Source organism: Trachypithecus francoisi, unplaced genomic scaffold, assembly GCF_009764315.1.
Source record: "Trachypithecus francoisi isolate TF-2019V2 unplaced genomic scaffold, Tfra_2.0 Lachesis_group0, whole genome shotgun sequence".
NCBI classification, from domain to species: domain Eukaryota; kingdom Metazoa; phylum Chordata; class Mammalia; order Primates; family Cercopithecidae; genus Trachypithecus; species Trachypithecus francoisi.
Genome location: NW_022681453.1, coordinates 161,837,746 through 162,747,403, shown reverse-complemented (window position 1 = coordinate 162,747,403; position 909,658 = coordinate 161,837,746). Strand labels below are relative to the sequence as shown.

At 39.2% G+C, this 909,658-nt stretch overlaps 2 protein-coding genes, 1 long non-coding RNA gene, 3 other non-coding genes and 1 pseudogene across 9 annotated transcripts; 1 reads left to right on the top strand and 6 right to left on the bottom strand.

The window, feature by feature from the left end:
• Positions 1 to 64,135: 64,135 nt before the first annotated feature.
• Positions 64,136 to 104,946, bottom strand: MRPL3 (mitochondrial ribosomal protein L3). 2 transcript variants are annotated; one of them, XM_033212673.1, is made up of 10 exons: positions 104,667 to 104,946; positions 103,477 to 103,661; positions 102,068 to 102,159; positions 99,850 to 99,948; positions 91,718 to 91,817; positions 89,440 to 89,500; positions 73,031 to 73,139; positions 71,574 to 71,651; positions 69,975 to 70,052; positions 64,136 to 64,464 (listed from the first exon to the last, which is right to left on the bottom strand). In XM_033212673.1, exons 1-10 carry the CDS (start codon positions 104,756 to 104,758, stop codon positions 64,312 to 64,314), a joined length of 1,047 nt encoding a protein of 348 aa, XP_033068564.1. In that variant the 5' UTR covers positions 104,759 to 104,946; the 3' UTR covers positions 64,136 to 64,311. The 2 variants fall into 2 exon arrangements, with proteins under 2 accessions (XP_033068564.1, XP_033068565.1); XM_033212674.1 differs by having other exon boundaries at positions 104,732 to 104,938.
• Positions 80,982 to 81,118, bottom strand: LOC117084699. The gene has a single exon (XR_004437604.1). It is a non-coding gene; the product is annotated as a small nucleolar RNA SNORA58 (small nucleolar RNA).
• Positions 104,947 to 143,110: 38,164 nt separating the features above from the next.
• On the bottom strand, positions 143,111 to 669,843 carry CPNE4 (copine 4). The gene is made up of 16 exons (XM_033212672.1): positions 669,330 to 669,843; positions 543,531 to 543,711; positions 346,504 to 346,683; positions 317,136 to 317,207; positions 314,071 to 314,145; positions 303,409 to 303,492; positions 295,713 to 295,802; positions 211,384 to 211,482; positions 205,515 to 205,601; positions 195,083 to 195,142; positions 177,622 to 177,755; positions 168,906 to 168,960; positions 165,660 to 165,711; positions 163,147 to 163,280; positions 150,964 to 151,200; positions 143,111 to 143,719 (listed from the first exon to the last, which is right to left on the bottom strand). The coding sequence occupies exons 2-16, from the start codon at positions 543,708 to 543,710 to the stop codon at positions 143,585 to 143,587; spliced, it is 1,674 nt and encodes a 557-aa protein (XP_033068563.1). The 5' UTR covers position 543,711; positions 669,330 to 669,843; the 3' UTR covers positions 143,111 to 143,584.
• A 4,492-nt stretch (positions 669,844 to 674,335) lies between these two features.
• LOC117084187 lies at positions 674,336 to 859,175 on the bottom strand. Of its 3 annotated transcripts, none has more exons than XR_004437337.1 (4): positions 858,652 to 859,175; positions 803,305 to 803,417; positions 792,186 to 792,343; positions 674,336 to 675,051 (listed from the first exon to the last, which is right to left on the bottom strand). It is a non-coding gene; the product is annotated as an uncharacterized LOC117084187 (long non-coding RNA). The 3 variants fall into 3 exon arrangements; XR_004437336.1 differs by lacking the exon at positions 858,652 to 859,175 and adding an exon at positions 803,676 to 803,718; XR_004437338.1 differs by lacking the exon at positions 858,652 to 859,175 and adding an exon at positions 803,496 to 803,550.
• On the bottom strand, positions 789,676 to 789,737 carry LOC117084652. Its single transcript, XR_004437566.1, has one exon. It is a non-coding gene; the product is annotated as a U7 small nuclear RNA (small nuclear RNA).
• On the top strand, positions 804,064 to 805,598 carry LOC117084186 (annotated as a pseudogene).
• A 591-nt stretch (positions 859,176 to 859,766) lies between the features above and the next one.
• TRNAC-GCA lies at positions 859,767 to 859,838 on the bottom strand. Its single transcript has one exon. It is a non-coding gene; the product is annotated as a tRNA-Cys (tRNA).
• Between the last annotated feature and the right edge of the window lie 49,820 nt (positions 859,839 to 909,658).

The following is a 909,658-nucleotide window of genomic DNA, read 5'->3' as shown; positions in this document are numbered from 1 at the left end:
TAATGCAAATAAATACTTCTCCTCACCTCATCCAATCAAAACACTTAATAATTCTTAATTCATAGGATATAGTTTAACAAAGTAAACTTATAAGGCTGCTTGGAAGTATCTCAGCAACTTATTACCATCCTAGCAACTTACTACCATTACACTCAAATGACGGGTATAGAACAGATAAATTTACCGAAGGTACATGTTGAAGTTTGGAACTTAAGGCCATTCATATCGATTACCATGTAATAGGGTTTTATCGGTTCCTAGAGACATTCCTCTGACCCTCTCCCACCTATTGGCTGACACCTGAAATTTTATCTTCTCAGTGTGAAGATCTTTCTATCTTTAAAAAAACCATAGAATATTTATAATTTTTTCAATAGTACTCAATACTAGAATAAATATCTTTATGTATTAGCTACATGGAGCTTTTAAAGATAACATTGGTGAGTTGAGAAGTAATATTGTTCCTGTTTCATGATACTATATATATATATATAATGTATATTTACTATCTCTATATGAATGTGTATCTGTGTGTGTGTATATGTTTGTGTGTGTGTGTGTATGTACACACACATACAGAGAGAGAGAGAGAGAGAGAGAGAGAGAGAGAGAGAGAGAAAGGGTCTCACTCTGTCACCCAGGCTGGAGTACAGTGGTGCAATCACAGCTCACTGCAGCCTTGATCTCCCTGGGTTCAGGTGACCCTTCCACCTCAGCCCCCACAAGTAGCTACAGGTGTCTGCCACCACACCTGGCTAATTTTTTATATGTATATACACACATATTTTTTTTGGTAGAGACAGGATTTTGCCACGTTGCCCAGGCTGGTCTTGAATTCCTGGGCTCAAGTCATTCACCTGCTTCAGCCTCCCAAAGTGTTGAGATTATAGGCATGAGCCACCACACTTGGCCCATTATAACATTTTAAGGGAATTAAATTAGTAAATCGTTACTGTAGATCTGCTGTATGACAGCTGGTGGCAATTTGTTATACGTTGGTTGTAGTGGGCAGGTTAAGCCTGCAAGTTCATATGTTATAGCCGATGATATAACAAGTCTTTGCTAAAAATCATAGGCAGGCCACATTTTCCTTGGAGCTCTGTATTGGATGTCAAGGTATTAAGTTAGTATCACTCGTTTATATCAATGCATGAAGAAAGGTCTGGAAGTGCACTCTTTAAGTGGGAAAAAACCACAAAGTTTCAAGGATAAAAAATGGAGCAACAGAGGCATTACTAAAATGGAAACAAACTTATGTTCAGAAGGCGGCATGGGGCATCCTGGATTTCATTAAATAACAATTAATTGACATTCCATTAATTAACAATTACCAATGCTCTATAACAACCACACAATCTCAGCAGTGAGTAACATAATCATCTATCTAGCTTGTGTGCCTGCAGCCCTCCAGCTGGCCTGGAGTTAGCTGTTCTGGGTTGGGCTTAGCTGAGACTGACTCTGCTCCATGTGTTTCTCATCCTCCTCCTGGGACCAACGGGCTAGATCAAGATGTTCATCTCTTGGTTACAGCAGTGAAGCAAGGAACAATTACACAAGTCCTTTTCCAGCCATTAGTGATAACACACCCACTAACATTCCATCGGTAAAAGCAAGTCACATGGCTGAATCCAAAGTTAAGAGGCAGGGAAATATATTCTGCCTCTTGGTAAGAGGAACTTCAAAGTCAAATGGTAACAGGTAGGAATAGATACAAGGAGAGGCAGAGAATTCAAACCATTCATGTGGCCGGGCCTGGTGGCTCACGCCTGTTATCCCAGCACTTTGGGAGACCAAGGCAGGTGGATCACTTGAGATCAGGAGTTCAAAACCAGCCTGACCAACATGGTCAAACCCCGACTCCACTAAAAATACAGAATTACCCAGGCATGGTGGCGCACTCCTGTAATCCCAGCTACGTGGGAGGCTGAGGCCAGAGAATCACTTGAACCCAGGAGGCAGAGGTTGCAGTGAGCTGAGATCATGCCATTGCACTCCAGCCTGGTCAATAAGAGTGACACTCTGTCTCAAAAAACAAACAAACCAACAAAACACTATTCATGCAATTTACCCCATATACTAAGATGTAAATTATTTACTGCAGGCGTTATTTCCAGTAAACCAAGCCCATTGGAAGAATAGTGGATTTTTCAGGTATCATTAAATTTGGCTGAAAACCTCCCAGCTCTGCCTGTAATCTGCAATCTTGTCATTCCCAATTAGAACATTCTGGGCTGTGAAAAAACAGAACATTAAAAACTAGTAGAACTATCCAATTGTTCCCTATCTTTTTATTTATTTTTAATTGAGATGTGGGCACCTGGGTGGTTTTGACTGAATTTCTTACTAGAACAGGAAAACTATGTCATAGCTTTATGTCAGGAACATGTATAAATAAATGCTGCTTACTAATTATGGAAGATCAAACAAAATGGACAGGAAGAAAAGGGTGGGTAAGTTCACTAATAAACTTCATTTCAAACTTCCTTAAACAAACCCATCTGCCCTTCCTTGTTGACAAAGCAAGCTAGAAAACTGACCTTTTGAAGTTAACCCTGTAGAAGTATTGGCACTGACCCTTAGTTCCTACTGACCTATTCATTGGCTAATGGATGTTAAGGTGTTTTGCCTGTCTGGTTGCCTCATTGATGTTGGACCTATCAGGTGGGTGCCAGATCTAATTCTGATTCTGCATGACTTTTTGAGTTGTAACTGCTTAATCACTACTCATGGAGGCAGCCATAATGACTGGAACTCCATAGCTCAAATTCAGTGCTCACATACAAACAAGTTGCAAATTCAGGACTCAAACTCTACTTCCGATGTGAAGAAAAATCATTTTGCTTAAGTAAGCCTATCTCCCTTTATTATACATGCCAATACGGGAAGTTGTGTGCTGAGCCCCCTGTCATGGAATGTAGGAAGTCAAATATAGTTTTGGAAATGCAAATACATTTTCATTTGCTGATGGACATGAATTATTTATGAAGTCATTAGCTGTAAGTAATAGAAAATTCAATTTAAACCTTTTTGGTTCATGTACTGGAAAATCTCAGAGGTATATGGGTTTCAGGGGAATTTGATCCAGGGACTTGATAATTCAGTTTTTCTCTCTCACTAGACTCTAATATGTATAGTGAGGGCTCCATCGTGAGGCTGGTTCCCCTTATTTGAATCTAAGGGAGAGTCCTTACATTTGCAATGATTGGTCTGCCCTGAACCAATCCCTGTGGTCAGAGGAAGGGACTGAGCTGATTGACTGAGACCTAGGCAACCTAAAGCGGGCTCACTGTGCCAAGACGGATAGGATCAAATTTCATGACTACCATTCAATGAGGAGAAGAAGAGAACCACGATGTCCAAATAATGCTGTCATGGAAGGCGGAACTCTATCTCCAAATTAAGTACATGATTATTTTTGTCAACTGAAGTATAAAAGGTTAACAAATGAAACTTGTATTTTCTGCCCGATTTCAAACAATTCCCTGGAATTGAAGGATTTATATGAAATTGTTGGTTCTCCTTGATAGCCTACCCACTTCCACCCCATATTTAATAAGAGACCAAAGTCAGAAATGGATAGTGCAGTTTATATACCATGGTAACTAAAATCATAGCCCATCTGTGTCCATAGCTTGTGTTGTTTAGAAAGCTTGGGCAGAGATAAAAGGGTCAAATGGCCTCTCATCTATCTGGCATAACTGTTCTACTTTAAGTCAAAGTTGAATATTCAAGCCTCAGCAGCAATATCTCAAATGGTCAATTTAAGAAAAAACTTCAATTTCAAATTAGCTTGTTCTTCAAAGGGTGTTTGAAAACATTTGTTTGCTTAAGCAACTACAAACTTAGTCATATGGTTGGGACTCAAAGTAATGGGCTGGTGCAGCCTTGTAAGTTTATAAGCTCCACTTGCCCACATGTTTTTTGCATTAATTTGTGTCATCCTTAAAGCCAATAAGTTATTGAGCCTTTTACAACCGACAAAGTAGCATACGTCTTCCTCTTGGGGATATGAAAGCACGTTATAAACACTATTACCCTAGAATCCCTTGAGATTGTGTATGTGCATGTGTGTGTATGTGTGTGTGTGTGTGTATGCATATGTATGTACCATATGTACCTCCTTATGAACAGATAATTGAGTGTCTACTATGTACAAGATATGTAATGCAAATCACCTTATTTAATTTGCAGAATCACCATATTTAATATAAGTCCTATTGTACAGATGATAAAACTGAGTCTTGGAGAGGCTAAATGATTTTCCCAGTAGTCACAGAGCTGCCAAGTAGCAAAGCCTGAGTTGAACTCAACTCTGCCTGTGGTCACAGCTCATGATCTGATTTTCTAAAATTTCACTGCCTCATTCCCTCTCTAGGACTTGAATTAAGTCACATTTCTCATTTTGCTTTTTAGCTTTGCCTCCTTCCCTGCCCACCTCGTCTGCTGAATTCCATAGTCATTGACTCACTAAATATTGATGGAGTACCTCTTATATGCCAGACACTGTTTTAGGTGCTAGAGATGCAGCATGAACAACCTAGACAAAAATCCCTGCCCTCGTGGAGCTTACAATTTTAGTTGGAATGGTTCAGTCAACTGTGCCTTGATCTCCCAGATTTCCATCGTAAATACCTTTTTCTTCTGATCATCCAATAAACTCAAGGCCTCTCCTCAAAATGTTGTCCTGAAATATAACTCCATATGTCAAATTCCTAAGGATGGTGGCAATTTTCCTTCATTCTTCTGATCCAAGACACTCTTTGCTGCCCCATTGCTTCAGTTTCAGAGAAGGTGGCCAATCTCTGCATTGACTGCTTGCCCAGTGGCACCTGGATATATGGGCACTGAGGCATCTAGTGGGTTAAGAGATGGGAGTCACAGGTCCAGTTTCCAGGAGAGCAGCTTCTGAGCCTGAGATGTGCAGGTAAGGAGTTTGTTGATAAGTGCTCTCAGGCACATACTGGGCAGAGAGAAATGTTGAACTGCTATGCACCCACCACAGAGGTCAATTCTACAGGGAGGCCTGGGGCTAGAATGGCCTTCGGAGACGTACCCAACTGGTGTGAGAGGTTGATGCCTTTGTACTCCCACTTCAATCAGTTGTTAGATATAGGCTGCCCTGGGAAGAGACTGACTTTGGGGGAGGTAGCTCTCTCTAGCCATGGCAAATTTCCAGATAGGGTCTCACCTGAGTGTTGGACTTCAACACACCTAGAAGCTAGAGGAATGAATGCTTCAGTCCTGGAGGGGAGGTTCCAGGAAACACACCACAGTCTCCACTGCAAAGGGCTTCTTCACGTGTAAGCAGAGAGTGGCATCTCCTCCCTGCCTTCCCTAGCTAGAATGTTCTCGTGGGCTCCTCAACTCTAGATATTACTTCAGCAAGGTTTTGAAGAAAATCAGAAGTCTCAAAAACATGGAACACAAACTTCAGTACCCTTAGACTCACCAACACTACGGGAAAACTGGGCAGAAAGCCTCTAAGGCAAAGCTGTAAGTTGAGCTACCATTGATCAAATCTGCTACTTACCTATAACTGGCTTTTCCATGTTGGTAACATCAGAAACATTTATTTGACTGGCTTTTGTTATTATTTAGTTCCTTTTGCTCTTAAGCACTATGATATTGTTTTGTTTAGTTATAGTTAACACTTATTGGGCCAAACTAGGCTTTGAACCTAAAGTTACACAGATTATCTCATTTAATCCTCAAAATAATCCAATGAAATAGGTATCACTATTATCTCCGCTTAACAGATGAGGATATTGTGAGGCACAGTGAGGTTAGGGAGCTTCCACATGGTCACGTTACTAAGTGACAGAGCTGATATGAGAACCCAAGTCTACCTGACATTGCTTGAGCTCTTACCCCTGTACTTCCCTGCTTCTCTCCCTTTCACAGGGTTGTCCTGGGTTTCCTTTAAATTACGCATAAAGACATACTCTTGGATCCTCCATGTCCCATTGACTTATTGAGTCATTAAGCAAACATACCATATTCTAGATAGTATCCAAGGCACTGGAGCTGTGATACACAAGACAGGGACATTTATTGCTCTCAAACATTCTCACAGGATGGTGTGAGGCATCAGAGAAGTAAACAGGCACTCACAAGATAGAGGGATACATGATAAGCTATGTGTCTTAATCCATTTGTGTTGCTATAAAGGAACACTTGAGGCTGGGTAACTTATAAAGAAAAGAGGTTTATTTGACTCACAGTTCTGCAGGCTGTACAAGAAGCATGGTGCCAGTATCTGCTGTTGGCAGAAGCCTCAGGCTACTTCCACTCATGGCAGAAGGCAAAGAGGAGCCAGTGTGTCACACTGTGAGAGAGGGAGCAACAGAGAGGGAAGGGAGGTGCCAGGCTTTTTTCAACAATGAGTTCTGATTGGAACAAAGAATGAGGACTCGTTCCCAGTGAGGATGGCATCAGATAGTCATTCATAAGGGGTCTACCCCCATGACCCAAACACCTCCTACCAGGCTCCACCTCCAACAGTGGGAATCAAATTTCAACATGAGACTGTGGAGTCAAATAAACTACACCCAAGTTGTAGCAATATGGGAAGCCCAGAGTACTGTAGGTGCACATAGGAGGGACTCCACCCAGTCGTGGGGGTGGGAGAGATGGTCAGTGAGAGTTTCATGGAAAGGATATCTAAGCAGAATCCTAAAGCAATTATCCAGGTAAATGTGTATATGTATGTGTAGGGGTAGAGCATGGGAAAAATGTTCTAACAAGCAATAGAATGCAAATGCTTGGAGGCAGACCCAAGAATTGAAAGAAATTGAGATATCTGGGTCTCCTATTTGAGAGTTTGGGTATGGAAAGGACATATTGAGTCCAGATCATGCAAGCTTTCCAAGCCACATTCTAAAGATTGCATTTTATCCTAAGATAATTGGGAAACCATTGAAGAGTGTTAAATAGGGTGACATTGTCAGATTTGCATTTTATTTTGTGAATAAGTGGTTAGTTTTCTTTTTAACAGCTTCATTGTGGTATACTTTGCAAAAAATAAACTGCATATAGTTAAAGTGTACAATTTGATAAATTTTCACATATGTATATACCTGAAACATTCTTTTCCTGCTTCAGATTGCTAACACATTCTCACTTTAAGTTATACTTGTTATGTTTATTTAAGCTCTTGCTCTATAAGTTCCAGTCAACGTTTGTTGTCTTTAGGAGACAGTTATTTTGTCCTGGGAAAACATGTTTCTGTTTTAATCTACCCTGCCTGGTAATGTGTTTTAAGCAGGAGCTGAATCCCTCCATGTGAGTTTAAGAACAGAGAAGGAATAAATCCAGAGCTGGATGCTCCAGATACCACAGAATTCGATAGGCTACTATTTTTGGTACCACTCTGCTAGGCAACTCCTGCAGGCAATAGTCGCCTAGATTAAAATCTGCCATCCCAGGGAGTTTGATGTGGAAGAGGTGGATGAGTGGATGTTAAATATCAGCTGGCCAGTCCCATTTTCATCAACCCTCATCCCAGTAGGGGTTTTTGCAGTACTTTTATGTATCCTGACAACACTAGCAGACTGCATTGATGCTGCCGGTTTCAATGGCAAAGGGACCAGCAAGGATTCATTTAAAGCCAGGCAGTGAAGAGGAATGGGCAGAACCCAAAGGCCTTCCTCCACTATCCCCTCTGCCTGCTGCACATACCCAGCTGTCTGCCCCAGCCTGCCACCTCTCATTCCTCACACTCCTACTCTAGATGGCCTTCTGTCTCTCTAGGGCATTCTCACCCTTTTGGGTGTCACTGATAATATCCTCAGAGTTTTGATTGCATCTGCTTCTGGAGCTATCTGCAGTAAATTTTGGGGGAGGGAACCAGCAGCCCATGCTAGTATACCACCTTAACAGAAAGAGGAAGAGGCCTGAACACTTTCCTTATAGACACAAAGCACCTTTGAGTCTACCTCCCCCATAAGAAGAGTGGTAGGGAGGGCCGCCCACGGAGGCCTGGTCAAGAACTAGCACTTCTTAAAGGAGAAGAAAAGATATTAAATGCTAGCCTTCTATTTTCCTCTCAAAGTAAACCTAAGTTAAATCTTTAAGGTAATGACTCAGAAACTCTGAAAAGCGTTTAATAATAGCTCTTGATGATTCATATGAATATTTTACTCTAAAGATGCTTGTCTTGGAGGAATGTTGGTGTGAAACTTTTGCTCCTAGGAAGTAGAAGTGAAAGTCTGAGTACTTACTGCTTTGTGAAGTGGTTATGATAATAGTAATTAATAACTTTGTTTCTCTATGCACTGCCAAAGAATTGGGCATTGCAGAAACACTCTAGAATAAAGCGATAAATAGATGGAGTAGCTAAAGACATTAATTAAGCTGCTTAAAATAAAGTACTGTTTCGTTCCTTTTTAACCCCAGTGTCTACAAACTTTACAAAAGAATCACTGAACTAATTGGTTGGGTAGATCCCAAGATTATAATTTGCAGAACTCTATTATTAGATAAAAATTAAACTCCAAGATTCTAAAATGCATTTGATATCAATGCTTAAGTTTGAGGCCAAACCTCTTCTAACTGATAGAACTGAGAGGGTTCTTCACCTGGTAATCTCCGCCTGGCCTGCCGCCAAGTGGCTGTGTGACCTAGGCCAAGTCACTTACCTCTCTGGGCCCCAGTTTCCTCATCTATTTTAGTTCACCAAAATAGATCTCTAGGCTAGTCCACCATTCTCTTCACTTCCATGAAATCTATCCTTTCTGATATACTGCATGCTTTAGCAGACCCATCCCTGGAAAACTGTATGTAAAAACTGCTTTGGTATATCAAACCTAATTTTTCGCATGGGCTTAGGCCAGAGCTTTCTGAGGAGTGCCTCGTACACTGGTGAACCAGGAAAGTGATACAGATGGTAGCATCACTGATGCCCTCAGTTTTCAGGGTGGCTAGGCTGGAGTCCCCAAGACAACTCAGGATCTGAAGTAACCTCACATACTGTACAAATATAATTTTTATGAGTGCTTGGATGTGAAAAATTTTGGAAAGCCCTGTCTTCAGTTTATGAAGTAAGAGAAACATCCCCCACAGGAAGAAAAATTAAGATGCCATGGAATGACACTTAAGATTTCAGCAAAACTTAAACAAACATGTGCATACAAGCAGTACATTTCAATAAAAACTTTCAGATGAAATAGGGATAGTCCTAAATATACATTATGGTAATTCAGAAGAAAAGCCTGTAAGAACCCTAGTAACTTTCACAGCAGATGTGGGAGAGCTAGACAGGAGTTTTCCCCCTTACCTCTGACTATGGCTGACATGGAAAAACCTATCACTCTCCAAAAAACTTTTACAGAAACCAAGTTTACCTTTTTTTGTCCCTTTTATCACCTCGTGGCACCTCTTTCTCTCCCTTTTAAAAATAGTCTGGTCCATTTCAGAGAGCACAAGATGACTGGCTTTGGCATCTGGAAAGAGAAGGTCTTCTCTCAATTCCAATAACCAACAGTATAATACTGACAAGTTACTTTAAAGGAAGAAATACAAATTCCTGTACAAATGTTTACCTTGTCCATTTCTAAATACTAAATTCCAGGGTGACTTAAGATAAAAATAATCATTTTTTCAGCATAAGTATGGGATCTTCTTGTTTCTTTGTTTCAAGTCATGCCAAACACAGAGATGATCTGAGAATGTGACACTTCACAGCCATCAACATCCAGAGAGTTCATCTGATTCAACACTTTGATTTCAGATATAAAAACAAGGTTTCAGAGGGCTAGCTACCTCTAAAAAGTATTTAATGAGTCCAGAATCCAAGTCTACTTAAAAATTTTATATTCGTTTCCCTTTCTTCCCAGCCTTTCCCTAGTTTAAATGGCATTTATTATATATTTTAAAAATATTTTGGTTTTGGCTGCCCAGCACATGAAGTTCTTTTTTCTTTGCAGGGAGCTCCCAACTTTTGGTTACCTTCCCAACAGAAGCTGAAAGTGTTAGAAGAGGGCTTGCTTACCTAGACTCCCTTGCAGCTAGGGCACAGACATGTGATCTATGCTCTGCCAATCTGATGTACCAGCAAAGACTTTTACTCTGGAATAGAAGGGAAGCAATTGCTCTCAGACAACATTAGCACAGTGGCTTCCTCACCAGAACCAGTAATGAGATATCATTTGGGATCTGCCCTTTGGCCTTGAACTTGGTCCTCCAGACACATCAACATTTTTGTGAGCTCACCAGTATCTATTCAGTAAATTCTTTGGCCAGAATCTTCTATTCCTTGCAACTAAGACCCTTGACAAGTACAACTAATAATATTTCTATTTGTAAATCTTATCAAACACTTGCCATGTTCTAGGTATTGTTCTAAGCACTTACAAGTATACATTCATTTAATCTTCATGATAACTCCATGATATAGGTATCATGATTATGTCCATTTTACTGGTGAGAAAACTGAGGCACAGTGAGGGAAATAATTTCAGATTCAGAAATTTTCTCAAAATTTTAAACAATGAAAAAGGAGGGTTAGGATTTGAACCAGGCTGTTTGGATCTAACTCTGAGCTCTTAATCACTACACATACTACTTCTGCCTAATTTTTTCTGATTACATAATTAATAACTATAGAAATATTTAAACACTATAGAAGAGTAGAAGGAAGAAAATACAAATAAACCACAACTCTACTGCTTATCAAAAACTATTGTCTACAATAGTTAAACTATTTAAGTTTAGCCAGTACAGTACAATTTACTTCCTTGGTCACACTAACTATATTCCAAGTGCTCAGCAGCTCAGGAGCCTCATGGCTACTGTGCAGATGTAGCACATTTCTGTCATCTTAGAAAGTGTTAGTGGATGATGCTGGAGAGTCTGCTGGCATCCTCTCTTCATAGCCCTCTGTGGCTATGTACACACACACATAATTTTACATAAATGGTAAAAAGCTGTAGATGAAAGAGAATAAAGAAGAGCCCCACAATAAAAAACAGCTTTTACGATATTATTTTCTCTTCCTTTGACCTTTCCCCTCCCTTCTCTCTAATAAACCAAGAGTGTATGACTTCTTCGGTTCATAAATGTTTTTCTCTAGGCTCTTACAACCATATAAAGTCACATATTCACATGTATAAGGCCTTATTGTTGTTGATAAACACTTTTAGCCCACTTTCTTTTTTCACTTAATAAAACATTATGAAAATCATTTTAAGTTGGCCAGTGCAAATCTAATTTATTAGTGGCTGTGTGGAATTCCATGGTTCAGACATTTGACAATATTTCCAATCTTCCCTCATTGATGTGCTTCTTTCCATTTTTTTCTATCACAAGCAATGCCCAATAAACATTACTGGCCATAGATCCTTATAAACTAAGACTTCTATTTCTACAGGATTGATTCCCAGGAGTAGGACTGTTGGATTAAAGGGAATGTTTACATTTAATTTTAAGAGCTACTGCCAAATTCTATACCAAGGGCTAGAATGATCCCCATCTCCTCCAGCAATGCATTAGTCTACTGTAATCTGCCCTCTCTTTTCCTCTTCTGTCTCCCCCTACTCTAGACACCCCCATCCTGGCCAGCACTGCATGCTATCATATCTTTTAATGACTCTCAGAATTATTAATGAATGTATTGTCTGTCAACATTAGCATACCAAGGGTGGAACGGTGGCAGTAGCTGCCCAAAGTATAAACAATAAAACGTCACACTGTATGTAGAGGATACAAAAACAGTAATAAAACTGACTAAAAGTTGGTTTGCTTTTTATTATCACCAGACATTGGCCATGCTAAACAGTGTTATTGGTAACATACCCCTCCCCTCAAAAATCTTTCATTGGCCTAAATTCTAGGCAATTTCTGTGGTTACTGTTGAGTCTTAAGAATAGATAGAATAGATATGTAAAGCTTCAAATCCCAGTTACGCACTTGGCCTCAAACACACATGGACTCAGCTACACATGTTTGTTTCAAGAGTAAATTTATGAAGTTCTCAAAAATTCTCTCTAACTTCAGGTGTGGTTTATGTATGCAGCCATTGTGGTACCACACATTTTTGTGCTTAAACAGGAGATTTAAAATAAACCATGATAGCTGAATGCAATTTTTCTTTTTTGAGATTAAAAAAAAAAACACGAAAATATTTCCAAACAGTTAGAATCAGTTTTGAAAAATGTACTCTGAAGATACATTACCACCAGGCTTTAAAATTTTTCTTGAAGTTTGGTGCACAGAAATTGTGGAGAAGCCCATGAACAATGCAATAACCATAAAAAATAAGGAAATAAATAATTCCATAGAAAACATAATCAAATGTTGAAGAAGAGTGCCAGGAAAAATGATAAAATGTGCCGGTCTTACAGTGCCAAGAAATCACAAGGGCAATATTTGAACACCTTGATCATTTTCACCAAGAACTAGACATTTACTCTACAGCAGTGGATCAAATCAGTGTTCACTATTCAATCATTTGTTAAGTTTTAGTAGAAGATGTAATAGAAACTTACAATGAGTTTTCTGGCAAAAATATTTTAGTGGAAGTGTTTCAACTGCAGAGACATTTAAAATCTACTGAGGTCAATCCTGAAGAAACAAAGATGTGAACAATGGTACAATTTCTGGAATTTCTTGTGAAATGTGATTTTTATTAATCTCTATCTAATTTATCTTTATGCTTAAGACTTTTCTTAAAAATTTATTGGTTGCTTCGTGTTAAAGAAACTTTCAAAATTAAAATTAATAATGGGTTTTTAATGAACTGTGAGTGAAGATAGGTGGACAAATCTGGCTGTTTGTTTAACATGGATATACAAATGTTGACAAAATAACTGACATTTGCAGAAGTTAAAGCTCAAAATCAAGAAATACAATGTTTTCAGAGGAAAATGGTGGATAGGACGCAGGACTAATTTGCAGCTCTCACTCGGATAGACAGACCAGCATGTGGAGACCCATATCGTGTACCTTTGCTCTAAGAACCATCACAGGAATATACCAGGAAGGCCAATAGAATTCGCAGACCCTTTGAAGGAGGTGGATTGCTGCTGCAGGCTCCGTGGGACAGCCAACGAACTCTGAGGACAAAGGACATAATCTCTTGGGAGCTCTATGGCCCAGCACACCACCTGACCAAGGGCAAACTTGTATCCTTCCTATCCTACTGCAGCTGATACACTCTTGAAAGCACCATCTCCTGGCTGGAGACCAACTAACACGAGACCAGTGCATTTAACAAAAATACAACCAAGGACCCTCAGAGTCCACTTCACTACCCTGCCACCTCCACCAGAGCAGGTGCTGGTATCCACGGCTGACAGACTAGAAGACGAGTCACATCAAAAAACTCCTTGTGGACACTCTCCAGTACCAGCCTGGAGCCTGGTAGTTCTGCTGAGTGGCTAGATCCAGAAGAGAAATAATAATCACTGCAGTTTGGCTCTCAGGAAGCCCCATCCCTAGGGGAAGGTGGAGAGGACCACATCAAGGGAGCACCCCTGTGGGGCAAAAGAACAGCAACCCTTGATTCTCAGATCTTCCCTCTGACACAGTCTACCCAAATGAGAAGAAACCAGGAAAACAATTCTAGTAATATGATAAAACAAGGTTCTTTAATACCATCAAAAGATCACACTAGCTCACCAGCACTGGATCCAAACCAAGATGAAATCTCTGAATTGCTGGAGAAAAACTGCCAGGAAAAGAATTCAGAAGGTCAATTATCAAGCTAATAAAGGAGGCACCAGAGAAAGGTGAAGTCTGACTTAAAGAAATTTTAAAAAAAGATGCAGGATATAAATGGAAAAGTCTCCAGTGAAATAGATAGGATAAATAAAAAACAATCACAACTTCTGAAGATGAAGGACACATTTAGAGAAATGCAAAATGCACTGGAAAGTCTCAGCAATAGAATCAAACAAGTAGAAGGCTTTCAAATTAACCCAGTCCAACAAAGACAAAAAAAAAAAAAAAGTTTAAAAAAATGTAGAAAGCCTCCAAGAAGTTTGTAATCCCTCCAACAAGGGATTACATTAAATTACCAAACCCAAGAATAATTGGTGTTCCCCAGGAAGAAGAGAAATCTAAAAGTTTGGAAAGTATATCTGAGGGAATAACTGAGGAAAACATCTCTGGCCTTGCTAGAGATTTAGACATTCAAATCCAAGATGCTCAAAGAACACCTGGGAAATTCATCACAAAAAAAAAAAATCACCACCTCAGAACATAGTCATCAGATTGTCTAAAGTCAAGACAAAGAAAAGAACCTTGAGAGCTGTGAGGCAAAAGTATCAGGTAACTTATAAAGGAAAATCTATCAGATTATCTAGAAGATCTCTTTAGCAGAATCCCTACAAGCTAGAAGGGATTGGGGTCTTATCTTTAGCCTCTTTAAACAAAACAATTATCAGTCAATAATTTTGTCTCCAGTGAAACTAAGCTTCATAAATGAAGGAAAGCTACAGTCTTTTTCAGACAAGCAAGTGCTGAGAGAATTCACCACTACCAAGCCAGCACTGCAAGAACTGCTAAAAGGAGCTCTAACAAATCCTCAAAGTACACCAAAATATAATCTCCTTAAAGCATAATTCTGACAGGACCTATATAATAATAACATGATAAAAAAAACCACAAGATATTCAGGCAACAAATCACACAACGAACAGAATAGTACCTCACATCTCAATACTAAGGTGAATGTAAATGGCCTAAATGCTGCACTTAAAAGATACAGAATGGCAGAAAGAATTCACCAACCAAGTTATCTGCTGTTTTCCAGAGACTCACCTGACACAGAAGGACTCACATAAACTTAAGGTAAAGGGGTGGAAAAAGATATTCCATGCAAATGGAAACCAAAAGTGAGCAGGAGTAGCTATTCTAATATCAGATAAAACAAACTTTAAAGCAACAGTAGTTAAAAAAAGACAAAGGGGGACATTATATAATGATAAAAGGACTAGTCCAACAGGAAAATACCACAATCCTATATATATATATATGCACCTAACATTGAAGCTCCCAAATTTATAAAACAATCAGTCCTAGACCTAAGAAATTAGATAAACAGCAACACAATAATAGTAAGGGACTTCAGTACTCCACTGACAGCACTAGACACAGGTCATCAGGATAGAATATCAACAAAGAAACAATGGACTTGAACTATACCCTAGAACAAATGAATTTAACAGATATTTACAGAATATTCTACCCAACAACTGCAAAATATGCATTCTATTCATCAGCACATGGAACATTCTCCAAGATAGTCCATATGATAGGCCACAAAACAAGTCTCAACAAATTTAAGAAAATCGAAATTATATCAAGTACTCTCTCAGACCACAGGGGAATAAAATTGGAAATCAACTCCAAACGGAACCCTCAAAATTATGCAAATACATGGAAATCAAATAACCTACTACTGAATAATTGTTGGGTCAGCAATGAAATAAAGATAGAAATTTAAAAATTATTTGAACTGAACAATAATAGTGACACAACCTATCAAAACCCCTGGGATACAGCAAAAGCAGTGCTAAGAGGAAAGTTCATAGCATTAAATGCCTATGTCAAAATGTCTGAAAAAGCACAAATAGAAAATTGAAGGTCACATCTCAAGAAACTACAGAAACAAGAACAAATCAGACACAAACCCAGCAGAAGGAAAGAAATAGCAAAGATCAGAGCATAACTAAATGAAATTGAAACAAAAAAATTACAAAAGATCAATGAAACAAAAAGCTGGTTCTTTGAAAAGATAAATAAAATTGATAGACCATTCATGAGACTAAACAAAACAAAACAAAACAGAAACAAGAGAGCAGATCCAAATAAGCTCAATTAGAAATGAAATGGGAGATATTACAACTGACACCACACAAATACAAAAGATCACTCAAGGCTACTATAAGCACCTTTACGTGCATAAACTAGAAAACCTAGGGGAGATGGATAAATTCCTGGAAATATACAACCCTCCTAGATTAAACCAGGAAGAAATAGAAACTCTGAACAGACAAATAACAAGCAGTGAGATTGAAATGGTAATTTAAAAACTGCCAACAAAAAAAAGTCCAGGACCAGATGGATTCACAACTGAATTCTATTCAAAGAAGAATTAGTACCAATCCTATTGACACTATTCCAAAAGATAGAGAAAGAGGGAATCCTCCCTAAATCATTCTATGAAGCCAGTATCACCCTAATGCCAAAACCAGGAAAGGACATAACAAAAAAAGAAAACCACAGACCAACATCCCTGATGAACATACATGCAAAAATCCTCAACAAAATACTAGCTAAGAGAATCCAACAATATAGCAAAAAGATAATCCACCATGATCAAGTGGATTTCATACCAAGAATGCAGGGATGGTTTAACATATGCAACTCAATAAATGTGATACATCACATAAACAGCATTAAAAACAAAAACCTCATGATCATCTCAATAGATGCAGAAAAAGCATTTGACAAAATCCAGCATCACTTTATGATTAAAGCCCTCAGCAAAATCAGCATACAAGGACTTACCTCAATGTAATAAAACCATCTATGACAAGCCCACAGCCAACATCATACAGAATAGGGAAAGGCTGAAGGCGTTCCGCCCTGAGAACTGAAACAAGACAAAGATGCCCACTCTCACCACTTCTATTCAACATGGTATTGGAAGTCCTAGCCAGAGCCATCAGACAAGATAAACAGAAAAAGGGCATCCAAATAGGTAAAGAGGAAGTCAAACAGTCATGTTTGCTGATGATATGACTGTAGACCAAGAAAACCCTAAAGACTCATCCAGAAATCTCCTTGAACTGGTAATGACTTCAGCAATGTTTCAGGATATAAAATTAATATGCACAAATCAGTAGCTCTGCTATACACCAAAAGTGACCAGGCTGAGAATCTGACCCCTTGAATTCAACCTTTTTTACAATAGCTGCAAAAAAATTAAAATACTTTGGAATATACTTAATCAAGGAAGTAAAATACCTCTACAAGAAAAACCACAAAACTACTGAAAGAAATAACAGATGATACAAACAAATGGAAATCTATCCCATGCTCATGGACCGGTAGAATCAATATTGTACAAATGACCAGATTGCCAAAAGCAATCTACAAATTCAGTGTAATTTTCATTAAAATATCACCATCATTCTTCACAAAACTACAAAAAAAAGTCCTAAAATTCATATGCAACCAAAAAAGAGCCCACATAGCCAAAGCAAGCCTAAGCAAAAAGAACAAATCTGGAGGCATCACATTACATGATTTCAAGCTATACTATAAGGCTATGGTCATGGTTAATACCGAGTGTCAACTTGATTGGACTGAAGGATGCAAAATATTCATCCTGGTTGTGTTTGTGGTAGTGTTGCCAAAGGAGATTAACATTTGAGTCAGTGGGCTGGGAAAGGCAAACCCACCCTTAATCTGGGTGGACACCATCTAATCAGTTGCCAGCAGAGCTAGAATATAAAGCAGGCAGAAAAACATGAAAAGACTAGGCAGGCCTAGCCTCCCAGCCTAAATCTTCCTCCCGTGCTGGAGTCTTCCTGCCCTCAAACATCGGACTCCAAGTGCTTCAGTTTTGGAACAGGGACTGGCTTTTCTTGCTCCTCAGCTTGCAGACGGCCTATTGTGGGACCTTGTGATCATGCGAGTTAACACTTAAAAAACTCCCCAACTCCCCTTCAATCATCCTATGAGTTCTGTCCCTCTAGAGAACTCTGACTAATACAGTCACCAAAACAGCATGGTATTGATATAAAAATAGGCATATAGACCAATGGAACATAATAGAGAATCCAGAAATAAAGCCAAATACTTACTGCTAACTGATCTTCGACAAAGCAAACAAAAACATAAAGTGGGGAAAGGACACCCTATTCAACAAACAGTGCTGGGATAACTGGCCAGCCACATATAAAAGAATGAAACTGGATCCTCATCTCTCACCTTATATAAAAATCAACTCAAGATGGATCAGAGACTTAAATCTAAGAACTGAAACCATTAAAATTTTAGAAGATAACTTTGGAGAGACCTTCTAGCCATTGGCTTAGACAAAGACATCATGACCAACAACCCAAAAGCAAATGCAACAAAAACAAAGATAAATAGATGGGACTTAATTAAACTGAAAAGCTTCTGCACAGCAAAAGAAATAATCAGCAGAGTTAACAGATAGCTTTTTCTCTCACATAGAGTGGGAGTAAAGCTTTGCAATCTATACATCTGACAAAGGACAAATATTCAGAATCTACAAGGACCTCAAACAAATTAGCAGGAAGAAAACAAACAATCCCATCAAAAAGTGGGCCAAGGACATGAATAGACAATTCTCAAAAGAAGATACACCAATGGCCAACAAGTATGAAAAAATGCTCAACATCACTAATTATTATGAAAATGCAAATCAAAACTACAATGTGATATCATCTTACTCCTGCAAGAATGACCATAATCAAAAAATAAAAAAAAAAAAATAGATGTTGGTGTGGATGTGGTGAAAAGGGAATACTTGTACACTGTTGGTAGGAATGTAAACTAGTACAACCACTATGGAAAACAGTGTGTAGATTCCTTAAAGAACTAAAAGTAGATCTATGGTTTGATCCAGCAATGCCACCACTGTGTATCTACCCAGAGGAAAAGAAGTCATTATATGAAAAAGATACTTCCACACAGATGTTTATAGCAGCACAATTTGCAATTGCCAAAATATGGAACCAGCCCAAATTCCCATCAATCAAGGAGTGGATAAAGAAAATGTGGTATATATACATACATATATTATACATATACTATATATAGTATAAATATGCACTATATATACATGTATGTATATATATTAAACAAATTGTATATATGTAGTATGTATACACATATTTATATGTATATATTATATATACACATATTTATATGTATATATTATATATACATGTATATGTGTATATATGTGTGTGTATGTGTGTGTGTGTGTGTGTATATATACACACACACACACACACATCGTGGATACTACTCAGCCATAAAAAGGAATGAAATAATGGCATTTGCAGCAACCTGGATGGAACTGGAGACCATTTTTCTAAGTGAAGTAACTCAGCAATGGAAAACCAAACATCGTATGTTTTCACTCTTATGTGGGAGCTAAGCTATGAGGACACAAAGACATAAGAATGATACATAGACTTTGGGGACTCGGGGAAAGCATGGGAGGAGGGTGAGGGATAAAAGACTTCACACTGGGTTCAGTGTACACTGCTTGGATAATGAGTGCCAAATCTCAGAAATCACCACTAAAGAACTTATACATGTAACCAAACACCACCTGTTTCCCAAAAATCAATTGAAATATAAAAATATTTTAAAAACAGAAATATAATGTTTTCATTACTGAGATAAAGTAGGTAATTTTTTTCTTTTTTTCAAAAATCAGACTGATATAATTTTAAAACATTAATAATTATTTTTCCTTATTGTAATATAATATTTAATTTTTAATTTTTTGGCATAATTATACACATATAATACAATAATAGAAACATTCTCAGTCTGCATTTCTTTTCTTACCTTCATTATGATTAGTTTCACTCCATGATTATTACTGAAAATTTTTTTGCAGTATAGAGGAGGACAGGGTGTTATAAAACCATTAAAAAGACACCCAGTTGGTTTTAAACAGCTAGAATTGGCCTTGAACAGTGTAATCTGAAGCACTGAGCTTTAAAATTGTTCCTTGAAGGTTGGTGCACAGAAATTGTGACACCATTGGGCACATGTCAGCATGTATCAGGTCTAGAACTACCGCAGACATCCCAGAAAGAGAAAAGTGAGTGACCAAAGGAACCATAACTGATTTAATGAGCCATTCGCAGTTTCACTGTACCGGCCGTGCGTACTTAGACATGCATGGCTTAATCTTTCTGACAAGCTCATTTCTTTCATTTACATTTCCCTGACTACAGGATAGCCGAGCAGCTTTTCATGTTTTTGGACATCTGACTACCTGCTAGAATTCATTCAGTCCTCTCTGGGATGGTGACACCCAGCCTGCTTGGGTCGGGAATCTCTTTGAAAATATAATGAAGCCTATGGATTTCTTTCTGAGCAAACGGCCCACAGTTTCATTGGTATAGACCCTCGCACCCAAGTTTAGGGGACTCAGAAACTACCCCTTCCTCATTCTACAGATACAGAAACTCAGGCCTATGATCTTGGACGAAAATAGAGAAGCCCCAGGCCATTTGAGACTTGTTTTTCTCATCTGCAGAACAGAACAATCACACTTAACCTCATAGGATGAATGTAAGGATTAAATGAGTTCATGTCTGAGCAATGAACAGTCTGGAAAACAGAGGTTTCTTAAAGTTTGAGTTGATTTCCAATATTTAAAAACGAAGAGATCTCACGCTTTTTGAAAAATCCACATTTTTTGGCCTCTCTTAGAAAGGTAGAAACCAGCAATCCTGTGCTCACCTTGTCATGAGCTAGCAATGGGCTGGGCTGGGAAAACTGCTGTTTCCAGACGCAGGCTTGATTTGCAGATCGCCACTGTTCTCAGCACTCCTCATGTTGCCTGGCAACAGTGCTGACCACTGTTTCTCTTTTCCAAGTAAACGGGCTTTTACTTTATCTGCCAGGCCAGGAGGGCTTTTGGGCTGGGACTCCTGTGCATGTGTCAGTGTCAAGTCAGTCACACAAAGGTGATAAGGCCAGAAAAGGATTGAGATGGTGCTATCCTTCTCTGAGAGACTTGCATTCTATCACTAAGGGAAGGGCCTTCCCATAATCCTGTCACCCTGATCATGAAAAATCCTAGTAATTATTTGAGAACTCTTTGCAATCTAGTCAAAAGACTAAAGGTGAAATTGCAGTTGCCTTTACCTCCAAACTGTTTGGCAATTGAGTTGATTTCTCTGTCTCCACTGTCACAACCCTAGTTCAAGCCACCATCACCTGCCCAGATTCTCATGAGACCAAGAAAAGCATTCAAATACCTTTTTGTGTCTTCATGTCCTTTAGATCACACTTGTTTTTAATAAACTCTCAAATTTTAGAGGTAATAAAGTCACAATTGCTGATTATTTCTCTGTTGCCTCTTTTTCATTTCAGGAATGCAAGGGGCATGAAGACAAATCATTGTACAGAAGATGAGGGGTGAGGGTTTGGCTGAGCTACAGTGATATTTGTCAACAAATTAGTAACCTGAAGTCAAATATTGTGGGCACTAACTTCTCAGAGGAAAGGTTTGTATGAGCAGCAAGGAGAATAGGAAGAGGAGCTTGGACAGGGATTTCCCAAAGTTTGGAGTTGATACTCTCCAAACACCACTCTTGGGAATTATGAACTTGCAGTTTTGAAATTCAGCTACTGAAAAGCCAGCTTAAACACCATGAACAGAAAAGAAACTATGCAAAGCCGGCTGTCTTGGGAGCACACACATGGTTAGCAGGCTGACAGAGTCCTCCGCCTTCTGTGCCTGCAAGGTAGCACATTCCTCTCCATGCATTTTCTTCTATTTAATCAGGTACCATATGGCCTTGGTAAAATCCCACAGGTATCCCTTTCTCTTTTTTCTTTCTTTTTTTTTTTTTCTTTTGAGATGGAGTCCTGCTCTGTTGCCCAGGCTGGAGTGCAGTGGTGCAATCTCGGTTCACTGCAAGCTCCACCTCCCGGGTTCACACCATTCTCCTGCCTCAGCCTCCCGAGCAGCTGGGACTACAGGAGCCCGCCACCACGTCTGGCTAATTTTTTTTTTTTTTTTTTTTGTATTTTTAGTAGAGATGGGGTTTCACCGTGTTAGCCAGGATGGTCTCGATCTCCTGACCTCGTGATCTGCCCGCCTTGGCCTCCCAAAGTGCTGGGATTACAGGCGTGAGCCACTGAGCCTGGCCACAGGTATCCCTTTCTGAGGCAAACTTCTGCAATGCCCAAGTCTTGTTTAGTGTCACTGGATGCTTAGCAACACTTTGAGAGAGAGGGGTGTTCTAGTACTTCTTCAAGTGGGGTTCATATGTATGACAGCATGCCCTGGTGTCCTGGCTAAGTCTCAGGCCAGGTCTCCTAAATCAGAGTCTCCAAGAGTAGGTTTGGGGACCCTGTATTTTAAATCAATCAGATCCTGTATCCTTTGCACTTAAAATCCTCCAATCACTTCCCATTGTTTTTAGAAAACAACAACCCAATCTCTATATGTTTCCATGTCCTATGAGGTCCTACATGGTCTAGACCCTGCCTGTTTATCTCCCATGAGGCTGCCCTCCACCTCTGAGCTCATAACCCAAATGGCCTCTTGTCTGTCCATCATGGCAAGCTCTCTCCTTCCACAGGACCTTTGTACATGCACTTACCCCTGCCTGAAATTATTTTTTCTTTCCATTTCACCTGGCTAACAACAAATCATCATTTAGTTAAGTCTCAACTCAGAAGTCTCCTGCTGGGTCATATCTCTCATTACTGCTTCTCATAATATTTGTCCCCTATTCACTGGCATGAATAAATTCCTGTAGCGAGATCTCAAAACTGCAATTAAAAAAAATGTATCATGGCAGGAACACTTAACATGAGATCCACCCTCTTAACAAATGCTTCTAAAATGTACAATACAGTACTATTAATTCATACTATACACTTCTCAATGGTGGGCCAGTGTCGACGTCTTCTTCCACTAAATCCATAAAGCTTAAATAATGCCTGGCACATAGTAAGTGCTCAATTCATACTGAGTAAAAGAAATGGTGTTTCCCAATGTGATATCATCCAGTGTCATGACTTTAAGGCCCATCTACTAGATGGTGACTCCTAAATTTACACCTTCAACCTCAAAATGTCTAAAATTAAACTCTTGATCCAATGTTCACCATCTTGGAAAATGGTTTCATCATTCACCCAGTTGCTTAGGGTCCAAAACTTTGTGTCATCCTTAACCTTTCTCTCACCAAATATTTGATCCATCAGCAACTCCTACAGCTTCCTTACAAAATATGTTCAGAAACCTTCCAGTTCTCACCTGCTCCCCTGCTACTAGGTGCAAATCATTACCACCTCTCAACAAAACTTACTTCTGTAGTCCTTTTTAGGGGGAAACCCTTGGGTTTGTGGAAATAAATGAAGACAGCTCTAATGCAAATAAACAGAAACTATGTATTCAGAGTTGGCTATAGCAAGAGAGTCAGCCTCCATTCCTTTTGGTTGGCACAGACTCAAAGGCAAGCAGTGCAGTGTGAATGATTTATAGTGTGAAAAGGGAAGGCTTCATGTTTGCTAGATTGGAAGTTGTTGGTATGGGGAAGTAGGAAATGGGCTAACTAGAAGCAAGGCATCCTATGTGATTGGGTTGGGGAGCATATTTGGTTTTCTCTCGTTGGTCCTGAGTTGGAAGCTGACTAAGTTGTGACCATTTTAGACCAATTGCTGCAGAGGTGGTTTGGCTTTCTGGACTGGTTGCTGCTGAGTTTGTGGATCAGAGTTCTATTTTTAAATGGTGTGGCCACCCTCTGTTTGTTTATTCCATCTCTCAGGTTGATGGGATATTCTATGGCCCCTTGTACTGTCTAGCTGGCCCCAACCCTTAATCTAGTTGTAGGGAAACGATGGTAGGTCTAGTGTTCAAAAGAACTGCTTTGCTTCAGGAAACTCCCTCAGAATCACAGAATTGGTCCAGCTAGTCATTGTCTTCCCCAAGAAGGGGCAGGTTTTACAAGTAGAAGAGTGTAGACTTGGAAAAACCAGCTTCTCCTGGTGCACAGAGTAAGGGCTCTTACCTCCAGGGCATGCTTGAACCTGTGCTGGACTCCGAAGAGGCAGACCAACAAAGCCCCACTCTGCCTGAGGATTTCCCAGCCTTCTATGAGGAGTGTGGCTCCTTGCTTGGTCCCTGCAGACTTCACTTTGGCCTCTTCTTTCCTCAAGGCTCACGGACTTCCTTGGGAAGGGAGGCCCCTGTCTATTTCCTTGGGTTCTAATTTCATCCATTCTCTGTGTGAGGAATCTCTGGTGGTTTCAAAGCATGTCTGCAAATTCTTTGACACTCCTTTCTGTAAGAGGTGGACTTTAGTTTCCCTCCCCTTGCATACAGGCCAACCTTAATGATTCATTTTTAATGAATAGAATGTAGCAAAAGTGATGCTGTGTGATTTCCAAGTTTAGGTCATGAAAAGTGATAGAGCTTCTGCCTGGATCTCTCTTTGGAACATGCACCTTTGGTTCTCTCAGCTGTCATGCAAGAAATAGGTCCACTGTGAAGCTGCTGTACTGGGGATCAGATGCAGAGCCCATGTCGAGAGCAGAGAGATGTCTGAGCAGCCCCAGCTGTTCCAGCTCCCAGCTGCTTGAGTCTGCCTAACCCAGGCATCAGACATGTGGATGAAGAAGCTTTTGAGATGACCCCAGCCCCAGCCACCATCTGCATACAAACAAATGCATGAGAGATCCCAAGTAAGAACCACCTAGCTGAGCTTAGTCAGACCTCAGACCTGTGAAAGATCTAATAATAGATGGCAGTTGTTGTTTACACTACTAAGTTTGGGCTACTTTGTTACACAGCAATAGATAACTGCTACAGAATCCTTGAACACTGCTGAGATAAGGAAGGAACAGGCGAGAGGAGCGATGGAGATTGGCCACCATCTGTGTGGTACCTCACTGCCAGTCGTATCTGCAGCCTTGCTGAGGGGCAGGTCACTCCACTGCCACTGACCTGGGAGGATCAGCCTGGGATTCTTCAAATGTAAATGTCATCAAAATATAATACTAAACTCATAATTAATACAAGAATACCCTTCAAATTATACCTCCTAGGGAGGGAGAAATTTAAATGACATTTGGTTATATGTGGTTAAAATTCTAATTCAGTCAAAAACACTAGGTTTAGAGATAATTTTTGTTTTCCCTCCCCATGGAAACTATCTCATCTTTTCTTTCCTTGTGAATACAAGATTTTTCTGGAATTTCTACTAATTACAAAAATAAGCCATGGTAAATTATTGGACCTTCAAGATTATTTAGTTACACTCTCATTCTTACCGATAAGGAAACTGAGTCGCAGAGAAGTGAAGAAATGTCCCTGAGTTAATAGATGGCAAGCAGTGGCTAGAGTTTAGGATTTTAGACTTCCAGTCCATTGTGCATTTCAAGTCATGAATGCTTGTTTTATATATGTAACAAACCCTTATACAAGCACTTATGGGCCAACACTAAGTGCTGCACAAGTATTAACATATTTAATTTTCATGATGACCCTAGGAGGTAAGTGCTATTTTTATTTGCCATTTATAGTGAAAAGAAACAACTGAGTACAGAGAGGTTAAGTAACTGGCCCAAAGTCAGTACCTCCTTTAGACCTGGACAACAGGAACCCTGGGGCTTTAGAAGGCCCCATTCTGGTCTCCTCTTGCCTATCCCTGTGGGATGAGGAATTAGTGGGGCCAAGATGCTTGCTTAGCTGGAGGCTCTGTTCTACCTTCTAGAACACAACCATGTACCCTAGAATTCCCTGCCCAAACAGCCCTGAGAACACTTCCAGGTCCTGTGCAGGCATTTTCCTCCAGGGCCGGCCTCTGGAGGTGGACCTCCCCTCACATGTGTGTACCCTTGAGCCAGAGGGATGGTCAAGGAGCAGCTGTTTTGATTGTGAGGTTTGGGGGCAGCTTGAGTGTGTAGGATGGGGAGTTCTCACATGGTGAGGGATGGAGCTGGGGGCAGAGTAGAAGGAGAGGGAAAATAGGGAGGCTGGCTCTTCCCTCACTGCCACCTAACACAAAACTCTGAAGAGCATTAGAATTCTAAGTTTAAAAATGGCACTCCAGAGCCAAGTGCAATGGTGTGCACCTGTGGTCCCAGCTACCTGGGAAGCCTGAGACAGGAGGAACCATTGAGTGCAGCAATTCCAGTACAGCTGGGCAACATAGTGACTCCGTCTCAAAAAAAAAAAAAAAAAAAAAAACAAGAGGTACTCCAGGTCATTATGAAGATATATTTGCCAAGGTAGAAGATAGAATAATTCTATGTGACAGTTTGCTAGAATAACCTATAACTTTTATATATTTGGATGTATACATGTGAGTCTTTATACTGTTATTCTGAGCCCCATAAATGTTAGCACTGAGCAGTGGTGTGCTGGTAGATGTTTAACAACCAGCTCTGGGGGTGGAGATAGTGTGGAGGAAGCCCTGATTTGTAGATTTCCATGATGTGAACACACCTACTATGGCTGATTTCAATCCACCAACAGAATATCACCGAGCAGGGAGCTGGGAAAGGACATGCACAATCAGTTCTCAGGAACCAGACAAGCCAGCTCCAGCACATAATTCAGGGCTAGCCAATGCCACACAGCTAGCAAGCGGCAGAGGCAAAATTTGAACAAAGGCAGTTTGATTTCAGAATCTGGACTTCTAATCACTACGTTGTTTCCTAGCCCTCTCTTTCCTAGACCCACATTATTAGACCCTGTAAAGTATTGAGGATTGTTGTACTAATCTGTACTTTGAGTCCTGGACTCTAGATGGCCATGTCCTAGTCATCAACTGATGCCAATATAACCACAGACATAGAGAAGACTTTCTACCAGAAGCAAGGTGACCATATCTCCCCTCATTTTCAAAATCTCGTCTATGCTGTGTTGTTCTTGACTTCTGAGTTTATTCCAGCTTCTGGGAACTCCTGCTTCCTGGCTGCTGGCTGCTTGCCTCGCCTTACCACCTCAACTTGATCACTTTTACTCATTTGTCCCTGTGGCCTGCCTGACCATGACCCACTGGGCATCTAACTGCTAAGCCTGGACTGTAGTTCCAAGCTGGGGACATTAGGTGTTGGGTTTTTTAAAGGGTCAGTTATCTTTCTACTTAATAGGTACTCACATGGGGAAAGGAACATATAAAATATTTTGACCAGCCAGGCACGGTAGCTTGTAATCCCAGCACTTTGGGAGGCTGAGGTGGGCAGATCACGAGGTCAGGAGTTCGAGACCAGCCTGACCAATATGGTGAAACCCCGGCTCTACTAAAAATACAAAAATTAGCTGGGCATGGAGGTGCGCGCCTATAGTCCCAACTGCTTGGGAGGCTGAGGCAGGAGAATCACTTGTACCCAGGAGATGGAGGTTGCAGTGAGCCAAGATCATGCCACTGTACTCCAACCTGGGTGACAAAGCGAGACTGCATCTTAGCAACAACAACAAAAATATTTGACCATATAAAGGAATTCTACTTTTGAAAAAATTGAGAACTACTCCTTTTTCTTGACCACTCAGACTTTCTGACTATTCTATGAGAAAATAAAATTCTAATGCCTAAAGCATCCATTAAGTATAATGAATTTGGATATTGGATGCCGGGCTCTAATTTCCAAAGGTGCTACTTGTTTTTTTCCAGTTGTGACCGAAAGAGGGTCCTTGAAGTAATAACATTAATTGAAAGGATTTATGGCCAGCACAGTGGCTCATACCTGTAATTCCAGCACTTTGGGAGGCCAAGGCAGGTGGATCGCGTGAACACAGGAGTTTGAGACTAACCTGGGCAACATGGCAAAACTTTGTCTCTACAAAAAAACAAAAATTAGCTGGGTGTGGTGGTGCACGTCTGCAGTCCCAACTACTTGGGAGGCTGAGGTGGGAGGACTGCTTGAGCCTGAGAGATGGAGTCTACAGTGAGCCATGATCATGCCACTGCAGTCCAGCCTGAGTGACACAGTGAGACCATGTCTCAAAAAATAAAATAAAATAAAAAAGAAAAGAAAGGATCAGGGAACCAGAGTGACACAACTCTTTAGCTAGAAGACCCCAGTACCAAATTCCATTAAATTCAACTGGTTCATGGTCCATGATAATCTCTAGATTTGATTCCTGGGATGTATACTCTTTTTTCCCCTTAACGTAGAGCAGTCATACTTATACCAGATAGCTATTTGGCTTTTTGGGAGTGAAAGATTTAATGAAAAGAATGCATCTGGGGTCTCAAGTAAAATCCACAAGCTTTTAGGAGAAACGAAATGTAGACCATTGTGGATAGGATAATTTTTGAGGTCTTTCTGATGCAAATCACAAAATTCAGAGACCCAGCATGGTATGTTCTGATAGTTTCAGCCCAAAGCTGAGCTGACTGACATGCATGGGTTTTTGGAATATGTGCTATATTTTCACCAGTTCTGTAAAGACTGAGCAGATGTTTGGTGGCCCTAAAGGTCTGTCTCCAATTGCTACTCTTTCTAGAGCAGTAGTTTTCAAAATATGATCTTTGGAAACTTGTTACAGTTGTAAATTCACCCCAGATCTGCTGAACTGGAAATTCTGGAGTATATTCCAGTAATCTGTGTTTTAACAAGTCTGCTAGGTGACGCTGATATGGCTGAAGTTTGAGAACCACTGTTCCTGAGTATAACTACAAGTTTGAATGTGCCTCTAAGAACACCGGAAACATGGAGAGATAAGAAGCATGCTGGAGATGGGGGAGGGAGAGGAAGGGAAGTGGTAGAGGACTAGCAGCTTGGTGCATAAATTAATGGCCTGTAGCATTTCTCCAGGTGTAATTATCCCCTCTGAACTGACAATCAGCCTTCTACTAGTAGAGCAGCATATTGGTGGTTAAATTTTGTCTCCACTTAAAATGTCTCATGACCCATTGGGTTCCCAAATCTGTGTTCCATTCTGGTTTCCATTCCAGAGGTGATCAGATGGCTTCCTGTGATTGCTTTTCAAGCACCCCTTGGAGAGGCACATGAACCTCCCTCCTCTCTTTCCTTATTTGCATGGAAAATATCTTTTTAACAAGGATGATTCAAATTTCTGGCATTTGGCCTTTCTTCCTCCCTGTGCTTCCCAGCACAGTAAACAGCATGCTAAACAGAGCTCAGAGGGAGTACATTAAATGCATAGAGAAGTAATACTATAAAGGCAAGCAGAAGTCTCAACCAGCCACATCTTGCTTATAATTGATACATTATACAACCTTTTTTTAAATTTTATTTTCTTTTCTTTTTGAGGCAGAGTCTCGCTCTGTCGCCCAGGCTGGAGTGCAGTGACGCGATCTCAGCTCACAGCAAGCTCCGCCTCCCGGGTTCACGCCATGTTCCTGCCTCAGCGTCCCGAGTAGCTGGGACTACATGCACCCGCCACCACACCTGGCTAATTTCTTTTGTATTTTTAGTAGAGACGCAGTTTCAGTGTGTTAGCTAGGATGGTTTCGATCTCCTGACCTCGTGATCCGCCCACCTCGGCCTCCCAAAGTGCTAGGATTACAGACGTAAGCCACCATGCCCGGCCACATTATACAATCTTAAAAAGAAAATGCAGAAGTCTAGTTTCCTTTATGGCCAAACATTAATGAGTCCTGACTCCTGAGAGCCTTCAATATATTCCAAAACCATAATGCTAAATCTAGGACTGTCATGCAACCCTGCAGTGTCAGAGTATAATCAGAAAAAAAAGTCATCTTTGGACACACAGAGAGACGGTGGGAGAATGGGACTTGTCTTTTCTCTTTAGCTGGAGGACATACATGGAGTTGCTTGGCTGGGAGCTTCTCCAGTATTATAGCACAAGCTGCAGGTGTCTCGCCCGCATTCCCTCGGGACACTGATAATTGCATGCTGCAAACACCATTGACTCTCAGCTTGAGGGTTTTTGTCCGGCCAAGGGAGTATGCTTGGTCTGTGTGCAGGGTGAGCCAGAAGTTTCAGGAGATAATATCCCTAGAAGCAACACTCACCCAACTGGTAGATAAATATTCCCTCAGAGTCCTCACCTCTTGGTTGGGACAGCACTGAAGAGGGTCTTGCACAGCCCCCTAAATCACCCCAATAGGACTTAGCTCCTGTTGCTCACAATGGGAATTGGCTTAATAACATATCCTTTATTGCCTCTTTCTTTTCCTTGACTCACTCTCCTACTCCTTTGCTGGTATTTTCTTGGATAACCTCTTAAATAAACTACTTGTACTTGAATCCTTGTTTTCTGAGGTAAGTCACATTAAGACAAGGATGACAAAAAAATATGTAAGGTGACACATACAATAAGGGTAAGAAATAGCTCTCATTCTTAAAAACAAAAAGCAAGCCATTACATTTAGGTAAATGGTACAATGAATTAATTAATTTGTTCATTCATTCATTTGTTATCAACATTTATTGGGTACCTACTGTATGCATAATACTGGGCTAGACACTGTCCTCAAAGAATTTAGTGTTTAAATCTAGTTTTGACTATAAGACCAACATGAAATGTGATTGAAGGATATTCAAATCAAAGGACTGTGGGAATAGAGAAGAAAGAACATCTGCTGATGGTCAGGGGGTATTTGATAAAAACTTTGCAAGGTAGACGGAAGAAGATTTAACCAGAAGACATTCTATGCAGAGAAAACAAGAGTAATTGTGAGGAGGTGAGAGAGTAAAAGGTATCTGGGGAGGTGAAGAATTCTGTGTGCCTGGAGCCCAGGGTAGATGTAGAGAGGCTGGGGTATGATGGTAAGAGAACTTGAATACTACCCATCTTAAATCCAGAGGAAGGGGCTATTGTGTTTTGAGCAAGGGAGTGATATAGTCACAGCTGGACACTGGGAAGTTTAATCTGGTTGTATAGTATAACCTGGGTGGGAAGATTGGGCTATGGAGGCACATTACAAAAGTGCTGGAATATTTATAGTGTAGGTGTTAAAAAATACTTTTCAAAACGTCACATACATGGCTTTCAAACAAGTATAAAATGAATATGTCAAAGATTAGGAATCTCAAATTGAACTTGGAAAAGTTTCTATTTTCTTTCCTACCCCAAAGCTTGGAAACAAAGACCAATAAACTCTTTCCACCATATTTGTCCTGGAGAACCTGTAAATTTGGTGAGTTCCTATCGTCTTGAAATCTACCCAGTTTTCTAAAGTTCCTGGCCTGCCAGGAAGTGACCTTTCTTAACACCTATGAGGCTGATAACTCATTAGCAAGGTAGCAGGCTAGTTTCCTAGGAGAGTTTTGTAGGCATTGGCTCATATATAAATTCAAACCCTTAATACAGGGTTTGTTGTATGTGACTGGGCACAGAAATGGTTTCCAAGTATACTGATGTGATCATTCTTGTGCACTAAGCAATCAGCATACCTAGAAGCCATTTTTACACCCACTCACAGAAAACATACCTCAAAATCTTCCAGTGCATATGTGAAAGGAACTGGATAATTTGTTAATTCGACCACAATTCTGAAATCCTACATAGCTTCACTAATAAGGAGCACTAAAGATCAAAGAAACTTTTCAGAGCTATCAATAATGATAGCAGGTTAGGCACAGTGGCTCATGCCTGTATTCCCAGCACTTTGGGAGGCCAAGGCAAAAGAATTGGTTGAGCTCAGGAGTTTGAAATCCGCATGGGCAACATAGAAAGACCTTGTCTCTACAAAAAATAAAAATAAAAAATTAGCCTGATGTGGTGGCACACATCTTTAGTTCCAGCTACTCAGGAGGCTCTTTAGCCTGGGAGATCAAGGCTGCAGTGAGCTATTATCATGCCACTGCACTGCAGCCTGGGCAACTGAGCAAGACCTTGTCTCAAAAAAAAAAATAATAATAATAATAATTAAATAATGTTAACAGAAGCAAGATGGCCAAATACAACCCTCCAGTGATCATTCCCCCCACAGGAATAACACACTGACCGACTAACCACACAAGAAAGCACCTCCATAAGAACCCCAAATCAGATAAGTGATCAAAATACTTGGTTTTAACATAATATCAAAAAAACAGGCACTGAAGAGGGTAGGAAAGACAGTCCTGAATTGCCAGCACCACCCCTCCTCCATTCCCTGGCAGTGGCCACGTGATGTGGAGGGGAAAATCTGTGTACTTGGGGGAGGGACAGGGCAGTGATTGTGGAACTTGCCTTGATACTCAGTAGTGCCCTATAATAGCGGAAAGCAACATAGGGCAGAACTCAGCTGGCACCCATGGAAGGAACATTTAGATCAGCCTTAGCCAGAGGGGAATCATCTCTTCCAGCAATTGGAACCTGAGTCCCAACTGATCTCATCACCATGGGCTAAAGCATTCTGGGGTTCTAAATAAACTTGAAAGGTATTCTAGACCACAAGGACTGCATATCCTAATCAAGTCCTGGTGTTACTGGGCTTTGAATCCAGTGGACTTGGGGTATACATGCCCTAGTGAGACACCAGATGGAGCAGCCAAGGAAGTGCTTGCAGCATCCCTCCCCTAATCCCCCAACCCCAGGCAGCATAGCTCAGAGCTCTGGGACAGACTCCTTCCTTCCACTTAAGGAGAGAAGAGGGGAGAGTAAGGAGGATGTTGTCTTGCAATGTGGATAACAGCAAGCCAGGCCCTAGCTCCTGAAAGACATTTCTAGGTACACCCTGGGCCAGAAGGGAACCCATTGTCTTGAAGAGAAGAACCCAGTCTTGGCAGGATTCATCACCTGCTGACTAAAGAACTCTGGACCTTGAATAAACACCAGTGGGAGCCGAGTAGTACTCTCTGTGGGCCTTAGGTGAGACCCAGTGCTGTGCTGGTTTCAGAGGAGACCCAATATATTCTGACCTATGGTGGCCATAAGGAGAGACTTCTTCTGTTTGAGAAAAGGAGAAGGAAAAATAAGGGATCTTTGTCTTGCAGCTTAGATATCAGCTCGGCCCACAGTGCGGTAAGCACAAAACTGGCTCCTGAGGTACCCAATTCCAGGCCTTGGCTCTTGGACAACATTTCTGAACTTGTCCTAGGCCAGAGGGGGGCCCGTTTCCCTGAGAATGGAGAGACCTAGGCCTTGTAGCATTCACCACAAGCTTATTGAAAAGCCTTTGTGCCTCGAGTAAACACCAGTGGTAGCCAAGCAGTACTCGCCATAGACCTGAGGTGGTGGTGGCTATGAAGAAAGATGCCTTCAGTTTGAGGAAATGAGAGAGAAGAGTGAGAAGGACTTGTCTTGCAGCGTTGGTGCCAACTTAGCCACAGTAGAATAGAGCAGATTTCTAAGGTTCCTAACTCCAGGCCCTGGCTCCTGAACAGCATTTCTGGACCAGTCTTGGGCTGGTAGGGAGCTTGTCACCCTGAAGGGAAAGACACAAACATCGCTGGATTTGCCACCTGCTGACTGAAGAGCTCGGGGCCTTGAGTGAACATCAGCAGTAGCCAGGCAGAGGTCACTGTGGGCTTTGGGTGAGACCCAGTGCTGCACTGGCTTTAGGTCTGACCCACTGCAGTCCCATTGGTGGGGTCCACAGGGGCACTTGTGTCACCCCTCCTCTAGTTCCAGGCAGTGCAACACAGATTGAGACTCTGGGGGAAAGTAAGAGAAGAGAACAAGAGTCTCTGCCTGGTAATCCAGGGAATTCTCTTGAATCTTACCCCAGGCCACAAAGGCAGTACCTATACAAGTACGCAATAGTCACAACATTACTGGGCTTGGAGTGTCTCCTAATGCAGATACAGCTACAGTGACAAAAGACTTAGATCACAGTGCTCAAATGCTTATGAATACTCGGAGACTTCTCAAGAAGGATGGGAACAAACAAGCCCAGACTGCAAAGACTACAATAAATTAACTCTTCAATGCCCAAACATCAAAGACTTCTCAAGAAGGACAGGTACAAACAAGACCAGACTGCAAAGACTACAATAAATAACTAACTCTTCAATGCCCAGTCATCAATGAACATCCACAAGCATTGACCATCCAGAAAAACATGACCTCACCAACATACTACATAAGGCACCAGTGACCAATCCTAGAGTGACACAGATATGTGACTTTTCAGATAGAAAATTCAAAATAGCTGTTTTTTTTTTTTTTTTTTTTGAGACGGAGTCTCGCTCTGCTGCCCAGGCTGGAGTGCTGTGGCCGGATCTCAGCTCACTGCAAGCTCCGCCTCCCGGGTTCACGCCATTCTCCTGCCTCAGCCTCCTGAGTAGCTGGGACTACAGGCGCCCACCACCTCGCCCGGCTAATTTTTTTGTATTTTTTTTTAGTAGAGACGGGGTTTCACCGTGTTAGCCAGGATGGTCTCGATCTCCTGACCTCGTGAGGAAGCTCAACGAAATTCAAGATAACACAGAGAAACATTCCAGAATCCTATCAGATAAATTTAACAAAGAGAGCGAAATAATTTTTAAAAAATCAGGCAGAAATTGCAGAGCTGACAAATACAACTGACATACTGAAGAATGCATCAGTCTCTCAACAGCAGAATTGATCAAGTGAAAGAAAGGATTAGTGAGCTTGAAGACAGGCTATTTGAAAATACACAGTGAAAGAAGACAAAAGAAAAAAGAATAAAAAAGAATGAAGCATGACCAGAGGAAATAGAAAATAGCCTCAAAAGGGAAAAATCTAAGAGTTACTGAAACTAGAGGATATAGAAAATAGCCTCAAAATCTAAGAGTTATTGGTCTTAAAGATGAGGTAAAGAGAGAGATCAGGGTAGAAAGTTTATTCAGACAGATAATAACAAATAAACTTTCCAAACCTAGAGAAAGTATTAATATTAATAAAATCCAAGAAGTTTATAGAACACCAAGCAGATTTAAGTGAAATAAGACTACCTCAAAGCACTTAATAATCAAAGTCCCAAAGATCAAAGATAAAGAAAAAACCCTAAAGGCAGCAAGAGAAAAGAAATAAATAACATACAAAGGAGCTCCAATACATCTGGCAGTAGAATTCTCAGTGGAAACCTTACAGTCCAGGAGAAAGTGGCATTTAAGGAGCTGAAGGAAACAAACTTTTATTCTAGAATATTATACTCAGTGAAAATATCATTTAAACATGAAGAAGAAATAAAAACTAACCCAGGCAAACAAAAGCTGATGGATTTCATCAACACCTGGCCTAGCCCACAAGAACTGATAAAGGCAGTTCTTCAATCTAAAATAAAATAATGTTAATGAGCAATACAAAATCATCTGAATGTACAAAAGTCACTCATAATAGTAAGTACACAGAAAAACATAGAATATTATAACACTGTAATTGTAGTGTGTAAGCTATTCATATGTTGTGTAGAAAGATTAAAAGTTGAACCTCTCAAAAATATTAACTACAGCAACTTTTCAAGACATAGACAGTACAATAAAACATAAATAGAAACAAAAAGTTAAAAAACAGGGGGAATGAAGTTAAAATGTAGAGTTTTTATTAATTTTCTCTCTGTTTCTTCATTAATTTGTTTCTGCAGTCAGTGGTAAGTTGTCATCAGTTTAAAATAGTGGGTTATAAGATGTTATTTTTAAGCCTTGTGGTAACCTTAAATCAAGAAAACGATAACAGATGCAAAAAAAACCACTAAAAATAAAAAGCAAGAAATTAAAACCTACTGCCAGAGAAAATCACCTTCACAAAAAAGGAAAGGAGACAAGGAAAGAAGAAAGGACAGAGGGAGGGAAGGAAGGAAGGAAGGAGGGAGGGAGGGAAGGAGGGAGGGGAGGAAGGAAGGAAAGAATGAAAGAAGGAAGGAAGGATGGGAAGAGTAGGCCACAAAACAACCAGAAAACAAATAACCAAATGGCTGTATTAAGTCTTTATCTATTACTAATAACATTGAATGTAAATGGGTTAAACTCTCCAATCAAAAGACACAGGGCATGGGCTAGGCACAGTGGCTCATGCCTACAATCTCAGTATTTTGGGAGGCTGAGGTGGGAGAATTGCTTGAGCCCAGGAGTTTAAGATCAGCCTGGGCAACATAGTGAGACCTCATCTCTACAAAAAATAAAATTAGCCAGGTGTGGTGGTGCACACTTGTAGTACCAGCTACTCAGGAAACTAAGGTGGGAGGATTGCTTGAACCCAGCAGTTTGAGGTTACAGTGAGTTATAATTGTGCACCACTGCATGCCTGCCTAGGCAACAGAGTCAGTCCCAGTCTCTAAAAACAAACAAACAAATGACAACAACAACAAAAACAGAGTGGCTAAACTGATTAAAAAATAAGACCCCTTTGGGAGGCCGAGGTGGGTGGATCACGAGGTCAGGAGATCAAGACTATCCTGGCTAACACGGTGAAATCCCATCTCTACTAAAAATACAAAAAAAATTAGCTGGGAGTGGTGGCGGGCACCTGTGGTCCCAGCTACTCGGGAGGCTGAGGCAGGAGAATGCCATGAACCCAGGAGACAGAGCTTGCAGTGAGCCGAGATCGCGCCACTGCACTCCAGCCCGGGTAAGAGCAAGACTTCGTCTCAAAAAAATAAAATAAAATAAGACCCAACAATCTGTTGCCTACAAGAAACATGCTACACCTATAAAGACACAAACAGACTAAAAATAAAGGGATAGAAAAAGATGTTCCATGAAAATGGAGGCCAAAAAGGAGTAGGAGTAGCTATACTTACACCAGACAAAATAAATTTCAAAATGAAAACTATAATAAGGACAAAGAAGATCATTATATGACAATAAAGGAGTCAATTCAGTAAGAGGATATTGTAAACATATATGCACCCAACACTAAGGCACCCAGATATAATATAAAGCAAATACTATTAGAGCTAATTAGAGAGAGAGAGACCCCAATATAATAATAGCTGGAGACTTTAGCACCCCCACTTTCAGCATTGGACAGATCTTCCAGACAGAATATCAACAAAGAAACATTGGGCTTAATCTGCATTATAGATCAAATAGATCTAACAGATTAGATACTTGTAAAACATTTCAGCCAACAGCTGCAGAATATACATTATTTTCCTCAGCACATGGATCATTCTCAAGGATAGGCCATATGTTAGGCTACAAAACAAGTCTTAATTTTTTTAATGGAAATTATATCAAGTATCTTCTCTAACCACAAATAAATACAACTAGAAACTAATAACAAGAGGAAATTTGGAAACTATATTAACACATGGAAATTAAACAATATGCTCCTGAATGACCAGTGGATCAATGAAGAGATTAAGAAGGAAATTTTAAAATGTCCTGAAACAAACAAAAATGAAAACAGAACATATCAAAACATGGGATTCAGTGAAAGCAGTACTAAGAGGAAAATTCATAGCAAAATTACCTACATCAAAAATGTAGGAAAACTTCAAATAAACAACCCAACAATGCATCTTAAAGAACTAGAAAAGCAAGAGCAAAGCAAACTCAAAATTAGTAGATGAAAACAAATAATAAATATCAAGCAGAAATAAATGAAACTGAAACAAAAAATAAAACAGAACAACAAAATGAAAAATTGATTTTTTTGAAATGATAAAATTGACAAATCTTTAGGCTGACCAAGAAAAAAAGATAGAAAACTCAAATAAAATCAGAGATGAAAAAGGAGACATTACAACTGATACTGCAAAAATTTACAGGATCATTAGAGACTACTATGAGCAACTAAATGCCAGCAAACTGGAAACCTAGAAGAAATGGATAAATTCTTAGATACATACAACCTACAAATATTGAACCATGAAAAAATCCAAAAGACCAATAACAAGTAATGAGATCACAGCCATAATAAAAAGTCTCCCGGCAAAGAAAAGCTTAAACCTGATGGCTTCACTGCTGAATTCTACTAAATATTTAAAGAAGAATGAAAACCAATTCTCAAACTCAAAAAATAAGTGGAGGAAGGAATACTTCCACACTCATTCTATAAGGCTAGTATTACCCTGATACCAAAACCAGACTAAGATATATTAAAAAAAAAAAAAAACTACAGGCCAGTATCCCTCATGAATATTGATACAAAAATCTTCAACAAAATACTCTAGCAAACCAAAATTAACAACATATTAAAAAGATCATTCACCATGACCAAGTGAGATTTATCCCTTGGATGCAAAGACAATTCAACACACACAAATCAATCAATGTGATACATCGTATCAACAGAATAAAGGATAAAAACTATATGATCATTTCAATTGATGCTGAAAAAGCATTTAATAAAATTCAAAATTTCTTCATGATAAAAACCATCAAAAAACTGGGTCTAGAATGAACATACCTCAACACAATAAAAGCAATGTATGGCAGACTCACAGCTAGTATCATACTGAATGGAGAGAAATGGAAAGTTTTTCCTTTAAGATGTGGAACACAACAAGGATGCCCACTGTCAGCATTCTTATTCAACATAATAGTGGAAGTCCTAGAGCAATTAGGCAAAGATTTCTTGAGTAATATTCCACAAGAATAGGCAACTAAAGCAAAAATGGACAAATGGGATCACATCAAATTGAAAAACCTCTGTGCAGTAAAGGATACGGTCAACAAAGTGAAGAGACAACCCACAGAATGGGAGAAAATATTTGCAAACTATCCATCTGACACAGAATTAATAACCAGAATAAGGAGTTCAAACACCTGTATAGGAAAAAATATGAGAAAATTTAAAAATGGGCAAAAGATCTGAATGGACATTTTTCAAAAGAAGACATACAAGTGGCAAACGGTTATATGAAAAAGTGCTCAACATCATTGATCATCAGAAAAATGCAAATCAAAACTACAATGAGATATTATCCCACTGCAGTAAAAATGGCTTTTATGCAAAAGATAGGCAATAACAAATGCTGGCAAGGATGTGGAGAAAACAAAACCCTCACACGTTGTTAGTGAGCATGTAAGTTAGTACAGCCAGTATGGAAAACAGTTTGGAGGTTCCTCAAAAACCTAAGACAGAAGTATCATATGATCCAGCAATTTTCTTGTCAGGTATATATCCCAAACAAAGGAATCAGCATATCGAAGAGATATCTGCACTTGCACTCCTATGTTTATTGCAGCACTATTCACAATAGTCAAGATTTAGAAGCAACCTAAGTGTCTATCAACAGACAAATGGATAATGAAAAAGTAGTACATATACACAGTGGAGTATTCAGCCATAAAAAAGAATCAGATTCTTTCATTTGCAACAACATGCATGGAATTAGAGGACATTATGTTGAGTGAAATAAGCCAGGTACAGAAAGTCATATTTCATATATTCTCACTCATGTATGGAAGCTAAAATTTAAAACAAGTGAATTCATGGAGGTAGAAAGTATTAATAGAATGATGGTTACCAGAAGCTGGAAAAGGTAGTAGGGGTGGGAAAAAGTGGGGTTGGTTAATGGGTACAAAAGTATAGTTAGAATGAATAAGATCTACATGGGAGGCCAAGGCAGGCAGATCACTTGGGGTCAGGAGTTCAAGACCAACCTGGCCAACATGGTGAAACTCTGTCTCTACTAAAAATAGAAAAATTAGCCAGGCATCATGGCACATGCCTGTAATCCCAGCTACTTGGGAGACTGAGGCAGGAGGATCTCTTGAACCCGGGAAGCAGACGTTGCAGTGAGCCAAAATCCTGCCACTGCATTCCAGCCTGGGCAACAGAGCAAGACACTGTCTCAAAAAAAAAAAAAAAAAAAAAAAAAGATCTGGTATTTGATAGCACAACAGCGTGGCTACAGACAACAGTAATTTATTGTACATTTATAAATAACTAAAAGAGTATAATTCAATCATTTTTAACACAAAGAAAAGATGAATGCTTGAAGTGATGGATACCTCATTTATCCTGATGTGATTATTGTATGCCAGTTTGGGACTTGAGGAGAGAGGGTTGTGGAAATCTACGAATTGATTTCTCAGTAAATGATCCTGCTGCATGAGTTAATATGATTGCTCGAATTGTTTTAACAGTCCTATTAATGTCTATCTTCAACAAGTAGATGACATTTATATAAAAATTAAGTAATACCATAAAGCATATCTTGAGTCAGTTGAGGGGAAAGAATGGTCCTCTAGAGTTGCAGAGCGACCCCAGCAGTTGCACATATGAGACATTCTAGTTTTTGCTATAAAATCGGAGGAAACAACCAGAACTTCAGCAAGTTCTGGGGCTTCTCTCACATCACTGCCATATGCTCCCAGATGGAAACATAAATAAGCAATGAAAAGGGAGTGTTGAAATGAGAGATCTAATAACAGGTCATTTGAAAAGACAGAGCAAAGACTTGTAGCCATTTTCTAGCAATTTCACAACTACTACTGAAATCAGCATAACATTTGCAACCTGGCCTACGTCAGAAAAAAAAAAAAGGTGTGTAATATACTATCAACGGAATTGTGGTTTGAATTCTCTCTGAATGTGCGTTTATTTCTCTTTTATCCCAGCTGCATCTGTACCTACCTTGCTGTGAAACAGCATAATTAACCAGTAGGTTGCAGGGAGAGGTGATAATTTTCAGTGTATTCTAGGTCATTTTCAGTCAAAATTTTAGCTTGAAAATGCTTTTCCTTTTCACTTTGGCAGCAGCTTTCAGAAGTGGATTTTGCTGAAGCCTTCTATTTTCATCACTCTGATTGCTTTATTTATGCAGCAAATCACTGATTTGGTGTTTAGGAAATTGTCATGTTTGGGCAGCAAAGCTTTTTAGTTAATGGATTGAGGAGTTCTAAACTTGTTTATAAAATACATGTATTTTTTAAAAGGCCCATAAAGTTCCAACTCATCATTCATTATATTCAAGGTAGTGATTAACAGTAAGTTCTTTTACCATTTACTTCAACTCTTCCTGTCAAATCAACACTGAAGAACATATTTATCTAAACTTAAGAATATCTTGGTACTTGTCTTAATAACTAGGTTGGATAAATCAGTCTTTTCTTTCAACAACACTCTTAGTACTTTCTTCCCTGAATATCTAATCTCGTTGAATACTTTCTACTTTCAGGAAAGTAGAAAGATAGCCTGGAAAGATAGTCTCGCTATGACACTTCCCGTCTGGAAAACGATTAGGAACACTTCTGTTGAAATGACAACAGTGAACGATAGAGAGTAATAGATGCACAGGCCATAGATTTTGGAATTAAGTAGAAATCAAGGTTATGTGCTAGTCTTGGCTCTGCCATGACTTGGTTATGTCACTGTCTTGACCTTTCATGACCTTAATCAATGAATTAAGTAAATTGGATTAGACTGTTACTTTACAATTTTTTGTTTTTGTTTTGTTTTAAGCAAGAGCTTTTCAAATGAAAATTTACTTGAAATTCAGATACATAATGCAATATGTTGGTTTTCTATTGCTGTGTAACAAATCTCCCTAAAACTTAGTACCTTAAAGCAAAGGTAGTAATTTATTAATCTCTCACAGTTCCGTGGGTTAGGAAACTGAGATTGATTTGGCTGTGTTACCAAACTGAACTTGCGTCTACTTGCCAAATACTAATATTAAGATTTGCAGCAAAAGAAATTATTGCATTTATTGGAGGGTGCCAAGCAAGGAGAATCAGGCAGCTAATGCTTAAGATCTGAACTGTCTGATGGCTTACAAGCAAGGGTTCTGAAAGGCAGAGATATATTTTAAGAAAGCAGAAGTTACAGGTAAAATCATAGGTGAATACATGGAAGTTATATATTGGTGTGGCCCAAAAAGGTAGGATATCTTGAAGTGGGAGCTTATAAGTCATAGTTGGATTCGGAGATTCTTTGATTTTGTAACTGGTCAAGGAAGCAAGGCTTTTGCTAAAAACTTGGGGTCAGCAGAAAGAAATGTTAAGGTCTGGTCTGTGGGCATGACCTTTTCCAGGCCCCTCAGGAAGAAATTTAGAACAAAGAACAATGGTCAGAATGTAGTCCTCAGTTCCTTCTTAACTGACGTCTACTTGTTGGTGGTCAATGTTTTCCATCTGTTGGGAAAAAGTAACTAAGAACATATGTCAAGATGTCATATTTTGCTTTTGTAGGGAGCCAATATCTTATGAGTCTAATTTACTTGGGTCTCACTAGTTGATAGCTGTTAATGTCCCCCTTGTTTTTCTCCCTCCAGGTGGCTTCTCTTCAGTGATTTCCATTAGCTTGCAAAACTTAACCTTATTAAGTATTGATATTAGAGGCATTTATTTTTACTGTGGTTAGAGGAGTGAAAATGTTAGGTCTTTGCAGGACCCATTCATATGCATGACTCCCTGCAGCCCTCAGCAACCCTTTCTGAGGTTCTCCCTTCTTCAGGATCTCAAAGGCACTGGAGAACTGTGAGAGCAGGAGCCTAAGGGGAGACCAAGGAAGTGCCAGCCCCAGTCTTAGAAAACCATCCTCCCTGTCCCCTACATGCTTCTAGGTAACCTGGGGTGGGACAGCATCTCTCTCTCTCCCCCTGCCCCCAATAGTATCCTTTAAAAAGGGCTTGGTGGGAACATCCTAGGCCCTGAATCTGCCAGTGCAGGTGCAGTAGACACCAGGTGGAAGCCACCCAACTGGCTTTTAATCAGTCTGACTTAGCACCACTGGACTGTCTGAAGTCCTCCAGAATCCTGGCCTCCCCTATATTTAGGGGGATTCTTGAAGGCACATGTTTCTTGTAGTTATTGCTTGCTCTGACTTCCTGTTTCTGTAGATTGCCGTCCCTTACAGCCACTTCCTTCTTTCTGCCTTGCATCCACCCAAACATTGGATCCAACTTTCTCTCCCTGCCTTCTCCAAATATACCTCACACTCCTGTGGAGCCTTTGCTACTGACTCTCTGGGGGAAACCATAGTTCTGAGGTTGGGAGTCCCTGTGGGTAAACACAGCAGGTCAGTTAATATCAGATATCAGGGATCCCTGTTTTCAGAAGTTTCTCAGCCAGCCCTCCCACCTGTACCTTGTACTCACTGTCTCTTACTGAGTCTCGCTTTCCTGCCTTCTTGCTTGGTCTCCACTCAGCTTCTCTTGGTTTCAACCCCTTCATTTCCTCACACTGTGGGGAGCTCCCACAGAGCTCAATATTCTTCCATCTTTACAGGTGGAGCAATTTTATGCTTCACTCATGTTCCTAGTTTGATCCAGGGCATGTGTTAAGGGCTATCTTTCCACACACAAAAAAATTTTTTTTAAATACAAATATAAATGCATATAAGTAAATATTTTTATATCTATTCTCCCTGAGATTTTCCAATGCCTAATATTAAACTAACAATCATTATTTTAGCTCCCACTACCCGTGTAAGGGTTTCATGGTGGGGAATGAGCCACAGGACAGAAGGGTGTGTAGCAAAATAGTTATGCCTTTAACTTCCAGACACAGAGAGACCTAGATATGAATCTTGGCTACAATACTTATTTGCTCTGTGACCTTGGGCAAGTTACTCAACTTCTCTGAGCTTCAACTTCCTCACCTGTAAAATGGAGGTATCAACAACTACTACCTTATAGGATTCCCATGAACATTAAATGAGAAAATACATATAAATCCCAGTGTTTGCTGCTAAATGAGCATTTGGTATGTAGCTCTTTTATGTAGGTCACTGTATGAAGCAGAGAAGACAACAAGGTTTTGCCAGAAGAATAGTTATAATAATGTTATTAGCAAATACCATTATATACGCCAGGCGTTTTACATGTATTAGTTCATTTTATTTTATCTTTTAACTTTTTAAACTTTAATTTTTTGTAAGAGACACCCAGGCTGGAGTACAGTGGCATGATCATGGCTCACTGCAGCCTCTAATTTCTGAGCTCAAGTGATCCTCCTGCCTCAGCCTCCCAAACAGGTAGGACTACAAGTGTGCACTACCATGTCTGGCTAATTTTTAGAGATAGGGTGTTGCTGTGTTGCCCAGGCTGGCCTTGAACTCCTGGCCTCAAGTAATCCTCCCACTTCAGCCTCCAAAAGCACTGGGATTACAGGGATGAACCACTGTGCCTGGCACATTAACTTTTTTTTGAGACAGTCTTACTTTGTCACCCAGGCTAGAGTGCAATGGAGCGATCTTAGCTCACTGCAACCTTTGCCTCCCAGGTTCAAGCAATTCTCTTGCCTCAGCCTCCCAAGTAGCTGGGACTACAGGCGTGTGCTACCACACCCAGCTAATTTTTCTATTTTTAGTAGAGATGGAGTTTTGCCATGTTGGCCAAGCTGGTCTCAAACCCCTGACCTCAAGTGATCCACCCACCTTGGCCTCCCAAAGTGCTGGGATTACAGGTGTGAGCCACCATGCCTGGTCTTAACTCATTTTAATTCACATAATAAATCTCTAAAGGACAGAATATTATCTGTCTCTCAAAGATGTGAAAACTCCAATCATTACTTCAAGATCACATGGCTAGGAAGCACAGGATTTAAACCAGACTTGCCCATGTCCTTGCTCTCTGCACTATTGTTCTCCCTCTTTATTTCCACACTGACCATTAGAACTAGATATACCCTAGCAAGCACAAATCACAGAGTGTATATATGGTTAGATCTCCTGAAGCAGAGGCTGAGATGGAGTTTGGGGCACAGGATGATTTTTAGAAATCCATACCTGTAGAAGAGGTAGGGAGCAAGAAGCATGAGGCAGTGGAAGGTGAACCCTGATACGGGGAGTGACAAACCTTTGACCAACCCCACAGGGCACTCCAGAACACAGATAACTCATCAAAATAGTTTTAGGAAGTGAAGCAGTTTTTGGTGTAGCAAAACTGAACTCATGGTAAGTATTCAAGGGAGGTCAGTTATTAGGGATGTTATCAGTTAGCAACTGTATTCAGCTCACATTGGAGATAATTTCCCTCAAAACAAATTAGGGATTGGACTTTTCTTTCACATAAAAGAAACCTGGATATCAGCAGTATGAAGTTTCTATACTATCCTCCATGATATCAGCAGACATACTTAAACTCTTTTTTTTTTTTTAAGCAGCAGCAAGATTTATCGTGAAGAGCGAAAGGACCAAGCTTCCACAGCGTGGAAGGGGACCCCAGCGGGTTTCCCTCTTAAACTCTTTCTTAGCTCTGATAAAGACTCCCTCCTTGACCAAACTTTAGCTGAGCTCCACTGAGCTCTCTTCTCAACTAGGTCTAAGCAAATTAATGCAGGAACAGAAAAGCAAATACTGGATATTCTCACTTATAAGTGAGAGCTAAATATTGGGTACACTTTTAAGTGAGAGCTAAACATTGCAATGGGAACACTGGAATTGTGTGAACTGAGCGATCATTTCAGAAAATAAAAGGGTTTTCTGTCAAGGTTTCAGCCCCTGGTGTTTCCAGCCGCTTCTACACAAACAGCAATAGTGTCAACTTACCTGGCCTTCCTCTGCCGCCAGCCCCAGGCTGTTATGTTTGCCTAACTGAACACTGGAAGTTTTGCTTTCTCCATCACACCTTCAGTTCCATCTCAAACTTCTCTTCCCTTCCCCGGATTTTAACACTGCTCAACATTACCACCAGGAAAATATCCTGCACCATCTGTCCTACAAGCCCCACAATATGTGTGAGCAGTCTGATACTACCCAAGTTCATGAACCTAAAGCGTTGTGACTTTTCTGCAGCAATGTTCAGCTGCTGAGGCCAGGCCTGGAGAAGACGAAAAGCCAGGCTTTGCTTTCAATAAGATCAGTGCATGTGAGACAAGGCAGATGAGCTAGAACAGAAGATAAGTGGTCAGAGAAAGGAGTGTATGAAATCAAGAATTTGGAGTTTTATACCACAATTCTATCGTGAGTGGCCACTATGTGCCAGGAGAATTCTATGATTAAGTTCCTTTGTAAATCTTGTCTAGAAGGAGGAAAGAATAGACCAAGGCTAAAGTTGGAAGTGTCAAAGAAGTAGAAGTCACTCACATTAGCTAGAATGTGGGATGTTTGGTCATTTTTGTGATTTGGACAATGTTCATGCTTCGTGTTCAGACATGATTACAGAGTGGTCTTGTTTTGTTTGGATCCATCAGGGTCACTGAGTGGCCTTCTCTGATGTTGTTTTTCTGTGAAAGTGTTGTGTTTGACAGGAGAACACCAACGCCCAGCTTATAGTACCAGGCCAGCTTCCAGGTGTCAAGGACTGCTTTTCTCTTTTGTCACCCCTTAGAACTAACCACACATTAAAAGAAAGAAAATTCCAGTTTTAAATAAACTGGCTTTACTAGTCTGACATTCAGGAGAAACACAAAAGGCAGGGTTAACATGTTCCTCAAGCTCCCAACAGTAGAATGCTTTTGAAGACAAATTAAAATTCGAATTAAAAAATAATAAAATTTGCATTCAAACTATTGGAATGCAAGAGCAATGAAAACATTAGAGTTTTACTTATTATAGACACAGTCTAGAAACACATAGTCTCAGAGTCTGACCTACTTTAAAACTGTGATAATCTTTGGGGGATTAGCTCATGGACACGAAATAATTTACTTTTAAATTCCATTATAGTTGCTGTGGTTTTAAAATAACAAATACTTTGTATTTTCATAACCTGTATATTGGTTTTCCTTCCTCCCCCAACACCATTCCTGCTAATTTAGCAAACAAATGCATCTAGAAACAACATATGATTCCCCAAATCATACTATTCAGGGGAAAAATGCAATAAAAAGTGAATGCTAGAAGGAAGGTACCAGGATCCCAACCATCGTCACAGTCACCAAGCTAGAGTAGAAGCACAAAAAGCTGATCCTAGGTTGCTGGAATCCTTGCTTTAGTTGGACAGTCTGATACGTGGGTGGGCAGAGACATTTTCTGTCTAGTAACTGTTGGATTTCCACTGCCTAGGATGTTGCTGGATAAATTATAAGGTCTCAATAAATGAATACATAAAAATTTTTGATAAACAAAGCGCTTTTCTTTTTTTTTTTTTTGAGATGGAGTTTGGCTCTTGTTGCCCAGGTTGGAGTGCAATGGCGCGATCTCAGCTCACTGAAACCTCCACTTCCTGGGTTCATGCGATTCTCCTGCCTCAGCCTTCCTGAGTAGCTGGGATTACAGGCACCTGCCACCATGCCCGGCTAATTTTTGTATTGTTAGTAGAGACGGGGTTTCTCCATGTTGGTCAGGCTGGTCTCGAACTCCTGACCTCAGGTGATCCACCTGCTTGGCCTCCCAAAGTGCTAGGATTATAGGCGTAAGCCACCGCCCCTGGCAAACAAAACACTTTTCTAGAAAGTCAGTGATTTGGAGTTGTAAGGTACTTTAGACCTTGTTATCGAAAATATGCTCTGTTGGCCAGCAGCACCAGCATCACCTGCTAAATTGTTAGAAAAGTGGAATCTCAGGCTCCACCCAAAATTACTGAATCTGAATCCGCATTTTATTTAACCAGTTTTCAAGTGATAAATAGGGAGGTGAAAGTTTGAGAGGTACTGCTATAGACATCATCTATGTTTTCTAATCTTGGCTGCATATCACTGTAAGGAGCTTTTAAAAGATATGAATACCTTTGCCCTATCCCAAAGAATTTAATGTTCAGTCAGGATTGAGGACCACTGTTTGTAGCCAAATATCCTGTGTAACTGAGTTACTTAACCTTTCTGTGCCTGTTTTCTTATGTGTTAAAAGGAGCTACCAATATCCTCTAGCCAAAGACCATAAGGAATATACTGTAATTAAACAGTTCCTTCAGTGGCTTGCTGCAGTAAGGAAAATACCACACCAAAAGAGGCCATGAGTCATTTCAGAAACAATGTGTTAGGGTAAGGTTGTTTACAGGATATGAACTTGTGTTAGGTCATGTGGGAGAGAATTCAAAGTGTTGTTTTGCTCTGAATTGAGTGCTGTCTAGAAGTGGGAGCAATTCTATTATGCCTTAATAATTTTTATATAGGAGATGAGAGGAATAAAGCAAATTAAAGGCTGTAATTTGTAAACAAGTAGTCACTCATATTAGCTAAATGAGGGGGATACTAGGCCGGGCGCGGTGGCTCAAGCCTGTAATCCCAGCACTTTGGGAGGCCGAGATGGGCGGATCACGAGGTCAGGAGATGGAGACCATCCTGGTTAACATGGTGAAACCCCGTCTCTACTAAAAAAAAAAAAAAAAAATACAAAAAACTAACCGGGCGCAGTGGTGGGCGCCTGTAGTCCCAGCTACTTGGGAGGCTGAGGCAGGAGAATGGCGTAAACCCGGGAGGCGGAGCTTGCAGTGAGCGGAGATGGCGCCACTGCACTCCAGCCTGGGCGACAGAGCAAGACTCTGTCTCAAAAAAAAAAAAAAAAAAAAATAGGGGGATATTTGGTCATTTTTAATGGGTTGAATTGTTCTTGTTTTCTCTGTGGTTGGACACAACTTTAGAGAGACCTTGTTTTTGTCTTGCTACATCATGGTCAGAGTAGCCTAGTCTGCTGCTGGTGTACATGAAATTGTCTGTGTCCAACATGTAATAATTATAAAAGCTGTTGATAAAATATTTCATTTTTTTTTTTTTTTTAAAGGAACAGGGTCTAACTGTGTTGCTCAGGCTGGAGTATGGTGATGTGATCATAGCTCACTGTAACCTTGAACTCTTGGGCTTAAGTGATCCTTCCACTTCAGCTTCCCAAGAAGCTAGGACTACAGGTGCATGCCACCATGACCAGCTAATTTTTTTTTTTTTTTGGTAGAGATGGGGGTCTTGCTATGTTGCTCATGCTGGTCCCAAACTCCTGGGCTCAGTTATCTTCCCACTTTGGCCTCCAAAAGTACTGGAATTACAGGCATGAGCCATTGCACCCAGCCCATTTTTTTCTTTGTATTATTATTTAGCGTTCCTGTTTATCTCTACTAACAGTTTTTGCTTAAATTTCACATAGTCTGATGTCAATGTTGCTACAATCAGCTTTCTTTTTGTTAATATTTTCTTGGTACACACAGTTTTCCTTTCAAAATACTTTAAACCTTCCTTTGTGGTTTTAGGAGATCTCTCATTAATGACATCCAGCTGGTATTTCTTTAATCTCACAATCTCTATATTTTATAGGTAAATTTAATCCATTTACATTTATTATAGTTTGTATGACTGTCTCAGTACTATCTTTTTTAATTCTCCTTTTAGTCATCTAAAGTTTGTATTAGATATTGAGTTTTTTCATTTCTAGCATTTTAAATTCTTCATAGAAATCCATTCTTGTTTCCTATCTGCCTATTTTTATTTTGTAATTTCTTGCTATGTTGAATAAAATTTACTTTTATTTATCTTCTTGAGCATCTGTTTTAGTTCACTCCTACTGCTATAAAAATATCTAAGACTGGGTAATTTATAAAGAACAGAAATTTATTTTTATTCACAGTTCTGCAGGCTGAACAGTTAAAAATCAAGGTGTTGGCAGATTTGGTGTCTGGTGAGGGCTGCTCTCTGCTTCCAAGATATCACTTCTTTCTGTGTCTTCACATGGAAAAATGGGCAACCAGCTCCCTGGAACCTCTTTTATAAGGGTGCTGATCTTGTTCACGAGGGCTTGTCCTCATCATTTAATCACTTCCTAAAGGTACCACCTCTTATTATTATCACATCGGCAGTTAAGTTTTAACATATTAATTTTAGGAAGACATATTTAGACCATAGCAGCATCCCAAACATATTAAGATTTTTGTTGAACTCTTGCATAAATTAATTTTATATGGAAGACATTTGTTCTGTTGATCATACTGGCTTTTTTTTTTCTTTTTGAGACACAGTCTTGCTCTGTCAGTGCAATGGCGCGATCTTGACTCACTGCAACATCTGCCTCCTGGGTTCAAGTTATTCTCCTGCTTCAACCTCCTGAGTAGCTGAGATTATAGGTGCCCTCCACCATGCCCAGCTAATTTTTGTATTTTTAGTAGAAACAGGGTTTCACCGTTTTGGCCAGGCTGGTCTCGAGCTCCTGACCTCAAGTGATCCACCTGCCTTGGCCTCCCAAAGTGCTGGGATTATAGGCATGAGCCACCGCTCCTGGCCCATATTGGCTCTTTGCATTGATTTTTTATGTTTTAGAATTTGGATTTTGAATGGGAGAGATTTTATTTCCTCTTAAAAAATGTATTTTCTGGGCTGGGCACGGTGGCTCATGCCTGTAATCCCAGCACTTTGGGCGGCCAAGGCAGGTGGATCACGAGGTCAGGAGATCGAGACTATCCTGGCTAAAATGGTGAAACCCCATCTCTACTAAAAAAAAAACACAAATTAGCCAGGCATGGTGGCATGCGTCTGTAGTCCCAGCTACTCAGGAGGCTGAGGCAGGAGCTTTGCTTGAACCCAGGAGGTGGAGGTTGCAGTGGGCCAAAATCGTGCCACTGTATTCCAGCCTGGGTGATAGAGCGAGATTCCGTCTCAAAAAAAAAAAAAAAAAAAGGCAGTATTTTCTATTTGTCTTTATATTTCAATGCTTGTCTGTCCTATTTGATGTTTGCATAGTTGCTTCCATCTAGCTTCTGAGCCGTCGCAGTACAAAATGGCCTCAAGGAATCTTGATCTTTGATAATACTGAAGACTTTGCAATTCCTGTTACTGAGCCAATGAAAACTTAGTTTATCTCTTAGGGGTCATAAAATTTCAAAGGTGATCTCCCACATCCCCAGGCAAGCAAATGCCATAGGCAACAGTACAGTTTTTCTTTTTTGTCTTCATTTGATGCAGATATTGGAGTGATTAAATTCTTTCTGGACCTCTGGCTTCATGCAACAAGTTTGGCTTTGGTCTCTCCTCTTGGGTGAAGCATTTTGGTCCCCTTAAATCCCACTGGTACCATTTTTCTTCTTACCTATGCCTTAAGAGTCTTGTGCTTCAGTTTATTCTCTGCTTTATGTTTTTTTTTTTTCCTTGTATGGTTTATCTTGTTGTGAAACATGGCTATGTCTATTTTTATACCTAATTTATCACTGCTATGTTTTGAAGCAGAGGAGGTGCAAAAAAACATGATCTCATTTCACTTTGTTTACCAGAAGTCCCAACTTGCCATTCTTAGTATTATTCTGTTACATAATCCTAAGAGTATATAAGCTCCTGGAGGGCAGGGGCTATGAGCTCCACATCACGATCTCCCCAGAGTTATTATAATGTCCAGGACATGGGAGAGGGTCCTCCATAAATGCTGATTTGAGTATGTTGACTTGGTAGGTGCCAGCCTTATCTCGAAGCCTCATGTTTTGAGAATCTATCACTACAGTCCTTTTTAGAAGTCTCTTCTCAGAGAGAGATGTTCATTCATTTCTTTATCTTATAGGTGTAATTTTTTAGTTCTATATTCGTGCATTAAAAAGAAGACCAAACTAGTCTCAAACGAAGTCCTCATAAACCTAAAAGCTTACATAAATGGTCAAAGAAGATAAATTTGGAAGAAGTATGTTGTATATTTCCCTTTCCCTCCAACTTCTAAACTTCCTTTCAAATCCTAGCTCAAGTCTCCTGGATATCTTTCCTAACCAACTCTTCTGACAATCCTTCTCTGACTTAGAATCCCTTCAGCAATGGTGGGTAAAGGTATGTTATTATTATTCTATTGTGCATGGTTCTATGGTACTTTAAAATAGTTGCTTCATTTATAAAGTTCTGAGGCAAATTTTGAAGTTTTTCTTTGGCACCATTCTATTACTTACTTTGAGCCCATCTGACAGCCCTTCATTGTAACTCTCACTTTCCATTTCCACCCTTCCATACACGACTTGCTCTTAACAGAGAATTAATAAAAAATATTTTAAATTCATTTTGAATTGAGGTATAGCATATATAAGTGCGTAAGTTTTAAGTGAACACAATAAAATTTTACATATAAACATATACACTCATGTAGTCATTACCCAGATAGAGAGATACAGAGCATTTCCAACATCACAGATGGCTCCTGTGAGCTCCTTCCCAGTCAATATCCTCTCTTCTGTGGAAGTAACTTGCCAATTTCAATTCTGATCTCTAGTATTACATATTAGTTTTGCCCATTCTTGAACTTCATATATAATATTAGTTTTGCCTATTCTTGAACTTCATATAAATGGAACCATAACTGTATGTATTCCTAAACTTTAGAAATAATTTCAAACTTACACACAAGTTGCAATCATAGTACAGTGCATTCATATGCCCTTTGCCCAGATTTATGTACTGGTAATATTTTGCCTCTATTTGCTTTATTATTTACTTCACTAACTACCTTTATATCTCTATCATCTACCTAAATATTTTTTTCTGAGCCTCTTCTTGAACATTTGAGAGTAACTAAGTTGTACATGCCATAGCTATTTACCTCTATATACCTTCAGTGTGCATTTTCTAAAAATAAGAGTTTCTCTTATATAACCACAGTAGGGTTATCAAGTAAACATTGATAACATATTTTTATCTAAAGTACATATTCTGGATTTACCAATTGATCCAATACAGGATTCGGTCTAGCATCTGGTATTACATTTAGTTGTCATGGCTCTCTAATCTCTTTTAATCTGGTATATATATAGTCTTTTATTTGGTCTTTTATGACATTTAACATTTTTTGAAGAAATTCTCTTTTTTTCTTTTGGTGGGATTTGCCTGATACTTCTTAATGATTAGATCTGGGTTATGCATTCCCAGCTGGGATATTACATAAGTGATGTTATGTCTTTGGTGTCTCACATCTGGTAACACATGATGTTCATATGTCCCTCATTTGACATATTAATTTTGTTCACTTAGTAATCATTGTAATACTTAGAATTTTCATCTTTCAACTAATAAGCAAGCTGTGGGGAGACACTTTAAGACCATACACATATCCTGCTCCCCAACAAAATCTATCCCTCCCTAATCCTAGGTTTAGTATCCATTGATGATTCTTATCTGAACCAATCTTTCTCATGATGGTTGCAAAATAATAAAGTTAATAATAAGGTTAGATTTTCCAACTCTAACACCCCTACTATATTTATTAGTTGGTACTCAACATTCTACTGTAATCGACAGTCCTCCTTTTTCTCTTGTTTATTATTATTTACATGAACTCTGGATTCTGTTTTCCAAGTTTAAAATTAGTAAGCTGACCTTTCAAAGTATTTTTCTGTACTTGTTCTATTTTAAAAATCTACTTATTGTTGTGCCAGTACCACATGCACTTTGTTCATTCTTAAGACAGAGTCTGTGGTTTAGATAAATCTTGCCCCTATTACGTATTATTCTGGGTGAATTTTAGAACCACTTTAACAAAATTATACCCCCCACGCCTTTTCTACTCATGGCTCTCCTCAATGCTGGTGGAAGATGGCAATGTGCTGAACCTACAAATTAACTTAGAAATAACAGGGAATTTTGTGGTATGCAGTCGCTTCATCAGCAACAGGTCTGCTCTCCATTTATTAAAGTTTTAATCTGACCAACATTTCTAATGGGCATATCTTCTGTAATACGTATAGGGTACATGGATGTGCCATTGGCTTGTAAGATTCTAGAATGATCTTAAACTTTTACAAGAATATCACTATGGTGTTGAAGTCAACCAAGAGAAAATCAAACAAAATAATCAAAGAAATAAAAAGATGAAGAGGAAGAAGATTCTATGTTCATTTCATCCATTTACCAAATAAACCTTCTGGAAGTTCTAGATTTCATTTGCCAGGCACTGTACTAGACATGGAGATGCAGAAGGGAAACCAGACCAGAAAAAGCAAATAGAATAATTAGGTGGATTAAATAATAATAGGAAGCCCTGCTTAACACAGCAGGTAGTAAAGTGCTTGTTGGAAAATTATTAGTAGTTTGATGAGATTTAATGTTGTATGATTAATTCATAATTTGCTAATTTACAGTCTAGGAAAACTGTACACAAAAAGGAAATGCCAGTATATCATATATTTAAAAAAATTCTCTTGAGAAAAATATAATTTAAAATCTGGAGACTTTTCCTCAGAGTTCCACTCTCTATATTCTGCCCCATAAGACAGAACTACCTGGAAAAGGCAGGGACTTCCATGGCATCAATTGAAAGCATGCAGACCTTGGCTTTCTGTGTTCTGCAATAAACAATTAAGATTATCAGACACCAGTGAAAATTACAATGAATGGGTTCAACGTGCATGCTGCTCCTTCTTTAGCCTTTAACAGCTTCTTAACATCTCTCAGGAGTCTGTCATCTCTGTTTAGAAGCATCGGTTTGTGTTACTAGAAGCACTGGCAGAATCAGAGACCCTGGGATGTGGCCTAGATCACTTGTCTATCAGATTAGGCTTGAACCCTCAGATGTAAGCATCATTCATAGCAGGGAGAAATGGAGGGCATAACTGCTCTGCAGTGCTAATTCTAGCTCTAGGCTCTATCTGTAGTTTAAAGAGATGTTCCCAGGCCATAATTTATTTCTCCTTCTTTTCTTCATCCTTCCTTCCCACAAGGAAGTATTGGGAAACATGACCTCAAGTATTTTCCTATCTTCCTGAAGTTAAATCTTTGGTAAACAAGAATTCAATGCACATTTGTCATGTCCAACTCCTTCTGGATAAATGGGAGGGAAAAAATTTAAGTAAACTAAAGTGGAACCTAAGACAGTTTCAAATCAGCCAGTCGCAAAAGCCTCCAGTTGATCTCCCTTTCTTCCTTCCCGTCTTTTTTTTTTTTCTTTGAGAGAGGGACAAAGGCACGCCCTGATTTGCCATAAAAGACACACATTTGACCTTCTGAGGAATACATCCTCTTCTCTATTGTTTTTGAACTCACAAGGAGGGGTCAAGGTCAGGGGGTGGGTGAACCCTGGGGATGTGTACATGCGAGGCCACCAAGGAGTGTGGAGAAATACATTTTTTTTCTTTCGGCAGAATTTAATATTTCTCAATGATTAGATCCAGGTTTTGCATTCTCAGCTGGGAAATTACATAAGTAATGTTATGCTTTAAGGGCAACACGACATTCAGACACTTTCTGCTTAATGGTAAGAGAAAAGGATCACTAGAGGATTTCTTAAAGTTGGTCAGATCAACCTAATCAGGTTGATTATGTCAACCTAATTTATCAAGAGGAGAAATGAGTCATCCATGGATATTCTTCCTAGGTCTGCCTGTCCACGAAGAGACATGCAGAAGTCAAGAGTGCCTCTCTGTCCTGTCCAATGTACCTTACCACTTTGTTAGGTGAAGAGAAAATTGGAACATCATCCTGAAAAAGCTGCAAGAACTCTCTTTAATTAAATTTTGAATCAATCCTTAGATGACTCAGCAGTTGTGGCTTATATGACTTCTTTGATATTCCAGAAACTAAGAATTTGCCTTCTTAAAGAAAGTTTCGAGAAGGCCATGTGAAAACAGAGGCAGCCACAAGCCAAGGAAAGACTGGAGTCCCCACAAAGCTGAAAGAGGCAAAAAGAATCCTCCCCTAGAGCCTTCAGACGTAGCTCAGTAGTACTAATAAGGAAAAATTTCCGAGATTAAAAAAACAAACAAAAAAGTTTCATATGTTTTGCTGCTCAGAGCTATTTCCAGGTCTAATCAATAACTGTTAGGTCCAGGACTCTTGCTCAAGTCTAATTTTGGAGTTGGTTGAGAGGGTACATATGACCATCTTGACCAGCAACCTGGAGTGAATGGGCAAATGTTTTCCTTATTTTTAATTTATCCTCAACAGCACTCAACCCCTCCAATACATACTCAACCCTTTTCCCCTTTGAGGATGGTGAAGACAGCCCTGAAAAATACGCAATTTCACTCAAATATAAATAGGAATAGCATCACCCAGAGTTCTGCAGTCCAGTAGGTGAATTGGCCCACCCTCATTCAAGCTCTGGTAATCTTCTTTCAACTCTCTTCCTGGCTCAGGTAATGGGAGAAGAGGGAGGTGGAGAACTTAAAGGACACAATGCACACTTTCTTTTCTTTTGGATACATGGGAGAAACTGCCTCCCAGAAAATGTGTCTATGCCATGTCTTTGGGTATGACATGGGGGAGGGGATTCATCTCTACCCAAAGCTTAAGAGAGGGCTTATGCAGCAGCATTCACCAGAATGGCTAGGAAACTTGGGTGACTAGAAGCTGGGGCTCTTCCCAGAACGAATGACTTGAAGTGCAGAGGCAACCTTTAGCTCTTAGTCTTAGTTAGTCACTCACTAGATATTTGATTCAGAAAAGTCACATAATCTCTGAGTCTCAATGTTCTTCATCTATGAAGCAAAGATAACAACTACCTGGCAGGGTGGTTGAGGATTAAATGAGAGACCATGTATAAAACATCTGACAGTGGATGTTCAATAAATGCCATGTAGTTTTGATTCAAAACTTCAAATATTAAGGGAGAGGGGCCCTGATGAGGCCTGGGAAGAAGGATCCATTGATTACTAAGTCAACCATTAGGAATCTGCTGGTGCAATGTCATCCTATACTCAAGATTATCCATCTCCACACCAGTTTATCTGGAGTTGTACCAAAACATTCAGCCATAAAAAGAAAATAACAATCTCAATCTATCCCAGTTTATAAAAACAGAAACTAAGTTAATGGATAAAATTTTCTTCATTCTCAATTTTCCCTCTCAGTACTCTTTCTTAAACCTTTGATACTTGATGCAGATGCAGGACAACCCTAACTTAAAAACTTTAGACAAGATTGACAGCTTGTTTCACTTGTGATTATATTATTGATTTGAGATACCAAAGTAACACGTTCCAAAAGCAACCTAAAAGAATTCATTATTTCTGTGTGAGGCCAATCACAGTTCATAACAGACAAAAATACGGTCAACATTTTACAGCATTCTTCAAAGGAAATCATGATTCCCAGGATAGAAGAATATACGAAAGTGTCCAGTGCCCCAATTTTAGGCTCTGCCAGTCACTTCTTTAGTGAGACTCCAAATAAGTCCTACACTTGCACTCAGCTTGTTTTCTCAATTATAATACTGGGTTGATGACATCTAACATTTGCACAGTTTTACAAGATGCTAAGCATTTTCCTGAGAGCACCTTCACATGAACATAAAAACCTCAAAATATAAAATACTATACACATATAAAACATCACTATTATTACATTTGTACAGAATTTTCTCCAATTTGAATTGTTTTAGGGAGACGGCCAATTAACTGGCCTGAGTTCCACAAATGATTTGCCTGTCTATACATCATGTTGTTTTAGGTCAGTAGTTCTTAATCTCGGCCCATCTGCCCCTCTTCAAACAGGGGAGTTAAATATTTAACTGGGGAGCTTTAAAAACCACTGATGACTGGGTCTCCTACTCTCTCCTGCCCTCCAAATTCCGAGAATATTGGACTGGGAATTTTAAAAGCTCTTCTGTAGGGATCTAACATGCAGCCAGTGTGGAGAACTCCTGTGTTAGGTGAGGGTAAGACTTGCCTTTGTAAGCCACTGTGAAAATTCCCTGTGCCTGACATGCCCCCTTCTTGTGTCCCCTTGTGTGTGGGTGGACCTTGTCATAAATACTTATCTCAACGACTCTGGGCCACAGAACCTTTGGGCCTCTCTTTATGGCTAAGTGGTGTCTAAAAATGGGCTTTGGATCATTAAATCACAAAATCACACATTCTTCCCATGGCAGGCGTCCTTGGGAAGGACCAGCTAAATAAAATTACCCTGCAAGCAGGGAGATGCTGCCTGTCCCAATATTATAGATCTTTCCTTTATTTGCTTTCTATCAGTACTTTTTTTTTTTTGCCTACTTACTAAGCTTTATGTTTTCCTAAATATCCATTTCTTCTGTTCTGTCACTGATGATATTTTAGCAGTAGGCTGGCTGTTATTAGCAATGTGCCAAACTGTTTGAAGAGGGGGAGATAAGCACACCATTACCCCACAAGGTAGGGCATCAGATTCAGTGCTTTTGCAGTTAACAGAAAAAAAGGGACAGTCGGCCAACAGCTCCGATGCCATCTTTGCTTCATCATTTAAACAAACCACTATTTTAGATAAGGAAATTTATGTTGGATTCTCAGTACAGCCATGTATTATTATTCATTCTGACACAGTCTCGTTAATATAGCCATCTGTGCATCTTTGTCAGGACTTCTGTGATGAAGTGTTTAGTTAGTTCCTTTTGAAATAAAGCAGATTTGGTGCAGTGTCAAATATTGATGTCTTATCTTCATCTGTTCAAACAACAAACTTTCTAAATGACCTAAAATATACTTGGTGCTCATAGAGTCTGCTTTTGGAGAATCAAAATCACAACTCTCACTCTCCAGTCAAATTCAAAAAGCAACAATCATGCACCTACTGTGCCAAGACTTTGTCCAGTTAAAATCATTTGTTTGCTTTTGTGGTGCTAAGGACTACATTCACTGAGATTAATATGGCCTGTCTAACTTGAACAGGCCACCTCATTAATCTAAAAAGAATAAAACATGTGACATGGACTGCGGTTGTTTGCAAACATTTAAAAGCAGAAAAGCAAATGATGAAATTGAGGCTGGCAACCCTGCACGCTCAGGACTGGCTGTTTTCTGGAGGGGATAATGACACTGAGTCCTCTCATTCCAGGGAATCCTAGGTAATTGCTGGAGGCAAAGTCTGAATGGCAGTCTTCATTTGTCTGGTAGGGCATGCTTTGAGAGACCACTATCATTTATGGGGCCAAGCTGGTGGATGAGGTGTTCTAGCAGAAATAGCAATAAAACTCAAAACTGAAGAAATGTCTGTTGTTACAGTAAAGTCAACTTTAAGGAAAGTTCCTGAAGAGAGAAGCTTTATCTATCACTAGTAAAATAAACTCTCATGTGAAGAACTTCTTCCCGTTTAGAAAACAGGTAGCCATGAAGTAACACATGATTATAAAGCTACTGAAGGCCAGGCTTGGTGGCTTAATCCTTTAATCCCAACACTTTGGGATGCTAAGGTGGGCAGATCACCTGAGGTCAGGAGTTCCAGACCAGCCTGACCAACATGGAGAAACCCCCTCTCTACTAAAAATAGAAAAAATTAGCCGGACATGGTGGCGCATGCCTGTAATCCCAGCTACTTGGGAGGCTGAGGCAGGAGAATTGCTTGAACCCGGGAGGTGGAGGTTGTGGTGAGCTGAGATGATGCCCTTGCACTCCAGCCTGGGCAACAAGAGCAAAACTCTGCCTCAATAAATAAATAAATAAATAAAAATAAAAATAAAGCTATTGAAGATGTTTGCCCAAGGTGGCCTCATAGCATAGTGACTTGCTTCTGTCTGCCTGTCTTCACTCTCTTGGTTCAGCAGTTCAGTAAAAGTTATCAGCAACATGCCCTGCCTCATCACGAAACGGCTCCACTATAAAACTGTTCATAAAAGCAGGATAAGCAGTATCATGGTAAGTACCATAATAGAAACATAACATTCTTCTTGCCATAGTTCCTGCAAAAGTGGGGGAAACTTCCCAAGTGGTGACCTTCAGGCAAAACCGGCAGTAAAAGGCATTTTTAGAATCACACACATCCTACCAAGGGAAAAGAATCAGCCATAGAAAAATAATGTAGCTAGGAGAAGCACATCACACTCCAGGCTAGAAAACAATTTTGCAAGACTCAATGCCACAGGAAGCCCACACTGTGTTTCTATTCTGACAAAAATGAGGAATAACACAACCATTTGAAGGTATTCATCCCAGAGGTCCAAATAACAGGTTCAGAGTCAGCAATCTGAATGCTGCTCTTTTCCCATGATGGGTTTTCACTGTGACACAGCCAACAGTGTCTCTCTCTCTCTCTCTGGGCAATGATTTAGGGCGTAGGTTCAATCTTGCTGGAATCAGGAGAGACTTCACTCTGACACATTCTTTCTCAAAGAGGGTTTGTTTATTATTATTAGTAGTGGTAGTAGTAAAACAAAATAAGCAACTGGATGTAAGGCAAGTCAGCCTACAGATTAGCAGAATTCATTCTGCATATGAGGAACCCTAAGTACGAATTCAACTTCCGTGTGTGTGACTGTGTTCTAATACTCTTTACACTAGAAAAACACGCCATAGTTCTATACACATTTCTCTATATGTGCTGAAACATGGTCAGGTCCCATCTGCAAATTTACCTTTGTAAATCAGCTGTAAAAGCCATCCTTATATTCCACCCCTTGAGGAAAGTTGAAAAGCAGATTTGTACCTCACCATTAAAGACTGCGAAAGCACTACTGACTCTGAAATGCTTAATACTCTTGTAAAGTATATCCTTATACTTGCTGTAAGAAATACTTTCATTTATAGCTTAATGTTTGTGACAGCTGGCATCATCCAATTACCCATGCCAGGGGCCACTGTGGAAATAGGACTAATTAACATTTGCATTTCAGCTTCGGCTACCCTAGCAGGTAGGATAAAGGTCTTGGAGAGTAGGGATGACCAGTAGTGTAACTCTTAAAGTATCCCTTAATCTGTAGGCCTCTCTAAGGCTTACAGAATTATACAAAGTTCAGTATTTCCATATTTTATTCCAAATAGCTAGTACCAAGGATGCTGGAACAAATGTCTAATTTGAATGAAGTTTAATTACAAAAAGGTTCTCCATTTCAAGACAAAATCTAAAACAGTAAATCAAACTCAAGCTCAACTCAGGCCCAGGATGGCTCCACTGCTGAGAACTGAATTGCCATCATATCTGTCCAGTGGTCAGCACTGCTCAAGAGCAGGCTTCTAGTACTGCCTGGGATGCACAGAGTTGAGCAGGAGAGCACTGGGACCATGTACTCCCTATCTACAGTAGGCAGATTTCCATTTCTGAGCTGAACATTTGAGGACAGCTGCTGAGGCAAAATGCCTGTGCTGTAGCCAGAAATGGTAACCCTAAAGTTCTTGGGAAATCACATTTAGTAGTGTTGGACTAGGCAGACTGGTTTAGGTATTCCACAACTGGAGAGAAGAATCCAGTTCATCTGGGCCACTCAGTTTGTCAGAATGGAGTCCAGATCCTCTTCAAAGGATATGCATCTGTAGAAGCTGCTGGCAGTGGGGACTGGTTGGGGTTGGCGGGTGAGACTGAAAGTTTTGTTCCCTTATTCTAGAAGACATGGATCATATCTGTAATCCCAGAAGGTGATCAAAAATGTTACTTTAAAACTCAAAAACAGATCTACAGACCACCAACTATAGTGAAAGAAGGTGGTAAGTTTGGGGCAGGCTCTTTAAGTGCAGAAGGTTCCCTGCCTTCGTCGAAACATCTTATGTCTGGGCAACTGGCTATTTTCATATACTGATTCATTTCTCACAAATAATGCAGGAAAAAGATTTTATGTTCTCCCAGAAATAATTGTCCATTTGTCTCACAAGATAACAGCTCACTGACAATGCACCTAAGTTAGTCAAGATGAAGATTTACAAGAATAATGTTTCCATGCCTAACACATCTATTCTGTAGTCCATGCATAAACGTGTAATTGTGACTTTCAAACTCTAATCATTTAAGAAACATGTTTTGTAAGGTTACAGTAGACATAGTCCTTAATATATAAAGTTGCTATAATCCATCAGGACAGGATTTGCCATTTTAGATGCCATTAAGAACATTCACGATTCACGGGAGAAAGTAAAAATATCAACATTAACAGGTGTTTGGAAGTTGATTCCAACTCTCAAGAGTGGCTCTGAGGGGTTCAAGGCTCCAGTGGAGGAATGAACTGCAGAAGTGGAGCCTGAAGATGTGACTGAATTGCTGTAATCTCATGCTAAAACTTGAACAGATAAGGAGGTGCTTTTTATGGATGAGTAAAGAAAGTGGTTTCTTCTAATGCATGACTAAAGAAAGTGGCTTCCTGAGATGGGATCTGCTTATGGTGAAGATGCTGTGAATGCTGTTGAAATGACAACAAAGGATTTAGAAAATTCCACAAATTTAGTTGTGAAGCAGCAGCAGGGTATGAGGATTTACTCAAACTTTGAACAAAGTTCTACTGCGGGCAAAATGCTACCAAGCAGCACTCCATGCTACAGGGAAATCTTTTGTGAAAGGAAGAGTCAATCAAGTGGCAAAGTCCATTGCCTTATGCTAAGAAACTGCCACACTCACCCAACCTTCCAGAAACTACCACCCTGATCAGTCAGCATCAACTTTGAGGCAAGACCCTCTACCACTAAAAAGATTACAACTTGCTAAGGGCTCAGAAGATCTTTGGCATTTTCTGACATTTCAAAATTAAGGTATGTATATTTTTAAAGATACAATGCTATTGAAACACATTATAGACTTCAGTATAACTTATATATGCATCAGGAAACTAAAAATTTTGTGATTTCCTTTATTGTGGTATTTGCTTTATTGCTGTGGTCTGAAACCAAACCCACAATATCTCTAAGGTATGTCTGTATAAGTTCCTAAGCATAGTATGGGGGCATATCTAACTAATGTGTAACATTTGACGTAGTGGCTATTCTTGAATTTACACTTTCACGTGAATTTTAGAATCAGTTTGACTAGCTCTAAGTCCTGTTGAGAGTTTTAAAACAGGATTGAAATGAATTATTTACAACATAACCTTCCCATTCATGGCCATGATATTTTTCTCCATTACTGAAGTTTTCTTATCTTTCAAAAAAGGATGTAAGACCCTAGCATATTTCTTGTTAGGCTTTTCCTAGGTGATTTTTTAATTGCTATTATAAATAATATCCATTTTCCCATAAAATATTGCTATATGTTTGTATATTAATCTTGTACTGTTACCTTTTTCAACTCTATTGGTTCTGATAGCTTGTCAGTTGTCTACCTTTCATCTTCTAGGTAAATATTTCTTACAAATAATAAGATTTGCTCCTACTTTCCAATTTATCTCATTAGCTTTACTTGTCTTACTGCACTGGCTAGGGCACCCAAGAATACTATGGAATAGAAGTTGTAGAGGGTATCCTTGTTTGATCCCTGAAAAGAATTCTTCTAGCATTTTACCCTTGTATATGATGATTACTAGAGATAACTTTTAACAAGTCAACAAATTTCTAGTTTGATATATTTTTTTAACCAAATATGGTGTGGTGGTTTTAAATGTAATCTACTCCAGTTAAAAGACTATGACAGTCTATTATCACTATTCAAACTCATGAATAATGAACAGTATGTAACAAATAATGTTTTACTTTAGCACCCAGGAAGCTCAAAACCAAACGATCTGAATATAACAACTCTGCACAGCATAGCCTGCTCATCTATATGACATTGACGCTATTCCTTCCCTAAAATACCGCCTATTCTAACTTACATTATCTTAAATATTTTTCTCTTATTTTTCTATTTTATTGAGTGGATTTCATATCAATTGCCATGTTTTTAATGAAATAAGATAAAGTATAAATAAAAACTTTTTAAAAATGTGGCTATCTTTGGATTTAAAGTGAAAAATGTGATACAACCAGGATAGTATATCACATGGAGATCTAACACTATGACTAACAAACCTATGGGGTGATGTCAATTAAGAATTTGGTTCAGAGGAAATCAAGTATTTAAGCTGAGGTCTGCTTATACACATGGTTAAGCTTATTTGTCATGAGTAGCCATTAGTAAATACATGTTAATTTCATACAATTAAAAAGAAACCCACAAACCATGAGCATTTTGATTAATAAATGATTAATAAAAGTCTGAACATACAATCTTAGATCACTATAAATTCTTTTTGAAACGTAGGCTGGGTGCAGTGGCTCATACCTGTAATCCTAACAAATTGGGAGGCCATGGAAGGTAAAAAGCTTGAACTCAGAAGTTCAAGACCACCCTAGGCAACATAGTGGGACCCCATCTTTACCAAAAATTACAAATATTAGCCAGGGATGGTGGTGGGCACCTATAGTCCCAGCTACTTGGGAGGCTGGGGTGGAAGGATCACTTGAGATCACAAAGTCGTGGCTGCAGTGAGCCAAGATCACTCCAGCCTGGGCAACACAGCAAAATCCTTTCTAAAAAACAAACAAACAAAACAACAACACTGATCTTATAATCGAGTGATAAAACTACAAAGTAATCACCTCTCCTAACAAAAATGTAAACAGGACCCATAATTTATGATTTTGCTGTCTTTCCTTTGACCAGGCTTTAACATATATGTTTCTGTAATTTAAATAAAAATCTATTTACTTTCTCCATTTTAGCAAATGGTTTCTTTACCCAAATATGTTGCACCATAGTCCCCATTTGGTTTTCTACTGTTCCACAACCACTATTTCACAAAGATTGACAAAACTTTAACAAAAGTTAAATTTATAGACATCTTAACTTGGGAAATATGCAGTAAGAAAGAATCGAGTTGACAAATTACAAATATTTTACCAATACGCCAAACACCAATTTCAGCAAATCCAGCAAATCCCATCTACTTAACTGATATGTTTAATGTGGCAAATTTTCTTCTTTTTTTTTTTTGAGACGGAGTCTTGCTCTGTTGCCCAGGCTGGAGTGCAGTGGCGCAATCTCGGCTCACTGTAAGCTCCATCTCCCGGGTTCACGCCTCAGCCTCCCGAGTAGCTGGGACTACAGGCGCCCGCCACCACGCCCGGCTAATTTTTTTTGTATTTTGGTAGAGATGGGGTTTCACCGTGTTAGCCAGGATGGTCTCGATCTCCTGACCTTGTGATCCGTCTGTCTCGGCCTCCCAAAGTGCTGGGATTACAGGCGTGAGCCACCGCGCCTGGCCTTAATGTGGCAAATTTTCTAACAAAATTTAATGGGCGTACGAATGATATATTTATGCCCCTGACAAAGATGACATGTTTTTGTTCTGACTAAGAAAGGAGAATATGATTTCTGGTGGTGATTATATCACTCTGGCTCATCGAAGCTCACAGAATATGTAAGGTTCTGCCCTATTCAAAGATGTTAGGCAAATGTAATAGAAGGTGCACCAGGCTGACACACGTTTTCATCATACAAATCTTCTGGCAGTTCCTCTTCATCTCCATCAGGAAAATATGTAGGGAATGGTAGATTTTTACCAAGATCCTTATATGCAGGCAGTTTAGAATCTCTGACCTGAGAGAAGGCAAAAATCTTAGTAAGTGATACCAATTAAGTTCTTTAAAGGTAGCCTTTTCAGCGATTATTCATAATCAAAGAAATACCCGCTACTACATTTTCTAATGTGAGTAACACTACTGTTACGTATATAGAGCAAAAAGAACTCAGTCAATGCTTTCCTTTAATTCTAAAAAACCTGACTAACCCAGTAACAGAAACTCAAGCTATAAGGATAAAATCACCAATTATTACTTTATATCTTAACTTATAAGAATCTCTAGGACTGTCCCACAGGATAAAATCACACTCTAAAATTACTACTTGAATTTCATTTATATGGATTCATTTTCAAATATAATGACCTGACAAACTAGCATTTTTGTTAGTCTTAACTCTAAGAGCACATAATTAAAAATATCACCTCTTATTAAGGAAATTAGCTTACATTTTTCTTCCCCTACCAAAAGAGTCATTTCTCCAGCAAATAAAACAAATAAACAAGATTGTATTTCTGTGTCACATGGTCAAAAAAAAAAAAAAAAAGTCCTGTATTGATGGAAGATTTAAAGATAATTCTTCAGCATTTTCAAATTTGGGTGAGGGCCTTTAAGTTGAGATTATTTTATATATCAAGTTGAAACTATTTTATATCATCCTTGATTTAGTACTGAATATTCCCAAGGCCTTAGTGCATTTTCTGCTTATAGGTGTGAGCAACAAGAACCAATCCTATCTTCATATACAATAAATGCGGCATGATGTATGTCAGAGCATACATTCTTATTGAGAAGTTAAAGACAGAATAATATTTAACAAAAACAATAACAGACCTATGAATCTCTATAAGAGTTCTGTTAACTCTATATATTCTCAAAAATTCTAATTATATCTGTGAATTCATAGACTGAACAATTTTAATATAGGTACTGATGTGATCTAAAACGTTGAGCTTTATTTTTGGAAAATATTGGATTATTCAGAACTTCTGACTCATTCTACAGCCTTCATTCATAAGTAAACTTAAAAAAATTTAGCCGGGCGCGGTGGCTCAAGCCTGTAATCCCAGCACTTTGGGAGGCCGAGACAGGCGGATCACGAGGTCAGGAGATCGAGACCATCCTGGCTAACACGGTGAAACCCCGTCTCTACTAAAAAAATACAAAAAACTAGCCAGGCGAGGGGTGGCAGGCGCCTGTAGTCCCAGCCACTCGGGAGGCTGAGGCAGGAGAATGGCGTAAACCTGGGAGGCGGAGCTTGCAGTGAGCTGAGGTCCAGCCACTGCACTCCAGCCTGGGTGACAGAGCGAGACTCCGTCTCAAAAGAAAAAAAAAAAAAAAAAAATTTACATGTAATTGTATACACAGAGTAAAATGAGGCATAATTACTTTAGCAATAAGAAATGAATAATTTGGTTGAAATAAGGTACACAGCTGCTAGGAACAGCTTGGTACAGAAAAACAGATCTACTTTAATCCCTCATATTAAAATTGTTTCAAGAAATTATGAGTAAATTACCCAGAAGAAAGTAAACTTGCTTAGTTTTGTCCCTCAATCCATTAATCTTGGGTTGAACTTTAAGAAGGGAAAAAAGTCATATTCTTACCAATTTAAATTTGCTCAGTATTTAGGATTGAAAATAAATCCCAAGCAAAAAATCCAATAAAACCAATTACAACAAAACTTTCTGTGCTAATTTGAGAAATAAAAATTGTCATCAATGACCCAAAGAGATAACTCTCAGTTGCTTTCACACTTTTATAGAACTATTACACCTGATAAATATTTTAGATAATAGAAGCACTGTTTATAAAATCTAAGTATTATAATTCATGGATCTGAAACGTAAATGACATCTCATCTCAACCATTTTTGTCTCGGTGGTGCAAAAGTTGAGGGCCAAAGGTCTGCAGTCCATATGTATTTTTGTGTATTTGATCTTACCCCAGGTTTACTATTTCCCTGCCTGCACCAGGACTCCCTCAATTATCTACCTCATTCTTTTTATGTCTATCAGCAAACCAGTCTAAATCTTCTAAGAAAATATGGGGGAAGGACAGACAAAAACCAGGCAAATCTGAAAATAAATTATATATAGGACATAGGAATGAACACGAATGAACAGTATTTTATAACATACATTTATACTTATTATGCTGTAAACAATAGTTCTCTAGCCTTCATTAATACATTTAGTGAATCCGAACAGCAAAACAAAAAGCTCAAGACAATTAAACAGCTTGGTCATCTCTAAGACTATCTTTACTAACTTTAGAATCTTAAAAAAAAAAGTTATTGGTAACCCTGTACTCTGAGGAAACAAAAGCTCCCAAGAGGTGAGTGGATGTTAATGAAGTTGGCTGCCCACTAGGAAATGGCTCAAAACCCATGGGCAAGGAAGGACCAATTTACCTGCTATGGAGTCATTGGAAGAAGGGAAATAATGGAGTGAAAGGACATAGCAAGTTTTACCACTTAAAACACAAACCTACAACATGTTCCCCAAATTCATACTTTAATTAATGCCTGGGCAGATACTTTAAGGTTACAAAAGAAAGTTATTTAAGCACCATATTTCAAAGATTTTTTTAAAGAATGAGTTCTTTTATTATACAAATATACTTGCTGAAAATATATTCACTAGTGTGTTAATAGTTCAAAGGGGACTGGACATTGTTCTGATGCCACAGTTTCTCAAAATGTATTTAGACTCCTCTTTCAGAACTCTGTGGTGTATATTCTGAGTATCTTCAGTGATGGCAAACTATTATCAATTATGAGAGTGAATGGAGTTTTTGGAAGCAACCTTTTATCGAAGTAGGCGACAAATCTGAGTACTAAATGTTACTGGTTATCAACTATTTATACAACTACATCAGAATTTCATTGTATGTACTATAGTTTTTCACGATAATTGACCATTCATCTCTGCTGGTGGCAGGGATATTGCAGAAGTACTTGAGAAGATATTGTGGTAGTACTTGAGAAGTCACAGCAATCAATGGTAAGGTTCGGCTAGAAAACCCGGCTAGAATCATGTATGTAGAAAAATGGGCAGAAAAGGAGGATTTGACATTTAAAAATTAATCTGGTATCCAGTATACTTTTATTACAAAAAATAATCCTTCTCCTTTATTAGACTGTGCTATTTATAACCTGTGATCTGAAATGTGGGGCCAGGGATATGAAGATATGTCTTCATATCATGATGAAGACAAAATACTATGGGAAGTACAATGACAATCCTCTGGCTTCAACTACCTGTCATTGTAAGTATGACTGCCTTACTTGGGGACTAGAAATCTACTTAAACTTAAAAACCCACAAACTTAAGGAAAAAACAAAACTTACAAAAATTCATCAAATGCATTTTTCTTTTCTTTTTTTTTTTAAAGAAGCGAGGTCCCACTCTGTTGCCCAGGCTAGAAAGCAGTGGTGTGATCATAGCTCACTGCAGCCTCCAATTCCAGAGGCCACGTTATCCTATCCTCCCCCTTCAGCCTCCTGAGTAGCTGGAATTACAGATGCAAGCCACCAGGCCTGGCTTAAATGCATTTTTTTCTTTAAGAAAAATGAGAATAATCCAGTCAGTAAAGTGAAGTGTCCCAGAAAGGTAATTTTAAAAAGCAAAACTCTTATTCCTTGTAAGATTTCAAAAAATTATTTCTTATGCTAGTAATGGAACCTAGAAATGAAACAAATATATAAGGAAACACTGAGTTTAAAAAGTCAGAAGTTTAAGTTTCACTATTTCTTTGCTGCTATCATTGGAAAATCAATGAAGGATATACTCTGGAGAACAGCTGACATCACATCTAATACAAACATCTTCAGCACGGAAGATTCAAAACTCAGAGGTAAGAAAATTTGTATTATGTTGGAATAAACCCCACACAGAATATTTATTTTGTATTTTATGGAAGTAAGTCTCTGAGAACTTAAAAGAGTTTTTCTTAAAATGTATCTATCTGTACAAATTTTTTACTTTTTTTTTTTTTTTAAAGAAAAACACTTAAAGATGTAATCAGAGCATGGTGCTAGTAATGATAAAAAAGCTCCTCCTCAAATGGCTACCTTTAACCACTTTTGATGATTCTAATTTTTACCTCATGTATTTCTGGTTTGTCAAAGTAACTCTTTCAAAAGCCAAAAAACATTTTTGGGGGGAGTGGGGGCAGGGTTTACTTATAATTGACATATAATTGTACATATATATAGGATACGGTGTGATGTCTCAATACATATATACATTGTATAATGATCAAATCAGGATAACTAGCAAATCCATTACTGTAAACATGTATCATTTCTTTGTGGTGATAACATTCAAAATCCTGTCTTCTAGCTATATTGAAATATACATTACTATTAGCTATAGTCAGTCACCTTACTATGTAACAGAACACCAGAATGTATTCTTCGTCACTAACTGCTTGTAGACCACCTCCCCCAGCTCTCCTCCCCACTATTTTCCCCCAGCCTCTGGTAAAACCATTCTGCTCTCTACTTCGATGAAATCAACTTTTTCAGATTCCACATAAAAGTGAGATCATACAATATTTGTCTTTCTGTGCCTAGCTTATTCTACTTAACATAATGTCCTCCAGGTTTATCCGCATCACCACAAACAAAAGCAATTTATTCTGTTTTATGGCTGAAGAATATTTTAGTGTGTGTATGCATTCTCTACAATATTCTTCAGCCATACACACACACACACACACACACACTTTATCCATTCATTTGTAGATGGGGCACTTTAAAAAAGCTAACATGTTCCTTTTGGAAGGATAAAGATATACTGCTATTTTGGCAATAGTTATCCAAATATCTTTCTCATACTCCTGAAGATCTTTCTGCTCACTGGCCTGATATGGTTTGGATTTTTGTCTCCGCCCAAATCTCATGTCAAACTGTAATCCCCAGTTGGAAGAGGGGCCTGGTGGGAAGCGACTGGATCATGGGGGCAGACTTCCCCCTTACTGTTCTCGTGACAGTGAGTTCTCACAAGATCTTGTTTAAAAATGTGTAGCACCTCCCCCTTCCCTCTCTTCCTCCTACTCCAGCCATGTAAGACATGTCTGTCTCTCCTTCCCCTTTTGCCATGATTGTAAGTTTCCTGAAGCCTCCCTAGCCATGCTTCCTGTACAGCCTGTGGAACCACGAGCCAATTAAACCTCTTTTATTTATACATTACCCAATCTCAGGTATTTCTTTATAGGAGTCCATCCATTCTATTAGGATGAACTAATACACAGCTTTACCCTTTTTACAGGTTCTTGGTTTTACAGAAATAGAATATAGGTTATGTTGTGCATTTTTTTCACTCAGGTGCTACTAAAAAGCAGAAAGATTCAGTAGAGAACACGTGAAAAAACAGCCATTTATCTATAAGCCACATATATGAGTCAAAGGAGACTTTATGGCAAATATCCACACACATAAACAATAGAACATAAAGACAGTAACTTGTCAGCTTGCGAGTAAGAAACAAAAAAAAGGAAAAAAAAGAAGACATTTATACTTACCTTTACTAAGCAATTTTTATGTCCAGGTACAGAGCCATTTACATAGATTATGTTGTGCTTTGTGTTTATTCTCCACACCTAAAGCATGAAATAAAACCAAAAATTTTAGGATATAGTTGTATTAAAACAAACAATGTCATTAAAAGCTAAGGATGTAAGTTGCTTGCAAAGTAATAATCTTATCAGTACTTCAGAATGTTGAATAAGAACTGAAAAACTTCAAGTCCTATGGATGACTGGTAATAGAAGACCACAGCAGATATATCTTATGGAAGTAGTAGAAAACTCTCATTTTAAATAGAGATCTCTGTGACTGAATGATCAAGACTATTTGGATATCTCAAAGGACTCTGTTGGCACCATTAACAATAACAAGTGGAAATTTAATTAAATTTTATTTTTAGTTAATACTAGCTTGCTGTAACTACAGGCTGGAGAAGCTGCAACCTCACTGATTCTAATTTCTAAAGTAAGGAGGCTGAGTAGATGGTCCTCAAAAGATCTTCATGTGGAGAAAAAGCTTAATAAATGGGAAAGAATGATTGGTCAAAAAATGGTACTGAGAAAATAAAATATTTGGAGAAGAAATCAAGTTTGACCCATGGCTCCTATCTAATAATGAATAAATATTAAATATTACAGAAATTGAAATCACACACACGAAGAAAATATAGCATATAGATGGTCTCTGATGAGTATAATTGTAATAGAAGGGGTAAAAAAAACTTAGGTTTAATTATATAAAATTTGAAAACTTCTCCTGGTCAAAATTTATATATAAAACGTATAGAGAATAGAGACTGGGAGGATATGCACCAAAATGTTTCCAGTGATTGCCTTTGGGTACTGTTCTTATGGGTGGCTTATTTTCTTCTTTGTACTTTCTACACTTTAAAACATATATGCAAACAAACATAAACATTAGTTGCTTAACAGAAATACAGTTATATAGCATCCGTCATAGTATAACTCAGTTTTACTTAGATACATTTCTCATTGGTAGAGATTGAATCCAACTTCTCTTAAATACACATAAATATTTTTTATAACAACGGATGTATATCACAATCCTTTTGTAGTGCTATTGTTTTCTTCTATTTTGATTGTCTCCCACTCTCCTTCTCCTTACCTACATCCACTTCCACACACACATATCTGATATATAATCCAAGAACCTGGTATATACCCTTCCACTCTTCTGTGATTATATCGTGGCACAGCAACATACATATGTAGAGAGCTTTTGTTCAATCTTTTACTCAATAAAGAGTATTATAGTGAATTAGTGAATGCTCTGAAACTTATTTTTTTCATGCAACAATATCTTGTAAAAATCTTCCAGGTCCAAAAGAAGACTACTAATTTTGTCTCTTTAATGATTGCACTTTTCATGGCTTGAAATATACACTACCATTACTGCCACTATGACTACAACTAGAGTGTACACACACACACACACAATCCATGTATCCTCTTTTCCTCAATAATTTTAAAGCCTATTAGAACAATGGTACATAGACACAGATTGAATACATATTCTGCTGCCTTTGCATTTAGACAATTTAGCTGTTCCTAAAAAGAACCACTTGTAAAACTTACTTTCAGTCCATACGCTGTCCTATATCTGTTTCCCATTTTTCCAGGCATTTTAGTTCCAGGCCAGACTCTGCCAATATCCTAAATGAGAAAACTAAAGTTAACACTTTTAAGTACTATCAATTTTAAACAGAACTGATCAAACCACAATGCAAACTAAAAATATATATTATTAAAATGTTTTATTTTTCCCCTATTCGGCTAGGTCCCAGTAAGGAACTAAATATGGATTTAGACATATTTACTCCTAGAGAATTTCCTTTCTAAATGAGACTAGACTGATAAAATAAATACAGACTAAGAAACAGATTTAGGAGAAAAACTCAGTAACAACTGACCTAATACTGGGTAAGAATTAAAAAAGGACAAGGGCATACAGACACACCGACACATCATTCAAAGAAAAAAATGGACTGCCAGGCCTGTTTTGAACTCATCTTTTGCATTAACTGACCTAATGGACTTCATCCATATCACTGGTGCTGGGATGGTTCTACTCCTTGCATTAGATGTTACTTTCCTTGACCAAAATATTAAAGGACAGAATTTGTTATCAGAATACTCAGTTTGTCTAGCCCTAGTTTTCTCTGATTTACATAAATCTAACAGCTTCACACAGTCTCTGATTTTGGCTCTGATAATGGATGACAGTTCTGTATCTAAAGAAGTAAATCTGAATTACGACTAAAATGGAACAGCTTCTTACAACACATGAATTCTCAGAATATAAACACTTTTCCATCAGCTGCTCTCAAAATAACAGGTGAAACTTCATCATGGCATTAGATATGTTTAATATGTAACCAATAGGCTTAAAAGACGATTCTGAGTATTACAGACTAAGTATCACTCTTATTCATTCTACAAATATATTCCATAATACATGACTACAATGACAGAACTAAGACATATATACACACACACATCCCTCTATTTCTCCATGTTACATTTTTCCTTGTGTGCATGCATGCATTCCCCTCCCCCACCAAGCAGTATATGCATACTTATAGTTTGAATTCAACACTATAGGGTTCATTTTAATTTTCCCATTTTCAAACTTTAATGCCCTTTTCCAACAGTGAGAAACCTAGCTCCATTATCAATGTATTTACTTATCTGCTAAATCCTACAATTCACAGAAAATTATTTCAGAATTGCTAACTGATACTAATTCAAAAGACAAACTGAATTCAACATTTCCACAAAGTACCTTTTAAATTTAGACTCAGGGTATATACAGCCAAACTACAGATGCTCAGCTAACCTTGTGGAATATAACGAATTCTAGTCTGGCTCCGGGAAATGAGTGAGGGGCAAGGATCCATAAAAGTGTGACAAGTACTTGGAGCCCCCTGGTGTCAGACTAAAATTATGTGACTTCATATCAAGGACGGACTGAGGACTACATGTGCAGAAGTTGAATATTTAGCATTAAAAAGAGCTTCACTAGTTATACTCACACCAGTTGAAATAGCTCCAGGTCTCCTGTGGGTTTTCGTTTGACCATGCGTAGCAGGTTGGCCTTTAAATCCCCATCTTTTCATGACTCCTTGAAAACCTTTACCAATACTGAACAAAACAAACGTTAGAATTTACATAATGAAAAGAGCATAGACTATTCCCAATTGTACACTTTCTAGTACCAACTGTACACTTTGTTAGAGTTTTAACAAAGCTTCTTATCTAAATAACTAGAAAAGGCTATACAAGTAAAACTGCAAATAAACATTCCTTCATCTCTGTCCTGGTCTGCACCCCTTCCTGGAGTCTAATTCTATATAAAATGATTAATTCAAGATTGTGAGACACCAGCAAGCTAAGCATAGGGAATTTTATCTGAACAGGAGTTTTATCATCCTAATCCTGTGAAGATGACACAGTAAAAATGGAAAAGCTCTAGAAGTTTCAAAATACTTATAACAGATATGGCAAGCAGCCATTAAGATGGAACCCAAAGATCACCACCTCCTGGTACTCATGCTCTTGCTTAATTCCCTCCCCTTGAGTTTGGGTGAATCTAGTCCCTTGCTTCTAATAAATAAAATACGGCAAAAGTGATGAGATGTCACTTCTGAGATTTGGTTACAAAGAGACTATAGCTTCCATCTTGGTACTCTCTTGCTTGCCAGGCTCTGAAGGAAGCCAACTTCCACAGTTAGTGTAAACTGTCCTATGGAGAGACAAGGTGCAAGGATGTCTCCAGCTATTAATGAAGGAGCTGAGGTCCACCAATGGCCTATTAGTGGGTATGAAGATAGATTCTCCCCAATTAGAACCCTGACATGACTACAGCCCTGGCTGATGCTTGACTGCAGCCTTGGAAGAGACCCCAAGTCAGAGGCATCCAGCTAAGTTTAATGGGAATGCTGAGCACAGAAGACTGAGATAATAAATGTTTTTTACTTTAAGCTATTAAGTTTTAGGATAATGTGTTAGGCAGTAAAAGGTACTAGTATAATAGAGGACTAAATAGAAAAAAATCGTGCTCTAAATGCTGAACAAATTTTATTTTAGAAGATATCAGAAAGATCTTCATCTCAGGGTTGAGAAGAAGCAAATGGAGAAATAAAATCAGAGAGTAACAATTTCTTACTATCTAAAATCTCCTTTTAAAATGAAATCACTCTATTTTCAAATTCTGTTAACTTAGAAGAACACCCCATGATCCAGGTAGAAAGCAAACAAAACTAAAGCTCAAGCACTATTAAAGTTTGTTTCTGAAATGCTCAATATATTAGGTATAGAAGGTATGTAGCTTGAAACAACAAAGGCCATATATGACAAACATACTGATGTTAGGCTTTCAGCTGTTCCCCTAAGATCAGGAACAAGACAAATATGCCCACTTTCACCACTTCCAGTCAACACTGCTAGAAGTCTTAGAGCAATTAGGCAAGATAAAGAAATAAAAGGTATCCAAATTGTAAAGGAGGAAGTAAAGTTGTCCCATTTGCAGATGGTATATATAGGAAATCCTAGACTCCACCAAAAAAGTGTTAGAATAAATTCAGTAAAGTTGCAGGATATAAAATTAATGTATAAAAATTGGTAGTGTTTCTATATACTAATAGTGAACTATTTGAAAAAAAAAATCAAGAAAACAATTCCATTTCCAATAGCTACGAAAAAATAAATAACCAGGAATAAACTTAATAATGGAAGTGAAAGATTTCTGCACTGAAAATGATAAAACATTGATGAAAGAAACTGCAGAGGATGTGGGTAAATGGAAAGATATCCCCTGTTCATGAACTGGAAGAATTGCTAAAATGGCCATACTACAGAAAGTGGTCCACAGATTTAATGCAACCTCTATCAAAAATACCAATGACACTCTTCATGGAAATAGAAAAAATAATCCTAGAATTCATATGGAACCACAAAAGACACTGAATAGCCAAAGCAATCCTGAGTAAGAATAAAAAAGCTGGAGACATCACACTACTTGACTTCAAAACATACTACACAAAGCTATAGGAGCCCAAAGAGCATGCTACTGGCATAAAAACAGACACACAGAACAACAGAATAGAACAGAGAACCCAGAAATAAATTCACACATCATGGTCAATTGATTTTTGACAAAGGTGGCAATACCACGCATTGGGGAAAGACGGTCTCTTCTATAAATGGTGCTGGAAAACTTGAATACCCACATGTAATGAGGTTAGACCCCTCTCTCTCACCATATGCAAAAATCAATTCAAAATGGATTAAAGACTTAATGAAAAAAAAGTATGAAACTACTAGAAGAAAATATAGGGGAAATGCTTCACAATACTGGGCTGGGCAAGTATTTTTAAATGAGACCTCAAAGCACAGGCAGCAAAAGAAAAGACACATTACATCAAACTCAGAAGTTTTTTGCACAGCAAAAGAAACAAAGCAAAGAGACAACCTACAGAATGGGAGAAAACATCTGCAAACTACATCTGACAAGAGATATCTAAAATACATACTAAAAGAACTGAAAAAAAAAAAAAACTAAAAAACTAAAATAACTGCAAAGGAACTCAACTAAAAAAACCCAAATAACCCAATTAAAAAATGAGCAAAATATCTTAATACATTTCTCAAAAGGAGACAAAAAAATGGCCAACAGGTATATGAAAAATGTTCAAAACCACTAATTATCAGGGAAATGCAAATCAAAACCACAATGAGATACCATCTTATTCCAGTTAGAATGGCTACTGTCAAAAAGACAAAAGAAAACGAAGCATTGGTAAGAATGTGGACAAGAGAACACATACACTGTTAGTGGGGATATAAATTAGTATAGCCACTACGGAAAACAGTACGGAAGCATCCCTCAAAACATTAAAAATATGACGACCATATGATTGAGCAATCCCACTACGGGGTAGATATCCAAAGGACATGAAATCAGCATTTTGAAGAAATATATTTATTGAGCACCAATCACAATAGCCAAGATACAGAATCAATCTAAGTGTCCAACAAGAGACAAATGGATAAAGAAAATGTGGCACACATACACAATGGAATATGATTCTGCCATAAAAAATAAAATCCTGCCATTGCAACAACGTTAATGAAACTGGAGGACATTATATTAAGTGAAATATACCAGACACAGAAAGACAAACAATTGATCTCACTCACATGTGGACTCTAAAAAATGTTGCTATCATAGAAATAGAGAGTTTAACAGTGATTACCCAGAGACTGGGGAGAGGATGAGGATGGGAATGAGGAGGATGGGGAAAGGTTGGTTAATAGGTACCAAGCTACAATTAGAAGGAATAAGTTCTGGTGTTCTATGGTACACTAGGGTATCTATGGTTAACAGTAAATTATTATATATTACAAAATAGCCAGGAAGGTTTTTGAATGTTCTCACCACAAAAAAATGATAAATGCATGAAGTAACAGGTACCATAACTATCCTAACTTGATCATTATACAATATACACACATATTAAAACATCAACTTGTACCCCATAAATACAACTGCAATGTGTCAATTAATTTGAATATATCAGTACAAAGGACACAATGAAAAGACTGGAAAAAATTGTAAGACCATACTAGACTTTAAAATTTTTTTTTTTTTTTTAAAGAGAGGGTCTTACTCTGCCAACCAGGCTGGAGTGCAGTGGTAACAGTGATAACTCGCTGCAGTCTTAAACTCCTGGGCTCAAGCAATCCTCCTGTCTCAGCCTTGTGAGTGGCTAGGACTAGAGACTACAGGTGCATGCCAGCACACTCAACTAATTTTTAATTTTTTTGGTAGATAGAGGGGTCTTGCTTTGTTGCTTAGGCTGGTCTCGAACTTCTAGTCTTGAGTGATCCTCCCACCTGGGCTTCTCAAAGTATTGGGATTACAAGTGTGAGCCACCATGCCAGGCATGTGATATACTTTTATATACTCTTAAAATGAAGATTTTTTTCACCTTTCACTAGATAAAACATCAACATATTTTTAACAGAGTATTCCCTAACTCCACCAATGTTAGCTATTATTATATAGTGTACTGTTCAGGCCATTTACAAAGAGGACAAAGAGAAAAAGATTATAAAAACAAACTTATTTCCACAAGGACTTTGCTATGCATTTAACAAACAATTATCAGAGAGCAATGGATTGAAGAAAGCCTACATGAATAATACAGTTGGTTTTCGATACATCAAAAATCCACTCTAAAAATAAGGATAAGGCTGGGTGTGGTGGCACACACCTGTAATCCCAGCACTTTGGGAAGCTGAGGTGTGAGGGCTGCTTGAGGTCAGGGGAGGCCAGCCTGGTTAACATAGTGAGACCTCAAACTTAAAAAAAAATGATGCATTATATGTACAACTTAACAGGTAAATGCTATCAAATCATAGGTCAAAAGTTACTTTTATAAGAATAATTTAAAAGTAGCTTACACCACATTCTTCACATTAAGCCCGTGAATAGTGTGTATATAATTTTTTTGATGTGAAAACTCAAAATAATGTGTATGTCTGATCAAAGAGCTAAAACATAACACATATTCAATAAAAACCCATTATTTAGTTATGTAAACTGACTGACATCTAAGAAGAGAATAATCAAATATTTAACTGAAATTATGCTTCAGAAATTTAACACGTTTCCATTTAACATTGAATTTTAGAATATAATTGAAAAGTACAGTGCTTGGCAATTTAAAAATGAAAAGGAAATACCTAAAGAGTAATTTGAACTTACCATATCATTTGGCAAACAACACTTCAAAGAAAAAAGGAGAGAGAGACTGGCAACACTAATCTAAATGAACATGTTACATTGGCCATTCTTGGTAGAAAGGTTACTGGTACTTTCGTGTTCTTAAACGGATGACCTCTTACTTAAAAAGAGTGTGAAGGCATGCACCAATAGAACACATGCCAGGTGAACTACCGAAGATAATTTAGCTCATTTTACGAGTAAATAATTATAAGATAAAAGTGGTATCCTGAAAGGGCTAATTATCTGTTGGCTAATTACAGATTGCTTTTCAATCCAGCTCTAGAATACATCATGTGGTTATACTGTGTACAATGAGAACTTCTTCAGTAACTTTTAAACAAAAGAATAGAACACAAATAACATGACAAATTATTGGCTGAATTCAGATTAGGGAGAACAGAGTGTACCTGTTGATCCATGGGAGGTACAGGTATTTATATTACTCTCAGTTGTCACTCAACTTGAGAACAAAAATAAAACAAAAGCAAGAAATGAATTAATCTATCCTTAGCATAGCCAGATACATTTCAAATATAAGGTTTTCAAGGTCATACAAAATAAAATCTTAATTTTACTAAAAATAATATACAACATACTTTATGTTTTATATCCCTTACCCCTTTTCTGCTGTAGTTTTAAATTAATGATAGCAGAAAAAAACAAATAAAGGAAAGCTTACAGTGGAAAGAACATAGAGATCCCAATTTTAGTGAGATATATTTGAAAATTAAGAAGACACAAAAGATGTATTTTATTTAGAGTATCTATACTAAAACACAGAAATTCAGATGTATCATTTAATCCAGGAAACATTATTGTCCTTGCTTCTCAGTCCATTTCCCCTTGGTACACTTTCAGTACATGAAGGGTAGAAACTGTGTATTATTTAGCCCTAGTGCCCTGTCTAGAGATGTCAGAGTAAAATTTGTTACTGGCTATAGCTGTGTCCTGGGAAGACAGGGGATTAAGTCTCCTTTCTTATGTCCTGTAGTTTCTGATTATTGTATAATGGGCATGACTTTTAGTTCGAAAAAATGATTTGAAGAAAAGAGGAGAAGCTTAAACCTATGGCTAATAATCCTGCAGAAGGGAATGTACAATTTAATGTTTCCCATTGAATTCCGTAAATCTCTATAGAGATTCTTACTATGAAAATTGCATTCCCTTGCTATACTGTGACAAATGCCCAAACGTCTACCAGCAGACACACAGGTTTTAATATAAATCTGTCATGTATTTCTTTACTTTGTGGGAAACTGCCTTTCCTTGCATGATTCTAGATATACTTGTCTATGGGGATAAAATGAAATGTCCATAAGGTAAACAGTGACCATATACCTGCTTTTAAACCCATCCATTCTGTGTTCTCTGAGAACTTCCTCTAAAATTCCCATCCCCTGAGTCTTTCCCTTGAGAAGCCACTGGATTCTCCTACCTTCTTTTCCTTTCATATCCCTCCTCCTCTTCACTGGAACACAAACTGCTTCTCCTTCTCTCATCTACCATTCACTCTCTGCAATCCATCTTTCTCTCCAATTACTCTTTGGAATTCACTCTGAGGTTAATCCCCAAATCCCAAATCCAAGTCTTACTAAAACAGCTTTTTATTTTGGAAGTTTTAAGGAATATTCAGGAGCAGAGAGATTAACTCAATAAATCCCTATGTATCCATCACCCAGTGTCAAACAGTTATTGACTCAAGGCCTATTTTTTTTTTTCATCTGTTTCTCTCTCCTGACAACTCCAATAGATTATTGTGAGGCAAACTCCAGATACCCTATCATTTCATTCACAAATATTTCAGTACAAATCTCTAAAAGATAAGAATACTTTTAAAGAACAAAACCACAATACCATTATCATGACCTAAAAAATTTAGTAATTTCTTAACATCAGTGTTTAGATTTCCACAGGCTCTTTTAAAATAGACTCTCTCCACAGGGTTTTTCTCTACCCCTTAACGTCCCATCCCTTTCCATTGTCATCATTTCTTCCCTATTTTCCTGCTTCCATAATATTCTTTGAGAAATTTCGTTTCTCTTGCTGCCTCTGATTCTCTTCTCACTAAGGTTTAAAAAGAGGGATTGGCAAACTGGCCTGTGCTGGCTGTATGTTTTCATAAATAAAGTTTTATTGGGATAGAGTCATGCACACTAATTTACGTATTGCCTATCTCTAATTTAGAGCTGCAATGGCAGAATAAGTTAGTTCTCTCACGGGCAAGAGAGAACATAATGTCTGCAAACCTAAGATATTTACTTCCCATTCTTTGAGAAAAAATTTGTTGACCCCTGAAGCTATTAGTAATAAGCGGGAGCTCCACAACCTTGCACTCTGGCAAGAATTCTGCTACGATCCCATCTACAGATGTACCAACCACATCCAATTGGAAGTACCTCAGCTATTGACTTACAGTGTTTCAATACAAAACAAACATTCCTCTTCCTTCAAGTTATCCTTCACAGCCACCAGAGCAAAATTCCCAAGGTGGTAATCTAAGCAAATAAATTTGTACTCTGCTTTAAGAAACAAAAACAAGCAAACAAACTTAGATGGTTCCCCAGTACTATTTTTAGCTTAGAATATATAAGGCTTTTTATAACTGGATCCAACCTGACTTCCAAACACTGAAAAATCTTAGTCATAGCAGATTACTCCATAAGTCCCTAAATAAGCCACTCTTTCATGCCTTTGTTCATTTTGTTCCCTCTGCCTCAAATACCCTTTATACTATGTTGTCCATCTTTCCACTATTGTCATGAAAAAACAACCAAGTATTTATTATCAAGTTGCATCACCTGTAAAATACTCGATTTTTTTTTTTGAGACAGACTCTCGCTCTGTTTACCAGGCTGGAGTACAGTGGTGTGATCTCGGCTCACTGCAACCCCCGCCTCCCAGGTTCAAGCAATTCTCATGTCTCAACCTCCCAAGCAGCACCTGCCACCACGGCCAATTTTTTGTCTTTTTAGTAGAGACGAAGTTTCGCTATGTTGGTCAGGCTGGTCTCAAACTCCTGGCCTCGAGTGATCTGTCCACTCTGGCTTCCCAAAGTGCTGAGATTACAGGTGTAAGCCACTATGCTCAGCCCCAAATATCTGATTTTTATTTTTTAAAAATCAAAATCCATCCTCTAAGGAGAGATTTTTCAATTAGAACCATTTCCAAATTAAGTTTTCTTTTTTTCTTCAGGGAAATGTTTAGAGTCCTGCAATTTATCCAGCCACTGATGAAGCTGGTTAGAGCTGGCAGGAACTCCAAATTGTTCTTGCATACACTGTCCCCCCTGCCTGGCCATGAGCACAGTCAGGCAAGGTCTACTAGTATGCCCTCGAAATTAATTTTTAACTTTCTCTCTTTATGCTGTAAGATGTTTAAGTGACTTGTACATATATCACTCAAAACACCAGTAACTGTGTAACAAATGGAAAAAGGACACTTCTTTAAGAATACACCAAAATCAGGCTACATTTTTAAAATTTAATAAATAGAAGTGGGGGTGGGAAGGTGAAGAAATTACTGGTTTAAAAATCAGCTTCTCTGTTATGGTAAAATGGAGATTCACAGGAAAATGGAGATTCACCTGCGTTTCTAGCTAAAATCAAGACTGAGCTGAAATGAACCACTAACACAGATCAGATGAAATCTTTTAACTGTGATACAGTATTACTGAATATAAAAGCAAAATGTCTAAATCAACATCAAAAGAAATTCTGGTAGGATATAATACTTTACTATGCTTTAGATTCAAACGATCCAAATGTTCTTAGTTTTAAAACAAACAAAAAATTCCAATAAACAAAAAAACAATTTTTGCCAAAATATATTACATGTATATAAAAGGCTTATTAGCTAGTTGACAATCTCCCTCAGGATTAGCTTTTAATTCATGATGAACTAATATGGCACAAACATATTAATCTTTTACTATAGCTTCTCCTCATTTCAATAAATTCCCCCAGATGTTTCCTACTTACTTGCATTTCCACATAGCATCTTTACTGAAGATCCCTGTAAAGTGTGGGAGTCAATTTCTACCCAATTCAGTGTTGCTGTCTAAACCTACTTGATTAGTGATGAACAGCTGCTGAGCCCACAAGTCAGTTCCAGTTGCTTTGTGTTCCATTCACACATAGTTAGAAAGTGGCATGGAATATCGGTACAGCTGTAACTCTTTAGGACAAATTTGTGACAGCATAACCTGAAACGCAGGTATATGATTCCTGTCTAAAAACCATAAACCTCCCATCAATATCTGGAAACATTTTTATCAACAAGAGTGAGAGGAGTGCACTGCTTATGGCTTTTCTGACATCAAATCTAGCTCATTTAATAGTACAAACAGCCAAATGTGCAGTGATTCCTTCAATTTCCCAACTGCACTAAATAAACCCAGAACACCACATTTGCTGTTCTGCGCATCTTTGTTCTTCTCCTAAAAGAAAACACAAATAAACAATTCTACAATATCATGAAAGGACATATATTTTCTGAAGGTCTTCAGCCATATAATGTTCTTCAACAGATTAGAAAGCCATATTGTCATGAGCTATGAATCTGCTGTCGTGTATTACTTCTTTATCAGTACAGATAAGGGTGAGTTATGCCACTTAGAAAACTGAGGAATTATTTTTTGGAAACAGATTTTTAGAATTGAAAGAAACCTTAGAAACCATTTAGCCTCAGACCCTCAGGTTAAAGACAACAAAATCAAAATCCCCACAAGTTAAGCCACTTGTCCAAAATCAAATTGCTGGTAAATGGAAGCATCCAGCCACGCTTTCAACGCAGGTCATAGTGCCTCTCAAGAAACAGATCAGAAGAAAAACATTGCTGGGCGCGGTGGCTCAAGCCTGTAATCCCAGCACTTTGGGAGGATGAGACGGGCGGATCACAAGGTCAGGAGATCGAGACCATCCTGGCTAACATGGTGAAACCCCGTCTCTACTAAAAAATACAAAAACACTAGCCGGGCGAGGTGGCGGGCGCCTGTAGTCCCAGCTACTCGGGAGGCTGAGGCGGGAGAATGGCGTGAACCCGGGAGGCAGAGCTTGCAGTGAGCTGAGATCCAGACACTGCACTCCAGCCTGGGCGACAGGGTGAGACTCCGTCTAAAAAAAGAAAAATATTAAAATATTCCAGCAAATCAGAGAAATGGCATGAAGCCATTTCAAGGGCATCCTCATTACTCTGTAAATTCCAGATACAACGGATAATATGTGATCTTAAAATTACCTAGCGTGTTTTGTAAAGCTACTACTTCGTTACATAAAATATAAAGTAAGGCAAAATTTAATGTATTAGAAAACACAAGAACTGAATTCCTAATAATGTCATGTTTTCTATTCATTTCGAAAGATATTTTCTATTCAGGAAAACACAGATCTTTCTTTTAAAAATTGAAACAAATTACAAAGCAGCAACATTAATAATAGTGATAGTAGCTAATACTTCTGGGCATTTACTTATTATGTGCCAGGCCTTGATCTAAGAGCTTTCTATGCACTGTCATTCAATCTTTGTAATATGGCTATGAAGTACATTTACAATTATTCTTGTGTTAAAAATGAAGCAGCAAAGAGATTAAGAAAGTTATCTAGGTCACAGAGCTACTGAATGGCCCACGCTTTTAGCCACCACCCTAGATTGCCTCTTATTAGGCCTTAATTTTGCTGAGCTCGAGTAAAAATGTGCTGCTTTGTAAATAGGGAGGCAATTATAGGTGACCACTAATAAAATTTTTAACCCAACAAAACAACTAAATAAAACCCCAACACACCACTCTCCAACCACACATTCATTCTGACTGATTTAAGAGGGATTAATTTTTACAAAGATTATTTCTCTCTATAGTTTAATCACTCATCTTGAAAATTGTTTCACTAATACATTAAAAACATACTGCTTTGAATAACTTGTACATACTTGTTAAAAATGAAATAAAATTGAAAATATACAGGACAGCACAGCAACTGTATCCTGAAGGCAGCACATACCTTGCTTTCTCCTTCCACAGTTTACAACCAACATCTACCAGTTGGAACAATGAGTTTGTGGGCAGAGTTTCTGACAGTGTGTAGACACTCTTCACTCAGTGTACTGGGCTAGGTATAGAGCCCATAAAGTCCTTACTCTTTTAAGAACCCATGTTGACAGTTTAAACACTTTTAAGACTTTGATAGGCCAACATACTTCTTTACACATTTTGGTATTTGAATGAAAGAATCCAAACTAACCGAATCTCAGTAAATGTGCCAAGGTGCTCCAATATCTAATCTCCTCCACCCCAATCCCCTTAATTTTTATTACTGGCCAGGTGCGGTGGCTCACACCTGTAATCCCAGCACTCTGGGAGGCTGAGGCAAGCGGATCACGAGGTCAGGAGATCGAGACCATCCTGTCTAAAACAGTGAAACTCCATCTCTACTAAAAATACAAAAAATTAGCCAGGGGTGGTGGCGGGCGCCTGTAGTCCCAGTTCCTCGGGAGGCTGAGGCAGGAGAATGGCGTGAACCCGGGAGGCGGAGCTTGCAGTGAGCCGAGATCACGCCACTGCACTCCAGCCTGGGCAACAGAACAAGACTCTGTCTCAAGAAAAAAAAAAAAAAAAAAACAAAATTTATTACTAATGATAACATTATCAAGTAGTTATTTTTCTGTTTTGAGACCAAAAGGTAATAAGAATTTAAAAGGGCACTGACAACTTTAAAGTAGTAAGATTATTCCTGAAAATATGAGTTGTTTTAATCAGCCCAGACTTGTAGACAAGATTTTTAAATTATCCTTTCAGAAAGAAAAAGGTATTTTAAGTACCTGAAGTCTTCTGACTTCAAATTTTAAGTAAATAATTACAGATAACCAGAAGAAAAATTACTTCAGGTATGCACTGTAATGAATTCAAAGATCAATAAGACACCTAGCAGGAAGTGTCTCTCCATGCTGTTATGACTACATCACTACCATCTCTGTCCTTTAAGTCCTTTCAGGCAGATACTAACACTGCTCCCTAAACACAGCAGAATGCATCTTTAGTTTTCTTTTTACTTGTTCTTTGTTTCATTCTTCTCTCATTTCTCCTTTTTTTTTTTTTTACAAGTTATAATAAGCACCACTAGAATTCAACAGAAAAAAAATGGGCTAAACATCCTATGCTGAGGGTAGCATTAACAGTTATACCTCAGCTTACTCACTATCTATACATTATCTATACTTGTTCCCTCTTCAAAATTGAGACTGAAAGAATGGGAAAATGTTAGACTCTAAACCATCATCTATTAAAAGTTACAATGGAATATAATTGCTACTATAGAACAAGAACATAAACTTTAAAAATGTACCCAGGGTAGGGGCAGGGAGAAAAGTCATCATGATACATGCTCTTTTAAAGATTTTATTTGGAATGAATTACATAAACTGCCATATTTCAAAGACTGGGCTTCATTATATATTGATAGTATAATAAAACTATGTAAAAATGTTCTACTAGGCAGTTTTATTTATTAGATATAAAAATCTTCCTCATACAATCTAAATAAATTTGTCTTCTACCATCCTTTTGATGAAGAACTACTTCTGGTATTAAAAGTAAAAATTAAAATGAATTCTGGTAAATTATATATTCACCTCACACCCTAATGTGACACTGGTAAATTTACCTATTTATCTAGAGAATTATAACCAACATCAGTACAGGTAAACACAATGTTTCTTTCAAGTAAGCAAGTTTCCTAATGCAATTTTATTTTAAAAGGAACACTTAAAAATTGTAAGTATATCTTCAAGAAGCTGTTACTGTTGGTTACTGGCCACTTTTTAGAAAACTGTCTGCAGACAATTTCATTCCTGAGGTAGACAGATTCTACTAACACTATTTTCTTGAAATGTAGATAGTGTTTGTTCCTTTAAAAAATTTTCTTCGTTTATTTCTAAAGTACATTTAACTCAGCAATTAAAGTTGAAGGTATAAGGTAAAAAACATTGAAATCTAGTACTAAAAATATAAGTGAAGATTAGTAATTAAAATATAATTAATTATTACAACATGAGAAACATTAAAAAATTAGGGATTGAGATTTTTCTCTTTTCTAATGAAAAGGTAATGAAGCTAATTACTAAACAGACTAGTTTTCAGTTTTATGCTAACTAAAATGTAATAAACAGGCCCACTTTTATTGGCAATGTTATTTTAATTACATTAAACTAGCTTGCTTTTAAACAGATTTTTATATGTTATAATTCAAGCAGAATTAAGGAAAGAAAGGCATTCTGAATTCTGTGCTAGGTAGAGGAGTGAGGAGGAAAAGTGGTTTAACTGATGAGCTTCTATTTTCTAGTCCAGTGGTTCTCAATGTGTGTTCCTGGACCAGCAGCATCTACATCACCTGGAAACTTGGTAGAAATGCAAATTCTCAGGTATTAACCCCAGACCTACAGAATCAGAAGCTCCATGGGTAGGGTCCATCAATCTGTGCTCAACTAAACCTCCAGGAGATTATAAAGCCCACTCAAGCATCAGAACCACTGCTCCAGCCTATAAATCCATGTCCTTTCATCACTCCCTTAACCATGGCACTGCACAGATTTTCCCCTAGTGTTCACACTTGTAACAGGATTAATATCCAGAAGATAGTGCTCAAAAGTTCCAAAATGCATTAAAGAAAGAAGATAGAGGAGTTTAAAAAGGAAAAAAAAAGTTAAGCAAATGCATGCACATGCATGTGTACATGTACACACATATAACACCGGGAAGTCAGTGGCAGAGAGAAGAGAGAAGAGGCAACAGCAACTAGGGCTGTATGCAGCTGGGAATACAACGCTGCACTCAAAGGAAATTCAAAACAGTTTCAGATGAGAAGGACAACGAATCCTATAAATTTACAAGCATTTAAAATTAAAAGCACCTTACAGCAATAACAACATGTCAGCTACAAGAGCTATAGTTATTGGTAACATTAAGCAAAAGGTCAAATAAAGTCCAATTCATTCTCATGTAAGTAATAAACACCTCATGAAGGTATGCACACACCCATGCGAGGAAAACCCTGCCCCACTGTTAATACAGTAAAAGTTAAACTTTTTTGTACTGTAGCCCATATAATAGTGGTGATCTTCTCAAATGGAGGTCCTCACTTCTCCAGAGCTGACTGTCCCTACTTTAAATTCCAGGGCTGGTTATTCCCCCAACTCTTATAAGCTATTTAATCCTGAAGCTGGTGCATGGCTATACACAATCTTGTTTTCTACGAAAATGATCTTATGAAAAACAAAAATAAAGTTTTCCTCTTTTACTTTATGCTTACAAGAAGGCAGCTAAAGTTTTAAAAATCACTTTAAAGAAGCCAAGGAAACCAAACAGAAGCATATGAGATGAAAGCATTTACTGAAGATAGGCATTTGAAAAGCCAGGCTCTAATCCAAGTTAGTCACAAGTCCAGCCACAAGGCAAATGTTAACAAAGGCCTCTGACTTTGCATGGTTTCTTAGAATATTCCATATATTGTATAAAATACGTAATGGAATTCACACAACATTAACCATGTATAAATTAACAAAAGTACTATGTGGCATTTTATATGCAATAATTCAAAAATTAACAAGCAAAATAATCTGATTTACAACACAGATATTTCTCTAAGTAACCAAATCAAAGCTTTTAAAGCTCTAATATTTTGAGTTCTTGCCAAAGGAAAGCAAACAGAGTTACCAAGGAAACAGCGATTTCAGGGGTTCTTGTAACTAGGAACAAGTTCATGATAATCAGGAAGCAGGAAAAAAAAAGGAGGACAGGTTTACAATCTCTCTAAAAAGAAGACTCACCTTGCTACCAATCTATCCCACATTTCATTTCTAAATAGCAAAATGAAGGTTATTAAAGCAGCCAGTAGCTTTTGCAATGGCCTATATTTGAAACTAGGAAGACTGCATCTTAACTGTGTGAAGGAAAGTGGTATTAGCTCTTGTCCAGTTTCTTTTGATAAAAGGTGCTCTGGTTCAGTCTGTGTGATTACAAACTTATCCCAGAGCACCTGTAAACAATGGCATATTTTTCAGAGGGTTCCTAGTCAGAATAATCCCTGCAGAATTATCACGCAACAAAAAGGAGAAAACTGAGGCATCAAAAGAAATGAAATTATCATTTATGTTGAAGAAACAAACATTTGATCTTTGACAAACCTGACAAAAACAAGAAATGGGGAAAGGATTCCCTATTTAATAAATGGTGCTGCGAAAACTGGCTAGCCATATGTAGAAAGCTGAAACTGGATCCCTTCCTTACACTTTATACAAAAATTAATTCAAGATGGATTAAAGACTTAAATGTTGGACCTAAAACCATAAAAATCCTAGAAGAAAACCTAGGCGATACCATTCAGGACATAGGCATGGGCAAGGACTTCATGACTAAGCAACAAAAGCCAAAAGAGACAAATGGGATCTAATTAAAGAGCTTCGGCATGGCAAAAGAAACTACCATCAGAGTGAACACGCAACCTACAGAATGGGAGAAAATTTTTGCAATCTACCCATCTGACAAAGGGCTAATATCCAGAATCTACAAAGAACTCAAATAAATTTACAAGAGAAACACAACCCCATCAAAAAGTGGGCAAAGGATATGAACAGACACTTCTCAAAAGAAGACATTTATGCAGCCAACAGACACATGAAAAAATGCTCATCATCACTGGTCATCAGAGAAATGCAAATCAAAACCACAATGAGATACCATCTCGCACCAGTTAGAATGGCGATCATTAAAAAGTCAGGATGCTGACAGATGCTGGAGAGGATGTGGAGAAATGGGAACACTTTTACACTATTGGTAGGAGTGTAAACTAGTTCAACCATTGTAGAAGACAGTGTGGTGATTCCTCAAGGATCTAGAACTAGAAATACCATTTGACCCAGCAATCCCATTTCTGGATATATATCCAAAGGATTATAAATGATGCTACTATAAAGATACATGCACACATATGCTTACTGCGGCACTATTCACAATAGCAAAGATGTGCAACCAACCCAAATTTCCATCAATGATAGACTGCATTAAGAAAATGTGGTACATATACAGCATGGAATACTATGCAGCAGCCATAAAAAAGGATGAGTTCATGTCCTTTGCAGGGACATGGAAGCTGGAAACCATCATTCTCAGCAAACTATCACAAGGACAGAAAACCAAACACCGCATGTTCTCACTCATAGGTGGGAACTGAACAATGAGAACACTTGGATACAGGGCGGGGAACATCACACACCACACCCTGTTAGGGGTGGGGGGTTGGGGGAGGGATAGCATTAGGAGAAACACCTAATGTAAATGATGAGTTGGTGGGTGCAGCAAACCAACATGGCACATGTATACCTATGTATCAAACCTGCATGTTGTGCACATGTACCCTAGAACTTAAAGTATAATAAAAAAATAAATAAATAAAAAGCTATAACCTGATATGAACAGTTTATATACAATTAATTTGGCACAATTTAAAAACCAGTATCGTAGGTAGCATTAAAGATTTGAATTCAGAATGAGAAACATATTTATCCTTTATTCACTGACTTGAAAGACTGCACTTCTTTCACTTACTCTGCTCTCTTTTAATAGATGAAAACAAAAGGAAAAGAGAACTTGCTATGAGGACCTACGTTTTCGCTGTGACATCCACATACTGTCCTGGACGAAAGTGAGCAGCATAAAGAGGAGTGCCTTTATGAAAAGAAAATGAAAAATCAGTATGAAATTTGACAGCACAGAAACAACTTTATGCAACATAAACTATATCCAGGAAGGCTTCGAGCTATCTGATTTCAAAATGGTAAAAGATTCTCTTCTGCAATTAGAAACATCCAAACAATGAAATTATTCAACAAACATGTCTTTTGACTGACTTCACAGAGACCAAAAGTGGTGCTGTTTGAAATGAGTGATTCCCATGACAACCAGTGTTCTTGCTGTCAAACACATAAATTTGATGATTCTTGGTTGTTTTAGTGAATAACTGTATATTAAATTAAGATATATTTCTTGTTTTCACATTGGGAAAACAAAAACAAGAATAACTAAAAATTGTTGGGGCTTCATTAAATACCTTGTACCCACTGGACAAACAGGAAACAATTACTTGAACCCAAGTCCCTCACATGGTGAGTATGTATGACATCTATATAAAGCCTCTACGTATCAGATTTTGGGTGAACTCCTCATTGTATCAATAAAACACAGTTCTCCAGTTCATGCTTAGATATTTAGAATAGCAAAAAATTGCCTTTATAGATACTCTTAATTTTATATAGAAATGTTTACAAAACCAGTTGTATGTAAATAAAGTCTTACTTTAAATGTACTTCGGAAATGTTATTTAAAAAGTTTTAAAATTTTGTGATGAATCAAAGCCCTTCATAATATTGTTTACATAAACTTGAAACTAACATTTACGAGAACTATTTGGCAATTAATTAGCAAACATTTACAGGGCACTTACAAATATGTGCAGCTAGAAATTCAAGAATGTAAGACACGGCCCCTGACAGCAAGACATTTATTATCTTGGTAAAGAATAAACATTAACATCATCAAGTAAGATACACTTTTTTAAATGGCAGAAACCACTGTAGTAGAGAATGTGACTGAAAGTTGATTATAGTTATAGTTTATTTAATACAAGCAGCAAAGTGCTGTAGGATTTTGGGGGGGACCTCCTTTAAGTTACAACCCAACCTGGATTTATATAGGCAGAGAAAAATGTTGAATGAAGAAAACAGATTTAATCATTCCACACTGTCTACGTATTATCAAAACATCACACTGCACCCCATAAATGTATATAATTATGATGTCAATGAAAATAGTATTAATTTTTTAAAAAGAAATTAAAAGTGACCTTTTATGAGGTTGAACTGCTGATTTTTGACCATTTTGGACGCCAAAAAACGATTTTATATGATTTGAGCTACAGCAAAAGTTAATGTGGGCTTAATTTTATCTTTATCATAAACATAGAGTTTAAGAAAGTTAGATGTGTTAATACCAAAGAGAATATTAAAAAGTGCTTCGGAACTGTCTATACAACAAATATTTTAGAACTATCCCTTTATATTTAAAGTAGTTCCATTATAAACCATTCTAATACACAATGACCCAAGTACCTCTATTAATTTTTATATTTAATTCCATTTACCTTGTCTTAAAATTGCAAAATTTTAACTTCAAAGAATACTTTTAATTCTACCTTATATCAAGGCTGACCATGTCACACCAATAAAAGCCCGTTGCAACTGTATTTTACTTAAAGCAGTTTAGTTCAGATATTAAATACCAAATCTTAAAACAGCATTCTACTGTCTTCTTGTCAGAACTCAAGTTCAGAGATCAGGGAGCTTTTCTGAAGTTCAGACATCAAAATGCTGTATTTTGCTAACCATATGAGCCAATATAATCATATGCCAAATCTTTACTTTTTGACATTTCATGGATTAGGCAAAATATCTTGGAATTTTTAAGTAAGAATCTTTACACTGAGGTGCTATGGTCAGTCCCTTCTGTTGTTATATTTTCTCCAGTTCTTCTATCTAAGCAAGAGCCTGGCTATTTTTCATGAACGCCAGCCTATGACCAATGATCTTTGAATTTCAAAAGTTACTGTATTTCTTTGAGGTGGCTTTTTCAAATGTTAAACTCTCTCTACATTAAAAACAAAAGTGTTCCTCCCTCTCTCACGGAAAGCAAACAGTTCTCTACAGGTTTTTCCACTTAAAAAAAAACAAAACGGCTTATTTGTTCCTAGTGATTAAATCAGATACAGTTTTGTATTTAAAAGTAAGTGAGACTTCGCATTTTAGATGTAGCTTTACTGAAAGGGCTGACATTAAACAAATAGCATATTTGGGTATTTTTACCTCCCTCCTCTCCCTGACCTGAAATTACCTGGTTTAATTGCAGCATTATCTGTTATATTAAAGATTTTAACTGTCTGTTTTGGCGGCAATCCAAGTTCTCGGTAAAATTCCAATACGGATGTAGCTTTCTAGAGGAAAAACAGCACATATAAGTAATACATTGAATACTCAAAGTGGAATTGAATGCATAGAGATCTAAACCAAGTTATTAGCATCCCAGAAAATAAATCAAAGCATACCTTATTCCTTAATGAACAAAGGGCACCCAATACCCCTTATTTAAGGGAGGTGAGATTTATAGCTATATTTTATCACATCTCTGTGAATAATCTTACTACTTAGATTCCAACCATGTACACAGTGTTCACATATAGTACACTGGGAAAGACCTCTGTTCTGCAGGAAAATAAAGAGCTGTGCTCATTTTTAAATTCTGACCAGAGACTGTCTGAATTAAGAACCCAAACCCCGAAAAATCAACTCTCTGCCTATTTTGCACTTATTCTGAACTGGAAGAAAACACGGTATGTTACATTTAAATGTTATGACCACAAACTTCAGAATCTCAAATGTGGCCAGGTTGTATCTACAGATACGTAAATATCTCTGGTTCAATCATTTTCACACTCTATAAGGAAACTAAGTCACATCCTTTTCTGAAATCCTCACCACTGTTTCCTCTTCCTCCCTTTGAGCTGATCAAATAAAAGAATTAAGAGAACTTCTCCATGCTCTTACCAAATCAAATTGTCTATACCAGTACTTGTATATTAACAGTACTATGCTCCCACCCCACTCTAGGTTACACATGAGATGCACATGGGGGGCTTCTAGAAAATGCCAATGGCAAGGGTCCTCTGCTTAGAGATTGTAACTTCACTGTCTAGTGTGGGGTCTAGGCATTGCTAATTTTCAAGCACCTCACATGATTTCTATGTCAAATTGGGGCTGGAAATCATGCTGATAGATAAGCTGTCCATATTTTTATTAAAAGCACTAATTCCCACCCCTTCACACCTATTCAATAGTTCCCTCCTGAAACTGTCCCCACTCTCTTCTAAGAAATCTTCATTTTTCTCCTCTTTCTACTGGAACTTCCTATCACTATATACAACATGTCACAATAATTCACATATTAAAACAAACTTTTCCTTGACCACATATTCTTTAGCTAATTTTTCTGTTCCCTCTTACAGCAAAGCTCCTGGAAGGACTTGCCAAGTCTACTTTCTCTCCTCCCATTCTGTGAACCCAGTTTACTTAGGCGTTTTCAGCCCCTAGCACTCAATGGAAAGTGCTTGTCATTCACCAAGGATCTCCAGTCAACGACACTGGTTGATACTCATTTTACTGAATCTACCAGCAATGCTTAACACAGGTGACCACTCTCTCCACAAAAGACTTTCTCTTGGCTTCCAGTTACTACTCCCTCGATTCTCATATATGTGAATGACTGCACATTTCTAACTTCAATTCCAAATTCTACTCTGAACTATAAATTCCTATGTCCAACTGTCAAGCCATTATCTCCACTTCAATGTCATATAGAAACTTAAGCTTAACGTGTCTAAAACTGAACTCCCTTAACCAAGCCTGCCCTTCCCTGGCCTTCGTCCAAATCTCAATAAACAAGGTAACTCCCACAATGCTGCTGTTTAGGCCAAAAATCTTATAGTCACCTTTGATTCTTTTCTTCTTCACATTTCACGTCCCATTCATCAGCAATTCCTCCAGACTATTTAAAAATACAGCCCACACCAACCACTTACCACCCCATCCCAACGTCAACCTCATCCACTATCTTCTGCCTGGATTATTTCAATAGCCTCCTAACTGGTCTCCAACCTTCCACACTCCTGACTCTCTAGTCTGTTCTCAATTCACAGGCTGGCATTATCATTTTAAAACTCAAGCCATATCATATAACTACAGTGGCTCCTACTTCTTGCAGAATCCAGTCCTAAGTCCTTACCATGGTTTAAAAGGTTCTACACAATCTGACCTCATCTTTTACTCTCCTCCTGACTCACCCTGCTTCAGAAAAAAATGCACTCCCTTATTGGCCCAAGAACACATTACACACTGGCCTCAAGACCTTTGCACATCCTATTGCCTGTCTAGAATGCTTTTCTGCCATATTTTTGCATGACTGGCTCCCTTACTTATTCAGGTATCGATCAGAATATCAACTTACCTTGTCTAATTACTCAATCTGAAATAGCACCATTTTTTGTCACTTATCAACTCTTCAGCCTACTTTTATTTTATTAAAGTATATTATTTTTATTAATACCAGTTATTTAAGCATACCAGGAAGCTTCCGAGAAAAATCCTTTACATTTTTAGTATTATCCTTCAAAGCATTTATCTCCATGTGTCATGATACACATTTTTTACTGTTTCTATGTCTTCTATGATAGCAGTACCTAACCTTTTCGGTACCAGGGACTGGTTTCACAGAAGACCATTTTTCCACAGACCAGTGGAGGCAGCAGGAGGGACGGTTTCAGAATGATAACTGTTCCACCTCAGATTATCAGGCATTAGAGTCTCATAAGGAGCATGCAACCTAGATCCCTCACATGCACAGCTCACAAGAGGGTTCGTGCTTCTGTAAGAATCTAATGCTGCCACTGATCTGACTGACAGGAGGTAGAGCTCAGGTGGTAACTAATGCTCACTCACCTGCTGTTCACCTCCTGCTGTGCAGTCCAGTTCCTAACAGGCCACAGAGCAGTCCACAGTCTGGGGGTTGGGAATCCCTGTTCTATGTAAGGGCCTCTCCATTTCACCCCCAAACCTACCCAAATGTAAGCTTCCTGAAAGCAGAGACTTGCTTTAGTTGTTGCTGTATCCCCAGCTCCTGGTAGATCCTGTTGTCTGCTCTCCACTCCTGCCTTCTGTCCTGCCATTGTAAACATCACTACAACCAGTGTCATTAAAAACAAAACCTATGGACATCTTATTTTCTTATAATTCCTGGGTCTTCCCCCCAACCTTAATTCTTAAGACTCGATATAGATTGCTATAGGACTTGACAATTTCCTGATGTGAAGAGGGCCTCTTTCATCACAATATATAACATAGTACATCTATTTTCCTGTTGTTCCCTCTCCCTCAACTTTCTAACCATACCCTGAAGGCCCCCAATAGCTATTGTACTCTATGTATGCTTACCTGTATCTGTCTGCACCACTCTCTTCAGCTGTGATCTCCTCCCTACCCTGCTTAAAGCTTCAAAGCTGAGGAAGAGGGAACACCAGGCAGATGTATCCATGTTGGTTTTATTCTGGTGAAAAGAGGCACCCTTCACACTAGGAAATATAAGTAAATGTCTCCAGTACTAAATTCAGTTATATTTCCTATCCAGATCCCTCTCTGAGCAGCCTTACCAGAGCACATTGCTCCTTTGTCTATACCAACACTAGACACTGGAATATATCTCAATTATTGTCCATATCACCATACACTTATCTACTCAAATGTTGGTCAGCATGCTGACCTGTGAGCACCTGGATGGTAAACGCTGTTTTTTATTCATCTGTGTCTCTAACTTTACAGCTAAGAACAGTGGCAGGTTAGACAATAAAGAAGTGGGCTAAATGAACAATGAAAAGAAACAGAAGATAAAGGACAGGCATCCATCTGGGTATAAAGTTTGTCTAACTCCTCCTACTTTTCTACTCTTCTGCTGCATCAGTTCTTGGAACACAATGTTACTGTGTTTGTGGCCTCAATCTTCAGGTCTAGTTACTGTAAAAGTACAGGCCTAAAAGATACATCATGACTTGCTCTAAGGATGAACAAATCGGCAAGAAACTACTATAAAACCAAACCAATAGTAACTTATAATTTAAAAAATAAGAATAGCAGCAACTGAAAAACCCTAATCAACTCAAGATAACACTGATAATAACAAAGTATCCTTCCCCGAAATTCCAGTGAAGTGCCTGCATAGTCAGACTTGTTTGTAGAATATGTGAATACTCAGCAAACTTTAGTTACCTGTTCAGTTTAAAATGTAAACCGTTAGTACCCCTTTATAACTTACTCAGTTGCCTATAGTTGACATGAAATTGGGTGGCACTGGCTTGTAAGCACAGAAGTTTAATTTTTGGATCAGTCTACAACTTACCAGGAATCTCCCTGGGGCTCTCCAGTGGAGCCATACAACAAATGCTGAGAAGCTCTACTCTGATGTCCACTGAAGACTGTTTGACACCTCATAGAGTTCTCTCAAGAAGCTATCCTTTCCTCCACAAGAGTGATACCACAAATTCATTCCAATCATTCTCTATTATTTTATTTCCTACATGCTGAAATTAACACTAACGCCCAACACCACTATTATCAAGTACCCTGCTTTTCATCTTCAATCATACTCACTTCTGCAACAAGTACAAACACAAAATTTTCATTTAACAGTATGGCTCCCCGAAATTATTTTCCTGATGTATAAAATTCAGATTTATTAAATTTTAGAATCAAGTTTATTTTTGACATTCACATATTCCACATGATTTTAAAAGCATATTATTTTGTTAATGTCAGCTTTTTAAGCATATCTGGAAGTTTCTGAGGAAAATCCTTTACTATTTTAGTAATACAAAACAGACCATATAAACATCTCAACCTAAGTAACTTTTTAGACTAAACCATAAATAGAACCAAGGTAAAACATACTTATCATCTAATTTCACTAATAAACACTTTTTTATTTTAAAATAAAAAATCAAAATATTGTAAAATTAGGTCTCAGTCAGGAGGAAAACCAAATGCTCAAGTGGACTTAAAACCAGAAGCAGTGTGAAAGACTTTTTTTTTTCAAACTTCTAAATAAGTAAATGATTTCAAAAGGCAATTTAAAAGACTGACAGTATTGTCACACTTGGATAATCCCATCTATGCGGTTGCATTCTTTTCCCCCACTTCACAGTTCTCTGCAATTATCCTTCCCACAATGAAAATACCTCTCCTCCTAAGATGAATTGATTTAATCAATGTTGAAGGCCATTTAACTTCCTCATTCAAAAACACTATGTACCACATCAGTTTTTATTTATAATAAGGTACAAAATAAAAAGGCAATGTAGTCTAATTTCTTGGAGTCATAAATTCTTTACAGATGAAAAGAAAACAGTTCTAACACTATTATAAATAAAAGTGATTTAATTAATTTCCAAATGTTTAGATATATGAAATTCTATATTCATAGGTCTTCGTTTTTTAAAAAATCCTCTATAATCAATCTATTTGCAATTTTTCTTGAGAGCTATAATATGAAGTCTGTATACCTTTAGCTTCAAAAATCTGTTTTCCAACAAAAATGTTGTATTTACAAATAATTCTAAAACTTCATTTTCACATTTCATTTTGAAGAAAGGTCAGTTTATAGACAAAGCTTTTTTTTGATATTGTAATAAATGTCATCTGGACTTAGAAATTTTGTATCTTGAAGAAAGAAGGGCCTTTGCAGTACTTTCTATGCTAGAGAAGTGAAGTTTTCAAAGTTTATGTAAATTAAGTGGGTCAAAATCCAGAACATTAGAACATAACATCCAAATCACCCTGCTGTGCTATGCAACCACTGAAGAGAATAAAGCTATCAGAATAAGCTAAAGAGAAAAAAATGTGTGAACAGCCTCAACTATGAAATGCAGTACCTATCATTTCTGTAATATTTTTAATTATTAGTACTGTTACAGTAATACTATTAGTATTACTTTCATAAAATTTTGATTATAACACATCTTCATCACTAAGTAAAATAGAATAAATTGAGCTCCCACTTTTTTTCTCCAAACTTTTTTTTTCTTGAGAACTAAAATATTCAGAGAACCAATGTGAGACTTTCAGAACTGGAAGAGAATTTAGAGACCATCAAGTACTATTCCTTGTTTTTACGGGTAAGAAAACAGATGTTCAAAAGGTGAGTAAGGGGGACCTAAAGGTAGAAATCAGGATTAGAACTCAACTCTTCTGATCCCACATCACTTATTCTCTCACCACCTCGTATTTCAGGGGAAGCAACCTTCACAGACCTGCTGGGGCAGAAGGGATTACCCTAGCATGCTTGATTTACAAACATCAAGGCCATGAAGTCATCAATTTACAAAACTGGTAATGAAAATGAAGATGATGATGCTAGTCATTACAAAAACCCAGAAGTACAATCAAGTAGGAAACAGTGGCATCTATCAAACCAAAGAATTACTCATATAAAGGCTGGTACATATTAATACACTTTTAAAAAGTCAAACACTTGATTTTTTTAAAAAGTTCCCATAAATATCTCATTGTACGTTATAATTACTATGGAGTTATTTGAAGCCCGAGCTTGTTAGTCAATAAATTGTTAAGAATAGCAGGAGAGATATTATTACAAAGTTGTAAAGAAAAATAAATGGTCTATGCTACCATAATACTCAAAAATAGCTAACTTCTCTAACACGAAACAAAATAAACCATGTCACAGATTTCAATGATATCCACCACTTACCAACTATCAGTATTTCTCACCATTTATAGAACTATGATTTTGTGAACATCTCAAACATCGCTTTCCTCCAAAGCTTCCCTTTTCCTTGTTCCTATTCCAGAGTATGTCATCAGCACTGACCTGTGTCCTTCCACCCAGTCCTTTCCAATCCCTGCTTCTTCCAATCTCAGTGCAACTGCCTTGCTTATAAAGGCTCTTATCAACTCTCCCCTGATCTCTTAAAACAGTCTCCTAAAGTCTTTCCTCTTGCTAGATTTTTAAAATCTTAGGTAACTAATTTAACAATTTGAACAAGTTACCTAAAGAATTCAGAAAGCACCTCAAAGTTTATAGGATGAAGTCTAAACCTCACACTACCTTGATAGCTACAACTTCACCACCCTCCCAACACTGGCCCGGCCTGCACACTAAGATGCAGCCACATTACACTTCTCTTCCCAAGAACACATGCTCTTCCATGTTGTCTCTGCTTCTACAGAGGCCATTCTTTCTGGAATGCCTCTAACAGCCATTTTCCTTTCTGTTCTCCTCCTTGTGAAACCTCCTGGGATTTTCCCTGGCAGAATTGGCTGTCTCTGGTTCTGTGCTCCTTAGATTTATAATATTGTACTGGGATGGCTGGTTTATTTGTGTAACTTCCTCACTAGCTTATGAGCTCCCAGGGGGTAGATATCAAGACACACTTAAATAAGGCTCTGGAGTCTGTCACTCTACTTCTTACCAGTGGGTGACTTTGAATGAGTTAGTTAACTGCGTTAGCCTCAGAGGCTGAAAAGTATACATAAAGCAACAAATGAAAAAGGCGTAATGCTTATGCATGTGGCATGTAATAAATGTTCAATAAAAGTTAACTAGGATAAGAAAATAGAGGAGTTAGTAGGCACACAATAAACAACTGATAGTTTTGAGAGTCAGAGAGTATAGGTTGTATCCTAACTTCTGCCTTGTTCATTTCATAAACAATTTACAACGGAAAAAAGGTTGTCTTAGAGATAAGCAATGTGTTCTAGTAAACCTAAACATGTTTAGTGAAAGCCATCACCATTTTGAGAAAGGTTTTCTGGTTTTAGTTATTCAATACAGGATACTCAGTAGGCAGCTTTTCCAAACTACACACTCAGTACTCTACTTTAAAAAAAAAATGCTTTATTAAAAAAATGTGATTTGGGTTCTTATATAGCTTTCTCCTAAACACTGAAAGCTCCTTCTAGAATACACAAAATTAATTTCCACGTGCTCTTGGTGTCAAGTGTTAAGACAACTTTCCATAGGAAGAAAGTGAAATGGAACATAAAACAATAACAACCAAATCTACTGAGTGTCTGTTATATTCTAGGCACATTTGAAAAACCTAATTTAATCCATGTGATAAACCTATTAGGTAAGTAGTATTTTTATTCCCATTATACAGATATACAAACACTACAGCTTACAGAGGTAAAAGTACTTGTTCCAGATACAGGGGGAGGTATTAGAACAAACTCAAGAGTCTCCAAGACTCCCGGGCAAAATGGCTGTGCCAGACTGCCTCCCCCAAATACACAATTTTCCTCACAAACAAATGCAAGTTTGTGGCTGTGGAACAATCTCAAAACATAAACTCATCCACATTTGAAACGGATGAAAAATGCGGTATTCTAGCTATGAAAATACATCCTTACACGAAAACGTGATACAGTTTTTCCCCCTACAGACAGGGCTGCCGTTTTTCCATTATGGTTTTCCTTTGAAGTATACTTTAGGACATGGCAGTCTCGTACCTAAAAAAACAAACATAAAAAACTAAGCATGTGCCAATACATATTTTAACATTGCAAACCAGCCACATTGAGACCTTAGGACAAACAGGAATTCCCTACAGTTACTTACCTCATCTTTCCTCTAACACCAACCACAATCTTAAAAACATAAATTTTTTTTAAAAAAATGATTAAATACACACTTTGGGAGGCCGAGGTGGGTGGATCACGAGGTCAGGAGATCAAGACCATCCTGGCTAACACAGTGAAACCCCATCTCTACTAAAATACAAAAAATTAGCCAGGCGTGGTGGTGGGCGCCTGTAGTCCCAGCAACTCGGGAGGCTACGGCAGGAGAATGGCGAGAACCCGGGAGGCGGAGCTTGCAGTAAACCAAGATCGCACCACTGCACTCCAGCCTGGGCACCAGAGCGAGACTCCATCTCAAAAAAATAAAAGATAAAATGAGTATAAACAAAATATACATGCAACCACTACCCAGCTCAAAAGTAAAATCCCAAAAGCCCGTGTGTGTCTCTTCCCAATCACCTCCTCATCTTTTTACCCTAGAGCAGGAGTACTCAAAAGTATGGTGACCAGCCAAGCAGTGTCAGGATCCCCTGGGAACTTAAAGATGCAGATTCTCAGGCCTCAATCCAGACCCACTGAAACAGAATCTTGGTGTTTTATAAGACCTCTAAGTGATTCTGAGGTTCACTAAAATTTGAGAAGCACTGCCCTAGAAATAACTGTTGACATTTATGGTAACCATTTACTTTTCTTTGTAATTACTATTTTAGAAAGTATTGCTTAATAATGTATTTAGATTTGCCTGCTTTAAACTTTATATAAATGGAATCAGATTTTAGGTACTCTTCCATGTCTTAATTCACTTATTTGTAAGGTTCATCTATATTGTGTGTAGCTCTATTCTGTTCACTTTCATTGCTGTACAACACTTCATTATGTGAAAATAACATGATCTGTTTACCTGTTCTACTGTGGACAGAGACTTGGGTTATTTCTAGTTTGCTGGGATTAAGTGTGATGCTGCTGCTCAAGTTTTCTAGTAATACTTGGAAGCGGAATTGCTAGACTACAAGGCTTACCCGTCTTAATTTTGCCATATAATACTAAAGTGTTTTCCAAAATGGTTTTGTACCAATTTATAATCCCACCAGCCATTCCTGAAAGTCCCCTGCCCCCACCAGTTTCCTCAGAGTTCACAAAACTACTGTCTTATACTTGATCATTCAGAGCCAATAATAATGAGAAAGGGATCTATAGACTCTTTGTGCCTTATTAGCACTTCAAGCACTTAGGTGCATGAGCTCGTACTTTACATCACCTGTATCATTACTTGCCTAAGACTAAGCCACAAGGATCAACTGAGTTGTTCAAAGTGATTTGGGGAGTGATGATCTCCTACCAGTATCTTTCTATAATAACAATAATAACAACAACAACAATAATAATGATAAAGACAATAGTAGCTAATATATAGTGGACACGTAACATTGTTTCAAGTGCCTGACATTTATCATCTTGTGCAACCTACACAATAACCTTTTGAGGTAGGTCACAATTATTTCTTTTACAGAATAGAGCATCTTTTACAGATGAGGCACAGTGCTCCAAGGAACACACTAGTAAGTGGCAGAATCAGGACTGCAACTCAGGTATTCTGGTCTCAGGACCCACATTCTTACCCATTAGACTACAGCTTATCTTAGTGAACAAAATGCAGCCTCGCCAGACAAGAGTATTATATTCTGTTAGCAAAAAGATCAAAACTGTAATGTGGAGTTGAAAGAATTCCATAAAAGAAAACAAAATGGGACTGAGATGTTTTTCCAATTATGAAGTAAACAAGGGGATCTGTAAAAGGATAGGTTATACTTAAAAAAAAAAATTCATTGCTCCGGTTGTCCAAATACCAGTATCAGAAGGCCATTGCTCAGGCAAGGGTGAGGGCATTCCTGAAATCACCATAAGTTCTTTAATACTATTTATGTTCAACATTACCCCTTTCTTCACCATACAGTTCCATGTTTCAGGATACAAACAGTTCTTGTTAAGGTTTGCACAAACAGATCTTGAGACACATAGATATCTCTTACATCTTCTGTTTCTTTCTTACCTGAAGTAATGTGACCACGTGCTTTTGACCATCCTTGGTCCATAAAGGCATCATGCCCAGTTTCAAGGCAATAAGGCCAACTCTAAAGGAACCTGGCAATTAAAACCAAAGCAATGTGAACTAAAGCTTTTGCAACACTCGCCAATATGATGAAATCGTTTTTCCCAAAACCAGGTTTCAGTATGAGGAGCAGGCACAAAAGAAATATGCCAATATATTCAGAGTAAAATAGGAGTGTTCTTTACAGACATAAGTGCCTTCAACCATGCCTGGCATGACATATTGGTGCTCAATAAATATTTGTAAAATGAACAAACATAAATAGATGAAATAAAGAAAATACATAAGTTAGATATATTCTGGTTTTAAAATAATGGCATTCATACAGGGCATGATAAATCCATCATTTTGCTTTCCTAGTATCAATTCTTACCCAACTTTATTCATTAGAAAACATCTATTACTCAGACTCTGAGAAGATAGCTGAGGCTATAGAGATGTCACAACTGGTCATATATTGCTAAAATATGTACGTCTACAACAAGACACTTAGATTCTTTGCATATACTGGTAAAGTTGCCTCATTAAGAAGTTTTGACAACCAATTCAACTGTCACAATAAACCCTAACCAGGAACCACACACTTAATAGAAAAGGCCTTATTCCTCTTGGTCTGGCTACACATGGGTTTAGCATCTTTCTAGACACCAAGAGCTGATTCAGGAGTTATGCTTCCCAAATCTACAGTGCTACAACATCCCAACTGAACATCCATGCAACACATTACAATTTACATCACACTCTTGCAGCCTTTCTTTCCTGACTTATATTCTTTTTAGCTGAAGTAAACAAGAGAATGTATGCAGAATGACTCTCCCTTCACCTATAAAACAGCTTCTCAAGGAGGTCTTTTTTTTTTTTTTTTGAGACGGAGTCTCGCTCTGCCGCCCAGGCTGGAGTGCAGTGGCCGGATCTCAGCTCACTGTAAGCTCCGCCTCCCGGGTTCACGCCATTCTCCTGCCTCAGCCTCCCGAGTGACTGGGACTACAGGCGCCCGCCACGTCGCCCGGCTAGGTTTTTGTATTTTTTAGTAGAGACGGGGTTTCACCGTGTTAGCCAGGATGGTCTTGACCTCCTGACCTCGTGATCCGCCCGTCTCGGCCTCCCAAAGTGCTGGGATTACAGGCTTGAGCCACCGCGCCCGGCCGAAGGTCTTTATTATCATCAGGCATTCACTAAAACTAGACTAGGAGGTTGGATATAAACTTGCAAAACAAACCACAATAGAACAGACACAGCACATGAAAAATAAATTAATGATAAATTTATCAAGCAGTCACTAGGATTTTAAATGTGTCCAGCCACACGGTAATTAGGAAAAGAGAGCTCATCAAATACAAAATAATCACCTGGTTCCCAAGGATGTATAGGCCATGGTTCATCTTTCAGAGGACATAGTTTACTTGCTAATTGGGCTTTATCTTCATCAGAGACCAACTGCTTAATGAATGGGACATTTTCTTCAGAAAGATGCTCATCCCACCATGTACCACTCTTCCCATGAATACTTCTAACAAAAAGCCAGATGTGTGTTCTATAAAAAGAAAAAATAAAACCAAACCACAATTTTAAAACTTCCTCCATTTAATATAGAAAAGGGAAGTCACAAATTGGAAAGTGCAGTCAGGGCCTTAGGAAAGGGCTTAGATTCTGTATACTTTTTTTTCATGTCTCCAACCTTTTCTTCACCCCCACATTCCTTCGGATAAGGCTGACATTTAAACTGTTAGTCGTTACCCTGGAGAAAAAAAATTCATTTTCTCCTCGCAGATAAACAGATTCCCAAAAAAACAGTCCTACCTATAGACATGAGAAGTCACTAACCCATTTGGACGTGTACCTTAATAGTTACACATTCAGTGGAGGTGGCAGAAGGTGGCATGCTGTTTGTCTAATAAGCTCACCTCCTCCCTGCAATGACATGGCCTGGGTTCAGAGAAGTAAAGAAACTGGGTGTGCAAAGTTAAAAGATCCACAAAAGGCATGATCTCTGAACGATCTCTGAACAGGTGAGCGTACCCTTAGTGGGTGGAGGTCAGGAAGAAGGGGTGTAATTCTTGCATGGAGGGTCAGAACGGAAGTAAAGCTTTCTGCAGTCTACTCTCCTTTTGTAGTCAGGTAAATTCAGGTTAGATTCCCAATTTTCTACTTATTAGTTGAGTGACTTTGGGCAAATTAACTCACCTCTCTAGCCTTCAGTTTTAACTGTAATCTTTATGATAGTAGTTTGCTCCCGTGAGGCTACATAAGGCACCTCATACACTTAGCAGAGCGCTCAGTACCTGGCAAACGCTCACTAATTGTAAGATATGACTGCTGTTAATAGCCTTCGCTGCTAGGGGCTGGCTCATAAGCGTTTTTTAAAAATCACCACTTCAATCCCCTTACAACGTGCTTCCTTAGGTTAACGGCCCTTACTCTTCTGTGTCCCACGTCTGAACAGAGCCCCTTCCTTCTGCACCCACAGTAGGCCCAACTGCACCAGGCCATTCCACTGCTCCAGGACGCGGCTGTGCAGGACACCCTCACACCTTCCTACCTGTTCCCCGGGCCAACGGCAGCACCCAGGCCTTCCCTGACTCGACCCAGCACCTGGGCGCCGACCTGGGACAGCAGCCTCCAACCCGGCATGGATTAGCCTGGGAAGACTCGACTCACGACTTCCGGGCGCCCCGCCGCTCTGCTTTCAGAGCGTCCCCACGCCACCGCCACGTGGACTCAGCAGCCGTGGGGAAGTCGCCGCAAGGGTAGCCGGAATGGTCTCCGAACGTTGCCCTCCGCGACGGAAAGAAACGCCGGACCCACTTCCGGTGCGTTTTACAATGAATTCCGGGCACTGGAATCGCTCTCCGGAAACTATAGTTCCGCTTCCACCGTTGTCCTGCTTTGGATCTGAGTTGGAGTTGGTACGGATGGGTGGGGACAGACTCGCCTCTCCAGGGGTAAAATAAAGGGGGATGTTCAGAGTTTAAACTTTAGAATAATAAGGACAGACTTCCTAAGGACGCTAAGGAAAATGAAAACACTTCTATATAGTGCCCGTTGTGGGGCAACTCATTATGCTAAGCAGCGCTTGATAATCTTGTATTTGTTAATCATAAAAATCGGTCCTGAAAGGAAGTAGTTATTTTTGAATTATAAATGAGGAAACTGACTCAGAATTTAAGTGCTAGCCCAAAACAACACATCTGGCAGAGGAGCAGAGTTGGCACTGAAACAGGGTTGGCATGTGTTAGCAAGAGACTACAGCCATAGAAATGATGTATGACTGCCAGGGCTGGATCATAAAATATATTGTTACTTCAGTTTTTGTCTCTTGGATTGCTCCCTATGGAGAAAGCTAGCCGTCATTTCCTGCATACACTCAAACAGCTCTGCAGGGAGAAACATATGAAGAGGAATCAACTAGCCAGTCATGTCTGAGCCACCTAGGAAGTGGATCCACCAGCCCTAGGCTGCAACTCGTGAAGACATTAAGCCTGAATCACCCAGCCAGGCAACTCAAGAATTCCTGACCAGAAGAAATTGCCATAGAAAATAAATGATTACTGTTTTTTGGAGTCATTAAGCTTTAGGGTAATTTGTGACGCAGCAATAGATAGCTAATGCACCTTCTCTACAAACAATCCCCTGTCCTGGGTTCCAGATCCAGCCTAATCACCATCTATGTGACTAGGACTTTTATTCTTCTACTAATTCCCTTATTTGTCAGATTACTGTTTGTAGAAATTTGGAAATAAGAACTTTAAAGTGTAGCTATTTCAACCTTCTCTTTTTACTAGAGATCTGGCTATCCTGGCTTAACAGGTCCAGACAATGGTCAATTTCTAGCCACTACTTGGACTTTAGTGGGCTAAAAAATCTTTGCTATGCTTTGCTTGTCCATTCATTCCACTCATTGCTGTTGCAGTTACCTTAGACACTTTTCAATACTATTTTGAACCTTGAAGGAAAAACTACATCTCTTCATTCTAGCCATGCTGCCTGGCTTCCCAGATACTTAAGGATGGCTCTTCATTGAGCAAACATGTTTTGAGGTGTGCTACATGCAAGAAGTTGAGAATAAGAAGACTTCTATACTACTGCCAATAACTAACATTTCTTATCCATCTAATGTGCTAGAGTATGTGCTCAGCATTGTGGAAGCCCATCAACCAACACTACTAGGAGAAAACAAGAACTCATACAAAGTTGAGTTTAATTAGCTTGATGCAGCAAAAGACAGCATATGTCTGAGGATGTTTCCAAAAGAGTGACCTGTGAGGGGCTTGAAATGAAATTTGGACTTAAGGCTGAGTGATTTTAAGGTGGCATCAGAGAAGCAGGAGCTTGTTTTGGAATGGATGCTGTCAAGAAGAAAGGACAGTTCAGAATTGGATATCTTGATAATCTTTGTTCTAGAGACAGGAAGAACAGAGAGGAAGTGGGCATAATGTTTGTAAGAAAGCAGCAATCACTCAGAATAAGGAACTGTTAGTCATTTTGCAGCAGTGGTGTGATCCACAGTATGGGCTATTAGAAATACTGTAATGATGGGCTGGGCATGGTGGCTCACACCTGTAATCCCAGCACATTGGGAGGCCAAGGCAGTCGGATCACAAGGTCAGGAGATCGAGACCATCCTGGCTAACACAGGGAAACCTCGTCTCTACTAAAAATACAAAAAAAAAAACTAGCTGGGCATGGTGGCGGGCACCTGTAGTCCCAGCTACTCGGGAGGCTGAGGCAGGAGAATGGTGTGAACCCAGGAGGTGGAGCTTGCAGTGAGCTGAGATTGCACCGCTGCACTCCAGCCTGGGCGACAGAGCAAGACTCCATCTCAAAAAAAAAAAAAGAAATATTGTATTGATGTTCTGCTATAAACACTGCAGTCTGGTTACTAACAGTATTCAATTTTACTCTCAGTATATTTTCTCACTTAAATGTTATAACAATCCACTGTGACAATAGTATAATTATCTGGATTTTACAGTTAAGAAAATAGGCATACAGAGATTACATAACTTAAATAAAATCACCCAGCTATTAACTGATAGAGCCAAAGACTGTGACTGTAGATAGAGCTTATGCTTTTAGACATTTTGTTTCTTTGGCTCTCTATGACAAACATGTCACTACCCTTGCCTTGGAATTTCTTTAAGGCTAAAGAGGAAAATCAGTAAGTAAACATATCACACACAGTGGTCAGTGAGGATTGAAGAGGTAGCCATTTGGTCTAACCTTTTCCCATAGTACCAAATATCTCCTAGTCCATAAGGAGGACCTTGACAGAAGGCACCACTGCTGAACTGAATCAAGGTAAAACATGGTTTGTCTGCTGTCGTGAAAAATGTGTCTCCTGATTGCCAGCCAGGGCTGAGTGGTGTCATACTTGATTTAGTCACTGCAATATGCTGCTAATTGACAGTTACCAGGCCCAGTTGTCAAGGGACCCAGCCTAAGCTTTTCTAGGGCAGTCAGGCAGTGACCTAGAGCTTCCTGTTATTTCTGATGTCATCCTTCAGAAACTGCCTTAGACCCTGAAATTGTAATGCCATTTTGCCTCTCTAAGATTTTAGTTCCTCATTGAAATAAAGATAACTTGCACCATCTCTTTTTAGTGCTACAATTCTATAACTCTTACTCCACTAATTCAGACCAACAGATTATTTCATAAATCTTCTCTTATTAAATAAAACATTAGGAATAGATTCATTTTTGAATTGCTAAAACTATGTTCAATACAAGAGAATTGTCATAGAAGGAGTAGATTTCAAACCAAGAATTCACTGGAAATAATCTTTTTTATGTGTTCCTACCATTAGCTCTTACAATGTTTGTGATATATCCTGTATAGTTGGATTACTGCAGGCTGGTAAATTTTTTGTTGGGTAATTTCCATTTTAGTATTCATTTATGCTGTCTCTTAGTTTATAACATACCTTATATTTGAAATTGGAAATATTTTAAATAATGAGTTTGGATTTACTAAGTTATCCTTGACCTTCCTCCATTTTTCTAAAGTTGTGAGAATCTAGCATATTTTAAAATCAGTAAAGATGTTATGAAGGTGAGTCAAGCATCCAATGGGGGTGTAGATAAAATGAACTTTAAGAGATTTTTGAACTTTAAGATTCCATTGCTGGCTGAAATAGAAAATTTGAAACGATGTATTGCAAACTCCACAGATACTCATTCAATAAGAGAATGAATTCTGCTTCAATGTCCCTCAGTAAGGTCAAATCACAATTTGTAACTTTAAAATATTGCTTTTAAAACATAATTTTTATTTGTAAATTCCCAAGTAAGCCCACAGTCTTTAAGGTTCTAAGAGATGATCAGAATTAAAATTCATTTGGCTTGAAGAAAGCCTAAAAAATAGAAAAAACAGTATGGCCATGTAGTAATCTGGGTTTAAAGTTTTAAAACTTACTGTAATTATACCAATGGGCATTTTTTAAAGTTCTTTGATTACTTAGAAAAAACATTAGCAACAGACAATGTAGCATCACATGCCAGGGAACTAATGCTTTTCAAAAGGACATCTCTTCCTCCCTGGTCTTCCTCCCAATGCCTTGATGGCTAGAGTATAGCTCTAGACCAGTGGATACTCTGGTTACCTAGGATGATAATCAGAGCCTCTGACCCTTGCAGATACAGAATCTGGAGAAATTCTAGAGACCAAGTTCATTTAGGATTTTGATTCCACTTGGAGGAGGCCTGGGGGTTCCCAGAAAAATGGTAAATAACTACCATTTGCATTGCTTTTGCTTAGTGGCAGACACTGATCTATGTGCTTTCCATATATTTATTAACTTATTTAATCCTCACCTGTGAAGTAGGTACTGTTAGTTTCATCCCCATTTTACAAATATGGAAACTGAGGCACAGAAAAGATGAGCAGGTCATTCAAGCGCACAAACTTTACATTTGTTAAAGTGGAGTCAGGAGTTGAGGCCAGGCAGGCTGTCTACAGAGTCCAAGGGCTTAACTGATCTGCTGTACTGCCTCTTTCCTTAGAAGAGAAAGCTGCATAGCACTTTATTGGAACAGTCAGCTCAGCATCCAGAGAATGCCCCAGACCAGCAAAGATTGATGATGATAGTGCTAAGCCTGCATCTTTAGGTGTCTGATCAGTCTAGATCAGAATCAGTAGGTCTCAAGAGAGAGTGATGAGGCTGAACTGCTTGAGACAGTCACCCATTCAATTCCTATGCAACCTCCCTGGAGGCTTTTCAGAGCCCACGTGATGTCGTAAGCTAGTGATTCTCAACCCTGAATGTGTACGAGATTTACCTGGGAATCTTGCTAAAATGCGGAACCTGATTCATTCGGTCTAAGGTGGGATCTGAGAGTCTGCATTTCTAACAAGCTCAAGATGATGTCAGTGCTGACCACATATTGGGTAGCAGCATTCTAAAAAGGGCTGTGAACTCAGAACCAAGAGACTTGGATTCAATCTCAGCTCTAAACTTAATTAGCAGTGCGACACAGAGTAAATCACTTCACCTCTCTACTTGTTCATCTGTGAGATGGCAGAAAGCAGGGTTTGTCCAGCTGAGGCCTTCTAGTCTTCTAAGTGAAAGTCCTTCTGGAAGGTAGAAAATAATAGTCATATTCTTCTTCTTCTTTTTTTTTTTTTAAGACAGAGTCTTGCTCTGTCACCAGGCTGGAGTGCAGAGTCTCACTCTGTCACCAGGTTGGGGTACAGTGGCATGATCTTGGCTCACTGCAGCCTCCACCTCCTGGGTTCACACCATTCTCCTGCCTCAGCCTCCCGAGTAGCTGGGTTTACAGGTGCCCGCCACCACATCCGGCTAATTTTTGTATTTTTTTTTTTTTTTTGAAGTAGAGACAGGTTTCACCATTTTGGCCAGGATGCTCTTGATCTCTTGACCTCGTGATCCACCTGCCTTAGCCTCCTAAAGTGCTGGGATTATAGGCGTGAGCCACCGTGCCAACCACAATAGTCACATTATTCTAAATGTTTATGTCCTAATTCTTGAAATCTGTAAATGTGCTTTATTACATGACAAAAGGGACTTTGCAGATGTAATCAGGGTTTTGAACCTTGAGATGTGGAGATTATACTAGATTATCTGGGTGGACCCAATGTAATTACATGAGTTCTTAAAATCTGAGAACATTTCTGGCTGTGGTGAGAAATGTAACAATGGAGGAAGGGTAAGATAAATGCAATGTAAAAAGAATCAACCTAACAGTGTTTGCCTGGAAGATGGAAGAAGGGGTCCACAAGCCGAGGAATACAGTGACCTCTAGAAGCTAGAAAAGGCAAGGGAATATATTATCCCGTAGGGCCTCCAGAATAGAATGCAACTCTGCAGACACCTTCATAGTAACCCAGTGAGACTCATGTCAAACTTTTGACCCCTGGAATTGTAAGATAACAAATTTGTGTTGTTTAAGCTGTTTAGCTTTGGGTACTTTGTTATAGCAGAAATGGAAAACTATTATAGACCACTAAGCCCAAAGTTCAAAATACTGGTAACTCATAGAGCAAACAGAATTTTATTTTGGAATATTTTGAGATATAGCATCAAGATTTTAAAAGAAACGATTCTATTTTCTTTATTTATTTTTTACTTTTTTAATTTTTAGAGGTGTGATGGTCTTGCTCTGTCACCTAGGCTGGAGTGCAGTGGCATGATATGGCTCACTGCAGCCTCAAACTTGTGGGCTCAAGTGATCCTCCTGCCTGCCTTCTGAGTAGCTAGGACTGCAGGTGAGTGCCACCATGCCTGGCTAAATTTTTCATTTTTTTGTAGACAGGGTCTTGCTGTGTTGTCCAGGCTGGACTCAAACTCCTGGCCTCATGCAATCCTCCTGCTTTAGCCTCCCAAAGTGCTAGGATTACAGGCATGTGCCACCACACCCAGCCAGCATTCTATTTTTTAGTTTCCTTTTGAGGTCTAAAATCATTATTAGTATGAGTAAGACCCCAAAAGCAAATACAATAAAAATAAATAAATAGGACCTAATTTAACTAAAAAAATTCTGTACAGCAAAAGAAATCATCATCAGAGTAAATAGACTGTCACGCATGTCTGTGTGAAGACAGTCCACCAAACAGGCTTTGTTTGAGCAAAAAGGCTGTTTATTTCACCTGGGTGCAGGTGGGCTGAGTCCGAAAAAGGAGTCAGCAAAAGGTGGTGGGATTATCATTAGTTCTTATAGGTTTGGGATAGGCATACAAAGTACATTCTTAAGGGCAGGGGAGAATATTACAAAGTACCTTCTTAACAGCGTGGTGGGGAGGCTATATCGTTATCAGGGTGAGACAGGAGCAAATCACAATGGTGGAATGTCATCAGTTAAGGCTATTTTCACTATTTTCACTTCTTTTGTGGATCTCCAGTTGCTTCAGGCCATCTGGATGTATATGTGCAGGTCACAGGGGATATGATGGCTTCACTTGGGCTCAGAGGCCTGATGTTCCTGTCTTCTTATATTAATAAGAAAAGCAAAATAGTGGTGAAGTGTTGGGGCAGTGAAAATTTTTGGGGGTGGTATGGAGAGATAATGGGTGATGTTTCTCAGGGCTGCTTTGAGCAGGATCAGGGGCAGTGTGGGAACCTAGAGTGGAAGAGATTAAACTGAAGAAAGATTTTGGGGTAAGGGGTGATATTGTGGGGTTGTTAGAAGGAGCATTTATCGTATAGAATGACTGGTGATGGACTGGATGCATCTTTTTATGAATTGAGAAACTAAACGGAAGACACAAGGTCTGAATAAAAGCAGTAGAAAAACAGGTATTAAAGGACTAAGAATTGGGAGAACCCAGGACATCCAGTTAGAGAGTGCCCAAGGGGATTCAGCATAATTATTTGCTTGGTTGGCGAGTTTTTGGGCTCTATCCTTGAGTTTTTTTATGTTGTCATATACCAGGTCAGACTGACTTAGGTAAAAAAACAAAACAAAACAAAATAAAAACACTCTTCATTTAAAAATGTATAGGGTCCTCCTTTTTCAGTGGTGAGTAAATCAAGGCCTTGGCAATTTTGGAGGAAAGAGAAAAGCAAAACCAGCAATTATTTGTTAAAGAAGGATTAGAAACAGCTAGGAGAGAATGAGTGAGATTGATAGTGTGGTGGAGATAGCTGGGGAGAGGTAGAGGGAGACATAAGAATGGTAACGAGGATGACAGTGAGTATAAAAGTAAAGAATAGGACTTCATCAGGGTGAAAGTATTGGAGAGTGTCCTGTCAGCAAAGTTCATCTATCTACTCCAAGAGGGAGTCAAGAGTGGCAGACTGGGGATAGATTTTCATGATGGAAAGGAAATGAGAGGTTTTAAGTGATGACAGAATACAATGGGCCTGTGAGGCTGAAAGGAGATTTTTTTTTTTTTTTTTTTTTTGGTCTAAGAACCATCTGCCTTGAGTGGAGAGGGATTGATAGGTGGAAACTTCATTTGGAGAGTAAATAGGAGTGACCAATGAGGAGGAGAAAAACTGGCTGTGAGGGACAGAAGTTGGAAGCTAGCTGCTTCTTTAGCTACCTTATCAGCATAAGCATTGCCCTGAGCAATGCAATCTGATGCCCTTTGATGGCCCTTGCAGTGAATGAGTCCAGCTTCCTTTGGAAGTAAAGCAGCTTTGAGAAGAGTTTTTATTAAAGAGGCATTAATGATGGAGGACCCTTGTGTAGTGAGGAAATCTCTTTCAGCCCATATAACAGCATGGTGGTGCAGACTATGGAAGGCATATTTAGAGTCAGTGTAAATATTGATGCCTAGTCCCTTTGCAAGAGTGAGGGCCTGAGTTAAGGCAATGAGTTCCGCTTGCTAAGAGGTAGTGGAGGGGGGCAGAGCAGTAGCCTCAATGATAGATGTGGAAGATACTATAGCATAGCCTGCCTTTGCTGGTGAGTGGCAATTAAACCTGGTGGAACTGCCATTAATAAACCAAGTGTGATCAGGGTGAGGAACAGGAAAGAAGGAAATATGGGGAAATGGAGTGAATGCCAGGTGGATCAGAGAGATAGTCATGGGGGTCAGGTGTGGTATCAGGAATAATGTGGGGGCCAGTCTAAAACAGTAAGGTCAAGTTGTTTGGACAGAAAGGCTATAGGGCATGATCCCAGCTCTTGTGTAAGAATTCCAACCACACAGTCCTGCGCTTCGGCTGTGTGTAATGAAAAAGGATTGGGATGAGTTAGGGAGAGCTAATATGGGAGCAGCTTTTAGGGCTGTTTTTAAGGAATGGAAAGAGGGGTGAAGAAAGGATTTAGGATTTATGGGATCAGCTAGGTTTCCCTTTGTGAGTTTATATAATGGTTTTGTTAGGATGGCAAAACCAGGTATCCAAAGGCGAAAGTGTCCAACCATGCCCAGGAAGGAAAGGAGTTGTTGTTTTGTAGAAGGGATTGGGGTTCGAGAGATTGGTCAGACATTATCAGCAGGGAGAGCACATGTGTTTTTGTGAAGAATTATGTTGAGATAGGTAATGGATGAGGAAGAAATTTGGGGGGGATATGCTATATCCCTTTGAAAATAGATGTTGGAGAAGCAGGAGTGTCCTGTTGATAAGATTTGTGGGGAGGGGATATAAAGTAGAAGGTCATCAAAATATTGAATAAGGTGAGAAGCAGATGAATGGAAAGAAAGTAAATCATGAGAAAGGGCTTGACTGAAGTAATGGGGGCTGTCCCTGAAGCCTTGATGCAGTACAGCCCAGGTAAGTTGCTGAGGCTGATGGGTGTTAGGATCAGTCCAAGTGAAAGCAAAGAGAGGCTGGGATGAAGGTTGCAAAGGAATAGTAAATAAAGCATCTTGGAGATCCAGAACAGAATAATGGGTTATGGAGGGAGGTATTGAGGATAGGAGAGTATATGGGTTTGGCACTATAGGATGGATGGGAAGGACAATTTGATAAGGTGAAGATCCTGAACCAACTTTTAAGACTTGTCTGGTTTTTGGACAGGTAGGATAGGGGTGTTTTAAGAGGTTTACAAGCCTGGCCATCAATACCTGCAACGGTTATGGAGGCAAGGGAAACAAGCCCTTGAAAAGAAGGTAATGTGGAGTGGGTAGCCTCCATATTGATTAAGAAGGGGACGGACTTACCCTCCACTGTAAGAGTTACCCAAAGCGGGGGCGGAGCAAGATGGCCGAATAGGAACAGCTCCAGTCTCCAACTCCCAGCGTGAGCGACACAGAAGACCGGTGATTTGTGCATTTTCAACTGAGGTACTGGGGTCATCTCACTGGAGAGTGCCGGACAATCGGTGCTGGTCAGCTGCTGCAGCCCGACCAGCGAGAGCTGAAGCAGGGTGAGGCACTGCCTCACCTGGGAAGTGCAAGGGGGAAGGGAATCCCTTTTCCTAGCCAGGGGAACTGAGACACACAACACCTGGAAAATCGGATAACTCCCACCCCAATACTGTGCTTTAAGCAAACGGGCACACCAGGAGAATATATCCCACACCTGGCTGGGAGGGTCCCACGCCCACAGAGCCTCCCTCATTGCTAGCACAGCAGTCTGCGATCTAACCGCAAGGCAGCAGTGAGGCTGGGGGAGGGGCGCCCGCCATTGCTGAGGCTTAAGTAGGTAAACAAAGCTGCTGGGAAGCTCGAACTGGGTGGAGCTCACAGCAGCTCAAGGAAACCTGCCTGTCTCTGTAGACTCCACCTCTGCACAGCTAAAATACAACAACAAAAAAGCAGCAGAACCTCTGCAGATGCAAACGACTCTGTCTGACAGCTTTGAAGAGAGCAGTGGATCTCCCAACACGGAGGTTGAGATCTGAGAACAGACAGACTGCCTGCTCAAGTGGGTCCCTGACCCCTGAGTAGCCTAACTGGGAGACATCCCCCACTAGGGGCAGTCTGACACCCCACACCTCAGAGGGTGGAGTACACCCCTGAGAGGAAGCTTCCAAAGTAAGAATCAGACAGGTACACTCGCTGTTCAGCAATATTCTATCTTCTGCAACCTCTGCTGCTGATACCCAGGCAAACAGGGTCTGGAGTGGACCTCAAGCAATCTCCAACAGACCTACAGCTGAGGGTCCTGACTGTCAGAAGGAAAACTATCAAACAGGAAGAACACCTATACCAAAACCCCATCAGTACGTCACCATCATCAAAGACCAGAGACAGATAAAACCACAAAGATGGGGGAAAAAGCAGGGCAGAAAAGCTGGAAATTCAAAAAATAAGAGCGCATCTCCCCCTGCAATGAAGTGCAGCCCATCGCCAGCAACGGATCAAAGCTGGTCAGAGAATGACTTTGACGAGATGAGAGAAGAAGGCTTCAGTCCATCAAAATTCTCAGAGCTAAAGGAGGAATTACATACCCAGAGCAAAGAAACTAAAAATCTTGAAAAAAGAGTGGAAGAATTGACAGCTAGACTAACTAATGCAGAGAAGGTCATAAACGAAATGACAGAGATGAAAACCATGACACGAGAAATACGTGACAAATGCACAAGCTTCAGTAACCGACTTGATCAACTGGAAGAAAGAGTATCAGTGATTGAGGATCAAATGAATGAAATGAGGCGAGAAGAGAAACCAAAAGAAAAAAGAAGAAAAAGAAATGAACAAAGCCTGCAAGAAGTATGGGATTATGTAAAAAGACCAAATCTACGTCTGATTGGGGTGCCTGAAAGTGAGGGGAAAAATGGAACCAACTTGGAAAACACTCTTCAGGATATCATCCAGGAGAACTTCCCCAACCTAGTAGGGCAGGCCAACATTCAAATTCAGGAAATACAGAGAACACCACAAAGACACTCCTCCAGAAGAGCAACTCCAAGACACATAATTGCCAGATTCACCAAAGTTGAAATGAAGGAAAAAATCTTAAGGGCAGCCAGAGAGAAAGGTCGGGTTACCCACAAAGGGAAGCCCACCAGACTAACAGCAGACCTCTCAGCAAAAACTCTACAAGCCAGAAGAGAGTGGGGGCCAATATTCAACGTTCTTAAAGAAAACAATTTTCAACCCAGAATTTCATATCCAGCCAAACTAAGTTTCATCAGTGAAGGAGAAATAAAATCCTTTATAGATAAGCAAATGCTTAGACATTTTGTCACCACCAGGCCTGCCTTACAAGAGACCCTGAAGGAAGCCCTAAACATGGAAAGGAACAACTGCTACCAGCCATTGCAAAAACATGCCAAAATGTAAAGACCATCGAGGCTAGGAAGAAACTGCATCAACTAACGAGCAAAATATCAGTTAATATCATAATGGCAGGATCAAGTTCACACATAACCATATTAACCTTAAATGTTAATGGACTAAATGCTCCAATTAAAAGACACAGACTGGCAAACTGGATAAAGAGTCAAGACCCATCAGTCTGCTGTATTCAGGAGACCCATCTCACATGCAGAGACATACATAGGCTCAAAATAAAGGATGGAGGAAGATCTATCAAGCAAATGGAGAACAAAAAAGAGCAGGGGTTGCAATCCTAGTCTCTGATAAAATAGACTTTAAACCATCAAAGATCAAAAGAGACAAAGAAGGCCATTACATAATGGTAAAGGGATCAATTCAACAGGAAGAGCTAACTATCCTAAATATATATGCACCCAATACAGGAGCACCCAAATTCATAAAGCAAGTCCTTAGAGACTTACAAATAGACTTAGACTCCCATACAATAATAATGGGAGACTTCAACACTCCACTGTCAACATTAGACAGATCAACGAGACAGAAAGTTAACAAGGATATCCAGGAATTGAACTCATCTCTGCACCAAGCGGACCTAATAGACATCTATAGAACTCTCCACCCCAAATCAACAGAATATACATTCTTCTCAGCACCACATCGCACTTATTCCAAAATTGACCACATAATTGGAAGTAAAGCACTCCTCAGCAAATGTACAAGAACAGAAATTATAACAAACTGTCTCTCAGACCACAGTGCAATCAAACTAGAACTCAGGACTAAGAAACTCAATCAAAACTGCTCAATACATGGAAACTGAACAACCTGCTCCTGAATGACTACTGGGTACATAACGAAATGAAGGCAGAAATAAAGATGTTCTTTGAAACCAATGAGAACAAAGATACAACATACCAGAATCTCTGGGACACATTTAAAGCAGTGTGTAGAGGGAAATTTATAGCACTAAATGCCCACAAGAGAAAGCTGGAAAGATCTAAAATTGACACTCTAACATCACAATTAAAAGAACTAGAGAACCAAGAGCAAACACATTCAAAAGCTAGCAGAAGGCAAGAAATAACTAAGATCAGAGCAGAACTGAAGGAGATAGAGACACAAAAAACCCTCCAAAAAATCAATGAAGCCAGGAGTTGGTTTTTTGAAAAAATCAACAAAATTGACAGACCGCTAACAAGACTAATAAAGAAGAAAAGAGAGAAGAATCAAATAGACGCAATAAAAAATGATAAAGGGGATATCACCACGGACCCCACAGAAATACAAACTATCATCAGAGAATACTATAAACACCTCTATGCAAATCAACTAGAAAATCTAGAAGAAATGGATAATTTCCTGGACACTTACACTCTCCCAAGACTAAACCAGGAAGAAGTTGAATCCCTGAATAGACCAATAGCAGGCTCTGAAATTGAGGCAATAATTAATAGCCTACCAACCAAAAAAGGTCCAGGACCAGATGGAGTCACAGCTGAATTCTACCAGAGGTACAAGGAAGAGCTGGTACCATTCCTTCTGAAACTCTTCCAATCAATAGAAAAAGAGGGAATCCTCCCTAACTCATTTTATGAGGCCAACATCATCCTGATACCAAAGCCTGGCAGAGACACAACAAAAAAAGAGAATTTTAGACCAATATCCCTGATGAACATCGATGCAAAATCCTCAATAAAATACTGGCAAACCGGATTCAGCAGCACATCCAAAAGCTTATCCACCATGATCAAGTGGGCTTCATCCCTGGGATGCAAGGCTGGTTCAACATTCGCAAATCAATAAACGTGATCCAGCATATAACAGAACCAAAGACAAGAACCACATGATTATCTCAATAGATGCAGAAAAGGCTTTTGACAAAATTCAACAGCCCTTCATGCTAAAAACGCTCAATAAATTCGGTATTGATGGAACGTACCTCAAAATAATAAGAGCTATTTATGACAAACCCACAGCCAATATCATACTGAATGGGCAAAAACTGGAAAAATTCCCTTTGAAAACTGGCACAAGACAGGGATGCCCTCTCTCACCACTCCTATTCAACATAGTGTTGGAAGTTCTGGCCAGGGCAATCAGGCAAGAGAAAGAAATCAAGGGTATTCAGTTAGGAAAAGAAGAAGTCAAATTGTCCCTGTTTGCAGATGACATGATTGTATATTTAGAAAACCCCATTGTCTCAGCCCAAAACCTCCTTAAGCTGATAAGCAACTTCAGCAAAGTCTCAGGATACAAAATCAATGTGCAAAAATCGCAAGCATTCTTATACACCAGTAACAGACAAACAGAGAGCCAAATCAGGAATGAACTTCCATTCACAATTGCTTCAAAGAGAATAAAATACCTAGGAATCCAACTTACAAGGGATGTCAAGGACCTCTTCAAGGAGAACTACAAACCACTGCTCAGTGAAATAAAAGAGGACACAAACAAATGGAAGAACATACCATGCTCATGGATAGGAAGAATCAATATCGTGAAAATGGCCATACTGCCCAAGGTTATGTATAGATTCAATGCCATCCCATCAAGCTACCAATGAGTTTCTTCACAGAACTGGAAAAAACGGCTTTAAAGTTCATATGGAACCAAAAAAGAGCCCGCATTGCCAAGACAATTCTAAGTCAAAAGAACAAAGCTGGAGGCATCATGCTACCTGACTTCAAACTATACTACAAGGCTACAGTAACCAAAACAGCATGGTACTGGTACCAAAACAGAGATATAGACCAATGGAACAGAACAGAGTCCTCAGAAATAATACCACACATCTACAGCCATCTGATCTTTGACAAACCTGAGAGAAACAAGAAATGGGGAAAGGATTCCCTATTTAATAAATGGTGCTGGGAAAATTGGCTAGCCATAAGTAGAAAGCTGAAACTGAATCCTTTCCTTACCCCTTATATGAAAATTAATTCAAGATGGATTAGAGACTTAAATGTTAGACCTAATACCACAAAAACCCTAGAAGAAAACCTAGGTAGTACCATTCAGGACATAGGCATGGGCAAGGACTTCATGTCTAAAACACCAAAAGCAACGGCAGCAAAAGCCAAAATTGACAAATGGGATCTAATTAAACTAAAGAGCTTCTGCATAGCAAAAGAAACTACCACCAGAGTGAACAGGCAACCTACAGAATGGGAGAAAATTTTTGCAATCTACTCATCTGACAAAGGGCTAATATTCAGAATCTACAAAGAACTCAAACAAATATACAAGAAAAAAACAACCCCATCAAAAAGTGGGCAAAGGATATGAACAGACATTTCTCAAAAGAAGACATTCATACAGCCAACAGACACATGAAAAAATGCTCATCATCACTGGCCATCAGAGAAATGCAAATCAAAACCACAATGAGATACCATCTCACACCAGTTAGAATGACAATCATTAAAAAGTCAGGAAACAACAGGTGTTGGAGAGGATGTGGAGAAATAGGAACACTTTTACACTGTTGGTGGGATTGTAAACTAGTTCAACCATTATGGAAAACAGTATGGCGATTCCTCAAGGATCTAGAACTAGATGTACCATATGACCCAGCCATCCCACTACTGGGTATATACCCAAAGGATTATAACTCATGCTGCTATAAAGACACATGCACACGTATGTTTATTGCGACACTATTCACAATAGCAAAGACTTGGAATCAACCCAAATGTCCATCTGTGACAGACTGGATTAAGAAAATGTGGCACATATACACCATGGAATATTATGCAGCCATAAAAAAGGATGAGTTTGCGTCCTTTGTAGGGACATGGATGCAGCTGGAAACCATCATTCTTAGCAAACTATCACAAGAACAGAAAACCAAACACCGCATGTTCTCACTCATAGGTGGGAACTGAACAGTGAGATCACTTGGAGTCGGGAAGGGGAACATCACACACCGGGGCCTATCATGGGGAGGGGGGAGAGGGGAGGGATTGCATTGGGAGTTATACCTGATATAAATGATGAATTGATGGGTGCTGACGAGTTGATGGGTGCAGCACACCAACATGGCACAAGTATACATATGTAACAAACCTGCACGTTATGCACATGTACCCTAGAACTTAAAGTATAATAATAAAAAAAAAAAAAACTTAAAAAAAAAAAAGAGTTACCCAAAGCATCTGTGATGGTCCAGGAGGCTTCCAAGGCGATTGGGCAGTATCAGTCTTCAGCCATTAAGCCAAGTAGATCCGGGAAGGAGTCAGTCAGAAAGCCTTGGGCCAGAGTTTCAGGGGTTCTGGGAGTGGCTGCCAGGTGAGTTGGACAGTCGAATTTCCAGTGGGGTCCTGCACAGATGGGACATGGCTTAGGAGGAATCCCGGGCTGCAGGCATTCCTTGGCCCAGTGGCCAGATTTCTGGCACTTAAACCAAGATCCCGGGGAAAGAAGTCCTGAAGGAATGCCTGACCGCTGTGGCTTAGGCGTTTTGAAGTTCTTGTGTGCTGGAGATGTGACTGGGGTTTCTCTCACAGCAGAGACAAGTAATTGCAACTCTTCTTTGTTATTGTACACCTTGCAGGTGAGGTTAATTGAGTCCTGTTATGGGGTTTGGCGGCCAAAATCTAATTTTTGGAGCTTTATTTAATGTCGGGAGTGGATTGGGTAATAAAATGCATATTGAGAATAAGAAGGCCTTCTGACCTTTTAGGGTCTAGGCTGTAAAGCATCTCAGGGTTGCTGCCAAATGAGTCATGAACTGGGCTGGGTTTTTATATTTGACCAAAAAGAGCCTAAATGCTAACTGATTTGGGAGAGGTTGGATATAGAAAAAGGAGCATTAACCTTGACTATGCCTTTAGCTCCAGCCACTTTTTTAAGAGGAAATTTTTGGGCAGGTGGGTAAGGGCTAGTCATGGAACGAAACTGCAAGCCAGAACAGGTGTGAGGAGGGGAGGTGATAGAAGGATAATAGGGTGTGGGAGTGGAGGCTGAGGAAGAATTAGATCCTGATTCAGCCTTACGGGGAGTGACCTGAGGAGGAGCAGTCTGGAGAGGAGGGAAGAGTTCAAAGGGGTGAATAGAAAAGGAAGATAGAAAAGACTCAGTGATGCTTGAGGTTGGGACTGACAGGACAGGCGAGACGGAAAGAAGGAGGATTTGGGATGAGTCACATTGGGATCAGAGAATAGGGAGGGAACGACGTGTGAAAAATGCCTGGATGTAAGGCACCTCAGACCATTTGCCCATTTTTCAACAAAAATTATCTAGGTCTTGTAGGATGGAGAAATTGAAAGTGTCATTTTCTGGTCATTTAGAGCCGTTATCAAGTTTGTACTGGGGCCAAGTGGTGTTGCAGAAGAAAATAAGGTGTTTAGGTTTTAGGTCAGTTGTGAGTTGAAGAGGTCTTAAGTTTTTGAGAACATAGGCTAAGGGAGAAGAGGGAGGAATGGAGGGTGGAGGGTTGCCCATAGTGAAGGAGGCAAGCCCAGAGAATAGAGGGTAGAGAAACGGAGAGAAGCGGTGGGGGGTGCCTGCCCCCCAAGAAAGTGGTGCTTGCCACTAAGGGTGAAGGATCGGGGAGGCATCCCTGCGGTGATCAGACACCTCTGAAATGTGGGTGAATAATCAAGCAGGCATCCCCGCAGTGATTAAACACCAAGGAAAGACTGTCTTCCCAAGTCCATGACCGGCGCCAGAGTTTTGGGTTCAAGGATAAAACACGTCTTCTCTGTCTCCACCAGAAAAGGAATGGAATTGAAATTAAGAGAAGGGAGAGACTGAAGGATGGCACCAAGATTGAAAGGAGAAAGAGGTTGAGGGATAGTGTGAGAGGTTGGATAATAGAGTAAAAAGAGGCCTCTTACCCGATTTAAAATTGGTGAGATGTTCCTTGGGCTGGTTGGTCTGAGGACCTGAGGTTGTAGGTGGATCTTTCTCACGGAGCAAAGAGCAGGAGGACAGGGGATTGATTTCCCAAGGGAGGTCCCCCGATCTGAGTCATGGCACCAAATGTCACAGGGGATATGGTGGCTTAGCTTGGGCTCAGAGGCCTGACACAGACAGATGGAAGAAAATATCTGCAAATTATGTATCCAATAAAGGGCTAATATGCAGAATCTACAAGAAAATAAATCATCAAGAAAAATCAACAACAGATAATCCCATCAAAAAGTGGGCAAATGACATGAAGAGACATGTATCAAAACAAGATATACAAATGGCCAAAAAATATGAGAATATGTTTAACATCACTAATCATCAGATAAATGCAAATGAAAACCACAATGAGATATCTCCATACCCCAGCCAGAGTGACCATTATTAAAAAGTCAAAAAACAGTACATATTGGCATGGATATGGTGAAAAGTGAATATTTATACACTACTGGTGGGAATGTAAACTAGTAGAACTTCTATGGAAAACAGTATGGAGAATTCTTAAAGAACTAAAAATAGATTTACCATTCAATCCAGCAATCCCACTACTGGGTATCTACCCAAGAGAAGCCATTATATCAAGGAGACACCTGCATGCATATGTTTATTGTGGCACAATTCACAATCACAATTATTGACCAATGAATGGATTAAAAAGAATTTGGTATATATGCACCATGGAATACTACTCAGACATTTAAAAAAAGAATTTAATAATGTCTTTTGCAGAAACTTGGATGGAGCTGTAGGTCATAACTCTAAGTGAAGTAGCCCAGGGGTGGAAAACCAAATACTGTACGTTCTTACGTATAAGTGGGAACTAAGCTATGGGTACATAAAGGCAGACAGAAGGTATAATGGACTTTGGGGGCTCCGAAGGGAGAGGGTGAGTTGGCAGTGAATGGTTAAAAAAACTACACATTGGTTACAATGGACTCTACTCAGGGGAAGGATGCACTAAAATATCAGACTTCACCACTATACAGTTCATCTGTGTAACCATAAACCATTAGTACCCCAAAAGCTGTTGAAATTTAAAAAGTAATTTTTGGTAAGAAGGCTTGTTTCCTTTAAAAATCCAAATTAATGATCACTTGCATTATTTTGTACATCCATATATTAAAAATACTTGATTGAATATCAACTGTGAAATATACAGTTTTTAGTAGTAGGTGCTTGACAAATATTGTTTAAATAATCAAATGAATTTGAATCACACTTCATTCAATGTAGAAGATAAAATAACAATAATACCTGTTATTTATTGGGCATTTTTTATGTCAGGTAATTGGCTTGGAATAGACGCCATCAGTTTTTCCTGACAATAATGATAGATATGTTCACTATTTTACATATGTGAGTGCATGTCAGTTAAAGAGTAAGTAACTTGGCTGGGTGCGGTGGCTCACGCCTGTAATCCTAGCACTTTGGGAGGCCAAGGTGGGTGGATCACCTGAGGTCAGGAGTTTGAGACCAGCCTGACCAATATAGGGAAAACTGTCTCTACTAAAAATACAAAATTAGCCGGGTGTGGTGGTGCATGCCTGTAATTCCAGCTACTTGGGAGACTGAGGCAGGGGAATTGCCTGAGCCTGGGAGGTGGAGGTTGCAGTGAGCCAAGATCGTGCCATTGCACTCCAGCCTAGGCAATAAGAATGAAATTCCATCTCAAAAAAAAAAAAAAAAAAAAGGTAAGCAACTTGCACACTTAGCTAATAGGTAGCACAGTGGAAATTCGAAACTAGGTTTGTCTGGCTCTAAAACCTCTAATCACTCTCCCATTTTTCTTTTACTCTAGAGCATCAAGACAAAAAAACCCTCAGTCTTCGAGGAACTCACAGTGTGGCAGAAAAGACAAAGGAGATAAACAGGAGGAGGTAAGTGCCAAAGCAGAGATGTATGTACAAAGTACCTGGACTGGAAGCGCATAAAGGAGTTAACATCTCAATTATTTCTTAAGGGAAGAGTAAGATTGCCCAGGAATACAGAAAGCATTAAAAAAAAAGGAACATAATTTTAGCAACTATTGCTAGGTAACAAACTGCCCCAAACTTTTTGATATCGAGAAACAGTCACTTTACTATTTATATGGCTTCTCTTAACTAGGAATTCAGAAAGGACATGGCAAGGATAGCTGTCTCTGACTCATGACATCTGAGGCTTCAGCTGCGATGACTTATAGACTGGGAGTGATGTCAGCTGGGGGCTGAAACCACCTGCAGCCTCATTTACTCCATGCCTGCTAGTAGATGCTGGCTATGAAGTGGGATCTCAACTGGGCAGTAAACTGGAATAACTATATGCTTGAGCTTCCTCAAAATTTGGTAGTTGGGTTCCCAGGGCAAACATGCCAAGAGAACCAGATTATCTTTTTTTTTTTTTTTTTTATACTTTAAGTTCTAGGGTACATGTGCATAATGTGCAGGTTTCTTACATATGTATACTTGTGCCATGTTGGTGTGCTGCACCCATCAACTCATCAGCACCCATCAATTCATCATTTATATCAAGTATAACTCCCAATGCAATCCCTCCCCCCTCCCCCCTCCCCATGATAGGCCCCAGTGTGTGATGTTCCCCTTCCCAAGTCCAAGTGATCTCATTGTTCAGTTCCCACCTATGAGTGAGAACATGCAGTGTTTGGTTTTCTGTTCTTGTGATAGTTTGCTAAGAATGATGGTTTCCAGCTGCATCCATGTCCCTACAAAGGACGCAAACTCATCCTTTTTTATGGCTGCATAATATTCCATGGTGTATATGTGCCACATTTTCTTAATCCAGTCTGTCACAGATGGACATTTGGGTTGATTCCAAGTCTTTGCTGTTGTGAATAGTGCCGCAATAAACATACGTGTGCATGTGTCTTTGTAGTAGAATAATTTATAATCCTTTGGGTATATACCCAGTAATGGGATGGCTGGGTCATATGGTACATCTAGTTCTAGATCCTTGAGGAATCGCCATACTGTTTTCCATAATGGTTGAACTAGTTTGCAATCCCACCAACAGTGTAAAAGTGGAGAACCGATTATCTTTTGTGTGACCTAGCCCTGAAAGTCACAGAGTATCACTTGACTTCAGTCACAAGCTGGCCCATATTTAAGGGGAAGAAACACAGACCCACCCCTGAATGTGAACATGGCAAAGCCACATTGTAAGAAGAACACGTGGATGGAAGATATTGTTGCAGCCATCTGTAGAATCACAAGCACCATGCGTATGTCCATGTGAAATAATGAAGTTGCATCTAGGTAGTTGCAGGGATTGACCAATTCTGACTATTAAGAGTTTAACACTTGAACCATTTAGCCTGACAGTTCCTTGCATCTGATGTCCCTCCTTGCTCACACCACCTCTCCAACACTCCCTCATCTGCAAAGCCTGCCTCAGGTATGCCCCTTCCATGAGGACTTTCTCACAATCAATAGCCCTGGCTGTTAGCTCCCTGCTTTCTTAGCAATTATTGTGTGGGGTGTTTTTACCTTGGGAAAAAGCTTCAGGTTATGTCTGGCTGGCTTACAGGAGAAAAAATAAGCTTTATTCCATATTTTCTTGTACTACCTAGTGTAGCTTTTACATAAAAACCTAGTGTCTCCTCCCTTCAAAGGCCGGGCTTGAAGAATTGTGGATGCCCAAAAGGATATGGGGGCTTTACTATGATCGAGTGTCAATAGCACAGTCTGGGACAGAAGGGGAGGTTTGCCATCAAGCAGGGTGAGCCGCTGACATTAAGCTCCCTTTCCACTGTGTCTGTGACCCCCAGTGGCAAGGACTGGGCGGCTGAGGTGGGTCCAGTAGGAGGAATGGCCAAGCTGCAAGGGGCAGAAAGGACACTGCTAGCTTTCAGGGGTCATGCGGTGACAGTGATCCCACGATTTGTGGTATTAGACTCCAACCAGGCCTTTCAGGATCGTCATGGCAACTTACCCATCTGTGCCGCCGAGCTGAGATGAGACAGGATTCCCTTAGTAACCAAGGAACCCGGGAGATGATGCTTAAAATAATTCTTTGTGCCCAGGCAGAAATAAATGCCTTTGCAGTTTTAGTAACATGAAGCATCATGGGGCATGGCTTTCACTGTCCCTTTATTTCAAAATGGAACAAAATGGCTTTTTAAAGTGGGAATTTCCAACCCAGGTCCAAATGTATCCTTGCTTCACAAAGCACACATCCCGCTGAAGCCAATGAGCATCACACCTGAGCTTCTGAGACGAGCTTCTGGTCACGATTATATAAATTACCTTGAAATAGACCAGGCTCTCTCTGACTGAAATCACTGTGCTTCATCTAATCTCTTTTTTATTTCCTATTGAAATCTCAACCAGTCTCTCAGTAGGGCAAACAGTTAATGCTTGGCAAGAGTTTAATACTTTAACCATTTAGCCTGATAATTCCTTGCATCCGATGTCCCTCCTTGCTCACACCACCTCTCCAATTCTCCCTCATCTGCAAGGCCTGCCTTAGGCTTGCCCCTTCCATGAGGACTTTCTCATAATCTATAGCCCTGGCTGTTAGCTCCCCCATTTTCTTAGCAATTACTGTGTGGGGTGTATATCGTATGTGTGTGTATAATGTATGTATTTATGTTCTTGCATGGTATCATTCTCTTTTATTATAAGTAGTGAGAAGCCTCAAGCTTCTAAATCATGGCTTCTCAATTAAATTGCAAACTCTTTAAGGGCAGAGTTGTAGGATATGGTTGCTTGGCCCTTCCAGGAACCCCATATTTATAATAAGAGCTCCAGAAACACTTGGAAATCTTAGAAGTGATGGTTACAGATGCGTGTACTTTGTGCATGTACTAACAACTGAACTGTTCATGTTGAAAGGGGGACTTTCATGGTCTATGAATTACACTTCAATAAGAAAAAACCCAAAACTATGTGGAAATCTGGTATGAAATACTGAGAGAGTAGCCAGAATTATACCAGCAGGAGTAGAGGCAACCACAGAACTATGGCTTGGGTGAAAAGGCCTGAACTTTGATTACCAAACATCTAGCAAAAGGAAAAGTTTCTGTCTTGCCCATCGGCATGCTTCTGCCTCCTCCACCAGGAACATTAGCAGAAGCAGAGGGCTTAATATTGATATACTCATAGTAGACAAGAGCTTTTTTTTTTTTTTTTTAAACTCAGACAGGTCTGGGTTCAAATCCTATTTTGTCACTATTTCTATGCATCTAGGTGAATCGCTTAGTTTCTCTGCACTTCATCATCTTTAAAGTATGATAAAAAAAAACTTCACAAGGTAACAGTACAGATTAAAGGAAACAATGTATATAAAGTGTTCAACACAGTACCTGGCACATAGTAAGAATTAAAATAATGCTGACTACAATTATTAATAGTAATATTTATATTCACTTTCTTTTAGGTATTATAATCATTATAAAAAATCTCTCAAAAGAAGACATTCATACAGCCAACAGACACATGAAAAAATGCTCATCATCACTCGCCATCAGAGAAATTCAAATCAAAACCACAATGAGATACCATCTCACACCAGTTAGAATGGCAATCATTAAAAAATCAGGAAACAACAGGTGCTGGAGAGGATGTGGAGAAATAGGAACACTTTTACACTTTGCTGGGACTGTAAACTAGTTCAACTATTGTGGAAAACAGTGTGGCAATTCCTCAAGGATCTAGAACCAGAAATACCATTTGACCCAGCCATCCCATTACTGGGGATATACCCAAAGGATTATAAGTCATGCTACTATAAAGACACATGCACACATATGTTTATTGAGGCACTATTCACAATAGCAAAGACTTGGAATCAACCCAAATGTCCATCAGTGACAGACTGGAATAAGAAAATGTGGCACATATACACCATGGAATACTATGCAGCCATAAAAAAGGATGAGTTTGTGTCCTTTGTAGGGACATGGATGCAGCTGGAAACCATCATTCTCAGCAAACTGTCGCAAGAACAGAAAACAAAATACCGCATGTTCTCACTCATAGGTGGGAATTGAACAGTGAGATCACTTGGACACAGGAAGGGGAACATCACACACCGGGTCCTATTGTGGGGAGGGGGGAGGGGGGAAGGATAGCATTAGGAGATATACCTAATGTAAATGACGAGTTAGTGGGTGCAGCACACCAACATGGCACATGTATACATATGTAACAAACCTGCACATTGTGCACATGTACCCTAGAACTTAAAGTATAATAATAATAAAAAAAGTAAAAAAAAAAAAATCTCAATTCATCCTTTTCTAACTTTCTCGCTGGTGTTTTTAGCATGAATAATTCATCTTAATGTAATCATGCAAGACTCCTAAGAAGATGTTAGGAGACCCTGTTTTCATTCTTTTGGCCTCTAGTGTCCTTTATCTTCACATTTGCCAGCTTCCTTTTACTACTATGGAAATACAACATATGCAAAAGTAATGTTTTCACTGTTTAAAAACGTCATCAGCAGCATCATCGTCATTAGCTGCACCAGGAAGCCATGACTCCTTTCTGGACAAGATGCACTTGCTTCTCTTCCTTCCATTTCTTTCTTGCTCCTTCAAGTTCAGAATCCCTAGTCCAGGAGCACTGCAGAGAATGCCAGGCATGAGTCTGCAGACTTTACTTTAAAAGAAAACAAGTTCCTTCAAGTGAGTTCATCATGATGGGAATGATAATCCATTTAAGAGAATGTGTGTTCTTTGGCAAAGGAACTACTGTTACACCATAACAGTGGTAATAGTAATAATAAAAATACCAATAATAAATTTATTTTTGAATTTACTTACGTAGTGTCTGGTGTTATGCTAAATGTTTTGCAAATATTATTTCATTTCACTCCCACAACAATCTATGAGGAAAGTACTGTGGCTGGAGAGGTTAGGTAAATTGTCCAAGACAACATATCTAGAAACATCCCTCGTGAAGCCATTTACCTAGTACAACCTGGTTTAGACCCAGGGTCTCCTAATTCACATTCTTATTATTTCCACTACATGTGATACTTGGCCTTTGAGCTTGCTGTTTTGGGAGACTGAAAGCAGAATTGTTCATAAAATGTCTCCTTGCTTAAGTTATGGCCAGAAAGGAAGGGGAAAATAATTTTAAAAATGAAACATCAATTAGATTGGAAATGTTCACATGTAAAATGTCATTATGAGCAGACAAGTCCTTTGCAAAAAGAAGCCTGTGACTTGGTCAGAGAAGAAAATAAGATATATCAACATTGATTCTTAGGGAAATAGACTTCGTCATCTAACCTGGACACTTTCTCCCATGAGCATAGGCGAATGTCCCAACAATGGGCACACGGGAGGTCTCAAGTAGAAAAAAGGTGCTGATCACAATGGATACTTTCTTGGACTTTAAAGCACAGTGGTCTTCTGAGGAGGAAAATGAAGCCAGCATGGGGGACAAGAAGCCATTCTCCCTCAAACCCTCAGTTTCCCCCATCAAACTTCCAGCAAATTTAGAAAACACCATAATCACTGTGACCTTCCTGCTTCCAGGAATATGAGATTTTATTTTACTCTACCCATGGTATTATGCATATAAGTGTGAATAATCTTATTCCAAATCCTGAAATAAAAAATGTAAGGAGCCATCATATAATGCACACCAGGGAAGTAGTAAAGAGCGGTCAGTAGCAAATACTGGGAAGGCACAGGGTGGATTTCCCAGAGATGGAGGAGAGGAGGACACTCTAACGGTCTGTCCTTTTGCCTTTTCTCTGCAGTGGCAACTCAAATGATTTGATCTAGGGTACAGCAAATTGAATCGCCTCTGTCTCTTTCCCTCTTTTCTATCTCATGTAAGAAAGTGAAGTACAGGTTGGTGATTGGGCAATGTTTTTGTCTTCTTCAACAAATATCCAAACACCTTCTGTGTTCCAAATCCTATGTGCATCTGCTCTCTACACGCTATCTGCTAGCTATGTGCTTAGTCCCACGGGGAAATCAAAGATGAACCTGTTCTCCAAGGTTCTAGGGCAGAATACTTATAATAAAATATTAGATTAGCAATATCATCATATTAATTTAGACACTTCGTTTTGCCATAGCGGTTCGAGGACCGGAAAGCAAGTCACGGGAATGAGTTCCCTTTGTGGCTGCTGGTGGAGAGGAGGAGTGGCCGTGCAGCACTGCCTCTGTCTACCTCTGCCCCACCATATTTCTCTCTGCCAAAAGCCAAGTTATATTAATCAGAAATCTTTATTTATTTATTTATTTATTTATTTATTTATTTATTTATTTTTGAGACGGAGTCTCACTCTGTTGCCCAGGCTGGAGTGCAGTAGCGCAATCTCGGTTCACTGCAAGCTTACGCCGTTCACCTGCCTCAGCCTCCCGTGTAGCTGGGACTACAGGGGCCCACCACCACGGCCGGCTAATGTTTTTTATTTTTAGTAGAGATGGGGTTTCACCATGTTAGCCAGAATGGTCTCGAGCTCCTGACCTCGTGATCTGTCCGTCTCGGCCTCCCAAAGTACTGGGATTACAGGCCTGAGCCACCGCGCCCGGCCGGAAATCTTTAATTGCAAGCAACAAAAGTCCAACTTCAACTGAATTAGACAAAAAGAAAATTCATAGGCGTTTGTGGCTGAAAATTTCAATGGTAGATCTCACTTTAGGCAATGCTGGATCCAGAGCCCGACTGAGGCCATCAGGATGCTATCTTATTCTTTTCCCAATTTTATCTATTACGTTCTGCTCTCTTCTGTTTTGGCCTCATTTCCATGAGGTGGCAGGATGGTCTCCTGCATGCGCAGATTCCTACTCTCACAGTGTAGTAACCCCCAAGGAGTTCTATCTCCTAAGAGCTCCAGCAAAATAATCCAAGCCCAAAAGTCCTGGGTTTGAATTATTTGGCCTGGCTCAGGTCAAATATTTATCAATGAGCTAGTCACTGTATTGAGGGCCATGAAATGCTATAGGTTTTTGCTTTTTTTTTTTTGCTGTATTTATTTATGTATTGCCAACCTTTTGCCTCTAGGCTGTACAACTTGCCCATTATGCTATAAATAACGACTTATAGACACTTTACGATATGCCATATACATTGATATAACACTTTGAAGATATTATGTTCTTAAGTACTCAGAAGAACTCTAAGAGGTAGATAATATTGTCTTCGTTTTACAAATAAGAAACCTGAAGGTCAGAGAGGTTAACTAAATTTACACATTCTCTGGGGAACCTGTTTCTGCCTGACACCAAAACTCTTGGTCATAGTCATAATGATTCTGCCTTCTTTTGGAGGATCAGATCGGCTTGTTATCCATTCTTGCTAGAATAGACAAATGTACTTTCTAGGATGGGCTGAGATCTGCAGGAAAAAAATAAAGACTAAATCCCACGGGTGGGGAAGCTCAGGTAAGCTCATTTTGATCCTAAAGATACTAAAAACAAAACATAGAATAGGATGGTAATTTCTCAGCTGTGGCTATAATTTAATGATATTTTTAGTCACTTTCAATTATTTTGCTTAATATTAAATTCTAAATGAATTAGTTTAGATTATGAAATTATTTTCTCAGTCTAATTCAGTTCCTGTGCGTGTACATATTTTTAATATCCCACACTCCATTCCATCTGGGTTTGACATTTGGGGCTCTGATTGCTTTCCATGATGCAAGGATTGCAACCCCAGTGGATCCCAGCGTTGCCAAGGATTACCTCTGGGTTGTTAATGAATGCAGACAAGTCCTTTTTAGCATTTTTTTTTTTTTTTTTTTTTTTTTGAGACGGAGTCTCGCTCTGTCGCCCAGGCTGGAGTGCAGTGGCCAGATCTCAGCTCACTGCAAGCTCCGCCTCCCAGGTTTACGCCATTCTCCTGCCTCAGCCTCCCGAGTAGTTGGGACTACAGGCGCCCGCCACCTTGCCCGGCTAGTTTTTTGTATTTTTTTAGTAGAGACAGGGTTGCACCGTGTTAGCCAGGGTGGTCTCGATCTCCTGACCTCATGATCCACCCGTCTCGGCCTCCCAAAGTGCTGGGATTACAGGCTTGAGCCACCGCGCCCGGCCCTTTTTAGCATTTTTATGTGACTTGGAAAAATAATTCAATATGCAAGAATGAAGAAAAAAAATCTTTCTCTTGAAATATAACAAAAATGTTAATCACCAGTAAAAGAAATTCTTGTCTTAGAAACTACTCTGGTGATCAGGATGGGAACATTAATGGGGAAGTGGTGTCTGCCCACCTTGAGTAAGCCCTGCCAAACTCAGGCATGCTTTCAAATTTTGTAAAAGTGAAGGCTAATATATATATATGCATGTGTGTTCTATATACCTAAAAGAACACTGTGTACTGTAAGATACCATTATATTTTTGAATCTATTTTTTCCTTCATAGATTCCTGGGCAACATTAGAGAAATTATTTCAGAGCTTGAAGCCATGTTTACTTTTTAGGAAAAAGCATTTTTTGCTTCATCAACAAGGCTGGAGTTTTAGAATCCTGCTATGTTCTCAGGAGTCACAAATAGGAATGGAATGGCAGCCTAGTGCACGTTTATGAACTTACACTGGGTTTCAAAATTAGAAAACACTATAAGTTTAATAAAATAAGAAATGCCTACAAAACTTCAGTGTTTCTAAGTAAGATTCATTATTGTATTATACATACTAAAGACCCAAAAAGGTCAGGATCCCACACACAGTTAAGAATACCAACATTTCTTTGTGATGCTCTGTATGACTGCAAATGGCAGAACAACCTTTAAATTAACAATATGAAGAAGACTTAGATGCATTTTGGCACTGAAGAAAAAAGGATAATGGAATTGCAGGGATAAATTTGTCTTATTATTGGCAACTATGAAATTTTTTAAATGAAACCTTTGTAAATGTTTAATGAGATTTTTTCTTTTTCTCCTGAGTTATCACATTAACAATATATTTTATAGCCCATGACTTCTTACAGCAAACATAGGATTCAGTTTTATGTTTATCTCTTTTGCATCATAATTTCCTTTGTTCACTCCAAGTTTTCAGGAAAGCTTTGTTAAACACTACTTTCTGTTCTTGGTTGCCCTTTGGGGGATTAAGCAAGGAAAATGTGTCCATGGTGGTGTCAGGGGTGGTGGGTGTAGGGTATGATTTAAAGAAAAATGCAGCCACCTGGAAATCTGTTAATGTGATACAAGGGCAGGAGATAATTAGCAGAGGAACCTGGAACCACATCCAAAGTGAGAAGTGAGGATGGGTTGGGAGGCAATCCAGGTGAGTGATTGGGTGGCATGCTCATCTAATAAATTGGGATATTAGAACATTTTATTGTGTTATTTTAGTTGATGTGAAATTCACATAACATAACCTATATAACATAAAATTGGTCATTTTAAAGTGGAAAATTTAGTGATATTTAGTACTCTCAAAATGTTGTGAGCCACCACCTCTATCTAGCTCCAGCAAAATACCCCAATAGGGTGATAACATTCGTGTCGGGGTATTTTGTTGGAAGGCTGGAGTAACTTGGGGGCCATCTGAATTACATAATTGCATTACATAAACCTTGGGAAACTGGTCACATTCTCTTGTATTACAATTTTGTTGTACTTAATAATGTTTGCCTGAAAATCTTGGTGCTAAACTGAGAATTTTGGTGTAATACCAGAATTTGATTTGTGCTTGCCAGCTATATTGCTTTTTTTTCTTTTTCTTTTTCTTTTCTTTTCTTTTCTTTTCTTTTTTTTTTTTTTTTTGACTGAGTCTCACTCTGTTGCCAGGCTGGAGTGCAGTGGCGTGATCTCGGCTCACTGCAATCTCTGCCTCCCAGTTTCAAGTGATTCTCCTGCCTCACCCTCCCAAGTAGCTGGGACTACAGGCACCCTCCACCACGTCCAGCTAATTTTTGTGTTTTTAGTAGAGATGGGATTTCACCATGTTGCCAGTATGGTCTCGATCTCTTGACCTCGTGATCTGCCCACCTTGGCCTCCCAAAGTGCTGGGCCAGCTATATTTCTTAAAAGACTGCACTGAGAGTCTGTCGTAAGTGGTTCCCCTCCCACCAGAAGGACAACTTCTCTTACAGATTTATTTCTGCATGCTCTAATCATGTATTGGGCACTAAATAGGGTCTCAATTTAAAGGTAAGACAGGGCTCTGCTCTCTGGGAGAAACTAAGGTACGAGGTGGGGAGAAAGGTTCTGACAGGTATGCACAGGTAAAAAGGGAACCCACAAGATAAATATTTGGTCCAATCTAGGGTGGGGAAGGGAGGTCTAGGAGGGCTTTTTTTCTTTTTTCTTTTTTTTCTGAGACGGAGTCTCGCTCTGTCACCCAGCCTGGAGTACAGTGGCACGATCTTGGCTCACTGCAACCTCTGCCTCCCAAGTTCAAGGGATTCTCCCACCTCAGCCTCCTGAGTAGCTAGGATCACAGGTGTGCACTACCATGCCCAGGTAATTTTTGTATTTTTAGTAGAAATGGGGTTTCAACATGTTGGCCAGGTTGGTCTCGAACTCCTGACCTCAGGTGATCTGCCCACCTTGGCCTCCCAAGGTGCTGGGATTATAAGCATGAGCCACCGTGCCAGGGCTAGGAGGGCTTCTGAGAGGAGTTGACATGTGAGCTGAGTGTCCCAACATAAGTAGACATTAACTGGGTGAAGGGGTGGGATGGGGGAAGTTTCAACAAACCAATGTGAAGAGTTTGTTAGCAGTGTAGGGTGGGGTGGGGTGGCTAGAAGAGGGCAGAGAAAGTGTGCAAGGATCATGATGAAAATCAGATGCATATTATGTTCAAGGTCATATTCAAAAATAATGATTTCATTCTGAAGTTTGTGGGGAGCCACTGAAGTATTTTAGGCAGGGCAATGAGATGCTCAGATTTATTTCATAACTACCACTGTGGCAGCAGTATGGAGAGCAGATTGGATGACGGTAATACAGATTACAGAAACCAGTTAGGAAAATCTTTTATTTCCTAGACAAGAGGGGATAGGGTTAGAATAAGTCAGGAGCAGTGGCTATACAAAGAAGTGTAAAAATGATGACAAATAATAATAGCAAATGTCACAATATACTGAGTACTGTGGCAAATGCGAGGTGTCATAGATGTTGTGCTTTGCAACCCAGATCTCCCCATTCAGGCTTGAGAATTTATTCTTCCAGTTGCTGAGACCCAGAGTCTCAACTTTTCTTAGTTGAGAAGAGATGCTTTGACCAAAACTAACCCTTCTTTTGAGGTATCTGCTGGCTTATCTGTGATGGGGTATGAAGGCCAGGCCCCTTTTCCCCAACTTGGGATCACGTCAAATGACTGCCCCCTTCAAAGCTTCTTATGGGATCAGAGTGCCACTTCCTTTTCTTTCCTTCCGCAGTTCATGATCCTGGTAATACTCCCTTAATAGTCTATCTGCATTCTAATCTTGATCTTAGAGTTTGCTTTTCAGGGAATACAACCTCCAGATATTGTTTTAAGGTGCTTGCATACATTGTCTGAAATTGTAGCAATTTGTCAAAGTAGAAATCATTCTCCCTGTTCTACAGATGGGAAAGTTGAGGCTCAGAGATACCATCCCACTCTTAAATAGCAGAGATTGGATTTGAATTCATGTTGCTTTGGCTTGAAAACACCAGGTATTTTCACGTACCATGCTCAAGAGGAAGGCACTGAGTCGAGACAGAATTAAAGGTAGAATTTTTTAAGGAGGGATTTGATTGTCTATTTCATGTGGAAGGCAAAGCAGGGGATGATGATAAAAATGGTTGACTGGCTTGATTGTTCTTCTCACCTGTGTCCTTACCTCGCTTCCTATACCACTACTCTACTTTCAATGTTTGAGAACATCTTCATGAGAAAGTCCTCAAGTAGTAAATGTCTTAAGTGTTAAGGTGTATATCATATCTCTAATGGGATCCCAAAGTCCTAGAGTCAGAGGGCAGCTCTAGGCTGTGAGCTCCTCCGGGAGCAGGGACCAAACATTTTTATCTCTGCTTCTCTCACTTTAACTCCCATTCCCATTCTCACCCCTCAACCTAGTGCAAGGTTGGTGCTTATTAAGTGCTGGGTAGACTAAAAAAAGGGAGGTATTCAAGCAGATTTAGAATAAGCTCTCCTGGGCAAAGTCTAGAATCAGCAGGTATTTTTAACACCACTCCTTGACTTGGTCTATGTTTTCCTTCTATTACCATGGGAAGGCTTTTTACAATTCTTGAACAACCCACATTTACTCTAAGAATCATCTAGTAATATTTTGCATTTCTTTTGTGGTAGGCAGAATGGCCCCCCAAATAAGTCCAAGCCCTAGTCCCTGGAACCCATAAACATGATCTGTTTATGGGTTTATGACTTGGATGATGTAATTATGGTTACAGAGCTTAGGATCTTGGATTGTCTGGGTGGGTCAATGTAATCATAATCCCTTAAAAGCAGAAAACTTCTTTGGCTGGAGTCAGTGAAATACAGCAGAAAAATAAGTTAGATTTAATGTTTGAGAAGGACACACCAGTGCTGGAGGGGGCCACATGGAGAGCGTGAGAGGGAATGTGAGAAACCCTTCAGAGTACAGATTGTGTCTGCCCCCACCCCACCATCCCTGACACTGCCCTCCTCTGTCCTTTCTTGCCCAGCTCATAGCCAGCAAGAAAACGGGGACTTCAGTTCTACAACTGCAACCAACAACCTGAGTGAGCTTGGAAGCAGATTCTTTCCAGAGCGTCTAGTAAGGAACACAGCCCTACTGACACCTTGATTTCAGCCTTATGAGACTTTAAGCAGAGGATGCACCTGAGTCTTCTTGGATTTCTGACCTATAGAAACAATGTGATCATCAAGGTGTATTGTTTTACACCCTAAGTTTGTAGCTGTGTTATGCAGAAATAGCAAACAAATACAACTTTGTCAAGTAGGCTATAAAAGCAGTTCTCAGAGGGAGGTCCCTGAGACCCTTTCAGGGGGTATCTGAGGTAAAAATTATTTTCATAAAAACATTAAAATGTTGCTCACATTTTTCACTATATTCACAACATTGGCATCAATAGTGCAAAAGCGATGGTAGGTAAAACTGTTGGGGCTTTAGCTCACATCAAGAAAGTGGCACCACACCATACTAGTGTTCCCTGTATTTTTCACCATCACACACTTGCAGAAAAAACATACAGTTTCACTTAACACCATTCCTGATGCAGTAGGAAAATTGTTATCTTTATTAAATCTTGACCCATGAGTTCATGTCTTTTTCAAATGCTGGGAGACAAACTGCAAAGCACCAGAAAGTGCTTTTACTGCATTTTAACCTAAAATGGTTGCTACAAAAGGAAAAGCATACATGCCATTGTGTTTGGAGCTGATCTAGCTGTTTTTTTCCCACAGAACATCATTTTTACTTGTAAAATGACTGACAGATAAGGCAGAGCTATTCAGACTTGGGAGATATTTTCTTAAAAATGATTGAAGTGAGCCTGTCACTTCAAGAAAAACAACTGACAGTGTTTGTTGGCAATTATAACGTTTGAGCTTCCTAACAAAGATTAGAGTTTTGGAAAGCCTGAACCTGCCACCATAATTTGACAAATTCTCTGTACTTAAAGACTGTCTGGTGAAATCAGCAGTGATATTGTACAGCAATAGAAAATGCAGGGTTTTTTGATATTATAAAATAAACTGTGCAAGCATTTGGAACATCTAAATAGCTGAGTGGATCAATTTTCTGAATGACCAGTGCGTGATGCTACAAAATCGTGCATGGGTGAAAGAACCATTGAAAATGCTAGGGCAATTTTATTGATATGATTTCATATTCTGCATTGCAACTAACCTTTGAAATTTAAAAGACTACCACTTGTTGAGTTTGGATGTGGTAAAAAGAAGGACAATTATCTGAAAAAGCTAAAAGTAGCTCTCTCCTTTCCAATGACATGTCCACGTAAGGTCAGGTTTTCAACATTGTACTTCAACCAAAACATCATTTCACAACACATTGAATACAGAAGCAGATATAAGAATCTTGCAATCTTTTATTAAACAAGACACTAAAGATTTGAAAAATTATAAAACAATGCTGCATTTCTCACTGACTATTTTTTGGTGTTGAAAATAGTTTGTTATGAAAGTGTTTTATTTATGTTATCATGTAATGGGTCTATTATTGCTGTTTAAATAAATTAATAAATATATTCCATTTCCAGTTTCAATTCCTAATATAGCAAATATTAATAAATATAAGCCACAAAAATAAAGCCTCTTTAGGATCTTCAAGAATTTTAAAGTGTATATATTATCTATTGAGACCCAGTGGAGAGCAGGCCATACACAGATATAACTCAGTGGTTCCAAATTTTCACACAGAGCCAACATAAGCCCAGAGGTAGTTTTCATTGGACTTGCACAGATTGGTTCTTGCAGTTTTTTTGTTTATTTGTTTTAGACTGAGTCTTGCCCTGTCACCCAAGCTGGAGTGCAGTAGCGTGATCTTGGTTCACTGCAACCTCCGCCTCAGGTTCCAGCGATTCTCCTGCCTCAGCCCCTTGGGGAGCTGGTATTACAGGCGTGCACCACCACACCCGGCTAACTTTTGTATTTTAGTAGAGATGGGGTTTCACCATGTTGGCCAGGCTGGTCTCGAACTCCTGACCTCAGGTGATCCGCCTACCTCAGCCTCCCAAAGTGCTGGGATTACAGGCGTGAACCACCATGCCCAGCCGGCTCTTGTCGTCTTTTAAAACAGTTACTGAATTTTAAATGAGCTTTTAATATTTATAGATCAGTAGGTTTTATGTGAAATACCAGGTTTTTCAGTTTTCTTGAAAAACTGGATGAGCTGGCTGCATTGGGTTCACATTCTTGCATGGTGCCTGGACCTGGGTAGCAGCTGCCTTCTTCTGGACACACACGTTCCAGTTTCCCTCCATTCTTCTTACTTTACTCTTTATGTCCCTCTGTTAAAACCTGTTTTTTCTTAGTTATTCTTATGGCTTGTGCAGCTCTTGGAAGCATCTGTATTTGTAATGTCCAACCTAAATGGTCTCCTTGATGGCAAGAAGTTGGGGAGAACTGGTTGTGGCTTGAGAATTTTCTATTGCTTTCGGGGGGGATGTTGTACATAACGAGACACTAAGTGCCCAAAACAGTAATCTGAGATCATCAGATGAGATGGATCTTTCTGAATTTGGGAGCAAAGAATATTTTAAGACGAATTTCTCTCAAATTTCCTAATAATCTGCTACTTGATATGTCAAGTGAATGAGTGTAGTACAAGAAGGATAGCCGAAATGAGGATTACACAGTGAGTTTGGGTTTAGGAGCCAGAGTATCCATATTTAAATCCTGGCTCTGAACTTTCATAGCTGTGCAGTCCTGGCAAGCTACCTAATCTCTCTGTATCTCAGTTTCCTCATCTGCAAAGTAAGGCTATTAATACTACCGATCTCACAAGGATGTTGGGAGGATTAAATGAGATAGTACATTACAAGCACTTAGAACAGCGCCTGGCACACAGTAACCTTTTGTTATGAATTGAATATTAGTGTCTCTCCAAAATTCATATATGAAGCCCTACCCCTCAATGTGATGGTATGAAGAGGTGGGGACTTTGGAGAGAATTAGGCTTAGATGAGGTCATGAGGGTGGGATCGTTGTGACGAGAAGAGTACCCTTATAAGAAGAGACCAGAAAGCTAGCTCACTCTCCCTATCATGATAGGACATAGTAAGAAGATGGCTGTTTGCAAGCCAGAAGTGAGCCCTCACCAGGAGCCAAATTGACTTGTACTTTGATCTTCGACTTTCCAGACTTCAGAACTGCGAGAAGTAAATTTCTGTTGTTTAAGCTACCTAGTTTGTGGTATTTTGTTATAGCAACTTGAACTGACTAAGACACTCTTCAATAATTCATAGATATTATTTTTATTGTTCTTTTGAGATGAACTTGAGTCTGACTGTGAAAAGGAAAGTAAACTGCCTTAAGGTTCTGCCAGGCCAACTGCACTCTGTCCTCTCTGCCCCATCTCACAGACTCCAGGAATCCTGACATAAGTGTAGAGATCCCAACAGATCTTTGTGAATGACAGGGTGCATCATTTAATTGATAGACACAAACACTTAATCTACCTGTTAAAGCTACAGTGGATTAAAGATTGATCATAAGGAATATTAACAAGTCTATTCATTCATTTACTTATTTTATTAATCATCTCTGTATTTATTAAATGTCTGTTGAGTGTTTACTATGTTCCAGGTACATAGATATGAAAGTTCATGTCTTGGTTTGGGGTTAGAAATAATCACCAGATATTTCCATAATATTGTATCTAAATATTTTAATTCCTTGTTTATTAGAAGCAGTGATCCATGTTTCCATTGTACTATGAAAGAGCTACTTCTAATCTGAGGCCACATTGCATACATGAAATAAATTACTGTTAGGAAATTGCCTTGAAAAGAGAAACAAGACCACAACTCTTAGAAGAATTCTGTAAGTACCCAATTTATTAATAAAACAATATAGCTTAAATAGTTACGAGTTTTTCAGTTATACAATTTTACCATCCTTCCCAAAATGTTGTGCATTTGGTTGACATGTATTTGCAAGATTAGGATCTATAATTGTAACTCTGGAAATCATACAAGGCATTTTATTTGCTTGTTAATACTGCTCTCCCCTTCAAACAAACAACAAATTTTGCCTTGTGATTTACTTCTTCATCTCTCTGACCAAAAATAAACTCCACTTTGTGCCTTTTATGCTTGCAAAAACACTTGCCTGTTTCTCTGCAAGAAGATTATACAAGTTAAACATTCATCCTTTTGGTTCCAGACTGGCCAGCTTATATTGAAACAAACACCTCCTCCCCAAACAATCATTCCAGGCATTTCTGCTTATAGAGTTTGCTCTCAGAAGTGATAGAAAGGAGGCAAGAAGTTCCCACACTAAGCTCAAGGGTCAACTTAGTGGACCAGATATTGGGAGCTGTGCTGCATGGCCATGTGCCATGCGTAAGTTTCTGTTGTTGTGGTTCCAATGAAGACTCTTTGAGGTCACTTCTAGGGATTGACACCATCCATGCAGTGGTGTGTGATGCCACTTTTAAGAGGGCACGGACTGGCCAGGAGGAGCACTTTCTAGTCTTGTGTAAGGAAGAGGTGTGAGTATAAAGCAGGGAGACTGATTTGAGGTGTGCAGCTTCTGGACTCAGTCTCATTACTTTCTACTGTTGCCCCTGAGACAGGCAGGACTTTTATGCTACTGTCAGAAAGAGGTGCCATTCTCAAGCAGACTAGAAGCTGCCCTGTATTTGATGGTCTCCATCATGACATCCTTAAGTCTAGAGTCTCACTCCTCTTGATACAGTTCAGGGACTGCATTAGCATCACCTGGAGCCTTGTTAAAGATGCAGAATCTTGGGTCCCACATGGACCTATGTATCACAATCTAAATTTTAATAAGAGATATAGACCAATGGAACAGAACAGAGTCCTCAGAAATAATACCACACATCTACAGCCATCTGATCTTTGACAAACCTGAGAGAAACAAGAAATGGGGAAAGGATTCCCTATTTAATAAATGGTGCTGGGAAAATTGGCTAGCCATAAGTAGAAAGCTGAAACTGGATCCTTTCCTTACCCCTTATACGAAGATTAATTCAAGGCGGATTAGAGACTTAAATGTTAGACCTAATACCATAAAAACCCTAGAAGAAAACCTAGGTAGTACCATTCAGGACATAGGCACGGGCAAGGACTTCATGTCTAAAACACCAAAAGCAACGGCAGCAAAAGCCAAAATTGACAAATGGGATCTAATTAAACTAAAGAGCTTCTGCACAGCAAAAGAAACTACCACCAGAGTGAACAGGCAACCTACAGAATGGGAGAAAATTTTTGCCATCTACTCATCTGACAAAGGGCTAATATCCAGAATCTACAAAGAACTCAAACAAATATACAAGAAAAAAACAAACAACCCCATCAAAAAGTGGGCAAAGGATATGAACAGACATTTCTCAAAAGAAGACATTCATGCAGCCAACAGACACATGAAAAAAGGTTCATCATCACTGGCCATCAGAGAAATGCAAATCAAAACCACAATGAGATACCATCTCACACCAGTTAGAATGGCAATCATTAAGAAGTCAGGAAACAACAGGTGTTGGAGAGGATGTGGAGAAATAGGAACACTTTTACACTGTTGGTGGGATTGTAAACTAGTTCAACCATTATGGAAAACAGTATGGCGATTCCTCAAGGATCTAGAACTAGATGTACCATATGACCCAGCCATCCCATTACTGGGTATATACCCAAAGGATTATAAATTATTCTACTACAAAGACACATGCACACGTATGTTTATTGCGGCACTATTCACAATAGCAAAGACTTGGAATCAACCCAAATGTCCATCTGTGACAGACTGGATTAAGAAAATGTGGCACATATACACCATGGAATACTATGCAGCCATCAAAAAGGATGAGTTTGCGTCCTTTGTAGGGACATGGATGCAGCTGGAAACCATCATTCTTAGCAAACTATCACAAGAACAGAAAACCAAACACCGCATGTTCTCACTCACAGGTGGGAACTGAACAGTGAGATCACTTGGACTCGGGAGGGGGAACATCACACACTGGGGCCTATCATGGGGAGGGGGGAGGGGGGAGGGATTGCATTGGGAGTTATACATGATATAAATGATGAATTGATGGGTGCTGACGAATTGATGGGTGCAGCACACCAACATGGCACAGGTATACATATGTAACAAACCTGCACGTTATGCACGTGTACCCTAGAACTTAAAGTATAATAAAAAAAAAAAAAAAAGAAGGGAGGCGATAAAAAAAAAAACAAAAAAGACTTGCAGGTGATTTGTGTACACAGTAAAAAGTATGAGAGGTGCTGGGCTAGATGACCCAGACCTACCTCAAAAAGACTCACCTCAAAAAGAAGAAGTGAATAAACCTCTTCTTTAGTAGAGAGACCATTCTCAGCAGGGAGGAATTAGAGATGACAACTGCAAAAACCGTGTGGGTTTTTCTCTTTTTATTTTAAACATGCAAAATACAGTCCATGCATCTGCCATTTTAAAAAGTCTCTCATCCTATAGCAGATAAAACCAAGTATATTTTGGCTATCAACGTTCAGTAAATGTTTCAAAATGCTTTAGAGTGTAAAGATAAGAAATTTAGCAAAATTTCAACAAACCTGTATAAAAAACGGATACAGATACCATTTTATTTCAAGGCGACATGCTGTAATGTAAATAGTAAGTTATTATTATCTGTGTTTCTTTGTAAAAAGTTAACAATACAAGGGTTTAACAGATCCAGGCCTCAGGGCTACACATGCAAAAAAAATTATCAGATAGTTAAAAATCACCAAAACGTGCTATTTTTAAATGTGTATGTGTTGTTTTTTTAAAGTACAGGAGTAGTAGAAGTATTAAATATGAAATATTAGCAGGAGTAGTATTTCAGAACTCTGTAAAACTGTGTGGGGAGTTCATGGTGCTAGTGTTCTGGAAGATTCATACATTTCTGACGAACATTTTGGTTTAATTCCTTTGCCATTGTAATAGTCCACAACTTGGTTTGGGACTTCAGCCAACACGCTCTTTGCCAGGGCAGCTGGAGATGCCTGCAGGGAAGAAGAAATCATCATGACATTGGCTTCTGGTCAAAGGAACCAGACTCAACCTAAAAGACTTGAGTCCTGCTCTGGGCAGCTAAGTTTCATTCACTTTCATTTATTCATTATTTGTCAAGGGTCTACTTCAAGCAAGAGTTGTCAGATTGTTGGAAAATGGGCCTTTAATTTCATTATTATATATTTTTATGCCTGTCTCAAACTGTAAAACTATTTACATCTGAAGATGAGTAAAAGTTGGATGGGAGAATGAATTGTTCTGCAGTTTTATTTCTAATTTTCACACAACTTTAGACACTTATTTATGTTCCAGGTGCCACACTAGGGTTTAAGGGTCTACAGTTCTTGCCTCAGGAAGGCTGTAATCACATGAGGGGAGCTAGGCATGGCCAATATTAACCCCACTATGAGGCAGAATATGATACATGCTATAGAGCAGCAGTGTCACGTCACATGGGAGCTTATTAGCAATGTAGACTCTCAGACCCAGCTCAGAGCTACTGAATCACAATCTGCCTTTTAACTTGATGTGCTAGTGATTCATATGCATATTAAAATTTGAGAAGCACTTCTCTAGAGAATCACAAACAGTGAGGCCAGGGCATAAAAAACATGGAGACCAACTTATCTTGGAGGCTTCTAAGAGGAGGTGGCTTTTAAATTGGGCATATTTTAATACATAGAGAAGGGGTAGGGGAATGGCATTTGACCATCCTAGGGACAGTGAGTCACCTGATGGAGCTGAAGGAAGTGTGTATGGCAGGTGGGGGATGAGGGGGTTTAGGGGTAGATGTAGGATTGATTGGGCATTTGGTTGGAAAATTGGCTTGAGACCAGGTGATGGAGAGTCTTGAATGCCACACTAATTCATTTAGCCTTTATTCTATCAGCCTTGTGGATCTACTGCATGATTTCGGGGCAGGGGCACAGGAGGACCATGTGATTTATAGTGATGATTCTGCAGCAGAGAAAGGTTGAGGCTGATATCATACATGGACTCTGGAGTCATTCATGCAGGCCTGGGCTTTACTCCTGGCTCTGGCATTTAGTACTAACTGTGCAACCCCCGGACAAGCAACTTCAGTGGCCTGAGCCTCATTATTAGCTATTATTGAAGAGATTAAAAACTTGAGGCAGACTTAACAAGTGTTTGAGATTCCAAAAGAAAGAGGGCTGGACTGAATACCATGTGACCTGGTTTTCAGTTCTTTCTTTTCTATGTGGCTTGCCACTTGGCCATTTAACTTTACTAAGCCTCGCTGTTCTTAGAGGCAAAAGAGAAAAGAAAAGAATTCACTCTATCTCACAGAGTCTCAAAATAAGAGACATGTATCTTTTAAGCAATCTGAAAACACTGTAAAGACTTTTTCTAAAGTGGTCTTTCACATTTTGAAGATGTCATAGCATGATGGACATTTGTGATCTACAGATGTCCCTTTATTTTATAAATAACCGCTCAGGGTTGTGTGTTATATCATGGTCCATGTGTATAGCGGGGCAGATACAAAAGTCATTTATACCTTTTTCTCCCTGGCTATTTCTCATTCGAAGGTTAGAAAGTCAAATCCTTGATTGTCTGGCTTCCTTTACATCTAGGGATGACAATATGACCCAATTCCGTCCTTTGAGATAGAAGTGAAAATTTCCTAGGGGAGGTTTTTTGGAAAGCTTTTCTCTCCTGGTTAAAAGTTAAAAGACTTTTTCCTTGTGAAAAATCTTTAAAGATACAAGAGTTTAACAGATTCTGGACTCAGGGCTACACATGCAAAAAAAAATTGTCAGATAGTTAAAAATTACCAAAATGTCCTATTTTTAAAGGTGTATGTATTTTTTTTTTAAGTACAGGAGTAGTAAAAGTATTAAATATGAAATATGGCAGGAGTAGTATTTTGGAACTCTGTAAAAGTGTGTGGAGGTCATAGTGCTAGTGTTCTGGAAAACTTGTACATTTCTTTCTTTTTTTTTTTTTTTGAGACGGCGTCTCACTCTGTCACCCAGGCTGGAGTGTAGTGGCGCGATCTCAGCTCACTGTAACCTCTGCCTCCCGGGTTCAAGCAATTCTCCTGTTTCAGCCCCAGAGTAGTTGAGATTACAGGCGCCCTCCACCACACCCAGCTAATTTTATATTTTTAGTAGACACGAGGTGTCACCATACTGGCCAGCCTGGTCTCGAACTCCTGACCTCAGGTGATCCACCCACCTCAGCCTCTCAAAGTCCTGAGATTACAGGCATGAGCCACCACTCCCGGCCTCAAAGACTTGTACATTTCTGATGAACATTTTGGTTTAATCCCTTTGCCATTGTAATAGTCCAGGACTTAGTTTGGAACTTCAGCCAACACGTTCTAGACACAGTTGGCCCTATATCCCTTTCCTCTTCCTTTCTATCGTGAAATAGAATGTGATTACTGGAGCTGTAGCAACCATTTTATCATTATGTAGGAAGAGCAAAGGGAATCACAAAGTGCTGGCTCTGACACTATTGAATCACTGATCCAGCAGCAATGAGCCCCTCACTTCTAGCTATATGAGAAAAAATATGTTCTATTTGTATAATCCAGGGTTTCTCAATCCTGACACTATTGACATTTGGGTCAGAATTAGCTGAATAATTCTTTGTGTGTGGGACTGTCCAGTGCATTGTAGGAAGTTTAGCAGCATCCTTAGCCTCTACCCACTAGATATGAATAGAAGCCCTGTATTTGTTACCATCAAAAATGTCAGATATTCCAAATGTTTCCTGGGGCATAATGTTACCCTTGGTCAAGAACCATTTATGTAATCCCTGTAAGATGGATTTACTGTTGCTTGCAGCAAAAAATATTCCTAAACCAGTCTGTCAAGTAGATCTTCCTCTGATGATGGTAATATTCTATTTCTGTGCTGTCCAATATGGGAGTTCTTAGTCTCACGCAACTATTGAGTCCTTGAAATAAGGCAAGTCTGACTGAGGAACTGAGTTTGAAATTTTATTTTCTTTTAATGAATTTAAATATAAATAGCTACATGTGGTTAGTGGCTACCATATTGGACAGCATTGTTCCCAAAGGATCCCCCCATCCCCTTGCATCTCTGTGCTGGCAAGCAAATAAGGCTTTGGGGACATGTATTGGGTGGGAAAGGGTCAAGAATATGAATGAAACTGGTAATAACTGTAATAAAAGCTTTATTTATTAACCACCTACATGGACCAGGCACTGTCTTAAGCTTTATATAGACAACACCTTATCTTTGCAATGCGTGTATCAGTGACCTCATTTTATAGATGAAAGTCTGCAGCATGGAGAGGTTAAATAACTTGCCCAGAGTCACATAGCTTAAAGCATACGATAATTTGAGTGTGTCTCCTAAATTAATGTGCTGGAAACTTTATCAATGCAACAGGGTTGGGAAGTGGGGTCTCATAAGAGGTCAGTATCATGGGAGCAGGTTAGTTATCATGAGAGTGGATTGTTATAAAAGAGAGTCTGCCCCTTGTGCTTTCCTTCTCTCTGTCTTACATGTTTGCTTATGCCTTCCGTAGCTCTGCCATGAGATGACCCTTGGAGTTGCTGGTGCTATGCTCTTGGACTTCCCAGACTGCAAAACCATGAGCCAAATAAACTTCTGTTCTTTATAAATTATCCAGTCTGTGATATCCTGTTATACGAGCAGGAAAAAAGACCATCACATAACTTGTGCCCTGTAAACTCTAAAGCTCTGAGTTATCATGCAGAGCAGAAAAAGAGAGGCAATTCATGGGCTAATGGCTTACATAAAATGATTTAAGCTGCTACCTTCCCTTTTATTTATGGCTTATTGAAATCAAAGTAGATTAGTTTGGATAATGAAATGGCTTTCAAAATCTAATTTGAAATCTATGAAGATAAGATGGGTGAGTATGCTCCTGGTGTTCTTCCTTGGTCATTCACAGAGCAGCCAGAGACTTTGTGTAGCACAGAGACTATGAGTAGCACCCTAGCATTCCTTGCTCTGCCCCTAGCATTCCTCTTGTTGCCAATGTCCCTGAAATTCCCGGCTCTCCAAGGTTATCTTTCCTCAAATACTTAACTTAAGCTGTAAGCCTTTTCCCATGGCTAATCCTGTCTGCTTTGAGGTCCGGTAGCAACATTTTAATTCTTCTCAACCACCCACAGGTTGCTTAGCATGTGATTTTTCTGCTGGTACCTTTCTCCCAGTTATGCAATTCTCCAGTAAATGTCTTGAGGCCTGGATCCGTGGTTGTATCATTTCATTGTGGTCCTAGTGACTAGCATGTGCCTTGCACAGAACAAGCATTCTGTAAGTGTTTTGGGGAAGAGGAGGAGGCTTGAGGGTAGAGGTTAGAACCTTTCATAGCTCAGTGGCATTGTGTTAGCACACAAGTGTGTTGTGGGGGGAGGGGAGGAGGTGGGGGATGCAGAGGGGAGAAAGGGTGATTTGGGGAAGTTAATGAATCTCCTAGACAGTGAACTCTTTGATCCTGTTTCACTATGCAAAGCTATCACTGGTATTCAGTGACGTGGCTACCTATTTTGTCTGGCTGAAAAGAATACAGTATTAAAATCAGGAAAAACACCCTTTCCTCCATCTTAGACACCTTGGGAGAAACTAGCTTCATTAATGAACATAATTGCAACAAATTTGACCTGCTCTACCTCATCCCTCTGTAAAGAATACTACTTCTTTTTAACTCTACTCCTTGCTGTCCATAGGCGGACAACTTGAGGGCTTAGTGCATCTCTTTCATTAATGAGTACCTTTATTTGGAAATCTCTTCCTAGGGAAACTTGAGGATGGGATATAACAACCCAATTACCCCTCATCCGCATGCATAGCCCTGGGAGCTTGTGGGAAGATTGACTGCTGCTGCTGTTACTTGGAAACTCTCTCTGTACTCAACTCTGTAGCCAGGGATTGATTTTCTGCTCCTTCAGTGATTTTAATTACACTGCAGCCCTCCTTAAAAGTAGAGTAGTAATTGTGTGGCAGTACAGTTATGAACAGTACCTCATCATCCAAGGAGCCTTGGGATGTGCAGTTACTTCCCTATGAAGTCTGGGTAGGTCAGGAAATGTAGGGTTCAGCTGAGGCAGCTGAGCTGGTGATTTATCTGAATTCTCATTTTAAAGCCTGTCCAAAGAAGGTGGCAGAACAAACAGCAATTTCTGAAGAGCATATGCTAAAGGCTCTCACATTAGGACTGGTACCAGGATTACAGTCAAGTATGCATGGGGGTGGGAGGATGGGTGGATCATTGTTTGGATGATCCATTTAGCTTTCCACCTCTCATCTTTAATTTCCTTACACAGTGTAGGTGAGATTCCAGTGTGAACCCAAATTGGGAGTCAGATGTGTCTGGATATATCTGATAAACTCACTATGAAGAATGTCAGCGATTCATTTGAATGAGTTTTTGACTGGAGGAGAAAGGCTTTACCAAATAAGCTTGAAGTGGAGGGGATGGCATCCTGCCTGACCCAAATAACTGATTTGAGCCCTATGAAGGGAGGGACTGCCATGGAAGTTAATGAAGATGCTTTCCAGCAGGGATCTTTGACATATCTCACTGCATTAATGGCTCAGGTGACAGAGGGGACTCTGTAGCATGGAAAGGAGAGGACTCTCTTATTTTCCAAGGAGACCGCAGATAAGCTTCAGGGTACTGAAGATTCTGAAGATTCCCTGTTGCCAGGGCAGCTCAAGTTTAGTCACCAGCCCTGGGGAGTGGTATAGTTGGCATCTGCAGCAGTGCAGAGGGCAAGGCCTCAGTAGAAAGCAGGGGCTGGGCATATGCTCTGCTCTTGGGTGTCTTTCACAAGAAGCACAAAACAAAAAAACACAAAGCTATCCAGGAATACCCGTTACCCCCACAGAAGCCAAGATACAACTAGGATACTCTAGAGGGGTCTTCAGGACTACCATTAGCCCCGAGGGAGCTTTTATGAATTCAAGATGTCCTTCTGGGTGGTTATAGCTCAATAGGTGCAGGGATTTGTGAAAATTTAAAAAATGCTCCTTCCTCCATGAACACAATATATCAAAACCTGGGAATGTGGAAAATTGTTACCAAGCATTTTTTCAATGTCATACTAGAGCATTGTCTAATGGTTCTCCCTCAAGGCCCTTGGGGAATGCAATGCTGCTTGACTGACTTACTATTTCTTATTGGTAAGAGCCCAAGACTGTAAAGTTAGGTATTAATTTGTAGAAAACTGATAGCATGCAAGTGATTTCTGTCCCATAGAGAGGGCAATTCAAAGATTACTTTTTTTGTTGTCGTTGTTGTTTTTATCCTCTTGGCCATTAATCAGTTTTCAATCTACCTTAGCAAACTTATTCAGCATTTTTTTCCCACTGACTTTAACTGTCTTATTTATTTATTTATTTATTTATTTAGAGACCAAGTCTCACTCTCATCACCCAGGCAGGAGTGCAGTAATGCCATCTCGGCTCACAGCAACCTTCACCTCCCAGGTTCAAGTGATTCTCCTGCCTCAGCCTCCCGAGTAGCTGGGATTACAGGCGCCCACCAGCATGCCCAGCTAATTTTTGTAGAGACAGAGTTTTTAGTAGAGACAGAGTTTTACCATGTTGGCCAGGCTGGTCTCAGACTCTTGAGTTCAGGCGATCCACCCACCTTGGCCTCCCAAAGTGCTGGGATTACAGGGGTGAGCCACTGCACCCAGCCTTATATACTCTTTTGAACTAATTTTATCATCTTGTTTTGAAGGAGTTAAGTAAATCTTTGATGCTACTTACTATATTTTTATAGAGGATTTAGGTTTCTATCATTTTGGAAATATACTTCTGCCAGGGCACATGCCTTGACAAGCAAAACATAGGCTGCATTTCAGTTTCTCCTTGGTACTTTAGGCAGGCACCTTTGGGCAGGGAACAAGCTGCCCAGGTGTAGGCAGTCCTAGATGCACTAGAGATCCTAAATTATATGAATTATAGGGCAAGAATCAGTGACATTTTGCCTACAATAGTTAGCATGACTCCTGATCTATAACTCAATTTATAATTTTTTTTCTCCAAAGAGTCGTGCTGTACATATCCTTGTTGTGGGAGGTGACGTGGCCCAGGAAGGGATAGCTAAACCAGGTCATCTCCCACAGCAAGGGGATGTAGAGCATAGCTGGTGTTGCTTCAAGAATGGTGGACCACTATAAACACTGGTGGACAAATGTGGGAGGTGAGCATGCTTTGGTTCTGCTCTTCCATGGGAAGTGCCCCAGTGTGTATATGCATACGTGTTTGAAGTTCCTGAAGGGCACGAACTGGACGATGTCTCGAAGAACAGGCTCTCCCTTGGGTGACCTCAGAATCCCATCGTCACCATCCAGCATCTGCATGTCACTGAAGTCAGCATTCCCTACTCCCACGATGATGACTGACATGGGGAGGTGGGACGCATGAACAATGGCCTCCCGGGTGTCGGCCATGTCTGTGATGACACCGTCTGTCAGGATCAGCAGGATGAAGTATTGCTGCAATCAGATGCCCGATGATGACAGGGGGTGAAGAGGTGAGGGAGACAAGGACAATACCAGTTAGACACCCAGGTGGACTCACTTTACATTGACCAAAGCAACAGTGATGACAGACATTTTTTGAGTGTCTGTGCTGATAGTCCTAAAGGCTTAGAGTTCTGATGCATGGAGCTTAAAGGTAGGCATGGCAATTATAGCTTAATTATAATAACTACCTCGCTGACAGTTACAAAGAAAGAGCAACAGACCAAGAGTTAGGAGGACTGGCTTCAACGCCTCATTCTGTGAGACCCTGGGACGATCCCTTAACTCCTCTGTGTCTGAGCTTCTTCATTTCTCAAATAATTTATATGATCTTCTTTGCTTGAAGATATTTAAAAATCTAAAGCTATGACGTCCAATACAAAGATGACTAGCCCCAGGAGACTACTCAGCCCTTGAAATGTGGCTAGAGCAAGCGATGAACTGAATTTTATATTTTGTTTAATTGTAATGAATTTAAATTTAATGTTAAAATTGGATAACCAATTCAGTTATTAGAAACATTTTAAGTATGTTTGGAACAACTTCAGTACATCAATTTACTTTTTCAACTATCTATAAAATCTAAACAAAGATAAAGTATTTATGATGACAACTTAGTATCCAAAATGACATGCTGTAAGTATTATGTACATGTGGATTTTGAAGACTTAGCACACAAAATAGAAAACAAATTATTTCATTAATAGTTTTTTTTATATGGAATACATGCTAAAATGACAATATGTTGTCTATGTTGGGTTAAATAAAATATATAATTAAAATGGATTTCTCTGTTTCTTTTTACTTTTTAAAATACAGTTACTGAAAAATTTAAAATTGTGTACATAACTCATGTTATATTTCCACTGGATGGCACTAGTCTAAAGTCCTGCTATGAGAGGGTCAGGGTTGCAGTCTCTCCCTCTGAAGGCCATGTGCCACAAAGGTGGCAGCTCTTCTCTAGGCACACTTGCAGAAGGTTGCAGTGCTCCCATGACTTCCTGCTTTAAATCCTGACTTCTGGCTTGCAGCCCGCCTGGCCCCTTTCCATCTGGGGAGTTGGAAGATGACTCAGCTGAGATGGGAATTGGAGGAAAGGTGCTGTACTCAGCAGCACAGGAAAGCCTTGGGAAGTGCTTTGGGGGCTGGAGAAGGATGACCCATTGGAGGTCATCACTGTTTTTAGTCAACATGAGAGGCACCATGATGGCCTTTACTGCTAAGAGGAAAGAGAAGCAGATTAGTCAGATACAGCTCAGGCTAAACAGAAAATAACTTTCAATATAATCCTGCAAGGTGCCCAACATTTATAGGGAGTAAGTGTGAAATTAAGCCATTCCACATTGCCATACTTCAAAGGAGAAAGATTGGATAGAAGAGTGATGTTTTGAAAACATCTGGTTTTGAGAATAGTGTACTTAAGGTTGCAAATAGTTTGGTAGTGCTGAAGAGTTTCATTTTTTTTTTTCTGTGAGCCTGAAAAAAATGTTTTAAATGAAAAATGTGAGCTAGAGATAGGTGAACTTCACACTATAAGGAAGACAGCCACATGTTCTGAATGCTTTTCATATAGCCTAATGTAAAGGCTAATTCTATTCCATGTCCATTAACTAACCACTCACCCCAGTCCTAGCTGAATTCCCGTTCCCAGGAATTCCCAATCTGAAATCCTGGTTTTCAGATTCATTCAAGTTGTATATTTCCATCTATGTCTATATTTTCTGAGTTACATATGTTCACAAGGAAGTTGGCTTGAGAGTTTAGAGAAGGATTTCAGTAGGATGAAGTGATGGAGGAGGTAGGGAGGTGCAGAGAGAAGTGGCAGAAAGAGGCAATATTGGTGGTTTGGGGATGGAGGGAAGGAGTATAGAATATACCAGAATCATAAGTCACCCTCTCTAGAGTGCACCTGGAAGACCAGGGCAGATGGCACACCCTAAAGGAGACTACTTCTGATTCATGAGCAGGTGGGTCCTTGAGTGAATCACACTTCTGTGTCTCCTTCCTTTATCCTCTGCCTTCCCCTAACTCCTGTCTGATCTGATCTTAGAGTTCAGGGGATGAATCTTCCCTACCTGATAAATGCCTTAAGAAATAAAACAACCTGGGGCAGACGCGCCCAAGATGGCCGAATAGGAACAGCTCCAGCCTCCAGCTCCCAGTGTGAGTGACACAGAAGACAGGTGATTTCTGCATTTTCAACAGAGGTACTGGATTCATCTCACTGGGGAGTGCTGGACAATTGGTGCTGGTCAGCTGGTGCAGCCCGACCAGTGAGAGCTGAAGCACGGCGAGGCATCGCCTCACCTGGGAAGCACAAGGGGGAAGGGAATCCCTTTTCCTAGCCAGGGGAACTGAGACACACAACACCTGGAAAATCAGGTAACTCCCATCCTAATACTGCACTTTACCAAGGGACTTAGGAAACAGCACACCAGGAGATTATATCCCACACCTGGCCCAGAGGGTGCCATGCCCATGGAGCCTCCCTCATTGCTAGCACAGCAGTCTGAGATCTAACTGCAAGGCGGCAGTGATGCTGGGGGAGGGGCGCCTGCCATTGCTGAAGCTTAAGTGGGTAAACAAAGCCACCAGAAAGCTCAAATTGGGTGGAGCCCACCACAGCTCAAGGAGGCCGGCCTGCCTCTGTAGACTCCTCCTCTGAGGACAGGGCATAGCTAAACAAAAAGCAGCAGAAGCCTCAGCAGATGTAAATGCCCCTGTCTGATAGCTTTGAAGACAGCAGTGGATCTCCCAACACGGAGGTTGAGATCTGAGAAGAGACAGACTGCCTGCTCAAGTGGGTCCCTGACCCCTGAGTAGCCTAACTGGGAGACATCCCCCACTAGATGCAGACCGACACTTCACACCTCACACGGCAGGGTACACCCCTGAGACGAAGCTTCCAGAGCGAGAATCAGACAGCAACACTCACTGTTCAGCAATATTCTATCTTCTGCAGCCTCTGCTCCTGATACCTAGGCAAACAGGGTCTGGAGTGAACCTCAAGCAAACTCCAACAGACCTACAGCTGAGAGTCCTGACTGTTAGAAGGAAAACCAACAAATAGAAAGGACACCCACACCAAAACCCCATCAGTACGTCACCATCATCAAAGACCAAAGGCAGATAAAACCACAAAGATGGGGAAAAAGCAGTGCAGAAAAGCTGGAAATTCAAAAAATCAGAGTGCATCTGACCCCTCCAAAGGAACGCAGCTCATCACCAGCAACAGAACAAAGCTGGATGGAGAATGACTTTGACGAGTTGAGAGAAGGCTTCAGTCGATCAAACTTCTCAGAGCTAAAGGAGGAACTACGTGACTAGCGCAAAGAAACTCAAAACCTTGAAAAAAGAATGGATGAATGGATAACTAGAATAATCAATGCAGAGAAGGCCTTAAAAGAACTGATAGAGATGAAAACCATAACACGAGAAATACGTGACAAATGCACAAGCTTCAGTAACCGACTCGATCAACTGGAAGAAAGAGTATCAGCAATTGAAGATCAAATGAATGAAATGAAGTGAGAAGAGAAGTGTGGAGAAAAAAGAGTAAAAAGAAATGAACAAAGCCTCCAAGAAGTATGGGATTATGTGAAAAGACCAAATCTACGTCTGATTGGTGTGCCTGAAAGTGACGGGGAAAATGGAACCAAGTTGGAAAACACTCTGCAGGATATCATCCAGGAGAATTTCCCCAACCTAGTAAGGCAGGCCAACATTCAAATTCAGGAAATACAGAGAACGCCACAAAGATACTCCTAGAGAAGAGCAACTCCAAGACAAATAATTGTCAGATTCATCAAAGTTGAAATGAAGGAAAAAAATGATAAGGGCAGCCAGGGAGAAAGGTCGGGTTACCCACAAAGGGAAGCCCATCAGACTAACAGTGGATCTCTTGACAGAAACTCTCCAAGCCAGAAGAGAGTGGAGGCCAATATTCAACATTCTTAAAGAAAAGAATTTTCAACCCAGAATTTCATATCCAGCCAAACTAAGTTTCATAAGTGAAGGAGAAATAAAATCCTTTACAGACAAGAAATTGTCACTTGTCACTTGGAGGTACAAGGAGGAGTTGGTACCATTCCTTCTGAAACTATTTGAATCAATAGAAAATTTTAGAAAAATATCCCTGATGAACATCAATGCAAAAATCCTCAACAAAATACTGGTAAACCAAATCCAGCAGCACATCAAAAAGCTTATCCACCATGATAAGTGGGCTTCATCCCTGGGATGCAAGGCTGGTTCAACATACACAAATCAATAAACGTAATACAGCATATAAACAGAATCAAAGACAAAAACCACATGATTATCTCAATAGATGCAGAAAAGGCCTTTGACAAAATTCAACAGTCCTTCATGCTAAAATCTCTCAATAAATTCGGTATTGATGGAATGTATCTCAAAATAATAAGAGCTATTTATGACAAACCCACAGCCAATATCATACTGAATGGGCAAAAACTGGAAGCATTCCCTTTGAAAACTGGCACGACCGGGATGCGCTCTCTCACCACTCCTATTCAACATAGTATTGGAAGTTCTGGCTAGGGCAATCAGGCAAGAGAAAGAAATAAAGGGTATCCAGTTAGGAAAAGAAGAAGTCAAATTGTCCCTGTTTACAGATGATATGATTGTATATTTAGAAAACCCCATTGTCTCAGCTCAAAATCCCCTTAAGCTGATAAGTAACTTCAGCAAAGTCTCAGGATACAAAATCAATGTGCAAAAATCACCAGCATTCTTATACACCAGTAACAGACAAACAGAGAGCCAAATCATGAATGAACTCCCATTCACAACAGCTTCAAAGAGAATAAAATACCTAGGAATCCAACCTACAAGGGATGTAAAGGACCTCTTCAAGGAGAACTACAAACCACTGCTCAGTGAAATAAAAGAGGACACAAACAAATGGAAGAACATTCCATGCTCATGGATAGGAAGAATCAATATCGTGAAAATGGCCATACTGCCCAAGGTAATTTATAGATTCAATGCCATCCCATTAAGCTACCAATGAGTTTCTTCACAGAATTGGAAAAAACGGCTTTAAAGTTTATGTGGAACCAAAAAAGATCCCACATTGCCAAGACAATTCTAAGTCAAAAGAACAAAGCTGGAGGCATCACGCTACCTGACTTCAAACTATACTACAAGGCTACAGTAACCAAAACAGCATGGTACTGGTACCAAAACAGAGATATAGACCAATGGAACAGAACAGAGCCCTCAGAAATAATACCACACATCTACAGCCATCTGATCTTTGACAAACCTGAGAGAAACAAGAAATGGGGAAAGGATTCCCTATTTAATAAATGGTCCTGGGAAAATTGGCTAGCCATAAAGAGAAAGCTGAAACTGGATCCTTTCCTTATTCCTTATACGAAAATTAATTCAAGATGGACTAGAGACTTAAATGTTAGACCTAAAACCATAAAAACCCTAGAAGAAAACCTAGGTAATACCATTCAGGACATAGGCATGGGCAAGGACTTCATGCCTAAAACACCAAAAGCAAAGGCATCAAAAGCCAAAATCGACAAATGGGAACTAATTAAACTAAAGAGCTTCTGCACAGCAAAATAAACTACCATCAGAGTGAACAGGCAACCTACAGAATGGGAGAAAAGTTTTGCAATCTACTCATCTGACAAAGGGCTTATATCCAGCACATATAAAGAACTCAATCAAATTTACAAGAAAAAAACAAACAACCCCATCAAAAAGTGGGCAAAGGATATTAATAGACACTTCTCAAAAGAAGACATGCATACAGCCAACAGACACATGAAAAAATGCTCATCATCACTTGCTATCAGAGAAAAGCAAATCAAAACCACAATGAGATACCATCTCACACCAGTTAGAATGGCAATCATTAAAAAATCAGGAAACAACAGGTGTTGGAGAGGATGTGGAGAAATAGGAACACTTTTACACTGTTGCTGGGACTGTAAACTAGTTCAACCATTGTAGAAAACAGTGTGGTGATTCCTCAAGGATCTAGAACTAGAAATACCATTTGACCCAGCCATCCCATTACTGGGGATATACACAAAGGATTTTAAGTCATGCTGCTATAAAGACACATGCACACATATGTTTATTGCAGCACTATTCACAATAGCAAAGACTTGGAATCAACCCAAATGTCCATCAGTGACAGACTAGATTAAGAAAATGTGGCACATATACACCATGGAATACTATGCAGCCATAAAAAAGGATGAGTTTGTGTCCTTTGTAAGGACATGGATGCAGCTGGAAACCATCATTCTTAGCAAACTATCGCAAGAACTGAAAACCAAATACCACATGTTCTCACTCATAGGTGGGAATTGAACAATGAGATCACTTGGACACAGGAAGGGGAGTATCACACACCGGGACCTATTGTAGGGAGGGGGTAGGGGGTATGGATAGCATTAAGAGATATACCTAATGTAAATGATGAGTTAATGAGTGCAGCACACCAACATGGCACAAGTATACATATGTAAAAAACCTGCACGTTGTGCACATGTACCCTAGAACTTAAAGTATATTAAAAAAAAAAAAAAAGAAATAAAACAACCTGATGGTCATACTACCACATTGAGAAACCTTACAGTCATAATGCAGATGTCAGGAAACTATTTTCCGTCAAGGGACATTAATAAGTATTTTAGGCTTTGTAGACCACAATGATCTCTGTCACAACTACCTAACACTGCCACTGTAGTGTGAAAACAGCCATAGACAATATTTAAAATGAATGGGAGAGGCTGTGTTCCAATAATGTTTTATTTATGGACACTGATTTTTAATGTCACAAGATTTTCATATGTCATGATATATAAATATTATTCTACTTTGATATTTTTCAACAATTAAAAAATCTAAAAACCATTCTCAGCTTGCAAGCCATTGAAAAACAGTTTAGTTTAGTTATAGTTTATTGAGTGCTGATCTAAACTAGTGGTTCTTAACCTGTCTCTGTGGATTACTGCAAGATTTCAGGCAGTCTGTAAACTTGAAGTAAATTACATTTTTATTTTCACTAATCTCTAATAAAATTTATCATTTTTTCACTATAAGTATAATCAACAAATCAAATTAATATCAGTTCTACTTGTGGCTCAGTTATTAATTAAAAACAGATATTTTCCTGTTATATTACAGTACCTGCATCTATTTCAATGTATCATTTATGTTTAACACAACTTAGAAATTACAGAATTATTAGACTAACTACTGGCTCTCATAATATATAAATAAAGAAGCATTTTATTACTATATTTATGATGTCTCCATCTTCCTTTTAAAAAATATTTTGCTAACCGCATTTCAATATAATTGGTTTATTTTATAATATGGGTCTTATGTTGTACATTTAAAAACACTTCTGGCCAGGTACGGTGGCTCATACCTGTAATCCCAGCACTTTGAGAGGCTGAGGTGGGCGGATCACGAGGTCAGGAGATCAAGACCATCTTGGCCAACATGGTGAAACCCAGTCTCTACTAAAAATACAAAAATTAGCTGGGCGTGGTGGCGCGTGCCTGTACTCCCAGCTACTCGGGAGGCTGAGGCAGGAGAATTGCTTGAACTAGGGAGTTGGAGGTTACAGTGAGCTGAGATCCCGCCACTGCACTCCAGCCTGGCAACAGAGCAAGACTCTGCCTCAAAAAACAAAACAAAACAAAACAAAACACACACACACACACACACACACACACCCCACAAAAAAACACTTCTGAGAAGGGATCTATGCACTTTACCAGCTGCTAAAGGGGTTTGTGGAACAAAAAGTTTAAGAACTGCTGGCCTGCAGAGATTGTCAGGATTCTGGAATCTGATCCTGCCAGGTTTAATCTAGCTGAAGGCACCAGGCTGTAGACTGCAGGATCAAAACCTGATGGAAATTTCTGATAAAGCAAATAATAACAATTCCTTCTAAAGACACACTGGGAAAATGCTCATGGATGCAATATTATAGTCTTTGAATCTACTTGAGGTCCTGTTTAGATAAAGAGGGGCATTTTTTTACCTAGAAGAGTTCCACAAAATCAAGTGGAAAATCCTATAGCAACAGACTCCCTGGCACAGCTTGCCGAAGATGTTCAAGTTTATGACCCTTAGAGATAACAAGGGACTCTGGACCATAGACTTTTCAAAGAACAGGAGAAACCTCTGGGGAAAAGCATACGTTCTTGATCTATAGGGGTAATTTATATGGGGATATGTGGGTTGGATGCTTCTTACATTTGGTCCCATTTAATGACCTGTCTTTTCATTGCAGACCCAGCTATCCCTGAGGGAGTGAGTGATGGCCAAAAACTCACGCTGTTCTATATCAGCCTGAAATCCAGACCTACATTAGTTCTGTTCTCATTTTAGCCATATGAGTCCTGGTACCCCAGAGGGGATGAGATGATCCAATTTTTAACCTGGGCCCCGGGGAGCCCTTAGGGATGCCTTGGATGCTCTTGAGGATAAAGGAGTTAAAGAGAATGGACAAGTTTCTGACTCTACTCCTTAGATCAAATTTGGCAAGAATAGTGTATTTTTTAAAGTCTATTTTATATGTTAGGTTTCTAAGCAAGCTATCATTTGAAGAATTGGTTCTGGTGCTGAAAAAAGAGGTCAAAAAATAAAATAAAATACTGGTCACATCCAAACCTTATTTCTAAATCTTGCATCTATGAAGGTTCAAATTTGCTCCAAGACCTCTGTGGAGGGAAAGAGATGCATTAGGGGAAGCCTTGCAGGGTCCATGCACTGGTGGAGATGTTGGTCTATAATCCTGAAAAGTGTTGATGGTTAACCAGGTGCAACGGCTCACACGTGTAACCCCAGAACATTGGGAGGCTAAAGAAGGAGGATTATTTGAGCCCAAGAGTTTGAGACCAGCCTGGGCAACATAGCAAAAACCCCATCTCTACAAAAAATACAAAAATTAGCTGGGCGTGGTGGCACATGCCTTTAGTCCCAGCTATTTGGGAGGCTGGGGCCAGAGGGTTGCTTGAGCCCAGAAGGTTCAAAGCTGCAGTGAGCCATGATTGTGCCACTGCACTTCAGCTTGGGTGATAGAGCAAAACCCTGTCTCAAAAAAAAAAAAATTAATAGTGTTAATGGTTTCTGAAAAGAAGAGGAAAGATGAGCAGAGAGGAGTCAGGATTTTCTTAGCTTTCACACCTGGAAAAGACTTGGCTTGGATTAAATCCTCAGCATCTCTGCTGGACAAGATCTCAGCTTACAGAGTGTCTCTGCCCAGCATAAAGGCTAATATAACCACAGTTGTACGTATTCACTATTCTAAAGTAATTATTTGAAGTAACACACTCTTAGCTCCCCAGGGTCTCCAGTCCTTTTCATAGTCACATCACTGGTTAGTGACTTCAAGAACATGATGTAGTGAACAGAGGAGATGAGAGAACATGCAGCACAGATCAGACCCATTTGTTTCTTATGAATAGCTATGGGTTAACTGATGGATGTTGGGTAGGAGATTGGAACTGTGGTCAACTATGTAAATAAAAGGACATGGAAAAATTACTAGTCTAAAACAAAAATTTTGCTTCAAACGATTCCTATTCCCTTGTAGGAACTGCTCATGTCACTCGATGACCCAAGCCCGGAGTAGCTGAAGATGATAATGAGATGTAGGGAAGGGCCAGTGGACTGAACCAAAGGCATGCAGTGACTGTTGTTCTCTCTAGGGACCTTGGGAATTCAGATCTTTTCAAGTAGGAGAGACTTCAAATTATAATGAAAACCAGAACACTATATTTTCTGGCATATAAGATGTGCAATATTTAAGATACACACCAATTTTACAAAAGAAAATGTAAAGTACTTTTCAACATATACATATGAAAAATAGAGTGGTTTTACATGCATTCTTTAAATAAGTATATATCAAGCATGTACTGTGTGCAGGCATTGTTTTGTGTCCTAGAGATACTAGTGAACAAGTCTTATTGTAGAGCTTCCGTATGAAAGTAGAGAGACATAAAATAGACAAGTTAGTAGATGTACCTAAAGTATTTCAGATGGTGATGAGTACTAAGAAGAAAAGTAAAGCTGAGACATGGTGTGGGTGGGTGGGTTGGCTATTTTAGATAAGGTAACCAGGGGGAACTTTCAGAGGGGTTGAGAGTTGAGCAGAGATGTTAACACAGTCAGAGAATGGATCATATGGAGGTTTGAGTGAGAGAAACCCTGGCAGGGGAACAGTAAGTGAAAAGGCCTGGAGGTGGGAATATATTTGGTGTGTTTGTGGAACAGCAAGAAGGTCAGTGTGGCTGAAATTTAGGGAGCAAAAGAGATAGTGATAAGAATTAAGATCAGAGAGGTAGGCAGAGATTAGATCCTATAGTGTCTTCTAAGCCACATCAGGGAATTTAGATTTTACTCCAAGTATCATGAAAAGTATTAGAGAATTTAGAACAAAGGAATGATGTAATACTATATATATATACACACACACACACACACACATATATATATATACACACACATATATATATATATATATATTTTTTTTTTTTTTTTGAGATGGAGTCTCTGTCGCCCAGGCTGGAGTGCGCGAACTCGGCTCACTGCAAGCTCCGCCTCCCAGGTTCACTCCAGTCTCTTGTCTCAGCCTCCCGAGTAACTCGGACTACAGGCGCCCTCCACAACGCCTAATTTTCATATTTTTAGTAGAGACGGGGTTTCACCATGTTAGCCAGGATGGTCTCGATCTGACCTCGTGATCCGCCCACCTCGGCCTCCCAAAGTGCTGGGATTACAGGCGTGAGCCACTGCACCTGGCCAATACTAATTATATTTTTAAAGGATCAATCTGGTTTCTGCATGGAGCGTAGATTGTAAGTGGGAAAAAGTTAAGGACAGTAGCTGAGGGGTAAAGCGGAGTCAAGGGGGAGATTTTAATTTAACGCAGGAGATGTTATTGAATGAGCACTTGTTAATGAGAATAAGTCTTCAGTATAATGGGAAGTAGAAAGGAAAACAATAGATGATAGGAGAAAGAGTGAGAATATAACCACAGAGTCAAAGTTCCTGGATAATTCAGAGGAGATGTGCTCAAGTACACAAAAGAAGATGTTGACATGAGTTAGGAGCATGGTTCTCCACCCATTCTAACACAAAGGAAGGCTGAGAATATGCAGACAGTGCAAGAAGGTTAGATGAATTGATGTAAGACGATAAAGGAGTAGTATTTTTTAAAATAAAAACTCAGTACCCAGGATAAAATTACAGAGCAAACTTCAGACATTGGTAATATTCTACTAAATCTGGAAAAAAATCATAAAGCTAAAAAGACAGGTATTAATGTTATTATTAAAATAAATACGTAAGGTATTATGGTAATGTATTTACTTCTAAAATATTAGGGGCAAAACTCAAACTGTATTCTTGGTTTGCATTTTTCTTAAGAAAACCAACAGAATGTGAAATCAATTTTTGCTGTGATCTTTAGCGCTGCGCCGCTTTACCACCAGGAGGCAAAATCATCCATTGTTTTACTTCTGTGGTGCTTTACTTCCATCGTAATATGGGTACCTTGAAAAGCAAGCTTATTTTTAAACTTTTCTTTTTTCTTTTCAAGAGCAGGAGGTGGATATGACGTACTTTAGTGAATATAGTAGCTTCCATTGTTGAGTCTCTCCTATGTTCAGACAATGTGGTAGACATTTGACATGTGTCATCTCTTAGCCTCACAACCCAGCAAAGATGGGGTGGATTATCCCCATGTTTCAGATGTCAAGACTGAGGATAGGAGGAGGTTAAGTCACTTGTCCAAATTCACACAGGTAGAAATGTTGGAATTAATTTTCAGAGTGAGATGGGTCTTACGGCCAATATCCAGGTAAGGAAGAGTAAGCTCCCCTTAAGAGGCAAATACCCCCTCCTTACCGATGCCTCCTTGGTGTTAGTTTCCTCTGACGCTGACTTGGCAACCTTCTGGATGATGGGGGCAATGTTGGTGGGACCATAAAGTTGGAGCTTAGGAAGACAGCTCTGATAGGCTTCCACAACTCCTTGAATTCCTGAGGTGAAATTGGCAAAGATCAACAGTTCCAGAGTCACTCCAACTATATTTATAGCCAAACACACGTAAAAGTGGAGCATTAAATTTCCCAGACAGTCCTTATCAACATCACATTTATGTTCTTAAGATAAAAAGGAATACCACATTGCTAGTGTTGCTTCCTCTTTCCCCACTGAAATCATTCTCCTCTTTAAAAACTGAAGTCAAAAGCAACCATTTTCACAAAATTTCCCCTAATATCCTACTTTATACATAAGATTTCATTCACACCTCATAGCATAATGAAATAGATGCTATACCCATTTTATAGGTGAAGAAACACAGGCTTAGAGATGTTCAATGATCTGCCCTAGGTCACATAGCAAGCGTGTTCAAGACTCAGGATTTAAACTTGGGTCTGCCTGGCTCTAAGCACTGTGTTCTTAGCTACTAGCAAGCCAGCTTCAATGCTGTACTTGTTTCCACACAATCTTGTTGACTCTAGTAGATACTACCTATGCCCTCTATAAGAATCAGGAGTTCCCATGACCTTCTCTCCATATATTATACTCTTTGTGGGCAGGAATCATGATTTACTTATTTTTTGTATTTCCCCAAAGAGCTTAAGGCAGTAATAAGCAAATGTAATGCTCACCAAGTGTGTGATGAATGAGCCAAGTGGCTGATATACTCATCTTCTGGGTGCTGAGTACAGATAAGTGATGGTTATCATCACGGACAACCCTTCATTTAAAGGGGGGCTTCCATCCTGAGGCTATATGAGCCCAGGAAATAGAAAAGGATGGGACTCTGCCAAGAGAGGCAGTCCTATCTATGCAGCTTCTCCTAGCACTTGATACATCTTGACTGCACATTTCATGTTATCATTCTGATCCCACAGCAATAATCTCATTACAAATGATTTTTATTCAAATGGCTCCTCTTGTTGTCTGTGCCTGTGTTGTCACTTGCCTTTCCCTATTTCTGCTCATCCTTCTATACCTTTCTATTCTGAAACAGCACATTGGTCCTGTTTTTGGCCAGAGGGATCCACACAATGCCCTCCTGAGATTGTTCTCGATAACCACCATGCACTGCAAAATAGCTCTTGGGTATTTCAGATGAGCAAGTTCTGTTCTATTCTGCCCTACATACATGCTCCCAACCTCATTGACAATCCTGCACCACTTGGCCCTGCCCCAAAGGCTATCACTCTAAAGACAGATGCCAAGTCATTTGGCAGTCTGGTTCTGAAGTTAAGTGATGCTGAATAGAAGCTCCTTATCTTTTTTTGGTTCTTGAGTTTTCGCCTAAGATAAGCAAGTTCAAGTTCCTCTTGAAAAGTATCAGGCAGATGAATTCTAAGAGTATAAAACAGGTGAATACAAGGGTTTATATTTCATTCTACTGTGGGGGAAACCATTCTTATGGTTTCAGAATGGGGGTGGCTGGGGATGAGGAAAGTCTAAACCACAGAAAACTGAGGGTGAAGAACACATTAGTGGAAAAAATGGCAGAATGGAGATTGGGTCTTGGAGGTTACTATGTTCAGACTCAATGGTATTGATAACATATTCTTGGCCATTAACTGCTAGATGCCTTACACACTCTACTGGATCTGAATCCTGATTTAGCCCCCTTCCTCCTTGACAAGAAGGAAGAGAGAGATATGGACATTTCTAGTGCAAAAATGTCTTATGATCTTCATAGCAACATATGTACTTGGCTCTGTTACTTAGAAAACAGAAAAATATCATTGTAGAACAAAATTTATTATAATTATCATCGTGGTTTCAGTATCATTATTTTGTGAAATCATGTTGGAGAATTCTGGCTGGAAACGATGGAACATGAACCAGAACCTTTGAGCAGGCTTTCTCTGGCACAAAGCCATGATGCCGCTTGTTCAAACTCACTGAGGCCATGTCCTTGACCGATATGCCAAAAAGTGGGAAATTATTTCCATGTTTCCCCATCTCCTTATATCGGAACAGAGATGAAGTTGTAAAAAAAAAAAAAAAAAAAAAAAAAAAACAAAAAACAAAAAAAACACTTGATGAAAACTTGGAAAACAGGGATATTGTATCACTGCCTACCAGGTGAAGTTTCCTTTATTGTTATTATTATTTTGGCCCGAGGAATCCCAGACTGGGATCAACATTATTACTATAAACTCAAGACCTCTTCTGCATCTGTCTTTTCCAGTTCTTATTTTCCTGCTCTGTTATCATGGCTTTCTCTTACCTGTGGAGTAGCATGGTTTATGAGGATACAGAAAGCCTGCTTCTCTGCTGTGGACAATCGTAACTAATATGCTACACCAGCGGAGAGAAACTAAAATGGGAAAGGTGCGAAGGGAAGGACTGTGATTCTGGCTTTCTTTCACATTGTGCTTTACCTGCACATTCTGGATTGTCTTCATTAAAGTTGATTGCAAAGTCATGAGAGACCTAGATGCCAATTAAAATTTAAGAAACAAGAAGAAAGGAGAATTACAACTTTAATCCAGTAAGAAGGCACTGGGGTTTAGAGTTTGCAAACAAATGCCCATTACATTCATTATGTGTTAAGCAGCAGGAACCATTTCAAGTCTTTACACAGTCTGAGATGGAGGGTGAATTCTAAGCTCCCTGTGGAGTTGAGGTGACAGGAAGATTTTCTAGAATCAGATAAATGCTGTCAGGAGGGGAGAATAAGGCTTATAAAAAATCCAAGAAAAGATTTCAGAAAGAGAACTTCAAATAGCTGCTAGATAGAACTGGCCACAGACTGGAGGCTTAGATTTGGCTGAGCTCCATTTGGACCCAGTGATTAAACAAAAACAAAAACAAAAACAAAAAAACTCAATAACCCAAGCTTTCTGCTCAGGATGGTGATGGTTATAAAGGCTTCAGCTAAACAGCTGACACTTAAGAATCATTAATGTGATATGCAGAACTACAGGGCAGGAGGATTTTCACATACCTACAGGTAAAACAGACTGCATTCTACTTTTGGAAACATAATAAAGTAATATACTTTGTAATCTTTCAACCCAAATTCCTTTACCTGGCAGAACCTATGCACAAGGTCAAATAACGTATTGTTTACTTTTTTCTTTCTGAAAACCTGATAAAATAAGATGGATGTTCTGGCATCTGGACATTTTTGTTGAATCATTTGGTATTTTATGGATAATTTCATTTCAAAGGATATTTCCAAGCTCTGACTCTTGGGTATCTATAAAATAGGTCACTTAAGACACCTCCTTTCTTAGTGGGAGGTGATTGGTGATGCTCTCGGCGCTTATCTCGTATTCCCTTGCTCTCAGCACTTCTGGGCAAGCCAGTTGACTTCCAGTCATCTTATTTGCTTTGTTTACCTTAAGTTTTTTCCGGGCCTCCAGGGCCTGTCTTGCTTGCCCAAACAACAGGCTAAAAGTGACCCTTGGGAGTAATCAGTAATTAACAGGAGATGATGTATACACACCCCAGCTCCCTTATCCCTTGGGGTCCGTGTGTGCTGTACATTGCCCCCTGGGGTTCTTCAGCAGAGTTAAGCACCAGTTGCCAACAGCGGTAACTGACTTGATGATATACTCTGTGCTGACTTCCACTTCCCAACCTCTACTGTGGTTTCCTCCGCCTTTCAAATAAACTACTTGCATCCAAATCCTTTTCTCAAGATCTGTTTCTGAGAAGGTGGAAACTAAGGCACAGGTGCTTGTGTTTCCGTTTCAATGCTTACTCTGAGATTTTGTCCTAAGAAGCAAATTGTGGCAACCTTGTAAACTCTCCGGGGGGCACCTGAGCTACTCAAATCATCAGTGCTTGTCTGAGGAATGGCAGAAATTAGGCATGGAAAAGGGGTATTGGGGACCAGAAATGGGGAAATGTGAGAGATGCCTGTTGAAACAGGAAGAACCAGGGGATTTTGCTGACAGGAAGGATGGAGTTAGGGGATCAAGTGAACAAGAGGACTTCAGAAAAGAGCAAGAAGGATTAGTTACTCCAGGAAGGGAACCAGAAAGATGTCATTTGTGAGAAAAAGGTATGGTGCATAGCTCTGTCCTCAGCCATGTTGGGCCAACCTGAGGCTGGGAGAACACGTGGTGGGGATGTGGTGAAAACTCAAGAATCACTGGGTAGTTGGGCTGATGGCTATTGAGCTATTCAGCAGCTCTATGAAGAAAGTAGGCATTCACCTGTTTACATTCCAGATTTGAAGGGGCCTATATCTCCTCAGCTCCAGCTTATTCTTGTATAGGTCATCTTTTAATCTTAGTGTTGCCAGACCTTTCAGGTTTTCAAGAGAAGTCAGAATCTGACATTTTATATGCAATTGCTGAATTCGTGTTTTAAAAGTGTGTCAAATATACACATTTGTGGCCTGAATAATGTCTACAGGCCACCAGTCGATAACTCTTGTTCTATATTCTTTCTCTCCACAAGCTCTATTTCTAATAAATGCTTCTAGAATTATGTAGCTATGCCCAGCAGGAAGGCCAGTGTGGAATACAAGGCAAAAAAGAAGGAGAACAAGTCAGGGAGACATGCCATTCCACCCACTGTTCACTCCAGGATCAACAGGGAGATTGATTTCCTCTTACAAAAAGGATACGTTAGAGGAAAGTCCTTTATGTGATGGCTCTAGTGAGGGAGCAAATGTCAGCATCTACCTCCTGACCTGTGGCTCAGACACAGCCAGTAAAAGAGAAATTGAGGATTGGGCAATGTTGTTTGTACTTAGCTCAGACCTCAGAGGCACTGGTAAGGTGGAAGCTGGGGCAGGTACTTTGCTGTCTGTCCAAGACCCTGCCACCTAGTGGGCATGAGTTCCCTGTGGAGAATGTTCTACAGGAGCATCTAGAATATCACAGTAGTGTCTCAGCCTTATCACAGTGCAAATTTATCTACACACAATCTTTGCCTTTTATCAGTCGTGAGAAATCATAAAAACTGAATAGGATTCCAATGTCTTCATAAGAACATTTCAACTTTCCAATTCTGTAAGTAATAATTGTTCTTTCTTCACAACTTCTCTGTGTCTCCCATACAAGACTTGGACTTGGAGACTTGGGATAAGGAAGCTTGTAGACTCCATTGTCATGGACTTTCCCAGTTGGCATTGCCAATAGAATTCTATTTCCTAGGGGATATATGAATGGATAGGTTCTGAGCCCCTGGAGATCAACATCGTCAGTGTTTTCTCAGACTCTGACCACATTTGTAAGAAACTAAACAATGAAACTCTTCATCTGGACCTCTGAGAAGACCCATCCAAAATACCAGGAGATAGGGTTTCTATTTGTGAGAAAGTGCAGACTAAGGCACAGGTGCTTGTGTTTCAGTTTCAATGCCTACTCTGAGATTTTGTCCTAAGAAGTAAATTGTGGCAACCTTGTAAACTCTCCGGGGGGCACCTGAGCTACTCAAATCATCAGTGCTTGTCTGAGGAATAGGAGAAATTAGGCATGGAAAAGGGGTATTGAAATATATTTAACCCTGGGAAGTTAATCTCACTGATTCTGAAGACCATTTCTGACTCTTTAGGCCCTACTGACATAGTTATGTCAGAGTCAAGAGAGTGAGACTGCTGTGAAAAAAACCCAAGTTATCCTTTGACCACAGCGAAGTGGAAGAAGATCCCATCTCCACTCACTCACCGTGTACTCTGGAGGTATCCTGGCACCAAACCCAAAGGCAGGGAACATTTTGTCACTGAAATCAAAATGAAAAAAAGAAAAAAAGAAGTTGCTTCATTTATTCATTTAATGAGGAAGAAAAACATGAACCTGCATTTTACCAGGTTGCTAGGCCATGTTGCTATGCTAGTGCTGGCTCATGCTTCTTGATTATCTGTGGTGATGGGGGTAGCAATAGCATGGATAATTAAAATCAAGAAATAACCCCTTAAGTTCATTACAGTCATTAGTCTACAACTTCCTCCCTTAATTTTTTTTTTTTTTTTACTAGATTCTGTTCTAAGAAATAAAATGGCCCTACCCTTTCACCAATGGCCTCCACTTTACCTTTCAACTTTGTTTCCTTTGAAAAGTGACCATGAACTAGGTAACTCTTATGGTTGACTGTGTTAGAACCTTTTGTATGTATTAACTTTTAAAATACTTACAGGGAGAGATTGTTATTCCCCTTCTGCAGGTGGGGAAATGCCTTGAGAGGTAAAGTGTCTTGCTCAAGATCATGCTGCTAATTAGAGCTAGAGTTACAATACAGACAAGACTGAATCCAAGTGGATATTAAAAAGCAATGGGGCCAGGTGCAGTGGCTCACTCCTGTAATCCCAGAACTTTGGGAGGCTGAGGTTGGTAGATCACTTGAGGCCAGGAGTTCAAGATCAGTCTGGCCAACATGGAGAAACCCCGTCTCTACTAAAAATACAAAAATTAGTCGGGCATGGTGGTGCACTCCTGTAATCTCAGCTACTCGGGAGGCTGAGGCATATGAATTGCTTGAACCCCGAGGCGGAGGTTGCAGTGAGCTGAGATTGCACCATTGCACTCCAGACTGGGTAATAGAGCAAGACTCCATCTCAAAACAAAAGCAAAAAATAAGCAGTGGAAAGCTTGTAAGTTTGACTAATTTGACAGAGCTTGGTTCCCTCTACATGACTCATTGTACCCACCACCTTATCACATACAAGTGGTGATAAGTTGTTTACATGTCTTTTCTTGTTTTTTGAACTCAAAGAGACACTGTCTTTGGTATTAAAATCTTGATAACTACACTGTCCTCTGCCTCAACTGCCCCCTGCCCCACCATTTATTATAGTATTTGTCATAGAATGTGTGCTCAATAAATAGTTAATGAGTATATAATCCATGAATTTTAATTATTAAAATGTGGCTATGAAAAGAAGGGAGGATTCTTGTGAAAACCTGAGAGAGTCACTTACATATCTTTTGGTTTGAGTTATCTTATGCACACTGGAGTTTCTCTCTTAGTTATTCATTCACATATATTGGATCTTAACTCTAACTTTACTGTACTAAAGTTGATAGGATGGGGAAGAGAATAATTAACATTTATTGATGCATACAATGTACCAGGCCCCTGCTAGATGATGTACCTATTTATTAAGTTCTCACACAATCCTGGAAGCTTCACCTACTTATTATTCCCATTTTACAGGTAAATAGAGCCTCAGAAAGGCTAAGTGGCCTATGGTGATTACCAAGGAGAATTGTGTGATTCTAAAGCCCATGTCTTTTCTGTTATACCATTATAATTTAATGATTATGTATAGTATTAAATGTGATTTTCTACTGGTACTTCCAGTAATCTAACCCCCTGTCTAGACAAATAAGACCCTCTTTAATCGAATATTGTGCTGTTGGGTGGCTGTCGCCATAGGGCTCTTGGCAAGGACATGTCCTTCTCATGTCATCTACCTTTTATTTCTTCTCCCATTAAGAATTTAACTGAGATTTGTTCTTTGGAACAATTTCTACATTTCTCTGTTCTTGGTATATTCAGTCAATTCAGGTCAGGGCTCACTGTCGTAAACATCTGTAAGGAAAAAGGGATGAGCCCCACCAATACCAGGCTGACAGAAAAGTCAAAGTAGCAACGCTATATTCTCCTTTATCACCACCTGACTGATTAAGAGCTCATTACTAGCCAATGATGGTTTTGACAAAACTTTACCAAAACATAGCCAACTATCGAATTTGGGATTAGGGATTGGGAGATACAAGGAAGCTTGAATTATTTGAAATCAAAGTTTAAATTCTCTGGAAAATCACCAACTCCCACTTCTCCTCACTGTTGGATCAATCCAGGCTTTGTGGTGCATTGCATCTAGCAGGTATTAGATAAGGTATTAATGTGGGTAAACAGACACTCACAACAGCTTATGAAAGATTAGCTATAGATAGGAGAAAATATACTTCTGGTCCTTGGACATACTGAAATACTTTGCCTCAGCAATTCCTCCTTAAACAAAACAAGCATGGGCGGGTGTGAGAAGAGATCTGTGAGGAGGATTTTAGGGTACATTCTAGTTAAGTATGAAATCACGCTTCTCTGGGTGGAGGATGGATCCTGGTCCTTCACACTCGAAGATGACCCAGAAGTCAAAATAGAGAAACTGGGAGTCTCCACACCCTTATTTTCTTTTTTGATGAGTTTAGGAGGGGTAAGCTCTAACATTCCATCCATTTCTAATCCCTATGGTGTTCTGGCGTTAATGGTATTCTTTTTATACTTTCTAAGCCACCCTTGGGGATTCAACGTTTGCTGACCATGATGCACTGTTATGTAATTGAGTTTCAAGAGTAGGAAGATAGGGAAAATGCCTCACCTACAAGGGGAATAATTAATGAGCCAGGAGGGATAAATTCTCTGAACTTAGCCACCAGAAAGCCTCTAACTAATAAACACACTAAAGAAAAAGTTTTAAGACTAAGCACAATGGATTTAAACATCCATTATTTCTGTTTTAAAATAAAACTAGGCAGAGAAGAGTCTTATTATACAAGAAGTAAAAGAAGGCAAGTTGAGCACAAAAGAAAGCATTGGTATACTAACACTTTAAGAACTCAAGATTGGATCCACTCAGCACCCACCAAAGGGCCATTTAGCAACTGTTGGGAAAATGAATGACAAAGACGGACAATCTGGAAAATTCAGGGCTATATTACCACATGGGTAAAGGCAATAGTTCTTATAACCAGAATAAATAGTATAAAATACAATTAAAAAAAAAAAAAGACCTACATACTTCAATGGTAATGAATAAGCTGTCCTGACCTTCTTAGGGAATGACTATTGTCAAATGACCTCCAGATGGAAGATTTATTTTTAACCACCGTTTTCCCCTGTTAAGGAAGATTTTGAGATAAATCAAAACGTTAATAAACGTAAAGAAAAATTACTGTATACATAAGGAGATGAAGCTCAGAGCAATATGGCATCTCAGGGCACGTAGACATTTAACAAAAACTGTTCTCTAAAGCAGAGGTCTTAAAACTGGGGTATCTGGAAATGCAAAGCACTTCTGGGGATATGAGAACATGGCTTTTTTTTTTTTAAAAAAGGGAAATCAGTATTCAGTTCCTCTACATCCATATGTATTTTTTGCTGAAATTGATCTTCTGGGAATGCCTGTGATGGAGAGACCTGTTCTCCATTCATACCTTCCCTTTCACTTATCCTTCTCTTTTACCTATTCTGAATCTTAACTGTCATAGTCCATTGCTCCGGAGTGTAAAAACTCTGTAGCATCATATACAAGAATAATTCTAAACATGAATGATTCACTAGGAAAAAAAATCCTTTTGCAAGTCAGGTAGTTGCCAAGTTTTGCTTTAAATAAATTTTGGCAAGTGCTGATGTCAGCTGGTAGATCATTGAAGAAAACATTTTGATGATTGGCCATTATGTAATTTTTTTGGTGTATAACTTAAACTGGAAAGAATTGAGTAATACTGCTAGTCAAGTTATTTATTTCCATATACTTATTCATAAGAACAGGTTTTCTTAGTATTTACATTGATAAGAGCAAAAAACTGAGTTAGAATTGATGCTCGACTCTCTCACTTTAGTAATAGGTACCACTCATCCACAGGTCTATAAACTAATTGGAAAAACATCCCATTATCTGTTTCAGTAAGAGCTGATTTCTGATAGATTTTTTATAGGCAAAAATTGTACTGAAATTTCTAGTACATTTATGTCCTTTTGATCAATTATGAACTAGGAATAATTGCAATAAAAACTCAGATTTTAAAATATACTTTGAATTTTAGAAATTTTTAGAAACTAAAAAATTTTTAATTTATATTTTTATTACAGAAATGTATAGTGATCTAACAGAATTTCAAACCAATTTTATTAAGACACATTAGGATAAAATTTGGGGGAAAGATAATGGAAATATAAGTTGATGAAAAGGAAGAAACAATTACAATTCTCAACTCGCATTGAAGAGCTTGCTCATTTTTTACAAAATGGATAATGGTGGATATCAAATAGTTATGGTGTTTAGATTCTGCTTCACACAGTCACAAGAGTTATGTAAAAGTTTTATTATAAAATGTCCAAATTTACAATACATTAGAATTTTCATTCTTTGTCACTACATAAACTCATGATGAAAAATGTCAGATTTCAGTGAAAAAATGTGACAGCTATATATTTTAATATATTTTTTAAAAGTATATAAGCAAAAATATTTTCAAGATCATTGGTCCAAAATGAACTTCAGAACTGACACTATAGTTCTGTCTCCCTTTGTGTTCAGATCATTTTTAAAACATAAATCTAGGGTATTAAAGATAATAGCCTCTGCCATTTATTGAGTATTTATAACAGGTAGAACCTGTGTTAGCTAGCTGCTTTATATCTAATCCTTATAACTGCTCTGCAAGGGAAGTGAGATACATCCTCTATTTACAATGAAGAAAACTAAGGCCCATAGAATGCACATCTTATGGCAACAGAGGTAGCAGAGCTGCGGTTTGAACCTAGGTCTACCTGTCACCACTTCCCCATGCTTTCTCTATCATCCCTGTTGACTCTGTCCTCATAGAAGACTTGTCTGGTCTAATGATTCAGAAAAAGGAGAACAAATCCACCCACATTCTAATAACAACAAAGCTGAAGGCCAAATTCTGATAAGTCCAGAAATTATGATCCCCAGGACTCCCTCCTTGACCACCACTCTTCACACAAAGGATAGAGTTAGCCCTTCCCTCTTGTATACACTACCCATCCTGACACAGGGCAACATCTCCCTGGCCATGCTGGGCTCTAATTTATTTACACGTGTTTCTCCCCCATGAGATTGTGGGCTACTTGGGAGAAAATTGTGCTTCATTAATTTTTCTGTCTTTACAGCTCCCCATGAGGCGTTTGGGGCTTAAGTAGATGCTGCACAGGACCTCAGCCATTGCATCTGAGCCAGCTCTCATGATTTAGCACTGGGTCTCAACCCTGGATACCTAGCAGGATGAAGAATTCTAATTTCCAGGATGCACACCAGACAATTAAATCAGAGATTCTGGGGTGGTGTGCAGGCACCATCACATTTTAAGTCTTTTCAAATGGCCTCAATGTACAGCCAAGGCTGAGAACCACTGACTAATGTAGCGTGGAAAAGGTAGCACTGTGATTTGAACTGTCTTCTTATCACTAAGCAACTGCTCTACACTTGCAAATACCTGTCAGAATTGGTTTCAGTTCTAACTTTGTCTTCTCGTACCATAACTAGCACACCATGGAGAAACCATGCCTTGGTTTCTGATATCTGTCTCATTCTGGGGTAGATACTTCTGTAAAATGACAATCCATATTTCCAAGAAATGTACATATTCAGTTTCTGTACTGTCTTGATAGCAGATAGACCATGCTTTTCATTAGAAAACATTGCAGGTTTTCAGAGACCCATATCCCTGCTGGCCCCAAGGAAAAGATGCCATCTTGGCTTTGAGCAGACTAGGGAGACCAGGATACAGGAGCTGGAGAAGTGCTACAACTTGAGCTTGTGTGGGCCTGTGTGTGTGTGTGCACATACACGCATGTGTGTTTTTGTGTGTGTGTACAAGTAGTTGTGCTGGGGTGGGTGGTCAAAGGCAGAGGAAATGAGCAGCATCATCTCTTTCAGAGGCTGAAGGACAGAACAGGCAGGCTTGAGGATGAGCTGTCTGTGGGAAGCTTTCCTTTAAGGCCATCCTGAGAAGAGTTTTATGCATCTCTCAAGCTGTTCTACCTCATGGATCACCTCATAATGACCTGGTAGCAATGACTGTACAAGGCAAAAAGAAAACTCTTGGCTGCCAGAGGCTGGGAGGAATTTCTAAGGCTCATGGGGATTAGAAACCTCTGTGTCACTGCAGGAGGGGGAACAATGCCTTCTGTCAGTTTTTATTCAAGTGTTTCTTTTTGAGCACCAACCACACTGACTTTGATGTGAGAATAAATTAATTCCAGAGCCCCGACTTGAAATTTCCTGACTCTGCCTGTCTATTGTCTATCCACCCACACAAAAGAGGAACAGCAGAACCTTGTCAGTTTTCAAGTGAGCAGCTTGCAATACACATTCTTTTAGGGAGCTTTCTTAAAGGAGCATTGGAATTTTTCAATCCTCCTTTTTCTTCCTTAAGTATTTGCCCATTTTAATGTTGAGCTGTTTTCTTTATATGGAAAAAAGAATTGCTCCACTGAGCTGTAGAAACTTGATTTTCTTGGTCAGTTGGGGATGATAACTTCAATCTTACTCTATTAAAATTTTTAAACAATCATTTATGATGATTCTTCATGTAACTCCTAAGGTCTCATATCTTATTTTTATATTGAATCTGCATTTGTGAGGGAAGAAAACATGCCCCCAAGACTTTGTCTGGCTCACAAAGGGATAAAAGCTTTACAAGGTATACATGCCACTCTGACTATACTCTCTGCATTTTGCGTGTGAGGCAATCAGGAAATGGAGACGTTCAGCACCTTCTTCCAGATCATCCACTAAATCTACTGCACAACTACAATAAGGGCTCTGAGGCTTAGTATCTTAATTTCTGGAAAACCCATCAGTCTTCTCTTTGTAATTTATTATTAGACTGCCTTCTTCCCTGCAGATTCAGAGTTAACTTTTTAATTAAGCATCTACTGTTTGACATTTGTGTTAAGTGCATTTACCTACTTTATCTTTTGAAAGCATTTCAAGATTGAAAAGTTGAGAATCCTGAAGATACTCTCCCCCTTCTTGTCTCTCAACATGTGCACACATTATTATACTAGATTACTAATGTGTGTGTGTGCATCTGTGTGTGTGATATAAAGAAGGAAGAAAATTCTTGTTTTTGTGTCTTGGGGAGGTTTGGAGAAGTTTCCAATGTAGTGGATGCAATTGGCCAGTCTTTTCTCTCACTGGTGGAAATCTTCGTATGACATAAACCTCTCTAGGAACCCCCTGTCCCACCGCCTGCATTGGGGCTTGAAGAAATCAGTGTTGAAATTCAAGTTATCTTCATAGTCAATACCTCAAGATTAAGTATAAGAGGTGTTTTTCCAACAAGATAATTTAAAATAACTATTGACTTATTTCCTAGATGTACAGGAGAGGAAGTGTCAGCAAGGGCCTGAGTGTTTAAAGCTCTTTGATTTTACTGGGCCTGTTCATTCATTCCCCAGCTGCCTTTGTACTACATGAGAGTTACTGGTGATGACCAAGCTGAATCCAGAGACATAGGCAGGCAGGGGACTGACTGCACCTTTCCCATTACCCTGTCCTATTAGTTTCTCTGTACAGTCTAGTCATTAGAATGTGTCATTTCTTATGGTGTGGAGGATAACAGGTTTTTAATATGATTATCACCAATTATGACACTAGAAATAACAGAAATCATGCTATCTTACACAATTCCTCTAAAACCTAAAGGATAGAGTTGTTTTCTTTATTTTCCTGGTTTGAAAGGTCAGTTTGTCGCTGCTCATTACTAACTAGCCTTGGTTTGCAATCACACCAGGGAGTTAACAGATATTTACACATGTTTATATTTACGTTGGTTTCACTTCAAAAAGCTTTGCTTAAGCAAGCACCTAAATTCCTTTACTTCATTCTAAAACTACTGGAAAGGCAGAATACATTCAGTTTAACGTAATTTATGTGAGATACTCCCTACAGGGAATTTTCTTGGTAGGAAAGGTCAATATTTATCATCAAGCAAGAGTAAATAGAATATTGATTTGATCTTAAAGTCATATTTTCTACATCACACATGCAAACATACACACACAGCTGGCTACATACATGTGCCACACCCTCTGCTGAAGTTACCAATAGCTTTTGAGGTCAGTGAAGCATAGTGATTATAGGCTAAGCTGTGGAGTGGGTAGACCTGGGTTCAAGTCCTGCCTCTGGCTATGTAATAGTGTACAAATTACTTAACCTTCTGTACAGTATTCACTTCTTTTAATGAATACATACTATATAAGGGTTAATGTGAGGATCAGATGTAATAATGTCTAATAGATCTGCGCTTCTACAACTCTAAAGTATATACAAATCATCTGGGGATCTTGTTAAATGCAGATTCAAATTCAGTAGGTTTAGAATGCTGCTAGCGCATAAGCAATTTTGAGTAGCAAGGCACATGCTAAGACTTCACAAAATGGAAACCAAAATTGCTATCTAATCATCTTGCAAGCCAGTTAAGAGAAGAAGGCTGAGAAAGGATTTTGTTTGGTGACCAATGCGAGCAGGGTACAAACTTAGTTTTTCTATACAGAGGGGATGAAACTTTTAAGGCACTACATAAGGAGCTACTAGACTTAATTTCCACTTTCTGCCCAGGATCAGCCAAATACCATCTGAACCCGCATGAGAGATGATAAGGCTCCAAATGTCCTGAAGCCTCTTACCTGTCATAGTCTTGACAAATCTCCCCGACAGCTACCAAAGCTTTCAGATACTCATTGGGTTGGTAAGGGTGGATGTAGTGCAAGGAACAGCTGTTCCTGGGGTCCCCGTTTGAGGCAGTGAAATCTATAGCTACCTAAAAGAGAAAAAATACAAGCAAAGGTAAATTTAAAGTGGATACATCTCCTAGGAATTGTGATCAGCCATGAGAGAGATCTGGCCTCGGATGAAAAACAGTAGCACATTACATACCCTGCCAATAAAGAAAGAGAATAAATTAATTTGCTTGAAAAACTAGTTATTAATTTGGTTGAGGCCATTTCTGCAGTCTTCAATCTCCCTCCCCACCAGTGCCCACTCTTCTCCCTGTTTAAATAGGAACTTGAGATCGACATAGATCAGAAAGCCCAGATGCTGTTGATTCATCTCACCAGGCAGCAAGAGTAAGGATAGACTATCTGCCCTCCAATTTCACAGTTCACTCAGAAAAGACTTCTATGCTCCCTGGGCAGAACAATTCTATCTACGGGGTATAAGTAAGATCCCTTAAAACCAAATTCTGTGTTAAAGATACAGTCTTCACAGCAAAGCCATTGTCATATTTTCATGAGTGGCCAGATGCAGAGAGATGTGTTAGAGTGGTTATAACAAATTTTCTGCAAGGAGCAGCTCCGTGTAAGGCATTCAACATTTTGGTTCCCATTCATGTAAGAACTCCTGCCTACAACAAAGAGGATGCCTGAATGTTATCGCATTGTAATTGGGAAGTGGAGATGGGAAACCTGTCTTGCCACTAACTAGTCATTTATCCTTCAACTTCTCAAATTTCTTCTGGCCCCCAGTATCATAATCATGTAAGTCAAAGTTGACTCACTGAACACTTCCTAATAACAAAAGAAAGAACCCAAAATGCTTAAACCAGAGGGTGTTAAAATGAGAAGAAACATTTCTTCTAATTTCCAACATCACTTCCATCTAAATAAAAGTTAACCCAGCAAAAATCTCTTTAAAAATGCCACTTAAGCTTCGAGGGAAGAAGGTTAAAATTAAAAGCCATACACAAAGAAAGAAATGTTTATGTTGCATAATTCCATTTCCTTCTGGAGTACAGTAGAATGCATTCATTGGCTTACTATGGCCGAAAGGCTCTATTTTCTCCTATGATCTTGGGAATCATAATGGGAAATGTCATTTGTGTTATATTTGGTAAATTCCATTATAACAAATAACTGGAATGCCCCATTGGATCTATGAAGGTGGGACATTATTTCTGAAAGGACAGAGAAAACATGTCATGTGTTTGTTTGTACTTCTTAAGGTATAAGTTGATGGGGAGAAAAATGTTAGTCACATCTGATATTGTACCCTGCAATCAAGTCAAAGTGACTAGGAAAAGAAAAGCAATAGGCTAAGAGTAATTCATTTATAGCCTTTTTTCTTTTCTTTCATGAAATTATACTTTCATCTCTGTTTTTTTTTTCTTTTTCTTCCTTGCCACTCCACAGAACTATGTCAAAAATAAAGTTAGGTAGGATTCAAACTCTGTTTTCAGAATTATCCAGATTTCTCTTAAAATCAGGGGATGCCTACTGATAAATGCTAGTATTAAGAGTATGTTAAAAAAATAAAGAAAGAAAGAAAAAGGTTATGTGAAGAAAACTTACAGTTCTTCCCTGACCCTTAGATGCCCTTACTTTGGACAAAAAAGGAAAAAAGACAGAAATAATCTCTGTGTCAGGCACTGTGCTAACTGTGTGTAACACAGAAGGCATGATATTACTTCATGTATATGCATGATATTACTCCATTTTCATGTGACATAGGATAAGAGGGTTTGGAGTTGGGTTTAAATCCAAGTCTATATGGTTCCTTTCTACCTTTCTCCATTATGCCATCATACATCCAGGAAAACATGCATGTCTATGACCAAAACACCAAGACTTCTCATGGGTATAACTATGCCAACAAAAAATGGAGGAGATTTGGCCTGGAGGTAGGGATTCTTGCAGGAGGCAATCATGGTAATTTGAGGAAGCATTGCCTTGAATAAACTCTTTGTGACCAAAATGGTTGTGAAAGTTAAGACAAGGAAAATTGAAATATGTGTGTATGTATGTCTGTACACACAATAGTGAGAGGATTGTTACTGAGGATGACTGGAGGTAACCCAGGGACACCAATAAAGTCCAGTGTCTTCTGAGATGGGTTTATCCTGAAGGTGAGAGCCAACCCACCGGGAAAAAAAAGGAAGACCATAGGTGAAGCCCTTTTAATCAAGGACTATGATGAAAAGCTGGTGGGATGGAGGAACCTACATACATTTTCTGAACGAGAAGGAGGTGAAAAGCACCCCAGGATCCACCCATGAGGCCTCAACAAGATAGAGATCCAAACACATGCAGATAATTCCAGGAAAATTTCTGAGAGGAGCACTCCAGAGATGTTTGGGAGACAATGTTTGAGAAAACCATACCTTTGGGGGCCTCCTGGGTTTACCAAGCTCAACTCACAGACGCCATTCTCAGCCTTTTACTCCTATTGGGACATGTTTAAGGAATAATGGCACCTTGCATAGGTGTACATAGTGTTTAAAAGCTAAAAGTAATGCTGAGAAGGGCAGATGTAAAGCCACCCCTTTCTCTTCCACCAAGGAAGGCATGTTAGTACTCCAGGGAATTCTAGAGAGTGTGAAGAGGTTATGGAGATTACCTTGATTCTGCTTTAATTTATCTAAAAAGTGAATCGTTGGCAGGTGTTGATACTTTATTATTAATAACAAGCACCTTGTGGCCCACCTCACTTCTATTCATGATGCCTTTCATCATGGATCAACACCTCCTTACCTCTGAAGGCATCATGCTTCTGCCTGTTGATACTGAAGTTAACAATCTGTCCCATGTGCTGGTTGCCTGACTGAGACTCTTGAAGTGTTAAGGGTGTTCTGTGATGACAAAAACATGCTGGTGTTTTGATATAAAACTAGAAAATGAAATCAGGTTATATAGGCCAGAGGAAAAAATTCCATAAAGAAAAATGGCTGCTCAAGAAACATTCCTAGGCTTTGGCAAAATTCTCCAAGCATGCAGGCACCTAGTGGCAGCATCCGAGCCCCAGTATATCACCCGCACGAATATGTTATATCTAGATAAGTGTGCATAATGTCTGGACAAGCATACATAGTTTGTGGCAACAATATATTTTAAAGTAATAGAAAAAAAAAGCATATAATGGAGCTGGGGATGGGGTGAGACAAAAAGAAGTGCCTAGTTTGTAAAACCCAAGGAGGCATTCACTCTCAGCAGACCCCACACTTGTAAAATCCACAGAGTGAGAGTCTCCTTAAATTTTGCACCCCAGGTACGTCTCTTGCTTTACCTCCAATAATACTGGCTCTACTGTGTCATTTTCATTCCTATCCACTCTTCGTCATCAGACTTGGAATAATTTTCTTATGCTTAACCAAGGTGCAGCAAAGATGATGGTGAGAAGGAAAGAGTGACTGAAGAAAGTAAGGGTAGAAAATGAATAGGATTTTTTGACCCATTGAATGTGGAGTTGGATGTCAGTTAGGGGAAGAGAATGGCCAGGTTTTGGGGGGACAGAAGAGGATGATATATTTTGAAGATAATGAAACAAGGTACAGGCTAATGTTAGAAGGTTAGTATTGGGCTGCCTGTTCTTGGTGCTACTATATAAACATCAAACATGCCTGGTGGAAATTTTACTATTTCTTTTCAGGCAGGCTCTAGGGTTTCCACTTTTCCTATGGCAATGGCCCCTATGTCTATGACAACGAGAAAGGCCACTTCATCTCAGGAGATCATCATATAGACCTGGGGAGGGTATGAACTTAAAAAATTAACTGATGAAAAAGGAAATAGGCTTATGATTCTTACCATATAGCCCATTTTATAGTTCTCATGGCTTAAAACAAAAATATTTTATCATGTGAATAGACAGCAACGGACTGTCTTAAGTACAAGTCAGCTAAAATATTTTCATTTTTCTTTTCTGGAAAGTGGTGGTTCCTAAAACCTCCTTTTTGAAGCTGGAGAAAAAAATATCTATCTTCAGGGGGTGGTCTTCCACCAAGAATTCTCTGTGCTCTTTAAAGTTAGCATTAGTAGAAAGAGAGCAGAGTGAAAGGTTAGGTTTATTTTAGAAAGCAACAGGGAGGCTGTGAAAGATGGGGTTAAGTTGAGAAATAAAAGCAACAAAATGACTGAAAAATGCCAGTGTGTGGAGGTGGCTACTGACGCCTGGTTTTCTGAATACCCAGTGAGCTCGCAGAGCCCCCACGTTTTCATTTCCTGATAGGAAGCATTTATGGAAACTTGTGGTTCTGGTATGTGCTCCAATCTTCCCTGCAGGCAGCGCAAGAACAGGCGGCCAGTGCTTTTTCCTTCTGCCCAGGAAGCCACTGCTCATTATTAATCAGAGCTGTGCAGCAGCTTTGCAAAGCCTTGTAAAGTAAGAATGCAAAATGCCCCCTCCGTGACACCAAGTCCTGAGTGCATGGAGCTGTTCCTGGGAAAAGGCTGGTTGCAAATGATGAGCATCTCTCTTTGGGCATTTTTAGATTCTTACATGAAACAACTCTGCTACTCAGATCCCTTCCCTTCATCTGCCAAACAGGTCATTTGTGAACCTTCTCGATGTTTTCTAAGGGAAGCTGCTGTGTAACAACCTCTGGTTAGTTGTATCTGCAGTCTACCTTTGAGATCATATTCTTGGGCAGCTTTCTTTCTTTTCTTTATAAATATCTGTGTACAATTTGGACCTATACAATGAATCTTGTAGGTGGAGATACAGATTGGTCTGGACCATTTCTTAAATAATAGATTACATTTTTATTCTTTTCTGTTTTCCAAAAACTTTCTAAGAGGACAGTTAAATAGGAAAATAGGGAAAGACGCCTAAGCTTACTTGGTTCATTTTCTGGAAATGGCAAAGTATTTGCCTCTTTAACTCATTATACCCTGACTTTGCATAGAAATTCAGTCAGCAGGGCTCACTAAGCAGTAAGCAGACTCAAAGGTCTACACCAGAGTAGGTCAGTGTTCAATCTGGGATGTAAAATAAAGATTTAAAAATGTAAACTGGGCCACAGTGTGGACATTGGATGCCCTAAATGTTTTAGGGTTAGAAAAGATTTCCTGAGACTGGGCGTGGTGGCTCACACTTATAATTCAGTGCTTTGGGAGGCTGAGATGAAAGGATAACTTGAGGCCAGGAGATTGAGACCAGCCTGGGCAACATAGCTAGACCCTGCCTCTAGCTATGTTGTTTTAAAATTTGTTTTAAATTTGTTTTAAATTTAAATTTGTTTTAAAAAGTAGCCATTGTGGTAGCACATGCTTGTAGTCCCAGCTACTCAGGAGGCTGAGGCAAGAGCATCACTTGAGCTCAGGAGTTTAAGGTTACAGTGAGCTTCCAGTGTGCCACTGCACTGCACTCTGGGCAACAGATTGAGACCCTGTTTAAAAAAAAAAAAAGGAAGAAAGAAGAAAGAAAGAAAGAGAGAGAGGGGGGAGAGAGAGAGAGAGAGACAGAGAGAGAGAGAGAGAAAGAAGAAAGAAAGAAAGAAAGAAAGAAAGAAAGAAAGAAAGAAAGAAAGAGAAAGGCGGAGCAAGATGGCCGAATAGGAAGAGCTCCAGTCTCCAACTCCCAGCGTGAGCGACACAGAAGACCGGTGATTTGTGCATTTTCAACTGAGGTACTGGGGTCATCTCACTGGGGAGTGCTGGACAATCGGTGCTGGTCAGCTGCTGCAGCCCAACCAGCAAGAGCTGAAGCAGGGCGAGGCATTGCCTTACCTGGGAAGCGCAAGGGGGAAGGGAATCCCTTTTCCTAGCCAGGGGAACTGAGACACACAACACCTGGAAAATCGGGTAATTCCCACCCCAATACTGCGCTTTAAGCAAACGGGCACACCAGGAGAGTATACCCACCCCTGGCCGGGAGGGTCCCACGCCCACGGAGCCTCCCTCATTGCTAGCACAGCAGTCTGCGATCTAACCGCAAGGCAGCAGCAAGGCTGGGGGAGGGGCACCCGCCATTGCTGAGGCTTAAGTAGGTAAACAAAGCCGCTGGGAAGCTCAAACTGGGTGGAGCTCACAGCAGCTCAAGGAAACCTGCCTGTCTCTGTAGACTCCACCTCTGGGGACAGGGCACAGCTAAACAACAAAAGGGGAAGCAGCAGAGCCCTGTGCAGACGCGAACGACTCTGTCTGACAGCTTTGAAGAGAGCAGTGGATCTCCCAACACGGAGGTTGAGATCTGAGAACGGACAGACTGCCTGCTAAAGTGGGTCCCTGACCCCTGAGTAGCCTAACTGGGAGACTTCCCCCACTAGGGACACTCTGACACCCCACACCTAACAGGGTGGAGTACGCCCCTGAGAGGAAGCTTCCAAAGTAAGAATCAGACAGGTACACTCGCTGTTCAGCAATATTCTATCTTCTGCAACCTCTGCTGCTGATACCCAGGCAAACAGGGTCTGGAGTGGACCTCAAGGAATCTCCAACAGACCTACAGCTGAGGGTCCTGACTATTAGAAGGAAAACTATCAAACAGGAAGAACACCTATACCAAAACCCCATCAGTACGTCACCATCATCAAAGACCAGAGGCAGATAAAACCACGAAGATGGGGAAGAAGCAGGGCAGAAAAGCTGGAAATTCAAGAAATAAGAGTGCATCTCCCCCTGCAAAGGAGCGCAGCTCATCGCCAGCAATGGATCAAAGCTGGTCAGAGAATGACTTTGACGAGATGAGAGAAGAAGCCTTCAGTCCATCAAACTTCTCAGAACTAAAGGAGGAATTATGTACCCAGAGCAAAGAAACTAAAAATCTTGAAAAAAGAGTGGAAGAACTGATAGCTAGAATAATTAATGCAGAGAAGATCATAAATGAAATGACAGAGATGAAAACCATGACACGAGAAATACGTGACAAATGCACAAGCTTCAGTAACCGACTCGATCAACTGGAAGAAAGAGTATCAGCGATTGAAGATCAAATGAATGAAACGAAGTGAGAAGAGAAACCAAAAGAAAAAAGAAGAAAAAGAAATGAACAAAGCCTGCAAGAAGTGTGGGATTATGTAAAAAGACCAAATCCATGTCTGATTGGGGTGCCTGAAAATGAGGGGGAAAATGGAACCAAGTTGGAAAACACTCTTCAGGATATCATCCAGGAGAACTTCCCCAACCTAGTAGGGCAGACCAACATTCAAATTCAGGAAATACAGAGAACACCACAAAGATACTCCTCCAGAAGAGCAACTCCAAGACACATAATTGCCAGATTCACCAAAGTTGAAATGAAGGAAAAAATCTTAAGGGCAGCCAGAGAGAAAGGTCGGGTTACCCACAAAGAGAAGCCCATCAGACTAACAGCAGACCTCTCGGCAGAAACTCTACAAGCCAGAAGAGAGTGGGGGCCAATATTCAACGTTCTTTTTTTTTTTTTTTTTTGAGACGGAGTCTGGCTGTGTTGCCCAGGCTGGAGTGCAGTGGCGCGATCTCGGCTCACGGCAAGCTCCGCCTCCCGGGTTCACACCATTCTCCTGCCTCAGCATCCGAGTAGCTGGGACTACAGGCGCCTGCCACCACGCCCGACTAATTTTTTGTATTTTTAGTAGAGACGGGGTTTCACCGTGTTAGCCAAGATGGTCTGGATCTCCTGACCTCTTGATCCTCCCGCCTCGGCCTCCCAAAGTGCTGGGATTACAGGCTTGAGCCACTGTGCCCGGCCATATTCAACGTTCTTAAAGAAAACAATTTTCAACCCAGAATTTCATATCCAGCCAAACTAAGTTTCATAAGTAAAGGAGAAATAAAATCCTTTACAGATAAGCAAATGCTTAGAATTTTGTCACCACCAGGCCTGCCTTACAAGAGACCCTGAAGGAAGCCCTAAACATGGAAAGGAACAACCGCTACCAGCCATTGCAAAAACATGCCAAAATGTAAAGACCATCGAGGCTAGGAAGAAACTGCATCAACTAACGAGCAAAAAAACCAGTTAATATCATAATGGCAGGATCAAGTTCACACATAACCATATTAACCTTAAATGTTAATGGACTAAATGCTCCAATTAAAAGACACAGACTGGCAAACTGGATAAAGAGTCAAGACCCATCAGTCTGCTGTATTCAGGAGACCCATCTCACATGCAGAGACATACATAGGCTCAAAATAAAGGGATGGAGGAAGATCTACCAAGCAAATGGAGAACAAAAAAAAGCAGGGGTTGCAATCCTAGTCTCTGATAAAATAGACTTTAAACTATCAAAGGTCAAAAGAGACAAAGAAGGCCATTACATAATGGTAAAGGGATCAATTCAACAGGAAGAGCTAACTCTCCTAAATATATATGCACCCAATACAGGAGCACCCAGATTCATAAAGCAAGTCCTTAGAGACTTACAAAGACTTAGACTCCCATACAATAATAATGGGAGACTTCAACACTCCACTGTCAACATTAGACAGATCAACGAGACAGAAAGTTAACAAGGATATCCAGGAACTGAACTCATCTCTGCACCAAGCAGACCTAATAGACATCTATAGAACTCTCCACCCCAAATCAACAGAATATACATTCTTCTCAGCACCACATCGCACTTATTCCAAAATTGACCACATAATTGGAAGTAAAGCACTCCTCAGCAAATGTACAAGAACAGAAATTATAACAAACTGTCTCTCAGACCACAGTGCAATCAAACTAGAACTCAGGACTAAGAAACTCAATCAAAACCGCTCAACTACATGGAAACTGAACAACCTGCTCCTGAATGACTACTGGGTACATAACGAAATGAAGGCAGAAATAAAGATGTTCTTTGAAACCAGTGAGAACAAAGATACAACATACCAGAATCTCTGGGACACATTTAAAGCAGTGTGTAGGGGGAAATTTATAGCACTAAATGCCCACAAGAGAAAGCTGGAAAGATCTAGAATTGACACTCTAACATCACAATTAAAAGAACTGGAGAAGCAAGAGCAAACACATTCAAAAGCTAGCAGAAGGCAAGAAATAACTAAGATCAGAGCAGAACTGAAGGAGATAGAGACACAAAAAACCCTCCAAAAAATCAATGAATCCAGGAGTTGGTTTTTTGAAAAGATCAACAAAATTGACAGACTGCTAGCAAGACTAATAAGGAAGAAAAGAGAGAAGAATCAAATAGACGCAATAAAAAATGATAAAGGGGATATCACCACTGACCCCACAGAAATACAAACTACCATCAGAGAATACTATAAACACCTCTATGCAAATCAACTAGAAAATCTAGAAGAAATGGATAATTTCCTGGACACTTGCACTCTTCCAAGACTAAACCAGGAAGAAGTTGAATCCCTGAATAGACCAATAGCAGGCTCTGAAATTGAGGCAATAATTAATAGCCTACCAACCAAAAAAGGTCCAGGACCAGATGGATTCACAGCTGAATTCTACCAGAGGTACAAGGAAGAGCTGGTACCATTCCTTCTGAAACTCTTCCAATCAATAGAAAAAGAGGGAATCCTCCCTAACTCATTTTATGAGGCCAACATCATCCTGATACCAAAGCCTGGCAGAGACACAACAAAAAAAGAGAATTTTAGACCAATATCCCTGATGAACATCGATGCCAAAATCCTCAATAAAATACTGGCAAACCGGATTCAGCAGCACATCCAAAAGCTTATCCACCATGATCAAGTGGGCTTCATCCCTGGGATGCAAGGCTGGTTCAACATTCGCAAATCAATAAACGTGATCCAGCATATAAACAGAACCAAAGACAAGAACCACATGATTATCTCAATAGATGCAGAAAAGGCTTTTGACAAAATTCAACAGCCCTTCATGCTAAAAACGCTCAACAAATTCGGTATTGATGGAACGTACCTCAAAATAATAAGAGCTATTTATGACAAACCCACAGCCAATATCATACTGAATGGGCAAAAACTGGAAAAATTCCCTTTGAAAACTGGCACAAGACAGGGATGCCCTCTCTCACCACTCCTATTCAACATAGTGTTACAAGTTCTGGCCAGGGCAATCAGGCAAGAGAAAGAAATCAAGGGTATTCAGTTAGGAAAAGAAGAAGTCAAATTGTCCCTGTTTGCAGATGACATGATTGTATATTTAGAAAACCCCATTGTCTCAGCCCAAAATCTCCTTAAGCTGATAAGCAACTTCAGCAAAGTCTCAGGATACAAAATTAATGTGCAAAAATCACAAGCATTCTTATACACCAGTAACAGACAAACAGAGAGCCAAATCATGAATGAACTTCCATTCACAATTGCTTCAAAGAGAATAAAATACCTAGGAATCCAACTTACAAGGAATGTGAAGGACCTCTTCAAGGAGAACTACAAACCACTGCTCAGTGAAATCAAAGAGGACACAAACAAATGGAAGAACATACCATGCTCATGGATAGGAAGAATCAATATCGTGAAAATGGCCATACTGCCCAAGGTTATTGATAGATTCAATGCCATCCCCATCAAGCTACCAATGAGTTTCTTCACAGAATTGGAAAAAACGGCTTTAAACTTCATATGGAACCAAAAAAGAGCCCGCATTGCCAAGACAATCCTAAGTGATAAGAACAAAGCTGGAGGCATCACGCTACCTGACTTCAAACTATACTACAAGGCTACAGTAACCAAAACAGCATGGTACTGGTACCAAAACAGAGATATAGACCAATGAAACAGAACAGAGTCCTCAGAAATAATACCACACATCTACAGCCATCTGATCTTTGACAAACCTGAGAGGAACAAGAAATGGGGAAAGGATTCCCTATTTAATAAATGGTGCTGGGAAAATTGGCTAGCCATAAGTAGAAAGCTGAAACTGGATCCTTTCCTTACTCCTTATACGAAGATTAATTCAAGATGGATTAGAGACTTAAATGTTAGACCTAATACTATAAAAACCCTAGAAGAAAACCTAGGTAGTACCATTCAGGACATAGGCATGGGCAAGGACTTCATGTCTAAAACACCAAAAGCAACGGCAGCAAAAGCCAAAATTGACAAATGGGATCTAATTAAACTAAAGGGATTCTGCACAGCAAAGGAACTACCATCAGAGTGAACAGGCAACCTACAGAATGGGAGAAAATTTTTGCAATCTACTCATCTGACAAAGGGCTAATATCCAGAATCTACAAAGAACTCAAACAAATATACAAGAAAAAAACAAACAACCCCATCAAAAAGTGGGCAAAGGATATGAACAGACATTTCTCAAAAGAAGACATTCATACAGCCAACAGACACATGAAAAAATGCTCATCATCACTGGCCATCAGAGACATGCAAATCAAAACCACAATGAGATACCGTCTCACACCAGTTAGAATGGCAATCATTAAAAAGTCAGGAAACAACAGGTGTTGGAGAGGATGTGGAGAAATAGGAACACTTTTACACTGTTGGTGGGACTGTAAACTAGTTCAACCATTATGGAAAACAGTATGGCAATTCCTCAAGGATCTAGAACTAGATGTACCATATGACCCAGCCATCCCACTACTGGGTATATACCCAAAGGATTATAAATCATGCTGCTATAAAGACACATGCACACGTATGTTTATTGTGGCACTATTCACAATAGCAAAGACTTGGAATCAACCCAAATGTCCATCTGTGACAGACTGGATTAAGAAAATATGGCACATACACACCATGGAATATTATGCAGCCATAAAAGGATGAGTTTGCGTCCTTTGTAGGGACATGGATGCAGCTGGAAACCATCATTCTTAGCAAACTATCACAAGAACAGAAAACCAAACACCGCATGTTCTCACTCATAGGTGGGAACTGAACAATGAGATCACTTGGACTCGGGAAGGGGAACATCACACACCGGGGCCTATCATGGGGAGGGGGGAGGGAGGAGGGATTGCATTGGGAGTTATACCTGATATAAATGACGAATTGATGGGTGCTGATGAGTTGATGGGTGCAGCACACCAACATGGCACAAGTATACATATGTAACAAACCTGCACGTTATGCACATGTACCCTAGAACTTATAGTATAATAAAAATAAAAAAAATAAAAAATAAAAAAAAGTTAGAAAAAAAAGGGTTTGTGAGCATCACACTAGGGAAAACTGGTTAATTTGATCAATTCAGTGATGTAATTCTGGTTTTTTTAATCAACCAAGTTGAGTATTTGAAGTTAAATAGTCGAAAATAAAATTTTAATGAGTAAAAAAAAAAAAAAGAAAAGAAAAGAAAGAAAGAAAGAGAGAGATTTCCTGAGAGAATCTTTAATAAGTTATCTAAACGTTTAGGTTTGAAGGTCAGTCTGGGAGAAGTTGCTTTCAGCTTATTATATTATATTATTAAAATGTAAACTATAGTCAGAGGTAAGAAAAAGCAATATTATCTTCAATTTTTAAAAATGACACAAAAGAAATGTCCATTTAAAATTAATAAGAAAAAATATCACTCGCCGTGCTACTAGGCTGGTAAGTCATATTTTATTTTTCTTTCTCTCTAGGTATTTTATATATATAGTTGTAATCATAGAGTAACTCTGCTTTACATTTTTATAACACTATGTCATAAACATTACCTCCTGTTATTATCTAAACCTTATAATTATAATTAAATAAGCTATATCATAGTCAATACTAAATACTATGATACTAAATATCATAATATTTAAAGGAACACTGTAATTCACATAGCCATTACCTTATTGTTAGACATTTAGGTTGCTGACAGCTTGTCTGTGTTAAAATCTATGTTATAATGAGCATTTCTGAGCATATGAAAAAGCAGTAACTTTCAAAAAAAACCCTTTGATTTTTCTCCCATTTTTTCTTTTCAAATACCTTACAGCATCTGTCTGTGTTGTGCTATCTATAACTTTGTATTTTGTGTGTGAAATTCTAGTATCTGGTTTTATTTTTAGCTGCTCTACCATGTGCCAAACCCAATCTCTCACCCTGTGGTCTCTGTTTCACCTCCACCCACCTCCTCAAAGACGGAGATGGTGCAGTTGCTTTAGAGTTCTTATGACTCAAGGATTCATGTGAGGTACAAGAACTGTCTTCAGGAGTGCCCTTGACCTCCCAATTTGCATGCAAAATTGGATGTGTGCACTTCCCAGTAAGAGGCTATAGATCATGTATCAGATTCTCAAGTGTTCAGGTGACCAAAAAAGAATAATCATTGACTGTCTAGGGCTCTTTTTAGCATCATTTATCTCTTTCCTTCCACTGGGCTGTTGACTCTGCTTATAGTCTGATTCTAGCTTAAAATCTCTTCTCTTTTAATCTTTAAATTGCCATCCTCCTTGTACCTCTTGCCTTCCCTTCACTGTTAACTTTCTTGAATGAATACTTAATACTTGCTGTGTTCATTTCCTTACCTTCTGTTTACACTCTAACTCCTGGGTCTCACCTATCTCCTTCTGCTCAAGTTGCTCTTTTGAAGATGATATATGCCTACTCATCATGTTGTTCTTCACCCTCTGACTTCTCTTTAGCATGCAAGATTATTGCCCTTGATCTTAACCTTAGCTTTTTCCTCCTGGGCATCTGAGTTACTGCCTCCCCTTGGGCCTTCTGCTCTGGCATTTCTTTTCTTAACTGTTTGCCCCTCTTTCCTCTGCTGCCAGATAGAGGTCCTCTACAATTTCTTGTCATCAGGCCCTTTTCCTTCTATACTCTTCTCTTAGGACATCTCATCCAGAGCCACATACAGGTAGCTCCTGACTCTCCCCTGAAACCTAGGCCCATATTTATAAGTACCATCCCCACTGGGAGGTACTGAAAGTACCTCCAATGTGTCCAAAGCCAAATTCGTCATCTTGCCTGCAGCTGCTCATGTCTTGCATAGTTCCCTGACCGGGTCCGCCACGCTCTGTCAGTCAGGCACAAAAGCTTTGATTACTTTCAGTCTTCTCATTGTATCCTAGGCAGAGGCTTAGTGCTTCTCTTTCCACAGTACCTCTCCTGCTGCTGCCACCCTTGTTTAGCTTCTTTTCACCTGGCACCAGGCCTGTGGCAGTGGGTTTCCATCTCTTCTTGCTTCATCTCTCGTTGCCCCTTCACTACCGTCAAACACTCCCATCTTTACTCGTCTAAAGCATGTGCCTATTGCTTCAAGGCCCTCCTCATTATCCTTTTGAATATGCATTATCCACCAAATGACCTCAAAATTCAAAGCCCTTCAAGTTCTGACCCCAAACTGCTTCCCCAATACTCCCCTAAATACATCCTGTTCATTCATTTTCCTAATTAAGGTTTTTAGTATTTATAATTAGAATATAGTGGTGCATAAATACTTAAGTTTATGGGGGATGCTTTTTAAAGCAAAACCCCAATATCATATTTATTTATCCAATTTGTTCTTTTTTCTAAATCTTACCTCCCTTTGAAGTTTTACGGTTCAATTTATTATAATTCAGCAAAAGTATTTGGAACAGCTTAGCAACTGGGGAGAAAGATGCCCCCATCTTTAACACTCTTAAGATTGAACCAGAAGCACCAGCATCTATGGAAGATACAAAGGCTTTCTCCTAGCCCCTGCTTATATGTTGGATTGGTCAGAGCCACTACAGGAAACAAAAAGTCCACCCAAAAGGTGATTGAGGAAGTTTAATGAAGGGACAATTCACAAACATGTGGAAAAGGTTAATGGAAACTGACCAGAAAAGAGTAGGAGGGAGCAGTTGCCAGAATTCAGTAAGAGGGGTGTCTTCAGGACAGGGCACCTGACAGGAACTGTGACCTTCTGTCAGGAAGAAGGTTGCTGCCAAACCACAGCCTGGCAGGCAGGCAGCTAGAGAAATAAATATTCCAAGTTCTCTCGCCTCCTATTCTTTGATCTCTGATGGGTGCTTCTCACTGGCCAAACCCAACTAAAAGCTAAAAGCTGGAGAGCTTGGATAGTGCATCCGAGGAGGTTGGCTTCCTGGGGTACAGAAGTGAGAGTGGAGAAGGATGGAAAGTGACTCTAGGGGAGGAAATGGAGAACATCCAGAACTTTATGTCTCCTCTGGTGCTTGAAGTATTTTCTCCAGGGAGACAAAAAGTTCGTGTTGGCTAAAGCTCCCTGGTTGCTCAGGAGCCAAGGGTCACATAATGTGCCAGTGGAGGTTTTTGCCTCTGAAAGCCTCCGAGGTATAATTACTGCAATGAAACATTCCTTTTCTCTCTCTCGTCTGCCCATCTCTATGCCAGGAAACCTTCCTCTTTTCCCTTCTCATCTCTCTGCCACTGCCTTTTCATGTTGCCAGATGGTTTCAGTAAAATAACCAGGCAGATAATAAACACTTACAGACCAAATTAAATAAGACATGATACTGTTTCTTAACGATTTGCATTACAGCTTATAATTTAAATTAAGTTGCACTACTTGAGCAATAAAAAATTTATAATGAGAAAGCTGACTTAATTTTGGAAGAAAATGACAGAGAAGTGACTGGTATGTTTCTTTTAGTAGAACACTGGGAATAGAATACCTAGCAATTCTCTTCTGAGTCCCCAACCTGAAACCCTATAGGAGGAAGGGCTTTGTGGAGGAACTGTTGTTGGCTGCCCCCTTCTCCGCAGCACTCATCTGTACATTCTCCTCTTCTCATTCCTTGCTCCAGACTGCTCTCCTCAGTCACACCTCCCACAGGTCTTTCAGTTGACACTGGAGTGCATGGGAAGCTGCAACTGGGGTGTTGCCGGAGACAAACACTGAAGCAGTACTCCCAGTGGGGGAAGGTCAGCAGACTGAGAAAGGAGGGGAGAACAAGGCAGGACACAGGGATATCTGAAAGTCAGGATGTGGAGCTGGGAACCCTTTCAGTTGGGGCTCAGCTCCTGATCTTTGTTGGGGCTGATTCTTTGCAGGACACCTTGAAGGGCAGAGCAAGCCCCTGAAGGTTGAATACAGAGTTGTTCAAGAGCATGGGATTTACAAAATCTAAACCAGACTGAAATCAATAGAGCTTTCCCTTGAAAACCTATAAATAGTTTCCTGAAATCACATTTTTGCCTAAGATCTTGTGAAACTATTTCCAGCAGCTCTGCTTTATGACATTGCTTGCTTCCATACTTCCATTTGGGTATGCTCAGAGCAGCAATGAGCCCCCAGGACAGCTAGAGTTAGACGTGCATCCTCAGTGAACATGCTTGCTACCTTCTGTATGTGACAGTATGAATGTAGGAAGGCTTGCTGGCTGTGCATTATAGAATCTTAGACTTTAAAGAGGTGACCAAACTCTAAAATTAGCTCCTTTAAGTATTCAGAGATAAATGCACAATATCCCAAGTTTAGGCAGGACATAGATAGACCTCCTTGAGATTAGGGCAGAGGATACTTCCCTAGCTAAGGAGAAGCTGGTTTAGTAAACGGCCATTTGCCCCATCCCTTTGAGACTCCTTTTAGTCCTTTGAGCACCACCATCCCTGGTTCCAGGAATATATTGGTCCTGTCTACTCTCTTGGGCCCAAAGCTTGACTAAAAAATTAAACCCATTTTCTTTCCTTTTTCATATGACTGAGCCAGTCAGGGAGCTGAACAGGGCTGAGCTTCATTAGTACATTTCTGTAAGATGAGAAATCTTACAGAAATGAGTACAAGTTGTATTTCTCTTGCTTACATCCACATTGCTTTCCAAAGGGTTCTAGCACATCTGTCTTTTGCTATCTGGGGATTCTCTTTCTGGAAGTCACATCTGACCAAACCTAGGAGGATTTTGAATATTAAGTCAGTGAAAGTCACTTGTTTCAGTGCAGATGGACTCACAACCTTGACCTACTTAGCCACTTTAAAAAGACTCAGCCTACCTAGTCAAATATACATCAGGGGTGTATAAATCCCAAGGGCACACAAATTGCATACAGGGGATGATCCTTGATCCACTCACTGAGTCTTGACACCCACTCTACTTCTCAACCTTGACTTTGGCCTGGTTCTCCGATCTTTGGAATTCATCTTTTCATTGCCTATTGAACTGTTTGTATGACTTACTCTTGGTCCTGACCACTGGGTATGACATTGGTGCTGTAGTCTAGTCACATGAATACAACCATGGCATCTGCCTTGGCTCAGTGGAACTTACTTGCATGGCTTACTTCCTTTCAATTTTTCTCACCAGGTGATGGAATCTGACAGGCTACACTGCTTCATGCCTCACATAGTTACTGAAGAAATGGGAAGCATTAGGAGGATTCCCCAGACCACCTGAGGTTGAGTGGCATAAATTTCCTGATATGATGCTGAAAACTATACTTATTAAAGAAAACAGAAGTGTGAACACATTTCAAAAACATGACTCCATATGTTTCAGCAATGAGACTTGAACAAACCTGACCGAAGGTTTAAATAAGCTTTTGTCTGCTTATCCCCCAAACCCAGTGCCACTCCTCATCTCTTGCTTCCTGAATAAGAACAAACATGGAAACAACTTACTGTAAACTGGATTTGGCAGCCACCCATGATGTAGTCCAAGAAAGAGTGCATCTTGTGAATCTGCATAGGAGGGGAGAGGAAACTGGGTTAGTAACAGCACAGTCTATTTCCTGATATAGTGGAGGCCTAAAGGTTGGTGACTGATAAGCTGCTAAGCCAGAGGAAAGGGCAGACAGACATTGTTGATAAAAGATGGGTCAGTTATGTTTGTTCTGTTAAAGGAGAGAAGGAAGGCAATATCAATACAGATGGGCCTTTGAGGGCTGCCAATATCTATCCCCTGCTCCCCTCTATTATGGTTTATGCAAATTTTAACCAGCTTATGCCTCTGAGGTGAGACTAAAACTATATTTTCGAGTGTCACTACTGTTTTAAAATGAATGATGTCTCACACATGACTTCAGTCTTGCCTCCCTGTATCTAAGTCCCAGTCCTGGTGACATTCTTAATATGCAGGTAATTTAGATAGGCAGTTTTAAGATACCATTAGCTGAGAAGGTAATTTGCTGACAATTTCCAGTTAGTTAAATGCCTCCCCTGCCATGAACAACAACGACTAACATTTATTGGGCATTACTGAATGCCAGGTACTTAACATCTTTTACCTCATTTAATTCTCAGAACAACCCTATGAAGGCGGTACAACTATTATTTTTGTACCTTGTTTGTAGATAAGGAAATTAAGGTCAAGATCACAATGCTAATAAATGGTAGAGTTGAGACTCAAATGATGCAAGTCTGGGAGAGTCTATCCTTTTGACCTCTATGCTGGAAGCCAGTATGGTTGTTGGGTTATGCAAACTGCCATCATCTGTATACTCAAGTACCTTAGGGATTTCTGGTCTTAATTTACATTTCTTTGTGATATTGCTGCTTGGCTTGGCTCTTGGTGATATTCGTGTATTCGTTTATTCAACAATTATTTATTGAACACTCACTATGCACTATATTCTAGGACTACAATGATTAGAGAAACAGATACAGTACTTGTAGCCATGGAGCTTACAGTCTGGATCCTATCTGGAGAGTCAGTAACTGTAATTTTTGACTGTTACTTCTCAGATTCCATCTAATGCTCAGGAAGCCTCTTAGAGACTGACTGAAAAAATCAGTGTTCGTCTCTCTAGATATCACCTCCAGGTGGCACACATCTATTGGCATACTTTTCTTTCTTTTTTTTTTTATTATTATACTTTAAGTTCTAGGGTACATGTGCATAACGTGCAGGTTTGTTACATATGTATACTTGTGCCATGTTGGTGTGCTGCACCCATCAACTCGTCAGCACCCCTCAATTCATCATTTATACCAGGTATAACTCCCAATGCAATCCCTCCTCCCTCCCCCCTCCCCATGATAGGCCCTGGTGTGTGATGTTCCCCTTTCCGAGTCCAAGTGATCTCATTGTTCAGTTTCCACCTATGAGTGATAACATGCGGTGTTTGGTTTTTCTGTTCTTGTGATAGTTTGCTAAGAATGATGGTTTCCAGCTGCATCCATGTCCCTACAAAGGACGCAAACTCATCCTTTTTTATGGCTGCATAGTATTCCATGGTGTATATGTGCCACATTTTCTTAATCCAGTCTGTCACAGATGGACATTGGGTTGATTCCAAGTCTTTGCTATTGTGAATAGTGCCACAATAAACATACGTGTGCATGTGTCTTTATAGCAGCATGATTTATAATCCTTTGGGTATATACCCAGTAGTGGGATGGCTGGGTCATATGGTACATCTAGTTCTAGATCCTTGAGGAATTGCCATACTGTTTTCCATAATGGTTGAACTAGTTTACAGTCCCACCAACAGTGTAAAAGTGTTCCTATTTCTCCACATCCTCTCCAACACCTGTTGTTTCCTGACTTTTTTTTTTTTTTTTTTTTTGACGCGGAGTCTTGCTCTGTCGCCCGGACTGGAGTGCAGTGGCCAGATCTCAGCTCACTGCAAGCTCCGCCTCCCGGGTTTATGCCATTCTCCTGCCTCAGCCTCCCGAGTAGCTGGGACTACAGGCGCCCGCCACCTCACCCGGCTAGTTTTTGTATTTTTAGTAGAGACGGGGTTTCACCGTGTTAGCCAGGATGGTCTCGATCTCCTGACCTCGTGATCCGTCCATCTCGGCCTCCCAAAGTGCTGGGATTGCAGGCTTGAGCAACCGCGCCCGGCCGTTTCCTGACTTTTTAATGATTGCCATTCTAACTGGTGTGAGATGGTATCCCATTGTGGTTTTGATTTGCATCTCTCTGATGGCCAGTGATGATGAGCATTTTTTCATGTGTCTGTTGGCTGTATGGATGTCATCTTTTGAGAAATGTCTGTTCATATCCTTTGCCCACTTTTTGATGGGGTTGTTTGTTTTTTTCTTGTATATTTGTTTGAGTTCTTTGTAGATTCTGGATATTAGCCCTTTGTCAGATGAGTAGATTGCAAAAATTTTCTCCCATTCTGTAGGTTGCCTGTTCACTCCGATGGTAGTTTCTTTTGCTGTGCAGAAGCTCTTTAGTTTAATTAGATCCCATTTGTCAATTTTGGCTTTTGCTGCCGTTGCTTTTGGTGTTTTAGACATGAAGTCCTTGCCCATGCCTATGTCCTGAATGGTACTACCTAGGTTTTCTTCTAGGGTTTTTATGGTATTAGGTCTAACATTTAAGTCTCTAATCCATCTTGAATTAATCTTCGTATAAGGAGTAAGGAAAGGATCCTGTTTCAGCTTTCTACTTATGGCTAGCCAATTTTCCCAGCACCATTTATTAAATAGGGAATCCTTTCCCATTTCTTGTTTCTCTCAGGTTTGTCAAAGATCAGATGGCTGTAGATGTGTGGTATTATTTCTGAAGACTCTGTTCTGTTTCATTGGTCTATATCTCTGTTTTGGTACCAGTACCATGCTGTTTTGGTTACTGTAGCCTTGTAGTATAGTTTGAAGTCAGGTAGCATGACGCCTCCAGCTTTGTCCTTTTGACTTAGGATTGTCTTGGCAATGCGGGCTCTTTTTTGGTTCCATATGAAGTTTAAAGCCGTTTTTTCCAATTCTGTGAAGAAACTCATTGGTAGCTTGATGGGGATGGCATTGAATCTATCAATAACCTTGGGCAGTATGGCCATTTTCACGATATTGATTCTTCCTATCCATGAGCATGGTACGTTCTTCCATTTGTTTGTGACCTCTTTTATTTCACGGAGCAGTGGTTTGTAGTTCTCCTTGAAGAGGTCCTTTACATCCCTTGTAAGTTGGATTCCTAGGTATTTTATTCTCTTTGAAGCAATTGTCAATGGACATTACATAATGGTAAAGGGATCAATTCAACAGGAAGAGCTAACTATCCTAAATATATATGCACCCAATACAGGAGCACCCAAATTCATAAAGCAAGTCCTTAGAGACTTACAAAGAGACTTAGACTCTCATACAATAATAATGGGAGACTTCAACACTCCACTGTCAACATTAGACAGATCAACGAGACAGAAAGTTAACAAGGATATCCAGGAATTGAACTCATCTCTGCACCAAGCAGACCTAATAGACATCTCCACCCCAAATCAACAGAATATACATTCTTCTCAGCACCACATCACACTTATTCCAAAATTGACCACATAATTGGAAGTAAAGCACTCCTCAGCAAATGTACAAGAACAGAAATTATAACAAACTGTCTCTCAGACCACAGTGCAATCAAACTAGAACTCAGGACTAAGAAACTCAATCAAAACCGCTCAACTACATGGAAACTGAACAACCTGCTCCTGAATGACTACTGGGTACATCATGAAATGAAAGCAGAAATAAAGATGTTCTTTGAAACCAGTGAGAACAAAGATACAACATACCAGAATCTCTGGGACACATTTAAAGCAGTGTGTAGAGGGAATTTATAGCACTAAATGCCCACAAGAGAAAGCTGGAAAGATCTAAAATTGACACCCTAACATCACAATTAAAAGAACTAGAATGGCAAGCGCAAACACATTCAAAAGCTAGCAGAAGGCAAGAAATGACTAAGATCAGAGCAGAACTGAAGGAGATAGAGACACAAAAAACCCTCCAAAAAATCAATGAATCCAGGAGTTGGTTTTTTGAAAAGATCAACAAAATTGACAGACCGCTAGCAAGACTAATAAAGAAGAAAAGAGAGAGGAATCAAATAGACACAATAAAAAATGATAAAGGGGATATCACCACTGACCCCACAGAAATACAAACTACCATCAGAGAATACTATAAACACCTCTACGCAAATCAACTAGAAAATCTAGAAGAAATGGATAATTTCCTGGACACTTACACTCTTCCAAGACTAAACCAGGAAGAAGTTGAATCCCTGAATAGACCAATAGCAGGCTCTGAAATTGAGGCAATAATTAATAGCCTACCAACCAAAAAAGGTCCAGGACCAGATGGATTCACAGCTGAATTCTACCAGAGGTACAAGGAAGAGCTGGTACCATTCCTTCTGAAACTCTTCCAATCAATTGAAAAAGAGGGAATCCTCCCTAACTCATTTTATGAGGCCAGCATCATCCTGATACCAAAGCCTGGCAGAGACACAACAAAAAAAGAGAATTTTAGACCAATATCCCTGATGAACATCGATGCCAAAATCCTCAATAAAATACTGGCAAACCGGATTCAGCAGCACATCAAAAAGCTTATCCACCATGATCAAGTGGGCTTCATCCCTGGGATGCAAGGCTGGTTCAACATTCGCAAATCAATAAACGTGATCCAGCATATAAACAGAACCAAAGACAAGAACCACATGATTATCTCAATAGATGCAGAAAAGGCTTTTGACAAAATTCAACAGCCCTTCATGCTAAAAACGCTCAACAAATTCGGTATTGATGGAACGTACCTCAAAATAATAAGAGCTATTTATGACAAACCCACAGCCAATATCATACTGAATGGGCAAAAACTGGAAAAATTCCCTTTGAAAACTGGCACAAGACAGGGATGCCCTCTCTCACCACTCCTATTCAACATAGTGTTACAAGTTCTGGCCAGGGCAATCAGGCAAGAGAAAGAAATCAAGGGTATTCAGTTAGGAAAAGAAGAAGTCAAATTGTCCCTGTTTGCAGATGACATGATTGTATATTTAGAAAACCCCATTGTCTCAGCCCAAAATCTCCTTAAGCTGATAAGCAACTTCAGTGAAGTCTCAGGATACAAAATTAATGTGCAAAAATCACAAGCATTCTTATACACCAGTAACAGACAAACAGAGAGCCAAATCATGTATTGGTATACTTTTCTTAGAATTGATGTTCACTTGGTCTCTAAATAGTGCTTACTTTTGGTGTCCTGATGGCAGTGCTTTGCCTGATAGCTGGGACTCTGTGCTACTGTGTCTGTATATCAAAGAAATAAGAACTTGAAAATGAGCAAAATAACAGTGCTTCTGAGCACTGAACTGTAAGAGCAACTCATGGAAGAAAAAAAAATTGTGTGTACACAGTCACCTTAAGGAGGAAAATAACCATTGAATCTTGATCTTTTCTCCTGCTTCTTTGGGCACAGGGGTAGTCACGTAACTGTTTAGAATGCATCCAGGATAGGTCAGGAAGCAAAAGCAATGACGGGAAAGCAGGCAAATCATTTATTTATTTATTTATTTATTTATCCATAGGAAGGAGTGGGTGAGGCAGGGTAAGCAGCTAAGCAGGCCTAGGATTGGATAGTTTGAATAATTTCAGCAGGTTTTGAAATCTGTCAAAACTATAGGAGTAGTTTCTAGTTATCTGATACCTGACCCTCGGGTCATATAAGGTGGGAGAACATTGGCTTGGTGTGTGAGAGTTTCGTAAGGGAGGTGATTGGGGGTTTGAACTAAAAAATGATTGGTTTGCATGTCAAAGGCATGCTAGAAGGCAGGTTGTTTGCTGTCTGTAGGAATTAGCTAACATTGGGAGGGTAGTCCCTCTTAGGTTCACAAGGCCCAAAGTTGTCAAAGCATCATAAAATATTGAAAGAAAAGATTAATACAATGACCCCAGATGGCCAGTCATAAGACATTATCCCCTAGTCTCAGTGATTGGTGTAAAGGTTAGGGATATGACCCAAAGCAGATAAGTTATTCTTTTCCCTCACTATCTTGTTAGGTAAGGATACGATCCTGTATATAGACATATTAGGTTCCTTCTAATATATTAGGAAACATATATCTATGTATGTATACACACACATAAACACACACATACACACACGTATACATATATACAATCATGTGTCATTTAATGATGGAAATACATTCTGAGAAATACATTGTTAGGTGATTTTATCATTCCCTGAACATCATAGAGTATACTTACACAAACCTAGATGGTATATCCCACTGTACACCTAGGCTGTATGGTATAGCCTATTGTTCCTAGGCCACAAGCCTGTACATCATGTTATTGTACTGAATATTGTAAGCAACTGTAACACAACTGTAAGTCTTTGTGTATCTAAACACATCTAAACATAAAAAGGCACAGTAAAAATATGGTATAAAATATAATAAATGGCACACCTGTATGGGGAACTTACCATGAACGGAGCCTGCGGGACTAGAAGTTGCTCTGAGTGAGTCAGTGAGTGACAGGTGAGTGAATGTGAAGGCCTAGACTGTTACTGTACACTACCATAGACCTTATAACACTTAAGCTACACTAAATTTATTTAAAAAATAATTATATTATAATGGCTACAAGTCACTAGGTGATAGAAATTTTTCACCTCCATTATAATCTTATGGGAGTACTGTCATATCTGTGGTCCATCATTGACAAAATGTTATTATGCAGAGCATGACTGTATACATACATATATACATGTATGTACAGCTGCTCCCGGACTTACAATGGGGTTACATGCTAATAAGCCCTTCATAAGGTCAAAAAATTATGAGTTGAGTTGTCGTAAATTGGGGACCATCTGTGTGTGTGTATACACATACATACACACACATATATATAGATGTATCTTCTTTTATTGTACCTCACTTTATTGAGCTTTATATTTTTTACAGATTGAAGGTTTCTGACAACCATAGAGCAAGACTATTGGTGCCATTTTCCCAACAGCATGTGCTCGTTTTGTGTCTGTGTCACATTTTGGTAATTGTTGTAATATTTCCAAATTTTTCATTATTATTGTATCTATTACAGTGATCTGTGATCACTTATTTTTGATGTTACTATTGTAATTATTTTGGGGTGCTATGAACCAAGCCCACATAAAATGGTGAACTTCATTGATAAGTGTTGAATGTGTTCTCACTGCTCCACCAACTGGCCATTCCTTCATGTCTCTCCCTCTCCTTGGGTCTCCCTATCCCCTGAGACACTACTCTATTGAAATGAGGCCAGCTTAATAACCCTACAACGGCCTCTAAGTGTTCAAGTGAAAGGAAGAGTCACACATCTCTTACTTAAAATTAAAAGCTAGAAATGATTAAACTTAGGGAGGAAGGCATGTCAGTAGCTGAGGTGGGCCAAAAGTTAGGCCTCTTGCACCGAACAGCCAAGTTGTGAATGCAAAGTAAAAGCTCTTGAAATTAAAACAGTGAATATACAAATGATAAGAAAGTGAAATAGGCTTATTGCTTATGTGAAGAAAGTTTCAGTGGTTTGGATAAAAGATCAAACCAGATACATCATTCCCTTAAGCTAAAACCTAATCTCGAGCAAAGCCCTAACTCTCTTCAATTCTATGAAGGCTGAGAGAGGTGAGGAAGATGCAGAAGAAAAGTTTGAAGCTAGCAGGGGAGGTTGGTTCATGAGGTTTAAGGAAAGAAGTTGTCTCTGTAACATAAAAGTGTAAGATAAAGCAGCAAATGCTGATGGAAAAGCTGCCAAAATTTATCCAGAAGATCCAGCTAAAATCATTTGTAAAGGTGACTACACTAAACAACAGATTTTCATTGTAGATGAAACAGCCTTATATTGGAAGAAGATGCCATCAGGACTTTCCTGGCTAGAGAGGAGAAGTCACTGCCTGGGTTCAAATCTACAAAAGGCAGGATTATTCTCTTGTTAGGGGCCATTGCAGCTGGTGACTTTTAGTGGAAGCCAATGCTCATTTACCATTTCAAAAATTCTAGAGCTCTTAACAATCATGCAAAATCTACTCTGCCCGTGCTCTATAAATGGAATAGCAAAGCCTGGATGACATCACATCTGTTTACAGCATGATTTACTGAATATTTTGAGTCTACTGTTGAGACCTACTGCTCAGAAAAAAAGATTCCCTTCAAAATGTTGTAGTTCATCAACAATAGAACTAGTCACCCAAAAGCTCTGATGGAGATGTGCAAGGAGTTTTATTGTTGTTTCCATGACTGCTAACACAATATCCTATTCTGCACCCCATGAATCTAGGGGTAATTTTGACTTTCAAGTCTTCTTATTTAAGAAATACATTTCATAAGGTTATAACTATCATTACGGTAGCTTTTTTGATAGACCTGAGAAAAGTAAATTGAAAATTTTCTGGAAAAGATTCCTGATTCTAGATGCCGTTAAGAATATTCATGATTCATGAGAGGAGGTCGAAATATCAACATTAATAGGAGTTTGGAAGAAGTAGATTTTAACCCTCTAGGATGACCTTGAGGAGTTAAAAACTTCAGTGGTGGGAGAGACTGGAGATGTGGTAGAAATAGCAAGGGAAGTGGAATTATAAGTGGAGCCTGAAGATGTGGCTGAATTGCTGCAGCTGATAAAATCTGAATGGATGAGGAGTTACTTCTCGTGGATAAACAAAGAAAGTGGTTTCTTGAATCTGCTCCTGGTGAAGATGCTGTGAACACTGTTGAAATCACAACAAAGAATTTAGAATATTCCCTAAATTTAGTTGATAAAGCAGTGGCAGGGTTTGAGAGGATTAACTCCAATTTTGAAAGAAGTTCTGCTGTGGGCAAAATGCTATCAGACAGCATCACATGCTACAGAGAAATCTTTCATGAAAGAGGAGTCAATTGATGAGGAACTCCATTGTTGTCTTATTTTTAAAAGTTATCTCAGCCACCCCAACTTTCAGCAATTACCACCATGGTCAGTCAGCAACCATCAATATCCCCAGATAAGACCCTCCCCCAGCAAAAAGATTAGGACTTACTCAAGGCTCATATGACTGTTGCAGTTTTAGCAATAAGGTATTTTTAAACTAAAGTATGTATGTTTTTAGACATAATGCTATTGTATACTTAACAGACTACAGTATAGTGTAAACGTAACTTTTATATGCACTGGGAAATGAAAGAATGTGTATGACTTGCTTTATTGCATTGGTTTGGAATAGAACCCAAAAATAGCCCTGATATAGGCCTATATACATATACATATACATATACGTATGCCTGTATACATACATACACACATAACATACACACACATCAATCATCTGGATAGCAATTGAGTCCTGTATGGTGGAGTCAGAGACACATGGGTTAAAATCTCAGCTCTTAAATTTACTACTTGTGTGACTCTGAGCTAGGTACATAAACTCAGTTGAAAGTAGACATCTCAGGGTTGTGGTAAGAGTTAAACAGAGTTTATTGTAGTTATTTTTGCATAGTAAGTACTCAACTAGTGGCAGCATCACTCCCAGGTTTGAGTTAAGAAGTTTAATTATTAGTACATGTGATTCTCTGCAAAGTTGTAGCCCCTCTGGAAGGAATTCCTAAGTCCTTTAATCTTCTGTTGTCTTGTTTTTATGGTACGCTTTCAGTATGAGTAAGGTATCACATATAAAACACCGGACAGGCAGGGTGTGGTGGCTCATGCCTGTAATTCCAGCACTTTGGGAGGCCGAGGCAGGCAGATTACGAGGTCGGGAGATTGAGACCATCCTGGCTAACATGGTGAAACCCCATTTCTACTAAAAATACAAAAAATTAGCTGGGCGTGGTGGCACGCACATGTAGTCCCAGCTACTTGGGAGGCTGAGGCAGGAGAATTGCTTGAACCCGGGAGGCAGAGGTTGCAGTGAGCCGACATTACACCACTGCACTGTAGCCTGGGTGACAGAGCGAGACTCCGTCTCAAAACAAAGCAAACAAAACCAAAATAAAACAAACAAATAAAAAAAACACTGGACACTGTGAAGGGCATATAGTAGGTGTTCTAGAAATGTTGGCTTCCCCATTTGGAGATCTCCCTCTAGCCCTGCTCTGGGCAGAGAAGATCCTAACCTATCAGCAGAACTCTCCTATCTTTGGGGCAGGGGTGTACCTGGGGAGAGGACAGTGACACTGGACTGCCACAGCTCCACGACCACCTATGCTTACATTTCTCATTTTATGTTCTTTAATACGTGACATTTTTATTTTTATTTTGAAATATCACACCTTTTTTATACTTTTTTCCTCTCACCACACCACCTGAACTCTTCCTCTCAGATAGCCCTAACTTCCTACTCCTGGAAGAGAGGGTTGCATACATACCTTGCACAGATTCAGAATCACGGTGCCTGAGTTCTTGTAATTCTTCTTCTTGGCTTTGTACTTGGGATTGATACACTCCCACTGCACCTGAAAGAAGGGTCATCACATGAGAATCTGTTCAGGAAAAAGCCGAGTCATTCCATAAGGCCAAACTCCTAGGTGCTGCTGAGGACAAACTGAACTGGAGGGCTGACAAATAGTCTCTACGTGGTAACTCTTGCATCTAGAGGAGCAATAAGGGGGAGTGGTTGAGAGTGAGACTCTGCTGCCAGACTTCTAGGTTAGAATCCCAGCAATGCCACTTCCCTGCTATGTGACTTTTGGTGAGTTACTTGATTGTTCTATGTCTTGGATATCTTCTCTCCAAAATGAAGCTTATAATTATACTCTATCTCATAGGATTATTGTGAGGACTGATTAATCCATGTAATAAATTTAGAACAGGGCCTGGCACATGTCAATGCTTACTATTAATATGGTCAAATCAAACAGTACAGGGAAGAAGAAATCTGCAGGAATACAGTTGAGTGATGACCAAGTACTGAGTCTTACTGCCTGAGAATTGACTCAAAAGGTTAGGAATAGTGAATAGTGAATAGTCAGGCTAGAGAAATTTAGTAGGGACAATAATAAATTTACATAGAACTTCACAGAGAGCTAAAATAACGGATTGACATGTGTCTCAACAGTGACACAGTAGATCTCCAAAGGGGTCTTTTTGAGGGATAAGATCAGAGCTAAGGAATGGCTGGGAATTGAGGACTCAGCTGGGAACTAAGGGGAATAGGTCTCCAGCCTATAGAAGATTTGATGGGACAAAATCAATTGTGAGTCAAATATCCAAGAGTCATTGAATGTTCCTGCCCACCAGCCTATGAAAGCTGAATCTCTGGATTTCTACTCGAGAGAAAATTTCACTACCTGAGAATTAGAAGTGTCTGAAGATGAAGTAGTTTCTGAGGCAGATGCAAATGGACAGGCTGACATAGCAGTGGCCTCCGATCATCGATTCCTCTCAGTGTCCATGCATTTATGTAGCTCCCTCCCGCAATGATGAGGCATTTAGTCACATGACTCATTTTGGCCAATGGGACACTAGCAAATGTGATATAAACACCAGCTTGAAAAGTGCCTGTGTACTGGGACTGGCTCCTCTCTTGCTTCTGGGAAGTTTTCAGGGCCATATTAAAAAGCTTACAATGGTCTCTGGAAGGATAAAAGTACACCTGGAGAAATATCCTGGCCATCCTTGCTGCTGAGGCACAAATGCATGAGTGAGTTCTGTTGGCACCACATGGAGCACTATGTGAAGCAGATAATTCAGCCAAAATTGCCAACCCAGAGAATGTTGAGTACATAGTGATTGTTGTTTTCAGCCTGGAAGTTTTGGGCTAATTTTTCACTCAGCAACAGGTAAGTGATACTGTAGTTTCTCATCACTGGAAGGTGCCAGCAGGACTGGCCAACTATATAGGATTTAGAAGAGGGAGATCTTATACCAATGAAGCGTCCTCCATGACTCCTTCAAAATGTGGAATTCTTGGGTGAAAGAAAGAAAGAAGAAAACATGCAAAGCAGAATCTTAAAATCAGACCTCTAGCCTTGTTTTTGTCATTTAAAGGCCTAATCTCCTAATCTGTCCATAATGAATGTTGTCTTTCTTTCCTCCCTCAGATTTTCTTCTCATTTACTCTCCAGGTGGCTGGAACTTGATAAACAAGAATTATAGTCCATCTCAAAGTCGATTTAGTATTTCTAGACAAAAGAGCCCAAGTTCCTCCCGAACCAGTCAAAACTGATATTGTCTTTTGCCCCAAAGCTTCCTCTAATATTTTAGTAAAACAGGTGGCTTAGGGATTTACCTAACAGTTGGAAAGAAAAGACACTAAAATTAGCTGTGCCATTTTTTGTCATTCTCAATGATTTATATTAATCTCAATTTCTTCCATCAAGCAGGATATACTGAGTTAAAGATTTCAAATTCTATTAAAAATTGTAGTGATCATTCATGAAAAGTCTACTCACTTCCTTCTCAGGGTAAGATGAGCAAGTATGGGTTAGGCAGGAGAGGGCTCCCAGGAAGTTGAATCAAACCTGTAGATACTTGGGGTCCTTGTGCTTTTGAGGTGGGTAGGGGGTCCTGATGGACCAGATCTAAATAGTTTGCATCTGTCTTGGGATGAAGTTGGCATATAACTACGGGCTACACACTTTACTTTCCCAATCCCATTTAACTCTCCCCACAGCCCGCTTTGACAGATGGAAGATGAGGCTCAGAGAAGAGAAGGGACTTTCCCAGGTCGTACAGGTGGTAACTGGTAGACCTGGGATTCATATCCACATCAGTTTCATTCCAAAGCCTGGACTATTAACCACAATGCCTTCTTCCTTCTTCTAGAAGGTTTTGGAGTAGCTCTTCTATTCTTGCAAGTATCCCCTTTGGCCACCCCAAACTAAGGATGCTTATAAATGTTATTCAAGAATTAATCAAAGTTACTTAAGAATTTACCCTGTACCTATAGAATCATAACTCCCACAGGAAAAGGAAAGTTGAAAGATGCTGTCTCCTGTTTTTCTCTCTGATGCTACATAATGACATTCCTCAGGGTTCAAGCCTCCTATAACCTCTCTTCAATCCCCTCTCCCTAGGTGTACTCATCCATTCTCTTGATTTTAAATGTCCTCTCTTAGTTGATGGCTCCTAAAATATATTTACAGTAAACGTCTCCTCTGAGTACCAGTTTTTGAAACCAAATCTTGAAAACTTCCTCATAACCTGGACCTCCCTACCACAATTCTTCCTCACCTCAGGAAATGGCACCATTTAATCATTTATCCTTGAGTCAACCATTTCCTCCTTCCCTTACTCCCTATATCCAAGCCTTCAACAAACCTTGTAGCTCTTATCTCCAAAATATGTCTTAAGTCTCTCCAACTTATCTCTATGACTATTTCCTTAACCCAAGTCATTATCACCTCTTATCTATAGTAGTAGCCTCCTAACAGATCTCCCTTTTCTCTCTTTAATTATCTACACAGTAGCAAAAGTAATATTTTAAAAAATTGAAACCAATCATGTAATTCTCTAGCTAGAACCCTTTGCAGCACTGTCCAGTAGAATTTTCTCAATAATTGGAATATTCTGAATCTGCACTATCCAATATGGAAGCCACTAGCCACATGAGACTATTGAGCATTTGAAATGTGGCTAGCATGACTGAGGAACTTAATTTGTTATTTAATTTTATTTTAATTAATTTAAATTTAAATAGCCACATGTAGCTAGTGGCTACTGTATAGGAAAGCACAACTTGCTCATGCTCTTGTCACGTTTAGAAGAATCTGCTTTTCCTGGCCTCTGCCTCTATCTCTGACTACATCCTACGAATGGCTCTTTCACTCTCTGCTTCAGATACACTGGTCTCTTTCCAGGTCCTCAATCACACCAAGCTCATCCCTGCCTCTGTATTTTGCACTACTATTCCTTTTGCTTCAAATGCTTTTCTCTCACTCATTACGTGTTGGCTTCTTTTTAATCCTTAAGGGGCCTCAACTTAAATGTCAGATTATCTTTTCTATATGCACACTTTTATAATGAAACTGGTTCCGTTTTGTAATAGCATTTGTCACAAATTGTAGCTGCATTTTAACTTTTTTTATGTGTGTTTCTATTCCATCCTGACGCTCACCACTCTGTAAGCTTCAGGAGGGCAGGGACCATGTCAGCACTGTTAGTCATGGCACATTTAGAGCCTGGCAGAGTGCTTGGAATTTACTACGTGCTACTCGATAAATATTGTAGAATCAATAAATCAGAGAATATTTCCCACTGTATAAATACACCAAAACGGTGGCTGGGTAGTTAAACTAAAGTTTTTCTGGTATCTCAGTGATACAGAAAAGCATATTAGCATATGGTCCATTTCCTCAATGGAACTTAAAAGATCTGTTTGAAAGCATTATGTTTTGGTATATTTCATTTATGATATGTGTTACATTCTTACTTTTAATATTTAATTAATAAGATGAAATATTTCCCCTATTTACTGCTTGGACTATTTCTATTCATAGAAGTAGATAAGGCAAAACTTTATAAAACTCTTTAGAAGTCTAGCAGGTGGTATGAATGCTGTCATTGATTTAGTAGCTAAATAGGACTAGTTCTGCATATTCAATAGAGCAATATTCTCTAGCTATATTCCTTGTTATCTTGGGAACGACTTTCCTTATAATTTATTGTTGGTTTTAACTGTGCCTCTGAAACTCTGCATCCTGGCTTGTGGGTGATGGTCTCTGTGTGTTTGACAAGTTTCTTGTAACGCTGAGTACCTAATAGAGCATTTACAGCAGGTTTTGCAGGAACTAAGGGAAAAGCTGTCACTGTTTCCATTGAGTTTCCAGACCAAAGGTATGTGTTCAACAAATAGTCTGATTCAGATTAAGTTTCTGAATCTAAAAAAAGTTAGTTCATTTCCATGCAGTCTGGCTGTATCCTGACCTTACATATGAGAGAGTTGAAAAATGAGTTGGGGCATCTCTAATTAGCACTTCTGATCAGAACAGGCACAGAGTATTATCTCTAAAGAAAAAGACTTTCTCAAAAGCACTGGACCCTCTGCTTTCACTCCTTTCTGCTCCACGAGGACAGTGAACTCCGGAGTAAGAATAGCAGGTGTCTTGGGTTGAGTTCCCCAAGAAGCAAACTTTGAGGCAAGAATATAAATGCAAGTAGGCCATCTGGGAGGTGATACCAGGAAGCATGAATAGAGGAATGGGAAATTAGATAGAAGAAGCATCCCAGAAATGGTGCATTATCAAGTCAGTTACCACTGTGGACAACTAGGGCCTGCTGGGGAACTCTGGGAAACTGTATAGAGCACACACCTCAGAATTTTGCCAACTGAAGGGCAAGGGGGCTGGGGTATTTATACCCCAACTTCCATTAGTTATTTGTTGAGGGCTACCTCCCATTATATCTTCTTCCACACTTCTAGCTTGCTTTGGGCATGGATAAAACAGGCTCCAGCAGATAGAGAAAGCCCCCAAGCAAACAGGTATTTCAGCTGGAAACTGGGCAAGTGAACAATAAACAGGTAACAGAAGAAGTTGCATGATTTGGGCCCAGATGACTATCTATCTATCTATCTATCTATCTATCTATCTATCCATCTAGATATTATATGATATGAAAGTGTGTGTGTCTGAGGGAAGTTTAGGTTTCTGTGTGGGGCAATGTGTCTTAGTGGTATGTGGTAGTGTTTGTGTACAGGTCTTGGCATCAAGTGTGTAAGAGTAAAATGACAGAACTAGAAGAAAACCTGGTACTCATATGAAAATTTGGAGGATTCAAATAATTTCTCCAAAGCATGAAATTATTATTAATGTCACCAAATCACAGAAATATAGACCTAGAAAGAATACTACTGTTAATAGCAGATATTTTGGAAATGCTAGCTATGTGCTGGGTGCTCTGCTAGCACCTTGGATTGTCTCATTTAATCTTCACAAAATTCTATGAGGTAGGTACAATTATCACTCTTACATTTTTAAGAGAGCAAAATGAGGCATGGAGAGATTAAGTCACGTTTTCAAGGCTACACAGCTAAAGGAAGTTAGAAATACTCTCATCTAACCTTTCCATTTTACTAATGGAGAAACTAACATTTGGGGTCAGTGTCTTGTCCAAGGACACACAATTGCTTTGGATTGGGCTAGTTCTAGAATCTAGGTACTCACATCCTACCATGTTCCCTTCTTATCACACTTAATCATGCATTGATGTTTTGCTTCTCACTGTTTCATTTGTAGCTGGGTTCTAAGGATGCATCGTAGAGACTTGAGGCAAAACCGAAAATGGTTGACCATGTACCTGTTTCCCTTCCATTGCTCCTCTCATCTCCTTGAATGTCGAGGTGAATTCTCCAATGAAGTCATGCTTGCCATTGGAGTCCCAGTCCCATACTATGCACTGTAAAAGAAAGCAATTATTTTTCTTAAAAAATTAAGAATGTAGCCACAGCAGCTGAAGGCAATGTGAACTTTATGAGAAGGAGTAGATGAAAGATGTTTGGTCTGGAACCAAAGCCTGGGAGTCTAAGATTGGAACATGTGGGATGTAATTCTGGTTTCTCTAGCCCTTTACTTGGACTTTTTGCCATAATCTGCAAATGGCCCTGTGATGCAGCAGTGACTACAATGATTTGCCCATTTTTTAGATAAGGCCAGTAAGACCCAAAGGAGATAAGTGACTTGCCAAAGGGACCTTCTCGTGAATGAAAACCTGGGACTTGAATGCAGGTGCCCTGCTTCCAATTCCAGTACTCTTTTATGCTAGCAGATAGCCTCCCTGGTTTACATTGGCATTAGATGCGTGAGTCCCTGTATATAGCTTCCACATGGCAGCTCCTGCTTCATGATTTGAGTGGGGCCATATTAATCACATTTTTCTTTTTCTATTTTTTTTCTGAAGGCAAAATAGCAATGACAACAAAAATTATTAGGAAGGCAAAAAATCTTTAAATGTACCTACGTGAAAAATGGTTGGAAAATAGTGCACAGACAATACCAGATATTTACCACACTGGTAAATATTTTGCACCCATCACACACAAGATGCAACCATTCACTTCTAACAAAAGGGCTAAATCCTCAGCTCCCGAGTGATACTTTTTAAAGTGACTAGACTGAATCAGCAGCAATCCCTCTGCTTGGTCACACATCTAAATGAAGAGGAAGGTCTCCATGTATTCCAAGGGTGGAGGCTAGACTGGAGTCTTAAGCACTTTAGATATCATTTCTACATCTTAAGCCAAAGATTTGCAGGAAAGAATATCAGACCTCAAATAAGAACAAGGCAGCAAAGGGGGCCTTTTGCTCAGAGGTTTTCCTTGGAATATTGGGGCTCTAAGAGGCAGCTTAGTTCTTCTTCAGGGTGCAGATCCCACTGGCCAGTCTTGCCTGAAAAATCTGACTTGGTAATCTGTTCCCAGATCCTGCAGGATGCCTCACAGATCTACAATATGATCTGTCTAGAATGAAACATCGTTTCCCCCTAAATTTATTCCCACTCATTTATTTTCTGTCACAGTGAATTGCATCAACACTCATCCAGTTCCTGCAAACAGAAAACTGGGCATCATTCCTGATATTCCTCTCTCCACTCACCCTCCCACATCAGGTCCTCTCCATTCTGTCTCCTAACTATGGCTTGACTCCAGCACTTCTCTCTATTCCTACTGCTCCTTCTCATCTGCATTACTGCAACAGTCTCCCAGCTTGTCTCCTTGTCTCACTTGTACTCCCATGCCCCTTAGAACCCACTAATTATGTTAATTCCCTGCTTAAAATCAAAATGTATATAGGCTAGCAGGTCTTCCAAGGTCTTTCATGTTCTGACTCCCTCAGTACTCCCAAATTCACCCTTTATGATCCATGCTTACTGTATTAGTCAGGGTTCTCCAGAGGGACAGAACTAATATGATGTGTGTATATATGAAAGGATGTTTACTGGGGAGAATTGGCTCACACAATTACAAGGCAAAGTCCTGTCATGTTAGGCCATCTACAAGCTGGGAAGAGAGAAGCCAGTAGTGACTCAGTTCAAATTTGAAAGTCTCAAAACCAGGGACACTGACGGTGCAGCCTTCAGTCTGTGGCTGAAGGTCTGAGAGCTCCCAGGAAGCCACTGACGCAAGTCCCAGAGTCCAAAGGCCAAAGAACCTGGATTCTGATGTCCAAGGGCAGGAAGAGTGGAAGGAAGCATCTGGCATGGGAAAAAGAAGGAAATCAGAAGACTCGGCAGGCAAGCAAGGTTATACCACCTTCTTCCACCTGGTTTGTTCTAGCCATGCTAGTAGCCGATTGGATAGTGACCACCCATATTGAGGGTGATCTTCCTCTCTCAGTCCACTGACTCAAATGGCAGTTTCCTCTGGCAATACCCTCACAGGCATACCCAGAAACAAGACTTTTCCAGCCACCTAGGTATCCTTCAATCCAATCAGGTTGACCCCTAATATTAACCCTCACACTTACAGTCTTTGAAAGTTTCTCTAAAATGGGGTTGGTAGGAAAGAAAAACATTTGCAATGACCTTTTTAAGACATCAAGAAAAACTAATTTCTCAGCTTCTGCTATCTCTTTAAATATGGAGGATTTGGCAGATAATTATTTTGCCTAAGAAATATTAAGAAGCCCTTTGGTTAGGAAGGAGAGTGCATTAGAATAAATAAGAATGGAAGAGATTAAGACAAAAGGAGCTAAATTTCTCTGCTGAAAAAAGTAATGGTCAAGTTGAATTTTCTCTTTGATAACAACTGGAGACACAGAGGTGGGACCAAGACATGAGAACTGAGAAGAAATTAGGGTGGGTTTCCTCAGTGGGCTGAAGATGGACCCGAGTTTGGGGTGGGAGGAGGGGAGAGACAGGTAAGGAATTTTTGAAACTGTGATGTCTAATTTTCAAGGTGAGATTATTTATATATGTCTCCCCTCCATTCCCCCTCTCCCAACTTGCCCTTCTTCCATTAACCCCAACACTCTAGCAGACCTGCTACCCATAACATCATTATGCTGATGGTGAGTTGGAGAATAAAGGAGAGGGGCTGTGTCCATATTGTGGGGACAAAGCAGACCAGAGTGCAGTGTGAGATGGCCCACTGCAATGACTGAGAACTGAATGGTGAGCAGGACTGTGGAGAGACAGCTTGACAGGTAAATCTAGGGGTGGAACTTTACAGAAATACTGTGGAGTGGTGGAGCTCAACAGAAATACCGTGGCTATTCTGCCAACCTGAGTCCCTAAGTGAGGGTAGTGTAGAATTCTCAGATGACCTATGTGTAGGTAAGAAATAAAACTTTCAGCCACTGAGATTACTGCAACATAACATCCACATACTTAAAGTACTGTCGTAGGAATAGGTATTATAATTTATTTTTTTCTGATTCCAAAAGTAGAAAAAACAGAATTTTAAGAGGTTACAAAGAAATAACAAAGGAAGAATTTTCCAATAAACCTGTACCAAACGAAAGAACCCGTTTGTTAAAAAGTGTTTTATTGTTGGAAATGTTCAAGCAGAAACTGCAGGACCACATGCAAAACACACAGTAGAGAAAGTCAAGCAGACAGTTAGAGAAAATTTGGTGGGATGTTTTTGAACTTTCTTCTAATTCAGAGATGCTAAGATTAGTTCTATTTGCATAGGATACAAAACGAAGTCAATGAAAGGCTTAGCTCATTCTGCTTGAAATGCTATGCAATGCAATGTAGCTTTGATAGGAGTGATAGGACCCCTTTAATTCAAGGTAGGATGACGTTCTACCTCATTTTTCAATGAACAGTGGAACAAGTAAATGATTCAGTCATTTGGAAAATTGCTCAGGATGTGCACTGTGATCATCACATTGTAGAACACTGAACTGATCTGCTGTTACAATCAGGTGCTTTTCTGTCTGTGTGCCAGCCCCTCCTTATTGACTCTGGCACTCACACACTCCTTACCTGGAGAAAGGAGTAGAAGAAAGCTTGCTGCGTTTAGACATAGAAAGAGGAAGAAGAGTGGTTCCTGGGACCTTGTATTTGAGGCTCATAACATTGCCTGATAGTAAGTACAGCCCACTAAATGCCTGCATTTGACATCAGACACTTACTCTTTTACCTTTGGAAGGAGCAAATAAAAAGGCTAAGGAGGCAGAAGCCAATAGAAGAAAAGAAGTGGGAGCAACCTTTTTAACACTCTCCTGAAATGGGAAAGAGGAGGAGTTCCCTTCTTTAGGGGACAGGGCACACATCCCATTCACCCCTTCTTTGCTCTCCGTTAGATTTCCCATCATGCTTTGGTGAATTACCGTTCCCCCTTAAACTGCCAACTTCAAGCCTTTAAGATGTTTGCAATGTGCTCTCTGGCTGGGGCAGAAAGGTAGTGACCACCAGGCCTCCCTGAGCTGGAGGATGAGTCAGGCTTGACAGAGCTCCATCGGGGGCCTCTCGGCAGCAGGCAGTGCTGCTTACAGGGGCCTGTTTCTTCAATCAGCTAGCATTCCTCATCAGGGCAGTTGCAGAATTTTATTTTGACATTCCTGAGACGGGATCCCAAAGGAAGAAAGATACAGTGAAGCAGACAAATAAAAACACTGTCTTTCCTTCTCTCCCTGGCGTGAAGCAGGCTCATGACAGCTCTGATGCAACTGACAGAGGAACGCATCTTGGTGAAAAGTCAACAGATCAACCACCATGCAGAAAAACTGAGACAGAGGCAGAGTCCTTGGTGTGAATCAATAAGAAGGCCTTGACACATCTGTGAGAGCACAGCACCTCAAAACTATCTACAAGCCAGAAAACCTTCTCAGGTTCTTACATCTCACAGAGCAGTTTAGGTATAAAATCTTTTAAAATGCATAAGCCTGACAGATGGTCTAATTAACCCCCTCCTTTTACAGAAAAGAAAATTGATGACAGATAAGTGACTTCTGCCAGTTCACCCAGTACAGGTTGGACTAAAATCTGGTTTTCATACCTCATTGATTTCATCACTACCACACAAACACAAATTATAATAGTTAAAAAGTATATAGTGTGTACTATGTGCCACACATTGTTCAGAGCACTTCATACATATTAACTCACTTAATCCACAGAACAACTTATTGTATGCTTATTTTACAGATGAGGAAACTGAGGCACAGAAAGATGAAGGAACTTTCCTGAAACTACACAACTAACACTAGGTAATCCTTGAACTATAGGAAGTTAAGCATCATAGCTTGTTTTTTACAAGCATCTTTTGCAAACCCAGGCCATTTGTTTTTATGGTCTTTAATTCTTTGCAATAACCATGACATGACAATATTATTACCATTTACAGGTTAACTGCCATTCACAGATGCCATTTACAGGCTGGGAGAGGCAATGTGACTTGACTAGACACCTGGTAAGTGACAAAGGTGGATCTGAACCCAGGTGTCTAATGTCATAGCTGATACACACACACACACACACACACACACGCATACACACACATGTATATGTTGTTGTTGTTGTTATGCTATGCTACCTCTTAATAGAAGCAGGAACTTAGAATCAAGGTCTCATGAGTCTGCTCTGTGTAAAATCTCCATTCTTTGAAACTGTAAACTACTAGAATCCTCTAAGGTTTAGTGGGTACACCAAACAATACAGAGAAAGAACCTGCTCACTGTTTCCACACAAAAGGATGCAAAGGCAAGTAGTCTGTGCATTGTCCCTGGGGTCCTCAGCTCTGTCTGTAGAATGCATGGATAAGTGGGTCTGAGGTATTGGGTTACTCCCTTCTACTCTTGTTTTATGATTGCCTTGAACCCATTAAAAGAAATGTGCTATGCCAACTTATTGTACACTAGCTTTTGTGATGGTCAGCTTCATGTGTCAACAAGGTTAACTTGCTAACAGTTCCCAGTTATTCAATCAAATAATAATCTATTTTATATATGTGGTTACACAGTTTATAATCAGTTTACTTTAAAGTAAAGAAGGTTTTGTGGTTCTATATGAATTTTAGGGTTGCTTTTTCCATTTCTGTAAAAAATGCCTTTGAGATTTTTATTGGAGATATTATTACCATTGGTAAGTTATTGGAGATAACTTCAAATCTATAGATTACTTTTGTAGTACAGACATTTGAACATTAAGTCTTTCAATTCATGAACATGAAAGGTCTTTCCATTTATTTGTGTATTCTTTGATTTCTTTAATCAATATTGTGTAGTTTTCAGTGTGGAAGTCCTTCAACTCTTTGGTTAAGTTTATCCCTATTTTATTTTTCTTAATGCTATTATAAAAGGAAGTATTTTCTTAATTCCCTTTTCAGATGGTTCATTTTAAATATATAGAAAGGTTACTAATTCTTGTATGTTGATTTTGTATCCTGTAACTTTATTTTATCCTGAATTCCTTTATTAGATTTAACAGTTTATTTTCATGAAGCCTTTAGGGTTTAGTATATGTAGGATTATATCACTTGTAAACAGAGATAACTTTACCTCTTCTTTCTGATTTGTTTGCCTTTTATTTCATCTATCCTAATTGCTCTGGCTAGAATTTTCAGGACCATGGTTTTTTTTTTTTGGACGGAGTCCTGCTCTCTCGCCAGGCTGGAGTGCAGTGGAATGATCTCAGCTCATTGCAACCTCTGCCTCCTGGGTTCAAGTGATTCTCCTGCTTCAGCCTCCCGAGTAGCTGGGACTACAGGCACACACCACCATGCCCAGCTAATTCTTGTTTTTTTTTTTTTGTTTTTTGTTTTTGTTTTTTGTTTTTAGTAGAGATGAGGTTTCACCATGTTGGCCAGGATGGTCTCGATCTCTCGACTTCGTGATCTGCCTGCCTCTGCCTCCTAAAGTGCTAGGATTACAGGCGTTAGCCACTGTGCTGGCCTGGTCTTCCAGGACTATGTTAAATGGAAACGATGAGAGTGGGTATACTTGTCTTCTTCCTGATCTTAGCGGAAAAGCTTTTAATTTTTTTACTATTGAGTATGATGTTAGCTGTGAGCTTGTCATAGATGGTCTTTATTATATTAAGGTACATTTCTTCTATACCTAGTTTGTTGAGTGATTTTATCATGAAAATATATTAATTTTTTTCAACCCAGAATAGCCAAAATGATCTTGAGAAAGAAGAACAAATCTGGTGACATCACATTTCCTGATTTTAAAATACATTACAAAGCTACAATAATTAAAAGTGTTTATTGGCATAAAGATAGGCAAATAGACCAATAGAACAGAATAGAGAGGCCAAAATAAAAAGTATGCATATATATTCAACTGAACTTTGAGAAGGGAGTCAATAATACACAATGGGGAAATGATAGCTCTTCAACAAATTGTGTTTGGAAAACTGGATATTCACATAAAAAATGAAATTAGACCTATACCTTATATCATATACAAAAATCAGCTCAAAATGGTTTAAAGACTGAAACATAAAACACGAAACCATAAAGTTCCTAGAAGAATGCATAAGGATAAAGTCTTGACATTGGTTTTGGCAATTATTTCTTGGATATAATGATAAAAGCACAGGTAATAAAAGCAAAAATAGACAGGTAGGACTACATCAAACTAAAGGCTCCTGCACAACAAAGGAAATAATCAACAGAATTAGTGGACAAACTACGGAATGGCATAAAATATTTCCAAACCATGTAGCTCATAAAGGGTTAATTTTCTAAATAAATGAGAAACTCCTACAACTCAATAGCAAAACAAACAAATAACTCAATTAAAAAATTGATATAAAGCTTGGATAGGCATTTCTAACAGAAGATATACAAACGGCCAACAGGTGTATACAAAGGTGCTTGGCATCATTAATTATTAGGAAAATGCAAATCAAACTCCAATGAAATACCACCTTACACCCGCTAGGGTGGCTAATATTTTTAAAAATGCACACACACAAAAGATAACAAGTATTGGTGAGGATGTGGAGAAATTGGAACCTTGGTACATTGTTTTTGGGAATATAAAATGGTGCAGCAGCTATGGAAAACAATATGGAGGTTCTTCAAAAAATTTGAAATAGAATTACTGTATGATTCAGCAATCCCACATCAGGGTAGATAGACAAAAGAAGTGAAATCAGCATCTTGAACAGGATGTCTGCACTCTCAGGTTCATTGCAGCATTGTTCATAATAGTGAAGATAGGGTAATAGCCTAAATGTTCATTGATGAGTGAACGGATAAAGAAAATGTGGCACATATACATACAATGGAATATTATTCAGCCTTAAAAAAGAAGGAAATCTTGCCATTTCTGACAACAGGGACTGTGTTAGTCTGTTCTTACACCACTATAAAAGAATGCTTGAGGCTGGGTAATTTTCAAAGAAAAGAGGTTTAGGTTGGCTCGTGGTTCTGCAAGCTATACAGAAAGCATGGTGCTGCCATCTGCTTCTGGTGAGGGTCTCAGGAAGCTTGCAGTCATGGGGCAAGGTGAAAGGGAGCCAGCAAGTAACATGGTGACAGCAGGAACATGAGAGAGTGAGGGAGGAGCCAGGCTCTTTAACAACGAGCTCTTGTGTGAACTCAAAGCAAGAACTCACTCATTACAGCAAGAAGGGCACAAAGCTATTCAGGAAGACCCCACCCCTATGACCCAAACACCCCCCACCAAGCCCCATCTCCAACATTGGGAATCACATTTCAACACGAGATTTGGAAAGGACGAATATCCAAACCATATCAGGGGTGAGCGTGGAGAACACTATGTTAAGTGAACTAAACCAGTCACAGAAGGACAAATACTGCGTGTTTCCACTTATGTGAAGCACATATAATAGTCAAACTGATAGAAGCAGAGAATAGTGGTTGCCAGGGGCTGGAAGGTGGGGAATTGGGGAGTTGTCATTCAATAAGTACAAAGTTTTAGTCATGTTAGATGAATAAGTTCTAGAGAGGTAATATACAACATAGTGCTTATAGTGAACAGTATAGTATTGCGCACTTCACAATTTGTTAAGTGAGTAGATCTCACGTTAAGTGTTCTAACAAACAAACAAACAAATAAGTAAATTGATACAAGGAAACTTTTGGAGGTGTTGGATATGTCAATTAGCTTGTGATGGTATCACATGTGCTTGCATGTCAAAAGTCATCAAATTATGCACATTAAGTATGTGCAATTCTTTGTATACCAATTATATTTTAAAATAGCTAGTAAAAATTAAGTAAAGCAAATTTTTTTCAATAATCTGGATGGGCCTGATACAATTAATTGATAAGCCTTAAAAGCAACACTGAGGCTTTTCTGAAAGATAAATTCTACCTGTGGACAGGATCTTTAGCTCCTGCCCTAGAATTTCCAGTCTGCCCTTTCTGATGGCCTCATATACAGACTTTAGACTTGCCTAGCCAGCACCCACAATTACATTAGCCAATTCCTTGTAATAAATATCTTAATATATGTACATCCTCATGGTTCTGTTTCTTGGGAGAAACTCTGACTGATACAACCTTCTTCACCTCTTCCCTAGTTTTCATGTAGTAACATTCTGAAATGAGTTTTCAGTGACACACAATTGGTCCTCTCATACTAAAATGCCAACATTTATTGAACACTCACTTTGTCCCAGGTGTTGTTGTAACCATTTGTCATGCTCTGATTCATTTAATCTTCACAGTAATCCTCTCAGTGAGACATTATTATTATCATCCCTACTGAATAGATGAGGAAACTAAGAAACAGAGGGATTAACCAACTACTGTTGCTATAGAATATCCAAGATCAGAAAACCAAACACTGCGTGTTCTCACTCATAAGTAGGAGTTGAACAATGAGAACACATGGACACAGGGAGGGTAACATCACACACCAGGGCCTGTCGGGGGGTGGGGGGGTGCTAGGAGAGGGATAACATTGGGAGAAATACCTAATATAGGTGACGGGTTGATGGGTGCAGCAAACCACCATGGCACGTGTATACCCATGTAACAAAACTGCATGTTCTGCACATGTAACCCAGAACTTAAAGTATAATAATACTAACAAAAAGAATATCCAGGGTGTTGAAAATGTGACTGACTTTGACATCAGAGTTCAAAGGATCTGAATCTGATTCAGTTCCTGGTGGGCAGAAACCAGCTGTCCAAACTGTGATCATCAAATAACGTAACTGCTGCTCATCAGTGTACAATTCTCATAGTTAAAGGAAATATGTTCTTTTTCTCTTGGCTTTAAAATTTTTATTTTTTTAATGTCACAACTTGTCATTTTTTTCAGGTAAAGCAGAAATATCTGTCAAATTTCTCCTGGCTCCTTAGTCATACCATACTCTAAGCTTCCATGTAATCCATTTATATTTGCTTTAACATATTGCTGATTACGTGGTAATCATTGGCTTGTGAGTATATCCACCACTTGAAGGACTTCTGATCACTGAGATTTTTATCAAGGTTAGCATAGTTTTGGGGCACAAGTAAGAACTCAGATAAATGTTTGATGAGTAAACAAAAAAGGCTTTTCTCCCTGAGTTGAGTCTATGACAATTCTCTGAGTGTTTGGCCCTGTCTCTGCACTGCAAAGGGAAGGAAAGGTATTGTAATAAACTGGTTAATTATTATTTAAAGAAGGCAATCAAACTGAATAATATGCTTTAATGGTTGTCGACATGAGTTGTAGGCACAGGATCGAAGAGATGGGATTCTAGAAACAGTTTTAGGGATTGTAGAGGTTGCTGGGAGCTAGAGAGCAGGAGACACGAGTTCTATTCCAAGCTCTGAGGATAATGCTGTGAGACCTTGGGCAAGCTTCTCACCTCCTCCGTGCCTCAGTTTCCTACTCTATAAAATATGTGTCTGGGAATGAGAATTGGAATGAATGCTCTCTGAGGTCCTGTCCAAAATCCTCTGGTTACATGGCATTGCATCTTTATCTTTTTTTCAATCTTTGTTCCAAAGCCTGGGATAATTATATTAAAGCAATAAAATTGTTAAATATCAATACCTGATAAATAATACTCCCTTTGTTTTCTTTTGTTAGGTACCATTATGTCTCTTTGACAATGAAAAGTCACATGTTTATTGTCTCATGGTGATCCTCACCAGAGGTCCATGAGACGGGAGAGTCCATTTTTTATAGGTGATGATCCTGAAATGCAATAAAGCAACTGAAGGTGATTTATTCCAAAACACAGAGCTAGTAAGAATTGAATTAGGCTGTGAATCTGGCTTTATTTCTTCATATCCTGGGCCCTTTTCACTATACCTCATATCTTCATAGTTTACTTCTGCTACATACCTTTCCAATGGCACTTTTTCCTTTTTCCTTCTTCTCTTTTTAACCAACTAATTCAAGGATGTCTGACCATACGGTATAAATACACATGTTTTAAAATTTCTCTTTGATAGTAGATACCCTTTAAAATTGCCCCCCCCAAAAGAAATTACCCAAAGTGGTCAATTGAGGAGGAGCCTCACTGGGTTTATTTACAAAATGAATTTTAAATCCAGACCATCAAAATGAAAGGCTAATTGGGTCAGAAATATAAAAAGCAAACCGTGTTCTCATATCACTCACTCTAGAACAGTCTTCTAACTGTAGCTTTAGGAAGTCAAGCAATACTCTATCATTTTATGGAGCTTTTAGGCAAATACATATAATCACAATTAGGTCCACCAATTATTAGGGGTTTATGAGAATTTGATCCTTAATTTAGTATTTGGAATGATGTATTTCTTTAAAAATTCAGTGACAACGTTTGACACAAATTAGTTTAATGGTTTGTACAGGACTGTAAACATCTATGAGAATAATATCAAATATATATATCAGCTTGTTTGGAGGTTGTGACTTGATTAGGGGCAGATTTTGGCCAGTTGTATACATGGGAAGAGGGGTCAAGTTCCCTTGATTATTGTCCCTTAACTTTATTGTTTTTTCTCACTGTAGACTTGACAACACCCTCTGACATCAACCTAGCTGCTAGGATGGGACTTAAAAGAAACTCTTTCATTTACAACATGAACACTCTGATTTGGACTTCCGAATTTGGCAGTGCAGAATGCCAAGTGGAATGAAATAGAACTCTTCCTAGGAGAGAGCAGACCCTATAAGATGGCCATACGTAGGACCTAAATGAAGGAGAGAGTTTCTCAAATCAAAATTACATAGATACAATTCCAGAAGTGGTGATCTGGCCTGGGGCCTCAGTCATGTTCATCCCTGGAATTCACCTTGGCTAGACTGGTGGGCAGTACTAGTGGAAATCTGTCTGTACAAGGGCCTGAATATCTTCTGATGGACTCAACCTCAGGTGGGGAGAAAGTATTCTGGCAAGATGGGTCCAGGAAAAAAGGACTGGATGCTGGAGGGATGGGGCAAAGCTGAGCAAAGTCTAGTGACAATCACTCAGGTTTGTCCCCAGGCTCTGTCACCATGGACTCATGTCTCAGTTCTAGGGAGGTGGCTATAAATAAAAAGACAGCTTTAAAGAGTGTTTTTTTTCCCCAAAACAGTAAGGAATATAATGACATGTGTCAAGAGAACAGTGGAAGTGATTTTGATGAAACAGGAGCCCCAGGAATCCAGTTTAGGGCATCCTGAGGGTTGATCTTTATCTCTATGCAGTTGGGTTGTTTCTTGGGGGCTGAGGGTTAAAGGATGGTACAAGTATGAGCATTTGGGATGTCCAGCAGCCATAGATGGCATTGATATTCACACACTAAGGTATCCATGCACCAAGGCAACAGCAAAGAGAGGAAATGGTGCTGGAATTTTTGGGATCCATGTAACATGACTCCTCTCCCTGGTTTATGGGTTAATGCTTCCTGTGAGCTTCTAATACAATGAAAGTAAAGAAGGGCCCTTAGCTGTTATTAGCTTCAAGGGTAGTGTAAACAGGAGATGATGCATAGGAGAAGGGTATGGCGTGATCCATGCCATGAAGTAGCCAAGTGACCTGTAGATGAACATATCCAAAGACCTGTTTGAAATTTGCAAGGAAATGATCGAAGGGTTAACTTTAAAGGGGGAGGGGCATCAGAAGTCTGCTTTACTTGATGGAGCAAGACCAAGTAAAATGCAGGTCTTTCCACTAGCCTTTGTTTTAAGATCTATTCTTAATATTGGGCACACTACCAGGTACAGGCCTCGTAAATGAGTTTGTGCACAGTCATCCACCACTCCTGTTCTCTGCCTAGCCTGTTCTCCCACTCTGACCCCAGCCGCAAGAGGAAACATGGAGCATCTAGGGCATAAAATCTGCGTGGGGTGCTCTGTGCTGTCTTGCAGTTATACCACCTTCCTTGTTAGCACCATGTGTCCAGACTAATGAGGCTTCCTCTAATCTTGAAATTCAGACCATACATTTAGTAGAAGGGGCTTCTCAAAGCATAAACTTCTTTTACAGACCCTGTCGCACCATTTACCTCTATGTGCTCCTTATATCTTGCTCTGTATCTGATTTTAGACTCTCTGGCTGTGGACTTTGCTACTTTTTCTTTTTCTTCTAAATCTGTTCTCAGTTTACATTTTGCATTTGTCTCACTACATTTTCATTAATGGGGCAAAACTTCCTTTTCCAAAATCAGAGAATTGGTTAAAGAAGTCAATACTTGCAGGAGAGAGAACACTTTGATGGTGAAAGGGAACTTGGTAGTGCTCTGGTATGGTGGAAACAGTAGCATTCTCGGGGTCATTCAGAATTCAATTCGAATCTCCTCTGTTTCACTGGACAACTATGTAATCATCCTCGTATCACTTTGCCTTTGGCTACTCAGTTCATTCACCTCTATGGTGGGAATTACTTTTTGTCTATTTGCCAGGTTGTTGCAAGGATGTATTATATGCACAAACACACACGTACACACACACATTTTTTTAAATCAACTATAATAGACTAGGAATTGAGTTGGCAATGAGAATATAAAAATGAAAGACAGCTTCATCCCTCAAGATGCTGATGTTATAGTGCTGGTGATGGGCATGCAAATAAATAATAGTGATGCAGTGGAGGTGGCAAAAACGGAGGCTTGCACCAAGGGTTGTCTGGGAGTGTTCAATGCAGATAGAGAAGGCTTCCAAGAGCAAATAAACCTGATAGTTTATTTGCTGATAAGTAAATACTAGTACCTGATAAACAACATATGCAAGTATAACATTTCTTTATCTTATTTATACAGAAGAACAAATTAGTAATATCAGACCCTCTCCTAAGCATAAGGTAAGGACAGGTAGAGCAGGAAAATATGCTGGGAGCCTGAAGGGACAACCGGATGGTGCAGAGATACTTTCTCTACTCTCTTGTTTATATGAGAGCCTGCACAGAATTGGAATGTAATCTGTCCAGTTAAGGATCTCCTCTTCCCTCAGATTACATGCCCCAGAGATGGTGCAAGTATCTCAAAGGACTTCTCTCTAGGACTTGTGCTATGCTTTGGTGAATGCCCTAGGAGATGTGGAGGATGTTGTAGAGAATCAAGGACAGGCCTGGGAAGGCACAGACTTGGGTCCAAGTGTGGTCTTTGATGTTAACCAGCTGTGAGACATTGGGCAGATCATTCTATTCTTCTGGGCCTCAGTCCTCATCTGTTAAAATGCTAATTTGCATTGGAGGAATCACAATAAAAAGTTTTTATGCCTAAGAATTTAGTATACCTAAGAAGAGTTGTTAAATTTCAGATTTCCAGGCCTTACCTCCAGAGATTCTGATTAACTTGTCTGGAGTGGGTTACAAGAATCTGCCTCTGAAGCAAGCAACTTGCCAATTTGGATGCATGTGGTCTCTGGACATACTCAGAAACACTACGCAAAATACCCAGGAGTCTGTGGTTTGTGACTATGGTGGCAATTATATCCTGGCTCACACTGTATTCTTCAATTCAACAACAACAACAACAACAACAGAAAACCCATCCATAGACAGAAAACAACAATAAGGGCCATCCTGTTTCCTTAAGATAATTCAATGCAGTATTGCTGTAAGTAGGCAAATACAGTCCTAAAATGTTACTACACTCACATAAGCCAGACTAGGAAATGCCAGGAGGGGATAGACGGGCAATGGGTTTGTTGGCTTTATCTTGTCAGTTCACACATCTCTACCCTTCTGGATTGCAGCCAAGCTAGGGGACATTCCACAAGAAGTATGTCACTCTTGGAAGCTTTCACTGGAGATTTAAGGCCTTGGGAGGCTTGGTTAGCTCAGATAAGCCTCAGAGGCTCCAAATGCTTGTCCAAACCTTTTTAACTTCACACCTCACTACTCTTTAGGAGGACTGAAACTCCTATGGTTGTGTGGGCAGAGTAAAGAGAAGGCTTTGACAGTAATTCATGCCCCAGGCTTTCAGTGAGAACTCTATCTTCATTATCAGAGTCATTCTGCACTGGTTCAACCTGTACCACTCTCTTCTACCAAATTTACAAGTGTAATATCTATGTGAGAACCAGTTATTTTATTTGGGGACTGAGACGGGTGGTTGGATTCAGTAAACTTTATTATGTGAATTGCATATATGAACACAATTCCTAGTCAATGCATAGCTACTCAATAATACAGGATGGACCAGTTGGCTATTGAGGCATGATGCATGCTACTTTTAACATCTGATGAAGCACTACTATAAAAAGTTCTGAAATTATAAGGGTCTCTCCTTTACAATTTTTTTGGTTTTTGGACTCTCTGTCTCTATGACTTCTATATCCACCTGTCTCTATTTCCTAGACCTACTTTGAATGACTTGGATTTGTTTCATAGCAGGAAGCAATCCTATTTGATGGTTTATTTTCATTCATTATCAAGTCTTTATTGAGTACCTACACTGTGTTGGGAAATGATATAGGTGCAGTATATAGAAGAACAACAAAAAAAGATACCTAAGTACAATTTAAACAGCAATAAAGACGGGAAGGTAAATGGACTAATCTCTACCTATATAAATCTTACAGTCTAGTGGTAAAAACAGACATTAATTATATGTGGAAAAAATGAAAAATTAAAGTGGGCACCTATAATTAAATAATATTAAAAATATATATTTTTATATTAACATTATTATATAATATATTATATTTTTTATGTATTTATATATAATATATTATATAATATATATAATTTTTATATAAAATAAATAAATATAATAATTAAATATATAAAATATATAATATTTATATATTATATATAATACATAAAATAAAATTAAAAATATATTAAAAATTTTAATATATTTATTTATATATTTAAAATTTTTTTAATATAAAAAATTTATATAATATAAAAATTAAAGTGGGCACCTAATATAGGGATTCAGTAAGTGTTGCTTGGATGAATGAATGAGTGAACAAAAGCAAAATGTGAGGGATTTTTTATGCAAGAATCTTGGAGCACTTTTCACAAATGCTAAGGAAGTAATACATCTCTTCAAAAGTTTTAGAGTATCAGTAGGAACTGATATAGAAATGCATATTTTATTTAGAATTTAGGTTAGGTACATAATTGGTAACTTCATAACCTTACAGCCTCAGGGTTATAAGACAGAAAGGCTGTGCTAGTTTCAGAGCTCAAGAGGCTGAGACACAGTATCCACCATATGTGCTGTGAAACAAAACAGAAATCCGTCCACATCTCACATTGGAGAGACATCTTGAGGAGACAGGCATTTTGGAGAAATAGTCTCAGCATTCTGAAAAGATTTGCCTTTCAAATCCAATCAAGATTTACAAAAACAATTATTCTGCATAGTCCTCAGTGGAAGAAGCATTGGTCAGAGAATGGCTATTACCTTTTTAAGATAGGATTCTTTATTTTCCAGGGGCTAAAGCCTATCTTACCTGGAGAAAGAACTGGACTCAATATTCCTTAAATTCTTGTCCTATTCTTAAAATGATTTAGAAATCTAAGGATTTCCCTTTTCTTTACTGGTGTCATTCCATCCATCAGTGGGATAATACTTGATCTACTTTGGAAGAATAATCGCATCATATTTCTTATTAATAGAGTCCCACACTTCCACATTTCTGTTCTATGTCACTGGATCCATTCTAGATGGTAATGGCTCACCAAAGACAATTCTAATGGAAAGCGATTTTAGAAGGCAAACTCTAAACTCCGATAGATGTTGATCTTTCCACTGGAACATCAAACTAAACTTTTAAAATCGCAAAATCCTCATTTCTTATGGGGGAAAGATTTCCTAACCTTATTAAAAAACATGAATTCCAGTTGCATGATGAGCCCTGAGTAAATGCCTTTTGACTGACTGATTAGGGGTTGTGATGGTTAATACTGAGTGTCAACTTGATTGGATTGAAGGATACAAAGTATTAATCCTGGGTGTGTCTGTGCGGGTGGTGCTAAAGGAGATTAACATTTGAGTCAGTGGGCTGGGAAAGGCAGATCCACCCTTAGTCTGAGTGGGTGCCATCTAATCAGCTGCCAGCAAATATAAAGCAGGCAGAAAAACATGAGAAGAGAGATTGGCCTAGCCTCCCAGCCTCCATCTTTCTCCCATGCTGGATGCTTCCTGCCCTCGAACATTGGACTCCAAGTTCTTCCGTTTTGGAACTCGGACTGGCTCTCCTTGCTCCTCAGCCTGCAGACGGCCTATTGTGGGACCTTGTGGTTGTGTGAGTTAATACTTAATAAACTCCCCTTTATACACACACACACACACACACACACACACACACACACACACATATATATATATAGTCCATTAGTTCTGTCCCTCTAGAGAACCCTGATTAATACAGGAGTGATGTATGTGATGTGGGTTCCAAGTCTTGGCGGTCAGAGGTCACAACTTCCCAATTTCCTTGTAAAGTACCCTGTATAAGTGATGCCTAAAAAGTACATACCTTTTGTCACGTTAACCTATTTGCTGCAATACAGACTGCATTTAAATTATTTCTGTGTGCCAAAAAGTCAATGGCTAACTCCTCTAAGTACATCTCATTTAATCCTACCAGTGTTGGTAACCACATTTGGAAGGACACAGAAGCCAGGAATGCTAGCTAACTTTATTGAGATTATTAAGCAAGAAAGGGATGAAGTTAGAATTTAAATCTTACTCTCTTGCATGGCCCATTTATTCTTCTTTGAATGAATAGTTTTTGAGTGTCTCCTATGTTTTATGTAACTTTCTGTGCATTGACTTTATGAAAGCTGAGACAGAATGCTATTTTATTTATTTATTTTTAATAATTTCAACTTTTATTTTAGGTGCAGCTTTGTTACATGGGGTATGAATGATTCTGTCACCCAGGTAGTGAGCATTGCACCTAATAAGTAGTTTTTCAGCCCTTACCCTCTTCCTTCTCTCTCTCTAGTAGTCTCCAGTGTCTATAGTTCCCATCTTGTAATCTATGTATTTCACTATTTTTATAAAGTCAATCCACCTCAGTATTTACTAAGCCCTAGAGCATTCCATAGAATTCTTTGGTCAGAGTAACTCTCTGCAGGCAATTCAGTGTGAAATGTTTTAAACAGTGAAATGACATGATCAGAGTAGCAATTTAGAAATATCACTCAGGCTGTTAAGTAGAGAATGAATGAAGTGAGGAGGGAAATAGAAGTCCAATGAGAGTTTCAGGTAAATCTGTGACATTGGAAAGATTATAAAGATATTAAGGAAGTAAAAACTATAAGTTTCAATATCTATGTAGATGTTGGAGTTGAGGGAGAAGAAAAGGAGGAAGAAGAAATTAAAGATTACTCCTCAAACTTTTGGTTTGCGTCATCGAGCGTACCATTCACCTACATGTTAATCACAGCAAGAACAGGGTTGAGGGCCAAGGAATAGTTTAATATTTGGCCACGAAAAGTCTCACATTCTTTGACTTCTAATAAGTACCATAATCCTCTGAACCCATGAGAGGTAATCATTGTTTCTTCTAGCAAAATGCCTGTGTCTCTGTTTCTAAATGAGCCATGCTACTTATGGTCGTTTATTGATTGCTGTAATTTGATGCCTGGAGGCAACCTTCTGTTGGATCCCTGAGGAGGGAAAGGAGCTTGAAGACCAGAAAAGAACAGATGATGCCATTTGTATGGCTTAATCAGTCTGGAAACCACAAATGGGCAATGTGGGATTTACTGACAGACAGGAGGAAGTCTTGGCACAGCCAGGCAACTTAATTACTATGTATTTCTAACTGATTTACTTGCTTCTCTTGTTTAATTATTGCCTATTGCAACCATCATAGGTGTTCAGGACTTGAAATTTTGTTTTAGAATAAGAGAACAATACAGATCCCAAAAGCATGGAGAAATTAGCTACTCCTAACCCATCATACATGAATGATCCACACAAAACAGTTTTGCTACTGCTGTGTCCAAGCCAATTCTGGGTGTTTACAATAGATTGGACTGACCACCCTTAGACAATGAAAAGACACTCAGACATCTAGCCAGATTCACACACATGGTTCCGTACCCTCCGTTTTATCACTACCATTGGTCTTGATCCCTGCTCTGGTCTAGCGTCCACAACATTTCTTTGGGTTACTTGGGCTAAATGTCTAGCTTATCCTTGAGCACAAAATCATCAGGACATTTTAGGGCCTTGCCAATCCTTGGAATTCTCTCACTCTTGGCTCCACTGGGCAACCATCACATCTGACCTGGGTCTGGATCCTGGCTTCTCCTCACTCCAGAATTGGCTGCTGGCTGGAACCTTATGTAGACTTACTCTAGCCACCCTCTAAATATCTAGAAACCAAGTTTAAGATAATATAATATTTCTCTTTTTCCCTGAAATTTTGTTTAGTTATTTGTGATGTTATTTCTTTTGGTCCCCAGAAGCTTATTTTCTACATCACTTAGCCTTTCTGCATAGATTCAGCCATTCCTGGCCAATCTTTTCCTCATTGAGTTATGATGCTTAATTATTTAGTGTGAGAAAAACAGTTTGGAAGCTCCTTGGTGAAACGAGAAAATCAAAAATTTGTACTAAGCTGTTAGCCTAACATTGCTACCACTGAAACTCTGTTTGTCAAAGAGAATCAATTTTCTTCTTCTAAACAATAATAATTATAGACTTTTGGGTAGATCACTTTTCTGGGAGATAAAATGACTTGGTTCTTTGAGTCAGCCAGGAAGACATCCTATTCTTTCCACCGAGATGGAGTCAGGTACACATTTGCAAGATGGACAAGCAGAGAGCTGAGATTTTGACAGTGTTAAGCAGGGCCACTGACCTATCCTATCAGGCTTATTTCCCAAGTAATTGAACTTTTCTTCTCATTTCATCCCACCATTGGAAAGACCAATAGCTTTATTTGTCTTTGGAGAGATAAAACAGATCTTCTTTACCTGGAAGTGTAAACCCATTCACTCACTGATGGAATGGCCCTCCTTTTAAAGTGGTCTCATCTATAACTACTTTGAGAGGCCAGCAACATTTTTGGAACCTAATTAGAAATTTCTTCTGGCTGTCATAACATTCAATGTATTTTCAAAGGTAGTTTTTGATAAATGAACCCAAGTTTCTATCCAAATTCCATTTTCTACATAAAGGTTATCATTTCTGAAAAAGCAGACATCAAAATGTATTTATCCACATAGTGGCAAAGCATTTTAAAAGTTCATTTCAAAGAGCATCAGTACTATGGGAGGTTAATATGTATTAATGAAAAATTAAAAAGGGCTGGATCCTCAAATACATTTGGATTATCCTGAGATAACAGAAGTTAAACCCTATTTGATATTGCAGAAACTTTCAGAGCCTTTGAAATGCCAATGTGCAATGCCTATTACTAGGGGGAGGTAAACCAGCCACCAAGGATACGCAATTTAAGAAAGCAGTCATTCTCAGGGCATTCTAAGTGCAGGGTTGGCGCTTGCATTAAGCTGACAGCAGCTGCTTCCTTAAATTTTGTATTCTATACATCTACTACATTGTCAATAATAGTTAAGATTATGCATAATATACAATCTTCCCCAACTTATTTGGTCAAGAAAGTAACTTGTTTATGTATTTGGATTTAGGTAAAACTCGTAGCGAGATTAGTGTCTTGGGAAAGAAGTTTGATAATTTTTTTTCATTCAATTAATACTATCTTTTGAGTGCCTACTATGTATAAAATAATGGCAAGACACCAGTAATATGAAAATGAAAATTAAAACTATCCCTTTCTTTAAAAACTTGGAACACAGTAGGGAAAGTCAGTTCAAATAAACCAACTACACAATTTAATAAGTGCTATGCTCCTGGTGCCTTTAATGTGAAGTACGGTGGGTTTGGAGTGGATGCATCCGACTGAGTCAGGAGTTTGAGGAAAGCCAGTGAAGGATTTGCAGTAGAACTGAGTGGGGAAGCTGAGTTGTGAAGGATGAATGCAATTAAGCCTGAAGTATGACAGGATATGAGTCTTCTAGGTACAAGGAACAGCAAGTGTGTGCTAAGTGTACTGAGGTACGAGAACCCATAGTGTGCCTGGTGCACTGCACAGTGTTGGTTATGCCTACTGAAATGGAGCCATGGTGAGGAAGACAACTTTCATTGAAATCCACTGGCCTTAAAGAAAGGATACTCTAGGAATTTGATAACAGTGGAGAACTGAGAGGAAGGACAAGAACAGTGAAGGTTTGTATGAATATATGTATATAAACAACCTTCATAAACCAAAGTATGACTAGAAGGGTATAGTAAACACACAGTAAGAATCAACAGAATTAGGAAGAAGTCTAAAATCCCTACCATAGCTTGTAGAGCCCTGAAGGTCTCTGCCTACTTCTCTAGCCTCATTCTACAACACTCCCCCATCCCCCCGACATCCCCTACTTTCCCTCTCACTGTCAGGCTTCAACCACACAGGCATTCTTTCCTACTCGTGTCAGGGCCTTGGCACATGCTCCTCCTTCTGCCTGGAATGTTTTTCTCTCCAACTTTTCTAGATATTCCTCCTCAAATTTCAGATATCAAGCCAAATATTCCTTCTTCAGGTACTCAGGCTAGATCCAGCTTGTTATAAACTTTATTCTATCCCTGTACTTTTCCTTCATTGCACATTTGGGATCATATGTTTTCATGATTACTTGATTAATGTATATTTACCCCCAAAACTGTAAGCTAGTTCTGTGGGGCTGCAACCACTTCTGTTTAACTAACCATTTTATTCCCAACAGCTAACAAGGAACTTTGTGTATTTTAGGTGCTTTACAAGTAATTGTTGAATGACCGATATGGTTAGCTATCCACCAAATATCTGTGCTTTCCACAGTGTCGGGTTGTTGATGGATGGGTACATTTCCTAGCCATTTCACTAGACACCATCAAGGGATGTGACATGTTTCACCACTGGACTCAAGTAGTTAAGAATGAGGTGTGCTTTCTCCATTCTCTTTTCCTATCCACCAGTTGGAGGTATGAGACTTTAGGCTTTCGAAGAAGGTGGGATGATACAGCCACAGGTGTTTAAAACCAGGATGCCTGAATCACTGTATGAAGGCTGCCCAAGAAAAACTTGATTAGATTTTTTTTTTTTTTTTTTTTTTTACTGAGAAACACATCTTCATTTTACTAAGCCACTGAGAATTCAGTTTTTAAAAAAATACATGTTAAGTGATACATGTAAGGGAATAATGAAAGATTAAAACACAATCTAGATGTGATTGGAATGGAGCTGGTTCTCTAGCCCATATTAGCTAAGAATTTTCAGGAACATTTAATAAAAACAAGCTGGGAATTAATATAAACATTATTGTTGCCATATTTGTGTTTGTTCAGGTTGACCATATAGTAAAATGATTATAGCTTTCATTCCAGACCAGGAATTTTATTATTCTCCCCTCATCTAGTTGATATAAGAGCTTCTACTGGACTGTTACAAATGAACTCTTGGGCTGCATGCACAATATCCAACTTTTGGAGCCAAGATTTTCATGCTCAGAATGAGTAAAGTAGGTTTGCATAATTCCTTTAAGAATGTTTTACCAAGATTCGTTTTTGTTTGAGTGTGTAATATATTACACTAGTATAATACTTCCACCAAACCATCTTCCCCCTCTCCTTTCCTTTTTCCCTCTTTTCACAAATATTTTTTGAATACTAACCATGGGCCAGGTACTGTGCTAGTCACTGTAGATAAAATGATGAACAAGGCAGCCATTCCTTTTGCCATCACAAAGCCTATAATCTAGCAAGAAAGACAGGTAAGTAACTAAGCAATTACAATGCAGCATGGTAAATGCTATCTTAGAGAGTCTTCAGGGTACTACAGGAACACTTTGCAGGGCCAGTGTAGCAGATACTATCAGTATGTCCTACTCATGTCACATTGAATTCCTTTACCATTTTGAGGCACACCAGAGTTCCTGATGTCTTTTCTCTCTCAACACTCAGCACTTCAGCCTCTTTGTTGGAGGGCTGTCCTGAAGCTGCTAGATTGTTCTCCTTGAGTGTGCAGTCCTGGAAGTGCTTGGAGAAATCCTTACCAGTGACTGAGACACATCAAGGTTTAAATGTTGTTGTTGATTGAGACAACTCTGAGATGTGACTACACTGTTTTTAGATATCCCTGGCAGGATTGATCCAAAATTCTCCTGAGATTTTGCTTTATATCTTACTTTTGCTTGCCTCCTTCTCCTCTCTGGTCCTAATTTTCCACTCTCCTATCAGTTATTTCTGGAAACACTTTCACATGAATCTTTATTTCAGGGTTGCCTCTGGAGGGCCTTACCTAAGATTGGCATCTTACTCAGTCCAGAAGGTCAGGGAAGACTTCTTGGAAGACATGCCATCTAAAACGATGACTGATGGAGGAATGGAGTCATCCAAGTATACGGGGAGTGGATGGAAGACAAGAGCGTTCTAGGCAAGTGAACAGGACAATTCAAAGGCTCCTCCTGGAGAGGCCACAGTTGGGTGCAGGTTACCTCTTCAGAATCCATCTTAATTTTCCATGTCAGCAACTTTTATGGTGAGCTCACATTTTCTTTAACCTTTATGTCTGTGATATAAAATTCTTGTTTTCTTATAATCAGCATTTATCAGGAGCCTTTTTTTTTAAAAAACACAAAACAAAATATATTTGTTCCTCATTTACTAATAGATTCATTTCCTGTAACAGTGTGAATAATGTGTTGGCCAAAGGAGAATGAGATAGCCCATTACACTTATTGATATAAATTATCCTTGATGAAGAAGGTCCATGTTCATCAATACTGATATGACTGTGCCATCAATTTAATAGCTGAATGCTAAGGACCATTACATTTATCACTATTTGCTATCAGCAGTTCATGACTGATTGATAAAGTAAACTGCAGGGTAATCAATCATATTGTATAAATGCTTGTCATTGGGCTACATGTGGAACATGGAGGTTGACTTGTGATGTTTCAGCACGTCCCTGTCTTGATTGTTGCTCTTGGCTGTTTAGATCTAAAGTCCCTATAAGTGTTGGACTTACTTATTTAAATAAGCTGGTTGCTACACCTTGAGATTCAGTCCAATCTTGCTATCTAGCATGATCCTTAACCAATGTCCTTTGTGTGGGCATATGGAGGACTTCTTCATTCCTCTTGATCTGGAATGTCTTTCTTTTTTTTAGGTCTTCCCCATTCATAATTGTTTTCCTTTGTATATCAGCCCCTGCTTTCACTTAGTCTTTCTTCTGACATTTGTATTTAAAACTAGCATTTTGCACTCTCCTGCAATAGTTTCCCCTTACTGAAGTTCTTTTGTAACTCTTTCTCCTCTCTCAGCTTGTCAGAAATGAGAAATGCCTATAAACTTCACCATAAGCAATGGTAAATGAGCCCAAGTCAGGTTTTCTCTCCAAGTACAGACTGTTTGGCAAAGCTTACAGTGACCCAGAAGGGTCAGCTTCTTTGCCTGTGATAGCTATTTGTAACTTCAGAAACTCCAGGCTTTGTGTGGCCAAAAGGAAGACTAAGATAACTGTCACAATTCATTCCAGGAAGAAAAATGGGCTGGGTGTGGTGGCTTATGCCTGTAATCTCAGCATTTTGGGAGGCCGAGGCAGGCAGATCACTTGAGGTCAGGAGTTCAAGACCAACATGGTGAAACCCCATCTCTACTAGAAATATGAAAATTAGCCAGGCGTGGTAGCGGGCCCCCGTAATCCTAGCTACTCAGGAGGCTGAGGCAGAAGAATCACTTGAACCCGGGAGGTGGAGGTTGCAGTGAGCTGAGACTGAGCCACTGCACTTCAGCCTTGGCAACAGAGTGAGACTGTGTGTCAAAAAAAGAAAAAAAAAGAAAAAAAGAAGAAAAGTAAAATGGCTAATGGAAAGATATGACATCCCTACTTGTGTTTCTTTTGTGTGAATATTGAAGCTACTATGTATAGTCTAACATGGTTGCACATGGAAATTGGACCCCTGTGGTTAGGTAAGGTTTTCTCTGAAGTGAGGAGGCCTTAATTCACATATTTGTCATGGAAGAGGAATCAGATCCATGGAGTGGTGAAAGACAGGATCCTGTACCTCTCTCTCTTGACATCTCTCTCTTAGATCTAGACTAGGATGGCAAATACCGGCCCAGGCATTATCATTCATCCCTCGATTACTCCCTCTTTATCCTCTTATCTTCATCCATGTAAAACGTCACTAATCCATCATATAATTTCCTCACTGAGTTGAGATAAAACCTACCTTAGACTCCTCCTCAGTCCAGCATGGCAGTTAGTTATTGTCTATTGATCACAGCTGAAAAATAAAATTAAAACCTATTTCCTATTGTTGGTCCCCAGTCTGCTGAGTCAGGAGGCATGTATGTCTAGAACACACTGATGGTAGGATGTGTGCAAGGAGGAAAAGAACCACCTGAACGTCATCACCTTAGTCACTGGTGCAGAACTACAAGCCCTGAAGCGGAAGTCATATCTTGTAAGTAAGATCATTCTAGTTTCATACAACTCCAAGATTTATTTTCTCTTTGTTTTCTCCTGTCTTTCAGTGGCATTCAGTTTGAATGATCTGGTCTTGTCACAGCTTGGCCACAGAGTACCCAGAGGAGTCCATGGTTGGGTCAGAGTTAAGTGGGAAGTTGAGTTACCTTGAAAACAGAGTACATCTGAGGCTGCTAATTAGTGAATAGTTTTAGCAATTCTAGGTCCTATAGTTCAGCTGCTTTTTCTTACCAGAGGTTCTTCCTCCTGCTGACAATCTTAGTGAGCCTAAGTGAGATTACCAGCCCATCTCTCTTTTTCACAAAGCCATACGTTTTTCATCATGGCAAGTCCTTCTAGTTTCTTGTGGCTTCACTAAAGCCCCAAGATCAGGTAGCAGGTACCAAAGTCTTCTGATGACTCAAGACCCCAACATCCTATGGATAAAATGGTGATGATTTTCTCAGAATGAGTTGCCAAGAGAACCACAGGAATCTTGTCTTCTTCTCTTTCTGTCTTTACCTAGAAGTTTAATTTTTATAATGCTCTCTGCAGCTTTGATCTATAAAGAGGAGCAAATTGGCAAATATAAGCCTTGCAAAATGTTGTTCATATTTGCAAATAGCCGCCTTGGCAGGCAGGTATGTGCTCTGTAAACATAAGTATTGCTTTGGCATGTGAGTCAAAAGGGAATTTGTAAGCAACCTTTAGGCAGCTGCTCTTGGAGAATACAGCTTGGCATGTAATCAAGTTCAGCTGAAAAATTTGGACACCTCATCACTGCCAAACAGACCATCACTCCCCTTTGTGTCTTTCTGGTCATGTACAGGTCATTTATTTGTCAGGTTCTTTCTAATTCCACTAATTGATGGCATCCAATTCGTCTTTGGCCCTGAGTCAGGATTCTACAAGATATTTTTTTAAGCCCAAACATCATTCCAACAAAAAAAGGGGATACCAAAGAACAGTATTTAAGATTTATTTTTAAACTTAATTAAGAGTTTGGTGGATTGTCATTTGGCCCAGTGGCTAGCCTGGCACTGTTTGGATTCTTCAACATCCCAGCATAGAGAAACATGAATCCACTTTTAGGCAAATGAGTTGTCTTGAGGATTTTTTTGGTTTATAGCCCAAGGCAGTGGGTAAGGGGTAGATAAAAAGGCAGAGAAATAAAAGACAGTGAGACTTAGTGTGAAGGTATAGAATCCATTCTGCACATGTCTATACTATTGTTTTGTGATCTAATTCATTAAACCCAACAACATGTCCCCAGCATGTGCTCAGTAGGCTATTAGGAAACATACTATGTACAAATGAGTTTAAAATTATGGTCACTGCCCTCAAGAAACTTGTCATCCAGCAGGGAGGACAAATATATGCTAGAAGAAGGTGAAAACCGAAGTGAAATTACGTGATAACTTACTAGGAAGTGCAGAGAAGGGTTTGAGTGAAAGCAAAGGAGAGGGGTGATTTGTTGTGCGTCCTTATTGGACATGAGAACAGTGTTTGATACTCATTTGTCTCTGTAACTTGTGCCAGGAAAAAAAGTAGTTGTTTAATAAATGCTTAAGGGATGTAATTGAGAGAAAATATACACCGTTTCCTGTAGGGAGTCATTTTTGAGGTAGGTTTGAAAGGAAATGTGAACTTTGGGTTGACAGAAGAAGTAGGAGAAAAATTCTATGTAGGAAACTGAAGGAGATTACACATGAGGTGGGGTGGGGGGCAGCCTGCTGAAGCAGAAGGGAAGGACAGAGAATGGTGAAAGAGAACCAATGTATATGGCATTCATCCTTAGGTAGGCTTCCTCCCAGATTTGACCCTCGCTCAGAACTAACTAGAGATACAATAGTTACCTTGTTCTTAATACTTGTTCTTAATATCTTAATACCCTGTTTAAGATATCTTAATATCTTGTTTTTAATACTCTTGTTCTTAGCCAAGTTATGGGTACACTGCATTGTTCTCAGGGGAAATAGAGTCTCCCAGGGGTCTTAGGAAGGTCACACAAGTATCTTAGATCACTATTCTTAAACTTTAGTATGCACATAAATTACCTGGGGGGCTTACTAAAACACAGATTTCTGGACCCACCCACAAAGGTTGTGATTCAGTAAGTTTGGGGTAAGGCCCGAGGATCTGCATTTTGAACAATCTCAGATGATGATATGCTATTCCTAGGACCATGGTTTGAGAGTTTGAGAACCACTGTCTTAGACGAATACACAATTTCCTTTCCCTCATATCTGCACTATTTACTAAGACACGGAGAGAATCAAATGCCGTAAGATGGCTGTGATGAGCAGAGCCTTTAAAAATGTTTGCTGAAGGCAGCTGATTCAAAGGTGCTGGTGTCAGGTGATATGAGAAGATTTGTGGAGTAAAACTGCGTTAATTTTCAATATTTAAACAGTTATACTGTGGATGTTCCCATAGTAAACTGGGTGTTTTAAATTTGGAACATTATTTTCCTCAGAGAAGTGACACCATTGTAAATAGAATTTAGGTCTCCAGCTCGCAGAAGAGCCCTCGTCTCATGGAATGTGTCTAAAGCACTCAGTTCTGCAACAGATTATCACAGAAAATAATACCATAGAAATACCACTAGTTAAATAAAATGCAACCTTGAACATGTGTACTTCATTCTACCAGATGATGCTTAGAAGTTATGCGACCACTACATTTTGATCAAGTAAATTGTATTTTAACACATTAGGAACCTCACTAATTGAAGAACCCTTAGTCAATGAATAATAGAGTGGTATAGAATGAATTGTGAAATAATAACATGGTGCATAAAAGCGTTCTTAAAACCTTGGTTTATTTGCTTTTTGAGTTGGAAACTATTTTTATATATCATAGGCTTTTTATAGGAAGAGAAGTTTAGTTTATATAGGCATCTCAGGCTCTATTACGACGCTGACTTTGAACACTTTACTGGGCAGTCTAGGCTTTAGAACATCTGCACGCCTGTAGTCCCAGCTATTTGGGAGGCTGAGGCAGGAGAATCACCTGAACCTGGGAGGTGGAGGTTGCAGTGAGCTGAGATGGCGCCACTGCACTCCAGCCTGGGCAACAAGAGCAAAATCCCGTCTCACAAAAAAAAAAAGAACATTTGCTACCCCTGCCCCCCCATATCCCCCTTCTGAGGGGTTCTCTCCATGTAACTTGCTATAATGATGTCTCATGCCCATGTTCCCCTGGCCACAGATGAAAGACAAGAAATGGGTACCTTGTTTAAGGACAGCCAACCTGTACATTGACCAGAGCCTATGAGGTGACTTGCTGTAGAAGTTTTACTCATCATAAACAATGGAGACCAACTGAACCAATCAGAACTTGAGACAGAGAAAAGAATAAAGCAGTTAGCTGTGGGAGTAGGAACTAGAGAATAGTGAAAACAATGTGATAGCTGAGTTGCCATAATGGTATAGCATGAGCATAAATGTGAACCTCTGCTGCCTAGGAGGTTAACCGGATGACCCAGTTGTTAGGGCTGCTCTGAATTCTGAAAGATTTTCTGAGTTTGAGCTATTTAATAAGGCTTATGAGCCCTGACTGTGCAGCTCTTCCTGAAATCCTGGGAGTGTGGCCAGATTTCCTGTCTTTCCAATTTTTTCAGGTGAATTCTTATAAAATCTTCCCAAACTAGAGGTAACCCAAATTCCTTTGGATAAAAATAGCCTAACCAACATAAACTCCTATGAAAAGTCCCTAGTGACAGATTTGGCACATAGATGATGCTTCTTGGTCCCATTACCCTCAAACCTTCATTTCAGGTCTCTGAGCTCAAGTTTTCTATGTGCTGAATGGGTATAGTATTTCTCTCCTCCTCTTGTTGATCACTCCCAACTGATGAATCAGTATGGCAAAATCTGTACAGCTTTGAATTAATCAGAACTGAAAGCACATAAAAATGCAAGAACAGACAGAACATAAAAGAAAAAGGTATAGAGGGAGAGTCAAGGAGATCAGCTCTCACCACAAAGGAATGCTCAAAGCCTTTGATGAACTGTACCTATAAATAACTATTAGGTCTGGCAATCCCTGTAAGGCTTTGGCCAAATGGTCCAGGTCCATCAGGGATAATGAGGGCTAGGGACATGCTGCTAACAAGCACAGCTGTAGCATAGGCTAGAGAACAATGTGTTTCCGATTGTCACTTGTATGATGTAGATTTATAGGACCTGAACTCTGTTCTGATGAATGTCCCAAGGAAGCTGGTCTTCTTTGATTCATTAAATGGGAACTTACCTTGCCTTTTCTCCATTTGGTCTTAGGAATGATATCTTAGATTCAGTGGTAATTTAGGGATCATTCTACTCTTACCCTCTAATTTTAAGGATCAGAAGACTGAGGTTGTGGAAGGGGAGATTACTTAACCCACACCACACAATTTATTCATGATAGTATTGCTTTTAAAGCCTTGCTCTGCCTGCTCCTAGCTCAGAGGCAGTAAAAATTTCATCTTACTGACCTATTCAATCACTTATTTTGTGGGGTTGTTTCTAATAGCTCTAATGCCGTCACATCTCTTCCTTATTTGATCCTCCCAACAACCCAGGCAGATGGGTAGAGATATCATCATTTTACAGGTGAAGAAGCTAAAGTTCAGAGGTGAGGCCCCTTTTTTGGAAATGCAGATACTCTGACTTCTAATGCAGATGCCTTTTCAATAAATAATGTATTTGAAAACAATGGGTAGACTAAAATTTACAATAGAAATGCTGATCTTTATCATAACTCTCACTTTCATCCCATGACACACTCCCTGTGCTATAGCAGAGGCCCATCCTTAAGGACAAAGTCTTTTTTGTATCTTCAGTTTTCTGCACAACATGTTGCTATTACAGGAATTCTCTTCAAATTAAGTCATAATTTCCATTGGGTTATATATGGGGTCCATTTGGATGGTGGTAACTTTCTTTATTTCCAACAAACCATTTTCTCTATGGGGTGAAAGACTTTAATTCTGAGTCTTTGCTTGGTCACTGTGACCATTTTCTTCAGAAGGTTCTGTTTGACATTACCATTAACTCACCACCAGTCAAGTCATTCATTCATTCATTAATTCCTTCATTCCTACATACTCCATTTCCAGGGCAGATGTGTGACAGATACTGTGTTAAATGCTGAAGACACACAGATAACAAGACGTGGTACCTGTTTTCCAGAAACTTACAATTTAGTGTGTATGGGGAGGTGAGGTTAGGGTATGGGAGACATCACTTTGGAATTGGGTACAAGATAACTACTGGAGATGTAGGGAATGTCTCAAGGGATTCCTAGTGGGAGACTTTGGCTGACTACCCAGGGTGTGGGGGAGTGAATGCTGGGGTAGTTTGGGAGGCAGAGGCAGCTCTAAAAGCATAGAAAGGGATGCTTAACTCATTTTAAATGTATTTTTAATTGACAAATAATAATTGTGTACATTTATGAGGTATATTGTGATAGTTTGATCTATGCATACATTGTAGAAAGACTCAATCAAGTTAAGCAACATATTCATCACCTCACCAACTTACAACTTTTTTTGTGGTGAGCATGCTACAAATCTATTCTTTTACCAGTTTTGAAGTATACAATACATTATTATTATTAACTGTGAACACAACTCATTTTCTTGCTTACTATCCTGTGGGCTACTGGAAATTGTATTAGTCCTTCAGTTTTCTACCCATATGTTCCATAGTATCGGGGCTTTCTTGCAGCATTTCTAGGATATTTGTGGAAAGAAAGTACAGTTTAAGGTAGACTGTTTTCTCTGCATTTGCTCTGAACTTCCAAAAACCTCTTCCATTACCACTCAAGATTAGGTGTTCAAGCCTGAAGTATTTGTTAGAGAAGGCATTTTATAGTGCCTGGCATATCGATCAGAGCCATGTGTGTTCATAGAGCATACACTGTTGAAGTGGGAAAAGCAGAAGTCCCTTTTCCCAAGGAGAGAGACAGCATTGGCCCATGACTACCAGCTGACTGAGCAACATAGCGTGGTTCATATTTAAGGGCTTGTGTGTAACCCAAGGTTTAAGGACAATCTATATTCATGGGGTGTCAGTCTGGGGATATTGTGGAAGCTTTTATGGAAAGCAATATGATGTCAGCTTTGAAGAACAGTGTGGCAGGTGAACAGGTAGAAAACATTGTGAACAAAGTTGTAAAGTCATTGCCCATAGAGTAGGAGGAAAATGACCTGGTCAAACCGAGAGTGCTTGCAAGGGAGCAATTGTTGGGGAAGGGGATATGATTGTAGGTAAAATAGGGAGACAGATAAGGATATCTAGTTTGAAGACCTTAGGAATGGACAATCACAGAGGACTGGAAAGATCCTAAGTCCCCATGATGGTGTACAAGGTCTCACATTATTAAGCCCACCATAAATTAGCCAACAACATCACCTACCATCCTCCTCCTCATTCATTCTGTCCTATATATGGTGGCCTTCTTACTCTTCCTCAAATTTGTCTGGAATGTGCCCAAGTCAGAGACTTTGTATTTGCATTTGCTCTTCCCCAAATGCTTTTTCCACAGATTTTGGCCTGGTTTTCTCCCTTCTTTCCTTTTGGGTTGTGCTAATATGTCACCTTCTTAAGAAGTCTTCCTTAACCATCCTGTTGAAAATTGCATTCCTCTCTGTTTTATTTCTTTATCTTGTCCACTTTATTTTTCTTATCACCATCTGACAAGCCATGTATCTGCTTAATTATTTGTTTCTGTCTGTCTCTCTTACTAGGATTCAAGAACTATGAGGGAGGAGGGATTTTTGTCTGTTTTATTAACTGCTGTATTCCTAGTGTTTATAAAATGACTGACCTTAGTATGTTTCAAAAAAAAATTGCTGATCAAAAGAAGAAAGGAGGAAAGAAAGAAAGAAAGAAAGAAAGAAAGAAAGAAAGAAAGAAAAAAAGGCAAGCTCACTTTCACATGGTAAGAGAGATTGACAAGGGAAATTCATGGGTAGGCATCTCTATGATAGAGGTTAATATGTTAATTGCTGGCAAAAAGCTACAAAGGTGAAAATAGTGATGGAGTGCCAGGAGACACAGCAATGGAGAGAAGAAGGAGGGAAAGAACATGAGGTATTCTGGGAAGAGTAATAGACATAATTTCTGACTTTCAGTTGAAGCTCTACCACTTACCAGCTGTGTGACTTTAAACAAGTCACTTCATTTCTCTGGGCTCTCAATCTCCTCAACTATAAAATGAAGCCATTGTGGCCCACGTCAGTTGAGGCTTTTATGGAGTACTTATGCTGATACTTTCTCTTTTATAAGCTTCATAATGTGTATCAACAATCTTTCATGGAGCCTTTACTCATTAAACTTGGACATGACTTACAATACTGCTCAACATTAGTCAGCTATTAACAGCTAGTTCTACTATTAATGGCTCACAACTCTCACAATTGAGATGACATCACTGCTAGCCTTGGCTTAGGTGATCTCTCAGGTGACTTCCAGTTTATTGAGTTTATTATAATTCAAAGTTTGAGAGAAGAAGTAAGGAGAATGACATAGTTACTTGATGTTCATGGGGACAGGGAGAAAAAAATAAGAAGGAAAAGAGAATTAAAATGAAGTAAGTTGGCATAGAGGATTTCTAAGCACTATATAGTTAGATCAGCAGTATTCTAAGCTATTAAAACTTGAATAATGGTGAGGTTGCTTTTAGGAGACAGTTCATAGAAAAAATGAGTATAATGCAATAAATCTCAAACTGAATCAACTAAGCTTTTAAAATGCAGATTTCCAGGCCTCAGTATGTCTTGGGTGTGGCCCAAGAATTTGCATCTCTTACAAGTGTTCAGTTGATACTGTTGGTCTGGGAACCACACTTTGACACTTTGTCAGAAGTGGGGGATATAGAAAAAAAAAAGATCACAACAGTTTGGGCAAAAATTGTCTCTAACAATCTCTAGTAAAGAACCTAATTGTTGTTCTCAACCCACTGTCATCACCTGAAGGAGGAAAAGATGGTTGGGACAAATAGTAAAGAAAAAGGAGGATAAAATAGAGCATGAGTCACAATATACTCCCAAGATTCTTTGAAGCCACTAAAAAATAGAATTGCTTCCCAGTTTATGTTGAGCCTAAAACTGCCAAAAGGAAAATGGAGATGTCTTTAAAATATAGCTAGTCCCACAGCAGGTGCCAAATATGTGTTTTACAGTAGCATGCAGCGTGTGGCATGTGACATGCATTTCTGTGGTTGCTCTGCTGCAGGGAGACCTTGAAAATGTTTACAGGAACTCTCTGGCTAGCAGGACCCATGTCCAAGATCCATTTGTAATCTCAACCTTCTGGGTAGTAAAATTATCAAGCTTTTTTTTCCCTTGCAGAAAAAAGTCAGTCACTTACGGGAGACATTTCCTAGAACAACAGTTGACACAGCTGTGGGAGGTGATTAGCTTTTTTTGTGCAATTGGGTGCTCTGAAGAAAGGGGACATTTTCTTGTGAATGAGAGGGAGCTGTGTAGCAGGGAGAGCTCTGAAAGCCTGTGTAATTACATGATGAAGTTGACAACTGGACAAATAGGGAAAGTCCTGGCAGAGGACTTAGACAAGTGTGTCTGGTTGTCTTTCTGTGACATTTGCAGAGTCAGTCAGCATCCCTCAGCTGTGAAAACTATAATATGACAGGTATTATAATATAGGGAGAGACATGAAGGGTGGTAAGAGAAGATAATTCACAATTATTGAACTCTGGGCTTTGTGTGTGGTGAAATGCACACATGATTCCATTCAACTCTCCAAACAACCAGTGAACTCTTCATTGTACAGGATCAGAGTAGCTAAGTAACTTTTCCAAGTTCATTGGCTGGAAAAATGTTCAAACAAAGGCGTGCCTGATTTCTAAGCCTGTCCTATTTCGTCATGTCAGTTTTGCCCATCTTAGCCTAATACTAAGAGTCACTTTGGCGTATTTATTACATATTTAGATTCCAAAGCCCTTGCCAAGACTTAGAATAATAATTTTAAGTGAAGTGCCTAGGAATCAGCACGTTTAATATACACCCTAGATGGTTAATAGGATCAAGTCATTTTGGGGAATCCCTGCAATGTGTCACACTTCCTTGAGAAAAGGCATGAGGTTGGAGAGGAAAGAGAGGAGGGATGGAAAGAGATTAAGGAGGTAGAATTTACAGGACTTGACTGTGATTGCAGGAGAAGTGAAGTCTTCAGTCTCTTATTAGCATTTATGTCTAAAGTTTTGTAGGTGTAAACCCCTGCCTTGCAACAAAATCCTCCTCTAATTAGGGCAAAAGTAGTGAGTGGCCATTCTGCCATGCTCTCTTGGGTGTGAGCATCCCAGGAGAGTTTTAGCCAGGACACAGCAGCATGCAAGTGTGCTGCAATGGTTGCATATGTTGGAGATGATTTTCATAATACTCATAGGTAAAAAGAAATGTAAAAAGTTTCTGGGAGAGAACCCAACTATCATGTTCCTGTTTTCAGAACACAAAAATTGCTATAATTGTTTGGTTAATTTAAAAAATAATGATGATGTATTGCAAAAAAATGACTTAAGGAGAGAGTTTCTTGAAGCAAGAAGTGATGTTAAGTATTTAAGTTTTTAAACTGACAAACTAGGCTACAGTAAATCTTTTTACTTTTGCAACAGTGAGCCATTTTCCTTGAGCTCATTGGGTCCTAAGTTACTCACCATGTTCAGCATAGATAAATGCTAACTTTTTGTCCTTCAGTGAAGACACTGCTGATGGTAGGCAGAATAATGGTTCCTCAAATGTGTCCATACCCTTATCCCTGGGACCTGTGGATATGTTCCTTTAAATAGCAAAAAGAACTTAACAAATGTAATTAAGTATTTTGAGACAAGAAGAGAATCCCAGATTATCCAGGTGGGCCCAATATAATTACAAGAGTCCTTATAATAGAGGGCAGGTGAGTAAGAATCAAAGCAAGAGATACAATAATGGAAGCAGAGGTCAGGGTGCTGTGATTGCTAGAAGGGGGTCACAGGCTAAGAAATGCAGGTAGCCGCTAGCAGCTAGAAAAGTCACAGCAATGGATTCTTTCCTAGAATCTCCAGAGGAATGCAGCTCTGCTGACACCTATTTTAGCCTAGAGAGACTAATTTTGGGTTTCTAATCTCCAGACTCTAAGATAATAAATTTTCATTGCTTTAAGCCACATTTTTTGTGGTAATTTTGTTACAGTAGCAGTAGGAAATTCATACACCATCATCAGGTGGCTTTTGTCTGTTATTTCCATGATGAGTAGGAAGGCTCTCGTATCCAAAAAAAGCAAAAACCAGCATGGAGGAAAAATTAAGACCCAAGTTCAAAGTTGATTGGGTTGACCTTGACTTAGAACCATTACTGGGTAAATACGCCCTCATTTCTTCCTTTGACTCTGAGACCCGTGGAGTTCTTGTTCCTTATAACTGCTAGTGACAAGGTTCCACCTCACTGTGCCTTTCCTTTGGTCATTTACTCTTTTTCAATTCTTTTTTAGACAGGGTCTGTTACTGTCATCCAGGCTGAAGTACAGTGTCACAGTCATGGCTCACTGCAGCCTCAAACTCCTGGGCTCAAGTGATCCTCTTGGCTCAGCCTGTGGAGTAACTAGGACTACAGATGTGCATTACCACACCTGGCTAATTAAAACTTTTTTTTGTAGAAACAGGACCTTGCTATATTGCCCAGGCTGGTCTTGAACTCCTGGCCTCAAGCAATCCTTCTGCCTAAGTCTCCCAAAGCACTGGGATTACAAGCATGAGCCACCATGCCCAGCCCTCTCTTACTTCTGTTAATGCTGCCATGTCAGATATCCTTTGGGCCATTATCCCTCAGATATTGCAGCTTTTAGGGCCCGCTTCAGAGAATCTTCTACACAACACTTATAGTCCATAAATCATATTCTGAGGAAATTGCAATGTTTCCTAAAAATTATCCCATTAAATGGAATGTAGGCCAGGCACAGTGGCTCACATCTGTAATCTCAGCACTTTAGGAGGTCATGGTGGGAAGATTGCTTGAGCTCAGGAGTTCGAGACCAGCCTGGGCAATGTGGCAAAACCCCATTTCTACAAAAAAATACAAAAAAAAAAAAAAAATGAACTGGGCATGGTGATGCATGCCTGTAGTTCCAGCTACTCAGAAGGTTGAGGTGAAAGAATGGCTTGAGCCCCAGAGGTGGAGATTGCAGTTGCAGGGAGCCAAGATTGTGTCACTGCACTCCAGCCTGGGCAACAAAGCCAGACCCTGTCTCCAAAAAAAAAAAAAAGAAAATAAAAAAGAAAAAGGAATGTTCTTAGCTGTCACATTCCAATGTATCTTTCCCTAATTATAATCAATCAGTTTCTTAAGCCCATGTCTCCTGAGTCTCTGTAGCTCAGAGATGGTTTATTATTTGTAAGCATCGGCCTCATATAAGGACAGATCACTGGCTGTGGTCTGTTGTCTGGTTCATCACTCTCAGGAACCTCCTTTTACGTCACTTATTTGCTCCCAATTTTGATTTTAGGAAATGGAGTTAATCCCCTGCTGTAAACATAGTTTCATTTACTATACTACACCAGGAAGAATGGCAACTTAAGTTTGCTCAGTTGCAATAAATTAGAATGCTGATTACTCACACATGACCTTAAGATTGTTATACTATGAAACATATTGTGGATCCTATCCTAACGTATACCTCATTTAAAAGTCTTCAAGGCCATCCCCTAGACTTATAAACATGAACAGATGTAGGTTGACAGCCAGTAGCTGAGAGACATACTGAAGCAGAACAGGCATTCAATGTGAAACAGTCTAGGAGCTACAGATACATCATGGAAAACTTGTTTAATATATGGATGCCTAATTCTAAGAATATATATGCAACACCTGCCTGTGGGGGAAAAATGTCTATGTTGGCTTGTATGTATATGCACAGTAGGGAACAGTCCTATAATATAGGGAAGGGGGAAATAACTGACAGGAGAAGGTGGACAGTTAGAGCTGGTCAAAAATGGTTGTCCTCTGCACAGTCGCAAGAGGGAGATAGCTGCAAGGCCCATACTGAAATCAAAGAGATCTGCCTCCACAGGAGTTTGCCGCTGTCCACGGTTCTGAAAGTACTGCCCTAGAACACAGAAGTTTATCATAGCTCAAGTTGGGTTGCATCACTTTTTGTTGTTGTTGTTCTGTTGTTTGGTAGCCACATCAATAGGTGTCTAGAAGAGACAGAAGCATGATGCAAATTTTCCTTAAATGGAGACCAAATGCTATAGTTCATAGAGGACAGTAAGTACAAGGACAGAGGAGGGGCCAGGTATTTAATTGAAGACTACAAAGAGTTAATATGATAATTCTGTCTGCAATGTCTATAAAGTCCCCATTTCTACCTTTTGCTACACCATCAATTCTATTTTTATATCATCTTTTTATGTCACTAAACTCTACTGTAGTGACATACTTAACTGAAAAAAAAAAAAAAACCCTGAACTTTTATTTTTATGCGACAAGACAGATGGATTGTGCTGAAATGAAATCCATCATTGGGTGATGATTTTTGTTCAGGTTATGAAGACTTGTGATGGCTCTTGTGAGTGAACAATTTTAAATATTCCATCTCCCCTCCCTCCTCAAAAACAAAAAAATCCTGATGTGCAATTCTGGGCTACCCAGGTCTCCTCTTGCTGGGCTAGGAGCTGTCAGCAGTCACAAGAGAATTTCTCAAATCACTGCTCTCAAGAACTGTCATTCTTGGCTAGACTTCACTTCCTTACTCCCGGCAGGTGCTTTATTTCTACTTGCACTCCTCCCTCCTGAAATTGATTTATGCTTTAACAAAAAGCTAGTTCAAGCTTCTGTGTTAAGGCTCTTGTTATTCAAATCCTGGGGTGGATCAGTGTGATCTGTGGATCAGCAGCATAGCAGTCACAACTGTGTTAAATGCATATTCCCAGGTCCCATCCCAGACTTATAGAATCAAAATCTGCATTTAAACAAAACCCCCAGGTGCTTTTATGCATGTTAAAATTTAAGAAGCACTGATTTAGGTGATAGCTAAACCAGTTCAGTTGGCTGAAATAGGAAGACCTGTTTCCAATGCTCTATATCAGCTTGTTGGGCCTATTTATTCATCCAATAGATAATGGGTATCTACTCTGTATTAGGCACTACCCAAGGTTCTATAGGTAAAACATAAAGAGAGTATAGCTCCTTTTCTCCTTACTTGTCATGGCAGTTGTTTACCATCTTGTCCTGCCCTTTGGCTCTGGAAGGTCTGACCCTTCTCACCATCCTCCTTAGTTTTGGATGCCTCCCCTTGCTTTACTTTCTGCTATTGGTGTTTTTCTGAGTTTTGTCTGTGAATTTAGATTTTATTTCCTTTTGTTCTGCCATGACTCCACCTGGGTTTTCTGAGTCTGACTTGGCCATCTTTCTGACCATTGCTTATCTCACACACCAAGTTCACTGAGGCTGCTCAGACCCTGGCTCTCTTCCTTGTGACTGTATCCCATTGCTACGTATGCCCTTAGACCACAGCTTTCTCATTTTAACCATGGGATACACATTTTCCTAATTGCTGATACATGGGTCCAGGTTTCTAGGGATTGTGGCTTTCACCAGAAATTGCCAGGGTCATATCTTGGGGAGAACTAACCTGTCCTTGCACCAGAAAACACATAGCTTTATTTTCTTACCATGAAAAGTATACCCTTTTCCCCAGAGCCTTTTATTTCCCTTCCTAAATTTAACCATTTTTTTATATAGCAGAACAATGAACCATAATAACAAATGGCTGTATTTTCTAGAAAGCCTATTAACTCTCCATATTCTTTTCATTCTCTTTTATCACTAATAGAAGTTACTATACATTGAGTTACAACCCCAAATCCAAGTAGATTCAATGAATTTGAGAGATCTAGAACCTATAAATCTTAACGTGGAGTAATTTTTTGGGAGGCAAACATTGCCTGTCCTTTCTAGTTTCTTCAGTGGAATAACGTTTCTCCTTAGACTGGTTCTATTTAAAACATGCTCTTTCCCTATACTCACATAGCACTTTACCAGGTGACTATTATCTGATTGGATGCTACAAAAACTGTGACGTCTCATAGGGATGTATCATTGTTGCCTTGACCCCAGAGCTGCACTTCTCATGCACAGAAGCTCATAGAGATATTTTCAAAATGGTGTTTTTAGCTTTTGGTCCTTACCCTACGCAAACAGAGCCCTAGTCTAGTTCATAAACAGGCCATGGCAGGTGCTATTCCATCCATCTATGTTTGCCATCTCTTTCCTGCCAGAACTCTGACTGATACATCAATTATTAAGCCTTTCTCTCTCTTTGCACCTTGCCAGGGTCTCATATATACCTTATCCAATTCCTCATTTTCTCATCTAAACAAAAGTTAACAGAACAATTAACCACACTCCTCCCCTCAAACATGTATGGAGTCAAGGAACTACTATTTTAAGAAATATCCAAACTCTATTGCCCAATTAGCCTTTCATCCCTTCTCCATTCTCTTTAAACAAACATTTATTAAGCCTCTATTATGTATCAGAAATTATATTACCATATTTTATTGACTTGAAGTCATTATTGATTCAGGGAAATACCATTATTTCAGGTCCTACTGTAAAATTAAAAGCATCTGAAATTAGGAATTTAACAGGAGACTTCTACCTAATTCTGGGATGTTATAGATTTACCCTTTGAGGGTAAGAGTAAATGAGAAAAAAGAGCTCATTATGCAGCAAGAGAGAGAAAGAAAATGTACATATATCAACTTTGGTATTGGCTAGAGATAGGAAAAAAATCTCTTCTAAAAATTTGAACCAAAGCTGGTACAGTAGTGCCCATTTATCCATGAAGTATACGTTCTAAGATTTCCAGTGAATGCCTGAAGTCATGGATAGAACTAAACCCTATATAACTGGCTATTCCCCATCTCCCTCCCTCTCCTTCGGCCTTCCTGTTTCCTTAGCTGCAACAATATTGAAATTAGGTCAATATTGTTAATAACCCTAAAGTGGCCTCTAAATGTTCAAGAAAGGAAGAGTCGCATGTCTGTCACTTTAAATCAAAAGCTATTAAGCTTGTCGGGGAAGGCATGTCAAAAGCCTAAGGAGGCCAATAGCTAGGTGTTTTGCAACAAATGCTTAGTCAAGTTGTGAATACAATAAATACATTCTTGAAGAAAATTAAAGGTGCCACTCTAGTGAACACATGAATGGTAAGAAAGCAAAGAAGACTTTTTGCTGATATGGAGAAAGTATTAGTGGTTTGGATAAAAAATCAAACCAGTCACAACATTCCGTTAAGCCAAAGTCCAATCCAGAGTAAGTTCCTAATTCTCTTCAATTCTGTGAAGGCTGAGAGAGGTGAAGAAGCTGCATAAGAAAAGTTTGAAGCCAGCAGAATTTGGTTCATGAGGTTTAAGGAAAGAAGCTGTCTCCATAACATAAAAGTATAAAGTGAAGCAGCAAGTGCTAATGGAGAAGTTAAAGCATGTAACCCAGAATGTCCAGCTATGATCATTGATGAAGATGGCTATGCTAAACAACAAATTTTCAATGTAGACAAAACAGCCTTATATTAAAAGAAGATGCCATCTAGGACTTTCTTAGCTAGAGAGGAGAAGTCAATACCTGGCTTCAGGTCTTTGAAGGACAGGCTGACTCACCTGGTGACTCTAAGTTGAAATCCATGCTCATTGGCCACGCTGAAAATCTTAGGTCCCTTAAAAATTATGCTACATTGCTGGGCATGGTGGCTCATACCTGTAATGCCATCACTTTGGGAGGCTGAGGTGGGCGGATCTCGAGGTCAGGAGTTCGAGACCAGTCTGACCAATATGATGAAACCTTGTCTCTACTAAAAACATAAAAATTAGTGGGGTGTGGTGGTGAGTGCCCATAATCTCAGCTACTCAGGAGACTGAGGCAGGAGAACTGCTTGAACCCAGGAGGCAGAGGTTGCAGTGAGCTGCAATCTGTGCTACTGCACTCCAGCCTGGGTAACAGAGTGAGACTCCATCTCAAAAAGAAAGCAAGAAAGAAAGCAAGAAAGCAAGAGAGAGAGAGAGAGAGAGAAAGAAAGAATTATGCTAAATCTACTCTACCTGTGCTCTATAAATGGAAGAAAAAAGCCTGAATGGCATCATATCTGTTTATAGCGTGGCTTTTTGAATGTTTAAAGTCAACCGTGAGACCTATTGCTTGGAAGTAGAGTCCTTTCATAATATTATTGCTCATTGAAAATACATCTAGTCACCCAAAAGCTCTGAAGAAGATGTACAAGGAGATTCATTGTTGTTTTTGTGTCTGCTAACAGAACATCCATTCTGCAGCCCACGGATCAAGTTATAATTTTGACTTTCCAGTCTTCTTATTTAAGGAATACATTTTGTAAGGCTATCCCTGCTGTAGATGGTGATTCCTCTGATGGATCTGGGCAAAGTAAATTGAAAATAGTTTGGAAAGGATTCATGACTTTAGATGCCTTAAGAACTTTCATGATTCATGGGAGGAGATCAAACTACAGGCATGAATAGAAGTTTGGAAGTTGATTTTAATGCTCAGGGATGACTTTGAGGAATTCAAGACTTCAGTGGAGGAAGAAGCTGCAGATGTGGTAGAAATAGCAAGAGAACTAGAATTAAAAGTAGAGCTTGAAGATGTGATTGAATTGCTGCAATTTCATGATAAAACTAATGGATGAGGAGTTGTTTCTTATGAATGATCAAAGAAAGTAGTTTCTTGAGATGAAATCTATTCCTGGTGAAGATTCCATAAATATTGTTGAAATGACAACAAGGAATTTAGATTGTTATATAAAATTAGTTGATAAAGCAGTGACAGGGTTTGAGAGGATTAACTCCAATTTTGAAAGAAATTTAACCATGGGTAAAATGCTGTCAAACAGCATCACATGGTACAAATAAACTCACATGGTACAAATAAATCTTTCAAGAAAGAAAGAGTCAATGGGGCAAACTTAATTGTTATCTTATTTTAAGAAATTGCCACAGCCACCCCAATCTTAAGCAATCACCATCCTGGTCAGTCAGCAGTCATCAACATTGAGATAACATCCCAACACTCTCTGTATTAGTCCACATTCGCACTGCTGATAAAGGCATACCCAAGACTGGGAAGAAAAGAGGTTTAGGGCCGGGCGTGGTGGCTCAAGCCTGTAATCCCAGCACTTTGGGAGGCCAAGACGGGCGGATCACGAGGTCAGGAGATCGAGACCATCCTGGCTAATACGGTGAAACCCCGTCTCTACTAAAAAATACAAAAAACTAGCCGGTCGAGGTGGCGGGCGCCTGTAGCCCCAGCTACTCGGGAGGCTGAGGCAGGAGAATGGCGGGAACCCAGGAGGCGGAGCTTGCAGTGAGCTGAGATCCGGCCACTGCACTCCAGCCTGGGCGACAGAGCGAGACTCCGTCTCAAAAAAAAAAAAAAAAAAAAAAGAAGAGAGGTTTAATTGGACTTACAGTTCCACATGGCTGGGGAGGCCTCAGAATCATGGCGAGAGTGAAAGGTACTTCTTACATGGTGGCAACAGGAGAAAATGAGAGGGAAGCAAAAGCAGAAACCCCTGATAAACCCATCAGACCTCATGAGACTTATTCACTATCACGAGAATAGCACGGGAAAGACTGGCCTCCATGATTCAATTACTTCCCCTTGGGTCCCTTCCACAACACGTGGAAGCTCTGGGAGATACAATTCAAGTTTAAATTTGGGAGGGGACACAGTCAAACCATATCACCCTCTACCAGCAAAAAGATTATGACTCACTGAAGGCTCAGATGATTAATGGCACTTTTTAGCAAGAGTATTTTTAAATTAAGGTATGTACTTTTTTTTGTAGATATAATGCTATTGCACACTTAATAAAGAACAGGACAGTGTAACATAACTGTCTTTTTTTTTTTTTTTTTTGACACAGAGTCTCACTCTGTTGCCTAGGCTGGAGTGCAGTGGTGTGATCTTGGCTCAATGTAGCCTCCGTCTCCCAGGTTCAAGCAATTCTCATACTTCAGTCTCTCAAGTAGCTGGGATTACAGGCATGTGCCGCCACGCTTGGCTAGTTTTTGTATTTTTAGTAGAGACAGGGTTTTACCATGTTGGCCAGGCTGGTCTCAAACTCCTGGCCTCAAGTCATCTGCCTACCTTGGCATCTCAAAGTGTTAGGATTACAGGTGTGAGCCACCGTGCCTGGTCAATAGTGTACGCATAACTTTTACATGCACTGGAAACCCCCCAAATCTGTGTGACTCTCCTTATTGTGATATTCACTTTATTGCAGTAGTTTGGAACCCAACCCACAACATCTCTGAAGTATGTCTGTAATAGGCATTTGTGAATGTGCTCTCTCTCTCTCTCTCTCTCTCCTTCTCTCTCTCCCTCTCCCCCACCTCTCAAAATATCTTATTGTACTGTACTCATCCTTCTTCTTGTGATGATATGACATGATAAAATTGCTATATGATGAGATGAAGTGAGGTGAATGATGTAGGCATTGTGATGTAAATGAAAATGCCAGAAAAAAAGCAGTTTGTAAGTTTTAAATTGCATGTGTTCTGAGTAGTATGATGAAATCTCACACTGCCCTGCTATGTTCTACCCAGGATACGAATCATTCCCTTTGTTCAGGGTATCCTGTCTACTCTACCTGCCGGCTAGTCCCTTAGTGGCCATCTTGATGATCAGATCTACTGTCACAGTATCACGCTGTTTTTGTACAAGTAACTGTTATTTTACTTAATCATAGCCCCAAAGGGCAAGAGTAGTAATGTAATATTTTCAGACTGTGGCTGACCAGTGGCAACTGGCACTCTGGAAAGAGAAACCACAGATAAGGGGGTACTACTGTACTCAGGGCCTCAGTCTGAACTCACTACTGGTGCAGTGAAAAATCCTCAAACAGAAAATTTAATTTAAAGGAGTCTCAAGTTGGTCATTTCTCAAGTGAGTGGAAGAAACAAAGTTGAATCCTTCCTGTAAGAATTTGACTTGCACCTGTGATGTCCATTAGGCCCACCACTAGACACATGTGGCTATTTAAATTTTAAACGATGAAAATAAAATAAAATTAAAAATTGACCGCTTTCGTTGCACCAGCCATATTTCAAGTGCTCAGGAGGACATATGTGGCTAGAGGTGACCATATTGAGTGGAACAGATATAGAACATTTCCACCACACAAAGTGTTCTTCTGGACAGACTGACCAACAGCAATAGATTATAAGATGAAACCTGATTTCCAAGACATAAGAAGAATATGAATAAAATGTGTGTCTTAGACTCAATGAAATATAGAAGATGTAGAGATAGGGAGATAAAAACCTCTCTTTGGGGACTCAGCAGATAGGAGAATCAGGCTGCTGCTTAGGTCTAAATCAGGGTACCCAGAAGTTCTAAATCATGGAGAATTCCTCTCCAGCCACCTCAGCTTCGAGAGAAGTCTGAGGCCACTTGGACTGTGAGCTCACTGTGTGTGACTAACTGGGGAATTAGCATGAAATCTCATTACTTGGATGACCTCGCAGGCCTTTACTTCCGTGGAAATTGCAATTGCATGCAGAATGACATATTTTCAGATACCTTTTTTCTCAGAATATGGCTACCCTTGACCTTTTAAAATTAAATCCATTTTTTATAAAGTCACCATAAAATCATTAGAGTTAATATAATCATTTTCTGAATCCCAAGAGAAGACAAAACCAGTTGAAATTCCAGAGTAAAATATTTTAAAGAGCAATTTTCTACCTCTTTAGCTTTCCTCAATCCCCATTCTTCGACATGTCTCTCTGGGGATTTTTATTTTGATTGAGAGTTTAGTGTATGGCAGTTTTATGTGGGAAAGATAAAGGGAACTTCAGTAGGCCTAGAAAATGGAGCTCCTAGTTTGGGTTTGCACAGTTTCAAACTGAAAAAAGACTTAATAAACAATTCAATTCAATAATGAAATATTTAATTTAATGAGAAATTACTTTGTGATTCTATATTTTTAAATTGCTACCTGGTTTTCTCCCAGTTCAATGTATCTCCTTATACAGAAAACCTGAAATCATTAACATTTTTCTTTTTCTTCAGTTAATAATAAGGGATCACTGAAATATGGTACCCATCATAAAGTGTATTTTAATGGGCGAATTGCCTCCTGTAATACCAAATAGTCCCTGGAACATGATAAAACATCAAAGTAGTAGTTTTTGTGTGGGGGAAATGTAGGAGGGGTTGCAGGAGGAGAGAAACTGGAGATGAATGGAAGAGTTGTGGAAGGAGAATTTAGATGTTTTGAGGGCCTACTATGTGCCAATTCTGTGATGGGTACTTAACGCGTTATTCCGCCCCCTCTCTTTTTTTTTTTTTTTTTTTTTGAGACAGAGTCTCACTCTGTCGCCCAGGCTGGAGTGCAATGGCACGATCTCGGCTCGCTGCAGGCTCCGCCTCTTGGGTGCAAGTGATTCTCCTGCCTCAGCCTTCTGAGTAGCTGGGATTATAGGCGTGCACCACCATGCCTGGCTAATTTTTGTATTTTTAGTAGAGACGAGGTTTCACCATGTTGGCCAGGCTGGTCTCGAACTCCTGACCTCGGGGATCCGCCCACCTTGGCCTCCTAAAGTGCTGGGAATATAGGCATGAGTCACTGTGCTTTGCCTCATTATTCCCATTATCTCATGCAACCCTATGAAGTAGATTATTACCTTCATCTTATAAGGGAGGAAACTAAAACTCAGGCTAAGTACCTTGCCCTAAGTCACTCAGTCAGTAAGTAACAGAGTAAGACTTTTGCCAACACCACTCTGTTGAAATTACTCTTGTTAATATAGGGTCTTTTCAATTACCCCACAATGGTAAATTCAATGAGCAATTTTCAGTCTTCATCTTTGTTGACCTATCAACAGCATTTGACAAGGCTGATGAATTCCTCCTCTTTAATATACTCTAAATATTTGCCTTTCAAGACATAAGACTATCCTGTTTTTTCCCCAGTATTACTAGACACACACCTTAGAATTATTTGATAGATACTTCTTATCTCTTTGAATTCCTAGTAAGGCATGTCCCAAAGCTGAGTCCTTGAGCACCTTTTCTTCTCTTATGCTCAGGCCTTAGGTGAGGTTTTCTCAGTCTTGGCACTGTTAACATTTAGATCCTATAATTCTTTATGGTAAAGGGATTGTCCTGAGCATTACAGGGTGTTTAGAAGCACCACTGGTGTCTGCCCACTAGATGCCCAAAGCACTTGCCTCAAGCACCCCAGTGGAGAACCATTGACCTAGATGATCCCACATGTCTCCAGTCCAGACCTTTCCCTGAACTGCTGTCTACTCTAACTCTCCATTTCTGGTGCCTAACATTTGGGTCTTCTACCCCAAACTTGATCCACCTGCAGTCCTCCCCATCTCAGCTAATAGTATCTCTACCTTCCAGTTTCTCAGGCTAAGATTTCTCTCTCTTGTACTCCACATCCAATGTTTTGAGAAATCTTGTTGGTTTTACCTTCAAAATATATCCAGAATCTAACTCAATCTCAACATTTTCACCACTACCTCCCTAGTCCATTCCACCATCATTTCTTGCCTGAATAATTGCAATTAGCTTTCTATCTGGTCTCTTTGCTTCCATCATTGCCTCTCTAAAATTTCACTCACCTCCTTACCCCACCCTCATTCCTACTACACTATAGGTACCCATTGTAAGGTAGAGGTACCTATTCTTCTCAAATACACAGAAATCTTTATAAAAGTTGACCTCTGGTTAGGACTAGACGAAAAAGCCAGTCTTAAAAGTCAAAAAAGCATATGAGGCAGACCATGTTCTGTGACTATTACTACTAAATAAAAACATAGATTTTTAAAAACAACTGAATCTCCATTTAACTAAAAATTTTTTGAAAGTCTGTTATCTAAATAACTCATAAGTGAAGACATAATTACTAATAATGGAAACCAAAAATTACTTGGAACTAAATGACAATAAAGATAAATATTAGAATTTGTGTGATATGGCTAAAAGTGAGCAATCAATGAAAATTTAAAGTCTAAAACACTTGTATTAGTTATGAAGAAAGGCTAAAAATTGATAAGCCAAATGTTCAATGTAACATTGTTTTTTTAAAGAACAGAATAAACCCAAAGAAAGGAGAAGGAAGGAAAAAAATTAGCAGATGATTTTGGTTCACTCTCCTTTCCCTTCTTTATTTAGAATCATTGTTTTGTAATATTATTTGTAAAGGCTGAAGAGGATTACATTATTTAGATTGTTCCACTGTTGTTGTTACTACTCACCTATGTTGGCCATTTCATTTAAAAATATGAACATATATAATTATTCCCATAGAACAAATTTTTAAGAATAGAATTGTAGAGCTAAAAAAATGCACATGCGTAAGGCCTTTGATATATTTGGGGATTGGGATGGTTAGCCATATTGACCTCAATTAATTTTGGAGGTTATACTGCAACCCTTCATACATTTAACAAAAATATACTCTTATTCTTTATCTTACTATTTGTGTGATATAAAAATGTATCCTCACTCCCAACATGCATATTTATCCTCCAGGTATTGGAAACACATGTAATAGTCATATAAACTTTGCATATGTTGAGCATCCATTCACTGACTTAAAAAGTTGATAATATATAAGTCCAAGATTAGCAAATATTTTGCCAAAGCTTTATCCATAGGAAATCTAGATTAGAAATAATACTTCACTTTGAATAATTTCTTCAGGTATAGCTGTCAGAGTTAATGAAGAAAGTAAGTAATCAAACTCATTTATCATCACAATCCAATTTTGCAGAACGTCAGCCAGCAAAACAATTTTAGAGACAATTAAACCTAGGTCTCCAGTTTAGAGGCCAGTAATATCCAGTAACTTCATAGTCTGTTCTTATTTTCTTGCCTCCATTCTTGAAATGAATATTTTAGATTGGGTAAACATGATTACTTCCACCTTGAACCTAACCAGACCTTCAATATTGTCATTCTTGAGTCTGACAATATCTCATAACTGGAAAGGAGATGAGAGGATAAGAAGGTAAAAACTGAAGCAATGTTCTTTCAGAATTCATGTGAGAAACTATAAAGCTTAAGAAAGCTTTAGCTATGTTTTAAGAGAGACTATCCTAGGTCTTATGTCATTACTTCATAAGCTGAAATCATCCTAAGTGGAAAATGGGGGGATTCAATGTCTTTCCTTTTGGTCAAGGAAATTACCAAACACTTAAAAATATCTGAAAAAATAAATTAATAACACATAAAATGGTACTCGGATGCAGTCACATATGATCTTTTAAAGTTCAAATTATTTTATTTATAGCTTGTCCCTCTGAAAAACTTGATTATGACAGATCTTTGATCAGTGACTTATTGCTCAATCATAAGGATCAAAAATAAATTTTGATTTTTAGAATGCTTTTGCATGATTTCTGTAGAACAGCATTTGTACTTTCCATGATTTTTCTCAAATTTGGGTTCAGTAACCTCTTCCCATTTAAAATAGATTTCCAAGAGCTGAAGTTATAAAAAGTCTCAGAAAATCTGCTGGTCATAGAATGACTTAATACCCATCATAAACAGAAGGCTCCTAACTTGGTCACACTGTTCTAATAAATGATTTAGACATAATCACTTTTGGAGTGGTCCTAAAAGTACCCTACTAATTTTTAAAAAGACTATTCTAGGTTATCAATTTGTAAGTTTTCTAAATACTATTCAAAAGCATAGAATTACCTTTCTACTTAATCAACTATTGTGTAAGATATTAGATCAATATATCCATTCCTGTGCTGTCTAATAGGGTAGCCACTAGCCACATGCAGCTGTTTAAATGTAAATTCATTAAGATTAAATAAAATTTAAAACTCAATTCCTCTGCTTCCACTAGCCATATTTCAAGTACTCAATAGCAACACATGTCTCATGGATAGCCCTATTGAACTGTGCCAATATTGAACACTTTGTTGAATGCAGAATAGGACATCACAAAAGTCCTACTACACAGTGTTATCTGAGACACATCAATCTAATATCCTGCATAAAGACTAAACAGGGGGAGAGGGATTAAGATGGTGGATAGGAGGCAAGACTAAATCGCAGCTCCTGCTTGGATGGACAGCACAGTGTATGGAGACTCATATTGTGAACTTTTGCTCCAAGAACTACTGCAGGAACATACCAGTAAAGTCAAGAGAATCCACAGACCCTTTGAAGGAACTGGATCACTGCTGCAGGCTCCCTGAGATGCCAAAAAACTGTGACTCTGCTTGCTTATTGGCAGGGAGGCTCATGGTCTGGTGCAAGTTCTCAGCCCTGGTCACTGAATTCCTGGAAATAGACTTGGTTTGTTGAGCAGGGGTGCTTGGTAAGTGTGACGGGCCTTTAGGATTGCAGGCTCCATGGAAGCAGGGTGAGGCCTGTGACTGCTGTCTTTCCCCTATTTTCGTGGTGACCTGTATGACTCAGCAGATGCAGCCATAATCCCCCTAGGAATATCGCTCCAATGAACTGGGAACCACACCCCCATCACCTATAGCAGCTGCAGCAAGCCCTGCCCAAAGAGAGGCTGAGCTCAGACACTCCTATCCCTGCCGCCACCTAGTGGTCATTCTCTACCTTCTGTGGTAGCGGAAGACAAAGGTCATAGTCTCTTGGAAGCTCTGTGGCCCTGCACACCACCTGAGAAACCTAAATACTTGACCAGGTGTCCCTAGGGCAAGTTTGCATCTTCCCTATAGGACCTCAACTGATGCACTCTTGAAAGCACGACCTCCTGGCTGGAGGCCAATCAACAAAACCAGTACACTAAACAAAAACACAATTAAGGACCCTCATAAGGTCCACTTCTCTGCCCTGCTACCTCCACCAGAGCAGGTGCTAGTATCCATAGCTGCAAGACCTGAAGATGAATCACATCACAGGGCTCTTTGCAGACACTTCCCAGTACCAGCAAAGAGCCTGGTAGCTCTGCTGGGTGACTAGACCCAGAAAAGCAAAAACAATCACTGCAGTTCAGCTCTCAGGAAGCTCCATTCCTAGGGGAAAGGGGAGAACAACACATCAAGGGAGCACCCAGTGGGATAAAAGAATCTGAACGGTAGCCTTGAATCCCAGATCTTCCCTCTGACATAGTCTACCCAAATGAGAAGGAACCAGAAAACAATGCTGGTAATATGACAAAACAAGGTTCTTTAACATCCCCAAAAGATCATACTAGTTCGCCAGCAATAGATCCAAACCAAGGCAAAATCTCTGAATTGCCAGATAAAGAATTCATAAGGTTGGCCGGGCGCGGTGGCTCAAGCCTGTAATCCCAGCACTTTGGGAGGCTGAGACGGGCGGATCACGAGGTCAAGAGATCGAGACCATCCTGGCTAACATGGTGAAACCCCGTCTCTACTAAAAAAAATACAAAAAACTAGCCAGGCGAGGTGGCGGGCGCCTGTAGTCCCAGCTACTCAGGAGGCTGAGGCAGGAGAATGGCGTAAACCCGGGAGGCGGAGCTTGCAGTGAGCTGAGATCTGGCCACTGCACTCCAGCCTGGGTGACAGAGCGAGACTCAGTCTCAAAAAAAAAGAAAAAAAAAAAAAGAATTCATAAGGTTGATTATCAACCTAATCAAGGAGACACAAGAGAAAGGTAAAGTTGAACTTAAATAAAAACATGATACAGGATATGAAAGGAAAATTCTTCAGGGAAATAGATAGCATAAATAGAAAACAACCACAACTTCTGGAAATCAATGAAATACTTAGAGCAATGCAAAATGCACTGGTAAGTCTCAGCATCAAATGGACAGAAGAAAAAATTTCAGAGCTCAAACTCAAGGCTTTCAAATTAACTGAATCCAACAAAGACAAAGAAAAAAAAATTTGTTAATGAACAAAGTCTCCAAGAAGTTTGGGACTGTGTTAAATGTCCAAACCTAAGAATAACTGGTATTCCCACAGAAGAAGAGAAATATAAAAGTTTGGAAAACATATCTGAGGGAATAATTGAGAAAAATTTTCCCAGCTTTGCTAGAGATCTATACATCCAAATACAAGAAACTCAAAGAACACCTGGAAAATTCATCACAAAAAGATCATCACCTAGGTACAGTCATCCAGTTATCTAAAGTCAAGATGAAGGAAAGATTCTTAAGAGCTGTGAGGCAAAAGCACCAGGTAACCTATAAAGGAAAGCCTAGCAGATTCAGAGCAGATTTCTCAGCAGAAGCCCTACAAGCTAGAAGGGATTGGGGTCCTATTCTTAGCCTCCTTAAAGAAAACAATTATCAGCCAATAATTTTGTATCCAATGAAACTAAGCTTAACAAATGGAGGAAAGATATAGACTTTTCCAGACAAACAAATGCTGAGCTAATTTGGCACTACCAAGCCAGCACTACAAGAACTACTAAGGGAGTTCTAAATCTTGAAGCAAATCCTCGAAATACACCAAAATATAACCTCCTTAAAGCATAAATCTCACAGGACCTATATAACAATAACACAATGAAAAAAATCACAAGGTATTCAGGCAACAAATAGCATGATGAATAGAATAGTACCTCACATCTCAATACTAATATTGAAAAAAATGACCTAAATGTTCCACTTAAAAGATACAGAATGACAGAATGGGTAAGAATTCACCAACCAAGTTTCTGCTGTCTTCAGGAGACTCACCTAACACAGAAGGACTTACATAAGCTTAAGGTAAAGGGGTGGAAAAAGATATTCCATGCAAATAGACACCAAAAGTGAGCAGGAGTAGCTAAACTTGAAAGCAGCAGCAGTTACAAAAGACAAAGAGGTGCATTGTATAATGATAAAAGGACTAGTCCAACAGGCAAATCACAATCCTAAATATACACGCACCTAACATTGGAGTTCCCACAGTTACAAAACAATTACTCATACTAGACCTAAGAAATGAGACAGATGGGCCGGGCGCGGTGGCTCAAGCCTGTAATCCCAGCACTTCGGGAGGCCGAGGCGGGCGGATCACAAGGTCAGGAGATTGAGACCATCCTGGAGAACACGGTGAAACCCCGTCTCTACTAAAAAAATACAAAAAACTAGCCGGGCGAGGTGGCGGGCGCCTGTAGTCCCAGCTACTCGGAGGCTGAGGCAGGAGAATGGTGTAAACCCGGGAGGCGGAGCTTGCAGTGAGCTGAGATCCGGCCACTGCACTCCAGCCCGGGAGACAGAGCAAGACTCCGTCTCCCCACAAAAAAAAAAAAAAAAAAAAAAATGAGACAGATGGCAACATATAATGGGGGACTTTAATACTGCACTGACAGCGCTAGACAGTTCATCAAGACAGAAAGTCAACAAAGTCAACAAAGAAACAATGGACTTAACTATACCCTAAAACAAGTGTACTTAACAGATATTTACAGAACATTCTACCCAACAACTGCAGAATATACATGCTATTCATCAGCACATGGAACATTCTCCAAGATAGACCATATGATAGGCCCCAAAACAAGTCTCAATAAATTTAATAAAATCAAAATTATATCAAGTACTCTCTCAGGCCACAATGGAATAAAATTGGAACTCAACTCCAAAAGGAACTCTCAAAACCATGAAAATACGTGGAAATTAAATAGCCTGCTTCTGAATGATTAACAATGAAATCAAGATCGAAATTTAAAAATTCCTTGAACTGAACAATAATAGTGACACAAACTATCAAAACCTCTGGGATACAGCAAAAGCAGTGCTAAGACGCAAGTTCATAGCATTAAATGCCTACATCAAAAAGGTTGAAAGAGGACACATAGACAATCTAAGGTCATATCATATGGAACTGGAGAAACAAGAACAATCCAAATCCAAACCCAGCAGAAGATAAAAAATAAGGAAGATCAGAGCACAACTAAATAAAACTAAAACAAACAAAAAATACAAAAGATAAAAGAAATAAAAAGATGTTTCTTTGAAAAGATAAATAAAACTGATGAAACATTAGCAAGATTAACCTAGAAAAGAAGAAAAAACATCCAAATAAGCTCAATTAGAAACCAATTGGTAGATATTACAACTGATACCACAGAAATACAAAAGATTATTCAAGGCTACTATGAACATCTTTACATGCATAAACTAGTAAAACTAGAGGAGGCTGATAAATTCCTGGAAATATACAACCCTCCTAGATTAAACCAGGATGACATAGAATCTCTGAACAGACCCATTGCAAGCACTGAGATTGAAATGGTAATAAAAGTTGTCAACAAAGAAGTCCAGGACCAGATGGATTTGGAGCTGAATTCTATCAGACATCCGAAGAAGAATTGTTACCAATTCTATTGTCAGTATTCCAAAAGACAGAGAAAGAGGGAATCCTCCCTAAATTGTTCTATGAAGCCAGTATCACCCTAATACCAAAACCAGGGAAGGACACAACAAAAAAGTACAACTACAGACCAATATCCCTGATGAACATAGATACAAAAATCTTCAATAAAATACTAGTGAACCAAATCCAGCAGCATATCAAAAAAAGATAATTCACCATTATCAAGTGGGTTTCATACCAGGGATACAGAGACGGTTTAACATACGTTAAGTCAATAAATGTAATACACCATATGAATAGAATTAAAAACAAAAATTACATGATTATTTCAATAGATGCAGGAAAAGCACTTGACAAAATCCAGCATCCCTTTGTGATTAAAACCCTCAGCAAAAATCAGCATAGAAGGGACATACCTTAAGGTAATAAAAGCCATTTATGACAAATACACAGCCAACATTATACTGAATGGGAAAAAGTTGAAAGCATTCCCCTGGGAACTGGAACAAGACAAGGATGTCCACTTTCACCACTTTTATTCAACATAGTACTGGAAGTCTTACCCAGAGCAACCAGAAAAGAGAAGGAAATAAAGGGCACCCAAATCAGTAAAGAAGTCAAACTGTCAGTTTGCAGATGATATGATGGTATACCTAGAAAACCCTATAGATGCATCCAAAAAGCTCCTAGAACTGGTAAATGAATTTGGTAAAGTTTCAGAATACAAAATTAATGTATACAAATCAGTAGCTCTGCTATACAACAGCAGTGACCAAGCTGAGAATCAAATAAAGAACTCAACCCCTTTCACAATAACTGAAAAAATAAAATGCTTAGGAATATACCTAACCAAGATGTGAAAGACCTCTCCAAGGGAAACTACAAAACACAGCTGAAGTAAACCATAGATGACACAAACAAATGGAAACACATCCAATGCTCATGGATGGGTAGAATCAATATTGTGAAAATGACCATACTTCCAAAAGCAGTCTACAAATTCAATGCAATTCCCATGAAAATACCATCATCATTCTTCACAGAACTAGAAAAAAACAATCCTAAAATTCATGTAGAACCAAAAAGAAGCCTGAATAGCCAAAACAAGACTAATCAAAAAGAACAAATCTGGAGGCATCATATTACCCAAGTTCAAAGTATACTATAAGGCCATAGTCACCAAAAAAGCATGGTACCGGTATAAAAATAGGCACATAGACCCATGAAATAGAATAGAGAACCCAGAAATAAAGCCAAATGTTTATAGCTAACTGACTTTTGACAAAGCAAACAAAAACATAAAGTGGGGAAAGGACACTTCATTGAACAAATGGTGCTGGGATAATTGGTAAGCCACATGTAGAAGAATGAAATTGGATCCTCATCTCTCACCTTATACAAAAATCAACTCAAGATGGATCAGAGACTTTAAGACCTGAAACCTTGAGGATTATAGAAGATAACATTGGAAAGACCCTTCTAGACATTGGCTTAGGCAAAGACCTCATGACCAAGAACCCAAGAGCAAATGCAACAAAAACAAAGATAAATAGATGGGACTTAATTAAACTAAAAAGCTACTGCACAGCAAAAGAAATAATCAGCAGAGTTACAAGCCAGCTACAGAGTGGGAGAAAAATCTTCACAATCTATACATCTGACAAAGGACTAATATCCAAAATCTACAAAGTACTCGAACAAATCAGCAAGAAAACAAACAAACAATCCCATCAAAAAGTAGGCTAAGGACAGGAATAGACAATTCTCAAAAGAAGATACACAAATGGCTCACAAGCAAGTGGAAAAATGCTCAACATCATTAAGTATCAGGGAAATGCTATCAAAACAATGCAATGCAATACCACCTCACTTGTGCAAAAATGGCCACGATAAAAAAATAAAAATTAATTGATGTTGGCATGGATGCAGTGAAAACAGAACACTTTTACACTTTTGGTAGGAATGTAAACCAGCACAATCACTCTGGAAAATGGTGTGGAGATACCTTAAAGAACTAAAAGTAGATCTACCTTTTGATCTAGCAACTCTACCACTAGGTATTTACCTAGAAGAAAAGAAGTCATTACATGAAAAAGATACCTGTACATGCATGTTTATAGCAGCACAATTTGCAATTGCAAAAATATTGAACCAGCCCAAATACCCATCAGTCAACGAGTAGATAAATTGGGGTATTTATATACACCATGGAATACTACTTAGCCATAACAAGGAACAAAATATTGGCATTTTCAGCAACGTGGGTGGAATTGGAGGGTATCATTTGAAGTGAAATAACTCAGGAATGGAAAACCAAACATCCTATGTTCTCATTCGTATGTGGGAGCTAAGCTATGAGGGCACTAAGGCGTACAATAATACATTGGACTTTGGGGACTTTGGGGAAAGGGTGGAGGTGGCAAGGAATAAAAGACTACACATTGGTTATAGTGTACACTGCTCGAGTGATGGGTGCACCAAAATCTCAGAAATCACCACTAAAGAATTTATTCATGTAACCAAATGCCAGCTGTTCTCCCAAAATTTATTGAAATTAAAAAATAAGAAAAAATTTAAAAAGACTAAATAGTGTTTAGAATATTCAAATATCTCCAGAGACCAGGAAGGTAATGTATATGTGCAAAACAACATGGTGTAAGACTATAGAGAAATTTGATGTCAGCTGAATTGGACAGTAAAGAGTATATGTTCCATTAAGAGGAATACCTGCCTGCCTCTGGCAGTGTCTCAACTTTGTGTTCTTTTTTTCAGCCAGGCCCTGCAAAGCCCTAAGAACACTTTTGCTAATTTAGGTAAAACCTTGGACCTTGAAAAGTATTATTTCAACTTGTCTTCCAGGTAAAATAATAGACTTAAAATTAAAATCTACTTCTGAAATTCTAACACAATTTCATGCATTAGTGGCTGATATGGTTTGGCAGTTTCCCCACTCAAATCTTATCTTGAATTGTAGTTCCCCTAATCCCCACATGTCACGGGAAGGACCCAGTTGGAGGTAATTGAATCATAGGGGCAGTTACCCCCAGGCTGCTGTTCTCATAATAGTAAATTCTTATGATGTCCGATGGTTTTATAAGGGACTTTTCCCCCTTTGCTTGGCACTTCCCTTTGCGGCTGTGTGAAGAAGGACATGCTTGCTTCCCTTTCTGCCATAATTGTAAATTTCCTGAGGCCTCTCCAGCCCTGCAGAACTGTGAGTCAATTAAACCTCTTTCCTTTATAAATAACCCAGTCTAGGGTATTTCTTCATAACATTATGAGAATGGACTAATACAGTAAATTGGTACTACAGAGAGTGGGGTTATGCTATAAAGATACCCCAAAATGTGGAAGCAACTTTGGAACTGAGTAAAATGGGCAGAGATTGGAACAGTTTTGAGGGCTCAGAAGAAGACAGGAAGATGTGGGAAAGTTTGAAACTTCCTAGTGACTTGTTGAATGACTTTGACCAAAATGCTGATAGGGATATGGACAATGAATTCAAGGCTGAGGTGGTCTCCAATGGAGATGAGGAACTTGTTGGGAACTGGAATAACGGTGATTTCTGCTATGCTTTAGCAAAGAGTCTGGTGGCATTTTGCCCCTGCCCTAGAGATCTGGGGAACTTCAAATTTGAGAGAGATAATTTAGGGTATCTGTTGGAAGGTATCTGGATGTGAGTCATGCAGTGAAAGGGGACCATTTTGGAACTTTAAGGTTTAATAACCGCCCTTTAGGATTTTGAACTTGCATGGGGCTGGTAGCCCCTCTGTTTCGGCCAATTTCTCCCATTTGAACTGGGTGTATTTACCTCATTGAATCTAGGAAGTAACTAACTTGCTTTTGGTTTTATAGACTCATAGGCAGAAGGGATCAGATGAGACTTTGGACTTGGATTTTGGGTTAATGCTGGAATGAGCTAAGATGTTGGGGGACTGTTGGAAAGGCATAATTGTGTTTTGAAATGTGAGGACATGAGATTTGGAAGGGGCCAGTGGTGGAATGATATGGTTTGGCTGTGTTGCCACCCAAATCTCATTTTGAATTGTAGTTCCCATAATCCCCATGTGTCATGGGAGGGACCTGGTGGGAGGTAATTGAATCATGGGGACTGTTACCTCCATGCTGCTGTTCTCATGATGCTGAGCGAGTTCTCATGAGATCTGATGGTTTTATGAGGGGCTTTTCTCCCTTTGCTTGGCATTTCTCCTTGCTGCCACCATGTGAAGAAGCACATATTTGCTTCCCATTCTGCCATGATTGTAAGTTTTCTGAGGCCTCCCCAGCCCTGCAGAACTGTGAGTCAATTAAACCTCTTTCCATATAAATCACCCAGTCTTGGTATTTCTTCATAGCAGCGTGAGAATGAACTAATACAGTGTCCATTTAATAGCCTTTTGTAATTAAGGTACACGCTTTTGACACAGTCTGTACCATTGGTTCTCAAGCTTTAGCATGCATCACCCAGACGGCTTGAATTTCTGCTTTGGTAGGTCTTAGGTGGAGCTTGATTGAGAATTTACATTTTTTCTTTTTTTTTTTTTTTTTTGGAGACAGAGTCTTGCTCTGTCACCCAGGCTGGAGTGCAGTGACGTGATCTTGGCTCACTGCAAGCTCTGCCTCCCAGGTACACACCATTCTCCTGCCTCAGCCTCCTGAGTATCTGTTAGCCAGGATGGTCTCAATCTCCATGTTTTCTTAATCACCATCCTAATCACCATGCTAACCAGGATGGTCTCAATCTCCTGACCTGGTGATCCGCCTGCCTTGGTCTCCCAAAGTGCCGGGATTACAGGTGTGAGCCACCATGCCCAGCTGAGAATTTACATTTCTAACAAGCACCCATGTGATGCTGACACTGCTGGTTAGGGGGATTACGTTTTGAAAAATACTACTTTATGTTCTTGCTAACAGTTCTTTTCAGCTTAGTCCATTTTCCATGTCCAGATTTTAGATGTGAATCACATTTATGCTTATACAAGAAGAGGTCATACATGCAAGAAGTGAAAAGATCACAGAATTAGGAATGAGAAGATCTTGCCTCTTATCTAAAGCAACTGATTGATTCTGTGACCTCAGGCAAGTCAGTGTCATCCTCTGGGACTTACAGGAATGGAAAAGGTCTAAGAAATCTCTTGACATTAGATAAAATTAACAGGTACATAAGAGGAGCATAATCAAGGAAGGTGAAGGAAAGCTGGTCAAACCATCTAAAGTCCAAATGGCTTTCCAGTAGTGGTCAGAAGCAAAGAAACAGCGAGCAATTGTTCCAACTGTAGATAATTTAATTGCAGGTCAATACAATTTACAGATAAGAAAGAGGAGACCAAGAGTAATGTCACACAAGCAAAAAGCCTCTGATGAACTGGAAGTAGGAATTTACCGCCAACAGAGATGCTGGAGGTTCCAAACCATTGCTGCCCAAAAGTGAAAAATGGGAAAAACTTGGAAGACTGAAATGGTTCTGCAAATGGAAAGAATACAGGATGTCTTGAATTACATTTCTGTTATTGCCACTATCCATCTGTGATGTCCAGACTAACATTGTACCTACCTTGAAATGGGACTCATCCTTTAGAACAAAGAGCTGGAGTTATTTATTTTGAAGACCTCATTATAACTAGTTACAGATAATATCTCCACATATTTTATGTTTGGCCATTTTTTTTTTTCTTGGAAACACTGACTCTCTGTAGGAGGGGCTGGTGCCTCAGAGAACACAAGTATGTTTCATTTCATTTGATGTATGACCAACAAAATATCTTAATTATCTATCATAACAACTAATACAGGACACTTTGGCCATGCATTTTGACTATTTATTATATGCTAAGTGTGTTGTTTCATTTCCTTCTTTAATTCTTACAACACCTCTATGAGACAGGCACTGTTTTATGCCCATTTTATTAATGATGGAGGTTCAGAGAAGTAAAGTATCTTAACTAGAGTCACATAAATTTTAAAAGATCCAAAGTTTCAAATACAGAGTTTTGATAAAGTAAGCAATTCATTGATTTTTTTTATTCTTTGAAGTCTCAGGAGCCTTTGTGGCAAATATCTGACTGCCCTGATTATGTGGCCCTGACTCCAGTAGTGCATTTCTAAAATAACAGGTCCCTTAAAGGGATCCAAAGTCTTTTTTAGACTTTCTTACTTCCTCAAAAAAGGTCATTGAGAAGCGGCTGGGGGCAGGCATTACCATCTTTGTAGGTAATGCAGTGTAAGCACAGGAAGGTTATTTGTCTAAAGTCACAAAGAGGAGTTTCAGAACTGTGAGTGGAACTCTCACCTTGACCTTGGAGAAAGGCTCAGGAGGGTCAAGAACCTACTACGCATGAAAGGCCTTGCTTTTCAACTGTTGCATGGTATCCAATTTCTAATGCAGGGGTTACTTTGTTCAGAAAGTGCTTAGGATCCTACTCTGTGATTCACTAAGGACACAAACTGCTGGAAAAAAAGCGACAAACTATACACAAATAGAAGGGAAATAATAGAAAATCTGTATTTCATAGCAGTCTCGGATACTGAAGAGTTCTAGTCACATTTCTTTTAAAACATAGAATGTACCAAGAATTAAGAGTTAGGCCAAAGGGTTATTTTCCCCCTTCCACAGCAACATACTTTTTTCTTCCTTTTCTGTAAAATGAATCAATACAAAAATATAATTTCCTTTTTTCATAGCTTTCATTGAAATGACCTACTCTGTGAAACAAAGGAAATCCTTTCCCCTACATATAGGGAAAATACTCACATACATATAGCAGAAAACTATATAGTTTTCTGACCATAGTGAGGAAAAGCTCACTATATATAGCAGAAAAACACAAGGTTGAATTCTGTCCTCCGAAACCTCCTCAAAAAAAAACTCCCCCCATGTTTTTAAGGTTCAACACATGTTGCAGGGCTAAATTCAGAAAGAGAGAGTCCTGCTGAGGACAGTTACAGCGGACATTCTAAAATAACTTAAAGAGTGTAATTGGATTGTTTGTAACTCAAAGGGTAAATGGTTGAGGGGATGGATACCCCATTCTCCATGATATGCTTATATTACATTGCATGCCTGCATCAAAATATCTCATGGACCCCCTAAATATTTACACCTACTATATACCCAGAAAAACTTAAAAATAAAACAATGCTAGAAAACAAACAAGCTGGTTGAAGAAAAAGAGATACATAAGCACGTCAGGATGAGGAAAAGCTCTGAAAAGCTCTAGGCATCCCGTGAGTGCAGGTAGGTGCCATCTCCGGGCTCTGTTGCTGCTAGGGAACATCTTTGCTACCTTGGAAATCATTGTGGATCATGCAGAGCATTTACTCACAGATGGTACCATTCTGTCATCTGAACCACCAGCCTCTAGTCTTAGGGAGCAGAGCAGAGATAGGGGAAGTGGGGCATTCTACTGTGCCCACAGCTGTCTTATAGTTGTTGTACAGATTCAGAGGTAACTCTGAGGGGTAAAATAGCTCCTATCCACTGTCAAGATACTGCTTTGGCCAGGCAGAAGGTTCTATATTGCAAATCAGAGCCGAAGTGAAAGACGGAGCCTGAGAAATGCTAGTAATCAAGCAGTGAACTGGAGCTTCCTGATTGTCATCTTTTAAGCCTTTCATTTTAGAATACATCAGATATATCTCAATACCTGGAGATGCTGTGAGCCATCCCAGTAAATCTGACTGCCAAGGGTTACTACAGAAACTGCTTTTGTTGATTTCTACAGACAGGACCAAGTTACCAGGTGAACCCCAAGAACTGTGTACCAGCTAGTGGAGAAGAGCATTGGCAAAGGACTGTAGGAGGTGGAAGGAAGAGAAGCCTGGTTATCAGATTCCACCCTTTGCCTTCCCTCCACCCTGTCTAATCTTGCCATTTCCTTTCTTTACCTTTGCCCCATCTAATTGTCCAGGGAACAGATTTTTGGATCTAAGAATGGGGTACATTGTCAGATTCATATGAAGATTCTAGAGGAGGTTTGATTTTTAGTGAAAAGCATGGACTTTGGAGTTAGTTGGCCTAGGTTTGAATCTTGGTCCTGATCTTTCTAGTTACTTGATCTTGACATTCTCTGAGTCTAATGGCGATAACAAACCTACCCTGCATGGCTGATGGGAAAAAATACTCAAAATAGAAACTGAAGAGGAATTTTGATTCCCTACTTTCCCTTTCCCACCTGATCTCTGGGCAATAACATTTCCTACCAAATTTATTGCTAAAATAAGTCTCCAAATGACTCCTTTGCTCTTTTATTCTCAATGTGACTGCATTTCAGGCCTCTTCATCTCTTGTCTGAACCACAGTAGCACTCTGTTTTTCTTCTCTTCTTCAAGTCCATGGAACCAGATTAACTGACAATATCATTTTCTTCCCCATCCCAGGATAGGTGCTCTAAGGATTTTTCATTCCCTATCATTTCTTCACTTAAAAATTAAAATAAGTCTGTGTGGCTGGGCATAGTGGTTTATGCCTGGAATCACAGCATTTTCAGAGGCAGAGGAGGAAAGACTGCTTGAGCCCAGAGTTCAAGGCCAGCCTGAGAAACATAGTGAAATCCCATCTCTACAAAAATACAAAAATTAACCAGGTGTTGTGGCTTGCATCTGTAGTCCCAGCTACTCGGGAGGCTGAAAGTGGGAGGGCTGCTTGAGCCTAGGAAGCCAAGGCTGCAGTGAGCTGTGGTTGTGCCACTGCACTTCAGTCTGGGCAACAGAGCAAGACCCTGTCTCAAAATTAAATACATAAATAAATAATAAAAACCTATCTGCTTATTCATGGACATTGGCCTTACCCATTACACTTTGAATGTCCTGATGATAGAGATATACATCTCCAGAGCCTAAGAACCTAGCATGGTGCTTCACAGAGAATAGGTCTTGAAAGAAGATTTATATATGACTGAAAGAATGACTACATATTTAATGTAATTAAAACAGATGGTACTTAAAAGATATTCAGCAATTACTTATAATTTTTAAAGAATAAATAGTTTAAATATTTGAAATTGACATGATTCTGAAAATTCCATTTCTGCTCCTTGATTATAAATTTTTTCATGTGGCTGTCTTGGAATACAGTAGGCAATCTAAGATTTGTAGAATGAATGAGTGAATAAGTGAATGAACCAACCCTATGAAATAAGGGCAGGTACTATTATCTCCATTTGATTAATAAAGAAAATGAGGCCCAGGGAGGGTGTGCCTAAGCTCTGGACCGTGCCCACAGAAGCCCAATTCCTGTAAGTAGGTAGAAGAGCCAGAAGCAAGTGCTCCCTGTGTGCCTGTCATTCCAGTTCAGCAGAAGTCTTTCTCATTAGAGGAAAATGGCCTCCAGTGAGGCAAGCATGGAAACCAAGCATTTTCCTCCTTAACTCTATGTCCCTGGGTTTGGTTAGTAATGGGTTTGCAAGACCTGAGACCTGGAAACACATGAACACAAGTACTAGAATAGCTGTGCCCAGGTGAAAAATTTATTTGTGAAAAGCAGCAGCTTTTGGTATTTGTTCCACTGTAGAATGAAAGGAAAGTCATATCGAATTGCTTCTCAGAACGACAAGCTCCATTAATAATGAACCAGTCAACTGTTTGAACTTTATAGTCAGGTACCTTTACAGCCCTGATAGATGGTTCTCACACAGATTCTTCTCATGTGTAAGTAACAATGAAACACAGAAGCCACTGTTGTCACTGAAGAGCTACAGGTCCTACAATGCATCAGTGCTGAAGTAGAAGAATTCAGGAGAGTAAATTAGCAGAAACCCAGGAGAAAAAGCTAGTTCCCATTATGGGATGCACCAGCAGGGGAGGGGGGCCATGTGGAATTAGTTTTATTTTGTGGTACACTATAGGGCCAGTTGGATGCAACAATCACAACAATAACAACAAAAGGAAGCTAGAAGAACTGTCTTTATTCTTTCTAATCTCCAGGCTGATGTTCAAGTCTCTTGCCTTTCACTTCTGATTGTCAGACCTGACGCAAGTCACTTAAGCCCACTGACTCTGTCACTTCACTCCCAAAGTGGGTACAGAAATATCAATTCTTACAGGGTTTGGAGGAAGATGAAATGAGATCTTGTGGGTAAAGAGCTGAAAGAGTGCATAAGGTATACAAAACCTAACGCATACAAAATACCATCTATTGGTCTATTAGTTTTATATTGTTGTGTAATAATTTACTATGCAATAGTGGCCTGAAAGAAGGCCCATTTGTTATCTCACAATTTCTGTGGGTCAGGAGTTCAGTTATACTGCGGCTGGGTTGTGTGCTCAGGATCTCACAAGGCTGAAATCTAGGTGTCAGGTAGGCTGCATTTTCATCTGAATGCTTGACTGGGAAAGGATCTGATTTCGAGCTCCCTCAGGTTATTGGCAGAATTTGTGACTCTACTATTCATGATGGCTTGTTTCTTAGAAGATAGACACTGAGAGACAGAGTCTCTGTTGCTTGGAGTTTCTGACTTCAGGGAAAGCCTAGACCATCTTTTAAAGGGCATATCTAATCAGGTAAGGCCCGCTAGTATAACTGCCCTTTAATTGGGTACAATTCAAATGATTAGGGATATTAGTTACATCTTCACCTCTTCCATACAACCATATATGATATAAAAAATAATCACAAGAAAGATACCCATCACCTTTGCCTTATCTATTGCTTAGAGAGTTACAGATCCTGCCCACACTCAAGGAGAGGGAATTACACAAAAACATGACTACTAGAGGGTGAGAGTTATAGGGGCCATCCTAGGGTGTGAGCATCACAATTGAGGTGAAGGAAGAAAATATAAACACTTTCATTTATATTATTTTTTAACCATATCCTTTAAAAAGTTTATTATTGCATAAAATTTTAAATATATATACTATATTAGCATAATAGTAAGTGCCTATAATTAATAAAATGTGCCTACCTTGAAAGGTGCTTTTATTGATAGAAATGCATAGTAAAAAAGTTGTAAACCATTTCAAAGAACATCTCTTTTTCCCCACTTACTCTTCCCACCTTTGCTAGTTATCCATGATATCCTGTGTCAATTACTTAATCTATGTCTCACTTTCTTCATCTGTAAAATGAGAATATTAATTCCTGTGCTATTTCCTAGGTGAGACTCTGAAGAGAAAATGTTGGGAGGCATTAGAAAATAGATACAGTATATACAAAGTAGGCAGAAAGGCAAAAGAGAGTTTTTATTACTTCTGATTTCAGACTCAGAAAATCATGGAAGAATCATTCAAAGGGCCTTCTCCTTCCTTCCCATGCATAATTTCTCCCACGTATATGCAGGGTTCTCCTGAGATATTTTAAACACTATAGGGCTCTCTGAGCTTTTATTAAAAGCTTAAGAAAACCCTTGAGACCTCTTTTTCCTGATTGTCCACACCTAAGGCACTTCACCTGAAATGTGTTGGGTGATATTAAATCTCAGGAAAGTCGTTGGTATTTCTCTTCTTCCTTTTTCCTTTAATCACTGAAGATCATAGATAAACACATCTATTATTTTGTTCTCCTGCCTTAGGAGATCAATTGAACCTGTTTCCTCATTTAGTCTACACATCAGAATGGTAGTTTTGAGGAAGTTAATGTGGCCTAATAGAAGAAACACAAGGCTTTAGGAAGCCTTAGGAGAAAGGACTTTAGAGTCAACCAGACCTGGGCTTCAGGATCCTCCCTCAAGAGGTCTGCGAATTATTTAGGAACTTACTCAACTCTCTGATTTTCAGTTTCCTTCTTTGTTAACCTTGCAATTTTGTTCTATGGCCAGAGGGGATGGAATGTGGGGGTAGTACCTGGCACAGTTCCTGGCATACAATAGGTCCACAATACTGTCTTAATGCTCTTTTCCCTTCTGTAAGTCCAGATTCAACTTTTAGTCTGGCTTCTAATGAGCTGTGTGGTCCTGGGGGAGTAATTTTTCCTCTCTGGTTCTCAGTTTTTTTCACTGGGATGATACAGTGGTTGGAATACCTTGAGGTCTCTATCACTTGATTCTAAGGAGTCCTAGGCTTCAAATCCCAACACTGGTGTACCTAGTTCTACACAATCCAGAACTTACATAGGCTTCTCCCATGTTCTCTTCCTCACTCCGATTGAGGATTGCTATAATCATTTTTAGCTTACTTGTTTTAATGAACAGCTGATGAAATCATTGGCCAGATGCCTTCCAAAGAAATTAGGTGCGGTTGCTAAGTCTCAAATATATACTTAATTACTGTGTAGTGTAGGTTGTCGTTGCAGAATGAACAACAGAGCAAGGCAGTGTATGATAAACTCATTTTAGAAAGCTAATAAAAATATAGAAGGACAGCAGCCTTCTCTATTAGTTTAGTTCATATCACCAAGTGATTGTCCTATTGCCAGGTTACTTTAAGCCTAAGTAGATACTGGAATTTAGGAGATTGTCACCAGGTACTAACCAAATTGGTCTGTAGTCTATTTCCTAATGTTGCCTAATGTCACTATACAAAAATAGAATACATTTGCCCATCACCGGGAAACTCTCTGGGACTTTTAAAAATAATTATTTCCATTTTGAATTTTTAAATAGGAACTAGAAAGGTCTCAGTAAATATAACAAATTGGCATGCATATTAAAAATGTGTGTGTGAATTTTAAACTAGCATTTTATTTTTCCTTGTTGCAATATAATACATTACTAAGTTAGAAAATTAAAAGCCAATTTTAAAAAATAAATAGCTTCATGTTTTTACCACTGAGAAGAACATACTGTTATTAATCTGGTGTTTTTCCTTCTAGTCACACACACATGAGCGCTTACATGCATGCACACATGCACACTTGCCATATATTTACTGACAACTCATATTTATGTCCCAGCTGAGCTCTCTCCTGTGAGAATCAAACTTATGTAGGCAACTGCCATGTTGTCCAACTGTCCTGGTTTACCCAGGACTAAGTGATTTCCTGGGATGTGGGACTTCCAATGCTAAATTTGATACAATCCTGGGCCAACTGCCCACCATGTGGTCTATAGACACCTTAGACTCAGCAAGTACAAAACTGAATTCATCTTTCTCATCCCAAACCTTTTGCTCCTTCAGTGGTCTGATCTTAAGGTATTGAACCATTTTTCATCCATATGACCAATCCAAGAACCAGGATTAAGTCTTTCCTCTTCCTCTCTTTATATCCAAAGGTGATCTGGTACCAAGTTCTGGTGATCCCTGTTTAGCAATTAACTCACATGGATTACTGATATGACTCTTTTTTTTTTTTTTTTTTTGAGATTGAGTCTCACTTTGTCACCCAGGCAGAGTGCAGTCGCGATCTTGGTTCACTGCAAGTTCCCCCTCCCGGGTTCACGCCATTCTCCTGCCTCAACCTCCCGAGTAGCTGGGACTACAGGCACTTGCCACCACGCCTGGCTAATTTTTTTGTATTTTTAAAGTAGAGATGGGGTTTCACCATGTTAGCCAGGATGGTCTTGATCTCCTGACCTTGTGATGTGCCTGCTCGGCCTCCCAAAGTGCTGGGATTACAGGCGTGAGCCACTGTGCCCAGCCACTGATAGGACTTCTAACCAGACCTCTTGCTTCCAGCCTTGCCCTCAAACAATCCAAATTCTACAAAATAGACAGAGTCCTAACCTCAGAAATTCAAATATGACCACATCACTCATTCTGCATAGAGGCCATCAGTGCCTCCCATTGTTCTCAGGATAGAAATTGAAACTCCTTAACATGATCCAAATGTTCTGTTTACCTCACGAGCCTTGCCATCTTTAATCTTGCCCTAGGCTCTCCTCCCCAACATGTTAAATGCTGCAGCATTGAGCCTGTTAATCACAAACTTCCAGGTCTTTGCACGTGCATTTGAGGTCCTGGCTTAGACACTATGTTCTCCCAGGAAGCCTACTCTGAAGCCTATAAATATTTCATGGCTTTTCTATTATGTTTATGTAACTTACACATCAGCAGAATTTTGTAACGGAAAAAGTCTTAAGAAGCACTGAGAGATCTTGTATCAGACCAGGGGCTGTCTCCTTAATACCCTAAAGAAAAATCTAACAAGGGATTTAATGTTCTCAATCTATTAAGTTAAACAGTGGTTCTTTACTTTGACTTCACATTATAATCACCTTGGCTGTTTTTTAAAATTTCTAATGTTTTGGCCTTTATACTCAGAAATTCTATTTAATTGGTCTGAGGTGGGGTCTAGGAACCAGTGGTTTTTAAAGCTCCTAAGGTAATTCTAATATGAATCCAAGGTTGAGATCCACTGCCTTAGTTTTGCCACTGCAATCCCACCTGGTATTTGTACATTTATTTTTTTCCCTACCTAAGATTAGCTATGGGCTTCCTCACCTAATTTTTTCTTTTTTTCAATCTTTTATTTTAGGTTCAGGGGTATAGGTGTGTTGTTTTATAGGCAAACTTGTGTCATGGGGATTTTTGTATAGATTATTTTGTCACCCAGATACTAAGCCTAGTACCAAAGAGTTTTTTATTTTTTTAAAATTTTTTTCTACTCCTCTACCCTCTACCCTCAGGTAGGCCCCAGTGTCTGTTGTTCCCCTCTTTGTGTCCACGTGTTCTCATCATTTAGCTTCCACTTATAAGTGAGAACATACAGTATTTGGTTTTCTGTTCCTGTGTTAGTTTAAAGCCAGAGTTCATTCACCTATTGTTAATCACAATCCAAACATCTCCCAGGAGAGGCATTCCTACCTGTGCACTAGGGCCAGCTTTAGCAACAGTGAAATTATATACTGATAGCCACGTCTTCAAGTTCTGTTTTTGTTTCTCAACTGGCCCAAACTCAGGAAGGCATGCGATGAATTTTCACCCTTAAATCCCAACAAAGAGGGAGAGAGTAAAGATGCAATTGACTAGAGTAGTGGTTCTCAACAAGGGTGATTTGGCAGCTTCTGGAGACATTTTTTATTATAACCACTGAGGGGGGCAGTGCCACTTGCAACTAGTTGGTAGAGACTCGCTAACCATCCTACAGTACCTAGTTCAGTCCCGCACTGCATAGAATTATCCAATTCCAAATATCAGTAGTGTTAATTTAAGAAGCAACAATTGAGAGATGACTCCAAATCTTCCTTCTAGCTTTAAAACACTCTGGAAAAGAGTCTTTGAGTAATCGATGAATTGGAGTGAAGTGGGCAGATAAACTTGCTTTCGTAAAAAAGAAACAGTGGATGTAGATATAGAGAAATTTTAAGGTGGAGATGGGTGAATTGAGGGAACTGTATTGTTGAGACTGTCTCTTGACTATTTCTTCTATATGAATCATTCTCTATGCGTGAACTCTGAACCAGCAGCATCAACATCATCTGGGAACTTGTTAGAAATGCAAATCTTGGGCCCCACCCCAGACTTACTGAATCAGAGACTCTGGGGTTAGGACCCAACGATGTAAGTTTCAACAAGCCTTCCTGGAGATTCTGATGTTGCTAAAGTTTGACAGTATTATTCTAGATTATATGCTGACCTTGTCTTAAGGTCTGTTGTGGTTCGTTACATCATATGCCTTCAAGAGTCAGTTTGATTATTGGGAGTAGCAGGGGTGATTGCATCGTAAGAGAGTTTATGAAGAAGGCCAGCTGGTCTGCAGGGGAGATGAGTTAGAGGTAATGCTTTCTGACAAGTCCATTTAGTGATTTTACTCTTTCATGGGAGAGCTGTCATGAAATGTTTTAAATACCAGTGCAATAAGGCATGCTGGGTGGTCAACACAATGTTTGAGTAAAGGTTTAATTGCCACGGGAAATGAAACTGAAGTTGCGGGACAGTGGGGTGGAGACAAGTAGTTTGTAGAAAAAGTTCTGAGGATCAGAATCCAAAGGGTGCTCTTTCTTTTCTCACCCATTTTAAGACTTAATTGAATCCTCTTTGTCTCACTCACCCCACATCCCTCTTCTGATTTATTCCATTAAAAATCTCATTGCTTAAAGGTAAACCAGGATTCATCATTGTTAGTACTAGACTTGGTCCTTGCTGTTCTGGAAACTGTTCAAAGAAGCAAAGTACTAAACCATAAAATATGCCAGTGAAATAAAAAGGACCTGACATTTAGAAAATCCACAAGGCTACCTTTTTTTTTTTACTATTCCTTTTCTAAGATTTTAGGCCTTTTTCCCCTCCAAAAGCTATGCTGTGAGAACCGGATGTGGCCACAATACTGTTTCTTTTTTTTTTTTTTTTTTTTTTGTGACTTGCATTCTAGCCCCTCATTCCTGAGGGAGTGCTTTTCTCTGTTGGTTGCTCCATCCTCCAGACTCTTCCCTTCCTTTTTTTCCTTCTTCTAATTCCCTATGGCTGGTGGAGGGAAAGGTATGTTTGAATTTAAGGGAAAAAAATGTTAGGAGAAAATATGGTGATAAATGAGTAGCAATGGGATGTTCTCCGAGATGTGACAATGAGGAAAGAAAGCTTCCATGATGAATTTAGACTTGTCTTAAATTAAAGGAAGTGTCCCAGGTCATAACTGATGTGATGGAAACATGAACCTCATTAACCTAATCACTAGCATTGATATATGTGGAGATAAGAATGAGTAGATAAGAGGGATGTTTTTCTAGGGGTCTTTAAAAGATGAGACCAAATAGCAAAAAATCTGGTATAGTGTCATCAATGGTATCGAGCTAATGTAACTATGGGCTTGTGTATATATCCATCCATCTATCCATCCATCCATCCATCCATCCATTCATCTATCCATCCATCCATCCATCCATTCATCCATCCATCCATCCATCCATCCATCCATCCATCCATCCATCCATCCATCTATTCATTCTTTAAGCATGTATTTATTAAAAATCTACTATATGCCAAGCACTGTTTTAGGGGCCGAGGATATAGAGGTGAATTACATAGGCCAGTTCCTTTCCCACAGACCTTGGCACTTACATTTCAGTAGAGGACCCAAACTATAAACATGTAAACAAATAAACAACATAATCACAGATGGTGGTAAGTGCTGTGAGGGAGATTACTATGGTGATGAGATGAAGGGTAACTGGAGGAATGTATGTATGAACAACGAAGTCTGGGAAGGCATCTGTGAGTGCTTCAGTTTTGAGTTGACACCTGAATGTTAAGAACATGCCAACTATTCAGAAATGGGAAGGCAATGAAGAGGGACAGATGGGAATTTCAGGTATATATCAGGATCTTCTAGAAATGTGAACTCAGGAACTACTTGAATCTGTTAAGAAACATTATCCACAACCTGAAGACAAGTCCAAGAGTGTGACTGTAAGCCCTTTCAATGCCATACTTAATCATTATTTAATAGGCCCATCCAGGGATGATATAGTTTCCTATAAGAATTTACCATTATTTGTTTCTGCTATTTACTATTTATTACTAATACCTGAGGGCTCAGACTCTGTAAAGTGATACATGTTAAACTTGTATATGATGCAATGATTTCCTTCTGGTGTAAAGATTACCCTGAAGTTTATGGTTTATTGCCCCTAAAGACATTAATTAGTTTTGTATCTAGAAATCTTAGTCCTGTTTAAATAAAAGGACTATGTAAATCAAATTCCCCAAAATGCTCTTGGAGAAGTTTTATCTTCTTAGTGGTTACCTCATTAATTAATGAGTTGAATAAAATTTTGATACATATTCATTTGATAGTTCAATGAGAGTCATACTTTTAACTTTTTGAAAATTATACATTGACAAGATATATCACGGCTTACCTCAGGAATTGGGAGTCAGTTAGAAATCAGCTTTAATGAGTACATGAAAGCCTAGAATTATCTGTATTTATTTATTTATTTATTTATTTTGAGAGGGAGTCTCACTCTGTAACCTGGCTGGAGTGCAGTGGTGTGATCTCGACTCACTGCAACCTCCGACTCCCTGGTTCAACAGATTCTCCTGCCTCAGCCTCCTGAGTAGCTGGGATTACAGGCATGTGCCACCACATCCAGCTAATTTTATTTATTTTTTTTTTTGTAGTTTTAGTAGAGACAGGGTTTCACCATGTTGGCTAGGATTGTCTTAATCTCCTGACCTCGTGATCTGCCCCACGCGGCCTTCCAAAATGCTGGGATTACAGGTGTGAGTTACTGCACCCGGCTGAATTATCTGTATGTTTAAGATCAAGCACCGTATTAACTTAATCAGATGCTCCAGACTCTTGAGTCTTTCAGTCACAACTGCTGACCAGAGTTGACTCTCTCTAGACTCCTCATGTGCCGTTGCCTTGATTTTTCTATGTTCACCAAATAACATACTTTGGTTGCTAATTCTTCTTCAAAAGTATTCAGGTATCAGGAAATAGGTTCCCTGTATGGAGCTTGATAATTATAGTTCTTGCCAAATTTATTTATTTACATTTAATTAATTAATTTTTTTATTTTGTAAATTATTATGTTGGCCTCCTGACTTATGCATCTGTCTTTTGCATGAGTCAGTTCTTCCAGGTCCCACCAAGTCTGAGTGATTGGACACAGCTGAGTTTCTGTACCAGCAAAGAAGCTGGAGACGAGACCCGGTGAGACGGGGATCCTGACTGGAGCCATGCAGCATGAGTGGCCTCTGTAGGCAACATGAGGAGGCATCTCTTCATCTCTATCTGGTTTCTCTCTAAATTGCATGGGGTGGATGTGGGGATGATGATCATTCTAACTTCCTTCTATTCATTGGAATTGTCCAAAAGCATTTATGCTCATTTTCAACGAGTTCAGGGTCCCAGGAAGAAACAATTCACACACTCTCAGAGAGAAAATAATTCATTTCTTATGAGGTCAGCCAATTTGCTCTTTCTTGATATTTGTTTTGTGTGCTCCACACAAACAAAGTCCTCCTGGCTTTCCTTAATCTTTGTGGGAAGTATAAACACTGCAGACAGGTGGGATCTTACAAGCACCATAATTTTGAGGAGATGCTGATACCTCCTCCAGCTCCTGGGAAGGAGGGCCTATGGGACTGTTCTGCCAAGCATCTAAGAAAGGGTCATTTCCCTTTGCTTCAAGGACTCTTTCTTTATGAAAGCTGACCTTCTTCCTAAGAGACAGGTCTCTCCACGTTTTATTTGATGATTCTACCGACAATACTTTCCAGAAAAAAAGCCCAGGATGGCTGCAGATTGTGATATTTTCTTCTTTTTTAAACAACATTCAGGTTTAATGTGTAAAATGTGGGAGAGAAGCTGAATGCCCTGCAGAAGCTGACTCAATGAAAAGGCCTATTGGGATGTCAACCCAGTTTGTGAAAACCTTCCTATTGACAAGGCTAGGTTAAAAACATTTCCAAATGTGCAAAAATAAAATTGAGATCTTGAGGTAATTTTTTCAGTTTCTGTGTGAACAAAGTAGTGCAATAAACTATAGAGTAACTCACATTAAGGCCGGGCGCGGTGGCTCAAGCCTGTAATCCCAGCACTTTGGGAGGCCGAGACGGGCGGATCACGAGGTCAGGAGATCGAGACCATCCTGGCTAACACGGTGAAACCTCGTCTCTACTAAAAAATACAAAAAACTAGCCGGGCGAGGTGGCGGGCGCCTATGGTCCCAGCTACTCGGGAGGCTGAGGCAGGAGAATGGCGTAAACCCGGGAGGCGGAGCTTGCAGTGAGCTGAGATCCGGCCACTGCACTCCAGCCTGGGCGACAGAGCGAGACTCCGTCTCAAAAAAAAAAAAAAAAAAAGAGTAACTCACATTAAAAATATTTTAAACTAAATAAACAAACAATCAACTAAGAGCAACCAGCATAATCAGTGTTACCGGAACACAGCATTATTTAAACAGAGCAGTGAGTCCTATCAGTTTGAATTATGACACAAAATTGCATTGAGGGATTCTCAGAATTTCTACTCAGAAGAATCCTTCCCTCCATCATTAAGCAACTTTATCCAGGTCCCAGTTTTCCCCAAGTATCTTCCCAGTAGATGGTTAGCTATCCATTTTCACTGTAGAAGGGGATGCAGGTGGATTAATAATGTGAGGAAACTACTTCTAGTTGCAGCAATTGCAATTTATTTAGATGGACATTCTCTCTAGTAGGGAAATGTCCACCCAGATAATAAGAGGGCTACTTCCTTACTTTCAACTAGAGACCTCATCAGGGCACTGAATAGCATTCATTTGATACTTTTAGTTCAGACTTGCAAAGTATTTTCCAAAGATGACTTTTTCAAACACATTTTTAAAAAAATCAAAGACAGAGCACGACCATGGACAATTTTTTCAATAAAACGGGTTGGCCAGGTTTTACCACCTCTTTTAGCCTCTTCCCTCATAATGATTGAGCAAGGAAGGACCTTACCCATTGCCTGCAAGGGTTTCCAAAAGGAAGGAATTTAGGAGTCAGAAAGAGTCACTTAGGAGCTGCCATACCCTCATCCCAGATTGCTGAGAGAACAAGAGCCATTATAGGTAAGGTATGCCAGCTTTAGGCAGGAGTTAAACATGCTGTAGTACAATAATGTCAGGCAGTTGTTTCACAAGGAGCAGGTTCAAAGTCATGTTAACAGGAAGAAGTCTTTTTCTAAATTTAATTTTTATTGTGGTAAAAGATACATAACATAAAATTTGCCATTTATTTTTAATTGACAACTCTGTGGCATTAAGTATATTCATATTGTATTGCAACGATTACCAACATCTTTGTCTAGAACTTTTCTGTTTTCCCCACTGAAACACTAACTCCCAAGGTTCTTTTTTATGTAAGATCAGTTTATATGGTTTCTTGGAAAAAACAAACAAACAAACAAACTAGCACTTGCTTTGGAAAGATAGGCTCTCTTTTTAGACAGTGAGGAAATCAGATCTAATTTTCACTAATGAAAAAGTTATTTTGACATTGAAGCATCTAGTGTTGACCCCCCTTTGTAGAAGAGCCCATTTCTTCCAATTTGGAGTCACTAAAGACTGGACAGAGGAGAGGTGCCATTAGTGGCAGAGGCTTGACACATGAAGGGGCAGAATTTTCTCCTTGGTGGATGGGAAGGATGATGTTTTTTGAAGAAAAGGGAATGGGATATCAGAATGGGTGGACTGAAAATAAGAAGGAGGCTTGAAGAGAAAGGAGAGGTTGGGAAAGAATTGCTTTGGTCACATGTGGGTAGTGGCTACTCTTTTGAACAGTGCAGATACAGAATATTTCCATCATTACAGAAGGTTTTATTGGACTTTAGGTTCTGATATGGAGTTTAGGTTCCAGAGTCATAAAGACTGATCCTTTCAATGCCACTGACTAGCTCTGTGAATTTAGGTTGGTTATTTAATCTTTATTAGTCTCAGTTTTCCCATTTGCAAAATGAGGATAATGAGAGTGTCTCCCTGTGGAAGAGCCAGCCAATTCACCAAAATCTGTTTCCTTCTATTTCTAGGCATCCTACTAGGCCACATTTCCTGGTTTCTCTTGCCATTTACTGTGGCTATGTGACTGAGTTCTACTCATTGGAATATAGGCAGCAATGCTAGATGTTGTTTTCAGCTAAAACTTTTAGAGAGAGGCTTCTTCACATTTTTTCCCCTTTTGCCTGTTGGATGCAAACAAAAATAAGTTCCTAAGATATGGATGAGCTATAAGATAGAAACAACCTGAGTTACTGAATTACTTCATGAAGGAGAGGTAAACATTGATATGAAAGTTTTACCTTTGATTGTTATGTGAGCAAGAAATCAACTTCTACTACACAGGGTCTCTTTGTTAGTGCGGCTTTGCTTAACCTAGAATAATTACAGAGTTCAACGAGAAAATTTAATTAAGGTGCCCATCATAGCATCTGGTACCTGGTAAGTGCTCAGTAAATATTAACTGTTTTTTAAATAGTGAAGAGCAGAGATTATAGAGCAGGAGAGACCCAGGTTTAAACTAAAGCTGTACAAATTAAGCTCTGTAATTATAAGCAATTTGCTAAAACACAGATTCTTAATTTCCTCATCTGTAATATAAGATGATAATATTAATGAAAAGAAAGAATTATTAAAGTTGAGAGAATATGTAATTTTTCTCTCAATTCAGAAATCTCCTTGATTCCTGCATGATTTAACACTATTTGAGCTGGCTACTGCTTTTTCATGCTGCAGTATTGATTTCCGATTTCAGTAGAGGCAGCCTGCTGTACTCAGGGGTGCCATTTAGTTAAGTGGACTCAAGAATTCCTGTGCTACGGTTGATCCAATATAGAGACACCTCCATGAGTCTGCAATCAGGTGAATTCCAGGACATTTAGAAGAATGAACTATTGACAGGCACAAAACCAGCAGCTCTTGAGTCCAGAAGGCCATAAAGAAAGCACTTGAATCTGACCAGATCTCAAGAAAACTCAAGAGGACTATGAGCCATCCAAGGATGTTTTTCCCATTATAAATATAAGGCACATAGAGAGGAAGGTGAAATTGCTTTCAATTGCCTAAAAATGCCAGGTTCTTTGTTGCAGGTGTTTCCAACTATACTGAACATAGCAGTGGACTCCTCAATTCCAACTGCCTGTGTTTTGCACCAATAATCATGAAATATTTATGTAGTTTGTATGTAGTGATTAAAGCCATTTGGGGGAATTAATGGGGCTGAACTGGGGCCAATGCCAAGGATTCAGATCTGGGGGTTGGAACTTGTCCTTTCCTTTCCAAGCAGTAAGAACTAGAAGGTTTGCTAGAAAAAAATCAGCATGAAACAGAAAGAAAACAAACATGCAATTAATTATAAAAGATCAGAGGCAAAATAAGAGGCAAGTAGGGACCCAGGGGTTAAGAGTCACATGAGGCTGGGAATAAAGGGAGAAGTTCCAAGGCAAAGTCTGTGAATGAACTCAAATCCATTTGGCAGTAGTGTGTCAGTCTGACTCAGAGAAGCCGAAGCAAAGGCAGTGAATTTGTGGAGAAAATACAATTTCAATTGAAGTTGGCCTGGTCACACATGAAATGAGAAAGATATGAATAGTTGGATGTAATCAAAAGACAGCTGTTAAGGATTTCTTATAGGAGGAAGAACAGAATGTACCCATACATATACACATATACATAAACACTCAGCCTCTCACTAAGGCATCAGAAACAGTGCTGAACTACATTAGGGTGGTACCTGTAGTGAGTCAGCTAGGTTTGGAGGATCAGTAGAAAGACAGTATTTCTCTTTTTGCAATCTATTCATCTGACAAAGATCTAATATCTGGAACCTATAAGGAACTTAAACAAATTTACAAGAAAAAAACAATCCCATCAAAAAGTGGGTGAAGGATATGAACAGACACTTCTCCAAAGAAGGCATTTAAGCAGCCACGAAACACATGAAAAAAAAGCTCATCATCACTGGTCATTAGAGAAATGCAAATCAAAACCACGATGAGGTACCATCTCACACCAGTTAGAATGTTGATTATTAAAAAGTCAGGAAACAACAGATGCTGGTGAGGCTTGGAGAACTAGGAACACTTTTACTCTGTTGGTGGGAGTGTAAATTAGTTCAACCATTGTGGAAGATAGTGTAGTATTTCCTCAAGGATCTAGAACCAGAAACACCATTTGACTCAGCAATCCCATTACAGGTATATACCCAAAGGGTTACAAATCATTCTACTATAAAGACACATGCACATGTAAATTTATCACAGCACTATTTACAATAGCAAAGACACAGACCCAACCCAAATGCTCATCAGTGATAGACTGGGTAAAGAAAATGGGGCATGTATACACCGTGGAATACTATGCAGTCATAAAGAAGAATGAGTTCATGTCCTTTACAGGGACATGGATGAAGTTGGAAGCCATCATTCTCAGCAAACTAACACAGGAACAGAAAACCAAACACCACATGTTCTCACTCATAAGTGGGAGTGGAACAATGAGAAGACATGGACACAAGGAGGGGAACATCATACACTGGGACCTGTCAGGGGGTGGGAGTCAAGGGGAGGGAGAGCATCAGGACAAATACCTAATGCATACGGGGCTTAAAACCTAGATGACAGGTTGATAAATGCAGCAAACTACCATGGCCCATGTATACCTATGTAACAAACCTACACGTTTTGCACATGTCTCCTAGAACTTAAAGTAAAAAAACTCAAAAAACTTAAAGTAAAAAAAAAAAAAAGACAGTATTTCTCAATGTGTGCTTGGCAAATGGCCTGAACCAGCATTTTTTATGTAAATTGTGAAAATGAAGTCTCCAGGACCACTGAGTGTGGGATTCTGATTTAACAGAGCACTTTCCTGATTGGCCAGGAATCCAACTTTGGGGGTGTCAGAAGGCAACTCAAGAACATGGCTCTTTTAAATCAGCCAGGCATGGCAGCCTAAGACAGGGGGCGCAAAAAACAAGCGAGGTGAATTGTGGGTGAAATGTCATTGTTGCTTTAGACTTGTATTTGGGCCTCCTTTCACCCCTTAGTGGGTTCCTGGGTCTTACTCACTTCTACTTTGACTTTGGCTACCTGCTTCTCCTCCTCTTCTGCCATTTCCTTTACTGTACCATGGGCTCAGCCTATCTCCTACATAAGGCATGGGGGCAAAGTGATCCAGAACAAGTGATGCTATCACCTTAGTTTTCCCTTCAAGGCAAATAGCTCTTATCAACCATACTCTGAGCATGCCTGATGAATTTTGTATAGGGGAAAGTATCCATATTACTTGTGTGGTTTGGAAATTAGAGAAAGAGATAGAAAATAGCCCTAGAATGCGTGTGATTAAATGGCCTCAGGGTGCTTATATGGTGTTTGTCAAGACTGTTCTGGCATGACAGTTTTCCACAGTGCTAGGCATAATTGGGTTATGAGTAAATACTTGCTGACAGTGCCCTCTCACCCTTTTCTTCTCTAAGAACACCCTCTGGAAGAATCTGTTCTGAACATCAGCATTGCCTCCTAAAGAATATGTTCTGGGTATTAACAATATGTTGATCAAATCAAAGAAAATGGTTAATGCCATAGTTCCTAGAATCTAAGAGGTACATATTTTCTTATAAATCATACATTATTAAGTAACATTGTGTTATAGTTTTATTGAAAGACTTTCCTTTAGTGTCTCAGACTTTATGAAATGTTACATAAAGACAAATCTTACTTCTGTTAAATATTAGAATAATGGTAAACAAATCATTCTGGTTGAAAAGGTCAAGAAATATGCTTATCAGGATGATTTATTTTCTAATAAATATAACACAATAAAATAGAGGCAGTGCAATCTGATCAAAACAACATTGAATTTGACATTTAACAGCATGGGTTTTTGAGTCTGTTTCCTCATCTGTAAAATGAAGAAAATGGAACCTACCTCACAATGTGGTTGGAAGTAAATGAAATTAGGATTTTGATAAGGGCTTTATAAACTCTAATATGCTGTAGAAATAATGTATATTGAGTCCTCCTATCCTAGAATATGGTATGTCTAGGATGCCATAGAAAGTAGTAGTGTAATGCCTTTTATACAGTTCAGAAGACATTTTAGCATGTTGTGGTGTTATCTCTTGGGTTATGATAACCGGTAAAAACATTATCTGATTATTTAAGGTATTTAATTGTATTGAATATCATAGGTATTTAGGGCTCAGTAGACATGACTGAGAAAGCACTGAGTGTCTGATACCTTCAGAGTTACATGGAAAAATGAATCCCAGCCAGATGCATTGGCTCCCACATGTAATCCCAGCACTTTAGGAGGCTGAGGGAGAGGGCTGCTTGAGCCCAGGAGTTTGAGACCAGCCTGGGCAACATAGCAAGACTGTCTCTACAAAAAAATTAATCTCTGCCAGAATTGATGGGGAAACACTATAGAATTTTCTACTATGTTCATGAATAAGACAAGGAGGCCCTCTACCTCCACTGCCATCTATCACATTGAGGGTATTAGAAGAAAAAAAGGGGTAAGGATAAAAACTATCTCTATTTTCAAGTAGTATGATTATATATATTTGGGAAAAAACAGGCTAGGCATGGTGGTTCACGCCTGTAATCCCAGCACTTTGGGAGACCAAGGTGGGCAGATCACTTACGGTCAGGTGTTTGAGACCAACCTGGCCAACATGGTGAAACCCCATCTCTACTAAAAATATAAAAATTAGCTGGGTGTGGTGGCACACGCCTGTAATCATAGCTACTCAGGAGGCCATGGCAGGGAAATCACTTGAAGCTGGGAGGCAGAGGTTGTAGCAAGCCTAGATCATGCCACTGCACTCCAGCCTGGGTAACAGAGCAAGACTCCGTCTCAAAAAGAAAGGAAAGGAAAGGAAAGGAAAGGAAAAAAGCAAAATTAATGGGAAAATTACTATAAACAATAAGAGAACAAATTTAAGTTATCTTAAACAAATAAACTAGTTTAAGAAAAAATTCGATGACCTTCATATATGCAAACAATAGTCAGTGGTTCTAAGAGGTACATAGAAAATAAGAGAAAAAACATTAAGCACTCCTGCAAAACACAAAAGGAGACTTGAATAAATGAAAACACATGCCATATTCTAGGATAGGAAAACTCAATATTATAAAGAGAAAATTCTGCCTAATTCACAAGTTAAATGCAATCTCAATAAAATATTATCAAGTTTTGGGTTTTCTTCGGGTATTAGATAAGTTGTTTATAAAGCTCAAGGGAAAAAACTGGTAAAATATCCAGAAAAACCCTTAAGAAGGCAAGAAATACAGAATTGGATATGGTTAACTCTACCAGGTATTAAAATATGCTATAAAACGCAGTATACAAAAATATGCTACAAAATGAAGGTAAAAGGTAGAAGAGACAGGAATGGAAGTTAATCTTTTCTGAATATACCCTGTTCTGCAGTTTTGACTTTGGAACCATGTGAACATTTAATACAATTATAAGGCAAAATTAAATTTGAAAAAATATCTAAAAATTGAAAACAAAGTGAAACAAATGAACCTGACTGTTCTATGTGCTATAGGTCTAACTATGGAGAGGGATGATTTCAAGAGACATTAAAATATGGCTCTGCATCCATAGAAATACATACATACATATATATATATATATATATATATATATATATAAAATGAAGAAAAGGAATTATAAAATTTCAAAATTAATTTAGTTCAAAAATTCATTCCAGAAAGCAAGGATGTTATTAAGCATTACTAAGTTTATATCAAAAGAATTCAAGAGCCAACTTGAAGAAGTTTTTATTGGCCAAATATGGGACAACTTAAGATTTCAAAGGAATTATAATAACTGAAATAGATGGAAACACTGAAATACATCAAAAATCCATAAATTCTTAATAATACCGGGGCATTCTTACCAGAAAACAGACCCTGAAATCTGACCAAGTTCCAAATATGCATTTATAGGAAACACAGAACGTGAGAAATGCTATGGGACAAACCAGCCTGGTTTCTTCACTAAGTAAATTACAAGGGGGAAAAAAAGGGGAGTGAGAACGAACTGATTAAAGGAGGCTTCAGAGACATCTCAGTCAAATGCAGTGCTTAGGCCTTGTTTAAATCTTCACTTAAAAACAAACAAATAGAAACAATTGTTTAATAAATGAGAGACTCTGGCAAAAATAAACAATGACAGAATATTTGGTGGCATTATGGAAGTATAGTTAGTATTCTTAAGAGTAATGTTTTGGGCCCGGCGCGGTGGCTCAAGCCTGTAATCCCAGCTCTTTGGGAGGCTGAGATGGGCGGATCACGAGGTCAGGAGATCGAGACCATCCTGGCTAACATGGTGAAACCCCATCTCTACTAAAAAATACAAAAAACTAGCCAGGCGAGGTGGCGGGCGCCTGTAGTCCCAGCTACTTGGGAGGCTGAGGCAGGAGAATGGCATGAACCCGGGAGGCGGAGCTTGCAGTGAGCTGAGATCTGGCCACTGCACTCCAGCCTGGGTGACAGAGCGAGACTCCGTCTCAAAAAAAAAAAAGAAAAAAAAAAGAGTAATGTTTTGTAGTTTTATTAATGGAAAGATTTATTATCTGTTAGCAGTACATACTGAAGTATTTTCTGATGAGATGATATGATGTTTGAGATAGGAACACAGTGTGACTTGTGACTTTCATTGACCCTAGGCACTTTTGCCTTTATGGGCCCCTCTTAACACAATAGATTTTCATGAACCCTAAAAAGTTGGTTGCTTTCTGATGCAAGAAAAAAAAAATAGAATATTTTAGTTAATCTTACATGTTGATTCTCTTCTTCTGATTTTAAAAGAAATTAAAACATTTTCATAGGTTCTTGAGGATTTTTAACAAGGCTCCCAGGTGACTCTAATGTATAATATGTTTGATGTACTATACCAGTGGTACTTATCTGGAAGTGATTTTACCCTCTAGAGAACATTTGGCAATGTCTGAATACACTTTTGATTGTCAGACTGACACAGGAAGCAAGGTGTGTGAGTGTGTATATGACAGAGGGTGGAATACTACTGGCATCTACTAGCTAAGGTTGCTGTTAAGGATCCTACAGGCACAGGACAGCTCCCCGCAGCAAAATCCAAACATCAATAGTGCACGTGTGGAAAAACCCTGATCCTTCTCTCCCCACTCCCTTCCTTTCTCCTTCCTTTCTTCTTTTTTTCCTTCTTTTCCTCTATTTTTCCTTCTCACATTCTTTCTTCCTCTCTTTCCTCTATCATCTATCTATCATCTATCAATCAATCAGTCATCTATTTCCTTAGCTCCCACTTATTTCTCTACAGGCAGCAGAGCACTCACAAAGTGACAAAGTGTTCCTTTTCTGCATTTTTAAAATTCAATTACAGATGACCCTCTCCTTTTATCCATTTAATGACTCCTCATAAAAAGCTGATATATGGCTAAAAGAGGTATTATTTTATTTCTGGCCAAAGAGGGTCATTTACCTCTCTGGGAATAGGAGGGTGCTACTCAAAGTGTAAGTGATAACTGCCATCCTATGCCTGAAGTCACAGCTCTTGACCATTCTGCATAGGAACTTCCACATGAAGGACCAAATAGCCAGGAATCCTGATTTTGAATTGAAGGTTTCCAGTGGGGTTGAGGCTTGAATATCTCGGTTCTTACAGAGATATCAGGTGCAACTCTGAGTTGCTCCTCAAGAACATGGAAGTGAACATGTCTGCTAAGAGTTCAACTGCAAAGCTCATACAGAATGGATTTAAGCAAAGAATATAAAGCCACCTTAAAGAACTTGGAATTAACCAATCAGATGGGATTCTAACCTGACTGAGCACATCGATGAATCAAAAAATTGTATCTGTCAGAAGGTTTGTAGGGCAAAAGTAATGAGGAAAATGTAAAGCTACTAAGGCAAACATCCTCAGTGCCCAGCTAACACTTTCCAGGGGATTAGTTCCCCTGAAAAGTCAACATGAATGTTTACTCTGCCTGATGGACAGTGGAGGTAGGCACTCCTGGTTTTCAGCAAATGAAGCCATTAACTGTCTCAGTTACCCAGTTCTGATTTCAGGCAATCACAGCAACATTCTGATGATTGTCTTCTCCATGGTTTGCCCACAAGAAAATGCCCTTGAGAAGCTGATATGACTGCCGGGTCTGGTTGATGGTTGTGTTTTTCACTGAACATTAATCAATTGGCCTTTTAGTTTATAGGCACAAGTCTCCAGTAAATTTGCTTAGTTATCCTTAATTGGTTGAATCAACTCTGGGCCATTGACAACAAGGAACTTCTAGACTTTCACAGTAGAAGAAAGGCCAGAGCATGGACTATAAAAAACATCTCCTGAAATCTGCTTCTGACATTCAGCCTAGGGTCTTCCTTTGGTGATTCTGAATGCATATTTTCTTCCAACTTTTACATTCCCAAGGTGCTCAGAAAGCCTTTGTGATAGATTGAAAAAGTGGCCACAATACTTTGGAGCTTCTCCCACCAAGAGATGTAGTCTATCTCCTCACCCTTTAAGTCTGTATTGACCAGGTGACTTGCTTTGACCTAGACTGTGCAGAAAGTGACCTGTGTGAGTTCTGAGCCTAGGCCCTAAAGAGGTCTTATGGGGTTCTGTTCTTGCATTCTTAGAACCCTAAGTTCACTGTGTGTGTTAGTCCAAGCTGGCCTGGGGATGATGAGGCCCTAAAGAGGTCTTATAGGGTTCTGTTCTTGCATTCTTAGAACCCTAAGTTCACTGTGTGTGTTAGTCCAAGCTGGCCTGGGGATGATGAGAGCCATATGGCCCCACTCCTCCTCTCATTCCAGACGACAGCCAGCCAACCCCCAGAAGCAGAACCACCCTCCTCTTGGGTAGCTGATCACAAATGCCTGAGAAAGTCCAGGCAAGACCAACAGAAGAGCCACCTAGATTAGTTCAGCCCAACTTGCCAGTACCCAGAATCGTAAGCTAAATAAATGCTTCTTGTTCTAAGCTACTAAATTTTGCATTATTCTGTTATGTAACAGTAGATAATTGATATGACACCATTTTCATTTTAATAACTCTCATTTATACCCTGAATTTATTGTCATGGTTTTGTCTTTCAGAAGACGTGGGTTTTGCCTCTTGATATAACACAATTGGAATTTATTTTGGGCTTTCACATGAGCTTCAATGGCCCTTGCAGAAGAAATAGCCCTTGTTTCTTCCATTAAGATGCTAAAAGATGAGAGGGTTGGGTACATTGTAAAGAAAATTTGGGGTTTGCCAATACTATTTTGAAAAGAGAAGGATTAAATACATTTTTTTAACAAATCACATTTCTTGGACACAGATTTCTGACCTTCAGCCGGCGGTCTGGGTCTCCGCTGCATAGAGAATTTACGGATACTTTGAATGATTTCCAGGCTGGGCTTAAGTTATTCATCACAACCTGGGAAAAGAAAGAGAGGAGTGGTGAGTGGGGGAGAAATGCTTGACATTTTTGCATTTCCACATTAAAACTACTTGAGAAACCATTGTGATGCATATGAAAAGAGCAATAGCCTGGAAGAGGTGCCTTAATAAAAACTTGATGTAGTAAATCTTTTAAGGGTACCCACTAAGTAGGTCATTATGAGCAGACCTCCTGTGGTCACCGTCCTGGCTGTTGTTTCATGAATAATGCCAATAATATTTCCCAGCATGTGGATGCTGAGAATGATCCCTTCTATATCAAAAGGGGTTGAAATTAAGGATAGGGCTGTCTCTGCCCATTGATAAAGAATTCTCAGTTCTGTAGGACTGTCAGTCTTGTGGTATAAATTCTCTTCTCTTAGGGTCAGCAAAGGTAAAGACTTTTAGCGGGGTGAAGGATATAGCAAGACAATTCTGCTGCTAAATAATTGGATGGTCTGGTAATCTGTGACCTTGAGTGACATCAGATTGCAAGTCAGAAGAGAAGTTTCTAGAAGAAAAATCCCAGGACCATACTTAAACTAGCTTATCACCAACTCAATTAGAATATCCTGGAAAGGCACGACAAGGCAGATCTTAAGATTATAAACTATGTCTATAACATAGGAAAACCCTTTTTTATTTATTATTATTATACTTTAAGTTCTAGGGTACATGTGCATAACGTGCAGGTTTGTTACATATGTATACTTATGCCATGTTGGTGTGCTGCACCCATCAACTCGTCAGCACCCATCAATTCATCATTTATATCATGTATAACTCCCCAATGCCACTTTACTAATCACAAACTTGGCTAATCCTGGCCTAAGAATCTATATGAGTCAAATCATATCTTGCCATCACTATGGTTCTGATAATTCAATTTGGTTCAGAATGTACGAGTAGCTGCTCTGTGCCTAGCATTGTACTGTGTACTCGAGGGCAGGGGTTCCCAAAGTGTGGTTCCTGCATCATCTGGAAACTTCTTAAAAACAGAAATTTCTAGTCCTCACCCAGAACTACTGACAGACACTCTAGAGGTGGGTCTTCTAGGTGATTCTGAGGTATAAAGTTTCAGAACCACTGCTCTAGGTGATATACAAATAAAGTTAAATGGAATTCTGTCATATTGATTTTTCTACCTAGGAAGTCTTTAGTTAGTGGAAGTCTTAGTTTTTTTTTTTTTTTTTTTTTTTTTGAGATGGAGTTTTGCTCTTATTGCCCAGGCTGTAGTGCAATGGTACTATCTCGGCTCACTGCAACCTCTGCCTCCTGGGTTCAAGTGATTTTCCTGCCTCAGCCTCCCAAGTAGCTGGGATTACAGGCATGCCCCACCACACCCAGCTAATTTTGTATTTTAGTAGAGAAGGGGTTTCTCCATGTTGGTCAGGCTGGTCTTGAACTCCCGACCTCAGATGATCCGCCCACGTCGGCCTCCCAAAGTGCTGGGATTACAGGCGTGAGCCACAGCACCTGGCCTAGAATTTTTTTTTAAATTAATTATCTATCCAAATAACATAATTATTTTATACATGATTCCCTCTTCTACCAGATTCCTTAATATAACTATAGACTCATTGTTAAATTTCTTCTAATGCATTGAAGTGGAGAAATAATGCTTCTGTGTGACTTTGTCATGTGTCCTAGTACCCTTAAGATGATTAAAGCGATAGCAAGAAGAAGAATTAGGTAAAAAATTATTTGGGTTAATATAAATTTCCCAACTTTATATGGATTTATAATTTATTAATATTGTCTGTGAGGTGTTAAAGTCTCCCACTATTATTGTGTGGGGGCCTAAGTCTCTTTGAAGGTCTGTAAAAACTTGCTATATTAATCTAGGTGCATACATATTTAGAACAGTTAGCTCTTCTTGCTGAATTACACTTTTTACCATTATGTAATGGCTTCCTTTGCCTTTTTTGATCTTTGTTGGTTTAAAGTCTGTTTTGTTGGAAACTAGGATTGCAACCCCTGCTTTTTTTGTTTTGTTTTGTTTTCCATTTGCTTGGTAAATTTTCCTCCATCCCTTTATTTTGAGCCTATATGTGTCAGGAGACCTTGGGTGTGAGATATCTGGATCTCTTGAAGATTGCATACCAAAACCCATTAATTTAAACTGACAACAACTCAACACTGATTGCATAAAGAAACAGACAAACTAACAAACAAAGAAAAAATTAATAAAAACTCTATCCTTTAACTTTGTCCCCCAGCTTTTTAACTTTTTGTTGTTTATATATTATTTTAATGACTATGTCTTGAAAAGTTGTTGTAGTTAATTTTTTAAAATTTTCTTTCATAGAAAGAAAATAAATAGAAAAATAAAAGTATTTCATTATACTTTCTTTCTAAGGGATTGTTATATCTTCTTTTCCCCACAGAAATGCATTTTATTTTTTAATTTTTTTATTTCTATAGGTTTTTGAGGGTAGGTGCTATTTGGTTACATGAGTAAGTCCTTCAGTGGTGATTTGTGAGATTTTGGTGCACTCATCAACTGAGCAGTATACGCTGCACTCAGTTTGCAGTCTTTTCTCACTCAACCCCCTCCCATCCTTTTCCCTGGGTCCGCAAAGTCCATGGATCATTCTTATTCCTTTGTATCTTAGCTTAGCTACCACTTATAAGAAGTGAGAACATAAAATGTTTGGTTTTCCATTCCTGAGTTACTTTGCTTAGAATAATAATCTCCAATTCCATCCAGGTTGCTATGAATGCCATTATTTCATTCCTTTTTATGGCTAAGTAGTATTCCATGGTATACAAATACCACAATTTCTTTATCCACTCATTGATTGATAGACATTTGGGCTGGTTCCATATTTTTGCAATTGCAAATTGTGCTGCTATAAACATGTGACCAGTTTATCTTTCACCCTATCTACTCAAAATGTTGGTAGTTTACACACCACAATTACAGCATTATAATATTCTGTGTTTTTCTGTGTATTTGCTATTACCAGTGAGTTGATGATTTCTTATTGCTCATTAATGTAGTGTTGTTTCAGATTGAAGAACTCCCTTTACAGTTCTGGTGTTAATGAAATCCCTCAGATTTTGTTTTTCTAGGGAAGTCTTTATTTCTTCTTCATAACTGAAGAATATTTTTGCTGAATATGCTATTCTAGGATACAAGTTTTTTCCTTCAGCACTTTAAATATGTTACACCACTCTCCCCTGGTCTTTAAGGTTTCTACTGAGAATTCTGCTGTCAGATGTATTACAGCTGTATTGTACGTAATTTGTTTTTCTTTTCTCATATTCCTTTTAGGATATTTTCTTTAGAGCTTTGGGGGTTTGATTATTAACTATCTTGAAGTCATCTTATTTTGGTTATATCTATTTGGTGTTCTATAACCTTGTGCTTGAATGTTGATATCTTTCTCTAAGTTTGGTAAGTTCTCTCTTATCCCTTTGAATAAACTTTCTACCCTTATCTCTTTTTCTCCTTATTCTTTATGGCCAAGAACTCTTAGATTTTCCCTTTTGAGGCTATTTTCTTGATCGTGTAGGCATGCTTCATTTTAAAAAATTCTTTTTTCTCTTATCTCTTCTGATTGTGTATTTTCAAATAGCCTCTCTTCAAGCTCACCAATTCTTTCTTCTGCTTGATCAATTCTGCTGTTAAGAGACTCTGATGCCTTATATAGTATGTCACTTGCATTTTTCAACTCCAGAATTTCTGCTTGATTTCTTACAATTATTTCAATGTCTTCGTTAAATTTATTGGATAGGCTTCTGAATTCCTTCTCTGTGTTATCTTAAATTTCATCAAGTTTCCTCAAAATAGCTATTTTGAATTCTCTATCTGAAAGGTCATATAACTCTTTTGTTTCAGGATTGGTCTCTGGTGCCTTATTTAGTTTGTTTCTTGAGGGCATGTTTTTGTGGATGATCTTGATGCTTGTAGATGTTCACTAGTATATCTGGATATTGAAGATTTATATATTTATTGTAGTCTTTGCAGTCTGGGCTTGTTCGTACTCATCCTTCTTGGGAAGGCTTTTCAGGTATTCAAAGGGATTTGGGTGTCATGGTCTCTTTTTGTCACTGTGACTGTATCTGCATTAGGGGATCCCAGCATCCCAAGCTCAGTGATGCTGGGCTTTTTCAGACTTGTAGAGGTACAGTGGTGGTCTTGGATAAGATCTGGAAGAATTCCCTGGATTGCCAGGTGGAAACCCTTCTCCTCTTCCTTTACTTTCTCCCAAACAAATGGAGTCTCTCTGTAATGAGCTGCCTGGAGTTGAAGGTGAGGTGACACGAGCACCCCTGTGGCTGCCACCACTGGACTGCACTGGGTCAGATGTGAAGCCAGCATAGTACTGACTCTCACCCAAGGCCTGGGGTCACCACTGCTGGGCTACCACCTATGTTCACACCAGGCTCTAGTACTCTACAATCAGATGGCAAAGTCAGCCAGGCTGTGTCCTTTCCCTCAGGACAGTGAGTTGCTCCCAGTCCCAGGCAAGTCCAGAAATGTCATATGGGAGCCAGGGCTTGGAGTTGGAAACCTTAGGACTCCACCACGTGCTCTATTCTACTGTGTTTGAGCTAATACCCAAGCCATAAGACAAAATTTTTCCCACTCTTCCCTCCCCTTTCCACAAGCAGAGGAGCCTCTCCTTGGCCACCACCAAGCTAGGACCACAGCAAGTACTGCCTGCCTACCACCAACATTCACTCAAGGCCCAAGTATTCATTAGTCAGCTTGTGGTGAATGCTGCCAGTCCTAGGACTCTCTCTTCAGGGAAGTGGACTGTCTTACCCAAAGCAGGTCCAGAAATGCTATCCAAGAGCCAAAGCCTTTCATCGGGGACCCCCAAGAGCCCAATTGCTGCTCTACCTCACTGTGGCTGAGCCGGTACCTAAGTTGCAAAACGAAGTCCCCTTTCCTTGTCACTTCCTCTGCTCAAGCAGAAAGAATCTCCCCCAATAGCCACCATAGCTGGGAATGCACTGCATCACATCTAAAGCCACCATGTCTCTGTGTTTCATCCAAGGCCCCATGGCGAGTACAGCCCGGCTACAAGTGCTGATTATTCGGGACCCAAGAGATTTTTAGTCAGAAGGTAATGAATCCTGCTTCCCTTCAAGGCAGTAAGCTTCCTTCTGGCCTGGGGTTTGTCTAGAAATGTCAGCTGGGAGCTAGGGCCTGGAATGGGGACCTCAGGACTCTGCCTGGTGCCCTATTCTATTGTGGCTGAGGTGGTATCCAAGTTGCGAGACAAAGTTCTATTTACACTTTCCTCTCCTCTCCTCGAGTGGGAGGAAGGAATGTCTCCTGGAGCTGTGTGCTGCACTGCCTAGGGTGTGGGGCACACATTCCTTGGTGATGCATGCACCTGAGGGGTGGTGCAGGTATTCCCTTGGTGACTTTGGCTGGTGTCTCACTAGGTTGCATGCCCCCTAAGCCCACTGGCTATGAGTCCAGCAGAGCACCAGTACTTGCCCAGAAATTGCAGTATTTGTGGCTTAGACTCCCTTTCAAGTTTATTTAGGACCCCAGAGCCCTTCAGCCTGCAGTGGCAAGGCTTGCCAAAACTCAGGTTTCCACTCCTGGGATGAGTGATTCCCTCTGGCTAGGACTGGTTTAAATTCTTCTTCCATGGGCACAGGATGAGTTATGCCCAGTATTGCTTTCTGCTGTGACGGAGCAGCTCTAAGTTCCAGTGCAAGCTCCCATAATCACTGCACTCTCTTCCCCAAGCACACAGTTGCTCTATCTGCACCACGCAGCCACTGCCAAGGGGATGAGGGAGGAGTGGTATCAGCAATTCAAGACTGTCTTTCCTACCCTCTTCAGTGTCTCTTTCAATGATATGATGTTAAAACCAAGTACTGTGGTCATTCACCTGATGTTTGGTTCTTATGAAGGTGCTTTGTGTGTATGTGTGGAGAGTTGTTTAATTTGGTCTTCCTGTGGGAAGGATGATTAGAGGATGATTAGTGGAGGCTTCTATTTGGCCATCTTGCTCCACTTCCCTCAAAAGAAGTTTGTTTCACCTAAGGAAACTTAATGGGTGAAAGACCTCTTTTGGTGGTGGTGATGAGATGCCACTCAGGGCAACTGTGCTAGCTGTACCTCAATTTATTCTTCAGGGATTAAGTTCCAAAGAATTACATTGTTCTATAGCATTCAATAGACATACTATTTATATTTAACAGCATTTATATGTTTATTCTTTTATTAAACACATTTTATTAGATATCAACTTTGTATCAGATGATATCCACAACTAGCCCATCCAAGACTATTTAATTTTTGTCTGCCATAGCAATGTCATGAAACATTCTCCTAACAACACCTGCAACTCTGTCTCTTCAGGAAACTGGATTTCCAAAGTGATGTTGTGGGGACATAGCAACCACACCATCACCTTATGAAAGTCATGGAGGTTTCTTCTTTTTTTTACCCTGCAACTGCTATGCAAGCATAAGTGGGTCTTCTCTCAGCTCCAAGTCATTCAGCATAAGTATATCACTCCCTTCTTATCAATGTACTTCACTCCTACAAAATCCCTCTTGAACTGGCTTACAAGTAAAATAAAATGAAAAATGGAGATCGTGGTTAGTTGTTGAATGTGTATGTGGTAGTGGGTAGTAGGGGGTAGGGCAATAAGAGATAAAGTTGGGGTCACTTGGAGAAAGAAGAGGAAGAGTGAGAAGGAGATACAGCTAGACTAAGTGACTGCTAGGAAAGGTCAGGTGTTCATGTGGTAGGACTGATATCTGTCCAATGTATGTACTTTCCCTGGAGAGGAAGATTGACTTCCCAAATTACCATGAAGCTCAGAGTCAACCTCAATTGAAACCTCAGGTGCTAGGTGTTAGATCTAGGTAAGTGACTTAACCTTCTTAAAGTTCAGTTTCTTCAACTGTAAAATGGGGGTCATCATCATCATCATCATCATCTGTAAGGAATTTTTATGAGAAATAAAATTATGCATGTAAATAACAGTCTAATTCTTGGCACCTAGACATCCAAACAACCTCATTAAATGTTAGCTAGTATTTATACTTTTATTATGAATAAGTTGCTAATTGTCTGTTTTGAAAGTTAACAATAGAAATTGGGGTTAGAGAGGTTCTTTTGACAACTAAATTAAGGATTAAAAGTGAAAAAAGAAGCTGAAAATGGCAGAATCTTCTTGAGGACATTGAAGATTTCAGGTCTGAGTGTATATCTACAGACATTAAGAAATAAAAGGAGGCCAGGTGCGGTGGCTCACGCCTGTAATCCCAGCACTTTGGGAGGCTGAGGAGGGTGGATCACGAGGTCAGGAGTTCAAGACCAGCCTGGCCAAGATGCTGAAACCTTGTCTCTACTAAAAATACAAAAATTAGCTGGGCATGGTGGCAGGTACCTGTAATCCCAGCTACTCAGGAGGCTGAGGCGGAGAACTGTTTGAAGCCGGGAGGCGGAGGTTGCAGTGAGCTGAGATTGCGCCACTGCACTCCAGCCTGGGTGACACAGTGAGACTCCATCTCAAAAAAAAAAAAAAAAAAAAAAAAAAAAAAGAAAAGGAATTTCTCAAAACAGGTCAATTTATCATCTTAAGAGATAAGATAGTGTAGCTGAAGATGACTCTTCTTACCTCAGTTCGGTGCACCAGCTGCTGAGTTGCATCATCATTCATACGAAAAATTTCCAGAAATGGGTCAGATTTACTGAAGAAATCCTAAAATAGATAAACATCAATGAGTTGTTGTTTTTCCTCCTGCATTTGATCTAGTCCTGATCAATCAGGAATATTTAATCAATATTAATAGGAAAACCCTCTTGATTTTCTATTGTTTATATATGGAAGGGAGGCCATGCTTGTCCTCTCTTCCTGCTCAATTCTACCCAAACTCTCTTCTCTTTACCTGTGATGATGTGCCTCACCCTTTCTTCCTTTGTTCCTCATCCCCGTGATCCACCCTTGGCTAGAATGAATTGCATCCAAAAACTAAGTTCTTTGTAAAGTCAGTACTTGGTTAGTTGAAATTCAAGGTATTCTTCAAACATCAATTCAAATTCCAGTTCTTTGAAAATCACTGTATCTGTTGTCTTAAACAGGTTCATTATAGTTATTTTAATGCCTATGTAATGACTACGTCTGGATCACCTATAGGTCTGTTTTTATTGTCTCTTTCTTGGTTCCACCTCTTGGTATGCTTGTTAAGTTTTTATTAAATAGTAGACAATGTGTAATGAAGATTATGAAGGTTTTTACATGAGTCTTTAGCTTCTAGCAAGTGATTATAATGGGAGAACTCTCCTGAATCCAATTAGGATTAAGCTATTTAGAGGCTGAGTTTCTTCAAATGTCTTTAAGGCCCCAATCTATTTCTGATTCCCTTTACTCCTTCAGTATAGTCCTCAAAAGACTCTAACTGAAAATCTGTGTTCACAAGGGGTGTTCTTCCTTGACAAGCCTTCAATGCCAATTTTTATCTGTGAGAGCCTCAAATGCTGTTTATTTTCATAATTTCTTAGCTCTAGGTTTTTGTTCAGTTTCTCTCTATGCTGCTTCTGCTATTTAGTGAATGCCTTGAGATGATAAGCCACTCAGACTGTTGGACTACTTCTCTTCTCTGATGCATCTATGAGTCTTTATCCCTTGCTCTCTCAATAGCCCTGAACTTCAGTTTTTCTCCCCAGTCCCATGAGACCACCAAAAGCTCTGCTCAGTTTCTGTTTCTTAGTAGCTATTTTTTTAAAACTAGGCTTCCCAGCCTTTCTATCCACACTATTTTAGGAATCAGCCTTGAGGAATTCCCTTGAGTGGAAAATCTGCACAGAATGTCTTAAGCACCTCCCTGGGTTTCTCTTCTGTCCAGTTTCTTGGCCCCTCAAATCTACACGGCCTCAGGACTCTCAAATACATGTCTCTTGTGTCTTTTCTAGTGTTTATATTTGTTTTTAGTGAGAGAATGATGTAAAATAAATAAATGCTTCATTGTTGGAAATGGAACCTATCTCTATCTCTTTCAAAAACTTGATTTTTACCCCCAGTAGATTATAAATTCTCAAAGAGGAGAAGCTTTATTTTCCTTCACATTTCTACTATTTCCTCAGCATTTTCCATAGTGTCTAGATTTTAGTAGTACATATTGTTTATTGAATGAATGAATACATATATAAATAAGTGAATGGATACCTGGTATAGAATAGGAGGCTGTCTGAGCAAAAACCTTATTCATCACCATCACACTTTTACTATGAATTTCACCAGGTAATTTTTTTCCAGAAATCTAGACTTTAGCAAAGTAGAATTAAGTCCATATTTGCCTTAAAAGTCATTTATTATTCCTAAAAGTTGAGCAAGTCAGAGTCAAACACATTATTTTCCTTCATTTGGTCTCTACTTCTAAATTTTTCCTTATTATCAGTGTCTTTACCAGTCATCCTAGTCTTCAGCTCAGCAAAACATTTGTAGGACATATACTGATCACGGAGCTTTTGTGCTTGATGTTGAGATATAAAGACAGATAGAATCTGATCTCCGTCTTCCAAAGTACCATCTAGATTGCTGGTAAGAAAAGTATATAAATAAATATAACCCAGGGCTAGGTATAAATGAGTAAATGAGCGAATGAATTAATGAATGAAGGTACAAGGAGTATTGAGGGAAGAGAGGGAAGTTGATGAATTTTTAACAGACATAGAGGAGGATACCCCAAGTAATTTAATGAGACGATAGCCTAAGAAAGCATAGGGGAGGAATTGGAGACAATGCTGGCAAAGTTGGCCCCATGAAGTGAAGGGCTTTAAATGCTCATGTGAAGTCTTTGCACTGGCCTGGAGAGGCAGCAGGAATTATTGAAGGATTTTGAGTGGAAAAGTAATATAGTTGGCTCTGCAGTGAAGAACGTCAGTCTAGAAACTTTGTAGGATATCTTAGAAAGAGGAGATGAGAAGTGCAAATAACTATCTTCCCCTATGTTTTCCTTCCCATGCAGCCAGGAACCAAACACCATGCTCCACAACACCCAGAGTCTGGAACATCCCCTACTACTCTATTTCTGAAGGTATCAGATTACCACAGCCTTCATCTTGTCAAAATGGTGGTTTTTGTCATAATCTTGCCCTTCAAACATTGCCTCTCCCCCAAAATGGCCCATTTCTCTCTCAGACGCACTTCTAGCTGATTCCCACCTCTATGCATTTACTCAAGACATTTGCCCCTTAGGCTGGTTTCTGTTTCTACATGCATCTTAAAAAATCAAAACCTCCCTCCCTTCTCCCTCTCCCTATGGATGTGGGCTACAGTAGCTTGTTCCTATGTGCCCTTGGGCTCCTCTTGTAACTTCATGCTTTGCCTCTTTAAATAGATCGTTGGTCCCTCGGGGGAAGTTTTTATGATTCATACTTAAAAACTGCTAACCACAATGTAAGAACTTTCTTATTTTTCCCTCTTTATTGTTAATTTAAAACTTTTGTTACCATCATTTTTATTTAAAAATGAAAAATATAGAAAACAGATGACAAAAATAAAAAGAAGGAAGAAAGAACCCATAATTGAATCCATAATTCCATAACCATCAATAGAATTTTGGTAAATCTGTTTCTAGACTCTTCATAGACTTTTCTTTCTTTTAAAAAAATTTGTAAGCATGATCTATATACAACTTAGTACCCTATTTATTTTGCTTGTTGTATGTTTATTTTACATGTTATATATTACAATGCTTTTTCTATTGTATTTCACATTCTTTTTAAATACCATGAATGATTAAGGCATGAAGTTATTGTCAGGAGGGCATACTAAAAAGTCAATGAAAGAAGGTCAGGTATGGCCTCTGTCTTCAGGTAGCTGAAAATCTATATGCAGCATACTGGCTTTAGCACTGCTTTCAAATCTCAACTCTACCACATATAATCTGAATAACTGTGGACAAAATATTTAATTTCTCCAAGGCTTAGTTTGCCATTCATAATGGAAGGAGTATCACCCTTTGTCTGATAGTGACATAGGAGAATTAGAGGAGCTGGTGCATGGGAAGTGTTGAGTCCAGTGCCTGTTACATGGTGAGGACTGAAAAAATGTTAGCTGCAAAAATTCCCAACAAAATAGTAGCAACCCAAATCCGGTGGCACAACAAAATTTAAGCCATTACAATCAAGTATGCCTTATTCCTGGGAAGCAAACAACATACACATATCAAAAACCACATGATCATCTCAATAGATGTAGAAAAAAGGTTTTGAGAAAATCCAAATCCCTTCAGGATAAAAACCCTCAACAAACTAGGCAGTGAAGGAACATACCTGAAAATAATAAGAGCCATCTATGACAAACCCACAGCCAACATCATACTGAATGGGCAAAAGCTGGAAGCATTCTGCTTAAGAGCAGAAACAAGACAAGCATGTCGACTCCCCCCATTCCTGTTCAATATAGTACTAAAAGTCCTCACCAGAGCACTCAGGCATGAGAAAGAAGTAAAAGATATCCAAATAGGAAAAGAAGTCAAACTGTCTCTCTTTGTTGATGATATAATTCTATATCTAGAAACCCATAAAGAGTATGGCGAAAGACTCCTAGAACTGATATTCAGCAAAGTTTCAGAATACAAAGTAAATGTGCAAAAATCAGTAGCATTTCTATGCAAGGGGAGAGCTCCATCAAGAACACAATCCCATTTATAATAGCTAGAAAAAAATGAAATGCCTAGGAATACATCTAACCAAAGAGGTAAAAGATCTCTACAAGGAGAACTACAAAACACTGGTGAAAGAAATCATAGATGACACAAACAAATGGAAAAACATTCCATGCTTATGAATCGGAAGAATCAATATTGTTAAAATGGCCATACTGCCAAAAGCAATCTACAGATTCAATGCTACTTTTATCAAACTATAAACATAGTTTTTCACAGAATTAGAAAAAGCTATTGTAAAATTCATATAGAACAAGAAAGAGCCTGAATCATCAAAGTATTCCTAAGCAAAAAGAACAGCCAGAGGCATCACATTACCCAACTTCAAACTATACTATAAGGCTACAATAACCAAAGAAGCATGGTTCTGGGACAAAAGCAGACACATAAGACCAGTGGAACAGGATAGAGAATCCAGAAATAAAGCCACATACCTACAGCCATCTCTTCTTTGACAAAGTTGACAAAAATAAGAAATGAAGAAAGGACTCCCTATTCAATAAATAATGCTGGGATAACTGGCTAGCAATATGCAGAAGAATGAAACTGGACCCTTACATTTCACCATATACAAAAATTAATTCAAGATTGAATAAAGCTTTAAATGTAAGACCTCAAATTATAGAAATCCTAGAAGACAACATATGAAATATCATTCTGGATGTTGGCCTTGGCAAAGAATTTATGTAAGTCCTCAAAAGCAACAACAACAACAAAAATTGCAACAAAAAATATTGACAAGTGGGACCTAATTAAACTAAAGAGCTTCTGCACAGTTAGAAAAAAAACTATTAACAGAGTAACAATTGGTAGATAGAGTGGGAGAAAATATTATCAAACTATTTCTCTGGCAAAGATCTAATATTCAGAATCTATAAGGAATTTATACAATTCAATAAGCAAAAATAAACAAATAAAGAACCCTGTTAAAAACTGGGCAAAGGACATGAGCAGACACTTCTCAAAAGACAACCTGCAAGTGGTCAACATACATATGAAAAAATGCCCAATGTCACTGATTGTGAGAGAAATGCCAATCAAAACCACAATGAGATACTATCTCACACCAGTCAGAATACCTATTACTAAAACGTTAAAAAATAACAGATGTTGGTGAGGCTATGGGGAAAAGGAAACACTTATATACTGTTTGTGGGAATGTAAATTAGTTCAGCCACTGTGGAAAGCAGTTTGGAGATTTCTTAAAGAACTTAAAACAGAACTACCATTCAACCCAGCCATCCTATTACTGGTATATACTCAAAGGAAAAGAAATCATTTTGCCAAAAAGACACATGCACTCGTATGTTCATCAAAGCACTATTCATAATAGCAAAGGCATATAATCAATCTAGGTGCCAATCAACAGTGAATTGAATAAAGAAAATTTGGCACTTATATACCATAGAATACTACACAGCCAAAAAAAAATAATAATAATAATGTTTTCTGTAACACACTGGATGCAGCTGAAGGCCATTATCCTAAGGGAATTAGCACAGCAACAGAAAATCAAATACCACATGTTCTCACTTCTGAGAGCTAAACATTGGGTACACATGGACATAAAGATGGGAACAGTGGACAACGGTGACTACTGGAGCAGTGAGAGAGGGAGGAGAGCAAGGGCTGAAAAACTACCTATTGGGTCCTATGCTTACTACCTGGGTAATGAGATCAATTGTACACCAAACCACAGTGTCATGCAATATACTCATGTAACAAACCTGCACCTGTAACCCCTGAATCTGAAATGAAAGTTGAAATATTTAAAAAAAGTTGGCTGCTATGATGATTATCAATAGAAGAAAAAAATTCATGAAGGCATTTTGTAAAAAACTATACAAATATCAGAGATGATTACTATTAAGAAGGCATCTGATTCATGGAAATGAAATAATTCACACGCTCCTCAAAATCTCAAGTGTACATTCAGAAATTCACAGCTTCAAAACAACAACTCTGGGTCTAATTGTGTGGTCACTTTAATTTGGAATTTTCAGCTTTTTAAACTTGATTATTAGCACTAAGATGGCCACTGGGACAGTTCAGTTCAATAAAGATGAATGCATTGACTGTTTTACTGACGTTGTGCTGTGGTAAAATTCTTTAATAACACAGAGACCATATTATTCTGCTTTTTTAGTTCAATATAAAAGAAATTTAGCTAAGTGAGAGGGTGATAGGCAATTAGGAAGCAGTGCATATCCATGACAGTGATCTTGAAAATGAAATACTGGACCTAGAATAAATTATCTGAAAGATGCAGGCATATCCAGGCTGTATAGCTTACTAATTTTGTGACTCTGGGAAATGTCTGATCTGAGTATGCTTTATCTGTAAAATGGAAATAAATATACTAACTTTTGGGAATACGCTTATGAGTTTTGGGGATAATGTAAGTTAGACATCTGATACTTGGTGCATAATAGATGCTCAATAATTATAATTTTCTATCATTAATGTAGACCAGATTACAGTTTCAAGCAGGCATACTTAAACATAGTAAAATCACATCACAGCAGGTAGAGATTTTACATTGTTTTAGAGTAGGGGTCAGCAAACTATGGCACATGAGCCAAATCTGGCTGTTTGTTTTTGTGAATAAAGTTTTATTGGAACACTGCCACACTCATTCATTTTTGTATTGTCGATGGTTGTTTTCATGCTTCAAAGGCAGAGCTGAGTAGTGGGGACAGAGATCATGCATCCTGCGAAACCTAAAATATTTATCATCTAGTCCTTTATTAAAAAGTCTGCCAACCTCTACTTTAGAGACAGATTTGTTTACTTATATTGCACTCCATCAAACTAGCATCATGGGAACACTGAAAATGCAGTCTATAATGATTACTACCACATATGTGGAGACCACCAGTGTGGGAATTAGTTCCAATGCACCAATGTGAGTACTTTCTCGAGAACGGGAAGAGAACGAATCCTTTGTCAGCTGGAATGTTCTAAAGTGATTATTACATTTCTGCCTCTACTTACTTGTTAGATTAGGAATGTTCTAAAGTGATTATTACATTTCTGCCTCTACTTACTTGTTAGATTAATTGCCAACTAGTTGCTAATGTAACAAATGTGCTTTACGAGTAAGAAAGTCCCTTTCTCTACTAAGTGAATTGCATTAACATTAGATAAATAAGTTATTTATCACAAACCTAAGCTATTTTATGTACTCACTCTCATTGAAGAGTGGGGAGGTGATTGCTAGTCTGCTGAAAGACAAATTAAAAATGGCTATTTCTGTCAAAAAGAATGGTGCATTTCTCTGTCACTGTGGTTTGCAAAAGTACTTAGTGCTTTTCCATATACCCTATAACAGGGGTTCTCAAACTTCTGGTCTTAAGACCCCTTTACATTCTTAAAGATTATTGGGGATCCCAAAGAGCTTTTGTTTTGTTGTATGTATTAATATTTGCCATATTATAAAGCTGTTAAATTGTTAAAATATTTGTTACATTGTTTAAAAAATAAGAAAATAAACCTACTACATCATAACAAAAACAGTATTTTAATGGAAATAATTATTATAATTATGTTTTCCAAACTTAAAAAATAGTGAGAATGGTATTAGTTTACATTTTTGCAAACCAATTTAATGATTAGCTTAATAGAATGCAGCAGAATCCTCATATTTATGCTGTATTCAATCTGTTGTGATATTAGGCATCATGTAGCCTCTGGAAAACTCCACTTTACATGTGTGAGAGAATGAGAGTGAATAAATAAAATTATGTCTTAGCATTATTATGAAAATGGCATTGACTTCATGGGTTCCCCTGCAAAGGTATTGGGACCATGCATCTCACTTGGAGGACTGCTGCCTGACCTTCCCTCTTACCTCCCCTCTTCCTGGCTTCCTACTTCCCTGAAACATACGAAAACATTTCCAAGTCTTCCATATTCTGAGACCAATCACCTATTATTCATTAACTCTCTGCTCCAAAAAACTTAGATTTTGTTGGGCAATCTGATTGAGTCCCTCTCTTGCACTGATTTTTGTGTGTATGTGCCTATGTGGCTTTCAGTAAGTCATATCACATCTCTGAACCTCAAACTTTTCACCTATAAAATAAGGCAGTTGGATTAGACAGTGGCTTTCTACCTAAAGTATATAGACTCCTAGGGGCTACCAGAGTTACGGCCAAGAGACTGGAGATCCAGGCATCCTACAACCACTGTCTGAATTGGATATAGCATATTTTTCATATATATTCATACTTCAATTTTTTAAATGTATGTAAAACTAGTTACTTTCATGATATTCATTAACACAATAAAAAATTAGGGGCATTATTTATTTTATAGTGACTTTTAGTCATACAATAAGTTTAACTAGATAACAGTAAGTTTTAACTGCTAACATGTAGGTAGTTATAAAATTGTTTAATGCTAAAAGCTAGTAAAGGATCCTCCTTGAGAGCATCTGGGAACTATTTTTCCAGCTGTGACATGAAATAATTGTATTATTTTATTCTATTTCTATCATAAAAATTTTGTGACAGATTGCATTTTATAAACATGACCACTGCAAGTTCATAGTCCACATACTTTTTCTACAGTATGATTTTGCCACTGCCCTAACACGATGTGGAATCCTAGAATCTGGATTGGCCTCATGACTCACTTGCAACCAAAAGAATGCAGCAGAAGTGAATGACGCATGACTTCCAAGGTCAGGAAGGGGTAAGAAAAGGCTATGGAGTGTCTCCCTTATTCTCTTGAGATGCTCTTTCTGGGAGAAGCCAGATACTCTAAAAGAAGTGTGACTACTCCAGGACCACCGTGTGGGCACTCTGGTAGACTGTTCCAGCTAAGCCCAGCCATTCAGCCATCTCATGTGCCAGGCACATGAGTAAAGCTAGTGTAGACCCTCCAGACAAGCTCATCCACCAGCTGAGTACCACTGAGTGGCTTGCATCAACATCACAGACAGCAGAACTGCTCAAAATTGAATCCTGATTGAATTTCTGACCCTCAAAATCATTAGCTATAGTGGAATAGTTCTTCATTTAGGTTGTTAGATTTGAGGTGGTTTACCATGCAGCAGTAGAAAACCAGAGCAGTAGTATTGTGTCTTTGGATAAATCATCATACCTTGCTGAGCCCTCATTTCCTGAAGAGGTTGTGTGAAATGATCTTTGTGGTATCATCTTACTCCTCCATTTTACAACTTTGCCTTCTTTCCATCTGAGACGACCATTTACCTTGAGTCCAAACTGGAGCAAAGGCCTCTGATTTGTTCTCTGAATTACTAAGGATCTGGACAAGATACAGCCACATTATGAAGGAACTGGGGTCTCCAGCACCGGGGCAATGAGGCTCAGCAATGACCAGGGCCCTATCAGTACGGCCAATGGTGGGAATAGCCATTTAGAACCATTTTAAGTGCTGCGGGTGGCTCTTTCAGTTCTATGAGCAAGTGTTCATTTGACTAAAGGGAAACTGCTCAAACACTTCAAACCCAACTGGTCCAACAAACCTCCAAACCCCCTTTTACTGTAACATAAATCAGACGACAAATTAGAGGTACTCAAGAGCCTACTAAATGTAGAGAAACCATTATGAGCCATTAAGCAAGTAACTTAAAACTGCTATACACTGACCCAGTGGCTTATAATGGCACCAGGGAAGATACTACAAAGTTTTGTGAGTTCTTCTGAAATCTGGGGAGATGATGAAGGAGAAGGAGCATAACAGTTGTGAAAAGGTGAAGTTAAAAGCTTGCTCCCAACTGACATCAATGCACACTGCAGTTCCCAGCACCTAGTTCACGCTAATGTTAAAAATGTAGCAGTCTGTGATGGTTTCACATAATCTACTCAAGATACTTTTAAAATCCAAATATAATTAGTTTATAAGGATAAAGTATTTCCTGATGTCCCCAGGTAGAATAAGTTGGCCTTACCAGGACACACTATTACATATCACTTATCACATTCTATTATGGATATAGTATTACTATACCATTTGTTTTTTAGATGTATGTTTTACTTCAGTGATGAATTCCAGGTTGCAGATGTGAGAGTGGAATGCCTATTTTTGATATATCTTTTTTTTCCACCACCTCATGCATAACAAGCACGCAACAAAGGTTAGAAAAATGAATGATGAATGAGTGAACAAATTAACAAATAAAAGAGTGAACAAGTGAATGCATAAATGGGCTGAGTATTAATACCCAATAAATAGGAATTATACTAATGAATAAATGTGATATCACATGAAAAGCTCTTAAACCTGTACTTGGCAAACATAGGTGCTTAATAAATGTCATTTTTCTTCCCTTTTGCATCTTCTCCTCTCCCTTAGAATGTCCCTGGAAATGGGGTTAAATCATATTTACCTGTGTACATCTCACCTGTGGCATTTGGAAAGTCTTAGTGTCATAGAATTGTCCTGTTTTAATTATAGTCCCTTCCCCTTCTCATAAATCGCTTCTTAATGTGAGGGAAACCTTACTTTGTAGACCTCTCTGAATTTTTGGATCTGTTTAATAATGTGGGTGGAAAGGGAAAAATAGCTGCAGGGAGAAATCTGATTAAACTGTGTGCTAGCTTTATTACTTCCTTCAATAAGGTTAATGCCAAACACTTTACCTTGTCATCCAATTTCCGTGCATTGAATGCAAGCTCAACGTAGTCGTCATTGCCAGATAATTCTTCAGCAATCACCTAAAGGAAAAAAGCACACATCAGCTGCAGTCGAGGGTGAACTCCTTAGCTCCAGAACCCATGAGCAAATTTAGTTCCTGTTTGGTTCAACACTCAACAAAGACAAATGTTGGGCAAGGAGTTTTTCCACAACCCTAGTGACTATAGCACAGCAATTCTAGGCATTCAAGGGAACTCCCTCGAATAGACAATGGTGAATAACTAGACATCATTTATGCTAAGCATGAGAATGTAAGAGGTGGGACCCAAGCTGGAGGAAGAAATAGAAGAGCAGTTTGGAAGAGCTTCTTTCTTTGAAGCTCACATGGTATTGGATAGTATTTCTATAACTAACTACAATGTATCCTTTTGGTAAATTATAGAGAAGGATAAACAGCAATATTTCTTTACTGTTTTGAGTGAGACCAACAAGAAATGGTAGAATAAACTAGTTTCCATGTCAACTTTTTCTAATTCCTATTTTTCAGAAGACCGTCCCTGGGTTTTCTGAGATGAAGATGTGTGTATATGTAAGGATCTAAGCCCTAACACCCAAGTACAGACCATTCCTGACAAAGATTTTTGCATAGGTGAAGAAATTATTGTCCAAAAGGCTTTCTCACACAGGTCATTTTCCAATACTTAATAGTTAGTGACTCTCAACAAAGCCTTGGAGCAGAAATCGGTGGAGTAAGTCAGGAGAAAAATAATGACAACAAAAGCAACAAAAATCTAGAAGCCAGTCAAGTTGCAGATAAGTTAAAACCTTTATAAATAATGCTAGGATTTACCATGTATTCTGTGGCCACAGCACATGGATACACTTATCAAATTGCTTATGTCAAGATACTGTTACTTCAATTTTACCTCTTTTCTATCTGGGCTCAACAATTCCATTATGAGTTGGGTCCATATGCTCTCAATAGGCACTGGTAGTATTCCAAATATTTTGGAAAATTTAAGTTATTTACACTTAATCTTAAAGCTAAGATGGCTGTCTTAAGACAGATAGACCCAAAAATGTATGAACAACTGAGAGTAGAGAACGTGAGTCCAGGTATATAGAAAAAATTCCAGAACTGGTTGATAACCCAAGAACTATCATATTTGTATTTTTCATTTGGTCCTCTTTTGTCCCTTACCACCTTAATGCCTCTTATACTTCATTTGATTACTGACCCTTAAGTATTTTGTGGTCACAGACACCTTTGGAGATGTGAGGAAAGTTGTGATTTTCCCCAACCGCATAGACCTAGAAAATTTAATGTACCTTTTCAAGTGTTTTCTAGAAGCTACTAAAGCCAATGTTTTGATCTAAAGACCCAAAGTTGAGGAGTATTTAAATACTTAAAATTAAGAAAAAGATCAAACTTTTCTGGGATGTGTGGGGAAAGAAAATCTCAGGATATCTCAGAGAAAATATGGCAAGATGAGATTTTGTTCTTTTGAGAAAGAACCATAGCAAATTCATACCTGGATCTACTGGGTTTGTGGGCTTTGGGAGTGAACCTGTGGGTCCACAGCTTTTCAGAGCACCATCAGTGTCTTCAAAGAACACTTTGAATCATGATTGAAGATGGCAGTCAAGAAAAAGCTTTAACATGACAGTGTCATTTAAAATATTCAAGCAATAAACTCAGGTAAGTTCTTGTGAGAATGGCCATGACTTTCACTGATAGCTCTTTTGAACTTTTTCTTGTGCTTAAAAAAAAAAAAAAAAAATCAGGGCTGGGTGTGGTGGCTCATACCTGTAATCCCAGCACTTTGGGAAGCCAAGGCAGGTGGATCACAAAGTCAGGAGCTGGAGATCAGCCTGGCCAACATAGTGAAACCCCATGTCTACTAAAACTACAAAACTTAGCTGGGTGTGGTGGCAGGTGCCTGTAATCCCAGCTATTCGGGAGGCTGAGGCAGGAGAATCATTTGAACCTGGGAGGTGGAGGTTGTAGTGAGCCAAGATTGTGCCATTGCACTCCAGCCTGGGTGACAGGGAGAGACACCATCTCAAAAAAAATAAAAATAAATAAATAAATAAATAAATCAGTTTCTCTCTAGTTAAAAAGGAATATTCAAAAGAACTCAAGAGGTTTGCTTCCTGGCCATTTGCCTCTCTAGCAATTCAGAATTTCCTTGTAATTTTTTCTACCTTGTTTCTTTTGCTTGTCTTTTTTTGTTTGTTTGTTTGCTTGTGTTTTGCTCCATACATCCAAATGGTTGGACCACATTCGCTACCTTTTTCAAGGTCTCTAACAGACGATGTCAAAGTTTCCAATACCAGGCATTCCATTTGAAAATGTAAGTTCTTATTTAGAAATACTTCTCGCATTACCCAATAGAACATTCTGCAATTATAGAAATGTTTTATAATCTACACTGTCCCATGTGGTAGCTGCTAACCACTTGTAACTATTGAGTACTAGATATGTGGCCAGTGTGAGTAAGGAACTGAATATTTACTTTAATTTTAAATAGTTTTATTAAAATTTAAATAACCACATGTGGCTAGTGGCTACTGAATCACACAGTAAACCTCCAAACTATTATATCAAAGAGGAGTGTTAAATGCTGAGCTCTTTGTTTCTTAGGCAACAAACCACACCTTAAAGAAAATGTTATCGAAGCAAAATTTGAATTCTCAAAAGAAATGAGAGACAAGGACAGCTTCGACAGCGTGAAAATGCTAAACAATTCCATAATCTCACTCTGCTCAACAACTACATCTTTCTCCTCCACTAAAATCTATCTTGCAAATGCAGAAGTGCTTACTAGAATTAAATAACCTTACTTTCAAATGCCTTTCCTTATTTATTTTTCCTAGAGTTAGAAGGATCAAAATTGTATTGTCAGAAAACAGAAAGAAAGAAAAATAAGGGAGTGATTTCAATAGTTCAGTAGTTGTGGCACCAACTCCCAATGTCAGAAAGTCTGCTTCCCAAGTGTCCGGTTTTGGCTGGCCAGTCCGCCCAGGCTCTCCACTCGGGCAGACAGCTGCTTAGGGAGGGCTTGCTTACCGTGATGGACGATTTCCCTGCTGTGTTCCCATGCTTCAGCAAGGATTTGGATAGCTTTCTCTGGGAAACAATCTGCACAAACGGAAACAAAAGGTAGAGATACTAGTCATTTAACTGCAGATCTATTTAAATTTTTTTTTTTTTTTTTTTTTACAAAACTCTACATTCACATTCGTGTCAATTTATATTTCAAGGTTTGTCAGTGAGCCTCTCCTAATATAGGTTATTCCCTTTTCTCTTTCTTCTTATGGTGTGTGATATGAGAGAGTTAGTGAGTGAAGAATAATTACAGATAATGCAGTCAATTGGGAGGTGGCTTAATTGTTGATGAAGGATTTATATTAAAATTAGACAATTTTGAACATGTATGTTGAGACAAAGCAGATGAAGTTTCAAAATGATCTCAAATATATCATTAAGCCTCCGGGCAAAGTGGGAGATGGGGTGCAGGCAGGGAAAGGAACTAAAGGGCTAAGTATAACCTCTAGAGTTCCAGTTTTAATATATTCATTAGGAAGCCATAAAGTAAGTCATCAGAAAACTGATGCTCAGACAAGCCAATAGGAGTAATTGGGGTTCTCTTCATGATTCAAGGCCAATGCACCTGTGCAATGACAACTAAAATCATCGTCATATTGAAAGTTATTCCTAGCAGAACTTGCCCCATTCTGTTTTTCCTCTTTCTTCCTTTTTTGAAAGAGAAGTTTGATAAGGCATGATTAGTTGGCAACCCATGATTCTCAAAGAAGAAAAGGGTTAAAAGAACCAAGTTAAAGCTACACTTATGCTTACAGGGAACAACATCATCTATTGTGGCTGGAAGCTTCTATTTAACATGGTCCACAATGATCCTAGCTTTGTAATATTCATGGTATTGTGTAATATTCTCTCCTCAAGTGTGGGATGGACCCAGTGGACTTGCTTCTAAAATATAGAATAATACAAAAGTGATGGGATATCGCTTCTGAGAAGAGGTTACAAAATGACTGTGACTTCTTATCTCTTATCACTATCTTATATCTTATATGAGATGATATCTTATATCTTACCACTATCTCTCATTCTTTCTCTCTCTCAGAGCCTTACTCTGGAGGAAGCTAGCTGACAGATTGTGAGTAGTCCTATAGGCAGACCCATGTAGCAAGAAACTGAAGTTTCTGGCTAAGAGCCAGGAGCATAAACCTGCAAGAAGATTCTCCTCTAAATTGAGCCTTGAGATAACTGCACCTTGATTGCAGCTTCATGAGAGACCCTTGCATTTGGCACTAGTAGAGACTTGGTGTTTTCATTGCTGTAACACAGAGACAAAAATATATGAAGAGGACCCAGAAAAGCTGTACTCTGATCCCTGACATACAGCAACTGAGATAATAAATGTTTGGTTTTTTAAGCTCTCAAGTTTTGAAGTAATATTTTATTAGCAGAGCAATGATACTGTACATATATTATTCACAGAAAGACAGGAAAGGAGATCACCATGAAAGGCCAGGAGGTAAACTCATTCTTTGAAATCTTCATATATTTTTGTCTCTGTGTTACAGCAATGAAAATACCAAGTCTCTACTAGTGCCAAATGCAAGAAGTCCAGAGAACTTCCCTAGGACAAGCAGATTTAAGGATCTTGATGTTCAGTCTGCTATAATCTCAAGAGAAAATATTTCTGTAAAAATGTCACCTGGTGATGACGATGATCATGATCATGATTGCAATGATGACAATGATAGCAATGTAGCAATGGAAACTCCCACTTATGGAGTACATATTGTGTTGCAGATGCTTTATTCATTCTACAAATATTTATTTGGCCCCCACTGTATGCTAGACTTGGTGGTAGGCACTAAGAATAGAGTGGTAAGTAAAATCGGATGCAATGTCTCACCTCATGGAGTTTAGTTTCTCTGCAGGTTTTTTTCCAGCAAGGGAAGTGGGGAAAACACATGAGTAGATGACAAAACAAGGGTCATCTGTAAGCAGTAGCCAGGTCAACATCTGACTAAAGAAAGGCAACATATCCCATTTCCCAAATAAATCTGGTCTCAGAAATACTAATGTCCACTGTCATTGTGTTTCATCCACATTGGTCACCTACTCCCCTGATGTCAGGAGACCCCAACAACCATCTCGGCACTATAATAGCCCACTCATTGCATTAGCAGGTGTGGGTAGACCATTTTTTACAGGCAGTATCTTACAAGATTCACATTATCTTTATTCAAGGAAGAGTAAAGGAAACTTATCCCAAGAGAACCTGGATGGCCACAGTTCTCTCTCCTCACTCTTAACTTATCTAGAAATACCAATGTTTCCATTTGCAGGGAATGAAGAAAATGCTACTATATGCCAGCTTTTGCCTTTTGCAAATGCTAGGAAGATAAGCAATTTCCCAGGAAATATCCCTTCTTAGGAAATGGGCATTTGGGTATAACAAGTGGTTAACTGAAAAAGAAAAAAAAGAAAAAGAACTTGTTTTACAGCCTCGAGGTTTCTGTCTCAGCTCCAAGGAATGAGTAATAATCAGGGTTTCAAATTTTTCATTGGAATAATGATGGTCAAGCAATGAGTTTCCATTGATGTTACCATTCTCAGGACAGTTGGGCAAAAATAGCAGGGAAGCCCAGCTGCAGCAGTGATCTGTAGAGGAAAGCCTATTTGTTGCAAATCCCACTTTTCATGTATACTTTGTTACAGCTGTAGCAACTGCACCCAGCTCAAAACGCTTTAGGTCTTGACAGAAGATGAGAAAGTCAGAGTCACAAGGACTCTCACCCTGGCTTCAGCTGACATTTGAGGCCAACAAATAGCAAATTGTGCCTGACATCAAGGTTAAAAGGGATGCATCTGTCAAAAGTTCCCTAATTTGATTCTTTACATCCTATGATGGGGTCACAGCTGCAAACCTTGGTATTCAACAAAGGGTGAAGTGTAGAGGGAGGAAATCAAAGTTGAAATACTCCTTTTAGCAAGGTTGGACCAGAGAGACCTTAGTACCATTAGGCTTCTTATCTGCATCCACACACGGATCGGGGAAGAAGTGCTTCTTCTCTAGTAGAGTGGACAGTGGCTTCTAACAGGATGGGTCTTCAATTTTAGAAAAATGCACAGTTTCATTAAGTGAATGGGAACAAAGCGAGGAGAATAAAAAACTGGTCAGTATTTCAACAAGTTTATATTCAGCTGAACTTTATTCCAAAGTCTTTCAAAACAGTCATTTTGGAAACTAGATGGTCATTTTTCATGAGGCTGCTTTTATTGAAAATATTTTCAGAATTATTTTTTGATATTCTTTAAAATAGTTACAATGACAAATATTTATTGAATACTTTCTAGGTAGCAGTTACTGTTCATAGGCTACAATGGTGAATAGAAACAGATTAAAAACATCTTACAATGTAGTGAAATCTCTACTAGTCTTAATTTGATAGCCCCAAAACATGCATTACATAACTTTTATTCCTTAAAAGGTAAATACATATTATATGAAAAAGTGTTTGTGTAAATAAGTTTGGAAATTATAGGATTATACAAAGTTGAACATTTCAACTACAGGACTTCAGCAGAGCTTTAGTTGTGAATCCCATGAAACAAGCATTCTTACACTTGTTTGGCCCTAGAATTCTTTGGTACAGGAGTCTCTCTAGTGTTTTGCAAACTACTAGTACAATTACTAGGACCAATCACTACAGAGAACTAAGGTTTCCTGGTCTCTCACTGTATAGCAGGCAAGGTAAACCTGCCCAGAACTGCCCAGGCCTCCCTCTTGCAGAGCTTGAAGGACTTCCAACAGCCAATTCAGGCATCTCTTTGCCTGAAAGTTTCCTCTGGTATCCATGGCTACCATCCACAAGCACAGCAAGATGGAAGTGGGGAGGTAGGCAACCCTTGGGAGCAGATCTCAACCAGCGACTGATGGTTCATTGGTACATAAATATCTCAGCTCTTTTCCCTCAGTAGTGAGGGCTGACACTGGGTGTTTGTTCAACATGAGTGCCTGACTTGTCCCAGTGAAATGAAGCTCCAGTTTTCCCAGTGGTGATTTGTTAGCTAATGCACCCTTTGTTTTATTGGCTGTTTTCTCTTTGCTATCTCATTTCTCTTTTTCTCTCCTGCCGTTTCCTTCACCTCACAAATAATCTACTTAGCCTCCAATGCTTGACTATGTCTGGAAGAACACAACCAAGACACTTATTCTGTGACAGATGATATGTGGAACACTTAATGCTAATTAGATGAATTCATTTCTTGTCATTTAATGATCAAACTCTTTCTTGTCTCTAAGCAATTGGGATGAAGGAATCAAGTCTTAGAGAAATCAAGGAGTTCATCTAAGGTCAGTTAGTGTTATGGATGAAATTGCGTATCCCATATTGAAGCTGTAACCCCCAGAGTCACTGTATTTGGAGATAAAACCTTTAATGAGATAATTAAGGTCAAATGAGGTCATAAGGATAGGGCCCCAATCTGATAGGACTGGTGTCCTTAGAAGAGACACCGGATCATGTGCATACATGAACTCACACACATTCTCTCCCTCCCTCCCTCCCTCCCCTCCTCCCTTCCCACCCACTTTCCCCTTCTTCCTCCACTCTTCCTCCTCACTTTCTCTTCTCTCCCTTCAATCGAAAATTTTTATTCATTTTTCAAGCTCTACATGAGAAGTTTGGAATCATTGCTGTGGTAGGAGGCAAGCGAAGTCACTTGTGGAACCAAGAAGGACTTTATCCTTGCTACTCACATTGTGTACCACTCCCCCATCCTGTCCCCTCCAACAGCAGCAGCAAGGCTGGGGAGCTTGTTAGGAATGCAGAATCTCAGCCCCACCCCAGACCCACTGAATCCAAATCTGCATTTTAAGGAGACCCTCAGGTGCTCTGCAGGCACACTGATGTTGAGAAGCACTGAGCTAGAAAGGGAGAATTGCATGTAGAAAAACAGTTTGAATATAAAATGCTCAGATTTTTAAATATCTTTGGAAGGGCTTTTAAATTAATCTGTTCTGCTGATTTGGACTTCCATTAATAGGTAAAAGTTGTAGAAACTGAGGAAGGCACAATACTGATGCTTTCTTGGTCACTCTGGGGAAAGAAAGGGTGATGTGCATGTGTGTCTACATTTTATGCAAATTCAGTACAGTCTTCAGCTCCCCAGTGGAGACCTACAAAAGCACCACCCTAGGCAGGCTGAGTCAGAATAACAAGAGCAATAGGTATTCTATTAGTTTGGGCTTCCCATCCTAAGCTTTCTATTTCACAACGTTCTAATTACTTCAAGTGTAATTACAGGCTTTTACCCTGTCTCTGACTTCATTAGCAAGGGAAGGAATGGAGGAAGGGTTTCAGAGAGAGATTAAGGACTGCTTGTGTATTAATTATACACCTTTGCTTCATCTCTTGGGTAATGCCTTGTCATCATTACAAATGACCCAGCTCAGTTATTAGTCAGAGGCCATCTGCCCCTCACTTCACCCCCACCTCCACTTCTCATCTCCCTCCCCCAGCCACACCAGGTGGCAGCCAGGAGAAAGAGAAAAGGACCCACATCCCCTAGCACCTAATGTCCCGGCCAGAGCATTTTGTCGGGTCAAGGGCACATGGTATCTTTTCAATCACTGCCTTTGGTGGGTTGTAAGTTGTCTTCAGTGAGGCTTGACACCTGAATGTTAGCAGTTCATAGGACAGAAGAAGCTTGAAGGAATTCTTTGATCATTTTTAAGTGAAGGAAGCAAACTCCCATTTTGAGATACTATAGTTAGGCTAAGCATTTTTGTTATTACTTGTTCACAGGGAAAAAGACCACAGGCTCAAAAATAACTAAAGTTACACAGCTATTAAAGGGTCATAATAAACACTACTTTGAAATCACCGATTATGTGACAGCTACTGCTGTAAAGTGCCTTATGTATATTGATTCACTTAATTCTCTTGACAGCTCTGCAAGGTAAGTATTATAAGCTTACATATAGATGAGAAAATTGAGGTATACAGAATTGTAAACCAAAAAATGAAATTCTAAGCCCCCCTGACCATCTGAATGGATTCCTCCTCTTGGTCAAGGGTATTCCAAACTTAACCTGAGAAAACTAGTTTAGGAAGGGGGAGTCAGACATGCCTCATTATACCCTCCTCCCTTTTGGAATTCAGGCCCAGCTGACCAGCATTAACATCAACACAGACTTTAAGACTCTTTAAGTCTGATAAGAAACATGTGTCATCTTTTCTTTGCAGCCTGCTACCTGGACGCTTCATCTGCATGATAAAACCTTGGCCTCACCAACCCCGTATCTTAATCCAGGCATTCTTTTCTATTTATTCCAAGTCTTTAGACAATAACTGTTTCAACCCATTGCCAACCAGAAAGTTTTTGAATCTATCTATGACCTGAATGCCCCCTACCCCACTTCCAGTTGCCTCGTCTTTCCAGACTGAACCGATAAGGTAAGATGTATATCTTACATGTATTGATTAATGTCTTATGTCTCCCTAAAATGCTGTAGCCTGACCACCTTGGGCTCATGTTCTCAGGTTTTCCTGAAGGATGTGTCATGGGCCATTGGTCACTCATGTTTGGCTCAGAATAAATCCCTTCAAATATTTTACAGAGTTTGACTCTTTTCATTGACCAAATATATTCATTTGCTAGGGCCTCCATAACAAATGACCATAAACTTTGTGATTTAAAGCAACAGAAATGTGCTCATGGCTCTGGAGGGAAAAAGTTTGAAATCAAGGTATTAGCAGAGCCACACTCTCTCCAGTGGCTTTAGGGGAGATTCTGCTTCTTGTCTCTTCTAGCGTCTGGTGGCTGCTGCAGCTCCTCAGCTTGCGGCTGCCTCACTCTATCTCCTTCTTCACGTGGCCCTTTTCTCTTCTGTCTCTCCTCTGTGTCACTAGAATTGTGGCCCACCTGGTTAATCCAGGATGACCTTCTCATCCTGAGATCCTTTACTTAATTAGATCTGCAAAGGCTCTTTCAAATAAATTCACATGCACAGGATTTAGGACTCAGGGCATGGACATATCTTTTTGGGGGCCACTGTTTAGCCCACTACAAAGAGAGTAAGTAGCTTGCTCAAGGTTCCATAGCCAGTAATTAGCAGAGCTGGGGTTTGAATCCAGACAGTCCAGTTCCAGAGTTCATTCCCTTAACTGCTAAACTCTCCTGTCTCTGATAAATGACAGAGGCAGGACTTGATCAGGCCCTAAGCTAAACCCTATGAGACACACAAAGTGATTCATGCTCACTCTTTATCCTCAAGGAGCTTACCATTGAGGAGAGTTCCCTCTTACTCAAACCACTACAAGGGCCACTGAACCAGCCCCCCCAGCTTCACTCTTGCTATATAATGGTAGAGCAAGCATCACACATAAGGCTCCAAATACTCTCCCTGGTGTGGAATCTTGGGCAGATTAACCTCTCTGAGCCTCAGTTTCCTCATCTGTGAAATGGTAATATTTTCTACTCCATGGGTTTATTGTATATCTAATGAGCATTAACAAGATCCCAGTATCAGGCATATACAAATGTTTTGGAAATGCTATTTTCCTCTTCTTTTCTCTCCCATTCAATAAATCCCCACATAGAGATAATTATAGTCACCTATTGGCTTGGACTGGGGTCCTGGTCATGGAAGGGGTGAAAAGGGGTAGATAGTAGAGATATTTGAGACACTGAATTGATGGGCCTTCATGACTGATTGATGGGCTGTGGGGTAGAGAATGAGTGAGAGGCATGAGGGAAAGACCCTAGGCTCTGGACCTCTGACTCCTGGGAGTAAGAAGGAGCTACTGAGTGAGCAGGACACATTAGAGGAAGGGGAAGACGGCAAGGGGTGTGGAGAGGGCAAGAGGAGATGAAGAGTTTGGTTTTGGGCTGCTGAGTTTGAGATGTCTGTGAGTCATAAAAGTGGAATTAATATCTAGAGAATGCTGAATACATGAGTCTGGGCTCAAACAGGAGTCCTGAGCTAAGAGTCTCCAAGTATAGATGATAACTGGAAGGGCAGGAGCTGATGGAGGAATATATAAAGAAATAAAAGGGTGTGAGAGTGAGGCAGTCTTCCAAGCTGAGAACCACAGTGATGTCTCCTGTCTTCAGTGTACCCTCAGCCTCTAAATAAACCCTCTGAGGGGACCAGCCCCCAAGGCCAAGGGGGAGCTGAGGGATGACACACTCTCCTCTCTGTCTTCTTTGCTCAGGCTGGGGCTAGCGAAGGCTCTGTGGGGGGACATTCAACTAGGACAGGGGCTGTATCCTTGTTTTTGTGGTGATAGAAGCTTCAAAAGGAAGGAAGTGAAAAGTTGGAGGTATTACTGAGAATGCAGGAGAAAAGGCACTTTTGTGCACTGAAAGGGGCAGTGTAAGTAATGCTACACTTTTTCTTTGGGGATATTTGGCAGTTTATAGCAAGGACCTTAAAATGAATGCTCAAATATTGCACTGTTACTAATTCGTTCTAAAAAATCAGTGTCTGAGGGCATAAAGATTTATATATATATATATATATATATATATACACACACACACACATACATATAACATAATACTCATAAAAATGTTGTAATTCTAAAAAACTGGAAACAGCCTTAACATCCATGGTAAAGGGACACATTACATGAATTCTGATATCAGGATGTTTAGTAGTTATCTCTTAATGGTAGGCTTTTTATTAGTTATCTCTCAGTGGTGGTGATTTTATTTTTTCTATTTCTAAATAGTTTTTGCAATAAGCCTGTATTATCTTTGCATACAGAAAAACAATAAAGCCATTTCCTACAAATAATGCAATAGAGGGATGGAAAATTCTTGCTTGGCTTAAACTGATGTCATGTGGGAGAATTTCTTGGGTGTCTGCAGGAAGAGCCTGGGATGCTGGTCCCACAGCCTCTAACAAAGCTGAAGGAGAGTCATAGGAGCAAGAGACTCCAGCAGTTATTAGAGTGCAGTATCTGGTGCACCTGGGGACCCGACCATTTAAACGCCCTATCCCTGTGGACCCGTTGGTGATGCAGGCTTTGCAGCTGTTGTTTCTCAGCAATCAGCCGTTCTCTAAACCTTGTGTTAAAAGTGCTGGCAAGGAGGTTGTTGCAGACTGACCAAGGCATGGAACTATTTAGTAGCTGAGATGGGGATATTATTTCAGAGCCAGAAGGCTGAGTTTAACTTATGCCTCCCTCATTAGAAAACCGGGTGCTCCTAAGCAAGTTACTTCAAGGTTCAAATGCTTAGCAGCAAAATGAGGAAATAATGACACTTACCCTCGGGGGGTTTGTGAGGATTAAATGAGATAATTGGCACAAAGCTTTCAGCATAGGGTCTGGCAGAATAGAAGAAGTCTTGCTCTTTCCTCTGCCTGGAACACTTTTCTAGATGTCTTTGCAAGATTCATGCTCACACTTTTACACTTTATTCTGGACTCTGCTCAGAAAGGGCTTCCCTGACATTCCTACCTAAATTAGCACCCACTCCCTTCCCACCACCCTCTATTTCTTATCCTATGTGTGCTTTCTTTCATGAGATCATTATTATCTGTTACTGAATCATGTAGGAATAGGTAGGCTCCATGAGGCAGGGCTTTGCCCCCTTTGTTCACCGCATAATCTGCAGTGCCTAGAAGAGTGTGTGGCACATAGTAAGTGCCAATAAGTGGATGAAAGAATCCATACATATTTATTTGAATAAGTGAATACATGTATATTAGCTTATTATTGATAGCATTAGATAGATGCATTATACATTGAATAAATGAATACATGTCAGTTATTTTCAGATTATTGTTACCCTTAACTGCCATATAAACAATAGATTCATGTCAAGGGAAAGATGGGGTCTAAGAGTATTGTGGTCCAAGAGTATTTCGGTGGAGTGTCCATTTGCAGATAGATGTTACAGGTCTGCCTAAGCTGGGAAAAATAGACTTTTTAGATATAGGAGTCAATTTATCAACTTGTGGGGAAGGACATTTTACCCTTACTCTGTGGGCAGTTTTACAGTGACAGCATTTGGGAAGAATTGCTACTCTACCTTTTCAAATTTACACCGGCTTGTAGAAATTAAAAGTGGTTTAGTAGGCAAGGTGGTATAATGAGAAGGCAGGTATTGAAATCAGAACAACTTAGGTTTGAAAATTTGCTCTGCAACTTACTGTCAGTGTACTCTTTGGTGAATCATTGAGCTCCCAGAGCCTAATTCACAATTTATCAAGCGGAGTTGACTGGTCTCACATAACATAATACCTGAGATATAACAAGAACCCCTGAAAATCAGTTTCTTCCCTTCAACTGACAACCAAGCAGGAAGTCAGTGGGAAGACCTGGGGCATTCATAAAGGGATAAGAATCTTTTTCTCATTAAGTTTATAAAAGAAAAGCTCAGAAGTAATGTAGCTTAAAGGCAAGGGAAAAGTAGTTTAGTACTCTGACTGAATCCAAATGTCAGGTGTTAAGCCCTTCCTTTGCCACTTAAGGAGACATGTAATCTTGGCCTAGTGATGATAATAATGATGATGATAGTGTTGATAGCACCAAGCTCATGATTGCCTGGCATGTGATCAGCTCTTAGTAAATACTAGCTATGCAAATGATTTATTATCATCAAGTGGTCATAAAATATATTATCCAAACTGGGACACTTTTGAAAGTGAGAGGGGACAGTGTTAATAATTAAACTATGATAGTAAATGTAAACTGGAGAGGCAGGGGCAAACTGAGTTGTAAGTTACCCTATCATTCTCACAATACCTGATATGTAAAAGTGAATTCCTCCTTAAAGAGTATTTAAGCATTGTCCAGGAGCACCAGAGAGCAGGACAGAGATGCCTGCCCTGGCTGGCTAAACTCAGCACTGCTTTTGTCTTCTCAATTTTAAGCTTTTCTGATTCAGTCTTGCTGACTGGTGCCCTGTCAGCACATTTACTGTAATACCAGTTTTCCTGGTTTGAATCTCAGTGGGGAGAGAGAAGTTTGGGGGATATGTGCTTCTTTGTTTCTGATAACTGGCTTGAAAATGTGTGCTGGCCTGAGCCTCCTGATGAGCAGATGCTGAGGAAGAGTGAGGGAAGCATGAGTAATCAGCCCACCCTGGCCTTATCTGGAGATGAGGCCCAGGAGCATGCACCCTTGCTGACCTGTGCTCACATGGGAAGGACTCTCAATGGCTCATGTTCCATGCAAAACAAAGCTAATTAATTCATACCCTGCCTCATTTTATCCTTGAATCTGAAACCAAGACTCGTGGGAATGCTTTTGTAAACCAAGCAGTTATTGTTTTCCTCCCTCTCAACTTTATTAGGTTAATTTAAAGTAAAACTATCCTCTTTCCCAAATAAAGCTTGAAATGAAGAGTCTAGACTTCAGAGCCTCGTTTTCAGTTCCAGAGATGTTCCTTAACTTATTTGTTGTTCGTGCCCCAAGCCCTCCTGGGTCTCTTCTGTAATCAAAAATAGTATTTCAAAAGATCAGAATCAAATTAGCCCAGCCAACTCTCCTCCCTGTGGACAAAGGGGTAGGGACTAACATCTGCAAATCGATCTCTCAAAAACCTCACAGAAAGCGCAGCTTCAGCACGTACCTCCCCAAAAAGGATTTCCCATAAATTTCCCAAGTTAGAATTCTTTACAAGTTTTAAAGTTCTTCCACATTTGTTTAAAAATCTACACAATGTTTATGTGTCTTCCTCTTCCACTTGAGTGTCAGTTCTTTGAAGTCAGCATACAGGTCTTATTATGGTGTTTTTGCCTAACATTTATTGTAATATTTTTCTGCTCATAGATGTGATATAGTTTCCTTTTAGAAATACAAAAGCACAGATGTAATTTCCTATATCATCTATAATCCCACCACCTAGATGTCATCACTGTTAACATTTAAAAATACATCCTCCCAGTCCCTTGGCCTGTGAAGAAATGGTCACTTTAACAGTTAGCACCATATTTTTAATCCTCTGTTGGGACAGGTTAGCTTTTTAATGGCTACAGTTGATATTCAGAAACATTTATGATAATAACTAAATTTCATAAGCAGTCTAAACCAACAAATATTCCAGAAATCTTCACAACTTCTAAAATAATTGTAGTAAACGTTATAAATAGTTCAAGAAATCTAGTTTTTAGTAAATAAAAGTAATTAGAAGAGAGTTGATTTGGGGGTTAATGTATTATTTAGTGAATTGGCTTTTTGGTTATTGGACTTCAACAAACTGGCCATTTGTCATACTATGAATTCAGTTTATGGTGTTGGACTGTTTCATGCTTTAGGTCTGGGATAAGGACACACATTTTTATTTAAAGCAGCCAGGATACTGATAACTGAGAAGGTGCAGCATGGCACCATTTGTAGGGGAAACACAAGGGCTGAATGATGGGAAGAGTATGGGCAAATGCCATGGAGATAGCGATCTAAATTAGATTTACAGCCAGTACTTCTGAGGTGGTGGAAATGGGATTGGAATGAAAGCTAGTTGGAAACAACAAAAGTGGCAGCTGTGGGAGAGGTCCTGGGAAACTGCCTTATGCCACCTGCCAATCCAGGTGGCATAAGTTGCTCCCTGGATGAGTAGGTAGGCCCAGGGCACACTGATAGGGTGGTCTGCGGTCTGCAGTCTGGGTGCCCTGCACCAGCCTGGCTTAAAGGATTAGGATTAGGACAAGCACCAGTAGCTGCTTTTTAGCATTGATACACTAGTCCTTGCAAATTGTCATATAGCTCCAAAGCTCTTGCCCTCCTTCTCTGCACCAATATTGAGCTTGTAGAAGTATCATACTAATGAATGTGAGTGTATATGGAAAAGGGCCTGTGTTAACTGTCACTAAATATGTCTTTTTAAAACTGTCTTTGAAATTGTTTTCCTGGGGGCTACCAGGTAGGTAGAATGATACCATCTATGACTGAATGACATCTATGACTTTGCAGGAGGTAAATACTTCATGCTGAGAGGAGATGAGACGAGACGAGACGAGATGAGACGAGATGAGATGAGAAAGAGTAGTGGAAGGAGGAGAGAGTATCTTGAAAAGAAATGAGAATGTTGGGAGAGATGTTGAATTTCAAAAACAAGAAAAGGAAAGAGATGAATGAGAATCACTTTAGAACTGGAAGGAACTTAGAGATGAATCAATGCAAAACCTTTGTTCTATAGATGAAGTCACCATATCACAGAGAAGTTAAGCAAACTGCCCAAGGCCATACAGAGAGTTGATGGCAGATCAAGACATAGGACTCATGACCTCAGTCCAGGACACTGAGGAGATTTAAAAGTATAAAAGGAGGACTCCAGAGAAAGTAGAGGGATGCTTCTAGGATCCAAAGTTATGATTCCTTGCCTGTTAAGTTAGAAGAAAAGAGCAAGAATTAATTATATTCTCCCTGTAGAAATGGGGGCCTTCTCACCCACAACCACCCTACTTAAATCCCAGCTGCCTATGAGCTGAACAGACAGCAGTAAAAAAACAGAACTGCTTCCCAGGATTTCTTAGCTAGTCCATGGGAGCTGAGATGATGTGATTACTTATGACATCATTCATCACTCACATGGCTTCTGCTTGTAGTAATTCTGCAAAGTAAGGGCAAGCTTTACATGTGAGAAGTAGAAGGAAAATGACTTCTCTGCTGTAATGTGTAAATTTGACCTCCTTGGGTCATCAACTTTATACCATGAGGATATTAGATGTTATCAACAAAATGCTAGCCTGTGCAATCTTGCTGTGTGTATTACATTGAGTTTGGATAGCACCCTCAGCATCATCATAACACCCAGGGTTCAGCAATCAGGCTCATCCCGACACTAAACCTAATACCCATTGATCAACAGCTTGTGGTCTCCCCACTCTTTCAGGGGACACTGTGGCTGACATAATCCTAACATTCACTTATGTCAGGAAGGAGACCAATGGATAATAGGTCCATTTAACTGCATTTAATGAATGGGAGAAAAAACTTTGGCACTCAAAATCTATACCAAGAGCATAAACTGAAAGCTGTGTACATTGGCCTTTTTAGTACTGTAAACTTTATAAAGCATTTTTTTTTCTGTTCACCAGATGTTTTCTTTGTCCTTTTTAATTTCTCCAGATAATTACCCAAAACATTAGTTCCTTTCTTAATTGAAACTAGTAATATAGTGTCCAAGACTCATTATCATCCTCTTACATGAGACGTTGGGGCAGGGCTTCTCAAAGTTTGATGTCTGGACCTGCAGACTAAGCATCACCTGGGAGCTTAGAAAATGCAGATTATTGAATCTCTCTGTAGATCTTTTGAATCATAACTCTGGGGGTGAGGCCTAGCAATTTGTATATTAATATGCCTCCAGGTGATTCTGCCATATGCTCAAGTTTGAGAACCACTGTCCTGAGGGAAGATAGTATATAATCTCTCTGTCATGAATAAGGGTCAGAGGATTCCTGACAGCCCAGAACTTCTTCAAGGTGTCGCAAATTTCCCAGACCCCCTTATGATGACAGAAAGCAGAAAGTTCTTGGCTTTGACAGGTGTCCTCTGAACTTTTTGGGAAGAAATACACTGAAGAACAGCTACACAACAATGAAGAGAAGATGACTTCACACAGTCATAACTGTCCTCCAAGCAACTGAGAAGAGAAAATGCCTGCAAGAAAAGCAATGATGAAACCATTGCTTTTCAGGTGCAACCACTGAATTTTGATAAGGGATTTTTCATCATGGTTGAAGGTGAAAGGAAGGCCAGAGCAATGCACCTTCTGGGTGCTGAGTTTGTAAGATTCTGGTTTTCAGACGTTGACACACTGACATTTTTTAAGAAGCCATATTATATTTAAAGTAAATTCAGTAGAGAAGCCCAGAGGGAAGATGATCAAGCCTGTTTTTCTGCAAAAGGATTCCTAGTCTGTCTCTATCAGCTCATGCAAGACAAATAAGAAGAAACAAGACACCAAAAACTAGCCAGGTCAATTCCAATTTTGCTTTGCATTCATAGATCCTACTTGATCATTTATACTAGCTAGCGGCAAGCTATTAGAATAGATGGAAAAAATCATAAAGGGCTTTGGAGCTAAAGAGATGGACAACTTGCTGTGTGACCTTGGATAACTTACCTAGCTTTATTCAGTCTCGGTTTCCTCAGCTGTAAAATGGTAATAATGGTAGTGCCTACTTCCAAGGGATGTTGTGCTGATTAAATGAAGTGCAGTATAGCAATGGCTTCACCCAGTGCCTACTAAATAAAAGTGCCTGGAGTTTAAAAATTTCTTTAATTATTTTTCTTATTTATGACTCAGTTCCACTGTCTTTGGTGGATGAATAAGTGGGAAAATATGAGGATGAATGAATGAGTTAATAAGCAGTGAAAGAAAAAATAAAGGCATCACATTAAAGAAGGTCAACTTGCTGTTCTAGGCAGTGAAGTATCACGTCTCTCTTTGGCATACCCACCATTGTATGTAGCAGAGGAGGGGCTTAGCTCCTTGATTTCTTTTGGGCAACAGAAATCTAAGGAAGGTCTCCAAACTTGCCCAGAGGAAGGCAGCTTCCGAGCACCCTATGTTCTTGTGATGCATCCCCCTCATCCATCTGTCAAGAATGGTCAATTCTGCCTTGAGTTTCCCCGAGGACCTGAGCTTTCTCTGCTTTATTTGGCATTTTTGCTCAGTGTGAAGTCACTTGCTGTGCTTGTACTCAGCTTTATGACCAATGCCAGTGTCTAGCATGCTTAAGGCTGCTATTTTCCTTTCCTAAAGGCCAAGAGTCCTGCTGTTTCACAAGGCAGAGTGAGCATGTGGCAAACTCAGCCAGAGAGAGCAAGTACTACAGCAGCCTTCAGGAGGCGGACTCTGAATGTGTGACTTCCTGCATGGCTTTGGGGAAGTCACTTTCTGTCTCCTTTAGGGCCTTCACTGTGGCAATCCCTGTCTTGCCACAGTTAAGGCCCAAATTAAAATAATTGCCGCAACTTATTTCAGAGACCTGATTTAAAACAATTTTTACTTAAAAATAGTATTGGAAGAATAAACACACGTGTAGGTGTGTGCACACACATAATATTTAAAATCCAACTAAGTAAAATACTTGACAAACCCAAGGCAATGCAAGTTCAGTTTTTCTATGATACTTACCCAGGACGTAGGTGCTCTCTCACAATGTTTTCAGCCTTCGTGTTTCCCGCTTTGTTCTGAAAACATGTTGGTCTCTACAAGCATTGCCTTTTCTCACCATTTCCTAGACTCTTGCCACAGTAGTAACAGCTTCCCCATCCTGAGTGCTCCCTCCATGCCAGGGATTCTGTTAAGCATTTTATGTGCATTATTCTACTTGATCGTTGCAATATTTCATGAAGTCAGCACTATTATTATTTCCTTTTTTCAAATGAAGAAACTGAGGCTTAAGTGGCTGCAGGAATTTGCCTCTGGACAAACAAGTTGAGAGCAGCTGAGCTGGGATTTGACCCCAGACCATCAGGCCCCACACTATGTGCACATGAGCACTGTGAAACAGTGCCTGAGACTCTGACCCTGCCGGGCCTGGGGGTGCCCAACATCTGCATCTAGCCATTCCCTGCCTATCCAGGCAGAACACAGGAAAAAGGATCTTCTTTTTACTTTGGAGTTTTAAAGAAGGAGAATATTGATGTTTTTTCTTTTTGCTTGATCGTACTGGAGAGGAGCAATTTAGAGAAAAGAGCAAAACCCCCATTCACGCCAAAGTGTCAAAACCTGTGAAACCACAAAGGGTAAAAAGTTCTGTTCTGCCTGTCCTTCACAAGGCTTTTAGTACAGATGCATTTGTCTGGCATATTACTCCACAGGTAAAAACACTCAAGAAAGATTTTTTCTTTTTTAAAGACAACATCAAGTTCACACTTTTATCTGAAAGATAATGGAAAGAGATGTCCTTACATATGCCTTGATTTTTTAATTCTTTATTGTTTGTTCACATATGGCATGTTCAAAAAATTTCCTTTCAAAAGTAAAGATAAAACAGCCTCTTCGAAGAATCTCATCCACTCTAATGTTAGCAGCTGTCATCTACAGGGATTAAGCTCCCAAATCTATATAGTCTATTCTATATCCATGTCAGCTGCCAGTTGTCAACCTCCTCTGAATTCTCCACAGACATCTGCACTGAACAGGCCAGCATCATGTTATATTCCTCACCCCCATGATGGGCATGATTGATTTCCTCTTAAAGACAGCCAAATCACTCCCCCAGTTAGCTAAGCCAGACACCTGCAAACTCTTCCTCCCCACCTCATCTCCAAGGCTTGTTGATTCTGCTCTTGGACAGGCTCGTTTCTGGGCCCCTCTTTTCAGTTTACATAACTACTACCATCCGCATTTCCTTCCTGTTATTACACAAGTATCCTAATTGGTTTCCCTGCCACCCACCGTTTATGGGGAATGCCAAAGTGATTGATTCTTTCTTTCTTTCTCTCTTTCTCTCTTTCTCTTCTCTCTTTCTTTCTCTCTTCCTTCCTTCCCTTTCTTCCTTCCTTCCCTTTCTTTCTTTCTTCTTTCTTTCTTCCTTCCTTCCTTTCTTCCTTCTTCTTTCTCTCCCTCTCTCACTTTCTTTCTCTCTTTCTCTCTCTCTCTCTCTCTCCTCCCTCTCTCTCCTTTCTTTCCTTCCTTCCCTCCCTCTCTCCCTCCCTCCTTCCTTCCTTTCTTTTTTTTTTTTTTTGAGACAGAGTATCGCACTGTTGCCTGGGTTGGAGTGCAATGGCATGATCTCGGCTCACTGCAACATCTGCCTTCTGGGTTCAAGCAATTCTCCTGCCTCAGCCTCCCAAGTAGCTGGGATTACAGGTGCCTGCCACCACATCTGGCTAATTTTTTTGTATTTTCAGTAGAGATAGGTTTCACTATGTTGTCCAGGCTGGTCTCAAACTCCTGACCTCATAATCCGCCCGCCTCAGCCTCCCAAAGTGCTGGGATTACAGGCATGAGCCACCACGCGTGGCCAAAGTGATCTTTCTAATATACACATCCAATCTTGTCCTTTCCCTAGTTATTAGGACCTCAGTGCATCAAATCCAGGCTCTCCAAAGTTCAGAGAAAAACACTTAAAAGCATCAGGACCAGGCTCTTTCTTTTTTGTCTGGCATCCTCTAGCCTTTTCACATCCTCACTTGACTGCTCAGCCACACTAAGTCACTTAAGAGTTCTCTGCCATTGCCTTCATGCTGCTGTGTCTTTGTGTGTACCAGTCATTTTATCCCAAGAGTCCTTATTTCTTTTCTCTGTTGGTGAATTCCTACTTATCCTTAGGGATTCAGGTCCAGAGATACCTTTCTTGTGAGACTCCCCTGCTTCACTTTAGGTAGAGATCTTTCCCCTACAGCCCTTGGAACACATTTCTATTGCAGTGGTTAGTAATATGCATTTTGAGTATTTATTTACCAGTCTGTGTTTCTTGGATAATTATAAGCTTTTCTGAGGCAGGGCCTCTGTCTTCCTTTTTCATCTTTGTGTCTCCCGAACTTAGCGCAGATATACTTGGCATATCCAGGGTACTTGCTAAATGTTTGTTATGAAAGCTTGGCATGCAATTGCTATGTCATTAAAAGAAGAAATAAATGAATGAATGAAACTTATAGTGTTAAAAGAGTCACCATGTCTTTCCTTGAACCAGTCACTGTGGCCACACAAATGTAATATTCTGATTCATTTAAGCCAATTTGTGCCTACCCCAAAAGTGTGGGAAAGGCCAACCCCACCAATTGCATGGCTGATAATAGGAGAGGGCAGTTGCCAACGAACATGCAAGATATCCAGAGAGGCCAGCATGTCATCTCAAAGTGGATCGGTACAGCTTGGGAAACATGGTTTAGAGACACACTGAACAAGTCACTTGCTGCTCATTTGCTTCATCTAGGCCATGATCTTGAAGGAGTTCTCAGAACAGATGGCCTCCTCTCATCCTTCCCTAGGTCATGACAGAAGAAAGCTCTGGATTAAGAATCAAAAGCTCCTGACTTCTGGTTTGGGCCCTGCCAAGACATTAAATCTTTCTGATCTTCAGTTTCCTCAGCTATAAAATGTAGATAGACTCCTGTCCTTCCCACGCTGTCAAGAGGGTCAAATGAAATGATCAGTAGGTAAGTTCTTTCAAAAGTACCAAAAACAAATCTTGAAAGGGCTATTTGTAATCTCATTCTCAGTGCTCACTTCTACACATTCCTTCGTTTGAGAGGTTAAGAAAATTAATACAACACGACCGCCTAGTTGCCCTTTGTTCACACCACGCCAGTCAGCCTGGCCCTCTTTTTAGTTCCTCATATGTGCTATATCCATCATGACACTTTTAATTCAAGGAATAAAAATTCCCATCTCAAACAGCTTCGATGACAGGACATTTTATTCTCCCATAATAAGGCATCCATAGATAGAGTGGGTCCCAGGTAAAGAATGTTAGGCCCATGCCTCCACATCTTTTGGCTCTGACCTCCCCTAAGGGTCGCTCTCATCCTCAGCCTTGCTGCAAGGTGGCTGTAGTGGTTTCAGGAATCACAGGCAAAGAGGAACTGTTTCTTCATGTGTGTCTCTTGTTTTAGGCTAGGAAACCTTTCCAAGAAAAATCCACATGTCTTACAGGACACATGCCAACCTCTAAACCAAACTCTTGCAAGTGGGGGATGAGATTCATGTGATTAGCTGAGATCACTCAGGATTCACTCTTGAGCTAGGGATAGGGCTCTTTTCTACATAGCCACATGGTATAAAATGATCAGAAAGTGATCAGGGTCAACAGCTAAAAGAGTGGGTGATTGGGTATGAAACAGGCAATCCACAGATGCTGTCAGCACCCCACTCATATTTCCAGGCCCTATGACTTGAGTGCCTATTGTAGGGAGACCCCTTGAAACTATTGCTACAGAATAAAAGATGAAATGCTCCTGATTATTGTAAATACAAAGTCGCATGCAGGATTGTGTAAAGACAATGCCAGGTTGGACTGCCAGAATGAGCCAACAGCGAGTGGTGTGCTTCCCCCTGCAGAGAGCCTATGAATGGACGTGCAGTCAGGGAGGTTTCACATCACCAAGATTCCCATCCCAGAAAAGCAGATGTTCCTAGCTCTGGGAATGGAATGCAACCTTCATGGAAAGTCTATAAACGGATGCATGGGGGGGGCGCCTGTCCATATGGATAAGATAGGGCTATAAATGCCCTCATTTTGCTGCAGCTCTTCTAGGCCTCTTTAGGGTTAAGGCATACTCCCTTCTGAGAATTTCTGGTCTAACCAGTTGTCTAACTTCACGTACTGTTTCTGTGAATTGTTTGGAACCAGCTTTTGCTGTAACTGTTACTGCTGTTCCTGTTTCAAGGCTCTGTTAGAAATTACTGATGCACACACTATATTGTCAGTTCTTATCTCTGTATACTGTACTTCTGCATACAGATGTTATGTTAAAGAATTACTTCATCCCCATGTGACCATCTCACCTCATAATCAAATGACCCTAAATCCTTCACTAACCTACCCCCGCCCTCACTAAACTCAATAATAAATGCTGGCATATCCAGTGCATTGTTGGCACCGTGGGACCAGAAGGCGTTGATCCCCCGGACCCAGCTTTCACTACCTTGTGTGTGTCTATTATTTCTCCACCTGCCGATCTGCCTGGAAGCAAAGAGAGAGCCCTGTTGCATTGCGGACTGCTGGCCAGATCCCGCAATATCTGTCGCCCAATGTGGCCTTCTTTGTTCCTCGGCTCAGTGCACTCCAAGTGCGGGTTCGTAACGACTAGTCTTCAGTCTCGACGGTAAGGTCTCCCAGTACGCTTTTTCTGACTCTCCCCTTTTTGAGTTTGTTGACTAGTAATATTCCAGGGTTATTATGGGAGAATCGCAGTTTAAACACCAGGCTTATCTGTCTTTTATTAAATTTCTTCTTAAACAGGGTGGCATCAAGGCTGTTTCCAATAACTTTATTCTCTTATTTCAGACTATTGAAAAATATTGTCCTTGGTTCCCTGACAACGGCTCTATGGACCCGTTACACGGGGATAGAGTTGGTGCCACTCTCCACCAACTCATGAGAGATGGTGTTTTACTTCCTATTTCTGTCTATACTGACTGGGCTCTTATTTGTGTTGCTTTACTTCCTTTTCAGTCTGGTGATCCTCTTCAACTGCCAGAAGTTAATGCGGATGGTGAACCGCTCCCTTTACTTCAGGTAGCTGACTCCCCCTACTAGCCCTCCTCCTGATGATGAGGAAGAATTCGATCTCCTTGTTTTCTCCCCAAGAGGAGAAACCTGGTGATGATCCCCTCCCTTCGCCTCCTATCTTGGAACCTGTATATGTTAACTCTTCTTCTCCTAAGCCATTGCCCCGTCTGCCAGAGGAAGACGTGTGGCATTCATCTGAATGGCCTGTTTCTCGTTCCTCTCGTCCTTTTGGACCTCTCCCCTCTTCTAAGCCTACTGTTTCTTTTCATACTCCGGGACCCCTTCTTTCAGAGGCTTGGAATCCTACTTTCCCTAAGTCCGCATCCCGGTGCCCTCACTCTCCTTCTCTTCCTCTGCCCCTACACAATGGATGTGTGAGTCACCTCCATTGTGGGTAGAGCAGTGGCCACTTTCCAAACACAAGTTGGAGGCTTTAGCTTGCTCCATTAAGCCCCAAAAAGTCCAACTTCGTCCTGACAATTTAAATACCTTAAATGATTTTCAAAAATTACTAGGTGACATCAATTATCTCAGACCAACCCTAGGCATTCCTACTTATGCATTGTCTCATCTATTTGCCACTTTATCAGGAGATACAGATTTAAACAGTCCTCGCTCTCTATCTGAACCAGCAAAACAAGAGTTGTCTTTTGTAGAACAATGAGTGAGAGAGGCACAAGTCTCTCGTATTGACGCAAATTTACCTTTACAATTTTTGGTTTTTCCTTCCATCCACTCTCCTAGGGGACTTATAGTACAAAATTATTCTCTAGTTGAATGAGTATTTCTTCCTAATTCAGCCTCTAAAACTCTTTCAATATATCTTGATCAAATAGCCACTTTGATTAGGTTAGGACATCAATGTATCCCTAAAATTTCTGGCTTTGATCCAAACATTATTGTGGTCCCTTCATCAAAAAATGAAGTTAAAAATGCCTTTTCTACATCTTTGTGCTGGCAGACTAATCTAGTCTAGTTTGACTTCATTGGCACTATTGATAATCATTTGCCTAAGTCAAAATTCTTTCAATTTCTATGAAATACTTCCTGGATTCTACCAAAACTTACTCGTTCATCACCACTAGAGACAGCTGTTACCATTTTTACTGATGGATCCAGCAATGGAAAGGCAGGGTATGTATGACCAAAAGATAAAGTCATTTCTACTCCATATACTTCTGCTCAAAAAGTCACATTGTTTGCTGTTATCTCTGCATTACAGGATTTTTATCAGCCTCTTAATATTGTCTCTGACTCAGCTTATGTAGTCCATGCCACTCAGGCAATAGAAACAGCTACCATCAAAAATATTGCTGTTTTCCTTGTTCTCTTTGTTACAAAAAAACTGTCAGAAACCGAAAGCATCCTTTTTTCATCACTCACATTCATTCTCATACTAACTTACCTGGACTTTTATCCAGTGGTAATCATAAAGTTGATACCTCTAGTTGCTCTAGCCATTACAGATGCAGAAAAATTTCATCAACTCACTCATACTAATGCCTCAGGTCTTAAACATAAATATTCTCTCAGTTGGAAACAAGCTAAACAAATTGTATAACACTGTTCTCAATGCCAGGTTCTTGTCTCCCACACAATCTCCTGGAGTTAATCCCCGAGGCCTTTCTCCTAATGTTATCTGGCAAATGGATGTTACTCATGTTCCTTCTTTTGGAAAATTAGCTTATGTTCATGTCACAGTTGACACCTTTTCCAATTTCATCTGGGCTACCTGTCAAACCGAGAAGCCACTTCTCATGTTAAAAAACTATATTTTCATGTTTTGCAGTTACGGGAATTCCTAGTGAGCTCAAAACAGACAATGGTCCAGCCTATTGCAGTAAAGCTTTTAAAAATTTTCTTGATCAGTGGCATATTAAACATATTACTGGTATTCTTTATAACCCACAAGGCCAAGCTATTGCAGAAAGAAGTAACAGAACTTTAAAATTGCAATTACTTAAACAAAAAGAGGGGGATAAGTTGTTGACCCCTCACATACAACTAAACTTGGCATTGCTCACATTAAATTTTCTCAATATTCCTAAGTCTAGTTCTGTTACAGCTGCCGAAAAGCATTTCTCTGGTAACCGTCCTATGGTAAACCAAGGAAGGGAAGTGTGGTGGAAAGATGTTCAATGTAATATATGGTCAAAAGGTTCTATTTTAACGTGGGGAAGAGGCTATGTTTGTGTTTCCCCAGGTAAACATCAATCTCCTGTTTGGATTCCTGCTAGACACGTGAAATGGTGTCCTGAAGATGCATGCAACAACGAGACACAGAAATTTGCTGAAAAAGCACCACAACAGGAAACAACTAACACCTCCAATCATCAAAAAGAAGAAAATGACCATGCTAACTCCTTTACAACAGACAATCCAGTCAGCTACCCTGAACAACTGTCTCCAGCAATCCAGGTCTGGCTCAACCTCTGCCTCCTCCTGATGATACTGATCCTTCTACCCTCTGTCACCCAACAGACTGTTAAAAACTATACATATTGGGCCTATATTCCTTTTCCTCCTCTTATTCGAGCCATGACATGGATGGACGCTCCTATCGAGGTTATGTTAATGATAGTATTTGGATGCCTGGTTCTGTAGATGATCGTTGTCCTGCCCAACCTTCAGAAGAAGGAACCCCTTTCAATATTGCTTTAGGTTTTAGGTATCCACCTTTGTGCCAGGGACCCACTAATGGATGTCTCTCATTAGATATTCAAACTTGGGCAGTCACACTACCATCTGGTCACTCTGTCCCTCCTTTAGGACGCTTGATATCAGGGCTTTCATTAAAACCTTTAAGGCAGATCAAAACAGGAATCACTGACTATATTCACACATCCCAATATAAGCCTTTAGGATCTGCGTGTCCTCTCAACTTGTCTTCAAATGCTGACAAATTAATATGGAAGGATTGTGTTAGTTCAGAAGAACAGTGTTATTTAATTCTTCTCACTACACCATTGCTGAGTGGGCTCCCAAAGGTCATATGACTAATGATTGCTCTCAAGGTCACAGAGATTGTCAACATTTTCTCTGTGATAATACTTATCAAAAAAGTAGTGACAGCCCTTCCCCTATTATATCATACATTTAACTCATTTTTTCCTTTTAAGTGGAAAGGGGCAGGGGTTGCCCCTCCAAAGCCAAGGCTCATTGTTCCCCACTTAGGACCTGAACATTCAGAATTATGGAGATTAACCATAGCTATGACTGGTATGAGAGTTTGGGCTGGAGAAAGCGTTATAAGTGAATCCACCTTGTCACCTCAAAAACTAAGACAATAGATTGATTTACACGACTATTTCCACACAGCCAAAAATATCACTATGGCAATCATCAAAAGGTCAATTCAAAGGTGGGACAGTAAAGATTATGAGGACTTATACCCCCCGTTGCTACTGTCCCCCCACCATCTCTCATACAACCTATTCCCACCACCCCACATTCACAAAAAAGAATATCACCCCAAAATATATATACCATCTATATGGAGTCCAACAAAACTGTACCACTTAAAGTTGTGTTAAACCACCTATATGTTGTTAGTAGGAAAGATGCATATTAGTTCAAAAACCAACATAATTACCTGTGTTAATTGTTACTTGTATACTTGTATTGACTCATCCTTTAATCGATATCATAGTATTTTAATAGTCAGAGCCAGAGAAGGTATTTGGCTCCCTGTAGCCTTACATAGGCCTTGGGAATCTTCCCCTTCTATCCATGTTATTAACAATATTTTACAAAAAATTCTTAAAAGGAGTAAACGATTTTTACATTAATTGCAGTAATAATGGGCTTGATTGCTGTTACTGCGACTGCTGCTACTGCTGGAGTTGCATTACATCAATCTATTCAAACTGCTCATTTTGTGGATAAATGGCAAAAAAAATTCTACTCAGATGTGGAATTCTCAGTCAGATATTGATCAAAAATTGGTCAATCAAATTAATGATCTAAGACAAACCGTTACATGGATGGGAGATAGAATTATGAGTTTAGAACATAGATTGCAAATGCCATGTGATTAGAATACTTCTGATTTTTGTATAACTCCGTTTCAATATAATGAGTCTGTTCACAATTGGGAATTAGTAAAATGCCATTTACAAGGAAGTAAAGATAATTTAAGTTTAGACATAAGCAAGCTAAAAGAACAGATTTTTGAGGCCTCTCAAGCACACTTAACTGCTTTACCTGGTGCTGAAGTTTTAGATGGTGTCTCTAAGGGGTTATCTAATCTCAACCCCATTCAAAGGGTAAAATCTTTGGGAGGATCCACTGTTGCTAATTTTGTTCTATGTAAAATTTGTGCTATTGGTTTATTGTTCATGTGTAAAACTGGAAAAAATATTCTTCAATCCAATCGTGATCAGCGCCAAGCTATGATTGCTATGGTTCATTTAAATCAGAGAAAAGGGGGAGATGTAGGGAGACCCCCTGAAACCATTGCTACAGAATAAAAGATGAAATGCTCCTGATTATTGTAAATACAAAGTTGCATGCAGGATTGTGTAAAGACAATGCCAGGTTGGACTGCCAGAATGAGCCAACAGCACGTGGTGTGCTTCCCCCTGCAGAGAGCCTATGAATGGACGTGCAGTCAGGGAGGTTTCATATCACCAAGATTCCTATCCCAGAAAAGCAGATGTTCACAGCTCTGGGAATGGAACGCGACCCTTGTGGAAAGCCTATAAACGGATGCATGGGGGGGCGCCTGTCCATATGGATAAGATAGGGCTATAAACGCCCTCATCTTGCTGCAGCTCTTCTAGGCCTCTTTAGGGTTAAGGCATACTCCCTTCTGAGAATTTCTGGTCTAACCGGTTGTCTAACTTCACGTCCTGTTTCTGTGAATTGTTTGGAACCAGCTTTTGCTGTAACTGTTACTGCTGTTCCTGTTTCAAGGCTCTGTTAGAAATTACTGATGCACACACTATATTGTCAGTTCTTATCTCTGTATACTGTACTTCTGCATACAGATGTTATGTTAAAGAATTACTTCATCTGACTTCATGTGACCGTCTCACCTCATAATCAAATGACCCTAAATCCTTCACTAACCTACCCCCGCCCTCACTAAACTCAATAATAAATGCTGGCATATCCAGTGCATTGTTGGCACCGTGGGACAGAAGGTGGTGACCCCCCTGGACCCAGCTTTCATTATCTTGTGTGTGTGTCTATTATTTCTCGACCTGCCAATCCACCTGGGAGCAAAGAGAGTGCCCTGTTGCATTGTGGACTGCTGGCCAGATCCTGCAATAGCCCATCACTGACTTTGACCACCAGCATCTGTATTTCTTTGCTTGCAAACTCTTTGTGATATCTGGAGTTTGCTACCTGCACATTAGGCCAGAAATGTCAGAGGATTGATGTTCTCACCTCATGAATGGTTCTTTTTTTTTTTTTTTTTTTTGAGATGGAGTCTCACTCTGTCACCCAAGCTGGAGTGCAGTGGTGTGATCTCGGCTCACTGCAACCTCTGCCTCCCGGGTTCAAGTGATTCTCCTGCCTCAGCCTCCCAAGTAGCTGGGACTACAGGCATGCGCCACCACACTCAGCTAATTTTTTGCATTTTTAGTAGAGAAGGGGTTTCCCCATGTTTAGCCAGGATAGTCTCCATCTCCTGACCTCGTGATCTGCCTGCCTCAGCCTCCCAAAGTGCTGGGATTACAGGCATGAGCCACTGTGCCCGGCCAGGAATGGTTCTTAATGATTGATGTGAGTATATATACTCGAAATGTATAAATATCCAAGTTCCCTCATCCCTAGGATGAAATATCTCTAATGTTTGCTTTACACTGCTCTCAGAATTTCCCCAGCAGGATTAAGCTTCAGTTACCTACGGTGGTAGCTACTTGACCACTTTCTCTTGTAGGTTCCTTACCTGTCTCATTTTTCCTCTCCACTGTGGCATTTCCTTCACCTCCTTTGACTTCCTACCTCAGAGTTGGCTTCTTAAAAAACCAAACGGAGATGCTCTGCACCATATGCCAAACTCTTTCCTGAATGCAGAGGCTTTGTGTCTAATGTTCCCATCTGCTTAGGATGTGTTTCCTCTTTCTTCTCACCTGATGCACTCTCACTCTCCCTCCTAAATGTCACTTCTCTTAGAAAGCCTTCTTTGATCCCTCTCCACCTGATGCCAGTCTCCCAATGCTCATTCTCTTATTCTGTGCTTCTCTGTAACAAAGATTATGATGATTGCCATTTAATTAATTGTTGTGTGATTATTTTCATTCCATCTTTAGCCCCAACTAAACTGCTGCTTGAAGGCAAGGATTATGTTTTTGGCTCACCACCGTGTCACTGGCACCTAGTACAATGCCTGTCTTACTTGCAAGGTTAAGGACTTACTGGCTTTTGGAAAGATGAGCCTTGTGAGGGACTAAAGATGTAAGTTTGAGGGTCAAACAGACAAAATTATCAAAGCTTTAGACCAAAAAAAAAAAAAAAAATCTTTAGCCCACATGATTTCCACATTGATCTATCTTTATTTCTTGTGACAAAATATAAAATTTATGCATAGGAGGGATGCCCATTGTTTAAGGGAGAATCTTGTTATGGCTCACATATCTATAAAAGATGCCATTTTAATCATTTTAAAATAGAAACAGGATTTCATCTCAAATCCACAATGCATTTATTCATTTATTACCTACTTACTGGACATTGTACCTGGTAAGATCCTTGAATTATCTGCCATCAACTCTTCAAAAGTCATTAGAGAACATATATTAATGGAGAATATTTCAGATTCTCTTTCTGTCTCCCCTCAACTATATTTCAATATTGGACTTTTGATCTTCATTAAAGGAATAAGAAATTATTCACTATATTTGCTGGAAAAGGGTAACTCAGGACACTGTCTATTTTGTCTCTTAGCACTCTCTGTGAGAAATTTCTTTTAGTGATAAGTGGCATGAAGCAAGGATAGCACAAATGAACAAGCAAATATATATGCTTGCCATCTCTTTGTCAGGTAGACTGTTCCTGACAAATCCTTAAACCTGACCCTTACCTTGACAAGAGGTGAACCCAGGTTTTGTGGGTCTTAAGACATATAATTTGGAATTTATCTTTGAGAAAAAGAGTACAAAATAAAAATGTGACACAGAGCCACGGAAGGGGCCCACACGAGAGAGGGGATCTGAAATTAAAGCTTCATCAATTTCACACTAAATCAGCATCTTGATTCAGTCAGGGAAAGTGGTCTCTTCCCACCCCACACCCCTTCACATTTTTTCTGACCCCTAAGAGTTGCTTACATTGCTTTCTTACTTCAAAGGCCCCCCTCCTCTTTCTTCTGCAATCGTAGACCATGGTTTTTCAGATTTTGGTCCCACAATGCCTTCTTTGACTCTACCCAGTAGAAAAAAGCTCTCTCTTCCTTCAAGGCCCATGACCTTGTATAGAGAGCCCAGGGTATTTTGTAATGAACTACTCTATTTTAAGTGCATATTACTATGCCTTCTCCAGTAAGATTATCCACTATCTGGGCACAGGGACTGTTTTTTACTTTTAGACTCACTTACCACATTTCTGGGTACAACAGAAAGGAAAGGAAAAAAGGAAAGGTATTATAGAAGCAAAATGATGAAGTTTGGAGTCAGGGAGGCCTAGTAGAGTCCTAACACTGTCACTTATTAGAGTGGAAACTTCATCAGATCACTTAACCTCTCTGAGTCTCACTTTTCCCACTGACAAAATGGATGTAATATTGATATTTATTTCACATTATTGTTGGGAGAATTAAGAGCTTTTATTTATTCATTGAGTATCTATTTAGCCCCTGTCTTGGGCTATTTTTGGTACCAGAGATGTCGAGTAAATGTGAGTGAGAAATACTTGCTGCATGGCAGTTCTCACAGCTGAGTTGGAGATGGAAATTTATAATGGAACAGGATAAGGCTATAACAGACATGTGAACAGAGCATAGAGCCAGACACATAAGTGCTCAATAATAGTTGTTGAATAAATGAGTGACACAATGGGGGAATTCAGAAGAGAAAGTTCTGAATTTTTCAAAATAAGAAATCGTACAGACTTGCAGAACCATCTCTACATAAACATAATGGATATGACACCACCTGGGAAGTTGTAAACGCTACACGTTAAAGAAAATGCAATCAATAGGAAAAAGCAAGGATTAGATAAGGGAAGAAAGGAAAAGGGGGCAGGAAGAAAGGCCCTAGGATGGCAAGGAGGAGGAAGGGATGTCTGTTGACCCACCTGGCCAAGTGTGCACTCCATGCCACCAAGGAAATCGGCCTCCTTCAGTCCATTGTGGTTGCTGCTTATGTCATGGACTTCAAACCGCAGGCGCTGAACCTCCTCAAAGTAAAAGTCCACAGTAAACAGTTTTGAGTACACTGGGTTTATGCAGGTGCGAATCACCTCAGTCCTGTCAACCTGCAAGGAGAGAGAAAGAGAAAACCTATCAGAGATTAGGACTATTTTTATTATTACCTTTCAAGCAAATTCATCTCAGGGCACTTCCCTTCTTCCCAACCATAAATGTTCCCCACCAAGTCATCGGGGTGGGCAGTCCGAAAGTACAAAGTACAGGCAATACCTTCAGAGAATGAGATGAGTTTTAGGGAAGAAAATAATGTTAGACATGTAAATAACTTGAAGATTTAGAGCTCATTGTATGAGTTTGCATTATATAAAATTGTATCATTACATCATTGTGTCATTTTGTTGATGAGAAAATTGAGGTCCAGGGAATGGAAATGAGTGGGTGAGCATTATGCACAGTAAAAGCTTTTGAGTACACTGGGTTTATGCAGGTGCATAAATGATTGATTGATGCATTTCATGATTGATTCAACCTTGTCCTGCCTAATGTGCCTGAGGTCACATCTAGGCTCAGAAGGAAAGAAATCTGTAATTGATTAGTGATGTCTGATGGGCACAGTAATGGAGAAACTGCTATGTAGATGTCTCATTGTAGCCAACTCTACTCTGAGCTTCCTAATCCATGATTTCCAGTATAATGAAGTAGAAAAACCATGAGAATAGATAAGATGATAACTGCCTTTAGTCTCGAGTATGCCCTTTATTCAGTGTATAATAATGACCCATTCATTTCAATGCCCTGGGCCTCAGTTTTCTCATCAACAAAATGAAAATTAGATTAGAGGGTGAAAAGTTCCTTTCTGCTGTAACATTCCATGAGCTATGATTTCCTTTGTCTAAATAATCTGATTTCCTTTTGTCTTTTGTGATACTAGTTTTTCAGTTGTCCCCCTCTCTCAGATATTAACACATCTCTGCCACTTTCTGCACTATCCTGTGACATAGGAGGCTGATGTCTATGGATTGATTTTCCTGGCACCCTTTGACCTCTGGGTTCTGGCTAGAGTCAGCCAAATGGAGGACTTGGCAGAAGATCAGAGAATGGAAGAAGAGAGAGGTGCAGGCATGCCTCTATACACACACATTCTGCTAGCAGACTTCCTTCCGCACAGGGAGCTTTTGCTGGGATTTGGTAACATAGCACCTCTCTCTTGTCCCTTCACATTGAGGGGCAGTAATGGCTTCCTGTTGTTGCTATCTCCGATGTCTTGGATGCCTCACTTTCTTTGTTGGCTCTTTTAACCCTGCCCATTTCCCTGTAAAGAGTTTAGTCCTTTAGGTTAAACTGTCTGGGTATGCCATCTGTTTTCTGCTAGGATCCTTATTGCTAAGATTCTTTTCCTACATACTTGTCACAAGTGAAAATACACAAAACCATTTATATTTTGGGAAACTTTTAAAGACTAAGTTGTAGATAACCCAAGATTCTATAGCATCCCTGTACTGGAGATACCCATCCTTCCTATTTTACAAATCAACTGGAGCCTCTATGTACTGTCAGCTTTCAAACAGAAACATGGTTTATTGGATATTTTCTGACATTTGTTAGCATAAACTACGAAAAGCATTTATCTCACTTTCATATGAGTAAAGGAAAATAGTCTCTCAATAAAGGGAAAGCGGTTCTTAACTATATTATGCATGTCCATGTTGCCTAGCAAAGAAAATCTGATATTTGTTCTAGCCACCCCTGACATTCTTCAGTTCGGTGCTTTGTCTCCAGCCCTAGCCCTTCCTATGCAGGGATATATGTGAGAGAAAATTGTCCTTTAAGGAACACTACCTGCCATTATTGGTTGGATGTACAATCCGGGTTGCAAGGGGAAGAGTGTCATTCTCATTATGTCCCCATTCAATAAATAGGCACACAGAAAACCAATCTCCAGCCCATTGCTGATTAGAATTTTACAAGTTATTTTTCTGACCAAAGGTTATCTGACTGTTCCAGCTTCCCACGGAAGACCCAGCTTTATTTGGGCTAAATTATATATTCCTATATAATGTTCATTCAGAGGGTGATGGGACTGATTATACCACTGGCCAATTGTGCAGGTACAAGAATTTACTATATCAGCATAATTTTTTTTGTTATTGAGGGATAATAGTTTTGAATAATAGCAATTAGAGATCATAAACTGGTAGTCTGCAGGCATAAGCTGACTTGAAGGTATTTTATTTGTCCTACTTAAAGTATTTTACCTTCATTTTCCCACTTACTAAGGTGGCTGTTTTTACTACACTTCCTTTAGAAAAAAATTGGAATATCTGGCAACCTTGGGCCACATTTCTTCATGGCAACAATTAGAGACTGTCCCATTCAGACAAAGCATTTACTCTTTGCTTCTCACAGCAACTTTCAGGCCTTTCTCCCTCGTTGAACTTCTCTTCCTGGCCTCTAGAGGCATTTTTGCAATATCTGGTCCAAATTCATGGAATAATGAGCCATAGAAGATATTTAATTATATTTATGTTGTATCTTTTGATAGAGGATTTGGAAATAACCCCCAAGAAGTATGTTGTGGGTGGATTTGACATCCTCAAGACACAGAAAGGGCACCTTCTCTCCTTGTTGTTGGAAGAGAGTGCTGAGTAGGTTTAGATGATAGAAGACAGGTGATGGGAACTCAACCTTTGTTATTTTCATTTAACTGCCCCAAAGGGCACAAATAAATGATGTTCACCAATCCTGGTACTTTTCTTCTAACTGTTGATTGTCCAATGGCATGCCCTTATATATATAAAGTTCATGTTGGCATCAAGCCACACACCTCAGACACACTATACAAGGTAAGTTGCCAGCACTGAGTGGCTTGGTTTTTTGAGGGAAATGACAAGATGGAAAGACATGAAATGATAAACATTTGCATTAGCAAGACAGACAATTTCCAAGGATAATCAGAAAGCCAGTAAGAATCCTGAATATAACTGCTCAGGAAAAGCAGGAAAACGACAATAAGGGAAGTGCTTGCAATAATAAATGCATATTTGAAAGATGTTTTAAAATATTTTGCATTTCCACTTGTTATGGAAGATGCATTATTTTTTTCTGGTGGCTAAATCCAGGTTTCACAGGAGCAACAGGGCCTAGGATTGTTCGTTTCTCATTGAGAGGCATCAGGGTCAAAGCCATTGTTTCCAAAAGATCATTCACTTACTGGTGCTACCAGCTACATCCTAATCAACTGGTGGGGGTAGGGGGATGGAGGCTTTCTTTAAACTCAGATTCCCGTTCCCTAATCCCTAACGTCATTCTGATGTAGTGAGTATAGGATAGGACCCAGAAATCTCTATTTTTAAAAAAAGTGTTCTAGAGAGAATTCTGGTGTGTGAGCATCACTCTAGGGGAAATGAGGAGATGTAGGGTCTATCTCATGCTCTTGTGTGAGGTCAAGTTTTATTTTAATGTTGCTTACCCTCTGTTATCCAGTCTGCAAAAATGTGAGTGCTTATCTTCTCTCTTCCCTAGTCGTGATGACTGATATATTCACACTGCTTTATAGTTTACAGAACATGCTCACATCCATTTTTAAAATTTGATTCTTATAGCAATCATGTGATGTAGATGTATACTATTGTACAAATGAGAAAAGTCAAGGTTAAATATCAGCACAAGGTATTGAATGTCAGAGTGGGCACCTGAACTCATGCCTTCTGACCTCAAAGTCTGGACTACTTTCCTCAATTCATGAGCATCCTTACAAAGGAAAAAGGCAGCTAGATTATGGTGTGATGGTGAGAGACTCAACCATTGAATATTACATCTCATGAGAAGCTTTTAAAAATATCTAAAACATTTTTCAGTCTAACAATAAAGTCAGTAACAACTAACACTTTTGGATGGCCTGCTATCATGGTGCTCATTTAAAAAAAAAAAAACAGCATTATTGAGGCATAATTGGCATATAATAAACCACATCTATTTAAAGTATACAATTCAGTATGTTCTGACATGTGTATACTTGGAAAACATCACCGCAATCAAGAGAGTGAGCATATCCTGCACCCAAACTTTCCTCATACCCCTATGTATCCTCATCCTCTCAACCTTCCTTTCTTCCACTCCCAGGAAACTACCGATCTGCTTTCTGAGACCAATAGTCTAGTTTGTATTCTTCATAATATTATATAAATATATATTATAATATACAATCTGTGGTCTTTTTATGTCTTTATTCTTTCACATAATATAATTGAGATTTATTCATATGGTCCTATCAGTGGTTTATCCTTTTACTGCCCCCAGTCAATTACAGATGGTCATTTGAATTGTTTACAGTTTTTGGCTATTACATATAAAACTGCATGACATATTCATATACAAGCCTTTGTATGGGCATGTATTTCCTCTTCTTTTGAGTAAATATGTAGGAGTGAAAGAGACTTTTGTTTAACTTTTTAAGTTCTAGTAGGTGTGGAGTGGTCCCTCATTGTGGTTTTAATTTTCATTTTCCTAAAACTAATGATGTTGAGACTCTTTTCGCATGCTTACTTGCCACCTGTGTATCTTCTTTGATGAAGTAGCTTTTCAAATCTTTTGACAAGCACTCTCTTTTCATTCTTTTTTTTTTGAGACGGAGTCTCGCTCTGTCGCCCAGGCTGGAGTGCAGTGGCCGGATCTCAGCTCACTGCAAGCTCCGCCTCCCGGGTTTACGCCATTCTCCTGCCTCAGCCTCCCTAGTAGCTGGGACTACAGGCGCCCGCCACCACGCCCGGCTAGTTTTTTGTATTTTTTTTTAGTAGAGACGGGGTTTCACCGTGTTAGCCAGGATGGTCTCGATCTCCTGACCTCGTGATCCGCCCGTCTCGGCCTCCCAAAGTGCTGGGATTACAGGCTTGAGCCACCGCGCCCAGCCTCTTTTCATTCTTATAACACTTAGGTACTATTATTATCCCCTCTTACTGGGAGATAGAGAGACCCCCATAACTTTTCCAATTTTGCACAACTTGTAGGTAGCAGAGGCGGGATGTGAACCTATGTAGTTAAGCTCCAGAGCCTGTGTATTTAACCTCTATGCTATATAGTCAAGCAAATTTGAAGCATTTTTTTTCATAAACCTTGTTGTTCAAAGTAATGCATCAGCCAGACAACAAACATAAAATGTGGAACTGATAGGGAAAGTCAAAGATTGAGGCTGCAGTTGTGTCTCTGGAGATCTGATTTATCTACTGGACATATTTGAGATACAGTGGGAGCCCTGAACACTGCCCACAGAAATTGGATTGTGTGGCTGGGCGCAGTGGCTCACGCCTATAATTCCAGCACTTTGGGAGGTTGAGGCGGGCGGATCACGAGGTCAGGAGATGGAGACCATCTTCGCTAACATGGTGAAAACCTGTCTCTACTAAAAATACAAAAAAAAAAAAAAAAAAATTAGCTGGTCGTGGTGGTGGGTGCCCATAGTCCCAGCTACTCAGGAGGCTGAGGAAGGAGAATGGGGTGAACCCGGAAGGCAGAGCTTGCAGTGAGGCGAGATCACTCCATTACACTCCAGCCTGGGAAACAGAGCGACACTCCGTCTCAAAAGAAAAAAAAAAAAAAGATTGTGTGGGGGACAGTGTGTTATCAACAAACAGTTCAAGACTGTTTGTACAATGGCCATCTATTCTCTGGGACTTCCAAGGGCTGGAACTGCCACAGGCAAAGTTGCGGGAGAGGTGAGAGCTAAATCGTGTGATGCTATCAGCGCGAAGGAGGTGAAGGCAAAAGCCAAAATTATTGTCAGTCACTGAATGCTCTAAGGTTTCCTGGAGAAATTCAGGCCCTTATCATCCCAGGGGTAATAGGTCTTGGTAAAGAATGACATCATAGGCCAGAGAGAGACAAGAGGCCCTCAGGGCAGGCTTATAATTAGGTATTCCTTCAAACTGATATTCTTTAAATATTTTCGCAATATTTATTTAGTGAGGGTAGGGAGAAACTAATTTTCTCTGAATAAAGAATGGCTAATTTTCTTTATGTTTAAAAATAAAGGATTTATTACAGGCAATTTTTCAAACCACATAACTTCCAAGGAGACATATTAAACCACATAAAAGTTAGATAATAAAATGAATCACCAAGCCACCAGAAATAGCATTATTCAATTTCAGGATTTCAGCTGCTTGTGACTGCCGATTTTAAGTGACTGGCCTCAGAGTTAGTGACTTGCCCTGTAGCTGCAACAAACAGGTTGCAGGTCTCAAAATCACTCAACAGAGAGAGAGGTTGGTACTGATGAGAGACGGTTTTAATTTTTAATTTAAATGGATTTTCTACTTTGATAGGATTAAAACTCTAACAGTTTGCTGGTTGTGTAAAGAGTCTCATGTGGAAACTTGAATTGACTTGTGCCATTTCTTTGTGATATGTCTACATACTGAGGTTGCATCATTTCTGGCTGTCTGGCTGATCTGCCACACAGACTAGGGGTTCCTGCTCACTAGTTCCTAGGACTAAAAAAATGCCTGAGTCTTTGACAGGCTTTGTTTCTCCTTAACTCAACAACTTGGGTGGAAGTTGACTCCTGCCTAGTAAATTATTAAATTCCTTCTTGAAATGGATGGCAAATTAGGTATTAACCGACAGTGATGGGAACTTTTCTGCTCAGGCAGAAGGCACTTACATGTTATCTTCTTCAAGTTTTACCCTCATCAACTTTAAAACATACTTTTGTTTCACAGTTTGATATATTTGAAATTGGTGTGCATGTTTTAATTAATTACATGCCATTGTTTAATTGGAATATCTTTGAAATTGGAATGCTTGTTATAATTAATGATATACCGTTATTTAATTGGAATATCTCTGAAATTGGGATGCATGTTATAATTGATGATACACCATTGTTTAATTGGAATATCTTTGAAATTGGGATGCATATTATAATTGATCATATGTCATTGTATAATTGGAAACAATTTTTTTCTTTCCTAGGGATACATAAAAATAATGGTTCATTTTAACACCGATTTATCATTTTACAAATGATCCTATTAAATATATCATTCTAACTTTGCAAATGATAAAATAAAACTGTGCATCAGAAAAGTAGTGGCAAAAGTAAGACTCAAATCCAGTCTTTCTCACTCTAGAATATATGCTCTTTTTACTATATCATTTGTTGTAGGTTGAGTTTTGTCCCTCAAAATTCACATACCAGTATCTCAGATTGTGACTTCCTATGGAGATTGGATTATGGTAGAAGTAATTAACTTAGGATAAGGTCATACTGGAGTATGGTGGGCTCCTGATTTGATATGACAAATGTCCTCATAAAAATGGGAGATTTTGACACAGACATGAACACAGGGAGAATGCCATATGAACACAAAGGAAGAGAGCAGAGTGGTGCAATCTCATGTCCCTTGTCACAAGCCAAGAAATGCCAAAGATTTCCAGCAAAACTACCAAAAACCAGGAGAGGGGCATTAAGCAATTTCTTCCTGGTAACCCCAGAGAGAACCAGCTCTGTTGACATCCTGACATCTTGATCTTGGACTTCTACCCCCCAGAACTGTGAAGGAATACATTTCTGTTGTTTAAACCACCCAGTTTGTGTTACTTTGCTATGACAACCCTAGCAAACAAATATGCCATTCTATCTCTCTTAAGAAACATCCAGACTGGCAGCACCACTTAATGGATATATCTCCAAAAAAGCACTCTTTACCTATCAAGCAATAAAACTTTCAAACTCTCTAGATTAAATTGAACAAGTGATCTAGCATGACAAGTGTCTTTTTCTGACTCTTAATCCATTGAACCCTCCCTTCATTCTCCTGCCATGCACTTAACCTGGTTCTCAAGTAACAGGGCCTCTGGTGCATGCTGGGTTCCGTTTATGGATCCCCTGGGATGAACATGCTGGAGAACCTGGAGCTAGACATTCCTTTCACCAGTAGACACAGCCTGGTACTTATACTATTCAAAGCAGACAGCAGGGTTGCACCACCTTGCTCAGGAATGTGGCTCAGAAGTAAATGAAATGAGAATCCCCCTGTAGGCACCATCAGAGAGGTCTCAAGTGCTAATGTGTTCTGAGTCTTCCTCTTCCTTCGCTGGCCTCCTCAGTGCCTTCAAGCTGCTGGCTCCATCCACACAGAGCCTGAGCCAATCCTGCCTGGTTTGCCACACAAGCATAGATCTCAGCAGATACATCTTCCAGTGCCAAATGCCACATGTCCTCCCCAGCTGTTCTTTTTCCCCAGTGTGAGTGTCCAGTTTGTGAGGCTGTTTTCTGACTTCTCAGTTTGTATGCCTCATTGTCTTTTGCCCCAGTCCACTCAGCTTGAGGGACTTGTCACTGTCCTAGTGCTGTGTGATAGAACTTTCCATGATATTCTTCATGGTCCAAACTAGCCGCATGTAGGTATTCACCACTTGAAATGTGGCTAGTGGGACTGAAGAATGGAATTTTAAATTTAAATTTATTTTGTTTAAATTTAAATAGCCACATGTGGATAGCACCACACTAGCCTGTGCCAGCTCTATCTCCCTGTAGATTAGTGAAATCCTGTATAATATGCACACATTTAACTGGCCTGGAGATTCCCAGGTGATGTCAACATATATACTAGTAATTCTCAAACTTTTCAAGCATTGAAACCACTTGGGGATCTCCAAACCAATTAATTTGGAAACTGTGTGAGGCTGGCAGGGAACCAATACATCAGCAATTTAAAAATCTACCCAGGTGATTCCAATGCACTGTTAAGTTTTAGAACAAATAATACTATATTCCAACTGTTATGGCTCAGCTCCATAGTGGATGACAACCAGGAACCAGGGCTATTGTGTGATCTACTCTGAATACCACACCCCAACCTCTGGATCAGACTTTGTATGCTAATACTTTCCTGCTTCTTTGGAAGCTGCCATTTTGACTGCTGCTTATGTCACTACAGGACATAAGGACTGAATGAAAGAAATAACCACATTATGGGCAAAGTTGGTTTATTTGGATGTTTTATCCAATCAAGCACTCCATTAACTGGTACACTCCCTATTTGTGAAACAAGAGCTAGTGAATATGGTACCCATTCTCCTTTACATCTTACTTTACCAAGTGTTTCTGCTCTGCTATGTACCAGGAGACCAGCCCATATGTGGATTGTTTCATTCAGGTTTCTTGGCCCAGCTCACCTTCTTTCAGCCAATGGGAAGCACCAGTAGTAGACTAGAAGACAGAAGGAACCCATGGTGTACCCTTTGCCTACAGGCCCTCCTAGCTGCCCTTCCTGCAAATCTCCAGCTCTCCCTGGGTTCCAGTAACACTGCCACCTCTGCCTGCCCACCAAGTCCCTCTAATAGTAGCTTCTGACTATTGCTAGTCCCAGGACATCTCAGAGTCTCTTGCTGGTTCGTTTAACCTTGCCCACATACCTTGAAGCAGTCCCTTCATGAACATCTCTTTTTTTGCTGGAACTTTGATTGGTTCCTTAATGCTCTTAAAAATGTTTCAAGATATTACAGAACCCGGAAGAACTTCTAAATCTCAAGGGCAGGTGAAATTGTGTCCATTCTGATGGTTCCTTATTAATGAATTATGGGCTTTTAAAACTTTGAAAACTGGTAATCCATATGTGATTCTTGTGGTAATTTCCTGTTAGTGACAACACCATATTTCCCAACGTTATTCAACAATGGATCATAAGGAGCATTTACTGAGCAGTGGGTATGCACCAAGAATTATTTAAACCACTTTACATACCTTATTCCACTTAATCATCCCAACAACCATACATTATGACTTATTGTTTTACACATGAGGAAACCTAGAATCAAAAAGGTTAACTTGCCTAAGGTCACCCAGCTGTCGAGTGATGGAACTACTTGAGATTTCCCTTAAAGCTGTGTCCCGTGACATAGCACCTCTCTTGAAGAAGACAAATATATTCAGGTACCATCTGACCATAGCAATTTTTCAGTAGGGCCATTCTGAATGCTCAGTGCTCCAAACACCATCATATGGGCAACAAACCCTGAAAAGTCTCTTCAGTGTGACTGTTGAGTGTCCAGCACAGAGTTTTCTAATCTTCAAACTTTTTCTTCCTCCTCTTGTTATATTTTGCTCAAGTTACTTCCACTTAGCTAAAGCCCCTCTAGAATATCTCAGGAGAAATAAAAATGTTCCAGGCCAGAGGACAAGATATGATTCTATAACATAAAAGATGTTTTTCAGTCCTAAATCAACCGCCGTATATCCCCCTACTCCAGCTGTAAGCTGGCACATAAATATCAAGCAATCAGAAACTGCCTCACAAAATTCATGCCTGCCTGCTAAAAGCAGGCAGAGCCTGCCAAGATTGGGAGCAGGAAGGTGTTGGATTGCAGTCACTCGAAGTTGCAGTGACTGTCAGATCCTCAGTTTATAGAAGCTTGGAGTCTAATGCCACACAGGTGTAAAGCAATTTTCACTTCACTCAGATGTTGGTTATTAACAGGATGTTCCCACCATCTCATTTCTCTGTCACAGCTGTGGAGTCCTCCAGAGAGGTCATCCGAGGATGGAGAGACTTGGTTTTCTTATTAATTGATGTTTGAAAATAGTGAAGAGGGACTCATCTGCGGGATGCTGCATATGCCCCCCAGGTCTGACACGCTCAGAAGCCAGCAGATTGGGAAGGCGGTCTTGCTGAGGCCTGCCTCAACCCTCCTCACGATAGGTATTCCAAGGAAGGGTAAAGTGATGGGGGTTGCCCTGAAGCTTGGGATCAGCTTCCTTGGGTTCCAACTCCCCCTCCTTCACTAAGTCCTTTAGAATCATACATGTTTGTCCTGCTTATTAGTCAATTCCCAATTGACCAAATTGTGAATTAGTCCACTGATCCAAGTGGACCTTCTCCAAATGCCACTGGTTAGGGAGGAGCCCTTCACCCTTTGTCCACTGCTCTTTCCCATGGCACTCTGTTGTAAATCAGGAGGCGCTCACCCCTCCCTAACACTTTGCTCTTACCATGAAAAAGGTAGGATTGTAGATGTATGTTCTTGATAGCAGTAACCTTGGATCTTAAATTCTTAGAGTTCATTAAGGATAGGAATGGCAGTGGGTTTCATCCTGTCTCTCAATTCTGAGGGATTGGTGGAAATGTGGTGTTGGGAACGTATCTGAAGCTGTCTCTGAATTTAGTGAGAAGAATGATCACTTAGCAATGCCCGCCTTGAATATAGGAGGAGTAGGAGTATCTTCTGTGTCACGTGTATGTCATTCCTCATCTATTCCTGTGGTTTAATTTTTAGTACACGAAACTGAGGTCCATAGATATTAAAATGACACTCTCAGGTCAGGTGCAGTGGCTCACATCTGTAATCCCAGCACTTTGGGAGGCCGAGGCAGGCAGATCCCTTGAGCCCAGGAGTTCAAGACCAGCCTAGACAAATAGCAAGACCTTGTCTCTACTAGAAACACAATACAAAAAATTAGCCAGGCATAGTGGCACACTCTTGTAGTCCCTGCTACTCAGGAGACTGAGGTGGGAGAATCACCTGAGTCCAGGGAGTTGAGGCTGCAATGAGCCATGAACGCACTGTGGCACTCCAGCCTGGGCAACAGGAGTGAAACCCTGTCCCTCCCCTGTCCCTTTCCCTCAAATTGAGAGTGAAATTTGAGACACTTTCAAATTTCTGTAACTACTCTGGCAGTTGAGCTATGAATCCAGCCACATCACCTGACTCCTGGTACAGTTCTCATCTCACCACACCAAACTGCTTATTTTACAGCTTCCTGCACAGGGTGACTACAAGGTCTAGGGCCCAGTGCTTCAGCATCAAGGTTTAAACATAAACATACACATACACACATTCAGCCTTTCATTGTGGTTTTGTCACTAAGGCCTTAACCTCACAAATCTGAAACAAAATTCTAAAGAAACAGGTTCCTAAAAAAGCAACCCTGTGGAACTAGGCCGTGTCAGGAAATGAGTTAGCCCAGGAACGCTACTGCACAATCAGTCAGAGAGGACCTCACACCTCTCCAGACTGAGAGGGTGGGCTCACACAGCAGAGCATCATCATTAGACGTTACTGAATGTCCTCTCAATGGGATGATTAATACTTTAAAGCAGCATTTCCTGAAGTGTGTTTCATGAACACTAGCTCTACAGGTGGTTCCAGAAAATAAATTTTTCTGCAGTCAAATAAGGTTTGAGAACCCTTCCCACTGTACCCTTCCCTTAGAAACTCATCAAGCAGAACATATTTTAAAGGGTCTCAACGAGTTCTGTAGCAAATACATGTGTTAGGTTTCCTAATATTTTCCAAACGTATTTAGCCTTCTCTTTCTCTGTCATGAAATACATAAATATCCAACCAAAGATATTTTAAGAAGTTTGCATAGAAGTGTTAAGAAAATAGACATCTCTATTATATGTTTTAGAGGCATTTTCTCTGAGAGCAAAGAAATGAAAACACAAGTGGAACAAATTGACTTCATACTCCATACCTGGCAAAGTGCCAACAACATATTGCTTGTTCAGTGTTTATTACTATATTAAATTAATAAACAAATGAGACACCTATGAATGCATTTGGTATTTTGCACAATTTCCATAGGCCCTGCCTCTATTTTTCCCTGATATCTCTCTTGATCAACTTGTCTCCTCTACCTCCTCCTAAAATGTTAAGTTTCTATCTGAAGCCAAATCTAAATTACTACAAATTCTTATCACCATGAAACTAGCTCAGAATTTAGAGTGGCAGAGATAGCTGAGTTTCTTCACAGCCTGTGGCAGAGTTCAGTATGTGCCACACAGTATGTCCTCCTGCCTTCTCTCCACGGTTAAGTAAGGTCACACAGTTTTGTTCAGGCATGAGTCTCAGGTCCTGCCCAGTGACAAATCCAGGGTAGTGCCCATGTGGCAGAAACTAACTTCATACCTGGAATTGTTTTCCACAGTGGCCCAGTAACTGGCATCCACTCCTTCTGCCTCATTTTCATATATATCACTTTTTGTTTTACTAGTTTCTAAAAGACTTCCTCTTGAAACCAAAAAGTTTGCAACATTTTACTACAGTTGTTAATGTAAAAGTTGAAGCTGCTGACCCCATCTCTACTAAAAATACAAAACTTAGCTGGGCATGGTAGCCCACGCCTGTAGTCCCAGCTACTCGGGAGGCTGAGGCAGGAGAATGGCTTGAATCTGGGAGGTGGAGATTGAGCCGAGATCAAACCACTGCACTACAGGCTGGCTATAGAGCAAGGCTCCGTCTCAAAAAAAAAAAAAAAAAAGTTGAAGCTGCTTACACAAGGGTTGAGAGAAAGCATGGTGGGGTGGACACCCAGAGTTTAGGGATCACATTCTTTTACTTGAATCCTGACTGTCTGGGCCTTGTCTCTACCCTGCAATAGGCTGAGAACTAGAATGTTCTAGACTATCACAGATTATATCAACTCTTTTTCTACCCTAGAAGATTCAAGCTACTCCACACACCACAAAGCTCTCCAAATGCAGGTTTTTTTCTCCTATTTCTGTTTCTGACACATAAACAGGACTGGTAATCAGAAAACTAATCTCAATGAATCTTCAATTCGCTACCAACCACTTGGGTTGAATGAATCATTATGAAAATTACCCTAAGACCGTCATAAGATAATTTCTGTATTAGAAGAGCTAACAATCCTCCTCCTCTTCCTTTTTCTCCTTCCCATTCTAAAACTTCTACTTCCCCTGTCTTTAAGTATATTGAATGCCTCTTTTTATGAAGTATCGTGTCTTTTTTTTTTTTTTTTTTTTGAGAGGGAATCTCGCACTGTCACCTAGGCTGGAGTGCAGTGGCACGATCTCAGCTCATTGCAACCTCCACCTCCCAGATTCAAGTGATTCTCCTGCCTCAGCTCCTCGAGTAGCTGGGCTACAGGCGTGTGCCACCATGCCCGGCTAATTTTCGTATTTTTAGTAGAGATGGGGTTTCACCATGTTGGTCAGGATGATCTTGAGTGTCATGTCTCTTTTAGAGGCGTCTCCCACTAATACTCTGGCATCACTCTTACTCGCTTGTCATTAATTATGTTGATATAATGAAGGGGTGACATTGCTGGATCCTTCATAAGGTGAAAGAACTATTAGTGGTGGGGTCAAATCTTAAGTGGTGAAATTTCCCATCACATTACCATCATTAAAATGGTCAAGTGATTGATGTTTATTGCATGCCTACATTTTACAAGCACAGGGCTGGGCACTCTCAGGACCATAAGGAAGCAGCAAATCAACAATTGGTAGAGGGCTTCAAGAGTTTATCATGAGCTCTGTGCTAAGCCCCCGGTGTTCATTCTCTTTTTGAAGCTACGTAATAGCCCTTCTATGCTGGCCCCTTGCTCAACAGGTTAGAGGGCTCAGGAAATATAACCCAAGGTATATTGTTTTCTTGTGACAACATCAATTATTTCAGTGCTTAAACTTAGCCTCCTAGAGGACTTTAAAAAAAAATAGCAACCAAAACCTTCTTTTTAAAATGTCTTATTCATCTGAAGTAAATTGTTCCAAAATGATTCCAATTAGCAATTTTTACTGATTTCCGTGCATTTACTCATTTACCCAAGGAAGATTGAATGAGTGCATATGATTTTTTCAGCACTGGGCCCTAGGGATTCAGCATTAAGCTAGATACATCTCCATCTATCCTAAAGCATAGAGTCCAGTTTATAATAGATGTGTTACTCAAGGTATCATTCATTCTGCTGAGATCGTTGAGTGCACAGGATAGATATTCTGTGTGGCAGTGTTTATTGGCCACACTCTGTGGTGCCTTGTGGTGGAGACATTCCTGCCCCAGCTCAAAGAAAGACAGAAAATAAATTATCATAAGTAGAATCTTCATATATACAGTACGTGTGACAAATACAAGTGGCTCTTCATTGTGATAGTAAGAGTAGTTCTGCAATCCCATTATACACATCTTATCTGATCTGGCAGTTGTGCTGGGAGCTGAGCTGAATGTTTTTTGTATTTGTACAGCGAGACTTCAGGCTTTCAAGAATTAACAAGCGGGTGACCAAATGAAGTAAATTTTGGCTCCATAAAGGAATACTTTTCACATCATCAGAAAAACCCAAAGACACCAGGTAATGGGCATGAAGATGAAATTTAAGCAACAGATAGGGGAAGGGAGGGGGAATGAACTGATTTTTAAGATTTCTTCCAACCCTGAAATTCTAATTCTATACCTGGTTCTAAATATGCGGTTTTTGGTTTTGTGGGTTTTTTTGTTTGTTTGTTTTTTTCTGGCTTTGACAGCCAGAGACTGGATAGTTTTTAATTACCTAGGGGATATGTTTAGTGGTTATGGATTATCTATGGTTCATTTGCAATTCCTTGATTTTGCTTTATCAAATGTGAGGTCATTTTTCTTGATTCAATGCAAATGCATGAACACAAACAAAACACAATGTGTACATATTCATTGTGTATTTTTCTTTCTTTTTCTTCCTCTTCTTTTTTTTTTTTTTTCTTAAGATGGAGTTTTGCTCTCGTCACCCAGGCTAGAGTGCAGTGGCTCGATCTCAGTTCACTTCAAACTCCTCCCTGCGGGTTCAAGCGATTCTCCTGCCTCAGCCTCCCAAGTAGCTGGGATTACAGGTGCCCGCCACCACACCAGGCTAATTTTTGCATTTTTAGTAGAGACACGGTTTCACCATGTTAGCCAGGCTGCTTTTTATTTTCTGTATTTTTATACTTCAAAATCATGGAAACTTGCTGACCCTGGAGGGATCAGTCCTCTCAAGCCTAGCTAATTCTTGGAGATAGTAAAAGCTCACTTGCAGAGCCTTTTGTACACAAGCAAACCAGTCCAGAGCCCCTGCCTTTAACCACCTTTTTTAATTCAGTTTTTATACTCTGGGCCATTCCCCTGCCTTAATCACCAGGTACAGCTAGAGACAGTTCTTCTGCCTCAGAGGCTACTGAAATTAAACTGCCAATCCTACACCTGCCTACCCTCCCTTGCCACTTCTTGCTCACAGAGAAAAGGCTCTTGTGTACATTTTCCCCTTGCTCCCTCTGCCTTCTGACCAATGCCGCTGCTTCCCCCTGTGGCTGTGCCTCCTGTTTCTAAGGAACTGTGAGTATAAACATCTTTCAGGACAGTCATTTCTGTGTCTGCATGTCTTACCATACCTGATTAAAACAAATCCTGGGTAAACTTAAAACAATGTGACTATAGGAAAGAAGACAGTTTGGTAGAAAAGAAACAACTGACATGGAAATTTAAGGATTATTTTGTGGATTTAAATGACTTTTCCATGACCACTATGGCCAGTAAAGGAAAGAAGATGACATTTCTTGAACATCTACTATGTGCTATTGTACTTATACGCCACAAGCATCGCAAGGTAGATATAATCAGTATCTTTATAGTCGAGGAAACTGACACTTGAGGAAGTTTAGTAACTTGTCCAAGATCACACATTTTCCTCTTGGCAGTGCTAAACACAAAGCCAGGTTTTCTGCTCCAGGTTTTTATTTGTTTTATTTTATTTGCTCCCTCCACCCCATCATATCCCAGTTACCTCTCTCTATACCATATATGAATGTCAAAGCAACTTGCCCTAATTCTTTTTCAAGGCTAGTAAGCACAGAATGGGAAGAGATGCTTCCTATCTTTTACCCCCAGAACCAATTGGCTTCTTGAGACAATACATACACTAGACCTCATGGATGAAAGAAGCAAGTTTATAAAGGTAATATGGGTATGGGATATGGGATATCAGGCACTAAGGCTCAAACTATCACTGTGCCTTCACATGGAGCTGGCCTGTGACTGATAGAACTGGGTATTTCTTGGTCTTGTCTCAAGCAGGAACTTCTCACCTATGCATAAGGAAATGTCTGTGCTCAGCTGTCTTTATTGGCATGATCAAAGGCTTAATTCTCTAGACTGGCTCCCTAGGTCATCTTATACAATCTCATGCTTTTATATAAAATATATGAATGGATATCTCAGGCTCAGATGTCTCCCCTGAACATCTTTTGAGGCAGCTCAGACTTTACATGCCTACAGTGTTCCTAATAACTACCTCCCTCCTATGCCATTCTTCTAGATGCTCAAGCAAAAACCTTAGGGTCATACATACCAAATGCATCCTTTTCTCACATTTCCGTATCCAACCCACCACCAAATCCTGTTGTCTTACCTTTAAAATAGGTACCGAATCTCATTGCTTCTCACCTTCGCCACTGCTGCCACTTTATGCCAAGTCACTATTCTCTCTTCTCTTGGATTATTAGGATACTGTCTTAGCTAGTACTCCTTCTTCACCTCCCCTGTCCCCTTTAATCTAGTCTCAATGAAGAAGCTAGAGTAATCGTGTTAAAATTCAAGTTAGATGATACAATTTCTCTGCTTAAAACCTTCCAACAACTCCCCATTTCACTCAAACTTTTCATTGTAATCTTTAAAGTCTGATTCCCTGTCCACAAACACTCCTTTATTACCATTCTGATCTCATATACTACTACTCTACCCTTCACTCTGGCCTCTCTGCTATTCCTTTGAACATCCTAGGCATACTCTTATGTCAGGGCCTTTGCTTTTGCTGTCATCTCTGCCAGAATGCTCTTCCTGTAAATATCCTTTACAGGCTGAAACATGGCTGTTTCTCTTATTTCCTTCAGATCTGTACTTAAATGTCTTCTCATTGAAGCTTTTCCTTGTACCCTATCTATAACATTAATACCTCCCTCTAACACTTCATATTTCCATTTGCTGCTTTAATTTTTCTCTTTAGTATTTATTACTGTCTAACATAATGTAAATTCTACTGTTTTTCTGGTTCGCTGTTTGTTTATCCCAGCATAATGTAAAGTACATGACAATAGTATTTAAAATATTTAACAACTGATTCAGTAAAGGCATCATCCAAGCAGAGCAAATGCAGGCCTAGTCAGAATGGATGATTGTTGTAAACAACCAACATAGGTATACCAGTGTGAACTGACTACATATCAGGTCCACATTTATACCTAATGAGATAAAGCTAGTCAGTCTGAGAAGGTGCTGGGAAGGGACTCTAGAATAGAAGGGCCAATATGTTAATGGAATTCTCATAACAGTCTAGAATTAAAAATAATAAGCCATCTCGGAAAAACCTACTGATGGAATGGAATAGGGTGGGGTGAGGGTTGGGGGCAAGGTATTTCGAAGTTCTCATATGAGGTAAAAAGCAAAAGTCAGGGAAATAAGTTTTCTGAAAAATCTTGTGTTACTGAAACGGGACACAGAAAGCACCTTGGCACAGGGGAGAGTTGTTCTTTAATTATAATTATAATACTAGAGAAAGATTTGTCTGGCTAAGAAAGCAGGAAAGAGGTTTGGGGGACAATTTTGCCAAAACAGTTGTGGCAGATACAACTGTTCTCTCATTCTTCTTACTAGTGAGCCAGCTCCTACTGTAGAGGCTGAAAATGCCAGACGCTCACTATCTTGGCCTCCCCTGTAGCCAGAGCCTGCTCATGTAACCCCATTCCCATCCTGGCCAATGGAATTGGAGACTTCTGGAAACATATGTGTTCTTCCCCCATAAAAAGATATGTACACGAATGAACATATATGTATAAAATCAGAAGGAATAAGTAAATTTAGGAGGTGCTTCTTTAAAAAATGAAATAAAACAGACCAACAGGTAGCAGTCTGATTGTAGACAAAAGAGAAAGAATAATGACAGATTCAGGAAGGATTAAAATAATATCATATGTATTTCTTTTCCAATGGGAAATAATTTTTTAGCAAAATATAAATGACTCAAAGTTATCTAACAGGCAGTGGAAAACTTAAATAGACCAACAACTGTAGACTAGCCTGTGAAGGTGATTAGATCTACCATTGAAAAGAGCACTAGGACCAGATGGGTTCACAGCTGAGATTTATCTAACCTTTACAAAATAGGTAATTATGATGTAACTTCAACTGCTCCAGGCCACACAGAAAGCTAGACAGCTCACCAATTAAATTCATGGTACAAGCATACATTTAATACCAAAACCCAGTAAAGTAGAAAAATAGAAAAGTACAGACCAACCTCATTTAAGAACGTAAATGTGAAAATTCTAAATAAAACATTCTAAATAAAAGAACCCAGTCGTGCACACAAAAATACACTATGATCAAATAGTTTATTCCAGTGATGCAAAGAGAGTTAAATATCAGGAAATTCATCAATATAATGAATCACATTGATACATTAAAAGAGGGAAACACATGATCATATTTATAGTTGCTAAAAACAATACTATAAAATAGGAAGGGTTGGAAACCATTTAAAGTAACTATAAGCAAATAAAATCAAAATATAATAAATAAAACAATAAAAGCATTATCACTAAAATCAGTAATTAGACAAAAATTTCCATTATTGTTATCCTTTAATATCATTTGAAAGGTTGTTTGAATGTAATATAATAAAAATGTAAAAACTTGCAGATGTATTTTTAAAAATAGCTAAAATGATTTTTATTTTTGCTAGTTATATGACTGCATATTTATAAAGAACCAAGACATTCAAATAAAGCCTGTCAGTATTAATAAGAGGATTTGGTAAGATGCCTGAAAACAAAATAAAGAATATAGAAATTTATTAAAAAGTGATTGGCTTTTCTCTATTTTAGTAGGAAGTACCCAGAAATAGAGGGGAAACTGTCTACTTATAACAGTGATAAAATACTTTTTAAAATCTTGCAACTAAATGTACTTTTTAGCGAAACTTTTTATTTTGTGTCAATTTTAGATTCGCATTCAATTGTAAGAAATAATACAGAGACCCCCTTGGACCCTTTACTCAGTTTCCTGCAATGGTAACATCCTACAAACGCTATAGCACAATATCATACCAAGATACTGACACTGATACAGAATATTTCCATCCCCACAAGGATCCCTCATGTTGCCCTTCTGTAGTGACAATCACTTCTCTCTATGCCTTCACCTACTTCTAAACTGCTGGCATCCATTAATGTGTTCTCTATTTCTATCATTTTGTCAATTCAAGAATATTATTTAAATGGACTCATATAGTATGTAAGCTCTTGAGATTGGCTTTTATTACTCAACATAATTCTCCGAAGATTCATCCAGGTTGTTGTGTGTATCAGTAATTTGTTCCTCTTTACTGCTAAGTACAATTCCATGATAGAGATGTACCACAGTTTGTTTAAGCACTCACCTGTTGAAGAACATTTGTTTCCAGTTTTGGGCTATTGCAGATGGGGCTGTTATAAACATTTGTGTACAGACTTTCTTGTGATCACAAACCTTAATTTCTTTGGGATAAATCGCCCAAGTATGCAATTGCTGAGTCGTATGGTAGTTGCGTGTTAATTTTTAAAGAAACTGACAAGCTGTTTTGAAGAATGGCTATGCCAATTTACATTCCCATTAGCAAGGCATGAGTGATTCAATTTCTCCAAATATCCTACAGCATTTGCTGTATCATTATTATTTCAGCCATTCTAATAGGTATGTAATAGGTATCTTGTTGTTTTAATTTTAATTTTCATAGTAGCCTAATGATGTCAAACAACTTTTCATGTACCTATTTGCTGTCTTATGTCCTCTTTGATGAAACGTCTCTTCATGTCTTTTGCACATTGGATTGCTTGTTTATTGTTGAGTTTTAAGTTTTTTAAATATATTCAAGACACTAGTACTGTTACATATATGGTCTGTAAATATTTTCTCATAGGCTTTAGTTTGTCTTTTCATCCTTGTAAAAGGGTCTTTTGCAGACCAAAGTTTTAAATTTTGAGAAATTTTTATTTATCAATTTTTGCCTTTGTGTATTATGCTATAGCTGTCAAGTCGAAGAACTTTTTGCCTAACCCTAGAGCCCCAAAATTTTCTCCTATTTTTTTCTGAAAGTTTTATAGTTTAATGCTTTACATTTAAGTCTGTGATTCATTTTGGGTTATTTTTCCTAATAATGTATGAGACTTAAATCAAGATTTTTCTTTGTCTATAAATATCCAACTGCTTCAGTACCAATTTTGGATTGCTTTTGTACCTTTGTCAAAAATCAATTTGGTGTAATTCTGTGGGTATATTTCTGGTTTCTCTGTTGTTCTGTTACATTGGTCTATGGGTATACACCTCTGCCAATTCCACACAGTCTTGATTACTGTTGCTATATGGTAAGTCTTGAAATAGAGCAGACTAATTCCTTCCACTTTAGTCTTCTTTTACAAAGCTGTTTTAGCTATTCTACTTCTTTTGTTATTTAGAACAATCTTGTCTATATCTAAAAAATATCTTGCTGGTATTTTGATAGAAATTGTGTTAAACCTGTTTATAAATTTGGGGAGAATTGACATCTGTATTATTTTCAGTCTTTTAATCCACAAACATGGCATGTGTCCCTATTTACTTAGATCTTCCATTTCTTTCATTCACATTATGTAGTTTTCAGCATTCAAGTTCTGTACATGTTTTGTTAGATTTATACCTTAGTATTTCAGGTTTTAAAAAATTTATGATCAACAGATAATCGTATATATTCATGGGGTACAAATGATGTTTAGATACACATATATAGTGTGATAATTAAACCATGGTAATTAGCATGTCCACCATCTTAAAGATTTATAATTTCCCTGTAATTAGAACATTAAAATCTCTCTCTCTTACGTATTTTGAAATATGCAATACATCATTGTCAACTCTAGTCATTCTATGTACATTCTAGTCATTCTACTGTACAATAAAACAGCAGAACTTATTTCTTCTATCTGTAACTTTGTACTTGCTGACCAATCTCTCTCCAAGGCCTTCTCTCCCCTCTTCTCCCCATCCTCTGGTAGCTACAATTCTACTCTCTACCTCCGTGAGAATAACTTATTAGATTTCACATATGAGTGAGATAATGTGGTATCTGTCTTTCTGTGCCGGACTTATTTCACATAACATAGTGTCTTCCAGTTCTATCCGTGTTGTCACAAATGACAGAAATTCATTCTTTTTATGGCTGAATAGTATTACATTGTGTATATATAGCACGTTTTCTTTATCCATTCATCTGTTGACGGACATTAAGGTTTATTCTATATCTTGGCTACTGTGAATAAGTGCAGTTATCTCTTTGACATTCTGATTTTATTCCCTTTGGTTATATGCCCAGCAATGGGATTGTTGGATTATGTTGTAGTTCTATTTTTAATTTTTAAGAAACCTCTAAACTATTTCCCATAATGGCTATATTAACTTACATTCTCACCAGCAGTGTGTAAGTGTTTCCTTCCCCCCACATCCTCACAAACACGCATTTTCTCTTGATTTTTTGGTAGAGTCATTCTAACTGGAATGAGTAGATAACTTAGTTTAGATTTGCATTTCCCTGATGATTAGTGATGTAGAATATTTTTTCATATATCTGTTGGCCATTTGTATGTTTTCTTTTGAGAAACGTCTATTTAGGTTTTTTGCCTCTGTTTTAAAATCATGTTATTTGTTTTTCTGTTGTTGTCGAGTTGTTTGAGTTCTTTATACATTTTGGATATAAACCCCTTATCAGATGTATAGTTTGCAACTATTTTCTCCCATTCTATAGGTTGTCTCTTTGTTCTGTTGATTGATTCCTTTGCTGTGCAGAAGCTTTTTAGTTTGATATAATCCTATTTGTCTATCTTTGCTTTTGTTGTCTGTGCTTTTGAGGTTTTATTCAAAAATTCTTTCCTAGACTGATGCAATGGAGTTTTTCCTTGATGATTTCCTCTAGTAGTTTTGTAGTTTGGGGTCTTACATTTAAGTCTTTAATCCATTTTGAGTTGATTTTTGTATATGATAAGAATGTTTTGTTGTTTGTTTTTTGTTTCTTTAGCAATTGTAAATGTTGCTTTTCACTATAGTACTTTAAAATTTGGTTTCCACTTAAAAAAAAATTGAGACAGGGTCTCACTACGTTTCCCAGGCTGATCTCAAACTCCTGTGCTCAAGTGATTCTCCTGCCTTAGCCTGCCAAGTAGCTGGGATTGCAGGCATGTACCACATGCCCAGCTGGTTTCTACATGTTAATCGTTGGTGTATAGAAATGCAACTGACTTTGCTGAAACTCACTTACTCATTCTAGAATTTTTTTGGTAGATTGCTTGGAATTTTCTATATAGACATTCATTTCATATGTAAATAGGAACAGTTTTATTTCTTACTTTCCTATTTTTATGCTTATTTCCTTTTCTTACCTTATTGCCCTGGCTAGATACTCTAGCACAATATTAAAAAAGAGTAGGTAAAAGAAGTTGTGGGGGCGGAGCAAGATGGCCGAATAGGAACAGCTCCAGTCTCCAACTCCCAGCGCGAGTAACACAGAAGACCGGTGATTTCTGCATTTTCAACTGAGGTACTGGGGTCATCTCTCTAGGGAGTGCCGGACAATCGGTGCTGGTCAGCTGCTGCAGCCTGACCAGCGTGAGCTGAAGCAGGGTGAGGCATCGCCTCACCTGGAAGCGCAAGGGGGAAGGATATCCGTTTTCCTAGCCAGGGGAACTGAGACACATAACACCTGGAAAATCGCGTAACTCCCACCCCAATACTGCGCTTTAAGGAAACAGGCACACCAGGAGAATATATCCCACACCTGGCCGGGAGGGTCCCACGCCCACGGAGCCTCCCTCACTGCTAACACAGCAGTCTGCGGTGATCTATCCTCAAGGCAGCAGCGAGGCTGGGGGAGGGGCGCCCGCCATTGCTGAGGCTTAAGTAGGTAAACAAAGCCGCTGGGAAGCTCCAACTGGGTGGAGCTCACAGCAGCTCAAGGAAACCTGCCTGTCTCTGTAGACTCCACCTCTGGGGACAGCCCACAGCTGAGGTCCAATAGGGAAGCAGCGGGGGCGGTGCAGAGGCGAACGACTCTGTCTGACAGCTTTGGGGAGAGCCGTGGATCTCCCAACGCGGAGGTTGAGATCCGAGAACGGACAGACTGCCTGCTCAGGTGGGTCCCTGACCCCTGAGTAGCCTAGCTGGGAGACATCCCCCACTAGGGGCAGTCTGACACCCCACACCTCACAGGGTGGAGTCCCTGAGAGGGAACTTCCAAAGGAAGAATCAGACAGGTACACTCGCTGCTCAGCAATATTCTATCTTTGGCAACCTCTGCTGCTGATACCCAGGCAAACAGGGTCTGGAGTGGACCTCAAGCAATCTCCAACAGACCAACAGACAGTCCTTCTGACTGTCAGACGGAAAACTATCAAACAGGAAGACACCTATACCAAAACCCCATCAGTACGTCACCATCATCAAAGACCAGAGACAGATAAAACCACAAAGATGGGGAAAAAGCAGGGCAGAAAAGCTGGAAATTCAAAAAATAAGAGCGCATCTCCCCCTGCAAAGGAGCGCAGCCCATCGCCAGCAACGGATCAAAGCTGGTCAGAGAATGACTTTGACGAGATGAGAGAAGAAGGCTTCAGTCCATCAAACTTCTCAGAGCTAAAGGAGGAATTACGTACCCAGCGCAAAGAAACTAAAAATCTTGAAAAAAAGTGGAAGAATTGACAGCTAGACTAATAATGCAGAGAAGATCATAAACGAAATGACAGAGATGAAACCATGACACGAGAAATACGTGACAAATGCACAAGCTTCAGTAACCGACTCGATCAACTGGAAGAAAGAGTATCAGCGATTGAGGATCAAATGAATGAAATGAAGCGAGAAGAGAAACCAAAAGAAAAAAGAAGAAAAAGAAATGAACAAAGCCTGCAAGAAGTATGGGATTATGTAAAAAGACCAAATCTACGTCTGATTGGGGTGCCTGAAAGTGAGGGGGAAAATGGAACCAAGTTGGAACACTCTTCAGGATATCATCCAGGAGAACTTCCCCAACCTAGTAGGGCAGGCCAACATTCAAATTCAGGAAATACAGAGAACGCCACAAAGATACTCCTCCAGAAGAGCAACTCCAAGACACATCATTGCCAGATTCACCAAAGTTGAAATGAAGGAAAAAATCTTAAGGGCAGCCAGAGAGAAAGGTCGGGTTACCCACAAAGGGAAGCCCATCAGACTAACAGCAGATCTCTCGGCAGAAACTCTACAAGCCAGAAGAGAGTGGGGGCCAATATTCAACGTTCTTAAAGAAAAGAATTTTCAACCCAGAATTCATATCCAGCCAAACTAAGTTTCATCAGTGAAGGAGAAATAAAATCCTTTACAGATAAGCAAATGCTTAGAGATTTTGTCACCACCAGGCCTGCCTTACAAGAGACCCTGAAGGAAGCCCTAAACATGGAAAGGAACAACCGGTACCAGCCATTGCAAAAACATGCCAAAATGTAAAGACCATCGAGGCTAGGAAGAAACTGCATCAACTAATGAGCAAAATAACCAGTTAATATCATAATGACAGGATCAAGTTCACACATAACAATATTAACCTTAAATGTAAATGGACTAAATGCTCCAATGAAAAGACACAGACTGGCAAACTGGATAAAGAGTCAAGACCCATCACTCTGCTGTATTCAGGAGACCCATCTCACATGCAGAGACATACATAGGCTCAAAATAAAGGGATGGAGAAAGATCTACCAAGCAAATGGAGAACAAAAAAAGCAGGGGTTGCAATCCTAGTCTCTGATAAAACAGACTTTAAACCATCAAAGATCAAAAGAGACAAAGAAGGCCATTACATCATGGTAAAGGGATCAATTCAACAGGAAGAGCTAACTCTCCTAAATATATATGCACCCAATACAGGAGCACCCAGATTCATAAAGCAAGTCCTTAGAGACCTACAAAGAGACTTAGACTCCCATACAATAATAATGGGAGATTTCAACACTCCACTGTCAACATTAGACAGATCAACGAGACAGAAAGTTAACAAGGATATCCAGGAATTGAACTCATCTCTGCACCAAGCGGACCTAATAGACATCTATAGAACTCTCCACCCCAAATCAACAGAATATACATTCTTCTCAGCACCACATCGCACTTATTCCAAAATGACCACATAATGGAAGAAGTAAAGCACTCCTCAGCAAATGTACAAGAACAGAAATTATAACAAACTGTCTCTCAGACCACAGTGCAATCAAACTAGAACTCAGGACTAAGAAACTCAATCAAAACCGCTCAACTACATGGAAACTGAATAACCTGCTCCTGAATGACTACTGGGTACATAACGAAATGAAAGCAGAATAAAGATGTTCTTTGAAACCAATGAGAACAAAGATACAACATACCAGAATCTCTGGGACACATTTAAAGCAGTGTGTAGAGGGAAATTTATAGCACTAAATGCCCACAAGAGAAAGCAGGAAAGATCTAAATTGACACTTTAACATCACAATTAAAAGAACTAGAGAGGCAAGAGCAAACACATTCAAAAGCTAGCAGAAGGCAAGAAATAACTAAGATCAGAGCAGAACTGAAGGAGATAGAGTCACACAAAAACCCTCCAAAAAATCAATGAATCCAGGAGTTGGTTTTTTGAAAAGATCAACAAATTGACAGACCGCTAGCAAGACTAATAAAGAAGAAAAGAGAGAGAATCAAATAGACGCAATAAAAATGATAAAGGGGATATCACCACCGACCCCACAGAAATACAAACAACCATCAGAGAATACTATAAATGCCTCTACGCAAATCGACTAGAAAATCTAGAAGAAATGGATAATTTCCTGGACACTTACACTCTCCCAAGACTGAACCAGGAAGAAGTTGAATCCCTGAATAGACCAATAACAGGCTCTGAAATTGAGGCAACAATTAATAGCCTACCCACGAAAAAAAGTCCAGGACCAGATGGATTCACAGCTGAATTCTACCAGAGGTACAAGGAGGAGCTGGTACCATTCCTTCTGAAACTATTCCAATCAATAGAAAAAGAGGGAATCCTCCCTAACTCATTTTATGAGGCCAACATCATCCTGATACCAAAGCCTGGCAGAGACACAACAAAAAAAGAGAATTTTAGACCAATATCCTGATGAACATCGATGCAAAAATTCTCAATAAAATACTGGCAAACCGGATTCAGCAGCACATCAAAAAGCTTATCACCATGATCAAGTGGGCTTCATCCCTGGGATGCAAGGCTGGTTCAACATTCGCAAATCAATAAACGTAATCCAGCATATAAACAGAACCAAAGACAAGAACCACATGATTATCTCAATAGATGCAGAAAAGGCTTTTGACAAAATTCAACAGCCCTTTATGCTAAAAACGCTCAATAAATTCGGTATTGATGGAACGTACCTCAAAATAATAAGAGCTATTTACGACAAACCCACAGCTAATATCATACTGAATGGGCAAAAACTGGAAAAATTCCCTTTGAAAACTGGCACAAGACAGGGATGCCCTCTCTCACCACTCCTATTCAACATAGTGTTGGAAGTTCTGGCTAGGGCAATCAGGCAAGAGAAAGAAATCAAGGGTATCCAGTTAGGAAAAGAAGAAGTCAAATTGTCCCTGTTTGCAGATGACATGATTGTATATTTAGAAAACCCCATCGTCTCAGCCCAAAATCTCCTTAAGCTGATAAGCAACTTCAGCAAAGTCTCAGGATACAAAATTAATGTGCAAAAATCCAAGCATTCTTATACACCAGTAACAGACAAGCAGAGAGCCAAATCAGGAATGAACTTCCATTCACAATTGCTTCAAAGAGAATAAAATACCTAGGAATCCAGCTTACAAGGGATGTAAAGGACCTCTTCAAGGAGAACTACAAACCACTGCTCAGTGAAATCAAGAGGACACAAACAAATGGAAGAACATACCATGCTCATGGATAGGAAGAATCAATATCGTGAAAATGGCCATACTGCCCAAGGTGATTTATAGATTCAATGCCATCCCCATCAAGCTACCAATGAGTTTCTTCACAGAATTGGAAAAAACTGCTTTAAAGTTCATATGGAACCAAAAAAGAGCCCACATTGCCAAGACAATCCTAGGTCAAAAGGACAAAGCTGGAGGCGTCACGCTACCTGACTTCAAACTATACTACAAGGCTACAGTAACCAAAACAGCATGGTACTGGTACACAACAGAGAAATAGACCAGTGGAACAGAACAGAGTCCTCAGAAATAATACCACACATCTACAGCCATCTGATCTTTGACAAACCTGACAAAAACAAGAAATGGGGAAAGGATTCCCTATTTAATAAATGGTGCTGGGAAAATTGGCTAGCCACAAGTAGAAAGCTGAAACTGGATCCTTTCCTTACCCCTTATACGAAAATTAATTCAAGATGGATTAGAGACTTAAATGTTAGACCTAATACCATAAAAACCTAGAAGAAAATCTAGGTAGTACCATTCAGGACATAGGCATGGGCAAGGACTTCATGTCTAAAACACCAAAAGCAACGGCAGCAAAAGCCAAAATTGACAAATGGGATCTCATTAAACTAAAGAGCTTTTGCACAGCAAAAGAAACTACCATCAGAGTGAACAGGCAACCTACAGAATGGGAGAAAATTTTGCAACCTACTCATCTGACAAAGGGCTAATATCCAGAATCTACAAAGAACTCAAACAAATACAAGAAAAAAACAAAAAACAACCCATCAAAAAGTGGGGAAAGGATATGAACAGACATTTCTCAAAAGAAGACATCCATACAGCCAACAGACACATGAAAAAATGCTCGTCATCACTCGCCATCAGAGAAATGCAAATCAAAACCACAATGAGATACCATCTCACCAGTTAGAATGGCAATCATTAAGAAGTCAGGAAACAATAGATGTTGGAGAGGATGTGGAGAAATAGGAACACTTTTACACTGTTGGTGGGATTGTAAACTAGTTCAACCATTATGGAAAACAGTATGGCGATTCCTCAAGGATCTAGAACTAGATGTACCATATGACCCAGCCATCCCACTACTGGGTATATACCCAAAGGATTATAAATTACTCTACTACAAAGACACATGCACACGTATGTTTTTTGCGGCACTATTCACAATAGCAAAGACTTGGAATCAACCCAAATGTCCATCTGTGACAGACTGGATTAAGAAAATGTGGCACATATACACCATGGAATACTATGCAGCCATCAAAAAGGATGAGTTTGTGTCCTTTGTAGGGACATGGATGCAGCTGGAAACCATCATTCTTAGCAAACTATCACAAGAAGAGAAAAACCAAACACCGCATGTTCTCACTCATAGGTGGGAACTGAACAATGAGATCACTTGGACTCGGGAAGGGGAACATCACACACTGGGGCCTATCATGGGGAGGGGGGAGGGGGGAGGAGGGAGGGATTGCTTTGGGAGTTATACATGATATAAACGTTATGCACATGTACCTAGAACTTAAAGTAATAAAAAATAAAAAAAAAAAAAAAAAAAAAAAAAAAAAAAAACCAGCAAAAAAAAAATAAAATAAAATAAAAAAAAAATAAAAAAAAAAAATAAAAAAAAAAAAAATAAAAAATAAAAAAGAGTAGTGACAGCAGATATCCTGCCTGTTACCTATTTTGGAGGAAAGCATTCAGTTTTTACCATAACTATAATACTAGTTGTTAAGATTTCTGCAGATGCTCTTTATCAAGCTGAGGAAGTTCTCCTCTATCCTGATTTTCTGGGAGTTTTGTCATAGATGGATAAAATTTCTCAAATGCTTTTTTTGGCATCAATATGATCATGTGATTTTCTTTCATAGCCTGTTAATATTAATATAATATTAGCAGGATTACTATATTATGGTAATATATGGATTACTACTATATATGGTACTACATGAATTACTATATTATGGTAATGTGATAGATTGATTGGTTTTGAAATTTTAAACCAATCTTTGGTTTTAAAATTTTAAACTAATCCTATATCCCTGGAATAAACACCACTTAGTCATAGAGTATAATTCTTTTTATATAATGCTGAATTCTATTTGCTAATGGTAAGAATTTTTGCACCTGTATCGTGAGGAACACTGGTCTGTTTTTGTTTTTGTACTTATTTTGTCTGGTTTTGGTATCAGCATTATAAAAGCTTTATAAAATAAATTTAGCAGTGTTCCTACTTCTTTTATTTTCTAGAAGAGATTGTATAAATTGGGATTAATTCTTCTTTAAACATTGGGTAGAATTCTCCAGTGAAACCATCTGGGGTGGGAGATCTCCTTTTAAATCACAAATTAAATTTCCTTAATTATTATAGGACTAGTCAAATTATCTACTTCATTTTGGGTTAATTTTTGCAGTTTGTGTTTTTGATAAAGTGACATTGTCAAATGCCAAATGTCAAATTTTGATAAATTTGACATTTTGTTTAAATTGTCAAATTTATGTGTGTAAAATTGTTTGTATTATTATCTTCTTATCCTTTTGATGTTTGCAGGATGTTTGGCAATATCCTTGGTTTCATTCCTAATTTTGATAACTTGTGTCTTCTCTCTTTTTTCATTTGCCGGTTGTTACGGGATTTGCCAATTTTATTGATCTTTTCAAGCAAATAATTCTTTGCCTCATTGACTTTCTCTGTTGTTTTTCTATTTTTAATTTTGTTTATTTTTGCTCTTATCTTCATTATTTTCTTCTTTCTTCTTGCTTTTGATTTACTTTGATGTTATTTTTCTAGGTTATTGATTTGAGGTTTTTCCTGTTTTGTAATATATGCATTTATATATTAGAAGTGCACTCAGCACTTCTTTAACTGCATGCCACAAATTTTCATGTTGTATTTTCATTTTATTCACTTCAATGTATTTTTAAATTTCCCTTGAGATGGGTTTTGGATCAGGATAATACAAGCTTCACCCATGGATTATGTAGAAGTCTGTTGTTTGGTTTTCAAGAGAAGATTTTTCCTGTTACATTTCTGCTCTTGATTTCTAGTTCAAATCTATTATGGCTACAGAATCCATCCTATATTATTTCAATTATTTTAAATTTGTAGAAGTTTACCTTGAGGCCCAAGATATAGCCTATCTTAATATACGTCCTGTGGGCATTTGCAAATAATGTACACGTTGCTGGTTTGGAGTGAAGTGCTCCATAACTTAATAAGATTTTGTTTCTTGATAATGTTTTTGAATTCTATATCCTTGCTGATTTTCTGTCTAGTTGTTTTATCAATTGCTGAAAGAGGGGTGTTGAAGTCTCCAGTTTTGATTGTGAATTTGTGTATTACTTCTTTCAATTCTTTCTGATTTTGTTTATTGTAATTTAAAACTGTTGTTTCACGTATACACATTTAAGATTGTTATGTCTTCTTAGCGGATTAATACTTTTATCATTATATAAGATTTCTCTATTTTTTGCCAATTTTCTTTACTCTGAAGTTTAATTTACTTGATATTAATTTAGGCACATCTGCTTTCATTTGATTAATATTTATGTGATATATCTTTTTTCATCATTTTACTTTTAACCTACAGTCTTAATCCATTTTCTGTTGCTGTAACAGAATACCTGAGACTGGGTGATTTATAATGAACAGAAATTTATTTAATTCATAGTTTTGGAGGCTAAAAGTCCAAGAGCATAGCTCCAGTATCTGGTGAGGTCCTTCCTGCTGTGCCATGGCATTGTGGGAGGCATCACATGCTGAGACAGAGCAACTATACTAGCTTAGGTCTCTCTTACTCTTCCTACAAAGCCACCAGCCTCACCTGAGTGACATTATCTAATTCTAATTCTCTTCCAAAAGTCCCATCTCCAATTCATATATGAATTTGGAAATTAAATTTCTAACACCTGACATTTGGGGGACACATTCAAACCATAGCACCTATCCGTATTTTTATACTTGAAGTAAGTTTCTTATAGAGAGCATATAACTGGGTCATGTTTATTAATCCAACTTCTCATTCTTTGTCTTTCAATTGGTATATTTAAGTCATTTAAATCTGTTGTAATTACTGATATGTTAGAATTTAAGGCTACCATTTTCTTGTTTTTGTTTGTTCTCTGTTTTATTTTTCCTGCTCTCCAATGGGTTACTTGAATATTTTTTGAAATTTCATTTTGATGTATGTAGTGTTTTTTAGTGTATCTCACTGAATATTATTTTTAGCGGTTGCTCTAGTATTACATTGTGTATACCTAACTTACGGTATCACCATTTTACCAGATCAAGTGACATAATAGAAACTTGACTTTCCTCAATGCCCTTTTTATAATAGAATTGTCTTAAATATTTTCTCTACATAGACTTAGGAACCACATCATACAGTGTTACAACTTTTGCATCAACTGTCAAACATAATGCAGAATTCAAGAGGAGAAAAAAATGCCAATTATTTTTCTATATTTTTGTGTACTGTTTTTCCTTCCTTTCTTGATGCTCCAGGTTTTTTTTTAATCATTTCCTTTCTATTTAAAGAATTTTGTCTCACCATTCTTTTAGGGTAGGTTTGCTGGTGGCAATTTTTTTCTTTTAAGTTTTCTCTCATTTGAGAATGTTTTGATTTATCTTTCATTCCTGAAGGATATTTTCACCGGGTATAGGATTCTGAGTTGTTAGTTCTTTTCTTTCAGAACTGGAAAAATATTATGCCCCTTCCTTCTTTCTTCTATGTCTTTTGATGAGAAATCTGCTGTCATTCAAATTGTTTTTGTCCTATAGGCAAAGTGTCATTTTTCTTTACCCGGTTTTAGATTTTTTTCTTTGTCTTTAGCTTTCAGAAGATTAATTATGATGTATCTTGGGCGTGGATTTCCTTAGGTTTACCCTGCTTGAAGTTTCACTCATCTCATTGAAGCTGTAGGTTTATGTCTGGTCAAATTTTGTAAGTTTTCTGCCATTGTTCTTCAAGTACTTTTTTAGTTCTGCCTTATTTATCCCTTCCTTCTTGGACTATGACAACATGAATATTCCATCTTATAGTTTCACAAGTTTCTGAAGTGTTATTCATTTTTTTCAATCTATTTTTTTCTCAGTTGATCAGATTTGGGTATTTCTATTGTTCTATCTTCCAATGTACTGATTCTTTCCTCTATCTCTTCCATTCTATTGTTGAACATATCCATGAACTTTTTAATACCACTTGCTATATGCTTTAGTCCTAAAATTCAAATTTGGTTCATTTTTATATCTTCTATTTCTTTGCTGAGGTTTTCATTTTATTTTCATTTGTTTTAAATGTGTTAGTAATTGCTCTTTGAAGCATTTTAATTATGGCTGCTTCAAAATATTTATCAGATAATTTTAATATCTCTGTCATCTTAGTGTTGGAATACATTGATTGTCTTTTCTCATTTGGTTTGAGATAATTCTGGTTTTTGGTACAAGTTGAACCTAGACATTTTTTGTATGTGTTATGAGACTCTGGATCTTATTTAAATCTTCTGTTTAGCTGTTTTTGTTTGTTTTCTGGCACTGATTTGGTAGGGAAAGCAGAGGAACTGCCTTATTACTACAGGTGAATATAGAAGCCCAAATTCTCTACCTGGTCTCCATTGACAGCCAAGGCTCAAGGCTCCTTATTACTGCTGGCCAGGAATGGGAGTCCTATTTCCCTAGCTGGTCTCCCCTGACACCAAGGTGGGGATGGCCTCATTACTACTGGGCAATGGTTAAAGTCCTGACTTTGTACTAGGCCTCCTCTAACACCACCCCAGCAAGGTGGGGAAGGATGCCTTGTTACTGCCAGGTGGGAGTGAAAGCCCACGCTTACCATGTGATCTTTAGTCCCAATGCAAGTTGGAGAGCTATTACCAGACAATGGGGGTGAAATCTCCAGCTCACTACTTAGCATTTTCTGACACCATCCTGGCTTGGGTGTTAGGTCATCTTATTATAGTATAGAAGTCTCAGCTGCCCACCTGGCCTTTGCTGGCATGGGCAGAGGTGGAACCACAATATTTTTCTCTGGTGTTTGGCTACAGTAGAGTAATTATTGTCTAAGATTTCTTTTGTCTAACTTGTCTGTCCCTTTCCTGGTTCTTTAGGTAGGGAGAGTAGGCTTCTACTGGGGCATTTTTGTTGGCACTATTTAATGTTTCCTGGTTGTTGGCTTCTTCAGCTCTTGGTCTAGGATATATGAGGCAGAAAAACAAACAAACAAAAATTAAGAGAAATCACCACCATGTCATTTTCTTTGGGTCTCAAGGTCCCTAGCCAGTCTGCATCCTTATTTCCAACTTTTAATGTATTCTTATTTGTTTTATATTTGATGTTCAAGGTTTTTGCCGTATTTAGTGAGAGGAATGGGGAAAAGTACATGTATTCCATATTCTCAGAAATGGAAGTCTACTGTTACAATTAATTTTAACATGAAAGACACAACATTTAACAGAAGAAATTTATACAATCATTTGGAAGGACAAGATCTGTGCAAATCATACCAAGATTTTGAATGGTAAAATTTTATGTCATGATATGGCAATTTCTCCAAAACTAGTATTTGAATTTAGTGCAATTGTAATAAAAATCTCAATGGGTTTTGGGGGAATTGACAAAATGATCACTAAATTTATATCAAAGAAGAAATACTTGAGTGTACCCGAGAAAAATGTGAAAAGAAAATGCCAGTGAGGAGAAATTTCTTTTTCCAGATTCCAAGTCTTTGCTATTGTGAATAGTGCTGCAATGACCATACCTGTGCATGTGTCTTTATAGCAGCATGTTTTATAATCCTTTGGGTATATACCCAGTAGTGGGATGGCTGGGTCATATGGTACTTCTAGTTCTATATCCTTGAGGAATCGCCACACTGTTTTCCATAATGGTTGAATTAGTTTACAATTCCACAGTGTAAAAGTGCTCCTATTTCTCCACATCCTCTCCAGCACCTGCTGTTGCCTGACTTTCTAATGATTGCCATTCTAACTGGTGTGAGATGGTATCTCATTGTGGTTTTGCTTTGCATTTCTCTGATGGCCAGTGATGATGAGCATTTTTTCATGTGTCTGTTGGCTGTATGCATGTCTTCTTTTGAGAAATGTCTGTTCATATCCCTTGTCCACTTTTTGATGGGGTTGTTTTTTTCTTGTATATTTGTTTGAGTTCCTTGTAGGTTCCGGATATTAGCCCTTTGTCAGATGAGTAGATTGCAAAAATTTTCTCCCATTCTGTAGGTTGCCTGTTCACTCTGATGGTAGTTCTTTTGCTGTGCAGAAGCTCTTTAGTTTAATTAGATCCCATTTGTCAATTTTGGCTTTTGTTGCCATTGCTTTTGGTGTTTTAGACATGAAGTCCTTGCCCATGCCTATGTCCTGAATGGTATTACCTAGGTTTCCTTCTAGGGTTTTTATGGTATTAGGTCTAACATTTAAGTCTCTAATCCATCTTGAATTAATTTTCATATAAGGAGTAAGGAAAGGATCCAGTTTCAGCTTTCTACTTATGGCTAGCCAATTTTCCCAGCACCATTTATTAAATAGGGAATCCTTTCCCCATTTCTTGTTTTTCTCAGGTTCATCAAAGATCAGATGGCTGTAGATGTGTGGTATTATTTCTGAGGACTCTGTCCTGTTCCATTGGTCTATATCTCTGTTTTGGTACCAGAACCATGCTGTTTTGGTTACTGTAGCCTTGTAGTATAGTTTGAAGTCAGGTAGCATGATGCCTCCAGCTTTGTTCTTTTGACTTAGGATTGTCTTGGCAATGCGGGCTCTTTTTTGGTTCCATATGAACTTTAAAGCAGTTTTTTCCAATTCTGTGAAGAAAGTCATTGGTAGCTTGATGGGGATGGCATTGAATCTATAAATTACCTTGGGCAGTATGGCCATTTTCATGATATTGATTCTTCCTATCCATGAGCATGGTATGTTCTTCCATTTGTTTGGGTCCTCTTTTATTTCACTAAGCAGTGGTTTGTAGTTCTCCTTGAAGAGGTCCTTGACATCCCTTGTAAGTTGGATTCCTAGATATTTTATTCTCTTTGAAGCAATTGTGAATGGAAATTCATTCATGATTTGGCTCTCTGTTTGTCTGTTACTGGTGTATAAGAATGCTTGTGATTTTTGCACATTGATTTTGTATCCTGAGACTTTGCTGAAGTTGCTTATCAGCTTAAGGAGATTTTGGGCTGAGACAATGGGGTTTTCTAAATATACAATCATATCATCTGCAAACAGGGACAATTTGACTTCTTCTTTTCCTAACTGAATACTCTTGATTTCTTTCTCTTGCCTGATTGCCCTAGCCAGAACTTCCAACACTATGTTGAATAGGAGTGGTAAGAGAGGGCATCCCTGTCTTGTGCCAGTTTTCAAAGGGAATGCTTCCAGTTTTTGCCCATTCAGTATGATATTGGCTGTGGGTTTGTCATAAATCGCTCTTATTATTTTGAGATATATTCCATCAATACCGAATTTATTGAGAGTTTTTAGCATAAAGGGCTGTTGAATTTTGTCAAAGGCCTTTTCTGCATCTATTGAGAGAATCATGTGGTTCTTGTCTTTGGTTCTGTTTATATGCTGGATTACGTTTATTGATTTGCATATGTTGAACCAGCCTTGCATCCCAGGGATGAAGCCCACTTGATCATAGTGGATGAGCTTTTTGATGTGCTGCTGGATTCAGTTTGCCGGTATTTTTTGAGGATTTTTGCATCAATGTTCATCAGGGATATTGGTCTAAAATTCTCTTTTTCTGTTGTGTCTCTGCCAGGCTTTGGTATCAGGATGATGTTGGCCTCATAAAATGAGTTAGGGAGGATTCCCTCTTTTTCTATTGATTAGAATAGTTTCAGAAGGAATGGTACCAGCTCCTCCTTGTACCTCTGGTAGAATTCAGCTGTGAATCCATCTGGTCCTGGACTTTTTTTGGTTGGTAGGCTATTAATTATTGCCTCAATTTCAGAGCCTGCTATTGGTCTGTTTAGGGATTCAACTTCTTCCTGGTTTGGTCTTGGGAGAGTGTAAGTATCCAGGAAATTATCCATTTCTTCTAGATTTTCTAGTTGATTTGTGTAGAGGTGTTTATAGTATTCTCTGTGTATTTATGTGGGGTCGGTGATGATATCCCCTTTATCATTTTTTATTGCATCTATTTGATTCTTCTCTCTTTTCTTCTTTATTAGTCTTGCTAGCGGTCTATCAATTTTGTTGATCTTTTCGAAAAAGCAACTCCTGAATTCATTGATGTTTTGGAGCGTTTTGTTTTTAAAAGTAAACATATTTGGCAACATAAAACAATAAAACATTTGTGTGACCAAAAAACTCATGATGAATGTCTACAGACAAATGATACATGTAGAAGAAATTTAGGTAGAAGACAATTAAAATTACAAAAAGTTAATGCCAATAATGTATAATAAAATGTTGAAAATTGTTAAGAGAAAGATAAACAATCCAGCAGAAAACTGGGTAAAGAACATAAACAGATGATTCACAGAAATAAAAATCCAAATAGTCAACATATTTTAGAATGCTCAAGTTCACTAATGTTCAATAAATTGAAAATTGAAATAACAATACATATCACTTGACTTCCATCAGACTGGTTAAATTTTTTTTAAAAAGATAAAATCTATTCTGCTTGAGATATAGCACCAAAGATTACTCATACATTAATGGTGGGAATGTGGATATTACAGACTTTGGGGCAAGCTATTAGCAACATCTACTTAAAAATTTTTTTTAAATGTTAACTACATCCTCCAACCCAGCAATTCTAAACTTCAGAATATACCCCTTAGAAATAAAACCACCACCATGTAAAAAATACGAAGAGATATATGAAGTGTATCACTGTTTTTAGTGCCAAATAAACTGGAAACATGATGAATGTCCATCAACAAGAGCATAGACAGGAGAATAAATGGTGGTTTATTATGCCATGGGATATTATGTAGCCATTTGAAAGAGTGAATATCAGTTGACTTGCAGAGATTTTCATAAGGTGTTTTTTATTTTATGAAAAAAAGCAAGGTATAAGAAATGATAAGCAATGTGTTTCCATCATGTAAATCAATGACCAGTGTCCATATTATTTGGTGTGTCAATATCTATGTAAGATTACATGGGCAAAGAGAAAAACAAAAAAAGGTTATATTCCAAGTTACTTACATTTGAATAGGAATATATATTGAAAGAGAGAGAAAAAAGAAGGTGGAACCAAGCAAAAGAGTACAAGAAAAATAAAGAGATTGCTCTTTTAAAAGGTGATGACAAGATCACAATTACATATTTATATAAAATGGTGTGTGTGTGTGTGTGTATGACTACCATGTATTTGAAAAACTTTTAAAAGTTAAAAACATACCTTAAGTCATATACCAAATATAGATATACTATCTCTCAATAAGTCCAAAACAACTAACTTCTCCCCCTATGTTGGAATAGATTGATTCTTTGTGTGTATGTAGATAAGTTGAAACAGTTGATATACATTTAGGGACCATTTTGTATTAAAAATATGTAACACTGAACCTGAGAATAGCTTCCAGCAGCAAGAAAGTATAGTTGAAGTTATATAAATCAGGTGCTCCTGTGCCATGAAGCTATGGGTCATGGCTCCAAACTGGGTAAACTAAGGCACCCCTGGTCACCACAGTGAACTCAGGGATAACACCAGATGTTTTCAAGAGAAACACAGAGGTATTTTCTATTTGATCAATACCCTGTTAAATACTATCTTTAAGTAGTTTATGTTTTCAATGTTAAGTTACTCTACTATATTCTTTTCAATGTCATGATGTCTCTGTGAAATTAGAGTTTTGGCAGTTTGCTTAAATACGGTAAAGAAAATGAGGGTGGTGGGGTCCAATATGATTTTGAGATATGATAAATTGTACATGTCTAAAAGTTGAACACATTCCTATATTATACTATTATAAATAAGTAAATAACTATGATTATTAAAGAGTAAAATTTAAATTATTTTTCCTTAAATTTATATGCATTACTTTTTCAAATGACTTGCTCAGTTGCTTGGACCTAACTACCTAATAAATGGAATAAGTAATTTTTTTTTTTTTGCTAGGTACATTGTGAGAAAATAACTGAGCCACTAAGGGAGCTGTGAGTATATAATCTGCTATAGAATGCTATAAACTAAGCTATTGGTTGAATAAAAAAAGGCAGCCCAAACCTCCATAGGGGAGGAGACAGTGGTTGTAACTAGCATGAAAACAGCCATGTGGATCTGTGACAAATGACTATTGCTGAATTACAATAAACTCCTTCCTCCTCAGATGTGAAAAAAATTAAATTTGAAAAGTGCTACCACTGACTTTACTTGTATTTACACCCCAGACTAATTGATATTCTATCCACTGCCTCTATTATAACCTGCAGGGATGAAAGAATACAAAACAATTACAGATCAATTACTGTTACACTGGGTTTTCAGAAACCATAAATCTGACAGCTGCTTTGCTGGGAGTCACAGTGAGTTTGACAAGTTTCTTAATATTCAGAAGCCAGGCATCAGATCTAGTTAGAATCCACACATTCTAGTGTTGATTACTTCCTTTGTGTGTTTTGTAATGGGATTTGTTAAATACAAAGGCCACTTGTCTACATTATTATTGTTAAATAAATCATATTAGGATTCACCTATCCCATCATGTTAGGCATTTTTATTCTGGAAACTATCAGGGTTGCTAGTATTTTGAAGCATTTTCCAGATGCACTCTCCAACAATTTCAAAATGCAAACCTTTCCTGGCATATCCAAGAGAAATGTTTGACTGTGTTCTTCCATAAAGTTTCTATTTTCTTCTGAGAGAATGTCAATAAAATTATTTAATTCCTCCTGATCCAATTATCATCCACCAAGAATGTATCCAAGGGGAGTGCACATGATGCCAAGTGTTAAGCTAGGGTTTAGTCAGTGTCTATAAAGAAACAGTGAGTAAAAAATGACAAAAAGCTTTGGTGTTTAAAACACTTTTACATCTCTCTTGCCAAACTCAAGAAGTCTTAATAGTCTTGGTAATTAGGCTCCTAAATCTTGATGAGTGCTAAAGGGTTAGTGACCTCATAAAATTAACAGCCATATACTTCACCTGTTCAGCTCCCCATTATCAGATGCTGAAAAAAGGCTAGGTCTTTCTCAAGAGCATTTGTTATTGTTAGCTCAGACTTCCAATTTTACCGTATGAGTTCTAAAGTTTCAGGGTCTACTATACCCATATAGGAGTCTGCCTGGATGAGTATCTCACTATCTAGAGGCTGAATCTGAAAATACCATTATAGGGCAGAGCTTCTCTTACTTTGAAGCCAACCCAGTCATTCCAAAGTGCCTTCACCTAGAAAGGTACTTTGCATTATCATTCATCCATGCTCTACCTTGGGATGGGAAAAATCAATGGTAGAAGATAGTTGGTCTGACACAGTAGCCAGCTTTGGCCAGGAGATGGCAAGAGAGGACCACCCCAGTGGAGACAGCCAACACTTAAGGGGCTACAGTTGGCACTGGGCCATTAGTGACAGTTCTCAGAAATTTAGCAATTCAAAAGCAAAGGCTTGAGTTGGAGGCCCAGGGTTGGTAGCTGAAGTATGCCAATATGGTTCGGCTGTGCCCCACCCAAATCTCAACTTGGATTGTATCTCCCAGAATTCCCACGTGTGTGGGACGGACCCAGGGGGAAATAATTGAATCATGGGGGCTGTTCTTTCCCATGCTATTCTTGTGATAGTGAATAAGTCTCAAGAGATCTGATGGGTTTATCAGGGATTTCTGCTTTTGCTTCTTCCTCATTTTCTCTTACCACTGCCGTGTAAGAAGTGCCTTTTGCCTCCCGCCATGATCCTGAGGCCTCCCCAGCCATGTGAAACTGTAAGTCCAATCAAACCTCTTTTTCTTCCCAGTCTCAGATGTATCTTTATCAGCAGCATGACAATGGACTAATACAGTAAATTGGTACCAGTAAAGTGGGGGGTTGCTGAAAAGATACCTGAAAATGTGGAAGAAACTTTGGAACTGGGTAACAGGCAGAGATTGGAACAGTTTGAAGGGCACAGAAGAAGACAGGAAAATGTGGGAAAGTTTGGAACTTCCTAGAGACTTGTTGAATGGGTTTGCCCAAAATGCTGATAGCAATATAGATAATAAAATCCAGACTGAGGTGGTCTCAGATGGAGATGAGGAACTTGTTGGGAACTGGAGCAAAGGTGACTTTTGTTATGTTTTAGCAAAGAGCCTAGTGGCATTTTTCCCCCGCCCTAGAGATTTGTGGAACTTTGAACTTGAGAGAGATGATTTAGGTATCTGGCAGAAGAAGTTTCTAAGCAGCAAAGCACTCGAGATATGATGTGGGTGCTGTTAAAGGCATTCAGTTTTATAAGGGAAGCAGAGCATAAAAGTTCAGAAAATTTGCAGCTTGACAATGTAATAGAAAAGAAAATCCCATTTTCTGAGGATAAATTCAAGCCAGCTGCAGAAATTTGCATAAGTGGCAAGGAGCCCATTGTTAATCCCCAAGATGATGGGGAAAATGTCTCCAGGCCATATTAGAGACCCTCAGGGCAGCTCCTCCCATCACAGGCCCAGAGGCCCAGGAGGAAAAAGTGGTTTCATGGGCTGAGCTCAGGGTCACCGTGCTGTGTGCAGCCTAGGGACTTGGTGCCCTGTGTCCCAGCCACTCTAGCCATGGCTGAAAGGGGCGAATACACAGCTTGGGCTGTGGCTTGAGAGGGTGGAAGCCCCAAGCCTTGGCAGCTTCCACGTGGTGTTGAGCCCACAGTTGCACAGAAGTCAAGAACTGAGGTTTGGGAACCTCTGTCTGGATTTCAGAAGATGTATGGAAATGCCTGGATTCCCAGGCAAAAGTTTGCTGCAGTGGCAGGGCCCTCACGGAGAAGCTCTGCTAGGGCAGTATGGAAGGGAAATTTAGGGACACACAGAGTCCCTGCTGGGGCACCACCTAGTGCAGCAATGAGAAGAGGACCACTGTTCTCCAGAACCCAGAATGGTAGATCTACCAACAGCTTGCTTTTGATTTTACAGGTTCATAGGGGGAAGGGACTTGCCTTGTCTCAGGTGAGACTTTGGACTGTGGATTTTTAGGTTAATGCTGAAATGAGTTAAGATTGTGGGGGACTGTTGGGAAGGCATGATTAATTTTGAAATGTGAGGACATGAGATTTGGAGGAGCCAGGGGCAGAATGATGTGGTTTGGCTATGTCCCCACCCAAATCTAAACTTGAATTGTATCTCCCAGAATTCCCACGTGTTGTGGGAGGGACCCAGGGGGAGGTAATTGAATGATGGGGGCCGGTCTTTCCCATGCTATTCTCGTGATAGTGAATAAGTCTCATGAGATCTGATTGGTTTATCTGGGGTTTCCACTTTTGTTTATTCCTCATTTTCTCTTGCTGCTGCCATGTAAGAAGTGCCTTTTGCCTCCCACCATGATTCTGAGGCCTCCCCAGCCATGTGAAACTGTAAGTCCAATTGAACCTCTTTTTCTTCCCAGTCTCAGGTATGTATTTATCAGCAGAGTAAAAACGTACTAATACACATGCCTAACTCAAAGAGAGAGTTAGGATACCAATGGGAATCTTGCCTAGCCCTAGTAGGATGATGGGGATGCCAGAAAGTAGAAGAAGCCAAGCAAGAAGGATGGAACAAATCAGGAACCATGCCTTACACAGGTCATTGGGCAACAAGGAATGAACCAGATGGATGCGGAGGTTGGCAGGATCTAGGGGTAACCAGTTGGTTTTCGAACTACAAGATGAAGCCACCATTCATGTGTCAGGGTAGGTTTGATATCCTACAACTGTCTGCCAATGTAAACCCTCATCAGAATCTTCATCAGCCTACTTTAGGAAGCTTGTCACTGCAACCCAAGAAATTTGAGTTCTTGACATCATCTATTCTTTTATTTACTGTGACCAAGCCAAGATTAGCAAGTTCTTCTCTCTCCCCAAAGCTCAACTCTAGTTTATAAAGTGGAGGTCCTAATCCTCAACTAACGGTAGCATCAGCTGTCCTTCCCCTGCCACTCAAGCAAACAAATGGACATGGAGTCCTTAAGCCAAGCAAGAAAGAAGTTGGATCAGATCTCAACAAAGTCATCTTACAAGACAAAAAGTGTAGTGGGGGGAAAATTATGGAACTACAATCATTACCAGGCTTTGTCAACCACTTTATGATTGTTAAGATAATGAATATAAAATTGCATAATGGCTTAAAGAAAGTTTATAGGTTCTTTAAAACCTATCTGCAGGGAAGTTCTTTAAAGCAGTAATTAGCATAATGAGAGACGAGAAAATTTCAGCACTATTCCTCCTGCGAATGTGAATAAATCTATTAGGCACCTCACTAGCTATTCTAAAGACAGAACTCTAATGTACCTTAAGTGCTGTGGAGGGCGGAAGGCCATCAATATTACAAAGTTATCTGGCATCCATTGTATAGGATCAGCTCCAGGTGGCTTTGCCACTTCTGAAAGAGTACTTTCTCCACTATAAAGAAAATTCTTTGCCATTGTGACCTACTGTGATACTCACTTATGTAAAAATTTTAGTAACAACTTTGATGCACCTTTGTCAGAGTACAAATAGTGTGGATTTTTTAAAAAAAGAATCAATTCCATCATTACTGGAATGCCATCATAGCTGTAACTTAAGAACAAATTTATTGAAGTGAAATGCAGTGCTATAAGGACTGCTTAAGTTATAACTGTAGGAGTTTGTCTGAATGATGAGAGGAAAGAAGACTGACATTTCTTGAGACATTATATGATTATATAACTTAATCCTCACAGCATCTCCGTGAAGTGGGCATCCTTGCTATTTGATAGATGAAGAAAAAGAGGCTCAGAGAGGATTTTTAACTGGACTCGGTATGTATAACTATTGAATCGCAGATTTGGTATTTGAATCTGACCTCTTCCTTAAAGTAATTTGTTCACAGAAAAAAAAAAAAAAAAACTATTTCCAGTTTCCCAGTTACTAATCAAACTCAGGTTCCCAGGTAACGTATGTCTATGCTTTACTTTAGGAGGTTATCTTAGCTTCAAATGTAGCAGAAAGCCTAGACTTTTTCTCATTTTTTTCTCCCAAAGAGAGAGTCACCCTTATGGTACAGGGTACATGCCCATTTGCATTTTCATAAGATCAGATAAATCATTTTTCTATTGAGGATGATTTGCCCAGCAAAGCTTTGGAAGCTCTCATTTGCACTTCATGAGTAACCAGATACTTCATTCCCCAAAACGCTTAAATATGTGACACTTTTTATTTTTAAAAGGGCAATTTGGAAACAAACTAATGTCAGCCCTTCTTCACAAAATGAGATGACCAGTTCTATCATTTCTCATATCTTGGGTGGTAATTGGGTCAAAGGGATGGCAAATGAGATGGGGGATATGAGCTCGGTCAAAGCAGGAGAAGAAGATTCAAGGAGATGATTTAATTTTCTTAGCAGCTGGATAAAGAATTCCCTGAGGGAAGAGACACACTTTCCTTGTTGAGAAGATGCCTAGATAAATTCATCTTAGAGTAGAATCTTAGCCTTCAGGGCCTGAATGAGGATAGAACTGTTTAGCTTGAGACTTGGGGTAAGATTTGCTTTTTCCTCTCAAGAGGGAGGAGACAGTAAGGTATAGGAAGACAGTGGAAGAGGGTAAGTGATGAAAGAGGAAGACAGTGGAAGAGGGTAAGTGATGAAAGAGGAAGAGGCTTCTTCCACCTCACTTCCTACTCCTTTTTATTATTTTATTTATTTATGTATTTATGTATTTATTTATTTTGAGAAAAGGTCTGGTTCTGTCCCCTGAGCTTGAGTATAGTGGCATAATCATAGCTCATTGTAGCCTACAATTCCTGGGCTCAGGTCATCTTCCCACCTCAGCCCGCTTAGTAGCTGAGACTACAGCCATAAGCTACCATGCCTAACACTACCTTCATTCTTAATCAGATTACCAAAGTCACAAAACACTTGAGAAAAACGGAATTTTTAAAATGAAAATTTATGAAAAGGCTGGGCATGTTGTCTGGAATGACAAATGTGTAGTACAGGAACAAAAGGAGGTTATAGAGGTAGAAACCCACAAAAAGTATGCTTCTGGGAGCTTTTATCAATTGGCAGAGGTTGGGGATGACTCTCGACTCCTCCAAGTCATTACATGGTTTAGGTTGAGCTTAACCAGATGTCCAAGGCAGCTAACACCTGCACTTAGTACATTTACAATTCTGTGCTATTGCTGTTTCTCAGTTCATTTGCTTCTCTTGGAACCCTAGGGCTTTTACCGTTCAACAATGATGGGTTAACTCTCAGTAACAGTGTGAAGAAAAAAGAAAAAACAGATGTGGAAATAGAAGCAGGTAGGATATCAGGGCACTTCTCAAAAATCATAATCATCTGGCTGAGAAGAGCTAAAACCCTGCATTAGCATTGCTTTAATGCGCAAATGAACACATTAGGAGGCCTTTTTGAGAGGAGATAAATGGCTGTATTACTATTTATAGTCAATCAATTAGGGAGCAAATGATAACACTCAAATGAGGCTTCCCTGCTTGGGAAATAGAAATAGTGACCCATCAGGATGCTCATTTTATTAAGGATCTTTCTAACAACTTTGATGTTCACTTCAAAAGAAAACACATTTTTAAAATACATGACTGCTGCGCCTTCCATCCAATCCTCATTCTCTCTGTGGTTAAGTTCATTTATCCTAGGTAAGGAACCCTTAGTTGGCTAGAAGTTGGCAACTTCTCTCTCTCCATATGTCAGAATATTAAGCGGCACCCAGGAAGACAGTGTCTAAACCTATTATATGACATTTCTGAAATCTATTTAAGATCACCTCATGGTCACTCAAATTAATAGCTACTCTTTGCCAAGTTCTGTATTAAATGTTTGATATACCAGACTTCATCCAATCCTCACAAAAGCCCTAGAATGCAGGTTGTTTTATTCCCATTTTGTGGATGAAGAAACTGAGGGTCATAGTGGTTAACTTACCAAGTGTTATTCATGTACTTGTTCATCCATTCATTCTTTCAATATCTATTTATGAATACTGCACACCATTCTTATTGCCGAAGATAGAACAGTGAATGTAAGAGGGAAAAAAAAAGTAGATTCATGGAATTTATATCTGACTGGGAGATGTAGATAATAAAGGAGATATGTCAGATATGAAATGTGTTAAGTGATTGTGTTATTATAAAGAAAAATAAGGCAAGAGTAAGAGATATGAAGCATTAGGAGAATTACAATTTTAAATAGAATAGGGAATATCTACTGAGACATGTGGATTAAAGATAGCTTAAATTCTTTGACACTCCTCCTATTAAAAGAAACGATCTACTTTACATATAACCTTGAATCTGGGCTATTACATGTCTTCTTTAACAAACAGTATTTAGCAGAAATTATGCTATGAATAGTTGCCAGCCTAGCTTTAAGAGGACTGGTGACTTCCACTTCCACTTTGGTCTCTTGGAACTCTGAGCTGCCATGCAAGAAGTTTTACTACTTTGAGAATGCCATGCTGTGAGGAATCCCAAGCTATACAGAGTGAAAATTATAGGAAGAAACAGAAAGAATCTCAGTTATCCTGAGCTGTTCCTGTCTCCACCTATTCCAGTTATCCCAGCGGAGGCCCCAGACATCAGGGTACAAAGGCAAACTGTCTTCTCTGTGTCCTGTCTAATTTCCTGACCCACAGTCATAAGCGGTAATAATAATAAGTTGTTATTTAAACCACTGATTTTTGAGACAATTTGTTGTGTGATGTTAGGTAACTCGTACAGAAGGAAGCTCCTGAGTAATGACAAAGAGGTAGTTAGGAAGGAAGCTATCCCAGGAAGAGCATTCTAGGCAGAGGAAATAGCACCTTCTAAGGCCCTAAATGGGCTTGGAGGGCTCAACAAATGGTGAGGAGCCCACTGTGGTTAGAGCACAATGAGCCAAGGAGAGAGTAGCATGAAGTGGGGTTAGAGAGAGAAAGTAGGAGCACATCATACATGACCTTGTAGATCATTGTAAGAACTTTGAGTAAAAAGGGGGTTGGAAATTGGAAGGTTCCATTAAAGGGATGGCACGGTATCACATATGTGTAACTATTATTCCTTAAGTATCTGTAAGCCAACAGAGGATATATAGATGCAATTTTTATATGGAAAAATATATGGAAAGAGCCCTGACTTGGGGCTGTGGTTTTTTTGAAACATTTTAGCAGACAAGATAAAAAAAACATAAGTGCCTATAAGGATATGTTTTGTGTGGATACATGTGTATAAGGAGGGAATTGTGCTGAATAAGCTAGAAAATTGTATATATTATGCCCCCTTTTCGATGATCCACAATATGAATTAGCAAATTAAAGACACTGGTAAGTAATGTAAAGTACTGGGAGACTGTATGTCACTAAAACACCTATGGTCTTTGTAATCTCAATGATATAGTTTATGATCTGCCAAGTCAGGAAGGATATGCATTTTTCTCAGTGTTATGAGTTGAGGTTAAATCATTGATCATATATCAGCTTGTCTAGTCTACAGTTGATGCTCAGTATATCGGAGTGCCGGTATCTTGTTTCATCCCTCCTCTTGCTAGCCTAAATTAAAACATACACAGTTCTCTAGGTCTTTGTTTCTTGAATAATAAATAAGAGTGAATAATACTGGTTTTGAGCACTGTAAATATCAGAAGGATTTATTAGTGCTCACCTTTCCAACTGTATAGTTTGGAGAAGAGGTATATCACAGACGGAGGTTAGCCTGCTACCACATATAGGCCAAGAGCTGCAATCTCTTTTCCAGAGCAACTTAAGAGGGATAGTATGATGAGAGGCATGTTCTAACTACTTTTTCAGGGATCAACAATAGACAGGCATGTGACCTGAAAGAGGGTAACCAGAATAGGAGAGAGCTGACATCTGAGCAATATTAAGTACAAATTCTATAACTGCCCTTTGAAATAGAAAGGTTTGCTATGTAAAATTTCATTGCTTTCTGCAGGAAGCTTGGATAGCAACATAAAAGAATATCATTACTTTTATAGACAGCATCATTATTTTATAGATAGCATCATTATTTTATGGATATCATACTGTCATGAATATCATAAGTATAAGCAAAGGTTTATTTTTTTTTTCCAATATTGCAATTAAAGCTTACACATGTCAAGACAGGAAAAAAAAGCCACATACGCACACAAAAGTAACTAGATCAACCCCATTGAGATTCCGATGGGGAAGGAGGCAAGGCAGGAAAGAATATATATATCACAGAATAATTTCTTTTTGGAAAAAAATCACAATCTTTTCTATACAGGATATGACCATTTAGAATATCTTCCAGATATAGTAATTTATATTTCCCCCAAGAAGTTCCGAGTTGATGCAGGTGTCTTTAATTATAATAAAGCAGCAAGCATTTTATCCTCTTGCACAATGAGCTTTTCCTTTTCAAACCGGACAAGTAATAAAGTCTTATGATGAATGTGATTTAGCAACTGACTTAATAACTGAGATAACGTCAATCACAGCTGCCACATTCAAGTAGCCTTCTTTTGATGCAGCTGATCTGCAGTATACCCTTCATGAGTGTGCATTATGATAAACCTGTCTACTGCTATTGTGTACCTATAATAACTTAAGTTATTCTTCCTCCAAATCTTCCATGTGTTTCTGGAGACGTCACAGTGTAATTTAGCTCAAGTTAGTGATAGCCCTCAATGCAGTATTACCAGTTATCATTTTTCACTTTAAAGTAGCACGTAAGTGGCTAATGTTCCCTGGTATAGATGAAGTCCTAGGCCAGCTAATGAGGAGATTATGATGGACAGAACAAAGAGGTCACAGGAAATTGTGCTTCTGGCTCTCTAATCAGATCAGGTTTACCTCCCAGATTTCACCTGTCTCAGGAAGGCAAAGGACTGAAAGGAAATTGGTTGCTAATGTCAAGGAATAAATAGTATTCTCCTACACTGTGTATGGGATATATTTTTTGGTGGAAAATTCAACAATATATAACAAAAGCCTTAACAATGTGTATGTTCTTTGATTAAGCAACTTAATACTTAGAGATTTATTTTAAGAAATGCCTAAAGCAGAATTTTCTGTAATATAAGGAAAATAAAACAAATATCCAATAATATGGCTTTGATTAAATAAATATGGTGCATCCAATATTGTTTTTAGCAAACACTTACAGGGTGCATCCTATGAGCCAGGGTCTCTAAGCATTTAAAATTGTAATTTATTTAATCTCCATAACAACCCTATGAGGCAATACTTTTGTGATCCCTATTTCACTGGTGAGTGAACTGAGCCACCGGGATTTAATAATTTGCCCAAAGTCCCATGGTTGCTAAATGTCTGACCAGGCATTTGAACCCAGCAATTGGACTCCAGACTCAGTGTTCTCAACCTCTATTTATGTTATCTCACAACAATGGAATATTTTTGTGGAAAAATACTCAAAATATGCAGGTAGGTGAGTGAGCAAAAAAAAAAAAAAAAAGCAGGTTACAAAATAGGATGAACAGTGTGACCCTGTTTTATAGATAAAAAAGAGAGAATATAGCCATAAAAAGAAACCTTAAAGGTCTATCAAGATACTTCAAACTAATAACAGTGGTTATTTTGGGGTGACATCTTTACCTGCTTCTGAAATTTTCTTTTTGCTTCTCTTAGTTCTAATCATTGTTATGAAAAATTATATTCAGATGTTAAGCCCCTTAGAAATGAAACAATTGGAAGTTTGAATATGAGACATATCATAATTAAATTGTAACATATATAACATAAAATCTATTGCTAGCTATACTGTGGTGAAAATTGTACATTCCCACATTCCTGCTAGCAGTATACACTGTTACAATCCACTATAGAAAGTAATGTGGCAATGTAAATTAAGAACTATGAAAATGTTCACTTCCAGTTACCCCGTGGTCCTGCTTCTGGAAATTACCCTATGATCACAATTCAAAAGAAGAAGACTGCTTTGTCCATTTAGCAAGAAATATATGACTGAAATATTTAATTTGTGTATTTACTGGTAGAACCCTAAGAGTCTGGGCAGGCTACCAGGGTTTCTATTTGTACATCTTCCCAACAGGCTTATGAGGAAAAACAATGACTAGACACATTGAAGAGCTCTGAGATTGTTTAACAAAGGCCTCCTGTCAATGACCTGGGTGTCACTCCATCCAGAAAAGGCCCTCAGAAAAGTGTAGGGCAGATCTAAGTCCAAGATACCAGTGGATTTTAGGAGGCAGCAATTCCTAAAGGAGGAGTACGATGCCTTGTGTTGTCACTGGCATTATCTTCCCTTCAGGGAGACTTGGTTCAAGCTTCTAGCATGAGGGCCTGTGAATAGTGGAAAGAGTAAACCACATAAAAGAATTGTGACACTAGGATTGTTATGAGAAGCAAAGGGATCAAGGCTTCATTCCTGTTTGGGAACTCATAAGCATTAGTGGAAAAAGTCTCTGCTTCCTGGGAACGGAAAACATCATACTTCCCTCTCTGTGATAAGCAATGCTGAAACCAAGCATTTCTTTCTTTCTATGCTAAACATTATTGGGAACAACCAGAAGTAATTTCATTAATTACTCTAAGAAATGCTACACTTGCATTTGGAAGATGAGACTGTGGGACAACCTAACAGCTCATTTATGAAGACGAAGGGCTTTGCTTATCAAGAATTGCTTTAGGCCACTCACCTTACTGTGCCCACCAGTCAAAAGCTGTTACATCATAAATTCTTCCCTATCCCAACCAGTTCCCTGTCTTGTAAAACTTGCCTTAAATTACCTAGCCTAGACCCTAAAACCCTTTAAAGATTCTCCCTTCACTTCCCCCATCTTAGACACTATGAGGACTCTGTCAAGGTCCTTTACTATCGTCTAATCATCTTTGCTTGATCAATAGGTTTTCTGGTGGTCTTTCAGAGAGGCAGCAGTTAACTTCTCTCAGATTAAGGGAAAAAACATGCATTTGAAAGACAGAAATCTATGTGTTGATGGACATCGCTGAAGCTGAGGCAAATCTAGAACCCTGTGAAGGATTGCTACATCACTGGGAAGGCTGCAAGGAAGAACTTATAATGAAGGAGGGCTGAAGATGTCAGAGGAAGGGGAAGCTTCAACTTACTGCCTATTGGGACCAAATGGTGCAAGAAACACAATGGACGTCCTAAGTGGGTCTGGCACCAGCATCTTCAGACTGTCAAGCATCAGGGTGACCAGGCAGAATATGTGAATTCTATTGGGCTTATGACAGGGAAGGTGGGCCTTGAAATTGATAGGCTGGGGAATCACAGGGTCCATTTGTTGGTGCTCAGAGCTAGAGTTCTGAGAATGTTACTGACCACAGTGTGGTTCAAGGGATAACCTCCGGCACCAGACTGCGTGCATTTCAGACTCTTGCCTGCCACTCATTAGCTGTGTGGCTTTGGCCAAGCCACTTGAGTTTTATCCAATACTCTAAGCCTCAGTTTTCTCATCTGTAAAATGAAATTACAACAATAATACCTGGTTTGTAGGGTTGTTTTGAAGAGTAAGCAAAATGCTTTACATAGTATTTGGCACATGGTAAGTACTCAAGAAGTGTTAGCTTTTGTTTATTATCACTTCTTTATCATTATCCCCTTGGTGGAATTATTCCAGGTACCAGAAGGGAAAAACACGGAGAGGCTTAGTCAAAGATGTCATTATGGTATTATTTATAATGGAAATAAATAGTGTGGTGCTGCTAAGTTTGTAGCATTTGCCAATTTTCAAAGTGTAAATACCTTCATCATAGCCAATTTCCGGCTACCAATTTGAAGTCACTGAACTCAGAATAGGGAAGAGATGGGCACAGTTGCCTCCCAAAAGCTGCTACCAGCCAGTTCAAGCACAGAACTAGGAAGAGGATTAAATATTTGTCAAAGTAGAATGTCCAATATGATGTCTCTTGATAACACAATTTGATGTTATAAAAATTAGAATTCTGAAAACTAGATACAGCCCTACAAAATGTTCATGATATTAGAAAAAAAAACAGATAAAAATCACATACATAATGAAATGGCAAGTCACATGCTCCCTCAATTCTAAGATGCACAGTTTTCAGTTTTGTTCATTTTATCTGTTCATAATACATTTTACCATCATATTTAATGTTTCATTTTTTCATCCTGAACATCTGTTAATAAATCAGTGATGCTTATCACAAGCAATGCTGCTGTAAACTCAAAGATAAATGGCGAATAACATGTTGCTAACATCGGGATGGAGACAGGAAAGGAATAGAAAAGATGAAAACAGTTAGATTTATTGCTGAAGCAGGGTTTTAAGTAATTTTTTTCTCCTTATGTGGATGCCTGTTAATGTTATGTCTGCAATAAATAATAACAGAAATGTTAAAGTCTAAACCTAGGCATTAATATATGTGTGCAAGGAAGGGAAAAGTCTCCTTCTCTCTCTCTCTTTGACTTTGATCTTTCACCTGTAACTTATCTATGCCACTCTAATTAAGGGATAGTAAAGGCACACAATGTGGAAGGTGCTAAGTGTAAGCGTGTGTGTGTGTATACTGTTATTAAGATATTTAGGAAAAGATCTTTCATCACTTGGTTTGCCCTCTATCTAGGAGGGACGAACCATATTGAGACATCTATTTAGAGGTGGCCCTTTACAGAAAACTGAAGGAAACCAGTTCAGATGGATTGCAAAACATGCAGGATTCAATAAAGAAGGGCTGGACCTGCCTGAACCCTGTGAGTGGCATCTTTTCATATTAACAGCCCAGTTGGCTCCCTTCAGCCTGACTAGAGCTCAGTTGAGAGGCTGGGGAAATAGTCATGACCTCTTTTCCCTTTGGGCAAGGAGAGAACACTGTTCATGCTTTGTCATACTCGAAAGGAGAAAAAGCCCTAGTCAAAATTTTTTCCTCTGCTGTTTCAGTGAATATTTCTTCAAAACAACAGCTTCAGACCCAATCTGCTTACCATAAGGATAACTTTGAGCCAGAAAGATTCCTTTTCAGTTCCCCAAATCCCTGTTACCCCAAACATTCACACTCAGATTATATGTTTTTTTTTTTAAAGGAAAAACACATTTTGAGTGTTTGCATCCATGAAGTCAAGTACCCTTACCACACAGAGCCTACACCCTGTTAGTCTATTTGCAGAACAAGTATCCAATTTCTGGACTGTCTGGGTCTTAAGCTTTTCTGATGTTTTGCCACTTTATTTTTCCACTCAAGTCTAGTTAAGAGTAACACAGAGAGTGTAAAAAGTAGCTCAATGCAGCCATTGACTAGTATATCTGGAATCCAAATACCTAGGGGAAGGGGAGGCTGAGATTTAGGCTTGTAATCAGGCTTAGGCAGTTTTTCATATATCAGAAGTGTCAATGCTCTCTTGTTGCCACCATTCCTGCAGGAAACCAAGAGCTGGTTTCTGGGAACATTTGCACCCACTCATTCTAGAGCTAGTCCTGACTTCTGATGGCTTGTATAGGTCACTAAGTCAGCCCAGAAAGCTTCTGTCAGAGCCCAGGAATTTCAATTTCTTTTGTTGCAAGGAGAAGTGGAAATGAAAACAGACCACTAGACAAGCTAAACTGCATACAACAGAGACTTGAAAAACATTCTATCAGCAATGTAATATCCTGAGCCCAGAATGAATCTATCCATTGGGACAGAAACTGAGTCAGAATCCTCCTTTGTGTAAATGCCCTTCATGTTGATCTTTTCTTTCCATCCAGTGCTGTTTTGGTATCAAATAGAATCTTTTAATTTTAAGAAAGTGTAGCACTTAAAGGACCTTGAACTGGCTATTTTGGCTAACACGATGCAAAAACTGCTTTAATCAGAAGAGTCCTGGGGGATGTCTGCTGAACAGCTTCATCTCAAGCAGGATGGGAATGGCTCCCTCTGATCAGCTGTTGAAAGATTTTGAAAAAATCGAATTTATTTCCTTCTGCTGTCATGGATGATTTTGCCTTGTTTTTTATCCTCTGCACCACAAACTCAATGCCCACACTTCCCTGCCGTGCAACCAGATTGGACATGAATACTGAATGAGTCCCCTGGAAAGAAACTCAAGCCTCAAATGAGGCCATGATTCAAGAGAAAGGCTACCTCCAACTCTCTTAAAGTGATTTGCTTATTGAAGGAAAATTCTAAGTTCTTTGCATCTTTTATATGCTAGAAAAAGATGTTTTAAATATTTCATGGGCCTGCGAACTAGGCAGAGCCAATTGTAATTATATTATAATCCACATCTGGCATGAGGATGTGGAGTTACATCAAATGTCTGCAAGCCTTGACCTCATTCCAGCTTGTGTTCACCCATTGGTGCTGTCAGAAATACCTATATTTTATTGTCCATGCAGTTTTCCCTTGCTTATGGATTCCCTAGTGTTAGGTGAGATAATTTATTTACTTTACTGTTCCTCTCCTTGGATACACTTCATTCATCAGAGGGCAAGCTCAGGGATGCGGTTGGGAAGCTCTAAAATCAATTTGCTACACAAGTGAAATTAGGAAATACTGCTGGTGGTTGTTTCTCTCAAGGTTCTGGGAGGATGTGAAGAAAACTCAAGTGCCCGGTTCCCTTCCTCTGAACAACTATGAGACGTGGCCATCTGTACATGAAGGTGTACGTTTGAGTGAAGATTTAGCTGTATTAAACCTAACAGCTACTTTTGCAGACACGATGGCTACCAGGTGATTGGTCTGCACTGAAAGGGAAAGATTCAAGCATTTTCTTATAAGTTAGTAAGGAGCTTAGATGTGGGTTATGTCCAGAAAAAAAAAAAAAATGATTACCTGACATTCCAAGCCGCAGTGATGATAACCTGTATAGCAGGCAAGGATAAAATGCTGCCTTCAACAAGTGGTCATGGAACAACTAAAAGGACAAGCAACACAGTGTTTATGTTCAGAAAACCTCTTTCTTCATTCCTGTTTGCTTATTTCCTCCTGCGTATCCTTCCTGGAAGACCAGTTTTGCTGGTCTTAGAATTTACATTGCAACTGTTAATGGAGGGAAAGAACTTCTGCCCTCCTTTATTTTGGGTTCAACTATGAGTAATTTTTTGTCTGTCCCACCTTTGAAATAGCCCACTGTAAGTCAAATAATAGGAGTTGCATTTTGAGAAGAACATAACTTATTTTCTCTTATCTACATTTTTTTTGGCTAATAGGACAAAGTTAAAGCTTCAATTTATTCTCAGAATTAAACTATTCTTGTTCTGAGCCCCAAAACACTCAAGATGAGTTTGCACAGTTCTTGATGCATTCACTTCAGTGAAAAAGCAAGAACCTCAACCTTGACCTCCAGTTCTGTCATTTCCATACATAGGGGTTTTTGTGTGTTTGTGTCTTTTGTTTTCACAGCACAGAATGTATTCTGCGCACTCACTCACCCAACATGTTTTCACAAGCAATTATTGACTTTCTATGTTTGTGTTAGTATATTGCAAATGTGAAAGGATTTGAATGGAACTTTTCCTGTTGTCCTGGAACTTACTCCACATTTTAAAGAAAAGAATAAATCAGGAGACAGACACCCCCTCTGAGAAGACAACCAACAATAACCATCACTGCCTTCAATAAAAGCTTAAGGTTAGAGAGGAGGGAAGGCAGGCCAAGAAATACTGAAGTTGTACTTCCTGTCTAACTGGGGGTATAGTGACTTCCCTTTCTCCCCTCAAAGCAGGGTAGAGCTTCATCACTCGCAGATGAGCTTCAGGGGAGCTCTCATCAGAGATAGGTGGAGCTAGCAACAAGGGGACCAACACCTAGAGGAAGCTCCAGGAGGCCAGGGTATTATGGGGGCACTCTGCTAGAGGCCAGAGTGAAAGTCTGGGATAGCTTAAGGAGGGCTGGGATCCTTTACTCAGTGCTTATAACCACCTGCTTGTCCATAAGCCTGCAAAGGCAATTTCTAAAGATATTATGAGATTTCTGCCACCTAAAGTCCAGTTTATACTGTGGTTTTGCCACCAAAAATTCTCATCTTGGGAAACCTCCCTGATTTACCTGTCTCACTGGGTTGAATGTCTTGACTTGGATCCCTGAATCTAAACTGCTAAAGACGTCACATCGCTCAAAAGCTATGTGCTAGAGTTGTTTGCCTGAAAAATATGGAGACATTACATATCTTTTCAGAAGTTGGATATTTCATTTTATTGACCAAGCCAGAAGACATGAAAATCTATTTATAAAAGTCATGGTTAAAAGCAGTGTCTGATGACCATGATAGTCCTTATCTTGATTATAGTTTCATATTTATATATGCTTATTTGTTCAAGTTTCGCTCTCATCAAGTTTAAGCTCCATGAAAGTAATAAGCATGTCTTTTTTTTTTTTTTATTATACTTTAAGTTCTAGGGTACATGTGCATAACGTGCAGGTTTGTTACATATGTATACTTGTGCCATGTTGGTGTGCTGCACCCATCAACTCGTCAGCACCCATCAACTCGTCATTTACATCAGGTATAACTCCCAATGCAATCCCTCGCCCCTCCCCCACTCCCCATGATAGGCCCCAGTGTGTGATGTTCCCCTTCCCGAGTCCAAGTGATCTCATTGTTCAGTTCCCACCTATGAGTGAGAACATGCGGTGTTTGGTTTTCTGTTCTTGTGATAGTTTGCTAAGAATGATGGTTTCCAGCTGCATCCATGTCCCTACAAAGGACACAAACTCATCCTTTTTTATGGCTGCATAGTATTCCATGGTGTATATGTGCCACATTTTCTTAATCCAGTCTGTCACTGATGGACATTTGGGTTGATTCCAAGTCTTTGCTATTGTGAATAGTGCCACAATAAACTTCTTTAATGCTATATCCTCAGTATCTAGTGAAGAGACTGAAACATAATAGGTGCTCGATCAATAGATGTTGAAGAAACAACAAATAGATCTTTAAAATTTTATTTTGTTTTTATTTTTTTTAGATGGAGTCTTGCTTTGTTACCCACACAGCATTTCTTTTTGTCACTGTTATAGCTGGTATGTTTGACCCTCCAAACCTTATGTTGAAACTCGATCCGAATATTGAGGGTGGGACCTAATGTGAGGTGTTTTCGTCATGGGGTCAGATCCCTCACGTATAGATTCATGCCCATTTTGGGTGAAGGGTGAAGGGTGAATAATAGAGTTGCTACTCTATTGCTTCCTATAAGAGCTGATTGTTAAAAGGCTTGGCACCTCCCCTCTCCCCTTCTTCTCTCACCATATGATTTGCACATACCCAGTCCCCTTTGTCTTCCACCATAAATGGAAGCAACCTGAGCCCTCACCAGAAGCAGATACTGGTGCCATTTTTTTTGTGCAGCCTGTAGAACCATGAACCAAATAAACCTCTTTTCTTTATAAGTTACCCAACCTTAGGTATTCCTTTATAGCAATACACAAACAGATTAAGACAGCCAGTGACAAGGAAATTTGGATGCAGAATCCATATAGATGTTTCAAAATTCTGAATTAGGTGGATACTATCTGAAAATGGCTTCATGTGCTCCTGGTTCCATGTCAGACTCCTGCTACACAGTTAGAGGTTGGAGCTGGGTTTTTAATTAATACTTTTTTTTGTTCGAGCACACACACATTTCCAGATACAGTCATTTTTGCCCATACATTTACATTTAGTTCAATTAATTTTAAGAGAGTTACGACTCTTTTCTGAGCCATCACAGCACCCATGATCCATTCGCAAACGAACAGGCAATGAGCGGAGTGAGGCTACAGAGAAGTTCGTGGAGGGAGATGTCCCAGGAGTTTTAACAGTTTTATCATTCCTCAGAGCAGGAGCTGGGCTGTCATAGGTGGCAGCATCACAAGGCTTGGCTGCACCATCTTCAGTGCCACTGAGAGGAAGGAATGACAAAGAAGAGAAGGCTACTTAGCCCATGCCTATACCATGCCAAGAAAGTGCCTAGCATGTAGCAGATGTTGAAAAAAAAAATCCATGTTAAATGAATTAACAGATTGAATAAATTTTATTATAACCATTAATTGGTATTAGTAAGGAACTACAGAGTGAGATTTCAAGAGTGTTGCCACAGTAAATGTGATTCTAGAACCTCTGTCAGACAGTGAGTACAGAGGGTGTGAGCTATGAGGCAGCATCTCCACATTAGCCACAAGCAAGGGAGTTTCACTCAGGGATTCTTGACAGCATCAGAATCTCTAGATGCAGCTCCTCGAGCTGACTCATCAGAGAGCCACAAGAGTAAGAAGCCATAATTTCCCCCGAAGTGTAAATTACTGATGTGAAGTCACCTGTGTTTCTACTCGGATTTGTGAAACAAATCTGATGGCCTGGTAACGCTCTGTCAATTGGAAGAAATGAGTGCAGTGGGGTGAGATGTTTATCTACCCCAGATCTCACAGCATGTCATTTAATGTTAGCACATTTCTTCCATTTGTGTTTCTGTTGGTGTTTTGCTCCTTCTGAGAGGTTATGATTTATAGACTACACCATGAATGTGCATGGGGAAAGCCTGGACATAGAGCTGCCCAGTGAGCAGTTTACTGAAGTGCCCTTGGGCTGATGTGCTTGCTGCCTGTATACAGCATTAACAGACACACCATGGGAGACAGTGTTTCCTTAAGAACTAGCAAGTGATCATGAATCCAAAAATTTATTTAAACCTTTTTAGAATGTATTGAATCTTTTGGACTGAACTAACACTTAGGTAGTGACAAAGGGATAGAATTAGTTAAGCACTTTACTGGGCATCTAATACATATTAGGCAATACAGAATGTCACAAAATCCAGCATAGGCAAAACACCCTTGACTCTCAATTTGGAATCTCATAACCTGCCAAATGAGGTAGTATAATAGAGAAAAACTAGTTATGGTTTATTAGGCCAGCATTTTAATCTCTGTAGAGAGAAATATAAGGGATTTTTTTTTTTTTTTTTTTTTTTGAGACGGAGTCTCGCTCTGTGGCCCGGGCTGGAGTGCAGTGGCCGGATCTCAGCTCACGGCAAGCTCCGCCTCCCCGGTTCACGCCATTCTCCTGCCTCAGCCTCCCGAGTAGCTGGGACTACAGGCGCCCGCCACCTCGCCCGGCTAGTTTTTTGTATTTTTTTAGTAGAGACGGGGTTTCACCGTGTTAGCCAGGATGGTCTTGATCTCCTGACCTCGTGATCCGCCCGCCTCGGCCTCCCAAAGTGCTGGGATTACAGGCTTGAGCCACCGCGCCCGGCCGAGAAATATAAGGGATTTAAGGAAAGATTTAGTTACCATCAGCAAGGACATACCTGTTTTATTTTAATAAATGTACAAATTAATGTCTGCTTTTAAGATGATAATACAATACATGGTTATTAATGAAGTTTTATTTATTTATTTTTATTATTTTTTTGAGATGGTGTCTCGCTCTGTCACCCAGGCTGGAGTGCAGTGGCATGATCTCGGCTCACTTCACACTCCACCTCTTGGGTTCAAGTGATTCTCCTGCCTCAGCCTCCCAAGTAGCTGGGACCACAGGTGTGTGCCACCACGCCAGGCTAATTTTTGTATTTTTAGTAGAGACAGGGTTTCGCCATGTTGGTCAGGCTGGTCTCAAACTCCTGATCTCAAGAGATCCACCTGCCTTGGTCTCCCAGAGTGCTGGGATTACAAGCATGAGCCACCGCTCCAGGCCAAGGAAGATTTAAATAAGACTTAAATGAAAAACAAAAAAATCACCTGTGATCTAATTATGTACATACAGCCACTACAGAATTTTGATATCTTTTGTATGATCTATTTTTTAAAAATCCGTTATCCAAAGCATTTTGTTTGGGTCTTGATTTCTAATAACTGTGAAATCTCACATCCTGTTTTTCTACATCATGTGCTACTGTAAACGTTTTAACCTGTTAAGAAAACTCTTTACAAATACTTTAAATGGTTACTTAATACTGTATTAAGTTTCTTAACCAAACTTACTTAACCATTTCCTATTGCTGGACATTTTCAGTGCTATCCAGATGTCAACCCTTTTAAGATAGTAGGGTGATACATATCTTTGTGCCCAATGTTTTAAAACAAATATTTTGAGACTATTTCATTAAGGAAACTGAGGCTTAGGATTATTAGACACTTGATTGCCTGTTGAATAGTCATTACTCCCTCCTTCCTTGCTAACAGAGCTCCAGCTTCTTCCAGCAGGCAGGGTCCTCATAGAAGCTGGGGACCTACCCAGAGATGAACCATGATTAGTTAAAACCCCAAATGGCCTTTTGCTGGTGACTGATTTAGAGATGAAGCTCTATCTAGTTCCAGCCAAAAATTCAGCAGCGGAAGCCTGCTGAGGGAATTCTGCAATATATTTTCTACCCTGAAAAAAATGGTAAGCAAAAAGGAAAGGACCTCTTTCTTGTAGACACAGGAGAGTGAGGACATAATGTCTTGTGCTGTGGCCACCATCCTACTATAAGGTGATACCAGCCTGAATGTGAAAGCCAACATGCTTTAATGAAGGAGCAAAAGGATGAAAGAAACTGTGTTCATAGTAACATTCATAATTCTATCAATAAATAGTTGCATAATCTGTTACTTGCAATCAAAAGCATTCCAACTGGCAGAATAACAGAGAGGAAATTTAAACCCAGGCCTGACTGACCACGAAGCTCACAAAATTACCAAGACGATGTAATATGATGGCCCTTGCAGCCCTTCTCTTTGGTGCTTCAGGGGCTCCTACCAAGAACTAGAGGAAAGCTAAGCTGGAGAGACCCCTTGCTGCCTTTCACTTCCCTGCCTCTTGTCCACTATCTCTGCTGCAATACATAGAGGTTCTAAATTAGATATGGTTTTTTTTTTTTTTTTTTTTTGAGACAGAGTCTCGCTCTGTCTCCCAGGCTGGAGTCCAGTGGCGTGATCTCAGCTCATTGCAAGCTCTGCCTCCCGAGTTCACACCATTCTCCTGCCTCAGCCTCCCAAGTAGCTGGGACTACAGGTGCCTGCCACCACGCCCGGTTAATTTTTTGTATTTTTAGTAGAGACAGGGTTTCACCATGTTGGCCGGGATAGTCTTGATCTCCTGACCTTGTGATCCACCTGCCTCGGCCTCCCATAGATATGGTTCTTAAAATGCTTCTCCTGATTACAACTAATCTAAAATTATAGCACCACACTATGTCGCCTCTTTGAAAATTGTCCTTTTTTTCAAGCCAACTGTTAACCAGCAGTTTCTTTTACTTGTGAGGTCCTCTCTTAAAATCTTGGCCTAACATTTGCTTCAATTATTTTGGCTGATAAGAGATGAAGCAAACAGGGAGGGAAAACAAAACCCAATAGCAGTTCAGAAACTGTCTTTTAACTGATCTGGTCTAATTTCTTCTTTCTTACCTAGATCTCTTTTCCCCAAGGCTAGTAAATTAAGTAGCCTAATCAGTTTCTTTCTATTCTAGCTTTTAAAAATTTTTGTCTTTTCCTTTTTTCTCCTCCAAAGAAGGCCCTGTGAAATGGCCCTGGGTTCTACAGAAGGAGGGAAGAAAAGGAGAGAAGTATGCAGGGCTATGAGGCAGTAGAATTTGAATATATTGTGACAAAGAGCCCAAAGCATAAATTCTTTAAAACTTCTGACATTTTTTGAGACATGTTTCAGTGATCATTTTCTTTTGTTTCAGGAAATTAGCATCTTTGGTGGGGTAGAATTTTGGTTGGTACACAATAAATATCCAAAAGATGCTAGAGAAAGAGAATGGGGATAGGTAACATGGTTTGGCTGTGTCCCCACCCAAATCTCATCTTGAAATGTAACTCCCACAATTCCCAATTCCCATGTGTTGTGGGAGGGACCCAGTGGGAGGTAACTGAATCATGGGGGCAGGTCTTTCCCATGCTATTCTTGTGATAGTAAGTCTCACGAGATCTGATGGTTTTATAAAGGGCCGTTTCCCTGCACAAGTTCTCTTGTCTGCCGCCATGTGAAATGTGCCTTTCACCTTCTGCCATGATTGTGAGGCCTTGCCAGCCACATAGAACTGTGAGTGCATTAAACCTGTTTCTTTTGTCTATTGCCCAGTCTTGGGTATGTCTTTATCAGCAGCATGAAAACAGATTAATACACCAGGCTTCAAAACTCAAAGACAAAGGAAACAGTGCAAATGTCATGGTTTCTCAGAATTTGGGAGAAAACCACAATGTGCTGATAAGAGAAGCCTTAGAGGGCAAAGCACATCATGAAGATAAAGGAACAAGAAATGCACCAGTTTAAACAGGCCCCTGGCTTCCTAAGCCCTTATGCACAAATGTGATCCAGAGATGGATAATTGTGAAGCAGCAGGCAAACAGTTACTCTCACATTGAGGCTCTGGGCCCAGGTGTCCTCTTTCAGGCTTGAATATTCTTTTTCACATGTACCTCTTCTCTCCTTCCTGGCTTACCCCGGAGTGCCTTCTGACCTGGTCACTGTCTCACTCCCATCCCAACTTCTCACTAGTTTTCCAGTAAGCCTCTCAAACCAATGAAGCATCTTACTCAGCTGATGGTGGTATATCACCTATTAATATATTTGTTATGGACCTGATGTCAATACCTCCTTCAATAAGATTGTGTCCCTTCTCATAGGTCAGGAAGTCAAGGCTCTAGGATTTCAAGAAACCTTCTCAGAGTTTCACTGATAGCAAGTGGTAGAACAGGATTCCAACTTGAGTCCAGGACCTATGTTCCTTTCACTGTCTGAGGAACTTTCAACACCCTGATGGGAGACTTTGAGAAATCAGAGCATTCAACGGGAGAGAGAGGAGGCTGACAGCATCTTTGTTGAACATTCACCTTGGCATCCAGTCACCACCCACAAGGGATAAGAAGAGAGTGTGATGGTGGGAACTTTATTTCAGACAAAACTGTTCCAGTCAGCTTCAAATTGATGTACTGAGACCAAGTGAGAATAATACCCCTAGCAATAAAGCAGATGACAATTTGGGAAAAACACTGAACAAAAGTGCTTAGATTGGAAACAATCAGCATCTCCAAAACCAATATTTTCCCCCAAACCATCAAAAATGGGGCTGCCTCACCTAATACAAAACATTTATTGCATCTTGTTGGACAATGCCATTTGTTCATCAAGAGCTGACAGTTGATTAAGGACCTTTAGGGAGAAAGTAACCCCCTTCCTCATCCTCCATCTGCCACATGGATATTTAGGGAGACCTGGCAAACATTAAGAAGCACATTGAAGCAAGTATATATAGATTGAATTAAGGTATAAAGGGCAATACATTACATTATATATCAGTTACTGCTACTCCTGTGCCCTAATAGCGCTGGGAAGTTGGCTAGTGGCTGTTGTATTTTCACATTTTCTAGCTAGAGCTGCATGGTCCTCTTGCCCTCAAAGGTACAGTCATTGGACTATAACCCACCTACAGATTTTGCCTCATTCAAGGTGCAATCTAAACAGCACACATTAATCTTCCTGAAAGGGGGGTTATCTTATGGCTTAATGTGGAGGTGATATTATAGTAACTCACGTTATCTTTCCCTTGTATTGATTTGAACCTAACCTCTCCTGAGTACTCATAAAGCAGGAAAAGCTTTCAATGCACTCTGCCCTAAAGCAGGGCTATAACGGTATAAATGCAGACAGAAAGGGATGTGAGATATGTTCAGCTTTGAATTTTTAAGGTGATTTTGAATCAGAGAAAATAGCATTTCAAGCTTTTTTTTTTTTTTTTTTAGTTTCAAGAATTCAGGAATTTCAAATAACAAAAAAGAAGCTTATTATAAGAAGATTTGGGGAGGAATGGCTAAAGAATAGGAATACCTCCCCAAAGGGTAGATGAGGGTTGTCCTGCTGGAGGATGATCGCATTGGAGAAAGAAGCTCAGAGGATCTCAGGAGAAGACTAAGTGCCTTTCTAGGTAGGCCTGTTCATTAGGAGGTATGGTGACTGCTTTCCTTGGTGGCGTTGTCTCATCAATAGCAGCCATAGAGACTCAATATATATCCCAAGACTTTACACAATCCCATTGGTCTTACACTTTATTGGCACTACACTTTCAACATTTCAGGAGAATCTTAAGCCCCCCATGACCAAGAGTGGTCCTTATGAATGTAGCAGTGGGAGGGATGTACAATGGAAAGCAGCCAGCACCTATTCTTGGGTGTGGCTGAAAGGAACCACACAGAGATCTCCTCTTGAGCAGGCCCAGAGGTGAAATACTCCTCTTTATTGCAGCTGTTGGTTAATGATGATACGTTGAGGGAATGTCACAGCTCTGGCATCAGGTAGGAGACTCACACTGATTCTGTATGATTCTGACCCAGTTGTCAAAACCTAGTCTCCCAGCAGGACTGTACTTTGCTCCCTGGTGGCTGTATTCTCCATTTTCACAAACTGCTGTTTGCACAGGAAGCCTGCCTTGGTCTTGCCCTTGTCCTCCAAGATTAGCATTCAACTCTGAACTTCGACATCAAGCCTGTTCCCTGGAAATCAATGACAGGTTTCTTTTTGTCCATTGGAGCGCCTTGTATTGCCTATTTCTGTTCTTCTACCCTTAGAACACTGCACTGACTCATGCTGCATGCACATTCCCAAGGCCAGCTCCTTGCCTGACCCACTCCATGGGTACCACTGCCCCTCCTCCTATTGTGTACCCTTCCCAGGAGTGTGTGTCTAGCTCAAGCCTTGGAGAAGCAGCCTGTTCTGGACACAGTATAGATTTGGAGTAAGGTTCAAATTCTGGTCTGGCACTTACAAGTGATGTAACATTGGGCAAGTCATAAATCCTCCTTTAACCTCAGCTTCCTCATCTGTAGAGTGGGAATTATTATCATTACCACCACAGGAAACACATGTAAAATACAGCTTCTGGCATAAAGTAGAGAGTATAAATGGTAGACCTTGCCTACTCCCTCCATAGTCTGTGTCTTTGTTTCAACTCTGCTATGTGACAGATCAGAAACTTTGTTTCTTTTGGAGAGTGAGTGTGCCAAAGAGCAAGTTGGGAAAACTCCAAGGGTGGCCCAGACACTGTGAACAGCAGCTTAGAAACTCTTTCTTTCCTTCCTGTCTTATCTTTTGTCTCAGGAATGAGAATACAGCCCAGGGGGATAAGCTGGCAGGTTATAGAATTGGAGGGTCATACAAAACCGGTGCCACCACTCCTATTCAACATAATATTGGAAGTCCTAGACAGAATAATCAGACAAGAGAAAGAAAGGGCATCCAATCAGAAGAAAGGAAGTCAAACTATCTCTCTTCACATACTATATGATACTATAACTAGAAAAAACCCAAAGTCTCTGCCGAAAGGTTTCTAGATCTAATAAACAATTTCGACAAAGTTTTATAATACACAATCAATGTAAACAAATTAGTAGCATTTCTATACACCAATAACATCATAACTGAGAGCCAAAACAAGAATGCAACCCCATTCACAATAGCCACAAAAAGAATAAAATACCTAGGAATACAGCTAATGAGGGAGGTAAAAATCTCTACAATAAGAATTACAAAACACTGCTGAAAGAAATCAGAGACTACACAAACAAATGGAAAAATATTCCACATTCATGGATAGGAAGAATTAATATTGCTAAAATGACCAAATTGCCTGAAACAATTTACAGATTCAATGCTATTCCTGTCAAACTACCAACATCTTTCACAGAATTAGATTTAAAAAAAAATCTAAAATTCATTCAGAACCAAAAAGAACCCGAATAGCCAAATCAATCCTAAGCAAAAAGAACAAATCTGGAGGCATCACCCTACCCAACTTCAAACAATACTACAAAGTTACAGTAACTAAAACAGCATGGTACTTGTAGGAAAAAAAAGACACATAGACCAATAGAACGGGTTAGAGAACCCAGAAATAAAGCCATACACCTACAACCATGTCATCTTCAACAAAGCCAACAATAGCAAGCAATGGGGAAAGAACTTCCTATTCAATAAATGGTTGTGGAATAACTGGCTACCCATATGCAGAAGACTGAAACTGGACCCTTACCTGTCACCATATATAAAAATCAACTCAAGATAGATCAAAGACTTAAATGTAAAATCTAAAACCATAAAAGCCCTAGAGGAAAACCTAGGAAATCCATTCTGGACATTGACCTGGACAAAGACTCATGACAAAAACTCCAAACGCCATCACAGAAAAACCCCACAGAGATTGATAAATGGGACATAATTAAACTAAAGAACTTTTGTACAACAAAGAAACTCTCAACAGCACAAAAAGATAATCTATAAAATGGGAGAAAATATTTGTAAACTATGTATCTGATAAAGGTCTAATATCCAGAATCTATAAGACACTTAAGTCAACAAGAAAAAACAACCTGCACTAAAAAATGGGCAAAGGGGCCAGGCACAGTGACTGACACCTATAATCCCAGCACTTTGGGAGGCTGAGGCAGGCAGATTATGAGGTCAGGAGATCGAGACCAACCTGGCTAACAAGGTGAAACCCTGTCTCTACTAAAAATACAAAAAATTAGCCAGGTGTGGTGGCAGGCGCCTGTAGTCCCAGCTACTCGGGAGGCTGAGGCAGAAGAATGGCGTGAACCTGGGAGGCGGAGCTTGCAGGGAGCCGAGATGGCACCACTGTACTCCAGCCTGGGTGACAGAGCGAGACTCCATCTCAAAAAAAAAAAAAAAAAAAAGGGCAAAGGACATGAACAAACACTTCTCAAAATAAAACATACATGCAGCTAACAGGCATATGAAGAAATGCTCAGTGTCACTAATCATTAGGTGAATGCAAATCAAAAACATAATGACATATCATCTCAGTCAGAATGGCTATTATTAAAAAGTCAAAAAATAACAGATGCTGGCAAGGTTGTAGAAAAAAGGGAACACTTATACACTGCTGGCAAGAATGTAAATTAGTTCAGTCACTGTTGAAAGCAGTCTGGATATTTCTCAAGGAACTTAAAATAGAACAACCATTCAACCTAGCAATCCTATTACTGGGTATATGCACAAAGGAATATAAATTGTTCTATCATAAAGACACATGCACACATGTTCACTGTGGCACTATTCACAATAGTAAAGACATGGAATCAATCTATATGCACACGAGTGGTGGACTGGGTAAAGAAAATACGGTATATACACACCATGGAATACTACACAGCCATAAAAAATAAAAAGATCATGGCCTTTGCAGCAACATGGATGGAGCTGGAGGCTGTTATCCTAAGCAAATCAATGCAGGAACAGAAAACCAAATACTGCACTTATAAGTGGGAGCTAAACATTGAGTACACATGGACGCAAAGAGAGGAACAACAGACACTAGGGTTTATTTGAGAGTGGAGGGTAGGAGGAAGATGAGGATTGAAAACTACCTATTGGGTATTATATTGATGACCTGAGTGACAAAATTACCTGTATATTTTGTCAAATGTCCAAACCCCCATGACATGTGATTTACCCATGTAACAAACCTGCACACGTACCTCTTGAACCTAAAATAGAAGTTGGAAAAAAAAATAAAAAGACAGTGCTGAAGGAGGAGCACCAAAGGGCAAATTGGAAAAGCTAAACCTGCCAGCAGATCTGTAGGGGGAGGTATGGAAACAGCACTTAGAGCACAGCCTGAGGTCCGTGTGACTGGACAGGAGGCCGGTGAAAGTCTGGAAGTAGAGACCGTCACGAACCTTGGCCTTGGTGACAACTGGTTTGCTCAGGGGTCTCCTCAAAGTTCCATGAATGAACCTGGCTAAATGTTTCAATGAGGTTGGTGTGAGGAAAAAGAAATTCCCCCAAATCAATTCATCCCTGCCTGTCAGTAAACCCAGGTATGGATAAAATAAAATTGGGTCTAACTTTGGTCCCACTCTTACCAAGAACTCAAACAAAGTTTCTGAGTGAGCAGCAAAGACACTTCCCCTGATATTTTACATTAACGGTCTAGCTATGGCTGGAAGCAGGCTGTTTTCAGGAGTAAATATACTAAAAGAGCAGAAAACCTGTTGCCAGACACATTACTGTCCTGTCTTCCACTAGGATGATGATGTCATAAATCTGGTCCCCATCTTGTGTTTATCAGAATCCTTCAAATTTTATTCCAGTCATTTGAATATTTAAAATGAAGAAATCAGGAATGAACAAATAACAAATGAATAATAAATATGTGAAGGCCATTCAGAATCTCAGTAGCAGAGTGATGTATAATGATTTCCTTCTAAATGAGAGACTGAAATGTGACAGAAATTTAGTGTTTGCAGCTAAGATATGTAGACAAGTTCAAACTCAATTTGGATGAAGTCAAAGAAAAACACCCATTGGGTGAGGGCCACAAAAGTGTAAACTCATTGGCTCAAAAATCAGTATTTTGGGTTTATATGCCAAGTGAGACCCGTATTAAATACAGTATCTTACAAACTTTGGGGTTTCTGATTTAAGCCAGAAAGCTTAGTTAAGGTTTCAGCCCTTTCAGATACTGAGGACTTGTTTCCTTGAGTAAGTGGCTTCACATTTTTTGGTCTTATTTTCCTCGTTATTTGGAGCACACACAAAAACTTCACCACCCATGCCCTACTGTGGCAATTTCTTGAAACAGAGATGGGCTTCTCTGATTGCCACCTCTAAGTGTCTACTGCTGATTTTGGCAAAGAGAGGGTGCTCAAGAGTTGTCTGTTAAGCTTGAGTGAGTGAATGAATGAATGAGAACATGAGAATATGAGATAATTAATAAGAAAGTTCTTTGAAATGGTTACATGTATTTTTAAAATACCACTACTTTTATATGTCTGCCTTTATTTCTTCCATTCGATATGCTCTTAAGTATCTTCAAAACTCTAAGGACTTCCAACCAAGGAGGTCAAGCTTTGTAGCGTGTAAAGAGAATAATCAATTTGGCCAATTCTGAAGATGATAATTTCTAAAATTCAAAATAAAAATATAATATCTTAGTGAAAGGAAACAGCCAATGCAAAAGATTTTCATTTACTATTACTGTCTCAACTCTATTCAAACAGATTTAATGTTCACTAACAGGTCATATGTTATGAACACTTTAGAATTTTATTGAAGAATTTAATAATTTAATTCATACCTTTACACATGTGATGTACTTTAGACATATGAATAAATTCAGTTCTGTTTATTTCATCGATTTAAAGTAATATACATACACACGCACACACATGCATACACACACATACACAGTAGAGTACATTGCTCCTAGTTATTTTGAGAAGATTACTCTTATTTCAAAGAGGCTGTACATGATTTCTGGAATTAGGCAACTAGATTTAAAATGTTCTACTAGGGAATATAATACATGGTAAAAAAGATGGCAACAGAAGGGCAGAGATCTAAGTTTCCTTGGTAGGGAATGATGATGAATAGAAATGTAGATCTACCATTTTCTGTAGATGTAGAAAATCGTATTTTCTACTCTTGTGATTTTATGCAATGCGAAACTTTTCCATAAAAGAAAATGATAAAATCCATCTCTTCTCAGTGAAGTGAGCCCTCACAGATTTTATGAGACATATGTACCTCCTGGCTTGGAGGCTGCCAGGTGTTTGGCCCCATGCTGCTGACCTTAGATAAACAGGCAGTAATAAGCAAGAACTTTGTGGCCAACTCTTGAGAGGGGCTCAATTATAGTTGTCAAGGAGACAATCTGCTTATCATGGTCTAAGAATCCTGGCTGCAAGAGAAAACCATAATGATTTTGTGCACAGCCATCTTCAATGAAGGCACTGTCATCAGTGTGAGCACCCATAAAAAGAAGAAAGAAACTATTTCACTAATACTGATAAAAATTAAAATGACAAATGCAACCCTTAGAATAAGCATTTTGGCTTTTCCTCTAATCCCTATGTCCTCTTAAGATAAAGCCTGGAACCTCCACTATAATAAGCAAGTGATAATTTTTAGTGCTTACAATATCATATCTGATCTTCTCAACCACCCTATAAGATAGGCCTAGTAGTGAATAATGGGCATTAGTTTTGGCCATCCATGTCTGAGCTCCCCTTCTGTGTCAGTTACCTATAAATCTTGATGGGGGATTTTCCAGCTTCTCTTGAAGGTTAAAGCAGGTATAACACTTGGGTTCTGCCATCAGATGACCTGGACTGGATTTTGACTTAGGTTAAAGTAGAGCTCCTTTTTCTCTGGAGGTGGTGGCAGTAGTAATTGCCACAAAATGAAATTCCCATCACAGAACTAGCAATGATGGAAGCCTTAGTGTCTAATGCTTAGTGACTTCGATTTTTTTATGATACCATTTTGCAGCCTGGTTGTGTGGTTCAAGCCTGATTCTCCAGTTCTCCTAAGTTCACTGGGGTATATTGATATCCTCTTATTAAGTTCATTTTCTGCTTTAGTCAAAGCCAGCACCATCTGACTTCAAAATCTATGCTCTTAAACCTATTGCATGGGGCCAGGAAAGAGGGGCAATGCTGTGACGGAAAGTAAGCTAATGTAATTCAGCAAGGTCATCTCCTATTGTTTGTCCATACTGACCAGACATTCTGGTCAAAGGAGAAGAGAGCTGAGTCCAGTGATCTACACCACAGACTGCCCAGGGAACAACAGAAGTCACATTCTATTTCAGGTTTTCCAGGATGATTTATTTAGCTGAAGTACCGTGAGAGGTCCTAAAGTTCTGACACCACAGGGAAGTAATTTGAATTTCTCAGAGAAATTTTCTGAGCAAATATGCAATATAGTTTTAAGGTTTTTAACTCTCACTTGTGCTGACATTTTATGACAAACAGTGTATATTTAATAAACAATGTGATAGACTCTCAGGGTTGGAATGTTCCTAAAAGCTAGCTGGTCCACTTGTCTGACCAACGATTGAGTTCCTGACCAATGAGCCTCCCTGCCTGGCACTTTCTATGCAGGGCGACATTACTTCCTAGCCCTTTGTTCTATCTTTGAATGTTTCTGATTATCATTAAATTTTCCTCTTAGTAAATCAGTATAGGTCTGTAGGTGATTACTTCTTTTTGGTTCCTGCACTAGTACCTAATATAAAATAGAATAATTTATAACACCCTCATTTCTGCCCCAACCCACCTCTGATTTCTGCTGCAGCTGTGGCAGACAGCCATAAGCCTTTGCATCTCTTTGCTTCTCAGCCTCTGAATTTTCTCTGACACTATGGGAATTCAGGTAGGAGGCAGCCTGCAAGTGTGGGTGAATTATCACACTGAGGGGTAACCCTGAACCCATGAGATTCAGAAATTGAAGGGCTAATGTCTCAGCGTCTCTGCCTTGGGAGGGAAAATTCTGAGGTACATTCTACATAGCTCCTCAAAGAGTCTGCAGTGGGATTGGGCCTCAGTTGCCCATAGTCTTCCACAGTCTTTTTTATTTTCTTTCCTGTCTCACTTTCCCCATTTCTTAATCCTTGCTTTCTGACATCACCTCCCAAATAACATACCTATATTCTAACATTTGCCTTAGGCTCTCCTTTGGGGGGAACCAAAACTAAGACAGAATCTATTACTGATACATCTGGTTCAAGTTAAGTAAAAAATGGAATTATTGCAACCAATCTCCTACTATATACTCATCACTGCATTTGGATATTTCACATGAAGACAGTGGAAAGAACTTGGGCTTTAGAGACAAATGGGCTTGTGTTTAAATCCCAGTTGCACCTCTCACTACTTTTGTGGTCAATATCTTTAACTTCATGAAGCCTTAGTGTCCTTACGTGTAAAATGGAGATATTAAGACCTAACTCAGAGGCTTGTTGTGAGGACATAGCAGACATAAAGGATCCAGAGTTGTACTGTCCCGTAGACATGGCTCCTTTGCTTCAATTATTCAATCCTTGCAATTCTGAGAAGTACATATTCCCCATTTTACAGCTGAATAAACTGAGATTTAGGGAGATTAAGTAATTTAACTCTTCTCCTTGGTCACACCCTTCAGCTATCCTGCCCTCTTTGCTATCTTCAAACATACAAGCTATAGTCCTGCCTTGAAGCCTTCCTTTATTTCCAACACCTGTAACTCTTCTTCCAGATACCTGCTTGACTACCTCCCTCACCTCCTTCATGTTTCTGCTTATTTTTCACCTTCCCCATGAAGTCTACTGTGACCCCATGACCACTGGTTTCTTCCATTCCTTTACTCCATGGCTCCCCCAATCTCCAGAGCTGCCATTTTCATTCTTTCTTGGTTTTTTCTTATTGTTTCTCTCCTCTTGGCTTGGTGCATATTTTAAAAATACTTCCTTTAAAGTTAATTTCAGATTGTCTTATTAATTCTAGTTCTTCAGGTAAAAATGTGACAGTTTGTTACATCTGCAAGCGCTCACTCATACTCTCTCTCTCTCTCATGGTGGCTTATTCCCCAGTGCTTTGTCATTTTGTCTGTGAGCTCATCTTCAGCAAGAATTGTATTCCTTATGAGTCTGGGTGCTCAGGGTTTGGAGTTGTCCATAACGGATGGGTTTTACGTTTGCTTCTGCCAAGACCTTAAGGAAGCCATAAGTTCTAGGATACGTGTTTTACATATTGTTATCTTGATTTGGGCCTTTGCGTATTCAGACAGTGTAAATCAGAACTGTGTTAAGTACTCCCAGGTGTCTCTATTTATATTTGTGACTTTAGATATGTGACAAGCTTTCATGATGCTTTCTTTGCCAGGTTCCTTCCTTCATTCTCTAATCAGGGGAACTTCCATATCTATGGAGGGGCTTAACTGCAAGACCCAAAGCCTCTTCTCTTGTTCTACATGAAGGTATGCATTGGGGGTTAAAGTACCAGCTCTCCAGGTCTGAGAGCTAATAGTTAGATCTTATAGCTTTATGATCCGGTCATCAACAGTTTCTGCCCAGAAATCTGGCTTTGTTCCTCTTCTCATTTCTGGCACCGAGAATTGCCTTGCCTTACTTTCAAACTCAGCTTTGTGTTTACTTTGTACATTTGTTTTATGTTGTCTAGTATTTCCTTTGTGTTTGGAAGACAGAGTTCTTTATATGTTAGATGAGTTTGCCAGAGTGACTGGAAGTTTCGAAGTACTTTTCTTGTGTACTCCCTCATTAGAAATGAAACATACTTCAGACAATATGTAAATTCACATAGGACATCTAAAAATAACACTGATATTGACAATTGACATTTGTGGAGAATTTACTTTGTGACAGATAAAATTTTAGGGGCTTTACATTACCTTTTCTAATGTAATCATCCCAATAACTCCATGAGATAAACACTATTATGTCTATTTTTGAGAAGCAGAAGTGAGAGTAACTTTTGAAGGTCATACAGCTGATTAGCAGCTAAGGCACCTAGGGTAAAGTAGTATTTAGGCTGATGAGGTACATACATATTCTTGCCGCACTACTTCCAGTGTTTATGACATTGGGCAAGATAATTAAACTTTCTAAGAAAATAGGAATGGTACAAATAATGCACAATATGAAGATTAAGTGAGAATATCCTGAAAAAGTACATGGCGCAGTGCTTGGCACATAGTGTGCTCTGTAAATGTTAGGTGTTATTAAGCAGCAACTATTTATAAATCATATTTGTATTGTCTGGGGAAAATAAAAAGTCTTCTCTTTGGATATGAAGGAATGATGCTATCCATCTTTAATCACATTCTGAGAAGTTAGCACCAGCACATGCTCTCTCTGCCTGCCAGACGGTTTCCTGCACACCTTCTGTGAGCACATCAGTTATTATCGACTTGAACTTCTGCCTCTCTATTTGTATCTTCACACATTTTAAATTCAAATTACTTGCTAATTGATGCACCCATCATGCTTCAATTCATTTCCTGGTACACCAAAGTCATTTGTAAGATTTCTCCTGGGTCTCCAGAATTAAGTTTCTATAGACACCTTGGAAGGGCTAATTTGCCAACTTAGTCCAGAGCAATACATGGGGAGGCAGATGCAGGATGGCACAGATTGACTTCTCCAGAAGCAGATGTTGAAGTAGATTTAGGGGTTTAGATGTTCATTAGGGATTAGCATCTATAGAAGAAACAGGAATAACAGGATTCAGCAGAGGGAGAAGATGAACTGCAATGTAGGGTTGATACAGCCTTGGCCAACCTGGTGGGGAGCTCTGGAGAAAATATGGTCTGTCAGAATTGCTCTGTGTTAGCTCACATGACAAAGTTTTTTATATCCTAGCCCCACTCATTGACTGACTGGATGCCCCAGAAAGGGCGGAGCTTGGGTGAGGTGTTCTTCTGCAACCAAGGTAGACCCTGAAGGATCTGGCAGCTGAAGGCTCTCTGATGATCACCCTTCCTAAAGCTGGGCATCAGCTTTTCTTGAAGGAGGATCTGGATGGTGCGTCTCTAACACATGAGAGTAGCCATGCAATTTCATCACTCTTGTGATGGAAACTTTAGGCAATTACCAAGATGTCTGCGTTCTCTCTTACTTCCATCTTGTGTAAGAGTTAATTTGGTAGCTTGACTCTCCCCTACTTGGTGATTAAGTTCCTGGAAGGCAGAATCTGGAAACTATGAACCTGAAGACTGCACAAGACATATCACAGTGCCTTTTATCTTATAAAGGTGGTGCAGATGTTTGTTCAAATAAAACACTAGAAGAGAACTGTCTAAGAACCACAGGCAAAAGGATCATTCAATATATCATTTTTGAATAATTGTTGAGAGAAAAAGATTAATTAGCACTTGTATCATACATGCATCAAAATGAATGGCAAATGTACCAAATTTTAAAATATAAAAATTAAAACCTTAAGTCTAAGAAAACATAGGCAAATATGACTCTGATTTTGAGGTATTTAAATTTTAGAAGCAAATGTGGAACCTACAAAAGAAATTCATAGTTTTCAGACATAATTTTTAAACCTCCATATGCAAGAAAAATCTGCTTAAATTTAAAGACAAATGAGCAATTGGAATTTAAAAAAACAAAGACAAATAAACAATTGAAAAGATATTTTTACCAGATCAAATCATATTCTTAATAAAGAAGTTTTGCATGCTGAATAATAAAAATACCTGAATGGAAAAAAAAGGCAAATGATGTTGAATGTACAATTTCAAAAAGAAAAAATACAAACGATGAAGAGCATAACAGAAAAAGTTTAGCTTCTTTAATAATCAATGAGTTACAATTTTAAAACTGAGGGGAAAGCTTTTTAGGTACCTAAGTGGTAGATCTTAAAAAAATAATACTCAATGTTGACAAAAGTTGGGGAGATGGAATTTACTTACAGATTTGGTGGTAGAGTAAATTTATACAACTTTTCTTGAGGACACTTTGTCTATATGCATAAAGTCTTTGATCCAACCAGTCTACTTTTAAATGTTTTCCCTAAAGAAATTATCTAAGATATAAACAGTGATAAATATACAATAATAAGGGAATTAGCATTAAATTATGATTTATCCAATTACTGTGTAGCTATTAAAAATCACACAGTTGAAGGATTTTAAATGAAATTAGAAAATTGTGAGGCTATAATGTTAAATGGAAAAAACTCAAATATAAACTGTGAATTTAAATTTACTTATATTTATTTATACATATACCCACATATATATAACACTAGATAAACAGAAATTATTAGCAATGATTATGTCAGGATGGTAGAATGATGACAATTATGGCTTTTCCACATTATTTTCTTTATTGTTACAATTTTCACACTGTGCACATATTAATTTGATATTCAGAGAACTCAACCACGCGCGCGCACACACACACACACACACACACACACACAGAGAGAGAAAGAGAAAGAGAGAGAGAGAGAGAGAGAGAGAGAGAGAGAGAGAAACTTTTACGTAAGAGGCTAATAATAAAGAAAACTGCCACCTGGTCCTGGGTGTTTACCAGCCAACCATCTCAGGCTACTCATCTTACATCCTTTCACTTTCCTCAGTCAAAATACTTAAGATAACGGTGCCTGTTCTGGAGGCGTACACATTGCTCTAGAGTGTAATAAACACGGAATTGTACATGTTTGAACCTAAATCCCAGACCTGTCAATTACTAGCTGTGTGTCTTGGGTGACTGACGCCCTTGTACTCTCAGAGAGACTCACATTCTTCTTTTACAAAATGAGGTTATAAATATCCACCTAACAGTAGTGTGGCAGGAACAATGTGGTATAGCAACAACTCAAAGCACAGACTCGGGAGCTAGACTGGTTCAAATTTTAGCTCTGCCACCACTGGTTGTGAAACCATGGCCAAGTTATTTAACCTTTGTGTCACCTGCTGTCCCTCTATTTAATGGGAGATCATAATAGTTGCCACTTTACAGGGTTTAAGGAGAATTATGCACATTAGTGAGCATGTAGAGCAATACCAGTACATGCTGCACACTATGTCAGTGTTTGCTATGATTATTCCATGAGGCATTTAATGTAAAACACCACTGAAGAAATAAAATTCAGTTAATTAAGCATTTGAGTGCCTACTATGCTAAATCCTGTGTCAGGGGTCCAGAATGTTAGAATATATAACCTCTGTTTTTAAGAAAGTCTTGATTTTGAGGGGGCATATACACAAGGAAAAAAAAAAATCCCTGCAGAATAGAGAAAATCAAGTTAGAATTCTGCACAGGCAACCTTAGAAGCACAAAGAAGGAGCCCTACATCTAGCCCAGGATTTCAAGGATTATACTGAGCCAAAGTTTAAAGCATGTAAGTGGGCACTCAATCTATGTCTATTTTCTTCCTCTAATTCCATTCTCCTTCTAATCACCTCCCCTTGTCAGATCATTTAGTGGACACTGGGTGACAGAAAATAGGAAATGAAATCAAGGAGATTCGTGTTTCTTCTCCCTAATACCACCTACCCATTCTACCTGTGCATTTCAGGCAGCCTGGCAGTAAAATGCCAACTTGGACTCATATATGCACACTTTCGAAAATTCAAGGTCCTATCTTCTGTTCCTGCCAGCCAGATATGGGACTTATATACTTCTCCCCGGGTTGGTTTGACCTTTAATGAAAGACTATGCTAACTCCTGTGCTCACAAAGCAGTAAATACCCAAGTCTTGCTGTCACAGAGTTTTAGGAACACAGGGACATCTGAAAATTAACTAAGCTGCTTAGCCAAAGCTCACCTTCCCCAGGGGTGCTTCTTGGTTCTGCAGGCCAATTGGGACCTGTCTGGATACCCCCTACCCCAAAATAGCTCATTTTGTTTGCCAGTCACTCCTTGCCTGGCTCTAAGAGGCACTTAGGAGTCTAACTGAGAAGTTTAAATTTCTCTATATAGGCCAAGCCTCAGGAGGGCTATTTGGGAAAGTCAGATGCCCCCTCTGTCTAGAAATCCTGCCCTTCCTTTCTTCACCCTGTGAATTCCTGCTTGTCTTCTGAGACTCAGCTGTGGCATCACCTCATCTGAAACTCTTTCTTGACTCCTCTTCCCAGCTCACTTAGGTGCTCCTCAGCTGTCATTTGAAGAGTGATAATTTGATGCCATAGTGATTAAATCCTATCATTTATTTGAGGAAAAAATCCCACATATTTGTATACACAAATACAAAAACACAAAAATTTGCCTTCTTTAACAAATTTTGTAACATTCCTTTTCCCCCTTCAAATAGTATTTCTAATTTATTTTCCTCATAGAATTTTAGCCTAATGAAATATAATTTTGTGCTTTAACATGTTTTATTGTGTAGTCTTTAGTAATCTTTACCAAAAAAATTTTCCATAACTCAAAGTGTTAAAGATTTTTGTTTGGATTGAATTTTCATTACAATTATAAGTACAACATTGATCAAAACAATAAATTATTTTCTACATTTTGATGATTACTGGATTTAAAATTATGATTCAACATGCAGCTTTTAATGAGATAAATGGCTACTCCTCCTGCAATTACTTCATGTATCCATGGATAAATATAACCAACCACTAGGATAAATGAGATTCAGCCTCAAGTATATTCCTATTTTTCATTTTAATAAATGCTTACAACTGATAAATTTTTTCTTATAAATAAATTGACACGAATGGAAGTTTTGTAATAAACTTGTCGCTCACTTTTTTTGCACTTTTTCCAAGTTGTATATAAAAACCACAGTGATTTATCATCAAAAATTATTTTTAGTCATCCAACAACTGACAAGTCAATTAGGTCTACCTTCAATTTTGTGGAAAGAAAAGAGCTGGAAAACCCGACTTTCAGAAAGATTTGATTACTAAATCAGGACAGTTATCCATTTTCTCAACATCTAAACTAACATTTCAAATGGCCCCTTGTTTAGCACTTGGAAGGTTTTAGTAAACCACAGGGTTTACTGTCATTATAGACAGTGTCCCAGTGCTGACAAGTTTACTTTATTTGAAAAAGTGCAAGAAGTATGAGTTCTTAGGCAGTTCAATTTTAGGAAACAGGACAGATGGAACTGGAAGATCTGCAAATTAAGCCCGCCCTGACTGCGTACTCTTCAGAAAATCATTACTTTGCCCCAAGAGTGGTGTTTCCCCAGATTTGAAGTCTGCTACTTAGGTGAACCAATTAACAGATCATATACGATTGGGAAAGCAGGTAAATTATTGATACACTTGCAGGATGGAAAAATTTCTCATGATTCTCTGGGAAGTCCCAACCCCATGGCCACTTTGTGCCCTGGGGCCATGTTGGTGAAGGACTCATTTCATTATTAAGTCTGGCATTAAGGCTGTCAGAAGACATCATTAAGTTATTTCAGATATAGGGCTATAATTACTCAGTAACAGAACTGGCAATTTTCTGCTTGCATCAGAATTTAAGGAAACTAGGACCAGAAAAAGCCTAGGTATTTCCTGGCAGAAAGGACCAGCCTGGGAGGAGATATGAGGAAGGAATAGTCGCAATGATTCTCTTTGGTAGATTTGGCTACTATAACATGAAATAATACAGGGGTGTTATTGAAAAGTTTATTCTTGTCCCTCTCTCATATATGTTTCCATCCAATTTCTTTTATTAGAGAAAAATCAATCAGCAAAGTTAAATAAAATAAAATCTTTAGTTCCAGTTTCTTCCACTTCAGATTCCTTTTCATTTTCAGGAAAGGTATTTTAATACCAGTGTAAGAGTGTTCTGCACAGAGTATTTATATTCAATTTTAATTCACCCAAAAAGTGCTTACTTGCCTTAGATGCCCTAAACATTACCATACCCCAAAACTATGTCCACATTTGCTCTTGAAGAAATCTCAACCTGTGGCATGAAATACCATCTATATACCATATAAACTCAAATGTGTATACATATACCTGATCTCTCTCCTAAGTTTCCAATGTGAATATCCCAATGTGTATCTGCCGACCAGATACGTACACTGGAAATCTCATATACGTATATATATGTATATACGTATGTATATATATGTGGGGGGGGTGTGTGTAATGTGTGCATGTGTGTGTATATATACATACATACACACATATATATTTAGAGTGTAGGTATTTCCAGTGCGTGTGTGTGTGTGTGTGTGTGTGTGTGTATCTCCAACAAAACATGCCTAAACCAGAATTATTTATTCCACTTCCTTCTCCTATCTGCACCCATGTGGGTACCCACAGTGTCTTTTGTTTCTGTAAGTGGCACCACAATGCACTGAGTTGCTTAAATCAAAATTCTGTTGGTCATTCGTCTTTTCCCATACCCCCAAATCTAATCCAATCCATCAGCAAATAAACATTTTAGATAAAGTTGTGAAGGACAACACCTTAATACCATTTCTCATAGCTGTCCATTTTTTTCTCCACTAGACCAAGAGAGACTTGCCACTGCCTACTCACAGCTTTCCTCATTCTTGCTACCCTTTACCCTTTCAATCCATCCTCTACACAATATCAAGAGGGAAATTTTAAACATGGATTCTATCACATCACTCCCCTGCTTAACATTCTTTGTGGTTTTCTATAGTTCTTAGAAGCTAAACTTTTCCCCATACCCTATAAAGCTCTATACCAGTTATCTTTAGTCTGTGATTAGAATTACCAGGAGAACCTAAAATAACAACAAAAGCAACAACAGCAGCAGCAACAACAACCAAAAATCCCAAACACCAATGCCTGGGCACCTCCCCAGACTAGTTGATTTGGAATTTCTGTAGGTGGAGCACCTGCATTTCTGATACGTATTCACTATACACAAATCTATTTCTTTTTTTAAACACACAGAATGTGTACCTGCCTATGGACTTTTGCATTGGCTATTTCCTGTTTCTGGAATACTTAATACTCAGATTGGCACATTGGCTGGCTCCTTCTCATCACCCAGGTCTCCGCTCAAATATCACCTCTTTAAAGAGAAGAGAGTCAGAGAAGAGGGCAACAGACTTGTAAACCTTCATGTCTATATACATGAGATTAGAGTCCTCATGTCAGGAGTTACTCCTCGCATTCTCCAGCCACTCACATATCACGTGCCCTGTTTCTATGAGTTTGTCAGTGGTTGCTCTTCCATTTCCTTGCCTATGGTATGTAGCCATTCTAAGAAGCAACAGAATAATCAAGTTAGTTTTTAACCCATTTTTACATGCATATTTATTCAACTAATTACAATTCATTGGGACAGTGACTGTAAGAATGTATGCATATGTATGCAGGATTATCAAGGTCTTAACATGCCATGCAAACAGGAGTCATCTCTGCCTGCCTCTGAGGAATGACACTTCTCCTTGGCTCCTTGGGATGTATCCTGACATACAGACCTTTATGATCATCCTTCAGGGAACTTTCTCAATAAAATACTCATTGAAAATCCAGTTCAATTTTGGAAACTACTTTTTTTTTTAGATGGAGTCTTGCTCTGTCGCCAGACTGGAGTGCAGTGGCGCGAGCTCAGCTCACTGCAACCTCCGCCTCCTGGGTTCAAGGGATTCTCCTGCCTCAGCCTCCTGAGTAGTTGGGACTGCAGACGTGCACCACCATGCCCAGCTAATTTTTGTATTTTTAGTAGAGACGGGGTTTCACCATGTTGGCCAGGATGGTATGGATCTCTTTATCTCATGGTCTGCCCACCTCGGCCTCCCAAAGTGCTGGGATTACAGGTGTTAGCTACCACGCCCGGCTGAAAACTACATTTTTAAGGATGTGGTTGACTTTGGTATAAAGCCCTTAGTGGTAGAATGAATTTCAACTTAGATACCCAAGCCCAATTTTGCTATAAAGGATCTTCCTGTAGTCCTCCACTTTCAATATCTTAATAGGACTTACACTGATAAGGAGTGCTAAAACTTACAAAGTACTTTTCTAGATAGATGTTCTTCCTTATGTTCTCCCTTAACTCCCCGGGTAGTTGAGGCTTGAGCTGAGCACTAGGTAGTTGAGTACCAGAGTTCCCACATTTGAATGTGTAGTTTGTGTGCTATAAAAGCGTGCCTGGATGAAAGCTTGGGGAATGAAACTCAGTCCCTCACCAAGGCAGTTGCCTCCCTTAGGGGAAAGTTGGCCCAGAGGAAAGCATGTCTTTCCCATATTCAACCACCAGAGGGAACATTTTTCTTATTTCTGCAACACTGCCATCTGTCGTGGCTTAGCCATGTCTGTACTATTATTTTTGCTGGTTGTTTATTGCTTTATTTTGCAGATGAAAACTCTGCTATTGAGAGAGGTGAAATATTCTGTCCCAGCAGAAAATCCTCCAGTGAATCAAATATCTGCTGAGTTGACAAAAAAAAATCTAGAGCTCTTTCCATCAGCACTTGGAAATATTCTTATTCTTACTGTGGGATTGTCCCTGGTTTGTAGATACTGCCTATAGGGCAATGGTTGGGTTCAGAATTACAGAGAGGCATAATCGTCAAAGCACAGAGAAGCATATTAATAAAAGCCTCTGAGAAATAAAAATGAGATCCCAAATCCACCAGCTGACTGAACAGAACCCCTCTTGGCCAAGGGGACCTCAGAGTAATCTTGAAAACTAGTTTTCAGTCCTGACAGTATGTGAGGTCAGACGTTCCTTGTAATACCCCCTCACTTGATAATCACCATTAAGCTTTCTTCCCTAAGGATCAAACAGAAACCAGCCCTTTACAAAGACTCTACCACTGATATCAACTAACCAGTAACGACTGCCCCTCCCTTTTGTGGTTTTAAGAAAACAACCTGCTGGCATTTCTTCCTGGTAAGAGACCACTGACTATGAAGTGGTTCTGGCCAGTCTACGGAGGGTGTACATAGGGGCTTTTATGTCCTGTGCTTCACATTTGTCATCAGAGGGCTGAAAACACCACCCTCGGATCACGCTAACGAGGCTATATTTTGAACGTGGGTCCCCTGGAGAATCATGAAGCTCAGCTGTGAATGTGTGTGTTTCTCCTTTTAAAAATATTTATGACTCCTCTTATAGCTTATTAAATATGTAAATGTGGCCACCTCAGCACACATTCCTGTTTCCTTTTTTCCTCCTTTTAAGAGTCTGTTTTTGGCTCCTGGCCAGGGGCTATGCTTCCCAGTCTGTCAGAATGGCCACCATGAAGGTTGCAAAACTTTATGAGAAATAAAGCTCTCCTTTCCACATTTATGAACCTCATCATTCTTCAGTTGACATCTCCAATTCCATGAGTCATCTAACTTATAGAGTTCTTTTCTCTTTTGGAAATTGGAAGGGTGGACTCCACACCAAATAAGGTTCCTCTGGGCTTTAATATCTTTGGCTAGAGGAGATGAAAGAGTTTTTTTTTTTATTTTTTTTTATAAAAGGACCTATTTATTTGCTCTTCCATCACAGCTGTCCAAGGTTATTTGAATCATGCCATCTTGTGAGAAGACTTCTGCCACATTAAGCCATTTTGGAATCATCTTCAGCCTCGTTAACGACGTAGCAGGGTTAGTTTGGTCACTACCGACTTCCCTTTTTATCAAACTTGCTGTTGAATTGAATCTCTAATTTGGATGAAGTCAGGTGTCTCATCCCCAGGAGTTTAATTACAGACACATTAATTGATTCTGGGCCTGCTCCCTCAGGTCAAGAGCACACAACCACCTCAGAGCTTTCTGCAAAGAGGACATATTGGGTAAGTCTAGGCTTGCAGTCTTTGGAGGAAATGATGAAGGTTGGAGAAAGGAAGCAAATAAGTACATTTTTTCTAAGTCAATTCAAACTAGAATAAGTCACTGCCACCCACCATCTGCCCCCTCCTCCCCAGGGTCCCTCTTCCCCTGGACCCTCTATCAGTAAATGAATTTCACCTAATTTGCTGCTCTCTAGGGAGAATGCATTCAACCACAAGCTTCCCAAGGCGCTTCCGTTCCTGGTACAAAAAGCTGAAAATGTCATCACATTTGCAAATGAACAGAAACCTCCCACTCAAAGAGCATCAGTGCCACTGTGGCTCACTGAAGCAGCTGGCAGGAGCCTTCCTCTCACTGCCATTGCTTTGTGGCTAGAATAATACACACATATTATTTCCATCTAATGACGTTGGCAAGTTTAACTTTCTGTGCAAAAGTAACAGCACTTTGCCTTCAACCAGTAGACTGTTCTCTCTTTCTTTGCACAAGGGCAGAATGGTTTCTATTCACTTTTGACAGGGTCAGTCACCTGCAACCTCTAGACATGTCTTCACTTCAGCTTTACCCCATGCTATATAAACTCCATAGGTCACAGTGGCTTTGATATTCTTCAGCTATGAAAGTCTGAGTTCTGGATTGAGATGCTGGCCCCATCAAGCCCATCTTTCTTGGCATTCTTATTTGTCAAGGAGGGATGGGCTCAAAGCAGAATACTTCACACACCTCATGATTTGCAATGACCTACCTTCAATCTTTTCTCAGATTTAACATTTTTCTGAGCAAGGGACCCTGAACTCTGGCAAGAGGTGGCTTCTGGGTAAAGGCAGTACAGGAAATCTCCAATTTACTGGGGCTCTTTCCATGATTTTTGAAGCATGAAGGGACCATCATGGTGACTGGTTTTATACCACTGACTAATCCAGATTAACCAGTTATTTTGTCACAGAGAACTCCCAGAGTGTGGTCAAAAGGGTTGGCTAGAGCAAGGAATGACTTCTTATTCTCTTCTCAGCCTGATCAAATAATCAGCTGAATTAGGACACCTCAATGTATATCAGGTGGTAGAAAACTGGTTCTATTCTGTTAATATGGTATTACTGCAAATGCCATCCATAACGCAAATTTCACCAAGAAAAGTGATTACTTGGAAGCTTTTATTTTTCCATCTTTACTTTTTTTCAAAAACCACAAACCCAAAAGAAATCAATAAGATAAAATCATGCAAAGTTTAACTTCATTACACTTTGAAATTAAATTGAACTTGCACGTCCTGTTGTCAATTAAAGACACTTTTTTCCAAACTCTCCTGAAAAGAATTTCCAAAGAGCTTAATTTGTATTTATTCACTTTGTGGAGTTTTGAGAACTGGCTCCGAAAGAAAAAAAAATATGAACAATACTGTGGATATGTTTTTAACTTTTTAAGTTATCCCATGAGAGACTGGATATAATTGAGTTAGGAAAGACACAAATAGCTGGGCAAGGACATTTTCCTGAAGTGAAAATAAACTCATTAAGGATTAAGCTCTGGGCAGCATCATTAAGACCAAGGCAAGGAGCAGAGCTGTGATACTAAATATTACCACTATTATGACCTCATTTAAGACATGGCACCCAAGGAACTGGGTTAGGCTCAGAATTCTCCTCCATGGGTCTGCAAGAGTGTATTTCATTTCATCTCACTGAGCCTACCCTATAGGCAAGAGTGGTTCACAGAATTTGGACCATGCTGAAAAAGATAGTTATTTTCTACCTACTCTGGTGGGGTGTTCTGTCTTTAATTTTGGTTTTTAAAATTTTGTTGTTATCCCCAGTCTCTGAATTTTTTAAATAAACTGAAGTAATATTGTTTCACAATCACCTCCCTTTCCTACATTCCTCGGCAACCCTGAATGAGGCTCTATCACTAAATCTGGGGCCACATACAATCACTGTTTTAAATAGAAGCCTGGATCCCCTTCAGCCACTGCAATCACTGGTAAAACACACCCAGCATGACAATTCAGTGGCCTCCATGTGCAGATTATCCTAGGGTTAGTAAAGAAGTGGCCAGTGCCAGCAGTTGGAGTTATTGCCACCTCTATCATCAAAGAACAAGTATAATAGAGCATGCTTTAGTTTCCAAGATCCTTAAACATCAGATCTGTCTTCATGTGGACTGTTTTTTGTTGGGGGGTGTGTGTGTGTGTGTGTGTGGATTTCATACATCTCTTTCTTCCACAAACCTTTTCTTTTTAATTTTAGGTTTAGAGGGTACATATGCAGGTTTGTTACATGGGTATATTGTGTGATGCTGAGGTTTGGACTTCTAATGATCCTGTCACCCACGTAGTGAACACAATACCAGATAGGTAGTTTTTCAACACTTGTCCCCCTCCCTGTTTTGTAATTCCCAGAGTTTATTGTTGCCATCTTTGTGTCTGTATGTATCCAATGTTTATCTCCCATTTATAAATGAGAATATGTGATACCTGAAAACCTTTCCTAACCATGCCAAGAGAGTTTATGCCCCTATTTAACAATTGAGATTGTACTGCAGTTCTCCTAACACCTAATAATGCATATCTGTTTGCAGGTCTCCTACCATTACCACATGACAAGCTTCTTGAAGACAGCTTAGAAACCTATACATTCTTAACTCCTTGCAAGTGTGTGACACTCGAGTAACTCCTCACCAAATATTTACTGATGACTAGATGGATGGATAAATGGCCATCTGAGCCATTGGATCTGAGCTATTACTTGCCAAAATATTTAACAGGTGAGAAAAGTAGGGACTCTCTCAATTCTGTTTAGTCCAGTAAGTTTTGTGGGAATAATAGCCCTGTGTGAGGCCCTCCTATTGCTCCTGATGTTGTCCATGCACAGGCTGGGGAAGCCAGGTTGGAGATCATTCAAAAAAGAAATATTGGGGTTATAATTGTGGAGGCTTTGAATGTCATCCTAAGGGCGTGGCCTTAATTCCATGGTGAAGGTTTGGAATAAGTGAGTGACATGACTAGATATATACTCCTGGGGACCTACTTTGGTAGCAGTGGAAGAAGGCCAGGCCAAAGGCAGACATACCTAACAGGCAACTTCTTAATTTTCCATGAGAAACACTAAGAAGGCTTCAGTGTGGGTGAAAAGAAGAAAGGATTGGGAACTATGCTAGAGGTAAATGCATCAGATCATCATAGCAAAAATTCATCTAGAAAAATTTTCAAATGTCTCCCATGTGGGTTGTAAAGAAAAAGGTAGAGATGAGAAAAAGGACAGAGCTTAAAATACCAGTAGGACTTAACGTCAAGTAGAGTCAGTATCCAGAACCCTGGATTGTGGTACATAAATATATATTTTCTCAGACGACACTCATGGGTAGCCTCCGTCATTTTATCAAAGGGCCTTGGAGAAATAAACTGCTTCTATTAGTAATGCCCACAGCAGGCCAATCAATCAGTACTCAGACACTACCTGGAATTTTCTAAAAAGCTTATGCTGCTTTCCAGATTGAAATAGGGTCAGCTTTGTTTTTGCACTTTATTGTATTTCCCAATAAATTTCTATCTAGTCACTGAAAACCATATATATGTATATATACACACACGTGTGTGTGTGTGTGTGTGTGGTGTGTGTGTGTATATATATATGTATATATATATAATATCACTGCTGAAGAGTTGAATCTGTAAGATTAGGGTACAAAAAAAGTTGTCTTGTGACCTTAAGTAGAAACAATAGTAGAATCAAACTCAAGTGTCCTAAAGGTCTCTGCCAAAGTAATATGTCAGCCAATAAAAGAAAATTTGGGCAGGTTGGAGAGCTATGGGTCATTACTTATTATCAAAGACATGACTCAACTGTGGGTCAGTGCTTTCCAAAACCGGGCATCATGGTGCAAAATATTCCAGAGTATAAGCTGTAGTGTACTCAATTAGTATTTTCTCAGGCTTCTGAGTACTGATATGTATTCAGTAAATGCTCAACTTCAGGACTCAGTCTGAATATATTGCCTAGAGCCAATGCCTCCAAGTCATGCTAGGATTTGAAGAGAACTAAGCCAAATGCCAGCAAAAAGAATTTAGACAGGGGCACTGCTAGGGTAATAATAGTAATAATAAAATGGTTTTAATCAGATGGACTGATCTTTCAGGTCAAGGAAATAGGGTGGGAGAAGTTCAGGGAAAATATAAATTCAGAGTTGGTTTCATAAATCAGGCTATGCATCTAAAGTAAGAGAGAAAGGTTAATGCAGAACATGATCCAGAAGGACTTTGGTGAGAATCAGGTTCTGGTCACCTGATCGAAGTAGAGTGCAAGACGTCCTTTCCAATGGGCACCAGAGATTTGAGGCCATAGAAATACGGGAGAGAACAGGGAATGGACTAAGTGAATATGTCAACCACATCTACTCCTTGTCCAGTCTCGTATGTCAATGTCCTGTGGTTACACTAGTAGAGCATTTCCTCATCTGGGAAGTCTGCAATTTAAAGTTTGTGGGATATTTTCAGTTTATTCTAACAAGGTACTTCATGCAGAAAAGGGGGAAGAAAACTAGGAACTATCATTCAAAAGCCTCAGACCTCTGCTCTGGGTATAGAACAGTAGACTATTACAAACTCTTCTGGTTTGCACAGAAAAAAAAAAAAGTTGACAAATTGCCCAGCTGCACTTTCTGTGTTACAAAATTGAAGTAGGGGGAGGCAGTCAGCAGATGCTGGCTATACATTGCACTTAGCCTGGGATGGGGTCAGGACAGCACTGACAGGCACTGCTTAATGGAAAGACCTATGTCACAATGCACTGAATTTCTCACAGCAAGGCTGTAAATGACATCAAAATACAGACATCTAAGCTGAGACCCTTAACATCATCCTCAAAGCACAAAATGTTCACAGAAGGAAACCCTGGAATCTCCCCTGAAAACCTGTTAATGTGGCTGAGAGCTCAAAACTGAATCATTGAAAACAGTATATTTTATGGACATAGAGAAAGATGCTGCTTTTCTCCTGACAATCTTCAAAGAGGGACCAGGTCACGATAACGCAAAGCTGAAAGTCACTGCAGAGCAGGTCAGCAACCCACAGAGACAATCTTCCCTAAATAGGCACCTTAATGCCTTGGGCTTTAGCATTCTGGCCTCAGATGGAAAACTTATATGGATCCAGGACTAGAATTAGGAAAGTTTAAGGTTAGTTTGTTGGAAGATTTTCTAAATTATCTATCCAATTCAGTTTCCAGGGAGGTAGTGAAAGGTTAAAAAATAAATATGAAGATGAAGAAGAAATGCTTTGAAGCCAGAAATGTTTGAATTCAAATTGTGGTTCTACCATTAGCCAGGTGGATAACCTTGGAATTGGACAAATTACATAATGTCCTAGAGGCATGATTTTTCATTTGAGCATGGGCATGATTGCACTCACTTCTGTGAGGATGACATGAGATGTTGCCAGTATCATACTTAGCACAGTGCCTGGCATATAGCAGATAATAGGAAATGCCAACTCTCTTCCCTTTCTCTGTCCAGCTTTCTAATACATTCAGTCCCACTCATTTAGTCTGTTATCTCTTTCCAGAGAACAAAAGCAAAAGGAAGTTTTGCTGGTAACTGTCTCAAGTTTTTCCACATTGAAGACAAACTGCGTATGTGATTTGTTCTCCTCAAAGGAGATATTTAGGTAAGAATACTCTGAAAGGCTAGACATCTGGGAATCTTTCCTGAGTAAAGAATTTAAAATAGGAGGAAAACTCTATCTGTTCAAAAGATATTTTAAAATGTTGTTAGGCACTTACCTTATGTGAGGCACTGTTCTAGGCACTGAAAACCCATACTTTAGACAACTCTCTGTCCTTGTGAAGCTCAAACCCAAGCTGAGGAGAACATGTTGTGCTCAGAAATGTTTATTGCAGCACTATTTGTAACCATAAGGAACTCGTGACAATATTAGTATTTAACAACGGGGAAATGGTTAAGTAAATTTCATACCTCTAACTGCTGGAACATTAAGCAGTGATCAAAATGGTGGTTAGGAAGAGTGGAAAACCACAAATAAAGACTAATCTCTTACTAAATGAGAAATTAAAGTTCTTATTAAGGTTTGACTCCATCTCTGAGCATCTGAGTTTATAAAATCTAGTTACAAGCACAATAAATCAATAAATCTTAATTATTTTTCTCACCTTATCTCTTGTGTGCCTATAAATATCTAGAGTCAATTAGTGTCTCTCTCTCTCTCTCTGTCTCTCTCTAATACACACAAATCATTATTGATTAATCCATCCCATCAGAGTTAAAGGGTTTGGTTGAAATTCTCTTTTACTACTGAGCATTTGTGATTCTCTGATTCAACTATCAGGTAGAAGTCCTGAAACTTTTCTCTTCCCTATTCATTCACACTGGTTTAATCATTACCAACATGTATATCTCTGTGGAACTCAGTTTGTCTGCTATAAGCAGAAACCATATGATTTCAGACACATGAAATTGGGACACTACAGGGAAAATGTTAATGTCAAGCAGCTGGCAAGTATTACAAAAATACAAATTATAAATATCTACAGAATATGTGAACTACTCACAAACCTAGTTATATCTTCCCGAGATATGACTCGAGCCTTGTGAATAAATGCCTAGCATCCAGCTGTTTTTACTTCATATCAGACTGCTTTGTATAACCTGATCTGTAGGACTAGCACAATAGTCAACCAAGACAAGGGCTAAAGGATCACAGAAATGGCCTTCTTTTACCTTTTCCTGTGTTCAACATCCTTTACAATGTGACTTTCAGCTCATCTAACGAAGAGGTATCGTGTATTTCCCCATTCCTTGTATTGGGCTGGCTTTGTAACTTGCTTCAGCCAATGGGATGTGGTAGAAGTGGCAGTGTGCCCGTTCCAAGCCAAGGCCAGAAGAGGCTTCAATGCTTCTGCTCTTTCTCTTGGAACTATTCCACTGCCATGTGACTAAGCTCAGGCTAATCTGCTAGAGAACAAGTGACATGTGGCCCAGTCTTCCCGTTTGCCCTTGTCATCAGCCAGGCCTTATCTGCAGTTGGGCGCAGACACATAAGAAAGTCCATCTGAGATCAGAAGAACTGCCCAACTAAGCACAGCATAAGTTGCTGACTCACATAATAGTGAGTTAAAGAAATGGTGTTTTTAAACCACTAGGTTTTGAATGGTTTATTATTTAAGGGAAATATTCACAAGCAGACTAAATTCCACAATAAGCAGTATCCTGAGTACTTCCAGATTCATTTGCCTTGAGTCAAGCCAAGAGAATTCTTATTGCCCATTCTGTGATTTTTTCTTCTCATTCCCATCCAATCAGCCCATGTATGAATCATACACTACCTGCTGCAAAACTGAAAGATGTGTTTTTCCCTGGGAAGGCCATCGCTTGCTCTCCTTGATGCCCTGGGAAGATACATTATTTTGGATAGCTAGTGCCAAGTACAATTTCGCAGATATATGAGACAGGGAACTCTCATGCTTCCCAAATTTGTGGCAAGATAAAGACATGGATGGAAAAATTTAGTGTCAGTGAAATCACAAGCCAGTGATTTCAACAATTTTGACACTTCTAATTCAGGGTTGTTTTTGGTCCAATGTGCTGTTCTAGTCATATCTGTCTACAAAACAACAAATTTAAAGGTATTAAACAAATTCAATTCTCATTTATTATTATCTCATACAGTCTGGGTATTGGATAGGCTCAGCTAAATGATTCTCACTCAGAGTCTCTCATGAAGTTGCAACTAGACATTAACAGGGGTTAGAGTCACCTTGAAGACTGCCTCCCTCACATGTCTGCTGGGTGATGCTGGCTGTCAGCCAGAACACCTATAAATGGTTTCTTCATGTAACCTGGGATTCCTCACAGTTGGGTGTGAGGTGGTAGTGACTGGGTACCAAAAGCAAGTGTTCTAAGACAGATCTAAGGAGAAGGTGCAGCTCCTTCATTGCCTCAGGAGTTATATACTGACCCTTCCACTGTGCCCTACTGGTTGAAGCAGTCACAAAGGTATGCCCAAGTCCAAGAGAAAAGGACATAGACTCTGCCTCTCATACCTACGAATGTGGAAAGGTCACATTTTAAGAGGAGCATGTGGAATAAAATGTATTATTGCAGCCTTCTTTGGGAAATAAAATCTTCCAGATGCACATGTAAATAATAGGAAATCATGACATTCCAGAGTCATTTTACTTTTATTAACATGCAGCTAGAACCATGCTAGTGAATAACTTAGATATTAGATACTGTGCAGCCATATTCAAGCAGGTCTTCAATATAACTGGATACTTGAAACTTTATCTGAGTCTTCCTAAAATTATTTTGGAAGTTAACAAGATTTTTTTTTTTTTGGCTGGAAGCCATCCTTCCACATACAACTAAATGATATTTAATTTAAAATACGAACTTTGCCTTAAATATTAATCAGAACATAAAATTAAAATATTGGCCAGGCATGGTGGCTCACGCCTGTAATCCCAGCACTTTGGGAGGCCGAGGCGGGCGGATCATGAGGTCAGGAGGTCGAGATCATCTTGGCTAACATGGTGAAAATCCTTTTCTACTACAAATACAAAAAATGAGCTGGGCGTAGTGGCGGGCGCCTGTAATCCCAGCTACTCTGGAGGCTGAGGCAGGAGAATGGCGTGAACCCAGGAGGTGGAGCTTGCAGTGAGTTGAGATTGTGCCACTGCACTCCAGACTGGATGACAGAGCGAGACTCCGTCTCAAAAGAAAAAAAAAAAATCAGAACAATTTTTATAGTTGTCAGCCTGGAGCAAGAAAACACAATAAAGGTGGTCAGCAGATGTTAAGACAGAGGTGTAGGGAAAAAATGAAAATTTTATTTAAAAATATCTCTTAGGCACTTTTAGAAGCCACAAACTACAACAAAACTATTCCCTCATTTTCTTGCTCTGGTTTCTGACATGTGGTCACTCCATGTCCCTTGCCTCTGGAGAAAGAGGCAGTAGCATGAAAGGAAGAATGAATGTCAAAAAAGTCTTCCTGGATTTGTTTCTAAAAACCTAACACCCATTCTGAGAGATGGATAAGAAGGAAGGAAGTTTGTAGTTTTCAAAGTGCCCCAAATTGCTTAAACAGAAACAGGAGGTAAAGTGAAGCTTCTCTTATTCACACTAGAAGTTTACCAGGATTAGGAGAAAGAGACAAGAGAAAGAGAGACGTATGCATAACACCAGGGCAAGGGACCTGCATTTGTGGTAAGGCCGTAAATTATTAGGAAATTCAGAGAGTTTAGAGATCTGGAACCAGTATTCTGTGCTGCCAGTGCCCGGCAGGGGTGGTGATGAAGGGAAGCGGACACAGTGACCCTCTAGAGGGGAAAGACTATGATGGGTGTCAGTGTAGGTATCAGGGAAAGGGACACTTGAACAAAAGCTTTCTTGTCCCAAGCCAGACACTGAAGCACCATAAAGTCACACGTGCCTTTGTTCAGGGCAAAGGACATCTCACAGGCAAATTTCTAGTTTTGAGTTTTAAAAATTGTTTCTAAAAAGGTATCATATTGCATATATAATTTTATACCTTTTAAAAAACATTTTGCTTTGGAGATACTTAGGTCATTACATACAAATCTACTCTATCATACCTGTTGCATGTTATTTCACAGTGTAAGCATGAACTAGGATCTGTTCTCTTATTCATGGACATCTCTAGACAATTTTTTGACAATTGGTTTAGACAATTTTTCTCTAAAACAATGTAGTAGTGAATGTCCTAGTGTTAACCTCCATGTGAACATGTACATTTATTTTTCTAGGTTAAAGAAAGAGAAGTGAAATCCCTGGGTCATAGGGGAATACACTTTTAAAATATACAATTCAGTTAGGCCTAGTTATCCTCTAAAATGAGCATGGCCATTAATATCTTAATCTGAAAAATATGAAGTAAATTATTTCCCCACATTCTCACCTGTAAACTTATTATTTTAAAATATATTTTAAAAAATGATGATGTATTTTAAAAGCAAAAGAAATAGTAGAAAATGTTCAAATATATTCTCCATGATAGCAAGTATATTGTCTTATTTTTATATAATTAGAACAGTGCCTGGAACATAATAGAAGACATTTAATCGTTATTAGTTGAATGAATGAATGAATGAATGAATGACAAAGGTGAATGGAAGGACGCATTGAGAAAAACTCTGTGGCATGAAGCACAAGGTAATGCTAGAGGACTTTGAAGCCAGTGTTGAACTGAAAGCAACCATAGCAGCAACACTGAAACTCAGCTCAGCTCCTGGCTAATTTGACTCGAGTCCCCACACTAACAGCAGAGCAATTTAAGAAGCATGTCCATTTTCGGGTACAAGGACTCTACCCCAGAGTCTACTGTCCTAAACACAATGTCCATCATTCAATCAGAAATTACAAAACACACAAAAATGCAAGAAAAATCTTACTCACTGTTAAGAGACAAATTAACAGAACCAGACTGAAAAATGGCTCAATGTTAGAACTCTCAGACAGAGGATTTAAAAGAACAATTGACTAATATTTTAAAAGCTCTAGTGGAAAAAGTGGGCAACATGCAAAAAAGAAGAATTTACAGGAACTATAAGAAAGAGTCAAATGGAAATCTTATAAATAAAAACCACAGTCACTATAGTGAGGAAATACTTTGATAAGGTGTCAGTGAATTAAAAAATCAATCAATAGAAACTACTCAAACTATAAAAGAGAGAAAAAAAAGATGGGAGACAATTATTTTTTAAGAATGGTCACCAAAATGTAGCAACAAGTTTGCCTTGTTCTATATCATTTGAATTTTCAAAAAATAAACTCATTATACAATCTTTAAAATATTTTGAATAGAATTATTTCATGTGTTATTTGTGAAAATTAGGGAAAAGCAGTAAAGAAACATTCTGTGAGAAAACCTATCTAATAAAATTAGTATTGAGGTTCTTAGAGTATAGAAAAAGAAAGAAATGTGGCAATTTGCCAGTATTCATTATAAAATGGGAAAGAATAAATTCATTCTTCACCCAGCATTTTCAGCAGAATTTATTGAATTGAAAGGGATTTTTGTAAAAAGTAAACTAAGCACTGTAATATAAGCTAGTAATTTTTTCCAGAAGGGAAGATATTTCACCCAAAAGCAACTGATGGACAGAACATGTATCTTTGGTAAAAACAGCCTATGGTTTTCCTAATGATACAGAACATCTTTTTGGAGAGTGTAGACATATGTCTGTGTGTGTGTGTCTGTGTGTGTGTGTATGCATGTGTGTGGGTACACCTGTGAATATGTTAGTTACATAGCAAAGGGGAACTAAAGTTGCAGATGGACATTAGGCTGCTAATCAGCTGAACTTAATATAGGGAGATTATCTTAAATTATCCTTGTGAGTCCAATGTAATCACTAGTTCTAAAAAGTAGAAGAGGGAAGCTGAAGAGTAGGTCAGAGTGATGTGACATGAGAACAACCCAACCCATCATTACTGGTTTAAAGATGAGGTGATAGAGTTATAAACCAAGACATGCAGGTGACCAATAAGAAATGGAAAAGATGAGAAGATGAATTATCCCTTAGATCCTCCAGAGGGAACATAGCTCTGTTAACACCTTGATTTTAGCCAGTGAGATCTGTGTCAGACTTAAAACACACAGAATGTAAGATAATAAATTTGTGTGGCTTCAAGTCACTGAGTTTGCAGTAAGTTGTTATAAGAGCAATAGAAAGTGAATACACCTTCCTCCTTTATCCACAAAGCCTTAATAAATACCTAGAAAAAAGTGAGAGGTCAAAATATAAAGGCTCAAACACAACTGTGTGGTAATAAATATTAGGTAAGATTGACAATTGAAATACACCTTAGTTAATAAAAAACCAGTGGAATATATGCTAATAGGAAATCAAATGTTGACAAACAAATCATAAGCTTCAATGTTTACTTAATATGAATGAGAAAACGTAATAGTCACCTGATAGGTTATTGCAGAGATTTGCAAATTTAACACAAAAAGGCAATAAATACTTCCAAGGGGACCAAGCTAAAAAAGCTGACAGTATTTCTTAAGGGTCATCAATTACCTGAAGTAGGTTTAAGTAATCAGGATATTATACTTTATTCTGGCATTAGACAAAAATCTTCTTTTGCAATACACAAGAAAAAGAATTGAAAATGAGTCATGGAAAGGAAGAAAATAAGGAGGCAGACAAGGAAGAGAAGAATCAAGAAGAGGAGGAGGAGGAGAAAGAAGTAGAGAACTCATAAACTTGTAATGATATTAATGCTTTAAATGTGAAAACTGGAATCATAAAGCTTCTAAAAGAAATGTAGGGGAAAGGCTTCTTGACACTGGTCTTGGCAATAATGTTTTAGATAGGACACCAAAAGCACAGGCAATAAAAGTAAAAATGAACAAGTTTATACCAAAATGAAAAGCTTCTGCACAGCATAAGAAACAATCAGCAAATGAAAGGGTAGCCTCTGAAATGGGAGAATATATTTGTATGTCATATATCTGACAAATGGTTAATATAAAAAATATACAAGGAACTCCTACAACTCAATAGCGTACAAATAAAAAACAAAATTCCCAAATAACCTGACTGTAAAATGGCAAAGGATCTGAATAGACATTTCTCCCAAGAAAATACAAAAATGGCCAACAGATATGTATAAAAAGGTGCTCAACATCACTAATCATGAGGGAAATGCAAATCAAAACCACAAAGAGATACCACCTCACACCTGTTAGGAAGGCAATCATAAATTTAAAAAAGGTTAAGTGGTAGTGAGGATTTGGTGGAAAGGGAACACTTGTACACTGTTGGTGGGAGTATAAATTGGTACAACCATTATGGAAAACAGCATGATTTCTAAACAAATTAAAAATAGATTTACTACCTGATCCAGCAAACCCACTTGTGTATATACATCCAAAAGAATTGAAATTAGGATCTGGAAGAAATATCTGCACTGCCTTGTTCATTGCATCATTGTTCACAGTAGCCAAGATATGGAAACAACCTAACCATTCATTGACAGATGAGTGGATAAAGAAAATGTAGTATATACATACAATGGGATATTATTCAGCCTTAAAAAAAGAAGGAAATCATGCCATTTGTGACAACCTTGATAGACCCGAATAGCATTACTCTGGGTGAAATAAGCCAGAAATAGAAAGATACTGTATGATCTCACTTATATATGGAGCCTAAAATAGTCAAACTCATAGAGCAGAGAGTAGAATGGTGGTTACCAGGAAAGGGGAAAATGGGAAAGTGATGATTAGAGGGTACAAAGTTTTAGTTACACAAGATAAATAGGCTCTGAAGATCTATTATACAGTATAATGCTTATAGCTAACAATACTGTATTATATACTTGAAGTATGTACAATAAGAGGATAGATCTTATGTTGAGTGCTCTTACCACACACATACACATATTAATAATTTTAATAATAGGTGGAAGAAATAATACTAGAAATAAATAGAAATTTAATAATAGGTGGAAGGAGGTGGAAGAAAACTTTAGGAGATGATGCATATATTTATGGTCTTGATGGGGGTGATGGTTCTATGGGCATATACTTCCCCTTAAACTCATGAATTGTATACTTAAATATGTGCAGCTTTCTATATGTAAATGGTACCTCAGTAGAGTGGTTTAAAAATACATAGATAGATAGATAGATAGATAGATAGATATAGAGATATTTTCCTATCTGGAAAGGATGTAAGTATGTTGGGTTGGAATATTAGAGCATGGTAAGAGAAATGAAAGAAGGACAACTCAGTGAATGACTTTGCATCCAGCAGAAAAGTCACCAAATATGAAGTGAAGCCTCTACTACGTATTCAAAATAGCTTCCACGGGAGTTCACCCTTCCACATTTTCCTTCTGTCCCAACCCTGCCTCTAAGTTTCTGAGAATATTATTCAAATTAGCTTAGAACTTCTAGTTCTTAGTCGTCTGAGTGTCCCAGAGGGAGGGCATTATGTAGATTTTCTCAAGTCAACAAATAGTATAATCAGGATGAAACATTTCAAAATAAAGAGTACATCAATACTTAGGAAGCATAGATATTCTGTCAGGCACTGTGTTAAGGAGTTGAAATATTAAGTGCATCATCTCACTTAACCTCTTCATCTTCATATGATAGCTATAAATATCCTGGTTAGGAAACAGTCTCAAAGAGTTAAGTATCTTGCTCAAGGTCACACAGTTAACAACTGGCAAAAGAAAGAACACTACTTTTCAGAGAAGCACTGTTATGGGGTGTTGCTTGATATTTAAGTATAGGAGCGTGCACTGTCCATGAAGGAGGGCTTGGAAATCAATAGTCCTCACTAGAAATTTTAGTGTGCTGCCTGTCTGTCTTCAGGTCCATAAAGAACAAATTAGAGAATTTTATCCTATAGTCTAACTTACAGTCAAAATCATCCAGGATTGCAATTAGGATGCAGTCTTTATGGCTACCCAAGAAGGAATAAGGAAGGTGGAAATAAGTTGGTAAAATTGGAAGAAAAAAAAACATGAAGTATTTACATAAAAACAATTCTATTTAAAGAATCAATAAAGTTACAGACATTAAGGTGAAAGCAAGCAAAGAGATGGAATTTGGAAAGTGGAGGGCAGGTACAAAATGAATACTCAGGAAGGGGACAAAGTCAAAGACAAGTATTTAGCACAGCATGATGCCAAGAAAGGTGAATATCCAATCAAGGCAGGAACCAGGGCTGAGGGACAAAAACAAAGACACTGGAGCCTACTAGTTGTCAATTAGCTCAAAGCACACTTCCCACTTCTTCAAATAAAAACAAAAGAATCCGAGCTTTTCAGAGCTCTGCCTTGAGACCAACAGCCCTAGTGCTAAATATCAAATATCACATGCAAATGTGTGCCTGAGAGCATGCACAAACATTTACTCATTCCATTTCATAACACATATTGAGCACTTACTGTGTTCCAAGCACTGTTAGCAACACAGATGACTTACAAGAGAGTAAGATACAGCTGAGAGGCCAGTGAAGGCAGATTTGTAGACTGAAACTTTCAATAGCCACAGAAGAGTTAGTGCTGCAAAATATGGACAGTGTTGTGGGGAGCAGGGAGAATATTGAATATCTTCACAAAAAGGGAAACATTTGAGATGGATCTCAAAGGATACATAGAAGTTCACCAGAGAGGAATAAAGGAAAGAATAACATTTTAGGTAGTAATCCTATATCTGGGAATATACACTAAGAAAGTAGTTTTTAAATCAATGAATAAGGATATTTAAAGAAGACTTATTCTGAGGTTAAAATCTGAAAACAATCAGCGTGTTCAACCACTAAAGAGTAGTTAAGAAAATTGTATTATATTGACTTAATTGTTTTTTCAACTATTTTTGACCTATAAATGGCAATTTCACATCATTTAATAGAATTTCAGTCTAATGAAACTTATTCCAATGAAGATGGGAGAAAATCTGGGAAGGCTATGTTGAAATAAAATAATCCATAAAATAATGGCAGATAAAATACAAAGAACAAAATCTCTATGTATAATATAAATTGAAGTTTGTAAAATATGTTTCCACAGTGATAAAGATTGAAAAGAAAAGACGGAAATGAGAGTAGTTGTAACAGAATAGAAGGAGTTAAAATATTAAAAATCCATTCATGTTGTTTAAATATATATATAGTATGTATACACAAACATGTATACATGCATGTGTGTATACGTACATACAATACAGAAAAATACATATTTTAAAAATGTATTTTATTTATATGTATTTATTTAAAATATATATATTAAAATATATTTTTCTATATTGTATGCATGTATACACACATATGCATACATACACACATTTAAAATATGAACCAAGATGATATTAAGTTACATTCAAAATCTTTTAAAAGTAGCTTATCTAAAACATTCCATTTTATCTAAATCTGAGAGAAACACGTTAACCATTTTTCCAGGGGAAAAAATAAGTTCACTGATTTCATTTTTAAATAGAAATATCAAATGGCAGCCAGCTGAAGAAGTAGTTTGTGTGCTATGAAGCATTGGGTTCTGGGAAGGAGAAGTCCCAGAACACATATTTATTCCTGCTGCTGTCACAGTATTTGAGTCCAAGATCCAATATGCTTAATTACACCAGACATGATTTTGAAATTTTTGTGTTGAAGATTTGGGGGATACCTAGTTTTTCTGTATCTTGGGTCTCTATGTCTTTGACAAGAGGTTCAAAATGTGTTACCTCTTCTGGACTGATTTCTCTCTGACTGACACATGGCAAGCATCTAAGCAGAGGCATCAGTTTTATATGGTATAGGATCAGGTAGAGATTTGCCATGTTCACATATTCAAAACTGTATTATAACAGACTGCTGAGTGTAACATAGGCATCTATATACATGGGGGCATCTAAGGGTATCTGCTAGAGTTGTATCAGTTAGGACAACTTAGGTAATTCTCCAATAACAAACAGCTCCCCAGTCTCAGAGGCTTAAAATGACAAGCGTATATTCCTTGTTCTTGTTATATGGACAGTAGAGCTTGGCATAAGAGTTTCTCTTAATTGTAGCAACTCAAGAAACAAGGCTAACAGAACAGCCACTATCTCGAACATTGGCAGTCACCATTCTAGAGAGAAAACAGCACTCTAGAAGGTCTTTCATGGTCTGGAAGTGATTCATTACTCATGACTGCCAGTCACAAGCCCCTGCCAATAATAAGGGCCCAGGAAATGCATTCCTACTGTGTATACAGAAAGGAGAAAACTAGAAATACTTGACAAACATCAGTAATCACTACCACAAGACTCTTTCTGTATTGCTTATTTTTAATGGAAGCAAAAATTATTGAAATGTAATTTTAAGATTGCCTTAAAATGCCATCTCAGAGAGATGACCTGCAGGGTCACAGGGCATCAACAATCAAGAAGAGTTCTAAAAGAGCCCAACACCATTTTAAGAGACTGGTGGGTCTGGTGGATAAAGGAAGACTGGAAGAATTAAACGCGTATAGTTTAGCTGGGCAGAACCAGTAGGGAGCAACAGCAGGTGGTAGACGTGGATGTGGTAGCAATCTAAAAATATCCATAAAATGTGAAGGATTAGAAGGAAATATTATTTAGCATGCAAATCAGAAAGAATCATTAGATATTTTAAAGAATGATATGAGGAATTAGGCTCTGAGATCATAAAATTGGAAAACTGATATTATAAATAAATTGAAAAAGAAAGCAGCATTCTCAAATACTTTTTACTTGAGAAGATGGCAAAAAAATTCTTTGGATAATAATTGAAAATAGGGTTAACTTTAGGGAGACATCTAAGAGCACCTGAAATAAATCTGACCTCTCACATTCACACACAAGATTCATATTTGCTAGCTAAATTCTAGTGCGAGGGAGCAGGATACAGGCAGATACATCCTCTTGATGACATTTAGAGCAATGGAAGTTTTAGTATGTCATGGAGTACTTTACAAGGAGCCTGCCATCTCTTCCAGTATGGGAAGATTCCAGAACCTGCCTATATATATATATATAAAAGTCAGTCCAAGCTTGTGCCACTTGCCACCTGGCAGCCAGTAAGTCAAGAGACAGGTGTTGGAACAAAGAAGGTGACTTTATTCCAGAGAGCCAGCAAACCAAGAAGATGGTGGACATAAGTCCATAAAGAACCATCTGAAAAGACATGACTCTCAAGCTTCTTTTTATACTGGGGAAAGGGGAACAAACAAAGGGTTGCGATCAGGAGGCAACTGGTGACCGCAGACATCTGGGTATCAGCAGAAGTCCAGAGATTTTGCAGAACTTCTTTGTCCTTGGTTAGTTCACAATGTTCCCATAAATCTTTAGCATAACATTGCTACTTGTGTGTACACCCTCCTTATCTCCTCAGGAGTTGGTTTTGGGAAGGGACTATTATCCTTGCTTTAAAGTTGAATTATAAACTAAGTTCCTCCCACAGTTAGCTTGGCCTATGTGCAGGGGTGAGCAAAGGCAGTTAGCTCTGAGGTTAGAGGCAAGATGGAGTCAGCTGTGTTAGATTTCTTTCACTGTTATATATAGAATACTTGGAGTATGGAAAAAGATCCTAAAACCCACTATAATTATAGCTACTTAATTATACGTGCTTCTATGAGCATTTTAAAGATTTTTCCAAGTTTAGGACAATAGGTTTTAATATGTCCAGGGCTAACACTGATACTCAGGTACTGATGAGTTTTTCTCAAGCCTTCCATGCTATCATGGGGAGTGTTTCATAGGCAATGGAATTTAGTTTTATATCTTCTTTTTATTGTTGCTACTTTCCTTGACTGTGTTTTCTCCCATCACAGACTTGCCTGACTCATTTGGAAAAGTTTAAAATGGAAACTTTTGGGGGGATTTATTAACATGAGAAGAGATCAATCATTTGCTTCTCCTAGCTTGTTTTTCAAACAGGAAATATGAGCAGCTTTCTTCTCAGATAAAAATTGCAGTTTTCTGAGTTCGATTCTAATTCCCACCCCTTTTAGGATTGAAATGGGCCCACTTTAGAACAAGATACAACTAAACTGACCTGAAATCTTCCAGTTTCTAAAGGTACCTACAAGTAAGAGAAGAAGCAACAAGGACAAAGCAAATGAGCTTAACGCCCAGGGATTTTCTCTAGTCACTCAAAGCCAGAGGGAGTGATTTGCATTATATAATTTTTTACTGACCTCTTTGTCCACACTATTTCCCAGGAAAAAATATACCTTCCTAAATGCCAACTTCTACTACTACCCTATAATATCAGCCTACGCCATACCTACACCATGACCCAAGGGTCTATGATTATACCTTCTTTTTAAAAACTAACTTTATTGGGGTATATTTTACATACAGTAAACTGTACCCACTTAAAGTGTATATTTTGATAGTTTTGACAAATGTGTATACTTGTATAGCTACTATCAAAATTAAGACATAGAACAGCTTTAACTTTTCTTTAGGAAGAAGTATTTCTGCTGTTTTTGAAGACTTACATTTGCCTAATGTGGGCGTAAAGGGCATTTTCAGCACAAATCAGCAATGTTGAGAAAGGATGAGGAGGTGCAAATACTATAGTTCACTACATGTGGAAAGATCACAAGCACTATGGAAAAAAGAGAAAGCAAAGCAGGGCTGGGGGAATTTGGAGTGTGGGAATGGGAGCGTAGCCATGATGTGCAGCTTGCAATATTAAATGAATAGTCAGGGAAGGCTTCATTGCGAACGGAAGGCTTAAAGGAGAGGAGGGGGTTATCAGGGCTGCTATGGAGAGGTTGGGAGCAGGGAGAGTTCTAGGCAAAGGAAACAACCAAACAAAGGCCTTAAAGCAGGACTATACCTGTTATATTCCAGAAACAGCAAGGAAGTCTATGTGGCTCAAGTGCAGTAAATGAGGGGTGAATAGTGGGACAGGAGGTCAGAGACGTTAGCAAGGAGTCAAAACATGTTGGGCCAAGACAGCCATTGGAGGGCTTTGGTGATCATTGCTTTTCCACCCTGTCCTATGGAGATGTGGATGAAGGAAAGCCTGAGGAAAAAAGAGTGGTAGGTACATATTAGCCTTGGTCCAAGATGCAAAAAGATAGAGTGGCAAAGGCCAGCAAGGGAAAAATGATTAAAAAGTACAAGCCAGAACAACACAGAAATTCCTGGGGCCCATGAAACATAAAATTATGTTACTGATGTTCATGGCAGAAGTTACAGAGAGAAGCATTCTCTTCAATGACTGAAAAGGGATACAGACAAGTCTTTTCCTAGCCTTCTTGAATAAGCAACATTTTACCACCTCTCCTAAATGAAAAGAGTATAAATAAAAGAAATACCACCTACTCACATCTGAAAGGTTGCCAACTCTTGTTTTGTAAGAATCTCGGGATCTCTTAAGCAAGGGGCTGCATTTAAGTCTTTAAAAAGTGCACCTTGTGGCTTTGTGCAATTTCAACCACTTAGGTCTCATAAGCTTTTGAGCCACAGCTCAATTTTCAAAGGAACACCCTAAATCCAATTTTTTAATGGTCATCTGATGAGTCAATCAACAGGTGTAAATTTTTCAATGCCTTACTGTCAGTGTCAAGAAATTGGTTTATTTTTAGTAAAACACAAAATTGCTTTATTAGTTGAGTATATAAAAAACACCACAGGATTTATGTTCTTTCCTCAATACATGCTTGGGTAACTCCCATTAGGAGCAGCAGGAGTTGCAACAGCCCATACAGGGAAAAGTAGAAGCTTCACGGGGCAAGGCTACAATACGCAGCAGAGACATCCAGTGGAGTCATCTTAACGTTATAGGATCTGCTTGTCCGTGCCTTAGTTTCTCCATGTCACCAATGGGTGTGAATTTTTGTGCTCTTCTCTTCAAAAGGTATAGGATAAAGACTAATTAAGAGCCAATACAAACAGCTGCAAATGCATTGACCTCATGCACATGCCCAGCATTATTTCAATTCTCACTACTCAGAGTGTGGTCCATGGACCAGCAGCATCAACATCAACTGGGAGCCTTTTAGAAATGAAAACCTTAGACTCTATGCCTAACCTGTTGAATCAGAATCTATATTTTAGCAAGATCTCTATCTTGCATATTAAAGTTTGAGAAACAAGAAGCACAATGTTTTTGTTTAAAACCTGATTTAATCTTTATGACAACTTCATGTAGTAGATAATATCATCCCCATTTTATGAAGTTATTGAGATTGAAGCCTGACATGACCTGTCATAAATTAAGTAAGTGGTAAAACCAGGATTCAGGCTGGGTGTAGTGGCTCACGCCTGTAATCCCAGCACTTTGGGAGGCCGAGGCAGGCAGATTACGAGGTCAGGAGTTTGAGACCAGCCTGGCCAACATGGTAAAACCCCATCTCTACTAAAAATACAAAAATTAGCTGGGCAAGGCGGCGGGCACCTGTAATCCCAGCTACTTGGGAGGCTGAGGCAGAAGAATCACTTGAACCCAGGAGATGGAGGTTGCAGTGAGCCGAGATTGCGCCACTGCACTCCAGCCTGGGCAAGAGAGCAAGACTCCATCTCAAAACAAACAAACAAACAAAAACAAACAAACCAGGATTCAGACTCAAGAGGGCATGTGATTCCAAAAGATAAACAATTCCAAAAGTATACATCCAGTAATACACTTCACTACTCATGATACATGTGATCAAAACTGAGGGAGGAAATAGAGGAAATCACTCTGCTTTACCTCAGCATATTGTTCAAAATAAAAGAGGCCACCATTATCATGTAAAAGGAAAAGCCATTTGGAAGAATAAGGGAACAATTTGATCTCAATATAGGCCAGACTTAGTAGGAGAAAATGTAGTTAAGGAGGACAAATAAGTCTTATGGAAGATCACAAACCAAGACCCTTCCCCAGTATGCCTTTTACAGTAAAGGGACACCCACACTCACACAGACACATACACAGACACACACACACACACATATGCACACACAGTTTCCTTAAAACCAAATCCTGCTGGGCATGAATATGTATAATTAGATGTTCCCTAGGAGTGAGAAGTAGTAATTAATTCAGTGTTAAACATCACAATCTATTACTTGAACTCCATAGCAACCACGGTTGCCAACAGAGAGAAAACAAAATTTCGGAGCCTATTTTTAAATAATTACATTGAAATTTTTGAAAATGTGTAAAAGCTGACACTTGCTATTTTTAGGCTAAAACAATAGGCATTAACTCAGGGAGTAGAGAAGAATGCCAAGGAATAAAGGCAAAAGGAAATCTCATCTGAGCAAACCTAAACAATGATGTGGAAAGTATAGCTTTGACCCTGCCCAAAGCGCAGAGCCCAGCGGCTCCCTCTGGGGGAGAAAATTGTTCTTTCAGACTAAGAAGAGATATATTAATAATTTCTGGAGAGTTGGCTTTTGGAATCAAACCAAACTACATTTGAATCCCAGTGTTGTCACTTCATATGTTTCCTTAGACAAGTTGCTTACGTCCGTGAGTCTCAATTCCCTCATTTGTTACAATGCGAAAAATAATAGGTCTATCTCAGAATTTTCCTAAAACAACCCAATATAAAATGCCCAGTACAAGGTGTTGTAGACTGTGTTCCTCTGGAAGCAGAATCTGAGTTTAGCATTCAGGATATTCACTGAGGAATGCCCTTCAGACTAACATTTGCGGGAGGAAAGGGAAACAAGCAAGGTTGGGCAGTAGGAGAAGTTGTGCTGTGATGATGGCCCAGTGACAGCCTTGCCTAATCTCTTGGGAAGTTCTGGAGCTATCATGGCCTGTCAGAGCTGTCTGACAGTGGGCTGAAATGGCCAGGACATTTATCACACCTTGATCCAACAGCCAATAAATGTGGCTGCTCACAGAAGGACATGATCTTTGGTGAGGGGGCTCTCTGCAGCTGAGGCAATCCTTGCAGGGGTTGCCAGCATTCTCAGCAGCTGGGCAACAAGCCTTTTGCAGGGGTACCTGAGTGCTGCATTTCTATATGCAACACATACTATGCAAATAATGCTTGCTTTATTTATTTCACATTTGTAATTATTACAAACATCTCTTTCTCATAGAGGTTCTGGTATCCAGAAATTTCCCATTATAATGCATATCATAACAATTTCTGTTCTTAAAAATAACTTTCAGTATTTTGTTAGGTTTTGATCCCAGAAACACACACTCATCTCATTTAAATTTCTCAATATTTCTATGAGGTGGTGAGTATTCATCTCCACTGTACAGCTGAAGAAACAAGTGCAGACAGTAACTAGAAATAACCAGTTAAAGTGAGCAGTTGAGGGTGAAGAATATTATATTGGACAGGTTTAAAATGATACTTCTTGCCACACCATTCTTATGCCTGTCCAACATCAACGCAATCCATCAACAAGAACAACAGAGGTCTCAAGGGAACTGTGTTCCCTTTCTTTCCATTTTTTTGGGGAAGACATATCTTGCCAACTCACTTAACCTTTATACCACAATGTTCCCACATTTTACAGGGCAATCAACACGTGTCTCATATTTGCCCCAGAGAATTGCAGAAGAAGCAGGAGGCTGGCTTACAGGATCTCCAGAGCCCCTTTCATTTTAAGAATTCTCCACTGATAATCCAATGTATTAATTGAAAAAGTGTAACGTATTTTGAGGCAAGCTTAAAATGAAGGCCTAGATAAGTTAGAATTTCTTGGTTGCAAGCAATAGAAACTAGCTTTGGCTAACTTACGGAAAAGGGCATTTGTTAGAGAATACCAGGAATTTAGAGAATCCACAGAAGGTGGGAGGAATGAGTTTGGCAACTGGACGGACCCCTGAAAGGCTAAAAAACAGGAAGCCAGCAATCTCCCTATTGTGAGAAGTCTGGACAGATGCTGTCCATTCTGCTGATGTAGCTGCTGCAATGTGTGACTTCCACATATTCCTTCCAGCCTTCATTATTCATTCAAGATGAAAGGCCGGGCCGGGCGTGGTGGCTCAAGCCTGTAATCCCAGCACTTTGGGAGGCCGAGACGGGCGGATCACGAGGTCAGGAGATCAAGACCATCCTGGCTAACACGGTGAAACCCTGTCTCTACTAAAAATACAAAAAAAAAACTAGCCGGGCGAGGTGGCGGGCGCCTGTAGTCCCAGATACTCGGGAGGCTGAGGCAGGAGAATCGCGTGAACCCGGGAGGCGGAGCTTGCAGTGAGCTGAGATCCGGCCACTGCACTCCAGCCTGGGCGACAGAGCGAGACTCCGTCTCGAAAAAAAAAAAAAAAAAAAAAGATGAAAGGCCTGCAGAAAATATTTTTTCAGACTGTTTGGCTGCCACAGCTATGTCAGGAAGAGGACAGAAAGGGTGTGATGCGCTGGTTTCCACTGTAGATGGGTGCACATGGAATTTTTCTCCCATCAAGACTACACAAACTGGGGAGTAATTCATTTCACAAAAGGAAATGAGGGTGTATTAGGAAGGAGGAACATAGCTGTGTACTACAATGTAAATTTCCACACATATAACTGCAGTTTACTCATTTATTCTTAAGCCCACAAATCAAATCATCTTACTTTTTGTGTTCTTATGTTGTCCAAATCCTTTCCTGCTTCCCAGACCTGAGCCTCCTCAGGGGTCCTTATGCCTCCTATTTCTATTTGATAAACTCCTTTGAACTATAGGAAAACTTGATAAAATCCACGCGGAAAAATTCTTCAAGGGACTGTCTATTCCTAATTACCAGTAGCAGTGTAATGTTAAATACCACTTCCAGGAAGTAAGAAGGATTTGGTAAACACTTCAATAATCTGGAGAGACTGCTTACATATACTCCTAATAACCAAGGTAGAGAAAAAAATTAATTCCTATATGTGGTAAATTCAGTGCAACTGGATTTACAAAACAGAGTAAAAGGCAATAAAGCTAATGCAAGGGCCAACTGTGTACAATAAAACATTTTTTCAAGTTTGAAAATAAATTACATAGATTTTTAAATCTTCAGCCTACAACAAAAGCTATTTGGTCATTTTGAGACCAGACTACTTTTATAGGATTTGAAATTTGGTTCTCTGTCAAAAAGCCCCAGAGAAATTTGTATGTGTTCCCTAAGTCAGTTTCCCTTCTCAGATTAGCATAGACTGACTAACCCTAGCCTTCACTCAAATGAACCACTTTCCAAAGTAATGAATGAACAAGGGTTAGAAAATAACCATTTTCTCCTTTTTCTCCTTTCACATTCACCCCAATTTCATATCCACATATAATTCAGATTTCATTAATTTAACATGGAGAAGAGAATCTGATCATAAGTTTGCTATTTAGCTCTCAAAGTTGATGCCCTTGTCTGCTTTGGAAAGTTGACTGGCTTTTGTACCTGTACAGCCCAGACACAATTTTACAGAGTCAGCTGGTACTTAGCTTGCATAAAAGTATATATATCCAGGTCATTGTCTCACTCTTGCAGCCACAGAATAATCCATATGCCTAAGAGACCATTTGGGAAGTATTCCTGTTTCATATATTTAAACTTTTTTTTTTTTTTTAAAGTACTTTCCTTATTTCTCAGCAAGGAGGCAGAAATAAGTGGCAATGTACACTTCTTTCCTTTTTTTTTTCTTTAGATGGAATCTCACTCTGTCGCCCAGGCTGGAGTGCAGTGGTGCGATCTCGGCTCACCTGCAACCTCTGCCTCCTGGGTTCAAGCGATTCTCCTGCTTCAGCCTCCCAAGTAGCTGGGACTACAGGCACGTGCCACCACACCCAGCTAACTTTTTGTATTTTCAGTAGAGATGGGGTTTCACCTTATTAGCCAGGCTGGTCTCAATTTCCTGACCTCGTGATCTGCCCGCCTCAGCCTCCCAAAGTGCTGGGATTACAGGCGTGAGCCACTGTGCCCGGCCTGTACACTTAACTTCTTATCACAAGTTTTTTTATGCAGGAAAAAGAGGAAGGAAACTAATATTTATTGAAAGTATACTATGTGTCATGCATTGTGCTAGATGCTTCACATACTATTCAATCCTCATTGCAAGCTTGCAGGATGTAGTTTTACAGATTGCTGGGTAATTTTCACTGAATGAATGTGTGGAAAGGTTAGCAAATTGCCCAAGGTCCCCTGTATTTGACATCGACTGCAACGCTCTTGAGCCTTCCATGATAGAAATGCCAGCAAGGCACAAGCTTGGCAATGTTACAGTTCAGAAATCAGCCTCTTGGAGATTGTCACATCCCATCACCACAAGTTGATGGGATTGAAATGTACCATATGTTCTGAATATAGACAGGGTCAGAACTTTCATTTTCACTGAGCGTGTGGTAATTAAAAACCTTACTGAAAGCAAATGATGGAGGATGAGCTTTAGAGCATCTCTGAGGCAACCTCTAATGAATGCAAAAATAACTGGAGTTGTGAAGTCACATAACAACCACCCTCTCCTTAAAGGTTAGGTATGAAGGCCAAGTTGCTTTCATCACCCACATTGCAAAATATTTAAAGAAAAGCATTTGCTGCAGAGTTTGAACGACCATACATAAAAACAATATTGTTTTCAGTCTAATATTAAGTGTAGCAAGCCAGATGTTTCTTATCTTATTTAAATGAAAAAAAAAAATGGAGCTACTAGTGTGCACATTAAAACTTGTAACCAGATTGTAAGATTTGGGTACAACCAATATTTCATAATTCTTTGCAGTTCCTTTAACACCCAGCACAGAGATTACAATGAATTCTTGTTAAATGAATGAATGAATGAGGGCTTGTTTCTTGATTCAGAGGGCAGAAGACAGAATCTAACAATCTTTAACACTCAGGAAATAAAAACACTGATCTAGAAGACAGAAAATCTAAAAGCTAATGAGTTGAACAAGTCATTTCAACTTTCTAGTCTGTAGTACTTTATTTATCAAACGAAAGGTTTGAGAAACTCTAACAGTGATTCCATGATCCTATGAATCAAAACCCAGTTATCAAGATGAAACTTGACCTCTGATACCTTTCTTGTTATCTAATTACACAGGAATTGGGCAAAAATGTGGCTTAAAAAGAAATACAGAACTCAAAGGTTAAAAAAGAACTATCCAACTCTAACTATCCCTCCCCAGCTTACCAGGGGACTCCTGAGTATATAATCAAGTTGGAATTTTTTATGGGACATCAGCAACCATTGAAAATACAGCATGACCTAGTGCCTAGCCTTAACCTTCCGTTGAGTATGGAGGGAAAGAGGGTGGGACTGCAGAGGTTAAGACCAGTCAGGGGTCTATCGGTCTTTTAATGTTTCTGGGTCTCAGTTTTATTCATTTTTAAGCAAGTAAGCCTGTGTAGACTTCTCTCACAGGAAAATCAGCAAATTGTATAAGCGAAATCAGATTAAGCATATGAGCGCCTTCAGAAGAAAAGTCAGTTGGGATCTCTATTGTTTTGTATGAATCTGAACGAGGAAAGTCAGACAAACTAGAGAAGGATAAAAAGTGTCCTTCTGCTTGCTGCTGGCGTCCCTTGGATCAAGGGAGTATCTTTGGATGGAGGCTTGGGGTGGACAGCAAATTGGGGAGCAGGAAGCAAAAGGGGCTTGATATTCCTGAACATTCCTCACAGCAGCATGGAATCTTGAAGTCTTAGAGGAACTACTCAAGGAGGACCTCTAGTCATATTCTCATAAAATGTGATACTTGAACTTCTACCATCAATGGAGTAGAAATGAGTTGATTGATTTTGCCAAAGCAGGACCCTTTGAAGGACCAAGGAGCTTCGGAGCCCCACAAGGGATCTATTGGGAGATTCCTTAGCAGCTTTTGATGTCATAGTAGTGAATTTTCCAAATGCAAGTAATAGTGAGAAATGGGGTCCGTATGAGCACTTTTTGCAGCAAATCCTTAAAGTGAGCCTCAGAGCAGCAAATTAAAAAGTCATAACTTCTGGCCGGGTGCAGTAGCTCAGGCCTGTAATCCCAGCACTTTGCAGGACTGAGGTGGGTAGATCATGAGGTCAGGAGTTCAAGACCAGCCTGACCAACATGGTAAAACCCCGTCTCTACTAAAAATACAAAAATTAGCTGGGCGTGGTGGTGTGCCTGTAATCCCAGCTATTCAGGAAGCTGAGGCAGGGGAATCACTTGAACTCGGGAGGCAGAGCTTGCAGTGAGTCGATATCACACCATTGCACACTCCAGCCTGGGTGACAGAATGAGACTCTGTCAAAAAAAAAAAAAAAAAAAAAAGTGGTAACTTCTGTCAGTAACCATCTTTTGGTGAAGAGCAACACAAATGATTAAAGATCCAACCTATTCCACATGAAGACAGTTGGAGAGATTGGAAAAGAGAAGGGTTGAGGATCATTTCAAACTGAAAAAGATTTGAGCCAGAGTTAAAGAAAGTTAGAATGGGCTGAAAGGAAATTTATAAAAGCTTTATTTTTTTCTGTACAGCTAAGGGCCAGGAGACAAGATCAGTTCTTCTAACTCTGTTCAGTGATTTTTGAACATTCTGAGTTGCCTCCCCACCTCAGAGCTTTAATAAGGCTCCTTTTCACCGGTTCTCTCGTACCACACAGGTCAGAATAAAAGGAAAACAGCAAGATAGAGTTGGAAGTAATTTTCCCCATTCTTAGAAAAATTTCCAAGCAGCATTTATATTCTATATGCCCTTGGGTCTTTATAGGCCCCCTTTTGGATGAGCTTCCTTGTACCAGGTCACTCAGAATTTAGAAAGGTTCAATAAATGAAGAAATTTATGTCACTTGCTCTTTAAGCTAACATTCTTTCCTAAACCCCATCATAAACATTGTCTTCCTTCAACAGGACCATTTGTTGAGCTCTTAAGAACACCCCTCACCCTGTAAATGTAGACACATAGATGTACTATATATTCTAAAACATCAGGACTTCTGGATGTCTTTTTCTTTTTTCTTTTTGTTTTTTTGCTTTTTGAAACAGAGTCTCACTGTGTTGCCCAGGCTGGAGTGCAGTGGTGCAATTTGGCTCACTGTATCCCCTCCACCCACCAGGCTCAAGCAATCCACCTCAGCCTCCTGAGTAGCTGGGACCACAGGCACGTGCCACCATGCCTGGCTAATTAAAAAAAATTTTTTGTAAAGATGGGGTCTCACTATATTGCCCAGGTTGCTCTCAAACTCCGCAGCTCAAGCAGTCCTCCTGCCTCAGCCTGTCAAAATGTTGAGATTACAGGCATGAGCCCCTGGGCCCAACCAGAATGTCTTTTTCTTACCAGAATCCAATGAGCTCTGTGTCTTCACAGACAGCCTAAGTTTTTGTTTGTTTGTTTGTTTGTTTGTTTTTCTCGCTGTTAATTTCTGATCTTCCCTATTCTTTGGCGATTGCTCTGTCTTGAAGTTATTACATGTATTATATCTCTTCTTCAAAGGGACAAATTTGAATTATCCTCAGAAATCCTCTTATGGGATTCAAAAAAGATGCATTTAAAACTTCAGTCTCAGGTCAGGCACAGTGGCTTATGTCTGTAATACCAACATTTGGGTAGGCTGAGGTGAGAGGATCACTTGAAGCCAGGAATCTGAGGCTGCAGTGAGCTTCTGTGATTGCATTACTGCACTCCGTCCTGGGTGACAGTAAGACCTGACTCTAAAAACAAAACAAAACAAAAAACAAAACAACTTCGGTCTCAGAGACAGGTACTACTTGAGAGAAGAATAATGTCTCAGAGGATTATCACTTTAAATAAAACACCATCAAACCCTTTCAGCCAGTTCTCAATTGCTTTTATGCCCAACCGAAGACACCAAATAACCTAAAATGTATTCTGGTAAGAAAACAGACTTTGCATTGTAAAAATGAGCCATTTATTCCAAAGTTTCTTTAGCCTTGCCAGTAATGAAAAGCTGCCTCACTGCATACATGACTTCAATGTACATATATTCAAGAGTGAAGCAAGACTGTGGTAAGCCAGGTAGACACAGTAATTCACGGCTACTCATGGGCAGCCAGTCTCATGGGCTCACCTACAGTGGTAGCCTTTCGCCTTATTTCACTTGTATTTGTTGAAGAAAAGCAGTAATGAACAAATAAGATATAGCTGCTAGCACAGCAAGATGTGAAACGTTTTATGACCTAAACATAATAACCCATAATGCAAAAAAACCTGCAAAATAGAGCAGAGTAAGTCAAATTCAGTAGAGAATTCCTATATTTTTACAACAATGGCTGTTATGCTTCAGAATACTTAATTCCAATCTAAGTCCTTAATTATATCATAAAAAAAGGTGTTGAACTGGGACTGAAATGTAGGAAAGTATGCTTTTTAAGTTGGATTTGTAATAGAAACAAATGAGAAACTAATAAGAAAAAAATGAGGTAATTAAACATGGAGCAGATCCAGATGGGGCAAGACATATAGAGCAGTTTTAAAGCAAACTTTGCAGGATACCAGTCTGGTAACTTGTATGGTTTTCCTAGGCTGAGGACCTGACAGATTCTAAAAAAATACCTTGTGACATGCATTCTGCTCTTCACAAAGAGCATATCTGAGCTCTTCACAAAACTCCTTCCTCCAAAGAGCTCATATTTCAATGAGGGAGAAAGAAACCGATAAAACAATTTAAAATATCCTAATACGATAAGTCATATATATGGCAGCAGTATCCCTATTGTCTGGAAAAAACCACTATAGCATTGTATTACTTAGAGTCTAAATTTATTTAATGTAATTTTCTGATTGCTCAATCCTCAAATTTTATTCCCCTCACTGCTCTTTTTTTATTGAGAGTCTAATTTACCTATAATAAAAGGCACAGATTTTAAGAGCACAGTTCAGTGAGTTTTGGCAAATGTATATACTCATGTAATCAATACTATAATCAAGATATAGAACATTTTTATCAACCAAGAAAGTGTCTCCCTAATTTATAACACCTTAGCTTAGTTTTGTTTATTTTTGGTTCATGTAAACAGAATCATACTGTATGTACCTTTTAATATTTGACTCCCATCAGTCAAACAATTGTATGAAATTTATCCATGATATTATAAGCATTAGATTTTTTCTTTTTATTGCTGAGTGTTGCCCAGTTGTATGAATATACCACCATTTGTTCATCCATTCTCAAGTTGAAGGCCATTTAAATTATTTCTCGTTTGAGCTGCTGCAAAGAAAGTTGCTCTGAAAAATGTTGTGTAAGTCATTGTGTGGTTATCTTTCTTTCTCTTGGATGAATATTTAGAAGGGAAACTATTGAGTTCACACATTGTATTCTTGAACTCTTATTTTGACTTATTTCTTGATGATCTACATCACATCTTTGAATATTGTATTAGTTTGTTTTCATACTGCTGATAAAGACATACTTGAGACTGGGCAATTTACAAAAGAAAGAGGTTTATTGGACTTAAGTTTCCACATGGCAGGGGAGGCCGCACAATCATGATGGAAGGTGAGGAGGAGCAAGTCACATCTTATATGAATGGCAGCAGGCAGAGAGAGCTTGTGCAGGGAAACTCCTGTTTTTAAAACCATCAGATCACGTGAGACTCATTCATTATCACCAGAACAGTGCAGGAAAGACCCGACCCCATAACTCAATCACCTCCCACCGAGTTCCTCCCATGACATGTGGGAATACTGGGAGATATAATTCAAGATGAGATTTGGGTGGGGACACAGCAAACCATAGCAAACACTTTTGCTGAAGTTTGGTTAATGGTATGTTTCTTGAGAAATGGTGTATTTTTCAAGAAATTATATAGAATATCTTTGTTTTCTATGTACACAAATAATACATTTTTGAAACCCATCTCTTTCTTCCTCATTCACTAATAATGTCACAATTCTAGAACAGACCTTATCATCATTCACCTGAAATACTGCATCTTGAGGTAGGGACAGTATCTTTATACCATTATGATCCCAGTGCTTGGCACATGGCCGAAGGTTAGTAAATACTTGTCAAATAAAATGTGTGCCTCTGCTGAATCACCCAAACTGATAGTTTATTGGTGCAGTTTAGTTACTATCTTTTATCTGCAACCCAACCTCATCAGCATATGATTACTTTAAAAAAAACAACAAATGAAGGAGCAAAGACCCCAATGGGACATTGCTTAACAAATGTTGATGATACTAAGCTAGAATAAATCAGAAGTGACAACCCTTCACAAGAGGATGGGGAAACATTGGTTGGATTATGCATCATTTGTTCTTGAGATACCTTCATACACATCACTGTTCATACATACTTCATACACATCAGGACTGTTTACTAGCAGAACACAGAGCTGCATTTCAATTAAGCCATTAGTGATGGATTTTAGAGATGAAAATTAACAAGATCCTATGTTTATACAAATACACACATACACGAACACCTTCAAAAGTCAACACTATGCAAGATTCTAGCAAGAAGTGGTGGTCATAATTCAGATCTACCTGGTCATAGAGGCAAGGCCCACACACTTTACGTATTTTTCCTCTTAAATTAACCTTTTTGAGCTTAGACGATTCCATTAAAATCTGGCTGCTCAACAGCCAAATACCTGGTGTGAATTTATCCCTGTGCTACAGTGACAGTGATTCATCCTCTGATAGTCCATCCTGCATTATCCTCTTGTTCTTACACACTTTATATCCAATTCATCCAGAAATTGCTTATCTATAAAATATATCCAGAATATGACCACTTTTCTCTACCTCCACCTTGGTCCAAGTCACTCTCATCTCTTGCCTGTATTATTATAATATCCTTCTATCTTGTCCCCTAGCTTTCATTCTTACTTCTTTTCTGGCAACCAGCTGACAGGGTGATTCTTTTAAAAGATAAGATAGATCATTGTTATTCTATCTCCTTCCTGACACTTCACCTCCCACCATTCCACTCCTTTATACCCTGCACGACAACTATTCAAGCCTCCTTGATATTTTTTGAACTTCTCCCTTGGGACTGTGCTTGTACTTTCCTCTGCCTACTCTTACTGGCGAAAGACTCTTCAAGTCTTTGTCCTAACGTCACCTTCAATGAAGCCTGCGCAGACAACCCTAATCTCAACGCCCTCCTGCCTTCCAGTCTTTCTTATTTTGAAGCAACTATTACTTCTTTTTACTACTTATTTATTATATATTATTTATTGTTTATCTTTCCCAATTAGTTCTACAAAGGCAAGCTTCATAAAATCATGTCTATTTTGTTCACTGATACATCCTAGGTGTCCGATGCTAGGCATATAGTAGGTACTGAATAAATATTTATTGGAGAAATGAATAAATTTGCATTAGATGCTTTTGGTACAAGGTACCAGATAAAAGGTACAAAGGTATGAGGTACAAAGATACAAGGAAGTTCTTCCTTGAGGTTAACTTCAGTATGGAAACTTTAGAAAATATATTTAAATATACTGTTAGAATAATTGTTCTAGGTCGATTTTTTAATTTTATGTAGGACTACGGGTAAAAGTTATTTTACCTTGGAGTGGAGGACTGTTTATAAAGGAAAAAAAAATTCTACAATTTTTCTAGGTAGTTCATCTAGTATAAAACATTGCCAAAAATCCTTCAAAATTGAAACAATAAGCTTTTCTTTACTGTGCAAGAAAAACATTGTCATGTTCTGGGATCAATATTTTAAAAATTCAGTTGTCTATGGCACAAAATGAATATTGAGAAACTTTAGAGGAAATTACACATCATATTATTCAAGCATTGACATTGTTTTAAGAATGTCTAGCATCACATCTAAAACAAAATATGTGCTCCCCACACATCAATCTTTCAAATATCACTATTACTTATATTTAGATGTTGTTTTTTCTTTAAATTGATACATTAAATATACCTAAACACTGGAGCTTTGTATTACTACTACTGATGGAAAATCAGTATCACTTAGGACAAATAGATGAGAAAAATCCAAATATATATTATGAAAACCAAAAAATTTATTAAATTCTAGCAAGGTACTATTACTGGCCTAATAATGTTCTGAGTCTGAAGTCTTTCTCTTCTATGTTGAAAATGAACACAAGCCGGGCGCGGTGGCTCAAGCCTGTAATCCCAGCACTTTGGGAGGCCGAGACGGGCGGATCACAAGGTCAGGAGATCGAGACCATCCCGGCTAACACGGTGAAACCCCGTCTCTACTAAAAATACAAAAAACTAGCTGGGCAAGGTGGCGGACACCTTTAGTCCCAGCTGCTGGGGAGGCTGAGGCAGGAGAATGGTGTGAACCTGGGAGGCGGAGATCCAGCCACTGCACTCTAGCCTGGGTGACAGAGCGAGACTCCGTCTCAAAAAAAAAAAAAGAAAAAGAAAAAGAAAATGAAGAACACAAAAATGTTAAAAGATACAGAAACATATGCTATAATATAAAACCAAAACTTTCTTTTTTACATTATCAGGATAAAAAAAATTTAAGGGATAAGTGTCTCATTTTGAGTTTCAATATATCCAGATTCCACGTTTAACATCATCTCTTGTGTCACTAGTGTCCGAGGGTAGTTAGTGCAGACTTTGTCATTCAATATTTGGATTTCAATGTTGACCTCATCACTTACTGACTCTGCAGCCTTGAGCTAGAGAAATAATCTCTCTAAGTTGTATTTTCTTTCATCCATAAAATAGAGCAAATAGTGCCTATTTTGCTGATATATGACAGTTAAATAATATAATGTACAAAGGCACAAATCAAGTGTTTTAAATGTTAATTCCCTTCTTGACCAAAAAGATTCTTAGCTTTTAGTTTCAATGACCAAAATACTCTCTTTTCATTCAGGTCAACATGAGCCCTCATTGTCAAGGGTTCAAAGTTTTATTTAATGGGTTTATGGCTTATACTTTGTAATTGACATTAATATTAAAATGTCATTACAGCTTTAGAAGAGTTTGTTATGGAAGTCTTACATAGCAAGTATTATAGATTGGTTGTAAACTCCCAAAACTCACATGTTGAAATCCTAATCCCTAATTTGATGGAGATGGGAAGGAATGAGGAAAAGCTGTCAGATTTATTGGATTTCACAGGAGAACCACAGAACTAGTGCACTATTCTTCAAGATAATAGAAGAGTGAACACAAAGTAGATTCAGAGATCATCTACCTCATGGTTTCAAAAGTGGGGGACTATTGCCTTTCTTTCAAGGACTAGACAGTCTCTGCCAGAACCTTGCAGGTGGGACTGCCAGGCAGTCTCCTGGTGAAACACTCAGTGGGCCTGGAGGTCAAGACATTAAGCCAGAGAGGGTTACTCTTGAGCCTTAAAATCTCATGGATTTTACCTTGCAGTATGGACTTACTTGGGATCCATTATTCTTTTCTTCTTTCTTATCTCTTCCTTTTGGAATGAAAGCATCTATCCTACATCTGTCCCACTATTGTGTTTTGGAAGCACATACCTTGTTTGATTTCACAGATTCACAGATGGAGAGCAATTGGCCTCAGGATAAATTGTACCTTCAGTCTCACCCATATAAGATATAGATGACATTTAAATGAGACTTTAGATTTTAGACTTTAGAGTTGATGCTGGAAAGAGTTGAGACTTTTGTGGCTGTTAGGATGTAATGAATGTATTTTGATGAGAAGTACACAAATTTTGTAGGACCGGGGCAGAATGCTATAGACTGACTGCTACAGACTGTTATGCTTAGTCAAAGTTTGTGTATTGAAATCCTAATCCTCAGTGTGACAGTATTAGGAAGTAAGGCCATTAGGAAGCAGAGCCCTCATGAGTAGGATCAGTGCCTATAAAAGAGATCCCAGAGCCCTGTATCTATAGCCACGTGAGGACATAGCAAGAAGGTGCTGTCTATGAATCTGGAAGTGGGCCATTACTAGACACCAAATCTGCTGACACCTTGACCTTAGATTTTTCAGTCTCCAGAACTGTGAGAAACAAGTTTATGTTGCTTATTAGCCACTCAGTGTATAATATTTTGTTATAGCAGCCCAAATAGATTAAGACAGCAAGCCTAGCCAGTTTTCAATGGAGAATAACTGGAAATGATAGGGATAAGTGAGAGTTCTTTGGAAACAGGATAATCTCTCAATGTCTACAGGTAAACATTCCATTTATATCAGAAGAGGGCTGGCCCAAAGTATCATGATATAAAATCTGCTTGGGACTGGGAGGAGTGATCCATGCCTGTAATCCCAGAATTTTGGGAGGCCCAGGCGGGCGGATCAGTTGAGCCCAGGAGTTTGAGACCAGACTTGGCAGCATAGTGAAACTTCACCTCTACTAAAAAATACAAAAATTAGCTTGGACATGGTGGCATCTCGTGAGCCCAGGAGGTAAAGGCTACAGTGAGCCATGGCTGTGCCACTGCACTCAAGCCTGGGCGACAAAGCGAAACCCTGTCTCAAAATAATAAGATAAAATAAAATCTGCTTGGACTGACTTGCTCAAGGACAATTCTTCAAAACTGGAGAAATTTGCAAAGGTCACCACCAACTCAACAAGAACATCTCACATTTTCAGTTATTTTGTGCATCCCACATTTCGTCGTGCTTCCATCTTCCACTGTGAGAGCTACATACACTGCTGCAAGAGGAAACTGACATTTGGGGCATATTTCCCCCTTCTGTACAAAAGCCAGAACAATTGAGGGTGAAGATACGTCTTTATATTTATATAGCTATTAAAGTGGTTGGTTAAAATTATTTGCATAATTCAAAAAATTAAGCAGGAAAGCACAAAATATCTGTAAACTGAGAAAGATACAATCACTTATTTATGGAACACCAATTTTAATTTTAGATTTTGAAAAGATGCCAATAAATATTTACATGTTTCTCATTTTTTAAAGACAAAAGCCAGGGAAGAAAACGCAGGCTACAGTGAAAGCTTGTGGTTTAAATTCCCTTTTTAGATTTTATAATAACCTTTATCTTCCTGCATTTTCTTCCTTTATTAGTATTATGGAAGAGCCAGGCTTAATTATCTCCTTTTAATTTGTGTTTCTTATTTCTTTTGTTTGGCTCATGCACTTGTTTATTCCTTCAGATGTGGATTGGTGAGGGAGAGGTAGAAGAGTGAAGACAAGGAGGTTCTATGTCATCTTTTATAAGAGAAGTTAGATTTTATTTTCTTATTTAAATTTCAAGAGATGATTTGTTAGACTTAAAGCTGTGGGTGGTGAAGAAATCCTTTGAAGAAAAAGCATATTCATTCAGTAATTATATCTGTTAGAGAAAGAAAGAATTACTAAATAAACAAGAGTTCCAGGACAATCAATAACTATTTGGAGGGAAAAAAAATCAAGTTACCACAACTTTTCACACACAAAAAAATCAATTCAAGATAGATTATGATTTAAAGATAAAACAAATACATAAAACTGAAGACTTCACTGATTGCTTATCTGATCTTAGGAGGTAAAAATAAGAAATCACAGTAGGAAAAAAAACTACAGATTTATAAAAAATAACGAAAACAAAAAAGACAAAAAACCTGGAGAAATTACTTGGCAACAAATAAAGTTAATGTAAACAGATAGTGTATAAAGTAAATATATACGTTTTGGTATTAAATAATAAGGACAACCTCTAGATCTCATTTGAAATTGGCCAAAGGACATAAACAAGTAATTAAAACAAGAAATAAAAATTAATAACAAACATAGAAAACAAATTCTATCTCACCAGTTATAAAAATAGAATAATAGCATCTAGTTCCAGTCTGGATAGAATAAGCACATTCCACCCAACTTCTGCTAATTTCAACAAACACCCTGGATACACTTAAAGGACTTATCCAGAAGATTTTGAAAGATGGATTCAAGAAGATGGTTGGGCTAGTGATGAAGGAAGCCTTGACTGTGAGTTCTGTATATATTTTTGTCTCATCTATATCTTAGTTTGTGTGCTGGAGAAGCCAGTAGCAACTCAGACCACAAAAGGGTACAGAATAAAAAGGCCCAGGGGCCAGGCGCGGAGGCTCACGCCTGTAATCTCAGCACTTTAGCAGCTAAGGTGGGCGGATCACCTGAGGTCAGGAGTTTGACACCATTCTGGCCAACGTGATGAAATACCATCTCTACTAAAAACACAAAAATTAGCTGGGCGTGGTGGCTCATGCCTGTATTCCCAGCTATTCTGGAGGCTGAGGCAGGAGAATCACTTGAACCAAGGAAGTGGAGGTGGCAGTGAGCCGAGATCGTGCCACTGCACTCCAGCCTGGGCGACAGAGCAAGACTCCATCTCAAAAAGAAAAAAAAAAAGTCCCAGGAAAAGCTTGTTTCCTCTACCCAGAGGACTGAGAAGAGGGAGGCTTTTTAAGACAGACCCCTTTTTTTACTCTACCTGCCCTAATAATACCACCAAGGATGCAGTTCACTTCTCACTCCCTACCAGTCTAGCTGTGACATATAGGTAGTGATGCTCCTTTTTTGCCTCTCCCCAATAAGAGTACTTTCCAAAGGGTCTGTGCAGTGGAGCCCTATTAATTCATCCCTTCCTGAGGTGGGCACATGTCAATGAAGAGGTGGTGACCCTCCTATTCCCCAAGCATGGCTATGGCAGATAGAGTAGAGTGGAGCTCTGTAGAACTATCCCAGTCCCTCATTAAGGAAAGGTAAGCAGAGGCAATATCTCTCTACCTTCCCGCATTCCCACAGTTGGAGAGGATTACTAAGAAGAGAGAGGTAGGAAAGGGATCCTTTCAATCTGTGTATGAAGTCCTAGGTTTACCCTGAAATGACCTTTGCAGGAAACTGACCACAATCAACACAGCAAAAACTTTGAGAACTGAATGAATTATGGCATGAAATATCACACTGGTTTCAGGTTGGCCTCTGGGCAGCAGTGCACAAGTGGCGCAGATCGGAATAGCATTTTTAAAGGCTTTAAAAAATGAAATTGAGAGTTGAACCATGCCCTTATGATCATAGATCCAAAAATTCTCAACAAAATGTAAATACATAAAAGGGATAAGACACCTACACCCTGACCAAGTGGGGTTCATTCTAGGATGCAAAGTTGGTTCAATACTCAAAAATTAGTTAATGCAATCTCCCATATTTACAGTCTAAAAGAAAAAAGTTTATGATTATCTTAATTAAAGCAGAAAAGCCTTTGATAAAATTTAATACCCATTTGTGCTAAAAACTCTCAGCAAAGTAGAAACAGAAGGAAACTTCCTCAGCATGATAAGGAGAATCTACAAAATAACCTACAGCTAATATTATGTTTAATGGTGACAGACTGAATTCTTTCTCCCAAAGATCAGGAACAAGGCAAGCATGTCTACTCTCACCACTTCTTTTCAACATAGCACTAGTGCAACCAGGCAAGCAAAAGAAATACAGTTTGAAAAGGAAGAAATAAAATCTTTCTCTGCATAACCAAGGATTAGGCAGAGTTCTTAGACATGAAATCAAAAGCATGATCCATAACAGAAAGTTGATAAATTAGAGTTTATCAAAATGAAAAATTTGTGTTTTGCTAAAGGAACTGTTATGAGAATGAAAACTCAGGCTACAGATTGGGAAAAAATATTTGCAAGTCATATGTCCAACAAAAGACTTGTATAACCAGAATATATAAAGAATTCTCTAAACTCAACAGTAAGAAAACAAGCCATCCAATTTAAAAATGGGTAAAATACTTTAAACTACACTTCACCAAAGATATACAGATGGCAAATAGGCATATGAAAAGATGTTTAACATCACTAGATACTAGGAATATGCAAATTAAAGCCACCACAAGATACTACTACACATCTTTTAGCATTGCTAAAATAATGGCAATATTGGCAATACCTACTGCTGATGAGATAGCAAAACAACTGGATCTCTCATGTATTGTTGGTGGGAATGTAAAATGGTATCACCATTTCGGGAAGCAGTGTGATAATTTCTTATAAACTGACAAATATGACTGAGCAACTCCATTCCTGAGTGTTTACACTAGAAAAATGAAAATGTATATTTACACAAAAACCTGTACATAAATGTTCATCACCTCAAACTAGAAATAGTACAAATGTCCTATCCCAGTTGGATAAATTGTTGGACGTCCATATCATGAGATATTACACAGCAATAAAAAGGGACAAACTATTGATACCCAACAAGGATGGCTCTCAAGATATTATTCTGAGGTGAAAAAGCCAATCCCAGATAGTTATACAGTGTGTGATTTCACTTTATGCAAGATTGTCAAATGACAAAATTACAGTGATGGAGAACAGATTAGTGATGCCAAAGTTGTGGATGGGGAAATAAGTGACTATAAAGGGATAGCACAGGGAGATTTTTTTTTTTTTGGGGGGGGGTGATAGAATAGATCTATATCCTGATAGTGGTGATGGTTGTACAAATCTACACATGTAATACATGTTATAAAATTAATAGAACTATATACCACACCCCACCAAAAGCAAAAAAAGAAAAAAATGAAGAGAGAAAGTACATGGAAAAACTGATGAAATCCAAATAATATCTATCATTTAGGTAATAATATTGTACCAAAGTCAAAGTCAGTCTTGATAATTGTACTAAGATTATTTATATATGATGTTCTTTTGGGGGAAAGCAGGATAAAGGGTACAGGGGAACTGTCTGTACTATATTTTTAAGAGCATTATTGAAGTATCATATACATAATATTAAATACACCCATTTCAAGTGTATAATTTAACAGTTTTTAGTAAGTTTACAGAGTTGCAAAACCATCACCACTATTTTTAGAGTATTTTCATCACCCTCAAAATAAGCCTTAGAATCATTTGCAGTCACCCTTGTTCCCATCCTCAATTCCAGGCAATTTTCTGTCTCCATAGATATGCTTTTCCCAGTCTCTGTACAAGTTCTGCAGCTTCTATGTTAGTCTAAAATTTTTTCAAAATAAAAATGTTAAAAAATAATTTTGAAAACTTATGACCTTAAAATTTGTTTTACTAATAAATTTGACAAAAATTATCGGACATTCATATTGACTCTTTCTAGGCAAATGGATATTTTAAAGACTTCATATACAATATATATTAGAAAAAATACAAAGAACAAGATTATGATGTAGTTCTGTTAGTCAGTGCTTAGAAGCACTAATCTTATTAGAGCACCCAAGATAATGCAACAGAGAACAGAGAAAATTCAGCTATTATTGCTGACAAATTTACCCCAAAGAGACCAGTAAGAAATACACAGGTATGCAAAGTACTTAACTAGTTTATTTCTGTGGTTAATATGATATTTAAAAATAAACCCTATGAATTCTGAAAATCAATAGTAAAGGAAAAAATGTTAAAATTTCAGATTAAAATAATAATAATGTTGATGAACATTAAAGTATTATTTAAAGACTTTTACCAAAAGAAAATTCTGACAGAGACAAAAAGCGATATAAAAATCTCAGAGAACTTCAATACAGAAGGTACTAAAGTACTTTTATACTATAAAGTACTATCTAGTTACTATATGTATGTTTGTATACATGCATATGTGTATATATATGATATATGTGCACGTATGTGAATGTATTTAGTCAATATATGTAATTTACAGTGACTTAAAATGTAAAATTTCTGAGTTTTAAGTTTACTTAGACCAAATAAATAAAATATATTCTTAGTTTTCAGATAATAAAAAATAATGCCTTTTAAAATAAAACAATTTTGATATAACACCTTATTCAAAAGAGTCAAATAATAATGGAGTACTGACTGGTGTAAGCTTTTTAGAAAACAATCTTGTAATATGTATCAAAAGCCTTAAAATAGTTCATTATCTGGTTTTAGAAATCACCTTTGTAAAAAAATACGAGGTGAGGACAAGACTTATGTGCAATGCTGCCCTCCATATCTTTGCATTTTAATGATAAAAAATTTTTTGAAAAAAAATACTTGCATGTAAAATGGTGGACATTTTGAATAATTAAAAAATCTACATTATAGAGAATAAGTCAAAAAATTGTGTTAAGTCTACACAATGGACTTTTAAAGGTAATCTATAAAGATCATATTGATGGAGACAATATCATACCATGGGAAAATGCTTATAATATAATGTAAAATTAATTTAAAAATCAAGGTACAAAAGCATATATATCATACATTATATTAAAATATATCTATATTTAATTTATGCTGATTTATATACTAAAATGTTGATAAACATATATTTATATTTATTAACATAGAGAGATTACATATTTGCATATACATTTTATTTTATATATTAATATATTAACATGTTTATTTTATACACATATATTCATTTATACATATATAATACAATATTGATAGTGATTATCTGAGTGGTGGGTTTAAAGGATGCATTTATTTTGTACTTTATATTTTTGTCACAGATGGGTTTGTCACAGCATATGTATGTGTAACATATGAACATGTAATAATATTATAAAAAGAAAAAGGACTATTGGCTTAAAGTGAAGAGACCTTGCACCTAGTTATTGTGTTGCCACTACCAGGTAACCCCAGGCAGATTGTTAAAACATTCTAGTTCTCAATTCTATCACCTGTTAAAGGAGGGGTTATATTGTGCCATTTCAAAGTTTCATTATAGCTCTATTCTTTTTTTTTTATACTTTAAGTTCTAGGGTACATGTGTACAACGTGCAGGTTTTTTACATTTGTGTACATGTGCCATGTTGGTGTGCTGCACCCATTAACTCATCATTTGCATTAGGTATATCTCCTAATGCTACCTCTCCCCCCACCCCACTATAGGCCCTGGTGTGTGATGTTCCCCACCCTGTGTCCAAGTGTTCTCATTGTTCAATTCCCACCTATAAGTGAGAACATGCAGTGTTTGGTTTTCTGTCCTTGCGATAGTTTGCTCAGAATGATGGTTTCCAGCTTCATCCATGAAAAATGATTCATCATCACTGGTCATTAGAGAAATGCAAATCAAAATCACAATGAGCTACCATCTCACACCAGTTAGAATGGTGATCATTAAAAAGTCAGGAAACAACAGATGCTGGAGAGGATGTGGAGAAATAGGAACACTTTTACACTGTTCGTGGGACTGTAAACTAGTTCAACCATTGTGGAAGACAGTGTGGCAATTCCTCAAGGATCTAGAACTAGAAATACCATATGACTCAGTCATCCCATTACTGGGTATATACCCAAAGGATTATAAATCATTCTGCAATAAAGACACATGCACAGATATGTTTATTACAGCACTATTCACAATAGCAAAGACTTGGAACCAACCCAAATGTCCATCGATGATACACTGGATTAAGAAAATGTGACACATATACACCATGGAATACTATCGCTCTGCTCTGTTATTTTGCAGTTCAATTATCTAGCATGTATGAGGCCCTATACAAGGCAAAGTAAGATGGATGAAATGCACTTAACTTCAAGGACTTTAATGTCCAATCAGGAGGAAACAATCATGAATATACATACGTACATTCATACAGCATGAGGGAGAACTTGGTGAGTGCCATGAGGGGTTAGGTTAGTAAAGGGAAAAACCACATCTGGCAGGGCAAGTAGAAACATTTTAATGAAGGAGTTAGCATATCAGCCTTATCTCTTCTACTCCAAGTTCAGCTGATTTTCTCCTCTATAATTTTCTCAATTAGTTTCCAATTTTATTCCATTAGTCATTTGGATCATTATTAGTTTTTATTTCAATTTCCTCTGCAGTGAGCCCTGTCAGCAGCCAAAGAGTGATACAGAACTAGTGAACTGGCATCCAAAAGAACAAATCGCAGCTCAGTTAACAAATATGTTGGCTAAATGCTGGCCTCAGTAGGAAACAGTCAGCCAAAATATTTATCAACAGGATTTTAATTCTACAGTTTGATTTAAATTTCTGCTCAGCTGAGTGTGTGGTATATCTAGCTGGTTAACTCTGGAATTCTAATCAAAGGACTGTCAAAGCAGCAAGACAAATATGTGTGTTAGTGCTGCAGTTCCTAACTTCAGATGAGATGGTGTGGCTCTTGAACACATTCAGACACCACCCTGAGTCCTTGGCAGCCCTTTGAGGAGTCCTTTATGGTGCTATGATGCTTATTAACTAGTTTTTTGTGCCATGCCAGTTGTATGTCCCCACATCACCATATGGACTTCTAGAATACGAATTCTGCCTTGTTAATGACCCAATCTTGGTAGAAAAATGCACTTGGAGTGGTTTTCTGGTAGTAATTATATAAACAGGCATTCACACCAACTCAGGGGAGCCTGAGGTGTGACCATTTATCTGGATGTGGGGCCAGCTGCTGTGTCATCTTCTTGGGGAAACTTCTCAAGGAGTGGTGAGGCTTCCTTTTAACCTTTCCTTCTCTTTCTGCTCTCTCCCTCCTTCCTGCACCCACACATTTCTCTGTGGGAAGAGAAGAACAGAACTCTGTTCTTCCCCAATTCATCACCACTTCTTAAGGGAGAGAAATGTTGTTTTGGTTATTCAAATAAGTGTAGCCTATCATCATACTAAGATCGAATGGTTAGACTGAACCATCAAGCTACTTCAGGAAGAGGAGAGTTACACAAAAAGTATCGGGTATTCATGTTTCAACTTCTTGTCGGCAGAAAAAAGGATAGAGAATCAATGTTTGGTTTAAAGGCCCATAAGGAAGTGGTCATTCCCTTCCAGAGAAGTATAAACTGCCACCCCTTTCATTGTCATGAAGCGAAGAGATTTCTAAATTGGAAAAGAGCATAGAGAATTTAGATGTGAACACAGGGTATTTAGAAAGGCAAGATTACATCACTAAGCATGCACAGAAATCATCACATGGGGTCCCCAACCCCCCGGCCATGGACCAGCACTGGTCCGTGGCCTGGTAAGGACCAGGCTGCAGAGCAGGAGGTGAGCAGAGGGCAAGTAAGCAATCAGCTCTGCCTCCTGTCAGATCAGTGGCAGCATTAGCTTCTCATAGGAGCGCAAACTGTGAACTGCACATGTGAGGGATCTAGGTTATACACTCCTTATGAGAATCTAATGCCTGATGATCTGAGTCTGAAGTGGAACAGTTTCATCCCAAAATCATCTCCTTCCTTCCCCATCCACATCCATGGAAAAATTGTCTTCCACAAAACCAGTCCCTGATGCTAAAAAGGTTGGGGACAGCTGATCTATCACTGTAATGAACATGGAGATGGACCACCCATATCTTCCTCCATGCCTGTTGCAGCTGGGACTGCAGTTAGAAATTAGTCCCCATCTATCAGTCTCTGGAGATCACCTCAGTTGCAAAGTTAACTATAAACAATAAAGAAGGAAATATCCTGATATGAAACAGAAGGTGGTTTCTGCCATATTGGGAGGAAATAAAAGTTCTGCCTGAGTTAGAGATGCCTGGAGAGAGGGGGTGTGTGTGTGTGTGTGTGCGCGCGCGTGTGTGTAACACAAGTGCTGAAACACAAGTTGAGACCTGCCCTCTGCCTCCTTCTTTAGGAATAGATAGAGTAGAAACTGTAGATGGACTTTGGCTTGGAGTGCCTGGGCCAACCTGGGCCAGCCTGGGCCTTAGAGTGCCTGGGTCAGCCTGTCTACCACAATAAAACAGAAATAGTAGAATGGTATCTTGAAGGAGAAGAGAGAGATGAGAAAGCACGTTTCAGTTTTCCAGTGGCTGAATGTTTGCAGAAGTTTCTACAAAGAATGGGAATGGGTCAAAGGACTAATAAGCTGAAAGAAACCTTCACTTTGAAAGAGGAGGACATAGAGAGGAAGTTGGCAGGGACCATGAACCATCAGCAGGTTCTAAAGCTCCATCAATGACCAACTGGATTCATTTCCAAGAGCACTTAGCACAGTGAATATAGACAACTATTTCAGAGGTGGCCAGCGGGGATCCAGATGACTGCATGAGAACTGGACTCTCTTCCTCTGTGTTTAGTTATACGAGTACCCACTCTGAACCCAGAAAACATACTGGAAAGAGGACAGGAAGGGGAAATTCCTTGAGAGGGGAGAATCACTTAGATAAGAAGTTTGCACTTTGAATTAACTATTTAAATTCTCAATTGACTATTTACACCAACATGACTGTGTTAACCTGGACAAGATGGCAGTGAATTGGAAGTGACAGTTACCTCCAACAGGCAAGCTAAGGTTTCCATCACCATCAACCAGAAATGTGGACTCAGAAGCAAGTTATATTCTGTTGTGGAAAAAAAAAAAAAAAAAAAAAAGCCATATCTCTTCACATCTGAATTGTCATTAAAAAAAATTAAGCCACCAATGTATATTTAAAAGTAACACGAAACACTTGATTCCACCAGATATATAACTGAAAAGTGTTCCACGATAGGAAAAATCTAAACAATACACAGCATTAACCCATAAGACAAATACGGCATGTAAGAACAAGCCACAAAATCAATACCCTGAGTCCTACACTGGTGCTCTAATGGCTTACTCCTAATCTCACCCCTTCCACTATTATGCAAGGGTACCTTGGGCTGGGGCTGCCTTTAACCATCTCTGCATCTCAATTTGTCCATAGTAAAAATAAGTAAAACCCAACGATATTCATCATAAAACACTGAGCAAACGCTAAATGACAATAATTAAAATTCAGACAAAATTAGTCTTATCCCTATTACTCCTATCTCTGTACACCATGCTGGATATGATTCTGAGAGACTTCTGGAAGGCAGTGGGGAGAGGAGGAGGAGGCAGTTGCTAGCAGAAATTCAGAGAATCTGCAAGTGATTTATGCATAAACTGAGTGGGACAGGGCTTGCTATTTGAATTATGCATGCTTCTGTTTTATCGAACCCATTCCTCACCCACACATATTATAGGAGCTGTCATCTCTTATTTACACACCACAGGGTACGTTGCTCAAATAAAGAGGGCAAAGCGATATGGAGCACATAGAAAAGAGAGTGTTTACATTGAAAGTGTGAGTATTTATTAAGCAATTCAACACATTTTAAATACATTTTTAAAAGATGAAATAACATGTGTTGACAATGTCCATGGTGAAAAGGAGTTATTTTCTCCCCAAATATTCAGCAGGCTGTTTGAACAGGTAGTATCTTATTTCTAGATTGTTGTTTGAAATTGTCCTAGTTCCAGCTTTTTCAAAATCTCCCTGAGCGTCAGTTTTCTTGTGTGCTAAGTGGGAGTAAGGAGATCTCTCTTGCAGGGTTGCTGTGAGGATGAAATGATACATCATATATCAAGCACTGGAAGTGTGAGTCTGGCACACTGTAGGGGCCTTGTCCCCTTTATCCCTGGGTCAAAGTGTACCCCTCTGTTCCGGTTTCCTTAGCCTCATATTGAGGGAGGAGACTGAGGGGATGTATTGCCATGAAACCTTTGCAAAGAGCATGGATTATTTCTCCCTAACATGGTCTGAATATGGCCTTAACACACACAACCAAATGTCCCTTGGATAGAGCTGCTAGAAGACGTGGGAAGCATGGGGAAGGTGAGCAGCAGAAAACAACAGAAAGATGGAGAGGGAAAAGTAGAAAAAAGAAGTTTGTCCCTCCATTGCCTTTTCTCTGGTTACTACTCTGCACAGGCCTCATCCTCGTCCCCTCTCTGGCCCCAGTCTGTGTTGCAGTTACAGCATACACAAACGTCTGCTCACTTTCTAAGGTCATTATGACATTTTGCTTAGTTCCTCAGACAGTTAAAAGCACTCTTTCATGAATTAGCCCAAGAATCTCTGTATGTTCTGTTCTTTTTTTTTGAGATGGAGTCTCGCTCTGTCGCCCAGGCTGGAGTGCAGTGGCACGATCTCAGCTCACTGCAACCTCTGCCTCCCAGGTTCAAGCAATTCTCCTGCCTCAGCCTCCTAAGTAGCTGGGACTACAGGCGCCTGCCACCACGCCCAGCTAACGTTTGTATTTTTCAGCAGAGATGAGGTTTCACCATGTTGGACAGGCTGGCCTCAAACTCCTGACCTCAGATAATCTGCCTGCCTCGGCCTCCCAAAATGCTCAGCCACCATGCCCGGCCTATCTCTGTATGTTCTTATATGTGATGTTTTCATCACTTCTTTCAAGTCCAGTATGTTCACCAGATTGTGAGCTCCTTGAAGCTAAATTGTTATTGTAATAATTATTAACATATTACTAGTTACTGTATGCCAAACACATAGTTTTAAAAGATATTAGCTCATAAAATATTCACAAAAGCCATCAGGTAAGGTGTTGTTACTATCATTTTCTCTCCCATTCCATTTTTAATTTTTAAATTGTAGAACCTATATTCATAGCCACATTGCATCTTCCCTAGACTCAACCTTCTTTCTATTTTGAAGTTCTTCAAAACTTCATGGCTCCCACATGACACTTAAGCATACTTTGTACACTACACAAGCTAATACTCTTCAAAAAGTGCAATTACTGTGAGCTATGAGTTTTATCTCATCTGCTACTTCCAGTTTATACCTTTGCTATTTAATAACTATTGCTTCCCTCACTAGTTGCTTCAAACTATATTTCAAAATCAAAGGAGAGAAAATGATGACTTGTGAAATTACCTAATAAAGCAAAAAAGAGACTCAATGTTTTGATTCCATTTATGTGTATTCACTGGATTTAAGGCCTGCTTAAAAGCCTTAGAAAATTGATTTAAAATACTGACCTCTGACTATGTATGACTGCTGCATCATCATAACCACCCACCATCAACTTATACTGAATAGTAATTCTATGCCAGCTATCATGCTCTACCATTTAAATATATTATCTCACTTAATCTTCACAACAACATTATTTACAACCTTCTTCACAACAGGAAATCAGTGCTTAAAAAAGATAAATGTTTTGCCTGAGGTTCCATCCAAATGGCAAACCCAGGACTCAAACCCAGTTGTCTCTGATACCAGAGCTTTTATTCTTTACTATGCAGTTCTGCCTACCAGAATTTATACTGCTCACCCATTTAATCATAGTCTAATCTTCTGAAGGCTAAAAGTTAACTGGAACAGAAATCCCTTAATTTACTGAACTTCATTATGAGAAACATGCCATACCTTTGAGAACCCACAACAGTTAAGAGATAGAATGTGGCCCAAGGCAGTTCAAATATGTCTAAGAGTATTTTTCAGCTACTTCGACTCATTGCCTTTAACACAACAAGCACTTAATAAACATGTTGATTGATTGATTGAATAAATAAATAATCAATAAAAGCAACTTGACGAGGTATAAAATTGTTAGTACATAACCTTTCTGGCCTAAAGTTTATATAGAGAGTGTTCCACTATCCTCTAGCATTTAATGTGGCAGAGATTGGACACCAGCTTGATTTTGGTTCCCTTTAAAAGAAAAAAACATTCTGGATATTTACATGCTTTGTATTGGGACAGAAAACCAATCACGGGGAATTGAGGATTGAGTTTCCATTATTTCTTACTGAAATGGGGTAAACATTTTCAGTTTGCATCCTTGCTTTTATTCTCAATTCTGCAAAGTTAACTGTAATTAAATTAAGAATTTAAAGCCTGATATCATACAGGTCAATAGCACAGGGCGTGAAGCCAGACTGCCTAAATTCAAATTTTTACAAGCTGAGCAATTTTGGGCAAGGCACTTAACATTTCTGTGCCTATTTCCTACGTGCAAAATTTCCCATATGGAAAAATAAACTACTTAGCTCATGGAGTTATTGCAATGAGTTAATACATGTAGATAACTTGGAAGTTCTTGGCACTTAGTAAGTACATATTCATCAAGAATATCTAGCACGATTTCCAGGATCCAAGAGGTGTTCGTTTAGTACAGATCCTCTGGAATCGCTGGTATCTTCTTCTCTCCTTACTGCATATATTTCCAGCACTCTTGAGGGAATGAATTAACAGAAATTCCCTGCATGTCCAACCACCTGGATTCTTTCCCCCTCACTCACTGTGCTTTATTTTTTTTTTTTATCTTATTTGCCATTGGTGTTTTATTTTTTATTTTTTTAATGTTTTTTATTTAAAGGTTTTTTTTTATTTTTTTATTTTTATTTTTATTTTACTTTAAGTTCTAGGGTACATGTGCATAACGTTTATATCATGTATAACTCCCCAATGCAATCCCTCCCTCCTCCCCCCTCCCCCTGATAGGCCCCAGTGTGTGATGTTCCCCTTCCCGAGTCCAAGTGATCTCATTGTTCAGTTCCCACCTGTGAGTGAGAACATGCGGTGTTTGGTTTTCTCTTCTTGTGATAGTTTGCTAAGAATGATGGTTTCCAGCTGCATCCATGTCCCTACAAAGGACGCAAACTCATCCTTTTTGATGGCTGCATAGTATTCCATGGTGTATATGTGCCACATTTTCTTAATCCAGTCTGTCACAGATGGACATTTGGGTTGATTCCAAGTCTTTGCTATTGTGAATAGTGCCGCAATAACATACGTGTGCATGTGTCTTTGTAGTAGAGTAATTTATAATCCTTTGGGTATATACCCAGTAGTGGGATGGCTGGGTCATATGGTACATCTAGTTCTAGATCCTTGAGGAATCGCCATACTGTTTTCCATAATGGTTGAACTAGTTTACAATCCCACCAACAGTGTAAAAGTGTTCCTATTTCTCCACATCCTCTCCAACACCTGTTGTTTCCTGACTTCTTAATGATTGCCATTCTAACTGGTGTGAGATGGTATCTCATTGTGGTTTTGATTTGCATTTCTCTGATGGCGAGTATGACGAGCATTTTTTCATGTGTCTGTTGGCTGTATGGATGTCTTCTTTTGAGAAATGTCTGTTCATATCCTTTCCCCACTTTTTGATGGGGGTTTTGTTTTTTTCTTGTATATTTGTTTGAGTTCTTTGTAGATTCTGGATATTAGCCCTTTGTCAGAGGGGTAGGTTGCAAAAATTTTCTCCCATTCTGTAGGTTGCCTGTTCACTCTGATGGTAGTTTCTTTTGCTGTGCAAAAGCTCTTTGGTTAATTAGATCCCATTTGTCAATTTTGGCTTTTGCTGCCGTTGCTTTTGGTGTTTTAGACATGAAGTCCTTGCCCATGCCTATGTCCTGAATGGTACTACCTAGATTTTCTTCTAGGGTTTTTATGGTATTAGGTCTAACATTTAAGTCTCTAATCCATCTTGAATTAATTTTCGTATAAGGGGTAAGGAAAGGATCCAGTTTCAGCTTTCTACTTATGGCTAGCCAATTTTCCCAGCACCATTTATTAAATAGGGACTCCTTTCCCCATTTCTTGTTTCTCTCAGGTTTGTCAAAGATCAGATGGCTGTAGATGTGTGGTATTATTTCTGAGGACTCTGTTCTGTTCCATTGGTCTATTTCTCTGTTGTGGTACCAGTACCATGCTGTTTTGGTTACTGTAGCCTTGTAGTATAGTTTGAAGTCAGGTAGCGTGACGCCTCCAGCTTTGTCCTTTTGACCTAGGATTGTCTTGGCAATGCGGGCTCTTTTTTGGTTCCATATGAAGTTTAAAGCAGTTTTTTCCAATTCTGTGAAGAAAGTCATTGGTAGCTTGATGGGGATGGCATTGAATCTATAAATCACCTTGGGCAGTATGGCCATTTTCACAATATTGATTCTTCCTATCCATGAGCATGTATGTTCTTCCATTTGTTTGTGTCCTCTTTGATTTCACTGAGCAGTGGTTTGTAGTTCTCCTTGAAGAGGTCCTTTACATCCCTTGTAAGCTGGATTCCTAGGTATTTGATTCTCTTTGAAGCAATTGTGAATGGAAGTTCATTCCTGATTTGGCTCTCTGCTTGTCTGTTACTGGTGTATAAGAATGCTTGGGATTTTTGCACATTAATTTTGTATCCTGAGACTTTGCTGAAGTTGCTTATCAGCTTAAGGAGATTTTGGGCTGAGACTATGGGGTTTTCTAAATATACCATCATGTCATCTGCAAACAGGGACAATTTGACTTCTTCTTTTCCTAACTGGATACCCTTGATTTCTTTCTCTTGCCTGATTGCCCTAGCCAGAACTTCCAACACTATGTTGAATAGGAGTGGTGAGAGAGGGCATCCCTGTCTTGTGCTAGTTTTCAAAGGGAATTTTTCCAGTTTTTGCCCATTCAGTATGATATTAGCTGTGGGTTTGTCGTAAATAGCTCTTATTATTTTGAGGTACGTTCCATCAATACCGAATTTATTGAGCGTTTTTAGCATAAAGGGCTGTTGAATTTTGTCAAAAGCCTTTTCTGCATCTATTGAGATAATCATGTGGTTCTTGTCTTTGGTTCTGTTTATATGCTGGATTACGTTTATTGATTTGCGAATGTTGAACCAGCCTTGCATCCCAGGGATGAAGCCCACTTGATCATGGTGGATAAGCTTTTTGATGTGCTGCTGAATCCGGTTTGCCAGTATTTTATTGAGAATTTTTGCATCGATGTTCATCAGGATATTGGTCTAAAATTCTCTTTTTTTGTTGTGTCCTGCCAGGCTTTGGTATCAGGATGATGTTGGCCTCATAAAATGAGTTAGGGAGGATTCCCTCTTTTTCTATTGATTGGAAGAGTTTCAGAAGGAATGGTACCAGCTCCTCCTTGTACCTCTGGTAGAATTCAGCTGTGAATCCATCTGGTCCTGGACTTTTTTTGGTGGGTAGGCTATTAATTATTGCCTCAATTTCAGAGCCTGCTATTGGTCTATTCAGGGATTCAACTTCTTCCTGGTTCAGTCTTGGGAGAGTGTAAGTGTCCAGGAAATTATCCATTTCTTCTAGATTTTCTAGTTGATTTGCGTAGAGGCATTTATAGTATTCTCTGATGGTTGTTTGTATTTCTGTGGGGTCGGTGGTGATATCCCCTTTATCATTTTTTATTGCGTCTATTTGATTCCTCTCTCTTTTCTTCATTAGTCTTGCTAGCGGTCTGTCAATTTTGTTGATCTTTTCAAAAACCAACTCCTGGATTCATTGATTTTTTGGAGGGTTTTTTGTGACTCTATCTCCTTCAGTTCTGCTCTGATCTTAGTTATTTCTTGCCTTCTGCTAGCTTTTGAATGTTTTGCTCTTGCCTCTCTAGTTCTTTTAATTGTGATGTTAAAGTGTCAATTTTAGATCTTTCCTGCTTTCTCTTGTGGGCATTTAGTGCTATAAATTTCCCTCTACACACTGCTTAAATGTGTCCCAGAGATTCTGGTATGTTGTATCTTTGTTCTCATTGGTTTCAAAGAACATCTTTATTTCTGCTTTCATTTCGTTATGTACCCAGTAATCATTCAGGAGCAGGTTGTTCAGTTTCCATGTAGTTGAGCGGTTTTGATTGAGTTTCTTAGTCCTGAGTTCTAGTTTGATTGCACTGTGGTCTGAGAGACAGTTTGTTATAATTTCTGTTCTTGTACATTTGCTGAGGTCACTGTGCTTTATTGTCAGAACTTGATCTGAGTTCTATCTGTTCATTACCTTTCTCCACTTCCTGAACAAGTCCAAACCCTTAGCATCACTCTTACTACATCTATGCTGAGACAGTTTTTCCCTTTCAACAGGCAAAGAATGGGGATATAGGGAAGCAGGATGTGCTGGGGAAACTGGAATGATGCAATGGGTTTTTACAGATCAAGTTCACTGTGCTTTATTGTCAGAACTTGATCTGTAAAAACCCATTGCATCATTCCAGTTTCCCCAGCACAGCCTGCTTCCCTATATCCCCATTCTTTGCCTGTGAAAGGGAAAAACTGTCTCAGCATAGATGTAGTAAGAGTGATGCTAAGGGTTTGGACTTGTTCAGGAAGTGGATAAAGGTAATGAATAGATAGAACTTATTAGAAATATTTACAGAAAACATGGCAAAAATAGAATAAACTGGCTGCTTTGTGAATTCCTACCCACACAATAAGGAGATGACTGTTCAGTTTTCTGGTTCAGACCTGAGTATAGAAATGAGAAAGTATTTCCCTACGTCTTTTACACTGGTAAACTGTTTCAGAGGGCAGGCTGAGCATCGAGATTTTACATTCAATTCCATAAGCTGAACCTACATGTGGCTGCTAGGGCTTCCTCGCAGTATGACAGCTGCTAATTCCAAGGGTGAACACTCCTGGAAAAGTAAGCAGAAGCTCTATTTCCCTCCATGATCTTTGCTTCAGAAGTCACATAGTATCACAGGCCCACCGACAGCCCATACCTTGATGGGAGGGAAGTCAAAGTCAATTGTAGGAAGAGCATGAAGGATGATGATTATAACGTCTGCCCCATCTCCCCTTAGACTCTGACTAACTTGGCCCAATGGTCTCTCTCAGGTGTAATGTCATCTCATGGCTGGCTCCTCACAGGTGTGTGTTCCTGCCATTCCTCTTGCAGATTGTGGTCTCCTAAGGCTTCTGTCTCGTCTTCCCTGCATAGCTAGGCCCTGGGTCCACTTGCCCACATTTGCTTGGCTTTGCTCATCACCACTATGCCCACTAAGTGTCAGCTTTGTCTGATATGTTTTATACAGATGCCCTTTACCTCTCTGTCTCTCCTCCAGTAAAGAAGGGAATTCCATGTATTTCAATATCTTTAGTCTTAGCTAGTACAACTAGTTCTGGAAACTAATGTTCTGAATAATTTATCTTCCTGCAATCCTGGGCACATATGATTAAGCATAAATAAATGTATTATTGGCCCTGTCTGCTCAGAGTAAATCTGATTATTTTCCAACTTGAGGCAGAACTGGAAAGAGAATGGGGGTTGATAGGTAGTGGAATTCAGGGTTGCTGCTAATTAGGTATTAAAAATGCCAAAATATACCAAAATATAGGTCCATTCAAATCCTACAGAGCCTAGATTTGTCCAGTTGGATGCAGTAAGTGTTAAGATCCAGCAGAGGAATGTGGAGAATACATGTCCACTTTAGAGACCCAACTGTTTAGGAACTGTTACTATTTCAAGAGTATACCAAAACATTCAAATGGTGAGAAAACACATATGTAACTGCAGCAGATGGGCTATTAGACAAGTTGTAAGAAAGAAAATGATGGCCATGGCCTTAATGATAGAATTTTACTTGATTATTGAAGACCACTTGGAATATATCAACAACAATAAAGAAAACCTCCCATTTACTCATAACTCAGAGATACATGATATGTACATTTTAGTAAATTAGTTTCTGCTAATTTTGTGCATATAATTACCTTTAAATAGTTTTAACATAAATGGGATCATATTACCTCTACAGCTAAGTATTCTTCCTTTTAAACAGCACTGTTAGGCCAGGCGTAGTGGCTCACGCATATAATCCCAGCACTTGGGAGGCCAAGGCAGGTGGATCACGAGGTCAGGACTTCAAGACCAGCCTGACCAAGGTGGTGAAACCCTATCTCTACTAAAAAAAAAAAAAGACAAAAATTAGCTGGGTATGGTGATGGTCACCTCTAATCCCAGCTAATTGGGAGGCTGAGGCAGAGAATTGCTTGAACCTGGGAGACAGAGGTTGCAGTGAGCTGAGATCATACCTAACTGCACTCCAGCCTTGGTGACAGAGCGAGACTCCATCTCAAAAAAAAATCCCAAAATCAAAAACACAGTACTGTTTCATGATCTATGTCCTTAAATACTGTTTGCAAAGCTCACTGTTACTGGCTGAACACTACTGAGTCACATGAACATAATTTATGTAATCACTTCTCTATTGCTGTACTGTAGGTTGTTTTCCTTGTTTTCGTATTTCACTATTGTAATTAACATTGTAAAGAGCAACTATCTCTATACAGAGGGTTTACATATTCATTAGCTCCTATTTCCATTGGCAATCATAAGGAATTTAGAGCATCCTTCCCCCATACCCTAAACAATAATGGCTATCATAATTCTTAAAACCTAAGCAATCATAATAATTGAAGATGTGCATCTTATTTAAATTCATACTTATTTGATTATTCATAGAGTAGAACATTTTATGTGTTTATTAGCCACTTAAGAGTCTGCCTTAGGAATTGTCAGTGGAATTATCCATATCCTGTGTATGTGTATCTGTTGGGGTATGATAATACTTGAAGCATGAATTTATGTATCAATCAAGGATCTTAATTATGAGTGAAAAAATTTTTGAAGTATTTCGAAGCGTCTTTAAGAAGGCTTGGAAACCAATCCTAAAGCTAAGCAATCAGAGAAAATGACTACTATCTCCCTTTTCAACCAATTCTGGTGAAGAAATTACTGCCCCAATAGCAATTGCCACCAGAGAGAAAGAGCCCCTTTTCCCTTGTGTCTCATTTAACTAGCTTTTGAGTCAAAGTCTAGCACTGGCATGACCAATCTGAGACCAGTGGGAGGGAGGAAGCTTTTGTTCCTTCCCAAAACCCATGTGATAGAAATCTCTTAACCATAGAAAAAGGTTTAGAAAAGGCTGGACAGCTAAAACAAATGTGAAGTTTCACTATGCTTTAGAGGGGGGGCCTCCTCTCTATCTCTTTGTCCTTGGCTTGACCCACAGTAATAAGATGAAACAAATTGTGATAATATGAACATATGTAGAGATCACCCTAAGATAAAATCATCCCTCAGTGACACCTGCAAGAATGATGTTATTTATGCGTCATTATAACCATTAATCAGTTGGAAGTTTCCCCACAACACTGCCTGTATTCCCCACAACACTTAGAATGGTGTCTTGCATACTCTCCGTGTGGGATGGATTGATTAAGACTTCCAAGTTGAAGGAAATGGTGTCATGAATGCTTCTTTTGAGAAAGTTTTCAGACTAAACTTTCTCAGCTGTGCAGGCCAGCAGGCCAGGCTAAGTCAGCCAGCTGCAGACCAGATGTTCACTGCTGAGATCCCACATTCATGCTATGGATAGCCATTTGGTCTTGCCAGTTTTTTAATTTAATGAAACAGGGGATCCACTGGAAACAAAAGTTTACAGTATAATCAATCGACCACATGGTTTTCTTGTTCTCTCATTCTGTAGTGAATTCTTATAATTTTATGTTGCCTTGGTATCCATTTTGAATACAAGCTTAACTTATATCAGAAACAGGGCTCAGTCATTCTTCAAAGTTTTCAGTTTTATCTACATTACACCCAAATGGCTAAAACCAGTGGCCAGAGATTAGAACTTAAAGACATCTGCCCCACTTAGCGACTTGGCTTCCTACTTTCATGCAGCTTCCTTTAAAGAGACCATCTGGGCATTTGCCTACAAACTTAAAGTGACTCATACCCTATCCCTTACATATACTGCTAGTTTCATTCTCTCTCTCTCTCTCTCTCTCTCTGTTTCTCTCTCTCTCTCTCTCTCTCTCTCTCTCTCTGCCTGATGCCTCATTCCTGCCTCTTGTAACCCTGGGATGGAAGACTGCCCTCTTGACTCACTGTACCCTCCCTGCCTGGTATCTATACATAAACATCTTTGAATTTGTTTCCCATTGTGGAAGTGTTTTAGTTTGTGTCTTCCATCTAAAGAATGAGGGACTGCTGTATGCCAGGTTTTCCCCAGGATTCCAGCAGGAGAACAAAGTTGGGCTTCCAGAACCAGAGTGATGGTCAAGCAGGCATAAACTGAACATGAGGCAGACAAGAGCCACAAGGGCATCTGCTAGTATACAAGTTTTCTGTGTGAGAAACTTCCTGGCCATGGGTCAGACAACTAGGCAATTAGGCCATTGGCCAGGTAAGAGAAGTATCCTGTGAAAGGCACACTGCAAACACCCATGTCCAGCTCCCCTTTATTTCTCCTTAGGGCAGAGTTGCAAACTGCTCTGGGACTGAAACCCCCATTTAGCTGGGGGCTCTCAGAACACCTTTCCTCACAGTTACCTCTACTGCCCAGAGCCTTACCGCTACAGTGTCAATGATTTCTCAGGCTTCAATTGCCTCAAATGAAGCTTTCATAACTAGAATATTAATTTAACTGACACCTCCTGGGCACCTACTGTGTCTATATCCACTTGAGCTACTCCAAGGTTTCCCAAATCTAGGTTATTGCTGAGCATGTTATGTTCTACCTAAAATGTGTACTACTTAGATGATCCAACTAATTCTAGCTAAAGAACTCAAAATTATGGGGGAGATTCTCTCCTCCTGGGCTACTATCTACCCTTCTCCATTCGGTTCTCTGCCCTGAAGTTTGATCTTGTCCTTTGGCTCTGCCTTCTACCTGGGCTTGGCCAAAAGGGAGCATCAGGAGGGAACTGGATTAAGAAAGGTGGGTGATGCTGGTGTTTATTCTCTCATTTTCCTCCTTGCATTTCCCCTGCCAGGCAGCCCCTCCACACAGCTCTGTGTCTGGCTCCAATGAGCACTTTCTTTCTTTGCCCCTCCAGGCCCTGGGGTGCTTACCCATGGACATTGCACCATTCCTATCTTTGTAAACTCTACTCAAATCGCCCACTTTGACATGCCATCTCTTCTTGCCATGGCCTTCACTCATATACCAACTAATAATACAAGAGTATTATTTTGCTCAAAGAGATAATTAATTTACATTTAAAAAAATTATATCCCCATGTCTGTAATTTATTTTGAAATTAATTTTAAAAAGGCGGATTGACAGAAATGTGATAAAGCAAACATGGTAAAATGTAAATGTTAGAATCTTGGTGGTAAATATTTGTTTCTCATAAAGTTTTTTCAGTATTTTCTGAATGTTTAAACATTTTCACAATAAAATGTTGAGAAAAAAATCCTATGGGAGAATATTTTTTCCATTACGGAGGAGATTTAAGAAATGATAAAGGAATATGACAAGTTTGATGAAATATACTATTGGTGGGAAAATATGAAGTACCAAAGCTGACATAAGGAAAAGCATTACAATCTCCTAATAACCATTAAATAAGTTGATAAAGTTCTCAAAATATTACCCCTAAAGCATACTAGATCCTTATGGTCTTATGAGTAGGTTGTTTAAATCATTGACAGAATCGATACACCTGATACTATTTAATCAATACAATTTTTGCCTGCATTTTCATTATTTCTTTGGGAAAGCTTCCCAGAAGTAGAATAACTTCTACTGTAATGTAAGAAAATGCTGCTGTATCTCAGATCTCGACTGACTTATAATGGATTTAACTAGCAATGTATTATCATTTGTATAACTTACTCCTGTCTTGTGGCCAACTTGCTCTACAGGACCTATATAGGACCTCCTGTGAAAGGCACACTGCAAACACCCATGTCCAGCTCCCCTTTATTTCTCCTTAGGGCAGGGTTGCAAGCTGCTCTGGGACTGAAACCCCCATTTAGCTGGGGGCTCTCAGAACACCTTTCCTCACAGTTACCTCTACTGCCCAGAGCCTTACTGCTACAGTGTCAATGATTTCTCAGGCTTCAGTTGCCTCAAATGAAGCTTTCATATCTAGAATATTAATTTAACTGACACCTCCTGGGCACCTACTGTGTCTCTATCCACTTGAGCTACTATTGCAGGCAGTGCCATGTCATCTCCTCTCAGTATCCTCTTAAAAAGTGAAACACTGGTACACATTTTTAACATTTGTTGTGATATCTACTGCTAACTTGAGAGAAAAATGAACTGTAAAGAAAGGCTAGTAATGAAGAATTACAGTTAAAAGAAAGTCATCTCATCAAGAATTAGAATTCAGATAGCATTACTCTATTTTACCCAATAGTACAGGAATGCTTTATAGACCTACTACCTAAAATAACGAGGTTACATGAGGAAGAGAACTGTCTCTTGAATTGTCTATTCTTCTTTAAAACTTTTGATTTTATAGGGTAAGTAACATTTTCTTTTTTTTTTTTTTTTTTTTTTTTTTTTGAGACCGAGTCTCGCTGTCGCCCAGGCTGGAGTGCAGTGGCCGGATCTCAGCTCACTGCAAGCTCCGCCTCCCGGGTTTACGCCATTCTCCTGCCTCAGCCTCCCGAGTAGCTGGGACTACAGGCGCCCGCCACTTCGCCCGGCTCGTTTTTTGTATTTTTTAGTAGAGACGGGGGTTTCACCGTGTTAGCCAGGATGGTCTCGATCTCCTGACCTCGTGATCCGCCCGTCTCGGCCTCCCAAAGTGCTGGGATTACAGGCTTGAGCCACCGCGCCCGGCGGTAAGTAACATTTTCAAATACTTCCAAGTTTAATCACTCTAGGGAGGATTTTAATCACTGTACCTAACATTTTATTCATTGAATGCTTAGATTTTACTACCACATGAGTTTCCAGGAAACAGAAGTGAGATGGGAAAAGTGTGTTCAGGGAACGAGTGACACAGTAAGAGGGAAAGTTCCAAAGCTCTCATATGATAGCAGAAACTGCCAGGCCACAACCTTTGTAAGCAACAGTAACAATAGTCTAGAAGGAACTTGGGCACCACAGCATTTAGCACTTAAAGAGCATTCCTGTGCCAAAATGTCACATATTACCAAAGTCAATATCAGCTAACATGAGGGTGGCTCCACAGCACGGTCACCACTGCCATTTTTTAGAACATTTAGAAGCCTTAGGCCCAAGATCTTGGTAACAATCATAAATGTGAGGCTGCACTATGTGTCTCTAGGGGATGTGCATGGACGTGGGGACTCATTACCCTCTTCCTTGCCATAGCCAAGGACCAGGCAGAGCACAGGGGTCAGCCTGGGGGAGCACACATGATAGTAAAGAGCAGGTGCACTGATGCCTGGAAAGAAATATTCTCCAAGCAATTATAAGAGAAGCAAGCAAAGCAAGGAACAACAGAAATGCAGGACCTAGAAGCAGGAGAAAATGGGAAGGGGGATGCATGCTGTTGTAGTCTTAATATGTAAGCATACATTTTGGGAAAGTATCAAACATAGAATGTAAAAGCACATAAACTTTAGATTAAGTCTAGTTTAAGTCTGGGTTAGAATGCTAGTGTGGTCACTGAGTAGTCATGTTACACTGGACAAGTTATTTGTAAGTAAACCTTTCATGGGTTTTTTTGTTTTATTTCCTTGAGATAGTCTCATGCTGCCGCCCAGGCTGGAGTGTGGTGGCACAATCTTAGCTCACTGTAACCTCTGCCTCCTGGATTCAAGTGATTGTCCTGCCTCAGCCACCCGGGTAACTGGGATTACAGGCATGCAACACACATCTGGCTAAGTTTTGTATTTTTAGTAGAGATGGGCTTTGGACATGTTGGCCAGGTTGGTCTCAAACTCCTGGCCTCAAGAGATCCACCCGCCTTGACCTCCCAAAGTGCTGGGATTACAGGCATGAGCCACTGCACCTGGCCTGTAAGTAAGCTTTTCTGAGCCTCTAGGTTCTCATCTGGAAACTGAAATGCCACTATCCAAATCATGGTTTTTTTTGCAAAAGTTATTTAAAATAATATATTAAGTGTCAGTACAATGCCTGGCACATAAAAGATGCCCAAATACTTGGTATCTACTGTCATTCAGATATCAGTTGGGGTCTCACTTGCCCATAAAGATTTAGGGCTCCAACTTAACACACTGTGGAACTCTAAAGATTTCTTTGTATTTTTTAAATTCTCAGAAACATGTGCATGAATGTGTGTGTGCGTGTGTGTATGCATGTGTGTGTGTGAGTGTTGAGGTGAATGGCAGAGAGAACATTTAACTCAACAAATCAGATTACAAAAATGTATCTTCTCTTATTTTCTTAATTTAAAACTCTTGTTATCTCATCTTTTTCTCGATTTTGGAAGAAGATATGTAGGGGATATGCCAATAAAATGTAACACTCTTTGAATTAAAATATGCTTTCTAGTTCTTTACACTTCTTTAGATTAGTGCTCTGTCAACTCAAGCGTCAAATTCCTTGTCGAGGCTGTTTCTCTTTTTTCTTAAGGGGTCTCCCCACCCCTCCCACTTTCCTGTGATCATGTCTGGGAGCATGGGGAAGCTTGAATGCTCCTGGAAGCAGTGGAGAGCTGCCCGGTTTCGTGCTGCTCCTCTTTGTAGTCCCTTCTGAACTTGAGGCTGAGAGTAGTTCCCCTCATCCAGGATTTAGGTAGTAGGCCTCTGACCTCAGTGCAACTGTGGCTCTGCATAGCTGGGGTCCCCTGTGGTATCACAGACTTATCTTCTAAACACTCTCCTCCCTCATTCTGCAAAAGACTTGTATGTCCACTTTTTGTCAGATGGTACCTCTCTTGTGCTCAAAGTCTGGACCTTCTCTATATCAGAGTTTAGAATAAAATTACATGATTATTGCCAGACAAGGTTGAGTCTTATGTAAGGGGAGCTTCTGCAATTCAGGAAATCCTTTTAGTCTTCAAGACAATCAAAAGCTGCACATTCACTCTCTGCTATTGCTTTATGGCTTCCTTCCTGGAGGCAAAGCCTTCCTCTGGTTGAATGTGGAAGTAATTTAAAATGAGCAGGCTGCTCATTTTAAATAAAAAATAAATAACAAATAAAAAAGGGGAAAACATATTAACATATTCTAAAACATTCTCTTTGTTTCAATATCTCTAGGCTGCCTCTAATCACATTCATTCCCCACTCTTCTTTTCTCCCTACTTTATCTCATCACACTAGTCCACAACCAGAATTATAATTTTTCTTTAAAAGAGCATTCCTTTGAAGCGGACTTCCTTCAAATCTGCAATATGTGAGCAAAAATGACAAAACAAAGAGGGGAGGACTACTTGTTGTTAAATATAAGAAAGGAAAGGGGGAAAAGTACCAAGGCAATGAGTTGGAGTTTGCCAGGGAGAATTCTAAATTTATTCTGCTGTGAATTCTAACTGGGGCATTGGGAACTTTGTATCCTGGACACTTTCTTAGGTGATTAGTAATTAAATGTGCATCCCTCCCCCCAAAAAAAAAAAAAACCTGAAGATTTGCGCTCAGCCCCAATTTGGTTCATCTGAACACAGGAGCACTTGAAAAATGCAAAATTCTTTAATCACTCCAAATTGCCCAAGCACAAACCAGGCCAAGAGCGTCAATTGCTTCTAAAATAAGATGCAGGTGTTCTGAAAAATCTACAAGCAGCCTGCTCATTTTAAATTACTCTTCACTCCATGTGCCCATAGGGGAGGGAAGATTGAAGAAGTTGTTTTTTCATCACAGTCTCACTAGTGGAATGACAGTAGTGATTACCAAAAACAAAAAAAAAAAAAAAAAAAAAAAAAAAAAACAGAGATATCATCAACCTCCTCTTTCTGTTTTATCTGCCCAACCAAAGTTGGTAGAGCAAATACATTTCCTCAGGGAACCCTTTGATTACAATCATAATGGTAGACTTCATCATTGGTTTTAGTTTTTCACCCTTTCTGAATTATACCCTTTGTTAAGTGATCCTGAAGTTCCTCTCACTATAAGTACAGAGCATATTTCCCCATATCTTGACTTTGGCCTTGTCCATGTCACTTTCTTTGTCCATAGAATATAGAAGAAGGGATTGTGTATTAGTCCTTTCTTGCACTGCTGTAAAAAATACCTGAAACTGGGTAATTTATAAATAAAAGAGATTTAATTGGCTCACAGTTCTTCAGGCTTTACAGTAAGCATGGCTAGAGAGACCTCAGGAAACATTCAATCATGATGGAAGGGGAAGCAGGCATGTTTTACATGGCCAGACAAGAAGAAGAGAGAGAAGGGGGTGGTGCTACACACTTTTGAACAAGCAGATCTAATGAGAACTCACCCAATATTACGAGCCGAGACCAGCAAGGGGAAAATCCACACTCATGATCAAATTACCTCCCACCAAGTCCCTCTTCTGGCATTGGGTATTACAACTAGACATGAGATTTGGGCGGGACACAAATCCAAACTATATCAGAAGGTGTGTCAATTCTGAGCCCAAGCCTTAAGGGTCCTTGTTGGATTATTCTTGCTCTCCAGGACTTTTGCCATTATGATGAATAGAATATAGCCTGGCCAGCCCTTTGGTCTCAAGAAGAAAATGAAAAATTCATGGAACAGAGTTGCCCCAAACAAACAGAATGCGAAGGAGCCTAGCCTAAATCACCTGGCTGTCAGCCAACCACAGATGTCTGAGCTAAATGAAATCCTATTCCTGTGCCACAGAGTTTCTGTAGTTCTTTGTTCCACAGCATCATTCTAGCAATGGCAAACTGACACAGTACTAAACCCAGGCATAAAAAGCTAGGAGTATTGCATTCTTGGTCTGTGCTGTAAATCTATTCTTCTTTGTGATATAGATGCTATATTCTATTGTGTATAAAATTTGCAGTATTCATGACTGTTATCCCCTTAATATTGGAGTATTACTTTGGCTACAACAATCGACATAATCCATCATTTCCATTTCTCTGAATTTTAAAACATTTTTAATTTATTTTTTTTGCTAAGATCCAGAATTTTTCTAAACTTAATGTTAACTAGATTTTTAAGATAGTACCTTCTCTTTCTAAAAAATGCTTTCTAAGGGTTCTTGATGTAGGGTTATGACATCCCCAGAAAAAGTATACCTTCTCCTATGGGGATGATGCCTGTAGGAAATGAAGGCATTCTGCTCTCTGTCCTGGGAGTGTATAAGAAAGCAGACAACAGTGAGTTTGAATTCAAATTTACTAGCTGTGTGGCCTTGGACAAGTTACTTAACTTCTCTCTGAGCCCCAATTATTTGATTGTAGAGCAGTCAAATTAAGTAGAGAATGTAGAACACCCAGCATGGTGCCTGATGTATGCCAGTAGAAGATACCCAATAAATGTTTCTTTTCAAGCCTGACTCCACTTCTCATCTTACGCAAGGAGCTATTACAGCTATGTGGAAGAATCGCCATTTAGGTATGTAACTAAGATGGCTCAATAAGAATTTACTGACATCCTACTATGTACCAAGTACAGCACTTTATTAGGGACACAACATCAGTAAGGCATGGTGCTTGGCTTCAGTGAACTGATAGTGGAGGACACGCTGGGTACTATTTTCAGTGTTTCACATGTATCATTTCATTTAACCCCCATAACAATCCTATGAGATTTTATCCCCATTTTGTAGAGTGGTTAGCCAGATCCAAATCATACATCTAGTAAGTAACAGAGTGGGAATTCAAACCTGGGTAATGTGACTTCAGAGCTATGCTCTTAACCATTTTGCTACGATAATACCCATTAAAATTAAATACGTACATGCTCCAAGATGCAGCAATTCTACCTCCTGCCACTTCTCCCGCCCCTGTGTTCAAGACAACACAAGAACCTTCACTGCAGAACCATCTCTTATATTGATGAACTAAAACGACACAATGAGGAAATGTACTGAAAAGCTGTGCATTGCATCATAGCATTTATATCATATTTTAGATTCCATTAGGTACATGTATGTACGTAAATACATAAGAAAATTCACCAAATGGATAGCCTCTTGGGAGGAGACTGGGAAAGAGAGTGATTTAGAAGGACTTAGGCATTATCTATAATGTTTGAAGGTTTAAAAATGAGACTATATTTGGATATTACTCATTCAATTAAAAATTAATATTTTTAATCTCCCTGTAACAAAAACTCAATGAGAAAATCCAAAGGCTGATTTGAAGAATATTCTATGAGCTTAGCACCAGCTGTGTAACAGTTGGGCACAGGAAATATAACAAGCTGGAAAAAATCAGGGTTAGACAATTATAAAACATAGATAGGACCATTACCCTCCAAATGAATCATACACACAGAAAGGTTCTAAGGGGAGATTAACATGTCAGTAAAGAATGGTTTGACTTCCATGCTCACATTTATACAGACTAGTGTAACAAATTTTATAGAGTCACTTCAAAGAAGCTGGTGATGATAGCGACAGAGAACAGGTTTTCCTTGTGCTGAACAACTTTAATAAGCCTCCAAACAACCAGCATGAAACAGTCAGTATTAGAAGGAGGAAGGCAGAGCAATCCAGTGGAGGGAATAGCTATCTTGGCCTGAAGAGACCTGGTTTCTATTCCTGGCTTTCCTTCAATTCAGTTACCACCTCCAGATATATAGAATTTTATATATAAAAGGGGTCTTTCAGACCATATAGCCTTGTTACTTTCTAGATGATGAAACAGAGACAAGGGCAGAAATGGATTTCCTGGCAGCAAAAGATCCCAAACTAGGATTCCAGCCTTTCCTGATCACTGCACAGTCTTATGAATGACCCCTCCATTCATGGCTGAAAATGGAGCCACATTGACACCAGTCCATGCCATGGGAAGCTGTAATGACACACATCTGTATAAGGCACTCTGACTTATGCTAGGTCAAGTGTGAACTTTTTATTGAGCAAAACGTACTTTTGAAAGAGACATGGAAGAACAAATGCATATACATTACTGTGTTCACTCATGCATATTATTCTTAAAATATTTTCTATGCACTTACAGAGTATTGAGTATGATATGGTAATAGGCCCTTTTAGAGATCAGAAATAAATTTCCTACCAGGAAATAAATCTAGTAGAAAAATATGATGGTTGTGTGTCACCGCAATATTAGCACATGTAAGCAACGTAAAAACACCATCAATATGCAAGAAGGATAATACATTATAACTAAGTGGAGTTCATCTCAGAAACACAGAGTTTGCTTAATATTTGAAAATCAATCAGTAGAATTCATCACACTAAAGAATAAGGGAGAAAAAGCATACTGTCATCACAAGAGTTGCAGAAAAGTTATTTGACAAAATTTTAAAAGCTAGTCATGTTAAAACCTCTCAGAATATTGGAAAAGAAAGCTTCCTGAGTGTGATAAAGCCCATCTATGGCAAACCTGGGGCTGATACCGTATTTTATGGTGAAACAATAAACACCTTTTCTGAAGATCAGGAACAAGGTAAAGATTTCTACTCTCACTTCATCTTTTCAATAGTGTACAACATGTTTCAGCCAGTGTAACAGACAAAAAGAAAATTTAAATCAGGAATGATATATCATTACTCACATGCAATATTATTTTGTACTCAGAAAGTCCTATAGAATCTAAAACAAATAAAACTAATAAATGAATTAACAAAGTCACAGGATACCATTTCAATATACAAAAACCAATTGTATTTTTGTTTTTAATAATAATACAAAAATATAATAATTTAAAATAAAAATGAATAAAATATTTAGGGATAATCGTAGCAAAGCATATACAAACTATATGGTGAAAACTGTAAGTAACTGTTAAGGGAAATTTTAAAAATATTTTAAAGAAAAATGTAACACATTAAGATGTCAATTTTCCCCACATTGATAGATTCAGAGCCATCCCAACTAAAATACCAGCAGAATTTTCTGAAGAATTGACCAGTTGATCCTAACATTTCTATAAAAATTCATGTGATCTGTAATTTGAAAAATAAGAATATTGGAGAGCTCAGATTATGTGAATTCATAAATTATAAAAATATAGTAATCATAAAAGTGTGATACTGATATAAGGATAGACAAATAGATAAATGAAAAAGGATGGAGTTTAGAAATGAATCTATGCAAACATTGTATATTGATTCTTTTTCAACAAAGGCACTAAAGCAATTCAACGTGAAAAATGTGTAAAAATATTTTAACAAGTGGCACTGAAACAACTCGATACTTGTGTGTGTGTGTGGTGTGTGTGTGTGTGTGTTTGTGTGTATACTCTCAAATCTTACCCTGTAAACAAAATTGAGATGGATTATAGGCTGAAAGAAAAGCTAGAACTATAAAACGTCAAGGAGAAAACACAAGAGAATATTTCTGTGGCTTTGGGAAAGACAATTATTTCTTAGGTAAGATACAACATGCAATAAACATGAAAGAAAAAAATAATATATTGGATTAATCAAAGTTGGCACTATTAGAAAATGAAAAGGCAGGCCATTGAAACAATATTTGCAAAACAAATTTTCATAGCATAGGAAGAACTACAAATCAATAAAAATGCAAACAGCCCAATTTTTAAACATATGGTTGAGGATGTGAACACATGCTTCATAAAAGAAGATGTATAGTAGCCAATAAGTACATAAAAAGATACCCAACATTATTTAGTCATCAAGGAATATGATTTAAACCACAGTAATATTTCATGCCTACTAAAATGACTGACAATATCAAATGTTGACATGCATGTAAAGCAACTGGAAATCTCACTTTTGTTGGGAGTGTCAAATAGTATAGCCACTTTAGAAGACTGGAGTTTCTTATAAAGTTAAATATGCATTTACTATATGACCTAGCAATTTCATTTTTATGTATTTTCCCAAAAGAAACAAAAATATTTGCTCACTTAAAAACCTGTATAAGAATTTTCACCACAGCTTTATTCACAATAGCTAAAAACTGGTAATAGTACAAATGTCCATGAAGGGAGAATGAATAAAAAATATTTTAGTATATCCAAAAAATGGATTACTACTTGGACCACACTATGGATATTTAAAACAACACAGACAAATCTCTAAAACATGATGCTGAGAGAGAGAGAGAGTGGCCAGACAAAAAAGAGTACATTTATATGAACTTCAAGAACATGCAAAACTAATCTATGGGAATAGAAATCTGAGTAGTGGTCATCTTCTTGAGGAAGAAGAGCTTGTAAGGGGAAAAGGTCATGAAAAGACTTTCTTGGGTGATGAACCTATTTTATATATTGTTCTGGGTGATTTTTACCTAAGTGTATATACATGTCAAATGACTATGCATTGAACATCAAACTGAATCAATTTGTGCTCCTGGACAAAACTTTTATATGCATAATTTACTTCAATTTTTTAAAAAATTGGTTAAAAATGGTTCCCAAAATCCCAAAGAGGAAAATTCTATTTCAGGGTAAACAACCAACATTTTCACTGTCATTCAATATAAAGCATCTACATTATCCATTCTATTACCAAAATAAAAAACTATTCAACATCTTAAGGCACGGTGTGTGTGATTCTTTTACTTTCTCTCCCTCCATCTTTATTCTTTTCCTCCATTCTTCCTTTATTCCCTCCCCTCTTTCATTTCTCTCCACCCTCCTCCTCCTTCTCCTTCTCTCTCTCCTTTCATTTCTGCTTCCTTTCCTTGTTTTTCCTTTGAGGGTCCCTAGAAAATTGGAAAAGATTATTTGAAGAGTACTATTTCACATAATCCAGTAATTTAAATTATGTGCATTTATAGCATAATAAATAAATGTTTGCTGATCAAACCTTTCTCTATGGGCCTGCACAAGCCTACAACCAAGATATGGTATTTCTGTAACTTCTTTTAACAAGAATCCAGTGAAAAGCCAGATTCAAGAGAAAGTATAATAGCTTTTGTTTTAGGTCAGTGTATTTCTTATAAGCATCTTTCTGGATCTGAGTTCCCAATGTTCAAGAAAATATGATGGATGCCTGATCTCAACTGATTCATTTTCACTTGTTAGGTCTCTCTCCTTTGGGCCCCACAATACTCATTGCTCTGTGATTGGACAAAGTCTTAGATCTCTCACTTGGGCATTGGCTAGCATATGTGAAGGCATGGAAACTTGGTTCTGGCACTTGGAATTGTGCCCACTAAGGTTGGATTCAATGAGTTGACAGAGCGGGAACAAAAGCTTAAGGGTGCTCATCTACAGTTCCTACACATACGCAGATATTTTCAGCTCTTGACTAGCCAATAATTGCTCCATCTTTCACAGCACTCTAAGTGTAAAGTAGTGTAAAGTAGTCTCTATGTTTTGTGAAGGTGGCTTCAGATTTTGCTTAAAAGAATCTTTTTCTTCTGGCAGCTCTACCCTCTTGAATTGGTCTAGAAGACATCAGTTCTACTGTCTATCTCACACTCATTCCTTGCACAGTTAGGTAAAGCATGGGCTCTGGAGTTTCTGTTTTGATCTAAGCAGTTATTCGTTCTCCTAACTGTGCCTTGTGAGGGGGTGTGTGTGTGTGTGATGAAAATGTAGCCATTTAATTTTGAAGAATTTGTTTGGGCTTCTGCTTATAAAGACTCTACTTCCAGACATTGCTCAGCTAAAATCCATCATCATATATCTGGCTGTATTTATCATAATTATCTCTGCAGCCAAGCCTGATTCTTTCTAATAAACAGATATTGAATTACTATAAATAAATTTATTGTAAGTTTATTTCTGCACTTGGTCTCATATGCTTGCCTTTCTGAGTTCTCCTCTGGGTGAATAACCACTGAAATCAGAAATACATTTGAGATTTAAGCCAACAGGTAATTTGCTTAGACTGGTTCTCCTATTTGCCAATATGTTGTGTTTTCTCAATATTTTCTAAATATCTGGCCTCAAAACCCAGGCCAGGAACTTTCAATAATACAATCTGATACAAATAAAAGGAAAACATCAATATCAAGGTTCTATCTATTAAGTCTATTCAAGTTACCAAACATCTTTGGGGCACCCACTATGTGTAGAACCTAGAAAAACATAAACATGCTTTAGCCTTACATAGTTTATAGTCATCTCTTGACCTCCTGGCCTCAGGCAATCCTCCTGCCTCAGCCTCCCAAAGTGTGAGGATTACACGTATGAGTCATCATACCTGTAATCCAGCTAGTCATCTCTTTCGTAGGGATCACATACTCACTCCATCAAAGTTCAGATGTTTTATAAAAGGCATCATTGTGAATGAGCCAGGAAATCAAATATACCATACATTCTAACATTCTGTAGTTGTACAGAATATAATGAATATTTGCTGCTGTCTAGAAGATGGGATGTTCACATCCAGTTTCTGCACTAAGGTACTGGAAGAGAATAGAACACACATGTGGATGGGAAACATGGTAAATAGAAAGGTAAAACCTACTGAGAAATGATGAAACCTTAGAAACATTGTCCACAAAAGGACTTTCCAAGCATGATCTTTCCTGGCCGACAGTAATAATTATTAATATTTATTGAATGCTTACACCACATAGCAGGCACTATTCTAAAGCTTTATGCCTTAAAGCATTTGATCCTCCCATGAGGTAATTGTTGTTGTCCCTGTTTTACAGATGAGCAAAATTAAGCACAGAAAACTTGCCGATGTCACAGAGCTATTAAATAGCAAAGCTGGGATTTGACAACCATCATGTTGTTGAACTCATGCTCTTCCCCGTGATGATATATGAGTTCATTCATCAATGGAATAAGAGGATATATTTTTATTAATTTTTTCTGTTTAGAAGACATAATGATTCAAGTATATACATTAGCATCCCTGACTTACATCATATATACATGCCACTTTGGAGCACGTGTCAAATCTTTGCTTCAAGGATTGTGCAATGAGAGAAATAAAGATTAGAAATCACGTTCTTCAGCCGGGCGCGGTGGCTCAAGCCTGTAATCCAGCACTTTGGGAGGCCGAGACGGCGGGTCACGAGGTCAGGAGATCGAGACCATCCTGGCTAACACGGTGAAACCCCGTCTCTACTAAAAAAATACAAAAAATTAGCCGGGCGAGATGGCGGGCGCCTGTAGTCCCAGCTACTCGGGAGGCTGAGGCGAGAGAATGGCGTAACCCGGGAGGCGGAGCTTGCAGTGAGCTGAGATCCGGCCACGGCACTCCAGCCTGGGCGACAGAGCAAGATTCCGTCTCAAAAAAAAAAAAAAAAAAAAAAAAGAAATCACGTTCTTCTATCCTTTCCATTCTTTAAACAACACCTTACTGAAAGATACTCTGTGCTAATACTAGTGCAAGATTCTAGTGTTGTAAAAGTGTATTCAAGGAAATTACCCTTTAGGCCAATGGGTATCATATATTTTTAGCATCAACCTGATTGTGGGTGCTTTCTTCACTCTGAAAATCTTAACTAGAACCTTGCAATATAAATTAGGTAAACGTGAAGAGTGGGTTCCGCAGCAGTTTCATCATTCACTGTTTGGCAGGAAACGCTTCCTTATTTGTAAAGTTCCCAGAACAACTCAGTGGAGCCCTAGGGTTGGTAAATGTTTGGCTAAACAGTAGGAGGCAGTAAAGTGAGCAATGAACTGGGAGCTACTAAACTTGATTAGCTTGACTTTGGGGGGATATTTCTCAGTCTCCTGAGCCTTAGTTTCATTTTAGAGAAAATATCTGGGTTCTGGAAATTCTCTAAGGCCTTGGATATGACATTCTACAGTTACAGATAATTGGTGCTGATTGGCTCCAGGATGGGATGTTCTCTCTAGTGCCTACTTTCTGGTAAAGGGTCAGTGAAAGAAATACTCTGTGGAACAGCAGAGGGAAATCCTGTTACGGCCCTTCATGCCTCTCTACCTCCCATCCTTTCTGCTGCTCAACCAGATACACTCCCGGATATGTTGTAGAATCCACTGAGAAATCCAATACAACCCTCATTTCTCCTAACACAGCAATTTCCAGCAGGTGTGGTGGTTAAAAAAATTAAAGAAAGAGTAAAAACTTCACACCAGATGTAGCCCATATAAATACTACCACACAGGTGCTGGGAAGAGAATAAGGTCTCTAAATTATGCAAATAAGTCTTCTTGACAACTCATTATTTAGAATAGCTATATAGATTTCTTTAGATGTTTTTTATTAATTAAAAATATCAGTGATCCATGTTTGCAAGTTAATTTATACAATTGTATCTTCAAACTTCTCTCAAAGTCTTAAAGCCAAGAGAATTAAAGCTTTGACCATGATTTGTCCTCTGAGAACATAACGAGTGAAAAAAGGTTGAATCAATAGTATTGAACAGGTAATTCAAAAGCATCATTTCAATTCCAGCTTCATACTTTCCTGCCATTCAACCCTATCACCAGATCCATTAATGAAAATAGTTGAGTTGGTTTTCTCCTTTTGTATTTTGTTCTCTATTCTAATGAACTATAATTAACTACTCCTCAAAAGACAAGTGGCCACAGATAAAAGATGAGAAAACAGCAGCACAGATCACCTACACAGAACCTTGGATAAGAAAAGTTAGTTACATTCATAATGAGACAGTGTTTGATATTTACTGTAAACACAAAGAGACATGCATTTATTTTACTTATCATCCATAGTGGCCCTTTTAGAAATGGACAGGAAAGATATCTTAGGTATCAAGACATTCTAAAACTTTTATAAAAACTTTTAGACATTTTCTCCCTTGAATGTCATCACACTAGTGAAACATTTGGAAATGATCACTCTCAAATTCTTCCCAAGGTTATGGCAACTTAAATACTATGAGTTCCTAAACCATTACATAGTGGCTACATAATTTTAACAGCAAACAGAGCAAAACACACCTAGGACTTGTGGCTATAAGGCAATAATATTCATTATACAAACCACCAAAACCAATCTTTACAATATTGCAATTTGACATCAGACAACTCTCCACAAAGGGATGCAAACACTTTGAACTTGAACAACTCCTTCCCTCTTAAGCAGTACTTTTAGGAAGCTTTAAAAGAGAAAGCGTAATGTCTGGACTCTACTCACCAAAATCTGATTCTCTTGGGAATGAGACCAGCTATTGTACTAAAGTTGAGAATCACTGTATAAAGAAGCAAGTGGAACTGTGGGAATGATATTATTAGAGTCCAAAAACATTAATTATATTTTTCTTAACTTATAAAGGACATGTTTACACAAGCCAAATGATGTGTCAGAAGTCATACATGAGACCCATGCTAAGAAAGACCATGCCCTGTGGTCTGTCCAAGAGAATCCTGGTGTATATCTGTTGGTTCAGTGTAATTATTAACAGCATTCCATTTTATTTCTAAAATATGAGAATTTATACGGTAACCTCATCCATGAAGCTCCCCAAGAAAGCCAGCCACAAATCCTGGCTGGGATCCTTATCTTGTTCTTATGTGATGGCAATTCACTGTTCCTCAAGGCACTCTTCTCTATTCAATACTCATCATTGTAAACCACCTACAGTTGACTTCCTTTTGGCTACTTTTGCAACCCAATCTAGTCTTTTCCTTTGTCCCTGTTTCAATTACTTTCCCTCAAATTTAGCTCTATCTCAGCTACACATTAGAAACTTCTTGGGAGTGGGTGGTGTGTCAGAGAGGGCTAAATATTCCAACACCCAGGCCACACTCCAGGCCAATAAAAGTAGAATCTCTGGGGGTGGAACTTATGCATTAGCAATTTTTAAAAGTCCATAAATAATTTGCATTATAGTCAAGATTAAGCACCAATGCTGCCCACAAGATTCCAATAAACAGCTAGTGTTGCCAACCATTGAATTACAACCACTGCAGATGACAAGGGTCCCTGGATTCAGTCTATAATTCTGCTGATACCCAAATATCTTTAGTTTCTCAAGAACCTTATGCTAGAAGGAATCTCTTATGTCAGATTCTGATGGGAAAACATGCAGAGAGGCGTTCACCTTAATTAAATAAATTGTACTAATACTAACCCAATAGATCATAGGCCAGAAACTAATTAAAATAGAAAATATCAGTGCATATCCATCCACAGAATTACTCCATCATTCTACACTATTAAAACTCAGCAATAATCTCCCCCATTCCTTTTTTCTTATCCTCAACAAATCACCTTGTTCTGGGTTTTGTTTATCTTATACATACATATGACAACCCCAAAGTCATTATTTAGACAAACTAAGGCACTTTGGTCTTTAACTGTCATCAGTCAGTCCTTCTGTGTCTGTAAAGTTATGTTGGCGCATCACACAACAAAGCATGAAAACAAATGTCTCCATAAGATTTGTGGGGAGACAATGATGGTCACAGTAAAGACTAATCCACCAGAGTTAGTAGTTTAGTTATTGTTACTAAGTGGCAATGATAACATTTTAGAAACAGTACATATATTAATTGAGGGTTATTGGTTATGTAGAATGCAAGCGGAGGAAAGGGACAAGACATGAAAAATCCAAAAACTAATTGAGCTCATTTTAATTATAGCTATAAAACACAGCAAAGAAATGGCAGGATCTGGAATGGGAAATAGTTGAGACGATGTCTAGATATTCTTCAGATTTTCTTGCCCCAACTCAGAGAATTAAAACATCTGGGAACTGTATTTATTTCCCCTCATTGAAGCTCTCCACACATTTTAATAAGGCATTTAATGGAAGCAGTGTGGACATGTTTGAGAGCATATAGGACCTTAGGTCGGATAGACTTTATTTGGAGTCTAGGTTTGGGTTACATGATTAAATTAATCAAACTCCAAGAGTCGTGGTTTCTTCATCTGGAAATAGGGGTTAAATTGCTTATGTCACAGAAGATGCTAAAAGAATAAAGTAACTACTATCATCTGTGCCAATCAATGCAAACAAACAACAATGACACAAGTAAACCACAGTGTTAGTACACAGAAGATACTCACAACTGAGAGCTGAGTTTGGCTTTGCATAAATACCTGATTTGTGAGTTTGCCTTTAATCTCTGAGAAAAAAAGTGCTCTGTCCAATTTTTGGACATCAATGCAAATGCTACTTTCCTAAGCGGTACCCCATGTCTAGTATGTCTTGCTTCTTCTGTCATCACTGACTTTCTGTCCACTTCATATAAAAGTGAATTTGGGTTTTATTCTTAAGTACAATCACACATATATTAATATTTTCATTTCAGACTTTCTGAAACATACATATATATATCAACCTTTATAGAAAGCCACATATTTGGAGTCAGTAGTGATTGTCAAACATCCCTTACTGAAGACATTTTTATAGACTTATTTCAGTTCCATTTGATTCAGTTCAACATAAGGTATTTATTGTTTACTGCTCACCAAAAAGTTGTGCTTTCAAAAAGTTTGTAGAATAAGTGCTCAGAACTGAGTATGATTCTGCTGCAGAAAACTCTCCTGATTCAAGGATTAAGGATCTGAACTTGCAAAATTCCTCCTGCCTTCTGTACAAGTAAGTCATTTTATGACTCTGAGTTTAGAATATCTCATCTTGTGTGTGTGTGTGTGTGGGTGTGTGGGTGTGTGTGTGTGCGAGAGAGAGAGAGAGAGAGAGAGAGAGAGAGAAATTTTGCTGTTGTTGCCCAGGCTGGAGTACGAAGGCGCAATCTCAGCTCATGGTAACCTCCCCCTCCCGGGTTCAAGCGGTTTTCCTGCCTCAGCCTCCCAAGTAGCTGGGATTACAGGTGCCCGCCACCACACCTGGCTAATTTTTTTGTATTTTTAGTAGAGATAGGGTTTCACTATGTTGGCCAGGCTGGTCTCAAACTCCTGACCTCAGGCGATCCACCAGCCTCGGCCTCCCAAAGTGCTGGGATTACAGGCGTGACCCACCATGACTGGCCTAGGATATCTCATCTTTTTAAAGAAGAAATAAGAATATATTGGAAGTTGTTAGACTTGAGAACACTAATGGGACATTTCCTTTAATATAATAACAAGAGAATTCAGGAGTATAAAAAATGGGCAAGCTTTGGCCAGAAAATGCACAAAAGATAAATAAATATTTAGACCAATATTTAGGCATCATCTCCCTACTCAGGATTAAGCAATATTTATTCAAGTCCCAGTAGACACAGATGTTTCCCAGGGGCTCTTTCCTTTGCAATTTCTTTTGTATTCCATATCCTTTCTTTGAATAACATCAAAGAGATGTAGAGCTTCAAGTAACACAAACACTTTGGTACATTATAAACCTGTATTTGCAGTCCAGAGACATTTCTGTGTTTTAGGAATCTAGTTCAAGATGTCTTCTTGGTCTTTGATATCTCAAATCTCTCATAATTCCTATCCTGACTCTTGAGAGTACCACGAAAATATTTCCTGGGAAAAAAATCTCAGTCACCTTGACTCCACCTTCTTCCTCACCATGCATATAAGCGAGACTCCTAGACGTGATAATCTTCCATAAAATTTCCTCAATCTGTCATATCCTCGTTATACCCACAGTCCCTGCTCTAGCTTAATACCTCATCTTCTATTGCTAAAATATCCTACCGGGTTCTTCAGTGTTTTCTTTACCTCTGGTTTCTCCCCCAACTAATCTGCCTCTTACATGGCCACTAACTGATCTTTCAAAAATCCTAAAATTCTCATATAACATTCATTTTGATCCAAACAAATATAAGTGGTTTCCTGAAGGCTTATATAATGCCATGTACTACCTGGCCTCAATTCACCTATCTAGGCCCCATCCCCCCTCCTACCAGAAAATCATGTGTTTTTCAGTCATACCATTTTCTTTCAAGCTCTTATATTTTTTTAACGCACATTTGTCCTTTTAAAAATGCCCTTCACCTCCTACTTTTTGTGGTAAACACCATCATATTCTTCAAGACCCCTTCCAAACCTCACATTCTTTATAAAGTCTTTTCTTTGTGTCACAGGCGGTTTTTCATCCTGTCCCATATATTCCCATATAATCACCCCACCCCTATAAGGGAGCCATCACCCTACAAGATAATTATTTGTTTATGTGCCTGGCTCCTCCACTAAAGCTACTGCTGAATATGGGCTGCATCTTATCCATCTTTGTGCTCCTGACCTCCACCACCAACAAACAAGGCATAGCAGACAGCCTTGTATTGAGTAGCATGCCACACACATCTGTAGACTGAAAAGCAATTTAGCACGTGTTATAGGTTGGGCTCTCCAAGAAGCAGACCTGGAGACAGATCCTAGTGCACAGGTATTTATTAAGGTGTGCCTTTGAGACCAGTACCTGTGGATGGAAAGAACAGAAATCAGGAGTGGGCAGAGGGAAAAGTTAAGCTGTGATGTGGGCCCAGTGACAAGCCACTGACACGTCTATGGGGAGCTGTAAATAGACCTTTGGCATTGTCCCAAGTTGGGCCAATATGGCCAGGCCTTTACAGGCTCACACATCATTTATTGCTTGTGGGCCACTCCAGGAAGGTGCATGACTTTGGGTAAGGAGGCTCTCTGGAGCTGAGGTAATCCTGAAAGGACTAACAGCTGAAGATTGTCTGCTGAGAATACTGCCAAAGACTAAGGCAACAAATTCTTCCATGTACAGCATCTGGGTGGCACATCACACTGCCCAAAACAAAGGCTGGATTTGTTCAGTTATAAAGTTATAATCTGATCAGTTAGGAATTGCAATCAGCTGACAGTGAAAGAGTCTCCCACAATAGTGATGCAAACTCATCAGAGGCTTTTTCTTTTAACAGGAATTCTGGAGCAAGGAAGTTACTGGCATTCACTTAGTGCACCACAATGCTAGGGCTGAGGTCTCCAGGATCCTCTGGGCCTTTTTCATGGTTGAAAAATGACAGTGGCTGCTTCATTCCTTGTGTCCAGTTCCAGGGAGCAGGAATGAGAAACGAGCAAGAAGAAAAGGCTGACATCTATGGGAAGCCAAACTTTTTCAGGAATCCCCTGCTCAGGTTTGCTCAGGCTTCTGTTTGACATCTTACTGTTAAGAGCACTATTGCATGGCTAGCCCTAGATTTAAGGGAGGCTGAAAACTATAATTTTATAGCCGAATACAACTGCCTCTCTCTCATATGCCCTCAGTGCAGAATTCTTTCAGTGAAAAAAGAGAATGGAATTGGGTAGGCACGAGAAATTTCTGCTATATAAACTCAGGCTGAAGAATCCGGGTTCCAAAGAAAAATAAGTGACATGTAATAAAATCAGATAACATGGAAACAGGGCAGATTCATAAGGTAATTGCTGTTGTGCAAAGTGACTATTTCCCACTTAGCACAGCAAAATTACACAAATTAATAAAGTCTGCCAGAGGAGATTAAGGAAAGAGAAAGGCATAAAACCTGACACAACAGAGAACAGATTGCTGGGACAGAGAATCAAAGTCACCTTAAATTAAAGAGGGCACAGAAGAGAATAACAGAGAAAAGGCCAAAATAGGAACAAGACACCACCTGGCATTAAAACAAAACACCAAGCATAAAACACAAAACACAAAGACTGCAACAACTAGTGAGCAGCACTCCTTAGAAATTCAGGTGAGAAATCAAAGAGGCAGCTGGTGGGGCTGCAAGTGTGTCAAAAGTTTGTTGCCAGTGTTCATAAAAGAAATCAAAGGTTACATTTTGAAGATAGAAATAAGTTTCCCTAATGTGGGGAAAGAGGTGTAAAGAGGGCTATGACACACAGGAGGAACTGCCTTCCCTTGTCTGCTCTTTGGGGCACAGCTGTTCGGAGCAGGTCAGAAAAGCTAAGATGACAAAAAACACCAGGAGGTGATAAAGTAAGAATCTCTGGATCCAGAATGCAGCAAACAAAGAATGAACAAAACGTTAAACAGATTTTAAGAATTAGATAAGAATTAAATCAAGGTATAGCCAAAGGGTGGCCAATATTAACTCTATGATTAAGAAGGAAAGGACACAGAGGAAATGTTGAATGAGCCACTGTGGATTTTAACTCCAGTCCTCAAGGAAGGCATGGGGGTGGGGGTCACCTTGAGGGGTCAGTTCATCCAGCCCACCATGGAAATGGCAGTCCCTTGTGTTCTCAGAAAATGCTAGTAACTTTTCTACCACAACTGCCTTTGATAGTTTATCCCTCATATTATAATTTTTATTTGAGGGAGTTAGGGCACATGCAATGGACACGATATTGAATATTCTGCCAGGGGTCCTGAGTTTTAATTCTGGTTCCACCACCAACCAATTTTACAGCCTTGGAAAAATAACATCCTCTCTTTTGACCTCATTTCCTCATCTGTAAAATGAAAGAGGTGAACCATCTGTCTCTTGGTCCTCTTCATCCTCTACATTGATGGATAATGAATGATAATGTGTTTTCCTTACAATAATCCTTCATAAGACAGATCTCAGCAATAACTCACCAGAATGACACTTTGCCTAATTATTGCTGTTTGAGAAATGGACAACCCTAGTTCCTTTAGTCTTTATTTTTTCTGCATTTCTACCCATAAAAAATAGTACTAATGATATTCTAATAACGAAAACAGCCAAAAATACAGGATTTAACAACTTGTAAAGTTTGTTTGTATAAATCATCTCACTTAACAGTCACAATATTCAGATCATGGAGGTAGCAAAGATTTGTTAATTGTCCACTGATGTCATTTCTTTTGTCTTAAATAGGTCCCTCATTTTTTATCTTGACCCATGGCCACCTGAAGTAAAACCTATCTTTCCCAGGCCCCCACCACAGTTAGGCATGACACCTCTCTACATTTCAGCACTGAGAATGCTCTTCAGAATGCTGAAAATAGCTAGCTGAGTAGAGTTGCTGACATCTTAACATCTTTTTCCTCCCCTTTTTATGCTCACACCCTGGAAGCATGCGCTATCCTGTTTCATTGGGGAAAGAAGTGTATCAACATTTTCTGTGGGTCCAGATAGAGCAGGAAGTAGGAGAACAGTGAGTGAACTAGTCTCAAAATAACATACCCTCATTTCTCTCAACAGTAATACCTTCAGTTTGACTACTATCAACTTTGGTTTTCTTGAGGAAAAAATAAAGATGGGGTAAGCTCAGACCCTTACCATTCAAGAAAACCAAACATAATGAGCTATTGGCAATCTTCCAGACATAAATCCACCTATTACCTCCAGAACTATGACTGACTTTAGCTTTTACCTGAAATTATCTTCTCTTTCATTGACCAGCTCCTCCTGGGCCTTCAGAATCCAGCAGGAACACTATCGCCTCTATGAACCCCATACAAACCAAGGCTGAGTAAGACGCTGTGGTAGATTGCATTTTCTAAAGATGGCTACACCAGGATATATCCTGCCCCACATATCCTTCTTATACCATAACACTGACACTTCTCCATCAAGAGATGAGATTCTTGTTCCCCTATCTTGACCTGCGTGGACCTTTGTAACTGCCTCAAACAACAGTGTGACAGAAGTGCATGACCTCTCAGATGTATTTGTCAGGGTTTTCCAGAGAAACAGAATCAATAGGATGTATGTGTGTGTGTGTGTGTGTGTGTGTGTGTGTGTGTACAGAGAGAGAGAAGAGAGAGAGAGAGAGAGAGAGAGAGAGAGAGAGAGAGAGAGAGAGAGAGAGAGAAGGAGAGAGAGAGAGAGATTTATTATAAGGAATTAGCTCACATGATTATGGAGACTGGCAGTTCCCAAGATTTGCAAGGGTGAGTCAGCAAGCTAGAGACCCAGGAAAGTCAGTGGTATAGGTTCAGTCTGACAACCAGCTGGTCCAAGAACCAGGAGGACTCAATGTTTCAGTTCAAGTCCAAAGGTAGGATAAAGCTTATGTCCCAGTTTGAAGGTAGTTAGACAGGAGAAATTCTCTTTTACCTAGGTGAGGGTCAGCCTGTCTGTTCTACTCAGACCTTCAGCTGTTGGATAAGGTTCACACACTTTAGGAAGGGCAATCTGCTTTACTTAGTCTACCAACTTAAACGTTAATCTCATCCAAAAATACTCTCATAGAAAGAATCAGTCACCCTGTGACCTAGTCAAGTTGACACATAAAACTGAACATTACATAAGACTAAGTATAAAAAGCAGTATGATTTCTGTCTGGTTCTCTCTCTGTCTCTCTCTGTCGCCGTCTCTCTGTCCATCTCTCTCTCTCTCTCTCTCTCTCTCTCTCGGGATAATTGACCTGGGAACCCAAACACCACGTTGTGAGGAAGTTCAGGCCATGTGAAAAGGCCACGCCAAGATATTCTGGGAAACACCTTTAGCTAGGCCCCCAGTGAATATGTCACACATGTGAGTGAATGAGCCTTCCAATAATTTCATCCCTCAGCCTTCAAATTTTCTAGCAAAGACTCCAGATACCATGGAGACAAACTAGTCTTTATGTGCCCTGTCTTAATTCTTGACCCACAGAAAATGTGAGCGATAATACCATGGTTTTTCTTGCTTCAGGCTAAGGTTTGAGGTAAAGTTTTGCACAGCAATAGAAAATGGTGATACCATCTTACATGGTCCTACAATACCAACTTTTAATGAAAAGATAGCTCTTATCACACTATGTCATCATTTACTTTAACTATTGCAAGATTGGGAATTCTCAGATGGCTAGGACCATGTCATCTCAAACTTTTCTCTTTGTTTTCCCAGTCCTAAGGGTGAACAGTGCTTTCTGGAGTTGCTCCTATTTGCCTTTTCACATCCTTAATTCCTAGCGAATGATTCTTTATATTAAATTATTTCTCTTAAAATAATGTGTCGTTTCTTTCTTCTGACTAGAACCTGATTGATATGGTGGGGATGGAAATTACTACTGTGGCAAAGCTGGGTTCTGAGATTTGACCAGAGAAACCTATCTACAGGACGCTGAATTACTTCCCTCCCTCTTAGCAGATTTGATAACTTATCTGAATATTCTGATCTTTGAGGTCAAGCTGTACCCCACTGGCTCTATAACTAGACCTTGAGACCACTCTGAGGCACCCGGTGTTCTTGAGACTTTATTTACAGAAGATAAAATTCTGTTGTATGGGAAACACTTCTTTTAGCATATCTTTTTGCCTAGTTCGTGTTCACAAATATCTATGAAACCCTGACTTTCAGGATACGTGCTGAAAATTCAGTAATGACTAATGTCCAGTCCTGCCCCTGAGGAGTCCACTCTCTAGAAGGATGACTGACCCATAAACGGACCTTATCACTCTCAGAGTGTGATGAGAGATGCACTGGGCCCCAGGGCAGCTGGGAAGTGGTAGTATATCCTGTTTGCCTTCTCCCTGGCTCCTCGGCTTCCTCTTTCACTACCTGTCCTCTTGTCTCCTTTCTCAGGCCATTCCTGAGAGAACAGCTGTGGCAAGAGGAGTACAAAACTAGATATCCTTCCCCTCTACCTCCAAATAATTTTGTCTATCTATGCTTCAACCTCCACAGTAACGTGTTAGTTCAATGTGGATTGTGCCATTTGAACATTTCATCTCAATTTTAAAATTACTTCAAGGCCTTGGGGTCTGAGATTTACTTATTCCTTCAGTTGTTTCTTTATTTTATTTTATTTATTTTATCTTATTTATTTATTTATTTTTGAGATGGAGTCTCACTCTCTCTCCCAGGCTGGAGTGCAGTGGTGCCATCTGGGTTCACTGCAAGCTCTGCCTCCCAGGTTCACGCCATTCTCCTGCCTCAGCCTCCCAAGTAGCTGGGACTACAGGTGCCCGCCACGATGCCCGGCTAATTTTTTTGTATTTTTAGTAAAGACAGGGTTTCACCATGTTAGCCAGGATGGTCTCAATCTCCTGACCTTGTGATTTGCCCACCTCGGCCTCCCAAAGTGCTGGGATTACAGGCGTGAGCCACCACGCCTGGCCTCAGTTGTTTCTTTGACAAATATTTATTGAGCACCTACCACATACCAGGCACTGGGCCAAACACGAGGAATAAAGTGGGGAATGAGATACGGTCCAGCCCTGAAAACTCTGTTTGTTGGTTGTATGACCCTGGTAAAATCACAAGGTCTCTGAGTTTTGGTTTCTTTACTAGAAATGAAGGTAACACCATTGACTTCACAACTTTGCTGTAGAGATTACATGAATTTATATATCTGAAAATTCTTCAGATAAATTGGGCTGAATTTAAAATAAAATGATGTACTTCATATTCATTGTTATATTCAATATATTCATTTCATTTAATGAATTTAAAAACCTGTTTCACTGAAATCATTTAATTACAACTTTATGGTAAAAAATTAAATTTAAACATTCACATCTGGAGTTCCTTGTGACAATGGGAAACGTTGGAAAAATTTTGGCTTAAAGTCATATTAAACATTAAAAAAGGAAAATCACATGTATATTACCGATAAATATTCCTCACATACCTATCTACATCTCAGACCCAAACTCTCCACAGAATATAAGATCTCTACACTGACATTTAAAGCCTTTGCAGTCTGTCCTTGACTAAGGAGATTTGATAACGTGATACCCTTTAATTGTCACAATAAATCTATGAAATAGGCATTACTTCTGCTGTATAAACCAGAGATCTGTAGGCTGAGATACTGAGCAACTTTCCTAGCCCTACTCAATGTGTAAATAAAATATCCAGGATTTCATCTTTAAATTTTAAACTCTGAAATCCATGAATTTTCTTTATAGCATGTGGCATCTATCACAGAAGGCACTAAATAAATACATTATCACTTAAAAAAAGACTAAATCTTTGGGGTGTTGAAAAAAGATAATCTGTTTAAGAAACCATTTTGCCATTTGTCATTAAAAATTTCATAGGGCTTTTACAAATTTAAACAGTTTCTTAGGTTTTTGTTGATTGGAATTCTCATTGTAAATACTCAGTGCAGTTAAAATAGAAATGAGCCATCTTTCTAGAGGTAAAGAAGTTCCCGTATTTACCAATAACAAAAACATATAATATTTATCTAGTTTATAAAAAAAAACTACAAGGTCAGGTGTGGTGGCACACGCCTGTAGTCCCAGCTACTCAGAAGGCTGAGGCATGAGAATTGCTTGAATCCAGGAGGTGGAGGTTACAGTGAGCCGAGATGGCACCCCTGCACTCCAGTCTGGGCGACAGAGCAAGACTTGGTCTCTAAATACATACATACATACATACATACACACACAACCAAATGAAAGGTATGCTCTTTATTTTTTGTGAGAGTGTTTTATTATTATGAGACATTCTTTTTCTCTGTTTCATTGAGTGTGTGCACATGTGTGTGTTATCAATTTTGCTAAAGGTTAATCTATGTAGTAACTGACAAAAGGTAGCAGGGCCTAATGAAATGTGAGTATATCACTAACCAGAAGACCTGCTAGGAACCACCCAGCAAGTGCTCCCTAAATCACAGTGAGTACCATGTAGAAGGTGCACCAGCCCCAGCACAGGGAATTATTTTTCCAAAACCATTCTGGTGCTATTTTCCCCAAGGTTAAAAATAAGTTGATTCTGCTTGCTGTTTGTAGTCCTTTTCTCTAACAATCTATAGCAAATACTGTATTTTTTTTTCCCTTGATACCAAACCAGCATCCTTCTCCCTTGCCTTCCTCTGCTTTAGGAGTTTCAAAGCCAATGATTAGTTTCCCGGCCTCTTTTGCATCTAGTAGTAACCAGTGACACACTGGCCATTAAATGACCATCGAGATACAAGCAGAAATCAACTGATCAGTGTTGGAGGGACATAATTTTGTCCATTAAAAAAGGATTCCAAACATGGATGGTACAGCCTTCTGCCCATTATATTTTTTCCTGCCTAAATGTTGACATATTTGGCAATTCAGTCAAATTCTGTGTCCAGGGGGTAACAACTATGAAGACAAAAACGCAGAAACCTCTCTAGGGATGGGAGAAAAGGTAAGAAAGAATTTGGTCTCCTGGTGGTGATATGGAGCAGCTGACACAAACCAGAAACTTCTTGTTACATGTGAAAAACCCTATTTGTTTAAGATCCTCTAGCCTAGTTTTCTGATACTCACAACTGAAAATATTCTTAGCTGGCGCAGGGAAGTAATACGGATTGCTATGAAGCCGATGACATAATGGATGACGAGTATAATAAAAATGAGTCATGAAAAGTATTTTGAATAGAAAGATATCACTAATAATATAAGCAATAATTGTAACAGTGTAAAGCTCCACAATACAGAGTAATGAAAAAATACGATTATAATAGCTGAGAATTAATAGGCCACTGGCTACTATTACAATAATGACTCTAGGAGTGAATTGAAAACAGGTTAAAAGGAGAGCAACTGCTGAGGTTGGGGACACATATACAAAATGCAACTGGTCTTTAAATAAAACATTTATTACACAGATATATGTCACAAAATAGGACACCCATACACCCAGCAAATACATAAAACGGTCCATCTTTTTATTCAAAAAAGGTATGCAGATTAAAATCCCAGTGAGACACTACTCCATATTCACCAGTATGGCTAAGATGAAAAAGACAGGCAATATAAAATGTTGGGGAAGATGTGGAGCAATCAGAACTCTTACATGCTACTGCTGAGAGTGCATATTGATACAAACATTGTAGAAAACTATTTGAAAATCTCTACTAAAGCTAAACATAATCTCGCCTATCACATTCCTAGGTATTTATCCAAAAGAAATGTAACCACATGCTCATTGAAATGATTTACAAGAATATTTATAGCAGAATAATTCTTAGTCGCCCTAAACTGGAAGCAACCCCTATGTTCATCAGCAGTAGGATGGATAAATCAATTGTGGTATTAGCCATACAATGGAACAGCATACAGCAATGATAATGAATGAATGACTACATGCAACACCATGAATCTCACAACATAAATATAGTGTTAGATAAAAGAAGTCAGACACTAAAGAGCACATGCAGTATGATATATATTTGCATAAAAGTCAAAGATAATACAAAAATCTACATTGATGGAAGTCAGAAGAGTGGTTACTCCTGGCACAGAATGGGGGGCAGTAAACAGAAGGGGCACAAGAGGAATTTTGGAAGTGCTGTTGATGTTCTGTTTCTTAATCTGGATGCTGGTTTTACAGCTGTGTTCATTTTCTGGAAGTTTATTTAGCTATACTGTTAGGATTTATAAAATAAAAATAATCTGAAAAATTTATCACAGGACATTCTTCCAAAGAAAGACTTGGGCAGGCCGGGCGCGGTGGCTCAAGCCTGTAATCCTAGCACTTTGGGAGGCCGAGACGGGCGGATCGCGAGGTCAGGAGATCGAGACCATCCTGGCTAACACAGTGAAACCCCCTCTCTACTAAAAACTACAAAAAACTAGCCGGGCGAGGTGGCGGCGCCTGTAGTCCCAGCTACCTGGGAGGCTGAGGCAGGACAATGGCGTGAACCCGGGAGACAGAGCTTGCAGTGAGCTGAGATCCGGCCACTGCACTCCAGCCTGGGTGACAGAGCGAGACTCCGTCTCAAAAAAAAAAAAAAAAAAAAAAAAAAAAGAAAGACTTGGGCAAAATCTCATGCTAATTAGATAATTCAAACAAGAAGAAGACATTCTTAACCCATTTGCTATAAGGAAATAAGATATTCCATTAAGAATAGATATGCTACAAGTAGATGGGGTATGGGCTTATCTCTATAACAGACCTTCCAAACAATCAAATACAGCAAGAAGGAACCTCATTCACTCATGCAGCGAAATACTTATTTAGTGCCAACCAGGTGCCAGGCTTTGTTCTGGGTTCTGGAGATTCAGTGACAAAGGTCTCACCCTCATGATGCTTACCTTGCACTACCCTTAGTATTTGAATAAATAACTTCTAGGAAATTGATTTGTTTAATTTGGAAGATTCCATCGAAAGTACAACTGACACTGTCTCCTATTGCATTGATATCATGAGTCTGTTTCATTTGGTAAGCCTACTAACTTAACTATTAGTGAACTGAATCTGAAAGTGCATAAGGGTGGGTAAGTGTGTGTGTGTGTGTGTGTGTGTGTGCGTGCGCGCTAGAGACATACTCAGAGTGTTTGTTTGTCAGTGAGTACAAATCACATGGAGTGTATGAGATTGTCTAAGAGACAAAACTGTGATTAAAGTGAATGAAATGAGTGTGGAACTCTATGGGAGATACAGGAATCAGGATATACATAACAAGGCTGAAATCATGCTACTAATGTAAGTGTGTTTCCATTAATGACTTTTTCCCTAAGCTTCTCCATCCTTCCCCAAAATCTCAAGATGTAAAAGAAGTCAGCTGTTTTATTCGACATTAACATATTCTGTCTTCTATGATAAATTAATGGGAAAATGCTGGCACATAAGCAATCTAATTCAGGCTTAAGGCTGTATCAGGGTTATTCTCTATTCAAAGGATTAAACCCTCAGAAACTGGCCCCCACCCCTCCTGAAACATCCCTTCCTCTCCCCACTGAGTGCTATTGAACACCATCTGTGCTAAAAAGGTTCCATAATTCAAAGCCCATCAGCCCCCTATGATGACTGCAGACTCCCCTTCTTAAAAGGTCTTTTAAAAATAGAAGAGATATTATCTTGTGGGGGTATGGCTTAGGCAGAGCTCTAGCCAAGAAGATGATGACTCCTTTATAAGGTCCTACCAAGAACCATTTGTCATTAGAATTTTCAAGCTTTGGAGATTGGGGATTGGCTTCCCCTGTTGAGGTCAGACCTTTGCACATAGCATAATTTCCCCCTACTTCAAGTAATATCTTCTCTATAAAACTTTCCTGGGCTCCTCTTCTCAATGTAGAGTTGAATATGCTTTCCCCTGAATCCCCTACCCAAACCTTTAAAAAAAATATTGATTCATACATCCCTCTGTCCCTTTTAGAATAGGAGCTTCATGAGGACAGGGATCATAACTGTTCATTCCCATATCTCACGAAAAAGAGGGTCCATGGCATATGGTAGATATTTAACAACTATTTATTGAATGAATGTCAGTGACCAGGTGATGCTCTCAAAATTGAAAATGATGACTTTCCCCAAATCACAACGAAGTGGGAGATGAAATGAAGCCATACAACTGCCTTTTTAAAGATGAGGTACATTCTCCTGGCCAGATCCTTTGTGAAAACTCATGCCCTGTCTGATAGACTCAGAGGCCTTCTTTAGAAGTTTTCTATAGGAGAGTTGAGCAAAGACTTGAATGTCTTCAAAAGAGCTCCTGGGAATTTTACCTCTAACTGATCAGGGAGATAAAGAAAAAGTAGAAGGCAGATTTGGGGTTAAATTAAAGAGAAAAATAAACTTATGGAATGCATGTACATTGCATACATTAAGTACCATTCTTTGGATAAGAGAGCTGAGCAATACGTTGCTTTGAACACAAGATGTGTTATAATAGATTTTTCTTTGCCTAGCCAACAAATTGGCCCATTGCTAAGAAGATGTTTTTGAAGTATAACAGCTTAATTTCTAGGTTGCACTCTAAGCAAGAAAAAAGTAGCCTCTGCCATCTGAGAGCTGACTTGGTGCTATCAGCCTGGCCTTGTACTGCTTGGAATTAGTCTGGTACTCACAGCTGAGCTTTAGTGTTTTCTGTTAAACAAAGAAAATTTTCACAGAACATCAACATAAGGCAAGGTCACTCCATCCCCATGATGGAGAAAGACAAAAACTAAACTGTTCCATAATCATGCTGGAGCCAGACAAAAACATGAATGCTGTCCAAAACACAACATAACCAAACATCTCCCTATCCTGGCTAAAATGAATGCTTGCTGCTTCTTTACCAATTATAGCTTTAGCTTTAGCCTAGGCCTATTCTCCCCTTCTTCTAGGTAAGATTTATTAAGGTACTCAATCCTAGAATTGTCCTAGCCTCTCAACAACTTCCAATCCAGAATAAAGCTGTCGTTTGTTAGACCTTCCCTAAACCACTAACTCAAATTCTGTAAGTTCTTTCCTAAACTCTTTGACTAAGATACTTCACAGTTCCCCATGAGGTGTATTCTCCCTGTGGTAGTGAGCAATAAACCCAACTTGTTCAATTATGGGTGTGTTCTTGGTGGTCTTTGGCTGGAAGGCATTGCCAATTCTCTAATGTTGTTATTCACTAAACTACAATCTGGCTTCTCCAGGATGCCAGAGTTTAACACTAAGGTATTAAACTCTTTTGCTTAAACTCCGCAAGTCTGTCATATTATTGTATTTTGTTGTTATTCTATACCACCTCAGTTAAATAAAATATTTCAGAAATCTCCAGAGAAAATTGCAGAATAAATCATTTTTGAGAACTGAGAAAAAGGGAAAAAACAATTGGAGTTTTTATTTCCTTACTGCCTTACATAAGAGAGGAAAACAGCCTTCTACAGTTATGGCAAAGTGGTCAAATTTATTCCATGAAAGCAATATATTTTCTAACATCCTTAGCTCATCACCATAATTTCTACCAGTTCTCTGCACACAAAGATTTCTCCATGGAGCTGTCACAATATTTTTCTTCCTGCTAAGAATACCAGAGTGCTTTTTCTTCTTAAGTTCTTCTTGTGTTGTATAATGTGACAGGTTATTAAATCAATTTCTCTTCCTCTCTTTAAATAAGGCACAGCATCAAGTACAGCATCCTTCAGAATTAATGCTGACAACCTAGAGATGCTTGGATTCATTCTTCAGTTCTAATACACACATACAACCCACATCTCTCTCACAAACTCATACATACTGTATATTAATATGTTAATAAGTTATGGTTTAATTATATTAGTATTTTATATACGTCATATTATATTATGTAAATAATTAAAAAACGTCTTAACATGAAGATAATTTTGAAAGAAAGATACAAATGCAATTAGAATCATTTAAATGAGCTCAAATCATACCAAGCCAAGGAAGTATTCATTGTATGACTGGGGCAAGAGGAGATGGCAAAGATTCAGCGAGTCTAATATTAAACTATAAATATTTAAAGTAAAGTATTGTTTAAAGAACTGCCTTATTTGCATTTCTGGTAATAACATTATAAGAAACTTTATTCCTTAAGTAGGCTAAGCAAATGATTGGTATGATCATTCGAGATAGGCAGTTGGGTAACTTGTAAAGCTTACACAATATGAATATCCTTTAACCCATCACGTCCTAAGAAAACAATCATATTTCACATAAATATATAAATAATAATATTGATGCCTAACAGCTATGCAATGGTAAATGCTAGGCACTATTGTGCATTAAATTCTTATAACAACTCTACAATGTAAGTACTTTTATTGTTCTCATTATATATTAGCTTGGTGAAAAAGTAATTGCAGTTCTGCTCTACTTTCTTTTTTTCTTTTCTTTTCTTTTTTTTTTTTTGAGATGAAGTCTCACTCTGTTGCCCAGGCTGCAGTGGTGCGATCTCGGCTCACTGCAAGCAAGCTCTGCCTTCAGGGTTCACGCCATTCTCCTGCCTCAGCCTCCCGAGTAGCTGGGACTACAGGCATCCGCCACCACGCCCGGCTAATTTTTTGTATTTTTAGTAGAGACGGGGTTTCACCGTGTTAGCCAGGATGGTCTCAACCTCCTTGACTTCATGATCCGCCCGCCTCAGCCTCTCAAAGTGCTGGGATTATAGGCGTGAGCCACCGTGCCCGGCCAGTTCTGCTCTTTCAATGGCAAAAAAACCACAATTGTTTTTGCACTAACCTAAATAGATGAGAAATGGAGGTAATTTACTTCTACAAGATCTTACAGCCTATAAATAATAGAGCTGGAATTCAAATATAGACAGTCTGTGCCTGAAGTTACACTGTACCAGTACTCCCTCTTGTCTCTCAACATTAGAAGCATGTTCATGGTAGAATTATTGATGCAACCTCAATCTGGAAACAACCCGCCCCTCCCCGAGTGTTACCCATCATCATTCACCAGATTGTTCATAACTCTGGAATGATTCTTGACTCCTCACTTTTTCTCATACCTTACTTTCAATTCTTTAGCAAAGTCCATGGAGTGTGCTTTAACAATGCAGCTCATTTTCAACCACTCTTATCTTCTCCATGGTTATTACCTGATCCAAACTACCAGTGCTTTCATCTGGACAAATGCAGTAGCCTCCTGAGTCATCTTCAACATCCAATTTTGTCTCTCTACATTATCTATCACAAGCAGTTGTACTTTCTTAAATGGAAATTTCCTAAAATACAAATCACTTCTATATTCCACATCCTTCAATGGCCTCCTATTACATATGGAATAAAACCCGAACCCCTACCATTGCCTAAAAGACTCTGCATAATCTGGACCATAGCTGCCTCTACAAGATCATTTTCTCTCACTCTTGCTTTCTTATACTAGTGCCTCACAACTTCCCTGCCTCCTTGCTACTCTTTTTATATTATTGTGGTAAGAACACTTGAGATCTACCCTCTTCACAGAACTGTAAATGCACAATACAGTATTGTTAACTATAGGCATAATGTTGCACAGAAGATCTCTAGAACTTATTCATCTTGAATAACTGAAACTTTATTCCTTAAGTAGGCTAAGCAAATGCCCATGTCATGGCCTCTGCCCTTTCTTCTGTTGGAATACTCTGTCCTTATATACGAATGGCTCACTGCTTACTCATTTAGATTTCTGTGCAGATATTCCTCAGATAAGTCTTTCTTGGTCATAATTTTTAAACAAGCCACCCCTACCATTCACTAATCCATTTCCTGCTTTTTTTTGTTTCACTTACCATTGTTTACCAATGTGTTATACATTTATTGTGTATTTTCTATTCTACCCACTAGCACAAAAGCTGGGACCATATATTGTTCCCTTCTGTATCCTCAGCCCTTAGAAAAGTGCCTGGCAAATAATAGGAATTCAACAAGTGTTTACTGACTTAGTTAAAGAATGAATCACTTATGTGTGTACCACTATGGACTGATAGGTAAATCATGGTTTATCCACAGGATGAACTGCTTCTGGTCATTGAATTGTAGGAAATATTTATTAGAGTTGTAAAATGTAATTGGGAAAATCTCAAGTAGTAGATGGAATGTGGACAAGAAAATGACCAAATATCAGAGATGGAGATGCTTGTTTAGAAGTGGGTGTCTCCCACAACAATGGGTACACTAGTTCCCAGGAAAGGGACAGAACTAGGCATGGTGGGCATCAGCAGGAGAGGACTCACAGTGTGACCAAAGGATTTGAAATCTGAAGTCAGAGCATTTCAGAGAGCAGGTTCCACTTATATTGACTATATGATCTTGGAAACTGATATGGTTTTGCTCCGTGTCCTCACCCAAATCTCATCTTGAATGGTACTCCCATAATTCCCACGTGTTGTGGGAGGGACCTGGTGGTAGATAATTGAATCATGGAGGTGGTTTCCTCCATACTCTCCTCATGGTAGTGAATATGTCTCACAAGATCTGATGGTTTTGTCAGGGGTTTCCACTTTTGCATACTCTTTTCCTCTCTTTTCCTGCTGCCATCCATGTAAGATGTGACTTGTTCCTCCTTGTCTTCTCCCATGATTGTGAGTCTTCCCCAGCCACATGGAACTGTAAGTCCAATTAAATCTCTTTCTTTTGTAAATTGCCCAGTCTTAGGTATCTCTTTATCAGCAGCATGAAAGCAAAATAATACAGTAAATTTGTACCAAGAGTGGGGTGTTGCTGAAACGATACTCAAAAATATGGAAGCAACTTTGGAACTGGCTAACAGGCAGAAGTTGGAAAAATTTAGAGTGCTCAGAAGAAGACAGGAAAATGTGGCAAAGTTTAGAACTTTCTAGAGACTTGTCGAATGGCTTTGGCAAAAATGTCGATAGTGATATGAACAATAAGGTCCAGGCTGAGGTGGTCTCAAATGGAGATGAGGAACTTGTTGGGAACTGGAACAAAAGTGACTCCTGTTATGTTTTAGCAAAAAGACTGGTGGCATTTTGCCCTTGTCCTAGAGATTTGTGTAACTTTGAACTTGAGAGAGATGATTTAGGGTATCTGGTAGAAGAAATTTCTAAGCAGCAAAGCATTCAAAAGGTGACTTGGGTGCTATTAAAGGCATTCAGTTTTAAAAGGGAAACAGAGCATAAAAGTTTGAAAAATTTGCAGCCTGACAATGCAATAGAAAAGAAAATCCCATTTTTTGAAGAGAAATTCAAGTCAGCTGCAGAAATTTGCAGAAGTAACAAAGAGCAAAATGTTAATCCCCAAGACAGTGGCAAAAATGTCTCCAGGGCATGTCAGAGGTCTTCACAGCAGCCCCTCCCATCACCAGGCTGGAGGCCTAGGAGGAAGAAGTGGTTTCATGGGCTGGGCCCAGGGTCCCCAAGCTGAGCTGTGTGTAGCCTAGGGACTTGGTGCCCTGTGTCCCAGCCTCTCCAGCTGTGGCTGAAAGGGGCCAATGTAAAGCTTGGAATTCAAATATAGACAGTCTGTGGTGCAAGCTCCAAGCCTTGGCAGCTTCCACATGGTGTTGAGCCTGCAGGTGCACAGAAGTCAAGAGGTTTGGGAGCCTCTGCCTGATTTTAGAAGATGTATGGAAACACCTGAATGCCTAGGCAGAAGTTTGCAGCAGGGGTGGGGCTCTCATGGGGAACCTCTGCTAAGGACAATGTGGAAGAGAAATGTGGGGTCAGAGCCCCCACACAGAGTCCCTACTGGGGCACCACTGAGTGGAACTGTGAAAAGAGGCCCACCATCCTCCAGATCCCAAAATGGTAGATCTACCGACAGTGCACCATGCACCTGGAAAAGCCAGAGACACTCAATGCCAGCCTGTGAAAGCAGCTGGGAGGGAGGCTCTACCCTACAAAACCACAGGGGTGGAGCTGCCCAAGACCATGGGAACCCACCTCTTCCATCAGCATGACCTGGATGTGAGACAAGGAATCGAAGGAGATCATTTTGGAGCTTTAAGATGTTACTGCCTGCTGGATTCTGGACTTACATGAGCCTTGTAGCCCCTTTGTTTTGGCCAATTTCTCCCATTTGAAACAGTTGTATTTACCCAATGTCTGTACCCCTGTTGTATCTAGGAATAACTAGCTTGCTTTTGATTTTCAGGCTCATAGGCAGAAGGGACTTGCCTTGTCTCCTGTGAGATTTGGGACTGTGGACTTTTGAGTTAATACTGAAATGAGTTAAGACTTTGGGGGACTGTTGGGGAGGCATGATTGGTTTTGAAATGTGAGGACATGAGATGTGGCAGGGGCCAGAGGTGGAATGATATGGTTTGGCTCTCTGTCCCCACTCAAATCTCATCTTGAATTTCACTCTCATAATTCCCACATGTTGTGGGAGGGACCTGGTGGGAGGTAATTCAATCATGGGGCAGTTTCCCCCATACTGTTCTCATGGTAGTGAATAAGTCTTATGAGATCTGATGATTTTATCTGGGGTTTCTGCTTTCATGTCTTCCTTATTCTCTCTTTGCCTGCCACCATCCATGTAAGACGTGACTTGCTCCTCCTTGCCTTCTGCCATGATTGTGAGGCTTCCTGAGCCACTTGGAACTGTAAGTCTAATTGAACCTCTTTCTTTTGTAAATTGCCCAGTCTTGGGTATATTTTTATCAGCAGCATGAAAATGGACTAATACAGAAATGTTATTATGACGTCTCTGAATCTCAGTTCTGTCATCTGTAGAATGGCAATGAAAATACTGACCTCAATAGGCTGTACTGTGAGGAATCAGTGAAAACACAAATGTAGAAGGGCTATGCAGATACTAGCTGTTTTTATTTCTTCTTATTCTCTATTATGTCCAGAGGTGGTAGACTTCACTTTGCATTTTCTTCCTGTTGTACTTTTTCAGGCTATGCATTTCCTAAGTTTAATATTCAGGGTAGAAAGTCCTTCCTTTTACAAGCCATACATTTGCATCTTTCAAGGTTCTAAGATAACTCCCTAATAAGAACTGGAATGTAAATATGCCTATGTTCCTCGTATCCACATCCTTTAAAGTCATTATAGAACCTATGACAATAATATGGGCTCCTTAGTTAACTAATGTTTCCAGGTATAGTCCATGGTTTAACTATGTGGCAAAAAAGTTGACACTGTTCTTATTAAGAAGGAGGGTCTATGCCCTTACTCTGAGAGATTGCCATGTAGGTAAGTTCACTTGTAGGTGCTCTAACTGGAAGTCCTAGCCTAACACTTGGGTGAAGATGCCTTCACACGATCTGAAACTCCAGCCAATAAATTATCCCCAGCCTTCTAGTCTTCTCAGCTGAGGTCCTAGACATTGTGGAACAGTAATAAGTCATCCCAACTGTGTTCTGCCTAAAGTCCTGAAGCACAGAATCCATGAGCTTAATAAAATGGTTGCTTCAATTCAACCTGTTACATTTCAGGGTAATTGTCATATAACAGCAGTAATTGGAAGAAACTAGATTAAGCAAATCTTCAGTTGAAGTAGGCTAAAATAGGTTCCCCAATTACAAATCCTAGTTTCTCAGAAGTCAGTTTGAAGAGACTAACATTGACCAAAGTAGGGTAAAAGGTAAGAAAATTTTTTTTCCTTTGATTGATACGCAGTTTCAAAACCATAATCTTTCAACAGGAACTAGTCTTTGGGTTCCAAAAAAAAATAAGAAGTCTCTAGGACTAACTTCTCAGATGAAAAGGAACTCTTGAAATACCAAATATTTGAAAACAGACTATCCAAGATAGGGAGTTGAACATTTCTGATCTTAAATCAAGATAAAATATTTAATTAGCCTATACACTGACCCCAAGAACATCTGGAGTTTCCAGAAGGGAAGAATTTTCTTGTCACTTCTCTTCTAAAACTGACAAACAGTGAGGGATGATGTTGGCACAGAAGCAAAGATGGGAAGGGAAGGTTATCAGTATGGCTTTTCTGAGATTTCAAGTCCATAGATTAGAGAACATAGGCAACTGGAATGAAGTAGCTCCAAGTCTATTCATCTTCTTCAAAATGCAGAGAGTGGAGGGGATAAGGAGACTTAGATAATTTCCCACTAGGAAAGTCAAAACAGATCAATCAAAGTGGTTAGTAAGAGACTTGGCAGACACTTAGAGAATGGTTAAATTTTCTTACTAAAAGTTCCCTTATTTTACACAGGATGGATCCAAGAATACTTGGGTTGGCCAGCAGACCAAAAACTTATCTCTGGCATTAAACTTACCTCAACATATGTATTATCTGGTAATGTCTTTTATATACTGAGAACTAAGTGATCTACTACTCACACTAGTTTTACATGCATTATCTCCCTTAAATATAAAAGTATTGAATATCTATTAAGCATTCAGTATGCACCAGCAACTATATTAAGTGATTCATAAGCATTATCTCAACAGATCCTTATAATAAACCCATGGAATAGGTTCTATTGTTATTACCCTCACTTTACAAATGATCAAATGCAGGCATAGGGAAGTTGAGACATTTACAAAAGGTCACATGGATAAGCCACTCAATGTGATTCCAGGGCTTAGAGAATCAACCCCTTCATTATCCTGCTAGCCAATTATTTAATCTTGACGACCATTCAGAGATGCAGTAGTATGAAAGGCTCAGAGATGTTAAGTGGCTTTCCCAAGGTCACACAGTTAACCTGTGGTGAATCTCTGCCTTATTTCCAAACTGACCTCAGATAAAGCCAGGCTGCTACAACAGCTTCCTAAGTCATCCAGCAAAGTAATTTCAGGTTGAATGAAAGCCTAGTGGATCACACTACAAATAGTTAAGATTGATTCTGAGATAAACCAGCCAAGAGTTTATTTTTCTTCTTATGGCACTCTTTCTGAATTTCAAATATTTTTTAGCAGTGAAACCATATTCCCCCTTCACAGAACCCCAATATGTTTAATAGCTTAAAGTGATATTTTAGTAACACTTGAAATTTCTGTCATTTACTGTAATGTCAATCAATGGGAACACAATCTGAGAATTAGTGGCATCTTCACTTTAAAGGCATCTATGCCTTTAAGAGTATGTGTTGTAACATTTACAGTTAGCTGATCTTTGATAAGGGTGCCAAGAACACACAATGGAGAAGGATAGTCTCTTCAATAAATGGTGTTGGGAAAGCAAGATGTCCATGTGCAGAAGAATGAAATTGAGCTCTTGTCTCACATCATAACGAAAATCAGCTAATAATGGATTAAAGACTTAAACATAAGACTTGAAACTGAAAAATTACTACAAGAAAATATAGAAAAAAATTCTCAAAATTGATTTGTGCAATAATGTTTTTGAATATGACACTAAAAGCACAGACACCAAAAGCAAACATAGACAAGTGACACAGTATCAAACCAAAAAGCTTATGCGCACCACAGAAAACAGTCAATAGACTGAAAAGGGAACCTATGATATGTGATAAAATATTTGTAAATTATATATCTAAAAAGAATTAATTTCTAAAATATATAATAAGCTCATAAAACACGATAGTAAAAACACAAATAACCTGATTTTTTAAATGGACAAAGGACCCAAATAGGCATTTCTCCAAAGAAGACATAAAAATGGCCAACAGATATATGTAAAAAGGTGCTAAACATCACTCATCAGCAAGGAAATGAAAATTAAAATCACAACGAAGTATCACCTCACTTCTGTAAGCATAGGCATTATTTTTTTTTTTTTTTTAAAAACAGCTAGCGTTAGTGAGATTGTGAAGAAATTAGAACCTTTATACACTGTTGGTGGGAATATAAAATGCTGCATCCATTATGGAAAACAGTATGGCAGTTCCTCAAAAAATTAAGAAGAAAACTACCTCTTATTAATCAATCCCACTTTTGGGGTATATATTCAAAAGAACTGAAATCAGGCTCTTGAAGAAATATCTGTACTCCCATGTTCATTGCAACATTATTCACAATAGCCAAAATATGGAAACAATCCAAATGTTTATCAACAAATGAATAAGCAAAGAAAGTGTTGTATAAACATGCAATGAAAGATTACCTAGTGTTAAAAAATAAGAAACATCTATTATGTGCAATCTGGAAGACTTTATGGAACAGAAAGATATGATGCTAAGTGAAATAAGCCAGTCACAGGACAAACACTGCATGATTCCTCTTATAAGAGACATCTAAAGTAATCAAAAATACAGAAGTTGACAAAAGAATGATGGTTACCCAGGGATGAGGAGGCGGCATACAGGAAGTTGTTGTTTAATAATTGCAAATTTACAGTAATTCCCAGAGATGTGCTGTACCACATAATGCCTATAGTTAACAATAAGATATTGTGTACTTAAATACTTATTAAGAGGGCAGATCTCATGTTAAGGGTTCTTAGCAGAAAAGCAAACAAACAAAAATCCAAAGAGACACAAGGAAACTTTTGAAGATGATGTATATATACATATGTGTGTGTGTGTGTATATATATATACACACACATACATACACACTTATCTGGATTGTGGTGATACCAGTATGAGTACCCACATATGTCTAAACTTGCCAAATTGTATACATTAATTTTATGAAGTTTTTGTATAACAATTACACCTGAATAAAACTGGAGAAAAATAAAATTTAGGGATGTGGGTTTTTTTCTGTTACATAGTTTAAATATTAAAATATATTTTAGAAAACATTCTGTAATTGGGATAGTGGTTGCACAGGTGTATACATTAATCAAAACTCATCAAGCTATGAGTTTTTTGTTTTTAACTTTTGAGTTCAGGGGTACATGTGCATGTTTGTTACTGAAAGAAATCAGGCACATTCCTCAGTCCTGGGCCCAGTACAAACAACATATATCTCTCAATTTCCTGGGCCCAGTACAAACACCATATATCTCCCATATCTCTCAACTTCCTGAGCCCAGTACAAACACCACCTAGAAAAATCCCTGATAACGACACAGCTGTTTGTAGTTTTACTGAAAGCATGGGAACCAATAGATCACCGCTAAATGTATAACTTAATATGTTAACCAATTGTAATGCTGTAACCTAAAGAATTCCTTGTTCCTCTGTAACCTTACAAGTCCCATCTACATCGGGCTATAAAAAGCGAGCGCACGCACTGTTCGGGGCCCTCTTGTATGTTGTGGAACGGAGGGACCAAGTTCGAACTTCCAGTAAAGATCCTTGCCGCTTGGCTTTGACTCTGGACTCTGGTGGTCTTCTTCGGGGAATAAACGGTCTGGGCATAATATTACATAGGTAAACTTGTGTCATAGGGATTTGTTGTGCGGATTATTTCATCACCCAGACATTAAGCCTAGTACCCATTAGTTATTTTTCCTGATCCTCTCCCTCCTCTTGCCTTTCACCCTCCAATAGCCCTAAGTGTATGTTGTTCCCTGCTATGTGTACATGTGTTCTCAATATTTAGCTCCCACTTATAAGTGAGAACAGGTGATATTTGGTTTTCTGTTCTAGTATTAGTTTGCTAAGGAAAATAGCCTCCAGCTTTATCCATGCTCCTACAAAGGATATAAGCTTATTATTTTTATGACTGAATCATATTTCATAATGTATATGTACCACATTTTCTTTATCCAGTCTATCATCAATGGGCATTTGATTCCATGTTTTAAGCAAGACTGTTGGCTGACTAGAATTACCTGGTGCTCATCTCACCTCCACAAAAAGGGACAAAAACAACCAATAAACAACTACTTGTCATCTAGAATAACTGAAGAAGTACACTGAAGGGCACCATAGGAATGGCAAAAGTCTCTATGGAGTATGAAAGCCCAGGATAGAACCATAGAGAGGGAGGCAAAGAGTCTCACCTCTGCCACACTGTCTCTCCTGCCAAGATTGGCTCAGAGTTCAGGGGACTTCATCTTACAGGAAAAAAGGTAAGCTGTAGATCCCCAACAGTCCCCATTACCCCTATAAAAATCCTTGCTATAGGAGAAACTCTGAATCCTCACAGATCCCAAATTCAGTTTGCAGAGTAGCCAATATTTGCATAGTTGTATTGCCACCGAGGTGGAAGCCACCTTAACTACCCATGATCTAAGCTGCTACAGCTCAGTGCCACCTTGAAACCAGACCCCAAAATGCTATTCTTCAGAAAGGAAGGGGAAATACAGACTTTTCCAGACAAGCAAATGTTGAAGGAATTCATCACCAGTAGACCAGCCTTACAAGAAATGCTTAAGGGTGTGCTACAACTAGAAATAAAAGAACAATATGTATTACCATGAAAACACATGCAAGTATAAAACTCACCAGTAGAGGTCAATTTATAAATTAAACTCAGAATACCCCAGTGATATAATGGTGCTATATAAATCTCTTAATCCTCTACTATAAAGGTTTAAAGTAAAAACAGTCAAAAACAACAACAGCTACATTTAGTGACTAAGGAACACATAATGGATTTTTTAAAGGTAAATTAAGGCATTGAAAATATAAATGGAGGACAGAGAAAAATTCTAGAACATCTTTAAGCAACCAAACTTAAGTTGTGATCAGCTTATAATAGTGTATTATAACTACAAGACTCTTTGTATTAGTGCCATGGTAACTACAAAGAAAGAAATTACAGCAGATGCACAAATGAGAAAGAGAATGGAAATAAAGCTTAGCACCATAGAAAACCAGCAAACCAGATGTAAACAACAATAGGGAAAGAAAGGAAGAAAGAATTTTAAAAACAATCAGAAAACAATTAAAAATAGTAGAAGTAACTCCTTATCTATTATTAACAACCTTGAATATAACTAAACTAAACTCTCCACTTAAAATGTATAGAGTGGCTGAATAGGTTAAAAGACAAAAAACAAGACCCAACTACATGCTGCCTATAAGAGACTCACCTCATTTTTAAATGCAAACATAGACTAAAAATGAAGGGATGAAAAACGATGTTCCATGCAGACAGAAACAAAAAGAATGTAGCCATACTTATATCAGATAAAGTAGACTTTAAGTAGAAAACTGTAAAAAGAGACAAAGAAGAGCATTATAAAATAATTAAAAAATCAATTCAACAAAGAATATAGCAATTGTAAAAATATAGGCACTCAATGCAAGAGCATCCAGATATATAAAGTAAATATTATTAGACCTAAAGGGAGAGGTAGTCAGCAATACAGTAATGGTAGGAGACTTCAACACCCAACTCTCAATAATGTACAGGTCATGGAGACAATTCGACAGATAAATATCAGACTTAAACTGCACAATAGACCAAATGAACCCAACAGACATTTGCAGAACATTTCATCCAATAGCTGAAGAATACACTTTATTCTCAAATTCACATGGAATGTTCTCCGGGATATGTCACATGTTAGGCCATAAAACAAGTCTTAAGCATATAAAGATCACACCAATTATCCTTTCTGACCACAATGTTACAAGACTAGAAACCAACAAAAAAAGTTTCAGAAACTGTACAAATACAGGAAATTAAACAACATGCTCCTAAACAACAAATGGGTCAATGAAAAAATTAAAAGGGAAATTAAAATGTTTACTGGGATACATAAAAAAAATGGAAATACATCATACCAAAACCTGTGGAACACAGCAAAATCAGTTCTAAAAGGGTCATTTATGGTAATGAACACATAAAAAAGAAGAAAGATTTCCAATAAACAACCTAACGGTACACCTCAAGAAACCTAGAGGAACAAGAACAAACTCAACCCAAAATTGATAGAAGAAAGGAAATAATAAAGCTCAGAGCAGAAATAAACAATATGGAGACTACAAAAAAAGATTCAAAAGATCAGTGAAATGAAGTTGCTTTTTTAAAAAGATAAAAATGACAAAACCTTTAGATAGTCTAAACTATTATTAACAACTGTACAACAGCAAATTTGATAACACAGAAGAAATAGATAAATCACTGGACACATACAACCTACCTAGATTAAATTATGAAGAAATAGAAAATCTGAATGGACCAATAACCAGTGAAGAAATTGAGTCAGTAATAAAAATACATTTATCAAAGAAAAGCTCAGGACCTGATGGCTTTACTGCTGAAAGCCATTTAAGAAAAATTAATACCAATTCTCCTCAAACCAGTCCAGAAGATTGACCTCAAAAGCACAAACAAAAATATACAACTGGGATTACACCAAACTCAAAAGCTTTTGCACAGCAAAGGAAACTATTAACAGAGTAAAGAGACAACTTACAGAATGGGGGAAAATATTTGCAAACTAGACACTTAACAAAGGGCTAATATTCATTTAGAATATATAAGAAATTAACATCAAAAAAATACCAAATTACCTGATTTAAAAATGAACAAAGACTTAAAAAGACATTTCTCAAAAGACATTTCTCAAAAGACGTACATATGATCAACCAGTAAATTTTTTAAATGTTCAATATTACTAACTATCAGGAAAATGTAAATGAAAACCACAATGAGATACCTCACCCAGTTAAAATGGCTATTATCAAGAAGACAAAAGAAAAGAAAGTAAGTGTTGGCAAGGATGTAAAGAAAAGGGAGCACTTACACATTATTGGTGGGACTGTAAACTAGTACAGCCACTATGAAAAATAGTATGGAAGTTTCTCAAAAATTAAAAATAGAACTGTTATATTATCCAGCAATCCCACTACCAGGCATATATCCAAAGAAAATAAAATCAGTATGTTGAAGAGACATCTGCACTCCCATGTTTATTGTAGTATTATTTACAATAGCCAAGATATTCAATCAACCTAAATGTCCAACAACGAACGAATGGATAAGATAGAGTGATATATTTGCACAACAGAATACTGTCTAGTCATAAAAAGGAGTGAAATCTTGTTATTTGCACCAACATGGATGAACCTGGAGAACATCATATTAAGTAAAATAAGCCAGGCACAGAAAGACATTGCCTAATCTTACTTATATGTAGAATCTTTTTTTAAGAAAGTTGGTATCATAGAAGCAGAGAGTACAACAGTGGATAGCAGAGGCTGAGAACGGGTAGAGAGAGGGGTGGATGAGGAGATGTTGGTCAATGGGTACAAAGTTACAATTAGAAAGAATACCTTCTGGTGTTTTAATGCACAGTAGAGTGAAGATGGTTAATAGTAAAATGCTGTATTTTACAAAATAACGAGAGGAGAGGCTTTTGAAAATTCTAACCACAAAATAAATGATAAATGCATGAGATTATGCATATACTACTCTGACTGGATAATTACATAAAACATGAAATTATCTCCCATCAATATATACAGTTAGTGTGTCAATTAAAAGTAATTTCTCAAAAATAACCATTCTACAAAATAATTTTACATTAATTTTTCATTTTGATCCTGAGCTAATTTTATTTAATTTGTTTTGTTTTTCATAAACTGAATATGAAAATTTATACTAACAAATTAAACTGTTATGCCCAGACCGTTTATTCCCCGAAGAAGACCACCAGAGTCCAGAGTCAAAGCCAAGCGGCAAGGATCTTTAATGCAAGTTCGAACTTGGTCCCTCCATTCTACAACATACAAGAGGGCCCCAAACAATGCGTGCGCTTGCTTTTTATAGCTCGAGGTAAACAGGACTTGTCAGGTTACAGAGGAACAAGGCATTTCTCTAGGCTACAGCATTACAATTGGTTTACATGTTAATGTGAAGTTATGCTTTTAGCAGCCTTCTTATCGGTTCCTGCGCTTTTACAAACGGTTGTAACCTTATTGGGGCTTCTCCAGGTGTTGTTTTCCTTAATGTGTTTGTGTCGGGCCCAGGAAGTTGGGACAAAATAGAGGATTGTGTTTGTACTGGGCCCAGGACTAAGATATGTGGCAGACACTGGTAATTAGAGCAGGACAGAGACTTTCACAACGTTTGTCCTTACAATGTCTGGAGTCTATAGATAACCTTAATCAGTTAGGTCCGGGGTCGATCTTTAACTAGGCTCAGGGCGCCGCCCGGGCTGTTTGCCTGTGGACTTCATTTCTGCCTCTTAGTCTCTTCATTTGATCTCTTTCAAAACTACAAGTTAATCCATTTGGAAAGAAAAACCTTATCAAGCTGAACATCTAAAATGAATGCATTTTGATGTATTTTATATGTAAATTATCTCACTAAAGTTGATAAAAAAGAAGAAATTGTATTTATATTTCAAACAAATAATTGCAGTACCTCTGAAGTAATTAGGCTACCCCAGAACACAATTTGGAAACCTTGAAATTCAAACTAACATTTGGTGAATCAGAATGGAGAAGTTGAGAACTGTTTGTGTCCCAAGGTTCAAATAAACAATGAAGAACTTCAATTCTCATTCCAGGAATTTCAACGGCTAAAAAACTTATCTAATCCCCAATAGCCAGCAAGGAAAATCTGCTACCCTGTCTATGTTCTGTTGCCTTTGAAGGAGACAGAAGCAAAAACCAGGTGGATTTTCAGCAAATAATTCACTTTGTTTTCTATATGATCTCAGTGGGAGATCCAGTAGAGAGGTCTCTACTGGAGTTGAGGAGAGAAGAAACAACTCTCAAACACCGACCATAGCTACAGCACTCTCCCTGTCTTATGTGGAGAGAAATAAAGAGGAGCATGAAGAAATTTACAGCCAAAAAGATGTAAGAAAACAAAATTAAGCCTGGTAGAACCATGTTAGGAACTACTCCATTTCCCTCATCCTCAAATGGCAGGAAATGTCCCTCAAGCATCCTCTCACAACCCCATGCAACATAGTTACTACAAATGCATATACAGTTTACACACAAACACATAAACAAAAACTCTTTTAGATCAAACTTCTTGCTTCAGGCACCAGTAATCCTAATGTGAATGGGATTAGCCTAAGGGTGTAGCTGAGTTCTAATGAGTTGAGTTCTTCTTCTTCTGCTAAATGAGAAAAGGATGGTTCTCAAAAATCCAAGTGTCTTTGGAGGGGGAATATGGACAAATGGACCATGTAAATGAAATCCATCTAACCATTCAATTACAAACATCCACTGTGCCAAGGGCTGTGATAAGTTATGGGGATGCAAGAATCAACTAAGTAGTCACAGTTTCAGTATCCCAGAATCACTTCCCCAGTGACCTCTAGACTCATCTCATCTCCACTGCTCTGCTTCTAGCCATGGGACACTTTTATTACTTTAGTTCTCAGAAAAGTTTGGACCTGAAAAAGCATATCTTTTTTTTTTACAAAGCATTTTTCTCAAAGAATGACACATAAGCAATAATATGTTTGATAATAACACATAGTGAGCACTCACTCTATACCAGACACTTTTCTAAGCACTCTACATGTATTAACTCATTTAATCCTCACAGTGACTCTAATGAGGTAGGTACCATTATGGTACCCATTTTGCAGATGAGGAAATCAAGGCATAGAAAAGTTTGATCAATTCGCCCATTCTCACAGCTTATAATGGCTGGTCCAGGACTTAAGCTTAAACAGTCCAGCCCCACAGTCTGAGCTCTGAACTACACTATGCCATGCATCACTGGGAACCTTTAGGAGGTCAGGCTAAAACCATATAACTTGGGGATAAGGGAGAGTTCAAATATTCTCCAAAGCAGATTTAATTTCTACTAAAAATTCAGTTTTAAATGAATCAAAAAAGCTAAAGCAATGAGTGGGGCATTTCCATACATGCCAGCGGAGCATGTATTGTTACTATCCTCTAATACAGCATTCTGGCAATTTCTTTTCTTTTTTTTTTTTTTAAGACAGAGTCTCGCACTGTTGTCCAGCATTCTCTCAATTTCAGTCAGAAACTTTAAGAACGTTCCTACTCTTTATCATGATAATTTTACTTCTAGGGAAAAAAAAATCCTAAATACAGGGTGATGGGGGCCAGACGCCCCGTATATATAAGAAATTTATCCTGTAATTATTCATAATAGCAAAGCTTTGAAAATTCATATCCAATAATGGAAAGCTGGTTAAACCAACTGTGGTAGATTTTCTATGTGAAATATTATACAGTCATTTAAAATGATGTTTATGACTACTTTTGATAATATACATATATATACATATACATGCTTTATCATGAAATTATAAAAAGGGCAGTATACAAACTATAAATATTGTATGGGTTTCACTCCAATTACTATCATATCATCACAACAAACACAAATCCTATGTTTAACAGATATTCTTTAAACCAATACTACTAAATGAAGCCAAACTAATAGCACAAACCTGACACAAAAGATGAGAAATTGAGGTGCAAACAATGTAAGTCCCCTACAAACCACAAAGGTGAACACTAATAGGGAAAATATGTATGTAAAGAGTAAAAAAAAAAGTAATTGCACAAGTGTCAAATAGCAAAATCTTGTCTTGGCACAGTTTGCATAGAAAATATCTGAGTTTTAATTGATCACAAACCACATGACCATTCTTAATGGAGTTATAGAAGGTATTAATAGAAGTAAATAGTGCAGGTCCCTGATGTTATTGCTCCACTGTTTCTCCCTTGATGAAATTCTCCACTGTACTTGATACCTCCTGGTGCCACATTTTAAGAGGCATGGATGCCTTACCTTATTTTACCATCCTGAGATCAGGGACCTACCAACACCATGACCTTTATTTACCTCATGATCTTAGACATTAAACATAGTTTTTCTCTACAAAATGTTCAGGAATACTCACTCTAAAATCCATGGCCAGAAAAACGAGTGTTTAATTTTGGGAATGATTAAGAATTTGGTTTAAAAACAGGCTTAATAGAAGTAAATGCTGGATACAAAAGAGGGCAGATTCCTAGCAGGCAGGAATATTAATACCACATACTCCAGATCAACTAGATGAGGATATTGATGAAAGGAATAATTTGGATGCCTAGAACCAAAGGAGAGAAAAACATATCAATTTTATAGACTAGTGGTAATTCGTTGGGTTATTCTGCCTCCACGGAGAACCGGATGAAAGAGGTGCAATGTCATGAAGACAACATGGGTATTGGAGACACAAAGATATGAGTTCAAATCCTAATACCACTTCTCACTAGTCTCGTGACCTTGAACATATACATTTCCTATGTGAATGTCAGTTTTCTCACCTGCAGAATGGGTTATCACAGTCCCTATCTTACAATACTGTCATGAGGATTATATGAATATGCATGTAATGACTTAGCACATGGTGCATAACAAACACTCTGAAGCTCATTATTCTGAGAGGAGGACAGTGAAGGATAGCAGGAGCACAGTTTTGAAGTCAGACAGTCTGGGTTCAATTTGTCATATCTCCTTCACTTACCACTTGTGTGACCTGGAGCAAGTTACTTAACACCTCTGTGCCTCTGCACTATATACAATTTTTTTTGTCTACTATACCTCAATAAAGATAGAAAAAAAAAATAGGCTGGGCACAGTGGCTCACACCTGTAATCCCAGCACTTCGGGAGGCCAAGGCAGGAGGATTGCTGAAGGTCAGGAGTTTGAGACCAGCTAAGCAATATATCAATATTCCATTTCTACAAAAAATAAAATTAGCCAGGTGTGTGGCATGTGCCTATAGTCTTAGCGAGTTGGGAGGCTGAGGTAGGAAGATTCTTTGATCCTGGGAATTTAAGGCTGCAGTTTTCCCATCAAAGTTTTCCCAATGGGAGTCTGATGCAAAATCACAGTGGAAGCTTTGTGAACAAGTGAAGAATTTGAGCTATGATTGCACCACTGCACTCCAACCTGGGCAACAAGAGAGAGACTCTGTCTCTTAAAGAAAAAAAAGAGGATGGAAAAAATAAAATACAGATGAGCCCAAGTTGCAAGATTGTTTTGATAATTAAATATGACAATATATATAAAGTGCTTAGGAGAGTACCTGATACATAGTTTAGGTACTCTCAATATATTGAAGGTATTACAAATAAATCATCATTGTCATTAATAAAGAGATAAAATAGATTGAAATTACAAAGGAAATATGATTTTTAAGGAGATAATTATCAATCGTGAGTCTAGTTAAACATGCAAATAGGCACCCAGGAAAAGTGTCAAAAACACCTCCTTTGAAATGTTGAAGGTGATTCAATCTAGAGGCAGAAGACTCCTAATTGTACGTGTCCTCTCAAACCCTCCAATCTGTAATTCCATCTTTCAAATGACCAGCATGGGACTCAAGGTACACTATAAAAACCGCTGGGGACCAATGTTCCATTTGAATGCCCAGAATGTGGCTTGCCAGTTCTTGAGGCTAAGGATGGGAGTAAGGCTAATGTCATGGTGTTTTCCTCTATGCATGAAACCAGATGTTATTCCTCTGCCTGGTGAAATTATCTTCAGGGTATACAAGAGAATTAATTAAGAGCCAACACAGATTTCAACTCAAATACTTTTTGCTCATCTGTAACCTGAATTTCCCTTCTTGTGTAATTCTGTTTGCAGACGTTATGACATTGAAAATGTTGAGATTTTAATTATAAGGAATCCAATTAGTCACATATGCAATCCAGTAATCTTATTTTCCTATATCTAAGTGCATCACTTGAAAATTGAACATCATGGAACCATCAGCCTCTGGTCACAGGGACATAACCTCAGGCAACAAGGAGAAAATATTCTCTGGCTGTAATATTTGATTTTGTTTTCTCTTATATTCAATGCTCAGGGTAAGATTTCTAATATCACCAAGATCAGCTTTCTTTTTCTTTTTTTTTTTAAGAAATTATTCTTATTAAGGATGTGTTAAGGGGGAGGTATAAAGCAACATCAAAGTTTTCCCACATGGGAGTCTGATGCAAAATCACAGTGGAAACTTTGTGAACAAGTGAAGAAAACTGTTGTTTTTTATCATCTGTCATGCTAGGTGTTACCCATCCAAACACTGCAAGTCAACAAGTGTGAACAGAAAATCTTTCGAGAAAGAAGTTTGTCTGTGATATCCAGAGAGAAAGTTTTAATTGAATTAATTTTCATTTTCTAGCTCTGGTCTATGTCCACAACTGGGAGGTTAACAGTGTTCAGAGACCTAGCCAAGGGAGTGTGGGAATATAGTCTAAACTCAAATGCCTCCAGGAGCCAGTTTTGTAGGGCAAGTGAGTGAGGCAGGCTGACTAGCAGGAGGCACAAGCACAAACCTCATATTTTGTTAAGGAGAGAAGATGGTAATTTTCACCAGCTCATTGTTGCCATAGGATTAAAGACCCCACACTGCCAGATTTTCTGTTTTTTTCATAAAAAACCAGAGATCTGGAGTTTTATGAAAAATCTCATGATCTTTAAGTTTTGGCAACTACTACAAAGCTTGTTGGAACACTGTGAAGACTAGACAAAATATGTCTGCAGGCAACAGAAAGGCCACCAGATTCAAGTTTGCAAGCTTTGATAAAACAGAAATAACATGGACTTTGGAAGCAACCGGATTCCAGCTTTACTGTTTACTAGTTGTATGACCCTGGGCAATGTATTAATTCTCAAGCCTTAGCTATCTTTTCTAGTTAGTAAAGCTTTTATTGCAGAGTAATTGTGAGGATAGAATGTAAAATATGTAAATATGTAAAATAACTAATACATACTGGCATCAACACAGATTGACGGCTACTTTAATTCATCACATAAATGTTAATATTGCTCGTCCCGTTTTCATAAAAGTTCTAGGCTTTGAAGCAATGGAAAATTGAATATCTTAGGTACAGGTAAAATTGTTATTTTGAGTTTTATCCTCATGGTTTAATACATGAAAGGGTACTGGCCCACTATTATCCCAAGTATGAGAGGAACCTGTTTTTTAGAGTTCTTCCACAAGCCCTCTAGCCCAGAAAATTCCAAAGCCCACTTTTCTGGGCAAGCTCAACAACATGGGCACATATTATCCCTTCTGTGCTGCTAACAGGGATGCTAGGTCATATGGTGACCAAACCCTACATCTGGGAAGTGGGTGGGGAGGGGGAAGAGAAAATGAAAAATAGTGGAGGGATCGGGATTAATCACCAGAATTATAAGGAGTTCAAACAACTCTACAGGAAAAAAAAAAATCTAATGATCTCATCAAAAATGGGCAAAAGATATGAATAGATAGTTCTCAGAAGAAGACATACAAATGGCAAACAGGCATATGAAAAGATGCTCAACATCACTGATCATCAGAAAAATGCAAAGCAAAACTACAGTGAGATATCATCTCATCCCACTTAAAATGGCTTGTATCCAAAGACAGGCAATAACAAATGCTGGCGAGGATGTGGAGAAAAGGGAACCCTTGTACACTGTTGGTGGGGATATAAATTAGTGCAACCACCATTATGGCATGGTTTATTTTAGTCCGCCTCCACATAAAGGTAACCTAGGCACCCTTGAGGTGGTAGTCCTACCACACATTCAGGGGAAGAAAAAGATTTAAGTCAAGATCTCATGTTGAGTCCTCTTTCTCAAGGTCACATGACTGTCTGAGACCCCAGCTCTCTATCTCTAAGATAGTGTGAGATTACTGGACACTGAGGTTTTTGAGGACACAAGCCATGGTGCTCAACACATGCTGGGGTTAATTTAAATAGCTGTGTTGCTTTTTCACAGAGCTATTATCAGCAGGAAATAACATAAGTAGATGGATATTGTGAATATAAAATACTATATGGATATATTATTGCAACAAACAATAATCTTGTAGTAGAGTCCACTGATAATTGATGTGTTACATATAACCACACTAATCGTCACTAACAACAATTACCAACAACTCACGAAATCCCATGGTTCATCATAACATGTTTCCATATGGAATTGATCCAAAGGTAGGTAGTTTTCCGAATTACTTAGAGCTTCCAAGAAAGATCTCAATAATTGTGTATTAAAATTCAATGAAAAAATTGAATTAATATTGATTGAAGTAACCTCCTAGAACTTTGGAGTATAATTTGGGTGTTACCAATGAGAACAAGTACTCTGCCAATCATAGGGTCACTGCCAAGGGCCACACACTCACGAGCTTGGTTCTACTCAGGCATGCCCAGGAATAGAGCACATGCTCCAGTGAACTGAATATAAGTCTTTAGCTTACAAGAGTCCTTGCCTTCTGACTCTCTGAGAAGTGTTTGTACCACTCGATTATGATGCTTAGTTCCAGGAGCCAGTGAACACATCAGAACTCACCAGAAAGCAGGAAGATATTATTTCCGCTCCTCAATGGAAGATGAAAAGCATTCTAAATTATCATTACACTTAACTGTCACCATCTACTGCCATCATTACATAGCCAGGAGTTGATGAAGAGGGATTTTTTTTTAAAGGATATGATCCTAAATTAGGGAAAGGAAAGAGTATGAAATGAAACTCTCAGTTTGCAATGTATTTCAAAGTCATAAGTTTTTTTATTCCCTTCTTTCTGTCAATAAAAATCATGGCCATTATTAAAGATTTACTATAAGTTTTCACCTAATAAAAACATTTCTGGCCAGGCATAGTGGCTCACACCTGTAATTTCAGCACTTTGGGAGGCTGAGGCAGGTTGGAGGACCCATCTGGTATGAGTAGGAAAAATAGAGGAGTTGCAGGCAGGGCTGGAAATGCTGCCTTGAAGGGTCCTCCAACTATGATCCAGCTTCTGCTAGATGGCCCAGCTGTTTGGTTCTGGGACTGCCATCTTCTCCTTTTGTCCCTCTCACCCGGAGGAGTGCTGGCTCCCTTAGAGGTTTGGGGAAAGGGCAGAACCCTTGATTTGAAACATTTGCCAATGTCTGTGGTGTAAATACTCCCCGACTTGCAAAATTCCTGAATATTTAACAGTGTGCTCTCAGGGGACTATGTAAGCTGATTCCAGCACACGACTGCTCCAGCCCTAAGCAGAGTTCCTGTTGTTCATTCCTGGGTTTCTTCACAGCCTCTATTTAGGTTTTCAGTATTTTCAGCTTCTTTGTTACTAATTATCTAATTATTTATCTTAGCCACCTGGCATGCACTTTATTTATTTTTATTGTATCCTTACTGTATATTGTTAAGAGAGCAAAATTTGTTAAACTGCTTCTATAAGTACCATAATATAAATGAACCATATGACTAAGCAAGCTAGAAATTAAGCTGATATTATTGGTTATAGAGTGAGACTTTCTAGATAAAGGAAGCTATGAATCAATTTACACTGTGGCACAAGGTTCCTATCACTGTGCACAGGTGGCAAAGTTTGTGGTAGCTGTGTGCTATAGTAACACTGTAATAGGACACTTTGGAAAAATTACTTGACAACATATATCAAAATCCTGAAAAGCTTCCTATTATTTGTCCCACCAGTTCTACTTAACAGAACTATTGTAGGAACTCATCCAAAAAGAAAGGAAAATCCTTATGCACAAGGATGTTTATTGTGGATTACTTAAAATAGGGTATATCTGGAAGCTATTTCAATGTGAAAAAATTGACAAATTTAAATGCATTTGATGGGATATTATGCAGCTTTGAAATTACAATGATCAATATTATAGCAATGTGAGGAAAAGCATATACTACTAAGCAATAAAATTAGGAAAGAAAATTTTGTAAGCATGATAATAATCATATGAGAAGATGCATGCCAGAAGAAGGCTAAAATAAATATATACAAATAATAGTTGAATTATGTTAAGGGGTTATAAGTAGATGGATTTCTTGCCTGTAATTTCCAAGAAGTTACTTTTTTTGTAATGTAGGCATTCCATTTAGTTTTGTTAAATAAAAAATAATGAAACTTACTAACAAAGTCAATGAGAATATTTAGAAGGGGAAAGAAAAGATACTACGCATTAAGACACCCATGAATACTGTTTTATATTTACATTCTAAGCCTTCCATAGGCCTGAAGTTAAATTAAGATTCCCCAACCTGCCTATCTGCATTCATTTTCTATGAATGTTGACTCCTCACCTAAATTTCACCTGCTCACTAACTGCTATCAAGCCTTTCTTTCAAAAAAGTGGCTGATATTACATATCTCCATACAATTAAACATGCTGCCTCTCGGGTCTTTTGAACCTTGTTTCTACTGTAGGGTGGAAGACTGTCTCTTAGGGTGGCACCTTCTGGCTGTTTACGAACAGGTGAGAGTAGTATTAAAGGCTTAAAGAATTTGGTCCAATGGATCCAAAACAGGTGTATTTGTGCTCTGATCAACATGGCTTCAAATCCCGTATTCTGAGTTCTTTATTTTCTTAGAATAAGAACTGCTTCCTCTGCTACATCCTCTTCTCCCTATTTCTCCATTTACATCAGTTAGATCTTTAAAAACAAGGCTTACTTAGACTAGGTACCTAGGTGCAAAAAAAAAAAAATGGAAAAAAACCTTAAAATCAGTCCTCGTTCAATTTGTTTTGAATTTTAAATAAACAAAACCTAGCTGCGGAATTCAACCTGAAATATTGCCACACAAACCATCAAAGACTGATACCAGTGTCCAGCATAATTATAAAATAGTAATAAAGATCTCAGGTTCTGGAGCTCCAATGTATGGGTTTAAATATTAGCTTTTCCACTTACAAGCTGACTGCTCTTGGGAAAATCCTTAATCTTTTTATCTTTCCATTTCCTTGCCTGTGAAATGGGGATAATATCTTGTAGAATTTTTGAAAAGACTAAATTGGTAATTTCATGTAAAGCACTCAGACTAGTGCCTGGCACTTAAAAAGTACCCAATAAGGTTTAGGTCATATTGTTTTAAGTTCTTGCTCCAAAAAATAAATATTTCATGATGTGTCCCCTTGTTCTTCCCCAGGTACCACCATCAGTCACCGAAACATCTGGCCAAGTGTAGCACAGTTGATACAAAGAACCCCACTGTTTTTCCTAGAGCTTATCTCCACTGGGTCCGTGATCAGTTAGAGTCTAGCAGGCACAAAAATGAATAAATCCTTCCCAGAATAAACTTTTTTAAAAAACCCAAGTCATCTCTTAACAACTTGAGGGCCCATCGCTCTTTGAAGAATGACTCACAGAAATGCCATTCCATTCACACCACTGCCAAGGGAGCAGCTGCCTTGCCCAAGCACCGCAAACAGTGTGTGTCAGGAAACATTCTGAGTGGATATTTTACACATGAGTTTTGGGGAATGTCTGAATGTGGTTTTGCTACCTTCACAAAGCTAGTTAAAACTGTATGCTGGCCTTATGAGCTTGTAGGCCCCCAGCTCTTTCCTCCTATTTCTGCCATCCCCATCTCCTTACTTCTGAATCTGCTCATGATTTCCACATGCAGGATTCATCTTTCTCCAGTCCTCAACCAACTCAGACTGAGGTAACCATCCCACTCAGCCACATAAACCCATGGGGCTTAGAATGAGTCATTTCTTCAGTCCCGAGGACTGAGTTTAATTATTATTGTTGGGTTCCCATGTGGCTCTCTTGGGTCCACAACACTTCCTAGAATGTATGTTTCTCTAAAGACCTATGACTTGTCCTGTGTCAGCTCCGTCCAACAGTCACCCTGTTTTGGGCTTGGTCACAGAGCTGGACTTCAGTCTTGGTCCCTACTCCTCAGTTCTGATCAGCTACCCTGGATAGTAAATAGCTCCACCTAGCTCCCAAAACTGGAGTTTGTCCCTCTACTGCAGACAGATTTCATGGAACTGACTTGCTCAAACCTGTCCTCTTGGTTCCTTCTCTCAATTCAGGACCTATGGATAGGACTCTCATCTCCTGAGCTCATTCCATCTGAGTAGTCACTTCTCTCTCTCAACCCCCTAAAACCTGTTTCCTCAAAGCTACCATTCCCAAAATTCTAATTAAGTCTAATCTGAACTCTGTCTTGGCCACAAGACTTTGTCTCTGGAACCAGTTTTTGGAACTTTCTCACCCCAGTCCAGTCTGGGGCCTAGGTTCATGTCTGTTCCTGGTCCTCTTGCTACTTATATGTTGCCAATGAGTGGGCATAGGATGAAGAGTATATTGTGAGTATTTCTTGGTAATTAACAAAAACACCTAAAAAGTCTTAGGCTCATGAATTAAGGGTAAATGTCAAAATATCCACAACATCAAAACAGCAACATCAAAACATCATGATAGAAATGTGATCATATTCACTTATCAAATTTTTTACTTCATCAAAATAAACCACCTGAAGATATAAAATATCAAAACATTTTTGAGCCAATCATCCAGCCATGCTTCTGTCCATTTCATTGGACATGCCTACCTCAAACCACTGCCCGTGAGACTGCATCTTGAGGATGACACAGGGGTCTGGTTTGGAAAGGGCATCTCTGTCAGAAATGCCTTTGCACGCCACACGCAGCTCAACTTTGGTCAGGCAGGGGCTGTTAAAGATTCCCAGTGTGTTGGCAGCAGACTCATAAATGTTGCTCATCTTCTTCATTCTGTTTTAGGCAAGTAAAAGAAGAAAAAAGAAGTGCCAATCACTGCAATATTTGTCAAAGGAGAAAGCCTCCCAATCACCCTTCAGAAAATGGTTTGACAGTTTCAAATATTGAAGGTATTTAACGCACTTTCCAACCTGGTGACATTATGTGAAACAAATCAAAACAAACAAACAAAAAACAGGTGCTGGTGCACTTGGTTAAGAACACTATTTTCTTGTATGATTTGCATACATTTGCATAGTAAAATGTTTAGCCTGTGAAATAAAATTAATGAATTAGTTCAATAGGCTGCAAACTGTAACCCAGCTCTTCAATAAGTGTATGACTTGTGTGAAATTGTACAGATGATTGTTGGTTCATCAATTTAATCACATCTCAAGTTTTCAAGACTAAAAATCCAACTCAACTCCTATGTGACAGCATGGAGAAGTATATTGTTCTTTCTGAAGAAACAGCCAAATTTCCCACCCCTAAAACTTTGCACATCTTCTCAAAATGCCATCAGCAAGCCGGCTCCAAGACAGAGGCCCAGCATCTGAGTCCCTGTCCCCAAATGCATGAGCCTATTCTCACCTTTCCCTTTCCCACTCCCACCTGCCATATCAGAACTCAGAATCAAAAGGGGGAAAGTGATAGGGAGGAAAAACACAAAGCTTCCTATTCTGAACTTGTGGAAACAGCAGCTACATTTAAGCACTGTGGGCCCCCCACCCCTGCCTAACTCCATGTGATATCCTTTATAATAACACTTTGCATCCCAGAGTCCCAGTAATCCACCAGAGGCCACCGGTGCTCTCCTTCTCTGAAGAGGACTGGACCTGTAAGATTCTCTTAGGAGCAAAATTCAATACCTTGCTTATGAAATTCTGTGTCTTTGTAGATTCATTAAGGAAAATGACAATGGCTTCCTCAACCTCACATGGCATTGGGGCTCTGCAGTGGAATTTCTTCATCTATAAAATGGGAATAATTCCCCTCTCTCTCCTTCCCTTCTTCCACAAATATTTAGTGAGCTTCCCCTTGGTACCAGCACTACACCAGGTTCAACTGAGTACAGCATGCCACCTCTTTTACAGGATGATGGCTATGCTTCAACATTACACATTACACACACACACACACACACACACACAATCACACCAATAGCATTTTATTGGAACACAGGCATGCTTATTCATTTATGTATTTATGTATTTCTCACACACACACACACACACACACACTCATGCACACCAATAGCATTTTATTGGAACACAGGCATGCTTCTTCATTTATATACTGATGTATTTATCTGCAGTTGCTTTCACTACAATGGCAGAATTGAGTAGTTGCAATAGAGACTGCAAGTACCACAAAGCCTAAAATATTTATTATGTGGCCCTCTTCAGAAAATGTTTACCAACCTCAGTTCTAAAATATTAGGTAATGGAAATTTGTAGTTTTGGAGAGTTACAATTCTGGTTTTAATATATGTTGGGAAATTAGTTTTAGGATGAGAACTGCTCTATCTTCTACCAAAGTGAACATTAATAGCGACTTTGGGACATTTGTTTTTTACAGGTGAAAAAATTCAAGCTCAGAGAGGATTGGCAGCTTGCCAATATTATGCAATTATTCTAATGGCAGAGCTGGGACTGGAGTACCAGTTTTCTATCTGCCAGCCCAAAGCTATTTTTACCACAGGTAAAACCTTTAATGGAGAACTGTTCAAATATACCAAGGAACAGTGGATACAACAAATATCCTTGATTTATTTCAACCTCTGTACAGAGTCATACATCCCTTCTATTTGTAAATAAATTATATTCAAATACAGAAAATGCACAAATTATGAGTCTATAGCTTCAAAAACCATTTCCCCTCTATTTTTACAAGTTGTGAGCAGATCAATCACTACAGCAACATAGGTGACAGAGCATACAGAAAATGAAATTTACAACAAAACCAAGGGAGGGAGAGAATCAGCTGGTGGGAAGATGGCTTTGTGTTCAGACAGGTTTGTAAGTGTGTTACAAACTCTCTTTATCAACTGTTTGATAAGAACGGCTTATTCTTCAGTAAATATCTTCCTGAATTCTGCTTTTCCCAATGCATTAACTAGCTCCTTGGAATCTACTCTCCTCTTCTGCAGCCTTCACTGGCCTCTCCTATCTCCAAGAGCCATCACTGTCCTTCTAACTTTCCCTATCCTTATAGGCTAATGCTATGTCCATCTCTTCCAAATCGACAGTTTTAATATGTGTTAGGAAATACATATTGTATTTTTACATACATATTGTATGTAAAATACTATGTAAGCTACGATGGAATATGGGACGTCTCTAATATCAGTCTTGATTGTGAGGTATAATGCAAAAAGACTCTGTCAAGGAGACAGAGAATTCCAGATTCAAATCCCTACTCCTCCATTCACTGACCATGTATCCTTGGGCAGGGTATTTAATGTCTCAGATAGTAATACCTATCTTGAAGAGTTGCTGTAAAGAGCAGATTAAATAATATATGTAACGTGATTACCACAATACCAGGTATATTGTGGATGCTCTGAAAGTGGTAGCTATTGTTATTGTGTTCTGACTTATCTCCAGATAAAATCATTCATGCTTTCACTACCAACTGAAAACCTCTTAGATGTGTCACTATTAAGACCAAACTTCTACAAAGTCCATTTAAATGTCTTCTGTATTTGAAATCTGCACAGTCTGAGCATATTACCCTCCAAGAACACACAGTCATCTTTCAAATCTGTTTATCTGAGGATTCATACACGAGTCAATAACTCTCACAGGTTCACAAGTCAGACGATAAAACAATGGTGACAGCTCTTCTAATATTGTGAAGCTGCTTTATCAACTTCCTGAGACAGACAATTTATTCTTCAATCAGTGTTCTTTCCAAAGCATGGGCTGGCTCTATGGGAATCCTATACTCCATAAAAGCCCTCTCTTGCTCCATATAAAAGATAGTCATATGTTATGTGCAATTCACAAGGCATCTGATGGGAATGGCAGGATTCCCACAATGCAGAGGGGTCAATTGTCTCATCCTCCCTCATTTATTCATTTCCAGGTTGTTACAACACTTTTGGTTCACATGGGTCTGGTTAAGTGAATTTTAGATGATAATATTTAATTTTAACTCTCCCTACCTCTCCAGTGGATTACTGCAAAGAAATCTTATTGAATGTAAAAAAAAATAATAATGTAGGCAACCAAACACCAGGAAATAGCAGAGGTGGCACATTTTTCTCCTAGTCTGAGGTTCCCGTTGGCCATCATGCTTGCTTAAAATGGTGGCAATCTTATCACATGTTAATAATTGCCCAAGATAATTAAAACTTATTAAGACTTCTTGAAATATGGATTGATACATGCAATCATTATAGGATATTCTATATCAAGTGTATGTAGTTCTTGCTCTGAATTATTAGTTAATGATAGTAAATTTAAGTAGTTTATAAAAGAATAAATATATAAACTGGAGGCACATATTTAGAGTTTGTTTTAATCAATGGAATACATGATTCAGAAATTTTATGGATCACTTCCTTAAGCAATGAGAAACAGAGGATTTGAAGCTGGGAAATGGGCATGATCAAATAAATATTTGATAAATATCAGTCTAATACTAATATGATGGCTGGACTGCAGGAGAGAAAAAACATTTGTAATCATATGAGGCTGTTTTGCTGGTCACTTTCTATTCCTCCTTTTCCCATTGATTCTACTTTCTTCCCTCTGCTCAGGGCCCTAAAAGGCTTACCTCCATTGACTGCCAGCACATTGTTGGCAAGTGTTCCGTTGGGTTTCACTAAAAGGACGCAGTTTTGGGGAAAGGGGAGAGACAGAACAGCATATTTCTTCTCAACTCCTACCCTGATCGTTAGCAGTAGCCAAGCAAATGACCATAGCTCTATCTGCAAGCCTCCAGATATCACTGGCCTTAGTAACAACACTGTTTCCTTGCCTTACTCCTTCAGGCTTATGAGTTGTAATGTTTTCCTGCCAGTCTTAAGGTGGGCATCCTAGAAGCAAAGACTGAAACAGGGATTCAGATGCAGTTGATTTCCTTCTCTCAGAGGAGAGAAGAAAAGGGCGGGAAGCAAAGAGGTGATCTCAGCTGGAGTCCAGCTTTAATCTGATTCCATGGGGGCTCTGGGACATGAATTGTACCCTTAAGGAAAGAGGTTCAGCCTATTTTAACTCCATGTGAGAAAGTCATGCTAGGGATGAGGGGGCATATACTCTTAGATTTGCTGCTTCCCCACCTTGACTGAAAGCAATCAGGCATTCCCCAGAAAAGAGGCAGCCATGAGCCATTATCAGTTAACACTTGGCAGTCCTTGAGGGAGGGATGCACTTACTGGATAAAGGGCATGTAGGCAGAATATCAGCAGGTCTATTTTACCACAATAGCTGGTCTCTAGGAACCTCTTTATAAATTCCTTCAACTTTGACCACATAACTGTAAATTTTCTTTTCATTAAAATCTCTTGAATCAATAGAGATGATTCTGTTTTCTGTTTGGAAGAGAACTAGAGCAGTACAGCTGGAATTAAAAATTAGGAGTGGTGTGGCAGACAGAGGCTAAGATGGCCACCTCCTAGTATTCATGCCCTGTATATAACACCCTCATTTGAGTGTGGGTGAGACCTGTGACTTGCTTTTAACCAATAAAATATGGCAAAAGCAATGGAATGTCACCTCTGCCTTTAAGATACCTCAGATAATGACACCATCTTGATAAGAGACTCTCTCCCTTGTTGGTTTTAATGAAGTGGCCACGTTGGGAGGTAAGGAACTGAGGGTAACATTCATCCAATAGCCAGCCAGAAACTGAGACTCTCAGTCCAACACGTTGAAAGGAAATGGATTCTGCCAACAACAATGTAAACTTGGAAGTAGATCATTCTCCAGTTGAACCTCAGATGTGACCGTAGCCCTGACTGACACCTCGATTGCAGACTTGTGAGACTTGGAGACAGTAAATCCAAATAACCTGCAACAGTATTTCTGACCTACAGAAACAGTGAGATAATAAATATGGGCTGTTTTAAGCTGCTAAGTTTGTGGTAATATTATCTAGCAACCAATAATTATTAATAATATAAACAGATTCAAGAGGCGCTCCAAGGTGTATGTGTGTAAACTCCTTTAGATCAGGGACTACTTCTTATACTTTACTGCATCCCAATAGTGGTCATCTTGGTAATATTTCTGGTCTGGTGATGAAGCCAACATAAACCTTCATTTCTAGAGTGATAGGGTACAGGAAAGCAATATGGAGATACTAAAGGCAAAATTCCCAGCTTTTCACAATTATACTCAGAGTCCACAGCTTACCTCCCGGTGCCTGCACAAATGAAAGCCCTGACAAAATATACTGGAGTTCATGAGTTCTTGTGCCTGACCTTGACTTTGGAGGTAGTACACAGGACAGTGAAATCAAATTGTTTGGCTCTGGTCCAGCTGAAGCTCACTGCTGAAAGGTGATCATAAAATATGGCTCTGTCAACGAGTGATCAGCTACCTCTAGGCCCAGATAAGTGGAGTAAACAAGTAATTTCACACTCTGCTAGAGAACAGGATTAATATAGCCAGATTATCAATACATTCTCCATGGCCGATTTAAATCCTCTTTGTTGCCTTTTACACAATACCTTGGTTTTAGGGAGACTAATGTCTGCTGAGAATTATTTTGATAAAAGCTGACTTTTGGCCAATTTTAGAAGCAAATTATAATTGTCCTTTCACTCAGATAATTTAAGTTATTAAAAACTACCACTTCAGCATATTCACATTCTCTAACAGGACAAACTGATCCTGAAACTTAATTAGTTTCTGAATGAGTTGCAAACAACACAAAGACAATAGAGAACTCAAGAGGGAAGAGAATCAGCTTGAGTTCACAGGGGAACCAGTTGAGCAGAGCTTGTCTTAAGACTGTGTCAAGAATAAGTGCATAATCACTCTTTTGCTTGCCTTGGCATTATTCAGCCTTTTAAAATGTCATAGTACATCCAGGGAAGGCTGGGGTGCTGGACGTCTCTATCTCACAACATTTCCATCACAATTCAAGAAACTTGTATAAGGTATCTGCTATGTGCCTGATGTTGTGCTGAAAGCTGGAGGAACTGAACATCCACTCACTCAACCAGAGAACAAGGTGTTATTCCACTCAGACTTGTCAATCCATTTCCTAGTCAACATTCCTCAGATCAAGAGGAGATCTATCTTGCACTTACCCATAGGTGGCAAGCAGTGTGCCAGACACTGGAAGGGATGGAGGTATAAATGAGATAGTCCACCTGCCTAAAGTTTCATATTCTGGAGCAGTGCATCTCAGACTTGACCATGATCACAAATCACCTGGGAAGTGGTTAAAATGTAGTTTCTGTTTCAAGAGTGTGGATGAGGGCCTGAGATCCTGCTCCCAGATGTGGTTGATCCTGCTAGCCTGCGGACTACACCTTGAGTAACAAGGTTGCTAAGTACAAACCAAGCATCTATAAAACAAGGCAAACTTCCCCCAGATATTACTTATCTTAGGAACAGACACTCGTATATGAGATGCAGGATAACACAGGGATAAGAGTGCAGACCTAATATTGGAGCATTTGAGCTTGAATCACAGCTCTACTGTTGTTAAAGTAGGCAGCTAGTCAAGCATGAATAATGTAAGAGAAGGCTCTCCCCGACTCCATCAGGAATGTCAGGCGACCATCAGGTGATGGTCAGGCAGTTGTCACACTGTCTCTCTAAAATAACAATTGGTCACAGCCAGTGCCAGGGAAAGGCAGGCTCCATAGATAAAACACCTGAAACTAATGATCAGCAGCTTTTTGGATAAGATTTCAGCAGTTGGGCGAGTAGGCTCAAGCATGCATATTAAGAGGCAAAATGGTACCGTTTCACTGGTATATAACCATCAGGGGCATTCCACTGGTAAGGAAAGAATGCCTCAAATGAGCATGCGTACAACTCCAGTAAACACACTGCTCGTGCTCCCCTCCCAAGTGCTGGCAAGCCACTGTGCATGTGGACAACCCACCCTGAGGGAAGAATCAGGGAAGAAGGGACGCAAGACCCCAGAAGTGTGTTAATATATAAAACCCCAAGTCAAAAGTTCAAATTGTGCACTTGTCTGTCAAGTTGCCTGCTTGGCCCTCTTCCAAGTGTATGTTCTTTCCTTTTGTATCTGTTCTAAAGCTTTTTAATAAATTTCACTTCTGCTCTAAACCTTGCCTTGGTCTCTTCTTCTGCCTTATGCCTCCTTGGTCGAATTCTTTCTTCTGAGGGGGCAAGAATTGCAAACTCACATGGATTCACTGCCAGTAACACTATTTACTTATTGTGTGACCTTGAGTAAGTTACTTGAATTCTCTGTATCTGTTTTGCTGTCTTTAAAATGGGGATAATAATAGTTCCCACTTTGTAGAGCTGTGTTCAGAATTCAGTGAATAATCCACATAAGGTCCTCAGAAGAGTACCTGGGCCATAATGAGCACTCAATAAACGCAAATTACTGTTGCCATTGCTGTTGTTTTTTAATTGGACCACTAGGTTCATAGAACATTCTTTAAATTCTTATATATCTTCCCAGCATTCAGTAATAGGTCATCAGATCCTCAGGATAACCCTTTTGTAGGTCCTATTAGGATACCCATTTCCATTTCATAGGCAAGAAATTGCACCCTAGAAAGGTGCAACAACTGCACATAGCTGTCCAGTCACAAAGTGGCAAAGCAAGGATTGGAACCCAGGACCTCCACGTACAGAACTTAACCTCTTTGCTCTTCTGCTTCCTTGCCAGTTAGCTGCTTAAGAAGATTCTCAAAAAAAAGTGACAGGTGGGGATTTACACCACAGAACATCTGCCAAAATTTTCTTGCCCCGTCTAGTGTCCCTGAATGTCACCTGGTGACTGTCTCTCCCTCTCTCTGTCTCCTCCCCTTCTCTCTAAAGTCCTTTAGATTTTAGATTCTTTTTCCCCCCATCTCACAGAGTCCTTTATTTTGTAAATTAATCTGCCATCTGGGTTTCTTTCCTCTCACGACTTTAATCATTACTCACCCTGCTCAGGGCCCCTCTGCTCTCATTTTGGCAGTACAAACACTGACTCTTCCCAAGAGGGTGGGAAAAGGAGAAAAGCTGTAAATAGTTATACTTTTTGTCCTCATCAAACATACAATGTTTAATAATTCTCTTTTAAAAATAACTTGCTTTTGGGCGGGCAGGGTGGCTCACACCTGTAATCCCAGGTTACTTTGGGAGGCCGAGGTGGGTGCATCACCTGAGGTAGGGAGTTCGAGACCAGCCTGACCAACATGGAGAAACTATGTCTCTACTGAAAATACAAAATTAGCTGGGTGTGGTGGTGCATGCCTGTAATCCCAGCTACTCGGGAGGCTGAGGCAGGAGAATCACTTTAACCTGGGAGACGGAGGTTGCGGTGAGCCAAGATCGTGCCACTGCCCTCCAGCCTGAGCAATAAGAGTGAAATTCTGTCTCAAAAAAATAAAATAAAATAAAATAAAAACTAGCTTTCCTAGCTACTAATATTAACTACAGTAATAAACCACACTGTATTATTTATTCCTTGAGATAACTTCTTGAGATCAGTATCGTCAGCCTTATTTTATAGATGTGGTGGTTAAATAACTTATCCCAATGTCATAGTAAGTGACAGAGCCAGGAATTAAACCTGGGTCTAGTGGCCTCTAAAGCCTGTGTTTTTGACCATTTCTTATAAAATGATTTATAATTTGCTTAACAATTACTTTCTTTTTAGACCAAACCAAGGCAAACTTCAACCCTATTCCAATTCTAATAGATCTCTAAGGTGTAGTGTATATATTAATGAGATTGTGCTCTGGCAGTCCTTAAAAATTCACTTTACTTCCTTTATTCCCAAGGCTGCTCAAGTCACTCTATATGCAACGGTAGCTTCATCAACAAGTTGAGGGTCCAAGAACTTAATGCCCCTACTCTGATTATTTCAAACACTGAGCATTTGAGGAGTTATAGATGGAGCTACAACACCCAGCAAACACAGATACAAACCATGTGAAACACAAAAGGCCATGGTTTTCATGAATAATATGACAATATGAGTACATGAATTAACAATATGACAATTGTCATATGCATTCAAAATGGACAATATGCATACATGAATGTTTTTCTGGAACATACCATACCAAATCTCTCAGATGCAATAAATAATTATTTCAATCATTTCCTGAGCTTTATAATTTGAGACAACAGAGAGACCAAAAGAAAATATCTAGCAGAGATCTCATTTCTTGAATACAACTTCTTGGGGAAATGTGTATATGGAATCAGATACACTGATGTTCTTAGGAACTTCTGGCTTACAATTTTGACTCTAACAATGATTCATAAAGATGAGATTTCTCCAGAAAGTAACTATGTTATTGCATCACATTTATATTAACTTTATGGCACTCAAATGTTTCCCATCTTTAGGAGAAGAATTTGATGTATAAATATAACCGAATAATTTTAAATGCTGACAGAAACTTTTAAGAGTTAAACTTGAACTAAATCTCAAGAGAAATAGTATAAATGACTATCTTCTCCCTGTCACAGCCCCTCCTATTCCCAGCATACCAAAGGCAACTATATTTCCTGAATAAGAGAGAAAAAGCAAATTTAAATAATGTTTTATTATTTTGGCATTGAAATAATTTGCTCTCGTTTCTCAGGCAACTAAATTTACCAAGTAGAAAGATCAAATCTCAGTCTTCTTTTGTTCAGTTATTTTCCCTTCTTAATAAAATCATAGTTTGGATTCTTCCACTAGGGTCATGTTAACAGGAAGCTGGGGGGCTCACAACGTGGATTTTACATTTCCAGTTTAAAAAAAAAAAAAAGAGCAGGATTATTCTTATGTTCACCTGGAGAAACTACAGACAACATATGAAGCCAGAAGCCAGTCTCCTTGAGAAAGCATGATAACTGATCTACTTAGGGGTCTTGTTCTGCTTCCATGCTGTCTCCTTTAAGAATTGCTTCATGTACTTTTTTAATTGACATACTTTTGCTTAGTTGGCAGAGGACAACATGGTGTGTTTTGGGAAAGAAGAGGGGTTTGAATAGACAACAAAGTATAAAAAGAAATACCTTTTCTGGATAAAGAGCACAATCTCTAGTTCAGCACTGCCCAGTAGAAATATGTGTAATGATGGAAACATTCTGTATTGGTAATGGACAATATAGTGGCTACTAGCCACAGGTGGCCATTAAGCACTTGAACTGTGGCTAAGGCAATTGAGGAGATATATTTTTAATTTACTTTTATTTTAATTTAAATCTAAATAGCAACTTGTGGCTAGTGACATGCACTGGACATACTGAACTACTGTTTGTTTCTTTTGTTTTTCCTGAAGAACAAAGCAACTCATGAAAACAGGACTCTTTCATAAGATAAGTCTGTCATTGCCCTATTTGGTGGAGAATGGATGAAGAAGTGGTCAAAAGACTTAACAGGCTCAAGTTTAGCTGCTAGGCTTTTCATCATCTGCCAGTGCCTGTTGAGTGGTGGTGACTGCCCACCTTACTTGTGGAGACAGCATGAGAATGAATAGCATGATTCACTAGCAATGTCAGCAATCTACATTCATGGAGGAGTGAAGTGGCAATTCATGAGGAAAGACCTTGGGGACAATATTGGAGCAAAGCTCCCCTTAGAATTTCTTTCTAACGTGGCAGTACCTTAATGTCCAATGTGTAATCATGTTTCTGCTAAAAGTTTCCAAGTGGGACAACATAAGCTTTGTGGTAAATGACCTTGCTAGTGTTGCTATGGATGAAAACAAAGAAGGGACTAGAATTTAGGAAGAAGTAGCATGTGAGGCGAGTGTTTTTGAAGTTGAAGAGAGGGATGTTTGAAAGGGAGGACATGTTGGAAGATACATCGTGTTTGTCGCTGCAATCAGACTCATGACCAGCTATCACAGACACTTGAGTGATGCTTTCGGGAGGAGGAAAGCCACTACAGACATGGAAGGAGTGGTGTCTGCATGTCAACATTCATACACAGACACACACACAAATTCATATGTTCTTGTGCTCTCTCTCTCTCTTTACTAGTGAGACTTCTCGAGTCTGAATACCAGGTGAGGTTACTTTCATGTAACAATGTGAGAAATGTATATTCACTGAAGGAGTTTGACAGCAATAGATAGAAAAAGAAAGACACAAGTTCTCCCCCACTAGCACAGAGAAACTTCGGAGGGCCTCTTGCTGTAGAAGGGAACATTGGGTGAATTGATCAAGTCAGTAGACCAGGGCAAGACTGTGGAAGACATTATCAGACGAGGAAGAAATCTGGTAGATGCCTTGTGTGTGGCAGCTGAGAATTCTGTGGATTTCTAGTCCCCACTGAACCTGAAAAGAACTCTAGTACAAGAAAACCTGCAGTTCCCAGTGTGGGTAGAGAGAGACTAGAGAAACAGGCACCAGATGTAGAATACTCACAGGCAACAGTAATACTCATGGGCAAGCATTTTTGGATAATGATGTGTCTGTCCCAGTGCTTCCCATAATATGAACAAATTTAATCCTTTCAAGAGTTATGGAAGGTAGCTATTGATATTGTTTCCATTTTACAAATGAGAAAATTGAGATTCAGAAAATCTAAATAAATTGCTAGATTGCACAACCCAAAAATGGAGGAAGCAGAATTTAGTCAGATTTTTTAACTCAAAAGTGCAGGATTTTGTGTATAATGTTATTCTTCCTTCCTTTACATACCTCAAGATCTAGGTTGCTTTTACAATTCAATTTGAGTCCCTTAATGCTGGAAGTCCCAGAATGTGATATCACGCTCATTTGGACACAAAATATTTATTTAATACTTCAAGTATGTGCTGAGAACCATGGTAGGTACTGGCAGATACAAAGATGAAAAGACAAGGTTTCTATCTTCATGGAGTTTCCAGGCCGATGGAGAAATGAACAGGCAAATAAATATTTAGAAAAGATTAAATTTGCTTGTTATGTTGTCTGCCATATTTCCATTAAAACAGCCATAGACAGACTCAGAAGCTGACAATCACACCAGAAAGGAAAAAACAAATAACAAATAAGCAAAAAAAAAAAAAAACGATGGGGAGTTTCCTCTGGCTGTTTTCTACAGAGCTGTGTTCTATGGAACTGTTATTCTATGAGGTGCTAATAGATAATCTTAAAAGGAACAACAGTAGACTTTATAACATAAAACAGGTTTTTTGTAACAGGACATTTTAGAGTCATTAGTATGTTAATTTGCACTGTGAATCTCCAAAAAGGAGATATATGGTGTATAATATTTCCCAAAATTATTTAATCACAAAAACACATTAGAAGACAAATGAAACACATTAGAAGACAAATGATTAACACAGAAGAAAAAATGTTTTTAAAATGCTAGAGGCTAAAGAGTAACAGGTAGAGGCATATTGCATTTGGGAATATTTTATTTACTATGAAAAGTATTGTAGGGAGCTGAAGTGAGAATGCCCAGGAAATAGTGCAGTGTAGGAAGTGCTGTCTTTCAGGTACTACACTGGGTGCTGAGCTTGTGGTTAAGTCAGAGTTCCAGCCCTAGCCTGGAAGGTCTACTCTAAATAAATGCCTGCTGGATTCAGCAACTTAAGTCAGGTACATTAAGGTGACCTTCAGATATTCAACTGAGAAGTAGCAAATGCTAGCACTAAGTGAATAGTGAAGAGGATTGATGAGACTCCACTTAATCTGTCCACTGGTAAATGCCAGCTGGATATATTTCTTTCCAATCCTGAACGAGTAAATTAGAAATAACAACAGCAATATGCAGCCTAAAAAAAGGATGGGGAATAACTAGATTGTGGTCAGTTCATAAGATGGAATGCCATATAGCAATGAAACTGGATGACCGTTCGATACACGTGCTAACATGGATAAATCTAGACATAATGTTGAACAAAATAGGCTAAATACAAAACAGTACATGCTGTATGATCCCAATTTTGTGAAGTTCAAAATCAGGCCAAAATCAATTATAAAGATAAAGGTAGAACGACGGTTACCTTTTGTGAATGCAATGATGGGAGGGATACAAGACGGCTTCTGGGGTGCAGAAATAAACTACATCTTGATTTAGGAGGGTTTGCTTTGTTAAATTCACCCAGCTGTGTATTTACAATGTGTGTACTATTCTGTATGTTTGTTGTACTCAGATAAAATTTTACTTAAAATGTAAATAATAGGTGGCAGAAATAGAGTCAACCTATCTAATATGTTATTGATCATGAAGAGGTAAAATTCTCTTACTAAAAGACCAACACCCTCTTAGATTATCTTTAACATCTAACTAGGCAATACTTAAAAAGAAAACTGTAATAAGCGAGTGAATAAGTGAATATATGAATATTTTAAAATTGACAAAATTTAATTAAAAGAAAGCAGTAATAGAGATAAGGCAAAAGCTAAGGAAACAAACCTCAAATGAGTCAAAGTCACTTCTCTCATTCCCCCTCGCCTGGATCCGTTGTAATTTATTCCTCATTGCAGCCAGCAGGTATGAGTTGCTTAGGAACATTTGGCAAATTGTTAAATTCAGATCTGATCAGGTCACTCCGCTACCCAACATCCTTCTGTGGATACCTGAAAGGTGCAGGCCAATGCCTACATTTCTTAGCCTAGAATCACTGATTTTTCCTACCTTTACTCATCAGGCCCACTATTCCCCAGACACTTTAAATTGCTGTAGTCTCATTTGCCTTCTCGTACTTTCAAGTCCTAGAAGACCCATGGAATTATGTGTAGATTTATTTACATGAAAAAAATTTTACTCATTTATTTCTCTTTCCTGGCCCAATTTTAATCCCTTGACAAAATTTTCATGACCTCCCCCTTACCTTTCTTAGTCACTCCTTAATTTGTGTCCCAGGCCCACTATTTCCCAGATACTTTAAATTGCTCTATTTTCATTTTCCTTCTCCTACTTTCAAGTCCTAGAAGGCCCATGGAATTATATGTAGATTATTTACATGAAAAAAATTTTACTCATTTATTTCTCTTTCCTGGCCCAATTTTAATCCCTCGACAAAATTTTCATGACCTCCCCCTTACCTTTCTTAGTCACTCCTTAATTTGTGTTCCTACAGTTCTGGTTTAGCGTCCTCTTACACTAATTATCACATACATGCTATAGCTATTAGTTTACATGTCTGCAAAATCCTAGTGGCTAAGGATCAAGGACTGTTTGACAAATATTCAAGGCAGGAGAGACTGGAAGTGGAGCCTCCTAAATCAATTGATGACAGATATTTGATTTGTGTGTGTGGGTATTTTAAAATCAGTGGCTCCAGATGCTGATAAGAAAATAAATCTCCAGAACCAGGAACGAGGCCCTTAAAATGTCAGTTGACCTAGAAATATAACAAATATGATCTATGGTGTCATCTCAGAACCAAATGTTCTGAAACAAATGTTCATCATTTGTTCGTCAAATCTCAGAACCAAATGTTCATGGGTGTAAGACTCCAAGCATTTCATCCAGAAGGGCACTGCGCCTCGATTCTCCTTCCTCCCTCTCCCCAAATTGAGCTTGTCACTGATACTGCCTCAAAGACAGATTTACATGGTAAATGGCTGAAGGTAAAGAAGATGTCTGCTGGTCTGGTATCCCTACAGTGGTATGGCATAAGCAGAAGTTAAGCTGATGAGCAGAATAAAGGCTTCCTGTCCACACCTGCTGGGCTGACAACATTGCTCCCACACAGTTGACACTTACTGGGTGGCACCAAAGGGTGGTGACAAGAGTGACAACTTTGCCTCTGCATCTCAGAAACCCAATTCCCCCAAGAAGAAATGATGTCACTTCTGGGCAAAAAGAACCAAACTATTCCTATTTCCACCAACAACTGGATTAGAACACCAGAGTACATTCTTTAACCCTCAGGTCTCTCAGACGCCAGTCTTCGTGTTGGTCTGTTTCACTGGAAGTGAACAGCCCAAGTAGCAAATGAGGCAAATTCTCATAATTTCACAGATAACTGCAAAGAGATGTTCACAGTCATAGACACTCTCCCTTTATCCCTAAGACCCCTAAAATTCAACTTATTAATTATCGAGCAGCTACCATACGCCCAATACTCGATTATGTGCCATGAGGAGCTCTGAAATAATAAACCGTGGTCACTGCCTTTGAAAAACTTTCAGAGTGATCAAGTACATGAAATATTTATTCAAAGAAGGTACGAGAGTGTGATATTTAAATGTGTAGGCTTTTTAATCAGATATCCGGAGTTCACATTCTACCTCCATGGTTTACTAACCATAACGATAGGCAAGGTGTATTTTGTTTTCCTCACCTGCAAAATGGAACTAATAACAGGATCCACCTTAGCACTGTTGTGAGGATTCAGTGAGCAACAATGCAGATATAGAGCACAGAGTAAGTGCTAAACAATCACTGTTACCAGGGTTAATATAAAAGAGAGTTCTGCAAGTAGATACATGATGAATCGTCAAAGTAATTAGCAAAGACCAAGTCAGTGATCATAAAGCCCAGAGAAGATAGAGATGCTTTGGTCCAAACTAGAGAGAAGAGAGAAGAAAGGTACTATTTATCAAGCAGGCTCTTTATTATATAATTTCAATTTTTATTTTAGATTCAGGGGGCACATGTGCAGGTTTGTTACCTGGGCATATTGTATGATGCTAAGGTTTGGGGTATGACTGATCTCATCACCCACCCATGTTCTGAGCATAGTACTCAATAGTCAGTTATTCAACCCTTGCCCCCAACTAGTAGTCTCCAGTTTCTATTGCTGCCATCTTTATGTACATGAGTACCCAATGTTTACCCTCCATTTACAAGTGAGAACATGTGGTATTAGGTTTTCTGTTCCTACATTAATTCACTGAGGACAATGGCCTCCAGTTGCATTCATGTTGCTGCAAAGGACATGATTTTGTTATTTTATATGGCTATGTAGTGTTCCATGGTGTATATGTACCACACTTTCTTTATCCAATCCACTGTTGATGGGCACCTAGATTGATTCCACGCCTTCGCTACTGTTAAGAGTGCAAGCAGCCTTCTTCATGCCAGAACTGGTTTAGTGGCTTTACACAGAATCATCACTACCTCATCTATAAACTAGGAGAGACAGGTCTTAAGCTAAACCCAGAGCCCGATCTAAATTTGAAGAAGTTAAGTAAAGAAGACAGGAAATGCCCATCTGTATGACCAGTTATCAAAGAATGGTGAAAACACAGAAACAGCATGCTGCATCTGGAGGGCATGAGATGTTCCAATGGATAAGTATCAGTTGGGTGCTACATAACATATGGTCAAAAGTGCTTTGGAAACTCATGGACGTTAATTTGCTAAACATTCTCTAATTGTGACATAACTTCTCTGTGCCTCTGTTTTCTTATTCTAAAAAGAGAGAAAGTAATAGCTACCTCCCAAGACTATTGTGAGAATTAGGGGAGAGAACAGACATAAAAGAAGCAAGTATAATAACAAATATAGTAGATCCTCTAAAAGTGTTATGTCTGTTTCCATTTCTCCTGTCCTGTGGTCCACAATATATTAATAGTAAATGCCCAAGTGCCCACACTTAAAGCTCAGATAATTTGAAAGAACTATGATTTAAAGATAAATAATTATTATAGATCAAGACTGTAAATTAAAATGGTTCATGTTAAAAGCCGTTTGTATATTTTGGTTTGGGCCAAAACCTTTAAAACAAATAGGTTTTATTATAAGTTGGACCGGTTTATTGAACATGTGGGACTCTTTGGCAAGTTCTGTAAAGAAATTAGTTCATGGGAGGTTTAAAAATGAATTAACTTTATTTTAACTTGAAAGTCAGAGTTTAGTTCAATGAAAAAGCCTGCTACAAATAACTTTTGCTTTATCATAGTCCTCTTTTGTGCTGATAGTAGGACCAAAGAAGCAGAGACAAAAATATGTGTGTCTGTGTTTGTGTGTTTGTATGTTTAAAATCTTGTCACCAAACATTCAATCTGCTCCCTCAGGACTCTTGCACTGTGCAGAGAGATTTCACTAGTTCTGAGAATGTGGAGCAGGGACTATAAGGCCTGTGAGAGGCCAGGGGACGTGCAGAAAATCCAACAGAACTGGCTGGGCACGGTGGCTCATGCCTGTATTTCCAGCACTTTGGGAGGCCAAGGTGGGTAGTAGATCACTTGAGGTCAGGAGTTTGAGACCAGCCCGGCCAATATGGTGAAACTCTGTCTCTACTAAAAATACAAAAATTAGCTGGGCATGGTGATGCATGCCTGTAGTACCAGCTACTTGGGAGGCCAAGGCAGGAGAATCACTTAAGCCCAGGCAGTGGAAGTTGCAGTGAGCCTTGATTGCATCACTGCACTCCAGCCTGGGTGACAGAGCTAGACTGTGTCTCAAAAAATAAATTAATTAAATAAATAAATAAATAAATAAATCCAACAGAACCAAAGAGGGGTCTGGGGTAAAATGCCTCATGTGGGCTAGTGGCTCATGTCAGCTGAGCCTCAGGCCCTAAGGAAAATGACTCCCATATCACCCCAAGGTTTTCTTTCTAATCCTCCTCTCTCCACCGAAAGTAAGACCCAGAAGGAGAGACTAAAGGGACCAAGGGGCCAGTGACTGCCTTATTCTTCTCTGAATCCAAAAGACCAAAGGGATCCTCCTGACTCTTATGTGACCCGGTTTAATTCTCCTGAGAACAGGAGACTCAAGAGAGATTTGGGTCAGTGGCTCTCCTTGTGATAGTGGCTACTTGCAGGGTCTTCCAGACATTATGTGTCCCCTGGGGACTCATCAAAGACACTGAAAGAACAAAAGTCCTGAACCGTTCTCATCAGAGGTATAGCTAACAATAGTCACATGACATATCTTGTCTCCCTTACAGCTGCTAAGACCTTATGTGTTTCCTTCCCTGGATAGGTATTCATCTTCATCCCCCATCCCAACTTCCAACCTCATCAATTGGGGCAGTGAAGGAGGAGTGGGAGGGATAAGGCAAGAGAAGTAGAAATCTGAGTCATACCACTCAATTCAGCCATGAACTTAGCTCAAGCACTTCACTAAATATCATAGACATCATCATAGAAATGATTTACTGTAAATCACAAAAATTACCAAACAGGAGAGTAAAAGCATCTAGAATACAAAGAAAGTACTAAATTATCTTGAAATGTGTAGAGCAGTGGTTCCAAAACTTTGCTGCACCCAGGAATCACTTGGAGATCTTTAAAAAAAAAAAAAAAAAAAAAAGCTGGCACCTGTGTTTTATCTCAGATATTCTAAGTTAAATGGAGTAAGGCTTGAATGTTGACATTTTAAAAAATTCCTTAGGCTATTCTAATATGCCTCAGAATTTGAAAACCACTAGTATAGAGGTGTGTCTAGACCAGTAATAGTATTTTCAGTCCCTAGAAAGGATGTAATAGAAACAATGGTGACATAAAGTGTAATTTTTGGCTATAAAGGAAATTAAACCCTTAAACTAATCAATGTAAATGTGGGTGTTATCAACCAGTTGATGGAATGACTTAGTGACTTATATGTCCCTGGGGATCAAATAGCAGGATCACAAATGCAGCATGCTGTCTGTTCTCCTTCAGCTCCCACCTCTTCTTTGGCTTTTCCAAATGGTATTGTAACCTTGTTAGTAGCAACCTTGAAGCATAACTTAAGCCAGGACAGATCCTGTTTCTCGGGCACAAGCACCGATTGCAAGATTTTTCTCTTCACATTGAATTTTTCTGTGAATTCATCTTCATAAAGACATTTCACTCTCAAAACCTGAGGATTCCATCCTCTCATCATCTGAGATTGCTAAAAGTCTCTCTCTCTGGTTCTCTCTCTCTTGTTCTTCTCTCTCTCTCTCTCTGTCTCTCATAATTTTGTACTTTCCTTTTGCTTTGGATGCCCTTCTATTCTATTCCCCCTTGCACTCTACACACGCACAAACCCACACGACATACCACATTTCAGCGCAAACATCTAGGTGGCTAAGGAGCCAGAGCCACCCAGAGTCATTCCTAGGCTGAGTTGGCTGTCCCACCTCAATGCTCCCATAACACCCTGGGATCACCATGATGCCAGCAGAGTTAGCTCATTTGATCAAATTCATCGAGTAACTTTTGCCTGCTTTCTCCACAAAACTGTAACCTCCATGAGGGTATAGGCCCTCCATCTTTCCATCTGTGAATTCCATCAACTAGTACATGACATAAAAAATAAATAAACTTACAACTGTGCTCAAAAGGTTCTCCTTGAAGGAGACAAAAAAAAGATTTGTACCCTTCTACCTGAATGACAAAATTTGGTTTGGGAATAGGGGAGAAAAATATAGGAAGAGAAAGAAAAGAAAATATATCAATGTATTCTTATGATGTGGCCAACACTATTCTAAAGTACATACACATGTAAATGCCTCAAACTCTTGCATCAACCCTCTGTAGGATGTACTAAGACACTCCTAATCTAGAAAGTATTAAGTCTCTGACTGGACAGCCTCCCCAGGGCTACACATCAAATGAACACTTGAGAAATAAACATAGGCATTCTGACTTTTGGTGACTAGTCACCATATTATCCTGCATTTATTGAGATTCCAGGGAACCTAGGGACACGAGACATGTTTTCCACCTTTCTGGACAGGAGAGTGAGACTGTCAGAAACAGAGTTGATTCTCTCTTCTCCGCTGATGGAATAAAGAGACTAATAGAAACACACACACACACACCATTTAAAGCTTACACAAGTTAAATAAAATAAAGTGTGATTTTTAAAGGTAATTAATAAGATGGCCAACTAGCATGAGCTGCTGAGCTCCCTCTAATAGGATTAACCATGGAGAATTTACAGAAAGAAGAGGTAGGTATGAATCAGATGGGTTAACAAAAAAATTGTGAGAAACCCCAAGATGATGGAGTGCTGGCAGTGAAAAACTGGGATGCAGAAAAACGGTTTTTTTTTTTTATTACTATACTTTAAGTTCTAGGGTACATGTGCACAATGTACAGGTTTGTTACATATGCATACATTAACTGTCTTTGCTGCCTTCCTTCAAGGTTAGCCTGTGACAAGCACTGTAAAAAAACAAAGACGGTTCAACAATAAACATTTGTTGATTGAAGCAGAATTACTAGAACAGACGCACTAAGAATTTAAGATGAAAAATAATAATACTTGTAACAAATAGATTTAAAAATAAAGATATGAACAACATGAAATAAGAAAACAATTATAATAAAAAGAAACATATGGAGATACAGGAGGATACAGAAGAATAAAAATGGCAGTAAAACAAGAAAAGTGTTTTGAGATGGGGAAGGAGACAAACCCAGAGATGAAAGCTGATATCCCTGAGTCAGTTACCAACCTGTGGACCTTCCTCCAGAGGAGCACACTTTGATGTTCAGCTATTTTAAGTGGGAATGAACTATTTTAAAGTTGGTACCTGCAAACCTCAGTAAGCAAAATATCAGAAACTGATAATCCCACCCTTTTAAATTCAGTCTCCCAATTTTGAGTGAGAAATGTTCCATTTCTGTTCTGTCTCCAAAATTCCTTTAATACCCTAGAGAAAGGTGACTATTTGAGTCAAGTCTTGAAGAATGGGTTGTAGTTTTAAAGCAGGCAATAGACAGAGGAAAAAAAGCCTACTGGAGAGATGAAACAGCTTGGGCGAAGGAGTAGGGGTCTGAGGATGGGGTGATAAGAGAGGGGTATAGAAGAATCAGGGTGTGGGAGAGAGGAAAGAGCAAGACAGAACAAGTTGGACTAAAGGAACTTGCATGTCTTGCAACTAACAATAGCTAGTGCCATTTACTGACCATCTATTAGATTTCAGTGACTTTTCTTTATAATTTACTGTCTTATTCAATACTCATCACAACCTTGCAAATAGTCATCATCATTCCCATTTTACAGATGGATAAATTAAGATTCAAAGAATCTTTTTTGTTTGTTCGTTTGCTTTTTGGTTGGTTTTGTTTCGCTTTTCAGAGAGTAATGCAGCTGTCTGATGTCAAAGTCTTGTTTGTTCCCAACTATGTTGGCTAAAATACAAAAGTTATTATTTAACTTCCCTCTCTAATCTTTTAGTGGATCCCAGGCGCTTTCAGGATTAAGAGCAAACTCCCTAATATAGCACACAGAGCCCTTCTCCCATCACATCTCCATGTTTCTTTCCTTCCTACCACTACAAATGACTTGTCTTTCACTCACTCATGTGGCTCAATTATTACTGTCATGACATCTCATTGTCATTGCAGAGTTAGTTATCTGATCCCTACTCCAGACTGGGTGCTCTTGGAAGTCAAGGGTATATCTTATTTGTATTTTTACCCCATTGCCAAGTTCAGTGCTTGGCTCAAATTAAGAAGCCAATCAATGTTTGTTAATTGATGAATGAATTCATCAATTAATCAAAGAAATAATCTTTTTGTCCCCCTGTGTAAAACAACTATCCAAATACACTCAGCAGGATAGTTTATCCTCTGTTCTTAGTATTAACCAGGGTTTCATTTTTTTCTCTGCCTGTCTCTACTTCCCACATTGCTACCATGGTTTTCTGATTTTGTCTTTGTAGCAGGACATAAAAGTAGCTGGATCATGCTTGAGAGAACACTCATTCAAGGACAACCTTAGAAATAGGCAAGAAAAGTATTTTTGATTTTTTTCTATTTGCATTATTGATGTCATTAACTGTATATATGAAAACCACTAAAAAATTGGATGTATGCATGAGATAAAAGCCTAGAGAAAAATATACCACAATATTAATGTTAATTTCTTTCACAGTGATGGGATTATAGGTGATTTTAATTTTTAGTGTTGTGAATTTTGGTATTTTCTAAGTTGTAGATAAAATTCTCTAGGTTTTTAGGGAACATGCATATATTACGTTTATAGCAGAGAAACAAGAAGGATTATGTTTTAAAGTATTAAGCAAACTGTGTAAACATGAATTCTTATATGATATTGCTGTTCAAAATCCAGAATAAGCATGTATTAATTATACCATAATTAATGTATACCATATCCATGAATAAAGTACACGTTATCTAAAATTTATAACAATCTTCTTTTCTTAAAAAAAATGCAGATATGATTAGGATTGTATTTAACACAAAAGCTTTGTAATTCCTGCTTTAAATCTACTTGGCTATAAAAATTCTAAGGGAATTTTACCATGAAAGCAGCCCAAATCCATTCAAAGGAGCAAGCCTTTTAATCCAGTGACTCCCAATGCCTTTTTTTCTTTGCCATTCAATACTACAAATCACCCATCTGTTACAAACAGGAACCTGAAAAAGCAACAACATCCTGGCAGTGACTGGCCTTAAAAACCATTCCCAAGTCTACCTCCAGACCTGAAGCTGTATTCCAGTGAATGTGCCTGAGGTGTGATCACCACAAGGAAACAGCACTGTGTCCTGTCTATGCCTATACTTGGCCATGCTTGTTACAGCAAACATCCCGAAGTGACCACTGTGCTGTACACACCCCAACCAGGCAAGATTGGTGTAGATGGGAGAGTGTCAGGCCTCCAGGCATACGCTAGGGGAAGCTTCCGTTTGAGAAGATTTTGCTTCCCTGACACCTCTGTCAGGACACGAAAAATGGAAGGGAATGAGCAACAGCTGGCTGCTCCTGCATTGACGCCTGGCTTCTGGTATTTGCCATGAGTGAGAAGGCTCTGGGTGGCATCCAGTAGAGAGGGCTAGTCCTACGACTAGCTGAGGAAAAGCAGATCTAGACAGTCTTTTAAACTACAGTTGCAAAAAAGCCACTCTTATCTCTAGATCAAGGTCCCCTCTCCATCAAGGAGGCCTTGTAAAGAGAGAAATACCCCTGCTTCTGGGCTAAGATTTCTCAGTTCAGTCAGGTTTAAATTTTATGTATCCTGTCATCTTCTCCTCTCCTTTCTTCATCAATCATCAGTCCCCAACTTGTCCTCACAAAAAAAAAAGATTTCAGATCTTCTGTGTTAGAAAACACCAATCATTTGATGGCTGCATTTATTTGCTGCTCATTCATTCATGCCAGATAAGAAGCACAGATACCACCTTACTACAAACACTAAGCTCACTAGGGACTAGAGATCTCAGGTAAAGACCGGGATTTGAATGATCTTTGGTACATCCCCTCCAAAACATTTTCCCCCTTCTTATTCCTTCATGGGGACCCTCTCCAGTTTGAGACTCACTCATGAAAATCTGTCTGCTTTGGGCTTCTCTTCTGTTGGAAAATACATAAAAAATCAGCAGTCTCATGTCTGATTTCTGCCCCTTCTCCATGCCTTCACATCGCCTCCATTAGACAGTGCCCTTGGCCTCCGAGGACTCCCTCACAGTACCACACCACCTGCACAGATCTGCTCCTTCAGCAAAGCCCCAAATGCTGTTCTTTCACACTTTCTCCCTCCCTTATCAAAATTCACCCCCTTCTGTGTCCCATTCTTTTCTGCCTACCTCTATTTTTGGAAAGCTCACCAACTAATTATCCATTCTATCAAAAGCGAGTACCCTGTCAGGGGTTTTTAATCTTTAAAGGAGCTCTCCTGGAGATGCAAAGCCTTACTGCTATTGAATGAATCTGTATAGGTGGTATTGGCTGCCTGACAAGATTCTGGGAACAGAGAACACTTTTCATAGGAAGTACTAATCTATTGTGTATCAATGGACAATCACTTTAGCACCATCTATAAGATCCACATGCAGGACAGGTCCTCTTGTCTGCCAGTGCTTTTACAAATGTACTGTGGAGATTTTGCAAGTAGGTACTTAAGATGCATTCCCTGGAGGTCTTGCCAGCAGCCAGTGACTTCATTTAACTCAATAGATAGTCATGTTAAAGTACTGGCACTTTCCAATGGATATTCCAATGGATATTAACAAGAGGTAGTGGAAAACGCCTTAACTTTCTAGTCAGAAAGGGTTCACCCTGTTGAGTCAAGGTCCCCATAGGAAACAGATGGCACACTGAAATTAGGATGAGTATGATACAGCAAACCATCAAGGGACATTGCAGTAACCCATATGTACAAAGGGAAAATAGAAGGAGACAGAACCCAGAGGAAAAGGGTTCTATAGAAGAGGCTGTCTTGAAAAGATCAGCAATAAAACCAGCTCAGGGTGACCTTGCTGAGAAAGGGGCAGGGGAACATAGACCCTGACCTCATTCTTTCTTCCAATCTTCTACTTGGATTTCCAATTAAAAAAAAAAAAAAAAACTGGAAGTCAAAGGACTCATGTATTGGTGTGGTTATCTATGGGACAGATGTATAATTGTGATAATAAATGTAAGAATACATAATTGTACAACTGTCCTTGATACATTTTATACCAAGTGCAATGTGAGTGATGCTTCCTGGAGTCCTGTAATTTGGTAACCCCATTGAGCACTTAGTACAGTGTCTACCGCATAGTAATTGCTCAGTGAATAGTAACTCCCCTCCTTGTTTCAACTGGAACAGACTCAGTTGAAAAGTTCCCAATTATATGTGATTCTCTTTGGACCCTTACATATAGGAGCTTAAAGAAAAACTCTGTCACCCTTTAGGGCTTCTTTCCCTTAAGTAGCAAAGGACTTATTGAAAGGTGGGGAGCTCTCACACCTGATTCCTATAATTACAGGAGTTGCAGAAACAGGTGCTTTCAAAATTTCTACCTCTGTTCACGTGCCTGTGCCTCTCATAAGGTGCTATGAGACAAGACAAATGAATTTTTGCAAAGTGAGAAAGAATGAGCTCACACACAGGATGGTAAGGGTGTTGATTAGAAATATTTCTAATTAACGCATAGGTCGATACTTCATACAGGAAATATCACTACCTGATATTTTAGCAAAGATAACTTACACTTACTCATTCCCCATAAATTTCGGGAAAGTTTCAGTTATGGTAGGAAGTACAGCCAACAAAACTTGCTCTCCCGATTAGACTGGCAGAATCTTTTGCAATATTGCTCTTGAAACTCAACTACCACTGAACAAAATCCAGCCTCAGCATACAAATACTGCAAAAATGTCTCAAGACAGGAAATGAAAACTATTTCAATGAAGACAAAATTGGTAAACCCATTTTATTAAAAAGTGAAGAAACAGCTGAGGGCTTCTCAGGAAGGGGAAGAATTAATCTCATTTTCACCAGCAACACTCTTTTCCAAAGAGAATTGTGTCCATAAGAGAACAACATTCGTACCTAATTATCTTAATAGTAAGCATCATAATAATGTGTTTGGAGACTGTGTTTTAGGACTTCCTTGAGAATTTATGTTCACATGACTTCTGTGGACCCCTTATATGTACCAAGGACAATTGTGCAGTTAGGTATCCTTACATTTATTATCACAATTATGTTCACAATTTTGAGAGACAAAAAATGGAGACTTCCCCTTATATCACAAATAACATTTATGTCCCCTCCCCCATTTCATCCATATCTTTGTTTTGTTCTACCTCTTTACAACTCAGAAAAAAATTCCAGAAATCAGCCTAAAGTCAGTTGGCACATTTTTTGTCACTAAGACAAATGCAAGGTATAATGAACAAAGGGGTCACACAACTGTTAGACCTTGGAGAAATTACTTTACTTCTATGGGCTTCAAATTTCTTACTTGTACAATAAAGGTTTAGATTAGTACTATCAGGCACTCACCAGTTCTGACATTATATTATTCTAAGAAAGAGAAAACAATCTCCTTGGTTCTTACAACTCCAAGTTTATTGACCTTCAAAATACTTCTGGTTTGGCACCATGATACAAGTGAACACCAACCATATATGGCTATAACTACCACAGTGAAAAGGCAATGTTTCCTATGCACACAGCAGTCAGGGGACAGGATAATTCACAGACTTTCCTGAATGATGTGGCTGGCTGTGAATATCAGAGAGATCTCACATATCAGCTAATGGGTTTGGACAGGAGGTCTCCAAACCAAAGGTCAACAGTGTAAACAGAAGCATACACATGCTGACAATTTGAAAGGCCTCATTACCATAAAATCAGCTGGTTCAGTTCCAAGGTCACAGTATAGAATCCTGAAAGGAAACCTGTCTATCTGATATATGACAGATTATGCCATTAAATACCTCTGTATCAAAGTGAGCCCAGCCTAGATTCCTTTTCAATCATCTAGTCAACATATACCAATTGAGGTCCCACTTTATGTCATGTTCTGTGCTAGGTGCTCATGATTAAGTGGAACACAAGACTGACCTGGGCCCTCTTGGAAGAGATAGACATTAAATAAAGAAGTGTACAAATACATACCTACATAACCGGATAAAGGCCATGGAGAAAGGGTAAACAGCATGATGAGATATTATAAAAGGGATACCCTTAGGGGTCAGAAAATAATTTTCTGAGGAAGGAACATTAAAGTTGAATTTGATGCATGAGTAGGAGTCAGCCAAATAATTGATAGAACATTTCAAGCAGAAAGAACAGCATGCGTTCAGAAGCTGAGGCAGGCAGATCATCTGAGATCAGGAGTTCGAAACCAGCCTAGCCAACATGGTGAAATGCCATCTCTACTAAGAATACAAAAAAATTAGCCAGGCATGGTGTTGAGTGCCTGTAATCCCAGCTACTTAGGAGTCTGAGCCAGGAGAATCTCTTGAACCTGGGAGGTGAAGTTTGCAGTGAGCCGTGATTTTACCACTAGGTGACAGAGCAAGACTCTATCTCAAAGAAAAAAGAATAGTATGCAAAGTCTTCAGGACAACATGGCTGAGGCACTGAGAATAGGAGGAATGTGAAGCTTGAGAGGCAATCAAGGGTTAGATGGTGCCTTGTGGACTATGTTGAAGATTCTAGACTTTAAGAGCAATGGTGAATAACTTGACATCATGTAAGTTCATATTGAATCACTCTGGATCAGTGTGAAGAATGGATTGGGAAAGAGGAAGGATGGAATAGAACAGAGACAAGGTCATTACAGCAGTCAAGTCAGAAAATGACAAAATCTTGGACTGAGCAGTTGCAAAGGAAAAGGAGAAAAGGGAGTATATTTGAGTATATTTGAAAAGCATTCTAGGAGAAAATTTGAGAGGCTTCGTGAAAAGTGGAATATGTATGTGTAGAAAAGGAAACCCTTGTACTCTGTTGATGAGAATATAAATTAGAACAATCATTATGGAAAAGGGTATGGAAGTTCTTCAAAAAGCCAAAAATAAAATTACCACATAATCCAGCAATCCCACTTCTGGGTATAAATCCTAAGGATTTGAAATCAGTATGTCTAAGAGATGTCTACATTCTTATGTTCATTGCAGCATTATTGACAGAAGCTAGATGTTCATCAATAGATAAATAAATAAAGGAAATGTAATATACACATATACACAATGGAATACTATTCATCTTTTAAAAAGAAGGAAATTCTGTCATTTGTGACAATATTAATGAATCTGGAAGACATTACGCTAAGTGAAATAAGCCAGGTACAGAAAGACAAAACACACACACACACACACACACACACACACACATTCTCACTTACATGTGAAATCTAAAACAATCAAACTCGTAGAAGCAGAAAGTAAAATTGTGGTTACCAGAGGCTAAGGGATAAGGGAAATAAGATGTTGGTCAAAGGATACAAAGTTACAGTTAGAGGCATGAAATAAATGATAAGTATTTTTTTAAAGAAAGGAAAAGTGGTTATGTGAATAGAAGATGAGAGAGATGAAAAAATATGCCCATATTTATGGTGTGAGCTACTAGATATATGGAGGTTCCTTTTTCTGAGAAGGGAGGGACTGCAAAGGAAGACATTTAGGGTGAAGAGATGGAAATCAAGAGTTCTGTTTTGATAGACCTATGTTAAATGCTGTTATGAGTTATTCAAAACAAAGATTTAAAAGTAACTATTTGAATTTAGGAAGACCATTGTTGACTTTAACAAGATCAGTTTAGGTGGAGTTAACACGAGAGAAATTTTGATTGAAGTGAATCAAAAAGTGAGGAATTTTTATTGGAGTGAACCAAAAAGTGAATGAGAGATAAGAAAGTAGAAGCAGCATGTGTACAAAAACATTTTAGGATGTTTGTTATAAAATGTCACTAAAAGGTGCAAGATCAAGGGAAAGTATTTTATTTTTATTTTTAATTACACTTTAAGTTCTGGGATACATGTACAGAACATGCAGGTTTGTTACACAGGGAGGTACACATGTGCCAGCGTGGTTTGCTGCACCCATCAACCGTCATCTACATTAGGTATTTTTCCCAATGCAATCACTCCCCTAGTCCCCTACCCCCCGACAGGCCCCAGTGTGTGATGTCCCCCTCCCTGTATCTATGTGTTCTCATTGCTCAACTCTCAATTATGAGTGAGAACATGCGGTGTTTGGTTTTCTGTTCCTGTGTTAGTTTGCTGAGATAAACTATGACATGACAGGGATACAGGCTGCTAGGATAACCCAGCTGGTGAGCAGAGACAAAGCTGTAGGAGCTAGAGGGAATACCTACTAAAGCAAGGGGAGTGGGTGATGTCTGGAACACCTAAAAAGGCACTGGCTGCTGATTAGAAAAGGGATGCTTCTTCCATTAATCATCAAGGAAGGAAATGCAGGTAAGTCTGTCCATATTGTGGTGGAAAAAGGGAGATTTCCTATTTGATGGCTTCTGTTTCTTCTGTGAACAGAAAGATGTCATTTGATGAAGGTTGGGAGAAGTTTAGAGATTTCAGAAGGATGTAAAATATTAATAAGTATTTTGTGATAAAGAAAAAACTCAATACAGAAATTAAATAACATATTTTGGTATTATTGAGGGCCCAGATGTTTGTTGGTGCTTATTAATTGACAATGATACAATCCTTCCCCCATGTGTGATTTTTTTCCAGAGGTCTTGAGCTAGCTCTTTGAATGTGAGCAAGTAGCTGGGCTGGGATCAGGCAGTTACAATGGATTGAGAGTACTTGCAAGAGAGAGATTAAAGTGAAGGCCATGGTATATTATCTGGATAGAATAAAAATGAAACAGGAAGGGGCTGGTAGAATTGAAGAAACCAATAACTTGTACATCTCAACAAGGTAATAGAAACATTGTATAGAGATATTTGAGCAAGCGATCTGGAAAGTAGGATGTTTAAATTAGGAATATTGGAGGTAGGGCTTTGTATTAATGACCAAAGCCAAGAGTAGGAAAGATGAATAGAATAAACGGGGTAGAGGAGAGAAAAAGTCACTAAAGAAAGGAAGAAGCCAAGAAAATGTGAGGCCCGAGTCCTTTTGGGCATGTTTAACTAACTGAAACATTTTCTAGGATAATAGCAGAATGCAAGGGGCTAAGAAAGACTGAACGAAGCCTTCAGTGATTAAAACTGTATGACCAGAAGCTAAGGGGAGAAGATAGTATGCCTTGGTAATGTGGCTTTGAGAAAAGTATAAGGGAAAGGCTTATCAAAAGGCTTTGAGGAGGCATAAGGGAAAGGGATATCTTAGGAGTTCAACTAAACATCAAACTAGCAAGCTGGAAGACAAAATATTTGCAGAAGTTGAAGAGTTAGAGGTTTATTTTTAGAAAATTATAGGAAGCATCAACTATAGGCTTTTTGTGGGGGAGAGGGCAGTGTATGGGGTCTATATAGAGGTTATGTGGATTCATAGAAGGATATGAATTCCCCTTTATGCATTAAGAAAACGCAGGAATAACTTAAGGCAGGGACAGCCAATGTACAGTTCAGAAACATAGGCCTCCTACTTCATTTTTTATATTGGCAGAAATAGTCTTCAGGGCTTCTGATACACTCATTGATATTGATGCATAAATCAACACTTTTGTTCTTCTCATGAAAACCATATAAAAGTAATAAACAATTTCTAAAAAATTCAAACACCATTTCTAGTGGAACTAGGAGATGAATTTAAGCTACAGAGCATCAAAACATACAAAAGAGCTGCCAAAAACAGCTCAGAGCAAGCAGAAGCTGTCCTGGGCGGGGAGAAAATGAATAGACATATAAAGGAACTCAACACTGATGGATTTCCTCATTTGCAAGTGAGGGTTTTATCTGAAATGCAAAACCCATATCCCTTTTTCACAATAGTGGATGTGAGTGGGGTGAGCAGAGCTGGTAGCAGAAGCCCTGCTCTACTAAGTCTAGCTCAGAGAAGATGAGAAGAGAGTACACAGACGTACTAAGATGAGTCTGTCTATGCAGCAGCAGCAAAGGAGAGAACACTTAAGTTTACTCTGGACTCTCACCACCTCAAAGAGAAATTTCCTGTGCATAACTAATTCAGGAAAATCTAACGTTTGCTCACTGAAGAGCAATAAAAAGTGAACTGGCACAGACATGATACAAAGAAAATATTTTTAAAATGTGGAAAAGAGCAAAAAAACAATCTTACAGACAAAGCATAGTCCTTAGAAAATGTCATGGACATATGAAAATTGTGATGAACACATTTTACCATTAGTTTTAAAAATTTAATGAAACAATCCCCCTTGCTAAGGAAGACAACAGAGCAGAAATATAAGAAATCAGACAAGAGATCGAAAAACAAGAAGAAGAAAAGAGTTGGCGGAAACCAGGAAACAAGCAGGAAGGGGAAAAAAATTACGGACAAAGATGAAATTTTAAAAGGCACTAGAAGAGTACATATGACAGATAGCACAGTAAAGGACATAAAGACTAAAAATGAGAAAAGCAAAAAAAAAAAAAAGACACATAATAAAAGGAAAATTAAAGATTAGAGAGACAATGAAAAACATGAGGAAAGCAAAGAAGACCCAACCTATGCATAGTCAGAGTTTCCAATGAAGAAAACTAAATAAAGCTAAATGTAATTGTGAAACTGAATTAAAAATATATAATTAAGAAATAAATAATAAATAATCCTGAAATAAAAGCATTATTTTTAAAAGTTACTGCATGTACCAAGAAATGTGTACAAAAGTAGTCAATACTGAGACATGTCTTAGTAAAGTTTATGACACAAAGAATTGTCTAGGCAACCATGCAAAACCATGGGGTATACATCAGACTTGCATCCGATTTTTCTACAGAGAAATTCTGCACTGAAATACAATATAGCAACACTTGCAAGGTTTTCAAAGAACGAAATTAAGAGCTAAAGATTTTAAATACAGCCAAACTGTCCTTTAGTTATAAAGGCCACTGGCTAATATTTTTGAACATACAGGAATTATAGATATATTGTAATTTGGAGTCTTTCTTGAGAAAATACTAGAGGACAATTATGAGATGGCTGAGGAAAGTATGGCAAACAAACAGTACACTGAATACATTTAACTCTTCAAATAAGACCAAAATAAACTGTCAGTATTAGGGTGCCAGGATGGAAACAACCCCCTAATGCTGATATGTTAATATCTTGGCCATGTAGATACATGCAAATAACAGAAATTAGCTGGGGAAAGGAGGAAAGGAGTTTAAAGATGGAGTAAGACTGCTGATTTCCCATATAAAGCATCTGTCAGTCAAACCATATCATTTAAAACCGATAAATCAAATAATAAAATAGAGCCACATTTAACAACACAAAGTTAACCAATAAGAAATGTAATATTATTTCTTAAAATCAGGTAGAAAGAAAGAAGAAGCAGAAGAGGGAAAAAAGTCAACATGCTTCCTTGTGACTACTAATTGATTCTGGTAAGATAAATAAAGGACTAAGGGTATTAAATTAATTTATAATTATCAAGATAATACTCGAATAAAAATACAGATTTTCCTAAAGAAAGAAAGGGCTGAATTGTGAAAGTGTTTTTAAAACTTGATAAAAGGTCAGGTGTGGTGGTTTACACCTATAATCCCAGCACTTTGTGAGGCCAAGGTTGGGGATCACCTGAGCCCAGGAATTTGAGACCAGCCTGGGCAACATAATGAAACCCTATCTCTACAAAACATTAAAAAAATAGCTGGGCATGGTGGTGTGCACGTGTAATCTCAGTTACTCTGGAGGCTAAGGTCAGAGGATCACTTGAGCCCGGGAGGTCAAAGCTGTAGTGAACTGTGACCACATCACTGCACTCCAGTCTGCATGACAGTGATATCTCATCTCAAAAAAAAAAAAAAAAAAAAACTTTAATTAAAAATTTTTTAAATAAAAAAATAAACTTGATAAAATATCCAACAATTAGGGATATATAAAGATTTAATATAATAAAAAAGTCTCAACTTAATAATGTATTAGTGTTTTTACACTGCTATAAAGATACTACCTGAGACTGGGTAATTTATAAACGAAAGAGGTATAATTAACTCATAGTTCTGCATGGCTAGAGAGGCCTCAGGAAACTTACAACCATGGCGGAATGCAAAGGGGAAGCAGGCACCTTCTTCACAGGCAGCAGGAGAGAGATAGAGAAGCGGGGAACTGCCAAACACTTTTAAAACCAACAGATCTTGTGAGAGCTCCCTCACTATCAGGTGACCAGCATGGGGGGAAATGCCCCCATGATCCAATCACCTCCCCCTAGGTCCCTCCCTCAACATATGAGGATTACAATTTGAGATGATTTGGGTAGGGACACAGAGCCAAACCATATAAAATAGATCAGGTTTATGGGGAAATTCAAAGGGAGTATCACTCAAGTCAGAAATAAGACATTGATGTTTACCACCATAACTACTTTGTAGCATATTATTAATTTCAAACTATACCAAAGTAACTGTCAACTTCCAAAACAAAACAAAAAACTTGTCAATATAGCCTGCTGTCAATGCTGTGGGGAAATGGACACTCTCCTGTACCACTAATGGAAATGCAAATTGATACAAGGCTTATTTATGCTGGGAGACTTAGCAAGACCATTCAAAATTGTAAAGGCATATACCCTTTGATCCACCAATTCTACTTCTCTGCACCTATGTACAATAATATTCATCACAGCAATATTTGAAGTAGCTGCACATTATAAACAATCTAAAATCCAACAATGGAGAGTTGGTTAAACAAGGTAATAGTATATCCAAACAATGGAATATAATGCAGCTGTCAACAACAACAAAAAAAGAATAAGAATGGCAGTTTGTGCTGCAATGAAGTGATCTCCAGGATATATTATTGTTTAGTGAAAAAAAAAATGAACCAGCAAACGATGCACAGCAAACGTTATCTTTTGTGTAAAAAGGAAGAAAAATTTTAAAAATGTATGTATGTTTGCTTGCACATTTATGAAGAAAAGGAGATGGTTTAAGAGAACTATTAACAGTGTCTATTCTGGGAAGCTGGAAGAGCTGGGTGGATGTGTAGGGTGGAATATCTATCTCAGTTTGCCTAAGATTATCCTGATTTCCCCCAGACAGTCCTGGGTTTCACTTGTTGTTTAAAACCAAAGTATTACACTTACACTCTCAAAACTTTCTCAGTTTGGATGGTAAGTTAACCATTAACTTGTACATGAACTGGCAGCCAGTGACAGCCCTTACAAAGCACTTACTCGGTGTCAGGCACAGTTCTGAACACTTACATACTTAATCCCAACAGTTCATCCTCTGACTTCTGCTGCTATAGTCAGTGGCTCATCTTATTCTGATTTCAAGCTGGCAGGATTGGGCCAGTCAAAACTAAACATATAGTAGCTATCTTTCATAAGGTACTTCCTGCATCCTAAGCACTTTCAGGTAGGTATTAATAGTATTCTCATTTCACATGTAAGAGAACTGAGCACAAAGAGTTGGAATAACTTGCCATAAGTCACGCAGCCAGACAAGTAACAAAGCTGGGGTTTGCACTCATGTTTGTCTATCCCCAAAATGTGCGTTTTGTGTTAACCTGTGTGTGTGCATTTGTGTGTATGTGTTCTAACCCCGTCCTTGAAGCTCAGTACAAGTAATATTATGTTGAATTGCCAAGTTTAACTCCTCACAATTCATGAAATTAAGGCATTATGATAATTTATAGAAAAAAGAAAACAGAGTTTTGTGCATTTAATGAAACTTTGTCTCCAACAACGTTCATATGTAATGTATGAATCTTCTAGATTAATCATGGCTATTAAAAATTATCCCTACTGAATACTAAACTGGAAATATAGTATGAGGTCAATTATATAACTCATACACATAGCAGAAAGAAATAATAGTGGCCCTCTGTGAGTTGCAGAATTATTAGTAACTGGTTTGTCTTTATATTTATCAGTATTATTTCATTTTTTTACATTGAGCATGTTTTACCTTTCGTGTATAAAAAGCACAATAAAATATATTTTAAAGAAAACTACATGAACTCTGATACATACAGGCTTCTAATATCATGGCCTATAGTTGAAAATTAATAAAACAAAAAGTGACTCTAAAAAAACTAGTAGGGTATATACTGTTTCCAGTATACAGGTGGAAACACCTCCCAGAACTCTCACCTGAAGCTGAATAAAGTAACAGATTTGATTTTCTTATGAGGTAACTCTCTCTTCTAGGCCAGTTCTAGGATAAAGAAAATTAAAGAATTATAGATCCAGAATAAAAAGGGGGACAGTGAGTAACAGGCACAGAGGTTTTGTGACCAGGAACACACAATTACAAGGTAGGTTAAGATGTTGGTGTCTTTCTTCTTTATATTCAAGTTGACCCTTTTTAGAAGAATAAGAATAAGTAAATCCTGCTCACCAGTTTTTCTGAATATTCACAATAGTGCATGAAGCTATTTTGTCTTTGGAGTTGGTGTTGAAACTAAAGATGCTGTCATGGACTCCGAGGAGGAGGATGAGGTTTAATAAAACATGAAATAAGAGGAAACAAAATGAAGATTTACATAAGATCTATGATCCTCGAAGACACTATTAGGCATTTTAAAATTAATGATTTCTTTTTAATCTTCATAACACCTAGTGAGTGGAATGCTGGAACTGGCTTGCCCTGGCTCCAAAGCATCAACTGTTAAATTTTCAGAAATTTTGCAAGCTGGTTGTTAAATACAACCATTATTAGTAATTAAACTATAAAAGCTTAAAATTAAATTATATTAAGAACAAAGGTAATAAATACCCAAAAAGCATCAGTTTCTAACTATTTTAGTACATTTTACTATTATTTATGCTAAGATAATTTACATGTATTATATGTGTAGTAAGGAAAGAAATACTATATTTAATCATGCTTTAATGTTACATTGAATTCAGCCATAGTGGGGAAATTTACACCACAGAGTTAGGAAACAATGCAAATCAGAGCTTCCTTTTTCCCCTTTCTATCTTCTTTTTGAGAGTTGATTGTTAAACATTTAACAGAACACTTCTATGAAATACATCTTATTATCTACAGCTACCGATGAGAAAACCAAGGCCCAAAGAAAGGTTGTATTTGAAAAAAATCATGCCATGCAGCACATCTGTTGCAATTTATTGATACTTTAATACAAAATATTATAAAGACGATTCAATAAAAGGCTAAAGAAAGTGTAAAACTTCTGGTTCAGAGGATACATATTTTAGAAACTGAGATTGAGTCAACTACTTTCTCAGAGTCCCCTAATCATCCTTGCACAAATTAGCTGCTTAATAAAAAAATTTCCTTCTGTGGCTTACAGATGTTTTATTGTTTAATCTTAATGAGTATAAACTATCATAACCCTTTGACAAGATAAAACTTTAGTTCTTTTATTAAAACCTAATACAGGTAAAATTAGGTTTTAATTAGCTTTAAAAGAATGCCTAAATTCTCTCATATTACTAGAATGTTTACTACATAGGTATTATTTTACTCTTACCCAACAACCCATTATGACATAGAAATATTTTGATTCCTTTTAAATGTTGTTATTGCAATGAACAAATAAGTTTATCAAAAAACTATAGCTAAAGAAATTGAAAAATATTTTGTAAAACATAAAATAACTCCAAGTATTTAAAAATGTTACCTTTAAACTTCCTGGTATTCATGGGCAATTAGCAAGGAGCATAAGTCTATTAACTGAGAAAATCAACAAATATTGACTGACTGTCTCCTATTTACAAGGCACTTATTGCTTTCTCTCTCTTTAAAAGATGTAATTTATAATTTAAAAAATTTAAAAGCATATGACCTAACTATAAGAGCACAAAGTGACCATTGTGAAAAATCTGGTAAACTTTAAGAATCAAAACTAAAATCATCTATAATCTTGCCACCCAAAGTCTACCACAGTTAATATTTTGACAGGGTTTCTTCTAGCTTGCTCGTGTGTGTGTGTGTGAAAGAGAGCGAGAGAGGTGTGTGTGCATGCACGTGCGCACATGCACGTGTAACATCATTTTATTTTGCTAGGTTGAAAACCGAGAACCAGAATCTTATTCCAGTGCCTTGGATCTGGCACCCCATGACATCGAGCAGCTCTTGTCTTTCACCTTTACCTGATGAATGTGCCACAGCTGGCCACCAATCTCCATCCCCAGAAATTTCCTCCATTGCCCTGGAATCTTTTCGTTTGGGACAAAGGACTCATTTGAGTAAACTTAGTAAGGAAATTCTTCCTGTCTTCTAATCGCTCTAAAGCAAGGCAATGCCATATCCAGAGGCTAGTTAAAAAGAAACATCAGTTGCTTCATATGTAAAATGATCTCTAAGGTCTCTTCCTGTCAACCTAAGCAGACATTGCGGAAATGGTTCAAAGTGCAGGCTCTCCAGTCCAAAAATGCTGAGTTCCCATCCAGTTCTGCCACTACCTAGTTGTATGTCTCTGGATATGTAATCTCTCTATCCCTCCATTTCCACAGCCATAAGTGAAAACTGTAGGCTCACAATTCCTTATCTAAAACCCCTGGTGTTAGTTATGTTTTGGAAATCCAGAAGCTTTGGAATTTACAAAAGTAATAAAGTGGATATAAAGTACAATTTGTCACACCCACGGAGGGCATTATATCACCTCTTGCATATTTGGTAATGTTGCCAGGAGGGTCTGGACCAGCACCTTGCAATCAAACACATTTATATTCCTACAGCAAAAACGTGTGGGAACGTAAATAAAGCCTAAATAGCCTCCTGTCATTTCAAGTCAGATTTTTCCACTGAATTCAGAAGTCTGTTCAAGTTTTACTGCAAATGTGTATGGAGAAACTTTTTGGTTTCAGAATTTAAAATATTTTAGAATGATGGATCAGGAATTGTGTCCTTGTAATACGTCATTGGGTTGTTGTAAATGACAAGAGTGCTTACCTATCACGGGGCCTGATACAGATCTGAGAGCTCAATAATGTTACTACAGCAACAACAGCAACTAATCATTATTACTACTATTTGCATTGCCATTACTTATTGTTATTATTACTTCTTATTCAAAAGCTCTGGACATCTCACCCCCTTCTCTCCAGTGCCACTGACATTTGCATTAATTCTGATCTTCCTTTCTTACCTCGACTGCTCTAATGTGCTTCTTAATCAATCTCTCAGCCTTTAGTCCTTCTCCTGCAGCATCCATCTTCTGTTAGCACAGAACTGTTCTAAAAACATTAACATGACCTCGTATGTCACCTACTTTCTTACTATCCTCCACTGGCTTCCCCTCACTAACCTCATGAAGTCTAAATTGTTTAGTATGATGTACAAAACCACTCCCTCCTTGTGCATTACACTCTGGCAATTCTTAAAGTCCCCTCAAACATACCAGACTATTTCAATCCCCTGCCTTTGCAGAAGCTTTTTCTGAGGGCCTCAGATATCCCATCACACACATACCCCATACCATTACTCTCTCTGTCTTCTCTACCATATACATATCTTCATTCTATCACCACGCTTATTACGGTGGGTTGGAACTTGTTTGCTTCTGAGTGTCCCTCTTTGAAGACAAGAACTATTTTTTTCAACTCCAAATCTCCAGCACCTTGCAGTCATCAGCATTAAAAATGTTGATTGAACTAAAGTCCACGTCTAACACTGTCTTGCAAGATTAACTGGGTACCAAATGTTCATCTCCTAAACATGGCAAAGCTGAACCTCTTTCTCTTTTTTTTTTCAGAAAAGAATACATGCAGGGAAAGCCCAGAGTAGTTTGGTGTCATCCCTTCCACAGTGGAAGCTAACAAATGACTTCATGGTATGCGTAATTTGGGGTAGGGAGAGATGGGCTGCTGCGTTCTTAAACAACATCCAGAAAAACTAGTGAAGCAAGACAAATGGCTGAGAGGCTACAGGTGCTGCGTGACTGTAAGGTCTTCCTGCCCATAGGTTGCTCCTGGCTATTAGTACTACTAATATTTTACTCTCCACAATAGCAGTAGCAGCAGGAGATATGTAATGGCCAGCGCTCTCCTCAGGCCCTCAGCTGGTTGCCTGCCACGACACCAAAGCCCCAGACGAGGAGCAGCTGCTATTCCTCTCTCTCCCTACCAATAACATGCAAGAAAAGGAGCCATTTCCAGTCTGGCTGTTTTAACTTGGTGGGTTTGTGTAGTGGAAGTGGTGAGATTTAAATAAAATCAATTTACATCTTAATTTTTTTACTCTTAAGATGCTATTTTTTGAAGATGAATATTTCAATGCTGGAATTGTATAATCCTTCCAAAAGCTCCAAATGCCAATATGCATCTAATGATGAGAGAAGATGCTTGGTACTTCTCTGAGATGTGCCAATAGAAAGTAAGACACAAGGAAATTAAGTAAAATCCACATATGTGCACACCCAAGGGCTGGCAGATGTTTCTCCATGAACAGCTTTATGGAATATACAGTGTTCATGCAGTCCCTAGTTCCAAAAATTGGGCATAAGTTTTTAGATAAGCATGTGCTTGAATGTAATATGTGTAGGACATTGGGTTAAGCTGGATTTTAATCTTGTACCTGGCATTTACTAGCCATGTGGCCTTCAGGAAGGTAGTTTTCTGTCTCTGAGCGACAGTTTGCTCATATGTGTTAAGGGAAAAAGAATTATAGTCAGCTACTAATATTAATTCCACATACTACGCCAGATACTTTTTACTTATGTTATCTTATTTAGCCCTCTCAAAACCTGGTAACAAAAATGACATTAACTCCATTTTGCAAATGCAGTTCAGAGAGATTATAAAATTTCTCCATTGTCACACACTAATGACCATGGGCATATGCTGCTCAAATCTTCCTGCAAAAGAATCTATTGGCAAAAGTGTAGTTAGTGGACATCCTCCAGCTGCTATACCTTCTGATCCACACCAGCATTCATCACTGAGGCTATATTCTCTCAGAGTTGCTCTCAGCCAATGACAGAGAATAGTTTGGGAACTAGAGATGGGCGATTCCAGCCCAATGCAGAACTCCTTTGATGAGCAGTCTTTGTTCTGGAGCTCCCCATTTTCTGGGTGAGATTTTCTCAGGGCTCAGCTGAAGTCTGAGGCCTTCCTACCCAATCCTTCTTCCTTCCTTTCTCCTTGCACAAGTGTAGAAACTGCATCGTAGTCTGAAAGCTCTTTCTACCTATTCTGTTCTCTTCCTGCTTTATTTTTTGCAGTTATTTACCCCAAATTAATCTCTTGCTTGTCTGTTTCTCTCCTGGCATTTCCTTCTTAGAGGACCTAACCTGACACATACATAGAGAATCTGATACACTGAGTTAAGTCCTATAAGGGTAAAATGAAGATAGGAATAGGATAACGAGAAAATGCTTGTGAAAGATTCCAGGACACTGCCCACATGGAGGCCAACAGTTCACAACCCTTGCTGCACATCTGAACCATGTGTGCTATCTTTAAGAATAGACAAGTTGCTACCCATATCAAACCTACTAGAAGCTCTGGTAGTTAGCCATAATTTTTTAGAAATACCTTATTGAGGTGAAATTCACATTACAAAAAACCATTTTAAAGAAAATAATTCAGTGGGATTCAGCACATTCACAGTGTTATGCAACTACCACCTTTATCTAGTCCCAAAGCATTTCCATCACTTCTAAGTCAAATCCCTTACCATTAAGCAATCTCTCCCCATCCCTCACTTCCCCCAGCCCCTGACAACCACCAATCTGCATTGCATCTCTATGGATTTCTCTATTCTGAATATTTCATATTAATGGAGTTATACAATGTTTGTCCTTTTGTGTTTGGTATCTTGTACATAGCATAATACTTTAAAGGTTCATTCCCATTGTAGCATGTATCAGTACTTTATTCCTTTTTATGGCTAAATATATAATATTCCATTGTATAGATATAAAACATTTGTTTATTCATTCACCTGTTGATGGACATTTGGGTTGTTTCCACTTTTTGGCTATTGTGAATAGTGCAGCCCTGAACATGGATGTACATGTAGTGGAGTGATTGCTTTCAATTCTTTTGGGTATATGAATGGAATTGTGGGAACCTATGGTAATCCTACAGTAATTAAATGTTTGACTTTTTGAGGATCCACCAAACTGTTTTCCATAGTGGCGGAATCATTTTACATTTCCACCAGCAGTGTACAATGCTTCCAATTTCTCCATAGCCTCACCAACACCTTTTTTTTTTTATTATAGTCATCCTGGTAGGTATGAAGTGGCACCTCATTATGGTTTTTATTTGCATTTCCTTAATGACCAATGATGTTGAGCATCTTTTTATGTACTTGTTGGCCATTTGTCTGTATTCTTTGAAGAAATGTCTGTTGAAGTTCTTTGCACATTTTAAAATTTGATTGTTTAAATTTTTGTTGTTGAGTTGTGAGAGTTCTTTATATAGTCTAGATATCAGACCTTTATCAAAAATATGACTGGCAAATATTTTCTCCCATTCTGTGGAGTCTCTTTTCACTTTCTTGGTAAAGTTTTTAAATTTTGATAAATCCTAATTTGTTTACTTTATTTAGTTTATCATGCTTTTAGTGTCAAATCTAAGCATTCATAGCCAACATTATAAATAATTACCCCTAGTTTTATTCTAAGAGTTTTATGGCTTTAACTCATATTTATTTAGGTGTTTGATCTATTTTGAGTTAATTTTTATACGTAATATAAGGTGAGGGTCCAGCTTTATACTTTTGTATATAGATATCCAGTTGTCCCAGCACCATTTGTTGAAGAGTCTATTCTTTCCCTCACTGAAAGGTCTTGGAACTCCTGTCAAAAATCAACTGGTCATAGATAGATGGGTTTATTTCTGAACTCTCAGTTCTATCCTACTGGCCTATTTATCTACCCTTGTAACAATTTCACACTGTTGTGATGATTGCAGCTCTATCATAAATTTTGAAATTAAGAAGTTATTCCTCCTTTTTTCAAATTGTTTTGGCTATTTTGGGGCAATGCAATTCCATATGAATTTGAGGATCAGTTTTCCTTTTTTGTTTTGTTTTGTTTTCCCCTATTTATGTTTTTAATTTTTATTTTACTTTAAGTTCTGGGATACATGTGCGGAACATGCAGGTTTGTTACATAGGTATACATGTGCCATGGTGGTTTGCTGCATCCGTCAACCCATCATCTAGGTTTTAAGCCCCGCGTGCATTAGGTATTTGTCCTAATGCGCTCCCTCTCCTTTCCCCCCACCCCCCAACAGGCCCCAATGTGTGATCTTCCCCTCCTTGTGTCCATGTGTTCTCATTGTTCAACTCTCACCTATGAGTGAGAAGATGCGGTGTTTGGTTTACCGTTCCTGTGTTAGTTTGCTGAGAATGAGGGTTTCGAGCTTCATCCATGTCCCTGCAAAGGACATGAACTCATCCTTTTTACTGCTGCATAGTATTTCATGGTATATATGTGCCATATTTTCTTTATCCGGTCTACCATTGATGCACATTTGGGTTGGTTCCAAGTCTTTGCTATTGTAAATGGTGCTGCAATAAACCTAAGTGTGCATGTTCTTTATAATAGAATGATTTATAATCCTTTGGGTATATATCCAGTAATGGGTTTGCTGGGTCAAACGATATTTCTGATTCTAGATCCTTGAGGAATTGCCACACTGTCTTCCACAATAGTTGAACTAATTTACACTCCCACCAACAGTGTAAAAGTGTTCCTATTTGTCCGTATCCTCGCCAGTATGATCAGTTTTCTTATGTCTGTGAAAAAGGTCATCGAAATTTTGATAGAATTGCATTGAATCCATAGATTACTTTGAATAGCACTAAAGTTTTCACAATATTAAATCTTTCAGTCTGTGAACATGGGATGTCTTTCTATTTTTTAGGTCTTCTTTAATTTCTTTCAGCAATGTTTTATTGTTTTTAATGTACAATTCTTTTAGTCCTTTGGGTAGATTTTTTCTTAGGTATTTTATTCTTTTAGATATTGATATGATTTGGCTCTGTGTCCTCACTCATCTCTCCTTGAATTGTAATCCCCATAGTCCCCACATGTCAAGGGCAGGACCAGGTGGAGGTAATTGAATCATGGGGGCAGTTTCCCCCATTCTGTTCTTGTGATAGTGAGTTCTCAGGAGAGCTGATGGTTTTATAAGGGTCTAGCATTTCCCCTACTTGCACTCACTCTGTCCTGCCACCCTGCCATGAAGGTGCCTGCTTCTCTTTTGCCTTCAGCCAAGATTGTAAGTTTCCTGAGGCCTCCGCAGCAATGCAAAACTGTGAGTCAATTAAAACTCTTTCCTTTATAAATTACCCAAGCTCAGGTATTTCTTCATAGCAGTGTGAGAATTGACTAATACAGATGTTATTGTAAGTGAAATTGTTTTCTTAATTTATTTTTTGGACTACTCAATGTAAGAAACAACTATACACTAACTCTGTGTGACTTTTGTGTTTATCTTATATAATGCAAATTTACTAAATTTGTTTATTAGTTCTAGACTTTTTTTTTTTAAATAGATTCTTGGGATTTTCTACATATAAGATTGTATCATCTGCAAATAAAGGTAGTTTTACTTTTCCCTTTTCAATTTGGATGACTTTTGTTTTTCTTTTTCTTGCCTGATTGCTCTGGCTAGAATGTCATATAACAATGTTAAGTAGCAGTGGTAAAAGTAAACACTCTTACCTTGTTCCTAATCTTATGGGGAAAACTTTCAATTTCTCTCCACTGAGTATAGTTTTAGCTGACAGTTTTTCAGAAATGTTTTTTATCATGTTGAGAAGGTCACTTTTTTTGGAAAAGTATTAAAAACAATTCACATAGCAGCTCAATAAGTGTTTATTAAATTGAAAACAATAAGTGCTTTCCCCAATCTGCTGATATGCTTTAGTACGGAGAGACTGATATAAAATTCCATGCAGGAAACAACACACAAAAATAAATAGGCCATTCTAAAGACACTGATTATGACTCTGGGAACCAGCACCATTATGTGAAGAAAAGAGAACAGGTTTTGATGTCAGATTAACTGGGTTGGAATGCCAGCTCTGCTATGGTTGCATGACATTGAGACATTCACAAAACTTCTTTAAAATTTTGTCTCATCTGTAGAGATAATATAAACCTTGCAGGGTATTGTTATGATTATATGTAAAGGACTGAGCCTTCTACCTAGAGCATAATCATTGCTGAATAAATGGTAGTAGCCTTTGCTAAGCCCATCTCTATGATTTGCAGGGCCCAATACAAAAGAACATAAAGAAGCCCACTTACCAAATACTTAGTTATTTGAAAATTATAAATCAAGATAAATAAGGTACTCCCTTCACCCTCTCAGTTTCTTAATTCAATTTTTAAAACATTCATTGAGCCTCAATTCACATCAGATATGATGTTCCATTTAGATATACACCATGGAACACTATGCAGCCATAAAAAAGGATGAGTTCGTGTCCTTTGTAGGGACATGGATGTAGCTGGAAACCATCATTCTCAGCAAACTATCGCAAGAACAGAAAACCAAATACCGCATGTTCTCACTCATAGATGGGAATTGAACAATGAGATCACTTGGACACAGGAAGGGGAACATCACATACTGGGGCCTATTGTGGGGAGGGGGGAGGGATAGCATTAGGAGATATACCTAATGCAAATGACGAGTCAATGGGTGCAGCACACCAACATGGCACATGTATACATATGTAACAAACCTGCACGTTGTGCACATGTACCCTAGAACTTAAAGTATAATAAAAATAAAAAATAAATAAATAAAAAGAAATTATTTCTAGAATAACAACAAAAAAAATGTCAATCATGGGCATCCTGAGAAGAAGGGAGGAAAGCAAACAATATCTAAAACACTGTTTCCAAGATTCCAGTTAAAATACTCAATGAAACACGAAAAGATATGCATAGTTTTAGGATACCAAAATGTGGAAGTATTGATCAATAGCTAAAATAATATTTAAAGATAAAACATGAAGGCATTCATTTTGTAAACATTTATTCACCACCTACTATTTGCTAGATTCTGAGTCAAGAGTAAAATAAGAACATCTGTTACTACTATTTAATAAATTCAGTAAGTTCTACCTTATGAAATAAGAAGAGAAGATCAAATTATTACTATTTATACCTTTGAAAGGAAGCATTCCCTGACCATCCTATTAAAACTTTAAAGCATACTGCCCCCCAGGACTCACTTGATATCTCCATTCTCTGCCTGATTTTCCTCTGTAATGCTTAATGCCTTTTAAAATACTGTATATTTTGCATAGCTATTTTCTTTATTATATGTCCCTCCATTAAAATGCTAGCACTGAGGGTATTCCCTTGGATGAATATAACACAATGTCTTCATCCATTCCCTTTATGAAGGACATTAGGATTGTTATCCATGTTGTCACCATTACAAACAATGAATACTTTTATACATGTCTTCTGGAGCATGTGTGTGAGTTTCTTATGATATATATAATTAATTCTTGTTATTTACTGTAATTATGTTGTGTAAGGTCACTGTGAACACTGAATAAGCTAATACTGAACCATTGCTGTGGGGTGGTGGGGAAATACAGGGTCATGCCCCCGAAAATTCTGGTCACAATATTTTTGTCAATCCATCAATAAAAACCTTGTTTATGTGTGCTTCTTTTGAAAGTCAACTACTTTCATACATATTGCTGATGCATTAACAGTGAACTCATAGTCACTTAACTATAACTCATGCTTGCATGAAGCTTAGCTGACACATCTATTTTCTCAGTAACCCACATCACAGACTTCTTGCATTTCAGATTACTAGAAAACATCTCAGCACTACTCTTAGGGGCCACTTTTAGTAGTAAAATCACCAAATAAAAGCACAGACCTTTGAAAATTATGGCACTAAGTCAAATACAGATAGCAAACTTGTTTAAAGTATGAAAAAATGAAAGAAGAAGGCAGAGTTTTGCCTTGTTCAACCTCAGCTGGGAACATGCATGTCAAGTTACTCAAATTTTTCAGAGCTCTGCATATGTCCACAGGTGGCTGCAAAAGCACCATGAATATTAATTTGAGGGTTACAGATAAGTTTTTGAAAGCAGGCAAATTCACAAATACAGAATCTGTGAATAATGAGGATGGACTATACTTACAAGTAGTAATTCTGTATATTAAAATATAGCCATCATCAATTTTACTAGATGTTAGCAAATTGTTATTCAAAATGTTTGTACCTATTTCACTTCTACCCTAAGTTTCACTAGATCCAAGAGTCCCCACATTCATTCCAACCCTTGGTAATGCTACCATTTTTAACATCCATCAATCTGAGGCACATAAAATGTCAACTTGTGGTTATTTGTTTACATTGGGTTCATTAGATTACTAGAGAGACTGAGCATCTCATAAAGGTTTTTCTTCCTTTGTTCCTGTTGATGCTCTTTGTTCGTTTCCTGTTGTTTGTTGATTGGTTTGTCTTGGCTATCCTTGGTCATCTACTTCTACATAAAAATTTAGGAATAAGTTTCCTCAGTTTTATGAAAAATTCTATTAGATAATTTATTGGACTTATACCAATATTACAGGTTAATTTGTGAAGAATTGACATCATTAAAAGAATTACTATCTTCTGTGTGTTTAAGAGATGTTTTGTGATTTTCTTTGCAAGAATATTGTACATTTGAAAGTTAAATTTATTTCCAGTTATATAGATTGTGTTATTATAATTTATGTGCTAATCCATTTCATTTTCTAATTCATTGCTGTTGACACAGGGTTCACTACTGATTTTTTTATGTCAATGTTTTTTCTTGAAATCCTCTGAACTCCCTTATTATTTTTAATAATAGTTTGTGGGTTCTGTTGGAGTTTTTCTCATCTAGATGTGGCAGAAACTACTAATTACAGCCCAGAGCCTATTTGCCACATTTTCCTTTTGCCTAGAGACACTCCCCCTCCCCTTAGTATTCCTTCTACGCAGATACACACACCAATTTCAGCTGAGCACATAACCACAAGCTAGAAATCACATGTTCCATCTTCCCTGTAACCATATGGTTAAGTTCTGTGTGTTTTTTTTTTTCTTTTTCTTCTGTTGTTTAGTTTTGTTTTTAGTGGGAAGGGCTAGGATTTTCAGTACAAGATAGATTAGTAGTGGTGGAGATGTGCATCTTTGTCTCATACCCGATTTAACAGTACTATCTCTAAATGCTTACTAATATAAAATTTGTCATAGCTTTTGGATTCCCTCCTTCACTGCTACTATGGTATTTCATCATATTATGTAATTTCCCTTTCTTTCTTAGTTGGTTAAGAGGTATTCTTTTTATTTATTTTTCTCATTAAAAAAAGTGTTAAATTGCATGCAATGCTTTTTCTGTATGGTATTGCATGCAAGGCTTTTTTCTTTCTTTCTTTCTGTTTTTCTTTGTTTTCTTTTTTGTATGTCTTCTACATTCCCTCAGCTGTCTCATTCTCTCTTGGTTGGTAGTCTGACCTGCTGAATCTCCCCTCCACTTCTGGGCTTAGAAGAAATGCCACACAACGGGACTTGGGAACTGGCTTCTTGAGTAGCTACCAAGTTGCCAAATGTATAGAAGTACTAGGTCTCTGTGGAATAAAATTTGACCAATGGGAAGCAAGAGTCAGGAGGGACCCAGACAGATACATTTTCCCTCCTGCCCCTCTGTGGTGGCGTTTCCTCTTACAAACCTTTTAGAAAAGTTCCCATAAGCAGAGGGAATATGCTTAAATGTCTTTGCAACTGAATGTCTCTAAACTTGTATGAAATTGGTGGCCAGTACAGCAATACAATTGCTGTACATCTTTCCTTGCCTCACATCACGTATTTTCCTCAATCACTGCTTAGATTTATACCTCTCAAAGTGTCAATATTATAATCTGTGCATCGGGCTCTGCTTTCCAGCAGATGCAGCCTAGGACACTCAGGCTAAAGTCCACTATATCTAGTAGGACAATGATAATGTTTTCTCCTTCAATCTCTTAGATTGTTAATATGGTGACAGATAGATAGATATTGATACACAAATCCATCTTTCACTCCTTCATTCCTGAGAAAAATTCTTCTTGTATTTTTAAAACACTAGATTTTTTATATGCTAACATTTTATTTAGGAATTATTTATGATCTTAAATAAGATCAGTCATTAGAATTATTTTATTGTCAGTATCTGGTTTGAGTGTCAAAGTAATACTTATCTATAAATTGGAGTTGATGCCTTTTTTTGTGTGTGTGTGTTCTCTGAAATACGTATAATTACCAGTTCACTGAGGCTTGATGAAACTTGCATTCAAATTTTATTGGCTTGATGTATTTCTTATATTTGAGAGATGTGGGACTGATAAGGGCATATTTGTGACTACCAAGTCAAGTTCTTTAATGGGTGTTGGTTTACTGAGGTTTGCTATAACTCCATCGGTCAATACAATCTTAAATATTAGAATAATTTATGTTAAAAATGTAGCTTGAAATTTATGAAACATAAGAGCATACTCATTACTTGTAATCCAGACAATTCTACTTTTGTGTAGTTTTTAAGCTGAAATTATCATAAATGTACAGAAAAATGTATATGTGTAAATGAAAGATCAATACAGTATGTATTATGCCAATAATTTGAAAACTATATAAATATCCAAAAAAAATTAAGATTGATTTATAAAGTGTGTTCTGTCCATCCCATTGATTTCCTCATAGCCAATGAAAGTTATAGTCTTGAATCTTGGAGAATATATAAAGATTATGAGAAAATACTTTGTGTTGGCAAGCGAGACATAGCAGTATATTCTATTATTTATTTTTGTTTTAGAACGGAGAGAGGAAGAGAATTAAAGACCTGTAGAATTTATCCCCGAGTTTTAGCCTTGTCATATTCTTCATTAAATTTTTATACATTTTATCATAACATGATGACGTTTTTGTCATCAGGAACAAAACATGTCATAAAATATCTTTTTAAATCGCCATTGTTTTCTACATGTATCATTGCCACACTAATTCAGGATGAGGTGTTAGATCATCTTGCATGTGAGGCAGCCTCTCCCAATTCAATGTCATGTCCTACTTAGAATGAATTGGGATGCAAAATAACCCCACCCTGGGACTCAGTGAGAAACTGCTGACATCTATACTGTTATCATAGCACGTCCCACTGGAGCCCCACTCTTGTCAGAATACATCTAGGGCATCCTCCAAACTGCAAAAATAACAGCCCTTGCCAAAGGATAATAATGTCTCCATGCCATCAGTCTGATCCTGGAACAAAAATAATAGCTTCTTGAATTGAGCCAGGGAGATTTTGAAGAAGAAAATTTCCATAGTGTACACTAGCATGGTTTGTGTTCCATTCAGCACCAGGTACCCAGTAAGAAGACCCTTGTTATAAAGAGAGCTAAAGAGGAACACACACAGAGCCTTTTGCTATCAGCATTGTTATCAAACTGTTGGATAAGAAATCATTTGACCAGGGGAGTGTACAGAGGGTAACTGAAAAGGTATAAAATTAAAATTTCTGAATTCTAATGCAAGCCTTTCACTGAGGAAAACAAATTCCATAACGGCAAAACAATCCACACCAGGTGGCAAAGCTCTTCTGACCTCACGACTTCCAATTCCCTCACTTAGCCATTCACTCACCAGGTATTTGTTCAAATCCTGCTAACTGTGGGAGGCATTTTTGCTCCAAAGAAGTGCAAAGGTTTGTTGTACACAGCCTCTGTCTTCAAGGAGCTTATTCTCAAAGGGAATTTCTAAAGTCAAACAATTCTATTGCATTTTCTGTGCCAGAAAGTGAATGAGATGCAGAATAGCTGGAGATAATTAAAGTTGAGGCAAAACCGCAAAGTCAGAGGTTTGGAAGTTTTATTCTTTCCACGTGGATGTGAAAACTTCTAAACATTGAATTTTTGGTTGTGGGGGAGAAGGATGTAAGCTAGAGACAGTAATTGTGGAAGAAGGAGATAAAGAATACCTGATAGAAAACAACCTGTGTGGGACAGGCAAATAATGGGACATTGAAATAGAACATATGTCTCAAAGCATGAGAAAGGCTAGCCAAGTCCTGGCAGTGTAATGTAATAAGAAAGATGACAATAGGTAAATTTACAGAGTTACTCCTACATTCCAGGCATTCTGTTAGGCATTTGAAATGCTTTATCTCATTGAATTCTCACTGCAACTCTGTGAAGCAGGTATAGATGAGCAATAAATAGCTCAGAGATAGAGCGACTTTTCCCAGTTCTTGACCTTAGTGGAGCCAGTGTTTGAATCCAGGCAGCCTGATTCTAACAATTTCATTTTTGTACATCACACCAATGGTCTCAGTGTGGTCCTTAAACCAGCTGCAGCAGCATCACTTGGGAACTTGCTAGAAATGCAAATTTCCAAGTGCCCATCCCAGACCTGCTGATTTAGAAATTGTGACCATGGAGCCCAGGAAGCTATTTTAGCAAGTCCCCTGGGCGATTCTGATGCAGTTGATGTTTGAGAAACACTGCACCATCTCAGACTGTTTTAAATCAGAGATCTGGAGTCAAATTCAAACTCTACTACATCTCAGCTATGTGACCTTTGGCAATTGATACAGCTTTTTGTTGTTGTTGTTTTTTCTTTCTTTTTTTTTTTTTTTTTTTGAGACAGTCTTGCACTGTTGCCCAGGCTGGAGTACAGTGGCATGATCTCAGTTCACTACAACCTCTGCTTCCCAGGTTCAAGCAATTCTCCTGCCTCAGCCTCCTGAGTAACTGGGATTATGGGTGGCCGCCACCATGCCCAGCTAATTTTTTGCATTTTTAGTAGAGACTGGGTTTCACCATGTTGGCCAGTCTGGTCTCGAACTCCCGACATCGTGATTCGCCCACCTTGGCCTCCCAAAATGCTGGGACAACAGGCATGAGTCACTGCGCCAGGCCTGGTACACCTTTCTAAGCTTCGATTATCCGATACATAATATAGAGTTAATAATAAGGACCTCTGCATTCCCCAATCCTGGAAGGTTTTATAATGAATAAAATGAGATAAATACAAGTAAAATGTGTAGAGTACAGTTCAAACACTGTACTTTTAGAAAAGATTATCACTCACCCAAGCCAATATGCCTGAGCTGGACAGAATGTTAGAGATAGCACCAAAGTTGAGACACCAATTTCCTTAACATTCCCATCCAGGGACCACCGCGGAACTCTGTCGAAAACACCATCACATTGTGGAAATTGGGAAAATCAAAAAATCCAATTAAAAAATATATATTTATCTTCCACCCAGTCTAGCTTACTTGTGTAATTGCCTATAACACTGAAACACAATCATGCCTCTCTGGAAAATAAGGGGATGTTGTACCAACTCTCAGTTGCAATTTAGGGTGATCTGTTTTGCTCCCCTTACCCGCCCCACTCCCTGAGCTGCCCACTCACACAAAGCCACCTAAATTAAAACATAATATAATGCCCTCAATTACAGTGCTACTAAGCTCTGAATATGAATGCCTGACAGAACCTTGTTTCTTTTTAATGATTAGCCCCATTATTTTAAATATCATCTGAATACTAAAACGCTACTGCAAATTTAAGTAATATGTCATACTTCTAGGTGTTTCTAAATATTCAGATCATTAAAACGATGGAAACAGCCCTGAAAATAATCATGAGCCCTACAATACACTGTATGAGGCATATGGATATGAAAAAGACAGAGTGAGATAAGTGAGAGAAGGAGAGGGAGAGAGTAGAGGGAGGGAGATATTCAGGCTGACTGGCATAAAAGAGATTTATAAACATATTCCTTCCAAAACCCTTATTGCTTGAAAACTGCTGGTAATATCTTCTGACAATGTTTATTTTTATATGTTTGACTTTTCAATCCACAGTTAATTTCAAATAGTTTGAAAGATGTCTCATTACCATAATTTATATCAGAAGAACAAAGAATATAGGTTATTATAGCTAACCAAAACTTTAGAGATAGATGGTAAAACTGTCCCTGTAAACCTTATAAAGTTAATCAGAGAAGAAGGGAGAGGGAGAACTGAAAATAAAGCAAGCTTGCAGTACATTCAGCATTAGTCATGAGGTCAGCTTGCTCTCTGACCTGCTTCCCCATAGTTGTTTGCCTATTGTCCAAGAATCATATAGAACCTGTTACAAGATTATAGTTCCCCTTAACTGTTCTATAGATAAGAACTTGAACATTATAAAATGTTTAGCTTTTCCCTTTGAGATATTCCCTCGGGTTCTTCATGCTGATGAAACTACTGACTCAGCTGGTCTGAAGAACCTAACTAATGCCAGCTGGTCAAGGACTCCCCAAAGAACTGGATTCTCAAATAATGCAGTTTCCACATCCTGATTATTTCATCCCACTTACTCTGACCAACGAACAACCCCAATTTTTCAGCCCTTTACCCTCCATAATCCCCTTAAAACCCCAGTCCAGAACTCCTCAAGGAGATAGATTTGAGGGTCTTCTCCCATCTTCTCACTTGGTGATCTGCAATCATTAAACTTCTTCTCCACTGTAAACCCTGATGGCTCACTGTAATTGGCCTGTTACAATGCAGCAGGCATACAAACTTGGTCCTATAACAATGGCACAAACTCAGAGAGAGATCACAAGAAAAAGAGCTACCGAAATGTTCAAAGGTTTCTCTAAGACCACAGAGGTAGTTAGAAGCAGAACCAAGACTAAACTCCTGATCACCTGGTTCTTCATCCAGAGCATTTTCCTCCACATGAACATGCTTTTGTAGAGAAAGTTAAAAAGAAGAAGACACAGAAAACAATTTTATTTAGAGTAACTCCCTCATAGAATGAGAGCTTTTTTCCTTAAGAAATCATTTCCTTAAATGTTTCCTTAAGTGCTGTATTAGAATGTAAATCTTATATCCTAAGTGATTGAGTTTCAGTAGCACCTCTGGGACCCTAGGCAGGTAAGTGAATCACCCTGAGCCTGTTTTATCACTGGTTAAAGAGCAGTAACTCTGGTTCCCTCCCAGTGTTGCTATGCTAACACCTGGAACTCATCAAAAGCAATGCTCAACAAATAAGCACCATCATAAATCCCAGGGATAGGAGTTGAGGCACACACAGGGTCAGTATGCTAAGCTACAGCCTTTTCCATGACCTGAATGGTCAGCCAGGATGTATGATTGAAAAGAAATAGCCACTGAAATGTTCATTCAATATATCACCCCCTTACAAACAAGCATGTTGTGTTTCTCCAAAAGTACTCTCTGTTGCCTATTCCTGACTCTTAAGATCCACACCTAGAGGACTAAAGATAGAACATACAGGATTGAAGGGGGCTCATAGTCCCACATTACAATCCTCAAAAAATGACCTTAAAGACAGACTAGCAGATGAAAAGATAGAGACAACATAGGTGACATTACCAAGAGTCACACACACCGAATACCTAAAACCAATTTTCCATTCATCTCTCTCCCTTCTCCCTTTTCCCTACTCAGATCCAGATCTGCCACTGCATACATATCACCAAGTTGTATCCATTCTACTTCCAAAATGTTTCTCAACTTTATCTCCATCCCAGCTGGCCATATCTAGATCATCTCATTTAATGGTCATTCATGCATTCACCCAGCCAACATTTTTGAGTGCCTAAAACCGTACTAGATTGTTTGAAGTGCTCAGAATTCCATGCATATTCAATTGCCCAGGCCTTTGCTGTTCCCCTTTGAGTAGACTCCCCTTCTAACCTGACAAACTCCTATTTACTCCTCGAGGCCCTGCCTTTTTCTATGATCCCATAGCAAGTTGCTCGTGCTTCCATTACAGCTAATATCTATTTCCTCATGCCTAACAAGTGCCTATTGTTCAGCAGGTGCTAAGTCAAGGGTCAATGAAGAGACATCTTTTCTTTTCCCTTGGAATTGGTTATGTTTTAGGAACCAGTCTAACCACCAGATCTGACAGTTATAATCAGACCATTACTTTATTTTCATTCAATATTTGATCTTCTCTCAATGTCCAGTTCACATACAATGCACCACAACAAAAAAAAATGTGCTCAGACACCCCGGAACAAAACAAAGACCATCCTTCTGAATCACAGCAGATAGCATAGACTGGACTCCTTACAGGATTAGAGAAGACTGGAACTATATCTCAAATATTCCTTCCTCCCCTTTCCATTCATTCATTCATTCAACAACATTTATTGAGCACTTAATATGTGGCAAGTGCTGTTATAAGAACTGAAACATTTATAGTAGAATATTTATCTAAACCATGGAATCCTAAACAAATAGATGGGTTTCCAGTGGGGAAATGCATCTGTTAAACCCCAGAAACTGTTAAAAAAAAAAAAAAAAATCCAGTGAGTAAATCCACTTTCGTGGGAGAGAAAATGGCTTTCAGCAGATTCTCAAAAAATCTCTGAAAAAAAAAAAAATGTTGTTCTGTATTGCTCTATACCCTGCTTAGAATAATAAATATTTATACCTGAACAACTTCCAAGATTTTGTTATTTGCTATATAAAGGAATCCTCTCTCATTAAAAGTAAGGGCAAAGTTTTTGGACTCCTGGCAAGATGGTCAAATAGGAGCAGTTCCAGTCTGCAGCTCCCAGCCAGACCAATGCCGAAGACAGGTGATTTCTGCATTTCTAACTGAGGTACCCGGTTCATCTGATTGGGACTGGTTAGACAGTGGGTGCAGCCCACGGAGGCCAAACAGAAGCAGGGTAAGGCGTTGCCTCACCCGGGAAGTGCAAGGAACTTGGAGAGTCTCCCTCCCTCAGCCAAAGGGGAGCCATGAGGGACTGTCCTATCCGGCCCAGATACTATGCTTCCCCCATGGTTTTTACAACCCACAGACCAGGGGATTCCCTCATGTGCCTACACCACCAGGGCCCTGGGTTTCAAGCACAAAACTAGGCAGCTGTTTGTGCAGACACTGAGCTAGCTGCAGTTTTTGTTTTTTTTTTTCCATACCCCAGCGGCACCTGGAACCCGAGCGAGACAGAACCGTTCACTCTCCTGGAAAAGGAGCTGAAGCCAGGGAGTCAAGTGGTCTAGCTCAGCGGGTCCCACTCCCACAGATCCCAGCAAACTGAGAACCACTGGCTTGGAATTCTCACTGTCAGCAAAGCAGTCTGAAGTCGATCTGGGACTCTTGAGCTCGGTAGGGGGAGGGGCATCCGCCATTACTGAGTCTTGAGTAGATGGTTTTCCACTCACAGCCTTAAGTAAGCTGCCCGGAAGTTCGGTGAAGCTCACTGCAGTGCAGCAAAGCAGGTGTAGCCAGGCTGCCTCTCTAGATTCCTCTTCACTGGGCAGGGCATCTCTGAAAGAAAGGCAGCAGCCCCAGTCACGGGCTTATAGATGAAACTCCCGGCCGGGCGCGGTGGCTCAAGCCTGTAATCCCAGCACTTTGGGAGGCCGAGACGGGCGGATCACGAGGTCAGGAGATCAAGACCATCCTGGCTAACCCGGTGAAACCCTGTCTCTACTAAAAAATACAAAAAACTAGCCGGGCGAGGTGGGGGGCGCCTGTAGTCCCAGCTACTCAGGAGGCTGAGGCAGGAGAATGGCGGGAAACCGGGAGGTGGAGCTTCAGTGAGCTAATATCCGGCCACCGCACTCCAGCCTGGGCGACAGAGCCAGACTCTGTCTCAAAAAAAAAAAAAAAACAAAACAAAACAAAACAAAAACTCCCATCTCCCTGGAACAGAGCACCTGGGGGAAGGAGCAGCTGTGGGTACAGCTTCAGCAGACTTAAATATTCCTGCCTGCTGGCTCTGAAGAGAGCGGAGAATCTCACACCAAAGCTCTGCTAAGGAACAGACTGCCTCCTCAAGTGGGTCCCTGATGCCCGTGCCTCTTTACTAGGAGATATCTCCTAGCAGGGGTCGACAGGCACCTCATACAGGAGAGCTCTGGTTGGCATCTGGTGCGTGCCCCTCTGGGATGAAGCTTCCAGGGGAAGGAGAAGGCAGCACTCTTTGCTGCTCTGCAGCCTCCGCTGCTAATACCCAGGCAAACAGGGTCTGGAGTGGACCTCCAGCAAACTCCAGCAGACCTGCAGTAGAGGGACCTGTTAGAAGGAAAACTAACAAACAGAAAGCAATAACATCAACATCAACAAAAAGGACACCCACTCAAAAACCCCACACAAAAGCCATCAGCATCAAAGATCAAAGGTAGATAAATCCACGAAGATGAGGAAAAACCAGGGCAAAAATGCTGAAAATTCCAAAAACCAGAATGCCTCATCTCCTCCAAATGACCACAACTCCTCTCCAGCAAGGGCACAAAACTGGATGAGGAATGAGTGTGACAAATTGACAGAAGTAGGGTTCAGAAGGTGGGTAATAACAAACTCCTCTGAGCTAAAGGAGCATATTCTAACCCAATCTAAGGAAGCTAAGAATCTGATAAAAGGTTACAGGAACTGCTAACTAGAATAACTAGTTTAGAGAAGAACATAAATGACCTGATGGAGCTGAAAAACACAGCAGGAGAACTTCGTGAAGCATACACAAGCATCAATAGCTGAATCGATCAAGTGGAAGAAAGGATATCAGAGATTGAAGATCAACTTAATGACATAAAAGGTGAAGACAAGATTAGACAAAAAAGAATGAAAAGGAACAAACAAAGCCTCCAAGAAATATGGGACTATGTGAAAAGACCAAACCTATGATTGATTTGTGTATCTGAAAGTGACGAGAAGAATGGAACCAAGTTGGAAAACATACTTCAGGGTATTTTCTAGGAGAACATCCCCAACCTAGCAAGACAGGCCAACATTCAAATTCAGGAAACACAGAGATCATCACTAAGATACTCGTCAAAAAGAGCAACCCCAAGGCACATAATCGTCAGATTCTCCAAGGTTGAAATGAAGGAAAAAATGTTAAGTGCAACCAGAGAGAAAGGTCAGACTACCTATAAAGGGAAGCCCATCAGATTAACAGCAGATCTCTCTGCAGAAACCCTACAAGCCAGAAGAGAGTGGGGGCCAATATTCAACATTCTTAAAGAAAAGAATGTTCAACCCAGAATCATATCTAGCCAAACTAAGCTTCATACACAAAGGAGAAATAAAATCCTTTACAGACAAGCAAATGCTGAGGGATTTTGTCACCATTAGGCCTTACAAGAGCTCCTGAAGGAAGCACTAAATATGGAAAAGAAAAACCAGTACCAGCCACTGCAAAAACATTCCAAAATATAAAGACTAACAACACTATGAAGAAACTGCATCAACTAATGTGCAAAATAACCAGCTAGTATTGTGATGACAAGATCAAATTCACACATAACAATGTTAACCTTAAATGTAAATGGGCTAAATGCCCCAATTAAAAGATACAGACTGGAAAATTGGTTAGAGTCAAGACTCACTGGTGTGCTGTATTCGGGAGACCCATCTCACATACAAAGACACACACAGGCTCAAAATAAAAGGATGGAGGAATATTTACTAAGCAAATGGAAAACAAAAAAAAGTCAGGATTTGCAATGCTAGTCTCTGATAAAACAGACTTTAAACCAACAAAGATCAAAAAAGACAAAGAAGGGCATTACATAATGGCAAAGGGATCAATGCAACAAGAAGAGCTAACTATCCTAAATATATATACACCCAATACAGGAGCACCCAGATTCATAAAGCAAGTTCTTAAAGATCTATAAAGAGACTTAGACTCCCACAAAATAACAGTGGGAGACTTTAACATCCCCTGTCACTATTAGACAGATCAATGAGACAGAAAATTAACAAGGATATTCAGAATTTGAACTCAGCTCTGGACCAAGCAGACCTAATAGACATCTACGAAACTCTCCACCCCAAATCAACAGTATATACATTCTTCTCAGCACCCATTGCACTTACTCTAAAATTGACCACATAATTGGAAGTAAAACACTCCCCAGCAAATGCAAAAGAATGGATATCCTAACAGTCTCTCAGACCACAGTGCAATCAAATTAGAACTCAGGATTAAGAAACTCACTCAAAACCACACAACTACATGGAAACTGAACAACCTGCTCCTGAATGACTACTGGGTAAATAACAAAATTAAGGCAGAAATAAATAAGTTCTTTGAAACCAGTGAGAACAAAGAGACAATGTACCAGAATCTCTGGGGCACAGCTAAAGCAGTGTTTAGAGGAAAATTTATAGCACTAAATTCCCACATCAGAAAGTGGGAGAGATCTAAAGTCAACACCCTAACATCATAACTAAAAGAACTAGAGAAGCAAGAGCAAACAAATTCAAAAGCTAGCAGAAGAAAAATAACCAAGATCAGAGCAGAACTGAAGGAGATAGAAACACAAAAACCCTTCAAAAAATCAATGAATCCAGGAGCTGATTTTTTGAAAAGATTAACAAAATAAGTAGACCACTAGCCAGACTAATAAAGAAAAAAGAGAAAAGAATCAAATCGACACAACAAAAAGTGATAAAGGGGATATCATCACTGATCCTGCAGAAATACAAACTATCATCAGAGAATACTGTAAACACCTCTATGCAGATAAACTAGAAAATCTAGAAGAAATGGATAAATTCCTGGACACATACACCTTCCCAAGACTAAACCAGGAAGAAGTTGAATCCCAGAATAGACCAATAGCAAGTTCTGAAATTGAGGCAGCAATTAATAGATTACCAAACAACAACAACAACAAAAAGCCCAGGACCAGACAGATTCACAGCTGGACCCTACCACAGGTTCAAAGAAGAGCTGGTACCATTCCTTCTGAAACTATTCCAAACAATAGAAAAAGGACACATCCCTAACTCATTTTATGAGGCCAGCATCATCCTGATACCAAAACCTGGCAGAGACACAAAAAAGAAAATTTCAAGCCAGTATCCCTGATGAACAACAATGCAAAAATCCTCAATAAAATGCTAGCAAGATGAATCCAGAAGCACATCAAAAAGTTTATCTACCACGATCAAGTCAGCTTCATCCCTGGGATGCAAGGCTGGTTCAACATACACAAATCAATAAACATAATCCATCACATAAATAGAACCAATGACAAAAACCGCATGATTATCTCAATAGATACAGAAAAGGCCTTCAATAAAATTCAACACCCTTTCATGCTAAAAACACTCAAACTAGGTATTGATGGAACATATCTAAAAATAATGAGAGCTATTTATGACAAACCCACAGCCAATATCATACTGAATGGGCAAAAACTGGAAGCATTCCCTTTGAAAACCGGCACAAGACAAGGATGCCCTCGCTCACCACTCCTTTTCAACATAGTGTTGGAAGTTCTGGCCAAGGCAATCAGGCAAGAGAAAGAAATAAACATATTCAAATAGGAAGAAAGGAAGTCATATTGTTGCTGTTCGCAGATGACATGATTGTATATTTAGAAAACCCATCATCTCAGCCCAAAAACTCCTAAAGCTGATGAGCAAGTTCAGCAAAGTCTCAGGATACAAAATCAGTGTGCAAAAATCACAAGTATTCCTATACACCAATAATAGACAAACATAGAGCCAAATCATGGTGAACTCCCATTCACAATTGCTACAAATAAAATAAAATACCTAGGAATACAATTTACAAGAGATATGAAGGACCTCTTCAAGGAGAACTGCAAACCACTGCTCAAGGAAATAAGAGAAGACACAAACAAATGGAAAAAATATTCCATGCTCATAGAGAGGAAAAATCAATATCGTGAAAATGGCCATATTGCCCAAAGTAATTTATAGATTCAATGCTATTCCTGCCAAGCTACCATTGACTTTCTTCACATAAGTAGAAAAAAACTACTTTAAAATTTCATATGGAACCAAAAAAGAGCTTGTATAGCCAAGACAATCCTAAGCAAAAAGAACAAATCTGGAGGCATCATGCTACCTGACTTCAAACTATACTACAAGCGTACAGTAACCAAAACAGCAATGATAATGGTACCAAAACACATATATAGACCAGTGGAACAGAACAGAGGCCTCAGAAATAATACCACACATCTACCACCATCTGATCTTTGACAAATCTAACAAAAACAAGCAATGGGCAAAGGATTCCCTATTTAATAAATGGTGTTGGGAAAACTGGCTAGCCACATGCAGAAAACTGAAATTGGATCCCTTCCTTACACCTTATCCAAAAATTAACTCAAGACGGATTCATGACTTAACTATAAAACCTAAAACCATAAAAACCCTAGAAGATACCCTAGGCAATACCATTCAAGACATAGGCATGGGCAAAGACTTCATGACTAAAATACCAAAAGCAATGGCAACAAAGACCAAAATTGACAAATGGGATCTAACTAAACTAAAGAACTTCTGCACAGCAAAAGAAACTATCATCACAGTGAACAAGCAACCTACAGAACGGGAGAAAATTTTTGCAATCTATCCATTTGACAAAGGTCTAATATGTAGAATCTACAAGGAACTTAAACAAATTTACAAGAAAGAAACAACCCCAGCAAAAGTGGACAAAGGATATGAACAGACACTTCTTTAAAAGAAGACATTTATGCGGCAAACAAACATATGAAAAAAAGCTCATCATCACTGGTCATTAGAGAAATGCAAATCAAAACCACAATGAGATACCATCTCATGCCAGTTAGAATGGCAATCATTAAAAAGTCAGGAAACAACATCTGCTGGAGAGGATGTAGAGAAATAGGAACACTTTTTTACACTGTTGATGGGAGTGTAAATTAGTTCAACCACTGTGGAAGACAGTGTGGCAATTCCTCAAGGATCTAGAACCAGAAATAGCATTTTGCCCAGCAATCTCATTACTGGGTATATACCCAAATGATTATAAATCATTCTACTGCAAAGAACATGAACACATATGTTTATTGCGGCACTATTCACAATAGCAAATACTTGGAGCCAACCCAAACGCCCATCAATGATAGACTGGATACAGAAAATGTGGCACATACACACCATGGAATACTATGCTGCCATTAAAAAGTATGAGTTCATATCCTTTGCAGGGACATGGAAGAAGCCAGAAACCATGATTCTCAGCAAACTAACACAGGAACAGGAGACCGAACACTGCAGGTTCTCACTCATGAGTGGGAGTTGAACAATGAGAACATGTGGACACAGGGAGGGGAACATCATACACCAGGGCCTGTCAGGGGGTTGGGGGCAAGGGGAGGGAGAGCATTAGGACAAATACCTAATGCATGCAGGGCTTAAAACCCAGCTGATGGGTTGATGGGTGCAGCAAACCACCATGGCAAATGTATACCTATGTAACAAACCAGCACATTCTGCACATGTATCACAGAACTTAAAGTATTAAAAAAAAAAAGTAATGGCAAAAACTGCAATTACTTTTGCACCAGCCTAATAAAACACCTTGTTCAAGCTTAAGAGATACAGCATGTATTAGTCTGTAAATAGGCTCTTTAAGTGTATGTAAGCCTTTTGTAAAGGATATTTGTCTTAATTTTTAGTGTATAATAAACTCTAAAGGACACTTGAGGCTGTTTTCTGATTTTTTTTTCTTCTCACTAAGAACAGTGCTCTGAACACAGGGGAGACTCGATAACTGACCAACCATCTTGGTGCACTTCAGAGCACAGGTCTAAGGGGCAGCAGGTGCTTTATTTACAGATTAAAGTGACTCCAAAATACAAACACAATTATTAAATTCTCTTCACTTCATTTTGTCCTCTCTAGTTCCAAAATGACATGCATATGCTTGGTGAACATCATGTCAAATAAAACAAAGCAAAACAAAAGCAAAACAAAAGCATGCACTTTGAAATCAGACCTAAGGACCTCAGTTCCAAACTCTCCTCTTCAATTACCAGCTGTGTAACCACAGACAAGTTGTTTGATCTCTGTAGGCCTATTTTCTGCCTATATAATGGATTTTGTCAGAATTCAATGAGACACGCCTAGCAAAGGGCCTGCTCTATAACAGATGCTTGTGGTCATAATTGGTGCTGTTCACCAAGGATTTCCAGGTCTGTCCTCTTCCAGTCAAACTTCCCTGCCCTCTGAAAATTGGGTATAGAACCATATGACTTGCTTTGGCCAGTGAAATGGAAATGCAAGTCATCTGTTTTACTTTGAGAATCAGTATATGAGTTGCCATTTCCGTTTTCCAGTGCTCTAGAGATAGTGGAATCACATGTTGAGATGAAGCCTCAGTTATCTGTGTCTCTGCATAACTTCAGTGAGTGGAGACACACCAACTCCCACACAGATACCAACCTAACTTGTCAGCCAAAGCAAGACATGAGCTTTCCTTATGTAAGTCACTGAGATTTGGAGCTTATTTGTTACAGTGATATAATCTAGTGTATGCTGACCAATACTGTGCTTAATAAATATTAGCTCTTTTTCCCCATTAAGTCTCATTAGCTGCACATTTCCCTGTTGCATTTTTTTTTTCTTAGAAATTGGTCTAATCTCAAAGTTTGCCCTGAGATGAATAAATTTGTTTCCTTGATGGGGCATTTGGGCAAGAAGCATATAATTTATACAGTTTTTTAATTAAATTTTATTGAAAGGCAACTTAAGGGGATGGGGTTTATAATCTTTTCTTATGCTGCACTTTCTAGGTCCTCTGGAGCTACTGCTTTTTATCACTTTTTCCACTTCCACATATCAAAATACCTCCAGAGTTAAACAGCTTCACATTAGATTCCATGATCTAGCTAGATCACTTATCACAGAAATGGAAGGTTAAAGTTGTATTGTGAGTATATGTATGTGTAGGGGTTAGTGGAGGGTTGTTGTTACTTCCCATTATTAATGTAGATACAGAATTAATGGATCATCAATTTGAGAGGGTAGCAGCATTTCCCAATTATCTGTTGCTGCCTAACAAACTGCCCCAAAACTTAGTGAGTTAAAACAAAAACCATTTAATTTTATCTCATAATTTTCGTAGGTCAGGAATTTGAGAAGGATCAATTCTCAAATTACTAAATCATCTGCTAGATGATTCTTCTGTTCCATGTGGCATAGATGAGGTCACTCAGTGGTATTCATCTGGCAGCTAGAAAGGTCTAGAGAGTCCAAGATGGTTAAACTCACATGTCTGAAACCTTGGGGGCAACATCTGGGAGGCAGAGCTCAGCTGGGTCTGTTAACTGGAGTGCTGACACGGTAGTCTCAGGGTGGTTAGATTTCTTATAGGGTGGGTCAAGTGTTAAAGTTCCTAAAGTTCTAAAAGTTCTAAATCATCACTTCTACTGAATTTTACTGGTCAAAGAAGACCAGTAAAAGGCATCCAGCTCACATGGAAGGAATAGTAATTCCATGTCTCAATGACAGTGCCAGCAAACATTTGCAACTATCTTTATTATACCATAGAACCACAACCTCTTGAATGCTTCTCTGATTCCCTAAGATATCATTAGGTCCAAAATCTCCAGTCACTACATTAAAATTTGACAAGCAAAAAGTAATTCCTTTACAAGTTTAAATGCCTTCCTTTTTGCCCCAGACGGTTATCTGAACTCATTTACAAAACCTTACTGTGCTCAATATTTTTCTTGTCCCTGCAGTTGCACTCTCTTCCTTTGCTATATTCCCTGGAGTCTGGCCTCTAAGGGCTGCCTCAGTGGATCCCTTGCCCTTACGTTTCCAGCTGGGAGTAGTCAATGGGGGACACTGGCAGGGAAGTAAAGACCAAGAGGAGAGTGAGCAAGACCATTGCCCTCCAGCTTCCAAGTCACTGGAGTTGATCCCATTCCTCTAGCTGAGCTAAGGCCACAGCCCCAGGCAGGCAGGCAGGCAGGCCCCTCTAGAATGACAGCTGTTTTCTCTAGTCCCAACAATTTCCCTCTCCCCTTGTCCCTTCAGACTTACATATGATTTGCCTTTGTTTCTCTTGCACTTAATTCAGTGTCTGGCACTTGGTAGATGTTTAATGAACGTTTATAGAAAGAACTGTTGGATGAATGGGTAAATAAGATAATGGCAAAGGAAATATATTTAAGAGAAGAAAATGTTCATGGCAACTGAGTGTCAGGATTAGGATTATGAAATTTCTTATCTTCCTATCCTCTAGAGAGAAAGGAAAAAAATAAGAAAAATCAACAAAAAGAAATGCCTATACTCTCAGAAGATAGTAAATGCTGTTCTCTCAGAGACATTGAAGCCAATGAAAATACCAAGGGTTACACATCAACACTTCCTTGGCACACAAAGGTCTTACTGGCAGCAACAAGTATATACTTCCGTATGACTGCAAGTCTATAGTTCTCTGCCTGATGAATTCCTCAAGTTATGCTAACCAACTTGGAGCCTCATCATAGCACTTACAAGCAGAGTTTCTTTGTATGAGGTAAAGTGCAGAGAGCTAGAACAAATGCCAATCCCTGGTGATCTTTTGTCCCCTTTCAAATAAATAGTTGGCATTACTGGAAACACGGAATTCTGGTCTTTCCTGTTGGAATTCCAAAAGACAAACATTGGGTCCCCAAGGAAGCTGCTGCTCTCATGGTACAAAGGATGCTCCTCACATCTGAGAAGAACCATTCAGCAGTGTCAAGGGGCTGAAAAACCCATTCCTACAACTCACAACAGGACCTAGTTGAAGACACAAAGGAAGAAGGCCAAATGGTACAGAGCACTAAATGGCTCTATTTTTAAGGTAGTTCTGAACTGGGCCAGAAGTGATCTGGACTCATCATCCTGCATTTGTTCTTCCCTCCCTAGCTGACCTCGGGCAGGCTACTCATGTTTCTAGGGTTCTGTTTACTCCTCTATAAATGGGAGGGCTGAACCAGATGTTCCCAATGAGCTTATCTCCGATCTACCATTCTGAAATCACAAGTCTCAAAGCCTGGCAACAAAGCACTAATACAATGGGTTTTACTCCTAATCTTTCTTTGAAATCCCAGCTGTCTCATGTATTTTTTTTAAAAAAGAATTGGAGCATAGAAAGGTCTACAACTAGCTTAAGCCTCACCTTTTATTTCATAAATGTACATACACCCCCTAACTCACCCTTTTGGCCCTAAAAATCCCAACTGGTTGTAACAGCAGAGTATGATTTAGCATAAACTCACAGTGTGTGTGGTGACTTGGAAAAAAGTCATTTTGTACAACTGATTTGTGGTATCATAGCCATCTTAAAAGATAACAAAACTTGAGTTTAAAAGAAGAAAAGAAAGGCTGGAGATTTTCAGCTGTGTTCAAGAAGATTTTTAGGAGATCTTGAAAGAATTCCTGTCATTTCAAAGTTCTACCAAGCCTCTGTACTATGGACTGTTTCTTCTCCCCAGAGTCCATCTATGTAAGGTGCAAAAAAAAAATTGTCAATTTTTTCCTAAGAATCAATGTACTACTACTAATAATAGAACTATGTGATGATGATATCTGATATTTATATAGCCTCTGGTATGGATCAGGCATGATTCTAAGTGCCTTACATATATTAATTAACTTATTCTTCAGCACATTTTTTAATGATAGATACTATATCATCTCCATTGACAAACAAGGAAGCTGAGAATCCAAAAGGTTAAGTAATTTTTTCAAGGTCGCCCAGCAGAGCTGGTGGCAGAGCTGGTATTCAAACCCAGGCAATTTGATACCAGTATTAATGCTTTCAATACACTATACTGAATGGCTTCTCCCACATCAAAATGTATCCATTCCAAAGAAATCTAGAAAGAATTTTTTGAACAGTTATAGCCGTGGAAGAATGGGCATGAATTTTTTTCTCTAAGGTCAATTTAATTTGTTTATCTACTTAACTATTACCCAGGAAGAGTAGGAATAACGTCAAAAGCATTTATCTTGTCAAAAACATAATTGGTTTGCCAAGCGTAATGTTATTTTTTACCCTAAGAATTCAGCACAGATTGTCAAGCCACAAAATCTGCATTCCTGGGCTCCTTACCCTATTTGAAATATGTTATCCCAAACTGCAGTCCCAGACCAGTTTCTTTGAATCACCATGGCAACCAGAGTCAATAGAGATGCCCCCATGTAAATTTACCAGGGAAGGGCTGTCATTCAAATCCTGTTTGTGGTAGAAAGGAGGTATTTGGACAGAATCTATCCTACCAAAGACTTTTCATTCTAAAAAGGGAAACACTCTTGCTTTTGTCAGAACTTTCTATTCTCAGGTCTTAATACATTAGTTTCTTTTTTTCTCCCTGGAAGAGGTTAATGAAAGTCCTTAATTTCTATTTTCCTTCACAATGGTAATTGTAAAATTTCTTGTGCACATATGTGTTTGCAGATGTGTCATGTGCATATGCCTGCATCTATACACACATATGTGCATATACGTATATACGCATACACAGTGAATGCACATGCATATACATACAATATGCACATACACACACCTAATACATGCATGCACATATGTACTGACTTCCCAGCTCTCCTTGACATAGCACACTCAGCTTAAATGACTCTGACAGACAACCTGCTTGTCTGGAAGTAGATTCAGCTGAGAAAATATACCAAGCAGCATCTACTTTCTCTGCCTGTAATGAGAAAAGGGCTAACTCAAATGTGATCTGATTCATTAACAGAAAAGTCTCTGCTTGCTCCTCCCTGCCTCCCATACTCTGTCAACAGGGTCAAGCCTATCTGCCCATTGTTTCTCTTGCCACCTCAGACTGTTCGAAAAGGGATTAAAGAAAAAGAGAGAGGCTGGGCCCAATGGCTCACGTATGTAATCCTAGCACTTTGGGAGGCTAAGGCGGGTGGATTGCTTGAGCTCAGGAGTTCGAGACCAGCCTGGGCAACATGGCAAAACCCTGCCTCTACAAACAGTACAAAAATTTGCCTGACATGGTGGTGCATGCCTGTAGTCCCAGCTACTTGGGAGGCTGATGTGGGAGGATGGCTTGAGCCTGAGATGTGGAGGTTCCCATGAGCCGAGATTGCACCCCTGCACTCCAGCCTGGGTGACAAAGCCAGATCCTGTCTCAAAAATCAAATAAGTGAATAAATAAAGAGAGGTAAAGACAGAGAACCATCAAATTTTTTCAAAATTTGTATTATTCATTTTTAACAGTGGCTTTAAAACCATCATCAAATTGAGATTGCAGCCTCAGAGGAGTTGGCAAAACCTATCCTGCAAGAGAGAACTGCCTGTCAAATTTTAACTAGGTTCTGGGGCTTTTAAATGTCCCTTTCAACACTAAGCCTGCAAGTTAAGAGAACCCAGTCAAAGTCATGAGGAGAAATATGAAGCAATAGGAAAGTCAGCCTCCAGCAAATATAGGACAAAAGCACAGGTTTTCATGGTGTGATAGAAAAACCCTGGTTGGCAACTTGAGTGAGTTACCTGGGCATGAGAATGACTTCTCCTAGCTGCCTAGTCCTTCTACTTTGGGAATGGGGAGGACTGGATTCATTTGCCTGAGGCTTCTCCCATTGCTACCAGCCTAGGCTTCTACGCACAAACATTCCAGAACTATGACAAGCCCTGGGTGCGGCTGGCTCCAACTTCTTCAGCATAGATCACCTCATATCCAGGGAAATCTACTCATACTGCTTCTGCAGGCCCTGAATGCCTACACTGCAGAAATAAACACCCTGACATTTATACCTATGGAGGAAAATGAAAGGTGACCCTGAAAAGAATGAGGTAATTTTGTACCAGTTGCTATCCTAAGGGACTTTGTAGGGTAGGGAAATCAGAGTATAGGCTGAAGTTCTTAGTACTTCTGTTTGTGTATTCAAATCATAAACATATATATGCATGCATAGATATGTATGCCTAGTGTACACAGAACTTATCCAACAAATGTATCAGGTTATAAGGAAATGACATGCGAATAAGGATGACCATCACATCATGGCTTCTAACAGTGAAATAAACAAACATAATAAACAATAAATTAAATAATTTAAATGTCCTCTGATACAGTGCGAGTAAAATAGATAACATATCCATACTATGCAGTTGTGACAAAGATTAAAGTAGACTTATGGATGTTGATATTTAAAAAAAAAAAAGAAAAACTCCAAGACTTTTTTTTTTGAGAGGGAGTCTCGCTCTGTCGCCCAGACTGGAGTGCAGTGGCCGGATCTCAGCTCACTGCAAGCTCTGCCTCCCGGGTTTACGCCATTCTCCTGCCTCAGCCTCCCAAGTAGCTGGGACTACAGGCACCCGCCAACTCGCCCGGCTAGTTTTTTGTATTTTTTAGTACAGACGGGGTTTCGCCGTGTTAGCTAGGTTGGTCTCGATCTCCTGACCTCGCGACTTTTTAAAAAAAAACTTAACAATCTGTCACTATTGTTGTTGTTGTTTTTAAAGAACGCTCTCTCATTCTTTTCTCCCTCCCCCAACCTCCTGTAAAACATTCTACCTTAAAATGTTTCTAGAAGGGTCACAGTGGTATTTGTGGTTATATATGGGGAAGAAGGCTAGGGTCAGAAACCTGGGCTAGGAGGGAGACTTACTTTTGTAGGGTTTAATTTTTTTTAATACGAAAACCATGGCTTACTTTTCCAGTTAAAAAAAATAAGTTTGCCTCATATAAAAACAAACAAACAAATGAAACCACAACAGCAACAAAAACTTTGATAAAGTTCACCAAAGTTATTTTCCCTTTATGAGACCACTATGTGGCAATTTGGGTCTGAGACTCTCTAGAAGAAGAAGGCTTTGGTTTTTATTATTTTAAAGAGAGCGAATATTTTAAAAAGTAGAAGAGGAGGAGAATAGAAGGAAAGAGAGAAAACAAGTCTCCTCCTGAGGTATATGTCAGAAAATTATATCTAGCATCAACACCCAAGAGGAAAAGCAATTAAGGGAAGCTCAGGGGCATAAATCATAAAAAAAGATCAAGGAAATTACTTCTGAGTTAAAGCCAAAGGAAATGACCTGGTTATATAACAACTGCAAAGGATTTGGCAATTGGCTTTTACATATCTGAAAGGGATAAACAGTTAACACTAAAAACACCAAACACTAAAAAAAATTAATAGGTGATAAAGGAAAACATTACCATTCTTTCTTTTTTTTTTTTTTTTTTTTGTGAGACAGAGTCTCACTGTGTCACCCAGACTGGAATGGAGTGGCGAGATCTCGGCTCACTGCAACCTCCTCCTTCCAGGTTCAAGTGGTTCTCCTGCCTCAGCCTCCTGAGTAGCTGGGACTACAGGCACACACAACCATGTCCGGCTAATTTTTGTATTTTTAGTAAAGATGGGATTTCCTCATGTTGGTCAGGCTGGTCTCGAACTCCTGACCTCATGATCTGCCTGCCTGAGCCTCCCAAAGTGCTGGGATTACAGGCATGAGCCACTGAGTCCAGCCACATTATCATTCTTAATAAATCCATTTTAAGTAAAACTTCCTCATTCTTTATCCCAAGAGTCTCTGTAAAGATGAAAATCAAATATTACCTAATTCTTCTGAGCAACAACATTCAAGCACCTTGGAGTTAAAGGGTAAAGGAAGCACAGTGAGAGGGCTCCAAAGTTGCACTTAAATTGTTTCGTAAGTGGACCAAGTTACTTAGAAGAAATCTTTACCACGTAGTTAATGATTAGTCCAAGTAAGACACCATTTTGTTGTCACAGTAATAAACAATATACAGTAATAATTAGCTATGACAGCACCTTCTCCTTTCAGGACTGTGAAAAGTAGCACAGGATAAGAGACACTCACACCTCAATTAGGGCCTACAACTAAAGTTGCATCCTATCTTTAAAATTCAGTGAATTTACATTTGACAATCACCCAAAAAACAAACTATCTAGCCATCTCCCATATCATGCAAACACACACATACGCACATACACACACCCCCAAACACAAACACATACAATAGAAACCACTGCTATGCTATTCAGTTTCAAGCATCTCCTCTATGTGGTTCTTTTTTTATTTTTTAATTTTCCTACATCATTAAAGATGTTTATTTAAAGTATTTTTCCATAAGTTATTGGGGTACAGGTGGTATCTGGCTACATGAGTAAGTTCTTTAGTGATTTGTGAGATTTTGGTGGACCCATCACCCAAACAGTATACACTGCACCATATTTGTAGTCTTTTATCCCTCATCCCCTTTCCACCCTTCCCCTCAAGTCCCCAAAGTCCATTGTGTCATTCTTATGCCTTTGCATCCTCATAGCTTAGCTCCCACGTATCAGTGAGAACATATGATGTTTGGTTTCCGTTCCTGAGTTACTTAACTTAGAATAATAGTCTTTAATCTCATCCAGGTCACTGCAAATGCTGTTAATTCATTCCATTTTATGGCTGCATAGTATTCCATATATGGAATATATTCATATATATATTCTATATATATTCCATATATATTCTGTATATTCATATATTCCATATATATTCTATATATATTCATATATATTCCATATATGGAATATATATTCTTTTATATATATATATATATGCTCACCACAATTTCTTTATCCACCCTCCTCTTTTCTTGGTTAATCTTGCCAATGGTCTATCAACTTTATATCTCTTTTTAAAGAACCAGCTTTTTGTTTCATTTATCTTCTGTATTTTTTTTTGTTGTTGTTTCAATTTCATTTAGTTCTCCTCTGATTTTGGTTATTTTCTTTCTTCTGCTGGGTTTGGGTTTGGTTTGTTCTTGTTTTTCTAGCTCCTTGAGGTGTGACTTTACAGTGTCAGTTTGTGCTCTTTAATTCTTTTTGATGTAGGCCTTTAGGGCTATGAACTTTCCTCTTAGTACTGCCTTTGCTGTATCCCAGAGGTTTTTATAGTTCTGTCATTATTGTTGTTCAGTTCGAAGAATTTTTTAGCTTTCATCTTGATTTTGTTTTTGACCCAATGCTCATTCAGGAGCAGGTTATTTAATTTCCATGGATTTGCATGGTTTTGAAGGTTCCTTTTGGAGTTGATTTCTAGTTTTATTCCACTGTGGTCTGAGAGAGTGCTTGATATAATTTCAATTTTTTTAATTTATTGAGGATCGTTTTATGACCTTTCATATGGTCTATCTTAGAGATAGTTCTACTCACTGTTGAATAGAAAGTATATTCTGCAATCGTTGGATGAAATGTTCTGTATATATCTGTTAAGTCCATTTGTTCCAGGGTATAGTTTAAATCCATTGTTTCATGACTTTCTGTCTTGATGACCTGACTAATGCTGTCAGTGGAGTCTTGAAGTTTCCCCCATTAGTGTCTTGCTATCTCATTTCCTAGGTCTATTAGTAATTGTTTTCTAAATGTGGGTGCTCCAGTGTTAGGTGCATATCTGTTTAGGATTGTGATATTTTCCTGTTGGATAAGGCTTTTACCATTATATAATGCCCCTCTTTGTCTCTTTTAACTGCTGCTGCTTTAAAGTTCGTTTTGTCTGATATAAGAATAGCTATTCCTGCTCACTTTTGGTGTCCATTTACATGAAATGCCTTTTTCCACCCCTTTACTTTAAGCTTATGTGAGTCCTTATATGTTAGGTGAGTCTCCTGAAGGCAGCAGATGGTTGGTTTGTGACTTTTTATCCATTCTGCAGCTCTGAATCTTTTAAGTGGAGCATTTAGGCCATTTACATTTAACGTTAGTATTGAAATGTGAGGTACCATCGCATTCATCATGCTGTTTGTTGCCCATGTACTTTAAGTTTTTTTTTTCCTTTTTAACTTGTATTTTTGTTTTATAGGTCCTGTGTGATTTATGCTTTAAAGATACTCTGTTTTGATGTGTTTCCAGGATTTGTTTTAAGATTTGGAGCTCTTTTAGCAGTTCTTGTAGGGGTGGCTTGGTAATGCAAATTCTTTCAGCATTTGTTTGTCTGAAAAAGACTGTATCTTTCCTTCATATATGATGCTTAGTTTTGCTGGATACAAAATCCTTGGCTGATAATTGTTTTGTTTGAGGAGGCAGAAGATAGGGCCCCAATCCCTTCCAACTTGTATGGTTTCTGCCAAGAAATTTGCTGTCAATCTGAAAGGTTTTCCTTTATATGTTACCCGGTGCTTCTCTCTCACAGCTCTTAAGATTCTTTCCTTCATCTTAACTTTGGATAACCTGATGACAATGTGCCTAGGTGAATATCTTTTTTGGATGAATTTCCCAGGTGTTCTTCGTGCTTCTTATATTTGGTCTCTAGCAAGGCCAGGGAAGCTTTCTTCTATTGTTCCCCCAAATATGTTTTCCAAGCTTTTAGATTTCTCTTCTTCCTCAGGAACACCAATTATTCTTAGGTTTGGTTGTTTAACATAATCCAGACTTCTTGCAGGTTTTGTTCATATTTTCTTATTCTTTTTTTCTTTTTCTTTGTTGGATTGGGTTAATTTGAAGACCTTGTCTTTGAGCTCTAATTTTTTTTTCTTCTACTTGTTCAATTCTATTGCTGAGACTTTCCAGAGCATTTCACATTTCTAAAAGTGTGCTCAAAGTTCCTGAATTTTTTATTGTTTTTTCTTTAACCTATCTATTTCCTTGAATATTTCTCCCTTCACTTCTTGTATCATTTTTTGGATTTCCTTTCTTTGAGTTTTGCCTGTCTGGTCCCTCCCTGATCAGCTTACTAACTAACCTCCTGAATTCTTTTTCAGGTAAATCAGGGATTTCTTCTTGGTTTGGTTCCATTGCTGGTGTACTAGTGTGATTTTGTGGGGTGTTGATGAGCCTTGTTTTGTCATATTACCATGGTTTTCTGGTTACTTCTCATTTGGGTATGCTCTGTCAGAGGGAAGGTCTAGCTAGGGCTGAAGGCTGTTCTTCAGATTCTTTTGTCCCATATGATGTTCCCTTGATGTAGTACTCTCCCCCTTTTCCTATGGATGTGGCTTCCTGTGAGCCGAACTGCAGCGATTGTTATCTCTCTTCTGGGTCTAGCCACCCAGCAAGTCTCCCCAATTCTGAGCTGGTACTGGGGGTTGTCTGAACAGAGTTCTGTGGTGTGAACTGCCTATGGGTCTCTCAGTGGTGGATACCAGTGCCTGTTCCAGTGGAGATGGCGGGGGGTGCAATGAACTCTGTGAGGGTTCTTAGCTTTGGTGGTTCAATGCTTTATTTTTGTGCTGATTGGCCTCCTGCCAGGAGGTGGCACTTTCCAGAGAACATCAGCTGTGCTAGAATGGGGAGGAACCAGTGGTGGGTGGAGCCCTAGAACTCCCAAGATTATATGCCCTTCATCTTCTGCTACCAGGGTGGGTAGGGAAGGACCATCAGGTGGGGGTGGGACTAAGCGTGTTTGAGCTCAGACTCTCCTTGGGCAGGTCTTGCTGCAGCTGCAGCTGCAGCTGCTGTGGGGAATGGGGGTGAGATTCCCAGGTCACTGGAGTTGTGTACATAGGAAGATTATGGCCGCCTCTTCTGAGTCACACAGGTTGTAAGGAAAGTAGGGGAAAGTTGGCAGTCACAGGCTTCACCCAGCTCCCACACAGACCCAAGAGCCGGTCTCACTCCAAAGGGCTTGGTTCTTCCCCCGGCTGTGGAGCATGCACACCAGATTTGTGCCCTCCCCTGAGTTCTGGTCAGAGGCTTCTCATCCAGTTCAAATTGTTACAAAGTCCAGCTATAGATATGCTTCTCCCTGTGTAGTTATGCCTGGTGCTCATCTCCCGTTGGATCACTGGGGTGCCAGGCAGGAGTGGCCTGCTAGGAGACCCAGCAAGCTCCCAGGGCCTTTCTGCTGCTTCCTCTACCCCCGTATTTCGCTCGGCTCTCCAAATTGACTCAGCTCCAAGTAAAGTCGGAAACTGCTTCCACAAACAGACCTTCAGCTTCTCCAGTGGGAGTGTGTGTTTGGGGGAGGAAGGCCTCCCTTTCCCACTTCCGTGGTTGGAGCACTCACAGTTTTGGGGGTGTCTCCCAGGTCCTGCAGGAGCAGACCCCTTCCTTCAGAGGGTCTGTGGGTCCTCTGGGGATTGCTGGTTTGTTCTTGCAGTCAATTTGGAGCTATAACTCACAATATGAGCCCCCACACACTGCTCTGTCCAGAGTCGCAATCTAGTCCTGCCTCCCGTCCACCATGATGATCGAACCTCTTCTTTATATGGTTCTTTAAAGGTCCACTGTATGATCACTGAAAGCTCTGGAACCTTGCTACATCTACATTGCTTGACTTCATTTATCAAGATAAATTGTCTTACTACTAAAACTTTATCCATTCAGATCTCTTAACAGATGAGCCATTTTAAACTAGTTAAAAAATTTATGTATATAATTTAGTAAAAACAGTTGAAAAGATATAAATACATTTGTCATAAGATAAGTTAATGAAGATATCAGAATTCTTAAGACCCCAATTAATCTGCAGTTATTCATTGCACACCTTTTGTGCACTGGATGCAAATGTATTCAGGTCCTTTATTGCAAAAATGAAGTGCTAGACTGAGAAACTGAAGCCATATAAAAGCAGTAATTGGTTTCTCAACTACAGTTATTATGTGCTGAATTATTATAAACACCTTCTCATCCCCTTTACCAGGATTAGTGTTTATGGTTAATGGAAGGTCATAACTTTTACTTTATTATTTGTTTGTTTTATTGCCAGAGTCATTGGTGGTATACTATTGTTATTTACTTGCATGAATTTTTTTGTTTACACATAAGAAAGTACATGTTGATTTTTTAAAGAAAGATCAAGATTTATTTTATTATTATGTGTGTTAAATATTCAGGAAACTTTAAATTGGCTTATAATAAATTACATATATATGAAATACTATCTAAAAATATTCTGCCTACATTATCATTATGGATGCTCTAAAGTTTATGCTTCTATTAAAGTGATAGATACTACTGACATGAGCAAACAAAATCTTCTTAAAAGAGAAAAAGATGAGACAATTATCTTTTAGTACATTTAATTACTTCGTCATTTTTATGTTCCAAATTATGTTACCAAAATCTTTGTCTAAAAATTGAAACTAGAAAATACTATAAGCACACTAATATTGAATGATATTTTTGTAAGCTTTAGACTTTCTGACTAATAACCATTACCCTTTAAATGTCTAAGTTCTCAGGTACTTAAGTTTAGGGTCTTGGAAGTTAACTCTGATTAATTCCATATTTGTCTAAATTTACTGAAAATTAATGCGATTATTTTTCTCTAACAGTAGGATTCATCCTTAAAATGTATATAGGTTTACACTACAATTTTATATACAGAACCTGGTAAGACTAATTTACATTTATATCACACTGAGACTGTGTAATTGCTAGAATGACACATGCATCTTTAAAATACTTACATATTATAAATTCCTTGCTACGATGTGGAGTTGCACAAAAAGACTTATTGGATCTCCTAATTAACACAAAAAGATCTCTTTAAAGTGCATAACTTTAAAGGCACTAACTTCTTGAAATTTCAAAGTCTTCCAGTTAAGCATTTACCTAGTTATAATAGTTCCAAAATTCAAAACCAATACTTTGTATGAGGGTATAATTTATAAAGTGGTAGGCACACTGTGGGCAAAGACATATTTCACTCCCCAAATTTTGGCATGATCATCCCTTGGGTTTGAGAACAACCAAAGATAAAATTATATAAACATTTTCTATAGATGATTTTCCTTCATGTCTGTGGAGCCAAAGAAACATTCGAATATGTCAGAGACAGATATCAAGAGTTTTCCAGGAGGAAACTGAAACAGGAGTTGCAGCCACTATCTCCATTGAAGACAACAGCTGCACAGAATCCTTAGAATCAGCTGATTTACATCTATATGTCTAATGTGCCCCAAGAGAGTCACTGTTTCTTCAAATTACAAATTATTTCAGTGCTGTGGATATAGGAGAAGCACAAGGTAATCACCACCTTACAGTGAATTCAGTACTCCTGCCAAAACCAACCAGAAGCATTTTGCTCTGTTGACCAGTAGAAAACTTGGCTGCTCCTATGTAGATCTCAGCATCTGAGACAATTCCTCTTCAAAGCACGGTTCCATGTGCTCTCACTGTAACAGATTAGCTAGGCAGGTAATTTTTTCCTTTCAGTTGAGACTTGGAGATATTTGCTCCTTTCAGAGGCCACACAAATGGTAAGTAACTGAGCAAAGACTCCACAAAGATCTCCTAACTCTTCATCCTGTGTTCTTTATACTGAACTGCATAGCCTCTAGATAAACTTATCTTCTATCCTATTAGAGCTTAATCGTTACAACAGTACCATTTCCCATTATTAAAAGTATAACTACATAAGGGTTTCTTGTGATTTTAATTCACCAAAAAGAGCAGTGCTTGTGCATACAGAAAGATTTGTAAATATTAGAGCTGGGACAAACCTTAGGAGATGAAATAATGCTCCTTTAACTATTCTCCCCACCTCTGTCACAGTAGTTGATGTGTAAACAAGCTTCTGACATGAAAACCCTCCCATATATAGCTACTGCTACCAAGTATTTACTGAGCTACTATAGATATCAGTGCCTGCCTATGTCCCTTTTTCCCTGAATGATTTTCACACATGCTGGTCCATCTTCCAACTGTACCACCTACATCTCTTTCCTTGAGGGCTTGTTCTGGTCACTAGATCCTTCTCTGCTCAAATACATGGAAGATTGTAGTGCCAGAGAATTAAGAATCGATGACTGATAGGAGTTGGTAGATTAATACCTCAGTTTCTTCCATCTTCTAGGGAGATACCTCTGAGGTCCATCTTCCACATTGGTTCTCAGAGTTCCCCAGTAAGATTAAGCTCCAATTACTCACAATGCAAGTGTGTGTGGTAATCCACTCCTTATTGACTTTCTTCTCTTTCTCGTCTGACTTCTCCACCCACCTATCAGTATTTCCTGGGGTGACCTCTGTCTTATATTGAGTTGCTGTGACAAATTACCATAGACTGCATGACTTATAAAGAACAGAAATTTACTTCTCAAAGTTCTGGATCCTGAAAGTCTGTGATCAGGGTGACGGCATGGTGAGGGCTCCCTTCCAAGCTGCAGAGTGTCAACTTCTCATTGTGTCCTCACATGGCAGAAAGACTTAGAGAGTCCTCTAAGGTGTCTTTTGTAAGGGCACTAATCCCATGCATGAAGACTCTACCCTTATCACCTAAATTACTTCCCAAAGTTCTTACCACCTAATATCATCACATTGGGGATTAAGATTTCAATGTATCAGTGTTTTGAAAGGGACACGTCAGTCCATAACAACCTTTCAAACTACTTGCATCCAAATCCTTGTCTTGGAGTCTGCTCCTGGGGACCCAACCTAAGATATTAAGTGTTTTACTATGTGTCACATTTGAAGCTTAGTGCATTTCTGTTTTATGTTAATTAATCCTCAGGATAATCCTGCAAGCTATTTTTAATACCCATTTTAAAGATGAGAAACATGGAACTTACAGACATTATAACTTGCCCATGATTGCCCAAATAGGAGTAGAAGAGCCAAGATTCAAAAACAGTTTTATCTGACTCCAGATCTTATTTTAACCACTAAGAATTGTAAATTCTTTAGCAGTGCTGCCCCACAGGTTTATATACAAAATTAAAAATATATTGGATCACTTTATAATCAGTGGAATTCAATGACCAGTTGAAACCAATTAACTCATATGCCCATCAACTCCAAGAAAATACTATATTTGATGAAAAACCTTAAGTGAGATGCAGTAATAAAAGCTATCACTGATTTCTGCTCCCTAGTCCATGTACTGAGCATAACGCTGCTGATGGGATGATTGTCTGGTCTTGTTTAGGCCATCATCCTGTTATATTTATCCATGGACTGAGCATAATGAGATGATGGCCTAAACAAGATCAGACAATAGTGACTATTGGAAATAATTCTAAGGGTTTTCAACTAAGATGGATGGAAGAAATATGATAATTACGTCCATCTTTTTATATTTCCCAAAGGAGTAGAAGCACTGACAACATTATTTAAACATATTAGTAACTGCTAAATGATAAATGTGAGGTTAGCAAAAGTCAGTGCTTGAGAAGACTACTGAAATATCATCTTATAACTGTTGTAAAATACATCTTACAACAGATTAAGCCCTTCTCCTTAGCAGTATTTACCTATAGGGGGTGTGTAATGGCAAACCAGCTCTCTAGGAGGAGGTCAGGGAGGAAACAGAACCCGATCGGTGGTGTTTGCCAATTTCTGTTGTGTAACTACTTCCACCACGGCCAAGTTCAAGCTAACAACATGATGTCATTGAATAATTTAAATGACATCCTATATAGTTGGAAGCACACAATCTGCCCTCACAATCCAGTATGGGTCAGCTCTAGCACACCACTGCACCCACAGGATGATGAGAGCAACAACCTAATGGCTTAAGTGCATCTCCTTTAGGTTCTAGGGAAGGTAGGAGATGAGAAAAGCAGCAAACAAACAAAAAAGCGGGCAAATCTGCTCTAGGCAAGATCTGCTTTATTCTGAGAGGTAACGACTGTTCTCTCCTAGCATGGATCTGAGGCAGGAGGAGTTGTGCAACATAGAATTTAAGGATAGACAAAACAGTGTTTTTCAATTTTGGCTGCATATTACAATCCCCTAAGAATTTTCAAAAAGTCCTGATGTCCAGTCCTCACTCAAGGCCAATTAAATCAGAATCTCTGGAAGTGGTACTTAGGCATCAGTTGATATTGATGTGCAGCCAGGAGTGAGAATGAATGCTCCATAGCACACTTCTCAAATTTGAATGTGCACGCAACTAACCTGGGTGATTTGTGAAAAATGCAGATTCTGAAAATATTAAGTAAAAATATAGTGGTATTTTATAAGTTCAAGAACATGAAAAGGTAATAAGCTAATTAATGATAGTAGAAGCAAAACCAGTGGTTGCCTCTGGGAGAGTAGTGACTGAAAAGAAGAAGGAAAATCTCTTTGGTGCTGGAAATGTTCCACATTTGATCCGGGAAAAGGTAACACAAGGGACACATTAAGTTGTACAGTTTAGGTTAGTACACTTTACACATTAAGTTGCACAGATTTTTTTTTTTCTTTTTCTTTGTTTTTTTTTTGAGACAGAGTTTTGCTCTTGTCACCCAGGCTGCAGTGCAATGGCGTGATCTCGGCTCACTGCAACCTCCGTCTCCCAGGTTCAAGCGATCCTCCTGCCTCAGCCTCCTGAGTAGCTGGGATAACAGGTGTGCACCACCACACCCAGCTAATTTTTTGTATTTTCAGTAGAGACAGGGTTTCACCATGTTGGCCAGGCTGGTCTCGAATTCCTGACCTCACGCGATCCACCCGCCTTGGCCTCCCAAAGTGCTGGGATTAGAATAAATCCCAGGCACCATGCCAAGTTGCACACTTTTAGATTAGTATACTTTACACAACAAAATAGTGGCACTGGAGGAAAAATGCAGAACCCATGGGGATTCTGAGGGTCTGTATTTCTAACATGTTCTCAAGCAATTCTGATGCTCGACAGCATCTGATCCTACTTTGAGTCTCAAGGCTCTAGACTAGTGTCAGGGTGACTTACAAGTCAATTTGCTATAAATGTTTCCCCAGTGTTTATAATGTGCCAAGCACAGGGCTGGGCCCTTAAGTGTTGAATAGTAGGTCCATGAATAAGCATTTGGCCTCCTAAAGGAAGTCACAGTCTACTGAGGTCAAATAATTCGTGTGGTACATTTATTCATTAATTACAAATACTAGAGTGAGTCTCTGCCATGTGCTATGAGTAGGTGACATAGGCATGAACAATCAGAGAAAATACTTGTTCCCCTTCCTCCAGAATTTATGGATATTAGACCATAAAATACACATACATTTACTCATCCCAAATGAGATAAGAGCTATAAGAACAGGGTGAAATTGCATTGCTGAAAGAAGGTCAATATGGTTGGAAAGAGAGAAGTGACAGTTAGCAGTAAACAATGAGGTCACTGATCCACACAAGGGCCAGAGAAAGCAGGGCTTGGTGAGCCAGGTTAAGGATTCTGGTCTCTGTCTTAAGAGCAATGGGAAGCCTTTGAAAGAATTTAAGCAACAGGGTGGCATAATCAGATTTGCATTTTTAAAAAGATCATTCTAACTGCATTGTGGTGAGCCAGCTGGAGAGGGGTCAGAAAGAGGGTCAGTCTAGTAGACCAAAAGAGAGATGATATTAGCTTGGATGAGGGCAATAGCTATGGAGACAGAAATGGGCCTAGTTTACAGATATTCATGTAGGAATATAGAAAAATCTTGATAGTTGATTGACTACAAAGATATCAAAGATGACTTCGAGTATTCTCACTTGCACACCTGTAAAAATCAGGGTGTCATGCACAAAAATGGGGAGGAACACTGTCCTTATTGTTTCCGTATTCTCCAGACTTACCAGAATAATCTCAATTTTATGTAAATTCATTTTTTAGTTAACATAGTTTTCCAAATATAAGATGTATAAATAAAACCACAAATTTAAAAATGTTTGACAATGATATCTCTTTTTCCATAGTCAGCATAGCTGGGGAAGAGCTAGATTCACATAAACCTGGATCACTGTAATGCCCAGCCCACTTATGTTTCACTGTGGACATAAAGACCCCAAAGCTCAAAAGTTAAATAAAAATTATTCTTTTCTATGTGTTTCCCCTCTTTCTTCCCTTTAGGACTCATAAACTAATAGTTGACTATGTTATACAGAGATACATGCTTAGGAAACTGCTTATAATTGTGTGCACTGCTGTTTTGCCATGTGCTGATTTTACTTCTCAGAGTGATGCATTTTAAAGGTGCGTTCAAAGCCCACCCGCCTGAATGACTCTCAGGTGCCACACAAAGGGTGGCAGATGATGAACATGACCTCTAGGAGATAAGCAGCAGACCTGGATGCATTATTGCATTATTATCCTTCTAAAAGAAATAACATCTTTTGGTGGCTATTGAGATCAGATTCAACCCGAAAATATAGGAGCTTAGAGTTTGCTGGAGTCCCTGTAGGTCAACTAAGTGCCCCTAAAGGCTTCCAGGTAGCATAGATTGTCAATTGTTTCAAGCATAAAATGCTACTTTGGAACATCAAACATTAAACTCTCATCAAACACTGTAGGTTAGTGACCAGAGGCTTTAACTACAAATACACTTCTTAAAAATTTCTTCTTGAGCAGTAACAATGGCCAAAGAATTGCACAAGTTTGGGAACCCATAAAACAAAGAATTGTGCAAGTTTGGGAACCCATAAACCAAGAGTCCTACCCTCATGGTACTGTATTCTACCAGGAAAAAAGATATGAGAAGAACAAAAGAAAATTCAAGACAGAATGAAATTAGTGCTGAAAAGACAAAGAAGCAACTTTTGTGAAAGCCAAAGGAATGACATATTTTCTCTCACTGGGAGACAAGAAAGAGCTCATTAAAACAATGTAATTTGAGGTGGTGATAGGTGAGTAATAAATACAAATTTTGTGGATGGAGAAAGCATGTCCAGCCCAAGATAACACCATGTCAAAAATACCAAGAAGCAAAATTGCTTTCGATTTTGGGAAACAGGTAGTTGTCTGGTGAGAATAATGTTCTGAGACCAGGGTAAGCAAGTTTAGAACCAAGCATGAAGGGCCCAGAATCCTGAACTAAAGAGGCTAAAATGTAATGCATGGGCTCTGGGAAGCCATTGAAGGAAAGGCAGGAAGTTCCATTTGGAAGGGGAATGTTGCTGGACTATGGGCATAATGAAAATGGATTATTGTGAATTTGCAGCCAAAGCCTACATTCTCTTCGGGTGAATTGCAATACCATTGTTTCACTGGCAGCTTTGTAAAATTAAAGAGACATTTAAAATGACATATCTCCATTTATCATTTTGTGTGTCATACAAGTCTCTGTAGACTTATATGACCATATCTCCAAGATAGAAAGATTTATCTATATTTAATTTTCTGAAAGAAAAGATACAATCAGTAAGTTTAGTTTTGTGAAAGAATAATTTTCACTATCTAAATTATGATTGTGCAGGCTATAGTTTATTTTACTAAAAAAAAAAAATGTTGGTTCAAGGACTGAGTTGAGTTTTGAGTTCTAGCCAATTTTTTAGTGCCTAAGTCTAAACGACTATTGTTATGTACAGGTGGAATAAATGTTTTATATGTGTGTTATGTGTAGAATAAATGTTGTTTTGGGTTATTTTTCTTTTTAAACACCCCCCTGCCCCCGGAAACACAGTAACAATTATATTGTATGAAGCATTTCAAGTACATATTCAATAAAATATGTACAGAAATGTTATTTGACTTGACAACATGATACAAGTATAGAATAAAATATGAAAAGACTTGGATTATTTTCATTTCCTTGATCTTTTACAATAAAATAAACACCTGAATTGGAACTGTATGCTTCAAAAATGTATTGGAGTCATTGTTGGTGTCCCTTTCTTTTTCTGTCCCAGTGTAACTTATTTGTCCAGGATATCCATTGTTGAAGGAAAAAAGGAGGATTAATATGGTTTGGCTGTGTCCCCACCCAAATCTCATCTTGAATTATAATCCCCATGTATCATGGGAGGGACCTGGTGTGAGGTAACTGAATCATGGGGGAAGTTACTCCCATGCATGCTTTTCTTGTGATAGTGAATTCTCACAAGATCTGATGGTTTTATAAGGGGCTTCCCCCCTTTGTTCGGCACTTCTCCTTTCTGCTGCCATGTGAAGAAAAGCATGTTTGCTTCCCCTTTCACCATGATTGTAAGTTTCCTGAGGTCTCCTCCCCTATGCTGCACTGTGAGTCAATTAAACCTCTTTCCTTTATAAACTACCCAGTCTCTGGTATGTCTTTACTAGCAGTGTGAGAATGGACTAATTACAGTAAATTGGTACTGAAGGAGTAGGGCATGGCTATAAGGATACCTGAAAATGTGGAAGCAACTTTGGAACTGGGTAATGGGCAGAGGTTGGAAGAGTTTGGAGGACTCAGAAGAGGACATAAAAATGTGGTAAAGTTTGGAACTTCCTAGAGAATTGGAGAACTCAGAAGACAGGAATATGTGGGAAAGTTTGGAACTTCCTAGAGACTTATTGAATGGTTTCAACCAAAATGCTGATAATGATATGGACAATGAAATCCAGGCTGAGGTGGTCTAAAATGGAGATGATGAACTGTTGGGAACTGGAGCAAAGGTGACTCTTTCTATGCTTTAGCAAAGAGACTGGCAGCATTTTGCCTTGCCCTAGAGATCTGTGGAACTTTAAACTTGAGAGAGATGATTTAGGCTATCTAGTGGAAGAAATTTCTAAGTGGCAGAGCATTCAAGAGAAAGCAAAGCATAAAAGTTTGGAAGATTTGCAACCTGACAATGCGATAGGAAAGAAAAACCCATTTTCTGGGGAGAAATTCAAGCCCACTGGAGAAATTTAAGTAATCACCAAGACAATGGGGAAAATGTCTCCAGGGCATGTCAGAGACCTGCATGGCAGCCCCTCCCATCACAGGCCCAGAGGCGTAAGAGGGAAAAATGGTTTCCTGGGCTGGGCACCCTGCTCTGTGCAGCCTCAGGACATGGTACCCTGCCATGTCCAAGTTGCTTCAGCTCCAGCTATTGCTAAAAGTCACCAAGGTACAGCTCAGGCTGTGGCTTCAGAAGGTGAAAGCACCAAGCCTTCACAGCTTCCACATGGTGTTTGGCCTGCAGGTGCACAGAAGACAAGAATTGAGATTAGGAACCCTCCGCCTAGATTTCATAGGATGTATGGAAATACCTGGATGTCTAGGCAGAAGGTTCCTGCAGGGTCAGAGCCCTCATGGAGAACCTCTGCTGGGACAGTGAGGAGGAAAATGTGGGGTTGGAACCCCTATAATGAGTCCCCACTGGGGCTCTGCATAGTGGAGCTGTGAGAAGAGGACCACCATCATCTGTACCCCAAAATGGTAGATCCACTGACAGCTTGTACCATGCACCTGGAAGAGCCTCAGACACTCAACACAACCTGTGAAAGCAGCTGGAAGGGAGCTGTACCCCTTCCAGCTGCTTTCACAGGTTGTGTTGAGTGTCTGAGGCAGAGCTGCCCAAGGCTGTGGGAGCCCACCTCTTGCATTAGCATGACCTGGATGTGAGACATGGGGTCAAAGGAGATCATTTTGGAACTTTAAGGTTAATAACTGCCCTATTGGATTTTGGACTTGCATGGGGCCAGTAACCCCTTTGTTTTTGCCAATTTCTCCCATTTGGAATGGTTCCAATGCTTGTACTCCCGTTGTATCTAGGAAGTAACTAAGTTGCCTTTAGTTTTACAGGCTCATAGGTAGAAGGGACTTGCCTTATCTCAGATGAGACTTTGGACTTGAACTTTTGGGTTGACACTGCAATGAGCTAAGACATGGGGGACTCTTGGAAAGGCAAGATTATGTTTTGAAATGTGAGGACATAAGATTTGGGAGGGGCCAGAGGCAGAATGATATGGTTTTGCTGTGTCCCCACCCAAATCTCATTTAAATTGTGGTTCCCATAATCCCCATGTGTTGTGTGAGGGACCCAGTGGGAGGTAATTTAATTATGGAGGCAGTTACTCCCATGGCATTCTAGTGATAGTGAGTGAGGTCTCATGAGATCTAAGGGCTTTATAAGAGGCTTTTCCTTCTTCACACAACACTTCTGCTACTTGCTGCTATGTGAAGAAGGATGCATTTGCTTCCCCTTCTGCCATGCTTGTAAGTTTCCTGAGGCATCCCTAGCCATGCTGAACTGTGAGTCAATTAAAGCTCTTTCCTGTATAAATTATCCAGTCTTGAGTATGTCTTTATTAGCAGCATGAGAATGGACTAATACAAAGATAATGGAGGTTGAAGAGATAATGGAGGATAAGGCACATGATTTGCTTTTCAGCAAACTTTTGCTTTTCAGCAGACCTAGTGAATGAAGGATTGCATTACCTTGCAATAAGGACTTAGGTCCACAAAAAATTGTTCTGTTCTCTGTCACTTCACTCATGAAAGTATCACAAGTGACACTAATGTTCAAAAGGAAGAACATTTTGATGTATTCCTTTGCTATGTGAAGTTAAGTAGATTGATAAATGCTGTTCAGGTTAAGGACCTTAAAAGAGGACACAGGAAAATTGCAATTTTAATTTCATGACCAGCATTCTTTTGAAAAAGCAGAAGATAGTCACGGAGAAATATTGTTACTTAAAACTATTCAAGTCTGGGTCATCCAAGTAGAAAACACCCTTATTTTTGTGTGCAGGAGTGGCAAAAAAGCATAGTTTTAGAAACTAAAGTTCTTGCATTCACTTTCATAACTCTGTCTGTGAAAACATGGATTCTGCATAAGCCCAACATCCTAAAGTGCAGCAGAAGCAGAACCAAAGCCCTTGGTAGCAGATGAGCTCTAGAAAGTTTTCTAACCCACAGGAAAAATTCTCTTTTGCACTGTTGTAACTATGAATAAAAAATACCCAAAGATGTGTTAATAGGTAATTCTCCCAATTTAAGACACTAACTTTACATTTCTCTAATTATTGCTTGGAATAATATCTCAAACTTTAAAAGAACCAGAAAGACAGTCCCATTCAATATCATAGTAGAGACTAGTGCAAAAATACAAGAAAAAGGCATACAAATTAGGAAGAAACAATACTGTCTCTGTCCTCAAATAAAATGATTATTTACATAGAAAATCCTAGAAGTCTACAAAAAGGCCACTAGAACTAAGTCAGCTTAGCAAAGTTGCATTGTAGAAAGATAATATACAAAAATCAATGACACTTCTATATATTAGCTATGGAATAGAAAATTTACATTTTGCAAAAGTACTGCTTATAATGGCACTAAAAATGTAAAATCTAAATCTAGGTGAAATCTAAATCAGCACGAAAGATGAAGGTTTACATCTAGCAAGATATGTACAAGATTCACATGCTGTAAAAACTACTAATGAGAAAAATTAAAGACCTAAATAAATGAAGATGTATAACTCAACTTCATGGATTGGAAGATTTAATATTGTGTAGAGTCAGTGCAGTTCCAACCAAAAGTATCAGTAAGGTGAGTTTTGTGGTTATATTTTATAAAATATAAGCTTACATAAGAAAAATTAAAGATAACCCCAAACTTCAAGTTAAATGAAATTATACTTTGAAATGTCAGTTTCTTGCTTCTCAAAGTACGGTTCACGGACAAGCAGCAGCAGCTGCACCATCTGGCAGCTGCTCGAGACCTGCTAAAGGAGAATCTGCATTTTAACAAATTCTTCATGCAGTTCAATTTATATGCACATTAAAGTCTGAGAAGTGCAATGGTAGTGTGATTTTTCACTTCCAGCCCCTCAAAGTTCAGGTAATATAAATTAATTAAATTCTTTTGAAGGTCTGTTTATTTCTTTGGAAGAACCCTATGTACTGAGTCCTGAGGCCATCTCTAAGGTTTGGATACATTAAAGCAAGTAATTAGCTTAAAATAGCACCTACTCCTCTCAAAAAACCTAAACTTTTAGAGTACTGAATACAATGGGGAGATGGGAAAAACAGATTTTTAAAAACCTTTTCTATAATGAAAGTGTCACTTGTACAGAAAAGCATTTAATCAATGTTAAAAAGAGAAGTAACCAAAAGCATATGCTTCCAAATACTTTTTTTCTTTTTCTTTTAGAGACAGGGTCTTGAATCCTTGCTATGCCAAACAATTTTTTATTAAAAATGTATTGCTGTCTTTACTGTTCAACTTTTAAGGTGCCTCATTTCCTCGATTCCTAGCTCTAGGAGGTAACATAAAGGGTTTTGTTTGTTTGTTTTTGTAGAGACAGGATCTTACTATGTTGCCCAGGCTGGTCCTAAACTCCTGGGCTCAAGCGATCCTCCCATCCCTACCTCCCAAAGTGCTAGCATGAGCCACCACGCCCAGCCATAGAGTTTTATTTTTATTTGTTCTCAAATCAGAATTCACACACACACACACACACACACTCTCTCACACACCTGCTCATTTAAGGAAGTTCCAACACATAGCTATTTCATGGGTTGAGCCAGGACTTAGATATTTCTGTAGCATTATCATTATCTCTTTAAGTTTGTATATGTTTATTCTTTCTAAACCCAGTATCCAGGTCTTTTCTCCTCATGTGTCTCTAAATGATACCCCCTACCCTTCAAGGTTCTGTGGAGGCCTTTTGCCTCCCAATATCCAAGTTTATAATGCTTCTTCACTTTTCTTCAGAAACTCCATTCACAAAACATTGCATCCAGCCATGACAGCAGATCCTGACACCTGCACTTACTTGGCCACTACCTGAGCAAGATGCCTCAGTGTGAGAAAATACCATGAAATGAGGCCACTCTGAAAGGAAACCAGCCAGTCCTTGGAAAGCCTGAAAACCAGTGAAATGAAGAAAGCCAGAGGGAACCATTTAGCCTGGCAACAGCCCAGCAGTTGACATCATGGGAATCTTGACATCATGGGAATCTTCCCAACCTCCTTCATGGACTACCTGTATTCCTGAGAAATCATCTACATGGAACATGTTGACTGCTTTCTGAGCACTTACTACTCAAGTCTCACAAGTCCATTACCTCGATGTGGTCCCTAAGAGAATCTCTATTCCCTGATTTGTCAACCAGATGATTTCTAACAAATGAATTGCCACTGCAGCATGTTTAGCAAGAAAGAACTCAGAACTTGCAGTATTTCATTATGTCAAAGAAACAGTATCTAGAAAAAACGTCCTTTGGTCAGTAAACTCTATCGCTATCACATGCATCACAATTAGGACTCCATGGCTCATGCTGCTGAATTTGGAAGTGTCATTCCTGTGCAATATCTGACATTCATTAGCACACTCCATTTAAAAAAATATATGATGTTGATTAAGCCAAACCTCAGCTTTCTTCCCTCTTGAAGTAACTGGCTGTGACTCATCTATTTGCACAGGACACCACAAAATGCTCTCTGTGTTTTGAAGAAATTAAGTACCTGATTTAATCCACGTGTTTTCCTTTGGAGATTTAATTATTCATTTCTCCATGAGAGCAAAAGGCTTGATGCCTTGGGTTATTTATAGCTGGGTGATTGTAGAAGAACTTGGAGAGTTGGAGGAGAAAGAAGAGAATCGGGGAGAAGCTCTATTAAAAATAAAGTGAACTCAGGCAAGAAGGCAGAAAGGCTGGCGATGAAAAAGTCAACAAGTAGGAGGGAAGAGTCATTGCCCACAGTGAAGGCAGAGAAAGATGAGAACTAGAAGAAGACACTCAATAATGTTGGAGTAAAATGGAGAAAGTAATAAAAAAAGAGAGAAAGGGGAGGGAGAGCCCATGATAGGAACAGAAGAAAATCCTCACACCACCAAGCCTAGGGGAGCAGCAGTGAGGGTACTTAATACAGTCCAGCACTCATCTGGTCCCACCACTCAGATCTCATCTAGTTGCAAAGTCCAGATGTGATTGGATCAGATTCTCCTGACATGTTATGAGCTAGACCATAGGTTTCTGTGGAATCCTCAGGTTCATGGGATTTCATTGTCATAGTTCTATATGGCATGATCTGATTTCTGAGTTAGGGGAGGATAATGAGGGAATGGCCATATCGCTTTGAAAAAGAGCCTTTCTTTCTAGAAATGGAGCAGTCCGGAGTTTCAGGAGACCTAGAAAGTTTGCACCAGCATTTTTGAGACATTCCAAAATGTTCAGAACACCTGCTTTAGGAATTATGAGGACCTACATATCAATGTGAATGACTGGACAATACCAAGAACTCTTACATGGAAATAATAACATAACAATAGGCCTGGAGTGGAGGGGCCATATAAGTGCTAGCACCTGCATTATTACTGGAAACATCTCCCCCTAACTCAGGCATAGTAAAAGTCTCTCTCTCCACCATGGTTTTGATATAACCTACAGTCACATAAAGGCCCATAGATTACAGCATCTCTGCAACTTTCTAAATTGCCTGACTGAAAAAAAAAACTTCCCAGGATATTAAAAGTCTGTTTGTAACCAATAATGGAAAGGGCAGACCACTTAGGAACTAAATTTTCAGACATTCCAACAGCTACTGTTATCCTAAACACAGAAACAAATTTTGCAGGCCAGCTTCAGCCCAAATAGTTCCATCTTCTCCCCATTGTAGAGACCAGTCTTCACAGGTGAAGACGGTTAATGCTACAAGCAGTGGTAAGAAAGGGGATTCCTGGCCGGGCGCGGTGGCTCAAGCCTGTAATCCCAGTACTTTGGGAGGCCGAGACGGGTGGATCACGAGGTCAGGAGATCGAGAGCATCCTGGCTAACACGGTGAAACCCCGTCTCTACTAAAACAATACAAAAAAACTAGCCAGGCGAGGTGGCGGTCGCCTGTAGTCCCAGTTACTCCGGAGGCTGAGCCAGGAGAATGGCATAAACCCGGGAGACGGAGCTTGCAGTGAGCTAAGATCCGGCCACTGCACTCCAGCCTGGGTGACAGAGCGAGACTCCGTCTCAAAAAATAATAATAATAAAAATAAAAAAAGAGAGGGGACTCCTGAGAAATGGTCTACTTAAGGATTCAGTATCTAATATTCAGTTAATTTTCCTCAGTCCTGGCTCTGCTATCTGGAAGCTATGTGATGTTGATCAAGCCCATAAATCTCTCTGTGCCTCTGTTTTCTTTATGTGAATAAAATGAAAGAGCTGGCCTAGAAGAGAGAAAAAGGAATATATTTTACAGATAACAGTAGCTTCACGAATCCATTGGTAGTATTAATGTAACTAACGTATAGCCCCACATCTTTTATTGTAGTCATAGAACCAGAGCTTCTTTTATTAGATGCGATATGGAGAACATTTTTATAGGTATGGGAAAGCCATTTTAGGTGGAATGCTCAGCATGGTCACAGGTATGAACACTTAAAAACTTAGGTTGATGGCAATAAAGTGGCCAGATTTGGCAGGGACTTGAATGCTAAGCCGCAGTGTTTACGTGATCTTGCAAGCAGCAGAGAAAGGTAAAACGTTTTTGAATAGAAGAGTGACATAATGAGAATGCTGTTTCATGAGGGCTGAACTCTCTTATAATTGTCTGCTTCCATGATAATGACATTGATCCACTGAAGAGGGCAGAGCCCTTATGACTTAATCAGGTCTTATTAGGCCCCACCTCCCAACATTGTTGCATTGGGGATTAAGTTTCCAACATATGAACTTTGGCGGACAGATTCAAACCATAGCATTTAGCTACATTGAGAAAGGAAGGACCTGGATGTAGATATCGTAAAGCATCCTTTCTCTCTTGTCCCTCTCTACCACACCAGGAATTTTAAAGGCATAGAAATGCTAAAGCTTCCTACCCTTGAACTTCAAAGATCCCCTGATTATGTAGCTGCAGGCATCCTGGATAACAATCCATGAGCAAGACAAGAACACCATGGCCAATTGCTGATCCCACGTGTGTCCTAACTACCCTGAAAGGTGAGTGCTTCCTTCAACCTTACCTCCTTAATTAGAATGACTACCAGAAAACAAATCTACAGGAATACATTTTAGCACCACTAAACAGCAGATTAATGAGCCAGTCTGTTCACATGAGCGTAAAAATGTGTTTTCCAGTTTGCCTCTAGCAATTTCTCTCTGAACATCAAGCCATGTAGGATAGATGTTGCAAATCCCCAGCTGCGACCCATTTTAATCCAGGTATTGAATGTGTTTGAGGAATTGGATTAACTGCCTTCATATGACAAGACAGGAAAGAAAACATTTTTCAGAGCTGCATTTTCTTAAGTGTTTCTGACCCACTGAGGAACTGTTCCTATTTATTCATCTATCAGATTCATAGTGGGCATTTACTAGTGTTGGGTACTGAGGATACAGAAATGAAAAAGATGGATAAGGTTTCAGCCATTGAGATTTTATTTGTTCATTCTTTATTTGCTTCCTTATCCCATGATTATTGAGTATCTACTACATATTATGCTAATTTTCACCAAGAATAGTCTAGGCTGTTTAAAACTAGCCATTGTATACCATTTTGGATTATGGAACGACAGTAGTAAAGCAGACAGGTTGTATCTCTAGCTTATATTATAATGAGTGAAAACAAAATTATCAGATGATGAGAAATGCTATGCAGCTAATTAACATAGAGTCACATGCTTACGAGGAACTGTGATTACTTTAGAATGGGTGGGCAGGGGAGGCTAAGATTTGAGGGACGTGAAAGAGGCAGTTACATGATAATAAGGGCAATAGTATTTCATACACAGAGAACAGCATTCCAGACAAAAGAAAGAGCTAGTGCAGAGTAGTGTAATGCAGGGAAAAGTTTGGTATGTTTGAGAAGGAAAAGGAAGGGCAGTGCACTCTCTGACTCAGAAATCTCAATTATAGGTATTTAAAAAAAGAAAAGATAGCCTTTGTACACAAATGTATATGAATAGCAGCCTTATTTATAATAGCCATCAACTGGTGCAAGTACATACTAACTGGGGATCATCCATGCCATGGAATACAATCTAGCAATTAAAAGGAATAAGCATGTAGTAACATAGATGAATTTCAAGAATACTATTTAGTGAATGAGCCTTATGCAAAAGAGAGTACATACTATATGTTTCCATTTATACGAAGTTGTAAAAGAGGCAAAATAATTCTATGCTGGAAAAGAATCAGAAAGATTGTTGCAATATTAAGCTCTATTTCAATATATGCTGATGTAATTAGGGAGAAATGTATTGATGTCTGCAATTTGCCTAGAAACTTTCACACCAAATATATGATGGATTAATAGATAACAGGGTAGGTAGATGGAGAGATATATGATAGGATAAAGCAGTTGATTTAAAATTTTAGTGGTAGAACTGGCAAGTGCACAGGTGTTTACTGTAAAAGCCTTTAAACTTTTCACATTTAAATTTTTTTCATAGTAAAACTTGGAAAAAGAAAAGAAGGCTAGTGCAGCTACAGCATGCTAATGTGATGGAGACAAGCACCGGGCAAATAATTCACACAGGTAAATGCATTTTACTAATGTGGTTTTCATTAAAAATGATTATTTCTTTTCCTCCATTCAATTGTTTATATGGCTTCTAGTTAATTAAATGATAAATCCTGTAGTCATTTAACATTTTCTGGATGCAGATTGATTTAGCAACAACATTCAATGTACATCCACTGTGCCCCTATACTGAAGGAAGTAGGCAAATAAAAAAAAAAGTCTGAGTCATTCATTCCTGCTAACAAGAAGCTTGCAAAAATAGTTGGGAAGATCGGACCAACTCATATGAACTAATCAGAGAACAAGATCGGATAGATAAAAAGATAATGCTATCATAAAAATGGGATTTAAGGAAGGAAGACACTGTCAAGAATAATGCTGAGTGGGCCCAGAAAGATAAAGTTGGATTCAGCTATAGAATTTAGGTACTAAATGGAGGGAAGGCATTAAAACTTCACAATGTGGTGCTTACCAAGTACTTACTATGTGCTAAGCTGTGATAAGCACATTGCATTAATTTAACAAAAATTTATTTTATCCCCAGGCGCTAGGTATAAAACAGAGCACAAATTTTCTTGACCTCATGATCTACTCATGGGGAGAGGAAGTAACAGTCAATAACAATAAATAATAAAATAAATAAATAAAATATCAAATTTATTAGATACTAGTAAGAGTTAAGGACAAACAATAAAGCAAGGAAGAAAGCTATAAAGTGTTAAGGAAGAGATAAAATTTTAGAAAAGGGAAATTTTCATTGAGAAGGAAATTCCTGGGTAAAAAACCCAAAGGAATTAGAGAGCTGACAATTTGGGTATCATGAGAAAAGCATTGCAGGCAGACACAATAAACAACTACAAAAGTCTTAAAACAGTAGCATTTTAAATACATTAAAGAGACATCAAAAAATGAATAATACAATGCACTATCATTACACCATTGCCCTTCACTCTGAGCAATGGAGTGAGACCCTGTTTCTTTTTTTTTTTTTTTTTTTTTTTTTTTTTTTTTGAGACAGAGTCTCACTCTGTTGCCCAGGCTGGAGTGCAGTGGCCGGATCTCAGCTCACTGCAAGCTCTGCCTCCCGGGTTCACGCCATTCTCCTGCCTCAGCCTCCCGAGTAACTGGGACTACAGGCGACCGCCACCTCGCCTGGCTAGTTTTTTTGTATTTTTTAGTAGAGACGGGGTTTCACCATGTTAGCCAGGATGGGTGACACCCTGTTTCTAAAAAAAAAAAAAAAAGAAAGAAAGAAAGAAAAGGAAAATGGATAATACATTATATCTCACTTAGTATCCAAAACCATCAATCCTGTGAGCTGTGTACTGGAATCAACCACATTTTACAGGTGAGAAAACTAAGGCACAGAAATGTTAAGAAGCTTGCCTAGATCCACTCAGAACAAGCCCTCAACAAAAGTAGTAATGACCGTGTCAAAACAAAGTTGTTTTAATGTCCAATTTTGGTCTCTCTACTCTTCATATTGTAGATGCAAGAGTTACACTTCCATGAAGGGGTAAAGAATAACTCTTATCCAAGTATGATGAGTAGATAATGTCAGCAAAGTGGCTGTTTCAATCAATATATGACAAATGAAATGATAAAGGAAATCTGGCTGGCTACAAACAGACCATATAATGCATTATAAATACGGGTAGCAACTGTTTCCAGCAGAAACTCAAAGCCCGCTGTTATGAACCGTAAGAAATGCCAGGAGTCTTGTCAGAGAGAGAGAGAGAGATAAAGAAAGAAAGAGGGAGAGAGAAGGGAGAAAGGAAGGAAGGAAGGAAGGAAGGAAGGAAGGAAGGAGGGAAGGAGGGAAGGAGGGAAGGAGGGAAGGAGGGAAGGAGGGAAGGAGGGAAGGAGGAAGGAGGGAAGGAGGGAAGGAGGGAAGGAGGGAAGGAGGGAAGGGGGAAGGAAGGAAAGGAAGGAAGGAAGGGAGAAAATGAAGAGGAAGAGAAGAAAAAAACGAATTCCATTCATACTGAGTATTTGATTCAAAGCAACAATTCTTACAGATGTCTTCATGTCTGCATGAGGTGAGTAAAAGATGGCCCTTCAGTCTTTCTCTTTCTATCCACCCCCCAAATAAGGAGAATATCCGGAGACTAAAGGGCTGAATTAAGGCCAAAATCCATATCCACTGAGTCCCTCCAAATTACAGTAGCTTTTTAAGTTTTGCTCAGTGTAATAAATCATTTGACATTAATTCTGGTAACCAACATACAACCGAATTTCTTTTCCTAACTTCCCTAGATCAGCTGCTGCTAAGTAGGGGTTTTGTGTTGTTGTTTTTTTTTTCCTATTTATGATCCTTTTCAAACACTTTTATTTTCCTTAACCAGGTTATGTTATTCCCAGTGAGTCCCAGGCTACTTTCCAAAGGATGATATCATCACAGACCCAGCAGCACCAGCTAATAAAAATCTGTTAGGCTGCCAATCTTATCATCACCTCTGGCACCTACACCCACTATGGTGATAGCCCCTGTGTCTTCTTACTTGACTCCTCTTATTTGCCCCATTTATCATCTCAATAGTACACCATGGCATTCAGAATAATCTCAAAGGTCAAAGACCAATTGCTGCAGAGATGGAGATATTAAATTAAACCCGTGTCTTGGCAGAAAGCCTGGGAGGAAGAAAAGGCCAGTGACAGGAACTAAGGCTCTCATTAATGTGTTGCTGACTTGTCACTTTTATGAAACTCTTGTAAGGAGTTGAACTCTGATTTCAACAAGAATATAAGACAGTGAAGTTCCAGAGGATTTTCTCCAATTTTTCTTGCCACATCTTACTCAAATACATTTCTTCTTTTTTCCCAAGTTCATCCAAAAAGATAGCACTAAAAGAACGTGGAAAATGACAAGAAAGTCTTTATTAAGCATTTGTCTGCCTGAAGCATTGACACTTGTCCTCAGGAAGCTTGCAGTTTGTGAAAATATGATGCAGGGTTTATGTGAGGACGTGTGTTTCTGTTACATCTGCAGAAAATCAGTTGATGGTGTCCATTTGGACATTTCTGTTCTCGGTATAAATAACAGAAACAAAAAAACCATGAGTCAATTCCTTTAAGAGTTATTTACATATCAAAGCGCATATTTAAATAAGTATCCTTTGTAATAAGTAAAAATTTAAATAGAAGAATGCATCAAAAAGCCAAGCTTTGCCAATTCCCTTCTGATAGCCTGATGATCCCAAGGAAGACAACAGCTGTCAGTTAAGTCCTTACTACTGAAAATGTGGTCCTTAGATCAGCAGCCTCAGCATTACCTGGAACCTGACTAGAAATGCAGAATCTCAGGCCCCATTGCAGACCTACTGAGTCAGAATTTGCATTTTAACAAGATCTCCAGATGATTCATATACACTTTAGGGTACAAGAAAAACAAAGTTAAATGAACTAACTGTGAGTTCGGAATGAAACACATTGTCAGAGACACAATCTGCTTGTTTACTCATCAGTGGCAGATATAAGCTGATATGGCTTGCGTATGCATTGAATGTACACACTACATTCACATGCATGTGAATTGACATGGATCACACAGACGACGTCATGGCTGCCACTTTAGGGAAACCATGCAGTTAAGGGGGTAAGTGAGGAAGGACAGGGTTATTTGTCACAGGGAGCAACTCCTCAGCCTATTTTAGATGATGCTTTCTTGTCAGAAAGGCTTTAAGCTGTAGGTCTAATCAGCCTTTCCACAAAGCCCCCACCAGTCTACTCACCTTCTGCTGACCCCAGGATCTTGCCTAGATAATTTATTCCTGAGGAGCAGTCTAATAGACATCTGATGTCCTTCCTCTCATGATTGAGACAGCAGGGTGTGTGATGCCCTTGATGGCTGAGGGCCCTTCTCTCTATACTACTTCTATGAAAAGTCATCTTCACCACCTGCTTCTGGGTGACAGACTTTCTGCTCACCCTGGCTCTACAACGGGTGAGGAGTCAGTGGGAATAAGACCTCAACAAGCACATTGTCCTTGAATTATATTACACAAACCATCATAATGCCATCGTTTAGTATGCTTCCTGAGAAGCAAATTATTAAATTAAAATTCAGCTAATGTCTCTCTTCTCCATCCAAGTTTATTGGGATCTGGGAAAGTAAAAAGTTACTTGATAGAAGGGAGCAATATAGATCCTGATTAAAAAGACAAGGCTGCTGACAGCTAGGGGCCATGGAAGCTGAGATGCTGGAACTTGCCAGCACCAGCATTTTAATTACAAGATGGCACTCCCCAGAAGATGCCCCCAAATTAACTAACCTGAAAGGGTAGAAGGGAAGAGCAATGCAGGGGCTGGCTGACCCTGATTAAATTGGATTTCATGATGGAAATGATGGTCTCCTCATCTCTGAATGGCATCTCCCTCCCATTCTGCTCTCCACACCCTTCTGTCAGCATTGTCTCCAACTTCTAAATGGCTTCAAAAAGGCAACAAAGCAGGCAGGTAATCTAAAATGAGCATAATTTAATTCTCTTCTGTGAAAATTACAAAAAAAATAGATACTTTAAAAAATCCATTATATAGCTATGTCATGTCTATATAAAATGTATCTTCTGATTATAACACATCTAAGCAAAAGTGCATTTTTCAGTATTTTTTTAATTTAGAAAAACATATAGAGAAGAAAATCAAAATTACTCTTAAGCTCTGAGATAACTGATACTAATATTTTGGTGTATTAAATTTCAGTATACGATGCATGTATGTCTGATACGTGTGTATGTATGTGTGGAGAGACAGAGACAGAAAGATGCAGACAACAATTGTCAGAAAGACAGAGAAATTTGGGATCATAATGGATATAGTTTTATATTCTGCTAAGTTTACTTAGCATTGTATTGTGAAGGTTTAAACAATCTGATGAAAAATATTTTCATACTGACATTAAAAAAAGCAAGAACTCAAGTTAAGCCAGCCTTTGAAACAGTATTAAGAAAGAAAATGAAACAGTTTCCTGAACTAAAACATTCCTGATGGTTTACAGGAAATATGTTACCCTTAAAAAAGTACAGCTACTGGTATAACCAACATCTAGAAATTTCAAATAGCCAGAGTTGGACATGAGCCACTATGTTTAAGCATTTGGAAATGAATGTTATAGCACATTCCCAGTGGAACTGCAAGACCATGAAGCTATTCTGAAGAAATCTTACGGTAGTATAGCCATTACCTCAAATCCTTTCTATGACTAAGAGGTAGAAAAAAAATAAAGAACCAACACCACTAGAATAGAGTCTTCTGGAGCTCACTTATATCAATTTTTCTCTCCTTCTGGGCACAAAAGATAATTCCTCTTTTCCACCTTCTGAGTGGACTACTGGGGCCATGTGACTAATTTCAGTCAATAAGATGTGACCAGAACTGATGTGTGGCTCTTCAATTACAGGTGCAAAACAGATTCAGCACCCAGTTGCTCTCTGTGGTAACTATGAAGAAAGCCTTGTTTTGAAATGGCAAAGCCAAAGATCAAGGCAATCTCTTGAATCACTGATACCGGAGGACAATTGCCCTGGAGAGCCACTCAATTGTATTAAGCCACTGGGGTTATCTGTCAAGTTAGCATGACCTATCCTATCCTAATAGTCACCAAAAAACAACACAACAATGAATGTGCTATTTCTACTATAGTAGCTATAGGCTACTATACTTTACAAAAGGAAGACAACAATCTACTAACATATCCTTTTTCTCCATCTGTTCACCTGATTATACAGAATTGGTCAACGTGTGAAGGGACCAAAAGCACAGATCAGGGAAGGCAGAATTCAGGACCAGTTGACATTCACCTATTTCAGTGTTCACTAAGGACCTACCACAGGGAAACCACTTTGCAGGGGGTTTTCAGGATGAGGAAAATATAGTCATTCCCCAGTATTTTCAGGAGATTGGTTCCATTACCCCCACATATACCCAAATCCACACATACCCAAGTTTCCCAGTGGGTCCTCTGGAACCTACGTATAAAAAAGACAGCCCTCCGTATATGCATGTTTTGCATCTTGCATTTAATTGAAAAAAAAACCCCCACTTCTAAAAGCCCTCACAGTTCAAACTCGTATTGTTCAAGGGTCAATTGTAATAAGAAACAGTCCTTGCCTCCTGGAAGTTTGAAGTATAATAGAGAAAACAAAACATAATACTACAAAGACAGGGTACTTTTAACAGCCATATGACCCTGGGGAGGTCATTAACATCTCTGAGCTTCAGCATCATCAGCTGTCATATGGGCATGAAAACAGCATCTTCCTTGCTGAAGTTCTGTGAGAATATAACATCCAGTACACTGTCTGACACAGAGTAATTACTCACTGATCACAACCTAGTGTTGTTTTATTTACCTGCAGGGGATATTACCATTACTAACATAGAACTTGTTGCTCCTTCTATTTAAGGAAGGTGGTCCCTCACTGACTGTCAAAATATATGATATCATGGAAAAAGCATGGCTATGCAGGAGTCAGTCCAGAGATCAAAAACCTATACACACCACCATGGGCCATAGGACTCTGAAGAGTTCTCTTTCCTCATCAATAAAATTGAGATAATAATTTCTTCCTCTTAGGGTCATTGGGAAGAAATCAAGCATATAACTCAAAAATATAAATCTTTCTTACTCCTCCCCGCCTTGCCTTAAGAAAAATGAACAGCATAGAAGATGCAAAACCTGTTTACAACTTAGGCTCTCTCTAAGTATCTACAGACTGTGACATTTTGAGAGAAGTTTACAGCATAACAAGCAAGATGTTTCCAAATCAGGTCTGCTGCATTCCTCTTCCAAAATCATGTAACTCAAAATCCTCTGTTGCCTGAAACTTTAAAATTGTGTTAATTGTTATCCACAATATTTCTTTAACCTGACATAAACCTTTCTTTCAATTTTTCTTTTAGTTCTCTGGACTGAGCTGTTGTGTTAAAAAGTTGATTGAGAAATAAATTGCCTTGAGAAGCAATGAGCAATCAGAAGTAACTGGATTTCCAAGGTCACAAGGGGATACAACGTGCCCAGACCACAAAGGGGCAGTGTGGAGCAGGACATGTTATTTCACAATCAACTAGATGTGAGAAGACACCAACCTGACCTTGTATTATCTAATTTGCTGCTGATTCAAGAATGGGATGACATCAAAAATGAGATCTAAAAGAAACAGCACATCAGAATTGGATGTAATTCCCCTGCTGAGAAGCCGATCCTCTGCTATAATAAAAGCTCCTACAATGACAGCTTTTCACTTCTGCTGGTCCAGGGCTGTTATCCTTTATTTTTTGTTAATGGTGACGATGATGTGCTTGGCATCTCTGCCAGGTGGATTTTTCTAGAATGTATGATCCATTCTTCTCCTGAAGAAATGAGGAAGAAGAGCTAAGAGTATGATGTTCTAATAACAGAAAACAGGGCAAGGGTCTTACAGAGTTCATGACTTGAAACCCAAAATCTGGAAAAGTAACCATTTCCCTGTCTTCACTTCTTTTTGACCCCAGAAACCTAAGCATTTGGTTCAAAGATGAGACATGACTCAAATTATCAAGTTTAATCTTCAAGGGATTGTTTTCTCCTGTTCTCCAAGGAGCAACTCTGGAGTCAGATATGTCTGCATGCCAATTAAGAGTACCCCTGCTGACTTTATGAACCTCACTGAATCCCCAACTCCATGCTTGCAAAATGAAGAAAACACGACGTAAGTATTAAATTGTTGGAAGTATTAAATGAGACGTGTGTGTGAAATGTTTGACAGAGTTGCTGCATATGCAAGTTGCATGTTGACTATCTCCACAATTTAAATGGTATGCCTTGGAGTTGTGCAATGTGAAACCCACACAACCATACACAGCAGCCCTTTGTTTTTCATTCAACAGTTCATTCATTAAAACATTCACATACGATGTTTCCAAGCACTCTGTTCAACTTTCCTTAGTAAGCCTTAATGAATTGTTCATCATAAATTTAATTCTAAACCAATTCTTGGATTGCCATGACACCTGTCACGATTTTGTATTTTCTGTCTCACAGTCACTTGCTCATGTGTCACTTACCCAACACACCCACCATCATTGCCATATTCCAGGGTTTCTGTTCATCACTGCACCATCTTCCCTAAGCAATCAGCAGAGTGTGGCACAAAGTTTCTTCACAATAGATATCTCCAGTTTGAATGGCACATTTCTCTGTTGGAGGTGTGGCTGGAATACACTGTCCATGTAACCTCCTGGAAAGCAGGGGGTTGTGTCTCTGTTTTCACTGTGGAATTCCCAGCCCCTAGATCAGTGTCTGGTACACAGTAGGTGCTTAATAAATGTGGAACGAATGAAAAGCTGGAGCATTGAAGATGTTACATGGGAATAATTGGAATATAACTTATTATTTCTTATTGAATGAGGATTGAATGAAGGTATACAAGATGAAAAACATACCCACATCCAGTCTCAAGAGTGAAATGGAGTAAATATTAGGTAGAACAGCCTAACTATTGAAGAGTAATCTAAAATTATCAATTCTAGCACAGACTTAGTATCTGTTTTATTTAAGGTTCATAAGAAGGTATTGTGTTGATAAAAATAATATCATTTACCAAGTACTTTCTATGTTTTGCAACTTCTAATACATTATTTCTAACCTTAATCACAATGCCCTAATATAGCTATTATTCCTGTTTTAAGGACAAGGAAACAAGCTCAGAGACCTTAAGCAACTCATCCGTGCTTTACATGCAGGAAGTGACTGAGCTGGAATTGAAACAGGCTCATCTGGCCAAAAGCCCCATGATCTTTCCATATGAAGAAAAGAGTATATGTGCACATTTGTGCCCATGGGCATGAATGTACACAGACGTGTACATTTTACACTGTCAGCTATGGGTTCAGTCAGATATGCCCATAAATTCTTTTATGAAGAAGAGCTCCCTGAACATCTAATGATTTTTTCCTGGTAGTTTTATTTAACTCCAAAAACTTATGTTTTTTTTAATCTCATAAAAATATTTGTTATCAATACATCATCTTGATAATATCACTCAAGAAGGAGGTGTCTCACTCTAAGCATTATTATAATATTTCACAGGCAGTCCACTTTTCTAGAAAAATATGCCAATGACCTTTCTAGCCTTTTGCATCCTGGAATTATTAAACCAGGCTGCTGAGCAGCCGTGACACCTGCTCTGTGACCAATACTCTAGGCTGTTTATTTTGGCCTAGAACTCTCAAAGTTGATGGGCCCTGCCCTCAGAAGGGAGGGTGTGCACACAGAATTCAGTGGGTCACTGCAGAGCTGCCCATATCCTCTTACCTAATAGAAGGTGGACTTCAGCAGAATGCCTATCTGGAGTCAGAGGTAAGAGCTGGCACTGGGTCACATGGCTGCTCTGTCTCTCTCTGTGGCAGATGTCAGGGTCTGCAGGGTGTTTTGTTAAAGGAACAAAATGCAATAGCTTCAAGGCACCAGCTCTCTTTCCCACAAAGCCTTGGTCTATGTGGAGTCAAGATCCCTGAGGAACCTCTGCTCCTGGAGGAGGGGAGGTCCTGTTCTATAAGCCTCCAGAGCTCATCACAGCCTGTCCCCATCCCTCCATGCTTGTTAAACACCCAGCATGGTTTTCAGAGGCCATGTTGATGCCATATGTTCATACCACTGAAGCATTTTACTGCCTAAGAAGAGGCACTTAGCACAGGGAAGAGCACATTGTTTTCATAGCTGGTTGGCTCTTAATACTTCCCCAGGAGGCTCCAGACTCAAAGACAGGGTGTCTGAGAAACTTGGGAAGATGCCAGCAAGGTGAAGGTTTTCAGTGACACACTCCAGGATGTCAGTCCAGCAGGGAGAATGACCCAAGTCATTCATAACAGAATTTTTGTACAAAAGAGGAGAAAAAGAAGAGCCAGTGGAAAAAAATTATATATGCAGAGATTTCTTTTTTAATGGTAGGTAAACATTTAGTTATGTGAGTAACTCTCACTTAATCAGGACTAATTTTGCCCCCTGAGGTTATTTGGCAAAACCTGGAGATATTTCAAGTTGCTGACAACTGAGTTGGGAAAAAATGGGGAAGCTGCTATTCAGACCAAGTAAGTAAAGGTCAGGGATGCTACTAAACTTCCTATAATCCACAGGATAGCCACAACAAATGATTCTAGAGCCCAAAATGTCAATCGTGCTGAAGTTGAGAACCCTTGGGTTATGTTAACTCTAAACAGATAAGGAAGTGCTCTCTGCCTGCAGCCTCATTGCACTAGCAATGAAATTAGCCTCATTCAAGGCAGTATAGGGAGGCATGGGGCACAGCGGCTTTGAAAAGTACTATCACCTGGCTATAAATTCTGAGTTCAAATCTTAGGTGCAGAATTTTCTAGCTCTATGGCCTTGGGCAGATTGCCTAACTTCAGTGAGCTTCAGTTTCCTCTTTGGCCAAATGTAGACAGAACCAGCTACACCTAACCTGGCGTGAAGTTTAAATTACATGGGATGACAAGAAAGCATTTAGCACCCTCTCTCCACACACCTACAAATAACTAAGCACTGATTATTATGGCCCAAGAAAGTGGGAGGAAAAAAGAACAAAACATGGTTTTTAAGAGAAATCTACCAAATGCTTCAGTAATCTGAGGAAATTTTAGCTTGAGTTTGACAGAAATCTCAAGAATGCTCAGAGCCGTGGCCTCTTTCTTTAGAGGGTTCCTTGACTCCTGCAATGTGAGCCTCACCATCATGTACTCACAGCTTACAGGGCACCTCACTGACATTTATTATTGTTGCTTTGCTCAGCCCGGGTATCTGGACACTTTTGTGTCCAGGTCCCCATTTTCAGTGGCCAGGCATAACCCCAGTGATGGCCTGGTCAGGGAGAAAAGATTGTCGATACCTGATACTTAGGCAAATGTTCTCACAGTGCATGTTGTCAGAGGGGCCATGACCTCTCTTCATTGCTCCAAAGCTGAGCAAAATAGGGCCAGATGTAGCCACACCTGCCTTTGGTCTGACACCCCTCCTCCCCCTCCATAGCCAATATCTGCCTTAATGCTGTTACCTCTAGTTGTTAGAGTCCCGTCCTTAGAGGAACTCGAGAGCTCCCTTTTTTCCAAGCCCCAAGAACTTCCCGGCACATGGCTTATCCTGATAGCTTCAAAGGCACCCCAGTAGTGGAGCACCACAGAGCATGAAGAGAGCTGCTTACCCAACCCGCACAGACTGTCTCAAAGGACCTCCAAATTAAAGCTCCAAGGCTAGAAAATAGCTTGGAAACCATCTCCTCCGTTTTTCTGAGCTGGTGAAACTGAAGCTCAGAAACAGGAAGGGATAGGCCTGCTGCTAGCCCATAGGGCAGCTTTGTGAAAATTAGCAAAGTCATCCTACATAGACGGAGGCACTCCTGAGCCACAGTGAACAGCCTGCTGAGCAGAAGAGTCCCAGAGCTCAGGCCCACAGATAGATCCCCTTGTGCTTTAGAGAGGGGTTTGCTCAAAATCACAAAAACGAGTTGGCAGAGAACTGGAATCAGATTGACAACCTCTTTGTACAGACAGGATTAACTACACATGGAAAACAAATAGCTCCTGAGCGCTTGCACAGGATTCCTTGGTCAAAAAGCTTCGATTTCACACTCCATAGCTAAGTTTTCCTTGTGGCCCTTTTAATGATGGAAACGGAATGGCAAACAATTGCCACGTGTACATTTTCCTTAGAGACATTTCATATATAGCTGGTGGCCCAGAAAAACCTAGTACCTGCAAAGAAATGAGGAGGCTCTGGTAGCTGGGGAAGGGGAAACCCTAATCACCTAGTTCAGAATCATCATTTAAGAAAGCAAAGTCAAATCCCAAAGGACAGTTTAGTTTTGTTCTGAAATTGTAAACAGCCCGCATAGAATAGCTATGAGAGAATAGGACCTCATTTCAAAGCAACTCACAACATTTTTCACCACTGTAATACTGCATGTGACTTCTGTGATGAGATCATATTATGAGGGACAATTTCAACTGGGATTAGAAGAAACTATACCACAGCTTAAGCAACAGGAGCCTGTGTCAAAAGTGTTCCAGTTAATACATCAACCCCTTTGTTCTACGGCCAATCTTATTACTCCCATCTTATCCTTTCACATTCTGAATTTCCCTTTCTGTAGAACCTTGGTGATTTCTGCCCCCCGTATTGCCTCGGGAAGACTTCTTTCTGTTCCTTTATGGGACTGGCATGTCTAATCCTTAGGTCACAGGTCAGCAAACTTTTTCTATAAAGGGACAGATAGTACCTTTTTTAGGCTTTGGGGCCCATATGGTCCCTGTCACAACTATTCAATTTTGCCATTGTAGCACAAAAGCAGCCACAGGCAATATATATAGTCATGGATCTATATCCTTGTATTCCAATAAAGCTTTCTTTTGCTTTTTTTTTTTTTTTTGTTAGACAGTCTTGCTCTGTGGCCCAGGCTGGAGTCCAGTGGTGCAATCTCTGCTCACTGCAACTTCTGCCTCCCAGGTTTAAGAGATTCTCCTGCCTCAAACTCCTGAGTAACTAGTATTACAGGCATGTGTCATGACGCCTGGCTAATTTTTATACTTTTAGTAGAGACGGGGTTTCACCATGTTGGCCAGGTTGGTCTCAAACTCCTGGCTTCAAGTGATCCGACCACCTTGGCCTCCCAAAATGCTGGGATTACAGATGTGAGCCACTGCACCCAGCCAGCCTTTTAAATAAAAAGATGGTACTAGATTTGGCCCCTTGGTCACAGTGTGCTGATCCTTGCTCTAGGTGGTACTGGGCATGGGTGGGCAGAACCTGAGCTCAACTTACAGACACAAGCTGTGAAAGCCATCAAGAGACTCCTGGGCAAATAGAAATTAGCATGTAAGATGGCAATGGCGGGAAGAGCTTCCTGTGATTCTACCCTTGACGTAATTAAGCTGACAAGAAAATTAAACTGAGAAGATATAATGCAGTAAGAAAAGGGACTTACCTGGAGCATGGATGCTTCATTCTAAGATATATTTGAACACTAGCTTCCATGGCATCTGAGTACTATGACATTAATAAACCAAGAGTCTGCTAGTCAGGTGGTCTCCTTTACATTTCTTTGGGATACTAAAAAGACAACCACCAATGAGAAGGTCCTAATAACAGCGGCATATTTAAGAATTGTGTATCTTGGCTGGGCACAGTGGCTCATGCCTGGAATCCCAGCACTTTGGGAGGCTGAGGTGAGTGGATCAGCTGAGGTCAGGAGTTTGAGACCAGCCTGGTCAACATGGTGAAACCCTATCTCTACTAAAATTACAAAAATTAGTCAGGCATGGGGGTGGATGCCTATAATCCCAGCTACTCAGGAGGCTGAGGTAGGAGAATTACTTGGACCCCAGAGGCAGAGGTTGCAGTGAACCGAGATCACGCCATTGCACTCCAGTCTGGGTGACAGAGCAAGACTCCATCTCAAAAATAAAAATAAAAATAAAAAGAACTCATGTATCTTGTATTTATTTAGGCAATTACATTGAATTATACCTGAATAACCATAAGTTTTGTTTTTGTTGTTGTTGTTTTTAGGAGTGAATAAAACACAAGGAGGATTTCTCAGAGGACTAGGGTCTGGAAGTCACTACATTGACTACATGCTTTACACTTTATTGGGAAACAGGAAACCTCTGCTCATCCATAACCAACAGACAGCAGCAGGAAGGCATGATGTCTTCAGACATCACAACTTCTTCACAATATATCTTCAGACATCACAACTCTTCATTTACTAATTATCAGAGCCAAGGTCAACTTTTTTTTTTCATAATTAAAAAGTGTCCAGTTTCCCAGATTAGACCATAATTCCCCCAATGTAAAGATGGTATTTTATACTTGTTAATATTATTACACCCTTGCCTAGTATTTTAGAATAATATAATACTTGCTAACATTTTGGGAATAATTATTCAATGTCAGGCACTATTCAAAATGTTTTAAGTCCCTTCTCATTTAATAACCTCACAACAACCTATGAGTGGAGAACTAGTATTATTATTATTCCACATTGACAAATAGTGGCACTGGGACACAAAGAGATGGTATAACTTGCCCAAGATCATGCAGCTAGAGGTGGTGGATCCCGGATTTGCACCCAGGCATGGCAGCCCCAGAGCCTATGGTCCTAACTTCGTGTAATGCTGCTTACAATAATGCAACCAATATAGGTGATCAATAAGTATTTGGGGTTGTCAGTAATGACTCTGAGAGGAGGGAAAAAAACAAAGTCTGAGTTGAAGCTCAGCCAAATTGTGCACAATTATCAGTAAACTCCTCCTGCTCCACTCTCCCATGACATAGAGAATGTTACACTTTCTTGAGGGCTCCTAAAGGGAACTGAGCTCTAAGAGTGGCAGCTGCCAGTGAAGAGCCTTGGAAGACATGTCCACAGCTCTGTAAAGAAAGTCTCTCCTTCAATAGCTGCAGGCTGGAAGGCCCTGGGAATATGCCTACAGCCAGGAATGGAGCACCCTTTCCCTAAGGGGACATGGATAGAACAAATGGTCCCTGGGCCAGCCTCCTCCTCCCCAATGCTCCTCCCACCCCCACTCCTCATCTCTTCCTCTCTCCAAGATCCTGCTTCTGAGAAGGGCAGGGAACAAGCTCCCTGACTTTTCTAGTGACTGAGGTAAGGGCTAGGGTCACCTGAGAAGGAGGAGGGAGAGAAAGAGGCCCTACCAAGCTTGGGCTAGAAATTATGATTTTGTTCATTAGACCACTTGATTTTTCCCTCCTCAGTATCCAGATTATTTCTATTCTCCTTTTTCTTTCTGTTTTTGTCAAAATGCTTTAAACTATATACACTATTTTAATCTCTCTCTTTGTTCTTTTTAACATTGACATTTGGGAGTAGAAAATGTAGTCTAATTATAGTTTTAATTGCATTCCATGGTATATATAAGGAGGGTTATATTTCTATTGTCTTTTAATATATTGTGTTCTTGGCTTCTGTCATTCAAAAAAATAGTTACTTAATGTTTTTGAGCAATTGGATAGCTTTTAATTATTTTAGTATTATATACTTCCAAAGTCATTATATCACATCAGGAGAAAGTCATGTGGAAAAAATTTGACTTTTGTTTAACCAAGAATATTTAAAAATGGATCCTATTATTTTTGTAAAATATCTCTGTATTCTTAAAAACAATTTTATCTCTTATTTTTAAAACATTTTTTAACTTCTGTTAAATCACTTCCAATTAAATATGGAACAAACTGTTTGATTTATTCTGCTGCTCAAATATATAATTTATTTATCATTCCATTCTTTGCCTAACATATTTTTTATAATAGGGTGCAAAGATTCTCTGCATCTAATTATTTCAGAGAGTCAAAGAAGCTACACTCTGATCCTGGTTTATCTTTAATCTGCTGCAAAGATAATTGGGCTCAAATTACTGCACATCTCTGGGCTTAGGTTTTTCTTATTTATAACAGAGAGAGTTAAATAAAATAATACCAAAATTTCCTTTTGACAACAGCATTCTAGGAGAGCATACAGCGAGGCTTACATTTACCAGCAGGCATATCTTCCCCCTTCCTTTCTGCTAGAAGGCAACCCTTTCAACCAAGTTTCACCTGATAAAAGAAGGGAAGGAAAGCTCCAATAGACTCTAAGAATCAACTGCTGTCCTTAGAAGGAAAAGGAGTCCTTTCTTCTAACTCCTTAGACATACACACTCACACACGCACACACCCAACACATATATCATATACGATATGATGTCGGAATGTAAACTTTTCAATAATTGGTCAAAACGTACCAATTAAGAAATGTGTATCCTAAGCAGCCAGCAAATATTTGATAAAAGGATTGTTTTCTTTACTTGTGGACAAAAATCAAAGGGCCACAAGCAGAGGGGACCTCAAGAACCTATATCTCCCAAGCGATGCTGCTGATAAGGCTAAGCCATTGAAGGGATCAAATGGAACAATCACAGAGAAATGCCAGCCTCAGAGGGAATAAACAGAATCTTCAACTTCTACAGCTAGGCTGACAACACAGCATCTCAGCCGGATTTTATGCAAGTCATTTCCACAAAAGATTCAGACGTAAGCCTAGAACTGGGGCTTCTCAGGCACCGGAAAATAAGATATTTCTCCATGGATTGGGAATATTGAAACAATATGATTTGAATTCGTTTCAGCTTATAGCCATACATTTGCTATGAAAATATCCAAAAACACAGGTTAAATGTACATGAGTAAGAAAATGGGAGACTTTTCCAGGCCTATATAATTGGACCATGTCAAAGACAAGATAACTTCTAAGATTCTTTCAATCCTGAGCTGTGCAATAAAAAGCAAGCAAAGATTCACTAGCATGCCAGGTGTTATACCCTGGATTGAACTCAATCATACTAGACCACTTACCCTAGGAATTCCAAACAAAATTCTTGACTCCCAGGCTCTCTGAGATATCCAGCATGTCAGACCATTAGCCTCAGAGGCATGCTTTGGCTTACCCAAGATCTTACAAAAATTAAAGACTGGAATTTCAACTACTAATCTAGGGCTCACATTTCAACATTCTCTCTTCAACTGAGCTTTCCACTGCCAGCAGGTCTTTGCCTGCAACACAAAGTGACCAATCTACTGATCAAGAATGGGTCTGAGATAGACTAGTTGGCTCCCCTGAGCCCATCACCAGCTGAAGAGAAATGGCATTTGGGGGAAACTGTGTCCGGGAGTAAAGAAGTCAGAGGAACCCTGAGAGAGGAAAGCAGGTTCCCTTGGAATTTTACCTTGAAAAACTGGGGTTACAAAAATGAAGACCACTGCACTTTTACTTACATCAATTCCTGGATTGAAATTTTCTCTCCTCTCTGAATGTTAAAATTCTATTTGGAAACCTAGCTTACACTCCTTCTCTATAAGTCTTTCTCAGACCCACCCATCTCACAAATTGGTCCATTCTCAGGACTCAAAATGCTTCACCTTCATTCATCTAGCAGTCATGTTCACACTGTCTTATATCATCTCACATTCCTGTTTGGTGACATCATGTAACTATTACATATTATTGCCTTTTCACATGTGTGCACCTCAATTCCTAAATTTAATTTTAACCTTCCTGAGAGTGGAGTCCATCACTATTTTAGATTTTTTTCTCTAAGGCAGCAAATTGCATGCAGTAGGTGTTCGATATATGCTAGCCGATCACATGACTAAGGAAGACAAGCAAAGGAGAAAGAAGGAGCTGGGGAAAGGTGATGCAGGACAAAAATGTCCCTCAGTAGCCGGAAGGTAGACCTGTTGTGAAGGAAAGGGAAACAAAATTCCACACAAGCTAATAAGAAACAGTACCTGATAAGCAACTGAAAATGTCTGTTGAATTGAAGAAAGGTGGTAAGGAAAGAACAGATGGATGTAAAGGAAGAAAAGACCAAAGGAAATGATAAAAGAGAAGACAGTGGAGATGAAAAGGGAGGAGCGAGAGAAGATGGGAGAAGAGAAGATGGGAGAAGGGGAGAGAGAGAAGGAGAGAAGAATAGAATAAAGGAAGGATGGAAAGGAAAATGGAAGGAAAGATAAAAAAGGAGTAGAAGATAGGATGAAAAGAAGAGTAGGGAAAATGGAAAAAAGAGGAAAAGAAGGAATAAAGGACAAGTCTTACCCTTGTATTTCTGGATCTTCCATTTTTATATACTTGTTCACTTTCTATTTCCAAAATAGCTCTTGGTGTCTTAGAGGGCACCCAGCACCTAGTTCCAGGCTTGCTGATGCACCTGCGTAAAGCTGTGTGTGAACCACATTCACTGCTGATTTGGTGCTTCACTGGCTAGCAAATACCATCTCCTGCAAGGACAGCACCACCGATCCTGGGAAGTCAGCCCCAGAAAAGCTGCATTTCAAGGCTCAGGGTATAGAACTCAAGGACATTTGGGCAAAAGCCTGGGATGCCACTGCCCTCCACCAGGAGTGACAGTGGGAGGCCTTCTCCTCTTATTAGTGCCAAGACATCACATGACATGCTCAGCCCACCGGCTTCCTGGGCAGCCCAACAGGAAATCGGGGCTCAGAGGCTCCATGGGGTGGGGGCAGGGGAGAACCTTTGAGGATACTCATTGGCATACAGCCATGCCTCTCTCACTGCCAACTCCCTGAGGCGCTGCTAGCACTCCTCCTCTGCCCACCCCTGAAGACCCAGATGCTCAACTCATAGTGTGCCCCCAGACAACACAGGAAGGTTGGATGTCCAAACCTTGGCAAATGCACAACTCTTTGTGGTAATCCTAAAAAAGAGTCTACCTAAGACGTCCCCATTTGCTCCCTTTTCCCTCTAATGGAAATGCCACAGTGTGTGTTAATGTATATATTTTTAAAAAAGAAGTTTGCCACATAGAAGGCATCTATTGCTGTGACCAAGAAGGAGTTCTTGATGGGAAAAGAAGTTGTATGCTTTAGGGATGTCCATAAACCCCCGAAATCAGATGCACACAATTATGCGAATTTGATTTTTCAGGTGAGAGAGTTCATAGTTTTAGCAGATTCTTCAAGAGAACTGTGGCATGAACAATATTTTAAAACTACTATCCTGTACTCCTGAGGAGAAGCAAAGCAAGTTATCAGGGCTTTGCTAATCAGAAAGAGTGATTGATTAATTTGCCAACTAAGTTTCATGAAAATGCATTTTCTAGAATTAACCTATTTTGCTAAAATGACAACTGAATTTTGAAGTAGGGACTTTCTTCCCCTAGCACACCTCATCTTTATGTCTATCTGTCTGTGTCCACCAGCTCTACAGCCTGTGTCTGCTAGGAAAGACCATTTAAACTTGTAACACTTCATTAAGCACATTTCCACCACCATCACAACTCTCTAAATTAAAGCAAACCAGTTCCAAATGGGCAAGACTTGGAAATGCTCTCACATCTGCCTATCCAAACTCATGCTACAGAAATAAAATGAGCAGCTTTAGAGGAGATTATGGTTTTAATATACCACATCATTGTCATGAAATTGAAAATATCATTGAAAGAATAACCAGGGATATACGTGAAATATTTAAGCAAGCCCTAATATAGCGCTGCTGGGACCTGAAGAGTGATTTGATTGCTACAGAATAAAATGAAGCTTAGAAAAATCAGGGCGATGCACTTGAGCGACCACCAAAACGTGAAAGAATGAGAAACTCTACTTTATCAAGAACTTTTTAAAAAGCTGTTTGCAGACTCTGCAGCTGTTAATCACTCTTCACATATGGCATGGCTGTCACCTTTATGAATCATGTTTTATCTTGAAAATATTTTCCTTTATTACCTTTCCATTTGCACATTCCTAAGGAGTTGTGAAGCAAACAAAAAAAAAAAAAAAATAGGAAAAGCTCTGAAGTTCTCAAAGCCAGGAACAATATTTACAAATAAAACAGGCAAGAAAGTGTGTTAAAGTTTTAAATTATGTCCAATTTTGTGAGACTAAATATTAGCATCTTCACTTCCGAGCTGCAGAAACAGTCCCATCTCTTATTAAAAAAAAAAATTCTACACTACGACTACCTTGATTGCACATGAAATTTAAGCCCACTTTGGTGAGTAGGAGAAATAGTCATATAGCTATTGTTTTAGATTAAAATTTAAATAAATTTGATTCAAATTAATAGGTACAGTATTGCATCAATCTGTGACAAAATGCATCTGAAAAATAAATTTGATGAATGATGATATACATTATTGAGACATATAAAGATATACATATACAGGAATAGGAAAGGTTTACAATCATATAGTTATAGTTTGTCCATTTACTTTGAAAAACAGAATAATAAAAGCAACTGATAAAAAACTGAGCATTCAGGAAAATTCACCATAATGCTCTCCCTTGACGCAATGATGCCACTTTACTGAAATGTAATATTAACCAAATTCATGCTTTTGATTTGCAGATCAAAAAGCAATCCCTCTGCTTTTTTTTTTTTTTTGAATAATGCTTCTCAAAAGTTCTAATAAGAATTAGAACTGTCAGAAACAAAAAGAAAGGAACAAAGGCTGCCCTTCAGCCAAGAGGACCAGAAAAAGTCTATTTATGCAACATTCCTGTATCTGTCTATCTGTCCGTGCCCACTAGCCCTACAGCCTGTGTCAGCTGGGAAAGGCCATTTAAACTTGTGACACTTCATTAAGCACATTCTCACCACCATCATCGCTCTCTAAATTAAAGTCAAACCAATTCCAAATTGGAACCTGAAGTTTCAAGAGTCAGAACGGACACAAACTGCATCATGCCAGTGTCAGTCCCATCCTGTTCCTCTTACCCTTCTCTTCCCAAATGGAAAAAAGTAGCCTGCGTCCTGCACATGGGAGCCAAGAGTTTGTGAAGGACTTTCCCCCTCCTCAGCCCCAGGTTGTTCACTGCCTGCCTGCTCTCAGCCATCCCATCCTGCCATAGAGAGTAAGTTACTTACCACAGATGGGAGGCAGGCAGGGCTGCTCCCTCTGAATCCCAGCACTCCCAAAGGCTGGAGTGCCTGAGAGGAAAACTCTGGGTGCAGCCTGCAATTCTGATGTGGAGGCTGAGGCTGGGGCTCTGCTCACACCTCAGCAGAGCCAGCATGCCTCCCTCCAAAATGTCTAAATTAATAAATGACAACCTCATGGTCAAATCTGTGACCATGGGGTCAAATCTGTGACAGCGGACAGAAACCTTAGCTGTCTTCTCAGAAAAGGGGGGCTGTGGGAACTCCAGTTCCTGCAGGGTGGCATAGTATATGCTTTGAATTGGGAGTCAGCTACCCTACTCATATCACAGAGCATGAACATTTCTTTCAAGATCACATGGTTTACATTTTTTTCCCTGGGGGATGCAAGGAGGACAATAAGAGCTAGGTGATCACCATCATCTCGGCCCCACCAAGCAATTCATCCATAGCTCTCCAACTCCCTAAAGAATAATTCTGGAAACCAGTGGAAGTGTGATTTTCACCTATGATTTTGGTACATGAGTGAAGGCACTCACAGCAGCTCATCACAGGATGCTGTTAACCCTAGCCCTGCACACCTGGAACACGCCCAAGATTGCACCCACACACGAGGAAATCTCAAATGCTGCTGAACACAAACAACAAACAGTATGTTCTTCAACCCCACCTCCATAAGCCAACTCAGAACAAGCACGAAGCATAACTTTGATGCTCTCAACTCTTAAATCCCCTTGTTTCTCTCCAGGTAAGATTCTTGATAGCACTGTGACAGCAGATGGTCATGTTTTTTGTACCTGCCTAATAATTCCAGCTGATGCTAAATGAATCTGACTGATGGTGATTCAAGAGACTGTGGCTGTCGCGTTGGCACGCTGGGATGCAGAGAATCAAAGGCGTTTACATTTGCCTCATCACCTCTCTTGCTAATATTATGTAGAATGGTCATGCAAGAAGGATCCTTAGAGATTAAATAAAATACTTTGATTTTATAAATGGGTAAGTGGAACCCACACCATAAGTCATTCATCTAGAAATATATAATCATTCACGCCACAAGTACCTACTGTGTGCAAGATCCTCACAATACATAGCAACAAAGTTCTACTACTTAGCTATTTGGCCCATAGCTCATATTTCAGAATAATAATCCCTTGGATTTTTTGAAACCTATATATGTTTCCTATATAGGTTCCTGGAGATGGTCAAATAAAAATATGCTCCAAATGCAGGGGTTGGCTAACTTTTTCTGTCAAGAATCAGATAGCAGGCGGTGCACATCATATGGTTGCTGTTTCAACTATTCGGCTCTGACATTATAGGGTCAAAGAAGCTATGTGCAATAACAGGTATGACAGTATTTCTACAAAACTTTATTTATGAAAAAAAGTGTGCATACTGCAGCTGATACATGTGCTACAGATTGCTGATCCCTACTCTACTGGATCTCATTTGACAATGACCTTTTTTGGGCTGCAGATTTCAAGTTTCTCTTAATCAGATCTTATTTTACCTCAAACCTCCCCATTCATAGAAGTTAAAAATGTATGTATAAAGGACAGAAATCACAGAACAAGGATCTTAGGAAGTAAACTTTGTAACCAGCTATTAGCTATTCATAAAACACAGGAAGGGAATTGGATTCACAAATAGAACTGTTTCTGATCATCCAAGCAAAGTGGAATAGAAGTTTCGATCTAAGTAACCAAGCACCAGGTCTCCCAAATTGGATATTATCTCTTCTCCCCAGCATAGGGAAGATGATGTTCCCGTGGGTTTAGGCAGGTCCCTATTATTCAACCCCATAGAAAATAGCTATCAACCATTTCTGCTGAGGACAGCAAGTCTATTTCAGGACTGCTTCGCTTGGCTGGCAAGTCAAATACAGGGCAGACATGGACATGTAGGATCAGAAGGCAGGTCTGGTCTTCCCTGAGCCCATCCCTGGGCAGGGGTAGGTGAGTAAGGAACAAATAGGCCCACCTATATTCCCTGTTTGTGCCTGCTTTAGAAAAAAGGAGTTCTTAAAAGCAGCCCTACCAATCTGCGAAACCAACAGGGTTCATCATTTAGAGTGAGAATATGTATTGTTCACATGGGATCATTGAGTCAAAATTTGAGAATTCTTGACAAGTAACTCACAACTTTATAAAGAATAAGAAACTCAGGTCAAAGAGTTCCCAGGAGATGGCCCCTCATGGGACAGCACAGATTCTTGCTTGATGTGACATTAAAAAAAAAAAAACAAAAAAGAAACAGGCACAACTTGCCAGTACAATCACTGATGCCTGGATCTTCCTGCAAGTGCTTCTCTCCAGAAATGTATTTTCTGTACACAAAGATGCTATACAAAAAAAAAAAAAAAAAAAAAATCCATGCTACCTGAGATCAGCTGGCAGAGATCCTTCACAGTGAATTTCAGCTTCTACTAAAATGACAAACGATCATCTGCACTTTTTTGACTTGTTTGGTGGTGAGTTGTGCCTGATGTCAGATATCTGGATAAAAATTTTAAAAGTTGGTCAGCAAACCAGTGATCTAGATGTCAGATAACTGTTTGATTCCCTGTTTTCTAACTTCTTATCCAAGGATTCACTACATCCAAATAATCACTCTAACCTTACTGCAGCAGCCCCCTTCATCCACTTGTTTCCATAAAAATAAAAGGAAATCTGAGTTCATTGATCACCCATTGAGAACCACATTGAGTTATGTCAGCTCCCTTTCAGTTGATTTTACTCAGTTAAACTTAATGATGCTATAAAGCATTCAGAGTCAGCCAGAGCATCCAAGTGTCTGAACAACCACGGACCATTACACACCAAGAGAAAATATCTATAGAACTTCTCATTCCCATTAGATAACTAATTAAAATGAGGGGAAAGGGCAGTATTTCCATCGTTAACCCATGACTCAGCTGCCAACATCATATAAAAGCCTCAAGCACTTGAGTCCAATCGTTCATCTTTTTTCTCTTGGTTTAACGAGGCAGCAGAAGTGATCCCTCAGCCTACTTTCTGGGGCTTCCCTTGCAGTACCGTGTACCCAGAGGAACTCAAACACAATGCTGCTCACAAACTTTTATGAGCTGTTATCGTCCAAAAATGCCTTCAGCTGCATCCTTTAAGGGATAATAAAGCCACTACATCTTAGTTTGGGCCGTGATTGATACTTTAATTGTTGCTTTTTAAAATAAATAAAGATTTAAATATTTCAAAAGACAGTTCCAAAGCAGATCAGCCTTTTATTTAGCAAGTCACTATCACAAGACATACAGGCTAAAGCTTAAAAGAAGCCCTTGGATTTAAAAAAAAAAATGTTTAGGAGGAGATGAGAAGATTCTCATCTTTGATGGCTACAAAAATTATCAAAACATATTCAGGTTCAGAGTCTAGAAAAGACGTTACTATTTGCAGCATGGGTCTGGTACAGCAGTTCTTAAAGGGTAAACTGCTTTGTTTTAATTTCTAATACAGTAAATATTGATAGATTTAATACACATGAACAAAAGCTCTTTGGGGTCTTCAGTTTGTAGTTGTTGTTGTTGTTGTTTTTTGAGACACAGTCTTGCTCTGTTGCCCAGGCTGGAGTGCTGCAGCGTGATCTCGGCTCACTGCAACCTCTGCCTCCTAGCTTCAAGAGATTCTCCTGCCTCAGCCACCCGAGTAGCTGGAATTACAGGCACACACCACCACGCTGGGCTAATTTTTGTATTTTTAGTAGAGATGGGGTTTCACCATATTGGCCAGGCTGGTCTCAAACTCCTGACCTCAAGTGATCTGCCCACTCTGACCTCCCAAAGTGTTAGCATTACAGGTGTGAGCCATCACGCCCAGCCCTGGGGTCTTCAATAATTATTAAGAGTGTAAAGCACCCTGTGGATCAAAAGTCTGAGCACCTGTGTTTTAGTGGAAGGCCTCTACATTTTGGAGCAAAATGGTTTTTAAGGGTTTTATTTGTCTCCTCTGTCTCCCACTTGCTGTGTAATCACCGCCAATTTACTTGGCCTCTCTGGTCTTCCATTTTTTATACATCAGGCTAATCACCCTTATAATTATTTGCTCAAGCATGTCTTCCTTGCTGAAACATAATATCCAGAAGGTCAGAATTATGTCTGTTTTGTTAATCCCACATTACCAAAACCTAGCACAGCACATTACATGATGCATGATAAGGTTTCAATAAATAATCATAAACTGATTGACAGGGTGGCTGTGAGGCTGAAATAGAATAATGTGTATAAAGTGCCCCGTAAGGTACCTGGCAGATGGCAAATGTCATAGGTGCTCAGTAAATGCCAGATCCCTTTCTTTACCACTAATGCTGTTCTCAGTGATACCACAGAGAGAAAATTCATGGCTTGTCTGTATAAGGTAAATATTTAAGGCATTGGTTCCCAAAGTGTGGTGTCCAAACTAGTAGCATCAGTATCACCTTTAGAAGTTGTTAGAAATCAAATTATTTAACTCCTACCCTAGACCCACTGAGTAAGAAATTCCAGAGGAAGGGCCCATCACTCTGGGTTTTAACGAGCCCTCCAGGAGATTCTGAGATTCTGATTCATTCTCAAGTTTGAGAACCATGGCTTGAAGATAGTATTTTACGCCAGTAACATTTTAAACTTTTATAACAGAGAGATACCTAATACGTTGTCTGATGCTGGCAACCTAAGATCCTTTTGGGACAAGGGCAGGGGAAACAAAGTCAAATACAATAAATTTCTGCTGCTGGTCTTGTAGGGTGGAATGATTGATTTTGTATTCTGGTGGTGTTCCTGGGGCCAGTACTAAACATACCTTTCATTTGAAATGAAGCTGGAACCGTCAGAAACAGAGGAAGTTTTATCTTAGAGAAACTCCAGCATAACCCTTGAGTCACCTTTTGTGGCTGGGCATAAAATTTGTGAGTAGGAACAGAGAGAGAGGAGCGGAGAAAAGGGAGAAGAAGGGTAAATGATTCAGTAGCTATGAAAAGCATACATTTTGTTGTTGATATCTACCGTACCTTCATAAACACACTTCTAATTTTCACAGTTCCCCTGCAACACAGCAAACCACTACCATTAGGGTGATTAATTACTAATAAGCCTCCAGTTTGTGAGAGATGCCACCAGCAAATAAAGGTTGCAATCTGAGTAATTTCCAAGTGACAGCAAGATTCACAACCAGCCTACCACATAGACACAATCATTATTCTCATTTTATATCTGTGAAAACTGAGCTTCAACAGGTTAAGCAGGGGTGAAATTCAAACCTAGGAATTCCTGACTTAAAAGTTACACCATTCACCAATAAACAATCTTACCTACCTATATACAACACACAGAATAGTCTTGCAAATATAATGGAGCACATTTGAGGTGAGGACTATGATTTAAAGTCAATGCATAAACTACAACACACACATAGTCAAAATAATCCTTGAAAAAATCTTAGAAATTTATCATGAAGTACAATATATGTTGCAGTACAGATACAACTATGTACAGTAGTAATATGTCTATATAACTTCATATATTAATTGGATTATATGATAAAGAGTCAACAATCAAAATATAATAAGAATATTTTTAATAAATGAGAGCAGGTGTAGAATAGATTTTGAGTAAGTTAAAAGCATGCTTTGCCTGGATGCAGGATATTTGCTAAGGAATGGAGACGCACCCAGAGTGACAGAGGGAGTATCCTATGGGCCAAAAAAGTTCTAGGTTCTCTGGAGTCATATCAAGAAGTGTGATATACAGCTGCTACTTGGAAAAGCTTGCAACATGCTACAGACATGGTCATATCTATGAATAACCATTTAACAAGGTACACAATGCAGGGGCGGAAGCATAGCCAGGCCATAAGAGGATATGATAAAAAGAATTAACTTCAACTTGGAGAATCCAAGCCGAAGAAACAAAGATCATGTGAAGCATGGACTGGATAAATGTGCCCTGGTCTTGGAATTGGAATAGGGATACCCTAAATGTGGTTCCTCTTCCTCCCAAGTTGCCAGTGCTTTGACACTGACCAAATTATTTATAAAACAGTACTAATAATATGTAACCCACAGAATATATACTCTTAGTGACCTGTATATGTATTTATATTTATATAATTAAATAATTTTCTTTTTCTGCAAGATAAATGCATATTATCTAAAATAAAATTAAAATTACTTTTTAAAAGAAGTACTATATCTCACTTTAAATCTTCTCAGGAAGGATGGAGAGCAAGGTTGGGAAAGTAGGAACAAAATATTTAGTGCATACATATGATGAGTCAAGGCCTATCTTCTACCTTATATATATGGTTTAATCTCCATTTTTTTTACAAATGAGGAAATAAGGCAGAGAGGTTTAGTAATTTCCCCAAAGCAAAACAGCTATTAAGTGTCAGAGCTAGTGTTCAAGCTAAGTATATTTACTTTTAAAGTTTAAGCCCTTATCACAACAAAACTTAACAAATATTTGTCTTTACCAAACTGCATTGCAACCCAGTGATTTCTTGGCACATTTCCTGATAGGCGTGAGGAAGAAAGAAACAGCTTAGTTCATTCAGTCAATCAAAAGTTTTTGAGCAACTGCTAGGTACCTAGCACTGTTTGGGGTTCAGTTGTGAGCAAGACAGAGAGAGTCCTGACCCCTTGAAGCATGAAGTGGAGAGGAAAGGGTAGTGTGGTATGGCATGGGCCAGAGAAGAACACAGGACCAGGTGGGAGGAAGCCTTTATTCTCACTTGTGTAACTCGGCCACCAACAAGCTTGAGTAAGTCACTTCACCTTGCCGAGTCTCTTTTTTCTTATCTGGAAAATGGGAGGGGCGTGCATAATTTTATGGGATTGCCAAGTTCTCACATTCTCTTATTCCATAAGAGGCATTTATTTTCCCACCTTTTAAAAATTAAATCAGGTTAGGAGCTATCATGAGTGTTCTTAGTTGCCAAAAAATCAACTATTTCCACTCTTTTCCTCTTATCACACCTTTTCTCCAACATGATTCACCATCAGTCAAGTCACAGGACATAAATGGCACCAAGCAAAAGAAATCTGACCATGGCTTCTCAGGAGCTCTGCAGTCTACCTGGCCAGATAACGTTAACACACATGATCAAAAGTATCCACCCCTGGTTTCACATTAGCACAATGTCAGGTGCAAAACTCCTTGACTTTTCCATTTTGACACAGAGATTTATGTCTCTAAGTTACCTGTCGAATCAACTGCTCCAAAGATAACAAAGACATCACCTCAGTCATCTTGCAAGGCTTGTAGCTGCTAACATATTAAAAGTCTTCTCTGTCTTTAATGATAATGATAAAGCATTGTTTTTGGCCATTCTATTGCCCTTATTATTTTTCATTTTTGTGGATATTTGTGTGAAACACACCTTTCAATATTCTTAAAACAGAGCTCTTATTTAGATTGTTTCAAGCCCATCATTTAATGGTAAAGTTTCTTGGTTATGTTTCTACTACATTTTCTTCCAAATCATTTTCTGTTTAAATGAATTAAGTCAGTTGTTTAGGCATTTATTTCATGATATTGATGAAATTACCACATACAGGGCATGGTGCCAGTTGATTAGATTTGAGAATCTCTATTAGCACTGTTAAGAATATATATAAATCAAAGTGCCTACTGAATGAGACGCCACCCCTCCACTTCTCCCTCAAAATTACCTTCTGTCCACCTGCTTCCTTGAAATACAGGGAGAGGAAAAACACCTTAGTGTAACAGGACTTATAAAGGCCCAGGTCCTTTGAGACAAACCAAATGTCTCCTTTATCTCTTACCCAGCATCATTTCTTCATCTTTCTCCTCACACTTAACACCACAGTTTCAATGTTTCTTTTCACCAGTCTGCCTGCCCCTCAAGTTTTTATGTTTATCCCCACTGCCTCGCACAGCTTTTGACATAAATGCTGTGACCAATTATTATTCAACAGATAGATGAATGAGACCCTTCTGCTGAGCAGGAAGGGGTAAGAGATGGGGAAAGGGATAAGAGATGGGGGAAGAGGCCCATTTAAAAATAAAATAGTGATAGCAAATAATAATCACAGTGAACCTGTGTTAGCTCCTATTGTATGCCAGGCATTGTATATATTATTGCTAACCTTTAACAACAAGGAAAAATGGTGAAAGTAATTTTTCTCTTCTTACAGATCTGCACTGTTTCAGTAAGGTAGCCACTAGCCACATAGGAGCATTAAGCACTTAAAATGTGGCAAACCTCAATTAAAATGTGCTATAAGTATAAAAATACATGCTAGATTTCAAAAATTTAGTACTAGAAAAAAAGAATGTAAAATATCTCAATAATCTCTATATTGGTTACATGTTTTTTAAAATATTGTGTTAAGTAAAAGATATTATTACTTAAAAAAGAAAAGGATGAAGTTTGGGGAGAACTCCCAAGAGAATGGGCACAGTAAGTAGCATTTATCTACCCACTAAAACGTCAGACGCTTCTAAACACCTCACATTTACAACAATTACTAGCCCCATTTTCCAGATCCTAATACTCGGGTTAAGTGATTCACCCAAATACCTGTATCTTGAAAACTGTAGCCCAGATTTAAACCAGGTATTTCTGGATTCAGAGTTCTTCTGATAACAGGTCCAAATGTAAGGAAACAAAGGGCAATCAGACCCCAAAAAGACCTGTCACGAGGAGTTTTGAGAGCAGTCAGACTGTCCAGTCACGGAAGAAGCTAACCAGGCACTGGAAGAGACCACCAGATGCTCAGGGCAAAACCTTTTGTCCCCTCTGTGCCGCGAGGCAATCCGGGCGGGACGGTCAGATGCACCTGGGAAAACCAATAACCCCAGGCCATGTCTTGGGGTTGGGTCAAACGCCATTCCTTATCCTAGAAGCCCTGCTTATGCCTCCCGGAGGTGGACTCCGCCGGTGCTCTGGCGCCCTCTAGCGATTGTCCAGTCTAACGCCAGCTCTCTCTAGTTCATCCTTCTAGACTCATCACCTCCTAGGGCTTGCCCTGCCCTGGAATCCTGCCAGCCTGATTTTGCTGCTCCTCTATCTCAAGGTGCAATGAATTGTCCTACAGAGGTTTTGGACTTTTTGGATAAGAAAGAGGTCTTCTGGTCAATAAACCTTAAACCTGAGGTTTCTAGAGTTAATCTGAAATACTGTATTTCCCTCCTGACATTTCCAAGGAGAAATTTCTCTAGTTTCCTAATAAGGAAAACAAAGTTAGAAATACTGTGTTCTGAGCCAAAGATGTAAAAGCAACATTTAAGAAAGTTTGTTCTTTTTGAATGAAGCTTTAATTTAAAACAGAATAAAGGATTCCCATGTGTGTTCCTGGAACTATAAACACTCATAAAATCTCTTTGTTTACTTTATCGACTCAGTTGTGACATTTAAAATAGAAAGCTAAGTCTATGCATGAGCAATTTTTTACAGAACATGCACATTAACAGAGATGGCTGCAGACAATGACTTTGTACAAATTCAATCACATTTATCCGGTAAATATTTCACTGGCTCCAAGAGACAGCAATGTAATAAGTCCCAAGCCTACTCCTTCTAACACTCTAATGGAGGTGGGAGACACCCCCGCAATCATCCCTAACTCATACTTAATAAAGATCAGCAGTGCACATGGTGCCAGAGATTGGCGCCACTGCTGTAATTATCTCCAGGGAACTTGAGTTTCTTTATAAGGGGAGTAATCAGAAGGGTTGTTGAATGAATCTCGTGATTTTGAAAAGTCACTTATTTAAGCTTTAGTTTCCACATCTGTCAAATTAAATTGCTAGAGTCAATAGATGATCCCCAAGCTCTCTTCCAGTTCTGAGAGTCATAGAACATGCGCATTAACAGAGATGGCTGCAGACAATGACTTTGTACAATTTCAATCACACTTATTGGGTAAATATTGCACTGTTGAAAGTTGCTGTTCACAGTTTAGAGATGAGTCCATCACAGATCAGCTTAAATGGGCTCCTCTTCCAGCCCTATGACTAAAATAATATTACTGGAATAAAGTTTCCCAAAGAAGGCATCCTTATCACTTTATTTTCAAGACTTGCCTTCCAACCCTCAATATTTACTGAGCTAAAAGCTGATGGTTCTCAAGAGGGTTTCCAAAGAATACAGCAGACAAATAAAGGACGTCCCAGGATATGCCGATTTAGGAGAAAATATATACAATATATCACATGTATTTAGTAGTTCATACAGCAAACAGAAAGCTCCCACATAACTGCAGTTTCTAGTACAGAAAAAAGAACCCTGAAAGTATATGTTGGCACTACTATGTTTTTATCATGCAGTCACAAGTTTAGGAGATATTCACTGCTTGAGTTTAACACTAATTGAGTCCTTACTATAGACTGTCTATTTCAAATGACATACAAAAGATAATGCATCTTACCTAACCCATTTATTGTGCTTGATTTTTGGATTTACCATCAACCTTCACATAAATACTTTATCCAAAAAATGGATGTGTAACCCCAGCCTAAATTATTATCGTAATGTGCTTCCTTCAAAATAAAATATTATAAGATTTTGGAGACATCTTAAAAAGAATTAAAATCAGTAATATATTCTTTGCCATCTACATTCAGTCAGGAGAAAGGCAACTCTATTATCACATGTTGGAAGATCAGTTTTAATGCACCAAAGGATGGTCTTGAACTATGTGACATTTTATTTCGAATGCATTTAAATTTTTCTATTTTGATGTTTTGTAAATCTAGTATACTGGCTACTGTTGCCAAGGAAATATGACTTTGGGTTACTGCATGGATCTGCAGGGGTTTTTGTTTTTCTTTTAAAATATTAACAAGACGGCCGGGCGCGGTGGCTCAAGCCTGTAATCCCAGCACTTGGGAGGCCGAGGCGGGCGGATCACGAGGTCAGGAGATCGAGACCATCCTGGCTAACACGGTGAAACCCGTCTCTACTAAAAAATACAAAAACTAGCCGGGCGAGGTGGCGGGCGCCTGTAGTCCCAGCTACTCGGGAGGCTGAGGCAGGAGAATGGCGTGAACCCGGGAGGCGGAGCTTGCAGTGAGCTGAGATCCGGCCACTGCACTCCAGCCTGGGCGACAGAACGAGACTCCGTCTCAAAAAAAAAAAAAAATAAAATAAAATAAAATAAAATAAAATATTAACAAGACAAAAACGGAAAGATCAAATATGGAACACAAATTTAGCTCTTTCTCTCTTTAAAGTGCATGGAATACAGATCTTCTTGCACATCACTGATTTAAAAATACAAAGATGCATGAAGTGATTTTTCCCAACTAGTGTAGAGACTTTTACCAATTAGCCAAGTTGATATCATCATTCTTTGTTCTGGATTCAGCCCACTCTGAAAATGTGCAGCATTGATTACACACAACACTGACTGCTCATCTTCAATAAGTTCATCTCTAAATGAAAAGATCCTTTCTTTATATGGATAAAGGTAACATAATGGTCTACAGTGTTGCAGTTCAAAGAATTTTCAAAGTGAAGTCAGAAGAAAGCATGGTGCAAACCTTATAAATGTGTTCAGTATTAATTCCAAAACATTCAAATGCATATGAAAATAAAGATTCCACCATTCACCCATTTTTTGGTCTGTGATTGTTTCTTATAGTCAGTATGACCTCAAGGCTTTAAGTCATAATAATGGGCTTAAATCATCTAATTATTAAAAAGAATCAAAACTTTTTTCTATATTTTTTGAATATTACATAAAACTTCTCTATAAACAGATAACATCTTTACTTCCTACTAACTGAAATGAGTTATTTTTAATCAGAAATACGCAAGCAGATTAAGATATACTTTAGAACAAACACCTTCTAATTAAAACCTCTAAAACCAGGGTCCCCTTAAGACAAACCAATAATTCAAGCAAAATGTCATGTTGCTACTGGAGACCTGGAGATAAACAGGAAGCCTTTTAATTTCTTTTTACAGTTGAGAAACAACTTAGAGCAACTATTTTCAAAGAAATTCTAGTAAAGCAACTATCTCACACTGGGAAGTCACTGTACCCCATCTGCACCTTCTCCCAGTCAAATATGCTGGGCCTGTGTCCAGGAGAATAAAAACAAGGCTGACCACTCACAGGAAAGGCATAAGTTTGATGACCATGGGAGTTTTTACTTGTTAACACATAAGTAGAGGTTTGATTCAATTACAGGCAATCTCTTCTCACACAATCATACAAAACTGCCCAGGATTAAACATCTACTATTGCTATAGACCAATATATCCTTTTATGTAATGTTAATGGAAAAATCACCTCATTCTGATGTGTTTTGAGTTTGATCCTCTAAAACCATAAGAATCTTCCCACGAGAGATAATTGAGAAAATGTTGGCCTTTGTTAGCATGCACTATTAACACAGGTGTTCTGACTGCATTTTCCAGCCCTCCCTCTATTTTATGCACTTCTCTACATGTGAGAACCTTTGACTAACTCTGAGCCCTGACCTGCCAGAGTGACTTTGTCAGTCTCTCTTTAAAAATGGGCAGGTGAATAAAATGAGTTCAGCCTAGAAGCAGCAGCTCAGTAAGGTAAATGAAAATATCAGAAGTTATCTAATCACAGCCATAGCCATGCTGAGCTTCATCTTATCTTTTGGTTAATAAAAAGAAATGGGACCTTTCTAAACTTGAAGGGCATCCAATTAAGTTTTTGCTTGCCTCTGGCTTTTGGGGGGATATGCTACGTGGTTCAACCAGTGCATACTAACTACAAAAATTGGCATGGATTCAAAGCACCTATGTCATAGGAAAGTGGGTGTTTGTTTGTTTTGATATAAAGCAGAAAATAAAACACAAAGGCCTTTGAGAATAGGGGTTGTTAAGGGAATAGAAGAGTAGGAAGAAAAGAACACTTCGTTTGAAGTTAATTGTGTGTGCGCGCGCGCGCGTGAATGAGCAGGGTTTAGCTTCATTTAAAGAGAACACATTAAAGTACCTTGGACAGCTCAAAAGGGCTGGTCAGGAAACAAAACCAAGTGAGCCAAGAAAAACCGTAACAGTGCTTTTAAAATCCCTGGCAAAGCAGCAAGAGGATGAAGAGTTGGTTTTGCATAGTTTTGAATACAGGATATAAAGGTGCTGAAGCACCTTTTCCCACAAGTCACTGAAATCCTGTGTGTGTGTGTATGTGTGGAGAGGGAGAGGTTCTCAGATATTTTTCTTGCAAAGCTTCCCAGAGCACTCTCCCTTCCCCAGCCCGCCCTCGCTTTACTCTGCTCACCTTTCCCCCCCTCCATTTCCCAACCCCCCATATCAAGCCCTTCATAAGTTTGGGCCCCTTGGATCATCTCTGCTGCCTGTGAATTTTCCCTGGAGCCTGGCAGGTTCTGGGGCTGAAAGCCAGTCCGCCAAGGCGCCCTGGGGCGTCCCGGTGGCGCGGTCAGATTTGGAACATAGAATGGGAAATAGGGTCTTAAAGCCCACCTACTCCAAGATAAAGGAGGAGCATTTTTCATCAGGGTTTAGCCAGTTCCTCACCGGATGATAATCAGCACTCACTTGACTTGGCGTGGACCACCTCCTAATTGTCTCCACTGGATTCAGCCCTAACAGTTCTCGTGCGTCTGTGATACCACGCGGGGTCGTGAACTTACTCAGCTGTGGGTTGGTTTCAGTGGTCCCTCTAGTCCCGTCCCCCGTCGGCCGTCCCCCTTTCCCTCTGGCTACTTTATTCAACAGAGGAAGAAGCGCTAAAGGACTGGGTTGAATCAAAGCACTTGCAAGCCTATTCATTAGTTTTTAACACTGAGAGTCCCAGAGGCAACTAAATATTATTATAACCTCATTGTAAGAAGTGTGGGGAAGGAGGTTGAGAGGTTGAATCCAACCGCAGCCAGGTCAAGCCATTGGAAGGGACTACAATGTCCCACAGCTTTCTCACTGTCAGAGAGGAAGCTGCAACTTCAGCCAGAACTCCCTTCCCCTCCCCTTCCCCGATTTTGAAAACGGTACCCCTTCTTTCGCCTTCGGGACTTCCCTGACCTGCTCCTCACCCGCGCCCTGCTGTCCCCTCCCCTCTGCGGTCTTTCTCCCCAACTCCATTCGCCCCACCCCACCTGGGCGAGGTGGGTGTATGTCAGAAGGCGAGAGGTAGGGGATGGAAGTTCCTTCAGATTAAAGACGTTGCTTGCTGCTGCTTTTTAAAACAACAACAGCAATGACAAACAAGCAAATGTGAGCGAGAAGCAGTGCATCTCAAAAGTTGATCTTGCTACACAGCAGCCCCAACAGACTTTGCAATCGCAGTGCCCCAGGAACACAGGAATGAAGAGTTGGCATTTCCTTACCTGGGTGTGCCAACCTCGAAGAGTGGAGAGAGAATTCAGCCCGGGACCAGGTCTGTCCCGCCCCCAGGATGCAAAATCCGACTTTGAAGTGGAGGTGGTTGGTGGTGTAGTTACGTAGTGGTGTAAGGGGCGTCGCACCTCCTTCCCCTCTCGTTCTCCGAGGTCAGTTTAGCAGCAACGGCTGGGAAAGGTGCTGAGAGCAGAGTTTGGTCTCTCCGGAAACCCTGACTCCATTCTCGGTGATGGGGGTGGGGGAAGAGGGTGAAAATGTTGGAGGTGGCAGGTCGGCTCTCAGTTAACTCAGAGAGTAAAGAGGAGGATACTGAAGAAAGAGGGAGGGAGTGGAGTGGAGCGAGGGAGGAAGGAAAGGAGGATGGCAGAAAGAGACGGGGATGAGCGGGTGGCGGGGAGATGGCAGCTTCTCACAGAGAGATTTCCACCTTCTGACGAAACCCATGCACCCAGCAACCCGGCAAGAGACTAGTTCCGAAACCTCTGCGCGAGCGCCCCCTGGGGGTTGCTGGCGGAGACAAACATTGCCCCGGGAACCCGAGCTCAGGGCCCCGCCCAGGCCTCGGCGGCGGCGCTCTCCGTGGTCCTGCCGCGCCCACAATCTGGGCTTTCGACTTGATTTAGATCTTCAAGTGCTTGGTCTCCATTTCTACTCTAGGGTGGAGCGGTCATATCGCGGCGGGGGTGTGGGGGGAATGAGAGTTACACTTTTCGGCACACACTAAAGACAACTTTTTAGATGGGTGCTTAACTGTCACCAAAAATGGTAAAGGTGTTGCTCATCTCTGTATCCTCTTGTGTCTACAAAAGTGTCTGGCATATGGCAGGAGCCTGGTAATTATTTTTAGTAAGTAATGCATGAGTAAATTAATGGACAAAGAGTATTTTCTTCGTCTCATGATGCGTTTCTGAATACATCTACCTTACAGCTAAGATAAAGAAATACTTAGGGAGTACCCATGCTTAAAGATAGATATAAATACCTTGTCTCACGTAGGGGATAACCACCTCCACATGTTATAAAGCACTTTAGAGAGAAAGTATGGCCTTCCTATTTCAAACATATTCATATTCAGGCAAATGAACTTATTCAAATACAGGGCATTGTTTCTGATTATGTCTGCTACCATAGACAAACTATACAACTAAATTCTGTCTGCTCACTGGTGTTGTCAGACTCACAAATTGGACTTTGGAATTAATGAAGTGAATGACCGTCTCTTTCTGACATTGGGATGGTATAGAGTGTGTTACATCTAACATGGAGGGGAGATGGAAGGTCTTCCTTCTCACCCTATTAAGGGGATATCTAACAAAGCCTCTCTTCAGGTTGGAGGGGATATAAGCCAAAGTCTTTTCACTAATTGTAAAGCTCTCAATTTCAAAGTCCAGAAAAGGAGAAACAACAGGGTAAGGAGCAGGACCCTCTCTTAATTGTTCTGTAGAAGTAGTCAGAAAGATCTTTGATAAACAAAGGGACAACATTCTGACAGAATATAAATAACATTTTTCTTCCTTCAGTCACCTCTAAAGCCTTTCTGAAATAGGATAACACTAAACACGAACCCTGGAAAGGACCTCAGGAAGCTTCTCTGTACACTGAAACTACCACATAAATCCTTGGATTTGCTTTGATTGCAAAAACTTGGGTCACATGGTTATGCATAAGTCAATCATTGTGACCTTTGGATATGGAATTACACTAATAGGCCAGGACTTCCACAATGTCTGGGAGCATGTGATGTCTTCTATAGCACTCCTGGAGCCAGGATGGAACCCCACCTGATCTACACGCATTGAGAGTGAGACATAGGGACAATTCTCCTAGGGATATTCAGGGTCCTCCTACCAGGAAAGGGGAGATGGACACTAAGCAGGCAAAACCAGTGTATGATTACTAAATATGAAAATGTTAAGTCCAAAAACATTACTCCAGGTTTTGTTAAGGGGTAGCCTCAGAGATGAACTCAAAGTTTGAGTTGGATTGAACTTGCAAAGATGAATGAAGAAGAAGGAAAAGTCATTATGCATTTCTTTGCATGTTAATTGTATCCTCTAAAATTTAATTTCTATGAAGGCGAGTGATATGTCTGTTTTGTTGTCTTGTTCATGATTATAACCCCAATGCCTAGAAAGGTGTCTACCACCTAGTAGGCAGTGAACAAACATTTATAAAATTAAAAATAATGTAAATACCTTAGGGACCATTCAGCATAAACTTCTTATATTACAGGTGAGAGAAAAGGAATTAAGATGTGCTGAGCATGTACTATTTCTAGGCAATCTGTTAGGCACTCTACTTACCATCCCATTTAATTTTTACAACAACCTGCCCAAGAAAGTTTCACTTTATCTACAAAAATAAATCCAGGATTTGGGTGGTTGAAATGACCAGACCAGGGAACACAATTAGTTAATGGGAGGATAGGGGTTGTTCACTGAAGCAGTCTCTAAAGGGGTAGCTAAGAATGAATGAACACATGGACCATAGAGAAGAAGTTATAGAGTCAACGCTCATAGGGAAAAAGAAAAACGACATAGTTATCTTTGGCCCTATACGTTAAAAGCATAGATACACAAACTAAACACAATGCTACAACTTGTGACAAATATGGTTTCCTTTGCCAGCAGGCTTCAGCTCCCTAATTAGAAACAAACAGTTGCCTGCTCGCCAGTGTGCAGAAAACATGTGCAGCTTTGTGCCAGAAACTTGGAATTTTTTCTCAAGGCATGACACCGAAGGTAAATTCAAAGAGGCTTTTTACAGGGCACATAAAGCAGAATTTACTCCCACCTCTTATATGAAATCAACAGCTCATCTGTACAAATGAAGATTTGTAACCAGCTAATAATCCATGTTTTCAATCACTGCCTCCACAGCAAGTTGCCCACCAGCCACAGTCCCCTCAACAATTGTAACATCAAAATCCCCTTGTCTCTATCACTCACCTCCTCCCAACTCTCCTTTTAATGGATTCTGAGCTGCTGGGTTCTACAGCCATGGTCAAATTTATCTAAAGCCAAGCCACAGTCACTGTGGCCCTGGTGTTACCAAGTTGCAAAGGAAGCTTCAGCTCTGGGTAGATTCACTCGCCGGGTCTCTGTTGATAAGATAAGAGGAGGCATCCGCTCAGTGTCTTATGCCAGTATGAAAGGCATCTCACCCATCAATGTGACAAGTGAAATTCTGGAATGAAGCCAGGGAACAAAAGGGAAGAAATGTGGATTCTTACCAGTGCAGTTGATACCATTTTTTTAAGGGAAGCAGATGATGAAGGGGAAAAACAGGCAGAGAGTCAGTGCCCTGCATCAAAAACCTTGGATCCTTCCCTGAATGAGTCAGGGTGAGCATTTTGTTTTGAAATTGAATTTCCGTTTTCTTTTCTTTTCTTTTCTTTTGTAAGAACTACTCAAGGGAACTGTTGTAAATAACAGGATATATTTTTGAGGCTGTGGATCATATAAGAACCTTGGATTTCACCCCAGGGCTATTTATAGCTCAAAATTTTGTTTTGTTTTGTTTTTTCGATTTCAAGTGATTTTTGAGAATTGACTGATATGTCTTCCTCTGGTGTTTCTGTGTATGCCTGGGGTATGATAATATTACTGGAAAGCGGAAAGGAACACTCTAAGAAAAACTCCTTCTAAGATGCTAAGAGTCAAGGGAAAATGAACATACATGTTCCAAGCTGATGCAGAAATTAAATATTCCACTGTCTGTCATTGTTTTTTATGGGAACCCTATACCACCTGTTGTGTCTCTGACACTGGGTAACAATTTGTGCTACAAAAGGGCAGTTTATACTTCTGTCTACCAATAGGTGGCATCAAAATCTCTCCAGCTTTTCTTTCCTGTATTTTAAAAACCATAGGCAGAGGGCATTTTCTTTCTGAGATTTTACATTTTATCATGAGTGATGTTATAAAGGCCACTAAATAGCTCTATATTATTTCAGAGCAGATTTTCCTATTTGCTCTATTAATGAGGTCTCCCGGTCATCCCTCTGAGCCTCAGTTTTCTCATTGTAAAAAGAAAGTATTTGAACTGAACTCCAGCTCCAAGATTCTGCTTTTTAGCTACATAATATCTTCCCAGACGCACCATTTTTCATGCCTATGATAACCCCATTAGGACTCCATTCCTCTGGGCTTAAGGAATATCAGCAAGCAAATATCCCTTGGTTGCAGAGGCTGTTATTTGCCCAGCCTATATTCATTTGTGTTTGTTTTTCCTTACTAAGAAAAACATATTTTGTGGAGGGTAGCAACCTGTTTAGCTCCAAACCTTCATTTTCCAGCTTTTCTTGCAGATGGAGTAGTGATGTGATTAAGGTCTAGCCCTGCGCTATTTATTATGGTAGCCACTAGACACATGTATCTATTTAAATTTAAATTTATTAAAATTAAGTAAAATTAAAAGTTAATTTTGTCAGTTCCACAAGTGACATTTTAAATGCTAAATAATCATAAGTGGCTAGTAGCTAACATCTTGGATAGTTCAGATATAGAACATTTCTATCATTGCAGAAAGTTTTGTTATATAGCACTGATCTAGCCATTGAAATGTCAGTAGAAATTATAGGGCAGTTCCTGTGAGAGTTTTCAAAGGGAAGGAGATATTGAGTCAGCTGAGATGTACCTTTATCTCTTTACCTTTTCCTTTCTTTACACCTGAAGGTTACAGACAGTAAGTCAGCCATCACGTGACTATGAAGCAGCCAATATTCACCAAGGCAGGTTAGGCAGAGAGATAAAAGGAACCTGGGTCTTTGATATCATAAAGGCAACCACATTATTTTCAGCTGTATTATGAGAAAAATAAAATCTTCCATTGATTCAAGCCACTGTTTTCAGTTTTTTATTATGAATAGCTAAATATTATTTCTAACTGATACACCATCAGAAACTTACCTGGACAACTTTCTATTAATGACTGAAAAAGCATGTGTCTTTCCAGTTTCCCTTACTTTGGTTAGAGTTGAGGACCAGATTCTGGCTACAAGAAACAAAACAATGTGTACACCATGAAGTGATAAGTATTAATCATTCATTTCAATGTGTCCAATGGACCAAAAAGGGGAAGATGGGTATTAATGATTCCCAAAATAAATATCCTCTATTTTAGAATTTGGCTAAAGAGTAGCTTTGCATTTTCCTGGAAAAGAGGTTAGTGGGAAAGAAAGATAATATTTGAACCTGTACTATATGCTAGAAACTTGGCTGAATGATTTGACATTATCATATTTAATGTTCATGACAATCCAACAACATAATCATTCATATCTCCCTTTTTGCAGATAACAAACAGAGGCTCAGAGAAATCAAATATGTTGTCAAAATCTACATTGTTGAAGAGATGGGTTTCAAATCCAGGTCAGCTTGGCCCTTGCCATGGCTTCATAATGAAATTCCATGGGTGAGCATTACCAGTTTCTGGTCTTTCCTTGCTTATTTCAAGGGTCTCATCATTCCATCCTCTGTATCACTTTTTTTTGTTACAGGCTTTACTCTTTTCTAACCTGGAAAACACTAATGATATTTTTCTTCTCCTTCATAAGCTTGGAAATATTCTCAATCACCATAAAATTCAGCCTTCTTCTGGTAACTTTGGAGACCCTCAGAGCTTTTCTTATTTCCAGAGACCGGTGGTTTGGATGAGAATTATTCTCTATTTTCACACAAATTGGCCAGATGACATCTTTACTGGTATCTGAAATAGAAGCGGAAAACAACTTGGAGGACACAAAATGTGAAGGTTGGAGAAATAGCTTTGAATTCAAACTGAAATTAAATAGTTTCCTTTGTTGAAACTCACAGAGGAAAAGAAGTTACCTAAAAAACTTATTAACACTTTTATTCGAATTCATGAGATAATTCTAAGATGATAAAAAAAAAAAGTCATGTAAAGAAAACCTCTAGAATTCAAAGAGAAAATGAGAGGAAAACAATATCATTGCAGATCTTAAAATCACATTCTGTAAAAATCAGAAATGGCCATGCAGAAAACACAGAGCAGTGTCACAGAGGACAAAGTAAGTGATGTTTATGGTAACCTGAATTGTTAAGAGGAAGTTCAAATATATTCTGAGTTATTGATTAAGAAATCAAAACATATGTTTTATAAACACTCCTTCTAAAAGATGATTAAATTATTTAGAAATCAACCCATCACTAAGATCAGCCTAGATTCAAGGGGAGGAAACATAGACCCACCCCTTGGTGAGAGGAATATCAAAAGATTTTCAGATGTTTTAAAACGACCATACCCTCAGTCCTAAAAATGCTCAATCCTTTCCAGCTACCTATTTCTAATGCCCTCAATATATTAAAAGTATATGAGATGTATATGAAAAAAGATGTTCTAGGCAAACGTATAACTCTTAATAGCAGTTTGGAAATTAAGCCCCAAGTTTCTGTCTGGTCTCTTTCACTAATCAACTGAGTCCCAAGCTCTCCTTGTGCCCCTTCAGTGCAAGCACAGATTCCTACAACACCCTTTGCCCTAGGTCCCCACCCTACATTGGCTATCTCAAGAGTATTAGTCTATCAGCAAGAAGAAAAAAAGAGTCTTTCTCCAGAAGGCTTAGAGCATAAGACACCCACAATTCCATTTGCTCTTCTTCCCCTTGAACTTCACCAGGGGCAGGATGCACTCTCATCCCCACCTACAGTGGCAGAGGGAAACCTAAACAATCTACAATTCTCATGCTTTTTCCTAATTGTTATCTTTCTTAGTTTATTTGTGTTACTTTAACAAAATGACATAGGCTAGGTCATTTATAAACAATCAAAATTTATTTCTCACAATTCTGGAGGCTGGGAAGTCCAAGATCAAGGCATCGGCAGTTTCGTATTTGGTGCGGGCCTGGTCTCTCTGCTTCCAGGATAGCACCCTGTTGCTGCATTCTCCAGAGGGGATGAACACAGTGTCCTCACATGGTAGAAAAGAAGGAAGGGCAAAAAGGGCCAAACTCGGTGTAAAACCCCTTTCGTAAAGGCTTTAATCCCAGCCTTCATGACCTAATCATCTGCTAAACAGCACACATCTTATGGTATTGCATTGGGGATTAAATTAAATTTTAGAGGACACATTCAGACCATAACAATATCCAACATCTAGCACATTACACAGCAGTACTTCAGTAAAAAGGCACAGTCTTTTTCTTCACTGGGTTTGTGTTTAATTAGGGGACAAGAAATAAACAATTTCAACCCCACATGGCTATTGCAAAAATGAGGTAACCCATGAGGAAATAAAGAGGAAGAAAACCTATATGTGACTAGAAGAGTCATGGTAGACCTCAAAAAGCAGACAATGCAGAAATTAAGACCTGTGGAAATTAACCAGGCAGGTTAGAGAAAAAGGCTCTCCAGCCAAGGAAGCAACATAGACAAAGGCTCCAAGTCAAGCACAGACATGGCATAATCAAAAAACCTCAAGCAATTAAATAATTCACTATATCTGAGGCATAAAGACAGAAGGAAAAGGAGCAAGAACTGAGGCAAACAAGCAAGCAGGGGCATAAATGCAAAGGACCTTGTAAGATTGACTTGAGATTTTATTTTATTGCATGAAATACTTATTCCAATATACTGAGTGGGAATTCAAAATTTTCCTTAATCCATGGTGAAATAGGAAAAACAGGAAGCATTTTATATAACTAAATTAATTTTTGAGAGTATTTCTTAATATTTTCATGTTAATATTAGTCACTGCATTCTTGTCATTAATTCTCATGAGGCTTTGCCATTTTAAAAAATATTCTTACTTGATAGAATAAAAGTACTGTGAGCTAAGAGCAACCCAAGAAATGTGTTTTGAGATTTGCTCTGTGAAATCTAAATATTTGGACACATCAGCAAGAGGTCATGGGAAGACATTAAAGAATTTTGAGCAGCAATTGTGATTAATGTTAAACTGGGAAAGGGTTGAAGAGGGAAAGTAAAGTTAGAGAAATGAGTAAGTTACCTCCACTGGATTCATTCAATAGATACTGAGCTGGTGTTATGGATACAATTTTGGACCAGCTAGGTAAGGTCTCTGCCTCATGGAGTTATCACTCGAGTCATGGAGACACAAAATGAACCAAGAAGGAGAGACAAACAGGTTGTGAGTCATGTAGAGGGCACAATGAGAGAGAGAAAGATAGTAAAAGAAAGAACATCTGTAGATTAGAATAAGTTCTGTGAGGGAAATAAAAAACTCTAATGATATGAGAGGTCACTGGGAAATGCCTCTTTAGATAGCATGGTCAAAAAGCCTTGCTAAGGAAAGAGCATTTGAGTAGAGAACTAACAGTTGAGAATGAGCCAGCACACAAAGACCAGAGAGAAGAGCACTCCAGGCACAGGGAACAGCATTTATAAGGGCCCAGAGGTGAGGAAAGTTCTCAATGATCAGTTTTAATAATTTGGAAAGAACAGGATGAGACAGTTCGAGCACTCTAAACTCCTTAAAGGTGAAAAAGAGGAAAAGAGTGTGAAAAGGATGCAGGGAGGCTTTAATATTACAGAAGACTTGTGTTGTTAATTTTATTAAATACTGCCCAAGATACTGGGGTTGACAAAATATTGTCCTTGTTTTCAGGAGATTATAGTCCAGTGCAAACCACTGCATAGAAATTAACCCCAGAGGGACAACCCACAGGAGCCCCCTGGTTGGGGATTTGCTTCCATCTGTAGGCTAGAGACAAGATCAGCTCCATTTGACATCAATGGAAAGGAAAACCTCTGGATTACACACCCAGGCTACCAACAGCAGAGAGTTATTTCTGGAGAAATAAGTCTACATTGATTTAAAGGAAGAGATGTAAAGCAAGAACAGGATTTACCTTAGCAGATTCTATCCTCCCCCATAGGACCCACTCTCCCCATCACTTCTGTTTTCTTGATGATTCTTCAGACTTGTCCTGCATCTACAGTTACCTTCGGCATCTATAGTTACCTTCAGCATCTATAGTTACCTTGAGCTACATAATTCCATATGTGTTATTTGGTTATATGTTATCTTGTTTATTCTCTGCAATAAATTTGGGAGACACTAGCCCCATTGTCTTTGTGTACTCCTTCTGATGGGCAGTATTTTTCTGATGTGTGCAGTTTGCCCCAGGAAGGGAAAACATCTTCCTAGGTCACAGGATCAATCTCTGCAGAGCAATGGGCCTTGGCTCCTATGGAGACAAAGTACACTGCTATAACAGGGGTGGGCCAGGCCACGGGACACTTCAGGGCAGACACCAGGATAAAAATGTCTTCTTCACAGGGTTGAGGTGAGGCAGTATGCTGAGTTTTTTTAACCACATTTATATATAGATATTTTTAATTATTAAATGAAATCTTACTATATATTCTTAGGCAAGCAGCCTTTTATGTCTATGTTAATCTACATCACAATTTATAATAGCTAGAAAATGTCCAAATATATGGATATAACAAGATATACGCCTAACTTAATCCCCTATTGTTGAGCATTTGTTTCTAATTTTTTACTGTTGTACACAATGCTTCCATGAACATAGTTTATATTATATACTCCTGATTAGACCCTAGTCTAATTTGGCCAAACCTAAAGAATCATCAAGAAAATAGAAATGGGGCCAGGCTCAGTGGCTCACACCTGTAATCCCAGCACTTTGGGAGGCTGAGGCGGGCCGATCACTTGAGGTCAGGAGTTCCAGACTAGCCTGGGCAACATGGCGAAACCCCATCTCTACAAAAAATTAAAAAGTTAGCCAGGCATAGTGATGCATGCCTGTAATCCTAGCTACTTGGGAGGTTGAAGCTGGAGAATCACCTGAACCCAGGAGGCAGAGGTTGCAGTGAGCTGAGATGACACCACTGCATGTCAGCCTGAGTGACAGAGAGACCCTGGCAAGGAGGAAAGGAAGGAAGGAAGGAAGGAAGGAAGGAAGGAAGGAAGGAAGGAAGGGAGGGAGGGAGGGAGGGAGGGAGGGAGGGAAAAGAAAAGAAAGGGAAGGGAAGGAAGAAAGGAAAGGAAAGAAGGAAAGAAAGAAGAAAGAGGGAAAGAGAGGAAGGGAAGGGAAGGAAAGGGAAGGGAAGGGAAGGGAAACATAAGAGATGAGGAGAGTGGGTCCTATGGGGGAGGACAGGTACTGCCGAGAAGAATCCTATTCTTGCTTTACATCTCTTCCTTTAAATCAATATGGACTCACATCTCCAGAAATAACCCTCTGCTGTTGGTAGCCTGGGCGCACAGTCCATGGGCCTTCCTTTCCACTGATGTCAATGAGAGCTGACCTTGTCTCTAGCCTACAGATGGAAGTAAATTCCCAACCAAGGGGCTCCTGTGGGTTATCATTCTGGGATTTCCAGCAAAATTGCCTTTAAAGTGAATCACCAGTGATCAAAGCAGACGAAAGTAACACATTTCTCTAGAGAAGAGAAGGTGAAGTCCTGTCATTCTGAGGCTATTCTTGGTGGGGGGAAGAAATCATGAGAAACCAACCCAAAGGGGCATTCTAGTGCCCCTCACTAGTACTCCTCAAAACTGTAATATCATTATAAACAAGGAAAGACTGAGAAACTGTTGGAGACCAGAGGATACCAAGACAACATGAAAAGTAAATGCAATGTGATCCCCTAGATTGGATCCCAGAACAGAAAAAAGACATTCATGGGAAAACTGGTGAAATCCAAATACAGTCTGGAGTCTGCTTAATAGTAATATACCAATGTTGGATTCTTAGTTATGACAAATGTTCCAATGCAATGTATTCTGTTTACATTATGGGAAAATGGATGAAAAGTATATGGGTACTCTCTGTACTCTCTTCCCAACTTTTCAATAAATCTAAAATGATCACAAATGAAAACTTTGTTCTTAAAAAAGACAACTTTTCTGTTTGTTACCTTAGGGTAAAATTAGAATAGTTGAGTCAAAGGCTGTGCATAATTTGCAGGTTTTTGGTACATTCTGTAAAATCACCAGGAGGGTAATTTAACTTAATCCATTATTTTTGCTTACTTCTGAAGTAAAAGCCCTACCGTATCTGCTTGGCATATGTAAGTCAACTGTCTCCTTGGCAAATTACACAGGAATACACTCACCAGTTAACTCCTGGCAGAACTCTGATAGAATATTGATGAGAACTGCCAGAGAAACAGTACTCTGCCTACCCTTCTCAGCCTAGCAGGTTCTCTACAGGCAAAAGAATTAAGTGGCTCAAAAAACTCCCAGGAATCAAGGACAGAGTCAGAGGAAGCCATTTTTACATAGTCATTTTTCTGATTGCAACTCTGCTTTCTGCGTTTTTTTTTTTTTTTTTTTTTTTTTTTTTTTTTTTTTTGAGGCGGAGTCTCGCTCTGTCGCCCGGGCTGGAGTGCAGTGGCCGGATCTCAGCTCACTGCAAGCTCCCCCTCCCGGGTTCACGCCATTCTCCTGCCTCAGCCTCCCGAGTAGCTGGGACTACAGGCGCCCGCCATCTCGCCCGGCTAGTTTTTTGTATTTTTAGTAGAGACGGGGTTTCACTGTGTTAGCCAGGATGGTCTCGATCTCCTGACCTCGTGATCCGCCCGTCTCGGCCTCCCAAAGTGCTGGGATTACAGGCTTGAGCCACCGCGCCCGGCCTGCTTTCTGCGTTTTTCCAGCAGCCCTGCCTTTTAAGTGAATCACCAGCGATCAAAGGCAGACCAAAATAACGCATTGTTCCTCTAGAGAAGAGAAGGTGAAGTCCTATCATTCTGAGGGTATTCTTGGGAGAAAGAGAAAGAAGAGCAAGAGAGAAACCACACTGCCCGCATTTTCTAAAAGCAAGACCTATAATTTTGCTCTTTTGAAAATCTTTTTAAAAAACACTTGCCTATTGAAAAAGGTCTAAGTAATGCTGAGGCATGTATTAATAACTTTATCTGTTCTGTTTCTATCACCTCTTCCTACTGCGATGTGCAATGGATGATCTACAGTGTTTCTGGTCATGCTGTTAGTATATATAGAAAGGGAGAAATTAACAGGTATCGAGCATCTTGTGAGTGAGGCACTGTTCTAGGAACCTTCAAGATGATGTCATCAAACTCTCCCCGTAATGGAGGGTAAGAGTGTGGAAGGCTTCAAAAATTATCATTGTTCTTCCCCCTACCGCACATATCCATGCCTTTTGTAGTGTGCTTTGTGGTTCTTACCATTAAGTAAAATAGTCTATTTTTGCACCCACTTGAATCTGGGCTAGTATTGTGACTTGTTTTTGTTAATGGAATGCAGCAGAAGTCACATTCTGCCAGTTCTGGACATAAACCTGTAGGAGGTCTAGCATACTTCCATGTAGCCACCATGAGAACAAGGCCAGGCCCTCTTTTGGGAAGATGAGTGAGAGATGGGCTACAGGTGAGCCATTGTGGCTGAAGCCCAAACCTGTGAGACAGCCCAGGCAAGATCAGGAAACCAAGCTCCAGTCAACCCTCAACTGGCCATAAACACGTGAGTGAGCCATGCCCAAAACAGCTGAGCCAGAGCAGAACTATGAACTAATAAGCATTTGTTATTTTAAGTCACTGACTTTGGGAGGTGGTTTGTTATACAGAAATAGCTAATTGATACAAGATAGTCTTATTTCTTTTTAAGATAGGGTAAAATTAAGGCATAGAGAGATTAAACAATTTATCCAAGGAGGCACAGCTAATAAGTGGTGAAACTCAAGATTCAATCCAAGGACTAAATAAATCTAAGGTTTCTTCTTCTACAACCTCTGCCAGTAGAATGGAAACAAGAAGAAAAACGAACACAACCAAATGTCATAGCTATTTAAATATGATAAAACTAAAATCACTTCCCCAGCTGTCTTCTGGATAGTATGTAATGTGTGTGCATCTGTATATGTTTGTAAAGAATAATCTATTCAATGGAGAGAATGAGGTAGGTTAGAGAGAGCTATTTTTTAACTTCAATAACATAGTCTAAATCAAATGCATTCATCTTGGTGTAAATCTGTAATTGGTTCATGATGACAACTGGATTGTTTTTGACAAACTAATTTGCTTCTCTCTTAAAAGCAAGGTCACTTGAGACAACCACTCAGCACTCCTTTTCTTTCTCCCTGTGAGGATCTGTCTTGATCTTCCGTCTTTTGTTTGGAGTCTATCGTCAATCCTTTTCCCTTTTGTCTCCTTTGCTTATTCTCTCTCTCTATCAAAACCTGTTTAATAACAGCTTAGTTAATCCCTGATGGCCTTATTTCCCCTGACTTGTATATTTTTGGTAACTTATATTCTAGTCTTGAATTTGTCTGTCCCTAGTTTGTTACTTTCAAATTGCCTTCCTTTGAATTAGCAATAAAGTGAATTAGATCATGCCATTTCTCTGCCTAATACCCTTCAATACTTTCCCATTGTTCCTAGGGTTGTTTGAACTCCTTAGCCTGGCCTGCAAAGTCCTACATGATCCAGTCCTTTCTATTTTTCCTCCTTGGTCTCATACTATGACCCTCTCTAGTTCCCCAATGTCTGTGCTCTAGCCAGGCAAATTTCTTCCTTCGTTTATTTTCTCTTTTCTTCTTTTTTTTTTTTTTTTTTTAAATTTGAGTCACTGTTTGCCTCTGTCACCAGGCTGGAGTACAGTAGTGCCATCATGACTCCCTGCAGCCTCGAGCTCCTGGGCTCAAGAAAGCTTCCTGTCTTAGCCTCCATGGGTTCTGGGACCACAGGCATGAGTCACCCTACCCAGCTCTTGCATTTGTTTCAGATATTTCAACCTCTGTTTCCAAGCCTTCCCACATGCTGTTTCCTCTCTGGGAATGCCCTTTATGTGCATGTACATGCATGTACATGCGCGCGCACGCGTGCGCGCACACACATACACACAATTTTTGGCCGGTTTTTTAAAGTATTTAAAGAAATGTCCCTTCTGCTGAAAGCTTCCCTTGAATCTTCTAAATGATAATATGCTTTCTATATGCCTACCAGTAGTCTATACTTATGCTACTATAGCATTTACCACCTTGTATTTGCTGCCTTAATTATCTGTATTCCTTAACTTACTACCTGTTTCATTTGCCATTCTATACCCGAGGCTAGAATGGAGCTTTGTACACAGTAGACTCTCAATAAATATTTGTTGAATTAATAAATAATATGTTGTTGTTATTCTTGCATGTTTTAACCCCAAAAGGAATTTTCATGATTCTTAGTACTAGTATACAAGAAAGCAAGTTGGAATATTTTTGGTTATAAGGAACAATGAATGCAGACTAGCTTACACAATCAAGGAATGATTGGCTCATGTAGCTAGAAGAATCCAGAGGCAAGATAATTATCAAAGGTGGTTTTATCCAGTAACTCTGGTTCTGTTTTCTCTGGCATACTGTGATATAGCTGCAACTGCTCAAGCTATACTTCCACAGGTCCAAGGGGTGAGAGAAAACACTCCCATCCAAAAACCCTAAGCAAAAGTTCCAAGGTTTGTTCTGATTAGATCACTTAGGCCACATGGCCCGTAAAGAGCCAGTACAGGGACCAAGGTAATATAATATGCTGATGGCTTGAGCTTCCCACTCCCCAAATAATTGGGTTGTGCGGGGAAGTATGGCTTATTGAATACAATTTGGAATATCGTTAAAAAGAGAGATATGGATGCTGGCTACAGCTAATAATGAGTCTGCATGGTTTTCCATGACTACATTCATAGTGATTTACAGGGCATATGTTGTATATCCAGATATGCTGAGATGGTATGAGACAGAGGCAAGATACTACCCCTGCCCAATAAGAATGTAAGTTCCAGATGGCATAACTCTTCTTCTACCCATCATTTCAGATGCAAACAGAAGTTGATTTGGGATTCTGGAAGAGTGGAGAGGAGGAATAACTTGTATAGCTTTGCACATCTGAGGATTCAACATATTGATAATAGTTAGTTTTAATGTATATGTATTTTTTAAATGCTGGAATTTTATGAAAATAACAGAAGACTTATTTGAGTATAACTGAACCCCCACTAGAAGATGAGATCTGTATGTGTTTTACTATACGACTAACTGCAGTGTAAAGAATATATACTCATAGTATCATGTTTGAGTTCCATTGCCTCTGCTATGATTTGACTGTCCCCTCCAAAACCCATGTTGAAATTTAATTACCAATGTATTGGGAGATGGGGCCTTTAAGAGGTGACTAGGTCATGAGGGTGGAGCCTTCATAAAGGTATTAATTTTTTTGGAAGTGGATTAGTTACCTAGGACTGAGTTTCCTTTATCAGGAACCCTCTCCTGGGATAACTAACCCACTTTGACCCCATTTCTTTCTCTGTCTCACATACTTCTTTGCCTTTCCACCATATTATAATGCAGTAAAAAAGCCCTCACCAAATGCAGCCTCTGGATCTTGGACTTTCCAGCCTCCAGAACTGTCAGCCAAAGAAACTGCTGTTCTTTGAAAATAACTCAGTTTGTAGTCTTCTGTAATAGCAGAGGAAAATGGTCTAAGACTGCCTCCTTCCCAGCAACTGCAAAAATCCTAAGCAAAAGTTCCAGGTATGGAAGTAGGCATGACCACGTGAATTTTCTTCAGTGTAGTCTGGCCTGGATATGCTATCTTCTTCACTATATGGGTTCTAATGAGCATCTTTATTCTGTGATCATTCTCAGCATCATTCTGTGATGTAACAGTCCTCATAGCATAGCTGCCTTACCATGACTGGCAGAAAATTTTTATTCTCTTGATTAATAACCATTCAAAGTTACATTTCTTAATGCAGAGCCTTTATTAACTATTTTTAAGAGCAGTTATTCAAACATGCTCTGCTAAATCCAAATGCTGTTGCTCATTGCCTTGAAAATGGCTTCTCTCTGTTTGACCTAGTTTTCCATTCCTATATTTCTCTAACTGGAAGTCTCTTTATTTCATCTATTCTGCATCAATGAAATAACATTTAACATTCTGCTCTTTCAGGACAGAAAGGGTAGCTCTCAGATTAGTCCTGAATTGAAAAAGTTATCTGCCTTAGGCAGAAACATGATTCTTTCTAAACTGACCACAGAAACATCCTCTCTGGCTTTATCATCTCAGAGATTTTACTATTCAACCCCGGACTACCAATATTAGCAAGGTTTTACAATTAAAGTCACCACAAGTAGGATAAAAAAAGATATTGGTCAGGTCATTTAAGAGTGTGGTTCAGACTACAGGTTTGTAGGAAGTGATTGAATACATCATAATACCTTTGCTTCTTACAGATATCAAATCAACTAGACATCAAACACCATTTGTATTTGCTAAGTACTCTCTCATCCATAAAAAAACAAGGAACAGTAGTGCACAGACACTATAATTCACAGCCTCTAATTAAAATTGCCACAAGTAGCAAGTTTATTTATTTGAGGTTCATTTATTCTTCCTGAATGCTTCCTTTGGGGAATCATAGAAGAACTGAATCAAAAATAAATGTTGAACATTGTTCATTCACTCAACAAATATACACTGAGCACCTGCTATGTGTCAAGTACTCTGTTAGTCACTGAAGATATGAAGCCAAAAACAGACTGATATCTCCATGGGTGGCAGACAAGAAACAGCACTAATAAAATATGGTGAAATTATGATAGAGAATTTGTAAGCTGCTATGGCTGCCTAAGTCTGGGGGAGTTAACAGGGTCTAGGGAAAAGGAAAAAATTCCTGTAGAGATCATACTTAGGCTCAAACATGAAGAGTTGGTAAGAGGCAGTCAGAAAAATAGGAGTAAGGGCGAAGGAAAGGGCAAAGGAAGGATTGTGTGCATAAAAATCCAGAAGTGGAGATGTTTGGGAAGAGAGCGGCCTGAGGAAGATTGAGGTGAGTCTGGAGATGGAGAGAGAGATTGATTGTTGACTCAGTGGCAAAAGTTCAGTGGGAATCATCAGAGGGAAGAGACAGGAGGGAGGCAGGTCGTGGAAGAGTAGACTTCAAGGAGTCATTAGAGATTTTTAAAAGAGGTCTGGTGTGACTTCATTTCCACCTTAGAAAATTCCCTCTAGCAGCTGGGTGGAGAACTGATTGATGATGAGCAAGACTGGAGGCAGGGATGGATAGTGATCTGGGTGAAAAATGGTGGTGGCCTAAACCCATGTGGTGACAGTGAGGATGGATGAACTGGGAGATTTCAGATATTCACAAGTCAAAAATCCATGTGACTTGGGGATCACTCAGGGTGAATTCAAAAATACCTAGACAGTTCAAATGTATAGCATTATTTTACTATGGGTTTTACTTAACTGTAGCAAATGCTGTTGGTATCCTCCCTTCCCAACCCTCAGCAAGCTTCCTCTGCCCAAATCTGAGATCACCTGTGGACAGTTGGCATACAGAGATAACTGCCTACATTTGTGTCAGACAGCATGCTCTGGCGACCAGCATGGAGCAGGCCAAAATATGAAAAAGTCAATGCCACCAAGAGTGACTCTCAAACAAGGGTAAATGGAAATTATGTATAAATATTCCAGCTTCCTTGCCCTTCCATGGGACAATGCTAAGCTGTGTTCTAGATAGTCTCTCCAAGGTTGCTCACTGAGACTGAGCCCTTTGTGCCCATAGTGATCACCCACTCATTAAAAAATCTCTATTGGATTTCTGACCTTCCCTGGGGTCTACTGCCGTGTCCCCAACTTCTGCTTCCTGGGATCAACTTCCAAATAAATCACTTAACAAAAATCCTTGACTTAGGGTCAACTTTCAGGGGAATCCAAATTGAGCTTTATATTGTTTTTACATTTATGAGCTGAAAGAGAATGTTTTAAAGACACATTTTAAAGCCTTTAAATTTCATACTCACTTAACTGATGAAATTTTACTCTCTCACTTCTTCAACAGTATGATTTAGTCTTCCATCATATTAGTGTCAGATGATCACTTTTTAGTTTTAAAAGTGAAAAGGTCTTAAAATATCTTGAAGTGTATCTACAAATATTATTCTTTAAAAGTTCATTGTTCTGATGTTCTCTGCTGTTATTACCAAACATAAGATCCCTAGAAAGCTGCCTAATTTCCTGATAGAAGTAGTACAAATATTATCAAGTGGTCATTTGCAGGAAGTTGATATTTAAAGCAATACATTTTATTAAAATTGAAATAATCCCTCACCTCAATTACAACTAACCAGAAACTTTATATATTAGAATTTCCTCCCATCTTTCAACTTCACTCCCATTGATGTTCATACCTAACCATGGGAAGAAAGGGACACACTTTAGAATGGATACTAGACAGACAGATGAGGTGAAAGAAGGGAAAAAGGAAACAAGGCCAGAGAAGTCAGTATTAGAGGAAAAACTGGAAAGTGCATGTATTAGCTTGCCAGGGATGCTATAACAGAGTGCCGCAGACTCAGGGGGTTTAAACAACAGAAAGATACTGCCACAGTGTTCTGGAGACTACAAGTCTGAAATCAGGGTGTCAGCAGAGTTGGTTCCCTCTTGAGGACTGTGAGGGAAGAATCTGTTTCAGAACTCTTTCCCTGGCTTGTAGATGGCCGTCTTCTCCCTGTGTCTTCACATCATCTTCACTCTGTATGCATGTGTCTGTGCCCAACTTTCCTCTTCTTAGAAGAACAGCAATCATGTTGGATTACAGCCCAGCATAAATACCTCATTTTAACTCAATTACCTATCTCTAAATATAGTCACATTCTCACTGGGGGTTAGCACTTCAACATATGAGTTGTGGGAGGACACAACTGAGCCCACAACTTAAAAAGGACAAAATATTTCTAAGGGTGTGTTCTGAGCCCAGTAGGGTTTCCTTTAAAGCTTGGCACTTTCAACAATCTCAATGCTGATAATGTTTCTTCAGAGTGAATTAAGAACAAAATCCCCAATGCAAATGTTATTATGTACAGAGTAATATAATTATGGAAGCAATGAAACATATAATTAGGTCAGGTTTTTGTTTTTTTGGCTTTGCAATCTTTTCTGGCAAAGTTTTCTTTTTCTTTTTAATTAAATTTTAGGTTCAGGGTACATGTGAACCCTGTTCGGGTTTGTTACATAGGTGAACTCATGTCACAAGGGTTTGTTGTAAAGATAATTTCATCACCCAGGTATTAAGCCAGTACCCAATAGTTATCTTTCTGCTCCTCTCCTTCCTCCCACCCCCACCCTCAAGTAGACCCCAGTGTCTGCTGTTTCCTTCTTTGTGTTCATGAGTTCTCATCATTTAACTCCCACTTATACGTTAGAACATGAGATATTTGGTTTTCTGTTCTTGTGTGTTATTTTGCTAAGTATAATAACCTCCAGCTCCATTCGTGTTCCCACAAAAGACACGATTTCATTCTTTTTTATGGCAGCATAGTATTTCATGGTATATATGTCTCACAATTTCTTTATCTGCCATTGATGGGCATTTAGGTTGATTCCATGTCTTTGCTATTGTGGATAGTGCTGGAATGAACATTTGCATGCATGTGTCTTTATGATAGAATGATTTATATTCTTCTGGGCATATGCCCAGTAATAGGATTGCTGGGTCAAATAGTTGTTCTGCTTTTAGCTCTTTGAGGAATCACCATACTGCTTTCCACAATGGTTCATCTAATTTACACTCCCACCAACAGCGTATAAGTGTTTCCTTTTTTCCACAACCTCAGCAGCATCTCTTACTTTTTGACTTTTTAATAGCAGTCACTCTGACTGGTGTGAGATGGTATCTCATTGTGGTTTTGATTTGCACTCTCTAATAATTAACCATGTTGAGCTTTTTTATATATACTCACTGGCCATATGTATGTCTTCTTTTGAAAAATGTCTGTTCATGTCCTCTGCCCACTTTTTAATGGGGTTTTTTGTTTCTTGTAAATTTGAGTTGCTTATAGATGCTGGATATTAGACCTTTGTCAGATGCATAGTTTTCAAACATTTTCTCCCATTCTGTAGGTTGCCTGTTTACTCTATTGATAGCTCATTTTACTGTACAGAAGTTCTTAAGTTAAATTAGAACCAACTTGTCCATTTTTGCTTTTTTGCAATTGCTTTTAGGGTGTCTTTGTCATAAAATCTTTGCTTGTTCCTATGTCCAAGATGGTATTGCTTAGATGATGTCTTCCAGAGTTTTTATAGTTTGGGGTTTTACCTGTAAGTCTTTAATCCATCTTGACTTGATTTTCCTATATGGTGTAAGAAAGGGGTCCACCTTCAACCTTCTGCATGTGGCTAGCCAGTTATCCCAGCACCATTTATTCAATAGGGAAGTCTTTCTTTGTCACTTGTTTTTGTCAGCTTTGTTGAAGATCAGATAGCGTAAGTGTGTGACCTTATTTTTTGGCTCTTTATTCTGTTCCATTGATCTATATACCTGTTTTTGTACCAGTACCATGCTGTTTTGGTTACTGTAGCCCTGTAGTATAGTTTGAAGTTGGGTAACATGATGCCTCTAGCTTTTTTCTTTTTGCTTAGGATTGCCTTGGGTATTTGGGCTCTTTTTTGTTCCATATGAATTTTAAAATAGTTTTTCTGGTTCTGTGAAGAATGTCTTTGGTAGTTTGATAGGAATAGCACTGAATCTGTAAATTGCTTTGGTCAGTATGGCCGTTTTAATAATATTGATTCTTCCTGTCCATGAGCATGTCATGTTTTTCCATTTGTTTGTATCTTTTCTGATGTATTTGAGCAGTGTTTTATAATTCTCATTATAGAAATCTTTCACCTCCATGGTTAGCTGTATTCCTAGGTATTTTATTATTTTTGCGGCAATTGTGAATGGGATTGCATTTCTGATTTGGCTCTTGGCTTGGCTGTTGTTTGTGTACAGGAATGCTATCGATTTTTGTACATTGATTTTGTATCCTGAAACTTGAAGTTGTTTATCAGCTGAAGGATCTTCTGGGCTAAGGCTGACTTCTCAGAACCAGTCAGCCAGATCTAACCATCCCCAACAATAACAGGGATTTAACAGAGCACAACAACAACAACAACAAAAACCCCAAAGTGCTTTTAGGGTGTGGAAGAAGGTACATTTAGAACAGAGGAAGACTCACTTGTCTCCTCAGAACTATAAATGAGGAATGAAATCTTCCGATACTGTTTTATTTTTATTTTAGAAAACAAAGGGTTTTCTAGATATAGAATCATGTTGTCTACAAACAGAGATAGTTTGACTTCCTCTCTTCCTATTTGGATTCCCTTTATTTCTTTCTCTTGCCTGATGGCTCTGGCTAGGACTTCCAATTATATTGAATAGGAGTCATGAGAGAGGGCATCCTTGTCTTGTGCTGGTTTTCAAGGGGAATGTATCCAGCTTTTGCCCATTCAGTATAATGTTGTCTGTGAGTTGGTCATAGATAGCTCTTATTACTTTGACGTATGTTCCTTCATTACCTAGTTTATTTAGTAGAAAACATATAATTTGTATAGAATCAAGTTTTGAAAGCAGATGGGTTTATCTGGTGATCCACTGGCTAATCAGAAGTCTAATTAGGTATGGTCCACCTTTCATTACACATTGTATTAATGAAAGTGTCAATTTACTGTGGCTTGTTATTACCTGTGAACAATGGGTTCTTCCCAAGATTTCCAGATCGCTCCTGCAGGAAAGGCAGTAATGGCTACACAGAGTGAGAGCATTTTCTGCACATTTGGCTCAAATTCATAATCCCACAAAGGGAGTGGCAGTCACGTTTCTGCTGTAACTTGTCTCTAATTGTCTCTGCAGCCATAGGCTGCATGCCATGCCACCTCATCCATCCCTGTTTGGGCTTTTCAAGCTATCTCTCTCACTCAGTGGAGGTAACCATGGCCATAACATACTGGGGGGCACTTTTCAAGCTGGCATTCAAGTTGAGTGTTGGGTTCTAATTCAGACACACCCCTGTCGTCCCCCACAGTCCCTCTGTCAGTCCAGTTCTCTGCGTGACTCTTCCTTTTCCTCATGCGTAGCTGGGGGCAAACAAAAAAATTATGCCTACTGCAATCATCTAAAATGAAATGTCTCAGCCTTATGTACCTTCATTTTATTAATAAGTATTCATTATTACTGGGCCTTGTCAAGAGCCCTTGCTGGGAGAACAATTAGTTTAGTATATAATCACTTTTGATGACTTCCTGGATTTCACACAAATTCAATTTTAATGGACGGTATAATCTTTTTATAGGGATGTGTCAGAAAACAAATATTTTACCACCTGCCAACCATCTGATCTCACTTCATAATCTTTATGTTAAAGGAGATCATGTTATAAGGTGGAAAAAGCATCCATGAAGTGTAAGATGTCTATCAGGTTCCCAGACTCATTTCCTCATTGAGCAAAGTGGTGTCTACCATATTAGCGCAGATTGGGTGGCCATATCTGCAGATCACAAAGGACAATGGGGGTAGGGTAGGCAGCTGGGGAGAAACAAAGAAGAAACTACCATTTCCCAGCACTCAAGTAGAGTTAGATGCTAAAGGGGATGCTTTGAATGCACATGTCATCTCATTTAATCCTCCCTGTAAGTCTGTATAATAAGGGATACCATTCCCTTTTACAGATAAGGAATCTGAATCCTAAAGAGGTTTAAGAACTTGGCCAAAATCACTTATGCGTGTGGAGTTTTCCCCTAAATAGGCTCAGCCTATTTAGGGGAAAAAAAGCCTTATGGTTTTTCTACTATACCCTTTTGATTTTAAGCCATTTTTACTGTTCCATGTGGATATTCCCCAAAGGCAGAAAAGCTTTTCCTGGACGAACTTTCAGTCAGAACATTTCCTAGCATCTGGGCAGAACCCCAGAGGACTATATCAAAAACACTAGTGTTAAACAACCTTACCTTCCATCAATCCAATTTTTGTAACATATCATTAAACTGTCACTGTTGCTACAAACACCTGTGTAGAAGCACCTCTAAAATGAATAAAAACAATGATTTGTAACAAGAGAAGTGTTCTGGCAGGTAAAAGGACAGGTCACAGTTTTTCCTCTTCCCAAGACATAACCATAATAATAACAGTAAGAACACCTTATTAAAAAGTTAAAAGAACTACCTACAACCAACATTTATTATATAAACTTATAAAAATGGCAGCTGAGCCAAGGAATAGAGAAGATAATTCTGGTGCAGCTTAGCAGAATAAGTGCTGAACGAAAGAAAGAAATCAGCAAACGTGAGTACTATCACTAACAGCCCCCAGGTGAGCACAATCAGCAACATTGGGGAAGGCGTAGAAATGCTCTCAACATGTGTACCTATCACCACAGCAACTCTGAGGAATGGGAGGAATTCCTAGCACTTCGTGCTCCCCACTTGGACATCCCCAGGCTGAGAGAAGCAAGAAGAAGGAAGTCAAAGTGGTCAGAACCACCCAGATATAACCATCCCCAATAATAATAGGTATTTAACAGAGCATGAAAGAAACCCAAAAACATGCTTTTAGGGTGTGGAATGGGGTACACTTAGAACAGAGGAAGACTCACTTCTCCCCTCAGAACTATGAATGAGAAATGAAGTTTTCTGATACTGTTTTATTTTTCTTCTACTGCTAGGAATAGAAATGGCTATGAGGGAAAGACAGGTGAGTAGAAATGGCAATGTGAAACAACCAGGATGATGTCAGTAAGAGCCACACTGACTTGGAGGATGTATTTAAAGTAAGATGATATCCCTGCCCTGTCTCCCCTCCACAAGAATAGAAAACAGCTCCAGCCAAGGGCAATGAGTCCTGATTTGTTGCTAAATGCCAAGTTTGTCAAATGTCTTGTTTTGACAAAACATATGACAAAGTCTTAAAGAGAAGTTCCGGGTCCTTCTAAGGCCACATATTGCCCAAGCAGAACTCTCCAAAATCTCTCCCACTGCTATTTTTTTTAATAAGTAGAACTCAATGTGCACACCTTGAAGCAGCTCAGAAAAGGTAGACAAATCACTGATAGAGTAAGAAAAGAGTCAAGGAGAATCAGTCCACATTACTAGAACAAAAGGAAACTCTGGGTAGAGTTGCCCCGAAGATGAAGAGTAAGAGTATGGTATTAAGAGACTGCACTACAGCCAAATGAGGAAACAAGACAGAAGATAGAGGGAAATGCCAAAAATTGTTAAAAAAAAAAAAAAAAAACTAACTTGGAAATAATTCTCCAACAGTACTTCATGCAATAGTCTTTCTATAGGTTTCTATAGAAAATGAAATCAGTAAAATAAGACCACAAACAAAAGATTTTTTTTTAATTGGATGAGAGGAAAATTGAGATTGCAAAGATAAGGAAACAAGCTAAGGACAAAAACAAACCATCATGGAACAAGGAGTATAATAGACACAGCTGAAAACAATTAAAAACATATAAGGAAGACTTAATCACAGTGAACACAGAGTGAAAAAAGATAAACAGCCCAGAACAATAAGAAGAAAAGATTAACAGATGCAAAGAGCAAAAGAAAAAAAATGGCCCAACATAAGGTATATTATTGTTCCAGAAATAGAAAATGCAATAAATAGGACAGAAAGCGTATTAAAAGTTATAGTAGAAGAGATTCTCCTTGAAATAAAGAAAATTACTTACTGAAAAGACACAAAATGTTCCAGGAGAAATTAATAATTGTGAAAGAATTATTAAAATAATACATTATTGAACTCTGAGGCTAAAAGCAATTCTTCAGGTATTTAGTAGAGAAAAAAGTAAGTCATCAGAAAGAAAAATAGAGGCTGACTTCAGAATCTTCACAGCAAAATTTAATGACAGAAATCAATGATCAATGTCTACAAAGTTGTGAGTTCAAGAAACCCTGACCCAAGACTACCTTGAAAACCAAGGTGTTCTGCAAGTGTAGAGAAAAAAAAAAGTCATTTTGACCATGAAAGAGTTAAAGAATTATAACATCTGAGGGCCTTTATTGAAATAAACTGCCTCGATTTTTTGATATCTCTTAGGATGAGCCTATGAAACATTTTTACGAAATAGTAACATCACTGATAACACCAATAATAAACTGTTAAGTTCAGAAACACAATTTATCAACCTAGATTTTAGTTTCTCAGAATGACCTCCAAGAAATGTGTTTTGAAGGTTGTCATAGTCTTCAATTATGTCAGCATCTGAAATTAGTGATTTAGCTCAAACACCCTTCGGCTCCCCTATTAACTCTGAAGGAAGATTTTGCCAATGAATGCATCTATTTCCTTGCAGAGAAACAGTATTTCAGCCCTACTACCTCTTGTTACAAATCCCATATGTTTACTGCCTGCTGCATGAAATCATGCTTTTTTTAATGATCCTGGACTTGGCTCTTCCAACTTCTTAGAAGATTTTGGTGAACAAATTCATATTAAGATTTTTCCATATCGTTTGAGATTTTATAACTTCCATTCTTATCCTGTCTCAAACTTACAAAGGATGCTTCATGAGTTTTCTCACTCCTTGTCCTGAGATCCCAGTTCCCCCTTATTCATTTTAATTCTCCTTCTCTGAGTATGTTTTTATAATACCTTATATTGTTGTACACATTTAGCTGTTAAATAAAGGAAAACCTCCCACAGGGCCCATTAATATTTCATTGGTGGCTCCAGAGCAGGAAATGAGAAAAAACAAAAATAAAACATTTTCAACCATGAGCTGTCAAATGATATCTCAACTTCATAATCACCTTCCATTAGTAAAGAAAATATGGACAATGTAACCAGCACTGAAATGGGATTAAAGAAAAGCACCAACAGCATCTAGTCACTGTACGCCAAACCCAGTGAGTAGAAGCTTGCAATAGAGTCTGATAACTGGATTGGAACTCCTTGGGGCAAGGGAATGAGTGGAGAGAAATGAATAAGTGAATGGATGAAGCACTGGGGTTACTAAAGGATTAGCAAAGCCAATGCCCAATCAGAGCAACCTTAAAAATACAAAAGGAGGATTTATAATGTGATCATGAGATGGTTCCAAATTTGACCACTCAGTTGTGAAACAGGATAAGGTATGACGCCATCATCAATATATATGACTCTAACTCTTGATATGCTGTGGATCCTCCCAACTCTGAAATTTTCTTCTGAGTCTTTGATTCTGTATCCCTCCCTGTTCCTCGAAAACAGGATGTCAGAGAAAATGTTCTGCCAGGAACTTCAGCTGTCTCCCTTAGCTGTGTTCTTCACTCAGCCAGTTGCTAGCAGTCATCATCACTTAAAAGACCTCAAGCTGCTCTCTGCTGGGCATTGGTTCCCACCAAGAAGCAGGAGGATGAAAGCTGTATCTGAGAAAGTGAACTATTTTTGTTGTCAGTCTTTCTGAAGTCTGATACAATGTTCCTTATTGTCCCTTTTCTTCTGGACCTGAACTTTCTGAACTTCACAAGGCAGTCAGTCTTCCAAAATTATCTTTACCTGTTTCCTATGCTGCTCTGAGCAAGAAGAGTTGACTTTGTTCTTTGCATATACCTCTAGCATCTCAGCTTTGCCTGTTGACCCTGTCTCCTATTATTGTTTGATTCTAGAAGCTTCATTATGACTTTTTCTAATTGATGTAACCAGGCAGGTTACAAATGGAGACCTGTAGCCCTCTACTGTCTTCTTTGACATCTTATGAATGTCACCATTTTCACAGAATTTTTCTTCCTAAGTTCATTTCCTACTGAGTCTGCCAACGCTGATGAACCAAAGGAGGTGTAAATAGTATTTTAATATGGTATTTACTGAGTTTTCTAAGTAAGAGCAGCAAGTTGCATACTGCATTTGGAACCAAAAGACCTGGATCCTAGTACTGTTTGTCACTGCTAAGTAGTTGTATCACCCTAGGTATACAGGTAGAGCTTGAGTATAACCAAATAGTCTTCAGCTTTCATATCTGTTGAATGCAAACAAGAGTACTGAAGCCATGCTCTAACAGGACAGTGAAGAAGTAAAGCAAGACAATGAATGCAGAGTGCTTCAGTATCCGAAAATTCCTCTGGAAATAAAAAATTTATGTTGTGGTAGCAGACTGAAGAACACTTTGTTAGTAACTCTATTCTCCCCCTTTCTGCATTTAGACTCTTTTATATTAAAGAAAGGAAGTTGGGAGTGAAACAGGTAGAGGGAAAGGCCTTGCGACTTTACTTTGAATAACAAGAATTTTATTCATTTAACCTTAATTGAGCACCTATTGTGTCTTAGTCTGTTCAGGCTGCTATAACAAATTACCATAGACTGGGTGGCTTATAAACAGCAGAAATTTATTTCTCATAGTTATAGAGACTGGAATGCCATAAATCAAAGCATCAGCAGATTTGGTGTCTGGCAAGAGAACCCATTTCCTAGTTCATAGATGGCTGTCTTCTTGCTATGTCCTTACATGGTAGAAGAGATGAGGAAGATCTCTGGGGTCTCTCCTATAAGGGCACTAATTTCATTCATAAGGGCCCTTCCCTCATGACCTCATCATCTCTCAAAGGCCCCACCACCAAATATCATCACATTAGGGGTTAGGGTTTCAACAAATAAATTTTGGTGGTACATAAACATTTAGTCTATAGTATATTATGTATGTATTGCTATGTGCAGTAGATTCACATCTGATTTTTACTTTGATCCTCTCTCAAAATATGGAAAATTCAATGAAAGATGCAGATGAGAAAAGAGATAAGTACAATAGAGTATGATAAGCATCATGATCAAACTATGAATAGGACATTATTGGAAGCACAGACCTAACCTGAAAGGTAGACTGAAAAAACTTCTTAGAGGGGTTAACCCTGAGGCAAGTCTTCTTTACCAGCAGCAACCCCAGTGTGCATCTACTTTCCCAGTATAATTATTAGTACAGCCCCCTATGACTATCAAGAATGTCATTGTTTGAATGGTATTATGGTCATGGGTATATACTTTTCCTTGTCCTGTACAGAGAGAAGATGGGGTAGTGCGATAATTCCAAGACTCTTTTGATAGTTACGGATTTTATTTATGAAATAAAGTTCTATTGACTATCTATTCTGTCGAACCTATATAAAGCACCTACAACAGGACCAGATAATACATGCATCCTCCACTCTTTCATTCCCACAGCAGGCATCATTAATTGATTGTAGCAGTGTCCCTTACTGAGCCAACTCAAACACAAACCCACCTTTTTTCTCAACATACTGCTCTAGGCAGCCACTACCAATTGTATCAAGGTGAAATCTCTTTGTCCTCCCAACTTAGAGTGTAAATAAAGCATGGGTCCTTCTCACCTAGCTGGGAAGAACAAGTTGCAATATATATAATTCTAAAGTAAATCTGCCTGTGATAAGTAGTGCAAACAACAGATATGATAAGAGTTGTTATTAGAAAATTTTCATTTCCAAGCCTCCCATAGAATAATAGCTTTATTTCCCTTAAGAAAAACACAAGAACTTGCCAATTGGATACATTGTCTAGTGTTTCATAGTATCTTTTTTTAGAATTTGAGGTTGAAAAATGTCACCTTAGTGATGACAGAATAATTGAGTTTAAAGATTTGACCAGTCAATAAGAATATCCTGAAGACATGTTGTGCAAAGAGCACTGAAGATTTGCAAAAAGACACAAAAGAAGCAAAATAAAAAGAAAAATGACAATAAGCTCATGCATTTTTACCATCAATATTTTGGTCCCCCATTAGCTGACAGACACACAACATCTGAGCTGACTGAAGGCTGAAGTCAGCTCCTCATTCCTGGCTTTGACCGGGTGTCATCTTGCAGTACACAAAAAAGCATGAGTCCACACAGCAGCCCTGCAAAGGAATCTATAGCAGTTATAGAACGAAAAGAAGAATGTAATTGACCCTCTATTATGAAAGGATTATAAGTTTATCTACAACATTATTTTACCCCTGACCTGACATATCTGTGTTGCTCATTTAGATTGCATCTAATGTAGCAATATGGGATAGCTTACTGTGTTGGGGCTCAGAACATGATATACAAAAATATGGCACCTTGACATACTGAGAAAGTCTCTCTGACCTTCTCCTGCCATCCTGTCTCCCACCCCTCTTTCTTCCCCAAAATGAGCCATAGAAACCAGAATTCCTCTTCCACAAGATGGATAATAGAAGTTAGAACACCTCTTCCCAAGCAACCCATACATAAAACCTAGTAGGGTCACTCTCTCCCTTCTGCCTTGAAGAACCTTATTCCAGAGAGATCCTGCCTCATAGTGGGGTGGGGTTGGGGGAGGGGGAAAATGCTCCAGAGAAAGGCCAAGAAGAATCTGAAGAGTCAGGCCTTGCTGTGTTTCCCTCTTCAGTCCATCGCCATTAGATCATGTCCCTTTGTCCAATCACATGTTTCCATGGCTCCCCATTCTTCACGAGACCTGAGCCTAAAGATAGACAGTCTTCCCTGGGTCTCTGGGTGTTCACTGCTGAAGGGTCCCATGTCATATAAAACTTAGAGAAAATAAATGTGTTATGCTTTTCTCTTGTTAACATGCCTTTTGTTATAGGAGTGTTGGCCATGATGGATGAGGGAAAGTATCACACCTTTCTGCCCCTACAACGGTCAAGAAGCACATATCAAGGCTTTGAGACTCTCCTTCAGACTTGTGGCTTACACAAAATAGCTCTCTCAAGTGTGAAGTGGTAAGTGTGGAAAAGGTGTCAGCATTTGTTAATTGCCTTACTCAAGTATTCTACCCTACACACACATACACACACACACACACACACACACACACACACAGAGCAGCTGCCTCTGGCAGACCTTCTGGAAATTATGTGTCAATAAATTTTCAAACAGAACTGCCAGAGCCTCTATTCTTTCCTTGCAAAGTTCAGCACCCACACTGCTCCTCTCCTCAGTGTCCCTTGCAATGTTTCTGAGGGTTGCCATAGAGTTTAACCTGTCCCATGGTAATCTCATTTTATGATCAAGTTTTCAGCTTCTACTGCGTCCTCAGTCTCCACTTTGCCGCTTACCCCTGTAACTGCTCTGTTCTTCCTGCACATCCTTAGGCCTTTGGGAATCCACTCTTGTTCTTCACACAAAGCACCATAAACATAGCGTCTGTGTAACCAAACATTACTTGGGGTTCAAAGCAACAGGATGGAGACCATAATAACTTAAGAAACCCTCTTAATGTTGAAAAGTAAGATGTTTTTGCTCTGAAATGCATTCTTCCCTCTCACAGTCTCTTGTTGGCTGTGTTCCCTGGTTAGGCACTGGCTCCCTGCCAGTTTAGGGGCCTCTAGTTAGTCCTCTGTAGCATCCTCTCACCTGTCTCTCTTCTAGCTCCCTTGCCTCTCACATGCCCAATTACTTCCTAGGCAGTCCTTAGAAATTCAGAATGTCCTTCAACGTATCAGGTTTATTATGCAGAAGAACTCTGCTGTTTCCTATCTACCATCCTCTCTTTTGAGATGGTGCCCTAGGAGAAAGCGAGTTCAATTTTTACCCTCAAAGAGATCATCAAGATAGATTCCTAATTCTCCACCTCCTCTGACGTAAAATAAAATCCAATCCTCCTTAGCCTGCAGAAGGGGCTACATTCAATTTTCTATGTTTTAAAATGGTAATTTTTCTTTCTGTTGTGCAAAAAGAAAAACAGATATAAATTTATTTCACTATTTATATAACATGCTTCCATTCTCTACACATTGTGATTCAGGGAATTATCAGAAAGAGAAGCATTAAAAAAAAATCTACAGTTTAATGGAGCAGTACTACACATACCTGAAAATAGCTGCATGCTTCTTATGCCACAAATATGCATTTCTGCGTAGGGATTTTTTTAACCTCTTTATCAATGTGATTGTTTTTTTCTGTTCTCTTGCAATTTAAAAAAAACGGAGTCTCAATTTTACCAGTATGTAAAGAAAACAGTATGAAAAACTGGCACATAGAGCTGTAATTTGGAACCGGGTGTTGTCCTTAGATTGCTGTAGGTGTGTTGGGGGAGGTGTGTTTGGCTTTGCATCGTGATCTGAAGCTAGAGCAAGAAAAGGATAAAATTAGGACATGTTTCTTCCTTTGTAAAATGGAGGATTTCCAGATTCCACCACCTAACCTTTAGCCCACCCCTTTCCTGTTTCACCATCAGCCCCATCTTCACCCTTACTCCCCAAGCCCAGCAACACAGAATAAGCCCTGTGCAGAATTTCCAGAAACATTGCAGCCTACTTCTGGGGAACAGTCTTAACCAATCTAAATGAGAGAGACCTAACAATGCAGATGAAACAGAGACAAGGTTCTAGTTGACTTGAACTGTAGCATCAGATCACTGGGAATAGGGACAATATTTTGAAGACTTTTTGAAACTCAGGATTTCTGAGTTGTGGTGTGTCACTATGGGTACAATGAAGAATGGAATAGACTTGGGGCTCAAGGACTTTTTTTCCCTGTCTTCTCCACTCATTAGATAGGTAATAAATTTTAGCTAGCCCGTACCCATTTGCTACTTGCCAAGTTCTGTGCTGTTTTGCTTGTATTATATCATTCATCCTTTATAATGAACCCATGAGATAGGTATTGTTAGGTACTATTATTATCTCTATTAGCTTGAAGACAATTGCATACATATCCAAGTGACTTTGAAACAGTCTAAACCTAAATAGTAGTTGTGGATGGAGGGAGTTGTCCAGGGAAAATTCACCAAGGGAAGCCTGAAGTGGGAAGGAAGACATGGAGAAGAATTGACATTTAGTGAGTACTTACTTCATCTCGGGCAACTGTTAAAAATTTTCTCCCTTTATTCTACAAGATCCCAAATGGTTATTATTATCAACATTTTATAGGTGAAGAAGCTGCTGAGGTCTTAACCACGTTGGCTGTGAAAAATAGTTTGTGGGTTTGAATCAAAATCTGTCTGATGCCATTGTACCAAATGTCTGGAAATAGAGCTGAAGAGCAGCCATAATTCAACATCTAGTGTTCCCAGGTCCTATTTTAGACAAGATCCAATATTTGCCTGTTGAAAAGTCAAAGAATTTTGAAACTACTTCTAGATACACATACTTAGTTTAAACTATACAGATCTAAACTAATAAATATCCCAGTCAGTGCCTTATACACATAATACCTTGATTCCAGTTTCCTGGACCACCAGAGAGCTGGCTGAGTCTATTCTTCTTCTCTGACTCCTGCCTCTATTGGAATAAATAGAACATCACAAAAACTCAGTGATGGGACCTCACTGTTCTCAACCACCCTCATAAGATAATAGCATAAAGTTACAGAGGTGGGATCAGAGCTAAGGGTTCAGAAAGTCTGCACAAAGATGACAGCAGAGCCTTGCCATCTGAAGTCCTATCCCTGATTTCTACTCCCAGATGACCCCTTCTGTGGGGGTGTCCTTGTTCTCCTCTCCCTTTGGACTTGCCAGTCATCATTAACTCCTAAGTCAACATGTAGACACCAGCTTGTAAGGTGCCAAAACTACTTTCCCAGGTGGTGTTATAAATAGCTGTGGGAGAAACAACCAGGTTTTTTTTTTCACTATGTGGTTGAAAAAAAGCATAGCTCTGAGATTTGGGAGAAGAGTGTCTGTGTATATGTGCATATATGTGTATGATTGTGTGCATATTTATGTGTATGCATGCCTGTGGATATGCACTTTGGTCCCTTGAATTTCTGCTCTGTTTTGAACAGATCTCAGGATTCACTTAGCAGATGGTCTGCCAAGAGGCTGATAGAGCCTAACTTCCCACATTAAATGTTTGTGGAGCTGCTGATGAGGGGTGGGGGCAGGGATAAGATGGTCAACTCACAAAACCCCAGAAAATAATCAAGTCCTTTTTATTTGAAATATCAAATATTTATTTGTAGTGCTTTATAGTTTACAAAATGTTTTCACATTCACCAACACATTTGACCTTCTCAATCACCTTTTGATATATACATTTATTTCAATTTTATACATAAGGCAAATGAGACTCAGGGAGGAGAAAAAGATGCCTCAAGCTCATATAGTTCCTATGTATAAAAGAGAGGGTCTCCTCACCTGACAATTGTCTCACTTCAGGTTTTACCATCTCACCACATTACTTACTACTGTCTTTCCAAGAGGCACAATGAGACTAATGAAAGGGACGTACAGTTATCCTTCATAAGACTCTTCCTCTTCCAAAGCTTTCAATACATACTTCTAAAAATAGAATAAGATGGCATTCTTCACATGCAGCAACATTTTTTCCTTTGCTCTCAAACCAATTTTTTAATACAAAGGACACCTATAAGAGAATATATGTATAGAAGCAGAACAGTACAAAATATAACAGGCCCATTTGTCAAAGGTTTTAGGAATGCATTTCTCCCCAGTCAGGGTACAGCAGGAAGTTAAATGTTTGTGGATGAAAAACTCTAAGACAACCCTTCTACCAATGCATGAAACTTTACACTGATGCTTACATGCATGTGAGTGGTGAAGATTAGAAAACAGACTGTGGATGTGTTGAGTGTTTTATTAGTCTCAATGAATGCTAATGAAGCCTCATGAAGTAATAATAAACTGAGACAGAGCATCTGGTGAGCAAGACTTGGTTGATATGGTACTGGGAGGGTAGTGGAGAAGGAGTCAAGTGTGGAGAAAGGGCTGAGAAAAGAATTGGATTTGACTGCTTTCCTCAGCTCTTCCTCTATATCACTGGCTTGTAGGGAGACAGGTGTTCCCACTGTGTCATTAAGTCATGCCAGGATATAGCTGTATTAGTGCCCATGAAAACATGTGCTCTCTCCAAGGAATAATGAGCAAATAATTGCTGTTTTGAGGGCTTCAACAAATTTTTAAGGAAGGTATATGAGATAACACAGAGGATCCAGCTGGTAAAATCAGACTAACATGAATCAGAGGTCTTACTCAGTATTAATCAAGCTTTACTAACTCCAAAAATTTACATAATCATGAGGCATAGACAAAGCAAGGAGAGGCCTGGTACCTCCAATGCTGCCCTCAAAGTCTTTTCTTGCCACATCAGGCTAACACTCCAGGCTCAGATTTACCTATGGGTCTCTAAGCAATGTGCACAATTTACATAACTTATAGAACAAGTCATCTATGCTTAGATAGTGACAAGCTTACCTACCACTTTCCAGGGAGCCAAGATCCATAAATATGTGGATCCAGGTTTACGATAAGAATTCTAGAATCCTGCTAAAAGCTTTCTATTGACAGGGACTAAGCTTATTTTCCAAGAAGTCCATAATTAGCATATTTACCAGAAGATTTGACTTGGTCTCTTGTCTTCTTTCTTTTCTGGAGCATTGCACCAATAAAGAGAAAGATTGGATGCAAGCCTCCTCCTACTAACTCTTCCCTTCCTGGCATATGACTGCACGTAAGATGGCTGTGAATGGCCCTTTTAGTTGACTTTGACTTAGTTCTGGTGATTTGGAACCCTAAAGCATTTCCCAGTTTGTCTCCAAATTCTAGCCAGTGTTAGAGTTGGAGGTGGAAGATTAACTTAGGAACTGATGATTCATTATTTCGATGGTTCTTTTCACTCAGTAACCATTTTTATTTGTGTAATCCTTTCTTTCGCTCTACAAAGAATATCCAACAGAATTATACCAACTAATGCAAAACAATCCCAGAAGCAGGTAAGGCAGGTATGATATGAATGGGGAAACAGGATCAGTTTCAGCTAACAAGCAGTGGAACTAGAATTCAAGCCCAGGTCTGTTTGGTCCCCAAAGTCCATGATCTGTTCACTGCATGATATCACTGGTGCTTTAAACAGTAGACAGGTTTTGACCAGGGTAGAGTGAAAAGTATGTTTCCATGTTTCTTAAACTGAGTTTCTTAAACTCAGAGTTGTTTTCCCCCAAGCTCTACTTGCACAAAACTTTTCTAACTTGTTATGAACGTAATAAATGCTAAGCTTGCTGTGATGGAAGACTGCTCTGGCCTCATAAATCACTTCTTTAAGAACACCCAAGTGCAAAAAAGATGGATGGGCTCTCCCCACAGCCCTCATCTGCCTCCTTCCTGACAGGTATGATGTTAGTAAGGGGAGTTTGATGCACTTTCCTTCTCAGGCCTCTTATTTCATCTTCCTCAATAGGAGGTTGATGATTGGCTTCTGAAAATTAGATGAGAAAAGGGAAAGTAAAGGGATGAATGAAAAATTGTCATAAGTTAGTCTATACATTCAAAAGATAGGATGCTGTGCTGATACTAAACATGGCCAAAACCATAAATTGCATTATCTATGCTGTCTTCCTGGTCTAGTGTCAGGCCTGCCTTGTCCCAATTCAAGTACAACTGCTTCACCCCACAGCAGGGCCCTTTTGATTCCTCAATTGCCAGCTTGTCCTAAGGCCAAGTCAGTTCTGAACTGGGAGATTATCTAGAGCTCTTTCTTATCCATTATCTATAAGAGCTTTTACCCATCATTCCATTACCCAACTTTGTTATCTGGGTTTTAAAGCAGCTCTGGCCATGAACTCTGTTACAGAACTCATCTTTTCCTTTTTTAATATATATGGAATTTCAACTTTTATTTTAGATTCAGGAAGTACATGTGCCGGTTTGTTACATGGGTATATCATGGGATGCTGAGTTTAAGGTATGATTGTTCACATCACCCAGGTAGTGAACATACTACTCTACAGTTTTTCAACCCTTGCTCCCCTCTTTCCCTTCCTGCTTTAGTGGTCCCCAGTATCTATTGTTGCCATCTTTATGTCCATGAGTATCCAGTGTTTAGCTTCCACTTGTGAGAACCTGCACTAATTTGCTTAGGATAATGGCCTCCAGTTACATCCATGTTGCTGCAAAGAACATGATCTCATTCTTTTTTATGCTGTGTAGTACTTCATGATGTATATGTACCAAATTTTCTTTATTCAATCCACCATAAATGGGCACCTAGGTTGATTCCCTGATGTTTTTATTATGATAGTACGGCAATGAACATATAAATGCATGTGTCTTTTTGGTAGAACAATTTATTTTCCTTTGGGTATACACCCAGTAATAGGACTGCTGGGTTGAATGGCAGTTCTATTTTTAGTTTTTTGAGAAATCTCCAGTGGCTTTCCACAGGGGCTAAACGAATTTGCATTCCCACCAACAGTGTATGAGCATCCCCTTTTCTCTAAAACCTCATCAATTATTTTTTGACCTTTTAATAATAGCCATTCTGACTGTTGTGAGATGGTGTCTCATTTGATTTGCATCTCTCTGACAATTAGCAATGTTGAGCATGTTTTCATGTGTTTGTTGGCCATTTATACACCTTATTTTCAGAACTCATCTTTTCTAAATGAAGTGGCAACCTCATGCCCTGATCTGTGTAACTGGCCTTCTCCTCCTTAGACTGCCTAGGATTCCAATCTCTGTAAGTTTTTCAACTACCTTATTATTTCCATGTAGAAAGGAACTAGAGCTATGGTCCTATATTCACAATGTCTAGACACATAAAATCTTATGAAAGACTTACCTAAAATTACAGTCACCTTGGTAAGATCACTGCAGTCATCTGTTTTCACACATTGTGTTATGCCTACCTATTAGGACATCTCCATTATTTCTGGGTGAAATCCACTTCTCAGACCACCCAGTATTATTATATTTGTGTTTGTTGCCATATTATTTGGACAAAACATTGTATAACCAAGCTGCATCTTTTCTAGCTTCCGCATGTAGTTCTGCCCCCAAACTACTAGAGTATCTCAGTAAACAGATAATCGCAGCTGTGGTCCCATTTCAGTCAAACTTACTTCACTGTCCTCAGCCTGACTGTGTAAAATCACCCAGCATAGAAAAGCATCCTTTGCCTTTAAAGAAGTCTTTGCCAATCTTCAGGGAGCTGAAAAATTTTACTTCATTAATTTCATATTCTCTTCTCCTCTTAAAAGATTTATTTGAATTAATTTTCAAATTAAATTATATGTAATTGCCTCTGAAAAAAATCTCACAACACCCCTGAAAATAACTGACGTCATCTGTAGGTATCACAAAACTGAAGTTGGAACTCTCTTCATGAAGTCAGTTTTAAGTCAGGGTCAAAATGCTCTGTAGATAAGAAAGTCTGAGTAACCTTGCCCTTCCCAGATCCCAATCAGCAGATCCAAGGCATATCATATCCCCAAATACATTCTGACTTCTTTACCAACCAGAATGAGAAGAGAAAAATCAGAATGTCATCCAGTCAAGAGTTCTGAGGAGGTGAGAGTGAAGAACAGGAATCATTGACAATGTCTCTTGGCAGCAATCCAAAGTCACATCAGAAAACAAAGAAAGTCATGATGGCTTTCTGGACTCCTGATTCAATCTCTTCAACCTTCTCAGGCAAATAATTCAGAAAGGGGTAATAAACGTTCAAATTTAGCAAGAAGCTCTTCTTAATCTTCAATAGATAATTCAGTAACTATTTCAATAGTAGAAAATTTGTTAAATAATATACAATATTGGAGAGTGTACAGTTTGCAAATTACTTGCATACATCACAGATGGGGCACATTTTGGCACTTTCAGCCTGAAAAACAAAACCTTTTGTAGCATGAACCAAAAGCCTTAAAAAGTTAAAAGCCCTAAACCTACTATTTTATCTAAAAAATCAATCTAAAAGAATAATCATAGATGCAAACATTATTCATGAGATAATACTTATAATAAAGAAAAATCAAAATCAATAAAAAATGGTTAAATTAAGACACACCCAAATAATGGAATGTATGTAGCTATTAAAATTATATTCTAAACATATTTAATGATGTGGAAGAGTTTTCAACATATAATGTTAGGAAAAGCCTGACAGAAATGCTGTATATATATTTATAAAGTCTCATTCTGTATACAAGATTATATCTGTAAAGTAAGATTACAAACCATGTGAAATTCTGTTTTAGACTTTTCTGTATTTTCTGAATATAGAGAATGACTCAGACACTGGCCAAGCCAAGGGATATACTCCCTGCTCTGTGACTGTCTTATCTTCTCAGCAGAGAACTCTTTCCACATGAACTGTCCTCTAAAGTGCTTATGCTGCCTCCACAAGAGCTCAGATGGCACCATGTAACTAGTTGTTAAGAAATGAAGGTAAATGTAATTATCCTGGTAATTTCTCAGCCACTAGCACAGCTTGAAAATGGAGCCTTCCTGTTCACACCCTTGGCCTCACATCTGGCCACAGTATACAATGCTTATTTTTGGAAAAAGAAATGTTGAAGAATTTCATCGATGCAAAAGAGATTTGTTGTTAATCTGGGTTCTAGGCATATGGCAGGTATTTAATAAATGCGTGATAAACAAAAGAATGAATGACTGAACCAAGCAATCAATCAGTTTGTCAGAATGATGGGATTCCTGCCATTCACCTAAATTATTTGGGGCATCAAGATAAACCTCTTCTTTGCCAGTCTTCTCTTCTGTATCCTGTTGAGGTCTCCAGTGACAGAGGGGAATTCACTAGCTATCAAGAACCCCAGGATTCTTACTTCATTTAAATTCTGTTCTCTCACTTCTATCTCAGTGCTTTCCAGAAAGGGACTCGATGTACAGGCTGCTCTATTCAGTAGCTACTTGCCCCATCACTACTTGCAGATGTTAAAAATATACCTTAAGAGGATATCTGAGTTCTCCCTTCCTCTTGGCCCAGATGCTGCCAAGGGAACTTCAGGCAGCATGATGAACGACAGGGGTGTTAAGAAAATTCTGAAGGCAAAATGTTAACACTAGAGAGTCCAGCTACAAAGTTCTTGCTCTGAAAACCATGGGTGAGGTTAAGTTCATGGTTACAGAACCAAGATATCAGAGTATGAAGGTGCAGAACTAAAGAAAATTAAGAACAAGCAAATGGTAAGGGGTAAGGGTGGGGAGAAATGCCACGGTGATGGCTACAACCACTGGCAATTGTTTTGTTTTTAAAATATTTTGTTGAACTGGCCTGGCATTAAGGGAAAGGGGCAGAGTAGACAATTAACATGTAGGGGCTTGGAGAGGGCTGATTAGTATTAATAACTCTCTGCTTTAGGCCTTGTGATGGTTAATACTGAGTGTCAACTTGATTGGATCGAAGGATGCCAAGTATTGTTCCTGGGTGTGTCTGTGAGGGTGCTGCCCAAGGAGATTAACATTTGAGTCAGTGGAGTGGGAGAGGCAGACCCACCCTCAATCTGGGTGGGCACCATCTAATCAGCTGCCAACGTGGCTAGAATAAAGCAGGCAGAAAAATTTGGAAAGAGCAGACTTGCTGAGTCTTCCAAACTTCATCTTTCTCCTGTAATGGATGCTTCCTGCCCTCGAATATCAGACGCCAAGTTTTTCAGCTTTTGGACTCTGGGACTTACACCAGTGGTTTGCCAGGGGCCCTCAGGCCTTTGACCACAGACTAAAGGCTGCAGTGTCAGCTTCCCTACTTTTTTTTTTTTTTTTTTAATTATACTTTAAGTTCTAGGGTACATGTGCATGACATTTATATCATGTATAACTCCCCAATGCAATCCCTCCCTCCTCCCCCCTCCCCATGATAGGCCCCAGTGTGTGATGTTCCCCTTCCCGAGTCCAAGTGATCTCATTGTTCAGTTCCCACCTATGAGTGAGAACATGCGGTGTTTGGTTTTCTCTTCTTGTGATAGTTTGCTAAGAATGATGGTTTCCAGCTGCATCCATGTCCCTACAAAGGACGCAAACTCATCCTTTTTGATGGCTGCATAGTATTCCATGGTGTATATGTGCCACATTTTCTTAATCCAGTCTGTCACAGATGGACATTTGGGTTGATTCCAAGTCTTTGCTATTGTGAATAGTGCCGCAATAAACAAACGTGTGCATGTGTCTTTGTAGTAGAGTAATTTATAATCCTTTGGGTATATACCCAGTAGTGGGATGGCTGGGTCATATGGTACATCTAGTTCTAGATCCTTGAGGAATCGCCATACTGTTTTCCATAATGGTTGAACTAGTTTACAATCCCACCAACAGTGTAAAAGTGTTCCTATTTCTCCACATCCTCTCCAACACCTGTTGTTTCCTGACTTCTTAATGATTGCCATTCTAACTGGTGTGAGATGGTATCTCATTGTGGTTTTGATTTGCATTTCTCTGATGGCCAGTGATGATGAGCATTTTTTCATGTGTCTGTTGGCTGTATGGATGTCTTCTTTTGAGAAATGTCTGTTCATATCCTTTCCCCACTTTTTGATGGGGTTGTTTGCTTTTTTCTTGTATATTTGTTTGAGTTCTTGGTAGATTCTGGATATTAGCCCTTTGTCAGATGAGTAGGTTGCAAAAATTTTCTCCCATTCTGTAGGTTGCCTGTTCACTCTGATGGTAGTTTCTTTGGCTGTGCAAAAGCTCTTTAGTTTAATTAGATCCCATGTGTCAATTTTGGCTTTTGCTGCTGTTGCTTTTGGTGTTTTAGACATGAAGTCCTTGCCCATGCCTATGTCCTGAATGGTACTACCTAGATTTTCTTCTAGGGTTTTTATGGTATTAGGTCTAACATTTAAGTCTCTAATCCATCTTGAATTAATTTTCGTATAAGGGGTAAGGAAAGGATCCAGTTTCAGCTTTCTACTTATGGCTAGCCAATTTTCCCAGCACCATTTATTAAATAGGGAATCCTTTCCCCATTTCTTGTTTCTCTCAGGTTTGTCAAAGATCAGATGGCTGTAGATGTGTGGTATTATTTCTGAGGACTCTGTTCTGTTCCATTGGTCTATATCTCTGTTGTGGTACCAGTACCATGCTGTTTTGGTTACTGTAGCCTTGTAGTATAGTTTGAAGTCAGGTAGCGTGACGCCTCCAGCTTTGTCCTTTTGACTTAGGATTGTCTTGGCAATGCGGGCTCTTTTTTGGTTCCATATGAACTTTAAAGCCGTTTTTTCCAATTCTGTGAAGAAAGTCATAGGTAGCTTGATGGGGATGGCATTGAATCTATAAATCACCTTGGGCAGTATGGCCATTTTCACGATATTGATTCTTCCTATCCATGAGCATGGTATGTTCTTCCATTTGTTTGTGTCCTCTTTGATTTCACTGAGCAGTGGTTTGTAGTTCTCCTTGAAGAGGTCCTTTACATCCCTTGTAAGCTGGATTCCTAGGTATTTTATTCTCTTTGAAGCAATTGTGAATGGAAGTTGATTCCTGATTTGGCTCTCTGCTTGTCTGTTACTGGTGTATAAGAATGCTTGTGATTTTTGCACATTAATTTTGTATCCTGAGACTTTGCTGAAGTTGCTTATCAGCTTAAGCAGATTTTGGGCTGAGACAATGGGGTTTTCTAAATATACAATCATGTCATCTGCAAACAGGGACAATTTGACTTCTTCTTTTCCTAACTGGATACCCTTGATTTCTTTCTCTTGCCTGATTGCCCTAGCCAGAACTTCCAACACTATGTTGAATAGGAGTGGTGAGAGAGGGCATCCCTGTCTTGTGCCAGTTTTCAAAGGGAATTTTTCCAGTTTTTGCCCATTCAGTATGATATTAGCTGTGGGTTTGTCATAAATAGCTCTTATTATTTTGAGGTACGTTCCATCAATACCAAATTATTGAGCGTTTTTAGCATAAAGGGCTGTTGAATTTTGTCAAAAGCCTTTTCTGCATCTATTGAGATAATCATGTGGTTCTTGTCTTTGGTTCTGTTTATATGCTGGATTACGTTTATTGATTTGCGAATGTTGAACCAGCCTTGCATCCCAGGGATGAAGCCCACTTGATCATGGTGGATAAGCTTTTTGATGTGCTGCTGAATCCGGTTTGCCAGTATTTTATTGAGGATTTTTGCATCGATGTTCATCAGGGATATTGGTCTAAAATTCTCTTTTTGTTGTGTCTCTGCCAGGCTTTGGTGTCAGGATGATGTTGGCCTCATAAAAAGAGTTAGGGAGGATTCCCTCTTTTTCTATTGATTGAAATAGTTTCAGAAGGAATGGTACCAGCTCCACCTTGTACCTCTGGTAGAATTCAGCTGTGAATCCATCTGGTCCTGGACTTTTTTTGGTGGGTAGGCTATTAATTGTTGCCTCAATTTCAGAGCCTGCTATTGGTCTATTCAGGGATTCAACTTCTTCCTGGTTTAGTCTTGGGAGAGTGTAAGTGTCCAGGAAATTATCCATTTCTTCTAGATTTTCTAGTTGATTTGCGTAGAGGTGTTTATAGTATTCTCTGATGGTAGTTTGTATTTCTGTGGGGTCGGTGGTGATATCCCCTTTATCATTTTTTATTGCGTCTATTTGATTCCTCTCTCTTTTCTTCTTTATTAGTCTAGCTAGCGGTCTGTCAATTTTGTTGATCTTTTCAAAAAACCAACTCCTGGATTCATTGATTTTTTGGAGGGTTTTTTGTGTCTCTATCTCCTTCAGTTCTGCTCTGATCTTAGTTATTTCTTGCCTTCTGCTAGCTTTTGAATGTGTTTGCTCTTGCCTCTCTAGTTCTTTTAATTGTGATGTTAGAGTGTCAATTTTAGATCTCTCCTGCTTTCTCTTGTGGGCATTTAGTGCTATAAATTTCCCTCTACACACTGCTTTAAATGTGTCCCAGAGATTGTGGTATGTTGTATCTTTGTTCTCATTGGTTTCAAAGAACATCTTTATTTCTGCTTTCATTTCGTTATGTACCCAGTAGTCATTCAGGAGCAGGTTGTTCAGTTTCCATGTAGTTGAGCGGTTTGGATTGAGTTTCTTAGTCCTGAGTTCTAGTTTGATTGCACTGTGGTCTGAGAGACAGTTTGTTATAATTTCTGTTCTTGTACATTTGCTGAGGAGTGCTTTACTTCCAATTATGTGGTCAATTTTGGAATAAGTGCGATGTGGTGCTGAGAAGAATGTATATTCTGTTGATTTGGGGTGGAGAGTTCTATAGATGTCTATTAGGTCCGCTTGGTGCAGAGATGAGTTCAATTCCTGGATATCCTTGTTAACTTTCTGTCTCGTTGATCTGTCTAATGTTGACAGTGGAGTGTTGAAGTCTCCCATTATTATTGTATGGGAGTCTAAGTCTCTTTGTAGGTCTCTAAGGACTTGCTTTATGAATCTGGGTGCTCCTGTATTGGGTGCATATATATTTAGGAGAGTTAGCTCTTCCTGTTGAATTGATCCCTTTACCATGATGTAATGGCCTTCTTTGTCTCTTTTGATCTTTGATGGTTTAAAGTCTGTTTTATCAGAGACTAGGATTGCAACCCCTGCTTTTTTTTGTTCTCCATTTGCTTGGTAGATCTTCCTCCATCCCTTTATTTTGAGCCTATGTATGTCTCTGCATGTGAGATGGGTCTCCTGAATACAGCAGACTGATGGGTCTTGACTCTTGATCCAGTTTGCCAGTCTGTGTCTTTTAATTGGAGCATTTAGTCCATTGACATTTAAGGTTAATATTGTTATGTGTGAACTTGATCCTGTCATTATGATATTAACTGGTTATTTTGCTCGTTAGTTGATGCAGTTTCTTCCTAGCCTCAATGGTCTTTACATTTTGGCATGTTTTTGCAATGGCTGGTACCGCTTGTTCCTTTCCATGTTTAGGGCTTCCTTCAGGGTCTCTTGTAAGGCAGGCCTGGTGGTGACAAAATCTCTAAGCATTTGCTTATCTGTAAAGGATTTTATTTCTCCTTCACTGATGAAGCTTAGTTTGGCTGGATATGAAATTCTGGGTTGAAAATTCTTTTCTTTAAGAACGTTGAATATTGGCCCCCACTCTCTTCTGGCGGAGCAAGATGGCCGAATAGGAGCAGCTCCAGTCTCCAACTCCCAGCGCGAGCGACACAGAAGACCGGTGATTTCTGCGTTTTCAACTGAGGTACTGGGGTCATCTCGCTAGGGAGTGCCGGACAATCGGTGCTGGTCAGCTGCTGCAGCCTGACCAGCGTGAGCTGAAGCAGGGCGAGGCATCGCCTCACCTGGAAGCGCAAGGGGGAAAGGAATCCCTTTTTCCTAGCCAGGGGAACTGAGACACACAACACCTGGAAAATCGGGTAACTCCCACCCCAATACTGCGCTTTAAGGAAACAGGCACACCAGGAGAATATATCCCACACCTGGCCGGGAGGGTCCCACGGCCACGGAGCCTCCCTCACTGCTAACACAGCCGTCTGCGGCGATCTATCCGCAAGGCAGCAGCGAGGCTGGGGGAGGGGCGCCCGCCATTGCTGAGGCTTAAGTAGGTAAACAAAGCCGCTGGGAAGCTCGAACTGGGTGGAGCTCACAGCAGCTCAAGGAAGCCTGCCTGTCTCTGTAGACTCTACCTCGGCAGACAGCGCACAGCTGCAGCCCATTAGGGGAAAGAGCGGGGGCGGTGCAGACGCGAACGACTCTGTCTGACAGCTTTGGGGAGAGCCGTGGATCTCCTAACGCGGAGGTTGAGATCCGAGAACGGACAGACTGCCTGCTCAGGTGGGTCCCTGACCCCTGAGTAGCCTAGCTGGGAGACATCCCCCACTAGGGGCAGTCTGACACCCCACACCTCACAGGGTGGCGTCACCCCTGAGAGGAAACTTCCAAAGAAAGAATCAGACAGGTACACTCGCTGTTCAGCAATATTCTATCTTCGGCAACCTCTGCTGCTGATACCCAGGCAAACAGGGTCTGGAGTGGACCTCAAGCAATCTCCAACAGACCAACAGACAGTCCTTCTGACTGTCAGACGGAAAACTATCAAACAGGAAGGACACCTATACCAAAACCCCATCCGTACGTCACCATCATCAAAGTCCAGAGACAGATAAAACCACAAAGATGGGGAAGAAGCAGGGCAGAAAAGCTGCAAATTCAAAAAATAAGAGCGCATCTCCCCCTGCAAAGGAGCGCAGCCCATCGCCAGCAACGGATCAAAGCTGGTCAGAGAATGACTTTGACGAGATGAGAGAAGAAGGCTTCACTCCATCAAACCTCTCAGAGCTAAAGGAGGAATTACGTACCCAGCGCAAAGAAACTAAAAATCTTGAAAAAAAAGTGGAAGAATTGACAGCTAGATTAATTAATGCAGAGAAGATCATAAACGAAATGACAGAGATGAAAACCATGACACGAGAAATACGTGACAAATGCACAAGCTTCAGTAACCGACTCGATCAACTGGAAGAAAGAGTATCAGCGATTGAGGATCAAATGAATGAAATGAAGCGAGAAGAGAAACCAAAAGAAAAAAGAAGAAAAAGAAATGAACAAAGCCTGCAAGAAGTATGGGATTATGTAAAAAGACCAAATCTACGTCTGATTGGGGTGCCTGAAAGTGAGGGGGAAAATGGAACCAAGTTGGAAAACACTCTTCAGGATATCATCCAGGAGAACTTCCCCAACCTAGTAGGGCAGGCCAACATTCAAATTCAGGAAATACAGAGAACGCCACAAAGATACTCCTCCAGAAGAGCAACTCCAAGACACATCATTGCCAGATTCACCAAAGTTGAAATGAAGGAAAAAATCTTAAGGGCAGCCAGAGAGAAAGGTCGGGTTACCCACAAAGGGAAGCCCATCAGAATAACAGCAGACCTCTCGGCAGCTTCCCTACTTTTGAGATGTGGGGACTCGGACTGACCCACCACTGGCTTCCTTCCTCCTTAACTTGCAGATGGCCTATTGTGGGACTTTACCTTGTGACCGTGTGAGTCAATTCTCCTTAATAAACTCCCTTTCATATATACATCTATCCTATTAGTTCTGACCCTCTAGAGAACCCTAACTAATACAGGCCTGTATACAGCGTGTAGCTCCATAGAATTAGGAACCCCACCATCACTCATTCTCACTGGCCCGGCAAAGCCTGGAATTAAGAGCAAGCAGTGGGAAAGCAAGCAGATAGAAGCCCCAGGACAAATCTTAAGTTTATCCTTTATATCCATGTGGTCTATAAGCACAGCGCCTTGCTCTCAGTCAACAATCAGGAGAGGCTTGCTCGGGATTGTGTATTTGTTTGTTTGTAATATTATAATGTTAACTACAACCCCAGAGTACAACAATTCAACAACTAAATGTTTCTTTTTTCTTTTCTTTTTCCTATTTTTATTTATTTATTTATTTATTTATTTATTTTTTGACAAAGAGTCTCACTCTGTTGCCTGAGCTGGAGTGCAGTGGTGCAATTTTGTGGTGAAGAGTTGCCCACTGCAACCTCTGCCTCCCAGGTTCAAGCCATTCTCCTGCCTCAGCCTCCCAAGTAGCTGGGATTACAGGCATAGGTCACCATGCCCTGTTAATTTTTGTATTTTTAGTAGAGATGGGGTTTCACTATGTTGGCCAGGCTGGTCTCGAACTCCTGAGCTCAAGTGATCTGCCTGCCTCAGCCTCCCAAAGTGCTGGGATTACAAATGCGAGCCACTGTGCCCAGCCTTTTTATTTTTTATTTTTTTTTAGAAACTGGATCTTGCTTTGTCATTGAGGCTATAGTGCAGTGGCATCATCATAGTTCACTGTAGCCCTGTCTCAGCCTCCCATTATCTCATCTTTGAATCAGCACATGCCTGGTGGGGACACACTTAACTCGGAAATGCAGAATTAACAGGACCTCAGTCAGCCATGGAGATGCAATACTGTCTTTCCCCAAGCATCTCATGAGCCATATGGCCTCCCTCCTCTCTCTCAATCTCTCTCTTTCCCACTAGCTCTATATCTCCCTTCTCTCTCCCTCTCCCTCCCTTCCTCCCAAGTTTCTCTCTAGGATTTATTCTCTTCCTCTTGCTTGACTAACCAATCTTCCTGCATCAAGAGTGTCCACATCCTTGTAACTCTGAAGTGCCATCACATCCTCTTCAGGTCTTCTCCAGTTCTGCTCCTTTGGCTAAGTTGGCTCTCTCTCACGCTCTCGCTCTCTCTCTCCCTCTCTCTCTCTCTCTGTCTGTCTCTTTCTCTCTCTCTCTCTCTTCTGACTCCCACAGCAAGGATCTGTTGTGTCCAGCTCATCTTTGGGGCTTAGGGACGTAGGCCATGACATAACTCTCTGGCAAGTCTATGGATTAACTGAAAATGGGGCAAACTAATACCTACCTTGTAGGATGATTGTAAGGATTAAACAAGGTGAAAATGTGTAAATGTAACCTAGCATGTATTGGGCATATAGATACTTGAAAAGTTGCTTTCTCTTCCTTTTTTCTCTTTTTATAGTTGGCCAAACTGAATTTTAAGTCTTCGGATCTTCCTCAGGAAATAATTTCTAATCCCTAGCTATTTAGTGACATTTATAATTGCTGATCTCATCCACATTCCTTTCTAGGAGAAATTGCCCATCTAAAAGCCCATGAAATCCCCCTCCCCATTTTCATAGATGTTCAGACCATGACAAGTACCTGTTCCTTTTACGGATGAGGAAATTTAGGCACAGTGAGGTTCAGTGAATTTTCCCACACAATCAGTAAGTGGCAGAGTTCAGATCCAACTAAGCCAAAACCTTTGCTATTTTAATTGTACCATGAATAACTGTCTTGAACAATGATCAAATACTAATATTAGAGAGAAAGAAAAATTTTATTTATCTTGGCACAAAAGAAACAAACTAAAATAATCAAAATCTCTCGTTAATAGATGTTTAAAATTTGTACCCAGGGATTGCTTCTAACAGGATGCTGCAGATCAAGGGAAATCCTCCAGGATGAAGGTTATTGCCTGAGGCCCATGAAGAAAAAGCTTAAAATCATGTGATAACAGAAATAGGCCCAAACTGATGGTCTGAGTTGTTAAGTCATATCTAGTTCACCTTCTGGTATTCCAACATTTAACAAGCATACTTTTTGGGGCAGAGGGGTTTAGAGAAGGGATGAAACAACTTATAAGAAAATTGTTTGACTTAAAAGGTTCAACTTATAAGAAAATTGTTTGACTTAAAAGGTTCAAATATACTACTAATATTTTGAAGGTAAATAAAGCTTAATTAAAAAACCAGATTAATCATTGACTCTCACTTGTTCCATTAAATTGATATGTCATAGGTAAGTATAAACTCAGTTTCTTCCTTTTTCAAGGTTGTTTCCTAACCGGGGAGAACAATAACACATTCGTTTTGGATTATCTGTAACCTAGTCTAATTTTTTTAATTATTATTATTTGAGATTATCTTAATCTAGTTATCTGATCACTGTGGCTGGAGAAAGCCAGTCAGTGTAGCACAACTGATCTTTAGATATATCCAGAAAAAAAGAATGCTCAATGTGCCAGTGTGGCCCTTGAATTGCACCCATTGATCCAAGTTCCTGGAGTTTAAGCAAAGACGATGCAAATAATATCCACTGACCCTTTGCCACTGCTGCCTGAGGGACCAGACTGTGATGAAACAGACTGAATTTACAGGACAAAGGCTTCATGAAGACAAGAAATGACTCATCATTGAGAAGAAAAGGAGATGGATGTAGCATATGCCTAATATATCTAGTGACTCTGTGGAGAAGGGTTCATTGCCAGCAAATAGGACATTACTCTCACCAAGTGATTTAAGAGAAAATCCTAGACATTCCCTTATTTTCACCAGTTAAAGTTTATGCGCTATTTGACTGAATGAATAAGCAGCTATGTATTGTTATCATATTGAAGCAGTGATGTAAATGACAAGAAAGCTGTAAATAGATATAAGAAAAGAATGAAATTTGTGGTTGGGTAAGGGAATGACCACTGATTGAGATCCAGGTATTACATACCACATGAAATGCTTTACAACATAAGGTTTTTCAGCCTCAGCACTATTGACATTTGGGGCCAGATAATTTTTTTGTGGGGGGAGCTGTGCTGTACACTGTATGATGCATTGCAAGATCCTTGGCCTCAATTCAATAGCTGTCAGTAGCACTGTTCCCCAATTGAAACAACCAAAAATATCTGAAGACACTGCTAAATGTTGCTTGTGTGGGGAAATCTCTATTGGTTGAAACTGTGCCTTTACAATAATAGTAATAGCTAATATTACTATTAATAATAGTTAATAATAAGAAAATAATATTAGTTACTATTAATAGTAATAGTTAATATTACTATTAAACCATTAACCTTTATTAAAGGTTTACTAGATATCAAGTGTTGATTTAAACCCTTTCTTTTATGTTTACCTTTTTTGTGGTCAACTCTATCACTCATAAAAAAGAAATAATACCACACATCTACAGTCATCTGATCTTTGACAAACCTGAGAAAAAGAAGAAATAGGGAAAGGATTCCCTATTTAATAAATGGTGCTGGCAAAATTGGCTAGCCATAAGTAGAAAGCTGAAACTGGATCCTTTCCTTACTCCTTATATGAAAATTAATTCAAGATGGATTAGAGACTTAAATGTTAGACCTAATACCATAAAAACCCTAGAAGAAAACCTAGGTAATACCATTCAGGACATAGGCATAGGCAAGGACTTCATGTCTAAAACATCAAAAGCAATGGCAACAAAAGCCAAAATTGACAAATGGGATCTAATTAAACTAAAGAGCTTCTGCACAGCAAGAGAAACTACCATCAGAGTGAACAGGCAACCTACAGTATGGGAGAAAAATTTTGCAATCTATTCACCTGACAAAGGGCTAATATCCAGAACCTACAAAAAACTCAATCAAATTTACAAGAAAAAAAAACAAACAACCTCATCAAAAAGTGGGCAAAGGATATAACAGACACTTCTCAGAAGAAGTCATTCATACAGCCAACAGACACATGAAAAAATGCTCATCATCACTCGCCATCAGAGAAATGCAAATCAAAACCACAATGAGATACCATTTCACACCAGTTAGAATGGCGATCATTAAAAAATCAGGAAACAACAGGTGCTGGAGAGGATGTGGAGAAATAGGAACACTTTTACACTGTTGGTGGGACTGTAAACTAGTTCGACCATTGTGGAAGACAGTGTGGCAATTCTTCAAGGATCTAGAACTAGAAATACCGTATGACCCAGCCATCCCATTACTGAGTATATACCCAAAGGATTATAAATCATGCTGCTATAAAGACACATGCACACGTATGTTTATTGCAGCACTATTCATAATAGCAAACACTTGGAATCAACCCAAATGTCCATTGGTGATAGACTGGATTAAGAAAATGTGGCACATATACACCATGGAATACTATGCAGCCATAAAAAAGGATGAGTTCATGTTCTTTGTAGGGACATGGATGCAGCTAGAAATCATCATTCTCAGCAAACTATCACAAGAACAGAAAACCAAACACCACATGTTCTCACTCATAGGTGGGAATTGAACAATGAGATCACTTGGACACAGGAAGGGGAACATCACACACTGGGTCCGATTGTGGGGAGGGGGAAGGGGAGGGATAGCATTAGGAGATATACCTAATGTAAATGACAAGTTAATGGGTGCAGCACATCAACATGGCACATGTATACATATGTAACAAACCTGCACGTTGTGCACATGTACCCTAGAACTTAAAGTATAATAATAATAATAATAATAAAATAGTGCAGAAAACAAAATGTATAACTTAATGATTTATCAAGTAGGGAACATCTATGTAACCACCAACCAGGTTAGTGGGATAAAAGGTCATTGCCATCTTTAGAAGATGCCATCTTTAGAAGCTTCCATTGTACCCCCAACCAAATCTCTAAAAACTATCTGCCCCATAAGGTAACCACTGTACTACACTTCGTCGTCTTTATAGTTTTACTACTTAAACATGTATCTCTAAAGCTATAGTTTACCTGTCATGCAACCATTCTCAGGCATTTACAGGTGGATGTGTTCCATCAAAACAAAAAGTAAACCAAAAAGAAAATGACTTGCAGTTTAAGAAACAGAGAAAACAACACCAGAATCCTCAAGGTGTTGAGGAGGGTAATTTCAGAATAGCAGCTGGTACCTAACACAAAAGGAGCCGGCACCCACCAGCCCACAATGGAGCAAGTAAGACTGACTCAAGATAGATTTCTTCAAGGAAATGTCATCAGTGTAAGTGCCTGATGCATCTGAATGTACCAAGAGGTGATTTGGGCAGGGGGTGGAAATTTTTGGCTTAACTTAGAGAAAGGTGGATAGGAAATTAAGCAAACAAACAAATAAAGGAAATTTCACTATGAGAAAAAAAAAGGACAAAAAAGTTATCCTAGTACACTATGTGACTCAATCATAAATTATTTACATTGTCATAGTGTAAACACTGAGTATTGCTCTAACTGATATAACTATATGTATGTACAGGATAAGGGAAAGTGTCGTGATGGGATGGAGAGGTATATGAAAATTGAGGAAATTAAATCCTCTCAAGTTAGGAAGCCAATAGATAATGCCTAACAGAAGCATGTTTTTTAGAGATATGATGGTAAATATCTAAAGTATTCACTTAGAAAGATGAAAATGCTTGCCTCTTAGGAGGGAGAAATGGGAGTAAAATGAAGCCTACTGTTTTTCATATCTAACTTTGTAACACTACTAGACTCTTACGTCATTTGCATGCAAATTTTTAATGAAAAGGAATACTTTAAAACTGACTTTACAAGAGGTAATTATGATACAGGTAAATCCGTAAGAAGTGCTTGAAGCAAAATAAACAGAAAAGAGGTAATGAATTCGTAAACCCAGGTTTAACATACTTTTCCTGAATGATCATTTGCAAATAGGTAGTAAAGTTGTTTGGGGTGCTCCAGAAATAAAACAAAATGGCAGTAAACTCACCTCATCCCATTCAAACAAATGGGATGTGTCTGTAAGATACAAAGCACCACAGTGCAATTGGCCCTTTGTGTCCACAGAGCCAACCAACCAGAGATCAGAAATTCTCAATAAATTTTTAAAAAACAATAAAAATAATACACAATTTAAAAAATACAGTGTAATAATCATTTACATAGCATTTACCTTGTATCAGGTATTATAAGTAATCAAGATACTGAAAGCATACGGAAGGATGTGCATAGGCCATATGCAAATGCAGCATCACTTTATACAAGGGACTTGAACATCTGTAGATTTTGGTATCCTGGAGGTCCTGGAACCAATCTCCTATGCATACCGAGGGATGACTGTACAGGGAAATTTAAATGCTCTAGAAGACAGCTCTTCTTCCCAGTAAAATAAGTATTCACTGGCTTCTATATTTTAACATAATTCTTGCTTTCTAGATCACCCCAGTTATAAGAAGAATTATCAAGAATAGCTTACTGTTTCAATTATTTCAGCCTGGAGAATACCTGGTGCCTCAAACTTCCAAATCCTTTGTCTTCCCAAGGAGGTGTCTGAGGTGCTCAGTGACCACTGAAAGTTTCCTAGGGAGGACACAGGATGCTGTGGAGTGAGCACAGACTTGTGTTTCAGGTCTATTTTGGTTCAAATGCCAGTTCTATTCTTAATAGGTGTCTGATCTTGGTAACATTATTTTATCTCTCTTAATCGCAGTTTTGACATCTAAAAATATCAGGACAATAATGCCTACATTGCTTGATGTTTCTCAAAATCAAATAGATAATTTTTATAAAGGTCTTGGCACATAGATGGTTCTCTAGCAAATTTAGCTAATGTTATAATTATTGTCATCATTATAATTATTATTACTACCGCTGTTGCCAGTGGTATTACATCCAACCCATTGCACAGTGCCTTTATAAAGCATCTGCTACTTCATTGTTCTCCTCTTCCATGGATTCCAGTCTTGTTGAGGCCACTGGGTTTTGGCTGTTTTTTTTTTTTTTTTTTGGTTTTGGGGTTTTTTTTTTTTTTTTTTTGAGACAGGTTCTTACTCTGTCACCCATGCCAGGGTGCAGTGGCACAATCAAGACTCATTGAAGCCTTGACTGCCTGGGCTAAAGCAATCCTCCCACCTCAGCCTCCTAAGTAGTTAGAAACACGAGCACACACCACCATGCTCAGCTAATTTTTTTATTTTGTATTTTTTGTAAAAGCAAGGGTCTTATTATGTTGCCCCTCTCACTTTGAGAGACTGAGGCAGGAGGATTGCTTGAGACCAGGCTGGTCTCAAACTCCTTGATGGAAGATGATTTCAGGGAGAATTAAGGTGCTTTCTACATAGGCCAAGAATTTTGGAGCCCCAAATGTAAGGAGTGGGATTTTCTACAAGTTGGGCAGAGAATCACAATTCTTATATTAAAAAAAAAAAAAAAGAAGAGAGAAAAAAAAGAATCAGCTGTGTGACAGGCAGAGCCACAAGGAAAGGCAGAGGGGTAATATTGGGAACTAGAAGATATTCTGCCAGAGGAATTTCAAAGGGGCTAATTCTTTTTGTAAAGTGTAACACCTATATACAACCATGAATGATGTATGTTAAGGATAGTGTCATTGGGGGTGGGCATTAAAGGGTTTCTTACTTGTTCCACATCCACTCTTCTGATGGACCCATAGTGAGGGATCCTTGTCCCATCAAACAGACTGTGCCATGAAATTCTACAAGTGACCAACAGCAAAGCAAGACAGGAGCCACACCAATTTGTCATGATGCAGTGTTGAATGGGCAGCGAGTAGTGTGGTGGAATCTACACTTGAAAACAGTGCACATTCGACAGTGCACATAACCACAAGCAGCTCTGTGGGTTGCTGGCAAATGGGATGCTGCTGTTATGGCACCATCTCTATTATAAATGTGTTCTTAGCTAACTTTTAAAAAACTATCTCCCTTAGAAATATAACTAGTTCCTATTTGAACCTCTAAAATGCATTTCATTCTAGCTAGAGCTATGTATCTACTTTCAGCCAGTCTGAAATATTGTGAGCAAGTTTAGATCTCGTAATCAATGAAACAATTTGAATATACTAAGGGAACAGTTAAGGGAGAGGCCAAGAGAATGAAAATAAGGGTCACAGTGATGTGCTACGAAAGATTAAAAACAACCAACCTCAAACTCTTCGAAATAACCCTCAGAAATTTTAGAAAAGATATAGCTATTTAGAATGGAACACCTAGCCATTCCATTTCCTATGAAGTTTTCAGTTTTCTGCTTGTAATTACAGCAATCTATAAATTATATTATATATTTCTCTGTCTTAGGTCCCATGAATAAAGACAATCCCTAATTCATATTACATTTTCCAAGCATCTATGAGATGTTGAGCGTCCTTGAAAAAAATATTGAATAATAATCTTTTAGCTTATTCAAATGATGAGCTGCCTAGGCTTGGACATATCCTGAAAACACTATATTGTAAAAAAAAAAAAAATGTTTTAAATCTAGCTCTGAGAAATAACCTAAATCAAATTTGTAGCCAACAGGCTCCTGAGAACAGTCTCCTTGAATAATGAAATTTGAGAACCTGTGTGTGGGAGTAAGGCAAACTCAGTTTCACTACTGGATTTTGGATTTCTTTTCTCCTGCAGAAAACTCTCAGTGGCACTATGATTGTCCATTTTGAACCATCCATCATCACCTGCCAGAAACAGCCTTGGAGACTGTGCATGGGCTTGATGCCCAGCTTATTCATTCATGATAGTGACTTAGTACCAGGATGTCTCTCCCACAGAGTTTTAATTTAAAAAAATGTTGTCCCTCTACTTATAGATAATGAAAATAGTTACGCAAATTGAGCACAGTGTTTGGTGTGTTGTAGACATGCAAGAGCAAACAAAGTGGAAGGAGGAAGGAAGGAAGGAAGGAAGGAAGGAAGGAGGGAGGAGGGAGGGAGGGAGGAAGGGAGGGAGAGAGGGAGGGAGGGGAGGGAGGAGGGAAGGAAGGAAGGAGGGAGGGAGGGAGAGAAGGAGGAGAAGGAGAGGAAGGAGAGGAAGGAGAGGGAAGAAGGAAAGGAAGGAAGGAAGGAAGGAAGGAAAGAAGGAAGGAAGGAAAGAAAGGAAGGAAGGAAGGAAGGAAGGGAGGAAGGGAGGGAGGGAGGAAAGAAAATAAGAGGGAGGGAGGGAGGGAGGGAGGAAGAGAGGGAGGGAGGGGTTGATCACTATACTTTTCCAGTCCATTTGTTTTATTTTTCCATTCTTTCAAAAGACTTTCTTACACCTTCTCTCCTCAAACCTCCAAAATCCCTCCCACGTTCTTACTCTCATGTTTTTTACGGAGAAATTTTAAATAATACCAAAGAAGTTTGGTGGACTCTACTGTCTCTTCTGCCCACCTACTATCTTCAAGGTCACATATTCCATTTTCACACCTGCTAACACGTGAATTAACCATACTGCTATCTAAAGACAGTCTTTTGGTATTTGATCATCTCCTCTGGCCCACTGAAGGATATCTTACTAGCAATTGTTTCTTCTCTCACCCTCTACTAAATCATCCCCATCAGCTTACAAACATGTTATTTCTCCCACAAAAAAAAAAAAAAAAAAAAAAACTCCAGAGGTTTTCTCTTTTCCTCTAGTTGTCTTTCCATTTCTTTCATTTCTTTGCAGCAAATCCCTTTGAAGGTATTATATGTACACACAATCTACAATTTTTTCTTCCATTCTCACAGAAATCCAACCCAACTTAGCTTTCTTCACCACTAGTCCACCAATACTGCTCTTAAAAAGATCTACTTGCCATCCCCATCAAGCTACCAATGAGTTTCTTCACAGAATTGGAAAAAACGGCTTTAAAGTTCATATGGAACCAAAAAAGAGCCCGCATTGCCAAGACAATCCTAAGTCAAAAGGACAAAGCTGGAGGCATCACGCTACCTGACTTCAAACTATACTACAAGGCTACAGTAACCAAAACAGCATGGTACTGGTACCACAACAGAGATATAGACCAATGGAACAGAACAGAGTCCTCAGAAATAATACCACACATCTACAGCCATCTGATCTTTGACAAACCTGAGAGAAACAAGAAATGGGGAAAGGATTCCTATTTAATAAATGGTGCTGGGAAAATGGCTAGCCATAAGTAGAAAGCTGAAACTGGATCCTTTCCTTACCCCTTATACGAAAATTAATTCAAGATGGATCAGAGACTTAAATGTTAGACCTAATACCATAAAAACCCTAGAAGAAAATCTAGGTAGTACCATTCAGGACATAGGCATGGGCAAGGACTTCATGTCTAAAACACCAAAAGCAACGGCAGCAAAAGCCAAAATTGACACATGGGATCTAATTAAACTAAAGAGCTTTTGCACAGCCAAAGAAACTACCATCAGAGTGAACAGGCAACCTACAGAAGGGAGAAAATTTTTGCAACCTACTCATCTGACAAAGGGCTAATATCCAGAATCTACAAAGAACTCAAACAAATATACAAGAAAAAAACAAACAACCCCATCAAAAAGTGGGCAAAGAATATGAACAGACATTTCTCAAAAGAAGACATCCATACAGCCAACAGACACATGAAAAAATGCTCATCATCACTCGCCATCAGAGAAATGCAAATCAAAACCACAATGAGATACCATCTCACACCAGTTAGAATGGCAATCATTAAGAAGTCAGGAAACAACAGGTGTTGGAGAGGATGTGGAGAAATAGGAACACTTTTACACTGTTGGTGGGATTGTAAACTAGTTCAACCATATGGAAAACAGTATGGCGATTCCTCAAGGATCTAGAACTAGATGTACCATATGACCCAGCCATCCCACTACTGGGTATATACCCAAAGGATTATAAATTACTCTACTACAAAGACACATGCACACGTATGTTTATTGCGGCACTATTCACAATAGCAAAGACTTGGAATCAACCCAAATGTCCATCTGTGACAGACTGGATTAAGAAAATGTGGCACATATACACCATGGAATACTATGCAGCCATCAAAAAGGATGAGTTTGCGTCCTTTGTAGGGACATGGATGCAGCTGGAATCCATCATTCTTAGCAAACTATCACAAGAAGAGAAAACCAAACACCGCATGTTCTCACTCATAGGTGGGAACTGAACAATGAGATCACTTGGACTCGGGAAGGGGAACATCACACACTGGGGCCTATCATGGGGAGGGGGGAGGAGGGAGGGATTGCATTGGGGAGTTATACATGATATAAACGTCATGCACATGTACCCTAGAACTTAAAGTATAATAAAATAAATAAATAAATAAAAAACAACTGCAAAAAAAAAAAAAAAAAAAAAAGATCTACTGTGGCCGGGCGCGGTGGCTCAAGCCTGTAATCCCAGCACTTTGGGAGGCCGAGACGGGTGGATCACGAGGTCAGGAGATCGAGACCATCTGGTCTACACGGTGAAACCCCGTCTCTACTAAAAAATACAAAAAACTAGCCGGGCGACGAGGCGGGGCCTGTAGTCCCAGCTACTCGGGAGGCTGAGGCAGGAGAATGGCGTAAACCCGGGAGGCGGAGCTTGCAGTGAGCCAGGATCGAGCCACTGCACTCCAGCCTGGGCGACAGAGCTAGACTCCGTCTCCAAAAAAAAAAGATCTACTGTGTAGAGCTAAATCAAATTTTTCAGTTTTCAGTCTTCACTTTCCTTGATCCATCAGCAGATCTTAACACAGTTCCTCACTCCCTGCTTAATTGCACTTTCTTCACTGGGTTCCAGGACACCACATTCTGCTGGCTTTTCTCCTACTTCTGTGAGAGTGTCTTCTTAGTCTACCTTCTTCTGGTTTCTCCTTTTTCTTGACCTCATAATGTTGAGGTGCCCAGAGTTGAGTCCTTGGTCATGTCTTGTTTATAGACATTATTCAGACAAAATTTTTAGTCTTATAGATTTAAATATCATATATACAATAGCTACTTCCAAATGTACATCTTCAACCCAAAGTTTTCTCCTCAATTTAAGACTTCAACATCCAGCCACCTATTTATCCCCACTTGAGTATCCAACAGGTATCTCAAATTCAGCATGTCCAAAGTTAAACTGATTTTCCTTCTTACACCTGCTCCATCCAAGACTTAACCATCTCAATTGATCTCTCCCTCTTTTCTATCATTAAAGTCAAACACTCAGGTGTTCTCCGTGATTTTTCTCTTTCTCTCATATCACAATTAAATCTATAAGCAAACAATGCTGGCTTTACCTGAAAAACATACCCGGAATATTTTTCCATTTCTTTGTCTGAGCTCTGAACAAAGAAACATAACTGGGATCCCTGCTTCCTCCCTTGCCCTCTTATAGTGTATGCTCAAACGGAACACAGGATTTTTCTTTGTAAATGTAAATCAAATCTTATTATCCCTAGCTCGAAATCCTCCAGTGATTTTCTACCTTAATCAGAATAAAAGCCCAAATTCCTTTACAATTATTTACAAAGTAATTACAAACTTGCTACTTCTTTTATCTCATTTCCTACTTTCCACTCTTCATTTACTCCACTCCATTCTCTCTAACCTGTTTGCCATTCCTCAAGCACACTAGACATACTCCCACCGCAGGACCTTTGCACCAGCTGTTCTCTCTACCTAGACTATTCTTCCTCCAGAAACCCACACAGCAGATTCTCATTGCCTTCAAGCCTTTGCTCAAATATCACCTTTTCAATAAATCCTGCCCTGACCACCGTATTTAAAACTGCATTCTCCCCTTCCTTCACCCACAGGGATCCCACTGCGAATTCTTTTCCATAGTACTTATCACATTCTATCACATTGTATAACTTATCTGTCATGTATGTTGTTTAATGTCTGTCTCCTTAATAGGATCCATGAAGACAGGAATCTCACTATTTGATTCACGGATATGTCTCAATTGCCTAGAAGAATACTGGAACATAGTAGATATTTAATAAATATATGCAGAAGGAAGGGAAAGAAGGACAGGAGGAAGAGAGGGGAGGGAGGAAAGTGGAGAGTGGAGAATTTTGGCTATTCTCAGACCATTCAGTTGCCCTCCTTTGGCCTCAGTGTTCGTCTCGAAATGAAAGTGTTGAAGCAGATAAACTCGAAGATGCCTTCCACTTCTACATGCAATGATTCTATAAACTCCAACGGGGTTCACAGAAGATTTAAAGAGCATTTGGACCTCATTATGATGCAAAAACTCAGGACAAGTAGGAGGCCTGGTAGACTACTGCCAGCCTCTTTCCCTTTTATTCCCAGCCTGCCATGAGGCTTTCCTGGATGAGTCACTTCAGCCCTCCTCCAGATGACACTGATACTGGAAAAGCTGGAGCGTCTTTCCCACGCCACCCCCTGCAGTACAGGCTACACAACCAACGGCTTCTCCATGAGATCCCATGACATATGTCTCTGCCAAATTTAACTAGAACCTATCACTTGATATCCTCTGGTTAGATTATGAAAGCCACCCTTCTGCCTTTGATCCTATTCTACTGTCCCCCTTTGGTTTGTGATATCATGACAAAGCCCTTGCTCTGCTCCATGGAACTGTCAAGACTAGCAGACCAAAAGCTGCTCTGATGGCCTGCATCAGCAAAGGGCCCTACAAATCTCTCTGTTCTTGGGTACAGAGTCCCTGGTATAGAAGTTTATGCACCTGCTTTTCCCTGACAAGATAAATGCTCTTTCCTGAGAGAAGGATAAATGCTGAACTGCAGGAAACATGAGATCTTAGCCCTGTGGGACACTTGCAGATGCAGAAAGACAAGATCAGCATCTGCTGACTGATTCCATTGCTGCTGCAGAGGCAAATGGAGAATTGGCAGGAAGGGCCCAAACCATAGAGAAGTCAGGAAAATATTGTATCATGGTGTGATGTGCAGATGTGTCAGGGAGGCTTTTTAGCTGTCACCCAGGGAACAAAATCTTTCTGTAACAGTATGGCCAAAGCTTAGGTCTTGCTTCCTTTCTCAAACTTGAACCTCCACTGCTCCATCACAGACCAAGCTACAGAAGTCATTTGGTTTAGTGAGTCAAGACAAAGAATCAAAAACTGGGGGATATATATTCTTTAACCAAGAAAAAGGAAGCATTTTTTTCCTGAGAATAAGTGACTTATTTGCAAAAGACCCACCAAACAGACCCAGAAAATGACCTCGAAACATTCTTAAAGGCTTGTCAAGGGTTAAAATTGATATGCAGCTAGTGCTTTTTATAACGTCCTACCACTGACTCTTGTAAGAGAAGAACAAATCCTTTTTCATGAAATGTCTTCCACCTGCTTTTCTACCTAGAAAACTCCTATTCATCCTTCAAGACCAAAATAAAATTTCCTCTATGAACATTTTTCCAATCCTTTCCTACCTTAAATATATACACACACATCAATATCAATGGATCATTATCTTCTCTATAATGCCTCAATAGTTTGTTCATAATTTGGTTCATCAGTCCACAAACATCTTGAAGAAATATACTAAAAATGTTTAGTTGTGATACTGTCTTATCTCATTAACTGTATATATATTACAAATTTTAATTTTATGTCTTGATTATCTACAGTTATAGTAATGAGTGATAAAAACATATTTCCAGAGCCAGTAATAGCTAATACACATACACACAGCCATTTCTCTTGTGTCCTCAAAATTAGAAAATTTCACTTTCTTTTATATGAGGACTTTTATTCTCTTTCACAAGAAATGACTGAAAAAAAAAAAAAAAGCCAGACAGTATAATGTAAGGTGACACAGCTTTACAAATTTTTCCCCTTACTTTACCTGATGAAAATTGCTTTTCTGCTTAAAATGTTCAACTTTACCTTAAACACAAGCTGCCCACACTTAGGAATATAGATATCAGAGCTAGAGGTGACAGCCACATCAATGTTGAATTCTTACTCGAAGTCAGTTTTCAAGCTTGAAATCTCATCTTATGTCACTCCATTTTGAAGATGGGAGAGAAAAAGATGCTGGAATGTTCAGTCTAGTTGGTTGGGGAATAATGAGACAGCTAGTCTCTGCAGCAAACAGAAATGTATCCCTTTCAAGCCAACAGATATTTGGTGGAGATCTGTCAATAGACCTTCATTAGACTCTGTGGATTCAGCCTATGCTTAAGTAGGTTTTCTCTAGTCTGGTCTTCACAGAAGGTAGAATAGTTGCTTCTCATGAAAGACACTTCTAAGGAGAGGGAGATTTGTATCATGAATGAGAACCAGAGGACAGTCATGGAAATGGACAAAACCCAACTGAGGAGTGCTCCTCTAACCCAGGGATTGACAAACTTTTCTGTAAAGAGCCGTATACTAAATATTTTTCAGTTTTGTAAGACATATGCTCACCGTCAAAACTATTTAACCTGCCATTATAGCACAAAAGCAGCCAAAAAAATATAAAAATAAATGGACCTGGCTGTGTTCCAATAAAACTTTGTTTATACAAACAGGTAACCAGCCAAAATGTGCTGCCCCCTTCTCTAAGACAATCTTTCCCAAAGTGTTATATACATAACACCATGAGTACATGGGTGTACTGATTGATTTTAGGTGGCTCACAAAGATATTTTTTTATTTATTTATTTTTATTTTTTTATTATACTTTAAGTTCTAGGGTACATGTGCATGACGTTTATATCATGTATAACTCCCCAATGCAATCCCTCCCTCCTCCCCATGATAGGCCCCAGTGTGTGATGTTCCCCTTCCCGAGTCCAAGTGATCTCATTGTTCAGTTCCCACCTATGAGTGAGAACATGTGGTGTTTGGTTTTCTCTTCTTGTGATAGTTTGCTAAGAATGATGGTTTCCAGCTGCATCCATGTCCCTACAAAGGACACAAACTCATCCTTTTTGATGGCTGCATAGTATTCCATGGTGTATATGTGCCACATTTTCTTAATCCAGTCTGTCACAGATGGACATTTGGGTTGATTCCAAGTCTTTGCTATTGTGAATAGTGCCGCAATAAACATACGTGTGCATGTGTCTTTGTAGTAGAGTAATTTATAATCCTTTGGGTATATACCCAGTAGTGGGATGGCTGGGTCATATGGTACATCTAGTTCTAGATCCTTGAGGAATCGCCATACTGTTTTCCATAATGGTTGAACTAGTTTACAATCCCACCAACAGTGTAAAAGTGTTCCTATTTCTCCACATCCTCTCCAACACCTGTTGTTTCCTGACTTCTTAATGATTGCCATTCTAACTGGTGTGAGATGGTATCTCATTGTGGTTTTGATTTGCATTTCTCTGATGGCCAGTGATGATGAGCATTTTTTCATGTGTCTGTTGGCTGTATGGATGTCTTCTTTTGAGAAATGTCTGTTCATATCCTTTCCCCACTTTTTGATGGGGTTGTTTGTATTTTTCTTGTATATTTGTTTGAGTTCTTTGTAGATTCTGGATATTAGCCCTTTGTCAGATGAGTAGGTTGCAAAAATTTTCTCCCATTCTGTAGGTTGCCTGTTCACTCTGATGGTAGTTTCTTTTGCTGTGCAGAAGCTCTTTAGTTTAATTAGATCCCATTGTCAATTTTGGCTTTTGCTGCCGTTGCTTTTGGTGTTTTAGACATGAAGTCCTTGCCCATGCCTATGTCCTGAATGGTACTACCTAGATTTTCTTCTAGGGTTTTTATGGTATTAGGTCTAACATTTAAGTCTCTGATCCATCTTGAATTAATTTTCGTATAAGGGGTAAGGAAAGGATCCAGTTTCAGCTTTCTACTTATGGCTAGCCAATTTTCCCAGCACCATTTATTGAATAGGGAATCCTTTCCCCATTTCTTGTTTCTCTCAGGTTTGTCAAAGATCAGATGGCTGTAGATGTGTGGTATTATTTCTGAGGACTCTGTTCTGTTCCATTGGTCTATATCTCTGTTGTGGTACCAGTACCATGCTGTTTTAGTTACTGTAGCCTTGTAGTATAGTTTGAAGTCAGGTAGCATGACGCCCCCAGCTTTGTCCTTTTGACTTAGGATTGTCTTGGCAATGCGGGCTCTTTTTTGGTTCCATATGAACTTTAAAGCCGTTTTTTCCAATTCTGTGAAGAAAGTCATTGGTAGCTTGATGGGGATGGCATTGAATCTATAAATAACCTTGGGCAGTATGGCCATTTTCACGATATTGATTCTTCCTATCCATGAGCATGGTATGTTCTTCCATTTGTTTGTGTCCTCTTTGATTTCACTGAGCAGTGGTTTGTAGTTCTCCTTGAAGAGGTCCTTTACATCCCTTGTAAGCTGGATTCCTAGGTATTTGATTCTCTTTGAAGCAATTGTGAATGGAAGTTGATTCCTGATTTGGCTCTCTGCTTGTCTGTTACTGGTGTATAAGAATGCTTGTGATTTTTGCACATTAATTTTGTATCCTGAGACTTTGCTGAAGTTGCTTATCAGCAAACTGGCACAAGACAGGGATGCCCTCTCTCACCACTCCTATTCAACATCGTGTTGGAAGTTCTGGCTAGGGCAATCAGGCAAGAGAAAGAAATCAAGGGTATCCAGTTAGGAAAAGAAGAAGTCAAATTGTCCCTGTTTGCAGATGACATGATTGTATATTTAGAAAACCCCATTGTCTCAGCACAAAGAGATATTTTAAATTTTAAGTTAAGTTTATGATTTAATATTTGCTGGAAATAAACATAACTGTTTTATCAAACATGATTTCATGAATATTATTACTTAGTATAAGGACAAATTTATTTTCAAGTGAAAGAAGACACAATTTAAAGAAACTAAGTAAATAACAAGAACATATTGATATTGCAAAAATCATTTAGGTAGTAAATGAATGGCCAAAGCCTGGAAATAACAGCTCTAAGATGTACTTCCATCCAACCCACCAGCATATATAACCTCACTTCATCTACCACTGTTGTTATTATTATATACTGGGCCAGTGGAGAGGTCACTAAGGGGTCACTTAAGATCTCTGGGATTGATTTTCTGTCTGAAAATAGTCAATTCTCACATATTGGTTCACAAGCATGAGATACAGTTTTCTGTCTTAGCCTTTCAACTACTATGTGACCACACCCATAATTTTATTCAGAATAAATTTTTGCTCCTTTTAGAGTTAAAGAAAAATAGGCCTCCTTTCTTGTAATTTTAAAAAATAATTTACTTTATTAAATCACAGAACATTCACTCAATGGAAAATTAGAAATAATTATGTTAATAGCTATTGAGGGGTCTGATGAGAATAGCTTTTTGTTTATATTTTTGGGCCCAAATATGCCACTTATAAAAATCATGTTTCAGAACATGTTATGTCTCAAACCATGGAGAGTAATAAAAGGTCAAACTATGTAAAAATGTTTTTTTCCCTCACTTCTTTTTCGGGTATTTGAGGCTTTTGACAATTTATTCTCAAACTCTCTGTGGGTTTCTGGTTAGAAGCTTAATTCTTAGGTGATATAAGTGTCTTCGTTCTAGAAAAGATGGAAGTTCAGCACAGGTATCAATTCTACTGTGTATTCTCAATGGCCTTTATTACATAGATTTCTATAGTCAGTGTGGGACAAGGAAAATGCAGAAATGTCTAGACTTAGGAACAAGACACAGCAGGATTCAAATTCCTGCTTCATTGTTTGTCTTTTGTAGTCTTCTCATAAATATTTTAGATAAACTGTGTAAAGTACCTACCTGGTTTCTTTTTCTTTTTTTTATTATTATTTTTTGAGATGGAGTCTTCTTCTGTCATCCAGGCTGGAGTGCAGTGGCACGATCTCAGCTCACTGCAACCTCTGCCTCCCCAGTTTAAGCAATTCTTCTGCCTCAGCCTCCTGAATAGCTGGGATTGATGATTACAGGTGCCCGCCATCATGACCAGCTAGTTTTTATTTTTATTTATTGATTTATTGATTTATTTTGAGACAGAGTCTCACTCTGTCACCCAGGTGGGAGTGCAGTGGTGCAATCTCAGCTCACTGCAACCTCCGCCAGCCAGGTTCAAGCAATTCTCCTGCCTCAGCCTCCTGAGTAGCTGGGACTATAGGCACGTGCCACCACGCCCAGCTAATTTTTGTATTTTTAATAGAGATGGGGTTTCACCATATTGGCCAGGCTGGTCTCGAACTCCTGACCTCATTGTCTGCCTGCCTTGGCCTCCCAAAGTGCTGGGATTACAGGAGTGAGCCATCGCACCCGGCCTAGTTTTTATGTTGTTAATAGAGACGGGGTTTCACCATGTTGGCCAGACTGATCTCGAACTCCTGACCCCAAGTGACCTGTCTACCTGGTTTTTGACTAGGGTTTGCTACATTTACAGGAAAAAAAAAAAAAATTCAGGCAATCCGTATTTTATCTGGCAACCCTATCCTGACACAGTACACACTTGATATATATTTCAGAAGTTGGTATCTTTGTTGGAAACACATGACATTTCTGTCTTTTCACAGAAAGAGGGAAAGGAGAGGTGATGGTAGTTTCAGGTAAAAAGGAACATGTTTTGCAATGAGCACTGTTTTAGTTCACTTTGTGCTGCTATAACAGAATACAACAGAACAGGTAATTTTAAATGAACAGAAATGTATTTGGCCATGGTTCTATAGACTGGGAAGTCTAAGACTGAGGGACCACATCTGCTGAGGGTGTTTTTGCTGCATCATCCCATGGTGGAAGGCAGAAGGGCAAGAGAGCATAGGTGAGTGGACCAAATTTATGTTTTTACAGGGAACCCACTCCTTTCACAACTAACCCACTCCTGTCATAACAGGATCAATCTATTGAGGAAGGCAGACCCCTCATTACCTAATCACCTCTTAAAGGTCCCACCTCTCAACATTGCTGCATTGGGAATTAAGTTTCCAACACATGAACATCTGGGGACATGTTCAAACATGACAAGAATTCAATTAACTTATGTTTTTCCTCAGAAACAGAAACTCTGTTTTAGATTTAGAAAGAAAGAAAAGAAAGTCCAGTTCTATGTTAAACAAAATGAATACTGAAAAAGAACAAATCCAATGAGAACAAAAATTATGCTTATTAGAAAAGATGTCAATGGGCAGGTAACATATCTACCTTTCCTGATAGGAATTTTCTTGAAACTTTACATTGGCTCCACACTTGAATCCAGTTCTTTATAGCCCTCTGTGGCTTATTTAAAATACAACAGATCTATTTTAGTAAAAAAAAAAAAAAAGAGATTAAAGTTGGGAGGCGTATGAAAGATTTCACCCATATTTCCATAATGGAGAACAGTTCCCTTCCTTTCCAGCTGACACATGTTTGCCCCTTGTAGAAACTGTGACCACAGATTACATGATTACTTCTATGAGACAGCATGTGCCACTGAGGTTCATAAATCTACAGTTTTTCTCTTTCCCAGTAAGACTGAGTAAAAAGAAGTTAATGTTCTCTATCCCAAAGGAAAAGGATTGAGAATCAACTGTGCCCTGCAATCGGCTTTCCAGGATGTGTTCTAGGTTTTCTAGGATGTTTCTTCTCATAGACCTTCTGAAGACGAATGACTAACAGTGTCTACACTCAGTATGTCAATAAAAAATGAAAAGTGAGGGTAAAAGGCTACTCTAGAACCTACTTGGACTATAAACCTGAAAAACAAATGAATTTTTGTCTTAATTCTTTTTTTTTTTTTTTAAGACAGAGTCTTACTCCATCTCCCAGGCTGGAGTGCAGTGGTGTGATCTCAGCTCACTACAACCTCTGCCTCCTGGGTTCAAGTGATTCTCCTGCCTCAGCCTCCTGAGTAGCTGGAATTACAGGCACCTGCCACCATGCCTGGGTAATTTTTGTATTTTTAGTAGAGATGGTGTTGTTGGTCAGGCTGGTCTCGAACTCCTGACCTCAAGTGATCCACCTGCCTCAGCTTCCTAATGTGTGGGGATTACAGGTGTGAGCCACAGCGCCTGGCCTTTTTTATTCAGATATGACATGTGACCATTTCTAGGTACAGCCTTTAAAAAGAAAGAAAAATACAACATCTCTGCTTCCTGCAGTGTAGCTAATAAATGTTCTGAAAAGCCCTCATAAAAGCCATAAAAACGCACTCAAAATATAACTAGATCCTCAATGAATTACACAATCAATCTTTTCAAAGTATTGCTGAGCTTACAAGAAAGTAAGACATGTCACCACATAGGTCATATAAGGTGGAGGTGGAGGTGAAGGGTGGGAAAGAGACAATGAGCTGTAGCCAGAATGATGAACAATAAGGAAGAGCAAAAGATGGCATTTTTATTCTAGGACAAATGTCAAAACCAGTATTAGAAAGGGAAGACTAAACCCAGAAATAGATGAGAACCTAAACCTAAGTCCTCTGCATTAGGCTTAGATTCTCAAACAAAGTGAAAGTGGTGCCAGATCAGTAGAACCACTAGTTCCTGGTAGAAACATACAAATCTTGTGTGACAGCAATTCCAATTTAGACTCTCAGTGTCTCACAGAATAAGATCAATTAAATATGATCTCACAATATGAAATCACCAATATACAGGGAAACAAACCACCATAAATAAAAGTAGCAGAAATTAATACAACCACTATAGAGAAAAATTTGGAGTTTCCTCAAAAAAACCTAAAAATAGAGCTACCATATCAACCAGCAATCCCACTGCTGCGTATATACCTGAAAGAAAGGAAATAAGTATATCAAAGAGATATCTGCATTCCCATGCTTGTTGCAGCACTGTTCACAACAGCCAAGATTTGGAAGCAACCTAAATGTCCATCAACAGATGAGTGGATAGAGAAAATGTGATACTTATATACCATGGAGTATTCTTCAGCCATAAAAAAGGAATGAGATCCTTTCATCTGCAGCAACATGGATAAAACTAGAGATCATTATGTTAAGTGAAATAAGCCAGGCAAAGAAAGACTACATCACATGTTCTCACTTATTTGTGGGATCTAAAAATCAAAACAATTGGACACAGAGAGTAGAATGATGATTACCAGAGGCTGGGAAGCATAGTGACAGGTTGGACGGGGAGGTGGGCATGGTTAATGTGTCAAAAAAAAAAAAAATAGAAAGAATGAATAAGACCTACTATTTGATAGCACAACAGAGTGACTAAAGTCAACAATAACTTAATTGTATATATTAAAATAACTAAAAGAGTATAAGTGGATTGTTTGTAACACAAAGGATAAATGCCTGAGGGAATGGATACCTCCTTCTTCATGATGTAATTATTATGCATTGAATGCCATATCAAAGCATATTATGTACCCCATAAATATATGTACATACTATCTACTCACAAAAATAAAAAATAAAAAATATTAATGTAGATATATTTGTTTTACAGCTAAAATTTAAGGAAACCGTTAAACAACAACAAATAAAGATGATATACCTTTAAAAATATATACTTATTATTGGATACAAAATATAAAACAGTATGAATGAAATGTTTAAAAAAAAGAAAAAGTAGTAATGAACAAATAAAAAGAACATATCAAAAAGACCTTGTAAAATAAAAAAAATAAATTGAAGCTGTAGAAATGAAAAATATAATAGCTAAAAATAAGAACTCAATGGAAATTTTAAAGATAAAATTATTTAATATAACTGAAGAAGTATTAGTAAACTAAATAATAAATGATGTTGGGAAAATTGGACATCCATATAAAAAAAAAAACCTTGACCCTTACCTTACATATCATACAAAAATTAACTCAAAGTTAACTAATACACCTAAAGATAAAACCTAAAATTATAAAACTTCTTAAAGAAAACACGAAAGAAAATTTTGTGACATTGGGTTAAGCAAACATTTTCTAATTACAGCACCAAAAGCACAATTGATAACAGGAAAAGAATGGTTAATTAGACTTAATCAAAATGTGTAACTTCTGTTCTATGAAAGACACTGTTAAGAGAGTGAAAAGATAAGCCATATACTTAGAAAAGATATTTGTAACTTATACTTTTGACATAGAATGTGTAGCCCAAATAAAGAACTCTCGCAACTCAATAATAATAAAATAAGCAACCCCTAAAAAAGGGATAAAAGACTTGAACAGATACTTCACCAAAAAAGACACAGTTATGAAATGAGTTATTAGTCATTAGAAATCATTACATAATACTACTCATCATTAGGAAAGTGAAAATTAAAATCACAATAAGATAGCACTTCACATGAATAAAATGGATAAAATACAAAATAATGACATTACCAAGTGTGAGTGACATCGCAGGGCAATTGCAAATCTCATATATTGTTGATAGAAATTCAACATGGTACAACCATTTTAGAAAACTGTTTAGTAGTCTCTTACAAAGATAAGAATATGCATGTTATATGACCCAACAATCCTACTTCTAGGTATTTCCTAAGAAAAATGAAAACTTATGTTCACAAAAAAAATCCTAAACACTTATAATCACCAGAAACAACCCAAATGTCCTTCACTTGAAAAATAAATAAAATATAGTACATCCACTGAATAGAATTATAGCAAAAAGAAAGAACTACTGACACAAAAACATTTATGAATTCCAAATGCATTATGCACCATTTATTTTAAAAGTATCCTTTCTCCATTGAATTTATTTTGCACCTTTATCCGAAATCAGTTGGCTGGACTTTTTTTTTTTTTTTTTTTGAGGCGGAGTCTCGCTCTGTCGCCCAGGCTGGAGTGCAGTGGCGCAATCTCGGCTCACTGCAAGCTCCGCCTCCCGGGTTCACGCCATTCTCCTGCCTCAGCCTCCCAAGTAGCTGGGACTACAGGCTCCCGCCACCTCGCCCGGCTAGTTTTTTTTTTTTGTATTTTTAGTAGAGACGGGGTTTCACCATGCTAGCCAGGATGGTCTCGATCTCCTGACCTCGTGATCCGCCCGTCTTGGCCTCCCAAAGTGCTGGGATTACAGGCTTGAGCCACCGCGCCCGGCCTTAGTTGGCTGGACTTCTGTGCATGTTTCTGAACTCCCTATTATTGTATTAGTCTATGTGACAATCCTTCTGTGAAGTCCACACTTTTTTGTATTACTGTAGTTATATAGTAAATCTCAAAATCAGGTTGCATTACTCTTCTAATGTTGTTATTCTTTTTCAAAATTGTTTTAGTTATTCTAGTTCCTTTGCCTTTTCACAACAATTTTAGAATAAGCTTGTTGATATCCGCCAAAAATCCATTTTAATAGAAATTGAGTTAAATGAGATCTTAACAGAAATGGAATTAAATGAATAAATCATTGTGGGGAGAACTGACGTCTTTTTAAGTTGAGCTCTCCAATTCATGAACATTGTATGTCTCTCCATTTGTTTAGGTCTTTGATTGTTTTTTACTGAAGTTTTACTGCTTTCAGTAGACAGATCTCATAGATATGCTATTAGATTTATACCTACATATTTTATTTTTGAAGTATTATAAATGGTATGTTTTAAATTTTGATTTTCATTTGGGTTGTTTTTTGCTAGCATATATAAATATGATTTATTTTTCTTTATAGTGACATTTTGCTAAACTCATTTGTAAGCTCTAGTAATTTGTTTGTAGGCTCCTTGCCATGACCTGTAAAGACTATTATAGGGACATGGATGCAGCTGGAAACCATCATTCTCAGCAAACTATCGCAAGAACAGAAAACCAAACACCGCATGTTCTTGCTTATAGGTGGGAATTGAACAATGAGATCACTTGGACACATGAAGGGGAACATCACACACCAGGGCCTATTGTGGGGAGGGCGTAGGAGGGAGGGATAGCATTAGGAGATATACCTAATGTAAATGATGAGTTAATGGGTGCAGCACACCAACATGGCACATGTATACATATGTAACAAACCTGCACGTTGTGCACATGTACCCTAGAACTTAAAGTATAATAATAAAAAAAATTTTAAAAAAATAAGGACAGACATCTTTTTTCTCCATTCCTCTTATGCCATTTCTTTTCTTTCCTTCTTGTACTGAGTTGGACTTTAAGCATTATGTTGAATATGAGAGTGACAGCTGACATCATTTCCTTGTTCCCCACGTAAAGGGGAAAGCATTCAGTCTGTCAACATTAAGTATTATGTTAGGTTTTGTGAAGATGTTGTTCATCAGGTTGGGGAAGTGACTTTTAAGTTTTAGTTTACTGAGATTTTTTATCATGAGTGGGTGTTGAATTTTGTCAAGTGCTATTTCTGCATCAGTTGATTTAATAATGTAGTTTTTATTCTTTATTGTGGTTTGTATTGATTGATTATGATTACGAAGTGTTGGACCAGACTTACATTCCTGAAATAAACTCTACTTGGGCATATATTATTCTTTCCATATATTAGTAGATTCCATTTTTAGCATTTTGCTAAGGGCTTTTTTCATCTACATTCAAAAAGAATATTATTCTGTAAGTTTCCTTTCTCGTACTATCTTTGGTTTAGGTATCAGGATAGCTGCCTTCACTATATGAGTTGGGAAGTGTTGCTGCTGCTTCTATCTGATGAAAGCTCAGAATTGGTGTTATTTCTTCTTTAAATATTTGGTAAAAATCATCACTGCAAGTGCCTGGGCCTGAAGATTTCTTTGTCAGGTTTTTATAAGACTATTAAAGATTATCTGTTTCACCTGTGCTTTGATAATTTACAGATTTTGAGCAATTAGTCTATTTCATCCAAATGGTCCAATTTGTGTGCATAGAGTTGCTCATAGTATTCCCTTATTATTTATCCTCTGCAAGTTACATCCTGTGTTTCACTCTTGATATTGGTAATTTGAGCCTTCTCTCTTTTTTCTCTTTGTCAGTATTGCTAGAGGCAATTTTGTTTATTCAATTTTATATCCATGTATAAAAAATAGTGTCTATATAGAACAAAGATACAGATATATAAACCAGCAAACTATACTATAGTATATACTTTGTTGTTAGCAATATAGAGTATAGTCTATTGTTTTTACTTTTTCAGCTTCTGCTATTATCTTTATTATTTTTCTCTCCCGCTCGTGTTGTCTTACTTTTGCCCTTTTTTTCTAGTTTATTGAGGTGGAAATTTATTGATTTGAGATTTTTCTTCTTTTCTTTTTTCTTTATTTTTAAATTTGAGACAGGGTCTCACTCTGTCACCTAGGGTGGAGTGTAGTGACATGATCTTAGCTCACTACAGCCTCGACCTCCTGGGCTCAGGCAATCCTCTCACCTCAGTCTCCTGAGTAGCTGGGACTACAGGCAAAACCACCATGCCTGACTAATTATCTTTTCATTTTTGTAGAGAGAGGGTTTCGCCATGTTCCCGAGGCTTTTCTCGAACTCCTGGGCTCAAGGCACGCACCTTCCTCAGCCTCCCAAAGTGTTGGGATTACAGGTGTGAGCCACTACACCTGGCCCTATGTTTCTACTATAGGCATTTATTTGCCGCTGTAAATTTTGCTGTAAGTACTACTTTAATTGTATCCCACAGATTTTGATATGTTGCATTTTCATTCTTTTATTCAATACATTTTAAAATTTCCCTTGAAACTTTCTCATTAAACTTTAGATTATTTAAAAGTGTATTGCTTAATTTCCAAATGTTTGGTGATTTTCCTGTTATGTCTTTGTCATTCATTTCTAGTATGATTTCATTAAGGTCATAAAACATATTTTATAAGATTTAAATTATTTTAAGTTTGTTGTAGTTTGTTTTGTGACCCAATATGTACTCTATCTTGGTGATTTTTCATGTGCCTTTGAAGATAAGTATATTATGCTATGGTTGGGTGGATGGTTGTGACTATGCTAATTAAATCTTGCTGATGATAGAATTGTTTATTTTTTCTCTATCCTTACTAATTTCGGTCTAGTCAGTTTATAAATTACTGGGCGAAGGGTGTTAAAGTCTTCTAACTGTAATTGTGTATTTCTCAACTTCTCTATTCATTCCTGTCAGCTTTTACATCAAGTATTTTGAAGTTCTGCTGTTTGATATATACACGTTGAAGATTGTTACATCTTATTGGTAAAGTGATCACTTTATCATGATATAACAATCATCTTTTTCCTAGTAATTTTCTTTATCATGATGTTTCCTAGGTGTTATATTAATATATCCATTCCAGCTTTATTTTGATTATTTACATGTTATATCTTTTCCACCATTTTTCTTTTATTCTACCTATATCACCATATTTTAAGTGAGTTTCTTATAGACAATATATAGGTGGATGATGCTTTTATTCATTCTGACAATCTTTGTCTTTCCATTGCTATCATTAGACTAAGGTTGGACTTTTTTTGTAAATGACTTGATAGTAAATATTTTAGGCTTTTCTTGCCATATATGGTCTTTGTGTTATAGTCTTTGTTTTGTTTAAACAACCCTGTACATGTAAAAACCAAAAAATGTGCAAACTAAGAATATAGGGAACTTCCTGAACTTCATAAGGAGCATCCATTAAAAACCTGTAGCTAACATGATTCTTACTAGTAAAAACCTTTCTCTTTAACTTCAAGATCGAAGCAAAGATGTTCATTCTCAACACTTTTATTCAATGTAGTAATGGAAGTTGTTGCCATTGGAATTTTAAAACTACACATATTGGAAAGAAAGAAATAAAACTGTCCCTACTTGCAGATGATCAAAGTGTCTATGTAAGATTTCATGGAATCTCCGATGAAATAAATTATAGCAAGGACTCATATCTGAATGACTTCACATATTTGAGTTTTTCATTGTGAATTAAAGGAATTTTGAACACTTTCCTCTAATAATAATATCTACAATAGTAGTTTCCAACTCTCTTTTCTATTTTTTCTGTATTTGCCTTATTCAAGAGCCCTTCTTTCTATCTCTTTCCTACTGTGATTCATATGACTGGGCTAAGAGAACACGCATCATTAATCTAATAATAGATACCAAATATTCTTAGTCACACATTCAGATATACCTTTCTAATTCCTACATATTAAAAGATAATGAAAAAATGACAATTACTTATTTCCTTAAGATTTTTATGCCTCGTTTTTTATAACTAAAGCACTCATTTATTTTTGGATTATCTAGGTTTTTCCATAGTGCTTTCATAAGTCAATTACACAATTTATAGCTTCTTGTAGTAAAGATTCTTTTATTACAGTACCTATTCAATTTTTTCTTCTTCTACTTTCATATTATATTCTAGGGGTACATTTGCAAGTGTGTTACATGGGTAAATTGCATGTCACTGAGACTTGGTGTATGAGTAACCCCATCAACCAGGTAGTGAGCATAGTACCTAAGGGGTAGCCTTCCAACCCACACTACCCTGCACCCTTACCACTCATGTATTGCCCAGTGTCTTTTTTCCCCATATTTATGTCCATGTGTATTCAATATTTAGCTTCTACTCATAGGCTTTGGTATGTTATGTTTCCATGAACATTGGTTTCATGAATTTTTTCAGATTCCTGCTTAACTTTTCATTGACCCGCTGGTCATTCAGGAGCATGCATACTGTCGAATATTCATGTTTTTGCATAGTTTCCAAAATTCCTCATTATTGAATTCTAGTTTTATTCCATTGTGGTTAGAGAGGATGCTTGATATTGTTTCAATCCTTTTGAATGTTTTAAGACTTGTTTTGTGACCTAACATACAATCTATCTTTAAGAATTATCCACTTGCTGAGGAAAAAAAAATGTGTATTCTGCAGTTGTTGGATGAAATGTTCTGTAAATATCTATTAGGTCCATTTGGTCTATAGTGCTGATTAAGTCCAGAGTTTCTTTGTTGATTTTCTGTCTGGAAAATCTGTCCAATTCTGAAAGCGGGTGTTGAAGTCTCCAGCTATTATTGTATTGGGGCCTATTTCTCTCTTTAGCTCTAATAACATATGTTTTATATGTCTAGGTGCTCCAGTGTTGGGTGCATATATATTTTCAGTTGTTTTATCCTCTTGCTGAATTGATGCTTTTATCATTATATAGTGATCTTTTTTGTCTCTTCTTATAGTTTTTGTCTTGCAGTCTATTTTGTCTGAAATAAGTAAAGCAATTTCTGCTCTTGTTTGATTTCCATTGGCATGGAATATCATTTTCCATCCCTTTATTTTCACTCTATGTGTGTCATTATAAGTGAAGTATGTTTTTTGTAGGCTACAGGACATTGGGTCTTATTTTTTATCCATTAAGCCACTTACATCTTTTTATTGGAGAGTTTAGTCTATTTACATTCGATGTTATTCTTGATAATGAGGACTTATTTCTGCCATTTCGTTACTCATTTTCTGGTTGTTTTGTGGTGTTCTCTTCCTTTTCTCCTTCCTTCCTGTCTTCCTTTTAGTGAGGGCAATTTTCTCTGGTGATATAATTGAATTTCTTGCTTTCAACGTTGTATATATCAGCTGTATGTTTTTCAATTTGAGGTTATCATAAGGCTTGCAAATACTATTTTATAACTCATTTTTAAGCTGAACAACTTAACATTGTTTGCATAAAGAATCAAGCAAAAAAAAGTAATAAAAACTCTATGCTTTAACTTTGTGTCCCCATGCTTTTTAACTTTTTCTTGTTTCTATTTATCTTATTGTACTATGTCTTGAAAAGTTGTTGGGTTTATTATTTTTATTGGTTCATCATTTAGTCCTTCTACTTAAGAGTGGTTTATGCACCACAGTTACAGTATTCTGTGTTGTTCTGTGTTCTTACCATTACCAATGAGTTTTGTACGTTCAGATGATTTCTTACTGCTCATTAACATTCTTTTATTTCTGATTGAAGTACTTTCCCTAGAATTTTCTGTAAGACAGGTCTGGTGTTGATGAAATCCCTCAGCTTTTGTTTGTCTGGGAGAGTTGTTACTTCTCCTTCATTTTTAAAGGAAGGATATTTTGATTGGGGATACTATTTTAGGGTAAAAGATTTTCTTTCCTTCAGCATTTTAAAATTGTCATACCATATTTAAAGTGCTGAAGGGGGAAGAGAGCATTTTACCTGCAAGATTTCCACTAAAATGTCTGCTGCCAGGTGTACTGGAGCTCCGTTGTATATTACATTTATTTTCATCTTGCTGCTTTCACGATCCTTGACCTCTGGGAGTTTGATTATTAAATGCCTTGAGGTAGTCTTCTTTGGGTTAAATATTCTTGGTGTTCTATAACCTTCTTGTACTTGAATATTGACATATTTAAGTCAATATTACTGACTTCTCTAGGTTTGGGAAGTTCTCTGTTATTATCTCCTTAAATAAACCTTCTACCCCAAACTCTTTCTCTACCTCCTCTTTAAGGCCAATAACTCTTAGATTTGCTCTTTTGCAGCTAATTTCTAGATCCCTCAGCATGCTTTATTCTTTAATTCTTTTTTTGTCTCCTCAGACTGTGTATTTTCAGATAGCCTGTTTTCAAGCTTAGTAATTTTTAATTCTGCTTGATCAATTCTGTTATTTAAAATCTCTGATGTATTCTTCAGTATATCAATTGCATTTTACAACTCCAAGATTTCTGCTTGATTCTTTTTCATTATTTCAATATCTTTGTTGAGTTTCTCTAAGAAAATTCTATATTCCTTCTCTGTGTTATCTTGAATTTCTTTGAGTGTCCTCAACATAGCTATTTTGAATTATGTCTGAAAGGTCACACATCTCTGTTGCTCCAGAACTGGGACCTGGTGCCTTATTTAGGTTGTTGGGTGAGGTCATGTTTTCCTGGATGGTCTTCAGGCTTGTGGATGTTTGTCAGTGTCTGGGCATTAAAAAGTTAGGTATTTATTGCAGTCCTTACTTTCTGGATTTGTTTGTACCCATCCTTCTTGGGAAGGTTTTCAGGGTATTTGAAGGGACCGAAATGTTGCAATATAAGCCATATCTGGATTAGACAGCACCCCCAACCCAGTAATGCTGTAGTTCCTAAAGACTCATAGAAGTACCACCTTGGTGGTCATGGATAAGATCCAGGAGAATTTTCTGGATTATCAGACAGAGACTCTTGTTCTCTTCTCTTGCCTTCTCCCAAGTGAACAAAGCCTCTTTCTTGGTGCTGAGCTGCCTGGAGCTGGGGGAGGGGTGACACAAGCACTTGTGTGGCAACCACCATAGGAACTGTGCTTTCACAGACCTAAAGCCAGCACAGAACTGAGTCTTGCCCAAGGCCTGCTATAACCACTATCTGGCTACTGCTCAAGGCCCTAGGGTTCTACAATCAGCAGGTGGCAAGACCAGCAAGTTTTGTGTTCTTCCCTTCAAGGCAGTGAGTTCTCCTGGGCCTCAGACAGGTCCAGAGATGTTGTCCATGAGATGGGGCCTAAAGCTTGAAACATTAGAAATCTATCTGGTATTCCAGTCTACTGCAGCTAAGCTGGCACTGAAACCACAAGACAAAGTCCGTCCCACTCTTATCTCCTCTTTCTCCAGACAGAGGAGTCTCTCCTCATATCCACTACTACCACAGGCCCATGGGGAATATTGCCAGAGTATCACCAATGTTCACTTATGTCCCAAGGGCTCTTCAGTCAGCTTGTGGTGGATTTTGCAGTCCTGGGACTCACCTTTCAGGGTAGTAGTCTCCCCTCTGGCCCAGGGTAGGTCTACAAGTGCCATCCAAGAGCCAAGTCCTGAAATTGGGAACCCCAAGAGCCTACTTAGTGCTCTTCTCCACCGTGGTCAGGCTGGTACCTACACTGCAGAACAAAGTCCCCTTTACTCTTCCCTCTGCTTTTTTCAAGCAGAAGGAATCTCTTCTCACTCTTCTCATATCCATCACAGCTGTGGATATGCTGGGTCACACCTGAAACCAGCACATCTCAGAGTCTTAACCAAGGCCCACAGTGTGTACCACTGGGCCTGGAATGGGGGCCTCACAACTCTACCTGGTGCCCTATCCTACTGTGGCTAAACTGGTATTCAAGTTGGAAAACAAAGTCCTCTTTACTCCGTTTTCATCTTTCCTCAAGCAGATGGAAGAGGCCTCTTTAGGAGGTACAAGGTGCACAGCCTGGGATTGGGGGAAGGATGACATAAGCACTCCCTTAGTTACCACAGCTGGTGTTTCACTAGGTCACATGCCCCCAAAGGCTACTGGCTCCAAGCACAATATAGTACTTGGACTTGCCTTGGAGTTGCAGTCTTTGTGGCCTAGACTGCCATTAAAGTTTATTTAGGACCCCAGAGCCCTTTACCCCATAGTGGTTAGGCTTGCTGGAACTCAAGTTCCAACCACTGGCATGGGTAATTCCCCTCTATCTAGGGCTCATCTAAATGCTCCCTCTATGGGCATGGGCTGAGTTCTCCCTGGTGTTGTTTTCTGCTGTAACAGGGCAGCACTGAGTTCCAATGCAAAGTTTCACAAATACTGTGCTCTATTTCCCCAAGCACACAGATTCTCTTTCTGTACCATATGGCCACTGCCAGGTGACTATCTAACAGCACAATATCAATAAGATATGTAAAGTTTCAGGATACAAAATCAATGTACAAAAATTAGTAGCATTTCTGTGCACAAGCTGAGAGCCAAATCAAAAATCTAATCCCATTTACAATAGTCACAAAAGGAAAAAAATACCTAGATATACAGCTCACCAAGGAAGAGAAAGATCTCTAATTAGAATTACAGAATACTGCTGAAAGAAATCAGAGATGACACAAACAAATGGAAGAACATCCCATTGTGCATGGATTGGAAAAATCAATATTGTTAAGATGGTCATACTTTTCAAAGAAATTCACTATCCTGTCAAACTATCAATGCCATTTTTCACAGGATTAGGAAAAACTAACCTAAAATTCATGTGAAGCTAAAAAAGGAGCATGAATCACTGGAATAATACTGAACCAATAGAACAAAGTCAGAGGCATCACACTACCTGACTTCCAATTATACTACAAGGCTACAGTAACCAAAACAGTATGGTACTGGTACAAAAACAGACACATAGAACAGTGGAACAGAATAGAGAGCTTAGAGATAAAGCCACACACCTACAATCACCTGATGTTCAACATAGTCAACAATAACAAACAATGGGCAAAGGACTCCCTATTCAATAAATGGTGCTGGGACAACTAGCTAGCCATATGCAGAAGAATGAAACTGGACCCCTACCTTTCACCATATACAAAAATTAATTGAAGATAGATCAGAGACTTAAATGTAAGACCTAAAACATTAATAACCCTAGAATGGAAGGAGGCAAAGCAACATGGCCAAATAGAAGCTTCCACCAATTATCCTCCCCACAGGAACACCAAATTTGACAACTATTTACACAAAAGAAACCCTCATAAGAACCAAAAATCAGTTGAGCCATCACAGTACCTGGTTTTAACTTCATATTGCTAAAAGAGGCACTGAAGAGGATAGGAAAGACAATCTTGAATTGCCAACAACCTTATAGAGTATCTTTAAGGGGTTCTTTGAATTTCTTGAATACGCATGCTGAAAGCAAGACTGGGGAAATTTTCATGGACTATATCCTCAAATATGTTTTCCATGTTGCTTCCTCTCTCTCCTTCCCTTTCAGGAATGCCAATGAGTTGTAGTTTTGGTCTCTTTACATAATCCCATGTTTCTCAGAGGTTTTGTTCATTTTTCTAAATTCTGTGTTCTTTGTTTTTGTCTGCCTGTGTTTCTTTGATGGAGTGATTTTCAAGTTCTGAGATTCTTTTCTCAGCTTGGTCTGTTCTGTTGTTCATGCTTCCAATTGTATTTTGAAATTCCTGTAGTAAATTTTCTATTTCTAGAAGTTCAGTTTGATTCTTTCTTAAAAGGTTATGTCATCTTTCAATCCTTGGATCATTTACTATTTTCCTTAGATTGAGTTTTAATCTTCTCTTGTATCTTGATGAACTTCCTTGCCATAGATTCTGAATTCTATGTCTGACATTTTAGCCATTTCAATCTGGTTAAGAACGATTGCTAGGGAGCTAGTACGATCATTTGGACATAAGAAGACACTTTTGCCAGGGTTTTTGCACTGGTTCTTTCTCATCTGTGAGAACTGATTTTCCTTTATCCTTTGAAGTTAGATAAAAAGTTCTTTGGATAGGGCTTTTTATTTTTATATTCTCTACTGTCCTTGAGGGTTTGGCTCTGCTGAAAATTGGGTATAGTTAAATGGCTTCATTTCTCGATGCTTTCAGAGGGCCAAGGCTCAGCTCTGCACTGCTGGTCTGCAAGCTCTAGCCTTGGGTGGTTGGGACTGTGCCCATGACTTTGTCCTTTAATTTCTCAAGGTCAAGAACCAGCTTGGCTGGAAGGGCCAAGGTGCTCCTGGACCACTGGCAACAGCCTTCTGTCTAGGGCAGTGGTGGGGCAGGGGGGAATAAGTAGGAAGCACTCTGGTGGGAGGCTGTCAGCAAAAGCACTCCAGTGGGGTGGGGTAGGGGACCTCCAAAGAAAGTGCTATGGCAGTGGTTACTGGCAAAAGCACCCTGGTGGGGTAGCTGAGTCTGTACTGCATACTGGCATGCCAGACAGGGACTCTGGGAGGGGCTGGTGGACAGTAGGGTGCATAGCTCTGACTCACCCTAGTCATACAGAAAAGACAGCCCTGCTCTATCAGGTCCAGTGATTATACTATGCCTCATTTTAGACCTGATATAATTCTCTTTAGATCCTAGATATGTAACAAGTGCTAATATATCTGGGCCACATACGCTATAACTGAAAAACATTTGAGAGTTTTAAGTGAGAAGATTCTTTTCTTCTCACTTTCTTGAGTGTTCAGAAAGATTTCTATTAAACTTGCTAAAATTATATCCTTTCAGAAGACTCTTAGAATAGACATTTATTTCCCTCAAATGGTCTTCTTGTGTGACTATGGTTGCTATTTAATGATAATCCATGATTTGATTATTTTCCTAGAACATTTCAAATGAAGTTGGAAGAAAACAAGGGAACAGGAAATAAATTTTGGCAAAATTCTAGGCACTGGTACACAGCAGTAGTTACCATAGGAAGTGAAATATTTTTGCCTCATTTTATGGATGAGAAAACCAAGGTTTAGACTGATAAAATAAATTTCCTCAGAGACACACAAACAGTACATGATAGAGCCAGAATTTAGAAATGCAAATTCTTGAGTCTCATTACAGACCTTCTGAAACTCGGGTAGGACACAGCAGTCTATGTTTTAACAAAAAAAATTTTTTTTTCTTGAGACAGAGTCTCTCTCTGTCACCCTGGCCGGAGTGCAGTGGCACAGTCTCGGCTCACTGCAAACTCCGCCTCCAGGGTTCCAGTGATCCTCCCACCTCAGCCTCCCAAGTAGCTGGGATTACAAGGATGCACCACCACACCCAGCTAATTTTTGTATTTTTAGTAGAGACGGGGTTTCACCATGTTGACCAGGCTGGTCTCAAACTCCTGATGTCAGGTGATCTGCCTGCCGCAGCTTCCCAAAGTGCTGGGATTACAGGCATGAGTTACCATGCCCAGCCATTATTTTAATAAACTTTTAAGTAATTCTGATGCACTCTCAAATTTGAAAACTGCTCTATCAGACCAATTCACAAAAATGGAGGACATAGGCCTAGTGTTTAAAAGAGGTAAGGCACAGAACAGGGCTGTCTCTTTATGAAAAGAGATCTAATGTATACCATTGTGACTATACTTAATAATACTGTATTATTACTTGAAATTTGTTAAAGGGAGTAGATCTTAAGTGTTCTCATTACACATGCAAAACAAGGTAACTATATGAGATGACGGATGTGTTAATTAATGTAACTGTGGCAATAATTTCACGAGGTTTACGTATATCAAAACATCATATTGTCACCTTGATTACATATAATTTTATTTCTCACTTATACCTCAATAAAGCTGAAAAAAGGGGAGACAGAGACTAGATAATGAATGGTCTCTAGTTTGTACCCTTGGGAATAACCCAGGAAAATGACTCCTACTTGTAAACACACTTTGGAAATGAAACTTAGAGGATAATAAAACAGGCATACCTGATGCCCTAAAGAGAGATGGAATAATTTAGTTGTTTTCTTTTATAGCATCTTCAAGCTGGAAAGACCTGATAACTAGTTACAAGACTCAGAGAGGTGAACTGATTTGCTCCAAATCACACAACTAGTTGGTTGACAGCAGAACTGGAAATAGGACATAAATTCTAGAGGCCATTAATCTAGTTAGTGCTTGTTATACTGGGCCTCCATTATTTTCCTCTTCACATTTTTCCAATTCTGTTTTTGACATTAACCTTTAGGTAGAGCACTGCATTTTTCTCTTCCAGGTCACAACTTGGAGTCTAAGATGATTTAACTTTGAAATACTGAAAATAATTTTAATTTTTTATTCAACCTTTCTACTTCCTGGTTCTGGGTCAAGGAAGCTGGCCACCTGTTCTTAATCTATTCTTATCAGCTGGAAAATAATTGAGAGATGCCAACAGTAACCTGACCAAGGACTAGGGCATGGGACTCCATGTTAAGGAAGCCACAGTCCACAGAGAAATTATGGGACAGCTGTCAGGCAGAGATATAATTAGGAATAAAGATGCAACAAGTTGCTGATGTGATTGGAAACTTTTTTCCTTCCTAGGTTTCCCTCCACATTATAATATAGCTTTCTTGGAAGAGGCACAATAGAGAAATTAAAAATTAGATAAGAGGGACCAGCAGTGATGTTGGCAGTGACAGGAGCATGGAGGACAGAGACGGAAAACAGGTCTAAGGTAGCAGGAAACAATTAACTATAACCCTGGTTAGCTAGACCTCTGGCCAAAAAAGGTGAAAAAACAGAAGTCAAGTAGCTATATAGGTTTTCCAGATATGAAAGGGATATAGAACAAGAAACAGAACTCAAGCAAATATTAAGAACTATTAGGACAATAAGAAAGGGAGAGAAAGCTATTTTGTAACTGCAAAGAAAAACCAAGAGAAAGAATCTGACCTCCTGATTTGGAGGTGAGGAAAATGCTGCAGGGAACCAATGATAAGCTGCATGCAAAGTGCAATGTCAGTCTGATACACTAGTTTTTATTACAGAAAATTTAAAAGTTGGGAGGGAAGTAATACTCGGTTATGGTTTTATTCTAAATAGAGCTACATTGTAGCTGGAAAATTTGTATAAAGATGATAAGGCAAATTGATACAAAGGAAGTAGCTCCACCATAATGGGTAGTACAAGTGGCCTCGGGCAAGGCAGCATGAGTGTGAGTGGAACTCACCAGGGCAACGAGTAGGGGCATGTCCAACAAGCAACCGTATTGGAACTCAGGTATAAGATTAAGGGGAGAGTTGAGAATGATCCCAATTATTGTCACATCACGGAAGTGTGCAGAATAACAAATAGGGACTCAGAGAGAAAAGGTGAATAAGGCAGAAGATGTGCACCAAATCACCAAAAATGCTAGAAAGCAAGCATTTGTGACTTTATAAATCAAGTGGGAGCTGGTTCCATAGTGGGTTTTCAAGTTGGCATCAGAAGTTGGGGAAGTACCTGCTAAGAACTTGGCATAAATCAAGTTCTACTGTTTCAGCATCAGTCTTCTTACATACAGAGAAAATGATACCTGGTTGGTGCAAAAGTCATTGCAGTCTTTGCCATTACTTTTTTTCCTTTTATTTTAAGTTCTGGGATTCATGTACAGAACGTGCAGATTTGTTACATAATTTGTTAAACGTGTGTCATGGTGATTTGCTGCACCTATTGACCCATCCTCTAAGTTCCCTCCCCTCGTCCCCCACCCCTCAATGGGCCCCAGTATATGTTGTTACCCTCCCTGTGTCTGTGTGTTCTCATTGTTCAACTCCCACCTATGAGTGAGAACATGTGGTGTTTGGTTTTCTGTTCCTGTGTTAGTTTGCTGAGGATGATGGTTTCCAGCTTCATCTATGTCCCTGCAAATGACATGATCTCATTCCTTTTTATGGGTGCATGGTACTCCATGGTATATATGTACCATAATTTCTTTATCAAGTTTATCATTGATGGGTATTTGGGTTGGTTCCATGAATTTGTTATTGTAAATAGTACTGCAATAAACATACATGTGCATGTGTCTTTATAGTAGAATGATTTATATTCCTTTGGGTATATACCCAGTAATGGGATTGCTGGGTCAAATGGTATTTCTAGTTCTAGATCCTTGAGGAATGGCCACACTGTCTTCCACAATGATTGAACTAATTTACATTCCCACCAACATGTAAAGGCGTTTCTATTTCTTCACAGTCTCACAAGCATCTATTGTTTCTTGACTTTTTAATAATTGCCATTCTGACTGGTGTAGGATGATATCTCATTGTGGTTTTGATTTGCATTTCTCTAATGATCAGTAATGCTGAGATTTTTTTCATATGTTTGTGGTCACATAAATGTCTTCTTTTGAGAAGTGTCTGTTCATATCCTTTGCCCAATTTTTGGTAGGGTTATTTTTCCTTATAAATTTGTTTAAGTTCTTTGTAGATTCTGGATATTAGACCTTTGTCAGATGGGTAGATTGAAAAAATTTTCTCCCATTCTGTAGGTTACCTGTTCACTCCAATGATAGTTTCTTTTGCTGTGCAGAAGCTCTTTAGTTCAATTAGATCTCCTTTGTCAATTTTGGCTTTTGTTGCCATTGCTTTTGGTATTTTTTGTCCTGAAGTCTTTGCCCATGCCTATGTCCTGAATGGTATTGCTTGGGTTTTCTTCTAGGGTTATCATGGTTTGGGGTTTTACATTTAAGTCTTTAATCTATCTTTAGTCAATTTTTGTATAAGGTATGGGGAAGGGGTCCAGTTTCAGTTTTCTGCATATGGCTAGCCAGTTTTCCATTTATTGAATATGAAATCCTTTCCCCATTGCTTGTTTTCATCAGATTTGTCAAAGATCAGATGGTTGTAGATGTGTTGTTATTTCTGAGGTCTCTGTTCTGTTCCATTGGTCTATATGTCTGTTTTGGTACCAGTACCATGCTGTTTTGGTTACTGTAGCCTTGTAGTATAGTTTGAACTCAGGTAGCATGATGCCTCCAACTTTGTTCTTTTTGCTTAGGATTGTCTTGGCTATATGGGCTCAGAGAGAAGAATCAAGTAGACACAATAAAAAATGATAAAGGGGATATCACCACTCACCCCACCGAAATACAAACTACCATCAGAGAATACTATAAATGCCTCTACTCAAATAAACTAGAAAATCTAGAAGAAATGGAAAAATTCCTGGACACATACCCCCTCCCAAGATTAAACCAGGAAGAAGATGAATCTCTGAATAGACCAATAATAAGTTCAGAAATTGAGGCAGTAATTAATAGCCTACCAACCACAAAAAGCCCAGGACTACAGATATTCACAACAAATTCTACCAGAGGTACAAAGAGGAGCTGGTACCATTTCTTCTGGAACTATTCCAAACAATAAAAAAGGAGGGTCTCCTTCCTAATTCATTGTATGAAGCCAGCATCATCTTGATACCAAAACCTGATAGAGACACAACAAAAAAGAAAACTTCAGGTCAATATCCTGATGAATATTGATGCAAAAATTCTCAGTAAAATACTGGCAAACTCAACCCAGCAGCACATCTAAAAAACTTATTCATCATGATCAAATCAGCTTCATCCCTGCGATGCAAGGCTGGTTCAACATAAGCAAATCAATAAACATAATCCATCACATAAACAGAACCAAAGACAAAAACCACATGATTATCTCAATAGGTGCAGAAAAGGCCTTTGATAAAATTCAACATCACTTCATGTTAAAAACTCTCAATAAACTAGGTATTGATGGAACATATCTAAAAATAATAAGAGCTATTTATGACAAACCCACAGCCAATATTATATTGAATGGGCAAAAGCTGGAAGCGTTTTCTTTGAAAACTGGTACAAGACAAGGATGCCCTCACCACTCCTATTCAACATAGTATTGGACATTCTGGCCAGGGCAATCAGGCAAGAGAAAGAAATGAAGCATATTCAAGTAGGAAGAGAGGAAATCAAACTGTCTGTTTGCAGAAGACATGATTCTATATTTAGAAAACCCCATCATCGGCCGGGCGCGGTGGCTCAAGCCTGTAATCCCAGCACTTTGGGAGGCCGAGACGGGCGGATCACGAGGTCAGGAGATCGAGACCATCCTGGCTAACACGGTGAAACCCCGTCTCTACTAAAAATACAAAAAAAAACTAGCCGGGCGAGGTGGCGGGCGCCTGTAGTCCCAGCTACTCGGGAGGCTGAGGCAGGAGAATGGCGTAAACCCGGGAGGCGGAGCTTGCAGTGAGCTGAGATCCGGCCACTGCGCTCCAGCCTGGGCGACAGAGCAAGACTCCGTCTCAAAAAAAAAAAAAAAAAAAGAAAACCCCATCATCTCAGCCCAGAAACTCCTTACGCTGATAAGCAACTTCGGCAAAGTCTCAGGATACAAAATCAATGTGTTAAAATCACAAGCATTCCTATACATCAACAACTGACAGAGAGCCAAATCATGAATGAACTCCCATTCACAATTTCTAGAAAGAGAATAAAATACCTAGGAATACAGCTAACAAGAGATGTGAAGGACCTCTTCAAGGAGAACTACAAACCGCTGCTCAAGGAAATAAGAGAGGATGCAAACAAATGGAAAAAATTCCATGCTCATGGATAGGAAGAATCAATATTGTGAAAATGGCCATACTGCCCAAAGTAATTTATAGATTCAACGCTATTCACATCAAACTCACACTGACATTTGCCATTACAATAGAACCTTATTCCTCTTCGTGCCATGCCTGACTCTCTAACCAGTGATTGTGGAAATCATATTAAAAGTGATATATGCAGAAAAGGCTATGAAACATAAATGCAAGACGATGATATTATGCTATCATTTTGCTAACTCTACTTCTTTATATTGTTTTAATGAGAGGAGTGGTATATTTGTGAGCTACAAACACACACACACAAAATCTCAGGAATGATACTGTTTGCACAGAGGCTAAGTTCAGGCAAACAACACAGTGAAACTTTATCTGGACAGGATTTATACTGTCCTTAGCAAAGCCACCAACTATTAAATTAATGTTTATTTTTTTTTCCACTGCAACAATAGGAGAGTTGATTCTTACTTGATGGATACAGCATGCATCCCAATTACAGTGTCTGACACTACAAAACAAATGAATATCTCATACTCAAGGACTCTGTTATTCTTAAAGGCAGATAAAAGAAAAACAGAGAGTCCAGCTTACCTCCAAGACGCTTTGATGATGCTATTCTTTGGGTTATAGACTCTGAGAGCAGGAACAGGTGTGCCTCATTTCTGCCTGTATATGCATAAAGCAAGGGCAGTTCCTAGGATAAGTCTTAAGTGCAATATGCCCACTCAGCAACAGAGGTAGTATTCGAATATACATTTATTCTATGTTTTTGAAACTTCTATTGGTTGTCATCTGATATAGACAGCAGACTTTGAAAACTGAGCAAAAGTAGAGAACCTGTCACTAAAATTCCATAACAGTGAGCTACTGATATAGACACTGTTAATTGTCTATGCAATAGCCATTATTCCTTCTTCACTCCTTTCTTTCTAACCTGATTCGTTCAGTGTAGCAATATAGCCCTCTAAAAATACATAACTCCCCAACCTCTCTTATAGACAGTGGTGGTCCAATGGCACATGTATGGCCAATGAAACATAGGCAAAGTCCCTGAGGTGGGTGCCTCTTCCTAGATAAAAGAGCCAAGCCCTGATCTAAAAAAACAAAAAAGAAAGACATTCCTCCACCATTCACCATTCTTTCTACTCATAATCATGAGGCCTAGAGATGCAATCACCATCTTTGACCATGAGGTGACAAGCATGAGAATGAGGATGAAGCATGGAAAAATGGAGCCCAAGTTCCCAGGGGCATCACTTGGCAGCTGCATCAGTCTTGGATTGCCTGCCTCTATGCCTTTTATGAAGTAAGAAAAACAAATCCCTTGTTTAAACTTCTCTCACTTAGCCTCTCTTTTATTTTCTGCAGAATGTATTCCTAAATGACAAAATAAACTTTTCAGAGAGATAATGGGACTTATGAGCCATAAGAGTTCACGGGAGCCGTTTACCAGGAAGCTAAGAGTGAAGTCAGTTTGCAGGCAAATAAGAATGAGAAGGAAATTCTAGAGAGATGACATAGAAAGGCTGATGTTTACCTGATATATCACTGCTCTGACATAAGTGGAAAAAGCTAATGGCATTTTAAAAGCAGCAAACTATGAACATGACTCTTGCAAGATTATTCTACCTATTAACTTATAAATATTTATTGAGCCCTGTTTTGTGGCCAGTGTCCTTCTTCTCCTCCTCCTCTTTTGTTTGTTTCATTATCTGGAACTCCAAGATTCTTCACTTGTAGAAAATAAACCTCTCCTCCAAGGATCTTAAAATGCTTCAGCAATATCTTCAGAGAAATGTCATGCACTGGTTTACTGGGAACTTTCTCTAAGTTACTCACTCACTCAGCAAAAGAGGTAGTCATAGAACACACACCTACTCTACCTTTTTTGAAACTTTTATTCATCGTTATCTAATGTGGTCTAGAAACTTTGAAAGATGAGCAAAAAGGAGCTGAGTTTCTAATCCTAGTAGAATAATACATCTAATGCTGATCATCATAATGTTATGCTGCTTGATAATTTTACCTAAATGATTTCTAATATACATGAATGATGATTACTTGTATACAAACAAGAAACTTTTTCTATCTTTGTCCTCATTTTGTTGGTTTTTCAATGTCTAGAATTAGCAGCAAAACCCATGGAATTATTATTTTAGCATCGCCATGTACACACCCACATATATAGCAAGAAAAATATGAAGTAGATGAATTACCCAGGACTTCTTCCAGCAAAAGGTGAGTGCCCCTTGCTTTTGCCTTGCCCATCCTTTGTTGCCTGCCTTAACTCTGTTCACACTTCATAAGTAATTCCTTAATTCAACTCTCTTCTTGTGTGTGTGCAAAGAGCCACCTAAATTTTGGCTGCATTTATTTCCCAAAATCTATTGAATATCTTTAATCAAGGTATTCAACGAATAAAGAATGAAAATATTTAAGTTCTTAATCAAATGTAATAATTGAAATAAAGTCTGCAGATGGAAGTCATTAAAACATTGGTACAAACAAGAGACAAACTGAACAAAATACACGATAACTCAGATCATAAATAAATAAAAATAAACTCTGTTATGAAAATTTTCTAGTTTGTCATCTATTTTCTCCCAGGATCTTGACCTATACAAAGGTTCATATAACAAGACCCCCTCCATGGTCAGAGAGTGGTCCTGAGGAGAGAACACACCACAGGATCACCAAGCTCCACATCCCTAGCATCATCCCAGTTCCTCAAAGTACATTAATGGACTGGAGACAGAGAGACACTTAAAAATATTAAAAGGGTCAATATGTCAGGAAAACATAATCATTACAAATGTATATGCATCTAATTACAAAAATTTAAATGTAGGGTTAATCACCCTGTGATTCTCTCCATGTTACCTGTTAATAAAATACTTTTTAACACTCAAAGTATATGAAGCAAAACTTGATAGAACTAAAGGGAGACAGACAAATAAGCAATCATAGCTGCAGATTTAAACACACCTCTCTTCAAACTGGTATAATGACTAGACTAAAAATCAGTGAAGATATAGGAGGTCCAAAGAACTGCCTCCCTTTCTGTCACTCCATTGCCCACAATACCTATACCAGGGGACACACCTACTATTGTTAGTTAGAGATAAAAATGATTTTTAAATGTTAGCACATTGATGCATATAATCAAATTGCCAATAAGATATGAAATCCCTTAAGGAGGATGTAAAACGCAGAGGGCTCCTTATGATACTTAGAAAGTCATAGAAAGGGGGAACTTCAGAGAATGAAGAAATCCACGTAAAAGAGAGATTCTGCACTCAAAACAGAGAATCTGATATATGATTCAATCCATTTATATAAAGTTCTAGATGGCATCAATAGGGTTAGGAGTCAGAATAGTGGCTACTCTTGAGAAATAATTACTGGAAAGTGGCACAGAATGAACTGGTGGGATAGTGGTCATATTCTGTAAACCAGTCTTGCTGCTGGTTACACTGCTGTGGTCAATTTGTGGAAATTCCTTAAGATATATGCTTCTAATTTGTGCAATTTTTGGGTTGCATATTATTGTTCAAGAGCAAAACAAAATATTTTAAAAAGACAAACTCCATGAACTTCATTCTTTAATTTCAGTTCTTGGTTTAGCTTCATGAATGTTAACTGGAACAGAGAAATGACACATGCAAAGATATTTCATATCCCATTGTGCTTGGCATATGTGCATTCGAGGGAAACCTTAGTCCTCATTACAGTACTACAAATCACAAAGTAAATGAATAAGAGGATATTTAATAATATGGGAATTTCATAACTTTAGGTCTCCTTGTTAATTCATGGCTGGGATTACTGGCCCCAGTTCTTCGCTCTCTCTGTATTTAGGCCCCATGCTATGAGACTAAAAAAAAGAATTTTTTTTCTGCCTTCATTGATGGACTACACCTCCCAAACCTTTGCTTTTGGGATTGATCTTATGACTTTCTCTGGCCAAGTATATACAGATGCGCAGGAGGGAAAGTATGCCAGTTCCAAGCCTAGGCCTTCACAGGCTCACACATTTTTGTTTGCTCTTTTGTGCCTCTGTCATTGCTTTGAAAAGCATGTTCTCCAGGTAGCAGCTGTCCCTTCATCCTGAACCTCAGAATAAAACAAATGAAGCAGACTTGAGCCACCTGGACTCTCAGCTTGAAGTAGAGATACTCCAAGTGACTCACAGATTCATGAGCTACATAAATGCTTATTGTATACATCTAAGATTTTTCTAGTTATTTGTTACATAACAATAGCTAACCAATGCACTAACCAAAAGTTAGGAATATATATTGAAGCAAGTTGCACAATTCTGCCTGATTCTTTTAAGCTATAAGACCTACTTACACACAATAGAGCCTGCACCAGTTTTTAAATAATAACCATTATAATAATAATCATGATGGTTAATTTTGTGTGTCAACTTGCCTGGGCTAAGGAATACGCTGATAGCTGGTAAAACATTACTTCTTTTTGTTGTTGTTGTGTTGTTGTTGTTTTTGTTTGTTTGGTTTTTTTTTTTTGAGACGGAGTCTCACTCTGTCGCCCAGGCTGGAGTACAGTGGCCGGATCTCAGCTCACTGCAAGCTCCGCCTCCCGGGTTTACGCCATTCTCCTGCCTCAGCCTCCCGAGTAGCTGGGACTATAGGCGCCCGCCACCTCGCCCGGCTAGTTTTTTGTAATTTTTTTTTAGTAGAGGCGGGGTTTCACCGTGTTAGCCAGGATGGTCTCGATCTCCTGACCTCGTGATCCGCCCGTCTCGGCCTCCCAAAGTGCTGGGATTACAGGCTTGAGCCACTGTGCCCGGCCAAAACATTACTTCTGTTGTGTCTGTAAGAGTGTTCTCAGTAGACTAAGTAAAGATTTTCCCTCACCCATGTGGACAGGCATCAGTGAAATTTTTCTCTCTTCTTGAGCTAGGATATCCATCTTCTACTGCCCTCAGGCATTACAGTTCGTGGTTCTCAGACCTTCAGACTCAGACTGGGACTTATACCATTTTCTCCCCTGGTTCTCAGGTTTGTGACTCAGACTTAATTATAACATTGGCTTTCCTGGTTTTCCAGCTTGTAGACGGCAGATGGTGGGACTTCTTGGCCCCATAATCAGGTGAGCCAATGTCTATAATGATTCTTCATATATATTTATTATATGTGTTATTTTCTATTAACTCTATTTCTCTGAAGAATCCTTACTAACACTATTATTATTATTATTATTATTATTATCATCACAGGCTTCTGATAGTCATGCATGATTTATTGTCTTAGAATACTCAGGGGCAAAGCCCAGGTCAAAGCTAGAGAACAATGCTAATATCAGATAATAGATGCAAAGGAAATTTGTAAATAGACCACAAAGTAGCTGTCCCCTAGCTTCTTGCTTTGTGTTCTATTTACAGACTTCTGCCTTCTGCAGTCCTGGGTATAGACCTTTACTGTCCAACTCAGCCAGACATTCCTTGACACAGGCCTCATTTTTCTCCTTTCTACCCTTGACTCATGCCCTAGCAGTGGATGCTCCAGCCTAGCAAATGGGTCCTAGGCAAACTGAGCAGAAAGAGCCCCTCAATACTGGCAAAGTAGGCCACTTTGTTCACATCATACTAATGAGGGTATTAACACTTCCCTCTCCCCAGTTATTTATTGTCCTTCCTCAAAACTTCATGCTCTAACCCCATTATATTAGAACTCCAGCACAGATCTGCATCCCAGAGCCAGTGAATAAGTCACTGAACTTATCAGTCCTTATCTCCAGTCATTTCTCTCAAACTGCGATGAGAAAGTATATGCTCTGCCTTGGCAAACTCTTGAAGCTCTTTGGTTTTAAAATCTTAAAAGGTATTCTTGAGAGCTTGAGCAGCAATGGCAATAGATAGCACATTAATAGTCTGGCAGAAGTGCTGTCTTCCTGACGTTCAGCAGCTCTTGAGAAGGCTTCATTTGCATACTGGCATGGTCACAGGACTAAACCCTGCAAATAGAGAGTCTAGCATCTGTCAAAATAAGAAAGCAGTTTAGAGTACCTGATAGGAATCTGAGAAGGATGCTCAATTTGGAATCACACACTCACACATGTGGCTTTCAGCTCACAGAGCAACCCACTTTTTCTTGTGAATCAGAAAGGATGTAAAATTTACTAAAAACCTACAATGTGCCTGGTGAAGTACTTGGGGTTTAATTGCATTGTCTTATTTAATCCTTATACAGCTCTGCAAGGTCAGTACCCTTTTTTTTTCCTTTTATAAATGAGGAAATGGAGGCTCAAAGAGATTAAATGACTTGCTCAAGGTCATGTGACTAGTTAAAATGAGAATGCAACTTTGAACCTGGATCTATTCCACTACATTCTTAGAACCCAAAAGATGAATGTGACTTTAGAAGAACTGAAACAGGACATAAGAAAGATGTCAATGACAGATCTTTTTCAAACATCCACAGTCGCTTTATTTGAATAGTAAAGGCAGGGTACAAATCTGTCCCTATCATCCAAGGTCAACTTTTCAGTTTCTGTCAGTCATAGGTGCCATAGTTAGGAATACTATGTTGAATGAACTTACGTCAAGCAGAAACAGAGAGTCCTCTCCCTGGAATTCCTGAGGTTTCCAGAATCCCTCAGGTCATGCTGTAATCACCCAAAATTACCACTGTTGCTACCACACAGACGGATGACACTGTCAGGATGATGTGAGGGAAAACAGCGGGCAATTGTGGGGTCTCACCAAGACATAACTAAACACCAGCAACAAAATCTTATACTCACGTGCATTCTGTCTCTCTGGATTTTATTTTATTTTTTTCATTCACCGCTGATCAGAAGGCAAGCCTCTCCGGATTTCAACCTAGACAAGGGCTACTCTATGAAGCTCAATATGATTTTGAAATGAATTGGGATTTCAATATAAACAATATTTGCAAGTATTGTGTGCCCATCACTGGGCTAGAGCTTTCACCTATCTTGTCTCATTTCTACCAGTCCTGTGAGAGAGGCATGATTATTGCCTGAGATGTTAAGTATCTTGCACAGCACCACACAGATAAGAGTGGCAAAGCTGGATTTTAACTCAGCTCTCTTGAAAAGTAGTTCAGAGTTCTTATTGCCAAACTAGTAACCTAGGTTATAATCGCTTAGATTCTTTTTTGTAACTATAAAGTAGTAAGAGTCCCACAATATTTTGAACAAGTATAGTATCACTGGAAGAAAGATGCAGCCTCCAAAGGTGGGAACATTGAGTGATAACTAGACTGTATCTAAAGGCAGAATCTATATCTAATTCTTCTTTTTTTTTATTATACTTTAATTTCTAGGGTACATGTGCACAACGAGCAGGTTTGTTACATATGTATACAAGTGCCATGTTGGTGTGCTGAACCCATCAACTTGTCAGCACCCATCAACTCGTAATTCACATCAGGTATAACTCTCAATGCCATCCCTCTCCCCTCCCCTCTCGCCATAATAGGTCCCAGTGTGTGATGTTCCCCTTCCCGTGTCCAAGCGATCTCATTGTTCAATTCCCACCTATGAGTAAGAACATGTGGTGTTTGGTTTTCTGTTCTTGCAATAGTTTGCTGAGAATGATGGTTTCCAGCTGCATCCATGTCCCTACAAAGGATACGAACTCATCCTTTTTTATGGCTGCATAGAATTCCATGGTGTATATGTGCCACATTTTCTTAATCCAGTCTGTCACTGATGGACATTTGGGTTGATTCCAAGTCTTTGCTATTGTGAATAGTGCCACAATAAACATACGTGTGCATGTGTCTTTATAGCAGCATGTTTATAATCCTTTGGGTATATACTCAGTAATGGGATGGCTGGGTCATATGGTATTTCTAGTTCTAGATCCTTGAGGATTCACCATATTGTTTTCCACAATGGTTGAACTAGTTTACAGTCCCACCAACAGTGTAAAAGTGTTCCTATTTCTCCACACCCTCTCCAGCACCTGTTGTTTCCTGACTTTTTATTGATTGCCATTCTAACTGGTGTGAGATGGTATCTCATTGTGGTTTTGATTTGCATTTCTCTGATGGTGAGTGATGATGAGCATTTTTTCATGTGTCTGTTGGCTGTATGAATGTCTTCTTTTGAGAAATGTCTGTTCATATCCTTTGCCCACTTTTTGATGGGGTTGTTTGTTTTTTCTTGTAAATTTGTTTGAGTTCTTTATAGGTTCTGGATATTAGCCCTTTGTCAGACTACTTCTTCTTAATAAATATTCTTGAATGAATTTTTGAGAGAAACAAAAATATCTTATTCTAACAGCATTTCCCACTTTGCAACACTCAGTGTGGGTTTATAAGGCCCTCCCTTTATGAAGCAGTACCACTTCATGTATCAGTCAAATAATCAGCCCTAAAGATCCCTAAATCCATGAAAAACTATTCTAGGTTTTAGAAGAGTTATATTTTAATTTCCTTTAGGGAAGTGCATTCCTAGGAGTTCTTAGGGATGTGCCTTTAATGTTCTATACCCACTTTAAAACGTCAATGGAAATGCTATGTTTTCTTGAAAATGGCCATGTAGACCAACAGATATATCAAGCTCATTTTAGCTAGAATTATACTAACTCATTGATTATAAGTGCTGATAGGAAGCCATAGTCAGCATGCAGAAAGAGAGAGACAAGGGTGCACACTAAAATAGGAAAACTAATTATTACTTGTCAATATACATTTTGCAATAAGACATGGTTTGATGAAAAGGAGAACTATTAAAAACCAAACTTAAACAAAAAATTAAGATAATTCACAAAAAAAGAAATTTAAAAAGCTAACATTACTAATAATCAGAGAAATGCAGGTAAAAATAAGATGCCACTTAATACCCATCACATTAATAGAAGTTAGAAGGTCAAATGATACCAAGTATTGGTAAGGTTGTACGGAAATGGAAAGCTTCATGCACTGCTGCTGAAACTGTGAGCCTGTGCAGCCATTTTAGAAATCAATCTAAAATAAAACAAATCTGGTTGTAGATAGTGAAGATAAGAGTGTGTGTCCTTGAAATTCCAGCACTCCTACTCCTGAATATATTCCCTAAAGAAATCCTTGTCCAGGTCCAAAAGGACTTGAGGCTATATATCAAATTTCTGTTTGTGGAAGCAGGGAAGTAGAGGCAGCCTGATTTATCCATCACTAAGGAAATGGAAAAATAAAATGTAGATTCAAACTGTGAAAAACTCTGCTGGAATTAGAAGCAATGAACTAGATGTGAATAGAAAAACATGGCTAAGTCTCAAAAAGTTAGTGTTGAGTAATAAAAATCAAAATCAGAATAAAGGCTGTAATGCAACACCATATGTACCAACTTAAAAAATGCACACACACGCTATATTTTCCAAGAATCCATACGTTCTCAAGGATATATGTCTGACATATTAGTTAGGGTGCATGGGGAGATAGAGGGCTGTGGATACAGAAAGGGAATGAGGATAAGACATGAAAGAGGAAATAAAAATAAAACAAAAGAGGGAACTGTAATGATAGCGTTCCATGAACTGAGAAGAAGGTCAATAGCAACTCCATGCCCATGAGACCCAAATAAATGAAATGTGCATTGCATGGGATGGGGGGAGGAAGTATAATAAAGGGAGAGAAATCATTGAGATTAATAATGATTGTCAGCTCTTGCAGTCAAGATCTTGTCATTGTTGGTTGAATGAAACCCTCAGGGTTACATGAAGCATTGATAGTTTGTCATTTAGCCCTTTTCATCTGTCACAGCTAAAGGGCTCAAAGCCACACCAGGTGTCCAGTGGGACCCAATACAAAGTACTGTTATGGTTACATCTGAACTTGGACCCCAATTTAGTATAAAATTTAGTATGACTTTGCGATAAACAGAAAGGAGAAAGAGAAACCCTGGCTTGTCCTGTGAAAGAAAGCACAACATTTCTCCTTGGCCATCAATGCTAACCCATTGCTCTATCTTTGCCACCAAAGTTGAAAACTGTTCAGCAGTGTCTCTGTTGTGGCTTCCAAGTTATCCCTAGAATAGATTAAGAAATTCTAGGAAATACCAAGTCAGGAAGAGACACATGTCATCAGAAACATAATTGGAGATAATTTGCTTCCTAGATCAGCATCCAGACTGTAGGCTCCTCTTTGTCTTAATAAACAAACAAGCAAAGAAGTAAATAAAGAAATCAGAAGCAGTTACATTTGCTGCCAGAGAGCACTAAAAAATAATAATAATTTCAAGAAGCAAGCAGTATTTTATAGAACAAGAGACAAAACAGCAATAGAGGAATTTTGTTGAGGTGTGCAAACTGTTACTTAAATACACATCAGCTGAAGAGTGTATCACAAAGAGTGTAGAGAGTAAAAGAAGATTAAGAAATATATTACAACAAGAACTTGGGAGGTTAAATAATTACTAGCATCAAATTTCATATTTAAAATAAAACTCCAGACATTCATTTAGTTGACACATACAGTTAAATGGCGGCCAAAAGAAAATCTAATTGCTATGGATAGAACATTTGCAAATGTCATATGAGAAAGTCATTTTTCAGGCAACATATTATACATTTTTAAATATCAAAAAATGAGGTCTGGAGTTAAACAAAATTGAATCAAATGAAAATTCAGGGTCAGTGCTTAAAATTATTGTTGAATGTTAAATACCTAGGAAAGTTTCAAGATTTCTGGGATTTAAAGGGTGGGGAAGATAAATAATTTCTAAATAATCCAGAAGTTTAGAGGATCCTATACTACATATGTGACCTTATAAAGTATTCTCTTTGTAACTGGAAACTTCCTTCTTAAACTACTCCCATCCCCAAAACCCAGCCAACACCACCTTAGCCTTGTCTCATGTAACTATATCAAATATTCAGAAATATTTTATACTCTTTTCTGATATATTTTTATCCTTTAGATAGCAGCGGGTTCTAACACTTTGCAATCAGTCTTCTCTAGCCCCCTTCTAGCAAAATTTCAATGTGATATAATATGTGATTATTATGCCTTTCCAATTCTCTATGTGAACTAGAAGTGAAATGAAATCAAAGTGAATTCTGCACTACTGAAGGGACAGGGAGGATTTCCTGTGCCTTCAGTTAGCTTAGAATCTAATGGGGAAGAATTGAGGTAAAGGGGCAATACATTACAGAGTTTCAAATAATATTATAGCAATAATTACAGGATTATATTGGGAATATTCTTTGGAAGAGGGGGAAATAAGGTCAGAGATAGCTGTCTGGAGGAAATGATGTCTAAGCCAAAACCAGAAAGGCATGCGAGAGGCAGGCAAGGAAAGAACAATATACACTGAGTCATCGTCTCAACTTTCTATATCTAAATGTTTCAATATCCTGGAATGTCTAAGTTTGACATAAATGTAAGTGGAATTTTATAACAGCAGGCCAATAACTTGAAAGTGTTAATGTTGCACATCTACTTAACCAATGCCAGGAGACCTCCACACAGTTTATTTCATAGCCCCTCAAGTGAAGCCATATGGGCCATCACTGAGTTTTAGAATCACCCTTCTGGAAATCTCACTTTGCTTTGCTCTAAGAAGCTATAGTGGGTCCCTGTTCCCTGCACCCACAGCCTCTTCCTTCCTCTAAAATGTAGAAAAGATAATGTCAGCAATTATATATTTTCTCTATCCACCATTTCAGACACAGCCTTATTTCATAAAAGGAAGTATACTTGATAAAAATATTCAAAAACTGAGTTGTGGTGGTATTGGCACATTTTCTATCAATTTACTAAAACTACTTATTGTACCCTTACGATGGATAAATTTTGATGTTATGTAAATTATACCTCAATAAAGTGCACCTAAATGTTGAACTTTTAAATTTATATATTATTTATTTTTCAAAATCTTAGGGCCCTGCATTTTTTATGCATTTCTATATACATTATTTATTTATAGAGGCATCAGCCACACTTCTGTTTCCTGGTTCCTACCCCAACCTCTGTGACCTCAGCAAGCAGCATAATCTCTCTGAAACTCAATTTCCTCACATTTATAAATGAATTTTTATATTATTTCCAACCCACCTCATAGGGCAGGTTGTAGGCTGCATGAGAAAGTGCAAGTTCAATGCCAAGCAGGATCCTAGTATTTAATAAAAGCTCGATAAATATTCATTTTCTTCTTTCCTTCTCTTACTTGAAGTATAACATTTGGTAACGAATTTTCTCATTGCAACAATAACGCCCCTTCCACTGAGGGATTTGTATCCCTGCCTAAGAAGCTATTAGTATTCTAGAGCAGTGACTCACCCCACACAATCTTGGCAGAGTACATCCCTCTACCTCTCTGGTCAATAACCTGCCTGGCCTGTGACCCCGGGCTTTCTGAGAAGCACCAAGTCCTCCCAGCTTTCCGCCTTGCCAGTGGCCTTCTGAAAATGATACCATTCTGTTTGCATCTTTCATTTAAGAGACAAAAGCTGGTCCCAGGCCACATTAGGCTTTCAAAAGCACCTCCAGGTTTCTTAATAGGTCATGAGAGAGAGAATTTCCACACAGAAAAGATAGCATCAACTAGCCTGCTTCTTTTCTGGTGGCACACAGAGTTCATCAGCAACCCCGGACTGTGTAGTTAATGCCTCACCCAGAGAACAAGGGGGAATTAAGATGTCTGGAATGCGAAGCAACTGAGAATGGGAAGCTTTGGCCCTGGAGCCAATTGTAGCTTAGACTCAACCTGCCAATGTGCATTTCTCTTTCCATGATTCATTTTGGGTAAATGCTAACAAGGACTAGTCACTCTCCTCCCCTCAACAGCCTCAGGAGGGACTGAGATCATGACTGCAGCCTCAAAGTATGCAAGCAGCTCAAAGCTACCCTCTCTCTGTGGGGATTAAATGTAGGCAAAGTTTCTGCCTTCAGGATGAATCTTTGGTTTCTTCTCTTTAACCTTCTAGGTCTGCAACCCCCTCGCCCTCTTGGTCTGGTAACTCTACTCCTGAGACCTTCTGAAAGCCAGTGTGCTTTCCAGGGAGACTGATGTTTCCCATCCCTGCTTTCTCTCCTTCTTCCCCCTCACTGACAGTGGTCCAATGACTGTAATTCCACTGAAAGACCTTCATTCCTTTAGCCTAAGGATCCTGTTCTCAAAACATAACTGTCTTCATTTAATAATATATGTTAATAGTCTTTAAAACCTTCAATTTATCACCCCAATATAAGAATTTAGTCTGACAAACCAGAAACATGCAAAAAGATTCCTGTACAGAGATGCTTATTGCAATATTGTTCATAATATCAAAAATGAAACCAACATAACAACCCCAAAATTAAAATATGACATAAATTGTGGCATAACTATAAAGTAATATTAAAAATTATGCTTGCAGATCACATGCTAATAGTTAACAAAAAGAGTAGGAAAAAACTATATAGTGAGTCTGATCAAAGCAATGAACACGCACCTACACACCCCACACAATATTACACATTGAGAAAATTCTGGTTGAAAAATGCTTTGAAATATGGACAGTGTTTTCTTCAGATGGTGGGACTATGAGTGACTTTTTAAATTTTTTTCTATTGTTCTACTTATTTCTTCCTTAGTGTGCATATGTTGCTTCCCTAGTTAAAATAAAAGACTTTTAAAAATAAATGGGCACTTTGGGAGGCTGAGGTGGGCAAATCACGAGGTCAGGAGATGAAGACCATCCTGGCCAACATGGTGAAACCCCATCTCTACTAAAAATACAAAAAAAATTAGCCAGGTGTGGCAGTACACACCTGTAGTCCCAGCTACTCAGGAGGCGGAGACAAGAGAATTGCTTGAACCCGGGAGGTGAAGGCTGCAGTGAGCTGAGATCGCGCCACTGCACTCCAGCTGGGCAACAGAGCAAGACTCCATCGCAAAAATAAATAAATAAATAAATAAATAAAGCCAGATGCAGTGGCTCATGCCTGTAATCCCAGCATTTTGGGAGGCCGAGGTGGGTGGATCATGAGGTCAGGAATTCGAGACAAGCGTGGCCAATATGGTGAAACCCTGTTTCTACTAAAAACACAAAAATTAGCCAGGCATGGTGGCGTGCGCCTATAGTCCCAACTACTGGGGAGACTGAGGCAGGAGAATTGCTTGAACCTGGAAGATGGATGTTGTAGTGAGACAAGATTGTACCACTGCATTCCAGCCTGGGAGACAGAACAAGACACATCTCGAAAATAAAATAAATAGACGAAAATTCCACAATCTAGAAAATATCTAGAAAATATAACATTTCCTTATCTCATTCTTACAGTGGGTCTCTGGGAGAACATCTATCATTTACATTCAAGGTACATCAGTTTCAAATCTTCTAGAGGAACAAATATTGATGGAGAGAGAAGACTTAGAGCATTGAGTATTGAGTACTGAAGGAGAAGGAGGAGGTATGGTGTGGGTGGTCTGGGAGTGAGACTGGAGGCAAACTTATAAACCCACTACGTTCCACTCATATTGCCCCTTCTCAGAAACCTGCAAACCCCAACACAGTGATGGGCAGACTGCATACAGGGAAGACAGTGTCATGCAGTGTAGTGTAGTGAGAAGAACACTGAATGAGAAGTACCAAGATCTTTGAGAAAGCAAAAAGCAGCCCTGCCTGACAGCTGCCACATGTTAGCTGAATGACAATCACAAGTAGACCTCAGCGTTTCACAGAAAGTCAGTATTAAACAAGATTATTCTGCAAACATAATGGAGAAATACAAGAATGAGATCTCTCAAAACTAGTGTGCAAGCCCGCAAAAATGATCATATCTATACTTGTGCCATGTTGGTGTGCTGCACCCATCAACTCGTCAGCACCCATCAATTCGTCATTTATATCAGGTATAACTCCCAATGCAATCCCTCCCCCCTCACCCCTCCCTATGTAACAAACCTGCATGTTATGCACATGTACCCTAGAACTTAAAGTATAATAATAATAATAATAATAATAATAATAAAAGGCAGGAACAACAACAAAAAAAAAAGACCATATCTCCTTCCACCATGGCTAAAATGAGTGACTACTTCTTTATTAATTACAGCTTTATCCCAAATCCATTCCTTCTACCTCCTAAGAAAGAAACTATTTAAGATGCCTAATTGTAGAATTGCCCTGATTCTTAATAGCACTCAATCCAGAATAAAGCCATGCTTCCTTGAAGCCTTCCACAAATCACCTAATCCAAGCCCTATCCAAGCTTCTCCTACAGAAATGCCCTCATGATTCCCCTTGGTATGTGCCTTCCCTTGTTGAAACAAGTACCAATAAATCCAACTTGTTTGACCACAGGTGTGTTCCTAGTGGTCTTTGGCTGACAAGGATGGACATCTTTTTCCCTCTCTTGGTTCTGTCTATCCTCAGGCAGGTCAATTATCTTTAGTGAACTTCCTTTTTTGCATTCTTAAAACGGGCACACTTTCTATTCCTCTAACCTCTCAGGAATTTTTCCATTTAGTTGCCAAAAACAGCGCCCAATTGAACAAAAGTACAAAGTTTTGGCTAAAAGCAAATTCAGAAACAATTAACAGTGTGATGCAGTTTGACAAAAGCTAATTCTGTTTAGCGTGGCATCCTGGATGGTCCACCTGCTTCTTGTGCGATGTTAGGCAAATCGATTTAACATCTCTGAATGTCATCTATAGGAAAATGATGATAATAATGCATCTACCTCAAAGAGTCTTTGTAAAGCATATGAGATTTGTAGGAGAAACTTAGTTCAATGCCCGGGACATAATAAACAATACATGTAGATAAAAAGACATATAGGCAAAGTCTAAAGTTCATTCATGTTGATTTTCCCGTGCTTCACAGTAGATACCAAATAAATATTTTTGAGATGATTATAGGTGAGTGAATTACATTTTGAATTCTTTTATTCATTGAAAAAAATTCTGAGCACTTATTATATGACATGCTATGTACCATAACCTGGGAATCCAGTGACCAACCAACCAATCAGGCAAGAGAAAGAAATAAAGGGTATTCAGTTAGGAAAAGAAGAAGTCAAATTGTCCCTGTTTGCAGATGACATGATTGTATATTTAGAAAACCCTATTGTCTCAGTCCAAAACCTCCTTAAGCTGATAAGCAACTTCAGCAGTCTCAGGATACAAAATCAATGTGCAAAAATCACAAGCATTCTTATACACCAATAACAGACAAACAGAGAGCCAAATCATGAATGAACTCCCACTCACAATTGCTTCAAAGAGAACAAAATACCTAGGAATCCAACTTACAAGGGATGCAAAGGACCTCTTCAAGGAGAACTACAAACCACTGCTCAGTGAAATCAAAGAGGACACAAACAAATGGAAGAACATACCATGCTCATGGATAGGAAGAATCAATATCATGAAAATGGCCATACCGCCCCAGGTAATTTATAGATTCAATGCCATTCCCATCAAGCTACCAATGACTTTCTTCACAGAACTGGAAAAAAACTGCTTTAAAGTTCATATGAAACCACAAAAGAGCCCACATTGCCAAGACAATCCAAAGTCAAAAGAACAAAGCTGGAGGCATCACGCTACCTGACTTCAAACTATACTACAAGGCTACAGTAACCAAAACAGCATGGTACTGGTACTAAAACAGAGATATAGACCAATGGAACAGAACAGAGCCCTCAGAAATAATACCACACATCTACAGCCATCTGACCTTTGACAAACCTGAGAAAAAGAAGAAATAGGGAAAGGATTTCCTATTTAATAAATGGCGCAGGGAAAATTGGCTAGCCATAAGTAGAAAGCTGAAACTGGATCCTTTCCTTACTCCTTATACGAAAATTAACTCAAGATGGATTAGAGACTTAAATGTTAGACCTAAAACCATAAAAACCCTAGAAGAAAACCTAGGTAATACCATTCAGGACATAGGCATGGGCAAGGACTTCATGTCTAAAACACCAAAAGCAATGGCAACAAAAGCAAAAATTGACAAATGGGATCTAATTAAACTAAAAAGCTTCTTCACAACAAAAGAAACTACCATCAGAGTGAACAGGCAACCTACAGAATGGGAGAAAATTTTTGCAATCTACTCATCTGACAAAGCGCTAATATCCAGAATCTACAAAGAACTCAAACAAATTTACAAGAAAAAAGCAAACAACCCCCTCAAAAAGTGGGCAAAGGATATGAACAGACATTTCTCAAAAGAAGACATTCATACAGCCAACAGACACATGAAAAAATGTTCATCATCACTGGCCATCAGAGAAATGCAAATCAAAACCACAATGAGATACCATCTCACACCAGTTAGAATGGCAATCATTAAAAAGTCAGGAAACAACAGGTGCTGGAGAGCATATGGAGAAATAGGAACACTTTTACACTATTGGTGGGATTGTAAACTGGTTCAACCATTGTGGAAAACAGTATGGCGAATCCTCAAGGATCTAGAATTAGAAATACCATATGACTCAGCCATCCCATTACTTGGTATATACCCAAAGGATTATAAACATGCTGCTATAAAGACACATGCACACGTATGTTTATTGCAGTACTATTCACAATAGCAAAGACTTGGAATCAACCCAAATGTCCATCTGTGACAGACTGGATTAAGAAAATGTGGCACATATACACCATGGAATTCTATGCAGCCATAAAAAAGGATGAGTTCGTATCCTTTGTAGGGACATGGATGCAGCTGGAAACCATCATTCTCAGCAAACTATTGCAAGAACAGAAAACCAAACACGGCATGTTCTCACTCATAGGTGGGAATTGAACAATGAGATCACTTGGACTCTGGAAGGGGAACATCACACACCAGGGCCTATTGTGGCGAGGGGGGAGGGGAGAGGGATGGCATTGGGAGTTATACCTGATGTAAATGATGAGTTGATGGGTACTGACGAGTTGATGGGTGCAGCACACCAACATGGCACAAGTATACCTATGTAATAAACCTGCTCGTTGTACCCTAGAACTTAAAGTATATATATATATATATATATATATGCCAAATTTAGACTTCGAGTTTAGAGAAAATCTGAGGAGTAAATCCTGAAGTTGAGACACAAAACATGCTTAGGATATCGCTTTGCAAATAGGAGGAGGAAGAGTGTTCTGGCAGGAATCAGAGCCCATGCAAATTCCCTGAGCCTGCAGTTCTAGAGGAATTAGAAGTCCAGTGCACCTGGAGTATGATGTGAGAGATGAGACTGGAAGGGGAAGGCCATTCATGCAGTCTATAAAATCGGACAGGTTGAGATACCTGGGTTCCTCTGTGGATCCACCCTCTTGCTGTAGGCAAACATTCTTTTTCTCATCTTCATTTTGTCTCTGTGTTTCACTATGTCTACAAGAAATTACAAATTGAAACTAAAGGGACAGTGTGAAGTGACAAAGACTGCAAGCTCTGCCTCAAAATCCAAGCTCCCTTCTTCTTGAGCAAACAGCCAATACAGTGGACCAGCCTCCTCTGCAGTAGGTGTGGCCAAATGGCTGAGTTCTGGCCAAAGGAATGGGAGTAGAAGTAATATGCACAAATCCACGCCCAGCCTGTGAGATACTGCCATGCATGATCTTCCTTTCCCTGGTCTCTTCTCTGGGTAGATGCCAGTGGTCAGGGGAAAATGATGGGAAGAGCATACTGACGATGGCAGCTCTTCAATCAGCCTGGTCCTTCAGTGACTGCACATACTGCATGGAGCAGACACCCATTCACTCACTCATCACCCCATAAGGAACAGCCACATTGGATGGTTACATAAGATAGAAATGAACTTCTCTTTGTATTAAACCCTAAAATGTGGAGGTTTATTTGTTAATGGAGCTGATATTATCCTAACAAATAAAAGCAAGATCTCAGGAAACAGCTCTCTCTGGATGGAGGACATGTTTCCCTTAGCCAGCTGCTTAATGGCAAAAAGCAAAAAAAGACATCTTTCAGCCTTATTGAGGAGCTGTGGAACAAACTCCTGGACAGCTCAAACCATAAAAAGGGTAGTTTTAGCTTTACATTTTTAATGTGCAGAATATACTGAAAATAATCAGAAAATTTCTCTCTTCTTCTCAAAATAACGTGCAGAGAATTTATATTGCAAACATTTTAACATTGTCACTAGTCAAAAGAGAAAATCCCCTGACAATATAAAGTTCTAAAATCAAACATGACATAGCTAATAAATGCCAAAACTTTCTGAAAAACTACAACTACTATTATCAATTTGAAAATTCATTGATATTCCTTCTCTAAAGGTCTTTTATGTCTTGCATATCCTTCTTTTTCCTATCACTTTTCCATCTAAGCTTATGAATCCAAATGTCAGTGGCTAGAAATGATTTCCACTTTTCAGCAATCACACACTTAGCAATCAACCAAGCAAGATGAACTATCTGCTGTATATTTATTCAAATGTACAACTCTAAATCTACGTCAAATGTAAGGAGTGGAATGCAAAGAGGTTGTCCCAGGAAGGAATTACAGAAGCATAAGCCAGAACAGATGTGATTTCAGCTTCAAGTATAAGAAAATCTGACTTTCAATGGGTTTAAGATATGGAGTGGGATATTTTATCACTAAATAATAAATCTGATATTAAGTTATAATAATATATTTAAGATTGCATAGTATATATGTATATGTGTGTATATATGTATACATGGATGCATGTAGTTATATGATTACTAAAACAAAAATTCAATGAAACAAAATACACCACATGCAATGTATTCTGATATTTCCTCTTCTGTTTTATTCAGCTTCATTTTTAAAAGCTATCAGTGACAACCAAACCAATTGAAAAATGGGCAAAATATCTGGACACTTCACAACAGAAGATATGCAAATGGTCAATTAACACATTAAAATATATTTGTCAGAGAAATGCAAATAAAATCCACAATGAGATACCACTAATGCATACTAGAGTGGCTAAAATTTAAAACTGACAATACTAAATTTTGGAGACAGTGTGGAGCAATTGGAACTCATGTCCATTGCAGATGAGAAAGTAAAATTTTGGAAAACAGTTTGGCAGCTTTTTATTAAATTAAATTTACACTAACCATAAGACCCAATCATTCATAGAATTTATCCCTAAATATAAACATATGTTCTCATAAAGTCTTGCACATAAACGTTCATTGCAATTTTACTGATAATCCCCCCAAAGATGGAAATGACCATCGCCTACCCTTAACAGGTGACTAGATAAATGAATTGTGTGTACTCTAACAAAAATATACTACTCAGCAACAGAAAGGAACTGTTGATCCACACACATGGATGAACCTCACAGACATTATAATGAGTGAAAAAAGATGTAAATAGTATATACTGTATGATCCCATTTACATAATTTTACATATAAGAGAAACTATTCTTAATGACCAAAATAGATATCCATGCTGCCTGGGATCTGGAGGAGAGGACTGCCTATAAAGGGGTTCAAGGGAACTTTTTATGGTGATAGAAATATTCTCTATCTTAGTTACCTGAGTCTCTATGTTTGTCAAAACTCATGAACTGTACACGTGTTAGAATGGGTCAAGTAGTTTGGGTCCACCAATGGGTAATGATTTACCATTTGAAAAAACACAAGTTTGTTACTCAGATAACACAGGGCTTTCTAGAATCCAAATTGTTGGTATAATAATCCCGTAGGCTATCATATTACTCATGATTAAATATGGCATGACAATTAATTAAGAGATCTGGTACCAAACACTTCCAATTAGCACAGGCTTTCAAAAATCTTTCATCCTTCCTAATCCTGTGACTAACAAAGTACTTTAGTAAAAATTGCTATACTGTTTAGAGAGAACTTTCTCTTCCTTTTTATGTGACCTAAGCAATAGCCAAGCAAGGCATTTATTTTTATTCCTCTTTTACAGTTGAGTAAAGTTTAGAGTCATAGAATTAGTAAACACAGAGGTGGACTAAAATCCATTTGTATCTGAGTCTGTTTCCCATTACATCACAGATACCTTTCAGAGCACTGAATCATGGGATCTTGACTTTTGGTTTAACTTCTTTGTTAGTAGGACATCCAAGAACCAGAAGACATATTAGGTACATCTTATTTGCTTTCACAAAATAGAGTTTAGTTCTATTGCTATCATTCCAACCCACAGATCTATACTTTATGGGTTCTATAAGATCAAATGGAAGTCGCCTAACAACACAGCTTTAAAAAAAGATGTCCTTTACCTAAGCATTTCCATTTTTCTTCCTCCAAAGAGTTGAATCCTCTTTCCTCAATAGATTTGGCTAGTTAATCAAAAAGGAGAAACCATCTGAAGAGGGAAATCTATGACCTCTTCGTCAAGGAAAGTCATATTATTCAATGCCAAGAAAGGCTATTTTTACTTTCATCCAATGGGCTGTGGGAATTTTTTAAAGGTCAACACCTTTAAAAAAGGGTCAGCAACATTTAAGAGGAGCTCCCATAAATCTCCCTCCTCTTAACAGCCTCAAGGCTGACCCTGTGTTATTGGTGGCCAGTTGGCTTGGGTAGTTTGAACTTGGTATATAACAAGGACAAGGGAGTAGCTCTATCCCTGGGGGGGTCACTAAAGTAGCTTCAACATGTTTTAGAGACACTCAACCCACCACTGACACCAGCAGGCACAATGTGAGCCCCCAAAATGTAGGTGAATCTCCCTTAATTCATGCTGGTTCTGGAAGAACAGGTCAGCAGCATCCTTTTGGCAGTGAAACAAAGGTAGAGTATTTGTAGTTCACTTTATCCTTAGAGCACGACCATGAGGCCCATGTTTTAGATAAGAAGGATGGGACATATTTAGTCAACATAATGCAATCACTCTAAGCTATAGCAAAGGAAATCCTGAAAACCCCATTCATTAACTCTGTGACTCCAGGAGAACCAGTTTATTTCTCTGAGCATCAGTTTCTTCATCTAGAAAGTTAAGAACAGCTCATTCCCTACTTCAGGAGGTTGTTGTGAAGTTTAAATGGGACAAATGTGGAAGAGCTGCAGGAATTGTTGAAAGCTCCATAAGGATTCATGGCCATTCTGTTCTTTATCAGGATCTTTTTTTTGTGAGAGAAAATTAGTTTTTGCTCAGTATCTTTGTTAATTAATTCAACAAAGGTTTGTTGAGTGTCTACTATGTGCTGGACAAGGGGCTGTGTATAAGAAGTGAAGAGGAAACATAATAAGATCCTGACCCTCATGTAGGGCTGGGAAGTATAACAGGAAAGGGAGGCTAAGAGTGGCAGATGCTGTGATGTGGCACTCTGGTCCCCCTCTGGTGTGAAAGGTCTCATTCCCCCACATGCTGGAAGTGCTATTAGCCTGTTAGAGGGAATGCCTGGGCTGAAGAGAGTCACCTTGCCCAAGGCCACACCCCCTTTCTGGATATGAAGAATTCATATCCAATAACTGATTGGCATGGGAATAAAAAAGCCCAGTCCTTTGCCCTGAACTGGGACAAATGTGAACTGTCTTTTCTCTGCAGAATTCCTCATAGGTCTGGCTGACATTGGAACTGTATCTCAGCTCAGCTTTCCCCTCTGCCCAATACTGCTCCCTTCCCTTCCTTTCCCTTCCACAAATATTGGCCCTGGAGAACTCCTTAATTAACTTCCTACACACTGATATCTATCTCAGAGCCTACTTCTATGATGCTTAATTTCATGTGTCAATTTGGCGAGGTTATGGTACCCAGTTTTGGGTTAAACACCAGTCTAAATGTTGCTGTGAAGGTATTTTTTAAATGTGATTAATATTTAAATTGGTAGAATAAATAAATTTGAATAAAGCAGATTATCGTCCATAATATGAGTGGGTTCATCCAACAAGTTGAAGGCTTTACAAAAACAGACTGAGGTTTCCCAAGGAAGAAAGAATCTACCTCTAGATTGCCTTCAGCTTCAAGACTGCAAAATCAACTCTTCCTGGGTCTCCAGCCTGTTGGCCTGCCATGCAGATTTTGGACTTGCAAGCCCCAGGCCCCATAATCACATAAGCCCATTCCTTGGGAAAAAAAATCTACCACCCCCCCAACCCCTGCTCTCTCTCTCTGTGTGTGTGTGTGTGTGTGTGTGTGTGTGTCCTATTTGTTGTTTCGCTGGAGAATCTTGACTAATGCAATTTTAATACAACTTCCTAACAACTCAGCTATGACATCTGCTATTTATTATACAGTGATAAATGATCTGAGTTAGCACCAGGACTGGTGTCACAGGTATGCCACCTGTGCAGTCAAAAAGGGCCCCATACTCAGAAGGACCCTGGTTATATGCTCTGCAGTCATTGCCTTGAAAATCTTAGTAATTTTATCTTCAAACTTGTGTTTTATAAAAGAGCATGTGTTTAATCAGAGGAGATACATGTGACATGCATGTTCACTCTTTCCTGCCAAACAATTTGCAGGTAACATTTACGATGCTCCGTAACTAAGTAATTCCAGTGGATGTGTGAGAGTTCAATGAGGCTCAAAGTGACCAAATAGTTCCATTGGACCCACCGTGCATGAGAGCTCAATGAGGCTCAAAGTGAGTACAAGATAACAGAGTTACTTCTCCATGTGCTTTAGAGAGGTGAGGGGCAGCTGACAGCCCAAGGGGCCACACTTAAGGCTCAAACCAGAGCTTGTTTCAATCACAGAAGGAATGCAATGGTATTCTAGCAAACATGTCTGACCAAGAAACACTATTATATTATTTTTTAAAAGTTTGTATCACTTCCCCATATTAGCCAACAACTTATGCTAAAAATTATGACACAGAAAATAAAATAGAGGGCAACTCATAGCTCCTTTTTGTTTCATTCCTTCCTTATTCATCAGTAAGCTGAAGGTAGCAAGTATTGGTGGAAATAGCAAAGACTTAGAACCAACCCAAATGCCCATTAATGATAGACTGGATAAAGAAAATGTGGCACATATATACCATGGAATACTATGCAGCCATAAAAAAGGATGAGTTCATCTCCTTTGCAAGGACATGGATGAAGCCGGAAACCATCATTCTCATCAAACTAACACGGGAACAGAAAACCAACACCGCATGTTCTCACTCATAAGTGGGATTTGAATAATGAGAACAGATGGACACAGGGAGGGGAACATCACACACCAGAGCCTGTCGGAGGGTGGGGAGCTAGGAGAGGGATAACATTAGGAGAAATACCTAATGTAGATGATGGGTTGATGGGTGCAGCAAACCACCACAGCACGTGTATACCTATGTAACAAACCTGCACGTTCTGCACATGTATCCTAGAACTTAAAGTATAATAAAAAAAAAAAAAAACTAAGTTCAAAAAAAAGTATTGGTGAAATATTTATCAATAAATCAAATTTAGAAATGTTTAGTTTTGTGTATATTTTTCACTGTCTGGGAAGAACAAAATATTGCGTGTGCAAGCTATGAAATAAGACTTCTATAATTTCACTGATTCTACATATGAGATCAATGCTCTTAACTAAACTGGCATTTCACAATATAGAGGTGAATGGTAAAATGTATGCTAACAATTTAAAATTTTATTTTTTCTTTACTTAGGATGACATTAAATAGAAAATAAATAGCAAATAGCAAATAAATACACAAGTCAAGAGAGAGATCATGGAAGAAAGGATAAAACTTTGTATTGTAGGACCTTTAATAGACTTTTTTCCTGCTTTTTGAACAAGGGTCTGCCATTTTATTTCACACTAGCTTCTGCAAGTTATGTAACCAAACCTGGTTAGCAATGCATCTTATGGGTACATAGAGGTGGGTTTGATGAATGTTTCTCAAAAGCTAAGTCCCAAGAGACTGTTCAGACTAGCTGAGGAAAGTATAGTTGAGGGAAGTAAAGAAGAGATTCCAGGTAGAAGGAATAGGATCGATTAAGTCTTCTAGCTTAGAGAGAGCATGTTTCCTACAGAACACAAGATACCATTTGGCTTAGTTGGATCTTACATCAGGGCATTTGGAGTCAGGGGATGTGAAAGGAGATGAGTCTGAACAGTGTTGCCCTGTGAGTCCTGCACTATCTAATCTTTTGGCCATTGACTTTCCTTTCACCCAAATGTTATAATCCAAGTTATTCTTTAAAGATCAAATGTAATCTCCTCCTTGACTATTCCAGGGTCATTTTTTAAAGTGTGAAGACAATTCACTGGAGAAAGAATAGTCTTGCCAACAAATGGTATCGGAATTACTGGATATGCTAGGAAAATAAATTTTAATCCATACTTTTTACTATACACAAGAATTAATTAAAATAAATCCTAAACCTAAATGGAAAATATAACATGATACAAATTACAAAATAAGACATAGCAGAAAATCTTCATGATTTTGAATTAGGCAAAGATATCTTAGATATGATACTAAGAGTATGATTCATGAAAGTAAAAAGGTGATAAATTAAACTTTATTAAAATTAAAATGCTTCCTCTTCAATGGACACAATTAAGAGAATAAAATACAAGCCACAGACTGGTAGACATATTTGCAAAGTATGTATCTGATAAAGAACTTGAATCCAAATATATTACAATTAAAAGTAAACAGTAAAAAAAGAAACAATGTTTTCATGGGCAAAAGGTTTGAATAGACAATTCATCAAAGAAGATACATGGATGTCAAATAAGCACATAGAAAGATGTCCAGCATAATTCATCATTATAAAACTGAAAATAAGTATCACAATGAAATAATAGCATATATGTATTAGAATGGCTAAAATTTTAAAAGCTGATGATATCAAATGTTGATGAGGATATCGAGGAACTAATTCATTGCTGATGGGACTGTAAAATGGTATCATCACTTTGGGGTTTTGTTTAGTTTTGTTTTGTTTTTTGAGACAGACTTGCTCTGTTGTCCAGGCTGAAGTGCAGTGGCAGGATCTCGGCTCACTGCAGCCTCCACCTCCTGGGTTCAAGCGATTCTCCTGTCTCAACCTCCCAAGTAGCTGGGATTACAGGTGCCCGCCACCACGCTGGGCTAATTTTTGTATTTTTAGTAGAGATGGGGTTTCACCATGTTGGCCAGGCTGGTCTCGAACTCCTGACTTCAGGTGATTTGCCCACCTCAGCCTCCCAAAATGCTGGGATTATAAGCATGAACTACCACGCCCAGCCGGTATCATCACTTTGGAAGACAGTTCAGCAGTTTCTTAAAAACTTAAATGTACACTTAATATATGATTCAGTTATTCCACTCCAGTATTTACCCAAGAGAAAAGAAAGTATACATCACCACAAAGACTTATGCTCAAATATTCATAGCAACTTCATTTTTATAGCCAAAAGCTGGAAACAATGCAAATGTTCAGTACAAACACACTTTGCCATATTCATACAACAGAATACTACTCATCAATAAAAAAGAAATGAGCCAGACACATGAAACAACATGGATGAATCTCAAAATAATTATGCTTGGTGAAATAAATCAGACGTTAAAAAGAGTACACACTGTATGATTCCATTTGTATAAACCTCTTTAAAATGTAAGCTAATTTATAGTGACAGGAAGCAGATGCAGTTGGCTGCAGACAGGGAAAAGGGGGATATAGAAGAGGAGGAGAGACCATAGGGAGTCGCCAGAGAAAGAGATTACAAAGGAGTATGAGAAAACGTGAGGGGGAGGGTAACAAATATGTTCATTATCTTGAGTGTTGATGGTTTCACAATTGTGTGTGTGTCAAAACTTTTCTAATTGTACACTTTAAATATGTGCAAGTTATTGTACATTGATTATATATCAATAAATTTTTTAAAAATCATCATCTGGAGATCTATTATACTATTTTGTCCATTTTTACATGTGTTTAAAATATTCCAGAATAAAAGTTTGAAATGAAACATTTTTGTCTCTTTGGTGCAATATAATCAGAGTCATGGTAATAGAAGTGGCCTCCAAATGACATTACATCAATTCCTTTCCCTCACTGGGAAGGTCCACAAGTGATTTCAATGTTTGTGCATGTCATAACCTAGGTTGTGTTGCTAGAGTTTTCAGAAGCATGCTGGGCTTGCACAAATTTAATTTGATCCCTAAAATGAAATTCTTCTGTTCTCCCCTACTCTCACTGCTCATTGCATCAGGGCGATAACCAAATCTGTTCATCGCTGCTAATAGTTAACATCTTGCTGTAGATTCTGACTCCCATGAGAACAAATAGAGTGCAGAGAAAAGCAATGCAAATGCAAAACAGGTATTTGATTGCTCAATCAGCTGCTTCTCCCTGGTAGCTGTGGCTGATCTGAAGTCAGGCGGAGGCTGAAATGACAATCAGACCTGACTTGGATCTGAGCTCCACTGTTCACTAGTAGACAACCTTGGGCCAGTCACTTCCCCTCTCTCCACTCAGTTCCCTTCTCTGCAATACGAGCGGCTTGGTCTCTAAACTCTCTCTAAGGTTTCTTAAAGGACCAAATAGTTACAATGTGTCTTCTTCTGTTTTCTATATCCTCAAAGAATAATAAATTGTAGGCCGAGACTCATCAAGGATTTTACAATGTGGGCACCAGGCTGTGACTGGTGAAGACTGGAAGGAGATTTTTTCTGAGTTAGATGAGTTTTATCTGGGTTATAATGTCAAGTTCACTGTATGTGAGTTGGAATATGCATCTTGATCAGGGATTATTTGTTGAAAAGAATAGAATCCCATTTGTACTTCTCAAGTAAAAGGGAAATTTTCTGGAAACTGCAGGGATGTCTTAGAACTAAAGTAGATGACGCACAGCAGGTATTACAAGAGGCTGAAACCAGAGACCATAAAATCATGAGCAATGTCACTCACCTCAGCTTCCCACTTTTGTGCTCTTGCATTTTCTCTCACCCATGTGACTGTTGTGCTCTCTCTCACTTACACACACACAACCACTGACCCTGTCTTCACAAAGTCCTTCCTGTCGTCTTTCTGCAAAGCAGCCTTCTAGCATCAGTGGCATATAGTAGGAAATGGCTCGACACACCTCCCGCTCCAACACTGAGCCCCACCTAGTTAGCCCCTCATTGGCAATTCCAGATTCCCTAGTAGAAATTGATGTACTGGTAGTGGGTGGGGTGGGTCAAGAGGCACATAGAACTGCTCTCATCAGGGCCAGAGGCTTTTAGAAGGATGGCATGAAATGATTGGTATAAAGACCGCCTTGGGTAGGGTTTGGGAATCTAGCTTAATGCCCAAAGAGCAAGTTTCTTTCCATAATAAGAGCAGTGATCTTAATATCTCAGACCCCTAAAACCTTATAATTGAGGAGCTTAGGTTCAGCTAGTTGTGGCAGAGCTCGATCTGGAATTCTGGCTCAGTACTCAATCTCCAGCCCAGCATTCTCCTTTAGAATGAGTTCTGTCAGAGGTTTTTCCTCATGTCCAGGATAATGCCAATGTGGTAATAATAGTCTAGTGCCAGGAAGGATGCTGGTTGTGATGACCCCAGATATTGAATCATTAAAAAAGGAATGGGTCTTTGTGATAGGCTGTGTTTTCCAAAGATGGCCACACCATCCTTCATCCCATGTGTGACCCACATATTTCTCCAATGAGTGGTGGGGTCTATGTCCCTTACACTTAAAGCTTGGCAGAATTCTGTGGCTTCCTCAATCAATAGAGCAGAAATGATGCTATGTGAATTATGAGCCTAGATTAGCAAATGCCCTTCATATTCCCCATGTTCTCTTGGTACCCTTGCTCTTAGAGCCTAGCCCAAACTAGGCCCCATGGAGAGGCCATATGTAGGTGTTTAAGCTCAGAGCTCAGCTGAGGTCTCAGCCAACAGGCAGAATCAACTGTCAAATATATGAGAAGAAAACGCCTGTAGATGATTCTAGACCCCAAGCCATTGAGAAACGCCCAGAGTTTGAATGTGAGGCCCCAGAAATCAAGGAGCCATCTCTGCTATTTCTTGTCTGCATTCCTGAACCACAGAATCTGTGAATATAATGAGGTAGTTACATTGTGCCAGTGAATTTGGGGGCTCGTTTGTTACACAACAATAATAACTAGAACCACACTGGTAAACCATTTTAAATCATCTATCACCAAAACCTTTAGGTCTTAGAGACAACTTTTCTTGGGTATCTTTATCCTATGCATCATTTTAAGAAGAAAGTCTCCCATTGTATTACTACTGGTTGTTTGATTAAAACAGCAATAATAGCAACCTATGCATTAAACTCAAAGTCCTGTATTTGTGAACACTTGTTTCATTACCCATTGCTGTAGCGAAGTTATAGTCAGTGTCTGTCATTTCATAATAAGGCAGAATACCCTCATGGCATATCTAAGCATCCTAAAGATTGTCTATTCCCTATATTTTACTCCATTCTTAGAATATTTTCTTTCAGTTAATGCTGACTTTTCCCCCAGCTGTGGCAAAGCTGAGAGATTCCTGGTTTTTCCTTCTCTCAGTCCTTGAGAGAAGCATCATTTCTGGTTTTAGCAATTTCTGGAGGATGTCAGTGTCCAGTCCCATTGGGCTGGGAAAGCTGGACTCCAGCAGCTTTCCTCGTCACTCCATGCCCAGCCCCCACGGTGATAGGCATGGAACTTCTGGCTTTGGCATTCACTGGTATTTTCCTGTGGCCCTCAGCCATGCCTCCTTTTCGTCTGTTTGCTCCCTGATACGGTCTGAATGTGCCTCCCGACATTAATGTGTTGGAAATTTAATCCCCAATGCAGTGTTGGGAGGTGGGGCCTTTGGGAAAGAATTTAGGTCGTGAGGGCTACACCTTCATAAATTAATTAATGCCACTATTTTTTTTAAAAAAAGGCTTTTGGGAGTGAATTTGCTTTCACTTGCCCTTCTGCCTTCCCCACATGCAGCAAGAAGGCCCACACCAGATGCCAGAGATTGATCTTGAACTTCCCAGACCCCAGAACGGTGAGAAATAAATTTCTCATCTTTATAAATTACCCAGTCTGTGGTATTCTGTTATAGCATCACTAATAGACTAAGACAGTCTACATCACTTCAGCCATGTTCTAATAATTATACATCGACAGAGCCCTAGTGTGTTTGCAGAATAATGCATGATCATATCTCCAACACGAATATTTGTCATGTGTTGGGCGCTGTGCTGAGTAGTTGGGATACAAAGATAAAGGAGATATAGGGTAGGTCTGTAAGAGGCTCACAGTCATCACAGAGCTTGCATCTCCTCCTCCATCAGCTGCCTGCAGGGTCTGCTGCTGTCCCCTTTTGGTTTCCCACCCTCCAATCACTGATTTTCAAGGATAAACAAAAGCAAAGCTTCCACTAACTGAGACTTGGGAGCATTTCTTAATATTACTGAGTCTCCATTTCTTCATGTGTAAAATGGGAATGATACTGCCTGGTACATAGGTTGTGGGAAAAATAAAATACAATGTAAGCTGCAGAGTTCAAAACTTAGCATATAAGAGGAATTCAGCAAATATTACTATTCTTTCCTGCTCTAACTCCATACTACTATCCCAAATTATTCTGTTTTATACTTTAAAATCCCCTTTTATGCCCCATTCCTCTGACTGCCTGCCCATTCAATGATTTTGGGGGAATTTCTGTGAAAAAGAAAAGTGGCAGGGTAAATGATAAGGTCTATAAATTTCAAGGTCAGTATGTGCCATGCTGGTAGTATTTTAAAAGTCATCCAACCTCACCCCCTCATTTTACAGAGGTAACTTTATCTCCTGTTCCCCCCACCCCACCCCCGCCTTTCATTTATTTATCTAAACCATCCTCCTCATACACACTGCAAACCCAGCCTCTGTGTCTCCATTTTGGTCAGGTTAAAAATCACTCCTTGACTTCCCTCCAAATTCTAAGTCCTTTTCCAAAGCAGTGGTTTATTAACTGGAACATATAGGTGCATGGTGTGTGAAGGGAGGATGGCAGAAGGTGCCACAATTAAAAATACGGGAAGGAAAGAGGTGTAGTGTGAAAAACTTTTAATATTTTAATAAAAGACCATACTTTAAAATTTAAGGTTATCTCTTTAAAAAAATTGTGATCTTTTTCAAAAATGGCCACAATTCTTCATGTATCCACATGTTTTGCAATGTGACTTTGCAGCTTTTCCCACCAAGAGGTGATGTTTATTTTCTCACCCCTTGGTTTTTAATTGGTTTTGATGTTCTTCTGCTTTCAAGTCTAGGTCTCAAGGGCTTTGCACACTTCTGCTCATTATCTTAGAAACTGTCTCTGCCATATGAACAAACCTGGTCTTACCTACTGAAGGACGAGAGACCACATAGAGCAGAGCTCAGTTGTTTTAAATGAAGCCACTCTAGATTGGCCCACAACTAGCTAATATCCAAGTAAGTGAGCAAACCCAGCCATGATCAAGTAAGTGGCCACCCAACCCACAGCTGAGCGTAGCTGCACACGTGAGTCCAGCTGAGACCAGAAGAAACACCCAGTCAACTCATAGACACGTGAGCAAAAATTCATGCTTGTTGCTTGCAGCCACTATCTGAGTGGTTTTGCTATAATAGCTAACTGATTTAAAAAAAAAAAAAAAACTTATAGAAAAATAAAACCGATTTATAATCCTTTGGGTATATACCCAGTAATGGGATGGCTGGGTCATATGGTACATCTAGTTCTAGATCCTTGAGGAATCGCCATACTGTTTTCCATAATGGTTGAACTAGTTTACAATCCCACCAACAGTGTAAAAGTGTTCCTATTTCTCCACATCCTCTCCAGCATCTGTTGTTTCCTGACTTCTTAATGATTGCCATTCTAACTGGTGTGAGATGGTATCTCATTGTGGTTTTGATTTGCATCTCTCTGATGGCCAGTGATGATGAGCATTTTTTCATGTGTCTGTTGGCTGTATGAATGTCTTCTTTTGAGAAATGTCTGTTCATATCCTTTGCCCACTTTTTGATGGGGTTGTTTGTTTTTTTCTTGTAAATTTGTTTGAGTTCTTTGTAGATTCTGGATATTAGCGCTTTGTCAGATGAGTAGATTGCAAAAATTTTCTCCCATTCTGTAGGTTGCCTGTTCACTCTGGTGGTAGTTTCTTTTGCTGTGCAGAAGCTCTTTAGTTTAATTAGATCCCATTTGTCAATTTTTGCTTTTGCTGCCGTTGCTTTTGGTGTTTTAGATAAATCATGCTGCTATAAAGACACATGCACACGTATGTTTATTGCGGCACTCTTCACAATAGCAAAGACTTGGAATCAACCCAAATGTCCATCTGTGACAGACTGGATTAAGAAAATGTGGCACATATACACCATGGAATATTATGCAGCCATAAAAAAGGATGAGTTTGCGTCCTTTGTAGGGACATGGATGCAGCTGGAAACCATCATTCTTAGCAAACTATCACAAGAACAGAAAACCAAACACCACATGTTCTCACTCATAGGTGGGAACTGAACAATGACGTCACTTGGACTCGGGAAGGGGAACATCACACATCGGGGCCTATCATGGGGAGGGGGGAGGGGGGAAGGATTGCATTGGGAGTTATACCTGATATAAATGACGAATTGATGGGTGCTGACGAGTTGATGGGTACAGCACACCAACATGGCACAAGTATACATATGTAACAAACCTGCACGTTATGCACATGTACCCTAGAACTTAAAGTATAATAAAAAAAGAAACTTAAAAAAGAAAAATAAAACCGAAAAAATTCTTGTTAGTTGTGGTTCTCAAAGCAACAGGTGAGGCACAAATGTCCAAATTTCTGGGGTTTAGGAAGAATGAGGTTTTGATATTCTTCATTTTCTTTCAAAAGGAACTTCAACTTTAAAAGGCTGAGAAACACTTGTTTTGAGTTATAAAGCCTCGCATGGCCTGAACGCTGTGCAAAAAGCCAGATTAAAATTGAGTGCATTCACCTTTAAACTGACATCTGACACTGGAAATAGTTAGAAAATGAAGCTAGGACTAGGGGGAGAAAAAGAAAGATTAGGATAAGCATTTATTTGCATTACCTTTTCACCCTGCCTGCTTCTGGGAATTGCTGCTTTGGATCATGTAGTTTAAATAGGAGTTGTCAGCTTTCTACCTTGCCTCCTTGGCAGTAACGATTGATCCAGAAATTGGCCTACAACCCCAGCAGACTCATAGAATCGTTTCTTGAGATTTTAAACACTAGAACCAAGCAGAGAGGTAAGGCAATTTTTATTCTCTGTTGGTAGAAGTAGAGAGAGGTAAGTGTAGAGCAGCTATTATTTCTGGCACTCACAAGGAAGTCCATCACACTAAGAGAAGTAGAGACAAGAGGCAGCAGCCATCTTGGGGGTATCTGAGTTTCTGGTTCGAATCATTCCTGGCCTTCCCATGGTTTGATGGCCTGAGCAAGAAATTTGCCTTTTCTCCTAAGCAAGTTCAACTTGCTCAAACACTTGCAACCAAGGAGAGTCTGTAGATGAAATCAATAGCAGAGAACATCTTGCAAAGCTTGCTTTCTCAATGAAGCTTTGAGGGAAAAGAAAAAACTAAACTGGAGAAAGATAAGTTACACGTGACAGACATGGAAAAGCACTAGTCAGATCTTTCAAGAGACAGCTCGCTGCCCAGCTGGAAAGAAGGTGGTTGTCTAACAGCCTCCAGCTGTGAGCAACCTCATGGTCTCCCTCCACTTTCAAAGGCACACTATTTTAAGGGCAGCCACCAATCAATGACTAAGCAAGTCACCTTGTAAAAGAACTAGACATTTCCACCCAATGCAGGATGCCTATAGTGGGCAATTTTCCCTCCAAATTCTCCCATTTGGCTGGCAGATGCTTTGCCAGTTTGGGAACACACTCTAGACTCTCCTCCATACACAATCCCATTCCTTCCTTTTTTTCCCAAAGATGTTATTCCTTAATAAAGCTTTCTTATTTCTCAGTGTCCATTTTGGAAAATTGGTGTTTAATGGCCTCTCCCCAGCAAATTTAAAATAATTCAACCAAAACCATAAACATTTTCATAGCCATCTTGTCTAGAATAGGCAGAAAGAAAGGATCCTGTCTAGTAGCCATGAGCAGGTAGAGATGACAAGTATCTCCTCTTTTCCCCTTTAGCCCACATATCTTCCCATCATTACATGGGCCACATGGCAATGGTGTAGGCAAATCAAAACCACAGATTAGGAAAGTTTTCCTGGTCCATCTGATAAACCTGTGATATCTGTGGACTTGCCCCCGACTGCCTGCCCTCCTCTCCTGCCATAGCGCCTTCATTTGCCTCACCTCCTGCATCATCTGTGGAGCAGGAGATTAATTAGTGAAACATTAGTTTGAATGCTGCAGACCTTGCACACTTCTCAGCCTTTTTTTTTTCTTTTGCATGTTTTCCATTATATCTAATCTTGAAGCTTCCAAAGATGTGACAAGTAGCTGGAAATGATTCTGAACCCGATTCTTCATTTTGTTTTCTACTGGTATACTTGAAAAAAATTAGAATGGGAAGAAATTCCAGCTTCTTCACACCTTGACTTAGGTAGTTACTGGCAGGATGATTTACCTTCAATCCAATAGAATTGCTAGCAGAGCTTAATATTTCCCCAGCCTGATTCACACTGAGCACATTAACCTAATATGCAAGAATCAAAATTTTAAGCTCCACTTGTTTATCTGAAGTTTCACAGATACCTTTTCTTTAGCTTCACTCAAACTCAAAGATATAATTGTTTTTTTTTTTTTTTTTAAAGGGGCTTTCCAGCAAATACCGGAAAGCCTGCTAGACAAATTCTAAAAGAGCTGTAACACTAAAGATATAATTGTTTTTTAAAAAATAAACAATCATTGTGTAAATAGTCTCCAAAGATGAACACCAACCATTTCTGAGTCCTTTTGCTCTCCCCTCCAACCTGGGATGGCCCTGGGAGTGCTTTGATCCGATACAATATGGGGAAAATGATATCTGGGATTACTTCAGAGGTCAGGCCTTAAGAGTACCGGCAGCTTCTGCTTCCTTTCCAGGAACCCAGCTGCTCTTCTGTCTAGCCACATGGAGGAGACAGCAGCACCATTGGCAGCCATGTGAACAAGCCGGTTCAGTCATTCCAGCCCAATTGAGTCCCTCAGAGAGCTGCAACCCCTGCCAATACCACAAGGCGCAGAACTTCCCAGCTGAGGCTAATAAAGCTATGAACTCAAGAGAGATAATGTAATGGTTGTTTGGGGATGCTTGTTACACAGCAATACATAAGCAATAGTTTTCAGATATTCCTACTCAAGAAGTAATATAAAGGTATGGAAAATGGACTCTCTTACACCCTGCTGGTGGGAGTATAAGTTCATACAGTTAATTTGAAATTTGTATGTCCTATAACTCAGAAATTCTGCTTCTCAGTATCTATTCCAAAAAGTCACCCACACATTGCCAAGGAGCAGGTACAAATATACTTAGTTCAGTTTATTTGAGAAACAGAGAGAGGGGAAGAATATTTATCAATACACATGGCAATACTATATGTTTGCAATTGCCTATATATCTAAGTGCATAGAAAGTCTGATAGAATTATATATTTAAGATAGGATAGTCTATGCTGTGATAATGAGCAACTCTAAGGTTTCAACAGCTTACCATGATAAAAGGTTTTGCTTTTTTATCCTCACAAAACCTATGATATGGATTGGGTGACTTACTGTAGTCTCATTTTTGAGACTTTTACATAATTTTCATTATTTGTCACCATTAGACAATACTGTACTGCACATACACATGAGAAGCTAAACATCTCTTTACACAGGTGTATCACTTTAAAGTTTTCAAACACTTTACACATATATTTCTGTTTAAGCTACATAAAAATCCCATGTGCTAAACAAGCTAGCATATGACAGGATTACTCAACAACTGAAATAAGATATCTCCAATGTGGTTCTCCTCCAAATGGGTACTTAGAGATCTGGGTTGCCACCATCGTGCATGTATTTACACAATCTGGTATGTATGGCCTTCAGAGTCTCTGCACCAGGGGGAGGGAGGGATGGAAGGGGGACATTGGCTTCTAAATGCCACAGTCTAGAACTAGCAATGTGTCATTGTTGCTCACATTTCCTTGACTAGTACTAGTCATATGGCCCAAAACTTACTGCAGTCTCATTTTTGAGACACTTACATAATTTCTATTATTTGTCACCATTACAGAAATACTGTAGCACATGTACACACAAGAAGCTAAACATCTCTTTACACATGTGTATCACTTTGAAGTTTTCAAACACTTTCACATTTATTATTTCAGCTTAAGCTACATAAAATCCCATGTGCTAAACAAGCTAGTAAACCTTCACTTTACAAACAGGGAAATTGAGGCCCAAAGAATCTTGACTAAGGTTTCATGGCTCTAAAAGAGCAGAGACTTAAAATGAACTCTGTGATGTTCTGAGTCCAGTTCTCTTTTCCTTAGGGATATGCCAACAGCTTTCTACCTTATACATTATCATTTAAGATGGCCTCAGTAAGCGCGAATGAAAGGAACTTAGCCAGAGAATAGATAAGGATTTTAATGACAAGAAAGAAATTGCTGTTCCAGGAATCTGGATCAGAGTGATTTTGAAAAATGTTTGTTTCCATATCTGTCTCCCTAACTAGAGTATGACTTTCTAAATGAGATTAGGTCACATTTGCCTCTATAATCCCATTTTCTGGCACAGGGCCTGACCCATGTTGAGCACTAGATAAATATTCATTGAAAGGAAGGATGGATGGATGGATGGATGGATGGATGGATGGATGGAAGGAAGGAAGGAAGGAAGGAAGGAAGGGTGGGTGGGTGGATGGATGGATGGATGGATGGAAGGATGGATGGATGGAAGGATGGATGGACAGATGGATGGATGGACGGGTGGACAGGTGGATGGGTGGATGGAAGGATGGATGGATGGATGGACAGGTGGATGGACGGATGGATGGATGGAAGGATGGATGGATGGGTGGACGGATGGATGGGTGGATGGATGGGTGGATGGATGGATAGATGGGTATGCTTTCTATATTCTCTATCATAAAGTCATAGCATTTTAGACCTTGAATAAATCTAGAACTTTGCTACTCAAATGTGGTCCTTGAAGCAGAAGTATCAACATCACTGGGAACTTGTTAGAAATGAAGAATCTCAGACCCCACTCCAGACCTACTAAGTCAGAATCTCCATTTTAACAAAATCTGAAGATGAATCATAAGCATTTTAAAGTTTAAGTAAACTCACATGCACTGGTCTTGAATTAACTCTTCTTATTGCATATATAGGAAAGTTCCGTAGATCATTGACAATCTCCAAGATGCCTCAAGCATTGGATGGAAGCCAAGCTGGAAGCAGTTTCACCCCTCTGCCCTCATTAATCTCGCGCTTCCTTGCATCGTAGCCTGTTTTCAACATATAAGAAATGCACAATAAGTGGAGTTTGCTTAAGTTCAATGCATTTAGTGTCTGTGCAGGGCGGGTGGGGGAGGTAGTCTTTAATGATAAAATTAACACATCATACTTGTAACACAGGAGAGTTAGTGGCAAACAGGAAGTAGCCCCTCAGTGTTACAGGTGAATCTTGCTTTCCTCACCTGTGATAGAATTCCCTTTGATCCTCTGAGACATCCTTACCAAGGATGGTCATGGTTCTCATCTTTACCACCATTACATTCAGGGCAGAGCATGCCAAGAACAGTTCAGGAGTATACAGGAGGAAAAAAAAAACACTAACACTGACTCAGATATTTTCACAAAGATGACCTCCATTAATCCTTATACTACCCAATGAAGCAGGTATAACATCCATTTCACAGAAAGAGGAAACTAAACTCAAAGAAGGTGAGCAACTTGTCCTAGTCACTCTGTAAATGCAGAATCTTCTGTCACAAAGTCTAAGATTATCTGATATCAACTCTCCTAGACGGACTCAGATGAAAAATATTCAGTGTAAACAATAATATCCATTTCCCCAGATTAGGATGATGCAATGAGGGTAGAGGTCCACTGGGCCGCTTTGAAAAAACTGGCAGAATTGCTCAATTCTTAGTCTCCTGGCCACACTCCAGTCAAACTCAGACACAGGGCCCCGAAAGATTGCTCTAAACTCTTCAGACTGCAGATAGCTCTTCCTCTGCTGTGGAGATATGGTTGTTCTCCAAACCATCAACACAGATGATTATACATAACAAGCATCATCACTTGCCCAGCATTATCAGCGCATGTGGGGAAGTTGCCAGGAAGCCAGGAGCCTTGAAACTGCATCTAAATCTGGCAAAATTTTTCAAACATTGGATCCCCCAAATTTCTGTTCCTTGATACACAAAGCTGGAAGATGATTTCAAGTGAGAACACATTGAAATCAAGGAATTTTAGGCCTCCAAGTAGAAATGTCTCATGATTTGATAAGAAACATGATTTGAAAAGCAATCACTGTTCAAATCAGAGGCTAAAAGTAATCAATTTTCAAAAGTTTCTCAAATCAGGGAACTGAGGACCAAAGATGTAAAAGGTCCCAACCAAGGCTATGTGGCTGGCAAGATGGCAGGAAAGCATTAGAACCTTGGTCCAGTTCATACTTTTCCCATTTTGTGAGATGATCTTTACCATGTTTATATCCACTTAATAGCCCTCTCCTCTTTTCTTTCAATGCTATTGCCCTTAGTGATCTCTTCTAGTACCATGGCTATGAAAATACTTAAATGCTGCAAACTTCAAATTCATATTTCTGATTCTGATACCATTCTGATCATCAAAAGTATGTACAGATAACTTGACCTCTTCACCCGGATGTCTAACAGGCATCTCAAACTTAATTTGCCCAAAACAGAACTCCATCCACCTCCCCTAACCAAACTTGTTCTACCCTTAGTCCTCTTTACTTAGATAAATAAACCGCCCTCCACTTGGTTGCTCAATTCAAAAATCTAAGAGTCATGTTTAATCCTCTTTTCCCTTCACTCCTCACATCCAATCTATTAGCAAGCCTCATTGGCCATAACTCTGAAAGGTGTCCCCAGTCAACCCACTTCCATCGTCACCACTGCTCTCATCCCCTCTCACTTGGAGTTCTCCTAATCAGTCTCCTTGCTTCCCCTCCTGTTCACCTCCCACCCACTTCCTAACACTCAGAATGGTCTTTGAAAGCATGCATCATCAGGTCATGTCACTACCCACTTCAAACCCTCCAAAGGCTTCCCGGTGTGCTTAGGATCAATCCAAATGCTGAATCGTGGCCTTTAAGGCCCCATTGATCCAGTTCTTGACTACCTCGTTGACATCGCTGCCTATCACTCTTCCTCTCACTGTCTCCACTTCAAACAAATAGATCTCTATTCCAGACCAGGTCTTTGCTCTTGCTGTTCTCTTAGCTCCGATGACCTTTCTCCAGATCTCTTTATGTACATTCCCTCCAATCAGATATACCTTTGCACATGCAGAACCCTCAGGAAGGCCTCTCTGACCATACAGTCTTAAGTTCTCCTCCATCTCCTGCTCATTCTCTAGCACATCATTCTGCTTTGTTCACTTTATAGCAGTTAGCAGTATATTTGTTCACTTGTTTATTGTCTCTCTCTCCAGCACCATATCTTCTCCCCAAAATGCTGGCTCATTTAGGTCATGGATGTCTCTCCATTATTGAGAAAAGAGGTTCACAAACTCTTTCTATAAAGGGCTTTGCAGGTCATATAGTCTCTGCTGCAACTACTCACTTCTGCCATTGTAGCATAAAAGCAGCCAAATGATATGTAAGCACATGAGCATGGCTGTGTTCCCATAAAACTTGAATGAGCTACATTTGGCCCATAGGCCATCGTTTTCTAGCCTCTTATCTACAAAAGTACTTGTCATGTAAATATTTCTGTCAAAAAAGTATTTACTATCCAATGAAGCAGGTATTACATGCATTTCACAGAAAGAGGAAACTAAACTCAAAGAAGGTGAGCAACTTATCCCAGTCACTCTGTAAATGCAGAATCTTCTGTCACAAAGTCTAAGATGATCTGATATCAAAGATATCAAAGATCTAAGATGATCTGATATCTTCTGTCACAAAGTCTAAGATGATCTGATATATTTTAGTAAGTATGTATCAAATGCATAAACGAATGAAAGATCTGAAAAAAAAACTGGGAGAAAACACTAAAACAGGAAAATAAATACTTAGTAGGATGGTTCTTGTATACATCTGGCAACAGCTTATTATTAACAAAGGCTCATTGTCTCTTATGTACTTAACACTATAACTTAATATTTCTATTCCTCTGAGACTTGCCAAAAAACTGAGAGTATGTTTTGTAATAAGATCGGATTGTTCAGTTGGACTCAAAGGTCTTGGGAGATCCTTATAAACCCTACTGAAGGACCCCTTCTCTGTTTAGACCAGACAAGGCCTGAATGTAGCAAGAATAGTGTGTCCCGTCAGTCAGCTGATGATAATAATGACCCACGGTTTCTAAAAGATTTTTAGGGAATTACCCACCAATGTTTTCATCTGATTCTGCTACTCCTCCCCCCGCCATGAACTGTATTCTTAACCCTTTTCCACATCAATTTCCCTCATATAAATTTTATAAAGGATAAAAATTATTATTAAACACTATAATTTATCATGGGACTGCACCTGCCCAAGACAGGATTACTCAACCACTGAAAAAAGATACAAACACAACTGGAGACTTGAATTTGAGGTAAAGCACTTTCTGGTTTTAAAATGAGATTTCCAAAGTCCTGGATAGGGAGGAGGCTAAGATTTACCCCCGGGAGGGCACTACCCATCTTCGCCCTTTTAAGAATAACAAAGTGTACAGGCTCTTGAGATCACCCTCAGTCATAGTCCAGGATAACAAAGAGATGAGTTACTGCTGCCCGAAGAATGATTTCAGTCTCTTCAACTCCACTGAAAGAAGAATTCAGAATTCATTCTCTGTAGAAACAATGGTGTACTTGGCGCCCAGATTTTATTAAAATAGTGTTGAGATGCTGAACTTTAGGGACATCAAATGTTGCGAAGGCATTTCTGGGCATTTCACCATCACTCCCAAAAAAACTCATTTCACGTAGAAGGGGATTTTGAGGAATAAGCAAATGACCTCCAAATAAAAACCCTCAGGGCACAATGTATTCAGAGAGGGGAGGGGGACACATTCAGATCCTCTAAGTGAGAAAGAAAGCAAAATGGGAATAAAGTGAGAAGAATCATTCCCTAATCATTTGGTGGTTCGTTTTTTGTTTTAGTTTTTTTGTTTTTCTGTCCCCTCTGAGCCATGAAAGATACTAGAGTTAACAAAAATTTTATAAACTAAAGAAAGCAACTTTATAATCTAAAAGAAAGCAACTTTCCCTCCTGTCTTTTGAATTCTTATTCCTGGAAGAATGGATAACGAATCAGGAGATGAGCAAAAATGTATCTTTTTCAAAGCTCCAGTCTTCCAAAAGTCTCTAAACTCAAATGAAACCTTTTTAAAGTAGTTTTGTAAAAGCTCCAGGTGTGCCTTTTCCAGAAAGCTGCTGATGAGCACCATCTACTGGGCATTACCCAAACTCTGTCATACATTGAACAATGAAATTCAGGAATTGCACAATGACCTCCTGGCAAATGAAAGAAAACAACTGGGAACCCAGGCAGCCTCTTGGATTCATCTGGAAATCTTGTCTTGGTCTTTGGCATACGTACTGAGATAGAGTTAGAGATTCCATTTCCAGGGGGAAAAAATGCAAAATGTGCCCCTCAGGAAACAAAGGTCCCCAGAATATCTGTATAAGAGGCTTAGGGCAGGAATCTAATTGGGGAGGGTGTGCTGTCCAAGCCTCCCTCCCTCCTCCTTTCCTCGCCTTCAGGTAGATGGAAAGAAAGGTTCAGTCATCTGAGAGAATATCAGATTGTCCTTGAAAAATTTTCTTCTCCATTGACAAAGAAAAGGCATGAATGAATATTCAGTCTGATTAGATCTTCCACTTGACAATGACTGTCATTACCTGGCTAACAAAATAATATACATTCGAGATGTGAAAACACAATGGCTGATGTTTCAAATTCTTAATACATTATAACCTGGTTGAATTGAGTGGCTAACAATGCCACCATCCTATGAGGTAAACAAAACGTTCATCTCTGGATTTCCTCACCTCAGAGCTAAGCATCTCCTGCCCATGCGGTACTGTAGATTTTGCACTATCACTTCTGTTTTTCTCATAAATTCTTTATGAGGCTATTAGTCTCTAGGGTGCTCTTCTGAAATCAGAAGGAAATTTGGCTCACACACACACACAAAAGTTGCCATATAAAGGCAACTGCAAAATACAGTGGGAGGTTGGTGGAGGATGGAGTTTCACAGAGAATGGGACAGCAACATGATGGAAAGAATATGAACTTGAATTTCAGTTCTACCACTTACTAGAAAGATGCCTTTGAACAAGTCTCAATTTCTGAATCGTCATTTGTAGTTCTGTAAAATGGGATCACATTATCTCATAAAGTTGTTATAATTAAAATGAGATCTTCTTTTCTAAGTCACCTGACATATATTAAGTGTGAAATCCTTTTTCCTTCTCATTTTCTTTTTTATAAGGCTCTTGTAAATAGTAGACGTAAGAGTTCTTCCCAGGATGTCTCATCAGCATTCAGAGAGTTACCATTGCTGTTCATTCCAGGAAGGTCTGCAGTGTATTATTGCAGAGTCAGCTCATGAAGTATGCATGAACTCTCTCCAAACTGGTGTTTTTACCCAAGAAACAAACCACTTCACTGTAGGTGCCTGTGAATCAAAAGGGAATGTTTCCATAGTACTTTTGCATGTGCTAAATCTATACATCTGCATTTTTCAAGGGAAATTCCTGAAAAGATATTAAGAGAAAAACTTCCCTATACAGATGTCAGAAATCCCCAAATGCCACCCTAACAAAATCAATATTTTTATGAAATTGACAAAAGTTTAAGAAGAGAGTTTTGTTTCTCCCACAGCTTTCCTTTCCTTGATTCGTGAATTGCAGCATCAAAGAACTTCAACCAGCAAATACACAAAATTGTTGTTGTCATATTGATTGGTGGATGGTTAGATAAAGCAAATAATCTTAGCTTTTAGTATCAACATGTTGAAATTTCAATAGCAGTGAAATATTGTCCATTGTTCATTCACTTATTGATTCATAAAATACTTATTGAATGCCTAACTTGGGCCAGGCAGTGTTCCAGGTCCTGGGAATAAAACAATGAATACACAGGCAAATCATTCCTGCATTAATGGAGTTTAACAGTCTAGTGAGGAAAGAGATAATAAACATGTAAACAAAAAAATGATATAATTTCATGGAATAAATACTAGGAGAAAATAAAACAAGACAATGCAGTTCCCTGGAAGTCAGCACTCAGACATTCTGAAACAATATTGCTTGAGCAGAAATCTGAAGGACAAAATAGAGCCATGAAAAAATTAGAAGACAGAGCGGTCAGCCAATTGGAATAGCAAATGCCAATGCCAAAAGGCAGAAGCAGGTAAGCATATTTAGGGGCAAAAAGAAAGCTACTATACCTGGGCAATAAGGTCAGAGAGGTTGTGGGCTGTGCTGCTCAAACCTGATTGTGAATGAAAATCACCTGGGGATCTTGTTAAACTGCAGAATCTGATGGGGGTGGGATGCTGAGACTCTACATTTCTAAAAAGCTACCAGGTGATGCTGACACTGCTAGTTCATAGAGCTCACTTTGAGTATCAAGGACATAGGGCTTTGCACACCCCGGGAAAACGAATTTCCTGCTAGTTGCAATAGAAGGCCACACTTATCTGATGCCTTTACACCTAGAAAACCCTTCTCGGTTACACAAAGGTCTCATTACCCTTTGGCATTTCCACATACCCACTACAAAACTAAGTACTTGGTAAATGAACCATAAATGCCTGCATTCAATGATAAAGCTAATGATCCAGACCCTGATTTGTAGTTTGCCTAGTATTAGAAAGAGTAACAAAAATAATGCTGTAATGGGGTGAAGCAAGAAATGGCGAGTGAATGGAAAGACTTTAGATGGGCTTTGAATCATATTTCTGGGTTCAAATTTTACATTACCATCTACAAGATTTTTGTCAAATTGCTCAACTTCTCTGAGCCTTGATTTTCTCATTTAAAAATAGAAATTATATCCACTGCATCAGGGAGATGTGTAAATCACATGCAATAGTAAAGTGGAAGTTTCTCGCAATAGTAGATGCTCAATAAATGTTTATTCTCTTTTTCTCTTCTTTCCAAGGTCTACCTGACTGTCAACACCATGACATTTGTATCAAATAGCATCATGAATCTGTGAATTTTGTAGAGCACAACCAATTTCCAAATTAGGAATTCAGGGCCCACATCCATACGAAGCAACTGATTGTTCCTATAACATTTGCTTATTGCTGCTTTAAAGAAAACCTAGATTCTAGCTGTTGTTCTAAACTAACTTGCCGGACAATCTGTGGTAAGTCCCTTGTCCATCTGTGGGCCTTAGTTCATCTGTTAAATGAAAGAGTTGGAGTAGATGGTCCTACCCAACCTTCGCATCTTCTGACTGTGATTACCTTGGTGAGAGTTCTGACAGTGGACTTGTCTTCCAGAAAACATAGCAGGAGCCTTGTAGCTGAGATATTTGGGTGAAAGATTCAAATTCATGAAGAAGACAGGATGAAACCCTTGCATATCAACCTTGGCCAACAAATATCCTCATTTCCTTCTCTCCAATCGCATTATTCCAGGAACTAGAGTGCCAGAAATATTATCTCATTCTCACTGGATCTTTAATATTTTTAAAAGCAACTGACATCACAGGAAAAACTCAAGAATAAGACTTAATGGAATCAAATGTGCACTTCTCTGTTATTTTACTTTGTCACATAATAATGTTATAACCCTTTATTTTGAAAAATATCTTTGAGATGAAAACAAATCTATAAAAGTGCTAGTATTTTTAAAACTTGAAAAATTTTAAGCAGGATGTTCATGGCTTTATATCTGTTCTGGTCTTCAACCACCTACTCCTCCAATCCTCCCTCACCCCAGTTTGGGGTTTTAAAGTTTTTTATTCATTTGCCTGCTTGGTTTCTATTATTGTTTTTATAATTAAATAAAATAAAAATTAAAACAACCCCAACAGCAAATATCTTCAGATGCTAGAGGATTACAACTCCTGAGAGGCTTAGGTTGAAAAATGAACTAATGCATCTTGTCTAAAGGTATATATTTGAGATAAATGGCTTTCCAATGAATACTTAGAAATAAGCAGAGAGTATTTCTTAAAAGGTCAGGTGCTTCATCTCAACAGAATGTTTTTCCACCTCTTTCAGAGGAGACTACTTACTTTCAGATATATCAACAAAAGTTCTCCTTCCCTTAGACCTAGCCAAAGTGAAGAATCTCTTTATAGCTTTGTTTACTCTCTGCCTTTTAGAGTTTTGCTGTTCACCTTCTTTATCCTGATGCTTTGAAGGCTTGAAGTATTGAATAAATGGAGCAAAGATCTAAGAATCAAGTAATGGAGACACACAGTTCAGTTTCAGAGAGCTCACGGCAGCCACAGAACACACGATGATTAAGAGATTAAATTACGTGTACCAAAGGTAGACACTAAATCCTCCAAATTATATGTTTCTCCCAGATCCATGGGTCTACAGAGCTGGCAAAGAAGCAGGTGCTGCTTACCCAAAACATTGGCTCCTTTAGCATCATCTGTGCTCTTTCCCGGCCAAGGGCACCTATAATTACCTCCCGTAAGCTGAACCCTCAACCCTGCCTTGCTCCACACATACTGACAGCTGAAAATTGTATTGGCAATTAATTTGTCAGGAAAATGCTAGGGGATGTGAACACTGGTAATTTTATACCATAGATATTCAAATTAAACCTCGAGCCTGCGTATTTTCAGTGTCAAATTGTAGCATAGTTGCAGAAAAAGAAACACAAACTTCCTCCTGCTATCTCCTGACTAGAGGTGAAAAAGAATGTTCCACGTGGATGTGATAACCTTGGCTCCATTTCTAGGCTTCACTTGGGAACATTAACAACAAAACACACTAATTATGGGTGATACCTTTTGTACTCTTTGAGTGAAAGGAGATGAGGTGGGTGGTTCTGTATCATTCCTCAAGTGACAAGAACCATTTTAATGACCAGTAGTTTCAGATACCAATAACTTGTAGAAGTCCACTCCAATTCTGCACCTGATTTTCCTAAGATTACTGTAGTTTATAGACCCTTAGTCAATTGACAGCCATGAAAATAACACAGGACAAAAGACCACCGGCATAACACCAAACAGAAAGTTCCCCAAACTATCTCATGTACACAAGGAAAGCCTCTGGAACATTGGAGGTGATCAAAGTGAAGAACCTAAAGCTTCAGATTCTCCTGGGACTATTGTTTTAAAAACTCATTTTGTTAATTATTTTGAAAGAAGAAAACCCACATTGATAGCCTACTTCAGGTGAAAAATTATGCATACATTACATCATTTAACCTTCATATCACACTCATTAGGACCCAGGTGCAGTGGGTCATGCCTATAATCAAAATGATTTGGCAGGCTGAGGCAAGAGGACAACTTGAGGCCAGGAGTTTGAGACCAGCCTGGGCAACATAGCAAGACCCTCATCTGTAAAAAAAAAAAAAAAAAAATATATATATATATATACACACACACACACACACACATATATATATATGAACTTAGCTGGGCATGGTGGTACATGCCTGTACTCCCAGCAACTCAGCAGGCTGAGACGGGAGGATTGCTTGAGCACAGGAGTTGGAGAGAGAAGTAAGCTATGATCAGGCCCTTCCCCTCGAGCCTGGTGACAGAGTAAGATCATATATATATACACACATATATACATATATACACACACACATATTTATACATATATATGCACATATATACATATATACACACACCCACACACATTATATGAAGATGCCTGCTAGCTGCTCCCACAGAGAAGAAACAAACGTGAGTAAACACTGGCTCTTCAAGTGGATATTCTAAGAGATCACACTGCGATTCACCAAAAAAGCATGGGACCCACAGAGAACAAAGAAAACAAAGTGAATGATGAGAGCCGCTGGGGATCCACACTGTCCCCACAAGCCCTTTGCAATCCTGGGCACAGGAGAACTCCCCTGACCCATCCAGGCCTCCAGACCAACATTAAGAACCATCTGGAGTCCATGCAGAGACATCTCTGAGGCCCACATGGAGCCCCACAAGCACTGGATTCTGGAGCAGTCTGACACCAGCTGTCAATGTGCTGCCAATAAGGGAAGATAGGCAAGACAGGCTCTTTTGCAAGCCCGTAGGATAGCTGCTACAGCCACAGTACTGAGGAGCAGACCAACTGCAGACCCCACCTCTGCTGCTCCTCACCAGGTGGGGACCACCAGCTGAGGCTCCCAGCACAGCAGCCCCTGCCTGAATACTGCAGAAAGTTGCCGCTCTGGGGTCCTGTGGGATGGAACTCCAAGAAATATAACTGAAAAACTCTCTGCCCCCACCCCTGTTACCCTCAGGTTGAGGTGGAAACAAAGAGATTGAATGATTTCACACATCTCCAACAAGGATACCACTGCCCAGATATGAAGAACTGGGCAGACTGCACACCCCACAACTCCCTGCCTCTGCTTGCCACCTTCTGGTACCCAGTACAAGCACCCTGCCTCCACACGAGCATTTCAGCTGCAGCCCAGAGTCCTGAAATCCCTACCCCACAGGCCTATGCTCTCCCCTCAGGTTCTCACCACCCAAGCATTCTGCCTGCCCCTGCCTGAGAGTTCATCCAGTGACCCAGGGACCAGCCTGCCCCTCTCCGTCGCAGTCAGCACCAGAACCCTGGGCTAGCCTGATCTGGCTCCAGACCCTTCAGGACTCATACATACTGTTCAGCAGACCATCTAGGGGCCTGAAAACTGAGGAACTACCTACCTTATTCAAATTCTGCTGGCACCTAACCACTTCTCACACAAGCCCAAAGGCGTAGCCCCCGCCTTTACACAAAGCAGCAGTGCTGTCAAATCAGAGAACAGCCCTGCCATAAAGCTATTTGTATCAGGCTGAGTGATGAAGTTGCCCCAAACCACTTTAATGGAAAGTCACAAAAGAGGCATTTTCTGAGGCTCTCAGCCACATTGGTCTAGACACAGACTACAGTGTGTATCTGAATGAGGAGTCATCAGCCCTGGAACAGGGGCATAATAGGAAAATAGACCATGTTCCTACCTATCAAAGATGAGGAGTCCGTGCAGACCCCTCACCAACCCCTTGCCCCACCCCAGAGATCTCAGTGCTTTTCACCAGGAGCTCCTCCCAGCCACCCTTGACAGGGCTGGTGCCTGCACTCACCGTAGGGGTATTCGTGGGCAAGTCAAAGGCTCCAACTCTGTCTAGCTGTGTCTCTCCACCTCCACAGAATAAGAAGCACAGGGCACCAAGCACTCTACTGTCCAGTCCATCACCTAAAACAACAGAGAGCACTTCACAGTAGACAAAGACCATGTACATACCCATCTGTTTGTGTAGCAACTGACTCATACCTGTCAGCACCATCTACTGGTCTGTAAGTTGAATCACACAGCCCAATGTAAAACCTGCCCACAAAAGTGCGTAGGGTTATAGAAGCAAAGCCAAAAGACGTTACCCAACATACTCTACAGACACATCCTCTAGGGAAGGAGAGAAATGGAAAAATATATAGGGAAAGAAAAAAATCCTACCAGCATGAAAATAAATACAAAAATTAGTAGCACCAGACTCTCCAGATGAGAAGGAACCAGTGTAAGAATTCTGGCACCATGAAAAATCTGAACATTGTGACACCACCAAAGAATCTCATTAGCTGTTCAGCAATGATCCTTGACCAAAATGGAAATTCAGAAATAATAAACAATTCAAACCATGGAGCAAGGATGCTCAACAAAAGCCAAGACAAAGTTGAAAATCAACACAAAGAAACTTCTAAAGAAATCCAGAAAATGAAGAAAAAGATAAACATCTTAAAAAGAAATCAGAGCTTCTGGAATCACTTAAGGAATTTTAAAATATAACTGAAAGCTTTATCAATAGACTAGGTCAAGCAGGAGAAAGACTGTCAGAGCTTGAAGACTATTCTTTTGAACTAATCCAGTCACACAAAAATAAAGAAAAAAAATTAAAAAGAGTAGTCTTCAGACACCACCACAAGCAAGGAAGGTGCTGTGTAATCAGTAAGGAGCAGAGGCATTTGGAACTGCTAAAATGCCAGATTACCTTGGTGAGAATCAGCAGAAGACCAAAGAAGATGAGAAGAATGACAAGCCCATCCAAGTTCTGGATGAGGCGGATATTGCCTTGCTGAAAACTTATGGTCAGAGCGCTTACTCTAGGTAGATCAAGCAAGTTGAAGATGGCATTCAGCAACTTCTCAAGAAAATTAATGAGCTCGCTGGTATTAAAGAATCTGACACTGGCCTGGACCCACCAGCACTCTGGAATTTGGCTGCAGATAAGCAGACACTCCAGAGTAAACAGCCTTTACAGGTTGCCAGGCGTACAAAGATAATCAATGCTGATTCAGAGGACCCAAAATACACTGTCAGTGTAAAGCAGTGTGCCAAGTTTGTGGTGGACTTTAGTGATCAGGTGGCACCCACTGACATTGAAGAAGGGATAAGAGTAGGTGTGGACAGAAATAAGTATCAAATTCACATTCCATTGCCTCTAGCCTCAGATTGACCCAACAGTTATCATGATGCACGTGGAGGAAAAATCTGATGTCACATACAGTGATGTTGGTGACTGTAAGGAACAGATTGAGAAATTGCGAAAAGTAGTCAAAACCCCATTATTTCATCCAGAGAGGTTTGTGAACCTTGGCATTGAGCCTCCCAAGGGCATGCTGCTCTTTAATCCACCCAGTACATGAAGACACTCTGTGTGCGGACAGTTGCTAATCAGACTGATGCCTGCTTCATTCGAGTTATTGGATCTGAGCTTGTACAGAAATATGTCAGTGAGGGGGCTCAAAAGGTTCATGAGCTCTTTGAAATGGCCAGACCAAAAAAAAAAAAAAAGCCTGCCTTATCTTCTTTGATGGAATTGATGCTGTTGGAGGGGCTCGGTTTGATGTTGATGCTAGAGGTGGCAATGAAGTGCAGAGAACAATGTTGGAACTGATCAATCAGCTTGATGGTTTTGATCCTCTAGGCAATATTAAAGTGCTGATGGCCACTAACAGACCTGATAATTTGGATCCCACAGTGATGAGGTCAGGGAGATTAGATAGAAAAATTGAATTTAACTTGCCCGATCTAGAGGGTCAGATCCACATCTTTAAGATTCACGCTCATTCAATGAGTATTGAAAGATATATCAGACTTGAATTGTTAGCATGACTGTGTCCAAATGGCACTGGTGCTGAGAATGAAGCGTCTGCACAGAAGCTGGTATGTTTGCCATCAGAGCATGGCGAAAATTGCTACTGAGAAGGATTTCTTGGAAGCTGTAAATAAGGTCATTAAGTCTTATGCCAAATTCAGTGCTACTCCTCGCTACATGACATACAACTGAACCTTGAAGGCTTTCAATTTAAAACTTTTAATTGGAATCCTAACCTTATATAGACTTGTTAATAACCACTTCACAAAAAAAAAAAAAAAGGTTTCAAAATTGAAAAAAAAGAACAGTCTTCAAGAAGTATGGGATTATGTAATGGGATTATGCACATCTATGAATTATTGGCAGTCCTGAGAGAGGAGAAAACATAAACAACCTAGAAAACATATTTGAGGGAATAATTCAAGAAAATTCCCTAATGTTGCTACAGAGGTAGACATCCAGACACAAGAAATCAAGAGAGCACCTGCAAGATACTATACAAAATTAACATCACGTTTCTCAAAGAGCTTAAAACAGAGCTACCACTTGAACCATGATCTATATATCCAAAGGAATATGGATTGTTATACCAAAAAAATACACGCACTTGTATGCTCATTGCCACACTATTTACAATACCAAAATCATGGAATCAACACAGGTGTCCATCAATGGTGGATTGGATAAAGAAAATGTGGTACATATACACCATGGAATACTATGCAGCTATAAAAAAGAACAAAATCATGTTCTTGACAGCAACAGGGATGCAGTTGGAAGCTATCATCCTAAGCAAATTAATGCAAGAGCAGAAAACCAAATACTGCATGTTCTCACTTATAAGTGGAAGCTTAACATTGGGTACACATGGGAATGATAGACACTTAGGACTACTGGAAGGGGGATGGAGGTAGTAGGGGCAAGGCCTGAAAAAATACCTACTGGGTACTATGCTCACTACCTGGGTGACAAGATAAATTGTACTCCAAATCTCAGCATTACACTACATGCTAATGAAATAAACCTGCACATGTACCCTCTGAATCTGAAATAAAAGTATATCTAATATATAATGTCATCATTTTTTTACAGAAACTGAGGTTTATGGATTAAGTAACTATATGACTCAGCCAGTATCCATTATTTGTATAATTCAAACTCAAGTCTTCTGGGCTTCTCCCTATTCCAAAAAAATCAAATTTCTGTCAAGAACCCCTTAGGGTAGAGAGGAGGACACACGGAATGGGTTAGCATATGAAACTCTTTCATGAGGTCTTCTAATCTACTACATGTTGATTAAATACATGATATATTTTAAACATATATACACCAAGACCTTGGAATGTTCATAAGTGCTGTTGGGACTAATGAAATCTAGATGCATGTAAGTTTTACTGAACTCACAGCATCTTATTATTCCATATGTTTTTCCATCGGGGATACCAAAAGTATAATATTATCACATAGATAGACGAATATTTTTGCCATTAGGGGTCATTCTCAAGAACTACCACTGTTTGCCATACAGCTTCCTGAATCTACTCTTTAACATGTAATGCAAGCTGAGTACCACAGAATTAAATTTTTGTACCATGTGAATCACTTACATGACAAATGAAAGCCATGATACTTGAGTTTAGGCTCAAGAGAGAAATACTTCACCTGAGCATGGCGACCATTTCGCAAATTATGACCTAAGAAATATGAGGGATTTGATTTTAAAAATCATATTCTTAGATATCACCTCAGATCTATTAAGTCAAACTCTCTGGAGATGGGGCCCACAGAATCGTATTTTTTAAACTCCCTAGGAAATTCTGTTACCCGTAAAGTCTGAGACTCACCAGCGAAAATGGATACCATGAATAAGTACTGACTATATAATACTGCATTTAAATAAGATTCAAAGGATTAGCATAAAAGTACATAGGATATAAGGCCTTGAACGTAGTGGTTCTTGTCCCTGAAAAAAAGAAACTATGAACTGCTAACATGTTATTAGCCAAGCGCGATTTTTTTTCCCTATACTGAGATGTGAGGATGCTCTTCCATACCAAATTTAAGATTTTTTTTTATAAATTCTCTCTCTCCTACTTAATATAGCATAGCACAAACATCATTCATTAATATTGATATAGCCTCTGTCCTTATTGTTACTGTTTGGTGCATTTCATTTCATTTGTTTTCACATTCAGACATTCATTCCTTGACATACATTGAAAATTGGATATGAGAGTTTATCCTGGTGAGTCTGTGAAGACAACTGTTGTCATGAAAAACGAATTGTCCTTAGAAGCTGATAAGAAAATGGAAACCTCAATGTGATGAACAGAAAGATTCTGAGTCCACACCTAAGCCTAGACCAAGAGAATAGAGTAGTGGAATTGATAATGGGCAAAGTGGCAGCGAAGTGCCAGGCACTTGCTATTCTTCCTCTTAGAAGTTCAATATTTGCAGTGGAAATGTGTTCCAGGTTACATAGAACTCAAAGTCAGAATTCCGGAAATTTCTCCTTCATATCTGACATTAATGTAAGAGAAACAGGATCCAAAAATGACAAATTTCCAAAGCTACATAACTACTTGACAATGCATACCAATGCTAGAACCATTTCACACCCATAAAATGTCTCACAATGTGACAAGTTTCCTTTAACTTTAGTCATATCTGTTACATAGCTTCTAGAAAGAAAGTTGAGAAAATTCCACTATGCTAAATCGGCAGGCAGTTCTCCTGAGCAGTATGTCATGATGCCGTACCCCTGTATCAAGCTGACCCACAAACCATCAAAAAATAATCCGTAATAGTCCAACCCCAAAGGAACCAAACCAGATAATGACTGATTTTGCTCTCTTAAGCAGAAATGCATTTCCAGAAAAGGTGGGGAGTAGGGGAGATTATCTGGGATAAAGTCAGCCCTGTGAAACAGGACAGACGGAGTCAATGCCACACGTTGTGATGTGCTTTCTTCCCTGGAACCTACTGAGTCGAGGGCTGGAGTATAGGCCTACAGGAGGGTGGTTATAGATTCTCCTTCCCAAATGCACTTTGAAATGCATCTTCATCAAGCTGGTAATTAAAGAACTGCATTTCTCCTGATAGACACATAGACATACTCACAGCTTTATAGATCTCTCACATCTCTAACAGTCAGATACCATTCCACTACTCTAGACAACTGGGACTAAAAGGCAAATTAGCATCATAAGCATTTCAGCACCTTCCTTCTCTTAGAACCACTAGATAGTGCCCTTTCATTTCTCTGCTCTTTCCCTTTAATGGTTTTAAATGGATTTCTTAAAATACAAATCCTGTACAGAATGTTCCTCCAATCTGTAGAGATAAACACCATTGGTGCCCATAAAGAAATTGATGCTCCATACAAGCAGCTTAATCGGAATCATCCTAGAGTGTAGGCATTGCCTACAAATGACTGCAGAAAGAAAAGGAATGAAAGCAGAGTACAAGGACTGAGGCAAGCTGGGGGTGGTCCCTGCAGCTGTATCCTGTGATGCTTGGCAACAGGAAATGAGATTAAATAAATGCATCTCATTCCCCAAATATGAGGCTTTTCCAATTTACTACATCTTCTCTATACCTGGCCAGGTATGATTAACTACAAGGATAAGGGTTGAGAGGAAAGGAGCAAGAAGCTGCAACTAAATCCTTCTGCTAGGTTTACAGGCGGGCTCCACTGGCAGCACAGATGCTAGCTTATTTGGGGACCTCCTGCGAACTAGAAAAAGGTAACCCTTGCTCAAAACACTTTACTGCCATCTGCTGGAATGTTGTCAAAATAACTATCCATATCTAGAGTCACCACAAGAAAATGTCATCCCCTGGAGGTGTGCCCTGTCACTGTACAACCCAAACAATTGTAAATTGAGGTTGCCTGGGAGGAAATCTAGTCTGGCAGGTGGAACAGGAAACCCCAAGACTGTAAAAGAATGGTTTTGGGCCAGTCTATATCAGGAGAACACAACAGGTAAATCAAGGTAAGGCATAAGCCATGATGAAGCACTCCAGGGGGAGCCTAGGCTCAGGAAGCCAGTGGAGTCATTGCCTCTGCAGTGAGGCTGATCATAAAACCAGTTGCTGATGGAGGCAGAAGAAACTCAACAAGTCCAAGACAGGCCGTAGCACCAACCAGACTGAGGGAGTAGGGCAGACTCCAGTGCACAGAATCAGACATAGATCTTCAGACAATGAACATAATTGCAAGGAAATAAGTAATTGCAACACAGGCTGTATAAGCACCCCACCATAGAAGTTAGCACAGAGGGTTGTAGGAGCACGTAACAGGTGCACTTAACCCCATCTTGGAGTACCTGAAAAGGGTTCCAGAAGAAGCAATAACTAAGGTAAAACCTAGATAGAACACAGTTCCTGCCCTCAAGGAGTTTAGAGAATAGGTCTGACCTATCTCATACAGTAGCCAGTAGCCACATGTAGCTATTGAGCCCTTGAAATGTGGCCGGTGCAATGGAGGAACTACAATTTTAATTGTATTTAATTTTCATTTTAAAACTGAAGCAATACAAAATATTTTTTCCATTAAATACAACTTCATTGTTTGGTAGGATTACATTTCACTCTAACCATTGCATTGGATAAGATATGACTGTTGTATTGTAATGTACATGTATTTTTCTCCTTTTAGAAATTACATATGTCACTCTCACTATATTTCTATTAGATAGCACTGCTTTGGACCAAAGAGATAGTCATACAATCTGAAAAGTAAAGCATTCATTATAATGCTGGGATAGAAGTAGGCTCACCTACTACTCACTGTTATCTGGAAATATTAAACAAAATGCTCAGAAGATCCTAGATGGCAGAAAAAAGAGCACATACTAAAAGCAAAAGAATGTAAGCTGAATTTATGAATAAATGGGTGGCACATACTTAAGCCGAGAATAAAAGCAGTATATTTTAGAGGAGCACCTCATTATCTGGACAGAGACTGGTCCTTACCCTGGGGTAGGGTCTGTAGCTGTTACAGATGTGGAAATATAATGTTCACTTATATTACATCAGTCAGTGTGCATTAGGCTACAAATAACAAAAAGTCTAATAGCCAGTAGCTTCAACTTTAGAAGATATCCATGGTTTACTGTTTAAAAACCCAGAGGTAAAAAAAATCTATGGGTGGTTCAGAAGCTGAAATGTGTCTTCAAAAATTCAACAACTGCTATCCTTTTCTCCACCTTCCTAAGGATTTAGTGTTTTATCATAGACTTGTCACTTGAAGGTCCCAAGGCAAGCAGCAGTAGGGGTGGGAACAACCAAGTTAGAGAATCTTTCCTTTAGCACATTGACGTTCCAGTTCTATCCCTAACTTCCAAGGAAACAGAGATGGCAATTATCTGGCAAGGGAGAGCCAGAAAGCCATAATACGTTTACACAAATCCTAAGTGTTCCATTGAAAGTGGACTTATTGCTGCCAGGAATTATACTGGGGTCCTATTAGCAAGAACTAAAGGAAGGTAATGCATAATGTCTGCCACATTCACTAATTGTTTCATAATATTTAAATGTCCTATATTCTGATTCTTAGCAGGTAATTGGTTAAAAGACACTCTCCTAAATGAGGAAACATAAATTTTTTATAATCATATATGATGGAGGAGAGCTATGAAAGCTCTAGCCAAATCAAAGCTATAATAATCCAATGGCAACTTGCCTATGATTCTCTTATTCTCATTTAGGAAAAGCGGTGTCATCTCAGTCCATTATCTCCACTAAGAAGTACAAGTATGGGATTCACAATGACTGAACTGAAAAACTTGTTTTTACTGGAAAAAAAATGAATTGTTTTTAGTATCCTTATAAAGGGATGAGAAAACTGTAAATTGCTCAGCATTACTGAGTCAAGAACAAGTTATTTTTCAAATTTCTCCAAGTAACAAGGGTTGTAAATTGAACCCTGTACTCAGTGATTTTAAGACACATTTCTTTTTTTTTTTCTTTTGGTGCATGTGTGTGTATTTTTTTATATATATACTTTAAGTTCTAGGATACATGTGTACAACATGCAGGTTTGTTACATATGTACACATGTGCCATGTTGGTGTGCTGCACCCATTAACTCGTCATATACATTAGGTATATCTCGTAATGCTATCCCTCCCTCCTCCCCACAATAGGCCCCAGTGTGTGATGTTCCCCTTCCTGTGTCCAAGTGATCTCATTGTTCAATTCCCACCTATGAGTGAGAACATGCGGTGTTTGGTTTTCTGTTCTTGCAATAGTTTGCTGAGAATGATGGTTTCCAGCTGCATCCATGTCCCTACAAAGGACACGAACTCATCCTTTTTTATGGCTGCATAGTATTCCATGGTGTATATGTGCCACATTAATCCAGTCTGTCACTGATGGACATTTGGGTTGATTCCAAGTCTTTGCTATTGTGAATAGTGCTGCAATAAACATACGTGTGCATGTGTCTTTATGACACATTTCTTAAAAAAATATTCTGTTAGGAGCTATAAACCGAAGACTGAGGAGTGGGAAGCAACAATAAATATCAATAATCTTGGCCACTGAGGAAAAGGAATCTCCATGTGATAATCACATGGAAATTCAAATGTGCCTTCATGATATAGTTCATGGTATTCTTGTAAGCCACTTCCATGGACTGCCTTGCCACTAGGAGAGGCCACACAGCTCACCCTCTGCAAGGACGTGTCAGTGCACAGAAAGGAAGGACACAGACATAAATCAAATGAAACCGAATTATGTTTAATAATTAGAAGTACATGTAGGCCTTTCATTTCTAAAGGTATTTATTCCATTTCTATTTGTTTCTAGAAGCTAAAGTGGGTCCTGGCAATACAGAAGAAAAGAGCACTAGGTCCTACCCACAATCTGTTCATAGCCTAATGGGAGAGACAAATGGGAAAAGAAATGCCATTCATTAGAATAACGAGTCTTTTAGTAATAAAGACAAGAGGCTATAAGAATGTCTTGTAGAGGAGGTGATATTCTACTTGAGTTTTTGAAATGAATAAACATTTTCCAGGGAGACAATGAGCTAAAGGGGAGTTCTGGATGAGAACCCAAAGGCAGCCATTTGATAAGCAGAATGGTGGTTGGAGAACTAGGCAAATTGTTCCACAATGTGTGTAATAAAGAAGATTCGATGGCTCTGAAAGAACAGAAAGAAAAAGGCAGAGACAACATGCAAAGGGCCTTGTACTGCACTACAGTGATGTAGTAAGTACAGAGTTTTGCAGCTGAAAAGACCTAAAATTGTGTCCCAGCCCCTTCACTACCAACCATGTGATTTTTAATAAGACGTTTCCATTTTCTGAGGCTCAATTCTTCTCTTCATCTATAAAATATAGGTAATAAATACTTCCCAGGGCTCTTGTGTGGATGAAATAAGATAATGATTACAAAAGTACTTGGTAAACTGCAAAGCAGTATATTGGCATCCGTTATGCTTATGAATATACATGTATTGTTGTTAAGCGGGATATAAAAGCAGGGAAACCTGTATTCACATTACCATCCAGGAACAATTGTACTACTGTTTCCCAGTGAATTAGTGGAGCAAAAGGGGCTGCGAACTAGCTTAAGTTGTGAGAACTCCTCTAATAGCTAAAATAATGCTAATTAGCTGTACTGTGACTCTAGTGGCAGAGAGCCACTAAAGACTATTTCTGAAAGTGCTGAAAACTTAGTAGATGGGCCTTTTGATGTAATTCAATGGCGGTTTTATAGGTACCTTTAATGGAGCTCTTTTTTTCCATCTGAACCTATTAGCTGCTGAGCATACCCCAATCCTTTCCTATGGAAAAATAAGGCAGCTGTGTTACTAGGAGCAATGGTCAAATGTACTGATTATAGCTTCACCACCACTACCAGCATCCCAATTGTGCCTGTGGAACCTTGTTACCACGGCAACCATTTACAAACCCTTCAAAAGGTCTTTCTAAGGAGTTCTGCTGGAGTATAAGCTATAACCGAAGCCAGGGCTGGCTCAAATAAGTAAATCTGAGCTCTAGCTTCAGCTATGTCCCTACATAGTTCTAAGGTTTGAGAAATGATCTCAACTTACTAGGCTTTGATTGCTCCTTATCCAGAGAAAGGTTAGTCTTCACTTTTATAAGGCTCTGTGAGCACTGTCCTTCAAATGGATAATTATTGAGAGCCCACACCATAACAGGTACTTTATGAATAAGGTTCTCTACCAGGAGCCTTCATGGTTATACGTTTTTATCCAGCATTTGTAATGGTGTCTTTCACTTTCATTTCTCTTTTCTGAGTCATCTAAGTGGCCTTCTCCACCAAAGGTGAGCCTTTTTAGAAAGATGCAGCTACTCTTTCAAAAACTTGTATCTTTATAAATAAGTGGCAAAGTCTTTGTAATATTTCTTAAAAAGTGAATCTGGCTGTCAAAGTTGTCACATAGACTTTCCAAGGAGCTCTTGTGCAGGAGCTCATCAGACCAAGGTCCCAGGGGAACAATGTGCTGATATGCGTAAGAACCTCAACATCATTTATTGGTGTACTTAAAGTAAAAGAAAAGATGAACTTTTCATAGGAAGATCTAAGTTTAAAGCTCTAATTCTTTAATTCATTCTGTGTAACCTTGGATAAGTCACTTGATTTCTCATCCACTGTGATCGAATCTGAAAATATTAAGACTATCTCTCAAGATTGTTGTTAGACTCAAATAAGATACAGTATATGTAAAAATTATTTAAGAGCATATGTTGTTACCTTCTCATATACCAACCTGTCCTCTATACTGACTAAATCTAAAATGGCACATGACAAATATTGAGCTAAGGTGTAAGGACTGGTCAGATAGCCAGAACCAGATGAGGAAACACAATAAGAATGACTACTTTGAAAAAATAGATGACTTATGACTAGTATTTAGGGACGAGGAGACTTCTGTCTTCAAACTCTTGAAAGATTATCATGTGAAAGCAGGAAGAGATTTGTGAAGGAAGGTATGAAGAGACTGAGAAGTTCAGAATGTAGAATTAGCTGATCAAAAAAAAAAAAACAACGCAGTATAGAAGTGCAATTAATAGACTTTGAAATCAGAACTTGAGTCGATCCCAGTTCTGCCACTCTTTCCAGATGACCTTGGACAGTTTAACTTCTGTAAGCTTCAATTCTTTCATCATTATAATGGCATTAATAATAGTAACGACTTCATAAGGTTGTTGTGAAGATTAAATAAGATTAGAGATATAAGAGTCTTAAGAGAGCCAATGGCTCATGGAAATGTTTCTATAAATATTGACTACTTTTTCTCGCCTTTAATTCCAGCACTTTGGGACGCCGAAACGGGTGGATCACGAGGTCAGGAGATCGAGACCATCCTGGCTAACATGGTAAAACCCAGCCTCTACCAAAAATACAAAAAAATTAGCCAGGCATGGTGGCAAGCACCTGGTAGTCCCAGCAACTCAGGTGGCTGAGGCAGGAGGATGGCATGAAAACTGGACGAAGAGCTTGCAGTGAGCCAAGATTGTGCCACTGCACTCCAGCCTGGGTGACAGAGCAAGACTCCGTCTCAAAATATATATATATATATATATTGACTATTTTTATTCAATGATGAGAGGTTGAGTAGGAAGAAAAGGAAGATAGTCTAACAGGTAGAAATTTCTGGGAGACAGATTCAATTCCATAGGAAGGAAGCATTTCCAAGGATAAATGCCATTTGACAAGGGAGAAGTTATCCTGTCCTAGTTCCTCTTTCTGAGCAGGATCCCTGGATGCTGCCTTAAGCCAATGGTCTTTACCTACAAAGCTTGGTCTAGGTGTCAAGCAGTACACTTCCCTTATTTCAGAGCTGAAATATTTGAAGCTGAGGAAGCAACGAAGGGGGCAGTAGTGCCCTGGAAATTAACTAATTCAAAATCCCAGAAGATCATGCTAATATATTACCAAACCTATTGGAGCTGGGCAAAGACAGAAGATCCTGGAGGGAGGCCAACAAGGAAGAGGGAGTCAGGTAGAACCTGGAGTTACTACTCACCAAGAAAGAAGCAGCTGCTGGGGTGTGTGTGTGTGTGTGTGTGTGTGTGTGGTGTGTGTGTGTGTGCACAAGGCTATCCAGTGGGGATTGTTCGAGCACAGGCAGGGGCAGATGCCCTCTTAAGGTGGTAAGTTTTCAGTCACTAAATATTGTCTTATAGAAGCAGGGAGCCCTCTAACAGGAAACCACAGATGGTGTTCTACCTCTGGCAGAAAACTTGGTCTGCATGCATGACTTCTATATATATATTTCCAGATCTAACAGTTATACTTTTCAATGAGTTATAAGGCCCCATATAAGATCCCTATATAGCCACCCTCTTTCTTCCACCCCTTCCCATATATTTAGTCAACACATATTTATGGAGTACCTACTATGTAGCAGACATGGTGCTAGTTACTGAGGAAACATGGTTCTTGTCATCAGGAAGCTTACAGCCTACCACTGTTGTCCAGTGGCTATATAATGTGAGTCATGTGTATAATTTAACATTTTCTGGAAGCCACAGTAAAAAAACAAACCATGAACTTAGCCTTAATACTATATTTTATTTAGCTATGTATATGCAAAATATTACCTCAACATGTAATTAACATTTTAAAAATTATTAATGGGCTATTTTGCATTTTTTGTATTAAGTCTTTGAAAATCCAGTTTTTTTATACTTACAGCACATCTCGATCTGGACTAGCCATGTTTGAAGTGTTCAATGGACATCTGTGCCTATTGCTCCCATATTGAACAGTGCAAATTTAGTAAAGAGTTATTTTAGAAAATAATAACTATATAGACTGAGAGAAGAGATAAGCCCTGTTTTGTGGGTTAGCAATGGTGTACTGGTAATTGTTTAAAAACTGGCTTTGGGGAGTACATAATTAGTAATATCTGCTGATTTCCATGATGCCTTAATCTAAATATCAGGCCAAATAGGAATGACACCTTCTTCTGAGATCATAAAATTGTTCTTCAAGTGCTGAAGAAACAAACTTCCCTCTCCTAGAAAGTGGACAAAAAAGTAAGTCAGGGACATCAGAGAGAATGTGGCCTGGTTTCATGGTCAGGTGATCTAAACTCCAATCCTACAAGTTTAATTATCTTCAGGAAGTCCTCACACTTTAGCTCATCTGTACAATGGGGATTACAGCAATTGCTAGGAAGCTACAAAGGGATAAAATGCATGAAGGAGTCATGCAAGGACCCCTACAAGTACAAATTTTTATTATTGACTTTTGCAAACTTCCATCAATGAGGTTTTCGAACTACTTATCTTCTAATTGACCAATGAAGATTATATCTATTTATGGTATATAACATGTTTTGATTAATATATACATTTTGAACTGGCTAAATCAAGCATTAGTTTGATTACAATCAATTACTGATTATGTTATAATATGCTAATTATAACGTATGTATTACATACTTATTTTTGTGATGAAAACAATATTTACTGCGTTAGAAATTTTCAAGTGCACAATACAGGTTATTAACTATAATCACATCTATTGTACAGTTGTACAATAGACCTCTTAAACTTATTCCTCCTGTCTAACTAAAATGTTGTGTCTTTTGGCCATTCTCCCTAACCCCACCCCTAAGAATTCTTATTAATTATTCTGACTTGCCCACTTAGGAGCTACTGTTACTGTGGGAAGGCAGGTGGCCACTTAAAGGCCCCAAGGAAGCTCCAAACTGTCATGTTCTTAGGAAAGATGAGGAGCAATTGCCAGGACTAAGGCTGCCCAGCCCCCTCCCAACATGTTCCTGCTGTCCGGGAAAAGTAGCTTCCTAGAGAGATAATTAAGACATGGTGGCAATTTCTGCACGTCTCTGTGGCTCTTATTATTAATGAAAAGGGGTAGGGAGGGGCATGATTTGCTCGTGGTTCTGTAATATTATCATGAAGTAATACAGCTTCTCAAATAAATATTGTCAACTAATTGCCATCAATCCTCAAAAGCCCAGCTGTGATGCTGTGATTAATGGGCATTTCCATCAAAGCTTCTCACACTGCAGAACTAGAACAGATGGCTACAGGACATCAGTGGATCTAGGTGATATAGGGGCAAATATTAATAACTATCACTATTTATCAAGTGTTTCCTGGGGCTGGCTTGAACCACAAAGGCAGGTGCTGAATATTCTGAGCTGCCCATTTAAACACTAAGAATTATGATGATGCTCAAGGTTTGAGCCTGGTAAAAGCCCTCCAGCCAGTTATCTCCTCATCTATTAAGCAGAGCAACCTCATCACTCACACTCCAGATTTTAGTTTTACAAGGCTTTGTTTTTGCTTGTCATGATGTATGAATCCAGGTAATTGTTACTTTTGATGTGGACATGGGAGACACACGCAATCATCAAAATACCTGATAAAATGTCCAGAGCAGAAGGTCACATGGTGCCAGAATCTCCCAAGGGGAAAAAGAAGAGTTAGAGCTGCCAAATGAAATACAGGATGCCCATGCAACATTTTGAAAATACTTAACAGATTATTTGTTGTTTCCCTGAAATGTAAATCTCACTTGGTATCCTGTATTTTTATCTGCTGCACCTGGCAACCCTAAGATAAGTACCTCTCAGGTTAAAGATATAGCAGCTAGCTAATTTGTCCTACCTCAACTAGCAGTATCCTCCTCACATTCCTTGTACTAGGAAAATGAATCGCTTGTGATAAATATTAATTAAAAGCCAAAATTTTACATTTTGAAGTACACTTAAGGTTTCCATCCCATTTTCTGTCCTTCCTTTGAATTCACAAAAATAAAGTCCTCCCTCATTACTATAGGCTTAAATGGTCATTGTCTTCTTTCAAGTTATTTCAAGGCCTCATTGTGGGCCATATTCTCTATTTCACATATAGCAATTAGTGCTCATAACCAGCCCACAAAGAAAGTATTTTTGTAAAAAAAAAAAAAAGAAGAAGAAGAAGAAGAGAAATGTCAATGTCAAGGTTATCAGAACCTAGGAAAGTCCAAAAAACTGCCACAGCCAAGAGGACCCTAGAGAGACATCACAACTAAATGTGATGCGGCATCTTGGATGGGATCCTAAAGTAGAAAAGGGACGTTAGGGAAAAACTAAGGAAATAAAATTAACTGTGGACTTTATTTAATAATGTGTCAATATTGATTCATTAATTATGACAAATGTACCATCCTAATGTAAGATATTGATAATAGGGAATATGGTATGGGGTATGTGGGAACTCTATACTACCTCCTCAACTTTTCTGTAAATCTAAAACTGTTCTCAAAAATAAAGTCTATTGTATTTAAAACTGAGAAAATCTATAAAACAATGGTTTTCAGTCATTAAAAAATAGAAAAGAAGGTTTCTTAATCCCTATTTTACAAATAAATAAATTAAATTCCATAGAACGTAAGCACCTTTCCCAGATCGCACAGGTAAGTCAATGGCAGAGATAGGATTCAAATCCAGGTGGACTCCAGAACCCATGGTGAGATGCATCTTGTGTAAAATCTATCCAGGGTGCACTGTTTGGGCGCCTTCCTGATAGGGAATTATAAGGATCTATTAGAATTAGAAATTCTGTCAACTTCTTTGTAAGGTGGGTTGCTTTCCAAAGAAACAGATCCGCTTGATTTTTAAAACTAATTACCAACTGGGGCTTTATTAATAGAGTAGCAGGGGTCTAAGAATAGTCCAGATTGTGTTCGTCTTGGGATTTAGGGTGTCAGGACAAGTCTAAAGGATACTAGGGCCCAGGGGAAGAGGTGGGGCGGGTATGACTCAAGGGCAAGGGCCCAGGCTTAGGAGGGTGGAAGAACCCTGAGAAGAGGATGTCATCCTCTTTCAGATTCTTCCCTACCCTCTGAAGACTGGAGTCTAACTGATGGAGAGAGAGACCTGCAATAAACAAGTTAGTACATATAGCTTTGTTAGTTTATATTCTCCCTGGGCCATCAAGGGAACATTAGCAGCAGCAGGTTCTGTGGTGACATTACAGGACACACGAGGTCAGTGCCAGCAGCCTTTGGATAGGCATAACAGCCTTCCACAGCAACCGCTCCATCAGGCAGTGGCCAGGCAGGGCTGGAAGACGTCTCCACAGCAGATCAGAGCATGAGAGGAAAAAGGCTAAAAGCAGGTTTGGCAGGGGCGTGGAGAGCACGTGTGAGATCTGCTGCAGGGACTTTCAGGGCCCTTTAGAGGAAACCAACGTCCCACTAGGCAAGTGAGGGCAGAGAAAAGAACAAACTGATTTCTGGTTATTTTTATAAAATATTCTTAGCCCCTGGCTGACTTTCTCTGGAATAATTAGGGTACATGAAAAACAATGGGAACCTCACTGTTTTTACATACCTTTCAAATTTAGAAATAGTCTGTTAATTCTAACAAGATAATGAATAAGAAAATGTAAGAAATAATTACTGTGAATTGTCTCAAAATGTACATTCTAGAATGCCTATCAACATGTAATAAACCTACATTCTATAGCTACTTTAAGTTTTTCTTATGTCACTAAAAGTTTTAATTTCACAGCATGTCTAATGTAAGGTTTCCCCAAAGAATGTGTTTCTAACCCTGCTAAGCAATTTATAACCCTTTACAGAAGTCAGTTATTCAAAATGCTTTCATACATATCTACTATTTTTTCTCATATTTCTTTGAAAATCATGAATGCAGTTATTATCAGGAATTTTTCCCCTTGTACTGTTTTGGTGCCTTGCAGATTACCAAAAGCTTACAGCATCACTTTTTCACTTGAATTCATTTAAATTCTGTTGTATGTGCAGGGTAGCATGAGTTGGTAGTAGCAGTAAGGCATCATTTATTGAGTCTCCATTAAGAATCAGGCACTGTAGAAGTGATTAATTATAATGGTTAACAATTGTTGAGGGTTTATTACATGCTAGGCACTGTCATAAGCCCTTCCTATGAATTAATTTAATCCAATAAGTTTCTGGTTCAGACCACAAAGCCAGACATAGCCTCTGCTGTGTCCTGTTTATTGGGGTCAAGAGCCTCTTAAAGATGGGTAGTTTTCCTGAGAAATGACTGGATGTAGTCATGTGCTTCCACATCTCACTGTGGCCTCTGTGGAACCCATCCCTTGACCTGGTACTGCCAGACAGATCCTGGCTGGGAGCTGATGCAGGACCAGATGGCCCATGTTCTAAAGAAATCTATATGGCTATCGATTAACTTACATGCAATAAGAGGCATGATGGAGTCGAGTCTAGCCCCCTAAGTTTCTTGGGTGGTCAAAGCATTTCTTAATCCAGGGAGGTATTAAAAAGAGAGCATCTTCAGCTGTACAGGGTCTAATCCTCTGAGGCACAGGCCAAGAGTTAGGAATAGATCCATGGTCTTGGGATTCATCTCATCAGGATTCTCCAAAGGGGTAATTCACACATGGGATTCCAAGGCCAAACTGTAGTGGTAACTTAGCTAGCCAGGATGCAAGGGATGAGTTGTAACCCAGTGACTGAAGGTGTGGTACTGGGAACCAAAAAAGCAGATTATATTAATCATGTTTTTTATTTTCTCTATTTTTATGAGGATTGTGGCTCTGGGAGGGACTGCCCCTTCCAAAGTTAGCTAATTCTTAAAGATAACAAACTTCCTGAGAGCATGTCCTCGATATGCAAACCAACCAGTTCTCCCCCTTTTATCAGGCTACCACAGTCTATACTATTTTAGTCTAGAATAGTCTAGTATACACTATACTACTTCCCTACCCTAGTTATCACAGGCCAGTTATCAGCCAAGAAGGAGCAGGCCCTATGCTCCAGAGCTTGCTGAAATTATTCAAATAGCTAATCCTAAAATGATCCTCATGACCCTGCTTCACCCATTCCTTCCCATGAAAACCACAATAAACGCTGTCACCATGCTTTTCCCTGACACCTTCCGCCTCCTGATTGACCCTGGTACTTCCCCATGGGGTTTGGATAATGATCCCAAAAGACACAGTCTTGAATGCCATAATCTGAATGTTAAAATCCCGAAAAACCAAAATCCCTAAAGTCTAAATGCCTACCATCTAAAATTCCTAATGTCTAATTGAATTCCAAAGCACAACGACCAATTTGGAATTATGTACAATCAAGGCTTCTGAAAGTGAATTCAAGGTGTTACTAATAAAAATTGTTTTTTTCTATTCAGCCCAATGCATTTGACAGAAAATTCAAATGGGTGAATTGGCCATGTGATATGGCAAAGACAAAAACTTCAGTTTAAAAATGCATCATGTGTCTGCATTGGCATTCCTTCCAGCTGATGAAATTCCAGGAGCTTTTAGGAGTTAAAGTCATATTTACCTGAAGAAGCCTAATGAAGTCAGACTGGTTCAAAAATAATTATATGCACAGAAGAATAAGAAGACATGCAACAGTGTTGCTGTTCCATCACCAATATTGTTTCTGCCAAATTTTTGCTCTGTATATGAGTGCATGGGAAATGAATTTCCACATGTTCAAAACAACATGGAAGATGGCACAGAAGATGAGAAATTTTAATAGAAAATGTTCATGTTGGGGTACAGCAAATCATAGAACAATTTTAAAAAGAGCAGCACCAGAGTGAACATATTTTCCAAGGTGGGTCATGCCCTAAAAGAAAAAAAAATGCGGCTATGCCTCACTGTGGAAGACTTCAAAATATAGTCAATGATTGTGAAAATCAGCCAGCTCTTAGGGACTGTCTCCATGCAATTGCCCTTAAACTATTTCTGCAATATACTTTTTCATATGTCAAATTTTCTTTTTCATTTCTTGAGGGGTTTTCTGGTGTGATTTTTTCCTTTTTTAGTTTTTTTCCCACTATTTTAAATTATCCGCATTATGTTTTACAATTTGCTATGCTATGTCTCTCATATTTGCATCATTTTCAATATTGGAGATATAAATTGCTTAGAGACTTTTAGAGAGTTCCAATTCATTTTATATATTTTTTGCAGATTTGACTCTATGTAAAAGTGCATTATCAAAATGTTGACGTTGTGTGTAAGCATTGCGCATGTATACAACAACACTGAAACTTCCTCAGTAAATTAAGAGATGTCCATTTTGTACATCTGCATTTGTGAAAGATAAACTCTCTCAAGATCTCGATTATTTGGGAGACTGCATATGCAGTGGTGACCCATGGCGGGTTTTGACCAAATATCAAGAGACTATTTGTCACAATGTTTCAGATGACAGAAGTTACAAAGCTGGTCACACAATTACCAACCATAGTAATATACATTTGTACATTTCCATATTTGACCTATTTCTTTATAAATACAGTTCACCTGCTTATAATGATTATACCTGCATGATTCGTTACTACACCTGCTTATGCTTGCAAAAATATGTTATTGTGTATTTTGCTTGTAAAGTGGCCTATGAAGTGTTCTGTCATGTTTTTGTATATTTCTCAAACAAATCTTTTAAAAACATAAATAAATGTCTTTTAAATAGTGTCCTTTAGTGGCCAAGCGTGGTGACTCACACTTCTAATCCCAGCACCTTGAGAGGCTGAGGAGGAAGAATCACTTGAGACCAAGAGTTTGAGACCAGCCTGGGCAACATAGCAAGACCTTGTCTCTACAAAAAATTAATATAAAGAAAAATGAAAAAAAAAAGGAGTGCTTTTTTGATATTTTTCCAGAATTATATTTTCAGGATCTTTCAGGATTATGATCAGCTCCCAGTCTGGAGAACTCAGTTGAGAAACCCTGCTCTCCACACATGGAACTTCGCAAAGAATTGGCACTCAGCAAACACTCATTGACTTGGCAAAGGGAAGTGCCTCTAATGTTCGAGTACAAAGGTTTCTTAGTTTGGATTCCCTCACAAGCAAACCCTGAATCTGCTGCAAGTGAAACTGAATTCAAGTAGTTATTTGTGAGGTGAAGAAAATACCAATAGGAGAGAGGAGGAGTGAGACAGAGAAAGAGGAGGCAGCATTTTAAGGGTACATTATCAACCCAGCTACCACAGTAGGTAACTGGAGCTCAGTCTCACTGAAAAAACTTTGGAGGCCATGTGCCTCAAAGTTATCCTCCCAGAAGGGTGTGGGAGCTGGAATACATACCCACCAGCTCCCATCATTTATTGGCAAGGACTTCTCTCAGGGGATGTCAACTCTCTAGCACTTCTATCTTGCCCAGTGCATGGCAAAGCAGACTCCAGTGACTAGAGAAGGCCCTCAGGCAAATAAATGCAAGTGCTATCAGTTGGATGGGTGTTCAGTGGGGTACGGGTATGGTATGTGGAACATCTACTACAGAAGAGATCATTAGCAGTTTCTGAAAATTCCAACAACGATCTCCTAGAACTCATTCTCCAGAACCAAGAAAGAAGAAATGTCAGTTGATCCCTATATTAAATATACACATACTGTCTATTTTGGGATTTAAACATGTACCAACTGTACAATCTAGTAGAGATAAAAAAAAAAAGAGAGACAAGATAATAAAATGGAAGAACTGTGGGGAGGGTAGCATAGCTATTCACAGGGTTAAAATGCATGATTACTTTGAAACAGCCCCATGTCCAGAGAGTGTTGCTCTATACTTTTCATGCCATTTTAAGGGGAAATCATAATAGGGTCTGACCTCATGATCAAATCCCAACATTCAGACAATGTTACATCAACATATCAACATCCTTTAATGGGTAAGTTTGCCTATTTTGTGCTGCCGTAACTCTACTTTTGTCCGTGGAACAATGACAATGAACACATATCACAAAGAGAAGCACTTGGTTGTATCAAACACAGAAGAATTCTAGGGATGAAATGGAGTACCTCAAGGCATGCCCCAAACAGGATTTATCTGGCTGACTCCTCCCTCTTCTACATTGGAGGAGGAAGCACATGGAATTCTAAAATCATATTGCCCTGGCTAAAGACCCCATTCATCCTTTTGCTAGCAGCAGGACTGAATCATACAGAGTCCTTGAGCATCAGAATGCTCAAGTGTAAAGTGGGAATAAAAATACCTTCTTTACAGGCTTATTGTGAGCATGAAATGAGACATGGGTATAAACAAGCTTCACTAAGTGTAAAATGCTACATGAGTGTTAGTAGTTGTCTTATGCTTCATAGACCATGACGACCTTGGCCACTAGTCTGATAAGAACAAAATGACCAATCACAAAGGATAAGAAGAAAGGGGTTTCCTCTCAACTCTACTTCTAGGGAAGGGAAAACAAACCCGTCCTGAACTTCCAATATTTTATTATACTTGAAAAAGTAAAAGGTATACTTGAAAGCACACCCCTCCCATTTCAGAGTGAATCATGTTGCTAATCAATAGTAAAATCAAGCTCAAAAGGAGGAATGCTTATTTTTTCAGCATTTGAAAGATGAAACACTTAATTACACGTTCTATAATTAGTTTGTAATTTCCCACAAAAGGTGCAAGAGGAATGTTAATGGTGGCTGCATGCCCTGTGAAGAGGGAGCAACATATCTGGTATTTAAGCACCATCCCATAAAAGGGGTTCACTAAGTACATTGGGGCCATCACCAGCTTTGTTCAACTACAAAGAAATCCTAAAGGCAGCTCCCATCAGCATAGTGATGAAGGAGAAAGGCAAAATTCTTTATATATTAAGGTCTGCCAAAGCCATCACCTAGGGAGTTGACTGCTTAATTACTTCAGTTTTGTGGGACTGTTGGTCATCTCCTGAGAAAGAGATCAGGGAGCTGAGATGACATTTTGTGTTGGATGTTCCCAGAAGTCATAGGGCTTGATTGCCTCTTTTCTATTGTTCATTTCTGCTACTGGTATACATTCCTCCCAGAACTGGTTCCCTTGGGTAGCAAGCAATTACCAAAAGCATTTCAAATTTGAAGGACTACAGAGTATGTTCAAGGTAATCAGGACCAAGAAGCCTGCTTTCCAGGCCTAAGACCAAGCAATGGGGATGTAATCACTGAGCTGCCAGCAATTCACCCAGCAGGTGCCTGGACAGACATGCCCCTTGGGAAGAGGAGTTGATTTTCTGTGCAAACTACAAAGCGTGACTTACATTCAAATTTGATGGGCTCTGCCTGCTCATAGAAGCAGAGGGCAATTGGGTAGATTGTTTGCAAAACTGGCCCCAGTGATTCACTTCCCGGCCTCCACACCTGCTTGTAATGTGATTCAAAGTTTTTCCCATCAAAAGGCTGCTTTCTAATCCCTTGAGTCTGACCTGGCCTCATGACTTATTTTGGCCAAGAGAGTGGCAGAAATGACGTTGTGCCAGTTCCAAGCCTATGCCTGAAGAGACCTTGCATTCCTTTTCTTGGAACCCTGTCCAGCCACTATATCGAAATGAACAAGCCCAGGCTAGCCAGCTGGCTAATGGGAGACACATGGCCCAGTCACCCCTATTGCCTCAACCAGCAGCCAGACTAGCCCCAGAAGTAGAACTTCCTACCTGACCCACAGCTGACCACAGATCCAACATGAGCCCACCTCTATCCAACTAACCCATACAATTGTGAGTTAAACCAATGGTGTTAGTTTTTAGCTACTACATTTCAGCGTGGCTTATCATGTAGAAAAAGCTCCATAGACAGACATATCCCATAGCCTATTCTGGTGGCAAATGTCAGGCACAATGACGCCAGAGAAACAAAGTGTTTGTCTTCTCAGGGACAAGATTCCACACCAGAACTGTGTGCACAGCTCCACTCCCTATAACAAGGCTTTGTCTGCCCACTTGGGCAACTGCAAACACCAGCCTCTGGGTGTTGCTCTGTATCTCTGCAAATAACCTCAACTCCAGCTCTAACCCTCCATTCCTTGTGCTCAGTTTCTATTTCTTTGGCCTAGTTTTGCTCCCTACCTTGGTTCCCACCATTTACCTGCCCACATTTGTCTTGAACATCTGAGCTCAGCACAATTCTCCCACTCTTTCCTCAGCTCCTCTTCATGCTCCTGCTTTCTGACTTCTGTCCATACCACTGGATAAGAACTGCTCACACCAAGGTTACTAATGGCTTCCTAAGTCCAATGTTCAATGGCCCATCTCCATTTTCCTCTTATTCAACATCACTGCAGTATTTGACACTGTCCTCTGTGACCTGCTTTTAAGAGAGTGTACTTATGAACTTTTCCAAGAGCCTCATTTGAAAGAATCCTTTCATTCTAGTAAGTCTCAAGGCTTGAACATGATCATAGTGAGAGACTTGCATAGCAGATGCATTTTCAAATGACAGAAGAATTTCCAGTGTTAATGAGAAAGATGGCTGCAACATTGAAAAAGTGAGCAAGATATGCTGAGTATGATTCTTCATGTTCTTAGCTTGTTCCAAGCCAAGTCTATTTTTAAGGGCCTTGTTGTATCTAAAAAGATAGAAGGTAAACTCAAAAGAACACTGGACAGGAACCAGGAATTCAGAACTAGTCCCAGTTCTGTCATTTATCAGCAGTCCATCTTTGTAAGCTACTTAACATCTCTGAACCACAATCCATCTGTGAAGTGGAAACAATTGCCAGACTGTAAACTACTTGAAGGTAGGGATTCTTTGGATACCTTTTTTTGTGGAGACAGAGTCTCGTTCTTGTTGTCTAGGCTGGAGTCCAATGGCGGGATCTCCGCTCACTGCAAACTCTGCATCCCAGGTTCAAGTGATTCTCCTGCCTCGGCCTCCTGAGTAGCTGGGATTACAGGTGCCCACCACCACTCCTGGCTAATTTTTATATTTTTAGTAGAGAAGGGATTTCGCCATGTTGGCCAGGCTGGTCTTGAACTCCTGGCCTCAAGTAATCCACCTGCCTCGGCCTCCCAAAGTGCTGGGATTACAAGTGTGAGCCACCACGACTGCCTTTGTATACTTCTTTTTACCCACACAGCCTAGCCACATTGCCTATAACTCAGTGGGTGCTCAATAAATGTCTAAATGTTCATTGACCAAATTTAAAATAATGAAAGACCTGCAGTTTATATGCATAAAATCATAAACTCTAATGGGATCACTATCACATTTCTAAATTGCCAAACCCACCAGAATATAAGTCCCTCACCGTGATTTTATCCCTCCACAGAATTCTTCTTGATGGCCATTTAAACACGTTTTCCTCTGAATGAGGTTGGCAGCAATGGAACAAAAGACAAGACAAATCCCTGGTCCTCAAACTTTTGTGTATCAAAATTACCAAAAAACTTGTTTGAACAAAGTCCAGATTTTTCGGTCTCACTCTCAGAATCCAATTTGGAAGTACTGAGTTGGAGCCCAGGAGTCTTTTGTAAAAAGTCAGTCTCTCCAAGTGACTCTGATGTAGTTGATTTTTCTCATGATTTGGGAAATACTGCCCTTACCCTTCAAGATGCTTATGTGGTGTCCTGAACCTTCCTTCCCACCTCCCCTACTGAAGGCTTATGATCATTCATGAGTGTCTCGCATTTTTAACTGTCTCAGCCCAGATCCAATATTTCAAGTGCAACTGATTGTACTGCTACACAGACAGAAAAGGCCTCTGGCCTTGGGAAGTGGCTGGGTTCTGCCCCAAAATACTAAGAGTTTATGGAGAGTTTATGGAGGTGATTGAGTGAGACAGGCTCAGTCCCCTATGAATTTATGACTCAGAACATCTTTTTTTGTCTTGAAAGTGATTTGCAAAGCAGAACAGTGTCTTTGAAACATTGTTATCCTCCATAACAGAGATGAGCATGCATATATTTAAATTAAGACTGTTGTTATATAAACTACCTATTTTAAGTGCATAACAAAGAAGCACCACATACTCCACTGAAATGAACAAGCTCTTACTAGAACTTGGGATGTCTTATTTGTTTTAAATGCACATCTTGGCTGACTGGGCATTCAGATGTGTTTGTCTCTCACCATGGTGACTGAGAAATGGCTCCTCTCCCTGCCTCTAACATGCACCTTAGGGTTCCAGGATATTCCAAACCCTTTATTTCACAGGCCCTGTTTAAACACAAGAGACACTAAGTTAAGCAACTCTTTACCAGTAGCAAATGAGTTTTAAAGTATGAATGTATGTCTCTTATGTATCACATTATTCTGGTAGAAATAATTATGAACTTCCTTCTTTGTCCATCATGTAAAGGAAAGAAAACCCTTAGCCAAGCTTGCAAGTCTTCTCAGTGGAATCCTCAATAGGTTATCTCCTTAGGCCTAAATGGCTTAAGGCAGATTTTCTGCTGTGACCCACTTCCAGAGCAAAAATGTTCCCCTTACTGCACATTTTCCCCTGTCCCTTCCCTCGCTCTACTGACCCAGTATTTGACAAGTGCCACCAAAACCCCTGTTGGAAAAGATACTTTGGATTGGGCTGTTTTTTATATCATGCGTCTATGGCAAACCTTTCATAAAAGTGCCAGATAGTAAATATTTTAGGCACACCCATTCGACTCTGCCATTATTGTAAGAAAGCAACCATAATTTGTAAGTGAATGAGCATGGTTATGTCCCATAAAACCATATTTACTAAAATACATGGAAGGCTGCATGTGGCCCTTGGGCCATAGCCTGCCAAACTCTGCCATAGTAGGTACTATTGTGTTGCTACCCAGAATCTCTCTTCCAGGACTAAAGTAGTTATAGATCTAGATGCTAGAAATAGTGGAGGCTGAAGGCTCTTAGCTGAGTACCTCTTAGCTGAAGAGAGTAATCTTGCCCAAGGTAAACTCTGTCTTCTCAAGGGCAGCTCATATCCAGTGATTGGTTATGAGGGACTATAGGGGCCCATTGCATTGGTCCAGTCCAGCACAACTCTGAAAGGCCATCCCAGACCCAGAGTTCCCTCTAGGTTGACTGAGGCTTTTTTTTTTTCTTCTGCATTTTAGTTCAACTTTCCTTTCTTCCCAGTCTTGCTTCCTTCATTCCCACACAGGGGTTGATCTGGAGAGCACTGGCCATAAACTTTCCTCATTCAAATCTCCAAGTCCATTTCCCAGAGAACCCAATCTTAGACAATCACTACCCCTGTTCATCCAATCCAGCTCCTCATTAACCATAGCCCATTCTGATGGGCTTACTTACCTCCTAGCTGGCCCGGTCACTCTGTGTGGGCCACTGTGCAGAAGGCTAGCCAGCAGAATTTCTAGGTATTATTCCTTCTGGAACACATTTTTATCATTTTGCTCAGGCCACGGCCACTGCCACTAGCATGGGTGCTGCTACTACTGCCTCCTCTGGAGAGCTGCTCACAGGTAAGTCTCAAACAATATCCTGTATAAAATGCAGACTCCAGGGCCTCACACCTACATAATGTGCTATGGTAGATCTAGGATGGAACCTAGGAATCTATATATTTAACATGCATTAGCAAGCACCAGAGGTGATTCTAAAATTGGTGGTTTCTGAACCATTCATTTAGAAAGTTTGTACTATGCTAGCACATAGTAGCTTCTCCATAAATGTCGATTCAAGAGATATTTCTAAGAATCTATCTTGCTAAGGTAGTTATAATCCAAAACATATTGGTATATATATGTGTGTGTGTGTATACATATATGTGATATGCAGTTAGTATATGAATAATCTGAATTACACAGAGAACTTCAGAACTAAATCTTCCTTGAGGATAAGAGTCATTAATAATACCTGAGATGAGAACAGTATTAGACCAGTTAAACTTGGGAAGAGGTTACCAGCTCACATAGGAATACTGGACTGACATATAAGGTAAAGGGATGACAGAGCTGGATGCCAGATAGTAGGAATAAGAGGGGCTGCAGCATACTCTCTCCAAAGGGGGCAACTGAAACTTTTATCCATCAGTTGTGACATGTGAAATGGGGAAACAGTATTGCCAGGTCATCGAACTTTCAAGAGTAGACTAAAACTGGATACTCACAATATAAAATCTATAGCTTTTTAAACATTGGCTCATATTTACTGTTTCTTGAGTCTATAAACTCAATTAGGCCCTCAGGTATTCTGTAGTAGCTAAATGTATTCTGAGGGTAGCAATTAGGGTAATTGCTCTATTTCTGAAAAAGAAATATTCCAGAATTCCCAAGGAATGTGGTCAGAGGAGTCCTGGAGGCCATCTTTGCAGGAAAACATCATAAACATTCTGTAATGAGGCAGAAGGGAACATAAGCAGAAGTTTATAAGGAGAATCACAGTTCAAATCATATATAAACATTCCTGGAAAGAGAGTGCAGCAAGGGTCAGAAGGGAAGTATGGCTGAAGATCAGACTCTGCATCAACCCTGGGGATGACCAGGGGCTCAGGTCAAAGCAGAGAAGGTGACTGCCTGAACAGAGGCCATCTCCAGGAGATGCAGAATAGGGGCTCAGCTTCACAGGTCACAGAGTTTAGACTGGTTAGAAATTACTGTGGGAGTTGGGTTCAAAATCAAGTTACCCTGCCAGTGGGTAGGATGTATTTTGGAGGTAGCAGAGGTCAGGGTATTACAGGCCCATCATATAGCCATAGGAGATATTATATTTTCAATCTCAGATAAATAAGTCAAGGGCCTGTTACAATCACTCTTATTTTTGTTTCAGTTGGCAAGCCAGCTGTGATTGTATTCTAGAAGATAAATGTATATGAGAACTGACCTCAAAACTGGCATATCAAAAGGTTAATAATTTTAAAAGATTAAACAACTTCCTTAAAAACATCTCACCTCCAATGATGGATACAGTTCTTAAAGTTAGGAAAGGAAGGAGACCCAGATGTTAGATGAACTTCCACCACCACCAGACTATGTGACAGGTGCCCACCCTGGCTTACTCCTTCCATAAAATAAAGTCGAAGGGGATCAACCCTCAGGTTCCTTTCAGCATGAACAGTGGTCATCCAGATCTGAATATTTTTAGGCCTTGTTTGCTTGCAAGTAACAGAAAACATAATCCAACATGGTTTAAGCAAGAAGGGAATGTATTATCTTATGTAATTTAAAATTCTTTGGCTGGGGGGGGCAATTAGATATGATTAATCAAGACTTCAAGGATGTTTCCAGAAACCTTTATTTATTGGCTCTAAGTATTAACGCCAGTCTTAGCATTCACAAGAGAGCAACATGCTGCAGCAATGCAAAGATCTATATTCTCTTCAATTCAAGCCTAGTGAAAAGACTACTTCTTTCCATCCCATGTCTCAGTGACAGTCCAAACATATACCATTGGCTTAGCAATGAACCTATGACCCAATCAAAGTTCATCTTTGTAGCTAGAAGGCATGCAATGAGTTGATTGACTTAGGTAACATATTTCTTTCTGAAGAAAGAGTAAAATTTTACCGATAAAATTCCCAAAGAACTGGTACTAAAAGTGAGATAGACAGACGCCGAATGAGATAGACAGACGCCGAGGAGGGGGTGTAGCTCAGGGTTAGAGCATTGGACTGCAGACCAAGAGATAGACAGACGCCGAATGCCCAAAAGAAAGGCAAACAAAATCTGACCTTGTGACTTCATTAGATACAATGTTATATACATAAATAAACTGCTTTTCAAAACATATCCCCTCTGATAAGCTCATTAGGTCATTCAAGATATTACTGTCATAAAGATGTCATAGAAGAAGCAATTACAGTAATCTACCTCATGCTGGTGTTTGAGTCATTGACAAAGCCCTTCACATATTGAACAGACCCTACTTTGTTTTTATTGTTTTTGTTTTTGTTTCAGAAAACCTGCCTGTTTTAGATACTGAAATCAAGAACTAAATGCATAGAAAATGTACCCCTGCTACTGCTTTGGGTTCTTTTAGAAGAAAGTTACTCACATTCTCCTAATTGAGACTATTTTCTATGGTTTTTCACCCTGGAAATGGCTTCACAGACCTCAAGAAAACCAGCTAATAAGCATGAACCCGATCCTACTTATTAGACACTGAAATGAGGAGATTTAAGGGCACATAAATTCTGGGGAGAAAATCAGATAGAAAATTATCTAATTATATTTCATAGTTAAGAGTCAATAGGGTAAAATTTAAGATAGAGATTGTTTTAATTAGTGCCAGAATTCTCTGCTTGCATTCTTCATACTCCCCTAGTCACTGGAGAAACTGCTCACTGTGGAACTAAGCCGGAGGTTCCTAGGACCTCTTTGCCTTTGCATGTCTGAAAATGAGGCCATTGGAAAGGCAGAAAAGTGCAGCCATGTGCTGGCATCAGTCAGATCTTTCTCCTTGATTCTGGCTGTTTCTTTAGAAAAGTTTTGGGTTACATGATGAGTGATCTAGCAAAGCTGGCAATTAAGTGGACCGTGAACAGCAGGCAAGACTTCTTGTGCAACTCTATTTCAGTTTGCTTTAACACACTATCTGCAGTTATCCTATAAGAAGTAGTGATGGCACAAAACTTAGAAGATTCACAAAAAGGAAGAAATCTAGGCCATATTTTGAGGTAGTGTCATTAAAATTTCAAATGCGCAGAAATGCAGGAATGCTATTGTACAGCTAGTATGGGTTTCATTAGTGTAGAATTGAATTCATAGTTATCCTACTGCCCTATCACAAAGCCAAACATGCTGACTATCCTTCTAAAGCACAAGCAATATACCAGTGTCTTATGTCTCAGTGACGGTTATCTTACTAATTTAACTGCGTTTTCTTGCAGTTAATCAAGTTGTAATATTTAATTCATTGTAATTTGTTTTGCTATTGCTTTCCAACATCCTCTCTTTTGTAGAAAATGTAAAAGTAAATACAGAGCATTTGCAAAATAGGGGAAATTATTATGGGATATGCTCACCTCACAAGAACATCACAAGTTAATTTTTGTCCTGTCTGTGGAAAAGAAAAAGAGAGAAATGACATAAACCCAGGATCTGCAAATCCAACACTTTGTGCCACAGGTTCATAAGGAAGATATGCATAGGGGCAATCTCAGAAAAATGCATTTTCTTTACAATGCACTTTGGTGGGCTTAAAGCATGGCAGTATGTTAGCTGCAAGAAATTATCATCCAAAGAAGCAAACTATGGTCCATGGGCCAAATCCTGTCCACTGTCTATTCTTATAAGTAAAGTTTTAGTGGAACCCAACCACACTCATTCCTTTAAGTATTATCCATGGCTGGCTTCATACTACAACAGAGATAAGGAGTTGTAGTAGAGATTGTATGACCTACACAGCCTAAAATATTTACTATTCTGGCCCTGGAAAAACAGAAAAAGTTCTTCTAACCTGTGTCCCAAAGGCTAGAAGCAAGCGGCTTTTATGGTCTTCTTATCTTAGTTAGCATCTGGGTTTTATCACACCAATGAGCAGAGTAAGAAGGAAAGAGAAACCCAAGAACACGTGTGCCCAGGAGGAAAACTGAACATTTCCCCTTGAGACCTCTGGCAAAGCAGGGCAAGGTTGCCCCCCTAGGTCTTCTAAAGACAGAAGACTCCTTTCAGTAAGGGGACAGCTCCATGACAGCCCTCATAAGAGAGAGTGATGCACTTGAAAAACTTAGAAAGAAAACATACCCCAATGACTAGCAGGCATGGGAATTAGTTGGATTACTTTATTGTCACACCTCACAGTCCCAGTCTTACATGCCTCACAACTAGGTACATTCTTTGCCTCAGAGAGATTAGGTGCGTTTTCCACTTAATACTGTTCATTGTAGCCATGTCTTAAAGAATGAATATTTGATATATTAACAGCTCTGTGCATGAAGATAAAATGTGGAGTAATCTCAAAATTTTCACCTCTTCCCTCTTCACACCTCAAACTACTCTTCCTAACCTGTGACCCAATAGCTATCTGCCTTGAAAGCCATTATGGTAGCAATCCTTCTGAGAATGATCTTGTGTGTGTCTGCTGCATTGGGAGGATGGTGGGGGAAGGGTTACCCTTCCCCTAGAGGCTAACACTAGTTATATCTCTATCTGCCTTAGTAGGATGTGTTGTTCTGAAAAATAAGGGTCCAACAGGAAATGCTTTTCCCTCTATGACCATCTTAATGATTTGTCATGTACTTAGTACATTAAATTCTTTAAGAAATAATGTAATAGGAGTTTGTTTAACTTTGTTTAACCTAGTATAAAACACCGTGGCTTACAGCAAACATTTGTTCTAACACTTACAAATCTGCTGCTTACTATAATTTGACTGATCTAGGCTGGGCTCTGCTGGGCACCTCTGCTTCAGGCTGAAAGTTGACTGGGCTTGACTTTGAGCTGTCAGTTGGACTCAGGTCAGCTTCTGGGGTCCAGGCTAAAGTGGCAGCAACTACACAGAGGAAGTTCTTGCATAAGCATATTTCAAGCATCTTTTTATGTCAGATCTGACATCCCATTGACCAAGGCAAGACATATGGCCAAACCCAAGTCCAGGGGCAAGCTAACATATCCCACCCACCACAGGGCCACGGCATGAGCTTGGCTGTGCGATTCAACCACTCTCTGACAACTCATTGGCTTTCTGGTATTTCTTTTATCCCATCTTAACCCCATCAATATTTCAACTAACATCTCCAGCAGTTACCAACATTTTGGACCACAGGACTTTCTTCTGACTAGTATTTACCAAAACTAGTTCCATGGAATATACTTAATGTTCGTCTATACACAACTGGCTGTATGCATTCCTGTGGAACGAGGCTCGATTTTCAAACACAAGATTCTTTACACTATAAGAGAAAAAGAGGAAAAAAATCTCTCAGACACCATACTTTCTAAACATTTATGTGCTTCATCTATAGAATAGTACAGGAAAGAACCTGAAATTGTAAAACTGGCCTCACACTGAATTTGAAAAATTTTCCAAGACTATGCCAGGGAATGACAGAAATTCTTTGCAGACGATGTATCCTCATTTTGGGTTTGCAAAGCCATGTCTTTGTCCCTTACAGCTGTCAAGTGATCACTACTGACTCATTAAAATATATTTACTTCAGTAATTGTCCAACTTTTCTCCCAAACAGCAGGAATTTCAGGAACCCAGCCTGGGAGCCTGAGCTGGGTTATGGGTGGAAGATGTTGGCTCCTTTATCAGCTGTTGGGTTCTCAATTTCAAGGAGATTTAAGAGGTAGCATCTGGGGTGAAACCAAATGAGAAGGCAAGCAATCAGTGGTGTCAACTGAATAGGTTGATGAGATTGGCAAAAAAAAAAAAAAAACAAGAACCAGATACAAATACATCTAAGGCACAGCAGCTGAGTCCAGGACTGGGAAGGCAGGGGTGGTTCAATTGCCTCAAGAGAGTTCAGTAGATCCTATAGCCACTTTGCTGAGGAGGGAAAAGAATCTTGGGTCAGTATGGACTAGTTATGAGTTACCAGGTGGAACTTTGGGACACTACAAGTTAGACTTAGTAATAATTTCATAGTTAATGCAAGGGTTTTTAGAATATTCTAAAACATGTTTCAGAAAACACAAGTTATGTGTTATGCTAATGGATATTACATGAAACAGGATTCCATGGTCAAATGAGTTTTGGAAACGGTTAAATAAGGTTAGAGGGATTTCTTGGCAGGACTTTGGAGCATCTTTATGATGATGATGTTTACTGCAAGTCTTCAAGAGGAATATATAATTTACAGCATTGTCCAAACTAAGTTGATGATGAAGTCTCCCTTTTTAGAGCATTTTGGTGAAACACACTTTAAGATGCATGGATATAATGATGCAAATCAATTTGCTTTCTACTAACTGCACAATATCAGCATAAAGACATAAAAGAAAAACTTAAGTATAACAAATTATATTGTGACCAACGTAACCGTTTTATTCACCTCTCATTATTTTTTCAAAATAAGAATATTTTAATATAAAAGTAATTTTCTCTTTTATGTTTCCACATACTGAACTTCCTGTCCTCTACCAGAAACATCTATTTCCCTTGAGAAGGTTAATGATGATAGCAATTGTGCAAGAAGTAAAACAGTTAATATTCAGCTTCAAAATTCCAAAATAGGATTTTGTAGCAACTTAATGGTTTATAAAAGCAAGCTTGTTAAAGAGAAAAAGGATTTCCTAAATCTTTCTAACTCTCATTAACTTACTAAGGCCTAAGCCTAAGTAAGCTAGATCATAAAGTTTCTTCTACACCTGTGCTTCTCAACATTTAATACACATATAGGTCACCTGGGGATTTTGTTTAAAAACGCAAATTCTGATCCATCTCAGGCCAGGTGGAGCCTGAGATTCTGCATGTCTAATAAGCTTCCAGGTGCTACAATTGCTGTTGGCCCATGGACCACATGTTGAGTGAGGATACACCTTAGGGAAGCTACTCCTTGTATATTTATTTGATGGCTCACCATGAGGCTTCCTGCCCTAGGCAGAAAGAATATAAAATGTAGAGAAAATGGAAAGCCCAAAGTTGTTCACTTTCAACCTGAGGGATGGTATAATTAACAAAGGAGGTAGAGGAAGGCAAGGTCTAGCTCAATCTCACCTCTTTGGCTTAGAGTCCCAGAGATTAGAGTTATAGTAAAAGGGAGTTGATGGAATTTCCAAAAAGGAAAAGATATCTGTTCAGCTTGTGGTTGCCAACACAAGAAAAATATTCCTCAATCTGCCCTTGCACCAGGGTGAGCACTTGGCCTCAAATCCAATTTGATGAGAAACAATTAGGTAGAGAAAAGGCCTCAGTTAACTCTCCAAAGCTACCTTCTGCTCCCATGAGTAGGACCAGAAGCTTCCCAAAGCTCTTGAAAACCAGTCTGGGAAGTTTTGCAGAAGTGATCACAATGGAGGAGTCCCAGTCAGACTTCATGGTTACCCATGACACAGCAAGAACCAAGGCGGGGGCTAAGTTAACAGAGAAACCTGATGCAATAAGAGCAGCCAGATCATGGGAGTAGAGAAGCAGACAACATCAATGGCAGACATCAGCAGAACACCCCTCTGATGGAACTAGTTGTCCTTGGAGTTCTCCAAGCCAAGGAGCAGCCCAGCTTAGCCCTTCTGCCAGAGAGATCACAGTGATTCCAGAAAACAACCCACAGTTCAAGAATGTCACCCCCCCACCACCAAGCCAAGGTCACATAAGCCACCCTCTAATGCACCCACCACCACTCTGAAGAGGCACAATGGGTGAGGACAAGAGAGTGGATAATTTATTCAAAAGAAAATAAGCGTAAACCTATAAGGACTGTTTAAACTATTGGCCTGGACTCACTAAAGCTGTGTTCACCTGTGATTTGATTTGTTAATTACTTTTAATAACTCTCTGCCATTTTTAGGCCATCAAGTGGTTCATCTTTTCATCTAAGTTATTCTTGTTTCATGTAGCTTCAAACAACTGACCCTAACCTTTTTTTTAAATCTTCTTCAAATAATTTTCTATGGATGTCCTGAGAGACTGAGGAATGTCTTAAAAGGAAATATCTTCTTGAAAGAATGCATATCCCAATATTGGGCATTAAATGATTAAATAACTATCTCTGAGCTTCCTCTAAATAAGTTGCCAGGAAGAAACGTAGAGGTGTTGTCCAAGAACCATCCTGGCATCCTTGGTACTACCCAATGAGGAATGTGCCTTCATGTTAGATCTCAAATGGGAAGTGATTGAACCCACCAAAGGGATCCACCAAAAGCCTTTAAAACATCCTTCCCAAACCAACAGCAGTGAGACATACAAATTACGGCAAGGCATCTATGACTATCCACATACATACAACACAATTCAGTATCCTGAATTCTGAAGTTACAGCAATGCTCCTTAACTAAAAGCACCTCAAGCAGAGGAGAAGAGCATTTCTCAGAATCTCTGTGATGTGCCCCTTGGTGATGGGTAATACGTCCTTTCCTACTTCACCCCAACCCTATCTCCATTTCTATAAGAATCACTACCACAGAGAGCCACTGCTACAAATGGAAAAGAGGTTAGTCTTTCTAATTGCTCAGACCAAAAATAACAATAATAAAGTTGAGAAACATTCTACATTGGAGAAACAAGAGCTGCTGTGTCACCAACCTGAATACAAGGTAGTGCTTTAAAACAGGGGCCCCCTGTTTTAAAGGTACAGTAACAGTTCATGGCCTGTTAGGAGCCGGGCAGCACAGCAGGAGGTGAGTGGTGAGCGAGGGAGTATCAATGCCTGAGCGCCTGTCAGATCAGCAACAGCCCTAGATTCTCACAGGAGCACAAACCCTATTTTGAACTGCACATGTGAGGGATCTAGATTGTACACTCCTTATGAGAGTCTACTGCCTCCGAAACAATCCCCACCCCTACCTTCTGTGGAAAAACTGTATTCCACGAAACTGGTCCCTGATGCCTTAAAGGTTGGGGACTGCTGCTTTATACAGTCATATTGGAAGGGCATGACAACTTTTATAAAAAATTGAAAAGTGGGAGTTGAATAATGAGGGAGGGGAACATCACACACTGGTGCCTGTTAGGGGTTGGGGGCTAGGGGAGGGATAGCATTAGGAGAAATACCTAATGTAGATGACGGGTTGATGAATGCAGCAAACCACCATGGCACATATATACCTATGTAACGAACCTGCACGTTCTGCACATGTATCCCAGAACTTAAAGTATAATAAAAATAAAATAAAATTAATTTTAAAAAATTGAAAAGGACATATTCTAGACAAATGCATAAGCAAAGGCAAACATGAGCTATCAATTATTTAGAGAGATGGGATATACAAAGAAAGTCTACCTACTGAGTCATAACTAATTTCTAGACCACAATTACAGTGATAGTCACCAGCCCATTGGTGGGTAGAAGATGTATCACTTGTGTCCTTCATTGTATAACTGCGTAGTTAACTGTACCTGGTTCTCATTACAGCATTCTCAGCAAAACCTTTTATCATCTTTTATATATCCAGACAGGAACTGACCACGTTCTATCTATCCGCAGAGTCAAGATCATGGTGCCCCAGCTGGAAGGAATCAGGCACTATATCCTCCCTAGCAAACTATCTAATTGGAAGCTACCTATGTCAGATGCAAGTGGCATCGATACTTACTTCCTCAAGTAAATGATACACTGTTGTTGTTTAAAGAAGCTGGACACTGTTGCTTCAGAATTTGTTGGAAACTTGTTGGAAACAAAACCAAGCTTATCAAAGGTCAAACTAATGTTTTTATGCCCCAACCCATAGCATACTCAAGGCACTCTGGAAACAGATGAGTGACCTCCTCACAAACCTGCAAACAGACTGAGCTTTTCTCCCTTGCCTCACTGAGTGTCCTCCATGCTTAAGTCATACTCATTCATTAAGGATCATCACATTCCACTTCCTTAAAGAAGTACTCCTTGGCCACTCAAAGCTTCATTGGTCTCCCCTTTCACTAAAATTTTTTGAGCAAGTATTGATTGCACCATAATTGCAGTATTTAATCATATACTGTCTTGTTTGTTTTTAATACTAAACCATTTTCTGAAAATAATTTGAAAATCTCGCTACCAAAGGGTTTTTCAAATAAGGGATTGGGTTCTACGTTTTTAAATAATATGGTTATGGTTTTAATTTATGGTTCTTTGTCAGAAGCCCAACTGTTTCCTGATCTTACCAGGACAGTTACCCCTTAGAATACTGTGAATCAGGATAACTACCTCCGAAGAAGCTGGTACTCCCTGGCAGGCCATAAGCTATCCCATTCTGACACACTCACCGCTTACCCCGTCTCCTCACCTGCCAGCTTGTATTCCTGACTTCAGCTTCTCTCTTCCACTCACTGGCCCAGACATTGCCTTTTCTCATGGGGGTAGGTAACTGCCTCTGCTTCAGGCTCAGCTCTCCTCCAGGCTCGGCTCTCCTCGTTTAAGGCTAAGTTTCAACGTGCCCAAATTAGGTGTGTCCTCAGCAGACACTCCTAGGGTAGCCACCTCTTGGCTGCTGTTCTAACCTCCTCCTTATTGATAACGTCGGTTCACCTGGCTTCAATTCTAACCTCCTCCTGATTGATAACCTCGGTTCACCTGGCTTCAATTCTAACCTCCTCCTGATTGATAACCTCGGTTCACCTGGCTTCAATTCTAACCTCCTCCTGATTGATAACCTCGGTTCACCTGGCTTCAATTCTAACCTCCTCCTGATTGATAACCTCGGTTCACCTGGCTTCAATTCTAACCTCCTCCTTATTGATAACCTCGGTTCACCTGGCTTCAATTCTAACCTCCTCATTGATAACCTCGGTTCACCTGGCTTCAATTCTAACCTCCTCCTTATTGATAACCTCGGTTCACCTGGCTTCAATTCTAACCTCCTCCTTAGTGATAACCTCGGTTCACCTGGCTTCAATTCTAACCTCCTCCTTATTGATAACCTCGGTTCACCTGGCTTCAATTCTAACCTCCTCCTTATTGATAACCTTGGTTCACCTGGCATTGACAGGCCATTTGGCAGCTCTCTGCTGTCCCCTCCTGGCAATTTGTGGCACAATGTCATAGCTTTCAAGGAACTCAGCCAGTTGTCTTAACTCTAGTTAAATCCTGTGGATTTGGCATTTCTGGTGACAAATGGTTGCTTAATTTCACATGAGAGGAGATGTTTTAAGTTTACTGTTTCTTTAGCACTCACTTGCCTATCCCACATTCAGCGACTCACAAGCAGCTAGCCCTGCCTTTATTAGATACTAGTAGATCTAAAAGTTTCTCCTAAAAAGCCAGCTATCTATACCAGACTGATATATATATATATCCACGTATATAATAAAAGAAAATGGGAAATGTAACTCTATGTGAGGCACTGAAAGTCATTATACTACTCTCTTTTTCTGATTCCTAATCCATATAATAACAAAGTTTAGGTCTCATGGTATATAATGATAATTCTCAAAGATTAGTTTATAGGAGAATTGTCTGATAAGCATGTTATAAGTTAAAGTTCCTAAGTATTACCCCTAGAAACTAATTTTACAGGTGGGGCCCAGAGATCTACATTTTTTTACGCAGGGATGGGGGGAACAGTCTTGCTATGTCCCCCAGGCTAGAGTGCAGTGGCACGATCTCAGCTCACTGCAACCTCTGTCTCCCAGGTTCAAGTGATTTTCCTGCCTTAGCCTTGCTGAGTAGCTTGGATTACAGGCACGCATCACCATGCTTGGCTAATTTTTGTATTTTTATTAGAGATGAGTTCTGGCCAGGCTGGTCTTGAACTCCTGACCTCGTGATCCACCCACCTCAGCCTCCGAAGTGCTGGGATTACAGGTGTGAGCCACCACGCCTGAACAAGATCTACATTTTTAACCAGCACCAGGTAATTCTAATGGAAGTGGTCCATAATAAACATTAGTCTACTAGCCATCTTCTATTCTTTTATTCTATTTCTTGATTCAGCCAAAACTACACACTCTGAGGTTTAGCAATGGAGTAACAGCCTAACAAGGACCTGGGGTAAAAACAAGTTTCTATCAATAAGCATCTTTTTAAAGCCCAATAATCATGAAAGATTCTCTACGTGCTGTGCAATGATTGCAGTGCCCAAATTACACCTAACACTATCATCTGATGTAACAGAGAGTGTTGTAATAACGCTCTCCTCCATAATTTATCACACTGTATCTTGCCACACATAGAGATGAGAAATAACTGAGTCAGCAAGTATTTTAGCTCTCAGCAGACAAGTAACTGCTATTTAGAATACACTGTGGTGTCGTTTAGACCTTAGACCCAGAGACATAAAATTAAGGAGGTTCATTGTTTTCTTAATTGTCATTTGCTTAGCCAAATCACTTATCAGACTAGGCCCCCTAATATTGTTGGAGTAAAGACCAAAAAAAGAAGATATTTCAGTCAGCTTCACAGCTGCTGAAAATGTAGTTTCACTGCATTTCAAATGTAGTGCTTGGTTAGCAATGTTTCCCAAACTTTAAGGTGCATTTGGATCAATAGGGCTCTTGATAAAATACAAATTCCGATTCGGCAAGTCTATGGTGGAGGTTGAGACTCTGCATTTTCAATAAGTTCCTGGGTGATCTCAGGACTGCTAGTCCACAGAACATATTTAGCAAAGCTTTCTTTAGGTTTCTGCTGTAGAGGCCAGCTGCTTGCCTTGTAATCCTGATGTTACCACTTATTAACCATCCAACTTGGGGCAAGTTGTACTTTGAGCCTTAGGTTTTTGTATGTGTAAAACAGTACGTCCCTCAAAGGGTTATTGTGAAATTTAAAGAAGGAATAGCTGTAAAACTCCTGGCAAGTGAAAACCTTCTCATAAATGTTTACCCTTTTTGCTATATGACCACACAACTTCATGTGACAGCAGTGGCACATTATGATCACTGTTTTCCAATAGTATTTCCACCCTCCTTCCTGGATCATTTTCCACCTTGTGTCTACAGTCTTCACAGCCCCCAATGATCTTCACTTACTGGCACAATAGGAGAAAGAGAAGACAATGTGATGAAAGCAGAAAGAGAGATTTGAAAATACTATGCTGCTGGCTTCAAAGATGGAGGAAGGGGCCACGAGCCAAGGAATTAAACTCTAGAAGCTGGAAAACACAAAAAGAATTCTCCCCCAGAGTCTCCAGAGGGAGGGTGTCCCTGCCAACACCTTGCCTTTAGCCTAATGGAAATGACGTGGGGTTTTTGGCCTCCAGAACTATGAGAGAAAAATACAGGTTATTATTTGATTTTGACTCATCACTGTATTTTTTCTATTTTTCTATTTCTGGGCCCCACCTAGAGTGCCCCTTTTTATTCACCCCACTAAAATACAAATTCCATAAGGACAATGGCTCTATGTTATTACCTGCTCCATCTCTAGCGGCTAGAACAGCACCTGCCACATAGCAGGTACTCAATAGGTAGTTGTTGAATGAATAGATTATAGTCACCTTCTCATCATCCCCTGACTTCAAGAGTCTGCGTCCAGTCGTTTAAGCTCAGCATTATTCTTGTTGACCCAAAACTCTACACTAGAGATGCACCTGGGAAGTGGAGGCTGCAGTGAGCCAAGATCACACCACTGAACTCCAGCCTGGGCAATAAAGTGAGGCTCTGTCTCAAAAAAGAAATACTATTTTTCCATAATAAAAATATATATACATAAAATATATAAAATATGTCATATATTTATATACATTTTAACTAATTATAATTATTTTATATATAACATGTATGCCACTAACAAAACAACATGAAGGAAAAGCGAACTCCTCAGGCATATTTATATAATATATACTGTACAGAAAATGTATATATAACACATGTGTTATATATACATTGTATATATAATATACATATATAGTATAATATATGTAATGTAATATAATATATTATATAAATGTAATAGATATAATGTAATATATGTAATATAATATAATATATGTAATATAAATGTATATATAAAACATATATTATATATACATTTTCTGTACTATATTATATAAATATTATGTTATATAAATTATATATAATACATATATACATTTTCTCTACAATATATAAAATGTTTATATAAAATACATATACATATATAAAATATATACATATATAAAATAACTATATGCAGTGTAGTCATAGTGCTTAAATGAGAGGTAAGAAAGAACATGTGAATACTTCATCCTGCTAAAGGCATTTGTTGAAACAAGGAAGAAGCTCTATGTTCCAAGAACTTACAATGCAACTATCCTGTGGTCTTACCATATTATTAATAACTGCAGTTTGTATCACCTATAGGTCCCAGGATGCTAATAAGATAACCCATTGTCCCCAGAAAAGAAAAATCCCCATATTCTCACTTTTAGCATTGCCATGTAATATTTAAATGGGATATACTTATATTTTTAAAGTATTCTTTTTCTAAAATTTAAATTTAATTGGGTATTCTGTATTTTTGTTTGCTAAATCTGGCACCCCTACCTATATTCTATTACCCAACCAAAATTTGACATCATGGTCACAGGTTGATCCAAGTATATTTTCTGACTCAATTCATGTTGCTTCCTGTCTTCTCTCTATCTCTCCTCTTCATTCCCAATATATTTTCACTTTCCTTTTCTTTTCTGGTGTCTGTATCTTGTTAATTTCCTCCATACTAAATCTACTTAACTCACACAAATCAATGGAATATTTTCTTAAAATGATACCAGTTGTTGACAAACCTAGATTCAAAACAAATAAATAAAGTTGACAGCTCACTGGTGTTGGCATTTTCTGAATAACTGAGTATCTTTCCAGTTCCGGAAACCCAAAAGTCAAGAATTTAGAAAGATTGAGGAAGAAAAGTAAACGAACAGAAAAGACAGACCCAGTCCAGGTGAGAAGACCTAAATCTTCTCACCTCTTGTCAGAGAGAGAAATATTTTTAGTTTAGCTGTTTACATCTTGAGAAGTGAATCTAGATAATTAGTCCTTTTTTAAAAAAATTTTTATTTTGTAAAGGGGACGTTAAAAAGAAGTCAGGAGAATCAAGAGTAAGAGATATTAATGTACAGAGCCCTTTTGCTAACATTTTATGAAAACAGAAGATTTCACAAGTGTTCTTAATTAGTCCTCAACCTCTGTAGGTAGTGGATGGCACAACTTATTATCAGAGATTCACAAAGAGAGGAACATGCTCAGCAGGGTGAAGGGACTAAATGGAATTCTGATGTTAAGGTTTAGAGTGTAGGAAAACTAGGTTTTGGTGCTAAGCATAGGACTCGGGCCTTATTGGACCTCGGTAATTACTGGAGCAGCTTGGTGTCAGGATGCATCAGCTGGGGATCTTTTGTTTGCAAGTCACAGAAAACATGAAAAACAAGGAATTTACTGGGTCTCACAATTGAAAAGTCCGGGAGTGACTTGCTCTAGTGGCTAAAACCATGTCACCAGGTCTTGGGAATGTTTCTGTCTGTCTCTCGTCTGTAACATCTTCTGTACTGGCAGCTCCATCTGCAGAACAGACTGCCCTTTATGGTTTTCAGTTGATTACAAAAGCTCCAGCTTTGCATGCTTTCAAATTCAAGGCCTGCAGGAAGCAAACAGACAAAAGAAAAAATTCCTTTCCCAAAAAAATCAGATAAAGTCTCTTTGAAAAGCATTGGCTGCGCTTGAGTTGTCACTCTGTTTCCTAATCAATTACTGAAGAAAGAGAAATGCAGTTGTCTGATTGGTTGAGGGCCCTGATCCAAGTATGAACCATCCCAAAGCATATGGCCTGAAACAGGGTAAACTCAAGTGACTCCTCAAACTCCTCTAGTACAGTTGCTTTGTAATCAAACTTTTGGATTCTGAGAAGTGGCACAACCAACTGGAATTTCTTAGAGCACCAGAGTTCTAAGCTTCCTTCTAGCCTTTTCTCAGGTAGGTCAACCTACCTCCTACATATGAGGAAAAAAAACTCTTTGGACTCCCTTCAGAAGAGTCAGTACCTGTGATATCAGCTCCCGGTCCTCAGAAAAATATTCAGAAATGAGCCAGCATAAGAAGGCTAAAGGAAAGACGGTGATATCAAGAAATAACATATCCAAAGTATACCATGAGCATTCTTCAAACCCAGGCTGCAATGTACTTCTGGGAGCCCTGACTGAACTCAGTTTCCTCTCTGCAATTCTGCTCTATAATGACTAGTTACACCAACGTGTGAATCCAGTGATTGTATAGAAAATACATTTTTTAAAATCCATCCAAGATCTATGTCCCTCTTCTTCTGATTAAAAAAAAAAAAAAAAAAAAGGCCGGGCGCGGTGGCTCAAGCCTGTAATCCCAGCACTTTGGGAGGCCAAGGCGGGCGGATCACGAGGTCAGGAGATCGAGACCATCCTGGCTTACACGGTGAAACCCCGTTTCTACTAAAAAATATAAAAAACTCGCTGGGCGAGGTGGCGGGCACCTGTAGTCCCAGCTACTCGGAAGGCTGAGGCAGGAGAATGGCGTAAACCCGGGAGGTGGAGCTTGCAGTGAGCTGAGATCCGGCCACTGCACTCCAGCCCGGGTGACAGAGCAAGACTCCGTCTCAAAAAAAAAAAAAAAATCCAACCTTTCCTTAGATAACTACCAACTCCCAATCTTAGTGGTTTGAATGAGGTGGGACCAACTCTCCTAGTCCAGAAATAGGCAAAGACTGAAGGTCCAGCTGAATAGAGAATTCCATGGTCAATGCTACAATGACTGGTTCAGAAATAGGCCAGTGAGACTTAATCACAGGACTTTTGCTGGAACTATCCAGAAGAAAAACTTGCTTTTCTTTCCCCAAGAGGGCAGTGAGTAAACTTGACCAACTTGCCACCACATGTAGGGACTCTTCCTGAAAACAATCTTAACATAGAGAAAACAGATCCAAGAGTAGAGAAACAGATTCCTGATAACTTGACTTGGATAGATGGATTCAGCCATGTTTAAAGCCAGTACAAAACCTAGGTTTGTTAGTTAAGGTACTTTTTTTCTAAAACCAGTTCGAGTTGGGTTTCTCTCATGTGCAATGGAAAAAGACACAACCAGGCCACTGTTAGCCTATTCACACCTATAAGAGAATTAGAAGAAGAAAAAAAAAGTCCTACTCGGGTACAGCCCTGTGGATTTAAGGCTCAGCAAATTGATGGAGCATGTGTGTTATCAACCTGAAACAATCAAAAGGATCAGAATCCATTTTTAAAGAGTTTATCCAAGTGAAAAGCTGGTACTGGTCATCTGGTAAACACAGACTCCAGAGAAATGAGGTCAGTGTTCTGAAGTTAAAAGTTAGGGTTTTGCTTACATAGGAACAAAACAAAGACATTTAACAAGATTACATTTCTTATACAAGGCTGGTTTATGAGTTGCAACAATTGAATTAGTGACAGTTTGTTTTCTTTTCCATACAGCTTGTTTGTATTTCCTTTTCAATAAAATAAAAAAGTGTACTTAGCATTTTGTCTTAGACAATGTGATAACCATGAAGTGTTTGTATGAGAGGTAAGAGGAAAGCTAATCTGTAATGAAGATCAACAGTAAGAGGGAAGGGGTCTGCCCTGGTGCCCTGTAGCTAGTTACAACATTTTACAAAACAAGATAGGTAAGGAAGAAGGCTAATCTATAATCGGAGAAACAAAGGTTAAAACTGCCTGGGTTACAGCTGCCCATCATGTGACTCAGGCCCCATAATCACATTTCTCTGAGACTCAAAATAATTGAAAATTCCGACAGTTTAGATTTGTATTTATTTTCGCAGTTCTCATTAGACAAAGGTTCCCTTTCCTCTAAGCACATGCAACCCTAACCAGGGAGTTCTGTGGCTTACCGAGCGGGAGCTGGATTTTAGCCACTGCTGACCCTCAGGTGGGCAGCTTTGTGTAATGCTCTAACTGGATACATTTCTGTGGTAGCCAGAGCCTGGTTAGCATACAAAGAACTCAAACTTACCAACTCAAAGTATTATCGTATTGAGCAAGGCATTTGTTGTTAGGACATGTCACATTCACCAAGTTAAAAACAGGCAATAAGGGGATGACCTGTTGTCAAATGCACCAGTTGTCAATCCCTACAGTAAGTACTCAATAAATGGCTGAATTTTATAATTAGTATAAGATAAGGTCCTTTGAATATCAATTCAACCTGGATTAAGTACTGGAAAAGACAAAAAGGGCTATTCATCTGGTGTAGAGTGCAGGATACCTGGCAAAGGACAAAGGCCAGCCTCTAGAATTTCCCAGAAATGGGCCAGCAAAGTGCAGCATCTTAATAACTGAGTGATAACTGGTAGGAAGCTTTCTCCAAAGTCTAACGATGGTGTTTGGAAAATATGCCTGCAAATTATTTGACACTCCTCCCTTCAAAAGGTGGGGACTCATTTCTGTCCCTTTGAGTGTAGACTACCTATAATGACTTGCTTCTAACAAATAAATTGTGACAGAAATCATGGTTTATGATTTCAGGGACTACATCCTAAAAAGTATGTCTTACTCTCTCTTCGATCACTGACTGTAGGGAAAGCTAGATGCCATGTCATGAGGGCACTCAAGCAGTCCTATGGGGACATATAGATGGCAAAGAGTTGGGTCTTATTGCCAATAGCCAGCATTAACTTATCCCCAGCCATATCTTCATCCTTTCAATAGCTTGACTGTAACCTCATGAGAGACCCTGAGCCACAATCACATAGCAAAGCTGTTCCTGAATGTCAGATCCTCTGAAACTGTGAGATAATAAGTGTTTATTGTTGCTTTAAGCCAGTAAGTTTGGGGAGTAATTTTAATGCAGAAATACATCATTAATACACGGACTAAAGAGCAAGACTCCAGCTACTAAGAGTAACGAAAGAGCCAGGCAGAACTCCAGCTCCAGAAGAAATGGGGCACTAAGCTAGGAACAAAGGCAGGAACTCCAGATAGAAATTGGGGTAAAGTCAAAGCAAGAACTACACATTTGACTGAGTCCTAGAAGCAGAGGTTCTTCTATTTTTCCCATGCTGCAGAGCCCGGGGCAGGACTGAGCCTGGAAGTTGGGTTGGTAATGGACAAATCCTGCTGCAGGAGTTGGAACCTAGTAGAAATATTGGCTTCCTGGTCCAGCTTCAGAAAGATTGAAGTCCCAGGAGATAAACTGCACCAAAATAAATTGAAGCAAGCATGCAGATACCAAGGAGCAAGTCGAAATCACATTATATGTCAGAACCAACATCTTAGAATGAGGCTAAAGACGAGCTATCAAAATCAGAGCTGGAGAGCAATGCATAGATGAGACAAAACAAATAGTAAGAGCTCAGAAGGAAAGCTAGAAGAAGGAGGAATCTGAATTAGGCAGGACTCCAGGAGCTGGCTATGCGAGGAGTGATTGGGTAGGTCTGGTTAAAGGTTCAAGATAGATCAGTGTTTCTCAAACTTTAATGTGCATCCAGTATCACCTGGAGGGCTTTTAAAAACACATCTTACTGGGCGCAAGCCCGGAGTTTCTATTCAGCAGCTCTTGAGCGGGAACTGATCATTAGTATTTCTAACCAGTTCCAAGGTGATGCTGATTCTGCTGATCCACTTTGAGAAGTACTGAGCTAGATTATAGTAGGATTTGGGTAGAAAGGCTGGGATCATTCAGGGGTATGGGACCAAGTTTGTCACAATAGGAAGAATGTGTAAAGGAGGTATCTCTGAGCAGAGAACCATTCATGTCCCCTGAATCTAACTAGACATCTGCATGTCCTGTCCCTACACCCCCCTTAATATTTCTTAGACCCCACTCTCTGCTACTCCTTTCACCATTGAAAAAGAAGTCACTGTAAAATAAGAATTGTTACCACTTACAGGGCAATTACTATGTGCCATGTACTCTATTGACATGTTATTTAGTAAAAGGAATATTATTCTCCCCAATGTACAAATAAGAAGAATGCAAAGCTCAGTAAAGTTGGTTAGCTGACCTCAGATCATTTCAGGGAGCTGGAATAAAACTGTAAAGACTTCCTAATTGTGTTACAATGAAAGAAGTACAGTCCTTTGTAAGCAAGAAGTCCAATTTGCCCCAGAATAAAACAATCCATAAGGTAGCAAAGTACCACAAAATGAGCTTTAGTAGTCATTTATTTTCAAAGAGAGATGAGACAGAGATAGTAACTTGTTTAATGAAAGCTTGGATGCAATTCATTTTCTTTTAAAGTAGAATATAATCGAGAATCCTTTGATTTTTCTCTAAGGACCCATTCTACACCACAACCTTCAAAAAACATTAAATAGAAGTCAAAGGAAATTTCCATACGGAGTATTTCTTTTCCATCATGTGTACAAATGATCCATCTGTGGCACATTAATTTGTAATTCTGACCCATGGGACAAAGCTCAACTAGCTCTGTTTATTGCTGGCTCAACTACAGTTGGATAAAAAAGTTGGAAACAGTGGAAATACCCAATATGTTATTTTCATAAATTTTGTTAATTCATGATGAATATCATGTAGCATTTAAAACACATATTTTAGAAAATTTTCAGAATATCTAATGTCATGAATAGGATATACTATTAAATGTTAAAAGTCAGTTTATAATTCTTTTAAAAATTATGTCTTTTGGCCCAGCATGGTAACTCACACTTGTAATCTCAGCACTTTGGGAGGCCAAGACAGGAAGATCACTTGAGCCCAGGAGCTCAAGACCAGCCTAAGCAACATGGCAAAACCTTGTCTCTACAAAACATACAAAAATTAGCTGGGCATGGTGGCACACACCTGTGGTCCTAGCTACTCAGAGGCTGAGATGAGTGGATCACCTGAGCCTGGGGAGGTCAAGGCTGCAGTAAGCCATGATCATGCCATTGCACTCCAGCCTGGGTGACAAAGTGAGATGCTGTCTCAAAAAAAAGAAAGAAGAAGAAGAAGAAGAAGAAGGAGGAGGAGGAGGAGGAGGAGGAGGAGGAGAGGAGGAGGAGGAGGAGGAGGAGGAGGAGAAAAAGAAGGAGAAGACGACGAAGAAGAAGGAGAAAAAGAAGGAGAAGACGACAAAGAAGAAGGAGAAAAAGAAAAATTATATCTTAGATCTTAGGCTGATGTCTTGGTGTCTTGGTTTGGATTCCCATAGATCCAAACCCCAAGTCAAGAATTCAAGTGCAACTTTATTTGGGAGGTGACCCCAGAATATACTGGTAGAAAAAGAAAGTAAAATGGAAAGTAACCCATCAAGCTTGCATTATTATGCAAATTATACTGTGGGAAACCAGACTTAATTCCACTGAGGAACTCCAGGTCCATCTAGAAGGTATTGCAGCTCAGAGTTATCCCACAAAGGGTGTAAGGAATCTGGGTATTTAAACAGCAATTTCTGTCAGTCATTGTTGGAAGTGTGCTCCCACAGGCCATTTATTCTCTGGCACATTCAGCTTGCCAGGAATGGGTGCAGAATAGGCTCTGGCTGCCAGAAAAACCCTTGGGAAAGGAGATGCAGAAACTGGCAGTTGAAATCCCGCCAGCGTGAACTATTGTGGTAATGCTAAGGGGAAAATTGGCAGAGCATCCACAGTGTCTGCTACACCTGAGTACCCCAGAATCTAGAGCTTGAAGCTGAAGCTTATGTGCTATATTTTTCAGAGAGTGAAATCCCTGGGAGCAGGAGTTAGGTGAAAGAAGGCGCAGCCGAACAACAGGGTTAAGTTAGCTCAAGGTTGTATTTCCAAGCTGGCCCCATTACGTGATAACAAGTGCAACTGATTTCCTAATCTCATAAAGCTCTCTCTCAAGAGAGTGTACGATGTACTGCATCCTGGGACAGTCTGTCCCAAGGAGAAGAATTTACCCCTCAATATTTGTATCTCATTGGTGAAAGGTTTTCCTCATGGTGCATTAACTCCTCAATCTTTCCAGATTCTGCATGTGGGACACCAAGTGGGTCTCATGGCTTCACACACCTCAAATGCAAGAGGGAAGCCAAGAGCGGGAGGTGAGTGACATCCAGTGTGGGCAAGAGGTAAAGGACAGTAGGGATTTTTGTCTGTGTGCAGTTTGTAGAGCCCACACATCTGGTTACCTACTGGCAGCCAGGGAAGAATTGGTGGCCAAAGGCCTTAGAAATAGTCAAGGCCAAAAAGATTTGACACGCTGCTTAAGATAAGCCTGATGCATATGTATTCCAAATTTTGTTAAATATTTACACACAAAAAAACCCACTCGCATTCACGTGCCTGAACACAATTACAAATAAAAATGACAACAGTTGAAATAAAAACAGTGATTAAGATCCAGCCAAATTGTATTTCTTTCTACTTATATCCTTTGATGTATGTTTAAAGTTTTATACAATAAAGGTATTTTGATTTTATAGTGGAAAAAGATCACAAATTCACATGGACAGTTTTAGAAAGGAAGACAGAGCAGTAAACACTGTTTTTCAAAGTAAAAAAAAGGTTTAAAAATGATTCTGTGTTTTACTTGATAAACACAGGCATAGACAAGGTGGTCTTCTGCAATTCAAGGTTGAATCTTTCAAAAAATTGTTTAGAAAAACAAAAATAAGTTGCTTTTTAAATATGAGAAACCTAACTCTTGTCTCATAATAAATTACCATAGTTTCTAAATAATTTGAAATATATTTGTTTATACAGTCACATGCCACATAACAAAGTTTCCATCAACAGCAGATTGCATGTATGTCAGGGGTCCCATACGATTATAATGGAATGAAAAATTCTTGTTGCCTAGTGAAGTCATAGCTGTCATACCATTGTAGAACAATGTATTACTTATATGTGTGTGGGGACACTGGGATAAACAAACCTACTTTGCTGCCAGTTATATAAAAGTATAGTACATACAATTACGTACAGTCCATAATACTTGATAATGACAAAGCACTATGTTACTGGTGTATGTATTAACTATATTATGCTTTTTATTGTTACTTTAGAGTATACTCCTACTTATTTAAAAAAAAAAAAAGTTAACTGTAAAACAGCCTTAGGCAGGTCCTTCAGGAGGAATTCCAGAAGAAGGCATTGTTGCCACAGGAGATGACAGCTCATGCATGTTATTGCCCCTAAAGACTTTCCAGTGGGACAAGATGTAGAGGTAGAAAACAGTGATACTGACAATCCTCACCCTGTGCAGGCCTAGGCTAATGTGTGTATTTGTACCTTAGTAACAAAAAAGTTTAAAATGTAAAAAAACAAATGGTCTCTGTGCGGTGGCTAACACTTGTAATCCCAGCGCTTCGTAAGGCCAAGGCGGAAGGATCCCTTGAGCCCAGTTCAAGACCAGCCTGGGCAACATAGTGAGACTCAGTCTCTATTTATTTAAAATAAAAAAATAAAAATTGTAAAATTGTAAAAATTTTTAAAAGCTTATAGGATAAGGATATAAAGACAGAAAATATTTTTCTATATCTGTACAATGTATTTGTGTTTTAAGCTAAGTACTATTACAAAAGAGCCAAAAAGTTTTTTAAAATTTTTTTTAAGTTTACAAAGTAAAAAAGTTACAGTAGCTAAAGTTAATTTATTATTGAAAAAAATTGTTAAAAATAAGTTTACAGGCTGGACACGGTGGCTTATGCCTGTAATCCCAGTACTTTGGGAGGCTGAGGCGGGTGGATCACAAGGTCAGGAGATCGAGACCATCCTGGCTAACAGATGAAACCCTGTCTCCACTAAAAATACAAAAAATTAGCCAGGCGTGGTGGTGAGCGCCTGTAGTCCCAGCTACTCGGGAGGCTGAGACAGGAGAATGACATGAACCTGGTAGGCGGAGCTTGCAGTGAGCCGGGATTGCCCCACTACACTCCAGCCTGGGCGACAGAACGAGACTCTGTCTCAAAAATAAATAAATAAATAAATAAATAAACAAACAAATGTTTACTGTAGCCTAAGTATATAGTGTTTATAAAGTCTACAGTAATGTACAGTAATGGTGTGGGCCTTCATATTCACTTACCACTTACTCAGTGACTTAACCCAGAACAACTTTCAGTCCTGCAAGCTCCATTCATGGTAAGTGGCCTATACAACAGTTGCATTTTAATCTTTTATATGGCATTTTTACTCTGTCTTTCCTATCTTTTAGATATGCTTAGATACACGAATACTTACCATTGTGTTATAATTGCCTACAGTGTTCAGTACAGTAACATACTGTACAGGCTTGTAACCTAGGAGCAATAGGCTATCCCATAGAGCCTATGTGTGTAGTAGGTTTGTGTGAGTACATTGCTACGATGTTTGCACAATGAAAAAGTCACCTAACGACACATTTCTTAGAACCTAACCTTGCTGTTAAGTGATGCCTGACTGTATATCTTGTGAAAGAAAAATAAAATCTCAGGAACCCAAATTCACTATGTCAAAGGGAAAAGTTAAGCTTGGGAACGGAGTCATGCAAAACTGTCTCCCATTTTGTTTCTCAATAGGTAGCTCCAAAGACAGAAGTTCACATATCAGCCTAGGAGGCCTCCCTTACAATTTGCTCAGAAGGAAATTCCTTGTGGGTCCCAAGATCTTTACCTTAAAACAGAGTTCTAGGGAATTTCACCCTGACAATGTAAATCAACGTTGTCCTGTATTTTCACAGGTACAGGACAAAGATAGGACTAGAAGTCACCCTCTGCTCACCTGAGACAAATGCATATTTGGCTGCTTCCTGTACTCTATCTTTACTTCATCTTACGTAAAAATTCATATTCATGGAGCAAGCGATGAATGAATAGTTGACTATTTCTCTATCCCCTCTTTTCACATATAAAATGTGAATTCAGTGAACCCTGCTCAAAGCCTCAGAGGAGTGCAACCACTTGCCTCTTATCAACTCTCCTTCCCTTTTTCTGTCCTCCTTCCCCTACTGCCTGCTCTCTCCCCTTTAAATATTAAAGTCCCTGAACCTTTACTCTTTGAAAACAGCACATATCACAGATGTCGCTGTGATTTTGTGTTCCTTTTGCCCAGGCACATCCTCAACCTTGGCGAAATAAACCTCTAAATTGATTGAGACTCACCTCAGTCATATCCTCAGCAATTTTCAAGTATAAATACATTTTTATTAACTATAACCACGAGGTTGTACAATAGACCTCTTGAATTTTTCCTCCAGTCTAGGTGAAATTTTGTATGCTTTGATCAACATCTCCACAACCTACCCCACCAAACTACTCTCAGCTTCTAGACACATACACTTTCTTTTTTATTTTTTAACTTAATTTTTTGTTGTTGTTGTTTTGTTTTTTATTTTGAGACAGAATCTTACTCTGTCACCCAGGCTGGAATGTAGTAGCGTGATCTCAGCTCACTGCAACTTCTGCCTCGCCATGTTGGCCAGGCTGGTCTCAAACTCCTGAGCTCAAGCGATTGGCCCGCCTTGGCCTCCCAAAGTGCTGGGATTACAGGCATAAGCCACCGTGCCCAGCCCTTAATTTTACTTTATTTTAAGTTCTGGGATACCTGTGCAGGACATGCAGGTTTGTTACATAGGTAAATGTGTGCCATGGTTGTTTGCTGCACCTATCAACCCATCACCTGGGTATTAAGCCCTGTATGCATTAGCTATTTTTCCTGATGCTCTTCCTCCCCCTTGCCCTGACAGGCCCCAGTGTGTGTTGTTCCCTTCCCTGCGTCCATGTGTTCTCATTGTTCAGCTCCCACTTATAAATGAGAACATGTAGTGCTTGGTTTTCTGTTCTTGTGTTAGTTTACAGAGGATAACAGCTTCCAGCTCCCTCCATTCTCTGCAAAGGACATGATCTCATTCCTTTTTCTGGCTGCATAGTATTCCACAGTGTATATGTACCACATTTTCTTTATCCAGTCTATCACTGATGGGCATTTAGGTTGATTCCATATCTTTGCTATTGTGAATAATGCTATAATGAGCATATGTGTAAACACATACACTTTCAATACTAAGTCATAACACCCAAATAGAAGACCAGATTTCACTGTAGTCTACTCTTACTGCAGACCCTTTTCTTGGTCCAAGATCCACTGGAACCTGACAGTCTTATGGGTTATTGTTATCTGGTAAATATAACAGAGAAGCACATCAAAATACATTGCCACCAAAATCCAAAGTGGCCTACCAAGCAATTGGCCTTGTTCTGTGTGGTGAGCAGTGTAAGGCATAGCTATATCTTTCATTTTAGAAGGCAAATGCTGATGTGCCCTAGGTGCTGGACTCCTAAAAGTTTTATTTGTTTTTTTGTTGTTTTGTTTTGTTTGAGACGGAGTCTTGCTCTTGTCTCCCAGGCTGGAATGCAGTGGCACGATCTCAGCTCACTGCAACCTCCGCCTCCCTGGTTCAAGCAATTCTCTTGCCTCAGCCTCCTGAGTAGCTGTAATTACAGGCGCCAGCCACCATGCCCGGCTAATTTTTGTACTTTTAGTACAGGTGGGGTTTCACCATGTGGGCCAGGATGGTCTCGAACTCCTGACCTCAGGTGATCTGCCCACCTAGGCCTCCCAGAGTGCTGGGATTACAGGCGTGAGCCACCACACCCGGCCCTAAAAGTTTTACCAGTGTAGCAGAACCTTAAATCGTTGCGGCCTTATCTTCTACCCCTGATGTGATATGAAAAAAATGGCACATTATCCTTGTGATAGGTTTTCTAAAAATTCACAACCCCAGTCTAATCATGACAAATCCAAAGTGAGGGCATTCTGCAAAATATTTAACCAGGATTTTTCATAAATGTCAAGGTTAAAAGAAAAGTGACAAAAACAAGAAAAGACTGAGAAACTGTCACAGTCTAAAGAAGACTGAGACGTTACAACGATAGCAACTAAATGCAACATGGTATCCTGGATTGAATCCTGGAGCAGAGGGGAGGAAAGTAGCAGAAAAAATAAACTGGAGAAATCTGAATAGTCTGTCATTTGGTTAACAGTGTTGCACCATTGCATTCCTGTATCAAAATATCTCATGTAACCCATAAATATATACATCTAGTCTATACTGACAAAAAGTAAAAAATAGTGTTGGACCAGCATTTATTTCATAGGTTCTTTTTTTATTTTATTATTACCTTTAATGGACATACAATAATTGTGATACAGTGTGATATCTTGATAAATGTATCCAGTGTATAATGATCATATTGGGGGCAATTAGCATATCCATCACCTCAAACATTTCATTTCATAGTTTTGATAAATATACCTTGATTATGTAACATGTTAACATGTTGCAAGGTAGGTAAAGGGTATACAAAACCTCTCTATTGCTATCTTAACAATTCCTCTGTAAATCTAAAATTTACAGAATTTATAAACTCTTCCATGAAACCTAAAATAAATAAAAAACTTGAAGAAAGGGAGAGAAAAAGTACCTGGTTAATAAGATTAAATATACAGGAAAAAAGAGATAAAAACACATGTAAGAAAGCACACGTGTGTGTATGTGTCATGGTTTAGGACTGGGTTTGTGTGTGCGTATTAGAGGCAGGGTGAGTTTATATGAGATGGTAGCTCTGCTGTAAGGGAACTAATGAGCCAAGGCACTTGCATGAACGTGAGAGTAAGCATCTGCTTAAATTTTGAGCCTTACACACCTTGCTTGCCTTACCCTAGTCCAGGACTTTTAATGAAGCTGCCAAGAGGAGCAAAAGTATGCCATAGGGGGTACCTGGATTTGAACCAGGGACCTCTTGATCTGCAGTCAAATGCTCTGCCACTGAGCTACACCCCCTTGACACCAATAGGCTTCAAATAAATATTCATTCCATTTTTATGACCTGCAAAACACCTCATAAATACTTCTGGTGTCTAAGATTCCTTTTGAATTTAAACTCATCCCCAATTTCCTCCTAGCTGTACCATCTCTTGTTTTTCCCAGAGCATGTATACTCATTATCTTCCCAGCACCTGAAGTTCAATGCTGTATTCTCAGTCTAATATTCCAGCTTTAAAAAATACACCACCAGTTGCCCATAGGTCTCTGGATACACCGATGAATGTTTTGAGCATTAGGGGCTACCAACAAGTATTGGACATGGAAGGGATCTAAACTGGGTATCCACAAATGGACTTCAGATGTTCATGTTCAATTCTGAAATTATAGGCAAATATTATGTATTTGCACATATTGTATATTGTGCATATTTTCATCAAATTTTCAATAAAGACGTCATCCAGGACCAACTATCTCACTCCAGAGTAAAAAAAAAAAAAAAGAACAAAAAACAAAAACAAACAAACAAACAACAACAACAAAAACCACCAAAGAGAAAAACAAAGTACCTGGATGTTCCAAAGCCCAAAATTCAATTTTGAACACCTCTGATACCTATTCCTTTGAGTTCCAATCTGAGAATTCAATCTCGTGCATCTCCAAGATTGAGCAAAAGGTCAAGGAAATTTTTGTCAGTGCAACAAATTTTCCCTGATGAGGTCTGTCAGCTGCCATGGAGCCAGGGAACAAACAGCAGCCAGAGCTCCAGCTCACAAGCTGTCTGAGGGCCCCAGACACCCACTCCCAGCACCTGCCCAATCTGATGCCCAACCGGAGCCTCAGATTTCAGACCCAGTATACCCAAACCTAAGCTTATCATCTTCTTGTCCAAACCTGCCTCTCCATCTATTTTGCTTTGTTGTAATAATAATAGCTCACATATGTTGGGCATTTTCAATATGCCAGGCATGGTACTAAAAGTTCTACCGACAACCTCCCATGTAATTGTTACAAAAATCTTATAAAATCCGCATTAGTAGTAGTATACAGGATGGAAACTGAGGCACAGATTGATTGGAATATCTAGCCCTAGGTCACACAGCTAGCGGGTGGTGGGGCCAGGATTCCAGCATAGGCTCAGACTGTGTGAAGAGCCCACCTGCTTAACCAGCTGAGCAGTCTCCTTCCTGTCTTGGTTGGAGATGCCACCACCCTGTACTCAGTCATCTAAACCAAAACACTTAAGGCAATTCTAGGCTCCTCCCACCCTCTCCTCCCCAATTCCAGTGAATCACTGGGTGCTATTGATTTTATCTTTGACATTGCCCAAATCCATCTCCACCCCTACACTGTCAGTGCCACCACCTCCTAAATATCCTCCCAGCCTCCACCCCCACATCCACTCTGTACTGCTTCCAGAGCAGCCTGTTGGAAAAGTAAGTCCATCTAGATCACTGCCCTTTAAACGCCTTCACAATAAACTTCAAGTCTCTTAGCACAGCATGCAGTTCTTCTCTTCTGATTTTTACCTGTCTCCTCTGCTTCAGTGTTATCTTTTGACACTCCCCATGTCACATTTTGTGCTCCAGCTGCCTCCATCTGTATCTACCTGGCTCCAGCTCTGCTGCGCTGTTTCCTCTGCCTGGAATTGCAACCACCCTTCTCCAAAACTCCACCTCCATTCCACCCTCCATCTGTCAGCTCCTCCAGATGCTTACTTTCACCTCCCCTCCTCTGGACAGATGTAATCACTGCCTCTTCTGTGTTACTGCACCTATCACAGCGAGGTACAGCTCATGCACTCTATTTTCTTATTCTATATGCCTACATCCTGAATGAGGGGAGGGGCTAATGTCTTATTCACCTCTGGGTTCACACTTTGCATGGTTCTGGTACACAGTAGGTGCCCAGTGTATGTTGTTCAGACTGATCTAAAAACAGAGCATTGCCTGTATTGTGGGTGGGAGTTACACCTGACTTCTGGCTCCATGCCTGGGTCCTGAGTGAAGTTACCCAATGTGGGGGTACTTGGCTGTAGGAAATGAACAGGGGATGGAAGGTAATAGAAATCCTTAAGATTTAAAGAGGAAAAAGTGCAGTTCCTTAAACTTCAGACCAGTTCTTGTTCACCTCCCCTAAAATGTTCTGTGGATAAAACTCTATTCCTTCGCTTTCCCCAGGGCAATGCAAAGTGTGGGCACAGTCACTAAGTCCTTGATTTTCCTTGTAGCCAGCAGATTCTGAAACTCTATGGGTAATTACAGGACTGTGGGAACATTGCCTAGTAGGATTTTGTCACAAAGATTTTAACATTAGGAGAGCAGTATGTGTAGTATACTTAAGTCAGGGAGAGTGTGTGCTCTGGGTTCAAATCCTGAATCTGCCCTTTATAGCTTTCTGACCTTGAGTGAATTACTAAGTATCTCCAACTCTCAGCCTCCTCATGTAAAATGGAAATACAAACAAGCATCTATCTTGTAAAACTGTGGTCAGAAATAGAGGAGAACCAGTGTAAAGGGCCTAGACTGGCATGTACTAAGAATGCAAGCAAGGGACATTAGTTATTATTCAATCAGCCATGAGCCATAGAAGATAAGAAGTCAAAGTCAATCCATGTTCTTCTGAAACAAAAACACAAATGCACAGGGGGCACCTGGATTTGAACCAGGGACCTCTTGATCTGCAGTCAAATGCTCTACCCCTGAGCTATACCCCCACACTGGTAAGCTTGCTTTTATAGTCTATCTCTCTCTCTCTGTCTCTCAACATTCTGATTCTAAAAACCTCCAGTGACTCAGGGGAGCTATAATTAGAATGTTGTCTGAAGGAAGTCTGGGCATTACAAGCTTTAGAAGAGGTTTATTATGAAAAAAGACAGGACTCCTGAGAACTAAGTTCTCAGGAGCCAAGAAACTCTTCTTAGACTGGCCAGAACCCAGAGCCTTATTCCTATCCACCATATCTCACAGAAGGCAAACCTCAGTTCCAAGTAAAAATCATCAGATTCTCCACAAATGGCAACAGCACTATAATGTGGATGACTGGATTCCTGTCGAGTTTCTCTTAGCCAAGGCTCCTAGCAACTGAGATTCTTATTGCTCTTCATGACTTCACAGAATTGAGCTCATAACTGGCACTCCAGATATTTGTTGCATTAAACTGACTCTGGAAAAAAATATGTATAAATAACAATTTGTGTGAGATAGCTTTTCCAAGCCACAACTGTAAGATGATTTTAGTCACACAAAAACAGATGGTCAGTGAGTTACACTCTTGTGTAACATAACTTGCCTGAAATGTGGAACATTGTCAACTTTGAAAGGTTATTTGATGAAGAGAAACAAGACTCTAGATGAGAGTCTCTTAATCAATCAAGTAAATAATTTATCCTGGTCCTACCACCAAAGATTCATTTTCAACTTGTAAACACAACCACAATTACAGCAACCTGTATTTCCTGACCTCATAAATATCTCCTCTCACCCTAATAAATTGTGCAGGTGCTTCTTATGTAAATCTTACATGTTTGAGTCTTTCTTCTGCCAATTTCCTAGGCCACTTACATTATTCAGGCATTTTCAAGGGATCCTACATTTGGGATGATCATTTTGTGTCAGAGTTTTGGTTGGATGGGAGCATAGAAGAGGCTCCCCTGCCTTAGGCTGGAACTGAATGCTAAGAAAATAATCACAATGCATGTTTTGCTCATTGTTCTTTCCTCATGCTGGCCATCAGGGAGTTGAGATTTTAACAGTAGCAGATGTACTGTGTGCTTCATATCAAAGAACTCCAGTGCTGGAAGGGTTTTAGAGATCATTATTTCATCCACTTCTTCTTGTACACTAAGAAACACAGATTAAGAGAAGCCAAAGAGCCTTACTTAAAATCACAAGCATGTCAGTGGCAGGATATGGACTGGCATCCACACTACTTAGAGCCCATTAGAGGTGGCGGTCCTTTGGAAGCTCCCACTGCCTGAAACAATACAAGTGTTCAAAAAATGCTTATGGGATAAATATCAGGCTGTAGTTGTGTACAGGTTGACCAACCATCCTCGTTTACTGGGGACTTACCCAGTTTTAGTACTAAATGTTCTACATCCCAGGAAAGCTTTCAGTTCCAGGAAATTCCTCAGAAAATTGGGTACTTTCTAAACATTATCACTTACTTTTTCCATTGTCACAGTTTCTATCATTTCCATATACCTCCTATAGTAGTATTTACTTAATATGTGTCTTGCAGTCAACTTACTGCTTTTTTACTTAGCCTCATCCTGACCAAAAATATCCTTGAAATCATGCTTGTTGTATTTCTTTTTACTGTACATCAAAATAAATAGATAAAACTATTAAAGTACGTTAAAATCATATTTAACATGTTCCATTTACAACTTGCCATGCATGCTTCTCAACACTTTACTAATACTAATTCATTTAATCCTCAAGACAATCCAATGAGGGAGGAAATATTATCATCTTTACCTTACAAATGAGAAAACTGAGGCACAGTGAAGTTAAATAACTTGCCCAAGGTCACACAGCTAGCCAACTTGTCCATATGTCCCCAAAGTCATCCTGGAAACCCTCAGTGGTAACCATAGTTACTTATTAATTTTTAATATTTTAACCTTACTGGGCCACAGGGTGTTCAGATATTTGGTTAAACGTTATTCTGGGCGCCTGTGAAGGTGTTTCTGGATGAGATTAACATTTGAATGAGCAGACTGAGTAATGCAGATTGCCCTCCCTAATGTAGGTGGGTTTCCTCCAATCAAGTTGAGATCCAAATACAGCAAAAATGCTGAGTGAGAAGGGACTCCTCTGGCCTGACTGCTTTGAGCTGGGGCATCAGTCTTTTCCAGCCACTGGACTCAAAATGAAACATCAGCTCTTCTTGAGTCTCCAACCTGCTGACTTTCAGCCTGAAACTATACCATCAGCAACCCTGGGTCTCCAGCAAACCCAGGGTTAGCAAACTAGAGATCTTGGGCTTTCTCAGCCACTATAATCATATGAGCTAATTCCTCGTAATAAATGTCTTTCTATATGTATACATGTGTATGTGTGTGTGCAAGTATATACCTATATACATATACATGTGTGTATATATGTGTGTTTATGTGTGTGTATATATATATTTGTGTGTGTGTATGCGCACACACGTACGTATTTCGTTCTTTTTCTCTAGAGAACCCTGACTAATACACACAGAATACTTGGGAAGAATAGTCAGGTCTTCACTAGTTTTGAGGATCCTGTCCATATTTGTTGAGATGGTATAAACCCCATGAGGCCCAAAACAGCACCTGCCACAAGACAGGAGCCGAACTGATCTGCTCTTATATTCCTAACCCTCTGCCATCGTGAGGCCACATATATGAATTTGCTCTCAGTGCTCTCAAAACATAAGCAAAAGTAAAAGTTAATGTTAGTTTTCATTATAAGGTATATAAGTCAAACAATCTGGTCTGATTCCAAAGCCTAGCACTCAAAGATTTTCATCAGAGCCACAAAAAAGGAGGGAATTACAAAACAAAACATCTTGCAGAGATCTCAGAAAAATTGTGGCAATTATTCAAAATATGTTCAACCACAGAGTTTTAGAAACTGAAACCTCCTAATATTTCTAGATTCCATAAAACTATTTAATAATGGAAACTAGAATTTAAGTGTTTCAAAGCTTCTGCACAGCAAAAGAGACAATTAAAAAATGAAAAGGCAACTTACAGAATGGGATAAAATATTTCCAAACCACGTATCTGACAAGGGGTTAATATCCAAAATATGTAAGAACTCCTACAATTCAATAGAAAAAAAAAACAAATAGTTCAATTAAAAAGTGGGCAAAGGACATAGACATTTTCTCAAAGACGGCATACAAACAGTCATCAATTACATAAAAAAAGTTCTCAACATCATCAATAATCATAGAAATGCAAATCAAATGAAATATCACTTCACACCTGTTAGGTGACTATTAGCAAAAAGACAAGAAATAACAAGTGTTAGCGAGGACATGAAGAAAACCTCAGGTTTCATATCCACAGGAAATGAAATCAGTATCTCAAAGAGATATCTGCACCCTCATGTTTACTGAAGTATTATTCACAATAGCAAAGATATGGAAACAACCTAAGTGTCCAGCAACAGATGAATGGATAAAGAAAGTATGTGTGTGTTACACATACATATATACTTATATGTATATATACATGTATATATGTATACATATGTATATATACATATACATATATACTTATATATACACACATATACTTATATATACATATATGTATATACTTATATATACATATATGTATATACTTATATATACACATATTTATATACACACACATAAACACAATGGAATATTATTCAGCTATTAAAAAGAAGGAAATCTTGCCATTTGTGATAACATGGATGCAACTTGAGTGCATCATGCTAAGTGAAAAAGTTGGACAGAGAAAGTGAAATACTGTATGATCTCACTTGTGTGAGGAATCTAAAAATCAGTCGAACTTATAGATGTGGAGTAGGATGGTGGTTGCTGGGTGCTTAGTGGTGGGATAAATAGGGTGATATTGGTCAAATGGTTAAAAACTTTCTGTTATAGCATAAGTTCTTTGGATCTAATGTACAGCATTGTGTCTATAGGTAATAATAAATGCTGTATTACATACTTGAAATTTGCCTAGAAAGTAAATCTTAAAGGTTCTCACAATTTTTTAAAATGGTAACTATGGAAGATAATGGAAGTGTTAACTAACTTGATTGTAATAATCATTGCACAATGTATATGTATATAAAATTATAACATTGTATATCTTAAATATACACAATTTTATTAGCCAATTTTACCTCAATGACGCCAGGAAAAAAATAAAATTTTCAGTAATCAGAAGGGCTTTCCCCTTATATCAAGATATTGCTCCTCAATTGAATATTTTTCACTTTTTAATCCAAAGTTTACTCAACTGTAAAATGCAGATGTTGCAATTAGAAGATCTACTAAATTTTTTCCAATCCTGACAATTAATGGCTCACAAATTCAAATGCTACTTTCTTATGGAGGACCAAGTCAGAAAGTACAAGGATGGCCAAATAATGGCAGAACAAAATGATTAAACTGTGTGAGAGGTTTCAAATACAATCCTACATTAAAAAGAAAACATGTTCTTACCACGGCCACAAGATTCACCCTCAACTTTACTATCTTAATTTTTCCCCATATTAGTTTGCACAAAATATTTGTTCTTATAAATGCCTATGTCCTATGAAAAGATGCTCAACATCCCTAATTATAAGTAAATGCAAATCAAAACAATGAGACATTGCCTCACACCTGTTATGATAACCACTATCAAAAGAACAAAATAACAAGGGTTGTTGAGGATGTGGAGAAATTGAAACTCTTGTGTACTGTTGGTGAGAATGTGTAATTATTACAGAAGATAACATGGAGGTTTCTTAAAAACTTAGAAATAACATTACCATATGATCCAACAATTCTACTTCTAGGTATTATCCAAAAGAATTCAAAGCAGGATCTCAAAAGACAGTTGCAGATCTATGTTCATTGCAGCATTATTCACAGAGCCAAGAGGTGAAAGTCACCCAAATGTTCATCAACAGATTAATGAATAAAGAAAATGTGGAATATTACTCAGCCCTTAAAAATAAGGAAATTCTGTCCCATGCCTCATCATGGATGAACCTCGAGTTATGCCAAGTGAAATAAGCCAGTTGCAGAAGGATAAATATTGTAGGAGTCTAACCATATGAAGTATCTTAAGCAGTAAAAACCATAGAAACAGAAAGTAGAAATGTGGTTGCCAAAGGGCTAGGTGGTTGGGAGGCAAAAATTAGTGTTTAGTTGGTATAGTTTCAGTTTTGCAAGATAAAAGCTTCTAGAACTGTGTTGCACAATGATGTGAATGTACTTAATGCTATTGAACTATACACTTACAATGCCTAATACAGTAAATTTAATGCTATATAATGTTTTACCACATTAAAAAAAAAACTATGGTCTAATATTAGAAAGAATTTGTGTAATGAAGTAAACCATCTCAAGAAAGTAACTGCATGCCTATTGTGGAAATAGCAAGCACAGGCACATGTTATCTCACTTGAGGATAAGCTACTCTGCAACCTCTAACTTACTGAACAGATGGTGCCTGATCCATAGACCAAGACAAACTCTTCCTTCAACTCAATCGCAAACTCAAACGCCTCTCTCTGCCCGCAACAGGGCATCCCACCACGTGGCATTCTTTATTTTCCTGATAGTCATGGTGTCCTTTAGCCCTTTTCATTATTCACTTAACACCAAAACAAAATGCAGCTAATAATATTAGTCTATTTTCTGGTCTTGGAGAAGTAGCATCTGGATTTAGGCCTTGTGCCCAGATTTCCCACTCCGTTGGCACTGTGGTCTAGGGAAGTCTTTCAAGTTTTTGTTACGCCTTCAGCCAGGTGAGAGGTACATGTTAGTTTTATTTTATTTTTTTTTAAGGAAAAAAAAAAAAGAATGTCCCAGTCAAAGGGCACCAAACTAAATTGTCATAGAAAAATTGGCCAAATGATATATTTAGTCAATGCTTTGCAGTTTACCTCTCAAAAGCCTTCAGGGGAGACTGTCTGCTCTATTATAGCCTGGAGGTCATAAAATGTGTTATGTTTTACTCTAAAATTCACTCTCAAACTAATTCTCTCTCTCTTCTCTCTTCCCCTTCTTCTTTCTCTCTCTCAAGTTGATCCAGATTTTCCCAGGGTTCAAGTTATTTTCTAAATGAAACAAACACCCTTTACAAGGTTCATTCAAGCTGCTCAGATTACTTTGTTCTAGTCCAGTGGTTACAATTTCAGGTAGAGATGTGCCTTGTTTTATGAGAAAGGTTTGTTCCTTAAAAGTTACTGTGTGACCACCATATCAGTGAGATCAGTGTGTCCCTCCATGAACGCTTCTGCTAATTTGTTTAATGAAATGTCTTTTTTTTTCTGATATACTCTCCCTCTCTAAACTTTCCTAAGAATTAAAAAAAAAAAAAAAAAAAGCAAGCTTACCAACCCTTTGGCTAGTGCACTGAATATAAGATTATTTGGGCCGGGCGCGGTGGCTCAAGCCTGTAATCCCAGCACTTTGGGAGGTCGAGGTGGGCGGATCATGAGGTCAGGAGATCCAGACCATCCTGGCTAACACGGTGAAACCCCGTCTCTACTAAAAATACAAAAAACTAGCCGGGCGAGGTGGCGGGCGCCTGTAGTCCCAGCTACTCGGGTGGCTGAGGCAGGAGAATGGCGTAAACCCGGGAGGCGGAGCTTGCAGTGAGCTGAGATCCCGCCACTGCACTCCAGCCTGGGCGACAGAGCGAGACTCCGTCTCAAAAAAAAAAAAAAAAAAAAAAAAAAAGATTATTTGGAGAATAAGGAGAATAATTAAATTCATGGATGTAGTGGCTTGTATGAAATCAACTTAGCTAAGCTGGAAATACATCTCCCAGAATTCCCTTCTCTGCATGATTGTCTATCAGAGTTGCCCACAAGAAAATGTGCAGATGTGAAAGTGGAAGTGAGGCGCAGCATGTTTACAATGAGATGGAGGTGTAGAAGCAGGTGCTGTTGCAGTCTGCCCATAGTCACTGATCTTGTGGCTCACTTTGTCCATCAGGGCAGCTGCAGGCCCATAGTTCCTCCACTTCCTACTAGATCTCCTCTTTAGCTTCTCCGAATCCTGGGCCAAGTTTGTGAGCAGCTTTAGGGTGAAATGAGCCAACCATTCCGCAAATCCCAACATTATTGGAGTTGGAGGTTTGGAAGCATTGAGAGACTGATGTGGGTTCCAATTCATCCTTTCTCTCCCCCATTTCATATTGATCTTCCTTTCCAGACTTCTGGCCTTGCTGACTTCAAGCCCAGCACTAGACACAGGAGCAACAGACTTACCTATACTCTCACCAAGTTCCCACAATTGTGTCAGATCTCATCCCTATAATAAATCTTTTATATCACTTATATGGTTCTTCTTCTCTGATTGAATTATAATTCCTTGGAAGTAAGTCAAAAAATAACATACAAGACTGAAATTCTTTGATTTGACCAAATCTTACTTGTAATGGCTTTCACTTCATTAAATGGCTGAAGAGGAGAGTAGTGGCATCCAGACTTGACTTCTCACCTTCTCTGGAGCCTCACTGTGTGCAGGGACCAGGAGGACAACTTCTGGCCTCCCTCAGGGGTCTCTCCTCACAATTTCACCCTTAACCCTGTCTCCATTCTACTCTTTCTGTCCCCCTGTATTCACCACTGTCCAGCCATGAGCCTGCTGGTTCATGTGTGTTTAGAGCCACTTCATATCTAAAATCAGATCTGTGTGTATCAAATCATAATTTTTTATTACAAATATATAGTTTTTTTCCTTTCTCATTAAGTTATTAATTAGCAGTGACTCTGAAAACGTCAGCTCTAAGAATTGCTCCTTTATGGGCTGGGCGCGGTGGCTCACATCTGTAATACCAGCACTTTGGGAGGCCGAAGTGGGTGGATCACCTGAGGTCGGGAGTTCAAGACCAGCCTGGCCAACATGGAGAAACCCAAACTCTAGTAAAAATACAAAATTAGCTGGGCGTGATGGCGCATGCCTGTAGTCCCAGCTACTTGGGAGGCTAAGGCAAGAGAATTGCTTGAACCCGGGAGGCGGAGGTTGCAGTGAGCCGAGATTGCACCATTGCACTCCAGCCTGGGCAACAAGAGTGAAACTCCACCTTAAAAAAAAAAAAAAAAAAAATTGCTCCTTATGGTATACAGGAAAGAACATTGGGCTATGAAGTCAACGTCAACTCTGATCAATCATTCTGACCTTTGGGCAAGCCCTTGAATCTCGCTGGATCCTCCAGCCTTCAGCTGCAGAGAGAAGAAGATGGAGTTGATGATCTCTCAAGACTCCTCCAACTTCAAACATTCCATTCTAAATAAATGAGTTGCTTTACCTTTAAAGAAGTTGGAAGTAAGTATTTCCAGAAGCAAATACTTAGACTCTTATGCATGTTCAAAGACATACCAAACATAGACACAGCTGTATGAAAGTATGTTCTGGAATGAAGCTTAGAGCACATTTAATATTCAATCATTGTTACTAAATTAATTCTAAGTCTTAGCACACTTATTTATATAGTTTTTGGTCCTTTATTTTTGTTTTTTTGTTTGTTTGTTTGTTTTGAGACGGAGTCTCGCTGTGTGGCCCAGGCTGGAGTGCAGTGGCCGCTTCTTAGCTCACTGCAAGCTCCACCTCCCGGGTTCCCGCCATTCTCCCGCCTCAGCCTCCGAGTAGCTGGGACTACAGGCGCCCGCCACCACGCCCGGCTAGTTTTTTGTATTTTTAGTAGAGACGGGGTTTCACCGTGTTAGCCAGGAGGGTCTGGATCTCCTGACCTCGTGATCCGCCCGCCTCGGCCTCCCAAAGTGCTGGGATTACAGGCTTGAACCACCGCGCCTGGCCTTTATTTTTGTTTTGATAATCTTTTTAGATGTATACTGTCTCAATCCCATTTGGAAGTAAGTGAAATACATACCATAAGGAAATAATTAAAATATTCTAGCAGCTCTGAAGGAAAACTACCTCAATTTAAAACTCCTTGATTATATCACCTAGGAACAGCAAGTTAATGTATTATATTAATGTTGCTGAAAGCAATTCAGCTCTCAAAGGGCCCTGATTTACTTCTAGGAAGTGAATTTGGCTTGAGAAAAAAAAAAAACTATGCCTATCTTTTGTCAATTTGACCAAGCTCCCATGGACTGAAATAGCTTTAATCTTTTCCTTACAGGGAAACTCCCTTATTTATCTGGGTCCTCTACCCTACCTGAGCTAAAGAATACCTAAGCCAGTCCCTCATTTTGTGTAAGGGGCCTGAGACATTAATGTCTGTCTACTCCCCACTAGAGGAACCAGGTCCATATGTTTCATTATCACCAGTCTCTATGCCCAGGGACTGCCAGATCCCTGCTCCAGAACCAAACCCAAAGTCCAGAGCTCTGCTCCCTATGAACAAGTGAGCCAGGTACTAGCTTCCTCTCTTCTCAAATCTCCTAGAATTATCTGAGTCCATTTCTCAAGGACAAGGAAGAGTAACTCAGAGCCTACAGGGCAGAGACTAGAGCCATGGGAGATCATTCTCAGATAGTAAGTATAATAGCAAACTAAGCCCTAATAAAGGAATTAGCCACATGTGCCTTGGGGATTTCAGAATTGCTGTGAACCAGTGGCTGCTGTGTGCCTCCTATTTTCTGGCTTTCTGAATGGGAGTATCTACTGCAGTTATCCTATTCCTGTTCCACCACCGTAGGACAGATCATCAGTCTCTTTAATTTACAGGTTTTCAGACTGAGAAGGATGGTACTCAAGAAGACAGACTTGAGGAACCACGCTGCAGGAGCCTCAATTGCATGTGGACCTTGAGTCTAAGCCTCATTTAATAATGGAATAAGATTTTTCTAGAGTCTTTGGGGAAGTGAATATACTTTGCATGTGGGAGGAAAGTAAACAATTGTGGTCATAAGACAGATTGTGTTTTAACATATGACCCCAATTTCTTTAATGTTTTTCTCATTGAATATTTCCCCCCATTTAATTCAGGCCAGCGGCTCAGGACTTCTACACCAACAGGCTATGACAAAAGTAATGCTGTGTGACTTCTGAGGCTAGGTCTGAAAAGGACGTGCAGCTTCTACCTCCTTCTCCTGGGATCCTCGCTCTTGGATCCCAGCCACCATGCTATGAGGAAGTCCAAGCTGCCACATGGAAAAGCTGAACACCTGAGGCTGTTCTATGTAGGTATTCAGGCCAACAGCCCCAACTAAGGTCCAACAAGATATGTGAGTGAACAAGTCTTTAGATCATTCCAGCCCTCGCTGAAACTATCTGCCTGTATTTCCCATCATTGCTGTACCTGTTGGGGCATTCTACCATCTCATGCCTCAACCAGGATGAGAGATTGCAGTGCCCTTGGGTCCTGTTGCTTTTCTGTCTTGCTGACTATCCCTCACCACCATCAGACACACTAGGCTACACCCAAACCCTGTCCTTCCTCTTACCTGCTTTGATTTGCTCTGATGAACTGCACTGCCTTATAGCTGAATCTCAAAATAGAACAAACACAATGGTGCATAACATGACTATAATTAGGCAGTAAATAAGGAGAATGAAGTCGTAGTCTAATACTTGACACTTAGCATCATAATCTGTTGAGATGAGCCTGAGACTTCTGATTTTTTTGTTTTGGCACCTAAATCTAGCAAATTGCACTACATCTCCATCTCCACACTGATATAGTACAAGAACCAACGATCAATGGATGACAAACTTTTACAAATCTCCAGCTTCACTTGGTAGAACCCCAAACCAGATACAATTGCCTCAGACCCCTCTCCAGGCAATCCAGGATTCCCTATCAGGAGGGGAGTGCAGCAAGCAACAACTTCCTGGTCAGTAGCTACCACTCCTCCTACACACTCAGTCTCCTTTGGACCTGAAATCTCAAGGCTTCAAAGAAGTGAGATGTTCTCCTTCTCCCAAAATGCCATCTGGCACACAGCCCCTAAGCCTCTGCTCTCTACTTCCTTCTGCCAGGCAATGCCATCAACACTCTTCTCACTGAAAGGCCATGTGTTACATGTTGCTACAATAATCCTCAAGATACTGAAAGTAATGCCAAGTGAAAGACCAAGGGGGTGGGTGGAGGGTTAATGGGCTGGATGAAATAGCCACTTGATTGCTAGTTCATACAAGATGTGGCAGCAACTCTTTTTCTGGCTTGAGATCTTGGATGTCACATCTTAGAATCAGGTGGCAAAGCATCTGTGAAGGGCAATGTGGCATCCCAGGCAGTGGGTGGTGAGATCAGGAAGAAAAAATGGAAATCAACAGATGGTGGATCCTACAGCTGAGAACCGATTCTTCAATTTGACATGGTTAAAATAAACATTTTAAATGGAGCTTGGTAAAGATCGGGTTATTTTACCATTGACCAAGCTCTTGGCCTCTAAAAGGTCTTAAATTTTTATTTCCTTTGCTTTCATGAAAGTTTCTTTGCTTTCCAGGAACTTCAGGGGGGAAAGGTTAAGTAATGGAGGGAGGGAAGAGAGAGGGGTTGGCAGATCAAACCCAGGACTTAAAAGTCCCAGATCTAAACCTTGAAATCCCCAGATATTTTATGTTATAAAAAGATGTCCCACTTTCAGAATCCAGTTCTGTAAATAGTTTTCAGAAGTCAGGGGACTTGCAAAGATTTAATTTGCCTGACAAAAATTTTCATTGGCATTTTCTATATTTCCTAGTGCCACCCTCTATGATTTTCAATCCCTAAACACCTAAACTAATGTGGACATCTGCTTCTAGCAAATATAGTCAGAGCTGCCCTGCCACTGCCTATTTGCAATCATAAAACCATAGGAATAAAAGGAAGACGAAGTTAAACAGAACAACTCAGCCCAGCTTCCTGGAACTAGGGCCTTTTGTAACTTGTTCCCCTCCTCCTACCCTGTATCCTGCCCCCTCTCACCATGTCCCAATCTAATGTCATAATTCAACTGCCAAATATGCGTAATAGGAAACATAAACCACAACCCCATTTGTTCTATAATCATTCAAACATCACCAACTTTTTGTCAGGACAGAAAATGAAAACAATGTGAATAAAAACTACATTCAAGGAATCTGTACACCCCCAGCCATTTAAGCCACAAGCTTACAATGAGGAGAATCTCACACTTTCTGGAAAGGTTGGCACTTTGCTCCTGGCCTGATGGTCATTATGTCTCCCTGACTTGGCTCCGGCTCCAGGCCAGCACTGTCCAGTGGCCATGGAATGTGGACTGTGAATGCAAGCTACCTATGCCATCTTAAATTTCCTAGTAGCCACAGTCAAAGAGGAAAAAGAAACAGACTACATTAATCTTAATAATACTTTTTGGTTTTGTGTTTTTTTCAATTTGAGAGCAGGTACTGTTTATTAATGGGCCAGATTAGAAAAAATAATCGTAGTAGGCACGTTTATTCTTCTAATAAGTCTATTGATCTGGTCTTCCCTGTTGTCAGCAACTCCACCTTCTACAAAATTGTTGGTCTTTTTCTTCATTCCAACTTGTTGAGAGGATAATTTGAAGGTCCACAGGAAGTTATTTTTTCCAACAGTGATTCATGAATCAGATCCTCTATGTAGATGATGCCATATTAACCAAGAGATAGAGCAATCAAAGTATTATCTGTCGGAGCAAGTCGCTTCTTATTGATTTTGCTATAGCCACATTTGTAGATTAGTTTATTTACTGGCTTCTGATTTGGGTATGCCCATGCAATATATGGTTCTACAAACCTCAGCATGTTATTGATTCCCTGCTGAGCTTCACAAAGTTTCTATTGAAGATTTGACGAAGGCAAAGAAGTTGCAACACCTTTCAGACCTTTGGGCTCAGCCAGTTGATAACCTCTGATCCTGATGACAAATGCCAATTTGGGTTCTGCAGGTACACAGAAGTTGCCAGCTTTTCTTGCCATCCTCGCCATTCGAATTTCAGTTCTGTACATCTGCCTATATTCCTTGTGATAGTGCTTTGCTTTTTCATAGATAAGCTTCCTCCTTGCCTTTTGAAGCATCTTTTGGGCAAACTTATTTCTCAGGTGCTTGATCATCAGCTCTGCGAAATTCCTTCACTTTTTCTTAAGGGATTCTGGCATAGCAGGAACCTTCTTCTTCTCTTCGACACCCTCCCTGGTTCCAGCCGGAAAAGAGAGTTGATAATACTTTTTAACCCAGTACCTCCAAAATCATTTCAGCATATAACCTATTTGTTAAAAAACATTGAAACATCTTATAGTCTCTTTCACACAAATTCTTCAAAACTCAGTATTTACACAATTCAGACTAGTCCCATTTTAGGTCCTCGATAGGTGGCTAGTGACTAGCTTAATAGATAGCACAGGTGTATGCAGATAAGCCTGTCCTTATTTATACGGCAAAATGTGTTCCTTTCTAAAAGAAAATGCCCCTCCTGAGTCAGGCAACTGGAAATAGTAATTCCTTTTCCTTAAATAAGCTTACCAGATAAAACACAAAACACCTACTTACATTTGAATTTCCGATAAATAACAAATTATTTTTAGTATAACTATGTCCTAGTATTGCATGGAACATACTTATGCTATAAAAATTCCTCAATGTTTATCTGAAATTCAAATTTAACTGGGCTTCCGGTATTTTTATTTGGTAAATCTAGCAACCTCACCTGAATTCAACTCAAGTAAGAAATGGAGGGGGAGGAATAAAATATGGCAGCTGCTGAAGGCAGCAGCAGATGATGGTGCACCAGGAAGTCAGAGGCAGGCCTGCCAGGACAGCCACTGTAAGAACCACCATCATTAATGGTGAGTAATGGAAGCACCTGGGAAAGCACAAGGCTGAGCAGCAGGGGTCGCCGCCTCTCTGGAGCCTGTGCCTGTGCGCCTTGTTTTCTCTTTCTCTTTCCATGAATTTTACAAAGATACCTGCACATCTTGTAAGGATACACATTTTGCAAGACCCTGGTCTTAACATGGCACCTGCAGCTTTAAATTTTGCTATGTATTTTCCATGCTAATAAAAAAAAAATTAGGGGCTGGGCGCGGTGGCTCCCACCTGTAATCCCAGCACTTTGGGAGGGCAAGGTGGGCAGATCACGAGGTCAGGAGTTTGAGGACCAGCCTGGCCGACATGGTCAAACCCCATCTCTACTAAAAAATGACATAAATTAGCCAGGTGTGGTGGCATATGCCTGTAATCTCAGCTACTCAGGAGGCTGAGCAGAATTGCTTGAACTCGGGAGGCGAAGGTTGCAGTGAGCCAAGATAGCACCACTGCACTCCAGCCTGGGCAACAGAGCAAGACTCCATCTCAAAAAAGAAAAGAAAAGAAAAGAAAAGAAACATATATATTAATCAGAGCTCATGCCATGGGCGAAGAGATAGAAGTATTGAGTTTTTTCCTTCACTAGGTATTCTTTTGTGTGCTCCAAGTGAGAGGCGGGAGGCATACTCAAAACATTTTCCTAAAATTCCTAAAAATTCCAAAACAGTAACCTAGTTAGAGCTAAGGGGCATAAGGATCACAGAACTTTTGAGAAAATGTTTTCTTCAGATGGCTAATGCGCTCAGCTAAGATCCAGACAGTCTGATGCAGTAGGTCAGGGGTGGGGCCTGAGAATTTGCAATTCTAACAGTTTCCCAGGTGATGCTAATACTGCCGGTCCAGGAAACAGGCTTTGAAAACCACTGTTTTAGATTATGAGAGTGTTTCCATGGGGATATAAATAGCCCTTCTTAAGACTTTTTGCTGTGTTCTATAGTTACAGTTTCCTCAAACTAAAAACTCAGAGAAGATAAACTGCTTCAGCAGTGATCCTGTGGGCCAGTGGCCTCTGTTATTGCTGTTGATCATGCAGGTGAAGGATGCAGGTTTTCACATCATGAGTCAGATGGCTTATTTGCAACACTACAGGCTGGAGAAAGAAGTGGCTCAAAGGTGATCTATTGAGAAAGGTATCCCAAGCTGGACTCTTCCCACTTCCTGGTCACCTCTTCCCCCTCCACCCTTCATCCATTGTGCTTCCTCCTCATCAGCCCTGAATTTCCCCAGTCTATCCATCTACCTCAGCCTCCAGCCAATCCTATGCTGGGTCACGGGAGGGTGACCGTAGCCAAACCTCAAGGCTACCATCACCCAGAAAGTTTTTTACCTAGCCAGCTCAGTGGTAGTTAGCAGGCCCACTTGGTAGCAATGTTTTCGGGTCCCCAGAATCACTAGACAGTTACTTTCCTGTCCTGGAGGAGACAGCTCAGACATATTGGTCCCAGGCAAATGAAGAAGATGAAACTCTATATCAGGGCATTAACGATGAGCCGCCATGAGATTTTCAGCATTTACAAAAGGCATTCTTCTGTTTAACCTTTTCTGACTCAATACCTTATCTCTAGGCACCTTCTATCAGCTTTCCTTTCCAGCAGGCTTCTGGGAGGGACGTTGTTCTCCTCCCTCTTTTATGGATTTCCTTTTAGAGCTCTCTCCAAGACTTCCCTTTCCCCAGGCCCCCCTTGCCTATGCCATCCATCCAATAAGGACCAAACACTACCCATTTAAGGACTTTATCACTAAATTAGAGTTTTAAAGAATGCCCAGATCAAACATAAGGAAGCCCCAAAGATTCAAAACACCTTACCACATTCTCCTAGACTTTGTCTCTCTTCTATTCCAAGAAGCCCAGTTACCGTTTCTGCTCTCTTTTATCTCCAAGGATAGAGAACATCAGCCACATCAGCCATCTTGTGCCCTGCTTGCTGAGAGGAGCTTTTCTTCCATGAAGATCCCTTGATGCAGAGCCCTTCATTTTGGCAAGAAAGAAAGTTTAGGGCAGATCAATAATGGTGACCTAGGAGGATATTTAGCTTCCCCTTTATCTCGAGTGAAAAACATTCCTGAGAGGAACTTAAAAAGGATCTTCGAGAACTAATGGAGAGGCAGCATGCTGGCTACAACAAAGACCTGATATTCACTAAGTGTCTGCTTAGAATTTCACCCAGAGCTGTGGCTAGACAAACCCTAGCCTTGTCCCCAATTTATAGAAATAAACAAATTATTGTTAATAAACCTATGTTGCAAATTAAATAAATCTTAAAGTGCAAGCAATTATTTCTCTCTTACTATTCTTAATGGGGTCAGCTCATTCCCACATGTAATAGCCAATGTCTGGAACCCATTTACCATTTGCTTTAGATGAAAATTTCTCTGGAAATCCAAACTAATATTCACTTTGCATTTTCCTTCTCTTCTTTTGAAAGGGAAGTGACCAGGAAGTCTTCGTATGTCCTGACTTCTTTCTTTCCCATTTCATTGTTCTAATAAACTAGTATTTCTCCAACTGTGGTCAGTGGGGCCACTTTCATAAGAAATGCTTGGGATGGTTATTAAAAATGCAAATTATTGGCCTCGTCCCAAACATACTCGAGTGGAGTGGGGACTTGCTCAGAAAATCTCTTCTAACAAGCTCCTTAGGTAATTCTTCACTACAATAAGTACCGTTTATATTTACCCTACAAGTGTTTTAAAGGCACCAATGTCCCTAGAAGGCCGGGGTTTGACAAAACTACCCCGACTCTGGGGCTTGTTACTCTGCTGGTTTAATTATGGCAAAAAGCACAAATGTTACTCTAGATGGGACTCAACATTGGGTCAAATAGTGTTTGTTTTTTCCTGCTGTACTTTGCCCTTTATTACTTCTTCCCCACTTCCCTGTCTTAGCATGCCATTATCTGCAATTCATTTCATACTTATTATTCATAATTCAATCTTCATACAATGATTTCTATGATTCTATAACACTGTGATTCTATGACATTAACTCAGCTGACATTTCTCATCCTGACAACCTAACTCATCCTCCAGGTTGACAACATCAGTGCTTGCAGTACAGCTCACCCCTTTTCCTTAAGCCTGGAAAGCACCTTGTTTATTCCTTTTTACAGTAGCCTGAGCTAAATTGATCCTTGTGAGTAAACCATCCTAGGTCTTCATTTCTCCAATTACATTGCCATATTGCCCTTTCCCACACATACTTGAAATACCAACATCCACCCTCAAGGTAGAGATGGCTTATTAACCCTTCCTTTGTACTGATCACATACTGTAAACACGTTTCAATTATTATAACTATCTCACTGTAATATTTGTTTACCTCTTTGTTTCCCCTACTAGATCTAAACTACCCCTAAGCAGGCATTCGATTAATTACTCTGCTATCTCCAATATTTAGCCTAGTATCTGGTCACAAAGTGGGCATTTAATATTAACATTGGGCTAAACTACTCTCAAACTTTTATGGGCAAAGATGCTGTATCATTTAATGCTGCCCCATAAAATGCTGACTTGTTATGCCACTATTTATTCTCATAAATGTTATGACTGTATATATGGAATACATACAATAATGTTTACTATATACAGTACATCTGAGCAGTGAATTTAATATATGTTTTTCTTATGACCAGACTGCTGGTAGAGTCTAAAGCAACACTGTCTCCTAGAGTTCTCATTAATGATGGTAATATTCTATGTCTACACTGTCTAGTATGGTAGCTATTACTTACATAGAGCTAATAAACTCTTAAAATGTGTCTGAGGAAGTGAATTTATAATATTATTTTATTTTCATTGATATCACTGTAAACAGCCACATGTGGCTATAATATTTTAATGCTCTCATCCGGAAAGTACTAATGAACTCAACTGTGCTTCCTTCACTGTGGACAGAGCCTGGAAATCTAGTGTTTGCTCAGCAGTGGTATTCCCAGAGCAGCAGCAGATGGGAACAGTCAGCTGAAGTACAGAGAAGAATTCTATCACTGACATCATTAAGAATTGCTGGTGTTCAGTAATAACAAAGCAGACCAATTTTTTGTCTTATTACTGTTTTTAAGCTCTTTACAGACAATGTGCCCACTCATTGCCTGCACCCACAAGGGACTGCTCCCTCCAATACCACCCTTGTTATACCACTATCTTTGGTCACTTTGTCTCTTCCTGCCCTTATGCCATGTTCCAGTGAAAGTTTTTGACTCCTGATGGATAACAAAATGTTTGCAAATAATTGCGCTGAAAGTGACTCAAAAGTGGCGAGGAAGATTATCACACTGAGTATTAAAACACAAATTTTAAAGCAGTTCAAGATGCCTTCAGAGAAACGGCAGGGAAAACAGGGTGCCTGTCAAAAGTAGTCAGGGCATTACCACTGCAACTTGGGAAGAATGACCAAAATTGAGGGAATCATAGCCTAAAAACTTTGGCCTGAGGCATCTCCTAACTTTAGGAGATTTTAAAAGAATTCAAGGGCCAGGCATGGTGGCTCATGCCTGTAATCCCAGCATTTTGGGAGGCTGAGGCGGGCAGATCACAAGGTCAGGAGTTCGAGATCAGCCTGGCCAAGATGGTGAAACCCTGTCTCTACTAAAAATACAAAAAAAAATTAGCTGGGCATGGTGGCACATGCCTGCAATCCCAGCTACTCAGCAGGCTGAGGTAGGAGAATTGCTTGAACCAGGGAGACAGAGGTTGCCTGGGCAACAGAGCAAGACTCCATCTCAAAAAAAAAAAAAGGAATTCAAGGTAGTTACAAGATCAACTACAGAAAAGCACCTTCAGAGAGGTTATGTTCTGCTAACACTACCTCTTGCTCATTTTGCTCATTTGGTTGGTCTCCCAGTTCCAAGAATTCATCCCATGCCTAAACAAGGAATGCCTATACTTCTCTATCAACCAGCTACCTAAACCCTGAACACCAATCTGGAAATGATAAACTATAAAAAATTAAATCCAATGTAGAGAAGCAATGGATATTGCTGGCTGGGTGGAAATTCAGTAGTAATATGGGCCTCGTCTTCTACAGCCTGTGTGCTTACAAATTGGCCTAGAACATAAGGCACTCTTTAATGTATAAGTCTATTTGTTCCCATGCAAATGAATTCATTATATATTTAAGGGAGAAAAGCTTACAATATAGCATGTGCAATATAATCCTGATGTGTATGTGTGCATGTATGTGTGGTAGCCACTAACTACATAGTGTATCTGCATATGTGGTACACATGGTACGTGTGCAAATATGTACTGTCTATACACAATCAGTGAACAAGATACAGAGGATGGTAGAGAATGTAACCAAAAAGTAGCAGTGAATATGTCCATATAGTAAAATAACAAGTAGTTTATTCCCAAATTCTACAATAAATGCAATCAAATAAGAACTTTTCTTGAAAAGCATAGAGCAAATAAGAAAAATTAGTTTTAAATGTCAGTATATTCAAATCTGTTTGTTATTAAATATATCTTGTAGGTTACCACCTTATCTGACAGCTCTCAAATTCTCAGATTTAGGTACTAGTGTTTTGTTTGTTTGGCGTGATTTGGTTTGATTTGTAGAATTCACTCATACCTATCTGCCATGTACAGCTAAAAGTTGTTTGCCTTGGCCAGTATAAGGATTTATGCTCAGTTTTCTCCTAAACAGCTTTTGGTCAATAATCGTTTGCCTAATGATGTCAGTAAAGCCGTGGATTGGGTGCATTTCCTCTTTACACAACTGCTCTGGAATATTGCACTTTATTTAGGATGATCTGAAACCATGGTTCTCAAACCTTTTTGAAATCAAGGACAAGACAAAGTCTCCATAGACACCTACTTCATCTGTTTCTGCTCATCACTTTTAGAAACTGGACACTTGGCATTGCTTTCATGTAGACACCAATAAGGTTACATGAAATACATTATTATTTTACCCACCAAACCAAAACATAGATACTGTCATAATACTAAATGCGATAGAGAGCTGCCTAAGATGGCCAGCTCAATGAATCTTGGGCATCACCCAGACACCACTGACAATTCTGATACTCTGGAGAGTGCCTGTGTTACAGGAGGGATGGATGGTAAAATCAGATACAGCCTATGCTGTAGATTGAGATCTAATGCAAATAAAAACAGACCTTTGAATTTTAAATTAGATATAAAGTTGTTTCACCATATGAGCAATTCTAAGGCAATTAGAAACTGAGGCTGCCTGGTTGGATGGTTGGACTCGTGCAATAAAATAACCTTGACAAACTAGAGCTCTGAATGAGGCAATTCTGGACATCTGGGTTGCGCTGCCAGCTCCTCCATTGATTGGCTGTTTGCTTTGGGCAAGCTAGTCTCTGTCTGCGCTTTCCTTTCCTTAGCTAAAATGTAGCCATTACTGCCTGACTTTCAGATTTGTTGTGAATATCAAATGAGTGTACGTGAAAGTAGAAATAAAAGTTATTATGTTCAATGTTTATATTTCTTCATTCATTCTCACAGAATTTGGGAAGGGAGGAGAACTGAACAGGTATGCTCTGTCAACCATCTTGAACAGGCAGATTCATTGTTAATATTATTATCGACAGGTAAGAAAAAATTTTGTGAAAAATGAGAGCTACCTATTCAGGCTTTTCCTAAGATGTAAATTATAGCTTGAGAGTCTTTTGAATCACCTACTGATTTGCCACTGCTGATCTGCTCAAAGTAAGCCTTCTAAACGCAGTAAGGAATTGGCTGTAGACATCTTCCTAAAGGAAGAGATCAGGGGAAGATGGGGTGATGGACAGATGGAGCAAATGAAGGGAGGGGGAAACTGAGGAACAGCTTATCTACAGGATAAAAATAGAAGAGAACAAGGCTCAGGGCTCCTGAAGAGCCAGCCAAGAAGGACAACCCAGACAACAGACAAGGAAATCAGGACAAAAATGACTACTACTTTAGTATTTGGGTTATTTCCCTGGAAAAATGAGCAGTACAAACCTTCAGTTACTACCTAAATAAATATAACTGAATTTAAATGTTTAGGTTTAAAACCTTAATTTACTACTAAAATAAAAGCAACAACAAAAACCTTTGTTCTCAAAGCAGCAGAGAGCTGAGGGGTGCTGTTCAGCTCCATCAAGAGGAAGTCAGAGACAAGAAGTGCCTTCTAGCATGCAGAAAGGGGTAAACAGGACACCAGCATGCAGTGTGGGAGAGAAAAGAGTGTGAGAGTAATCCAGATTCAAATCCAGACCATGCCACTTCCACATTATGAGATTTGGGGGGATGGATACTGAAATTCTCCAAGTCTTCCCTCTATCACTGGCAGGAAAAAAAGAAAGGTAACAATTATAACACTGTTATGGGCTGAATTGTGTCCCCCCAAAATTCTTGTATTAAGGCCCTAACCCTCAGTACCTCTGAATGTGGCCTTTACAGAGGTAATTAAGATGAAATGAGATCATTGAGGTGGGCCCTAATCTAATAGGACTGGTGTCCTTATAAGAAAAAGAGATTAGAACACAAAAACACATACAGGGAAGATCATGTGAAGACAGATGGGGGAAAATGGCCATTTACAAGCCATGGAGAAATGACTTCAGAAGAAACCAATCCCACTGATAGCTTGATCTTGAACTTCCAGCCTCCAGAACTGTGAGGAAATAAATTTCTGTTGCTGAAGCCACCCAGTCTGTGGTACTTTGTTATGGCAGCCCCAGCACTCTAATATCAATACCAATGTTACAGAGGGTTTGTGAGGATTAAATGAGAAAATATTAAAAAGCAGGAGAAAATAGACACTCAGTGGTTATCTTTCCATCCCTTTCCTGGCTAAAATGGTGCTTAATCTGCAAGTTGGCTGTTTGGGCAGAAGAGGGTCAAATCAACAAGGGACCATTAGACAACAAAAGTTCAACCCATGAGGCTCTGAACTCTAAAATCTATCATTGGTACAGATTCTGAGTAATCTAAGAAACACATTAGTGCAGAAACGATTTCATTAAAATATTATTTTCTACTTTCAGAAGTTATCATAGAATTTTTGTGAACCTCCAAATTGATGATTTTCTAAGGTCTCTCAAAAAAAAAAAAGCTTATATATGCTATTGTTTCTATAGATGACTACATGACTAAGACATGAAAAGTTCTTTTTTTTTTTTTTGGAAACAAAGTCTTGCTCTGTCACCCAGGCTGGAGTACAGTGGCGCGATCTCGGCTCACTGCAACCTCCGTCTCCCAGGTTCAAGTGATTCTCCTGCCTCAGCCTCCTGAGTAGCTGGGATTACAGGTGCACACCACCACGCCCGGCTAATTTTTGTATTTTTAGTAGAGACGGGGTTTCACCGTGTTGGGCAGGCTGGTCTCGAACTCCTGACCTCATGATCCACCGCCCCCCCCCCCCCCCCCCCCGGCTGCCCAAAGTGCTGGGATTACAGGCGTGAACCACCGCACCTGGCCAAAAAGTTCATATTTCATACCTATACCCAACTCTGTGACTCCAAAAGTAGAAGCAAGCCCGTCAACTTCCCACAGTTTGGTCCTTCGAAGTAATTGAGTAGCCAAGAGTCTCACTTCTTAGTTACTATGCACCACACTTAGCGATTCAGCAGGTTTTCCTCTCCTAAAGGCCAGTTCCCATAGACAACCGATAGATGGCACTAGATGGCTACAAGAAATAAAGTTTCTTTGAGAAAAAAACAAAAAAACTTTGTACTGTAGAAATTTTCAAACAAATAAAACTAGAGAGAATATAATGAACTCCCATGTACCCATCAGCCAGTGTCAGCAGTTTTCAACAAGTGGCCAATCACGTTTACTTATCCTGCCCACTGGATTATTTTGAATCAAATCTCAGACATCTTAATGTCATCTATGCATAATTTTTTTTTTTTTTTTTTGAGACGGAGTCTCGCTCTGTCGCCCGGGCTGGAGTGCAGTGGCCAGATCTCAGCTCACTGCAAGCTCCGCCTCCCGGATTCACGCCATTCTCCTGCCTCAGCCTCCCGAGCAGCTGGGACTACAGGCGCCCGCCACCTCGCCCGGCTAGTTTTTTGTATTTTTTAGTAGAGACGGGGTTTCACCATGTTAGCCAGGATGGTCTCGATCTCCTGACCTCGTGATCCGCCCGTCTCGGCCTCCCAAAGTGCTGGGATTACAGGCTTGAGCCACTGCGCCCAGCCGCATAATTTTTAATAATTTGATAAAAATTAAGGGCAAGATGAGCACCTTGATCAGGCTATAATCTGTCAGAATTTTTGTTTTTTTTAAATCTCAAAAGTTTAATTCACAAAGAATTATTTTTAATGAGCAATTTATACTGCTTCATTTCAGTGGCTCTTAACTCAAAGTACTGCAATTCATTGTTTTTTCTTCCCCACCAAACACCCCCTTTTAACTCCCTGCCCTTGTTTCTTCCACCTCTGCCATTTTCATATCCTCAGGCTCCTTAAGCAATCATAAAGTAAAAACTTCACTTTTTTAAAACTGGTTTTGTTTAGGCAACTTACAGTTTTGTCAGTTTTATTACATATCGTTTTCCTGTTATTTATAATGAGGAGAGTTAAAGAGGTCAGTGAAACAATTATATTTCCAACTAATTTTGTTCATGGAAAGTTTTTAGGTGAGTCTTGTGTTTAAAAACAACAATAACGATAATTTTTCATCCTAAGGGCATTATGACGTACTCTCCATAATTAACTGGGTTCTGACTCAATTTCACATTCACCACAAACCCTGACCACACATTCAGGCTAGAGAAGCAGGGGCTGTAAAACAGCAGACCTCAAAGAGTGGCATGGGGTGGGAAGAAACTGGACTTGGAGAAGATGTGACTTGGGCCCTTGATCTGACCACCTATCACTACAGGACCTTGGAAAAGTCACTTAGCCTTTCTATGCCTCAATTTCCTCTTCTGCACTAAGGGAATAATCATACCTTCTCAACTTATCTAACAAAATTATAGTAGAGATGGAGGGAGATGATTGTGAAAGCGCATTTCCATTCATAACATGCTGCACGCCCCCATGAAGTTAGGCAACATGGTGGTACAGAGCAGGGGTTCAGGTGTCAGACAGACCTGGATGTGAATCCTAGTGATGCGCGATCTTGGGCAGGTGGCTCTACCTTTATGAACCTGTTTCAAAATCGATAAAATAAGGATAATTACAGAACATGTATCATAGAGTTATTTTATGGATTAAAAAACACGTGCAGGTAAAGCACTTAGCAGAGTGCTTGACTTATTTCTAGGATAAAGAACCTCAGAATTACAGCAGCCAAATAGACTTTGGAGAATATCTCCTAAGAGAACACTTTAGGGCTGCTCATTCAAGCTCATCTCTGTTTCCTGGCATCAAACTCACCACCGAGCTTCCTTAAACTTCTCAACTGGCCCCTTGGCCCATTGTGGCCTTCCCGGGGTCCTTTAGACCAGGCAAGATGAGGTTTTAGTCAGAGCTGTACTTCTAGAGCTAAAACAAAGACAAATTGAGCTCCTAGGATGAAGGTCAGAGAATTCATGTTCTTTCCTTAGCCTTCTTGTTATCCCACGGGTAATTTCATGCAGTCATGCCCAGATGTTGCTTAAGGAAAATGACTATTGCTGCTCTGCCACAAACAGTGATGAGTTATGATGCCAAAATGCAGTGACTCACTTGCTTCCTAATACCATTCACCTACGTGCTGCCCTATCCATCTCTAAAGAGGCTACAGGTGCGTGACTAGGGGTTTCCCCAAGCAATTTGCCTCCTCAGTCTCAAGTGGGAGGAACGTGGGAAAAAGCAGATGCCTTACAATAAGTCTGGTCTCAGTTCTCACAAAAGTCTGTGGGATTCACAGTAAGGGAATTAACATCAATCTGATCTTATTATCTCATCTGCCATTTTAAAATCAGCCTCCCACTCAAGTGTGATATTTTATACTGTTGATGCTCTTAAAATTGGGATCTTAACAAAGAAAAGCTTGCAACAGATGCATGACTACTGCTCAAATCATCGCTGAGGCACTTAGAGACCCAAAAAAGATCTTATGTTTGGCTTACAGTGTTTCTAAGAGCAGTGGAATGAGGGAGGGTTTCTTTGCATATTTCCTGTAAAGCTCCATGTAAACAAACTTACACCAGTAAATACAGCCACCTTCTCATCTTTTGTGACAGCAGCTACAGCCAGGGCTTTTGATATTCATACAAAACCTAAATGTGACATGTAAACAGGAAGAGAGAGATATAGAGAGGTAATTACCCTCTTATAAGGGGAGGAAAGACGGAAAGGTGGTTACCAAGGATAGCATCTCTCTCCCACTCACAGAAGAAGCCCTCGCATTTCCCAAACCTATCTGACAAAATGATACAGTGACTTAATAAATTACGTAATAGGCGGGGGGCAGTGGCTCATGCCTGTAATCCCAGCACTTTGGGAGCCTGAGGTGGGCAGTTAATGAGGTCAGGAGATGGACACCATCCTGGCTAACATGGTGAAACCCCGTCTCTACCTTCTGAAACTATTCAATCAATAGAAAAAGAGGGAATCCTCCCTAACTCATTTTATGAGGCCAACATCATCCTGATACCAAAGCCTGGCAGAGACAAAACAAAAAAAGAGAATTTTAGACCAATATCCCTGATGAACATCGATGCAAAAATCCTCAATAAAATACTGGCAAACCGGATTCAGCAGCACATCAAAAAGCTTATCCACCATGATCAAGTGGGCTTCATCCCTGGGATGCAAGGCTGGTTCAACATTCGCAAATCAATAAACGTAATCCAGCATCTAAACAGAACCAAAGACAAGAACCACATGATTATCTCAATAGATGCAGAAAAGGCTTTTGACAAAATTCAACAGCCCTTCATGCTAAAAACGCTCAATAAATTCGGTATTGATGGAACGTACCTCAAAATAATAAGAGCTATTTATGACAAACCCACAGCTAATATCATACTGAATGGGCAAAAACTGGAAAAATTCCCTTTGAAAACTGGCACAAGACAGGGATGCCCTCTCTCACCACTCCTATTCAACATAGTGTTGGAAGTTCTGGCTAGGGCAATCAGGCAAGAGAAAGAAATCAAGGGTATCCAGTTAGGAAAAGAAGAAGTCAAATTGTCCCTGTTTGCAGATGACATGATTGTATATTTAGAAAACCCCATCGTCTCAGCCCAAAATCTCCTTAAGCTGATAAGCAACTTCAGCAAAGTCTCAGGATACAAAATTAATGTGCAAAAATCACAAGCATTCTTATACACCAGTAACAGACAAGCAGAGAGCCAAATCAGGAATGAACTTCCATTCACAATTGCTTCAAAGAGAATAAAATACCTAGGAATCCAACTTACAAGGGATGTCAAGGACCTCTTCAAGGAGAACTACAAACCACTGCTCAGTGAAATCAAAGAGGACACAAACAAATGGAAGAACATAGCATGCTCATGGATAGGAAGAATCAATATCGTGAAAATGGCCATACTGCCCAAGGTTATTTATAGATTCAATGCCATCCCCATCAAGCTACCAATGACTTTCTTCACAGAATTGGAAAAAACGGCTTTAAAGTTCATATGGAACCAAAAAAGAGCCCGCATTGCCAAGACAATCCTAAGTCAAAAAGACAAAGCTGGAGGCGTCACGCTACCTGACTTCAAACTACACTACAAGGCTACAGTAACCAAAACAGCATGGTACTGGTACCAAAACAGAGATATAGACCAATGAAACAGAACAGAGTCCTCAGAAATAATACCATACATCTACAGCCATCTGATCTTTGACAAACCTGAGAGAAACAAGAAATGGGGAAAGGATTCCCTATTCAATAAATGGTGCTGGGAAAATTGGCTAGCCATAAGTAGAAAGCTGAAACTGGATCCTTTCCTTACCCCTTATATGAAGATTAATTCAAGATGGATTAGAGACTTAAATGTTAGACCTAATACCATAAAAACCCTAGAAGAAAATCTAGGTAGTACCATTCAGGACATAGGCATGGGCAAGGACTTCATGTCTAAAACACCAAAAGCAACGGCAGCAAAAGCCAAAATTGACACATGGGATCTAATTAAACTAAAGAGCTTTTGCACAGCAAAAGAAACTACCATCAGAGTGAACAGGCAACCTACAGAATGGGAAAAAATTTTTGCAACCTACTCATCTGACAAAGGGCTAATATCCAGAATCTACAAAGAACTCAAACAAATATACAAGAAAAAAACAAACAACCCCATCAAAAAGTGAGGAAAGGATATGAACAGATATTTCTCAAAAGAAGACATTCATACAGCCAACAGACACATGAAAAAATGCTCATCATCACTCGCCATCAGAGAAATGCAAATCAAAACCACAATCAGATACCATCTCACACCAGTTAGAATGGCAATCATTAAGAAGTCAGGAAACAACAGGTGTTGGAGAGGATGTGGAGAAATAGGAACAGTTTTACACTGTTGGTGGGATTGTAAACTAGTTCAACCATTATGGAAAACAGTATGGCAATTCCTCAAGGATCTAGAACTAAATGTACCATATGACCCAGCCATCCCACTACTGGGTATATACCCAAAGGATTATAAATTATTCTACTACAAAGACACATGCACACGTATGTTTATTGCGGCACTATTCACAATAGCAAAGACTTGGAATCAACCCAAATGTCCATCTGTGACAGACTGGATTAAGAAAATGTGGCACATATACACCATGGAATACTATGCAGCCATCAAAAAGGATGAGTTTGCGTCCTTTGTAGGGACATGGATGCAGCTGGAAACCATCATTCTTAGCAAACTATCACAAGAAGAGAAAACCAAACACCGCATGTTCTCACTCATAGGTGGGAACTGAACAATGAGATCACTTGGACTCGGGAAGGGGAACATCACATACTGGGGCCTATCATGGGGAGGGGGGAGGAGGGAGGGATTGCTTTGGGGAGTTATACATGATATAAATGATGAATTGATGGGTGCTGATGAGTTGATGGGTGCAGCACACCAACATGGCATAAGTATACATATGTAACAAACCTGCACGTTATGCACATGTACCCTAGAACTTAAAGTATAATAAAAAAAAAAATACAAAAAATTAGCCAGGCATGGTGGCGGGCGCCTGTAGTCCCAGCTACTCAGGAGGCTGAGGCAGGAGAATGTTGTGAACCTGGGAGGCGGAGCTTGCAGTGAGCCAAGATCGCGTCGCTGCACTCCAGCCTGGGCAACAGAGCGAGACTCAATCTCAAAATAAATAAATTACATAATAAATGACAAATGATACAGCACGTTAACACCAAGAGGGGACTCCTTGGTAAAAAAAATAAATAAATTCAAGAAATACTAGATTAAAGAATTCACTTTACTGCAAGATTTATCAGAGCCTCTAATATTTCACTGTGCCTTATAATACTCTAAGAAAGCAAAGTGTGTCTGAAGCATTTCCTAAATATATTTTATCATGAAACCCCTTATGTACAGATTATGTAAGAAATGGGGGAAAGTTCCCTAGACTTATATGTTTTGAAATCCTGTATGTTCAAAGGGTTGCATTATCCCACAGTAGGTAAAGATCCAAACATGGAAACAAGCAAACCTGTTTTAGGTTAAAGATTTTGCATTCTGGATCTACCAACTGCTAGCTAAATGCCTCTTGGCGCTTGTTCCTTTGAAACACACACTGTCATGAACTTGCCATCCCTCTCAGCCTCAAACTCCAGTTGCCATTAAAGGCAGTAGTCTATAACCATCTGTTAGGGGTTGAATTATGTCCCTCTAAAATCCATGTGTAGAAGTACTAACTTTCAGTACCTAAGAATGTGACACTATTTGGAGACAGGGCCTTCACAGAGGAAATGAAGTAAAAATATCATAAGGGTGGGGTCTAAACCAAATGACTCTTCTCCTCCTAAAAAGGGGAAATTTGAATACAGAGACATTGTTAGAGGAAAGACAATGTGAATTGAAAAAGAGAAGATGGCCGTCTACAAGCCAAGGAGAAAGTCCCGGAACAGATCCTTCCTTCACAGTTCTCAGAAGGAACCAACCCTGTTGATAACTTGATCTTGGGCTTCCAGCCTCCAGAATTGTGAAGACAATAAATTTCTGTTGTTTAAGCCACCCAATGTGTGGCACTTTGTTACTGCAGCTGTAGCAAACTAATGTAGCATCTTTACAATCGGCTTTCACTGCATCTATTTATTCATCAAATACTTATTGAAAGCTTGCTAATTCCCAAGACTGTTCTGGGTGCTAGAGACACAATGGTGAACAACTGCAGGCACCTTCCCTGCCATTATGGATCTTGCAATCTAATAAAGAACACAGATGTGAAATCAAATAATCACTTATGAATGTAAAATTACAAAAAGAAAATAACTAAAAAGAGACAATGAGGATGCTAAATCATTCACATAAGCAGGTGCATGACTTCATCTGGGGTGTCAAGAAAACTTCCTTGAGGCAATGACATATGAGCTGGGGCTTGAAAGATTAGCAGGAATTGGTAAAGTAACAGGAGGATGTGAAAAGTGTTCCCAGCAGAGGGAGCAGCACGTTCAGGGATAAGAGGGGAAGCTGAAATGGGCAAAAGGAAGCCAGGGGGATTGAAGTCATCAAGGCCGCAGATCACCTCTCAAGCAAGTCCTTGCAATTTGATTTTAGAATGTAGATATTTATCTTAAGACACCCTTTTATGACCTCAGATGAGTGAGCAATTCCATGTCTAAGTATATACCCAAGAGAATTGAAGACATAGGTTCACACAAAAACATGTTTACAAGTGTTCATAGCAACATTATTCATAAAAGACAAAAAGTAGAAAAAACCCAAATGTTCATCAACCAAGGAATGGATACACAAAATGTGGTGTCTCCATACAATGGATATTATTCAGCCATTAAAATGGATGGATTAATGATATATGCTACAACATGGATGAGCTGTGAAAATACGATGTTAAATAAAAGAAGTCAGTTACAAAAGACCAATGTATTGTGTGGTTCCACTAATATTAAATGTCCAGAATAAGTAAATCTATAAAAACAGAAAGTAAACTAGTGGTTACCAAGAACTGGGGGAAGGGGAAATAGAGAGTGATTGCTAACAAGTACAGTTTCTTCTGGTGATGATAAACTGTTTTCCATTCAAATAATGGTGATATTTACATAACTTTGTGCATAAACTAAAAAGCACTGGATCGCATACTTTAAAAAAGTGAATGTGGCTGGGTGCGGTGGCTCACACCTGTAATCCCAGCACTTTGGGAAGCCAAGGCGGGTGGGTCACAAGGTCAGGAGTTCAAAACCAGCCTGGCCAACATAGTGACACCCCCATCTCTACTAAAAATAACAAAAATTAGCCAGGCATGGTGGTGCTCACCTGTAGTCCCAGCTACTCAAGAGGCCAAGGCAGAAGAATCACTTGAACCTGGGAGGCAGAGGTTGCAGTGAGCCGAGATTGCACCACTGCACTCCAGCCTGGGTGACAGAGCGAGACTCCATCTCAAAATAAATAAATAAATAAAAGAGTGAACGTTATGCTATGTGGATTATACCTCAGTTTTAAAATATATCAGAAAAAAGGACAAAGAGAAGCACTTCTTTTTTTGGCAGTGTGGCAGACTGAATCCATTACCACTCCCACTGAAAACGAAATGATGCCACCAAAATATTCAAAATATATTTTAAATATATTGATAAGCTTGCAAGAAACCAAGGAATAGTTAGAGGCCAAAATAAAAATGAAAAGAAGTAAACTGAATATTAAAGTTGGCTCTTACCTTGAAGTCATTTGCCTGGTCAAGTTACTGATTTTTTGTTTCCATGACCTTATAGAATATGGAAGACAGATGACAAAACCCACAGCCCAACCAACATGGATGATCTTATAGCAAACACCTCTATCTAAAGCTAGGATTTCCCAAAGGTATCCAATTTGCGCATAAGGATAGACAATTTAGGTTGATCCATAAGAAATTGCCAATATTTGATTATTTTTGACTTACGAAAAACAATTTTCTATAGTTCAACCTACACTTAGCCCTCAGTGATCCCCCTGTCCAAACTCCCAGAAATTGCAAGGAAAATTGCACTTTAAAACTTGGAAATGAGTAAAGAGGAAAATAATTCCCTTGAGGAATAAATGTTCACTCAGAAATACATGCTTAGGAAAGACATTTTTGAAAAACAGGAACAAGTAAAGACATTTCCAAATGCCTAACAGATGGACCAACAGATTCTCACTAAAGAAATTTGTAATGAATGTTCATCCTACAGAAGAAAAGTGATTCCAGATGAAAGAGCCAAGATGAAAAGAAATGTCACTATTATATTAACCAAATAAAGCTAGTAGAGCTACATTATTGTCCATCAAGACAGACTTTCAGACAGAAAGAAAAACAAAAGATAAAATGGTCAGCACGTATTTTAAAGAGATGCATTCTCCAGGAAGAAATATTGACTAAATTCTTTCTAATAAAATATTTTTCAAATGTATTAGCAAAGGTTGACAGAAAACAAGAGAAATGAAAAAAACATATCATCATAATGACAGTTTTCAATACACCCATCTCTGTAATTGATAGATCAAGATAAAAATCAGTAAAGACATAGAAAATTTGAATAAACCATAAGAAGCTTGATCTATTGAGGACTAACTGATGTATACAGAATACTACAACCAAAACACTCAATCTTTCCAAAAACAGAGAGAATCTTTATGTACTGAATGAAAAAGAAAGTCTCAAAAACTTTCCAGGAATTAGTGTCAGACACACTATCTCAGATCACAATGTGTGATTAAGTTAGAAATAAATACCAAACACACAAAACCCCTTATGTATGGAAATAAACATACATCTATATACTCCACGGGTTATAGAAGAAATCTTAATAGGACTTATAATATATCCAGCAATAAACAATAATGGACTACCTCATTTTATAATTTGTGAAATGCAGCTACAATAGTACTTAAAAGGAAATGTATAACCTTAAATATACCAATGAGAGGATGGGAGAGACTGAAATCAATAAGCTGAGTCTCTCTGCTGATCACCTTCAGTGTACCCCTCTAGATCTATTGGTTGCTCTTCTGTCCATTGTTCTGTGCTTCCAAAAGGCTTGCCTGTAAAGACTGCATCATCCCAGCTACTTTCCTTCTGACTTCCAGTTGGGTTTACTCAATGGGTGACATTGACAGGACATCAGAGGTTAGAAAGAGTGATAAGGTTTTTTATTATATCTGCTCCCTCCTTACTTAAAGCCGTGGTTTTAGCAGAGGCCCAAGGTCATGGCTTTTTTGAGCAGCCCCTCTATCAAAAGTCTGGAAAGAGTCTACCTTCACCTCACAACTTAGTGCTGAGGCTTACTACTACTGCTAGTTCTGGATAACTCATCTCTTACTGGTTTCTTTAACCCTGACACACTTATGTAAATATTCTCCTCCTTAAACTCTCTTAAGTCTTCCTTTGAGTATGCATTTATTTCTTGCCAGGACCTTGGCATACAAAGCATCCCACTTAAGAAGTTAAGAGAAACAGAATAAACCCAGCGAGAGTTGATAGAAGAAAAAGTAAAGATAAGCAGAAATGCAATATAAAGCACATATACAGTAGAGAGGACCAACAAAGACAAAAGTTGACAAACTATTTGCATGATTGAGCAAGGAAAAAAATGAATAAAAATGTAAAGGACATAGCTAAATATGGTATAGAGATTTAAAAGATACCAAGAGAATAGTATAATTTTATGCCAATAAATTTGAAAACAAAGAAACAAATAAATCTGTAGAAAAATATAATGCAATTTCAATTAAAAATCAAGAAGATACAACCCTATCAATGAGTGTCATGCATCCATCTCAGACAGGAATCCAGGAGTCAATTACTGAGTCAATTATTAACGAATTTTGTGAGCTGATTGTTCAACTGTTGGTAGCTTGATGTTGGCCAGGGTGGGAGTATTCACACTACAAAAATAAGTGAACATTACAACAATTATAGACTTTGAGTCATTAGTTAAAAATCTGCCAACAATAAAAACTTCCGGCTTCAAGGGTTTAACCAGCAAGCTCTATGAAGCATTCATGAAACAAGTAATTCTAGTCTTCTATAAGCTCTTTCAGGTAAACAGAGAATCATTTGATGAGTTTAGCATAACTTTGATGTCCAATATGATGAAGTATGAATGAGAAAAGTCATAGAACAATCTTATTACTAACCAAGCAAAAAATGCTAAATACAAAGCAAAGCAAATACAGTGATATATATAAAATACATGAATAAAATGGATTTTTCACAGAAATACTTTCATCAGAAGGCATAACACTTTTTTTTTTTTTGAGACAGAGTCTCGCTCTGTCACCCAGGCTGGAGTGCAGTGGCACCATCTCGGCTCACTGCAAGCTCCGCCTCCTGGGTTTACGCCATTCTCCTGCCTCAGCTTGCCAAGTAGCTGGGACTACAGGCGCCTGCCACCATGCCCGGCTAATTTTTTGTATTTTTAGTAGAGACGGGGTTTCACCGTGTTAGCCAGGATGGTCTCGATCTCCTGACCTCGTGATCTGCCCTCCTCGGCCTCCCAAAGTGCTGGGATTACAGGCGTGAGCCACCACGCCCAGCCTAGAAAATCTTCTAATTCGCCACTTAATAAATTTATGAACTTATGTCATCATCTCAATAGATAAAAAAGAACCTCGATAATACTCATCATTTTGAAGAAGAAGAAAAACTCCTAACATATCGAGAATAGGGGAGAATTTCTTTAACCTAATAAGGAGTAACCCCCACAAACTCATACCCCCAGCAAAAAAAAAAAAAAAAAAAGACATGAAAAAAATGTGGTAACACATTGAATGCATTTTTTGTGAAGTCAGAAACAACTCATGGGCACTCAATCACTTTCATTACTTCCATGTAACATTGGGCTAAGGGTTTTAGCTAGCATTTTAAGGCATGGAAAAGAAATAACCTGTATAAAATAACAAGGCTTATTGCACAATATAGTGTGGGAGAAGGTAGCTGTCACCATTCTCAAGGAGGAAGTTTAAAGCCAATATCTATACTATAACAAAACTTGAAGGCAAGGAGAGAAGATTTACAGAGAAAGACCTAAGAAACTAGAAAGTTTCCCTCCTTCTTCTTCCATAATGATTTTTCTGACAGGCAAAGCCACCGCCACCACCACCACCACCAGGGAATCATTAAAGAGCCCTAGATCTCACCAGGTACCATAGAATCTGGAAATACAGTGAGCAAGAAATCTCATTCCATCAGGCTAAGCCATCAGTAGCCATCCCAGGGTAAAGCAATTGCTCCTGCCCTCCTGGAACGATGAATCCCCTATTCTCTGCCCTCCTTGAATGGCTGGTGGTTTCAGATATGAGTGTGCTGTAGCGCTGCTCAAAGTGTAGTCCAAGGACTATTGTAGGTCTACTCTTTGTTACTGGTCACTAACAAGAAAAGTGCAGAAATGAAGAGTAAGCAAACAGAACCTGTACAGCAACTTGACACAGTCATTTCACATCTGTTGAATCTAACAATACTTTTTTTAAATTCTGGCTTATATTTGCAAGTCTTTTTTCTCAATTTTATTTTTCTATTAATTAATTAATTAATTAATTAATTTTCTTTTTTTTTTTCTGAGACGGAGTCTCGCTCTGTCGCCCGGGCTGGAGTGCAGTGGCCGGATCTTGGCTCACTGCAAGCTCCGCCTCCTGGGTTAAAGCCATTCTCCTGCCTCAGCCTCCCCAGTAGCTGGGACTACAGGCGCCCGCTACCTCGCCCGGCTAGTTTTTTTGTATTTTTTAGTAGAGACGGGGTTTCACCGTGTTAGCCAGGATGGTCTCGATTTCCTGACCTCGTGATCCGCCCATCTCAGCCTCCCAAAGTGCTGGGATTACAGGCTTGAGCCACCGCGCCCGGCCTTCTATTAATTTATTTTTAATGTATTTTTTTAAATCATGAAGGGATTGAAAAATTTAAAACAAACAAAACAACCAAACAAACAAAAAAAACCTGATCCCTCACCTGGGGCACTTTTAAAATTCTCAGTGCCCTGCCTAAACCCTACACCTACACCTGTTGCATCAGACTATCTAGGGTGGCACCAGACATCAATATTTCTTTATAACCCAGGCTATTCTAGTGTGCAAACAGGGTGAAGCCTTCCTCTTCAAAGCATGCCTGTGGCCCAACAGCACTGGCATCACCCAGAGCTCATTAGAACTACAGAGACTCGGACTCCACCCAGACCTATGGAACCATAATTGCATTTCAACAAGAAGATTGTATGCCCACTCAAGTCTGAAAAGGTTAAATTTAGAGAATCGTATTAGAGGTATTGGTCTGCTTTTCAAGGCCCCAAGAGCACAGAGACTTTTCTGGAGAGGCAGTGTGAAGGGGGTTGTCACCAGCACTACTGTTACCACAGGGACTTTCTAATTGACTATCCTTCCCACTGCTGGCAGGGTGACCTTTCCTAAACAAACCTGTTACTGCTCTCCTGGGGCCTACAAGATCAAGTCCAAACCCCTGACTGTGCAGGATATTCACCACCCTTCACCCCATCCCCAACATTTTGTCCCCTTCTTATCTGCTCAACCTCCTTCACACATACACACACACACACACACATACACACACACACACTACACTTTACATACACATCACAACCACTCACATATACCACACACATGCCGTGCACACACTCCCATACATATCACATATACTCTACATACACATCATATACACACATACCACACACACTCTCACACATACCACATACACCACACACACACACACACACACCACACACACGTACACATCACAGACACCATACCCTCTCACACACACAAACACATGCCCCACACATCCTCACACACACCACACACATACACTACACACACACCCCACACACTCTACATACATATCACACACACCCTCACACACACACACACACACACACACACTCTGGACACAAGTCCGTTCCTCTGCTAATTCCCCTATCTCTGTTTAAAATTCTGCCCCCTCTCAATTCTCAATTGATGTCACCCTCTTGCCTACCTAAAGAACTCCTTCCCCTGGTGGCTCACACCTATAATTCCAGCATTTTAGGAGGCAGACACATGAGAATCACTTGAGCCCAAGTTTGAGACCAGCCTGGACAACATAGAAACTGCACTGTAATCTGGGCAGCAGAGTGAGACCCTGTCTCAAATAAATAAATAATAAATAAATAAAACGACTTTCCATACTTCAAGACGCAAGTCAAATATCTCCTTCTCCATGAAACTGCCTAGAAAAGGCAGGCATTTCCTCCGATTTCCCACAGCTTCTCCTACAACCATTCAAATATAGCTATGATTACAAAGTGGGAATTTTTTGTTTACATGTCTGTCTTGCTCATGGCTTTGTGCTCTCCCTACTACTTTCTCCCTATGGCACCTCACATCCACTTTGTAGCAAAAAGAATCAAGAATTTTGTAAGAATCATTGGCCAAGGATCTAACTAGATTCCAGTCTCTCCTCACAACTATGTCACTGGTTCGTGGAATTTCCCCTTGAAGACGTGCGATCAATTAACCATACTTGGGAAACATTTAATAAATGCTGCCTTGGGAATGCAAAGATGAAGACGCTCATGCAGAGAATATCCTTCTGCAACATTTGACTATTCCATCCTCCATTCGCACCTGGTAAGTACTTTAAAACAGTCACAATCCAATGAAAAGTTGAGATGATGGCACTCTTCACATTTTTTCACAAAGCTTTCAAGAGTAAAGATTAAAATATTTATAAACCACACCTATAAGGTGATATTTTAAATACAGTTAATTCCCATTATGCATGGTAGTTATGTACTATAAATTTACCTGGAACTCTCAATTAGCAAGTACTCAACCATTGCTCCTAAGGAAATACAGCGTAGGTTCCTGCAAGCCTTTGGTCACAACATCTTAATTACTGGGGGGAGTAGAGGGGCTACTCTTTACTAGGTTAAAGCGATTCCCACCTATTCTTGATGCGTTAGTTTTTCTTCTTTTTAAAATGATGAATATTATTGGGGTTCTTTTTATCTATTGAGATCATGGCATAAGTGTATTAAGGTGGAGAATTACATGAAACGATTTTCTAATATTAAGCCATCCTTGCATTTCTGGGAAAAATCCATTTTGTTCATGTGACATTTTGTACACATTATTGAATTTCCTGATTTTTTGCTTAGCATTTTTGCTTCCATAGTAACAAGCAAGATTCTCCCATGATTTTTTCATTCACACTTTAGGAGACTGGACATCAAAGTTATGCTAAATTCATTAAATGAGTCTCTTTACATAAAACGGTGTCTAAGACTGGAATTACTTGTTTTACAAATGTTTGATAGAGCTTACTGGCTAAACCCTTGGAGCCTGTGACCACACTTGTTGGACAACTCAAGTTTTTACCCACTCTGCACATGTCCACAAATGACTGTGAAAGCATCACAACTGTTGATTTGGGAGTTACAAATAAATTTGTATCAAGTAAGTATATTCACAAATATGGAATCTGCAAATAGTAAACAGTGACTCTATCTAACAAGTGGTAGGGTAAGAGCACTAACAAACCAGAAGAGTTGCAAACCACATTATTTAAGGTCCTAGGGACTCCTGATGTGCCAGGCAAGAACACCTTGATTGCAGACTGCTGAGTCATATGGAACTCTAGGGAGAGTCCAAAGGAAGAGCTAGGTAGCTGGGGTGGCATGGGACAGCAGCTATTTACCAATCCATTAGGGAAGAATTATAATATCTTGTATTAATCACTTTAACTGAACTGGCCCTTACTGATACCAAAGTAATACTAGGCTGAGAAATTCCAAATTTCTCCTATTACTCATTATTTTGTAAATCTGTTTGACCCACTTACATTGGAAATTGTATTACCCCTCCTCCAGACAGAAAACCTAATTGTATCTTAAGAAAGGGGAAATCTCCTGACACTGAAATAATTTTAATAGCAATCTGTTGGTACTAGCAAACTGGTTATGTTTCATGTGGTATCACCCCTAGTCTTCATGGACATGAGCAGAGTCTTCTCTGTAGAAACTGCAGTGTTGTCCAAATTTGCAAAATGCCAGTTCTAGAGAGTGGCACACAAGTGCTGAGGGAAGTGGAAAGAACAGCCTGTTATCTTCTACTTCAGTGCTTTGATGACTGAGATGGCAGGAGTCATAGACTGGCTCTGACTCAGTGCTCTTCAAGGTATAATCTAGTCTAGAGCAGTGCTTTGCAAAATACAATGTGCTTACAAATCACATGGGAATCTTGGTAAAGTGCAAATACTGATTTAGTAGGTTTGGACTGGGGCTTGAGACTTTACATTTCCAACAAGCTCTGAGTGACTGCTGCTGGTCCAGGGACCACACAGTGCATATCAAGGGTCAAGACTGGAGTAGTGGTTCTCAGTCACACTTGGGCATTCATCAGAATTACAGAGAGAAAACCTGTTAAAGCATAGATTGCTGCCCCACTCCACCCCAGAGTGTCAGATTCAGTAGCTCTGACTTGGGCCTAATAATTTGCCTTTTTAACAAATTCCCAAGTGACAATAATGCTAGAAGTTTGCGGATGGCATGTTGAGAATTACTAATCTAGATTAGAAAGGCAAACCCTTAGAACCATGTTGCCTCCAGCATTTCCACAGACATAAAAATGCTAGCCTTTCATCATGTTGACAAAGAACTTCGATTTCCATAAAAGATATAACTCTAATGATGAAGTTCCCAAGGACAGGGGCCACATCTTGTATTCATTTGATACAATATGAATATAGTAAGAGCAATTAATACAGTCTAGATTTATGGCAATTAAATAATGAATTTTACTATCTGGTGTCACATTTTACCCTTTTAGTGCTTTCTGTCTCAACCGGTGCAAAGCTGATCACTAGCTGCCAACTCTTGCTCTTAATTCATTTTTACAAATTTCAAAGTCTCTCTCTTCTCTCTCCTTTTTTCCAGATGAAAAGCCCCAGAAAGAAAGCAACTGGGAGTCAGGGGGTTACCGCTCCTTCACTTTGTATCTCTCTTTTTTTTTTTTTTTTTTTTGAGACGGAGTCTTGCTCTTTTGCCCGAGCTGAAGTGCAGTGGCCGGATCTCAGCTCACTGCAAGCTCCGCCTCCCGGGTTTTACGCCATTCTCCTGCCTCAGCCTCCGGAGTAGCTGGGACTACAGGCGCCCGCCACCTCGCCCGGCTAGTTTTTTGTATTTTTAGTAGAGACGGGGTTTCACCGTGTTAGCCAGGATGGTCTCGATCTCCTGACCTCGTGATCCGCCCGTCTCGGCCTCCCCAAGTGCTGGGATTACAGGCTTGAGCCACCGCGCCCGGCCCACTTTGTATCTCTTATGCCTGTCAAGTCAGGCATAAAAAAGATCTGTCAAGTCAAGCACGGTGGCTCATGCCTGTAATCCCAGCACTTTGGGAGGCCAAAGCAGACAGATCACCTGAGGTCAGGAGTTCAAGACCAGCCTGACCAACATGGAGAAACCCCCATCTCTACTAAAAATACTAAATTAGTCAGGCATGGTGGCACATGCTTTTAATCCCAGCTACTCAGGAGGCTGAGACAGGAGAATTGCTTAAACCCATGAGGCAGAAGTTGTGGTGAGCTGAAATCGCACCTTTGCACTCCAGCCTGGGCAACAAGAGTGAAACTCCATCTCAAAAAAAAAAAAAAATTGTCAAAATGTAAGTGCTCAATAAATATCTGAGGAAAAGGAAGGAAGGAAAGAGTGAAAGAAGGAAGGGAGGAAGGAAAAAAGGGAGAGAGAGAAGAGAGAGAAAGAAAGAAGAAGGAAAAAAGAGGGAGGAAACATAATACCATTAGTTAAGTTTGTAGTTTGCCATTGACATGTCTTCAAAATGATTAAGCTGAATAGCTTTCTAAAGGCAGAATTTTGTTTCATTTTAGTTGGGCCTTTATTCCAGATGAAGTCCTTCCAGCAATAAAAATTCAAATGATTTCTTAATAATAATGATAATAAGCTTTCTAAGTCAAAGTGTTATGATACTCTTAGCTTATACAATGCAGTTGGCAACTAGGTCATCATGTATAAACATTATCTATAACTTTATCTTTCTTCTAACTGATATATCAGCAGATTGATTTCTCCTGTAAAAAAGATAGCAACTACCAACCAGAGACAATCACGGTCTATTTAACCAGCTAAATAATTAAAGACCAGATGTTTGCCCACAGCAAGTCAACTGTCCCTTAACTAAGATCTTCCAAGAACTGATGAGACTTGGCTGCCTGTCCTGGTGATCAGACCAAGGTCTACTTACGAGCATTTACAGGTGCCTACTGCATGCTGGTGATTTCTGGGAATAAGAGGGAGATTAAAGGAGAATCAGGTGAAACCTATAGCTATAATAGTTGGCAGTTTATCTAGAGAGAAGAGCAGGTAAATAAGTAGCTACATTATAAGAGAGGTATGTACAAAGGCTATGGGATGGTGGAGATAGTGTCAAAATAACTCCTTGGGAGAGTCAGGAAAGACTTGGGAAAGGGTGACATTTATGCTGGCTGTAAAAGAAGATATAAAAGCGAACTTAGAGCTGAGAGTCAAGACACAGTGTTTTCTAAGCAGAGAATGGACATGCAGATATATTGCAAGTACCTTTTAAGAGAAAAACAAACATCATTAAACCAGTGAGGAGAGGGGGTAATCTGTATCTCAGCATTGAGCATCTGTCACATGTGTTCACCCAGGCCTATACTTGTAGGTACAGTTTAACTCAGGGCTTGATGACAACAGCAAACAATTCATTAAGAGTGACTGTGGGGCCAGGCGCAGTGGCTCACGCCTATAATCTCAGCACTTTGGGAGGCCAAGGTGGGCAAATCGCTTTCTATCTCAAAAAACAAGACAAAACAACAACAACAACAAAAAGAAAGACTATGGCATGAGAACTATGTAGCATTTACTGCACAACTCCAGTAGCATGCACACAGTTCCATATCTACTGAGATAGGTTTAGCATTAATTTCCAGTTTCTCATCACCAAGGAACTGGTAAAAGTCTTAGCCACTGGAACTGTTACACCAGATTTCAAATATTCTTTCATTATTTGTGATCTGCTGATCCACTCTTCTGAGTCTTATGCTGTTTTCATCCCAATACAGTCTGCCCTGTTTTCTCGGACCAGAACCTGTACTTTCAATGCCTGTTTCAACGTATATTCAAAGGACACTTTCATAACAGAGACTTTGCCAATAGTTTTGCCATGAAGAATTCTCCTGCTTACTATGTGAATTGTTGGCCCACAAATGACTTCTCTTGTGGGGGTCTGTCCCTCAGACACTGACCCAATGATGGATGAATAATGTACACTGACACAGATATTCTGCCTGTCAGTCTGGCTAAGGGTCCGGGACCCTCACAGATACCAAGGAAGGTGCTGTAAAGAGTAGTAGCCATGGCCCCGTTCAACCAGCAAAGCTTACATTTATTCAGTATGGATTAAATGACAAAGGTCTTGAGTAAACACTGCTAGAGGGTAATTGACCTGGTTGCTAATCCCCTAGTAGAGAGCAATTATGCAACCCCGGTTGATCAAAGGTTGGTCTCAGGACCACCTGAGTAAATAAGCTATTTAGATAAACTACTCTATATTCCTATGTATCTACGCCCTAAGCTTTTAAGAGAGTTCAGTTGCCTTCAGCCAAACACTTCATGCAAACCCTCAGGCCTTCCAAGAGGGTTTGTGTTTAATTCCTATAATTTCATCTTAAAATTTTTCCCACCAGCCTGACTGAATTCCCATTTTCTCTCTTTGGTGACAAAGCCCTGCAGCTTTCTCTCCCTCTTTCTTATTTAAACATTTACTTTCCAGAGCAGCTTCCTGTTTGTTCTTAGTGATTAGCAGTCTCCTGTGGTGGAACAAGGAGAAAAGCATGGTATATCTTGAGGCTTTTTGGTGAAATAAATACCTTCTTGAATAGATTTGAGCTGAAAATGGGTCCCCCTTGTGGTGAAGTTTCCCACTGGGGGAAAAAGAAACACATGGCCGGCCAGGTGCGGTGGCTCATGCCTGTAATCCCAGCACTTTGGGAGACAGAAACCAGTGGATCACAAGGTCAGGAGCACGAGACCAGCCTGGCCAACATGGTGAAACCCCGTCTCTACTAAAAATACAAATATTAGCCAGGTGCAGTGGCAGGCATCTGTAATCCCAGATACTTGGGAGGCTGAGGCAGGAGAATCGCTTGAACCCGGGAGGCAGAGGTTGCAGTGAGCCAAGATTGTGCCACTGCACCCTAGCATAGGCGACAGAACAAGACTCTATCTTAAAACACACACACACACACACACACACACACACACACACGGATTCACTCATTCAACAATATTTATGAAGCATCTGCTATATGCCTGGCATTATCCCAGGTGTTAGGATATGGTGGTAAGCAAAACAGATTTAAAAATCCTTGCCAGTCTGAACTGTATGATGCCCCTGCGTAATTTCATAGGAGATCAAGCTTGCACCTTTAAACCATTCCGAGATGACCATCACGCATCACGCAGGCTATACAAAGACATGAAGAAATAGAAGAGCAGAATCATTCAAGGAGCTGTGGAAAACCATGCCTGTTATTTCTGTGCTTCTCCCATCTAACACAAGTGCCTGGTATAATTTATTACTTTATTCAATAAACATTTATTGAGTGCCTACTATTTATAAGGCAGTTATATTCCAGAACAATATTTTTCAAACTTTAACGTACATATGAATGACTTGGAGATCTTGTTAAAATGCAAATTTTGATTCATTTGATGCAAAAGTGGGGTTGGGGTGGGGTGCGGGGCTTAGATTTTGCATTTCTAACATCCTTCCAAGTGATGCCAATGTTGCTGGTTCATGCACCACACTTTGACATAATTACTTACATTCTGGTGGAAGACAGGTAAGTCAACAATTAGAGAATAGTAAGTTGAGGCCAGGTATGGTGGCTCATGCCTGTAATCCCAACACTTTGGGAGGCTGAGATGGGCTGATCACTTGAGGTCAGAATGTTTGAGACCCTGTCTCTACAAAAATACAAAATAAGCCGGGCGCAGTGGAGCACGCCTGTAGTCCCAGCTACTCGGGAGGCTGAGGCAGGAGAATTGCTTAAACCCAGGAGGCAGAGGCGGAGGTTGCAGTGAGCTGAGATAGCACCACTGCACTCCAGCCTGGGCAACAGAGTAAGACTCTGACTCAAAAAAAAAAAAGAGAGAGAGAGAGAGAGAAAGGCCAGGCGCGGTTGTTCATGCCTGTAATCCCAGCACTTTGGGAGGCCAAGGCAGGCGGATCATGAGGTCAGGAGATCGAGACCAGCCTGGCTAACACAGTGAAACCCTGTCTCTACTAAAAATACAAAAAATTAGCCGGGCCTGGTGGCACATTCCTGTAATCCCAGCTACTCAGGAGGCTGAGGCAGGAGATCACTTGAACCAGGGAGGCAAAGGCTGCAGTGAGCTGAGATTGCACCACTGCACTCCAGCCTAGGGGACAGAGCAAGACTCCATCTCAAAAAATAAAAAAAACAGAAAGAGAGAGAGAGAATGGTAAATTGATATATAGAAAACACAGGGTAGCAGGGGAACAGAAGAGGACCCAGAGTAAGAACTAAAGATGGGGACAATAGGATGAAATTGGTCTCCTGAAATATAACTCTGAGTCCAGTATGAAAGGTAATGAGGGAGAGACTGAAGACATAAGCTAATACTCATACCAATAAGGGTAACATTTATTGAGTATTTACATCACGCTAAGCATTGTGCGAAGTGCTTTATAGCCTGAAACTCATTGAATCCTCTCAATAGCCCTATGAGACAGGTAGCTATGGTAGACAGAATAATGTCCCCCAAAGATGCTTATGTCCTAATCCCTGTAAACTGTCGATATGCAAAGAGAATTAAGGTTGTGTAGGAAATGAAGTTTACTTGTCATCTGATTTTAAGCTAGGGAGAGTATCCCAGATTACCCAGATAGGCCCAGTGAAACCATGAGGCTCCTTACAGGGAAAGAGGGAAATCGAAGAAGAGTCCGTGTTCGAGTGATGCCATTTGAGAAAGTCTCAACCAGCCACTGCTGGCTTTAAGGACAGAAAGGGGCCATGAGCCAAGGAATACAGACACCCTCTAGAAATGGAAAAGCAAGCAAAAGACAGTTTTCCCTAGAGCCTCTAGAAGTAATGCAGCCCTACCAACACCTTAATTTTAGCCCAGTGAGACCTATTTCAGGCTTCTGACCTCTAGACCCATTAGATAATAAACTTGTGCGTTTTTTAACTTTTAATTTTTATAGGTACATAGTGGGTATAGATATTTATGGGATACGTGAGACCAATACAGGCATATAATGTGAAATCATCACATCAGGGTAAATGGGGTATCCATCCCCTCAAACATTTATCATTTCTTTGTGTTACAAACATACCAATTACACTCTTTTAGTTTTGTTTTTTGTTTGTTTGTTTGTTTTTGAGATGGAATCTTGTTCTATTGCCCAGGCTGGAGTACAGTGGTGCGATCTCGGTTCACTGTAAGCTCCGTCTCCCAGGTTCAAGCAATTCTCTTGTCTTAGCCTCCTGAGTTGCTGGAATTACAGGTGTACACCACCATGCCCGGCTAATTTTTGTATTTTTAGTAGAGATGGGGTCTTACCATGCTGGCCAAGCTGGTCTCAAACTCCTGACCTCAAACGCCTGCCTTGGACTCCCAAAGTGCTGGGATTACAGGTGTGAGCCACCGTGCCCAGCTCTTTTAGTTATTTTTAAATGTACAGTAAATTATTGTTGCCTGTAGTCCCCCTTTTGTGCTCTCAAATACTAGATGTTATTCATTGAATTTGTATTCTTTTAAGCCACCAGGGTTGGGGTAATTTCTTACAGCAGTCATTGGAAATGAATACAGTACTCTTTAAAGATAAGGAAATGGATGCACAAAAGTTCATTAACTTACTAGTAAGTAGCTAGTTTGGGGTCTGAACTCTGGACTCATGTTAACTACACCTTAGTAGATTCTGGACCTAAGAAATAGGATTTGACAGGATTTGGTAACTATCTAATATGCAAGGATCCAGGAGATGAAGAAATCTAGGACACCACCAAGGTTTCTAGTTTAAACCACTGTTGGGGAAATGACACCACTCATTGATGAAAATATAAGAAACGAATGGGCAATTAGTAATTATGGGAGATGCTTAAAGCATATTTGTATTTAAACTGAACACTCAAATCCAGATTCTGCCAGTAGTCAAGCTAAACTATGGTAATTCTCCTAAGACATAATATCCTCAATCTGATCTTCTCTCTGGCTCCTCATTCAAGTTCAATAGATGCAAAGTTGGGATGAAGAGATGCAAAAAACATCATGTGAGAGATACTGTCAAACAGGGTCAGCCTTTATCTTTCAAAGAGGACATCTCTGTGGTGGGAGAATTATTATTATCCAATTGGCACTTCTCTTCAATGTTATGAACTCAAGATCAACTTAGAAAATAGCTGCCTATCAAACATTACAAATTCCCTCTGCTTCAACCCACAATACAATTCAAAGATTTGAAGAATCTCCTTTGAGAGACATTTTTTAACTTTAAATTCAGAGGAAAATGTCCTACTGGCTAATATAGCTAAAATTCCCTGCCTGAGAAAGGCTCTGCTGTATAAGCAGGAACTCATAGGCTTTGAAGTTTCAATGACTTGGGTTTCAATGTTGGTTCTGCTGCTTACTATCTGTGTGATCTTGGACAAGTTACTTAACCTCTCTGAGCCTTCTTTCCTCATTATTGTGAGGATTAAATGAGACACATATGTAAAATGCCTGGTATATGAAAGGCACTTAATCAACATTTCCTTTAACTTTTAAATCAGAAAAATCTATAGTAAAACAGAAAGGAAAAAATCTGCTGGTAATGTATCATTACCTATTATGGGAAGACACTTTTACACAGTACATTTTTATCACCTCTAAAATGTGCGTGAGTCTTGGCTGCTACTTACCAAGTAAAATGGAGATCTCTGACATCTACCACATAACTCAACTGATTTATTACCCAGGTTCAAATTCCGAGTTTCCATGCTCTGCAGGGCCTGCTGGAATGACAACTTCACTGATACACGAAGACCTGGGATCAAATTTCCACTGCTCTTCTAGGGTCATTCAACTCAGTCGGCTCATCACGTGTAACCCATGTAAAAGCAGCCCCCCATGAAGTCCAGTCTCAAACCACAGTTGTACCAAAGAAATAAAGAACACCAGGAACATGAAATAGAAGAATCAAATATTTCCTCTTTTCTAGATGATCTCCCCTCCACAACTACTCACAGTTATGCTCTGCTCTCAGAAAGTCACACTTTACTCCCTTACTTTATTCAGGTCTCTGCTTAAGTGTCACCTGTTCAAAGACACCTCCCTGATATCTCTAAGCATCTTTTGTTTCTGTCCCTTTATCCTGTTTAATGTCTCTTCACAGAACTTGTTACTATCTAAAACTATATCATAGATTTATGTTTGAGTATTGTCTACTTCTTCCACTCTCATATAAGCTCTAGGAAGACAAGATCTTTTTCTGTTTTGTTATAATTGTTATCATCATGATTCACTGCCGTATACCCACACTTAAAACTGATCTAGGCACACAACAGATGCCCAATAAATTTTGTTAGCTGAATATCAAAAGATCAGTGTTCTTATATTATAGATATGTAACTCAAGTAAAGGAACAAAGAACAAAGATGCTCCAGAAAGGACAGTGTTCTTTTAACTTGACCAGTGGAGCCAACATAGATTGACCTTATAAGGGTCTATTTGGGAATATGAGAAACACCCTCTCCAAATAACCTGCTTTGTTCTTTTCCAAAAGGCATACAGCACAGATTATTGCTCAGAACAGTGAGTCCATACTGAGAGCAGAGGGAGTAGAGAGCAAACAATAGTTTATGTGGAGGTAAGAAGTAAGCGGCTGGAACGAAAGTTGGTACAAAAGCACAAAAGCTTATGGTCCCGTGAGGAAAGTAATCTCAAGTTCTGGGGTGGCTTCACTTAAGAGGGCATAGTTTTTCAGAGAATAAGGGAAGAAGGCCTATGAAGCTCAGGGCAAGATGTACACACGGAACTAATTTCCCTCTTTTCTGCACACTTTGGGCACACACAGGTTTTAGGTAATTATTAGTTTATCTGATTTAACTTGCCTCACTCTGAAATACTTCCCAAGAGTGAATGTGCTTTGTTTTTCTCTATATCACCAGCTTCTACTTCAGTGCCTAGTATTGTTGAGGCTCAGAAAACAAATGAAGGCCTCAGAATCAAGTTTTTTCTCTGCTCTTCTCATGCCCTCCTGTCTCCCAGACCCATTCTGCCCCAAGGCGGGCCATAGAAATTATAATCCCTCTTCCTCAAGGCGATTCATAGAAACCAGAACCCCTTTTCCCCAATGCCAGCCATAAAACCTAAAAATATTAATTTTCTCTGTTTTTCTGTGTAAAAACTGGCCACATAGCCAGGCATGGTGGCACGCGCCTGTAGTCCCAGCTACTCGGGAGGCTGAGGCAGGGGAATCGTTTGAACCCAGGTGGTGGAGGTTGCAGTGAGCCAAGATCACACACCACTGCACTCCAGCCTGGTGACAGAGCAAGGCTCCGTCTTAAAAAAAAAAAAAAAAAAGAAAAGAAAGGAAAACTTTCCATAGAGAAATTATCTGACTTGCCCTGTTTGACTATAGATCATGTAACCACCCAATGTGTTCACCTTACCTGCTGCCTAGACAGAGCTGATTTATCAAGATTGGAATTACAATGGAGAAAGAGTAATTCACACAGAGCCAGCTAGGCAGGAGATCGGAGTTTTATGATTATTCAAATAAGTCTCCCTGAGCATTCAGGGATCAGAGTTTTTAAAGATAATTTGGTAGGCAGGGGATTGCAAAGTGGGGAGCGCTGACTGGTCAGGTTGGAGATGGAATCACAGAGGGTCCAAGTGAGTTTTTTTTGCCGTTTTCTGTTCCTGGGTGGAATGGCAGAACTGGTTGAGCCAGGTCTGGGTGGTGTCAGTTGATGCATCCAGTGCAGGGTCTGCAAAATATCTCCAGCACTGATCTTAGGTTTTACAATAGTGATGTTATACCCAGGAGCAATTTGGGGAGGTTCAGACACTTGGAGCAAGTAGCTGCATGACCCCTAAGTCAAACCATGAACTGAATTCCTTCCCAAAGTCAATTCGGCCTATCCCCAGGAGGGAACAAGGACAGCTTCAAGGTTAGAAGCAAGATAGAATTGGTTAGGTCTGATTTCTTTCACTGTTATAGAAAGTAAAAAGTTTCCTCTTCAAAGTACCCCTTCTTGTTAAATAATAAATTGTTAAGTGTTAGAAGTGATAGTTTCTTTTAAAGACTAACTTTCTTCAAGCCTCCTTGCTTTGTGCTAATAACTCTTTGTTAAGCCCTATCCTATGTAACTGTTGGACATGTTCACAAGCACATTCCAGCTCACAGTCTATGCCCCTTATTTGGAAACGTCATCGCTTCCTTTAACCTTTTATAAGCAACTTATTTGTTCTTCTTTGCACTTGCCTATTTAGGAAAGTTTTAGGTTATTAGCAAATTGGGTATCAGTTTAAGATTGTGAGGTTCAGCTCCAGTGAATGGATGCTGGACACAGCAGTAAGGACAACCCAAATGCATAAGGGATAAATACGTCTGCTTTTCCATTGTTCAGGTGTGCTCTCACCATTGCTCCATCTGCGATGGGGCACCCTTTCTGCAGAAAGATTGCCTTGCTGGGAGATCTTTTGTCTCTGTGCTGACTTTTCTTTGCCGCACCAATTATTTCTAACAATTTTGGTATTTCTAACAACTGTCATAATTTCCTCAGTTATAATTTTGCATAGGTGGTTTTAGTCATAAGACCCCCATTGCAGAGTGGGGCCAGCCCCATAGCCAGAAGAAAGGACTGAATGCTCAGAGAGGCCAAGAAGAATCCCGGCAGATCTTGCTGGGTTTCCCACTCAGTCCATTAGCAGGAGATCTTATCCTTTTTGTCCAATCAGTTCTACACAGCTGTCCATACTTTGTTGAACCTAAGCATAAAAATGGGCAATTTCCCCTTTATCTTTGGGTCTTCATTCTGGAGGCTCTTATTTATAACATTAAATAAATTTGTATGAGCTTTCCCTGATTCTCTGCCTTATTGTGAGTTGACTTTTCAATGAACTATCAGAAGGCCAAGCTCTTGATCCTGACAGTATATTTCAGATTTCAATAAATACTTGTTAAATAAAGACATGATAGAAAACAATGTTATTACATGTTACATATAACAATAAATACTTGTTAAATAAATACATGATAGAAAACAATGTCAATAATTAAAATACCAAGATATAAAATTGCCATTTCTTTAAACTTTTGGCTCACACATACCTTTTAGCAGAGATATAGCAGGATGGTTAAAAAAAAAAAAAAAGAAAAGAAAGAAATACCAGCTTTATATTCAGGAAATTCTGGCTTTAACCCTGGCTTCTAATACTCTATATTAAAATCAAGATTTTGTTATTTAAACCACCTGGTTTGTTACTTTGTTAGCAAAGCCCCAGGAAACTAATATAAAGGGCAAAATAGAGGACGAGGGAGGGAGAGAAGAAAGATAGCAACGTTAGCTTAGTAAACTGAGTCTCTCTGGAAGAAAAAAGAAAAAAGACAAACATTCATCTAAAGCTAATTTGTTATGGGTTTTTTTGTTTTTTGTTTTTGTTTTTTGTTTTAGACAAACTCAGCCAATTGTCAACCAGAAAATGTTTAAACTTACTTATAGCCTGGAATCCCACTCCCCTGACTTTGAGTTGTCTTGTCCCATCTTTCTGGATCAAACCAATGTATTTCTAAATGTATTTGATTGATGTCTCACGCCCACCTAAAATGTATAAAACCAAGCTGCACCCCGACCTGAGGGCTGAGAGCTGTGTCATAGGCCATGATCCCTCATATTTGGCTCAGAATAAATCTCTTCAAATATTTTACAGAGTTTGACTCCTTTCATTGACAAAGTTAAGCTTTTAAATCAAAACATTTTAGAAGAAGAAAGCTAAAGTAAACCAAAAAAAAAGAAAGATGAAAGGAAAAAACAATGAAT

Excerpts from the sequence above, each read along its gene's own strand:
- MRPL3 (XM_033212673.1), bottom strand. The coding sequence starts at position 104,758 with ATGCCGGGTTGGAGGCTGCTGTCCCAGGTCGGCGCCCAGGTGCTGGGT. Across the intron at positions 102,160-103,476 it reads TATACATCCTTGGGAACCAG|GTTCCTTTAGAGTTGGCCTT; the intron begins GTGATTATTTTG and ends TTTAATTGCCAG. Across the intron at positions 99,949-102,067 it reads ACGTGGTCACATTACTTCAG|GTACGAGACTGCCATGTCCT; the intron begins GTAAGAAAGAAA and ends TTGTTTTTTTAG.
- CPNE4 (XM_033212672.1), bottom strand. The coding sequence starts at position 543,710 with ATGAAGAAGATGAGCAACATTTATGAGTCTGCTGCCAACACACTGGGA. Across the intron at positions 211,483-295,712 it reads ACCCAGACCGCCGGCTGAAG|TGCATAGTATGGGACTGGGA; the intron begins GTCAGAAATCTG and ends TTTCTTTTACAG. Across the intron at positions 151,201-163,146 it reads CTAACACCAAGGAGGCATCG|CAATACTTCATCCTGCTGAT; the intron begins GTAAGGAGGGGG and ends ATCTGATTGCAG.